The sequence below is a fragment of the Penicillium riverlandense genome, assembly GCF_028828495.1.
Source record: "Penicillium riverlandense strain IBT 135883 chromosome Unknown utg000003l_segment0_segment0, whole genome shotgun sequence".
Lineage (NCBI taxonomy): Eukaryota > Fungi > Ascomycota > Eurotiomycetes > Eurotiales > Aspergillaceae > Penicillium > Penicillium riverlandense.
This window is the reverse complement of record NW_026643196.1, coordinates 3,253,638-4,324,992: the sequence shown is the minus strand read 5'-3', so window position 1 is coordinate 4,324,992 and position 1,071,355 is coordinate 3,253,638. Positions and strand designations below refer to the sequence as shown.

At 50.2% G+C, this 1,071,355-nt stretch overlaps 389 protein-coding genes across 389 annotated transcripts in view; 192 read left to right on the top strand and 197 right to left on the bottom strand.

The window, feature by feature from the left end:
- The window catches only part of N7474_005361 (putative transcription initiation factor TFIID subunit 12), a gene marked incomplete at both ends in the record, with an annotated part of 1,875 nt that extends 1,346 nt beyond the window's left edge, over nt 1-529 (top strand). The window contains 2 exons of the mRNA XM_057196776.1: nt 1-146; nt 275-529. The exon at nt 1-146 is cut by the window's left edge and continues 193 nt beyond it. Coding sequence (XP_057054172.1) covers nt 1-146; nt 275-529 — 401 coding nt within the window. The remainder of the gene's footprint in view (nt 147-274) is intronic.
- A 1,327-nt stretch (nt 530-1,856) lies between these two features.
- Nucleotides 1,857-4,505, bottom strand: N7474_005360 (1-phosphatidylinositol-4-phosphate 5-kinase; the record flags this gene model as incomplete). Its single annotated transcript, XM_057196775.1, has 1 exon — nt 1,857-4,505. One exon carries the CDS (start codon nt 4,503-4,505, stop codon nt 1,857-1,859), a length of 2,649 nt encoding a protein of 882 aa, XP_057054171.1.
- A 1,726-nt stretch (nt 4,506-6,231) lies between these two features.
- N7474_005359 (histone H1/H5 family protein) lies at nt 6,232-7,393 on the bottom strand (the record flags this gene model as incomplete). Its single annotated transcript, XM_057196774.1, has 6 exons — nt 6,232-6,513; nt 6,582-6,688; nt 6,814-6,944; nt 7,049-7,071; nt 7,206-7,231; nt 7,327-7,393. The coding sequence occupies 6 exons, from the start codon at nt 7,391-7,393 to the stop codon at nt 6,232-6,234; spliced, it is 636 nt and encodes a 211-aa protein (XP_057054170.1).
- Nucleotides 7,394-9,048: 1,655 nt separating this feature from the next.
- On the bottom strand, nt 9,049-10,449 carry fen1 (multifunctional nuclease RAD27; the record flags this gene model as incomplete). The annotated part of the gene is made up of 5 exons (XM_057196773.1): nt 9,049-9,570; nt 9,621-10,182; nt 10,237-10,241; nt 10,301-10,386; nt 10,437-10,449. The coding sequence occupies 5 exons, from the start codon at nt 10,447-10,449 to the stop codon at nt 9,049-9,051; spliced, it is 1,188 nt and encodes a 395-aa protein (XP_057054169.1).
- A 242-nt stretch (nt 10,450-10,691) lies between these two features.
- On the top strand, nt 10,692-13,044 carry N7474_005357 (uncharacterized protein; the record flags this gene model as incomplete). The annotated part of the gene is made up of 4 exons (XM_057196772.1): nt 10,692-10,960; nt 11,015-11,840; nt 11,891-12,167; nt 12,221-13,044. The coding sequence occupies 4 exons, from the start codon at nt 10,692-10,694 to the stop codon at nt 13,042-13,044; spliced, it is 2,196 nt and encodes a 731-aa protein (XP_057054168.1).
- A 418-nt stretch (nt 13,045-13,462) lies between these two features.
- On the top strand, nt 13,463-14,893 carry N7474_005356 (acyl-CoA dehydrogenase; the record flags this gene model as incomplete). The annotated part of the gene is made up of 4 exons (XM_057196771.1): nt 13,463-13,658; nt 13,714-14,629; nt 14,684-14,793; nt 14,847-14,893. The coding sequence occupies 4 exons, from the start codon at nt 13,463-13,465 to the stop codon at nt 14,891-14,893; spliced, it is 1,269 nt and encodes a 422-aa protein (XP_057054167.1).
- A 449-nt stretch (nt 14,894-15,342) lies between these two features.
- N7474_005355 (diatom spindle kinesin 1) lies at nt 15,343-17,267 on the top strand (the record flags this gene model as incomplete). Its single annotated transcript, XM_057196770.1, has 4 exons — nt 15,343-15,546; nt 15,638-15,902; nt 15,964-16,628; nt 16,707-17,267. 4 exons carry the CDS (start codon nt 15,343-15,345, stop codon nt 17,265-17,267), a joined length of 1,695 nt encoding a protein of 564 aa, XP_057054166.1.
- A 167-nt stretch (nt 17,268-17,434) lies between these two features.
- N7474_005354 (fungal specific transcription factor domain-containing protein) lies at nt 17,435-19,207 on the bottom strand (the record flags this gene model as incomplete). The annotated part of the gene is made up of 3 exons (XM_057196769.1): nt 17,435-17,595; nt 17,646-17,771; nt 18,160-19,207. 3 exons carry the CDS (start codon nt 19,205-19,207, stop codon nt 17,435-17,437), a joined length of 1,335 nt encoding a protein of 444 aa, XP_057054165.1.
- A 3,187-nt stretch (nt 19,208-22,394) lies between these two features.
- Nucleotides 22,395-24,064, bottom strand: N7474_005353 (sugar porter family MFS transporter; the record flags this gene model as incomplete). The annotated part of the gene is made up of 2 exons (XM_057196768.1): nt 22,395-23,884; nt 23,941-24,064. 2 exons carry the CDS (start codon nt 24,062-24,064, stop codon nt 22,395-22,397), a joined length of 1,614 nt encoding a protein of 537 aa, XP_057054164.1.
- A 1,637-nt stretch (nt 24,065-25,701) lies between these two features.
- Nucleotides 25,702-27,349, top strand: N7474_005352 (DUF1479 domain-containing protein; the record flags this gene model as incomplete). Its single annotated transcript, XM_057196767.1, has 3 exons — nt 25,702-26,176; nt 26,229-26,963; nt 27,024-27,349. The coding sequence occupies 3 exons, from the start codon at nt 25,702-25,704 to the stop codon at nt 27,347-27,349; spliced, it is 1,536 nt and encodes a 511-aa protein (XP_057054163.1).
- Nucleotides 27,350-27,997: 648 nt separating this feature from the next.
- On the bottom strand, nt 27,998-28,878 carry N7474_005351 (HAD family hydrolase; the record flags this gene model as incomplete). Its single annotated transcript, XM_057196766.1, has 4 exons — nt 27,998-28,494; nt 28,553-28,662; nt 28,722-28,743; nt 28,809-28,878. 4 exons carry the CDS (start codon nt 28,876-28,878, stop codon nt 27,998-28,000), a joined length of 699 nt encoding a protein of 232 aa, XP_057054162.1.
- Nucleotides 28,879-29,590: 712 nt separating this feature from the next.
- Nucleotides 29,591-31,435, bottom strand: N7474_005350 (DUF1479 domain-containing protein; the record flags this gene model as incomplete). The annotated part of the gene is made up of 8 exons (XM_057196765.1): nt 29,591-29,803; nt 29,860-29,966; nt 30,015-30,260; nt 30,315-30,450; nt 30,506-30,663; nt 30,715-30,829; nt 30,879-31,082; nt 31,127-31,435. The coding sequence occupies 8 exons, from the start codon at nt 31,433-31,435 to the stop codon at nt 29,591-29,593; spliced, it is 1,488 nt and encodes a 495-aa protein (XP_057054161.1).
- Nucleotides 31,436-32,215: 780 nt separating this feature from the next.
- N7474_005349 (general substrate transporter) lies at nt 32,216-32,486 on the bottom strand (the record flags this gene model as incomplete). The annotated part of the gene is made up of 2 exons (XM_057196764.1): nt 32,216-32,364; nt 32,399-32,486. 2 exons carry the CDS (start codon nt 32,484-32,486, stop codon nt 32,216-32,218), a joined length of 237 nt encoding a protein of 78 aa, XP_057054160.1.
- A 758-nt stretch (nt 32,487-33,244) lies between these two features.
- N7474_005348 (Gfo/Idh/MocA family protein) lies at nt 33,245-34,487 on the top strand (the record flags this gene model as incomplete). Its single annotated transcript, XM_057196763.1, has 3 exons — nt 33,245-33,289; nt 33,370-34,197; nt 34,251-34,487. The coding sequence occupies 3 exons, from the start codon at nt 33,245-33,247 to the stop codon at nt 34,485-34,487; spliced, it is 1,110 nt and encodes a 369-aa protein (XP_057054159.1).
- A 911-nt stretch (nt 34,488-35,398) lies between these two features.
- On the top strand, nt 35,399-35,779 carry N7474_005347 (uncharacterized protein; the record flags this gene model as incomplete). Its single annotated transcript, XM_057196762.1, has 1 exon — nt 35,399-35,779. The coding sequence occupies one exon, from the start codon at nt 35,399-35,401 to the stop codon at nt 35,777-35,779; it is 381 nt and encodes a 126-aa protein (XP_057054158.1).
- A 1,163-nt stretch (nt 35,780-36,942) lies between these two features.
- Nucleotides 36,943-37,414, top strand: N7474_005346 (GFA family protein; the record flags this gene model as incomplete). The annotated part of the gene is made up of 2 exons (XM_057196761.1): nt 36,943-37,008; nt 37,067-37,414. 2 exons carry the CDS (start codon nt 36,943-36,945, stop codon nt 37,412-37,414), a joined length of 414 nt encoding a protein of 137 aa, XP_057054157.1.
- Nucleotides 37,415-37,900: 486 nt separating this feature from the next.
- On the bottom strand, nt 37,901-39,313 carry N7474_005345 (metallophosphoesterase family protein; the record flags this gene model as incomplete). The annotated part of the gene is made up of 4 exons (XM_057196760.1): nt 37,901-38,258; nt 38,314-38,594; nt 38,648-39,102; nt 39,163-39,313. The coding sequence occupies 4 exons, from the start codon at nt 39,311-39,313 to the stop codon at nt 37,901-37,903; spliced, it is 1,245 nt and encodes a 414-aa protein (XP_057054156.1).
- A 662-nt stretch (nt 39,314-39,975) lies between these two features.
- On the bottom strand, nt 39,976-40,806 carry N7474_005344 (alpha/beta fold hydrolase; the record flags this gene model as incomplete). Its single annotated transcript, XM_057196759.1, has 1 exon — nt 39,976-40,806. One exon carries the CDS (start codon nt 40,804-40,806, stop codon nt 39,976-39,978), a length of 831 nt encoding a protein of 276 aa, XP_057054155.1.
- A 1,545-nt stretch (nt 40,807-42,351) lies between these two features.
- Nucleotides 42,352-43,387, top strand: N7474_005343 (MDR family NADP-dependent oxidoreductase; the record flags this gene model as incomplete). The annotated part of the gene is made up of 2 exons (XM_057196758.1): nt 42,352-42,669; nt 42,719-43,387. 2 exons carry the CDS (start codon nt 42,352-42,354, stop codon nt 43,385-43,387), a joined length of 987 nt encoding a protein of 328 aa, XP_057054154.1.
- A 710-nt stretch (nt 43,388-44,097) lies between these two features.
- On the top strand, nt 44,098-45,396 carry N7474_005342 (NADP-dependent oxidoreductase; the record flags this gene model as incomplete). The annotated part of the gene is made up of 5 exons (XM_057196757.1): nt 44,098-44,273; nt 44,326-44,441; nt 44,500-44,670; nt 44,723-44,854; nt 44,909-45,396. The coding sequence occupies 5 exons, from the start codon at nt 44,098-44,100 to the stop codon at nt 45,394-45,396; spliced, it is 1,083 nt and encodes a 360-aa protein (XP_057054153.1).
- A 537-nt stretch (nt 45,397-45,933) lies between these two features.
- Nucleotides 45,934-46,953, bottom strand: N7474_005341 (uncharacterized protein; the record flags this gene model as incomplete). The annotated part of the gene is made up of 2 exons (XM_057196756.1): nt 45,934-46,784; nt 46,839-46,953. 2 exons carry the CDS (start codon nt 46,951-46,953, stop codon nt 45,934-45,936), a joined length of 966 nt encoding a protein of 321 aa, XP_057054152.1.
- Nucleotides 46,954-49,372: 2,419 nt separating this feature from the next.
- N7474_005340 (uncharacterized protein) lies at nt 49,373-50,832 on the top strand (the record flags this gene model as incomplete). Its single annotated transcript, XM_057196755.1, has 5 exons — nt 49,373-49,612; nt 49,659-49,937; nt 49,988-50,038; nt 50,087-50,613; nt 50,670-50,832. 5 exons carry the CDS (start codon nt 49,373-49,375, stop codon nt 50,830-50,832), a joined length of 1,260 nt encoding a protein of 419 aa, XP_057054151.1.
- Nucleotides 50,833-51,173: 341 nt separating this feature from the next.
- Nucleotides 51,174-53,373, bottom strand: N7474_005339 (Phenylalanine ammonia-lyase; the record flags this gene model as incomplete). The annotated part of the gene is made up of 2 exons (XM_057196754.1): nt 51,174-53,127; nt 53,165-53,373. The coding sequence occupies 2 exons, from the start codon at nt 53,371-53,373 to the stop codon at nt 51,174-51,176; spliced, it is 2,163 nt and encodes a 720-aa protein (XP_057054150.1).
- An 833-nt stretch (nt 53,374-54,206) lies between these two features.
- On the bottom strand, nt 54,207-56,015 carry N7474_005338 (putative oxidoreductase, FAD-binding; the record flags this gene model as incomplete). Its single annotated transcript, XM_057196753.1, has 1 exon — nt 54,207-56,015. The coding sequence occupies one exon, from the start codon at nt 56,013-56,015 to the stop codon at nt 54,207-54,209; it is 1,809 nt and encodes a 602-aa protein (XP_057054149.1).
- Nucleotides 56,016-56,580: 565 nt separating this feature from the next.
- On the bottom strand, nt 56,581-58,254 carry N7474_005337 (CocE/NonD family hydrolase; the record flags this gene model as incomplete). The annotated part of the gene is made up of 1 exon (XM_057196752.1): nt 56,581-58,254. The coding sequence occupies one exon, from the start codon at nt 58,252-58,254 to the stop codon at nt 56,581-56,583; it is 1,674 nt and encodes a 557-aa protein (XP_057054148.1).
- A 595-nt stretch (nt 58,255-58,849) lies between these two features.
- Nucleotides 58,850-60,235, top strand: N7474_005336 (questin oxidase family protein; the record flags this gene model as incomplete). The annotated part of the gene is made up of 1 exon (XM_057196751.1): nt 58,850-60,235. One exon carries the CDS (start codon nt 58,850-58,852, stop codon nt 60,233-60,235), a length of 1,386 nt encoding a protein of 461 aa, XP_057054147.1.
- A 522-nt stretch (nt 60,236-60,757) lies between these two features.
- On the bottom strand, nt 60,758-61,286 carry N7474_005335 (uncharacterized protein; the record flags this gene model as incomplete). The annotated part of the gene is made up of 2 exons (XM_057196750.1): nt 60,758-61,023; nt 61,094-61,286. 2 exons carry the CDS (start codon nt 61,284-61,286, stop codon nt 60,758-60,760), a joined length of 459 nt encoding a protein of 152 aa, XP_057054146.1.
- Nucleotides 61,287-62,962: 1,676 nt separating this feature from the next.
- On the bottom strand, nt 62,963-64,412 carry N7474_005334 (Zn(II)2Cys6 transcription factor; the record flags this gene model as incomplete). Its single annotated transcript, XM_057196749.1, has 4 exons — nt 62,963-63,125; nt 63,190-63,382; nt 63,436-63,897; nt 63,992-64,412. The coding sequence occupies 4 exons, from the start codon at nt 64,410-64,412 to the stop codon at nt 62,963-62,965; spliced, it is 1,239 nt and encodes a 412-aa protein (XP_057054145.1).
- A 1,175-nt stretch (nt 64,413-65,587) lies between these two features.
- Nucleotides 65,588-66,800, top strand: N7474_005333 (SEC14 family lipid-binding protein; the record flags this gene model as incomplete). The annotated part of the gene is made up of 5 exons (XM_057196748.1): nt 65,588-65,724; nt 65,781-65,922; nt 65,981-66,156; nt 66,213-66,357; nt 66,432-66,800. The coding sequence occupies 5 exons, from the start codon at nt 65,588-65,590 to the stop codon at nt 66,798-66,800; spliced, it is 969 nt and encodes a 322-aa protein (XP_057054144.1).
- A 183-nt stretch (nt 66,801-66,983) lies between these two features.
- On the bottom strand, nt 66,984-69,184 carry N7474_005332 (fungal specific transcription factor domain-containing protein; the record flags this gene model as incomplete). Its single annotated transcript, XM_057196747.1, has 5 exons — nt 66,984-67,353; nt 67,418-67,982; nt 68,047-68,839; nt 68,895-69,074; nt 69,134-69,184. The coding sequence occupies 5 exons, from the start codon at nt 69,182-69,184 to the stop codon at nt 66,984-66,986; spliced, it is 1,959 nt and encodes a 652-aa protein (XP_057054143.1).
- A 1,002-nt stretch (nt 69,185-70,186) lies between these two features.
- On the top strand, nt 70,187-71,259 carry N7474_005331 (NmrA-like family protein; the record flags this gene model as incomplete). The annotated part of the gene is made up of 3 exons (XM_057196746.1): nt 70,187-70,799; nt 70,880-71,042; nt 71,097-71,259. The coding sequence occupies 3 exons, from the start codon at nt 70,187-70,189 to the stop codon at nt 71,257-71,259; spliced, it is 939 nt and encodes a 312-aa protein (XP_057054142.1).
- A 2,779-nt stretch (nt 71,260-74,038) lies between these two features.
- Nucleotides 74,039-75,056, bottom strand: N7474_005330 (uncharacterized protein; the record flags this gene model as incomplete). The annotated part of the gene is made up of 2 exons (XM_057196745.1): nt 74,039-74,734; nt 74,796-75,056. The coding sequence occupies 2 exons, from the start codon at nt 75,054-75,056 to the stop codon at nt 74,039-74,041; spliced, it is 957 nt and encodes a 318-aa protein (XP_057054141.1).
- A 1,317-nt stretch (nt 75,057-76,373) lies between these two features.
- N7474_005329 (Mg2+ transporter protein CorA-like/Zinc transport protein ZntB) lies at nt 76,374-81,378 on the bottom strand (the record flags this gene model as incomplete). Its single annotated transcript, XM_057196744.1, has 13 exons — nt 76,374-76,598; nt 76,658-76,822; nt 76,877-77,134; nt 77,190-77,465; nt 77,510-77,641; nt 77,690-78,964; nt 79,030-79,305; nt 79,351-79,385; nt 79,432-79,633; nt 79,696-79,856; nt 79,907-80,309; nt 80,357-80,396; nt 80,468-81,378. The coding sequence occupies 13 exons, from the start codon at nt 81,376-81,378 to the stop codon at nt 76,374-76,376; spliced, it is 4,359 nt and encodes a 1,452-aa protein (XP_057054140.1).
- A 797-nt stretch (nt 81,379-82,175) lies between these two features.
- N7474_005328 (glycoside hydrolase family 31 protein) lies at nt 82,176-84,620 on the bottom strand (the record flags this gene model as incomplete). Its single annotated transcript, XM_057196743.1, has 1 exon — nt 82,176-84,620. One exon carries the CDS (start codon nt 84,618-84,620, stop codon nt 82,176-82,178), a length of 2,445 nt encoding a protein of 814 aa, XP_057054139.1.
- A 2,531-nt stretch (nt 84,621-87,151) lies between these two features.
- On the top strand, nt 87,152-87,721 carry N7474_005327 (alpha/beta-hydrolase; the record flags this gene model as incomplete). Its single annotated transcript, XM_057196742.1, has 1 exon — nt 87,152-87,721. One exon carries the CDS (start codon nt 87,152-87,154, stop codon nt 87,719-87,721), a length of 570 nt encoding a protein of 189 aa, XP_057054138.1.
- Nucleotides 87,722-88,653: 932 nt separating this feature from the next.
- On the top strand, nt 88,654-90,351 carry N7474_005326 (uncharacterized protein; the record flags this gene model as incomplete). The annotated part of the gene is made up of 1 exon (XM_057196741.1): nt 88,654-90,351. The coding sequence occupies one exon, from the start codon at nt 88,654-88,656 to the stop codon at nt 90,349-90,351; it is 1,698 nt and encodes a 565-aa protein (XP_057054137.1).
- Nucleotides 90,352-91,592: 1,241 nt separating this feature from the next.
- On the top strand, nt 91,593-92,369 carry N7474_005325 (putative ubiquitin conjugating enzyme (UbcD); the record flags this gene model as incomplete). The annotated part of the gene is made up of 4 exons (XM_057196740.1): nt 91,593-91,636; nt 91,766-91,811; nt 91,954-92,167; nt 92,230-92,369. The coding sequence occupies 4 exons, from the start codon at nt 91,593-91,595 to the stop codon at nt 92,367-92,369; spliced, it is 444 nt and encodes a 147-aa protein (XP_057054136.1).
- A 395-nt stretch (nt 92,370-92,764) lies between these two features.
- Nucleotides 92,765-93,832, bottom strand: N7474_005324 (bZIP transcription factor; the record flags this gene model as incomplete). Its single annotated transcript, XM_057196739.1, has 3 exons — nt 92,765-92,865; nt 92,912-93,722; nt 93,773-93,832. The coding sequence occupies 3 exons, from the start codon at nt 93,830-93,832 to the stop codon at nt 92,765-92,767; spliced, it is 972 nt and encodes a 323-aa protein (XP_057054135.1).
- A 216-nt stretch (nt 93,833-94,048) lies between these two features.
- On the bottom strand, nt 94,049-94,534 carry N7474_005323 (tautomerase family protein; the record flags this gene model as incomplete). Its single annotated transcript, XM_057196738.1, has 1 exon — nt 94,049-94,534. One exon carries the CDS (start codon nt 94,532-94,534, stop codon nt 94,049-94,051), a length of 486 nt encoding a protein of 161 aa, XP_057054134.1.
- Nucleotides 94,535-95,050: 516 nt separating this feature from the next.
- On the top strand, nt 95,051-96,135 carry N7474_005322 (dihydroflavonal-4-reductase; the record flags this gene model as incomplete). The annotated part of the gene is made up of 2 exons (XM_057196737.1): nt 95,051-95,490; nt 95,565-96,135. 2 exons carry the CDS (start codon nt 95,051-95,053, stop codon nt 96,133-96,135), a joined length of 1,011 nt encoding a protein of 336 aa, XP_057054133.1.
- A 54-nt stretch (nt 96,136-96,189) lies between these two features.
- Nucleotides 96,190-97,710, bottom strand: N7474_005321 (VOC family protein; the record flags this gene model as incomplete). The annotated part of the gene is made up of 2 exons (XM_057196736.1): nt 96,190-97,471; nt 97,535-97,710. The coding sequence occupies 2 exons, from the start codon at nt 97,708-97,710 to the stop codon at nt 96,190-96,192; spliced, it is 1,458 nt and encodes a 485-aa protein (XP_057054132.1).
- A 663-nt stretch (nt 97,711-98,373) lies between these two features.
- Nucleotides 98,374-98,769, top strand: N7474_005320 (uncharacterized protein; the record flags this gene model as incomplete). The annotated part of the gene is made up of 1 exon (XM_057196735.1): nt 98,374-98,769. One exon carries the CDS (start codon nt 98,374-98,376, stop codon nt 98,767-98,769), a length of 396 nt encoding a protein of 131 aa, XP_057054131.1.
- A 1,094-nt stretch (nt 98,770-99,863) lies between these two features.
- On the bottom strand, nt 99,864-100,654 carry N7474_005319 (18S rRNA pseudouridine methyltransferase; the record flags this gene model as incomplete). The annotated part of the gene is made up of 2 exons (XM_057196734.1): nt 99,864-100,340; nt 100,394-100,654. Coding segments are annotated over 2 exons (738 nt in total), but the record flags the coding sequence as incomplete, so codon positions are not given.
- Nucleotides 100,655-101,936: 1,282 nt separating this feature from the next.
- Nucleotides 101,937-103,060, top strand: N7474_005318 (ESCO family N-acetyltransferase; the record flags this gene model as incomplete). The annotated part of the gene is made up of 2 exons (XM_057196733.1): nt 101,937-102,153; nt 102,240-103,060. 2 exons carry the CDS (start codon nt 101,937-101,939, stop codon nt 103,058-103,060), a joined length of 1,038 nt encoding a protein of 345 aa, XP_057054129.1.
- Nucleotides 103,061-104,765: 1,705 nt separating this feature from the next.
- On the top strand, nt 104,766-105,764 carry N7474_005317 (uncharacterized protein; the record flags this gene model as incomplete). Its single annotated transcript, XM_057196732.1, has 2 exons — nt 104,766-104,836; nt 104,927-105,764. The coding sequence occupies 2 exons, from the start codon at nt 104,766-104,768 to the stop codon at nt 105,762-105,764; spliced, it is 909 nt and encodes a 302-aa protein (XP_057054128.1).
- Nucleotides 105,765-106,549: 785 nt separating this feature from the next.
- On the top strand, nt 106,550-108,761 carry N7474_005316 (translation initiation factor 2A; the record flags this gene model as incomplete). Its single annotated transcript, XM_057196731.1, has 5 exons — nt 106,550-106,574; nt 106,632-106,701; nt 106,761-106,832; nt 106,890-107,524; nt 107,575-108,761. The coding sequence occupies 5 exons, from the start codon at nt 106,550-106,552 to the stop codon at nt 108,759-108,761; spliced, it is 1,989 nt and encodes a 662-aa protein (XP_057054127.1).
- A 231-nt stretch (nt 108,762-108,992) lies between these two features.
- On the bottom strand, nt 108,993-109,350 carry N7474_005315 (uncharacterized protein; the record flags this gene model as incomplete). Its single annotated transcript, XM_057196730.1, has 2 exons — nt 108,993-109,183; nt 109,314-109,350. The coding sequence occupies 2 exons, from the start codon at nt 109,348-109,350 to the stop codon at nt 108,993-108,995; spliced, it is 228 nt and encodes a 75-aa protein (XP_057054126.1).
- Nucleotides 109,351-110,002: 652 nt separating this feature from the next.
- On the bottom strand, nt 110,003-111,997 carry N7474_005314 (uncharacterized protein; the record flags this gene model as incomplete). The annotated part of the gene is made up of 2 exons (XM_057196729.1): nt 110,003-111,875; nt 111,939-111,997. The coding sequence occupies 2 exons, from the start codon at nt 111,995-111,997 to the stop codon at nt 110,003-110,005; spliced, it is 1,932 nt and encodes a 643-aa protein (XP_057054125.1).
- A 432-nt stretch (nt 111,998-112,429) lies between these two features.
- Nucleotides 112,430-118,627, top strand: N7474_005313 (anaphase promoting complex subunit 1; the record flags this gene model as incomplete). The annotated part of the gene is made up of 1 exon (XM_057196728.1): nt 112,430-118,627. The coding sequence occupies one exon, from the start codon at nt 112,430-112,432 to the stop codon at nt 118,625-118,627; it is 6,198 nt and encodes a 2,065-aa protein (XP_057054124.1).
- A 228-nt stretch (nt 118,628-118,855) lies between these two features.
- Nucleotides 118,856-120,250, bottom strand: N7474_005312 (RPAP1 family protein; the record flags this gene model as incomplete). The annotated part of the gene is made up of 1 exon (XM_057196727.1): nt 118,856-120,250. One exon carries the CDS (start codon nt 120,248-120,250, stop codon nt 118,856-118,858), a length of 1,395 nt encoding a protein of 464 aa, XP_057054123.1.
- Nucleotides 120,251-121,266: 1,016 nt separating this feature from the next.
- On the top strand, nt 121,267-123,549 carry N7474_005311 (uncharacterized protein; the record flags this gene model as incomplete). Its single annotated transcript, XM_057196726.1, has 3 exons — nt 121,267-122,332; nt 122,376-122,973; nt 123,027-123,549. The coding sequence occupies 3 exons, from the start codon at nt 121,267-121,269 to the stop codon at nt 123,547-123,549; spliced, it is 2,187 nt and encodes a 728-aa protein (XP_057054122.1).
- A 1,115-nt stretch (nt 123,550-124,664) lies between these two features.
- On the bottom strand, nt 124,665-126,396 carry ste7 (MAP kinase kinase Ste7; the record flags this gene model as incomplete). Its single annotated transcript, XM_057196725.1, has 3 exons — nt 124,665-125,835; nt 125,888-126,045; nt 126,109-126,396. 3 exons carry the CDS (start codon nt 126,394-126,396, stop codon nt 124,665-124,667), a joined length of 1,617 nt encoding a protein of 538 aa, XP_057054121.1.
- Nucleotides 126,397-127,165: 769 nt separating this feature from the next.
- spt6 (chromatin-remodeling histone chaperone SPT6) lies at nt 127,166-131,583 on the top strand (the record flags this gene model as incomplete). Its single annotated transcript, XM_057196724.1, has 4 exons — nt 127,166-127,342; nt 127,405-127,572; nt 127,635-131,286; nt 131,336-131,583. 4 exons carry the CDS (start codon nt 127,166-127,168, stop codon nt 131,581-131,583), a joined length of 4,245 nt encoding a protein of 1,414 aa, XP_057054120.1.
- Nucleotides 131,584-132,315: 732 nt separating this feature from the next.
- N7474_005308 (oxysterol-binding protein related protein OSH3) lies at nt 132,316-135,236 on the top strand (the record flags this gene model as incomplete). Its single annotated transcript, XM_057196723.1, has 2 exons — nt 132,316-132,351; nt 132,399-135,236. The coding sequence occupies 2 exons, from the start codon at nt 132,316-132,318 to the stop codon at nt 135,234-135,236; spliced, it is 2,874 nt and encodes a 957-aa protein (XP_057054119.1).
- A 531-nt stretch (nt 135,237-135,767) lies between these two features.
- On the bottom strand, nt 135,768-137,344 carry N7474_005307 (IFRD domain-containing protein; the record flags this gene model as incomplete). Its single annotated transcript, XM_057196722.1, has 2 exons — nt 135,768-137,016; nt 137,154-137,344. The coding sequence occupies 2 exons, from the start codon at nt 137,342-137,344 to the stop codon at nt 135,768-135,770; spliced, it is 1,440 nt and encodes a 479-aa protein (XP_057054118.1).
- A 492-nt stretch (nt 137,345-137,836) lies between these two features.
- On the bottom strand, nt 137,837-139,078 carry N7474_005306 (exosome non-catalytic core subunit RRP4; the record flags this gene model as incomplete). The annotated part of the gene is made up of 1 exon (XM_057196721.1): nt 137,837-139,078. One exon carries the CDS (start codon nt 139,076-139,078, stop codon nt 137,837-137,839), a length of 1,242 nt encoding a protein of 413 aa, XP_057054117.1.
- A 318-nt stretch (nt 139,079-139,396) lies between these two features.
- N7474_005305 (uncharacterized protein) lies at nt 139,397-140,523 on the bottom strand (the record flags this gene model as incomplete). Its single annotated transcript, XM_057196720.1, has 2 exons — nt 139,397-140,195; nt 140,255-140,523. 2 exons carry the CDS (start codon nt 140,521-140,523, stop codon nt 139,397-139,399), a joined length of 1,068 nt encoding a protein of 355 aa, XP_057054116.1.
- Nucleotides 140,524-140,767: 244 nt separating this feature from the next.
- On the top strand, nt 140,768-141,892 carry N7474_005304 (putative RNA binding protein Rnp24; the record flags this gene model as incomplete). Its single annotated transcript, XM_057196719.1, has 1 exon — nt 140,768-141,892. One exon carries the CDS (start codon nt 140,768-140,770, stop codon nt 141,890-141,892), a length of 1,125 nt encoding a protein of 374 aa, XP_057054115.1.
- Nucleotides 141,893-142,453: 561 nt separating this feature from the next.
- Nucleotides 142,454-144,477, top strand: N7474_005303 (uncharacterized protein; the record flags this gene model as incomplete). Its single annotated transcript, XM_057196718.1, has 3 exons — nt 142,454-143,064; nt 143,114-143,779; nt 143,835-144,477. 3 exons carry the CDS (start codon nt 142,454-142,456, stop codon nt 144,475-144,477), a joined length of 1,920 nt encoding a protein of 639 aa, XP_057054114.1.
- A 753-nt stretch (nt 144,478-145,230) lies between these two features.
- N7474_005302 (ZZ type zinc finger domain protein) lies at nt 145,231-147,908 on the top strand (the record flags this gene model as incomplete). The annotated part of the gene is made up of 4 exons (XM_057196717.1): nt 145,231-145,365; nt 145,559-146,369; nt 146,424-146,635; nt 146,691-147,908. The coding sequence occupies 4 exons, from the start codon at nt 145,231-145,233 to the stop codon at nt 147,906-147,908; spliced, it is 2,376 nt and encodes a 791-aa protein (XP_057054113.1).
- Nucleotides 147,909-148,359: 451 nt separating this feature from the next.
- Nucleotides 148,360-149,674, top strand: N7474_005301 (serum paraoxonase/arylesterase family protein; the record flags this gene model as incomplete). Its single annotated transcript, XM_057196716.1, has 2 exons — nt 148,360-148,674; nt 148,727-149,674. 2 exons carry the CDS (start codon nt 148,360-148,362, stop codon nt 149,672-149,674), a joined length of 1,263 nt encoding a protein of 420 aa, XP_057054112.1.
- Nucleotides 149,675-149,814: 140 nt separating this feature from the next.
- On the top strand, nt 149,815-150,882 carry N7474_005300 (uncharacterized protein; the record flags this gene model as incomplete). Its single annotated transcript, XM_057196715.1, has 1 exon — nt 149,815-150,882. One exon carries the CDS (start codon nt 149,815-149,817, stop codon nt 150,880-150,882), a length of 1,068 nt encoding a protein of 355 aa, XP_057054111.1.
- A 918-nt stretch (nt 150,883-151,800) lies between these two features.
- Nucleotides 151,801-154,491, bottom strand: lreA (uncharacterized protein; the record flags this gene model as incomplete). Its single annotated transcript, XM_057196714.1, has 3 exons — nt 151,801-153,245; nt 153,296-153,832; nt 153,888-154,491. The coding sequence occupies 3 exons, from the start codon at nt 154,489-154,491 to the stop codon at nt 151,801-151,803; spliced, it is 2,586 nt and encodes an 861-aa protein (XP_057054110.1).
- A 744-nt stretch (nt 154,492-155,235) lies between these two features.
- N7474_005298 (putative RAS small monomeric GTPase) lies at nt 155,236-156,394 on the top strand (the record flags this gene model as incomplete). The annotated part of the gene is made up of 5 exons (XM_057196713.1): nt 155,236-155,281; nt 155,399-155,447; nt 155,505-155,521; nt 155,586-156,017; nt 156,069-156,394. The coding sequence occupies 5 exons, from the start codon at nt 155,236-155,238 to the stop codon at nt 156,392-156,394; spliced, it is 870 nt and encodes a 289-aa protein (XP_057054109.1).
- Nucleotides 156,395-157,995: 1,601 nt separating this feature from the next.
- Nucleotides 157,996-159,029, top strand: N7474_005297 (Zn(II)2Cys6 transcription factor domain-containing protein; the record flags this gene model as incomplete). The annotated part of the gene is made up of 3 exons (XM_057196712.1): nt 157,996-158,103; nt 158,155-158,252; nt 158,315-159,029. The coding sequence occupies 3 exons, from the start codon at nt 157,996-157,998 to the stop codon at nt 159,027-159,029; spliced, it is 921 nt and encodes a 306-aa protein (XP_057054108.1).
- A 1,404-nt stretch (nt 159,030-160,433) lies between these two features.
- N7474_005296 (uncharacterized protein) lies at nt 160,434-161,036 on the top strand (the record flags this gene model as incomplete). The annotated part of the gene is made up of 1 exon (XM_057196711.1): nt 160,434-161,036. One exon carries the CDS (start codon nt 160,434-160,436, stop codon nt 161,034-161,036), a length of 603 nt encoding a protein of 200 aa, XP_057054107.1.
- A 378-nt stretch (nt 161,037-161,414) lies between these two features.
- Nucleotides 161,415-161,957, top strand: N7474_005295 (C6 transcription factor; the record flags this gene model as incomplete). Its single annotated transcript, XM_057196710.1, has 1 exon — nt 161,415-161,957. One exon carries the CDS (start codon nt 161,415-161,417, stop codon nt 161,955-161,957), a length of 543 nt encoding a protein of 180 aa, XP_057054106.1.
- A 198-nt stretch (nt 161,958-162,155) lies between these two features.
- On the bottom strand, nt 162,156-163,172 carry N7474_005294 (zinc-binding alcohol dehydrogenase family protein; the record flags this gene model as incomplete). Its single annotated transcript, XM_057196709.1, has 1 exon — nt 162,156-163,172. One exon carries the CDS (start codon nt 163,170-163,172, stop codon nt 162,156-162,158), a length of 1,017 nt encoding a protein of 338 aa, XP_057054105.1.
- Nucleotides 163,173-163,709: 537 nt separating this feature from the next.
- On the top strand, nt 163,710-164,767 carry N7474_005293 (Glycoside hydrolase-type carbohydrate-binding subgroup; the record flags this gene model as incomplete). The annotated part of the gene is made up of 2 exons (XM_057196708.1): nt 163,710-164,215; nt 164,269-164,767. The coding sequence occupies 2 exons, from the start codon at nt 163,710-163,712 to the stop codon at nt 164,765-164,767; spliced, it is 1,005 nt and encodes a 334-aa protein (XP_057054104.1).
- Nucleotides 164,768-165,346: 579 nt separating this feature from the next.
- N7474_005292 (nicotinate-nucleotide diphosphorylase (carboxylating)) lies at nt 165,347-166,425 on the top strand (the record flags this gene model as incomplete). The annotated part of the gene is made up of 3 exons (XM_057196707.1): nt 165,347-165,502; nt 165,554-165,609; nt 165,690-166,425. The coding sequence occupies 3 exons, from the start codon at nt 165,347-165,349 to the stop codon at nt 166,423-166,425; spliced, it is 948 nt and encodes a 315-aa protein (XP_057054103.1).
- Nucleotides 166,426-166,632: 207 nt separating this feature from the next.
- On the bottom strand, nt 166,633-171,359 carry N7474_005291 (putative anucleate primary sterigmata (ApsB); the record flags this gene model as incomplete). Its single annotated transcript, XM_057196706.1, has 2 exons — nt 166,633-169,344; nt 169,401-171,359. 2 exons carry the CDS (start codon nt 171,357-171,359, stop codon nt 166,633-166,635), a joined length of 4,671 nt encoding a protein of 1,556 aa, XP_057054102.1.
- A 681-nt stretch (nt 171,360-172,040) lies between these two features.
- Nucleotides 172,041-176,268, bottom strand: N7474_005290 (Sec7 domain protein; the record flags this gene model as incomplete). The annotated part of the gene is made up of 2 exons (XM_057196705.1): nt 172,041-173,929; nt 173,985-176,268. 2 exons carry the CDS (start codon nt 176,266-176,268, stop codon nt 172,041-172,043), a joined length of 4,173 nt encoding a protein of 1,390 aa, XP_057054101.1.
- Nucleotides 176,269-177,049: 781 nt separating this feature from the next.
- On the top strand, nt 177,050-178,257 carry N7474_005289 (unc-50 family protein; the record flags this gene model as incomplete). The annotated part of the gene is made up of 4 exons (XM_057196704.1): nt 177,050-177,261; nt 177,316-177,415; nt 177,547-177,876; nt 177,946-178,257. The coding sequence occupies 4 exons, from the start codon at nt 177,050-177,052 to the stop codon at nt 178,255-178,257; spliced, it is 954 nt and encodes a 317-aa protein (XP_057054100.1).
- Nucleotides 178,258-178,498: 241 nt separating this feature from the next.
- N7474_005288 (PDGFA associated 1 family protein) lies at nt 178,499-179,397 on the bottom strand (the record flags this gene model as incomplete). Its single annotated transcript, XM_057196703.1, has 2 exons — nt 178,499-179,143; nt 179,221-179,397. 2 exons carry the CDS (start codon nt 179,395-179,397, stop codon nt 178,499-178,501), a joined length of 822 nt encoding a protein of 273 aa, XP_057054099.1.
- Nucleotides 179,398-179,779: 382 nt separating this feature from the next.
- On the bottom strand, nt 179,780-181,192 carry N7474_005287 (putative MFS monocarboxylate transporter; the record flags this gene model as incomplete). Its single annotated transcript, XM_057196702.1, has 1 exon — nt 179,780-181,192. The coding sequence occupies one exon, from the start codon at nt 181,190-181,192 to the stop codon at nt 179,780-179,782; it is 1,413 nt and encodes a 470-aa protein (XP_057054098.1).
- Nucleotides 181,193-182,083: 891 nt separating this feature from the next.
- On the bottom strand, nt 182,084-185,071 carry orlA (putative alpha,alpha-trehalose-phosphate synthase subunit Tps2; the record flags this gene model as incomplete). Its single annotated transcript, XM_057196701.1, has 3 exons — nt 182,084-182,247; nt 182,319-184,566; nt 184,643-185,071. 3 exons carry the CDS (start codon nt 185,069-185,071, stop codon nt 182,084-182,086), a joined length of 2,841 nt encoding a protein of 946 aa, XP_057054097.1.
- A 678-nt stretch (nt 185,072-185,749) lies between these two features.
- N7474_005285 (uncharacterized protein) lies at nt 185,750-187,294 on the top strand (the record flags this gene model as incomplete). The annotated part of the gene is made up of 1 exon (XM_057196700.1): nt 185,750-187,294. One exon carries the CDS (start codon nt 185,750-185,752, stop codon nt 187,292-187,294), a length of 1,545 nt encoding a protein of 514 aa, XP_057054096.1.
- A 356-nt stretch (nt 187,295-187,650) lies between these two features.
- pld3 (phospholipase D) lies at nt 187,651-193,216 on the bottom strand (the record flags this gene model as incomplete). Its single annotated transcript, XM_057196699.1, has 3 exons — nt 187,651-187,657; nt 187,710-187,778; nt 187,839-193,216. 3 exons carry the CDS (start codon nt 193,214-193,216, stop codon nt 187,651-187,653), a joined length of 5,454 nt encoding a protein of 1,817 aa, XP_057054095.1.
- Nucleotides 193,217-193,924: 708 nt separating this feature from the next.
- Nucleotides 193,925-195,098, top strand: N7474_005283 (uncharacterized protein; the record flags this gene model as incomplete). The annotated part of the gene is made up of 2 exons (XM_057196698.1): nt 193,925-194,324; nt 194,377-195,098. Coding segments are annotated over 2 exons (1,122 nt in total), but the record flags the coding sequence as incomplete, so codon positions are not given.
- A 282-nt stretch (nt 195,099-195,380) lies between these two features.
- N7474_005282 (Helicase-like DEXD box c2 type) lies at nt 195,381-199,347 on the bottom strand (the record flags this gene model as incomplete). Its single annotated transcript, XM_057196697.1, has 12 exons — nt 195,381-195,599; nt 195,755-195,953; nt 196,098-196,228; nt 196,280-196,325; nt 196,388-197,085; nt 197,133-197,303; nt 197,357-198,022; nt 198,080-198,721; nt 198,783-198,949; nt 199,013-199,103; nt 199,162-199,166; nt 199,221-199,347. 12 exons carry the CDS (start codon nt 199,345-199,347, stop codon nt 195,381-195,383), a joined length of 3,162 nt encoding a protein of 1,053 aa, XP_057054093.1.
- A 411-nt stretch (nt 199,348-199,758) lies between these two features.
- Nucleotides 199,759-202,246, top strand: N7474_005281 (uncharacterized protein; the record flags this gene model as incomplete). Its single annotated transcript, XM_057196696.1, has 4 exons — nt 199,759-199,868; nt 199,951-200,728; nt 200,790-200,909; nt 200,960-202,246. 4 exons carry the CDS (start codon nt 199,759-199,761, stop codon nt 202,244-202,246), a joined length of 2,295 nt encoding a protein of 764 aa, XP_057054092.1.
- Nucleotides 202,247-202,627: 381 nt separating this feature from the next.
- On the top strand, nt 202,628-203,666 carry N7474_005280 (uncharacterized protein; the record flags this gene model as incomplete). The annotated part of the gene is made up of 6 exons (XM_057196695.1): nt 202,628-202,673; nt 202,728-202,754; nt 202,820-203,008; nt 203,054-203,116; nt 203,170-203,579; nt 203,634-203,666. 6 exons carry the CDS (start codon nt 202,628-202,630, stop codon nt 203,664-203,666), a joined length of 768 nt encoding a protein of 255 aa, XP_057054091.1.
- A 305-nt stretch (nt 203,667-203,971) lies between these two features.
- On the top strand, nt 203,972-205,707 carry N7474_005279 (putative spindle poison sensitivity protein Scp3; the record flags this gene model as incomplete). Its single annotated transcript, XM_057196694.1, has 3 exons — nt 203,972-204,083; nt 204,176-204,297; nt 204,379-205,707. The coding sequence occupies 3 exons, from the start codon at nt 203,972-203,974 to the stop codon at nt 205,705-205,707; spliced, it is 1,563 nt and encodes a 520-aa protein (XP_057054090.1).
- An 884-nt stretch (nt 205,708-206,591) lies between these two features.
- Nucleotides 206,592-209,384, bottom strand: N7474_005278 (putative RSC complex subunit (RSC1); the record flags this gene model as incomplete). The annotated part of the gene is made up of 5 exons (XM_057196693.1): nt 206,592-207,524; nt 207,587-208,843; nt 208,906-208,974; nt 209,037-209,199; nt 209,257-209,384. 5 exons carry the CDS (start codon nt 209,382-209,384, stop codon nt 206,592-206,594), a joined length of 2,550 nt encoding a protein of 849 aa, XP_057054089.1.
- Nucleotides 209,385-209,962: 578 nt separating this feature from the next.
- On the top strand, nt 209,963-210,961 carry N7474_005277 (ubiquitin-specific protease OTU1; the record flags this gene model as incomplete). Its single annotated transcript, XM_057196692.1, has 1 exon — nt 209,963-210,961. The coding sequence occupies one exon, from the start codon at nt 209,963-209,965 to the stop codon at nt 210,959-210,961; it is 999 nt and encodes a 332-aa protein (XP_057054088.1).
- A 167-nt stretch (nt 210,962-211,128) lies between these two features.
- N7474_005276 (serine/threonine protein kinase CDC7) lies at nt 211,129-212,757 on the bottom strand (the record flags this gene model as incomplete). Its single annotated transcript, XM_057196691.1, has 4 exons — nt 211,129-211,815; nt 211,875-211,935; nt 211,989-212,433; nt 212,496-212,757. The coding sequence occupies 4 exons, from the start codon at nt 212,755-212,757 to the stop codon at nt 211,129-211,131; spliced, it is 1,455 nt and encodes a 484-aa protein (XP_057054087.1).
- Nucleotides 212,758-212,963: 206 nt separating this feature from the next.
- N7474_005275 (condensin subunit YCS4) lies at nt 212,964-216,800 on the top strand (the record flags this gene model as incomplete). Its single annotated transcript, XM_057196690.1, has 5 exons — nt 212,964-213,774; nt 213,824-213,947; nt 214,000-214,141; nt 214,195-216,573; nt 216,627-216,800. The coding sequence occupies 5 exons, from the start codon at nt 212,964-212,966 to the stop codon at nt 216,798-216,800; spliced, it is 3,630 nt and encodes a 1,209-aa protein (XP_057054086.1).
- A 484-nt stretch (nt 216,801-217,284) lies between these two features.
- On the bottom strand, nt 217,285-218,857 carry N7474_005274 (putative oxysterol binding protein (Orp8); the record flags this gene model as incomplete). Its single annotated transcript, XM_057196689.1, has 6 exons — nt 217,285-218,238; nt 218,308-218,367; nt 218,421-218,490; nt 218,542-218,581; nt 218,641-218,717; nt 218,778-218,857. 6 exons carry the CDS (start codon nt 218,855-218,857, stop codon nt 217,285-217,287), a joined length of 1,281 nt encoding a protein of 426 aa, XP_057054085.1.
- A 498-nt stretch (nt 218,858-219,355) lies between these two features.
- Nucleotides 219,356-220,840, bottom strand: N7474_005273 (ubiquitin C-terminal hydrolase 37; the record flags this gene model as incomplete). The annotated part of the gene is made up of 6 exons (XM_057196688.1): nt 219,356-219,882; nt 219,933-220,117; nt 220,170-220,351; nt 220,407-220,506; nt 220,570-220,664; nt 220,718-220,840. 6 exons carry the CDS (start codon nt 220,838-220,840, stop codon nt 219,356-219,358), a joined length of 1,212 nt encoding a protein of 403 aa, XP_057054084.1.
- A 258-nt stretch (nt 220,841-221,098) lies between these two features.
- Nucleotides 221,099-225,041, top strand: N7474_005272 (uncharacterized protein; the record flags this gene model as incomplete). Its single annotated transcript, XM_057196687.1, has 4 exons — nt 221,099-221,572; nt 221,621-221,769; nt 221,820-224,785; nt 224,827-225,041. 4 exons carry the CDS (start codon nt 221,099-221,101, stop codon nt 225,039-225,041), a joined length of 3,804 nt encoding a protein of 1,267 aa, XP_057054083.1.
- Nucleotides 225,042-225,222: 181 nt separating this feature from the next.
- On the bottom strand, nt 225,223-228,543 carry N7474_005271 (rRNA-processing protein UTP22; the record flags this gene model as incomplete). The annotated part of the gene is made up of 1 exon (XM_057196686.1): nt 225,223-228,543. The coding sequence occupies one exon, from the start codon at nt 228,541-228,543 to the stop codon at nt 225,223-225,225; it is 3,321 nt and encodes a 1,106-aa protein (XP_057054082.1).
- A 359-nt stretch (nt 228,544-228,902) lies between these two features.
- On the top strand, nt 228,903-230,972 carry N7474_005270 (cystathionine gamma-synthase; the record flags this gene model as incomplete). The annotated part of the gene is made up of 5 exons (XM_057196685.1): nt 228,903-228,947; nt 229,045-230,458; nt 230,514-230,697; nt 230,758-230,800; nt 230,853-230,972. The coding sequence occupies 5 exons, from the start codon at nt 228,903-228,905 to the stop codon at nt 230,970-230,972; spliced, it is 1,806 nt and encodes a 601-aa protein (XP_057054081.1).
- Nucleotides 230,973-231,349: 377 nt separating this feature from the next.
- N7474_005269 (uncharacterized protein) lies at nt 231,350-232,474 on the bottom strand (the record flags this gene model as incomplete). The annotated part of the gene is made up of 1 exon (XM_057196684.1): nt 231,350-232,474. The coding sequence occupies one exon, from the start codon at nt 232,472-232,474 to the stop codon at nt 231,350-231,352; it is 1,125 nt and encodes a 374-aa protein (XP_057054080.1).
- A 543-nt stretch (nt 232,475-233,017) lies between these two features.
- Nucleotides 233,018-233,617, top strand: N7474_005268 (mitochondrial 54S ribosomal protein mL58; the record flags this gene model as incomplete). Its single annotated transcript, XM_057196683.1, has 1 exon — nt 233,018-233,617. One exon carries the CDS (start codon nt 233,018-233,020, stop codon nt 233,615-233,617), a length of 600 nt encoding a protein of 199 aa, XP_057054079.1.
- A 271-nt stretch (nt 233,618-233,888) lies between these two features.
- N7474_005267 (M20 family dipeptidase) lies at nt 233,889-235,671 on the top strand (the record flags this gene model as incomplete). Its single annotated transcript, XM_057196682.1, has 5 exons — nt 233,889-234,040; nt 234,106-234,137; nt 234,197-234,264; nt 234,323-235,440; nt 235,491-235,671. 5 exons carry the CDS (start codon nt 233,889-233,891, stop codon nt 235,669-235,671), a joined length of 1,551 nt encoding a protein of 516 aa, XP_057054078.1.
- Nucleotides 235,672-235,968: 297 nt separating this feature from the next.
- Nucleotides 235,969-239,976, top strand: N7474_005266 (DNA repair protein SMC6; the record flags this gene model as incomplete). Its single annotated transcript, XM_057196681.1, has 11 exons — nt 235,969-236,070; nt 236,137-236,534; nt 236,597-237,116; nt 237,167-237,394; nt 237,441-238,003; nt 238,073-238,166; nt 238,217-238,482; nt 238,550-239,206; nt 239,265-239,367; nt 239,420-239,721; nt 239,781-239,976. The coding sequence occupies 11 exons, from the start codon at nt 235,969-235,971 to the stop codon at nt 239,974-239,976; spliced, it is 3,429 nt and encodes a 1,142-aa protein (XP_057054077.1).
- A 730-nt stretch (nt 239,977-240,706) lies between these two features.
- On the top strand, nt 240,707-242,329 carry dhh1 (DExD/H-box ATP-dependent RNA helicase DHH1; the record flags this gene model as incomplete). Its single annotated transcript, XM_057196680.1, has 3 exons — nt 240,707-240,750; nt 240,808-240,877; nt 240,932-242,329. The coding sequence occupies 3 exons, from the start codon at nt 240,707-240,709 to the stop codon at nt 242,327-242,329; spliced, it is 1,512 nt and encodes a 503-aa protein (XP_057054076.1).
- A 1,128-nt stretch (nt 242,330-243,457) lies between these two features.
- Nucleotides 243,458-244,823, top strand: N7474_005264 (putative mitochondrial tricarboxylate transporter (Ctp); the record flags this gene model as incomplete). The annotated part of the gene is made up of 9 exons (XM_057196679.1): nt 243,458-243,490; nt 243,542-243,596; nt 243,653-243,673; nt 243,736-243,814; nt 243,858-244,088; nt 244,149-244,406; nt 244,472-244,507; nt 244,561-244,710; nt 244,766-244,823. 9 exons carry the CDS (start codon nt 243,458-243,460, stop codon nt 244,821-244,823), a joined length of 921 nt encoding a protein of 306 aa, XP_057054075.1.
- A 63-nt stretch (nt 244,824-244,886) lies between these two features.
- On the bottom strand, nt 244,887-246,262 carry N7474_005263 (putative mitochondrial translation release factor (RF-1); the record flags this gene model as incomplete). The annotated part of the gene is made up of 3 exons (XM_057196678.1): nt 244,887-245,888; nt 245,946-246,115; nt 246,178-246,262. The coding sequence occupies 3 exons, from the start codon at nt 246,260-246,262 to the stop codon at nt 244,887-244,889; spliced, it is 1,257 nt and encodes a 418-aa protein (XP_057054074.1).
- Nucleotides 246,263-246,589: 327 nt separating this feature from the next.
- Nucleotides 246,590-248,219, top strand: N7474_005262 (DnaJ and TPR domain protein; the record flags this gene model as incomplete). The annotated part of the gene is made up of 2 exons (XM_057196677.1): nt 246,590-247,567; nt 247,629-248,219. 2 exons carry the CDS (start codon nt 246,590-246,592, stop codon nt 248,217-248,219), a joined length of 1,569 nt encoding a protein of 522 aa, XP_057054073.1.
- Nucleotides 248,220-248,458: 239 nt separating this feature from the next.
- N7474_005261 (protein-L-isoaspartate O-methyltransferase) lies at nt 248,459-249,303 on the bottom strand (the record flags this gene model as incomplete). Its single annotated transcript, XM_057196676.1, has 2 exons — nt 248,459-249,076; nt 249,133-249,303. 2 exons carry the CDS (start codon nt 249,301-249,303, stop codon nt 248,459-248,461), a joined length of 789 nt encoding a protein of 262 aa, XP_057054072.1.
- A 281-nt stretch (nt 249,304-249,584) lies between these two features.
- Nucleotides 249,585-249,945, top strand: N7474_005260 (uncharacterized protein; the record flags this gene model as incomplete). Its single annotated transcript, XM_057196675.1, has 2 exons — nt 249,585-249,723; nt 249,785-249,945. 2 exons carry the CDS (start codon nt 249,585-249,587, stop codon nt 249,943-249,945), a joined length of 300 nt encoding a protein of 99 aa, XP_057054071.1.
- Nucleotides 249,946-249,995: 50 nt separating this feature from the next.
- Nucleotides 249,996-250,295, top strand: N7474_005259 (uncharacterized protein; the record flags this gene model as incomplete). Its single annotated transcript, XM_057196674.1, has 1 exon — nt 249,996-250,295. The coding sequence occupies one exon, from the start codon at nt 249,996-249,998 to the stop codon at nt 250,293-250,295; it is 300 nt and encodes a 99-aa protein (XP_057054070.1).
- A 536-nt stretch (nt 250,296-250,831) lies between these two features.
- Nucleotides 250,832-252,659, bottom strand: N7474_005258 (uncharacterized protein; the record flags this gene model as incomplete). Its single annotated transcript, XM_057196673.1, has 8 exons — nt 250,832-251,016; nt 251,073-251,127; nt 251,181-251,240; nt 251,298-252,053; nt 252,121-252,176; nt 252,226-252,297; nt 252,360-252,415; nt 252,478-252,659. The coding sequence occupies 8 exons, from the start codon at nt 252,657-252,659 to the stop codon at nt 250,832-250,834; spliced, it is 1,422 nt and encodes a 473-aa protein (XP_057054069.1).
- A 386-nt stretch (nt 252,660-253,045) lies between these two features.
- Nucleotides 253,046-253,576, top strand: N7474_005257 (NADH dehydrogenase [ubiquinone] 1 beta subcomplex subunit 9; the record flags this gene model as incomplete). Its single annotated transcript, XM_057196672.1, has 4 exons — nt 253,046-253,065; nt 253,129-253,400; nt 253,462-253,503; nt 253,551-253,576. The coding sequence occupies 4 exons, from the start codon at nt 253,046-253,048 to the stop codon at nt 253,574-253,576; spliced, it is 360 nt and encodes a 119-aa protein (XP_057054068.1).
- A 476-nt stretch (nt 253,577-254,052) lies between these two features.
- Nucleotides 254,053-254,576, bottom strand: N7474_005256 (histone H2A; the record flags this gene model as incomplete). Its single annotated transcript, XM_057196671.1, has 3 exons — nt 254,053-254,105; nt 254,167-254,459; nt 254,524-254,576. 3 exons carry the CDS (start codon nt 254,574-254,576, stop codon nt 254,053-254,055), a joined length of 399 nt encoding a protein of 132 aa, XP_057054067.1.
- A 520-nt stretch (nt 254,577-255,096) lies between these two features.
- Nucleotides 255,097-255,648, top strand: N7474_005255 (histone H2B family protein; the record flags this gene model as incomplete). Its single annotated transcript, XM_057196670.1, has 3 exons — nt 255,097-255,271; nt 255,342-255,413; nt 255,470-255,648. The coding sequence occupies 3 exons, from the start codon at nt 255,097-255,099 to the stop codon at nt 255,646-255,648; spliced, it is 426 nt and encodes a 141-aa protein (XP_057054066.1).
- A 287-nt stretch (nt 255,649-255,935) lies between these two features.
- Nucleotides 255,936-257,389, bottom strand: N7474_005254 (cysteine protease ATG4; the record flags this gene model as incomplete). Its single annotated transcript, XM_057196669.1, has 4 exons — nt 255,936-256,311; nt 256,362-256,589; nt 256,645-256,813; nt 256,867-257,389. 4 exons carry the CDS (start codon nt 257,387-257,389, stop codon nt 255,936-255,938), a joined length of 1,296 nt encoding a protein of 431 aa, XP_057054065.1.
- A 383-nt stretch (nt 257,390-257,772) lies between these two features.
- N7474_005253 (uncharacterized protein) lies at nt 257,773-259,819 on the top strand (the record flags this gene model as incomplete). Its single annotated transcript, XM_057196668.1, has 3 exons — nt 257,773-257,830; nt 257,891-259,301; nt 259,357-259,819. 3 exons carry the CDS (start codon nt 257,773-257,775, stop codon nt 259,817-259,819), a joined length of 1,932 nt encoding a protein of 643 aa, XP_057054064.1.
- A 103-nt stretch (nt 259,820-259,922) lies between these two features.
- Nucleotides 259,923-261,575, bottom strand: N7474_005252 (putative C2H2 finger domain protein; the record flags this gene model as incomplete). The annotated part of the gene is made up of 2 exons (XM_057196667.1): nt 259,923-261,414; nt 261,472-261,575. 2 exons carry the CDS (start codon nt 261,573-261,575, stop codon nt 259,923-259,925), a joined length of 1,596 nt encoding a protein of 531 aa, XP_057054063.1.
- Nucleotides 261,576-261,722: 147 nt separating this feature from the next.
- N7474_005251 (uncharacterized protein) lies at nt 261,723-263,632 on the top strand (the record flags this gene model as incomplete). Its single annotated transcript, XM_057196666.1, has 3 exons — nt 261,723-262,132; nt 262,202-263,404; nt 263,458-263,632. The coding sequence occupies 3 exons, from the start codon at nt 261,723-261,725 to the stop codon at nt 263,630-263,632; spliced, it is 1,788 nt and encodes a 595-aa protein (XP_057054062.1).
- Nucleotides 263,633-263,808: 176 nt separating this feature from the next.
- Nucleotides 263,809-264,555, top strand: N7474_005250 (rRNA-processing FCF1 family protein; the record flags this gene model as incomplete). The annotated part of the gene is made up of 4 exons (XM_057196665.1): nt 263,809-263,879; nt 263,946-264,008; nt 264,059-264,421; nt 264,474-264,555. 4 exons carry the CDS (start codon nt 263,809-263,811, stop codon nt 264,553-264,555), a joined length of 579 nt encoding a protein of 192 aa, XP_057054061.1.
- A 590-nt stretch (nt 264,556-265,145) lies between these two features.
- N7474_005249 (uncharacterized protein) lies at nt 265,146-266,890 on the bottom strand (the record flags this gene model as incomplete). The annotated part of the gene is made up of 2 exons (XM_057196664.1): nt 265,146-266,589; nt 266,637-266,890. 2 exons carry the CDS (start codon nt 266,888-266,890, stop codon nt 265,146-265,148), a joined length of 1,698 nt encoding a protein of 565 aa, XP_057054060.1.
- A 135-nt stretch (nt 266,891-267,025) lies between these two features.
- N7474_005248 (rRNA-processing protein UTP21) lies at nt 267,026-270,341 on the bottom strand (the record flags this gene model as incomplete). The annotated part of the gene is made up of 5 exons (XM_057196663.1): nt 267,026-267,631; nt 267,683-268,321; nt 268,374-268,616; nt 268,669-270,165; nt 270,225-270,341. The coding sequence occupies 5 exons, from the start codon at nt 270,339-270,341 to the stop codon at nt 267,026-267,028; spliced, it is 3,102 nt and encodes a 1,033-aa protein (XP_057054059.1).
- A 198-nt stretch (nt 270,342-270,539) lies between these two features.
- Nucleotides 270,540-270,953, bottom strand: N7474_005247 (uncharacterized protein; the record flags this gene model as incomplete). The annotated part of the gene is made up of 1 exon (XM_057196662.1): nt 270,540-270,953. The coding sequence occupies one exon, from the start codon at nt 270,951-270,953 to the stop codon at nt 270,540-270,542; it is 414 nt and encodes a 137-aa protein (XP_057054058.1).
- A 21,196-nt stretch (nt 270,954-292,149) lies between these two features.
- N7474_005246 (uncharacterized protein) lies at nt 292,150-293,368 on the bottom strand (the record flags this gene model as incomplete). The annotated part of the gene is made up of 3 exons (XM_057196661.1): nt 292,150-292,594; nt 292,659-293,032; nt 293,216-293,368. 3 exons carry the CDS (start codon nt 293,366-293,368, stop codon nt 292,150-292,152), a joined length of 972 nt encoding a protein of 323 aa, XP_057054057.1.
- A 315-nt stretch (nt 293,369-293,683) lies between these two features.
- On the top strand, nt 293,684-297,603 carry N7474_005245 (inositol polyphosphate kinase VIP1; the record flags this gene model as incomplete). Its single annotated transcript, XM_057196660.1, has 3 exons — nt 293,684-296,078; nt 296,132-297,467; nt 297,531-297,603. 3 exons carry the CDS (start codon nt 293,684-293,686, stop codon nt 297,601-297,603), a joined length of 3,804 nt encoding a protein of 1,267 aa, XP_057054056.1.
- An 88-nt stretch (nt 297,604-297,691) lies between these two features.
- Nucleotides 297,692-299,017, top strand: N7474_005244 (diacylglycerol/lipid kinase family protein; the record flags this gene model as incomplete). Its single annotated transcript, XM_057196659.1, has 1 exon — nt 297,692-299,017. The coding sequence occupies one exon, from the start codon at nt 297,692-297,694 to the stop codon at nt 299,015-299,017; it is 1,326 nt and encodes a 441-aa protein (XP_057054055.1).
- Nucleotides 299,018-299,132: 115 nt separating this feature from the next.
- On the top strand, nt 299,133-302,066 carry N7474_005243 (lipase ROG1 family protein; the record flags this gene model as incomplete). The annotated part of the gene is made up of 1 exon (XM_057196658.1): nt 299,133-302,066. One exon carries the CDS (start codon nt 299,133-299,135, stop codon nt 302,064-302,066), a length of 2,934 nt encoding a protein of 977 aa, XP_057054054.1.
- Nucleotides 302,067-302,158: 92 nt separating this feature from the next.
- On the bottom strand, nt 302,159-303,165 carry N7474_005242 (inositol monophosphatase family protein; the record flags this gene model as incomplete). Its single annotated transcript, XM_057196657.1, has 3 exons — nt 302,159-302,837; nt 302,904-302,985; nt 303,042-303,165. 3 exons carry the CDS (start codon nt 303,163-303,165, stop codon nt 302,159-302,161), a joined length of 885 nt encoding a protein of 294 aa, XP_057054053.1.
- A 299-nt stretch (nt 303,166-303,464) lies between these two features.
- On the top strand, nt 303,465-304,795 carry N7474_005241 (protein HGH1; the record flags this gene model as incomplete). Its single annotated transcript, XM_057196656.1, has 5 exons — nt 303,465-303,485; nt 303,547-303,592; nt 303,647-303,750; nt 303,803-303,916; nt 303,971-304,795. The coding sequence occupies 5 exons, from the start codon at nt 303,465-303,467 to the stop codon at nt 304,793-304,795; spliced, it is 1,110 nt and encodes a 369-aa protein (XP_057054052.1).
- Nucleotides 304,796-304,998: 203 nt separating this feature from the next.
- Nucleotides 304,999-310,829, top strand: N7474_005240 (transcription factor IIF subunit TFG1; the record flags this gene model as incomplete). The annotated part of the gene is made up of 12 exons (XM_057196655.1): nt 304,999-305,393; nt 305,572-305,629; nt 305,706-305,927; nt 305,987-306,346; nt 306,397-306,548; nt 306,700-306,820; nt 306,875-307,122; nt 307,172-308,003; nt 308,060-308,082; nt 308,554-309,916; nt 309,981-310,271; nt 310,323-310,829. 12 exons carry the CDS (start codon nt 304,999-305,001, stop codon nt 310,827-310,829), a joined length of 4,572 nt encoding a protein of 1,523 aa, XP_057054051.1.
- A 300-nt stretch (nt 310,830-311,129) lies between these two features.
- N7474_005239 (tetrafunctional fatty acid synthase subunit FAS1) lies at nt 311,130-317,444 on the bottom strand (the record flags this gene model as incomplete). Its single annotated transcript, XM_057196654.1, has 2 exons — nt 311,130-311,597; nt 311,652-317,444. The coding sequence occupies 2 exons, from the start codon at nt 317,442-317,444 to the stop codon at nt 311,130-311,132; spliced, it is 6,261 nt and encodes a 2,086-aa protein (XP_057054050.1).
- Nucleotides 317,445-318,496: 1,052 nt separating this feature from the next.
- Nucleotides 318,497-324,193, top strand: N7474_005238 (trifunctional fatty acid synthase subunit FAS2; the record flags this gene model as incomplete). The annotated part of the gene is made up of 4 exons (XM_057196653.1): nt 318,497-318,818; nt 318,947-319,015; nt 319,079-324,021; nt 324,083-324,193. 4 exons carry the CDS (start codon nt 318,497-318,499, stop codon nt 324,191-324,193), a joined length of 5,445 nt encoding a protein of 1,814 aa, XP_057054049.1.
- A 331-nt stretch (nt 324,194-324,524) lies between these two features.
- N7474_005237 (tRNA (guanine26-N2)-dimethyltransferase) lies at nt 324,525-326,630 on the bottom strand (the record flags this gene model as incomplete). Its single annotated transcript, XM_057196652.1, has 1 exon — nt 324,525-326,630. One exon carries the CDS (start codon nt 326,628-326,630, stop codon nt 324,525-324,527), a length of 2,106 nt encoding a protein of 701 aa, XP_057054048.1.
- Nucleotides 326,631-326,985: 355 nt separating this feature from the next.
- Nucleotides 326,986-328,034, bottom strand: N7474_005236 (MCP1 family protein; the record flags this gene model as incomplete). The annotated part of the gene is made up of 2 exons (XM_057196651.1): nt 326,986-327,773; nt 327,842-328,034. 2 exons carry the CDS (start codon nt 328,032-328,034, stop codon nt 326,986-326,988), a joined length of 981 nt encoding a protein of 326 aa, XP_057054047.1.
- A 171-nt stretch (nt 328,035-328,205) lies between these two features.
- N7474_005235 (putative C2H2 finger domain protein) lies at nt 328,206-328,899 on the top strand (the record flags this gene model as incomplete). Its single annotated transcript, XM_057196650.1, has 3 exons — nt 328,206-328,214; nt 328,269-328,295; nt 328,348-328,899. 3 exons carry the CDS (start codon nt 328,206-328,208, stop codon nt 328,897-328,899), a joined length of 588 nt encoding a protein of 195 aa, XP_057054046.1.
- A 348-nt stretch (nt 328,900-329,247) lies between these two features.
- Nucleotides 329,248-330,598, bottom strand: N7474_005234 (pyruvate dehydrogenase (acetyl-transferring) subunit E1 beta; the record flags this gene model as incomplete). Its single annotated transcript, XM_057196649.1, has 4 exons — nt 329,248-329,719; nt 329,779-330,065; nt 330,139-330,262; nt 330,348-330,598. The coding sequence occupies 4 exons, from the start codon at nt 330,596-330,598 to the stop codon at nt 329,248-329,250; spliced, it is 1,134 nt and encodes a 377-aa protein (XP_057054045.1).
- A 333-nt stretch (nt 330,599-330,931) lies between these two features.
- Nucleotides 330,932-332,759, top strand: N7474_005233 (metallophosphoesterase family protein; the record flags this gene model as incomplete). Its single annotated transcript, XM_057196648.1, has 2 exons — nt 330,932-331,092; nt 331,142-332,759. The coding sequence occupies 2 exons, from the start codon at nt 330,932-330,934 to the stop codon at nt 332,757-332,759; spliced, it is 1,779 nt and encodes a 592-aa protein (XP_057054044.1).
- Nucleotides 332,760-332,936: 177 nt separating this feature from the next.
- Nucleotides 332,937-334,228, bottom strand: N7474_005232 (enoyl-[acyl-carrier-protein] reductase; the record flags this gene model as incomplete). Its single annotated transcript, XM_057196647.1, has 2 exons — nt 332,937-333,978; nt 334,032-334,228. 2 exons carry the CDS (start codon nt 334,226-334,228, stop codon nt 332,937-332,939), a joined length of 1,239 nt encoding a protein of 412 aa, XP_057054043.1.
- A 285-nt stretch (nt 334,229-334,513) lies between these two features.
- Nucleotides 334,514-334,978, top strand: N7474_005231 (uncharacterized protein; the record flags this gene model as incomplete). Its single annotated transcript, XM_057196646.1, has 1 exon — nt 334,514-334,978. The coding sequence occupies one exon, from the start codon at nt 334,514-334,516 to the stop codon at nt 334,976-334,978; it is 465 nt and encodes a 154-aa protein (XP_057054042.1).
- A 258-nt stretch (nt 334,979-335,236) lies between these two features.
- N7474_005230 (glutamyl-tRNA(Gln) amidotransferase subunit HER2) lies at nt 335,237-336,925 on the top strand (the record flags this gene model as incomplete). Its single annotated transcript, XM_057196645.1, has 4 exons — nt 335,237-335,372; nt 335,435-335,759; nt 335,817-335,992; nt 336,048-336,925. 4 exons carry the CDS (start codon nt 335,237-335,239, stop codon nt 336,923-336,925), a joined length of 1,515 nt encoding a protein of 504 aa, XP_057054041.1.
- Nucleotides 336,926-337,051: 126 nt separating this feature from the next.
- On the bottom strand, nt 337,052-338,920 carry N7474_005229 (SPRY domain-containing protein; the record flags this gene model as incomplete). Its single annotated transcript, XM_057196644.1, has 1 exon — nt 337,052-338,920. One exon carries the CDS (start codon nt 338,918-338,920, stop codon nt 337,052-337,054), a length of 1,869 nt encoding a protein of 622 aa, XP_057054040.1.
- Nucleotides 338,921-339,195: 275 nt separating this feature from the next.
- N7474_005228 (snoRNA-binding rRNA-processing protein ENP1) lies at nt 339,196-340,783 on the top strand (the record flags this gene model as incomplete). Its single annotated transcript, XM_057196643.1, has 3 exons — nt 339,196-339,564; nt 339,620-339,864; nt 339,919-340,783. The coding sequence occupies 3 exons, from the start codon at nt 339,196-339,198 to the stop codon at nt 340,781-340,783; spliced, it is 1,479 nt and encodes a 492-aa protein (XP_057054039.1).
- Nucleotides 340,784-341,796: 1,013 nt separating this feature from the next.
- Nucleotides 341,797-343,144, top strand: hacA (transcription factor HAC1; the record flags this gene model as incomplete). Its single annotated transcript, XM_057196642.1, has 2 exons — nt 341,797-342,011; nt 342,064-343,144. 2 exons carry the CDS (start codon nt 341,797-341,799, stop codon nt 343,142-343,144), a joined length of 1,296 nt encoding a protein of 431 aa, XP_057054038.1.
- Nucleotides 343,145-343,425: 281 nt separating this feature from the next.
- On the top strand, nt 343,426-344,135 carry N7474_005226 (putative SNF7 family protein Fti1/Did2; the record flags this gene model as incomplete). Its single annotated transcript, XM_057196641.1, has 2 exons — nt 343,426-343,470; nt 343,548-344,135. 2 exons carry the CDS (start codon nt 343,426-343,428, stop codon nt 344,133-344,135), a joined length of 633 nt encoding a protein of 210 aa, XP_057054037.1.
- Nucleotides 344,136-344,523: 388 nt separating this feature from the next.
- On the top strand, nt 344,524-345,762 carry N7474_005225 (uncharacterized protein; the record flags this gene model as incomplete). The annotated part of the gene is made up of 1 exon (XM_057196640.1): nt 344,524-345,762. One exon carries the CDS (start codon nt 344,524-344,526, stop codon nt 345,760-345,762), a length of 1,239 nt encoding a protein of 412 aa, XP_057054036.1.
- Nucleotides 345,763-346,498: 736 nt separating this feature from the next.
- On the top strand, nt 346,499-348,957 carry N7474_005224 (Zn(II)2Cys6 transcription factor domain-containing protein; the record flags this gene model as incomplete). The annotated part of the gene is made up of 7 exons (XM_057196639.1): nt 346,499-346,686; nt 346,737-347,252; nt 347,302-347,830; nt 347,878-347,908; nt 347,967-348,093; nt 348,141-348,214; nt 348,263-348,957. 7 exons carry the CDS (start codon nt 346,499-346,501, stop codon nt 348,955-348,957), a joined length of 2,160 nt encoding a protein of 719 aa, XP_057054035.1.
- A 216-nt stretch (nt 348,958-349,173) lies between these two features.
- Nucleotides 349,174-349,739, top strand: N7474_005223 (uncharacterized protein; the record flags this gene model as incomplete). The annotated part of the gene is made up of 3 exons (XM_057196638.1): nt 349,174-349,462; nt 349,511-349,685; nt 349,727-349,739. The coding sequence occupies 3 exons, from the start codon at nt 349,174-349,176 to the stop codon at nt 349,737-349,739; spliced, it is 477 nt and encodes a 158-aa protein (XP_057054034.1).
- Nucleotides 349,740-349,884: 145 nt separating this feature from the next.
- On the top strand, nt 349,885-351,178 carry N7474_005222 (3-oxoacid CoA-transferase; the record flags this gene model as incomplete). The annotated part of the gene is made up of 6 exons (XM_057196637.1): nt 349,885-350,036; nt 350,093-350,471; nt 350,519-350,550; nt 350,602-350,719; nt 350,772-350,993; nt 351,044-351,178. 6 exons carry the CDS (start codon nt 349,885-349,887, stop codon nt 351,176-351,178), a joined length of 1,038 nt encoding a protein of 345 aa, XP_057054033.1.
- Nucleotides 351,179-351,515: 337 nt separating this feature from the next.
- Nucleotides 351,516-353,469, top strand: N7474_005221 (uncharacterized protein; the record flags this gene model as incomplete). The annotated part of the gene is made up of 10 exons (XM_057196636.1): nt 351,516-351,799; nt 351,869-352,043; nt 352,094-352,248; nt 352,299-352,323; nt 352,376-352,506; nt 352,554-352,683; nt 352,731-352,827; nt 352,880-353,149; nt 353,208-353,292; nt 353,352-353,469. 10 exons carry the CDS (start codon nt 351,516-351,518, stop codon nt 353,467-353,469), a joined length of 1,470 nt encoding a protein of 489 aa, XP_057054032.1.
- A 247-nt stretch (nt 353,470-353,716) lies between these two features.
- N7474_005220 (uncharacterized protein) lies at nt 353,717-355,551 on the bottom strand (the record flags this gene model as incomplete). The annotated part of the gene is made up of 10 exons (XM_057196635.1): nt 353,717-353,803; nt 353,860-353,975; nt 354,030-354,057; nt 354,121-354,318; nt 354,374-354,588; nt 354,646-354,789; nt 354,849-355,180; nt 355,232-355,304; nt 355,360-355,373; nt 355,430-355,551. 10 exons carry the CDS (start codon nt 355,549-355,551, stop codon nt 353,717-353,719), a joined length of 1,329 nt encoding a protein of 442 aa, XP_057054031.1.
- Nucleotides 355,552-355,949: 398 nt separating this feature from the next.
- Nucleotides 355,950-357,023, bottom strand: N7474_005219 (uncharacterized protein; the record flags this gene model as incomplete). Its single annotated transcript, XM_057196634.1, has 1 exon — nt 355,950-357,023. One exon carries the CDS (start codon nt 357,021-357,023, stop codon nt 355,950-355,952), a length of 1,074 nt encoding a protein of 357 aa, XP_057054030.1.
- Nucleotides 357,024-357,436: 413 nt separating this feature from the next.
- On the bottom strand, nt 357,437-358,010 carry N7474_005218 (Major facilitator superfamily domain general substrate transporter; the record flags this gene model as incomplete). Its single annotated transcript, XM_057196633.1, has 2 exons — nt 357,437-357,826; nt 357,876-358,010. 2 exons carry the CDS (start codon nt 358,008-358,010, stop codon nt 357,437-357,439), a joined length of 525 nt encoding a protein of 174 aa, XP_057054029.1.
- Nucleotides 358,011-358,064: 54 nt separating this feature from the next.
- Nucleotides 358,065-358,994, bottom strand: N7474_005217 (MFS transporter; the record flags this gene model as incomplete). Its single annotated transcript, XM_057196632.1, has 1 exon — nt 358,065-358,994. The coding sequence occupies one exon, from the start codon at nt 358,992-358,994 to the stop codon at nt 358,065-358,067; it is 930 nt and encodes a 309-aa protein (XP_057054028.1).
- Nucleotides 358,995-360,166: 1,172 nt separating this feature from the next.
- On the bottom strand, nt 360,167-361,375 carry N7474_005216 (uncharacterized protein; the record flags this gene model as incomplete). Its single annotated transcript, XM_057196631.1, has 5 exons — nt 360,167-360,328; nt 360,380-360,530; nt 360,586-360,924; nt 361,017-361,200; nt 361,267-361,375. The coding sequence occupies 5 exons, from the start codon at nt 361,373-361,375 to the stop codon at nt 360,167-360,169; spliced, it is 945 nt and encodes a 314-aa protein (XP_057054027.1).
- A 707-nt stretch (nt 361,376-362,082) lies between these two features.
- Nucleotides 362,083-363,510, top strand: N7474_005215 (putative cytochrome P450; the record flags this gene model as incomplete). The annotated part of the gene is made up of 2 exons (XM_057196630.1): nt 362,083-362,191; nt 362,243-363,510. 2 exons carry the CDS (start codon nt 362,083-362,085, stop codon nt 363,508-363,510), a joined length of 1,377 nt encoding a protein of 458 aa, XP_057054026.1.
- A 489-nt stretch (nt 363,511-363,999) lies between these two features.
- Nucleotides 364,000-364,785, bottom strand: N7474_005214 (putative allergen; the record flags this gene model as incomplete). The annotated part of the gene is made up of 1 exon (XM_057196629.1): nt 364,000-364,785. One exon carries the CDS (start codon nt 364,783-364,785, stop codon nt 364,000-364,002), a length of 786 nt encoding a protein of 261 aa, XP_057054025.1.
- A 2,807-nt stretch (nt 364,786-367,592) lies between these two features.
- N7474_005213 (putative extracellular soluble lytic transglycosylase) lies at nt 367,593-368,402 on the top strand (the record flags this gene model as incomplete). The annotated part of the gene is made up of 2 exons (XM_057196628.1): nt 367,593-367,735; nt 367,796-368,402. 2 exons carry the CDS (start codon nt 367,593-367,595, stop codon nt 368,400-368,402), a joined length of 750 nt encoding a protein of 249 aa, XP_057054024.1.
- Nucleotides 368,403-369,107: 705 nt separating this feature from the next.
- Nucleotides 369,108-369,833, bottom strand: N7474_005212 (uncharacterized protein; the record flags this gene model as incomplete). Its single annotated transcript, XM_057196627.1, has 1 exon — nt 369,108-369,833. The coding sequence occupies one exon, from the start codon at nt 369,831-369,833 to the stop codon at nt 369,108-369,110; it is 726 nt and encodes a 241-aa protein (XP_057054023.1).
- A 1,346-nt stretch (nt 369,834-371,179) lies between these two features.
- Nucleotides 371,180-371,435, bottom strand: N7474_005211 (cytochrome P450; the record flags this gene model as incomplete). The annotated part of the gene is made up of 2 exons (XM_057196626.1): nt 371,180-371,355; nt 371,411-371,435. 2 exons carry the CDS (start codon nt 371,433-371,435, stop codon nt 371,180-371,182), a joined length of 201 nt encoding a protein of 66 aa, XP_057054022.1.
- An 11-nt stretch (nt 371,436-371,446) lies between these two features.
- N7474_005210 (uncharacterized protein) lies at nt 371,447-372,956 on the bottom strand (the record flags this gene model as incomplete). The annotated part of the gene is made up of 4 exons (XM_057196625.1): nt 371,447-372,163; nt 372,214-372,596; nt 372,658-372,799; nt 372,864-372,956. Coding segments are annotated over 4 exons (1,335 nt in total), but the record flags the coding sequence as incomplete, so codon positions are not given.
- Nucleotides 372,957-373,401: 445 nt separating this feature from the next.
- On the bottom strand, nt 373,402-375,500 carry N7474_005209 (NAD-dependent malic enzyme; the record flags this gene model as incomplete). Its single annotated transcript, XM_057196624.1, has 8 exons — nt 373,402-373,700; nt 373,793-374,160; nt 374,208-374,474; nt 374,527-374,660; nt 374,716-374,844; nt 374,895-375,098; nt 375,149-375,370; nt 375,441-375,500. 8 exons carry the CDS (start codon nt 375,498-375,500, stop codon nt 373,402-373,404), a joined length of 1,683 nt encoding a protein of 560 aa, XP_057054020.1.
- Nucleotides 375,501-375,989: 489 nt separating this feature from the next.
- On the bottom strand, nt 375,990-377,115 carry N7474_005208 (putative C2H2 finger domain protein (Kin17); the record flags this gene model as incomplete). Its single annotated transcript, XM_057196623.1, has 4 exons — nt 375,990-376,655; nt 376,705-376,908; nt 376,960-376,972; nt 377,024-377,115. 4 exons carry the CDS (start codon nt 377,113-377,115, stop codon nt 375,990-375,992), a joined length of 975 nt encoding a protein of 324 aa, XP_057054019.1.
- A 429-nt stretch (nt 377,116-377,544) lies between these two features.
- N7474_005207 (uncharacterized protein) lies at nt 377,545-379,658 on the bottom strand (the record flags this gene model as incomplete). The annotated part of the gene is made up of 4 exons (XM_057196622.1): nt 377,545-378,113; nt 378,164-378,802; nt 378,856-379,564; nt 379,629-379,658. 4 exons carry the CDS (start codon nt 379,656-379,658, stop codon nt 377,545-377,547), a joined length of 1,947 nt encoding a protein of 648 aa, XP_057054018.1.
- A 255-nt stretch (nt 379,659-379,913) lies between these two features.
- nctB (negative cofactor 2 transcription regulator complex subunit NCB2) lies at nt 379,914-380,554 on the bottom strand (the record flags this gene model as incomplete). The annotated part of the gene is made up of 4 exons (XM_057196621.1): nt 379,914-380,033; nt 380,089-380,348; nt 380,432-380,458; nt 380,533-380,554. The coding sequence occupies 4 exons, from the start codon at nt 380,552-380,554 to the stop codon at nt 379,914-379,916; spliced, it is 429 nt and encodes a 142-aa protein (XP_057054017.1).
- Nucleotides 380,555-381,247: 693 nt separating this feature from the next.
- On the bottom strand, nt 381,248-382,121 carry N7474_005205 (SDR family oxidoreductase; the record flags this gene model as incomplete). Its single annotated transcript, XM_057196620.1, has 3 exons — nt 381,248-381,284; nt 381,337-381,707; nt 381,768-382,121. The coding sequence occupies 3 exons, from the start codon at nt 382,119-382,121 to the stop codon at nt 381,248-381,250; spliced, it is 762 nt and encodes a 253-aa protein (XP_057054016.1).
- Nucleotides 382,122-382,857: 736 nt separating this feature from the next.
- Nucleotides 382,858-383,551, top strand: N7474_005204 (zinc finger CCCH domain-containing RNA-binding protein; the record flags this gene model as incomplete). The annotated part of the gene is made up of 2 exons (XM_057196619.1): nt 382,858-383,158; nt 383,223-383,551. 2 exons carry the CDS (start codon nt 382,858-382,860, stop codon nt 383,549-383,551), a joined length of 630 nt encoding a protein of 209 aa, XP_057054015.1.
- Nucleotides 383,552-383,971: 420 nt separating this feature from the next.
- N7474_005203 (uncharacterized protein) lies at nt 383,972-385,080 on the top strand (the record flags this gene model as incomplete). Its single annotated transcript, XM_057196618.1, has 4 exons — nt 383,972-384,089; nt 384,149-384,526; nt 384,583-384,755; nt 384,841-385,080. 4 exons carry the CDS (start codon nt 383,972-383,974, stop codon nt 385,078-385,080), a joined length of 909 nt encoding a protein of 302 aa, XP_057054014.1.
- A 714-nt stretch (nt 385,081-385,794) lies between these two features.
- On the top strand, nt 385,795-388,055 carry N7474_005202 (uncharacterized protein; the record flags this gene model as incomplete). Its single annotated transcript, XM_057196617.1, has 7 exons — nt 385,795-386,057; nt 386,110-386,304; nt 386,361-386,475; nt 386,534-386,958; nt 387,010-387,526; nt 387,578-387,657; nt 387,713-388,055. 7 exons carry the CDS (start codon nt 385,795-385,797, stop codon nt 388,053-388,055), a joined length of 1,938 nt encoding a protein of 645 aa, XP_057054013.1.
- A 56-nt stretch (nt 388,056-388,111) lies between these two features.
- On the bottom strand, nt 388,112-389,958 carry N7474_005201 (arylsulfatase; the record flags this gene model as incomplete). Its single annotated transcript, XM_057196616.1, has 2 exons — nt 388,112-389,463; nt 389,517-389,958. The coding sequence occupies 2 exons, from the start codon at nt 389,956-389,958 to the stop codon at nt 388,112-388,114; spliced, it is 1,794 nt and encodes a 597-aa protein (XP_057054012.1).
- A 389-nt stretch (nt 389,959-390,347) lies between these two features.
- N7474_005200 (sugar porter family MFS transporter) lies at nt 390,348-392,490 on the top strand (the record flags this gene model as incomplete). The annotated part of the gene is made up of 11 exons (XM_057196615.1): nt 390,348-390,379; nt 390,557-390,597; nt 390,657-390,686; nt 390,742-390,848; nt 390,899-390,978; nt 391,030-391,280; nt 391,331-391,397; nt 391,458-391,623; nt 391,724-391,875; nt 391,942-392,097; nt 392,157-392,490. 11 exons carry the CDS (start codon nt 390,348-390,350, stop codon nt 392,488-392,490), a joined length of 1,416 nt encoding a protein of 471 aa, XP_057054011.1.
- Nucleotides 392,491-393,019: 529 nt separating this feature from the next.
- treA (alpha,alpha-trehalase treA) lies at nt 393,020-396,388 on the top strand (the record flags this gene model as incomplete). The annotated part of the gene is made up of 3 exons (XM_057196614.1): nt 393,020-393,031; nt 393,090-395,114; nt 395,171-396,388. 3 exons carry the CDS (start codon nt 393,020-393,022, stop codon nt 396,386-396,388), a joined length of 3,255 nt encoding a protein of 1,084 aa, XP_057054010.1.
- A 471-nt stretch (nt 396,389-396,859) lies between these two features.
- On the bottom strand, nt 396,860-397,535 carry N7474_005198 (GNAT family N-acetyltransferase; the record flags this gene model as incomplete). The annotated part of the gene is made up of 2 exons (XM_057196613.1): nt 396,860-397,080; nt 397,139-397,535. The coding sequence occupies 2 exons, from the start codon at nt 397,533-397,535 to the stop codon at nt 396,860-396,862; spliced, it is 618 nt and encodes a 205-aa protein (XP_057054009.1).
- A 1,877-nt stretch (nt 397,536-399,412) lies between these two features.
- On the top strand, nt 399,413-400,371 carry N7474_005197 (uncharacterized protein; the record flags this gene model as incomplete). Its single annotated transcript, XM_057196612.1, has 3 exons — nt 399,413-399,890; nt 399,939-400,048; nt 400,102-400,371. The coding sequence occupies 3 exons, from the start codon at nt 399,413-399,415 to the stop codon at nt 400,369-400,371; spliced, it is 858 nt and encodes a 285-aa protein (XP_057054008.1).
- A 4,540-nt stretch (nt 400,372-404,911) lies between these two features.
- On the top strand, nt 404,912-405,955 carry N7474_005196 (uncharacterized protein; the record flags this gene model as incomplete). The annotated part of the gene is made up of 4 exons (XM_057196611.1): nt 404,912-405,149; nt 405,209-405,541; nt 405,594-405,703; nt 405,761-405,955. The coding sequence occupies 4 exons, from the start codon at nt 404,912-404,914 to the stop codon at nt 405,953-405,955; spliced, it is 876 nt and encodes a 291-aa protein (XP_057054007.1).
- A 704-nt stretch (nt 405,956-406,659) lies between these two features.
- Nucleotides 406,660-407,241, bottom strand: N7474_005195 (cupin domain-containing protein; the record flags this gene model as incomplete). The annotated part of the gene is made up of 1 exon (XM_057196610.1): nt 406,660-407,241. The coding sequence occupies one exon, from the start codon at nt 407,239-407,241 to the stop codon at nt 406,660-406,662; it is 582 nt and encodes a 193-aa protein (XP_057054006.1).
- A 197-nt stretch (nt 407,242-407,438) lies between these two features.
- On the bottom strand, nt 407,439-409,138 carry N7474_005194 (Sirtuin family; the record flags this gene model as incomplete). Its single annotated transcript, XM_057196609.1, has 2 exons — nt 407,439-408,124; nt 408,868-409,138. The coding sequence occupies 2 exons, from the start codon at nt 409,136-409,138 to the stop codon at nt 407,439-407,441; spliced, it is 957 nt and encodes a 318-aa protein (XP_057054005.1).
- Nucleotides 409,139-409,651: 513 nt separating this feature from the next.
- On the bottom strand, nt 409,652-410,048 carry N7474_005193 (uncharacterized protein; the record flags this gene model as incomplete). Its single annotated transcript, XM_057196608.1, has 2 exons — nt 409,652-409,795; nt 409,878-410,048. 2 exons carry the CDS (start codon nt 410,046-410,048, stop codon nt 409,652-409,654), a joined length of 315 nt encoding a protein of 104 aa, XP_057054004.1.
- Nucleotides 410,049-410,378: 330 nt separating this feature from the next.
- Nucleotides 410,379-412,092, bottom strand: N7474_005192 (uncharacterized protein; the record flags this gene model as incomplete). Its single annotated transcript, XM_057196607.1, has 2 exons — nt 410,379-410,500; nt 412,020-412,092. 2 exons carry the CDS (start codon nt 412,090-412,092, stop codon nt 410,379-410,381), a joined length of 195 nt encoding a protein of 64 aa, XP_057054003.1.
- On the top strand, nt 412,064-413,970 carry N7474_005191 (uncharacterized protein; the record flags this gene model as incomplete). Its single annotated transcript, XM_057196606.1, has 2 exons — nt 412,064-412,933; nt 413,014-413,970. The coding sequence occupies 2 exons, from the start codon at nt 412,064-412,066 to the stop codon at nt 413,968-413,970; spliced, it is 1,827 nt and encodes a 608-aa protein (XP_057054002.1).
- A 660-nt stretch (nt 413,971-414,630) lies between these two features.
- N7474_005190 (uncharacterized protein) lies at nt 414,631-415,875 on the top strand (the record flags this gene model as incomplete). The annotated part of the gene is made up of 1 exon (XM_057196605.1): nt 414,631-415,875. The coding sequence occupies one exon, from the start codon at nt 414,631-414,633 to the stop codon at nt 415,873-415,875; it is 1,245 nt and encodes a 414-aa protein (XP_057054001.1).
- Nucleotides 415,876-415,994: 119 nt separating this feature from the next.
- Nucleotides 415,995-417,551, bottom strand: N7474_005189 (cytochrome P450; the record flags this gene model as incomplete). The annotated part of the gene is made up of 1 exon (XM_057196604.1): nt 415,995-417,551. One exon carries the CDS (start codon nt 417,549-417,551, stop codon nt 415,995-415,997), a length of 1,557 nt encoding a protein of 518 aa, XP_057054000.1.
- A 301-nt stretch (nt 417,552-417,852) lies between these two features.
- Nucleotides 417,853-419,634, bottom strand: N7474_005188 (putative serine peptidase, family S28; the record flags this gene model as incomplete). Its single annotated transcript, XM_057196603.1, has 3 exons — nt 417,853-419,089; nt 419,139-419,356; nt 419,410-419,634. 3 exons carry the CDS (start codon nt 419,632-419,634, stop codon nt 417,853-417,855), a joined length of 1,680 nt encoding a protein of 559 aa, XP_057053999.1.
- A 1,142-nt stretch (nt 419,635-420,776) lies between these two features.
- N7474_005187 (uncharacterized protein) lies at nt 420,777-422,375 on the bottom strand (the record flags this gene model as incomplete). The annotated part of the gene is made up of 1 exon (XM_057196602.1): nt 420,777-422,375. One exon carries the CDS (start codon nt 422,373-422,375, stop codon nt 420,777-420,779), a length of 1,599 nt encoding a protein of 532 aa, XP_057053998.1.
- Nucleotides 422,376-422,997: 622 nt separating this feature from the next.
- On the bottom strand, nt 422,998-426,261 carry N7474_005186 (glycine decarboxylase subunit P; the record flags this gene model as incomplete). Its single annotated transcript, XM_057196601.1, has 1 exon — nt 422,998-426,261. One exon carries the CDS (start codon nt 426,259-426,261, stop codon nt 422,998-423,000), a length of 3,264 nt encoding a protein of 1,087 aa, XP_057053997.1.
- A 499-nt stretch (nt 426,262-426,760) lies between these two features.
- On the bottom strand, nt 426,761-428,595 carry N7474_005185 (putative phthalate transporter; the record flags this gene model as incomplete). The annotated part of the gene is made up of 8 exons (XM_057196600.1): nt 426,761-426,884; nt 426,934-427,395; nt 427,447-427,664; nt 427,722-427,867; nt 427,921-428,038; nt 428,094-428,231; nt 428,279-428,318; nt 428,381-428,595. The coding sequence occupies 8 exons, from the start codon at nt 428,593-428,595 to the stop codon at nt 426,761-426,763; spliced, it is 1,461 nt and encodes a 486-aa protein (XP_057053996.1).
- A 2,036-nt stretch (nt 428,596-430,631) lies between these two features.
- On the top strand, nt 430,632-432,263 carry N7474_005184 (dienelactone hydrolase; the record flags this gene model as incomplete). Its single annotated transcript, XM_057196599.1, has 3 exons — nt 430,632-430,878; nt 430,931-431,368; nt 431,425-432,263. The coding sequence occupies 3 exons, from the start codon at nt 430,632-430,634 to the stop codon at nt 432,261-432,263; spliced, it is 1,524 nt and encodes a 507-aa protein (XP_057053995.1).
- Nucleotides 432,264-432,826: 563 nt separating this feature from the next.
- N7474_005183 (uncharacterized protein) lies at nt 432,827-433,549 on the bottom strand (the record flags this gene model as incomplete). Its single annotated transcript, XM_057196598.1, has 2 exons — nt 432,827-433,041; nt 433,336-433,549. The coding sequence occupies 2 exons, from the start codon at nt 433,547-433,549 to the stop codon at nt 432,827-432,829; spliced, it is 429 nt and encodes a 142-aa protein (XP_057053994.1).
- An 884-nt stretch (nt 433,550-434,433) lies between these two features.
- N7474_005182 (uncharacterized protein) lies at nt 434,434-435,241 on the top strand (the record flags this gene model as incomplete). Its single annotated transcript, XM_057196597.1, has 3 exons — nt 434,434-434,598; nt 434,705-435,028; nt 435,149-435,241. 3 exons carry the CDS (start codon nt 434,434-434,436, stop codon nt 435,239-435,241), a joined length of 582 nt encoding a protein of 193 aa, XP_057053993.1.
- A 1,390-nt stretch (nt 435,242-436,631) lies between these two features.
- N7474_005181 (uncharacterized protein) lies at nt 436,632-437,244 on the top strand (the record flags this gene model as incomplete). Its single annotated transcript, XM_057196596.1, has 3 exons — nt 436,632-436,667; nt 436,718-436,939; nt 437,002-437,244. The coding sequence occupies 3 exons, from the start codon at nt 436,632-436,634 to the stop codon at nt 437,242-437,244; spliced, it is 501 nt and encodes a 166-aa protein (XP_057053992.1).
- A 378-nt stretch (nt 437,245-437,622) lies between these two features.
- N7474_005180 (glutamine synthetase family protein) lies at nt 437,623-439,271 on the bottom strand (the record flags this gene model as incomplete). The annotated part of the gene is made up of 5 exons (XM_057196595.1): nt 437,623-437,653; nt 437,702-438,382; nt 438,431-438,483; nt 438,535-438,797; nt 438,851-439,271. 5 exons carry the CDS (start codon nt 439,269-439,271, stop codon nt 437,623-437,625), a joined length of 1,449 nt encoding a protein of 482 aa, XP_057053991.1.
- A 474-nt stretch (nt 439,272-439,745) lies between these two features.
- N7474_005179 (type 1 glutamine amidotransferase) lies at nt 439,746-440,598 on the top strand (the record flags this gene model as incomplete). The annotated part of the gene is made up of 3 exons (XM_057196594.1): nt 439,746-439,977; nt 440,031-440,257; nt 440,311-440,598. 3 exons carry the CDS (start codon nt 439,746-439,748, stop codon nt 440,596-440,598), a joined length of 747 nt encoding a protein of 248 aa, XP_057053990.1.
- A 242-nt stretch (nt 440,599-440,840) lies between these two features.
- N7474_005178 (aldehyde dehydrogenase family protein) lies at nt 440,841-442,415 on the top strand (the record flags this gene model as incomplete). The annotated part of the gene is made up of 4 exons (XM_057196593.1): nt 440,841-441,242; nt 441,297-441,769; nt 441,820-442,243; nt 442,302-442,415. 4 exons carry the CDS (start codon nt 440,841-440,843, stop codon nt 442,413-442,415), a joined length of 1,413 nt encoding a protein of 470 aa, XP_057053989.1.
- A 761-nt stretch (nt 442,416-443,176) lies between these two features.
- Nucleotides 443,177-444,184, top strand: N7474_005177 (oxidoreductase, short-chain dehydrogenase/reductase family; the record flags this gene model as incomplete). The annotated part of the gene is made up of 4 exons (XM_057196592.1): nt 443,177-443,226; nt 443,285-443,796; nt 443,854-443,890; nt 443,941-444,184. The coding sequence occupies 4 exons, from the start codon at nt 443,177-443,179 to the stop codon at nt 444,182-444,184; spliced, it is 843 nt and encodes a 280-aa protein (XP_057053988.1).
- Nucleotides 444,185-444,239: 55 nt separating this feature from the next.
- Nucleotides 444,240-445,930, bottom strand: N7474_005176 (Zn(II)2Cys6 transcription factor; the record flags this gene model as incomplete). The annotated part of the gene is made up of 2 exons (XM_057196591.1): nt 444,240-445,067; nt 445,121-445,930. 2 exons carry the CDS (start codon nt 445,928-445,930, stop codon nt 444,240-444,242), a joined length of 1,638 nt encoding a protein of 545 aa, XP_057053987.1.
- A 1,860-nt stretch (nt 445,931-447,790) lies between these two features.
- Nucleotides 447,791-449,703, top strand: N7474_005175 (MFS transporter; the record flags this gene model as incomplete). Its single annotated transcript, XM_057196590.1, has 3 exons — nt 447,791-448,192; nt 448,247-448,636; nt 448,696-449,703. 3 exons carry the CDS (start codon nt 447,791-447,793, stop codon nt 449,701-449,703), a joined length of 1,800 nt encoding a protein of 599 aa, XP_057053986.1.
- A 250-nt stretch (nt 449,704-449,953) lies between these two features.
- On the bottom strand, nt 449,954-451,311 carry N7474_005174 (putative acid phosphatase; the record flags this gene model as incomplete). The annotated part of the gene is made up of 3 exons (XM_057196589.1): nt 449,954-449,986; nt 450,048-451,070; nt 451,123-451,311. The coding sequence occupies 3 exons, from the start codon at nt 451,309-451,311 to the stop codon at nt 449,954-449,956; spliced, it is 1,245 nt and encodes a 414-aa protein (XP_057053985.1).
- An 854-nt stretch (nt 451,312-452,165) lies between these two features.
- erg6 (sterol 24-C-methyltransferase) lies at nt 452,166-453,421 on the bottom strand (the record flags this gene model as incomplete). Its single annotated transcript, XM_057196588.1, has 3 exons — nt 452,166-453,060; nt 453,123-453,157; nt 453,218-453,421. The coding sequence occupies 3 exons, from the start codon at nt 453,419-453,421 to the stop codon at nt 452,166-452,168; spliced, it is 1,134 nt and encodes a 377-aa protein (XP_057053984.1).
- Nucleotides 453,422-453,795: 374 nt separating this feature from the next.
- Nucleotides 453,796-455,003, top strand: slt11 (Pre-mRNA-splicing factor ECM2; the record flags this gene model as incomplete). The annotated part of the gene is made up of 2 exons (XM_057196587.1): nt 453,796-453,933; nt 453,987-455,003. The coding sequence occupies 2 exons, from the start codon at nt 453,796-453,798 to the stop codon at nt 455,001-455,003; spliced, it is 1,155 nt and encodes a 384-aa protein (XP_057053983.1).
- Nucleotides 455,004-455,246: 243 nt separating this feature from the next.
- N7474_005171 (LYR motif-containing protein) lies at nt 455,247-455,743 on the bottom strand (the record flags this gene model as incomplete). The annotated part of the gene is made up of 2 exons (XM_057196586.1): nt 455,247-455,605; nt 455,668-455,743. 2 exons carry the CDS (start codon nt 455,741-455,743, stop codon nt 455,247-455,249), a joined length of 435 nt encoding a protein of 144 aa, XP_057053982.1.
- Nucleotides 455,744-455,966: 223 nt separating this feature from the next.
- Nucleotides 455,967-457,363, top strand: N7474_005170 (putative ribosome associated DnaJ chaperone Zuotin; the record flags this gene model as incomplete). The annotated part of the gene is made up of 2 exons (XM_057196585.1): nt 455,967-456,260; nt 456,314-457,363. 2 exons carry the CDS (start codon nt 455,967-455,969, stop codon nt 457,361-457,363), a joined length of 1,344 nt encoding a protein of 447 aa, XP_057053981.1.
- Nucleotides 457,364-459,159: 1,796 nt separating this feature from the next.
- N7474_005169 (uncharacterized protein) lies at nt 459,160-459,525 on the top strand (the record flags this gene model as incomplete). The annotated part of the gene is made up of 1 exon (XM_057196584.1): nt 459,160-459,525. One exon carries the CDS (start codon nt 459,160-459,162, stop codon nt 459,523-459,525), a length of 366 nt encoding a protein of 121 aa, XP_057053980.1.
- A 952-nt stretch (nt 459,526-460,477) lies between these two features.
- Nucleotides 460,478-461,949, top strand: N7474_005168 (SNG1 family protein; the record flags this gene model as incomplete). The annotated part of the gene is made up of 3 exons (XM_057196583.1): nt 460,478-460,598; nt 460,663-461,751; nt 461,801-461,949. The coding sequence occupies 3 exons, from the start codon at nt 460,478-460,480 to the stop codon at nt 461,947-461,949; spliced, it is 1,359 nt and encodes a 452-aa protein (XP_057053979.1).
- A 195-nt stretch (nt 461,950-462,144) lies between these two features.
- N7474_005167 (Con-6 family protein) lies at nt 462,145-462,519 on the bottom strand (the record flags this gene model as incomplete). Its single annotated transcript, XM_057196582.1, has 3 exons — nt 462,145-462,241; nt 462,288-462,413; nt 462,470-462,519. 3 exons carry the CDS (start codon nt 462,517-462,519, stop codon nt 462,145-462,147), a joined length of 273 nt encoding a protein of 90 aa, XP_057053978.1.
- A 938-nt stretch (nt 462,520-463,457) lies between these two features.
- phoD (phosphate:H+ symporter) lies at nt 463,458-465,268 on the top strand (the record flags this gene model as incomplete). The annotated part of the gene is made up of 4 exons (XM_057196581.1): nt 463,458-463,975; nt 464,021-464,082; nt 464,135-464,521; nt 464,580-465,268. 4 exons carry the CDS (start codon nt 463,458-463,460, stop codon nt 465,266-465,268), a joined length of 1,656 nt encoding a protein of 551 aa, XP_057053977.1.
- Nucleotides 465,269-467,392: 2,124 nt separating this feature from the next.
- Nucleotides 467,393-469,547, top strand: N7474_005165 (uncharacterized protein; the record flags this gene model as incomplete). Its single annotated transcript, XM_057196580.1, has 9 exons — nt 467,393-467,537; nt 467,591-467,643; nt 467,706-467,978; nt 468,029-468,106; nt 468,164-468,559; nt 468,613-468,668; nt 468,717-469,006; nt 469,061-469,146; nt 469,203-469,547. The coding sequence occupies 9 exons, from the start codon at nt 467,393-467,395 to the stop codon at nt 469,545-469,547; spliced, it is 1,722 nt and encodes a 573-aa protein (XP_057053976.1).
- Nucleotides 469,548-470,068: 521 nt separating this feature from the next.
- On the top strand, nt 470,069-470,542 carry N7474_005164 (uncharacterized protein; the record flags this gene model as incomplete). The annotated part of the gene is made up of 1 exon (XM_057196579.1): nt 470,069-470,542. The coding sequence occupies one exon, from the start codon at nt 470,069-470,071 to the stop codon at nt 470,540-470,542; it is 474 nt and encodes a 157-aa protein (XP_057053975.1).
- A 404-nt stretch (nt 470,543-470,946) lies between these two features.
- N7474_005163 (alpha-galactosidase D) lies at nt 470,947-473,169 on the top strand (the record flags this gene model as incomplete). Its single annotated transcript, XM_057196578.1, has 5 exons — nt 470,947-471,056; nt 471,103-471,401; nt 471,469-471,525; nt 471,607-472,378; nt 472,434-473,169. 5 exons carry the CDS (start codon nt 470,947-470,949, stop codon nt 473,167-473,169), a joined length of 1,974 nt encoding a protein of 657 aa, XP_057053974.1.
- Nucleotides 473,170-473,585: 416 nt separating this feature from the next.
- Nucleotides 473,586-475,461, bottom strand: N7474_005162 (S53 family peptidase; the record flags this gene model as incomplete). The annotated part of the gene is made up of 3 exons (XM_057196577.1): nt 473,586-474,278; nt 474,333-475,294; nt 475,353-475,461. The coding sequence occupies 3 exons, from the start codon at nt 475,459-475,461 to the stop codon at nt 473,586-473,588; spliced, it is 1,764 nt and encodes a 587-aa protein (XP_057053973.1).
- Nucleotides 475,462-476,771: 1,310 nt separating this feature from the next.
- On the bottom strand, nt 476,772-478,449 carry N7474_005161 (putative amino acid permease family protein; the record flags this gene model as incomplete). The annotated part of the gene is made up of 2 exons (XM_057196576.1): nt 476,772-478,225; nt 478,287-478,449. 2 exons carry the CDS (start codon nt 478,447-478,449, stop codon nt 476,772-476,774), a joined length of 1,617 nt encoding a protein of 538 aa, XP_057053972.1.
- A 2,443-nt stretch (nt 478,450-480,892) lies between these two features.
- On the bottom strand, nt 480,893-481,807 carry N7474_005160 (basic helix-loop-helix domain-containing protein; the record flags this gene model as incomplete). Its single annotated transcript, XM_057196575.1, has 2 exons — nt 480,893-481,420; nt 481,475-481,807. The coding sequence occupies 2 exons, from the start codon at nt 481,805-481,807 to the stop codon at nt 480,893-480,895; spliced, it is 861 nt and encodes a 286-aa protein (XP_057053971.1).
- A 2,461-nt stretch (nt 481,808-484,268) lies between these two features.
- N7474_005159 (DUF4334 domain-containing protein) lies at nt 484,269-484,858 on the top strand (the record flags this gene model as incomplete). Its single annotated transcript, XM_057196574.1, has 3 exons — nt 484,269-484,276; nt 484,336-484,612; nt 484,697-484,858. 3 exons carry the CDS (start codon nt 484,269-484,271, stop codon nt 484,856-484,858), a joined length of 447 nt encoding a protein of 148 aa, XP_057053970.1.
- Nucleotides 484,859-484,959: 101 nt separating this feature from the next.
- N7474_005158 (NmrA-like family protein) lies at nt 484,960-485,942 on the bottom strand (the record flags this gene model as incomplete). The annotated part of the gene is made up of 2 exons (XM_057196573.1): nt 484,960-485,631; nt 485,682-485,942. The coding sequence occupies 2 exons, from the start codon at nt 485,940-485,942 to the stop codon at nt 484,960-484,962; spliced, it is 933 nt and encodes a 310-aa protein (XP_057053969.1).
- Nucleotides 485,943-487,500: 1,558 nt separating this feature from the next.
- N7474_005157 (uncharacterized protein) lies at nt 487,501-488,604 on the top strand (the record flags this gene model as incomplete). The annotated part of the gene is made up of 3 exons (XM_057196572.1): nt 487,501-487,827; nt 487,867-488,179; nt 488,231-488,604. The coding sequence occupies 3 exons, from the start codon at nt 487,501-487,503 to the stop codon at nt 488,602-488,604; spliced, it is 1,014 nt and encodes a 337-aa protein (XP_057053968.1).
- Nucleotides 488,605-489,837: 1,233 nt separating this feature from the next.
- N7474_005156 (putative GABA permease (Uga4)) lies at nt 489,838-491,723 on the top strand (the record flags this gene model as incomplete). Its single annotated transcript, XM_057196571.1, has 6 exons — nt 489,838-489,978; nt 490,136-490,236; nt 490,299-490,869; nt 490,921-491,007; nt 491,063-491,447; nt 491,509-491,723. 6 exons carry the CDS (start codon nt 489,838-489,840, stop codon nt 491,721-491,723), a joined length of 1,500 nt encoding a protein of 499 aa, XP_057053967.1.
- A 359-nt stretch (nt 491,724-492,082) lies between these two features.
- N7474_005155 (putative GPI anchored protein) lies at nt 492,083-492,595 on the bottom strand (the record flags this gene model as incomplete). The annotated part of the gene is made up of 1 exon (XM_057196570.1): nt 492,083-492,595. The coding sequence occupies one exon, from the start codon at nt 492,593-492,595 to the stop codon at nt 492,083-492,085; it is 513 nt and encodes a 170-aa protein (XP_057053966.1).
- Nucleotides 492,596-493,622: 1,027 nt separating this feature from the next.
- On the bottom strand, nt 493,623-495,943 carry N7474_005154 (glycoside hydrolase family 55 protein; the record flags this gene model as incomplete). The annotated part of the gene is made up of 2 exons (XM_057196569.1): nt 493,623-495,251; nt 495,299-495,943. Coding segments are annotated over 2 exons (2,274 nt in total), but the record flags the coding sequence as incomplete, so codon positions are not given.
- A 1,501-nt stretch (nt 495,944-497,444) lies between these two features.
- Nucleotides 497,445-499,976, top strand: N7474_005153 (threonine/serine exporter family protein; the record flags this gene model as incomplete). The annotated part of the gene is made up of 1 exon (XM_057196568.1): nt 497,445-499,976. The coding sequence occupies one exon, from the start codon at nt 497,445-497,447 to the stop codon at nt 499,974-499,976; it is 2,532 nt and encodes an 843-aa protein (XP_057053964.1).
- A 426-nt stretch (nt 499,977-500,402) lies between these two features.
- Nucleotides 500,403-501,929, bottom strand: N7474_005152 (uncharacterized protein; the record flags this gene model as incomplete). The annotated part of the gene is made up of 1 exon (XM_057196567.1): nt 500,403-501,929. The coding sequence occupies one exon, from the start codon at nt 501,927-501,929 to the stop codon at nt 500,403-500,405; it is 1,527 nt and encodes a 508-aa protein (XP_057053963.1).
- A 368-nt stretch (nt 501,930-502,297) lies between these two features.
- On the bottom strand, nt 502,298-504,719 carry N7474_005151 (anoctamin family protein; the record flags this gene model as incomplete). Its single annotated transcript, XM_057196566.1, has 3 exons — nt 502,298-504,046; nt 504,124-504,572; nt 504,626-504,719. The coding sequence occupies 3 exons, from the start codon at nt 504,717-504,719 to the stop codon at nt 502,298-502,300; spliced, it is 2,292 nt and encodes a 763-aa protein (XP_057053962.1).
- Nucleotides 504,720-505,737: 1,018 nt separating this feature from the next.
- Nucleotides 505,738-505,974, top strand: N7474_005150 (uncharacterized protein; the record flags this gene model as incomplete). Its single annotated transcript, XM_057196565.1, has 1 exon — nt 505,738-505,974. One exon carries the CDS (start codon nt 505,738-505,740, stop codon nt 505,972-505,974), a length of 237 nt encoding a protein of 78 aa, XP_057053961.1.
- A 220-nt stretch (nt 505,975-506,194) lies between these two features.
- Nucleotides 506,195-509,547, bottom strand: N7474_005149 (aromatic acid exporter family protein; the record flags this gene model as incomplete). Its single annotated transcript, XM_057196564.1, has 6 exons — nt 506,195-506,315; nt 506,387-507,195; nt 507,244-507,333; nt 507,388-509,068; nt 509,121-509,405; nt 509,459-509,547. The coding sequence occupies 6 exons, from the start codon at nt 509,545-509,547 to the stop codon at nt 506,195-506,197; spliced, it is 3,075 nt and encodes a 1,024-aa protein (XP_057053960.1).
- A 1,440-nt stretch (nt 509,548-510,987) lies between these two features.
- On the top strand, nt 510,988-513,322 carry N7474_005148 (uncharacterized protein; the record flags this gene model as incomplete). Its single annotated transcript, XM_057196563.1, has 3 exons — nt 510,988-510,991; nt 511,079-513,013; nt 513,069-513,322. 3 exons carry the CDS (start codon nt 510,988-510,990, stop codon nt 513,320-513,322), a joined length of 2,193 nt encoding a protein of 730 aa, XP_057053959.1.
- Nucleotides 513,323-514,807: 1,485 nt separating this feature from the next.
- On the top strand, nt 514,808-515,224 carry N7474_005147 (WW domain protein; the record flags this gene model as incomplete). Its single annotated transcript, XM_057196562.1, has 1 exon — nt 514,808-515,224. The coding sequence occupies one exon, from the start codon at nt 514,808-514,810 to the stop codon at nt 515,222-515,224; it is 417 nt and encodes a 138-aa protein (XP_057053958.1).
- Nucleotides 515,225-515,628: 404 nt separating this feature from the next.
- On the bottom strand, nt 515,629-516,435 carry N7474_005146 (class I SAM-dependent methyltransferase; the record flags this gene model as incomplete). The annotated part of the gene is made up of 1 exon (XM_057196561.1): nt 515,629-516,435. The coding sequence occupies one exon, from the start codon at nt 516,433-516,435 to the stop codon at nt 515,629-515,631; it is 807 nt and encodes a 268-aa protein (XP_057053957.1).
- Nucleotides 516,436-517,395: 960 nt separating this feature from the next.
- N7474_005145 (uncharacterized protein) lies at nt 517,396-518,088 on the top strand (the record flags this gene model as incomplete). The annotated part of the gene is made up of 1 exon (XM_057196560.1): nt 517,396-518,088. One exon carries the CDS (start codon nt 517,396-517,398, stop codon nt 518,086-518,088), a length of 693 nt encoding a protein of 230 aa, XP_057053956.1.
- A 1,056-nt stretch (nt 518,089-519,144) lies between these two features.
- Nucleotides 519,145-520,912, top strand: cpdS (uncharacterized protein; the record flags this gene model as incomplete). Its single annotated transcript, XM_057196559.1, has 5 exons — nt 519,145-519,307; nt 519,366-519,511; nt 519,569-519,989; nt 520,040-520,756; nt 520,812-520,912. The coding sequence occupies 5 exons, from the start codon at nt 519,145-519,147 to the stop codon at nt 520,910-520,912; spliced, it is 1,548 nt and encodes a 515-aa protein (XP_057053955.1).
- Nucleotides 520,913-521,799: 887 nt separating this feature from the next.
- On the bottom strand, nt 521,800-523,200 carry N7474_005143 (uncharacterized protein; the record flags this gene model as incomplete). The annotated part of the gene is made up of 4 exons (XM_057196558.1): nt 521,800-521,907; nt 521,971-522,006; nt 522,085-523,050; nt 523,114-523,200. The coding sequence occupies 4 exons, from the start codon at nt 523,198-523,200 to the stop codon at nt 521,800-521,802; spliced, it is 1,197 nt and encodes a 398-aa protein (XP_057053954.1).
- A 401-nt stretch (nt 523,201-523,601) lies between these two features.
- On the top strand, nt 523,602-524,609 carry N7474_005142 (uncharacterized protein; the record flags this gene model as incomplete). Its single annotated transcript, XM_057196557.1, has 1 exon — nt 523,602-524,609. The coding sequence occupies one exon, from the start codon at nt 523,602-523,604 to the stop codon at nt 524,607-524,609; it is 1,008 nt and encodes a 335-aa protein (XP_057053953.1).
- A 216-nt stretch (nt 524,610-524,825) lies between these two features.
- N7474_005141 (uncharacterized protein) lies at nt 524,826-526,388 on the top strand (the record flags this gene model as incomplete). The annotated part of the gene is made up of 1 exon (XM_057196556.1): nt 524,826-526,388. The coding sequence occupies one exon, from the start codon at nt 524,826-524,828 to the stop codon at nt 526,386-526,388; it is 1,563 nt and encodes a 520-aa protein (XP_057053952.1).
- A 516-nt stretch (nt 526,389-526,904) lies between these two features.
- Nucleotides 526,905-527,570, top strand: N7474_005140 (uncharacterized protein; the record flags this gene model as incomplete). The annotated part of the gene is made up of 1 exon (XM_057196555.1): nt 526,905-527,570. The coding sequence occupies one exon, from the start codon at nt 526,905-526,907 to the stop codon at nt 527,568-527,570; it is 666 nt and encodes a 221-aa protein (XP_057053951.1).
- An 809-nt stretch (nt 527,571-528,379) lies between these two features.
- On the top strand, nt 528,380-529,786 carry N7474_005139 (uncharacterized protein; the record flags this gene model as incomplete). Its single annotated transcript, XM_057196554.1, has 1 exon — nt 528,380-529,786. One exon carries the CDS (start codon nt 528,380-528,382, stop codon nt 529,784-529,786), a length of 1,407 nt encoding a protein of 468 aa, XP_057053950.1.
- Nucleotides 529,787-530,814: 1,028 nt separating this feature from the next.
- On the bottom strand, nt 530,815-531,264 carry N7474_005138 (YjgH family protein; the record flags this gene model as incomplete). The annotated part of the gene is made up of 1 exon (XM_057196553.1): nt 530,815-531,264. One exon carries the CDS (start codon nt 531,262-531,264, stop codon nt 530,815-530,817), a length of 450 nt encoding a protein of 149 aa, XP_057053949.1.
- A 1,003-nt stretch (nt 531,265-532,267) lies between these two features.
- N7474_005137 (extracellular guanyl-specific ribonuclease RntA) lies at nt 532,268-532,718 on the bottom strand (the record flags this gene model as incomplete). Its single annotated transcript, XM_057196552.1, has 2 exons — nt 532,268-532,645; nt 532,704-532,718. 2 exons carry the CDS (start codon nt 532,716-532,718, stop codon nt 532,268-532,270), a joined length of 393 nt encoding a protein of 130 aa, XP_057053948.1.
- An 897-nt stretch (nt 532,719-533,615) lies between these two features.
- On the bottom strand, nt 533,616-535,634 carry N7474_005136 (amino acid permease; the record flags this gene model as incomplete). The annotated part of the gene is made up of 8 exons (XM_057196551.1): nt 533,616-534,022; nt 534,084-534,455; nt 534,507-534,601; nt 534,655-534,834; nt 534,885-535,042; nt 535,097-535,223; nt 535,276-535,387; nt 535,448-535,634. 8 exons carry the CDS (start codon nt 535,632-535,634, stop codon nt 533,616-533,618), a joined length of 1,638 nt encoding a protein of 545 aa, XP_057053947.1.
- Nucleotides 535,635-536,483: 849 nt separating this feature from the next.
- On the bottom strand, nt 536,484-537,776 carry N7474_005135 (uncharacterized protein; the record flags this gene model as incomplete). Its single annotated transcript, XM_057196550.1, has 2 exons — nt 536,484-536,634; nt 536,686-537,776. 2 exons carry the CDS (start codon nt 537,774-537,776, stop codon nt 536,484-536,486), a joined length of 1,242 nt encoding a protein of 413 aa, XP_057053946.1.
- A 654-nt stretch (nt 537,777-538,430) lies between these two features.
- Nucleotides 538,431-539,926, bottom strand: N7474_005134 (putative nuclear envelope protein Brr6; the record flags this gene model as incomplete). Its single annotated transcript, XM_057196549.1, has 4 exons — nt 538,431-538,793; nt 538,852-539,337; nt 539,394-539,740; nt 539,815-539,926. 4 exons carry the CDS (start codon nt 539,924-539,926, stop codon nt 538,431-538,433), a joined length of 1,308 nt encoding a protein of 435 aa, XP_057053945.1.
- Nucleotides 539,927-540,378: 452 nt separating this feature from the next.
- N7474_005133 (uncharacterized protein) lies at nt 540,379-540,609 on the top strand (the record flags this gene model as incomplete). Its single annotated transcript, XM_057196548.1, has 1 exon — nt 540,379-540,609. The coding sequence occupies one exon, from the start codon at nt 540,379-540,381 to the stop codon at nt 540,607-540,609; it is 231 nt and encodes a 76-aa protein (XP_057053944.1).
- A 1,969-nt stretch (nt 540,610-542,578) lies between these two features.
- On the top strand, nt 542,579-543,980 carry N7474_005132 (SUN domain-containing protein; the record flags this gene model as incomplete). The annotated part of the gene is made up of 2 exons (XM_057196547.1): nt 542,579-542,917; nt 542,973-543,980. The coding sequence occupies 2 exons, from the start codon at nt 542,579-542,581 to the stop codon at nt 543,978-543,980; spliced, it is 1,347 nt and encodes a 448-aa protein (XP_057053943.1).
- Nucleotides 543,981-544,815: 835 nt separating this feature from the next.
- N7474_005131 (uncharacterized protein) lies at nt 544,816-545,040 on the bottom strand (the record flags this gene model as incomplete). The annotated part of the gene is made up of 1 exon (XM_057196546.1): nt 544,816-545,040. The coding sequence occupies one exon, from the start codon at nt 545,038-545,040 to the stop codon at nt 544,816-544,818; it is 225 nt and encodes a 74-aa protein (XP_057053942.1).
- A 1,557-nt stretch (nt 545,041-546,597) lies between these two features.
- N7474_005130 (IST1 family protein) lies at nt 546,598-547,970 on the top strand (the record flags this gene model as incomplete). Its single annotated transcript, XM_057196545.1, has 2 exons — nt 546,598-546,618; nt 546,765-547,970. The coding sequence occupies 2 exons, from the start codon at nt 546,598-546,600 to the stop codon at nt 547,968-547,970; spliced, it is 1,227 nt and encodes a 408-aa protein (XP_057053941.1).
- A 764-nt stretch (nt 547,971-548,734) lies between these two features.
- Nucleotides 548,735-550,819, bottom strand: N7474_005129 (putative MFS transporter; the record flags this gene model as incomplete). Its single annotated transcript, XM_057196544.1, has 3 exons — nt 548,735-549,398; nt 549,453-549,918; nt 549,973-550,819. The coding sequence occupies 3 exons, from the start codon at nt 550,817-550,819 to the stop codon at nt 548,735-548,737; spliced, it is 1,977 nt and encodes a 658-aa protein (XP_057053940.1).
- Nucleotides 550,820-551,636: 817 nt separating this feature from the next.
- N7474_005128 (arylsulfotransferase family protein) lies at nt 551,637-553,876 on the bottom strand (the record flags this gene model as incomplete). The annotated part of the gene is made up of 4 exons (XM_057196543.1): nt 551,637-551,923; nt 551,980-553,462; nt 553,518-553,646; nt 553,748-553,876. 4 exons carry the CDS (start codon nt 553,874-553,876, stop codon nt 551,637-551,639), a joined length of 2,028 nt encoding a protein of 675 aa, XP_057053939.1.
- Nucleotides 553,877-555,538: 1,662 nt separating this feature from the next.
- Nucleotides 555,539-556,458, bottom strand: N7474_005127 (sulfotransferase family protein; the record flags this gene model as incomplete). The annotated part of the gene is made up of 2 exons (XM_057196542.1): nt 555,539-556,251; nt 556,314-556,458. 2 exons carry the CDS (start codon nt 556,456-556,458, stop codon nt 555,539-555,541), a joined length of 858 nt encoding a protein of 285 aa, XP_057053938.1.
- Nucleotides 556,459-558,427: 1,969 nt separating this feature from the next.
- Nucleotides 558,428-560,205, bottom strand: N7474_005126 (AP-2 complex subunit sigma; the record flags this gene model as incomplete). The annotated part of the gene is made up of 6 exons (XM_057196541.1): nt 558,428-558,529; nt 558,584-558,814; nt 558,912-558,941; nt 559,012-559,035; nt 559,085-559,240; nt 559,636-560,205. The coding sequence occupies 6 exons, from the start codon at nt 560,203-560,205 to the stop codon at nt 558,428-558,430; spliced, it is 1,113 nt and encodes a 370-aa protein (XP_057053937.1).
- A 273-nt stretch (nt 560,206-560,478) lies between these two features.
- dph5 (diphthine synthase) lies at nt 560,479-561,457 on the bottom strand (the record flags this gene model as incomplete). Its single annotated transcript, XM_057196540.1, has 3 exons — nt 560,479-561,076; nt 561,140-561,264; nt 561,323-561,457. The coding sequence occupies 3 exons, from the start codon at nt 561,455-561,457 to the stop codon at nt 560,479-560,481; spliced, it is 858 nt and encodes a 285-aa protein (XP_057053936.1).
- Nucleotides 561,458-562,137: 680 nt separating this feature from the next.
- On the top strand, nt 562,138-564,071 carry N7474_005124 (transcriptional regulator SPT3; the record flags this gene model as incomplete). The annotated part of the gene is made up of 3 exons (XM_057196539.1): nt 562,138-563,133; nt 563,184-564,008; nt 564,066-564,071. 3 exons carry the CDS (start codon nt 562,138-562,140, stop codon nt 564,069-564,071), a joined length of 1,827 nt encoding a protein of 608 aa, XP_057053935.1.
- A 367-nt stretch (nt 564,072-564,438) lies between these two features.
- On the bottom strand, nt 564,439-565,138 carry N7474_005123 (blue light-inducible protein Bli-3; the record flags this gene model as incomplete). Its single annotated transcript, XM_057196538.1, has 2 exons — nt 564,439-564,864; nt 564,935-565,138. The coding sequence occupies 2 exons, from the start codon at nt 565,136-565,138 to the stop codon at nt 564,439-564,441; spliced, it is 630 nt and encodes a 209-aa protein (XP_057053934.1).
- Nucleotides 565,139-565,209: 71 nt separating this feature from the next.
- Nucleotides 565,210-566,256, bottom strand: N7474_005122 (uncharacterized protein; the record flags this gene model as incomplete). The annotated part of the gene is made up of 2 exons (XM_057196537.1): nt 565,210-565,226; nt 565,938-566,256. The coding sequence occupies 2 exons, from the start codon at nt 566,254-566,256 to the stop codon at nt 565,210-565,212; spliced, it is 336 nt and encodes a 111-aa protein (XP_057053933.1).
- A 540-nt stretch (nt 566,257-566,796) lies between these two features.
- N7474_005121 (U4/U6-U5 snRNP complex subunit SNU23) lies at nt 566,797-567,435 on the top strand (the record flags this gene model as incomplete). Its single annotated transcript, XM_057196536.1, has 1 exon — nt 566,797-567,435. One exon carries the CDS (start codon nt 566,797-566,799, stop codon nt 567,433-567,435), a length of 639 nt encoding a protein of 212 aa, XP_057053932.1.
- Nucleotides 567,436-567,607: 172 nt separating this feature from the next.
- N7474_005120 (baculoviral IAP repeat-containing protein) lies at nt 567,608-570,259 on the bottom strand (the record flags this gene model as incomplete). The annotated part of the gene is made up of 4 exons (XM_057196535.1): nt 567,608-569,555; nt 569,606-569,715; nt 569,768-570,064; nt 570,122-570,259. The coding sequence occupies 4 exons, from the start codon at nt 570,257-570,259 to the stop codon at nt 567,608-567,610; spliced, it is 2,493 nt and encodes an 830-aa protein (XP_057053931.1).
- A 361-nt stretch (nt 570,260-570,620) lies between these two features.
- N7474_005119 (phosphatidate cytidylyltransferase) lies at nt 570,621-572,204 on the top strand (the record flags this gene model as incomplete). The annotated part of the gene is made up of 2 exons (XM_057196534.1): nt 570,621-570,635; nt 570,693-572,204. The coding sequence occupies 2 exons, from the start codon at nt 570,621-570,623 to the stop codon at nt 572,202-572,204; spliced, it is 1,527 nt and encodes a 508-aa protein (XP_057053930.1).
- A 300-nt stretch (nt 572,205-572,504) lies between these two features.
- On the top strand, nt 572,505-573,856 carry N7474_005118 (histidinol-phosphate transaminase; the record flags this gene model as incomplete). Its single annotated transcript, XM_057196533.1, has 3 exons — nt 572,505-572,592; nt 572,638-572,812; nt 572,869-573,856. The coding sequence occupies 3 exons, from the start codon at nt 572,505-572,507 to the stop codon at nt 573,854-573,856; spliced, it is 1,251 nt and encodes a 416-aa protein (XP_057053929.1).
- A 546-nt stretch (nt 573,857-574,402) lies between these two features.
- Nucleotides 574,403-576,124, top strand: N7474_005117 (putative integral membrane protein Pth11-like; the record flags this gene model as incomplete). The annotated part of the gene is made up of 1 exon (XM_057196532.1): nt 574,403-576,124. The coding sequence occupies one exon, from the start codon at nt 574,403-574,405 to the stop codon at nt 576,122-576,124; it is 1,722 nt and encodes a 573-aa protein (XP_057053928.1).
- A 545-nt stretch (nt 576,125-576,669) lies between these two features.
- On the bottom strand, nt 576,670-577,509 carry N7474_005116 (DNA-directed RNA polymerase core subunit RPB5; the record flags this gene model as incomplete). Its single annotated transcript, XM_057196531.1, has 3 exons — nt 576,670-577,195; nt 577,265-577,347; nt 577,408-577,509. The coding sequence occupies 3 exons, from the start codon at nt 577,507-577,509 to the stop codon at nt 576,670-576,672; spliced, it is 711 nt and encodes a 236-aa protein (XP_057053927.1).
- A 249-nt stretch (nt 577,510-577,758) lies between these two features.
- On the top strand, nt 577,759-579,499 carry bfr1 (putative nuclear segregation protein (Bfr1); the record flags this gene model as incomplete). Its single annotated transcript, XM_057196530.1, has 3 exons — nt 577,759-577,893; nt 578,048-579,220; nt 579,281-579,499. The coding sequence occupies 3 exons, from the start codon at nt 577,759-577,761 to the stop codon at nt 579,497-579,499; spliced, it is 1,527 nt and encodes a 508-aa protein (XP_057053926.1).
- A 492-nt stretch (nt 579,500-579,991) lies between these two features.
- Nucleotides 579,992-580,450, top strand: N7474_005114 (uncharacterized protein; the record flags this gene model as incomplete). Its single annotated transcript, XM_057196529.1, has 2 exons — nt 579,992-580,009; nt 580,115-580,450. The coding sequence occupies 2 exons, from the start codon at nt 579,992-579,994 to the stop codon at nt 580,448-580,450; spliced, it is 354 nt and encodes a 117-aa protein (XP_057053925.1).
- A 442-nt stretch (nt 580,451-580,892) lies between these two features.
- N7474_005113 (GABA permease) lies at nt 580,893-582,969 on the bottom strand (the record flags this gene model as incomplete). The annotated part of the gene is made up of 6 exons (XM_057196528.1): nt 580,893-581,671; nt 581,727-582,107; nt 582,166-582,362; nt 582,420-582,490; nt 582,548-582,763; nt 582,817-582,969. Coding segments are annotated over 6 exons (1,797 nt in total), but the record flags the coding sequence as incomplete, so codon positions are not given.
- Nucleotides 582,970-583,646: 677 nt separating this feature from the next.
- On the top strand, nt 583,647-584,986 carry N7474_005112 (uncharacterized protein; the record flags this gene model as incomplete). The annotated part of the gene is made up of 5 exons (XM_057196527.1): nt 583,647-583,847; nt 583,921-584,022; nt 584,076-584,297; nt 584,354-584,496; nt 584,554-584,986. 5 exons carry the CDS (start codon nt 583,647-583,649, stop codon nt 584,984-584,986), a joined length of 1,101 nt encoding a protein of 366 aa, XP_057053923.1.
- A 487-nt stretch (nt 584,987-585,473) lies between these two features.
- Nucleotides 585,474-586,121, bottom strand: N7474_005111 (uncharacterized protein; the record flags this gene model as incomplete). Its single annotated transcript, XM_057196526.1, has 1 exon — nt 585,474-586,121. One exon carries the CDS (start codon nt 586,119-586,121, stop codon nt 585,474-585,476), a length of 648 nt encoding a protein of 215 aa, XP_057053922.1.
- A 412-nt stretch (nt 586,122-586,533) lies between these two features.
- N7474_005110 (glycoside hydrolase family 35 protein) lies at nt 586,534-589,915 on the bottom strand (the record flags this gene model as incomplete). The annotated part of the gene is made up of 7 exons (XM_057196525.1): nt 586,534-587,864; nt 587,921-588,596; nt 588,650-588,784; nt 588,836-589,214; nt 589,274-589,576; nt 589,637-589,713; nt 589,781-589,915. The coding sequence occupies 7 exons, from the start codon at nt 589,913-589,915 to the stop codon at nt 586,534-586,536; spliced, it is 3,036 nt and encodes a 1,011-aa protein (XP_057053921.1).
- A 920-nt stretch (nt 589,916-590,835) lies between these two features.
- On the bottom strand, nt 590,836-593,686 carry N7474_005109 (tRNA (cytosine-C5-)-methyltransferase; the record flags this gene model as incomplete). Its single annotated transcript, XM_057196524.1, has 4 exons — nt 590,836-591,166; nt 591,222-593,342; nt 593,425-593,606; nt 593,663-593,686. The coding sequence occupies 4 exons, from the start codon at nt 593,684-593,686 to the stop codon at nt 590,836-590,838; spliced, it is 2,658 nt and encodes an 885-aa protein (XP_057053920.1).
- Nucleotides 593,687-593,953: 267 nt separating this feature from the next.
- N7474_005108 (uncharacterized protein) lies at nt 593,954-595,397 on the top strand (the record flags this gene model as incomplete). The annotated part of the gene is made up of 3 exons (XM_057196523.1): nt 593,954-594,065; nt 594,418-595,097; nt 595,386-595,397. 3 exons carry the CDS (start codon nt 593,954-593,956, stop codon nt 595,395-595,397), a joined length of 804 nt encoding a protein of 267 aa, XP_057053919.1.
- Nucleotides 595,398-595,513: 116 nt separating this feature from the next.
- Nucleotides 595,514-597,181, bottom strand: N7474_005107 (mitochondrial processing peptidase; the record flags this gene model as incomplete). Its single annotated transcript, XM_057196522.1, has 5 exons — nt 595,514-595,904; nt 595,963-596,657; nt 596,720-596,797; nt 596,850-596,975; nt 597,032-597,181. 5 exons carry the CDS (start codon nt 597,179-597,181, stop codon nt 595,514-595,516), a joined length of 1,440 nt encoding a protein of 479 aa, XP_057053918.1.
- A 201-nt stretch (nt 597,182-597,382) lies between these two features.
- Nucleotides 597,383-598,354, bottom strand: N7474_005106 (SDR family oxidoreductase; the record flags this gene model as incomplete). The annotated part of the gene is made up of 1 exon (XM_057196521.1): nt 597,383-598,354. The coding sequence occupies one exon, from the start codon at nt 598,352-598,354 to the stop codon at nt 597,383-597,385; it is 972 nt and encodes a 323-aa protein (XP_057053917.1).
- A 502-nt stretch (nt 598,355-598,856) lies between these two features.
- On the bottom strand, nt 598,857-599,840 carry N7474_005105 (rRNA 2'-O-methyltransferase fibrillarin family protein; the record flags this gene model as incomplete). Its single annotated transcript, XM_057196520.1, has 2 exons — nt 598,857-599,564; nt 599,634-599,840. 2 exons carry the CDS (start codon nt 599,838-599,840, stop codon nt 598,857-598,859), a joined length of 915 nt encoding a protein of 304 aa, XP_057053916.1.
- Nucleotides 599,841-600,329: 489 nt separating this feature from the next.
- Nucleotides 600,330-601,147, bottom strand: N7474_005104 (uncharacterized protein; the record flags this gene model as incomplete). The annotated part of the gene is made up of 2 exons (XM_057196519.1): nt 600,330-600,827; nt 600,884-601,147. 2 exons carry the CDS (start codon nt 601,145-601,147, stop codon nt 600,330-600,332), a joined length of 762 nt encoding a protein of 253 aa, XP_057053915.1.
- Nucleotides 601,148-602,777: 1,630 nt separating this feature from the next.
- N7474_005103 (uncharacterized protein) lies at nt 602,778-605,386 on the top strand (the record flags this gene model as incomplete). The annotated part of the gene is given in 6 exon segments (XM_057196518.1): nt 602,778-602,971; nt 603,038-603,248; nt 603,331-603,612; nt 603,674-604,114; nt 604,218-604,946; nt 604,961-605,386. Coding segments are annotated over 6 exon segments (2,283 nt in total), but the record flags the coding sequence as incomplete, so codon positions are not given.
- A 2,060-nt stretch (nt 605,387-607,446) lies between these two features.
- On the bottom strand, nt 607,447-612,946 carry N7474_005102 (uncharacterized protein; the record flags this gene model as incomplete). The annotated part of the gene is made up of 3 exons (XM_057196517.1): nt 607,447-611,906; nt 611,972-612,516; nt 612,585-612,946. The coding sequence occupies 3 exons, from the start codon at nt 612,944-612,946 to the stop codon at nt 607,447-607,449; spliced, it is 5,367 nt and encodes a 1,788-aa protein (XP_057053913.1).
- Nucleotides 612,947-620,776: 7,830 nt separating this feature from the next.
- Nucleotides 620,777-622,381, bottom strand: N7474_005101 (Zn(II)2Cys6 transcription factor domain-containing protein; the record flags this gene model as incomplete). Its single annotated transcript, XM_057196516.1, has 1 exon — nt 620,777-622,381. One exon carries the CDS (start codon nt 622,379-622,381, stop codon nt 620,777-620,779), a length of 1,605 nt encoding a protein of 534 aa, XP_057053912.1.
- An 8,268-nt stretch (nt 622,382-630,649) lies between these two features.
- N7474_005100 (glycoside hydrolase family 18 protein) lies at nt 630,650-631,654 on the top strand (the record flags this gene model as incomplete). Its single annotated transcript, XM_057196515.1, has 1 exon — nt 630,650-631,654. One exon carries the CDS (start codon nt 630,650-630,652, stop codon nt 631,652-631,654), a length of 1,005 nt encoding a protein of 334 aa, XP_057053911.1.
- A 457-nt stretch (nt 631,655-632,111) lies between these two features.
- N7474_005099 (WD40 repeat domain-containing protein) lies at nt 632,112-633,632 on the bottom strand (the record flags this gene model as incomplete). The annotated part of the gene is made up of 1 exon (XM_057196514.1): nt 632,112-633,632. The coding sequence occupies one exon, from the start codon at nt 633,630-633,632 to the stop codon at nt 632,112-632,114; it is 1,521 nt and encodes a 506-aa protein (XP_057053910.1).
- A 98-nt stretch (nt 633,633-633,730) lies between these two features.
- N7474_005098 (uncharacterized protein) lies at nt 633,731-635,542 on the bottom strand (the record flags this gene model as incomplete). The annotated part of the gene is made up of 2 exons (XM_057196513.1): nt 633,731-635,418; nt 635,449-635,542. 2 exons carry the CDS (start codon nt 635,540-635,542, stop codon nt 633,731-633,733), a joined length of 1,782 nt encoding a protein of 593 aa, XP_057053909.1.
- Nucleotides 635,543-638,170: 2,628 nt separating this feature from the next.
- Nucleotides 638,171-640,913, top strand: N7474_005097 (uncharacterized protein; the record flags this gene model as incomplete). The annotated part of the gene is made up of 5 exons (XM_057196512.1): nt 638,171-638,428; nt 638,781-639,496; nt 639,543-640,288; nt 640,343-640,460; nt 640,502-640,913. Coding segments are annotated over 5 exons (2,250 nt in total), but the record flags the coding sequence as incomplete, so codon positions are not given.
- A 2,910-nt stretch (nt 640,914-643,823) lies between these two features.
- Nucleotides 643,824-645,776, bottom strand: N7474_005096 (uncharacterized protein; the record flags this gene model as incomplete). The annotated part of the gene is made up of 1 exon (XM_057196511.1): nt 643,824-645,776. The coding sequence occupies one exon, from the start codon at nt 645,774-645,776 to the stop codon at nt 643,824-643,826; it is 1,953 nt and encodes a 650-aa protein (XP_057053907.1).
- A 230-nt stretch (nt 645,777-646,006) lies between these two features.
- N7474_005095 (uncharacterized protein) lies at nt 646,007-647,539 on the top strand (the record flags this gene model as incomplete). The annotated part of the gene is made up of 1 exon (XM_057196510.1): nt 646,007-647,539. One exon carries the CDS (start codon nt 646,007-646,009, stop codon nt 647,537-647,539), a length of 1,533 nt encoding a protein of 510 aa, XP_057053906.1.
- A 305-nt stretch (nt 647,540-647,844) lies between these two features.
- Nucleotides 647,845-649,977, top strand: N7474_005094 (ankyrin repeat domain-containing protein; the record flags this gene model as incomplete). The annotated part of the gene is made up of 1 exon (XM_057196509.1): nt 647,845-649,977. The coding sequence occupies one exon, from the start codon at nt 647,845-647,847 to the stop codon at nt 649,975-649,977; it is 2,133 nt and encodes a 710-aa protein (XP_057053905.1).
- A 38-nt stretch (nt 649,978-650,015) lies between these two features.
- Nucleotides 650,016-650,432, top strand: N7474_005093 (uncharacterized protein; the record flags this gene model as incomplete). Its single annotated transcript, XM_057196508.1, has 1 exon — nt 650,016-650,432. The coding sequence occupies one exon, from the start codon at nt 650,016-650,018 to the stop codon at nt 650,430-650,432; it is 417 nt and encodes a 138-aa protein (XP_057053904.1).
- Nucleotides 650,433-652,367: 1,935 nt separating this feature from the next.
- On the top strand, nt 652,368-653,385 carry N7474_005092 (uncharacterized protein; the record flags this gene model as incomplete). The annotated part of the gene is made up of 3 exons (XM_057196507.1): nt 652,368-652,588; nt 652,634-652,943; nt 653,353-653,385. The coding sequence occupies 3 exons, from the start codon at nt 652,368-652,370 to the stop codon at nt 653,383-653,385; spliced, it is 564 nt and encodes a 187-aa protein (XP_057053903.1).
- Nucleotides 653,386-659,261: 5,876 nt separating this feature from the next.
- N7474_005091 (tetratricopeptide repeat protein) lies at nt 659,262-661,634 on the bottom strand (the record flags this gene model as incomplete). Its single annotated transcript, XM_057196506.1, has 1 exon — nt 659,262-661,634. The coding sequence occupies one exon, from the start codon at nt 661,632-661,634 to the stop codon at nt 659,262-659,264; it is 2,373 nt and encodes a 790-aa protein (XP_057053902.1).
- A 39-nt stretch (nt 661,635-661,673) lies between these two features.
- Nucleotides 661,674-661,952, bottom strand: N7474_005090 (uncharacterized protein; the record flags this gene model as incomplete). Its single annotated transcript, XM_057196505.1, has 1 exon — nt 661,674-661,952. One exon carries the CDS (start codon nt 661,950-661,952, stop codon nt 661,674-661,676), a length of 279 nt encoding a protein of 92 aa, XP_057053901.1.
- Nucleotides 661,953-661,962: 10 nt separating this feature from the next.
- On the bottom strand, nt 661,963-663,974 carry N7474_005089 (uncharacterized protein; the record flags this gene model as incomplete). Its single annotated transcript, XM_057196504.1, has 2 exons — nt 661,963-663,246; nt 663,954-663,974. 2 exons carry the CDS (start codon nt 663,972-663,974, stop codon nt 661,963-661,965), a joined length of 1,305 nt encoding a protein of 434 aa, XP_057053900.1.
- A 1,703-nt stretch (nt 663,975-665,677) lies between these two features.
- N7474_005088 (uncharacterized protein) lies at nt 665,678-666,485 on the top strand (the record flags this gene model as incomplete). The annotated part of the gene is made up of 3 exons (XM_057196503.1): nt 665,678-665,750; nt 665,812-666,059; nt 666,117-666,485. The coding sequence occupies 3 exons, from the start codon at nt 665,678-665,680 to the stop codon at nt 666,483-666,485; spliced, it is 690 nt and encodes a 229-aa protein (XP_057053899.1).
- A 155-nt stretch (nt 666,486-666,640) lies between these two features.
- On the bottom strand, nt 666,641-668,058 carry N7474_005087 (uncharacterized protein; the record flags this gene model as incomplete). The annotated part of the gene is made up of 2 exons (XM_057196502.1): nt 666,641-667,556; nt 667,709-668,058. Coding segments are annotated over 2 exons (1,266 nt in total), but the record flags the coding sequence as incomplete, so codon positions are not given.
- A 5,095-nt stretch (nt 668,059-673,153) lies between these two features.
- On the bottom strand, nt 673,154-674,775 carry N7474_005086 (uncharacterized protein; the record flags this gene model as incomplete). The annotated part of the gene is made up of 2 exons (XM_057196501.1): nt 673,154-674,155; nt 674,203-674,775. 2 exons carry the CDS (start codon nt 674,773-674,775, stop codon nt 673,154-673,156), a joined length of 1,575 nt encoding a protein of 524 aa, XP_057053897.1.
- A 1,583-nt stretch (nt 674,776-676,358) lies between these two features.
- N7474_005085 (uncharacterized protein) lies at nt 676,359-676,830 on the top strand (the record flags this gene model as incomplete). Its single annotated transcript, XM_057196500.1, has 2 exons — nt 676,359-676,610; nt 676,657-676,830. 2 exons carry the CDS (start codon nt 676,359-676,361, stop codon nt 676,828-676,830), a joined length of 426 nt encoding a protein of 141 aa, XP_057053896.1.
- A 2,686-nt stretch (nt 676,831-679,516) lies between these two features.
- N7474_005084 (kinase-like domain-containing protein) lies at nt 679,517-680,241 on the bottom strand (the record flags this gene model as incomplete). Its single annotated transcript, XM_057196499.1, has 3 exons — nt 679,517-679,708; nt 679,797-679,877; nt 679,927-680,241. Coding segments are annotated over 3 exons (588 nt in total), but the record flags the coding sequence as incomplete, so codon positions are not given.
- Nucleotides 680,242-681,117: 876 nt separating this feature from the next.
- On the top strand, nt 681,118-684,080 carry N7474_005083 (uncharacterized protein; the record flags this gene model as incomplete). The annotated part of the gene is made up of 3 exons (XM_057196498.1): nt 681,118-681,423; nt 681,475-683,389; nt 683,989-684,080. The coding sequence occupies 3 exons, from the start codon at nt 681,118-681,120 to the stop codon at nt 684,078-684,080; spliced, it is 2,313 nt and encodes a 770-aa protein (XP_057053894.1).
- Nucleotides 684,081-684,313: 233 nt separating this feature from the next.
- On the bottom strand, nt 684,314-687,132 carry N7474_005082 (DUF3723 domain-containing protein; the record flags this gene model as incomplete). The annotated part of the gene is made up of 4 exons (XM_057196497.1): nt 684,314-685,268; nt 685,334-686,322; nt 686,369-686,658; nt 686,709-687,132. Coding segments are annotated over 4 exons (2,658 nt in total), but the record flags the coding sequence as incomplete, so codon positions are not given.
- Nucleotides 687,133-692,499: 5,367 nt separating this feature from the next.
- On the bottom strand, nt 692,500-693,780 carry N7474_005081 (uncharacterized protein; the record flags this gene model as incomplete). Its single annotated transcript, XM_057196496.1, has 1 exon — nt 692,500-693,780. The coding sequence occupies one exon, from the start codon at nt 693,778-693,780 to the stop codon at nt 692,500-692,502; it is 1,281 nt and encodes a 426-aa protein (XP_057053892.1).
- A 1,566-nt stretch (nt 693,781-695,346) lies between these two features.
- On the top strand, nt 695,347-699,265 carry N7474_005080 (uncharacterized protein; the record flags this gene model as incomplete). The annotated part of the gene is made up of 2 exons (XM_057196495.1): nt 695,347-696,397; nt 696,462-699,265. The coding sequence occupies 2 exons, from the start codon at nt 695,347-695,349 to the stop codon at nt 699,263-699,265; spliced, it is 3,855 nt and encodes a 1,284-aa protein (XP_057053891.1).
- Nucleotides 699,266-700,594: 1,329 nt separating this feature from the next.
- N7474_005079 (uncharacterized protein) lies at nt 700,595-701,738 on the bottom strand (the record flags this gene model as incomplete). Its single annotated transcript, XM_057196494.1, has 2 exons — nt 700,595-701,117; nt 701,236-701,738. The coding sequence occupies 2 exons, from the start codon at nt 701,736-701,738 to the stop codon at nt 700,595-700,597; spliced, it is 1,026 nt and encodes a 341-aa protein (XP_057053890.1).
- Nucleotides 701,739-708,311: 6,573 nt separating this feature from the next.
- On the bottom strand, nt 708,312-710,231 carry N7474_005078 (DUF3176 domain-containing protein; the record flags this gene model as incomplete). Its single annotated transcript, XM_057196493.1, has 1 exon — nt 708,312-710,231. One exon carries the CDS (start codon nt 710,229-710,231, stop codon nt 708,312-708,314), a length of 1,920 nt encoding a protein of 639 aa, XP_057053889.1.
- Nucleotides 710,232-711,188: 957 nt separating this feature from the next.
- N7474_005077 (uncharacterized protein) lies at nt 711,189-711,511 on the bottom strand (the record flags this gene model as incomplete). The annotated part of the gene is made up of 2 exons (XM_057196492.1): nt 711,189-711,433; nt 711,484-711,511. The coding sequence occupies 2 exons, from the start codon at nt 711,509-711,511 to the stop codon at nt 711,189-711,191; spliced, it is 273 nt and encodes a 90-aa protein (XP_057053888.1).
- A 164-nt stretch (nt 711,512-711,675) lies between these two features.
- N7474_005076 (uncharacterized protein) lies at nt 711,676-714,120 on the top strand (the record flags this gene model as incomplete). The annotated part of the gene is made up of 3 exons (XM_057196491.1): nt 711,676-711,692; nt 711,782-712,912; nt 712,989-714,120. 3 exons carry the CDS (start codon nt 711,676-711,678, stop codon nt 714,118-714,120), a joined length of 2,280 nt encoding a protein of 759 aa, XP_057053887.1.
- On the bottom strand, nt 714,088-730,116 carry N7474_005075 (uncharacterized protein; the record flags this gene model as incomplete). Its single annotated transcript, XM_057196490.1, has 2 exons — nt 714,088-714,301; nt 730,016-730,116. The coding sequence occupies 2 exons, from the start codon at nt 730,114-730,116 to the stop codon at nt 714,088-714,090; spliced, it is 315 nt and encodes a 104-aa protein (XP_057053886.1).
- Nucleotides 730,117-730,681: 565 nt separating this feature from the next.
- N7474_005074 (uncharacterized protein) lies at nt 730,682-731,308 on the top strand (the record flags this gene model as incomplete). Its single annotated transcript, XM_057196489.1, has 1 exon — nt 730,682-731,308. One exon carries the CDS (start codon nt 730,682-730,684, stop codon nt 731,306-731,308), a length of 627 nt encoding a protein of 208 aa, XP_057053885.1.
- Nucleotides 731,309-731,360: 52 nt separating this feature from the next.
- Nucleotides 731,361-731,739, bottom strand: N7474_005073 (uncharacterized protein; the record flags this gene model as incomplete). Its single annotated transcript, XM_057196488.1, has 2 exons — nt 731,361-731,566; nt 731,712-731,739. 2 exons carry the CDS (start codon nt 731,737-731,739, stop codon nt 731,361-731,363), a joined length of 234 nt encoding a protein of 77 aa, XP_057053884.1.
- A 6,997-nt stretch (nt 731,740-738,736) lies between these two features.
- Nucleotides 738,737-739,039, bottom strand: N7474_005072 (uncharacterized protein; the record flags this gene model as incomplete). The annotated part of the gene is made up of 1 exon (XM_057196487.1): nt 738,737-739,039. The coding sequence occupies one exon, from the start codon at nt 739,037-739,039 to the stop codon at nt 738,737-738,739; it is 303 nt and encodes a 100-aa protein (XP_057053883.1).
- A 2,700-nt stretch (nt 739,040-741,739) lies between these two features.
- N7474_005071 (uncharacterized protein) lies at nt 741,740-742,647 on the bottom strand (the record flags this gene model as incomplete). The annotated part of the gene is made up of 2 exons (XM_057196486.1): nt 741,740-742,549; nt 742,603-742,647. 2 exons carry the CDS (start codon nt 742,645-742,647, stop codon nt 741,740-741,742), a joined length of 855 nt encoding a protein of 284 aa, XP_057053882.1.
- Nucleotides 742,648-744,599: 1,952 nt separating this feature from the next.
- Nucleotides 744,600-745,381, bottom strand: N7474_005070 (uncharacterized protein; the record flags this gene model as incomplete). The annotated part of the gene is made up of 2 exons (XM_057196485.1): nt 744,600-745,062; nt 745,104-745,381. 2 exons carry the CDS (start codon nt 745,379-745,381, stop codon nt 744,600-744,602), a joined length of 741 nt encoding a protein of 246 aa, XP_057053881.1.
- Nucleotides 745,382-745,425: 44 nt separating this feature from the next.
- Nucleotides 745,426-747,447, bottom strand: N7474_005069 (RNA-directed DNA polymerase; the record flags this gene model as incomplete). Its single annotated transcript, XM_057196484.1, has 1 exon — nt 745,426-747,447. One exon carries the CDS (start codon nt 747,445-747,447, stop codon nt 745,426-745,428), a length of 2,022 nt encoding a protein of 673 aa, XP_057053880.1.
- A 1,092-nt stretch (nt 747,448-748,539) lies between these two features.
- On the bottom strand, nt 748,540-748,839 carry N7474_005068 (uncharacterized protein; the record flags this gene model as incomplete). The annotated part of the gene is made up of 1 exon (XM_057196483.1): nt 748,540-748,839. The coding sequence occupies one exon, from the start codon at nt 748,837-748,839 to the stop codon at nt 748,540-748,542; it is 300 nt and encodes a 99-aa protein (XP_057053879.1).
- Nucleotides 748,840-748,872: 33 nt separating this feature from the next.
- On the bottom strand, nt 748,873-749,820 carry N7474_005067 (uncharacterized protein; the record flags this gene model as incomplete). Its single annotated transcript, XM_057196482.1, has 1 exon — nt 748,873-749,820. One exon carries the CDS (start codon nt 749,818-749,820, stop codon nt 748,873-748,875), a length of 948 nt encoding a protein of 315 aa, XP_057053878.1.
- Nucleotides 749,821-750,751: 931 nt separating this feature from the next.
- On the bottom strand, nt 750,752-752,441 carry N7474_005066 (cytochrome P450; the record flags this gene model as incomplete). The annotated part of the gene is made up of 3 exons (XM_057196481.1): nt 750,752-750,796; nt 750,853-750,997; nt 751,057-752,441. 3 exons carry the CDS (start codon nt 752,439-752,441, stop codon nt 750,752-750,754), a joined length of 1,575 nt encoding a protein of 524 aa, XP_057053877.1.
- A 508-nt stretch (nt 752,442-752,949) lies between these two features.
- On the top strand, nt 752,950-754,335 carry N7474_005065 (M24 family metallopeptidase; the record flags this gene model as incomplete). The annotated part of the gene is made up of 1 exon (XM_057196480.1): nt 752,950-754,335. One exon carries the CDS (start codon nt 752,950-752,952, stop codon nt 754,333-754,335), a length of 1,386 nt encoding a protein of 461 aa, XP_057053876.1.
- A 481-nt stretch (nt 754,336-754,816) lies between these two features.
- N7474_005064 (threonine aldolase family protein) lies at nt 754,817-755,938 on the bottom strand (the record flags this gene model as incomplete). The annotated part of the gene is made up of 1 exon (XM_057196479.1): nt 754,817-755,938. The coding sequence occupies one exon, from the start codon at nt 755,936-755,938 to the stop codon at nt 754,817-754,819; it is 1,122 nt and encodes a 373-aa protein (XP_057053875.1).
- Nucleotides 755,939-756,452: 514 nt separating this feature from the next.
- Nucleotides 756,453-758,171, top strand: N7474_005063 (M20 family metallopeptidase; the record flags this gene model as incomplete). The annotated part of the gene is made up of 1 exon (XM_057196478.1): nt 756,453-758,171. The coding sequence occupies one exon, from the start codon at nt 756,453-756,455 to the stop codon at nt 758,169-758,171; it is 1,719 nt and encodes a 572-aa protein (XP_057053874.1).
- Nucleotides 758,172-758,496: 325 nt separating this feature from the next.
- On the bottom strand, nt 758,497-759,135 carry N7474_005062 (uncharacterized protein; the record flags this gene model as incomplete). The annotated part of the gene is made up of 1 exon (XM_057196477.1): nt 758,497-759,135. The coding sequence occupies one exon, from the start codon at nt 759,133-759,135 to the stop codon at nt 758,497-758,499; it is 639 nt and encodes a 212-aa protein (XP_057053873.1).
- A 125-nt stretch (nt 759,136-759,260) lies between these two features.
- Nucleotides 759,261-760,612, bottom strand: N7474_005061 (uncharacterized protein; the record flags this gene model as incomplete). The annotated part of the gene is made up of 4 exons (XM_057196476.1): nt 759,261-759,468; nt 759,529-759,611; nt 759,664-759,806; nt 760,405-760,612. 4 exons carry the CDS (start codon nt 760,610-760,612, stop codon nt 759,261-759,263), a joined length of 642 nt encoding a protein of 213 aa, XP_057053872.1.
- Nucleotides 760,613-761,161: 549 nt separating this feature from the next.
- Nucleotides 761,162-761,712, top strand: N7474_005060 (uncharacterized protein; the record flags this gene model as incomplete). The annotated part of the gene is made up of 3 exons (XM_057196475.1): nt 761,162-761,193; nt 761,235-761,274; nt 761,335-761,712. 3 exons carry the CDS (start codon nt 761,162-761,164, stop codon nt 761,710-761,712), a joined length of 450 nt encoding a protein of 149 aa, XP_057053871.1.
- A 1,170-nt stretch (nt 761,713-762,882) lies between these two features.
- On the bottom strand, nt 762,883-764,433 carry N7474_005059 (DNA-binding domain-containing protein; the record flags this gene model as incomplete). Its single annotated transcript, XM_057196474.1, has 2 exons — nt 762,883-763,233; nt 764,068-764,433. 2 exons carry the CDS (start codon nt 764,431-764,433, stop codon nt 762,883-762,885), a joined length of 717 nt encoding a protein of 238 aa, XP_057053870.1.
- A 303-nt stretch (nt 764,434-764,736) lies between these two features.
- On the top strand, nt 764,737-766,530 carry N7474_005058 (Zn(II)2Cys6 transcription factor domain-containing protein; the record flags this gene model as incomplete). Its single annotated transcript, XM_057196473.1, has 6 exons — nt 764,737-764,968; nt 765,026-765,267; nt 765,317-766,010; nt 766,065-766,174; nt 766,226-766,325; nt 766,376-766,530. The coding sequence occupies 6 exons, from the start codon at nt 764,737-764,739 to the stop codon at nt 766,528-766,530; spliced, it is 1,533 nt and encodes a 510-aa protein (XP_057053869.1).
- A 1,110-nt stretch (nt 766,531-767,640) lies between these two features.
- Nucleotides 767,641-769,321, bottom strand: N7474_005057 (aldehyde dehydrogenase family protein; the record flags this gene model as incomplete). The annotated part of the gene is made up of 5 exons (XM_057196472.1): nt 767,641-767,800; nt 767,858-767,927; nt 767,993-768,621; nt 768,663-769,193; nt 769,263-769,321. The coding sequence occupies 5 exons, from the start codon at nt 769,319-769,321 to the stop codon at nt 767,641-767,643; spliced, it is 1,449 nt and encodes a 482-aa protein (XP_057053868.1).
- A 1,445-nt stretch (nt 769,322-770,766) lies between these two features.
- On the top strand, nt 770,767-771,648 carry N7474_005056 (uncharacterized protein; the record flags this gene model as incomplete). Its single annotated transcript, XM_057196471.1, has 3 exons — nt 770,767-770,909; nt 770,977-771,064; nt 771,130-771,648. 3 exons carry the CDS (start codon nt 770,767-770,769, stop codon nt 771,646-771,648), a joined length of 750 nt encoding a protein of 249 aa, XP_057053867.1.
- An 877-nt stretch (nt 771,649-772,525) lies between these two features.
- Nucleotides 772,526-773,304, top strand: N7474_005055 (reverse transcriptase; the record flags this gene model as incomplete). Its single annotated transcript, XM_057196470.1, has 2 exons — nt 772,526-772,597; nt 772,657-773,304. 2 exons carry the CDS (start codon nt 772,526-772,528, stop codon nt 773,302-773,304), a joined length of 720 nt encoding a protein of 239 aa, XP_057053866.1.
- Nucleotides 773,305-775,937: 2,633 nt separating this feature from the next.
- On the top strand, nt 775,938-778,152 carry N7474_005054 (uncharacterized protein; the record flags this gene model as incomplete). The annotated part of the gene is made up of 4 exons (XM_057196469.1): nt 775,938-776,934; nt 777,006-777,396; nt 777,448-777,727; nt 777,784-778,152. 4 exons carry the CDS (start codon nt 775,938-775,940, stop codon nt 778,150-778,152), a joined length of 2,037 nt encoding a protein of 678 aa, XP_057053865.1.
- A 2,010-nt stretch (nt 778,153-780,162) lies between these two features.
- On the bottom strand, nt 780,163-782,051 carry N7474_005053 (TauD/TfdA dioxygenase family protein; the record flags this gene model as incomplete). Its single annotated transcript, XM_057196468.1, has 6 exons — nt 780,163-780,320; nt 780,371-780,704; nt 781,290-781,486; nt 781,541-781,882; nt 781,945-781,951; nt 782,013-782,051. 6 exons carry the CDS (start codon nt 782,049-782,051, stop codon nt 780,163-780,165), a joined length of 1,077 nt encoding a protein of 358 aa, XP_057053864.1.
- A 1,873-nt stretch (nt 782,052-783,924) lies between these two features.
- On the bottom strand, nt 783,925-785,000 carry N7474_005052 (SDR family NAD(P)-dependent oxidoreductase; the record flags this gene model as incomplete). The annotated part of the gene is made up of 3 exons (XM_057196467.1): nt 783,925-784,124; nt 784,180-784,417; nt 784,482-785,000. The coding sequence occupies 3 exons, from the start codon at nt 784,998-785,000 to the stop codon at nt 783,925-783,927; spliced, it is 957 nt and encodes a 318-aa protein (XP_057053863.1).
- A 531-nt stretch (nt 785,001-785,531) lies between these two features.
- N7474_005051 (uncharacterized protein) lies at nt 785,532-786,601 on the top strand (the record flags this gene model as incomplete). Its single annotated transcript, XM_057196466.1, has 3 exons — nt 785,532-786,019; nt 786,073-786,457; nt 786,503-786,601. The coding sequence occupies 3 exons, from the start codon at nt 785,532-785,534 to the stop codon at nt 786,599-786,601; spliced, it is 972 nt and encodes a 323-aa protein (XP_057053862.1).
- Nucleotides 786,602-787,676: 1,075 nt separating this feature from the next.
- N7474_005050 (uncharacterized protein) lies at nt 787,677-789,014 on the bottom strand (the record flags this gene model as incomplete). Its single annotated transcript, XM_057196465.1, has 5 exons — nt 787,677-787,897; nt 788,017-788,125; nt 788,180-788,314; nt 788,372-788,588; nt 788,698-789,014. The coding sequence occupies 5 exons, from the start codon at nt 789,012-789,014 to the stop codon at nt 787,677-787,679; spliced, it is 999 nt and encodes a 332-aa protein (XP_057053861.1).
- A 518-nt stretch (nt 789,015-789,532) lies between these two features.
- On the bottom strand, nt 789,533-790,132 carry N7474_005049 (uncharacterized protein; the record flags this gene model as incomplete). Its single annotated transcript, XM_057196464.1, has 1 exon — nt 789,533-790,132. One exon carries the CDS (start codon nt 790,130-790,132, stop codon nt 789,533-789,535), a length of 600 nt encoding a protein of 199 aa, XP_057053860.1.
- Nucleotides 790,133-791,914: 1,782 nt separating this feature from the next.
- On the bottom strand, nt 791,915-794,153 carry N7474_005048 (uncharacterized protein; the record flags this gene model as incomplete). The annotated part of the gene is made up of 2 exons (XM_057196463.1): nt 791,915-793,645; nt 793,692-794,153. 2 exons carry the CDS (start codon nt 794,151-794,153, stop codon nt 791,915-791,917), a joined length of 2,193 nt encoding a protein of 730 aa, XP_057053859.1.
- A 429-nt stretch (nt 794,154-794,582) lies between these two features.
- Nucleotides 794,583-795,338, top strand: N7474_005047 (dienelactone hydrolase family protein; the record flags this gene model as incomplete). The annotated part of the gene is made up of 1 exon (XM_057196462.1): nt 794,583-795,338. One exon carries the CDS (start codon nt 794,583-794,585, stop codon nt 795,336-795,338), a length of 756 nt encoding a protein of 251 aa, XP_057053858.1.
- A 1,139-nt stretch (nt 795,339-796,477) lies between these two features.
- On the top strand, nt 796,478-797,431 carry N7474_005046 (alpha/beta fold hydrolase; the record flags this gene model as incomplete). The annotated part of the gene is made up of 1 exon (XM_057196461.1): nt 796,478-797,431. One exon carries the CDS (start codon nt 796,478-796,480, stop codon nt 797,429-797,431), a length of 954 nt encoding a protein of 317 aa, XP_057053857.1.
- A 787-nt stretch (nt 797,432-798,218) lies between these two features.
- Nucleotides 798,219-800,637, bottom strand: N7474_005045 (uncharacterized protein; the record flags this gene model as incomplete). The annotated part of the gene is made up of 4 exons (XM_057196460.1): nt 798,219-798,754; nt 798,793-800,288; nt 800,341-800,488; nt 800,553-800,637. 4 exons carry the CDS (start codon nt 800,635-800,637, stop codon nt 798,219-798,221), a joined length of 2,265 nt encoding a protein of 754 aa, XP_057053856.1.
- Nucleotides 800,638-802,260: 1,623 nt separating this feature from the next.
- N7474_005044 (uncharacterized protein) lies at nt 802,261-802,545 on the bottom strand (the record flags this gene model as incomplete). Its single annotated transcript, XM_057196459.1, has 1 exon — nt 802,261-802,545. One exon carries the CDS (start codon nt 802,543-802,545, stop codon nt 802,261-802,263), a length of 285 nt encoding a protein of 94 aa, XP_057053855.1.
- Nucleotides 802,546-805,087: 2,542 nt separating this feature from the next.
- N7474_005043 (fungal specific transcription factor domain-containing protein) lies at nt 805,088-807,022 on the bottom strand (the record flags this gene model as incomplete). Its single annotated transcript, XM_057196458.1, has 1 exon — nt 805,088-807,022. One exon carries the CDS (start codon nt 807,020-807,022, stop codon nt 805,088-805,090), a length of 1,935 nt encoding a protein of 644 aa, XP_057053854.1.
- A 1,694-nt stretch (nt 807,023-808,716) lies between these two features.
- Nucleotides 808,717-810,173, top strand: N7474_005042 (uncharacterized protein; the record flags this gene model as incomplete). Its single annotated transcript, XM_057196457.1, has 2 exons — nt 808,717-808,902; nt 808,965-810,173. The coding sequence occupies 2 exons, from the start codon at nt 808,717-808,719 to the stop codon at nt 810,171-810,173; spliced, it is 1,395 nt and encodes a 464-aa protein (XP_057053853.1).
- Nucleotides 810,174-810,808: 635 nt separating this feature from the next.
- On the bottom strand, nt 810,809-812,531 carry N7474_005041 (aldehyde dehydrogenase family protein; the record flags this gene model as incomplete). Its single annotated transcript, XM_057196456.1, has 5 exons — nt 810,809-810,968; nt 811,033-811,102; nt 811,151-811,617; nt 811,683-812,405; nt 812,473-812,531. The coding sequence occupies 5 exons, from the start codon at nt 812,529-812,531 to the stop codon at nt 810,809-810,811; spliced, it is 1,479 nt and encodes a 492-aa protein (XP_057053852.1).
- Nucleotides 812,532-813,451: 920 nt separating this feature from the next.
- N7474_005040 (alpha-hydroxy acid oxidase) lies at nt 813,452-815,010 on the top strand (the record flags this gene model as incomplete). Its single annotated transcript, XM_057196455.1, has 8 exons — nt 813,452-813,545; nt 813,596-813,629; nt 813,687-813,789; nt 813,871-814,105; nt 814,177-814,410; nt 814,471-814,724; nt 814,786-814,862; nt 814,935-815,010. The coding sequence occupies 8 exons, from the start codon at nt 813,452-813,454 to the stop codon at nt 815,008-815,010; spliced, it is 1,107 nt and encodes a 368-aa protein (XP_057053851.1).
- A 1,361-nt stretch (nt 815,011-816,371) lies between these two features.
- N7474_005039 (dihydrodipicolinate synthase family protein) lies at nt 816,372-817,274 on the top strand (the record flags this gene model as incomplete). Its single annotated transcript, XM_057196454.1, has 1 exon — nt 816,372-817,274. The coding sequence occupies one exon, from the start codon at nt 816,372-816,374 to the stop codon at nt 817,272-817,274; it is 903 nt and encodes a 300-aa protein (XP_057053850.1).
- A 2,934-nt stretch (nt 817,275-820,208) lies between these two features.
- On the top strand, nt 820,209-821,833 carry N7474_005038 (uncharacterized protein; the record flags this gene model as incomplete). Its single annotated transcript, XM_057196453.1, has 5 exons — nt 820,209-820,352; nt 820,410-820,671; nt 820,723-820,914; nt 820,966-821,360; nt 821,411-821,833. The coding sequence occupies 5 exons, from the start codon at nt 820,209-820,211 to the stop codon at nt 821,831-821,833; spliced, it is 1,416 nt and encodes a 471-aa protein (XP_057053849.1).
- A 3,043-nt stretch (nt 821,834-824,876) lies between these two features.
- Nucleotides 824,877-825,470, bottom strand: N7474_005037 (uncharacterized protein; the record flags this gene model as incomplete). Its single annotated transcript, XM_057196452.1, has 1 exon — nt 824,877-825,470. The coding sequence occupies one exon, from the start codon at nt 825,468-825,470 to the stop codon at nt 824,877-824,879; it is 594 nt and encodes a 197-aa protein (XP_057053848.1).
- Nucleotides 825,471-827,972: 2,502 nt separating this feature from the next.
- Nucleotides 827,973-829,219, bottom strand: N7474_005036 (pepsin-like aspartic protease; the record flags this gene model as incomplete). The annotated part of the gene is made up of 2 exons (XM_057196451.1): nt 827,973-828,401; nt 828,458-829,219. 2 exons carry the CDS (start codon nt 829,217-829,219, stop codon nt 827,973-827,975), a joined length of 1,191 nt encoding a protein of 396 aa, XP_057053847.1.
- Nucleotides 829,220-833,103: 3,884 nt separating this feature from the next.
- On the top strand, nt 833,104-836,579 carry N7474_005035 (uncharacterized protein; the record flags this gene model as incomplete). The annotated part of the gene is made up of 3 exons (XM_057196450.1): nt 833,104-833,522; nt 833,578-835,168; nt 835,215-836,579. 3 exons carry the CDS (start codon nt 833,104-833,106, stop codon nt 836,577-836,579), a joined length of 3,375 nt encoding a protein of 1,124 aa, XP_057053846.1.
- Nucleotides 836,580-841,999: 5,420 nt separating this feature from the next.
- Nucleotides 842,000-843,219, top strand: N7474_005034 (glycosyltransferase family 32 protein; the record flags this gene model as incomplete). The annotated part of the gene is made up of 2 exons (XM_057196449.1): nt 842,000-842,170; nt 842,530-843,219. The coding sequence occupies 2 exons, from the start codon at nt 842,000-842,002 to the stop codon at nt 843,217-843,219; spliced, it is 861 nt and encodes a 286-aa protein (XP_057053845.1).
- An 860-nt stretch (nt 843,220-844,079) lies between these two features.
- On the bottom strand, nt 844,080-845,147 carry N7474_005033 (uncharacterized protein; the record flags this gene model as incomplete). The annotated part of the gene is made up of 2 exons (XM_057196448.1): nt 844,080-844,989; nt 845,065-845,147. 2 exons carry the CDS (start codon nt 845,145-845,147, stop codon nt 844,080-844,082), a joined length of 993 nt encoding a protein of 330 aa, XP_057053844.1.
- Nucleotides 845,148-846,219: 1,072 nt separating this feature from the next.
- Nucleotides 846,220-847,390, top strand: N7474_005032 (phosphatase PAP2 family protein; the record flags this gene model as incomplete). The annotated part of the gene is made up of 2 exons (XM_057196447.1): nt 846,220-846,320; nt 846,379-847,390. The coding sequence occupies 2 exons, from the start codon at nt 846,220-846,222 to the stop codon at nt 847,388-847,390; spliced, it is 1,113 nt and encodes a 370-aa protein (XP_057053843.1).
- A 1,918-nt stretch (nt 847,391-849,308) lies between these two features.
- Nucleotides 849,309-849,778, top strand: N7474_005031 (uncharacterized protein; the record flags this gene model as incomplete). The annotated part of the gene is given in 3 exon segments (XM_057196446.1): nt 849,309-849,434; nt 849,451-849,552; nt 849,566-849,778. The coding sequence occupies 3 exon segments, from the start codon at nt 849,309-849,311 to the stop codon at nt 849,776-849,778; spliced, it is 441 nt and encodes a 146-aa protein (XP_057053842.1).
- A 1,990-nt stretch (nt 849,779-851,768) lies between these two features.
- N7474_005030 (uncharacterized protein) lies at nt 851,769-853,355 on the top strand (the record flags this gene model as incomplete). The annotated part of the gene is made up of 2 exons (XM_057196445.1): nt 851,769-852,265; nt 852,326-853,355. The coding sequence occupies 2 exons, from the start codon at nt 851,769-851,771 to the stop codon at nt 853,353-853,355; spliced, it is 1,527 nt and encodes a 508-aa protein (XP_057053841.1).
- Nucleotides 853,356-854,320: 965 nt separating this feature from the next.
- N7474_005029 (uncharacterized protein) lies at nt 854,321-855,616 on the bottom strand (the record flags this gene model as incomplete). Its single annotated transcript, XM_057196444.1, has 1 exon — nt 854,321-855,616. One exon carries the CDS (start codon nt 855,614-855,616, stop codon nt 854,321-854,323), a length of 1,296 nt encoding a protein of 431 aa, XP_057053840.1.
- An 874-nt stretch (nt 855,617-856,490) lies between these two features.
- N7474_005028 (uncharacterized protein) lies at nt 856,491-856,943 on the bottom strand (the record flags this gene model as incomplete). Its single annotated transcript, XM_057196443.1, has 1 exon — nt 856,491-856,943. One exon carries the CDS (start codon nt 856,941-856,943, stop codon nt 856,491-856,493), a length of 453 nt encoding a protein of 150 aa, XP_057053839.1.
- Nucleotides 856,944-860,447: 3,504 nt separating this feature from the next.
- N7474_005027 (uncharacterized protein) lies at nt 860,448-862,236 on the top strand (the record flags this gene model as incomplete). The annotated part of the gene is made up of 4 exons (XM_057196442.1): nt 860,448-860,753; nt 860,822-861,062; nt 861,111-861,179; nt 861,233-862,236. Coding segments are annotated over 4 exons (1,620 nt in total), but the record flags the coding sequence as incomplete, so codon positions are not given.
- Nucleotides 862,237-863,482: 1,246 nt separating this feature from the next.
- Nucleotides 863,483-865,264, bottom strand: N7474_005026 (cation diffusion facilitator family transporter; the record flags this gene model as incomplete). Its single annotated transcript, XM_057196441.1, has 4 exons — nt 863,483-864,853; nt 864,923-865,009; nt 865,076-865,122; nt 865,186-865,264. 4 exons carry the CDS (start codon nt 865,262-865,264, stop codon nt 863,483-863,485), a joined length of 1,584 nt encoding a protein of 527 aa, XP_057053837.1.
- A 1,404-nt stretch (nt 865,265-866,668) lies between these two features.
- On the bottom strand, nt 866,669-867,736 carry N7474_005025 (uncharacterized protein; the record flags this gene model as incomplete). Its single annotated transcript, XM_057196440.1, has 1 exon — nt 866,669-867,736. One exon carries the CDS (start codon nt 867,734-867,736, stop codon nt 866,669-866,671), a length of 1,068 nt encoding a protein of 355 aa, XP_057053836.1.
- Nucleotides 867,737-879,649: 11,913 nt separating this feature from the next.
- Nucleotides 879,650-880,501, top strand: N7474_005024 (uncharacterized protein; the record flags this gene model as incomplete). Its single annotated transcript, XM_057196439.1, has 2 exons — nt 879,650-879,730; nt 879,785-880,501. 2 exons carry the CDS (start codon nt 879,650-879,652, stop codon nt 880,499-880,501), a joined length of 798 nt encoding a protein of 265 aa, XP_057053835.1.
- Nucleotides 880,502-882,828: 2,327 nt separating this feature from the next.
- On the top strand, nt 882,829-884,588 carry N7474_005023 (uncharacterized protein; the record flags this gene model as incomplete). Its single annotated transcript, XM_057196438.1, has 3 exons — nt 882,829-882,859; nt 883,600-883,889; nt 883,944-884,588. The coding sequence occupies 3 exons, from the start codon at nt 882,829-882,831 to the stop codon at nt 884,586-884,588; spliced, it is 966 nt and encodes a 321-aa protein (XP_057053834.1).
- A 911-nt stretch (nt 884,589-885,499) lies between these two features.
- Nucleotides 885,500-886,939, top strand: N7474_005022 (uncharacterized protein; the record flags this gene model as incomplete). Its single annotated transcript, XM_057196437.1, has 2 exons — nt 885,500-886,202; nt 886,272-886,939. The coding sequence occupies 2 exons, from the start codon at nt 885,500-885,502 to the stop codon at nt 886,937-886,939; spliced, it is 1,371 nt and encodes a 456-aa protein (XP_057053833.1).
- A 1,136-nt stretch (nt 886,940-888,075) lies between these two features.
- On the bottom strand, nt 888,076-888,731 carry N7474_005021 (Zn(II)2Cys6 transcription factor domain-containing protein; the record flags this gene model as incomplete). The annotated part of the gene is made up of 2 exons (XM_057196436.1): nt 888,076-888,465; nt 888,567-888,731. 2 exons carry the CDS (start codon nt 888,729-888,731, stop codon nt 888,076-888,078), a joined length of 555 nt encoding a protein of 184 aa, XP_057053832.1.
- Nucleotides 888,732-895,251: 6,520 nt separating this feature from the next.
- Nucleotides 895,252-896,938, top strand: N7474_005020 (DUF2841 domain-containing protein; the record flags this gene model as incomplete). The annotated part of the gene is made up of 4 exons (XM_057196435.1): nt 895,252-895,441; nt 895,494-896,036; nt 896,095-896,280; nt 896,331-896,938. The coding sequence occupies 4 exons, from the start codon at nt 895,252-895,254 to the stop codon at nt 896,936-896,938; spliced, it is 1,527 nt and encodes a 508-aa protein (XP_057053831.1).
- A 1,424-nt stretch (nt 896,939-898,362) lies between these two features.
- On the top strand, nt 898,363-898,614 carry N7474_005019 (chaperonin 10-like protein; the record flags this gene model as incomplete). The annotated part of the gene is made up of 1 exon (XM_057196434.1): nt 898,363-898,614. One exon carries the CDS (start codon nt 898,363-898,365, stop codon nt 898,612-898,614), a length of 252 nt encoding a protein of 83 aa, XP_057053830.1.
- A 100-nt stretch (nt 898,615-898,714) lies between these two features.
- Nucleotides 898,715-898,888, top strand: N7474_005018 (Polyketide synthase enoylreductase; the record flags this gene model as incomplete). Its single annotated transcript, XM_057196433.1, has 1 exon — nt 898,715-898,888. One exon carries the CDS (start codon nt 898,715-898,717, stop codon nt 898,886-898,888), a length of 174 nt encoding a protein of 57 aa, XP_057053829.1.
- A 7,668-nt stretch (nt 898,889-906,556) lies between these two features.
- Nucleotides 906,557-907,752, bottom strand: N7474_005017 (uncharacterized protein; the record flags this gene model as incomplete). The annotated part of the gene is made up of 3 exons (XM_057196432.1): nt 906,557-907,217; nt 907,273-907,488; nt 907,544-907,752. 3 exons carry the CDS (start codon nt 907,750-907,752, stop codon nt 906,557-906,559), a joined length of 1,086 nt encoding a protein of 361 aa, XP_057053828.1.
- A 427-nt stretch (nt 907,753-908,179) lies between these two features.
- Nucleotides 908,180-913,081, top strand: N7474_005016 (uncharacterized protein; the record flags this gene model as incomplete). The annotated part of the gene is made up of 15 exons (XM_057196431.1): nt 908,180-908,670; nt 908,741-908,805; nt 908,861-908,874; nt 908,922-909,081; nt 909,132-909,243; nt 909,294-909,333; nt 909,383-909,562; nt 909,622-909,722; nt 910,062-910,167; nt 910,532-911,097; nt 911,148-911,568; nt 911,624-911,758; nt 911,807-911,934; nt 911,984-912,373; nt 912,427-913,081. 15 exons carry the CDS (start codon nt 908,180-908,182, stop codon nt 913,079-913,081), a joined length of 3,564 nt encoding a protein of 1,187 aa, XP_057053827.1.
- Nucleotides 913,082-913,532: 451 nt separating this feature from the next.
- N7474_005015 (uncharacterized protein) lies at nt 913,533-915,389 on the top strand (the record flags this gene model as incomplete). Its single annotated transcript, XM_057196430.1, has 5 exons — nt 913,533-913,731; nt 913,803-913,937; nt 913,989-914,158; nt 914,211-915,278; nt 915,333-915,389. The coding sequence occupies 5 exons, from the start codon at nt 913,533-913,535 to the stop codon at nt 915,387-915,389; spliced, it is 1,629 nt and encodes a 542-aa protein (XP_057053826.1).
- Nucleotides 915,390-918,543: 3,154 nt separating this feature from the next.
- Nucleotides 918,544-919,406, bottom strand: N7474_005014 (DODA-type extradiol aromatic ring-opening family dioxygenase; the record flags this gene model as incomplete). Its single annotated transcript, XM_057196429.1, has 2 exons — nt 918,544-919,269; nt 919,314-919,406. 2 exons carry the CDS (start codon nt 919,404-919,406, stop codon nt 918,544-918,546), a joined length of 819 nt encoding a protein of 272 aa, XP_057053825.1.
- Nucleotides 919,407-920,291: 885 nt separating this feature from the next.
- N7474_005013 (uncharacterized protein) lies at nt 920,292-923,159 on the top strand (the record flags this gene model as incomplete). The annotated part of the gene is made up of 1 exon (XM_057196428.1): nt 920,292-923,159. One exon carries the CDS (start codon nt 920,292-920,294, stop codon nt 923,157-923,159), a length of 2,868 nt encoding a protein of 955 aa, XP_057053824.1.
- Nucleotides 923,160-923,454: 295 nt separating this feature from the next.
- On the top strand, nt 923,455-924,002 carry N7474_005012 (cupin domain-containing protein; the record flags this gene model as incomplete). Its single annotated transcript, XM_057196427.1, has 2 exons — nt 923,455-923,873; nt 923,945-924,002. 2 exons carry the CDS (start codon nt 923,455-923,457, stop codon nt 924,000-924,002), a joined length of 477 nt encoding a protein of 158 aa, XP_057053823.1.
- A 1,106-nt stretch (nt 924,003-925,108) lies between these two features.
- N7474_005011 (cytochrome P450) lies at nt 925,109-926,695 on the top strand (the record flags this gene model as incomplete). The annotated part of the gene is made up of 3 exons (XM_057196426.1): nt 925,109-926,251; nt 926,321-926,483; nt 926,535-926,695. 3 exons carry the CDS (start codon nt 925,109-925,111, stop codon nt 926,693-926,695), a joined length of 1,467 nt encoding a protein of 488 aa, XP_057053822.1.
- Nucleotides 926,696-926,887: 192 nt separating this feature from the next.
- Nucleotides 926,888-927,722, bottom strand: N7474_005010 (SDR family NAD(P)-dependent oxidoreductase; the record flags this gene model as incomplete). Its single annotated transcript, XM_057196425.1, has 2 exons — nt 926,888-927,415; nt 927,528-927,722. 2 exons carry the CDS (start codon nt 927,720-927,722, stop codon nt 926,888-926,890), a joined length of 723 nt encoding a protein of 240 aa, XP_057053821.1.
- Nucleotides 927,723-928,134: 412 nt separating this feature from the next.
- Nucleotides 928,135-929,946, bottom strand: N7474_005009 (CocE/NonD family hydrolase; the record flags this gene model as incomplete). Its single annotated transcript, XM_057196424.1, has 1 exon — nt 928,135-929,946. One exon carries the CDS (start codon nt 929,944-929,946, stop codon nt 928,135-928,137), a length of 1,812 nt encoding a protein of 603 aa, XP_057053820.1.
- Nucleotides 929,947-930,412: 466 nt separating this feature from the next.
- On the bottom strand, nt 930,413-930,703 carry N7474_005008 (uncharacterized protein; the record flags this gene model as incomplete). Its single annotated transcript, XM_057196423.1, has 1 exon — nt 930,413-930,703. The coding sequence occupies one exon, from the start codon at nt 930,701-930,703 to the stop codon at nt 930,413-930,415; it is 291 nt and encodes a 96-aa protein (XP_057053819.1).
- A 365-nt stretch (nt 930,704-931,068) lies between these two features.
- N7474_005007 (uncharacterized protein) lies at nt 931,069-932,795 on the top strand (the record flags this gene model as incomplete). The annotated part of the gene is made up of 4 exons (XM_057196422.1): nt 931,069-931,500; nt 931,568-932,091; nt 932,144-932,379; nt 932,437-932,795. The coding sequence occupies 4 exons, from the start codon at nt 931,069-931,071 to the stop codon at nt 932,793-932,795; spliced, it is 1,551 nt and encodes a 516-aa protein (XP_057053818.1).
- A 316-nt stretch (nt 932,796-933,111) lies between these two features.
- N7474_005006 (uncharacterized protein) lies at nt 933,112-934,678 on the bottom strand (the record flags this gene model as incomplete). Its single annotated transcript, XM_057196421.1, has 5 exons — nt 933,112-933,315; nt 933,407-933,552; nt 933,618-934,128; nt 934,210-934,425; nt 934,478-934,678. 5 exons carry the CDS (start codon nt 934,676-934,678, stop codon nt 933,112-933,114), a joined length of 1,278 nt encoding a protein of 425 aa, XP_057053817.1.
- Nucleotides 934,679-935,129: 451 nt separating this feature from the next.
- On the top strand, nt 935,130-936,420 carry N7474_005005 (uncharacterized protein; the record flags this gene model as incomplete). The annotated part of the gene is made up of 2 exons (XM_057196420.1): nt 935,130-935,607; nt 935,663-936,420. 2 exons carry the CDS (start codon nt 935,130-935,132, stop codon nt 936,418-936,420), a joined length of 1,236 nt encoding a protein of 411 aa, XP_057053816.1.
- Nucleotides 936,421-937,004: 584 nt separating this feature from the next.
- On the top strand, nt 937,005-938,921 carry N7474_005004 (uncharacterized protein; the record flags this gene model as incomplete). The annotated part of the gene is made up of 5 exons (XM_057196419.1): nt 937,005-937,086; nt 937,149-937,387; nt 937,447-937,603; nt 937,738-938,588; nt 938,688-938,921. 5 exons carry the CDS (start codon nt 937,005-937,007, stop codon nt 938,919-938,921), a joined length of 1,563 nt encoding a protein of 520 aa, XP_057053815.1.
- A 320-nt stretch (nt 938,922-939,241) lies between these two features.
- Nucleotides 939,242-940,486, bottom strand: N7474_005003 (lipase/esterase family protein; the record flags this gene model as incomplete). Its single annotated transcript, XM_057196418.1, has 3 exons — nt 939,242-939,333; nt 939,391-939,760; nt 939,890-940,486. The coding sequence occupies 3 exons, from the start codon at nt 940,484-940,486 to the stop codon at nt 939,242-939,244; spliced, it is 1,059 nt and encodes a 352-aa protein (XP_057053814.1).
- Nucleotides 940,487-943,489: 3,003 nt separating this feature from the next.
- On the bottom strand, nt 943,490-943,798 carry N7474_005002 (uncharacterized protein; the record flags this gene model as incomplete). The annotated part of the gene is made up of 2 exons (XM_057196417.1): nt 943,490-943,699; nt 943,739-943,798. The coding sequence occupies 2 exons, from the start codon at nt 943,796-943,798 to the stop codon at nt 943,490-943,492; spliced, it is 270 nt and encodes an 89-aa protein (XP_057053813.1).
- A 2,402-nt stretch (nt 943,799-946,200) lies between these two features.
- Nucleotides 946,201-947,365, bottom strand: N7474_005001 (RHO alpha subunit C-terminal catalytic domain-containing protein; the record flags this gene model as incomplete). The annotated part of the gene is made up of 2 exons (XM_057196416.1): nt 946,201-946,648; nt 946,695-947,365. 2 exons carry the CDS (start codon nt 947,363-947,365, stop codon nt 946,201-946,203), a joined length of 1,119 nt encoding a protein of 372 aa, XP_057053812.1.
- A 667-nt stretch (nt 947,366-948,032) lies between these two features.
- N7474_005000 (Zn(II)2Cys6 transcription factor domain-containing protein) lies at nt 948,033-948,465 on the top strand (the record flags this gene model as incomplete). The annotated part of the gene is given in 2 exon segments (XM_057196415.1): nt 948,033-948,345; nt 948,362-948,465. 2 exon segments carry the CDS (start codon nt 948,033-948,035, stop codon nt 948,463-948,465), a joined length of 417 nt encoding a protein of 138 aa, XP_057053811.1.
- A 1,026-nt stretch (nt 948,466-949,491) lies between these two features.
- Nucleotides 949,492-950,440, top strand: N7474_004999 (Zinc finger C2H2; the record flags this gene model as incomplete). Its single annotated transcript, XM_057196414.1, has 2 exons — nt 949,492-949,726; nt 949,776-950,440. 2 exons carry the CDS (start codon nt 949,492-949,494, stop codon nt 950,438-950,440), a joined length of 900 nt encoding a protein of 299 aa, XP_057053810.1.
- A 1,123-nt stretch (nt 950,441-951,563) lies between these two features.
- N7474_004998 (uncharacterized protein) lies at nt 951,564-952,427 on the top strand (the record flags this gene model as incomplete). Its single annotated transcript, XM_057196413.1, has 1 exon — nt 951,564-952,427. The coding sequence occupies one exon, from the start codon at nt 951,564-951,566 to the stop codon at nt 952,425-952,427; it is 864 nt and encodes a 287-aa protein (XP_057053809.1).
- A 221-nt stretch (nt 952,428-952,648) lies between these two features.
- Nucleotides 952,649-953,175, top strand: N7474_004997 (transcriptional regulator family TF; the record flags this gene model as incomplete). The annotated part of the gene is made up of 3 exons (XM_057196412.1): nt 952,649-952,894; nt 952,958-953,114; nt 953,162-953,175. 3 exons carry the CDS (start codon nt 952,649-952,651, stop codon nt 953,173-953,175), a joined length of 417 nt encoding a protein of 138 aa, XP_057053808.1.
- A 643-nt stretch (nt 953,176-953,818) lies between these two features.
- Nucleotides 953,819-954,160, bottom strand: N7474_004996 (uncharacterized protein; the record flags this gene model as incomplete). The annotated part of the gene is made up of 1 exon (XM_057196411.1): nt 953,819-954,160. One exon carries the CDS (start codon nt 954,158-954,160, stop codon nt 953,819-953,821), a length of 342 nt encoding a protein of 113 aa, XP_057053807.1.
- A 7,302-nt stretch (nt 954,161-961,462) lies between these two features.
- On the top strand, nt 961,463-962,752 carry N7474_004995 (uncharacterized protein; the record flags this gene model as incomplete). The annotated part of the gene is made up of 5 exons (XM_057196410.1): nt 961,463-961,623; nt 961,688-961,895; nt 962,023-962,356; nt 962,421-962,518; nt 962,624-962,752. The coding sequence occupies 5 exons, from the start codon at nt 961,463-961,465 to the stop codon at nt 962,750-962,752; spliced, it is 930 nt and encodes a 309-aa protein (XP_057053806.1).
- A 3,965-nt stretch (nt 962,753-966,717) lies between these two features.
- Nucleotides 966,718-967,338, top strand: N7474_004994 (uncharacterized protein; the record flags this gene model as incomplete). The annotated part of the gene is made up of 1 exon (XM_057196409.1): nt 966,718-967,338. The coding sequence occupies one exon, from the start codon at nt 966,718-966,720 to the stop codon at nt 967,336-967,338; it is 621 nt and encodes a 206-aa protein (XP_057053805.1).
- A 675-nt stretch (nt 967,339-968,013) lies between these two features.
- N7474_004993 (uncharacterized protein) lies at nt 968,014-968,460 on the bottom strand (the record flags this gene model as incomplete). Its single annotated transcript, XM_057196408.1, has 1 exon — nt 968,014-968,460. One exon carries the CDS (start codon nt 968,458-968,460, stop codon nt 968,014-968,016), a length of 447 nt encoding a protein of 148 aa, XP_057053804.1.
- A 299-nt stretch (nt 968,461-968,759) lies between these two features.
- Nucleotides 968,760-969,842, top strand: N7474_004992 (uncharacterized protein; the record flags this gene model as incomplete). Its single annotated transcript, XM_057196407.1, has 1 exon — nt 968,760-969,842. One exon carries the CDS (start codon nt 968,760-968,762, stop codon nt 969,840-969,842), a length of 1,083 nt encoding a protein of 360 aa, XP_057053803.1.
- A 166-nt stretch (nt 969,843-970,008) lies between these two features.
- N7474_004991 (ankyrin repeat domain-containing protein) lies at nt 970,009-971,421 on the top strand (the record flags this gene model as incomplete). The annotated part of the gene is made up of 1 exon (XM_057196406.1): nt 970,009-971,421. One exon carries the CDS (start codon nt 970,009-970,011, stop codon nt 971,419-971,421), a length of 1,413 nt encoding a protein of 470 aa, XP_057053802.1.
- A 641-nt stretch (nt 971,422-972,062) lies between these two features.
- On the bottom strand, nt 972,063-974,336 carry N7474_004990 (uncharacterized protein; the record flags this gene model as incomplete). The annotated part of the gene is made up of 1 exon (XM_057196405.1): nt 972,063-974,336. One exon carries the CDS (start codon nt 974,334-974,336, stop codon nt 972,063-972,065), a length of 2,274 nt encoding a protein of 757 aa, XP_057053801.1.
- N7474_004989 (uncharacterized protein) lies at nt 974,180-976,616 on the top strand (the record flags this gene model as incomplete). Its single annotated transcript, XM_057196404.1, has 2 exons — nt 974,180-974,279; nt 976,483-976,616. The coding sequence occupies 2 exons, from the start codon at nt 974,180-974,182 to the stop codon at nt 976,614-976,616; spliced, it is 234 nt and encodes a 77-aa protein (XP_057053800.1).
- A 6,011-nt stretch (nt 976,617-982,627) lies between these two features.
- N7474_004988 (uncharacterized protein) lies at nt 982,628-986,945 on the bottom strand (the record flags this gene model as incomplete). Its single annotated transcript, XM_057196403.1, has 13 exons — nt 982,628-983,406; nt 983,471-984,189; nt 984,973-985,159; nt 985,213-985,401; nt 985,476-985,547; nt 985,628-985,703; nt 985,757-985,831; nt 985,885-986,054; nt 986,286-986,361; nt 986,415-986,465; nt 986,519-986,569; nt 986,623-986,787; nt 986,841-986,945. 13 exons carry the CDS (start codon nt 986,943-986,945, stop codon nt 982,628-982,630), a joined length of 2,715 nt encoding a protein of 904 aa, XP_057053799.1.
- Nucleotides 986,946-990,668: 3,723 nt separating this feature from the next.
- On the top strand, nt 990,669-994,175 carry N7474_004987 (uncharacterized protein; the record flags this gene model as incomplete). The annotated part of the gene is made up of 2 exons (XM_057196402.1): nt 990,669-990,891; nt 993,970-994,175. 2 exons carry the CDS (start codon nt 990,669-990,671, stop codon nt 994,173-994,175), a joined length of 429 nt encoding a protein of 142 aa, XP_057053798.1.
- Nucleotides 994,176-994,431: 256 nt separating this feature from the next.
- On the bottom strand, nt 994,432-995,735 carry N7474_004986 (DUF2786 domain-containing protein; the record flags this gene model as incomplete). Its single annotated transcript, XM_057196401.1, has 4 exons — nt 994,432-994,552; nt 994,605-995,099; nt 995,139-995,538; nt 995,720-995,735. The coding sequence occupies 4 exons, from the start codon at nt 995,733-995,735 to the stop codon at nt 994,432-994,434; spliced, it is 1,032 nt and encodes a 343-aa protein (XP_057053797.1).
- Nucleotides 995,736-1,007,490: 11,755 nt separating this feature from the next.
- Nucleotides 1,007,491-1,008,231, bottom strand: N7474_004985 (C2H2-type zinc finger protein; the record flags this gene model as incomplete). The annotated part of the gene is made up of 1 exon (XM_057196400.1): nt 1,007,491-1,008,231. The coding sequence occupies one exon, from the start codon at nt 1,008,229-1,008,231 to the stop codon at nt 1,007,491-1,007,493; it is 741 nt and encodes a 246-aa protein (XP_057053796.1).
- Nucleotides 1,008,232-1,009,308: 1,077 nt separating this feature from the next.
- N7474_004984 (uncharacterized protein) lies at nt 1,009,309-1,009,832 on the bottom strand (the record flags this gene model as incomplete). The annotated part of the gene is made up of 2 exons (XM_057196399.1): nt 1,009,309-1,009,589; nt 1,009,649-1,009,832. 2 exons carry the CDS (start codon nt 1,009,830-1,009,832, stop codon nt 1,009,309-1,009,311), a joined length of 465 nt encoding a protein of 154 aa, XP_057053795.1.
- A 6,312-nt stretch (nt 1,009,833-1,016,144) lies between these two features.
- N7474_004983 (RICIN domain-containing protein) lies at nt 1,016,145-1,017,053 on the bottom strand (the record flags this gene model as incomplete). The annotated part of the gene is made up of 1 exon (XM_057196398.1): nt 1,016,145-1,017,053. One exon carries the CDS (start codon nt 1,017,051-1,017,053, stop codon nt 1,016,145-1,016,147), a length of 909 nt encoding a protein of 302 aa, XP_057053794.1.
- Nucleotides 1,017,054-1,020,352: 3,299 nt separating this feature from the next.
- N7474_004982 (uncharacterized protein) lies at nt 1,020,353-1,021,513 on the top strand (the record flags this gene model as incomplete). Its single annotated transcript, XM_057196397.1, has 1 exon — nt 1,020,353-1,021,513. The coding sequence occupies one exon, from the start codon at nt 1,020,353-1,020,355 to the stop codon at nt 1,021,511-1,021,513; it is 1,161 nt and encodes a 386-aa protein (XP_057053793.1).
- Nucleotides 1,021,514-1,023,704: 2,191 nt separating this feature from the next.
- N7474_004981 (uncharacterized protein) lies at nt 1,023,705-1,024,409 on the top strand (the record flags this gene model as incomplete). Its single annotated transcript, XM_057196396.1, has 1 exon — nt 1,023,705-1,024,409. The coding sequence occupies one exon, from the start codon at nt 1,023,705-1,023,707 to the stop codon at nt 1,024,407-1,024,409; it is 705 nt and encodes a 234-aa protein (XP_057053792.1).
- A 217-nt stretch (nt 1,024,410-1,024,626) lies between these two features.
- N7474_004980 (exonuclease/endonuclease/phosphatase family protein) lies at nt 1,024,627-1,025,361 on the top strand (the record flags this gene model as incomplete). The annotated part of the gene is made up of 2 exons (XM_057196395.1): nt 1,024,627-1,024,734; nt 1,024,795-1,025,361. 2 exons carry the CDS (start codon nt 1,024,627-1,024,629, stop codon nt 1,025,359-1,025,361), a joined length of 675 nt encoding a protein of 224 aa, XP_057053791.1.
- Nucleotides 1,025,362-1,025,924: 563 nt separating this feature from the next.
- On the top strand, nt 1,025,925-1,032,139 carry N7474_004979 (uncharacterized protein; the record flags this gene model as incomplete). The annotated part of the gene is made up of 3 exons (XM_057196394.1): nt 1,025,925-1,025,986; nt 1,030,039-1,030,264; nt 1,031,927-1,032,139. The coding sequence occupies 3 exons, from the start codon at nt 1,025,925-1,025,927 to the stop codon at nt 1,032,137-1,032,139; spliced, it is 501 nt and encodes a 166-aa protein (XP_057053790.1).
- A 2,066-nt stretch (nt 1,032,140-1,034,205) lies between these two features.
- N7474_004978 (pepsin-like aspartic protease) lies at nt 1,034,206-1,035,446 on the bottom strand (the record flags this gene model as incomplete). The annotated part of the gene is made up of 2 exons (XM_057196393.1): nt 1,034,206-1,034,543; nt 1,034,594-1,035,446. 2 exons carry the CDS (start codon nt 1,035,444-1,035,446, stop codon nt 1,034,206-1,034,208), a joined length of 1,191 nt encoding a protein of 396 aa, XP_057053789.1.
- A 4,647-nt stretch (nt 1,035,447-1,040,093) lies between these two features.
- N7474_004977 (uncharacterized protein) lies at nt 1,040,094-1,040,654 on the bottom strand (the record flags this gene model as incomplete). Its single annotated transcript, XM_057196392.1, has 1 exon — nt 1,040,094-1,040,654. One exon carries the CDS (start codon nt 1,040,652-1,040,654, stop codon nt 1,040,094-1,040,096), a length of 561 nt encoding a protein of 186 aa, XP_057053788.1.
- Nucleotides 1,040,655-1,048,206: 7,552 nt separating this feature from the next.
- On the top strand, nt 1,048,207-1,052,469 carry N7474_004976 (uncharacterized protein; the record flags this gene model as incomplete). The annotated part of the gene is made up of 4 exons (XM_057196391.1): nt 1,048,207-1,048,288; nt 1,048,336-1,048,647; nt 1,048,702-1,050,968; nt 1,051,018-1,052,469. 4 exons carry the CDS (start codon nt 1,048,207-1,048,209, stop codon nt 1,052,467-1,052,469), a joined length of 4,113 nt encoding a protein of 1,370 aa, XP_057053787.1.
- An 885-nt stretch (nt 1,052,470-1,053,354) lies between these two features.
- N7474_004975 (uncharacterized protein) lies at nt 1,053,355-1,055,652 on the top strand (the record flags this gene model as incomplete). The annotated part of the gene is made up of 1 exon (XM_057196390.1): nt 1,053,355-1,055,652. The coding sequence occupies one exon, from the start codon at nt 1,053,355-1,053,357 to the stop codon at nt 1,055,650-1,055,652; it is 2,298 nt and encodes a 765-aa protein (XP_057053786.1).
- Nucleotides 1,055,653-1,055,921: 269 nt separating this feature from the next.
- N7474_004974 (uncharacterized protein) lies at nt 1,055,922-1,057,460 on the bottom strand (the record flags this gene model as incomplete). The annotated part of the gene is made up of 2 exons (XM_057196389.1): nt 1,055,922-1,056,724; nt 1,056,803-1,057,460. 2 exons carry the CDS (start codon nt 1,057,458-1,057,460, stop codon nt 1,055,922-1,055,924), a joined length of 1,461 nt encoding a protein of 486 aa, XP_057053785.1.
- A 10,976-nt stretch (nt 1,057,461-1,068,436) lies between these two features.
- Nucleotides 1,068,437-1,069,204, bottom strand: N7474_004973 (uncharacterized protein; the record flags this gene model as incomplete). The annotated part of the gene is made up of 1 exon (XM_057196388.1): nt 1,068,437-1,069,204. One exon carries the CDS (start codon nt 1,069,202-1,069,204, stop codon nt 1,068,437-1,068,439), a length of 768 nt encoding a protein of 255 aa, XP_057053784.1.
- Between the last annotated feature and the right edge of the window lie 2,151 nt (nt 1,069,205-1,071,355).

Sequence of the window (1,071,355 nt, the reverse complement as noted above, 5' to 3'; positions counted from 1 at the left end):
TGGGCCAGCCCGCGATCCAGAAACACCCCGGCTACGTCCTTGAGGGCGAGGGCCAGCGCGTGCTCAGCAAGAAGATGCTGGATATCCTCGTTCGCCAGGTCACCGGCGGCGGCGAAGGCGAGATGTTGACTCCTGACGCGGAAGATGTAAGCCATCCCCCCCCCTCTTTCCTCTCCATCCTTTCCTTTTCTCTCTCCCTCTTTCTCTCTCTCTCTCTCTCTCTCTCTCTCTCTCTATCATATTTCCAAGAGTTGCCATTAATCCATATAAACAGTTCATCCTCCAAATGGCCGACGACTTCGTCGACGACGTAATCACCCAAGCCTGCCGCCTCGCCAAGCTGCGCCCCTCGTCCACCCTCGAGCTACGCGACATCCAGCTCGTCCTGGAGCGAAACTACAACATGCGCATCTCGGGCTTCTCGAGCGATGACCTCCGCACCGTCAAGAAGCCGCAGCCCACCCAGGGCTGGACGCAGAAGATGTCTGCTATCCAGGCTGCGAAGGTGACGCAGGGGAAGACGGAGTAGATCGTCTTCTTTCCAGTCTCTTTCTGGGTTCGCGATCTATGTGTGCTCTTGTTTATGGAGGGAGGGGATTTTGGCGTCTTTACTTTTTTTTTCCTTTTTTTCTGGATGGATAGGAGGAATCCTCGCGTTTATTCCCTTTTCGACTTTGATTCATTTGGTGACGGGTGCTCAGGCGACGGGGGCGTTTGTTTTTCATGATTCCCACACAGGCTGGGTGCAAAAGAGGAGATATGATCCGATGGGAAGTACAACTTAGGAATGGATTCATTCAATGGAAATACTATGCTATTTCACGTATTCCAGGTATCTCTACTATTTCGCTAGCCTCTGGGTATAGGTATCTGCAATTATATCCGTATCTGTATCCGTGTCTCCTCTGTTATTGCATTGTGATTCTTCTCTATGCATACTTTTTCTTCTAATGGGAAGAGAATAGGTAGAAAAAAGACACTAAAAAGAAGAAGAAAAACCCAGTTCCCGCGCGCGGGTCTGCTAACTTTCTCTCGAGATAAAAACACAATAATATCGAGCCTAAGAACAGAGTAGGGCAGAAAAAGACAAGGCTGAATGGAACAAGACAGAAAGACAAGAAAGGACAATAACAACGATGATAATGATCTGCCAAAGAGGTATAGTGATTGATCAATTGGTACAGGGTATGACAGGCGCAAGGAAACGAGTTCACATTCACGAGATGACAGACAATAAGGAAATAGAGGGTCCAGGTTTCAGGACGGGATAGGAGAGGCTGGTCATCGAAACAGTGGGGAACGTATGACAAGACAGCATAGGACAGAAAGGCAAGTGCAGCTTGCTTGGTATCCGAGACGTGAGAAAAAAAGGAAAAGGAAATGAGATATAGAGAATGTGTGATGTGTGGGTGAGTGATGGTGGAGTCGAGTAGTTTTGAGACAAACCCCAACCAACCCATAACCCATCTGGTAATATCCGCCAGAATCTGACGGATAGAGAGTGTATGTGGATCAGACAGAAAAGGGAAGAAAAATAGATTGGGGAGGACACCCCCGCGACAGTAGTAGTCGGTAGTAGTCATCCAAAAGAAAAAGGCTTTCATGGACAACAGGGAAAGACAGACGAGAGTGAGTTCGCTGAACAACAAATCAGAAAAACCAAAATGATACATGCGTCACTCGTGAACAACGAACAGTTTCTTGCAATCAAAGGGGAAAAGTAAATCAAGTGCCTCGCGCAGTACCCATGCTGAGAGGAAACAGAAAAAAATGTCTATCAAAAGCAACAAGGGGATATCTTGCGATGAAACACAATTAAGAGGGTAAAGAAAAAACGGAATTGCCCACGAACAAAGTTATCGCTGGCTGGTAGGCGCCAGGTAGGTCTCCTTGTCTTTGCTGGGTGGCTGGGGCGGCGAGTCGTGAGGAATGGGGGGAAGGTCCTTGTCGGACGCGGGTTGGCCCTGTCCCTGTCGGCTGTGTTGGCTGTGGCCTCCGACACTGCTAGCCTCGCCCGCTTCGTCGACAATCGGCAGCGTGGAGGTTGGACCGGGACCGCCAGCATCTGCTGGATCCCAGACTGTGGCTAATGTGCGAGGGTGTGTGACGGAGACGTCCTTGGCAGCCTCTTTCTCGGCATTTTGCATGGTCCGCTCGACAGAGGAGGATCGAGACCCTCTCCTGTCGCCGGACGCACGGCCAGAAGCTTTGGATTCTCGTCGTCGCTCGGCCTCCTCCTTTGACATGGTGATACCCTTGATGAAGGCGATGAATCGATCGCCGTAGCTTTCCGGCGGAATGGGAGAGATCTGTGCCCGGTCATGCGAGAGGCCTTTGAAGAAGTTTTCGATCTTCTTAAACATTCCGTAATGTGTCAGACAGTCGATGATCCCAAGGTAGTAGATCTCTTCTCCCGGTTGACCATTCTCATGCGTAGCCCGGAACCCACCGTCGTCGGCGTAGAAGACGTGGTACTGGCGCTCATCGAGTATCTCTTCCGGCATCTTCGCTGTAGCTTTGTCGAGGGGTACAGGGCGCTCGCGCTTGATCAGCATCCGAAGCTCCCGGGCCTTGCGTTCGTTCTCCAACTTGGATGGAGTCCGTATCAGCATGTTCGGGCCCGCTTCTTCTTCGCGGTCGCCGCCTGGTTGGAAGACTTGAAGCGTCTTGTCGCGCAGGTTTTCTTCGTTGCCCCGTTCCACGTCATGAATCCCCACCAGAAGAGAATAATCCATTATCTTGAGCCTCTTGAGCAACTCGACATCGCGCTTCAGCTGTTCGATGAAAAATTCTCGTTTCGACGGCCCGCATTGCAGGTAACGACTCCGTCGAACCCAGTTCAGGTCCTTCATGGTCGCCCTCGGATTTCGCTCCAGATCGGCTTCTTGCAAGTCACGGCCAATGGTCGAGCCTTTCAGATCGAACGTCTGGTGGATATCCCGGTGGGGTGGGAACAAGTTGTTCATCACAACGAAGTGGATCTTGCGGCCATATGCCATCTTCACGCGGTGTAACCCATAGAACTGCGAGATCAGGGTATTCGGGTTGTTCTCCACGTGGCGATAGTATTCAGGAAGAATCTTCCGGAGAAGCTTGTGCTCGGAATGGTGGATAGTTTTGATGATGTACTTGTAATCCCGCGAGAAATAAAAGAAGCTCCCGCTCTTGCCGGGCGAGCCCAGTTCGGACAGGATGTACTTGCTCGTGAGAGACATCAGGTAATCGGCGGGGTCCAGTCGAAACTTGGAGCGAAGGTGTCGGAACACCCACGGTGCGTAGTCTTTAAATTTGAAGTCGTATTTGGCAGAGGGAGTCAATTCGTTTCCGGTTCTGGTTGTGGTCAGTTCATGCGATTCTAGGAAGGGAAGAGGTAGAACATACATATCAAAAGAAAATTTGTGCTTGGCCTCGAAGTCCGCCGGGGTGAGTTCCCGGTCCATCTTCGCGTTGATCCTCGATACCGTAAAGCGAATCCCCGTCAACATGTTGTAGGCCGTCACATAATTCACATGGTTCTGGTCCACCTTGGTCCCAACGATGACCCGATCGTCATCATCATCCTCACGCCGGCGCCGTCGCGAAGCACGCTTCTGTTTGATGGCTTCCGCCCAGCGAGCTGCATCTTCATCTGGATATGCTTCGTCCAAATGCACGTCCGACGTCCTGGTGGCTCGTCTTGTGAGACTAAACGAGGTACGCCGAATCCCCGCAGTGGTCGGTGACAGCCGGCCACTGCTAAACGCGGTATCCTCGCCTTGGTCCCGGCTATTCCGCCGAATGCTACCAGTCCTGGGGACTTGCAGCGAATGTCGGTGTCGGGCGCTGGAGGGTTGGGCGTCTTGCATCTGATTGGCTTCGAAGGCGGAGGGGGCTGGTGGAGACGAGTAGCGATGGTGGCCTGGAGGCCTTGGTTCGGGGTCTGGGGTGAGACGACCGGCATCGTCCTGCCGCGGGATCTGTAACCACGAATTCGATGGGCTGGCGGCGCGGTCGGAGAGGGAGGGCTCGTCGGCGGACAGGCGGTTGGAATCACCATTGGCCATGGCTTTCGCCGGCGGTTGGCGGGGACTGAAGGCCATGCCATTGACCTGCTGGCTGGAAACCGACGCTGCCGCGGAGCCTGCTCCAGGGCCAGCGTCGGAGGATTTCCGGTCCAGCATGGCGGAGGGCCTGCTGCCGGGGTCACGGAGATCACGGGCGGACCCATTGCCTAGCGAGTGCATGCTGCCGTCCTTGGAGTGCGGCAGATCGCGCGTGTAGGAACTGACACTCGACCGGGGGCCATTCAGGGAGTATGCACTGCCGTTCTTCAGGTTGGTCAGATAGTGCCGGTCATTCTGCTGCTGGTGATCGTGGGTCGCGTCGCCGTTGGGCCAGTTGGTCCACAGGAAGGTGTTTCCGACGGAGGCTTTGTCGTGGGACTTGCGGGGCGACTCAAACGAGCGAGGCTGGGTGGCAGTCGCGGTAGCCGTGGTCTGGTAGGAGAGGTCGTTGAAAGACGGCATGGTTGCTGGGCCAAGTGACGTGAGCTCTGCGTGGACCGGCAACCCGAGCTGGGCGGCTGGGGGGCCCTTATTGGCGGAGGGCCAGCAGGCTTCTGAATCGGACCGAGTTCCAGCGGGAATGAGCGAAGGAAATGATTCTTGATCTTTGCCGAAACCTGCCAGGGAGGGGCGTGTGGCAGGATGTTTCAGCAACCGATAGGCATGGTCGGGGGCAGTGGCAGGGGTGTGGTGGTGGGTTGGTGACGGTCAAGCAAAGGACCGAAAGACGAAGAGAGGGAAAAGAAAAGAAAGAAAGAAAGGGGGCCGAGACGGCTGAAGATGAAAATGGTGGATGGGAGAGAGAAGGGACGTGAGGATGGTTGGTTGTCCGGGAGAGAAAAGAGAGTGCGTGGATGGTAAGGAATTGATTATTACTGTACGGCCCACTCAGCCTTGTACTCCCCCATCATCACCACTTTTGACAAGTATGAATCCCTGCTTCTGTTCTATCCGTCCATTCCCTGTCCATCTGGTGATAAGACCCCATCATTCCTCCCCCCCCCTCATCAGGGACGCAAGGAGAAGAGCAGCCGCGGGTGGCACAATTTCTACCGAAGGTTTACTTCGCCACAACTCGGGATGGCCCAATATATCGGTCGCCCAGCCCGTGCCTGAACCGGCAGAACGAGGGAACACAAACACAAGCATTTACATGGACTAGGTAACTACTCTTTCATGTTAATAATAATAATAATAATACTGGTAGGTGATGGCTCTCTGCAGGGTCCCAAAAATAGGTGCATAGCAACTAATACATCGGAGCCGGAACACGGGGCAGATGAATACGTGTTGCTTATGCAGTCTAGGGGTCCGATCAACCCGCTGGGTCGGCATATGATTCGGACCGGGTTCACTCGTTCATGTATGTCCTCGCTTAGTGCACTAACCAGCAGTTTCTGAGAGGCGAATATACTCTAGCATTAATTAAACTGGCAAAACGTCTCCCACTCCTCCTGTCCATCATGGGTCTCCAATAGGCAGCCACATATTGTGGCGGTGGTGACATAATACTAAATGTCGATCTGGCAATCCTCCGATACTTACAGTACCGCGATGGTAATTAATGAGATGTCCATTTCATGGTGGAGACGTGTTGTCCAGGTGGGTCGAGTTGAAGGGCCGGTTATTGGGAGCGAAGATAAGAATATATGGAGTAGTTACTAACGGTAGAATTCGGTCATATAGTCGAAGAGCAGGATATCACTGTCTATCAAACCTGTTCTTCAATTGCTGATCGCAGCCTACCATGTTGACGCGACACCCACCCCCGGAAGAGTAAACAGACCCATCGGACGGGAAGATCACTACTGGGTCGCGACCCCTACAACACGGGAACCAGATAACAACAGACATTCAGGTTTGATTCCTCGTTGTGTTACTGCTTAAGAAAAAAAGACTCAATTTCCCCGGCAAGAAAACAACCCCACCGCAAGACGCCATCCCGACTTTGTGAAGGAAGCAAAGCCCATTCATAACCAAGATATCCCAGAATAGCAGCGAAACGCACAAGAATAAAAAGCATACCATCAAAACCACACAAGATCCGCGGGTCTCAAAGAAATTACAACGGAAGAGAAAAGACGAAGATCATCCCAGGTACTCTTCTTCAACCCCCCGAGACGCGCACGTGAAAAACAGAAAAGGGGGTGACAGAGAGATCCGGGCAGAGAGACTAGTGATTGTCTCTCTATTTCTTGGTGGTTCGCTTCTTGGGCGCGGCCCGCGCGCGCGAGGGCGCCGGAGCGGTGGTCTTGGTCACGCGGCCGGACTTGGTCTTGCCGATGACCTTGGGCTGCTCGACGACGGCGGGAGCGGCAGTAGAGGTCTTGCGCGCCTTGCCAGTGTTGGCCTTGGCCTTGGGCTTGCTGGCGGTGGTCTTCTTGGTGGTCGTCTTCTTAGTGCCGGCCTTGGCCGCGGTGGCCTTCTTGGGAGCAGCCTTCTTAGTGGCGGTGGCCTTGGCAGCAGGCTTCTGTTGCGACGGTGAGTATACATGAAAACAAATAAAAAAAATTAAAAAGAGCCGCGTCAAATACATACCTTGGCAGTAGTCTTGGTGGTCGACTTAGCAGTGGCCTTCGCAGCAGGCTTCGCGGCCGGCTTGGCGGCGGTGTCCTTCTTCGCCAGCTTCACGGGACCCGAGGGACCTTGAGACGCGTCAGCTGATGTTCAGTCATACGGTGACATTGTCCGGCACGAGTACAGTGCAGTCACAGACACACATTCCAACTGTGTGGATACATGCGCGGGACAGAAAGGAGACTAGACTTACCCTTGGGCTGGGTGAACTCGCCCTTCTCAACACCGGCCTTGATGGCCTTGTTGAACTGGGCATCGAAAGTGGCCTGCGACGCGACGTTGAGCTTGTTGTTCGCCGTCACATACTTCTTGATGGCCTGGCGGCTGTGGTGGAAAAGGCGCGAGTCAGCATGATCCGGGCAGTCACAACAAATAACGCGACATGGTGTCGACGGCGACAGCAAGAAGAAGAAAATAAATAAACGTACCTGCTACCATTGCGCTCCTTGAGCTAAAGACAGAAAGGATCAGTTAGTCTCATGGAAATACTTGGCACATATCGGGTGGTGGTTGTGGCGACCGGGCGCCTGGACAGGGCGTGTCACGGTCGCGCGACCCGAATCACAACAAGAGTGATCTACTCACGTTGACAATGGCATCCTTGATCATATCTATATGGATGGAATCAGCAGACGTTCGCGACTCTAAAGATACTATTTTCGCATTTACGCGATGGGGTGGTGGCCCAGGATCAGTGAAAACATACCACGGTAAGAAGAGTGAGCCGTTGGGGCGGCCTTCTTGGACGCGCCGGTTGCTTTCTTGGGAGGCATAGTGATGAGTGAGAAGAGGATTGACGATGGAAGATGAGAAGAGATGAGAGATGGGAAGGACGAATAGATTATTCAGACCAGAGGGCGAGATGGGTGGGAAGTGGAAGGGAAGGAAACAGAAAGGGAAGAGGAGAGAAGAGCGGCGGGGGCATCCGTGCTTTATACCGTTGGCGGCTGTTGACACCAGATCACTAGGGCAAACACTCTCTTTTTGGGCCTTCCCCCATTTTTGTCTTATTATTATTTCTTCTTCCTCGCCCTCTTTTCCTTTCGGTGCTCTTACTGTTCCTCGCTGTTCCTTTCTTTCCCTGTCTTTCTTTCCGAACCCATCGGTCGCGGTGCTGCTGAATGCGGCAGTCGGGCCTGTTCGTCGTAGATCCCAACCCCCATGCTTGGCTCCCGCATTCCACTCTTGACTCTACGTTGTATGTAGCTCTGCTGGACATTCCACGCGCAGTCTGGAGAGATCGTCCCGTGATGGCATTCTATCCCTGTTTCGTCTATCTCGGTGTTGTTCCTTGCAGCCGCCTCGTGGTCACGCGCAAACCGTTCCACCGTTCCATGGCACTGCACCGCCGGAGCCAATGTACATGGCAGGTCCATGATGTCGTGACTTTATAGTAGCTACCGATGTACCTAGCGTGATCTATCGATGTGAAAACTAGCTCGACCAAGATAATGGTTCTAGTCAGCCGTTTTCGACTACTGATCGCGCACGGACTATCTATACCATCAAGGGGTCCACCGGACACATCAGTGGCCTCATCGCATGTGCTCAGTGTAGTTTGATTTCTGTATACGAGAATGGTAGAATAAGAGAGTTTTCTGTATAGATCGAATCAGCGCTCCCGATAGATACTATAGACATCAAACAATCCCATATCGGAGCAGTTGGTGATTCCAGGGCTGTGGTGAGATATATATCTGCCCAATACCTCCACCCACCACCAGATCAACGGTGAACAACAACAACATCCTGATCTCACCACATGCGCTCCTTTTCTTTATTTTTAAATGATAATAATATTATTGAACCTCGACTGACACTAGTTTCCTATCTGAGAAAAAGTGATACCCTCCCTACCATGCAAGATCAGTCCCCGCGCTTTCACGCTGAGCATCTCGCTTAGCCCGGGATCATCACGAGCAACGCGGGGGGTTCAACCCCATCAACTCGGCCACCCACGTCGAGCGTAGGACTGTTGATTGGAATTCAAATCATTGCTTTTCTTCACAAAAGCCAAACAATATCCATTTACACCCCGTCGGTCCGCTGGTTCGGCGAGGATCAGCCGAAACATCGACATCCACCTATATCCGGGTCCATAGTCCGGACGGTTATTTCCTGATCTTGAGACCCACGAGCTCGACAGCTCATTCATGCATGGCGGAATGCAAAGAGTAGGACAAGAAGTGTCTGAGTTTGTCTTCAGATTCATTCATTTCGCGATGTTATGGTACACACTGGACTCCATGCTCCCGCGTCCCCATGCCCCCATCCATCCATCCAGCACCGGGGGCCGTGTGAGACTCCCCCGGTCTTCCCCTCCCCAACGAAAAACAAAGACCAAGTTTCAAACATCCCATAATGTGTAACGCCCACGCCGGAGAGAAGACCATCATAATCACAAAGATAAGAAAAAGAAGAAGAGAACCTAAACCGCGCCACGCGGCTTGGATTTCGCTTCCTTCTTCGCCTTGGCCTCCTCTTTCTTTTTCTTCTTTTGCTCCTGGATTTTCTCGTCGTGCTTGCGTTTCAGACTAGCCTTCTCCTCTTCTGTACGCGCAACAGGCTTAAAGAAGCCTTCCAGACGAGACTGCTGCGCTGTCTTGAGGTGCTTCTGCAAGCGCGCCGCGCCGTTGCGCACGCGGTCTTCGTTGAAGCCCTTGTCCGTGACCAAGAACGCGACTAGTCCTTCGATATCGGGCGCATCCCACTTAAAATCGCACTCGGGATCGTCGGCGGAGCGCACGTCCGGCGTGAGGAATAGCTCGCGCGCGTCCTGGTATGGCCAGTCCTCCGGGATCACATATTTCTTCTTCGGGTCGTTCTGCATGTGCTCCACCACCTTCTCGAGGGTCTTGTGCTCGCGGATCAGGTTCAGTGCGGTGTGCGGTCCGACTTTGGGGATAGGTTCGAGGTAGTCGCAGCCTAGGAGAATGCAGAGGTCGATGAACTGTAGGTGGTTAGTCTTGGGCAACAACTTATTGAAGGGGTATATTCTACCTGTTTGCGGTCCATGTTGAGTCCCTCCAGTGCCCGACTGAGGTGAATCTCCAGAATAGGCTCCTTCCTTTGCTCACTGAAGGTTAAATGCCGCAGCAAGATCGGCGCCTCAAAACACAGGGTATCCATATCCTCCGATGCAGCAGCGTACACCTTACCCGCACGCGCCAGAACGGCGCACTGAGCCTCTGCCTCCGTGGGCGCAATAATGTAAGGGATCCCCATCAGCTTCAGGAGCTTTCTGCACTCCTCATTGTGCTCGCGCGTGACGCGCACCGTCCGCCGGGAGAACTTCTCGACATCCTCCGCCGTACCGGTCTCCTTTGCTTCCTCGTGCGCCTCAGTAGCTTCCGCTTTGCGTGCACCGCGCTTGGCCAGCTCGCCGGACTTCAGCTTGGGCGGGGCGCCGTCGAAGACGTAGAGGGGCTTGATGCCGTTGTCCACCATCCGTAGTGTGCGATAGAACAAACCCATCAGGTGAGAGGTTGTTTCGCCCGTCTCACTCATCAGTTGCTGGCCCTCGGAGCGGACGGCGATGAGAAAGCTGTAGATGCTCATGGATCTGGGAGGGAGTTAGTCAATGTCAGCGGTGAGGGTACAATGAAGAATGGCGTACGCATCCTATGAGTAGAAAGAGACCGTTAGCTCTTGTTCTGCGCAAGTCAGTGCGTAAGACGTACAATTGCGACCTTGCGGCCGAAGTGGTTCTTGATCTCGCCCGCCTTGATGGCATCGGGGGCGTTCTCCGAGATCACCTGGTACAGGTCTGGTAGGCCGTCAGTCAAGAAGCTTAGGAGCGGGGTGGAATGCACTCACTCTTGATACCCATGGTGTTTGACAGTGGTGATGGGACGTACTGACAGACAGACAATCTTCTCTGCAACACGAGAAAGAGAGACGCGCTCAACCGCGACGAACATTAAGCCCGAAGGGGACTAGCGTGAGCAGGTGATTCTAGACTGTCTGCCTGAGGCCGTAGTGGATGCCTGAGGCATATATATGGAGTTGGACCGACAACCCCGCCTTTGGATTCCCCGGACTCGGGATCAGAATGTGCTACAACCAACTACGATGAAGCGGAATCGCATTCAGTTCGAGACCAATGGTGATGCCTCATCTGCCTCTCCGCCCGCCGCCGCCTTCACCCCGTCCGATGACCGCCAGTCCGCCCAGCATGTTCCGAAGATTTCGCGGAGGATCCGGGCCTGCACCGAGTGCAAGCGACATAAGGTCCGGTGCGACATGAAGGCAGGTGAGTCTACGTGCTCGCGGTGTCGACGAATGAAGCTGGAATGTGTCGTAAACAAGAGTCTCCAGACCCTGCTGGAGGATGAAGCAGAGTAGGTGACTCCGAATGCCGCAAAAAGAACATGCTGACCCGAAGTGCCGTACAGGTGGAAGTCCATGATTGAGCTGGCAATGACGGACCTGCTTAGGAAGGCTCACATGCCGGAACTATCGTACTACCAGGCCGGCGGTGGATTGACCGAGACGCCGAAGAAACGGGGCCGCAAAGAGTCAACGGTGTCGACCGACGACGCGGGTCTAGCCTACAGTAAGACCGAGTCTGCGGATTCCGCCAAAGCAGCCGAGTCACGAAATTCAGACCATGCGTTTTCACAACAGCAATCACAATACTCCCTGGATCGTGAAGAAGCGGGGGCGACATCGCTGGTCACGGCCCCGATGGGGAGTCTGTATGAGGTGACGCAGCTGAGCGAGAACAGGGAGAGCTCTCCTGGGGAGCAATATGCGCCGGACCAAGCCATTGTGACGGATTTCATCTCGCGCGGAGTGGTGGATCTGTCAGAAGCGGAGGAACTGTTCTACCACTTCGACCAGGTGCTCAATCGGTACTTGTGGGATGGGGCATTACTACCTCATAAAGATCTCACGTCTGTCCGACGGTCCTCATCCATGCTCTCGGCGGCCATTCTGGCGGTGACCGCGCTTCATATGCCAACCAAGGAGCGCACGTTTGACACATGCTACACCGAGTTTGCAAAACTTGCATCCGAATCAATGCTCGGCCACCACCATACGATGGACGACATACGCGCGTTATGTATCGGGGCATTTTGGCTGGCGGATGTCAGCTGGAAGCTGTCTGGATACGCGGTACGCATCGCTACTGAGCGGAACCTACACCAGTGCTATCGCAAAGCGGCGCAAGGGTCTCCAGAGCATAAGGAGCAAGCCAGGTTATGGTATATTCTTTACGTATGTTTTCTCTCATTTCATTTCTTTTCGGGTTGCTCACCTCGCTACAGACTCTGGAGCACCACTTCTCTATCGCGTACGGGCGACCACCGATCATCCATGAGGACCCGAGCATTACCCAACACCACACCTTCACACAATCGCCGTCGGTGACGCAGGGCGATCTCCGACTACATAGCCAAGTAGACCTGTTCATCGTTCTCACCCGGATATACTTTGCATTTGGTCCCGATGTCGATTTGGAAGTCCCCGAGTCCGATTTCCCCAAGATTGATGACCTCGACGCTGAGCTGGGGGATTGGCAATCGGCGTGGCTTCCTCGACTTGGTGCGTACCACTACCCCCAAAGCTTTAACAACTTGCTAATTTGGAACTCATAGCCGGGAGTCGACACGTCGGAGCATACCCCTACAAAGCTATTTACATGCACTACCACTTCTCTCGACTACAGCTGTACTCGGTCGCTCTGCGAACGTACCACTCATCCACCTCTTCACGAATCATGTCTACGGATCGCAGAAAGCGCGCCAATGTCGCCGTTGAATCGGCCATCGCCACGCTCCAGGTCGTCCTGGACGAGCGGGACATCCAGCGCGCGCTGGTCGGAGTGCCCTTGTATCTGCACAGCATGATCACCTTTGCCGCAGTTTTTCTCCTAAAAATCGCCGCCAAGATGTGCTCGAACGGAAACATCCCCGGTAGCCAGGGCCAACAGAACTCCATCGCGTCGGCCGGGCTGATGGTCGACGTGAGCTATGTCCGAGCCCTCGTGGGACGCACCGTCGAGATGATGGTCTCCGTCAGCCAGCGGGCGAGCGAGCGACATATGAGCCATCACATCGCGCGCGGACTGCGCAAGATGCTCACCGGGCTGGAAGAGTGGGAGAAGCGCAACACCGGTAGCCAACCTGCCAATACACAGGCATCACCCTCACTTTTCAAGCCAGTCGTTATCCCCGGCGCCCAGATTCTCGGTGAGCGCGACACCATTCTGAACCACCCTCCACCCCTACTCGGCGTGGCTCCACTGTCCGCCGAGCGCGGCGGGAGCAATGGCTTTGAACCGGCCACTGGACAGGGCAAGCCGCAGTCTGGTCTGTCGGAGGGCTCGATGGATCCGATGATGGCGGATCTATGGGGGTTTGACGAGGACTACTTCCCCACGGGGGTGTTTGATTTTTTGCAAAGCCAGATGCCGGCATGAATTGTTTATTGGGTTGTTACATAGATGTATATAATTCCTGCAGGTAAATTAGGTATATAGGTGGATAGTTACATAGAACGGGCTCACTTGATTTCTCTCCTTGTTCGGCCCGCTCGGCACTTGATTCGCATCCGCCAAGCTGCTACGCCGAAAATGTCCGAGACGCCCACTGCCGGTCCTGGAACTTGTTCATAATTAGAGTAAGTGGTTCGGAGGTTCCGTCGAATGATTTGCACCCCCCGGTCATTCTAGTTGTCTGCTTCTCACGCCGAGCTCGGCGATCCCGACACTCTGACACAATTGCCGAGGCGTCTGAATATATTTGATCGGAGCTTCCCCCGCAACCACTTACACTACTCTCTTTCATCCTCCCTCTTTTCTCTCCTTCTACCCCATCAATTACACTCCCTACTATAAAATGAATCGTTCCCTTCTCCGCGCAGCCACGCGCTCGTTCGCTCGCCCCTCCACTGCTGCCCGGCGGTATGCCTCGTCCGGCGTGTTCAACTGGGAGGATCCGCTGGCGGCCGCCGAGTTGTACACCGAGGAGGAGCTAGCGATCCAGGACACAGCACGGCAATACTGCCAGGACCGGCTGATGCCGCGGGTGCTGGGTACGCATTTTTTACCTTACAGTATCGCATTGTCTTGTCTAATCTCTCTTTGTAGAGGCCTACCGCAACGAAAACTACGACCGCCGGATCCTCGAAGAAATGGGCGAGCTGGGCCTACTGGGCGCGTCGATCGAGGGATATGGCTGCGCAGGCGTCAGCACCGTGGCCTCGGGACTGATCAATAAGGAAGTCGAGCGGGTCGACTCCGGATACCGGTCAGGCATGTCGGTGCAGAGCTCGCTGGCCATGACGGGCATCTACGAGTTCGGCACGGAGGAGCAGAAGCAGCGATGGCTGCCTGATCTGGCCAAGGGGAAGCTTTCTGGCTGCTTTGGGTTGACGGAGCCGAATCACGGCTCGGACCCGGGGTCCATGGAGACCGTCGCGCGCGAGCACCCGACCCAGAAGGGCATGTACCTCCTGTCCGGGAGCAAGACCTGGATTACCAACTCGCCAATCTGTGATCTGGCCCTCGTCTGGGCGAAGCTCGAGTCTACGGGGAAGATCAAGGGGTTCATCATTGAGCGCGAGCGCTGCCCGCCTGGTACGTTTGAGACGCCTGCGCTCAAGAATAAGAATGGGCTGCGCGCGTCGGTCACCGGTATGATCCATATGGATAGCTGTCCCGTTCCAGCGGAGAACATGTTCCCGGATGTCGAGGGCCTCACGGGTCCCTTCACTTGTCTGAACAGCGCGCGGCTGGGAATTGCCTTTGGCAGCATGGGTGCCCTGGAGGACTGCATTGCGCGCGCGCGCGAGTACAGCCTCGAGCGCAAGCAGTTCAAGGGCAACCCGCTGGCCAAGTACCAGCTCATCCAGAAGAAGCTGGCAGACGCAGCCACAGATGCCGCGTATGGCACCCTTGCGGCGACGCAGGTGGCCCGACTGAAGGATGCGGGCAAGGCCACGCCCGAGATGATCTCCATGATCAAGCGCCAGAACTGTGACCGCGCGCTGACCAACTCGCGAATGTATGTATATCCTCGGTGTTTGTTGTGGATTTCCTACTGACATATCCTTCCTAGTCTGCAAGAAATCTTTGGCGGCAATGCGGCCAGCGACGAATACCACATTGGCCGCCATGTGTCCAACCTGTTTGTGGTGCAGACGTACGAGGGCCAGAGCGATATTCACGGTATGTCATTCTTTTACTACTTTCGGGAAAACACTTGACTGACATTATTCCAGCTTTGATCCTGGGCCGTGCCATTACTGGCGTGCAGGCCTTTGTTTGAGATATTGTACATATACAGATAACCATTTAAGCGCAATAAAATACACCATACTACATACAACTACCTGAGCTTCAAATGCCTCATCAAAACATCTTACTTAGGTTTCAGGTGAGGATTGAGCACCCAAGCTGCGCTTTCACCCGCTGCGGAAAGAATGAGGCTGAGAAGATTGGAGAAACCTGAGCCAGTCAAACCGGCCCCTTGCATAAATTAGCGAAAGTCCGCTACTGTACCTAACCGCCAACTACGTGGATGTGTCTTTACATAGAAAATGCAGTCCACAAATAATAATATAACAACCCCCCGTAAAACCCCCTGAATTGACTCTCACATCGCAGAGTACTCTGACATTCTCCTGCTCCACACCGTGAAACTCCGCAGACTCTCGACCAGCCATGGAAGCCTTCTTTTTTGAACAACGAGAATTCTACTTGAACCGAGTTTCGCAAATGAAGAACTCTCCAGACCCAAATGCGTCCAAGGCCTCAACAATATCCCCCAATCTATCAGACACGTCAATCTGTGTACGAGTCCGTCCGCTTTCCGAGCAAGAACTCCACGCAGATCATGTTCAAGGCGTGTTTGCACAGAGCCAAGGGAGGATCAGCATGCATGAAGCAAAAAAGAAAATCAACGGGAGGCCCGACGTGAAGGTACATACATATGACCCGCCTCAGTGGCAGCTCGAAGTCGTTCTTCGAGCCGCATACTATCATCAATGGCCTGTTAACAGTTCTTGCACAGACCACATCTTTCAACATTGACGAAGCTTTTGGCTCCGAAAGAGCCACACAAGAGATATACGATAGTCAAGTGCAGCAGTTGGTTGAATGGGCGTGGAATGGCGGAGCGAGCACCCTGCTAGCTTATGGGCAGACTGGCTCTGGGAAGACTTTCACAATTACAGGGTTGGAGGAACTTGTGGTGCAAACCCTACTCGGAGACTTGCAGCCAGAGAAGAAAGAAGTGCACATGAGCATATTTGAGATCTTTGGGAATAATGCCTATGGTATGCTACAAGATGCATCTTTTATTTTTTTGCTCAGCTGACTCCCCTATGATGACTGAAGATCTTCTCAGTGATCGAAAGCAGATTGCCATCTTGGAAGACTCGCTTGGCTTAATGCAGGTCGTTGGGGTGGAGGAGAAGAGTCCCACGGGCGTGGATGGGCTTCTGGCACTGATCCAGGCAGCAAAAGCGCTCCGAGTGACAGCAGAGACCGAGAAAAATGAGCAGTCATCCCGATCCCATGCCATATGTCGTGTGCGCATTGTTGACAAGCGCAAAGAAGGCCCAGAAGGAACACTCTTTCTTGTCGATCTTGCTGGGAGCGAAGCGAGCGCAGATGTTCGGCATCACTCAGCAGAACGGACAGCTGAATCTCGCGAAATCAACAAGTCTCTGACAACGCTCAAGGAATGCATCCGTGCTAGAGCTTCATGGGCTGTCTCTCGAGGAACTGTCACGCAGAAACATGTCCACATCCCCTTTCGGACCAGCACACTTACCAAGGTATTGAAGCCTGCCTTCGACATTCATAGCAGCAAGACATGCAAGACCCTTGTCATTGCTTGTGTTTCACCATGCATGTTGGATGTCCCACACAGCCGAAACACCTTGCGCTATGCGGAAATGCTCAAGGTGCAGGTTCCAAAGACTAAGCCACGGCCATGCAATGTGCAGATTCCAACAACGTGGAGCAACAAAGAAGTACATGAGTGGATTAAGAAAAATGTCAGTTTCATTAGCAACCTATGACCTAGGTTTAGCCCGAGTCACAATAATGTCAGCTAACCTGAACCCTTTTTTCAGTCAGGGAAACCAGCAATCAATCCAGTCTGGCTTGCTCCCTGGGAGGATGGCGCACAGTTATGCAGGCTCGAACAGGATGAATTCGTAGCACGGGCAACACGCACACCAGGTGTGCAACAAGATCAAGCAAAGAAGTTATACTTCAAGCTATGGACGCTGCATATTGACTCTCGAGCACCGTTGAGAAAGGAACCGGTAGCCAATGCCCCAGGTTCCAAGAAGAGAGAGCCTCTACAAACATCCGAAAAAGGTCAAAATAGCACAATACAGAGGGACTCAAGTTCGAAGTCAAATATCAAGCCTGGGGAATTCTTCCGACTACCGCTCAAGGATGCAGATGATCGGTCTGAGCTGGTCATGGTGATGGGCCGGACAAAAACTATGATGGATGAGGATGGCAACACTGAATTCATATGTGCTGAGCTTTTCTTGTCAAACCCGGCGGAGAATTGCTATGAGCTCTTCGTTGCAAGACAGAGGACTGTCTCGGATGCGGCGTTGTGTGATTGTGTCTCGATGGAGTACGATACTGACTCACGGTACTATTACCTGAAAGAATAAAGAGATACTGGTAGTTTTTATGAATACAATCCAACTATTGTGAATCAAGCGGCTGTTGCTTAAGACACGTTTCAATGTATGGTGCCTTTCGCTCAGTTGTTTCATGACTATCAAGCCTTAGGGAACTATCCTAAATACTTTGATTTAACGGTTAGAAATCGTAAACCTTAAGAGGCTCCGTGATCCATTCCTCCAACTGCCCCTATGTCGAGATCGAAGTTGTCAAAAATACCCAAAAATGACATTGGATCAAAGAAACCACCTTCGAATGACTGATATGCTGTCTCAGCAGACTCTGGGCTGAGTGTATTTTGTAGTCCAACTTCCACTGAACATGAAATTAACGAAGTCCCTCAATTGAGGAGACGGAGAACTTACCCGGTGTCAATAAACTTGCTGTGTCTTTAGCCGAGTCACTCCCCGAACGAGATCCCCGATCCTGTTCCTCTCGCTCTCCGCCTTCTTGCTTCCTATCCAGCTCATTGGTAAGACGTTCTCCTAAGTCTGCCATAAGTGAAGCAGAGTAAAAGGCTTCTCCTAGTTCTCGTAAGATCGCACAATTGGCAACTAGCTGCTTCCGCGCCCTTGCTTGAAAGATAGCTGCTTTACTTTGTTGCAGACTATGCCATGACACACGCAGAGACAGGGCCACCGCATATGGAATAATTGGGAATAAGGATAACTGGTTGTGAAACTCGTCCCCAACAATATACGTCACTCTAGATGCCGAGAGACTTTGGCGTACACTGGTCTCCGAGCATGGCCGGGAGACACTATGCAAGTGTGTTGAATGGCAGGATAGAATAGCGACAGCATGATATAATACCTCTATGGTTGCTGCGGCTGTCGTCAGATCTTGACGTCAATATTGTTCTGATATGGAGAGCCTTACCTGTCAAGTGCATGGGAATGTCAGTTGTGCCAACTTCCTGCAACAAATCCTCGAATGACGGGAACGGCCCTTTCCACAAACCATTCTCAGCGGGTCGATACATCTCAATAACTCGTTCCATGAGCAAGATTGTGCGTAGGAAAAGCTGAAAGCAGCCTTCTTGCGCAGCTATTGATGACGAGAGGTCGCGACCAAAGTCACGCCGGTGGAACAGCACTGGCCGCCCTGAACATGCCGAGTTGAGAATATCGAGGGCATAGAGACAGCAAAATAACCGGGTAGAGGTTTGATCGTGCTGCGTCGATGAATGACCGCGATGGTGTAGACCGATAGTATGTGCATGGCAGATGGCGAGGGACAAAAACTCCGCTGATTCTTGTCGGTCTCCGGAGAATTGCGTGAAAAGCGAGGTCAATGACAAAGATTGGATCAAAACCAACTTGTCTCTCGCTATGCCCAACGCGATTGACGTGTTGATTGCAGCCGAGAGGCTCCGAGAGAAATCAGCTATGGAGGTAGTGGCCGTGGGCAAGTGAAGATATTGTTTGGCATTCCGGTCGATACTGGCGGCAATACAGATCGACTGGGATAGAAGTACTTTTTCCGGCGATTTGTCGTACATCGACTGATAAGCGTCATAGTCCAGAATCGGAAAAATAGGATGGATATTCTCCATGTATATCCGAAGGAGGCCCTGCATATTGTGGGGGTTTGGCAGTGTACCCAAGCATTGATCTTCCAGATACGGCAGGAAAACTGAAGATATCAAAGGGTCAGGGCAAGAGATAAAGCTTGATCTTGGCTTCTTGGCTGCGAGCTGTGAATATCCCTTCGCCGCGGGTAGCCAAACGCCAAGATCATGCCGCCGGATTTCCTGGGAGCTTGAAGCAGGACTTGCTGCAATCAAGAACGCTCCTTCTGGATCCATATTACCCACGAACCAAGATTCATCATTGATGTGAGCTCCTGGAACATGTCTCTGGCTATTCAGTTGCCCGGCCACGGCGGTGTCGGCAGTGTCGGTCGTGTTTTCAGAGCCGGTGTACATCCTGTCCTGTTGTCCGACAGGTGGGTATGATGTATCATCTGTCGGAGTATTCTGAGGCAATCGTAGCCCAGGCAACTGGGGAGCGATTCTAGGCCCGTGGGCACAGCGCCGTTTGCGCTTGCGACAGTGAGCGCATGCTCGATGTGCCTGTTTGCGATTCGCGGGGAGACCCCCGAATCATTCACAACGAATGTGAAGAGCTTTTCTCTATCTCCCATATTAGAAGTACAACGTCTGTGATAGTGCCTAGTTCGAAGAGAAATGCGGCGGGCGACTTGACTTGATCATTCCGTCTCGCCTTTCGCGGGACTTCCCATTTAGGAAACTCTCCCGCACCTGCCCTTGTGTATGGAAAAGATCTTGCATTGCCCGTCGATTATGCTCAAGTTCAAACTAACTTCAAAAACTTTAAGGGTGAGTTACCATTAGCTCTACGGTGGCTCCCCCAAGCGTCACAGCTCTTCAAGTGCTGGATAACGTTATTTGAACCATGACTCAGTTCAGGAATTGAGAAATACATAGATGCTAGTAATGGCAAGCCCGATAAACAGCATGCACATATGAACCACAATATCCTTGATCAACCGCTGTCGACTCTTCACTTTAGTTTTCACGCCTTACTGCTTTTGATCACCGAGTGGCACTCCACCGTTGAGTTTGAAGTAGACGTACGGGCGAGCTGGTTGATTGGACTGGTTGACGAGCCTATGATGCGGGCGGATACACTTCCCGAAAAGGGTCTTCTCCACTCCGCCCCTCGTAAGTGACTGGTTTATTATAACCTTAAAAGACCCGAAGTATTCAGAAAGGGTAATCACATTATTTTTGATTCATGAGTGCTAAATAAGAAAAGGGCTTCTGCGTGATATCCTGCAATGGAGCTAGCATTTCCTCTTGACCTGTATAGCACGAGGAAGCGGCCACTTATGGCATACTCGCCTGGCCCCATCAAAAAGGTAATGATTCACCCAGGCCTGTTTGAGATAGAAAGGTTTATCTGACAGACGACAGAAATATACTCGTTCTAAACACGAACTGCCGACAAGACATAAGAGTTATCAGAATCGTGCGTTAAGAGAACCCGAGAGAGCATTCGAGTCGGGGTTCACCACAAGACACGTCGGTGATACGGCAGAGCAACCTTTTGGCAATTATTCAACGCCAGAAGGTAGGCATCCAGATCGACCACACTCGAGTCAAGAGAACTTCCCGGTGACTTGCGACATCACTGAATGCGACTACCCAGGCAATATATTTCCACCCTTTGACACAATATTGCCTTCGGAATCTGATCAAGAATGCTTGGTAAACATATACTTTGCCAATATTCACCCTTTCCTACCTTTGCTGGATAAAGCAAAGTTTGCCGCCGAGTTTTCTGCAAGAACTGCTCTTCCGCAGCTCACTCAAGCAATATGCCTGGTCGCCTCCAAGGAGGGCAGTCATCATTTGACAACCTTGCACACTCCAGATCATACAATACTCAGCGGAGCATACGTGTGCAGTAACGCCCTATATCAAGATCTTGTACGCTTCATATCAAGCAACGAAATCTGGAGAGGGGGCACGACCATTACAATGATCCAGATCCTATGTTTGATGTCTCTACACATATCTGGCACGGACGACAGGAAAGATTCTACGATGCATCTTATGCTCGCAATACATCACTCTCGGACACTCTTTCTACAGGGGAGACAGAATGAGGCTCCCTCGACGCTATTTTGGTGTCTCTGGAGCCTGGACCGATGGAATTCTGCCATGAAAGGTGGACCAGTACTGATCGATAACCAAGACATGGATTTAGATATGAGAGAGATAGTCCGATGTGATGGTGGGACTTTTCGGATTTGGCTCCAGCTGGCTGCCGCCTTGGACCAGGTAATGACTCTCCGCAAATCGGTGTCCAGGCTGCAAATGGAGAGAAAAACTTCTGCTTTCCCTTCGTTCGAAGATATTGTTGGAAAGGCCAAGGCTTACAAGACACCGGCAAAAGAATTAAGTGAGTTGTACATTCAAATCCCCCGACCTCTCTCTTCTATCTCTCCACTATCTCAATTTCCATTCAAGGCTCTTCACTAACTAATCATATGTGATCAGTCTCTCTTGAGTTGCTTTACCATGGAATTTCTATTCTGGCTTGTGCCGGACCCAGGGGAGCAGATATTGACAGTTCTACGCGGATACAGCAGGAGCTATCAATAATCCAGATTGTGTCAACCATCAACTCCCGCCATGGGTCTAGTCTGCTCTCATTGCCAATGGTCTCCTACCCAATCGCTGTCTGCCTCTCTGCAACGTACAAGACCATGCAAAATAGCAAAGTCTTGACAGCTCGACGTATTGCAAGAGCCAATGTTGAAGCATGTCGCCGGGCCCTCAGTGCCCGTGAGCCCATCCGATGGCATGAAAGAATTTGCAGTCCTGGAGGCATAGCGCCACACCCGACAATTATCAATGGCAAACCAACGGGAGATGCTCCGTTATCTGCAGATGAGAATATTCCAAAGGCTCCTGGGATCAGCCAGAAATTCTTACCTAGCGCAGTGGTGTAAGACGAGATGTTAGGTGTGCTTATATATCAGTTTCATAAATCAAGCCTTTCTTCTTCAACCCCGCTAGGTGATTCCTCTCTAGTAGGTCCGAGTCTCCCCTAGTCAAATACCTGATTCGCGGGCAGGTTTTCCACTTCACTAGGTATCACCTGGGCAACCTCCAACATCTAGAAGCTTCTATGAGGATCGCGGGGATAGCTGTCATTGTTCGGATAAAGGATGATTTGTGCACTTGGGAGAAACTGGGGTATAGCTTGGTGTGGTGGGCGACATTGCGTATATACTCTGAGATTCTAGATTGAAACCATGTATCTTAAACTTCATATGTACTTTGTCAAAGGATTCCACTACTTATCTCCTTGATAGTTATCATGATAATAAACCTTGATGCAATCCTCAATTTGCCAAAGGATGAGATATTCTGCTCGGTGGGTACATGTAGTTCATATGTATTTCAGCAGCTTGACAATTATCACCTGAGGGCTCAGAGATCTGCTCCTTGAAACAAAATGCGTGAACAATGCGTAAGGAGCAGCAGACTTGTAACAATATAAACAAGATTTCCATTCTGATAGAACAATTCAGAACCAGATAATCGAATTCGATTCATTCAACAAACCATCCAACGAGTATTAAACCGCAGACTTGGGCTCCTCAACCGTTTCCATGTGGGTAATGTCAGCCTTTCCCTCGGAGATCGATAAGTTACGGGTCATCATATCCTGCTCAAGCTCAACGTAACGGGAGGGACGCTTGGTAGAGGTAGCGTCAGGGTTGTTGTTGACAAGTAGACTAACGTTCTCGATAAAGAACCGATCGATGTCCTCCAACGAGCGATTTGCGGTCTCCGGATAAAAGAAGTAGATAACCGGCACAAAGCTGAAATTGAAAATAGTCCAAATGATGTAGAACCTCCAGCCCAGTGACTTGATTCCAATGGGCGTTATCTCTACTACCATGAAGTTGAAGGCCCAGTTCGTGGCGGTAGCGATAGCAGCTCCTTTGGTTCGCATGCTGAGCGAGTTCAACTCAACAGGCAGGAGCCACGGAATCCCCTGGAAACCACAACCGAAGAAAAGGTAGTAGCAAAAGAAAAAGGCGACCGAGGCGGAAGCCACTTCCTTCTGGTGAGCGTATCCCTCCTTCCCGGTGAAATAAATTAACACAGTAATGAGGAGATAGCACACGCCTTGACCCAAAGAGCAAATCATCAACAGCTGGCGCCGACCCCATCGCTCAACGTTAGGGATAGCAAAAAGGCCCGCCAAAAGGTAGGAGATCGAATTGCATGCAGTGAGCAGGCGCGCAAGACGGTTAGAAAGTCCAACTGAGTCAATCAGGACCGTGGTTAGGTAGTATGAAGTCACATTGATTCCAGCCAACTGCTGGATAGCCTGGGCACCAGCTCCTAGAATGAGTCGGCGGATAGCCCCGGTCCCTCTCTGGTCTCCTGTTTGACCACGGAGGAGCTGGCTCCAGGTAACACTGTGGTCTCGCTCATATTGAACTGCAGCAGTGATAGAGGTGTGCTGCGTAATGACATAGGGGTCGTTGATATCGAGGCCCTCAATGTCTGCAACAATCGACTGGGCTTCTTCGAGGCGGTCGTGGGAAATCAACCAGCGAGGAGATTCGGGAAGCCAGGGCACAGTGCCAAAGATGATAAAAATGAAGACAAACTGAAAGGCCAAAGGAAATCGCCAAGCGACTGGTCCACTGAGGAAGGAGAAAGCAAATGTCATCCAGGTGGAGAGAGAGTAGCCCGCAATACACATGATCAGCTCGATCACTACCAGTTTACCTCTCCACTTGACTTGCGACGTTTCACCTTGCCACACCGGTGCAGTGGCCGTGTTGATACCGTTGCCTATTCCAGCAACAACTCGACCAACGATCATCTGAGGGATACCATAGGCGGTGATCTGAAGGATGGCGCCGATAGACATGATGATTGTTCCCAATAGAATGGTCTTCTTTCGGCCAAGCCTCTCTCCCATGACCATAGAGGCAATGGCACCAAAGAAACATCCAACATCGTATAAGGCAGTGATAGTTGAGATCATCGAAGTCTTTCCATTGAGATCCAAAACATCAAGGAAATCATCTGTCACAATCACACCGCCTGTATAAAGTCAGTATGATAAATTCACAGAGAGTTTTAGTAGTTCAGAGCCGTACCAAAGACACCCTGATCATACCCAAAAAGGGTCATGTCTGTGGCACACGCGATAGTGATCCAAAAGGTGAGCCATCCTCCCGTTAGGCCAAAATATAGCTTTTTGGAAGAGTCCTTGGGGGACATATCGAAGCTTTCTTCGTCTTAGGGCTTTGAGGGAGTGGAAATAATAAAAAAACCTTGGAGGGCAAGTCGGCACAGCAGCGCGATTGAGGCAGCCTGAGAAGCAGTAGTGGTTCTTGCCAGCGAAAAAGGCCGCGGAAATGGAAGTTTATATACTTCCCCTTTCACATCCTGGGGACTGTGGTTTGAGAGCAACTTTCTTAGCCTTTCTGGGGTCCCACACTTCCCCTCTTTCCCAGCAAAAGTATTCGGTTCTCTGATGTGTTTTGTGGGTGGCCGTGAGCAAGCAAGCTCCCATAATCATTGGCGACATCATTCGTGCTACTAGTCGGAGCGGATGGATTTCTCCTTCAAGTTAGCCTGGAAGCGGCAACACCTAACACGGACATCTTCCCGCCATCCTCACGATTTCATAGGTCTTCATCTGGAACTCTAATTGCGTCTTTTTCAGTGTGTAGAGGACCAATTTCCGAAACCTTTCTTCGAGAAAAGTCTAAAGGCGATTATTCCACAGCGCTAAGGTCGACTTTGACTATCCCTACATGTGTAGTACCACGCAATGCGAGAAAATTTAAGAGAAAAGACAGGCAAGCATTTGATTTACTACTCTGCCAATAAGAGGTTGAAGAGTTAGGACCCAGAGCTAGGTGATGTCATGCCCAAGCTACTTGAGGATAAACAAGACGAAATACACCAGGCTATAATTTGGCGAGATGCTCGCCGAGGCCAGTGTTATGATGAACGCAGGACTGATACAACTACCACTGCTATGACCAATACCATTTTCCTGCTATACCGTCATCCGGGCTGCTGTTTCTGAGCTACGAAAGGAGATAGATGACGCCGCCCCTGCTGAAACAATTCCTTCCTACAACACACTACTTGCTTCCTTTCCTTCGGCCATGTATTGTGTAATCGTTGCGTCTCCGTCCCGCGGGCTCTTGGACTTCTTCACGTTGTGCCAAGAGGCGGCCGCGTGATTCCAGTCAAATTCAGTTACCCCTTTACACTAGATGCTGGTTCACGTATCCAGTGCAGATCTAGACGTACCCGACATAGACTCATTGTTCGCCAGCAGGTGAATAGCAAAAGAGCGTACTTTATACGTAGATGCCTACCATTCTTGAAGAGCTTGAATATTTACAGAAGAAAGAGAGAGATATAGTGAGAGGTGTAAATCGGGTGCAGTCTAGGGATGCGAGCTGCCCGGAAGCAGCTTCAGTCTCCGCCACATGCACCTGGGATGTCATACGACTTGAGAAATTATAATCGGCAGTGGCTACGGACAGACTTCCGTCTGATACGGGAAAAACATTGGCAAATGAATAATAATAAACTCACAAAACTTGAAGTAATGCCTCGTCCCCGCCATCGGTCCTCTCCCTTTCCGGTAATCTACCCGACAACTTGGGCGTCATTTAGAGCGGGCGGGAGAACCCAATTAGGAAATTCGGGGTTTAGTGACCTCTCTGAGCAGGTTATGGACGGCAAAGATTGTGCCGTGAGGCAAAAATGGGATTTTTATAGAGCACATAAAGCTCACCGAATGCCCCCTGGATTTTCAAGCATCAAACATCACTGCTCTCTCATACCCTCAACCTATAAAATTCCCAACACATTATCAACTCATTCAGTCCATCATGTTCATTGCTAAACCAAAAGGTGGTTTGCCCAGCCGACTTGCGCATTCAGCTCTTCGCAAAAGATATCTTGCGAATTCGAATTGTCTTTCTACATCTACCCAAACTCCCCGGAAGGAAGGAGATATTTCTTCCGTTTTTGTCTCGTTGTCCAGCAAGGGAGAAGCCGCACCACTCGATGAACGTTTTGCGGAGCAAAAAAGGAGATTGATTGCAGACCGAGGCGACCAGCTAAAACGAAGCTGGGATCGCCTACTCTGCAAGCTGAGAGACGAAGTCCGCACCATCGAGGAGCGTGGGCCAGACATCATCCCTAGTATCGACTTCAAAGATATCCATGCCGCCCCGAGATCTTTTCACGAGGAGCTTAAGAAGCGTGGAGTTGCAGTCATCCGCGGTGTGATCCCAGAGGCCGAGGCGAGGGGCTACAAAGAAGATATCGAAGCCTACGTGCGGGCCAACCCTGGCACAAAAGGTTTGTTATTTCCTGCCCTCGATTACAATCGAGACCATACTAATTCGAACAGCCTTCCCACCCGATGATCCCCAGGTTTTTGAGCTGTACTGGTCCAAGCAACAAGTACGAGCTCGCTCCCATGCCAATATGCTAGAGACACAGCGATTCCTGATGAGTTTCTGGCATTCGTCTGCATCGGATGCTTTGATTTCCCCTCTCCATCCTCTCACCTATGCAGATCGCCTTCGCATTCGTCAGCCCGGCGATGCCGGCTTCGCCTTGGGACCTCATATTGACGGTGGAAGTTGTGAACGCTGGGAGGACAAGGGATACGGCTTGGGCCAAGTTTACGAACGAATCTTCGAGGGTCGCTGGGAGGAATACAACCCCTGGGAAGCTAGCTGCCGTGTGCCCGCAGTTGCAGACCTCTATAACGGATCTGGGGCTTGCTCTATGTTCCGAATGTTCCAAGGATGGCTGAGCTTGTCTCATACAGGGCCGAACGAGGGAACACTACTTGTCAACCCTCTTTTGTCCATGGCTACTGCCTATACGCTCCTACGTCCTTTCTTCCACCATACCACGAAACGCCCTGAAGATGGGTGCTCTCGGATTGCGATGGATACATTCTTGGAGCCTACAAACTGGCAGCTCGAGGATTCCCCCACTAGCAAGCTACAGGGTGCCACCCCAGGATATGCCCAGGAGCTGAACTCGGTTCTCCACCCTCATCTTGAGTTGCAGAAGACTATGGTGCATGTTCCTAAGATTGCACCCGGTGATTACGTTGCCTGGCATTGCGATTGTAAGCTTTTCTTTCTTACCATTTTTTTTTTTTTTCATCTTTTACTGACTATCCCAATAGCAATCCACGCTGTCGACAAGGTACACAATGGTACTGGAGACTCGAGCGTGATGTACATTCCCGCCTGCCCTGTCACAGAAGCAAACGTGGAATATGTTAAGCGTCAGAGATCTGATTTCATTGAGGGTGTTCCTCCCCCTGACTTCCCCGGCGGTATAGGTGAAAGTAAGCACGTCGGCCGGGCCAATTTGAAGGATCTCCAATCCTACACAAATGACCAGGGAATGCGCGCGTTTGGCTTTGGCGAGTGGAACGCTGAGGAAGAGAACCTCAACTTTGGACAGCGCCGTGTCTTGAAGAAGGCCAACGAAATACTGGGCTTCTAATTGCCTCATTTTGTCATTCTCTAGTGTATCTACTGTGTATATTGTTCTACATGAAGAATCTGTACATTACGCATTCAGGGTTACTACCATGTACTTTCATCCTAAAAGTCAACGGAGAATGAAAGAATGAAAGACTAAGGGGATTATATATTTCGCTTCCAACTTCTGGAACCTCAGAACGTACCTGCGGCATGATCTCAAGATTAGCTAACCGAGGTAGTTTAAATATAGGTATACCGTTGGAGCGTCTAGCTGTGCTCAGGTCTTCAGACTAGCGATTTGCACGTTCTAAAGGGTCCCGGTTGCAGCCCTTACTTTAAGAGTTTCCCTCTTATGTTAGATCATTTTTCTTACGTTAAATTTTCTCTTGATTATAATCCACCATCTTCTAGCATCTACTACCTATGACGTATGTAGCGGAGCAGAATAAATCCTAAACGGGAAACCACGCCGCGTCCTAATGCCGGGGCTTCCATCCATGTTCTACAGTAGAATGACGTTGAAATCTGAAGCGGTAGAATTACAGTTTCCAAAGAGAGATTTACATAAGAATGTATTTTTTTATTTGAAAATGAAACACGGCAGTAACTTGTCTTAAGACGCGTACAACGCATGGATGACTTCCTCCATTTGACAGGCCAATGCAGCTTATGAGAGGTTGTGGAAAGTAAATTCAAATGCGCTCTGGAGACCTTCTTTCTTCTTGAATTCAACCGATCTGTGGTCTGGAACCACCCAGTCTGCGCCAGCTGCCTTCAGTTCACTGACTGTGTGTGTTGTTGTCACAGCGAGGACCTTGCATCCAGCTGCTTTTCCCGCTTTCACACCAGCAGGAGCGTCTTCCATAACCAAGACGTCCATACTTGGATCTGCCTGTGACCTCTCACACAATCTGTATCGGGCCTTGAGATAGCCTTCCGGATCCGGTTTGCCGACTTTCACGTCCTCGGCAACTGTTACTTCTTGAGGACGTGGTAACCCGAGCACTTTCAGCCAACCGTTCAGCAGTGCCTTGGTACCTGATGTCACAATTGCGTAGGGCACATGGTCCTTTTCAAGAGACTCCAGAAGAGACCGAGCACCGGGGATTTCAATGGCGGGGCTACTTCCAAGAAGCGGGATCTTAGCCTCCATAGCGCTAACGTCTTTATCGCATTCCGTTTAGTATGCACAGAGTACACAAGAAGTAATGGGGAAACCCACAGTTCCAGTTTGCCTTGCTAGGATCAAGCTCCTTAAAGACATCAATGCTTCGCCTTCCATGTGAAGTCTCCAGAATGAGCTTATAATCAATGCCTAGCTCTGAAGCCACTCTATTAATTATTTCTTAGTCTGTCTCCATGAAACTTTATGCGTGGAAGCATTAACCAACCTCTGCCAGTTTGCAACGATGGCTATTGAATTGAGATGTTAGCCATTAACGAGCATACATATGTATTCGTAGTTGAAGAATACACACCTTCCGTCGAGTTGATGATGGTACCGTCGAAATCGAGCAATACGCTTGCGAATACGTGTGTTGCGGTCATATTGCTGGTCTCGGGTGATAGTTGAGTCATTTCAGTAAGAGATGTTTGCTCCGGTGTTTAAATTCGTCAGTTATCGTTTCAATGCTGGGTATCGCTGAGTTAAAGTATTCATACCTACAGCAACGGCGGTGGCGGGACATACCGCATTGGGAAATGCACCCGCCCAATGGAACGGGCAGCGGCGGTAGTGGCGAGAGATGCGAGCATTCTACGACTCGGGCGAGTAGACTTACCTCGGTCGCAAATCTTGTCACAGATAGAATTTGGCAATTCCTTTGGCCACTTGGTCAGCTCTGGTTATTCGAGGAGCCACCACTAGAGCATTTTTATGAAACATCGCCCCGTTGAACTGCCATACCAGTGGTCGGGTATTTAAAAAACGGTATGATGACACCTTAAAGCCGCAGGCCATTTTATAGAAATTCTTGTTGCCTTGAACAACCCAGAAACGGCGAGAACAAATTACATATCAGACGAAATACAAAGGTCGAATGTGCGTCGGTATAAGCAGAATCGCTACTTCGTCGGTCCGTGTGGTGGCCTATCCAAGAACAGTCCCCTCAGCGATGGTCACCTTGGACTCTGGCAAGACGACCTCATAGCCCGACACCATTAGTTGAGTTACTTTAGGTTAATTGAACTTTTATTGATTGATTGATAGCAAATTAAGATATTTCCATTGCGCAGAGACACCTCCCCGATACAAACGCCCTCAGTAGCCTAAAATTCCGTTGATTTCGTGCGCAAGTTTCTCATTCTTTCCATTGACCTTGATAGGACTCAGGCCCATAGCCATTTTGCCAGCTTCAGATTGGATGTCTCCAATTTGTCCTCTATCAGAGAACTGAGACTCGCCAAGCCCACCCGGGAAGTCTGGTGGAGGAACGCCCTTCAAGAAAGCATCGCGTTGCTGCGTGATGTATTGCTATGTGATCATTAGTCAAAAGTACACATACACAGCATCATGGACAATCAACTCACCGCATTGCTAGGGGTCAGTGGAACCGATGGAATATAGAACACACAAGCATCAACGTCTCCTGTGTTCTCACTCTCCGTACCGTGAATGGTATCAGCGCTCCAGAATACTATAAACATTAGCGTCATCCGGTTTATTAACTAAGTGATAGCCTTACCGGTGTCACCTGGTTCAACGGTAGGATAGGGGATCATGGTTTCGTTGAGCATTAGATGAGGATGGTGGTCTGGGGTATGCTCTTGGGCAGTTCCCGGATTGGCACCATGCAGATAAACATCGCCTTCTTCATCATCAAGAGAAAACTTCCATCCGTCCAAAGAGCCCTTTCGAGTAGGCTTGAAAAACGGTCGAAGCATCCAATACGCAGTGGTGGGCTGCAAGATGGGATGAACGACAAGAGTACCTGATATGTCGAGCGATCAGCGTTGAGCGAGTCTTATACCCATGACCAACTCACCTTGCTGAGGCCCATGGCGAGATAACCCGAGCCAGCTTTGGAATGTTCGGAAGACAGAGCAACCTCCTGGCCCTTCATACATATTCATGTTGGCATCAAGGCGGCCAGTCAGGTCCCATGGGTCATACTCCCGCCACTGTCGAGATATTAGTTGTTTATGCTGATAAATAACATAGCTTACTCTGCCTTACCTTTCCTTGGAAGATCTTGCGATAGACATGGTTATAAGAGCGGTCCTCCCATCTCTCGACTCCTCCACCATCGACGTGAGGCGGAAGCCCAAACTGTTTATCGCCAGGTGGGCGGATTTGGACACGGTCACAGTAACTGAGCGGGACCGAGAGATCAACTAGACCACGTTAGCTAAGCCCTAGGTTTCATCAATTGCAGTATTGATTACTCTTTTGATCTGCATCGGCAGAATATAGTTGATTCATCCACGATTGCGTGGCGAGCATATTGGGGTGCGACCTCGCCTTCACTTGAGAAGGACTCCAATATGATTCGTAAATAATCTGATTCAAGTCAGTATAAGCTCGAACCAAATTGAAATCCAATGATTACCTTCTTCTCCGCATCAGACGGGAAGCCTTTGAAAGGGCGCGCATCAAAGTATTGACGAACGTCGGAGAGGAGCCCCTCAGCGACACCTGGCGGCACGACCCCTCTGATGACGGCAACACCGGTGCGTCGAATGGCTTCAACATTCGCCGGAGATACATTACCAGCTTGGATATCGGAAAACTTCAATTGAGGAATGATCTGCTCCTTTTAGTATGTGGCTATCAATTAGATAGATGCAATGAACATACCGACTCTCGCTTGGAGGCGACTTCTTCAGTCCGTACTTTCAGAGTCTCAACTAGGTCATCCCACGACTTTTGAATCTCCTCTTCGAACCCGGTGGTCAGGTTACGCTTCAACTCCCGGAAATGGTCGGGCAGTGGCGCGCTCTTTCTGCCAGAGAAAGTTGAGAACACAGAGGATATATCGCCCTCCTGCTTGTCTTTTCGAGTGAGCGGAGATGCTTCAGTTGCGAAGAGCCGTTTGGGTGTTCCCGAGCACCTTCCCGCAAGGAAGGTAGGGCATTTGGAACATTTCGGTGCAACAAGTCTGTTCATGATGGGACTCGGGAGCAATTTGCGGTGTTATGTTGGGAATTTGCACAGCTTGCGGTAGGATGTGCCTTACACTGCAACTAGTCAAGGTCTTGCTTCTACCCCGGACTTATATACTCTCTTTCCCAGCGATTACGGTGTAGAATCCAGCTGCCGTCAAGAATTGGTTCCTATCCAAATTTGGCAATACTCCGACGGTGGATAACGGCGGCTGAGCCCAGTAAAGAAGGTTGCCGTGCCGGTAGGGCATTTGCTGAACTCTGATGCGGAGTGGCTCCAAGGAGTAGTCTACGTCACGCAAATTATGTACGTGGAATTGTCGCGCTTGCATCTTCGGGCTTCCTCTGGGAATCGGCGGGTTGCTCTAATTCGGGCCGTCCGTAAACACTCAACAAATCAAACCACAGTCACCGTCCCCGATAACTGCCGGAAATGGTAATGCTTCCGACGTCGGTAAACAACCTTGTCGCACCCACGCCGCTTTCTGACACGCCACATGGTACCAGTGTACGCCCTGGCCTACGTCCCACAGCTCGCGTCAACAGTGAAATCCAGGACTGTGATTTCCCCACGGGGGCCCGCTCTATTAGGAGGCCCGCGGGGCGGCGGCAGACATCGAACTAGGAAACTTAACCGCCGAGTGCAGATCTTGATAATAAAGTTAAAAACAATTGGTGCTTTTCCACAGGCCGCGAATCCGGGGATGCCAGTTCAGCATTGTAAAGAGGTCTGCCGGGATGAAGTCAGAACAGAACCCGTACGAGCCTTCAGTGACCTGAATTCTCACCCTGTGGCCGATAGAGTGCCGACACCCAGGCCCGTGAAAACGTGACCGGCGTACAGGAAGCCTGTACTGCGCGCCCCTGCTGTCAGGTAGGAACCGAGAGTAACCCAGATGGAGCCGCCGAAAATGGTGTGCTTGCGGGAGAAGACTTTGCATAAGACGCCAGCCGAGAGCGCTCCCACCCAACCGCCGAGGGAGAATCGAGGTCAACCAGTCCTGGGCGCCCGAGCTGTTAGCAATATCCGGGAACGACTTGTGGAAGCTCAACATGACGAGAGCCTGACTGAGCACACCCTTCTGGTACCCATAGAGAAGGCCGATTTGACGGATCGAGAGTCAGAGACAGATCGCTGTACCTTTAGAGGATGGAACTTACAAAAGAAGCAAGAGAGCAATGAAGAGGACGCTAATATTGGATCATAAGGTGCGGAGGCCGGTGCACTTGCCCCCGGCCTGCTGCAGCAGCTCGGGAGCGGCTCCCACGGAGCTATTGTGACCCCCAGCCATTGCCGTGTAATATCTAGTTCAATAGTTCTAGAATGAAAATTGTGGTATGTAGGTATGTGTATCGGTGTCTGCGGCTGTGTCAGATCATTGGGTTTGTACCCCAGTCTTGCATGGCCGTAAATTCTCCATTTGATATTTGTGGGGGAAGAGGTGGAGATGTATCCTGGGGTCGGCATGGACTCCGCTGTCGCGATGCTTCGAGCGGAAATACCTCAAACTACAGTAGCTAGCTCCCGACCTCCCCACGCGGTGGGGCTTCGCGTGGCCCCATTCCATTCCGACGCGCTAGTCGTTTACCCCCAAGCCCACGAGTGGGATAGATCCCGATGACGCACCCACTTCAAATAGCTCGTCTTGTTCCGCGCTGTCCTTGCCATATTTTCTCTCCTGTCCCTCTTCGAAATCCGAACTTGGTCCATTCACTCTTTTGACTACATTCCCCTTGGCTTTGAGAAAGTTTCCAGACTGTGGAAGAGTGAGCAAAACAATTAAAAAAAGAAACGAAAAGAATGAGTGCCAGGATGTCTTCACCCCGCAGGTTGGGAGTAGGGATCATTGGGGCCGGTGTAAGTCACGAAATAAGCTCACTTTGGAGGACATCTGAGTCTCGAAGCTTCAACAAGGGCTAACAAAACTGCTTCAGGAGGTTTTCCAAGTGTGCCACGGTCCCTGTCTGCTGCTGCTCTCGCATCTCTTCAAGATCGAATCCATCTGCGACTTGTCAGCCAACACGGTTGACCACTGCGCAGCCAAGTTCTTCGTGCCCCATAAGACCACCACGCCGCAGGAGGTAATCGATCAACTGAACGTAGAGGTGGTCTTCATCCTCACCTCCGATGACAGCCACGCGCCGCTAGCCCTTGCAAGCCTCAAGACCGGCAAGAGCGTCTTCATCGAGAAGCCCGTCTCCTTGTCCCTGCCCTCAATACAGTCCATCATCGATGCCGAGAAGGAGGCGCCCGACGGAGCCCGCGTCTTCGTGGGCTATATGCGCCGCTATGCCCCGAGCTACCTTCAGGCCTTTAAGCGCGAGATTGCTACCATCCCCAAGATCCTCTACGCCCGCGTCCGCGACTTCAGCGGACCCAATGCACAGTTTGTGAATCAGAGTGGCACCTTCCAGGTCAAGAACCCCGACTGCCCTCCCAGCGCTAGCAAGGAGCGCACCACGCGTTTGGCCGCTCTCTTCGCGGAAGCGTTTCCGAACCAGGAGATCACCGACGAGATGAAGCGGTACTGCTGCTTCCTCGGCAGCTTAGGCTCCCACGATATCTCCCTCATGCGCGAGACCCTGGGCTTCCCCGAAAAGATCGACGGCGTGTCCGTCAACGACCCCTTTTACAGCGCTATCATGACGTTCCGCAACCAGGACGGCTCGGTCTACTCCACCACCTACGAGAGCGGTATTGACGAGGTTCCCATCTTTGACGCCCACATCACCGTCTATGGCGCCGAGAAGAGAGTGACCATCAAGGTTAGTGCATGCCACACAATCTGCCTGGGAGCAGAAGCTGACCCACATTGCAGTACGACAGTCCGTACGTCAAGGGTCTGCCCATTTACGTCGAGGTGGAGGAGCTTAATGAGCAGGGCGAGATTCAACGACGTACCATGGTGTCGTCGTACGAGGACGCGTACACAGCTGAGCTCCAGGAGCTGTATGAGGCCTTTGCCAACGGCAAGGCCATCAAGACGTCGGTAGAGGACGCCAAGCAGGACCTCCAGATCTACGACATGATGTACAAGAGGTGGGGTGTTAACTAGCCGCTTAAAAAGATGGTATGCAAAGAGTAATCATGATAGAATAGAGTGAAATTTGCATTGCGGCACTTCGTTGAAAGAGGCGATCGACGCCTCTCATACATATCTGACAAATATGCCGTTATTTACATTAGAATGTCGACCGATTTTGTCTTCCCACACTTGGGATAGTTTCAGATGGTGGGAATAGCTTCCACTAGTCTCCGCGTTCAGTCGTTGCGCGAACTTAGACCGACTAACAATATTGACCAATATCCATCCACCCTAGAGGTGCAGTTCGCTGAAGAGTCCATTCCAAAAAGTCACTGGCTTAGAGGGGAAAGGCCCCCATCGCCCGAGGTGCGGAGTTTCTACCTCTCACCTCGTTGTCCAAACTTCTCACCCATATCACCCAACAACCAAAAGAAACTCGCGTAGCCATTTTCAATAGCAAAGGTACCGAGGGAGCATTGAGACATGGCCGTGTAGGGTACATGGCTCAAGCAGCAAAAAAAAAAAAAAAGAAAACATACATGCAACAGCCAGGATTCGCTGGTGGTCACCCACCCAACTACTAACTGGCCGGCGTGTGGCTTAAGTACGGCTGAGCGGACGGGAAGCCCTGTTCTCCACACCCTATGGTCGCATGTGTCGATTTAGTACTTTAGAATACCTATAACAGCTAATTCGTGATTAGCGGCTAAGTATTATGACCACTTTATCTGCACGAGGACTTGGCAACGGAGCAAACATTCACAGGAGCTCAACTGGGTCAGTTGACGAGATATCGCGAAGGTGCTTTCTGAAGAGTCTGCATCCATTCGGGCTGCCGGTAATCCCAATCCAGCCGTCCTTCGTGCTCTGTTGGATTACCATAAAAGAGACTTCATGAACTAGCAGCGTGCTCTCCCAATGCAAATATCAGTGGCAGCAACATGGGCACCTACGAATCTCCGCTCACTGCTGCAATTCGCGTTAATTCATCAGAAAATGTTCGGATGCTTCTGGCCCGTGGTGCAGATCCCACAGGCATCCACATTCGGGATTTATCTGACTACTCTGCTAGGTTCGCACGTGGCCGAGACGCCAAAGTGGACGTGTCGAGTTTTGGCCTGTGCCCTTCACGACTGCACATTCTAGAAGTTGCAGAGAGCAAGGGAATCACCAAGCAGACACAGCCGTTGACACAAGCCGAACTGGATGAGCGGCGCACCAGCTTTCCCCGATTTTGGACTGAGCCAAATGTCCCAGGCCTGCGACTGAGGATGAACAAAAGCAACACAGCTTTAGAAGTGGCTGCTAGCCTGGGCTTTTAGGATCTCTTCGCGCTGGTTCGCGAAGCCCAGACAGACTCATCTGCCTGGATCGGCGTTTCCGGCCAAGCCAACTTCCATGATACTAAGCCACCATCACTAAGCATCATGTCTCCTGTCCACGAAGCCATTGAAAATGGCCAACACGCTATGCTTGAATGGCTACTCATTACATATCACTATTCTCCCAATTATTGGGCAATGGTAGCTCCCACAGTTGCCTTTCCGCCGCTGACCTTTGCACTGGGTCGATGCGATCCAAATGATCCGAATATCCGGGCCTGTATGAAACATCTTCTCGCGCATCCGGATATAGACCTAAATCTCCGCACTCCTATCTTCGAAATTCATCTACTTCATGTGGCAGTTGCTCGCCATGACCCTGAACTGCTATCCTTTCTTCCTATGCCACCCTCCAGCGCAGGCACGACGGCTTTGGGTCATACATTGCTTCACATCGCCTCACTCCCACTTACCTCAATATCCATGAACCGAGAAATTCCTGATGCCGTGCGAAGTGTTCACTGTGCTCGCACCCTAGATAATTTCAGTTCTCAGGTGGCATTTCGTGAGTTTAGATGTTCAACAAATGCATCAAACAGCAGAACAGAGAATTGGTCTAGTCAAATCAATCAACCTAGCGTTCCAGCCACCTGGTACACCCAAAATTTGCGGTCGAATTGTTGATCCAATAAGGCGTTTGCATCTCCAGCGTACATGAATGTCTTGCCTAACGCTTCCGCGGATTCTTCCTCATTAGTAAAATATATTAGGCGACGTGCTTCTTCATATGCATTCGTCATAACGAGCAAGCTTCTGGACTTGTTCTTCCGTCTGCACCATAAAAGCGTATCCTGAGATTTCCTGGCCAGGTTTATAGAGTTTGGCGCGAGCGCCGTGACTGGGAATTACGGAATGAAACAATCTTGTTACAACAAGTAGATATTATAAATTAGCCAGCCAATCAAGGACTGCAATACTGACTTGAGGCTCACTGATCATGTGGTTGTCATGTAATGTGCCACAAAAACTCAAACAATCCGATGACGTAGCTCAGGTGAAGTATAAAATGGCTAGGCCCCGTTCTCGACTTTTATTATTATGGTCCTCTCACAGCCATGAACTGAACAGTCGGCTTACTTCAAATATATCTTAACAACGCCATAATGCCTTCAGGATCCTGTTTTTGCCACAAACTCGAATATGAGTTTACGGGAGAGCCTCAGGGTGTGGTAAGAAGATTGATCACCTACTCACCTGTTTAGGTACTATGTCTTAAGTTTCATATAGGCTATGTGCCACTGCTTGTCCTGTAAAAAGATCAGTGGTGGTACTCACACGGTCAACCTGTTGATTCCCGAAGATAAAGTTCATGTCACCGTCGGTTCTCCCAAGCAATGCACTCAAATTCATGAGAGTGGCATGAAACTAACAGTCAACTTCTGTGGCAATTGCGGAGGTGCTATTTACAAAACAGCCGATCGCGAGACTTTTGCTGGACTAGCTATTGTCCAAATGGGGACTATTGACGAACCCGATATACTTAAGCAGGTAAGACCAGGGATGGAACTGTACACGAAGTATCGTGTTCCGTGGCTATCTAGTCTGGAAGACACTATTCAGAAACCCGAGTTTTAAAATGGGTTGGAATGTCCTCTCTGCTCCCGATTTTCCCATTTTGCAATGACCTTGCTTCACTGTCTTCGTTAAAAGTCTTTTGATAACGAATAGTTGATTATGTTGACTATGATTATGCGGCTCAAAGTATTTTAGGAGAGATTGTATCCGCAGCGTTTTTGATACTTCTCTTTCAACTTAGCTATTACCGCTTGGTCCTTGTTCATGATTAACCAGGGGAATTTTTCGCATTGATATAGCGAGAATAACTCAATACCATTGACATAGCTATAGTTGTAAGCGAATGGAGAGGTTTGTCCTTCAAATCAGTAACCCAATTTGTCCATCCGAGAGTGAAAGAGTAATAATTTTACGCCAGGACAATAAATCTTTCATCGCCTACAATTTTTTAACAAATATACAACATATCTTTCAGTTTTGATAATAGCGAGAAAGACTTTCGATACTAATTAGTCTAAAATTTGGATCAAGAATCAGGTGTGCATTTCAACGTCTCCAGTACACAAGTGACAATATTGGAAGCCAAAGATAGACAAGCAGAAGTAAAGCTGTTCGGTCACAGACACTAGGGCCTCCCGAAGTTTCTAGGGCTCTCCTTAGCACGGTCATATATCGATCTTGGTTATACGTCGCGTTTAACGTGACTGGCGCTGAAATGGTACCGTCCACCAACCGAACCCACGTTTTGACTTCATCTTTCATGGTTTCTTGACTCAGGAAGATTTGACGTCCACCACGGGTAGCATCACCATATCCTCCGTATCCGGTGTGCCGACCATAGCACATATTAATCCCATTTCCAGTCAGATTCTGATCAATGACCCGACCGTCCCATTTAAAGCACCTACTGCAATCAGCAATTGAACCAAGACACAATATAGGCCTTAAGAGGCTCATACCAGTCATTTTCGTGATCATGGCCACTGAAAGTAGCCACTAGCCCGCTGGTATTAAGAAGAGCCTGCATGAATAGTTGATCTTGTCCCATATAGTCATTGTCCCCGGAACCTTGCGACATCACACTTTCACCATTGATTCCCGGAGTTGTGTTTGAGTCTACACCTTCTTCTTGGTATTTAAGCATAGCATGGGTGGGAATGTGAACGAATGCAAGCGATAGAATGACTTGACCATACGTGGCTGTCAAATTCGCGTTTGTTTCCGTGAACCATTCAACAACCTTTTCGTGCGTTAGTCAGAACGCCTAAGAAAATTTCACGGGAAGAAATTTACATCTTCATTGACCCAATCTTCCCTTGCGACTGAGCTGCCGTCTGTCGCACTATCTGTTGCATAATGACCGCCTTTTGAATCAAAAAACCACAAGATGAGTGCGGGGGTACTTGTTTTGCGGTTGTGGGGATAGATCAGCAAATAGTAATTCGTGATTCCAGCCTTGGGCGCAGAAACCATGCTCCGTGTCAAACTATTTGGATATCGTGTCTCCTGTTCATAGATATCCTTCATAGGATCCAAGGCCACCTCACTGTCGTGATTTCCATAGGTCGATGCCCATAATTTTCCTGTATTGACCAGAGGGGATACAACATCGTGAAGATATTGACTAGAGTTAGAACTCTGCACGGCTTCGCCGGATATCAAGTCCCCGTTGAGAACCACTAGCTGTGCATTTTCCTCTGAGAGAACAGATGCCATGACTTCTTTCGTCATGGCATCCCGTGTGGCATCTGAATATCTGGTTAGAATACTTCTTTCATACCAGATTGTATGGAGATGGAGAGAAATACTTTCGGCGAAGTGCAAATCCTCGAAGACAGAAACCTGGAAAGTGCCATTTTCTGTAAATCGTAGTTTCCGACCGTCTGGCAGTTGGTTGAGAGTCGATCTCATAATATACTGAGTTTGAGCTCTGGCGGATATATTTGGGTCCTTGATCATTCGAAGCACAAAGCATGTGTAGAAATTCGTACACTTTCTGTACTAGTTGAGGACAGCGGTCTCGCCTGTGTCATTGATCTCAATAAGGTCATCCACATTATGGAAAAGTGGGGGGCTCTCAAGCTTCAGTGTGCCTCCTGAGTGGGTGGACGCCGGAAACGGACAGGTCGAGAGCACCATAGAGCAAAGCGCCAAGACCTTTAGTCGCCGAGTTTGAAGACAGCGGTGATAAGTACCGTGGAAGCCGATCATTATCCGGAGTCTACAGGAAGTAACATTGATTTCCTCTCGATATGCAAGGGATACTAGAGCCGTAGCCCCCTCGCCGCACGTGATTTATGAGAGCTGTCTTCGCCCGGGTGCTACGGTGACTGAAAAGTCATCATTCAAATTCATAACTAGTGACAGGAGTTTCAGTATCCAGCAGTGCTCTTGTGCCCGCTGTCCATCCAGACTCGTACAGAAGCGCTCGATTCCCCTGGGACAAATATTCCAGTACGAGCCGTAAGGTACGATCAGATTATCATTGCACATCGATCTTCCAAAACTGGATGATCAATTTAAGAGGCACCAAACTCTCTTTTTGACCAGAAAACTCCTTCCATTGTAGCTGGAGCTTCTACGTTAACGGACAACGCACTCATGTTCCCTCGGGTGCCTCCTTAAGAACGCAGAAAGTCGAGGAGGTCTTTGTTCACTTCATCGACGTTGATGTTGTGGATTCCGTGAGAGCCTCCCGGGTAGACCTTGAGCTTTCCCTGAGGCAAGAGCTTTGATGACTTGGCCCCGGACGCTTCGAACGGAACCACCTGGTCATCGTCTCCATGCAGAACGAGAACGGGAATGTTAATGCTCTTGAGATCCTCGGTAAAATCGGTCTCAGAGAAGTCCCGGATGCAGTCGTAGGTCGTCTTGAAGCTAGAATTCATTCCCTGCTGCCACCAGTGGCGGATTTGGCCCTCGCTCTTCTGAGCCCCGGGCCGATTGAATCCAAAGAACGGCCCACTAGGGACATCAAGGAAGAATTGAGCGCGATCTTTGTGCATGGCCTGTCTGAACGAGTCGAAGACAGACTTATCGGTGCCCTCTTTGTTGGCTGCGGTCTTGACCATCAGGGGTGGGACGGCGCCAACAAGAACGGCCTTCTTGAAGCGGCTCGTACCATGTTTGCCAAGGTAGTGGGTGACTTCGCCGCCCCCATGCGAGTGACCCACCATCATCGCGTTGCGCACGTCCAGATGCTCGAAAAGCTCCTGGAGATCGTCGACAAAGGTGTCCATGTTATTGCCTTCCCAAGTCTGAGTGGAGCGACCGTGGCCGCGTCGATCGTGTGCAATTACACGATAACCATGGTCGGCCAGAAAGACCATTTGATTCTCCCAGTTGTCACTGCTCAATGGCCAACCATGTGAGAAGGTCACGATGTCCCCATTCGGGTTGCCCCAATCCTTGTAAAAGAGCTCGGCTCCATCTCGAAGCTTCAGATGCGGCATGGTGAATAGAGATGGCACACCCTGTGAATTTCAGTGTCAAGGTCTTGCAGAAATATCGATGAATTGGATCTGAAAAATCGAAACCCCGCAACCGCAATTATATATAGCGCCATGGTTGAACGTCGTCAACGACCACTACACACTACACATCATACGTGACATCATCATACATATTCATTTGTTTGTCACAGCAATACCCACTCGGACAGTTTATTGACCCGATCCGGTCTCGCAACGACTAGTCAAGTTTCTGCCTTATTCGCGAGGCATGAAACTTAATTGGTAAGGAGAGTCAACATGGAATGATAAAAGACTGGTGGCATTCGATCCATTATTTCGTATTACCTTGCACTCTTTATTTACTATCCAAAATTTTGAAAACTTGCTTGAACAATGCCGAGCCCTACTCTTCTCAAAGCCTCGGGATATCGCTCTTTCCTCCTCGCTATGGGGCATGCAGTTAGTTTCTGTTGGCGTCCATACGAGGGAAGAAAGCTTATTATTCCGACCTTTTTTATAGCTGTCTGGGCGTAAATTCCGCCGACTTCATCAGTTTCAAGAGCTTCCGAATATCGCGTTCACCTGCAGCACGGCTGGATGGTATCAAGGCAGTGCTTACCTGGTCCTGACGGATAATTTACTTTATACAGTCGTATAATTCCTTTCCCGACTAACTTGGATCACAGCGTTGCTCAATTTTCACTGGGCGCAGAATCCACAGGCCCTGGAGGAACCCTTGGATCGCGCAATGGCTGCCGTGCTTGCTCTTATCGCTTGGGCCAGCTCAGGTTGGTATCTTGTGAGAGGGCTGAAGGAGAATGGAATAATTACGGCGGCTGCTGGCGCTTTCCAGGCTTGGGCGGCACTTCGCTAGGCACTCTTTCGTTTGAGGCAAAAGGGAGTGACAACTTGTTAGAGCCTGGATTTCTAAATCCCTCATGAATACATTGCCATATCGAACATAAATTACTGCTCACGGAAGGCTTGATTGTAAAGTTTATATATAGTGCAATATTCTTATTTCAGCAACAATAGACTAATATGGAAGTAGGACACTCTCCCTGACTCGACGGATTGCAAAATGCCTTTCATTGATAGTGAATCCAAAAAGGCGTCAACACAAGATGACAAATTACCTTTACGTAGAATGTCGATATGGATAGGAGAAAGCCGACAGCAGAAGTAATTTTAGTGGACCCAACACCCACCATAAAAAGCGTACTACAGGGAACTTGGCTTTAATCACGCAATATGCTTAATAACTAAGAAGTATGGTCTCTGTCACCGGGTGACGGCAATCCATGAAATCTGTCCCGTCGGCAGTCGTGCCTACAAACCATCCGACTGGATGTCCTGAAGCATACGGCCTTGTACCTCGGTTCTTCTCTGGCCTTGTCCATAACTGGTTATTGCGTATCCTTGCTGGCTATATAAAATATAGGGAAAAATCTGCTCCGACTTTGATTTTTCTATCACTTTACGACTAAATTTGTTTATAAAACTTGTCCTTATCTCCTACGACCTTACGCTCCAAACAGCCTCAATATGTCTTCCAACAAAGCCTTGGTCTTCAAAAAGGTTCCCCGAGGCATCCCTATCCCCGGGATAGACCTGACCATTGAGCCTGTTGCAGGCACAGTCAGTGACACGGCTCCTGAAAATGGGATTTTTGTCAAGTCTCTTTACTCAAGTTTCGATCCTTACATGCGTGGCCGCATGCGTCCAGCGACAGTAAAATCCTATTCCCTGCCCTTTATTCTTAACAAACCTCTCGACAGCTTCGGAATCGGCAAGGTTTTAAAGTCGAAAAATGCTTCCTATCGAGAGGGCCAACTCATTATCGGCCAACTTCCAATTCCAGGAGTATGTGGCTCTAGATGAGGTTAATATCTCTAAAATCCTCCCCCTAGAGAATCCTCTCGGAATAGAGGACATCCGTGTGTTCCTCAGCGACTTAGGAATGCCGGGTTTAACTGCCTACTCTTCATTGTATGAAATCGGGAAACCGAAGAAAGGCGACACGATTTTCATCTCGGCTGCGAGTGGAGCTGTGGGACAAATTGTGGCGCAGCTGGCAAAGCGCGAGGGGCTTATAGTCATTGGAAGTGTTGGCTCTGACGAGAAACTGAGCTATATCATGAACGAACTGGGTTTTGATGGCGGTTTCAACTACAAAGAGGAAAAGCCGAAGGAGGCTCTTTCCCGTCTCGCTCCACAAGGCTTGAACATCTATTACGACAACGTTGGTGGCGAACACCTTGAAGCTTCCCTTGATGCCATGAATGATTTTGGTCGTATTGTTGCCTGTGGTATGATCTCCGATTTTAGCGGTGCGCCTTACCCGATCAAAAATCTTCACAACATCATCACAAAGCGCCTCTACATGCGCGGGTTCATCGTCGCAGACCCAGAGCTTGGTCAAAAATATTTCTTGGAGCATCAGAACAACATGCAGAACTGGATTAAAGAGGGCTCTATTAGAAGTCTCATCCACGAAACTGTGGCTATTGAGAACGCTGCAGAAGGGCTAGTCGGAATATTCGAAGGCAAAAACAAAGGGAAGGCTTTGCTGAAGTTCTAAAAAAATTCTTTCGAGAGGAGGGAGAAATTTCAAATTTGGGATGCAGATGGACCAAATGTGTTCGTATGCAGGTCTTTATGTTTTCCGTTCACAGGTTCAGTTTCCAACTTTTGACTGAGCAAGCAATCGCCTTGTATTGCGTGTCACATGTCACCTTGTTTTGCTTTTCCTTTCATACGAATACAAACCTTTAGGATGCTGTTGTGACTAGAAAGAAATGCTTAGAATAATAAAGAGCGAATAATATAGGTGTCATACATCCCTTTGACTGGTCAACCTTATTACACGGGATCCACTTCTGTCCACTTAAGCTTCCATTGTGAGGCGGTGAGGCGCGGGAAGCGCCTGAAGGTGACAAGATTTCCTTGGATTGGTGCGCCAACCTCTCAACAAATGCGGATGTAACCCATTGCAGAAAATTTAGTGTGCTACATCCGTCAGACAAATCTGGAAGCAGATACACGACCATTGGCCTTCGAGATTCTCGAGTATTGTAATCTCTCTCCCATTTCCAGTCGGAGTGATTGTTGCTCCGACGGATTTGGGGACTTTAAGGACAGACCCGCAATTGTATCGCCGTGCCTCGGCCCATCGCGTGCCCTAAAACTCTATTTCAACTTGCTACATCCAGCTCGCTACATTCAACTCACTCTTGCCTTTAAATATTTTCCCTTCCGGTTGTATTGTTCTTCTCAATATTCAGGATAAAAATGTTGTCCCTCAATATTTCAGCTTACTCAAAACCATCCGAATATCAGGTTTCGGAGTTGCCTCAGCCGGGTCTCGTCAACTCGACTGATGTGATCGTCAAGGTTTTTGCGGCTAGCATTAACCCGATTGACGTGAAAAGGGCCAATGGGGCTTTGAAACTGGCAGTGAAAGACCCGTAAGTATACACTCCCACCTGTGCCCACGGCGGTAATGAATAACAAAGATAGTTTTCCGTATAAAATCGGCTATGATTGTGCTGGTATCATTACCGAAACTGGACGGGATGTGCACAAGTTCAAGGTTGGAGACGCCGTCTATATTAGACTGCCTGAAGTTTCCCGAGGTGAGAATGAGTTTTGACCGACGATACCTATCTCAGTTTGCTAAAACTTGAAAAAAAGGATCATGCAGCGAATTTGTAAGATGCTCGGAGGAGCATATTGGCCTTAAACCACCATCATTGTCCTTTGAGGAGGCAGCCTCAATACCACTAGCAGCAATGACAGCACTCCAAGCTCTTCGGCAGTATCGTGGTGATCTTGCAGGAAAAACTGTCTTTGTGCCCGCTGGATGTTCGTGGCCCTGAATTTTCTTTTTTTGATCTTTTTGCTAATGATGTCTTAGTAAGCGGGACGGGCTTGTTTGCATGCCAACTCGCAAAACATGTATTTCGTGCCGGAAAGGTTATCACTACAGTCTCAACTGCGAAAATTCCGAAACTAAGAGAACTTTTGGGGGAAAATACTATCGATGAGGGTAAGAATCTTCTATTGTATTCTCTTCTATGTACTTGTCCTAACCATTCTCAAGTTGTCGACTATACAAAATTCGACCCTAGAGATGTCATTGAACATGGATCGGTGGACTTTCTTTTCGATACGGTTGGCCTTGCTATGGAGTATCTGTGTCTGATGCGACAAGAGTCTAGCCGTATCGTGTCCGTCTCAACTTTACCTTCTGGTAATCAGCTGCAGTCTTCACCGCTCATGAACTTGCCTCATCGGCCCATTATCCCATTTCCTTTCCGAATGGGACTTAATCTGCTCGATCAGATTCGCAAGTTCAGAGCTCGTCGGTACAAGACAGAGTATTCATACATGTTTCTGGAATCTACCGGCAAGGACTTGGATGAAATGAGGCAGTATGTGGAAGATGGCAGACTCAGAACAGTTGTGGGAACAACTGTCGACCTTCGAGATGTTGAATCTGTGCGAAAGGCTTGCGAGGTAGTATACAGCGGACGGGGAGGTACAGGAAAGTTGGTCATCCGTGTTGCCAAGCCGGAAAAGCCCTCCTAAGCTTAGCATTGCGTTCGATAAACACCTCCCTCGGACATATTTTGATAGAGCACTCTTATTAATTAGACTAAAATGTGGCTATTAATATCATGGATACTCAAGTTAAGAGATAATAATTATAGAAGCGATGTCCCTTGTTACTCACGAGCTTTCTTTCCTATTAAGTTGAAAGTTTTTCCAGCAAATGAATATTTGTTATCTATTCAATTTCCCGAAAGCCTTTTTTTGTCAATGTGTTGATTAGAGTAGGCTGAATTCAGGACATTCGCAGTCCGTCAGATAACTAGCCGTTGGTGAAATCTTCAAAAAGAACGCGGTGTCTCTTGTCACGCTATGCTGGTCAAATTTATTTTGTACTTTCAAACTGGATGGATATCAAGAGATCGTGCATTTGCATTTTAATACTTTTCAAGATATTAGGGTTAGGGAACACCAATGTAAACAGCAAAGGACGATCTATATACGGGGAAATGCAAAAAGATAGCCGTGACGGCGAATGGGTCGTCATGCGAAAGTCTAATCAGTCCAGAACCCCCATCACAAGTCGACTTTTTTCAGTTCAGCTTCAGTCCATTCCCACAATTGTTTGCCCATTTCTTTGCTTCGTGCATACTTGTTGTGCGGCTTCAAATGCCCAACAGGGATATAATATCCTCCGTTGGTGAGGTCTTCCTTTTTCGCACCAGCAGCCGCCCACAGTTCATTATATGCACCTTCAGGAACCGATGTCCCAAAAAATTGCAATGTTTTTGTGCCCAGAGAAATCACAGATGAGCGCTGACTAATGGAATCGTACAGATCTGTCAGGATAATGCCTGGGTGAACAGAGACAGACGTGATCGATGGATAGCGTCGGCTTAGTTCGGCAGCAAAAAGGATGTTGGCAGCTTTGGATGCGCCATATCGAGCATTGGTATTGACCTTTTTGAGCTTTTCTTGGTTCAAAATTGTGTCGAATGAGGGAGCAAGATTGTGTCCCACCGAAGAGAGTGACACAACGCGTACATCGGAGTCAGGTTCCTCGGCTGTCTTGAGAAGGGTCGGCAACAGCAATTTCGTGAGTAGAAAATGACCAGTATGGTTGGTTCCAAGTTGAATTTCGTGACCCAATTCTGTTTCGCCCGAGGGCAGAGCCATAACACCGGCGTTGAGGACCAGGATATCAAGTCTACTGGATTGAGCGTTGAAACGCTCGGCAGCGTCTCGAATGGATTTGGTGGACATCAGGTCCATAGGAAGCCAAGTTATTTCTATCCCATTTGGAATGGATGACTTGAGTGACTTAATGGCCTCTGTCGCTTTAGATTCCGAACGGGCGCACATGAAAACTTTGCTTGGCCGATGGTTTGCTAGCTGCAAAATTGTCTCCTTGCCAAGGCCACCGTTTCCTGGAACTGAATTAGACATCATACAGCCGCATCAGATGATTTTTCTAAACATACCACCTGTTACCATCACAACCTTTCCGGACAGATCGGGGATGTCTCGGTCGGGGTTGAAACTGACTCCTCCGACATAATTCAACGGGTTCGCAAAGGCACCGACGAATGATGCCATTTCGAATGTGAATTCGCTGAGAACCTTTTTAACTCGTACAACTGAACCGAAGCGCATCACCTTCGGCATTGGCAGATATATAAGTCTAACCGGGGCAACTATATCCCCGATTGTCTCCGTTCATGGCTGGATGTGGGTCCGGCTTCAAATAAAGTTTGCAGAAACTCAAATCATAAATTCCCGGTTACCGGTTCTGCTAAGCTATGCCCCGACGGAGTGGCGTTCACGCCGCACCCCTGAGATTTCAAAAATTGGGTCTGGGAATAATCCCTTGGATTCATTCAGGCAACGTCATCCTATCCGAGTGGCTATTGTCTAAGTTAAAACTATCTTTTGGGTCGCGATAAGACCTGGTCGCCGATATGTCTTCACGTGATCGGCCTTGTTGAATTGGTTTTTACCCCGGACGTGATCCTGTAATGCACTTACTGATCGCACTGATGGACGAAGAGCCGAGGGTGGAATGTAGAGAGTGCTGGAATGCTGGGCATCTTATATACACAACAGCAAACTCATTCTAGGACAAAAACTGTAGCAATGACGCTGATCCGATACCCTTCGCGTTGTTCCTTTTATTTCTATTTTTTGCTTTTTTTTATGCGCAATATAAGTTAAACCCTACAATTGCTATAACTCTGGCACTAGATACAGTAATTTCAGGAGATTGAAAAAGAAAAATCAATCACATCGCGCCTGTCGCCTCTGCAGCGACATGGCCGTTCGCAGGCATACGCACTGTGCTATTCTTCATGCGTTTAGTTGCGCAGTTGCGGAAAATAACGCGAAAATCTTACTGGGAATATTTCATGTTAACGTTTTCTTGGATCTTTGCTATTGTGCAGGCCGCAATTTTTCAGGTAGCGCTGAATGCCGCAAAAGACCTCGGTATTTCTAATCTACCGGGCAACGTGCCCCCCGCCGCTTTTTGAGCGATCTTGATGAACAATTGGCCATTTTTAAGCATCGAGCTTCCCAAGGTCTGCGTCGCAATTCTGATTGTTCGTCCCTTTCGACCAGCATTCTGGCTCCAGGTTGTCATCTGGGACCTGTGCGCCACGATTAACGTATTGGCGGTTGTTCGCTTCATAATCACCTGGTTAATGTGCAACCCAGTGGCCGGACAATGGGATCCATACAAATATCCCATACGCTCGATCCAGATCACCTACGCCTGCGTATTATGCGGTATCTCCTCATTTGTCAACATCGCCTTCTCCATATACCCAGCCGTTGTGATGTGGTAGCTGCAAATGGCCCGCTGGAAGAAGATCTGTACAATTGGACTTATGGGCTTGGGTTTAGTGTAAGTATACCACACTCCTACCCACGGCTCAGAACTAATCGAAGCACGGTATTTGTTTTCTCCATCACCAAGCTCTATTATATGACCTTTTTGCTTGACAGCCAACCTCCTCTGGACCTCCTCATCTGTAGGCGCTTTTCCCTACTGATACTTAGCATTTAAAGACTAACATTGGCAGACCTCTGCGCCCAACTCGGTATTGGAATCACAATGAGATTTCGTTCTCATTGTCAGCCTTTTGCCCTTCGTAACCGCTTTCTTCAAAACTTGCACTCATCTCATTAAATCGCACTTCTCCGCAAAAAACTCACGCTTTAATAGCAATCAGTACTACTCAATCGGTTCCAATAGGCAGCGCGGACACGCTGACGACCAACTTTAAGTTGAGTTGAACGCACCCTCGCGACAGCCGAACGGAGATGCCTCATCCTATATCAGTTTGGACAGGAACAATGGCGCCAGGATAGCTAAGCCCGCAAGTTTCTCCTAGGAACGGAAGTCTCTCTTTTCCTTTGCTTTGCTTTCTCCCTAAGGAAAGTTATTATGTGAGACAAAATGTAAATATGCTGTACTGTGCTCATTCTGTTGGTTCGTGTAGGAGGCCCTAAAAAGCAATACCTCTTCTTTTCCTGTTTTCGATGAAGATTGCCACGCTACGTCAACATTGAACCAGCCATTGAGATCAAATAAGCGCCCACATTCGATAGAATTTGGGCCCACAATGGTCCAAAATGATCCTTGTCAAACACAACCATTCAATCGAGTGCGTTTATATTATTTGCGGATGGCGTGCATTGGCGCGCGTTCACGATATGAGGAAGGGGGTTTCTGGGCATTATTAATAATTATTGGGGGCGGTCTCAAATGTAACCCTGGCGTTTCTTTCCGAAGTATGGCGCTATTTGTTCCTTGCAGAAAAATCAACCAAGACCGGCAGAAAGCGAGCAAGTCAAGGATGATGTCCCTGGTCCGTGTTCAAAGTAGCTCTGTGCCTTCTTTGAAACGCTACCCTTTAAGCAATAGGGGTTTCCTTGTTCATGAATAGAATATTACACCACAGGCCTTGAGCGCCCTGCACTAAGTCTCCTTCCAATATTCAATCCATCATTGCCCTTTATGGACCGTTCAAACCTTATTGATCGTGCCAACGAGATTGCTGAAGTTGCTCGCAACCTCTCAGACGATTTGGCTGCCCGGGGGCTTCCCGAGCCTTCGTTTGAACATGGTCTACCCGCTCCGCTGCAGACTGATGCATCCGATTCTGACGCTCTAGCCGCACGTGTGAAGCTCCTAGGCCTACTAGATGAGATGCGCGATCTCTTGACTGATCCAGCCCTCCTGGGTAGTCCTGAGCTAGTAGGTAGAATGTTATCACATTTGTCACACTCGCTAATCTCTCTAGCGTAACCCGTCTATGAGCATATTGGCATTGGTCCGCCTGGGGATCTTTGAGAAGTTTCCAAGTGAGGGCAGCACCGTCAAAGATTTGGCGCAGCAACTTAACCTCAATGAGAACCTTGTGCGCCGGTTGATGTCTCATGCCGCTACCTACCATGTCTTCTTCCAGGAAAAGCTTGATTTCTTCGTTCACACAGCTGGCTCCCGCATCCTGACCGAGAACGAAGGCATGCGTTCTTGGATGCTGGTAGGACTTGGTGAGACCATGCCTGGCGCCCTTAAAGTATGTGACTTTTACACCAAGCCACAGTTCACGCTAAGCTCATATCACAGATTGCCGAAGCTATATCGCAAAATAGTAACTCGGAAGAGCCACAACACAGTGTAAGTATCCTAAAAACTATTTAATGGCAAGGTAGCTTATGGCAACAGGGATGGAGTGTACAAAACGCGACTGACCTTCCGGTCTTCCAAGCGCTCGCCAACATGCCAGAACGTGCTAAGGTCTTTGCTACAGCCATGAGTTGGCTCACCCAGCTACCTGGCTACTCCCCGCAGTACTTGATCGATAACTTCCCCTTCGGATCTGGTGATATCACGGTCGTCGATGTAGGCGGTGGCATCGGCCATATTGCCCGTGCTCTCGTGGAACACTCCCCCTCAGTCCAGTGCATTGTACAAGATCGTTCCGAGGTTATTCTGCAGGCTGAAAAAACCCTGCCGGCCCAGCTCCAGGACCGTATACGCTTCCAAACGCACGACTTCTTCCAAGAGCAACCGGTACAGGGTGCTGACGTCTATTTACTGCGTCATGTGTTGCATGACTGGTCGAACAAATACTCACGCAAGATCCTGCAGGCCTTGATACCAGCTTTGAAACCCGGGGCTAAGGTGGTACTGAACGATCGCATTATCCCTGGATATGGCGAGGCACATTACCTGAAGGAACGTGAAGGACGGTATGCTTTTCCTTTTCCTTGGATTTTCCTGACCACGTTCTGAGGAAAATCGACAGGGACTACGATATGTACATGCTCGGTCTACAGAATGCTCAGGAGCGCACATCAAGTGATTGGAAAGCCTTATTCAGAGATACGGACTCGCGATTTACCGTTACCAGCGTATCCAAACCATCCAAGTCATACCTCTCAATTATAGAGGTGACTTGGGAGGGCTAATGCGCGAGGAGTGTAGGTATCAAGAATGAATCTCACACGGCCTATTCCTGTTTTTTTTTTATCAGTCTGTTATTAGTTATTTCACCCTTCAATGTTGAGCATGCCTAGATTGATTTGAGTCAGATATTTATCCCTTCGTGATTTGCACTTCCACTATGGGACGTCGTATAGACTAGATATTGACGGTAGGGATCATTAGGGAATCAATCAAGTCAGTTTTAAGAGCAAGTGGATAAAAAGGATGAAATACATGAAAGAAACACGCCCCAAATGATCAAGCTACTTGACAGATTCCCTCTCTTCAAGACAGGCATAACATTCTACCACCTCAAATAGATCATTCATCGTGACAGGCGCCAGACGGCCTTATCGAGAATGCCACAGCAGTTCAGAATAACATCGCGAAATTCATCCCCTCGTAAAGCCGCATAGACCTTGCCAATATGCGAGCCAATTGATTCCTTGAGAGTTTTCTCGCCGGATACATAAGTCGGATGATCCACCAGACCCCGATGCATGGGAACTCCAAGCCTCTCACGCACGAACCCATAGAGTTTCCGTGATGAAGTGCAGAGATACGATGCAGTCGTCCTGTTCTGGAAAAATAGCTTTCGGTTCGCTGCGTACGCCGTCTCCAAAATATTGGCAACGCTGCTCTTCCACTGTTGGAGTTCTTTACCTGCGACCTGTTCACCTAGTAGACTGAGAACAACACCCACAGAATTAGTGGCGGCGACTTGGCTCCGTTTATCAAGATCACTAGTACTGTTCCGCTCCCAGTGGCTCATCAGTTCTGTCCAGATGGTTTCTTGCATGGAGGAGAGCTGTAAGTCTGCGCCGCTCGACTGGAACAGCTGCGCAGTTGCGTCGTCCACCCTTTCGCGCGCTTGAGCGACAAACTCAAGATGCATAACACGAAGGTCCAAGGCCTGACACAGAACGTACAGGTATGTTGCAGTCATTAACGCCAATAGTTCGACGGTATCCCCTGCATAACGAGCGGTAATCAAAGCGAGAGAGTTCAGGCCCTGGTTGTGCATCTCTGCGGACTGAACATGGTTGCTGACCGGGTGGTTCAGGTATGCTAGTTCAGACATATAGGAAGCCATGTTAATATCAACACCTTTGAACGCGAACGAGAGACTGGGATCGTCAGCGCTAAGATTCGGTGGCAATCCTTTGTTAAGCATCGGGTTGACAATCTCCGAGCACTGTGAGAAGATCATTTTGCCCAGCATCTGCATCGCGCTCATAGTTTTCTCCATTGCTGACGTTATCGATGCTGCTTGGAAGTTTCCACCGTGATGGGCTCGCTCCTCGACAGGATCCAGGAGTGGATTGTCTGTGGTGGAATTGAGTTCTGTTTGGACTTGCTGCAGTGCTAGTCTAAGATTCTCTAGCTGTGGCCCGATCCACTGAGTCGAAGTGCGTAGCGCATACCGGTCTTGTGCCAAGCCTTCCCCATCAGGATCTGCACCATGCGCAAGCTTAGAATCGGCCAAGCATTGAAAGATGAATGCTGCTGACTCCTGTTGGCCTGGATGAGGCCGGGCCTTGGCGATGAAGGGGTGGTAATTATGTCGCGAGCCTAGCAATGCTTCCGTGCCCATCGCGGTCAGCAATTTCGACATAACTACCAACTGGTTTGCCTCGAACAGAACTAGCCCAGCCGCACTACAACTGAATGCGGTCCCGTTCAAAAGACCCAGGCCTTCTTTGGGCCCAAATGTAAGGGGATTCAACCCTGCTTCCTGGAGAGCCTGGTTGGCGGGGATGACTCGATAGTTCTGGCCCTCCCCGCAATTCACCGCTATATCGGGATTCCCTTCGATCATCCCGGCGATGTACGCTAAAGGCGTGAGATCCCCACTGGCGGAGATACTCCCTCGCAAAGGCACCACGGGTGTCATGTCGTTAGCGAGGAGAGCAAGAATATTTCGGACCACCAGAATGCGTACGGCCGAGTGCGCTCGCAGTAAAGAATTACAGCGGATCAACATAGCCCCCTTGACGATAGGAATAGGCATCGCATGGCTTTTCAAACTGTCCAGGTGCGTCGAGCTAGCCCCATTCCCTCGGTCTCGTGGCAACACCACGGCGGAATTGTGGTGCTGGATCAGTGCCTTCTGGAGGGCGGCATAGTCGTTGGTGCGAGTGTCGGCACTCCCTCCAAATCCAGTAGTCACTCCGTAGATCACCTCTCCCTTCTCAAGCTTCTGAGCGAGCAAATCTACGCTGCGCTCCAGCTCAGATAGCACACTTTGCCTGTCTGTGATCGCAGCCGCAATGTTATGCCTAGTTTTGTCCGTTATTTCACATTTCATACACCCACATCATGAGGTAGAAGAGGTAGAAGAAGTTAACATACTTGCTGATGGCGACCACTGAACTTAAATCCAGCGAGTGTCCATCGAGGACGACGTCCTGGCCGCTATGGAGGATCTCGTCTAGCCGGACAAACGAATTGAGGATAGAGCTTGTGTATCCTAATCCTTGAAGACGGTCGTACCCATTCTGGTACTGCGGAGAAGCTTCCCCCATTTCGTCTCAAAATACAGGGATCAATGATGTAGGATGTAAAATTAATTTAGAGGTGGGTTAGGTACACAAAAAGCAAAACTAAAAGCAGCCAGGGGGCCTTAAATCAAGTGGTCGGACCTCCCGATTTTCGCCGTTCCCACAGCAGTCTTTTCTTTGGCCCCCGACTGGGACCCCTACAAGATACACTTTCAATTACTATCAATCTTCTGAATAAAAAGAGGAATGCTCAGAGGCTCGGGCCAACGATCGCTTCGAGGTTGTTTGATAGTTGTCGTCACGGAACGGAGACTGGCGATGTGAATAGCATTCATTTGCAGCAATAGCATCCTTCAATGAAAAATTTCTTGTATATCCCATTTGACTGCAAGATGCAGAAGGTGGCGCGTGGACCCCAGAGGAAGGACAATATAATGAGATTACTGTGTCGGGTTGCACCTTGCACAGCGTAACTATTTGTGCCGGATCTTCCCTGCCCGGTGGGGCTTGCCTATCCGGGCGGCGCCCCTTCCAATGAGGGGGCTCAGATTCCCGCTCAAGTCTGAGTAGGTTTCAGCACGCACCTAGGCCTCGTGATATGCTGGGCCAGTCACATGCTTGATGACTGATGATGCTCAGTGAGCGCTTCCTGAGCATCAGCCATGTAAGAATAGGCATTTTTCTGTTCTTGTATCTTACATGAGGCTAGTGTACAGTATATTCAAAATCAGATGTAATCGGCCCCCAGTCGGGCCATGAACGATCGTAGATCCGGTCGTGCTACATTGTGAGGCTTTGGGGCTCCCACCTCCCCCCTCCCCCCCCAAAAAGGTAAAACTTGCGTTTACTTGTAATCTTCAATAACCAAAGTCTTCGTACTCAACCTTTCTCCCTGCTAGCCACTGTAAAACGAGACCTTTTAACTCTGACCCCACACACATATACCAATCGGTCTCAACCTCACTGCGAAGCTCAACGATGTCTTGTTCTTGAAACCGCCTTCTTGTAATAGAAACGTCAGCATCGATAAGCTTTTTGAGTAAAGCCGCTTCTCCATCGTTCCTTTCCAATTTTGACACGTTTCCTGTCAGGAAGAGCTTGGTTGAGGGAATGAGTTCTGGGTTCTTCGAGAGGGTGTCAAGTGCTAATTCCACATCATTGACCCGTATAGACCACAATATTTGTAAGTTACTGACTTGGGTCTTTTCCAATGACGATACTTGACCAAGGAGTGGCGTTATCCCGATTCCGGAGGCAATAAACACAATAGGGCGGCGCTTGTCCTCGAAATGAAAATTCCCGCCGAAGCCAAGCAATGGCAAGCTATAAGCGCCATTCGCTTCTTGATGAAACAAATAGTTTGTTGCACGCCCAACATTGCGAATTGTCAACTCGAATTCTAGGGGCCCATCGGCTGGTGATTTTGGGGAACTGGAAATAGTGAAGGTTCGGATGTAATCATCGTTCAAGGACCGTGGATCTTCGTCCCGCATGTGACTCCAACCTTGGTCAAGATCCTCCGCAAAAGAGAGTGTGGCATATTGTCCGGGGTTCCAGGCCTTTAAGGTCGACTTTCCTTCTACGCGAAAATGAAATCTCGCGATGGTGGGAGTGAGGCGCTGGAAGCCGGTGAGGACAGCACGATTCAAAGCGGTTGCCATAGTCGTATCCACAGGCTTACCTAGTTCCTTTTCCCCGCTGGCAAATCTTATAGGAGGGTTATAAGGGGAAAAGGATCCCGGTTTTCCTAAAAAGGGAAGGCCTTGAAGGACAAATCTGGAGGAGAGAACTGTGATTTTGACGGCAATTTTTGAGCGAGGTAAAATATCAGCGGCGCGCTCTCCACTGAGAACCTGAGCCTCTCCTGTTAGATATAGGACGTCGCCAGTGTCGAAATCTGGCACTGTCAAGCCAGCAAAAGGAGTCGTTTGAATATTCCCAAGAGTCTGGTAGAGACGATTCCCGGAGTACTCTGGATATATAAGGACAGCGCCACTCGGGTTATTGGAAACCACTCTCACAAAGCCAGGAGGACCACCACGGTGATTGGTATCCATATCTACACCGGCATTTGACGATGAAATGAAGAACAAATCGGCCTTTTTGAGTAGGTCAACTGCTTGTGGCGATAGCTTGGGAGAGTCTGGCAACGTTTTGGGGTCGGATAGATTGGGTATGATAAACTTCTCGTTGAGATATTTCGGGCAGTTGGGAAGGCTTGCATCAATTTCAAAAACTAACTGTGCCCGACGTGTTTGGCCTTCGTAGTAGACTTGCCCGGCTCGAAACCTCCCGTGAAGCTTCACTCTCATTCTGCTTTCCAGATCAATCGCTAACCCGGCTATAATGGGCTTCTCTCCGTGAAACTGCGCAGTCTGGTTGACGGGAGTGCTCCCCAGTAAAAATTGTAGGATGGGATCGTCCATATTTGGGGCAGGTGTGTCCATCATGATCATGGAATCGCCAACCGGGCGAGCAAATCCTGGTTCTCCCCCCAAGACGGTAGTCCACGGCTTTCCCCAGTGGTCGACAACGCCGATAGCAACCAGTGGCGCCTGATACACGAAGTGACCAGTACCCGGAGGAAGAAGTTCAGAAGTGGGATTGACCTGATCGGAAACTTTCATCAGATCATGCATTTTTCTCTCCCCACTGTGCCACGGCATTTGCTGAGACAATGTTACGGATCTCCCAGAGGCAGGCATCGTGAGTAATATGCGGGAAACAGATGAAATACCAGAGTAAGCAGCGGAGCAAGTTAAATTTGCTGAACTTGGCCCATCTGAACGAGATACGGTATCTATATCTTTATTAACAATCTACTATTTTGAAGCCATACGTCATGGTCATTTCTCGACCGTTCCATTGACGATTCCAAAGACCTTTTTGTCAGAAAGCCAAAATGCCGCAACGCCGAGACCATCCGAGAGAAGCGATCCCAACCGGGCTTAGGCCCGTGTTAAATAGGGTTTGGTAACTAATCCAAAGGCGGTAACTAACTAACTTAACTCAATCACTTGCCCCACCTCAGCTTGGTCCAATCGAAAATCGGCAATGGAAATCACTGAGGCAAGGGTTATTACGCCTAGGGTTGTTGAAGTGACTTCTTCAGCACCGCACGCTACACGGCGCTTTGAGACGGTCGCTCCAATATTTCTTCCTGTTTCATATTTACGCTGATCGACTTCCAAGATCACCATTCAGAAGCGGAGCACCAAGCTATTCAAACATTTATTCGATGATAGGGAAGACAAGGAATGACTCGTATGTGTTTCCGGAATAAACAAAGTGGTTTCCCTCGTTGACAGAGTTTTCATGGAACTGAACAACATCCGGGGTCTTATGACGGAAGCTGTCATTGCCCTGGATTCTGAGCTGCAGTGTCTCACCTGCACGAAACAGAGTCGAGGTGGGCAGGATCTCAATATCCACAGGGACGATTTCATTTGGACGCAGAAGAAGCTTCCGTTCGTGAGTGTGATAGGGCCTATCGATGGTGGTTTTCACATTATCTAACTCACGATGGCTAACGCGCAGCCAACCCAAGCCGAGAGGACCGTCGTCAATCATCGAAAAGGCCACGAAGGGGGTAATGTTGCCGTCTTTGTCGAGCTTGTCCAGTTGCACGAAAAGATCCATGTCCTGGCCTTGATCGGTGGCAACCCACAGTCGAAGACGCATATTGCCCGTGAGCTCAGTATCTGCGGAGAATTTGAAATGGAAGCGAAGAGCATCGTCCACGACTTGGGACTTGTAGCTGGCTGCCTCAAGAGAAGAAGGGGCCTGGTCGACGAGCTGCTTTGCCTTCACATCGAGATACATTTTGGTGTACTGCGTACGAGCAAGAGGCCATTCTTTCTCGGCCCTGAATTGACCGGCCCAGGCTCGATCGCGGATCTCCAGGCGGACCTTGGGGTAGTTGTCAATCTCACTAGGCTCGCCCTTAAGGAACTTCTGAAAGAAAGCTTCTTGACGTTGAACACTCTCTAGCTCGAAGAAGTAGCGCCACTTCTTGCGCCCGTGGACCTCGAGCCATTTTTCCTTGGAGCTGATTCCGACAAACCCGTTCAAAGTTCCACGGGTATGCATACCGTGGTCACCCCAGTCTGCAACAACATAGGCCGGGGCGGTGATCTTGGAAAGGTCCTGGACACACTTGGAACGATGGTAATCATCCAGGAGAGGGTGGGCCTTGTTGTTTTTGATCAGATCCTCCACCAGGTTGACGCCGCTACGGCAGGACCACTGCGTGAAGTGAAGGAACCTGGTCTCTGGGATCCCGCCATGGTGGGTGTAGTCTCGGTAGAAGTCGGTAAAGCCCTCCCAGGGAATGAATCCAGCGAGATGAGGAGGGTTCTGGGCTGCGATTCCCCATTGTACGATAGACAGGTAGGACACACCGATCATGCCGACTTTACCGGTCGACCAAGGCAGTGTGCCGGCCCATTCTATACAGTCATGGCCATCACGGCTCTCTTGCTGGCTGAAGATTTCCAGGTCTCCTTCGGAGCCCCAGGAGCCCCGGCTATCACCATTGATGACGGCATAGCCTTTCTTGGTCCACACAACGGGGTCGATGCTTTCCCAGACCGCGTACTTTGATACCCAGCCCTTGGGGACACCGGCGCCGGGGAAAATGTCGAATGTCTTGGGTCCATGCTTGCCGTAGGGGCTGAAAGTGAAGATGATGGGTAACTTTCCTGTGGAGCCTGCAGGACGGAAAACATCCACGTAGACTTTGACGCCATCGCGCATGGTAACCGGCACATCCCAGGTGATTTGCATGTTATCTGCAATTTCCTCGCGATTTTGGATGAGGGGAGGTCGGGTTGTCTCCTTGGGGTCGAGACCCTTCTTCCAGTAGAAGGGCTTCACGCCGCATGGGTTCTTGCCAGGGACTTCCATGATGGCCCGTTTGATACAAAAACAAGTGAGAAAAGAGGGGATGAATTGGACTTGAGCCACTGATACTATATGACACTTGATAATATTCTCTGAGAGTAATATTTCGATTATATTTATACTTCTGGTGCTCGGATGTTATCATTGCACACCCTCCGTGCAACGCCCGATTTGCCGAATCGGGGTCCATTAACCCGAGCTGGACCGAGTGATCCGATCGTTTGTAAGTTCTCCGGCCAACAAGTTTCTATATTCCGCGATATTGCGGTCAGGCGATGGAACGGAGTAGTCTACTCCGTATACTCGTGACGACCGGTGGCCACTCCTCGGGCCGGATTTAGGAAGAACAATCCCCGGATCGACAAACTCTCACCTTGCGAGGAGTACGGGGATATTACGGTCCGGGGCTGGGGTTGCAGGTGGACCTGGAAGAGGAGCCATGGAATTTGCACATGGATTAGAACAGACAGTGGCGATGTTTCCTCGTCAAAAGGCCGAGCCAGCGGGCTCTGGTAATGATAAAAAAGACCAGCCTACCCCGTCTACAACAGCGCGTTAATCTGTGATAATTGTCAACTTCCTTTCGATCATCATCGTCATGGCGACACCATCTGTTGTTTCCATTTCCCCCCCAAACACGGGTGTCTTCCACGTCCCCCTCAGTCAGTCATCCATCGCGACAGTCAACCAGTTCCTCCAAGAGAATCACGATCGGTATCATCCATTCTTCAATGAGAAAGGTTTCCATAACCACATCACACATTACCTACTTGCGGCACTTTCTTTGGGTGCCACACCCGTTCAGCTCACTCGAGCTTTTGAACAAGAAAAGGCTCTCCAGCGTGCGCAATTCCCATTGAATGAGAAGAACATGCAAAAGCTGGCTGATACCGACTTTTTCCGATCATGCATGGGTCAAGAACAGTACTACCGCGATTTTCTGATCTTTTTCCAAAAGGAGATCAAAGAGAAAGGCGCTGGGGCCGTGGTGAATGAGTACGTCTTCTCTCACAAGGAGAATGCCGAACTGATGTTCACCCGACTCTTCGCGAGTACGTCTGGCAACCCTTCCATGCAATACCATGTGTTATCAAGAAAACTCACATTGATTGCAGGTTTTTTACATCCCTTGATTCATCTTGGATATGGTATCGAATTCAATCAACCCGCAATCATCGCTGAAGGACTCGCCCAGTCAGCTGTCCATAAGAATGAAGTTTCCGTGGCAATGTTGGGTGCAGAGGCAGCCGCGTCAAGTCTACCTGGCGAGCCATCACCTTCGCTCATTGACCTCCTCAACCAAGTTCGGTCCAATAAGTCCGTCCGCGACGCTTCCTGCTGGGGTGACGGCAGTTGGATTGAGGATGTCCCTCTCACCCAGGCCCCAGAAGAGCTATGGCGGATTGCTGCACAGTGGCGTGTCCAGCCAAATGAGCTAAAAGCAAAAACCGCGGAAATGATTAATGTCAACGGCTTTATGTGTGGCGCAGCCCAGATGCCGCCCAAGGAGTATAAACTCGATTTCTTTTTGATTCACAACTTGAACTGCTCTATCTTCTTCGCATCCTTCTTGAAGCAAGGCTGGATGAGCACCGAGAGCAAGATTCGTCTCTTGGAATGGAAGGGTCGTTTTGATGTCATTTCCTATGCTGCTCGTGGGTCCCCTCAGCTTGCAGTCAACGAGATCAAAAATTACGTGCCGAAGCGCCCAAGTACTGGTTGGGATGATCTTTATCAGAGAGTCAATGATATGGATGATGACTCCCATGTTACCAAATTCCTGCGGGGTATGGCTCATGGTGAGCAGTTTTGTGAACAGTTCGGGGCTGCTCAAGAAGAAAGGTTCCCTCTTAGTGGTGATATGTGGCGACGCATTGGTCATATGGCTGTTGACACAACGGAAAAAGAGCCCGTGGCTAGGAATCGCTGGGTGAGAGGGGCGGGATTTCCATCACAGTGGACTCATTTCCACAACAGGCTTTAGTGATAGGTTGCGTGGACAGGATGTATGTCGCTTGACAAGAACATATGACAGATTGTGTATAAGGAAATCTATGCTAAGAGCTTGTTGAATTTTTGTTCGTTTGTGTTATCTAGGACTGGATATTTACCTCTTTCGCATTATGTGTTGGTCCCTGTTATTAAAGTTCCGTATTAAGCCGTGCTAGGAATAATTGAACCAAAAAAAACAAAAAAAAAAAAAATATATTGTGTTGACCCTGCCGGTCCAACCACATGGCGCTCCCGATCCTTATTTTGAAAGATCTCTATTGAAATGGACTTTAAGTGCTCTTGTGATACTCCCTAATCCAACAATATCTATGAAAATTGAATTCGGCCTTTCCATAACCGTCACTTGTTTCAACCACTGGTCAATCCCGAGACGGTCGTTATAGTAACATTCTCAAAGTGAGTAACGGCAGGCTTTACCCCAACCAGTAATTTCGTCTGGCTTAGTACTATGCGGCAATCTCAGACATAAGAGGGTTCGGATCCCGCAGTAATGTTAGTACAAGAAATAGTGACTCTGGTCGTCCTTAACACTCACAATGATTAGCCTGTTCATGCGGACGAACATCTGCGAATCCTGCTTCGCAAATTCTAGCATCGCCGCCGACTCTCCTGAGACATATTTCCCATTCGGAAACGTAATCTCATAAGTGGTGATAACAGTCAGATCCATCCCATCCTGGCCGTGGATATAGACTTTCTTGGGGATGTGGTTGAGCCCGGCGAAAATTTTCTGAGAGCGGAACAGATAGCCCTCGATTTCTGGTGAAATGACAGATTAGTGTCCCTAATCAAAGATCAAAAGGAAGGCCTTGAGCTGGAAAGGTCGTACCGTCACGGCCTTTGAAAATTTGGCCGAATGCATGGAACTCTCCCCCATCTGGAACCCACAGCTCGCTCCATTGTTTGGCGGCCTCGGATGTACCACCATCAAGAAGCTGGAAGAAGACTTCCACAAAGTCTTTGATAGATTCTGGCGTATTGGCTGGCCAAGCTGTTTGGGCGGTTTTAATGTAGGGGGCCATGGTGGAGATGCTCAATATGATGGATGATGGTGATGGTAGAACAAGTGATGCGCGATCAAATTTACTCTCGCAGGAATTGACCTGAATTCCGAAAGACTTAAATATGCTCATGAGAAAACATTGCACACGAACGCTGTCGCAAGGTGGACTTAGATCCACTCATTTCGCGTCTCTCTACCCCGGCCCATCCCCGGGTTTGGGTCCTTCGCAAAGTGGGGGAGCTCAACCCCGGATTCCCACTAGGATTGTTCACGGGGCCCCGTACCTGCTAAAATTATTTCAAGCACAGACAAATTATTGAAACTCTGATGAGAGGTAAGTATATGGTTGGCTCTTGAGTTGCTCGAAGGTCAGACATTGCCCGGGGCTATTTCGGAGACGGACTACACTAAACCGAAGTTCTGATAGGTCCCTCGTCCCGCCCAGAGGACATCATTATTGCCACCAGATCACCTTTCACTGTCTGGTGGGACTTACGCACTGTGGAGTCAAAACTGCCCAAGACTCCAGTCAACTACGTCCTTCCAACCAATCTTTGTTTCCTGTTTGAGTATGTAGAAGTGAATCGTGTGCAATACAACTCCATAAAATGCCCTTGAGCAACAACTCTAGTAGGCTCTTTTTACAAGCTAGATATTTCTCTGCCTCTGAGACAGTAGATATTGCTTTGTAAATTATGGAATCTCAAAGGTTTCCGCAATACTCTTGCAAATTCGCTGCCAAAGAATCCACGCACGCCCAGTTGAAGTTAGGCTGAGGTTCAAAACAATGATCTGGAGGTGTGATTGGCAAATGGAACTGTACGTGCTGGTCTAACGTTGTGTCATTCAGATCCAGAGACACTGATTCTTGCTGTCGGCGAGTGTTCATTCGGTTCATAGTTCCACTTGAGGACTGTTCCCGACCGACTTGAGACACCAAGGACCAGCAGGTTTCGGTAATCCGTTCAAGCGCTTGCTGGCACCTATATACCACTCTTTTATTCTTTCCTAGGCTTTTAATAGCATCAATGGCTGTTTGCAGGGTGCCGAGCAGATCAGGAATGGAGTACCCGTGGAGATGAGTCGGTTCCTTTAGAAGTAGGACGATGGCCGCGAAGACGGTCAGAGATGCCGTTAAAGCTTCATTATGGTCAGCAGGCACTATATAATATGATTTGAAGTGATTCAACTCACTGTAATAGGCGGAAACCCACCAGATAGGAAGAAGAACTCGATTCCGAACAGAATGCGAGATGACCCTGATCGATTGGATGGAGGACTCCACACAACATGCTACACAGCTTCGCAGACTATAGAACTCATGGCAGATTTCTGGTCCGAATTGAGGATCAAGAAGTCGATAGAGAGTTGCCCGGTGCACCAGAGCTCGCAGATTGAGGTATCGTAGGCTGAGGACCACCATACTCCGATTTTCGAGCAGGTTGCCGTGGAGTTGGAATCCATCTGGGTTGAGTATTCCAGCAGGATTCAAAGAATCAGGCAGATCATTCATCCAATCTGCTAAGCGACTCTCTATCCTAACAACATGTTGTTGTAGGTCAAGCAGGGTTGATGAAGAGCAACTTTCCGTGTTGTGGCCATAGATCGTTTCAATGACATTTCCCAAGATCAGATTCAATTTCCTTATAATAATAACTTGGTTAAGATACTGGCTATCTCTGGGACAGGGGAACCTTACGAGGTGTGCAGAAAAAGACTGGAACCTGCCGAGGCCGCTGGTTCTTGTTCCGTTTCTGGTGATATCTGTTCCGTCTCGTCTAAGTTGAGCGACAGATTGAGAGGCAGTAAGGTCCGCATGTAGCTATTTGCAATAAGTGGTGGCCGGCCGAATGTCATGCTACACATCCTGTTTCAAAAAGTCTCAACGTCCGCCATACGGAGAGATTGGTGGAATCACGTACTTGTCCATCACGAAGCACATCCACCATGTCCTCTTCCGAATTTCCATCTTGATTGGGCTCATACTTTCCGTAGTCATCGAGCGGTATAGGCCAATTTGGAAAGCACCTTCGACGATTGAGCTCATAAGCCTCCATGTCTCGGATGAGCGTTGTGTGCCTTGAGAGTATTGTAATACAAGAAGCAAGGCCTGGACTGAGGCTAATTTAGCGCAAACAGAGAATTGACTGGCACAGTCCGTAACTTACTAGACTCGAGACTGGCATTCTTAGACATTATTTCTGGGAGCATTAGTCGGGCTCTTTGAAAATAAATATTGGCGTTTTCCATGTGGCCGTCTCCGTCAGTCTCGGGTCTTCCATGGACACTCGCAAACGCCAGACAGATGTTGATTAGACAGACCTCTGCGGGCTGAAGTCTGTCCGATTGGCCTTGTTCAACCTTGATAATGTAACTCAGCACAGTTGTCTTGTCTAAATACGGGAACATGTCTCCAGTATTTGAGAAGTATATGTCCAAGAGATGGAAAACATCCTCCGTCGGTGGCAGTGCGAATGGGTCGGTGGATGCGTAGGAGGGACAAATTGAAAAAGCGACAGATTCCGAGCTTGATGGTGGAGAGTGAGCTCGGGAGATCACCGTCACATCCTCGGAGGTAGATTCCGGGACCTGAAATTGTCCAAAATCTTTGATAGCATTGATTATATGGCCTAGGAAAGCGGAATTTGAGGTCGGGCCTTGGTCGAAAAAAAAAAAAGTCGTGGTGAGCGAGACATCGGTTATTTGAGACCAATAATAACCTACCAAAATACCCTGCATCATCTTCGCCAGAAAACGTCATACATCCCATTCCATCAACAGGGTCAGAAAAGCCGAAGGTCGAGCTTGCAAACAAGAAGTTGGGCGGAGCTCGGCTTGCGAATGTGATTCTGTCCCGCTCGCTGTTGGCTACGACCGTCTGCAATAGCTGTTCCATCCTATCAAGGCGTTCCTCCAAAGAGGTCTGATTGTATAATACCGCGCGTTCTGATATCGAGGTCAACTTGGACGATGACAGCTTGCTGGGTTGGCGATAGAGACACGGAAAGCCCATTTCTCTGCATTCGTCGCATACGGGTCGTGCCCCATTGCAGCGTGATTTACGCTGGCGGCATCCCTCACATGCGTGAGCCGTTCGTTTCCGCTTGAAGCCTGTCGACTCGTGGGGTGTGGTGCTTGAATTCATTTTGAGCGATTTGACAGTCGTGTACTGTCCTTGTAGGGTTAAGGCGACTGCGTATAGCTCGCAGTAAGTAAGACAACTCTCACTCCGGATTCTGGCAGCTATCTGATTAAATGCCACGACGATCCAGCGATTCGGTATTCGCAGATGACACGCCCCGAGATAAAGATAGCTTCGAGAGAAGAACCAGAAAGACGGACTCTTTGGATACACCAAGCAAACCCCGAATCAGATTACCCCGCGAAGAGCAAAGCACAGAGTAAGATCACAAATACTACAGAGATAATTCATCAACCGTGGGTAAATCGCCATTTCATGGATTTTGATTTGTTGGAGACGAGTAAGGCGCCGCGTCCTCCAATCACATCGCCGGTTGAGAGTACTCCGCTCGCCGTTCACCAAACGTGTTGTATGACCATTGCCCCAACAAAAGTGTGCCGTCCAACATTGTGAACTTACTCGAGGCAAGAGGCGTGCTAAGGTAAAACAAGCATCGATAGACTATGGTCTCTTTGTTCTCTTCTGGGGGTATCTGATGACCAGCCTGTCGATCGAAACTATGGAAAAGTGGATGGAGCCTGGGGCTGCGAGGCCCCTTCATTCATGCGAAGAGAACATTCCCGATTACTCGCCTCCTGATTATGAAGAGTTCGCGGTCGGTTCGAAGATCTAGATTGTTGGGTAGGCAGGGAATCTAGCCATGGACCCTGGATCTAGTAGTGTCATTTAGCGGTTGCGGAGTAGAGTCCACCGAGCGATCAATTCTTCCAGAACACTGCAATTTGGGCCTTCCTTAACTCAATGACTGATCCGTCCATTTTCAAGGTCGCGGAAGCTCGGTCAGCCGGACTGATTCACACCGAATGCACCCTTCAGTTTGAACAATAACGAATCTCTAGCTTTGAAATCGACGATTCTGTCATCGACAGGCGGCGCCACTCGCTCCAGGTTCCGAATTGAATTATCATTCAAGATCTGGTTGGAAAATATTCTGTCTATAAATATGTCTTAAAACTGTCCATGTAGACGAATAAATATATCAGATCAATTTACTCACACCTGTCAGAGAGATCTTGTCCTCGGTATCAAATCTTGTTCAGACGCCTTTTTCCTTCCATCAGAGAAAAGCCTTTACCGCAGTGCAGATAGAGTTGGAGCAGCAAGCAGGCCCCTTCGCCATGAGTCCTCCAATCGACAATACACAGTCCCTATCCACAGAGGCTACAACTCTGATAGACGAATTCAAGGCTCTCTGTGTCAAGAATGGGTTCAATGACTTTAGAAAAGAAGAAAACACAGATGAGACAACAATTCTGTGAGTGTACCGCCGGTTTATTCCCCTTGGATGTCCACTAAGATTTTCTACTATAGACGATTTCTTCGTGCGCAGCGATATGATGTTGGTTCCGCTTTCCAACAGTTTCATTACTTCCAAACGTGGCGCAGAGCGAACAATATCCGAGTTTTCTACGAGCACTTGGACGTGGAGACTTACGACGAGTCTCGGAAAATGGTATGACGCTGTCATCGATCAGGTTGCATTTAAGGAAATCTTGTGCTGATAATCGAAGTACCCTCAATGGATAGGCCGACGTGATCAAGATGGGCGTCCTGTTTACGTCTTCCAAGTGAGGCAGCTGACGAAAAAGAAGCTGGACAGTTATCTTTATATGCTAGCCGCAGCTCCGAGGCCCTCCAGTCACTCTGGTTCGGATATTCCTATTTACATCCTCCATCTTCATGCTCTGTATGAGAATTTGCTGCAGTTTTCTCTACCGCTGGTGTCTGAGCTACCTCGGCCAGACATGAAGCGTCCTATCTCGGCATCCACACACATTGTGGACATCAGCAATGTCAGCATCCGTCAATTCTGGAACATTCGCAAGTCCTCCAGGAAGCCAGCAAGATAGCTACAGCACACTACCCAGAGACCCTAGGCAGGGTATTTGTGAGTTCACTCCAATGCACACCGGGAAGTAGAGGGCAAGCATAGACAACCGGCTAACCGATCAACTTCTTTAGGTCGTTGGTGCACCTGCGTTTTTCAAGTCGGTGTGGGATGCAATCAGTCAGTGGTTTGACCCGGAAACACGATTGAAAATCTTCATTCTCTCATTGTCGGAGTCCAAATCCTTCCTGCTCTCTCATGTCGATGCCTCGGATCTGCCCAAAGAATACGGTGGCGAGCTTGATTGGCAGTGGCAAGATCAGCCAAATTTGGATGAGTCGACCAGGAGGCTGGTCGATGATCTATACCACAAGACGGATCGGGGCGAGATTTTTCCAAAAGGCCCGATTATTTACCAAGACAGCTGTATCCGGCTAGTGGGCTCCGTCGACGGCTCCCCTCGGCACAACGCATTCTGCCGGATCGCCACCCCTTCTCTTTGATAGTAAATCATGTTTCTTCTGCTTAAAGTATGTTATTCAATATTATAGATATATGTAGATAGATGGCAGTGAAATTAATTGAATTTGAGTTTCATCATGAATGATTCCCTGAAATACCATGGTCACCTACATGTTTGTTGTGACGTCTTTCAGACTCCAAGTATGAGAAATGAACAGTATATATCATGATTGCAGCCATTCTGAGAAATCAAGCCCAGATATTCCTTTGAAGCGCTCATTCTCGAGTAATGTCAACTCCTCGTTCCCAAAGATGTTAGTCGGCATCATCCGTAGGTCACCTGGTTTCAGCAGATGAGCATCAGCATCCGACAGGTTTTGGCTTTCGTTCTCACTGTTAGCCTGAGAGGCCACAGAAAAAAGACGATTCAACACAATGAGGAAGGATTGTGACAAAGCATCCCCATGGACTGGGAGGTATTTCAAGGCGAACTTTGCCATTTCCAGGTCCTGGATGTAAGATATCGATTCAGGCGATGAAGGATTTCCTTTGATGTGTATGACAGGAACGAGGAGCGCATGGAAAAGAGCATATCTGATGGCAATGTGTTAGTGATACTCAGTAGATAAGATGGACTTGTTCTGAAAAGGTTGCATACAGAGTGAAAGATAGCGTCAACCGGGAGTACCGCCCGCGAACAAGGGAGTCCGATATCTGTCCAATTGTGTTTCGAGCAATCTTGAGGCCCTGTGCGCGACACTGTACCTCAGCAGGGTGCTCCTCTGCCGACAGTGCGCTGTCTCTATCCATATATGTTTTCTTCAACCACTGCAGCAGAAGTGGTCTATGGACGAGAAGACGTAAACTTTGGTCACACAGCGATTGGCGGCGCCATGCTGTAAGATGCCAGTCCTGCACGGAGTCAATCTTGACTAATCGTGTGCAAAATGATGAATTGTTGCTGTGCCAGGTGCTTATCATTTGCTCGAACTCTTGCACATGCTGAGGTGTGACATTCGGACTGGACAGAAGTCGGCGATAGATGGTATTTGCCATTCGATGGTAACTAGATTGCTGTATCAGACCGGAATATATGGTTGGATCGTCGGTTGGTGTAGGGAAAGGAGCTGTGGGAGAAATGGGATTCTGCCAGGGTTTCTGATTAGCAAGTGGGTGGCTAGAAGGTGGTGCAACAAACTTGGTCGTGAGTATTCGAGACGGGTCTGACAGTGATCAGTCTGTCTTCAGGGAGTAAAAGCGGTCGTCCGTAAATCTTGGCCGAGCAACTCTCCGAGCAGTAAGTAGCCCACCATACACGGCGCTGAATCTCTTTGTCGAGCTCCGTGAGATCTGGACTCGATGGTTCGATGTGCAAGTTGAGGGCGATTGCTTTTTGAACAGCGGTCCCGATATAGTGCCAGCTTTCATCGGGACTTCCCTGCTTTTGCGCAAAATCACTTAGGAGCAGCAATGCCTGTATAATAGTCAGGCCCTCTCTGCGCGACCAAGGCACCTGTTGGAGGTGACGCTGCGCCTTTGCGTAATATCTTTTGTCCAGGTCTGCCCAATCATTGGGAGCTAGCCACGACCCAAAGGCCAGGACCATATTTTCAAGGATCGGCCAGGAACAAAATGTTTTCACGGGGCTTTCGAATTCTGATCTGAATGCTGTCTCATGAACAAATGGGTAGATTGTGTGGTAGCGTAGGAAGTAGTTGTCGACCAGCTCTCTTTCGACCTGGGCTGGTGCCACTAACTCGGCAGGCGAGCTTGCCTCGGTCAAAAGAGAGCCAAGAGATGATTCCTGCCCTTCCGATCCCATTCCCACAGAGACATCACTCCAGCTTTCTTGGGGCAACAGCTGGGAGGCGCCGAAAGGATTGTCCAGCATTGCGTTGGTCGCAAAAGAATTCTCCGCGGACATCGGCTCAGTGAGGTCAACAGAGGGCATCGTATCCCCGGGTAACTCATTTGAAAGTAAGGCGCGGGTGATATCATCCATCTCCCCGCTTGGAAACAACTTCCCTATGGCGGTTTCGAGCATTTGCAGCCGAGTTTCCACAGCCGTGAGGTGTCTATTCTGGTCAGACAAGTGTCTTGTCTTTTTATGATCACACATTCAGAAAAGTACTCACTCGCGTGTCAGTGGGGTCCGATGGACCTTGGACGTATACACACATTCCCGGTTGTTCCGCGCACACTGCACGCATGACGGGCGTGTCTTCGAACACTGGATGGATGTCAGACTTGGTTCCTGACGCTCGAGAGGGTAGGAATTGAACAACCTTTGCTTTGCGACTTCGACATTCTAGGCACTAGCATTCACCTCGACATCAGTTTTCGCTCTTGGGCAACCATTCTGCTGTGCACATACCGCTGGGATGTGGGAGTTGCGCCCGAAGGCGCCCGGTTCATAGCTTGGCATCTTCACTGGAAGATCTGCACAAAGCCATCAATAGAAGGTCATAAGCCGATCAGTTGAACGAGTTGAGGATAATATGCCTCGTCCGAAGGGTCCATAGTGGTCGCGCATGAAAGGTGGGGGGGCGTGACCCTTTTAAACGGTGCTGGTGTGGGGCGCGTAAACTAGCATTGCACTATTCGCCACCGAGCTTAAACCCTTTCCTAGATTATAGGAGTTTCAGTTCAAGCAGCTTCATGCTTCTAATTAACCTCCCAGATACTAGATCGTGCGGTTTGTCAATTGCCAACATCGATTCTGAACTCATGACCAAATCGCTAGTTGGTGTGCTATCTTATATGTCTATCTTACCTACATGCAAACAACCGCCGACCTTGAGGGGCGTGAATAGCTTGCTTCGAAATGGTGCAGACTATGGCCGCGCACAAGCGTGTAGGAATGAGTAGTATAGTCTCTTTAGAGACAAAGACAACGACTGTGGGGTATGAAACGTTCTTCGCGGTGGGAAGGCTGCTCTCTCCCTTTCCATACACTGGGGAACCGGCGCTTTGCCTAAAAGATAGCATGATAGCTGCATCCCCTCACTGCAGATTTGCTAGTTTCGGTTCGCTAGAAAAGCGGGAGACACTGTCCTGCCCAAGAATATGGGTCACGGATACTGAATAATATTGAATATGTCAGATCGCGGTGTCGGCACTTCGGGCGCCGGCCACAGACGCCACTGCGGGAAGTCCCCACTGTGGGGCCGGAGTACTGTTGACCGAGCATCTGACTGGTCCAACGACTTGTGGGTCAGCCTGAGTTTCCCAATCTGGTAAGAACAATGGGAGTATCATGGCTCATGGTGTCATCGGCAGCTCAGTCCTGGAACTATATATTCACCCGCCGGGCCGGCAACACTCGCTTCCATCCATCCTCCCCCAGTATCATTCATAGCATCCATACCCGAACCATCAACGGCTTTGAAGATTGTTTTCATCTGGTTTTGCCAGTTACTCAGTCCACATGGCCATCACCGTCGGTATTGCGGGGATCACGGGCAAGTTTGCCCGCCTGGTCGTGAATAACCTGTGCAGGTCTCCTGATGTCAACATTCGGGGCTTGTGCCGGAACGCGTCCAAGCTTCCTGAGAACTTCCGCGAATCACGGCGCGTGACCATCATTCAAGGCGATTCCGGTGACCTGGAGACTCTGAGGGCTTTCGTCCGTGGGTGCGATGTCGTGGTCTGCTGCTACCTCGGAGACAATACGTTCATGACCGACGGTCAGAAGTTGTTGGTAGATGCGTGTGAACTGGAGAATGTCAGCCGTTATGTTGCCAGTGACTACTGCCTTGACTTCACAAAGCTGGAACTGGGACAGCACCCTGCCAAGGATCCAATGAAGCATGTCAAGGCATACTTGGACAGAAAGAAGAACGTTCAGGGCGTTCACGTACTGATCGGGGTATTTATGGAGACATTCTGGAGTGGATATTTCGGTATCTGGGACCCTGAGGAGTTCAAGCTCTCCTTCTACGGAGAAGGAGATGAGGTCTGGGAGTCCACCACCTATGAGACTGCGGCTGAGTACGTTGCTGCCGTTGCATTGGACCAGAATGCCGTGGGCATGCAGCATTGTGAGTAAATGTCCGACGACTATCTTTTTAACTCTTCTCAAATCGGACTTAAGAGCTAATAACGCCCTTCTATCACATAGACCTTGGTGACCGGCGAACTATTCGAGAAATTGCGGACGATTTTGCCGACGTATATGGCAAGAAGCCCAAACTGGAGCGCCTGGGATCTAAGCAGGATCTCTACGACACCATGCAGACAGTTTTCAACAAAGATCCCTCTAACATATTTGCGTATCTCGCCATGTGATTCTTGCCTTATAATCCTGATCGCGCTGAGCTCGGCTAAACTTTTGATAGGTTCTACCAATACTACTGTATCAACGGCCAAACCTACTTGAAGAAGGATCTAGACAACTCGAAATATCGACACGTTACACCAGTCACTTTCAAGAAATTCCTCCAGTGTCATAGGATGGAGGACTTGACCGACTCTTACCAGAATGTCGGATCTAACGTGTAATAGTACACTGTTTGATATTCCACATCAAAAGAGGTCTAGCCTAAACAAGCGACCTTAGAATGGATGTTGGCATTTCACAGTTTGTTAGGCCATTTACCATCTCCCGGGTTCCGTGTGACAATTATTACCGGAAACTGGCTCATTGTGATCTTTGGGAATTTCAGGATGGACTGCAGATATCTGAAAGTAGCTATTTTTGTGCCAACCGGCAAAAGCTGAGCCGGCCTCATCAAAAAGTTTCCTGAGCCAGTTCCCGATGTCCTTGTGTACAAGAGTCTTCAAATTTGCAAGAATTTGCGACGAATTGTCTTTTGATGCATGTATTACATAAGAGGTCATCCCAACTAGAGACTGGGTGGGCTCATGGATATAAAGTGTCGTCGTGATTTGAACTTCCGCGAAAGGATGCTAAATGAAGGGACAATCATGCCCGATGTCCTTATGGACGTCGCTAAATCTCACAGTGTGGAACATATCATGGCCATGAAATCCTCGACAGTCCGGTAGCCAGTCTTTCCCTGGTTTTACCATATCAATCAAGTGATGTAAATCATGAAATCCAATGCTGAAGCAAGGACAAATATCGACCTCGCCTGCATAAGGCATACAACAAAGTCGTGCATGAGGTAGTTCACGCTGAGATAAGTATGGAATTCTAGAAACGGCCAGATATAGCGTGAAACGTGCCTTTTTGACTATGGGTGTAGCTTCTGGCAGCAAGGGCAATATTTCCAGCGGCTATTCTCAAGTTGGCGGTTAATTGTTGATTGATAAAGGCCTCTGGACAGTGTCCTGGAGGTGTTGCGCGTGGCACAAGATGAGAAATCCGTATCCCACGGACTTCTAAAAACTCACTGAAGTTTGCAACTCAGTGAGAAGAAACCTGATCTGGAGTTGAGAGAGTTGAGAAAATTAGTCCCATTAGTTTTGAAGGCATATTCTGCAAGACGTGAGACTTTGACTTGGGTCCATAAAGGACGGAAGTAAGTCTGATGAATCGCCTCCTCGCACGCTGGATCTTCATTTTGTATGATCGTCTGCGCGTGTGTCCAGAAGTTGGTTAAAATCACTGATGGCTGAGGTGGTCTTAGCTAGAAAGGACTTTTTCTGTTTCTGAGTTCAAATTTGGAGGTTAGATTGTATCATGCGCGAGTGGGTGATATGATGGGACTACCCAGGTAGTGGTTGAGAACCGCCCACACAAGCGACCAGCTCACCTCAAAACACCATAGTAAATGCGTCATTCTTACATCTCGATATTTCTATAACAGGGTTAGTTAACAAGGGCCATTGCTTGGTCATCATGTACCTATTTTTCTACTAGGCAAAATTAATTACTTCCCCCTAGACTCTATACCATTCTTTGTCGACTAGTGGCACCCAGCAGCAGTAATACTAGATCGTATTTGTACATCCATGTTGCTGAGGTCCCAGACCCAGAGGAGGGTGCGTAGGTATGTATTAATATTAATACGAATCGGCCCCTCGCACCTTCCTCTACAACGTTATTTACCGAACACCTACGTTCGCATACCGGCATATCCCCACGACCCCCCTCTTCACACCTCACACCCTCTTGCCCTGATTTCCGCCTTCTCCCTTCATCTCTCACCCAGCTACAACTCCGAGATGAATGATGTGGAAATGCTGTCGCTGACCGCGATCTTACTGGGTATCGCCGTTCTACACCTACAATTCAAGGTATGTCCTCAACACCATTATTCTGGAACGAAACTGATGACCCCGAAGACCTGGAGACTAGAGAAACGGATTGATAAGTTGGAAAGCAACAACGAACCTCGATGGCCTTCGGGTCAACCATAATTTCTCAACTTCGGTCTCAGTCCCATCCCCGAGATCCGGTTTTTGCGTCAAGATTTCTGTCTCTGCCTTCGGCTTGGTTCTGCGTTTCCGCCGCCCGGGTCACTACTATCAAGGGCGATTTTGACATACGGAGCTGGAGTCGAAGATGATGCGACTGAGACGTCGGGCGGCGACCTTCTTTACGACAGCCTTCGAGACAGCGGGTACAACGGTTTGTCAGAGCTGTTCTCTGGCACTTCATATATGTACTTAAACAACGGCCTTCGATCACGCATCCATCCCTCTATATCTGAGCAAGTGAATGTGATTTCGTTTCTTCGACGATAACAACATGACTTGAAAGAACGGCAGGCACTTTCCGGCGCTACTTCAGCTGGCGGGTTGACACACTTTGAGTAACATATTTAGTCCTTTCGAAGTTGCGAAAGCCATGTGGAGAGATCGTACATTGAGTCGGTGCGTAGAATCGTATCTCACGCCTTCAGGCTATTTCTATATCGTGTTGCGCCATCTAACCAACAAGTATCAGCCGGCTTCGGAAGTACCCGGTCGTTAATACTTTAAAGTGGGGTCAGGAGCTATCGTTACCAAGATCGATCAGAAAGAATCACTCACTGTGCTCTGAAAGGTCGATCTGATCCTCCTGCCGCTGCTGGGCGTCTGTGATTTACTCCAGGTTCTGTTCACCCGACTGACCTGACTCGACATGGCAATTTTATGTCCCAGTCATTCGGTAAACAGGTATCTCTAAAGTCTAACACAAAGCTTTTCTAAACCACTGACACAACATGACCATGCTACGACCACTTCATTAGCATACCTTATCTGGGTTCTTTAAGTAGTATATGTGCGCGGAACCTCATAATCTATCCACTTGTCAAGACGTTGCTATACGATACCAAATCCTTCATTCGAGACGCTAGTTGCTGTTGAAGTCTGTTGACTATTACAGACTCTATGTGACCGATGAGGCCTTGGATTTTGTTGCCAGCAACTCTAGCAACATCTGATCTCGCTTGCCATTGATGCCAGCCCAATCTGCCGTTTCAAGCCATTTCATAGCCCCAACTTTCAGCGCAGCCAGACTTTTCGGACTCCAATCAAATCGGTGCTTCAACATATCCGCCTCCCAGCTCTGGATCGAAGGACCAAGACGTTCAATTCGCTGTATAAACCCGTTAGGCCCTCCTCCTCCACCAAGCGAATTTGTAACAAATGGACCTGTCAGAGCCCACCGAAGACCTGGACCTGATGTTATCGCCGTATCAAGGTCTTCAGCTGAGACAATACCGCGGCTGATAAGGCTGTATGCTTCGTTGTTGATCGCGGCTTGAAGACGGTTGGCAACAAACCCTGGGACTTCGTGGCGAAGGTGGATGGGGCTTTTCCCAATCGACCTGTAGAAATCCATTGCAGTGGATATTGAGGAGGTGTTGGTGCTAGGGTGAGGGACAACTTCCACTAATGGGACTAGATGTGGTGGATTGAACGGGTGGCCAACTAGTATACGAGTTGGATCTTGCCGGCACTGCCCGATAAAACCAGACGCCGGCAGACCTGAAGAAGATGAGGCGATAACAACGCCCGGTCTAGCGTATTGATCAAGCGTCCCCATCAGCTGCTGCTTGAACTCGGGGCGCTCTGGTCCATTCTAGAGACGGTATTTTGATTAGCAATACTGACAATGCACGGAAGGTATTTCAAGTCTGCACCTCTTGTACGAAATCTGCTTCGGGCAGGCTCGACACCAGGTCGTCGACGAACTTATAGTTCTCCGCCCATGAATCTTCAACAGCCCCAGATGCTTCTAGAGCGGGCCACGCATCTTGCAGGTATCGCTTGAACGTTTTCTCGACTCCATCTGCGGGATCGAAGATGATGACATTCAGGCCTCTGGAGAGGAACAGAGATGCCCAGCTCGATCCGATGATACCGCAGCCAATGACGGCGACGGTGTTAATCTGCTGCGGCATACTGAAGGTTATGAACTGCAAGCTGTTCAAACATACAAAGAGAGTTCGATGTGGGGGATACCCAGCCCCTATATGTCGGGCCGATCACCGCTCTCGGTGGTGAGGGCCCTCCACAGCACAATTCACATTCAGCGTAATTAACAGTACCTTTTGTATGGCTTACTTTTTTTTTTTTTTTCGAATAACTCAACCGCTCAGGATATTTCGGCGCATTTAAAAGGTATTTGAAAAGATTACAGTTTTGTTATGAACAAAAAAGTCTAAATAAGCAGGTTATATACGAAAAGGCAGAAGAGAGACCGCTGGTGCAACGAGAACGTGTTTGCAGTTAGACTGTGGGTCCGGGGGAAGACTGTCCGACGGCAGCGAGCAGGTCACTCACGGCCTTACAAGACCTCGGGCCAGACTTAAATGGGGCTAACCGGATTCGTGTCTGGCCCGAGGTTTGTAAATTAGTATTTTGAATGGGGTACAGGGTTTATGATGCAAATAGCTAGACGACCGGTACATGCAGACGGGCCATATCTCTATTAGGCCACCTTGTGAACAAGGAACCCAAACATTCCAACTTTCACCCCTGGGAATGTGAACATTACAACTCTTCCATTGCCGTTGTTGCGTTCTTCAGTAGGAACGTCTGGATATTGAACCTGATCATTTAATTTGTTGCCCAGAAAGGCATAATAGGCTGTTGAGGATGAAACGGCAGTTAGCAAATTAAGCAAACAAGAAATTAATTCATTGCTGTTCAGGATCTTTCTGACTGTCAAGGAGAAAGGAAAAGGTGTGCACTGATGATATCACCCAAATGCCAAATATACCACCAGTTCTAGCCCCTAGTCGAGCTCGCTGTACAAGTAGTCGCACTGCCCGAAAGTATCCGCACCCAAAGCCGGTCGTGCCAGGCTGAGTGTTCGTTTGCGGAATCCTTCAGAATGATAACGATATGCGAGCTTGGCAATCAGTGGAAAATGACGTACTTCCTCATTTGTCCGGTGCAGTAGGCCTCTAAATAAAGGCCGCTGGTGGAAGTAAAGAACCACCCACACCCACAGAAGACTCGTGTCGCCGTTGTAAAGTAGCAAGAGTGCTAAGGGCGCCTTGAGAGATGGCCGTCAGTCACTACCGATGTGCAGCGAACTTTAAGATCTTGGAGGAAACTGTAAAACAAAGACAAACAGCTCGGCATTCCTAGATGTGTCTAAATATGTGGTTTTTGCGGCTATTGTTTGTAAGTAAAGTCCGCTTGAAGAGCGTTTTGAACTACATGCCTACGGACAAAGCAGTGGTCAGGCTATTCTGGATTGTTTCGACTCGTTACAGATATGGCACTGTTCTGGTTTTCCGGTAACTACAAGCATAGTGTCTCCCGAGAATCATCACATGAGCAATGGCTTTATTTACATTATAGTAGTTTCCCTTGTTGTCCGACTCGGTGCGGAACCACTGGTCACCGTGGTCACGGCTCTGTAGAACCAAAATGCAATCATCCGCAGAGATCCCCGCAGCCTTCGACGGGGCCACCATCTTCTCAGGCTCTGCCTGAATTTAAGAAAAATCCACAATGAGAAAATGAGAACAGCAGCGCTAGGAAGGGCCACAATCCAGAACAAGCTCTGGTTGAAGGTGCCATCTCGGATGTCAACGCTATTCATGCCGAGGTAGGAGGTCACAAACGACAGAGGGAGAAAGATGACCGTCACAATCGTGAATATGGTGATTGCTTTGCTATTCGACTCTTTGCGTACTTCGATCATGGACCGCAGCTATTGAGGGTGGTCAATCGAGATGGAATATGTGAGGCAGAGGGCGCAGCTTACCAGCATGGACGTCTTGTCGGCCATAACCTCAAGCTCATCCAAATCACGTTTCATTTGTTTGATCAGCCTGCGGCTTTGGCGGATGCTTTGCAGAGTGTTTTGGTGATTGGAATGTCTGAGACTGGTCCACACCGTACGAAGCCTGTGAAGAACCTCCAGCTGCTGGTCCAGTACGGTGTGGACAATATCCAGCTCTTCTCGGAGTCGTTGTATTTCGTCAAATATTTCAGCGTTCGGAGATGTGCGAGCTTGTAGTTCCTATTACTAGTCAGCTGTCGTAATGATGGGTAGCGCGCAGACCTGCCATTCGTACCAAGCCCAAGATATACTGTCGATAGATTTGCAGGAGATTGAACCCATCTGACGAGGATATCCCGTTCGGATTCTCATTCGGTATTCGCACCAGGCGCTCCGTTACCATGGTCACGATGCCCTGGGCGTTAACAGGTCGAAAGACTTTCGCTTCGCTGAAGTCGCCAGCATGGATCATGGAAATGAGCTGGAATTCGGCTGTTTGAAGAGATTTGAGGATTTTTTCGCGCGGCGCTGGAGAAGACTCCATTCTTGTGAGAACTCGTCTGACACCTGACTGCAAATGCAGACGTATATTATCATGGGGTTGAAGGCATCGACCAAGGCCTTGGGAAGGTAGAAAATCTGGGATTGCTCATCACCAGCGCGTGAGGCCCGAGCGTGAATTTGCCTGATGGATTTAAGAAAAGAGAATGTATGAGCGCCAATTTTGTCGAGGTAGGCATCGTTGTACTGATTGAAAATTAAGCTCTCTTCCATCTCAAAGAATGAACGACTTACGTAGTTGGAAATCATGCCTAGCAATGCGCCGTAGAATTTCTTGATCAACCAATATTGAAGGAGGTTTTGATACTGCTCAGGCACGAACGCGTCCAGAATCTCAATCGCGTTGGTGATCACCGTTAGCTTTTTCCGCGTGGACTTTTTCCTGGCAGACCTTTCAATTGCCGAAGACCGGTCCAGAGAAGTGCCAACAACTTTCATTTCTGCAATGACTTCTCTCCTTGAACACTCTGGAAGTGAGTCAAAAAAGTCCTTTTCTCGCTCGTGTTTGAGCAGATACAATGTTGCCTCTGCCTCTCGTTCTTCCAATATCGCGCGAATAGTCCCATCCGCATCTTTATACCCAAATTTTAACTCACTTGTCTCCATCAGGGTAGGTGGTAGATCATCGCTGGCTGCAACCTTCCAGGCAAAGATCGGACACATTGGTGTTGTTTCTTTATCAGTATCCGGCTGTGCGTCAGCTGCCGGCTCCTCTGGACTTGCTAGTCCCGATGATGAGTCTCGCTTGATAGACTTGGTTGAGCCCGACGAGCAATCACCCGAGCTCGTCGTTGAAGACGAGTTCCGAAAATCACCACAGGTTCTTCCCACAGGGGGCAAAGGATCCGCAGAGTCTACAGTGGAGTCTTTTTCGGTTGGAATACTTTCCTCAACAGTATCCTCATCGAAATCTTCAACGAAGCTCTGAGTGCCAGTGGATCTTCGGGATAGCCTCGGGACTCCGCCAAGTTGTTCGCCATTTGCTGTATGAATTCTCATATCCGAATTGAGAGGATAATTCCTCCAAAGAACTAGAGGCATCTGCGACGCGGGCTCAGGCTGCATTCTCATAGTCAAATTAGGCCCACCCTCAACGTTCTCAGTATCATGAACGCTAACAGATTCGTTGGACTCGCGAGGGGTCTTAGAGTCTTCATCCCGGGACAAGGCGCAATCTGAAGAAGTAGGGTACTCTATCTGACGGGATGTGTCGATTCTTTCCAGAGGCATTGGCGTGAATGAAAATGGCTGGTCTGCAGTACTCACGGAGTTCTCGTCACGGGGGACCGGGCTTGAGTTCCTATGGCGAGAGCGAGGCCTCGGGCTTAATGCTGTGGTCTCAGGTCCCGTAATTTTGAGCTCAACTGTGCAGCCAGGACGGATTTTTTCATCCCAGTCTGCGGGCGTGATTGGTCCATCAGGACCATTCAAGATGTAGTTCCCGTTAGTATAGGCATGCTGAGACTCATAGCTCTGGTGCATTTTTGTACCAATTACGGATTGCATTTTCTGTTCGAGTCACGAGGCTGGTTAGTATAATGTTCAAGCTTAAGAAAGAGCGTCAGTGGTCGTACCCGCCAGGTCCCGCCAACGCGCCAGGGAATACTCAGTTCGAAACCATTCACATCCTTCAAACGAATTGGTTTCTTGTCGCTTTGCCAAGCATGTCTTTTTACGGGATCGGTGCAGTATTGGTGTATTGAGTCGCCGTCGTCTCTGTGTCGATTGTTGATAGATGTCGGATGTCGAATGAGAACGTCGTCGCGTGTTTTATTGGAGGAAGAGTACACAGATGATCTTCTTCTCAGCATGTGGTCTGTGGAAGCTGTGTTAATAGTTGAAGAAAAGACCTATTAGCACAGAGGTAACTGTGCAAACTTCGAAGGTTGACTCACCATGGTTTGCTGATCGAGCATAGTGTGGTCTCCGTCTGTGGGAAAATTCAGTCCTACTGTACGATGGCGAGCGACGCAAACCATGGGCCAAAGGCCGCAGAAGTTTCTCCACAATGTAAATCGTGGTATCATTTCCATCCTGGAGCACAGCGTCCGACCAGGTCTCTTTTGAGATCAGCTCATTGTCAAGCCGTAGCTCGTACTTGTCGCTCCAAGAATCATCCATGAAGGAGATGAGAATTTGGTTGCCTTCCTCCACCGTGCTTATCATGCTGATGAATTCCTATTTCACTGAATAAGCTGGTGCTTCGCAATATAAAATTAAATCCCGATATGGAGACTCACCAACCATGTTTGGCAGCTACGTTTCGGTAGAAAATACTGTTTCCCTTCGAAATCGATCAATCGGATCTGGGACATTGTACCACCCGCTTTTGCCTTTTCCAGTGAAACATACTCCCATCCAATATGACCGAGCTCGTTGGGACTCATGCTCAGGACCAAATCTAAAATCTGGTCAAACTTGACCGGCCGGCCCTGTTCAATTGTCACTTACCTTCATTGACCAGAAGTATCCATGTCTGGGGCACATGAAGCACATCCCGCACCTCTCGAACTTTGCAAACAACTTGATCTGTATCCCGCTGCCCGGTCGACTGGAATGAATAATGAAATTGAAGAAGACTTCTGACCGGGTGTATCGGTTCCACGGAAGAGGGGTCCTGGACACGTAGTGGCTCGAGAGTGAAATACGGAAAAGCTAAAAATGCAATCGACGCCAATTCTTGTAGTAGCAGTAGCTCGTCATCATCATCCCTGGCAACGAAGCTAACCGCAGTCGGATCGAGAAACCTCCCGTGCACGTATGATTTCTCATTTCGTTGCCGGAGGTATCTGAATGCTGAGCGGATAAGAGTGCTGGTCGCTTCCGGAATGTTTTGCTGACGCAGAGCTTCCATCTTCGATGCCTTAGTCGAATCTCTGGTGATATCAGCGGGGAGCATACCTCAAACAGCTCGAGATTCATGTAATTGCTTTGGATGTGACTGTTTTGTGTTTGTTTAGTAGGAGCTTTCTCGTGTCGGCAATATTGAGGAAAGTATGAGATCAAACATACACCCATCGAATTTCTGTCTTGGACGATTCAGCTTCCTCCTCGTACGTCAGAATTGCTCGATCATGCAATTCATCCTCAGAGCGAGGGACCAGTCGTGACTGGACAATACGATAAGTCTCTAGGAAGGTTTTTTCATCTTGATTGAATGAGTATTGATGAGTGAACACCCCGCCTCCGAGCCACTTCCTTTCTTTATTTCTGCGGTTGCCAACGAAGCGAGAAGAACGGACATTGATCACATGGTGGACTTTGATGCGCTCGTCATCAGAGTCATCGCTGAAGTCATCGTAGTTTCTCAGAAGGTATTGTGGCCTTCGGCTAGCATTCGAAGTCGCGAACGTGGAGATATCCGGTCCTCTTGAGTATTCCCGTCGACGAGATGAGCGACGAAGAAATGATTCTTCTGAGAAGTCAGATGCAGCCGTATCGAAGTCATCCGGGTAAATGTCTTCGTATATATCGCGGCCCCTTGAAGAGTAATCCTTAGGGCCGTTGGAATTGAACCGGGGCGGCGATGTATCGTGCTCATCCGGATATCGATCAAGGTAGTCAGGGCCGGAGTAAGGTCCACTTGGAGCGTGACGGCGGCTCGAAGCGGATTCTACACTCAATCGAGGCGGTGCTGTAAAGTCCCAATCTGCACCGACAGGTGTCCTATTAGGCCCAAAGGCCGGGTACCTTGACTGGGATCTATAATAACGGTGGCTTCTTGGTCGAAGACGAACGAACACTTCCGATGTAGTCGCCGATGATGCCGGAGACAAGTCCGGCGGCGCAAAGGTCACCCTGGCATCTCTCTGCGGACGAGAGCGAATATAGCTGTGGACTGACTCGGTGGGGGAACCATCAAGGGAGTCATCGCTGTCTGACCCGTTTGTTGACGGGTGGGAATCCGAGTCGTGTTCATTCATCGTTGCAGCCGAAGCAGCGGGTATCAGTGTCCAAACTAACAGTCCCAGACAAGGACATGTTCAGGCCACGAATCTGACCGAGGAAAGAGTTTGCAGTTTTCGACTCAGCCCATCACGAGCTAACGCTGAGCTGCATGGCCCGTGCATTGGCATTGGAGCCTCACGGCCCGTCCCTTTGCTTGACCAGTTTTGTGGCATTGAGAAATTTGACGGTCTTTGGACAAGTGATCGTATATTTGGAACCAAGTCAACTGGTATGAGCCCCAGTTTCTAGTTTGGTGCTATCTTGAAGTGAGCTAACATTAGTCTTGGTGTATTTTAGATCGCTGCTTTAAACATTGCGGAGTAGAATCCCCGGATGCCTACGAATATGCGGCGCCAGCCGTTCCCACATCGGCCATCCACTAACTACATATATCTCACGACATATAAAGCGGATATAAACACATACATACATATTCATGGAACTTGTTCAAAAAAAGCTATACATGCAACAGCCAGGATTCGCTGGTGGTCACCCACCCAACTACTAACTGGCCGGCGTGTGGCTTAAGTACGGCTGAGCGGACGGGAAGCCCTGTTCTCCACACCCTGTGGTCGCATGTACTAGGTTCTTTCCTCAAGATGTTCATCTATGTAGGCGGGTGCGTACCGCCTGGTGGGAAGTGGGCGAGGCTTATACTTGATGAGATATCGCGAAAAGCATGGACATTACGATCAATGAAGTACTACGCTAAACCCCATAATATACTTCTCAATGGCTGAAATTCATTTTTGAATGCAGACAATACTATAATTTACCTATCCACAACTACAAATCCTGTCTCTTGGTTGTCTCCGGTCGAAGACATGCGAGAGTCAGCCAAGAGGAATTCGAGGATGGGATTCAATATAGCACTGTCCAACCCAAGAGCATGAATATCCCCGATTTGCAGCAGTCTGGGGTTAGAGCTTTCTGCAATTGCTCGAATATGGTCCTTCAGATCCAATTCAACCTGGGCACCGCGCAAGAATTCAATAATTTGATGCGCGGGCTGATTCACATTCAAGGCCGGATTGCTTTCCAGCCTGACCACAATTCGGACGTTGTCTGGATAAGTTCCCAATTTCACATGAAGGCTATTGTTAAGCTTCTCACCGTCTAGAATATTTCTTTCGTCGCCAGCACATACTTGTATCTTTTCTAATGATGAACATCCGAGGAAGTGTACACTCCAGTCGCGGGTATGAGGAGGGAGACTTCCACCACACGTCGGCTCAATGTGTAATTCACCGGTCTGCTGATGAAAAGAGATGCATGTGCGACGGAAGTTGATATGATCCGTATGTTGGCCCATCCCATCGTCTTCCACAAGCTCAAAGGTGCCGTCCGCACCGACAACGACCAGGAGTTTGAGCATAGTGGACGCCTCACAGCCATTCCCAAGTACCGATGCAGAGTCGAGGGGAATAATTGCTCCCTCTGGAGCAAATACTGGATATTCTCCCAAGCGCCGATTAATCCAGATTCGACGGCCCCCATCGTAGACCATTCCGGTAAAGATATCCACATGTCTCCCCGGAGGAAGCCAGGCGAGCACCTGAGCCATCCGAGATTTCGGATCCTGGGGGGCAGTAATTGGAGCCACAATAAGTTCTGAGCCAAACATGTATTGGTTTGGAACGTTGTAGGCCTCCTCATCTTCTGGATAACCCCAATACATCGGCTGGACAAGAGGTAGTCCCTCCACGGCAGCACGAACATTCATAGTATACAAATATGGAAGCAGTCGATGGCGGAATTGCAGATATTCTGTCATGATCTGCTCATATGGAACGTCAAGATTCCACGGTTCCTTGATGCTGAAAATGTTATTCGACGAGTGCAAACGTAAGACTGGGGAAAATGTGCCAAACTGCACCCAGCGAATGAGCATTTCGTCGTTCTTCTCGCCGTGGAAATGGCCGCCGATATCATGGCTCCACCAGCCAAAGCCAATATTGGACGCTGCCGCCGTGAATTCTGGCTGAAAGTGAAGAGAATCCCACGAGACCACGGTATCTCCTGAGAATCCAATGGGATACCTGTGGCTCCCTGGCCCTGCATATCGGGAAAACGTCAGGGGTCTCTTGTTGTCGATGGAGCTGTCCCAGAAATGGTAATGATTCAGGACCCAGAGTGGATCAATGCCCGCGATGCGAGAATGTGTCCCTTGCTGCCAGTCCACCCACCACAGATCAAGTCCTTCCTTCTCAAATCGCCGGTGCAGCACGTCAAAGAAAGCATCTAGGAAGGTTTGGTTGGTGATGTCAAAAGGAATAGGGTCGCCCAGTGAGGTGTCATGATTCAGTGTGATAGCCATCTCTTTGTAAGGATCTTCATAGCTTTGAACTCCGTCGGCAGGATGATCATTCAAAGCAATGTGTAGACCCTGATTGTGTAGTTCGGTAAGGAATGCTTTTGGATCGGGGAAAAGTTCCTTGTTCCAGGTGTATCCGGTCCATCCTGTTACCCCGGCCTCCTTGACACAATCATCATGGACGATATGCCAATCCATGTCCAACACTGCCACTGAAAGTGGAATTCGCTTCTTGCGGAATTGACTCATCAATGACAGATATTCATCCGCAGTGTAAGCATAGTATCGACTCCACCAGTTTCCTAGCGCCCATCGGGGAAGAAGCGGCTGAGGTCCTGATAAAAGATAAAATGCCTGGATGGCACGTCTGTAATCGTGTCCGTAGGCAAAAAGATAGCCGTCCACCCGCTTTCCGGGCAATCTTGTTGCTACCCATTTTCGGTCATCGAAAAGCATTGATGTGGAGTCATCCAAAGTCGCAAAGCCTTGTCTGGAAATCACTCCTGGCTCAAGGGAGACCCGGCCATCAACCTCGTCGAGAGTGCGTGTTGTACCGCCGAGATTGGAAGCCTGAATCCCGTATCGCCAGACACTAACATGAGGCCCGTAGTGGCCTTTAACCACGGCACTGAGACCGTTTGGAGAAAACTCTCGTTTGTCGTACGTAAGGTGGAATCGAGCGGTGATGATCTGAAGGCTGTGCTCATCCTCTTTGACTCGAAATTCTGGCACAGGCAAACGCCGATTGATGGCAAGGACTGAGGCACGATTTTCGAACTGGTAATCCTCGGCCCATTCGTAGCGAATGAGGCCGTCGGTGAGCACGGTGAATCGGTATTTCCCAGCGCCGATGATCGCTTCCGGGTTAGCGACGGGCGTGTGTGGGAAGGAGTAGCGATGCATGATGGGGTCTGAGGACGTTGAATATAGATTATTGACCTCCCCAGTACATTGTTACTGCGGATTTGGGTGATTTCATATAGCAATCAATTTTATTCACTATTTCGTTTCTATTACGACTCCGGTGATATGTGAACAATTTCGGCAAAAATTCGCTGTAATTTTCGCTGGGACTGGTGTCACTAGGGCTGACATGCGCCGTCGCTTGTATTATTTGCTTGTCATCCTCATTATCCTCCTAGCCTCCTTCCCTTCCGAGGCACTTCCCCGCATGGACGCCACCAAAAAAAAGGTGGCGAGGACGCGGAGCTGCGGTGAATGGGATCTCGAATGATTTAATTTTCGCTCCAATTCCCGGCTCTGTTGATATCCACCGGAGTATCACAGAACATCATGGACAGCCCCTGCGACGGTTGTTTTGTTCGGCGGGTTAGGTGTGATCGGCAGCGTCCATGTCAAACCTGTTTGACCAGATCTCAAACATGTACTTATTTGAGGGTCCGCAAAAGGCCAGGTCCGAAGGGACTTCGATCAGTCACTAAGCACAAGATTGAAGAGATACAGCGAGGAGCGACAGCAGAGCCTGAAATGGCAACCACAGCATTCGAAGGACTATCTCCCTGCGCCCCAAACTCTCGGATTTCTGTTACGACCTATTGCACAGTTCTCGATGTCTTTCAAATTCGTCTCTATGATATCTGGCCGATTATCGATGTCGAGGATCTGAAATCTCAACTGAGGGACCGAGTCAATGATCCCACTCCCCACGCGCTGGCAGCGGCCTTGTGTGCTGCGACATTAGCACAAATACGCCTCTGGCTAACACCAAACTCATGCCACGAGCATTTCTCAGTGACAGCAGAAGACTTTGCCAAAGAATGCCATCGTATTCGACTGGAGCATAACTATCATCATGAACCAACACTCCAGGCGCTCGTTACATCCATATTCCTTCACATGTACTATGCCAATCGAGACCAGATTACACCCGCTACCATCTCCCTTCGTGAGGCAATCACGTACGCAGATTTGATGCATCTGTGCCATATTCCTCCATCCAATCCCACACAATCAAAACAATGGCAATTAGAGCTACGATGCTACTGGATTCTTTTTGTCACTGAAAGGTTAGTACATCCTTTGTTGAAATTCGGTACGGACCTATATCATTTGTACCCTCTCTTACCTTCTTAACCAGGACATTTTGTATCCAACATGACCTTCCAATTACACTCCACAGAATCCCGAACCTTCCAGTGATCGAACGGAATAATTCACATGGTAATCTTTATACAGGATTTTGTACGCTTGTACAATTGTTCCTGCATGTCCAGCGCCCCTTAATTCTACCCGCTACAGGTAGAAGAGCCATCGAGGCGCCAGATATGTACTCGAAAGATAGCATATTAGATATACAACGACGGATCCCAGTCAGAATACCAAGGCTAGAGCTTACGTCCGAAGTACAATATGTGGATATTCTGACCACTTCCGCCTGGGTCCGCTCTTTGTTATGGCAGTACTCTGCTTCTCGCTTCATGCTCTCTTCATCCACGTCCATTGAGCCTCTTTCATTTGACTATCCGCTATCTATTGCCAAGGATTATTTGGAGTGTCTTTCTCACGTGTCTATTGAGTCTATGCGCAGTCATGGATACGGGATGGTAAGAAATTGTCATTTGCATCTATTCATACATAGAGAGAACTTTGGCGCTAATTGTAATTTTATTTAAACAGGAGATCAAGCTTCTTCAAGTCGCGAACTCTGTCCTTGACACTCTGCTGTGTATGCCAGATCTTCTTAGCTATCAGACGTGTCGCTTCGGACCGGTGGATGCAGTTATTGCGATCGAGCAGTTATTATCACAGGTCGGGGGTATTAAGTCAGAGAGGCTTTGCATACTGCATCAGCGACTAGTCCAGATCCCTTCTTCAAACACAATACCTCTGATGCTGGAATCCCCTGACCAGGAGGAGCTGAGTGATTGTATGGCATAGGAGCAATGTAAAACAATTATAAGACACTCAGGTTTTGTTTCTCGGCCCGTATCCGCAAACCATCCTAAGCTATGTTTGGTTAAGCGTAGGTTATCATTTTAAAATTATCGCTACATTCTGGATTACCAGTGCTATCAACCCCACATGCTTGGTCAATCGGCCAGCAACGAAAGCTTCACTATGGCAGTCGACATCATCCATCGACGCACCTCTCCTCTACCCCACCATTGTCTTTAACTAGGACACTGTCCTCTGGGCCATCTATCCGTCGTATCTCCGTCTTAATCCATGGATGGGGTTGCCAGGCCACACACTTCATCCCTCTTATCGCCCGCCTAAGTGCGGATGGAGAAGACGCTGACCACGGCCAGCCACGGCGAGTCATCGGCATGTATCTTGCCCGAGCCTGAGAACGGCGGCGTCGCCGAGCTCGTCGTCGCACTAGTCTGCGAGGCGCTCCATGAGCAGAAATACTACCACGGTCTCAGTAGTGCCAAAAAGAAAAGCCAATTCCGATCGTGTTGTACGGTCATAGTATGGGCACACTGACGGCCCTGGAATTGTTGACGGCATTCCAAGATCCTAGTCCGGTGGAGGTCTCTCACCTGCTTCTACTCGATGATGCTTGGACTGGCGAACAAACGGGCGGGCCGTTTAATTATGACGACCTAAGAAAGAGGGCAATAGAGTACCGAGCGTCCATTCAAGAGCGGTTGGGTCAGTTTTTCGGGCCACAGACTTCACTGGAACTTGAAGCTAAGACCCGCACCAGCTTCGCTGGTTTGGATTTTGAGTATGCGCTACGCACGGGTCACTGGTATCGCGGAGTGGAAGCCAAGGCCGCACAGTCGCTGCATAATCTCGAAGCGAAGAATAGGTTGTTGTTGGGTTCCCGAGACAAGCTCATTCGTGTGTTGATTGCGCAGAGTCAAGAAGCTCAGGGACCCGGTGGGAGACATAGCCTCGTCGATGGGCAGACTATTGCGCACATGTATCTTGTCCGTCGCCATCTTGCCTCGGAGTGGATTCAAGAGCTGGTAATAGAAGGGACGAGTCATTATCCCCATGTGGACGATGTCGACGAGGCTTATGGTATGCCTGGCTAAGTTCTTCAGTCAATTGGCGGCAAATAGATGAAGATACAGCTTACTATACGACTAAGCAGGAGCTGTTTGAAGAGTAAGTAGATGCGAATTAGCGTTTGGCCGCCTTGCAACTATCATCCGCCGTAGGAAAAAGGAGCGATATTCATAACGACGCCGTTTTATTGTTTGGCTCGCTTCAACCCTCGGAAAATCAGATCTTCAAACCTAATAAACCCAAGTACTGGCGAAAATTGCAACGAATAATAGACCTTTCATTGGAATTCCCCTCACCGTTCCAGGGTGCGATGTGGCTGAATTAGCGGAATCTAGACTGGCTGGCCGCGACTAACAACTTTCCCTTGCGCTCTCCTTGTGACCTCTTTCCTTCTGCCTATAAATACAGCGGATTCGCTTACAGCACACTACTCTCTATTGGGAAATGGCGTCGCTAAACTCGGTGGTACCCCACGATATTCATTTGAAGCAACTTTTGCTAATCTACCGGGTTTAGTGTGAATCTCGCATAAGCCCCCTAGCGTCGTCGCTCGGTTGCACCGAAAAATACAGCGAGAAAAAGGGCGTAAGAAGCCAACCAGGGCCTTTTTCTGCCTCTTTCAATCAAACTTACTCTTACGCTGACGGTGAACTCGCCATTTTCGGACACGACAGAAGGAACTTTGTGTGTCAACCGTATTCCTCCACTGTCACCCCGCAAAAATTAGAGCGACCATGTGGCCCGGGAGAAGCGCTTGTTTGCATACACGAGTGAAGACAAAATGATGAATTTCCTGCCGTGAAGGAAATTGTTGATATAAACACGATGGTCCTCCGTCTACAGTCGCTCCATCTCAAAGCTCGTGCCTCAATAATAGCTCACACCGATCTGAATTTTCCTTTATTCCATCTCATTTCCCCTCTGGAAGCTGGAGAGAAGTCCAAGCCAATCTAGGATCATGGAGGACCTGAAAGCAGCTACTCATCATGAGCATCACCTCGCGGTGCCAGCGCAGTCGCTGGGCGAGAATACCATCGGAATTGACGACGAAATCCTTCTGCAAATGTCCGAGCAAATCCCTGACTTCGCTAATCTGGTCGAAAAAGCCCGTCGGGCGTCCAATTTTGAGCATCACTTAACCAACTGGGATGCGTTCAGACTCTTTCCGAAAGCGGTTGCTTTCTCTTTTATCTTGTCCCTTGCCATCATCATGGAAGGATATGACACTTCTCTCCTCGGCTCTTTCTACGCCTACCCGACATTTCAGAAGCGTTTTGGTGTCCCCTCGGAGGAGGGTGGATATCAAGTCAACTCAAACTGGCAAACCGGCTTGCAGAATGCTACCAATGTCGGTCAAATCTTGGGCCTTCTGATTGCGGGTCTCATCGCGGATCGTTGGGGTTATAAGAAAACTATGCTTGGCGCTTTGGTTGCCCTTGTCGGCTTCATTTTCGTCATGTTCTTCGCTAACAATATTGGGATGCTATTGGCCGGTGAGGTTCTTTGTGGCATCCCTTGGGGTGCCTTCCAGACCTTGACAACTACCTATGCTGCCGAGGTTAGCCCTATCGTTCTTCGTCCGTATCTGACCACTTACGTGAACCTTTGCTGGGTTACTGGTCAATTAATCTCGACCGGGATCTTGCGAGGTCTACTGAGTCGCACCGACGAATGGGGCTGGCGAATTCCCTACGCTATTCAATGGGCCTGGCCTGTTCCGATTATCATCGGCGTACTCTTTGCCCCGGAATCACCTTGGTGGTTGGTACGCCACGGAAAGATTGAAGAAGCAAAGCGGTCACTCAGTCGATTGGCTAGTCCTGGTGACTCGGAATATGAAACTGATGATGCCATTGCGCTCATAATCATCACCAACACTCACGAGAGGCTGATCCGAGAGGGAGTTACCTACTGGGATTGTCTTAAAGGAGTTAATCTTCGCCGTACCGAGATCGTATGCTGCGTTTGGATGTGTCAGGTCTTTTGTGGTATCTGGTACGGCGGCAACATTGTCTACTTTCTCCAACAAATTAGCTTCAGTAACACCCAAGCTTTCGATTTTGGTCTCGGCGTCAACGCCATTGGTTGGTGCGGTACCGTCTGCTCTTGGTTTGTGATGCAGCGAGTGGGCCGACGAAAGCTGTTTGTTACTGGCCTGGGTATCATGTTCATGGTGCTGATGTTGGTGGGCTTTCTGGGTATTCCGAGCCACACTTCTCCTGGTCTGAGCTATTCGTCTGCTGCTCTTCTTCTCGTCTTCGTCTTCACCTACGACCTCACTGTCGGCCCGGTCACCTACTGTCTCATCTCTGAGATCCCGTCGACTCGTCTTCGAATCAAGAGCGCAGTTCTCGCCCGTAACTGCTACAACATCGCTAGTATCGTTGCCAATTTCCTCAATCCCCCCATTCTCAACCCCACTGCCTGGAATCTCAAGGGCAAGGGAGGTTTCATCTGGGCACCCTTTTGTCTTATTTGCTTCGTTTGGTCATTCTTCCGTCTGCCGGAACCCAAGGGGCGGACTGCCAGTGAACTCGACATTTTATTTGAGAAGAAGATTTCGGCTAGAAAGTTCGCCAAGTTCGAGGTCACCCCGTTCCGCTCCAACAACTTTGAAGTTATTTCCGACAGCGCTGCTCTTACTGAGAAGAAGTAGTTCTCAGATAGGAAAGGCCGAAACTATGTCGTTGATTATTCAATCCATCACATCACTACGTTCGGTTATGGTGGACGGAGCAATGGAGAATGTCTTGTGTATCTATGCAACATACCGAGGAATATATTCTAATATATTTGCTTTCTATTTGTTCATCTTTGATGAGATACTTCTAACTTACAATAATGTAGGGGGTGGGTTTTTGTTAATTGCTCCATATCTGATTTAGAGTCCGATAGCCGTTTCTTTGAGTACACTCAGGCTTTGAGCCTGAAGACTGACTTATAATTGGTGCACATATACAGACTGCATTCTGGTTTATGTACCATGACTACCATCACGGCTTCGATGACTTTCGTGCGAGGTATAGAGTACAGTAAGACCACTTTGAGGACTCAGTTATCAAATAAAGATGGTAGGACTGTCCAAACTCATACAACAAATTAATCATCCTTGCCAGTGTTTACACAGTCTATCTCAGCCCAGATTACACTCCCATACACTGACCAGTGCCACCTGATAGTCGCTCAAATGCCCTCCTTACCAGTGCCGGGTATCCGGGAGGAGACTTGCATACGGGTGGATCGGAAGTATTATTCTTGGGGCTAATGGCAACGGTCTCATGCTCATCAAAATGGCTAAGGCTGCGTTCCAAGCCGCATCGTCGCCAGCGATTCTAGACTGTATGCCCAACTCTAGGGACCTTGGAGATATCCACGGCTATACTTCCGATCTTCAGCCCCAACTCGACTCCCTACACGTGACCGCGTATCCTTCTCAAACAAGGCGGCAGCAGTCTGAAACGGTCTTGGTTGCAGCGTGAAGATGGTTGGATTAGACTCAGTTTGATAATTATTACATGATATGCTATCCGTACCTGGGTTTTACTCGAGAATCACTCAGCATTACATCTTTTCGGTGGATGTGTCATGGATTGTGGCGGTGGCAGTATTGGTAATACCAGCCGCCCCAATCGACCTGACTTTTGCCCCTCTCTCTTTTCCTCTCTTTCTCTTCCTTCTTTTCCGCTTCCCGCACAAAGATCCCCAATCTGTAAGTGTTGTCTTGTTGTACCCCATCCATCTCCATTCATCATCATCCTTCGTCCGTTCCTGGATCTCTTCTCTCTCTCTTCCCTGTCTGTCCCACTGAGACTCTCTCCAGGAAACATCTCTCTCTTTTCGCTCCTCCGTCTCCATCCCACCTCCCCGTCCCGTTCGTCCTCGCGTCACATTTTCGACATGGCTCTGAAGAGAATTAACAAGGAACTCACTGATCTCGGCCGGTAAGATATCCCACACCTTCTTCTCTTTTTCGTCGTCGGCGCTCTGAGAGATGTGGTCCGGCCTCATCCTGCCCGTCGCCGTCACCGTTGCCGGCCTTGCAAACTGACCTCGTTGTTTCTTTTACACAGGGATCCCCCCTCCTCGTGCTCCGCTGGTCCCGTTGGTGATGATCTGGTATGCTCTCCCGAGTCCTGGCTGCGATTCCTCTCGGTCGCCAGCCCGATCAAGTGTCGTTCCTAGTGGGGCAGAAAATTGCCCCTCTGCGTCTCTGACGATCGACCGTTGTGAAAAATGACTTTATCTGACTATCTGACAGTTCCACTGGCAAGCAACGATCATGGGTCCTGGTGACTCGCCATACTCCGGCGGCGTTTTCTTCCTTTCGATCCACTTCCCTACCGACTACCCCTTCAAGCCGCCCAAGGTCAACTTCACCACGCGCATCTACCACCCCAACATCAACTCAAATGGCAGTATCTGTCTGGACATTCTGCGAGACCAATGGAGCCCGGCTCTGACCATCTCTAAGGGTGGGTGTTTTTTACTGTTTCAGATCTCAGCGGGGAGGACGTGACTGACATTACGATTACAGTATTGCTCTCGATCTGCTCGATGCTCACAGATCCCAACCCGGACGACCCTCTGGTGCCGGAGATCGCGCACGTCTACAAGACGGACCGACCGCGGTACGAGGCGACAGCCCGTGAATGGACGCGCAAGTACGCTATTTGATTTCGAATCTGGCAATTCAACCTGCCCGACCCCGCTCATTCCCTCCCTTTCGCGACCACACTGCGTGTCTTCCTCAACCTCCCTCTGCATCTTCTTTCGCTCTTAGATCAGATCCCGAAGCCTGGCGTACCGTGGTCGTAGAACCTTGCCTTTTTTTTGCTCTTTTTCTCTCCCCTTGTTGTTTGTTAAACCTCATTCCAACGATCATTTATGACCTCTCATGCATTCATGGCATTTTGTTGTTCTCGGACGGAGGTTCCTGCTTTGCTCGGTGCTTAGGGTGTGTTGGGAAGCGCGTGGAGAGAGATCGGGATGGCTGTGTGTATGGTGGGCAGATTCGTCTTTTGTCTCAGTCTCAGATAGCACAATCCAGGCAGGCCCGTCTCTGTGTTTTTTCACCATGTTTCATATACTCGTAGATCGATTAGAACCCTGTCCACACTCTCGCGGCGAAAGACAGGCCCCGGCCCGGCACAGATGCCCATCAGCGAAAGACCTTGGAATCGTCAGCACCGCCAAAAGAAGGCATGGCAACAACCTACGCTGAATAAAAGGATCGAGACCGACCCCCGCCAATAATAACCCACTCTCCAACAATATCCGCTGCACTCCATACGCATCCACCCATTTTCCATGCAGATATTCTGGACTATTGAACCGCGCCATGGACGGCAATCCCTCAAATAAAACAGGGTTCTTGGGACTGCTTTCCCGCTGCAAGAGAGTAAGTATATTCGTGCGCGCTGCGGCAGCATGGCCCGTGAAATCGGCCAGAATCTCCTGGAACAAGGCGACGGTCCGATCTCTTTCCGAGGCGGAGAGCGCCGTGCCGAAAACTTCTTGGATCTCGAGGCTGGTTCTTGGAGATCGCAGGAGGAGGCGGTGTGCCTTTTGGAAACATGCTAGCACGAGGTTTTGTGCGAAGGACAAGGTTGGGTTTGGGAGAATATCCAAATCCAATGGTGGAGATGGGACTGGGGAAGGGAGCGGGAAATAGAGTGTGGCTGGAGGTGTAGTTTGAGACAATGCGGATAACTTTGCCGACTGATCTTCTTTCTCGGGGTCTGGTCCAGAGATGCTGGCATCAACATCATTGTCTTCATTGTCTTCCTCTCTGGATCTTTTCGCCAGCGCCACAAACTGCTGCGATAAGCTCCAAAGCGATTGCGCAACGTGGGGAGAGTGCCCGAGGTGCTCATCCTTCAGGAGGAGCTCACTAAAGGAGAGAAAGGAGCTGCTCAGATCATCGATTCCGCCCTGCAGCTCATCCACCTGCTTCTGGAGATCAGCTATGGCAGTGTCTTTGCGTTTTCGGAACGCCTGCTGCGCGACACGGAGCTGATGCCGTCGTTTCTGGGTTGTTCAAGTCAGCTCGGGGCCTTGTTGAACAGAACGAGACTCACCTCGGTCGCTTGACGCTTCTCCGCGCTCTGGGAAGGGTTCATTTGCTTGGACTTGCCCATTATTATTGGTCCTATGGATATTATTCTTCTGTCTACGTTGATTTGGTAAGGTGGAGCGCGATAATTAGGTATTAAATGGGAGAAATGGATGGATTATTCATCAGACCGAGGACTGATCGCCACTGCTGCTTAACAATCCACGCTTGTGTGATCGGACAACGGAGGAACTACTACAGTCTCAATTGGAAACCCAATCCGTTGTAAATAAGCAGACCGTCACTCCGACATAAAAGTAGTTGGAGGATACGCCCCCGGATACGGCATAGCTCGATTCTCCCGAACCCAGACCTGCTCCTCGGCACTCTTGTACGGCGGCGGAATCAAGCCATTGATCTTCCACAGCCGACGATCCGTCTCGTGAACATGGTATTCAACATCGTACCCCCGATCCACTAGATGAGGGTTCATAACCCGGTCCAGCTGCGACGTGGCGCGTGTGTGCATTTCGTCGGATTCGGGGATTTGGAGCGCGCTGTGGGTGATGACGACGCGGACAAAGGGCTTCTCCGTGTCCCGCTGATGGGTTCTGGTCCTCCCGCCAACGTACACGTTTTCATTCGTCATGGATATGAATTGGGCCACCACGTAGAATGCGGGCAGGCCTAGCCCCGTGTACATCTTTGTAATGTCCTCTGCGAAGGACTGTTTCGTGGCGTCATCGGTGAAGAGGTTGGGCGGGTGGTAGATCTGCCACAACGGCATGGTGGAGGACTGTCAATTGTCAATTGAGTTTTGTGGTTTTAGGAAGAATGAGATGACAAAATATATTTGACTCTTCATGCTTTTTATAATTTGCCTCGTTGCAGATGACTGTCTACGTAGTTGTTTGTCGGAATGAATACTAATCCCCCATTCTTGAAACATCGTATCTGGTTACATCCTCGGGACTGGATAATCAGCCCGATTCGGCTTTTAGCCACAATGTCTAGACCCCGATTAGTTAGCTATGTAGCGAGTTTGGATTTTTTGGAACTACCCAGTGCCCAATCAACGCTCAAGGGTCAGCTTGATAATCCTCGGGGCAAATGATTTATCTCGATTGGGACACACGGAATGATGAGAGGGCTGACATGACAAATGACACCAACGCCATAGAGACCATATGGGACGCCTGGAGCTGAGCAATATTTATAACCCCGTCATCCTCGCCATGGACGGACTTCACATTCCACTCCATTATTATTCTGCCTCCAAACCCCAGCCCTCTGCAAAACAATCATGTCCAGCCCTCTCGTCTTTATCACCGGTAGCACAGGCTTCATCGGCTCATATGTAGCCCTAGAGGTCCTGAAGGCAGGTTACCGCGTGCGTCTCAGTATCCGCGATCCAAAGCAAGAAGCCGTCCTGCGAGCGCGCTACAGTGAGTTCGACCAGAAGTCTGTTGATGTCAGCTTGGTTCCGGACGTGACCAAGCAGGAGTATTACGATACGGCCCTCAAGGACGTGGACTATGTCTTCCATCTTGCTTCTCCGCTGCCCTCTGCAAGCGGCGACTTGAAGAAAGATTACATTAATCCCGCTGTGAACGGCACGCTGGCGGTCCTCCGTGCCGCCTGTGCTTACCCGCAGATCAAGAAGGTGGTGGTTATGTCGTCGATAGCGGCGACAGCGCCCGTGGTGGATAAGCTCATCTACACGGATATGACGTGGAACGGTCCGTATACCCCCCCCCCCCACCCAAAACATCTGTTGGAGAAAAGAAACAACAACTAAAGTCCAATGCAGAGGATAGCCGCGAGGTCATTCCCGTGGACACCTCGGCCATTTACCCAGATGACCCGTACGGCGGCTTCCAGAAATATTCCACCTCCAAGATCGTGGCTCACCAGGCGACGCGCGACTTTCTCAAAAATGAGAAACCTCATTACAACCTGATCACCGTGCACCCAAGTTACGTGATGGGCGAGAGCCTGATCCAGCAAACAGCCGAGCAGCTCGGCGGCGTGAACGGCATGTTCTGGATGTCTTTACAGAGCAAGCTGCCTCTTTTCGGTATGGCGTGGGTGCATGTTCGTGATATTGCCGATGCACATGTCAAGCTTTTGCAGACGGATCTGCCGACTGGGACGGAGATTATCCTCTGTGGTCCTGTGATTGCTTGGGAGGATGTTATTTCGTTCGTTCGGAGCAAGTATCCCGATCTGCCGGTGAATCTGGAGCCGCCGGTTAACCCCGGGAAATGGATTGTGAACCAGGAAATTGCAGAGAAGAACCTGGGTATTCAGTGGAGAAGTATGGAGACCATTGTGCAGGAGGTTGTGAATCAGCAGTTGGCTCTGCAGTCCAAGGCTGCCGCGCCTTAGTTTGGGATATCTATGTTTATATGTGAATGTAATGGAAGCAAAGATTATTACGTGCTAAAGAGCTCGCCGACTACTCGTCCTAGACGCAGCCTTGCTCCCTCCTTCTTGTCGAGAAGTGCCCTTAGAACTCCGTTTCGAAGCATGCGAAGTCGTGGAATGCGTTGAATGGCGCGACCGCGAATGCGAGCGAGAATGTGCATTCGAAGGCCTGCGCCCACTACTCCCAACCTGGCTAATCGAGTCATCCGGCGTGACAATCGAATCCAGATCAAGCTCTAGCACACTCTCGGGAAGCGGCACCGCACGTGCAGAGACGTATGATTTAGGTGCGCTGGAACACACAGAACACGACGACTCCGGAAGGGGAATATTGCGCGCCGTCCTCGCAGAAGTCGATGACCCAGCTCGGGAAGAGGTATGACTTCGTCCGTGGCGGCTAGAGGCTTTGATCGTAGACGCAGAACGCGAGCTCTGGCCATCGTCCTCTCGGCGCGGCTTATCAGTAGCATAGCTCTTGATAATAGTGCTTGTATTGCATGGATATGAAGTCCGGCGCTGCGGCGAGGTCTGACTGGGCGGGTACTCGATTGCCCGGAGAGGGACGTCTTCGGGAATGGAAAATATGCTTCCCTCGGAGGCGCGACGGCGATCATCTGTGTGATGGAAATGCTCTTTGGTGTCATAGATTGTGCTTGCGCGTGGGTTCTTCGAAGAGGTGCTGTGGATGTGGGATGAGTGAGTCCGGGGTGATGAATAGATGCTCCGGGAGGGAGGTGCTTCCAGGGCCCGGAATATCGGCTGCATGTCATATGGACATGGCTGTTCCTCGGATGATGCTGAAGAAGGCGGCGGCATGACTGCAGCATACTCCCTATCCTGCTGAGGAGGAGGAGGGTTGTTGGCTTCTTTGGAAGACTGCGAGTCCCCTCTCACCATGGCATATGCAATCGCCGCACCCGCCGCAGCGCCAATGAGCGTGCCAACAATCGTCTTAGCCACTTTGCTACCATCGTCTGAGGTGGTGTTTCGCACAATATGTGATGAAGCATGTATGGCAGTAGTAGGTGGCTTCGATGCCGCCCTTACCGCGCTGGTTTCGCTGTTGCTGCTAGTCTTGGAGACTATAGATCTGTTGTCTCCCCCAGGTCGATAAACAGCCTCAATACTATTCCCATCAAAATCAATAACGGCAGCACTATAATATCCGGACTGCGCATCGCGGACCTTTGGCTCGCCGTGGATCTGCCCGCCGGCCTTGAGAGCACAGATAAAGAACGCGCTCACCGCGTCCCTGGACGGGGCGGGAAAGGCGACATGGATGGCGCTGGCGGGGGAACTATACATACCACAACAAATGTCAGGCAAATTCTCCTTAGTCTGGAGGAAAGAGAATACACACCCTGGTTTCTGTTCTGTGATCCAAAAGTCCGCGGGTTTGCCCTGTTTCTGCCCGAACCCAATGTAGGCCTCGTGACGACCGACAAACTGGTAGCCCAGTGGCTGGAGGCAGGACAAGAAGAAAGATGTCGAGGCTGGGAGGTGGGAGACGGTGAGGGTAAGGTGCGAGACCGGCATGACTGTTAAAGTACTATGGACCGAAGGAATGAGAACAGGTAGTCAGGGTAGTTAGTTAAGTAGGTGAAGCTATATATATCCTTTAGGCATAAATACCTGGCTACAGAAGTACCTCTCTGCCCAAGCTGCAAGAGTCCAGACACGGTCACTAACCAAACCCGCTGTGGACTCACTAGAGACGTGCCAGGTCAGCGAAGTGGGACGGGCGAGGCGGAGAGCGTGCCAAAGTGAGGCGAGTGGGACGGAAAGGTGAAACTGACCGCCAGTTTTACATAACTGTAGAATGTGGAATTGGCGCCGAAATTGATGGCCGTTTTTGAGTCCAGAATAAACATGCCCGCCCATAACTTCCTGCCCTGTGCCACTATTCTACTGCTGCTCGACATTATATTTTGTTCGTTTCTATAAACTTCTGTCCTATACGATTGATTGGCTACGGCCCGCAAACTAGCCTACTTAGGGCAAATCTTCGCCAAGCATGACTATCGATGCTTAGAAGTCCTCGTTAACGTCATCGGCCCTGTTAGTCAGCAAGCGCATCGTGGGGCGACGACTAATACGGCCTCTATCACATAGTTCTATTACAGTAGACAACTTAGCGAACCCTTCCCCCGCAGCTCAAGCATAGCATTCTTTGTCGCGACGAAGAGAAACGGCAATGCGATGAACTCGACCAGAAAAGCAATCGAGGAACATTGGCGGGCATCAGAGGACAGTGATGCCGAAGCCGAATACGCCATCTACGCGGTAGACGCGATCCTGGACTACCCACAGTCCGGGGAGCGTTTCAAAGGACGTGCAGCAATTGCTGTGCAGCGTGGCGGACACCCGGCTAACCGGCATTTCACGGTGCTACGGATCTCCGGCGACGGCCATCTATGGGTGAGCGAGTGCATCATCACCTACGATGGAGCGCCAACATACTCAGTCTCGATCATGCAATTTGCCGGGGAGCTTGTGGTGCACGAGACACAGTACTTCGCTGATAAATTTCGGGCACCTGCGTGGCGGGCAGCACTCGCGGAGCCTATGCCTGGTAGGCATATCGAAGGGGCATGATCGTGTCCTCGGCCTCAGCGAAATCTTCCCCTTATTTGAGAAAAGTGATTTGGGAGAAGTCTTCACAGACAGCAGTAGGAACATCTCTGGCATGTCTGAGCACTCGTCGCATCCCAGTCATCCCAGTACGATAAGCCCGCACTATCTTTTCATAGATTAGGAACTTGTGGCCTCAGGCAGAAGTCTGCTACCACACAGCAGGTGGTCATTTCGGTGTTTGTGTCTCTGTACATCAGGAATTGCGAAGCCCACATGTAGCTCATACAAATATGGTCCTATGGCTAAGATCCAACAGCTCTTTGGTACTTCAAAATATGTATGCAGCAGACACCAAGTCATACATATTTGACACGGAGTCGGCCCCGCTGTACGAAGGAGCAACGTAGACCAGATAAAACACGCTACCCCAGAGAAGAAAGAGATACAATAATAGAAAACATACCATCCACCAGTGTCATCTGCAGGAATGATGTAAAGGATGTACAGTACTCCATTCTTCGTGTGCCAAACACCGTTGGTCTCGAGTATCCGAGGCCAATCAGATCTTCCTCTCGTTCCGTCCGGCGACCAAGATGTTACGTGGCGGCGTGCCGTCCTTGGGTTTACACAAACATAATATGTATTGAATCGTAAAAGCTATATCGGGACCCTATTGTAGCAACAGGATCGGCTATGTGCTGTTCACTTTTTCGGGTCTACCCATCCCAGGGACTGTGGATGGAAGGAAAGGGTCTGGCGGCGAAAAGGAACCAAATGCCATCCAGCCCGACGTCCGGTCGAGGGCGTCGATGATGATGTTCGCGACACCCGCACACAGTGTCCCACATACATACTCCTCTCGTCCGCAACACTTGACACTTGGGGGGAGGACATCACTAGCCCCCAGCACAGACAAAAAGTCGATTTTCCAGAAAACACAAAACGAGAAGTGTAGTTGTCCTCCCCCGAAACCGGGGGAGTTCTTCATCGGTCCGTCACACTGCGCATGAACACGTCGTCGCAAGGAAATTCGTGGCCTCATGCTGGTAGTTGAATCGAGGCGTGAGAGGGCGCACACAGGTTGATGATTGCATGCTAGTCCAGCACCCGGTGCTTCACAGAATATCCCACACCTCCTCGGCCGCGTGGCAGAACTTGCTGCACGCCACACTGGCGCTGAGACTGTAGTTGCTGATACTGATGGTGTCATCCTTGAAGGTGTCGGCAAAGTCATCGTGGCCCTTGGCCATGGCGCCGACGAAAATGGCAATGCTCTCCTTCGGGCCCAGCGACTCGATGTAATCCTTGGTGCGCACCACGGGCGCCTCGAAACTCATTGTCACCTTGCGGCAGTTGGGCGGCAGGTGGTCGGTGATCGGGTTCTTGATGACCTTGAGCAGTTTCTCCTGGGAATTCGTCGAGCGGATCGAGAGCCGGTGCAGCAGTTGGACCATCAATCCGGCAAAGCGCTTGAAGGTGCGGGGAATGCGGACGGAGGGGTTGACTTCAATCAGAACGCCCTTGGCCGTGTGAATGTAAATCTGCAGCCGCCCGGCCTTGTTGACCGGGGAATCCAGGAGGGTGAGGAGACACTGTGGCGCGAGCGGTCAGCCAATGATGCGACAGGCATATGGAATGAACGAACCTGGTGCGTAATATCCGGGCGCGCCTCGCTGATATCCCGGTTCATTTTGCGCATGATCCCGATGTGCTCGTCGCTGTTCAACAGGGAGTATTTCTCATCCTTGGGCCCGCCACGGCCGCCGTGAGATGCCCGGTACGTTTCCAGACTGGCATTGGAGAGGATGACGATCAGGCGTTGGGTGTCTTTGTCGTGAGGGGGGATGGGCACATGCTGCTCGGCGACGAGCTGAGGGAGCTCGGGGGCGCGGGCAGGACTGGGTCCCTGGGGTGGTGTTAGCCATTGGTGGACGGTGCTGACGATGGGCATGTACGCAGCTGAGGGCTGGTGGGGGAGGGCCAGGGAATGTTGCACAACAGCGGTGACGGGCAGGTTGAACGGGGGAGTTGGGAAGGGAAATTTTTCTTCAGAACCAGAGCGAGCCCAGCGTGGAAAAGATGTGTGAGGGGCAAAGCAAATCAAGGCAAAGGACAGAACAAGGATACAAGCAAGCCAACCACCACCATAATAGGAATCAACGTTCAGAACAGGCTTCGAGGGGGACATACTCGCGCGCTTTCTCTTTCCTGCTATCTGTGCGGCGTCCGACATGGTGCAGAGCGGGTGGAGCAGAATTTTCGAGAAGGTGAATGGAACAACAGGATCGTCGAGGGGAACGGAGGGGGGCAAAAGGATGAAATTGAACCCAACAAATTGAGAAGATTTCAACCGAGGAAAAAGAAGGAGTAGTGAGCGAGTGAAAAGAAGAATGATGGACGGAACAGCAGAACAGAAGAGGAGGGACCGAAAAAAGGCCCACTCCGCCCTCGGTCTCCGTCCTGCTGTTTCGGGAAGACTCGCAGACTACGAACGAGGTGTACACGCGGTGACGAGCATCCTATTATGATCATTATAATCAGAATCACACATGGATTCCCTCATTCCGATTATTCTCGCAAGCGCGCTACCCACCGACGTCAGACCGTTCCGATTCTCGGAGAGTGTAGGCCTCATCACGCCCAGGGCCGACTGAACGGCCCAACGGCGCTTTCGACGCTCAGCCTGTCAGACTCTCCACGATCTGCCTGTCTCGCACGCACACCAATAACCGTCAGCAGCCCATGTAAGTTAGCACTAGTTGCCTGCCCGACAGTGATGATTGGCCGGGGTCAGCCCAACAGCGCCAGACTGCGATCCTCCTAATCTCCTGGAGCGCCCGGGGGTGCCTGGCGATGACGATGGGCAGGGGCGAATACAGTTTACTAATTTTCTCATCATTAACTATAATAATCGGGGGGTGGCGACTGGACTCGTGGGGAAAGAGGGCCAGCAAGGGATGAGCAGCGACTGTTGTTCCTACTGGCTACTGGCCTATTACAGTTAGCGCGGTCGCCCGAACACGCGCATTTATAGCATTCGCACACCCCGGACAACACCCTCCCTCATCTGTGCCACATACTGACTGACCAGGGAGATGCCGTGGACTGTCACCAATTCTTTCAAGCGGTAGGGCGCCCCGAGTGCGGAGTGGAATACACACTGTGCTGATCCTGCATCTAGAGGCCTCATGAAAACATACGGCAGACCGACATGGCGCGTCTATGACGACGAGCGAGCCACCAAGAAACGACGCGTCCACCACGAGTCCGACGAGGCGGAGGCCAACCTGCAGTATGCCATCCGCGAATCTTCCGCCGCCGTCTTGTCCAGTCCCTCGCGCCGGAATTCCGTCCTGTCCGAGGCCACCGACCACATCGACGACCTCGACGACCTGACCACCCCCCGTCGTCGCCACCGCCGCGCCTGAGTCCCCCTCCCGCCAACACGCGCAAACCAACCTTTGCCTTTCTCAAGCGCAAGCACGCCAAAGATGCCACGCCGCTGTCCGAGGTCAACTCCAACAGCGTGCGCTCGGTGACCGACCCGCCCAAGGCCCCCAAGGCCCCCGTGATGCGCCAGATGCAGATCGACCTGGGGAATGAAGTGCGCAAGACCTGTGCGACGTGCGGCATGGAGTACATTCCGTCCAATCCGGAGGACGCGGCGCTGCATAAGAAATTCCATGAAATGAACGCGACGGGCGTCGATCTGGGCAAGGCGTTTGTCAAGGCCAACGCGTCGCGCTGGGTCTACGAGGCGACGCGCTTTGATGAGGGCTACGTGGTGATTGTGGATCGCAAGGCGACCCCATCGGCCAAGAATCAGGCGAAGAAGGTGCTCGAGGTGGTCAACAAGGAGTTGTCCTCGCCCGAGATCGAGGACGAGGTGCTCTGGAGTCAGATCGAACCACCGCCGCATCTACAGGAGAAGGAAGGGACCGAGAAGGTGGATCGATATCGCGTCTTTTTGCACATGAAGGACAGCCGCTGCGTCGGGGTGTGTCTGACAGAACGCATCTGGGAATCGCGCCCGGTCGCGTCGGAGTCCGGGTCAGACGACACGAATTCGTCGGTCACCGTGGGCGCAGAGACACATCCGGCCATTGTCGGGGTATCGCGCATCTGGACATCTGGAGCGTCGCGGCGGAAAGGCATTGCGCTGGATCTGCTGGACTGCGTGGTGAGCAATTTTATCTATGGGATGGAGATCTCCAAGGGCGAGCTGGCGTTCAGTCAGCCCACGGCCAGTGGCAAGCGGCTGGCGCACAAGTTCTTTGAAGCGGAACCGACGTGGCATGTGTATAACGAGTGATGGAATTGGTGTATGTAATCTGTCGTGGAGCATCTATGGTATGAATAATAGTCAACAAGTGAACCAACGTAGGGTTGGTTCGGACTGGCCGGACTAGGACATACATCTATCTACATCTAGCCCCTCCACCCGTTCTGTCTTCTGCATCCCCCTTCCATCTCCCGCGAGATGTCTGGCCTCAATCCCTTCCGTCCCAGAAATAACAATAATCCTCTGCGTGAGTGCCCCTGCATGATTCCCGCCACTGCCCGAGCTGTCGTGGTTGCTGACCATGATAACCCCATCCAGCCCACCACCCTGATGCGGCGTCACCACCACCGCCCCCGATGCCGTCCTCGAGCACACCCAACGGAATGCCAATAACCGCCCGGTCGCTGGAGATCGAAACCGATGACTCGACCTCGTCTGACGAACAAGCCAATCCCTTCCACCCCGACTACTCGGCCAGTGATGACGACGAAGAGACGAGCCACGGAGACGACAATCATGATCGACCGCGGCAATCCTTTGGGCCTGCTCCACCCCCAGCTCCATCCGGCCCCGATGGATCTTCCACGCCATCGTCAATGGGACCCTTCACATCCGCAGACCGCAGTCTGACAACCCCCAAAGACAAAAAACCGCCGCCGCCGCCAAGGAGTGTGCATGGGAAGCGCATCACGACGGGCGATCGTCACTCTCGGACTGCTTCGAATCGGCTGTCCTTCCATGCCTCGCCCCCCGAGGCCCTGACGTCCTCGAGGGCGTTAGGCTCGTCCCATTCCAACAGATCCGACTACTTCGCGGGCGAAGCAGTACTACCGGCCGAGAACGAGTCTCTCCAGCGTAGCCGCTCCGAACAGAAGCGCCCACCCACCCCACCGCTCAGCCGGCGGCAGAGCCAGATGCGACGGTCCAAGTCGACCCAGTCGAAATCCAGCAAGGGACGACTCAATCTATCATCCGCGGACTCCGAGAGCAACAGTTCTCTACCGCCCAGCCCCGGCCCCTCGAGCCGGTCTCTCGCCTCTTCCTCTTCACCGCAGGACCGCAGGCGAACCAGCATGCCCCCGCCTGCATTGGGAGACTATACGTCTATAGAAGGGGTTTCCCCTCAATCAAGACCACCACCACCAACCACATCATCATCATCCACAACTTCAACATCCTTCCAACATGGCCGACGAGCTTCGTCATATGGCAGTCCGCACCCTGGTTCTTCGTCGGCTGCTCCGCCTCCTCCGCCCCCACGGCGAGCCCGAGACTCGACTCTCCGCAGCAGTGAAAAGCGGACATCGGTGGTCGAGGAGCCTTTACCTCAACCATCCAATGCGGATGATATCCTGGCTGATCTGTCTCGATTGCAGAAAGAGGTGGATGATCTCCGGGGGCATTATGAGAGTAGTGGCCGGAAAGTCAGCGAGGGATGAGGGCCCAGCAGGCTGTGTCCTTTTCTAGTGTCTTCTTTTTTAATATTTCGTTAGTGATATGTAATGAGTGAATGAAATCGTCAACTAGTCAATCCATCCATAGATATCCGATCGGACCGCCATGATTGGTTCAGCGGGATGTGACGTCGCGGGGAACATTCATTTGCTTGCCCTCTTTTACCTCCTTCCTCTTCTCCTCTTCCTCTTCATCCTCACTACTACTACTAACCTCCTTCTCATATTGACTACCTTTTCACTCCCACTACTACTACTGACTAAATACTGTCATCTTCACCATGACCACTCCAACCCTGATCAATCTCCCCCCTCCACCCTCGGACCCCGTCACTCCCTCAGACAAGGGCCCGTAAGACCTCCCCCTGCGTTCCGTTGCCGTCAGCTTGAATGATTGACCGGTTGACTGACCTGGGAACTGGATTGATTATGCCACCATCAGAGGCACACCCAACTCCGGCACCACCTCGCTGTCCGCGCTGTCCACGACGGCCATCAAAGACGGCCACCAAGGCCAACCGTTGCCCCACGGCCGACACGCCCACCAGTCCTCCTCCGCCTCCACCTCCTCCACCACCACCCTAGACGCCGAGCGCGCCGATCGCATCTCCCGTCTCGCTGGCCTAGAACGAGTCGCGACCGCCCGCGCCGGCGGCGGCCAGACCTCGGGCGCGCCCACGTCCGTCTCCCATGGCCCGGGCTACTTCGACAGTCCGGCCACCCTGAAGGAGCGCAGCACTGTCGGTAGTGCCAGCGCGACAGGCAGTGTCGGTGCTCGCACTGGGACGACCTGGGCGTCTGGCAGTGACGCCTACTACGAGGGCGACAAGATGAGCGAGGGCCCAGATCCCGACGACGCGGTATCCAACATCAGTAACATCAGCGATGAAGGCAACGCCAGTCTTGTGGGGTTCGGCGAGGGCGCAAATAGCACCATCAGTGGGCCGACCTCTCAGCGGCCCCCGGGCCTGAATCGCATGTCCTCCGGTGCGAGACCGACTTCCATTGGAAGCAATGTGCCGCCGCGTCTGAACCCGCTCGCGTCGTATTTGCAGTCGCAGCAGCAGCACCAGTATCAGCACCAGTATCAACACCAGTATGATCATGACATGGGCGGCGGCAATTTATCCCCCGCGGGCTCGAATACCCCCGAGCCGACGACGGAGGATGCCCGCATGGTCGATGGTATGACTTTCGACGAGGATGTCGTGGATACCACGGCCCGGACGCCGCGCCTAGTGACCCCTTCGAGTGAACTCGACACGCCAAGTCGGGAGTAACTAGGTCAGATGATACAGAGAGGAGTTGGGAATGGCGTTTTTTTATCATCTTTTCATTTTCTGTAAGCCTATGATGGACGGAGAAGGGAAGAATGGATGGCAAGTATGATGTGTATGAAACCAAAGCAACGAATCAGCGACAATCCCTTTTTATTCCTATTTCTTTTATTCTGCATGATCCGTTACTGTTTCAATAATAATCGTCAGTAGTTTATACAGGTTAGTACCCAGTCTTATCCAGGTAGGTGGTCGATAATGACGGCATGCCCGCCTCCGAAACACTCACCCGAATTTTCTTTTCCACACCGTTCATCCTCCCTCTTTCCCACTACTCACTCCTCTCTCTCTCTTCCCCTACCACTCCCACCTCGCCCACCCACGCTCCGCCCCCGAACCGTCGCGGCTCTCTGCTCCCTTCACAATCTGCTGGCATTGACTTGTCTAGCACCAGAAGTCCGACTGAGAAAGTGTTGTTTCGTCGTCGTCGTTCGTCGCGCCACCCGCGAGCCTGCCCCAATTGAGTTCATCGCTCCAACCACCAAAAACCAGAAGTCTCCAAGTGGTCGAGATATCCAGTCCAGAGATTTTACGATTTCGATTTCGCTTCGATTTGTCCTTGCTTTACTTTACCTGTCGGAAGAACCCTTTTTGGCCTTCCTCCTTCGGTCCGTCGAATCGACTCTCGTTTTTGAGTACATACGGCAAAGAAGATTATAGCGATCTTCTTCTTTTATCTGGGTCTGGTCATTTGTTGAATTCAGCCTTTTCATCCCGCGCTTTTCAAGATGGCGGCTCCGACGCAGCTTGCTTGTGAGTTTTTTTTTTTCCCATTTTTCTTTTACCGCATGGTTGTTAATCTTCGGATAGTCCGCACGCTCAAGGGCATTGGTATCATGGATGTGGATCCCGTTTATGAGTCTCTTCCGGGATTTGAGAGGTAAGATACCTTGTGGTGTGGTTGTGGTATGGTGTGGAGGCTTATTTCATTGTTGGCAGACCTGAAGGGAACCTCCGCTGCAGCGCGTATTCGCCGGACGGTCGGTACTACGCATGGGCATCGCCTGAGAAGTATGTTTTACTTCCCTCTCCCCCGTTCATGGCTTGGATCTAATCTGACTGAAATAGGGTAACTATCATCGACGCCTCCGTGGGCCACGTCGTCTCAACCATCGCCGCCGACAACGTCTTCGAGCTCGGGTTCTCCCCGCTTGGTACGTACGTGATCACCTGGCAACGGTCGACCAAGGACGAGAACGGCGACGCTACCAAGAACCTGAAAGTGTGGCGGGCCATTGAGAACGAACACACGGTCGTGGGCAGCTTCGTGCAGAAGAGCCAGACGGGCTGGAACCTGCAGTACACGCCGGACGAGAAGCTGTGCGCGCGCGTTGTCACCAACGAGGTCCAGTTCTTCCAGTCGGACAATTTGCAAACCGTCTGGAATAAACTGCGTGTGGAGGGGGTGTCGGATTTTGCGCTCAGCCCGGGACAACAGACCCATTCGCTTGCGGTGTTTGTTCCTGAGCGCAAGGGCCAGCCGGCTCAGGTTAAGGTCTTTTCTGTTCCTCAGTTTGGGGCGCCCGTCTCTCAGAAGAGTTTCTTCAAGGGAGATAAGGTCCAGCTCAAGTGGAATGCCTCCGGGACGACTGTGATTGTCCTTGCGCAGACGGAGGTCGACCGTACGGGGAAAAGTTATTATGGCGAGACCACGCTGTATCTGCTCAGCGCTAGCGGTGCATTTGACTCGCGAGTGGATTTGGGTATGTACTGACTTGTATATGCCTGTACGTTCTTGGCTAACCCCCTGCAGACAAAGAAGGTCCCATCCACGATGTCAGCTGGAACCCCAACTCGAAGGAGTTCGGTGTCGTGTACGGCTACATGCCCGCGAAGACCACCATCTTCAACATGCGCGGTGTGCCCAAGCACACTTTCCCTCTCAGCCCGCGGAACACGATCCTGTTCTCGCCGCATGGACGTTTCGTCCTGGTTGCCGGCTTTGGCAATTTGGCTGGCCAAATGGACATCTACGACCTGGACAAGAACTACCACAAAATCACCACCGTCGAGGCATCCAACGCCAGCGTGTGCGCCTGGTCGCCCGATGGCCAGTTCATCCTGACTGCCACGACCAGCCCGCGCCTGCGCGTCGACAACGGCGTACGCATCTGGCACGTCGGCGGCGGCCTCATGTACAACGAGGACATGACCGAGCTGTACGACGTCACCTGGAGACCCCAGAGCACGACCCAGCACCCGCTGGGTGACCCCCTCAACAAACTTCCAGTGCCTCATCCGTCCGCTACCGCATACCTAGCCACCCGCAAGGCCCCCGCCAAACCCGCGGGCGCCTACCGTCCTCCCGGAGCGCGCGGCCAGCTCACCCCGCTAGCCTTCAAGCGCGAGGATCAAGGCGGTGCCGCCTTTGTCCGTGATGGCGTCCCCGGTGCCAGCATGAACGGCTTCGGTAAGCCCCGCCGTCGCGATGTCCCCGGCGCTGATCCTGCGGAGGAGTACCTGCCTCCCGGCGCGGCTCCCGGTGGCGGCGTGGCCCTGCCCCCAGGCGCAGACCAGCCCGAGCGGATGTCCAAGTCCGCCGCGAAGAACAAGAAGAAGCGCGAGGCCGCGAAAAAGGCCAAAGACGACGAGGATAACGCCCCGCCCGCCAACGCGCCTACGGGCCCCAGCCCGGACCGGGCCCGCGCCAGAAACAACAAGAGTGACCGCAGCGGCAACCCTGTGAATGGGAATACTGCCAAGTCTGCGCCTCCTGCTGCTGCTGCTCCGGCCCCTGCTCCGGCCCCTGTCCCTGCCGAGGAACCTACTCCCTCGGCACAGGAGAAGAAAATCCGCGGCCTTTTGAAGAAGATCCGCGCGATTGACGAGCTGAAGATGCGGCTGGCCGGTGGGGAGAAGCTGGAGGATACGCAGATGAAGAAGATCCACACAGAGGATTCGGTGCGCAAGGAGTTGGACGCCTTGGGATATAGTGGTTGATTGGGGTGATTACATGGTACATGTAGAGTTGTTGTATCGGATAGGCAGACAGGAAGAAAGGAAATAAGTCGTAAAGCAAAACAAATTACAATACAAGAAGATACTGTGACTATAGACTGGCTTGACATACTGTACAATTGCTCGTATCTATATCTACGCTCTATAACTGCGAAAAGATCAGATCAAGAAGAAAAGGCATCCACCACGCCCTTCTCCCTCTCCCGTCTCACCCTAGCCCTTCCACTTCCCAAGCCCTTCTTCTTCTTCTTCATCCTGTTGCGTAATCCCCTCATGCCAAGGCTTAACCGCAAGAATATAATGCACAGCCCTCACCTCCTCATCCCGCCAAATGACTCCATGCAGAGACTCCGGCCGCATCGTCTTCAGCGTATTATAGACGTACGGCAGTGCCACCCATCGGTCTTTCAGGACATCGAGTGGTATAGTGTTAGAAGGCCCGGGAAATAGCTGTGGTTGGTGATGAGGGAGGCCCAGACTGGGGGTGAGGGTTAGTTGGCTGTTTTAGGGCTGGAATTGGAGAGGGGGACGCACCCCGTTTGGGCTGGGAGGGAGTCTGGAGTTGGGTCATGATGGATTGGATGAATTGAATGGAATTCAAGGAAGAAGTCAAAGTAGATCGATCTTATCAATCAGTAATCCACCACCGTCATCGAGCCGGGCCGATTCCGACTGATACAAGTACAACTCGTCGCTCCAAAACCACCTTCAAAAATTCAATGCACATCTTCCTTATTCTTGGAAGTGTACTGGCTGTCTGGTCTGTCAATCTCACCTCGTAGAGAAAATACAGTAGCATACAACAAATAGACTCAAACTACGAGGTAGTGTCCCATCATCATGCCCTGCTTCGCACCGCATCAAACCCTGCCTATCCCCCATCCAATCCGCCACGGCTCCCGACGTAGAAGACACCCCGAAAGGAAGGTCGGCAGCTGAACAGACAAGACAGAAAGACAGAAAGACCAGGGTCGAATACAGGCGCCTGTCTAAGACAGCTCGAGCAAGAGCTGCACCTCAGAGAAGAGCTTCGGGGATGGTCATCGATATATCGCAGCCGATACAGAGCTTATTCACTTCCGGAGAAGGAATTTCAAGGCATGGTTCTCGCCTTGCGCTCCACCTGACAGCGCGAATTTCCTAGTCGGAAAAAAGGGGAAGAAGTGAGTAGAATCAAAAACCACTGGATTAGATATGATCGGGGGTATCATGCTATGGCTCCCTCAAGTGAACACGCGAGCCCGTTTAATGGGGCTGCCAACGCGCACAGAACCCGTGCCATTGGCCATGCCGTTCAGAAGTCGTCCCATTCCCTCCACATCCAGCTCGCCACGTTGGAGCATGAACTGGTCTGTCTCGGCGGTTGCTTCCTTTTCCACTGCTTTCGCGACCACTTTCCCGTCGGATTCGATCAATCGCGGAGCGAGGATCATGATCTGGTGCTCTGCGGCTACGAGCACGTCAAAAGGCTGGCGGTCTGCCGCGCGCGACTGCCGCACAGGAGCAAGTGAATGACCGATTGCCTGGAAATTCTCACCCATCAGGTGCACGTCCTGGAATGGAGTCACGCGGCAGCGGTTCGAGGCGTCAAATGTGCCCGTGGCTCGGACCGCGTTGCGCCAGAGGGAGAGAAGACTAGGAATGGCTGCGCTCTGTCGGCCGTGTCGGAGCAGGATCGACTCGTCAGGAAGCGCTTCCTGCGACGAATTGGTCTGAAACACGGAGATCTCCCCGCACAGTGATGGGCTGGCCGGGTTCATCGATCCCTTCAGCAGCGTATCTTCCCGAACCCGCTTCGTGGAAGGGGTCATAGGCGCAAACCGCGGCCGCTGCTCTGCTTCGGACTGACTGTTAGTTGGTGGGGTGAGGATTCGTCCGCTGACAGCGTATGCGGTCAATGAACCGCCAGTCACTCCCTGCACGCTCGACTGCCGGTGCAAGGGCCCCTTGGTGTTTCCAGGGCCGGCTCCTTCAATATCCCACACCCCCCACTCGCCGTCCGCCAAAAGAACCATAATCGCCCGCCCTCCCAGCACCCAGTCAGCATCGATGATCGTCTTGCGTCGAGGCAGCACAGTCGGGCCTGACTCAAAGCCGGGGTACAAACTGATCAGCCACCGGCCTTCGGTGTCGGCAGCTTCGTAATCCTCTTGCGGCATAGAAGACCGCCGAGCAGACTTGGTAACTTTTTTCACCGTGAAACACGAATAAATCTTGACAAACCCACTGTGGAAAGCCACTAGCAATGTGGAGTGACGAACTGATGGGTATGAAGATGGATTGAAGGCAATCGTCTGAGCTGGGGCTGGCAAGAGCCGCCGTTGAGAGGTGATGTCCTCCTCCGACAAACGATCCTCCAGAATTGGAATTCGGTGCAGCAGTAACATGCCCGATCCTTCGGCAGAGTGCGTCGCCACGAGCAGATCCCATCGCCCAGAGCTACCAGCCCGGCTCCGCGACTTTCGCCGATCTGCATCTTCTTCTGCTTCTTGACAGGTAAATGTGAGAGAGACGCCGCGCGGGATATCCTGGTGGGTAACACCGCCACTGATTGTCAAGGTTTGGATGCGCCAGCTTTTTGGGTCTGTTTGCGTAGGGTGAGGAGGAACGAGCGGCACGGTGATGACTCGAGTCGAGAAGTCAGAGCAGACTGCCGATACGACAATTTTGTTTTTCAAAACAGGCGGGAATGGGTCAAGAGGAGAGCGCGCCCCCTCGGGGAGCACACGAGGCACCGCGAGGTCGAGGACCCGGCTCCCCAAGGGAATATCGATCTGTCGCAGAATCTCCTCAAACGGAGAAGCAGGATCGACCTCGGTCTCCTCCATGCTAAAGTCGTAGCGGACTTCTTCTTGCGCTGCTGGCGGCTCTGGCGCGTCCTCTTCGTCGGAGTCAATGATCATCACGGCATCGTCGTCTTTGTCCTTCCCAGAGCTCTTGCTCTTTTCCTGGGGTGCCGACTCCTTCAAAGCTGAGAATTGCTTGCCGCCTCTCCAGATAACTTTCACTCCATTCTCGTAGCCGTATATGATGATCGAAGAGCCGTTTGGTGCTCGGATAGGGTAGGACTTGGCTGCGTGAACACGATGGGGGAGCCTGTAGCTGAGGGTCGCGAACGTCGAGTGAGCGATAGTCCACGCGGAAGAAAAATTATCTTACCTTATTTGCATGCCATCTTCTCTTGGGCGAACCAAGGGCGTGGTGGGAAACGAAGGCATTGCGACAGTGGCGATGCCGTGGACAGCTGCTGGAGCTGTTTGCTCGAAGCGCCGAACGCGGGATGGAGGACAAGCTCAATCCAAGGAATAAGCGGATGAGATAACAAGTAGAGTAGCAGGGTAGGTGGGAAATAGCCAAGGGGGAGAGAGTTGGGGGGGGAGGGAAGGTGAAGAAGAGAAGTTGTTGTGGTCCGGCAGAAGCACAGGAAGGAACCAAACTCTCTCTCCCATTCTCTCTCCGCGTTCCTGCGCGTCTCCAATACCCGCCTGAACTTGCCCAACAATCAACATAACACAACGCCTTTGTGGCCCGCGCACTCTTAATTGGCCTGGCCTCCTGGACGATGGAAATGCTCCAAACTGACCGGGCCACCTCAGTGTTTGTCGCGACGGCGCAATACGCACCCTACAGCTACTCCCGCTAAACCCGCCATGGCGTCCGCGCGGTCCCTGGGCCTCCACGAACCCTCAGCCGTCCCTTACCTGGTCACAGAGGGCATTCTTCCTCCGGATCCATCAGACGACCAATACAAATGGTCGACAAGTGTGGATGATAGCGGGCTGACTGGCCCCGTGGACGATGAGCTGGTATGGACGAAGCATTGCGTTGTGTGGTCCCGCGCAGGGATAGTGAAGAGAGTCTTCCGGCTAGACCCCGAGAAAGAGGAGGTTCGGCATGCTTTGTTTACCTACTTCGCGGCGGGAAGAATCAAGCGCTCTGATCGAGACGTCACCAGTCCAGTGTCGGGCGCGCGGGGAGGTGGGCAGGCCCAGCGAGCTCGAAATCAGCAATTGACAAGCTCGGGCTCGACGTTGGATTTGCATGGAGATGCGCGAGTCGCAGTTGTTGCACCCCAAAAGTCCAACGACAAACTGTCCCGGGCGTTGGTGGTGGTCCTCAAGTCACAAGCCCATATCTTTTTCGTTGCGGGCAACAGCCACACCGTTCCTCTTCCATTTGAGGTCGATACTGTTTTTGCAACTCCTCGCGGGCTTTTATTTCAGAGAAGAGTTCCTGAAGACCATGAGGCACGCCAGCACCCAACTGCGCCTCCCAACTCCTTCATGTCCACCTCTCTGTTCGATCTCCGTGCTTCTCAGTCCTCTACCACCAAAAGCAAGAGTCCATCTTTGAAAATCTCGTCTGTTCAAGGGCCCGCATGGGTGCCAAAGCCCAGTTCAAGCGCTGACCTCCCCCGGGTGTTTTCTCTGATCAACCCTCATTCGGAAATGGGCCTGGTAGTGACGACGCAGACGTCGTCTAGTTGGCTTCAAAGCAGTGTCAGCAGTACGGGCCGAAGACAGTCAGGGCCATCTGTGCTAGATTCATCAGACGAAATTGTCTACATCTCCCAAACGGACGAACTGCCAAGTTCAGCACAATCCTCAACGAGCGCCCCTTTGATTCTAGTGGTCACCTTGAACACAACGACAGGGCTCTATACGATATGGACTGCCCGGTATAGAGACGACGACTTCGATGCCTCATTGAAAGAAAAGACCAGGCGAGAGACTGGGGGTACTCGGTCAAAGAGGCGAAGCTCCCATTTCGGAATGGCTACCGGCGCAACTACACCTGCCGCTCGAGGACCACGGGAGAGCTTTGGGGCCTGGCCTGAGACCCGTAATGCGTCCCACCAGACCGAGACGAAACTTGACGAAGATGATCTGGCATCACGGGTAGCACAGGACTTTGGCGATGTCGGGGTGCCCCTCAAGACGTCAAGACGGGTCAGCTCATTGCTTGCACGCACCGATCTAGCAACCAGTCAGGACCGCATTACATTCTCAGATCTTGCCACCGGAAGCCAGTCAAGCAATATGCCCCATGGTGGTCCCAGACAGTCCATGGGAGGTGCGAGCACCCGTGCAAGTTTTGGTTTCAATCCTCGAGGCTCGTTACCCCCTGCAACGGGCTCTGTGTATAGCACCGCGGGTAGCTTCGCAGATGCCCCCGTTGACAGACTGCTTGAGGAGCTCAACAATGACGTTCTATCGGAGGGACTTGAGAACATCGCCCTTCGAGAATCAACATCCGGCCTACCAGAGGAACTGCTGTTGTCCAAGGTGGACAGCTTCTCGTCCAAATTCTCCGCTAACTTTCATTCCTCCACCCAGAAAACGTCCGTGCGCCGCTTAAAGGTCTCGACACTATCTTCTATGGATTATGGAAATGCGCAAAACGGAAACGCTGCGTTTGTGGCAGTCTGCATCGTGGACCAATCCTCCCGAAACATGACTGTCGTGAATTTGCGAGCAGACCGTGTGGCTGCATCGAAACAGCGAAAAAAGCAGCAACGGCCACTTCTGGTTCACTCAGCAGGCATCCAGTATTTTCCCAGTGTATTGGATGCCCGCAAGGTCTTTGATGGAGACATCTCCAGAATCCTGACTCTGAGTGTGTCCGACAATGGCCAGCGTGAATTGTCCCTACAGACACCGTGGGGAAGTCCAACGAAGATCGATATTCCTTTGCCACTGCAGATTTATGAGCCACATGGAATCTCAGCCACTAAGATTCTAAGCCGTCCAAGAGAGAGTGGCGTCAACCGAGTCCTGGCAGACCCCGGCGTGGTTTTCATCGAGCTTGACCACGATTGCTCGAGAGGCAAGATCGATTTGGTGGACAGTGACAGGCAACGGCACCGACTCCAAGTTCAAATGGAGCCTCGCAATGATTTGGTGAAGAAGATCCTCCGAGTCTGCAAATTCGTCCTACGTGACTCGGAGAAAGCTGGTGATGGCATGCTGGTGGCCTGGTGGGAAGTTTACAAATGGCTTCAGGGCAGGGAAGAGATCACAAATGATCTAGAATGGACTGCCATGGTGGTCGTGTTATTTTCGTTGGCCATTCCATTCATCGTCCACGCCCAGCCCCAGACGCCAGCCAAGCGAACGCGCAGGAAGAAGGGTCTGCTCCGGTCGAGCAGTGGCAGTTACGTTGATCTGGAAAGCTGGGAAGCGATGCTCGACCTGGAATCTGGATCCTCTGGTGTTGTGGCACCATGGATGATGGACAGTTCTTGGGGGTGGATCGTTGAACAAGATGCGATTGAGGACCTGGCTGCCCGCGATGCGTCCCGGACACCAAAGGCAGAACAGCCCAATGCAAGCAGGTCAACCTATCGTCACAATTCTTACTTGCTCCGATGCATATCGCTGAGTCGCGAATTCCTCCAGAGCCCGCGGGGCTTCAAAGCCACCGGTCGTGAAGGATATTTACCCATCTCCGAAGCTTTCTCTGAGAACACAAGACGGACATCGCTTTGTACGTTGCTTGTTGGCTTACACCTTCTCCGTGAAGAACAGAAGCTCTCCACGGGTGACTTTGAGGAGGCGCAGCGACCGTTGGGCCTTCTGGCCCCTGTCCTTGCACAAATTGGCGGCTGGCTGGGATGGTCGTCATGGAAATGGACCGAGGATGCATACTTCGGTACCGAAATGGCCAGCATGGAGCGTTGGCAATTCGAAGACACCCAGGTTTCCTTGCTCGATGTCCCTTATGAACCTTTTGCACCCCCATCAATATTCGCATTTCTCATCGATGCTGCGGATCAATCTTCGAATTTTATCACCCTTCTTGACCTCATAAATGCACCGGATCGAGTTCCTAGAAAGGGACGAATGTGGCGGGAGTGCTTCAACCTCACCCCAAGAACCTTGGCGTTGAAATACTTCTTCTCCGAGGTACAGAATGTGTCAACACCTTTGGAAAAAATTAGACTATTGCACCGATGGGGTCTCACCAAGAGCATTATCGATACGTTCCCTGAAGGTGTCAGCGCACCACTGTATGAAGTTGTCATGCGGTGCCAGATGGACGCTTCAACCGCCTGGAATGCAACACTTCTGGAACTGATTGACCGTGAGGACCTCTACATGTCGATGAACTCAGTCTATACCCATTCGCTAGCAACTTCGCAACAACCGTCCGTTTCTCATGATGCTGCGCGAGACTTCCATCTCATTAGCACTTCGGCCCTGGACATCGACACCATCAGCGCCTTCGAAGCCTCCGCGGAGGCTGACCGCTTTTCAGTCACAAGATTAATTTTCCGGGAGGACAAACGCTTCATCGAAGCTGCCCGCCTGCTAAACCAATCCAAAGCTCCTGTGGCTGAGTGTGTACCCGAGGCAGACTGGTCCGACGCGGACCTGTTAGATGCGCAAAAAGAGCTTGTGCAGCTGGTGACCTTTAGGACATTGTCAACTCCCGCGGGCCGTGCTATGCTTTCCTTTAGTGGTCGACTGCCTCTGTTGACTGAGAAGCTGCCAATCCCGTCCTTCTCCCTCCAATGTGTTATGAAGCCGTCCAACGTGACCATCAGCGCCGAAAGGTCCGCATTCACTGAGGAAAAAGTATGCTGGGCATTCTTTCACAACGGAGTATCCACTGGCCTGGCCATCTCCAAAGCGTCCAAGGGGATCGATACCTCGTGGATCCTCTTCAACAAGCCTCAAGATCTCACCAACCGCCATGCGGGATTCCTGCTAGCTCTGGGTCTGAACGGCCATCTCAAGTCTCTGGCCAAGTGGGTTGCGTTCAAGTACCTTACGCCAAAGCACACCATGACCTCTATCGGTCTCCTTTTGGGTCTATCTGCTTCATATCTGGGCACAATGGACACGCTAATCACACGTCTGTTGTCTGTGCATGTTACAAGAATGCTGCCAATTGGGGCAGCGGAACTAAATTTGTCTCCTTTAACGCAAACAGCCGGGATTATGGGGATCGGACTGCTTTATTGCGGCTCTCAGCATCGACGTATGAGCGAAGTCATGTTGTCAGAGATTGAGAATGTTGAACAAGACGAACAGTCCACCTCTCAAGAGGATCTCCGTGATGAAGGATATCGCCTTGCCGCGGGATTTGCACTGGGGCTTATCAACCTGGGCAAGGGCAACGATTTACGCGGAATGCGTGACATGCACATTGTCGAGCGGCTGTTAGCCGTTGCGGTTGGTACCAAGAACGTTGATTTGTCTCACGTTCTCGACCGTGCCACGGCGGGTGCCACGATTGCACTCACTATCATCTTCATGAAGACCAACGATTCAGTGCTGGCCCAGAAAATCGACATCCCTGACACCACGGTACGTTTTGACTACGTGCGGCCGGACCTTTTCCTTCTGAGGACCTTGGCGCGGCACCTCATTATGTGGGGTAGCATTCAACCTACTACCGACTGGATCAGCCAGAGTCTGCCAAAGGTGTACCGGCGACGAGCGCGCCTTTCGGGTGTTCGCCAGCTGCGTAGCGAAGACATGCCTTTTTTCAACATCATTGCAGGTCTCTGCTTCACCCTGGGTCTCCGCTACTCCGGCTCTGGCCATGGGCCGGCACGGGATCTGTTGCTGTTCTACCTCGACCAGTTCCTCCGCATCTCGCGTTTGCCGGCCCTGAATTATGATAGCAAGCTCGCGCGCAACTCTGTTCGGAACTGTCAAGACATTGTTGCCTTGGCCACCTCTACGGTCATGGCCGGCACAGGCGACTTGGCCCTTTTCCGGCGTCTGCGCTCGCTTCACGGTCGAATTGATGCCGATACATCCTACGGCAGCCACATGGCGGCGCACATGGCAATTGGGATGCTCTTCCTGGGCGGAGGCAGCTACACACTTGGAACGTCTGACCTGGCCGTAGCCTCGCTCCTCTGCGCCTTCTACCCAATCTTCCCAACCACCGTGCTCGACAACAAATGCCATCTCCAAGCCTTCCGGCATCTCTGGGTCCTCGCCGCAGAACCACGTTGCCTGGTCCCGCGTGACCTCGACACCCGGCGTCCAATCTCTGTCCCCATCACCATCACTTCGCATGACGGCGCCATCCAGACCCTCACCGCACCTTGCCTCCTCCCAGACCCTACGAACATCACCCACATTGAAGTCTGCGGCCCAGACCACTGGCCATTGGTCCTTGAATTCGGTCAGAACGACGCCCTGCGAGAAAAATTCCGGCATGGCGATCCCTCCATCTACCTCCGCCGCAAAGCTATTCACAGCGCATCGGGCTCCTCCGTTTTCGCCTCTACCCTTACAGGCCTCAGCGAAGCGCAGGATATCCTTCCATCCACAGCTGGCGCCTCAGCTAAATTCAAGGGCGCTCCGCCGTCCGCTTGGCCGAACCGCGCCGCTTTACTTTCCGGTTCTGAATCCGGCTCTGCCGCTACAACCACACCCTCCCAGTCTCCCTGGGACTGGGTCTTTCAGCTCCCTTCCCTCTCAGGTCTAGATATCCGCGAACGCTCGCTAGTCCTCCCATCTTCCTTCCCCACTCGCGCGCCGCGCATCGCAACAGACCCGAGCTCCGCGCCACCCTGGCTCCGTACCTCGGCCGTCGATGCCAGACTTGCTCTGTCCCACACAGTGCGCAACATTATCCAATCTGCGCGCGGCCGTGGCGCTGATCCGGACCAAGTCCGTGATCGCATCTGGCAGCTGCGGCTTCTATTTGACTGGCTCGATCGTTCTTCACCTGCTGCTGAGAACAATTCGCTCTCGTCGTCGTCATCATCCTCGGCCCAGCCGCCTGGTCTTTGGCTGCGAAAGGACTTTGTTGAGGAGGCGAGGTGGTTGGTTTGGGGGGTGCAGGTTGGAGATTCGGATGGGCCGATGTCGACTATTACATGAGTTGTTCTCTCCGTTTTTCCTGGCTCTTTTAATGCATTGCATGGTTTTGGACTGGGGTTATTTCTGTATGATATTTGGGTATAGTATAACGACAATGCATAAACTGTTCAGCGTTGAGTGCTGTTTGATAATAAATATGTAGATATCATGCTGCACCTAAATAAAACATATCATCATTCGTTGACCTTCCAAGTCCAATATATGCAAGCTTTCTCGCCCATCCTCTCTCTACTGTGATCGAATCTGGCCCTCTTTCAATAGACCACGATCACTACCGCCACCCTTCTGCCACAACCACACACCCTCAACCGCCCATGCAGCGGCACTAGCATGGCGTCCGATGCCCGAAGCAGCAGGTGCATCACCACCAGTAGGATCATTCTCACTCTTCCCTTTCTGCTCTCCACCTCGTTGCTGTTGAGTCTTCTTCCCCGGCAACCCCAGCCCAGCAGCCCCATCCGCTTCAGCTAGCATCCCACCCACCACGCCCTCCTTCTCAATAACATGCCACAGCCCCTCCGACAACTGCCCGCCGCGATCCCCGAACTCCGCCCGCCCAAGCCGAAACAGAATCCGTCCGAGAACCTGCCATGCAACACATCGCTGCGCGGGAAACGAAGATCGCGACAGAATCGCCAGTTCGGGAATCGTATACCCCGCCGCCTGCGGATCGTCCCCGTGATGGTGTAAGCCCAGTGTTGTGGGGAGGGAGAGTGATGTCGAGGGCGCGAGGATTGTACCTCGCAACGAGAAACGGATTGATGATGGTGCGAGCGAAATTGCGCTGCTGGCGGGGTGGTATGCTGAGCTGCTGTCTGGGTCTTCTGCGTCGCTGGAGGGTGGTTGGAGCCAGGAGAGCGCGGACGGGTCGTGTGACATCTCGGGGAAGTAGTGGGATTGGAGATCGGATAAGAAGGAGGGGGACGATGGGTCGAGAGTTGGCATTGGTTGCTTTGGTTGCGGGAAGTGGAAGGTTTCTAGCATGGCTGGGTCGAGGGATGGGCGTTCGGATGCCGGGTGCAGGTCGAATGGGAGGTTTGTCGGGGGCGTGTCATCATGGGCAGGCGTTTTTGAAGTAGACTGGAGTTGTGGTTGTGGTGCGGCCGAGGCGGGTGGAGGTATATCGAAGGAAACCGACTTTTTCGGCTTGGATGATGTCGACGGATCTTCTGATGTCGGGGCTGCATCTCCCGTTTTGTCATCCTCGTCTATCTTAGCACGGCGCAGAAAGCGCTGCAACAGACCCGGATCCATGGAGGCCATCAGCTCTTCACGCTCCTGCTGGATCTGCGCGTTCGACATGGACGCCAGCTGGCGGCGGTTCTCCTCGTCAATCGACTGCTTGTCGTCCGGTGCTGCCGGCTGTGCCGCGGGTTTCGGCGCATCTTGCTGTTTCGCCCGTCGCTGTTTAAAAGCAGACGTCTTGTTGCGCTGGCGATGAGGCGGGAAGCCGGTCGAGGACAGCGACGGCGCCGGTGGGGTTGGAGCGGACGGGGCGGCGGCAGGAGCGCGTTCCTGGATTTCGCCGATGAGGGAGAACGGGGACGGCACAGCCGCAGCAGCTTCCGGTGGACTGGAGTTCTCGTCTAGGTCGAGCACGAAGCGCTCGCCTCGAAATGCCATGGTGATGAAAAGTGCTTGTTGGCTGGTGGTGGGGGAAAATGCGGCTCAAAAGACTAACGCTGCAGACGCGCTAGCCGCCCTGGGTTAGTGTAGTCGCGGGTGCGCTAAACCGAAATGGGAAGTCATACTCTAGATCTGTTTTCTGTCTGGGTGATAGTTGAACCAGGGAGACGAGACAATGTCGGCTTGGAGTGATTGGGAGAGTTGGACTACGTTCTTACTTTGATATTATTATGTTTAGATCGGCTCCGACCGAGTAGACCGTCGGTGGTGTCGGAGCACTGCACCATTGATCACTATTTAGGATATTTCCCTAGCTGGATGACAATGACATCAATACCAGAAAAAGAGGATTGCATCTCTCATCGAGGTTGGTGGATCGAAAAGTGCCGTGTTGAGGTGTGATAGATCGGATGAGGTCAGGGCACGATAGGGCAACCTTCACGGCTGGGCCATATCGGGAACACAACTTACAATCCGAGCGAGTGGAGGGAAGGCGGCAAGGAAGATAATATGAAGAGCTCTATGATCTTGTTTATGATTATGATTATTATTATCTTATTAGCTTCTGACTGCCTCTGCCTATAATAATCAAATCAACAATAGGTGTTCCTCTATGTATTCCAGACCTTCGTTAGTATTGCAAATGTCGTACTTCCCGCCTAGCCAGTCCCAAGTGCCAAAACGCCCTTGTTCGCTCTCCCCTTTCTGCCCTTTTTTCCCTCTTTTCTTTGTCTTGTTTTCGGTTCCCTCTCAATCCCTTCTTTTGTCCCTCTTCCATCCATCCCATCCACCTCATCTCATCCCATCTTCGATATTCCTCTTTTTCGTGTTCTCTCCATCTCCGCCTCTCACTTCTCTCAATTATAGCTGTCAACTTTTCGTGTTCCTTATCTCAGTCTGCCTTCCCCCATTGACTCCAGCTCCGGTGGCCGCGACCGCATCCCCTGTCGAATGCTGTAAAAGGTCCACCCAGACCTTTTCCTCTTCCTTTTTCTTTTTCCGCCACTGGAGTCATGTCCACGGATCCGCCTGCGGCGGCTGTGCCCGCCCAAGAAGGCGTGGGCATGACCATCGACCCGGGCACCAAAGAGCCAGCCCGACGTGCATCTACCACCACCTCCCGTCGGTCGCGTCGCAAGAAGGACGACGATCCCGATTCGGCCAAACCTCCCCCCAAGAAGGAAAAAGAAAAAGATAAGGACACGAAAGAAAAACCGGCCCGGGCTCCTCGTCGGCCCCGGGAAAAATCGACCACCACTGCCGCGTCGCGCAAGAAGCCCAAGCTGGAGGGTGACGATACCTCGGCCGCTGCACCGGCAGCACCAGCCGACCCTCCAACAGTGCCGACGGCTCCCCAACCAGCTCCCTCGCCGTATTCGCAGACTTCGCGTCCTCCCTCGGCAACCCCTGTGGCTACCTATCCTCCTTTGAATCAATCGCTTCCCCCTCCACGTCCTCAATCCCAACCGCCCCCGCCGAACCCGCAACGGACCAGTGGACAAAACTTCGATCCCATCCGATCAGCATTTGGCAATACGTCGCCTGCACCGGTCTATAGTCCTCCTCACGCCGTCTCGCCGCGTAATGCCTACCGCGCAAGTGCGTCGCCGGCCATATCTAGCATCATTGACCCGCCTTCCCAAAATGCTCAACCGCTATATCCACAACTCCCGCGCTCCTCCTCCGGTCATGTGTCTGCTGTCTCTTCACCGGCGCAGCACCCCGTGGCACATACTCCGACACACCCTTCATTAGCCCCTTCACCTCTCCCAGCCTCATCTCCTTCCTATGGGGCCGCGCACACGCCGCAACAACCACCGCCATCGAACCACTTTTCCCCATACGCCCCCTCTGAGCAGCGCCCGCTGCAATCACAACCTCCTCAGCTCCAGCTGTCGCCGCCAGTGGTTCCACCGCCTCAACCCCAGGCCCAGGCCCAGACCCAGACCCAGACCCAGACCCAGCCGCAGCCGCAGCCGCAACCGCCAGCCAATGCTACCCCGTCACGACCACAACAGCCGTCCGATGCAATGGAGGTGGACTCGAAAGAAGGGATTGCTGCAGTTAACAAGCCGTCGGGTAAGAAGGAAAAAGGGAAGCACCACCGCTCCGTCGTCCACAGCACCGTCCCCAAAACCGGCCAAGGCAGCCAAGGAAGCACCACCCCTTCCGCAAGGATCTGGTCTAATTACCAACGCGCTATTTGGCGGAGACGATTCGGCGAACTCGTCCGATTCGCGCACAACGCCAAATATCATTGTGCACATTCCGCTGCAAAAGGGGAACCAGATCGTCAACTTTGCGCGACTGGCCGAGGAGCGATACGGGTTTGCAGCCCTGCACCCTCGCTTGGCGGCTCATAAACAGCGATTGGCCCGCATAGCGGCTGCTGGGGCAGCGTTGGAGAAGAATGAGAAGGGCGCCAAGGGGATTTCAGCAGGAGAAAGTGCAGATGAAGATTTGAGCCTCGATCGTGACAGTGATCTAGACGGTGATGTTTCTATGGGTGGCACAGGAGCTGGAACGAACGGCGCTCCTTCGGAGGCAGATGAGGGAACGAAGAAAAGACGGCGCAAGAAGGTCGAAGAATATGATCGGGATGACCCATTTGTTGACGACAGTGAGATGGCCTGGCAAGAGACTGCTGCGGCCAGCAAGGACGGTTTCTTTGTGTACAGTGGTCCACTGGTGCAGGAGGGAGAGAAGGTCCAGGTGGAACGGTATGTTTTCCTTTTTATAGAGGGACCAAGCATTGATATTGACAACCCCACAGAGCCGACGGGACTATCAAGCGCGGCCGTGGTCGTGGACGAGGAGCAGGGCGAGCTCGCACTCTCACTTCTCACCAACACGTACCCATTGCGGCTGCTGTGCCCATCTCCCAGGATACGGGCCTGCCTCTGCGTGGCCCTGGATCACGCGGAGGTACCTCGCGCCGTCCACGCACCACTAAGAAAGCAGACCAGGACAAGGACAAGGATAAGGATAAGCAGAGTGGCGACCGCAACGGTTCCACTGCCTCGGCATCCCACGAGGGTCGTGGTGGACGAGCCGGCGGCAGTGCCGGTGGTTCTGGGCGCGGCGGCAGCACAGCCAGCGGACGTGGTGGAAAGTCCACGAACAGCTCAGCGCCTGCACCCTCCTCGATGATGACCATGATGGACCTGGCGCCCGCTCCAGGGCCGACCCCGTCATCCAACTCCACCGTCCCTCCTGCTCCTGCTCCTGCTCTTGCTGCTCCTCCTGCACACCCTGGACCCAGTCCGTTAGCTGGCCCGGAGCTGATAATGAAATAGACGGTCTATCACCCGCGTGTGCTTTTTCAATGTTTGTTCTTTGCGTCTTGTCTTTACCTACACACCCCTTGGTGTCGATCTGTCCGGCGTTGGCGATTGAGTTCATTGAGACTTGACTTCGGAAGGCGCCAAATCGGTCCGGGGCTGCAGTGTCTCTTCATTGCTACTTACTTGTGTGCGTGACCACGACTGGCTTTCTGTGTTTCGGGGGGGTGTTTTGTTTTTTTTTTTTTTTCCTTTCTTTCCTCTTTTTTTCATCGGGGATTTCCCCCGTTCTCTCTGTTCTTATTCCTTTCGTCTGCATGGATGGCCTCTGTACGTATATGGTCTTGTGTTTCTTATTATTTAGGGGTGCATCGTGTGTGTCTCTCTTTGCTTCGTCTTGTCCCGGGTCTGAGCAGTGGTCAGGATCAGTTAGAGTCGAAATGCCAATCAATTACTTAGTCGCTTACTGTTTTCGCCCGTTTTACTGCCTTTCAAATATTCAAATTGGTGACGCCAGCTGTTACATACATAATAAGATGCGATAGGAATGGAATCAAAGAGTAAAAAAGAAATGGAATTGTTATAGCACCATGGAACTTGCACTTGTGTACGCCGTGTAATGCAGGGACATATTTCAGCAGGCACGAAGAAACCATAGCCAAAATTGGGGTAGACATAAAATCAAGTCAAGTCAGAGAGTGAAAAAGGAGACCGAGATCATTTGTTACCCAAGTAGAGACCCAGCGGATAGGAGAAACAGAAAATGGAGAGGGAAAGTAGGCGAGTCGGAGGTAGATGGATGACAAAAGAGATCGGTGGCCATGAGTGAAAGGGAAAACAAAGAGAGAGGGTTGGGCCTGAGCCGGCCGGTGTATATCTCGTCCGACCTTTTCCTGTCCCTTCCTTACCCTTGATTCTTTTATGTCCAGTTCCCTGAGAAAAGAAAAAGCGCCAAGGATACACACAAAGCAGGTAGGCAGACAGAAAGCAGCATAGGCAATCATAAGACGGCCGTCAATGTGATATGTGAACACGTCTGATCGTTGAAAAGAAAAGGTCGGATTCGAAAAAAAAAATCAGAAGTTCGTTCCAGGTACAACATCAGCAAATCGTTTTTGTTTCTTGCTCCTTCATGAGGTGGTCCCCGTCGAGCCCTGCTGGCCACGCAGGCCCGCAGACACTGGAGGGGCCGGCGGAGGGCCGCTGGGTGGCGGCCCGGCGCGAATTGGCAGAGTAGCGGAGTGCAGGTTTGTCTGGGACTTGGTGTTGTGCGAGCTGATGGAGCGCGGGCTCATGAATGGGCGAGAACTTGCTTCAATGGCGGAGGTAGGGTCACCCATATGTCGGCCCGGGCGGCGGCTGTTGCGCGTGTCTTCTGCATCCCTCGTTTCCAGAGACAGGTGCTCCAGTGAAAGAGGCGGTGGGGACCTTGCAGATCGTAGGGAGGACACGGCGGACTGCTGGGAGGGATGGTGGTTGTAATGGCGGCTGCTGGCGGAGACGTCGTTGGTGACGGGGATTTCACCCGACGTGGGTGTCGTATACTGCGGGTTTGGAGTGCGTGATGGGGTCCTGCTGGTTGAGCTGGACTTCGGGGTTGAAGCTGTGGCCGCGGATGGCGATTGGGCTGCACCCTCCTTGAGCGATTTGGGCGCCGGAGGAGCCAGGTACGACTTGCGGTTATGCCGTTCCATCATGCTGATTGCCCATTCCTGAAGGTCCACCGGCGTGCGTTTGGCCGCTTGTAAGAATGCATCCTTGTCATAAAGCTCTCGTGGCGTTGGGCGCTCCTCGGGCCTTTTCAGGAGACACTTGCCGACGAAGTCGTGCAGGATGGGTGGGAAGGCATCGCTCTTGGGCAGCTTGGGTGCGGTTTCGTGGACGATCTGCTGAAGGAGATCCAGAATTCCCATTGGCCCTGCGCTGGCACGGTCTCCGGCAGCGACGTCTGAGGTGTCAAAGGGGAATCGCCCAACGGCCAACTCCATGACTGACAGGCCCACACTCCACACGTCCGAACGCACAGTGTACGCTCCTCCCTGGATTCGCTCGGGGGCCATGTATGTCGAGGTTCCGACAAAGGTATCAGCAATGGAATTGACGGTTTCGGTGGCGACGCCAAAATCGCAGAGCTTGATGTTGCCCCGCGAGTTGACCAGGATGTTGGACGGTTTGATGTCGCGGTGCATGATGCGGTGGACTTCATAGAGATAAACCAGACCGGCCAACACCGACTCCGTGATCTTTCCAAGCACATCGACTCGCACGGGGCCAAAATCTTTCGAGATGCGGTCCAGAGATCTGTTCAAATGTCAGCGACATGGCCGTAAGCCCCAGTTTCCAGTCCACCTACCCGCAGTCCATGTATTCCATACACAAAACAATATCTCTCGCCTCATTCTGGAAGGCGCCGTAAAAAGTCACGATGTTGGGGGAATTGCAGTCGTGTCCTACCCGCAGTTCTCGGAGGATCTGTTTTCTTACGTTCTCTTTGGCGTCGACTCGGATGATCTGTGGGAGAGACCGAAGGCATTAATCTCGGAGCCGTGGAAGCCCAACAACAAAGAAACACACCTTTCGCGCCATGACAACATTAGTCGACGCATGCCGCACCTTGGAGACGGTGCCGCCGTTGCCAGCACCCAGTTCCTTCATGGGGATCAGGTCCTCGCTGCGCAGGTCGAGTCGGAACTCCAGCCCGATCTCGAGCGTATCTGTACGGTTGCTGTCGGCATTTCCAATTGCCCCTGGGACTTGGGCATCGCCTTCGGAGGGATTGGCAGCAGTCTTCGGCGTTGCATTGAGGGCGAGACCCTTGACATTCTTGCGTTTCAAGGTCCGCGCCTTGAATGGATCGGCCATGGTGAACGAGCGAAGAGGGTGCAGGCCGAGACCGACGAGGGGAGGGAAAATAGAGAGGCAAGACCAGGCGATCTCAGAAGGGTGAGGGTGTGGACGGCGACAGCAGAAACAGGCCCCGTAGCGGGGAACCCGATAGTGATGGGCTTGGCGCTGATTGGGCTGGTTTTGGGCGCCAGGACAACAAGTCGTCACAGAGGGCGTCAACTGAGCACAAAAAAATAGGAGAGAGGGAAAAATAGGTGGAAAGAATGGGGAGGATGGCGCCCCAGGAGTTGTTGTTGGTTCACAGGAAAGAAAGGAAACCCTCCACGTTGGCTAGGTGGGCTAACTAGTGAATGGGGCGTAGGAGCGGAATACATAGGGAGCATGACAGCCATTCTGTTTTTATCGTCGATAATTCTCACTTACTAATTTATTGTGTACTGACCGTAGCATCTATAACTATTGACTAATTGACTATTGAGGCATTCGAAACAGGATTATTATTCTCCCTTCCATACACTATGCACGGTCACCTGACCATGGTCTTCACCATATCGGCTTAGTCATCTAGTCGGCCAATCACCGCCGGCGCCACCGCGTCTTCGGCGATTCTTCCTGGTCTCTCTCTCAATTCACATCTCCCGACCTGCCCTTCATTCACCTTCCCTCAGCCAGCAGGGCAAACTGGGTGCGCGATCTGTGTGGTTGCTTTCTCCATCTTCGAAGCTCTGTCAGCTACTCGACTTCCACGTCATCACGGGGGTAGGGGTCGCTGCCACCAGCCAAGATGAGTCTCCGCGACCTGGTCGAGGGCGAGGCGATGCTGGATGACGAGGAGAACGAGGGGCAACCGAATGAAGACTACGATGGCGAAGTGCACGACGGTGCCGGAACCGTCAATCACTACGACGACTCGAGCGAGGAGGATGATGAGGAAGAGGACGACGAGGAGGCTGCCCGCGCGGTGAGCTTGACTTTCGCCGGAGAATCCCAATGACGGCGCACTGACTTAAATTGGCTCACCAGGTCCGCGAAGGTTTCATCGTCGACGAAGATGAAGAGATCGAGGAACGCCGGAGGCGCCGAAGGGACAAGAAGCACAAGCGACCTCGCGAGGAGGAGCATCTGGACGAGGAAGATCTGGAACTCATTGGCGAACATGTTCCTGGTCTGAATCGTCAGGCGCCGACCGAGGTAGGTTCAAGCACCTCCTGGGAGTCTGTTGAATAGTGTATTGACTTTTTTTTCATTTACAGTCCAAGTTCAAACGTCTGAAACGAGGCAAGGACCGCGACCAACCCCAACCGTCCCAGGGCATCGATGATATCTTCAATTCGGATGAGGAAGAGGAGGAGCAGCAGTATGATCGACCCGGGCAGCGTCGCGGCATGCGCGACGAGTTTGACGACTTCATCGAGGCAGACACATTCTCCGACGAGGAGGCCCAACAGGAACGGGACGACCTGGAGGTGGCGGCCCCCGTGCGAAGAGATGTGACTGGGCTGGGTGCCACGGAAGCAGCAGGTTTGGATGAGAATGCTCTTGAAGACATGCGCGCAGCCTTTGGGGATGGCACCGAATACGAGTTCGCTTTGCAGTTGGAAGAGCAGGAGGATGAAGACAAGGCAGAAGAAGAGAGGCGCTTGGATTTGAAGGACGTCTTCGAGCCATCCGAGTTGGCTGAAAGGATGTTGACAGAGGAGGATAACGAAATCCGTCTCCTAGATGAGCCCGAACGCCATCAGGTTGCCCGCAAACCATACAAGCATGTGACGCTGTCAGAGGATCAGTTCCGTGAGGAAGCGATTTGGATCTCGAATTTGCTATTGCTCAAGAAGCGCATGGAGCCCGAGCTGCACGAACCCTTCCAGCGCTCGGTGGCCAAGATGCTGGAATTCCTGGTCACGGATGATTGGGAAGTTCCGTTCATCTTCCAGCATCGCAAAGACTACATGATCCACGCTGTCAAGGAGCCGGTCAACGGAGTCGACCCGGGTGACGATTCCGCGCAGTACAACATCCGCGCTGAGAAGCTGCTGAACATGACAGATCTATGGGACATCTTCGACCATGATCTCAAGTTCCGCGCACTGGTCGACAAGCGCAGCACGATTCAGAAGACCTACGACAGTCTGCAGAACCTGTTCAGCGTCAACGATCTCATTGTGGAGGATCTGTTGGTTGCAGCGACATCCATGGAGGAGCTTCAGGATGTGCAAGACTACATTCACTTCCAGTATGCCTCTCAGCTGCGTGATATGTCCATGGTGAACGGAGACACGAATGGAGAGCCACAGCGACGAAAGGCCACAGGCAAGACCTTTTTTGAGCGGGTGCGAAACGCCAAGGCCTACGGTCTGGTGCGTGCCTTTGGCATTACCGCCGATGCTTTCGCACAGAACGCCTCCAAAGAAGGGCGTCGACAATACACTGAGGACCCGAGTGATCGGCCGGATGAGCTGGCGGACCAGTTTGTCGACAACGATTTCTCCAACAGCGCGCATGTCATGAAAGCTGCAAAGAACATGTTCGCCGAGGAGCTGGTCTCAAGTCCCAAAATGCGGAAAGTGATTCGCCAGGCCTACTACATGAACGGAGTCGTCGATTGCCACCGCACGGAGAAAGGTCTACGCCGGATCGACGAACAACACCCCTACTATGAATTCAAATACCTCCGGAACCAGCAGCTCAGTGACATTGCCCGTCGCCCTGAGATGTTCTTGCGGATGTTGAAGGCCGAGGAGGAAGGTCTGATGGAGGTTCGCGTGCGCTTCGAGAACTTTGATCACTTCCGCTCGCGTCTGTACTCCGACATCGAGTCGGACAACTACAGTGAGATCGCCGACGCCTGGAATCGTGCTCGTCGGGATGTGCTGGATCTGGCACTCGGCAAGCTCGAGCGGCTGATTAACCGCAGCGTCAAGGAGAATATCCGGCAAGAATGTGAGAACCATGTCGCCAAGGAGTGCCGTGAGGCGTTCTCACAGCGTTTGGATCAGGCCCCTTACAAACCCAAGGGCATGGTGCTGGGTACTGTGCCCCGGGTTCTTGCTCTATCTACCGGATCTGGAGTTGTCGGCCGCGATCCCATCCACTGGGCCTACACCGAGGAGGATGGCCGTGTGCTCGAAAACGGCAAGTTTACGGATTTGTCTCTGGGAGATCAAAGTCGTGGCATTAACGACGGTGAACATGTGGCTGCATTCGTGGATCTGGTGGAACGGCGTCGTCCCGATGTGGTTGGTGTCTCAGGCATGACACCGGAGACTCGCCGGCTCTACAAGCTCTTGTCCGAGATCATCGATCTGAAGGATCTTCGTGGAGCGCCTTACACAGATGACCGCGATGAAGAGATCAGCGACCCCTTGGAGGTCGTGATCGTTAACGATGAGGTGGCCCGTCTGTATCACAACAGCCCTCGTGCTAGACGCGACAACCCGGGCTTCGGCAGCCTGACCCATTACTGCGTTGCTCTTGGTCGATACCTGCAGAGCCCTCTTAAGGAGTACGCTTCTCTTGGTCGTGACATCATCTCGATTCAGTTCAAACCAGGCCAGCAACTGGTATCACAGGAATTGCTACTAAAGCAGCTGGAAACCGCTCTAGTCGATATGGTGAACCTGGTGGGCGTCGATCTAAACGAGGCTGTAGCCGACAGCGCGACGGCCAATCTTCTCCCGTACGTCTGCGGACTGGGTCCCCGGAAGGCGGCACACTTGCTCAAGATCGTCAATATGAATGGGGGCGTTGTGAACAATCGCGTGGAACTGCTGGGTGTCAACGCTCAGTACCCAGCCATGGGAGTCAAGGTGTGGAACAACTGCGCCAGCTTTGTCTACATTGATTTTGAGAATGCCGACCCCGACGCCGATCCTCTGGACAACACCCGTGTGCATCCTGAAGACTACGACATTGCACGCAAGATGGCCGCTGACGCATTGGAGCTGGACGAAGAAGATATCAAGGCTGAGACGGACGAGAATGGTACTGGTGCGATTGTGCGGAAATTGTTCCGGGAAGAGGCGCAGGACCGTGTCAACGATCTGATCCTCGAAGAGTATGCGGAGCAGCTGGAAAGGAACCTCAACCAACGCAAGCGCGCAACTCTGGAAACCATCCGCGCAGAACTACAACAACCCTACGAGGAGCTGCGCAAGCAGTTTGTCTTCCTCAGCACCGATGACATCTTTACTATGCTCACTGGCGAAACCCCTGACTCGCTGACTCCCGGCATGGTGGTGCCTATATCCATCAAGCGGGTGTTTGAGGACCACATCGATGCCAAACTGGACTGTGGTGTCGATGCGCTTGTCGCCGAGACCGAGCTTGGACTGCCCTACGATGTCCCGGTGCGCAACGCATATTCAATGCACCAGACAGTTCCGGCCAAGATCTTGTTCCTAAATCGAAAGGGTTTTACATGCAATGTATCCCTGCGTGAGGACCAGGTCAGCCACCCGGCTCGTCGTGGCAATGATCATGGTTTTGGCGACTGGGACGAGGTTCAGGAACGAGAGGATCGGGAGTCCCAAAAGGAGAAGACGCAGCGTGGTGGCCAGGCGATGCGTGTTATCAAGCATCCACTTTTCCGACCTTTCAACGCCACACAAGCCGAGGAATATCTGGGCTCTCAAAGCCCCGGCGATGTCGTTATCCGTCCCTCGTCCCGGGGTCCAGACCATCTGGCCGTTACTTGGAAGGTCGCGCAAGGCGTGTACCAACACATCGATGTCCTCGAGCTGGACAAGGAGAACGAGTTCTCGGTTGGTCGCGTTCTCAAGGTTGGTGGTCGGTACACCTACAGCGATTTGGACGACTTGATCGTCAACCACGTCAAGGCGATGGCCAAGAAGGTTGACGAGATCATGCATAACGAGAAATATCAGGACGGTAGCAAGGCTGAGACCGGTATGTTTGCTCTTTTATCCATTGAATATAGTCACTAACATCATGGTAGACCAATGGCTCGAAACCTACACGCGGGCCAATCCTCGCCGCTCGGCCTATTCGTTCTGCATTAACCCCAAATACCCGGGCTATTTCTATCTCTGCTTCAAGGCGGGCGAGCACTCCCGGCTCCAGAACTGGCCGGTGAAGGTGATCCCGCAGGGCTACGAGTTGCAGAAGAACCCTTACCCCGACATGCAGGCGCTGTGCAACGGCTTCAAGTTGATGTTCACGAACATGCAGGCCAGCCGGCGGTAAAGAGGGGAAATTGTATAGTGCGAGCATCCATTTCTACGCGGGATGTCACAAGGAACCACAAAAAAAGGAGGCGGGCATTGCATGACTTCGATTCTCTGGCGATTTGTTTTAATTTGATATACCTTTTTCTTTATCTTTCTTGCCTTCTTTGGTCGTTGGGGACAGGCATACATGTACCATCCGAATCGCAATGGATCGCAATTTCTGGTTCTTCTGTGCTAATGTAGAATATATGAAACAAATGCATCTCAACCATAGTAGTCTCGATCGTGGTATCATTCTACTCAAATGTTGACTTCTTGCCACTTCGCTGTCACAGGCTTCGGCATAATATATACTACCGGTCCGTCGGTACTCACATTATGGTTCCGTGCAAACCCGCCATAGGCACTGGTCGAAAATCCAATCGACAGGGTCTCACAGTAAGTATTATCCCTAGCAGGTAGTATTTATTTATAGCAGAACATCTATGTCGTTCGTAGTTATATAGCAACAAACAAACACCCCGCCAAGCATTTCTTCCTCGTTCCGTCACTCCAGGCATCTTCCGTACATGTGAACTTTCCGTCCCTCAGCCTCGGGACATTTGTGTTTCCGCCTTCCCTTCTTCCTCTTTCCCTCGTCATAATAAGAATCCCCTCCAATCCCCCCTCTTTTCGTTCTGTCTTGAATCCATCGGCGGACGCGAAACACGACAACTATACCCCTCGGTGAGGCTGAACGCGCCAAACAATGGCCGCAATGGAGGAGCTGGAGATCCACAGCAAGGTGAGCTGCCAGGTGGCCAACACCGCGGCCTCGATTAACGATGACAGTCTTACTTCGTGCGCTGGATCAATGTCGACGATTATCATACCATCTCATGGAGCATTCAGCCGCACAAGAAATCCATCAACTTTGCCATCTTCAAGCATCCCGGCCAGTCCGCCGTGCTGAGCTCCCAGCTGCCCTCCAGTTCCCACAGCACCGATTCCAACGAGAACCTGCCTGCAACGAACACCGCCGGATCACGAAATCACTCTCAATCCACGGTCGTTGAGAAGCTGACGGGAATTGGGCTCAAGTCAATCAAATGGATTGGCAAGTGTGAGGCTGACAAGATCTCCCAGGGCACTTACGACGTGCCGGAGAGCGAGGGAGGAAATTACGCGCTCGTGTTCGACAACACTTTCTCCAAGACAATCTCCAAGACCGTGACGCTCGTCCTCCTCACCTATCCGACCGGACTGCAGCCTACCAACTCCGCGCCGCCCTCCCTCGCGCGCTCGCAAACCACCAAACCCTCCACTGAGACTCTGAGCCAGGTGCGCACTCGACGACGGGGCAACAGCAAGTCTATACCGAGCGTGCAACAACAGGAGCCGTCAGATCCGTCCTCCGTCCATACCGGACAGCTGCAGAAACGACGTCGCAAGCGAGGTCAGGGCTGGGCGCGCCGGTTCTTTGCGTTGGATTTTACCTCCTGCACATTGTCATACTATCATGACCGCAACTCGTCCGCGTTGCGAGGAGCTATCCCGCTCTCACTTGCTGCTGTCGCGACTAACGACAAGTCCCGTGAGATTTCCATTGATTCCGGGACCGAGATCTGGCACTTGCGCGCCAGCAACGAGCAAGACTTTGCTGCATGGAAGCGTGCGCTGGAGAAAGCGTCCTCTGGGGCCCCATCCAAGGACAACAAAGCTGCTGCCCCTGGCGTCCCTGAGTTACGGCTGCGCGCGCCGTCTCAGCCCTTCCAACCCTCCCCGGCAGAGGAGCAAGAATGGTCTCGGGTGGAAGTTCTGGTGAGCCAGGTCTCCGGATCGCGGGATGCGGTGCGCCGACTTGCCAGGGACACAGACCCCAAATATCTTGCATCTCCACTGCCGTCTCCCCATGACCGTCCTCGTGGCCGGTCTCCCAGCCCTCATCCAACACCCAGCGAGGGGACCACTGAAGATGCCGGGGGAAGCCGTGAAAAGCGGCCATTTTGGAAACGCAAGACAAGCACGCACTCGAACTCTAGCGGCAAAAGGCCTCCGCTACTGACCACCAGCTCCAGCTCTTCCCAGCTGGTGGTGCCCGGTGGAGACGGGTCGACTAAACCGGCGAGCATAGCTAGCCATGCTGAAGAAGTGCACGAGGTCCACGACCATCTAGTAGCCGTGTTACGGGATCTCGACAATGCGGTTTCCGAGTTTTCCACGTTGATCGCCGAGAGCAAGCAGCGACGGCACCCGCCCTGGGCCATGGCAGCACCCAGACGAAGCATGGAGTCTGACATGTCGCAAGAGTTCTTTGATGCGACAGACGGTGGTGTTGCGTCTCCGCTCTTGACGATCCAGGACAGTGATGAGGACGGCGCAGCCACCGCCGCAGAGGACGTGTCAGACGATGCACCTTCAGACAGTGACGAGGAGGAGCCTGGATCTACGCGGCCAGATGCCAACAGCGCATCGCCTCTCTTCCCGACAAAGTCCAAGTCTTTGACCCCGCTGCCTCTGGATGCTGTACGGCGCCGGACGAACATCACGGCTCCGACGGTCCTGCCACCCAGCTTGATTGGCTTCCTTCGCAAGAACGTCGGCAAGGATCTGTCTACAATCTCGATGCCCGTGTCCGCAAACGAACCGTTGTCACTGCTCCAGCGCGCAGCAGAGATCTTGGAATATTCCACGCTGCTCGACAAGGCCTCGCAAGCAACAGATGCCGTGGAACGGTTGATTTACGTGACCGCATTCGCGGTATCCTCGCTGTCTAGCAACCGAGTTCGTGAGCGAGCCATCCGCAAGCCGTTCAACCCCATGCTCGGCGAAACCTACGAGCTCGTCCGCGAAGACCTCGGCTTTCGATTCGTTGCCGAGAAGGTCTCGCACCGGCCAGTGCAGCTGGCATACCAAGCAGACAGCCGCGAGTGGAGTCTCGCGCAGTCTCCCAAGCCCAGCCAGAAATTCTGGGGCAAGTCCGCCGAGATCACCACCGAGGGCCGCGTCCGCGTCACCCTCCACGCCACTGGCGATCGCTTCAGCTGGACCCCATCCACTTCGTTCCTGCGCAATATCATTGCGGGTGAGAAGTACGTCGAACCTGTTGGCGAGCTCGTTGTCGCCAACGAGTCGACGGGTCACCGCTCCATCTCCACCTTCAAATCGGGCGGCATGTTCTCCGGCCGCAGTGAGGAAGTCTCCACTCGCGCCGTCGACTCCTACAATAAACCGCTGTCCCTGGGTCTCTCCGGTACCTGGCCCGCCTCGCTCTCGCTCACCCGAGACGGCAACGCAGGCAAAACCATTTGGAACGCGGGACCCCTCGTCCCCAACGCCCCAAAACACTACGGTCTCACCGCGTTCGCGGCCACCCTGAACGAAATCACCTCCATCGAAGACAAACGCCTCCCGCCCACGGACTCCCGTCTGCGTCCTGACCAGCGCGCCCTCGAGGACGGAGACCTCGATCGCGCGGAGGAAGTCAAGGTCCAGCTGGAAGAAAGCCAGCGGGCCCGTCGTCGCGAGATGGAGGCATCCGGCGAGAACTGGACCCCGCGCTGGTTTACGCGGGTCAGCGATGAGTCGGACGGGGAGGTCGTTTGGCGTCTGAAAGGTGGGAAGGACGGCTATTGGGATGAGCGTGGCCGGGGCAACTGGTCGGGCGTTGTCCCTGTTTTTGAGGTTTGATTCGTGCTGGTTGTTTCGAGTATATATAGCAGGTTATATATGTATCTGGCCTATGTACATTCGTCTGGTATAGAGAGAAAACGGGGGAAAGTCTTATCTCCGTTGGAAGTGAAGGCCTGGTTGGAGCTTTGCATCTGGATGGACGGTATGGCACGGATAGAGGAAGTGTGTTGACTCGGGTTGAATCATCCTCCACTCTAGAAAGGACTATAAATATCATTACAATAAGGATATCTATTTTTCCCAAAGTTGATTTGATTTGATTTGAGTGTTTGCATTTATGGCTAGACTCGTGTATTTGCCGTCGAGTAGAAACAGAGAACCAACCGCCTGGACTGAACGCAAAGCAATCATCAAGCTTCGAGACTGACAGAAAGACAAAAGCAACCCATCACACATAAAGATATCATTGTTCATCGTAAAAGCAAGGTTCAGGCCGTATACCTGGTGATATTTTCTCTTCCTTCTGTGCTGGGAAAATCATTCCATATTCGCAAATCCGCATTTTGTATCCCATCGCTTTCCTTCCATCTAGTCCTCGTCCGAGTGGTGCGCAGTCCACCGTTTCGAGTTCCGCATCTTCGCAGCCTTTCTTGCACCCTGCCGATCCGTCGATCCTCCCGATCCTTGGTCAGACATGCGCATCATGACGGGCAGATTATCCAGCACGGCCCGATTCCCCTGGAAATAGTGCTCGGCGAAGCCGCCCTGCAAGATCCGGCGCAGCGCAGACAGCCGCACCCACTTCCACCAGCGGTCGATGCTCATGATCCCATGCCGGCCGATCTTGACCGTCAACGTGTGGCCGTAGTGCCGGTTTGTGTCCTGGTCGATGGCCATGTTGTAGCGCGGCCCGCGGCGCGGATTTTCGACCGTGGTAAGAATCGAGGCGAAGTTGCTGTGCAGGGATTTTTTGTCGCGTTTGCTGATCCGCTTGGTGTGGATAGTTGCGAGGGATTGGAGCTGGCGTTCTAGTTCGGGGGTGTTGTGGTATGCGTTGTAGCGCTTCAGCAGCTTCGGGCCTGAGGAGTTCATCAGGTGGTGTTCGTCGCTGTCATCGCCTGAGTTGTCGCTGTCGGAGTCCTCGTCGTCTTCTTGCGGGGTGTAGCTCTTTTCGTAAAGAAGCGCGATATTTTCGCCGGCGGCGATTTGCACGCCCGAGTCGCCGCTTTCGAGCTGGTCGATGAAGATCTGAGCCGCCTCCTCGCTCTCGCTTTCAAAGTCATCGATTTCGGTGACCAGGAATCCCCACACCTGGAGTGCAGCAATGACACTGGTGGCGTCGTCTGTAGCACCGATGGACTGTCCGTCCGAAGCCACGATGTCAAGGAGGAAAGTCATCTGCTCCAAGATGCCATCTTCGCCCGCGCCTCCGAAGACGGTGCACGCACCCAGGCAATGAATAGCCGCTGCCTTGATGGAGGTGGAAGATGAGTCACGGATGGTGCGCGTGAGCTGCGGCTCCATATTTTCATAGATGGTGTCATCCAACGCCGTGATGGCCAGCAGTTCGATCGCACGCAGCGCCTGGATCGTTTCGCGCGTGCTAGTCTCTGAGCGCACACTCCTTGTAAACGCACTCAACAAGTCCCCGGTATAGGCCCGAGTTTCTTCTTCGGCATGATGGTACTTGGTCAGACGGCAGAAGGCCGTCAGGGCTTCTTCGCGGCCCTGCACACTGCTGCGCTTGCGATCGAGGATCTCCTGGATGCGATCGCCCAGCTCCTGGGGCCAGTCGTCATTATCCTGCTCGGGATTTTCATCGTCCAAGGAGCCGATGCTGTGCACACACTTCGAGTCAGCTTGTGGTCAAAGGTTCAAGAATTTATCCCCGGTGACATCATCCCGCCACGAAGTGGGACTGAGACCGAGGATGAAGATAGCTAGGAATGTGAAAAAAGAAATAAAAGATCTTACCTCATAGCGGTGTCGTCGGAAAGGAAGCCCGAGTCCTCCTCGTCAGATGCAGCTCTGCTTGCGTTGCGCGAGGTATCGCGCGAGGTCTGCTTCGAGTTGCTGCGAGAATTATTGCGCGATGCTTCACGGGAGGCTGCTTTGCGCGAGACAGTCTTGCCGCTCTCGAAGATTTGGCGCCGGAGGTCAGGCATATTTGAGAGAGAGATATAAAGGTGTTTCAAAGGGTAAATGAGATAAAAGAAAGTCTGTTGCCTCGGCTCTGCCTCGAGAGAGGACGGGTAAGAAAGAGGTCGAGGTAGACGATAAGGTAGTACTAGATAAGACGGCTATCCTATTGGAATGGGAAGATGGTGAGGCGTAATCGAAGAATCCAGAGAGACGAAATGAACATAATGATTCGGGAGCAGCATGGGGGTGAATGGTAGCAGGAGAGATGGTGGAAGAGAAGAGGAAGAAGAATAAGAGAAGAAAAGCTGGAGGAGCTGCACCCTGATCTTAGTAAGGGAAAGTGCCCAACCAACGCAGCGACTTGACCCGATCGGAGAACGAGCCCCATGGTCGGAGCGAGGCAGCATCCATGTGGACAGGAATAATAATCATCATTATGTGAAATGTTGACCGCTACTGCGGGGTCCAGTTATTCGATTACATAGGTCGTTTAGGGCATGCCTTCATTGGCTCATCTATCGCCGCTGTACCTCCAGTTCGAGAATCCGCCGCGCTTTGCTCCCTTCCAAGTACTCACGGCCTTCTTGGCGATCATCCTCGTCCTCTCCATCATCCCCAACTTCAAGATCCACCTGCAGACTAGCATCGTAGGCGCCCATGACGGTGTCCTCGTCCACGCGCACCCCACCCTGCACCAGCACCTGGATGCACTGCGCCAACCGCGCGATTTCCCGGCGGGTCTGCGGCGCAATCTCGTCGTTTTGACTGGAGTAGATCGAGCTGGACACCATCTCTTCCATGCGCGTAATCGAGACATTCTCCGTAGTCGACGACGCAGCCGCCGCCCCGTCGGTATGCTTTGAGATCCAAATGTACCCGTTCACCCCGAGAATAATATCCACCTCGCCGCCGCCGTTGGCCGTTTCCGCCGTCCACACTTGTCGCCGTGACCGTACCACACCTCCCGCACCCCCAGGATTGGCGCCTGCCCCGGAAGACCCAGATCCAACTCCGCCTTTGACGTTGGAGCTGGATGCGCCGCTTCCTCCCGTGCCCGCCACTGCGAGAAAAACGCCATTCCGAAGTTTCCCGTACTTCAGAGATCGGGTATGTAAAGAGGCCGACCCGTCCTGGTGCACACTCTGCACTTCTGCAACCACGAGATCTCCCTCGCTGAAAAAACTCCGGATCTGAAGCTCGTCCGCGCTCGTCCGACGCCGCAGGATCCCACCGGGTAAATTGATGGCGGAAAGAGGGAGCTGCGCCAGCAACGGTGCGGCCACATCCACTTTCCACCGCCGCGACTGGACCTCGACAATGCGTCCCACGACCAAATCGCCGATCTCGGGCGTGTAGCGGGCGCGCAGGGGGTGTACAGAAAGAAGCTTGTTGGTTTTGTGGACTGTGCCTGCTACTGTAGCAATAATGGATGTTGAGAGCGGATTGATATATGTGCCATGACCTCTGCAAAGTAGTTGGTTAGCTTCATCTGGGGGATCCTTCTGGCAGTCCCGCTGAAGAGCCAAAATGAGCACCCACCTCATCCATTGCGGATCATCTGTGACGACTTCACCCGGTGTGACAATCCCCGTCCCAATCTTGCCTCCTAGGCGTGGTCGCTTGTGAGGTCGCGAGCCGGTGCCGGTCATGTCGACATCCTCATCTGAGTCCGCCGACATTGAGTCATCCGACTCGGCGTGATAGGGCGGGCGGGGGCCGAGGTCCTCGACCACTGGGGGTAGAATTGTAATGGCCATGGTGTCGTGGGAGTGTTGGAGAAGACAGTCGAGAGCAATAATTTATCGGGACTTTCTGGTCTCGATCACGTGACCAATCCACTTCCCAATTGGGTTTCTCTAGATCAATGATTGTGCGACGATGTTCGTTATCAGGAGTCTAATAGGCAGCAATTGAGATCAAGTGTCTACATAGCCACATTTCGACTTCCATCGAGTCACTAGGCCAAGAACCCACAAAAACGCCTCGGTACAATGCCAATATCAGGATCCCAGTGCAAAACCAGTGGAAGGAACGCCGGTAGTAATACATGATAGAAACAGCTCCCAAGCTCGCCCTCACGTCTTTTTAGCATTGCTTTTAGGGGTCGACGTGGGCTCTTCTTTCTTCTTCTTCGAACGACTGCTGCCACCCTTGGGCCGATAGCCAGCGTCCTCTTCGCGCTTTCGTTTGTTCTTCGGGGTAGGGTGTGCATCTGTCCCATCTTCATCCATATCCTCATCCTTGCGCGCCTGCGCCGTAGCCCGTTTGGCGGCAGCCCGCTGGTTCGAGGGCCGGGATGTGGACTTCTCCGACGCAGCCTCGTTATCTTGTAATGTTTGAGGCTGATTGCGGCGCAGCCAATTGTAGACCGACGCCGGGTTTCGATTGTTCGCATCTCGCTCACGCTCGGCAAAAGTAGGTGGATCGGGCATACGTTCGACCTGTGCGGCTGCTGCCTCGTCGCCGAGCTTGGCATCCAGAGTCAGGTAGTACTCGGTTTCATGCTCCGGTGTGAGATATCCGAGTCTGCGCTCGATGGCGTGGTCGGCTCCCTTACCCAGTTCTGTTGGTGGTGGCACCGTGTGGGGGACTTGAGAGAGGGTGGTGTATTGCAAAGCCGGGACGAACGATTTGTTGCGTTTGATGCTTTCTTCGACCATCCGGTACGCGCTGGGCGTGATCGTGCCTGTGGTCACTGCCGCCTTGGCCTCCTTCAGTGCCGTCCGGGCAAGAGTCGCATCATTGACCAAGGGTGCAATCTCTTGTTCGGGTGTCGGCAGGTAGGGTGTGTCATCCGGCATGTTCAAGTCGTATCGCAGAGTCGGAGAGACGTGAATGCTGTCATTGAACTCGAGCAAGACTTCAAGCAATTGACTAAGAAAATTCATCAGTCAGGTTAGAACCAACAAGGATGGAGATGATGCGTGGCTTACTCGTTCTGTTCCCGGATGCGCTTCGACAGGTCTTCGATACGCAGCTCTTCACGGATGAGTGTCTCACTCTCGCGTGTCGCGGCGTCAAACTTGACCTTGAGCTTTGCATATTTTTTCCTGGATACAGGCATCAGCAATTCCCCTTTGTGAGATCGGAGGATGAGGTCGCACTTGAAAGACTTAACCGTCTGTTTGGCAGGGGTAGCAGCTGGAGGAGCATCTGGGAGGCTCTCCGCCATGGACCGAGCATCACTGGCCTCCTGTGCCATGATGGATATGGAGATATAAAAATCGGCGTCTCCTGAAGGACCGAGACAGAAGAGGGTAAAGGGAGTTAGTCGATGAAGGAAGAGAATCAAGTCGCAACCCTGCGCGAGGCGTGATCGGCCAAGTCACGGGTTGCGCTTAAGGGCCGCCCGGGCTACCGTAAAAAATATTCCCCAGCAGTACTTACTGGCTTGCTTTTTTTGTCCATACATACTCCCCTCTACGCTGCACTTAACCACTGTCAAGATGGCGGAAACCACCGACAGTAGCCAGAAGAAGCGCAAGCTGCACGACGGCCCGGAACTCGAAATCGATGTCTCGGCGCCAGAACCGCCGTCCAAGAAGGCTCTGCGCAAAGCGAAGAAAAAGGCCGCCGACGGACCCGACGCCTCCGACAAACCCAAGACCGGCAAAGATGAGCCTGGTGAAACCAGTGAACCCCAGGCAGCCCCTGCCAAGGACCAACGCTCAGAGTACGGGATCTGGATCGGCAATTTGGCATTCTCGACGACCAAGGACGATCTCCGCAATTTTTTCACCAGCAATTGCTCCTTCTCCGACACTACAATCACCCGAATCCATCTACCAAAAGGCCAAGAGAAATATGGAAAGGCGCAAAATAAAGGGTTTGCCTACGTCGATTTTTCCACACAGAAGGCACTGCAGGAGGCACTGGGTCTGAGCGAGCAGCTCCTCACCGGCCGTGCCGTACTGATCAAGAATGCCAAAAGCTTCGAGGGTCGGCCCGCGAAGACCCAGGATCAAGGAGATGCCACACACTCGGGCTCCAAGTCCGGTCACCCTCCGTCGAAACGAATCTTCGTGGGCAATTTGGCTTTCGACGTCACGAAAGAGGTTCTCGAGGAGCATTTTGCCCAGTGTGGAACGGTGGCCAATGTTCACATGGCGACTTTTCAGGATACCGGCAAGTGCAAGGGATATGGTTGGGTGGTGTTTGAGGAATTGCCTGCTGCTGAAGCGGCGGTGAGGGGGTTTGCCTTGGTTACGGAGGAAGACGAGGAAGAGGAAGAAGAGTCGGATTCGAGTGACTCTGACGCTGCAAAGCACAAGAAACGGAAATCCAAGAAGCCCCGGCAGCGGAGGGTGTGGGTGAACCAGCTCATGGGACGCCGCATAAGGGCGGAGTTTGCGGAGGATGCCACCACGCGGTACAAGAAACGATTTGGCAAGGACGGTGAGGGAAAGAAGAAGGATGCAATTACCGAGGATGGTGCAGATGCTTCGGAGGACCGGCCACGGACTAAGAAGGCCAAGAAGCCATTTGACGAGTCTCGATACTCCGAGGAAACGGTTCAGAGACTCAGTGGTGCTATTGTGGAGGCCCAGGGCAAAAAGATCTCGTTCGACTAAGCAGTTCAATCCGATGAGATGTAACGGATGGCTGCTAAATATATATATACTCTGTTTGTATACATTGGCATTTGGAGTCAAACACCACCCATCATAATGCCGTGACACTTATCACTCTTATTCACCTGCTCATGGCCATCCATGGCCCTTTAAACCCAACTAAAACAACCCGCGGTGCTTTATACTTCCTGTATACAAGATCGGGCATCCCTCACCGCCTACGCTAGTCCCGATCAGGGCTGACGTCGCTCGCGATGTCATGCCCTTCTGGACTCGATCTTGTCTGCTTGTCAACTTCTCTCCCACCCCCTTGCTCTTCTCTTCTCTACCGCCTTGGTCCTCCAGGTGTTTTTTCCTTTCTTCTTTCTTTCCATCTCCCTTCTCTCCTTCTCTACCCCCACCGTTCTGATCTATCATCGGTGCGCCGAGTCCTTGCTGGTTCGCCGCTGGCCGATCCTTGCCTGAGCCACGCTTCCCGATCGACTGGCCTCCTCTGCTAAAGTCAACCCAGGGCCAGTTCCTCTTCAACCCTCTTAGGTGCCCCCCTTGTCTTCGATATTCATGGCTCCCGCTCGCCGCCACATCGGGGCTAGTCGCCGCAAGAGAAGGGACGATGATGGCGAAGATGAGGGCTCGCTGGCTGGGGACTTGGACGATGACTCCTTAAGTGAAGGCTCGGTGGGCAGCCGCCCTGGTGATGAGGACGCGGACGGCGAGGGCAGCGAGGCAAGCGATGATGATAGGCCTCCCAAGCTCAACGGTAGTCGGGTAAATGGCCGAGGGTTGAATCCACCAGCCCGATCCAGCTCGTCGACGGGAAAGCCAGAGCTCAAGGCAACGGTTTCAGATACGGAGGCAATGTTGAATGGGCTCAAAGTCTCTGATCAAAGTGGCGAGGTGGCCGAGCTCCGGTTCGACCGGTCGAAGGAAGAATCCCAGACCGGCAGAACACCCTCTGCTCCCCCAACCGAACCCCGACGGGAGACTTTTGCTGCAAGGAAGCGCCGAGAGCATGACAAGTACGTCAAGGAACGGGACCAGAATCCGGCGTTCGTCCCCACGCGAGGCAGTTTCTTCCTGCATGACAAACGGACGGCGGATGCTGGTTTCCGGTCCATGAACAAACCCAAGTCTCGACCGGTGGGCCTGATTGTGGATGGAAATACTCGGAAGTGCGTACAGATCCTTCTGCAAACACGGACCTTTGCTAATATCACTCAGGAATTCGAGATCCGAAGCTAGTGAAGGGCAGTGGGCTCATGACCTCCACGATACGGTGGCCGGAGTTGAACGCCCTGCACTCAAAAATCCACCAGCATCTTCCGCCGCGGTGAACCCTTCTATGTCTGTTCCTACCGCGCCGAAATCAGATCCCCCGAATCGGTCATTTTCTAGCACGACCCTCGTGGGGAATGTTCCTGTCGTCATCTTCTTACCGGGCATGACCCAACCCATCCCGTTCCCCGCAGTGCCTAAAAAGCAACACACCCGTTTGCCTCAACATCGACCTCCCCTGCGGCGAGACAAACCGGTGCGGATTTCTCTTCCTGGTCAAGTTCCCCGGTACATATTCCCGTCCGTCGAGCGTTCATTCATCTTTATCCCCCGGGCGCTGCGGCCAAATCAGCAGGGCTACCGTGGCCGAGGTCGTGGTGGGTTCTACGGCGGCGGACGACGCCCAAGTTACTACGCCAACACCGTGTACACACCGAGCGTCCTGAGCCGCCGGTCCTCCCTTGGCATGGCCCCATCGCAGGACGGCTACCCCTCGCCGGCCGGCTCAGCCTACTCCCGACCAGCAATGATCCCCCCCCGAGGCTGGAAAGCCTGTGGTCCGCCTGCCACCGCCACCACGGCCACCACTTGGAATGCCGCCGGGACCATCTGGTCCGCCGCCGGTGATGCCTCCTATGCAATTCCCGCACCCTGCCTACCGTGAAAGCCGACCTGCTCCAATCCCCATGCATCAACCTCGTCCACAGAAGGCTGTTTCTGTGGCAGACATCGAGACCCCCGCGAGCTTCGGGTTTCAGCCACCACGTCCTCAGCTGGAGCAGCCATTCCACCATCAAGTTCCTGTTCCAGCCCGTGGTCCGGGCCCTGATGTCCCTCGTGGTCCACCGAGTCAGGTTTCCGTGACCCCCTTGTCGCAGATTCCCGAACGCGCGATCCATGCTCAACCGTTCCAGCCCTATACTTACCAGCAAGGCTTCTATCCCCCGGCATATGGCCCTGGTGCAGCCTTCTATCCGCCCTCGGGATCTGAGTATAATCCGGCATATAATGGCCCTGTCGGCCCTGGAGCATCCGTTCCGTCCTTCCCTCCTGGCCAGCCTCCGATGCCCTATGCGGTTCCTCCTTCCTCTGGCGAGCAGCCATCGCAGCCGGGAACCGTTGCTCATGAATCTGGCGGCACAGTCTACTTTTACGACGCCAACCAGATGTACTCGAGCCCGCAGTATGGGGCACCGAGCTCCGGGCCTGGAGGTGTGGTGGGAATGGGCGGCATGATGACACCACCTGGTACGACGTACTACTATCCTCAACCACCCGGTGGCGGAGGTGTGTACTATGGTCCGCAGTAATGTTTTTTCTTGGTCTTCTGGTCCCACCCTCGTTGGGCTACGATTCATTATTCTCCATCCGATCCTTTGTGTTTAATCTTTTGGTTTTTCCATTCTGCACTGCTTGGCCCCCGGTTAGAACTGGATTCCGATGCATTTGAGCGTTCTTTACCCCTCATCATATTCCCGTACCTCCCCACATCTTCGCCTTGGCCTGTGTCGGGTCGAGGCCCTTGGGTCTGCCTCTCCCCGATACCATATTTTTCCTCTTTCTTTCTTTTTTGTGACGGTGCATGATCCAATTTTTTTTTTCCTTTCTTTTTTGACTGTCCTTGGATTGAAGATTCCGCGCCTGAGCCTAGTCCTGCTGCATGCCACCCAGCGTGATGCTACGAAATACAAAAGTAATTCTCCGTACAACCTCGATAGTCCGTGCCCCTACGCCATAGTTCACCATGACCTAATCACCCACGGCTCACCGCCTTCCCATCAGCTGACCGTCTGCTGCTCTCTCCGCTTTTTGGTCTGCCTGCCTGCACCCCATCCTCTTTCTCCCTCTCTACTTTCTTCCGCTCATGGTCTTGGTCATCTCTCTCTCGATCTGATCGAGTTCATCAACTTCCTTTATCTGCTTCTCTTCTTCCATATCGCTCTTCTCTTTCCCCCTTCTCTAGTATTACGGCTGCTGCCTTAGTTTGTTCTTAGTGTACTTCTGTCATCCACTCCTCTGACGTCTCTCATCTTCCTCCCCACCCACACCTCTTCATCGTCACCATGGCCTCTCCCCTAACCCCATCCCAGCCTTTGTCCTCAGATCACCTGGTGACCGTTAAGGTGCTCTGCAATGAGAATAACCGGCGCTTCAAGCTGCCCCTCAAGGACCTGAAGCCGCAGGTGTTCCCCCAGAAGGTAATAATGTTCTCCACCCGAGCTCCCCGACCGGACCTCAACTCCGGCCCCCATCTCTTATCATCACGATAACCCACCCGGCTCCTCGTGGAAGGGCCCATCACCACCCCTGTCCTTTTCTATTCTTCCATTGAAATACATTTGACGGGTGTTGGGTTTATCGCTTGATAGCTAACGGACGATTCTGGTTTAGCTCCGCACGCTGCTTGGCGTTCCCGCGGATGTCAGCGTCATCTTCGAACGCTATTCCGATAGTGCCGGTTCATACATTCGCCTGGATTGCGACAACGTGGTCGTCTACAAATCGCTCTACCGCGCTGCCAAGGCCAAATCAAAGCTCCGAATCAAGGCAACTACTGTCGATCCCATGTCGTCGGCCCAGCCGGCCTCCAAGGAGGAGCCCTCGAAGCCCACACAGGAGACTCAGCCAGCTCCGCAGCCTGCCCCGAGGTACAGCTATCTCGACACGGTCCTGAGCTCGCCAATCCCAGCCTCTGTCCCTGACATTCTTCCCTCGATATCTGTTCCACCTTCCGACTGCATTATTCGCCAGTCGCACCAAGCGAGCCAACCATCTCCCAATCCTCCTTGCTATCGTCGTTTCGAGATGGATGATGGAAAGCGCAACTTCCCTGTCATCTCTCACAGCTCCCCTAGCGGCATGTTCTGCATTGATTGCAACAACTGCGGTCGTTCCATCGTCAGCGAGCACTACCACTGTAGCATCTGCGAGAATGGGGACTATGATCTGTGCCCGCAGTGTGTTGATGCCGGAGCGTCCTGCCGTGGCGATGGTCACTGGCTGATCAAGAGAGTCGTTAGCGATGGAATTGTGACCAATAGTACGACGGAGAAACTTCCTCCGCGCGAGTCGCCCGTGCAGCAGAGCAAGCCGGAGAAGGTGCTCGTTGAGGCGACTGCTGCACCGGTCACTGAAATGGCCGCTGCGTCTGCCCCTGAAGTCGAAGAGGAAGATAAGCATATTTGCAATGGATGCTGCCTTGGTGAGTTTCTAGATAATGGCAATAATGCCTGGTCAATGGTTAATATTTGGACAGAGAACGATGGCCGCAGCATGGTTCGTTGCACCCAGTGCGAGGACTACGATCTGTGTCTTCGCTGTCTCCTGCGGAACAAGCACGGTCATCATCCTGCGCACGCTTTCAAGCTTGGATCGGACCGTGACTTCTGCCTGAAGAATTTGATCACATCCCGTTGCGCTCCTGGTCGGCTGTTCAAGCACGCTGCCGTCTGTGACGGCTGTGAGAAGGTATGTCATATCTAGAGTTCGTTAAGTGTTTTCGAGTGATTGACTTGCATTCCAGCGCATTATCGGCATCCGCCACAAGTGCATGACCTGCCCTGATTGGGATTACTGCCAGGACTGCGTCTCGTCCGCTTCTCAGAATCACCCCGATCATCGGTTCGTCCCCATTTACGACGCCCTCGCTGAACCCCCTCGTGTCCACGAGATCCACTACGGCATCTTCTGCGATGGCCCCTTGTGCAAGAACAAGCCAGCGCAGAGCTACATCAAGGGCGCGCGCTACAAGTGTGCCGTCTGCGATGACACCGATTTCTGTGCCAACTGTGAAGCTCTTCCAAACCACCAGCACAACCGCACTCACCCCCTCATCAAATTTAAGACCCCGGTCCGACATGTGACGGTGAACACCATGGGTGATGATGGCTTTAGTCTGGGTGATCAGACCTACGTCCCTGAAAGTACTTCAGCGGAGACCCTCAACGAGAAAGCAGCAGTCGAGAAGGCACCAGTGGAGGTGGAAGCCAGCAAGCCGGCCGAGAAGATCGAGTCCGACGGTGCGTCTGTTGCCTGGACCGATCCTGCGGCAGAATTCCAGGGATACTTTATCCGGGATACCATCCCCGATGGCACGAAGCTGCCTCCGGACACAACATTCGAACAGACCTGGACTCTGCATAATCCCGGCCCTCGCGCATGGCCCGCTGGGACTGACGTCCGCTTTGTCGGTGGCGACACCATGTTCAACGTGGATGCGACCCATCCGTCTAGCGTTGAGTCGATTCGGTCTGCCATGGAGAGCAACAAGTTATCCGCTCCTCTGGAGGCTGGAGAGAGTGCCGACTTTACTGTGACGCTTCGAACTCCTTCCCGCGAGGGCACTGTCATCTCGTACTGGCGACTGAAGCTCCCCAACGGCATGGCGATCGGTCATCGACTGTGGTGTGATGTCCAGGTGCAGGAATCTACGGAGATCGAGTCGGTGGCGGTTCCAGTCAAGACCGAAGCTCCTGCGGAAGCTAGCGATAGCGGTATGATCTTCCCCAAGCTGGACAAGGAGTCCCCGGAGTCGAGCACCCACGAAGCTATTCCCCCCCACGCTGAGGTGGGTCCCGCGCCCACGGTCTCCAATCCCTCCGAGGCAGATGTGTCCGAGGACATGGAGAGCTTGTCCCTGAACGATGCGGACACGGAGACGGGTTTCTTGACTGACGAGGAGTACGATGTCCTCGATGCCAGCGACCAGGAGTACCTCGAGGCGAAGCAGTCGGTGAACTAAGCTTACGATATGAATTTGGAACATGGGAATTTGCAAGGGATTTTCGGACGGTGCTTTTTGGCCTCGAGTGATTCTTCAGCTACGCAAGGCGCTACTAACATTGGAAAAACAAAAACTACCCCTCAAAAACACCACTTGCTTCTGCGATTAGGATGATAGTTCACAAAACGCAGCTCCTTTGCATTTTTACTTCCGTATCATTATTCATCCATTTTGTGTAGCCTCGGGATATTTCCCGCATCTCCACTTTCTCCCCGCCCTCAACCACGGCGATCGCTGCTGTGTCAAGCGGAAAAAAAGGTAGGTGTCTGTCATGCCGTCATGGCTTTTTTCGCTCCTCTTCTTCCCCCTTCTTCGTTGAGAGGTGCTCTTGGTCCTGTGCAGCCACCTAACCCGTCCCTCAGTATCTCTCCCGAACATCCGGGGACATTGCATTCAGTCGTCGTTCACCATGGGGATGTTCCGCACGTTTACCCTGGGACTGGTCGCAGTCCTAGTGGCCATGTTGTACGGGCCCATCGCCCATATGATTCGAATTGGAGGCATCTTCCAGACTCCCCAGCAGACATTATTTCCAGAAGGACATGGCCCAATCCCCATCGAGGATACCATTCACTGCGAGGATTTACACCACTACCGTCCGGCCAACCTCCTCTTTGCTGCGTGCGAGGACTCGAAAATGACGCGGTTTGGCTGGTTCCCGCCGCTGGGCCAATTTTCGAAGCCGCCGACGACACCGGGGTCTATTCATGTTATTGATCCGAAGGTAAGGTGTGCAAAACACCCAGTGTGACAGCAGATCCTAAGACAAATTGCAGACAATGAAGTCGAAGCGTCTGGCCTTTGACAACTTCAAGGGTCCCTTCGTGACGCACGGTATTGATGTGATCCAAGATCCCAAGCAAGCGGATGCCGTGTACATCGTCGCAGTCAACCATCTTCCCAACCCGGAGTATTACCAACAGGAAGCCGAAGCAGCCGAGGCTCAAAATATCCCCAAAGGCCGCTCTCAGATCGAACTCTTCCACCATGTCCTAGAGTCGGACAAGGTGCAGCATGTGCGCTCAATCCAACATCCGCTCATCCGCACCCCGAACGATGTCATCGCCGACAGCCCGCACTCGCTCTACGTGACCAACGACCACTTCTACCGCGAGGGAACGCTGCGGCTCATCGAGGATCTCTGGCCTTCCGCCAAGTGGACGGATATCATCCACGTCCAGATCGACGATCTTAAATCCAAAGATGCTACGGCAGGTATCCAGGCTTCGGTAGCCCACACGGGTCTGTGGAATAATAACGGGCTCGGACACGGCAACTCCGAGAAAGAAGTAGTGATTTCGAGTGCCGTGGGCGGCGAGCTGTATCTCGCCAATAAGCACGACAGCAATCACACCCTGTCCATCCACAGCACCATCTCCTTTGACACTGTTACCGATAACCCGAGCTACTACGCGGACCCCTACCGCACGGACTCGGACGATGCGAGCGGATATCTTGTCGCGGGCATTTCGCAACATATCAATCTGCCGAAGACTTCCAGGGATCCCGACGCGAAGGATCCTTGTCAGACCTGGTATGCCCGTCCCGCTGGTGATGGGAAATGGGAGAAGAAGATGCTGTTTGAAGATGATGGCTCGAGACTTCGTACGGCGAGTGCGGCGGTGTTGGTACCCATAGAGCCGGAGGATGGCAAGAAGAGAGCGTGGCTGTTTGTGACGGGATTTATGTCGGAGAGTATGGTGGCTGTGCAGGTGGAGCTGTAAACTTGGAGATGTTGTTGTGTCGAACCTATCTAGTTGAGTTGTATAGATATGTGAATGCCTCAGGTGTGAATCTTATCGCTGTTTTCTCACTATCTCAAACTCCGCAACACCTTTCTCTCTCTGAACAACAACCAACAGCCATGTCCTCCCTCCGGGCCCAGCGCGGCCTCTACGCTCGGCTTCAATGTCGCAGTCCCCAATCTCAGCCAATGACTCTCCTATTCTCGACTTACGCCCGCCACAACTCCCCGCCTCCCTCTCCCCCATCATCACCTCCGACGCCCGTCGCGGTCTCAACTCCGAAGAAAAACGAAATCAACCCACCGCCCAGCACACGCCCCGCGCCTCTGTCGGTCCCCGCAGCCATTACAGAGACAGCGTCCATCTCCGAAAATCTAACCCGCTACATCGCCGTCGGCCGCGCCTACCTCTCCTTCTACAAAACGGGCCTGAAGAACGTCTACCACAACTACCGCGCCTCGCTGCCCCTCCGAAAGACACTGGGTCTCCCAGCCTACATCCCCATCTCCCCTCCCCGGCTCTCCGGAAACAAAAACGCAGCGTCATTGCTCGGCCGCGCGCAGTTTCAACTCGTCCGCCGTTCGGCCCGCGATGTCCGCCGCATGATCCCCTTCTCTCTGGTCCTTGTCGTGTGCGGCGAGTTTACGCCGCTTATTATCCCCTTCTTTGGGAGCGCTGTCACCCCGTTTACATGTCGTGTTCCCTCGCAGGTCTCCAAGGAGCGCGCTGTTGCGGCGGCGCGGAAGAGAAACGCTTTGGCAGGGCATACCGCTGCCACTGCTGGATCTCTTTCGCCAATGCCAGTGGGTGGTAAAGAGGAGATGAGCCTGCTTGCTACCCAATTCGCACATCCCGCTTTTGCGCGAACTGCGGATGCAGAGAGTGTACTGCGCGCATGCGCCGTGTTCGGACTGGTCAAGAGCCATGCTCGCTTTTCTTCACGGGCTCTGCTGCGATTTATTTATCGGCCGCGTTTGGAGAGACATATCTCTTATCTGGCAATTGATGATGCGATGATTCGAAGTGGCGGGGGTGTCAAGGCCCTTGTAGCTGAGGAAGTGCGTGCTGCGGTTGAGGAGCGCGGGGGTGGGGATGTGGCGAGCGGGTATAGAAAGGATGGACAGAGGGAGACGGTTGAGAGGGAGTGGTTGGAGCGGTGGTTGGCTCTGAGGCATGGGAAGGAGTAGACATGGTTGTCTGTGTTACAATGTGTATATTATATACCGAGTTAGATTAGATGGAGGCATGGTTAGGACTGTATATACTATTGCTGACAGCAGCACTGCTGTGTATTATCCACAAATTCGTGTGCTGTATATTCGAGCGCCGTAAACCGGAGATTCTGTCTCATACTCCTAGTCTATTATATTGAAATGTCTATAGGGCCGCTTTACCTGCACACCACCGAGATTAGTTGCACGTCCATATTATACAAATCTGTACTAGCGTAGACTATAGTGTATTCCCCCTAAGTACCTCTTGTTGCCCTATACAGTGGTGATACCAGTCATACGACTATATCATAAAACCACCAACTTCTACGCTCATTGTCTCTATCAAACCTCCTCTTCTGAAGTGCGGTTCAAGTTTCGTCAACAGAAGAGCCTCCTAGGACATTGTACGTAGGAGTTATATAGAGGATTCAGGGGGTAGCGGTGCCAAATATGGCCGGCGAAGTTTGTACTAGGTTCAATGGTAAGAGGGAGAGAACTTAGACAAAACTTGACAACCCAATACGAGCAGTGGTACATATGGAAAAATACACTATATTCTACGCTAGAACTAATTCATATGGGATGGGTGTGCAAGTAAACTAGGCAGGGTGTACGTAAGGGTAGGATGTGGAGGTAAAGCAGCCCTAGACAGTTCAATGCTATGGAGTAGCAGTGTGCTACAGGATAGAGGTATACAGAAACAGTAGGATATCCATATTGACTGCCAAAAGTAGAACCCGACAATAGACAGAAACGAACTCCGGGAGTAGATAACAAGGAAAGGACTTTCACTCAACCAAAACGGGTATACCTACTCCAAGCACCCAGTCTCGCCCAAAACCAAAAGAAAAGCATCATGGTAGGCACAACATGCACTCGGCTGCGCCATTATTATCTTCCCTCACTACTACTACTACCAGCAGCAGCAGGAGCCTGTCCTTGGCTCGCCTGCCCTTGTTGTTGTTGTTGCTGCTGCTGCTGACTACGGTTCTGCTTCGCCCATCTCAATCCACAACTATTACACAAATCCCGATCCCCACTTGGACCCCTCCGCCACTCGGGCGTATTCTTCGTCCGACAGATCGCGCACGCCTTTTCAACGCTGATGGCGGATTGCTTGCGTTTGCGCTTTTTGCGTCGATTCAGCAGACGTTGCAACTCATCCGCCAGCCCGCGATTCTGCTTCTCCAGCTCACGCAGCTCGATCTGCCAGCTCGATCCGCGCCTCGGGTTGAGCTCTGTGAAGAACATCGCTGGTTCGTTGGAGGGCGAAACGCTGCGGTTGCCAGTCGGTAGTCCATTGAGGCCGATCAAGGTCGAGAGATCGGGCATGCGTTGGCCGAGTGTACCGTATTGGCGAGGTGGGTTCGGATTGTTTGTGGTAAGAGAGGTGATTTTGTCTGTGCCGGGGACGGTGGTTAGGTTTTCGTCTTCGGTGGCCGATGGTAGAGAGCGGGCGAATCGGATTTGTGCGACGAGGAACGTCGGTTTCGTTCCTAGTGCAGTGTCGCCTGCGTACAAGGTCGTGTGCGCAGATAGGTTGTGTCCCTTTTTGTGGCGCATCTGGTGGCGGAAAGACGGCGGAGGTTCGTTAGTGCCGGATTGCCCTCGCGCTGCTGCCTCCAGGGCATTTTTGATCGCGTCAGGCCCGTCCTCGGACTCCATGAGCTCTTGCAGTCCCTTCCCGATCAGGTCATCCGGCGAGCGGCCAAGCACTGGCTTGGCTTTGGATGTGACGAACAGAATGAAGCCGGACAGTGAGACCTTGGCCCAGATGTCGTTCTCGGCCAGGGCAGTCGAAAAACCATGGCGGGCAAGTTGATCAAGAGAGTACACGGGTCGCGGCCGCCCGGTCATCACTAGGTACTTCCGCCCCTGGTTTGGGTCGATGTGCCACGCCCCGTGGCTCTCGAACCACATGTATCCACGATGCTTCTGTCGAACGCGGTACACAATGCTGATAGGCGCGGTCGTCGTGCTGGCACGCATGTCGCGGCTCACGGGTCCAATATCGCTGGGGTGGCAGATAGTCGACAGTGTCTTGCCGATCAGTTCGACAGGGTCATACTCCAGAATCCGCTTGCAGGAGGGTGACAGATATAGGAATTCGCCGTTGAAAGACAGTACGTGGATCACGTCGTCTGTATTTTCGACCAGGATCCAGTCCAGGTACTGCCGGGAGGCCTCAGGCCCAGCGACGCTCACAGCATTGAGGATTGCCGTCACATCATCATGACCGAACCTGGCGACGAGGTCTGGCTGAGTTCGGTATACGTCCGGGGGAACCACATATTGGGGTAGTTGGTCGCGTTGATAGTTGATGCTATAGGTGCCATCTAATTGAACGTCAGTTCTGACGAGCTTCACCAGATCCACAGGAACATACCAGGATTTCTCCGCGTCACAGCGTCGGGCTTCTCAACCAGATCGACTTGGAACCCGACGTAGAAGCGGTATTCGTCTGAATCCCACGGGATCGGAATCATAGTGATGAGATTCATGAATGGCTGTCCGCCCTTGCGGTAATTGATAATGCTAGCCTGGATCTCGGTGCGTTCCTCAATAGTCGACCGCAATCGAAAAACAGTCTGGCCATCGGTAAAGGAGCGCTTCGCGCCGGCAGTGACTTTGCCATCGGGCCCTTGCAAAAAGCGGCAGTTCCGGTTCACGATCTCTTCCTTGGTGTAGCCGGTAAGCCGCTCAAATGCTTCAGACACATACACAATCGGATGGTCCTCGCGCAGAATGTCGCACATCACAAAGGCGCACGAGAGATCGACGGCACCAATATTGATTTTGGGGTTGGGACGCATGGCCACTCGGCCCAAAGCACCCAGGACATCAAATCCGCTGCTGGAATAAATGCCGGTGTGCTCTGTCTTTTTGGAAGCAGGCTTTTCTAGGCCCGGCGAGGGGTCCTCAGCTTTACGATCTTGGTCAGTCATCCCACTGCAAATAGGGGTTGATACACTCCTCACCTTTGACGGCAGGTGGCTTCTTGGGCTGGATAGCAACCGGCTGTAATGGGCGATATGGGGCTGACGAAGATGGCTGGAGTGGACGTGCCTGGCGGGCCTGAAGGGCACGATGGGAAGTATGCGGCTGGGCCTGGGACCGATCACTAGATCGAGAGAAGTCCGAGTCGTCGAGGTTACTACCGGAAGAATTGTTGCCATCATTGTAGAGCTCGTTGCGTCGCTGGGGCGGACCGGCCGCGCCAGGTTGCAACATATACTGACCGACCTGCGGTTGGATTCCCTGAGAAAAGGGCGTAAAATCGGGAAGGAGTTGGGCCTGGTCCAGCTGGGGCGGCATGCCAATGGTGGTGTCTGGGTAGGAGCAGTAGGCGAAGGAGTGGCCAGCATCCATGCTCACCGGCATCGACGCGCCGGTGCTGGGCATGGAGTCGTAGGTCAGCATGACATTCGACAGGCGGCCTTCCAGGTCGGCGGGCGGCAGGCCCTGCTCTGGCATGATGTCGCCAAATCCATAGTTGTCGTTGAAACCCAGGTAGGACTGGTCCTGTGGCGGCAGGGACTCCTCATCGCGGTTGGTATAGTTAAACCTGCTGCCGGAGGCCATGGTGCAAAAGCACGGCCTGCGTGGGGTCCAGAATGCAGACGCTCAGACGAGTTTCCAGATTGTCGGGAACCCTGTGTTTGGTGGAGAATACTTCCACGACCCCGTTCTTCTCACAACGGTGCTTCCTTGCTTCAAAAGCGCGACAACTCGCGCAAGAGAGTGTCGAAGGAAAGGAGAGAGGGAGGATGGAGAGGTAGAGAAGATCCCACGCCCATTGATTCGCATTCTTCTCCTTTTCGCCTTTCGCAAAAGTACAACCGCATGTCATTGCGGGTCGCGCGATGACACGGAGGGCCAATGAGGGCGCACTGCCCGGCTTGACAGAACGGATCGCCTCCCCTGGAGCCCCGAATTGTTCATGTTTGGTGCTGGTTGAACTAGGAACAGCATAATTGACTGATCCCTCCCGTCCTCTGGCTGGTCCGGAGAGTGGGTAGTGGGCAAGGCGAAGGGTGATGCTGGTGAAGAAGTTGATGTATCACAAAGCGACCGGCCGAGGGGAGCACAGACAGCAGAAGGATTTGCATTTACAACCATAAGGAAAAGAGACACCGGATTTATGCTCAAAGGACATGTAGACGGTAAGGGGGAGAGAGGGAAAGCAGGAAGAGAATGGAGAGAGAGGATGTTCTTATCTACATACAAATAATACATACAACGCCCGCGCTCTCCTTTCCTCTTGACACTCCTCCCTCTTTCTCTCCCCCACGGCTGTGGGTGCCACGCATCGTCAGTCAGGCCGCGATGGCAGACAAGATCTCAATCACCATCTGCGGGGATGGCGGATGCGGTACGTTCTCCCACACTGCTTAATTGAACTGCTGGGACACGGTTCACGCCCTGATTCGGTGCCATTCTCCTGGGCGCTGCGATCGCGATCGAGATCGGGACACTGATCGAGGAACAGGCAAATCTTCCATCACCCTGCGGCTGGTCCGTAGTCAATGGATTCACGAGTGCGTTTACCACCGCCCTCATCCCTGATTCACAGACTGACTCGCGTGTTGTCCTAGATATGACCCAACCATCGGTACGACTGCTCCCATTTGCTCCCCGGTCGCGACAGATCTGACCTGACACGCATCAACGAAAAGAGGACTCATACTCGGTCACCCGTACCGTGGATGGCCTCCCCTATTTCCTGTCCATCACCGACACCGCCGGCCAGGAGGAGTACCGCGGGCTGTGGACGGCCGCGACGCTCCAATCCGACGCCTTTCTGCTTGCCTACGATATCACGAATCCCTCGAGCCTGGACTCGCTCAATTATTTCATGGACATGATTAACCTCGAGACCGAGCGGCGCGCCGAGAAGGCCCAGTGCCTGCGCAAGGAACTCCGGGACCACAATGCAACGGATATCGGTCTGCCGCCGCCCGTCAAGATTGTGGCTGGCAACAAGTGCGACCTGAAGGACGGGCGCGTCATCACCTCCCGCGAAGGGCTGGAGTACGCGCGCAAGCACGGGTGTGGGTTTATGGAAACGAGTGCGCGGGAAATGGTCAATATCGAGGAGACGTTTGCTCGTGAGTGAACATGGATGAAACAACGAATGAGGGGATGCTAATCTGTGTTAGTGTTGGTCCGCCGAGTCGTCGAAGCGCGCCGGCTGCATTATCAACAAGCCACCGCTGCACCCACCCGGCCGCCGACCTCGCGCGCTGGGCCATCTGCCCACACCACCGCTCTACCCTCGACCACGGCGGACGCAAGCATGCAGGGGTCCCAGGAGGAACGGACCCGCCGTCGCTTTTGGGGGTTTGGCAAGCGCGCGCGGAGCTCAATGTTAGTCTTCAATCGCTCGGAACAGGACCTGGAAAAATCCAAGAGCGATGTTTCGACGGAGGAGAAACAAGTAGAGGCACGAGGCTCCTTCTCGCGCCGACTCTGTTGCTTTGGTTGAAAAAAAGATTGAGGACTTGGTTTCTTTTAGTTCATTTGTATACCCCCTTTTTTTTACTTTTGGATCTACAGGTGTATACGGATGCCTGTTACATGGAATGGAGCTGCGTGATTCCCTTGGTACTTAGGTCTGGCTGGGCTCGGAATCGGCCTCCGTGATAAAGACATGTACTCCCACGGCTCGTAGGGCAGCAAGGGCACGGTGTAAACCATGTATGACAGCTCCTTGCAAGCAGCAACAGCTCCAATGTTGTTTACCGACAGGCAATGAGATCATCCGGCCATGAACCACCGCCGTCTGGGGGTGTCTTGAGACCGTAGACTATATGACGCCATTAAAAATATGAATATAGCAAGCCGGGTACCATCACGGCAGATCCTTTCAACTTGTTTGTTCCCAGTCTAGGATAGTAATAATAATGATCTCGATAAGGGTAGAGAGGATAACGTCATGGACCGCAAGCGTCGCCGGTTCGATTACTCAATCACCTCGCCGGGGGCTGGGGGACCGGCGTCTTCATTGGCCGGGTCCCGGTGTCATGAATCACGAATGTCTGTAATCAACTCGTAACTAGGTTAGCTAATTCGTCCGAACTCTATGTACCTCCCACCGACCAGGGCTGCGGTCAAGTGGGCGCGACCGTTGAGTTTAGACGGGAAAGAAAAGGCTCTCAGGAGAGAAACACATCCGAATATCCATGCGGTATTCGCATTACCGGGCGGATGCCCAGTTCTCCATAATAATGCCGCCTCTTTCTGGCATTACTGTGCGAGTCGTTCACTCGGCTTGCCCCTGCCGAGTTGCGGGTTTGGTGCGCCTTTTTTTTATTTTTATGCACGGCCAAGACTCGGAATAAATTCGCAAGCCCTGTGTGCATGGATAGGCTCACTAATTTTTCATCCGTAAATCATTTACTCCCACACACGAGGCGGGTAACTATTATTCGGGGAAGCCAGGGAGTGCCTCGTTCGTTGCTGGCTGGTTGGCTGGGATTGCACTCCTAGATCGTTGGTTACATACTACATATTACGAAAATTAGGCCCATCAGTAATCCTTACAAATACTGCTGGTCTGGACATAACAAGAATCCTCCGAGGTCCGATACAAGCTCCGTCTTCCGTCAGCAAGTAGAAAAGTCTGCGAGAGTGTAAATGCCGAGTTTCCAGATCGAGTTGAAAAAAAAAAAAAAAGGAAAAAAAAAACCGGGCCTGTGATCATCAGCCCAGTGGAGCCACCAGTTATGATTGATTCGAGAGCATACGGAGTACACTGAGATCTAGTTATAAACTAGCTTCTGTTCGTATAACTAATACTCGAATCCCCCCTCCCTGTCCTTTCTTGATATATAATCCCTGGTTGCTCTGAAAACGTTTGAGGACCAAACTCAATCTTGGGATTACATCGGGCCTGGAGACTCCTCTCCGACATCTTCATTAGATCATCGACCCCGATTGACGTCGCCCACTCCATCCGGAACGGGAAGTACTACTACTGACGCCCATACTCCAAAACCCGGGCTTTTCGTCCTTTCTGCCTCCCAGCCCTAATTACCTACTTCCTTCCGGTTCACATCTGCCCCTCCCAACCCATATTTGCCCATAATGGCTGCGCGCCAATCGACACCCACGTCCGACCACTCACATTCGGACGGCAATGTTCGTAAGCGGGTGTGCAAGGCCTGCGATCGCTGTCGACTGAAGAAATCCAAGGTATGTGCTGACGGCCTTGGTGTGGCTAGGCTTGCGCTAACCATTCCTCAGTGTGATGGAGCTAGCCCATGCTCGCGCTGTCGAGCAGACAATGCCATCTGCGTCTTCGGGGAACGCAAGAAGGCCCATGATAAAGTGTACCCTAAGGGGTAAGCTTGTGACCTGGCGATAGTGTTTCTGAAATGTATAACTGACAGTTCTTCCGCCCTAGATATGTTGAGATGCTCGAACAGCAACAAGCCTGGCTGGTCCACGGCCTCCAGGAGCTCTATCGACGATCCACCGACGGCGAAGGCTGGGCCGGCGACCGATTGAAGCCCGAGCCCAACGGCCACCCGCTCACACACGACCTGCTCACCCACCTGGGCGCGCTCGATCACACTAAGGGCGAGCACTTTGAAGAAAATCCCGAGACCATGCAGCAGGATCTGTGGCGCACCAACGCCGGGCATATGCAACGCCAGGAGTCCTCCGACGGCAGCACCGACAGCCCACAATCCCCCACGGCTCGGTCTCGGTTTTCGTCCGACGCCTTCAGTCAGCGCCAGATGCCCCCGACTCCGCCGGCCTATAGCCCGACGGCGCGTGCGCCCCAAATCAAGGGCGAGCCTCAGATGTCCGGCAGCTATGCGCAGCAGCTACCCATGCAGGGCGTGGTCAACCCGCTCGCTCTGCAGGGTGGTCCTCAACAGCAACAGCAGTGGCCCAATAATCCCGGTTTCAATCCTTTTGATGAGATGGACTTCATGAACTCGGCCGACTATGCCAACTTGTCATTCGATGACAACCAAATGGCCTCACCCATGTTCAACCGCCAGATGCCCGTGAACTGCATGTCGTCGGGGCCCTTTGTCGACTCCAAGAACGACTACGAAGACTTCAACCAGTTCCTCAATCCGAATCCGACGGAGATCACCTCCATCTGATTTCCTTCTGCCTTTTTAACGCCGTATGACGTGATGCATGTATACTATACATGTTTCTTATTTGGGTTCTGGTTCTGGGTTCGGCTTCTTTCTGTTTCTGGGGCAATTATCCCCCACTGCCTGGTGCAATTGGGTGTCCTAATATCAATCACTGTACAGAGAAACTACTACTGGGCGGGGCGGTCTTTTGGTTTTGGTTCTGCGGTGCCTGGAGTTTTTCTTTGGTTTGATTCTTGATTCTTTTCTTCAAATCTACGCAAAATAGGAGATTCCCTTCTCTTTCTTGATGGCATTTGGTTGGTCTGTCATGTCACCGTTACACCATTTCGATGAAATGAACTTCTATCCCAAACGATGATATCATCATCCTGACCCAGATCTTGTTCAGAGTCCGGTTCGACCAGGGGGTTCAGCCATGACTCGATCAAGCCTGCGTGATCTCCTAGAACCCGTTCTTCAGGTCTGCCATATCTAGAACCCCCACTGTCTAGTAGCCCGGACCAACGTGCCGATGTGATCTCGACTTGCCCGTTAGGACTCCACAGGGTCGGGTTCGCCGAGATGACTAATTGATATAGATTGACAAGAAGTGACACATTTGCATTTGGAAGATTCGATATGAGTCTATGATTGATCATTGCTTACATGTTCTATGCATTCGCAAGAACCTTAACAATGTACATACTCGCTAGACTTGCTACTACTAACAGATAGCGGTGCTGCGCCAGCTCAGCCCTGCCCAGCCTGCCCTGAGTCAGCGGAATGGAATCAAACCAACTCCACTTTAGCATCCACCCGTATTGTACGGTTGTAATATTTACCTCTTCTGCCAAAATCTCGGTCTCCCAGGGCGCGAGACGCCGATGTGCCGACATTTCCTACTTAGGGCTGATGTTCCGTTCAGACTTGCGTGTGGGCAGTTGTTACATCCGTTTTTCCGCCCCTCTCGTGAGAACTCACTACAAACCCCACCAAAAAAAAAGGTTGAAACTCGGGCGTCTCATTGTCTACTTCCCCGTCTAACTTAAGCCCAGGGGGTAGGGGGGCCAGGTGTGTACTGTACAAGGCAGCAGCGAACTAACTAGAAAGGAAAAAACACAAAAACCCCTCGGAACCCCCTTGATCCTGCGTTTGGGTCACTCGGCCCCGGAGCCCGAAACTCTCCGCCCGGATGCTGGTTGCTCCTAAACCCGACAACTCCGCCTAGCTGCAGTCAGTCAGAGTTCTGACAGAGTCCTGACTGTTTTCCAAAAATGGTCTACTTCGGCCCTTCACGAGGGTGTGCCACATGCAAGCGGCGGCGGAAGAAGGTTCGTTGTCTTTTACGTTTAATAATCAGTGAAGAATAATTACTGGTGCTGATCGTAGCCAACCCCGTGCGTAGTGCGATGAAACGCGGCCTGTATGCTTTTCGGGGCCCTGTCAGGCAGAGACTGCTTCGCTAACCTCCCCGGAAAGTCGTGTATGAGATGTGTCACTGCCAAGCGCACATGTGGTGGCTATGAGAATGATGAGAAGGTCGTCATCCAGCAATACGAACGCCCCGAGAATAAGACTGGCAGCACCACCAAGTCAATTGGGCGCAAGTGCTCACTCCCTGTGCGAGGACATCTCCCAGGAACAAATATCCTAGCCAACGACAATTCGCCAATAGAAGTGCCCGACGAGGCCGTGGACGAATTCGCCCTGCAGGCCTTTGTGTATGACTTTTGCGTCAGCTCAACAAATCAGGCCCTCTCCCGTGGCTTTTTGGGGCGTCTCGAGTCTCGTCTGCATCGTCTAGGCTGGAAGTCTAATCTGGCCAAGGCTTGTGAACTGGTCGCCTTTGCTAAACATGGCATCTCGCTCAATCGCCCGCATTTGACCCTCCGGGCTGAGAAATTGTATCAGAATTTGGTGGCCTCGCTGGCTGTTGATATCCAGCATCCTCCCAACAAGGAGGACAAAGTGCTGGTCGCCTTGCTTTTGGGTCTTTATGAGGTGCGCAACATTTGCCGTTATATGTAAGATGGGGAGCTGACTCTCCCCGGCGTAGATCATTGCTGCCGATGACTTGCGCCCTAGTAAGCACAACGTCCATGCGAGTGGTGTCGCTGCTATGCTCGGGGTGAGAATTTCCCCATTGCATCTCCTGCAAGCTGTCCAGAGCGGTCAGTCACTTGGTGCTTTGGGCGGAGCAGTAAACGTATGTGTGCTCTGTCGATATGCAATACCGTAAAGATCTTGCTGACTGCAGCGTAGAATACTGGTCTGCTTACACCTCCAATTGCAGAGTCTCCAGCCCAAGCATTAGATCCCCTACTATCTATACTAGGATCCGTTTGGGAACGAAGCAATGGCAAAGTTAATACCACTGCCGAGATACTCTCACTCCGGGACGAGGCAATGCAGCTGAACGACAAGTTCTCCAAATGGGAAGAAGTTCAACCTAATGATTTCAAACCGAGTACGGTTGGCTCCATGACCGGACGAGGCGTGTTCTTCGATTATGGGGTGGGCTCCTGGCCCGGCAAAGTGGATACCTACTTTGATCCCTACGTTGCTGGGGTGTGGAATGCCTACCGCGCCGCTCGATTATTGCTTATCGACTTGATTCTGCAACTAACGGGGATTATCGATGATGACAAGGATCATGACGCGGAATTAGATGCGGTGCTGCATGTTTTGGAGGACATGCTTTCGTCCATTCCGTACCATCTGGCGGAAGACGTGCATATCTTTTTACGTGATGCAGATTCCAATTCATCGATTGCCAACCCAGGTCGATCGGTCGGTGGCTTGTTGCTAATGCATTCCATGCACGTTGTTTCCAATCTCCTGATTATCAACCCTCAGATTCGAACCTATATGAAGAAAAGACTGGTGTGGATGAAACAGAATATGGGGATAGGGCTGGCATCCATCCTCGCCAACGTGGGTATTTTCTGATCTTTTTTTTTTGTTACACTGCTAACTATATTTTAGTCTTCAACCCCGGAACCCGACTCTTTTTCCGGTAGTAGTATGCTGGTTCTAGTCGGACTACTGGCCTGAGACTAGTCGACTTGAGACAAATGAAGCGAGTTGATTATCAACGAATTAACGAGACACGCAATAATGACATATTGAAGCCAATAAACACACTTTCTAAAGCATAACCACCACCTTCTTAGCAGAAACCCCCTTCTGGAGCAGGTCCAGTGCACCCTGCACACCCTCCAGCCCCTTAGCCGCAATAAGTGGCTCCGGAGCCGGGACAAACGACCGAACCTTGAGCGCCTGAGGCAAGAAGTCCTCGTAGATTGCTTTCCCGATATGATTATCTCGCAGCGCATCGCCACGGCATTGCTTGACCGTGACTCCCTCCGGAAGGTCCAGATCCACCGGCACAGGCTTGGTGGAAACAACGCACTTGGAGCCCTGCGACGCCGCAACCACCTTGGCTGTGGCCTGCGTCGCGGAGAAACCAATACAATCAAACGCGCCGGCAAGTTCTCTATCCTGGAGAGCAAGGAGCAGCTCTTCAACGACGTCGGCGCTGTGGTAGTCTAGCACCTGGCTTGCGCCGAGTTTCTTCACCAGTTCGAAGTTATGTGGCGAAGCGGTGGCCACGACTTCGTATCCCGCTGCCACAGCCAGCTGTACAGCGTTGCAGCCCACGCTGGATGCTGCGCCCCAGATCAGGACCGTCTTGCCGGTGGGCTTTTGGGAGGGTGAGGTGGGGAGTTGCAGGTGAAGATTTTCGCCTTGAAATAGCGCACACGAGGCGGTCGACAGACCCAAAGGAAGCACTGAGGCCGACTCATACGAGATTTCGTCGGGGATGAGACTGGCCAGATTGGTGCGCAAGATGGTGTAGGTCTGAAAAGCCCCGTCTCGCTGCTCTTGTGTCGCGAAGACCACGGAGTGTCCCACCACGCGATCGCCGTTCTTAAAGCGTGTCACGTTGGGGCCAATGGCCATAACCTCGCCGGCGACATCTTGACCCATGATGGCTGGATACTGGAGGGGGAAGATTCCGCGGATTTGGGTCATGTTGTCGATGGGATTGATCGCCACGGCGTGGTTGCGCACGAGAATCTCGTTAGGGCCCGGGGTGTAGGTCGGAGCGGGCTTGACCTCGAGGGGGTGAGCCTTGGGCTCATTGATCCAAGCAGCAGACATAGTGTTGAATATAATGTTTGGAACGGGTTTGAACTATTATGAATTCGGGTGTTGGTTGTGCGTTGTGATGAAGAAGATGAAGTGTGTTTTTGCAGCGACACAATTCCCGTATTTATATTCTGATTTCGGACGGACATATTGGCCGGCCATCTTGCAAGTCCGAACAGGGAGTCCAAAACCCCGAGCGGACATGAGTGACATGGTGAGGCTGTTGGGTGGTGGTGGTGGTTGTATACTTGGTCGCGCGCAACGCTAGCCCGAAACAGGAAATACTGTATACGGTTAGCGTTGAGCGCTGTCTGTGCCGAAAAGAGTTCATTACGTCCAACTATACCAGCGCGTTGAATCTCAAGGGAGATATTTAGGCAATAATAGTGGAGTTAACAACGGTAGAGGACAAGTATGGCCGAACCACGAAGGAACGGGTAAACCCTTTAGGCTAAAGCCAAACGGAGGTTGATCCCGCAATATTTCCCCCACATTACTCTCTTCTCTCACTCCTCCTGTCTTACTTCTCTCACTCCCACACCATCCACCATGTCTTCCTCCACTCAACTAGCCGAATTCAACTTCATTCCCCTGGGCGCCATCATCCAGGAGTTCCGCGTCGGCGGCACCAACATCGTCCTGGGCTTCCCCACGCAGGACCACTATGTCAAGTACAACACCGCGCACTACGGTGCCACGATTGGCCGGGTCGCCAACCGCATCAAGGACGGCGTCATCCACAACCTGAATGGCAAGGAGATTCATCTGGCCCGCAACAATGGGCCCAATTCGTTGCACGGCGGCGAGAAGGGCTGGGGCAAGCGTGTCTTCGATGGTCCGCACACCGTCCAGCGCAATGGCCACGACGCTCTGCTCTACAAGTACCTCTCCAAGGATGGTGAGGAGGGGTACCCTGGTACCGTCGAGGTGCGAGTCTGGTACACGGCGAGCAAGGAGGACGACGGCGCGGCCAAGAGCGTGCTGACGGCCGAGTACGAGGTGGAGTTTGTCGGCGATGAGTGCGAGGAGACGGTAGTCAACATCACCAACCACAGGTATGTCAATCATCCCAAGCTGGAGATCGCAGCTCGCTCACCCCTCACCACAGCTACTTCAACATTACCGGCGGCCCGACCGTGTCCGGTACCACCGCCCAGCTCGCAACCGCCGACTACCTCCCTATCGACTCCACCGGCATCCCGGTCGGCACCATCGACAAGTTCCCCCGCGACGTGGCTTCCCCCTTCACGCTGAACACCAACGAGCCGCACATCGACGACGTCTTTGTCATGGAGACCGATCCGTCTAAGATCCCGCTCGACACGCGTGGCCTGCCACTGCGTCGTCTCGCGCAGTTCAGCCACCCGGACACCAAGCTGCACCTTGAAGTGCACAGCACGGAACCCGCCTTCCAGTTCTACACAGGCAAGTACATCAATATCCCCTCAATTGACGGTGCTCCGCCGCACGGCGAGGGCGCCGGTTTCTGCGTGGAGCCCAGTCGGTACGTCAATGCTATCAACGAAGACAAGTGGCGCAACATGGTGCTCCTCAAGAAGGGGCAGATCTTTGGCTGCAAGACTGTGTACAAGGCGTGGAAGGCCTAGACATGTTCATGATACAGTGAATGAAAAGAAAAGCGGAGCCTTGATCTCCATTATTGAGGCATTTTGGTTTATGTTGTTTGGTAGAGGGATTATTCAACCTCGGCCCAGTGAGCCTCGGGAGACCGAGTATAGGAGCGGATCCTCTCGGCCCGTATGACAGGAGATCGGTATTACCGCCGACGGAATAGTGTTCATAATCACGCGAGATCTTCCGTCGGGTCTCTTTTCGATCTTGTAGTTTGTTAGTCCGACCCACGAACCCGCGGCTACTCGGCAATGCAGTCCCACCACTGTACTTGGAACGGTGCGCTGTCCGTAACTGTCCGTACTATGATACTCTCCGCTTTCCAGAGGAACGTCATGAATTGATCCGCTGCAGAGCGATCTGATTTTATGATTTCCGGAAGTAACCTCAGCCTTCTATCATGTTCGAGAGTTCGACCACTTCAGTATAGATCCACGTGACCTCGCCCAGAATCGGGGCCCTCACCCGCTTTTTTCCGCCCGCGGGGTGATATGATATGGCTAGACCGCAGACTACTGCATAGTAACATATATCCTCAATTATTGTACAACAGAATGGCTGCAGCATATGGTGACCCCCGTCATCTCCTCCCCACCAACTACAAGCGCCTCATCAGCGCCTGGCTGGAAGAAGACTGTCCGAGTCTGGATTATGGCGGGTTCGTGGTGGGGGAGTCCGAGGGCGAGGCCCGGTTACTGGGGAAGAGCAAGGTATGCCGTTTATCTCGGCATTGAGCCAGAAAGAGTATTGACGGTAAACAGGGAATGGTAGCGGGTGTTCCCTTCTTCGATGAAGTCTTCTCTCAACTCGGTTGCTCGTATGCCACTCCTCGCTTCCGCGGTCTCTTTGTGAACCATCTTTTTGAGCCATTGACGCTGACACCAACCCTGATTCCAGAATTGAATGGCACGTCAAAGAGGGTCAGCAGATATCCCCCATAACCCACTGCGCCACCGTCCGCGGTCCCATCCGCAAGATCCTGCTGGGCGAGCGCGTCGCCCTCAACATCCTCGCCCGCTGCTCCGGCATCGCAAGCAAGAGCTCCACCCTCGTCGCCGCACTCCGAGCGCAAGGATGGACGGGCACGCTAGCCGGGACGCGCAAGACAACCCCCGGCTTCCGCATTGTCGAAAAATACGGCATTCTCGTCGGCGGCGCAGACCCGCACCGCCATGATCTGTCGTCCATGACCATGCTAAAGGATAACCACGTCTGGGCCTGCGCGAACAATACCGCCGCCGCAGATGGAGGAAAGGCCCCCATTTCAACGGATGACGAATCCATTGCCGCGGCCATTCCCCGCGCCGTGGCAGCAGCTAAAGCGGCCGGCGGGTTCGCGACCAAGGTCGAAGTCGAGTGTCGGAGTGTCGAGGAGGCGAATGCGGCTATCGGGGCCGGGGCGGATGTGATCATGTTGGATAACTTTACGCCAGATGGGGTGCGCGCTGCGGCGGCGCAGTTGAAGGCCGAGTGGAAGGCGAAGCAGCGCAACTTCCTGATCGAGGTGTCTGGTGGACTCACCGAGGACAACGCCGCGGCGTATGCGTGTGCCGATGTGGATATTTTGTCGACGAGCTCCATTCACCAGGGGACGGGGATCGTGGATTTTTCGCTGAAGGTGTCGTTGCGGTAGACATTGTGTGTTGTACAGTACTAAATTCTATTGAGAAGTTTGTAGATGCATGGTAACATATTCTCATTGCTTGAATGATACATCAAATAACGCCTGCATGTCTGTCATGACCCATAAGTTAATCACATACATCCGACTTCCAATGCCGCATGCGCCCCGGGTATTCCAAGTTATTTGTACATCCATCCCCCTTCTCCCCTAAAATTATCAAACCTCAATATCCACTGTGATGCCCTCACCCTCACTTGAGCTGACTGCCTCATCTGAGACCAGCCCACGGCTGCGTCCTGTAGTGCTGCCATCAGTGACGGTGCCCGAGGGGCCTCGGCGAACTCGTTCACGATGAATCTGGTCGCGGAGTCTCTGGTTTTCTGCATCGCGCTCCTCAAGCCGTTTGCGGGCGCCGCTGCGGTCGAGCAAACGCCCTTCACGCTCTGACTTGAGCCGCTTCTCCAACTCGTGCAGTCGATGGATCCATTTATCGTCGCCGCCTTCCCAGCCGCTATTCCCACCGCGCGAGCGGTGCATTATGGCTCCAGCGTCGTTGGTCAGGGTGCTGCTGGATGAGGAGTGAGATGGCTGCGGTAGGCCCGTCGAACTGCGTGTCAATCCTCTTTCAGAGCGAGGTTTTTGTTCAGTGCCTGTCGTAGAATTGTGACGAGATACCGCTCGTTCTGTATTTGCCGCCGATCCAAAAGATGGCGAGCGCGGGCCTGAAGTCATGACTGACGCTGCGGCCGCTGACGCAGAGCCCTGGCTGCGCGAATTGGACTGGAGCAGGTTGAGTTCTGCCTTCAAGAGCCGGTTCTCGCCTTTCAGTTTGGACATCTCCGACGACGAGCCGGAGTGGCCACGACCTTGCTGTTGAGACCGCAGATTTTTGACAGCTTCCTCAAGCCGTTCGAGTTTTCGGACCCGGGTGTTGAACGAATTCTCGAGGTTTTGATATTGTTTGTTCAGATCGTGGTCGACGGTCTTGATCCGTGTCTTCAACCCAGAAATCACGCTCTCGACAGTTTTGATCGCAAGCAAAAGATTGCGGCTGAATCCGGGCCAGAACAAGATATTGCCAATAACCTCTTGGCTCGGGAGGTTGCCATTAATCAAACTGTTAGAGTGAGCCCAGTCCGGTCCACACATCGTAGACAGCCGTTTCCAGATGTTCAGGAAGAGAGCATTGCGTTCGCTGAGCTGATCTTTGAATTGCTGCTCCAGGGTCATGAACCTCTTGCGATCCTGATTGCGTGCATTTTCCAGTTCCGTAATGCGAGAGTTGTTCTGCGTGATGGTTCGAGACGCCTGGTGATGAGATTTAAGCGACTGCTCGAACGACTGCTTGTCTGCCCGTCGGGCCTGCCGCTCACGTTCGAGCAGCTCCGAGAGTTTACGGGACTCTAAGCCATGGCTCTCCAGGAGAGAATCGCGGTTGCGAAGAATCGACTCCTTCTCGTCCAGTTGGGAGCGGACACTCTCCAGTTCCAGAGCAGTTGACTCGAGCTCCTTCTGCAACTTCATGATGTTGGAGATCAAGCTGGATCGGCTGCCATTCAGGTCACCCAGTGTCTCGCGGAGGTTGTTCTCAAGGTCCATGAGCCGTTCGCGCCAGGTAGAAGTCTCAATCTCCTGAGCGGACAAACTCTTCTTTAGTCTTCGGGCTTCCTCCTTCGCTGCCGAGGCCTCACGGTTCAGTTCGTTCATGATCCGCTGGACCTCCTGCTTCTCCTTGCTTCCAACAACCTCGCGCTGGTGTCGTTCGCCTGCTAGTCGCTGTTCGAGCTCCCTGGTCTTCTCCTTTTCACTGTGCAGGCTCATTGCATATGTCTTCAGCTCAGACTCCAGGTCACCAATGCGGATCTTATCACCATCTTGCTCTTCCCGCAGGAAGGCAATCTCATTCTGGCTCGACTCGATCTGCACCGTCAGCCGCTGTACCTTGGTGTTGGCCTCGAAGAGGCTCTTTTCCAGCGCCTCCATCTCGCGGTTGGTCTCCTCCAGTTCTTGCTGCACGGTCTGGTATCTCTCGAGATTGTTTTGGGCATCTTCTTCGAGGCGGATAATACCTTCGCTCGCCGAGCGCATCTCCGCCTGCAAGACCTTGAGGCTCTCATCCTGGTTGTTCAAGTCCTCATTCATGCGTTGACACTCGACAATCTTCTGATCAAGCTCCTCCCCGAGAGCGTCCAGCTCTTCCTGCGCCTCAGCTTGCAGTTCCTGGAAAGCAGCCTCACGCTCGTCGGCCAGCTGCAGAGCTTGGTCTCTCTCTTGCTGCAAGTTCTGCATCTCCTCTTCGGCTTGGTCAACATCGGCTTGATAAGCTTGATCAATCGCCTCCAGTTCTCGAATGTAGTCGTCAAGCTGGGCCCCGATGGCCTGGTTCTCAAGCTTGAGGGTAGACACCTGATCGCGTAATTGTCCATTACGTGCCTCCAGCTCGTCGCGGTCTAGATCACTGGTACGTGTTCCGTCGCTCACTTCGGAAGAAGACGGCCTGATGTTGGCGCGTGATGCCGAGCGGTCGAGAATGCTATCTCCCGCAACTGATCGGCTACCATCGCGGCGTTGGCCAAGCTTTAGCTCCTCAATTTCTTGATAGAGGCGTTCTTTCTCCCGGTTGCGAGACGTCAGCATTGAAGTCTGCGCGCTGACTTCCTTTCTCAGCTCTGCATTCTCCTGCTTCAGAAGTTCAATCTCGACCATAAGCGTGTTGCTGGAAGTGACAGCTCGGCTGCCATCCTTGTCGGATGCTGACGCGTAGGAAACCGTTGAACCGCCCCGATCACGCTGTCCAGGCTTTGCGCCGCCGGTGGCAGTGTACATCTCGCTCCGCAGACGTATCGTCTCATCCCGTAGCCTTCGGTTTTCATCTTCGGCTTGCTCACGCGCAGCAGTCTCCGCATCAAGCATATCTTTCCACATATCCTGTGACATGAAGTGGTTAGCGCGGACCGGAGATGATGATATTCCCAATTACATACCCTCTCCTCTCTAGCACCAGCATCTGACCCTCCAGCTCGGTTCTCGCTCAAGGACTTGACCATTTCGGCCAGGCGGCGTTTTTCGCTTTCTCTTGCGACACATTCGGACCTCAGTCGCTCGATTTCGAGCTCGTAGGTTTCAACCCGCTCACGCAGGTAGACAACTTCTCCATCCTGGGCCGAGTCACGATCTCCTTCTGAGCCCTCCGGGTCATGATTGACCATTGATTCCTTGTCCGATTGATGATCCTTTAGCTGCTTCTCCAGATCACGGATCTTGCGCTTGAGGCCTTGATTGTCCTTCTGGAGCTTGAGCTTGTCTGATTTCAGCTCGACATTCTCAGATATCATTTCCTTAATGCCTTCCTCAGACCGCTTGTTCAGCGCCTCGTTCAGAAAATGGATTCGCATTTTCAGGTCGAAGTTTTCCTTCGACAGACGGTCAATTGTGCTGCTTTGTTCTTTGAGGGTCATTGAGCGGCCACTTCTCCCAAACGCCGGGGTCGAGGCCCCTACCCGTTTCTCAGGAGACATGCCCTGGAAGTCTTCTCGGAACCGTTGTACGAAGGTGGTTGGAACTTGAATGCCCTTAACACGCTCTGCAATTGCCGTATCGGTCGGAAATGTACTGTCTTGCGGTCGCGCTCTTGGCGTCTCCGGTGCCGACGTCTCGTCAAACCTTGCTGTCTGCCGTGTTGACCGTGGGGAGCCTTCCTCTTCATTTAAGGTTTGTAGACCACCATCAAATGGGCCGTTCACATTCCGTTTCTCCAGAGAATTCTCTTCGCTGTATCCAGAGACCCCAGATGCCATACTTCCAAGACTGGTTGTTCTTGTCATATTGGTGCGGGCTCCAGTATGAAGGCTCCCGAACTGGTCAGAGGCAGCACCTCCTGACTGGAGGGCGTAGTCTGCTCCTAATGTAGCATCACTGTTTGTCGTTTCCGTGTTGGTGCTTGTGACAGAGGAATGCGAGAGACGATGAGGCCCCTGACGGCTGTTCAGATATTTGGGTCGAGTTCCTCTCCGGCCGCTACCACGTAAGGCTGCGTCTCCAGAGTAACTGCTTTGATCACTGAATAATCTTGACGGACCCGGCGACACGCTGCGAGAGGAGCCTTGAAGCTTGGATGGTGTAAGCTGTGACTCGTTCTCTGATTGAGACATTTGGGATCTATAGTGTCGGTCGTCTTGGGATAGTCGACTGGAGTCGTTGTTCGTCTCGGACAAAGTGAGCTGATTCCGGCGGTTCGCAGCAGCAGCGGCCGGTGACGAGGTCATGGGGTCGAGCAGCGAGTTGTTGTCTCCTTGTTGCGCCGGTTGCTCCGAGTGGACGGTTGGTTTATCCCTGTTCTGGTCCTGCGTTGGCGCAGAGTCTTGGTAAGTGTGCGACAGTCCCTCAAAGGATATGTCCGCCGCATGGTCGCCAGATACCCCGACGAGATAGGTATCGTCCGCGCCAGCAACTGGGCCAGTCGCAGCGACATCGATGGTGGACGGCTCTGGCAAGAAACTCGATTCCATATCCATGAGCTTGCGACGCATTTCCGTCTCCTCGATCAGGGTTTGGTTGGTGCCGCGTTCGTGGTCGCCATTTTCACTGGGCGGCAAGAGGCTGCTGTCGTCGCGATCGGTCAAGGGGGTCAGGAGGCTAGGCTCATCCGTCGTGCCTTGCTGCTGGTCTGTTATTGTAGTGGTAGCGGCATGGTCTTCGTTTGTCTCGGCAGTGGATGTAGTGGTGGTTGTTGTGGTGTTTTGCGCGTCGTCTGCTCCTTGGTTCTGTGTTACTGTCGAGTCGTCGATCGCACTCGGGGGCTGATCCCCGTGCGCGTCCTCTGCCATGAAGAATTCGATGGAATTACCAGAGGCATCGACCGGCGACAAGGGCGTGTGGAAGGAAGACTCATTCGAGGGGATGCGGCACGGAGTGTCGATCGGAGTAACGGCGCCGGTCGACATGGTGACGGCGTCCGGGCGTGTTTGGGTCTCCACTTGGGCCGTCCTAGCGTTGGCCCTGACCGCATGGAGAAATTGCAGGAGTGGGAGAGGAAGTACGAAAGTACGAAGTGAGTGAGCTAGTAGTAGGAACTGCTCCTGCCACTTTTGCCTTGGGGTTGAGTGTCGATAAACAGAACGAACCGTGGACACAACACATATCCCCACGGCCAGGCACCGTACTACAGGCATTATTGCCACGCACTTTTCTAGGACCGCTACTAATTCCACCACAGTGAACCAGCCTACTATCCTATATCCACGCTTTGTTACTATATGGCTAGTCTCGGAATTCATCACAATAATAACATTCAAGACAATCATGGTATCCGTAACATCTGCGTGTCTGTCCAAAGCATTATCAAAAACAAGAAAAAAACCGAACGAAATGACCTAAGAAGGGGTAGAGAGTATGGCGCAAAAACCTGCACAGCACGAGTCGCGCAACAAAAGAAGAGACATATACAGGAGGAAATAAAAGATTAAGGGAAAAAAAAGAGAATGGAAGCGAAAGAAACATCACAAGGCATCAGATCGCTTTTGAACGGAAATAAATAGTGTATCCCGGATGTGGCAGCCCATCTGGAGGGTATATAAAGCCAGGGGCATGTATCCAGGGGAAAAGGAAAAAAAGAAAGCTGTAAATCAGGCTGGGCCTGCACCGGTCACGGGCCGCTTGATGCTCACAGAGTCGCTGTCAACACCAGCACCGTTATAGTAATTGTTGGACTCGGCATAGAATTTTTCCTTCGACGTCACAGCATTGCGAAGAGAATCCATATAGGTGCGGAACTTGACAATCTCCCGCAACAGATACGAGGATTTCTTCTCCCAGTTGGCCATCGCTTTGGTGGAGTTGGGATGGCGTGGGGAGAAGGCGAGATTCATGGCAGATCGAAGCTCATTGTGTCTCTGGAGCTCGTCTTCGATGTTCTTCACGTATGTCTGAAGAGCCTTCAGTTGGTCCTCCTCCGTAAGATGGGAGGCGACCATGCTCTGTTGCGGCGGGCTCCAGTCGCTGATGTGGACCCTGTCGGCAGGGAGTCGGGGCCGCACATTCTGCTGATCAATGGAGCTCCGGATCGAGCTCTGGATGCTTGGTCGGGGCCCAGACCCAGGCGGCGGGGACCGACCTTCGGGGTTCACCAAGGCGGTGTTGATCACATTATCGCTCCATCCATATTCAATATTGCTGATACCTCCCACCAGAGGCTCCTTTGACAATCGTGCACTCCAATAGTTGGCCGTAGAGACAAATTCTCGCACAATATCGGGCGTACCAGCTTGGAAGAGATGCACGGCGCCGGTGGGCAGACTCAACGCCCAGACGTGGGGACGGGACTTGGAATATCCGGGCGGGGGAAGAGCACTGGCAATAGTCTGACGTAGCATGAACTTCCAGAGCTCCTCGGCGTTTTCCGTCCAGTTGCCTCCTCCAACCACGACGCCGCCACGCTGCTTCGCTTTCTGGCGCATCGACTTGGAGTTGAAGGAGAAGAGACGCATCCAGCCATGTTGGATGACTGCGAAACATTCGTTCCAGTTTCGGTCCTTGGCTCGTTTGTCCACAGCGTCCAAGTGGTGCTTGTGCTTCAAGCTTCCTTCCTTGGCCCACGGTGCGCCAGCAAGGACCAAAGTCTCATCCTCGAGCAGAGGCATCGTGCGTTCGTTGTCCTCATAGCTGTAAACGGAGGTGGCGGAGTCTTCGCGAATGATTGCCTGGCTCAGTGCATTTGCAAAGCCGATGGATTGTTGGTACTCGCCGCGCGGATACTCCGAGCCGAAAGAGTCCACAGAAGCGGAAGTGAATCTGCCCAGAGAGTATTTGCTCCAAGTGCTTGATGCAGTAGGGCTCCAAAGAGACGACTGATCATCAAGACTTGTTCGGCTGGAGCCCATGAAGGATGGGGGGTACAGCCTCCCTGCTCGAGAACGGGGCTTGGATGACCACCGTGCGGCTCCATGACGCGAATCAGCGGACCGGCCGCGTGGATAAATGTCCGAGCCACTCTTGCTGATCGTGCTGGGGCTTCTGCGTAGCGTACCCATTGAAGGACCCAGGAAGTTATTCGAGTTCATCCGAGAAACTTCTCTCTCGGGCTGAGCACCATACAGAGGAAGCCTTTCTCTTTGGATGGAGTTATAAAACTCTTTCAGAACAGATTCCACCTGCTGTTCCCAGGCTCTCACGGTTCCAGTGAATGGCACACTGACCAGCGGGCCAGTGTCGTTACTGGCATCGACAGGGCTCCGGATGGAATCCACGTCCAATGACCCGTGGCTACCATCGCCAAGAGGGAACGTTGCAGATCGAGCAGAGGTGGGAGTTGCGTCTAGGCTTTGAGGCGTGGTCTTGGTACGATTAACTGGACGCAAGGTGTCAAATCCCTCCGGAGCCGCGTCCATAGCAACTCGATGAATGGTCGGCATAGTGTTCCGTACAAATTGGGATTTAGTCATCTTCTGGTCGATGTCGGCCAAATGAAGATCGGTGTTCAAGAGAAGAAGGGAGTAGCAAATCGTGTGGACAACATCTAAACGGATGGGTTAAATTTGCGCAGAACAAAGGATTACAAGGTATAAACTTACCGGTGGCTTTGAAACCATGACTCGGGTTGCAATCACACCATCTGTTTGAGAAAGCATCTAGGACGCGATCCACTTGTTGAGTCTCTCCCTTTAACACCAGACGCTCACAGAGGCTTCGTAGGGCAGCGAGAATGTTGACGTTGGACCAGTTGAAGAGTCGCATGTACGCCTCCCGAACCTTGGCACGATCAGGGTCACCCAACCAAGCGGCAGCCGGCTCGTTGCCCACAACTTGGTCCTGGCTATCAAAGAGCTTCTGCGCTTGTTCTCGATCAATCGCCGTCGGATCATCCTCCACTGCCTCTCCGGGCCCGTCGGTTGTGTCCTTAGGTTCCTCGGCCGTTTTGGGTTCTTCAGATTCTACCACCGGGGTGTTTACCGCGGTTTGATATTGCGACGCCTCTGAGACGGACGCACCGGGAGATTCGGGGGCCTTGATATCTTTGCCAGTGGAAGGGATTGCCAACTTGTTGAGTTCAACTGGTGTTTCTTTCGGAAGATTATCAGCGGAGTGGTTGGTGGGTGAATTGGCATTGAGCGAGTAATCCTCCACCACAGGTGACAAAGACGCAGAGGGAGTGGCATTCCGGGGTTGGTCTAGTAAGGCCGGCTCTGTGGCCGTTTCTACCTCACTATCTTGAGTGACTACCTTGATTGTCGATTCCTCGGCAGAAGGTGACACGGTCTCTCTTTGTGGTTGCAAAGACGAAGAGTCTTGGGCCTGCGACCCCTCGCGGCGTTGCTCCTTGGAAGCTTGGAGTGCCGGGTTAGCTTCTGCAAGGTACGGATCCATGACCCTCCGCAGACTGCTAACGGGGCTTGGCTCCGGCTTCATCATTTCTAGGGCCTGTGGAGCTGCAATCTCCTGGGGCAAAACAATTGGAGGCGGAACATTCTCAACCACAGACTTCTTGCGCCGGCGGAAGAACGATGATTTTTGTTTCACTACTTGCTGCGGTCCTTTTCGGGCGGATGGCGAGGCCTCGGCGGTAGGAGTCTTGGGGGGCAACTGCTGTTGCCGCCCCTTTAGATTGACCGTCACTCCATTGGCATCTTTGGGTTCATTCTCACGGAGATAGGACAAGTCGTTCGCGCTGGACCCTCCTTGTTCTCCAACACTGGGGGACGGTGTCTTAGATGAGCCGCCGAACACGCGCCGAAAAAACCCAGGACGGTCCTTTGTAGGTGTGTTGGTAGAGGCGAATGTAGTGGTCGAATTCGCTGGAGCCGGTTCCGGAGGATGGGAAGGTTTGTTGTATGAGATCGTTGGGCTCGGGGCTGGCTCCTGCGACGCGGGGATGGGCGGAGGCATTTCCACCTCCCCATCTGGCTGCGCGTATTCATTGTCCCGAGCTCGAAGAGTCCCCGTGCCGATGTTGTCTGCGCGGGTCTTGCGGATCTGAGGAGCCTGTGCTGCCGATTTGGCACTGTTTCGTCGCGACCCCGCCGGCGTCCGTGAATTGGTTGGTGTCCTACTATAGTCCGGGATTTTTCGTGGCCCTCCTGGCACGCTTGGTGTCGGCGCGGCGTCGCTGTCATCGTAGAACAGCGAATCCTGGCCGGCATCGGCCTCCGGATATGGAACATAGGCTCGCTTGGGCCCGCAGTCAAAACTCTCCGAGCGCCTGTCTAAGCCCGAGTCTGCTCGCGTTCGAGGAATGTTGTACGGGTACTCGACCGTCGAGGTTGAGCTTCCCTTGCTACCTTTGCGGGCATCGCTAGATCGCGGAATGTTTGCCGGCACCCCACGCGCGCTCATCGAGTCTCGACCTCGTGTGCTTCCCATTCTCCTCGGCGTTGTTTGATGGTTGGAACTGCTGTTGCTCCGCCTGCCCTTTGTTGTCCTCGTTGCATACCGATTGTCATCATAGGCGTAATCCGCTTCGGAGGACATGGACGAGGAGAAGGTGTGACCGCGATACCGACCGGGGGCAGTCGACTCCTTGGGATATCGGGTGTGGGTATCCGAGTCCAAGGTGGAATTGAACATGCGGTAATCATCTAGAGGAGAGGATGATCCGGGCGCGTCGAATTGGTCCAGGGAGAGAAGCATGTTATCGACGATCGACGTGCGCACGGCATGCTGGGGGGAGAGGGATAGGTCATGTGGATCGCGGTCATCCCCGGAATCGCTGGTGCTCGTGCCATTGTCAATCGTGTCAGGGAAGGTGTCGCGGATCGATGGGCGTTGGAATTTTTGTTTGGACGGCCGGTATTTGGAGGTTTGGGCGGGAGGAGTACGCGGAGGGGAGGGAGCGGCGGTATACTCCCGTTGCTGCGACATAGTTGTCGTCGTGTCCGCTGGAGGGAGAGAGGGAGGGAGAGGAGGAAGATGTTAAAGAAGACCAGTGCAACTGGGCTGAAGCATGGAGGGTGTAACGAGAGTCTCAGACGGGCATTGCGTTCGGCCCAGTCTGGGGGGAAGTGGAGGAGGGAAAGGAGAGACGGAGAACTCGAACTCCTGAGTGGATCTGATCTCGGGGAGCACACCCGTTCACTTTTCACCTGGGGTTCACGAAGGAGAACAATAGTCATGAAAGACCGTCAGGGGAACTGGATGAACTGGGATTCTGATTATTCTTATTCACTATGGTTATTATCATTATTATTATAATTCCGGATTTCAGGATCAACTGAGGATCGGCATCCTGGATGATTATTATTCAGGGGCTGAAGATGGCGTTGTCTGTCTGTCCGGAGCATGTAGCATGTATGTAACCCTAAGCCCAGACAGAGTCTCTATCTTTGCAATTTCTGACTGCTCGCATTTCTCCACATCGTGATGCTGCAGGCGATGCAGCGGAGGTGATGCCTCATCCCGATCCCTTGCAGACAGGTCACTTGTCAGCTGATCGGGATCTTCTCGGGTGGGCTGTCCATTACACACTCGGAATTATGCAACTCAATCCGTTTCTCATAAATCCGTAGTCTCGTATATGATTGCCCGACAGGCTGTTGTATACTCCGGTCGGTCTCTCGGTCTGTTTAGGGCAAGCGCGACCTCATGATCGACACCCCACGTGACCGGGGATGACATAACACCGGCACCTTGGCACCTCGAGGCCATGCCCAAGCATCATTGTTGTTGTTGTCCGGAATTCCTAGACACTCGCTCTGGTTCTCAGCTACCTCGCCTGAGACTCACTGGGGCAGCCCTTCCCTCGATCATGAACCCCCACATCTCCGTGCCCCGTCAACATGCCGGTCCGGCCAACCTCGGCGGGTCAACGCCGACCAGTCGCCGGTCCAGCGTGCGCATGCCGCGATTCTTCAAGAGGTCGGTGGATGAGTGCTCTGGATAGAAGGACAGGGTGGCTGACCGGCGGAACAGACTGTTCAAGTTCCCGCAAATGGACTTTGAAATGGCCATTTGGGAGATGACTTCGTTGTTAATTGCCCCGAAGAAGGTCTTCAAGTCGATTTATTACCATGTAAGTGCACCCAGCAGACCCGGACAGGAGAAATATGCTAACTGGGGGCTTCACAGAAACGTAAGTTGCAAGCCACTTGGCGCGGATATACCCCGACGTTATTGACCCTTCCCTCTTCATCAGAAACCAAGAATACATGGCACCGGCCAGACCCATCCTTCACCTACCTCCTATCCTTCTTCCTTCTCCTCACAGCCCTCGCCTGGGGATTAGCCTATACCCCGTCCTTCGGCGCAATTATCCGCCTCATGTTCTTCTTCATCTTCATCCACTTCATTGGATCTTCCCTCCTCGTCTCGACTATCGGCTACTTCGTCATCGGCCGACTATTCGGTCCGGACGGCGCTGCCACGTCCTTGGCCGGCTTGCGCGGCTCCCGAGGCCGACGACGCGGCGCTGCACAGGGGCTATTTGCCCAGCCGGGGGAAAAGGAACAGCTAGAGTTTGGATATTGTTTTGATGTGAGACGGAACCCCCCCCTGCTGCAGCCCGCATTTCGTGCTATGCGTCGCTGACCCGGCTACTTCTAGGTCTCCAACCGCGCTTTCTTCCCCCTCTACCTCCACCTCTACGTGGTGCAGTTCCTGCTCCTCCCGCTCCTCACCCGCAGCCCGAGCAACTTCCTGGCCACGTTCCTCGGAAACACGCTATATCTGTCTGCGCTCATCTACTATACCTACATCACCTTCCTGGGGTACAATGCCCTCCCCTTTCTGCACAACACGGAGCTGCTGCTTGCTCCCATCCTGATCTTTGCGGTGCTCTGGCTCGTCAGTCTGATTGCCGGCTGGGGGGTTGTCGCGCAAGGCCACAGTGTCGAGGGCTTGTTCTGGGGTGTGTAATGCAGTACCGCTCGATATACTACTTTCCCAAAGCAGGGGTTCTTCGGATCCCGTGTAGATCTTGTTTCTGACTGGCTCATGCATGGTTGCAAGAGTGTAATTGTGGATTGATATATGTATCTGGAGAAGAGGCGTTCGGTGTACATTGTGGGTTCATCTATGGGTTTGAGTTGTGTTTCATAGACCAATTGGAGAATGGAAATGGTTTATATGACGACGATGAAGCGTACTATCAACGTGTTTATTTCTTCCCACCCTTCTTCGGCTTGCCCATCGCCGCCTGTCGCAACCTGTCCTCGCGTTCCTTCACAGCAGCCGCACGCTCCCGGGCCTGCTCGTCCTTCTCCTCTTTCTCCGCCTGCTTCCTTGCCTTCTCGGCTTCGCGCTGCTCGCGCACAAGCGCCAACCGCGCCAGATCCGCGCGCGCCTCATCCGTCTTCCCCTCCGCATGCAGCTTCATATACCGCTCGCGCCTCTGCTGCGCTTCGACCGCCTCACGCTCCCGCCGCGACAGCTGCGATAAATCAGCCGGCGCCTTTTTCGGCGCCGGAGGAGCGTTCTCGTCGGGCTCCTTCTTCTGCAGCTGCGAGCGGGACTTGGCCGTGTGGTTCGGGTTGGCAGGTAGGTCTTCGTCTTCGCTGGCCTCGGAGTCGCTCGGTGGCAGGTCGCCCGGCTGCGCGGCGGTGTGCTTTCGCCTGGCAATCGCTTCTTGTTTCTTCGCTTTGGCGGCGGCTCTTCGCTCTTCGCGGGTCATTGATGCGCCCGCGGCGGAGCTGGGGCCGGCGTCTTCGTCTTCGCTTCCTTCGCCCTCGCCGGACTCTTCCTCCTCAGACTCCTCGCTGGAGGACTCCTCATCGCTGGACTGGGGCACTACATCTTGGGGCTCCTGGTGTGCGCGGCGACGTGTTAGTTGGTTGGTCTCTTTGCCGGTTGAGGGGCATTGGAGTGGAAGCAAAACCGTACCCGCCACATTCCAACGACATTGCCATCCTTATCTACGGGCTGCAGGTTTCTGCTAAAATGTTTGCCTCCTGTTTGACGACTATCAGTGCGAGGGTCTTTTTTCCGCAGAGGTTGCACGCGACTCTTACCTCCTCGAGTGGGCTTGCTGAACTTTCCTCCTCGACCGCGGGGCGCCATAGTAGAGTGGGTGGTGGTGGTTGGCAGGGTTAAATGGGATGAATGGGGTGCGAAAGGAGAATTGACGAGCCAAGGGAGTTGCCTAGGTAGTATGTACTTGTTGAACGGAGGAAAAGAAGAAGAACTGAATCATCGGAGGGGCAAACTAACTAAGTGGGGGGTGGTCTGGGCGCTGAATCACGAAGTAGTAGTTAGTAACAACATAGAAAAGAGATGGGTACAGATGCTTATAGAGGGTTATAGGGAAGGTTAAATATTTTATGGTCATTAGTATTCTGTCTATTTCATACTTAAGTATGCAGTCGGCGTGGTAGCTAACTAAGTATCTCTGCAAGGGGGCATGGCTATTGTAGGTGATTAGGGCTAATGTGCAACTGCGCATTTACACGCGCACCAGACCAGTGCCCACCTTGGCCACTCGGGCCCCGACCAGCGTCAAGAAACCCCCGAAGATGGCGCTACCCATGAACATCTGCGCAAAGAGGTACTGCCCGTTATCGCGCTCGACCAGAGCCCCGGCAATGGGCGAGCCGATGAGCGCCGCCACGGCGACGACGCTAAGCACCATGCCCATGCGGACGCCGATCTTCTTGAGGTCGGTCGTCATCGTGCTGAGTGTGGCAGGGAACAGAGACTGAATGCCCGCAGCGAAAAGGCCGTAGAAGACGGCAAATGCCCACAGGCCCGACTGACTAGACACGCCCGCCCAGCAGTAGGCCACCACGCCGGTAGCGAAACTGAACGGCAGCAGCAGGTTGAACGGACCGGTCCATTTGTCGGCTGCCAGGTTGGGGATTAACCGACCCGCGAGTCCGACGCCGTTCATGACCATCAGCAAGTCGATCGACGTGGTGTCGGAGACGCCGATGATGTTGCGGCTGAAGCTGCCGATATAGAAGAACCCGATATACAGGCCCCAGAAGTTCAGGAACATTCCCGTTGCAAACAACACGTACGGCAACTCAGTGAATGCGGCCCATTCAACGAGCGGTCCCGTGGTGCGCGGCGGTAGGCGCTGCTTCAGGAAAATCAGACAGGGGATCAGCGTCGCCAGCGTGATAAACCCGAGCGTTCGCACTGTCCATCCATACCCAACACGCGGCAGCAGGCGCATAATAACCGCGGGGAAGACCAGTCCTCCCGTCGCAGAGCCCGAGGCAACGAGACCGAGGGCAATGCCGCGCCGTTTGGCAAAATACGTCGAGATCAGCGCCAGGGTCGGGCAGAACATCAGTCCGCAACCAATCCCCTGTCCCACGCCCTGTGCCAGAAACAATTGCCAGTACTTGGTGCACAGCGAGGTCATGAAGATGCTAAAGGTCTCCAGGAGGGCGCCCATCGCGAAGGTGAATTTGAAATAGCCCGCATCCGTTGCGCGGCCAGAGAATGTCCCGATAAAAAAGAGCAGGAAGATCTGAATGCTGCCCACCCATGATATGTCGGACGGCGGATGATTCAATGTCTGTGTATAGTATGTCTGGAACACGCCGAAGCTGTTGATGTACCCCCAAGTGTTGAAGATGATCAGATGCGCCAGTGCGACCTGCGACCAGGCCTGGAAGCCCCCGTCCGGCGGCGGCCCGAGATCTTTGCCGGATTCCCGTGTGCGCACGACAGAGAGGGTGCGTGCGATGGCGCTGGTGTTCGTGGGGACCGGAGTCAGGTCATTATACTCGATGTTGGCGCCCGGCTCGCCGGTTGTCGATTCTTCATCGGAGGAGGCATTTCGGAGCTCGGCATCAGCGGTGATGGTGGCCGACTCAGTTCCGCATTCGAGGTCTTTTTCCTCGACCATGCTTGCCGGCTTCTTCTCTGCCACCTGATATCAATGCGGAATCGTTTAGGCTGTCATAGATGACGTCCAAAATGGAAACGGAAAAGAGTGCCAAATTGCACCAGAAAACGCCCCGAGAGATTAATAATAATAATCATTGAGTACTCCGTAGTGAGTCAAGTATGAAAATCCCCGTGTGAAGAAAATTTATGTAATAGAAAATATTACGGGGTTCCGACCGACCCTTCGGCCCCGCTAGCCTCGCACCGATGCCCGAGGGCGCCCTCCGATGACAGTGGGACAGTGGTGTTCCATAAGTCTGAAACCCTCTACCTACCGTCTAAGCGGGTAATGGGTTTCAGACTTTTGGAACGAATACACCACTGTACTCCGAGAGTTTTATCATTGTGCTAGGCCTAAAGTTCGTTCTGCATGCGGAGATGCTTCAATGATTCTTCATGTTTCCGTGTGCTCATTCCGCACCGCTTAGGGCTGATCCAGATGCTTGATCTAGCCTGAATCCCCAGACAGAATATTACTTTTAGGCCTGCCCATAGAAATTGCCAAGTCGCTCAAACAATCCGTCTATTCCAAGCATCTAGCACAACTAAACATACAACGCCGGCGCTCACGGGTCTATGCCACGATTACAACACATAGAAGACAGGCTGTGCCATGTCTGCCGTCAAATCAGAGGACCTGTCAACCAGGCACTCAATTCCGGCACGGGGAAACAAAAGGCCTTAGAATAAAGGCTCTTCAAAACAAACCCAACGAGCGATGGATTTAGCAATCCACTCCCAACTCCACAACGCGATCCGGCATACCGAGGAGGAAACCCGTCACTCTGAGCCAAAGTCTTATCGAAACAAGGCGAGCCAATCCGTAACAGCTAGCTGAGCAAAAGGTACTTCAGTAGTCTTGGCCGGGGCTGTACAGCATCTGGACGGCGCCGATAACATCGGCTGGTTCCAAAAGGTGCCAGCTGGCGTCGGTTTGCTTCGAGCTGGCACCCACAGTGACTGAATACACGTGGTCCTGGGGCAAATCGAATTTCTGCAGCGCACGGAACATATCTGAACCAGACCTGTATCAGCAATCATCCTAGCCGCAAGCCGCAAGCAACATGAACAAAATTCCCACATACCTTCGTCGGTGAAATCGTCCCCCAGACACAAAATGAAGTCAGGAGGCTTCTCCCCGTATTCGTTCACCAGCCGCGTGGCGATATAGCCTTTGTTGACAAATGTCGGCCGGACCTCCAAATTAGCCTTGCCCGCCATGACCTCCACGTCCCAGCGTTTGGCCACAGTATCCTCAAGGGCCTTCCGACACTCGCGAGCCTGGAATGCCCCGTACTCTGGGTCCGCTCGCCGGTAGTGCCAGGTCAAAGCCACCCGTTTCCGCTCAATAAAGGAGCCCTGGGTACGTTCAGTGAAGTGCTGGAAAACTTCCACCACTTCCTTCTGCCAGGCCATATCCGTCCGTTCGGCCAGATTCTCCCAGTCGTCACTCCGGGGCTTACGAATGAAACATCCGTGTTCGGCACTCAGCCCCAATTCTGGAATGTGGCCCATCCATTCATCCAAGAAAGCCTGGTCCCGTCCACTGATGATCCAAACAGCGTTGCGCGGGTCCGCCGCGAGGCTTTTAATGGTGCGCAGCACTCGGTCCGACGGAATGGCGGCTTGTGGATCCTTAACTATGGGTGTTAACGTTCCGTCATAATCAAACATGAACAGACGCCGCCGCGCCTTGCGGTACTGCTTCAGGAGTTTCGCCCGGTCAAGTGCTGGCGTGGCAACCGACTGGTCGAACGAGGAGAGATTCGTCAGAAGGCGATGGAGAAACTGCTTCGACCAATTCGAGACTGTGTTGGTGATCACATGCTTGTACAGCTTCAGATGCTGCGCCTTTCGCTGGTCGGGGGGCATCTTCAGTGCCCGGTCAATGGCGCCCGCGACACCAGCTAGGTCCCAGGGGTTGATGTGAATGGCGCTAGGTAGCGTCCCTGCAGTTCCCGAGAATTCGGATAGGATGAGTGGGCTGTGGTTCGTCTGCTGGCAGACAATGTATTCCAGACTTGTGGTGTTCATCCCGTCTCGCACCGTGGTGATCAATCCAACGTCAGCTACGCGCAACAGGGCAAAGTATTCTTGTTGCGAGAGATATTGCGGGTAATACTGGACGGGTGAAAAGCTCAGGGACCCAAAACGGCCATTGATGGTGGAAACCAGGCTGGAGATCTGGCCAGCGATCTTGTTTTCGGGATCCTCTTTCTCCTCCTCCACGCTGGTGGGACTTGTCACTTGGATGAGGACAACCTTGTTGCGCCACTCAGGATATCGCTCCAAGAATAATTCGAACGCCTGTAGTTTCTGCGCCACACCCCGGACACTATCCAGTCGATCACGACCCACGATGATCTTCTTGTCGGCATACAGACTGCGGATTCCCATCACGGCCTTCTCGATGTCTGTGGCTCCAAAAGCGGCTTTCTGGATGGAGCGTGCATCAATCCCAATGGGGAACACGTCAACCGCAACATGCGCCCCGTAGGCATCCACCCCGGCATAGTTTGATTCAAAGCCCAAAACACGGGTACAGCACGAAGAAAAGTGTCGCGAGTAGGAAAATGTCTGGAATCCGATCATGTTGGCACCCAGCACGCCCGTCAATACCTCCTTGCGCTTCGCCAGACACCGTACAAACTCGCTGCTGGGGAATGGTGAGTGTAAAAAGAAGCCCACGTAGACGTTGGGAATTCGCTGCCGCAGGAGACTGGGCAGAAGGAACAGATGGTAGTCATGAACCCACACGACATCCCCCTCTTGATACTCCTTCGCGATTCGGTCCGCAAACAGCTGATTTAATCGGAGGTAATCAGCCCACCACCGCCGCTCCGAGCGGCCATCCGTTGGACCATGCTGCTTGTAGTGCAGCAACGGGTACAATTCTCGCTCCGCATACCGTCGCCACCTTCCTTGGTCCTTCAGCACGATGGTATCTTGCGGCTCATCTGATGCATCAGACAACCACACAGGAGCAATCCGGCCATAGCGCCCGGAGCTGAGCTGGTGATCGAGCCGCTCTCGATCTTCCCGATCAATATTGATCCCCTCCAACAGCGGATGCATCGGGGGCTTCTGGCTGGCATCTACGGGAACCGGGGCTGCCGCTTTGTTCAATGGGAGGGTGGGGGATAGGTTGTGCGAAACAGTGGGCAACTTGCCGACGGCGTTGGCCGGGATCGGCTGTAAGGGTGTCTTCGAGTCCAAGGTCGGTTCAACTTCACCAGTCCAGCCTACCAGAGTGTGTGACCAAGTTGTTTCATCTGAGGCAAGATGAGCGAATGAATCGAAGAGAGCCGAGGTTCCAGATCGTGGCTTGAGCACCTGTTCTCATCAGAAACGTTGGTCAGTTTGCCGTTTTCTCTCCTGGGGCAGTCAGATTCAGCGGGACTCGACGTACCCAATCCGATCCTGGCTGATGATAGAGCTTGTATGGTATGCAGAATGCGGCACTGATCACACGGCCGCTCAGACGTAGTCCTGGATGTTGCGTACGTGGGTCGACCTCCGGCGACCCTGGCGAAGCATCTGCGGTCAAACTTAACCGTCGCAATAAGTCCTGGCCTGACGACGCTCGCCTCGCCACAGAAGAAGGAGAAGAAGAAAGCTCGGACGGGTCCAATGCCGCAGAATTGGCCCCAGGGATGCTGGCAAAGTATGAGGGAGGCGCATCAGTGTCGACGGGGTGTGTCTTATCCGCGTCCGTAGTAGGGGTAGCATTGGTAGCATCTGTGTATGCTTCCTCTTTCAAGGCCCGTAGCCCTGGGCCAACCAGCACTGGGTCTGGCTGGCCCTCCGGCACCTGCTTGGGGCTGCCTTGATCGGTCATGATGGAAACTGAAGTCGGTCAATCGCTTCTCCACCCAGCGGGACTGTTTGCAATTAAACTGCAGCGGATGTCAGCGCCAGCTGCAATTATCACATGCCATGGCCACAATCTGGGGTAGGATTGACGTCAAGGTAGAAAGAAGGGATTAAACGTACCTCGGAGCAGGACGGGGTCGATAAGCTGTCGATCAACACGCACGAAAACAACCTACGGGTGGCGCCCAACAGCCATCAATGAGCACAGAAGGGAAGAGACGCCACCGTCAGCAGGGAGCGGGCATGAGGCAGGGGGTGATAACAAAGGCGGGGGAGGGAATTAGACTGAGAAGGATTGTGAAAGGGAGAAGGGAATGGAAAAGGGAAAGAAAGGGAACCTGATTGATGATGATAGAGGGGCAGAAGACGCAAGCGGTGAGTGGGTGAGCTGGACCATTCACAGTGGCCCGCCTATCATGACCGACACCACAAGAGACTTGCGCACGTCATATTGACATACATACTCCAAGGTCGGTAGAGAAAAATAAAACTATTACTAGTATGTAGGCATTACTATCGGAATTATTTCGTCTCGGACGGGTCACATGGCCAGTTGTTGCCTGAGGCACCAACCTCGGTCTGGCCTGGCCTGGACCCGCACCAGCCAGAAAGTTCTCCAACCGACACACCCCATCACCCTGCTATGCGGCCGGCTCGATCACTCTCGAAACATGTCCGCCGCCCATTTAAATCCCATGTCCCAACCAAAGACCCGGAGATCTTCACCAACAGTCTCGAAAAGACCCTAGGCGCTCATCGCGACGCCAACCGGGCGGGTCTTATTCGCAAGATCTATCCTCGTGAGCCGTCGCCAGCGATTTGGAGGCCACAGCTCCGCCCAGATGTTTATGCGGGCTACAGTCCACCGACAACAGCTGCTTCATCCATTCTAGAAAACCCGGAGCCAGGGCCAACTGCGGTCAAGCCGGAGAGCAAGGCGCGACGCCGCAAGAGGAAAGACCTGCATACTCCGGTCTCGCGCTTATCCTCTCAACGACCTACTTTTGACTTGATTCACGCCGTGTATCCTGGACAAAGTCCCTGGCTAGCATATGTCGAGCAGTCCCCTGCTCACGACAAAGCTACGGCACGTCTGGATGCCGAGATTCGCGCGTTGGACCAACACCTGGCCCTACGCCCCTGCGAACAAAAAGCGATCGAGCAACTGAGTTTGGATGTGGGAAATCTCCTGGAAAGGCATATTTTGTCTGCAGATCCACCGACAGGACTTTCTTTGGCTGCCAAGTCCATGCGAAAGTCTTTCGATGTCAAACCCCAAATCACCAATTCTCGTCGCACAGGGCTGGCGATGCCGCATTCAGGTGCTCACTTTGTCTTCCCCGTCAAATGCCGGGAAGGGTCAGGACGGTCATCTGTGTTGACTGCTCACCTGAATCCATGCCTACGCCTCGTTGAACATGTTTTACGGACCAGCTCCACATTTGACCAGGTTCAGTTTGTCCGAAAATCAGTACCCATACTCTCAGCGCGGCACCAAAAAACCGGTCTACAGATTCGGTTTTCCTTTGGACACTTTCCTCGTCTCATGGACGAGTATCTAAAAACCTCTCATGCCGAGTTCCCCTCCCTGCGACCCCTGTATGCCGCGACTCGCATCTTACTGGAAGCACGCGGTCTCTTTGGACCTGCAAACTCGGGAATTGGAGCCAACGCGCTTGCTGTGTTACTCGTTGCATTCCTCAAGATGAACCACGACCGGTTCGTGGGTTCTCATCGCCTAGGTGAGCAACTGCTCGCATTCCTACATCTCTACGGATCAGAAGTCGACCTCCAAACCATCGGGATTGCTGCGGATCCCCCGGGTTTCTTCGGGGCACAGAAGATGCGCCGTCCTAAGCAAGGCGAGGAACCTGCCTTCCATCGCGGCCAGCGATCGATTATGAATGCAAGGTCCACGGTTGCCACAAAACAGAATATCCGCTTTTTGTGTATCCAGGACCCGACCCAGTTCATGCGTAATTTGGGCCGGTCGTGTGCACGCGTCGCCGAGCTGCAAGATGCTTTCGCGGCTTCTCATGAATCGCTTCAACGTGCGTGCGACGATTGGCCCTCTCGTCAGGGGGAGAGCCAATTCAGTATCCTGGCGCCCGCGCTGCAGGCCAACTTTGATGAACTCGAAATTTTTCGAGAACAGGTCGCATCCTCGACGGATGTCGGTCTTGAATGAACCGTTAATGTCAATTATGATATACTTGTATATAGAAACCAATACCCTTCTCTGTTTGATTACGTGAATGAGATGAAGCAAACTACGCTTATTATTGGTGTAAGCGCTAGAGTCGACTGAAGTAATCCAACAACGCCAGTTTATCCCAGTACAGTGTATGACTCGGACAAAACACAAGGGAAAAAGGTCATTCAACCAATGCGCTGGAGAGGCGATGAAAATGCATCAATTGCGTGGCACAAGTAGCGCTCAAGAAACGCTGGGCAGAGAGAAACACAGGAAAAATAGACGCGATGGATGGATGCAAGCAAGGCCCAGGACGCCGTCCAGTGCTAATTCAAAACGGGGAAGAGGGATCAATTGCTGTATTTCTGTTAGCATGCAGCCCGAGCAGGTATAAGAGGGGGCAACTTACTAAATTTCCAACGGGGAAATTTGATCCAAAGCGTAGAGCCAGTTTCCGCCCTGTTCTTCTTTCTCGAGCCTGTTCAGGAAAGATCACGTCAGTCATATGCTAGTGGCCACAAAGATAGTCAGAACGCACCAGTCATAGGGCCAGAGAATGAGGCGGCCTTGCACCTTATTCAAGAGGTCCTCCGCGCGTTGCTTGTCCATCACATCATCCGCACCGTGGAATTCTCGTTTGGAGCCAATAGTTGTGGCTCTACGTCTTCGTCTCCGGGATTGTGTTTGAGAGGTTGAGTTCAGGTTGATGGCTTCGGAGTAATCGACGTGCACTGAGTTTGTCCGCGGCTTCTCCAGATCATCTCCACCGGTACCATTCTCGTCGCTCTGCCCGTTCTGGGCATGATTCGATGACGTTTGTTCTGATGCCACCTTCAGGGCAGACTTCTCACCAGTGGATGATAATGTCTCCCGCTTGGAGAGGTCAGGCTGCTGTCTGGACTCCTTTCGGTTGGAGTCAGAGGCCGCGAGCATGACCTTTTCATCAATGGTCTGAGGAGTTTTTAATTCAGATTTCTCAGTATTCGGATTGATGGGAGACAAGGGCGAAGCTGCAAGAGCAGAAGCAGTAGTAGAAGTGGCGCCAGGCGGGCCGGTAGTTTTCTGGTGAGGCGGGTTGAACGACTTGCTGCTCGAGTGGCTTTGCATCTCCGCAAACCGCTCCCCATATGCGGCGTACTCCTTGTACTCCTTCCAATTCTTAACCTCGCTGTCGGGCATACAGCGGAACACAGACCGGAATATCTTGGTGTTCTTCTCAGCCAGCGCTTGCCAGGTGTCCAGATAGAAGGCATCGTTCACGGGATCTCTCATACAATCCTTATCCACGAATATCCGCTTGAGATCCGGAGCGGGTAGGTGTGGGTATCTGGAAGTGTCATGGTTCTCCTTAGACATGATCAGACCGCTGCTACCAGTCTCAGATTCGCGACTGGACGATCCTGAAGGCCCATGGCCCTGCAGCGGAGTATCCAGTTTGGAGTTGGACTCGGAGTCATGAGGTGTGTCAGTAGAAGATCCTTGTCTACCATCTCTTCGCGTGGAACTCGTGCGAGACTGCTTTCGGGGTGACAGTTTGGGTTGCCCCAAGGTGCCTTTGCCCTCGGAGGCAATGGGGGAGACCAAAGCTTCTTTGCTATCAGCCATCATTTGTGAATCACGAGCAATTCCAAGTCCTGCTTGGGAAGCCGCATTCATGTGGTCAACGCCATCACCATTCACGTCTTTCTTGTGCTCGGGTTTGTCCGTAACACGCGGGTCGGCAGTGACCTTGCGACTAGACTTGAGGTTGGGATTATTGCCCTGCTCCCAGTCGACATCGTGGTTGAAACTGTGCATATCCTCGGAGCGGGACAGGAACTCGTCTTGGATGCGATGCCGACGTTCAATCATCTCTCGTTCATCCTGTCGTTCCAGCCTTGAAGATTCCGAGCCTCGCCGCTCCCGCGATTGGTCATTGGCTGGACGGGAGTCTTCAGCAACTTCGATCTTCCGTAGCTCTTCTTCGGTGGCGAAGTCGTGCTCCATGAGCTCATCGACGTCAATTCCAAGATGCTCCCTCATCAGACGCATGCGGAGAGTGTGTGGGAATCGTCCAACGAGATATGGTTTGCCATTCATAGTGGACATGATCATATCTGTATCGCGCACAATGGAAGCAACTTCCGAATCTCGCGACCCGAGCATGGATCGTTCATTGATATTGGCTGAGCCGATAATCGCGGCACGATCGTCAACAACCATGCACTTCGCATGGATGTAAAGTTGTTCGGTGACCAACTGCTTCTGAGGACCGATTTTGCCCCAGGCGCGCAGGCTGAAGAATTGGATGTAATCTTCCGGCTCGATACCTAAAGCGCGAAGACGTCCGAAGATTGAAGTCTCTCCACGACAGATACTGCGGTACTGGCACTGCATGATCAACCGCACGCTCGTTCCACCTTCGCTGTCCACGGTGTTCTGGAAGCCTGGCATCAGTGGAATAACGATAACTGCCCGCCACACTTCTTCGTTCTTGGCTGCTCGCACAATCCGCTCCACCAATGCATCACCAATGAGGTTCTCAATCTTCCTGCCGTCGATTTCACAGGTACTGATGAAGAACTGGTTCTCGATGTAAACAAAATGCTCCGACTCCTCAATCAGCTTGACATAGGCATTCATGATGCTGTGCTCGATGACATCAGGCGTTCCTGTAGACCACATGCTGCTCGAACGCAAGATTTGCACCTCGCACGTCCCATCCAGACCCAAGGCCTCCATATCGCCCGTGTTGAAATCTGGCGGGGGCAGGAGGAACGGGGTTGGCCGAGTTGGTTTCCGCTGGCGAAGAATATAGTTCCAACGCTGAACGAAATGTCGAGTGAGATCTCGGGCAGGCTGGCCTACGACGTGCATCGAGATATCATGCCAGGGCATCCGTGGCACAATGTTCCGGTCGTACATCTCTTCGTATGGCTTGTCGAGATCATAGAAATCCTGGATTCGAGGGTTTGAATAATCCTTTCCGGGCCAGAGCTGACAGTGGTCTGAATCCTTCGGCATATCCGTTGTTTCGAACCCCGTAGGCTTGTCATCAGTCAGTTGATGTTGAGGAGTATCCCATCGCCCAAAGCAAAGATCGATTCCTCCGACAAAAGCCAAGGTGTGGTCGACGATACACAGTTTCTCGTGATGGGCCCAGAAGAAAGTGTTTTGGCGGAATTGGTTCGGAGATCTTTGAACAAAAACGTTCGGATGAAGGTCGAGGAGAGAGAACTTGGAATATTCTGAGTCGATGGGAATGGCCGAATTGATGTTTCGGTACATGATCACGAAGACCTTGACTCCTTCTCGAGCTTTCTGTTGGAGAAGACGGTCCAGTCGCCATTTCTGGCTGATGGCAGCCGGGCGTCGCATATACAGCTCCGGGCTAAGCCACCAATCATGAATGTAGATGACATCCTTTGCCTGGTTGATGGCTCGCGACACAACCCACATATGATCCCGTGCATCAACAAGCCACTGCGCAAAGCAATTCTTGCGGACGGGGGCGAAGCTGTCAAATCGGTTGGGTCTCGCCCATGGAGTGTTGGTGGCCATGAACCGAATCGAATCTTCAAATTGCTGGAGTTGACGTTCGTTTCGGGCCAGCAGCTTCAACTTCCGCTCCGAGTTCTCGAGACGCAGGGTATGGTGTTGAGGATGTCTTGCAGAGTCCTTGGCAGACTTGGCCAAATCCTTTGCTTTTTGATTCCGAAGGCTCATCTTTTGCGTCTGGACCTTAAAATGAGCATCTACCAGGAAAACGTCGTAAATATTCATCTCCTCAGGAGAATCCACGCAGACAACGTAACTGTGCCGCACAAGGAACCATTTAGGAGAATGCCGCTTCTTGATGAGAGCCGGGGTCAAAGCCCTGCGAAAGTCGAGACCTTTTGAAGACTGGATGATCAAAAATCCTTCTTTGCCATGGTAGCTCCCTTCGGCAGCAAGGCGCACACCAAGAGCGGACAATTCCAAAAACTTGCACAGCCGGTTACTGTCAGCTCGAAAGATCAAGAAACTGATCATCTTCTGCAGGTAGAGCTCAAGCTTCCTCCGCTGTCGTTCTGGGTAAGACGATTCCTTCCTCCCTGAAGCACCTTCGACTGCTGATTCCTCTCCCGGCGCCGCGACACTGGATTTTCTCCGGGAGAAGCCAGAGGGCCGACGTTGGTGTTGGGGAGCAGTCTTTTTCTTCCTGCCTGCCCTCTCCGTACCACTCATTACCTCAGGGCCGGTTTCGTATCCTTCTTCCTCGCCCTCGTCTTCAAATTCGCTTTCTAAGCCTCGTACGCCCCGTAGATAGGGAAAGGCGCTTCTGGGGAAGCGGGGCAGGGTAATGGCGTTCTCGGAAGGCCGCAGATATTTCTGGGTACCGAAATGAAGCTTGTATTTCAGATGCAGATTGGCGAAGTCTCTCAAGGTGCGGTGGATGATCCACTTCATTCGTGTCATGCCACTTCCGTATTCCAATTCAATTCGAAATACCAAGTGGCGATCTCCAGAATGCGAATCAATCTTGCTGTCTGTGACACGAACCTTCAGTTGCTCCAGGAGAATTGGGATTCGTCGGCTCCCATGCTCGTCTCGTTGGAACGCGCTGGCCAGAATCAGCGCCGCGGGCACGGCTGAGGAGAGTTCAGCAAGCAATTCCGCCGACTTCGCATTGTCCACAGTATTGTCTGTTTTGCGCCGTTGGCCAATGAGTTTGAAGCCGGCCTTGATTTGTCGCCATCGCTGGGCACCCATACTAGTGCCCCGTTCGGACCGATGGCGTCTCCAGGCGGCTGTCAGGCTCTCTTGGTTATCTGATGGCCCAGCAAATCCTGTCAGACGCCTTAGATGGCTAGGGCGCGGTTCCTCCTGGTTATCCTGTCCCTCTTGCTGTCGTCCAGCGTAGGTGAAGCCACGGCTGCCCCCCCAGGGACTTCTTAGCCGCCGGTTGATCCGGTCTCGACCTTCATCCTCCGAAACACCCTCGCGCTGCTGGGGACTGAAGTCCGTGGTGCTGGCTCTCCGAGGGAAAAAATTAGAGCGGTAATTCTCAAAAGGCGCGAACGAAGAAGAAAAGTGAAAAGAAGGCCGACGGGTCGTTTTCGGCGTCGTAGGGGCAGTACGGTTGCCCGTGTCTTCATCCGTCTGCTGCCGCCCTCGAGTGAAATGTCTCTTTTTCTTGGCCCGGCGATCACGCTGCTCTCCGCCGCTTTCCTCCGCATCGGCATCAACATCGCTTCCTTCTTCTGCCAGGGGTTCTGGGAAGTGAAATTCCCCCCTCTCTGAGCCGGGAGTAAGCAAATCAGATGGAGGTGGTCTAAAGTCTGAAATTGTCGCTCCACTCGCCGTCCGTCCGTGCGATGTAAATGAGGGTGACACTGCTAGTGACTTGATCTTCTCGAGCAGTGACGGTTTTCCCCTTGTTTGGTCCCCTGCCTCCTCGATCAATGACGCTGGCCGGGACTGTGATCGAGACCGCGGCAAGTCGCCAGCTTCATTGTCTGTATCTCGAAATTGCACACTCGGGGTACGCGACGACGGAGACATTCCAGCAATGGACGGCGGATGCTGCTGCCGGCTTGATGGCGGTTGCGAATCCTCCGCCGACCTGTTCATGGGGTGGCTGCTCAGAGACGCCGGCTTGACTCTCGCTGAGCCATGTGCCGAAGACGGCGGCCGATTCTCCTTGTTCCCACGCAACCCCTCGGCGTTCTTGGATAACGGTCTGATGTCTGGGCTTCCATTCTCATCCGTGTTCTCTGCCACACGGGTCTGCTGTTTTGTCGATGGGGGCCGACTGGCTTCCGTTGGGGAGGGGAACGGGGAGGCCAATTTTTGGGCATGGACGATTGGGAGGGGCTCTGGCTTCTTTGACATGGCCTTTTCAGAGCTGTGCTCGGCCACCCTCTGGGAGGCAGTGGCCGAAACAGCGTCGGTCATGGTGCTAGTGGAGCACACTCGTCAGTAGCCAGTAATGGATCGGGTCATCCCACTACATACGTGTGGATCAAAGCAGACCCTATCGCATACGATCTGATCTTCCCACCGACATGCTAGTTGGACTCTGGGCGGAGCAGCAATGGGCAGCGCAACGTGTTGACAGATATTAAAGGAGCGTTGCGGGAGTCGGATTTGGTTGGAACCGCGGTGGAGTTCCGCCCCATCTAGTGCTCTGACTGGGCCAGCCAAGCCTTTGAAGGCGGTCTGATCCTGGGCACAAGCAGAAAAGGGGTTCCTGGTCAGGGCAGGGTGGTGATCGGGCAACAAGGGACCGCTGAACGGGTCTGGTGACGATGGGAGAATGATCATCAAGCAGCTCTCCGGTCGCTGTCAACGAGATAGCTGACCCGGTCATCACGTACCAGATTGCGAGATCACGTGACCTGTCCCGACAGTGAGCGTTGGAGTATAAGATCACGAACTATTTGAGTATATATGAAAGAAGAATGTGAAAGAGTGTGATGACAGGTGATAGTCGAGACCATTGTGTGGTATGTCTAAACAGACGACAAGTAACGGCTATATCTATCTCTCATAACCAATGCCGGGCTCCCTCGGCTCTTCTCTGATATATACCCGAGTCAATCTGGAGCCACTTCAACTCCCCCGCCAACGATTTCATCCTCTCAGCCCCCCATTTGTACAGCCAGAGACGAGAACCACTGCACGATTATCATGACAGACCCCATGAAAACCCTCGACACCTCCGGCCGCCCCAAGCCCGCAGGCGTGTCGCAAAAGTCCTATGCCATTGCCGGCATCCAAGTGACCGTCTTCGGACTCGACGAGCTCCGGCCACAAGTCAAAGACGTGGCATGTCTGTGGCTGCTGCACCCGCGATTGGCGACGCAAGAACGAATGACCGGCGTTGCTGAATCGGCGATCTCTGACTGGAATGGCAGAATTAAGGATTCTCCGTCGGCCAAGGGCTTGATAGCCGTTTCTTTTGACCAGCGAAACCACGGCACCCGACTGGTTGATCCCCTGGCCAACGAGGCCTGGAGACAGGGTAATCCGCGTCATGCGCAGGACATGTTCTCTATCTTCCGTGAGTCTCTTCCAGCGATTAGTATATGATATGTCAACTCATGCGAGATTAGAGGGCACTGCGCGAGACACGTCTTTGCTGATGGACTACCTCGCCTCATTCATTTTCCCCAATGGCGAGCACACCATCATCGAGAACCTCGTGCTGGGCGTCTCGCTAGGCGGTCACGCCGCATGGAGCTGTCTGCTGCACGACCCCCGGATTACCGCCGGTGTGGTTATCATTGGATGCCCAGACTACATCAATCTCATGGTAGACCGCGCCCGACTGTCGAAGCTCCCCTCATGGACCAAGAGCAATCCACCCGGCGCGGAAATCCTGGGTTCCGAGGCGTTTCCTACGTCCTTTGTGGATATTGTCAAGCAGTATGACCCCGCTAGTCTATTTTTGAGTCAGGTCGACTGCGGAGCAGGAAAGGGACCCTTGCGTGAAGGGCCGCTGCCTGATCCGACAGAGAAGGAGAAGCAGGCTCTGCGGCCACTCTTGACCCGTTGCCTGGCTGGCAAACGGATTCTGAACCTGTCTGGTGGAGTGGATAAGCTTGTGCCATATCACCGGGGGGAGGTGTTTCTGAAGTGGTTCAAGAAAGCGATCTCGCCGGACGGGTGGTTCGCGGATGGTGCAGTGTCTTTTGAGGATATTATCGACCAGTCGGCTGGCCATGAGGTAACGGCCAAGATGGTGGACGAGGCCGTTCGGTTCATCAGCGAGACGTTGGCGGCTGGCCCCAATGGCGCTGGTCGAAAGGGTTCGGTTCGGGAATCGAAGATCTAAACATCCATAAGAGTGAATAGACATATCTACAAGACTCCTACAATTACTCCCCCTATTACCATGTAGAAGCCCAAAGCACAGTAGTGAAAAATCCTCCTTGTGGTATTTGCTTTAACACAATGTGAAATCGTCAGGGCATTCGGAGGCCATGCTATGCGGTTATTGCATACACAAAAACCCTTCTTTTCTTTCCGGCCTAGCCGGTCTTTTTGTATCCGTCCCCATTGCTGGCAGACCCCAATCCATTCCGTCTTCCCCGGAAACACCATCGAATTTCAACGCTTATGCGACCAGCTCAATAACACCACCAGCCTCCTTGATCTTCTGCTCGGCGTCCCGGCTGACGTAACGGGCGCGGATGACGAGGGGGATCTCGGGCAGGCGGCCCTTGCCGAGGACCTTGGAGTAGCCCAGAGGGAGGAGGTCGATGACGGGGGCCGTGTCGGTCTTCTTGCCGCTCAGGTAGGCCTCACGCTGCTCGGCGGGGACGAGGGACCACAGCTGTGAAGGGAAAAATGTTAGTCACAATTGTCCATATCGTACTGCCCGGCCGTGATCTTCTTCTCCAGTCCTGGCCAGCCCGCTACCTGCTCCCAGAGAGCCACGTAGCCTCCACACACATCCTCTCACGAATTCGATTGTTGGACGGAACGTACCTTGTCGAGGTTGATCGTGGGCTTCCAGAACTGCTGCTTGGTCTTGTGGAAGTACCGCATACCGACCTTACCGAAGTAACCGGGGTGGTACTTGTCGATGTTGGTACGGTGGTGGTGCTGACCACCGGCCATACCACGACCACCGGGGCTCTTGCGGTGCTTGCCGATACGACCGTAACCGGCGGACACATGGCCGCGGCTGGGAGAGAGAGTTAGGTTAGCGATATTGTGCTGGCACGAAGAGGTGGCCTGTCATGTCGATCGAGTTTTTTGATGTCGCGCGCATCGGCGTGAAAAATAAAAATTCGAGGGCCAGGAAATTCAGGAGAGGGAGTCGACTCACTGCTTCCGGGTCTTGGTGAAGCGGGTAGGCATCTTGTCGGCGAGAGTGGTTCGACAAGTTGGGCGATGAAGGGGGAAAGGGTCGTCGACTTCTCGATGGTGGAAATCCAATGATTGCCGGGAAAGTGTGCGCTAGTGGTCAGGTGATAGGGTCAAGCCCTGATTTTGGGGGATGATGTTGACCGCCTGCCCGTTACGCGCAATTGTTTTTCTGCCGCTGTTGGTTATACTTCGAACAGTGTACACAGTAGTTCAGTGATGACTTCTATTATTTTTGCATGCATCCCAAACTACCCCTTCTCCGAGAAGAATCCCGATAGCCGTTGAACCGTCGCTTGGGCTGGGCGCGCTGATGATTCTGACACCAAACTCCCACGGATCCAGCCCGGCAATTTCCCCTGGATGCGCGACGACTCATATCGCCGGTCGATCATCACGATCGCCGCATAGTCGTTGACGTGCCGGATGGCTCGTCCTATACACTGGTTCACTGCCCGCATACACGAATTTTCGTAGTAATCTCTCCCCGCGGCTTTGGCCGTCGCCTTCCGCTCCGACTCGGACCCACTGCTCTGCTTGTAGGTCTTTTCCTCGATGTACTGGATCTTGGCCTGCCAGACAGCGCTGCGGATGTTGGGAAATGGCAGGCCAATGATCAGCACACCGCGCCCGAGTCTGTCGGAGAAGTTGATGCCTTCCGACAACTTCCCGCCTACAACGGAGAGAAGGAAGGCACCCGACCCGGACTCGACAGCCTCGGTATATTCCTGAAGCAATGTGTCCGTCGTTGTTACCGTCTCGCGTGATTCATACAGAACCTTCTTTTTGCGTTCAATCATACTCAATGTGGTTTGACCATTTCCATTTGGAACGGGCTTTTTCCACACGTTCAACACATGGCTGAGGTAGTCGTAACTGGGGAAGAACGCCACTACGCCGTCAGGGATGACCTGACAGAGAGTTGCTATAGTCCTTCCAAGGTCGATAATCTAAACCAAGTCAGAAAGTGAGAAAGTAGAGGCAGGGAGTCGTTTACCATCTTTTCAGATTGCCGAGCTTCGTAGGTAAAATCAAATTCGGAGCCAAGAAGACCTCTGGTTAGGGACTGCGCAACCAAATTCTTCTCAGGAATGACGTGACCATAACTGAAGGTGTCGAGTCGTTCGGTTGGCACATAAGCGAACAAATGGTTCAAGTAATCGGTCATCTGCCAAACATGTCAACCAAAGCATCAATACCAGCTGGGACTAGGAGACTGACGGGAGACATGGTCCCACCGGCAAGGATGACGGCCCGAGCATCTTCGACAATTTCCCGAAAGTGGTTGGTTGGGTCAAGTAACATGTACCTCAACGTCACATCTTCCGGTGTATTTTGATAGAATAATCGCCCCTCTTCTGATGGGTTCATCAGAGGCAGAAGGAAACTTTGGATGTGGAAGAGAACCGGCACATTTGTTTTCTCTCTGATTCGGCCTGCCTGTGGCTTTTCAGAAGATTCAACATATCCATCCACTTTCCGGGCGAGCTTGCTCTCCTGCAGATATCGCGAGAGCTTGTACGGGTTAATCTGATCAACTCCCTTTCCAGCCATCAGATCCGAAAACTGCACCGAGCCTTCTGAGGGACCTTTTCTTTGGGAAATGGGTCGTAGGTAGTCCGCAATGGAGCTCACCAACCGGATAACTTGAGCAACATAGGTTCGGTTTTTGCCTTTCAGCCGGTTCTTGAACTTGCGTGCATACGTCGTCAACTGGGAGATTGCAGTCTGCAACTGACCCAGCGAGACGGTTACTGAGTGGATACCAGCTATTGCATCCATCAAGTTGTGGGCTTCATCGATGATCACGACATGGTCCTTGACGGACAAGTTGAGCGCATCCCGCGCTGACCTTTGCAACAACAGGGGATATGGTAGTGTCACAATCTACAAAAGAAAGTGTAAGTAGCAACGCGGAAATGCTATGGAGGCGGAAAGGCGAACTTCACTGTGCTTGATGACCGAGCGAGATGCATAGTAGGGACATATCCCAATTTGCTTGCCGACTTTGCCCAGGTCTTCGATATCCTTGACAGTTGCCAGAGCATGATCCCGGAACTGGAGGGCCAACGCCTCGTCATCTTTGGACGGAAGAAAAGAACATTTCTTGTCAGCTGCTACGCCAGACTGCTGCAGATCCAGACAACGTTCATTGATGGCGGTGGCGTTCTCCAACGCTCGGACGTGCGGATTGATACAGAGGTTCTTTCTTGATCCGAGAGAAAGGTGTTTCACCCGTTCCTCGAGTTTGGAAAGCTCCTCTTTGGTCTCCGGGTCGAGGTCTCGGGGGATGCTCGATGGGAAAGTGACTCGCCGCAATTCACCCGCAAACTGACTCAACTGAGAATGGGTACGAGAGCAGTAGAAGACTTTAACCTCGGCATCTCCATCGTCCTCATCTTCTTTCCGAGAGGAAATCTTGCCCTTGAACTGCTCCAGAAGGGCCAAAGTACTGGCAGATAAGCCGTCAAAATTGCCGGACTCGTCCGCCGGCCGCTTTCTATCGTCTGTCTCGCTGTCATAGTCGTCCAGGGCAAACTGGCTGTCATCGTCCGCACCGGGCTGCGAGGCTGGCTCATCGACACGCTAGTTCCGGTGTGTTGATATGAGAACAGTCGGTCAAGTCTCAGTCGGGGGCTCTGCATACCTGTTTTTTCCGAGGGCGCTCGGCGAACTGCTGCGCCTGTTTCAGCCGCTCTTCCTCCTGCCTGATCTTTGCCAAGCGGGCTTCAAACTCATTTCTCTTCTCCGTGAGCTTGCGACGGGACTCCTTTTTGGCGAATTCGAGCATCCATTCCGGCTCATCATCATCGCCTTCAAAGATGTTAGAGAGATGCTCGTATTATTATTATTTTTTTTTTGAGGCAGGAGTCTCACATATTGCGCGATCGACCGACTCTTGGAACGCCTTGCGCTTGTGGTCCCGGAGCCAGGTCAACGCGCCACAGATCAGGCTGAGCGACTTTCCCTAAACAGAGGTCTTAGCCCCAGTGCCATGCTGATCAGTCGTGAAACAACACACTTACAGTACCTGCACCCCCGGTTAGCCGTCTCGGCTTCCCCGATTATTTGCCTGTTTACTTACCAGTGGGAGACTCAAACACCGCCACCTTGCCATCCTCCAGGCAGGCATACAAAGCTCGCATGAACTGAAGCTGGATATCATAGGGGGTGTATGGGTGGTGGAAGTCCTCCATGTCACCTGCCGACATTCTGGAAAACCACGGAAGCCCTTGGCGCGGATAAAAATAACCGAGATGATCGTTAGTTACCGCTAGGTGGAGCAACCCCGTAGGGCACAACTGCGAGACATTTGCACCGAACCGGGATTGGTGATGGTGGGTCAGGAAGGATTCTTTTCGTCTCAGTCGTTCGTGTCGTGTCGGAGTGTTAGTGACGGACAGTCAGTAAATATAGTGGGGGGAAAGAACCCTGGAACACCACCAGGGACACTCTTGGCGGAATTCTTTCTAGTTACCCTCCCCACGGACGACTGCCTACTTCCCTCCTTCCTTGCCTTCCTTCTTTCATTCTTGGATGCTCTCTCCCAACTGCCCGTTTCCCTCACTGATCCCTCTAAACTCCCCTTACCAGTCCCCACCACCACCCCCTCACGGTCCACCATGAACAGACCGCCGCAGGGCCGTGGTCAGCAACGGCTGGGAGCGACTTGGTATCCAGGGGGCCAGGATGACTTCTACATGCCAGAGGTCATCTCCCCCTCCCCCCAAAGGTGCGTCGTCCCGAACGGACTCTTTTGCCCCCCACCCCTCCCCCCACCCCTCCTATCACATTACCATTATGCCCCGGGTCAGGATGCTCATTCATCCGCCCAGAGTCATGCCCGAAGTCCCCGAACACATGCAGGACAACCTCGCCCAGATGGAACATCACGCCCCCGATCCCCGTCGCGGTCAACAGCCACCGCCTCCTCAGTACAACAATAATAATAGCATTCGTGCCGCATACCCCGAGCGCACTTCCTCCGCGGCCATCGTGCAGAGCCAGGTGCCCCAACACAGCCAGGCCTACGACCCAAGCCCGTACGCGCAGTCGGCCACCTACGAGAGTATGGACCATCCCAACTTCTCGCCTTTCCCGGTCTTGCGCAATCCGCCGCCGAACGTTCCTCCGACCGATGAACAGAGAGAAGCGAGCTTGGAGCGTGCCCGCATGGCGGTGTTGTCGACCACGGATCCCGAGATGCAACTGGCCTGGGCTCAGGACGCCCTGGCCTATGTTGAAGTGTCCGCACAGAATGAAGCCCGCTTGTCGTTGACCCAGCCGCCGCGCCCGCACACACCGCAGGTCGAACGGCAGCTGAAGGTTGATGCGATGAACATTGTCAGCTTCTTGGCCGAGCAGCACCACCCCAAGGCAGAATTCATCAAGGGCATGTGGCTCGAATTTGGCAAATTTGGCTACCGCGTTGACCGCAAGGAGGCGTTCCGCTGCTATACGCGCGCCGCGGAGAAGGGGTATGCGCGCGCCGAATACCGCATCGGCATGCAGTTTGAGAGTTCGGGTGAGCCAGAAAAAGCAATCAAACACTATGAGCGGGGTGTTTCTACATCCGATTCTGCTTCCTACTATGTATGTTATGTTTTGTTTGGGGGTGAAACCATGTCTTGGGTTGACACTAATCTCCTACCAGCGTTTGGGAATGATGATTCTCCTCGGACAACACGGCCAACGCCAGGATTTCCCGCTAGGGTTGGACTATATTCGACTCGCTGCACAATCCTGCGACCAGAACGCACCCCAAGGTGCCTATGTGAGTCTTCCCACGCATTAATTTGGGTGATGGGTTCCTAATATCACCAGGTCTATGGCATGCTCTTAGCCCGGGAACTCCCTCAAGTCAACGTTCCAGAGACATATCTGCCGCTCGATCTAAATGCATCCCGTATCAACATCGAGAAGGCTGCCTACCACGGATTTGCCAAAGCTCAGGTGAAGATGGGCGCTGCATATGAACTCTGTCAGTTGGGTTGTGATTTTAACCCCGCTCTGTCCCTGCACTACAACGCGCTGGCGGCTCGTCAAGGCGAGCCGGAAGCCGAGATGGCAATCAGTAAATGGTTCCTCTGCGGCCACGAGGGCGTATTTGAGAAGAATGACGAATTGGCTTTCACGTACGCACAGCGTGCCGCCCAAAGCGGCCTGCCGACGGCAGAGTTCGCGCTCGGCTATTTCTATGAGGTTGGCATCTTCGTGCCGGTGGATATCAAAGAAGCCCGAAGCTGGTATGCCAAAGCTGCCGCAAGTGGCAATAAGGATGCCTCCGGTCGAATCGATAGCATCTCACGGTCGAAGACTCTGTCCCGCAAGGACCACGAGAAAGTGGCCATCGCCCGCATCAAGTCGCGACGAGGGGGGTCCTTGGAAGCCACGCCGGAGAACATCGAGATGCCCGATCCATCCCGGATGAGCCTGAACGACAGCAATGGATCTGCTCCTTATCCTGATCGCCGGCCGCTGAACATGCCGGATCATCGACCAAGCTCTGCATTTGGCGTGAACCCAAATCTGCGCCAGAATCCGCCTTCCGGCTATGGCGGGCCTCCTGGCCCTCGGACTACGTCTTATGGGTCAGGGCCCATGGGCTATCGCCCGCCTGGCCCGGGTACACCAAACAGTGCCCCTCCTGGTCCAACCGGTCCACAGGGGGTGATGAGTCCTCCCGGAGGTGCCCCACGAGTTGATGCCGGGTACTCTGCGCCGATGGATCGCAGACGCCCCCGCGCCCTGGACGCGGCACCTCCAGATCGCAAACCCGTCAGGACTCCTGTGGGTTCTCATGGTGGACTGTCCTCACCCCGTCCCCCGGCCTCCCCTCGTCCGCCAGGCTCGCCTTCTTTCCCAGCGCGAGGAGAGTCTCGTGGGCCGTCCATAGGCTCAGGGTCCTCCACGCCCCAGCCATCCGTCGCCTCGTCATCAGCTTCGTCCCAGAAGCCATCGAAGCCTCCTGGTCCTGTACCGGGCAAGGGCCCCAAGACCTTCGAAGAGATGGGAGTGCCCAGTGCCAAGAATGACAGCGATTGCGTACGTCCCTCTGAGACTTATCCCTGCCTGTACAGCTCACTGACTTTTCTGCAGATTGTGATGTGATTGATACCCTAGTCTCCGTGGCCTAGCAGATTTTCCCTTGCATCATGTCCATGTTTTTACGAGTTCCCTGTTGGGCGTTAGATCCTTTCGAATCTTGCATATCTGGTATTTTTTTTAATCCCGCCCAAAATTGTCATCGCCGTTCGGGCGGCGAATGTTGTCTGTTATATCTGGCGTCTCCATTCCCCTCTGTTGTTTCCACATAGTGGCATTTTGCCCCTCGTGATTTTCTCTGGACATACATAATATTCGACTTTGGGATTTAGTTAGATCTAGCAACTACGTTTCCTATAAAACTGACATTCTCACGTGCTGCCTCACACCCTCTCTTCTTCCTCATCTTCCCTCCATTTCTATCCCCGCCTCCCCCAAATCATCACCATGGCTCCGCGCAAGAGCAAGACAGATGCGCCAGGCGGGACTGATGGTGCGTCCTCGTCCCACAGAGTCACCGAAAGGTCACTGACTGGACTGGGCACAGATGCTGCCATGATCCTCGAGTACCTTCGTGAGTGTTCTTGCCATACATACGGATTCCTCCGCTGCTCACCGGTCCTGATGTGGTCCTTCCAGGCAAACAGAAGTGCGTATTTCTTCTCTTGATCGGCTGGATTCTGGCTGACCCGGAGTTGGCGCAGTCGTCCTTACTCGGTGTGCCTGAGGCTTCCCATGCCCTCCACTGGATATTGACTGACACAATTGCTTTCGAGGCCATTGAGGTCTCGGCCAATCTGCACAATAAAGTCAACAAAGGCGAGGGCTGTCTATAAACCCTGTGATGCGCTTCTACTGACGATTCATCTACAGCGCAAGCTGCTAAGCACCTCCAGAAACTGCATCAAGACGGGCGGATTGAAGGACGCGTTTCCGGTTCGTGGATATGTATACCTTTCCTCCCCTGCAGTTACTGAATCCAGGTTTAGGAAAGCAGACGGTCTATCATACTCTGCAGGATACGTCCGATACTTCCATCGCTGATGCACTCGCTACTCTGGAACAAGAGAACCATCAACTTCAAGACGAGCTTCATGCCCTCAAAGCGACCGAGAAAGAGGCCCGCGCGGGACTGGCAGCCTTCGAAGCACGACCCCGGCTGAACAGGCTCCGTCACGACATTCTCCAACTCGAAAACGAACGAGACGCCATCCAAGCTCGACTGGCCGAGCTGGACAGCGCGGATGCGGTCCAGATTTCGCTCGCTGAACGTGAAGCGCTCGACCAGGAATGGAAATGCTGGCAGCGACATGCCGCGGTGCGTCGTCGCATTTGTCGCGAGCTGTGGGGGATCTGCTCGGAGGTGCCGCCGGAGGGGATGACTGCGCCGGAGCTGTGGGTAAGTACATCAGTGCTCTTATTATCAGAGCTCTGACCAGGTCGTGTGGCGTAGGAGTCGTTGGGGCTGGAAGGGGTGCTCCAATAGAGAAAGGGATTCACCGATCAGTTGACGAGTCTCGTGGTAACTTTCTATTAATACAGCCAGATTCATCGTCATAGCATACATAGTTCAGTCGTGATCAGGCAAGTAAGAATGCAAGTACCGCTGACTACATACTTCTGACCGCCCGGACCTTCTCATCCCCCACTCTGCTCTCCTCATCTTCTCTTTCGCTCTCTCTCGCTCCTTCTTCCGGTCCTTTTCTTTTCCTCTCTTCTCTTCCTCCAAAATCAGCGGCGATGCAGGTGTCAGCCTCTCGTCAGGATTCTGTTGGCTCAAATCGCCCCGACATGCGAGGTCGCGCGCTTCCTGTGCCTTCCGGGCAGCCTGCCCAGAATGGTCATTCGCGCAACCACTCGGGCCTCGACATGGCTCGCAGCCCGCCCAACCCCGGCAACAAGAGTGCGTCGGATTCCTCTTTCCCCTTCATACTCATCATTTTGCTGGCTCTCCAGTCCATCTCGGGTCTTCAAGCTAACTCAACTTATCCATAGACACCAAACATGTTCCCTGCAAATTCTTCCGCCAGGGTGCCTGTCAGGCTGGCCCCGCCTGTCCTTTCTTACATTCAACCGACTCGGCCGTGGACTATGCTCCATGCAAATACTTTACCAAGGTATGGGTTCTGTCAGAAATTTCGAACCCGGTGACTCCGGCTTTCCCGAGGTGCTGACGATCCTTTTTTTTTTTTTGGTAGGGCAACTGCAAGTTTGGCGCAAAGTGTGCATTGGCGCACATCCTCCCCGATGGGCGTCGGGTCAATCGCCCGACTGGGGGCATGAGCGTGGGCGGCAGCCATCTGAACCTCGGTGGCCGAGTCAATCCGCAGACCTATGTCAACCAAGACTCCGCCTTAACCAACTCCGTCCTCTCGCAGCAACGCATGAACGGTCACGAGCCTCGATATGCCCAACAGGAAGACTTCCCAGCCTTGCACGGGCAGCAGCAGCCCAACTATGATACGATCCCCACGATTGATGCCGGGCTGGCCTCCGACCCAGGTTCCAAATATGGCTCACCGGCGGACGACGTTCGATTCCCCATGTCGCCCAATCACCACCATCTTACAGCCTTGGATGCACCACTCCCAGCCTCATTCGACAGCCAAGGGATCTCGCATGCCGCCCGCTATGGTCCAGTAGCTGCCTCCGTCCCCTCAAAATTCGGCGTTGAACTGTCTCCACCGACACAGCGCCCCGGCGCAGAAGCTTTTCGGAACCTGCGCGACTTTGGACAAGGGTCTGATTTCCGAAAGCATTCGTCCAACATCGGATCATCTCCTCCTGCACCTGATGACAACATTGGCCCCCGGTTCCTGCACTCCTCACGCCCCGTCAAACCACGCATGCTCTCCGCGTCCGTGCCCCGACCTGCCGCCCTCGATGACTGGGCGGAGGGCGACTTTCCCATGGAGGAGGACTATCTTCCAATTAACCTGCACGATGATGTCCTCACACCACAGGAGAAGTTGCGTCGACTCTCGCGGACAGACCATGACTTGAGTTCGAGCCACCGCGACATGAGTGGCCTGGGCATGACCAGCTCCAGTTTCTCCAAGAATGGCTCACCCTTGGCTTCCAGTCCGTCTCGTTTTGGTGCGCTGTTTGCCAAGCAACGTCAAAAGAAAGAAGACGATACCCACGGTTCCTCCTACCCGCACATTGGTTCCCCGCTGCGTGAATCGTCTTTGAATCCAATTGGCAGCCCTAGCCTGGGTCCCATTGGCAGCCGTGCATCCCAAGACGGCTCACCATTTGTCTCCAGCCCTGGTCGCCAGTCGTCGATGTCTATGATATCCGAGCAGCTCAGCGGCATGTCCCTCCACCCAGGCCCTGTCCGCCTCTCTTCCGGCACCGGACCGAGCAGCAGTGGCCGCCTGGACCGTTCCATGGCCTCTCCGTTACCGACAAGTAAGATCGACGAAGAGGAGCAGAGCGACTTGGTCTTCTCCATGGAGGAAGAGGAGGGCAACAAGCGGAACAGTGCATCCTGGAACTCCGATACCAAGGAAGCTTCCGCCGCTTAATCATGTTTTTATCCTTTTCACGACGACACGGGCCAAGCGACGTTCACGCCTTCGGACATTGTTCATACCAACCAAAAGAGAGGCATTGGAGTTTTTATCGTTTTACTGGGACACAACAACAGCATACGGAGCGTAAAAAAAAACATCGGAAATCACCGGCTTTAACGGCTGGTATCCATCCCATGGAGTCATGGTTCAACACAAAGAGACACCAGGCATTCGGAGACTTCGACCTCTCCCTCCATTCAAATCCCTGCACCCGTCATAGACTGACCATCACCATCTTTTTCATTTAGACTCGTCCCTCGTTTGCCAAGGGATACTTTTTTCTCGCCGGCAGATTGGCCACCTCTTGTATTTATCCCCGCTTCTCTTCTCTTCTTTTTTGACCTGGATCTCTTTGACCATCTATCTCGTTTCTTGGGTTCTGGTATCTGACTCCTTGTTGGACTTCCTGATTTCAACCTTGGGTTTATCTTTCTATTGGTTTTGCGTGTTAAGTCATTTTGAGCCGCCTCTCCTGCTCTGTTTGGTTCATGAGTCAACGACCTTGCTTTTATTGTGTTGGTGTTTCTCTGGTGGTTTGTTTACTTTGCGTGTTTCATGGATCGTGTGCCGCCAAGAGCCTCAAATCATGTACAAATTGGACATCGCGGTACTGTGCAAATAAACAGACGTGATTCATCTACATTACTCCCACTTATTTTAGATCTGGTAATATCGATTCGTTCGGTTCCTAGATTGATCTATTCATACATACCTCCTAACTCCTTCACAGAGATGCCCTTGTCCCACCCAGAAAACTCCAGTCTGAAATGCCTCGGCCCCAGTATCAAAACAGAAGAGCAATAAAAACAGAACCCTCAATCTACTTTCATTCTGGATTAGATCTCGTCCTGGTACACTGCACTGCCTTGGAGATCTGCAGGACCTTCGTGTGTGGACAGTGCCTGGATCCGGGTGATTTGCTCCGCTGCAACGCGATCAGCCAGAATGCCGTATTCGCGGATCTTGCCGTCGGCCGCGCGCACTTTGTCCGCCTGATCCTGATAGAGCAACTTGTACAGCTCATCTGTGCCAGCAACGATCTGTTGCACCATGGCCTTCACTGCTTTGGGCGCAAGGGCTTCTACGCGGCTGGCGAGGGCCGTCTCCTCATCCGCCCGCAAGCGCTTCGCGGCTTCCTCTCGTTCCTTTTTCTCCTCGGTCCTCTTGCGCTTTCTTTCCTCGACTCGCTTCTGGCGCGCCTCTTTCGTGGCCATGTACTTGAGGGAATGGCTCAGTTTCTGTTGCGAAGGGGGGATGATGTCCAAGGGAGGAGCGGAGAAGAAGAGCACGCGGCCTTTGTCGTCGCAGTGAAACTGCGCACGGATATCGGGTGGGATTGCCGCGTTGGCGGCGTCGCTGAGGTTGAAGACTTCAACCGGACGGGGCGCGTTGGGGTTATACACGGCGGGCTGCAAGCGATTGGCTGGATAGGAGGTGTAAGGAGACGGCTGCGCGTAGCTAGGCGATGCCTGGTAACCGGCGGCCACGTGAGGCGACTGCTGAGCAAAGTTACTGGGACGGCGCTGGAGGTTCTGGTACATCTGTGGCGGATAAGCTCCCGCGGGACCGGGAACCGGAGAGGCCTGGGTTGGCGCCGCAGGAGAGCGTGCTTGAAGTGGAGGAACCCCAGGGAGTGCAGAACCACCTGGGCTGCCCATACTGGCCCGTGCAAGTCCTTGGCTCATGGAAGATTGACGAGCCGCAGCCGGAGCCATGGTGGGCGGGGGTACAGGTGGAGGTGATGGGGTGGGCTCTGGTGGCGGAGACTCCTAAAAAAGGATGGGGTGATTAGTTTGGGGGTTGCATAACTTGACAGTGTTTTGGCACTCACATTTTCATCCCGGGGGCGACGATGGACAGCACCTACAACAGGCGGTGCGTTGTCCGCTCCCCAGGTCGGTTTAGGCAGATCGTCGGTCTCCTTGGCATCGTCCTTGAGCAGGTGCTTGATCGGACTAGGAATCTTCTTGATCTTCCGTGGCATATCAAAAAGATCCATCTCATAGTCCTTGTCCCGCACCTCGTCGGGAAGACAGCTGGCCCAGGTCTTGATTTTGTTCAGTTTGTGTTTTTCCTCGTTGTAGCGAGCTTCGCAAACGTAGATCTCCTTGTCTGGTGCAAGATCCCTGGGGCGGCCCCGGCTGTACCGAGTGAAAAACATGACGAAGCAACGATCCACGATCTCATCGATCCTGTGGTCGCGGTACTGACCCGTCTTGACCACCTCGTTCGGGTAGAAATGCTTTTCAAACTGATGCACCGTCTGCTCCGGACGGTAATACCAACAAGCGTTGATCCATTTCTCCCCTTCCGAGTCCTGCCAGGTCCGGTAGATCTGCGCAACAATGGGCTTGGTCACGTCGTTTGGATTTTGAATGTGCACCCAGTCTCCGACCTTCCACAGCTCGCCTCGGAATAGAATTCCGTCCGGCAGAGGGAAACGACCATCCTCCATGAGAAAGTCGCTGTCAGGCTTCTTCTTCTCTTGCTCGGCCAACTTGCGCGACTCGTTCTGAAGATCGACCGCATCCTTGTAGATCTGGCTGTCCGACTGGTTGTAGAGCTTGGCATTTTCGAACATGAGATCCAGATCGCGCATGAAGTGATCGACCGAGTGGTACTTCTTGCGCTTCGACTTGCGCTTGATGATATCGATGGCAATCGGCTCCTTGATCTCGACGTAGTAGTCCGGGTAGGCGGCCTTGTCGGGGAGTCGTTCAAAGTGGCCAATTTTCAGGTAACCGCCAGACCCTTTGAATTTCCGGATGCCCTTCAAGATGGTCTTGATCCTGGTCTCCATGGGAGTATCCACCCGCGGAGGGCGGCCTCGTTTCTTGGGTTCATGGGCAGATTTCTGGTTGGGGTCCTTCACTCCACGCTTGGAGCCTGGTTTCGGCCCTGGTTTCTTCCTCCGTCGGCCCTCATCGTCCGAGTCCTCCTCGTCATCTTCTTCCTCCTCTTCCTCCTCCTCCTCTTCTTCGGGAAGAGGGTCCGGCTCTGGAATTTCTCCCAGATCGGGCAGTTCAGCCTCCTCCGCAGAGATCACTCCATGGTCCACCAGCTTCTTGAATTCCGCAACGAAGACATCCTGTCGGGTTGCAGAGGTGGTTAGTCGCGTCGCGGCTCTAAGCGATTGGTTTTCCCACGTACTTTGATAATGATCGAATCCTCATAGGCTTGGGACTTGGGACGATTGTATGTTTGCGCATTATGTGGGATCTAGCCAGCAGCAGAGACATGTTAGTGGCCAATCTCTCATCACCGGAGCGGGAGTCTCCTACCAAAGCACAGTCGCGCACAAAGTCCCCAAATTGCTTGTATTCGCGTTTGTTGATTTTTTGTTTCAGAATACTCAAGGCCATCGGCTCCTTGATAATGTCGTAGTAATCGGGGACGATGCGCTTGTTCACGCTGCGTTGGAACAGTCGCGACGGGTCGTAACCACTACGGCGCAAACCAGTTAGACCGATCACACGCGCCAACGCAGACACGACGACTTACTCTGGCTCTCTGTAGTCATAGACTGCAGTGAGGACCTCCGTCATGCCCTTCCATTTTTCGTCGGTGAGGGCGTCGCCCTCAATCGACTTGACGGGCTGGTCAGGCTGCGAGCTCTCCTCGGACGCCATACCGTTGACTATCACCCACAGCGATGTGTTGGGCCAAAGGTAACAATTTTAGGATGCGACGGGGACTGGAATCAGCAGGCTCGACACCTTGGGAGAATTGGTCGCGAAGACGAGAGCGAGCACCGTAACTGAACTAGGAGAATGTTTCGCTGAGTCAGCATAATGTAATATTACCTTCCTCCTGTATTACCGCGGTATCGGTATCGAGTATTCCTTCCATTGCATTTCACCACATTGGATCTTCAATATCGGACGCTGCGGCGGTCCTGTCGGGCGGATGTCCCTATAGTGCTCGATAATCCATAAGCCAATGTGCGGAACACCCAGGACACGACACTGCGACACACGCTTTCTGGCCAGGTTCTCTTGCCTGGATAGACTGTCTTTTGATTCCTTCACTCTACATCTACTACCTACCCAACCGTAGTGGTTCCCGCTAGCTAGGAGCTCCCTAAGTTTACCTAGGGACCTACCCCACACCCAGCCGTCATTGCATTATCAGTGGTGGGCCTCGGCCGCCGGAACCGCCACCTTTCGTCTTCTCCCACGACACACTTCCTCTATCCATCGGCCTCAGCATGCGACTCCGTGTCCGTGGCCCCTCAGGTCAGTCGACCGTCACTTTGGATGATGCGGCCACCATCGAAGATCTCCGCGCTCAGATCGCGGAGAAGACGGGCCTCAGTGCTTTCAGCGTGAAATACGGGTACCCCGATCTGAGGCCGCTAGACCTGGAGAATGGCCAGCCGGATCAGAAGCTTGCAGATCTTGGAGTCAACCTCAACGGCGAGTCACTGATCGTGGCACAGAAAGAGGGAGCTGCGCCCGCAGTGAGTGATGGCACCCCGAAGGAGCCCGCTCCCCCAACCACCCGGCAGCCATCCAAGCAACCGCTCCAGTCACAGCACGAGAAGTCCGCCGATGATCCGCCCGAGATTGCCTCTCCCGAGCATGGAGGCACATTTGTGCTCCGCGTCATGCCCGACGACAACTCGTGTCTGTTCCGCGCGGTGGGCGCCGCAGTCATGGGCGACATGGACACAATGGTCGAGCTGCGTTCGATCGTGGCAGGGGCCATCCAAACAAACCCAACAGAATATACCGCAGCGATTCTGGGCAAACGGCCGGACGAATATTGTCGCTGGATCCAGAATGAGGATTCATGGGGCGGGGCAATTGAACTCAAGGCCTTGAGCGAATATTTCAACATCGAGATCTGTTCAATCGACGTGCAAACACTTCACATGTTTCAGTTCAACGAGGGCGCCCCGACTCGGTGTATTGTGGTTTACTCTGGCATTCACTACGACGTCCTTGCACTCACTCCATCTGCTCCGCCGTATAGTCGTGCCAATCATTTCACGACTGATGACACCAAGGTCTTTGATGCGGCCGACCCGGTCGTTCTGGGGAAGGCCAAGGAGATGTGTCGGATTCTCCAAAGCAAGCACTACTACACAGACACCGCTGGCTTCCTTCTCCGGTGCAACACCTGTGGCGGCACCTTCACTGGAGAGAAGGGGGCTAGCCAACATGCTACGGAGACCGGCCATTATGATTTTGGGGAATCTGGTTAGCATTGGGGGGTTATTGGTTTTGAGTATACGCATTTCGCGGGGCGATATTGTATATGGGCATTTGTCTTTCCCCTTGGGAAAATTTTCATTAGGATCTACTATAGGAGCGAACAGTTTTGACATGGATAGCATTGAAACAGCGTCATATATCGTACAAACTTTGGGTCTCATACCATGGCGACCTCGTCTACCTCCTCGTCTTCACCTCCACCCTCCTCCTCGGCAGAATCCGCACTTTCATCGTCGGGGTGGCCTCCCCATTCCACATCATGAAGGATGGGGTTGAGGAAGAATTCATGCTGCAGGGCCTCTGCAGCACTCAGACGCTTGGAGGGATCCAGCTCCATCAATCCGGACAAAAGGCGCGTTGCCTGTTGCTCGCTTTCAGTCAAGTCCTCAACACAGCTCGACCACTTGACCAATTTCTCCCAGCTGTACCCTTTCTCTCCGATTGTCGGGATGTTCGTTTCGAATATCTGCCCGTGCAAGGCTGCCGCTGTCTTCATGCGGCGCGTTCCAAAGATACTGGACATTTCAATCATCGCATCGATGTCATCCGCGGAGTTGAAGAAGGGGAACCGGCGTCCAAGCAAAGTGAGGAGAATGACACCGACTGACCACAGGTCAATCTTTGTGGTCTGTGAAGTACACTTGAAAAGAACCTCCGGTGCTCGAAAGCCACGAGTGCCGGCACGGTTCGCGCGCCTTGATGGCCGAGAGTCGGCTTTGGGGTGACCAGCTGACAACCCATTGGGCGGAGGGTTCTTGGAATAGTAGCTGGAAAGGATTCGGCTTCGGCGAACATAGGTTGGGTGCGCGCAGAGGCACGGAGTGGTATACTCGGATCCTTGGCGCTGTAGAGGCAAAGAGGATTAGCTTCCTGTGTGTAGGATGAGTCTGGAGGGGGTCTCACTTCTGCCAGGCCAAAATCAACCAGGACCCCTTCTTTTAAATCCGGATTATAGAGGAAGTTGCTGCAACGATGGTCAACAGCAATCAAGAAAAAGTAGAATGACAGAAAGCATACGTAGGCTTGATGTCCCGGTGGAGGATACTGTGCTCATGGACTGATTGCAGCGCAGTCAAGAGTGATCGCAGATAATGGCGCATGTCCGCAACCATAAAGGTGCGGTACTGAATGCGAAAGTCGGTATGTGGAAAGAAGGGCAGCACCGCGACGACCTGGTCCTGGTACCGGAACGCTGTGATGAGAGGGCACACCGATTTACACCCTCGCAAATCATGCAGCAGCTCGAGTTCGTTCTGAATCCGGATAGGGCTGCTTGTGACATAGATCTTCTTCAACGCCACGAAGCGCGCCTTCTTCCGCCCCACAGGTTCGCCCTCAACGCGCCGCCGTTTGGAGGGAGGGCTGGCCCAGGTGTCGTGCTGGGCCTGGTCAAAGATATCCCAGTCGTTCAGGTAGTGATCGTACAGTAGGTCTTCTGCTTTGTACACCGTGGAGAAGGTGCCTGCAGTTGGCACACTGTCAGTCACTTTGCCACTTGCTCCTCAGATCGAAAAGCAACCATACCTTCTCCGATCCGATTGACCAGACGAAACCGATCTGAGATTCCCGGGAAAGTGTCCTCCAGCTTCTTCATATCCTCCCGGACGGACTCGTCGACTTCTTCTTCCTCCTCGAAGTCGGCCTGGTCCTGGGAAGCGTCGGTATTGTCGCCAGACCCATCGTCCTCTTCAGACGCGTGTCTGTGCTTCATTGAGCGCGGTTGTCGAAATGAACTGCTCCGTTGAAGCTCAAACACCTCTGACTGGGCCGCACGAAGAGCGGACATGAGGGGCAGAGGGCATGGGAGAAACACGGATGGGCTTGTTGGGTCTCTAGTTACAGACCCTACTGAACGCGGGCATTATTGCCCATAGTTACCGCCCAACACCAAACAGGCAAAAACAAAACAGCTGACCTAATCGGATTTGTTTCTCCCCGCCGCAGCTGATCGCGCTCATCCATCCATCTTCCTTCCCATCCCACCATCCAACCATGGAGGACAGAATACAGTTCGACATCAACGATTCGCTCAAGTACTACTTGAGCGATCCCACCTCCATCCCCACTCCCGATGCCGATCCTGAACTGCTGGACTGCGAGTCCGATCCCGAGCAGCTGTCCGCAGCCCTAGTGGACAATGTCCTGAACCCCATCGTGGACGCAGTGGCGGAGAACCCAGAAGGATTGACGCGATCCTCGTTCTTTGACTCCCTGCAGCTTCTTTTAAAGTGCGCCCCGGTCCCTTCCCAACCCCCCCATGGCCCATCTGGAATCGACTCTGAACTCTTGAACTCTTGCAGATACTCAACCCTTCTCCCCACCAAGTCACTCAGCAAACTCCTGGATTTAATCGTCTCGGGACTGTCGGTTGAGGCGGACATGATTCACAGTGACCTCGAGTCCGACGAGCAGGATGGTATCCAACACCATAAGCAGCTACTGGAAATGTATGGATTTCTCCTTCAGTGGGCTCTCTCCGCCGTCGAAGTCAAAGCCGCAGAAAAATCGACCGAGGCCGCACCCGCACGCCGAGGAACAGGGAAATCCAAGAAGGCGGCCAAGGATGGCCATTGGGACTGGACCCCGCAGATCCAAATATCGATGGAGACCATGTGCAAGGTGATGAAACTTAAACTGGGACGCATATTTCTGACCACTTCGGATCGTGACACATTCATTAATTTGTTTACCCGCACGATCTATCTCATTCTCGAGAGCGAGCAGCGCGTCAAGAGCATGGCCATTCGCATGCACGCTTTCAAGGTTCTGTGCATTGCGGTCAAGCACCATGGCCACGCATTCGGTAGGTTGAGAAGACGCGGTGGTGTACATTATTCTGACCGGACACGTAGGAGCGCAAACTTCAATCGTGCAGAGCCTGACTTATTTTGAGCATCTGTCGGAACCCATGGCCGAATTCCTTCACATTCTCGCAGAGCAATATGACTATCCGCAACTCTCAGATGAGATCTTGAAGTATGACCATGTCCGATTCCTTGGCTGTTCGTCCAGTGCTCACATTGTATAGGGAGCTCGGAAATAAGGAATTCAACTCCAATGACACAAGAGGGCCCAAGTCCGTGTCGGCATTTATTGTGAAGCTCTCTGGGCTTGCCCCCAGGCTGATCATCAAACAAATGACCCTCTTGGCCAAACAACTTGATAGCGAAGTATCTTCATTTCCCCACCCGTTTACCTCATGTCTAGACTGACACCATTCAAGTCGTATACCCTCCGCTGTGCAGTCGTTGAGGTCTGCGGGAACCTCATTTCCGATCTGAGTAGACAGGAAGAGCGCAGTGAAAATTACAAAACCCAGATCAATGCGTTTTTCGATGTCCTCGAAGAGCGATTTCTCGATATCAACCCTTACTGCCGCTGCCGAGCCATCCAGGTGTACATGAGAATATGCGACTTGGAGCAGAAATTTCCCAAGAGACGACAGGCAGCCGCTGAGTTGGCCGCACGAAGCTTGGAAGACAAGAGCAGCAACGTGCGTCGAAATGCCATTAAGTTGCTCGCTAAGCTTGTCTCCACCCATCCATTCAGCGTGATGCACGGTGGACAGCTTTCGGAAAAAGAATGGACAGCCCGACTTGACAGTGTGGATGCCGAATTGAACGAGCTGCGGCCTCCTGAAACCCCAGGGTTTGAGGGGGTCACTCAGGTGGTTGACCCAGACCTGTTAGACGAGGCCACTCAGATGCCGGATGACTCTCCTTCCAAAGCGCCCCGCATGACCGAGGAGCAGAAACAAGCCGAAATGGAAAAGGCCGCGGAACAAGCAGCAACGTCTGAGTTGTTGACTCGGCTGCAATTGACAAGGAAGTACTATAATGAGGCCATTCGCTTCATCGAAGTGCTTCACACGGCTTCCACTGTCGTCTCACAATTGCTCTCATCTCGCAACAAGAGCGAGGTCATCGAGGCCATGGACTTCTTTGTCGTTCTCGATGCGTACAAGGTGGAGACGGCTCGCAGTGGAATTCGCCGCATGATCCGCCTGATCTGGACTAAGGGCAACAGCGATGAAGGAAAGGGTGTCCAGACGCATCTGATCGATTCCTATAAAGGTCTCTTCTTTGATGCACCAGACTCTTTCAGCCCCAACGATGCTGCAAACTATATCGCTCGCAATATGATCAGTTTGACCTTCGGATCGACACCAGCTGAACTCACATGCCTCGAGCAACTACTTTCTACCATGATGAAGGCAGGCCATATATCAGAGGCGGTGATTGCCAAGCTGTGGCAGGTCTACAGTGTCCAAAAGAAAGAGATCTCACGAACCCAGCGCCGCGGGGCCATTATTGTCCTCGGTATGCTCGCTCTCGCAGATCCAGAAGTCGTGGTCAAGGAGACCGAAGCGATGTTGCGGATCGGTCTTGGAGGGTTGGGAAGGTCGGACCTTGTGCTTGCCAAATACACTTGCATTGCATTGCGACGCATGGTTCCCGGGCGTCAAGCGAAATCCCGCGATGTCGCCATCTCCAAGCTTCCTAACGACCATGCCGTTTTGACAAAACTCGCATCTATGCTGGAAATTGTCTCGAATAGCAAAGAGTGGTACGGTGTGGCTGAGCAAGCAATCAGCGCCATCTACACCCTATCCAAACACCCCGATGTTCTCTGCTCCGACATCCTTCGGCGGAAGACCGTGTTTGTTTTCTCACCCTATGCGCAACGCCCCTCCTCCTCCCACACCTCTGCCGAAGGAGAGGATCAACGACCAGCAACGGCATCGAGTGACGCCCAGGGGTCTGGTCCAAAGGCCTCGTCCGCTGCTCTCTCGCAATTGCTCTACGTCGTGGGTCACATCGCGATCAAGCAGATTGTGCACCTCGAGCTGTGCGAACTGGACTTCAAACGCCGCAAAGCCGAGCAGGAGAAAAACAAGCCTGCAAACCCTGTTCCTCAGCAGGACGAAAACGCCGAAGACGACGAGCTCGACCTGATCGGTGGTACTACCGAAGACGATTTCCAAGATGCCATGGCCCACATCAGGGAACGGGAGCTTCTCTACGGTGAGAACTCTCTGTTGGCCAAGTTCGGCCCTCTCGTGGCTGAGATTTGCGCGAACAACAATGCGTACCCGGATCGTGACTTGCAGGCCGCGGCGACACTGTGCATGGCCAAGCTGATGTGTGTGTCTGCTGAGTACTGTGAGAAAAACCTGCCACTGTTGATCACCATCATGGAACGGTCCGAGGATCCAATTGTGCGTAGTAACGCGGTGATTGCGCTCGGCGACATGGCAGTCTGCTTCAACCATCTCATCGATGAAAACACGGACTTCCTGTATCGCCGTTTGAATGACGACGAGGCCTCTGTGAAGCGTACATGTCTCATGACTCTCACCTTCCTCATCTTGGCCGGCCAGGTCAAAGTTAAGGGTCAGCTGGGTGAGATGGCCAAATGCCTGGAGGATGACGACAAGAAGATTGCGGATCTGGCGCGCATGTTCTTCACTGAATTGGCTACCAAGGACAACGCCGTGTATAACCACTTCGTCGACATGTTCAGTCTGCTGAGTGCGGAGCGCAACCTCGAGGAGGTTTCGCTGCGTCGGATCATCAAGTTCTTGATTGGGTTTGTCGAGAAGGTAAGCATTTCTCTCCCCTTCCATGTCAATGCTTGTGCTAACGATGTCTTCAGGAGAAACACGCCCGTCAGCTGGCCGACAAGTTGGCTGCACGGCTACCAAGATGTGAGACAGAGCGGCAGTGGAATGATGTTGCGTATGCTCTGTCTCTTCTGCCGCATAAGAATGAGGAAATCACGAAGACCGTTACCGCAGGCTTCACTAAGGTTGCCAGTGCGGCGGCCTAGATTTTCCTTGTCGGTCTTGACACACTATAATTTGTACATTGTTTGGATTGAGCATGGGTGCAACCGGAAAGGGATTGGTTTCTCGTGGAGTTTTGGTAATGAATTTTTACTTCAACCTATCAACAGCTCCCTCCTCGGAAAAGATCTGTTCTAGCGTATATTGTAATTCCTACAAGGGATTGCACAGGATGATACTTTATAAGTTTGTGCGGACTTCTATTATTCATTCTGAAAGCTTGGTTCAACTTCGGGCCGCAGTGACCACTGCTATCCATTATCCACAGAAGTGACCAGAGAGGAATGAGGGGGGGTCCAAGAAAAAAGATACATGAAGAGCGCCAGGTCCCTTATGTGAAAGATCTAAGTATGTGAAGAGAAGCAAGGCAGACCAAATAAAAAACAACAAAGAGACGCCGGGTCTGCATGGTCGCATGCCAGATACGCCATGGACAATAATCAAATCAACATGATCAAACCGGTTAGTTTATGCACCCTGCACGTCGCTCTCCTCCAGGGTGAAATCGCCGGACCGGATGCCTTCTAGGACTTTCTGTCCTTCCTTGGTCAGTTCCGGTTTGCCCAGCGGCGTGACTGCACCAGTGAAAAAGCGCGGCATCCACTCCTCGTCTTTCTCCTTGCGCTCTGCGGCCCGCTGTCGCTGCCGTTCCTCGATTTCCTGTTTCAGCTTGGTGGCCTGGGTGAACCGCTTGTCCACAATGGCGGAGGTGACTTCCGACCAGAATTTAAGCGATTCATTAGACAGTTGCTTTTCGTCCGGAGGGAGAGTCTTCGTCGTGGGGCAGAGAGGGGTGATATCGATCAGCAAGCAAGGCTCCTTGGCCCCTGTAGGGGTGAAATAGATCTTGCCATGCCAAGAGCCAGTGATCCGGGCCAGCACATCACCCTCTGGCACGTCTTTAATATTTGTGATGGTATCATTGTCCGGATCATAGCGGAAGATCACCCCCTGCAACCTATACTGAGACCGTCCAAGCCACCCGTCCTCCAGGTACTGCAGAATAGCCTTGACCTTCGTCTTCGGGCACTTGACATAGCAACTGTCGGCGACGGTAATCGACAGGGCGCCTCGCAGAAGGCCTCCCAGATGTGCAGACGGATGGGTTAACTGGTACTCCTCGTTGTCTCTCTTTTCGAGTGTGACGAAAATGCCCAGGTTGTGCTGACCAGGAGATACCCGAATGCTGGTGCCGGTGAACTTGGCGCTGATTTGGTCGAATCCCCGCGCGGTGACTCCCCGTTCGGCACAGTCAATGTAGAATGCCGAGACAGGTGGGTGGTGCGAGGTCTGCTCGGTCAAATAGGAGACCTTGACCTTTTCGCCGGTGCCATCATCAATGGTAGAAGTACCGCTGCTACCTGAGCTCACACCAGGCAAGTTCACTTCTTCGGGGACCGCATCGGACACGTCCCAGCTGCACTATATGAAAGCAAAGACGACAGGTTCAGCGGACCGAGAGCTTCCAGGAGGACAGAACAAGGGACTTACCCGGAAAAATTCACCGAGAGTCGAGTTGTATGGCTTGCACGGTTTGCCCTTGATGTATTTCTGTCGCGTTTTCAGCAAACGTCATCTTCCTCCGGGACCAATCAACGATATACCAGGTCCTTGGTAAACCAGAACCGCAACACCTCCAGCATCCGACCTAGCTCATCATCAGACTTGCCAATGCTGTAGCGCAGATGTCAGCATTAGTTTAGTGTGTTGAATTAGGGTGCTGACCTCGCAAAGGTCTCGGGCCGGTCGAGGTAGTGCCAATATTCTTGGGGAAACATCCAGTCAGCTTTTTTGAACCCCGCACAATCACAAGCCTCCACTTACCTAGATTCGGCCGGGGCTCGAGCAGCTGCGCTGGCAGCGAGAAGCGCACCGAGGCGATGTCTGTCACACCCACGAACCTAGTACACGCACATGCATCAGCGCTTTGTTCTTGTGTTGTGTCTCGCGGGGGCACGTACTTGCGGAGGATGCCCAGGAAGGTTTTCAGTTTGGAGGAATCATCGGGGATCTTCTCGGGTGTTGAGTCGACGGATGACATGACGGGTAAGGTTGTTGAAGCTGTCGGAGCGATGTGTGAGTGGGGGAACTTGAAGAACGTTTCGTTGGAGAGGCGAGGTGGTGGTGGGTGTGGGTAAAGGGTGGCAAACCGAGGAGCGTCTCGGGGACCTGCCTCTGGTTGTGGAGGAGAGACGAGGGAGGGATTCGACAAGAGACCGGGCAAGGCAGATCCCACGTAGACCGGGATGTTCCAGATTGAAGCAAACGAGAAAGCAAAAGAATGGAAAGAAAGAACGAAAGTTGGCAGCGGGCGGTGACGTGCGTTTTCAATCTAAAACGAGGGCTGGATGCTGGAAGTATCCGGTACCGAGAACCTGGTGAGCGGCCCCAGCTTTGTCCAAGTACCAGGTACCTCGACTTATCTACTATCAGCGGGCCAATCTCAACCCTATGCGGGACCATGAGGTGCCCGTGTGGCAACCAATAATAATGGCTGAACTATGGGAATCGACCACCTAATCTAACCCGGGCTAACTAATTACCACTGCAATTCCTGAATCAGCTGCTTGCGGGCCAGGAAGCGCAGCCAAGTCCGCACCGCAGGAGCATAGTCAAACCGCCGCCCAGCGGCATAGTCTGCGTCCGCCCACTGTGACTGTTTCTCCTCCTGGATGCTTGCACGCAAGCCCCGCTGCTCATGGCTGAGCTCCTGCTGTGCTTGCTGCAATTGTGCCGCGGAGAATGAGTTGTACTTGCGCGCATGGCCAGGCACGTCGGCCGTGTTGATATCCTCCCGCGTCAAGGGCAAAGACGAGTCAGGACCTAGTATCGTCTCCTGAAGCGCATCAAGTGTAGGCCCTGACGCGTCTTCTGTCTGGGATAAGATACACTGGTTGAGGATTTCTAGACACCGTACGTTGACTGCAAGCTGGCCCAGCAGCTCGGGCAGAGGGTCTCGCACGAGACCCAGGATAGAGAACTCGATCTGGTCCTCTTCGTAGGCCGCCATGCGGGTGAGAATATCCGGCTTGACCAACTCTAGCCAGTCTTCTTCGTTGCATTCGCCTACCGAAAAACATGAGAAAGGATCGGTTCCCAAGCGCGTACACACTTACCCAGCGTCTGGGGCTGCCGTTCGAGGCCGTCGAACTTCCACACTTTTCCCATTGCTGGTACGAACGCGATGAAGTGAAAGGAAGCATCTGAGTCATTTTCTTCATTGCCGTTCTTGGCCTTGCTAGATTTTTTGGACTTGGATTCGGTTTTGAGTTGTAGATCCGAACCGAGCATGTCCATTTTTCTAGAGGAAATCATTATCCAGAGCACGAACATCGAAGAAAGGGGTCCGGTACCGTGCGAAAGAGTTATGGACTCTTTTGACAAACTCGAAATTGTTGATTGCATCGCCCCGTAGCGCTGGGGTGAACGGCATAGTGAAATCCTTGAAGTGCTGAAGATTCTCTCCCAAGTTGACGTTTTCGATGTTGTTGACGATGTTCAGCAATGCGACACTCGCACATGCATTGTCGGCGGTCTGTCCTCGCCATCTTCAGCTTCGAAGCGCTTCACTAATCATTCACGCGACTGACCTGATTGGCAAACCAGAGGCCCTCTGGGCAGCTTGCTTCTTGCTTTCCGAAATCATCTTCGCGCCAGCGGAAGAGAAAGATTAGTCCGTAGACCGGCTTACTGTACACAACACGTTAGAGAGGCCTCTCCGTATCCAGGCGAAAGGACATAGATCAGGCATACTGGAGGAAGGCCATCATCTCGTCGTCCAGCGAAACAACTTCTTGCACCTTGACCCCTTTGACTCCAAACTCCCGCAGCATCACATTGAAAAGGGCCTGGCAAAGATGGTCAGGATGCATCCCGATGCGAGGGATGATCGGTCACTTACTGGCTCCGACTCTATCTCACAGAATCCATTCCAGCTGTCTCGCTCCTGGGATGTCGCCCGCTGGCAGATTTCAGAGACTGAAACGTCTGCGGACGAGCTACGGCGTCGTTTGCGAGCGACCATGATAAAGTGGGTGAATGACTCGGAAGTTGGGGAGCTGGAGTATATCAGGAATGGGATGATGCGTGGGTGGACCGAGCTTCCTTTCCTTTCCTTTCCTCCCGACGCGTTTTTTGTTTCTCTCACACTCTGCAACAACACCCAACGACGACTTGACCCTGCCCACCACAACTCGTTTTCTCTTCCTTCCCTTCCTCCTCATAACCCATCTGCCTTCCCCCAACCCAGCCAAATATCTTCTAACCACAGCATGCTGCTGCCATGAATGGCACGCCCCGCCTCCCGTCTGCATTTCCTCAGACGCCCCAGACTCTTCCACAAAGGAGAAGGCTCTTTGAGACCCCGACGCGCTCTCAGCCTCGCGACACACGATCTCCTCTAAAGTCCTCCCTCAAGTCCGTCAAGTCTCCATCCAAATCCCCGTCCAAGGCTATCCAACAACGCCCAAATGCGACGCCGTTGATCCCCGTCGACGTGGTCGACGCTCCGTCGCAACGCCTCTATGTGGTCGCTTTCTATCTGGCGCTGAATGCCTGGCGAGTGTATGAGTCGTGGACAGCGTCTGACGATCTGGATGCGACCTGGTTGTTTCTGAAGTGGGTGTCGGTGGATGGCTTCTTTTTGTTTGGACTACAGGCGTTGCGCATCCCATGGCTGGAGTGGGCATTCCCCACGACGCTGTCGCTATTCCTACTCCATGCAGTGGGCAACATCTTTTTGATGTTTCGCATACCGGTGGGTCCCCTCGCGCCCCAACCTCAACCCTTGGCTAACTCGCATTAGATTCCGATGGGCGCCTGGATTGGAGGAATGGTCAAGGTCGCCTATGATCGCGAACTCTCCATCTCGGAGCGGAGGGTCAAACCCGGAGATATCATACACAATGCGTCCTTGATTTTGGGGAAACAAATCGTGCACATTTTGCCCGAAGGGTGAGTTGGGAACGGATGTAGATGTGTGATCTTCGAGCTGACTAGGCTAGGTCGGCTGTTCTGAACCCCGATCGCGAGGCGCTTTGCATTGACTCTCAAAGAAACACGGTTAACCTCCCGATTCGCGTCAATCAAACCGATCCCATCCTGATCGAGGTGTTGCGACTTGATTTGAACACAGGCGAAAACGAAACTCTGACGATCCCGGCAAAACAAGTCAAGCAGCTGAAACGCCAGGCGGACAAGCGGCATGCAAACCGAGCGCCTGTCGCCCATCGGGATCTACTCTTACCCGTGAAGAAGACGGGTATCTATCGTCTACAGCGGGTGGTGGATGAATCTCAGCTGGATGTTCACACGCGTACATCTGACGCACTCGTCGTCTCTTGCCCGCGAGCGCTGATCAAGAACTCGCATACGAACAAATGTAAGGGGGAACTGTCCAACCTGGTTCTCGAAGTTGAGGGAACACCGCCCTTGAAGATCAAGTACAGTCGCCAAGTTAACCACCTCGACCGCGGGTTCTCCTTCCAGAACATTCAGCCTGACAATCTCCGCTCTCCGCTGCTGAATCAGAGGGCCAGTGGCGCTCTTTTCAGTGAGACTCAACCAGATATCTCGTGGGCCCAAAGCCAGAAGATTGACCTGCCTTTGAATGAGTCGCTGAATGTGGGTGGAGAGTGGTTTTACACTATTGAGGAAGTTCATGATGCTCTTGGGAATGTCGCCAATTATACCACTCTCTTTGATGACGGTGATCGGCCATCTGCCAAGTCAGTGTCGCAGTGGCACCAATTCTCCGTCCATGAACGCCCGCGACTGTCTCTATCTGGATGCAATGACCAACGTCCACTGCAAGTTGCTCGGGGAGATAGCGTGAACCTACCTGTCAACTTCCACGATGTGGGAAACGGTTACGTTGGGGATGGGCCATTCTCCGTTGTCTACTCGTTCAGAGGCAGTGACGATGCCCCGAAAGATGCCCGGACTCTTGTGTTGAAGCATTTGGATCAGAAAACTCCCATTAAGGAGCCGGGCTGGTATGCCTTGACGTCTGTCTCTAGCCAGTACTGCCCAGGCGACGTTCTGGAGCCCTCGTCGTGTTACTTGCACAATCCTCCAGAACCGGAACTAGCTGTTCGATCTGAGAAGATCTTCGACCGATGTGCCAACAACGCCGTCGGCTTGCTCATTGACCTGGACTTGACGGGCTCTCCACCATTTCGTCTCCGATACAGTATTGAAAGCAGCAAGGGCGCGGTGACAAAAACCCAAAAGATCGACGGATTAAGATCTCAACTCGACTTCACTCCATCAGAGGCTGGCTACTACCGGTATCGTTTCTTGGACATTGAAGATTCCATCTATTCTCCGCGGTCCCTGAAGGATCAAACTCCGATTCTAGAACAAGATGTGAAACCACCAGCTTCGGCCCATTTCATTGGGTCGAGAGAAGCGCGCAAGACTTGTTTTGGCGAATCGGTCTCTGTGGACGTGTCTTTTCTAGGAGAAGCTCCCTGGACATTGCAATATGAGCTCGTTCACAATGGGAAGAGGTCTAAACACACTCTCGAATCTGAAACGGAGATGGCGACCATCATCACCGACAAGCTAGTTAGCGGCGGCGAATACACTTTAGCTTTGACAAGTGTCAAGGACAAGTCGAGCTGCAAACGGAACCTGAAGGACAGTATTAAGATCGATGCCCGATCAAAACCTCCTCAGGCCTCTTTCGGCCAGATTGACAAGAAGAGGACTGTATCAGCACTGCAGGGCACCAAGGTCGATATCCCGCTACGATTGAGCGGCCAACGGCCGTGGACGGTGAAATACAAAAACGTCGATGTCAACCCTTCGCCCGTGGAGAAAACGTTCTGGGAAGAAAATAGCGCCCTGAGTGTGGATAGGGAAGGTCTCTATGAGCTCGTCGAAGTGTTTGACAGCTCGTGTCCTGGTTCTGTGGTCCAATCTGCGAACGAATTCGAAGTTTCGTGGATTCCTCGACCACATATCAGCGCTGTGGATGGTTCCTCAGTTGGAAAAACAGGCTCGGTTGTCAAGCCTGAAGTGTGTCAAGGCGACGATGATACTCTCGAACTCCGACTCTCCGGCAATCCTCCGTTCAGTCTTCAGTACGAACAGCGCCGAAAAGCGGATCGTGGGGCTCCTTCCGTGAGATCGCGCAATCTCAGAACCGCCCTTCATGTGGCTTCGATGGAGATGGACACGTCGGAGCCCGGTCAATACACCTACAAGTTTACCCAAGTTGGCGACAACCTCTATGATCATGACCCGAAGCGCAGCCCCCTGCTGGTCACTCAACAGGTGAACTCGCTCCCATCTGCCAAGTTTGACTCTCCGGGTCACATCTATGGCTTCTGCAAGGAGGATGCCAGTGGTGAAGAAACCGTCCCCGTCACTCTGGAAGGAATCCCACCCTTTTCGCTGGAGATCATGATCAAGCATCATTCAAACGCAAAACCGGAGATTGTCACCATTCCAAAAGTCAACTCCAACAGACACAACCTGCTCATCCCTCGGCGTCATCTGGACCTGGGCCAACATGTGGTCAGCATTCACAAAGTGCGCGATGCACGTGGATGTCAACGAACCACCGAGTACGACGCCTCTTCGGTTCGAGTGGCTGTGTCGGACGTGCCGACCATCATTCCGCTCGAATCCAAGACCGACTACTGTGTAGGTGAACGTCTTTCGTTCTCGCTCTCGGGACATGCTCCATTCGATGTATTCTATACCTTCAACGGCGCCCAGCGGAAGGCAACCTCGCAAAACACCAACTTCCGTCGCATTGCCGAGCGTCCCGGTGAGTTCACCATCACCGCAGTCAGCGATGGGGCCAGTGGCAAATGCAAGGCCCACAAGGACATCACCAAGGTCATCCATGAGATGCCCAGCGTGCGCATCAGCAGAGGCCAAACCTCTGTGGTGGACATCCACGAAGGTGGAGAAGCGGACCTTCATTTCGAGTTTTGGGGAACGCCCCCTTTGAGTTCACGTAAGTTTCCTCTGTTTATCGGTCTGGGCCGATGCTGACAGCGATTTTCCCGTACAGGTACATTCGAAGCTCCAATGTCCGGAAGGGGAAGAAGTCGGAGGTGCTTGATATCAAGCATGATATCTCTTACGAGCATCATAAAACCGTGAAAACCTCCGACGAAGGCACATACGAAGTCGTCGCTATCAAGGACAAGTTCTGTTCTTTCTCTTCTCAGGTGCCGTCGGGCAAAGCGGGCCAGCCGGCCGGGTCTTGAAAAGAAGAAAGCAGGATGTAACATGACTTCCCTTCCATGTGGTTTGATATAATGCTGGTGATTGTTTCGTGTTTAATTCTTCTTTACTCTGTCTTGGGAGGCTTGCATTGCAGCGGCGTGATCAGGTAATTTAATTGTACATTCAAAGAAAAAAATGGAGATTTTTATTACTTTAAACAATTTACTGTTCCTCACTAGTCTCGTGAGTTTCGATCTTCTCCACGAGACCGTCACCCAGTCTGGCAATCTCGTTCAAGATGGCGGGTCGGTTGATTGTAACGCGGTCCTTGGCCGTCGCCGAAGATGCCGGGGCCGTCGAGTATACTGTCTTGAGGTTCCAGCTCTTGTCTTTCAAGGCCTGGGGGTTCCAAAGACCAGCGACCACACTGCAGTGCTCGTCTCCATGGAAAAGAAGGATACCCTGGCTATAGCATGCCTGGACATCATGAACAAAAGACTTGATGGCTGCCATCTTCCCGGCGCGAGCAGAACCGGTGTCGGCCAGATTCTTGAATTTAGCCACAGCACCGGAGCGTTCATTAAGAACCTTGGGCCGAAGGTGGATGATGAAATCGTAGGGAGCCAAAGAAGTCTGGAAGAGGTCGGACACATCAAAGTCGCTGCTGTTCTTTCGGACCACGCTCATTGCGGCTTTTGCCAAAGTGGACATCCGAGCAGCCACGACCTTGGAGGGCTTTTCGTATTGGGTCCAGGTCACGCCGTCGGGATCCATATCGGAAGCGACAAACAGAGCAACGGTGTTCATTGCCGGATCGATGTTGCGCCAGGCTGAAAAGCGAGTGCGGATGGTCTCAGTCACATCGGGGTCCAAATCTCCGCCTAGGTCAATGATGAATGGCTCCTGCTGCCAGTCCCATCGGGCGAGAGAATGCAAAGTCCGCAGAAAACCCGTCATTACACTTGAAGGACAATCCCACGGATTAGGTTGCGTGAATGCTCGAGTTGCCAACAGTTCGATCAACTCGTCGTTAATCTGGGCAGAGAAAAGGTGGGAGCTGAACCAGAGTTTGAGCAGGCGGATAGTGGGTGAGAGAAGCGGAAATCGAGTACACAGGCTTCGAATTGCCTGTGTCAGACGCGGAGAATGGGTGAAAAGCTTCTTGTAGGAGAAGAGAGCATAGGCAACTCCTTCCCTCTCCCGAGGACTGAGAGTTTTATCCTTCAGTTGTCGCTCGAGTAATGTCTGTTCACGATCGTGATGGATTCTCAGGCGGAAAAGAAAGCCAGAGGTGTGAACAATATCTAGATAGGCGTTGTTCAGCACTTTGCTTGATTCATTTTCCAGGCCAACACGGCACGAAGTGGCAGCGCCTGCCGACGTCAAGGAGTCCCCGATCTTGATGAGGAAAGCCACCTTCGTCATCTGAATCGCAGTAAAATCATCAGGCCACCGCGCAGAGCTTTCAAACTGAAGCACAATGTCGGCAGCTTCGTGAGCAACCCCGCCAGAGCCTTGAACTCGGAGCGCTGTGTATCGGAGTAGTGGGCTGGCGGGGGCCAAGTGTCGAACATCCAGAGGAACTTCATCCATGTTTCGAATGGAACTTTCCAGATCGTTGAAGGCATTGTTGATCATTTGAAAAGGAGGACTGGAGTATGCCACAATGCCGTCACCTTCGCTGCGGAGCTTTTCATCATACTCGTCGCCGATGAACTCAAAATCCGACTCCGCGATTTTGAAATGCCGCTCCAGAATATATGCCAAGATTTGGTGCACAATAGATTTTTCTGATAGCTGTTCAGACCACACAAGACTCTCCAAAATACTGCCATCCTTGAAACGACGGAGCTCGGCCTTCTCTCCCCAAAAAGACCTGAACGAAGTGGCGGCCTCCTTCTCCTCAGCAGGAGGACCGTGGTCAACAACACGCAAAGCATTCTCAGCATCCAGAAGAAGCCCGACTGATAAAGTTCCACTGGCTTTCTTGATCAAGGACTTTGATCGAATAGACCAGGTATCGGCACAGTGACTGGAAAAAGATATGAGCTTGGCTCTGTCTCCAAGTGCCCTGGAGAGCACTTCGTATAGCGCATTTTGTTCGCGATGGGCTCGCAGAGTATCGCCGCTGAAAGACTTGGGGAATATCACGAGTCGGTCAAACTTCAATGTCGGTTCATCGACCTTCAAAATGAAAACTTTGTCAAAGTTGTCCTCGCGGGATTCATTAAGCATCTTTAGAGTAGTTGCTGCTTCACGGCGCAGTGTTGTATATGACCAAGCAGTCATTTTGTAGAGGATATTCAATCCTCTGCGACCATCATACAGAATGGGACCTTTTCCTTGTGGGAGAGAGAGGTCGCCAGAAAAGAGGAGCAGGGGGCTCGTCAGGTCTCTTCCAGCAAGGAACTGCATGGTTGCTTTGAAGATCTGGTAGCTACTGTATGAACGCATGAGAACAGGTTGCCCAGTCGGACCACCGCCCTCGAACAGCAAAGACATGAGTGCGGCCCATTCGAAGCCCCCGAAACCCCCACCTTGGAAGGAGGTGTGGAAACCCCGTTGCTGCAGCCAGGTGCGGGCAAGGATGCAGGCGTCCCGGAAGGACTCGCATTTTTGAGTGGCAGAGTGTAGAGCTTTGTGATAGAGAGAAACCGTGGCCTCTGACCGAAGGGTGGCATTATAGAACGGAGTTGGCTCTCCAATTTCCGAGTTGTCGGCGGAAGAGCCCTGGCGAATGTTGCTCTTCGTCGGCAGTGTCTTTGTGAGTGGGAACAGAGTTGGCTCAATTGCCGTGATGATGCGAATCTGGGGCTGGGCGGCTTTCTCATCGCGAGGCTCCAACAAGATGAGAGGACGGAGGCTGTCGCCATCTTGGATTCCAAATTTGACTTCGAACCCAAGGGAGGCCATCGATTCCTGGATGCCTGCAGCAAGACAGGCGACGTAATATGCCCTCTTGTGGAAGTATCGATAGTTGACAAAATCCTTCTCTTGAAAGAGCGAGCTGGGCATCGTCACCGCCAGATCAACTGCACGAGAGTCCGTGGTACGAGCACCTGTCCTCAAGGCGAGGCTTCCCACCACGTTGATATTTGTTGGCTTCGCATATGACATGGTATATTTCGTCTCCTTGCCGGGTCGTGGTTCAGGCCATGGGACCACAACCCCATTGGCGCTGCGCAACTCCTTTTCGACCTCGGAAATAGGCTTCGGTGGCTTTTCGGGTAGGTTTTCGATAGCATCCTTCACTTTATGCAGTGCTTCTTGAAGCTTCGACACGCGGTTCTCGTAGTTTGGTCTGAGGCCGGACAGCAACTCGTCCATCTGAAGCTTGAAGAAGCTGGATTTGTAGAAGCCGCTAGCCATGGCAAGCTCTGCAGAGCGCTCATCCTTTGCTCGGTTTCCCGCATTGGCCTTTGTGAAATGTCCATCTTTGCGCTGGGCAGTTCCGTCTGTTGAAGGTTTCGACTGCGTCGCTGGCGGAGCGGCGTCCTCTGGCAAAGGACTGAGCTTCCTTCGTTTGACTGTGTGCTCCGACATATTTGTCGGTGACTGAGGCACGGAAGGGGGGAGGGGGAGTGGGAGGAGTGAAAAGTGAAATTCGAACAGAACAAAAAGAAACATCAAAGCTCAGGGCGATAACTAGCGAAATTTTTTGGAGACTGATAACGGTAACAGGTATTGTAAGTATACGTAAAGTACTTCAAAAGCACTTCTTTTATCGTTCATTTATAATGAAATTTAAGTACCTTACATGTATCCACTATTGTATGGTATTACAGCGCCGAAGTCGCAGCGGAGTCATCACTGCTCTTCCTATTCTTCTTGCATCATTCTCTCTTTTCCGTACTTCCCAAAGCCAATTCTGATTCCATTTCCCCCTGCCAATATCTCGCAGGATGCTGCAAGCGCTAGGAGGCACTGTGCCTCCCAACACCGACCATGTACGTCTCCCTGCCCCGCGATCAAGATCTATGTGCCCCTCCATGGACAGCTGGGAGGGCATTTCCAGAAGCAATTCACTAACCCGGGTCTCCCCAGGCCGTCAGCGTATCGCTCCCGACGTGGAGATCCAACGTCGGCTATGAGGAAGGAGAGGACTGGGTTATGAGCAAGATGCAACTAGGCTATCCTCGGTTCTTCGTGCATCCCACTATCCAAAGACTCGCCCAGGAGATCATCCGTCGCCACGGGGACCCCAATACCGAGGCAGCCACTTTGTTTGCGTCCCCGAAAACGGCGCGCATCTGCTACTCGTTCATTATATCCCGCTGTCCGGCCGACGCGACGCCCAAAGTCCGAATCGTGAACTTCATTCCGTCCCCGCATACCGAAGCGACTTCAATCACGTCCACCTTGTCGAGCGTTATCTACCCCAAGGAATATGCGCCGGTTGCCAAACAGGTATGGCAACATTCTGGAAACGGCATATCCAGTCGGCGCGGCGAGTTCTGTCTTGGTGCCCTGGAGGACGGGTTCTTGGTGGAAGACAAGGGCTTCTCGACTGCGGAGTTGATTGCGCAGCGACCCTGTAAGGGACCCCGGAGATACCAGGGGAGAGGAGCTCTGAACGGCATCACACGGGGCTCCGCACACGCTGCGGGATCCGGAGATTTGCCCGCGGCAAGTAATGGGGTCCAAGATGGACGGGAATATGGGCAGTTCATCGAAGAGCGATTCGGCCGCAACCTGAGCCCTTCGCTGACCAACCAGGCAAAGCAAGCCGTGCGGAGACGCATTGCAGGCGTGCTAACAGCTGACGTTGACCTACCCGCGGCCCTCGACGAGAAGGTGTCCGAAGGCCGAGTGGCCGGCATTTCAGAGGACGATGTCTTCCTCTACCCCTCCGGCATGAGCTCTATCTTCAACTCCCATCAGATCATCATGGCTGCTCGAGGGGAGAAGAAGAGCATCTGTTTCGGATTTCCATACATTGATACGCTAAAGATCCTCCAGAAATGGGGACCGGGATGTTTGTTCTATGGCAACGGATCATCTGAAGATCTGGATGACTTGGAAACTCGTCTGAAAAATGGCGAACGGTTCCTCGCACTCTTCACAGAGGCACCCGGAAACCCACTGCTGAAGACCCCCGATCTGGTCCGGATACGCTCGTTAGCGGATCAGTATGATTTCGCTGTTGTGGTCGATGAAACAGTTGGCAATTTCCTGAACATCAACGTGCTTCGATATGCAGATATTGTGGTCAGCAGTTTGACCAAAATCTTCAGCGGAGACAGCAATGTCATGGGAGGGAGTGCCGTTCTCAACCCATCCGGGCAATATTATCAAAGTTTGAAAGAAACATTTGCCCGCGAGTATGAAGATATCTATTGGGCGGAGGATGCTCTTTTCCTGGAGCGAAACAGCCGAGACTTTGTGTCCCGAATTGACAAGATCAACGCCACCTCTGAAGATATCACGGCCATGCTGAAAGCATCTCCTCTAGGCAAGTGTATCTTCGCTAGCTATGCACGCTTTTCTGCTAACCGAGTCATCAAATTGTACAGTGAAAGAAGTGTACTATCCCAAGTACAGCCCTACGAGACTCTTCTATGACAGCTTCCGCAATCCCAATGGCGGTTATGGAGGCCTCTTCTCTGTCACGTTCTACTCAACTGCTGAAGCTATCGCCTTTTACGATACTCTGGAAGTCCTGAAAGGCCCCAGCCTGGGAACAAACTTTACTTTGAGGTTCGTCGTCGAAACTGCTGCGACCTTTTCTCACTCCTTGCTAACTCATGCCGGTTTCAGTTCCCCGTACACTCTCTTGGCCCATTATGGCGAACTTGACTGGGTATGTACCCCCTTCCACTGCAGGCGATTTGGAAACTAACCTCTTCTTGTAGGCGAAATCCTTCGGAGTGGAGTCGGATCTGGTCAGAACCAGCGTTGGGTTGGAGGACGTGGCCGATCTGCGCTCCAGGGTACAACGCGCCCTGGACGCCGTAGAAGCTGCCAGGAAATGAGGGGACTGGTTTGATCTCTTCATGATGAATAGCTCTCTGCAATCAGCATAAGCATTTCCATTGTTCAAAAGGATGTTGAGCATTCAGACTGTGTATATACAAAAACAGGTTGGTTAGAGCATCAAAGCGAACTTGATGAATGAACAAGCATATATTTGTGGATATCCAGATCCGTAGATAATGTTAAAAACGAAGTATTCGGGGAAACAAAGACACCATCGTCACGCCATCCTGCTGAAAACAGAGAGAAGGAGAGCGAAACTGGCCGGAGCTCAGCTAACCCTTCTCTGTTAGTGCAGCAGGGTTCCAGTTCCATTGCCTCCTTGCTATTGAAAAGCAAACGCCAGGTAGATAGAAGATCGAAGCAAACGGAGCAGCTAAAACGAACGATCAATCACCTCGTCATTGCCCACGGCACTGGCTGTCTGGCTAGCCACTCCACCCAATTCACCGCTCCCCGTTCTTCTCAATGCCTGCCGCATTGTTTCAATATTGAGTTCCCCGCCAAAACTCGAAGAGACCGGGCTCTGGGCCGTCGGGAATGGGCTTCCTGCGCCCCGAGCTCCGTGAGGAGGGGACATTTCCGTTCCTTTGAAGGAGGTTGCAATGCTCGTGGGTGGCGAGGTTCCCATCGCATGCGATGAGGCCGGTGAGCGCATTGGTGATGGGGATCGGTTGGCAGGTCCGACAGTGGACATTGCTGGGGCTGATGTATGTTGGGAGGGATCTCGACTGGCCCAGGGGTCGCCCGTTTCGGCGTGTTCGGCATTGACCACATCGGCAAAGGAGATAAAGCTCAAACGTCGCACATCCGTCGAGTCCAGCGCGCCGTGGGCAGATGAAACTTCGTCGGCATCGGAGTGGTTTGTTCCCGGGTGGTCATCGATTACCGAGGATGATAGCGACTGCTCCATCGGAGACGCGCCTATAACGCCTGCGACAGCAGACTGGTGTAGACTATGTGTGACAATCTCGACGGAATCGGGGTCCAGGTGGTCGTCCGTAATCGCAGCCGACGATGCCTCGAGAACCGGGGGGATATAGTTTTCTGTTCGAATATGTGCAGGGATCGAAGATGATGCTTGCGCCGGGACCATATCTTCCTGGACGCTTCGCTCAAATATCTGAGAGGCGGGCGAGTGCATGCGAGGCGGTAGTTGAGATGTGCATCCGGGAGACGGCGGGTGTCTTGGGGGGTGTCTCAGATCAAAGGGATTTGCCGGGCGCATTCCTTCGATTGGGCTCACGGGTGATGCTGGAGATGTCGTGCCGCTGTTCGAGGCACCACCGAATGTACCCTCGGTACAGTCCTTGTGGGCATCTTTCATTGGGATCCACGGTGGATATCCGGGCTTTGGAGCTCGAATTCGAGTTCCATCCTGAACGGTCAGGGATTCATTTCGGTCGGACTCGGCCAGCTCATCTAGCTGAGGAAACACTCGGGGAGGTCGAGGCAGACCATCCACCAACGAGGGCTGCACGCTGCTCTGGGATTCGACCATCACGACCAGGGTTGGGACGCAGTCCGAGAACAATGGCTTTATTAGATGAGAATGAAGGCCACTGAGGGAGGTGAGAGAACAGCCTAACAAAGGGCCATGACCAAAAACAGCCCGCCGATGACGTTGGGGGAGGAGAGGCTGGAAGGGCAGTAAGCAGTGCGAGCCAAAGCAGTCAAGGAGGCGACATTTCGTGTGTCTTGGGGATCGATGATGACGCCGGTGTGCAGGTGATCAAACATTAGTGAGCGCCGCCGTACCCGATACCTCCGGTCTGGCTCGGGGGCTGCACGGTGGAGTAAGTACCAGGTACTTCCGTCCCAGCACTATGCCTGATCTAGCAGGTCTCGTGACCCCTGGGAAAAACTTCAGGGCGGTTCCATCCATTCTACGCTTTCCCGGATCGCCCTCTGCCCCCTGTCCCGGTATAGTCTTCGCTTCCTTCGGTGTCTGAGATGTGCTTCATAACGGTCGCTGACCATTGCTATTTTTGATCTTCAGCCCATCCATCAATTCATCAATTGACCCGCCACTGGACCCCGATCGATGGCGACCTTCATCACGGGGCCGAAACGGCCATGGCTCACTCTGCCATTCCTCCTCCCATCATGGACAGATGCCTTGGTCCTGGGGTCGCGGCGCCATCAGTCTTCATATCGGCGGACCAAGCAACGCCTACGCGTCAAACCCGACGCCTCCTTCGGCTCGTCCGCCGAGCACCAGGACCGCATCATCTACAACCCTCCCTCCAGTGCCCCCAATGTCTATCACACGCCGACCAAGTTTCTACCCCCGGATGACGTCCGGCGAGCGATGCGGCCCGAGGATCCCGTGAAGCAAGATGTCGAAAGTCTTCCGGGCGTGTTCAAGAAAGTGTACGAGAAGAAATACCACCTCAGCCCGTCGGATATCGAGGAGATCCGCAAACTCCGGCTCGAGGACCCGATGAAATGGAGCCGCCACAAGCTGGCGAAGCGGTTTGACTGCTCGCCCATGTTTGTTGCGATGGTCTGCGAAGCCAGCCAGCAAAAGAAGGAGATCCAGAAGCAGGTCTTGGAGGCCGTGCAATCCCGCTGGGGTGCGAAGCGACGGATGGCCAGGGAGGACCGGCAGCTGCGCCGGGAGGCCTGGGGACGGGACGCGTAGGGTCTCTATTTTTTTTTTCCCTCTCTCTGTAAAGAAAGACATTGTATTCTAGCTTGTGTTGTTATGCGCCGCATCCAAATGCATACTAAACTATCCTTCTCAATCCTCTAGCAGCCTGCAAACGCGATAATAATCCATCTAAGTACATGTATTAAATCAATAGTGCCGATGACTAGCCGGGTGTATCCGACTACGACTGGTTTCAGTCGGTGGCCGCAACTAACCATTTCACTCGGTCCATTACCTAACTCTCTCTCTCTCTCGCCCTCCAATGCCCCTCTTTGCTCTCCGCGCAACGGTCGCTCGGTCGTTTCTCCCCCGGTTTTCTCTCTGCGCTCGTGCTTCTCTCCCTCCTCGTCGCTTCTACTACGGCTACATCAGTGACTCCAAAATGGCGCCGCAGCTGGAACCCTTCTTCAAGCAGTAAGTCCAACCTCCACCCCCACCACTTCCTCGCGGGAGAGAAAACTGACACACTCGCGGGATAGAGTCGATGACTCGTCTGTCGCCTTTATCGATCGTATGTCCTTGCCTTGACCACAACTGACTCTCCACATGCGCTGATCAAACCATGATTAGGTCTGCGAAAGGCGGTTGCGATTCCCTCAGTCTCCGCGCAAGATGAGAATCGAAAGGATGTGTTCCGGGTACGGTGGCAGAGTCTTTCCCCTCGTCATGGTTTTTTTGGACTGACGCGGTCCACAGATGGCTCAATTCCTCGCTTCTGAGCTAGAGGCTCTGGGCGCTGAGGTGCAGCAGAGACCCTTGGGCAAGCAGCCTGGCAAGGAACACCTCGATCTCCCACCGGTGGTCATCGCCCGCTACGGCAATGACAAGAACAAGCGCACCATCCTGGTCTACGGCCACTATGATGTGCAACCCGCCTTGATGGAAGATGGCTGGGCCACCGAGCCCTTCGAGCTGACCATCGATGACAAGGGCCGGATGTATGGCCGCGGTAGCACGGACGACAAGGGCCCCGTTCTTGGCTGGCTTAATGTGATTGAGGCTCACCGCAAGGCCGGTGTTGAGCTGCCTGTCAATCTGCTGTGCTGCTTCGAAGGCATGGAGGAGTATGGCTCGGAGGGTCTGGATGAGTTTATCCAAACCGAGGCCAAAGGATTCTTCAAGGATGCCGATGCCGTTTGCATTTCAGATAACTACTGGTTGGGTACTGAGAAGCCTTGCCTGACCTATGGCCTGCGCGGCTGCAACTACTACTCTGTGAGCGTCTCCGGTCCTGCTCAGGATCTCCACAGCGGTGTCTTTGGAGGCTCTGCCCACGAGCCCATGACCGATTTGATGCATGTGTTATCGAAGCTGGTTGACCCTCAGGGCAACATTCTCATTCCGGGCCTCATGGATCTGGTGGCTCCTCTCACGGAGGAAGAGAAAAAGTTGTACCCCAACATCAGCTACACCATGGACAACCTGCACGAGTCTCTGGGCAGTGAAACGGGCATCCACCCCACCAAGGAGCGCACCCTCATGGCCCGGTGGCGCTATCCCTCCCTGTCCATCCACGGCGTGGAGGGCGCCTACTCCGCCCCCGGAGCGAAGACTGTTATCCCGGCCAAGGTGATTGGCAAGTTCTCGATCCGCACCGTGCCTAACATGGAAAGCCCCGATGTGAACAAGCTCGTCTTCGACCACATCAAGGCCGAGTTTGCCAAGTTGAACAGCAAGAACAAGCTGGATGTGTGGCTCCAGCACGATGGCAAGTGGTGGGTTGCCAGCCCCAAGCACTGGAACTTCACCGCCGCCAGCAAGGCCGTTGAGCAGGTCTTTGGTGTCGAGCCTGATCTGACTCGCGAGGGCGGAAGGTATGTCTGATCTTCTCCTGGCGGTCCGAGTGTCACTAATCGATTTACAGTATCCCGGTCACCTTGACCTTTGAGCAAGCCACCGGCAAGAATGTTCTGCTTCTCCCCATGGGCAGCTCGACTGATGCCGCGCACTCGATCAACGAGAAGCTCGACCGGAGGAACTACATTGAGGGCACCAAGCTTCTGGGAGCCTATCTGCACTACGTTGCGGAAGAGCCCATCGCATAGGCTCATCCGTGTCCAGATCGAGTTCTCCTAAACAATGCAAAGAGTTCTAGCCCAACCCATGATAATAATGTCGATGTAGACGTAACTAGTTAAAAGACATATAGAGTGGATGACTAAGGGCCCCTCGGAGGGGCTGACCGCCTTTCTGCTCTGCCACTGACGCGAAAAAGGATCCCCGGACGCGCGCTCGTTGTCTCTTCACGCGGTTTTTTGGATCACGGGCAAGTGAGCCCACTGCGAGGCTTCAGCATGAGCTAGCTTCGTTCCTATGTCGGCCGATTTGCTCTTTATCTTTCCATGCCATCCTTCAAACGCGTGCAGGGGTCTTCGGACTCTGAGGACTCCTCTGCCCTGTCCGATGCGAGCCCCGTTCTGAATGGCTCTGCCTTCCCTCACTCGGTATGTATGCCCTTCTCGGAAATATTTGGATGAGATCCAACACGCTGACTGCTGCATACGACACAGAGGAAACGGCCTCGTACATCTGAGTCGCCCACTACGTCCGGAGAGGATGTCGATTTACCCGGGCCCAGATTCCTGTCCGTCGCTGACGATGCGCTTACGGAAGACGAGGAAGAGCTGGAACTGCGTCAGACACAACTCATTCAGGAGAAATACTCCCACCTTGTCGACGAAGCCAACGTCCCCGCCGAGCATGGAATCCTCGAGCGCGTGGAGTGCTACAATTTCATGTGTCACGATCACTTTCACGTGGAGCTCGGTCCCCTGATCAACTTCATTGTGGGCAAAAATGGCAGTGGCAAGAGTGCTATTCTGACCGCGATTACCCTCTGCCTCGGAGGAAAGGCTTCGGCTACCAACCGTGGGCAGAGCCTCAAGAATTTCATCAAGGAGGGCAAGGAGTAAGTCCATCGATTTTGTTCCTGGTCATTTTACGATCTGACCGAGTTTGGCCTCTTTTTAGAAACGCAACCATCATCGTTCGAATCAAAAATCAAGGCGATGGTGCCTACATGCCAGACGACTATGGAAAATCCATTATCGTTGAACGCCATTTCTCCAAGAGCGGTGCCAGCGGGTTCAAAATCAAGGCTGAGAATGGCCGTATAGTTTCGACCAAGAAGGCAGAGCTGGATGCCATCACCGATTACTTTTCCCTGCAGATCGACAACCCAATGAACGTTCTCTCCCAGGACATGGCCCGTCAATTTCTCAGCACATCCAGCCCGGCTGAAAAGTACAAATTCTTTGTCAAGGGCGTTCAACTGGAACAGCTGGATCAGGATTACCGATTGATCGAAGAGTCGGTTGACCAAATCGAAGAAAAACTCCGGAACAAGGCACAGGATATCAAGATCTTGGGGAACCGAAGGGATGCGGCGAAGAAAAAATTGGAAATCTCCGATCAACATGATTCGTTGAGAGAGCGCCTCCGGCTCATCCGTGGTCAAGCGGCCTGGGCCCAGGTAGAGGAACAAGAGAGAGTATGAGGATTCATTCCCGTGGTGATTGTCCGTCAGTCTGACTAAAACAGATACGAGACTCTATGAGCGAGGAGCTTTCCAAAGCGGATGCCCTGATAGCATCTGCAGAGGCTGAACTCGGCCGATTCGACGACGCGTTTCAAGATGTTGAACAAGAATCTGAAACAGCAGATGAACATGCTTCGCGAGCTGCACAAGCGCTGGAGGAAGGGCAAGTGGAAAGGGACAAGGTCAAGGAGAGATTAGATGAGCAGATGAATGCCCGCCATGGCCTCCAGGTAATTTGCACTCAACGTTCCTGGTAACTTTGCTAACCCATTGTAGGCCGAGCAACGTCAAATCAGGGAATATGTCAAGCGAGCAGACACCCAAGTCCGGGACGCACAGCAAAAGATTGACGAAGAGAACCAACGTCTTGCTGATGCAAGCGGTGGGAGCTATGCTCGGAAGCAAGAGGAGTGCGAACAAGCAGCAAACGACGCTGCATCTGCTCGGCATGAATATGAAGAGCATCGCAATGGTGTTGACCAGATACGCGAAGATCTTCAAACTGCTGAGAAGGAGGCAGAATTGGCGAAGAGGCCTCTTGAACGGAAAAGGAATGATATTGAGCAGGCAGAGACCCGGCTCAGAGCCCTCTCTCGAGAGGATGGACGAACTCAGTCCGGTTTCCATGAAAGGCTGCCTATGCTTCTGAGGGCTATTCAACAGCAAGAACGATCATTCGCCGCACGTCCAGTCGGCCCAATCGGTCATCACGTTACGTTGCTTAAACCGAAGTGGTCATCGATCTTGGAAAATTCTTTTGGCGGCACACTCGGTAGTTTCATCGTGACTTCCAAGCAAGACATGAATCTTCTTTCCAGCATCATGCAACGGGTGAACTGGTAAGGATCCAAATATCCTGTTCCTTCTCTATATGAGAGCATATCTCGTCTGACAAAAATTTACGGCAGTCAATGTCCAATTCTCATTGGGCGGGGCGGTCATCTCGATACATCGGCCCACGAACCGGACCCTGAATATGACACTGCCTTGCGGGTTCTCCAAGTAAGAGGTTTATATGACTGAAATATCGTGAGCTTGCTAACCCCCTGCAGATTGACAACGAATTAGTACGCCGACAGTTGATTATCAACCACGGAATAGAACAAATGCTGTTGATTGAGAGCTTGGATGAAGCGACCTCTGTGCTCTTCGATGGCCAGCGCCCAAGGAACGTGAAACGATGCTACAGCATCGATGCAAAAGATCGCCGCCGAGGATTGCATCTGTCATACACTCGAGCCGGTGAACCAACCCAGTCACCCGTACCCATGTACCGTGGCAACCCCCGGATGAAATCGGACCTCGCCTCCCAAATCAGGTAGAATATCCAGTCGACATGAATCCCCACAATGCGCTCAATATACTAATCCATTTTCGGCCTACAGTGTGCAGAATGATGTGATTCAAGACCTCAAGCGTGAAGCGAACGAGCTGGAACAACAATTGCGATCAGCTCGTGCCCGAGTCGAGGCTTGTAAGCAGGCGCAGGTGAGGCACGGAAGAAGGGAGAAAGAGTTGCAAATCAATATGCAAAGGATGGAAGATCATGCAGAAGCCCTCAAAGATGCCCTAGACAAAGAAAATGTCGAAGATGGGCATATTGATGCCCTCCACGCAGCCCTGAAGGAAGCTGAACACGAGAAGCGGATTAACGAGGGTTCCTACCAGGATAGCGTTACGGCCATGAGCGACATGATGCAGACCCTGAAGGAGATTCGGCGAGAACTGCAGGCCAAGGATGGCGAACTCTCGGAGCTGCAAGAAAAATCCCGAGTGGCTGAGAGTGAGAAGGCGCGCGTGGTTGACAAGCGCCGTAAGATTCTCAGCGACAAGAATGCTGCCGTCGAACGCATCAATGGCGATAAGCGTGACAGAGAGCGCATTCATGAAAAGCGCGAACAGCTCGCTGCACGGGTTGTCGATTACACTGAGAAGGCAAGCATGGTCTGCGCTCGCGTTCCTGTCGATGAGAGAGAAACTCCGGCGAGCTTGGACTTGAAACTGGAAACGTTAAATCGGGATCTCCAGCGCTACAACCAACAGTATGATTCTTTGAACCCAGCAGACTTCGGGGTGTTCACACATGCTAACTCCATTTAGGCTGGGGGCATCGCGAGATGAGATCGCTGCGGAAGCTGGCAGAACAGAATCCGCTTACCTGCGGGCTAAGAAACAGGTCGAGGAGTTGACAACACTGGCTCAGGTATGTGCCGGCAACTTTTTGATTTTCTTTATCTCACGCATTATTGCCGCAGATGTTCAAAGACACCCTTGAGAATCGGAAGAAACGGTGGGAGATCTTCCGGTCTCACATCTCTTCTCGGGCCAAAGCTCAATTCACATACCTTCTGAGCGAGCGAAGCTTCCGTGGTCGGCTTCTGGCAGATCATACCGGCAAACTCTTGGATTTGCAAGTCGAACCCGATATCACCAAGGATGATGCCACGGGCCGTGGCGCCAAAACCCTGTCTGGGGGTGAAAAGTCGTTTTCCCAAGTGTGTCTTCTGCTGGCCCTTTGGGAAGCCATGGGTTCACCCATTCGCTGCCTCGATGAGTTGTACGTTCCCGAGTCGCCTCCAGTTTTTCTTTTGTCCTTCTGCTGACTCGTGTACCTAGCGATGTGTATATGGACCATATCAACAGGAGGATGGCCATTGACATGCTTATGATTGCGGCCCGACGGTCGATCGGACGACAGTTCATTCTCATCACCCCTGGAACGAAAACCGACATCACCATCGCTCCGGATGTCCGGGTGAAGGAGTTGGCAGAGCCCGAGCGCGGCCAAACCGCGCTATCATTCCGGCAATGAGCTTTGCCTAGCACGACAAATGATTGAGATTGATTTCCAGCGCATAATACCCGTTTGAATGTAACTACTACCTCCAGCCCGTACTCAGATCTATGTCGTAGGCAGAATAGGTATATAGGGCAGTGCGGGCATTACCTAAGCGAGAGCGGCGGGGCCAGTGAAAGCGTCGTCAACTTTGCTTTTCTTTCTTCCTCCCCATCTCCCTTCACTTAGTATTCGCACAACCCCTACCTCTCGTGCCAACCAACATCCGGCCCTTCCTCTCTTCTTCACACCTCTGCTCCCTTTGGGCTTTTCACTACCATCCTTGCCTGAGAGTCCGTCTTTCGCCTCTTCTGCCACTCCCACAGAAGCCTCGTTTGAGTGACATTATATGCTTTGACGGTCTGCCTAACGTCTTGACTGCGTTTGATCTGAACAACCCCGGGTTTTCTTTCAACTTCTTCGAAGTGACAGCTTACACATCCTCAATTGTCACCCACGAAACCTTGATTCTCCCTCTCGAGCGTCAGATTTTCTTCCGCGCCGATCAATCACCACCACCAGTTCACTCACACAACAACTGCTGGCAACAAAAACTCAACAACCTTCTTCAATATCACCTTATTCCAACTTCTGAACCTCTTGCTCCTCTCCTCCACACGTGGTCCATCGACCTCGTTGAAATTCAATTCCTTTGAGGTCATCGCAAACCCTACACCCACCCCTGCCTCTCCCATATTCTATCACCATGGCCGACGCGCTTGCCTCCCAACTCAGTAATACCAAGCTAGGGTGAGTTGGAATCTCCACTGGCTTTTCGTTCCTGTTGAATTCTAATTCGGTCTTTAGGGAAACCCCAGACGCAAAGCTTCAGGACTCCCTCAATCTACCCCCCAAAGATGCCAGACCCCAAACTGAGGTTTGTTTTACACGGAATAACCTGGGTATAGTATGGAACTAAAAATTGTCGCAGGATGTCACCGCTACCAAGGGCCTCGAGTTCGAGGATTTCTACATCAAACGGGAACTGATGATGGGCATTTTTGAGGCTGGATTTGAGAAGCCTTCTCCCATCCAAGAAGAGACGATACCCGTTGCCCTCACGGGCAGAGACATTCTGGCTCGAGCAAAGAACGGTACTGGCAAAACAGCAGCCTTCGTCATCCCTACTCTAGAGCGCATCAACCCCAAGAGCACCAAAACCCAGGCACTGATTCTGGTACCCACGAGAGAACTTGCCCTTCAAACATCTCAAGTCTGCAAGACCCTTGGGAAACATCTGGGGATCAACGTCATGGTTACCACTGGTGGAACAGGTTTGATGGACGATATTATTCGGTTGAATGATGCCGTCCATATCCTTGTCGGAACTCCCGGTCGAGTGCTTGACTTGGCTAGCAAAGGTGTCGCCGACCTGTCGGAGTGCCCAACCTTTGTCATGGATGAAGCAGACAAGCTTCTTTCCCCTGAGTTCACCCCAGTCATCGAGCAACTTTTGTCGTTCCACCCCAAGGATCGCCAGGTGATGCTCTTCAGCGCTACATTCCCCATGATTGTCAAGTCCTTCAAGGACAAGCACATGCGCAACCCTTATGAGATCAACCTGATGGACGAACTCACTCTGCGGGGTATCACCCAGTACTATGCCTTCGTTGAGGAGAAGCAAAAGGTTCATTGCCTCAACACCCTTTTCTCGAAGCTCCAGATCAACCAATCGATCATTTTCTGCAACTCGACCAACCGTGTGGAGCTTTTGGCGAAAAAGATCACGGAACTGGGCTATTCGTGCTTCTATTCTCATGCACGAATGCTCCAACAGCACCGCAACCGTGTCTTCCACGATTTCCGAAACGGCGTGTGCCGCAACCTGGTCTGTTCGGACTTGCTTACCCGTGGCATTGATATCCAAGCTGTCAACGTTGTCATCAATTTCGACTTTCCCAAGAACGCCGAAACCTACCTTCACCGTATCGGTCGTTCTGGTCGCTTTGGTCACTTGGGTCTGGCCATCAACCTCATCAACTGGGACGATCGGTTCAACTTGTACAAGATCGAGCAGGAACTGGGCACTGAAATTCAGCCCATCCCTCAAAACATTGATAAGAAACTGTACGTGTATGACTCCCCGGAGAACATTCCGCGCCCGATCTCCAATCCCGCGGGGCAAGAACCAGCGCCCAGCAATGGAGATCGTCAGCCTCGTCGTCAGAATCACCATCCAAATGGTGGACAGTATTACAACCGAGGCCGAGGCAACAACTATCGCGGCGGCCGAGGGCAAGGCCCACGGCGTGGCGGGCACAACGACCCCAGCAAAGCGGCTTTTGGTCAAGGTCAGCCAGGTGGTAAGCCGCAGGCGCCCATCTCCTAAAACTGCCCCAATTCGAATTGGGTCTTGCGGATTTATCTTCCCGACCCCGAAATGGTTTACGCAGCGGTTGTTCTTGTTCTGATCATGCTTTGATATGTTGTCGTTCTTGCGGTCCTGACGTCTTTTGATATTCCTTCTCGTTCCTCTACTCTGCTGTTTACAGCGGTCGTGTTGCATTGATTTGGCCTCCGAGTTCTTCGTTAGTGGGCATGGAGTCCACTGTCTCGCTATGACCCTGCGATCTCCTCTCTGGTCACGAGCCACACTGTCGGCTATGTGTATCATATTCCCTCCTCCTTTTGTTTTCCATCCTTTTCATGGTTCCGGTCGGTTCATATACTGCCACGGTCTCGTCGGGTTTTGGGTGCAAGACTGTTGCATTTTTCGGCGCCGTGGATGCTCCACGCTCCTTCTCGTCATCCCACATGGGTGTACATATGCCGATATCGCGCGGCTGTGGCCCGACGGTGTGAAGGATGGATGGCGTTCTGCAGAAGCTATCGGTTGATTCTTTGGCGTTCCTGTGGAGTCGGGCCAGTGGCTCATATATGATCGGATGCGACTTTCCTCGGCTGGCTTCCTTTTTACTATTCCCCCAATGTTTTCTTTTTCAGCGTGTGCCTTTCGCGTTCCACGCTGCACACTGCATGGTCTCGCCTCGCGATTCCCACAACGACTGATACGCGCATGCGCTGGTTCCCGGTGCGCTCGCAGTCTCTTGCCTCTATCTGCGCTTCACTTATTACTCCCGACATCGACTCTACCCTCGACTCTATTAACGCCTATTCCTCTACCTTGACAGATATGGTCAACCTTTTTTTTTAATGAGGCTGTCCACCATGTTGAGATTATGGATGGGATCAAGAGTCGACATCCCTTGTCGATGGGGACCAAAAACCGAACAAAAGGAACAAAAAACCCCCTAAAAAAAATTTCAGAGGAGCACTGGATGTAGCCCCCTAGCTAGCTAGCTTAGCATCTTGTGAAAATGCCAAAGAGTCCCTCTGATCTGCTTCCAAAGTCCAGCACAGTAGAAAGCTGCGCAATAAACCCTTCTCACCGCCCGTACGTACTTCCGTCTTTCAACTCTCCCGAGGTCCAGCGATATCGGTGCTACTCACCCTCACAATGGCGACCACAACCAAGGACCAGAAATCAAAGGTGCGCATATTTCTTTCTCCAGACTAAGGATCCCTGCTAAACAAGGGACAGCCCAGCAGCTTGCGGTCCATCCTCGCAGGCTCGACCGCGGGGGCTGTGGAGATCGGTAAGGAGCCTAGAAAACCCCGGAGACAATTACCGTGCGCTGACCTTTATTCGCAGCAATCACATATCCGGCTGAGTGTATGCACATCCCTGTAGTGTGCCCTATTCGACCTGTTCCCGGCTTAATTGAGACCTTCTAGTTGCGAAAACACGGACACAGCTCAACCGCCGACTAGCGGAAGGCCAGAAGCTCCCGTTTCCGCCGTTTGGAAAGCAGTGGTATGCAGGATGCACGACTTTGATTATTGGGAATTCTTTAAAGGCAGGGATTCGTAAGTCTTCTTGTCTGGCTCCGTCGAGCAGCAGTGGGATCCCGCGCTGACATCGATCTCTCTCTTTTCCCAGGATTCGTCGCATTCGACTCCATTAAAGCGCTTCTTCAGGATGAGAACGGCAAGATTTCGGGTCCAAAGACTGTCGTGGCTGGGTTTGGTGCGGGATTCACCGAGTCTCTGCTCGCTGTCACCCCGTTCGAGAGTATCAAAACTCAGCTGTCCGTGTTACCTGGTCGTGGAATGGGATTGAAAGGCTGACGATGTATGGCATACTTCAGGATTGATGATCGCAAGTCCGCAAAGCCTCGGATGCGCGGCTTCCTGCATGGCAGCAAGATTATTTGGCAAGAACGGGGCATCCGGGGCTTTTTCCAAGGCTTTGTACCCACCACGGCACGACAAGCTGCAAACTCGGCGACCAGGTTCACCAGCTACACGACCCTCAAGCAAATTGCGGAGGGCTATGTGGCGCCGGGTGAGAAACTGGGGACCGTGAGTACGTTTGCAATTGGCGGAGTCGCCGGTCTCATCACTGTGTATGTCATGCCCTTCAGAATCGGCCTGACCTGGATTGGACTAACCTGGAATTACTGAATAACAGCTATGTGACACAACCGTTGGATACGGTCAAGACAAGGTTGGTTGACAAAGCCTTTGATGGAATCCAAGGATACTGAACCCCTTGAACAGAATGCAATCGCTCGAGGCCAGCAAGAATTACAAGAACAGTTTCGTCTGCGCGGCAAGGATTTTCAAGGATGAGGGCATCTTGACTTTTTGGTCCGGGGCCATGCCCCGCCTGGCACGGCTGATCCTGAGCGGAGGAATTGTGTTTACTATGTTCGTCTTCTGGTCCTCGTCTGGGTCTGTCTCGCTGGCTAACTGCATGCAACAGGTACGAGAAGAGTATGGAGTTGCTGGACGTGGTGGATCCAGAGCGGAGATACATCTGAGATGGGTTTGCTTTCCAGCAAAGTGTTCAATATACAATACATGGTATTTCTATTCTTATACAATCATTTTTGCTGCTGCTTGGTCTGCTCCTCGACCACCATGGCCTCGACCTCGCGGTCATTCAGCCAAGTGCGCACGCTGTCCATCACAGTCTCCAGGCCGTCGCCCCCATCCATTACGTTGTCCAGGTTGTGAATGGTGATGCCACTGCGATGGTCGGTGCAGCGAGCCTGATTAAAGTTATATGTCCGAATCTTGTCGCCGCGACCCATCTTGGCCACTCCGCCCATTGCACCTCTTCGGAGGACCATGATTTCCTGCTCCCGGGCTTCCTGGCGAGCTTCGGCGATCTTTGCGCGCAACACCTGCCAGGCTTTTTTGCGATTCGCCTGCTGGGACCGTGAATCCTGCATAGAGACTACGGTTCCGGTTGGAATATGGGTGAGCCGAATTGCCGATTCGGTCTTGTTCACGTGTTGTCCGCCAGCACCGCTGGCTCTCATCTTCTCCGTTCGAACCTCTTGCGGGTCGATATAGTAGTCACTGTTCGGGTCCTCGAAATTCAAGGCACTGTCCGTGCTACTCCCGTCTTCAGGAAAGCTGGGCAGGACTAGCACACTGACGGCGCTGGTGTGAGTGCGGCCCTTGGCCTCGGTGGCAGGCACTCGTTGCACTCGGTGGACCCCCGTCTCGGTCCGTAATAGGTCATATGCTCCCTCGGTCTCGACTTCTATCACGCCCTCCGCCAAACGGTCCTCGCCCGTGCCGCTATCACTGTCTTGCTTGATGATTGTCGGTCGAAGGCCCCGTCGAGAGCAGAGAGCCATGTACATCCGTAACAACTCAAAAGCAAAGAGACCTGCCTCGTCGCCGCCAGCGCCTGGTCGGATTTCCAGCAGGCAAGGGAGGTCCGCAAATGGGTGTCGGGGGATCAATGACTGTTTCAATCGGTCTGAGATCGTGAGTAACGAGGCCTTGCTGCTCTCCAGGTCTTCTATCGCCAGCGAGTGCAGCTCCGTGTCGGTGGCGGGGTCGTTCAGTAGAGATTTGAGTTCAGCAATTGACTAGAAATTGAGGAATGTCAGCTATATAAACGGAGCTCCCCATCGTAGAGAACGCACTTCATTCGCCGTGTCCCATTCTCGTAGGACACTTGCAACTGGACCTAGCTCGCCGGCACGCTTTGCGGCTTTCGCATCAAAGGTCTCGCCCAGGCGATCCGAGAGCTGTGCATGTTCGGCTGCCAGGAAGCGAGCGCGGGTGAGCAGCGCCGGAGACAGGCCGGGATCACCTGGAGCGGTAAATTATCCGGTGTGAGTGAGTGACTAACTAATAATCAAGAGATAGATATACCGGTGTGCAGGGCAGCCCGCTGGCGGGGCAGACGAGGCCCGAGTCTAGGGGAGCGCAGCAGACATCGAGCGCATATTGACAGCATGCTTTAGCTGGTGCAGCATCGGTCGACAGAAAACCAATTCCCCGGACTAGACTATTCGGGTCACGTGGGTGGTTCATTATGGCGTATCCGTCTTTCAGGTTTTATTACCAGGCACAGTTCGGCAGAGTGGTAACTTACGTACGCCTGCGTAAAGGCCAGACTGGAGGCGATCTTAAGGCCGCCTTCCCTCGTCCAACCCATTATTGTCTTCCTTCCACCTCGCAGAGCCATTCGCTCGACTAGGTGCATACTATGCTTTTCTCTCCTTAGAATCCATTATCTTTGCCTATATCTGTGTACTCAACCCATCTGCCTTCATTCATCGCCATGCGCTTCTCGCTCGAGTCCCTCACGGCCTTCCTGGCCTGTGCCTCCGCCGGCTATGCCCTCCAGTCGTCGCCAATAGAACCGGACACACCGGTGTCCGAGCTGATATCCTCGGCAAAAGCCCATCTGGCGAATGGTTCGCCTCGCGAGGCCTTGACATACTTCGACGCAGCGGTCTCGCGGGATCCAACCAACTATATTGCCATCTTCCAGCGAGGCGCAACCTATCTGTCCGTTGGTAAGAACTCCCAGGCATCCGATGATTTTGATCGGGTCTTGGAGCTCAAGCCGGACTTTGAGAGTGCTCTTATGCAACGATCACGCCTCAAGGCACGCTCTGCGCATTGGGAGGATGCCCTGCGCGATCTCGAACGCGCCGGGAAAAAGGCTTCGACAGAATATCAGGAACTACTGGCGGCGCAGAAGGCGGCGGGCTTGGCTTTCGACGCTGAGAAAAAGGGTGACTGGGAGACCTGTGTCACACAGGCTAATGAGGCCATTATGAAGGCCAACACAGCCCTGGCCCTACGACAGACACGGGCACACTGTCGCTTTGAGAGAGGCGATGTGGAAGAAGGGGTTAGCGATCTCGCTCATGTCCTGCAAATATCTCCTGGCTCGGTGGAGCCACATCTACAGATGTCGTCCATGCTGTTCTACTCATTGGGCGACAGTGAGCGTGGTCTCGCACAAATCCGCAGGTGTCTTCACTCAGACCCAGACTCAAAAGCTTGCAGTCTCCTGTACAAGAGAGAACGGAAACTTGCGAAGAGCTTAGGGAAACTACACGACTACCTGGGAGCACGCAAGTTCAACAACGCGGTCAATATCATGGTGGGATCCGGTGAAGATAGTGGCCTGATCGCGGACGTCAAGGCCGATGTCGCGGAGAGGAAAGAAGCTGGTCATATTCACCCGGCTGCGTCCAATAATCTGTACATCTTCCTCGTGGAGAAGACGTGTGAAGCTTATCGCGAGGTTGGTGGATTCCCCCTTCCTGTCCCGCTGGTCTATTTTACTAACTCTGATGGATGATCAGATGCGCTTGACTAAAAAGGCTGGCCCTTACTGCGCAGAATCGCTGCAACTCGTCCCCCACTCTCTTCATGGCCTCTTGTTCCAGGCCCAGACCGAACTCAATGAAGACCGATTCGAGGACGCCATTCGCACCCTGAACACGGCCAAGGAACATCATGGCCACTCCCAAGAGGTTCAGAGTCTATTACAAAAAGCTCACACGTTGCTGAAGCGCTCGAAACAAAAGGACTACTACAAGGTCTTGGGCGTGAGCCGGGATGCCGACGAGCGAACGATCAAAAAGGCCTATCGCCAGCTGACGAAGCAACACCATCCCGACAAGGCCCGGTCGCAGGGGATCACCAAGGAGGAGGCGGAGAAGAAGATGGCGTCCATCAATGAGGCTTACGAAGTCCTGAGCGATCCGGAGCTGCGCACGCGGTTCGACAACGGCGACGACCCGAACGACCCTGAGGCCCAACGCGGCAATCCATTCCAAGGCAGTCCCTTTGGGCCCGGTGGCGGACAGCAATTCTTCTTCCAACAGGGTGGTCCGCAGTTCAAGTTCTCTGGTGGCGGTTTCCCCGGTGGTGGTGGTTTCCCCTTCCGCTGATCGTGTCTTGTCTGGTCTTGTCGTCTCATTGGCAACAGGTTCCTTTTACATACATCTTCTTGTAGAACATATCGAGGTGTTTGAGAGCGTTTTCCCTGGTTCGGAACTTGATATCATTTTGCTTGGGGTCGTTTCATTCTCTTTTGAAGACGCTAGCTAATTCACCATTGAATCATCATCCATTTTCTTCGTGCTCCATTACTTCGTAGCCTCTCATAACAAGCGTGCTTGACTCGAGATCATCTCCGCGGCGGGTCCGTCAGCGGCACATACCTAACCTGGAAGACCTTCTCCTTGTGCACCGTCCCGTCCTCCTTCTTATCAACGACCCAGATGTACTGGCCGGCGCCGAGACCCAGGGTGCTCAGCCCACCATCATTCTCTGACCCGACGGGGATAAACAGCCTGCCTGGCGCCCGGAGCTGCTCGATCAGCACGGGATGGAGCTTCTCGGCCGCCGCGCCAACATGAATGGCGTCGTAGGGCGCTCCCTCCTTCCAGCCGAGACGGCCGTCCGCAGTGATGAACTGCACCTTGCCTGATTCCTGCAGATGGCGGCCTTGATCTGACTTGTTCATGTTCTTGCGCGACATCTCCACCAGCTCGGGGATGTGGTCGATCCCCACGACCTGCCCCTCGCCCCGCCCAGAGGCACCCAGAACCAGGTTGGCGAATACATGGGTCAGGTATCCGGAACCGGACCCAATGTCCAGGACGCGCGCACCGGGCTTCAGGTAGTCTACAAGATACTCACAGGCGTGTCCGTGCATGTGCGGCGCGGAAATGGTCGCGCCGTGGCCGATGGGCTGCGGCGAGTCCGAGTAGGGGTGCGAGGGAGCGTAGTGTGCGCGGTCGACCTTTGGAGCCCTGGGGTTAGAGACGCTAGTGGATACAGTCGTCAGTTGATGCTCACGCCAATCATGGCCTCCTTCACTCGCTCGTTCTTGATCAAGCCGCCCTTGAACAGGTTCTCAACCATCTCGGTGTTGGTAGACCCGGAGCAGTACCACGCCATGTTGCTGACTCTTCGTGAGGCTCGATTCCACGGAAGTGACGGGGTAATCCTGTGTAGTGCTTTCCGCATGGGGGATGAAGAGGAGGTGGAAGGGTGAGAGCAATGCATGACGCCATGTCTGCTTCATGTGTAGCACGTGACTTGGTGCTTTATCGAGTATGTGGTTTATTATGTCTATGATCTGTTATGTTTTCTAGCGATGTCGTGAAGGCGTAGATGGTCGCCAGCGGGGTGGATGGGAGTGTTGGTGGTGGAATCGTTGGAGTAGATCTCCAAGATATATATTACTCCTTGTTGATCCTTCACGTCCCACACTCTGACCTCTCATCTCTCACCTCCCACCACATACCATGGAGGCCGACTCGAAGACCCGAGCCGATGTGGACTGTATGATGCTCGACTATATGGTCTGCATCGCCATCGACGCCCTGCTCTCGCAACCCCACCGACCGGAACAGGACGTGAACTGGCTGGTGGACTCGGTGCGAGGTATGGAGTGACGGAAGAAAACAAATCCTATCCCAGTCCATGCTGACTGATTCACTGCCAGCCTTGGAGTCGACCACCCTGACTCAACCAGACCCAGACCTGGCCATCAAATTACGACTCTTCTCCGTCGCAGACCTACATCGCCGCTACATCGCGGCAGCTCAGCGCGGCTCGCACGGAGACCTCCCCCTTCACTGGCCCGAATCGGGACCGAATTCATGAATCTCTGCTTCGCGGCATCACACAAAGTCTCACAATCACGCTGGTTCGACATGGGCTCCCGGTTGATCAGCCAAGCTAAGCTGGACGAAGGTCACACACCCGCGCTTCTGACGTTTAAGAACTGGGCCTCTGGGGAGCCCACCATCGACTCCCAGTGGAAGAGAAAATACACCAAATATGCTGGTACGCGGATTACTCTTACCGAACTCGACGCCGTTGTCCTGGAGTTCCTCTCCGATCTCATGGCTACCCTGGACGCGCCAATTCTCATCCAGCTCGAGAGGGGGAAGTTGGGGAATCTGAGCCGAGCGGAAACCCAAGAACTGAAAGGGCGCGTGGGAATGCGATAGACTTAAGCCCACTGCTCACTGTGTCATTACTCCGAGTCGCAGGATCCTTGTAAGATGGCCTGCTTGCCCGTGCCGCGTCTCATCGCCGCGACCATTTCGCCCCCAACTCCAAAGCATACAGTCGGTTCCAGCGGAGCAGTCCAGCCCAGGGGCCCAATGCGAGTGAAAATGGCAACTGCAGGTGCGATTACTCCCGCAACGGGTCCAAGTCGGCCAGACGAGAAGGATGGACAACGAAATGAGCCAGTTTCTGACGGATGCTGCACCCCTTGACTGCCTCTGAGTGCTGCGCCTGCTCCGCAGCACGCGCAACACTTGCGCTGCCATAGGCCCGGCCGCGCTGCAGAGCACCCGAGGCCACAAGACAGGATGGATCATCTACAAAGAACTCGGGCAAGGGACAGCCAGACAAAAAAGCTCCAGCCAATGCAACTGCCCACGAACAGGCATTTATATTGTGAAATCGGATAATTTACATGATGCGCAAATGATTGCGCAGAGACACGAATACAAATCAACGGGGTCACGACTCACGTCTACCCAAGCAGCATGCGTCGCGGGTCCTCGATGTATTCCTTGATCTTGACCAAGAAAGTCACAGCCTCACGGCCGTCTAGGAGACGGTGATCGTATGTGAGGGCCAGGTACATCATCGGGCGGATCTCGATCTTTCCATTCACGACCACCGGCTTATCCTTGATGGCGTGGAGACCCAGAACGGCTGCCAGGAGCGTTAGTTAAGAGATCAAGTCTATGGAGGATGGGAATGGAACTCACCAGTCTGGGGCAGGTTGATGATGGGAGTGCCCATCAGGGAGCCAAAGACACCACCCTAGTTCAGTTAGAATATATATGGCATACAAGGGTTCCGAATAATCCACTCACGTTGCTGATAGTGAACGTGCCACCGGCCATATCCTCAATGGTCAACTTGTTGTCGCGAGCCTATACACACTCTTGTTAGGAAACGAGGCCTCATCGAAGAGGCGAGGAGTGGCCTACCTTCTTGCCCAGGTCGGCGATCGCTTTCTCAATACCAACCAGGTCCATGGTCTCCGTGTTGCGCACGACAGGCGTCACCAGGCCCTTCTCGGTAGCGACAGCAACGCTAATGTCGACATAATCCCGGTAGACAATGGTGTCACCGCCGTTGGGGCCCTCAATCGAGGCGTTGACCGCAGGAACATCCCTCATGGCCAAGACACAAGCGCGGGAGAACGCGCTCATGAAACCCAGCTTCACTCCGGTCTTCTTGAGCACGTCATCCTTGTAGAGCTTACGGAACTCCATCAGAGACGACATATCCACCTCATTGAACGTGGTGAGGGATGCCGCAGTGTTCTGGGACTGCTTCAGGCGCTCGGCAATCCGCAGGCGCATCCGGTTCATCTTGACGCGGCGCTCCTCACGGCTACCAAACGCGGGCTTGGACTCGGCAGCACCCTGCGATTTGGGAGCTTCCGACTGGGCCGGCTTGGGCTTCTCTGACGGGGCCGGCTTCGGGGCCTGTGGCTCCTTGGATTTCTCGGGCTCCGCGGGCTTGGCCTGCTCCTTGGACGCCTGGGGTTTCTCAGCCGCAGGCTCCGCGGGCTTCTCAGCACCCTCATCCTTCTTCTCGGCACCCTCATCCTTCTTCTCGGGAGCAGCGCCGCCCAATTCCAACTTGACGATATCCTGTCCGACGGTGACGGTGTCTTCCTCACTCACGAGGAACTCCTTGATCGTACCAGACTCCGGGGCGTTGACCGCAACGTCAATCTGACAAGGAAGAAACAGAGTGTTAGAGGACGGTGTGAGTGGGATTGTGGATGTAAACAGGACATACCTTGTCAGTCTCAATGGTGGCGATTTCCTCATCGCGTTCCACGAAATCACCAATTTCTGGATGGAATTAGCATAGGTAGGCAATCAGAGAGCGGAGGAGTCGTACGTTTTGAGAACTGCTTCAGAGTACCCTCTGTGATCGACTCGGCCATCTGGGGGACCTTGACGATGGAGTCGGCTGGTGCGCGTAACATTAGCACGCATTGCTCGGGATAGGGATGGAAACGCGACGGGATTTACCATAGGTCCGGACCTGGTGAGCGCCCAGCGGCGCGAGAGCAAGTCGGGCATTGATGCTATTGTTGTCCACACGTCAGCCATTGCGCCCGACACAGATGCAGGGCGGAAGTTTTCTTACCCCGATGACGACACCTGGAGCAAACCGGAAGATTTGGACGAGACATTGAGGGCCGATCTTTGCGAAGTGAAAGTCGACAAGCCTTTGAGGTTGCAGCGAAGCTGGCCAGGAGCTCGGGGAGCCCGGGACACAACAGTTAGACGCTGGCCGGACAGGCGGCACACGGGCAATCGAGAAGCCATGGTGGAAGGCAAAATAGGAAGCAGAGAGCACAAGCAGGGAACAAGGAACTCAGCGGATGACAATGGATCCCTATTTATGTCAGGGTGTAGAAGTCAAAGCAACAAGCTGGCCGGGCCGAAAGTACCGGGAAATCCCTTGGGTTTGGGAGGATTACAGATTCTCCCTCGCCCGGCAACGACGGACGGAGTCGGTAGGCTACGGCGGGCGGAAGGGGCCACCTGCGCAGTTTTCCCACCTCGCTGAGTATCGGTCGGTTGGTCTCCCATTTCCTCCATCTACCACCACCACCACCACCACCGCCGCCGCCATTCTCAGGAGTGCATTCTCGGTGTCAATTGCACTTCTCGCCCACATATTGCCCACCGATCGCCCAGCCCCGCACATCATGTCCACCACCGCTGTGAGGTGCGCCGCCCGTCCTTTCCTTCCCGACGGACTAGCCCGATCCTGACATCTCTCACTATATAGGTCGCTCTACCGGCGGTCACTGAAGCTGGCACTGGACTGGGCTGTCCACCGCCAGGTGTGGCGGGGGCAGGCAGTCTACATCCGGAGCCTTTTCGAGGCAAACAAGGACGTTCGCGATCCCCGGCAGCAGCAGGTGCGCAGCGCCCCATTGAATGCTTTCTACGAACCACCTTCTGACTGGACGAATGTGCAGGTTCTATTGCGTGAGACCGAGAAGCTGCTGCAGAGCTGGAAGCACCCCGATCCGTATCGGGCCCCGACCGCCCCTGGTGGTATGTCCCTGATATTGGCATTACCCTCTGTGTGGACCCGCATCAATAACACTGGCTACAGGAAACAAATGGGAGCGGAATCTGCCGGCTCGAATTCTACCATGTACGCTGATCTTCTCATCTGGTGGAGGTGCATACTAACGGATCTAGATGCCGAGAGCCCGGGGGCGCACTGATGGAGGAGTCGATTTTTGGGGCGGTGTGTGTGTATATGTACTCGCAAATGCTTAACTACCCGGCGCGTCGAATTGTTGTTTATCCCGTCCATGATGATTCGGACGCGTATCCTGTCGAATGTTACTTCCTTTTCAAATCCACGATCAACGCGCCCAGCAGACTGTGATTCAAATCCAATATTTACGAGGGAAAAGAAAGAACAGTTGTCACAGGAAGCACAGGTTATGTCGATGGACCTAGAGTCTTCATTGAGAAGGGTCTATTACCCAGGGCTAGTATCCGAAAGTTGAAATCCCTCGAACTAGCAGTTCGTCGGTATCATTCCATGTCCGTAGACATAATGTACAACCAGGAAATTGATGAAAAAGAAAACGCAGAGCCATAACGTGCCCATCCCATAAAACCCCATTATCGTGTCAATGAACCGAATCCACGCCGGAAAAGAAAACAAACAACCCGTGAAAAAGAGACCCGTTTACAGCTCCTGGCTGCCCTTGCCGGCCTTGGGGGTCTTCTTGGGGAGAAGGTCTGAAAGAAACCAGTTAGACAAAAAAAGCAGTCGGACTGTTGGAATGGGACGGCAACATACTCTGGTGGATGTTGGGCAGAACACCACCCTGGGCAATGGTGACGTGACCCAGGAGCTTGTTCAGCTCCTCATCGTTACGGATGGCGAGCTGGAGGTGACGGGGGATGATACGAGTCTTCTTGTTGTCACGGGCAGCGTTGCCGGCCAACTCGAGAATCTCAGCAGCCAGGTACTCGAGGACGGCCGCGAGGTAGACGGGAGCACCGGCACCGACACGCTGAGCGTAGTTGCCCTTGCGGAGCAGACGGTGAACACGGCCGACGGGGAACGCCAGACCAGCCTTGGACGAACGGCTGTCAAGTCATTGATGTCAGAATTGAGGAGACCCAAAACAAAACCAAAACAGAGCGCACTTACGACTGAGCGTTCTTGCTGCCGCTGGCCTTGCCGCCGGATTTGCCTCCAGTCATTTTGATGGGTGGGTTGGGTGGTTGGGGTTTTGAGAAAGAAAGGTGGTTGTTGATGGATGGGAAGTTGGGCGAAGAGAGATGGATGAGGGAACGAGGGCAAAACAGGCGGCAGTTGGACGTGACCAGCACTTATAAGGCCGAGGGGACTGGTGACGCTGGCCTGAGTCGCGGAGCCAACAGATCACGGTCTCGCTTATCGCCTGGGCCAATCACAGCCCGGATCACGGGCCCAAACATACCGGAACCGTATCAAACGCGTGATCTGGGCCTCCAACCCGCGTCCCCCCACCCAATCATACAGATCATACGCATGCCTGACCGTATTGAAATTCGGCCTCCTTTGTGGTCTTCCCAGATCACTGACCCCTCCGTATAAAGACCCGCGCCTCCCTCGTTACCGCGTTTTCTTCCCTTCCCATCTCTGTCCACTCCCACGCTCCATCCATCTTCATCCATCACTTCCTTCCCACTCCAACCCCAACTCTCCCACTTTTCAATCCACCCATCCATCTCTGTCAAAATGCCCCCCAAGGCCGCTGAGAAGAAGCCCAGCACCGGTGGCAAGGCCCCGGTTGGCGGCAAGGCTCCCGCTGAGAAGAAGGAGGCCGGCAAGAAGACGGCCACCGCTGCCTCCGGCGAGAAGAAGAAGCGTGGCAAGACCCGCAAGGAGACCTACTCCAGCTACATCTACAAGGGTGAGTTTCGACGCGTTTTTCCCGCCTCTGTTATGATGACGCGCTCCTGGCTGACACAACAACAATCCAGTCCTCAAGCAGGTCCACCCCGACACTGGTATCTCCACTCGCGCCATGTCCATCCTGAACTCGTTCGTCAACGGTATGTTTCCCTTCTGAACGCGTCTGCTTCCTTCTGTTCTGACGCGTGTCCCCCAGACATCTTCGAGCGTGTTGCGACCGAGGCCTCCAAGCTCGCTGCCTACAACAAGAAGTCCACCATCTCCTCCCGGGAGATCCAGACCTCGGTGCGGCTGATTCTGCCCGGTGAGCTGGCCAAGCACGCCGTGTCGGAAGGCACCAAGGCTGTCACCAAGTACTCGTCTTCGGCCAAATAAGCGGTTGATATCCATTCGTTTTGCGGGATTGTTTGTTTTTGCTGCCTCCTGATCTATGGGCTTTACAGGCGGTCGGGTACCTGGGTGTTTTGCGGACTTTCTAATGTGTCATGGGACGGTTTCAGTTTTCTTTTCCCCAATGGGCGAAATGTTTCTTTCATGGTTACCTTGAATGCGGTGTAACATAACTCGGGTCTGGGCTGGGTTGCTACCTCCCAACTAGAACACGAAATTCCACATGCTTGATTGCATTGCATTGATTCTCTCTTCCTCGTAGATCTGTCCCTCTAGTCTTCCATGGCATCCGAGTCATCCAACACTTCCACTTCATCCAACGCCTCCCTCCGCTCCTGGCCTTGCGTCGGTGGCTTTTCCCCGGGCAGGATGTGTACAATCGGCTGTCCCGGCGTGGAGCCAACCCGTCTCTTCCAGTCCGTCCAATCGGCCTCGTCTTTGATCAGAAACCCGATCAGCATGCTCGGGTCCATGTCTTTGATGTGGATTCGGCGCAGCCGGCTCGTGTGATAGCTGTCCAGTTCCTCTTGCGTGTATGGTTCGTCCGCGTCTCGAGGCGGCAGCGCGGGGCGCGTGAGATGAGGATCAAGGTAAAACAAGTGGCCATCTTGAACTCCGACGAAGTAATGAGATGCTGATGGGCGGCCTCTATGCTCCCGGGTCAGTACTTGTTCGTTTCATCGGATGTGGCAACGTACCCTGCGATGCCAACCGATTGCGGATACTGTAGCGTCGCTCGCAGTCCATCCCGATAGACGGGCGTAACATGATCAATGCCCAGTCGAAGTCCTAAGAGGATTAGTGTGGGTTGAATGTGCCCCGCTCCGTCACAGGCCACTTGGGTGAATTTGTCTTCGTAGACGTCGGACGTATCATTCGTTACATAGACTCTCAGCTTGGGGTCTGTGCATTCACCGGAGAGTATTCTATCACGCCTGTCAGCGGTGGATGGGATTCTGCCTCTTGTTGTCTTGCACGCACTGGATACACCGGGCCGTGGCGGATGGTCCAAACCATTCCCCTGGATATTTACCACACGACCGCGCGCCACATTGGACAAACTGGTGTATTGAGAACAGAGAATCGGGGTGGTCGGTGAACATCGAGATCAGCTTCGATTCTTGGGCAACCTGCTCACCTCTCCGCCAATCTATGGTCTGCATTAGCTCCGCTTGGTTCCGGGTTAGGAGGATGGTGGCTCACCTCGCCCTAGCGACAAGATGGCGAGCGTGTTGGCCAGAAGGCTTTGGCCAGACCGGATCATGCAACCCCACCCTGTGTCTGATGTAAACCCTTGCGAGTCCATGAGTTGGCTCCGCAGGCGCACGCTCAGCGTCATCGAGGACGCTGCTTCTTGTGAGTTGGACTTGGGGATGGGTGTGAAGTTAGAGCGATATGTAATCCAGAGCCGTGATTCAAAATCTGCCAGAAAGGCGTCCGGCCAGGTCGTTGTGGGGGGATCATTTGGAGATATAGATTCAGGCGGGTGTCCGGAAGAGCTGTTGCTGGTGTCTAGTGTCTGGTGGTTAGGGGACTCTTTGTGGCTGTCAGTCTCTCGGACTGGCCCTGCTGGTGCTTGTATTGGCTCGTCTGCGGTATGTTGCGACGGAGCGTATTCTCTGCCCAGGCACCAGATCGGAGCATCGGGGGTTGCGTCATTCTTGGGCTCTGGGTCCCAGAAGTACTGTACGATGCGCTTGCATTTCTCCAGGTCGACCCCAGTCATGGCTATGGTTGTTGGAGGAGGGGTGTGAAAAGTGTGAAGAGTTAGTTGGGGGTGGGTGATGGGAGAAGGTGATGTGCTAGCCTAGCCAGTGGTGATTATATATCTCCGCACCGCGTACACCTGACACGACTCTGTGTCTAGGATGTATACACACACTTGTCCCTTTTTTTTTTCTTTCTTTAACATATAATATTTGAGTGTCATCATCTACACCCCACAACAATCCCCTCATCCACCCCTAGATTTTCTTTTCTGTACACCATCTGTTGCTCTATACACCCCCCGTCCGACGTTCCAGCCCAAGTACTGCTTCTCTCCACCGCCCGTGACCCACACCCACCTCTGATCTGCCCGAGGGGCGAATCTTTCCCTCTGCGCAAAACATGGCCCGCCATGGGAAGACAAAGGCTCGCGCCAAAAGGGTGCCCAGGCCGGATCCTGGTATCGATCACTGACACTCGTTCTCCTAGACTGGCCTGCTGACAACCCAAAAACCAAAAGGACCCCTACCGCCGCAGTTGACGATGCAGCAAGAGGCTCGAAACACTGAAACACATCATCGATGGTGGACTACCAGCCTGCGCCACAAGGCCGTCCAATTCGTGAGCGCTGGAGATCTCGAGCCAAGCGACGAGTTGAAGGACTCCCACCAGGCAGCACAGACGGACCAGGCAGAGAAGCAGGCGGAATCGGAAACGGAGCGCAGAGAGACGGAGGGCGAGCCCGGACCGACGAAAGATGACCCCATGCCCATATTTTTCATCGACCGAACAGGCCAAAAGATCGAGGATGCAGAGTTCCCCGACCCAGAACCACTGCTGGACCGGTCAGACTTGGACACGTCGAGCGAGGATGAGGTTGTGTTCTCCGGACGTAGGAAGAGCCCCCGGTCCCTGCCATATGTCTCCAATCGACCGGTACGGGTCGAGACTACTGGAGACGAGCTGCGAGAGTTCCTCGACGCCTCCGCTGATCGACCCCTGACATCGGTCACGCCGCCGACGGAAACTGCGCAAGCAGACCAGATGCCTGGTACCCAACCCACGAGCCATGCCGAGTCCAACCCAAAACAACTATGGACACTGTATTCGCAGCAGGAGGATGACATGATCGCCGACTACATCGCCAACATGGACAGTGATTACTGTGACGAGGACACACACTCCGCTCTTCACGAAACCCAAGGGGGTATTACCATCGACAAAGCCACACCGCAACAAGATCTGTCAATACAGGTCCCAGTGGAATCATCTGGACACCCCAGTATCCAAGCCGAAAATGAAAGCGAGGTTCATGTTCAAAATTCTATCGATGGTAAGCCCAGGGAAGCCATCTGGACGGAGAGAATGATGAGTGATTCTGATATCGGGGAACCAGTACTGGCAAACATGCATCTCGACCCCGACCCTGCCTCAACCGCTGTGTCGGACGAAGACGAGGAAACAGCAGACGAATCAGAGGAGGAGTCTGACCTGGACGAGGACGACGACATGGATACCGTGGACATTGACCTGCTACAGGAGCAACTGGACCGGTACACCAGAGCACAGAGAAAGAAACATGGGTTCGTATCGGCAACAGCCTTCGCCGATGCGCTCGAATCCGACCCCTACTATGGACTTGATATCATGGACTTTAACCGGCCCAGCCTACGGAAAAAGAGCAAGGGCAAGCAGCCGCGTTTCGACCTGGACATTTCCGACAGCGAGCTAGAGTTCGAGCTGGAGCAGGCATGGGAGAACGATCGGCGAACGAAGAAGATCAAGAAGAAGGAGCGCGAACAACTACGAGCCGAAGGGTTGTTGGGGAGAAGCACCAAAAGTGCAGATTTGAAGGTCAAGTACCCAAAGGATATGAACATGGAAGACTTGATCACGGAAATGCGGGCGTTCCTCCTGTCGCCGAAGAGCAGGTATGTCCCACATAATGCCATAACCCGTCGCTCGCACTCGCTGATATCCGCCCAGTCTCTCCCTGCCCCCCATGAACAAGCAGCGTCGAAAAATGGTGCACGAGCTGGCGAATGTTGTAAGTCTCAAGTCCCAGTCCAAGGGCAACGGACAGACCCGATTTCCGATCCTCGTCAAAACTTCCCGCACCCCCGGATACACCCGCAAGACCATCTCCAAAGTCGACGAACTCCTGTCCGGGCGGAGGCTCAACCGTCGGTTGTTCAAATCCTGGGGCCAGGATTCATCAAAACCATCCAAGACCAAACGAGGAGGGGCTTCGGGTGGTCCTGGCGTTTCCTACGTGGATGGAGATGTCGTCGGTGGCTCGGCTCCCGAGATTGGAGCAGAGAACCGTGGCCGGGCCATGTTGGAGAAAATGGGATGGAGCACTGGCACCGCGCTTGGGGCCACCAACAACAAAGGCATCTTGTTGCCGGTGGCGCATGTGGTGAAGAACACCCGAGCCGGGCTTGGCTGAGCCCGCTGGAGAAGACGGCATGGATGAACCGATAGACATGTATGCATACATAATAGAGCGGACGAATTTTTATTTTAGGGGGCCAGGAGGCCCAGGCTGTCCATTACCGTCTTTTCTTTCCCTTCCCACCCGTAGCTTTCTGTAGCCGTGCGTGGTCGGGGAATTCCTTGATGTGTGCGAACAGTTTCGTTTTTGAGGAGAAGGCTTCATTGCAACCTGTGCATACCAATCCGGCTGACTCGGTGGCCTTTTGCGCCGCTTTCTTGGCTCGCTTCTGCTTGGCTTTGCCTACCTTGACCGGAGGCTCCTGGTCACCCAGCCCAGACGAGGACAGTTGTCGAGACAAGGTGGTCACCGAGTCTTCGGCCTCGGACGCGTCGGAGTGAAGCCTTCTCTCGACAGCTTCCCGAGATGCATAATCGGCATCATCACTGGATGAACCCTGATCCAGGGGTGGATGTGGTGGCTTAGAGGCCTCATCATTCTCGTCCTCGTCTTCATCCAAACCAGGCGCTGCATCCAGCTGCTCATCGGAATCCACAGGCGCAATTTCCCGAGACTCGTTCACACTGGCATCGACTGCAATAGTGTGCTCATCGATCTCACTGGCCACTGCGGGCTGGGATGGAGAGACGACGTCGTTCAAGTCCAGTTCTCGATCCTGCGCTCTCATCTCGCGGCAGAGCTGCTTCACGGCCTTTAGATGCTTCTTGCTCCGTTCATGTGCCTCAAACTGCTTCTGACTTTTGAATTGCTTGTGACATGCCACACACTCAAAGCTTTCGACTTCGCCCTCGGAGCCTTCTTCTTCCTCTTCCTCGGGCTCCTCCTCCGTCCGAGCCCATTCCGGCAAGATATGATCGCGCATCTTGGCCTGGTTGGCCGCGCGGGACTTGGCTGCTTGGGCAGCCACGGACTGGCGCAGGGTTTCCTGGCGTTGAGCTTCGTTTTGTGCATTGATCTTGTATCGCGGATCGCGCTTTTTGACGAAGGCCACTAGAGACCGGACGGCATCGTTGAATTCACGAATTCCCTCCTCTCGAAGTCTCTTGTTCTCCTTTTCCATTAACCGCCGCACGCGACGATCAGGGGCCTCGGAGTAGCGGTATGCGTCCTTCCAAGCAAAGGACTTCCTGGTGGAGAACGAGCTCCAGGCGGCGTAGAAGGGCCGCACCACGTCCTCGAAATCATCGCCGCGGCTCCCGAAGGAGGGATAATCCACCACGTCTTGATTTTCCCACTGGCATGCGATCCTTTCCTCCAGCGCCAGCTGATCGAATTGCTCGCGAAGACCGCCAAAGAAGCCCGCCGAGGAATCAGAAAAGTCCATGCGCGGGCTGAATTTCGAGAAGAGCTTGAGGATATCTTCGGCGGTGGTGATGCGGACATTATATGAATGTTGGTCGCCCCCAGCGTCTCCGTTGGTGCCCAGGAAGGCATCGCTGTGAGAGTCGTACCATGCTCGCTCCTGGGGATCCGCCAGCACCTCGTATGCGGACTGGATTTCGGCGAACAGTCTGGTGGCCTCCTCGACATTGCCATAGTTCCGGTCTGGATGCAGCTCGAGGGCTTTCTTTCGATAGGCCTTTTTGATCCTACAGAGCCAAGCCGATCAGTGTCTGTCTATGTATGCACTGACTGGATTGACCTACTCGTCGTCCGTTGCACCGGGGGTCACTCCCAGCAGCTCGTAGTAGTCGACCTTCCGGGGCTCCTGGTCGGAGACCTTTTGGCCGGTCGAGTGATACTGGCCCATCGTGGGAAGAAGCGGAAAAGTTGTGTTTGGTTCAGCTTCGCAACAGGAACGAACCGAAACGTTACATAAGCACCTTGACTTCACCATTGATCTTGGTCTTTCGCTCTTTCTTCCTCCATCACTCTTACCCCTTTCGTCTCTAAAGGCATGGTTTTGTCTCTCGTTCACCTCCCAGAAGAGATCCTTCATTCCATCCTCTGCCACTCCCCTCCGGCCTCGGCCGCTGCCCTGGACCAATGCAGCCGCCGCTTCAATCATGTAACCAACGAGCCCTTGCTATGGCGTCACTTCTGCGAGACTCATTATCAATTCTGGGATCGGAGGCATGACTTGCCCCGGAAACTCGCCAGCCCTGTATCGTCAGTAGACTGGAAGACGCTCTTCGTGTCAAGATACCGAGTCGACCGTTCGGTCACCCGGCTCCTCGACAGTACTCTGGCCTCTCAGACAGGGCGAATTGACAAGTTTCGGGCCGTCATTGACTATGGCTACGATGCCAAAGATACCCTGTGGCGAGAGAGCCGAGTGGAAACGGGAGAGGATCATCTGGCGAGAAGGTGGGCTCTCTCTGCAATACAACTGATATGATACCTGTTTCCTCGGTGTTGACCGGCGCTTCACACAAGGTACTATGCTCGAGCGCTATTGACCTTCCTCCACCGGAGTATTGCTGTGCCAGAATGGGCCAAACTCCGGCGCGGGGAGCCGGTGTCGCTCGATCGAGCGTTGGGCTGTTTTGATCTATTTGTGCCGGAGACTGGGTGTGGCGACCTGGACGAGGTGAGTGCTCCCCCAATGCTTCGTGGACTCAATCTCACACCGGCCCAGATCAAGTGCTCACTGGATGAGATTATGGAGCGATTCGTCTCCTCCCATCCAGATTTCAGTCTCCTAAGCCCCCGTGACCAGGCACTGGCCATTGCATCGTGGCTGCGGTCGAATGAGTTCACGGGCATTGAGCCAGGGCGAGAGTATTATTCTTTGGAGCATAACTTCCTTGGATTAGCCTTGAAAAGCCCGGGACACAACTCACTTCCACTGATCTCAGCGGCGATATACTGCTACGTGGCCCGGGGGCTTCACCTGGATGCCCGGCCTTGCGGGTTTCCGTTCCATGTGCATGTCATCATTCGTCCACAGCCGGGGTGTGATATGAATGGCCGCACTCTGGCGGAGACGGAGGAAGAAGACGCGATGTATCTGGACCCGTTTCGGGGTGCCCGAGAGACCCCCGTTTCAGAGCTACGAAACCAACTGACCTTCCTTGGGGCACCCAGCACGCATCAGCCCGCCCTTTTGGGGGATTCCCCGGCCTCGGACATAATTCTGCGCTGCGGCAAAAACATCTTGAACTCGGTCTATTCCATGCCTCATTCCAGCTCTAACACCACTCCCGTAGACATGGTCAGTGCCAAATATGCTGCGCTGTGGTCAATCATGCTCCTCTCGGGCGATGCTCGGCGGATGGACCTCCGGCACCAATTGCCGTTGCTTATGGAAATGTTTGCCACTGATTTTCCCTCTGATATTTTCTTGGTGGAGCAGTACATCGTGCCTCTCTTTGACGGCCTCTTTGAACATGAACACATATTGGAGAGTCTTCACGTTATGCGAGCAGTGGATGAGATTCCCAAGCAGGTTCGAAAACGCAGCGCAGGGAACAAACATATCCGGTACCGGGTGGGCCAGGTGTTCCGGCATCGTCGGTACAGATATCGAGCCATCATCACTGGTTGGGATTCGGAATGCGGCGCTGGAGAGCAGTGGATGAGAAGAATGGGCATTGATCGCCTCCAGGCTGGTCGGCACCAGAGTTTCTACCACGTGCTGTAAGATTGTTGACCCCCCTCTGTGGGATGGCGGAACTGACACTCTTCTGTAGTGTGGAGGATCGGAGTGTTCGCTATGTGGCGGAGGAGAATATCGAACTCATCCAGCCGCATGTCAGCGAACTGCCGGAGAGCCTGATGGCCATTGCCGGGAAGCACTTCAAGCGATGGGACGAAGATTCCAGGACCTTTGTGAGCAATGTGCGCGATGAATACCCGGAGGACTGAGAGCAAGGGGTCCAATAATACGTCGTCTGTAACTGTATACTTCCCAATCCATTTAGGGCTGCCAACCCGGAAAAGGCGGTGTGGATCTGCCGGCCGTAAAAAAAACCTTTCCCCATTGATTTGTTCATCATCCCTTCACAATCCCAAGCAACACTTACACACCCAACCTACCCATCATGGGCCTTCAAAAGAAGTCCCGCAAGTATGCTCAAGTTAAGAGAGCCATCACGTTGCGTGATAATCGCCTGTGCGTCTTTTCTTCGCCGGCCCTTTTCCTCCTTTTGAGACTGCCTGACTGACTCGGACCCTCCAGAAAGGAAAACCAAAAAACGGACAAGAAAGGCAAATCTGAGAAGGATGATCTGGTCAGAGAAGCGTAGGTGTTTCGATCCTTGCTGTTGCTGCTGTTAGCTCACACCATCGCAGTCCTCAAGCCCCGTCATCCCTTTTCTTCCAGTTCAACACGGCTCTCGCCCCCCCGTACTCGGTCCTCGTCGATACCAACTTCATCTCTCACACCATCCAACACAAACTGGAAGTTATCCCGACCATGATGGACTGCCTGTATGCCAAGTGCATTCCGATTGTCACTGATTGCGTGCTCGCCGAATTGGAAAAACTTGGTCCGAAATACCGATTGGCTTTGCGTGTTGCCAAAGATCCACGCTTCGAGAGGGTTAAGTGTGACCACAAAGGGACATATGCGGATGATTGTCTTGTTGACCGAGTCATCAAACACCGCGTGTATATTGTGGCGACGAATGATCGTGATCTCAAGAGACGGATCCGGTAGGTCAACCCCGCATCTCCCAAAATATTTATTGTCTGACGACTCCAACAGGAAAATTCCTGGTGCTCCAATCATGAGTGTTGCACGAGGAAAATATCTCATTGAGCGACTCCCAGATGCCCCGGAGAAGTGAAGGATCGCTGCCCGAGATCACTACTCATTTCAGGCGGCTATCATATCCCACCGTTGGTTTGGGGCCGCCCGAGTCCACCATCAAACGTCAAAGTACCCCACAGGATGGACTTTTCCGGCAGACATACGGTCTGTACCCACTATAAGCATGTCTTGGCAGGATTTTATACCACAGTCAACGGTCGCCAAGCTCGGAAACCGCCCTCCACTCAATTGCATGGCAGCTACGATCAAACGGCATATGATGTGAAGAGTGTCAGATCGTTGGTCTTGGAAACGGATTTGGGCTTCTTAATGGGTTGTGTGGAGTGCTTTAGGAGATGAGCGACTGTCTTGTCTATCGTTACGCATCTATCTTCGAGCTGGCGTTACCATTCGATGGATACACACATAAGCATCGCAGAGGGACCACGGGTCTTGATGGGATTCCTGGTGCGCTTATAGCAGAGTATGGAATTGGTAAACTGGACCTGTTGTTCGCCCATGGTTTGTGGTATGGAAATCCGGGATTTATCTCCTCAGGGGTGGGTTTTGCCAGTAGTTGCTATAGCAAGAAGTCTTTTGCGCCGTATTGTTTTCGTAGGTGTCCTTTCAACAGTACGTATGAAACATGCAATCCACCAAACGATGGACTAGGTCCTGGTCAGAAAAGCTTCTAACCATCTCGTGCCGTGATTGGGCTAGGATATGTAGCGGCGGTAGGTCGGCGAGCAGGAACTTGGTGGAAGAGTCCCGTGTTGTCATCTCCAGGAGCTGCTTGAGGATGCGCAGCGAGTACAGCACGGCCTGGATCTGGGCAAGGAGGTGATGGTCCACCCATTCCGCTCTTTTGGCCATAAAGCCTCGCAACAGGAAACTCTCCAAGCTCGCCGCGCTGGGAGCCGTTGACGAGGCGGAGGCGTGGTGGTAGATATCCGATAGAGCAAAAAGCGCCCAAAAGCTTAACGGGGCCAGGCCATTGCCAAACACAGTTCGGGCCAAGCTCAAGCGCTTTCGCAAGAGATCCAGGTCCGAGTCGACCGTCTTCGCACTGGCGAGGGTAATCTGATCCGCCACAATTCGCCCACCTCGTCGAACATATTCATGGACAGCTGCAAATCGATTGGAAGACGGGCGTGACAGATTGAAAAGAGAGTAGCCCAGAGACCGATAGAACCGACCCTCTTCCCATGCACAACGTCTGGCATGATCCTCGTTCAGGATGCTCAGGTAGACATGTGGTTGGTCGATTGTGCAGTAAATCTCGGGAAGCTCGAACTGCCAAAACAATTCAGATACCCGAGGATCCAGTGGTTTACCAGTTCTGGTAGAGGATAGGCCGAGGTCTTGCTGGTATTCTTGGAGGAATTCATGATAGCTATTCGGTAGTGACTGAGCTCCCAAATCATCCTTGGAATTTCGAATGAGTTCCGGCAAACGTAGGTGGGGATTTTTCTTCAACTCGTAGGCGAACCGCTGGACACTCGGCATCCCCAACCGACCAGCGAGAGAATGTGGGCATAATCTCAGCCCCTTAATATCGGACTCAACCGTCTCCCAGGTGGCCCCCGGCATTTGCAATGAGTCTAGGAAGACCACGGAGCCATGGGGACCCAGGTCGTGGAGCAAAAGGTCGGAATCATTTGTTAAGACTGCGGCCCCCGTTTGGTTGGATACGAAGGCGCACATGGCATCGGCTTCTCCGGGAGCCATCACTGTGATGCCAGCCCACGGGTGCTCTCCGAAGTCCGCTAGATAGTCACTGAGTTCGCCATGGAGATCCGCAATGCTGTCCTTGGTCCAGCGGTACCGGAGGTCTTCATATACAGCCGAGACCATGAATGGATTCTCGGGGATGTTCTTCCACCGAGTTGGGACACTCCGGCTCCGCCAGAGCTGGGCCGGCTGGATAGAGGCCACTCGGCAGGACTCTGACCCGGAAGAAGGTAGGGCTGTGCGGCGAAACAGTTCCAAGCGGTGCCTCGATTTTTCGAGCCGCGCAAGCCTGGTCTCTCGTTTCGACATGGGCAATGCGCCATCGAAGCATATGCCGTGTCTTGAGGACGGTCAGACGGAGATGGTGAGAGGGAATTGAGAGCTTACACCTGCACGCCTAGTTTGGCCAATTGAAGTAGATAGCCCAGCACGCCGACACTGACCTGGTGGCAGGTCGGTTGGACGGCGAGCACATCGGTGCTGGGGTCGGACCAGGCTAGGAGGCGCAGGTAGACCTGATACACCAAGCTCGGTCCATCGATCACAACATCCTGCACCGATGGACACTCCGAGTCCGACAGGCCCAACACGACCGTGTCAGCATAGGGGAGCAGGTGCTTCGTCAGGTAGGGAATGCCCATAATTCGGACACACACACACACAGAGAGAGAGAGTACCAAAAAAAAGAGACAGACCCGCGGGAAAGATTCTTAGTCAGGATTTAGCTACTAACTACCTATGCTATGTACAGGCTCGGTCTATACACGTCGGTTCTATTAACGGGCGGACCGCAGGAAGCCCACCACGCCGCGACAGTATCCCACCAGGTCAGCCAGTCGTTTCCCTTCCTGCCGCTGCTCCTGCGTCCACGAAGTCAGAGCCGCCTGCAGAAGGCGATACTCAGGCTCATCTCGGTGAGAGCACAGCGAGACAGTATCAGCGTGGATCTTGAGAAATACGGCCATCCAGGTATTGACCAATTCAAAGTCTCGTCGGAGCTTCAAGCGCCCAGTTAAACCGACGACAAAATCGACCAGTTCGGAACGGTTATCGCGCACCCGAGGATCCAATGAGCGGATCTCCAGGTCCGCTTTGGCCGGCGATAGTGCTTTGAGATGCTCAATGAAGGGATCGAAGTTGCCAGATTGTCGACCAGAATTGAGTAGCGTCGAGAAGCGAGAGCCTGAGTGGCCAGTCTGAGTAGCGGCCTGCAACTTGGCAACCCGGGAACGCTCTGCCTCCGCGCTGGTGGCCAGCGAGCCCAACTCAGCAGCCTCGTTGCTTCCATTAGCGAGCTCGGAGCTGTTTGTACCCAAGAGAGAGGGGAGGAAGAAGGGCGCCTTTTCAGGTGCCTTGGGAGCCTCCTTCGGCCGATTTCGTTCCTGTCGTTCTGGTTAGATAATCGTCGTCCACACAAGAGGGAATAGACATACCCTGATGGAGTCTAGATGAAGCAGTGCCTGCCATCGACTCTTGGGGACAAGGCTGAGTGTCATCATGTCGTGGCGAAGTTGCTCAGTCGCCAACACTGGACCTTCTGTTTCGAGCTGCTCGGGAATATCGGAAAAGGCAGCTTCAACAGGTCCCGCGCCGCTTTCCCCCGATGTAGTGGGGATGCTGACATCCTGGACAGCGCTTTCTTCAATATTTCTGGTCGAAACAGGCATGAATAGGCTGCGGTTGCTCCACAAGCTAACACCAATATCACCTGCGTGTGCAGTGGCCAGAAACTCTCCGGTAGATGGCATGGCGAGCCGGACACAGGTGCTGGACACCCGGAAAATGTCAATTAGATGCCCGGTGGGCAGATCCCAGATTCGGACCACCGAATCCATGGAAGCCGCGATCATCCACCTCCCGTCATTCGAGAATATAAAGTCATTGACTTGGCCGACACATCCCCAGAACTCTCGGACGAGCTTGCGGGTTTCAAGATCAATCACGCGGATCGAAAGGTCGTCACAACTGAAGGCGACAAGCTCGCTCCCCTTGCTGTACCGGAGACCAGTGACGGCAGCCATGGGGTGCCAATCTAACTCGTCAATTAATGTACCGGAGAGGAGATCCCAAAACTGAATACAAGAGTCAGTCGTGTATACATGATGAAGGAGATGATAGCGATACCTTGATTTTGCCGTCCAGACTGCAGCTGACGACGGTTCGGTTCAGACTGTCAATCATCAACCCCGTCACCGCTCTAGTATGCTTTGCATTGCTGGCCCTGGGATTGACCTTTACACCACGGGATTTCAGAGCCCGAGGTGGGAAACTCTGTCGATATTGCCCGGACTGCATGTTGAACAGATCGATACAACCACCTGCCGACCCGACAAGAGCAAAAGTTCCACACTGCGACATCGCAACACTCTGTGATTCTTCATCAGTGCCCATTCTTCGTATAAGACTACTGCACACGTACCTTGACTTCGGTGCGATCGCCAGTCTCGAAAGTCCAACGCCCAGCTCTTTTCTTTCCCCAGAACCAGGTCCTCGCGAGCTTGTCGCCTCGGTGGCCGGTGACGACGCTTTCCCAACCAGTGGCATTGGAAGCATCGGTGCTGGTAGACTTGGGGTTGGACCAAATCGGGCCTGATGTTGCAGTGCCCATTCCACCGTCACGATTGAGAGAGCATGCGATGCAGGTCACCTCTGGAGCTTTAAGACTGTCAACTGGCATGGCGTCGGAGTTGTCCGTGGACCCTATCTGTTTGGCCTTGCGTTCCACACTGCCTTGAGAGAGTTCGGCATGCTGGCTGTCTTTGCGGAGACTGAGACCCCAGAGGCTACAATCCTTACTGGCGCTGAGCAGCCATTTGCCCCCGGACTCAGATCCATCGGAAGATGCGGGCAAGAAGTCCAGAGCACTGACCGCAGCGGAGTGCCCGCTGCGTCTATGGAGGGGTCTGGGAACTGGCGAGAATGGAGTCTCGTCAAAGATCCAAGTGCGCAAAGAATTATCGCTCCCCGATGATACCAGAACGGGTTGGCCGTCCAAGAACTCGATGCGATTAACGCCCTGGTCCATTTCCCCACCAGAGATGCGGTGTGCACCGCGAAGGATACCCGCGACACGGCCTCCATCGTTCAAGTCCCACATGGTGATATCGCCACTACCATTAGCTGTGGTAGCCATGACACCTGATTTCCGGCCATCATGACCAGCACCTAGACCGTCACTCCGAAAGGTAATCGATGTCACTGGTGGAGCCTGGGACGATGGGGTTCTCAGGGACAAGACCAGCTGTCCGGAATCAACATTTTGGATCGACAGAGCACCGCTCTTGTGGGCAACGGCAATGAGGGACAAGGCAGGGGTCGGATGGACGGCAGTCACAGGCCCCGGATTGGGGGCTGCTGGAAGCAGTGTATGAAGTAACTTGCCCGTCCGGAGATTCCAAATGTCGATGGCCCCATCACATCGTCCAACAAAGACCTTGTTGAGATAGGTCGGCATATTACACAGTACCCCGGTGTAGATCTGGTTTCCCGACGAACCTTCGATCGGACGCGGTCGCAAGCTCGCATAATGCTCGTAGGTTTCCGTTTTCCACACCTCAACGCCCGCTGCCCAACAGCCGACCACCCACGATCCTAACACAACCAATTTCTGGATGGGCTCATTGAGCGCCGGAGGGTCTTCGAGAGATGCCAGTTTCTTTCCACGCTTGAACACCCACACCCCACCTGGTGCTCCTGGCCGAGGGTGACCCCAAGCAGCGAAAACTCGATCCTGCCATGCACAAGTTGCCGTGATCAAACCTGGCGTTTGCGGCCGGCTCAGAAAGACCAGATTCAGGCCACGGCGTAAGTCATATGTTTGAAGCGAATGACCCACGGAGGTGGTGATTTGGAAGGTGGATTTCCCTAGACGGATACTGGTGAATGGGACCGCGGTCGGGGACACAAGACCTAACGTCTTCGCGCGACTTGATTAGCTAGAGGACGACGGCAAGCCAATCGATTCGTTGGACATACCCGGAAAGGAGAGAAGATCTTGGATCCATGTTGGAGGCGAGGATCAGGTTGATTTTCAGACCGCTTTTGCCTCTTTGCAAGAGGCAAATCGAAGGTCTCGTTAGCCACGGAGGGCATGGTGCTGGTGCTGCGGATACAGGGAAACGAAAGTTGATCTTCGCTTTTTTTTTCCCTGGGCAGTATCTTGACCGCCCTGTAGGAAGGCGGTCTGGTCCCGCGGATGATTCTGCCGGTGGTTTGTCTTTCCAAACTCTTGGAGACGATCCCAGCTCCTGCTTCTGGTCCGTTCTAGATGGATTTTCAATTCACTTCTGTCTACATTAGATTCTGGTACAACGATGACTTGGATACCTCCGCCACCCAAAGCGGCCACGGCTTCACAGCCCTTTGGCCCGTTGTTGTGCCAGTGTCGTGGGCCTCCCGCTCGGTCAAAACCTGGACATCAATGCCCAGACTGAGTACCTGTCGTTGTACTCTGGCATTTTGAGTCGTGTAGACGCTATTTAAAATCACCATTTCGAGGCTAGTTGATGTTGCCACGAAGCCATGTCCGCGCATCAATACCACGGGATGCTTGAGCATGCCTTGAGCACCGTCACCTAGTGATCCGGCAAGTGCGGATGCTAACTTTACGTTTTTCACCAGCATATCCTGGTTATCATCTGGATGATCCGCGTATACTGATGCGGCATCCCAGACAGGGACGGCAGTATCCAAAAATCCGGCCATGTAGAAACAGGCCTGAAGTGGCGTGGTCGAGATAGAGAATGGCACCGCTTCAAGTGAATGCGAGTGCACCACCGCCTGGACTCCTTGGTAGGCCTTGTAAACTTCAGAATGGATGAACCGCTCGGAGAATCCTACACGATCAAGTCAGATCATCACTTGGCCAATCTGAGGGGACTTTTTGACCTCTTGGGGCATCTGTAGCAGCCGGCTGGCCATCTTCAATTCGGTAGATGACTAGATCGTCCACTGACGCCACAAGTGCAGGCGCGAGGTATCTCGCATCAAGAAAGTTGATGTAGATAGTCGGACCGAGAGGTGTCCATATGCATCAACTAGCCCATGCTGGTGCAGGATATGGCAGCCATCAATATACTTGCGGAGTAACTTTCTGGGTAGTTGGCTGACTGTCACTAATTTTGAATCATCCATCCCGATATCAATTATTGGAACTGCGAGCTGGTCCGGTCCCATAGGTAACAGCAAGGTCCAACTAGGGTGTGGTTTTTTGGAGGGAAAACTGAAAGATGGGCGGCAATTCGAGGAGAATTACTGCCGTACTCTGGCTTCCATTATCGTAATTCGCAGATCCGGGGAGGTAAGATTTGGAGGATGGAATGCTGGGGCGGAAACTGATTTCAGGAAACTAATCAACTTGCGGCTAAGGTTTAGCACATACAGTAAGGGCTAGTTATGAATCATTAATCGACTAGCTTAAGAACACAAGCTCACACAAGCCCGGTTAGGTATCAGCGTGATTTCAGGGTTGTTTCACCCAAAACGCTTGATGGCCCACTCTGTAGTGCGTGACCGTGTATTACTTTCTTATTGACTCTCTTTTTCAATCTAGTAAGCGCTGAGTCGATGTTACAGATCAATGCCAGGTCACATGATCATATAGTTTGGCTAAAAATACCACTGTCAGCCGTCAACGCTAACATATCTAAGACCATATTTATAGTAGCGCACATAGTTGAGTTTACCTTTTACAGTCAAGTTGGGATGCCAACTGGAGAGGCCGATTGAAATTGCCTAGAGTTTTAGTAGAGAGAGAAGCTAACGTGCTTCTCAAGCGACCAGCTCGCCCCAACGCGTTAGCTTTTCCTCATTTCAACTACCCACTATAACCCTATTCGCAATCAAAATTCCTAAAATTATGATAGTTGAGGGTGGGATCTAGCTCGCAATCAAAGCCTACTATAATGTCGAAATTCCCTCTAATCGTGAAGCTACGCGTGTATTTGAAATACTCTACAAGTCCACCGCGATCGTATCAATAGCTACCAATTTTATTATTAGTACTATGTGGACTTCAAATCTTAGTTTTCTCGTCGATATAATTACAAAATGGTCTATATAAAGATCTGTGTATTATTTTTATGCCTTAGTTTGAGCTTCTACGACGTATAAACCGATGACAACCGTATCTAACCTAATGATATCTACAATGAAACTATTTTCGTAATAGGACTTATATCTACCACAAAAGTAATTCTAAGAGTCGAATACTTCGCGGCTAGAGATTAGCTTTATAACTAAGGAATCCTATATTAATTAAATAAACGTATGGATTCGATAGGGTTTATACTACCGTAACTATTATCTTTAAAGGGAGAATCTACTACCACAAAATTTAATTTAATAACCTACCTGACGATTAACTAGTTAACTAGAGAATTGAAATTAGTAACAATAGCTAAGAGATTAAATCAGACTTATAAAGTACTCCTACGGCATACGTAAAAGTATTTAAAAATATTAACCTAGTTAAAAAGGTTTGAAGTAGCTACTTCAGTACCATATCATCTAGTAAATGTTAGTTTAAAGCTTATAAGATATTGAACTTGAGATATCTAGCCCTCTAGATAGCGAACTAGGTTTTCAATTGAGCATATATAGACCCCTAGAACGTCATTATACTCGTTTTTATATAGTTCTATTATATTGGCTTTGATTAATAGAGCCTATTTATTTGATTGTTTAGGATTTACTATAGTTTTATAATTTCACCACTACCTTTAATCGAGCAACTCTATTTTAATACTTTAGCCTGTAATGATAGATCTATTTAGAAACCAATACTTCTCGATAGTATTTTATCATAACTGAATCATCTTATCTACTATAGTTCCCTATAGTGTTTTAGTCCTATGAAATTATAGAGGTAGACATTAATTGTCGTATTATATATTGATAACTATTTAGAAATATTTATTCCTTTAAATGTAGATATAGGAATACTTGGGTGCCTGGTTCAATCCTAATATATTAATAGATCAACGTTCAGTTGATTAAAGCTCAATAATTATTAAACCTATGAGCTAATATATCTTATTGCTTTTAATTTTATTATTAGGTTGATAAGCAGGAATACTAACCTAGCTTACAGTCCTTTATAAAAGATAAGGTCTAAGAAAATAATACTAAGCATAAATCTACTAGAAACATTTTATTACTAACTTATGCCGATTTTAGTACTATCTATTAAAGACAACTATTGGTAAATCGGATTTTAAGCATAATAAGACGTTTTTATAAGAGGGACGAAGTATAGACCTTTTAATAGTTAGTCTATACCTATAATAACTTAAAAAACTTAAAAGCAAATAAAGGCTATTAGGGCATGCTTAATGGGAGATAAGGGTAGACTATTAATTCTACTAGGTATAGTGATAGTATAATATATATTACTAAATACGTAAGGGAATAACATATCAAGGTACTATAGCCCTAAGGTATAGACTATATACTAACCGTAAATCGCTACTAATTCTACCCTAAATATAGACTAAAGTATAGATTTCATTATTAGCCTACTACTAATAATATGTAATTTAGTTATTGTTAACTATTATATAAAATGGTGCACTTTCTTCCCTATTCTCAGTATAATTACTACTACTACTACTAAACAGGGTCTATAAAGTAGTCGTTAGAATACTATAATGTTTTATAGACATAAATAATTAACCTAGCTAAAACTCCTTTAGTAGAATATATAATAATTCTATAGATATAACGATAGGCAAATCTATTTTGCAATCCTTATAGGTTATACTAAACGTTACCTAAATTAAGGTTATTTTATACTAAGTACCTAGCTATAGAAATGTGAAAAAAAAATTTAAAAATGCTCTATAGGTAAAATCGTAGCTTAAAGATATCTAGTAAAAAAAACTAGTAGTAATATTAGACTTAATAGTTTATAAATCTTAGTCCTATTTCTTTTAAAGACTGAGTATTTTGCCTAAGCCTCGAAAATTAATATTCTTATATATATAATATATTTTGTATTTTAATAGTTAAACTGTAGATATAACAAGAAACCAATATAGGGAAAGCACTCATGTCTAACCATAACGATAATGAAAAGCTCCTTGATAGTAAATACTATCAGTTGGTAAAATAGAAAATATAGGCGTTAGAATATAATTAATAGGTATTAAAACTAGATATAGGAGATACTATATAAGTTCGAACGAACCATGGTTTCGAGCTGATTCCTACAATAATCAGTGTGTGTTTGTTCCTACCAAATCACTCCTATCTTAGTATCATTTCGCTAGCGTATCGCTCTATTTTCGGGATATCATTCTTTACCTAACTAATAGGTTTCTACCCTAACAAGTAGTTCTTTACAGAGTAGTACTACTATATTAACTTCCTATATGCTTATTAGAGCTTAGCAATATTCTATACTATAATCGTCGTCCAATAGCTATAAAAATTATCATCTACCTAAGTAGTCTTGGATAAGGTCTATATTAACGTAGTCGGTAAGCGAGCCGCTCACCCCAAAACACCGTGGTAGATGCGATATTTTATAGCTCGATAGCTCAGCAACATTAGCTTAATATGTTTCATTATATCCTAGTTCTATTTAGATCATGTCTAACCATTTTATGAGGTTTTTACAAATTTATAATGTCGGTTGATGCGAATATATATATTTGCAGCATGTGAACATGTATTTTTTGGTAATGAGATAAGATAATCATGATTTAGTATAGTCCATTGATATGCCTATTGGCCACTATGTGTTTTTAGTAGGACTAAGGAAATAAATTCAGAAATATAGAGCGTTCTGTTTATTATATCATTTACACTATTTTAAAGTAAGCCTATATTACTTATATTATTCCTTTTCCGTTTTAATATATATTAGGTTAACACTACTTGGATATATAGAAACTCCAAGAACTCATAACGTATTGCATAAGCGAGCCAATAAGCTAATCACGATCGCGCCCTAACACGTCGGGACGCCTTTCCTACTTTTAACGGCGTACCAACTACGATGCCACTAATCCGTAGTCAAAATCCCCAAAACTCCTATAATTAACAGGGTAGAATCCAGCTTGTAATGAAAGCTTATAGGTATATAGAATTCCAACCTATTCGTGAAACTAGATATACATGTGTTCAGAATTCCCTATATAACTTTTATAGCGTGTCTATATAGAACGTTAGAACGTTAAGTTATACGCAAATAGTCAAATATTAGCTATTAAAGAAAGAGTGATTGCTCCTATAATAGACTCTTTATATAGATTAACGTAGATATACTCATCGACTATTAATAGTTAGACATATAGCCAATATTCTATAGGAGTATGATAGTTAGGCCGTTGGGACTAATTAGGTATGTATATAACTATAGTAGACGCTATCTGGAGCTTAATCCGCACGATTCATATAATATAATTACTAAAGGGCCTTATACGAAGATCTGAATCTTATCTAGCCAAAGTGTAACTAACCTTTTAGAACGAATAATCAATGACAATAGCATCTAAACGGAGGATATCTATAATTCTAACGCAATGGGCTTTTATAATAGGCCAAATTGCGAGTACAAAAGTCGGTATAAGAGCTAAATACCATAGTCTCTTCTATAGCTAGGGGGCCACAAATCGGCTATATTAACTAAATATATAGATACGATAGGATTTATACCCCCTCTAAGCATTATTATACAATCATTATTATACTAATAATATATATATATATAGTACAATAATCCACCTAACGATTAGCGAACTAAAATAGTCTTAATAGGTAGACCAATAGCGAAACTAGGCCATGAAAGCTGAAAAAGTAATTTATCCCCTATACGATTAGTCGTACTATGTGTAGATTTGGACTAATTGTTCTAGATAACTATAGTAGTTATTTAACGCCTAATTTTAATCGATTTTATACTAAAACGATAGATATTATTCTAATCTATATACCTTTTTATTTGTCGTATATATTATACACTCTAGATAAAAGCTATTTTGCCTCCTTAAGTCGTATATGTGAGACGCATTTGCTACTATCTAAATTCTTTTAAAGTAGGTAGGTAGTTTAGTCCTATTTAATCTAAGTATTATTATAGTAAAACTTGATATTCGAGTTTAGATACGTACCACTAGAGGTAGTCTATTTGGTAGCCAATGAAGCGTATAGAGCCCTAGAACGGTAGTAACCCCTAAGTAATTAAATAAGTTTTATCATTTAAAGCGCTAATTGGTCGTCGATTATAAAGCCCTCTAAGGCCTACCTATAGAGAGGCCCATATTAGCTTACTAATAGGTACTATTTAGCCATAAATATAGTAGCAATTTTAAACTACAAATAATGTACATATAGAAAATATTGTATAAGTGCAAAAGCCTAAGAAAACGACTTGCCGTATAGCCTATATAGTAGTAGGCTTTAGTATAATGAAGCTAGGAAAACCTGGAAACCGGATAAGAGAGCCTAACCCCTCCCCTAGCCCGGCATACGGGGCGGAGGTAGACACACTAGATGCTGGTTAGTCTGGGGAAGTCCCTGCCTGATTATATAAATTTACCTATCCTAGCCATACCTACTTCAAATATACCTAGCCACATAATGAATATTTTAGCCCTAAACCATATGAATTGATTAATTATGTCTCTCTACCTATTCTACCCTTAATATCTAGTATAATATCTATTTGCACGCTTTATAGTTACAACCTTCTAGGCACTAACTGAATTAGATTATTAATTGTCCCCTAATCCAAAGCATCCTATGCCTTATATATATATACTCCTTAAAGAACTCCTAATTAGCTTCAAATTAACCTATATTGACTAATTTAGGACATAATTTAAAGATCTTTAATGTTCTAAGTCTCTAAATAGGCTTAGGTTTTTTTTTAAAAAAATTAGGCGAATACAGATGCTATTCTATTACCTTGATACTATATATTTCAAACCACTCTTATGCAACGTATGACTTATAAATTTTCGTATTCTCTTAGTAAAAGATAGTACTAGGCTTATAGTACCTAATAAGGCCTTTTCAAGCGTATAAAGATAGGATTTCGTACTATATCTATTGCGAGGGGAGGCGCATCACGTTCTTTAATAATCAACATCATACGACTACTAATCTAAATCCTAGTCTAAACTATTTATGGAATATGCTTTATATAAGGCTTAAATATTCATAAGATCACGTGGGTATACTTTAGAATCAAATCGAAAGATCGATCGATCACTAGAGTTAGATGTACGTGAATCAAACAATGATGTAAAATAAAAAGTTCACGTTTCTAAATGACTTTTATTTCCCCTACATTTGGGCGAATCGCTTCCGTTTTCGAGTAATAGTCACTAAAGGTATTTAGAACTTCATTTTGTATTTCTTAAGCCTAAAGGGCTTTTGCTTTTAGTATTCGACGAACAGAATCGCAATACGGATTCCAAGGTACGCTATAGATGGGACCCTATAGCTATACCCTAGTTTCTAACGAGCGGGATAGAAGATATATCTATAATTAAATTAGCTAAAGACTTTAGGGAGACTAGTAGGAGGGCGTGCTTTACTAAAATTTGGGGGCGATGTTCCCAGACTAATCGTATAGAATATAATGAGAGATAATTTGATTCATTTGATAATAGTTAATAAAGCCGTATTTCTTGTAGGACCTATAGCTATTAACTGAGGAGTAGAAGTTAGTAAGTATTATGTCCAGAGTATAGTTTTTATACACACGGTTGACTACTATAACTGTTACTATGCGTAGACTTAAAATAAAGAATTAATTAACTAAATGAAGAAGCGCTTACCTTACTATTCCAGCCTATATTAGCGACCGTATAATAATATTGCAATCTAAAATCTGTCTAGTTTTAATACTAATACTTTAGCTGGAATATACTAGCGAATAGGATTATTAGAGGTATTATTCAATCCCCTACTCTAATATCTTTGATTACTATCACTGTCTCCCCTATTAATACCAGCACATTTTTATCTAGATGCTTGGTAACAATTTTCTGAGTTTTTCCCTAGCTAGTTAGAAGCCTATTTATGCTAACTCTATAGATATTACTTAGTCTAACTTTAACGGCTTCTATCTCACTAGCTAATCTGTGAAGCTAACGTAATTCTAATGAGACGAGGCTGTAATAGTATAATTAGTACTTTTAGATTGTATATAGCATATTTACTAATTCTAAATTCTATTTTGTGGATAAGAAATATATATTTGTCGTCTATATAGCTGCCTCATACTAAAACACCAAAGTAAATACGATAAAATACATTTTAATATCTTAACAATGATAGCTTACTATAGTATTTATAGTATCTTTATAGTATTTGATCTATATCTAAGCTATTTATGACGGGAGGAATATTTTGTGACGTTTTGTTTAGATTCATATATATATCACGTGCCCACTTTTTTTTTGTAGTGAGTAGTCAAAGAATCCTTCAATTTTGATCTTAAATAGATTATTTTATTTATTACATATACATTAGTAATAGCTCTATACTAAAGATTAAGATTAACTTATGGTTCTTAAAATATCGAGCTATATAGAAAAAGTATTTCCTATGGCGTTCGTTCTAGGAAGAGGCGCTCGCTTGTAGATTACACTAGCATAGTTAAGGATACGTATGTAAGTAATTAATATCCCCTCTTAGCCGTTGTTAAGTACGTTATTCAATAGAGTTCTCGCTGAAATTCGCTACCCTAAAAGCGTCCCTTTACTATTTTATTATATTAGTAAGGTATTTTAATTTATAGGCTAGGATGGCGACGTTTAGCTCTCTACGACGTAGTATATATAGGGACCGTCTACACGCACGACACTTTTGGCTACTCGCACGACAATGAAAAGTGTTTATAGTATATGAATTACTACTACTAACTCTATACTAATTTTAGTACTACTAATCTCTTAGTATCGCTCTATCAAACAATTTTGTCTTCCTACCTCATCCTAATTAATTAATTGAAAAAAACACGTGATGCAATAATAATTGCCCCGTAATACTACTCTTCAAGGCTAAAACTATTGCCCAAAAATGATATCTAATACGCTAATAGCTAGTCTACCGTATGCCCTAGCTTTTGCTACGATTATCTAAGCCCTTAGAGTGATTATAGTAGAGATAGATACTACGATTGTTAGTTGATTTCGTTGTTATAGCGAACCTAAAATCCTCCGCCTAGGCCTATATAGCACCCCTGGCTGATTTAGTAGAGTCGAATAGCTCGGAGAGGACATTTGTAGTCAAATCTATAGTAGAATCAGGGGTAGAATGAATAGTAGGGGTAGGTAAAATCTAGAGTAAAATTTGATACTAAAGTAATCTATATCTTGACGTTAGTATCTAACTTATTTAGTAGGGGAGGTGTAGGGGTATTAAGGGGTTCGTTTTATTAGCAAGAATATAGGTATGAGAGCTTAACATCTAGTTAGGTCCTTAGAGATAGGAGCGATATAATCTACTGTATAATTTACTCCGTGTAATGCGGTATAGAGGATATCATACGAGTAGCTAAAAGTATCGTGTATATAGACGGTCCCTATATCTAGGGTAGTAGAGATTCGGTTCTATACTTTAGCATTTGATTTAGCCAAGTAGTATTTAGTAATAAAATAAACCATTAACGTAATCGGTAAGCGAGTGGGCCATGTAAGCCAGTGGGCCACCCAAAACACCATAGTAAATGCGATAATTTACAACTCGATATTTTAACAACCACAAGTTTATTTTATCGGATTATTAGTGTGATAGTATTTATAATTATAAAGAATAGCGTGAGCTTATTTAAATTAATATTGAATAATTAGTTTAGTACGTTACCAAAAAAATACATGGCCACTGAGTGTCGGATATATATATCTAAACCACTTACTCTCAAAATTTGTCAAAACTTTATAAATAGGCTATGTATGAACTAAATAGTACTATGACACAATTAAATCTTATATGAAGCTATTGTTGTTGAAATGTCTAGTTCGCATTTACTGTGGTGTTTTGGGTGGCCCACTGGCTTACATGGCCCACTCGCTTACCGATTACGTTAATTACGCTAAATTTATAATTATAGTTAGGTCCCTACTACTAAGAAGGTCCTAGTTTCTTGTAGGCGGGTTATAGCTTTTGCTTATTAATAACGGTATAGGATTATACTATTTCTAATCCTAATAACAATACTATATAGGATAACAAAAGCGTATATAATAAGATAGTTCTATTCTAAATATAGGGCCTTTCTAATAGAAGAATATTAGAGTAAAACTAATAATAAGGATCTACTTAACTACGAATAACTATATTAGGGGGGATTATACGGCTCTACGTAGTTAAAGTATACTAAGTAGGCTAAATCCAGGGACATTAAGGCTATTTAGATGCTTAATCGTCTACGGAGATTATTAATTAGGGAGGCGAATCTTTATTATTAGAGCGAGCGATATACGTAACGTTTTAAGCAAGTAAGGCTAAAAATTTATATATTAGGCGCTAGGATCTATATTATATAATATATTTTACGAAATCCTTAGAATAAATAATAGTAAAGGAGGGAGGATAGGCAAATTCTATTTTAACCTTCCTTAATTAGAGGTTTTAGTAGACTTCTATATTAAGGATAGTAGATATTCTATCCTAAGCAATAACCTTAGCTACTTAGTAATTAATCTATAAATAGATCTATAACTATAGGTTGCCTTATAGCAATAGCGCTAACTTAAAGGTAGCGAGCGATAAGATTACACAGCGTATTATATCTCTTTTATTTACTTATACTATACTTAACTACTACTTAATTTTACTACTTATAAGTAATAAGATAAGGGCTAGTATATAATAAAGAATCTATAGATAAATCATCTATAGGAGTTATAGAACCTAATAAAGCTAAGAAATTTAATATATCCTTACTAAAATATGTTTAGGTTTAATATATAGCTTATCTTCTCCTATCCTTTAAGTCTTTATACTAAGGAAGAGCAATATTCTTTATCTACACTTATCTAATTTAGGCTTTAATTATAGTGTAAATATAATAGAGGTATAATTAATTTTAATAGGGTATAGATGCTCAGCCCTTCTAATTAGGTGTTTTAGTTCACCGAGTATATGTAGTTCTACTAGCCTACCTTCATAAAAAGAATTATATTTGCCCTCGTTATTTCACCCACCAACTATTCACTCCTAACCACTTCTATATCGTATAGTTGAGTTTCTCTTCCTAGTCGAGTCTCCTACTTGCCCTTTTTTTTTATTCCCCCCAAAGCTCCTCTTTTATACTCTCTTATTTACTACTACTACTATTATTCGCCATTATAGCTACTTCCACCCTACATTTCTTCTATTCTGCCTAAAGGGTCCTACACACCAACTAGAGTCGTATCCTACGCTCTCCACTTCAATTGAACTTGTAACATAGCAAGTCATATTAACCTACGAGAATATACTCCTACTAGATATACAGCCGTACGCCAAAACTTTTGCTCTAATTCCTAGTATTTATGGACGTTCTACTATAGTTACTATAATGTACGTTTTCTGCTTCTGCTACGTCTGTTATAGTAGTCTCTAACTATTCCTACGTCCTCTATCTACGTCTTTTGGGGTTTTAAGGATAGCTAGCATTATTTAATACTGTCGAAATGAAAACTTAAGTAGCTATATATATATAAGCATTATTTCGTTAGATACCATCATAGTAGCGTATTGTATAGTATAGAGCCCTTTAGCTGATAAGTATTCGTTATGTCACTAAAATATATATCGTCGGCATCGTTATTAAAGGGTTATGAAGGTACTCTCTTCTATGCTATTATTCACGTGTTATATATAGGACATTGGAGGGGATTACTACTTTAGATTTTGTACTTAAGAGAGAAGTGCTTTACGACCTTTAGTTTTGTTATATATTAGTTATGAAATTATACGATACTTCATATCAACGTAGGCATATAGGTGATATATTCTCTGAAGTTAGGTTAGAGGTGTAGCCCGACAGCCTATAAGGCGGATATAAGAAACGGGGATGGGGATCGTTACGTCGACTTTTAATTTTTCTTTTCCATATTTTAACATTGTCTACGGTTATAGCGAATTTTTCTTATTTTGTCCTTTAATTTATATTTTCTATTGCTATAGTGCCTTCCAAGCTTCCTAATACTAAGGATATTACTAGAGAGGTCTCTATTCTACGACTATTAATAAGTACTATAAGTGGATTAAGGAGGACAGTAGTAGTGATACTTTCCTTTTTATAATTAATCGCGTATAAGTATAGTAGTCTAGCTCTACAGCGTTATAAGGCCTATATTTATAATAAGAAAAATATATTATGCTTCTGATATCTAATGTATATTGGGACCATTATATACGCTAATCTATCATAAATCAATAAGGTAGCAGTATAAGGTAATTAGACAGATATAAAGATCTTTGACTAGACTAAGTTATTTTCAAACTATAATAACGATATTAACTAATACTAGTCTAGGGATATAATTAGGGCTATGCTAGGTATAAGCCTAGAGATATATAGTACTTTTAATAGGATAGTAAAAGGCTATTTATTTATTAAGCTAAATACGAACTAATAGTAAAAGAGATAATGAGATAAGAGTTCTCTATATACCAAGGTAATTTCTATAATAATTAGATTTGGATTTCAATTTTATGTAGCTTATTACGCCGCTATCGAATTACTATAAGGGTATCGTCCCTAGCTCTCGTTTGCAAGCGATTCTATACCGCTATAAGTATCAAATAGTCCTTTATTAATATAATTTTAAAATATATACTAAACTGTAGCGAGTTTTAGGAATAGCACAATATTAGTTTTTTTTTATAGCTTATTCCTTATACTTTATAAATACCCCTTTAGTATCTTCTATACCTAGCTCTAGTACCCATTAATTGTGTTTTACGGCCATCTACTCGTGGAAAACATGGTCACTATTTTTCGGGTTTGTTTTTTAACCTTTTCGTAGTTGTTATTGAGGTTAGTACTAGGGATTCCTCCTCTATATTATCGCCTCTTGATTTATTAATCTACATTTGGAACAGGGAAATATGAAACATATTATCAATGCAAAAATGTATTAATTTAGACCTAACTTTGACGATATATTCTATAAAAATTTATCTGTCTTAAGGATTTAAGACGCGCAAAAAACTGTTAATTGTAGGCAATAGTTTTAGCCTAGAAGAGTAGTATTAATAGGCAATTATTATTGCATCACGTGTTTTTAATTAATTAATTAGGATAAAGTAGGAAGACAAAATTACTTTATAGTGCGATACTAAGAGATTAGTAGTACTAAATTTAGTATAGAGGTAGTAGTAGTAATTTATATACTATAAACACACTTTATTATCGTACAAGTAGCTAAAAGTATCATGCATATAGACGGTCCCTAAATATATAGTGTTTTTTAGTCTATAGATTGCTTAGGAATTACATTACCTCTATGATTACCTAGGAATTATAACTATAGTCGATAGTAAGGCGTTTTAGGAAGCGATAGGGCTAATTCCTAGCAAAAGTATTTATTAGAACTACCTCGCCCTAATATTTCATTTGCTATACCTCTCCCTAATCTCTTTAATTTGTAGCGGAGTATTAATACGATAAAGTAGCTAACTAATTCTTGCTTTAAGGATTTATTAGGGCAGTTATTAACTCTATAGCGGTATAAACGATATAGTAGACTATAAACGTGTTGTAAAGTTTTTAATAATTAACTTTATATTCCTATATATTGGACTTCTAAAATTTTTGGCTTTCTGTAATTAAAGTAGGCTTTAAGCATAAGGCCGCTTAGCTATAAATAATTCTTAGATTCCTCTAGATTTTTTAGACATTATTAGAATAGGTAATATATTGTAGGTAGAAGTTAAGAAGTATAAAAAATATTTTATTACCGTGGGAATAACCTATTATAGCGCTATCTTTTAAAGGTGCGTCTTAGGGGCGAGTATATAGATAATAGTAAGTAATAATAGGAGTAGACGTTAGATATTTTAAATCATATGCGCCTTCTTTATATTATCGCCTAAACGAAAGCCTTTTTTATTAACTAATAAAGGGGTTTTCGCTATATAGCTATATCTATATATAAAACGCTAATAGGAATTATAGGATCCTAAGGACTAGATACTTTAGATAATTGTTATTTATACTACTTAATTATAGTTCTCTTTGTGAATAATAGAAATTCTATCTACAGTAACAATAAGTCTAAGGAAGTAGGTTAACTAGTAGAATTTATATTTCCTAAGGCTCGCTTAAAAGCTAGCTTCCTATAGTTACTATAAAATTGTCTAGATGTTTATGTATTTATTATATAAAATCCTTACAAAGTTAAGCTATATTGGAATATTATCTATAAAGGTAGGAGCAAATTATTTAAGGAATACTACTTGCCTAAAGTCCTATTAATATAGATTTAGAATAATATAGGACTCTTTATAACCCTAGAATCTATTACTTTATATTTAGAGGACCTAGACTATAAATAAAAGGTGGTACGATCTATAGAATTAGGATATACGAATTTAGTACAATCATTATTAGGTATTAAGCTTTATAAAGGATAAAAGCCTTTTAAGACGCGCTATAGGGGATTATTAATATATAGTATAAGGAGTACCTACTAGTCCTTTTAAGTAATAATATTACTTTTTAGTAGTCTATATAGTAGTAGTAGAAGTATTTATTTACCCGATTTAGCTTTCATAAGTATAGCTACTATATAGGAGTACAATTAGGACTACCTAATAGCGAGAATAGTATATAGTACCTAGGCGTCTATACGTAAAGAGCCTTAGTAGGCTCCCTATAATATAGAGCACCTATAAAATAAATATAATAGTAAAGGCAAAACAAAATGTAGAATAAGTAGAAGTTATATAATAAAGAAAAAATTATAAAGCAAGTTATATCTCCGCCCTATTAGCGCAGTCGCGTTCTAATAACCCTCCCTTATTATTAGTGTTGTTATTAGCGACATACTAGTACTAAACTAAACTCTATCGAGATCTGTTACGCTAGCTATACTAGCTACCTTCGTTCTCTAGCTTCCCCTAAGTCACTAAGGATTAAATCACTAAGCCCGCTAGCCGTATATCCTATAGCTTTCCTAAATCACTAAGTTATTGAATCACTAAGTACGCTTTACCTCTCCCCTATATAGAATATCCCTAATATAAGCCTACTCCCGCTATTAGCTATACTACTTACGTACTCGTTGTCTCTTAAGGTAGTATGTATAGAGGACCTAACCCTATGAGCCTGTATTATCTATATTTCATTTACTACTACTATACTATCCTAGTTATAACTCTTATTCTATAATTTCCTCTACCCCTATCGCTTATAGGTTACGAAGTAAAACTATCTAAGGAGCTCTAACTTAATTATAAAGGCTATAATCGCTCTATAGCGGGTTTTTGTTAGATAAGCTTAGTAAAAATAGGAGTAATAAAGATACGCCCGCTTCTAAAAGCGTGTTCTATATCTCCTAGCGCTCGTCCTTAAATAAGGGCTACTTAAGTAGAACGTATTTTAGTATCTATTAGCCTAAATCGTATACATAATCTAAGACCGCTCTATTAATCCTCTGAAGGTGGTAGTTTACACTAACGTTATTAAGTGAGACTTATATTATGATTAAAGCTAACGCCTTCCTTTAACCCTACTAGAAATCGAGTACCTTCTTCGTTAGGACTAGAAGTAGACATTTTGTAGCCTTACTACTCTTTTCCCTTACCTACGCTACTTCCTACGCTAGCTTAGCTATATACGAATACTATACTTTATTACTAAAGCACGTTAGATATAGCGGTTATAGGGACTAGAGGTTTCACTTTTAGTAGCCTCCTTTGCGTAACTATCGACTAGCTCGTTCCTAGTGATTCCCTTATATACTAAGATATAGCGGAATTTAATATTTAAGAGGTATTAGAGACGCTAGATATACTCAAGATATATATATCCTAATAGTATACCTAGCTAGCGAGGTACTATAAGCGCCGCTTAGCTATTAGGGATAATAATAGCTCCTTACGTATAATCGTTCTCTATAGCGAGTTCTAGCCCTATTTTAAGCGCCCAAAGCTCCGGTAAGTATACTTTTAAGACATTATCTACGTATAGTCTAATTATACTACGTTTCTTCTAACTATAATAATTAGGGAGCTAGATAGTACTAAGCTTAGTAGCTACTAATAAATCACTTTACTATATTTCTAAGGATATATTAATAAATAGCCTTAAAAGTTCTTCTGTAGAGATCTTATAAAGTAGATAGTATGTAAGCGTTATTTTTAAAGCGAATCTTATCGCTAATATTAGTATAAAATGGGAGAAAGGGTATTAGATTTATACGTTAGGACGTTAGCAAAGTCGTAGTATTAGTATATAATAGTCTATTTAATTAATTTATACTCTAATATCTTATCAGTAATTTAGACAATTTTATAGTAAGAGGTAGTAAATGACCTACTACCCCCTGTTTTATAAATCAATAGAAACTAATAGCGCTAATTATTATAATATTTACTAGCTTAGCTAGCTAAAGTTATTAACTAGAATCCTTAGGAGTAGGCGTAAATTCTTGCCCCTTAAGAGCTCTCTCTATATCTTCTAGATTCTATCTTAGGAAGAGCTTCTATACTAATGATCTACCTCCTTTTACTATTCTTATTTAGTAAAAGGATCTCTATATTATTAATCTATTCTTCCTACTAGATAGAGTTTAACGCTAGTCGCTTAAGAATTGCGTAAGGGATAATCGTGGTAAACTTTAAAGTAATTTTATCTTTAAGGTAGGTATTAATTCGTTTAGCTAAACTAGCTATTGTTTCTTATAGTTAGGAATTACATTATAGCATTTATACTATATTTATCTAATTCTTAGATATACCTATTCCATATATTCTATCTAGAAGTACTTCTTTTTTATTCTCCCTTTCTATTTACTAATCTAGCCCTAATCCTATTTACTACTTTTCTAACTACCTAGCCCCTAAATAAGCTCGGCTCCTACTATCTAGTAACGGCCCTCCCTAGCTAAATCATAATTATTTCCTACCTACTAACGTTAAACTCCTATTACTAGCTACTATAGTGTCTAAATCTAATCCTAAAGCTAAGGAAAAGATTAGTAATACTTAGACATATACTATAAGCGTAATAAGCTAAAAACCATAGAATTAGCCTAGGAATTTAGTATTCCCTATAGGCTAGTTAAGGGGGCGCATTTAGGGTCGCTACCCTTATTCTACTAGGATCTATTAAATAAAGCCCTTAATAAGAGCTAAGAGGATATATAAATTGCTTAGATATATATCCTTAACTATACTGATCTCTTATCTCTTCCCTATAAGATTAAAAGTACTATAAATAACATTTTATAATAGAGTATTTCTAACTCATTAGCAAAAACTAGGCCTATCGTTTTATAGAACGTTTCCCTAGATTTTAAACCTAAAAAACCTATAGAAGCAAAAGAGGCTAGATATAGAGAGACTACTAGTAATAATTAAGTGATTTACAAATTAGAGGGTAAGAAATATTAAAGTTATACTATATAATCTTTAGCTAAGGAAAATCTTAAAAAGTTTTAACTAAGTTTCTAGATAGGACAAAGTATATCCTAACTAGTAACGTAATTCCCGGGTGAGTGGGCCAGCCCAAAACATCATAGCAAATGGGATATTTTACAACTCAATCTCCCAACAACCATTCCTTAATATGAGGTCTTATGATAAGATGGTACTTTTTGGATCATATGTAGCCTGTTCATGAGATTTAAAAAGTTAATCGGATTTTGTGGTTCAGATACATATATTTGTCGTCTCTACGGCTGTATTTTTTGGTAATCCAAGGAAATACTTTTTAAATTTATATTTAGGTCTGTTGATACTGTTTATCATGCATTTATATACTGTCAGACCAATAATCAAATAAACTTAACCTTTGGTTGTTGAACTATCCAGTTGTGATATAATGCATTTACTACGGTGTTTTGGGCTGGCCCACTCACCCGGGAATTACGTTAGTATAGGGGTGTTAGTAAAAGGAATTAATATATCGTAGTAGATAGAGTATTCCTCTAATAATATTATTTGCTATTATAGTTTAAGAATAAGTATTTAGATTAGCTAGATTCGCCTAATAACTATATTATTACAACGTCGCTAAGAGGCTAGAATAATAAAGTAAGCTATTATTTATTTAATTATTTAGGTCTATGTGTATTAATAGTTATAATATTTTAATATAAAACTATGACTTCTATATCGTATAGACTATTAATTATTATTTATTAATAGCTATAAGTCCTATAAAAGCTTATTTTAATTAATTATTAGTAATATAATTAGATCCTTCTATACTATTTCCCTTCTAAACTTACCTACTATCTTTAACCCCCTAATTCTAAGCCCTTCTAGGCGTATTAACACTACTCTCAGAGGGATAATAATAGAACTAAATAATAATATAGCTTAATTATAGAGAAGACAAATTTTCTTTAAATCTATAGGGTTCGACTATAGACTTTTATACTATTAACCGTCTTTATTTATTAAAGCACTATAGGCGTTATTAAGCCCCTTAATACTTAAAGTTATTTATAAAGAACATTAATTATATAATAGCTAGGTCTAGCTAGTCCTCTATAAGAGAGGAACGAAATATTAGCTTCTAGAATAAGATTTTAACTATAGCTAGCTAGTAGGAAGGTTAGGAGAATTTTTAAAATATATCCTACGATACTATTATACTAGTATTAACTTCTATAGTTACTTTGCTACTTAAAATATTTATAAATATATAGGGGAAAGTTACTAAAGTAAGAGGAGGCTACCTAGATCAACTAATAGTTCATCTTTTTTAATAGTAGTAGTCTTATAAGTAGAAATAGTAGCCTAGATGTCTACTTTAGGAGTTAGCTAATATCGCTAAAACGAGCCGCTAGGTTAGAAGAGGAGGTATACTTTCTATTAGGCATACTAAATATTATAATTAAGGGTTATTATAGAAATAGAGAAATAAACTTATAGATAGGCGAAATAGGCTTAATAAGTAGGACTAAATTAAGGAATAGGTAAATTAGAGATAGTAGATAGCTATTTATACTATAGATAACTTTTATTGTTAGTAGGCATGAAAAAAAAATATCTGTTTAAGATTATTCGACTATAGGTCACTATAGGTCTTACGAAAGTAGTAAGGACCTAATATTTAAAGGCGGGTATAGCTACTTTTAAGTATAGTTATACTTTTTAGGTTAACACTATAGTATACCTATAAACGTCTTAGAATTATATCTTAGTAATACTTTTAGATTTCCTAGGATAATATCCCATAGTCCCAAGTATATATCAAATAGCTAAGCGAGTTAGGCTATAGCTTTAGTATTTGGTCTTTTAACGTCTACTTATTTTAGTCCTAGGCCAGAGTATAGTTAAGAGAATAAAAATAAAATAGGATACGCATCATATGCTAAAATTAGGATACTATCGCTAGATTTATCGATAGATTATACTACCCATGATCATAAAGGTTATAAGATTTATATAATCTCCTGGCTAGAGTCCATTGATTATAATATAAATAAGTGATAACAGTAACTAACTAGGATAGAACAATAGTAGAAGATAAGGGAGCCTAGGGGAGTAGTGCTATATACCTATCTTATATGTTAAGATATAAATGAATTCGGAGGTAGAAGGCTGATAGCAGGAGTAGATATATACTAAGGATATTGTATATTAAGTTATCTTTAAAAGGGAGGGGTTTAGTATAAATTTGGCTCAACGTACTCGGTAGGCGAGTGAGTCAACTAAAAAAACATAAACGCGATATCTTACAACTTAATATCTCAACGCCAAACCTTAGCGTGCCGTTTAGGGCATAGAAGGCCAGTTTATGGAGCTTTAGGGAATTTTGGGGAATTTTGAGATCTCATATTGAGGTATATATCTACCATGCGGTCGTAGTATATTTTATATTATAGGGTAGATAGATAATTATTTAACCTCAATTTAAGCTAGTAGACATTATTATTGGTTATGTATACAAGAATACCATACCAATAACCAAATAAAACTAGCTCGTTCAATTATCAAGTTGTAAAAATACCATACTACATATGGTCATTTTGGTGACTCACTCGCTCACCGTCGATATTAGTTAGTAGTTTGAGAGCCTAGAAACTAACGTAATTCCCGGGTAAGTAGGTCACCTAGGTAAGCGGGTTGGAAAACGTAGTCGCGTCGTTAACGCGTTAACTTCTATTTTAACTATCTTATATGCCCATAATTCGTAGTTAAAGTTCAAGAAATTCTATTAAATAAGTGGGTAGAATCCTACTTATAAAATAAGCGTTTTAGAGTAAAGAAATCCCTATAATCAGTAAAGCTTGACGTCGACTTTTTAAGTTCATGACATAAAGCTCTATATGGATATCTACCCCTTCGCCTAAAATTAAACTAGTGGTTATAAATTAACTACTAAATGAGAGTGATCACTCCTATAATAGAGTCTCTATAGATATATATATATAGAGATCTATCCATAGACTATTAGGCGAAACTAGGCTACTAGCTATATTAAATGTTATCTAGAGCTTAAACCGTGGGTTTCTTATTAACATAATTATAAAAAGTCTTTATACGGAGATGTATATATTCTTATACCTTAGCTTGAGCTTATATAACAACGTACAATAAGAATAGTATATCTAACCTGAGGGTATCTATAATTTTAATAAAACTAGGTTTATAATAAATAGTATAATAGGACCTATATCTCATATAGAAGTGGTTATGAGAGCTAAATACTATAGTTAGAGGTTAATTTTATAGCTAGGTTGTCATAAATATGTTAACTATATTAAATATATAGATTCGACTAGATTTATGACAACTATCTTCAAAGAAGAACAAAGCTTAGTATAATATTATTACCTACCCAACGAGTAGATAATTAAAATTAGTAATAACAGCTAGACTAACTATAGACCAAATTAGGCTTTGATAACTAGAAAAAGTAATTTATCCCTATAACTATTAGTCGTACAGGGGGTAAATATGGTAAATATCGACTACTAGTCCTTAATAGCTATAATAGTTATTTAACTCCCTATTCTAATCGATTATACTTTAAAGACGATAAGATCCTAGTCTGTATACCTCTATGTTCGTCGTGTCTATTATAGCCCCTATATATATGCTATCTTGTCTCCCCAAATCGTATATGTAGGGTCCCCGGGAATAAGTAAGCCTAAAGCGTAATATTAATTATATAGAGCACATAGGTGCTATATACCCTATTCTCGCTATCAAGCTTTCCTAAATATACCACTACATTGTGGCTATACTTAAGGTAAGCTGTATTAGGAAAATGAATAATACTACCACTACTACTACTACTACTACTACTACTACTACTACTACTACTACTACTACTACTACTACTACTTACAATCTAACAATCAGAACATAGGGAATGGAGTAACCGCTTATTATATAGTAGACACCCACTAGTTGGATAAAGAAGACTTCTTCAGTAAGTACTAAAAGCAGTATAGATTGGGTAAAGATATAAGAGCGGCTTAGTATAAATCTTAAGATATACTACTAATTCATAAGAATTACGATACGTCTATAGGTTGCTTACGCTTTCAAACGAAGTAATAGGGCAACTATAGTAAGTCATATGTCATCATGTATAGTAATACTATCATTATTCTAAATAACCTCATAAAGGTCCAATCAAGAATTTGCTGCAACACTGTGATGTCCCGACGAATGATCGCATTATTCCTTCCGATTATACCCGGTAGGTCTAGCAACTTGACTAGAATGGGCTCTAGGTCCAAGCTTAGAGCCAGCGGGTTCAGCGAACTTAAGAACTCGCTATTTTGCAAGCATTCCGGGGCGACCGAATCTGGAAAGGCCTCCTCGACGAAGTCGACCGCACTAGGTAGGCCGATGATGTCGGTGGTGACGTGGCCGCCGCCGCCAAACGTGGTAAACTGGACAGCCGCACCGCACCAGGCGTCAGCCAGGGTGACGCGTTGGTGTATGGGATTGCCTCATCATCGATCGCGTGGTAGAGAAAGTCTGCTGCGGTAGGGGTCTCATTCGAGTGCACACCAAGCATATTCCGGGACATTATTCTAGCAATGCTCGGGTTCTGCAGGACCACAGGTCCTAGGGTCTGAATGCTCTTGTCAAAGATCGACATTTCATAGAATGCGATGAGATCCACGACCGCGCATTGGGTTTTGGCTTGATACAACTTTTGCCGGCCCTCGGGGTTGATAATCCGGTTGATGATAGGGCCATCTCTCCCCCATAGGCGCTTAGCGGAGACAAGCCAGCAATGGCTGGAGGAATAAAGCCGCTAAATACGGTGTCTCGATTAACATGAGGGCCCTGTGAGGTTGGTGGGAGGGACTCCCGCCACCCAGCCCTTGATGTTGAGTTCTGGAGCATAGCCTCGGCTGGAGGGCGCCCGCTCGCCCACTTGCGATCGTGTCGCCAGAATTCTCGGTGCCGACTATCATGGGATTGTTGGTTGTGAGACCGAGGGGACTGCGGTAGTTTTTCACGGCGCGCATGTTGTCTAGCACACCCGTGCCTTTTATACGGCCGGCGGAGAAGGCGGCATCTAGACCTTCATAATCCGGTGAGACTACGATGTAGCCCATGAGCAAATAGACCTCTGGGATCAGAAACTCCGCTCCCGCGACCACATCGGTCTGGGGCGCCCAAAACAAATACTGCTAGCTAGGGGAGCAAGCAGTTGATCCAGGAGCTATCGTAGGCGGAGAGGTACGAGATGAAGCGATCGGCCTTGGGAGTCCACTACGGGCTTGAGAATGGTGGTCACAGCCGCAATGGGCAGAGCCGTTGATTGCGGTGGTGCGGCGGTACAACAACTGGTGCGTTTCCACAACTGCAGTGACGAGACCAATGTGGGCGGCAACCACTGTCCAGTTCCGAAGTATGGTTCCGGGGACGGTCGACTCAAAGCCCGCCGGGGGCTGATAGAAATGGGTCATTGACCGGGTCCCCGGCAAGCCCAAGGCCCCCGGGAGGGATGAGCAGACGACACCCATCGTGGATACATGTAGGTCGGACTTGAGATAATGTAGCCGCAGCTCCTGGATTCACCAACAAAATGTACCGAACCAACACAAGACGGATCTATAGTCGTAGTAATTGGAAGCCCCGAAGTTAGATCCCAATTAGTCATCAAGGCGGTGAATCCCACCGTTATCGGCCTTATCTTCTGCATCCTCTTCCTCTTCACTTGACCCATCAATCAATCAATCCATTTATCTTCCCAGAATGCTTGCCCCCCAACTGCCTACCGACCTGCCTTGATCGATCAACTTCTTCCTGCGGCCATCTACTAGTCGCCCTTTGCCTCAATGGATCGCAGCAGCACCAGCGGGTCGTCCGCCGACCCCCTCCAGAGCGTGGTCGAACACAACTCCGTCGTCCAATCTGCCGTCGATGAACCCAATGACCGAACGCCCACGGGAATTGTCCCCCCAATCCACCCCAATGGAGAATCCTCCAGGTCCGGCAAAACAGAATCGGTCTCGGACCCCCGACCTGCAGGTCGATTTGGACCATCGACTCGCTCGTCAAGTCGCGCACCGAGGCGATTTAGTGGAAGTACGGCCGCCAGCACTGCTGCTAGCTCAATCAGTGAATTGGAATCTTCCTCGGTGAAGCCTTGGCGCATTGGAGTCTGCGCACTGGATGTCAAAGCACGCAGCAAGCCCAGCCAAAACATTCTCACTCGTCTTCAATCGAAAGGAGATTTCGAAGTCATTGTGTTCGGAGATAAAGTCCTTCTGGACGAAGCTGTGGAGAACTGGCCAGTATGCGATTTTCTAATTGCCTTCTTCTCTGATGGATTCCCGCTGGATAAAGCGATCGCGTATGCCAAACTCCGGAAACCGTTCTGCGTCAATGACCTACCGATGCAGAAGGTGTTGTGGGACCGGCGACTGTGCTTAATGATCCTGGACCACATGGGGGTGCCCACACCCAAGAGAATGGAAGTCAATCGGGATGGCGGCCCCGTACTGGAATCACCGGAACTCGCACAGCATATTTACAAGCTCACCGGCGTCAGGTTGGACGGTCCAGAAGATGGAACTGGGGGTGGCGCTCCTCGAACCCAGGACGTTTCCATGTCCGAGGATGGAGAAGCTCTCATTGTGGACGGAAAAGTCTTCAAGAAGCCTTTTGTGGAAAAACCGGTGAACGGCGAAGACCACAACATTCATATCTACTTCCCCAACGATCAGCAATACGGCGGCGGAGGCCGCAAACTCTTTCGAAAAGTTGGAAACAAGAGCTCAGAATACGACAGTGACCTCATCATCCCGAGATCAGTAACTGAAAAGGATACGAGTTACGTGTATGAACAGTTCCTCCGGGTTGACAATGCCGAGGATGTCAAGGCGTACACGGTTGGACCAGACTTCTGTCACGCCGAGACCCGAAAGTCTCCCGTTGTTGATGGGCTTGTGCGGCGGAATACACATGGAAAGGAACTCAGATACATCACCAAGCTTAGCAAGGAGGAGGCGACCATTGCCTCGAAGATCTCCAATGGGTTTGGTCAGAGAATCTGCGGCTTTGATATGTTACGTGTCGGGGACAAAAGTTATGTCATTGATGTCAATGGCTGGAGTTTCGTCAAGGACAACAATGACTACTATGATAAATGTGCCAACATCCTCCACCACACATTCCTGAGCGAGAGACGCAGGTGTGAGGGAATCGAATCCTCCGAACCACCCTCGCCGGATTTTGGTCAACCCCGAAGAAGCACCGCTGGATCCCACAGGCAAGCACTAAAGACGTTGCTTAAGTCCCCGAGTACATCCCGACTGTACGGCAGCCAAGGTGCTCCAAAAGCATCCGACAATGCCCCATCGTCAGATACATCTACCGCTGCTCCCTCCCTCGCCTCTTCTTCCGGGGTTGAGAATCCCGACCAAGGAACTCACGTCAGCACCATGAATCCATCGGAAGGACGCTCCAGCTCGCGTGGCTATAGTCCTTCCAACACGAAATCCCCGACCGCTTCCCTGCACATTGCTAATGAAGGAGTCCCTCCTCCTCTTCCGGCTTCAAAGCACTCCTGGAAGTTGAAGGGCATGGTGGCAGTCATTCGACACGCAGACCGCACTCCCAAGCAGAAATTTAAGTTCACCTTCCATAGCCAGCCATTTGTGGATTTGTTGAAGGGCCATCAGGAAGAGGTCGTGATCAAAGGAGAAGCTGCCTTGTCCAGTGTTTCGGAGGCCGTTAAGGTAGCACTAGCACAAAGCCTGGAGGATCGAGAAAAGCTCAAACTGCTCCAAACCTCATTGGAAAAGAAGGGCGGTTGGCCAGGGACCAAAGTCCAGATCAAACCCATGTTTCGAAAACGGAAGCCGGAGGAGATGCGAGAGCAAATTCCCACCGTTCCGATGGCCTCATCGCGAGATGCTGCATCGGAGGAGCCAACGTCGCCCGTGCCGAGTGAACCCCCGGTTGATGACGAGAGCCTTCGCCGGTCGCAGACCCGGAGTGACTCTATCTCTGGAGCCACATTCTCCAGATTCTCTGCTGCTGAAAATGACCTCATCCTGGACAAACTGCAGCTGGTCATCAAGTGGGGAGGAGAGCCGACGCATGCGGCACGTTATCAATCGCAGGATCTGGGCCTGAACATGCGGGACGACCTCAAGTTGATGAACAAGGAGGCACTCAATAACGTTCGCCTTTTCACGAGCTCCGAGAGAAGAGTGAGCACGAGTGGTAAGTTTCAGTCTACTCGTTACTTGGATTGTTTGCTGACCGCGGCTGAGCAGCTCAAATCTGGGCTTGTTCTTTTCTTGACCAGAAAGATTTGCCTGATGACTTCATTCAAGTGCGGAAAGATCTGCTTGATGATTCGAATGCTGCCAAGGATGTCATGGACAAGGTCAAGAAGAAGCTGAAGCTACTGCTGCGCGAAGGATCCGCACCGTCTCAATTTGCATGGCCCAAGGATACCAATATTCCAGAGCCCTCAGTTGTGCTTGCTACCGTGGTGGAACTGATGAAGTTCCACCGCAGCGTCATGCGGCATAATTTCGAGAAGCTCAATGGCTCTGTTCGCAGCTCACCGGACAGAAGCTCAGAAGCCCCGGGCCAGTCGAACCAGGTGGATTCGCAGACAGATAGCTCCCATATTTCTTCCATCCAGGGTCGCTGGTGTGCTGGGGAGGACCCACGACTCTTCAAGGAGCGATGGGAGAAGCTTTTCGCGGAGTTCTGTGACACTGAAAAGGTTGACCCTAGCAAGCTATCTGAGCTTTATGACAGCATGAAATTCGATGCGCTGCACAACCGACAGTTCCTGGAATGGGTCTTTGTGCCTCCGGATGGTGACCGGGAAGAGGATGAACGGAGCATCACCAAAGGCAAGGGTGCCACCAAATCCGATCCGGCTGTGGATAAACCACCCCATGAGGTCGCGACTGAGAAACCCGAGGAGCGTGCAGAGAACCAGACCTTTGCCCACCGGCTGGGCTTGAAGAAGCGCGCGCAGGCCCTAGAGTCGCTACCGCATCTTCGGGCACTGGATGACTCCTACGACCATTATTTCAAGCTGTTCCCGGGCTCGGACTCAACCAATTCCAAGCTGGATGAGCGGCTGTCCAAGCTGCGGGAGCTGTACAAGCTGGCCAAAGTTCTGTTTGACTACGTGACGCCTCAGGAGTACGGCATTACGGACAGCGAGAAGCTGGAGATCGGCCTCCTGACGTCTCTCCCTCTGCTACGGGAAATTGTGCGAGACCTGGAGGAGGTGCAGGCCTCCCCTGATGCGAAATCGTTTTTTTACTTCACCAAGGAGTCCCACATCTACACGCTGTTGAACTGCATTCTGGAGGGCGGCATCCAGACGAAGATTGCGAGAAGCGCCATCCCCGAGCTCGACTATCTGTCGCAGATCTGCTTTGAACTGTATGAGGCCCGAGACAGCGAGTCGTCCATCAATTCCTACTCGATCCGTATCTCCATCAGCCCTGGATGCCATGCGTTCGACCCGCTGGACGTGCAACTAGATTCCCGACACTCGATCGGCTGTACGCCCCGACGTAGCCTGACGGCCCATCAGGATTGGAAGGAGGTCATTGAGACCCTCAAGGCCAAGTTTGACACGTCAGTGACTCCGCTCCTTGTCGTTGCCCTTTTTTTATTCTTCCCTACTAACCCAATGTTTAGGGTCAAATTACCCCAGTCGTTCATTGCCGTCAACCTCAGCGATAAACATGTGTCGCAGCCCAGCAGCCCCTAGCTTTGTAATGGTTTTTTCCTCTTCTTTCTAATCCTTTCCGTCTTGTATTATTATTATTAGAAGAAGAAACAAAAAGGACCAATCATACATGTATGTCGTGATCGATGCGCAGGATTTATCGCCCGGTCAGCCCGATAACACCCATTTTCCCTCCTTCATCCTCCCCACGATGGCGGACGTCGTAGAGCCCGCGCTTCGATCTGGCGAAGACCGGATTGCGCGGGAAGACATTCTGGGAGTCCTGCCCACGGGAGACCTGGCCTATCGGGTACTGTTCTTCGACAATAGCCATGATCGCTTGAAGACGGTGGACATCCCGACCCTACCCTCAGAGCTGTCGTCCTTGCTGGTCACCGATCTTCCCGCTCATCTGCAGCACGATCTGCTCCACGTCGTCATCTCCACGCGGTCTGGGACGGGAACGGCCCCGGCCGTGTTCTCAAATCTGGTCCAGCCTTTTCTCGCCTCTCTCGGGCGGGACTACGAAGTCTACGAGACCGAGACCGAGAACACGATCCCGGAGCTAGCTCGGACGAAATTCCTCGAGCGGGCCTGCCAGGGGATCGCACAAACGATCGTCCTGCTCACCGGGGATGGCGGCCTGGTAGACCTGGTCAATGTCTTCTACAAGTCCGACCGCACGGTGTCGGTGCCGCCCACCATCGCCTTGATCCCCTGTGGGACGGGCAATGCCATGGCCAGCTCTATCGGGTTTCGGTCTGGACCGATGTCCGGTCTCCCGGCCTTGCTCCGGGGCCAGCCATCCTCCCTCCCCGTCTTTGCCGCCCAGTTCTCCCCCGGCAGTCGGCTGGTGATTGACGAGGGCCGTGGCCGGGCTCGCATTGACGGCTCCCATCTCTACGGAGCCGTCGTTGCCAGCTGGGGGTTCCATGCGGCTCTGGTCGCCGACAGTGACACGGCCGAGTACCGGGCCTTTGGGGCCCAGCGATTTCAGATGGCAGCCCAAGAGCTTCTCTACCCGTCCGACGGCTCTGTGCCTCATGCGTTTCGCGGCCGCATCACGCTGATCACGGCGGAGTGTGGGCAGGAGGCGCTACCGGACCCGGAGCACATGTATGTGCTGGCGACGCTGGTTCCGCGACTGGAGAAGGAGTTCCTGATCTCGCCGGACTCGGAGGCCCTGAGCGGGCAGATGAAGCTGATCCGGTTCGGGCCCCTGAGCGCAGACCAGGCCATGAGCCTTATGACGCGGGCGTACCAGGGCGGACAGCACGTGCAGGACGAGACGGTGACCTATGCCGAGGTGGACGGGTTGCGCATTGATTTCCAGGAGGACGAGGAGCGATGGCGGCGGGTGTGCATCGATGGCCAGATCGTCGCAGTAGAGCCGGACGGGTGGATGGCGGTGCGAAAGGAACCACGGCGGATGTTGGCGGTGTTGCAGGTGCAGTAGTTATTGTAGCTGTGGTAGGTCAAGTGATAGTAACTACCTACTCACTCTTCCCTTCTTCACCCACCCAGTCCCCTCCCTCACTCCCCAACCGAAATAAATATGGCCCCGTCCTCCAATGCTCGTCACACCCCGAACTTACGTGGCTGCCCAATCCGAGCCCTGTGAAGGCCTGCTGCCACGCTTTTACGCTCTGGGGGGCTGGCGCTCTTCCCCCGCCAACATGTTGCTCGTCCACCAGCTCGGCAGCGTCCGCGTCGGCGAAATCATTCGGTACACCGTCACCTACACACCCGCCGCGGACCCGATTCAGCCCATCCCGTCGCAGCTCCATGTGCGTGTCAAGAACACCTCCGCCATCCCCCTGCGCGCCGCCTACCTCCACGGCCCCTATACACTCTACACCGCCTGCTATCCCGCTGCCTTTGATCCCAACCACAAGTATGATCGCTCGGAGACCGAGGGAACCCCGCAGTTCGAGCCATACCTCAAGGCTGGCGGTAATTGGGACGCGGTCGTCAAGGTGCCGCCGACTCTCCAGAATGAGCCTGCCCGCAGCGTGACATGGGTGATCGAGATCGTCTCCCAGGTGCTCTTTTCAAGCAGCGCTGCTGTTCACTTCGAGTTGTTGATTAGCCGCGATAATAAGTCCCTGGACCTCTTTGGCGGGCAGTGGACCGGTGGCCGGGGCCCGGCAGCCAAGTTGCATGAACATTGGTCCCCCGAAACACGGGGCCAGCAGGTGCGGGCGACCAAAGGTGTCTTCTCCAAGTCTGTCTTGCTACGCGTGGATGATACCAGCAGTCTGTGGAACAATCCACCGTTACCTTCGGCCAAGGGGGTGGCCACGAGTACAGGGCCAGATAGGCACGATTCAGACCAACCTTTGCCAGACGCTCATGGCCCCGAGAACGCGCTGGAAACATCTCCAAAAAAGAAGAAGATCCATCTGGTTGTGTTGACGCACGGCCTACACAGTAATCTGGGCGCGGACATGCTATATCTGAAGGAGAGCATCGATGCCGCTACAAGAAAAGTCAGGGAAGAAAAGCTTCGCGATTCCGTTGACGATGAAAATGACGAGGAAGTTATTGTCCGAGGCTTCTCCGGCAACGCAGTGCGCACCGAGCGTGGCATCCAATATCTTGGCAAACGCCTGGCCAAATATGTCTTGCTGATGACATACCCAGATCAGCCCTACTTTCCCTTGAAGACCTCCAAGTCTGGGCCCTTCTCACGGCCATTCACGTCTCGCAAGAAACAGACCGAGCAGCCTCTGGGACCCCAGCGGGCTTCTGAGCCCAACGATCCGGAATCTGACGACCACCCGTATCAGATCACCAGTATCAGCTTCATCGGCCACTCCTTGGGTGGGCTGGTTCAGACCTACGCCATTGCATATATCCGGAAACACTCTCCCGAGTTCTTTGAATCCATCCGGCCCGTTAATTTCATTGCGTTGGCCACTCCCTTCCTAGGCCTCAGTAATGAGAATCCAGTGTACGTTCGATTTGCCCTGGATCTCGGCCTCGTCGGGCGCACCGGTCAAGATCTCGGGCTCAGCTGGACGGCACCCAAGGTCCGCAGTGGCTGGGGTGCTCTCATCGGAGGCCGAGGAGGGGAGCCGACGAAAGATGAAAGCCATGCGGATCCCGGTTCGAAGCCGCTGCTACGAATTCTTCCCTGCGGCCCTGCCCACGAAGTTCTTCACAAGTTCCAGCACCGCACTATTTATTCAAACGTGGTTAATGACGGGATCGTTCCGCTTCGGACCTCCTGTTTGCTCTTTCTGGATTGGCGTGGCCTTGATCGAGTCGAGAAGGCACGGCGAGACAACGGACTGGTTGGAACCATGGCCGAATGGGGCTGGGCCGAGTTGACGGGGGCAAATTCGAAAATCCCACAGGTCGCTCGCTCTGGCGGAGAGGCAGGCGTCGAGAGTGAGGTGGTCGTCGATGAGCTCTCGCTCTCCCCATCCCCTAACCAGTTCCTGGCCCGACCCGAATTGTTGCCTGCCCAGGCTGGTGCGGCAGAGGGAGAATCCAAGGAAAATCTCGGTCCCTTGGACAGCATCTTCTCCCTTTTTCGTCCGAAGGAGACAAGGGTTCCATCCAGCAGCAAGCAGGCTAAGATTTACAAACGCAGCCAGACCCTCAGCTCGATGGATTCTGGTCAACCGCCGTCTATCGTGCGCGGCACCTCCTTATACGGAGATGACGGGGTCCATACGCCCCCCAGAACGACTTTTTTTGAGTCCGCCGGAGACCTGCTCATGCCGCCACTGCCTCCTACGGACTTCATTCTAGATCCTGCGGCGCGCCCTCGCACGATCTTCCATGATCGCATCTACCACCCCGATGACATCCCACCCCCGCTGCCCGTCAAGCGGCGGACATTGAGCTTCAGCCCTTTGCAAAACAAGACGAAGGCAAGTGCAGTCCCAGCATCCTCGACTCCACTACCCTCTGGCGGTAGTGCCAATGGAGAGCACTCCAAGAGTGGTCTCAAGGTGGAAGAGAAGATCGCGCGAGCCTATCACCGTGATCTTCCTTGGCGGAAAGTGCTCGTCCGTCTCGAACCTGATGCACACAATAACATCATTGTGCGCCGTATGTTCACCAATTCTTATGGGTGGCCAGTGGTCAAACACCTGGTGGACACCCACTTTGGCCATACACCTGTCGCTGAGCTGGATGACGTGCTGAAACAGAATGTGGAGCGAGCGAAATCACCAAACATTGGGCCCACGAGCTCCGGGGACGAGATTGAAGGCGCGTCCGACTCTCTGCGATCCGACACGCCGGTCGATAAGACCTGGCGGGCCGAACAGCCCTTGGGACTGGATCCCCGTCCGGATTTCGAGCTATCGGAGGAGTCCGCTTTTCATGGTCGATCCTCCCCGTTCGATGAATCTCACGAGACGGCTAGTGTTTACGGCGTATCTCACCCGCCTGAGGTCTGGCGACAGGATTCGGCGCGGTGGACTGACCGGGAAGTCGATGAAGATGACTGCGATTCCGGCTTCGAGGAAACAGCCTTTCGCTGGTCCTAGGATTTCGTGGTTGGAGATTGTACATACATTTTTTCTCTTTCTATATCTTCCTGCACACAACAAATACTGGTTTAGATCAATGCTATCTTCAATCAGTATTCTAGCTCGCCCTGTACATGGCTCCAAAACTCTTCCACTAGCTCTCGCTGTCCGGTGCCATTGGGGGCGCCGCGCACAGCGAGGTACTTGCGGCCATCCAGGCGCGGCTCCCACTTCCCGGGGCTTCCGTCTGCCATGATGCCCCCGGCCTCGGTCAGGATGACCCATCCAGCGCAGACATCCCACGCCCAGCAGCCGCCTTCCCAGTACAAGTCCAGTGTGCCATCCGCAACGGCGCATAGGTTCAGGGCCGCAGAGCCCATGCTGCGCATTGACCGAACCATGGCTCCGCCGTCTTCCTTGGATTTGCCCAGTTTCTCAAACGTGCGGATCTTGGTGTCCCAATTTTTCCCACTGCGATCCGAGCCCCATTCGACGGCGATGAGCGCATTATCTAGGCCGGTCAGGGGTTCCGTATTGTCGCCCTTGAGGGGTAGGGGAGTCTTTCGGTTGAGGAAGGCTCCTTGGCCCCGAATGGCAGAATACAGCGTCTGGGTGGATGGGTTGTACACCACACCTACTGTCGGTATTCGACCCACCGCGAAGCCGAGAGAGACGCAGGCGTAGGGGAAGCTGTGTACAAAGTTGATCGTTCCGTCGATTGGGTCCACAACAAATGTCGGGGCGTCAGTTAATGGACGCGCCGGGTCATATGTTTCCTCGCCGTGGAATCTGGGGAGCTCGGAAGGAGCGCGCATCAGTATCTCTCCCCACGGACAGAATGAGAATACTACCTACTCGAAGTCCGGATACCGCTCCTTCAGGGAGGTCGAGATCATCTTCTCCACTGCACGGTCATACTCGGTGACCAGATCAGCACCTGGTGCGAGATCAGCTCATGCCTGGTTGGTTGATTGTTGGGTTCGGAATACGGACTGTTCTTCTTCGAGCCGGTGCCACTGGTGTCGGGGAGGGCATTGGTGATGATCTCGCCCGCCTGGAAGGCAAGAGACACCAGAAAGTCGTGGATTTCAGGCAGGATTGGAGTGTAGTCAACCATGGCGGGAGGTTGAAGGAGGAAACGTGGGGGAAATGGATCTGCGCTAGATGGAGGGGTCTGTATGGTGGGGAGAGATAGTACCCATGGATATAACAAGAGGTACAAGGTATAGGGAATAATATCTACCCAAGCTAGGTGGATAGGTTGGTAGTATTTGCAAGGGAGAAGGGAGGGTTCAAATAAAAGGGAAAGGGAAGCGCGGAGAGGGAGGAAGGAAATGACGTGGTTGGGCGGAAAAATTTATAACGAGTTCGTTCACTCTTCTCTCCACCACCACACCAACATTACACCCACCCACCATGCCGACCGAACTGGAGGAGGTCAGTTCTCCCTCTTGAGAGTTCTTGAATGTCGAGTCGCTAACATCAATCAATCAACCAGCTGGTGGAATTCCTCCATCACGGCAACACCCAGATCAGACAGATCGGTATGCATTCTCGCCGACTCCGACTCGGACCAGACCTGACCTGACTTCCCAAAGCCTGCGAAAACCTCGTCGGGTTTTCCACCGCTCAGCCCGACCTGTTCAAGCGCCACCAGCTGCTGCCCGTGCGCGACCTCAAACTCCTAGCCCGTGACTACTCTGTGCGTGCAAAGACCAGCCCTGGTGGTTCTATCGACTGATGCGCCTGGATAGCCGATCGCCAAAAATGCATTGACCATGCTCATCAACCTCGCGGGCGACGAGGAAGTGCTGGCCAACTTGGTCGAAGATGAGGCGTTCCTGGAGACCTTGCTACTAAAGTTGACGGTGGGCATGCATTCCCTCATCTCCGGTCGTGACACTGACTTGAGAGGGTGGTAGAACGTTAAGGAGCCCAATGCCGACGAATTTACGATGCTCCTGGCCAACATGGCCAAGTCCGATCGGCTACAGAAGTTGCTCACGCTGAAGCGCAAAGTCCCCGAGTCCGTGTCGTCGTCCGAGAATGCCATCGACCAGCTGATGGATTGCTTTGTCAAGGGCGCCGAGGGAGCCCTCAATAAGAATGCCACCTACGACTATCTGTCCTATCTGTTTGCCGACCTGGCGCAATCGGAAGCGGGCCGAGCCTATTTTATCACGCGCCAGGAGTACGACGGGGTGGTTCCGGTCACCAAGCTGACCGTGTTCACCGAGCATCAAAGCGACATTCGTCGTAAAGGCGTGGCGTCCACCATCAAAAATGTCTCGTTCGAGGTGCCCTCCCATCCCATGCTCTTCGCCGAAGACGAGGTCAATCTCCTCCCATACCTGCTGCTCCCGATCACCGGACCCGAAGAGTTCTCGGAGGAAGACTCGATGGAGATGCTGCCCGACCTGCAACTGCTGCCGCCGGACAAGAAGCGGGATCCGGACCCCAGCATCATAACCACCCACCTGGAAACCCTACTGCTGCTGACCACCACTCGAGAAGGACGCGACAAGATGCGGGCGGTAAAGGTGTATCCGATCGTCCGTGAATGTCACCAGCAGGTCTCAGACGAGAATGTGCAGGAGGCGTGCGACCGGCTGGTGCAGGTGTTGATGCGCGACGAGGAAGGCGAGGGTGACAAGACCGAGGGCGAGCTGGCGCAGGCGCAAGCAGAGGTCGAGCGGCAACCACCGGCGGCGGCGGACGAGGATGAGAAGGTGGTGGAGCTCTTTTAGATAATCACACCCCGGATAGCTAGGTAAATATAGAGAGCAGGATCTACACATCCTGCATAGGGCGAGAAGAAAGTCACTACGACCGAGTGGGGCCTGCGCACGGGCACATTCTTATTCTTTGCTTCTGCACACTACTGCAGGAACCGAGTAGTCTTCGTTCTTTCCCCAGGAGTCCTCCCTCCATCAAGCGCCTGTGGGCCTTGATGTCGCGCGCCCCTCTGCTGCGCTCCTCGCCAGCCTCGTCCTACGGTACTGTGCACATGCCCCGCGACCCCGGGGACGACGACCCCGATGACCCCGGCCCCTCCGCCGTGAGGATCCCCGCCAAGAAAAGATCGCATTCGCCCGGGCACCGACGGAAGAGCGGCCGGCATGCCCGAGCGTACCACCGACGACCCTCGTCGGCCACATCGGACGTGGGCCTGGGTGCCGACTCCAAGTGTTCGTTCGCGACCGGGCTGGCCGTGCCGGGCAATGCCGTCCTGCAAGAGACCCCAGCCTCCTCGCCCTACGTGACCAGTGACGATGATGAGGATGTTCTAGACATTGATGACGATGATGACAAGTCTACAGATGATGATCCTCCAGACAATTCCCCGTACGCTTGTTTTTGCCGAGTGCCTCGTGGTGAATATTGATTGACAATCATTAGTTACGCCCAAGTGCGTGCTTCGGTCCCAGCGACGGATGACGTTACCCTTTCGATCAACAGTAACTATGCCTTGTCCAAGAAGTCCTTCCTAGAACCAGCGGTCTAATATCGGTCACATTTATAGCCCCTCGCATGTGGACCCTCGCGTTGATCTTTTCATTAACGGGTTCGGCGGCCAACCTGTTCTTCTCCCTACGCTATCCGAGCGTCGCAATTACACCGATTATTGCTTTGGTCCTGGTCCACCCACTGGGCAAGTTCTGGGATGTGCTTCTCAAGCGAAACGATGACCTCGTCGAGGTCTTTGAGAATGGGACTTTCCTCCATCGGGAATCGACTGCGGCTGACCTCGACGTCCCTAATCTCACCTGGACCTCCCGTGTCAGACTTTGGCTCGCCCAAGGCCGTTGGAACGAAAAAGAGCATGCATGTGTCTATATCAGCAGCAACGTCTCCTTCGGATTTGCTTTTGCAACGGATGTAGGTGTCAAAATCTTACATATCTTTTATAACAGCCCACCATCTCACTTCGGCATTAGGTCATTGTTGAACAGCACAAATTCTACAAGCAAGAGGTCCCCATTTCCTACCAACTTCTGCTCATCATCTCAACCCAAGTTCTCGGCTATGCCTTTGCAGGCCTCACTCGGCGGTTTCTGGTACGACCATCGGCCATGATCTGGCCGGGCACTCTCATGTCCACCGCCATGTTCTCCACGATGCACAAGTCCGTCAACAAGAAAGCAAATGGATGGCGAGTTTCACGATACCGGTTTTTCATCCTAGTGTGGGGAGGTTCCTTTCTCTGGTATTTCGTCCCAGGGTTGCTGATGCCCGCCCTGAGTTATTTCAATGTCATCACTTGGCTAGCTCCGAAGAACGTCGTGGTGTCGAATCTGGTAAGCCTTCCTATCCTCCACCGCAGATCGTCTCTGATGAACCATTTCAGTTTGGCGTGGCCTCGGGTCTCGGCATGTTCCCTTTGACCTTTGACTGGGCACAGATTGCGTACGTAGGTTCTCCTTTGCTGACACCGTGGTGGGCAGCCGCCAATATTGTGACGGGATTGGTCGTGGTCATCTGGTTTCTTTCTCCGATACTGTGTAAGTGTATCAATTGCTTGTCTACCATTTGCCGACCCGAAGGACTGACGTGCCCACACGGCAGATTATAAAAATGCTCTCTTTTCCGCATACCTGCCGATCCTCTCAACAGCGGTTTTTGACAACACCGGGCGGCCATACAACGTGAGCCGCATCTTGACCAAAGATTTCTTGTTCGACTGGAAAGCATATGAAAAATATTCTCCGGTCTACCTTCCGATCACTTATGTGCTCTCCTACGCTGTCCAGTTTGCAGCGTTAACATCGTTGGTAACACATACAGTTTGCTGGTATGGAAAAGATATTTGGAACCAAACCAGGAAGGCCTTCCATGAACGAGAAGACCCACCGAACTTGGAAACATACCAGCCGTTGAGTGGAAACGGCGGGCCTGCTACTGGTCGACAAAGCTATGGTCTTTCCCGCAATAGTTCTCGTGACTACCCTCGGGAGGGCTTAGGCGTGGAGGATGTTCATTGCCGCCTCATGCGCCGTTACAAGGATGCTCCGTTGGCGTGGTACCTCATTGTGCTCATCTCCATGCTGGCAATTGCTATATTCACCGTCGAACAGTATGTCCTGCCTCATCCATCCTTTGATCTGGGATTGACCTTTGAATAGCTACCCGGTGCATCTGCCCTGGTACGGATTGCTTTTGGCTTTGGGTGTCACGGCCGCATTCTATGTTCCGATCGGGATCATCATGGCCATCACCAATCAGCATAGTAGTCTCTATCTGATCTGTCAACTTCTCTGTGGGATTGTTTTCCCCGGACGACCAGTGGCGAACATGATCTTTGTGACGTACTCCTATATCAGTTCCGCTCAAGGGATCAAATTCTCCGCAGACCTGAAGCTGGGCCACTACATGAAGATCCCTCCTCGCATTCTTTTTGGTGTGCAGATGACAGCGACCCTGGTCTCCAGCCTGACCCAGATTGGGGTTTTGAACTGGATGTTTACCTACATCCCGGGCCTGTGCACTCCGGAGGCGATCAATGGCTTTAACTGCCCCATTGCTCGTGTCCACTTCAACGGGAGCATTCTCTGGGGCGTTGTCGGACCGCAACGTTTCTTTGGACCCGGAAGGTTATATCGACCTCTCGTGTGGGCGTTTCTGGTCGGTGCAGCTGCCCCTCTCGGTGCGTGGCTGCTCGGGCGTCGGAACAAGAAGAGCTTCTGGCGCAAAGTCAACTTCCCCATTCTGTTTGGTAGCCTCAGTTGGATCCCTCCGGCCACCGGGCTGAACTTTTCCATCTGGGCACTGGTGTGCTTCGTATTCAACTATGTCATCCGGCGGAAAAAGACTGCCTGGTGGGAAAAGTACGCGATGACGCTCTCGGCCGCCCTCGATTCCGGGCTGGCATTTTCCGTGGTGGTCGTTTTCTTCGCCTTCATCTACCCCGGCTGGGCCGAGGGGCTCCAATGGTGGGGTACTGAGATCTACAAACAGGTGATTTGATCCATGCCTTTTGTCCTGTCTTGTTGCTAACTCTGGGATCCAACTAGGGCTGTGACTGGCTTGCTTGTCCGTACAAACCGCTGGGGCCGGGCCACAAATTCGGTCCTTCGCCTTAAAGTCCCGAGAGAATAAAGCCCAGTATATATCGCTTTGGTAGTACCCAAAATATAGTTGTCCGTGTAGGTCATCTCTTGTTTACTAGTAACCTTATACTCTCTCGACCACCCCAGGCCCAGGCGGCTTACTCAGCCTGCCATCCGGCCCGTTCGCCTTCACCTCACCTCATTCATTCATTCATTCACCTTCCCTCCCTCCGTTAGTAGCTATTCTTGTCTGTCCACGCCTTCTCTTCGTTAGGCTCATACCATACTTGTTCTGTCCATACGCTGATTGCTACATCCCCCCTTTCCCTTGGTCCTATTCTCCTTGCTCCCTTTCCCATCCCGTGTCCCTGGAGGACTGACTTGTCGATGCGCCCCGGCGATCACGTCGCCTTCGACTCATCGCACCGCCTGTCGCTTGATCTCCTTCTCTGACCAAGGAAAATGTCGACTCCTACAAATCCCATGAATGGTCGCACCCCGACAGGGTCGAACGGAGCTCCGCCGATGAGAATTCGCCGCCCGAAAGTGGCAGACCCTTTGGTTCGACCGAAGAGAAAGCCTACTGCCAAACCCGCTGGGACTGCGCCTTCCGGTAACGCGACCGCTACGAAGACCCTGCCGACGCACCCACCCACATCGAATGCCCAGCCAGCAGCTCAGCCGGAGAAGGTTCGTCTTCCGCCAACGCAGAACAATGCCGCTGTGAACGGATTCAGTGGGCCCTTAATTTCCGAAAAATATGTCGACTACCCACTTGTGACAACCAAGCGAGCTCTACGGGAGGGGCTGAAGCACCACATTGCGAGGTTTGCCTCGAAGAAGAGTGTTGACCCTCGGGATGAGTCGCAGTTTACGCGACCAGTTCGACTTCACCGCCGCGATCCGCGATCCCGATCTAGTGAAGTAGATAAAGGCCATGGCTTTGGGGATGTTGGACCGGATGGCCAGCCGTTGGCGTTGAACGAAGCGGAACGCGAAGCTCTTGACGCGAGAAAAGTAGCGCGTGAGAAAGAGCGTGCCGAAAACTTGGCCCAAATCGCCCCCGCTGTTGGAATGGGCCCGAAACGATCGAATGGCCCCAAGCAGAAGACGCAGCAAGTGTACAAGTCAGACCTGACGCCTGAGGAGGTGGCCAGGGCACGACTCAAGTACGAAGAAGCACTGCCCTGGCATCTCGAGGATTTTGACAACCGCAATATCTGGGTAGGAAATTACGAGGCAGCCCTGTCCGAGACCCATGCGATGTTTGTTCTTGAAAATTCAGGCAAAATGAGGATGATCCCCGTGGAGAAATGGTACAAATTTAACGCCAAAAGCAACTTCAAGGCTTTGACCATTGAGGAGGCAGAAAAATACATGGCCAAGCGGATCAAAGACCCAAGATGGTTCATGGAGAAGCAGCAGGAGATCGCTCAACAGAAGGAACTGGAGCAGTTTGCGAAACAGCGCAAGGTGTACGCTGGTAAGCAGGGCGTTGCTGCTGGAGGAGGGGAGGGCCTGGAGGCCGGCGAAATGGACTTTGAGGAAGACCGCTTCGCCGATGATGAAGAGCACGACGATCTTTTTAATGATGACGAGGATGCCAAGGCTGCCGAGAAGCGGATCAAGGAGGACCAACTCAAAGCGAATGTCTTCGATCTCAAGGAGGAGAAGGACTACGAGAACGAAGAGCTTCGGGAAAAGAGGGAGCGAGAGGCTCGTCGCGTGCTAGGGAAGAAGGTGCGAAAGGCGCTTAAGAAGAGAGAGAGAAACTACGACTACAGCAGTGGTTCGGATGCCAACCCCTATACTGATGACGAGGTAAAAGCTACTCCCCTTGGTGATCAAGAGTCCACTTGTACTGACGATGTCTTCCTGTTTTCAGAGCTCCGATGACAGCGAAACCGAGCGGCTGAAGGAAGAAGAGCGCAAAGCAGAGGAGGAAAAGAACCAGAAAGAATCGGCGTCGTCTTCCAAAGGAACCAATACCCCTTCCGGCCGCCCTAAGCATACGGACGCCCTGAAGAAGACGGCGGCATCTCGCAAGCGCCCTGGATCACCTAATGCCTCCGATGCTAGCGGCACTGATACCTCTCGGAAGAAGGCAAAGAGCAAGCACCAGACCTCTCAGCCTGCATCGCGCCCTATGTCTCCGTCTGCTGTTTCGTCGGTCCAGGTACGTGTTTTTTTCTCGGAGAGACTAGTTTGCCCATACTAACCCTTCCAGGCTGGCAAAAAGCGTATTCGGAACATCCCGCCTGGAGCATCTGGGTCTGGGAGTGACGTGGATGGAGGCGCCGGATCTGCAGGGGAGATGAGCGAGAGCAGCAAGACCAAGAAGCTAAAGTTGAACCCTCCAGCCCCAGGATCCCGAGGTGGCACCCCCCAGGGATCGCGGGCTGGAAGCCCTACAGCCGGTGGCCGGAGCTTCTCTGGTAGCCGTGCAAGCAGTCCTGGTAAGTCATTATTTGTGAGAGCCTTCTCTTGGAAAATCCATACTGATTCTACGCTAGGTCAAGGTCGGTCAACCCCAGGACCATCTGGAACATTCCCTACTCCAGCGGAGATCCATGCGGCCATTCCACCGACAGGAATTCTCAGCAGCGATCTCCTGAGGATTTTCCGTCCACGCATTGGAGACGACCACCAGAAGTTCATCTCCATCGTCAAAGACGTCAGCGTGTATGGGAAGGAGGATCGAATGCTGCGGCCTGGTCCTTGGAAGGAGACCTAAGACGGGACACGCGTACATACTTTTACATCAGCATTTTAAGGAAATAGATTCTGTTACCGCCTCGCCTTCATTCTACTCTAGCGATTGGTTACAGCAAGGAAGTCAGTTGACAGAATGAATTGAAATTATTCTCAGAATTAGAAACATGTACATGGATTGCGAAAAGAAAAAAAAACAACAAAATAACTCCGCCAGCTTTAGACATATCACATCATGACCCACTGACTAGGTCTCTCTATGGGAAGAACAACACGACAGGCATTGTAGACGATGGGGAATCAACATGCAAATATAAGGGGATCAGGCCGTGGCCCGAGCCTCGTTGCCCTCTTCATACTTGTCCCAGTTCGCCAGGATCGACGCGATGCGAGGCGAGTTGGTGAGCTTATAGACATCTTCAAAGTACTCCTTGCTGATCTCGAAGGGACGGGCCGTGACGTTAGGGATGTACTTGCCAACCAGCTTGCTGGGGTCGATCGTAGTCTTGTTAATCTTCTTCAGCAAGAAGGACCGGAAAGGCTTGACGCCGGAGCGCAAGAAGGTACTGTGGAAGGGCACGTCGATACCCTTCAGCGGGATGGTCGCGAATCCACGCTCCAGCGAGATTGGTCGGGGCTTGGCCTCGGTCTGCTTGACACACTCCTGGATGATACTCACGAGGTGAGCCTTGAGGTCCTCCAAAGACATGCTCTGCATGAGAGCAGGGATATCAATGTTCTGGGCTTTGAGGAAGTTCAGCAGGTTTGTAAGGCAGTCGAGAGCGCGCAACTACAAGACAGTTAGTAAGAGAAGCAGGGGGGGGAAGGGGATAGAAAAGCTTACATCACCCGCAGCAACATACTGCATGTTGGCGACGTTGTAGTTGACGATCTCCAGGAGCCAACCGGTCTGCTCCGAGATGTTCTCCACCACGTATTGCAGCGCCTGCTCGTTGAAGGTCTTGGAGATGCGGCTGGGGTTGACGGCACACATCGAGTAGTTGGAGCGGCCTTGCTCGTCGCGCTCGACCGCGACCTGCATGGTCAGACCACGGTAGAACACCACGGACACCAAGCTCTCAATTGGCATGACATCGGCTAGGGCAGCAAGGGCCGAGTATTCACCAAGGGAGTGACCGGCAAAGCTGCTGTCGCGCTGAACTAGACCCTTGGAGCGCATGTCCTCGAAGCTGGCCTTCTCCATCAAGGTCAGAGCGGGCTGGGTGAATTGAGTGGCGGACAACAGGCCAGTCGGCGACCGGTAGGTATACGAAGCGGTGTTCTCATCGATCCCCTTGAAGATCTTCTCCGACTTGATAGAGCCATCTGCATTCACGGACTCGAAGGTCATCGCCATGTAGTTCTGGCGGATGGCCTTGCCCCGTGGGCCACCGAAATAGACGGTGAGCTCCTTGGGGTTATTCTTGACGATGTCGATAATGGAGAGACCATAATTCTCAATGAAGTGGCGATCGGCCCGATCCCAGACCTCCTTCGCCACGGGGCTGCTGGCGTAGAGCTCCATACCCATGCCCTGCTCCTGAGAGCCCTGGCCGGTGAAGACGTAGGATGTGACAGGCTGCTCAACCTCCGCCTCACCTAACAGGACCTTCTCTTCACTGTCCTTGTTGCTGGCTTCGACCTTGATGATCTTGCGACCAGCGATCATGCCAACATGCTGGAGCTTGACGGTGATCATATCGTTCGGCAGCACCATGCCGACCAGCGAGACGTGGAAACCACGAACACGGCCGATGTTGTTCTCCGCAGCCCAGGTCTCTACGAGACTGCGAACGGCGGCGCTGCTATACATGCCGTGGGTGATCGTGCCGGGCAGGTTGGCGTAGCTGGAGAAGACACGCGAGACGTGAATGGGGTTGTAGTCACCGGAGACGCGGGCATACGTCTCGTTAGATGCCGGGGCACGCAGCTCCAGAGCAGTCTTGCCGCTGAGTGGAATCGGGTTCTCAAAGTAGACCGGCTGCTCAATGGACGTGCCGTTGCGCTGGAGGTAGTCAATCACCGGGTTGCCATGGGAGTCGCCGGCCTCATAATCCACGGAGGCCACCTGAATGACTTCCTTGGTGGGCAGCTCCAGCAGAACCTGACCAATGGTCTGGACGTTGCTGAAGACGGTCTTGTTCTTGAAGCGGATCAAGCTCTGCAGGCGGAACGTGAGGGTCTGGCCCAGAAGCTCGATCTCAGGCTCGTCCATGCGGAACCACTCCTTGGAGCGAAGAATGGCCACGTCGCGGCTTGTGGCGAGGTGAACCTGCATGGGCACCTCATCCTTGCGCTGGAAGGTGTTCTCAAAGTCCGAGTAGGCACCACGGTACAGGAACTGGCTCGTGACATGCATTATGGGCTGGCCTTCCCGCTTGATGGTGCCGCACACCTCGACCATCTTGCCCGACTCCTGGTTGATGACGGCATTGATCTGAGCGGTGGTGTCCAGGACATCGCCGACCTTCAGGGGCTGAGCACCGGGGACCATCTTGAATCCATTGGACAGATGGACCAGCTTGAGGAGGTCGCCGTCGATGGTGCGAGGGAAGATCGGCTTGGTGATTGCCTTCCAGCCCGCGACAATAGCGAAATCCATAGGAGCGAAAACCTCCTTGCCTGGCCGATCAACGAAAGCCTCGCCAGTGTTGCCAACCGCGTGGACAAAGTCTGCAACAGCCTGGGAGGAGATTGTCTCCCGGCCACCGTTGAAAGTGGCGGTGGTAGGAGTGTCGAACGGCACATCCTTGTTGCCAAACCAGATGCGGTAGTAGAACTCCTTGATGCGGTCGTTGCGGTCACCCATGACCTCACGGATAGGAGCGTATCCCGTCTCCGGGTGATAGGTGAACAGGAAGGTTAGGGGCACCACGCCACCTTCAGCAGTGCGTCCCTCGAATAGAGTAAGGCTGACTTGACCATTCTCGTTCATCCGAGCCTCGACGGTCTTCACCAGCTTGCCAGATTGGTAAGGCTCCCGCACGCTGATGACTGTCTTGGTCGGATCGCTGGGATTGGCAATTTCCACGTACATGCCTCCGTTAGGAGCCACAATCCGCTTCATCGGGTTGGTCTGGAAGCGGTGACCCTGGACAAAAACGTCCGCCAGGAAAAGTGCGTGTCTCCAGGAATAGGAGTCGCCAGCCAAAAGGCGCAGCCAACGGTCGGAATCTGGCAAGGCGGCAGACGGGGAGGATGACAGCCGGAAGCTGATTTTGGTTGGCTCTTCTGAAATGGTGAGCCCGTCCAGCTCCGGCTCGTCATCAGAGGTGGCAATCTGCCCCCCGAAGTACTCAATCAGGGGAATCTTGGACTCGTCTCCTCCATAGACATCCTTGATCAGACCCGCGATATGACCCTTGTGGACACCGTCGAGGATGTCCTTGACCGGCTCGTCAATGACATTGGAGAACCGGGCAGCCATGGGGCCCTGCAAGATACAGGTTCGGCCGACATCCTGACCGACAACGGCCTCGAGATCTTCACTCTGCCATAGCGAGTCTTTCTTGAACCAGTACTCGAAACTTTCGTCAAGCGCCGGAACGAAGGGAACAGGCTTCTGTCCCCTGCGTTGGCAGAGCAGCAGGAAGTGTTGCACATCCTGTGCGTTGATGAGCTGAGATGCTGCCTCGGGGTACACAGCGAGGATCTTGTCCACAGCGGGATACGGGGTATCGAGCTCGGAGTAATTCTGCAACAGGGAAGCTTGGCCCTCCGTAGTGGTGAAACGCTCCTCGACGCGGCGGAGGAAATCGCCAGTAAGGCGCTTCAGGGAGTCATCGATCCAGCGGGACTCATGCTTGACGTACATGAGATCAACCATGCGGTGAATCACTTCGGTGTAGGTCATGTCCTCCAAGTCCACCGCTTCTCCGGCAGCATTGCGGCCAAACCACACCTTGTGGAAGTCATCGTTCAATTTCTTGATGATGTAGTTTCGCTGCTTCTTGAGCTCGGGAATACGCTTGGCTTTGTCCAGCTTGAAGATCTTCTGGTCCATTTCTTGCCAGAACAAGACACCGCGGGTGGAAAGCTTGTGAATGGGCTCCCCCATCTCAGAGAGAACGGTGATAACACCACCAGCAGCACCCTTGTAAGTCTTCTCCCAGTCAGCGTCGTCCACGCCGGGGGCATCAGCTATAGCTTTCTTGGCATTGCGGGAAGTGTGGGCCTCCTTGGCGATCATCATGCGACTGCCGAACAAGCATCCATCGAAGGGCATCGGAGGATATCCGAACTTGGCAGACCAGGTACCTGAGAGGTAGGGATAAGTGTCCTCGGAACCACCGAAGCCACTACCAGCGACAAGCACAATGTTGTCTTGCTTGCGGATGCGGCCGTACATCTGGAGAATGGGTTGGTGAAAATCCTCAAACGAATGATGGCCACCACCACGACCACCGGTCCACTGAAGGATGACAGGAAACTTGGGGTTTGCCTTGGCCACATTGATCACTTGCTGAATCGCATCGACGGAGCCGGGCTTGAAGGCAATGTGCTTGATACCAAGAGTCTCGATATACTCATTGGCAACCTCGATGGAAGGAACACCAGCACCAATAGTCAAACCTTCGATAGGCACACCATCTGCGCGGAGTCGGCCGATGAGAGGGATCTGCCAGGCCATGGCACGGGGGTTGACGTAGATCAGGTTGACCGTGATGCCACGACCTGGAGGAATGGCCTTCTCGATCTTGGTGATGGCCTCGGTCATGGTCTTCGCATTGTAGTAGCCACCACCAGCGAGCTCAACATGATAACCGGCCTGCATTGTGGCTGCCACAAAGTCCCACGGAACAGTAGTGGGGGTCATACCAGCCACCATGATGGGGGGAATGCCCAACAAGCGGCTCATTTTGGTATCAACATAGGTCTGACCGGTGGAGGTCTTGATCAGACGTGGGCCATGCTCTTTCACCCAGTCTACGGCGTATTTGACCGAATGCTCATCACGATCAAATAGCTCAGGCGTGTAGCCGACCTCCGCATTAGTACCGTCCATCTCACCGGCCAGAATGACCCGAACGCCAGTGCCGTCCTTGTTCCGGTTGGTGAGAACGCCCAGACCCGAGATGCCACCGGGTCCGAAGTCAATGATATGGGTGGCACCCGGGAAGACTGTGGCTTGCTCCCAGTTGACAGGATCGTGCGTGATCATGCGCACAAGGGCGGGCACCACGTTCTCATCGCCGAGTTTCCGGAGATCCTCTCCCGACTTGGTGTTAAAGACGGCAATGGCTAGCGATTTGGCGGGGATATCGAGGTCCTCGAGATCTTCCAGAATCCGGTCATAAGCCGAAGTTAGGTACTGGCTGTGGAAGGGAGCGGTGATGGGGAGGAAGCGGTTCACAAAACGGATCTTCCGCTGCGTGAATGGGACGCGGTTCTGGTCCAGGCCGGTCGGTGCCTTCACCTTGCGCAGACGCAAGTTCAACCCGTAGAGGGAAATGGGTGGACCCGTCACCACGAAGTTGCGGGCACTGTTAACCAGGGAGATGGCAATATGCCGGTCCTCGGGCAAGTGCTGGTTGGTGGCATCGATGTGTTCCTGCACCGCGGCACGCGAGAGGTCGCGGATGGACAGCATCGGGGTGGGAGCGCCCTCGCCATTCTCCATCGAGTCCTGCAGAACGGATGGGGCAATGGAGGTGCGCGGGTAGGCCTGTTGGCTGCGCAGGCCGATCCAGAAGAGCATGGTCAGGGCATCCCGGGCGGCCTTGCCGAAGGACTCCCAGCTGGTGGCAGTTGCGATGACGGCCGCAGTCACCACGCCCTGCGAGTGACCCGTGGTGCCGCGGAAGCGCTCGAGGATCTCGCCTGGCTGGCGGCCCAGGACCTTGCAAGTGACCATGTAGTGGGCCAGCTGGACCAAACCGATCAACGGCAGACTCACGGGAGCAGAGACCAGGTAGTCGGTATCGGGTTGATTATCCCGATCCTGCAGCCATTGGATGATATCTAAGCCCTTGGGGTACAGCTTGCTGGCCTCGGGTTCGCGCGAGAGCGATTGCAGGAGCTCTGCCGAGGATGTGATGAGGTCTTCGACAAAGGACGGGTATGTAGTGTAGATGGCGCGCAGTTCATCAAAGTATTCCTCAATATTGCCCTGGCCGCCGAACACGGTGTAGATGCCCGCCGCGTTGTCGGAGGCGGCCCGAAACAAGGCCGAGTCGTATGGCTTGGTGGGCCGACCAGCGGCGGCTCGACCAGCGTAGTAGGCCTCGACCACTTGAAGCTTCTTGGCGACAATGCCCGGAAGGGCGGCAGCGACCGCATGTACGTCGTTGCCGCGCATGAACGCGCGTTCGAATTCGTTCAGGACGAGCTTCAAGACCTCCAGGCAAGTGCCCTGGGCGTCGTCCTCGCCCTCTTCTAGCTCACGGGCGACATGACCGATGTAGCGGGCGACCAACTCAGCCACGGACGATGGCTCATCGTCTTGGGCCAATTCATCTGTGGGCTCGGGTAATGAGCTGGTGAAGCTGTCTTTCAATTGCGAGGCGTGGAAGTGAAGCGAGGTGGGGACCAGGAAGGAGAACTCGAGAGAGCCATGCGAGAGGATGAGAGGGCGGAGGGATTGAGAGGAGCGAGGGGTGTTGATGCCGGTCTGGGGACCGGTCGAGGTGCCGTACATGCTGGGCGGGCTGATTGACCACGGGAAGTCAGTCTCGGGGGAGAACAAGCTGGCAGCAGAGTCCCAGTCGTACTGTAGGAATCCTCAACTCAGCTCAACGCAGCCCGGACACACACACACACACGAGTCCACCGCGCTAGAAATATCACAGAGGGAACGAAAGAGAATTGAAGGGAGGAATCAGGAAGATGATTGGGACATGGGTGGTGGGAATAATACTGGAATCCGGAGAGTCGACGGAGACAGAAAAAAAAAGACGATCCGCTGTTGAACCGCAATGGCCCCAATCCGGTCTAGCGTGGCACGAGACCCGCCCCAATGGCCAAAACGGTTGGGCTGCGTGGTATTGGTATTACCCGGCCGAAGAATACTTCCCAGGGTATGCTGGAAGGTTGCTTCCTCGATGGAGACCAATCACCACTGGAAGCAGCAGAATCGTTCGGAGAGGGATCGTTGGAAGAGTGATGGCGAGGAGGATGTATACCTTCCTACCTACTATGGTGGTTGCTGCTGCCGGATCATCTGTAGCTCTCCCGCCGGCACCAGCTTGGGCGAATCAGTCGCCTGGCCCCAATCGATCGTGGCCCACCCCCAACAACGGCCTCACCACTTCCACAATGAGTATTACCAACGATGTAGCTGGTAACAATGTAGGGGAAACAATTCTTTCTCTCATTCTCTCCCTCTCTCATCTCTCCTCCCACACCCGTTCCCGCTCCCACATCCACCCACCCAAAGCCAAGGGCCGTCCGGTTCCAGACAATTCGTCACAGTACCGTATCGCACGGCCCACCCGATCAAGGATCCCACTTTTTTTTTTCTTTCGGTTCCTCGACACCTGCCATTCCAGTCTGAGTGATTGATTCCTGCTGGCCATTATTGTCTCTCTCTCTCCCCTCATCCCATTCCCTCGATTCTGGCACTGGCGGAACTCTTGATTGTCGGTTCTTCTTTTCTTTCCTTTCGCCCTTCCGTCGCGTCCGCAATCGCTCCAGGACGTGCTTGCGGCCGCCTGCACCTGTTCTGATCAATTGATACCCCCGGCGGCTACCATGCGTCCTGAGGTCGAGCAAGAGCTGGCTCACACCTTGCTGGTGGAGCTGCTCGCATACCAGTTCGCCTCGCCCGTCAGATGGATCGAGACACAAGATGTGATCCTCGCCGAGCAGCGCACCGAGCGCATCGTCGAGATCGGTCCCGCAGATACCCTGGGTGGAATGGCACGGAGAACCCTGGCGTCCAAGTATGAGGCCTATGATGCAGCCACCTCGGTGCAACGCCAAATCCTTTGCTACAACAAAGACGCCAAGGAGATCTACTACGATGTCGACCCGATTGAAGAAGAGCCCGAAGCTCCTGCAGCACAGCCAGCCAGTACCCCGGCCTCAGCGGCAGCGCCCGCTGCAGGCGCTCCTGCAGCTGCCGCACCCCTCCCAGTGCCGGCCCCGCTGCGGCTGTGGAAGATGTGCCGGTGACGGCAGTCGATGTGCTGCGCACACTAGTAGCACAGAAGCTAAAGAAGAGCCTCGCGGATGTGCCGCTGTCAAAGGCCATCAAGGATCTAGTTGGAGGTAAGTCCGACTCCTGCCAGGAATGAAGAGATCGCCGGGACTAACACGAAGCGCTTCGAACAGGTAAATCTACATTACAAAACGAAATTCTGGGAGACCTGGGTAAAGAATTTGGCTCCACACCAGAGAAGCCCGAAGATACACCGCTGGATGAGCTGGGTGCCGCGATGCAGGCCACGTTCAACGGCCAATTGGGCAAACAGTCGTCTTCCCTCATTGCGCGCATGGTCTCGTCGAAGATGCCCGGTGGGTTCAACATCACCGCCGTTCGGAAATATCTAGAAACCCGCTGGGGCCTGCAATCCGGCCGTCAAGATGGAGTGTTGCTGCTCGCCATCACCATGGAGCCCGCCTCCCGTCTCGGATCGGAGGCCGATGCCAAGGCCTACCTCGACGATGTCACCAACAAGTATGCCGCCAGTGCTGGGATTAATCTCTCTGCCCCAGCCGCTGGTAGTGATGGTGGTGCCGGTGGCGGTGGTATGCTCATGGACCCCGCAGCCATTGACGCCTTGACCAAGGACCAGCGGGCTCTGTTCAAACAGCAGCTCGAAATCATTGCCCGTTATCTAAAGATGGATCTCCGCGCAGGAGACAAGGCCTTCATCACCTCCCAAGAAACTCAAAAGGCACTGCAGGCCCAACTGGACCTGTGGCAGGCGGAACACGGCGATTTCTATGCCTCCGGCATTGAGCCATCATTTGACCCACTCAAGGCCCGTGTCTACGATTCCTCGTGGAACTGGGCTCGCCAGGATGCCTTGAGCATGTACTACGATATTATCTTTGGCCGGCTGCAGGTAGTGGACCGCGAGATTGTGAGCCAATGTATTCGCATCATGAACCGCTCCAACCCTCTCCTCCTTGACTTCATGCAATATCACATTGATAACTGCCCGACCAACCGGGGTGAGACCTACCAGCTGGCCAAGGAATTGGGCCAGCAGCTCATCGAGAACTGCCGGGAGGTGATGGAAGTGGCTCCCGTGTACAAGGATGTTGCCATCCCCACTGGTCCTCAGACCACCATCGATGCCCGAGGAAATATTGGCTATAAAGAGGCTCCTCGCGCTAGTGCGCGTAAGCTGGAGCACTATGTCAAGCAAATGGCGGAGGGAGGTCCGATCTCTGAGTACAGCAACCGCACCAAGGTCCAGAACGATCTGAAGAACGTTTATAAGCTGATCCGCAAGCAACACCGCCTCTCCACGGCCTCGCAGCTCGAGTTCAATGCTTTGTATAAGGATGTTCTGCGCGCGCTCAGCATGAATGAGAACCAGATCATGCCCCAGGAGAACGGACATGCCAAGAAGCCTGGCCGCAACGGCATCAAGCGCAATGCGGCACGCACAGGCAAGGTGGAGACGATTCCCTTCTTGCACCTGAAGAAGAAGAGTGAGCACGGCTGGGATTACAACAAGAAGCTCACCGGCATCTATCTGGATGTGATGGAGACGGCCGCTCGCGCTGGCCTCAGTTTTCAGGGCAAGAACGTTCTCATGACCGGTGCTGGTGCAGGTTCTATTGGTGCCGAGGTTCTGCAGGGTCTGATCAGTGGCGGTGCCAAGGTCGTCGTCACTACGAGCCGATATTCGCGTGAAGTGACCGAATACTACCAGGCCATGTACGCCCGCTACGGTGCTCGCGGTTCCCAGCTGGTCGTCGTGCCCTTCAACCAGGGCAGCCAGCAGGATGTGGTGGCTTTGGTCGACTACATCTACGACACCAAGAAGGGCCTTGGTTGGGACCTGGACTTTGTCGTTCCCTTCGCCGCCATTCCCGAGAACGGCCGTGAGATTGACTCGATCGATTCCAAGTCCGAGCTGGCTCACCGGATCATGTTGACCAACCTGCTCCGTCTATTGGGCTCGATCAAGAGCCAGAAGCAGGCCCACGGCTTCGAGACGCGTCCTGCCCAGGTCATTCTGCCCTTGTCTCCTAACCACGGTACCTTTGGTAATGACGGCCTTTATTCCGAGTCTAAGCTTGCCCTGGAGACTCTTTTCAACCGCTGGTACTCTGAGAATTGGAGCAACTACCTCACCATCTGTGGTGCTGTTATCGGTTGGACTCGTGGAACCGGTCTGATGAGCGGTAACAATATGGTCGCCGAGGGAGTCGAGAAGCTGGGTGTTCGCACGTTCTCTCAGCAGGAGATGGCTTTCAACCTTCTCGGACTGATGTCACCTGCCATCGTCAACCTCTGCCAGCTTGACCCGGTCTGGGCCGATCTCAACGGCGGCCTTCAGTTCATTCCGGACCTCAAGGGCTTAATGACCAAGCTCCGGACTGACATCATGGAAACCAGTGATGTTCGCCAGGCCGTCATCAAGGAGACCGCCATCGAGCACAAGGTCATCAACGGCGAGGACAGTGAAGCTCTGTACAAGAAGGTTGTTGCGGAGCCTCGCGCCAACATCAAGTTCGAATTTCCTCAACTCCCTGATTGGGAGAAGGAAGTGAAGCCCCTCAGCGAATCGCTCAAGGGCATGGTCAATTTGGACAAGGTCGTCGTCGTCACTGGTTTCTCCGAGGTCGGCCCGTGGGGTAACTCTCGTACTCGATGGGAGATGGAGGCCCACGGCAAATTCTCGCTTGAAGGCTGCGTTGAGATGGCGTGGATTATGGGCCTGATCAAGCACCACAACGGTCCACTCAAGGGCAAGGCCTACTCCGGCTGGGTCGACGCCAAGACGGGCGATCCCGTTGATGACAAGGACGTTAAGCCGAAGTACGAGAAGTACATTCTGGAGCACACTGGAATTCGTCTGATCGAGCCGGAGTTGTTCAAGGGCTACGATCCGAAGCAGAAGCAACTGCTCCAAGAGATTGTCATTCAAGAGGACCTGGATCCCTTCGAGGCCTCCAAGGAAACGGCAGAGGAGTTCAAGCGCGAACATGGGGAGAAGGTCGAGATCTTCGAGATCCCCGACTCTGGCGAGTTCACTGTCCGTCTTCGCAAGGGTGCCACGCTTCTGATCCCCAAGGCACTCCAATTCGACCGCCTCGTTGCCGGTCAGGTGCCCACAGGCTGGGATGCCAAACGGTACGGTATCCCCGAAGATATCATTGAGCAGGTGGATCCTGTCACCTTGTTCGTCCTGGTCTGCACTGCTGAGGCCATGCTCTCTGCCGGTATTACTGATCCGTACGAGTTCTACAAGTACGTCCATCTCTCTGAGGTCGGCAACTGCATTGGTTCGGGTATTGGAGGTACCCACGCTCTGCGTGGCATGTACAAGGACCGCTACTTGGACAAGCCTCTGCAGAAGGATATTCTGCAGGAGTCCTTCATCAACACCATGAGTGCCTGGGTCAACATGCTTCTCCTGTCCTCCACCGGTCCAATTAAGACCCCAGTTGGTGCGTGTGCCACGGCCGTGGAGTCCGTCGACATCGGTTATGAAACCATTGTCGAAGGCAAAGCCCGTGTGTGCTTCGTGGGTGGCTTTGATGACTTCCAGGAGGAGGGCTCGTATGAATTCGCCAACATGAAGGCCACCAGCAACGCCGAAGACGAGTTCGCTCACGGCCGCACTCCCCAGGAGATGTCGCGGCCGACCACCACAACACGTGCTGGCTTCATGGAGTCGCAAGGTTGCGGTATGCAGCTTATCATGAGCGCTCAGCTCGCCCTCGACATGGGTGTGCCTATCCATGGTATCATCGCCTTGACGACGACCGCCACTGACAAGATTGGCCGATCCGTTCCTGCTCCGGGTCAAGGTGTCCTCACCACCGCTCGTGAAAACCCGGGCAAGTTCCCATCGCCCTTGTTGGATCTCAAGTACCGTCGCCGCCAGTTGGATCTGCGCAAAAAGCAGATCAAGGAATGGCAAGAATCCGAACTCCTCTACCTGCAGGAAGAGGTGGAAGCCATGAAAGCTCAAGCCGGCGAGTCCTTCAACGAGTCGGAGTACATGCATGAGCGCGCTCAGCACATCGAGCGTGAGGCTGTTCGCCAGGAGAAGGATGCCCAGTTCAGCCTCGGCAACAACTTCTGGAAGCAGGATTCACGTATTGCTCCTCTGCGCGGAGCTCTGGCCACTTGGGGTCTCACGGTTGATGATATTGGTGTCGCCTCCTTCCACGGTACTTCGACTGTTGCCAACGATAAGAACGAATCCGACGTGATTTGCCAACAGATGAAGCACCTTGGCCGCAAGAAGGGCAATGCTGTGCTGGGTATCTTCCAGAAGTACCTCACCGGACACCCCAAGGGTGCTGCCGGTGCCTGGATGTTCAACGGCTGCTTGCAGGTTCTAGAAAGTGGTCTGGTTCCTGGCAACCGCAATGCCGACAATGTGGACAAGGTCATGGAGAAATTCGATTACATCGTGTATCCCAGCCGCAGCATCCAGACCGACGGCATCAAGGCCTTCTCCGTTACCTCCTTCGGTTTCGGACAGAAGGGTGCTCAGGTCATTGGTATCCACCCCAGGTACCTGTACGCCACTCTTGACCAGGCCCAGTACCAAGCCTACAAGACCAAGGTGGAAGCTCGCCAGAAGAAGGCCTACCGCTTCTTCCACAACGGCCTGATCAACAACAGTATCTTTGTTCCCAAGAGCAAGGCGCCCTACGAGGACAACATCCAGAGCAAGGTCTTCTTGAACCCAGACTACCGCGTATCGATCGATAAGAAGACCTCCGAGCTCAAGTACTCGGCCACCCCCCCGAAGATGGAGAACCCGAGCGAAGAGAGCACCCGGCAGATGGTCGAATCCCTGACCAAGGCCAACGCCTCGCCGAACTCGAAGATTGGTGTCGATGTGGAGAACATCCAGTCCATCAACATCGAGAACGAGACCTTCGTGGAGCGCAATTTCACGCCCAGTGAGCAGGAATACTGCCGCAAGGCGCCTTCTCCCCAGGCTTCGTTCGCGGGCCGATGGAGTGCCAAGGAGGCGGTCTTCAAGGCACTTGGCGTGAGCAGCAAGGGTGCTGGAGCTGCCCTCCAGGAAATTGAGATTGGAAGCGACGCCAATGGCGCCCCCGTGGTCAATGTAAGTGATGACGACTTCCTCGTGTCTCCTAATGAATTAGTGACTGACAGATTCTTTCAAGCTCCATGGTGCCGCTGCCGCTGCCGCCAAACAGGCGGGCGTGAAGCAGGTCAGCGTCAGCATTAGCCACAGTGACACGCAGGCTGTTGCCGTGGCGGTCTCGCAGCTTTGAAATGCGCGTATCTTCGTGTTCCATAGAGATGTTTTGTGACTTTTGCTTGGAATTTTTGTTATTTTGTTTTGTTTTTGAGACGTGATGATTGTGATTTATGTTAGATTGCGGGCCAGTTCCGTCTCCTGGCCTGCTTGTTTATAATGGGAGTAATGACATTTTCTTCTTCGTGTTCTATCTATATAAATCCAGGCGTAGATCAGGAGGCAATAACCCTTGCATAGCTTTTTGCTTGTACCAGTATGATGTCGACACCAGCCTGCGGTTCACTACTATCGAAATTCGTTTCACTTCATTTCTTTGCATTCGAGATGGGTAACATGTACAGACATCACTCGGATTTCTTCGCTGTGACCGCTGCGCGGTTCAGCGGCCCCCAGTTTTCTCGGGGATTGATCTGATACCGCACCAGCCGTCTCTTGGTATGCCTCTCCGACACCTCCCGTCCCAGAGCTTCATCGAAGACGACGTCCAGCTCGCTTGGATGCGGCCGCTTCGTTCCCCGTGTTGCAACCGGCGCCCCGGCTTCAGTGGTCGGTTGCGCTTTTGGATCGGGACCTGTCTCCTTAGAGACGGCGCTCGCCCAAGCCTGTCGCGATCCAGAACGATACAAGGTAGCTTCCACGTGGGTGATCAGGTCTTTGACATCTTTTCCTGCCTCAATGGCAGAAAGAAGGTCCTTCTTTAGCAGAGAGAGCCACTGGTCTTCATCATGCAGCTTGCGCAGATTGTCGCGACTCTTGCCCATTATGGCAGCGCCAGGGGTTCCGGGTTTCAGGGAAGTCTCCTTAATGGGCGATCGCTGGCGAGCCCACTCACGCATGATCTCCCAAATCACGTCCCAGGGCGCATCGGTGCGGATCGAGTTTGGTTTTGCGTGGCTGCGCGTGGAGCGGTAGCCGAGGCCGCGGAGAGCGCCTTTGAACTCATTAATTGGGATAGTGGATGTGTGCAGGACCTTGGAGAGAGCGCTCAGAGAGAAATAGAACGGATACGGCTCCGCGACAGCGGGGTCCATCCGGGGAATAATGGCTGGGTATTCGGCAGCTGTGGCGCTAGGAGCCGGCGTCTGCTCTGGAGAAGGTTTAGAAGTAGAGGTACTGAGGTCTAGATCTTCCTCGAGGGCTGTGGTCAGCATACCCTCAATCCGAGGAATGGTGTGGTAAAGCTCGCGGTCAGCGCCGGGGAGCATGTCCAGCATCTTCTGGATGAAGTGAGGGTTATGCAGCGGACCTGCCCACATGGGGCCACCCAGATGCGTCTTGAAGCCGCAGTGCTCACAGTTGGGGCCAACCAATGGCCCCTGGGACACCCCAAAGTGATAGATGGGATTTCCCTTGCGGTCGAGCTTGCTCTTCGTCGCACCCAGGGACTGCGTCGACCAGGCACCACATCCGGCGTCACAGTTGTAAACAACCATCGTATTTCCGGCCAGAAACTTGACCTGCGCTGGAGATCGATACACGCGCACAAAGACCCGCGCGTAGAAGTCAATGGATAGCGAGAGCAGAGGTTCAATGGCCAGTCCGTATTTGGCGGCGGACATGGCGAGGCCATTCAAAATCAGTCGCAGGCCGCCTTCGTGACACTGTGAGCCTTTGAGTGGAATGCCACCATAGAGAGAAAATGCCTTCTCCGAATACCCCGTAGAGGCCCAGACACCTGCGTCGGTGCAGGTGACACAAAGCAGGCCGCCATCCTTGACTCCCAGCACTGCGGCATCCATGAATGGGGCGGCGGTGCCATAAGGGTCCAGATCGATCACATCGAACCTGTTCGTGTTATTGCGACTGTACATGTAGGCGCGTGCATCACCGAGATTCGGTTGGATGCGGTTTTCAAGCCCATTGTACTCGACATTTGTCTTCATGGACCGGATCGCAGATGCCGAGAGGTCGTTGGCCACGACTGTCGTCACGAATGGCAGTTCGGAGGCATAGCGGAGCGCACGCAGACCAGTTGCGGACAGGGCATCGAGGATGGTAAACGACCCGGTCCGGTTGAGATCGGACAGGGCCTCGGGGTCATCCTGAGCCGGAGCCGGCGGCTCCCCGGCTTTATTCTCTCCCTCGGTGACCAGTTTCAGAGCCGGATTCTCTTCCTCTTGTTCACTTCGCTTCCTTTTCTTCCCTTTTGACTGATTCCCAGCCGGCCGCGTATTTTGCCTCTGCTCTGCTTTCTGCCTTTTCAGGTCCACCAGGTGCTCTCCATAGGCGCGGATGGCCAGGACGCTCAGATCGCGATTGAACTGCTGGATCGGGTTGTAAAAGACCGACTGCACCTCGTCGTCGTCCTTGAGGTCTTTCTTTGTTCCCTTCGAGGCGGCTTCTTGGGAGGGCGGGTTCAGGATATGGGCCAGGCCCTCTTTGATGGCACGGTATTCTGTGCCTTTGTGCTGTACGAGATTGCCGGGTGTTTCCACCATAGGATTCTCCATGGTGCGGGCGGTAATTGAAAAGAAGGATCTCGTCGTGAAGGACGCGGTAATGGGGGATTGGAGTGCACAGAGAGGACGAAGATGCGCAAGGCCGACGAGACTGCGGGAATTAGAAACGCATCGTGCGGTGAAACAACAGGCAGTGGACAAGGACCCAACAAGGCTCATGGACTCGAAGATTGGGTGAGCACGAGAGCCGGTGTTGGTTGCGGGAAGGAAAAAAAAGAGGCGGCAGAACGGACCAACCAAGTGGATCTGGTGTACAAGGCTGTAATAGTAGTGAGTATTACGATTAATTAACTATTCTATCACTGACAATAATAACAATAAGAGATATATACAGATATCACATTCTTCATAGCCAGTCACCAATGACCGGCACCTGGCTGTACATCTCGTTCCAGCCCTTGGCCTCCCAGCCCGCGCCAGCGCCTGCCCGCCCGACAATCCCCAGCGCGCCGGCTAGCCAGAGGGAGGCGCCCAGGGCCGCGATGCCATTGACCACCCACCACATCTTGCGTTGCCGCTTGGCACGCTCCGGATTGTCTGAGCGGCCGAGATAGCCTTCCAGCGAGCCCTCGTTGCTGCCGCGCTCCCTCCGCGCCGTAGTCACCTTCCAGCCCATGCAGGTCGCCCATCCACCGACAAAGTGCCACACGCCCGCCGTGACAAAGAACAGATAGAACAGATTCCAGAACACGGGGCTGCGCGCAAAGCCATGGGCGACATATCCCAGTCCAACGCCGGAGCTGCCGCCGTCGACCATCAATGGGGTGGCCCGATTGACGAGAACATGAAGCCCGATGAGTGGCGCCAGAAAGTATCCCGTACGGGCCTGCACAGAGACCCTCGGCCAGAAGGACAGTAGCTCCCGTTGCGCGCGAGTCTCAGCACCGTAGAGCCGGGCTCGCCGTGAAGCGCGGATATTGCGCAGAGCAATTCCAGAGGCAATGTGCGTCAGGATGGGGATGGTGAGCATGAGGTGCTCGAGGCCAGGTGCTTGGTAAACGGGTCGTGTGAGCAGGAGGTACGATTCGCTGACGGGGACCGAGCGAGTTGCCAGTGGGATGAGCGAGGTATTGACGAAATGCAACATGGAGAATGCGGTGGGAGGGTATGTCGAGTATCTCTGGAGGGCCGATACTGTTGGAAGGTTGATTCAGTGGTCAGCCATTTCCAAATCGGTTGGGGGAGCGGGAATTTGCACGTACACCAGGTATCCCACCGATTCCCTCGCAGGCCAAGCTTGGAGATGGCAAATCCTGGCTCGGGGGAGGTTTCTGGGAAGTACTCGCCGCGCTCCAGGTCCGGGCTAAGGTCGTCGACGGGCGAAGGATCCAGTTCCTGCATGGAGAAGAGAGACCGCGCATCGCCGTCGTCGGTGGAGAGTTTCTTGAGATCCATTGTGTAATTCAACCGAAAAGAAGAAGAAGAAAAAGAAGAGGAAATTCGTCAGTCGTGCATTATTATTGTTTGTTGTTGGTTGGTTGGGGAGAGAAAACGGGAAGCCGATGAAGAAAGACTTCGTCTCTCTTGCTCCACCGCCAGCCAACAAGCACAACCAACCACCCCAAAATGCCCCCAGTATGTGATCATTAGTATTCTTACTTGTGTCGCTGCTAATTACTGCGCATACAGAGAGGCTTCACGAATCCTGCCCCTAAGGTATACACTTTCCATCCCGATCGAGTCTAAGCTAACTGACAGCCGCAAACAGACCGAGTCCGCGCGCTCGGCACTCAGCTCCTTCACCTGCACCCTCTGCAACAAATCCTACTCGCGCCACCCAGAATATGAAGCACATATTTCCTCCTACGACCACCAGCACCGCAAGCGCCTGCAGGACCTGAAGCAGCTCTCGCGCGACCCCAACGCCGCCGAGAAGGCTCGTCGAGCGGAGCGCAAAGCCGACGCCGACGCCGGGCTGCGAGTCATTGATAAACCCGGGGATACTGCGGCGTCAAACGATGGGAAAACCGCTGGTGGTGGCAGAGGAGGTGGTGGCTTCAAGAAGGGGGGCTTCAAGAGCTCGTTCGCAACCGTCAAGGGCACCGTGGCACCTGCATCTGTCACGAGGAAGAACGTACTCGGTGATGACGGAGATGAGGACGACTCAACGAAACTCGCAAAGGATCAATTGGCCTCATCTAAACCTGCGGTGGGTTCAAATCTCACTAGTGATGCGGAGAGTGATACCGACGAAGACTACTACGACCCTCGACGGCCAACGGACTGTTTCACCGGATGTGCAAGCATGCGGACAGCCTAAGCGGCGCGGTGGAACTGATGTACATATATATCGTGGGGAGTTACGCACGGGCATTGGATGGGAGCATGGCGTTATGGATGGGATACCTCTTTGCAATCAAGGTCCGGATGTCTATATTTGCAAAAACCAAAAAAAAAAAAAACTCACAGAGCCGTTACGCTGCGCGGGAAGAAACAGATCCTAGGGATGTAATCGTACACGGCTTTCCAAGAATCTGTCTAGGAGAGAATAAATGACGCGCACATAATGACACATAACCGATATGAAAAAAATAAGGACAGAGGAAAGGGTACTAGGCACAGGGTTTGATTATGGCGAGCCGCTGACTCGCCCTTCCGCCATTTTCACTTACAACCGCAACAGCTTCGCGGCCTGACCGATAATAGTGTCCTCCTGGGGGAAGGCCATGTTCTCCAGACCAACGGCGTACGGAGTGGGCACCTCAGCACCAGTGACCCGGACGGCCGGGGCGGTCAGGTAGTCGAAGCCGTACTCCATGGACAGCGCCATAATCTCGGACGAAAGGCCGAACATAGGGAAGCCAGACTCGACGACCATCAGGCGACCGGTCTTCTTGAGCGAGGCAATGATGGTCTCGACATCCAGAGGCTTGACGGAGCGCAGGTTGATCACCTCCGCATCGACACCGTACTTTTGCTTGAGCTGAGAGGCGGCAGCCAGGGACTGTCCGACGCAGCGGGAGATGGAAACAATGGTCAGGTCCTTGCCGGGGCGCTCAATCTTGGCCTTGCCGATGGGCAGGACAAAGTCGCTCTTCTGGGCGGCCTCGCTCATCGGGAAAGCCTGGCCGTACATAAGCCTAGCGGGCGGAAATTAGTTCCCCGGTCCACCAGATCTCGGAAAGGGCCCGTTACTTACTCGTTCTCCAGGACCACGACCGGGTTGGGGTCCCGAATGGCAGCCTTCAGCAGACCCTTAGCATCCTCCGAGCTCCATGGGGAAACCACCTTCAGTCCCGGAATGCTGCCGTACCAGGCCGAATAATCCTGCGAGTGCTGGGCGGCCACACCGGCGGCAAACCCATTGGGGCCGCGGAAAGTGACGTTGCAGGGCTGGATACCACCGGACATGTAGTGGGTCTTCGCGGCCGAGTTGATAATCTGGTCAATGGCCTGCATGGCAAAGTTGAAGGTCATGAACTCGCACTAGGTGTGGTCCGCGGTTAGCGCAGGTTCTTCCGGGATATCCTGGGGTTCAATCCCGAACGAGAGCACTCACAATCGGGTGTAGACCAGACAGGGCAGCTCCGACAGCCAGACCACAGAAACCAGCCTCCGTGATGGGGGTATCAATCACCCGCTTGGGTCCGAAACGGTCCAGAAGTCCTCGCGTCACCTTGTACCTGTAGCAGAGCACAATGTCAGCGATCCAATCATTCCACCATTGGGATTGCCGCCAGATCGGCCATGAGATCATCAAACACATACGCTCCATTGTACTGTGCGACCTCCTCACCCAGAATGAAGGTCTTCTGGTTGCTCTCCAACTCCTCCGCCAGGGCCTCGTTCAGCGCATCACGGACGGTGACCTCCTTGACACCACTCTCGGTCGCATATCCCCGGGAGCGCAGAATCGAATGGACACAGGCGGATTGAGGCAGGGCCGGGCGGAGAGAGGAGGAAGCCAGGCGCGACGAAAGCAGGCGAGCTGCTGGGCGGAAAAGCCGGGGAGCAGCCATGGCAATGGATTGGTGGAAGACGAGAGCAGAGGCGTCGACCAAGGAACAAAAAAGAAGGAAAGAAAGAAGTGGCAAGGGGAAGTCGATAGTAGATAGAATAATAAATCGTTAGAGGAAATCTTTCTTCTGGCTGGCGACAATCCGTTGGGCCCGCTGACTCAGCCGCAGCTCACCGGCCGCTGCTTCCGTTTCGGGCCTGGAATTGGCACTTCCCATTCCCCTTGTCCTTCCTCTGCTCTCGTTCTGCTCCTTGCACCTCTTCCTACTCCTATGCGAGGAAGTAGGGACGTATCACTCCCTCTCTGGATGTCATTCTCATAGCCTGCCGCCCTGATGTTGCTGCTGCTGTGGCTGCCGCTCTTCCCGTCGGCGCTCGCCGCCCAGCCTTCGGCGCCCGACCCCATTCCCGCTCCCCTGCGCGGGCTCGAGTTCGGCCAACTCAACTTCCTCCACACCACCGATACCCATGGCTGGCTGGCCGGCCACTTGCAGGAGTATGCTCCCGAGGGTTGACCCCTAAGGCCCTGCTGATCCCCATCTCAGACCATCGTATGCGGCAGACTGGGGAGACTATGTATCATTCGCAACGCGCATCCGGGAAACGGTGGAGGCCCAGGGCCAAGACCTGCTGGTCATCGACACCGGCGATCGAGTAGAAGGGAATGGCCTGTACGATTCGTCCGAACCCAAAGGCGTCTACATCTCGGAGATACTCCGTCACCAGCACATCGACCTGTTGACATCGGGGAACCATGAACTGTACAAGCAGAACACCTCCGAGGCCGAGTTTTTCACCACCGTCCCTAACTTCCGGGGCAACTACATCGCGTCGAATATTGATATCTTCCATCCGGGGACGAAAGAGCTGGTTCCACTGGCCCCGCGGTACAAGAAGTTCACCACTAAACAGCAGGGCATCCGCATCACAGCGTTTGGCTTCCTCTTTGATTTTACCGGTAACAACAACCGGACCGTGGTACAGCCAGTCGAGGAGACCATCAAGGAGGATTGGTTCCAGGAGGCCATCCGGGACAAGGACGTGGACTTGTTCCTAGTGATCGGCCATGTGCCGGTCAAATCGCAGGAGTATCAGGCAGTCTTCAAGGCAATTCGGAGCCTTCGCTGGGATGCCCCGATCCAGTTTTTCGGTGGCCACCTCCATATCCGCGATTACGCTCGGTACGATGCCAAAGCGGTTGGTCTGGCAAGCGGTCGGTTCATGGAGACCATCGGTTTCCTGTCCATCGACGGGCTTGCCACCTCCAAGCCGGTGTTCAAGCGCCGGTATATTGATAACAATCTCTTCTCCCTCCGTCACCATAGCGGGCTCGATGAAGATGGGTTTCCTACCGAGCAAGGCCGAAACGTTTCCCGTCTCATAGCCGAATCGCGCAGCGCCCTTCATCTGGACAAGGTGCACGGCTGCGCTCCGCGGGATCTGTGGATGTCACGGGTCAAGTACCCGAGTAATGACAGTATTTATACCTGGTTGGAATCGCAGGTATTGGTGGATTCGCTGAGGGACGGATCTCGCGGTGAAACACCCGCGCTGGCCATTATCAACACGGGAGCCATCCGGTTCGACATTTTTAAAGGCCCATTTACGCAGGATACAACCTTTATCGTCTCTCCCTTTACAAGTGGATTCCGTTATGTGAAGGATGTCCCATATGACAAGGCACAGCTGATTATGGAGATTTTGAACAAACAACCCCAAATTTTGCGCACTGCTCACTTTTCGCCTCTCACCACCTTGGCACCTCCCGAGCAACTGACATATTCGAACGACATCGTGGCTGACCTGACTGTCGGTGCTTCGAATCCGCTGCAGGTCCCGCTGTCGGGCCAGGAACCGGAGCTCATCCCCGGGTACACAACGAAAGATGATGCAGGCACTGATGGCGATGATACTGTTCACTCGCCCATCTCCTTTTACCGGGTACCGAACTGCATCCAGGCCCTGGTGGCTGCCAATGCGTCGGCGGTTCCAGAGACGGTTGATTTGGTCTACATTGATTTTATCGAGCGACATGTGGCGCTGGCCGCCAAGTTCGCTGGTCTGGACGTTAATTTCACGCAGGAGAGCGAGGTGTACATGCCGTCCATGACCCTGACGGACCTCATCTTGAACTGGGTGAAGACGCATTGGAAATGTGAGTGAGCGTAATCTAGATAGAACATAGTCCATCCATATCGGGCCATCTTGAATGGTACAATACATCTGGACACGATATATACTTCCTTTTCTGACCAGGTAGAAAGCTGCTATGCAGTGGGAATCACAGAAATGTCGCATAGACAAGGTTATCTAGATATAATACAGCCGTGCCATCTCCCTTCAGTCACCGCCAGTGAAGGTGAGGACGCCCTTCCCACTGCGATAGCCACCCAGGGTCCCCTGGACTCTCTCTGCCAGCTCCGGTCCCTCGGTGTCCCACGACCACTTGACATCGTCGACGGGGATGTCCTGGAACCGGCCCGCCCGGGTTAGTTGCAGCACATCCTTGATCGTGTTCTCCTTGAGCTCGGGATGCTTGTCCCCCCACTTGCTGACCCAGAACCCGTCAAAGGCAAGATTCTTGAAGATCAGCAAGCCCGAGGGAAGGGCCACCGGCTGCTTGGACATGGCCCCGTATGTGACCATGTGGGAGTCGGGAGCCAGGGTCTTCGCCAGAGCCGTAGCACTCTTCCCGCCCACGCAGTTCAGCGCCAGACGAATAGGTTCCCGGCCCTGGCGAGTGAACTCGTGAACCATCGCCCGGAAATTGCCGGTGAGCATCTCCTCTTCCGTTACGACAGCAGTCGCGCCCAGATCCTTCAGCTCCTGCTTGAGCGCCTCTGTCTCTTCAGGCGTCTTCCTCCCGCGAACAACATTTAGGGTCTTGATACCCCATTCCCGACCCAGCTGGATGGCGGCGCGACCGACACCGCTATTGGCTCCGTTCTGGATGAGCCACTCTTCCCCAGCGCGCATCCAGTCCCATTCACAGAAGTCACGAATCATGCGGTACGCCGTGACGGGGTTGACGCTGACGGTGCCGATCTGCAAAGGCGTCAATCCCTCCTTGTTCTCGATCTTGATCAGCTGCGACTCCTCCAGCTGCGCGTGCGTCCGCCAGGTGCCTTGCCCCGTCCGCTTCATGATGACCCAGTCGCCCTTACTCAGGTTCTTGACCCCCGCACCGGCGGAAATAACCTCGAACGCGCCCTCGTTGCCACCCACAGCGGCGGGCTCAGGTGTGCCGAGCGTGGACTGAAATGGCGGTTTGCTGGGGTAGACACCTTGAATCTGGTTGACATCGGCCGGGTTCATGGGCGCCGTGAGGAGGCGGAGGTTGACTTGCGTGCCATGCGGAGCGGAGATCGAGTGCTTGTGTAGACTAATCGTAGACGGTCAGTCGTTTGGTGGTTTATCGGGTCGGGCAAGGCTTACGAGAGAACATCCTTGGGCTCGCCGTATTTCGAGTAGATGAGCGCCTTCGACTGGGTGTAGCCGTATGTCGAGATCGCTCTCCGGCCCTCGGCCAGGGAGGATCGGGATGTAATTAGCGGCGACCAGGTTGCAGCTCGAGCGACGCCTGGGTTGCGAGCGCCCTGTGTAACCGCTCGAAGAACACCGTGCGAGAGCATAATTGGAGATGGAGAAAGGGGGAGTGTGAGGAGGAATGGAGAGAAATAATGGGTACAGCCGAGATGACGTTACTGCGCTCGGTCCGAGATCTACCGGATTATGTAGTTTGCAGGATATAGTTAGTTAGTTACGACTAGAAAGGTCGTAGGTGAATTGTAAACATATAACCAGCTATAATACTCTCTAGGCATGTAGATAAATCGTCATCCGATGTCACCTATCAGTTCCCTTCGCAGCCCTCCTCCCTTTCCTCTCCCCCACCATCCCTTGTCCACCCTCCCACCATGGCCAAATCGAGCTCCGACATCTTCGTGAGCATCAAACCAGACCACATGAGCAACATCGCCTCCGGTGCCAAGAACCATGAATATCGGGGCTACCTTCTCCCATCGAGCGTGCGCCGCATCTGGTTCTATACCACGACTCCCGTCAAGCGCCTTGAATACATCGCTCGCATCTCTCCGGGGAAAATTCCTGGACAAGTCCCAGAAGATGGCGGTATCGGCAATGCTGACTTCAACGCGGGCCAGAAGCAATCCAAATACGGCTACGAGATTCTGCAGCTGTGGCGGTTGCGGCAGTCGATCAGCTTAGAGCAGGCCATCACGACAGGGGTTTTGAAAGGGGCCCCCCAAAAATATTGCTGGGTATCGTGCAGTCTTCTGCAGAGTTGCCCAGTGGATCAGCAGGAGCTCCTGATTTCCAAATTATCTGAGGAGCAACCTCCTGGCACTCTTACGGCTATCTAGATTTATACCCGGGTATATCCCTGGGTACACCTACTTGAAATATCTCTACAGGGGTTATCCACTCCAGCCCCTATTGCGAATCATATCTCCAGACTATAATACTGATATTATATATTATAGTTCCATAGTATATTGTGTATTCTCATGCCTCGCTCCCTACTGGTGGTTATGGTGTACAGGGAAGCACGGGCCACCGCGGGAAATCCACCTCGGGCTGGTTCTCCGACTCACTTGAACCTACTCCTACACCCACTCTAAATGTCCCTTCGCCGCGAAGCAGAGAGATGTGTCGCTAATCAACATGCCCTTGGCCTCAATGCCTTTGTCACTCCATTGCCGCGCGCAGGCCAATGGCTGGATCGCGTGAAGGAGGCTGATCTGCGCAGGGAGCAAGGTACTGGCGAGACCACTACTTTCCCCGGCGCAGTCATAGCTAACGAAGACACGGTGAACCAGGAACCCCCCGGTCTTTCCTCGACGGCCGTCTCGTCTCTATCAAAGACAATATCTGCACGCGCGACCTCCCCACCACGTGCGCGTCGGGGATCCTGGACAAGTTCTCCAGCCCGTTCAATGCCACTGTCGTCGAGCAGCTCGAGGCCGCCGGGGCCGTCATCGCAGGGAAAACGAATCTAGATGAGTTTGGCATGGGATCACACTCGGTACATTCACGGTTTGGTCCAGTGAAGAATGTGCGACAAGACGGGGATGGGCAGGATGTCTCCGCCGGTGGTAGTTCCGGAGGAAGTGCAGTTGCTGTCGCTGCCGACCAATGCTATGCGTGAGTGATGCGCGATCGCTCTTCTTCACATTGGCTAATTGAGTGAATGGTCTACAGCGCGCTGGGAACAGATACGGGAGGCTCCGTCCGCTTGCCTGCCGCATACACAGGGACTGTTGGGTTCAAGCCATCCTACGGATTAATATCACGATGGGGAGTGGTTGCATATGCCAATTCTTTGGACACGGTTGGAGTCTTGGGGAGAAATGTATCTACCGCCCGGCATGTCTTCGGTATGTTCCTGGTCGTTTCGATGTCGCAGGACCTCCCAAATTAATCAATTACTAGGCATCGTGAACCAACACGATGCGCGCGATCCCACGAGCCTCTCACCCTTCTCTCGGTCACGGATCATGTCGCACCTCCAGACACCCCGACTGGCCTCCCGATTGACATCCGCTCCTCTTCGAATCGGGGTGCCGGTGGAATATAACATTTCCGAGCTGACCCCTTCCGTTCGCCGTGCCTGGCTTCTCTCGCTGGCACACCTGCAAGACCAAGGTCACACCATTCATCCGGTCTCGTTACCAGCAACGAAACATGCCTTATCGGCATATTATGTCCTCGCACCCGCCGAGGCATCTTCGAACTTGTCAAAATATGACGGTGTGCGCTACGGGACTCGCGCCGACGGCCCAGACAGCGATGGCCAGCCAGATGGTTACCTTTACGCCAACACGAGAGGCAGCGGGTTCGGACCAGAGGTGAAGAGACGCATCCTCCTGGGCACTTTCAGCTTGAGCGCAGATGCAATCGATAACTACTTCATCCAAGCACAACGGGTGCGTCGACTGGTCCAGCAGGACTTTAATGCTGTGTTTACAGCCAAGCATCCGTTGGCCGCGGCCGATGCGCAGGACACAGGGCGCCGTGCTGAACAGGCAGATGTGGATGTGCTCGTGTGTCCGACGGCCCCCACTGCGCCGCCACGGTTATCGGATCTCACGAGACCGGCCACCGAGTCGTCGCCTTTGGACGCTTATGTCAACGACGTGTTCACAGTCCCAGCTAGCTTGGCTGGTCTGCCCGCCATTTCTGTGCCGGTCACGATGAATGGCTCCCGTCTGGATCCGGATGTGGCGGGGATCCAGGTAGTAGGCCAGTACGGAGACGATGACCTGGTGATGAGCGTGGGCGAACTGCTGGAGGGCCGGAGACTGGAATGATTGGAAACTTGTATAGCACCCACCGTCTTTCCATATCTGTAATGTATGACTACGATGAGAGAGACCAGATTATGGTATTCGAAGCCTTGCAATTGGTATATTCCTTCCGAACTCCTTGTTCATACCCTAAGACATTTCCACGTCCCCGTCAGCCTCCGTTGCTGCAGGAGCCTCTGCAACGACAGAAGGATCCACGGCGTGGTTGGGAGTGCCCACGCTCATCGCATCCTCCAGCGGCAGATTCCCGGCAGCGTCGCCGGTGGCCGTTGGCGTCTGATGATTGCTGTTGGCTGCCGAGTCAGAAACCCCAGCAGGCGTGGGAGCAGACACAGCCGAGTCGAGCGCAGCGCCGACACCACCCTGCAAAACCTCGGATCCACCGACCACACCAGACCCAGGACCGTCCGGGCCCTCGGTGCTGTTGTTCCCAATCACGTCGCCGTCGACACCACCCCAGGTGAACATGGCCTCCACTTCATCCACAATATCGGCCAGCACATCCTCAACAATCTGCTCATTGTATCGCTCACCCATGGCTCGGATAGGCTCTCCAGTCTCGGTGCGCTCAGGGGGCCCAATCCACCACGGGCCTTCAAAGCGGCATTCCGCCGCACCGCCGCCATAACAGCTCACAGCGGGATAGTAGCCAATCATACCGTCATCGGCATTCTCCCGCTCGCCAATCCCAAGATTATTCGTGCCATTGGCGAGACGACTCGCTGGAGGCAGGAACGCATAAAGTTCCTTGAACGGCGTGCCCATCTTGACGCCATTTTTGTAGATGGTGATACTAGAGCCGGGAAGGGTCCGAGGGGAGGCATCTTCACTGTTCAGCGGAGAAGGCGGACCGAAAGTTGGAGTTTCCTTGAGATTGAACGCATAGTCACGGAGGTGTTTCGTTGCAAAGACATTGGACTGTTGCCAGCAAAAGTCGGTTTTCCAGTGGAAGGGGATACGATCTCGAATGAGATTAAACGGAACGGGAGACCTTGTTGAAGAGCTGGAGCTGCCGTCTCCATCCACGGCGGGATCGAAGGTGCCCTCAACGATTTTTTTGTGTAGAGACAGCGGCGGGAGAGTGATAAGCATACCAATGACATCGCCCTCGTTAATAGCTTCACCTTTGGGGAAAAAATACTCGCACCGCATCCGATTCACCACTTCCCCGTTCACATCCCGAATCCCATATCCGTAGCAGTCCACTCCGACGTTGACGTCGAGATCGGCTTCGCGCCGGGCGAATCCAAACCGAACATGGCCTCGCGGCGCAGTACCAGGACCGCCGTTGTGGGCTGCTGATCCAGAGTCTTTGACCATGCCACTAATGATTCGCGCCTCGTAGTAGAAAGTACCTTCGCGCGCGCAAACATTGGCTCGAGCTGTGTGCCATGAATCGTTTGTCGCCACCGCCGTGGCGTCTTGCGAGAATGAGATCGCGGCCGGGGAATCCTCGAAGCTGAATCTCGCATGGTATGGCCGGACATCTGTCTGGCGGTACTTGATATGCGGGAATCCAGGATCCGCGATGGCGTAGGTATATCGGAACCCATTCTTGTTTGTGAGTTTATCCACCACTTCATAGAAGTCCCAATTTTGGTCCAGCACCTCTGATCTCTTGCTGGTGACAAGGTTGAATTGGCGAGGTGGAGGAGGAAAGCGATCGGACTGGCGAGGTTCGGCGAGTAGGAGTGGGCGGAGAATGCTGAGATCGGAGCTGGGGAGAGCAGTGCTGGGAGCGGCGGTCGCCCGCTTTTTGGGCGGCGGCGCGTCCGGGTCTAAGCCTTTCGCTTCACGCTTCTTGCGACTGTCCCGTTTGTTACGTTTGGCGCGAGCCGTGTCGCCTTGGACCGATCCAGTGCTGGCTGGGGCTGGCGAGGATCTGGCGTTGAGATCGGAGAGAGGACCGGGGAGTGCCGGCGCATTCCCCGGTGCTAAGGTCGGAGAATTTATATTTGACGAGGGTGCAGAAGACCCAGGAGCTGTGCCGGACGCCATGGCATGAATTTGGCAGGGGACGGAGTATGTGGTGTAATAGGCGTTCCCAGCTCTGGTCAAGGAACTGAGAAAGATAGGCGGTCAAGGGATAAAACCCGCAGATCAGAAGGCGGTAGACTGATTAGAAGTCACCGCCCGGCAGAAAAAAAAGAAAAAAGAGAAACGGAGATCACCTGACCCAGAAAATTATCCGCACTTTTTCTTGCGGTCAAACAGCAACCGAGCTCCTTCGGTTGGCCTGGCATTTCCTGCAGTAGCCAGAGATCAGATTCGATATGCCCAAGACCCCAACCTCTCGTGCTGCTGCGGCAGCACGCAGACACAACCCTCTGGCTGAAGATATTGTTTCCGCGGGGCATCTGCGGACGCAGAGCAGCAAGAAAGGCAAACGCAGAGAAAACGACGAGGATGATGGCGAAAATGGCGAACGCTACATCGATGCGAAGATGTCACGGAAGATCTTGCAAATTGGCCAGGATTTGGCGGACGAGGACGCTGCCGAGCAGAAAGCCATGGGCTCGATCGAGCCGAAGGTCAACACCGCATTCGACTTTGACTCCCGGTTTGACGATGAGGAACCCATGTCCGACAACGAAGACAAATTTGGCGATGAAGAATGGATTGATGAGGAGGTTGAGGACGTGGTAAGGGTTTCTTGTTGGTCACCGGCGTTGGTTGCAGTTCTAATCGGACATACAGGAAGTTGATCCCAACGATCTCGACATGTTCAACAAATTTATGCCTGGCCACGAGGAGGACCCCATTTTTCACCCGCAAGAGCCTGGCGCCGGTGGCCAGACCACCAACCTGGCCGATTTGATTCTGGAGAAGATCGCCGAACATGAAGCAAAGCAGTCCGGCCAAGGCGGGCCGTTTATTCAAGGTGGTGGACTGCCCGAGGACGCGGTTCAAATTCCTGCCAAGGCTGTGGAAGTATACGAGAAGTGAGCCATTCTTGCGGTCTAACCTCCTCCGAAGCTAACGATGACCTCTGCTAGGGTCGGCATGATTCTCTCTCGCTACAAATCCGGCCCGCTCCCCAAACCGTTCAAGATCCTCCCCACCGTCCCGAACTGGCCGACCCTCCTGGACATCACTCGGCCCGAGTCTTGGACCCCCAATGCCGTCTATGCCGCAACCCGGATCTTCATCTCGTCCAAGCCCGCGGTGGCCCAAGAGTTTATTTCGACGGTGCTGTTGGACCGCGTGCGGGACGAGATCCACGAGACCAAGAAGTTGAACGTACATACCTACAACTCGTTGCGCAAGGCTCTCTACAAACCGGCGTGCTTCTTCAAAGGACTGCTCTTCCCACTGGTGTCCAGCGGGACCTGCACCCTGCGCGACGCCCACATTGTCTCTTCGGTCATCGCCCGGGTCTCCATCCCCGTGCTGCACTCCGCTGCGGCGCTGCTGCGCATGTGTGATCTGGCCGCCGAGCAGTCGCTGCGATCCCTGGAAAGCACCGGCGCCGTCAACGTCTTCATCCGGGTCTTCCTGGAGAAGAAGTATGCGCTGCCGTACAAGGTGATCGACGCCTTGGTGTTTCATTTCTTGCGCTTCCGCGCGGCGGACGAGGATACGATGACGGACGGACCGACGGGGCTGAACTCCAAGGCATATAAGCTGCCGGTGCTGTGGCACCAGTCGCTGTTGGTTTTCGCCCAACGCTACCGCAATGATATCACGGAGGATCAGCGCGAGGCCCTTTTGGACCTGCTTCTGGTGCGCGGGCACAAGGACATCGGGCCGGAGGTGCGGCGGGAGCTGTTGGCTGGTCGGGGGCGAGGCGTAGTGGTGCCGGACCCGGAGAAGCAGAATGCACTGGATGCCGGGGATGATACGATGGATGTGACCCTGTAACGGGTGGAATCCGATTCATGATTCTTTTTCTCTTTGTTTGGGGGAATTGGCGTTTTCCGTTTCGGTCTGCATTATTGGTTGTATATACTCCTTATTCCCTCCCCTTCGACACCAATCCCAAAAGCATGACGACGAGGATGAGCCCCTTGGCCCCTTTCTCTGCCCCTCTATTATCCCTCATCCATCCTCGTCAGGAGTGACCCCTTTTCCGTGAGGAGTTAGTCGTCGTCCATTGTCGTGTCGGATTGCCCCTCGGTGGATCCGCACGTTCCCTCGCCTTCTGGTGGCTTCGGTCGTATTCTTAGTGAGTATTCTTAGCAGAAGATATTCCGCCAATCTGGACTCAGGAGGGGCCACGGGCAATTGGCGGGGCGCCCTTTCGGAGCCCGTTGCGGCGTGGACTGAACGAATCCCGGCCCACTGCTGGGTTCCAGACAGAGTGAGACCCTCCCCTTGATGCTCGCGACCATTCCCCTGGCAATTCCCCTGGCCAGAAAGAAAACAAAGAAGGGGTGCAGTGCGTGTCACGATCATACCGGGGCTGAAAAGCATCCCTCTGAGAATAGTAATCCTGCTGGCCCCCAAGACCCCCAACCCCAAGGCCCAAGGCCCAAGATCCAAGACCCCAAAACGCTGGGGCGAAGCAACGACGACGAGGGCTGTGTTTCAGCCCCCGACCCGGCATGTACCACCAATAATGGAATGTGGTAATTTACGCGTCACGGCTGGCCTGGGACTATGGGTACGGTGGGTCACACCGGTACCAGTGAAAGGCCCCTTGCGAACACGCTGGCCTCTATTTAACCCGGGTCCCCGTCGCCCCATCCAGACAGTTGTCCCTTTCTCAGCAATTCACCCCCCCAGGCTGACTCATTCGTCCCGGCTGATGGTGTATCTCTGATGCCACCGTGGCCTTTGTTGCCGTGACTCGAGTAGACGTGCTGGACTGAATCTCTTCTTTCATCCCACCACTACACTACCCTCCATCCAGCCATCCACTCCCACTGGTCATGATGGAAACCCTCACACCCGACCTCGACTCCCTGCCATCCACCCCGGCTCCCGAGATGCCCTTGACGGTGTCCCCCGCAGATACCTCGCTCAGCTCGCCGGAGCCCAAGGTGGAGCCGCTGGAGGACGAGGACGACGAGGAGGCGAAGAAGCCGACGAAGAAGAGAAAGTCCTGGGGCCAGGAGCTCCCAGTCCCCAAAACCAACTTGCCCCCAAGGTACGATGGCATCCCGAGATGAGGATTCGACGGCAGACACTAACGAGACCAGAAAACGGGCCAAGACAGAAGATGAGAAGGAGCAACGCCGGATCGAGCGGGTGCTACGGAACCGCGCCGCCGCGCAGACCTCCCGGGAGCGCAAGAGGCTCGAGATGGAGAAGCTCGAGACCGAGAAGATCCAGATGGAGCAACAGAACCAGTTCCTGCTCCAGCGGCTCTCGCAGATGGAGGCCGAGAACAACCGCCTGAGCCAACAGGTGGCTCAGCTCTCCGCCGAGGTCCGCGGGTCTCGCAGCGCCACTCCCACCAAGGCCAACTCCCCCGGGGCGGACTCGCCCACCCTCACGCCGACCCTGTTCAAGCAGGAAGGCGACGACCTCCCCATGGAGCGCATCCCGTTCCCCACGCCCTCCACCACCGACTACTCCCCGACCCTCAAGCCCTCCACTCTGGCTGAGGCCTCTGACGTGACACAACATCCTGCTGCGGTGTTGTGCGACCTGCCGTGTCCGTCGCTGGCCTCGAAGGAGCTGGAAGTGCGCTTCCCCTCTTTGACCTCGAGGGTCCCGCTGCAAATGACGTTGCAGCTCCTCTTTCTGACGATGACTTCCGCCGCCTGTTCAACGGTGATTCACCCGCTGACCCACATTCTTCATTCCCTGAAGACGGGCTCGCCTTTGATGTTCTCGACGGAGGAGATCTATCAGCATTTCCCTTTGATTCTATGGTTGATTTCGACCCCGAGTCTGTCGCCCTCGAAGGCGTCGAGCCGGCCGGTCTTTCGGATGAAACTACTCACCAGACTGCTCGCATGCAGCCCAGCCTTGGCGCGTCCACTTCGCGATGCGACGGGCAGAGCATTGCAGCGAGCGGTTAGTGAGTCGTTTTCTCTGCAGGGCTGGTCGACCGACGCCCCCGAGGGTCGGCCAACCTGGGTGTCGTTGTTGACCATGATGTGGGCGATCGATAGTCTCGACCGGTCGCGACAGAGGCAGACAACTACCATCACAAGAAGAAAAACATCGGGCCGGCGACGCAGTTACGGAAAGATGACCCGGAGTACACGGAGTTCCTGGCGTTCCCGTTCGAGCGAGACGTCGACGTCTTGGCTCATGGGAAAGCCATTGTGAGGCTTTTATTTGGCTGTATTATTAGTGTCGAGATTAGCATCCAAGATTGATTGGCTTTTTCTCCTTAGTTGATCTCTCCATAGTAGTATTCTGATTGTAGTGGGGAAATACCCAGAGCCACCCAGTCTGGAACCCAGACCGAATGCGGTCTGTGACCGTTGCCACCACTCATCTTCTTTCGTCCTTCTCCACCTCCCCGACGGTGCAACCCGAACATCAACATACAACAATCCACCACGACTGCGGTGTCGGTATCGTTCCCCCCCGCTGTCTGTATCATCATGGTCCGCAAAGATCCCATCTTCGAAGCCCGCACAAATGTCAAGGTGTGTCTTGTTGCCTATGTGCCCCTCTTCCCCCCGCCACCATCCTGTCCTGCCTTGGCTGACTCCAGCTTCCTCAGTTACACTCCAATCGGCTGAAGAAGGAGGCCGTCCGCGCGGAGGCGACCTTCAAAGCGGAAAAAGCCAAGGCCGACAAGGCCATGAAGAACCGCGAGTTCCAGATCGCCCGCATCCATGCCGCCTCCGCCGTGCGGGAAAAGCGACGCCAGGTCACCCTCAAATCCGAAGCCGCCCGTGCCGACGTGATCATTAACGAACTCAAAGCCGCCCAGAGCACGCGGGACACATCGCGGACGCTCGCTCTGGCCTCGCGGGGCCTCGACGCGGCCTCCAAGAGTGTTAACTTGGAACACCTGGTGGCGCACGCCAACAACTTCCTGGCACGATCAGAAGACTTCAAGATCGCCAGCAGCGCGATCGAGGATGTGGCTCAGGGGGTGTCGATGCAGGAGTACGGGGCAGAGGGCGAAACTGAGGTGGACCGGCTCATGGAGCAGTTGGCGGACGATGCAGGCTTGGATATGCGCATGGTTCTGGAGGAGGATAATGTCCCCAAAGAGCAGCCAGCCAAGGAACCGGAGGCGAAGAACGCCGAGGTGGAAGATGGACTGGATGTGAGACTGCGTGCATTACGGGCCGGCGACTGAATCTACGTCTCCCGCCTTTACGACCTTACGCTTTCGTCCTTTTTTTTGGTTTGGGTCTCTATCTACTGTGTTTCGTCTGTGTGAGGGCGTACTATTATCATTATCTGTATATGGTGGCTGAGCGCAGGAGCAACAAAACTAGTAACGCGATGTGCCCGTCCGTCGGCACTTTTGCCTCCAAACACACGCTCTAGGCCAGCACCGGCTAGCGGGCTTGGCTGGACCCCCGGTGATGAGTCGCTCCCAATCACGACGGGCCCTGCGTTCAAATCTTTCATTTCATCCCCTTGGCAGACCCTGATAGTTATTTATAAGACTAGCAGCTAAGGCTACGGCCGCTGCCCGTTTTCTTTTTTTCCCCTCCCAGAGAACATCCTAGGGTTGCACCATGGCGCCCTCACGCTCGTTTTTGTTTTGCTTCTTGTCGCTCGTTTGGACTCCGCTCGTTCTTGCTGCGCCATGGATTGTGACCGAGGAGTTTGAAAAGGTGGTCGTCACCAATCACCCCTACTACTGGATGTCCACCGACGTCGAGGTGATCACCTCCATCGAATCCATCAGCCCCACGGCGACGATCATGCCCGATGTTCTCTCGACGATCACTTCGACGGGTAGTGGGTACTATGCCTCGGACGTCACCGTGGTCGAGGAGTTGTATGCCACCGGCGCCGGTGTACCAGTGGATGATATTCAGCGCACAGCGGAAAATCTCTACCGTACCACCGTTTACTATGTCAACCTGGTCTACTCTGCTCCTACGGGCTGTTCGACGCAGTTCACCACGACCACTTCTGCCGTGGTGACTCCTCCGGCTCTGGTGGGCAGTGCACTGCCCAGAACCTCCGTGTCGACCTCGACCTCGGTGGACAACGCCCAACCATTCCGGCCGACGACATGGACCATCGACGAGGTGTGGGTGGCTCCTACGCAGGTTCCCACCCGCACCCTGGCTTCATTGAGTGCCGAATACGCGCCCACTAGCCTCTACTACGGCTCGGGCTGCCAATATACCCCGCCGAACGACTACCCATATTACTATTCCGGCTATTATGGAGGCTACGACGAAGAAAGTTGGTTCTTCGAAACCTGGCCGATGGGCATCTCCTGGTTCGCGATCGTGATGATCTGCGTCCTGGGCTGGTTCGGACTGATCCTCATTATTGGGTTCATCGAGGCCTGGGTCCGCTTCCGACGCATGATGACGGGCTGGCAGACCCGTCGGGGTCTGCCCGTGATGTGGGCCTTTCTAATCTTCCCCATCACACTCCTGCTGCTCATTTTCCGACGGAGGGGGTTCCGGGCTCGCACGCAGTCGGAGTCCGCGGAGCTCAAGAAAAAATGGGATGCTATGAGTGTATGGACGAAATTGCGTTTGTTCTTCGTGTGGGGATTCCGATACAAGTATCCGCCGGTGCTGGGCGGTCCTCCTGCTCGTGTCAGCAAAAAGGCCGTCAAAACTTCTGGCCCGCCGTTGCTGCAGGAGACACCGGCGGTATCGCGGACGGGATCGGCTGATGGTCCGTCTGACAGTACACTCCCTGAGATGGGCGAGGTGTCGCGTACCCAGTCCGCGAGGTTCGAGGCGTCCGGAGCTCGATCCGACGAGGAAATTGGGCGTGCCCAGTGATCGATGCCGTGATCGTCGATGGGAAGCATGGTGCTGGAGATCCGAGGAAAATGACGCAGACTACGAAATGTACTTAATATTAATCAATAATAGAAGCAAATATCACTAACTTCGAGTCAACCTCTAAATCCTATTAAAAAAAAAAAAAAAGGTCGAGTATTTACTGAATGGCTTTGGTATTACATATTGTGTTTCATCCCATCATTGATTTCCCATTTACCAACTCAATGCCCACTCTCAATCCCCCTGTCTCTGACCTTACAAAAGAAGGACAGAAACTGACCAGAGCTACTTTTCCAACCCAGCATCGAGAAATCTTGCCTCTGCGTTCCAAAAAAATTATCCAATAAAAAAAGTTCTCAAGATGTTCTTAGGAATAGCCGAACGCGGGGGTCGAACCCGCAGCCTTGAGATTAAGAGTCTCACGCTCTACCGATTGAGCTAGCCCGGCAGGGCTTAGCTGAAAATCGAGGACCGTGGTTTGAATAACAGAAATGATCGAGGGAGCTTGCTAGAGGAATTATTGGGCAAGGTGTGATGTGATGGAATCCGGGCATACTCCTTACCCACTAAGCCCAAGGCCGGGCTGAGCAGGAAACAACCGAGAGTACGCAAACAAAATCTTTTGTCGGGCCTGACTAGTGATTACTATTCCCGTACTTCGCTCGCTAGTGCAGCCCCCGTTTCAACTTCGCCTCGGCCGGATGGAGACCGCGGAGACACAGCCCATCCTATAATGGAGGCCGATGTAACACGGCCACCACCATCGCAGCAGGGCAAGCAAGCGGCATGTCTGAACTGCCGCCGGAGCAAAATCCGCTGCAACCGCCTGCCCGGCGAGGCGCGCTGCGAGAAATGCAGACACGCCAATGTCGACTGTATTGTCCCCACTCACCACCTGGGGCGGCAGAAGGGAGTCAAGAAGTATGATTCTCGTGTATTTGGCGAAGACATGAATTCTGATGGTTTTACAGTAAACGAAAAGGGCTGGAGAAGGCCATCCACCAAATCGAGCAGGCTATCAAGCGGCCGCGGATTGATTCTGGGGATGGCCCCGGGACCGATGACGCCCAAAGGGCGATTTCGGGGTTGCAGGAGCTCCTAGACAAAGTCCAGGGCCACTTAGTACAGAACACGACCAACGGATTTCCCGATAGTCCTCATCATCTGCGCAATCTGCCCTCGCCGCAGCGAGACACCCATGCAGATGAGAGTCTTGCTCTCGATGATGCCGAGAACCCCCTGCAGCTTCTTGCTCGGGCCTCTGATCTGCAGCTCTCTCCATCAGAGACGCGCCATGTAGCCAACAAATCACCATTGCCCTCTGTGGCGCTGCCGACGCTGCCGCCGGAGACCACCGGCGTGCTCGCGGAATCGAGCGCACAGTCATTTTTTGTTCAAACGAGAGCGAACCTGGATATAGGTCCGGAGCTGGATCCTGTGGATTTGGGACTCGTCACATTTGATGAAGCAGAATCCTTGTTCGCATTGTAAGTATATCCCCCGGTGCTTGGAATGATGACACTGATTCTTGCGCAGTTTCTATCAAAGTCTGGCACATACGCGATGGGGCCTGGATCCTTCGATACACAGCGCCTCTTTTGTGCGCTCTCAGTCTGCATTCCTCTTTACTTCCATTCTAGCCGCATCAGCCCTGTTTTTGCCATCAGCAGCTGCGTTGTCCACGAGATTGTCAAGACATTGCAAATGGCTCGCGGAGCGGGTGATCACGCGCCGACATCGATCAGTCGAGATCGTCCTGGCTTTTATGGTGCATGTTCCATGGATGGCTCCAGGCGATAGCCTGGGGGATGATGATACTTGTTCATACCTTGCCATGGCACTCACGGTGGCTTTGGATCTGTCCTTGAACAAAATCGTCGTGCCGTCCTCCAGCTTTGATCAAGGATTGCTGAGCCGGCTCGCAAAGGCGGACTGTATCGATGCTAAACGGGCATTGCACATGGATGGATTTGATAATATCGATCCGGCCTCGAAATGGGGGAGGCGATTGCTTCGACGACGAGAACGGACTTGGATTGCTTTATTTGTCGTGGAAAGGGGGCAAGTCTTTTTCCCAATCAGCGAACTAGCTTTTCTCTAACACAGATTTAGTGTTTGTCTCGCTCGTGGAAGAAGCTACACGGTGCCTCCAACGGCACTAATTGAGCATTGCGATCACTGGCATGATTCCGACATTGCAGATTTACGCGATGGACCCATGAATTCCATGGCTCTTCTAAGAAGAGACTTGGATGATCTTTTCAGAAAAGTCAAGTCGAGCTGTGATAGTTATCGTGTTGTTGACACCGGGGCCGAGGCGGCTCAAACGTATGCCCTACGTTCTGATATTCAGATGGTTGCTGATTATGTTATAGAATCAAGAAAACCATTGAGAGCTTCTATGAGCGGTGGTATGCGAGATGGGCATTGGCCATCGGTGAAGGGGAATGTGAGTATGATGCTCCCTTGAAAAGACAAGGTGCTCATCAACGAACAGCTCGGTCACTCCCACCATACGTTGAGATCTTGGTTACCCATACACAGCTCTCCACATACGGCGGTGTTATTAACCACCCCACGGCTCCCATTGAAGTGAAGCGCTTTTTTCGGGCTGCCGGGCTTTCTTCCGCGTTGAATGTTCTTCGAGCCGCTATACAGGGCGAATCCCGACTCAAGTCTATGCCCAACAATACTGTCATCATGATCTCCTTCGCTGCATGCTCTGCACTCAGTCTAAGCGTCACCCCTGGCGACAGCAGATCCAGCTTAGCACCTAGCGTTCGAACTCTCATTGAAGAAACAGCCGGTGTCCTAGAGCGGATTGGAGCCACACCAAGCCATCGAAACGGGGCTTCTGTGCTCTATGGAAGGTTCCTGAGAGAATTGATTCGACGCGCACCCGCAATCAACTCCAGTGCTCATCCTCGACTCGAGCAACCCGAAACTGTTCTCCAGCCCGCTTGCTTGGATAATAACCAAGATCCTACATTGCCCGTCACCCAGCCCTCATCATTACCCCCCGAAGATCTCTGGTCAGAGCCCTTGCAATTTTCTGCTATGTCTGATGGTCAGATCATTGATGCGGTCAATCGAGCTGGTACTGCGTTTGGAGCATCTATTCCCGATGTATCTATGGACAATATGCTTAGCTGGGATTGGCTTGACTTTGCCAGCACGGATTTTGGTCTTTGAGAGTGTGCTAGCTAGCTTACCTCGAATATACTGTGTATTATAGGGCTAGGAGATTTATTATGCCTTGGTAATATGATGTCAAGTAAATCTTGATGCCGAAATCTGCGGGTCCCACATTCGGCATCCAGATCTGGCCCCGTCGTCCGCGCATGGCAACATTAAATCGCGGAATTTCTCTTTTTTGCTTCAATAATCTTTTGGGCTCCAGTTGTAAATATGGCAACCCTGCGTATCTCAACTACATCTCTGTCGCAAAGAGCGATCGCCACCTGCCGACCTCGACTGTATCTCGGCGTTCGGTGCCGAAGCGGGCAATCCTTTGCGCCGATAGCAAAGGCGAGCTATGGCGGCCGCAAATACTCGACAGCAACACCAGCGCTGTCGCTAGCGCCAAAAGTCGAACGCGGTGGCTCCAAACTGTTCAAGGATGCTGACGCCGCCGTCGCCGACATCAAAAGCGGATCCACGATCCTCAGCTCGGGGTTCGGGCTGTGCGGGGTGGCAGGTATGGTCATTGGAAAGAAATGCACGAGAGAAAACTGACCGGAATCAGAAACCCTGATCAATGCGATGCATCGCCGAGGTGCCGATCAATTGCACTCGCTGACCGCGGTCTCGAATAATGCCGGTGCTGCAGGCAAGGGCGGCCTCTCGACGCTTTCACAGAATGGCCAGCTGAACCGGCTGATCCTTTCGTATTTGGGGAACAACAAGGCATTGGAGAAGAAGTATCTATCGGGAAATATTGCCATTGAGCTCTGTCCCCAAGGCACCTTGGCTGAGCGTTTGCGGGCTGGAGGCGCGGGTATCCCGGCATTCTTCACACCGACTGGTGTCCGTCAGTGGCCGTGTCATCTCCCAAACAAAGTTCTCATACTGATTCATATAACAGGCACATTTATCCAAGAAGGCAAAATCCCTGTCCGCATGGATGAGTCGGGCAAGGTGCTGGAAAACGGCAAGCCACGCGAGACACGAGAGTTCAATGGCAAGACATACTTGATGGAGACCGCGTTGACGGGCGATGTGGCGATTATTCGGGCGTGGAAGGCGGATGAGGCTGGGAACTGCGTGTTCCGGTATTGTATTTGAGTTGTAAATGGGTTGAAAATCACTGACTCATCTACTTGGTTAGGTATACAACGAAGGCCTTCGGTCCCATCATGGCCAAGGCAGCGACCCTGACTATTGTTGAAGCCGAAAACATTGTACCCATTGGTTCCATTGACCCGAATGATGTGGATCTTCCCGGTATCTTCGTGGACCGTATTGTGCCGGCAACTGACGAGAAGCATGTTGAGATCAAGAAGCTGCGCTCTAATGAACACAGCGCGACTGAATCCACTCAGGACGCAGCCTTGATTGAGAGAAACCGGATCGCGCGACGGGCGGCCAAGGAGCTCAAGAAGGGGTACTATGTCAACCTGGGTGTCGGCATACCCACTCTGGCACCGTCGTACTTGCCCAAGGATGTCAAGGTCTGGATTCAGTCGGAGAATGGTATCCTGGGAATGGTAAGCCGATGGCTATCGTTTCGAGTACAGACACTAACTCGATGAAGGGTGCATATCCCACGGAAGAAGAATTAGATCCGTAAGTATTCCAGTCTGACTATTGGCTTCAAGTTTCTAACATGAGAGGCAGGGACATCATCAACGCTGGAAAAGAAACCGTCACACTTGTTCCCGGTGCCGCCACATTTGACAGCACCGAATCATTCGGTATGATCCGTGGTGGCCATGTGGACGTGTCTATTCTCGGTGTACGTCAATTGCCCCAAACGTGAAGCTCATGAATTGACTGACGCTTCGTAGGCCCTGCAAGTCAGCGCCAACGGTGACCTGGCCAACTACATGATCCCCGGCAAGGTGTTCAAGGGAATGGGCGGAGCCATGGACCTGATATCAAACCCGGAAAAGACCAAGATTGTCGTGGCCACCAGCCATGTGGCCAAGGATGGCTCCCCCAAGATTGTCCAGGAGTGTAGCCTGCCATTGACGGGTGCCAATGTGGTCAGCACTATCATTACTGACTTGGTAAGTAAGAATTTCCGAATTGACAGAGGAGTCACTGATGATGATCGCAGTGTGTCTTCCAGGTCAACCGGGCCACTGGAGAGCTCACTCTGACCGAACTGGCACCGGGTGTGGAGGTCGAGGAGGTGCAGCAGAAGACCGGGGCCAAGTTTAGCATTGCTGAGAACCTGGAGATCATGGAATAAATGTACATCGCGTTAAGATACCTCTCCTCGTATAGAATCAGATTGCATTCCGAATATTTCCCTAGAAGTCATATAGTTTCTTACTTTCGCTTCGCCTCTTGGCACGGGTACCAAATCTGGCTCCGACAATTCCCAACACAAAAACCCGGGGTTTTGCGGGGAAACACCGATCGTCACGAACAGGGGCAAGCTGCACGGGCTCTAGAAGTGACCGCCGATACCTAGGGGGTTTTGGCACTCCCTCCACTCCTCCACTCCTGCTGCTGGTCACTCTGCATTATTCCTCCCTTGCAGATTATAACCCTGAGGACCCCTGTCTCAACATCAGTTCAGAACAATGGATTCCAAAGTCAGAGCGGAGGAGCTCGAGGAAGCCAAGCAGGCGCCCGTGCCGCTGGAGCGATTCGGTGATGTCGCGCACCAGGAAAAATTGACGCGACGGCTTCTGATGAAGCTTGACTTCAGAATTCTTCCGATACTATCTCTCCTTTTTCTGTGCTCGTTTCTCGATCGCACAAATGTGGGAAACGCCAAGATCATCGGGCTGGAGGAAGATATCGATATCTCGGACCACAAATATGATATTGGGTTGACGGTGTACTACCTGTTCTATATTTGCAGGTGACTTTTGCCCTTTTTTCTTTCTTTTCGCCCTCTCCGACTTGCACCAACAATTGACACACAACCTAGTGAGGTACCGAGCAATCTTGTGCTCAAGAAGGCTTCGCCTAGAATCTGGCTTCCGTTCCTGACAGTCGCGTGGGGTATCGTTACGATGTGCCTGGGGTTTGTGCAGAATTATGGTGGGTTCGTGGCGGTGCGGGCCATCTTGGGTATTGCGGAGGGTGGCCTTCTTCCTGGCATGGTATGCATTTCTAAAATTATTTCCAAGATGGAAAATAACCGCTTGATTAGGTGTTGTATTTGTCTGCCTTCTATAGACGGGGTGATCTCGCGCTGCGCATTGGTCTGTTTTACACGGCAGCGTCGCTGTCCGGTGCCTTTGGGGGACTTCTTGCCCGCGGGTTGGCTGCGATTGCTCCTAGAGGCTTGGCGGAGGGTTGGAGATGGTGCGATTTTAAGCAAATTGTGTGAAAACTGGTTGCTAATTTGTCGATAGGATATTCATCATAGAAGGACTCTTGGTGAGTAAGCTATTGTGCTATCAAGGCGAATCTTTGTTCTGATCAAGGACAGACTGTTGTGTGTGGCGTGTTGAGCTACATACTCCTTCCGAATTCGTTGGAGTCTTCATCTTTCTTGACGGCTGAAGAGCGCGAGTTTGGTCGGGAAAGATTATTGATGGATAGTCCTCGAACTCCGGATGGGTAACTAAGCCCAGAAACCTAGAGTATTTCCGTCCTAACTAGAACAGGGTCCTGGTCGCCGAGCAAGAAGCTTTCAAGTGGTCCGAAGTCCGTCGTGGCTTCTTAGAACCGCAGGTGTGGCTCTCTGCGTCGGCGTATTTTGCTATTTTGTCCGGACTGTACTCATTTGGCCTGTTTGTATGTGCCCCGCTTGAGATTTCTGGAACATGTCTGATAATTGGAAGCTACCGACTATCATCGAAAATCTCGGGTTTGCTGGGACCGCCAATGACGTCCAGTTGTGGTCTGTGATTCCGTATGCCGTGGCATCTGTCCTCACAGGTAAGAACCTCAGAGCCAACTCAGATTCAGCGGCGTTCTCACTCGCTTGCAGTTGTCGTCGCAATTGTCTCGGATCGACTTCGCCTCCGAGGGACCATCATGCTTGCCACGCTCCCAATCGCGATTATCGGTTATGCCGCTATTGCCAATATTGACTCGCCTCTCGTCCAATATGGCATGACTTTTCTCATGGCCACGGGGATGTACGCCAGCGTGCCCTGCATTCTGGTCTGGATGGCGAACAACTCCGCGGGCCACTATAAGCGGGCTACCACGTCGGCGCTGCAGCTGGCGATTGCGAATTGCGGCGGGTTTGTTGCGAGTATGTGTATTCCTTTCCAGAAATGTGACCGGATCTTCTGACTCTCCTTCAATCACAGCATTCAACTATCCAACTAAAGACAGCCCATTATTCCACCGGGGCCATACAATTATTCTGGGACTGTTGGTATTTGCTTGGTTCATGTATGTTTCATGACAACTTTCTCAATTGACGATCATCTACTAACTGTTGATATCAATAGGATTCTATTCAACGTGCTGTACTGTATGAAAGTCAACCGTGACAAGAAGAGAGGGAAGTATGATCAGTATACAGGGTATAACGATGACCGCAATCCGGAGTTCATCATGGTCCTATAAGGCCCGGAGAGAAACAGGGACTATCATGACTAGGAGAAGGGGACTACGAACTATATTTTGATATATAGCAAGAAGCAAGTGACAAGCGATGGTAAACGTTGTAATGCATGTACTGTTGTTGACTTTCTTCTATGTTCTATCCTTTATGCTACCCGAGTAGGGGGTCGAGTGCTGACTCTATCCCGGTAATGGTCTATAAAAAACTTACAAGGTTTCTCTCTTCCTTCGAGGTGTGATGTTTTCTCAATCATGACACATCATTAGCACAAGACCAACTCTTGGAGCCGGAGTCGTTGTGTATCGCTACTCCTGACACGTATAGACCCAATCCGCACTAGAAAAAATCAGTCATGAACTGGGTGGAAACCAGACAAGCAAGAAAACACTCACAATAGCGCAAGCAATGGCTAAGATCAGAATATTCCATATCGTCAAAATAGTCTTCTTGAAGTTCCGAAAGTATTGGCCTCTGTTCATATGTAACCAAAAAATGGCAGGAAGTCCAACTATTCAGTACAAGTCAGCATTGGTTTATACAGCAGAAGGAATCTCGGTCATACAGCTGAACCAGCTTCCGAATAGTGCACTCTGCGGGTAATCTCTACATTAGCCAGCTTTTCCGGTCGAGGTACAACGTATCTTAAGACATACAATGAGACTCAGAAGGTCATTAAAAACAGGGATCGATTCCGCAACGACCCAAGAGACGACCCAGACTGCGAGACAAATCGCGACCCAGGACCCAATCGATAGGAAGCTTCGGCTGTGCATTTTGTCGGAACCGCGGAAAAGGCGCACGTAGATGTATTTACACGCGACATGACCCAAAACGACACCGGAGAGAATGGTCTGTACTTATCAATTAATGGACTGGGGAGACGCAGATTACTGCAGAAGGACTCACCGTCGGAATGGCCAGACCCCAGGCGATCTTGCTCATCAAGGGACTCAGAGATAAGATGGCAGGAGACTGGACATTGGGTCCCACATAACGATAGATGATCAGTGCACTAATCAAGTACAGGACTGTGTCGACAATTTGAAGCATTGCAAGCGACTTGTTGAAGGTTCGGGGGTCTTCAGTCTCGGACATGAAGCCAAAGTACGCAACATGGGCGACTAGAAGATCAGATTAACTCGGCCCACTTCGGAACAGTACCGGGGGTTTCAAATTACGGTAAGCGAAAATGATGTTGGTCACGGACAGAAAGCCCTCGCGGAAGCTGACGGTCGTTGTGGCTTGGATCGGGATATGACCTTTGGTCTCGACACCCGCCGCGATCATGGTTACCACTGTCGCAACGAAAACGCTCAAGAACGCTGAATGCAAGTCAGTCAGACTATATTATCAGATGAGAAAATTTGAAGGCTGCACTCACAAACAACGGACATCCAGTAGACCTTATCCATTGTACGTGGCAAGGCGCCTAGGAAGCAAATGACCAGACCGACGACACCAAAGACCAACGTGCAGGTGCCGTGATTCGTCAGTACATTCATCAAAATGTTAAACATCAAGATATTGCTCGCGCAGAGAAAGATCAGCAACAGAAGCTGGCCGAGACCCAGTAACTCGCGGCCGAAACGGCCCATCAAGAGCTCGCCAGCATCTCCCATGCTGTGAATCTCGGGATGGCGGAGCTTGAATTGGCCTATCGCATAGCCAGTGTACCATGAAAGCGCTGAGATGAACAAAATCATGATTGCAGCGCTGTATTGAAATGTTAACCATTGCGACTTTGAAGAGAAAGAAGATACATACGGAGCCATTCCAAGAGTGGCCACTGCAGACGGGAGAGAAAGGATTCCCACCGAGACATTCTCTGCGATCATGACTATGATTTTCGTTAGAGTTCTGGGGTTCAAGGGTGGGTGATATCTAGAGCTCACGCATTCCACAGTGCCTGATATCCGATTAGCCCTAACAAATATTTCAGTCAAACAAGAGCTGATCACTCACCACCACTTCATAGTCCGATACTTGACCTCTGCTGTCTCCTCATTGCCAAAAGGCTCCAGGTCCTTTCTGTCCACATCCTTTTCGAGGAATTCCTCAGCTACATAAGACTCTTCATCACTCATGATGGGCAAACTTTCTCCAGTTCTTCTTCGAGTCCGAAATTTTGACGAATTGCAGCCCGAATGAGCCGATTTTTAGAGACAAGCCTTTTGCAGAAATGTATGCAGCAATGTCACCCCGGCTAAGCCAAGAAAAAATCTGAAGGCCTTCCGTAGAGCTGGGTGGAGCCCGAATTTTTACCACCTGCCGCGTGGGGACTTGACATTGTCGGACGGACCCGAACGTGGTGAAATCTGTTCATCTACATCTATTCCCTATTTACCATCAATCATTGTTGTGGTGTAAATGTAGGTATCAAAAAGTAGATTTGACATAGGACTATGTATAACCAGCGCCGGCGCCAGACCCGAAGCTCAAATTCCAAAAGCGGCAAAAAAAAAAAAAAAAAAAAAAAAAAATTTCAACCCCACCATCCACGATGCTCCCCCCAATCCTGACTTGTAACATCCTTAAGGTCATCGGTACTGACCACATCGACGCCCTCCCGTACAAGGACTTGCCAAACGTGATTTCGCAGGCCACGAGGCCAGTTAGGCGTGCCCCAGTACCGGACCTTCAGTCCGAGGTCGTGAGCTGCTTTCACCTGCCTGCGGAGCCGAACGAGCTGGCCTTGTGAGAAACGATTGAGGGCGACGGAGCCGATTGTTTTGCGGAAGTCCGCCGAGGCATAGTAACTGTTGAGAGGGGTGTAAGGCCCCCCCATGGCGGCTTTGGAGAGAGAAGTGGCATTCGACTGAATTGGTGGAGAATCCAGTGCAGTGCTCAACTTATCGAGGGGAGCATCATAGAAGACATCTCTCAGAGTGTTCTCCAAAATGTGGCTGAATGGTGCATTGCCCGTCACGACAATGGTGACAGGCCGCCGAATCAGGTCTGAGCCATTCACATGGCTAAGAAACCCGTCTTGTCGCAGGGGCTCCAGCTGCTTTACCAGATGAGGCCATATCTTCTCGCCATTGTCTTTGAAATCGACCAGAAGAAAGAGGGTCTGGGCAGGATCCGTGGCAAACACACCCGCAATGTCATCTTTACTCGTACTCAGGGTAACGTTTTCAGCCATCGCATTATGTTTGTAGAGCATCCGCGTTAGTGGCTCGAGATACAGCTTGCGCAAAGTCTGCTCTGACTTCAGCGTGTGCTGTGTATGGCCGACCAACAGTTCATCATCGGACAGCCAGACATCGGCCTCGACACTGATACAACCAGCGGCGAGAGCGGATTGCAGCGGTATGCGGCGCCAGTAGTCATTGTGAGAGTGACAGGGTACAGGGATCACGCCGCGAGTCGACCAATGCGGAAAGACGGATGTCTCGGGGAGCAGAAACCAGGGCTCCAGGTGGGCGTCGAGGACGGGGAAGAGAAAGACGAGGCCGTGCCAAGTTAGGGCTAGGATTTTGAGGAGGCCGCTGCTGGATATGAGTTTTCCTGACCTTCTCACAGGGAGATAACATACAGAAAGAACACCAGAGCACATAGCGGCCGCAGTACTGCTCGACAGAAGAGCGCTCTGGTCGACCAAGGCCGGGCGTTGCAGCGCTTATGGGAGCACGTCCACCACGAGGAACGCGGTTGCTTCGTCCAGAGCGGCACCGGGTTCATCTCCATTGATCCCCCCTCCGACGAGATGTGCTCTAGAGGAATGAAGACATGAGTGGAAGCCATGCTCTAGAGAACGGACACATCGCCAAGCGCGGCCACAAAGCTTGGTTACATACCGGACCCTGAACTCTAAAAAGCGTCTGCCTAACTATCCCGAACATGACGTGCTTACGTGGATGGCTTCGATCATCCCGGGGCAATTACACGAACTAGCGGACTGCCCGGACCATGGGAAGATGTAAGGGATGACGAATCCTTCGCTTTTCTATACCAGAGATCAACGCGGTCCTACGGTTCATCCTGTTCCTCATCCTGCTCCGTCGCCTTGCGCTTCGCAGCCTCTTTGCCCGCAAAGCTGAACAGCATCCCTAAGTCATATATCACCTTCAAACAACCTGCGATAATAAACGAAACACCAAAGAGCTGGTTTCGTGCTAGAACGCCCGTAATCAACGGCCCCATGGTCTGACTGAGGGTTTTGACAACATTCACGGCGCCCATGATCGCCGTGCGCTTGTCCGCGGGCAGCGCGGCGGCCAGGAATGCGGACCGCGGGGCCACATCCATGCTTTGTGAGCATGCTCGCAGGATCAGAAAGGTCAGTGCCAGCGGCAGTGAGGGCATCACGGAGATGAGAGATAGACAGACTGCCGATGGCAGGTGCGTAAAGACCATGGTCTGTAGTGAATTAGAATCAGACATTTCCAAGGGCATTCAACCATCATACCTTGACATTGCCGATGCGCTTGGCAATAGAAGATGCGACCAGCATGGACGCCGCTGAGATGATGCTGCTGATGGAGAAGATGGTTCCAAGTTCGCCCTCGGGCAGGGAGAACTTGCGCTTGAAGAAGCTTATCATCCAGGACCTAGCCCCTATTAGCAACAGGGAAAACACGTAGTGTAGTGCTTCAACTTACTGCGCTGCCAAACCGGACGCGAAGGCATCCAGCCCAAACAGGATGAACAGCCGGATCACGAGTGACCAGAGGTCTTTCTCGATGGACTGGAAGAAAGTCTTCTTTTTTGGCGGGGCTTGATCAGACCGGCTCTGGAGCAACGGTCGGGTTTCGGAATTCTCGTGTCCCTGATCCAGCGTCTGGGCCTGAGACTCTTGGTTCTTTGCTTTCGGCACGGCTTCCACTTTGCGACTCAGGGTCAGGGTTAGAAGGAGCTTGACCACGCCGATGCCCGCGTAGACCAGAAAGAAGGCGCGACACGAAGGGATGAATTCCCAGCCGTGAGTCGACTGAAGCGAAGTCAGGATCCATCCACAGATCAAACTGCTCGAGGCCGAGCCTGCGGTGCCGATGAGGGAGTACCAGGCGAAAACATCGCTCAGCTGCTCCTCCAGCGTGAGATGCGCCAGCGTGGACTCCTCGATGGCGCGGAAGGGGCCAATTTCACCTCCACTGCCAGACATCAGCCATTGGTCAGTCATTAAAAAAGTCCATGACATTACATACCTGGGACTGATCACACCAAGGACCGCGGCCACCAACAGCACCCAGTAATTGTTAAATCGCGCAAAAACAACCCCGCTGCCGGCCATGAGGATGCAGCCGAGTGACAAAATCGCGCGACGACCCATGGTATCGGCACAGAGGGTGAGAAAAAAACTGATCACGACATCACCGGCCAGGGTCAGTGTCATAAACAGGCCGATGCGATCGTCCGAATTGCCCATGGCCGCCAAATACGAAACCAGAATCAACGTGGAGCCGGAGTAGGCAAACATGCGCACGAAGCGCTGTGCGCAAAGCAGTTTGATGTCGCGCGATGACTGCCACATGGTGGCCAGGCCCAACTCGCCCAGGATTTTAGCGACTACATTGTGCTCGGTCATGGTGGGCAATGATGATGGGGAGAACGAAAGAAAAGGAACACGAATTTACCGACTGAAACTAGAGCAAAGCTTACTTATCTACCGGTGGAGACAGTGACGACTTCACAATAATTATTGTCAAGATTGGACCCACCGCATTTCCTGTTTTGTAGTAGACGATTATTAGTTAGTTCTGTCCCCTAAACTGTTGGGCATCCTAGATTTAAAACGGCTTCGTGCCGCTGGTCCTTTCCATACAATTCGTTAATGTAGGAGACACTACTAAACCTGCCGATCTTGGCTTCAATTATATAAACAGCCAGAGTATACTGAACATTCTTAATTAGGATAGAATAAAATGCTTCCAATATTTCAAATGCACAAATTTAAAGGCTTCTAAAAAGAGTTCTTTGTATAGTACAATCCGAGTGGCTTGTTTCCCAAATGTCGACGGGATCAAGTTGCTCCGGCAGGAGAGTGAGTACAGGAGAACAGGGCGTTATCCTTATGGAAGAAAGACATAAGAGATGATTTCTCCTTATTTTGTGGTTATGGACTCCGTCCAGTCCAGTTTATAATAATTCTGATCCCTGTGGTACATGCTAGATAATTGATCGGAAATATGTATACGGCCTAATCAGAAAAGTAGCAACACTGCAGTTTGAATATATATATACACCGCCCGACTGTAAACAGATGCTAAGCATATAATCTTTAAATTGTCTTTATTAGACATACTCCATATCCCAGGTTTGGTCCTCCGACGGAACTGGTGACGACGCATCTGCCTCGCACACGATCTCAGCATTCCGGATGTCTGCTGGGAGCAGAAAACATCCCTTGATACTCGATCAGGAGATATTCCCCCTAGCCGACGCCAGGTCACCCCGAAATGCTGCGGACGGATCGGCGTCTCAAAATGTTTGAAGACGACTGCACGACAAATCTGTGGGTTGGCCGAGACAGAACACCGAGCCCGACAGGCCTTCCATATCAGTGCCATCGTGCATGGTCCGCCAGAGAAGGGCGATGGACTGGGTACGCGCTTTGCGATCCCATAGATACTCGGTCCCTTCAACAATGGCCTTCTGCAATGTGCCAAAAGGTCTCGGCGGCTCTTCTCCTGAGACTGTTCGCTTACGGCATTGAGGGCCACGGCGAAGTCAAAATGACCATCCAAGGCTTCTCGATAGTCACCCCAGCCGACAACCCTCGGTGCCCGTGGGGGATTCAGATTCAACACTTTTGGGCAGCCGTTCGCCGGGGACGATAGAGGTGTCATGCTCGATGGTCTGGGCGAATGTGGGTGACCGTGAGATGTGGTGGTCATAGCTGGTCGTGACATTGCCGATTTTCTATCCCCGTGAACATCGATCTATCTGGGAGATCGGACCTGGGGTTTATACCTCTTTCGGTTCCTCGGCGAACCACACGATTTTGCCTAGGGGCGAGTTCTCGGTGGATTTCATCTTCATCGCGTCTTTGACCTTCATCCATGTGGACTTGCACAAGACGGACTTCATCCGGATTATCCTTCCTGCATCCTTGTGCGCAATCCTCTCTTGGGCATCTTACATCTACAAAACCGTGTGTTGGCACAGCAACTCCTTACGACCCGTCTGAGAGCTTCAGCCTGAGGCCCAGCGGCGTAACCGGCTCACCCTTCTGGGGCGAGTCTGCAACAGCATTGCCGCTCTCCACCACTGTCGTGGTGGGATAATGCACGGCCACATCATATCCCAGGCGCAGGAAGCCAAATAAGGGCACACATCCCTCCAACCAGGACGCTTCGATATCCTTGCGATTCTGAAATAAGACGATCCTGAACCCGGAAATCAACACCCGGACTCCTTTGGCCGAGGGAAAGAACCGGCGGAGCAGTTTCAAGTCCGACTCGTTGAGAAACCGGCGTGGATGGACCCGACGATGCAGAGGGTCTTTTCTACAGCCGCTATACACCTGCGACAGCTGCGGCAGCAGGCAGGAATTCGGGGTGGATGTGGATCTCGCGGCCGCCGGCATGGGTGTCGTACACCGGCACACCTGGACTGATACTCACCACCCAAATTTTTGCCGGTCGTCTCAGTCGTCTTGTACGCGAAGGGACACGGCGCCAGCGAGCGGTTGTGCGTACGATGCAGGCGTGCATTGCTCAGTGCCACGGAGCCCTCTTGCAGAGCTCTGGCGGCCGCCTCTTCTTTGGCGCCCCACTCGTCGGAGGTCGTTTCTGCAGATCAGAACGAAGAGTGAGCACTGATTTATTCTGCTACGTACGCTACTCTTATAAACTGACCTGACACCAGAATCAACTCCCGCGGCGAATGGCTAGAACTCACCGGCAGCGTCCCTTGTCGGTCCACACAATCGGCGGGGATAGGCGGGTATGGGTATGAATGCGCCATGACGGTGAAATTCCTGCAGGCGGCACAAGATGAGCTACGAATGGACATCATGATTCGCCTCCGCCGGCCCATATCACCATGATGTCAGTTTCCTAGCAACCACCAGACCCACCGAGTCCGAGCTCATAGATGACAGCCCACACACGCCTTCACGGGTTGATGCAGACAAATCGAATTACCCACATCTGGCCCTCGTGGTGGGAAAGTGAGCGGTCAGTTCTCTTTTGAGCCGTGGAGAGCTATCCCGTGTGCAACCCGAGACCTAAATCTGTAAAATCTGATGGCTGACAATTGTGAGGAACCCCATTGCCCCCAGTGGTGGCACTACAGCCCGTAGCGTCTCCAGATGGCTGCAGATGGCCCCCCGGATAGTCTGATGGTCTGCCTATCCCGGCTAGATCAGCGCCCGCCAGTCTGCGCTATTACACCACAATCGTGCCGATCTCTTCAGCTAGGCCGAACCTGTCGATGAACGATGGAGCCCAGCCGAGCGCCAGATCCGCTCGTCCCCCAATCAACGGGGCCGTCATGATCTGTGGCCGATCGGGTCAAGCTGCCAGCTGAAGATCGGTGAAAAGCTGCCGGCGTTTTAAGCTGGCCTGTCCGCCCCCCTCCCTCCCTGGCTACCTACAGTTACTACCTCGGTCGGGTTGTCTTTGCTCTCTCGGTTGTATTCTAGAGCGAAAACCGTCTCCTATTTCCACATTATGCCCAGTGAAATCCCTCAGCCGCCTGGTGTCCCGCTTCTGGGCAATGTGTTCGATGTCAACCCCAATGAGACGTGGAATTCGCTAAACAAGTTGGCCAAGCAATATGGTAAGTGGCAAGTTCATATCCTCTTTGGCTCAGTTGATTAATCGGGGACAGGCCCCATCTTCAAAATTAATGCCCTGGGCACGCAGATCGTCTTTGTCGGTAGCGTGGCCCTTCTTGAAGAAATCTGCGACCAGAAGCGGTTCCGCAAGTGCGTGACAGGGCCCGTGGTGGAAATTCGACACGCTGTACACGATAGTCTGTTCACCGCGTACGATGATGAAGAGAGCTGGGGCATCGCACACCGGATCATGATGCCGCACCTTACCCAGTCTGCGACCGACGGTCTGTTCAACGAAATGGCAGAGGTGATTTCGGACTTGACGAAGAAGTGGTCCTCGGGAAATAAGAAGAAGGTTTTGCTCACAAACGACTTGGACCGGATGCTCATGGCGTCCTGCATGCAGTGTTTCTTCGGCCAGCGAATTCATGCATTGGAAGGACAAGAACCTCCCCTGCTCAAGGCCATGGACGGTGCCACCATGGAGGCGATGAAGCGGCCTACCCGGCCCAAGCTCCTAAACTGGCTGGTGTACCAGCGCCGCTTTGAGAAGGACACAAAGATCATGCGCAGTTTTGCGGCCGAGGTTGTGAAGACAGGAAAAGAAAACCGGGAGACTACGAGCAAGTACATTCTGGATTCACTACTGAATGGCACGGATCCCGAGAGCGGAAAGAAACTCGAGGACTCGCAGGTGATCGATGAGATTATCAGCATTTTCATTGGCGCCGCGACGGCACCGAACCTCGTATCCTACGCTCTGTACTACCTCATGCAGAACCCGTCCTGCGTTACCAAGGCCTGTGAGGAGATCGATGCCGTGGTTGGACCGAACAACAAGATCGACCTGGCTCACCTCGAGAAGCTAAACTATGTCGAAGCCATCCTGCGTGAGTCGATCCGTCTATCCGCTACAGCACCCGGCTTCAACATCGAGCCCATTCCCTCAAAAGACAAGAGCCCCATACTCCTCGCGGGTGGTGAGTACCAGATACCCCACGACCAGGCTATGATTGCCGTCCTCAATTCCGTGAATCGTGACCCGGCCGTTTTCGAAGACCCCGAAGCGTTCAAGCCTGAGCGTGTCCTCGGCGAGAAGTGGGAGAAGCTCCCCGCTGGAGCAAAGAAGGGATTCGGTAATGGCAAGCGCGAGTGTATCGGCAAGATCTGGGCGTGGCGGTGGTCGTTCTTGACCCTTGCCAGTATTCTTAAGGAGGTCTCGTTCGAGCTGGCGGATCCGAAGTACGATTTGCACTCCAATGGTGCGTTCAGCATCAAGCCCCTGGACTTTTATGGTCTGGTCAGCCCCCGGCAGAAGTAATATGCCCCTTCGCAAAGGAAATGTCCATTTTGTCATCAGCAGATACGAAACTGTCATTAATGAATCTGGCAACTGAGCATTATGATAAATGCCGAGATAACTTTGGGAAATGAAACATTGGCTGGTTTATTACATGATGGACTCTGCCTATGTAGGTAACCTTGGAACCAACTAAAGTGCATTGCCTCTATCGTAAGAATTGCGTATGTGTCATGAAGCGCCACATCTGAAAGTCTGGATAATGCAAGCCTATTCAAGCAGCCTGAGTTTATTTTGAGACAAGATTCCCAAGAAAAGAAAAGAGTATAGTCTCTTTGAAAAGCGAACGACATTGGTATATGTAAGAATCAAAACGCAAGGATGAGAATCGACCCGCGAAAGGACCAGCCTAGTCTCGAGGATATATATTCAAATCGAAACAAAATCCATACCAGCTGGGATCAGACATCCACGGTACAAACGTTTACATCTTAGAGAGAAAGAAAACGCTTAGCCGCTGTAGTCGAGGACGACAGCGAGACGGACAGCACCGCCAGAGATGTTGCCACCGATGCCACCGACATCAGTCTGGGCAGTGGTGTAGGCATTGTCGACGGAGGCAGCGTTCTCGGTCAGGGAGGAGCAGGTGTTGGAGAGGACGTCACAGATCTGCATGCCCTGGACCTCGAGGCCAGCATTCTGGGCAGCGATGGCAGAGACGTCGAAGCCAGACCAGCCGCCGTTGCCAGAAGAGCCGAAGTCGAACTCACCCCAGGTGGAGGCGTAGCCACCATTGGAGTCAGTGGGGACGGAGCCGGAAGCGGCAGCCCAGCCACCCTGGGAGTCGGAGTCGAAGGCAACGTACTTGGTCTCGCCAGAAGAGATGGTGAAGGTCTGCACAGCCTGGCCGAACCAGCCGTCCATCTGGCCATCGGGGCCGATCTTGTTCCAGATGGCGACGGTCCAGGTACCAGAGCTAGGGCCGTTGAACTGAGCAACGTACTGATACTGGCTGGCGTCCGACTCGGACACCTGGATGATGTTGCTGCCGTAGGGGTTGCCGACGTTACCGGCGTAGCTCACACCACTTCCGGAAGAGCTAGTCTGGCCGCCGAAGCCCGAAGTTGAGTACTGGCCGTCCGAGGGAGTCGAGGACCAGGAGCCACCGGCAGCAGAAGATGAAGACGGCGCGGCAGAGGCAGTAGCGCTGGCCTGGCGGCGCTCGAAGCCCTTGGGAGCAGCGAGGGTGCCGGTGGTCAGGGCCGCCAGGAGAAGGAGAGACTTGGAGAATTGCATTTTGGAAAAGGATTGACACGAAAGTGAATGTGTAGTAGAAGAGAGAGTGACGGGTGAAGCCCTAAAAAGAGTGTCTTGGAGGAATTGAAAAAAAGACTGTAAAGAGTGACTGACTTGTTGTCAAAGAGAGTGTGGTTGAACTAAAGAACACACAAAGCAGACCAATCGAGGATATAAATACCTTTTGGCCGGGCAGAACAGAATCTGTCGGTCCGCCACCATTGCCTCGCTGAGGGGGGCACGAGGATATGACCCAGTCGCTTTCCACGGTGCCTGGTGCCTGGACATTCCGTCCTTGGATCAGGAACGGCGGATTGAGGGGAACAGCAACGTCAGCGCCAGAAAGCAGAGTGGGATGCCCTTGGGTCCAGAAGGGCCGACACCGCGGTTGGCGGTGTGGCTGTAGATGTGCCATTGGCGGCTCCATCAGGGGAGGCAGCTGTCCCAAGGATTGCCGCGAGAATTACAACGGCGGGAGGCGTGATTGGCCCTGGGTGAACGAAATGCAGTTCTAGATGGGCAGTTCATCATTGGCGGCGCTGCCCTGTCACCGTGTGGGCCTGGCGGCGGCGGTCCAGAGGTACCGGAGGGATCCAAGATCCCACTGAAAAGCATTTCCTAGCCATCCGTAGTTCGGCAAGTCTCGACGATTGGCAGCCAAACAGGGGCGGGGACGTTGAAGGCGCAGTCCATGACCGGTCTGAAAGAAACCCCAAGGGACCGTTTACAACGCAGTCCATTGACGGCCACGGAGTGTGACCGAAACTCGAATTTTGCTTAAAGAAGAAACTGTAGTGGGGTCGTACTTGGTATGGGGCTGCGATGGGGCCTGCGATAGAATCAGTTTTTTTCTTTCTTTTTTTAAGAAACAAGACTCGATTTTTCCCATGGCTGCCGAGCATCTGAGCCTTGACTGAATCTCTTCCCGGACTGTGCTCCCGGTATTCGTTGTACTCTGAATGCAGTTCACACACACAAAGCAAACTTGCACGCGCGGGAAAAAAAAACACACAAAAGGGTGCCACGTCGAGAAACAGGGGAAATTGACTCTCGTTCCATGGTTGATATGGAAGCGGTCCAGGGCCCGTTCGGAAAAGCAATGCCATTGGCCTTATGGCAAAGAAAAGTGGGTAAAGTGTCGTCAATGGCCACCAACCAGAATACAATTTCGATTCTTGGCAGGGCAAAGTCGCCTCTCGACGAATCAGTACAGACACTCGACCCATGGACGGTTTGATTGTGCTTGGACCGGTGTCGTGGCCCTAGCGCTTGGCGACACCCACACAGGAGCAGTTCGGTAAGAAGAATAAAGTATCGCTAGCGTGCTACAAAGGTCCAGACAAAGGCCGTGGATACCAAGATCGGTAGTTCACCCGGTGGTGGGCTAGTGTAACTTTTGAGTGTGTTACACACATTATTAGCGGTCTTGTCGATTTATTTTATTGGATGCTCCCCGGCAGCCCTTGTCTTGTCGAAGGCTTTGATTTCCCTCGGTGGGGTATGCGTCGTAGACTTGACCTCCGCATGGTCCCACTGAGGCGTTGGCGACTGTCGTCTAGGCGCCAGGAGGACTGAGTTGGAAGTATTCTAGAATCAGAACCTGTGGGAGCAAGTTTGCACAACTTTTGCGCTGCATCACTATAATTGGACCTCGAACATGAGATGTACTTGAAAACTCAGTCGATACTGATAAACAATTTTAATTCGACATTTTTCCTGCTATTGTTGCAAGGAAACTTGTGACAAATTATTAGAATGAAGATGTTTAATCACTCAGCGAATTTAACATGAATGATCTTCGTCTAGCGCGATTTCCTTTCAGCAGTGGATATCTACTGTCAGCGAATGGCCGCTACTACTATACACAGCAGACCTAAGTGCCCAATTCGGCCCTTTGATTCTCAATTGCTGATACCTATTCTGCTTCTTATTAGCTTAGCAAGTTTGAAGTGAGTGACTTCTATTTCCTATTCGAAATAACACCAGTACAAATTTCTTTCTGCTCTTTTCTCGCCAGCTCTCATCTAACCACGCTGTGAGTTTTTTGCACTACCAAAGCGAGGTGCCTATTTTAGGAAAATTTTCCATATAGAGTATATTAGTCTTGGTTATTTGTTTTGTCATATTTGTCACTATTACTTGTTCCTGACGTCGTTGTGGTGGCCAACACCGGCGTGGCCAGTGACCTTTGCCACCCGCCAAGAAGAAAAAAAAAAGCATCAGCTCCACAATCCCGGATGAAGTATTCGGCAAAAATGATCTCTTAGGAGTATCTTGCCTCAATACTCGCCGCTTATGTACTATTCTAGTCCGAGAGACTTGATCGACCGACATTACGCCTTTGACTTCTGGCCCCCAACACTAGTAGCTTTGCCTTGCACCAAATCGCCAATCAGTGGCCCTCAACCGCCATCAATTGGAGCTGTTCCCTGTCAAGGTTGCAAAATAAAGAACCCATGGCTGACTGGGCCAATCAAAATATCCTGGGCTGGTAATCCTGTAACAGGGACTCTGACTCTAACAAGATCGTCGTACCTCGGTGGGAAAGCCCCAGTTAGATCGCTTCCTAATCGAGGAAATGGTTCTTCACGTTCTTCGCCCCTCACGCTTTTTCGCATACCGGCAGTTACTTGATGTAGAAATTCGTCTGAGAAATAACGAGGTTGAGCCATCAGCTTACTTCTTTTTTCTCTTAATTTGACTAGTAGTATTGGCCATGCGAGTAGATTTAAAGGCTCAAGCAAGCCCAGGCCTGTAATCTCAACTTACATTTCTAAATCAGAAATAATTCCTCGCTAACTTCCGAAATGGTCGTCCTCAAAGTTGGTATTATCGTTGCCATGGCCCTTGCGGTCACGTCCAGCGCCCAATCTGCCAACCCTGGTGTAGGCATCAACCCTAAAGCCCAAGGTGCAACCACCGACGTGACGGAAAGCACGGGTCCCAATGGGTATGAGCAACATATAATAAAGCATATAGTCTGAAACTCCGACACTAACCGAGTCTCCAGATCCGAGGACTGGCTGAATACTGGAATCAAGGGCGACGGCTGGGACCCTCCCTTCATGACTCTGGAAGAAATCTATCATATCTCGCTCCAGGACTTCTACAACGGTATTGGAGCGCGGTGTGCACGATACAATAAGTTCTTCCAGAGCGCAGGGCTCAAATACAATGTTGACCCTGTGATCTTGGCCGTGATCGCGATGCAGGAATCCTCATGCAACGCGCATGCTGGTGGGCCGACCCCAGGTCTCATGCAGGTCTCTTGCGCCAACTATCCCCACCACAAATGCACCAACTCGACTCAGGATAACGTGGATGCGGGTACGAAGTATCTTAGATCGCAGATTGACGCGGCTGGTGGGAATGCCATTCAGGCCTTTGGCGCGTATAACGGTTGGTTCACGGCGGGTAGTGGTCTTAATGGAAACAAGGGTCTTACTCAAAATTACCCTTGCTCGTCGGAAGGCCAGGCTAATGGTGAACCCCAGAACCTGGATTACTTGCATCAGGTTCTGAATGGCTGGTTGATGGGATTGGATGTGTACGGGTCTGATGACTGGATCGGCACTTACAAGTGTGACCAGTCCTGCAGTGACGGAAGCCTCTGTTAGATATTGAACAGTACTAAATATGGAACTATCTATTTTTCAAACAGAGTTGTATGAACACTCATGTTAACTCAATCGTTTGACCACCGTTGTTAGACAATCTGAGTCTGTCGAGTATCTGAGGAATTGAGCGAACCCCCCAGGCCGAGATCACCTAGAGCAGCCCTCCCAGCATCGTAAAAAAAACCAATGTGCGTGTCAAGTCTACTATCTGCACTATTTGCTTCGTATTGTTTGCAGTCTCTGGCGGAAATCCCCAAGAATACTCGCAATAGAAACGTACAGTTCTCGGTATCTATAACTGTCTATTCTAGATTTTGGTGGCTATAGTATGAACGGACTTGCGTAGTCTGACATCGACTGCTTCTCTCCCTTTCCCGTTTCCTATTCACTCCAGAGCAGTGACATTGCCCAAGACGCACAGGTTCCGGACAGGATCCGTAAGATGGACCAGAACTGGCAGGTCATTGCTCGAGGTCGCAAGGAGACCACCGGAGCTCTCGGAAAGCTCCACAGAAGCGTGAGGGACCCGCTGATATGGGCCTGGCCTGGTGACTTCCAAATCGGGAAGGCGCGTTGCAACGGACCTTCATCTCGTTTACTTCACGCTTTACTCGAGTCGCCTGGATAGAATTGAGGGAGCAAAATGTATTCAAGCCCAGGTACATACACTTCTGCGGTAACCGGTCTCACACAAAGCAAATCTTGTTAAGCAGCCACACAGGTCCCGAAGCGGTGTCGCTGCTTCTCCCTGGATCGCATAATCCACCTTTGGGTGGTAATTGGTGTCATCACCCTTCGATATTCCTGGTTTTGGAGAAGGGATACATTTCGACGATACGCTGCCTCCTCTGAAAATGAGTCTGCGGCCTGCATCGAGTCATCTTCGAATCGCTGCCGGGAATCAATCAGGTCAGGGGTGTCTCCATCCATACCACGCGAGTAATCAACGTGAGTCTTCCATTGAACATCATTTGGGTTTAGCCCCGGGCCCAGATCAAGCCATCGAGTCACAACCAAGCATATATTCGCCTGGTCAAGTTCTCGAAGCTCAAGTTTGTATGAGGTATTGCATGTTGGACACCGCCCATAATCGGCTGGCCTAGTCGACGCTCGTCCAGAAGAGCAGTAACTTTCGATGTGCGCTTTCAAGACATTCAAGAATCGATGAGGCCCTATATTCCCACACATCGACAAAGGTTCGCAGTCAGGAAACAGATCCCACACATTGTGCCGCTTCACAAACGCCAATTCTTGGATGCGTACGCATAGGCTCGGTGCTGTAGGATAGATACGCGCCTCGATTGACATCAGACTCGTCACAGGCACAGCGGAATTCTTGAACAAGGGGTCGGGGGCGTGAACGGCCACTTCGATATAGAAAAGCGACTCCGCTGATATACCGAACTGGGGCCCGTAGTAGAATCTTCGCATGACTAGCTGAATATGAACGAAGTGAATCTCGAGAAATGTGCAGGTTGGGAAATGGGTGAGAGATAGCGGTCTTTTCAGGCGCCAGTACTTGTCGATCGATTTGAAACATTCTCTGGGCTCGAACCATGGCTTGGGTAGCGCGACACTTCGCCAGGGATGGAGCCGCAAACAGCCATAGCATAGATAATACTGGGGTAGATCGCGGGAAAGGCTGGTCAAGAAGACGATACGCCTTTCGTCTTCTGGACCTCTAGTGTTTGGGATGTATTCTGTGAATGAGTGTCTAGCTCTTGATGCGAAGCACTCCATTAGATCATGATTGCACAACGAAAGACATGCAACGTCGACGGGCGATAGGTGTTCAGATATTAAGAGCAATAACTCAAGGGAAGATCAGGCAAGTTGGTTGGTCTTTGCGCAAAACATTTCATCACGCTGGATTCGGATCACAGGAGAGTTCCTTCCATCAATTCTCCCACCCCGTGTGAGGCCTCTGTTGGAGTGGACAGAACCACGCGAAGTTCATAGTCGAGTCAACAGGGAGTGTAAAGGGAACCAGAACAGAGTCTCTTCACGAGGCGAATTACAGATGAGCCTTTCCAGGAATCGAAGGTCGTCAGTCAATCAATACCAAGGCGGAAACAATGGTGTAAGCGATTAGTCGGTCCTGCGGACTGGTCATCATAACATAATCCACAAACGAGCGCCGCGTACATAGTAAATGCATTATTTTGAAACCTCTCAGAGAATTTGCGATTTTAACAGGATGCTAAAGATCGGGTTGGGTTTCTTCCCAAAAGAGAGGGAGACATGACTCGGCAGTATTGACCTTTGCGGGAGGACTGTAACGTCCATATACTGCTGCACAGTAGACTCAGTGCTGGATGATCCTTTGGTGTTGTCCTCTTTCAGGTTTGCAGCATCACTTGCCGCTTCGGGGCTGGCCATTTTTGGGTATGAGCCTCAGCTTGTATCAGAGGAAAGGAGCAGTGAGATCATTAAATTCTAAGCCTGAGAGAAGGATATTTTCTTCAAAATAAGTGCAGCCGCGATCGCTACAGAAGAGAAGCACAAGAGAGAGACAAAGTCCAGCACTCCCCTAGTCTAGCCCGATGATAATTGTATCGGGTTTGCCTGGACCTCTCGACTCGGGGTGGCTGTTGGTTCTCGGGATTCGGAACAAAAAGTCGTCTCCTCCTTTTCTGTCGTCAGCGTGAATTGGATTACCACGGACAAGAGGAACCAATTATGGTCATATATTAGGTGAATTGCAAAGGTTTATGGACTTTTCCATTGCTAACCTTTTCAGAGACCGCAGTAAGGCTTAGTAAGTACATAGAACTAAGTTAGGCTTCAATAAGACAACGGTGGCCTTGCGGGCCCATCAAGAAGGAGGCTTTTATGTGCATATCATTTTCCGTCATTCCTTCTTTTGTGGAAATGTAGGCCTGGGGGAAAGCACGGAAAAAGAGGGCCGTGGCCAGGCGTAATTCCATTCGAGCAAGGTGCATGCCGATACATACTGGCACAAATTAGCAATCTGATAGGTCCTTTCTCGGGCAGCGTGGATGGCATACTGCGTGATCCACCCCCAAATGGCATCCACGATTCCTTCATTGCTCTTGTAGTGTGCTCCCATCTTTCGGGTTTAAAGCTGCATTTCCCCCAATTAGTAACTTAGACGAGTAGATTTGACAGGGGGAAGCGGCATGCCTTTCTGGATCAGGATAAACCCCAGACACACGATGAAGACAGTAAGCACTGGTCGATACCGTCAATCCACCCTCGATGTAGTATCCGTTGAATTGAGCACCTTCTGGTGGGACAACCCTTGGCAATGCACCAGGAGCAGCAGAGTATAAGCGCAGCGTTTCGTCAATCACATGGTTGAGATATGGAAGATTTCGGAGGTCCTTGTCCGTATACTCTTCTGGGAGTTTCTCCAGCTCAGCTACGAGTTTGTCTCGAATGCGGGTGTCACGACAAACGGCGTAAGTGAGGTAAGTGAGAGAAACTGCGGTGGTATCACTACCAGCCACAATGTAACCCTGAGCTTCGTGCTGGATATCTGTCTCGGTCATACCACTCTTTTCAGCATCAAACACCTTAGTGAACAGAGTAAGCTTTGGATTTTCCGGGTTCTCGGCGAGAATCTGTTTATATCGCTCAATGCACTTCCTAGGATACATTGCAATTCTCCTTCCGGATGCAGCAACTTTGTTGAAAAACGGGATAGGCAGATATCGTCCTATCTTGATCAGATTAGGGAAGGCTATTCGGAAGGGCTGGATGGCCGAGATCTGTTCTAGATCCATAGAATACTGGTTTTTCTAAGATGTCGTCAGTAACTGATGCAGTTAAAGTTCTTTCATTCCCCTACCTCACCCGCCTCTAGCATTTGGAACGATTCCCCAAAGCTCAGCTCGGCGATGACATCAGTCGCAAGGAATAACCACCATTTAAAAACATCGGAAACGCCTCGTATCTTGAGTTCTCTCGAGATTCCATCAACAGCCATACTGGCTCGCATATGGACCAAAGGCTCATGGCGCGTTAGCGACGAATCCGACATGGCCGATGCCAGCAACCGACGACGACTAGCATGGAATTGCTGATTGGTGGTGGAGAAGATATTCTCGATGTTCCCAATGAGCCTGCGATAAAAATCTCCCTTCACAAAAGGGGTGTGGGTTTTGTGAATTTCTTTCGCGCTATGATGATCGTTGATGTCGACCTGGAATGTGTTTATGCGAACGACAGGGCCTAAAGGAGAGAGGAAATATGAGCGAACTGTTTCCCAATTTCAAATTCTATGGGCACGCACCATACTGTTCGTGAAGCGAATGAATATAGGGCAGGATCTCGCCGCGGAGCCAGTAATACCAATAGACCGCGTCCGTCCACTTCGAAATCTCTGGACCCGGTACACTCGCAAGAGGATTTGTGATTCCTTGGAACAAAAATCTCTAGAATTTGGATCCAAGTTAGCTAATTATAGGTCCATGTAAGCTTAGCAAAGACTCGACATACTAGAATGATTAGCCCCAGCACCCCGTAGAGGGTCACTGAAAGGTTGTGAACCACTGCTTCAATTATTGGCTCGATCATCGTGTTTTCCTTAGGCCTGTGTTTTTAGAAGGATCGTCCGGATCCATGGTGGAATATCCTCCTCTCTTCTTATACTTGAATTCTCTGTAGGGAGGAGGGGCAGCAGCATCGTATATTTCTCGCGCTCGCTGTTGTCCGAATACCGATTAGTCCTTGACCCACTTTTTGCACAACACAAGGTACAAATAGCACGGACTTGATTGGCACGATGCAAATAGGATGATCGACGCGGGGCGTCGGCGTCGGCTTTTGGAGACTCCGATGTTAAGGGCCGATGAGAGACCGAGTGCCCGAATAAATAATAATAGAAAGACTTGAAATGTTTATAAACTAACTAGCATAGAGAGATTGACAGCTGTTTAGGATACGACATTCGACTACATCATTAACATGTAAATTCCTTCATACATGGCTGTTAAACTACTCCGACTTCACAAATACCGACCACCGCGACCGTTTCTTATACCTTCACCAGAGGCCGATACGCAGGATCCCACATTTGCACCCGGATCCATTCCTTCAATTCTGCGTCGTTTGTTGGGATTCCTTCCTCTTGGGCAAGCCCCTCATCCACGGCGCACTTGATCACAGCCGCGGCGATGGCGACACTGATCTCGCGCACATCCTCAACATCGGGCAACAACGGTCGATTGGAATCTTGAAGAGCGGGTGACTTTGCTTCTAGTGCCTCCACAGCGGCCACAAGCATCTTTTTGGATAATAGGCGGCACCGTGACAAAACAGCCCCAAGACCAATGCCTGGAAAGCAAGTGGAGTTGTTGCACTCCGCTATTGCAAGAAAAGGGATAATCGAATTAGAAGACGTTCTTTACAAGGATGGGACCCCTTACCGATCTCATGTTTCACACCCTGGTATTCCACCGGAGGGAATGGACTGCCCGTGGCGACCAGAGCTCGACCTTCGGTCCACTCATAGATGTCTTTGGGCTCTGCCTCATGTAGTCGTGTTGGATTGCTCAGCGGAAACACAATTGGACGATCAACATGCTTAGCCATTTGTTGGACGATCTCCTGTGTGAAGGCTTTCGGCTTCGTAGATGTTCCAATAAGCACATGGGGCTTGACATGCTTCACCACTGACAGAAGGTCAAGCCCTTGACCTTCAGGCCACTCACGGTCGTCGCGTGCAAAGGACTGCTGGGCTGGGGTTAGCTTTCCTCCAAGCGATTTAACGAGCAATCCCGGTTTATCGATGCACCTAGATATGGTGAGTGACAGCCATCAAATGCTCGAAAGAATACGTACCATATCTGGTTGGAAGCATCCGTCTTAGACTTGTGCGTTTTTGTTGCAATGGTGTCGGCAATTTGGTCCGCGATTCCAGTTCCCGCTGTGCCGGCACCAAAGATCACGACGCGGACATCTTCCAGCTTGACCTTGCTAACGTATATTCCCGCCATCATGGCTGCAAGTGTGACACATCCGGTTCCTTGGATATCATCGTTGAAGCACGGAATCTGTGGTTGGAACTTGTCAAGGATCCTCTTCGCGTTGTGAAGCCCAAAGTCCTCGCTGATATCATTAGACACAGTCTTAAGTGGATTTGACGAGGTATTCGACGTACAAATGAATCAGCGCCTTGGGAAAACGCTGTCGGGCAGCCTTAACAAATTTATCAACAAACTCGTCGTACTCTGGGCCCCGGACTCTGCGTTGTCGGAGTCCTAAGTATAAATCGTCATTCAGAAGCTCCTCGTTCTATGATATCATCAGTCAGGTTGTTAATAATAGTACCATGTGGGGTGTATCTCACATCTGTCCCGCAATCCAGCACGACTGGAAGCTGTCGTGAAGGATGCACTCCAGCGCAGATGGTTGTAAGCACTAGCTTGGCGACCGAGATAAGGATGGCACCGACACCCTGATCTCCAATGCCCAGGATCTGCGATTGATTGTGAGCATGATCTAACTACCATGAGAATCGACGATTACCTCTTCTCCATCGCTGACCACAATATAGTCAACATCCTCCGTCCTCTCGAATTGGGCGAGATTTTCCTCAATCCGATCCTGGTCCTTGATGTTCAAAAAGCATCCCTCCGGCTTTCGAAACAGTCGCGAGTAATTTTGAATAGCTTCACCTTCAGTCGGTGTATAGATGACACTAAACATCTCCTTGAGATGGGTTTGCAGAAGCTAAACGGCCATTTAATCATATGTTTTTGAAAAATACGAGACAAGCTCACCTTGTAGAAAAGTACTTCATTCTGAGCCTTCATGCTCGCCATGAATGTATTTTTTGATAATTCGTCGGGCCGGCTACCGTATTGCTCGTATGCGCGCCGAACCTGCTCATCCAGAGTCTGGATATTCGGTGGGAGTAGTCCGTGTAGTTTGAAAGCATCTCGCTCTTTAGCGGGAAAGGCAGAACCTTTGTTGAATTGGGTGTTTTCGAGGAGCGCAGAGCCCTAGGGGACTCTTAGTATACCGCTGCTTGCTCTCACACAGTCTCCCGCGCGCTCAGTAAACAAGGCTCACCTCGTAGGGGCATTTCAACGGCCCTGATGCCGCTCGAGGCAAGTGACTGAATTTCTCCATGAACAAAAGACAAAGGGACACACTGTACCAAAAACAATCCGAGGGGAAAAGGGAGAAGTGGGAAGAGAAATGGAGTGCAAAAGTCGTCTGGGCTAGGTGATGTCATCGCAGCCACGTAACTGTGTACTCCATATATTCTCTTTTTGGACTAGGCACAACAACCTTGGAGGTACAAGTAATCATCTAGTTAAAATCCCTAATCGCATGAATGGCTGGCGAAAACTGTAACTATTATGTTCTCATTGCAAAAATAGCAGGATCTATCTAGTCTAGTAGGTAGACAAAATCAAGCCGAAAGGAATAGTAACACTAGGGCTTGAGAGCATGTGAGTTTCGGATCCTCCTGTACTTTGTGAAACGAAGCAGGCTTAGTCGCCAAATCAGACACGGTGGTTGAAAGAGACAATTCTGGTTGAGATCGCTCACTCGCGCCCGAGCTCACTGCAGAGGGTTGGTGGGAGAAGATTATATTCGTGAGGCCGGTTATCTTCACGAGATCTTTGGCCGCTTAGGATTGGTAAATTTAGAATCCGGACGAGGCCGTTTCCGCTCCATGGCCTCCATCTCGGCCTTCATAATTCTCTCCTGCTCCGATATCTTCTTGGGAGCAGCCAAAACAGAACCTTTCTTCCCTGCCAATGGATTCTTCTTCGCTGAAGCAAAAACATTTTTCGGCTTCTGAGCACCCAGCGACATCGATAGCTTCACAGGAGCCTGGGACGTAGGCGCAGGAGATTCGGTGCTGGGCATATCCGCTTCGGTATCATCCTTGGACTCGGGGGAATTCGAGGCCGGTGGCGACGGGAGCTTTTCGGTGGCTGGCTTGGATCCAAATGCAAGATTTAACTTCACTTTCTCTCCTTCCTTGCGCTGCAATAACTTCGCTTCCGGATCGTCTTCTTCGGTCTTCTCCGCATTGCGCCGAGCCCGTTCGATTTGTTCCTGGATCAACTTCTGTTCCCTCTCTTCATCACCCTTATCCTGTCGCTCCTTTTTCATGATTGCTTCGCGCTTCCGCATAGTCTCAGGGCTATTATCGATCCATGATATGAATAGTCCTTTCTCTGTCTCCTCGACGCGACAAATCCCCTCCCTCCCGAGGTACGCGGCAAACTGGGATAGTGACTTCCACTCGGTACTGTTCATGTGCACGTGCTAGGAAAAAGTTAGCCCATGGTTCTAAATATAGACCGTAAAAACTGACCGTTTTCTCTGCAATAACTTGTTGGTAGAAATGGTTTATGTGGACCTGTTTCTCCCCATGAGTCGTCCTCAGCAAGTCGATGAAGTTCTTTTTGAACTCGTTTGAAAACTCTCGGATTGCCTTCCCAGAGTTTTCGCCGATAAGCAACATTTGTCTGACGTGACTTTCGCTTTGAACATGACATTTGAAGCCATTCTCGTCTCTCTAAAGGCATGTTAGCTAGACCGAGAACAAGATTCAGCATGAGAGACTGACCATTTGACGTTCACTAGAGGGGTGTTAGCTAGATCGGGGAAAAGAGTTGGCATGAGATACTCACCAGGCTTGGCAGTACCAGCGTAGTCGACCTAATCCCTTGGATTTGATCTTATTGCCCAAATCTTTTGTACTGCCTATCTCAGCGCGGGGCATTTTAACGGAGGGCTTTGGCTTTATTGAGGTGAAAGAGGATGTGGCGTTGAAGAGTTGAAGATCGATAGTTGGGCGGAGAGATCAAATGGATCATGTCAGCAAAGTCACGTGATACAATGGCTATGTACTCGGATGCGTGCTCCAGGCAGAATAGTTGATTAATGCGAAGCAGTGGGATGGAATTGAAACTCATATAGATTTTGATATTGAAACTAGCTGCGAAGATATTTGGCCAAACTCCCCGGATCCTGCCTACCGACACGACTACTGTGCTTTTCTAGAGAGGGCATCCATAGCATACAGTACAAAACAACAGCAAAAAAAAAAAAAAAGGTCTGTCACGCATAAGCCAACTTCGCCTTTTCCAAGAGATGAAGAGAAAACACTCGGTTTGTGCGTTGAATCATAGAAGAGAGCGTGCTCGTCACGTCATAGGACGAATTCGTGGATTGCGGACGGTCCATTCTCGTTGTACTCGACACGACTCATGTAGCCTTTGCTGAGACCCTGGTCGAGGACAAAGAAGACTTTGGCGGCCATCTGAGCGCCAAGGAAAACGGCCTCCTCCATGCCACGACCACCCTGAGATGCTCCCGGTCCGCCGGCTGCGCCGCCCGCATTGCCGCTGGCGCCAGGAGCGTTGCTGTTGCCCTGGTCCTTAAAGTCGGGGAAATACTCGGGAAGCTTGAGGGTCTTGACAGAGGTTGGGGTCTGGGAGTGGCCGGACGAGCGGTGATGTGATAGATCCATCGATGGGGTGCCCGGGGTCATCTGGGGCATCCCCGGATTGTTGTGGGTTGCTGCCACCAGGAGCGGGTTGACACCATGTGCGGCAGGGTGATACATGGGCCCCGGTTGGCCCATCGGAGCCGGTGTGTTCGTTCCACCGGTGGGTATGGGGGTGGTGAAGGTCGAGGGGATTTCAGACGTGAAGATCGTGCCAGACGGAGAAAGCATGAACTTTTGAGTAATGACACCAAGCAAAGCCTGGGTGAAGCCTGTTTGGAACATTAGCCGACATCATAAGAAGCACATAAGGCAAACCAACCTCTGACTTTGCTACCGTTTCCGACAATAATCAGGGAGTCCCACAGCTCGCTCCGTTTTGTGGCGTCCGGGACGGCCAGAATGGTGTGGTGGATCTGGGTTGCAATGTCCTCCAGAATGCCGCTCGTCAGACGGTCTCCAGATTGCTGCCGAGGCGTCGCAGTCAGGAAGCGCTCGACGCTCACTTCAACTTCCCTCGAATGCCGGATATAGCGTCGAGACCCATTGACCACCGCATCATCCCCCTCCAATGGGACAAACTCTTCAAACTGGAAGGACGCCTTTTCCTTCTTGGAATTGGGCAAGCGAGCTTGCTTCGGCTCCACCGCGCCTTTCTTGTTTGTCGCCTTCTCTTTCTCCATATTGGCAAGATACTCGGTGGTATTACCACTGACAATGGCCGCGACATCTAACACGCCTTCATCGTCCTCCACATTATTATCTTCCGTCCCAGTTTGAGTGCCGTCCCCCGGGCCTCGAGGAACGGAATCAATCGTGCCATCTGCTCCTGTGGATGCAGCTGCAGCTGGGTTGGCGCCCTGTCGAGCAGTAGCGGCATCGCCAGGGATCGGAGTTCCCGGGGGAGAATCTCGGTGATGTTGCTTCGTTTGAGTTGCTCGCACATTTCCCTTGTGAACCCCTTGGAACCAAGCAGCTCCACGAGCCGGTCAGTCATGGCATCTCCTCCACAACCTTCCAGCGCGATTCCTCTTCCGTGTTCGTTGACCGCAAAGTCTGTTACGGCAGTTACGTCCACCTTGCCCTTTCCAACATCGATGATAGTTGCAGTTGAGGTGCCGTAGCCATAGCAGACGGCGAGTGCGGAGTCCATGAGACTGAAGGCAGGGGCCTTGAACTTCTCAAAGACGAATTGGGTAATGGCCTCGCGATCCCGTGCAGACCAGACGGGTTGGGCGATGAGCATGATGGGGGTATGGAAAGGCGGGCTCAGGGTATTATAAATATGTGTCAAAAGCGCAAAGAAACAGGGCCAGTCGACGATGCGCCCGTTCTCGATGGGATAAATAGCGCCTTGATCGGACGTCACGTCCTCCTCATAGAGGATCTCTTCGACGATCTTGGGCTCTTCTTTATTTTCAGTCTCACCAGTGCCTTCGCTCTGCTCTGCCCCTTCGGTGGTCGCGGACTTGTCGGTCGTCTCGCCATTTGCCGTGCCTTCTTGCGCAGCAGGCTCGGCGTCTTTCATCTCCACATCCTCCTTGAGCCTGTCCGTGCCATTGCTGACCTTGACCTCCTGACGCCTCTCACGGATCCGATATGGTTCGTATTCACCCTTCGTCTCGGCAGGGAACATGCGCGTGGGGAAACGGAATCGCGCGGGCGTGAATGTTTCGGGTAGACCGAGTTGCGCCAGGGTCATCTGTGAACCTGGCGCAATTAACTAGAGAGAGAGAGACAGAGTCAGCAATGGTTGAGGAAAGGACAAGTGAACAATCCTCACGCACCAGAATATGCTCATCCTTGAAGGGCGGCATCCTTGAGGCGGGAAGATGGGAAGGGCGCAAAAGCTCCGTTGGACATGGAAATGGGAAGGGTGGGAGGCTGGGCGGTGAATGGATTTACTCGTCCTGGACCAGTTAACTAACACTACATTGGCTATACTCGGGTACGCATCGTGTCATTATTAGTAGATCGAGTTCGGATCAATAGAGAAAATAACAAAACTCCAGCCCAAATGCAAAACGCCCCTTTTCTCTATGACCAGCAAGAGACCATCATCCTCAGCTTCTTTATTCAGGCCCCGCGTTGTACTTCTCCGTCGCAGACCGGAACAATTCCTGCTGCTGCCGCATCAGCTCCTCCTCGGACAGTCCGCTCTGCTCCATCTTGCTCTGCTTCTTTTCGCGGGACTAGTTGCGAATGTCAGCCACCCCATCCAGCGCACCTTCAGGGCCAAGAACCTACCTTGAGCTGCTCGCGGTGTTCCTCCGCGATCGCAAGCACGCTGGGGATATAATCACCAAAGCCCAGCTCCTGCAATGCTTTCTCCACGTGTTCGCAGGCAATCGTCTTCTTCGCCTCCTTCTCGCTGATGTCGTTGGCCTCGGAGGAGATCAGAGTGATGAACTCAACGCAGCATTCCATCAGCAGGTCGCGCGCATCCTTGGCGAAGGTTTGACCGGATGATGGGGGCAGGATCTCGGTGATGATCTTCTGGACCGTCGCTAGAGAGAATATCGTGAGCAAACCATACTCGGAAACACGGGAAGAATCAAGAAGAGAATAAGGACTGGTTTTCCAGGCGTACCTTTAGGAAGCGACAGGTCATCGTTTGCTGTGGATAAAATCAAGGGGTGTCAGTAGAATGCAGCGCACCAGGATCATGGCAGGCGCAGAGATCCGACTTACAGCTGAACTCTCGATCGGACATGGTGGTGGATGGTTGGCGTGTCTGTCTTTTGTTCGCGTCCGTCGGTGGATGAACTACCTATTGCGCGGCAGAATGACACCGCCCTCATCCACTTTATCAGGGTTTTTCTTTTTTTCTTCTTCCCTCTTCTTCTCTTCCCACTCACCTTTTTTTTTTTTTTCATGAAAACACCACCTCAACACTAATAATTATGCAAGGTATGCTCTCCCATTCTACTCCTTCTGCCCTCCTTTTACCATGATGAACCTTGTTGTCGCCCCTATCATACATACTATGGTGACGTTACCTGTCCTAGCCAAACGGACGAACTGATAATTTTGCTTTCCATCTGCTGCGCATCTTGACTCCTCGGGTGTTGCTCATTGCTGACGATGAGAAGAATTCTAGGAAATCACTCTTGAATGGTCTTCAATTCCCCGTGACAGTAATACTAACAGGTATGCGAAGACTTTTCTCCATCTCCCTCCCCTGCCCCCTATTCAATGATGATCAACCTACATTCCATGCTAAGTATGAAGGTGCGCTGCACCTAATGCTTCTAAAATGTAACTGCTTTTCATCTTTCGGCTGATTGATAACACACTGTTCTCCTGTGGAAATTTGGCATTCGTCATTCTCTGACAATTGATGCTAATCTGCTGTACAGTGTGACCCTGAAAGACCTTGGCTAGATCCAGAATAGACCAAATTTATTTATGCCTGAAATGTCTCGAGCTCCTTGTCGTTCCATCTGTAGACATAAAATCAGTAAAATTCACAGGTACTGCTCGGCCATGACATACGATAGAAAGCGCCCGCTGAGGTCCTTGGGTGCATCCAGCACCAGCTTGGCCATGACATGGCCCGGCTGCTCGGGCTGGAGAAGTTTTCCGTCCTTGTGGACCGTCGTGAACTTGGAGTGCATCTCGCTATCCAGAGTCGTGGCATGGTCCTCTCGCAACGCCCGTTGCATCTCGGTGTCCACCATGCCAGGTCGAATGGACACCGACGTCACATCGGGTTCCTCGGAGCCCAGGCTCATGGCAAAGTTGTTCATTGCCGCCTTGGTGGCAGCATAGATAGCCCAGCCCCTGTAGGCATTTACCGCAGCGCCAGACGAGGTAAAGATGATTTTTCCTTTGGTCTGGCGCAGAGCTGGAAGTGCGGCTTTAGTCTAGGAGGAGAAATCAGCACCCGGTCTCTTCATATAGAGCATATTGGACCAAGAACTCACAAAGGCGATGAGACTGATGAAATTGATATTGAAGGCTTCCTGCCACTGCTGCACCTCCGTGTCGGCGAGCTTACCCACCTGGCCCAGGATGCCGTGGTTGAGAACCATGCCATCCAGCTGGCCAAAGGATCGCAGGGCCAGATCGACAGCCTTTTGGGCCAGAGAGAAATCCGCCAGGTCGCCGTTCAGGACCTCGACCTGTTTGCTGTACTGCTCCTTCAGCTTCTGTAGAGGCTCCACGCTGCGGGCGACGACCACTACATTGTGGGATTGCGGGGCGGAGAGCAGGTACTTGGCTATGGCCAGACCGATGCCTCTTGAGGCTCCTGTGACGATGATGGTCTTGGCTGCCATTGGTGATATCCTGCGTTACTGTTAGGTATGGGTTGTGGTTCAGGCCCGGCGTTCTCCATGTCTCACCTGGGGTGTCTGATAAAACTCACACACGAAATACACACGGGACGAACAGACTGACTTCCCCTCCCGATTTGTTTATCGTCTTCCCGGAAGCGTTGAAGGATAATGTTCTTCGGTGCGGGGCTTAGTCAGTCGTGGGGTGGCACTTCTCAGTTCAACAACTCAACGTCATAGAGTGTGTTGTCTGTGATTGTAGGTAATACAGCATGCAGGGTATATCTATGGGAATTGTTGAATAGCAATGAAACTCCTATCGTGGAGATGAGATCATTGAACTGTGTATGTAGTAAACGTCGTTTCGTTCTCGAAATATATATCGTGCATCGAGTCCACGTAACGAACTGTGGACACTTTCGCACCTTTAACCCACAATGCCCCACGGGATAGGTAAGTGCGTAAGCTGGATTATATCGGTGATACTCCATCACCTCATTCATTCATCTTGCACTGCACTTGACTTCTTGACTTCCCCAGAGAGCATAGATCGGATCAAAGTTGTTCCACTTCAATTAGTCAGCCCCTTGGAGCTTCCAGAAACTTCAGGCATCGCCAGTCCGAGTCAAGCTGTCGTTTTTTGCCTCTTCACTTCTTAGCAACCAGCCGTCGCCATTCCCTCCTCCCTCTCGTCACTCCCATCTCCTGGTCATCCGCATTCCCCCTCCGACCACCCGCCATGGCTAACTATCTCGCCTCCATTTTCGGTACCGAGCAGGACAAGGTCAATTGCTCCTTCTACTATAAGATTGGCGCATGCCGCCACGGTGATCGCTGCTCCCGGAAACATGTCAAGCCGTCGTACTCGCAGACCGTCCTGATGCCCAACATGTACCAGAACCCCGCCTACGACCCCAAGAACAAGATGAACCCGAGCCAGCTCCAGAACCACTTCGATGCCTTCTACGAGGACGTCTGGTGCGAGTTGTGCAAGTATGGCGAACTCGAGGAGCTCGTCGTGTGCGACAATAACAATGATCGTAAGTGGAAGCTTCTGTTTCCCTCCTGGTGGCGTTCGCGCTAACTTATATACTCTCTCTGCAGACTTGATCGGCAACGTCTACGCACGGTTCAAATACGAAGAAGATGCGCAACAAGCCTGCGATGCACTGAATTCGCGCTGGTACGCCGCCCGGCCCATATATTGCGAGCTCTCACCCGTGACGGATTTCCGAGAGGCGTGTTGTCGTTTGAATAGCGGCGAAGGCTGTGTGCGCGGCGGGTTCTGCAACTTCATTCACCGCAAAGATCCTGGCCCGGAGCTCGACCGGGAGATGCGACTATCGACGAAGAAATGGTTGAAGGAACGGGGCCGTGATGCACGAAGCGTTACTCGGAGCCCGAGTCCAGAGCCGACCCGACGGATGTATTAGCGGGTGCGCCTGGTCTGGGACTTTCTAGAGACTGGCTATTGCTTTTTTCATTCTCGGCGTTGGGCGAAGACACTGGGTGATTCGATTCCACTATCCTTCGCGCGGCGGGAGCGTCTAGGTCGGGGGTTCTCGGTTCTATCCTCTGGTGCTGTTGATTGGCATTTGTATTATGATGATATCAGATCCGCTAGCAATTTATAGGAGACTTCATTGCCCTAATTAATCCAGCAAGCTCAAGTAGAGGTTGATGTTCGGAGTGAGTCTTGGCATCCACTTTGTATCTTTCCCACGCCAAACGCGAAACTTCGCGTCCCCTACTGCTCCGAACACCACGACACATTTTCTACCTAGCGCTCAGGTTTTGCCCGTGCCAGTCCTGAAACGTATTAGTCACGTCTTCAGAGCAATTTGCTCTGCATCATGGACGATGTCGAGTACAACGATGCCAACCGCGCCTTCATCCAGGCCTTCATGGCGCGCTCATCCATGACCTTGCCAGAAGCTCAGCCGGTCCTGGCAGCCATTATTTCACAGCACGGTACAGTACTCCAGGTATCTAAGGTGAATTCCAGTCGCTGACCCGACCGGTTTAAACAGAGGGTCGTACAGTCGACCCCGACGACGTCACCGCAGAGCATCTCTCCTCCTTCATTTCCGCCGCCAACTCGGCAATATCGTCCTTTGACCTCGAAATCCGCAGCTCCCTACACCAGACCCCTCAAGGAAACTCACAGGGTACGACTACCCCGGCGCCGGAGCGGTTCTATGCGCTCGTCAACACAACCAGCGACGCTCTAACGCAACTCGCGACCACCCACTCCGCCGACGAGATCGCCTTCGTCAAGAGGGTTCTGGACTACATGTTCGACACAAATAACACCCGGCGATGTGAAGGAATGGCCATCTCAAGCATTCAGGCTATCCAGCAGGCCAAGACTTCGGGAGATGCTAGTCGACGGCGGTCTACGAATGTCGGTGGCGCGCACGCGAGTCAGGGGGGGCTGCACAACCACTGAGCATGACACAAGCAGAGAACGTTATGAGGCGGCTGACCGATGAAGGCTGGCTCGAGAAGAGCCGCAAGGGATTGTTTACCCTCACCCCGCGGGCGTTGATGGAGCTGCGTGGCTGGTTGGTCTTGACGTATAATGACGATGTCACGCGGATCAAGAATTGCGCTGCGTGCAAAGAAATCATCACGGTGGTAAGGACCCTTCTTTTCTTGAAGAGCAGGCATAGTCTAACCACCGACTGCTAGGGCCAACGTTGTGGCGACCTTGATTGCCCAGGCCGTCTGCACGACCACTGCATGCGGAACTTCTTTCGAATGCAGCAAGCAGAAAAAGTGCCCCGTGTGCAAAGAAGAATGGCCCGGTGACCAGTTTGTGGGTGAGAGAGCCATTATCGCGCAGCAGGGCCGACGACCGATTACTGCTGCTGTCCCAAGCGAGACCGCACCTCCGTCGAGCGTGCCGAATGGTCAACATGATGCATCTCAAGAGGGAAATGGTGATGAGGATGAAGGATGAAGCAGTCAATGATGATGAAATGATTGACGATCTGAATCGCAGGACCACTCTATCAGCGGGTAAAACTGGGGTCCAAGGGCCACTCCAATTGAGATGTCCCAGCATGGTGCGGTTTCATGGGATTAATCCGAAACGGAAGAAACGCAAGCCCTCCCATGAGGTGGAATCTGGACTTCCCACCTCTTCTAGCTAGCTATTTTTGCAAGCGGCTATTAGAGTGAAGTACATCCATTCTCTGGGTCAGTGACCGTACACGAGCCCATTCCACCAGCCCAATCCCAGCGAGCTTTCTCCAGCCGAAAAGGAATATTTCGGCAAGAACAATTAAATAAATGTGTTTAAGCCCTCTAGCCTTGTAGTTTATTAAACATGTATCCATATTATTGTCGTTTACCCCGGGTGCGTTTAGTACTCCGCTTTTGTTTTCTCTCCGGACCGAACCGACCTTCCTCATCTACACTCAGGACCGCGATGCCTGCAACCAATAAATCCCGGCCAGGTACGCACTCTCTCCCACACCCCATGACATGTGAGTTGACCAGGTTAGGCTGTCTCATCTGCAAAGCACGCAAAGTCAGTATCTCATCTCCACCACATTTCTTCGCCCAGCCAGACCCCTAATTATGAACGCAGGTGAGATGCGACCAAGCACTTGGACCATGTCCCCAGTGCAATCGCTTGGGCCTGAGCTGCCCGGGACTATCAGATGAAAAGATGACGCACCAGGACCTGCACGCGATCGTCGAGAATGCCTTTCAGCATGCAGGGCGGCGACGACGCGTGCAGGGCGCCTGTCACGAATGCCAGATTGCCAAAATGCGCTGCTCCCGCGGCAGACCCAGTTGTCAAAGGTGTACATCGAAATCTCTGTCTTGCACTTATTCCAGTGAACGGGGCAAGCGACGGCGCGCCGACCAAGATGGCACCGGGGAATTGCCCGTCCAGGAATCCCAACGTGTCAGCGATGACCAACAACGGTTTGTGCGCCGTCCTGTGACCATGGAATTACTTCTCTTATATCTGATTTAGGGTGTTGCCTTCAAGTCTTCCCGATGACCCGGCTCATCTAAGAGTACTTGTCGAGTCTTATTTCGTGCATGTCCACCCTCTTCGATGCTTGAGTTTTATCCACAAACCATCATTTATTCAGTCATTGGACCGAGGTGAGGCGGAACAGGAATTTGGGCAAGCATTGATGTGTATTATCTGCGCCTTTGGAGCCCGGTGAGTCTTTCTAATATGTCTGTCGTCTTTCCTTTCTGACTGTGATTGCCACCTAGTCATTTGGACTCTTCTTCACAGGCTGAGAACGAAAGACTAAGTTTATCCTGGGCAACCAAAGCTCAAGAAATTGCTTTTCTCAAACTAGGTCATCCTAGTATCTCCAATCTGATGGTGAGTTGAAAACAAGAAAACACCAAGTTTTAGATATGGCTAACCCACGTGTACACAGGCATTGGTACTCTTATGCGAATGGCATATGCAGTTTGACCAAGAGAGTACGGCGTTTATTATTGCGGGTACCTGTTCACGCTTAGCTCAGCTGCTGAGACTCGACTCTGAAGCTACTGACGAGAGCTTGATGGGAATCCCGAAGACATTACTGACCGCAGAGAGAGAGGCTAGGCGCCGACTGCTTTGGTCTTGTTATATCCTGGATGTGCATATCAGCTCCGGCGTTGACTTGATCTCCAACTGGCCTTCATTACCACAGACACGTCTACCATGCTCGATTAGAGATTTCATATTGCAAACAGAACCTGAAACAGGAACCCTACGAGAAGGGAGTGATTATATCGATGCGCTTACTCAGTCCACCAACATGTGTCTTGAGGCTTATATTGTCCATGTCGTGTATTTCCGAAAACAGGTTCTGCGGTGAGTTCAGCATCCTGTCAAAGAAATTTGCATACTAACTGCAAGACTCAGGCTGATTCGGCGTTCCGACCCCGGTGTGCTCTCTGATTTTGCCCAGCTCATTACACAACTTGAAAAATGTGGTGAAAGTTTCCCCAGACACTTGCATCTCAACGAGATTAATGCATATGTCAATGAGGAAAACAATCAACTCTCATCCTTCTATTCGCTCCATCTACTGTACAACCAGTGCTTCTGCGATCTGTACCGAGTCACTCTCCCAGGATATCGATTTCCTTTGTCCGCAATCCTTACAGAGCAGAGACCAGATAGCGTGCGAGCCCTGCAGGGCCAATGTGCGTACTACGCTCAAAGGATCACAGCAATTCTTCAGAATGCATTGAGCCGAGGGACCAAAGGATTTGGTGATCCAATATGCGCAATTTGTGCCTATGAATCTTCCAAGATCCAGATTGTGTATGCTCGAACCTGTGCAAAAGAGGACAAGACTACTGTCACCCAGAACTTGGGTATTAATCTAACTGCCTTGGATATTATCACGGGCTGGGATAAGAAGAGGGTTGTTTTGGTAAGCTTACAGTCTTTTCCTCTGCCTTGCAGTCTGTCTGACTTCTATGAGGTATCTTCACTCGCGAAATTACTTCAAGATTTCGGATTTTCCGATTTAGCCAATGAGTGGCTGACACGAAACAAAATGAGGTGAGTGCCCACAACAAGCACGCAATGATAGCAATCCGATTAATATTGGTTCTAGATCTCACAGCAGCGATGATGCCCCACCAGAAACGCACCACCTACACCCGTTGGCGCTTTATCGAATGACTTGGAAAGAGATTTCATGGCCTCAAAGGACGGACACCAGTATTGCCTCAACATTATCGCGCCCAAGTTACTGGCCTGATGCAGGTAATGGCGATGATCGAGTACAGCAGAATAGCCCTCACACATCTGCTCCAATGGAGGAATTACCTTTCGATCTAGAAGGAATGCCTTCAGTAAACGATCAGCTGCTGCCGGACGCGGACTCCTATCTACAAATGGCGGATGATTTCTCGAATTACCTTACTTGGGACCCATGGAACTTTGGCTACTCTTAGGATAAAATATAACTGTTTACTGGTTTCAACCAGTTTAGCTTGCCTTTGCTCTCTATCTAATGCGGAATCTTGCCTGCGTATTGTGTAGGGACATCGCTTTTGCCAATGAATCGGATCCAGCGACCAGTATCTTCAAACTCGTCCAGAACACTTGTGATAGAGTGTTTGCCCTCTTTCAACTCCCCTGCCAGGCCTACTACGCCAACTTCCTCGGCGTAGATACCCCACAGTCTGAGCATCTCGCTGAAAAGCTCCGGCATCTTTTGACTCAGGTCATTTGTTTCACCGGGGTCAGAGATGATGTCAAATAGCTCCCACCTCTGAGGGCCCCGAGGCAGCGGCACGTATGTGATCTTATAGCGACCCTTTCGCAACGCACCGCTACCCGCGATTTCCCAGCCAGTGACATGATCTTCGCCGTGGATGGCCAGCATACCGCGATTAGTCTGCGATCCGCCGGTTGCCATTGCATCCAGGAATGGCTTCCAGCTGACTCCCCGCACGGGAGCAATTGATCTTCCTTTGTATGTGTTCCCTGGATGCTGGAGTCCGGCATAATCGAGGATAGTGGGAACAAAGTCCATGACCGTACAGAACGAGTCAACAATGCGACCGCCGGGGTTCTGGTTGGCGACCGGCTTCACAACCAACGGAACTCGGCAGCCACCCTCAGTCGAAAACATCTTGTACAGCCGCGATGGAGCCGTTGCTGCTTGCGCCCAACGACTTCCATACCAGACAAAGGAGTTGCCTCGGCCGATATTCTCCAGCGAATTGTCATAGTACCGGTTAATATGGGCCACGATGTCGTCACCAACAATAGGTTGTGCTTCATAGCTAGCACCTTCTGCGCCATTGTCTGACATGAAGCAGATGACCGTGTTGTCGTATTCGCCCGTGCTCTTCAGATACTCCAGAACCCGCCCGATGTTATCGTCCATGCGGCTGACCATGCCCGCAAAAGCCTCCATGGATCGAGCAGACTTCGCCTGTTCGTCGGCAGTCATGTTCTTCCACTCATCGGGTTCCCCGGAGACTGTGACAATCTCATGGGGCACCACGTCCTGCGCTACCATACCGAGATCCTTGAGTTTCTGCAATCGGCGCAGTCGCAATGCCTCCGGTCCATCTTCGTAAATACCCCGGTACTTGTCCATGTTCTCTTCCGGAGCCTGCAGGGGCCAATGTGGCGCAGAGAAGGGCAGATAGGCGAAAAATGGCTTAGACTTGTCATCCTCAGACCGTTGTGATAGAAACTCGATCATCTTGGAGGCGTAGTAGTCTGATGAATAGAAGCCGTCCGGTAATTTATTGACGTACTCCGAATCCTCCATATGCAATGCCGTCACAGCTGTCTCAAAGAAGCGAGGGGGCTCTTCCACGACATTTTCGTACTGCGGCTCATATCCTACAAACACAATTACTTTCTGCTTTCCCCAAAGGTGTTCTAGTCAGACATACCGTAGTGATTAGCACAACCTGGCAGCAGAGCAAATGACCGCTCAAACCCGCGCATATGCGGACCATATTCTTTCTTGAGACCAAGATGCCATTTGCCCGACATCACAGTGTGATACCCGCCCTCACGCAGTAGCTCGGGCACGGCAACCACATTATCTGTCAAGTATCCTTCATGACCAGGGGCACCTTGGTGAGCAGGAGAGTTTCGCACGAGCTCTGACAGCTGTCCGAGTCCGGTCAGGTGGTGATCCGTGCCGGTCATCAGCATTGCGCGTGTGGGCGAGCATGCCGCCGCAACATGAAATGACGTGAACCGTAGACCCCCTGCAGCTTGGGCGAGAGAATCGATATTAGGCGTGTTGATTTCGGACCCGAAACAGCTGCAATCGCTGAATCCGAGGTCGTCGGCGACGATAATGAGGAAATTGGGTCGGGATGCCATTGTTTAGGTATATCCAGGAAACACACACAAAGGAAAGTCAGGACCTGTTACATAGAGTGAAGGGGGGAAAAACCGCCCTCCCAAAGCTTCACTTTTTACACTTAAAATATGCATTCTGCGAGTTCCCCCACCGCTCACCTTGTTCTAAGGCGTGATAAGCTGGGGTGTGCACGACCGACAGACCCGCCGGGGCTCGGGAATTCGTCCGGTCATTCTCGGGGCTCGGCTCCGCTTCTCGCCCGGCTTTCGCCAAATTCCAAGTCTACCCCGGATTTTGAATTGAGCAATAGGATATAGGTCTCAAGGGGAAGTGGAGACCTTGAAGTATGCTCATCCAAAAGAGGTATTGCACCATCAGCCATTCAAGAGCGGTGGTATATAAGCCCCAGATGATCTCCCGGGCGAAGGAGCTAGGATTTGTGTATGAGCGCTTTGCCCCAAGCAAGACCTTCAGTTTGATTTCAAAATGACACTAAAAGCGCAAAGCGAAACCTCTTTGAAGGAGCGTTTGTCATTGTTTACTCCAGTGACGGTTTTTTTGACTTTGTACCTCTCCCCAAGCGCCTGTGATGTTGTGTGGCTGATACCGAATATGCAGTTACCTTTCCCTGGCAGCATTGAATTTCGGCTATGATGTTGGTATGTACTACTATGCCTCGCCTCATATAAGTGACCTAACTGACGTATATGATTTTTAGGGACTTTTTCTGGGGTTCAGGCCATGGATCGTACGTTACGCTGGTTTCGCTGCTGCATGAGATTGGCTTGCTAAAGTATGGATAGCGTTTATTCGTCGCTTCGGTTCATACGACAAAGTAACTCAGGATTATAGCATTCCCGGTTACTTGGTCTCGGTGATGAATTCGACTCCTTTCATTGGAAAATTGATTGTCTGAACCCTCCACCTAATTTACGAATACGTCGTTGACCTTTCCTACAGGGAGCTTTGGCCTGTGGCATTGTCACAGAGAGATGGGGACGGAGAAGTGCGGTTGCCGTTATGGCATGTATCTCTCTCGTGTATGTTCTTTCCTATGAATATCTTGAGGATCTAGCGCTGACTGTTATCAGAGGAGTCACCCTGCAAACATCAGCAACAACCGCAGCCCAGTTCACCCTCGGCCGCATCATCAACTTCGGCATGACGGGTTTCTGCATCGTGGTGACACCTATCTACCAAGCAGAATGTTCACCACCGGCGCTGAGAGGACTGATTTCGTCCACAGTTCAGTTCCAGATCCTCCTGGGCCAACTTATAGCGTCACTGGTTAATTTGGGGACGCAGAAAATAACCTCGAATTCTTCATGGCAAATACCTATTGGTACTTATTTGAAAGCTTATGGACACTGGTGATACTGACTGCAGTTTTAGGACTGCAATTTATCGTGCCCGTCTGTATTCTGGCACTGTTGCCATTCATGCCGGAATCGCCGAGATGGTGAGTGATGATTCTTGAGAAGCGTACTAAGTGGTTATATTGACATCGTTATCAATACAGGCTAGTGTCTAAAGGCAGATATGATGAGGCAGAGCGGTTTCTGAAGACCCTTCGACCAAAAAGTACAACAAGCGAAGAAATTTCGCTTGAGATCGAATACCTACAGCACTCAAGTGCAAATCAAGGTAAAGGATCGTGGAAAGAAGTGTTTGATCAAAAGAATCGGGTACGTCTACGCCGAAGTAGCATTTCCCACGGCAGACTGATTCACAGCAAATATATAGATCCGTACCGCGATCGCTGTTCTGGTAATGTTCTGCCAACAGATCACTGGCCAGGCCTTCATCTCGCAGTACGGCGTGGTCTTCTATAAACAGCAGAATATCAGTGACCCGTTTTTACTGGGCGTAATTCAGACGGTGATTAGCGTTGTCTGCAGTGTGATCACGTTGCTTTTCGTGGACCAGGTGGGAAGAAGGTGGGTTTCTATCGTACTGGTTGGGGGTAGGAACATAAGCGCTAATCGTCCATGCCACTATTATAGGGCGATTATTTTGACGGGCGGAACCGCGATGGGTTTCTTCCTGCTCCTGGTAGGAGGAATGGGCACGCTGAAGAATCCCGGGCCTAATGCCAAACGGACAATGGTGGCATCTTTGATGATGTATGGGGCATCGTATGCTCTATCATGGGCGACAGTGTAGGTCCTTTTTTGTCTCCTATACTTAGACTCCCACCTGACGCACGCGACTAAAACAGATCCTACATTATCCTTGGCGAAGTGGCCAACAGTCGCGTCAAGGAAAAAACGAGCGATCTTGCAGTATCGATTTCGGTGCTGACCACCTTCGTGGTGTCGTTCACCATCCCGTACCTGTTGGACGCGCCGTATGCCGACCTGGGAGCCAAGGTTGGATTTATCTACGGCAGCATCACGATCGTCTCGTCAGTGGTGGCGTACTTCATGGTTCCTGAGATGAAGGGGCGTTCCTTGGAGGAAGTGGACCGGCTGTTTGAGGCCCGAGTGCCGCTGAGGAAGTTTCGGCAGGCCAAGTTGGAGGAGGACCGGGAGCCAGAGAAGAGTGGTGTTTGAGAGTAACCCTGACGATTTGGCCCCTGAACCCCCAGACCTTCAATATGTATGCACATTAGGGTTAGTTGGTTATGTATGCTCAGTTAGTCAAATAACAAAACAGGCTTTGTTGGACTAAGTGTAACGCCCCAACTAGTATGAACATTGCCGGACAATTGTCGGTGATTAACTAGGTTTCGCCCTTAGGCCTCCACCAAACTTTCCGGAGTCGATGACGAGGCTGCCCGGTTCTCAGCCGGTGAGTTTGCCGGAAAACGTCGGCTTCCCATTGGAATTGACCGGGGTTCCCCACACAAGATTAAACGGGGACCAGCCACAGACAGCCCCTTACGCCATTATCCACCTTCCGTGGCAGGCAGCTCGTATTTCGCCGAAAAACTCACTAAGCTTCGACCATTATTATTGTACCCCACAGCCCGACCATGCCTGGATCGGCAGAATTAAATATTTTGCGTGCCCCGGGTGCGGAACGCGACTCCCTGTTTCATCTCCAGATTGTACTTTCCTGGTCCAAACAACACGCGACAAGATGCGGCCCAAAGTGAGTCCAATACCTCCCATAGCGCGAAAACGTGGACTGACTAACATTATTGGATCAGTCAGTGACCTGGGCAGTCTTGCCCTTACTTCTGTCCCTGGGAGCTTCTGTCGAAGGGTCTTTCGCAGCGAGGAATCGCGTTCGCCAGGGTATCCATCGACACACCGATTCGGTGGCCAACTCGAGCCAGAATGTGTACCAAACCGACTTCCCCGGAGTCACCTGGGACGAAGACAATTGGCTTCTCACCACCACGAATATCCAACAGGGTATTTTTCAGGCGAGAGGTTCTGTGGCTAATGGGTATTTGGGTATCAACGTTGCGAGCGCTGGTCCCTTCTTTGAACTTGATACTCCGGAAAACGGTGACGTGATCAACGGCTGGCCTTTGTACTCCAGACGCCAGACCTTTGCGACAATCGCTGGCTTTTGGGATTCGCAACCTATTACCAATGGCTCCAATTTTCCCTGGCTGTACCAGTACGGAGGCGACAGTGTCATCAGCGGCATTCCGCACTGGAGTGGGATCATTTTAGATCTTGGTGGCAACAATTACCTGGACGCGATGGTGGACAGCAGTGCCATCTCGAACTTCCGATCTACTTATGACTTCAAAGCGGGTGTTTTGCTCTGGTCTTACCAGTGGACACCGAAAAGCAACAACGGCTCCTATCAGATCACATACCGTCTTTTTGCCAACAAGCTGTACGTCAACCAGGCTGTGGTGGATATGGAAATTATTCCATCCACGCATGGCGAGGGCGAGATTGTGAATGTACTCGATGGATTTGCTGCTGTTCGCACCGACTTTGTCGAGTCTGGTCAGGACGATGGCGCTATCTTCTCTGCGGTGCGACCGAACGGAGTTAACAACGTCACGGCCTATGTCTACGCCAACCTCACTACTTCCTCCGCTGGCGTAGACTTGACATCTCGCAAGCTCGTCCATGACAAACCATATGTTAATCAGAATGCATCATCCATTGCGCAGTCTGTTCATGTGAAGTTCTCCCCGGGCCGGGCGGTGCGCGTCACCAAGTATGTTGGTGCTGCGTCCACGGACGCCTTTGCTGACCCTAAGCAAACGGCTAAGCAAGCTTCATACACGGCTCTGACCAATGGATACTCCAAGTCGCTGCGCTCGCACATCGCTGAGTGGGCAAATATCATGCCCGAAGACTCGGTTGACCGCTACTCATTTCCTGGAAATGGTTCTCTGCCTGCAGACAGCAACATCATTGACTCTGCAATCATCGCTGTCACCAACACCTACTACCTTTTGCAAAACACTGCGGGACAGAACGCGATCAATGCAGCTTCAGGTGCTCCAATCAATGATAATAGTATCTCCGTGGGTGGCCTGACCTCCGACTCCTACGCTGGACAAGTCTTTTGGGATGCCGATGTTTGGATGCAGCCGGGCATTGCTGCCTCCCACCCAGAATCGGCACAGCGGATTACCAACTATCGCTTGGCCAAGTACGAGCAGGCGAAGGCCAATGTCGAGACTGCTTTCACTAGCTCCCAGAACCATACTACCTTCTCCCCCAATGCAGCCGCCTTTCCCTGGACAAGCGCACGCTTTGGCAACTGCACGGCTACCGGTCCATGCTGGGACTATGAGTACCACTTGAACGGTGACATTGCCATGTCGTTGGTCAATCAGTGGGTGGCCAGCGGTGATACACAAGGCTTCAAGGAGAACCTTTTCCCTATCTACGATTCGATCGCAACTCTGTACGCCGACCTGTTGGTGCGAAATGGCTCTTCTTGGACTTTGAAGAATATGACCGACCCCGACGAGTATGCAAACGATGTCGATGCGGGTGGATATACCATGCCGCTAATTGCTGAAACGCTGATGCACGCCAATGCTTTCCGCCGTCAATTTGGGCTTTCTCAGAACGATACATGGAACCAAATGGCTGACAATGTCCTTGTGATCCGTGAGAATGGCGTAACCCTCGAGTTTACGACAATGAATGGAAGTGCCGTTGTCAAGCAGGCCGACGTCGTGCTGAACACTTATCCCCTAGATTATACCTCTAACTACACCAGTCAAGATTCACTGAACGATTTGGACTATGTGAGTACTGCATGATATCTGCATTTCAGCTGGAGATGTACTTACGCACTGAGTAGTATGCCAACAAGCAGTCGCCTGATGGACCGGCCATGACATGGGCCATCTTCTCGATCGTCGCGAGCGAGATGTCACCTTCCGGATGTTCCGCCTTCACGTACGCTCAGTACTCGTACAAGCCGTATGCCCGCGCGCCTTTTTTCCAGCTCTCAGAGCAGCTAGTCGACGATGCTACTCTCAATGGCGGCACCCACCCGGCTTATCCTTTCCTGACTGGTCATGGCGGTGCCAACCAGGTCGGCATATTTGGCTACCTCGGATTGCGTTTGCTACCCGACGACTTCCTCCATGTTGACCCCAACCTGCCGCCCCAGATTCCTTATTTGAGCTATCGGACTTTCTACTGGCGTGGGTGGCCCATTTCAGCTTGGTCGAACTATACGCACACTACCATCAGCCGTTCTACTACAACCCCACCTCTGCATACTGCCGATCAGCGCTTCGCCAACCAGACCATCCAGGTTCGCTCTGGATCGGACACAAGTGCGAATGTCTACCAGCTACCAGTGAGAGGATCTGTCGTCATTCCCAATCGACAGATCGGATCACAGAACACGGTTGCCGGCAACCTTGTGCAATGCCAGCCCGTCCAGTCGTCCGATGCATTTGAGCCAGGTCAATTTCCCATCTCAGTGGTAGATGGAGCTTCCTCTACCAAATGGCAGCCTTCATTTGCGACAAACATGAGCTCTGTCACCGTTCCACTCCCTGGGGATGAGATTGGCAGCATGGTCTCAGGCTTTTATTTTGACTGGGCACAGGCACCTCCTGTCAATGCTACCGTGATCTTCCACAACAAGACCATTCAAGACCCTGCTTCGGTCTATGCGTCCTCCACCGACAGCTCTGACTACACCGTTGTCACCTCTCTGTCGGACATCAAGCAATCCGACCCCTACAATGCGGTCACCACAAACCTTAATACTGTAGCCATTCCCAGCGGCAACACGACCAATGTGACCCTGTCATCTCCAGTGCCCGCCGCTCGCTATGCTTCATTGCTCATTGTGGGCAACCAGGCTCTTTCCCCGGTGGATGTGAACGCCAAGAATGGTACTGGTGCAACTGTTGCTGAGTGGGCTATTATTGGTCAGAACCAGCAGTCTCAGTCAAACTCGAGCAACACCAAGCGGGCCATGAACTGGCGCGATGCGGCAGCAGTTGCTGGTTCGGATGGGATTATGCACCAGCGGCGTCAAGCCGTCCCTCTCAACTGAGCGTGAGATAGTTTGGATGAGAACATTCTTTCCACGGTGTATTGTATATGAGTACTTGTTTACATAGTGATACCTCGCTCACTACAATATATTTTCCCTTTTAATCAAAAATCTCACGACAAACTGCTGCTTTGGGATGCACTGGTCTGAAAATTCAGATCCGAAGACTAAATTTAAATGGCTGGCCTCTAATATTTTCGCTAGATAGCATAGAAAATGAGTATGATGACATCAATCATCTAGAGCAAACCGATCTAGAAAACTGAACGTGTGCAAGCCCTCCTTGACGCCGTCCGCAACCATATCACCAACAGATTCCGTAACATAGACGCCGTTTCTACCAGTGGGTATCTGAGCTGAGTGGACGAATCGTAAACCACCCACAGCACCAACAGGCTTACCAAGGCGGAATACATCGACAAGGATATTTAAGGGCCGTCCCATGGAGGGTATGAGAAGAATGTATTTCCTTCATTCCCAAGACCGAGCCATTGAAGTGACTCCCTCAATCGCCGTGGTAGGGTCACTGCGATCCACGAAGCCGAATTTCTCATACAGGGGAGCACCATCCTTACTGGCATCCACATACGCTTTTAGACCTCCTTCATCTGCAATCTTGCATCCCCAACTGACAAGCAACGAGGCAGCCCCTCGTCTTCTGTGGTCAGGATGACTGGCTAGCATGTCTAGATCTGGACACCGAAGCTTGTCAGCATGGCCAATGATCAATAGGCTAGGTGGATATCATACAGATATGATTATTATCCCCCATAATCCTTACCCTCTCCCTATCCAAGCTTGCAAAGAAAGCATCGCAGTCTTGCCCCGGCATGTCAGCATGCCACAGCGGAAACCGACTACCGCGTTGTTGGAAGTCCACGGCCATGTCCCATTTGGCATAGGCCACCAGTTTAGGCCGACCATCTTTGTCAACTAATTCTGGGTCGACAACCTTCAGGTATTTCTGGAATGGCTTGTGAAGGAGGTCATGTCGATTGGCATCATCCCACCATTGTCGCACAGTCGAGGTGTCAGGGAATAGATGACGCATTCCAGGATCAGTGAAGGCAATATACCATAACTCGGTTATAGCAGGAATATCATCAATAGTGACCTCACCCAGCTGGAGGGAAGCAGCTGTCGACATTCCGGGTATGCGGTGTTAGACAATGCCGCTAATGGACCGGAGAAGCTGATTGTAGGTGATTTTGCAATTGTAAACTACCAAATAGCGGTCTGCAGACAGTGCCTTAAATAGGTTGCTGCAATGCAGTCTTCCATCGATTCCATTGATTTCGATCTTAATTCTGCATGGTCTTACATGCCCCGCAGCCCTTGCTGACCGGACCCTGTCAGCACATGCAGTAAGCGAGCAGATAAGACCCCAAAATTCAGGGCAAGAGAAACGCTGGCACACTTAAAATAGCAAGACTGTGTACGCACAATCTTTAGTGCGAATGTAATCAGTGATTTGGAGAAATGACAAAACCCGAGCTTTTGCTGGCCTTCTATTGTTGCTGTTGCACACCCTCACATCGCCCACACTCAACCTTGTGTGGGGTCAATCCGCCTGGTCGTAAACATCAATCGGGAGGGGAGAGTACAAAACATACGGTGAAAAGAAGAGTAGTCAATTTATGTGAAGTGTTTTTACGCGCACACTCGAGCTTGTTTATTTGAATTGAACGCAAACATGCATCTTCCCCGCAGATATTTGATGACGCTATGGCCCATCTAATAGCCTTGCTAAGGAGAACCTCAACTCTACCCGAGACACATCCGGTCGAATCCTCCTGGAATCAACATCATGCCCAAAATATAGCGAAAATGGGCGGTGTCGCTCTTGTCGAGTCGGGTATCCCGGAGACAGTGGAAGGAAATGTCTACGTATGCCTACATGGCCATCTTGATGCCGAAACTTCGCTGACTCGATGCTCGCAAATTCCTCCCTTCGGCTATAATCCACAGACTAGGAGTTATCCTTTTAATACTACTAGAAGCTAGTAGACTTTGCTACGCCATTCTACCTACACTTTCTACGGCTCTATCGCCTATAGGCGGAGTACAAGCCTATCGCCATGGGCCGTCGGCGCCCTCGCTGAGTCCCGGAAGATGGTGTGGTAGGCTCGCGACGGGACCATTCACGGTGGTGCTCGAATGCCTGGACCCCCGCTTCGAGACACGCTTTAATGGCTCGCTGCCTCACGGCGTCACTGCCCCGCTCAGTTGTCCCTGATCTGCACCAGCCTCATATCACAACAGGAGGTAGAGCGCATGGTCCTGATTACACCACTCTTCAAAAAATGGAAAAAGAAAAGAAAAGTACAGTCTATATTTCTCGATTTATAGAAAGGCCGGCTATTGAAGGCCCACCCGTAACTTCTTACTGGTGAGCACGGATTGATGGAAGACGACCCACAAGCCCAAACTGGGACGAGATGCTGTAATGGGATGAAACTGATCGAACAGAAGACTTCACTGCTGGCAGCCATATTGGGAGCAGGCTGGCAATGACCTGTCAAATGTAGAAACCGTACTCCTGATCAGGAAGTAGTGGAAATGGATAAAGTCAATTCATAAGAAGATGGATGATAAAACTAGGATACAGGCGCCCGACTGGCAATACTGGGAAGGGGAGGCGGTGGCAGAATTTGACATCCGCCGCGCTTCTCTCTACACTATGATGCTGAATCCTGGATGACGCTGCCATAAGTCAAATCATCCTGGGTGCCTTAAGAGGGCTAGTGTACTACTTTCCAGGCAATAAGAAATTGCATGGTGATTGATTACATGCAATTTGACTTGAGAACCATGTAATTTCCGGCTGTTAGAGATTACGTAAATGTGAATTGTCCCTTACCAAACACCGCCGCTGCAATTCTAGTAACTAAGCCTGTTTGGGGGAAGAGCGACTCATCATCTCCCTTTACTGTTCCCCTTCACCATCTCTCCCATCAATGATTGAACATCTTGACATTTCAGAAAAAAAAAAAGCTCTTTATTTAGATGCCATACTCACGAAAGATGTTTCGGTTTCCTACCTTAGCAGTTGATGAACTTCCCCTCCCGGACATTGAACGTGTTTTCCACCTCACCCAAGCTGATCACACGGACTGGAGCCAGTTCCAGACACCGTTTGAGATTCCCGAGAACTCTAGGTCTTATCTCAGTACTATTGACACCTCAATTTCTAACTCGGATGGGATACATGAGATTGCGTTGCAACAGCGTCTGGTCATGCTTCTCACTGCTGTCTATTCCGCTGCCCCCAAAGACCCTCGCTTCCCTGGTTTAACCAAGATTCCTATCTCCGGCAAATGGAGATTTTCATTCCAGCCGATTGTCTATGAGGGAGAACTGCGCTGTCTTCAGGGGTCCCCTGATTACTCGCTTTGGTATCATCCCGGCGCCGGGAAACAAAGCCTAGCCGTCAGTCTTATTATTCTGGAAGCAAAAAAAGGCCAATCTGCCCTTTGTGTGCCCCAGGCCCTTGCCTATATGGGTAAACGTTTCCACTTCTTTTTCACGTCGACGCTAATCATCTATCTAGGCATGATTCATACACAGCGTCGGTATGAGCATATGATTGAGCATACAGTTTTTGGTCTCTCAACCGATAATAACCAGTTCCATTTCCTTCAAATCAATACCCACGGCGAGGTAATTAAATCCCTATCTTCTACTCTGTAATGAATTACACTAATTTAAACCAGTGGTCTCAACTAGACTTAGACTATTCCAATCATCGTCAGGAGATCGTCGAAACTCTTGCCTATTTCCACAGACAGGCCTCTATACTATCGACCTTGGCTTACAGCAATGGAACTAAAGAGAACCACTCGAAATCCCAAGTGGAGGGTGCCCTTCTTGCAACGGAGGGCTCGCAAAGCAAGTCCGTACCAGACGAAGCATGTTCTACACTTCAAGTTGAGGATCATTTTATCGACGATTGGGATTCGGATGGTACTTTTGGTGATGACTAGGCGTGGATTGATGGTGCATTCTTGTTTCATTTTTGTTTCAAGAAGATATCCAGATACCGAGAGATATCATGCTCCCTTGCTGATCACTGTAACCGAATCCTTTCACATGTTACCGTGCAGTCGTGCAATCTTTAGCTTCCTCTGCGGCGGTCTTTAGCTGCCACCTAGAGCAAAACACTTCTAACCTAATTGTTCACAGTCCTTCTACTACTTGAATTTATAGCCAGCTATGAAGGTTCTTGCTTACTCGACTCTCGATATCGGCTACCTAGGTATCGTTTCGTAAATCCGGCCCCCTCTTTCTTTCTACTTGCATAATAAACACGAACGTAGAAAATATTTCTATTACATGTCTTTACTCTAGAGCCTGGCCTACGTATTGGTCAGATTTGCTAAATTTCACTATTTCGGGGTCAGTAAAGCTGGCATAATCTACCATGTTTTCATGGGTTTTAGTAGTTAGAAGGAGTCAAAATTGTTGAATATTGGAAAACCACATTATTATAGAATTGAAGGCAATTTCGAAACAAACAGGTTAATTCGAATAAATAATCTACTCCCCTAAACCCCTGTATGCTTAGATGTCAGGTACCTAAACCTGTAAAAGATCCAACTCCTAAATCACGTAACTTCTAAACTCCTAGACCCCCTTATTATGTAGTATAAGTAAGAGGTGAATTCTAGCTGGTCCAAAAATCCTCAAGCTATCTAGACGAAGGGGATCTTTGACAGAGTGCCAGAAAATTAAGCTACAAGATGCAATGTTGGCTCGGTCTCGAGTTTGATGGCACTGTATTCCAAGACCACGTTAGGAATTTATAGAGCCAACTAGACGGTCTAATGATGACAGAGGAAAGTGGAAATGGCTTAAGCCAAATATATAGGGGAGAGGGAGATTTATCAACACAGGTGTTGGCGATATGCCTACCTAGTCTTCCACCTCGGTGCTGTTAAATTTCTCTTTCCTGGATAGTTCAATGAACCATAACCTTCCTCGCTCCCATCATTTCTCTCTACCAACAGGCAGCACATCTGGGGCGAAGACATAGACTATGTCTTCAACATCTGTGTTCTCTGCTAGTATGCCGCATATATTCTCTGTTGTCATGTCCCAGGCGCTCGATGATCAATTGATCTTCCTATGCAGCACACTAAAGTCCCCCTCCAGTACAGCCCTCAGCGGTAACGTCCTTGCTGTGGGTTGTGACTTGCCAAATTTTTGCAGGCTGGCTACAAGCATACAACCAAAGGTACCCAATGTGTCGCAAGGAGACACAATTAATGCACGAGCCCTCGCTGAGATGAGTGATGAAGTCAGCAGCGCTCAGCCGTTTTGTGCGTGACTACCCTTAATTATTCAGCTCTCGGGAATTTCAAGGCTCAACCTTCAAGGGTCTACAGAAACTCATTTGAACTGCCATCCGGGAAGATGTTATTTGGCCATAGTAGTGTGGTAAAAAGCCTCTAATTGATCGTAGGGAAGACAATGGAACATATCGATGCTTCTGACATGGACTAGACAGGTGCTCAGAACACTGTCCTTGCCCAGAGACCGGCTGACATTCCGAACGGATACTAGTCCTACGAGGCATGCGTTCTTTCTGGCCTTACCGGGCACTGGCTGGTACAAATTGGAGCTCGCCATATCTTCATAACAAGTTGGTACGTATAATATTGGTTTGAGGCCTGAAAATAATATGGATTTACTCATGATGATATACAGGAAACCTCGAATAAGTGGATACATTTGCCACTACCATATGGTCAAGGTATAAAGAATCTCGCTCTCTTGCCTCCGGTTGACTTCATATCTTAAATAACGGCACCGGCTAGGAAATATTCTATAGAGACGTAGCCATGTTATACAACGACTCGATCTCAGCTAACTCACCCAAACCTTTGCCAGCTCAATACTCAAGTTCACCCTCAAGCAACAAAGAGACTTGTCAGATAACACCTAGGCTAAAAGGCCCAACATCTATCAATACAAATTCAGAAAGCCTTACAAACTTCAACCTCCTTCCCTTTTGCAAAAGGTGGCGCATACAAGGCCGCGAAGCAGTGCACTGCTTAAAGAGTTGTTCTCCTCTCGATGGTAGTGCTATAGGGGCAATGAAGAAGGCTAGTTAGAACTCACGCAAAGACATTCTATTTCGACCTCTCTACATTCCAAATTATACTCCACAGCCTCTAGACAGGGACAGAATTTCAATCAGCGTGCCAACTAATCCAATGAGAAGTTTCTAGATACTATCTAGTTCCTTTTAGAAAGTATTTCTTTTGTTGTTCAAGCTCGACAGCGAGAAAAGGCTCTTCGAAGCAATAAAGAAGAAGCATAGCAAGACATATACCGCTTTGTCTAATACGCGTGTTCCGAGGCACGGTCAGGATCGCTAAGAATGATGTATCGGCCGGTCCGGTACTCTCCAAGGTGAACCGATGACATCCAGTGCCGACCCAGCAACAGCGTATACGACGGTCGACCGTCCAGGACGAAGAATGCGGTGATCAATTGTCCCTTGTACCGGTCATCAACCATACTAGTTCAGCCGTATCGTTTTTCGACCCATATGCTATGTCAAGCTTGCAATTCAGAGTCGGACCGTCCGAATCTAAAGAGCAGTCGCCACGTGGCGCGGCATGAGGTTGGAATTTTGCGCTTCCATCGATAAGAGTGTACCGGTCGTTAGTAGTGATGATTTTATCATCCACTGCTTATCCTTGGATGTAGGACTCGACATAGAAAAACGCCGTTGTAGAGTGGGCTAGCTAACAAGGGGTCATCGTGCCGAGCCGTATCCCGTTTCCCCGGAACTGGATCGTGAGCGGCTACCTAGTTGGCCCATACGGTATCGTTCGACTGTTCCCGCGAACCCGGCCGTGCTAGCCGTGGATATAGCCGTAACATTCTACTGAGATCTGCGCGTGCTATAGGGACCACATCTACAAGTTGCGCGAGCGAAAGGGTGACTTCGGACTCGTTAAGGACTTCATAGCGATCGGATCCCTTTGCAATCCCTAGATATGACGATTGGCATTCTTAGCCGTATCGGAAGAGATTAGATTGCGGTTCCCTTAGTTAGAGACTAGTTGTTCCCCCTTCCCACGGTGAGTGCTCGATTCTACTAGCCTATATCTGTGGAGTGGCTCTGCTAGGCCTACACTGTCCCCCGTTTCGACCCGAACGCATTTATAGGTGGATACGTAAACATAGGATAGCTCGACTACCGGATTGCAGCCCGTCCGAAAGGTAAAGAATAGCAAATTAGGAAATCCGGAAGCAAACTTAGTTCGTACTACCGCCACGTTGACTTCGCTAACCGACTAATCCATAATTCTCTCATCGCCGTCGTCGAGGTACTAGACATAAGCGGTTGAAGACACTGGCACCGGTTGCTGTAGTGCGGGTTTGTGGAAATAAGGTTGGAATCTAAACCTGCGGTGGAGTGGTTGACCACTTTTCTCCGCTAGGGCTGGGACTGCTATCGCTATTGTCGTTCTATAGCGAACCGATCTCGAAGCCGCCGCTTCTCATCTGCCGACAATGGAGCCTTACCACAGTTCGGTCCGATGTGTCCCTTTTGACCACAACGGAAGCAAGTGGTTTGTGACATGTCCCGGAAGGGCCATGCAATTGACTGGGATATCTGTCTGGATCTCCTGATTCAGCACCCGACGCTGCTTTAGCCCGCCTCCGACTGCAGACTGAAATGGTTGCATTCGTCCCACGAGCTTCTCAAGAATATTGTTCTGACCAGCAAGGGTTTCTGTGATCATATCATCCTTCGCTTTTACAACCACAAGGTCTTCAAGGCCCGCCCGCTCGCTCCGGCATGTTTTAGCGATCTCAATCCTCTCTCAACCGTAACCAGACGTCCTGATTTACGGATATTTCGCTGTTTAGCCAGAATGAGTTGTGCAAGGTTTTCGCTAGCGAGATTTTGTGCCAAACACCTCCTGCAGTGGATTGCTGGATATGGAAACCGTGAAACTATTCAGGGAGTAGTGGAAACTGATGATGTGTATTTCTTAAAGAGGATGATGATCAAACTAGAATACGCACGCCCGACCGGCAATTACTGAAAAGGGGAATTAGAGGGTCGTCAACGTCCATGACTACCGCCCATGTTTTCTGGTATTCTGCTTTCTAGATAATAAAAGGCTTTACAAAACTCAGAGAGTGATATCTCAAGTGCCTTTATCTACTAGTCGGCTAAAGCTTAATATTATAATCTAATTAATGGATCGTCGTAGACCATATTGTAGAAAATCTTTAAATGCTATAACGCTTCACAAATGGACCTTCAACGCAGATGACTCTTGACATTCTGTACGCCAAAGCATTATGCGGATTAGTCACTTGTAGCTGTGCACCAGATGTTATTGTGGTCAAGGAAAGAGAGGGTTGAAGGGTTACTAAACCTAATCAGGAAATGGGTAACTTCCATTCACTATAGGACGCAATTGATTTCCTCCCCCCTCTCCTCACGCTCTTGAATGGCTCTTTTCTTTTCTGATAAAGAATAACTAAATTCCCACGATGGCGCCTCCGCTCAAGAGGATTCGCGACGTTATTCGCAGTTTCATCGAAAGAGATAAAACAGAAGACGCTGAGCTATTGAAATTGGCCAAGGATCTTGAAAAAGAAGCCCCACTCCCCAGTCTCGCCATCTCGTCCCTGAATTTAGGAGATGTTCAAGTCATTCTAAATCTAAAGTTCATTCGAACCGACCCAGAACTCAGCCTTGTCCCATCGATCCCACTCACCCCCGCACTCAGTAAGCCAATCAGGAACAAAGTAAAGAAGGTCATATGGGGCTAATTTAAATCAATTTAGATGACCAGATCGAGCTGATAGATGAAGTTCTCAATAATAGTGTTTCGAATGAAGCCAGCATTCGATGGAAACTCAATGCCTTGATGATGCACGCTCACCGGATGGCCACGGCGGACAAAACCGCTTCCAACCAACCAATCAGTATTCAGACTGAATCGCTTTTCTCCATGGGGCCAGTAGTGCATGATGAACAACAGTGGACTCTCACAGGACGACCCGATTACACGGTCTGGTATGGAAACAAGGATCATGTGTCCCTGAATGTGGTCGTAGTTGAAGCAAAATGTCAGCAAAGGGGGTTGACCGGCCTTCCCCAAGCGCTCGCGTATATGGGTAAGTGCTTCAAGGCCTCTCTGAAATTGATTTACACTCTAACTCAATTCAGGTGTTGTCCATCACCAACGCAAAAAGCTCGGCAAGCGTGACTCTACCGTTTATGGTGTCACCTGCGATGATGTTGAATTTCGATTTTTGAAGTTGAATGATAATTCGGAAGTAAGTTCATGTTTATTATGTCATTGATCTCACTGGATTATTCTAACATTTGACTAGTGGTCAGAGAAGCACGTCACAGCGCGTGAACAGCAGTATGAGCAAGCCTTCGGTCTCCTTGTTTTTCTTATGAAGAAAGCACTTTCACTCTCCCCGATTCACTCAAAAGAATCTTCTGCTCAGACATATGATACGCAAGGATCGAGTCATGCCTTGGGATCGCATGCTGAAGACCTTATGGATGAGCAAGAGTAGGCTTTATGCTTCTTTACCTTTTATTATTAGCTTGGTCTAAGAAGATTCTCAACACGGATTGCTGACTTGCTGCCGCAAGCATTCTTTTACTTCTTGAACTTTCCGTAGTTGACTTTATTTCTCTAGATGGAGGGAAATCATGGCAGTTCCGTCGTCTCACTCATCGATGACGATCAAGGCGCGGCTGAATCAATCATAGATTCGGTTCGATTTCTACATATCTAGTACTTCTACGGTTGTCATAGTCTAGACTGACCCCAGGCCCGAAGAAGACCCTTTTCTTTATGAGCCGGATTAGCATCCTAGGTCATGAATGTTCAACTACGGGATTGTGGCCCTCAATAATCCGCGTCCACATGGTAGTCCCTGTGGGTCGAATTTCACCTCCGGAGTCAAGTGACCAGAATGCTCAGCGCCAACCTCTGAGCTCGTGGTGAAGCTGTGATACTCGAAGAAGATGCATAGTGAACCAGGCCTCATAAGCACTATGGCACGCTCAGAATATCAAGGATGTGGCATTTTGTAAGTATTTCCTTCATATTTTGAGGCTTTACTGACCTATCCCATTCAACCTACCAGACAAGACGAAGGGGGACGTGACAATCCAAGAATGAACCGTTCGCGTATGGATTGTTCCGAGGTGCAAAGACCTGATTGAATTTAAATTTGTGATTTTAAGACATCGATTGATGCAACAACGCGTTTCACTGCCCTTGCCCATACTCCTCGCTTCCCGACACCTCATAAGATTCATCGTAAACCTCTGTCTCCAAAGGTCTGCCCTTGATAGTAAGTTGCTGAATTGGTAGAAAAACAAATAGTAGACGACACCACTCCGTGTCACTGCTATTCCGAAATGCATGAGCTGTCCCCCTTTGTACGCTGACATCTCCTCGGCGCAAGTGCCGACATGCACCAGAATCTAGAATCAAATCGACCTCTCCTTCCAGTACAACACCGTAGTCCAGACTCACGGTCCGATGCATTGGAGTCACCTTTCCCGGACGGAGATCGATTAGCCGAAAGACTGTTCCCTGGCCCGTGGTAAGCTCAGGTGGCTGGTGAAGAAATTCATCGTACATAGCTACATCGGCTTCATCATCGATCGATGCAGGAACACTGGTTGTTGCGTAGAGGAGGGCAATCTCGCCATCTTCGCCAGCTGGTTTGGATGGGATATAATCGGGAATTTGGGAATGGGAGACAAACACTGCTTCGCCATCGGTACTGTGGGTGGTGATATAGCGGTGGATGTAAGGGAGGTCGTTGTCCTTGTGGGGGGACATTGCGAATTGACCGAAATGGCATTTGGAACCTATGAGAGTTGGGTATAGACACAAGTGCTAAATGGGTGTAAGTCCGTAAATAATATGCTCTTGCTCTCTTTCTCAGTATCGGAGCAGAAGCCACATCATGATGGCATCATCTGGTTTCCAGGTGAGATACTGTTTCGTGACGACATTATAGAATAATTACTTGCAAGTCAACCAATAATAGCAGCCTCGTTTGTCGACCATCTAACTCTCATAGTAGATACTAACAGTAAATATACCGAACGTCTTAAGCGATGTGCCTTGTCCATGATATTTGCAGGCTTGTTCCCGAGATGATCCTCCAGCATACGCCTGTGTCCGCCAGAGGTTTTAATTCCATCTTTCATCTCACTTGTCATTTTTCCGATGCATTCATCCGGACTTGGGCCATTGTCAAAGTCGGATTCATCGCCTTTGGCCACCAGAACCTCATTCCAGAGATTCCAGTTCATCGGTCCATCCGAAAGCATCCGCCAATTGCGAACACCATTGTCACAAGTCCCAATCACATAGACGTCGTATCCACGAGTCTCCATGTCGGCCGATATTTCCATGTTAATCATAACACGGGAAAGATCTTCTTTTATCAGCCTAGGCAATCTTGAACAAGGTGCAACATTTAAGCTTGTTCCCATGACAAGCATCAGATCTGCCTCGTGAACCTGTTTTTCTTTCTCTTCGAACTCGGCGGGAAGGTTCTGTCCGAAGAAGACAATATCGGGCTTCACCACACCATAACATCCTCTCTCAAGACAATATGGTACTTCGCCAGCAGTAATAGCTTTCTTCATCAGGTCATCAGGATAATGCATCTTGCATTTGTAGTAATGCTGGTTTTTCCACAGGCCCAAAGTACCTTTCCGGTAGGGACGCCTGCATCTTGTTCCAGCCAATCAATGTTCTGGGTAAAGAGCAAATGCAACAGTTACTTCTTGGCAAGAAGGCCAAGAAAGGCATGTGAGAGGGTTGGTTTCAGGTTCCAAGATGACGTGCTCTTGCAATGGCGTAGAAAGGCTCTGGGGTCTAGCAAAAGTAGTTGATAGGAGATATAGCCTCAGGGTAGGGCAATTTCAGCGGCGTAAGCTTGTCGTAAAGGCCAGCGGTGGGGTTTCTAAAGTCTGGGATTCCTGCTGCAGTAGAAATCCCGGCCCCTGTTAAGACCACAATACGCGTGGCTCCAAGGCTTTCTGAATTCGAGGCGGGTGCACTGACGTGAGCGTAGTCTGCATCAGTAGTTTTTGCAGTTCCTCAAACCTTTGAGGAGTTGAAGAACCCCAGGGGTGCTGGAAAGAGCGTCTTAGTGGGGATGCGTGACATATGTGCTTTTGAGAAAAGCCATGCCGCAAAAGGAATTGCTCTACAACTATTGTGTAATCTGTCCACAAAGTATAGACAGTTCCATAAAGCAATATGAAACATTCCTTTGTATCAGAATAGATTTACCAATGCACAAAATAACGCCAAGTCCCTGAATCCTAACTGGGTATATTCCTGTAACTCATGCTCTTGATCCTCCCGGAGAGATATCCCGTAATGCAACAGAGTCATAATTCTCATCATTCAAACGATAGAACTTCCCTTCTGGACTGAGGGAGTCACGAACCCACGGCCGACCAGCTGGGTTCAATGAAACATTCCCTCCAAAGTGCGTAGTCGGGCCGTCCAGATCAGGTACGGGAACGTCTATGCGCTTTTTATTAGGTTGACTGCCGGAGGATGTTGGTTCCTTATTGTACTGCGAGTTTTGCAAGCGGAAGACCCGAATGATGAGTGGTCCAAGGGTCGGAAGGCAGGCGGCGATGATGGAACAACAGGACTCGACGCTGGTCCAGAGGGAGACGCGAGCGACGCCATAACTGGGATCCGACATGTCAAAACCAGGGAAGCAGCTGAGGCGGACAACAGAGATGACACAAACACTGCATGACAAACGTTAGTAGGTATATATCAAATAAAACAAGAAGAAGCATACAAAGCACCCATGCCAAAGGCACCCGAGATCATGATCTTTTTCCTCAGCGAGAGTTGTAATGACCACACCATCGGCACACTGAGCGCAACAACCATGATATCTGTTACCATGTTGAAGCTACCATTTGCAATTCCGAATTTTCGCATGTCGATGCAAGTCTTGTTCTTTATTGATGTGTCCCAAAGTGCCTTCAGCGGAATACAGGTAAACATGGTCGCAAAGAAGCATGATATCCACCAAGCAATCACGATACCGCCAGCGATATAGGCGGCAATACGAAACCTGGCATGGACGCTAAACACACGGTAGTATAGTAGTAGTACCGAGACTTTCGTGACAGTCTGCGTAAGGAAGTAGACTTGTTGGAAGGCAATGAGGTTCTAAAACATGGATAGACAATTAGCTTTCTTATCAATGGAAGAAAAGCAGTTCATCGTTGAGGTTTACCTTGGCGGTTTCGACGCGCTGCCACGGAGTGAGGGCTTGGATATGGTGGCCGGCATTCAGGTATTTGGCTGCGTAGAGGATGCCGATGGTGAGCGAAAGCTCGCAGACCTGGTTCAGCAATTGTTAGTCAAATCCATGAAATATGAACTTCCGCCCAATTGCGATGCGACAGCGACGACGGCAATCATACCATGGCTGCAAAAATAGTCCAGTCATCCCACCAGAAATTAACATTCGCGTATACCCTTGATGCGACGCGCAAAAGCACGGCGAGGAAGGCGAGCACGGTCATTGCGATCACCGCGGGGAAGGTGCCCCCTGAGTCGTCCTGCGCCAGATAGGCTGGCGTCAGAGCAGCCATGGCAGGGATGTCGTGGAGAACAGATGCAGGGCGAATTACATTCTGGTCTGGACGAGGAAAAGAAGGCAGAGGAAGGAATTGTAAAAGCCAAATCAATAATAACGGTTAGAAAAATGGTAAATAATATTAATAAGGAGGGTAGTAATTATTGTTATGTAGGGTCGCTAGCATGACTTCATAGCGAACTAGTCACCAACGAGTTAGAGCAGCGTTCTCAAGGCGCAACCAGAAGGAACTAACCGGAGCAGCGGGACATAGCCCGCGCAGTCACTGGACAAGAGGAGAGTTACAGTTTTAGCCTTTCCCGTCCTTGGAAAAGGAGGTGTCCGGTTAATAATGCAGCGCTCCACATCGTGGGATTTCTTCGCCCGCCCCCATCTTGTAAGGAAGACTGTTGAGCAGGATATTCGATCCCAACTCCTGCTTAAGGCTAGTGGCAATCCACAAGCCCCCTCGTGGCCGACGCTCGAACCATAGAGTCGATAGTACATACTAGTTAAGGATCTGTGAAAACGCTCGTACCGAGGCTGTGGCTCACTATCTCCTTAATCTTGCCACATGGCGTTTGTTGGCAAATTAGCAAAAATGGGTGCTTGGCACTAAGGCGTGAGTGGGTCTGCCCTTATGTAGCTCCCAATTCGTAGCAATAATCTCCGACGCACTTTTACTCAGTGTGGATTCAAGTCACAAGACGGACTGCTAGTTAGTACATAGTACTATAGAAACATAGGCCATCTGTAGCATGTGTCAAGACATGGTTGTGGCTTAAAGCTTGGCAGAGTAAAACGCCGGTTACCGGCTTTTCGCAGAAACAAGGGCCTTACAATGCCAGTGTTCCCCGCACATGGCCGTGGCTTGATCGATTTTCATGACACAAGCCCCGAATCATTGCTCAAATGATTGGCGGAGCTACTTTTGGCCCCTGCATGCTGTGTAAAAACTGCACAGTAGTTAATGGGGCCGGTATGGCTGTTGGTGAAGAATGGCGTTGCAGGAGGCTTGAACTAGAAGAATTTTAGCCAATTACTGTTACTACTGTGGACCAGACTATGTATTCACACTCGTAAATATTGGCGGTGTCTGTCTGCCCCAATAATTCTTCAGTCACGCGCACAAAAATGCGGAGGACTACACAGATCTTTGTTCCGTCCGCTGCTAATTAGTGCATCTGGCCGTGATAATAAGCTACCGTTGCTAGTAGAGTTTTCAGAGTCAACCAGAGATTGATTGTACAGTCGCGACCGTTATTGCCTTCCATGTCAGAAACATACAGAAGTCTTCCAAACCCTAATCACATGATAAGCTAATCCCGATATGGCTATTTAAGTAACGGTCTGTTCTGAGGTTAAATGATAATACGCGTGAAATCATGAGGAGGCGACCTTTCTGCCACAAATAACAAGTATCCAATATATGTAAAGACGTAAGGCGGCAAAGTGTGCAACCCAATAAGAAACCGAGATACATGCCCGACTTGAGGGCGGGTACTCCCCAATTCGATAAAACACTGGATTTTCATGATCTGTAAAAGATCGGCCCGATATCAGATTAGGTCTCACTGTACAGAAACATCCAAACTTTCTCAACTTTGTTCCCCGCCAGTCTGTCCATCTCGGGTCGGTTGGCTGGGAAGCGGGGAACAATGGCATTCGCGAGTACGAGGAACCCCTCAGTATTAAATTCAATATCCGCACTTCGCACGACAACAAAATCCTTTCAGTCAATAACGAAGTATCGATATCTCCAATTGACGCCTGGTTTCAACAGATTGCTAAAATACTGAACTGAACAGTGCTGAAGATGGGTGAGTTCAAATCTCAAATTTAAAACCCGCCGGACATGGAAACTGATGAATGAATGTTTCATCAATGTAGGTTACTGGGAGGTTAGATTACCCTTCTTGTTGGGCGGACATGAAGGTGATTTCACATTTTCTTTTCTATCTAACTGATATGAGCTGGATGTAGGTACCATGCCAGTTCTGCAAAGTCAGCTTCAACATCAAGCGGATTAGGATGAAGGACGAGCCGAGGTCGGCGGCCATGAAGAGTGGTCACAGAAATCAGTGGATTCAGGGGCGTCAATTCCATAAGGACAAGGAACAAAAACAATTCGAACGTTCCCAACGGGGTGGCGACGATGATGAGGAAGAGGATGAGGGAGAGGAGGAGGACGAAGATACATATGAGCTAAAAAGTTGCTCATCGTCGACGGGCTGCGGCATGGTGCTCCGACCGGATCCCTTAGGTCGCTGGTGGGAGGATCCTGCAGAATTTTGGCTGTATGATGATGATCCCGAAGGTGGGATCCTCGTCGATGACCCTAGTTACGAATACCAAAGTGATCCGGACCACGAAATCCTCGAGTATAGCTCAGAAGCCAGTGGAGATGAACAGATCTCCAAACGTGACGACATGAACATCGACGAGAGTGGCCCAGCCGAGGTCCAAGAGTGGCTTTTCAAAGTAACAGGCCCAGATCCCCCGGAATTCGATATAGAATTTCAGCCTCTAGATTCACCATTAGGTGTACCGCTATACTTTAGAACCGGCCGAGTGTGCACGGTCAATTCGGCCGCTTTCGACAAGACACTCCTCCGTCTCGAGCATGTCGGGGGTCCAGGCTGCCGACATTATGAGGCGTACGTTGGAAAGCATATTTCCGTCGAGGAGATGAGAGGCTGCCATACCGTCCAGGGCATTCTTTGGAAGAAACCAGGCTTAAAACCTCGGTCTGATGACCTCGAGTTTGAGCGTGAGAGCAGCTATTTTCTGACTGGTATTGCTGAAAAGATGCCGCCGTCAGGGTCCTGGTTGGACTTTTACCCTGTTCGATACGGTGCGGATAACTACATCGAAGCCGAAACGAATTTTGTTCTTGAGACGGTTAGTGCTTCTTCCTGTCTTGACTATGCTTTGTTATATGTAGTTTCGTGTGCTTATCTACGCCAAATGCTTGGACACAGACCCAAGAGCAACTGAGAAGTGTCGCGCTCCCATTCCACCCAACTTGCTTCGAGCTTTATATCCAGGCCACACGCCTGTATAATAACCGTGTCGACCTCGACACCTTAGTCCATATTAGAGACGAGGCTGCTATTGAACGGAAGAATTTTCCTACGAAATGTAATCAGGATGTCGAGGACGCAACAGACCAGGTCTGGCGACACAAGGTAGGGCATGAATATCTCGTTGCAAATCCAGTATTTGTACCTGGCCTTAGGGCCATTCTTGAGTCAGCTATCTCCACTGATAAAAATTTCAGCGTGCATGAGAGCGCCTTTGGGAAAAGGCCACAACACGACGGCCTTTCGCCACAAGATCCTTTTCTAGCTTTACCTCCTGAAATCATCCTAGGTATTTCCACCAGCCTCAATTCTTCTGAGGTGGCTAGCATTAGACTTTCCTCCCGTGCATTCACGCATCTTCCGATCTCGTTATTTCGTCAGTTTGTTCTTGACGAGATGCCCTGGCTGTATGAAGCATGGTCCCCGGAGACAAAACCCTACTACTGGGCAACCGTCGTAGCTCGTGATTTACTTGATGAGAAACAAGAACGAGCAAAATTCAATCGGGGTCTCGAGAAACGGCGTGAGGTTATTCGCAATCACGAGCCAGGAATTTATAACGAGTTTGTCACAAACGAGCCGGAATGGGAATCGCCGGAGCGGCCTGGGTGGCAGGAGATCCTAGACATGGGACCGATCACCCTACCCCGGGATAAAACAAATTGGTATAAGGTGTTTTGTGATATCAGATCGAACTGGAGCTCGTTGAAAGGACTGCGAAACCGCGAGCGAATTTGGGAAAATGTGAAGCAAGTTGTGGATGCGATTAAGAAGGTCCGCGAGGGCCTCGGCTTTTACTTGGACGAAGATGACGACAATAAGGATAAGGATGCGGGCGATGACAATGGTAACTAGAGTAAATTTGGCGATTTGATGTTCCTGGGCGGTTTTTCTCGTGCTGGCTGTGTTCGCATCCTCAAATTAATGCTGGACTATATTTCAAGCGTTTGTAGGTGGAGAGCGGATATGAGTCGGAAACTCTCAAAAGACGGGGCGGAACCAGAGCCTGAGTGAATGGAGCCATGTCAGTGCATGGAGGGGTACAGTGGCACTGCAAATATTCCGACACTCCATCCCAGATGTCCTAACTCCATGCTGGTCGAAGCTCAACAGCGAGAAATACAAGCAAGGTATCCGCCAATGGCTGATACGTATTGCCTGTGCACCGGACTTAGCGTCGAAATGGTATCCCAAAATGGTTTAACGTGCGGCATAATCGGAGTTAATAATAGTCGGCATAACTAAGTTAACTGTAGTTATCGCATCTTCAATCTCCGATGATCTCTCTCTCGAGGTTGCAACCCCATGGTGTTTCGCGGAAAGCCGTCAAAAGCGTGCGGGAGATGTCGGATCCGGCGCTTGAAGGTAAGAGCGGACGTATTTTCACAGAACAAAAGTAGTTGAACATTGGAACAGTGCGATTTCCGCCCAGAGGCATGTAGCCCATGTCGCAGGGCCAACGTTGTCTGTCATGGCTATCGCGACACGCAGCAGCTTCGTGTCCACGATGAAACCATGTCCATCCAGCGCAAGGTATTTCTGCCACGGTCGCTGCAACAGCCTATCGAGATACAGGCGCGCGACGCATTCCTCGCCCACTATGTCGCGCCCGTCTCACGCGGCTGGGATTTCCTCGCATCCTTCTCCATCACTACCCCATCCTATCTACTTTCCAGTCTGGATGCTGTGAGCCTAGCATATCTGGCCTACCTGCAGCACTCTCCATCAATCTTGGGCCAGGCCAGGTCACAATACTCGACGGCACTGAGCTTAATGAATAAGGCGCTTCTGCCGGCTTCAAATGCGGCGTCCAAGTACAGCATGCTAAGGGGCTCTATGCTTTTAGATCTCTTTGAAAAGATCACACATTCGGGTCCCAGCAAAGTGGAGTTTTGGCGCAGCCATATCGATGGGTCTTTGGCCCTGATACAGGCTTTGGGCTTGGATTTTTTCCGGGACTACCCGTCCCTGCGCATCCTGTCTCGGCTTGTTACCAACTGTATTATCTCGTGTGTGGCGAGCGCGACTGCTGTGCCGCAGCAGCTGATTGAAGTGCGCGCACATCTTACTCGACAGGTGAACCCAGAAGACCCCAAGTGGAAGCATTCCACTATCATGATCGAATATGCAGCCTTTCGCGAGGCACTCAGAAGATCGCTTTGGACTTTGCCTGAGTACATCGTCGTTATCCAAGATATTGACCAGAGACTTTTGGATCTGTCCCAGAATATGCCAGAGGACTGGGAGCCCGAGGTACACGCCCTAGACTTGTCCACCGAGATCCCCAATCGCCTGCTATTCTACCGAGACCGCCATGTCACCCAAATGGTGAATGCTCTCCGGCTCGTCCGAATTCTTCTGAATGAATTTCTCCTAGAAAGTTATCAGAAGCAAGATGATATTGACAGTCGACTGTTCGACGAGCCAGCCATCCGTACAATCACATCATTAATCGATGACATCTGTGCCAGTATCCCTCAATACGTGCGCTGTCAATGTCAGTTCCCCACAAGGCCACAGCAGCATTCACCAACCCATACTCTTGACTGCCATCGGCTTCTTTTCCCACTCTATGTCGCTGGACGATCGAAATGGGCTTCTCTGAAGCAACGAGACTGGATAATGCAGCAACTGCGTCATATTCATGCTCACTTTGGTGTTCACAACGCGTCGGTCTTGGTGCAGCTATTGGAATCCCAAGCGAATATCGATCCGTGGAATATATATGCCATGCTGGGAAGCTATGGATTCGCTGCATGAGGGATAAATGTAAGATACAAAATAAACTAACGTTATAAAACATATCATTCGCTGAAAGTCTGCTCTTTGCAATTCCATTTACACATAATGGCCAGAGACCGAATACAAATTTTCATGACCTAAACCACATCCGACGCATATAACTTGACGGGCACACCCAAGTCATGCATCATCGTCAAATTCGATAGCTTGATAGGTTCCTGGCGGGGGTGCGGATCCGCATTCTCAAGGGAGTCAAAGTGCTGCATGAGACGGACCACAGTGTAACTGGCTTCCGTGAGGGCGTATTGCTGACCAAGGCAAATGCGTGGCCCGCCGTTGAAAGGCAGATACTCCCATCCATGCTTAGCGTTCTCCTCCCAGCGCTCCGGGCGGAAGAGGTGCGCGTCGGCGCCCCAGAAGTCTGTGCGGCGGTGCATCGCGTAGACGTTATACATGACCATAGTACCCTTCTTGATATAAATGGGAGACCGATGATCGGGTCCACCTCCAACGGGGAGGGAGGTATCCTTAGTTGCGATGCGGAAGTTGGCGGGCACGGGGGGTTGGAGACGGAGAGTTTCGTTCAGTACATATCGCAGATAGGGGATATCCTTCAGCTTCGTCTGAGTAATTTCCACCCGAGAGTTCTTGCTATCACCGAACACGTCAACAATCTCGCGGCGGAGACGATTCCAGACGTTCGGGTGGCGTGCCAGATAGAAGAAAACAGAGCTCAGCAAGCTGGCGGTGGTATCGCGGCCGGCAAGCAGGATATTGAGCATGTTGTCGCGGAGCATCTTTGGGTTGTCGGTCTCAGCAGCCAGCGCCTCGAGGAAAATGTAGCGGCCATTGGGATCTTTTGATTCCGGATGACGCTTGGATTCAAGGGCGATGTTGACATAGTGGTCGACGACCTCGTGCACTTTGCGAGTAGCATCGCGGAACTCCTTGGGGTTGATGACCCAATACAGACCTTGAGCTCGCGTACGGGCGGAGAGCCACTCTTGCGCGGTATTGAATGCCTCCGCAAAACCGGCGCCATCCCTGACAGAGTATTTCTCCAGAACGCTAGTGGACTGGCCCGACGGAGACATGCAGCCAACCGCTTCGCCGAACAGGAAGTGGGTTGCTGAGTCGAGGGTCAACAGGAAGAACAGGTGCTGGATGTCGAAGCTGCTCCGATCTTTCGGGATCAGATCGATGAGGTTGGTAATGTGGTCGTCCAGCAGGGCTAGATCTGCGACTTGATCTCTTGTAAACTGCGGACGTAGCAGTCCACGGGCATGCGTCCACCCGGGACCATCGAGCGTAAAAATGCCGTCTCCGAGGAAGGGATAGAACTGCTCGTGACGAGTCCCCAAACTGAAATCCTGGAATTGAGTCGCTAGAATCGCCTTGACATTCTCCGGCTCAATGGTCGAGAGCATACTCCGCGAGAGGAAGCGCAGGCGGAACGTGTAGCCGTAGACGGCGTACTGGGAGGCGACGTACTCGATCCAGCGCTTCTCGCGCACGGCTTTGGTGAGGCGGAGAAAGGCCGGAATCCCCCAAAACGAAGTGTCGCCGTTGGTGGCAGGCTTGCAGTGCAGGGCTTTGGCATTCCGGCGGTGATGAAATAATTGGACGAAATAGTTGATTATCAGAAAGGTCGCGTACAAGGCGGCGACAAGGGCGACGAGGGGGCTGGCCAACATGGTGGTGATACCAGATGTGTGTAACCTCGACCCCGGACTGTCCCAAAAGGCCCTAACTATATATTAAGATCTCTTACATATCGTCATTGCAGATGTTAAGCGGGGAGTGGACCAGACCTCGGTTGCGCACGTGAGACAACTCGCAAGCTGGTCTGAATCGGGTTTAGCTACAACAAACTATGCACAAATATGTATCGAAGAATCCTCCCGAACTCCGACTACTGACTAACGGCGTCAGGCTCTCTTCAACCCCATATGCACTGCTCCAGTTCCCCGACTATGCATTCCAGTCTCCACGGCTCTAGGTCCGGGGCTCAAAACAGGGTAGCCATTCCTTCAAGGCTCGTTGGAACAGACCCCGCGACGCTTTGCCTGGGCCAAAGTCTGGGTCAAAGTCAAAGCAGTGCTCCGCGTTAGGCATGATATACCCAAACAGAGTGTCCTCACCCGTCTTCACATTGCACTGGGGAATATCTGTGGAGAATGTGACCCCTTGTGGGGCCCAGCTTTCCGTGGCGAGGGGAGACAGGGTCCGCCACGGGTCGAATTGGCCACCGCTCCAGTACACATTGGACGGGCGAATCGTCCAGCCGCCAGTCCGTTTGTTCAACGCATCCGTCTGGGGCTGTTTCGGGAGAAGACCAGACGCAATGCCATCGGGAAACTGGCGGTGGCAGGCGTACGACCAGTACTCCAGCGACTGGTACTGGGACAGCAGCGAGTGAGGACCGAGGTTATCGCTCTGAAAGTATCCCCACTCCGAGCAGAACTGCCAAGTCCAACTGATATCATCTGGATTGGTTGAAGGCGGGTTCAGAACACACGACAGCGGGAGCGTCATGTTCAGCCCGTCACAATTCGTGTTGTAGTTGAAGTTCACCAGCTGAGTGAAGATCGGCCAGGAGGCGTACCGCATTGCAGCGTACTCATTCCCCCGGCTAGCTGCGAACCCTTCCGGTCCGGCGGTGCTGTTGGTGTCTGGATCGGTTTCTAGCCATTCGCAAAAAGAGCCCAAACTGCCCTCGCCGCCACCCATGCCGTAGGCTTGCCAATAGCCGTAGATGCCCGCCAGCGCTGCGCTGAAGTCGCCATTGTTGTTCTCCTCAGCCCCGGCTCCGAAGAAGGCCGTCTTGATGTTTGCAGCGGACGTTTCATCCCTAGATAGCTCTCCGTCGATGTACTCCAGCGCAGCCTTGATGTCCTTGGTGCAGTTCTCGTGTCCATACCCAACCATGCCGGCGTAGACCTGGTCGAAATAGATACTCATGTCGATACGAGCTTCTACTGGCGCTGAAGAAGCATATGAAGCGAAGATAGTATCCGGGTATTGGTCGCGCGTGAAGGCTGATCGGATGCCTGAGTAAGAGCCTCCGACCATGACCCAAGGCGTGGTGTCCGGCGACAGCTGCTGGCCGTTGCGAGTGAAGTTCTGGGCAAAGTAAGGGATATCGGCCAGAGCTTGCTCGGTAGTGAGGTATTTGAAGTGCTCAGGCGGAGTGCTGTTGCTGATAGGGAACGGCAGAGATTCTCCATAGTATCTACTGCGATGTTAGCCCAAGTATCTGAACAGTGGACAGGTGAGCCAACCTATGTTCCCAGACGATGCCCATGCCATTGAATTCCTTTAAAATTTCGGAGAAAAAAGAGGCTTTGTTGGCAGCCAGATATGCCATCGCCGAGCTTTGGGCACTTGTTTCGCCGACATCGTACACGATGATCGGTCCTCCCGGGCGATAGTAGTCTTCGCTGACCCAGTAGCGGTTCTGGTAGGTGCCGACAGACTCGTCCTCGTGGTCAACGGGAATCTGCATTGCCATCAGGATATGTTACTCAACATTTGTGCCCTAATTTGACTCACCGTCGTCCATTCCGTATCAACCGCGGCCTGCATCGGTCCCATCAAGAAGGGTAGATGCACACGTTCACGGTTTCCATATTCCATGAAAAGATCAGGGCTAATGCCCAACTGAGAAGCAAGCGACAAGTCCTTGCTGAACGAAGCGGCAGTCAAGCCCAGGGCGGCCGCTGTGCCTGACAGCGCCGCCAGAGTCAGAGTCATCACATTGATGAACGAGGAATGCATGGCTGAAGTCGAGATGATTTCCAGACGATCATCATGGACGAGAAAATGCTGTATATAAACACGTTACAAGAGGGCCAAGGCATTCACCGCAGTTCCGAGAACAATTGGGGACAATACTATGAATGCTTGCATTCGTGAAGCTGCTGCGGGCACCCCGAGTGGGTTCGACAATCCTAATCGGGCCACTTAGGCTTGCCAGGCACACCCGAGACAGATCCATTGCGTGCGGCACCGGTGGGTCTACGCCTAGAATCTCCGCGCGTGGCTCTGGTGTTCGATGTAACGCCTCGCCAGGGTCTGCAGAGAAGAGGTACCTCGAACCATGTTTGTGAGTTTGTTCTACACACCATTGGTTTCTGCCCCCGTCGGTCCCCGGCGGCATGGGGTTGCACAGGCAGCTATCTAGATGATAAATATGGGTCGTGGGTGGAGAATTAGGATAACCTCATTTACAGTTCGGGGCCGTACTTTTCATCTGAGACGGAGAATGTTGATGTTTACTCTTTCCGGAACGGGGAGCTGGACAAACAAGCTTCCGAAACCAGAAGTATGTTTCGTGTCTGTGTGCTCTTGTCTAATTGCATGTTCGAGGCGGAGATTAATTTACTATTATCTGACATACAGAACAATGAAACGCCATTGATATTGTTCTGCTGCATATTCTGCCAGCTCTCTACACCCCGCAATTAAACCGATCCACAACAAGAGCTAGCTTAGTGTTATCGGTGGACCAGTGAACAGGGGTATCGCCATTCCTGGAACATTCGGCGCCAACAAGGGATGGCGGCTGAGTGCGGCGATCAAGGTTGATTGGAATGCGTTTAGCCAGCCGGAAATGTGCAGCGCCAAGTGTGAGACAACCACAACAAAAAATAATGCTCTTAATTAAAGCGTTCCAGGTGGATGTCTTCGCAATCGAGGCTACAGTGATGGTTCTTGGCCAGCGTCATGCGCGAACCATGGCTTGAACACCTTCCTTTTCAGTCCTGGCTTCATCTATTATTGAATGTGTGAGCTTCCAGTCCACTATTACTGATATGGAATGATAGAACAAATTCCCAAACAGTCAATGTCTTCTATAATGTTGTATATATTCCTAGAAATTCGAACAGGGCGACGCGCAAAGGCGCTGAAGATCAATATCAACTCCGAGAATGCACCAACCTCCCCCCAACCCAGACAGATTTCACGTTGCGATCATCTCCGTTCCAAACCCACTTCTGGATCTTCTCCTCCCAAGTCTCCTTGCCAAAGAGATCGACATTGCCCACCGGACCAGGCTGCACAAGGCTCTGGCCAGTTCCATGGCTATTCTCCAAAGCGGAGTCGAGCGGGCTCCGATCAGCCTCCTTCAAGCCACCTAGTTGAATCAGCTGCGTGTCCCAGATCATGCCCCTTTCAAAGCCGCCAATATCATCCGCCATGTCGACGACCGCTGCGCCGCCGCGGGTAGCAAGGTACAAACTTTCTTCAATGGACAGTTTTTCTCTTCCATCTGACTTGGGGTGCGAGTTTGTACATGTCTCTGCTTGAAAATCGGCCGTATGACCCAACAGCCTCGAGGCAAGACAGGCTTGTCGGGCTGCCTCCAGGATACTGGGGCTGTAACCCCCACTTACGTCCGTCCCGAGGCCAACGGTCACCCCTTCGTCGATATAGGCGCGAACGGGAGCAATTCCTGATCCAAGGGCCGAGTTGGAGGCGGGACAGTGCGAGATTTTGGCGTCCCGCTGACGAACCAGAGCGCGCTCCTCTGGTGTGAGATGGACTGCGTGCGCGAGAATCGTCCGCGGCGTGAGAAGATTATATTCGTCGTAGACGGCGGCGTAGCTCGCACACTCAGGGAATAGCTCCTTGACGAGGGCAACTTCGTTCTTGTTTTCGGAGATGTGAGTCTGGATGTGCAGTGGTGGGCTATACGACGCAGCGAGCTTGCCCAGGTCCTCGAGAGCGGGTCGCGAGCAGGTAGGCACAAAGCGCGGGGTCACAATGGGCTTGACGAGACTGCCCTTGGGGTCAAGGGTGTGGATGTACTCGATCGTAGACTTTGTCGCAGACAGAGAGTCCGCAGCGGAGAGATCCTTGTAATAGGCCGGGCAGAAATCCGGATTGTCCATGCATACTCTGCCGATGAAAGCGCGCTGGCCACGCGTATAACACAGCGCAGCCAAAGCGTTAGTGGCGGGGACATGCACGGTTGCAAAGTAGGAGGCGCAGGTCGTGCCGTGGGAGAGTGTGCGCGCAACGACTTGATCGTAGACGCGCTGCGCAAAAAGCGGTGCATCTCTGGGGCTGAATTTACCGTCCTTGTGGTCCGATTGAGACCCGAAGCCGGACTCGACCGGGAACGTGTATGTTTCCAACCAGTCGAGAAGAGTAGATGAGCCGAATAACCCTGCGTTGGGGTATTGAGGCGCATGGATGTGCGTGTCGATGAAACCCGGGAAGAAGAACTCGTTCACATCATCCCTGGCAGTCACAATTTTCACTTTGGTCTGTTGGCCCGAATGGCCATTGACCTGAGAGTCCACATCCACCCAGCCTTGCTTCTCCATCAATTGCCGAAAGGCATTGTCGTCTGTTGCCTGCCAATCGAAGTCGGCAATGCGGCCATCAGCAGCAGAAACCCACAACGCACCGGTGTTCCTCAGCAGCACGGGTTTCTGGCCTGCTGGAGGGTTGCGCGACAATTGAATGAACGTGCCACGGTAGACCGTGAAGTCGTAGAGTGATGAAGCCATCATGTGATAAGTGGATATAGAACAAGTCTAGAAGGATGAGTCTAGATGCAGCTGCAGATCAGGGTCCACTAGCGACAGGCATGCAGTAATGACAGAAGGATTGTTCTTTTCAGGGCAGTCGGACAGGCAGATATATGTCTTCTCTGCCGCGCTCACGCTCTTTCCCGAGCGCGAGGGGCGAACGAGAATGTCGACGGACAGAACAATATCGGTGTGCGGAGTTTCCAGGCTGTTCCTTCTTAATTTGAACGTCGGGACTGCTGGTTATCTGGGGAGGAAGGACGCGGGATCAACAGGGCGAAGATGATCGATTGTGCCTGGTCTCGGGGATCGGCTGTCTCCGATGGAACGGAAGGTTACTGTATTATACTTGGTCTACGCGGCGATAAGAGATGATAACCGTAATATACTGTCAGAGAGCTGATAAGAGGCTGATAAGCCGAGGGGCAAAAAACCAACAGTGGATGATCCTAATAGCACGGGAAGTATATGGATGTGAATGGAAAATAATGTTGAATCCTTTATTCTAATCAAAACCTAATGGCCATCGTCATCATCAAAAATAAGAAATGTTGAATCGCGTATACACAGAATTAACAGCGTGGGTATCGTAGATCTTTCTCTATACAGTGTCCTCGACAGGGCCGCAAGTGCAGAACAGGTTCTGGTCACCGAAGGCTATAAAAACAGACGTTAGTAGATGTAACCAGAAGAAGACAAAAGGGGATGGGAACATACCATCATCGACCCGCGTCACCGACGGCCAGAACTTCTTCTCCAGCAGCAAAGGCAGGGGGTACGCCGCGGCCTCGCGCGTGTACGGACGGTCCCACTGGGCCGACAGTAGATCGCGCTGGGTGTGCGGCGCCATCTTGAGCACGTTGCCCTCCTTGGGCTGCTCGCCACGCTCAACCTGCGCGATCTCGTGGCGGATGGAGATCAACGCGTCACAGAAGCGGTCGAGCTCGTCCTTGCTCTCGGACTCGGTGGGCTCGATCATCAGCGTGTTGGCGACGGGCCAGGACATGGTGGGGGCGTGGAAGCCATAGTCCTGCAGGCGCTTGGCGATATCAATGGCCTCGACACCGCAGGTCTCCTTGAAGCCGCGCACGTCGAGGATGAACTCGTGTGCACAGCGGCCGTGGTCGTTGGTGTATAGGATCTGGTAGTGGGGCTTCAGGCGCGAGAGGATGTAATTTGCGTTCAGCAGAGTGATCTTGGTGGCGTGTGTCAGTCCGCGGTCACCCATCATGTTGATGTAGTTGAAGGTGATGGGAAGGATGCTGGCACTGCCCCAGGGAGCGGCGCTGATGGGTGGCGATGAACTGTCACCACGCTTGGACTGCAGATACTCGCTGGTCGGATGGGAGGGCAGGAACGGACGCAGGTGCTCAGCAACACCGATAGGGCCGACACCAGGCCCACCGCCACCGTGGGGGATACAGAAGGTCTTGTGCAGGTTCAGGTGGCACACATCAGCGCCGATCTCGCCGGGAGAGCAAAGACCGATCTGAGCATTCATGTTGGCGCCGTCCATGTAGACCTGGCCGCCATTCGCGTGCACCAGTCGACAGGCCTCCTTGACACCGGGCTCGTACACACCAAAGGTACTCGGGTAGGTGACCATGAACGCGGCGAGTTCGTCCTTGTGCTTCTCGCACTTGGCCTTGAGGTCCGCAAGATCCAGGTTGCCGGTCTTGGTGTCACATTTGACCGTGACAACCCGCATGCCGGCCATGGCGGCACTGGCAGGGTTGGTGCCGTGAGCGGAGACAGGGATCAGGCAGATGTTGCGCTTGGAGTCGCCCTGAGCCTCCTGGTACTTTTTGATGACGCGCAGACCGGCGAACTCTCCCTGCGCACCCGAGTTGGGCTGCACAGTGACCTCGGCCATACCGGTGATGTCGGCCAGCTGCTGCTCCAGATCATCGATCATCTGCGTGTAGCCCTTGGCCACATCAGCAGGCGCAAACGGATGCATCTGGGAGAATTCCGGCCATGAAACAGGGATCATCTCCGTGGTAGCGTTGAGCTTCATGGTGCAAGACCCCAGGGGAATCATGGAGTGGGCCAGAGAAAGATCCTTCGACTCGAGGTGGCGGATGTACCGCAGCATCTCGGTCTCGGAATGATAGGTGTTGAAAACAGGATGGGTCAGGTAGGGCGAAGTGCGCTCCAGGTTGGCCGGCACAGGCGCGAGGCCGAGAGTGCCATCAATCTCGACAGGGGCGAGAGACTTGTGAGCGGCAAAGACATCCAGGACACCCTTGACCTCGTCCCGGCCGACGGTCTCATCGAGCGACAGGCCAACCTTGTTGCCACCCAGGCGACGCAGGAAGATATTTTGAGCGCGGGCCTCGGCCATGATGGCATCGGCCTCGGCAGCACTGGAGAGTTCGACGGCCAGGGTATCAAAAACAACGCCAGCGTCGGTAGCGTTGGAGCTAGCGGGAGCATTGTATCCCATAGCGACGAGCTTCTCGCGAAGCAGACTGGTCATGGACATGATGCGCTGGGCGATGGACTTGAGACCAGTGGGACCGTGGTAGATGGCATACATGGACGTCATGTTGGCGAGCAGAGCCTGGGCTGTGCAAATGTTGCTAGTAGCCTTCTCACGACGGATGTGCTGTTCGCGAGTCTGCAGAGCCAGACGGAGAGCGCGATTGCCAAGGCGGTCCTTGGAAACTCCGACCACACGGCCGGGAACCTTGCGCTTGTACTTGTCGGCGCAAGCAAAGAAGGCAGCGTGCGGGCCACCGAAGCCCATGGGAACACCCAATCGCTGGGCGCTACCGAACGCGATATCAGCACCGAACTCGCCGGGTGCCTTCAGGACTGTCAAAGCCAGCAGATCCGTAGCCACGCTGAAGGTACCGCCCTGGCTGTGGATAGAATCACTCAGGGACTGGAAATCGAAGATACCACCTTCGGTGTCGGGGTACTGAGCCAGAACACCAATTAGGTGGTCACCCTGCTCTTTGACTAGCTTGAAGTTATCCGCCAGAATGTCACCCACCACGAGGTTGATGCCAAAGCCCTCCGCACGCGATTGCATCACGGCAAGGGTCTGCGGATGGCACAGGTGTGAGGCGACGAACGACTTCTCGGCCTTCTTCTGCTTCGATGCCGGCATGGTGGCAAAGGACATGGTCATGGCCTCGGCGGCGGCGGTCGCCTCATCCAGAACCGAGGCATTGGCAAACGGAAGACCGGTCAGATCGGCGGTCAGGGTCTGGAAATTCAGCAGGGACTCCAGACGGCCCTGGCTGATCTCCGGCTGGTAGGGCGTGTAACTGGTGTACCAAGCCGGGTTCTCGAGCACATTGCGGAGAATGACCGGAGGCACGATGGTCGGGTAGTAGCCAGTGCCAATATAGGTCTTGCCGGAGACGTCAATGTTCTTGCGGTAGGTGTCCAACAGCTTCAGCATGTCGGTTTCGCCCAGGCCACCTTGCACGGGAGAACGGTACAGGCTGATATCGGCGTGGGGCTCAGTGACCTTCAGGTCCTTCTTAGACATCACGTCCGCGGGCAGGACCTGCTTGACGAATTCGTCTAGCGACGCCGCCGGAGGGTCTAGGACGGCCAGCATCTCGCCGGCCGCATCGGGAGACGGGCCAATGTGGCGGCGGGGGAAGGTGTCGAGGGGCTGGAAGATATCCTGGGGGTGGGGGTCGCCATGGTCGGCGACGGTGCTAGTATACACTCCCCGGCGAGTCGAGGGAGACGGCTGTTGCTGCGAGGAGCTATGCAGACAGCGGCGGCAGGTGCTGAAGGGCGACAGCGAAGCCGTCCGCAGCGAGACCGGGGAAGGGGCGGCGCGCAGACGCGACCGCAGCACGAGCTGGCGGCCACCGCGCAGGGCAAACCAGGATGCCGCCATGCTGGGAGAGGAGCTAGGATGAGGTCGGAGGAAGAGAGCGGCAGCCAGGAGGACACTCAACACAGCTAAAGGAGACAAGAGAACGAGAGGAATGAAAAGAAGAAAGATTCCATTTATGATTTGCAGCTCTTTTTTTTCCTTGTCTTCGTTCCAGTCTTTGTTCCTCGCTTTTTCGTTTGACCTCGGGGCGCGGGCAACGGTATCGGGAAAACCAGATAACAAGCTTATCGAACGAATGAACGCGGAGGGCTTGTGTCACCTTACGGTATTCAATACTCCGACGGAGGGCTTTCCCGCGGAAAAACGGCCATTCAAGGGAAACCGAGTTATCTTCTCCACCACTACTTGATGACTAGGACAATGGGCATTCACTAACTAACTAACTATTGAGACGACCATAGTCTCGTTGGAAATCACGGTCGCGTGATCGATCAGATGAGGTCGATACTTGGACTTGTTCACCTCCATGGGTGGCTCGCTGCACCTCGCCCGAGACATGTTAAATGGTATAGCGAAAGTCCGGAGAACCCTCAATGACCCGCTTTCCTCGATCAGCCTGCCGGTTACAATGCCGAAACCACACACTCAGCACCAGCACAATCAGAATGATAAGGATGTTGCACCTATGGTTCCCAATTAGCACCGCTTGCAATCCAGCCGGGGAACACCTACGCGATGGCTGCCCACATGCCCGGCCGATACTCCGGAGCGTCCTGAGTACGAAATACCAGACTACTCACAATGCCCCCAACTCCGCCGAGCCCAACCAGCGTGGCGCTGGACAAGGCTCGGGTCCATTGCCCCCGTACATTGTTGGCCTGGTACGCCATGCAGGCGGGAATGTTGGCATTCGCGCCCGCGACGGTGAGGAACACGCCCGCGTAACGCGTGGCATTGCCCTCGGCGAACCCCATCATCGGGAGTCCGATGATACAGATGAGTGCGTTGACAACGAGAATGGCGCCCCGGATGCGGTATTTGTCGCCGACCCAGGCAGTGCTATACATGAGGATGCCCGCCAGGCCATACGGCGGCGCCACGAGACATTCAGACTCCCCCACGCCAAATCCCATGCCGTCACGGAGGATGATAGGCAGGAAATAGGCGATTGCGTAGGTGACCGTTGTGAGACAACTAAATAATGTTCAGTTGCGATGAATCGATCGGAGACAAGTTCTTACGCACAAGAAGATCATGCCAAACCCCCAGATCTTGGGATCCAAGGCCGGCATCAAGAACTTGCCGAGTGAGAACGGCTCCAAGTCACCGTCTCGGCGGTCCTGGTTGATGCGGCGGATAATGAATGCGCTCTCCTTCTCAGTCAGGAACCGCCAGGACTTGGCTGCTCGGTCCGGAAAGTCGACCAGGAAAACGAAGCATACCATCCCGATGGCACCCGTGATCTATTCCATAGTCAGTGGGATGGATTCTTTTCCACCATCAAGGTCAACCGTGCGCACCACGCCCTCTAGGATCAGGATCCAGGACCATCCATTCAGCCCATGAGTCCCGCTCAGTTGCATCAAGCCGAACGCAAGAATACCGGATAGTGAGCCCGCGACACACCCAATCAGATAGAAAACGGAGAACCGCTTCTGCACATCATCTGCCGGGTCTGTGTCAGAGCGTGTTTCTTCCAATTATAGCGCCATCACTTACATCGAGTATACCAGCAAGATAACAGGTATACGCAGCCGGGGAAATAGCCTGCCTCTAAGACGCCGAGAAGCACGCGCAGACCAACCAGTTGACCAAAGTTCTTCACAAATCCCGTTCCCTATAGAGGATCTTGTCAGCGCAATTTCGATAACTCATCATGAAATGTTTCTCACAATCATAATGACAGCCCAAGATATAATAATGATTGACAAAAAGATCCTCGGCCCAATCTTGCGAATGAGAATGGTCATCGGCGGCTGGAAGATAACGTAGGGCACGAAGAACATGAGGACGACGATGGACTGGTCCTTCTGTCAGCAGTAGAAGACCCTGCTCATAAATTCCACAGTTATCTCACATAGCGGTTGCCCACATCGAGCCTCAAATCCTCAATCATACTATCGCAATCGGAGTGGTCAACAATCCCATCAGCAGCCCAACATGCATGGAGCTGTCTTACCCAGCGATGGCAGCCATGCTCAGGTTGGTACGGTCCATCAGCGAGATGCAGTATGCCAGACCTGTCATGGTGACCAGCCGACGATCCACACGGCGGATAATTGCCTTTTGTTCTTCGAGTGTGAACTCTTCATCTTCCTCACTAATGCTGGATGTGTGCTGAGCAACATCCTCGATGCGGTCCACGGAGGGTGCTTTGTCATCTGGGACTGACATTTTCCCCTATAGATGAAATAAGTAGCGGTGGAGTAGAAATAATAATAGGGCGAATGTTGTTCTTTTGGGGAATGGTTCAACCGACTCTCTTCTACCCGCAAGGTATCAGCTATATGTAAACGCAGCCATGACGACGATGCATCCATTTTATCACTCAATCACCAGCATGACGCTCAGGACGCTCACGCCATGGCACTGCTGATTCATTCTACAACAATAGCCGACAGGAAGTGGGCGAATGCCTCGGGTCATTGGCAAAATACAGTAGTGAGTTTCACGAGATGCAGAGCCAAGTTCCCGAGGGGAGAGGGGGAGGTGTTACTAGTCCCCACAATCAATGGCTCTGCTTGCATCGATGTTGCTGGGTCATCTGGGGTTGTTTGGACAAGACGATGTGGCTCGGATACTTTCCGCGACGATCTGGGGGAGGGAACGGGGCATAAATGCGGGGAATGGGAGCTGCTTGGACCTTGGCGGGTTGGCGCATGGAGCTACTGCCTCATTCTGTAGCAAAGTGGCTTTGTTTCTCTTGGAACTCCGCTCAAAATAACATTTCATGTGGGACGCAACTCATCTCGTCGTGTCTCTAGAGTCGGAAGAGCTAGTCAAGACGCTCAGAGTGGAGACTGTATACCATGATATTGGATGTTATCAGTCTCAGCTGTATATATGCGTGTTTTAGAGTAATAGTCTGGGTTCTAACCCTCTAACTTTCCAGGTTCTGTAAACAATCCTGGGGTACATATAATAAGGCTAGGCCACTAGCTGAATATGCCGAATACGAGGCAAGTAACTCTAAATTTTCGCTTTGATTCTGCTACTCTGGAGGCATACTTGGCTAGACCCGCCAAGGGGACAAGTAAACCCAGAATAAAAGCCCTCTATGAGCTAGGACACTCAGACAGACCATCTTCCCCACATCCACTATGAGGGGAGGGGTATAGATCGGATGATATGCAAGCCCCACGTTGCTGCGCGCATAGGAAATGCAGGGTAGTTGGGTGGTCAGGGATGGATGCAAGGCAGGAAAGGCAAGGTTATTGACCCAAAAGAGACGTCCTCAACGTCATAATTCGCTATGCTATTGAGATTATGCGCTCTAAGTGCCACGACACAATTTTCATAAGGCCAATTATGGCAATGTGAGCGCTCAACAAAAAGCCCAGGTATCCTCAAATTCCTCCTCATCTTCCACCGGGATTAATATCTCGCGCTCGTCCCCATTTGACTCCTCTTATTCAGCGATCAGAATAGGCTTGAGGGCCGTAAAGCCTAACACAACTCTAGACGCGAAACAGCTTGCGAGGACAGTGGCCACCACCTGAGCTGTAACAAACGAGCACAATGATCCATCAATCATGTAGAAGCGCAACATGCCGATCCTCTTCCGGGTACAGGGTTTGTACGCAGAAATTCTAGACCGTTGATCTTCCACAGGGACAAGCGACGTGGGTGACTGTAGCGCATTGTAGCTGATATTGCGGCGGACCGAGGCAAGCTCTTTGGGGAGGAACCAGAGAAGTATCAAGAAGCTGTCTAGCAAAGGGAAATGCAAACACCATACATTATTGAGCTTGAACAAACAATTAACCCTGAACACATCCCTTCATCAGGAATATTGATCAATCTATAGATCAAGCACATCCCGAAAAAACCGTTGAACTGACAGATAGCTTAATTCACGATCGGCAACAAGTTATGTGCCCTAACAAAATTGCGTTTATGCTAGCATTTCATTCGATAATAAGTGGGCTATACTGCTACCTAGGGACTAATAATAAATATTACTATCCAATATAATATCCACAACTAAATTAAAGAATAAATTAAAAGTTCCTTGAATTGTGGCTGCGATGACGTTGGCGGATAGGAAGTGACATCATGCCTTGCCCAGATTCTCTTCTGCCACCCATTGACAGTCGCTTGAATCGCATTGGATTTTGTTCTTGAATATTATCTGCGCCAACAACCGGAGAGACTCGACAGTTGCAGCTGCTGTCATCCTGTTGACCGCGCACAGAAGTAAAAAACAGAAAATGGCCACCATATCGATCAGCGCTCCCGGCGCGAGCAGCGGGTTCCTCTACAACAACGGCTCCAACAATGCTCGGCTGTGCATTACTGCTGAGACGGCAGAATTCGACTCGGAGATAATTCAAAACTGGCAAGATGAAGGATTTGATGTTCTCTATCTACCCTATAACGGTGGTGGAAAGGAATACGAGGCTCAGTTGAAGTCAGTCAAGGACGGACTGGGCGTGGGCGAGAACTACGCTGTGATCGGTATTTGCTCATGGAGTTGAATATGGCAAAAATGGCAGCTGACATTCCACAGCGTTCGGGGACGCCGGCAACTATTGCCTTGACTACTATCTCAAGCCTATCAACGCTGGCCGACTTTGCGCTCTTGTCGCATACTATCCAAGTGTCATCCCAGACACCCGGTCTCGATTCCCAGTCTCGTTACCCGTCCTCGTACATCTGGCTGGAAAAACGGTTGATGTCACTACTATTCCCACTGCGCTGGGTCTTCAAGGAAAGAAAAAGCGCAAGACGCGTCCCATCAACCCGGGCCTCGGGACGGGAGAGCGTCTAGAATTGGCATATCCGGCATATACTTATGAGTATGCTCAACCGGGATTTGCGGAAGCTGATTTGGAAGAGTTTGATCACTTGGCAGCTGGCTTGGCTTGGACCCGGACTCTACATGTTTTGAGAAAAGGATTCGCAAGAGAAGCAGACCTTGAAAAGCGATGGGAAGAGCACCAGGAAGGCAAGTTAATACCACTATTCGGCCAAAATAGAATCCAACTAATTGCATAATTGCAGCTAAATATTTTGCCTCCAACTTGTCCAAGACAATGGATGGCTACGTTAAGCATAAAACCCCGACGATTACTTTCGCCTCGACTTTGAGTGGTGCAATTGGGGCCCAGGCCCTTCGACGCTTCTATGAGCACAACTTTATTGGAAAACTGCCGCCCTCCATGCGACTTCGCTTGCTGTCGCGTACGACAGGAGCAGATCGGGTTGTCGACGAGTTGTACGCGGTGTTTGAGCATACTCAGGAAATCCCATGGATGTTGCCAGGAGTACCTCCGACCAACCGGCGCGTAGAGATTATGCTGGTCAGTATTGTCAGTATACGCGCCGGGCGACTTTATTCGGAACACGTCTACTGGGATCAGGCCAGCGTATTGGTACAGGTCGGTCTTCTTGATCCTAAATTGGTTCCAAAAACTGCCCAGGGGGTTGACCGACTCCCTGTCGTTGGCCGCGAAGCCGCTCGTCGGATTCTGAATGAAGATCCGGAAGTTGAGCAGCAAGACTACCACAATCGACTGATTCGCCGTGCGCGTGCCCATGCTAAGCGGGACCGCAGCTCGCGATCTTCGCAGCTCATGGAGGAATCGGCCGCCGAACTTAAGAGTGAAGCTGAGGCGCCATCGCTACCAAACCAAAAGGGGAAGGGCAAGTCGGTGGTGCGGGATCCCCGTCCTGCAGGGCCAGAGCGGACTGCAACAGAAACGACTGAGTACGAAGAGTCGCATGCGCAGGTTCCGAAAGACGATGAGGGAGCGACCACAGAAACTGAATCTGGCGCACCATCGAAGACTGCTTATGTTGAGGATGGAGATGGTGACAACGATAGCCCGGCTCAGCAGTGACGGTTATCTTCTGTGTGCTGTGAGGGAATCACTATTGCCCTGTCTTGGATGGCGATGGACAGGTGGATGGTGATATGTATGGACGCTGTAATCTGGGAGCCTCTGGTTGGGTGTTTGGCGGATTTGGTTCTGATGTTGAGTGATGTTGTTTCTGCTGATATCTTCTGCTTAGGTCTAGTTATTGCGAGCCTTCCTGTCCTGTTCTGCCATTTGACTGATATGTTTCAGGAGCTATTTTGTGTATATGGTTGAATTAGCAGCTGTCTAAGTTCAAAAATGACAATTGTGCTAAATTTTATAACATTCCAATTCCAATTTACAGCCTTCTATTCTCCCTCCAGGCGGAATTTCCACTAAACACTCTTACGCCACTCGGAAATCCGCCCACAATAAGCTTCTTTCTTACTATGCGAGCACAACACGCGTCAATACCAGGGTCAAAAATTGATATGGAAATAATACTGCTGAATCAAAACATAAGCAACTCCAAGTGTTTGTCAGCCATAAGTAACTCGGGTGGACATCCCAAACATAGCTAGGCAGAACTTTTTAAGATCCGAAAATCACTCTTTCATATTGACAAAAGCACCCTTCAGCCTTTCCGTACTTCCTTTAGGTGCCTCTTCCTTTTCGCCTGTTACAGATCCTGCAAGCCGAGGGGAGAAATAAGCTTGTGTTATTCTGAGTAGATAGTCCGGATTGCGACTCTTGAACGCATCGTCGAGATCTTGTGCAATTTTTTGCTTCTTTCCTGCAACAATGTCGAGTTTGTGGACATCTGAACAACATGCACAGTGTATCGTGCAGTGCCCAACTCCTTTTCTCCCCTGGGGTGCGGATGACGCACGTTCCTCGCAGCAGCCACAGGCGCGGCCACAGCATCCTCCTCGTTCTGCACAATCCTCAATCAACTCCTTCTAGAGATACCACCTTGGGTTTGTTCTTATCGAATAATAGACCAGTCGTATGAATCCAGGGATCGTGCCTTCCGTTTCGGAGAGCCAGCGCTCTTGACCCCGTTGCTCTATGTGAAGACTTTTCAGTTCCCCTCCCCATCGGCAACTATTCATACAATCAGCTCGAACTTTCAGTTTCTTTTCTGCTTCCTTTAGCTTCTTGCGCAAAGCCTCCTTTCGCTGAACGATTTCTCGGAGACGCGTGTCGGCAGGAATGACCGAATAGAACTGGTAGCCGGAGAATTCATTCTTGCGATACAAGAAAGTTCTTTGGCCCCAGTGAGTCCCGTAGTCTTTGTTGGCTGTAAAAGTTCCTTCCTCTTTTGACATTGTGTCGTGTTTCGTGGCCGATGCAGCTAAACAGGTTGGTGATCGCTTCAAAGTAAGCGGTTGGCGTGGAGAGTTATTGGTTCGAACTTTCCTTAGTTAGTGCTCAGGACGATCAATATGGATTGTTGAGGCGATTATAATTGGATGATTCGTAGGAGAGGAAAATTCAAGGGGCGTTGATCGCGGTGACCTACCTCTTATGTATAACGGATGAGCCGCTACCCGATTAAGACTAACTCTATTCATACCCCCTGAATACTAGGCTTTTTTGGTCCGACACAATAGGCGAAACTATCTACATAATTATTGAGACGTAATAATTGACAAAGGGGAAAGCCTAGACGACGCTATCCGACTCAGTATCGAACCTTCTTGACGTTCTAGACTCAATGATGTACTAAGTCATGCCGGCAATGAAATTATGACTTATGCTTCTCTATTTCTCTAACAAATGACTTGCTATCGTCCTCTTATCTTTCTTTTACTGATTGTTGAGTAGTATACGGCAACATTGTCCGATAGTCAGCCTCAGACAGGGGCCCTTATTGTGGGTATATCACAGCGGACTTCCCCGCAACCAGGAGATCAGATCTTTTTGAGTTCTCAAACAAAACCAATCATGATCTCTCTTATTATCAGTCAGAGATTAAGCTTCTAGTGATCTTTGGATGAACCCCAGTGGTACCAGCCTTTATCAACTTATTTGCTCCACTTTTCCAAACACGAGGAGCGGAGACCTCCGAAGTACATTCATTCTCCTTAGGATGACTTGATTTTGATCAGGATAGATTATAACTATAAAATTATTTCTGCGTGGGTTCCTCTTCCTTCAATGATCGGTTTGTTCCCCTGGGCTTGGGAGACCCAGTCGTCCTTGCATCGCCATGCCCGCCACGGGTGCGGATTCTGAGCATGACTCAGGTCCACAGTTGCTGAGAGATATATGGGCGCTAGCAGCCATTGCTATTGTTGTTGTCACTCTCAGGATTTTTGCTAAATTCAGGATCGCGAAATCTGGACGGGATGATGTACTAACGGCTCTTGCATTGGTTGGCAACCCTTTCATTATTCCAATCTGTTTCCGATAATGCTCCAGTTATCTTCTATCTTCTGTCCTCATCTTAAAGCAGACATTAACCATATACTATTGCATAGCTTCTGGCAATTGTCGGGTCAACTATGGCTACAGTGGCCGTGAATCATGGCTTTGGTCGCCACGTTGGAACCCTGGAACCGAGCGATGTCTCCCAAATTATCGAGTACGACTACATCACACAGACTTTTGGAATTGCGGGTGGCACACTTGGGCGGGTCGCTTTCATCGTTTACATTATCGGTTTGCTTGGTGTTAGCATATCACACAGGGTTATTTTGTGGGCCCTCGTCGTGCTTCAACCCATCGTCAACCTTGTCTTTATCCTCATAATTTTTCTACAATGCCCAGGACACGCATCTGGTATTTGGGCGCACTCTGGAAAGGTGAAATGTTGGAGCCCTCAAGTTCAGGCATATTATGGATACTTCCAGGGATGTAAGAAATCCTGTCCATGCTAGCGACTCAGATCAATCTGTGTATACTAACGATGTGCCCTGGACTAGCATTCAACTCAGCAACTGACCTTTATCTCGCGGTCTTCTCGACATACATATTCTGGGGTCTTAATTTGCAACTGCGTGTCAAGCTGGGTTTGATGACTCTTCTCGGGACGGGGATCTTGTGAGTGAACGTATATCCTTGCAGAGTCTAAGCTAACTAGAAGGCATTACTTATATAGTGCGATGATTGCGTCTATAATAAAAACGATACAAACCCATGTTCTTGCACAAACGGACGCAGACCCAACTATTGCAACCATCAACCTAGATCGTTGGTTATATATTGAAACATATCTGGTTCTCATTACGGCATCAATACCCTGTCTCCGATCCCTCGTCCGATTGATCAAGAGCCAGATCTCTAGTACGGACAGATATACTCATGAGCTGAGCACACCATATACTGAAAACACTCTGTCGTTATCAAGAGCCAGAAACAGAGTCTCAGTGATTGGGGGTAGGGGGATGAAAAGGATTGCAGATGGAAGCGACAGTGAAGATGATAATGTCGGCAGCAGTGCTCATGGCCAATTCTCTGGATCTGAAGGCATCCGTAGACAAGTCAAAATATCTGTGACTGTGGGAGAGGAGCAAAAGAACAGTATTGTATAATGAAGAACACGAGCTATTTATGGATGTCACTGTTGCCAAATCTCCAAAACATTTAAATGCGCCGAGTTATAGATCTTCGTAGAAAGGTGGTCTAGTCGGTCGACTCCCGGATTCACATTCTGCCCTAACCCAACCAGGTTCCCGACCCTTAACCGTGATAGTATCGCTTTAGCAGATTTGAGCTTTGGTAATATTAAATAATTGTTCTTTGACTAGGGTCAGGTTTCGTCACGTAGGAGGGTCGTGTGTAGAGCGCCCATAAAATGTATGCACACAAACGAAGACGAGGAAAGTGGTTCATCACCAGTTCTTGTTGGAAGCAGAGGCTATTATGATGTCGGTTGACGGGCGCCATCTAGGTGATTCCCCTGCCATCTCTCTTGGGAAAGAGTAATACAAATTGGAATAGTATGGCTAAAAATAACCTTGAAGTCACGCTTGATGCAAAGACGTGAATGTTGTCACGGGCCATGGCTGACTAACTGCAGGACTGAGGCAAAAATAAAACCTGAATTTGTCGAGCTGCATAGTACCCTGTAGGTATTTGGGTATTTGGCCCCCCAAAATTGTTACCATTTGACGATCACAGGAACCCATTGCGGGAGGAGTCTTCGTTGATTGGCTAAGCGGCGGTTAGCGGCGAGGCTCAGCATTTCATTTGGCCCCCTCTCGTGCATCTCAAGGCAGATCAAACTCGGCTTTTTTGGGTGCTGTTTTTTTTTAGCCATTGAGGAAGCTCTCGCAGGGGCTGAAATAATTTGGCCGGGCGTTTTTTAAGTGATAAATTGGCACCCAGCTACCCATCCCTCTGTATCAGCAGACAATCACTTACTCCAATACCACACACTGCGAAGGAGCATTCAAACTCTTTAAGATGAATCTGTTTTCTGCAATTATTCGAGGATTCCAAGTAAAGAAGTGTCCCTGCTTCTCTATTTTTATTCACTAACAAGCTAATAGTTGGTCTTTGGAGTTGTCGTCCTCGGACTCTCGGTGACTCTGGCCAAGAACCAAGTAATAGATGCCGTACCTGCAGCAACAGGCTATGCAGCTTTTACTGGTGGTATTGGTATTGTTTCTGCCCTACTGGGGATTGCTTCTCTGTTTGTTGAGTCACTGGAGGGTCTCATCAGCTGGGCCGTTGATGGGCTGGCAGCCCTTGCACTTCTTGCTGGGGGAATTGTATGTGGCATCCATCAACTTGCTTTCGAAGAAGAAATATCTGACTTTGTTTTTCCTATCAGACCTATGCCGTTCTTCTCCGCGGGACCAACTGCTCCGAGTGGGAAACTCTTTGGAAGAATACTATCATTAGCGGAGGCTGTACCACTTACAAAGGAACCTTTGGTTGCGCATATGACGGTAGCCCGAGCAAGCTGGAGGAGCAGTGCAGGTCGGCGACGGCTGATGCTGCCTTTATGTTCCTGACATTTATTATGTGTCTCGCTGCTGCCGCGTTCGGTTTCATCACGGCCGGCAGGCGCTGAGAACTATGAACCATACAATCAGCCATGCGATCCATCGGGAGAGTTTTTGTCATGGTCAGTATGAGATCAAAGTATCTTGGGGATGCATGTTTTGTTCAACTTAGCCTGTTTCTTTTTTTTGTCAGGGCAATATTTACGATCGTTCTGAATACCCCATCTGTTTATATGCAACATGAATTGTCCTTCGCTTTGGATGACTCAAAAATGAAGTGCTATCAGGGTCCCTTTTATCTCTGTGAAACTGTTTGCAGACGAATAATATATAAGACCTTGAGGAATTCAAATTGTCCTTTACATATATCAGATATACTATGTGAATGGCATATCATAGTCTTGGTAAATATCTAATTTCGATATGATCGATAGCCCCCAGATCTCCTAAACAATTTCAATATAACGCTTCAGCTCCCTGTGACAGAGTCAGTGATTGAATTTGTAGCAGGTCCGTGAATCTTACCAATCAGTCACTGCCTCCTTCCAGAGACCCAACTCATGCTGTCTAGTCGCCGTAAAGAAACTCACAAACTCTCCATCCAAAATCTCCCGAGAAATGCTATCCGGCGCTGAAAATCGTGCTAGAGCCAGATCTAGTGTGTTAGGAAGTAGTTCTGGGCGTGGGTCACCCGGTTTTCGCGCTGACATAGGTGGTACGTTGATCTCCAGTTTCTTCTGGACACCACGCCAGCCTGCGGAAAGGACAGCACTAAGTGCAAAGTGCGGATGCAGATCCGCGCCGGGGATACGGACTTCAAGGCGCGTGGCACCGGGCTTGCAGACTGGAGGTGTAATCAAGCGTATCGATGCAATGCGGTCCTCCAATCCCCAGCTGATGTGCACCGGGGCCCAGTAGTTCTCCACCAGGCGTTTGTATGAGTTGACAGTCGGGGCGAATAGTGGCATAATATCGGGTAGAGCTTCAAGCAGGCCAGCCAAGAAGTGCCGGCCTGTATCAGAGAGGTGGGCGATGTCGGCCCACCGAGGATTCTCTTCTGGTGTCTCTCTCGCGAAGAGATTCTGACCATGGTTGTCGGTAAGTGAGATGTGGATGTGACCAGAGCTACCAGGCATCCCCTGCATGGGTTTCGCCATGAAGCACGGCGTGACTCCATGGTCAACTCCAAGAGATTTGGTGAGGAATCTGGAATAAGATTAATTTTTGCTCCAAGGTATTTGGGAGAATGCTCACTTGAACATGGCAACCTTATCAGCCATCTCGCTAACTTCGCACACTTTTAGTGCCTATAATATTAGTTAGATAGGAACCATTCCAGCTGGAAACAAATAATATACCGCTTCATATACGCCGGGCCCACCCTCAGTGTGCCATCCCTCGATTCCACAATTGATCTGAGCACAGGTATTGAAGATGTCATAGAAGTATTTCTTATTGGCAACCGGACGTGTTGAGCTGTAGCAAAACATGCCCTGAGTCAACGGCCGCAGAGCGCTAGGGGCGTTCTTCTCAAGGAAAGCAGCGAGGTTAGGGTGTTGTGGCACAGAACTACCATATCCGTCTTCGGATGGAGTCTGAAAGTTCATGAATTCGAGTTCGACTGTACCGCGTTATAAATAAATTAGACTTATCCAATGAAGATACGAGACCTACCTCCTGCCAAAGCCTGGCATCCGCTCTCTGCGAGCCGGTCACAGATGCTCTTCAACATGCTCCTCCCGTCCGCCGAAACGGGCTTTCCGCCGTTGAGAAACCGGACCAGAAAAAAAGGAATGTTCTCTTCCCATGGAAGGCGACGAAATGAATTCAGGTCCGGAACAGCTAGAAAGTCCGCATATCCCGACTCTGGAGGCGCGACTCGAGCATCTGTCGTCCATAGCATGTCATGCATATCCCAGCCGAACACAGCGGAGCTAAATCCAAAACCGTTTTTCATTATGCCCAAGAACTTTTCCTTTGACATGACCTTTCCTCGTAGGACGCCATCACTGTCGATGCCGGCGACCTTGACTTTGATGTCATCCGCAAGCAAATTGGGGAGAGTCTCGAGAGTGATCATTGTCGGAGTTATCATTATGTACGAAGCATAGATGGTTGTTCAGGGAAGTTGGAAAATTAAGGGAGCAAAACTAAAGTAACAGATCCATTTTGGCGCATAAGTGCTCCGTTTTATGATAGCCCATGGTGCGGGTCATCTATCCCTGCTTCCCTTTCTCGAAAGTCGACAGCCCACGGGCACCGGTATCGGGCGCGGTAGACTTTGAGCGCTACCGCGCACTGTATATTCTCGGTTCAGTTAATAACTTGTCCACAATGCTTTGCGAAGAAGACGATCCTCTGCCGTCGGGTAATATTTGCTTCAAGCGACGGGCACTCCCGCGGTCCGCGATGGTGGGGCCCATCGCGGCTATCCACTCAGCATACCACAGCCGCGATGGATCACGATTATCCATAAAATGGCGGGGCAAATAGACACACATATGAGACTTGGACATTTGTTATCCGTCAGTTAGTGACTTGACTGGCTTGAACTTGATCAGCAATCAAAATGACACGCACACTTCGCGTCGCTGTCCTCGAATGCGATACTCCGATTGATTCAGTGAAAGCCCGATATGGAACGTACGGGGATTTATTCAATGGTTTGCTACAAGAGGGGCTCAATTCACTTCCAGACTGTGCTGCCAACATAACCTTGCGCACCAGCAAGTGGAACGTGGTGGATAATCCAGTTTATCCTGCGGTTGCCGATTTCGATGCCCTTCTCCTTACTGGAAGCAGTATGTCAGTAGAAAGCTTGGTTTATACATCACAAATCTTCTAACTTCACTAGAACATGACGCTTTTTCCAATGCTCCGTGGATAGTTAGTCTCACCAACTACGTTCGCGATGTTTTCCAGCATCAGCAAAAGCCTTTGATCGGAATCTGCTTTGGGCATCAAATCTTAGCGCGGGCCTTGGGGGCGCGGGTGGGGAGAAGTACGGCAGGGTGGGAGATATCAGTTGATGAAATCAGCCTAACTGATGTTGGGAAATATCTGTTTGAGAAAGATACAATAGTAAGTCCAATGTTCGTCTGAACAATTGGGTCTGTGAGCTAATTATTGTTAAGAGCTTGCAGCAGATGCATCGTGATATCGTTCACGATGTGCCCAAAGGATGTGTGAATCTCGGGAGTAGTCTTCGTTGTGGTGTCCAAGGGTTGTATATCCCTATGAAAGCCTTGACGGTTCAAGGCCATCCCGAGTTCAATGAGTTCATCATGTCTCGAGTACTGGAGACGCGATACAAACAAAAGGTTTTTGATGACAGTCTATTTCAAGACGGACAGGCCAGAGCTGGAAAGCCGCATGATGGGAGTCTGGTAGGGAAAGCTATCTGTAAATTCCTTCTGCAATGAGCAGCGAATTAGACAATTGCTAAATATTCGAAATAAATGAGGCCTGAATTGTAAAAATATGGTACACGAGTTTATCTCCAAGAGTTGGGTAAAACAAATGAGCGAGTCCTAGCGCGTGGAAACAATGACCGCGCTGAGAGCCCCCACATAGTCTATAAAGTCCGCTCAGCACGCCCACTTCCACTACCCCAACACAGCACTTTAACTAAATCCTTCGACCGTGAAATCATCAACTGCACAACATGTCGAACCACATTCGTACCATCTGTCCGTCGACTCACGAAGTCATCTACGACCAGCCAGGCACCTCTTTGGAGGAAGCCGTCCAAGTCGCCCGCGCATCTAAAAGTGCGTTTCAGTCGTGGCGGGCTGAGCCTCTGAACCAGCGCAAAGCAATTGTATCCCGGGCGCTGGACATAATTGACAAGCGAAAAGATGACCTTGCCAGGGAGCTGACTGCGCAGATGGGCCGACCGATCAGGTACTGTGGCGTCGAAATTAAGACTGCTCGTCTCCGTGCTGAGTACCTGCTCGATATCGCCGAAGAGAGTCTGGCAGATTTGCCCGGTCGCCCTGAAGCTGGTTTCCGGCGCATGGTCAAACGTGTGCCTGTAGGGCCGACGCTTATTGCAGGTGCATGGAATGTAAGCATCCTTTAACACTAGGGGAAGGGAAATGGTTGTTGATCATTAGCATAGTACCCATACTTGACCACTGTCAATGGTCTCATTCCTGCTTTGTTGGCAGGCAATACCGTTATTCTCCGTCCATCGCCGCAGACCCCATTGTTTGGGGACCGGTTGCTTGAGATTTTCTCGGAGGCAGGGCTCCCAGCTCATGTACTCCAGATCATTCATGTTGGAAGTCTTGATATTTTGGATCAGATTTCCCAAATACCTGACATCCAGTCTGTCTCATTTACCGGCTCGACAACAGGCGGAATACGCCTGCGCGAGGCAACTGCCCGCCACATTAAGCCGGTAAACCTTGAACTGGGTGGAAATGATCCTGCCTATGTGCGCGCAGACGTGGACATCAAACACGTCGCAGAACAGCTGGTTGATGGCGCTATTTTCAATTCTGGACAAAGTTGCTGTTCTATCGAGCGGGTCTACGTGCATGCGAATGTCTACGATGAATTTGTCCGAGCAGTACAGGATGAGTTGAAGTCGTGCGTTCCTCTTCATTCTTGAAAGTCGGTTTCGCTAATGACTCCTATAGGTACAAGCTCGGTGACCCTTACGATGAGACAACAACCACTGGCCCAGTTATTTCCCAGGCAGCAGTGAGAAAGATCAAGGAGCATGTCGATGACGCCCTGGCCAAGGGAGCGACAGACTCTACTCCAGAAAACTCGAGTTTCCATCTGGCCAAAGCATTGTCCAATCAGAAAGGAAACTATGTCGCTCCGATTGTTCTGACCAATGTCAATCACGAAATGCTTACTTTGAAGGAAGAAACATTTGGTCCTGTTATGCCGATTATGAAAGTGGCCAGTGACGATGAGGCTGTTGCTTTAATGAACGACAGTGACTACGGACTGACAGCTAGTGTGTGGACGAAGGATATTGCCGTGGGAGAAGAGCTTATTGACCGGATTGAGGCCGGAACAGTGTTCATCAACCGCTGTGACTATCCAAGCCCGGTAAGAGACATTATGATACATTACAATTATTGCTTGAAGCTAACATTCTGTGAAATAGGATCTTGCTTGGACAGGTTGGAAGACATCTGGTTTGGGATGTACCCTCGGGCCGCGGGGATTTGATGGATTCGTGAAGCTGAAAAGTTACCATATTAAGGAAGCCTCTGCATAAATGCACTATGTTGTAACTTGGGAGGTGCAAATTATTTCTTAATGCTTGATTTGAATGAGATTGTCGCTTGTGTTCAGCAGTATATAATGGCGAAAGCTCAATTGAATCTCCATCAGCTCATCCAGTGACTCGGACAGCGTATTTAGATCACCTGTTACACAGGTATCTGAAGGGCGACTGAATATACAAATTGTAGGGTTGAGTAATTCCACGCGTTGCTATTGTTACAATTTTCATGATCTGGTAACCATCTTTGCCGACAGTCACCAGGTACTGCAGGATACTGACTGAATCCTGTGGGACCCACATCATCGCGGTCCCGGACCGCGCTGGACCCGGTAAGACACCAGCTCTTCAGAAAGTCGGGCCCAGCTACAATCACACAATATTCAATTATCCTCCCCTCATGCCCCGCACTAATAGATAAGAAAAGTACTGTACCGCCGGATATAGACCGCGTTCGGGTTGTAGAGTGACAGAGAAAAACTCCTAGGCTGTCAGCGCCTAAGACCGCGATCGTTTGCTCGTGTGGAGAAACATAATGCTAGCCAAGGCGGTACAGCTTGTAGTCGGACCGAGCTTGGCTATCGAAAGATTCTCGGTGGGGTTGGAAAGGAGAGATGGTCATGGGGTAGATAGCAAAATATTTAATCAAGACACTGCTTTCCTGTCTTTCCATTGCCAGTCTATCATCAAATCCATTCTTCGAACTACCCAATACAATCTACAAACTTTACAGATCCATAACACATTTGAAAAAAATGGTCGGACGTCTCGCAGACAAGAACGCCATTGTCACTGGCGCAGCTGGGTATGTCGTCCCCCATCCCACATAATTCAAGGGGACGAGCCTAATAGTGAGTAATCAGTGGCATCGGGCTCGAAACCACAATTCTCATGCTCCGTGAAGGCGCCTCAGTCCTGATGGCCGACATCAGTGACGCAGGACTCAGCACGGCCCTTAAGAAGGTGAATGAGATCGTCCCACCAGCTTCCCGTACCGGGAAGGTCGAGACCAAGGTCGTGGATGTCTCGAACGAGTCACACATTGAGGCCGCAGTTGCACACATAGATTCATGGGGTGGGTTGGACGTCATGTTCAACAATGCAGGAATCATGCATCCCCGGGACGGAGACTCGGAGGAATGCCCCGAGGAGATTTGGGATCGGACAATGAATATCAATGTCAAGGGAGTGTGGTTCGGATCCAAGCATGCTGTGCGCAGCTTTCGAAAACACGGGAAGAAGCGCGGGAGTGTTATCAACACAGCCAGTATGGTTGCATTGGTTGGAGCTGCCACACCGCAGTTGGCATACACCGCGAGTAAAGGCGCAGTGTTGGCCATGACGCGGGAGTTGGCTATTGTGCACGCGCGAGAAGGTAGGATTCCAGGTGTGGACTCGCGTATAGGGACAATGCTGACGTAAACCATCGCAGGATTCCGCTTCAACTCTCTCTGCCCTGCCCCGCTCAAGTAGGTGACCATCGGATTCGGAAAAAGACGTGACACTGATAAAATTGCAGTACTCCTCTTCTCCAGGACTGGCTCGGGGACGACAAGGAGAAGCGATTCCGACGTGAGGTGCATTTCCCCACGGGTCGATTTGGAGAAGCGATTGAGCAAGCCCATGCCGTCATCTTCCTTGCTAGTGATGAGAGCAGCTTCGTCAATGCAGCCGACTTTGTTGTAGATGGTGGATTGACCAAGGCGTATGTGACGCCGGAGGGACCAGCGACTCAGGCTCCGAAAAATTTGGCCCAGTCATAGATCGGGGATATCTGATGTTTTTTGTATATAATTCCATCCAGGAATCCTGCTTTAATCAGGCAAACGAGATCCAGATTTGGTTTTGCTGCATCGCTTGGCAAATATTCCATGGCCCGGATTCAGCTGCTGGTAGTTGCCACATGGCTTCAAGTAGAAGTAGAGTCCGCTGCATATTACCAAGGCCAAACTTGTCAACCATGACATCCAGCCTTCGCTTGAGACAGTCCTGCTGCTTCGAGTCCGTAAGACACGACCCAACTACCGCGATCGGCCAACATAAACCAGAATTTATGCGAACAGTAGGCGACAATTCATCCAAGTAAACCATTGCTTCGGTTGCAGCGGCGTTTATTAGTCCTTGGTACATTCCGTCAGGTGTGTATCGAAATCCTTGCAATGACATGTAGAGATAGGCAAGCATCGCTTGTTGGAAAATGAGGCCAGCTAGATGGACTTCTGGCGTGACGGAAGGATATGGTGACCAGCGCAGGATCTGAGCTTGCAAGGATGCAAACATGGCAATGTCATCTGCGGTTGGCACAGGAGCCTGTGCATCTTCCATCATCCACTGTCGGCCGAGATCAAAAATGCACGGAATCAACAGCAAAAGCTCTAGCCAACAGCCGCACAAATTCCCCACATACTGTGAAGCGAGAAGCTGGCGAGCACGTTGTTCGAGGTCAAAGTTGAGGAAGAGTTGTCCACTAAAGCGAGCATCAATTGAAATCATGCTCACGGTCGCTGTGTATGTGTAATATTCGATTACGAAATCTTTAAGATCTCGGGGGACTGCAGCATCGCTTTGTTCGAGAAGCTTAACCAAAAGCGAGTGGGCTGCCGACAGATGGTCAAAAATAGTCCCATTCACATCCCCTTTGGCTGTCTGTTGGACTGTCAGCAATTCATGTCGACAAAATCGCGGTTAATGCGCCATACCTCAGTAAAACACATCACGAGAGCTCCCACTAGAAGCATCAACGGATTGGATTCCTTGCCGTCGATAAATTCTGTCACGCCACGCCGAAAAAGCTGAAGAGCCTTGGTGTAGTGACTATGGGCAATAGCATCAGACTCGTCTCGATGTCGGAATGCGCGATGTGCTGCACTTTGAGTGAGCACTAATTGCAAGAGCAGGTCGCTGGTGAACGCAAGTGGCACAATCTGGACTAAGAATGGATTGATAGGTGTCGAGCCGTTGGCCATGCAGTCCGCTGTAGTGGCCAAGTAGTGGCTCAGAAGCTGATAAGACTCAGAGTCATAGCCAGGTAACATAGACAAATTCCGGGGTAAGACATTCCCCACAGTCATTGAAGAACTGAGTTCTCCATCGCTGTGACTTGAATAGCTAGCGATTGAAGTGCGGCGGTCAGCGAAATTTGGTGAGGCGGTCTCGTCCGGCTGGTCGTCAGTGTCGAGAGATTGATTAGGGATGAAGGAAGTGGCGGATTGTCGCCTCGCGGATGGGGCGCTAGGCATCTCAATTGCATCAGTTGCATCAATGTCATCGACGCCTTGAAGAATATCAGACTCCTGTCCATCGGCAGCAAAGCCTTGCATTTCTTCAGATGGCCTAGATCCCCTTTTCCCAGGTACAGTAGTGGGCCATAGACAGCTTAGGTCATTGCGCGTGCACCCACCACAGATGGGGCGGACTTCGTCGCACTTCTTCTTGCGGCGCCTGCAAGACCAGCAGCCGGTGCGCACGCGGACTATGCGCTGGGTGCGGGTCTGTCGATCTGGCGGCATCGTGGAATCGACAATGGAAGGATGCTAGAGAGATCCGACGGGGTGAATTGCGAGGAAAAGAGGGGGGTCAGGGAAGCCGCGCTGATAACGATGGAACGAGTGGAGAACAACAACTCTATTAAGATGCAGTGGCAACTATAGGCGGAACCCGCTGAGTTTAAAATGTCGGGATTTTATCTACAACGCTATATTATTACATCTGGTGTTGCCATTATCCATCAACATAGTGCTATAAGAATCTTCATTCGCCAGATTGACAACCACACTCGCTTCTCCGATAGTTGAACACGGAGCCATGCAAGATGCATTTACTTCGGAGGCCAGTCCTGTGTTTCAATCAGCGAAATGCAAAATGTGTATTGCTTTGGACCTGGACGATCCTGAGCCCCATACTATTTTGATAATCATCTAGGCCAATAATGTTTTCCTAAGCCCGTTCCTAGTAAAAATACTCAATTCTCTGTGAAGTAAGATCACCAGAGGCTTCCAAATAGAGGCTTTCGCTTTTGCATAACTAAACCCGTCAATGAGATGCGAAAAAAGCGACGCCACGAAGACCGTGTAGGGGCTTTCGCCTCATCTGTATCGTGAACTGGGAATCATTCTCCTTTGTCGAAACCCAAAAAATAATCATAAATGTTGCCAAAAATCTCTCGCTGAAGAACGCCCCAATTGCAACAATCTCCTTCTTTCCCTCCAGGATTTTGAAATCTTCCATATTTTTGTCCGAAATGGAAATGCGTAAGGTGTACCAAGGAACCACATATCAAACACGGCTTTGATTCGACGTGCAAGAAGATCCATATGTGCCTGGAACCTTGGGGATCTCACAGAAATAACTTGTCAAGTAACTCTTCATCCAGCCCTGTGTTCAATAGCTATGATCATTGTTTACAAGAATTGTGTTTCCAACTTCCAAATCTGATCAATTGCGGAAGTTGAATTGCGTTGTCTGGCCCAAAGCCCCCTGGGACATCTCAAGGTTTAAATATCCACAATACCCTGATCAGTTTTGCTAGACTGTAACGGTTCAAAGGTATGAGGAATTATTTGGCTGAAACATATGCCTGAAGCACATGGGAAAGTTATAAAACGTTGACAAATCTCAGGGACGAATTTGCCTACGGCCTTAATAGCACTCTAGGCCGGTCTGAAGGAGCTGATAGTCACTTGGTGTTGAACTAACTATTTCACTTGAGCTATTGGCGGAGAGGGTCTGAGTTGGGTATGGACAAGGTGTCTACTGAAAATTGGGCCGAGCGAAAGATTGCACACACATGACCGCTAATTTTCACAGATCTCCTTTCTCTTTTGATATAGGCGTAAAGGGCACAATGAAGGGTCCACTATGGTCCACCATGGTTGGTTAGTAGATGGCTCTTTTGCTGAAATGTTGGCCTTTATGCCTGAGGTGCTAAACTCCCCCGCCTATTCTGCATCACGTGATCTCCCGTGCCGAGTCCCGAGCGTGTGTTGAACGTATTCCCTCTCCCCTTCCTTTTGACGGGATAAGCCGCCGCAGTAGCGATTTTATCCCCCTCAGGTTGCCCCTCTCGGTGCCTGGACCAGACCGATTTCCCGTCAATCCTCACGGATCCGCCAATGATAGGCCAGTAAACTGCAAATCTTTCATGGCAGAACCGCCCATCGGTCTTCAGTTTTCTTTTTAGTATCGTCGTTTGTTATTTTACACTTGTACTCCCTAATGGAAGTGCATCGGCATGGAAATAAAATCAGATTTCTTCTCTTTGACTTCTCTTCTCCCCCTTTCCGTTTATAAGTGTCGCGTGCCTGTTTTTGGCGTTTAGACTCCAACCTCGGCCCGAATAAAATCGTTAGTTCTGTGCGTACTTTGCAGTCATGTCCAGAGAGCAAAGCGAAATTGGCTCGACCAGATCACGGTCTACGTCGTTATCCAGCTCTCGTTCGGGCGACCAAGTATCCCGCACCGAGTCCCGTCAGCCAGGTTTGGCCGAGTCCATCAAGTCGAAGTTAAGAAAGTCAAGGTCCAATTTGAGCACGGCTCGTGTCGACCGGGTTTACTCCGCACCTCATCTGGACAACCAGTCCGTATATCACAGCGATGGTGAGGACGACATCCCAGCGACAGACGATGAGAAAGATATAGATCCCGCGCTAGAAGTGAGGGATGGGGTTGTAAACGAGCAGGATACGGATCTGGAAAAAGGAAAAGCTGCTCGGACGCCGCTAGAAAAGTCGCAAACGGCAAGGTCAGGCAGATCTGCTCAGGACCCCAAGCTGGTATGTTTCCTTCATTCTTCTTCAGCACATGCAGCATGATATTGACCAGTGCAGGTTACATGGATTGGGCCGGATGACCCAGACAACCCGAAGAATTGGCCGAATAAAAAGAAATGGGCTGCCACTATTACCGTCTCTTGCTTTACGTTTATCTCCCCGGTGACTTCATCCATGATTGCACCTGCTTTGCAGTCGATGGCATCCGATCTCCATATCACAGACCAGGTGCTGTCTCAATTAACCCTGTCGGTCTTCGTTCTAGCCTACGCAGTTGGTCCTCTGTTTCTGGGACCGCTCTCTGAGATCTACGGCCGAGTCATTGTGCTGCAACTAGCCAATCTATTTTATCTCGTCTTTAACATCGGTTGCGGTGTAGCGCAGACCAAGGTGCAAATGATTGTTTGCCGGTTCTTCGCCGGACTGGGAGGCAGTGCTCCACTAGCGGTAAGTTGCCCTGTTTAATTTGTTTGTAGGCATTCTATTCTAACATGTAGTGCCTATAGGTTGGCGGAGGTGTTCTTTCTGACTGCTTCAGAGCTGAAGAGCGTGGCAAAAGCATCGCCATTTACAGTCTAGCACCCCTCCTAGGCCCAGCACTGGGTCCAGTTGCCGGTGGCTTCATTGCCGAAAACACGACCTGGCGCTGGGTCTTCTACTCGACCTCCATCGTCGACGCGGTCATTCAAGTTGCGGGTATATTCTTCCTGCGAGAAACCTACGGCCCCAGAATCTTGCGCGATCGCGCCAAGAAAATGCGCAAGGAAACAAGCGATGCCAATTACCAAACCGAAGCAGAGCGACAGAACAAGACCCTTCCCCAGGTCCTCCGGATCTCGCTCGTCCGTCCATTCCGCCTCCTCCTCACACAGCCCATTGTCCAAGTCCTTGCTTTGTACATGGCCTACGTCTACGGGATCATGTACCTTGTTCTCTCCACATACCCAGTCCTCTGGACTAGTCCCGCGTACTACAATGAATCAACGGGAATAGGTGGACTAAACTATATCTCACTAGGTTTGGGATTCTGGCTCGGCAGCCAAATATGCGCCCCTTTGAACGACCGCATCTACCGCCGCCTCAAGGCACGCAACAACGGCGTGGGCCGTCCCGAGTTCCGCGTCCCACTACTTACTGCGTCTGCCCTCTTCATTCCAGCGGGGCTGTTCATCTACGGCTGGACCGCTGAGAAACATTCGCACTGGATTGGGCCGAATATTGGCGCTCTCCTTTTCGGTATGGGCAACATCGTTACGTATCAGTGCATCCAGACCTACATGGTCGACACATATACGCGCTTCGCTGCGAGTGCTCTGGCGGCAGCTGCGTTTACTCGTTCGCTTTGTGGGTTCGGATTTCCTCTCTTTGCGCCCTATATGTATGATGCGCTTCACTATGGCTGGGGGAATAGTTTGCTAGCGTTCATTGCCATTGCCATTGGATTTCCTGCCCCGATCTTCCTCTGGAAGTTTGGTGAGAAGTTGCGGAAGTTGAGTCCTTATGCTGCTGGCTAAGGTGATGACTGCACTCTTGAATATTTGCATATATTGCGTTCGCACTTTTCTATACTTGCATTTGCACGATCGTCACTCTGCATTCAACATATATATTGACAATGTCAATGTCCAAGGTTCCTTTAATGTTTTACAAATAATTCCTTCGATGAATGTTCAGATGAGCAATTTCCCATGGATTCAGTCTGCGTTAAATACAATTTTTAATGTAAACATGTCGATGACCGACCTGCTCATCACTGTGACAACCTTAAGCGGTGATACCCTTTTCCCTCCGGCCGTGCTATTGTTCAATATACGTCAGCCAGTGTTCAAACGAAAGTCAGTAAACGAATAAAACTTACCACAGTGCGGGTGTATTCAATGCCAACGTTGGTTCCGCTGACCGCGTTATATGGAACCGGGCTGGTGTAGTTGTAAGTGGGCTTCAAGCCATGGTACGTCTTCTTAACGATATCAAGAATACCGTGGCCAGCAGTGCAGCGACCTTCCGTCGTCGGGATAGGCCACTTGGGAGAGTAGGTGGAGTAGACGCCGTCGGACACGGGGCCCGGGTAAGTCTGATTGAGGTAGACGTTCTCGTAATCAACCTCCCAGTTGACGTAGCCGGTCTTCTCGGCAACCTGCTTGAGAATGTTGGCACCGCAGTCCCAGCGTCCGAGAGAGGGAAGGCCCCAGTTGGCGGACAAAGAGGCAATGACGGAGTAGTGGGTGTAGAAGGTGTCGTCGGTCGTACCCTTCAGGTGTTCGGGAACAGCACCGCCGAGCAGGATGCTGAACACACGGTTGGGCTTCGGGTAGGTGGCAGTCTCGTCGAAGGTCAGCAGGACCAGAGTGTCCTTGCTGAAATACTCGTTCTTGAGCAGCGGAGAGATAAACCGGCTAGCCCAGTCACCGGCAACGGTAATGTTGCTATCGTGGGCATCGTTCGTCATGTTCGGGGTAATGAACATGTACTGGGGGAGTTTCTCGTGCTTCAGATCCTCGTAGAAGCTGGTGAAGTTCTTGATCTGGCGCAGACGGGTGTTGTCATTGGTGACAGAGTCGAACAGGATCAGCGGGTTGTGCTTCCGCACGTATTGGTTAGCGTCGTTGTTGGAATAGCTGTAGCCCTGATAGCCAGCGTAGGGCATATCCTCCTGGTACTCGCCCCAGGCGATCCTCTTCGTATCGAAAAGATCCGCAATGGTCGAGATGTTTGCGGGCAGCTGGTGGAAGTCATCATTGTCCATGCCGAAGTTGTCACCACCGGCCGAAGCGCAGTAGTTGGGCTCCGATGGGTGGGTGGTGGCAAAGTAGTTGGTCAGAGTGATACCCTCCTTGGCCAGCTTGGCGAAGTTCGGGTCCGCAGCAGTCGTGTCAAAGTCCTATCATGGCTGTCAGTAAATGTACCCTACTAAAATACGAATTTATACTTACGGTGTTCTCAATCCAGATATCCACGAAACGGTCAAAGGCCAGGCCCCTCACATTGGACACCGGGGAGTAGGGCAGCACCGTAGCACGGGCAGCCGCAATCTCAGCAGGGGAGTAGGTCTGCTGGGGGTTAGTCTTGGCGGCGGCGAGGGAGAGAGCCCCGGCCAGGGTGAGGAATTGCTTCGTGAACATGATTGCTCGCGACTATTGCGATTGACACTGGATGAAAAGAGGAAACAGAAGGGCGATCAGGACGGCGAACGCGGGGTTTTATAGCCCTCGAACAGAGGCTAAGCAGCGAAGGAATTTTCCGCGACTTTCGGAGAGGGCCAGTGCATGAGTGGTCTGAAGCAGGAGCACGTTGCTATCTCCCCGGGTTGACTGGCTGAGGATTGAGTAAACAAGACCCGCGCTGGGGAATGGTAGTGGTGGGTCCTGCCGATGGTGCCTGGCATGTAGACCGCACGTGGGTGAATCGCCCGCCCCGGCAGGCCCGATGCTTGAATACCGGCACCACAACCTGCCAGTTTAACCGAAATGACAATCAGCCACCCATCAGAGGCACAAGCTTTTACCAAGCATTGCTACGGATCATTATGCGCCCTATTGGGTGGCCGGGTGAAGATTCTACCCGATGAGCAGCAACATTACAGATGCTGGCATTATCACCAGTGAACATGATTCGTCACTTTGGCTGTCAGGGCGGGGAATGGGGGAGGGAGGGAATTGACAGAATAATCGAATCCTTTGCTCGTGAGTCTTGACTCAATGGCTATTACATATCTATCTCGACAAAAAACAAGATGGAAACAAGAGACATAAGAAAGAAGAAAAAGAGACGGGTCGTCAACAGAAAACGGCACCAGCCCCCCTGTCCGACAGACAATGGGTGTCTAACAGGGACGACAAGAAACATCTCCTCGGCGGCAAGGGTAATTAAAAATGACATCCAGAAGGGAAGAGAGAACGGAGGGAAATCAGAAAAAGCCGCGAGACCAGAGGGGTATTTGTACAAATCAGTACCGCATCCATGCTCGTGACAAATTTTACTCGGGCTTGCGGCCGACCATGAGGTACATGGGGGTGAACAGATTCTTCTGGGCACCCTCAACGAGGCAGTCAGCAGCCAGGGCCAGGCTGTCGGCGGTCTTCTGGGAGCCCTTGGGGACAAGACCGATGGTCTCACCGGCGCCGACGACGCGGTGAACGATACCACGGCCCCACCAGGTCATACGGACGATGGTGAAGAAATCCCAGATGGAGCCCATGTGCTTGAAGGAACCCGCCAGCGGGTAGTACCAGGGCACAGGATCCGGGCGGGCAGCCAGGTCCTCGTGGTGGAGAATCTCGAAGCCGGCATTCTTGAAGGCCTCGAGGCCCTCCGAGATCCGGACCATGTTCGAGATGCCGTCACCCTGCTCGATACCAAGACGGATGCGGCGGTGGTCGGCGTTGTCGTTGTCGTACTCGTCAGTCATGAGCCACTCGTAGACACCAAAGGTACCACCGGGTTTCAGGACGCGGAAGATCTCCGAGTACACACCCACCAGCTCGGGGGCGTGGACGGTAGCCTCAATGGCGTAGACGGCGTCGAAGGAGTTGTCGGGGAACTTCATCTGCATGAAGTCGCCCTTGACGAAGGCCATCTTGTCGGACAGACCCTGCTGCTCCGCATAGTGGGTCGCCCGGTCGATCTGGTAGTCATTGTTGTTCAGGCCTGTCACATGCGCGCCGGTGAACTTGACCATCTCGCGCGCAGGACCACCGACACCACAACCGACATCCAAAACCTTCATGCCCTCCTTGATACCCGTCTGGAGGGCGAGGTAGTGCTCATGGCGGGCAATGGCCTGGCGGAAGGCCTCACCCTGGGCGAAGCGGCAGAAGTGGAACGAGGAGCCCCATCCGTACTCGTAGAAGTCGGTCGCCAGGTTATAGTAACTGGAAGAGAATGAGGGTTAGAGATGCTCCGAGGCGCAAGGAGGGATAGCGGCAAGACATACTGCCGAGTAAGGGTAGCATATTCCGTTCTCCGAGCCTATCGTGCGCAAGCATTAATATAATCGTACTGGCTAGCAGCATCCCAGATCCAGCTCACCTCACGAATGGCGTCGGTCTCATCGGCAGAAGCCTTGTTGTCCCAGTGCTTGAAGTACTCGTCAACGGCAGCCTTCTGAGCGGCAGCGTCCTTGCCGCGCATGGCAGCAAAGCCACCCTGGGCCTTGGCCGACTTGCCGTGCAGGGCCTTGTTGAAGGCCGCATCACGCGCGACGTCCTCACGTTCGAGAGCAGAGGGGGCCATGGCGAAAGAAGGGAAAAGGGTCGCGGGGAGGAAGATGGAGAGATGGGAAAGGGAAAAAGTCGAGAAAGTAGAATGGGGGAACAATTGAAGAATGTGGAGGGGAGAAGAAAGGAGAATAAAATCATATGGCGACCAACTTTTTTGGTCAGCCCAGGCCAATCACACGCCCCTGAATCTCGCGGGATTCCTCCTTCCCGGGCTGTGGCGGTGCCGGAGTCTGGCCGATCCGGGCGAGGGAAGGAATGGCCTGATGGGTCATGTGATGGGGTTTGCGCGGTCAGCCACACACCGTGCGCCACAGTCAGTCAGTCTTCTATCGATAGTTAATCATCAACCAACTCTCTCTTGCAACACCCATCTCACCCTCTCTCATCATGCCACCCCAGGTGAAGAAAGACCTTAACCGTTCCGGCTGGGAGTCTACGGACTTTCCCTCGGTCTGCGAGACCTGCTTGCCCGAAAATCCTTACGTGCAGATGCTCAAGGAGGACTACGGCGCCGAGTGCAAGATCGTAAGTCTCTGCTGTCACCCTACTTGCGGATCGAATACTGATCCCCTCGCTAGTGTACTCGTCCATTTACCATCTTCCGCTGGAAGGCCGACCGTACATCCCGCCAAAAGCGAACCAATATTTGCCTGACCTGCGCCCGCCTCAAAAACTGCTGTCAATGCTGCATGCTGGATCTCTCGTTCGGCTTGCCGATCGTCGTCCGCGACGCCGCCCTGAAGATGGTTGCGCCGGGACCGCAGAGCTCGATCAACCGTGAATACTATGCGCAGGAGCACGAGAAAGAGATTGAGGAGGGCCGTGGCGGAGTCGAAGAGTACGAAAAGACGGACGACAAGGCGCGGGAGCTGTTGCGGCGCTTGGCCAACAGCGAGCCTTACTATCGCAAGCCACGACGCATCGAAGGGCCCCCGGCCGAAGGGGACGACGGTGAAGGATCTACGAAAGCCGACCAACCGCGAACACACAGCCGCTATGGAAACGCGCCTGGTCCCGTTCGCACCAGTGAGGGCCGCCTTGGAAACCGGCTACCAGGACGTGGAGGACGAGGCGGTGGCCGGGGTGGTCGTTTCCCTGGTACTGCTCAACTACCGCCATCGCAAGAGGACATTCTTCCTCCGGCAGACCCTAACATCACCTCGCTGTTTGTGACGGGCGTGGAGGATGATCTGCCCGAGCATGCGTTACGGACATTTTTCACACAGTTTGGCCAGCTGCGCTCGCTAATTTGCTCCCACCGTTCTCACTGCGCCTTTATCAACTACGTCAACCGAGCGGACGCGGAAGGTGCGGCCCACCAATGCCAGGGCAAAGCGGTTATCCAAGGATGTCCTCTCCGAGTGCGCTGGGGCAAGCCGAAGCCTCTCGATAACATGAATGACGAGGAGAGAATGAAGAACGCACGGGAAGGTCGCCAAGCCGCGGGTCCGGCTTCCAAGGGTCCGCAATCCAGACAAAAGGCCATCACGGCCGCCGGGGCGAACGTGGACCAGGAGGAGAATGCTCGCAACTACACCGTGGCCCCGCCTCCGGGATCTGGTCAAGTCCAGTACGCAAGCATGACGGGCGAGTAAAAAGATATTGATGTGGTTGCATGTAACTTACGTTATGGAGCGGGCGTTCGCATGGTTTGGTCTTTTTTTTCTATGCAACTCGATGTATTTCCAGAAAAATACCCCGGGGACGCCAAAAAGTACACAAGAGTCGGGTATATTATAATACAAGTCCACTGAACAAATTCGATCCATGTGCTCTGCGTGGGGGCATCGCATCGTGAAGACGTGCAGTGACGGGATAGGTATTGATGATAGGGCGGATCATGACGAACAGGCCTTGTGGATTTTGACAGATTTTCCATCAACCTTGATCGAGTCGTTGTCTCCTCGCTCGATTTCGTCGTGAATCCGAAGTTCTAGTATGAAGTTGTCCATTAGTCCGGTCCAATTCAGGAATAGCACAAAAATCCCTAATTCACATAAGAGAGTGGTTGAGAACATACCCCACTTCCCAGACTCATCTTCCGCTGCCCTCGCACCCTGCACAAGGTTATGGCGCAGGATGTTGGCCACCTCAATCGCGTGGTTTATTTGCATGCCAGTATCAACGCCGACGCGGCGATTTTGATCGAAATTCTGACGAGCTTCCTGACGTGCGGCCAGCAGGACTCGGGAGTCATCTAGATAGAATGGTATGAGCATGCGTCGCGGTTTTTAGGTAGAAGGCGAAGGAGGGACGAACTGTGAAAGGCGATTCGGGTGGCGCGGAGGAGTTGCCGGTAGGCACTCCTTGCGGAGAGAGCTGTTGCGCCTGTCATGATGATTCCGTAGAACCCACTGTAGCGATTCCGGGGGAGGTCAAAAGACGAACAAAGCGAGACTCCTCGACAGGAGAAAGAGAAAGAGTTGAAGCATCTCGGATCGGACGAGTGTTGATTGGCGGTAGTCAAGGCGGGAATTTATGGCAGAAAAGTGTACTGCAAAAAAATTCATCGTTTTCTCCGCCAAAAACTACACAAAACACAACCATCCAATTCCACAATGGCCGCTGTGCAGACTGTCAAAGTGACCCTGCCCTCCCTGCCTCAAGGCTGGAGTGCCGACAAGGACTTCAAGCCTGTTGGTGCTCTGTCCGCTGCCACCCAGCGGAACCTAGAGCCTGTTGGCCCGCACTTCCTGGCTCACGCTCGTCGCAAGCGTCACCACCGCACCTTCTCCGAGGATGAGCGTATCCAGGCCCAGCAGAATGTTAAGAAGACTGAGGATGAGGATGATGGGGAGATCTCTGAGCCGGAGGACCCTATGATGCTCACCCGCGAGGCCAAGGACTGGAAGGTTGGTCTCATTGTTCTCCTGCTTCATATATTTCCCTTTCTGACCCTTTCTAGGCCCAAGACCACTACGCTGTGCTGGGAATTACCAAGTACCGCTGGCGTGCAACCCCCGAGCAGATCAAGAAGGCCCACCGCAAGAAGGTCCTGCGTCACCACCCGGACAAGAAGGCCGCCCTGGGCCAGACCGACGAGAACGACAACTTCTTCAAGTGCATCCAGAAGGCGACCGAACTGCTCCTGGACCCCGTCCGCCGTCGCCAGTTTGACTCTGTCGATGAAGCTGCTGAGGTCGACGCGCCCTCGAAGAAGGACGTCCAAAAGGGCAACTTCTACAAGCTGTGGGGACCCGTCTTCAAGGCCGAGTCTCGATTCTCGAACAAGCAGCCTGTCCCGCAGCTGGGCGATGAGAACAGCACTCAGGAACATGTCGAGGCCTTCTACAACTTCTGGTACAACTTCGACAGCTGGAGGACCTTCGAGTACCTGGACGAGGATGTTCCCGATGACAACGAGAACCGTGACCAGAAGCGTCACGTTGAGAAAAAGAACGCCAACGCTCGCCGCAAGCGCAAGACTGAGGACACCGTCCGTCTCCGTGAGATGGTCGACGAGTGTCTAGCCATGGACGAGCGGATCAAGAAGTTCCGCCAGCAGGCTCGCGCGGGCAAGGACGCCAAGCGTAAGGCGAAGGAGGACGAAGCCAAGCGTCTCCAGGAGGAGAAGGAGAAGGCTCGTCTGGATGAAGAGCAGCGCAAGAAGGAGGCGGAGGAGAGCGCCAAGGCCGATCGCGAGAAGAACAAGAAGGCGAAGGAGGCTGCGAAGAACGCCGCGAAGAAGAACAAGCGTGTTCTCAAGGGCTCCGTCAAGGACGTCAACTACTTCGCCGAGTCCGGTGAGCCTTCTGCCGCGGATGTGGATGCCGTCCTGGCCGATGTTGAGCTCATCATGGGCAAGATCGACACCGAGGAGCTGGCTGGACTGGCTGAGCGTCTGACTAGCGCTGGCAAGAACGGTGCAGCTGTCAAGTCTGTCTACACTGAGGAGGCCAAGAGACTTGTCGGTGCTGGCAAGATTAAGGATAGCGAGATCAAGGTCTTTGCTTAGATGTCTTTCTACTTTAGTTTCTACTAGATCTGATGATCTGTTATGCATGTTATAGAGAAGATGAATTTACATACCTAACGTTCTTTGGCATCCAGTCCCATTCCTTTAATCCAGTAATTTTCTTTCTACTAACCTCCATAGGCCTCAGTACTCGACCCCGGACCCGCACCGCGATGTTGTGATGGCCGCCGGTGGCGAGTATAGTCATATGGAGGGCCCATTTGACAACGAGGAGCAGTTCAACGAATACATCATCTCGAGAATGCCACCAAAACTGCCACATACATTTCGAACAAGGACCAGAGCGACGTCGGGTGCAGATCACAAAATTGATCTCACACACGGTGACATCGCGCCTCGCAATATCATGGTCGACAATGAGGGATGCATCCCTGAGATCCTGGACTAGGACTATGCAGGATACTACCCAGGATAGTGAGAGGAGGTCAAGGCATATCGATCCTGGTACGATATCCCGGATTGGGAGACATCTATCGAGACTACCCCCGCCGGGTCCATCCCCCCGCCGGGTCTATCCATCGGAGTATCTTGCAATGGCTTATATTTCTCAAACGGCACTAAATAAGCGGGGTACTGCATGACCATAGTCAAGCTACGTCGCAGATAGAACCAGCAGAGTCTTCTCGAAGTGGGCATAGATCACCGAGTTGATCTATGCTCGGTGCGATAAGGAGATCTGCAGGCACGGGTCAATGGAGGGGAACTCCGATTCAGGTTGCAACGCCAACAAGGTGATTAAATTGAAACTTTCTATAGCCCATCTAGGAGGCCCGGTTGCTGTGAAGAACAGAAAGGAAAGCTGTGGCTGTGGGAATGAAGGTGTCTAAGAAGGGTTTTTTAATCTCAAACTATTCATTATACCTGGAACATAGACTAGCAGCACCCTAAGGGAAGGACAATATGTATCTATTATTTGACCACCGATCGGCATAGAGTGCCCCTCATGGCTTCTAAAATTGTTCTCTTAGGGCTCGGAAAAGATATCTTGAGCGGTCAAAGGATGTGTCGCATCGGTCGGGACATCCATCGATCTTCGTTGCAATACACCAAATGCACTATCAATCCCCCCCAACAAAAAAATCCATGTGTAGACTGAAGCCTGTCTGATAGGCTCCGGATACTTCCTAAGCAGGGTGAATGCTTTACGTGGACTGCTACGTAAGACGGCGGAGCGTGTTTCATTCGCCCCACAACATTTCCTCAAGGAGAATAGATGATCGCCCTGGCCCCCGGCATGGAATCAGCCGAAGAATGGCCACCTAATGGCCACCTAATACCCGTTGGCCGTCGGTGCTCCCCGGTGATAGTAGTACCGTCTGTCGTTGCTAGGGTTGAGTCGCACTAACTAAATGTGACGCCCGGTGGGGAGAGCGGGTCACAGCAACCAAGCGCGATGTATACGTACGTTGGCCCTTCTTTTGTCTGCAGGAACGTAACGGGGGCTTGGCATTTGCTTGGTCGATCCCTCAGCATGAAACAAGGTGGCCATTTAAGAGGTCATAAGCCCCCATCCTTGTGGCGGATCTCGGGCCAAGATCAATCGAAAGACCAAGTATATAGGGCAGTTGGACTTCCAAGACCGGTCTGACAAAAGCCTGAATACCTCGCCACGAGCGCAAATCACAGGGTATGTACACCTTCTCGCCTAATAATGATGCCCTGCAATGGCGTGATCCGGGGTAGTAACTGACGATTTCTATCGCAAGATCAGACCTGCTATTTGCAATCTATACCATTGTGCCCGGCTTTGGCCGTAGCATCAGTTCAATACTACCATGTCTTCCTTCTCTCTTCGAGTTTGCCTTGTGGCAGCCTTGTACTTCATCGGCGCGTCTGCGTTCCCTCTGCTACCTCGCAATCCGCCATGGTCTTTCACTTTGTATCAAGGCACAGACTGCAGTGGGAACTCCAGCCTCTACCAGGGCACTGGCGGCACTGGCTGCCGCGCTGACCTCATTGACGTCGCTCCGGCCTATATGCTGCACACCCAAGTCGGGGACGGTTGCCGGATTGAATTCTTCGACAACACTATGTGTGACAACTTCGAAATCACGGACATCGCGGGGCCATTGAGCCCTACCGACGATTGCAAGGCGCCTGGTCGCCATGTGGGTTCGTACCAGGTCTCCTGTGATTATTAAAAGCTTTTTACATTACCACGATCCTGGGCCGGCTCCCAGTTACGACATGGCGGCGTTTACGAGTTTGGTTGTTTTAAGTTCAAGCGTTATAGTCACAGCTGGTTCGATTCCGCTCGCTAGGTGACTGTGATCCTTCGACGGACCATTATACGATGTTAGAAACTGATACCCCTAGAGTTCGCGAAATGAATTGATGCTTTTGGTTTTTGGATGACCTGGATATGCTACAAGTAGGAGTCAGTACTTCGTTTGACATCGTCTGTGCGTTGCCCGGTGCAAAATACCGCCTGGCAGATATCATGGCAACCATCCCCATTTTGAATTATTCAACGCGTATCCAGTCCGTCATGGTGCAGATTGCGCAATAATATTGGGCTTATCATTACGCGTGGTTGTCTCCCGGTTTGATGTGTCCCTGGCAGGTGAAAATAGACTCCTGCAACCAGAAACATGGTTTAAGAGTAAGGCAAGGGGTTGACGCGGGGGCTCAGAACACGAAGCCCTACTACAAGACTTACAAGGAAAATAGATATACAGTCCTGCGATATATCTTGCATATTAGAAGTACATATGATCTTATCCTCAAGCAGGCCAATGGGGGATATTTCCAGATAGGACAATCTGCTTACCTTGATCAGTCAGGGCCTTGTGCATAGTGATGACGAGTATATATTTCACATCCGGATTTACACGACACGCCACGACCGATCTTATTTGATCGGTCGGAAATACCGGCAATCAGTTGACCTGGAAGTCACTAGCCTTTGCTTCTTTGCTTGGACCAAATTTTTGCTGGTATCGAGATTCCGGAAGCAGCAAAATGCCAACCTTCTCTTTTCCCCATTGGGAATAGACCGGCCTTCGCCCGGATGCATCCAAGCAATGCGGTACCACTATAAATGACTTGCGCGCTTCACATGATCTTGGCATATTATATTATCAGTCCGCCACCATGCAGGCTCAGAAAGTTGAAAAGCTTGAAGGAAGCCCCCAGCCTCCCGCGCCCGTCTCATTCTTTGATCCGGCGCTGAAGGAGGTCCGGCGGCGTGTGTTTGTGCAATGGAGCCGTACCGGTGAGTGAGGAAGTACCTAGGGATGAAGCAAGGGGCTAGCTGAAAAGAAAAAATGACGTCCTAGTTTTGATTCTTTGTGTCTTCGTCCTCACTGTCCTCTCCCTGTTCTGGGGATCGCAATATCGCGTCGAAGACAGATTTAGGGCGCTCAAGGTCTGGGTTGTCGACTTCGACGGCCAGATAGACCCCTATGTCACCAACGACGCCATCGTCGGCCCTGTCGTCACCGATGTGACCCGGCAAACTCTGCAATCGAATATTCGTTCTCTCGGGTACATCATTAAATCGCCCGCCGACTTCGGCCATGACCCTTGGGCCGTGCGCCAGAGCGTCTATGACGAACACGCCTACGCAGCCATCATCGTCAACCCCAATGCTACCAGTCTGCTGCGCGCTGCGGTGGCTAGCGGCAACGCCACCTATGATCCAACGGGCGCGATCCAAATCGTGATCCTCTCGGCACGCGACCAAAACTCCTATCCGACCTATATCCAGCCGCAAATCTCCACTCTGCAAAGTGCAATTCTGCAAGAGTTCGGCCCGCGGTGGGCCCGAGAGCTAGTATCACAACAGTCGTCCACGAGCCTATCCAAGGTACCTCCACAGGCCGTCAACCCGGGAATCGGGTTCACGAACATCGATCTGCGCCCTTTTGTGCCGTTCGTCGCGGTGCCGTCTGTGACCATTGGCCTGATCTACCTGATCATTATCTCATTCTTCAATTTTCCGTTCTTGATGCCCATCCACACGCTTTTCATGAAACCCGAGGGCCATCCACCACTGAAGGTGACACATTGGATCATCTGGCGCATTTGCTCTGCGATCCTCGCATACTTCTTCCTGTCATTGTTCTACTCCTTCGTCTCATTGGGCTTCCAGATCCCCTTCAACAACCCGTCGGCTCCGGATACCCAGTCGGCCACCAACCCCAATGCCTATGGCCGCGGATCTTTCGTTGTGTATTGGATGTTGAACTGGGTCGGAATGGCCGCTTTGGGCTTCCCCTGTGAGAATATGGCCATGATCATGGGTTCCCCATGGAGCTCCTTCTTCTTGATTTTCTGGGTCATCACCAATGTGGCCACTGGATTTTATCCCATTGAACTGTCAGCTGGATTCTTTCGGTGGGGCTACGCATGGCCATTGCATCGGAGTAAGTTTTCTTTTCCGTTTACCTGGTAATCAAATCTAACTATATCCAGTTATTGAGGCTATTCGTACGATCCTGTTCGACACGCACTCCCGTATTGGACTCGACTTTGGGGTCCTGTTTGTGTGGATCGGCGTCTCGCTCGCCTTTTTCCCCTTTGCGACCTTCATCATGCGTTGGAAGATGAAGCGGGGGCTGTAAATATGAACCAGGGCTCCGTTTGTTCTACCTTGTACAGTATATAACTATAGACGGCTGCGATTATTAGCACCTGCCAAACCACCACCTATTGACCTTACTTCAACATAGATACATATACCTGATCTACAAAAGCACAGAACGATCCACATGTACATGTGTTCAAACCTAATCACATAATACATACAAAACTCTTCCTTAATCCGCTGGCTGTTCCGGGTGTTCACCCATTGCCTCCAGCTTGTCGCGCGCCTGCTGCCTACCCACATCAGTGTTGTTGGGGTTGTGCATGGCACTATGCCAGTCAGCCTTGAATGTTGTATCATATCGACAGAACTTACGCCTTCAGACCGCGCTTGACGTTGCCCTCAAGTCGATCATCATCACTCTGGGTACCCTGGTACCGATCGAGTTCCTCTCTTGCGTGAGACTTAGCCGGTTCCGAGACTCTTGGGTTGGAGATAGCGCTGGAAGGACATGGTTAGAAATCCGGATTTGTGGAGTAGGTCGAGACAAAACATACGCCTTGTAGCCGCGGAGCTTGTTGTCAGCGTTTCCGTTCGCACGACCCATGGCGGATATTTTGGATTGGACTTTCGTGGAAAGACTGGGTAGTATTCACAAGCGATGTGTAACAATAATATCGTTGTTCGGTGCCGTTGAGCGAAGTTTACATGATCTATAAGTAGGTTTCTGGCGCGCCACTTGTGGCCAAGGCGTGGCGTCGTGATGTCTCCATGACATCGACCAGTATACTGCCGCAATTGAGTAGAACACTCATAGACTACATATGTAACGTGTTAGTTGAATTGGCACTTTGCTATTCAAATTGAATGGAGTCAGTATTGAGTTACAACTTTACACGAGACTAGGACTGAATCTAATGACTCTAACATCGTCCTTTTACTACCTAGGAGTATATTATTTTCATAGTAGTGGACTGTCTGCAAACCATCCTTGCCTCCACCGGATCTCTCCTCCGAATTTGCCTAATGATATCTCCATGACACTGTGGCTGGCAGTCTCGAGGTCTGCTTTCTCCACGGCGGACGTAAATCCCGTAGCCTCGCACGTGCCTGGATCTGTCATGCTTCCCAATCAGGCAGGCAGTCCCATGGCTTATATCACAGGCACAGCTGGGGCAAGCAGGGGGGCGTGCCCCTATTCTGACCCTTTGATTGGTTAGTTCCAGATGTAGATGTTTTTAAGGTTATTGCAGAATGATAGCTTGACAGGTACATCATCAATCATACTATAGCTGCAGATACATCATGTACCTTTGCAAGACTAGAGTCTGTGTAACCTTCATCCAGTGTATTTCCGGCAGGCAGGAACCCGAATACTCTCCAGATGACTAGAGCTTCTCCCTGTCTTGTCCTCCTCCTCTTCTTTCTTCTTCCCACCTCTTCTCTCTTCTACCGCTCACCACCTGACCGTCCTCCTTGCACTTCCCCATACACTCCCATCACCCACGTTCACATCAACTCCACTGAACAATCAAACAACTCAAGATGGTCAGCAATGGCGGTTTGTTTGCGGGCAACAGTGACGATATATCGGCCATCACTGACCCGTACGAGCGCCGCCGCCAGGCTCTGGCCCAGATCGACAATGCCAGCTTTGGCTGGCGTCACGTCCGGGCCGTGGTTGTTGCTGGTGTTGGTTTTTTCACCGATTCGTACGACATCTTTGCCATCAACCTGGCTGTGAACATGCTGGGTGTTGTCTTCTGGCAGGGCGCTGCATCGGGCCCTGGCAAGATCCCCTCCAGCTCGGACACTGCCATCAAGGTTGCTACTTCGGGCGGCACGGTCATCGGCCAGCTCTTCTTTGGCTGGATGGCGGATCGAATCGGTCGGAAGCGCATGTATGGCATCGAGCTTATGATCATTATCCTCGCTACCCTCGCCCAGGCCCTTTCTTCGAGCTCCCGCGCTGTGTCGATCACTGGCCTGCTCGTCTTCTGGCGCATTATCATGGGCATTGGCATCGGTGGTGACTATCCTCTTTCATCAATCATTACCTCGGAGTAAGTACCTGAATCAAAAGATACAATCCCTACTAAACAGGTTAGGTTTGCTACCACTAAATGGCGTGGTGCCATGATGGGAGCTGTCTTCGCAATGCAGGGCTTTGGTCAGTTTGCTGCTGCCATTATCGCTTTTGATTGTCACTGCTGGCTTCAAAGAGTCTCTTGAGACAGCCAAGGATGTTGATCATTGCACTGGTGCTTGTCAGCTAGCTGTGGACAAGATGTGGCGAGTGATCATCGGCTTTGGTGCAGTTCCAGCTTGTCTTGCACTCTACTATCGCCTGACTATCCCTGAGACTCCCCGGTACACCTTCGATGTCGAGCGTGATATTGTCAACGCTGACAAGGACATCCGTGCCTACATCATGGGCAAGGCTGAGGGACATCCTCATGAAACTCAGCGAGTCACTATCCTCCACAACGACAGCATTGAGTTCATCCCCCCGAATGCCAGCTGGTCCGACTTCTGGAATCACTACGGTCAGTGGAAGAATGGCAAGGTTCTGCTGGGCACTGCCGGCTCGTGGTTCTTCCTTGATGTTGGTAGGCAACAACTGCTTCTTTACTTCACCAATCCGAACACCTACTGGCTTTCTCCTAGCTTTCTACGGTCTCGGTCTAAACAACTCGATCATCCTGAGCAGCATTGGTTGGACTGGAGGCAAAAATATCTACGAGGTTTTCTACAAGAACGCTGTCGGCAATCTCATTCTTATCTGTGCTGGGGCCATTCCTGGATACTGGATGACCGTTGCTACCGTTGACCATCTGGGCCGCAAGCCTATTCAGCTGGTTGGGTTCATCATTCTGACCATCCTCTTTGTGATCATCGGCTTTGCCTACGAGCCTCTTAAGCACTCGAACAATGGTCTGCTGGCACTCTACGTCCTTGCCCAGTTTTTCTTCAACTTCGGTCCCAACGCCACTACGTTCATTGTCCCTGGCGAGTGCTTCCCGACTCGTTACCGCTCCACCTCACATGGCATTAGCGCGGCATTGGGCAAGATCGGTGCCATCATTGCGCAGTGTGTCTTCGGTCCTTTGGTGACTCGCGGAGCCAAGCACGCGGGCGACACTCCCTGGCTGAACCATGTGATGCAGATATTTGCCCTCTTCATGCTCTGTGGTTGCTTCACTTCGCTCCTGGTTCCTGAAACGAAGCGTCAGACTCTTGAAACTCTCGCTGGCGAATCTCTCCAGAGCCCTTACAACGGGGTTGCTCAGGACGAATCCAAACCTGGTGACTCCCAAGGTGTGAAGACTACCGCTGACCGTCTTCTGTCTAGCTGAAAGTGTGATGAGGTCGTGTCGACATGCAGGTCTTTTTGCTTCTTTCTTTATTTCTATCGAACTGTCACGGAGGCGTGGTGGCATTATTTCATGCGGCTCGGATTTTCTTTTGCCTGTACTGTGTTCTATGAGAAGGGGTTTTGGAATTGCTACAATAGATCTAGCTTTGCTAAGTTGCTCCTATTGTAGTTTGTAGAAGACGGCTACCTGTGTCTGATGTAGATGTCGGGATATTCTCAGGTTGTACCGCTGACACCAAGAAGCCCATCATTCTGGAGCTGTGACGAACTTCTGCTTCTGTTCAATCTGGTATCTGCATCGCTACCACACTATCTGTAGATCTTGGCGACGCAGTGAAGAGAGGCGCATTTGAGGCATTGCTGCTGGAATTTGATTAGGGTTGGAAGTGGCCACGCCGAATGTCGCTTTTACCTGGATACTCCTCGTCATCGACTATCCTCGGTTTCCTGTGCGGAAGTACACAAGTGTTCAATTTCTTCCAAAGTTTTCTAATTCTTCCAGAGTTTTCTAATTCTTGGAAATAATGGTCTGGTGTTGAAGAATATTTTGCCGGGATTAATTTAGGCTTTGTGTGGCGGACTGTTAGCGCGCCACTCACATCAGCGACTCGGCTCACTTTTACATAGTAATTATCTAGTAAGGGGTGCGACTCGATGTCTAGAAGTAGGGGTTGTTCACAGAAGAGAAACGTCGTAATTTGATCTATGGACAACACCTGGTTCACTTTTAATCGCGCTACCCATGGAATCATTGAAACCGATAAATTTTTCACAAGTATCCCGATCAACTCGGGATGAGGCCGGCATATCCTTGCACGGTAAAAGGAACGGGCTTGGCGGCCAGTTATCGGCCTCGGCCAACTGAAGTCCAAAAGCGGCAGGGAGTCCCCAACGCTGCTACAACATGTCTCCAGGTGCTCCCAATGAATGACTGGCCAGACGCCGAGACATCCCCGGAAAACACCGGGGGGGAGGGTTATTTTCAGGGGATGGGATAACATTACATAATAGGATAAAACCCCGTATTTCGGGAAAATAGGTTGGTTGCACAGTATCTGCTTTACCCGGAACCATCGCACATACGTAGTTTGGTTTTCATTTGCCAGCTGTACTTAGCCCGGAAATGTAGCGTTGCCGGCAAGCCCGGTGTTCCGACCGATGCCGATGCGTAGGTTTGTTAGGCTGGACTGGTGCACGGGAGGGGCGTTGGGTGGCGTATGCAGAGGGAGTGAATGTGAACAGGCTAAATCAGGGCCAATTCATCCGGCGTTGCAAGGCAGCTCCAAGTATGGAGAACCAGGTTTGTCTATCCCATTTTCTCCATCCGGAGGCCGAGTGGATCCGAGTCGCCGTGTACAACCAATGATGAAGGAGTCGAGTCATCTTTCTGCCCCATTTCAAGAAATTCGCCTTCGGCCTGCGGCTGAGACCGACCACGACTTAAGCCACTTCGGGATCCATGGATGACAAGCACCAGGAAGAGGCTTGATTCGAGTCCTGGGTAGGAAGATGGCAGGCACGTCCAAAGCTCGTTGGCACCATCCGAGTTAAGCTATCCATGGTTTTGCATCTGAATAACCAACGCGGATAAATTCTGCTCAACTTCAAACGCGTCCACATCCATGCACGACCCACAAACCACGGTCCTCCAAATGTCCAACAGCCAGTGATACACCCGTACCGGTGACGCTATAGAGTCCGGCCATGGTCTAGCGCCCGAACCCGATGTATCACCGAACGTGGTGGGGTTTTGTCTACGGTGGATAAGCGGACACAAGCGACACGCTTTGTTGAAGCTTGGTGGTTCAAAGGACGAAACTTGGTACGCACGGGAAACCGGGGGGATGCCATCAACAGGCCCCCCACGGGGAGGGATAAAGTCCCCGGAAGACTTTATCCAGTGACCCCGTTCTCCATGGCAGCCCAGGTAAATAAATAGACCTGCCGATCCCGGTTGAGATCGAGACCGGTTGGTAGCTTTATTTAAATCCCGTCTCATTCATCTTTCCCTTACCCATTCAATCTCCATCTTATTATTCTCCCCACACTATCTCCGTCGTGGGTCTTCATTCTCTCCTCGTGTGTGTGCCGCCCGTGATCAATCATGGGGCCTCATGTTGGCGGAGAGACGGCCATCTCGGCCAAGCGTGCTGAGTTGGCCGGCAAGGGTGGTATCCAGGGTCTGCTCAGTAACAAGAAGACCTCTGCCATCGGATTGTTCGCCTCGCTGGGTGGTCTGGTGTACGGATGTAAGTGAGCAAATAAAAGAAAATCCACTACATGCGCTGACAACAACTGGCAGATAACCAGGGAATGTTCTCCCAGATCTTGACGATGCACTCTTTTAGCGATGCTGTGAGTACCAGACCGTTTGGAAAGACCTGGGGCTTCAATGCTGACAATCGTGCGTGACGCAGACCCAACAATTCGCCGCGGAAACGGGCGTTAAGCAGGGTCTTTTGACTTCTATCCTCGAACTGGGCGCCTGGGTGGGAACGCTGTTCAACGGATACTTGGCTGATGCGCTGGGTCGTCGGCTGACGGTCGTGGTTGCGTCGGTGGTTTTCTGCATTGGTGTCATTGTCCAGGCTTGCACCCAGAATGCCAATTACGTCTTCGCAGGTCGATTCGTCACCGGTCTGGGGGTTGGAAGTTTGAGTATGGTCGTTCCACTGTATAATGCCGAGCTGGTGAGTTGTACTCGAGAAATGTATAGAGCTACAACTGATTGGTTTATAAGGCACCTCCAGAGATCCGTGGCTCGCTGGTCGCTGTGCAACAGCTTGCTATCACTTTTGGAATCATGATCAGCTTCTGGGTAAGAATTGGCAATCCCGACGCTTAATCTCAAGCTTCATCTAACGGTCTGTGTTAGATTGGTTATGGAACAAACTACATCGGCGGCACGGGCGCCACCCAGTCAAACGCTGCGTGGCTCATTCCTGTCTGCATTCAACTCTTGCCTGCTATCGTGCTGGCGGTGGGCATTGTACTCTTTATGCCTCAATCTCCGCGCCATTTGATGAACACTGGCCGCGAGGAGGAGTGCCTGAAAACCCTGGCTCGCCTCCGCAGCGCGTCCACCGATGATCTTCTGGTCCGCATCGAGTTCCTGGAAATCAAGAGTCTTTACCTGTTTGAGAAGGAAACTTCCGCGAAGAAATACCCTGATTGGCAGGACGGCTCGTTTTCCAGCCGATTCAAGATCGGCGCCTCCGATTATCTCTCACTCATCACCAACCCTTCTCTGTTCAAGAGAACTGCCGTTGCGGTATGTCTGCTTGAAAGGATTAAGGCACTGGACATTTGCTGACCATCTCCCAGTGTCTGGTTATGACTTTCCAGCAGTGGAATGGAATCAACGCAATCAACTACTATGCGTGAGTACGGACACCAAGACCTCCGGATTATATACTGATTACTTAAAGGCCGTTCATCTTCAAGAACATGCACCTGCCGGGCAACACTATTACCCTGTTGGCGACTGGTGTTGTCGGTATTTTCGAGTTCGTTTTCACCCTTCCAGCCGTGCTGTGGGTCGATAGGATTGGCCGCAAGAAGATTCTGATTGCCGGAGCCATTGGTATGGCCTCGTGCCATTTTATTGTTGCTGGTATCCTGGGTGGCTTTAACCACAAATTCGACGAGCACCGTGCGGCCGGCTGGGCTGGTATCGTGTTTGTGTGGATCTTCGTGATCAACTTTGCCTATTCATGGGGTGAGTGGCATATTCTAATCAAGGTAACTGTACACCGCTGACCATTTTTCTCAGGCCCCGTGGCATGGATTGTCGTTTCCGAAGTTTTCCCTCTCTCCATGCGTGCTAAGGGTGTCAGTCTTGGTGGCAGCAGCAACTGGGTGAGTATCCTCTATGTTGCATACCGAAGGATTTTTGCTCATAAACTTTAATACAGCTCAACAACTTCGCCGTCGGCCTATCCACTTCGCCGTTTGTCAAGACGAGCCCGATTGGCGCGTTTATTTTCTTCGGCTGTATCACCACCATCGGCATCATCTACGTGTATTTCCTGGTTCCCGAAACCAAGGGCCGTACCCTGGAGGAGATGGACGAGCTTTTCGGAAGCACTGGTATTGCCCAGGAAGATGCAATCCGCAAGGCACGCATCGAAAGTGAGATTGGCCTGCTTTCTCTGCTGGGTGTCGAGCACGCTTCCGACGAAAAGCTCGTTGAGGCCGAGACCGCTGCCCACAGGGAGGAGATCAATAAAGATGTGACGGAGCCCAAGACCGAGCTTTGAAGCTTTCTCATGACACAGCGGGTGTTTGATACTCTGGCTGCGATATAATCGATATCCTCTAGATACTATATCGTGTTCGCCTTACCCATTGGGGCCTGGACTTGTAACAATCTGTGCTTGGTTTGTTCTTTCTATGTTTAGGTCAAAAATGAATGATTGAATACCACCACATATTCCCCACCATGATTCTGATCAAACATATAGGTAAAATTGCGCGATATAGTAGTGGGGGTTGTCTTGTATAGCTGAACAGTGGAGCACTAGTTAAATTTCATCGGGCGAGAGATCCGAGCACCAGTCACAGGCCATTGCCTTACCTGAGATGAGCCTGGGGTGATAGATAATTAAGAATTGGACTCAACCTGGTCGCCTTGTCTCCTTTCTTTGCATCTACTTCAATCGTCACCGTTCCGTCACCGTCATACGCACTTCATTCCTCGTCACCTCCTTCATCTCCAACTTTTGATGTTGCCGCATACTTCCAAGCTCCACCATTAACTACATACAGCACCCTGTTCAAAATGGCCGCCCCTACTACTTCGATCGCCTATGCTCCATCTTCGACCGCCGCCAACTGCGGCGTCGCAAACGGTTGGAATCTCCCTAGCAGCGATCCGGCCTGTGCGTCGCGCATCACTGGCAACATCACATACGTCTTCAACGACTGCTGCGGTCAAGCCACGCCCCACAAGTACGCCAACGACTGCGGAATCTACTGTCTCGCCGAGGGCCAAGACATTGGCGTGCTCCGCTCCTGCCTGCAGACCAAGAGCGACAACTATCACGACATATTCTGCAACACTGTCAATGCGACTGCCACCGCTACCGGCGCCGGCGTAAGCAATACTTCTGCCACCAGTACCACCAAAACCCATAGTGGCTCCTCTACGTCTCATACCAAGAATGCAGCTTTTGTCAACCAGCCTGTTTCCAAGACTGGTCTGGGCGTCGTTGCGCTGGTCTTCTGCTCTGCCCTGATGGGTCTTGTTGCCTAAGTCAGAAATGTCAAGGTGGGACTTTAATGACCTAGTAACGTGATCGGGACTGTGATGAGAGAGTATCGGCGCTTTGATTTTCTTATCACTGTTTTATCTCTTGAATGGAGGATGAAAGTATCTACTGGAGTTGCATTTTTCTGAGGTGATGTTTTTTGTTCTGTATTAGTAGCTTTGGAGAAAACACGTAATACGGTTGTGCTTTATTTTATGACTATTTGCTTGCGATGCAAGTCAGGGATTACATCATCCTGTTTGGACAATTCCCTTTTAGGAAATTTTCCGTCATCTCCACATTCAAGCTCGACCCCGCGACTTTGCTCCAGCGGAGAGAACCAGCTATAAATACATACTTTTGAGCACCAGATAACGTCTACTTGCTACAATGGGTACAAATCATCACAATGCTACTGATTTCCCTCCTTTTGTTGGCTGGGCTGCAGCTGCCCATCAGCTCAGCTTCCACGCTGAGTCCTCGAATCGACAACGGTGTTGCAAAGACACCTCCCATGGGGTAAACACATTTATTCTTAGCCTGGAGTTCGTGCTAAATTCTCTAGGTGGAATACATATAACCACTACTCGTGCTCCCCGAACGAGAGTATAGTTCACTCCAATGCGAAAGCACTAGTGGATCTGGGACTTGCTCCACTCGGCTATCGCTATGTCACTACCGATTGTGGCTGGACAGTACTGGACCGAACATCTGATGGCTCTTTGACTTGGAACCATACGTTGTTTCCTAGCGGATTTCCTGCACTGGGGCAATTCATTCACAGTTTAGGTCTTTTTTTCGGAGTGTACGAGGATGCCGGAATTAGATCTTGTCAGACCACTATTCCACAGGCTGGAAGTTTGTGTGAGTGATGCTGTATATGCTTGAAATAAATTAGAAAGTGTTCTTGCTAATATAAAACCTGCTGCAGACCATGAACCACATGATGCAGCGACGTTTGCTTCTTGGCAAGTCGATTCCCTCAAGTGTAGGATTATCCTTCAATCCAGTTCCTTTATTTATCTTACTTATGCTCCACCAGATGATAATTGCTACTCCGACGCCGCAGCTGGATACCCCGATGCGGATTACACCCCTAGCACATCGCCGAGATTCCGATATGCCAACATGACCAAAGCACTGGCAGCTCAGAATCGCTCCATGTTGTTCCAAATTTGTGACTGGGGTGTCGACTTCCCTGCACTTTGGGCTCCAACCCTGGGCAATACATGGCGTATCAGTAACGACATCATTCCAGACTGGAGGACCATCTTCCGGATCCTTAATCAAGCCGTCCCGTCGACTTCATTTGCAGGACCAGGGCAATGGCCTGACCTGGACATGCTTGAGGTTGGAAATGATGTCTTTACAACTCCAGAAGAGCAGACTCATTTCTCGATGTGGGCTATTCTGAAGAGCCCGCTTACTATCGGTGCGGCTCTGAAAGATGATTTGACTGCTATCAGCGATGCCTCCTTGGAGGTCTTATCGAACAAGGATGTTATCAGCTTTAATCAGGATTCTCTGGCGCAGAGTGCGAACCTCCGTCGACGCTGGTCCGAGGCTGGATACGAGGTTTGGAGTGGACCATTATCCGAGGGCCGGACGGTGGCTGCATTGATTAACTGGGCCAATGAACCTAGGGAATTGTCATTGAATCTACCCGATATTGGGCTGCAGCATGCAAAGATAGTCAAGAATATATGGGCGAACGAAACGTTGAGTAATGTCCGCACAACTTATTCGGCTACTGTGGATGCTCATGGTGTTATGTTGTTGGAGCTGGAAGATGCTACAGAGGCAGGGCTTTATCCAAGCAGCCTCTTTGCCACTTCAAAAGGGTAAGTAGTCCATGATCCCTATTGACAGTCGGCGATTCTTGCTGACTATCTCCAGCCACACTACAACTTTCAAGAATGTGTATGCAAACACCACAAGCAGCAACTATACCATCACTATTTCTTTATCCAAATCTACTGGAACTTCAACCAAAGTTATTCTGCAAAGCTCTTCAAGCTCGCAGAGGAAACAGGTTAATGTGCCAGCGTCCAAGCGCAGCGTTTCGTCAACCATTTCCTTGACAGCCGGATCTACGAACCAGATCTCAATCGATTCTCTCGAGCCCATCGATTCTATTCAAATAACCTCCCCACAGGGCAAGTACTATCCTTGTACTGCATTTTCTCTCTCCGGCTCTGCAGAGCTCGAAAAGTGCGGCGCGGGATTCTGCCACCCTGTTGGCTCAAAGATCGGCTATATCAATGCCACCAATACCGCACGAGCCATCATTCCAGCTAATGTGCTGCACTCTGGCACTTCATCCAAGTATCTTGAGCTGGATTACATTAACAATGACATTGCCTTCTCCACTTCATGGGGTTGGGGTTCGAACTCGAGGAATATCACTGTGTCTGTCAATGACGGAACTCCTGTTCGACTTGAGGTGCCTCTCAGTGGACGCCACAGCGAACTTTTTGGGCCTGGGCTGGGATGGTGGGATAGTGCAACCCTGGGTCTTTTGGTTGATGGATGGAAGGACGGGGATAACGAAGTGGTTGTTGGGAATGAGGGCATCATCGATGGGTTTACATCTTGGGCTGCCGATTTTGTGGGCTTGCGTTTGTATGATTGATTTAGCTGGGAAACAGCATACAGCATCCATACCATGACTCTCAATCAGCTTGCTCGAGTAACTCATCTCTATAGTTCATGTCCCTGTGACCTGCCTCATTTGGTCAGCACTTATGTGTGTAACTAGTTAAGTTCCTGACCATTTAATCAAAGGGTTCTCAGAATTGGGATGTTTACAATATCCGCGTTTGCGAGAGGAAGACTTCTCTGCCTGTGATTTATATCCCCTATCTGCACACATAAACTCAAACATGTCCATATTGCGTATAAAAAGAACTCGATCACTGACCAATTTATATGCATTTGCAAAAACTCTGGTAGCAGCTATGTGCACCCTGCCTGAGAGCATCTACACCCTATTATTCCAGGAATAACCTGCCAATTCATGGGAGACCGACATAAACAAGAATGCAATATCTAGTTGCCAACAGCCACCTTCTTCATTTCCGCAAAGTTAGGAGTGCCGAGACCCGTGACAGGGTCCCAGCCCTTAGTAGCGTTCCAGCTGGCACTAATGCCCTGGCCTTGGGAGCAGCCAGTGCTACCGCCAGTAGTGATATCATTCAGAACGGAGGCCCCGTTGGCATAGATCCAGGGATTAAGGAAGCCCATAACAGGTTTGTTCGCGCGCAGACGGGCATCGTTGAGCAGAGCAATAACTCCAGCAAATGTCGGACAAGAGCACGAGGTACCTTCCAGGCTGACGAGAGAGCCAGCGCTATATACGGCGAAGTTTGCGCCCTGGGCAGCAACGTCGGGGAAGGCCCGGCCCTTGGGGTTAAATAGACCAGCATACTGGTCGCCCAGAACCTCAAGGTAGGCGCTGACTGCGTCGTTCTGGTAGGAAGGGCGCTCCCACACATCTGAGAACCCACCCGACGAGAAAGACACGGCGCTTTCGGGCGACATGTGAGTCGTCGCACCGACCGAAGTCACCCACGGACAAGCCGCGGGGAACTGGGGAAGGAAGTGAGTGCGGTTGGAGCCGTCGTTGGTTACGCAATCTCCTCCAACGCCCGAGTCGCCAGACGAGAAGAGGACGGAGACACCACGGCTGCCCAGCTGAGTGAACAGGTTGCACACGCTGCGGGCGTACTTCTCGGGCACGCTCTGGAAAGATTGTCAGACCGTAACTGCCACAGAGTGCTTCAAAGAGATTCTGACTTGTTCATCCTCCCCGTACGAGGTGGAGATCACCTGCGGTAGATCATCCTTGTCCATCTTAAGCACATTCTGCAAGAATTCCAGGTACGGCTCATTCTGATCGTTATTCTGGCTTGGTTCCGCTGAGTCTGGGACAAGCGGCCCTCGGCCACCAGTGCTGAACTCAGTAACTGGAATAGGAGAGCTCATGCCGACGATATACTGGGCGTCCAGGTTGGCCTCGCTAGCGTCACCGGGGTAGCTCTGATTGTTCTCGCCGCCATGATAAGTAACGACCGAAAATGAATTCTTGGCATAGGGAGCAATGTTCTTCTCGAACAGCTCTAGGTCTGAGAAACGAGCGTACTGCTCAAGGTAACTGGCAAAGCCCACTTTGCTGCCGCTGCCGGTGTCGGCCTCATAATCGTCAACTTTGTACAACTGCTTAAGACACTGAGGAGTAATAGAGTTGTTGCAGTCTCCATCAGCAGTAGCCTTCCGGAACGACTCCGTCGGGCGCTTAGATTTGGTGTGCATAGTAGAACGCTCTGCATGCAGCTGACCAAAACGCGTGGTAGGTGCCACGAGATTGATATGGGAAGTCAGAGAGTCCGGAATCGAGTATTCCAAAGTGCGGAGACGCTCAACGTGCTTCACACGGTTCATATAGTATTGGAAGTTCGCATCCAGCAGCTCATTGGCTGTGTTTACGGTGGTTTCAAAGGAGATCCAATCGGCGTCCTGCTCGATCTGCGTAATGCCGGCATCCTCTAACCATGCACGAACTGAATCCACAGCATCGCTACTCGGCTGCAGCATGCGCTTCATCTCCTCGTGGGTCTGGAAGTGGTTGCCATAGTTGGCGTTGCCAGGGGTCGACATATCCATCACGGCCTTCTCAAATCCCTCGACATCGCTCTGCGCAAGGGCGATCTGCAGACGAATGGGTTGATTGCCGCGAGGGCTTCGGGTGTGAATCCATCCTATATAATATCAGTTGCTCAGTACGGGCCCAACTCGAACAATTCTCCACGAACTCACCCTGCGGCACATGAGTCAACTTCTCAAAAACATCCGCCACGGCAGAGGATGTCAGAAGCAAGACAACCGTCAGGGACAAGGCCCCACGGTTCAATAGAGATCCAAGCATGGTCAAGGAGAGTAGGTAATACACTCCTATCGAATTACCGGCGAGGGATAAACAAAGACAGTATAACGAACGAAATAAACCATCTGAACGAGGGGCAACAGCCGGTACTTGAATTATTTATTATTTATGGTTGCATCGGAGAGGGGAATGAGGGACCATCAACGGAATGCGGTGCCTAGAGAGTCTAACAAACACCCGTTGGGAAACTGGAGTATACCTCCAGGGGTCTCCTCTCGGTCGCACTGCTCCGCTGGGCTATTGGGCGGATATCCGTCGGCCAACCCTAGCTCAAACTTCTCGGACAAGGATTGGATGCCTTGTTTGGTCGGCTGCCGTGGAGACACAACGCGTGAGGGCGCATTGTTGCACCAGGACGGGATGGCGCCGAGTTGCAGCCTGTGATGTGATCGGTATGGAAGCATCTCCCTGCCTGCGCTGAAACATTGCTACCCTGTCCTCCGGAGATGACGGTGCAGCGTCCCTGATGATCGGCGGGAACACTCCCCTCGTGCAGTCCGGGACAGGAAGGGATTGGCAACCGCGCGACGCGTAAATAGAATCAGTAATCAACCAGTTAGCGTGGGCCGGGAGCTCGTGCAGAACATAGAGTCAAACTGCACAACCACACCTTCCACAGCAGTCTGAAGTCGGCTTGTTCTGTTTGTGCTGCAAGTACTCAGGAAACAAAAGTCACCCGGGGAGAAAGGATTCGATGGAATCCAGGATGCGACCATCTGTGCCTTGCCAAGCGGACAATCAACTTGGCGAAGATCTATCGGCCAATAAGCCAATGTCTTCCCCACCATGGACTTGGTGAATTCCCGGAGTCCGCGATAAGATTCCAGAGATTCATCGTTTCGCAAAGTTCTCAGATCGGAATCCGCGACCCTAAGCTGTCGTCGGATTGAATTGGTGCCAGGCATCACCAGCCTCGCTTCGGAATAGTGACGACATCCGCATTATTATACATTCTTCACGGTTGGACGCCAAGTCCGAAGTTCCATAATATTCCGATACGGTGTGACCAAGAGAGGTCGTGTGGTCGTGGCAGGAGACAGCGTTGCAAGTGACAAAGAAAAGTACTAAGGCATTAAACTACATGACCGTAGGTTGACAGGTATACGTCCCCATCTACTACTGTTCCCAGAAAAATATATACTGTAAAATAATTCCGATTCTATTCACATTTCCCGGGCATTACACCGTTTTGAAATTATAGAATATTATTCAACGCCAGGGAGCAGCCCACGCATAGGTACAACATCGATATACAGTGCCAATATGATCTCCACTACCACAAGCGCACTCATCTACTCCTTGGAAATAGGTGGCTGCACAGGCTCAGTGGCAACTTCCATCTGCTGCGCCTGGATAATATCGGCGATGGCGTCCTCCGTGTGGAGGTATGTCCGACTACCCCGGATGAACCAGAAGACAACGGCAATGACGAGCATGACTCCAAACACAGCAATTGCGTAGTTCATGTCGGCCGGTGAAGGGTTAGGGGCGCCAGGGAAGAGGAAGAAGATGGTCGTGATGATGCAGTAGATGATGCTGACCCAGTTCAAGAGCGGGCCCCAGCGGCCCAGGTGGAATGGACCTGGCTTGAGCTTGTCACGGCCAACGATGAGTAGTGACATAATGGGCATGCCGTAGGAGACAGTCAGCGCGATGGTGCTGACACTTAGAATGGCCTCGAGCACAGTGTTGGCGAAGAGGTACAAGACGCCGACTAGGGCAATCAGGAAGCCCTGTAGACACAATGACCGTGCAGGGACTTGCCAGACTGGGTCGACGTGGCTGAAGTACCGGCTCCAGGGCAGGCCGCCGTCACGGGCAAATCCCCAGGTCAAACGAGAACCGGTTGTCAGAATACTGATACCCTGACCAACTCCGTTCCAGATGAAGAGGGAGAGCAGCACAGTGGCGCCCTTCAGACCGATGGTCTGGAGCATAAGCGTGATGAAGGGTAGGTCTGCGTTGAGGACGGCCTTCACGTTCTGGATACAGAACAAGCACACTACCATGAAGATGAACCCAGTCACCGCACCGAAGAGCACCGCCATCCAGATGATGCGCGGGGCGTTACGACGCGGAGCAGGGATCTCCTCGACCATGTGGATGACCGAATCGAATGCGGTCAGACCGTACGCGGCCTGTACTAGGCCGGTAAACCAGACGACCCCGTTGCTCCAGCCAGTATTGTTAATCCAGTTTCCAAACACGAAACTAGCAGGCTGGAAGGATAGGTCAGGCTTCACGCCAACTGAGATCAGGAGCGCCAAAGAGAGGACGACGAAGAGACCGGAGAACCAGATGCCAACAAAGTTGTTGATCCACGGGAGCACCTTGTCTTTCCGACATCCGACAACGTTGATGACAGTCAACAACAGGGTCACACCGATGTAGACCACGAAATTGAGCCACCCCTTGTTGACGCCGTCCCATTCCGGCTCGAACATGGTTCTCATTCCCAACATGAATTCAGACATAAAGGCGATTTGGGAGGCCGACAACGTCCACCAGCCAAAGGTGTTGATCCAAGCACACATGTATGACGCAAATCGGCCAAGGGGTGTGCTCCACAGCCGGTATACCCAGTAGGCTTGACCCAGAGCCGTCGGCATACTGCTGGTCAACTCGCCCAGCGACAGTGCGACACAGAGATTACAGGCGGTGACCAGCACCAGACCCCAGAGAATCGTGATAGAGGCACCATTGGTCAGGCCACTGCTGAGATCCTGCGCGAACGTGGAATAGGTGCCTAGGAAAACCAGGTTAGTATGGAATCGACGACCATTTATTCCGGGCAAGCAGGAGCATACCCAGCACACAGAAGGCGAGCGCCAACATGCTCCACATATCGAATTTCCGCGTCAAGGCCTGGTCGTGGCCGAGCGCCGCAAGATCGAGCGCATCTTGCACATCTTGGTCAGTCGACAGCGCCGGCTTGATAGGCTCAGCCTGTTGGTTCGACTCCAGATCCATTGTAGTTTTATTCCAGCCGGAAGCGTTAAAGAGCAATTCAACGGGCAAGCAGGAGGGGGTTCACTTCCATTTTCCGCCAGAAGATAAACCTGGGGAAAAAAGGGGGCAGAGGAGCGAGACGATGGATTCTATATAGTCTTCGCGGTCATGATTTCGTTCCGCGCTGTGTCGAGTCGAGCAAGGATCACCCCCTCAGAGGCGTCGTGTCAAGCAAAGTTAATTTCGCCCAAAAAGACCCGGGCAAAGAGATAAAGCTGGGGTCGAAAATGGAGCGGCCAATGACAGGCACGACGGAGACAACGGAAGTTGTGGGTTCTATCAAGGTAATTTGTCACAGGCTGGGGTGCGCTTGATAATGGAAACGATGAGTGCGAAATCGATTTTGGGGGAATTTTTTTGCGGGGATTTTTTGTGCTGCTCGGATGGACTTCCTCGAAGTGGGCCACGCGCTTGTGATTGTGGATGGTCTTCTCCACAAGGGCGATGTTTATAGTTAGTATGATCCGGAGAAAGGACCAGGCGAGACTCGATCAATGGCTGTTTTCACAGTCCATAGAGAATAGTTCATTGAGTGTGGCGGACGGCGATTTCTGCTTCTAACGGGAGGGAAGGCTTTTATAATTCCCGACAATGGACATTGCTAGATGGACAAGTCATCGAAGTGCATCTTTTCTTTCTCCCACCAGTTCCAGAGGCCTAGCAAAGCCTCAGGTATGCAGGCACGGCGCACTCCATGCGCCATCCACAAGCTACTGTAAGCCTCCGATCTCCATAAAGCCTCGAGATGATCGGTGGCGACCATTTGGTCCTGATTAGGCAAGTACATCCGACGAGATAAGCCACCCGAGAGCCGCCACTACGTGATAGCCATCAAATCCGCCGGAAAGCTTCGATATCTCGAATCTCGAGATACTAACTGATTATCTCTATAGTGGTGATGTGCGAGCTTCACAATTTTCCGAGAATTTTTTTATATGCCCACTCCCGAATGGAATCCAATGGGCAATGCCATTTGAGTGGACAGAAAAATTGGAGCATCGCGATAATCCTCGGCTCCCGCATACTACTGTGGTGTCGTAGTAGTGACCCAGAATAATCAGACAAAAGGGAAGCACGACACGATGGCGCTAGCTGGTCAGGCAGCAGCCCCGTACCGCTAGAAGCAGCTGGGGAACAAGGGCTCCGGGGTTCAGCTTGAACATGGAGAACACCGGATGTCGCGTCGTTGGAGTTTAGCTGAACAAGGTGTTTACGTACAAGGATGTGCTTGGATGAGACATCTCTCTGTCCAGCTGTGAACGCCGATGTAGAATCGCCATTGGCCTGTATCGCCGGGCCTCGGCCCAAAGGTCTCCTTCTCCTTCCCTTCTCGGGGCCGGGAGGTGGGTTTGGGTCGGTAATTGTTGCAATTAGAGTAGACTGAGACGCTAGGTTTGCGATTGTTGAAACCGGGGAATTTCTATGACAATTGGTTTCTCAGAGCATCAGTAATCGTGGGGAAAGATATGGATATTCAAGCACCGGATCAGCACCCCGCCACCAGTTGGGAAATTTGAGCCTCGCCCGTTTTTAAGGTCTGATGGGCACATTCTGGAAGACGACTAGTTTCTGCATCCCTCATCAATTGACCAATAGCCTTTAGTGCAGGAAACGGGTTTATTCCGCGAGCTGCCCATAGCTCCCGTTTGACTTTTTGCGGCTTTTTCGGGATTTCGAGACATGACCATTTCGAAGTGTCATCAATCCGAAGCCGGAGGGTCATGCGCAACAGTATCCGTCCCATTTTGCAACCATGTAGTGTTAGTATTTGGTTATGCATGTCGGGGAGGACACATCAGTTCACGTTAAACTGCCTGAAGGGATGTGGGTTCACTTTATTCTTACCAATAACATGGTTTTGAGGTGTATACACACCGATCGAAACCCAAGCACAGGATGGCCTCAAGAAAAGCCTCCGTATTCTGGACAGTACCTTTTCGGGGATAAAAATATGAAAGACAAATTTCGAAACGGACCTTTATATACGACGTGGTGCACAAGCAGAGAAGGGCGCCAATATTTCCCTTTTAGGTATGTGTCGCGCTATCGATGTCAGAGCTCCACACCATAGCTGAGTATGCTATAGGTACATCAGGATGCGAGTCATACCTTGGTCTTGATTCAGCTGAACCGCAGAACACAGAGCAGGGTCGGGCAGAGTCAGCCCAGTCTCAGCTATTGCATCATTATTTAACTATGGAATATGGAGCTGACAGATCTAACAACAACACAAAACAGAAGACTTTTCTATCGTCAATAATGAAGATGGGAGAGGTCTAATACACCTAAAATCCGGCTTCCATGCCCCTTGAAACGCCAAACACTCCCAAGACTCCTATACATTACAACATAGGACATGAAACAAAAAACAGTCTATCGCGCACAAAGTCGCACTGAGTCGGTTTCAAAACTGATTGGAAGGTTGCCACGGCCTCCCCGGCAGCAGATTCTGTTTCAGAAAGCTCAATTCCTTGCGCAAAGTCTGGTTTTCTTGCTGCATGTTTTCGATATAGCCGAGGGCGTTTGTGAGTATCTCGGATTTCTTCAAAGAACCCGCCCCGCCCTTGGAGCTACCTTTCTGAATGCTTGCGGGAGAGGTGTATTTCTCCAACGCAATGAATTTCGCATTCATGTTTGAACGGTATCGTTTCTCGATGACGTTATGAGCGGCACGCTTGGCGGCGTTGCGCGTCTGTGGATCCTGATTGCCGGTCGACAGGCAATAAGAAGGATCCTCTGATGGACTGCGAGATTTGCAATTTGCTGTGCTCCGGTTCGTTGAGTCCGCTGAGGAGGTCCGACGTTGCGGTTGAGCATTGTATTGAGTAGAAACCGTCTTCGTCACTTGATCGACGGGTGGCTCAGGCTCAGATGCGGTTGAGTCGAAGGATGGGCGCGTGAATGACCTTGTTTGATCGTCACTATCAAACTCCTTCCTCGGATATCAGAATCAATAGTTCGATTGAGACAGGGCTGCAGAACTTACCGATGATACTGAAGTGCTATCCTCGACAACGGGCAATGTGAATCCATTTATCCCAGCCGGAATGGCAAAGGGGTCATTAAAGAAATACTTTGGCCCTATGCCGGCTAACTTGTTAGACACGCCAAAAGAAAGGGGATCCATGGCCGTGGAATTCAAGGTGGAAAGATCGATTGCGCTGTCGCATGTCCAATTGTCGGAAACAGGATCAAGAATTTCTTTGGTGACAGGGAAGAAGTCAACTGGTCGAGTCTGAGGACTCATCGGTTCACTGGTGAGATATTTCTCATCTTGCTCCGGGAGACCAGAGAGAGAACTTGGGCGAGAGAAATCCATTGTGACCGTGCTTGAAGATGCTCTATGCAGATTGGAGTGGGCGGCAGAGGGTCCTCTAAAATAGTATTTGTAGCAAAGGCAAGGGTCAGCTGCAAAAAAAAGCGAAAGGTGCTGTGGCAATATATCGACGATCAAAAATAAAGACAGCAAGGCTACCAGGGAATAGAATGGAGTTACGTCGGCCGCACCAGAACAAGAGCATATATGGACAGTCACCACCTTGCGAGGAAAAGGAAAGGAGCTTTCATTCCCGAATACCACCCGCTACAATGGCGGTTCATACTTGCCGCTCCTTGGCTGAAGTGACAGCCGAGAGTTGGTTTGTGATGTAATGCACTGCCGTTTCCCCAGCAAAAGCTCTGGATAGGTCCATTTCAATGCTCGGCGAGCTCTCCGAAGTCAGCTCAGGCTGGATCCTACAACAGTGAGCCGGCTCCGATGCCAGCCACCAGAGCTGTCGACCCAATCAGATGTCACAAGCATGATCCAAAACAACTGAGCACTGGACCCGCAATGAATTGATTGGATAGAAGTGGGCAAGTGGCTCTGGGGTGCCGTTGGATCAGCAGCCGCCGGCCGAGACTCGGAGCCGACATTAAGTCAATGATGTCCACTGACACAAGTACTAGTACTTTTGTACATTATTGTTTGCATCACAACCATCATGATCCTCTCGCGCTATCCCTAGTGGCAAAATGAATATCCTGTTATAATGTAAGAATATGCCACGACCAGCACGCACAATATGAATTTAATGTAACAGAGTTCCTTCTTAAAATCATGTTTCGATTTCTTGACTGACGTAGATTGTGACAAATTATCTATCCTTGAACCTATTTTCTTTGCATATGGAAGCCGTACTTGGCCGGCCGTCAAGTTTCTCATTAGGGTCACCGTAGAGCATTGTGGAACACATATGTTTGATCAGCTAATGCACCATTGTCCGGCCCAGACGCACTAAAGGCCTTCTCATTTTATTATCCTCAAACGGGTGTCTGCGCCTTTTAGCGGTTGTAATTCGGATCATGAGTTTCCTTTGCCACGAACTTGCGCTCCTATTCAGCCCGATGTCTGCTCACTTCTGAGTTTTCCGGGCCCCCTGCTATGTCTGCGATTATTCCGAGGTACGTGGTCGAAATAGGTTTACTATAGGTTTTCTAAAGGGCCGCGTAGATTCCCAAAATAGCGCTTGTCTAGCTGTGATAAATTGCCGACTTATCATTACCCTGGGTTTTCAATTGACATATAGGGGATATTATGGATGTTGCTAGCTATGGTTCGATCTGGAATAATAGGGCTTTACAAATCCTCTGCCACTCGACAAATAACGTTGTTGGAATCTGGCTTTAATTTGCATTCCCCAACGATTCGAGGTCTCTAGGCACGTTCAAGCTTTGTCATCTCATGATCTTGATCCGTATATCCTAGGCCCATTATAATTGATATGCCTTCTTTGGCTATAACGATACCATTGCTTCTGGAGAGGAGGCAGCTTCGATTACGCTGAGGATTTCTGCGTTGCAAACCCCAAACCCCCAAAACCATGGTTACGCCTCCGCCTTGTAAACTATCATTTTTTCACTGTTTCTCTCTTTCCTTCTGTGACGTAATCTGTGACGGGCGACTGGGACTTATTAATGGGATAGCTCAACGACTCTGCGTACTGTAGACAATTTGAAAGCACCCACGCAAGGTTGATATGTATTCACTCAAATCTTTTACCATTTGGGGGCAATCGGAGAAGATCTGGTTCCCCAAAATCATAGGAACAGGATCTTCAAGTCCAATGACGCACTTGTGGAACATGACGGAGCTTATGGTCCAAGATCTCCGGACCAGCGGTGAATGAGCCGCTCGTTTCTGGAAGATAGCTTCAAAAAATCTAAGGTTCGGCATCGTAGAGATGTCCAGTTCGCTAGTGTCCTTGTCGATCCAGCTAAAAGTCAGTCGTCATCTCCGAGAAATTTAGTGCAGACCCAAGTGTGCAAAACTAGGTAGATAGGAACGATCGATTCGGATTCGTGGGGGCGATACGGTGGGGCGCACCTTCTCCTGGGATGCAGGGGTGTTCCCTGCCTTCCATGCCCTCCATCGCCTCTTTATCTGTGCTATGAAAAAATGTTCAATGCAATATAAGTCGCCATGACATGAGAATCAAGATCGAGCATGTGGGATCACTATGCATCCTAATGGCGAACTCGCTGTATGAACCCCAGTTAGGATGTTCAGCATCTGCTTTATTACCCAGTGAGGACTCGAGATGGTCGAGGACCCACCACCATCCCAAGAGAAACCAATTGATTTTTTGGATGATGATCATGGATCGACTCATTCCCCATGGCCCTCGTAGATCTAATGACGCACCATGTAATTGCTGGTCTCGCACATAAAGGCGCCTACAAGACACACCTCCATCTAGCATCACTTCTTCCTAATATACCATCAGAACTGAACCAACAAGATGTCCCAGTATGTCACTCTACCACATTCCGTTGTCACATCTTCCTTATTTCTGACTGATGACCCAGTACCCCGGAGCAACAGTTCGAAGAACTAACCAAATCCTCTAATGCCTCAAGTTGTGAGGTACTTGCTGTGTTTGATCAACTCAAACCCATCAAGCCAGACAAAATTACTGGATTCTGGAATGGCAAGAGTGTTAAAACCGGCCACCCAACCGAGAATAAACTCACATCCATGAGCTGGGCCGGTAAGACATTCCGTTCCACCGAGGATGTTGATCCTATCATAATTCATAACGAACATGACGCGAAGGTGTGGAATGCGAATTGGGGACATGCTAGGGTAAGTTAACATTTACATCTAACTTCTAACATAGGGGTAGGTTAAAACCAGAGAGCCTGAGAACAACGGCTGACGCCCATATAGCTCCGACAGATTGAGTGGCGTGGTGTTCTTTCGGCAGCTATGGTTTATGATGACTTTCCCATCATAGATTATTTCCGATATGTCAACGATGAAATGATTGCAGGTGCGATGGATGCAAAAACTTCAAATGCGGGAACTTTTTACTTCTGTCTCTACAAGTGAAATTACTCGCCTCTTGCCAAAACTAGACCGTCAATCTAGAGAGCAAGATTAATTCGGACATATCGAGTATCAACGCACGTTAAATGCAAGTTAAATTTCAATTATTCTAATTGTGCCTTAATGGTTGTCTCAAAGTCCTCGGGCTCTCTTCCCAAAATGGCAGCAAGAGCTGGAGATACGATAGCGGTCTCTCCTTGCTTAATAGCCTCCCATGCTGTGGCCCACTCCTTCGACAAATCCACACCATGATACGTATGTTTCTTTCCGACCTGCGGGAGCGACGCATACTCGTCAACAGAGATTTCGCGAATTTTGAGAGGTTTCCCGACTGCTCGTCCTAGAACCTCGACAGTCTCGGACAGGGAAAGTTCTCGTGGTCCAGAGAGAAGTATCTCTCCATTCAGGTAAGGAAATCCAGACGTGTCCTGGGTGTATTTTACGACGAGTTTGGCAGTCGCCTCTCCCAGCTCGTCTCTTTTGGCCCAAGCTACACCTGGCCCACTACCAGGGTGCGGGATTGTAATCTCATCAGCTGGATTCTTGAGATCAAACCAGGCAGTGTAAATGGGAAAGGACTCCGAGTACAGTCCCTCACGAACAGCGGTGTATGTAAAGCTGCCCGACTTTTCAGAGAGATACTTCTCGGTCGCAATATGTGCTCCCATCACATGCGCGAGGCTCTGGTCCTTTGAAACGCCGGCAAAGGCAAGCGAGGAGTAGAAAATATGCTTCACTCCACTTTTAATGGCAGCGTCAATCGCCAAACGGTGCGCCTAGGGATTTTGTTAGAGCTTGAGAAATGCTTTGGTATATTCATACGTACGTTGATTCGATGTTGTATCTCAAACGACGCATAGGAGATGAGCATCAACGTTTCGACCCCGTCAAATGCCTTATCCAAAGTGGATGGCTCATCGTAATCCGCCTGCCGAACGGTGGCGCCATTTTGGCTAAATTCAAACAGCTTCTCGGTGTGCCGTGCGATGAGAATGAGCTGCGAAGCTGGGACCAGTTTCGATAGATGATTGACGATGCTCGTGCCCAATCCGCCAGATGCGGGGAATATGCCAATCTTGCCGCTCATGTTGCGATATGATGCTGTATGTCTTAATACGTAGGGTTGGAGTTGAAGTCGGGAATGCAAATATCGAGAGTTGAGTGCCTTGCTGAAATTGTCGGGTTGGAGAAGAGTGAAACCAGCTAGATATGCCGCTCCTAGATGTCTTATGTACTGCTTCTTTCTTTCGGGCTTGGCGTATGTTGATCAGCTTATAAATCTTCAGTTCGGCGTTGAAGAAAGATGACGCGAAAAAAGGGCTTTAACTCCGTCGGCAAAGCCACAGAAGGTTGCTGCTCCACATTACGTGTTCCTCATGCCGTGAACACAAATGTGCGAAATTGCCCTCATTTTTCAGTGAGAGCACGATATTGCTAAATATGCCCTGGAGTTTCTTAAACAATAGGACAGAACTTTACAGTGCGCAGATCCTGGCCGCAGATGGCAGTCACTTTAACCCAGAAGATCAGCACGCTATGGCCAGAATGCGGTTAAAGGCTGTTAATATGAGAGTCTGCTTAATGAAAGCACTCAGTGGTCATAAAAAGCTCGTTCAGACATGACCGATAGAATGCGCGCTGAGCCTAGCTCGGTCAGGACACGGGCGAGAATGTTGAAAAATGAGTGCCGAGGCCAAACAAACGCCTGAAAAATGCCGGTCGCGGTTGTCTCCCAATCACAGGCCTCCGATTACTGTCATTAGGAGAGCTTCCAGGCATACTTGGCTGGCACATGTATGGCTCTCTATTGGTCCGATACTAAGCGATATAGTCGACAAGACAGACAGAACATCGCATGAACCCAACATATTCACCCCAATGGTATGTCCAAGGTGTATCCTGCTGGTAAATTTTGGACCCTGTGGTTTCACGAGTTGAATTTGAGCCATGACCTTGTCGCTATCCCTGGGCTTGCCAGTCGCCCAGAGTGTTCCTGCGAACCAATTAACAGAGCAAGTCATGGTCCGTTCCCTGAAAAGAAATCCAGGCCACGAACGTATTCCATGGCTCCAAAGGCGATAGGATGCCATTATGGTGTGGATTCATATGTAATGCTGCCAGACTCTCCGGCTTCTGAGCGTTTATTGGCAGATCAATAGATGGGGCTCAAGAAGTGACTTTCTCTCTATGACCCTTTCACCGTGCATAAACACCCACACGTCCCTTCACTGGCCAATTAGAACAGTTTGTCAATATACGGAGTAAGTGGAGTGTGTACAGTGGCATCCCAATGACGTGCCAGCGTGGGTGTTCTAGACAGACCCACATGGCCGCTTCCGGCAACGTCTGAATCTCGACCTCATGTGTTACCTCCTCGATTGGAGTGTTCCTAGCCAGAGACTGTTTGAGACCAAATTCTAACGACCCTCGTTCGCTCAAGGTTCCGAGCCAAGCCCTGATCGATGATACATGGATCGAGGGGTGTCCCTCTACAAGCCGGTAGTGACGTCTGCGACAACATTATGTTCCTAATTATTGTAAATTAAGTAGCGCTGTTAGGAGCAGCCCGCGCTGTTATAGTTGGAAAAAAAATCCGTGTCCTCGACCGAACCCATTCTGCCCATTGCTTCCCCCAGATCATCACGATGCGTTTTAACAAAAAGCGCCAGTCGGCCGATCAGTCGACTCTTGGGGGACCGCCCGGTCCTAACGGGCGTGGCCAGCTCCCCATGTTGCAGTTCCCAGACAAGCTGCGCTATAACCTCCTCTGTGTCATCGGGGAGTTCGTGGGCACTTTCATGTTCCTGTTCTTCTCCTTCGCTGGAACCCAGGTGTCCAATACGCCCAAGGCTCCCCATGGGTCTCCACCCAATACATCGAATCTGCTGTACAGCTCCTTGGTCTTTGGCTTCTCGTTGGCGGTCAACGTTTGGGCATTTTTCCGTGTCACTGGCGGGCTCTTCAACCCAGCGGTATGTAATAAAAAGATTTTAGTATCTATAATCCTCAAGCTAATAATATCAGGTCACGCTCGCACTCTGTGTGACTGGCGGAATGCCCCCCTTCGCGGCCTCTTTGTGTTCCCAGCGCAACTTCTCGGTGGCATTGCTGCTGCAGGTGTAGTGAGCTGTCTGTTTCCAGGACCAGCCAACTTCACTACTCGACTTGGTGGCGGTGCCTCGATCTCGCAGGGGCTGTTCATTGAGATGTTCCTGACTGCGCAGCTGGTTTTGGTCATCATCATGCTGGCTGTGGTCAAGCACAAGTCGACCTATCTGGCTCCCGTCGGAATTGGCCTTGCCTTCTTTGTGTGCGAGATGGTCGGTAAGTTATCATGTATATTGCGTGGTGAAACACTTATTGACAACTTTCCAGGTGACTTCTACACTGGTGGCTCCCTGAACCCGGCACGATCCTTGGGCCCCGACGTTATCAACCGTTCATTCCCGGGATATCATTGGATCTACTGGGTCGGTCCGCTACTTGGCTCCCTTCTCGCCTCAGGATTCTACGGACTGCTTGTACTTGTCCGTTGGCAAAACATCAACCCTGGTCAGGACTACGACGAATGGGAAGCCGAAGCCAAGGCAAGGAAGGAGTCAACAGTTCCTTCCGAACACACTGTCACCGATCAAGGTCATGGTCAGGACCAGCGCCGGTTTTACGCTGATGTCCCCCAGTCGAATGGTGGCAACTATGTTAATGGCGCGGAAGTCCGTCGCGAGTTGCCCCCCGATGAGCAGGTTTAAACCTGTATAGCTCCTACTTTCCGAGAATGATTGACACCGTCTTTGGGGCGAAGAGCTGACAATGTTTGGGTTGACTTGAATGTTGAAAAAAGTGGATGACTCTACATACACGGTAGAGTGGAGGTACATGGGGAGCTCGAGGTTGTAACTGACTAGGACATTATTTATGAACAACGGCTCATGCAGGCCGGGCACTTATAATTTGTCCATATAACATCAATATTCGTTTATTTTTTATGTTTATGAATTTTCAAATTCCAATATAATTACCCTTTATGTGCCATTGTAGCCATGTTATTTGTTTTATTTCACGGCCAAACAGGAACGGTCTCCAACACAACACTTAGATAGTGGCCAATGCCTCACTATACCCCTCGAAGATGATTTTTAGACACAATTGACACCCGGATACGCATCAGAGTACATAAAATGTGCAAGACTGGGACAAGTAGGAATTGCTTCCCTGGTTTATGCTTAATCTATCGAACATGCAGGGAGGACCAATTATTGGGATCTAGCCTATCTGTCGCGTACAGTGGGAATGAGATCTGTGATTCAAGGGCTGCCATCTCAACCACGAAGACAAAAACAACAAGGAACAAATGCGTGGAAAGTTCAGCTGGACTCCCACTCGATCTCTACTCTCTAAACGGCCCATCCAATAGTCGGTGTGTCCGGGATCCAAATCGGAGAGAAATTCGGAAGCAAGTTTAATTTGTACATTCTGCCTACTTTCGATGCCGAGAAAAGCCACCGAAGTGATTGTGCAACAATCCCGGCCTGGCATGCGCAGGGACTGCAGGGGGAAATCACCCCTTCCCAAAAGGACACGGTGCGACGACGCATGGGTAGATTCATGTCAGCCCTTATCTTTGTCCTTCAATAGGAGAGATATCTCAGGTGATCTGCCCACCGCCATTCCCCTCTTGAGTGTACACAACCCCTTGGCCATCCCGATCAGGCAAGGCCCTGTTTTACCCCGTGAACAGGGACTCCCAACTTTTTTTCACTCGTCACCTCTGAAAAGTAGCACCCTCCATGCGCAGCTGCAAAGTATCTAACGAAGACCTCTTCTGAGCTGCTTGCTCCCATGGAATCGAAGAGGGGGTCGCCAGCGGAGTCGGAGGCCCGCGCGCCCGGGCTTGCGGATTAGGGCGATATGGAATTACTAGGTAAGACAAGTGCAACATCTGGGGTTAATGAAGCGTCAGATTGACACATTCCACAGCAAGTATGGGATACAAGCAAGAACTCCGTCGACAGTATTCCACTCTGCAGGTGTTCGCGATTGCGTTCAGCATCATGGGCTTGGTGCCCTCAATCGCCTCAACTCTCCTGTTTTCGCTTCCGGCAGGACCAGTTGGCATGGTCTGGGTAAGCGACTGTACGGTGGAAATATACACAACACTATCCACTGACTTCTTTTGGTATAGGGGTGGTTGACGGCAAGCTCTTTCATATTTTTAGTCGGGTTATCAATGGTATTTCCCATCTCTCTAGCTACAGGTGAAAGCAATCTAACGAAATCTAGGCTGATCTTGCGTCTGCGATGCCAACTGCTGGAGGACTGTATTGGTGGACTTATTACTTTGCCGGAGAGAAATGGAAGAGCCCTTTGAGTTTCTTGATCAGGTATAGCAATACACTCGGTCTGATCGGTGGCATATGCTCTGTGGACTGTGAATGTAATCCAGCACAAACATGGCCACGACGCTGACTTGCACATCTATAGACACCCTCGCTCTTATGATCCTCTCTTGTGTCTCCATCAGCCGCGAAGATAACGGGTCCCCCTCGCGTGGAGTAATTTATGCCGTTTACGTAGTCCTTATCATTCTTCATGGCCTCTGCGGCTCCCTTGCCGGCCGACTGAAGCCTAAAGTCCAGACGGCTTGTATATATGCCAATGTTGCTCTTGCCATTGCGACTGTTGTTGCACTGCCGGTCGGTAAGGTTGCTCCAGGGGAGTCGCTTAACTCTGGCAGCTTCGTCTTCACCCATGTGGACAACAACACGACCTGGCCAGCGGGTTGGGCTTTCATGCTTGCATGGCTGGCCCCGATCTGGTCTATCGGCTCGTTCGACTCGTGCGTGCACATGAGCGAAGAGGCCATGCATGCCTCCAAAGCTGTGCCTCTGGGGATCATCTGGTCTGCTGGATCGACGTTCGTACCGGGGTTTTTAGTTCTAGAGGTAATGGCTGCTATTATGAACCGGGATGTGACCAAGACAATTAAGAGCAAGTTCGGGCAACCGATGGCTCAGGTATACCCACCATAGTTACCTTGTCTAGCTCATAGCTGACTTCATGATCAGATATACTACGATGCGCTAGGCAAGAACGGTGCACTTACCTTCATGGCCGTGATGTGCGTTATTCAATTCCTAATAGGCCTCAGCCTTGTACGTTGAGTTATTTCTCCAGCCACTCCATCACTATAACTTAATCATTTCCTAGATCGTCGCCGCCTCCCGCCAAGCATGGGCCTTCTCCCGTGACAGTGCTCTCCCTTTTTCTACTTTCTTCAGGCACGTCAGCAAACGCATTCAATATCAGCCAGTGCGCATGGTCTGCGGCTTAGCCGTCGTATGTCTGGCCTTAGGTCTGTTGTGCCTCATCAACTCCGCGGCAGCCAACGCCTTGTTCTCTCTGTTTGTGGCCAGCAACTATTTGTCATGGGGTACGCCTGTCTTTTGCCGCTTGGTGTGGGGCTCAGAGAGGTTTCGATCAGGGGAGTTCTACACGGGACGGCTGAGCAAACCAACTGCATGCGTTGCAGTCGTGTATCTTGTCTTTGGCGTCGTTTTGTCTATGTTCCCTTCAATGGGACCGAATCCATCGCGTATGTCTCTTTTCGTTCATTTTTGGGGCTGTGGAAAGTACTAATTGATCGTGGACCACAGCATCCAACATGAACTACACCGTGGTTATCAACGGCTTTGTCTGGGCTGGTTGCATGGCCTACTCCTTCTTCTTCGCGCACCGCTGGTATTCTGGTCCCCAAATGACGGTCGATGTGAACTGCTCTACCAACCCGGATAACAATATTCGTGCCAGTATGCCCCTTCAGCATGTTTATGGGTCTACGTCTGAAGGAGAGCCTATCAAGACGGACTGATTTTGCATTTTGCATCTCTCGGGTGGATGTGCATCATGCTTGCTATATATCCCGCACGGAATATAGTCGGATTCTCTGGTTAGAGATAAACTATTGTGGCTTGAACAAATATTTCAAAAGTTGATGGATTTGTGCATGGACAAATTGTTCAATTGTACAACCAAACTATATATATACAGCTTTAAAAATCCCGTAGGTAACATATAAACACCATCCCCTCTCTTAGGGGGAACCATGATAAGAAGCCTATGAACACACTGGCGAGGAAAGTCGTGAAGGTATAATAATGATATCAAGGGTCCGAGATCGAAGGCATTAGGAATCTCGGAACTGTTCAGGGAGAAAAAAACAGACACCCTTTACAGAGCAGCCATGATACCGAGCATACCAGCCATACCAGCAACAGCGGCACCGACGGCAGTAGGGCGGGCAACGGCACCGTTGGTGGTTCCAGATGGGCTGCCAGTTGCGGAGGCGGAGGGATTCATGGTCATCTTGGTGGCCTCGGTAGCGGTGGCCTGACCGTCGGAGTTAGTCGTGGTGGTCTCGCTGGTGGCAGTGGACCACTTGTGGGCGATCTCCGAGCCGGCGGACTGGAGGTTTGTGACGCCGGCGCTGTAGGCGCTCTCAGCGGCGGAAGCAATCTGGGCACCTTCGCCGGTCAGGGTCTTGACGGCGTTCTCGCCGCCGGTCTTGACCTCCTCCCAGATCGAGGTAGCCTCAGCGGGAAGATCGTTTATGCCGTTGATGCCCTTCGAGATACCGACGCCGGCGTCGGAGAGGATCGAGTTGACGTCAGGAACCTCGGGGTTAGGGTTGGCCATGGCCGAGGTGGCCAGGAGAAGGGCAGAGGAGACCAGGGTGAACTTCATTTTGCTGGTGAGTCGGTAGAATAAGGCAGACTTTTGGAGGTGGACAAGAGTAGTTTCAGGTAGAATTAATCGATCGATATGGAATTCACAAAGTCCGGGGGAGAGATGGCCCTCTTATGTATGTGTGGCGCGGGTCCGGTAGAAAGGCAATTTCCCCCTGAGTATTCATAGTAACGGGTCTTAGTTAACTTCTCACAGGATGCCAAGCAAAAGGGCATCTAGTGGCTGTGGCGACATCATCAGCCTTGTCAAAGTGTTGCGAAAATGGAGATCAGCGACTTGGTGCCGGAAGGGGATGCCAGGCTTCGCCCCGTCAGGTCCGTTCCATAATCCTGGAAAGCCAATCGTCAATCCACCAGGATCCACCAAGCACCACGGCCGACAGTCCAGTTGTGTGGTTCTCACGCGTCCATGTTCTCGGGGAAAGAAACCAAGCTATTGGTGATGATATGCGCGAAGGAGTTCCAGCAAGCAGTATGTCAGCACAGCCACCTTTGTAATTATCGGCTCCCATTTTAGAAACGTAGTATGCAAGGCCGTTAACGCTGCTGCCTTCTGGAAGCGTCGGAAGCCCCGGCAGTCACCGTCACGGCGTAGGCCCCTCACCCCACAGATCAACTGTCGGGAGGCTGTCTCAATGGGCGTTGGGGTGGATGCGGATGGGTCTCCTTGCGAGTTTTCCCGAATGCCGGTGGACCAGTGGCTTGGTCGGTAAACAAGCCACTTGGGCCGAGCTTGACCCTGAAATAGCATGTTTAGCGTGGTTTCATGACGATGGTGGAAGCCAAGCGCCGTTGCACATTGATGACGTTGGCATAGTAGCTAATTACTTTATTATATTATTGACCTGCTCGGTGTGAAACAAGAATAATGCAGAAGAGAATAGTAATTGAATCCATGAAAGACAGCGCCTGAGGCATAAGATCACGTGCCGGTCTAAAAAAAGAAACAAAAACCAAGACCGGTTATTCTCTAATTGGTCTATCATATGTGCAGCCAACTATGTATAGATCATGATTAGTATTACTCACCGCGTGGCAAACTGCCGATATGCCTGAATTATGGCCTCCCATCCACCGGGATGGCTCCTCTCGCGCGGATTCGTCTTTCCATCCAACACCATGACCTCCGTCATGCGCGTGCTGATCGAGTACCAGACCAAATTCTGCGGCGTATCAACCACGCGCAACATGTTTGCCTGGCATTTGCCCTTGCAAGGTTCATTGTATGCCCCATTCCATGGTCCATCAAAGAAAGCCCAGGCTGCCGAATTGTACAGCGCGATGTTGGATCCACCGTCGATATTGGTGGCCAACGCAGTGCGGCATTTCCGGTCATCCGTTGCGCACCATGAAAAATCTGGATCGCCGTACCGCGCGTTGGCAGTCCAAGGCTCTGGTGCTGCCTGGAGCTCTCCAGAGCCCTGCATGTAGGGGGTCTCCGATTGCAGCATCCCGGCGTAGACGTTCTGCGCTTTGTGGAAGTTGTAGTTGTAGAGCCAGTGATGTTCCGAGCCTGTGCCGGTCAGCCAAGTGCCCTTGGTCGACTCCACGAGCACTCCACGGCCGGTGGAGACGATGGTGGTCAAGTCGCTGTCCAGGTTATGGTCTGCAGTCCATCCCCAGAAGTTCTCGATGTATGCCGACGAACTCTGCGTCAGATGCATCACCATGAACGCGGCCATGCAGTTCTTTGGGTCCTGGGATGTGCAGGAGCGGGAAATGTTCGTGTCGACCGTGCCGCCTACTGTCACCATCGTGTTCCATAGTCCAACGTCCCCAGGAGATTCACCGGCGGCGTTAACCTCGACGATTTTGGCCCCGGGGAGAATCTCGCCTACCGCGAACCGCATGTCTTGAATCTCAATGAGGCCCACATCGCCGGGGTTCCCGACCCTGACGACGGGCTTAGGATTACTGGCATCACCGAAAGCCTCGCCGTACCCAGAAATAACGGACCACGCTTCACCCACGATACGAGATCCCACCGGAATGAGTATGGTATCCGTGACTCTGTAAATCCCAAAGGGGATATAGCTGATCTTGCAGTCGGCGGCATTCTGCGCCAAGATGGCGTTCAAGGATGCAGTATCATCTGCTATGCCATCGCCCGAAACCGTGTGGCCGGGAACAGTCTTGACATTGACAATTTGGTCGCTGTTGAAGTCACCATAGGTGGGCTGACTTTTGGTGAAGTATTTTCCGTCCACAAGAAGTTTCTCTGAACGCGTGGTCGACCAACTTCCCCCAGTCTGGTATCTACCGGGGGCGATAGTGCCCCAGTTCCAAGTGTCGACATGGCGAGTGGCGGGCAGCCGGACATTGCCCTCAGCATCAACCGCAATAGGAGCGTCCGTATAATGTGCCAGATTTTGAATGGTGAACTGGCTATTTCGGCCTCCTGGATCGTTGGACGAGTCATAAAACCGGATGACTGGACCGGAGTTCATCGATGTCGAATCGAGAAGCACCAAACTTCCCAGCGAGTTCTCGGTCATGTTGATCCCAGTCCCGCAGTCATTGAAGATAGCGCCCTCGAGCAGCACCGTCCATCCTCCCGCCGCGTCGAAAGCAGTGCCACAGGACTTGAAATAGATATCCTTGAAGTTGACTTGCTGGTTCGAATTTTTAATGCCAATCGCGCCACCGGTTATGTACTGTCTTTCGTTAAACTAGTAACCCAAAGATAGCGCATTCAACTCACCACATCCGTCACAGCAATAGTCGATCCGGCGTCAATATCAATTCCTGTATGCCCAGTCGAGGGTATCGGCATGCGGATTTGCACATTTGTCAAGCCAGACCCCTGCGCGACTCCCCACTGCAAGGCAGTAATGGTACTGTTGGCGTTGATGGCTGTGGTATCCAAGATGACATTCTTCACGAGCGTCATAAAGCTGGTCTCCGGGGGTCCATTTTCTTCGTCATATCCCATGACGAGATATTGACCACGAAAGTTCGCAGCGGCGGCGAGGATAGGCGGGTTCAGAGGGTCTCCAACGATGATGGTCCCCACCGTCAAGTTCAGTGTGCTTTCCAGCTGATACGTACCACCAGGCAAGAACACTTCAGCAGGAAATCGCGTTACTCCTTTTCCTTTGCGGGTCCCACCGTTGCCGTCGTCGTCGATCGCCTTCTGCAGATTACTTGTCTGGTCGCCCGATCCGTCATTGACAACCGAGTAGTCCATGACATTGCGATAGACTGGGTATCTGTTGGTCGTCTTGGCGTAAGGTGCGTATCCCGCGCCATCTCCATTATGATCCTGGTCGTCGAGCCAGTATGTACCCGGCGAAGCTGCCGGACCGGGGCATGCTTTCGTGGCGGCCGCGAAACTGGGACTGCTCGATCTGTAGATTTTAGAAATTAGCAAATGAATGCTTCATTTTCACTGCAGACAATATATGTCACATACGAAGATGTCGGAGTTAGAGTTGCATGAACGTAAGGATTGAGCCAGTCCGGCGGCGAGGGGATTAATCGAATGGGCGCATGGATAGATCGAATAGGGTCAGGAATAGTCGGGATGGGCTCGTTGATCGGCCAAATAGGAACAACTGCACTCGAAGCAGTAGCAAAAACCGCTAGCAACCCAGTCAAAGAAAATGTGTTCCGCATCCTTAACAGTCCTCAATCAATCCTCGTCCTCGCATCAATCCCGATCCCAAATACGCCACAAGAACGAGAAACAAGAAGTTTGGAGAAAGAACGAATGACAAGAAATGAAAAAAAGAATGACAACCTTGCGACAGAGAATCACGGAACTTGACTATCACTGGTAGCTATGGGCCCGTCAAGGTGGTGATTATCTTGGATCTGGAATGCAAGTTGGGCTGATCGTCGCCCCTTGCGAGACCCGGGATTTGTAAACGTGCCGGGAAGAGGCGTGTGCAGAGCTGAGGATTTCAAATAGTTGAACTCCAGCACAGATTTTCATTTATGTATTAGATCTATATAGTGTGCAACCTCATACCATCAAGGGGGTGGTCTTGGCTTATCCATATTCCCGATTAGGAATATCGTGGCTGGGCGATTGAATCCTTCATCGGCACTGATTCAAAATAACGACTCCATTAGGATTACACACAAGATGTAGCTTCTTAGTCGACAATAATGATCAATCTTGAGATTTAGCCATGGCGAATCTCAGAAAAGCCACATGGCTGCGGCTAAAGTTCGGGATGCCGCATCGACCGGAGCAACTCCTTGCGTCAGTAGCTATGTTTTGGCCCAGTAACAGGATAAGCTAAAATAGCATGCCGTAGAGAAGAACGCACTAGCCAAATATGCGCATATACCTAGCTCCTCTCGCAATCCACAAGAAGCAAAGAAGTGGGCTTGTTCCGTGTCCGCCCCGGGTCCCTTTGAACTGGAGATGCTGCGAAACACAACCAACTTGAAATTTACATTGCGCTTAGATCTTAAAAACTTGTGGGCAATAATTTTCTCCAGTAAACTACCTATCTTACTTCCGGGCTGTCGTTCCGATATAGTGACGTTAGCATCGAGAGCCGTGGGTCGTGCGCGGCAACAAAGCTTAAGCTAGTATAGTACTCGTGCACATATTGCCTCGATGAGCTCATAAAAGCAAAGCAAGTACATATACTCATTAGGATCTCTTACTTACAGAGAGGACTTGCGTGAAGTTCGAGAAAAAAGCGAGTATCATCCCTCACATCGACCATTCACTTGGCAACGGCGGGTGGTGATAGAAACTGGGCCTTCCGAACAGGGTCATTGACGGCAAGCGAGACGGTGGCGCGAAATATCTCGGCTTTCCTCAGACTGTTCTTTGTAGTGAAGTCCCCCGATGTTGGGCCAGTGAGGCTACGGCATATCTTGTCGCCTCCATGTCCGAGCAGGAAAGCAGCAGCGAGGATTCATCTATCCACAACAGCGGCGAGAGACTGAGAGACGGAGACCGCGAAAGATTGGAACACTCACCGGAAAGACAAGAACATGGCGACTCGGAAAACAACGAGCGAGTCGAAGCGCCTCGCATGCCGCGCGTCCGATTTGGATCAAATGCCAATTTCTGGAAAGAGGCGCCTCGAAATCCTCCATCCGAAGATGTGCGTGCCGAATGGGATAGGTCGCTGCGCGAAGGACTATCACATCGGCCAACCATGCCTTACTCGCACGAGTCTGCGGATATTACAGACACGCCGCTGCGGGAGCGAGCCGACCAGGCAGATCGGGCAACAACCAAAGAAGAAAAGCCTGCTGATGAGAAAGTACCGGAAGAGGGCAAGAAACCAATCTACAATCCTGAGCGATGGACGCCTTCCAGCGTTAAAGATCGACTTTATTCAGCAACCAAATCCATCAAAATTAGAATTACAAGCATCAGCAACTTGCTGGGACGTCCTGCCGCTGATGGAGATGACCTGAGACCCGGTCTGTACCGACCAGAATGGGCGTCTGGGGGTGAAGTTCCTCTGTCAGACGTCACAGACAACAAGCACAAGACAGATGAAGAGAAGCGGCAGCACCAGGCAGCAACCAGCTCCGAAGCCCATCGTCTGGTGCGAGATCTGACGCAAGATCACTCGGCCAAACGTCGCAAACGTCGCGGTAGACCGTACCCCCAGAGGGGTACCGAATTCAGCGGAGGAGAGAATGAGTCCGGGCTCGAATCAGGGCTTCGATATCGCTCAGGTGGTGGGGGGATTTTGTCGCAGTTGATCAAGCTCAATAACCCCAGCCAGGGCCAGAGTGGGGGGGACAACACCGGTATGTCTCGAACATCAAGTCCGTCTTCTGTCGATAATTCTATATCGCGCGGTCCAGCTTCTGGCGCTACCTCGACCGCGGCGACGCCCAGCAAGCGGGATAAGCCCAAGTGGTATAAGAAACCACCGAATGCTTCGACGGCAACACTGATAGGAGCCGGATCAGGAAACGCCAGCGGAGCAGCAACCCCTGTGTCCAGTGAGGTTATGTCGGCAGCGTCCAAACGACAAGGGAAACTGTCAAACAGTAATATGAGACTGGAGGACGAGATCCGAGTGACGGTACACATTGCCGAGATCATTGCCCGACAACGGTATATCATGCAACTCTGTAAGGGCCTCATGGCCTTCGGGGCGCCGACACATCGACTGGAAGAATACATGCAGATGACCGCCAAGGTGCTGGAGGTGGATAGCCAGTTTCTCTACCTGCCCGGCTGCATGGTCATGTCGTTTGATGATCCCTCGACGCGCACAACAGAAGTCAAACTAGTCCGTATTGCTCAGAGCGTCGACCTCGCTAAACTCGCGGATACACATCTGATCTATAAAAACGTCATCCACGACGTGGTCGGTATTGAAGAGGCGATCCAGGAGCTAGAGGATGTCCAGAACAGAAAGCCTCGATTCAACAAGTTCATTGTCGTCTTGGTGTACGGTTTGGCTACTGCCACCGTTGGCCCGTTCGCCTTCAACGCACGACCAATCGACATGCCCATCATCTTCCTCAACGGGTGTCTCGTTGGCGCGATGCAGAACGTCGCTGCACCACACTCGGTGCTCTATGCAAACGTCTTCGAAGTGACAGCCTCAGTCTTGACATCCTTTCTCGCTCGAGCCTTTGGCAGCATCCCACGCACGGTCGTAGACGGAAAACGACAGGGAAATCTATTCTGCTTCTCAGCCATTGCGCAAGCCTCAATTGCATTAATCCTCCCTGGGTTCTTGGTGCTCTGCAGCAGTCTCGAACTACAGTCCCACCAAATTATCGCAGGTTCAATCCGAATGGTGTACGCGATTATCTTCTCCTTGTTTCTTGGCTATGGCATCACTGTCGGAACAACCCTCTACGGACTCATGGACGACCAGGCGACATCGTCCATCTCCTGCCCGCCAGAAGGCGCGTTCAAGAATCCCTATGTGCAGCGGTTTCCCTTCGTAGCCATCATGTCCGTCTGGCTTCTGATCATCAACCAAGGGAAATGGAAACAAGGCCCGCCGATGACCATCATCGCGCTGTCGGGGTATATCAGCAACTATTTCAGTACGAAGAAGCTGGGCTCGAACTCGCAAGTCGCGAACACCGTTGGCGCGTTCACGATCGGCATCATGGGAAACCTGTACAGTCGTCTCTGGCACGGACACGCTGCAACCGCTATTCTACCTGGAATCTTTGTCCTGGTGCCATCAGGTCTCGCGGCGTCGGGGTCTTTGATCACGGGCGTGGAATCTGCAGACCAAATTCGGCAGAATGTTTCATCGAAGACCGCTCCTAACTCTTCGCCTGGGGCTGGACTGAATAGTAGTTCGGTATTTAGCCTAGGTTTTGGCATGATTCAGGTTGCTATTGGGATTACGGTGGGGCTGTTTTTGTCTGCATTGATTGTTTATCCGTATGGCAAGCGGAGGAGTGGACTGTTCAGTTTTTAAGTTGATGTTGGTGTGCTACCCCCCAGTCGAGTGCTTGCTGGAACTGGAATTGGTTGTATATACGTTGGGAAGTTCATAAGAATTAGACTGGATTTCTTTGGAATCACGAAGGATGGGATATATATCTGAATTAGACTTCCCAACCTTTAACGGCACACCTTTCACTGGCTTTAAAGTGCCTTGAGTGCCCTACAAAGGGATTCCAAGTTGATTACAGACCTGCTGAGCCCCACAGATAGTAATCTGACGTGACAGAATAAACACATGCCCTATCTATACAACCACAGCTATACAACGCAACGCTATGCACGTTGAAGAAAGTCCCCTAGGAACAGCCACGATGTCGCTCAAAAAGGCCAGTAAAATCAAGGTCTAAAGGCTATGTAAGGCCCAAAAACTAACTTTAATCTAAACATCATACATCATCTATTGAGGTCGCTCATGTGGATTTGAATGTTGATGTTGATGCGGAGTAGATGTGGACGTCGTCTGGTCCCGCCAGGCGGCGTACCCCAAAAGCTCTAGAAGGTGTCGTTCACGATGCACAAATGTAATGTAACCGTCTGTAACAAGGAATCTTTTCGCGTGATCCAATAGAATCTGGGATCGAGTGGGAGATGTGGAGAGGGCGAGAAGGAGAGTAGGCGACATGAGAATCTTGTCACCGAAGGGACCGCGTCGAGTGCACTCTGACAATATTCCACAGGTGTTCTTGTCAAGAGCAAGTGACTCGCCGTACTGCTCCAACATTCCGTTTCTCGCAATGAATTGCAGGATCGACTCTAGCGAGTCAGTCTGGACAATATTCTGTGGTGAAGAGATCTCCGCGTCTGCGAGAGCCCGCTGCAAGGCGATAGTGTACTCCAGATCCTCGAACAGGGGCGTAAGCTGCATACTCGCAGGGGACGAATCCCCCAGCACAGGTCTATCGTAGCCCAATTTCTTTCTCCAGAAGAAATTGCACAAGATTAATGAGACAATGCATGGGATCAGGACGATATATCCCCACCAGCGCTCAGCCGTAACCATCGATGCGGCGCCGGCGACCAGTCCATTAAGCCCACTCACAAAGGCATGCCATTTAAAGCGACTAGACCGGACCTGCAGTCTGCGGCGAATAGTGTCGCTCGGTTTCTGGGCGAGGACAGCTGCGTCGTGGACGCGGAATCGGTGCAGAAGGTACGCGGACCAGATGGCGTTGACAAGACCAAATATCGCGGCCAGCGCGTTGCCAATATACCCAGACAAAAGATTGCTCGCTTTGTAAACTCTATGGTTCGCACCACCGATCGCCATCAGCGTCCCGATACCAACAAGCACCGAGCCCGCGCCCATGAGCATATCCATGACGAGGCGGTCCACGGCCTCCGTGCCGAGTTCACGAACCCCAACACCCAACCGGCAATCCAGCAGGCTCACCAAATCAGGATTACGATCATGATAAACCCGCAGTCGCTGGAGATAGCCCCTCTCCGTGCGCAACAACTTCACATTCTGCCACGAGAGCCGAAAATCCCTCACCGCGACGAGCGCCATCCCCAGCGCAAACGCGCCCCCAATGCCCATCAGCACAGCTGCAAAGCGCGGCACAGGGATCTGGTTCCATACATTAGCAGCGAAGTCGCCGGCGTTCGCTAGCTCGAGGTATCCCACGCCGGCGAGCAGGCTATTTTTGAACTGCTGCTGTCGCCAGAGCCGGAAGCGGCCGCCGCGGCGGACCAGGATGACGGTATCTTTTGTTGACTTGAACGATTCACTCCAGGTAAGATCACTTGCTTCGCGGAGAAGATTGGCGACTATAGGCTGTGGTGGTGTGGGTTTGAGGGCTGAGAGTTCCAAGTCGGAGTCGTCCATGGTTTTTGAGCAGGGGATGGTGATGCGGGCTTGTGACGGTGGGGTTATAAGGGTGTCACAGGAGGAGGCGGCGGCGGCGGCGGGTGTCGTCGTCGCCATGGTGAGAAGGGGAGGGCATGTGCTTGGTGTGGGAGGGTTTCACACTCCGGGAGGCATTGTTTGAGTGGCACGAAGGAGGGAGGTAGAATTGGAGGAAGGAGGGAAGAATTTTGGGTAGGTGATGTCCAAGTAGGGAGGAAGTGAGGGTTATTAAGGAAGAAGAAGGTGAGAGGAAGTAAAAAAGAGGAAAGAAAGAAACAACAGACGGCGGAAGAAACTGGAAGCCCGTACTACAAATAAGGCCGCAAAGGATCGGCATCAGCCGGCTTGGCAGCCCTGTAGGGCTGAGCACGATGAACACATACAGTACATAAGGCAACAACATTTCAACCGACATAAATCTACAATAGTAAATATCTAAAACTAATCTATGCAGATTTGGACATTTTCAGCGCATGCCCTGAAGTTTTATTCGTATTCAGCGCGCGGATCAGCTTGACCCCCGCGTCCGTCATGTCGGTCGTGGTCGAAATGTGAGTGTGCTTAGGCCCGTTCCAGAACTGGGCCTCGCGGTCGGACCCACACAGGTCTTCGTCGTGCGAGAGTTCACCTGTTGGTGATGGAGTGCCGTCTGGCGAGGGTTCTGTAGCTGTCGTGGAGCAGTAGACATTGACTTTTTCGTTGAAGCGCACGCGGTGCCGAGGTTTGGTGGTCAACGACACCGGGGAGCTGGGGACTCCTGATTCTGCTGCTGCGGTGCGTGCTGCGAGGACACCTTTGCGTACTGCGTACCGCCGGGCCTCCTCGCGGGATATGGTATCTGAGAAGATCTTTCGCAGGGCGGTTGCGACCGCGAAGCGGGTGACCAGGTAGGCTTGCTCCGCGATGAAGACCGTTAGTAGGAGATACGACAGGCGAACTTCGGAGATAGGTCCGCGGTAGAGATGCACAATGGCTGCGGTGGAGAGCGTGCCCAGCCAGGCCAGGAACTCGAGCCCTAGCAGCGAGGGACCGATGGAGTCCGACCGGATGGGTGGCGGGCGCTGGCACTCGAGAGTCAACTTGAAGAAATCGCCACGCACTTCGAGCCAGTTGTTGAGCAGAAACCCCAGGGGCACTAGTGGCCACGCCACGCCGAACAAGGCCAAGTATCCGAACTGCACGCACATTTCCAGGATATCCTCCTCGACCTTGTATTCGTCGGCATCGGCCTCCGCGCGCACGCGCGCCAGGAAAGATGCTTCATCTGGCGGGTCGATAAATAGGAAATTGGAGAGACTGGCAGCCCTGGATAAGCTGCGCTTACGGCCCATTTCTGCTTTGCGGTCACTGTAGCTGCGCCATTTCTGCCATAATGTCTGCTTGACATAGGGCAGCACCACCTCTTGCCCGAAATTAAGGACCTGTGCCGTCATCGACAAGTAAATCACTTCCTGCTGAAACCGGTTGGTGTCCACCTGAAAGTCGGTGTACGAGTGGATCGACTTGGTCTCGAGGCCGGTTCGCCGCAGGAGGTCTAAACGCGGCACAATCAATGCTCCGAATGGGACATAGACATATGCCGTCAGTATGGTAGGGAGAAAGGCCGTAATGAAATGCATGACAAAGGTCTTTTGCGTTTGGGCCAAATCGTACTGGTCCTGCGTACGGTAGTTTTCGTAGTCGGTCAAGCACGTCGCCATGTTGGTGAGAAACGGGTTAATGACTGGAAGGGTGAGTGAGAAGAGCACCGTGGGCACGAATTCCAGGTACCCCTTCAGTGGCCCTTCGTAAACTTCCGAAATGAACACTTCCGAGGCAAAAGTGACCACAATCAACGTGCCGAGAGCCAGAGTCGCGACAGACGCAAAGGGGATCAGGAGTAACTGGCGCAAGAGCTGCTTCCACGCCGGAAAGGTCTGTTCGAGCTGACCCGTGATTGGATCGCGGATCTCCTTCTCCCATTGGTACTGGATGCGGTTGACCTTGAGCCGTGCGACGCCCTTAACGCCCCATCGGAGGCTGAGATCGGCCTCGCGGATCTTCCAGTACTCGACGAACACAATACACCAGAGACACAGAACGGCGCCATAGACAATCGAGTACGGGCCCAGATACATCCAGCCAATGACGCCCAGCACCGTGGGCACAATGAGGAATAGCGAATAACATTGAATGAAAGCGTAGTAGAATGCAACCTGCAAGGACGGATCGTCCAGCAATGTTAGTGGGATAGATGCAAGGGCGGCAGACGCCGAAGGCAATAAGCAACAACCTTTTCACCAAACAATTCTCGAATGATATCCAGATCCTTGGCGGTCAGCACCGTGGTTTTGCTCCATTTCCTGAGAAGTTCCCCACAGGCGTCCTGGTCGTGTAATGGGAACGAAGCCGTGACATTCTTCCACTTTCCGAATTTGGGTGTGACGCCGGCCCCGCCGAGTTCCTTTTGCCAGGTGATTGTATGGTAGACCGAGCGAAGCTCCTCAGCGGGCGTGTCTGCGGCGGCGGTAGTGTGTTCGTCACCCACGGGCAAGGTATGGGTGATTCCACACAGCCAGTCATTTAGTCTGGATTTATGGATCATGTGGCCTAACTGATCGCGCGGGACGCGGATGCAGACCAGAAGAGATGCACCATAGCCGTGGCGGACCTGGACGCGAAGACCAGCTTCGGTCAGGTCATGGATGAGGGTGCGGTATTCTGCAATGGCCTGTGATTGGTCTGAGGGGTCCGTCAGTACCAGTATATGCCGATTATTGTGAATAATGATGTACCAATATCACCAAACTCATACTGCAGCACCCAGTCGACGCCGAGGTTGTCGTTCTCCTCCTCGGCGTCCTTGCCATACCCTGCGAGCCAAGACATCTTGGGTCGGGGAATGGCAGGGGGGAAGACGGTGAGACAGGGAAGAGGGACGAAAGAAAGGAAGGAAGGAAGGAAAAACAAAAGCCGGCAAGGGTGTGGGGGAAATAAGCGGCAGGGTCCCACCATAGAATCATCCATCATTGACCATATTTGTCCGTCCAATTGACTCGAACTTATTCCCTGCAGTCGGTCGGAGATCTCTGTTTAATTATTACATCTCATGCAATCCTAATACACGGACTCCCCCTCCCCCGGTCTGTTGCAGAATCAATCGGAGCTCCCCTGGACCCACGTTTAAGCTTCAGCCCTACGGGGGATCGGGGCGGGATGTTTTGCTCGCCACCAATGGAGTTGGCGATCGTCGCAGGATGTTGCCTTGGTTGGTTCTGTCCATTATTTGCTACGTACAGTGATCCCGGTCAGAAGGAAGTTCTCCAATGGCTGGCAGAAGCATGCTGACGGCACTGGGGGGTTTTTTCTGTGTAACCTAAGCTAGTCAAGGGCCCCACCATGCGTCTAGGTGGTAAGCCGGCCACGAACTATAAGAGGATACAGTGGATGGGAACTGAGAGGAATAGGCAAGAATGGAGGATTGTCTATAATTTTTAGGTTATGTGATCTATTCATTCCAACTAGGCATGAGTGGAGAGAAAAAGTGATGATTCGCTATGGAATTAAGGGATTACTGGCGGACTTGGGGAAAATGCTGCTGCCTGCCTTCGCCAAGAGGGGACTATGGAGCATCACTATGATTGCCTCGTAGCCAAACAATGGAGTCAGTGACAGGGTTATTTAGGCAAGAAACTATGTATTATTCTGGAAATCCGGCTGCCTTCTCTTGATAATCTAATAATGACGACCACCACGCAGGCACCAGCATTTCAGCCACACGGCCAAGCCACGCCGAGGCGGTGCAGGGTCCTCTGTATTCCGCAGCTTCCTATATAGCTCATTCTCAATTGACTTTCCAACCGACCACCTGCAACTACCGACACACGCACACACAAAGACACTGTCGATGCCCTCCTCCTCCATCATCCTCGACCTCATGGCCCAGCACTTCCTCAGCGGCCAACATGCGGCCATTGGGCTGAGCCTGGTCCTCTTCATCTTCATGTTCCTACCGACTCTGCTCGTCCTCGTAGCGGTTATTGTCTTCTTCGCGTTCTACTACCCGCAACTGCACTGGTCCTACGCCGTGGATCGGGAGTACGGGGAGCACTCTAAGTCGAAGCAAGTCGAGATGAGGAGTTGATGCGAAAGTAAGTATGAAGAGAATAAGTGTGGTGGACTGAATGCCAATTGTGTATTCCAGGTTCTCGAGACAACCTACATGCATTGCGACGGAGTCTATGGGAGTATCAGCTGGGACTGCGGGCTTACTCTTCGGATGAATGATGTGTAATGAGATAATCACTTCAATAATGACTCTTCCCTAGGATTACCTGTACCGAAGTATACAAATCTATACAGATCTATCTCTCCTCTTCCGCCTCCCCATGTGAGCCCGACATCAGTCGCGCCGACTCGGCATACTGCTGTGTCTGTCGGAAAGAGAAGTCAAAGTTCAGCTCACCGACCAGCTTCCTTACGTTACTATAGACGCGTTAGTACATTTTCCGTTTCAAACATAGAGCACACTCGAGAGGTGTAGCAGAACAACATACTCAAGCAGCTCCTGCAAGCTGAAGCTAACAACCGACCGAAGCACCTCCAGCGATACGAACGCCGAGAACGCCGGATCCTCCACATGTCGAATATTCAACAGCTCACCATCAATCCTCTGCATCTGGCGCGCAAGAGGAAAGGAGTCTGGAGTAGTCAAGTACGGCGGCAGGGGTTGGGCATTCATGATCGCGGCGGATAAGTGGCACAGCAACGAAGTAATCCGGTGGGAGTTGAAGTCTGCCGATTTCAAGGCAATCTCTGCAAGCTGCGCCATCCACTGACTGTCACTCTCGTGCTCCGAGGGCTCCGAGTCCACCGATAAGGCATCGAGCTTCTGCGTTGTATGCGCCATCAGGGACATGCTTGTCAGAATGCGCTGGATCTCCGCAATGATATTGTCATAAACCTGCTTGGGGAACTTGCCGCCGATCGGAGGTTCGTAGGTGCTGAAATGGCTGTGCATGCGCAGAGCAGTCAAGAGCATCATTTCCTCCTTGAAGATCTTGTGCCGCGAAGCTTGGAGTTTGTGTGCGGGCGAGTGAGTGTCTTGGAGGTCGCCTAGCTCGTCACTGAGCCAGCACTCGATCGTCGCGTGCATGCAGCTGTAGAACTTGGCGAGTACAAACAGACTCCGGCCGAGTAGCTTCCGTAATTGAGATTTTGCAGTAATGGGATACGGGAAGATCACCCAGAAAAATGAGATAGCGCAGCCTGCTGCCACCGCTGCCAGTTTGTAAGGGCCGAATAGGTAGATTGGGTAGTACGGCTGGCCGTTGGAGGTGGCCTCATCGAAGCCGAGTTTGCGAACCTTTGTGGTGGTTAGTTAGATAGGAGCAAAACGAGGATATACACATACCTGCAGCTCATAACCAACAATCACATTCAAGGTGACGATGGAAATGACAGATGGGCCAAAGTATTGCGGCACCTTGACATAAAAGTAATACTAGAGGGAGGTAGTCAGTAAATGCATGTTATACAGTTGTGTCAGAGTACGTACCTCGAACACATTGGCAAGATACAGGAAAATAATCACTCCAGCCGTCTTGCCATCAACTATATACCAAACGATCAAGCTGAGAACGAGCGATATCGCCGTCGCCACTATGCGCGCCACGAAGCCAAACATGGTCTGTCCGCTGGTCGGGTTCATGCCGATCACAATGACAATCATGGCCCAGATACATCGTTGCCGTATAAAAAAGTCTTGGGTTTGGTGAAGAAATGCCAGAATCCCAACCGAGAATGATGCGGCTGCCACCCGCAAACCAAAGCTACTCTGGTCGGATTTGATCATATGAGAGACAGCTCGCAGTCCCACGCTCAATTTTTCGAAGACGTTCGCGGGCGGCAGGTGTTCGGGGTCCGGAAAGGCAGCGTCATGCTGTGAACGCTGGATCATCGAGGGATCCACATGCGAAGGTTGACGACGATCCGGTTCCGCATCGGCAGCTTTCTTGTCAGTGCTAAGAGAGAACCACTCGCGAATGGATTTCTGCTTGGGGAAGATCAATCGGCCATGTTTCATCGTCCCATCGGCAATTTTGCTAGCTGCAAACTGCACAAGCTGCAGCGTCGCGTTAAGCAGATCATCCTGCAGATGGTCCATGTACAGAATGAGGAAGAATTCCTGGCGCACATCGCGATCCGCGGCAATAACCCGCGAGCCGGACTCCTTAGGGATGGGTTTCTCAGAGGCTGAAAATGCCTCAAGAGACGCGAGCGCCTCAGGCAGGTGTTTCCAACGCGAGTAATAGTTGCGCAGCTCATACTCGTACCTCTCCACAAAATCGGGCTCCAGTGGGCTGAGTGTCTCACCCCTTGCTTCCTCATCTTTGGCCTGTACTCCACCCTTGCTATTCTTCTTTTGCTTGTCCAAATGCTTAGGCTTGATAAGCTCCAGGGACAAGAGAAAATAGTGGAGCCCCAGCTTGACAAGATCAGAGGAGCTGAGCAAGCGTTCATGCAGGGTTTGCGCCACTTTTTGGATCTCCGAATGTTTGAGGCCCCTTTCGTCATCCACACCGTTGTCCTCGTCGTCGTCATCACATAAATCGTGTGGACCTTCATTCTTGACAATCATCTCCAGGATTTCCGGCAGCATGGACATTCCAGAGAGCGGAAGCAGCAGACTCCTAAAGAGCGAGGCAATAGCGTTGAGATCTTCGGCTGACAATTTCCCCCATGCGAGTTCATCCTTGGAGTAGAACAGATCAGCATGGAGCTTACTATGCAGCCCGTTGAGCTTCGCCATGGATGCCTGCAAGTGCTTTTGTTTGGATTCCACCACCTCTGGCTCGCCCTCGATCTGCATGTCCCTCGTACTCATCGCAGTCCGTGCTCGACGAAGCAGGCCCCTTCCCATCAACAGTCCAGTGGTGGAGCTGTCTTCCACAAATGATACTTGGGACTGCAGCACCCCTTCGACGGATGTCACGTAGCCCTTGATGTCGTGGAAGACGTTGCCTCGACTAGTGATTGGTAAGATGAGCAACGACACACCTGTTGCAACCGCGAACCCAATCATAAACCCCTTGAGCAGTCGAGATATGAAATCGAGTCCTTCGGCGAGTGTGGTAAACATGCCCGCGCGGGTGATGGTGACCGAGGCAAAAATGGAGAAAGCAACCATAGGGTCCTGGAGCTCCATAGGTCGCAAGGCACGAAGTGAATTTGCAGCCCTGGGTATATGATCAGTGGTGTATTCAGAAGACTTGGGGTGAGCATACATACCATATCATGAAAATCAGCCACACTGCGGCCACGGCACAGGCATCGCTGTTGTACCCGTTTCGGACACTCTCGCTGGCATTGGCGGGCGTGTTGTGCTCTCTGGCTTTGACAGAGCAGAACACAGTAAGACAGCAAAGAGAAGCAGATACACAGGTGGAGACCAGATCGAAGAACATGATCTTCATGAATTTGGCTCGCGGCATCAGACCTTGAGCAACAATTGACATCAAGGCGGATAGGTAGCCAATAGTAGTGGTGATATTAGAGATGGCATCAGTTTGATATCTATAGTAATTTTCAGCATGGGACACCAATATATGGTTGGTATGGCTCGGTACATGGCAATCACAAGGGTCGGAATCAATGCGCCCTTTAGCATCATAAGCACAGTCCGCGAATCCAATTCCAGCCTGGACCACCAGGTCATTGGATTTAGATATCTGATTTCTCTTGTTAGCTTCTCTTCGAGAAACCACGGGATGTAGGTACTCACTCGAGCAACCCAGACCGAGACGGCCCGGACGCCTTTTGAGCCATCGTCCTAGCTGTGGCTGTTCATCCAAATAGACTGCACTGTATCGAAGGTTATATGACAGTCAATCAAAGGGAAACAATTGCCATGGCGTGGGCAGGGGAAATTTTGAACAGGCGGTTCGATCTGATTATCGTTGGCTGCATGCGGATCGGGTTCGATCGGGATGCCGTGCCGAGACCAATGCCGAGCTGAGGGGCGCATGAAGCGGACTGACTTTTTGCACTTCACTCGACCAAGAAAAAAGATTTAGTCTTGGAGATCCTCCGAGATAACGGCATCGCCCATCGGCGTTCCAGAGATTGAGAGCAATGATGTCGATGGCGGGTGGTCACATGACGTCTGATCGATTAGCCGCCCGTCAAACTCCCTTGTACAACAGCAGGAGAATCTGATCTACGACTTTGCTTGTCTCCATGACATTGCTAAATCAGTAAAGGGTTTTAGATTGTTTTTCCTGGAAAATTTCTATGTTTTCTGCATTGTCTGGTCCGTCGCTGCAGAATATGTTGGTATGGACCCTATCCGAGTTGAAGATATATATCACCGCAGTGAGAGAGATACCTGGCAGCTACAACAAACCTTATAATTTTGGCCATACAAACTGGAGTAACAAGAGGCGACCAAATATGACTGTCCCCCATTGCCATCTTACCTCATCTTGTTCGCATTATTCCAAGAAGGCCTAAGACTCAGTCCCAACAAAATCACAATCACCTAGTCCTGCTGGAAATGTGGCAATGGACTCAGCCACATCGCTGCGGTTGCGGAGAGGCAGTGGGGCTCACATCCGTGGCTCGATTGGGATTCGAGGCAGTGCGAGATACTACAATGACTCTGAATGGATATTATAGCCATTACTGGTGGACTAATTGTCACGAATCATAATAATGACCTCCCAAAGGGACTGGCCAAGGACCGAGTCCGATCCGGTTACTTACAACCTGGCCAAGGACGCCACCTCGCACCATTTACCACGATCGGCACCCGTCTCCTCATCTGCGAATGTAGTTATGTGTCTCGACAGTGACATCATGAAAATAAATCCAGGGATGCAGCTGACGCAGCGAACGCGAGTCCGAGAATGTGTCGGACTGTCAGGGAAGTCGTCATGCATTCCACTCTGAGGGTATCGTAGGGCCATCCTTTCACTTTTAAATATTGGGTCACGCCAAGCTGCCAAGCTCCGTAATCAATCAATCCAGTTTCGGTCCGATCGCTCAGCCTTCCTTCCTTTGTTCGTTTTGCTTTCTTCCACGTTTTTCCCTTTTTCTTCTTCCTCATCCCCCCCAGGCTTTTCGCCTTCTTGCACTCCACGCTTGGTTTTCCTAATACATGCGTGAGTAACTCCGTGGCGTCATCTTGCCATCTCGCTGCGATCGGCTCTTATCTCGTATCGCTGACTGACTGTGCTTTCCCCTGACAGACCGGATTAACTCGTGGGCGAAAGCTCACGCAACGGCTCGTGTTCCCTCCAACCCAGATTCCTCCAAACGGGCGAGTCAGATCCCCGAGAAAACCTCTTGTCAGGATGGACAAGTGAATCCGCCCACTGAGGGCGCTCCCGCAGCCCTCGATGAGTCCAACAACACCCCCAAACCGGGCCTGGGCCTGCGCATGCGCAATGGCTGCATCCGGTTCGGCAATCATACCAAGGACGCCCTCTTCCACAGCTGGGTCAATGTCCTGCTGCTCTTTGTGCCCGTGGGTATCGCGGTCAAGGCGGCCGGCCTGAACTCCGGCGTCGTCTTTGCGATGAACGCAGTGGCCATTATTCCGTTGGCTGGTCTGCTGAGCCACGCGACCGAGAGCGTCGCCAGTCGTCTGGGTGATACCATTGGTGCGCTCATCAACGTCACCTTCGGCAACGCCGTGGAATTGATCATCTTCATCATTGCGCTGGTCAAGAACGAGATCCGTATCGTCCAGGCGTCGCTACTAGGCTCTATTTTGGCCAACCTGCTCCTGATTTTAGGCATGGCTTTTCTGCTGGGAGGGCTCCGCTTCCAGGAGCAGATCTACAACAGCACCGTCACCCAGATGAGCGCCTGTCTTCTCAGTCTGAGTGTGTGCAGTCTACTGCTCCCGACTGCTTTCCACGCATCGTGGTCGAACAGCACCGAGGCCGACACAGAGACGCTCAAGGTCAGCCGCGGGACAAGCGTGGTTCTTCTGGTGATGTACGTCCTGTACATCGTGTTCCAGCTGAAGTCGCACTCGTACCTGTACGCGAGTATCCCTCAGCAAATCATCGACGAAGAGTCGCACCCCGGTGTGCTGGCGGAATTCATGAACAGCTCTTCCGATTCGTCGACGAGCTCTAGTGATGAATCCGTCGATACCACCACCTCGTGGACGACGGCTAAACGAATTAAGAGGGCAATGAAGTACCGCAAACATCGCAAATCAAGCACGAGCTCCGGCCAGTCGACCCGAAGAAAGACAATGGGCGAAAGAACATTGTCGACTGAAAACCAGAGCTCCTCTATTGGCAACTCCATTGCCGATCCCAAGGATGATAACCAGTCTTTTGCAATTGATTTCGCCGATGATGGACCCTATGATGGCGATGAGGACGGTCGTAAGGGCTCTGAGGTCCGCGCGCGTGACTTTGGACTGGCGCTGAGTCGCATTGCAAGCTCTAAAAGCGACGAGAAGGCCAAGAGGCGTGAGAGGAAGAAGCGCCGGGCTGAGCGGCGACAAGCAGAGAAACAGGCGGCGAAGCAGGCCAAGGCTGCGACTGCTCAGGCTGGAACCGAGCGTTCTGGCATGACGGGATTTGCCACGGCTCCCAACTTGAATCAGATCCAGACTGAGCTCGACGGGGAGAATGGCGCTGCGGGCGTACCCAAGAGAAAGTCCCCCTTCGGACCTATTCCGTCGCTGTTGTCCAATACCGTCTTCAGCTCTCAGTCGCCGGGTAATTCCCCTCACATTGGGACCAGTACATCGCGCCCGTCTCTTGCCCGGAGTAACTCATTACCGGCTCATATGAGCCCACGGCCTCCACCAGCTGGCAATGCCGTTCAGTTTGCCCGCGGTGCTGCTCGACAACCGGCTGCGACCGATGATATCGTGGTGAACCCAGTCATCGAGGAGCCAGAGCCACAAATGTCTCGCACCGCGGCCGTCGTCCTGCTTCTGATGTCCACTGTCCTTGTGGCTATCTGTGCCGAGTTCCTGGTCGATGCCATTCCTAACATGATTGCCAGCGGGTCACCGGTCAGCGAGGCATTCATTGGTCTTATCATCCTCCCCATTGTGGGCAACGCGGCTGAGCATGTCACGGCCGTCAGCGTGGCCACGAAAAACAAGATGGACCTGGCCATTGGTGTTTCAGTGGGCAGCAGCATTCAAATTGGTAGGTGTTCCGTATTTGCCTTCCTCAACATCCAGTCCTAACTCTTATCTTATAGCAATCTTCGTCACTCCCCTGGTGGTAATAATTGGCTGGTGCATGGAGAAGGACATGTCCCTTTACTTCACCCTTTTCGAGACGATTTGTCTCTTCGTTACCGCATTCGTGGTCAACTTCCTCGTTTTGGACGGCCGAAGCAACTACCTGGAAGGTGCGCTATTGATCGCCGCATACGTGATTATCGCCCTGGCGGCCTTCTTTTACCCCAACACCAACCAGACCAGCACGCTCGCCGGCTCGGGGCCCAATTAGTCAGGACGGCCATGCCGATCGATGCAGCTCCTCTGCACCGCGCATGCACCAGCGGGACAGTACATCCGCCTCTGCTTGAGTGGCTTAGGGTTTATATCATGTCTTGTGGGATAGGAATTAGCTTAGTCCTTTTGTCTTTCACTTCTGTATCTTGTTGAATACACACTCTTGTCGATATGGGGATGGGCACCAACTCCATCCCAACACCACACCAGTACAGCGTGCCTACTTAGAAAGTAAGTACCTAATAACTTCTGACATGACTCCCTAGTAGCTATACCAGACGGGCCCCGGAGACGACTTTCGTAAGAAGGCTGCCGAACTCTTAAGAAGCCAATATCACCCTGATTCACCGGGACTTTTGAACGGGAAAGTAATCGCATATTTGAGATACTTGGTTGGCATCTCTCTTGCTGACAACCAGCGTCCTCGCCTCAGCCCCTCTGACCCGGTGCTGGACGATAATGCCCTGATTGTAGCAAGCAGTCTATCAATCCGTCCCGAAACTACGGAGAGAAACTAACTTGTGCTGCGCCACGTGTGTTCCAGCGAGTGGCTGTGTGTCAGCCCTGCTGCGCCACTTGTTGGTACGCAAATCGTCAGTAGTAACTAATGCACCTAACAAAGCAGCAGAAGCTCGGAAATGCCACGGACTGTTGTGAACTTCTGTCTGATGTGATTACTGACTTACACTCAGCCATAGCATAATTGGAATTGAATCCCAGTTAGGGAATAATAACGACAATTCAGCACAGACCGCCACTCGAAACAATCAAGCAACGGCCGGTGTGGAGACTAGCCGCTCAGGGGTTGATCAGCTGTACCGATGCTTGTCCAAGGTGCACTGGGGAGAATGTAACACCCTAACTAACGAAATGCCCGTCTTACTGTCACACACTGGCGTGCGTCTCATGCTCCCACAACTAAAGCTGCAATGTGGTTATCAATCTGACTATCAGTTGTCCGTCAGGGGTTATTTTTGCATCTGCCTAACCGGAAGGGAACGGCGCGAGCGTTCACTGTGCCCCTCCTTTCATAACGGCCTACACTGCTAACTAAAATCCCTCAAGACAGACTAAAATGATGACAGGCATTGGACCCGCCCCCCCTCAGCACCGTTTAGTTACTTCTAGTCAATTTTTAAGCTTCTCGGTTCGACAAGACTGATATGTAATGGACAATGACCAAGTAACTTACCCTATTAAGATGCAAGCTGCATCCTTCTTTCCCGCAACGTCAGAGTTCCACTGATCTTACTGGCATTGTTGTCCTTTTTCTTTTTTTGTTTATTTGCTTATAAAAAAGCTGCCCCTCCTCTTACTCCACCACACACTCATCCTTCTACTCTCCTTCTCCTTCTTTTCTCTCACTCTTCTCTCTCCCTCTTCTCTCTCCCTCTTCTCTCTCCCTCTTCTCTCTCCCTCTTCTCTCTCCCTCTTCTCTTCCACCATTCCTCTCTGAATACCGACTTCCTACGAAATCAAAATGGCATATGCTCCACCATACGGCGACCCCTACGCTCGCCCTCCCTACGAGAGCGCTCAGTACGGCGCACCACCACCGCTCATCCGACCTCCCGCTATCCCCCCGCCGCCACTGCCCGCCGGCTGGAGGCAAGAGTGGGAGCCCAATGTACGCCGCGCATTCTGGGTGGAAGAGGCCACCGGCCGCTCGCAATGGGAGCCGCCCTATGTTGAGCGTGCGTATGGGTATGAGAACCGAGGTCCTCCGGGGGAGTATTATGCTGCGGCACCTGGACCCCCGCCCGTGGTGTATGAGGAGCGTACCGAATACGTCGAAGAGAAGAAGCACAGCGATGCTGGGAAGTATTTGGCGGGCGGTGTTGCGGGTTTGGCAGTTGGTGGTCTTGCTGGAGCTTTTCTGGAACATGAATATGGTTAGTTTTGCATCCTTGCTTTATTTGTTAAGGAGGCCATGCTAATTTTATATGTAGATGAGCATGAGGAAAGAGAGAATGAGGAGGAGCTGGTCGAGGAGCGAGATGATGCCTATGAAGAGGGCCGTGAGGATCAGTCCTATCAGGACTACCGTGAAGATGATGGCTGGTAAATGCGGTGCTTGAAATCCTACGGCTTTATTTTGTGTGTGCTTTGCTCGATTGCACTGTTGTTTATTTTCTGAGATACTCTTTCAGCTCTGAAGCCATGATTTATCTTTCCGCTGAGCACTTTCAGCAGTCCTTCGTTCGCTCTTTATACTTGTGGAATAGGACCTTATCATGAACACAATTCTTTCAAAGATCCTACTCAGGTACTATATACTCTCTACGCAGAGGCCTACGTAGATTATTCCTCTTTCCAACACAGAATCTGCCCATGCAGCATCGCAAACCAACCGTCTGGATCCTCCGCCCAAGTCCGCCATCCCGATGCGATGTCCTCCAAGTCCTGGCGGCTCGCATAACCTTCTTGAATAGACATAGTTGTAAATCCAGAAGACTGCGCCCTCTCCGCCATCGACCCGCCCCAATACGCCCTCTCCTCATCGCTACTAAAGCACCAAGTCCCAACGCTTTTCTCAATATTCTGCCTCGCAAAGCCCGCCTTCGCCGCCCAGGCATGGATCATCCTCCCGGGATGCGGATTACCGCCTTTAGCACGCTGCATCTTATCGACAACGTCTTTCCACGCGGCAATCCCTTCGTTCTCGGGATACCACTCAAACGCGGCAGAGTCCCGCGCGGCAACAATACCGCCGGGCTTGACAACGCGCCGCATCTCTCGTAGGGCCTGCACGGGGTCCGCGATGTGCTGCAGGACCTGATGCGCGTGCACGACGTCGAAACTGTCATCTGGGAATTTCAGGGCGTGGATGTCGCCCACTTCAAAGCTGATGTTGGTCACCCCCGCAGCAGCGGCGAACTGCCGCGCGCCCTCTAGTGGGTCGGGGACGTATTCTACGCCCACGACCTGTCCGTCTGGGACATACTTGGCGAGATCCGTGCTGATGGTCCCCGGTCCGCAGCCCACGTCGAGGATGCGCATGTTGGGCTTTAGGTGCTGGAGCAGGTAGGGGGCAGAGTTGGAGGCCGTGCGCCAGCCGTGTGTGCGCATGACGGAGCTCGAGTGATCCGTTGTGTAGACTTTGGCCATTTTTTTATTTATTTTTTATGTGCTGCGCTTGAGCGGTTCGCTTGGAAGAGGTTGAAGGTGTAGAGTTGGATGAGTGGACGGGTATGGCATTTAGAGCTGACAGTTGCCCCTCATACGCCTTCATGATCACTGCCACTCACAACACCGACGGCAAAACGGCCCCCAAAACTCGACATTATCAATGTCAAAGCCAAAGCAACGGCTTCCAACCGCCACTGAAGTCCCAGGATTTACAGCAGAGCCTAGTGTCCTTTTTCCTTTCGGCAGAAGTAGGCCAAAGAAAGCAGTCGAGCAAGGAGCCGCTAGTACCTCGGAAATGACAGTCCGTCATACCATACCAAAGACGAAAGCTCATCCAGTTAATTTGTATAAAATAATAATATTATCAACAAGGAAGAAAAGCGTAGTCGTTTATTACTCGACCTGAGCTAGGCGTTCTTACTCTGGGAGATATAAGGAAATATTATAGGGTTCACAACTGAGAGTAAGGCACGCGGCCTTGCTAAAGTCTGAACCCTTCGAAGTACTGCGCTAATATCCTGCCTGGGAAGTGGCGTCTAACCACTCAAAAACTACTATTGATGGGTGGGATGTCCCTTATAAGGAGGCGGTAAAGAAAGGTACTTTGGAGGGGTCCGGACTTTAGCACTGCAACTGTAACTAATATATTCACACTGAGAGTACCATTGGGAGGATACTGATAAGACAGGTGGAAAGTAGTTAGTTAGCTCAAACGTGCCGGCTCAATTAACAATGCAAGCTTAATTAATTGTCCGAGTCCAGCTGGTGATTTACTCCGTTGGAATGTTTGGTGATCCGATAGCCAATGCGACCCTGCCATCAAGACCCTTTGTGACGTCATGAACAATAGGGTCTCTTGAAAACCGTTCCCTGAATTTCAAGTTTTTGTACTTTTGCATCTTCTTGCATCCTTTACAGCGTGGGGACTCAATTTTCAAGATGGTCGGATCAGCGCTCGTGGTTATCTTCCAAGCGTTCAACACCCTCGACATCACAGGTCCAATATCTATTCTCTCCAACTCTAATTTCTTCATCACAATCGCCGCAAAAGACGAATTCACCACATCGCAGGAAAATATCGTTGTCAAGAGAACCATTTCATTCTCGGAGGCCAAGAAGCACTTATCAGATTACGATATCCTCATAGTACCCGGCTCACGATCAAGGAATATCTTGCCCTATGTTCAACCCGAGAACGGGCAATTACTGGAACTCGTCGACTTCATCATAGCCTTTGCAAAACCACAATCCCATATACAAACTGACCAGAAACAGAGGACTATTCTCTCTGTCTGCGTGGGCGGCTTATTGCTCGGGGTTGCCGGCGTACTGGACGGGCTGACAGCGACAACACATCGCCTTGCGACGAAGGCTCTACGAACCGCGTGCGAAGAGTACATTACCAAAACACATAATGCCAAAGGCACGCGGATAATTCCTGAGGATCCATGTGATGCCGTTCCATATTGCGACGCCGGGATCAACGAGTCTGGGGTCAGGATCATTACTACTGGTGCGGTTACCAATGGCATAGACGGAGCATTGCATTTTGTTGCACTCCGCATGGGACGATCAGCTGCTGTCGAGGTGGCAGAGCTCATTGGACATCATTGGAGGGAAGTGAAGGCATGAGAGAGACCATGGGAAATGGAGAGAACAAGTGGAAGAAGCGTAATGTCTATAATTAAGTCCTTTTCAACATTATGTGCCAAATTGTTGCAAGCGAATGTTTAATTTTTACACCCTTTAGACTACTTTGGCAGCCTTCTAGACCACAATCACAAAGATCATCGATGACCTTGTCTCAGATTGATGGCCAGATGTGATTTTTAACTTTAAGTAGCATAGAGTGAAACTACTGTAGCAGATCTAGAACTAAGCTCTTTAGGTGCGAGGATCATCGGGGGCCAAATATCATAAAACGAGGAGATATGTTCTCTGCCCTGAGAGACTTATGAGCGGAGAACCTTCCAAACTCAGGGGTCTAACTAAGCCTCTGCTGCCTGCTGATAGTTAGCGCTATAGCTTTGCACTGTGCTGATCCTTATGTGGAGCCTATCACGGACTCCGAATTTATTCAAGGCACAGCCTCAATCGAAGACCCGGTTTTCAGTTCACAGAGCCTCGTTTGTGCTACCGGGCTTCTACGGACTCCGCGTGCATGGATTGATTCTTTGGGTCACGGCTAATATAGGCCGGATGAGGAAGGTCGTCATGACACGGCTAGCCGGGATCTTTTGATCTTCAAAATTCTCCAACAATCATGTCTCACTGCGAAGGCAGCAGCGGAATTTCTTTGCAAGACTCAATCCGATCGACCGGCCAATTATCTTATTTAGGCAAAATCACTGCGTCGATTCTTTATCGGGACCTTTTGCGCGGTCGGTTATTCCGTGGTCGCCCTGAGCTGCAGTGCAACCCTCGTCAACCCCGCAGCACGGGCAACGAATCGTGAGCTCTTCTACAACGCGTAATTGACGGGTTGCTCCGCTCAAGTTACGGCCGTCGGAGATCTGCAAGCGCCATTAACAAATACCTCAGTTTTCCCCACTACTACTGGGTCCGCTCAAGGTTGTTATCTCCATCCGAGGCCGTATCTTCTTAAAATTATAAAGCAATGGCAGACCTGCTACTGTCTCCGCTTTTCAATTCAAGACCCCGTCTGCAATCGGACACAAGTAATTCATGATGCGTGTCTTGGCTTCAATTACGTTATTGGTGGCTGCAGCCTCTGCCTTGCAGAATCCTCATCGCAAAGCTGTGCAACACAAGAAGCCTGCTGTTTCGCGAAGCCACAAAACTGCATCGTCTGGGCAGACGGAGCATCAGTATCGGACCAAGACAACGGAGAGTGCGTTACAGGATCGGTATATTTAGAACGAACCAAGATGCTGACTTCCGCTTACTAGAATTCATGGTCGATGGCGCCAATTTCCCTCAGGTCCCTTTTGACATTGGCGAGAGCTATGCTGGTCTCCTGCCTAACACTCCTCATGGCAACTCTAGCTTGTTCTTCTGGTTTTTCCCCTCTACTAACCCAGATGCCAAGAAGGAGGTAAGACAATGCGAAGCGATCGTCACCACGATAGGTTAGGCTGACTTCTGTGCCCAGATTACCATTTGGCTTAATGGAGGTCCCGGATGCAGTTCTCTTGATGGCTTGCTCCAAGAAAACGGGCCATTCCTCTGGCAGTCTGGTGTCTACCAGCCGGTGAAGAACCCGTACTCGTGGACCAACCTGACCAACATGGTCTATATTGACCAGCCTGCTGGCACTGGCTTTTCACCAGGTCCCGCCACTGTTCAGAACGAGATCGATGTCTCCAATCAATTCAATGATTTTTGGAGACGGTTTATCCAGACCTTTGGCATGCAGGGCTACAAGGTTTATATCACTGGCGAGAGCTATGCCGGACAGTACATCCCATATCTCGCCGCCGGAATGTTGGATCAAAATGATACCACCCATTTCAACCTGAAGGGTATCCAAATCAACGACCCGTCTATCAATGAAGATAGCGTCATGATCTATGGTAAATTCTCATATACAAACTTGAACTTCCTTGCTATTAACACTCAATAGCGCCCGCTACCGCGGCATTGAACCACTTCTCTAGCGTCTTCTCATTGAATGATACCTTCATGACTGAAATTAACCAGCGCGCTGATAAATGTGGACACACCAAATTTCTGGAGGCGGCCTGGACCTTCCCTCCACCGAAGGACTTCCCGCCTGCGAATGCTGGACCTGGGTGTGATACATGGGACGATATTATCAAGGCAGCCACCTACATCAACCCCTGCTTCAACATGTATCATCTGACCGATTTCTGTCCGTTCCTATGGGATGAGATGGGTTTCCCCTCCCTGGCTGGCGGTCCGAACAACTACTTCAACGAGTCTGCCGTTCAGAGAGCTCTTCACGTCCCGCCTACCAACTACGCCGTCTGCGGTGGGGATATCTTCCCCAGAGGAGATGGATCCGTCCCTAGTGCCCTTGGACCTCTTCCTAGTGTGATTGAGCGAACGAACAACGTACTCATCGGCCACGGGTGGTATGACTATCTGCTGTTCATGAACGGCTCGCTCGCCACCATTCAGAACATGACGTGGAACGGTGCACAAGGCTTCCAGCATGCCCCTGTTGAGCCCCTGTTTGTTCCGTACACCGATGCTTTGAACGCAATTGCCAATGGTATTGAGTCGTCTCCATTCACTGCGGACGCCGGCGGTGGACTCCTGGGAACGGCACATACGGAGCGTGGGCTGACTTTCAGCACTGTGTATGGCTCTGGCCACGGTAAGCACAGTTGCATTCAATTTCGAAATCCGAATTCTAACCCATTTGACTACAGAAATCCCACAGTATGTTCCGGGCGCTGCTTATCGCCATCTGGAATTTTTGCTTGGCCGCATCGAGAACCTTCAGCAACGGGGATCTTTTACCACCCAATAGAAACCTTAAGTTACCTTGGGAATGGCTCACTTGGCGTCTGTCACTTAAAGCATCGAGAAGGACTTGCCTTCATTTTTAAACCGATTATTACTCATGCACCATAGTCCGTACTATTACTATGTTTCATGATTTGGTTGGTACAGTTACCATTTTAGAGCTACCATCCCTACTTCGGCATGTACTAAGCTACATTTGGGATTTAAAGATCAATTTCTAGGTTCTAGTTGCCTAGTGTACATATCTCGGGTCCACCAGGCAGTATCAGCCACGACTCACATTCCCCGGTTTGACAAATGGTATTATATAGGAGTATCCAACGCATCCATAGTTCCATTAAAATTCTTCTTCGTCTACTTTCTGATCCAGTCACCCGTCAGATGGTCAAATAGAGGAGAACCACCTATCTCTTCGCCGCCCTAAATGTCTGAACGCATCAAAGCCCGTAGGAAACATACCTTATCATCCGCTATATATCTATTATCGAGCTAACCCACCCACTTTCACCTTAAGTTAATGGTCTACATGATAGCCTGAAAACGTTTGCTTCCATGCAAAACGATTTGCGGCGATATTCGAAATACTCAGATGGGACCATGCTTCTGAGAGAACGGGAGATCCTTCATGGAAAACGTCTGCTGATGCCCGCTTCCCGAGGACTTCCAGTAGATGTATCAAGAAGTTCTCTTTCGAAAGGATCGCAGGCGGGGTTTCAAGACAATTCAAACCACTATTCGCTTCTACTGAACAGAGCCATCGAAAGTACCTGAGCACCACCTCCCGACCCTCCAGAAATATCCTAATATGTCCTTCAGCGGCTGAGGACTCGGAAAGAGCATCGAGGACAATGCCTCTCTCTCTCTCTCTCAATCATACATCAGGTGATTGCACTAAATATAAACAGTCTCCAAATCTCGATACTTCGGAAACTTTTCACCGGGCTTGATAATCTTGATATGCACCGGAATGTGGGATAACAGCAAAACAGCCCAAAGCGCCTTGCAGTAACGGTCAGCATGGCAGCCTGAACAGAATGGCGAAGAAACGGACCATCCACTCACCTGGAAGACCCTCTTCACGACGACAACATTCCCACCCTGAATCTTTAATAGCCATCTCTCCCAGCTCTTTCCTGAAAAACCCTCGGGGCAACGATTGATCACCATTGGGCTCACCTCATCATATGCTTCCGAGTATCCATCATACGCTACAGAGCCACTGCGCACAACCTGGCGCAGCAAGTCGTCCCGATTAACTGCGGGGTCCGGGTTTTTCATCCCGAAGCGTGCATGGAATGCGTTTTGCACCTCTTGAAGCACCCCTATATCGAGAAAGTCCCATTCGATTCCCTGGAAGCGCCGAGGTTCATGCGCTAGTTGAACAAAGACATCACGAATGGCATCAGCAGCTTGGATAGCATGGGTTTTGAGGTATTCGCGCGGGACTTTACCACATATATCGAAAGAGCGAATTTCTTCGGCACTGAGTTCCCATTTAAAGCGGAGCTCAGGCCAATCATCTAATGCGCGTACCTCACTGTCGTACTCCCACACCCATTCCGCAATGGCAGTCCACAGACGAGCCCATTCCGCCCAATAGCGTCCTCGGCCACCTTTCTCCGTCGTCTCGATGGGCTCAGCCACGACTTGGTATTCGGAATTTATATGTCTTTCCAGCTTGCCATCGTGGTATAGGTACTCCTGATACTTTCCAGGTGGCTGACCGGCATAGGTAAGGTCCATGTACGTCCCTGGGCCACAGGCAAAACTGATGGCCGGACCGATAGCGCAAGGCTGTGTATCAGTCCCCACCATACCTGAGTGGCAAGTGATGTTTGCTGTTCCAAGGAGGCCTATGAAGTCCTTAGGTAAGCCGACGGAGCTAGGGTCCGTCTTGATGGAGATAACGGCCGGTTCGTTCCACGTTGAGCCTTTGTCGGGTAAATTCACGGTACGAATCTCAGCATCGAGTGATCCCTCTTCCTCAGAATAGCGTTTGGTGAAGAAAACATATAGCTGTGACCAATTTTGGTGATCGAAGATGGGCCGCAGGATGTCTGCAAAGAGGACAGTTGATTTATCCCGAGCGGAATGGTTATTGATGAAGAAGAACTCATCCAGTGAGAAGCCTTCTTTGAATCGCTATTGTCATATATAAGCTTCTGGACGACAAATGATACGAGTACGGTCAGAAGTGGAATATACCGTGCCAGGCTTCAACCGCTGTTTCGTGTCCCAATCGAATGTTACGGGGCTGCGAAGGTGCAGAGCCAACGGAAGGGAGACATTCATTTGAATGGGATCCTGTGAGATTGGTTATGGCTGTGAGCTTTTCACTAACACTATATATGAGGACTTGTTGTCAATATGTTAAAACCGATATTTTATTCGAGCTGTCATTTCCAAGGGTGCTCCACAGTCTGTTTGCATCCGAATCCGCTTATTTCTAATCCAACGGGGGCTGGAGGGGGCAGTGCTTCCTCGAGAGCGGGATGGCGATTATCAAACCAATCATCTTGTTTTGCTTGTATCCTATTGGAGACTAGCTCTGTTGAATACGAGTTGCCTCCAAAGCCAAATAAAATAAAAGTGTGGATAAAGTCTGGCGACATGGGGGCGACTGAACACGATTAAGTCCTCCCCGACGTGGTTTTGGCTTGTTTATCCATAACTTCAGGCACACGTGCGACACCATGAACCCAGCAGGACTTGTTCTCGGGGCCGCGTCCCTCGCCACTCTTTTCAAAACTTGCTTGGATTTGTATGATGCTATCGAATCCGGTAGAAATCTCGGCACAGACTACAAGATACTTGTCACGAAGGTTGGGGTTGAACGGGTTCGCTTGGCACTCTGGGGAAGCTTGGTGGGGCTTTATGACTTGCCAAAAGATGAAGACTCTCGGGGGGATGGCGTCACCGAACATTACGATGTGCTAGATTCCCGATTTGACGATCCGCGCGTTGCCAGTGCAGTTGCAGATATTCTGAATTGCATGCGGCGCCTCTTTGAAGATAGTGGATCCCTGGTGAGGAAATACGGGCTACAAGAACTAGCTTCGGATGAAGTTGCGGTTCTTACCATTGAGAACCCAGTCAAAATGACATTTAAGAAGACCTATGCCTGTCTACAGGCGTCGGCATCGCGGATTCAAAAGCAGACGCCACTGGTTGCAGCAGCACGATGGGCGGTTAAAGACAAGAAGAAGTTTGGGCGCTTTGTTAACGATTTGCGTGGCTTTAACGACAGCCTGACACTGCTTTTTCCGGACGTGGAGGAAAATACACGTACAACCATGATAACTGAGATCAAAGAGTCAACGGATCTTGACAGTCTTCAGCTCGTCGAGAATGCAGTTTCTGACCTGGCCGGGGGTGAGGAGCTTGTCGAGGCGGCGAGCACACGCATTACGGAGATATCAAAATATTCAACAAGTGTGGCAGAGACAGAAGCGATTGATATCACGGATGACAGCATCGCTGATGTCAATGTGGAACGTATAAGCCGGCAGCTGCAGAAGATGGTAGTTACCATGAGCAAGCGAGTGGAGCTACGTGGATCACTGCATTTTCGGCTTTGGAATCTTGGAAATCATGTCTTTCTTCGGTATGATTTCTTTGGAATCCCTCGTGACGATTCTGTCGCGGAGACACAAAAAGAGATGGAATATGTCCTCCCTCCTCATCAAGCATGGTGTAGGTGATCCTTCAATGGTTTAATGTTTCCCCCGGGTTCGTTTTCTGATCATGAAACAGCTTTGATGTATATGTCAAACAAAGAAAGACCCTTAGAACTTGATTTCAGCCGGCAAGACGTTGAGGTAAGCACAGAAGATTCCCGTAATCATTATATCACCGTCTCAACTCAGATAAAATAGAGTGACCGCAAGTCCCATGGAAGATATCCAGGGACCCACACCATGGACGGCTATGTCGCTGAATTCAACATGTGGTTACGCAATAGCAACGCGACACTTCAGGAGTTTTCCAACACCAATGGCTTGCTCCCAGGTACTCCGCTCGATGTCTTGGTCGACCGGGTGCGCCGTATAAGAGACCAAGGGGATCAGTTCTGGAACTCCGACGGCCGCTCCCCAGACCAAGATCTTAGTGAACTCCTTGGTCCGCCCCGCGGGTCTGGAATACATGGCCAAATAACCGACATACTAAACAATCTCAACCGTCGCCGCGTATTTCCAGATGTTGAAGACGGACCCTCGCTCACCGAAATAGCGCTTGCCAACAACAGCATTCCCAATTTTGTGCTTCAAGTTATTCTGGCGCACGAGCTTCGCATGCGCATGCTTCATTTACCGGGTGTTGTGTTCGGCAACGTGAGTCGCAGAATCGTCGCAGCCTGCCAGGCATCCGAGAGATGGATTAATGGCATGGATTTAAGATACCCCGATCCTAAAGGACAACCTACCTATCTCGAGCTACACAGCCGTGTACATGAGCGGCAGGTTGAGGGGCTTGTCCGATTCGCTGAGACCATGGCATGGCCCGCGCTCGGGGAGATGCGAAGATTTACAGAAGAGGTCTATTCTGATATCAGGTCGGGCGGATCTACGAATCTTTTTTTATACGATTGGCTCTTTGGTTTGACGCTGCCTGGACGGAAATTTGTCAATACCATTATGGCATCCCTAGTGGCGGCGACTCCATCTCTAGCTCATCTTGACCATGCTAGATACTATATTTCAGGCCTAGTGGTCGGAGATAGATCATATTGGCGAACGAAATCCGTTCTGGGCCGCGTCCTTGGAGCGATGAAGGAGACTAGAGCAGCTAATGGCTGGGTCGGGCCGTTTCCGAGGCCAGTGGGGCTAAAAGCAGAGGACATTGCAGACGGTTGGTCGCACGTTCATGCAAGAGACGTGAGCTTCAACAACCATCTCTTTTCCGAAGATCAGTCTGACAATAGTGAACGATTTCTCGCGTTCGGGCATCGCGAAGAATCAAGCGCGTCATCTTGGCTTCCGGGGCTTGCAGATCGTTCGAAATGGGTTGTTCCCGTTGGGCCTTCTAAATCGCCCGATAAAGTTGATTTTCGTGCTATAAAGTTGAAAACAATGCCAATCGACGGGAAATCTGATGGAGAGGAGAAAGAGCCACAGCAAAGAGCAATCTTGGAGTTGTTGATCAACGAACAATCTGTCGAATTCACGCTCTACAGTAATCCGGTCTTTGTTACTGTACCAAAGTGTATTGACGGACCACACGCTGCGCATGAAGATGACCTACCGAAGATGCAAAATATCTTGAGCGTCAGTCAGCTACCAGGACATGCTCATAATGACAGGAGGGTACTCATCATTGACGCGACTGGACAAGGAGAGTGTGAGCTGGCCGCACGAGCGTGGTGCTCTGAGAATGGACAACATGCAGTACTGGCGAGAGGCAACGGGACTTGCTTTGGATGTGCGATCAGGACTGCTAGTCAAGGCGCTCTCGCCGTCGGATGTCTAATTTGGACAGGTTAACGTGTAATGTAAAGATGATCAATATTCGTAGCGGAGATTTTATTGGAGCAGATTTATAGAATATCTAAACCATAACAGGACCTTTTGATAAGTAGAGAAACCTAAGTTATATGACGTCCTGGGGTGTACTATGATAGACAAACAGGTAAGAGTTAGATAGGGTATTTTCCTACATGTACATGTGTGCTCCCAGGCCGAATTCAGCTTCGGCTATGCTGTCGTGCGTGCATGTTGATCATCCCATGCTAATACGAGTGACGCTTACTGAATGAGCTCTAGCGTTGATTTTACATACGTGGGCTACATCTGCACGGACCTCGATTACTCGTTTAGGCCACTCCTCGGGCTTTCTGCTTCGCCACAATTTACAGTTTCAAGAGCTTGGCCTAAGAACGGGCACCCGGGGTTATTCCGCGAGACATAATAGTCAAGCCTTAGGACTTGGCTTGGAGATACTTTTGCTTTTATGAAAATGCGGACTGCTCCAAGGAAATTTCTCCGTTATCAGCTGTCCCAATGGAGATCGCAAGCACGGCAATCAGCGTGATTGGATTGGCGTCTCTCTTCAGCACTTGCATCGAAACACTTAACACACTTTCATCCGCAGCAAGATATGGCATCAATCGAGAGATCCTACAAACAAGGATAGAAGTCGAGCGACTGAGACTTATAGTTTGGGGAGAGTCTGTCGGGCTCGCTGAGATTAACCCCGAGAGCAAAGCGAGTGAGATTACTGAAAATGATCTCGCCATTTTGGACGAGTCGATTCGGAGCAATACGTTGCGCCCAGCTGTGGCTGGATTATTGACTTGCTTTGCGCACTATTTTGAGGACATAGAAGAGCTACAGAAACGCTATGGCCTTGCTCCCCGACATGAAGGCCGAAGCAAAAGCCCCGCTCGGGGTAAGACACCAACAAGGGGAACGCTGCTATCTAAGTTCCAGGAAACATACTTGCGATTCCAAGAGCGGACATCGGAGGCCCAGAAAAAGACATCAGCGTTGAAGAAAGCTGTGTGGGCTGTGACAGATGAACGCAAATTCAGAGCTCTCCTTGCCGAGATCAAGGCCATCAACGATTCTTTGGTATCACTGCTGCCGGCTATTGGAGAGAAGGTGAGGGTTCAGATGCGCTCTGAAATCATGAAGAACAAAGACATTGGCCAGCTCCAAAAATTGTAAACGCCGCGGATGACATTACGGGTCTCATTGCGGAGACAGCTAGCTTGAGATTGGAGATACTGTCTACATCCGACCGACGCCAGACCAGGTATCAGGCTCTAGAGCCTCTACGGGCAAAGACCGTTACGCCGAAGGCAACTGCGGCCACCGTTCCTACACTCCCACCAGCTCCCCAGCCCAAGTCCGTGGTGGAAAGCTTGATTACTGCATCTCTCGAAGCTACCCCGAGCTCTATCTCCGCGGTCCCAAGATCATTAGATGATTCATATGATGATTCCGGGGCACTCATTATCCACATAGCGTACTACAAACAGGAATGCTTCAGGTGCTTCTCGTGGGTTGTTGGTTCGGGTGAAAGCCCAGAGATGCGATCACAAGTGCAACCAGTATTTCACCCCATTTTTGGTATGACACTTCCCGCTATATGGATTTGATGATATTCAACTGCTAATACTGTAAGAAGAGTTTCAATTTTTCCCGGAGGTTGTTTTGAGCATTGCAGACGATTTGCTGGAGGCTGATGTTGCGGGAGACAAGAAATATGCTGGATGGTCACCTGGATCTACCTCCTTAACTGGTTTCGCTAGGGAGATATCGTTGTGGCAGACGGCCCATAGTATTCGTAAAAAGGATGAACTGAGGTGGTCCCGAACAAAGACGAAGCCACTTCTCACACAATTTGTGGACCAGAGATGGAGGGAGATAGTCAAGGATGGCCTTGGCGAGGACTTCACAGACAAAAAAGGATACGAAAGACTGCGGGAACTTATTGGTCCCGCCGAGTATGTTATTGGGCTCCAATTAAAACCATGCTGACGTATGTTCTAATATCTCTTAGACACACATGGCTCGACCCGGATGAAAACATCGAGCTACGGCATCAGATCACAGACCTTCTCGGAGAGATAACCAGCTCCATACTGCCCAACCTTGAAGAGAAGGGTAGTATGAGTCTTGTGGCATTCCATGAAAAGCTTGACCCAGACTCACATTACCGCTTCGTGGATTTCATGCGCCAACTTCTTCTAGCGCGAGAAGCAAACCTCCGCATCCAGCGAGCCAAGCGAAGGTGGTACGGCGGAATCACCAGCCGTGCCATCTACGACATGGTGGCAGCTGACTTATTTGCAAGACATATGGAGCCCAAAGATGGCCCTGAACAAGGCTATACGCCCTCCCCCGGTGTAGTTAAGCAGCAGCTTGATGGCGTTATCAAATTTGCGGACGAGATGCGATGGCCATATGCAGACGAGATTCGGCAAGCAGCAATAAAACTCCAAAACATGGTGCTCGATGAAATGGACATTGATTTGCGAGTTGCTGACTGGATATGCGGCTGGGTGCTCCCCGGAGGAACATTCTCTATGACACTTGTTGCGGTGTTATACAACCTCTCGTCAACACTACGAGGCCACTTGCCTATCGGAGCTATTCGGCTCAATTCGGGCTGCTTTGGCATAATTTTTCCACATGCCTCCTACTGGAATGTTCGCTCAGTATTGGGCAAGGTTTTGGCACCACTTGCCCTTGATTCAGAATCTGGTCACTCTCAGGTCCGGTGTCTGGGTGGGTGGGTCGGACCATGTCCTTCGGTCTCTCTTCCTGATTGTGCCTTTGGAAGATTGGTCATGCTGTCAGGCCACGCGCCTCCATCTGTGGATAGTCAAGACAAAGAAACAACAAAACACAAGAATGTGCAGGGAGATGGTGTTGCATGGACACTACCAACACCGCCCGAGTTGTCCCCCTACACAGCTGTACTCCAAGCTGTTCGCCTCTCAAAGGCACCACCAAGCCCCGAGAGAATAGCAAGGGATGCAGAAAGCTTCAGTGCGCGGCTTGATTTCTGCCTAACCCGCAGTCGGACCTACGTCACATTCACACTCTATACAAACAGCGTGTTCATTGCTGCGCCTCCGTGTCAGGGCACACACAGAGTGGACCCACATGCCTCCGAGAAATACACTTTCGCAGTACGAGGGATAGAGGAGTTGGCACAGATTGCAAGGAAAGGTGGTAGCTCTGCAAAAGTGGCCATTCTGGTCATCAATGCTACCGGTGGCCCAGCCAGCGAGGTATTTGCACGGGCATGGTGCTGTCATACAGGAACCAATGCAGTGATATGGAAGCGTGAGGGAGGAATGTGTTGTTTCAAGTGTGCACTGCTGGTTGCATCCACAGACGGACTGGCGATGGGGGTGTTGATTGCTACATGATGATATTTACAAATTTTGCTAAGCAACCCTTACATAACGCCTTTGTATAATATGGCTTTTGAGCTTAAATTGTCTCCAGGTACTTTTCGTAGCTAACATTCGATCCAGCAGTACGGTGGGGCAACCTAAATCGTTTGCATCCAGACCTGGGAACTTATCGGCGGCTCGGCCGGCTGAATCCTGTTTTCTCCCACACAAACGAAAAGCTCGATCAAATTTATCGCAACCCCTCTCAACTGAGATTTGATGTAATAAATCGGAAAGAAAAATGATAGCACTGCAGTTCTGGCATTTGGTCAGGTATGCATTGACCTGTCAAACTCTATATGCGGCCCACCCCGGTCGGCCGTTGAACGCAATTCTAACGTGGGCTAGCTATGGCATACTGCTGGGCTCCCAAGCTTTTCAGGTAAGTAAAACTCATGACGGAAAAGCGCATATTCGAAACCTCTTTGCTGACAAACAACTAGACATGCATCAATGGTATTGTCGCATTCAAAGCACTCCACCGACCTTATTTCAGCATCCACCAGGCTGCTATATTTCCAGTCTATTTCTCGCTACAAGCATCTACTCCTATCATCGTTTTCTTGACCTCCTACAGGGAAAATCATCTCTCTGGCATTCTCTCTGAGCCCAGCCGCAACAGTGCCTGGTGGCCAATGGTGGCTGTCTCTATGTCGGGTCTCATCAACTTGACAATCTTTAGACCCCTAACGCGGAATGTGGTGAGAGCGAAGAAAATTCAAGGTACGAAGACGCCTGGTATTTAATGAGGCATAAGATGTACAGCAGTAGCTAAGTTCACATACCTAACAGAAATCCGAGACAATAAAAAGAGTAACGACCTTCCTCCGCATTCGCCGGAGATGACAGCACTCAACAAACGGTTTTGGAAACTTCATGCGACTTCAATCGGCATCAATATTTTCGGCCTTTTTGCTACCATACACTACGGTGCAAAACTCAGCAACCGACTGTCATAGGAGCAGCCTCCCAGCAGCTGCTCACCATAGATTTTTCCTTTTTCAAATATCGTCAGCGATAGCATCAACCTCGATCTCAACAAGCATATCCTTATTAATAAATCCATTCTGAACAACGATCATCGTAGCTGCGGCGCCAATCTGACCATTTTCGCAGGGGTGATGCTTCCCCAGTATATCTCTAAACCCTTCTCCCACTGCTTCACAGTCCTCGTGACGACTGACGAACATCCTCACTCGAACAATATCTTGAACACCCTTGCCGCCCACAGCTTTGATAGCCTTGATGCACTCTTCGATGGCTACACGGGTCTGTTGCTTTGCGTCACCTGGGAAAAGGATCTGTGGTGAGCTGGCTGGCGATTGAGGATCGACGGCAGTGGTGCCCGAGACGAAAATGTGATTCAGGCGGCGAACAGCTCGATAATATCCAATTATTTCTTCGTAAGGTGAAGTGGAGGCATGACATTGCTTTGGATTTGTAGATGTCATTGCGTGGTGGTCTTAACAAAAGGTAGGGGACTGAGAGGTAGAGAGAGCTAGAGAAGGCAATGATGCTGATAATTCTGGAACTTTCTTACTGGCCCAAGACTAAATGCTGGTCTTCGTGTGAGAATCCGATTTACAGGCAATACCGCGTGACTCATCATACCTTATGCACAGAAGCCCTACCTGTGACTATTTTAGGCCTAGGGGCACGGCAACCCCGCATTAGACCAGGGCACAAGATCCTTTCCGCCACAAGGGGTACAAATACCCTTGTTCCCCTGTCACTTCCTTTCATAATTCTCTCTACTTAATACCCCTGCCATGATGAGACATAGCCTCAACAGCACAACGGAGAGGCCACTAGCTATCAAGCTTGAATGGTCTAGTTCTCAGACTATATCATAATAGCCCGATTTAACTCGAACAACATTGCCCTACCGTACGTCCCGCCGTCTTTCGAGGCGGGTCCTTACAAAAAGGTGTCTCGTCCGAAGATGCAGAGTTGATGTACTCTTGCAATCGATGCGATTAGTTGAATGGTTAGCTACGACACCACTAGGACTCGAAGAGTTGTGAAGGAACAAAGCAGCTTGGTCGAATGCGTTCGTTCCCTGTCATTAGCTTAGCTACGACACCACTAGGACTCGAAGAGTTGTGAAGGAACAAAGCAGCTTGGTCGAATGCGTTCGTTCCCTGTCATTAGCTTAGCTACGACTCTAGCTGGAACTGCACTGGCTTTATTATGCCATCGTCGCTTAGAGGGTACGAAACCCCGGCAACGACAAGGACCGACGTTTTCGCGAACGTGCGGGTGTCGATTGCTGTTTGCCTCTACGTACCCAAATCAATTGCGAAGACCAAACAGCATGTCGACACTACATCCCATGTGTCTATATGAAAGTCGGTCTCCCACATTCTATTTAGAGATCAAAATATTCATTGTCATCTACATTCATTGCGATCACCGTCAGCCAAAACAGGCCACATTGCTTAGTCTCTTTCTAGCTTAGGAGGTGCACTCCTTAAAGTCGTCACCGCTAGCACCAGTATGCGTAATTAAACCAGCCAACTCATCCTGCCCGTTGAAAACAACCCGGTCCGCACCAGGCGAGCCGCTCGTAAAGACATCGCCGGAGCTCATGATGGGATACTCATAGTACTCGCCCGAGACGGGGAAATTGAATCCCTCGTAGTCGTGATACTGGTGCGGGTAGTCGTCGTTGGTGTCGCCCGACTTGTACAACTTGTAGCCTTCCGCCTGGGCAGCGGCGACGGCGCTGCTTGTGTAGCAGTTGCTGCCACAGGTATAGGCGCATGCGCGAGTGGTTTTGAAGGTCGGGAAGGAGAGGGCCGCCTGAGCCAGGAGGGCAACAACGGCGAGGAACTGGATAGCGTAAGCAATTAGATTGATTTTATTCCCTGAATCTGGGTCCTGGCGGTACCTTGGTGTACTGCATGTCGACAGAGGACGGACTAGAGTTTATCGATGGTAAATCCGGAGAGCAGCAGTTCCAGATGAAACGTCTATGGGACTGAACCGCTTTCTGTACTGCTTGACCCTACAGAGTGGAATTCATCCACTTTATATAGAAGGTCCGGCACTTGTAACCTCGCCCGTGCCGTCGTGGACATCTGTGTCAGGTGGTGAGCTCTCCGAAACGCCCGCATCGTTTGTTGATGCGATGTTACATCTGCGTCCTTGCTTCGCGTCACCGGAACATACATGATTCTATTGGCCATTATTGGCTGCAAGTCTAGTAGAATTGACTGGCCATCCCGAATCAGGGTCTTCCGCCGATCTGCACGGCAGACCGATAGAGACATGAACGAGGTACACAGGGTCGTTGATTGGACGCGCCCAGTCGGTGTGAAGGATTGACTGGTTCACGTCGTATTGTTAGAAAGCGGGGATCAAGACTTCCGCGATGATCGACATCTTACGTGCGCATTCTATCATTCGAAGAGATCCAGAGCTTATGCAGATTCGGGTATAGAGGCCGACCGAATGTGCATAAGTTATCGGGCCAATAATAGTGAACATTAAGGAGCACGTTGCTGACTTCGAACATAGGGGTAGTTTGGAAGGAGTTGGCGAGAAATAGCAATTGGCATTTGAGAAAATATCATGCAAGGCTATTCCGGCGCAGATGACCACTGAAAACAAATCTACGAGTTAGTTGTCATCTTAAAAGATGGTTAGCTGCTAAAGCTTTGGTCTGCGCCGATCACACCTCCGAAAGTGAACGCCGGCTCTCCGACGGATTCCGCATCAATTGCATCTCACTTCGAATAAATATACATAGGGGATTTCGCTCGTGGGATATCATACTTCACATGAAACAGAAAAGACCCAATCATCCCACCACCACATTAACAAAGCGAGACCACCACTCAGGACGCTTCTTGACCAGAGACTCATCCTCTGAATCCACAAACTGTCTTCTTCCTGTCCAGATATCCATTTCTTCCAGTTTGACCACCTTCGTTTTGTTCCAGAATTTGTACACAACCACGAACAACACAAATACCGGCAGCAAGATATAGCTGATGACAAAGTCTGTCGCGCTGAATGGATCCAAGAAGCAGGTATAGCCCTGGAAGAAGATAAGGAAGACATTGGCAGCGAGTGAGAAGTAAGTCCCCCACGGATAGAGCGAAGCCTGGTATGGGAGTGTCGAGGGATCCTGTCCTTGAGCAACCAGGGCGCGGCGGAAGCGAATATGGGCAACACAAATCACGGACCAGACGATGAAGGTAGCCACTATTCACAAAATTAGCATCAAATATGGTAGCGCAGTTACGTCAGAATACGGGCGATTTACCTCCTGAAAGTGTAATTAATGCAGAATAAACCTTGCCCGCGCTGGAACCCTGTGATAAAAACACAATGCACGAAAAGAGGTTGGAGAAAATCAACGCTACCCATGGTACTCCTCTGCGATTCGTACGACCGATGAATCGGGGGGCTTTGCCATTCCGAGACATAAAGAGCAGGGTTCTAGACGCAACATATAAAGAGCTGTTGCCTGCAGAAATGACGCTGACCACGATCAGCGCATTGATGAGATTAGCAGCAGGCAGGATTCCAGCTTCAGTGAGGGCGATTGTTAATGGAGAACTGGCCGTTTTCGAGTTCGAGCCCAGTAGATGTTTGTCATTGTAGGGAATAAGGATGCCAATGAAGAACATGGTTCCTAGTTAGACAGAAGTCAACCCCTGGTCATTTGAATCATGCCTTCACTTACCAATATAGAAGATCATAATCCGCCAGAACACCTGCCGAATTGCGATTGGCACAGCTTTTCGGGGATTAGATGACTCTCCAGCAGTAATTCCCACCCTGTATGCCATTAGCGATCCACATTTGCGCCTTGGAGATAGCGGAAAGCATACATCTCTGTGCCAGCATAGAGGGTGCCGGCAACCACAAAAGTTTTGGCAACGCCATTGATCGAATCCGCAAATGCCCCTGGGTCGTGCCAGTATGCAAATCCAATTTTGCGCGGGCCGATCGCACCAGCGCTGATGCAAATTGCCAAAATAAAAAAGGCAATCAGAGACAACACCTTGATGCTAGGATTTTTCAGTACAGTTCTCAAATTGACAATGACCGAGGCACATACAGAGAAAGCCAGAACTCCATCTCCCCATATGCCAAAACGCCCAAATTGGACAGAAACAGAAAAAGCACCCAGAAAATAAGTATCCAGCCCCATTGAGGGACAACTTCGGTCCAGTATCCAATGACAAGCGATATCGAATTATATTCGTTGGCAAGAACCTAGACACGTTCTCCATTAGCATAGATCAAACCCATCCTCACCGAATCCCTTACCGTCACCCACAAATACCAATATGCCCATCCCAGAGCGAATGCAAGCGCATCATCGACAAAGCGCTGCGCGTACTCGACGAACGATCCAGACACGGGGATGATGGTCGCCATCTCACCCAGGGCTTGCCTATTCAAGCATTAACATGAGATCAAACTGCAGAGTTAATGCGATCAATTACATGACGAAAAACACGATAATACCAACCAGAGAAAAACTGATCAGAACACCTCCTGGGCCGCCCTCATTTAGAGCAGTACCTGAGCCGACCAGCAATCCAGGACCAATAATTCCTGGAGTAAGAGCATAATCAGTTTCCTTTCCTCGCTGGTCTCAGACGACAGAATACAAACCTCCAATCGCAATCATCTGCAAGTGTCGGGATTGTAATTGCCGCTTCAACGGCGCATGCATAGGGTCGACGGCCATCTCCTCGTCGGAGTGACTCGACTCGTCACGCGACCGGAAGCTTTTCGTATCCCCGTCATTGTTGACAGGCGCCCCGTATTCCTCTGCACTGTAATCGGTTTTGCTCGTCATTGACAGCCGCAGTTAAGTTCGGAGACAATTGAGGAGAGGAAGGATTGATTCACGAAGCTCAATTGGACTCGGAGGGGCTAAGATAAATCAAAAATTGACTCTCCTCACGAACATCATTGTGGCGCGGGGACAATAGCAAGGACACCTAGAAGCTCGTAAGCAACTTCGGGTTCCACGGCCCGTCATTTGCTGGCGATGTCGTGATAAGCCCGGAGCGGAACGTCAGCGAAGATCTTTCAAACCCAGCTTTGGTGCCTCAGCGACGTGCCTGAGCTGTTAAAGGTCCGGAAAACTGCTTCCCCGCAGAAATGAGAGATATGCTAGCTGTTTGACGTTTCGATTCACTCGAGATCGATGTAGCAGATATCGTAAATCACTGAACTCGGAAGCTAGATCTCATCCGCAAGGGGTCTCCACTGTTAAGCACTCGGCGGGGCCGTTGCTGATCTGGTGGATGTTGCAGTCGCACGTCAAAAGGTAACGGATGGCAACACTGGTGTCGGCTGAATCAACCTTGCAGATCTACTCTGTATACTAGAGTTGAATTCATATTCCGATTTAAGTGGTGGCCGTGCGCCTCATCCTCTAACCACGTGGACCGGCATGAGATAAGCTTAAAAGTCGCGGGCAAACAACAAAAGGTCACTGATAACAAACGAATTTAGGCAAAACGCGAGGCCTATATGAAAACAGCAACAACATAGTCTAAAAATATCACTCTACTCAAATCTATACAATTATATTTGGATAATATCTAATCCCTTTTTGGCCCAGCCCTTGATCTCCTCAACTTCGTCTGAGAACCTGGGAATTTTGTCATCATCATATCAGAGCCAGCTGTCTATGGACTCACTTTCCTTTCCGACCTTGCAATACCTTCGCCCCAATAAAGCAAGCCAGCCCTGCAGCATAAGCGCATCCTGCAAACGCAATTAACCCCCAGTACTCTCCCCGGCACTGGTGGATAATCTCGCCAGCAATAGGAACGCCAGTTAAAGCCCTAGTCAAAATTTTAGCCGACATTTACTCACAGGAAAAGAAACAAACATACCCGAGGCTCACAATTGTATACACAGTGGTATAGTATCTCCCATAATTCTCCAAGGGACACAACTCGCCCACACAAACAGGGACCAGACTGATATTGCTGCCGCTCGCGAAACCAAAAACTACAGAGAAGATCACCAGCGCGATCAGGTTTCCCTTAGCAGGCATCCACACACCAAGCACAGAAATTAGGCACAGACAATTTGTCAGAATCAATGCATTGAAACGGCCAATTTTATCCGCCAGAATCCCCGGTAGCCAGCGCCCGAAGAAAGAGCCAGCATTCAGGAAAACAACCATCAGGTACGCGAGACGGCGCGACACGCCATGCGTGAGAGCGTAGGAGGCGATGTATTCGAGCGGGATGAAGAATCCCCATTCAATAAAGAACACGCCCATCGTAGTCAGAGCGAGGACGGGGTCTTTGAGGATGATAAAATCGGGCAGAAACACCTTGGCCGAGGGAGGCGAGGGAGGTTTGGGCGGGAAATTGGATCTGATGAGAAGGCATCCAGGGATGAGAAGCACCAGCATGATGAGGCCCACAACACGAGTCGCCCAAGCGAATCCCACACGGGGAGATAGAGTCTCCAGGACCAGAGGGAACAGGATGCCGCCGATACTGCCTCCGGACATGGCCAGCCCCGTAGCGGCGCCTCGGCGACGACAGAAGAAATGGCCGATACTCGCGACGGGAACAATGAATATGAACGATGTCCCCATGCCACCCAAAATCCCAATCACGATTAAGAAGTGCCAGTACACACGACAAAAGCCCAGCAGTATAAAAGTGAGGATGAGTAGCGTCGAGCCAAACCACATAAGCAGACGCGGGCCCTTGGCGTCGAAGATAGGACCGATTTGGATACCACAGAAAAAGACGAAGAAGTTGTAGAGTCCGAATATCCAGCCGATTTGTCCTTCGCTGATGGAGGCGAGTTGGTGTGTCGAGATCCATGATTGGTAAATGCCAATACTGTTCATGAGCCCTAGTCCGCCCATTATGGCGCTGAAACTGCCCAGTACGACTAGATTGGCCAAGATGCCACCTTCTGGGTATTCCTTTGGATTGTCAAGCTTTTGTTCGTAGTGCATTGTCTTTTCGCGGTGTGTTATCGCTTTGGGAGTATGTATAATTGGTGTCTACGTGAAGAGAAAAGCCCGGAGATTGGAAATCATGGCTTCATATACCATTATGTTTACAATTAGCACCTGCCCACAGAGCACCGTGGAGCTTCGGCCAAAAAATTTATTCTTTTTTCTTGCAGTACCTTTGGTTCAGTTGTTGCTGTTGTTGTGGTTCTCAGGTTTTTCGCCGACCTGCTTCGGCGACTGGTTCGCCGGTGGCCGCTCGGCAACGGGAGGCCGACGCCACTCTTCTTTTCATGCCTTAGAAGAAACGTCTTATCCGCGGACAAGTCTATTAGAATCTGTCTTTCTTCACGGAAAACAAACTGGTCATGCACGATGTGCCCAGTCAATCACAAGCCGTGGACGGAAAAGGGTAAATGCAGTCCGATCAAGGCTGAGAGGATAAGAAAAGACCAGGGCTTTCATGGGCTTCATAACAAAGTTGTCCAAAACAAATAATAACTAGATACAAGAATAAGAAACACCATGGCTGTGGTATACGAGAAATGCTACACTAAATTCCAACCCCAGACCAAGTCCGAAAAGCCCATCAGTTATGCTGCCAGAAATCCCAATTCCAAAATTATGAAGACGCCAAACCCAAAAGCTTGCTGCAAGCTAAGCAAACCTGCGGCCACGCTTTGCTGGGCTCGGGGTTCGCAGGTGAGCCTCCCGTTCGCGACTGCGTTCAGTGACAAAATCCATTGACTGCGAGTTCTCAAGCATCAAGGGGGCGTCTTGCTTCTCTCCGTACGGTGTTGTCGGGGCTTGTCGTGGGTCCTGTTGGCTGAAGTAACCAAAGGTAGGGTTATTCTGGAGATGTAGTGGCTGGCTATGCATAGCCTGATTTTGATGAGGATGTTGTTGGGTGTAGTTAGGCGCGGGTTGCGAGTAATTTTGTTGGTTGAAGCGGCTTCGAAATGAGCGGAAGGACCAATTGCTGACGACAGTGACAGTCGAAATGGTCGCAAGAAAGAACAGCTGCAGAAAGAGTTAGTGAGATTCGAACCAATGGCTTAGTTGAGGTGGCTCCACGTACAATTGCTTTCCAACTGATTGGATCGATGAAACTGTTGATGATGATAGCCATAGTATGCGCCGACACCTTGGCTCGTCCGACTTTAGCGGGATCGCGATTCATGCATCGCTCCCAGTTCTCACACACAGTTTCCAGTGCGGGTAACCGGTCACCTCCTCCACATTTGTTGTCCACATAACTCTTGGCGCAAGTTGCCATCTCCGCCAGGATTGTATCCGACACCTCCTCTGCCGCCTGCTCAAACTCGGAGCGAATCGCCGATACAAAGCCGAAGACCACATACACGGCGAGGGAGAACAGTGACAGGTTCACTACCAACTGAGCCCACCATGACAGGATGCTGGGGACGTTGGGGTGTGCCTCAAGGAGAGCGAAGAACTCTGAAAAAGAGGACATGCGCGATGACCCTGCGCCTTGGCCCTGTGATTGTTTCACAGGCTTCTCTTTTTCCCTTCGCTGCTGCTGGGCCGATCGCTCTCGTAGTCGCTGTCTGTCCGAATCTTCCGGTCGAGTTCGCGATCTCGTCGTCTTCTTTTCTGTACTCGGCGCGCAAGTGCATTTGAATAGTGATTCATTCGCGGGATTTCGCCTCGGCCTGGCGCAAATCGACCGTAGAGGTTGAAGAGCGAATTCCGTTTCCCTGACTTCGTTGGCTGCTCGGGGGTATCCTCATTGTCCGCATTCTCGGGAGACGACATGTTTTCGGCACCTGAGGAGAGATCCACGTCGAATTTTCGAGGGGTCGTGAATGCCGGTTGGCCGAAGACTGCTCGGGGGGATTCAGGCGCGCGCTGGGCCCGGGGTTGCGAGAACAGGAAGGGCTGTGAGTTCGGCTCGCGCAGGGCGGGCAACGGTTTCTTCTCTGGAGAATCAAATACACTGTGTGTCCCTGTGGCCATGGATGAGTGTTAGAGAGCTACTTCGGTGTCCCCGGTCCATCTGGAGTGGTGTCAGGTCACTCACGCTTCTTGTTGTCATGCTGCATGCCGAGCTGGTAAAAGGGCGAGGTCACGTCCCCGGGGGCTCGTGTCTGCCATTCAAAGTCCATGGGACTCTCTGCGGACCGCTTGTCCATCTTTGCAGCGTCCACCAAGGATATGCGACAGATGAAGAGGTGATAGCGTGGAAGGGAAAAGCGGGATGGCGGAGGAGCGAAGTTTTGTTTGGGAACGATAAACACCCGCAACCTTGGCAACGGACGGACTAATCAGGCACCACCACAACACGATTACGCCTCTAATAATCGGAGACACCGTGAGAAGTGAATAAATAATGACGGAGCTAGGGAAGAAATTTCCAATCAATTGTAATGATGAAGCATACAACAGTAGATCCAGACAGAAGCAGAAGAGCATAGCAAACAACGACGTCATCCACCTGTTTGCTCTCCGGCTTGCCCTCACGCTCCAGCACATGCTACCATATGAGCCCTTGGGACGCTCAGCGCATTGTCCACTTCTTGAGGCCGTCCTGCACTATATATATATTTGTTGACCTCCATCATGTCACGCCTGGGAGCTACAGACCATGTTGGCGTCGATATCAATGCACAAGCGCAATGAAGATCGTTCCCACCACCTGGGCGCGAAGCTGCGCAGTATGCTTCTACCAGATGATCACAGTACTGCTGGATTCCTGACACCTCTGACCTACGCCGCTCCACGCGCATCCGGACACCTTCCCGTGCTTATATTGAGCATTTGGTATGCCATCAATCTGCAGTTGCCGACGGTGACCATACCAACCTCGCAGCCATAACTGAAGAGTGTGATCTTGCTACTGCAAGATTTAAAGCATCACTTCATGAGGCTTTCCATATTTCTTCTTCTCACAAGCGGACTCCGGATGACATTGATTACGAAACTACTCGTTGTCTGACGCAATGACCTGCAAGGCGGAAGACTGGCTCAGCCCCGTCAAGAAATAACTTCACCAGTGCCAACCTCAGGGGTTTGTAGCGGGCTTCATGGTCAATGTCGCTGCTTATGGTGGGTTAACACGGCCAACTGTTCGTTATTTCCTTATTTCCCTGGAGGCAACTGCTCAACGATGTGGAGAAGGGTTCGCGGTCATGGGTCTACATTCTGGAAGGCGAGTGGTCTAAAGCAACAGCGCGCTCTGCATGAGCAAAGATTGCTTGTGTGGAAAAAGTCGCTCGTGGGCTTGTCGGCTTTCGCACAAGATGAGGTCAGAGCGATCCCGTACAATGTTCGTCAAATATACTACATACTTCTCACTGAATATGTAGCGTGCTTGATAACCCGCTCAGGTCACCACACCCTTACAGTACCTCCCTTTTCTCCTTTGAGCCGGACAAAGGAGACCGAGGGCGCAGGGATGTTTCCAGTCCATGAATAATGAGATTATAACCCGATTATATCATCACTTTATCGATTTCCATCAATCACTTAGCTGTAAACGTGAAATTTGCCTTCTCGGAGCATCGATCAAAGCTCCAGTCCGAGATTGCAGGTGCCAGAGGTAGTCAACAACATCTTGTGCACACGTTACCCACCAAGCTCAATACCAAGCATCAATCATGAACCCAAGATTTCTTGTGCATTCTTGGGCATAAGTTATCCAGTCCAAGTAAACCCCCAGTGTTACAAGCGAGAAATATATGCAGTACACTCGTTTGTTAAATAAATTTGCCCTACCTCAATCGCGATTCTATTCCAATAACATAGCTTCTCCAAGGGAAATGACTGCGACAGGCCTGATAGTTAAGGCATAGAATGACCGCGTTTTCGGATTGGGCTACGCGGAGATTGGCTCTCGGACTCCCATAATAATTGCCAAGAAACCTATGCTGATCAACAAGTCTAGAACACTGGCAGATGTTCTGCAGTTTGATTAGGATTGACAGACGACCCAGCTACCGACGAGCTGGTCTTTACAGGATTGTGGCGGGAGCGGGATTCCGAGATGAAAAAATCCGTGACAGGAAATTGGACCATCACGAGGAACCATCGAATAATAATGCTTCTCCGCTGCGGAGTCTGCTTTAATTAATTCACGTGTTCCTGCCGGGGCCAAAGAGGGGTCAAAGGATGTGCCACACGAACTCTGAACGCTGTATGCATATTCCACGAGAAATAATTAACTGATCTGCCCGGCCTTATAGCTATGCTCGACCGCCGATATAGTTACATAGAGCGATGGTGTGATAGGCAACGCCAGTGAGTCAATCTCTGAAATCTCTGCTTCGGGCCTAAAAAACGAAAGGAAATAAATACGAAGATCAAGCTAGCGTGCCAAGAAAGAACCGCCGGGGTACCCTAGCCCATCATTGGTCGGGGATGTTCTGTTCCTGACGCTAACGCCTGGATGGGTCCATGTGGCCGCGCTACGCGTAGGTCAGGGGCTCTGGCCCCGGCGTTGGTTGTGATGGGAACCACCTGGACCCTTTGTCGGGGCACCGTTAGCTTAGCGAACATCCTTCCCTTTTCGATGGAAGTCCGTCCCTCGGTAGGGTCCGGTCACCACGGACCCTGCAGGACTTTACACAGGGCTGTTTTCATGGGTCTCATCTCCCAGTTCACTACTTTCTCTCTTCTCTCCATCTCTGTGAGCTTTCATCTTCTAACCCGGCCTACGGCCTGTCACTCGTTTAAACCTGTTATTCTTCAATTCTGTTACTCCTTTCATTGGCGATATACTCCCGGGTCGTAACCCTAGGGTCGCGTTTCTACCAAAATCCACAGCACCAAACCGATACGTTCGCACAATGAAGTTTGAGATCACATCATCCCGGGCGGCTGCGCTGGTTGCACTCATTGCTGGTGCCGAGGCTGCCCAACACGGTCATCACCACCACCAACATCACCATGAGATCCGCTCGGTACCTGAGGTGGGCACAACACTGGTCAAGAAGAGCGGCCAATGTCAGTTCCCCACGGATGCTGGTCTGATTGCCATCACCCCCACCGAGGCGAATGCCGGATGGGCCATGAGCCCTAACCAGCCCTGCACGCCGGGCAGCTACTGCCCGTACGCTTGCCCCGCTGGCCAAGTGTCGATGCAATGGGATCCGAAGGCGACTTCGTATACCTACCCTCTTTCGATGGTAAGTTATCCAGACCTCAAATCCTACGAAAGATGATATCTGACTGAAATTATAGAACGGTGGTCTCTACTGTAATGAGGATGGAGAGATCGAGAAGCCCTTCCCTAGTCGACCATACTGTGAGGACGGCACCGGTGCGGTGTCAGTCATCAACAAGGCTGGCGCCCCCGTGTCCTTCTGCCAGACTGTGCTTCCTGGAAACGAGGCCATGTTGATCCCGACTCTAGTTGAGGATGTGGCCACTCTCGCTGTGCCCGGTGAATCGTACTGGTGCTCAACCGCTGCGCAGTACTACGTCAACGCGCCAGGTGTTCCTGCCGAGATCGGCTGTGTTTGGGGTACATCTTCCAACCCCATCGGTAACTGGTCCCCGTACACTGTCGGCGCCAACACCGTCGCCGACGGAAGCACCTATGTCAAGCTCGGCTGGAACCCTATCTACCTGGAGCCCACCACGCCGTTCCGCAACGTGATGCCTGATTGGGGTATTTCCATTGAGTGTGACGGTGAAGGTTGCAATGGTATTCCATGCTCCATTGATCCGTCGGTCATCACCACCGTCAACGATATGCTTGGTGACGTTGTCACTGGTGCTGGCGGTGCGACGGGCTGCACGGTGTACGTTCCTCCTGGCTCGAAGGCCAACTTCATTGTCCACCGGAAGGGCGACGATGCTGGTCCGCTTCCTTCCAGCAGCTCATCCCCCGAGGAGACTCCTACTCCTACTCCCACCCCCGCCGAGACTCCCACGGAGACTTCCACCACCACCGCCTCCTCATCCTCCTCCTCCACTGATACCTCGACCTCGACTACTACCTCGAAATCCGGCAACACCTCAACCATTGGCGCGCCCATGCCCAGCCAGTCTAAGACCTTGGAGTACAAGCCCCATGTGCTGCAGCCGACTGGCCCCGCCCAGATCACTCCTGTCGGATCGAGCTCGAGCTCGAGCTCCACCGCTGCCTCACCCTCGGCCACCAACAACAGCGCCACGAGCGCCACTATCTCCGGGCTGAGCCTGGGACTCGGAGCCGTGGTCGCCGGTGTGTTTGTGAACCTTTAAATCCATCCAAACTCCCTAACGGGGCCTGCATGCTCGCTGAGCACGGGTTATGTCTGGTAAACGTCTTCAACCCTTCAGCAACAATTCTTTTACCACTTCACTTCTCGATACCACCTCTTTCTGTCCTATTCTTTTTATACGCATCCACACGTGGATGTTTACATTCTTCTTCTTGACGACTTTCAACGCTGCCAGCTTCCCAGCTTGATGACTTGTTCTTTTTATATATCCCCTGGCTATTCTATTCGGCACTGCTTTTTCTATCCTATTTTACCTTTTCTTGATATGATATCCCCTTTTTTCACTTTTCCTTCCTATATGCATTGGGTCTCTTTCTTGGGCATGGGGAAAACAGGGGTTGTTATAAATAAAATAAGCTTTTTGGATCTATGTACTTCTACGGCGGTTTCGACCCGGTCTTGTAATTTCATTAATCATTGTAGATATTGGCGTTTGATTAGGACCACTCCGTCAAGTAATACTATAAGCTTATGAACAAGGCGGCGGAGCTCTCTACTTGAGCCTCACAACTGATTTTATATCTGGGCAATGACGCTAAACAGCTGCCAGCCAGCACTCTTAAGAAGTGAAAAGATAGTCAATGGAATGTGCACAGATGCCAGGCATATGCAACAGCCGGTAGTTTATTCACCCAATGAAGTCGAATTTATTGTAAAAAATATGCAGACGAGAATCCCGTACCGGTCTTCTCTTTATGATGAACCTGATATGCAACCCAATTCCAAAAGACGAGGGCACTTGTTCCCTCATCATGTTCCCAATATATATGTTCTCTTCCGTATAAAACGCCAATAACATGAACTTATTCCTTCCGCTATTCATCATCAATTGGTATAATCAAATCAGGCCTCCGTGCTTGGACAGCCATCACATTGAGGTTGCGCTGCCGTAATTGACGCATGTAAGACTTCTGTTCTCGCGACATGTCGGGGAGCGAGTTGTCTTCGATGCCATGGTACATTGTCCATATACCGAATCCGAGGAGAACAAAGACGACGCAGCCGACAATAATGAGGAAGACGTAAAGAGCGAACTCCATTGTTGTTTTTGGAGAGGAGTTGATTCAATTCCCCTGTTTCGCCAGAATTAGGGTAAGCGGTTATTACAATTGAAGACGTATTTGATCGTATACATACACTGCTAGCGAGGAAACTTCTTTCACTCGATAAAGTGTCGGTCTTGAGTAGGAGATTTTGCGTGTCGCTTACGATTGTTGAAAAATCGGTGCGAGAGCCCTACATATAGGGGGCTCCCGGCAGCAGGGCAAAATTCGTTGTTTCGTTCCATAGCTTAGGGCTATCTCCGGAGTATGTGATCCAAAGATAGGACCAGAGGAGCCTTGAATGAAACATTTCTATACCGCATCTTACCCAAAAAGGAATGGCGCCCTAAAAACCGAGCGCCAATGACATCATAAACCGAGCCGGCCAATCACCATCGCTGTTGAAGGGCTGCTTGGCTGCTTAGTCATGGGGTTCGGAGCCCATTGCCATCAATCCATGGATTTAAGAAGAGCCCCTCCAGCTTGTAGAATGCCGGTGAAATTGCGCTAATGTGCCTTGAGGTGCCTAATTTTCTCAGCTAGTAGCGACTTGCTTATTCTCCACTTTTCCATTTCTCTGCTAGCAGGCCGTTTGTTGACAATAGTGCCTTTTCTCTCCCTACAACTAAACTAGTACTGTAAGGACTAGCTATTCGCCATTCTATTTCCCGCCAGTGTCTTAAAACACTGGCAGGCACACTGGCATAAACCTCCCCGCAATATGTACCTTGCTCTTTTTATCTAACTCCTATGAGGACCAACACAATGCGGCAACGGATGCCACAAGAGGCCAGTGCTCTAGCTGTCCAAATGGTCTAGAGGGATTCCAGGAGAATCACAGTACCAACTGCACTTAATCGTGTGAGCAGGACTCCTTTCTAGCCCCATAAAATGCATTATTTGCCAACCTAAAGGGATGGGCAGTTGAGTTTTGTCTTCAGGTCTGGAATGCAACCACAATAACAATGGTACTTGCAGCCTTCCTCCATTTCTTGGAATCTCCTATGATACAACATCTTTCTGTTGTCAGAGGCAGCGTTACAAGGCTATATTATGCCGCTGTGCTCTCTCATATACACAGCACCAACACTATTATTGACCACATCCAGAGATTTGATGTCTGGGAATCTACCCTCTAACAACAGCGTCCTCTAACAACAGCGTTCTCTAACAATATGTATCTCCACCGCAGGAGCAAATCAACCTCAGCACACTGTCACAGGTATATCAAGTGCGCGGTCTTATCGATGAGAGACCTGTTCTCGAAACACACTCGGCCACACTGGGAATTCCCAGATGACTTGGCTTCCGAGCCCCTTAGGCTGTCTGATTGATGCATCGCGAGATGATCCGGCCTCGTTCAAGTGCGTTCTCAGACCGATTTTATATTTTGTATAGCTCATAACCATAAATGTGGCTGCCTTAGGAGTTGAAGAAGTAGAAATAAATGTATTGTTGTTGGTTATCTCCTTCTTCCCCGCCTCCCTCTTATCTTCTTCCAAGCACACTGTTTCACCTCTCTCACTCACACTCGACCTACCTCACTAACTCACCATGCCACCCTCAGCGCAGACAGTAAGTCTCCGTTACACATATCTTCTTCCACCCCCCAGACCACCATCTATCTCGCTCCCTCCCTCCTTAACCTGCCCGCTACCTACCCCGCATCATCACCCCCATCCCACCGTCGCAGCATCTAAACTAACAACCCACCCCCAAAGACGAGACTCGTCTCCACACTCCGCCTATTAATCCCTCGCCTCCGCCTCCTCCAAAAGAAAGACACCGCCTTCTCAGTCGTGCAACGGCGCGAGCTCGCCCAACTCCTCGGCGAAGGGCGCGAGGCGTCCGCGCGAATCCGCGTGGAGAATGTGATCGCCACCGACATCGCCGTGGAGGTGATGGAGATGGTGGAGCTGTACTGCGAACTGCTTCTTGCGCGGGCGAATGTTCTCGACCAGCTTGCGTTCAACGAGAAGGGGACTCGTGCGCGGATGCGCGCGAAGGAGCTCCTCAAGAAACAGAACCTGGCGCAGGCGGGGGGCGCGGCGGGGTCGGCTGCCGCTGGTGCTGGTGGGGGAGAGTCTACGGGGTCCCGGTTTGGGTTCTCCTGGCTTGGAGGGTCAGGGGGAGGGGGCGGGCAGAAGAGAGAAGGCACGCCGCCTACTGCTCCAGAAGACTCCGGTGCCGCGCTCTCCGACGAAGAAAACACCTACATGGACACCGCGCTCGACGAAGCAGCCGTGGCAATCTTCTACGCGTGGCACCGGTTCCCGCATGAACTGCGCGAGCTGACGATGCTGCGCACGATGCTCGGCGAGCGATACGGGAAGGAGTTTATGACCATGGCACAAGATAACAAAGTGGAGGGCGTCACGGTGCCCGAGCGACTGCTCAAGGGTCTGCGCTTGCGTCCGCCGACACAGGAACTGGTGGAAAGTTATTTGCGGGAGATTGCAAAGGCGTATGGTGTTTCCTGGCCGGTAGGAGAAGACGCGGAACAGGCTGAGTTGGGGAGTGCGCCGCTGGAGTTTGTGGATGAGGGGACTGCCACTTCCAATGCCAAGGGAGATCAGGATGACGACGGGAATGAAGGTGGTGGTGATGTGCCCTCAACACCCGGCAAAGAGTCCCAGTCCCGACCAACCCTATCCGAGGCACGGCGTGCGTCTGAAACAAGCGAGCTAAACAAGGCGACGCCGCCGCGGGGATCGATGGCGGGGAGGAGTCCTGTTAGCGTTGCGCCGCCGGGTCCGAGGAGTGACAATCTCAATCCGAGGGTAAAAGTCCCCGGGAGTGAAGAGGAGACGAAGGACTCTGGCTCTGTTGCGAAGAACGAGGGAGCTGCGAAGAGCAGCAAAGGGAATGGGGTTCCCGAGCTGGATGAACTGACTCGACGGTTTGCAGAACTGAAGAGGCAACCTTGAGAGTAGAGGAGCTGGGATGTCGTGAGACAGTTACCTTAGCGTTCGTTTTGTGTCAGATATCTTGCTTGTTGTCTTGACCTGTTGGAAACGAGACTAGACCTGATGCAGATGCAATTGCAATCAATGACGGCCATTGGCTGGCCACTCAATTAACTATTGATCTACCAAAAGCTTTAAATGAACTGAAAAGGTCTATTATGGACGAGATATAGGTATAGCACACGAGGCAGGATCCGTCCGACGTGAAGAACCGACCAGAATCCTCCCCCAACATAGATAGGTACAATCAACACATACCAATCCCGCCTATCTTGTCGCAGCGGATCATCAGGGTATGTTATCAAATCAGACAACCAAAGACCGCCCGGACCAGAACTCTATATTCTAATGATCGCACGCAGCTGCTCCATCCCATCATCTCACCTCACTGCCATGGCGACATGAGTGTGAAAAGTAAAGAGAGCAGGACGGCTCTCAAAACAAACAAGCAAAAAGCATATCAACAAGGTAAAAATGCCGAGAGCAGCGCGTAAGAATGCAGACAGAACAAATGGTATCCAAGATGGGACTCAGCAGGGAACAAACTGAGAGTGGGCGCGGCATTCCGATCGCCCTTGGAGTGAGATCGAGAGACAAAAAAAGAACCCAACCCGACACCGAATAACATGCAAGAAATGAACAAAAAAAAATTGTACAACCCAAAAAATGAAGCCACACACAGGGCGCATGCGCACACATTATCACATCAGCATCACAGCAGCGTCTCAGTCATGGTAATCTTCCTCCTCGCCGGGAAGCGTGATTTCATGTCCCGAGCCCTCGTACACGAAAACGGCAGCTGCGCAGCCAAATACGGACACGATGGCAATAACCCACCAGGCAAAGCCGACCATGCCCACATCCAGACCGTAGCCGTACCAGGCACCGGAGAAGATGGGCCCAATGGTTCGGAAGGCCGAGGAGACGGACTGACCGATGCCGTGGATGGTGCCGAGGACGGACGGGTGCGGGGAGCAGTTGTTGAGCAGGATGATGGAGGTGGGCAGGGTGAAGGTCCGGGCGGTGACCTGGAGAAAGAGCACGATGATGATCCAGAACCAGACCCAGGGGCCGTTGGCCTGGCCGGGTGGCGGGGTCGTGGATGGGGCGAGCGAGATGTATGGTGCCAGGGCGTAGGCGAGCGGGAACAGAGACAGGAAGTACTGGTAGCTCTTGGCTGTGCCGAGACGGCCGTTGATGGTTGGGTAGATGGTGAACTGGAGGAACATGCCGATCACGCCGAGGATGGCAGTCGCGAAGCCGACACTTTGGGGCAACATGCCCAGGCCGCCGGTGAAGATGAAGGGGAGTTTCTGAGCAGGACTGGCCGGGTCGGAGGGGTCGTAACGGGGAGTGGACAGGAAAAGTAGCCAGAGGTTGTTGAAGGCGCTGTGGTTGTTGGTTAGCATGTATTCAGTCTCTTGAGTCGGGTCTACTACTCACCCCATCTGGAAATCGAAAAAGGCCTGTGCGAGAAGGGTACACAGCACGTTCTTGGTCCAGATCCTGCGGAAGGGCAGCACGCGCTGAACCCGCACGGGCTTGGCCTTCTCCTCGAGCTCGTAGCTTTCCGCGCGATCCAGCAGCGGGCCGTCCTCCTCATTATCACGGAAGGGAAGTCTCGTGTACAGGGGCGACGTGCTGGGCACGACAGTTCGCATGCCGCGGCCGAAGAGCCTCATGATCATTGCACCGAGACCAGGCTTGCCCTTGCAAGCCGCCAAGGTCTCTTCGAAGCCGTACGCCACCAAGCCGGCGCAGAAAGTCAGGAAGAAAAAGTTGGCCAACATGGGCAGGGCATAGGGGTAGGTCTCCAGCCATTGTACGCCATGCTCGCCTCCGAACGACGAATTCGGTCCGAAGAGGCGCGGGTAGGCCCTTACGGGGTCAGAGAGCATACCGCCCATCACTTTCAAATGTGTTAGCAAAGACTCACTCGCTGTAAGAGACGGGGACCACCAACCTGGACCAAACAGCGAGGCGATATTGAAACCAATGGGGAGAATCAAGAAAGCACGGGAATGGTATTTCTTCTCCTTCACATTCTCCGCAATGCTAGTCCGGATGATACCGACGGTGCCGTTGATGGCACCACCGAACGAACGCCAGAACACGGCCTGCGCGAACGACGTCGAGAAAGCAACCCCTAGACACGAGACGGCCGTGCCGAGCAGACCGACCAGCAGCACAAACTTCCGGCCCCCCCATTCGGCATCAGCGACCCGGCCCCAGGGGATCGCGGTCGCGAACTGGGCGGCGGTGAAAGCGCCCTGGAGGATACCGGCCTGGGTCGCGACATCCGAGTCGGAGAGCTTATGATCAAAGGATTTGAGCTGGTAGAACATGTAGGCCTGGAGGGAGGCGATCTGTAAGAAATCAAAGACTCGACATAACCCGAGCACGGCCAGCTGGCCCTTCCGGGGCAGCGACATCCACGTCACGGCGGAAGCCCGGGTGGTGGGCGGAGGTGCACTGGGCGAGGCGCCCATCTCGGACTCTTGCAGAGCCAGAATCTGCGCCTGGCTCTGCGACCGGCTCCGCGCATGCAGGCTGTTTCGGCCGTCCAGATCCATCGACGTGTTCCTCATCATATTGGGGTCATCGAGACCAGGGGACGGCGGACCCTCGGTGACACTGGCGAGGGAGAGATTGGATTCACGGCGGCGGCGGGCAGGAGGAGGAGGGTGAGAGGAGGGACCCGAGTCGTCAGTAGTGGTTGATGTGTCCTGCTGGGGAAGGTGTTGATAGCCACTCGACCAGGAAGTCGTACGCGCGTGGCGGGCTTGATCGGTTTTATTCCTGGTCGGCATGGGGGACGGGGGATACGGCAGGTGTAATTTTGGTATTAGAACCACTTTGGCCCCCCGAGATCAGACAAGGCGGACGATGAGGGGAGTGGGAGAGTCAAAGGGAGGGATAGATGGGTTGGTCTACTCCTAGGGCATGGTTCGATGATTCGTTAGCTGTCAATTATCTGCCTGTCTGTCGGCTAGTTACTATTTAATTGCGGTCCACAAAGGGGGGAATCCCTAACTAATAATCCTCATGGAATGTATTTCGTACTCTTACTCTTACCGATCGACACTAGGGCTCCCTCTCTTGGCAAATTGAGATGAACCGTGGTGGATTCGTTTCGGTACCTTTTGACTCGCTCGACACAGCCTTGGAGCTTCTCAAACACGAGGCCCGTGGCCCCTACGTCAGGCACCTTGGTGTCATCGGTGGCTGTGACTGGTCTTTTTTTATCTCACAGCTGAAGAAACGACGGTCCGCAACACAGCCTACTGTCACGACAATGATCGGCCGCCTTGAGTCTTCTTCTACGGTCGTATGAACCATGCCTGCCCAGTCACCAGAGGCAAGAAAAGTCTGCGACAACCCGCCTCCGGGATGACGGTGGGCCCAGTCAGGTACGGTACGGTATGTAATTTTCAATCGTACCTTGTATTTTCCGTATCGTATTCATTGCCTCTTACTCGTTCTTGTTTCTCTCGCGCCGGACTCCGGACGACTCGCTAGATAAAGGAACAAATACAGAACTCTATAACTTCCGACAGATGCAAACTATGTGTGACCTCCTCCCAATGCAGTATATCGCCAACCTATATGTACAGTATGTAGAATATATCATTCCATCCGCTCCCGCCGGGGACTCCGCTCCGACAGCGGAAAGTAGTGTGGCTCGTCCTCCTCCCCGATCCACCGGCGCCAGTTCCACCAGGGCATCCCCGTCCGCATTGGGAAGGGCTTCCCCTCGGCCATGCCGTTCAAGGGCTCGACGGACTCGTCGGTTGGATCCACGGCGAACCGTTGCTGCATTTCCCGCTGGCGTCGCTGGTAGTAGCGGAGCGCGTATACGGCGATGCCGATGAGGGGAATGAGCACGAGAATCATGGCGCCCCAGGCGAGCATGCCTATAACAAAACAAGGTTAGCGGGTGGCGTCGGCGTAGACAGGAAGAGAAACTTACGGCCCATGGTCCAGTTCTTGTGGTGAGAGTAGATGTGCTGCGGGGTGCTCGATGGCTGCGACCAGATCTTTGGGTTGTCGGGATCGATCCAAGGCACGGTGTTGACGCCCGCCGGTGGGATGGACGACGTGGCGCGGTCGTCGCCAGGGAAGCCGTACGCCGATGCATCCTCACAGGTCTGGTCCCTGCAGAACTCGCGCAGCTCGGGCGATGGGACAAAGGTGTATTTGCGCGCCGAAGATGCAAGGACCTCGCCATTACGATCGATAGCTTCTGCCTTGGTCCAGGTATAGAAGCTCGTGTTGGTGTATTCGGTTTCAAACCCGTTCTTAGCAACCTCGTCCAGAAGCGTATATGGACCGGTCATATTGGCCGCACCGTAGAACCGCCACTTCTTCACGCGCGTGGCACCATTCCAGCTCACATAGAAAGTGGTAGGCGAAAATGGATCGGCGGAGCGGGAATACGTCCACAGAGCCGGGGAATCGGAGGGGTCCGCGTCCCATTCGAACTTGTGAGCGCGGTAATTCATGACCGTATTCGTCGCAAACCTCAACCACATGACTAGTTCACCGTCCTCCGTATGTTCGGAGACATAGGGGTTATTGCCCCACCCGATGACCACGTTCCGGTTCGGCATGATCTGGAGGTTACCCTGGCTCGAACTAAGCATCCGATTGCTAGGCGGCCCGTAGTCCCGGAGCTGCGTAGCGGTATTCTCAATATGGTCGATGAGAATGATCATGCCGCTCGAATAAGTGTGCGTCTGGTTGAAACCATTGAAGCCGTTATTGTATAGCGAGATCACGGAATGCGTCGCATTCTCATAGAGCCACCGGGCATCGTGCTGTTGCGAGAAACTAAAGTTGATGTTCTTGAACGATGGGTTTGCACCATGCAGTCTCCAGATCACACTTCCGTCCTTGCCGGAGATCTTATAGATGGCGCAGGTGTGGCGCGACGACACCAGATAGTCGCCATCGGCATTCTTGTCAATCGAGTTGATATGGAAATAATCCCAGGGTTCGGTGACATGCAATCCCGTGCCGGACGTATCGGTGTGCGCGGGCCACGTATAACTCATCGAAGGGTCGACATGGTCGAGCGCACGCCATTCAAATAGCACTTTGCTCGTCTGCACGTCGACTTCTTGGAAGATACTCTCCATCAACCAACCGACACCGGTCTTGATGTTCCAGGGGGTCATATCGAACTGGCGCTGCTGATAGACGGTCATCAGGGCCGTTTTGCCATCCCCAACAGGTCGGAATTCATGCATATCGCTCGAAGCCATCCCCCCGCCAGGCTGCACGGACCGTACGATGCGGTACTGGTTGTCGAGGATGACGCCGTGACCGCGACAATAGCCCTTCTGCTGGTTGCCTTGGAAGAAACAGAGGTGGTCGGCGCCCTGATATTTGCAGACGTGCATGCCATGGGCATTCCCCGGTCCCGAATTGCCCCAGCCACTCCATACGAGTTCCTAAAGTCCCGTCAGTTCTTCTTCACCGTTGTCGCGGGGGCAGTATGCGGCGTACTCCATCATTATCGAAGATATACGGGCCGGGATTCTTAGCCTCGTAGGGCGTGATAAAGTAGTATCCGGGACTCAGTTTCTTCGGATTGCTTAATTCGACTTTGAAGACCGGGGGGTAGATGTCGGGTCTCTGCGCGAAAGAGGTGGCGAGGGTCAGTAAAAGAAAATTAAACCGAATTGAGGACCGACAGGCGCGGAAGGCAGGGAGACGAGGGTCAGACAACAACTCACCGATTTGTAGAAGGAGGTCTCCTCAGCGTTCGCGCCTGATATCGCGCAGAGCCAGAGCAACACGCCCAGGAGGGCGAGCGCCGCGGGACCGAGCGGCCTCGCGGCGGAGGAAAAGACGGAGGCGACCATGGATCCTCCGTTTTCAGATCATCGCAGAGAGGATGGGGGATATGTGCAGGAGGCGATTAAGGGGTAGGGCCGACACCAGCATCAAAAAATCCAAGACATTAGGGGAATGATCAGCGAGCACGGAGAGGGAGAGAGGGAGCGAGTACGGAAACTCGCCCCTTCATTCTGATTGGTCAGGAATTTGCCGGGGTTGAGTCAGCGGGTATTAGTTCATCCTGGCCGTATCCATAGTCCATTGATTGCTAGGAAATGATTGAGAATTAACTACAGTGGCTGGATTGGATATTCAACTCCTCAGAAGAAGGGATCCCAGTGTCCAACCGTCGGGGTTGTGCGAGTGCAATCGCCAGAGTGCCAGGGTGCCCCGGTACAACCAACTATACGGTAATGGTAATTCGCTTGGGGCCACGTCAGTCCCTTGGGAGACAGATTAGAGATTTCCTTTCTCAACTCTACTATACAACTAGACAGTAGGATGAGTTCATTGAAGAAGGTACGAATAACCCCACACCCAAGACGCCGGATCTCACCAGGCGAGCACCTACCACGGTTGGCCTGTCCCATCTATAACCATCTCCGGCGACCGCCACGTGCGGCACGCCCCAAGTCATTGAATCATCTTGTTCCAGGGTAGCATTGTTCAGATCTCTGACTCGTACTTGCCCGAGATGGTGAATGCATACAAATATAGTAATCGCAACGATTAAATTCGTATTCCAGGCCGAACACTGAATACATTTCTTTTGCGATGCATTCATAATTACTTGTCGGACAAGCCAAGTCCATCTCCAATAATCAATTATAGTCATGAAACACATCCCCGACGGAAACGGAGGGACACACCAAATCTAGCGCGGACCCCAAGTGGGGGTTGACAGTAATCAGTGGAGGGAAACTTCAAACCAGAATACGCATACATAACGGCCCCTAGCCGTAGTGGCCTTGTACGAGGCGTTCTGTTCGACTCGCATTCAGGTTTTCGGCATTTCATCCAAAGCCACACACGACAGGGGCCCCAAGGCCGCCAGCACAGCCGCCAAACCGGCAGAGATAAAAAAAGATCTCTCCAGCAGATGCACAGACGCCACTAACGACAGCCAAGGCGCTAAGGTGGCCAAGCATCAGGTTTGGGGGCTGGAGTACGTACGAGTACGACGTAGGAGAATCCGATCCATGATGGCAGCTACGGAGACCAGAGACATGCTTCAAAGAGACCAAGTTATGTATACTGTACTATCTTCATTTTGATGCTCATTTCACAACTCATTCCATGTGCGCCTGGGCCGGGACGGACCGGGGCATGTTTGTGCGAGGCTGGATCGGATCCAGCCAGCAGGAAACGGCCCCTTTGCCTCCGACGATGCACAATGATATATCTTTTTTTTGTTGATCCAACAGACAAACAGCCCCTCCTGATGTAATGATGCCCCTCCATGACACAAACCAAAACAGTGTTCAAGACAAAAGGAAATAATTTGCAGAAGAGAGAAATGCGAACACACACACACACAAAGATATATACTGAAATAGAAAATGTAACAGAAAAAGAACAGGGGAATATTAGAAGCAGAAGTATGGCGAGAGATTGCAGTCAATGCAGACAGAAGAGAAAATGGCAGGTAAATAGCGGGCGCCCGCGCCGCACTTGAACGAGTGGAAGATTTAGCGGGAGAAGCGCTTGAAGGCCATGGTGGCAGCCAGACCGGTGGCCAGCAGGGCACCGCCCATGGTGAAGGCCTGGAGGGCGGCGTTCATCATCTGGCGGCGGTTGCGGGTCGAGCAGCGCTTGTAGAAGTCGGCCATGTCGTTGCCGCGGGGGAAGGGGTGGTCGGGGACCTCCTCCTCCAGGAACTCGCAGAGGGGAGCCCAGCCGTCGTTGATGTTGTACTCGAGCAGACGCTCCGGGGGCACGAGGCTGCGGACCTCGGCGACGTGGTCATTGTAGACCTCCTTGCCCTTGTTGGGGAAGTCACCGCGGAAGAAGGTCTCGAAGAACTTGTTCAGCATGGGGTAGTACATGCCGGCGGCCCAGGAGAAGTTGGACACAAATTTGTGCTCCGGGTCGGACATGCGCCAGTGGACGGTCTTCATGACGGAGGCGTGCCACGGGTCAACATCGCGGGTGGTCAGGATGACCTTGGCGTTGGGGTAGGCCTCGATCAGCTCCTTTGCAAAGGCGCAGGCGGGCCAGTCGCACACGGCCTGGCAGTCGCCCAGCAGCTGGTCCCATTCCTTCCGGCCGAACTCGCCCACGCCGTCGTACTTGGCGTTGAGGGCATCGTGCCACATCAGGCAGTCAGGCGGGTTCTCAACAGAGGCACACATCATGTGGTAGCACTTGGTGTAGCCGAGACGCTCCAGAGCCTTGCGGAGAGCTAGAGAGGGAGAAGTCAGTCCCAATTCTCTTAGTTTTTGGGTTTGATTGACTAAAACTTACAGGCAGTTCCAGTGCGGCCAACACCCAGAGCCAGCACCTTCATGGGCACCGTCCGGTGGCACTTGCGGCGGTCAATGCATGTGTCGTCGGTGAAAATGTCAGTGACGGGCTGAGGAGCCAAGTTATCGGAGAGCATCATCGACATGGTGACTGGTGATATGATAGATAGAGGGATTGTAAAGAGTGTATAGGATAAGTTGGAAAAAAATAAAGAAAGGGAAAGCAAGGGAATAGAAAAAGTTCTCGAAAAGGGGGGGAGGCTTTTAAAGCGGGTCGATCTTGGGGGGGTCGATAAGTTAAGGGGGCGCGGACAGGAGTAAGTATGTCTGTGCCAGCGCCCCAATAATAACTCATTAACGAACCAGAGTAGGGGACCCCCGCGAGAGTGGCGAGGTTTCCACTCTGCCTTGGCTTGACCGGGTGGACTGCCAATCGTTACCATCCTGGATTTCAGCCTTTTTTAAACCTAACCACTCTTTTTCCGAGAGCAAGGCAAATCAGGTTGCTGGCCCCCCGATTTGCCTTTGTGATCTCCCTGACGTTCCGACAGATCCAACCCGCCACCGGTGAGGGCCAGAAAACGGCCCTTCCAACTTCAACACTGAAGATGTCATGGCCTGCAGATTGTCAAGGGCCAGGGGCGGAGTCTGTATGTATGGTATGTATGGTATGGCTGTCTGTACCAGCGCTGTATTGTATGCCAAGACCCAGCCGCGTAAGACATTCGGGCGGTGATTGGTCGACGGGGGCAGGAACGCGTAATGCGGAAAGATTCCCCGTTCGTATCGCCAAATGCCGATTTGTCGACTGTGCAGATAGAGTCGCAGTACTAGCCATAGTACAACTGTTGCATGCCGAATGCACAGAGGACTATCATCCACTTGTCCTTCTACTCATCTTGAAACTCTTGTCGGCGATCGTCCGATTCATGGCTGATGAGTGGCTGTCTGTCGGCCGGAGAAATCAATCACCAAATAAAAATGTCAACGCCCCGGTCGGCCCACCGACCCAATCCACAGATTGATTGAACAGTGGGACCTGCATTATCGGGTCTCGACCGTGCCGGAATCGTCCATGGAAAGATGCCAAGAGGAGCAATTAAACCCCTTTTCAGCCGGTAAGATCGTCAAAGTAAAAAATCTGGTCAGGAACGAGGCGCCCCCTGGATGACGGAGTCCGGACACGAGGGGGGAACGACTATCTCTTGCCCCTTTCGGGTTGAGGGGCTTGTGAGGCTTGGAGGCAAATCTGGTCAATCTCGTCAGGGGCCAGGCCAGAGCGTAGGTATTCGGTTCGGCGAAGTGTATGTCTTGTGTTGTTGTGACAGGTGAGAATGACCATCATCATCATAAAGCCACTTTGTCGTGTCGAGTGGCACTGGCACTGGTGGCGGTTAAAGGCTGATAACGTGTGGCAGTGAAGAAGGTAAGTAAGCGTGAGGCTGTTGTTTCAAGGGAATAAGTCAGTTGTAGTCGGTGATGCTGGTATAGAGTCATCATGAGGTCGTCTGTAGTTAGTGAGTTCGAGTCCATCCACTCTGGCACAGAAATATGGAAAGAATGAAAATGCACAGAAGAAGACTGTGGGTTCTAAGTAGAAAAGAAAAAGAAATCACCATCGGCAGCAAGCAGCGTGGGAGCAACTCCTTAAATGTGCCACGCCAAGCCCGCGTGCTCACCTTCGCCATCGATGTCGCGATCACCTCCGGACCAGGGTCGAGGTTCAATTAAAGATAAATCTTATCTGAGCTTAACATGCCGAAGAAAAGGGTGGCCCGTGGTATGGATATGCTGGTGCCTGTCCCTCCCGGCGCATCTACGGCAGTGATTTTCGGCAGTTGGGGGATCCTGTACTACAGACCCGACGACCAGGGCGGACATGAAGAATCAAAGGGAAAAGCTTGGCATCGGACCCTAGCCGGGGCGGTGATCTCGACATTGAGCCACGGAATGTCGAGCGAGTGCAATTTCTTTTCTTTCCATGTATACAGACAAACAATAGATATCCCCGGAACCCGGAACGCCATGCAATGAATGGATGACTGGAACAACGGCCATGGGCGAGGCCCGCCGTTATAGTAGTAGCAGTGATAATTCAGCTGGCAGGAATAAGGATCACTCCAGCTTATCCAAATGCTCCAGCCGGGTCAGAACGACCTGCTTGCTCGTCTCTTCAATCTCGCCCGCGAGAAAGACCTCGTCCAGAATGGCATAGACCTGGATGAGAGTTAGCACGTCCAAGAGAATATGTGTCGCCCGAGCCGAACACACCTTGTAGAAATTAAACACCAAGTCCAGTTCACACACATTCCCAAAGAACTGGTCCAGCACCTCGACAAAGAAATGGATGGCCTCCAGGTATGCCAGCTCGTTGTCGTTGGCGTCCACGCAGACGCAGAAGAATAGCCCTGCGTACCGGCGGTAGACGATCTTGGTGCTGCGGCGGAATTCGACAAAGTTGGATTGGTATTTCTGGTCTCGTGGTGCAACGAGGCGGTGGACCTGAGTAGGTGTTAGTTGTGGGTGTCTGCAGTGGAGTGTGCTTGGAGCGTCGTGATGGTGGTGGTGGTGGTGGTGATGACGATGAAGTGGAACGAACCTCGCCTTTGAGCTTTACTTTCTCCTCATCCTGTGGCTGCGGTCAGTCCATCGTCTCTTCGAGGGGGTTCAGATGGACACTCACGCTGTACGGCGCATACCACTTTGCCAGTCGAGTCTTCCCCCTTTTACCGGCATTAGTATGGACTCGAAAGATACCCTGGGAATACTCACTGGCGGTTCTGGACCAGGATAAACGAAAGAACCATCGCGACAGAGATCACCGGGCCGGCATCCGTCAAGCTCGGGGAGTTGCAGAAGGTCGTCGTTATCAGCAGAGCTCCCCCTCGTATACTGCCGGGGTTCACCGCCTTGCTCGACACTGTGTATCTGGAGGAGTAGTAGAGGAGTAGTTAATCTGACTTAAATTATTACCATGGCACTATTCGTTTGGCCCCAAAGGTTTTAGGATCTTATAGTAATGGATACAAGTAACAAATATGTAATAGTGGTGAATATGTAGCGCAATATATAGACAATCATAAGGCATCGAATTCGTCAGTCCCGAACACAAGTGCCAAGGACACGCAAAACAAAACTCCATTGCTCAAAGGGGGAAAAGCCCTGCAAAAGGCTGAGGTGCTAGCCATGGCCCGGCACGATCAATCGTTGGTGGCAGCGGTGGACGTGCTCAGTCGGTTGAAGAACTTGGTCAACCGAGACTAAACAGACCAACAATTAGCGTTCATCCAGTCACACTGCAAGTTAAATAGAAGCAAACTCACAGCAACACTCTGCGGTGACCCCGGAGTCCCTGGCTCAGTGGTCCGCTCGCCCTTCTCGCTCCCATAACTAACATCATCAAACTCATCCTCCTCATCCTCGGAAGGGGGATACCAGCGCTCCGGATCCCCATTATAAACCAAATGCCAACCAATCTTCTCACCAGGCGCAATACGATCCCTCAATTCCTCCAACGCAGCCATCTGGTCCTGCGTCAAGCCCGAGCCCTGTTCAACAGCATCCTCAATATTCTCACCAGGCCCCATACCCGCGGGGATCTCGCCGCCGTCGGGGATGGTCAGCACGCGTGCGCCGACGTACGCATAGTCCTGGCTGACGGTGTTGCTAGACTCATCGGCGGGATCGTAGTACTCGATGAAGCGCAGCTCCGGCAGGCGAGGCATCAGGTCGGCCTGTGTGCGCTCGAACGATTTGAGAAGGAGTTCTGTCGTCAGTGGTTGCTGGAGGTATTCGGCTGCCGCTTCTTCCAGGTTGTGTAGCACGATGTACACGCGAATGCCGGTGAAGCCTGCGCGGGGCCAGCGGAAGCCGTGGAGCATGTAGACGGGCATTGTGGTGGTGGAGGGTGAGGATGAGAGGCGGGGGTAGAGAGCGATCGTGGGTGGTGTACGGAAAGGTGTCGGAGTCAAGTCATTCAGACATGGCTGGGGTTGACAAGGGTTGGTGATAGATCGAATTCGATCGGATTGCATTTGGCCCGAGCTCGGCCAGTGATCCACTAACAACCGAGATCAATTGGACCACTATACAACAGTAGATACTGAATGATTATTGGTGAGGATATTTTAATTTTATTATCTAACATCATAACTCATATGGGAGAATCACAGACTATGCCCATAGCCCTTCTGATAGCTCGCATCAAAGGTCCCCTGATCCACCGCGTACGTTCGAATATAGTCCCTCTCCAGATCGTGCGTCCGCCGGCCCAGCAACACGAGACTATGCAACGGCGCCCCCATCTCCACCTGCGACAATTCCTGTAGGGTCCCAACAACCATTTTCTGGTCCGGCGCGCCCACTCGGGCCGCTCCGACCGCCAAACTGTCCGGCCCGTACACACCCTCTTTGCGCTCCTCCTCCGTCTCCAGCATCTGCGCCGCGCATTGCGCAACGGTCATGTACCGTGGCGGCTCGAAGATGCGCCGCCCACGCGCAAGGTTCTCGAGCGACTGTTCCTTCACCTTGATATCCAGCAAGACCAGGGTGTGCAGGCCCATCTGCACGTTCTCCTTGACGCGGTCATAGAAGGAGGATGGTTTCCAGGTTTCGGTGAAAAAGACCATGCTCACGGTTTGGCCGAAGTTGTACAGCTGCAGACCGGTGCAGCCGATGCCGGACATGATGGAGGCGTTGGGCACGACGCGGGTTTCAATGCCTAGTTCGCGGGCGCGGAGGACGAGGTCGGTGTGTGTTGTTGCGCTGGATTTGAATTAGTATGGGTCGGCCAATTGGAGAGAGAGAGAGAGAGAGAGAGAAGCATACCCAAATGGATCGCCGACCACTAGGAATACTACATCCTTTTGGTCTGCGCCGGCCAGGATGTCGTCGCTGCCGCTCTCCACTAGTTCACGGTCGGCCTCAATCACGGGACGGCCATAGAACGCTTCCTACTGGCCATTGGACATTAGATATCGGTAGTTGTATAACCAGATCAAGAACACTCACGAGCTTGGCCTTGTCGACCAGCAGGATACTGGTGTATGCTTCGAGGTACACCCGTTCGGCCTTCTTGACAATCTCCAGTCCTCGGACTGTGATGTCAGTCTCATCTGCAAGACCCAGGCCTACCAAGTGCAACATATTGGCAGAATTGAGGGAATAGAGAGAACTTGAAAATCAAGTGTAGCGGAGAAAGAATAGGGCGGGACCCCGGAAGAACCTTTCCCCGGCTATCGTGATCCCTATCTGCTGCCACTCCATCTGTCGCGCGGTACTTCACATCGTCAGTTTGGTGCTGTGGTTTGTGTCGCGAGAGGTTGTTGGTTCCCCACGCTGATTAATTGTCTCGGCGCACTGGTGCCTTTATCTCTGCTCTTCTCTCTTCCACTTCCCACTACCATTGACCCTCCACCGCCACCATGAGCTCAGATCGTGCGCCAAAGTATCGGCAGGAGATCCAACAGGTGAGTCCTATCTACCCTCCTCCGTGTCGTCAGTGTATCAGTGTCTGGATGTCTTCCTGGTCTCGAAACAATATGGCTGGACCATGACTGGTGTGGAGGAATATCGCACAGGCACTAGTCAGTGCATCGCCTGATATGCCTTCTCCATGAGGTGGTGCATCTTTTCATGCGGTGCTGCTTCGCGAATAACCAAGCAGAGAGTGTCTGTTTACCCCCTCTGTTACCTTGTCTTTCTGCCTTCCCAACCTGCTTCCTCTCATCCTTTCTATCCGATTCACAACCGACCGCACCCGAACCTCTCTTCACACACCCTGCTCATTCTTAACGCCCTGCTTCTTATCCTGTATCCTTTGCACCATGTATGTGATGGTCAAGAAACCGGTCCAGAAGAAACAGTGCTCGGAGACCCTCTCTGCTAGCTCGAGCTTCGAGATCCTGCCCACCGAGTCTGAGGTCACAGACCCCGGCTCCTCGATCGAGGATACCGGCTCTCCGACTGAGAGTGACCGCGAGATCATGAAGGCTGTCCGACGTTTCATGAAGGACTACTTCCCGGGAGTTGAGCCTGATCTTGCGGATGAGAAAGATCTTCCCTACGAGGCCGACGAGGAGTCTGGTGATGAAGGTGTCCTGCCCTGGCACGAACAGCTGCCTACCCCGAAGCAGGTCTATTACCTGTCCGAGTCTCCTTCTGTCGCCTCTGCCCAGGGCGAACCGGGCCCCGATGACAATGCTCCTACCCCGGGAGATTTTGGTCAGGCTGCTTGGGCCCATGAACATGCGTTTGCCCAAGAGGAAGAGGAGGAAAAGGAAGATGATGAAAGCTCCGATGACGACGAACCAACTCACAAGAACGGAGATCGCAAGGACAACGACGACGATGACGACGTGGTCGGCCCGGGCCTTGGTGCAAATGCGGCGATCCCAGAGGCAAACCCACAGCCCGATGATCCTGCCGCTGACCAGGCTGGTTCGGGCCGCGATGGAAATTTGGCAGGTCCAATGGGTGGACCGCCCAAGCCTGTCAAAGCAGTGGGCTTCACCCTCACACCCTGCTTCACTAACCTGCTTCTGGGTCGCGACCCTGGCTATGGAGTTGACAGCGAGTGTGCTGCTTCCGCGAATTCGATTGCTGACCATGAATCTTCTGATTCGGATACCGATTCCCAGGATTCTAACGACGCCCAGGAAGGCATCCACACGGACAACAAGACTGACACTGAGAACTTCTTCAAAGATATGCTTGCTGATTTGATTCAAAAGATGATGTTTGTCTCTGGTGAAACTGCCGAGCCGTCCGCCGAAACCACCACACTGATTGAAGAAATCACTCGCCAGCAGGTCATTGAGATTGTAAGAATCCCCACCCCTTTCTTTCATGTTCTGTGCTAACCCGCTCACAGCTGAGCCGCAGCACCCAGCTTGCTACCCGTCGTGGCGTGCGCTCGATCTCTACTGACGATCTCATCTTTCTGATTCGCCACGACAAGGCTAAAGTCTCGCGCCTGCGCACTTTCCTGTCCTGGAAGGATGTCCGCAAGAACGTCAAGGACTCAGATGACAAGGGCGGTGGCGATGCGGCCGACTTTGCAGCTGCTGATGACACCATTGCTGGCGGCGTTGCCGGTCCTCAGGATATGGCCGCCAAACCTAAGAACAAGCGTGCCAAGGTCGGCCTTGCCTGGGATGTCAATTCCTTCTACTCCATCCAGGTCCCAGAGCGCGAGGACGAGGAAGACGAGGAAGAGGAAGAACAGAATTACGCAACCCTGCAGCGCCTTGCGGCCGCCGACGAACGCACCAAGTACATGACTCGGGAGGAGTACGTCTTTTGGTCTGAGTGCCGCCAGGCCTCCTTCACCTACCGTAAGAGCAAGCGTTTCCGCGAGTGGGCCGGCTTCGGCATCGTGACTGAGTCCAAGCCGAACGACGACATCGTCGACATCCTGGGTTTCCTCACCTTTGAGATTGTCCAGACCCTGACGGAGGAGGCTCTGAAGGTGAAAGAGCGTGAGGACCATGAGAAGAACCGTGGTGGTGGCGACAGCGAGAACTCTAAGAAACGCAAGCGCGAGACCGGTCTCTTCGATCCGCCTGAGGAAGGCCGCACTCCCATCGAGCCTCGCCACGTCCGTGAGGCCTACCGCAAGCTTCAGGCGACTCCGCAGAAGCAGATCGCCATGCTTCTTCACAACGGTCGGGTGCCAGCTCGCCTGCCTCTTAGACTGGTGGGTTTTCTTTTTCTCATATCATCTACTCTACCTTGCTTACTGACGTTCCTGCAGATCTAATTTGTTTTCTCTTTTTATCTTTTCAATGGCTTGGAGAGGTCTGGCGTTTGAGCGATATGAATTCACGATACCCATGGTCAAGGGGGGGTTCATTCTACTGCGATTGAGATACATTGTTTTTACTGGTGACTATGGTCAAGTAACTGCTTGTTCGATTATTTTCCTTTCAACGGTGACTGAAGTGGAAGGAAAGGGAAATCCTGCAAATGTTTGGAGTATCAGACTGGGCACATACATTACGAGGGACAAATCTGTTTTCCTTTTGCTTTTTGTCTTTCAACACCAGAATCCAGATATGTTCCTTGTTCTATTCTAATCTCTCCATTCATTCATTCAACAACAACCCATAAATCATTCATCATCCATCTCAATGGCTCCCCCTCCACTCCACAAACTCCTCCCCTGTAATCTCCCTAATAGAATTGATACTGGGCACATCCCCCTTAACAGCTCCCTTCACAGTGTCATACGCGCGCCCCAAAATCCCCTTCTTCGACATAACGTGCGTCGCCAGCTTCGCCTCCAGCCGAATGACACCAATGCGCGGATCCGTGGGCCCGCCATCGTGCACCCCGTCGCCCATGTCGCCGAGCCATGCCTTTAGGGCGGGCGAGTAGAATTTTTGCACAGTCTCTGGGTCAGCGAGCACGCTAGCAGATCCAGAGATGCTGGCCCAGCCGCCGCTGATGGGGTCGAGGAAGGACATGTTTGTTTCTCTGGGGTGGGTTGTCAGGTCCATTGTTTTGCCGGAGAAGAGGTTTGTGTGGAAGATTAGGTCGATGCCGCCATGTTCCTTGAGAGGGGATTATTAGTTAGCTTTTGCGGAAACGAGAAGCGGATTAACTCATGAATGGAGGACATACCGTTGAGGCTAGTGCCATACAGCGCGAGACCAATAGATCTCCATTCGACTGCATGGTGGTCAACATGCCAAACTTGATTTCCGAGATGAAGTTGACCAGGTCCTCAATCTTCTGGGACAGTGGCGGGTTCTCGAAATTCTGTGTTTTGTAGGGATCCACGGGGTGTTGGCCCGTGGAGGTGTTGATGGTTGCGTTGGTGGACATTTTGACGGTGGTGTAGATATGTGAAAATGTAGGAGAGTTCGCGCGACAAATATATCTGTGTAGGGTGGTATTTAGTTGTATGTAGTAGCTTTCCTGTTTGACTGATGTGATCGCATTGGTCTATAAATGCAGCTGCTGGCGTCGTTGTGACGTCAGTGATAGTATCAGGTTCTCAAACTTTCAACAACGGATTATTGCTTCTCCTGGCGTTATGGGTTGATCTTATTAAGATTTTCATGACGGAGTGTAGATCTAGTCCTTGCATCTTGCGGTTAGTCGACATCTTCGTTAAAAGGTTATACCATCATAGAGCTTACTATGCGCTGGGTGTTTCTCAGACCAGCTCTCAGGCGGGTTAATGATGGTACACAAATAGTTAGTAATGCCTTGATGGCGTTAGACAGATGGAGGCACTGGATTCTGGAAATGAAGTAGTTCTCAGCAACCCAACCCAGCCTCAAAAGAGCGCTGCTGCTGGACAATGTCTGCCTAATTGGCCATCCTAACAGAGACAAAATGTCAGCAATTTGATCATATGAAGATGGACTATTTCACTACTCACCTCTGTAGAAGAGTCCACAAAATATGTAGCAGAACAGACATAGCCCCGATAATTAATGCTGTGAAAATCACGAAGTATATATCAGCCTCACCCATCTCCCCAACGTCAACAACACTAGAACAATAAAACACAAACCTTCAACCCCCCACACTCTCAAAATCCTCCTTGGAGCCTTCCCTTGAAACCACCAAACAGGCACCTGCCGACAAGTCCTCCCCTCAACAACCCAACACCCACCCCTGGTGGCACGACACTCCAAATGGCGTCGGCGGCGGTCCATAATCCTCCGAATGCGCCAGTTACAGAACGATTCGTCCGTGCGGAAGGAGCATTGCTCCATGGGACACTCGAGTTTGCGCTCGAAGCGCTCGACGAGCCAGTTGACTTTCAAATGCACGCCAGTGTAGACTAGGCTGTAGAAATGGCGGGAGGTGTGTTTTAGGGCTAGTGCGTCTGGGTAGGAGAGGGAGGTAGCTATTTGGATGTGGAGTTCTGAGGGGAGGGCTGTTAGGCTTTGGTTTGAGGGAGTCGGGGGTTGGTTTGGAGGTTGGGTCATGGTGAACTGTGGTGGTGCTGACCGGGGGTTGGTGTTGGGGTTAGTTGATGTATATGTATGTAGGGGTGGAAAATTGGTGCCTGGTTTGTTTGTCTGGGTGAGACTGCCACGTTGACCTGCTTGGAAAGTAAATAGGATATATAGAATTGCAGGCTTACAGCAACAGTGGGAAATATGTCTGCTCTTGCGACGCTTCTCCGATGGGCTGGTTATATACTGTGCGACGGGCCCATCAACTCGAGGCTGAGCAGACACCAGCCCCGACGCCACAACATCAGCGCTAGCTAAACATTCCCAGCATAGGGAACAAATAAATAAAAGAAACATGTAAATGATCGTTAACACCATCATTTACAATCTTATAGCTATAGCTCCATGTAGGTAACATCGTCGCAGCTTTCACAGCTGACGCTTACTAACCCACCCGCCACTCAAGCTCCAACATCCTTTGCACAGCATCTTTTCCTGTCCAGACAACCACCGACACCGACACCGACACGTCGTCCAAATCCCTCTTCTCCAGCCATAAACACCTCCAAAATGTCCAAACCCACAGCGGGCGACTCTGACACCTCGTTCCGCAAAACATGGGACAAAGAAGAATACGCGCAAAAAGCCGCCGACGAAGAAGCACGCCGCAAAGCTGAAGGCAAAGCGCGATACGAAGCAAAGCTCCTGGGCAAGAAATACCATGCACCGGTCGACTACAGCGCACTGGATGCAACGAGCGCGCGCAGCCAGCGACTGGATGTGTACTCGCAAGTGGGCAAGACGACGATCGTGGCGGCGGGGTCGGCAGTGGGCAAGAGAGGACGAGGCGCCGGGTTCTACTGCAAAGACTGCGACCTGACGTTCAAGGATAACTTGCAGCTTGTGGAGCACTACAATAGCAAGCAGCATTTGATTGCGACGGGCCAGAGTGGGGAGGTTGCCAGGGCTTCTGTTGCGGAGGTGAGGGAGAGGTTGAGGATGTTGGCGCATCGGAAGAGGGTGAGGGAGGAGGAGGAGAGGAGGGCGTGGCAGCTGGATCTTGGGGAGAGGCTGAGAGAGCGCGAGGAGCAGGAGTCGAAGGAGAGGGAGGAGAAGAGGCGGAAGAGGAATGAGAAGCGGAGGAAGGGTGGGGAGAACGGCGTGAAGCAGGAGGATGAGTGGGAGGGACGGTTGGGCATTATTGCTTGACCTTTATAGGGGGAAAATTCATGACATAGATACCCGGCGTTTTGGGGGACTTTACTACGTATTAGGTGTTTTGCGTGAAAGGCATTCGCATTGCAAATTGAAATAACATCATATCAGATTAACGCCGATGTCCATATTCCCCAAAAGAACTAACGCCTGGCAATGCCGCAACTCAGTCAATGCACTCGATCGCGTCCAGGCGCCGCATGGCCCGTCCACCTTCTCTCTCAAACACGCCGACGAGCCTCTCGCATTCCCGTTTCAGTCGTTCCTCGCCGTTCTTTGCGTTCCACATAATCCATTCCTCCACCGTCATCTTCTTCTCCGGGCTGGTCAGCCCTGCTTTGGCATCTTTGAGAACTCCGGCCAGATCGGCGTTCTCTTTATCGCTGGCTTCGCCGGAGAGGATGAAGTCAACATCCACCGGAGTCCATGGGTGCACCGGCTTGGCGGAGACATTGCGTTTTGATGGCGAGGGCGTGGTAGCGGCCAGCGGGGTGCGCTCCTTCGGTGGCGATACGACAATTGGTGGACGTGATGCGGAAGGTCGCGCAGATGGTGGCCGATTCTCAGCATCTGAAGACTGCGGTGACATTGATGGGGCGTATTGACGAGCTGCCGGAGGTGAGGCAACCTTCTTAGCCTTACGCTGCTCTGGAACATTATGCCGCGACTGGGAACTAGCCAAGGACTCGGCGAGGTGCTCGGCTGGGATATCGCTGTATCTCTTCGTAGTCTTTGCCGGCACGTTTCGCGTTGTCCGGTGTGAGCGTTGAGGCGTTGGAGAAAGCTGCTGCGGAGGCGCTACCATCTCGACCTGGTCAGGTATATCCTCTGGAGTCTGGAAGTCATCATCATCGTCAACTTGGACGGGAGACTCGAGGACCTCCTCCGGCTCGACCGGCTCCTCATGGTGTGTTGTTTTCTTGGCAGATTTCTTGGACTTCTTCGCCGGAGCATCCTTCTTCTTGGTTCCCTTCTTCGACGCAGTCTTGCTGGTCGGTTCAGGTTCAGGTTCAAGCTCAGACTCAGGCTCTGGCTCCTGACTTGGCCCTGGGTGACGATTGATAATTTCCACAGACACAAAAGACTCATGGCGGTCATGATCGTCAGCAACAGACTTGGCACCGATTGACTCTCGCGTCTCTTGCGCCTTGGACTTGGTCTTCTTGGTTCCCTTTTTGGGGGCCTTCGCAGTCTTCGACTTGGCTGGTGATTCCTTGACCGGTGACTCAATCTCCTCCACTGCCACGGGTTCTTCGCGATCAACTACTTCCTCATCCGCATCCTGCGCTTGCTGCTCGGCTTTTGTGGCGGCCTTGGATTTCTTGGTCGATTTTGTTTTCTTCAATGTACGCGTCTGCGCGGGCTCCGGGTCTGGCTCGGCTGATTCCTGCTCGTCGGCTTCTAGGCCTGCTTCAATGGCCGCCTCTATCTCCGAATCACGCGGCACGCGAGCTTTGGATGTCGCTCGAGAAGCTGTAGAAACATCCGACACCTTTCGACTCTTCGATGCAGCCCCCTTCTTCGAGGCCTTCCGACCCTTTTTGGTCTCTTTTTCAGGGACAGGCTCGTCCACTGGCTCAGCATCCGGCATGGCGTAGTCATTGGTCTCGTATTTGTTTGATTGCGCAACGCTGCTGCTGCGTGTTCTCGTGGCACGTCGTTTTGCAGGAGGCTCCTCAGGCTTTGTGTCTTCCGACTCTTCAATGTCGACGGGCTGCGCGTTCATCTCCTCGCTGGCTCTCTTCTTTCCACGAGTCGCTCGTTTCGGTTTTGGTTTCGGTGGCTCTGGTTGCGCAAGTTCGATGCTGTCGACATCTATCGCATCGACGGGTTCTTCTTTCTTGCTCTTCGTGCCCTTTCCTTTGGCTTTGGTAGACTTCTTGGTGGACTTGGATGATTTCGTGGTAGCTTGGGACATAATGCTCTGGTCCATTGCGTCGTCGACATCCATCTCGGGTTCGTCGGCAGCAACTGTGGTAGCAACGGACTGTGTCGACAGCCGGGATGCCTTCGAACTACGCGGTTTCTTGGCTTTGGACGCTTTCCCTTTCTTGGTTGGGGGTTGGGCAAAGACGAAAAAAGAGCAATCCGAGGAGCGGCGGTGGTGTTCATCACTACATGACGGTTAGTAGTGATGCGCAAGAAAGCGCTATGGGATACTTACAAAGGATCATCCTTGGGCTCCCAGCCGTCGAGAGACAGCTTACAGTAGACACAACTGGCCAAATCATTGCTTTCTTCCGTCGGGGCAAAGAACCACCCGCCTTGGACCATCTGTCGCGCGGCGCGTTAGCATGAGCTGAGAATGTGTTTGTGACACTTATACCTTATCTGACTGACACACCCAACCTCGCTTTCCATCGTGAGGCCATGCCGACCCAAAGGTGGCAAGTCGCGCTTGTGTGACGCGCTCGCCAGTCGGATCCTCGATCTCGGCGGGGTTGGAGCTGCGTTGTTGGATATCCATCATAATGGCCCATGCGCAGTCCGGCGCATGCTTGAGATGCTCGTCAATCGGGTTATCCTCCTCTTCCCAGCCATCCAGTGCTCGGTGGCAGTGGAAACATGTCGTGTTGTCGGGATTGGTCTCGTAGGGCTTATAGTAGAAACCCGCATGCGCCAACTAGGAATTCAGCAAGTCAGTGATCGGACAACAATTGAAAGAAAATTCCGAGCATACATCTGCGGGCGAGGGACTCTTGTGAGGCCATGCAATGTGCTTGGAGCCTTTTGTGACGGACGATCTCCGCTTCTCGGGCTTCAGCACTATATCGAAGCTGGCCAGGCGGGCGGCGAAGGTATCCATTTCGGAGCCCATGATGTGTGTCGAGAGCGGGACAGAGTGCCCCAATTCCAAAACAGAAAAACAAGGCCGCGTCTTGGGGGTGGGAGGTGAAATGTGCCGGTTCAAACACGCCAGTGGTGGTGTCTGTTTACTCGGTTGCCGGGCATGTCAACACACGCCCTCACGTGATGTGCGTCTCATTACCTAAGCCCAGCCCAAACGGGAAGGCACCTCGGAAGCACGTCAGAGGGAAGGAGCCAGTGCGACATTTGTTTCTCCTTTCTCGTCCACACTTGGTCACTGCCCACTGCTTGAACCAACCACCGATGCTCCCTGGTCTGCTTCGTTGCTCGCGCCGTGCGCTCCGTCCCTCTTCCCATTCCGAATTGCAGCCATGCGAGAAATAGCGGTACGCACTTCAGATCACTTCTATCGAGGCAAAGAATACTGACGATCCATTCTCTAGATGGTTGCTTACCGGAGCGCTGTCCCCGGCTCTCTCTCACGCATTCGTGTCAATCCTTCTTCTCTTCCGGGGGTGCCCGCCTCAACCCGCTTCTTCTCGATCGAATCCCGCTCGATCTTACAGCATGGCCGTCGCGGGTTAGCGGGGCATGGATTGTCAAGCAGCTCTAGGCTGTCGCTGTTATACGGGTGTACGAGGACGTCCTCGGCATCGTTCTCGACCTCCCCATTACTAGCGGATAAGGATTGGGATCACAACCCGAACCTGTCGATCAGCAACTTCTCCGAGCTTCCGTCCAAGGATTTCGGGGTGAACCAGCACATGATAATCAACCAAGAATTCAAGGAAGCTTTACGGCAGATCCTCTGGCAATTCCGAGCACCAATCCGGTATGCATTTGCTTATGGATCCGGGGTCTTCCCACAGTCCGGCAGTGCGAGTCCGTCAACCTCCGCACACCCCTCTGCCCCGGTAGCTATCCAGCAGATGCAAAAAGGGTCGGGGAAAATGATTGATTTTATCTTTGGGGTCTCCTATTCCCAGCATTGGCACGATTTGAACTTGGGCCAACATCGTGACCACTACTCCGGCTTGGGCTCGCTCGGCTCGTACGTGGTGTCGCAGGTGCAGGACCGCTTTGGGGCTGGGGTCTATTTCAATACCCATATCACGGTCAATGGGACATTGATCAAATACGGCGTGGTGAATCTGGACACGTTGTGTCGCGATCTCACTCAGTGGAATACCCTGTACCTTGCCGGTCGTCTGCACAAGCCGGTCAAGATCCTGCGGGACCACCCTAAGGTTCGGTTAGCCAACCAGATGAATCTCCTGTCTGCTCTGCGAGTGGCGCTACTGCTGCTCCCAGAGCGGTTCAGCGAGTTCGAGCTCTACAGCACCATTGCCGGACTCAGCTACATGGGAGACCTGCGCATGGTCCTCCCGGCCGAAGACCCCGGCAAGGTGCGCAATATCGTGTCTGGTCAGATGGCACACTTCCGGCGACTGTACGCGCCACTGATCACCAACCTCCCCAACGTCAACTTCCAGGATCCCCGGTGCAGCCAGAACGACTGGATCGATGATCCCGAGGCCATCTTGGCCATGGTCCAGGACATGGACCCGGTCAGGCGCGGCAACATGGTCCGGCGTCTCCCCGACTCGTTCCGCGAGAAGCTATACTTCCAATACCAGGGGCGCTATGCGATCCCGCGCGCGGAGTTCAACAAGATGATGGAGGAGAGCACCGACACCGATCACGAGGTCCGGCGGCCGCAAGGTGGCCCCTTTGAGCAGCGCATTGCCAGCGACAGCCAGCTCCAGGAGGAGGTCTCGACGTCTATCATGAAGACGATCCGGTGGCCCAGCACGGTGCAGACCATCAAGGGGCCGCTGACAGCGGGCATTGGCAAGAGCTGGAAATATATACAGGAGAAACGGGAGAAACACAAGAAGGCGCGCAGCAACGCCGTGGCAGCCAGCGAGGCGCCGAAGAAGGAGAAGAAGGAATGAGTATCATCTAGATGTATAGGGTCATTGGGCATATGAGGGCGTTGTGGTTTTGACATGTACCAAAAGAACAAAGACTATCAGCATACATAAAGCGTTACTGTGGCAGTCACGCTTATTTATTGTCTACAGGTATCTCGTAATGTACCTCTTGAGTTCTACTCTAGTAGCATATACTGTACCTCTGGTGTTCTACTATAGGTGCACTGACTCATTCCGCCCGATAAAACCATCTCCCCGCCACCCCACCCACTTTTCTCTCGACCTTTCTTGTCTACCCTTGCACATAGATACCATTGCACAATGGCAGCCCGCACATCACCCTTCGACTTGTCAAAATGTGCACGACCGAATATCCTGCAATTGCAGCCCTACCGCTGTGCCAGAGAGTGTGTCCGCCCTTATTCCCCGATACCGGTGGTCCGCGCTAATTGAGTCAGTGACTACAAAGATGACGGGACGAACGTGCTCCTTGACGCCAACGAGAATGCCTACGGCCCCGGTCTGGTCCTGAACAGTGAGGGCGCATTGCAGGCAGATGGCGCGGGAGGTTCAACAGGCGCATCGAAGCCTGAGATTGATTTCCTGGGGTTGAACCGGTACCCGGATCCGTACGTGCAAACCTTCCATGGAAGACAAGACCACATCAAGCTGACTTTCAGTCAAGTCACCAGATCGAATTGAAGCAGCTCTTCTGTAACCTTCGCAATACTCACCACCACACCCCCAAGACCCTGCGACCGGAGAACCTCTTCGTCGGCGTCGGCTCCGACGAGGCCATCGACGCGCTGCTCCGGTGTTTCTGCGTGCCGGGCAAGGACAAGATCCTGACCTGTCCGCCAACATACGGCATGTACAGCGTCAGCGCGCAGGTCAATGACGTCGCGATCGTCAAGGTCCCCCTCGACGCAGCCAATGGGTTCCATCTTCAGCCGGACAAGGTCAACGAAGCACTCTCGGCAGACCCGTCCATCAAGCTGGCCTATATCTGCTCCCCCGGGAATCCGACGGCGAACCTGATCCGCAAGGAAGACATCCAGGCGGTGCTCGAGCACCCGACGTGGAACGGGGTGGTGGTCGTCGACGAGGCATACATCGATTTCGCCGAGGAGGGCGCCAGCCTCGCCGAATGGGTAACCGAGTGGCCGAACCTGGTCGTGATGCAAACGCTCAGCAAAGCGTTTGGGCTAGCAGGGATCCGACTAGGCGTGGCGTACAGTTCACCCGCGATCGCCCAGCTGCTCAACAGCCTCAAAGCACCATACAACATCTCCAGCCCGACCAGCGCGCTTGCAACGGCCGCGTTGTCCGCGCCCAACATGGCCGTGATGCGCCGCTACCGCACGCAGATCGTCGCCCAGCGCGAGCGGCTCCTGCGCGAGCTCCCGCTAATCCCGGGCGTGGGCCGGTTCCTGGGCGGGCACGCGGCCAACTTCCTGCTGGTGCAGATCCTTGATAAGGATGGGTCACCCAGCAATGTCACCGCGGCGGCGACTTACGAGGCTATGGCGGAGAAGCGCGGCGTGGTCGTGCGCTTTCGAGGTAAGGAGCTGGGCTGTGAGGGTAGTCTTCGGATCACGGTTGGGACGGAGGAAGAGGTGACTACGTTCTTGCGTGAGTTGCGAAGCGTGCTGGCGGGACTGCATGCTAGCTAGCCAGGGGATTGAGCCTGTTCGGGGATGGTCAAGGTGATTATGATGATTATGGTGATTAGGGTGATTAGGGTTTGGTCTGTGACTGGACTAGCGAGTAATGATAGACATAGAGAGCAGGAGTCCGACGGGTCTCCTATCGATTCAGAATGCAACATACACTCGGGCGCAGCCACTCAGCCCCCAGAACAAAAGTCCTGGTCGTTTCGGGTGGGCCGTGCCGGATTGATCCTTGCTGATAGCGATGTATCTACTAGTACACCGCAACACGAGCGCCTAGGCTATCACTGCGCGATTAAAACCCTAACGTCACTGGCTGGACTCGACCATGTTATCGTATAACTTTCTTTTCCTCCGGGTCAGGCCGACCCCTCTCGCGTGGCTGAACCTTTCTTACTTCTATCTCTTCTCGTTTGATGATTACTCCTTACATATATCCTAGTACCTCTCCTCCCCTCTCTAGAACGACACCACTCGAATCATCCTCACCCACTACCCGAATCCGCCGCCCCACTAGAGCTAGCTATGTGAAAGCACCGACCACCTGCCATGGCCGGCCTCAGCCTCTCCCCCAGCCCGCCCGCCAGCCAGACACGCGAGCAGGTCAACCCGACCCTGATGATGAGCTGGTGGGCAACCGCCTTCTCCCTAGCCATCATCGTCGTCCGGCTGTGCGGGCGCTATGTCCGCATCGAGCGCCTCTTCCCCGAGGACAAGATCATGATGGCCAGCGTGATCCCGCTCGTCATCCGCATGGTCCTGGTGCATTTCGTGCTGATCTATGGAACGAATAACACCACCACCGCGGGGCTGTCAGCGGCCGATATCCATTCGCGACAGATTGGCTCCAAGCTCGTTCTGGCCGCCCGCATCTTCTACGCCATCTTTATCTGGACGGCCAAACTGACCGTCTGCGAGTTCCTGAAGCGTGTCACCGGCTTGGTTTGGCGCCGCTCTGTCGTGGTCTTCCTGCGCCTCATTCACTTCTTCCTCGCCTTGACCCTCGTGGCTGTCGTGTTCGCAACCCTCATCGAATGCCACCCCTTCGATCACTACTGGCAGGTCGTGCCCGACCCCGGACCAGCCTGTCGCGCCGGGTACGCGAATCTCATCACAATGGGCACCTGCGACGTGATCACCGACTTACTGCTAATCGCTTTTCCCGTGCCCATCGTCCTCATGGCGCACATGCCACTCAAGCGCAAGATCTCGCTCGTGCTCCTCTTCTGCCTCTCGCTGATCCTCGTCGGGATCACCTGCTATCGCGTGCCCTCCGTGATAGAACACCACGGCTCGCAGCAGTACCGCTCGCTGATCGCCTCGTTCGAGATCCTCGGCGCAACCGCCGTCTCCAACTGCCTCGTCATCGGCTCCTTCGTCCGTGACCGCGGCGTCAAGAAACCAAAGTATAAGCCTCACCAGGGCTCCGCCTCTGTCACCGAGAGCATGGATCAATCCTCCGTCCGCAGAAACACCGTCATGCATAACCAATGGGGCAGCGACTCCGACCTCGCAGCGGACCTGGGCATCCGCCTCAACCCAAAACTCTACTCGTCGGGTTCATCCGCCGTGTCGGATCTGGCTCTCCCCCGCCCTACGCCGCCCGTCGCCCCTTATGCAATGGCGCGCACGGGGACAATTGACCAGACCTGGTCCTTTGCGGCAGATAGCCAGAAGAGCAGACCGTCCGCCGAGTACCATGAGAATGAGCATGACGGCGGCTACCCTGTCTCTCCGAAAGAATACATTCCCACCATCCAGTCCCCGCGCGAGAAACCCCTTCTCGCGCCGCGCTCAACCTCAACCCTCTCCTCCCCGCGCCGGATATCTTTCTTCGATGTCGGCGGCCTACTAGACCAAACCCCGCCCTCGCCCGCCGGTCCACAAACCCTGGCGCGAGACCACGATCTCCTCGAGCCACAGCAGTGGTCCGGGCGCGGGAGTCGTGCGTTTCTAGAAGATATCGGCGGTATTACACGAGTGGCTTCTTCGCCGCCTTCTGCTGTTGTTCCGCCTGCTGCTCCAGCTGTCGCTGCTACGCAATTCCCAGTTCATCCCTCTCAGCAGCTCCCTCCCCTTCACACTCACCTTTCTTCTCCTCTTGCGGCTGGTGAATCATCTGCTGCTGCTGCTGCTGCTGCTGCTGCTGCTGCTCCACTGCCAGTGCCGCCGTATCGGCCGCCCTCTGACTTGTCGATTCGAGTGGGCGTTGAGTTGCAGGATGTCGGTGGGCTCTTGTCCGAGCGTAATGGTTCGGACGAGAAGGTGTGAGGTTTTATTACATATGTTACTATACCCTGCGTGACGACTTTCGTTGTTCTTCTTTTCTATCGGGTTGGATTTATTTGCTTAGGGGTTAATTTCTGGTCTGGGAGTTTGTGTCTGGTATTTCCCTGGTGACTTGTTTAGCATTGGAGTTGGTTGGGTTGGAGTTGGGCTTCAATGGACATAGCAGTCTGACTCTTGTCATATATACGAACTCACGACGAAACGAATTGTGAATAGTTAACAAATACCTGAAGACAAGAAGGTATCAAGTACATTTCCTCTAATTGATTGATTGATCGCGACAATGGACATTACTATGTAGATCAGAAGAATCCTCATCCCCATTTCCCACAATGAATGACGGAGACACACTTCGCCGGTACGCCATGCTGCCCATAATACAGTTTTTTCTTTCTTTTTGCTCCTGGTCTCGGTGGGTATCCATCTTGTCTTCTCCCTGCGGGTATAATGTCACACATAGGGGACGACTTCCACTCGAGCAGACGCAACAGACTCGACAAACCCTGCAGTAGAAACCCAATCCCGACCTAAATCACCCAGCGATAACTGGCATACCGCCCAGCCGTCTCACTCTTCCGAATAATCTTCACCACCTGCCCCCTCCGTAGACCCAGATACCGTGCCACAGGATCCGACACCTGTATACGCGGCAACTGCGACTCCTTCAGGCGGTAGCGCTCCAGCAGACGGGCCTTCTCCTCGGGACTGAGAAGCACATGCTTCGGCACCAGTTCGTGGCGGGTGATGTTGACCAGCAGATCCTGCTCCTGGAAGTGCTCGCAGATGCGGCCGGGGATGCCAGACAGTAAACGCACAGCCGAGGGCGAGATGGGCGTTTGCGTGATGAAGATGCCGGTGTGGTAGTTGTTCTCGTCGATGAAGTGGTTGAAGGCCCGCACTTGCTTCGTGCCCACGGCCGTCGAGTCGGGACAGAAGTCTACGTAGATCAGGCCGCAGTCGGGCTGTGGGTCGGGGTTGGATTTGCTGGGGAGAGGGGTGTATTTCTGTTTCATGAGCTCCGTGGGCCGCGCGGAGGTTTTCATCTTGTTGCGACTGGGGGCGGGTGGATTAGCAGGTGCTTTTTATTTTTCTTTCGTTCTCTTTGGATGGATGATTGCATACTCAGGATATCCCAGTGGGTCGGAGAATTTGTCTTTGAACTGGTCCAGTGTGATCTTCAGTTCACCTTCTGTGATTTCGTAGCCCTGCGTGCCAAATCGCAATGGTCAGCTTTGATCAAGGGTAGCAGGTGGTCTAGTGCCTACCCGGTCGACCAGCAGCTCCAGCACTGTCTTCCAGGTGCGCCAGAGACGGATCATCTCCGTATTGGCAGCATCTGCATTCTGCGACGCAATGTCTCCGTCCATGGTCGCGGTGGTGGGTGGGAGGGTGTGAAGGGGAAAGGTGAGTGTCAGTCGAACAAAAATCGGCTGGCGGGAACACTTAATTCTGCCCGTCCATTAGTTAAGCGGAGAACCAGGCCGAATCATCGAAAGGGGAATGGCTTCGCCGTTATTATTATTTTTCGCCTTCCCGTCTTCGTTTTTTCTCTTCCTTTGTTCCTTTCTTGATTTCGCTCTTCTTTTGAAAGAATTTTTTTTTTGGTTTCTTTCACAATGGCTGCTGTCGCTGCTGCTGCTGATGCCCCTGCCCCAGAGGCTCGGGTCAGGCCTTCCAAGCCCGATGAGGAGGCCTACAAGGCCAGTCTCGCACAAGCCGAAAAGGAGCACACTGCTGCTCAGGAGAAGCTGGTATGATCACCCACTGTCATTGATGGTCTCATCATATTTTGAGCAATCAATTCCACAGCCTTCACTCATGCCCTCACTTCGGACGGTGTGGGCTCGTGATCGGGTTGCCGCAATTTTTGCCCGATCGAGTCAATGGCTAACACAGTCACCTTAGAACGCAGTCAAAGCCAAGCTGGAAGGTGCCAAACCCAACAACCAGGACTCCCCCGTCGCCAAGAAGCAGCAGGAACTCCGTACCGAACTGTCGTCGATCCGCCAGAAGCAGCAGGGTTTCAAGTCCTCGCGGTCCAGCACCCTGGAGAAGATCAATGCGATCGAGTCCACTCTGAAGGCCCGCATTGCGGAGCAGAACAACTCGCGCGGCAAGATGGCTTTCAAGAGCGTCGACGACATCGACCGGGAAATTGCCCGTCTGGAGAAGCAGGTCGACTCGGGCACCCTGCGTCTGGTGGACGAGCGCAAGGCCCTGTCGGACATCTCGAACATGCGCAAGCAGCGTAAGAGCTTTGCCGGACTGGACGAGGCCCAGAAGGGCATCAATGACCTCAAGGCCCAGATCGCCGAGCTCAAGAAGACCCTGGACAACCCGGAGTCCAAGGCTCTGAGCGACAAGTATACCGAGATCCAGAAGCAGCTGGATGCCATCAAGGCCGACCAGGACGGCGTGTTCAAGAACCTCAACTCGCTGCGCGATGAGCGCACCAAGCTGCGCGCCGAGCAGCAGGAGAAGTTCGCTGCGATCCGCTCTATCAAGGACAACTACTACAAAGCCCGCCGTGCCTACAAGGAGTATGAGGATGAGGCCTGGCGTGTTCGTCGCGAGCGCCAGAAGGCCGAGCGTGATGCTTTTGAGCGCGAGAAGCGCAAGAAGGTTGCTGATAAGAAGCTGGAGGAGGCCTCGCACCCGGCTTTCTCGGATGAGATCCTGACCGCGCAGGGTCTGATCCGCCACTTCGACCCGGCTTTCAACTTTTCCGCGCTCGGTCTGGATGACAAGAAGGACGAGGGCAGCAACTTCCGCGCCGAGGTCGGCCGCAAGGTGGACGACTCTGGTCTGAAGGGCGTTCGGGTTGTTCGCAAGGAGGAGCGCGAGGAGGACTACTTCGCCGGCACCGGCGGCAAGAAGGGCAAGAAGGGGAAGAAGGGTGGTGCTGCGGGTGCTGCTCCCGAGGCGGCCAAGTTCAACATGAACGTCGGCATCATCGAGGAGTTCGCCAAGGTCAAGGTCGACCCGCCCATGAACCAGGCCGACGTGCCCGCCGTCGTGGAGAAGCTTGCGGCTAAGATCCAGGAGTGGAAGAAGAACCAAGCCAGCAAGACCGAGGAGGTAAGCAAGCCATTGTTTCCCTCCCGCTTCCATTTTCGCGTTTGCTAATTTTATGCACAGAACATCAAGAAAGCCAAGGAGGAGATCACCCGCCTGGAGGAGGAAGAGGCCAAGATCGCCGCCGAGCCCAACGGCCGTACCACCGACGATGCGAAGAAGCCCGCGATCAAGCAGGGCGTGAACGGTGCCCCGACGGCCGAGGCCGAACTGGCGCAGGAGAAGGACGCGGTGGCTGATGCTGAGGACGAACTGAAGGCCTCGCTCGAGGACCAGGCATAGTCTTGTCTATAACATGGACGCTCTCTGTATTTTCGTGTTTGTGCGCTCGTGCATTATTCCATATTCCGGATTGTCTCATACGTGGACCGTTGCGACGACTTAAAAGCCTCGCCTCAGCGAATGTGTCATATTCCAATTTATTGCTTTCTTATCATGCTCCCAACAGACCTGCCTACTGTAGTATAGAAAATGTTGCCTCAGGCACCAAACCTTACTCATCCGGATCCCCGGACTGCGCCTCTTCTAGTTCGTCACCTGCAGTTAGTTTCTCGGCGCTTCCGGTTTCCACCTCTTGCCGCCCTTCCGTTGCCTCTCGAAGCCCTCCGATTTCCCAATCTCTTCCACCGCTTCCATCCTTGTCCCATATCATATATACCAGCTCAGAGCCCCAACTGAGCAAAGACCACGCCCTTTACGCCCCACAATCCTCGGATCTGCACGGGAGGATTGACAGCTTCGTTCGCAGCTCCACATCCACGAGCTAAAACCGCCATGTCCTACAACAAGCCGGTACGTGCAAGCCACATTTTCGCAATGCTTTTCCATCATATACATCTCATCCATCCCTCCGCGAAATCAATATTCGGTTTGACTAATATCCATAAACACACCCAGACCAGCCCACCCCCTTCCTACCAAGGGACCGGCGGCGCTTACCCCCAACAAGGCGGCTCCGCAAACGACTACTACGCCCAACAGCAGCAGCAGCCGTACGGAGGTTATCCCCAGCAGAACTACAACTACGGCGGTGGCCAGCAGCAGCCGGGCGGTCCCTATTACCAGCCCCAGGGCCAGCCCATGTACTATCCGCAGCAGCAGGGATACCCGCCACAACAGGGGTACTACGCCGGCGCGCCCGGTGGTAGGAGCTCCACGGGTGCGGGTGGTGGTCTCTGCGCGGGAATTATGGCTGCCTTGGCTTGTTGCTGCTGCTTGGATATTTTGTTCTAGGTGGTGTCAGTCAACATCATGCTGGTTGACCTGGAAATAGGTTGGCTGTTTTTCAGCTCGGCGCGGCGGCTTCTTCTTAGATCTCCCTATGCGCGTGTGTGATTGCACTGCGAGATAGGATGGGTGGGTTGGGATCTCGCTGTGAAATATTAAGAGCCGGTGCTGGGTTTGGGTCTGGGTTTGATTTTTGGGCCAATGGCGTTTGTTTTTCGGTGTTGCTTGGAATTGTGGGTTGTTTGTGTCCTTTTCTGTTGCTATTCTCTTTTTTTTGGTGGTCTGGTGTGCTTGTACTTAATATACATACGGGGCTCGTTCGTTTCGTTTCTGTGTAGTTGATACTTTCCCACCTGTAAGAAAGCTCTAGATTGATCGTGGTAATTAAGAGTGATCAGGGTCTAAACAATATTATCCTACAATTACTAACCATGGGCTCGTTGGTTAATCACCACTGGACAATCACTGCCGGCCCAGCATAATCCTTGCGTCCCTTGATCACGTACATCACCAGACTGATGATGAAGACGCCCCCAAATATAACCACACTCCAGTTAAAGTTGTCCAGCGTCACCGGGATATTGCTTGGCCACAGTGACCAGAACAGCGCGAAGTAGCAATATATCAGCCCGATGATGTTCACAGCCAATCCCCATCGTCCCATATCCCATCGACGAGGTGGGAGGGTATCAGGATGCCAAATCTTCCGGTAGATAACACAGCTGATTGAGATAATATATGTGTACATAAGCGCAGCCACATTTAGAGAGATAATGGCATTGAATGCAGTCGTGGATCCGATATTGATGAGAGACAACGCACAGCTGATTATGCAGGACAGGGCGATGGCATTCGTGGGGATTTTGCGCTTTGCATCAACTTTACCAATCCATCGAGAAAATGGCAGGCCCTTGTCACGCGCAAAGGCGAAAGTTTGGCGGGAGGTAGAGGCGTTGAAGAGAATGTTGCTGAAGATAACCGGTAAGAGGATAATCGCCGTTAGCCCGTTGACTCCTGATACTGAGGTTGCTTGTTTAAAGACGTAGATAAATGGGAATCCGCTGTCGTCGTCAAGGGAGTCTTTCACCGATGGAGTAGCGAAGAGGTAAGTAATCAGCAAAACGGTAGCCATTATACCATTGCTAAAGTAGCCCCAGGCAATGGCGAGAGGCACGTTTCGTCCAGCATCTGTCACCTCTTCGGACATGTGTGCAGTTGCATCAGAGCCTATGGGATATGTTAGTATATTTGACATGTATTCACAAAAAGGTTTGGTGCATACTCAGGGAGCCGTAGATGGCTGATATTTGTCCGATCATCACACTCAATCCCATAGTGGACCAGCCTCCAAAGTTTTCCCACTGTGTGACAAACACAGCCTTGGCGGATTGATGAGGGGCCATAGCCCACAGGACTATTATAATGACTGCCCAGGACAGAATATGAAGAAGCATCAAGAGATTATTCATCACTGGCATCAAATCGGACGCGTAGACATTAACAATGTAGATCACTAAAACCATCGCAAAGACAAATAAAGTGCCTTGCCAGTTTTCTGGAACATAATGCGGATCTCGGACGCTGATCAATCCCTGAATGATTGTTCCAGTGAGGAAAGAGCCAGAGGCTGACCCAGCTTGCCAGGCCAATACCGACATCCAGCCTGATAATGGAGGAATCAGTAATCAAGTCCTATAATTAGGGGTTGCAGCGAGAGAGACCTGTAATATAACTGAGGAACTTTTGGTATCGAGGAGAAGAAAACTCCGAGACCCAATGATATTGTCCACCAGATGTTGGTGCCATCGACGCCATCTCGGAGAGTGAGGCGATAATAAACCCAAATCCAATAAAGGTCCAGATATAAGACCAGAACATGCCAGGTAGGCCGCCATTCTGCAAGCCTTGATAGTTCGAGCTGAAAACACAACACTGGTGAGCTAGAGACGTGCTAAGGACTTTTTAGTCTACTCACATCAGGATGAACTCCCAGGTTGCTTGCAGGACTGAAGCAAAACTCAATGCAGCCAGAGGTCGTAAATTTCTCTGTTTGAGAGTATGAGCTGAGGAATCAATTCAATGCCGTTGGATGAGCAGACACACCTTGAACTCTTGGACCTTCCCCATTCGGTGCATGTCATTATCATCCAATGCGGTTCCTTCTTTTGGAGGAACATCTTCATCCATGGGTTGGATTTCCCTGTCCCGCGCTTCCAAGCTTGATGATTTGTGAGTGATCTCCATGAGGATTGGATATCGTGTGACCGAGAAGACGGAAGGGAACAAAATGTGAGAAAAAGGGTGGGATAACAGCAGGAGCTGAGGGGTTGAGATAACGTGTCACTAAACCTTTTTTACTCTAGAGGACATACATAGTAGTAGACCCGAAATCCCGAACCACCCCCGAATCCTTGTGCATCCTGGATATCCACCCACCCCCTACGGCAGGGGCCGGGCGCCGATCTCCTACTGTTTACCGCCGCCGGCCCGCCTGGGCCACTCTTGAGGCAGCGCTCAATCTCATCCCTGTACGGAAAATTATATAGTTTAGCTAGTCTGCTTAGTGCAATTAGACCTACATTCTCCGAGTGAAAAGGCTGGAAGAACAAATAATCCAATCTATGCCAAGCAAAATCCGCGTGTTGTGGACGGCTCGAGTTGGGCGTACCAGATCGCAGGAAAGGATTCCTTCGATGGACCGTGTGGAGACCGTGTAGATGACCGCGAACTGCTCACTTGCCCTCATTTGTATATTTTACCTCAAAAGGCCCCATTTTTTGGAGAGCATTTGTTAGGTGCCCTCTACCAAACATTGTTTCATCCTATTTCCTGGACATTATCAAACGAAGGCGGCCAAAATGAATTTGTTGCCCTATGCGGCGCAGCTCCGATCGTCGCACGCCCTGGTCACTCGAGATGGAAAGCCCTGGGCGTGTTGGTATTTAGAGTTCCTAGTGGCTACATTTTGGAACATTCTCCGTGTTTGCAGATTGCCCCTTATCTTGAAAGGGCGAAATATACTTTGTCGCTGGGAAAGCCGGGTAATTCATCGGGGATACAAATGCCGTGGCTTTATCTCTCTCCCACCCAGAAGGAAAAAAAAGACAAAAAGAAAGAGACAAATGCCCCTAAATCACATCCCTGTCTTTCATGTATTAAAGCAGACTCCTGATGTCCTGTTATTCTGGCTCGTTAACCCGTCATGACGACTGTCTCGAGGACGCTTCCCTCGGGTGTGAGCGCTCCGCTGACCACAAACAATGACAACGATCATAGCGGATTGATTGTTGTGATCGCCGCATTCTACTTAGTTTTGGTTCTGTCTGCTCTCCTAGGACGAGTATACTCTTCATACCACAGACACATTATACAAACGGATGACTACTTATTTGGTGTACTTGTGGTAGGGGATTATTGATTTCTTCACAGAGCAATTATCTTTTACTTTTTTATCCCCTTCGACTAACATCATATAGATTGCGGCGTCTGCTCAAGCATCAGTGGTGCTAGCTCAAGTCCACTATGGCTGGGGGACTCGGGCAGAGTCCGTGAGGGCCACAGACAATCGAATGCTCAAGGTAAGCCTGATATTAAACTTAACGGAGATATTGGGATACTAACAGTTTATTAGGCCGGATACGCTGCCGACATTCTTTCTATTCTAGTCTTGGGTTTCTCTAAGATTACTACCTGCGTATTCTATGATACTCTCTTCTCACATATGCAACGTCGATTTATTCGCATGATTCTCGGTGGTATGATTATCTGGACATTGCTTGCCATAATTTTGTTAGCCATTCGCTGTAGCCACGACCCATGGTACGACATCAGCGCCGCTCAGTGTGATAGTCTAGTAAGTGTTTGAGAAGTTGCTACAGGCTTTGTGTACCAGCACTGACAATGCCGTAGCTTCCCCGGTGGCAAGCTATCACAGCTATTGATATCATCACCGAGGTCCTAGTTCTCCTATATTCCGGACTGGCAATCCATAAAGTCAGGATATCGATAAAGAAAAAGGTTATCGTTTTCTTAGCTCTAGAGAGCCGAATTCTGTGAGTTCACTTCCTAAATCTATGAACCTTTGGACTGACCCAAGTTCAATCTACTAGACTTGTCCCCCTCGCAGCACTTCGCTTTCACTACACAACACTACAAATTGCCTCCAATGATCCGGCTCTCATTGGGGCCTTTGCAACTGTCACTACCGAAATATACCTCGCCCTGAGCGTCAGCTGCCTAGTAACCGCATTTCTCAAATCTTTCGTTGCGGCCTACGAGGACAAATATGGAGTTTCATACACCGAAGGTGTCTATGGAACCAGGTCTCAATTGACAAAACCTGACTCAACATATACGACCTCTCAAAGAAATCGGTCTTATACTTCTACTAATGTAGATCGATTGAGGGGCTGGGAACGAGAGGAAGATCCGATTATCCACCCAGCAGATGCCGATCAAGGGTTACATGTTATGAGAACTGTACAATACCGTGTGCGGGATGAATATATAGAGCTTACGGACCGTGGGACTGCAAGTTCATGAACACTGGGAGAGTGTGTCCGCTATATGTCTACAAAAAACTCTATGATATCCGCAGTGGAAGACGGTGTCGCCTTCAATTGTATAATATTATAAAACCAATTCTGAAATGCTATAATTCTCACTATATCTATGTTCGGGCATATTCGCGTCAATCGCTTACAGAGAGTTATGCGAAACCGTATATGACCATCAATAAAGACCATGTGGAAAGGAACGCTGCGCTTCAACTTGACAATCTACAAGAATGGCGTCTTGCTGAAAGAAAAACTGTCTTGAATGGATTGCATATCGTATATAGTTTCAGTATTTCGAGTGAAGGAGATAAACAGAATGGACCTCAGAAGACTCATATCATAACAAAACCCAGATACATCATAATCATCACGCATAGCATAGCAGAGCAGAGCAGAGCATAAAAGCACAAAATGGGTATCAGTAAACTCCGATCCTAGAAAAAAAAAACCTCACGCCCCACTAATACAAAGAATCACCGATACCGACTGGCATACGAACCCCCACCCCCATACTCGCGGGGATCAACACTGCGATAAGCACCCCTCCCACTCGAACCGCGCTTGTGCCTCTTCGGCACAGTGGACAAGGTCGAAGCCGTCGAGGATTCCTCCTCAACGACCTCCACGACATCATCTGTAGTCGTAGTAGCAGTGACTGACTCCTCGACAACGATGCGATCATCCGAGTCCCGGCGACGGTATCGCGACGACGATGGCCGGCGACTACCGCGCTCCTCGACCACCTCGACGACTTCGCTGCGGCGCCGACGGCTGGATGGACGGCTCGAGGATAGCGTTCCGTGCCGGCTGCGTATGACGATCTCCTCGTCGACGGATAAGCCTCCTCCTCGCGAGAAGCCGCCGGGGTTCAGGGCAATGATGACTAGGTACAGGAGGAGGACGAAGCCGCCCACGCTGCCGAGGACTATGCCGACCACGGTTCCGGGGGAGGTGCTCGAGTCTTGTTGGCCGTAGGTGCTCGGGATCGAGATTGTGGTGTACCGGCGTTGGTTGGCGCTTGAAGAGGGGGAGCCGATGAGCTCCTCGCGTTTGAAAGGGACGGCGAGCGGCGCGGCTTTTTCGGAGGACAGGTCCCCTGCTGGGGGGATTATGGAGTCCATTTTGCACTTCTGAAAAGAAAGTGGCTTTGGTTTTGTACAAGTGAGGTCGGCGGTTGCCTGGGGAACTTCGGCTGAGGGAGGTTGGGCGGAACTGCGGAGATGGCGATGCGCTGGTGGGAGATGGGAGGTGGATTTAGCAGTCGATCATGGATGAAAATGAGAATAAAGGACACCGGTCGCGACTCGAGAAGGGCATGGTAGTTAAACAACAGACAAGGTGAGACAAGGGAGGAGGAAAGAGGGAAGTAAGTGCAAGGAGAGGCTGGGATGATCGGCGCTAGTAGTAAGTAGTTCCTGGTTATCGATAAACAAAACAAGCCCTAAAGTATACGGGTAACCACACCACACTTCTTGTTGATTCACATCTACCACCAATAGCTATTATTTACACCGATCAATAATAGGTAGATAATTAATATGCACCCGCTCGCTTCGCCCACTTCGGCTGCTCGACCGAGTGCACCTCGCCCATGCCCGTCAGCACCGGCGTGGTGTTCACCAGCTCGAAACTATCCAGGTGCGCACCGTCTGACTCCTGCGCCCACAGCGTCAAGGCCACCCAGTTGGTGCCATGGTAGTTAAGAATGCCCTCTGGAACAGGGTAGCTCGTCTGGGGCCCGATGTTGTTCACATACTTGCCAAACTGGTACCCGTTGACATACAGCTGGGCACGATACGCCGACGGCGGGGAGGTGGAGTTGCCGAAGTTGAAGTACAGAGGGATGTCATAGCCCGACGGCAGATCGAGATCAAAGCTAGCACTGTAGAAGCGGATGCCAGCCTCCGACAGACCTTCCAGTGGACTGCCGGAGTTCCAGCGCTGCGATGGCGGCTGGGGCTGGTGGAAGCCCTGACGCTCGGCGTACATCCCGCCCTCGTTCAGCGGGCCACGCACCTGATCGCGGTAGTCCTCGCCGCCGAGGTTGCCGGTCATCTTCCAGGTGATGGAGCTGGCCGGGCGGCCGGAGAGGGCGTAGTTCAGGATACCGCGAGGGTCTTTCATCTCCTCGGAGCCGACGGTCCAGTCCTCGTCCAGACCCATGTTATCGACGACCACTGTGATCACGTAGGACTTGCCGGCTTGAAGCTTGGGAAGCGAGTATGTGGAGTTGTAGTCCTGGTAGACGCTCGTTCCAGCCCACGAGCCAACGTAGGTCTCGTTCAGCCAGACGGAATGGCCGTAAGCCAAACCGCCCTCGGTGTGCACGAAGAAGCTGTCCTCTTTGCCGGTGGAAACGAAGTGGCCGCGGTAGAGCAGGGTGCCTGTGTTGAAGCCATAGTCGCACGAGTAGAGCGAGGTCGGCGTCTTGAGTGGGTTGACGCTGTTTCTGGTGAAGGGCTGGTTGGCCCCCGGCCAGACCGAGTCGTCGTACGAGTTTTGGATCTCGGGGAGTGAGTCAATGTACTTCCAGTCCAGATCCTTGAGGGCTGGGAGCTTGAGCTTAGGTGCCGAGTACTCGACACTGGTGGACCAGAAGCCGTTCTTGTCAACATTGACATGAGCCTTTTTGCCGTTGATCACCAGGTTCTTGGCCTTGGATGGAGCACCAATCACTTCAATAGGAGTAGTAGCGTTGAAGTCTGCAGTGATGTGGAGATCGCTGCCTTGCAGGTATGCGGTTCGCACGAGATAGCCGGCCTTGACGATGATCGACGAGGCAGTGGTCTTCTGGGAGCTGTAGCCGGGCGTCGTGCCTTGAGTAGAGAGCTCCGGGACCCAGTAGTTGAAGGCGGAGTTCCGGTCTAGTTATTACATTAGCTGTGAATTAAAACTTCGCATTGCCTTGAAAGAGACTTACCAAGGAGGAGGATCTTCAGATCGCCCACCTGGACAATTTGACGAGTGGGCGAAACATCCCATCCAATGATGACGGATTTGCCATTTTGCTTGGACGCAATCTTGGACTCAGAGCCCTCAAGGACTGACATCTTCCCATCCACAGCAACCTCCAACTCATGATGCTCATCAGCACCACCGTACAGAACGAGAACCTTGTGGTCAGCGAACTTCTTCCAGGTGAAGACTTCAGCCGTAGAGTAGATGATGTTCGTGCCAGCCACATCGTAGTCAACAACATGAATCTTCGAGTCGCGGCCGTTGAGGCTAAGGCTGCTGTCACCGAGTTGCGGGATGGTCAACTGGCCAGCACTTGTAGGAAGCTTGAGCTTGTATTGGTCGGACGACTCGCTGGAGTAGTCGGTGTGTCTGATCACGAAGAACGACGTATCTGAGCCGTTGCTTCCAATCAGAGGTGTCACCGTCAACGCAGCATTGTTCGTATACGTGGTCGTCGTCAGGTTACGGGGTTCCGTCAAAAGGTATGCCGGAGACACTTTCATGAAGTTTGCAATCAGCTTGAGCTCGCTGTACTTCTCCCGGGTGACGTTGCGCGACTCCGTAATCGCGGAACCATAGTCATAAGACGAATAGCCACCAGGATGGCCCAGGTTGCCCCAGTTGGTACCACCAAAGATCTGCAGAAGTCAGAAGCTGGCCATGGACAAGTGAAAGCTGGGTGTCTCCATACCATGTACAGATTCATGATAGCAACGCGGAAACTGAAGTTGTTCTTGTAGAACACTCGCTCAAACGCGCTGTTCAGAAGCTCGGAGCAGGCGAGGAATCCTTCGCCTCCCCATGGATCAAACGAGCCACCTTGGAACTATACCGCCATTAGACAAGCGTACTCCAAAGTCAAATGAACACGACATACCTCGTTGATGGAATACGGGGTCGAGGGACTCTGCTCCGTATGCAAGGTCCAGAAGTTCGTGGGAAGGTCACCAGAGGGCCAGGTGCTGGGGTTCGCACAGTCAAAGCCAAGGGGATAGCTATCATGGCCGTAGATATCGACCGCACCAACGCCGCTGCCCGGGGCATTGTGACCGCCGGGGTAGGCATCGTTACTAATGAGAGGCACGACGATACCGGCATTGCGAGCCTGGTTCTCGACATACTGCATGTATTCTCCATCGGGAAAATCAACGCCACAGCAAGCGCCGGAGTACTCGTTTTCAGGCTGGTAAAGGATGACCGGGCCGCCGTTGGTGATCTGCGCTTTGGCAATTGTCGAAGCGACGTTGGAGATGTAGCTAGAACAACAAGTAAGCAGCTGTAGACATCTATGGATGCGAGTATGGAACAAACATACTTGTTGGTGGCCTTCAGATAGGCCGGCTGGTCAGTCCGCAGAGTGGCATTCACGCGCTGAAGCCATCCAGGGAACCCACCACCAGACGCTTCGGCGTTGATGTACGGGCCCGGGCGAGCCAGAAGATAAATACCCGCCTCCTTGGCCGCTTCGAAGAAGGGCTCCAAATCGAACACGCCCTCAGCGCTGTAGTGGCCGGGTTTACCTTCCATCAGGGCCCAGTGGGTATAGAACGAAACGCAGTTGAACCCCAGAGCCTTGACCTTCTGGAAGACATCAACCCACAAGGACGGAACGGGTAGTCTGCGGATAATTCATGTCAAAACAAATCGCGCCCCAATTGAAGTTAGAGACAACTCATACCGGAATGGATGAGCTTCACCGCTGAAGATCATGAGTCTCTCGCCATTGATAAATAGCGAGTTCTCGTCCCAGGTCACCTACATACATACAACCGCTGAGTCAGTATAGTTCCGACATGCCGCAAGGGACGAGGCCGAAACGTACGTGTTTCTGCAACAGGGCCCTCTTCGCCGGGTCCGAATGCTCTCTGATTGTAAAGCCATTGACATTATGGCTGAGTGCAGCACCCGCTGCCTGAGCCGCCAGACAGGCAACAGCCCAGGTAGACAAGAGCTTCATGTTTTTCTTTCTCTACCGCGAACAACGACAAACAAGGGATCGTCGGGGGTGAGAAGAATGAAGAACGGACCCCTGCAGCTAATTTATAGATAGGTCCGGAGAGAACAAGCAATATGGGGTTGCGGACCGGCTCCTACACAGTAATTCGCTTCATCGTCACATCATCGACAGGGGCATCAGGCGGGGTGCGTCTCCATGCGCACCCACCAGTCGCGGCGCCCCGATGATGTAGAGTGTCGCAGGAGATGTGGACCTGCGCCAGCTCACTCCGGGCAATTACGCTGAAGATCCCCCGGCGGCGAGGCTGTCTGGGAGCGGGGAGCCCACCGCGATTTTTCCACTTATTGCAAGTCGTGCACGGTTGTCAGGGTCTGGTCTGCCTCGGTGTTCTTTCGACCGGACCCCATGTTGCTACGCTCTGTCTGCGCTTGTCAGGCCCCCGATTGCGAGACTTCACTAGCACGGCCTTACAAGAGCATCTCTCTCCAATCATGCCGGATTCTGTAACCATGTCCGTGGACGTGCCCTGAATTAAGAATAATCAAGACGAAACCCTGGCATCAATCAATCTCCTGCGGGGTCAATGGCCTGATCAAAGTCGGCAAACAAACTTCATCAAGACGCCGTGCTGGTGGCTGAATTTACCCGGTGTACTAGCTGGGTCATCCACTTCAGAGCTCCATCCAATCCGCTATGTATGCCGAGTATGTGTGCCGACGATTCTCCGAGTGGATCGAAAACAACCGCATGCAGATCGCTCCACCGGAGCACTCGGGTAGATTATGTTATGAAGAGAGACGGAGATTCGGGAAATTTCCATGCAGAAGAAAGAAGTGCTTTTTTTTTTTAGTACATTGACCACCATCAATCATCGTAAATAATTGTAAAAAGAAAATATCCGGGAATTCCAAGTTCAATGGCTAGACTGTTGTGTTGAAACGGTCCTCTTCGTCGCCTGCCTTCGTCCACGTCTCCCGCGTGTCAACTTGCTCCTGCTCATCCTCGCCCAGCTGGACGTTCTCATGCATCATCGCGACGTCCTCGGCTTCGACGGCCGGCTCAAGAGTGGGAGTCTCAACCGCCGACGGGTCTGGGGTCGAGATGTCGCCCGCACCGTTCTTCTTCAGCGTGGAATTGATGAGTGGCGTGTCGTCGTTGAAAAGACGCAACAGCATGGCCCGACGCTCCTCTTTGGGTAACATGAGGTTCAACGAGTGCAGAGACCGCCACAGGGGCAACACCATCCGCTCACTAGATCCAGATTAGTACGAATAGAATTGAGTTTCAAAAATTGAAAGAGACTTACCTGATGCCATCCTCGGCGTCGCTGGCTTCAATGCGCAGAATGCTGCATCCCATGGGAATATCCTTCACCTGCTCACCGATCTCACCGAGAGCCCTCCAGCCCTCGTCGTCCACCTTCGGGAACATCTCCACGAGCAGCCGGTGCAGAGTAGGCTTCTTGGTCAGCGTGATGGTTCGGGCGGGGCCCAGCGAAGCCTCAATGATGCGCAGCCCGTCTGTCTGGATGCGCCACCGGCACACATTCTCCCGCTGTGCGTCTTGCTTCACAAACATTTTCACGCCGCAATGCACGAACTTCATGCCCTGGCGCTCATTGTGTGTAAGAATATCGCGCGCCAAGGCACTGGTGTAGTACACCGTCTTCGTCGGAATTCCTTGGGCGTTGCGGACCATGAAGCGGTCTCGGGGGAACCTTTCTGATAATTGATAGAACTCGTAGATGGGAAGAAGCACCTCATGGTTGGGGTCGAGATACTTGAACGGCTCCTCCTGCTGGGGGCCTCTCTTCTTCAGGGGTTTCTCTGTCGATGCTGTCGCAGCGGTTGCAGTAACAGTGGGCGTCGAGTCCCCAGGCGTATCGACGTGCTCAGTCTCAACTGTAAACGAGGGGCGATGAACGGGGCGATCTCCAATCAAAACCTCTGTGCCGTCATCAAGTCTGGTTTTCTTAGCCGGGAGTTCATCTTCAAGGTCGTCCTCTCCCACCCGCTTCGCTGGGGCAACAGTAGTAGAAGCGTCAAGGGTCGCGGAGTATGGGAGCCCGTGAGAGGACTCCGCGACAGTTGCGTTCTTCGAGGCTTCTTCCTGGGCTTCCTCATCGGGAACAACAAGCTCATCCAGTGCCTGTAGTTTCTCCAGAGGCTGTCCATGCCCGTTTTTGTTCCTGTCAAGCTCAGCAGCGAGAGCCGCCACGGATGCCTTCGGGATGACATTGCTGTTCTCCGACTTGGCCTTGATCTCGGAGGTCTTCTCGAGAACCGTGATGAAGAATCCACCGGTATCCTGCATGTGAGGGTAGATCCGGATGCACCGGTCGAGCGGCAGGTCAGCCGTCTCTCCCGTGGGTGTGAACATGCCCTCGGCGAGTCTTCCCAAGCCCTCAATGCCTTCCTTCTCTCTGTGCCCCTCAACCTCTTTCCAGCTGTTCCAGATACGACCCTCACGGTCCATCACCTTCCAATTCCGCAGGCCAGAAGCCCGCTTCAAACCGGGCAGCTCCTGGCTGCAGTCGATGATTTTGACATTGGCAGCACCGCCGCAGCGCTCAATTGCACTGGCGACCACAGCCTCGTTCTCGACGGGGTTCATACTACACGTAGAGTAGACAACCCGACCGCCAACCTTGAGCATTTGCAGGGCGCGAACCAGAATCCGAGCCTGGGTGGCGTATAATCCCAGGGCGTTGGCGGGGTTCCACTCCTTCCAGACACTGATATTCTTCCGAGCAGTACCGTCTCCAGAGCAAGGAACATCAGCCAGAATGCGATCAAACTTCAAGTATCTGGTCTTCTGCTTATTTCCATCCTCCGCAGGCAGCTGCGGCAGCCTGATGGACGGATACATCGTAGCATCGTGGTTCGTGACAATCAGGTTCGCCGAGCTCAGTCGCTTCAACTGGTGGATCAGCATATGAGCCCGCTTGTTGTCACTGTCATTGGCGATCAACAGCCCAGTGCTGCGGCCGTCATCATTCAGTCCCTCCGGGCCCAAGGGCTCCGGACCCGCATTGCCGCTTTCCACCTGCTCCCGGACCTGCAAGATAGACTCCTCCTCACCAGCATGAATCATTTCCATGAGCTGCGCGGACTTGCTTCCCGGTGCAGCGCACATGTCCAACACCGTCATCCCAGGCCGCACATCGATGAGCAGCGGAGGAATCATACTGACAACCTCCTGGCGGCTGATGTTCCCGACATCCGTCTCGGCGACAAGGAACTTCTGGAAAGCGGAAAAGGGCGCGAACCGTCTCACCACATTCTTCGGGGTGGTCATCGACCACGCGAGCTGGTCCGGGTACCAAGAGACTGGGCGCGGCGGCTCGACGAACTCGCCCTCGTACTGGATCGAGGTGATCTTGGGAATATAGAAATCCTTGAGACGCTGCTGAACAGCGAGCGCATGTCTGTAATTGTTGCAACTTCAATTAGCTTCATTGCCTGGAAAACGATCATCCACGTGTGGAAGGTGTGGTAAAAGAGACGTACCCTCGCGAGCCCGTAAAGCGGAAGCTGTTAGGGAGATCTCTTCGCATGGTAGTCCAGAATTCCTCCCGGTCCTCCTCCGGAATAATGCCCGGCTCATTGTAGTAGCGCTCGAGCTTCTCGTTGGTCTTGGGAATATCTTGGTAGGCCGAGGGTTTGCGCACCCCGCCGCCACGGCCACCGCCCTGTGAGAAGGAGGGTCAGTACTCGTTGGCAATTAGGTAACTATTCCGCGTCTCACTTTTTTGCCGCCTCGTTTGCCCATGGTGATCAAAGCTGACGACTGGTGCAGTTGTGTTGCGCAGACAAAATTATCAAACCGATCGGAGCTGGTTCGGCCCGTGCTTAGATAATCGTTACCGAATCGGGCTAAGCGGCTTAGCGACGCAGTATGAGATGACAGACTATTATTCTACCCGACATCAACATCCCGAATCTCCCAATTCTCCTTTTCTGCAGATAGCATAGCACCCACAAATTGCAAACTGATATTATTTTGCGGCTATATCAGAACTACCTGGATCAATTTACCATGTCCACATCTGACATCTCCTTCACAAGCCTGGGCCTGGTAGTCCTCGACGAGATCCGAGTCGCAGATCAAACCCCTTTAACAAATGTAGTCGGGGGCTCTGGAGTCTATGGTTAGTTTTAATCTTCGTTTATATCGCAACATACACCCCCACTGACATAGGATCCAACCGCATCCTACATATGTAGCCACACTCGGAGCTAGATTATTTCTCCCCCCTCCACAGAGCCGCTCAATAGGCTGGCCGCTTCATATTGGAAATGACTTTCCAGGATCTGTGCAAGATTGCCTGGAGAGCTGGAATACGACGTTGATTATAGAGAAAGAAACGGATAAGCCATCAACTCGGGGTTTACTTGAGTACAAAGATACTACATTTGGACGTACGATTCACCATTATCTACAAGTCTTGATTAATTTCTCCCTTGCTGTGATAAATTCATACTAACTAACTAATCCTCTAGCCAAGGACTTCAAGTATACCACACCCGTCCTCGCAGTTCAAGACAGCAGCATAGCGAGCACGGCACTTCTGGGTTCAAATGTGTTTCACTACCTGCACACTCCGCACGATATCAAACCTCGCATCGAGAGTCTTCTTGCTCTTCGTCAAAAGGCAGGTATTACGAACCGCCCTCTGATAATCTGGGAACCTGCACCACCGTCCTGCCAATCCGAGAACCTACAAACATGTCTAGAAGCCGCAGCGTTGGTGGACGTGTTTTCTCCAAATCACCTAGAACTAGCTGCTTTCTTTGAAGAATCACTCTCACTCTCACCATCAGCTTCGGCCTCGGAAGAATATTCAGAAAAAGACCAAACGAAAACGAAAATCGAGGAACTGGCTTTAAAATTCTTGGAAAGAGGTGTTGGTCCATCCGGAAACGGGCTTATGCTCATCAGAGCTGGAGAGCTTGGATGTCTACTTCGATCACGCACTCTTCCGTCTCCGGTATGGATTCCCCCATTCTATGACCCCGACTCCGACTCCAAGCCGCCGAAGCAGCATGCGAAAGTAATTGATCCAACTGGGGCCGGGAATGCCTTCCTGGGTGCATTTGCGGTGGGCTATCTCAAGACGGGTGGAAGCGTTGTTGAAGCTGCGTGTTATGGTTCTGTGGGTGCATCTTTTGCGTTGGAGCAGGTAGGTATGCCGGAGAAGACCGAGAAAGGAGGGGAAGAGTTGTGGAATGGGTTTACTATGTTTTCGAGGTTGAGGGAGTACATGTCTAGGACTAAGATAAATTCACAAATGACATGAAGCTACGTTTTTTATGGAAGATGGAAGTGTATCAACAAAGGAAAGAATCCAATTTCCAGCACGAGAACTAACTCGACAAAAGAAACAGCCTGCTGTCCCTCCTTTCGGGGAACAGAACAGACGATATAAAGCTCTACTGTGGCAAAACCAATTAACTGCTATTTCACACAGGTTGGGATCTAACAACAATCTCCAAGGGCAATGATTGATAATACATTCAAACACACACAAAAACCTCTAACCACCTCTGTGGTGGCAAGCAGTCCAGTCAGTCATCTTTCACACGCACAAGAATCAAATCACGACAGCATGCGGGTCATGTCGCCGCGGATGCGCTGGTAGTCGAGGACACCCTCGATGCTGCCGACGGCGCTCATGGCGATGTCCTGATCCCACAGCTTGCGGCTGGCGAAGTCCATGACGTCCTTCTCGGAGATCTGGCCGACGGCGCGCTCGATGTCCTCGGGGCTGAGGCGGCGGCCGGTGGTGATGATCTGACGGCCGATGTCCTCAGCAACGGCGGTGGTGCCGTCCAGAGACAGGAGGATGGAGGCCTTGAGCTGGGCCTTGGCGCGCTCGACCTCGGCGGAGGTGACGTTGTTGCAGAGGCGGGACCACTCACGGAGGGTGAAGTGGACCAGGTCATCCAGCTGGCTGAAGTTCTCCGAGACCAGGTAGATACCCCAGAGACTGTTAATTGCGATATTAGCAGCAAATTCAAAATTATTTGAGACGGCTTAAAACTCACCCAGTGTCACTGTAGCTGGTGGAAAAGCTCATGAAGCTGTTGGCAAGGTTGTGGTTGTTGACGTGGGCGCTGAGCTTGCTGCCAAGGAAAGGAGACTGGCCCATGGCACGGTCCCAGTTGCCGACGATGGCCTGGGTGACCAGGGCAGTGAAGTAGTCATCATCCTTCCAGCTGACACCCTCGACGGCGAGAGCGATGTGAGCGGAGCCGACAGTGTCATCACGCAGACGGACCTCGGAGCCAATGAACTCGGGGGTGCGCTTCTGCTCGGCAGTGAGAGCCTGGGCCGCGGAGGTCGGGGCCTTGCTGGGGAGAGCACCGAAGTGCTGCTCAGCCAGACGCACAAGCTGCTCGTGAGGGATGCCACCGGAACCGACCAGGACCATGCGGTCGGCAGTGTAGTTGGTCTTGATGTAGTCGGTCAGGTTGTCCCGGGAGATGGTCTGGATGTTCTCCTTGGGGCCGAGGATGGTGCGACCCAGGGGCTGGTTCTGGAACGCGGTGGCGTGCAGGTGGTCGAAAACAACCTCTTCAAGCTGCTTGTCAACCTCCTCCTGCTCGCGCAGGATCACGTCGCGCTCCCGCTCGATGGCGGCTGGCTCCAGCTTGGAGTTCTGGAGGATGTCGGCGAGGATGTCGACGGCCTTGGGGACGTCGGCGTTGAAGGACTTGGCGTAGTAGACGGTGTTTTCACGCTGCGAGTGCAGTTAGTACCTGTGGAGGGGGCTGTATTGGGTGTTGGGTATTCCGGCCATACCGAGGTGTAGGCGTTGAGGTGAGCGCCCATGTTCTCGATCTCGAGTTCCAATTGGTGCTGCGACCGCTTGTTTGTGCCCTGTAAGACATGTCAGATAGACGGTTCGCGTTGGGGGTTCGTAGGATCCGACCTTGAAGGCAAGGTGCTCGAGGAAGTGCGCAGTGCCGTTGGTCTTGTCAGTCTCTGCCCGGCTACCGGCATCGATCCACACGCCGACGGTGGAGGTCTGGGCCCATGGGGAGTGCTCAGTGGCGATCTAAGCTGTGTTAGCGAGGTTGTCATGCCATTGAGATGGTTTGCGGGGGGGCGCACGGTGAAACCGTTGGAGAGGGTGGTCGACTGGGTGGTGGACGGCAACGCAACGGGCGACGCAAAGCCTCGCTTGACGGGCTGGATGGACTTCAGAGCCGCACGGCTCCGCAGAGCCTGGTTGAGGTTGAAAGCGAGGCGGCGGGAAGCCATTGTGTGGGAGATGGCAGGAAGGAGAGGGTGGGAGGGAAGGGAGGTGTGGAAAGAGCGATTGATTCATGGGGTGAGTTGAAGTTCGGAAGGCAAATTGTTCGCAGCCAATCATGTGACCCGCATTATGCTGTCTTTCCGATTACTTCCTATGTTCTGCTTTCCACCCTGTCGAGTGCTTCACAATTTATTTACCTGATACCTTTACTGTACAAATCCGCTGGCAAACTGCTGAATATTCTCCAGCATCCCAATATCCGCCGCAAACCCCAGCTGGAACGCCCGCACCGTGTCAAACTGCGGCGTCCACGACTGCACGATCTTATCCGTTGCCGCATCATACTTTTCCTCGACGAGGGCCCGTCTCTCCTTACCCCCCACCAGCTCCAATGCATCCAGCATCTCCTGCACACTAACCTTCAGGCCCGGGAGGTTCACAGACCGCGACTCCCCAAAGGCCTCCTTCGGCACATCACGCGCATGGAGCAAGTTCTTGACAATTGTATACGGCGAGCAGATCCACATCTCCGTCTCCTTAGCGACGGGGAGGATAGCCTTCTTGCCATGGAAGGGTTCGCGGATGATATCACTCGCGAAACTGCTCGCCGCCTGGGTAGGCTTGCCCGCTCGCACGGTGACGGTAGGGAGGCGCACGCAGCGGCCGTCGAGGAATCCGCGGCGCGAGTAGTCATTCAGTAGAGTCTCAATGATCAGTTTCTGGGATCCGTAGGACGACGACGGCACGGGCGCGAAGTTGGTCTCATTGATGAGGAAGCCTGGTGGTGCGGGCCCGTAGACGGCCAGCGACGAGGTGAAGACAACCTTTACGCCGGGCATGGTGGCGCGAAGCCGGTCGAGGATGTAGCGCGTTGCGTCAAGGTTGACCCGCATGCCGAGCTCGAAGTTCGCCTCTGAGCCGCTTGACATGATTCCGTGCAGGATGTAGACGGTCTCGTAGGGGTGCGAGGCGCTGATCAGCTCGTCGACCTCTTTGGGGGTGGTTAGGTCGGCGCGCACGCGCTTCAAACGGCTAGCATGCTGTGTCGCTGACTCTGGAACGGCTGGTTCGACGACGTCGGTGATTGTTACGGTGGTCGAGGCTGGAGTGTTGGCCAGAAGGGCAGAGGCCAGTTCCTGGCCGACGTAGCCGCCGGCACCGGTGATGAGAATCGACATGATGGTGTGAGGGAGGCTGTGAAATTAGTATACTAAACCAACAACGGAGGAATGAAAGATCCCACGCCTTATATAGTTACTTCGCCCTTGCGGGGTTGACCGAGAGGTCCAATACCCCCACGCTTTCTCTCCATCATTGCGTATCCACCCATTCCGGGTCGTGGTCGGTGGGAAATCCGATACCCGACCAGCCCGGGAAGTTGATGATGGAGGACCGGCGCAAGTCCGAGGGTCCAACACAGATGTGGGTTTAATACTTCTTACTCAACCGACTTCCGAAGAAGTAACTAATAGCAAGTACGGTCTCTCATATTCTAGACGGCATAGACGACGGACACATTCCAGCGTGTACATTTCAATCAGAACAGAGACCTAAATTTTTGCGACGAACCAACAAAGAGAAAAAAAGTACATGGGCAAGAAACCTGTCGGAAAGAAAACACTGGACGCCGAGAGAAGAAAGCATGAAATGAAATAGACATCAGAAACAGCCAACCCGGATTTATGCAGACCGCTTGTAAATACCGGCCACGATACAGTGATCACGCTCGAACGGTTCCAGGGTCAGCTGCTCCTTGGGCTTGATCTTCTCCTCACGCATCTTCTGGACCTCACGGGCAAAGACCACCTCGGGCTTGGCCGTGGAGTCGATACAGTTGGCCTTGATGGAGACGATGACGCCGCCCTCAGCCTTGAGGAACATGTGGGCGTTCAAGCCCACGATACGGGCCTGGTCGGGCTGGGCCACATCGGCAAAGATGACATCGACCATGGGCACGAGCATGCGGTAGCGGAGCGGGTGACGGGCGTCCTCGACGATGGGGATGACGTTGGTGCGGTGCGTCGCCATGCCGATCAGATCACGGCCGGATCGGTGGGAGAACTCGACCGCGTAGACGTTACCAGTCGGGCCAACGATGTCGGCGACGTGGCTGACAGAGGTACCCGAGGCAGCACCCAGGTACAGCACCTTCGCGCCGGGCTTCATGTAAATGTCGTCCAGACCACCCAGGATACCGGCCGCCAACTTGCTGCGGAACGGGTTCCACACGCGGTATTCCACCTTGGTGACAGCGCCGTCCTCAGCGGGCGACTCGACCGAGATGCGCTTCTCGCCGTACACGGCCTCGCCGGGGGTCAAGTTCTTGGAGACGAGCAGATCCTCCTTACCACCACGGGCGACGAACACACCAGCGTGACGGTGGGGTTCCTATACAACGGAGTGTGTGGTTAGCGACTTTTTCTTTTTTCTCTTTGTCGTCGAATGTCCAGCACTTACAATGACAACCTTCGCACCACCCCGAGCACCACTCGCGCCACCACGGCCTCCACGAGGAGCACCACGACCACCACGACCGCCACGGCCAGGGGGGCCACCGCGGCCACCACGACCACCGCCGCGACCGCCAAAGCCACCTCGGTCTCCGAAGCCACCTGGGAAGGGAAAAAAACCAACGATCAGCACACCAAACCCCTTCAATTGCATCCGGAGACAAGACATCGCATGGTCATTGAGCCAGTAATGTTCACCAGCAACCAATGTCCATGCGTCGAACTGCTGCAGAAATCGACTGGATAAAACAAACCTCGACCACCACGGCCACCACCACGACCGCCCCGTCCAGGGGGGCCACCACGACCTCGAGGAGTGAAAGCCATTATTGTTGCGTATGAAGAATAATCTCTGTCGAAGGAGCTGGGTAACGCAGCTGGGAGGGTTGAATGTGCTGCGAGCTCTGTCTGAGTGTCGGCGTCGTTGCGGCGGCCGAGATTTTTTTTGCTTCGAAAATCAGAAAGACGCTAGCCTGACTAGGTTAGTGATTTTTTTGTTTCCTGCTGAGTCAGTGTAGTCACATGACCGAGTTGAGCCCTTTCCTTTTATGGAGAAGAAAGAAAGAAAGAAAGGAATTCGTAAGTTATTTAAATACTACTGACGATAGCCTCCCCTTCTATATACAAAAACACAAAAAGACAACTAAGATGATCCAAAGAAGTAGTAGTTGGCCGAGTACTGCATGGTGAACACAGACGGCATGCCCTTGCACGTCGTGGGCGGATTCCCGCCAGCCGTGTTGACCCGGTAGACACTCTTGTAGTTGCCCACCGTACCCGTGGTCGTAGTGAGGTAGAGCCACGCAACGGCACCATAATCGCCCTTGAATGCATCCGAGGGCGCGTTGATTGAACTCTGCTTCTTGGTCATAGCAACCCCGTACTGCTTGCTGGTGGTGGTGTCGAGGTTGAACTCCGGGGTGGTGGAGTCGTAGAAGAAGTGGTGGCCCATCAGGTCGATGTTGGCCGGTGGGAGAGCGGTATACTCAAAATCCGGGAGCGGGATGTTGTAGGCGATGTTGGGCAGCATCTCCATCAGGTCGGGGAAATTCGATGCGATGCAGGTGGCGTTGTACAGGTTGGCGAGGGCGCCGATGGCCACCGGGATGGAGTTTTCGGTCGAGTCTGCACAGGTGTAGTTCTGGGAAATGCGACTGTTAGTGAATGGCTTTCGAGGTTTTGGAGTAAATGACATACCTGTGTGCCTCGTCCCAGCGCAACGTACATTGGCGAGAGGCCAGTGGGACTCGGGAGGCCGGACGCAAAGGAGGGCAGCGTGATTGTGGACGGGTTGCAAGCCATGGAGGGCTTGGACTGATGCTTGGCGTTATTGATGTGCTCGCTCACTTTGCTGTAGAATTCAGCCAGGTTCTCCGAGTAATTGTAGATATCGTCGAAGAAGCGGGTCGGCTGAGCCAGGGAGACTGCCGCGAAGCAGACGAGGAGAGATGGCAGGCGCATGGTGGTGATTTTGGAGGGCAATATGTTCAATGGGTGAGGTGAAGGAGGTATTATGTTCTTTAGCTTAAGCCTGTCCAGCAGATCCGAGAAAGAAAGGAGTGAAAGTGAGCAGCGTATGAAGGAGAGATGGAGATCGCAATCGGACCAGGGAATGGCGGGTACATATAGAGATGCGATCCTTCAGTCCAAGCTCACTGATCGAACTCGAAACATCTATAAACAGGGTGCTGGCGGCTGCAGGGCGCTAGCAGGGATATTGTCTGGGCACAGCATTCTGATTGGCACATGGCCGGCGGCTACTGCAGTCGCACCAGGCCAAACGGCGATGTTATTGGTGCCCGATCGATATAGCAACGCGCTAAGCCAAACCGCGAGTCCTGAGAGGGCGTTTCGCACAGGGGGGTGTTGCTAGGGGGAATTCTCCGGACTATTAATAAATCTGACCGTTCTGCCATGTGGATTCGGCGGTTAGCTGGTATTAACGAAAGGAGTAGCGTGCCGATCTCATTATCCTATCAGGGCTCGCGGAAATTCGATCAAAATAGATACTCTTCTCTGCTTATGTGACAGCTTCGGTTGCAGCTGTCCTGGTTCTCGCTGGTCTGGCTTTAATTGCGGGGCGGGCAGACCCATTGGATTCTTCCCCATTCGTCCTCTCGTTACAATACATGGAGAATCGCTCACTTCTGGCGCATAGTTCTTGGCGCATGCTGGTCATCCTCACTAGGCAGCAGCCGTTGGCTAACTATATCGATCTATATCAAGCCGACATTGGTGAGGAGAAATTCTACCCGATGAGGCGTCGATATGCCACGGATCTAAATCTGGGGACGCCAATGTACCACACAATCTCACAACCGTGGCAGATATACATAGTGCGGCAGCTTGTCTATATATTATCGGTTGGTGTGGTATTTTCGTTTGTGTGATGATGCGCTATATTGATCGTATGTGGCGTGTGTTGTTTGTTGAGCAGTGAAAGACATCCTGTGAGATATATATATTTCTCTCCCACCCTGTAGATCCCTCATCACACAAACAAATTGCTCAATTATCGAATATCTAACCAAATAGAGGTGCGAGAAACATAGCTTTATTGATTACTAAAACAAAGAATAGCTCAATACTCCATAGCCTCCACAATTACTCACTTAACCTTCCCACGCCTCGATGAATTCCACAATGCTTTTTAATTTACTGGATGCTGTTCAGAGAATATAGTTGTTACGATTGCTGGTCATGACATAGCCCGGCGTTACATGGAACAGAAGATGTTTGAGCTTTGAACTAGACATGCAGATCCATCTAGTGATTTGCTAGAAAAGGTAAATATAAGAACTACAAATATATATTACAAGTAACTGAGTTTAATTGGAATCCAACGCCAAAAAACAAAAAAAAAAAAAGAAAAGGATACATGCAACAGTACATGTATGGCGGTGGTCACCCAGGGTCGCCCAATCGGGCATGGGCGATCCCGCCGCTCTTCAGGCGGCTTCAGGCGGCAATTCAGGACCCTGAATACTCTTCACCCAAGACTGCCTGAAGGCTGAGCCTCGTAGTTGAACAGGTGCATTGGCCCATTCTGGTGCAGGGAAAGTCTTAGCGATTTCGCAAAGATAAAACCCAGCACCATGCCGCTGGGTGGCCATTATCCTCCTACTTCTCCCTACGCCCCGTCATTTCAAAAATGAAATCTGAAGATCCATTATTGAAATTTTCTCATCTTGTTGATTTTAGTGAGCATGATAACTCGGAAATCGCCCGAGCTATCCTCCCACGTACCGGAGACCAGTATGACCGTGCACTTCACATTTTTGACAAGTTAGTACTACTAGCATCGTTTACTTCGGAGTGATATTGACTTACTCAATTGTCTGTTCATTTCAGGTTTATTTCGCTACATCCCCAAGCTATAGACCCTCCAGATATCAAGACCTATAAGGCCTTTTTAGAGTTTGCAGCGCGTGGCATGAAAGGTCGGATCAAAGAGAGGCCTACGATTGGAACGGTTGAGTCCTTTCGCAGAGATTTTGAGGCAGGCATGTCCCTTAGGAGAAAATACAACTTCCCGATAGAGGTGTCTACAACACTGCGAGAGGTCCGACATTTTTACCTGTTTCTGGGTTGATTGGTATGCTAATCGATCTGTCTAATGGATTATTCAAGGGCTTAAAGAAAAGATCTCCCTTTCGACTGACGAAATGGATAAAGATGGGCTGTCGCCAAATGACCTTACTGTGCTTATGACTCAGCTATGGTGTAGGGACTTTCACGAGTTTCGCGGTGAGATCCCTGATAGAACGAGAGTGCAACTAAGTGCGGCGATTCTTTTGTACTGTTTCACATCAGCAAGAACAGGAGAGGTTCATGAGTCGACATGTCGGCGAAAGGTGTCAAGAGAACATGGTACAGACAAGGAAGATAAGGAGCTAGAAGCCAGAGTTATGGCGGCCTGTTACAAGGTAAGTGTGGGTTTAAGTAGATGGTGAGAAAGACAGGCTCTATACTAAGTCACTATATTAGCATTTCATTCTTAGTATCGAGAATGTTGATGGACAATCTGTGCTAGTACTTACCTACCAGCGAGAATTCGTTAAAGGCCACTGGAGAAAAAAACGATGGGAACTCCCAATCCACGCCTTCTACGAAATCTACAGGGAGGAAGTACCCCTTTTTTTCAATATTCTTACATTCTTTTTGCCGATGGCATCTGCCGACGATGCATTTCGGGATTTTTCTTCAATCGGTGAAATCCTGAATACGGCAGAAGCCTACACAAACACCTCTCCCATCAAAAATGAAGTCTTGCAAGTTATTGTCTTCAAGGAACATGTTCTGGAGGTTCCAGTATTCCGACCATTCAGTGAACAACATGTGAACAAGAGTAGCGGAAAAGCTCGGGGAGCAGATGCTTTTGGCAAAGAGTTTGTCGGGCTGGGTCACCGCAGTGGGTTCATTCGAAACGTCACCATCCGCGCCTGCCGAAGATGGGCGCTCATGGAAGCAGGTACATTCCCGCAGCGTTTGAAGTTCCCCAGACGCTGGCTAAATCTTAGCAGATAAGAAGCACTCTGAATCGGCACGCATGAAGTTCGCGGGACAGTCCAATCGAGATACATACGGAAAGTACTATGCCCATCCGCTTAGCGAAGTAGATGGCCCAGCAACTTATCTTGGCATTGAAAGCCGGCATGGGCATATCCAAAACCGCCGCGGAATGGGGATTTATCAAAACCCTCAACTGTTACAGTCACTTCCCGCAAAGGCGGAATTTGAGTTCGAAGACCGGGATGATGTTCGTGCTCTCAACAGAGACATGGATTCCCTAGGTGCTTTATTACCTTTTACGAATGACCATAAACAGAAACGCGAAATTCAAGTCAAGCAACATCAAGTTTACAATGAAAAGCAGCGACTCTATAAAGAGGAGCTAAAGATGGTTCAAATGTTGCAGCCCAATACTCTGACAAAATCCTCTGGGCACCCAGGCGAATTACACGAACAGAATCTTTTCCACTACAGACGAAGGGTTATGCCGGAGCGTGATTTATTAGCGACAGTGCTCCCTCAGAGGGTTAGCTTACGAAGTTGCCAAGGAAGACAGACGTTAGAGGCGCTGGAGTCTCTCTGCAAAGAAATACGCCCTGTTGCTTATCGTTCTGGCCTCCAGCCAGTAGATGGGAAATGTCCGTGTGGAGAAAAAATGGACAAGTTAGTTCCCTTGATAATTGATAATGATTCTACGCTAACAACCTTAGTTTCTATCCTCATCGAAGATGGCTACACCTTTATCGTTGTTATAAAACTAAGCTTTGCCATATGAGCAAGTACGATTTTGCGGAAATGTGTTTCGAATGTGACAGTTGGTTTAACGACCCAGCAAAGTGGGAATCTCACTGCAAGAACCATCTTGAACGACCTCAGGAGCTACTGCGATGTGATCCATTGATGTTTCGCAATGCCCCAATCAAGGCAGGGTTTTGCCCGTTCTGTTTAGGCAATGCGAATCTGCCTCCATCAAAGCGGATGCACCAGTTTATCGTCAACCGCACGAAGTGGCATAATCACGTCGAAGCCCATTTGACTAAATTAAAAGGGTATTATTCTTGTGAACATCCTGCTTGCTCAATGAAATTTGAGAACTTTCACGATTTGGTACTTCATCTCGTCGACACACACTGCTATCAGCCTCCTCGTGGACACAAGAGATCATGGATTGAATCAAATAAAGAATAAGTAATTAGATTTCATTCCATCTTTTGACGCTCCTAAAGCGTTCCGGTTAAATGTTTTTCTGCTATCTTTTCTTCTCTATATATTGCGATATCATTTTCAATCTTCTCTCCATCCTCGGCTTATCCTTCCTGTTTACTTTTAAACATTTATGCGTATTCCACTTTCTATAAGAATGGTGCGTGACAACAAATGTAGCAACAAGTTGCCGACCGTTACTCTACCAGGATGTATTTATCGTGAAGTATTTCAATGACTATCTTCAATTGCTGATAACCGAGCAAAACCTCACCCATCTTAATTGCGAGATTTAAATAAACACGTCCAGTTCTCAAACCTATGTAATCCGAAAACTGAAGCAAATGTCACATTCTCCCAGATACTATATAGCTTCGGCCCTGGCCCGTATAAAGTCTATGGATTGTGGCATGATGGACAAGACATACAGCCGTTCAAATCTTGACATCCAGTCGTAACGTCAAAATCCCTCACGAAGTTCAACCACCATAATAATGAAAGATAAACGGGACGCTATTCAAATAGGACATGACTAGTATCTGTTCAACATTTTGATCCATGTTACTCCTATCTAAAAAAAATTATGAAGTTCAACTTGCCAGTGAGCATCGAAAAATGTTCAACACCACAGAGAAAAGAATAAGAAAACTCATTGTTCTCATTGAAGTTATAATAGGTCCTTGGATTGAAAGCATGGTAGCGTTTAGAAACAAGTTGAACTTAACAAAGTACGGAATGCAGATATGCTCCAAAGTTTGTTCCGGGCTTGTCACGGGTTGCTCCTACCTAATATACAGTATTTACTTCTGAAATTCGTATACTCAAGTATTTTGCCGTTGGTCGAGACCTCTTTGACACATATCCACCCTGGTTTAGTCTGGATGATTTAGCGAAGGGGAATATCCATTGGACGTTGACCAGTCGATCTTTCAAGGCACTCCAGTTTTCGCTGGTTTTTGTCATAGCTTATGTCATATTTCAGGCGCAATCAATGATATATGGACTACTAAGGATGAAATTGGGTTACGTGACAGAATTTTCGGTCGAGGCTCTCGGTGTCTATATTTGAAAACTGCAAGTGCTGTAGATAATGTCGACACCAGCCAACAGGAAGCGCGCACTAGAACGCAAAAATTGTAGGGAAGAACTCGCAAATCATATCAGTAAGACATTCCCTTCCAAATCTTCTCGGTTGGCTAACAAGTACAAGATAGACTGGGCATTGATGTGTCCCCGTCAGAGGTGCGACTCCATCCTTTAGAAAGGGATCGATATAGATGGGTTTTTGAAGAAAAAAAGACACATTTGTTTCAAAAGCATCTTAGCGACATGTCCACCAACCTCTATATTGAGCTTGTCATAGCTATTCGAAAGGGCGAAGTCCGAGCAGAGTTAGCTGGAAAATTCTCAGACCACAGCTCCAAACACGATGCGAATACGGAGGCGCAAAAGCTTGAACAAAGAATTCAAGTAGCTGCAGCAATGATTAAAAAGCTGGAAAGCGAGCTGCAAGATTCTAGGGCCCAGGAGGCTAACTTACGTATTCAAAATTCAAATCTGCGAAAGCTCCACTTAATTTCCGTGGGAAAGACTGATAACATTAGTCAATGTCTGGTGCAAGCGGAGCTCCAGATTAAAGGAGCCATAGATGCGATGGAGGATTTCAATAAGAATACAAAAGACCCTGACGGACTTAGGAGCTTGGGCATCATCTCATAAACCAGTACCTTAGCTTCGGGATCGAGAGCTTTGCTACATGCTCTGTACAGTCGTGCTCGAAATCGCCTTGACCAATATACACTGAGAAACTCTTTCCTGGCCCCACTGCCAAGGCCTTAGCGCGGATCATTTATTGAGCCGGCCGTGTTAAATTGAGGGCGAAATAAAAATGCGGTGTGTACTGTATGTACCCTGACGGAAAATTACACCATGGGTGTAAAACGTCGGTGGAATTCCATGGAATCGTATAGTGGATCTGCAAATCATGTGGCAATTATAAAATGACAATACTATATGAGACTTTTCGACAAGGGGAGATAGGGTGTTCATTGATAAGCTCCATGCTCTAACAGTATCTGCACGATCTTGTCGTGTCCTCCCGAACAAGCAGCCTGGAGCGCATTTCCGTAATGTCCACCCTGGGCGTTGACATCGGCTCCTCGCTCTAGCAGCATCTTCACAATCTTGTCGTGTCCTCCCGAACAAGCAGCCTGGAGCGCATTTCCGGACCGTCCACCCTGGGCGTTGACATCGGCTCTTCGCTCTAGCAGCATCTGCACAATCTTGTCGTGTCCTCCCGAACAAGCAGCCCGGAGCGCATTTCCGTATTGTCCACCTTGGGCGTTGACATCGGCCCCGCGCTCTAGCAGCAACTGTACGAACTCGTCGTGTCCTCCCAAACAAGCAGCCTGGAGCGCATTTCCGTACTCTCCACCCTGGGCGTTGACATCAGCTCTTCGCTCTAGCAGCATCTGTACAATCTTGTCGTGTCCTTTAAAACAAGCAGCCTGGAGCGCACTTCCGTAACCTCCACCCTGGGCGTTCACATTGGCTCCTCGCTCTAGCAGCACCTGCACAATCTTCACGTGTCCGCCCGAACAAGCAGCCTGGAGCGCATTTCCGTACCGTTCACCCTGGGCGTTGACATCGGCTCTTCGCTCTAGCAGCATCTGCACAATCCTCACGTGTCCTCCCGAACAAGCAGCCCAGAGCGCATTTCCGTACCGTCCACCCTGGGCGTTGACATCGGCTCCTCGCTCTAGCAGCATCCTCACAATCTTGTCGTGTCCTCCCGAACAAGCAGCCTGGAGCGCATTTCCGTACCGTCCACCCTGGGCGTTGACATCAGCTCCGCGCTGTAGCAGCAACAGCACGATCTCGTCGTGCCCTCCCGAACAAGCAGCCTGGAGCGCATTTCCGTACTCTCCACCTTGGGTGTTAACATCGGCTCCTCGCTCTAGCAGCATCTGCACGATCTTGTCGTGTCCTCCCGAACAAGCAACCCGGAGCGCATTTCCGTACTCTCCACCCTGGGCGTTGACATCAGCTCCTCGCTCTAGCAGCATCTTCACAATCTCGTCGTGTCCTCCCGAACAAGCAGCCTGGAGCGCATTTCCGTACTCTCCACCCTGGGCGTTGACATCGGCTCCTCGCTCTACCAGCATCTGCACAATTTTGTCCTGTGCTTCAAAACAAGCAGCCCAGAGCGCATTTCCGTACTGTCCACCCTGGGCGTTGACATCGGCTCCTCGCTCTAGCAGCATCTGTACAATCTTGTCGTGTCCTCCCGAACAAGCAGCCTGGAGCGCATTTCCGTACTCTCCACCCTGGGCGTTGACATCAGCTCCTCGCTCTAGCAGCATCTTCACAATCTCGTCGTGTCCTCCCGAACAAGCAGCCTGGAGCGCATTTCCGTACTCTCCACCCTGGGCGTTGACATCGGCTCCTCGCTCTAGCAGCATCTGTACAATCTTGTCGTGTCCTCCCGAACAAGTAGCCTGGAGCGCATTTCCGTGCCGTCCACCCTGGGCGTTGACATCAGCTCCTCGCTCTAGCAGCATCTGGACGATCTTGTGGTGTCCTTTAAAACATGCATCCTGGAACGCATTTTCGCAACCTTTACCCTTGGCGTTGACATCGGCTCCTCGCTCTAGCAGCATCTGTACAATCTTGTCGTGTCCTCCCGAACAAGTAGCCTGGAGCGCATTTTCGTACCGTCCACCCTGGGCGTTGACATCAGCGCCTCGCTCTAGCAGCATCTGCACAATCTCGTCGTGTCCTCCCGAACAAGCAGCCTGGAGCGCATTTCCGTACCGTTCACCCTGGGCGTTGACATCAGCTCCTCGCTCTAGCAGCATCTGCACAATCTTGTGGTGTCCTTTAAAACAGGTACCCTGGAGCGCATTTCCGTACTCTCCACCCTGGGCGTTCACATTGGCTCCTCGCTCTAGCAGCACCTGCACAATCTTCACGTGTCCGCCCAAACAAGCAGCCCGGATCGCATTTCCGTACTGTCCACCTTGGGCGTTGACATTGGCTCCTCGCTCTAGCAGCATCTGCACAATCCTGTCGTGTCCTCCCGAACAAGCAGCCTGGAGCGCATTTCCGTACTCTCCACCCTGGGCGTTGACATCGGCTCCTCGCTCTAGCAGCATCTGCACAATTTTGTCCTGTGCTTCAAAACAAGCAGCCCAGAGCGCATTTCCGTACTGTCCACCCTGGGCGTTGACATCGGCTCCTCGCTCTAGCAGCATCTGCACAATCTTGTGGTGTCCTTTAAAACAGGTACCCTGGAGCGCATTTCCGTAACCTCCACCCTGGGCGTTGACATTGGCTCCTCGCTCTAGCAGCACCTGCACAATCTTCACGTGTCCTTTCAAACATGCATATTGGAGCGCATTTCCGTACAGTCCACCTTGGGCGTTGACATTAGCTCCTCGCTCTAGTAGCATCTGCACAATCTTGACGTGTCCTCCTAAACAAGCAGCCTGGAGCGCATTTCCGTACCGTCCACCCTGGGCGTTGACATCGGCTCCTCGCTCTAGCAGCATCTCGACGATCTTGTGGTGTCCTTTAAAACAAGCAGCCTGGAGCGCATTTCCGTACGCTCCACCCTGGGCGTTGACATCAGCTCCGCGCTGTAGCAGCAACTGCACGATCTCGTCGTGCCCTCCCGAACAAGCAGCCTGGAGCGCATTTCCGTACTCTCCACCTTGGGCGTTGACATCGGCTCCTCGCTCTAGCAGCATCTGCACAGTCTTGTCATGTCCATTCGATGAGGCCCACATGACCGGATATGTTGATGTATCGTCTGCTGTATTAACATTCGTTTTTCCAACAGAAAGCAGGAAGCGAATCTCCTCATCATGGCCATTGAATGCTGCCAGATGCAGTGCCTTCATTCTGGGTGTTCTCTCGGATGGCTTCACTGCCTTCCAAAATAGGGGAAACCACAGCGAGAACCGCTTTCCACTCATGTCATATAGTTGATGCAATCGATCGGTCACTTCTTGGCCTGACGTCAAAGCCATCCTCCGTACATGATCGGCCCAATGTACTGCTGAATATTCCAAGAGGTTTCGGATATTAGAGCATGATTTGCCTTCGTCGTCTTCCAAATCCTCCATCAACAGGTATCGCAAACAAATCTGAGCCATCCGATCTTCTGCATCACTCAGGCTGCTCCAGTATGCAAGATTGACATTATTCGAACTTTTCTTTTCAATGAGAAACTCCCGGGCTGTCTGATGGATGAGATAGATTTTGGAGTTATTAGTATTGACAAACAGGCCGCATAATTGCCGAAGCTTCTTGTCCAAATGAATTGGATCTAGGCCAGCCTGTTTTGCCGTTTGCGATTCCGAGCAGGTGGCAATACCCAACGCCATGGCCATTTCTCGTATTGTCAGAGGACGCCGTGCCGCCACGATAATCTCCAAGATCTTTCTGACTGTATCCTTTTGATCGGCTGGGACTCGACAGAGGATTTTTTCATATGCTGCATTCACTGAAGGAGGTATTAGTTGGATTGACACCTCAGTTGGCCGAAGGCTATTCTCGAAAGTAGATTGAATGTCATCAATGGCTAAATATAGCCAAAGATATGTCCGGTGTTCCATTTGTAAAAGTTGGTCCTCAAGTCGCTGTTGTATATCCCATGACAATAGCGCAGTTTTCGCAAGTTCCCGTACTCGGATCTTCACGACTAGATCTATTTCTTTATGGATCTGATCATTTTCTTCCTCTCCCTTTAAGTGTAGGCGTGGGAAAGAGTCTGTGATCGCGCGGAAGCGATTCTGGATGTGGTTATAGGGACGACTGGTGACAAGGAATTTTAAACAGGTATCCCGTGTCGAGGAACATGCATAGCGGTGAAAGGACTGGAGCTTCAAAATCAATCGATCTTGGTCAATCTCACGGCATTCATCAAGCGCATCAAATATACATATCGTCTTGTGTGATAGGTCAGCTGATGTTGCCGTTAGAAAGACCCGCCATAGCTCGTCAACCTCTTGTCGGAGACTCTCCCCGTTCTTTTCCCAGGATGGTATAGCATGCAACAATAGATGAGGCCGCTGGCTGAAGAGCTGATGAAGTACGGAACACAGTGCTGCAGCAAGATGGTTCTGTTCATCGTTGTCTTTGAAAAAAAAGTAACATATTGTCACCGCTGGACCAGAACCCTGCATGTAGTCATCGACTATGGATCTTGCTAGTACAGACTTCCCGCAGCCTGGATCGGCTGACACCCAGAGGAGATCATTGTGGCAACTCTCCGACCAGCGGACGTATTCATCACTCTGTAGAGCCCACTGGCAGGTTCCTTCTGCTCTTCTTGGATTGATGTCCTTTTGTTCTGTGTAATTCCCAATCTTGAAAGCTTGGTGACAACGCTGTTGCTGATCCGTCAAGGCTCTTGTTTTCTGCTCATGATGGTGTTGTTCTTGTTGATCGTATGCTCGGTCTAAGCGTTGATTGGTGCCTCTGATTTCTTCTTTTAATTCATCTATATATTGTTGCGTTAGCAAATCACTCTCGATCGAAGCCTGAGCTAATATGTATTGTCCATACTACACACATCCACCGCTAATTCCTCTTGTGAAATATGGCCCACGGGAATATATCCCAGCAGCTCTTTCGTATATGATGCTGCTGCTAAGGCCGCGTATCCTTGCCACTCCTTGTTCTTATGCGAGTCGGCATAATCGCAAACACCGCGGATGACGATGCAGGGAAAGTCCAACATCAAACCGGCTGCCTCCATCTCAAAGCATAGCGCTCCTGTCTTCGACCTCAGCTGCTCCCTTGTCCCCCCATGTTTGATGACGGAATTTCCAGACGCAATGATACCGTAGTGTAGTTGCGGATCACTGTTCTCACGTTCACTTCTTGGCTCTTCCCATTCTACCAGGCATCCATCACAGCTCCGCGCGGTTGTAGGATGCTCGTACTGTGGCTTAAACAGTCGATCGAGCAGTGTATCCGGTCGGGTGAAACTTTTCCGAGTTCTCGCGTTTCTTTCGGTCGCGCTGCGAATAAATTGGGGATATCGAGGATCATCCGTTAGCTCAGCAGCCCTCATCATGCCGAGTGCTGTTAGCAGTGACCTCGGGGGACTGTTCAAAGACCCGGTTCGTTCGAATTCACCCCCTGCAACAACCTTCCCCAAATCATATTGAATTACCCCCCACAAGTGCCTTCGGGGTAGCTGATGACGACATCGCCGAGCCGTATATCATGATCAGCCGACGGATTTCCGCCCCCGATACCGACCATCAACCCGATTCGAAGTGACTTGGAGAATGTGCGAATCATGTTATTTGCGACGGTAGTGGCTGAGGTAGTCCCGTATTGTCCGCCGGGTAGGCAGGCGATTACGACGTGGTGTTTGCCGATTCGACCTAATGTGTACGTATTGGAGTCCGCCGCATCTTGCAACTCGAGAATCCCGAATTTCTCGTCCAGCATTTCGGTGGCTGCGGCAGCCTCAATCGGGAGGGCACAGATCCAGCCGATTTGGAAAGCATCTCGCGGGGGGCAGGCCATGTGGAAGGTCTAGCGTAGTCAACTTAGGAATAAACATTCAGTAACGAATACTTGGAAGAGCCGAAAGACAGTCGTAGGGATTGATGGGTCATCTACTATATCTCAAGATGGGAGAGAGCGCTATTGTATGATAGACAGACGAGACCCTGTCATCCGCAGTGAATGCTCAGCCCCGTGCTGAACGAGAAGGGCCGCAGCGGGGCGGCAAGAGACAAACTGCTATTGGAGAAAGCCGCGGCCCGAAGGAATAGTGCATGCCACGTGACACCGTGGTCCGTGAAGCCCAACCAGAGATCACGTCACACAGCATTAAGGGCCACGGTCCACAGCATTGGTTCGGGCAGTGCTAGTGGTACAGATATGGCGCCAAGACTTGAAACATGGCGGCTCGAGCTAATTCGTGACATGATACAAGACACTCAGCCACATACTAATGCACAAATCGCCGAAGCTGCCCACTGCACCCCACGGTCAATCAGGACCATCCGCTCGAATCTAAGATGCTTTGGCAGTGTCAGAGCACCAACCAACGGCATCGGCCGGCGACGAACGATCACCCTACCTATGCTAGAACTTCTTTGTGAGCGTCTACTCGAGAAACCAGATCTATACCAGGATGAGATGGTGGTCTTCTTGTGGGATGAATTCCACATGCTTGTGACTATATATAGCATTGGCAGGGCACTGGCGTCTGTTGGATGGTCTAAGAAAGCCGCAAGGCGGATAGCGAGGGAGCGAAATGCTGAATTACGAGACTACTATCTCCAGACTATATCGTCTTTCCGATCCTACCACTTGGTGTATGTGGATGAGTCTGGCTGTAATAAACGAGCGGGTTTCAGACGGACTGGATGGTCTCCATTGGGAGTGACACCTATCCAGATTCTCGGTTTCACCGCGGACAGCGATACCAGATACTTCCCGCATATACCCAAGATGGTGTCATCCTTTTGCGGGGTTTCCAGGGATCGACGGATGCTGTTGTTTTCGAGGATTTTATACGACAACTCCTACATCACTGCGGGAGATGGCCAGAGCCGAATCTGTTCTTGTCATGGACAATGCATCTTTCCATCATACGGGGAGCCTTAAGCAGATTTTCTCTGCGGCTGGGGTCAAATTGGTATACTTGCTGCCTTACTCCCCGGATCTGAACCCGATCGAAGAGTTCTTCGCTGAGCTAAAAGGATTTATCAAACGACAGTGGCTGACGTATGAAGAGAACCCCGATCAGGGGTTTAATACTTTTCTCGAATGGTGTGTTGATGTTGTAGGCGCAAGAGAAAAGAGCGCGAAAGGTCATTTTCGACACGCAGGCTGGAATATTGAGGAACCTTAATAGTTGAATATAAATTTGTTACGTTCTATATTTCGATAAATGCCTGAGGTACTGTACATATGTAAAGCTCTCTCATGTGGATCCAGCAATTAGTCCATCTTTAATGTTGCACGTGCAATGTTTGACTCAACAATTAATGTCCCCGACAAAACGCCGAGCAATGCCTCTTTTAACAGCGTTTTTGATGAAAGATTCTGGATCCTGATCCTCATGAACTTGCACAAGGTCTAGTCTATATTCAAGTGCAGTGCCGCGGGCTTTGCGAAACTCTGCCTTGAGTTTTTCATCACTCACTTGTGATTGTTGCCGGTCACTATATTCAGTAACAGCAAGGTCTCGCAGACCGGGAATTTCGAGAAAATCGTAGGGTTCTCTCCTGGACACATGGCCGACATAGGGGTCGGCGAACTTGGAACAGAAAGAGGGGAGGACTACGCAGGGAGGACATTGCTGATATTTATGGGAGGATATCCAGTTGTGGATTGGAAAGCTCCCATTTGTCTCTCAAGTCGCTGCTGCTCCTGTATATATAATTTTTTCACGAATGACTCAGGAACGTCATCGTGCGATGTCAATACACCCCCCTGCTCCATATGATTCACAAGGCCCCCCAGATTTTGTACAGTCAGCTTAATATGCTTCTTGCTGATAGGATCGCGCCAGCAGTGCGGCCCCAGCTCACACGTTCGGCTAGAACAACGTATCAGACTGTAAAAATGGTCCCAGTCAGGCTGGCCAGTGGCCTCCTCTTCAGCATTGATCTCTGCGCGACGTTGAAGCAGCATCCGCTAGGTGGCAGACGAAGTGCCTCGTTTACCAGTCGTCCTGCCACTTCCGTTTGAGGTCGAAGCGTTCTCCATGTAATTGAATGAGATAACTAGTCTCAGTTTCTTGCCAGCAAGAAAAAAGTCTCCCCAATCAAAAGCTGCTTTTCTATAGAGGTCCAATCAATGTCCGTTCCATCAAACCTCAGAGTGAGGCCCTTCTGCCGAGTGGCGGATACGACAACAGACGTGTCATCCGATTCAAGTTTTCGATGTGGGTACTTTCGTACAAGTAGCTCCTTTAGCTTTGGTTGTACTGTAAAAAGGGCCTCCAGTGAAATCGAGGGACTAGAACCAGATCTTGTTCTGTATCTTTCGCCACCGTCCTGTTATTGAGAGTGACCTTCCACTCGATCAAGTAGTGGATGTCATATGTTCGATCTTCCCCCAAATCACCGTACTGGGGTAAAGGAAGACTATTCTTTTGCGAAGCAGTTTGATGTGGAGATGCGTAATCGATAGGGGAAATGGGATCGACGTTGATGCAGCTTATGTCGGACGGGGAGGCGGCTGACCAACGGAAGTTGCCAGGTGTTGGTGCATATTGCGATGTATCGTCGCCCCCCACGTGTCAAGCGCCATGCTTTGTTGAACGCCATAGTCATCATGGTAAACGAGAAAACTGGGAGTCATTTTCTTGGGCCTACTGTAACGACAGACTAAAGGTGAGTAATTATTAGTTGAGGGCTTACACCATCAGGAGCGGTTGAGGGTGTTGTTCGCCTACAAACAACAGCCAAGTGGTCAGAATGGTTGTTGGTCGCTAATATCACTTGTTGAGGTTCTCTAGGCCAAAGAGACAGCCTCACAGGTGATGACCAGTACACGCCGCACAGCATGAGAAGGAGAACTGAAGTCGCCCGGAAGATCATCAGGTTACCCGGCACTAGGCAGCCCTCCCCACATGATTTGCAGATCCACTATACGATTCTATGGAATTCCACCGACATTTTACACGCATGGTGTAATTTTCCGTCAGGGTACATACAGTACACAGCGCATTTCTGTTTCGCCCTCAATTTAACACGACCAGCTCAATAATGATCCGCGCTAATGCCTTGGCAGTGGGGCCAGGAAAGAGTTTCTCAGTGTAAACTGGTCAAGGCGATTTCGAGCACGACTGTATTGTCAAATGACTTACGCATATCGTAGAGCGAATAGGTTCTTAAGCTCGTTGATAACTGGATTCTTAGTGTGCCTTCCTTATCCCGCAGTGAGGTAGATGGGAACTGAAAAGTGATACGGCGCTAAGAAGCTGGTCATCATTCGCTCATCCATACCACAGACGGCAACAGAGGATGAGAAGAGGGGGGATGAAGGTTACAGTATAAGAAGGCAATTTGGGCTAACAACCACCGCAGTTTTGTTGTACTCCTCATGAGAAGGTGACGTCGCTCCTTCCATTGTTATTTCCGCACTGCTTTGAGCCTCTAAATGTCAAGTTTCCAGAGCTTCGGCTGTGGAAAATCAACAAAAGCATTTGTCCTGAAGAAATTTAATACAATAGTTACAGTAGCATCTGTAACGTAGTTAGGCATCAACCGGCTAAGTTCGAACATAATGGTAGCATGCTCATGCATTAATGAGTAGAATCGTAAGGTTCCTCTTTCAATTATATCGCTAATTGCTTCATCGTATCCATAATGTAAATTTTAGCTTTCTCTTCCTCTCTATATGTATATACAAACCTCAAGTGCCGCAATCCCCGACCGTCTTCTGCCTCTGTGCTTTGTCCAACTGATCACCCGCTTAGTGTAATTAGTACTCAATAGCAGGCCATGCAGTTGCTGAAGATAAGCTGCAACAGAATTTACTCTTGATGTTCCACAAAATCCGTACTATGACCCTGCATAACTCCCATTCCTCCGGATTGGGCTCAGAGCAGGAATAAGTGCTCTAGGAGCAGATCGCGGCATCTACACTATACTCTTAGAGCACTCCAATAATGCTCTAGGAGCAGTGACATTTGCTTGGAGTAGAAATCCACTAATACCGCGGTAGAAAGCGTATGGAAGCTTGGATTCATGGCGTTCTTCCTATCCTGGTAGCCAAGTCCGTGTGCACTATAGAGATTTTTGACTAGTATAGCTTTCTTTCCGTCCCGAGTTCAACTTTATTTTGTTATTGTAATCCTAAAGAGACGGATTACGTCCTAACCAATGGTAGTTGTTATTTTTGGATACCGAGGGAAAAAAATGAAAATAAAATAAAATAACACTATCACGCCAAATAAAGAGTCTCATTGGGCATATTCGTAGGGGACCTTATTGTGTTTGGTCACCCCTAGGATTCGATAAGCTTGTGGTGAACGGCCTATTCATATTGCAACCAATGAAGGATGGACCAGTACAGTAATGACTACACCGTGAGAGTAACTATTTTAAATTCAGGACCTGGGTTGCATGACTACGACTGTCAGTTAGTACCATATTCTTAGATGTGCAATCAACAAGTCATATGCTTGGAAATTAGGTTCATTGTCAATCAGTGCAGAAATTAATTTAATTTGAAATAATATGCTATGAGGAAGATCCATTGGTGTAGTTTTTGGTTTTGGGCGAATGAGGAAGATTGGTTGTCTGCAAACGATGAGTCGAGGATGAGAAGTCGATTCAACTTCTAAAGGCAATAGTTGAACATCCTTACACGACACTCGAGAGCATGTTAGTGTCTGATTGCAACAATATTAGAAAGAACAAGTAATTCACTGTTTGAAAATTCACCAGAAGTTCAATTTTTACATACTTCTGCCAAATCTGTATGTATTGTTAGCGGCTGTGATGTTGAACTCTAGCATGGCAAACTGTAAAGACAACTAACCTCGTATTTTGGTGAACTGACGTTCAATTTCCTCTTTGAATTTAAAACCTCTGCCCAGATGTAGGAGCGGCTTCGAAGAGACGAAAGGGTCTCTGATAGGAAAATACATTCAATTCGAATATCTTCACCATTCGAGACTAAGTAAAGTCACTTTGTTCGTTTCGTTTACCATAGCCATTCTAAAGAGTATCCTGAAACTCTCCCTTTGTTCATCCTCTTTTGTTCAACTTTCCGTTCTCGAGCCCTGCATTATGGCCAAATATCATGCTAGTATATGTTCACCTCGTAGGTAATTAAGAAAATAGCAGTTTCTTCATGATACCAGCAGCATATTCTCAATCCAACTTGTCCTGGGGATTAGTGCAAGCTAATTCACATACAGCCATTGTGCTTGAAGTTATTCCTGATCAGACGACACATTTAGTGCCTGGGCTTATGCAGAATATAGGTATCCTGTTGAACAACATATGTCTGGTAAGCCCACTTGGAGATAATTATGTTACTTCTAGTTCTACCACCGCAAACTGTGCTTAATCTGGCCAATAATTTCATGTCTGCCTTGGTTCGTGTCTGTGCAGAAAACAAGTAACGCGCCGTTGAACATTTCTGGTCTTTTGAATTTCGTGATTCAAGAAACTGGATCTTCCTCTAACGATTTACCATTTCCCATTGATGTGTACGACATTTGCATTGCAATGTTAAGGCTGCTGCTACCAACGATAGTTAAAGCTGCTGGGAATTAGATCAGCCATCCACGTATGCTTCTCAATGCTGTATCCATAGTCTTATCTATATGTGTCAGACTGATACAACTATCGAAGTCCGTAGTTCTTTGTTGACCAGGAACGGATAATAAATTCTTTTGCGGACAGAGGATCCAACTAATTCGTACTGTTCTGCGGTGAATATATTTTTTTGAATTCTCTTAGGGTAAATCAGCCCGATCGTTTGAATTGTCTGAGCTACAGTAGCCTAATTGGCAAAACCATCTGGTCAACATTTGTACATTATAAACTGATACGACACAGCATGGTTAGGGTCTTAAAGATGCATGGCCAGTTGACCTCCACTATTTTCATGGGGCCTACCATCTTCCAGTGGGACTGCAATAACATTAGTTACTGGAAGTCAGGTTAATTTAGTCCATGTTGAACAAAACCGTTGTACCCATAGTAGAGCTTGGAGGAACGGAGGTAGATTCCAATCGTCTTTGCCAGTTGCTGCCGATAAGTTTGAGGTGTTATGGAAAATGGGCTATTTTAATCTCACCTCTCGCTCGTCCCATCTAGATTTTATATCATCTGAAAACTACATCCCACACACTAATATGTCGATTTCGGACGCCCAAGCAGAGTGGAGCAATTCATTCTGGAGCTGCTGTACTCCTAAGACAACTTGTGAGTCTCTCCATCCGCTATAACCAAATCGAAGAAGACCAGTATTAACATCCTTGTAGGTTGTTTTGCTTGCTGTTGGCCATGCGGATTATTCGGGAAAATTTCGTCGCGTCGACAAAAACGAAGCCATAAAGAAAGCTGCTGCAACTTTGATGTATGAAGCAAGAACTTTGGATTGAATCTAGGATAATACTAATGGTCCATTCCTAGTGTTGTTTATTCGCTTCGCTTACGCTTTGTGGACTCCAATGGGTACCACTTATGATCCAAAGAGGCGGCATGAGGGGGTCCTCCAACATAAAAGGCTCAGCCTGCGGAGACTGCGTAGAGTCTCTTTGTTGCCCTTTTTGTGTTCTGATGCAACATGACAAAGAATTGAAGTTCCAGGATGGAACGTCACTTGGATACCGTTCGGGCACTGAAATGTCTTATTCAAGACAAAATTAGCACATCCAGATTTATTTGCCGATGAGGACAAATTTCATGCGCAATTCTGCAAAGAAAATCCCTATGTGCGCTATAATACTATCAGCTACAGAAAATGAGACCGACAGGAACCTTGGAATTATCACAATATGGAAGTACAATTCAAACCCTTTTCGTGAAACTGTAATGTCATTGGGCTGGAGGGGTTTTATGCTGTCGGCTCCATAGAAAGAATAATAAGTTGCTGGATACTCTCCAAAATTGAAAAGGTCTCCCATCCGCTGCCACCAGCTACAATGTAATGGAGATCAATTCGTTTAAACTTCACTCCAGTAGCGATTAATATTGCGGCTCCATGAGGCTCTATTCCTCTATGAAACAAAATATTCGACACGATAATTTCCTCAAAATAATGTTCACGTAGGCATCTTAGGAAAAGATCTAAATTCTATTTTATTGCTCTAGGCTTTCCAAGGATTTGGAGAGCATCGTAAATGCCAGATTCGTCTCTCCTCGTTCTTCCGACTGAGTGTCCAGTATACTTCATGCGGTATTGCCAAGTTTCAATTCAGGAGATGCGTAAGTGTTGGCGGACCGGATCTGGGCTGAGACTCGTGCGATATGCGTATCTGCGGAGCGTTATGATAATCCGGAACCGTATGCGAGTGATATGTGTCACTGGACAAGCCTCGTTCCGACCAGGACGTGAGGCTGGAGCGTGTGCCACTTGTGCTGAGGTTGTATTCCTGGGCTGACTGCTGAGTATTGTCAGTCACAATCGGCCTTGATGGCCAGCTGACTTCGACCAGGTTGAATTGTCTGTCACGTTGCTGGGACATTTCTTGTGGATGCCGTCCACTGATATCTAAGGGGTCTTGTCTCGACGTCAGCGGAAAGAGCGTTTCTAAGCTTGGAAGCCTCTGTTTCCTGCGTAGAGTAGTTTGCGGCATGTAACCCTCACATAGATATCCACCTCGAATGCAGTTGTTGCCTGGAGGGCTCAATTAGCCTTTGAAACGCTGTTTTAAATGTCGCCGGAAAGGCCGCTCAAAGTAATTCTCGACTTACATGAAGGATATTTCTCGTCACACTTTTTTCTTCTTCGTCGACAAGTCACACAACCAGTCTTTGTTCTGCGGCTATATTTTCGCTTTGGTTTCGCCGCCTGGCGCTGTCCTGGCCCTGGGACACAAGTTGAGGATGCAGCTTGAAAATTGGGTGCAGATGGTACTGGAGCGCCGGCATTGGCAGTCTGTAAATCTTGGTCTTGTTTGTCTTCCTGCTGTGCATCCATAGGCTGTACATCAGTGACATCTCTCAGCTGAACGAGATGTGCCGCGCTGCTCAGCTGCGCGTCGGGTTGGGACAAATTCCTGTTTGGATTTGAGTTTTCAAGAATTTCGAGCTGGTCAGATAGGTGATCGCCTGACGTATTAAGGTTAGTTCGTTCACCGGATTCGATGACGCAACGTGGGATAGGCGGAACGTTATCCGGTGGATTCACGGAGCCCCTGGTAGAATTTGTGTCCTGTTCTGGCTGAGCTTCATTTCTAGAATGCTCAGGAAACACTGGGTTGTGATTGTTAACAAACGTCAAGGGTCTGTGCGAGACATCTCGATCATTGTCATCTTGTTCGAGATTTTCTGGCAGGACTTCCTGGTTCTCTTGGTACTCGAGTCCTCTGCTTTCGATTTGGTTGCTCAGCGCCGGCTGCGCCCCATCTGCTCCGGTGGACATAAATTCTTGGTCGTCGGTAGCTGTAAAAGGCGGGGAAATGAATTCCATCTCAGTATAGGATCCTATGCCGTAATTGCTCATCACGGGGCTGGCTGTGACGACCGTATGGTTCTGCGAAACCACAGCCTCCCTGCCAGTATGGAACAGTATTTCACTCTCTAAACTGGACGGCGGCCTGCCTTCCATTTGCGAGGAAACGGACTCTGGTCCACACACATGCTGATCCTCTTTGCGGTTCTCGTCTGCACCTTGATGATCAATAGAATTGTGCCCACTTGTTTGGATTTCCGTTTCGGAGAATCTCTCGATTTCAGGGACCATGTCGGTGGCAGATAACGGAATATTGATACAAGTTTGACTATCCTCGAGTGACTTTGGTTGAGAATCATTCAAGCTCGCAGACTGACCTAATAAGTCCCATTCCGCCATATCCCGTGTAGCCCGTGACTCAGAGCGTCCTACATGAAGATGTCCTGGTGGTGACTGCTCAGTTGTAACAATCTCTTTGCTCAACATGCGTCCCTCTTGAGAACTTCGCGGGAGGGGCGAGCAAGGAGGTTCTTCGGGACAAGCAGGAGAATTTGTAATCAATGATGATTCAAAAGTCTCAGGATTTACTGTCGTACGAGGAATGAGCGGGGGCACAGTAGGCGGCGGGACTATTTGTTTTCCACGAACAGTCTTTCCTTCGTTGCGAAGGCGTCCGACGTCTTTCTTAGTCTTTTTTTTCTGATCATAGAACTTGGTCTGGATGGCAGAGAGGCTCCGGTAGTGATGAAAGTCGCGCAGGAATTCACGCTCAATCTCTTCTAGGGACTGATGACGCCGCGGCTCGAACCACGAAGGTAAATTGTCCAAATCCTCATCGGTCCAGGGAGGGTTGCGAGGCATGCCTATTTAGTGTCAACAGGAAGCTTCTGTCCAATTACCATGAGGTCAGACCCACGCCGACTTTTTCTGCCTCTCTTTCGAATTGCTCCTTGTCCGTTAACGCGGGGCAAGTGAACTGGCAAATCGGTCTCGTTCGAGTTGCACGCGGAAATCGATTCAGCTTGAGCGGGACAAGACGTCTTGTCTGGTTTTTCAAGCTCATCTAGCTTGGCATCCAGTGTACCAAGTATGCTATTATTCATATCCACCACTGCTCTCGACCGAGTCAGCGATCGTGAGAAAACTAAAGCATCTCGAGGGGATGCAAACACTTCATGGCAACGTCATTCAATGACAATATTTCCGTTCTCACCAGCTTCATCGTATCTATCTCCGCCTGTACATCACCCCCGTGGGATTTTATGTGAACAAGGTTTCGGAGATCGTTTGAGAAAATCAAGTTGCGGTCATATTCGGATATTTTGATTAACGCTCTGCGCTGTTGAAGGCGACAATGATAGCTGCCATCGGTCTGGAGCTTCAGGTCGCATGTCTGGTCGCGAATAATGTCTATCCAACTAATACTGTCACCAAAGTCATCGTCCACAGATTCAATGACCTTCGGATGCGGGTCGTTGAATAGACAGGCTATCCTCTCTGCCACAGTGTCGCTCATAAGCGGAACGTTGAAATACCTCGCGATGCTAGTGTCACCCTGGAAAGTTGCGTGAAAGGACCCTGATAACTCGAGAATGGAAAGGAGTTGTTTGCGTGAAGGATCGAATTGTTGTAAGCGGGGTTGTTGTTCGCCATCTCGCAATGCTGAATGATCTTCTTGTCTTTCGGCATCTAAAGAATATTTGTCCGCAAGATTTGAATCCATTTTCAACGATGAACAACTTGAAGAGTGACTAAATTAGCTTCCAAAGACATTCAGGCTGCGCACACTACATACACTTGAAAAGAACGGTCGGCTAATTTCAATGACCTGGATCAAAATGTTTGGGGGGGACGTAGGTCCGGGAAGGAGGGGGAGAGAAAAAGAACGAAGACTTTCCTCGAATGGATATCTTGCCTCTGAGAGCCAGCAGGGATCAAATATGTGCAATGGCACATCGCGCGGCACTGGCAGGGACTGTTAATAGATTACAGATAGGTTACCAATAGGAACCGAGCTAGCGTGTTATGACACTCTTGTCAACCTGACCCATAAACGGCTGGTGCATTTATGTCGTGCTTGGTGTTGGTCCTAAGAAAACGAGGGGCCTGACCACTGCGGGCTCTTCTCTCCACTCTGTGTTCCTTCCGCCAAGAAGACTCCACATTCCGTGGCCCCCGACGGCTTGAATCACCAACGGCGCTTCTAAGCTGAAAATCATTGGCGAAAGGTAGCCCACTTACAGGTTAACAAATCGTCCGTATTTCCCCCTGTGAGTGAGGGTCCAAGAGTCAATCGAAGCACATACCCGAGCGGCTGTGGCAGGACAGTAGGACAATTGATGGATTTCGTAGGCAATTCAGGGATCCACACGGTAAGGTAGACTCACATGCATCGCGACAACGCGCCGCTGTTTGGTAGGACTTCAGCGCAAGGCTCCTACGACAAACGATTGGCCAGGGCAACGAACATTCGCCATGTTTTATCAACTCTGGGACCACCACGGTCACCTCGCGAAGGGAGGGAAGGTTACCCTCATAAAATGATGTTCAGCATCCTTACGGCAAGGTTAGGCGCGGTTGTGACACGGTGGCAAAATTTTGGTCTCCTTGACAGTGCCGCAGAACTGATCGAGACAGAGCTCCTTCCCCGAAACCAGCTGACCTTGGGAGGTGAGTCAGGAGAAGCTCACTGGCCTTGTCCAATCACTTCACAGGCAACAAGGATAGTTGTTGGGTCGGTGAGACCCCGTCAATAGGAAATCTCCTCCCCTCCGACGCCAGAACCCGAACGGCTCCACAAGCGGGCTAGAGACAGGGTTCACTGGCGTAGTCCTTGAAAGTTGGCCAATTGCCTCACGTACAGCGAGATTCATTGTTGGGTTCGCTTCGCCTACTAGGCGAGAAAAGGAAAGAGACAGGGGCATACAGGGTGCCAATGAAAGGATGGGCCGAGTCATTTCGTCGGGCCGTTTGGCGCTATTCTAAAATGAGCGTTCTGGCCATGTGTCGGTCCTGAATTACAAGGGCATTTCACCGTGAGAATCCCCATCCCATGAGTGTAACCTTCGTCTCATCGCGATGTCACTGTGGTGGGTCTTAAGCTGAAGTAGACACGGCGTGTTGTTAGTTGGCCCTCAAGAGTATTCCTGATCAGCGGCGTCCCGAAGCGCACGTGATGGACAACGGCCGTGGAGACCTCGTATGTGGCTTGATTTCCCGGCGCCTAATGGTCGATCGTACTAGATCTAGCTTAGTTTGACGCAGTTGCAGACTCCAGGCGATCCAACTCTTGCCAACCCAACACGCATCGTTTCGTACCTTCTGAATTACAGAACATAGATTATTTATCGTTTTTCGACTGAGATGGTGGGGGGGATTCAGCGCCAGACATAATTTCCGATCCGCACGATTGCATTGGATGAACCTCTCCACCGGATCCCGTCGAATCACCTACTCGTAAGGCGGACTATGGGGCATTTCACTGGGGGTTTCTGTAATAGGAAGGACTCATTTCCAGGGATTGGTTTTGTTTTATAGGTGAGAAAGCCTGCAATGGATTTTCTCAGATGCAAGATCTTGCGTACGCTCGCACGGCAGATCTTGGTATCATTTATGTCCACCTGAGGAAATCGCAATTTAGAAATCGCAATTTAGTCGAACCTATCTCAAGCCTGCGAGCCAGATTCCAAAACATCCCATACCTTGTGCGCTCCTTCCTCCTTGCTTCCTTGCCAGCCTTTCTACATCACCCGTTTCCGCATTGCTCAACCATTTAACTTAAATCCCATCCTCTAACATTATACTGGCGCAGCTGTTCCCTATGGTTTTCTTTGAGCTAGGAAAACAGTTCACAAACATGGCAAGACCTGTTTGCCTGTGCCATTCTTCAAGGTCATTATACAGGTCTCGAAATCTACTCAGTAAGCATTACCATGAGCGCCTTCATAAAAGAGTCCGCAGCCCAAACGCCCACCCAGAAGACATTATTAAGTGCATATAAACCCAAGAATCAAGGATTGGAATTCCTACAGGTTGCAAGAGGTACCTCTTACGGTATTTTCCCATTTTGTACTAGTCGATTTGATTAGTTTCGCCCTTAAATTGTTGGTATTCTCAGATTTAGTTAATCAGAGATTTATTCATTCGTGATTTGCACTTCCATTTGGGATGTCGCTATATTTGATACACGTAATTCTTCACGTTTTAGTTAGTTCGGGGCCTCTTCATGGTACTTGACACCCATAGAACACACCGTGGACATACAAGGCAGCCAGGGCACGCGGGGCGGCCGATGCGCTACTTCTTCATTTTACTAGTCCTGTGCCGACACGTGCCAGCTAATCAAAGATAAAGACAAGCATTTGCTTTCGCTAGCGGGTTCAAATATTTACTCTGAACGGACACAACTCAATGCCATGCCAGCCTGATCTGACCCAGTGTCAATCACCAGCGAGATTTATCACCGAAATGGAAAAGTGTGACTATTCATGTCGCAGATATGCATGTTGTCAATCTGAGCCAATCCGATACTGTACTGACATTGAAGATGCTATGAACTACCTAGATACGTTTACATTCGGCTTCTAAAAACGAGCGCAACGCACATTGAGCCGTGCATTGTACCGTCATGCAGTCGCTCTGCCGATTTGGGTTTCATCCGAAGGGATCGGTTCACCTGGCCGCTTGTGGGGGACTCGATGTAGAACATCGTCACCGCATATTGGTCAGCTGGTTGGCCAATGTGGCTGCGCACGAATGAAGACTATGTGTAGCGGATTTATTTAATGGCAGGGGGTCTCAGGACAATACGGTTGGTATCCCAAAGCAGATGTGCTCTCAGTAAATTCATGAGATCTGGCCGCGAGGCAAACGGACTATTACGTTCGCGTGAGCTGATCATGACAAAAGTGGATGTTTTCACGATTCGATTGCTTTGGCCTGGAAAATGGTATACAAGCCCGGACAATGCCAACGGAGCGCCCCGCGGTGCAGTTCGAGGGCCATAATGGGTGCTACATATTGTGATTCTCCATTGAGCATGCGCTGCGACGCAGGCGCAGTAGGCGTTACGGAATGTTAACTCTGCCGCCAGAAAAATATCGTGTTGGACCAGGTTTTGTTCAACTTCGACTGTATATGCAGCTGCATTGCTGCATGCGGTATCATGCAAGCCTAGCCAGCCTCCTGGCATTACATCATGATCGCATTCTACCGTTGTGTGAGGATTTCTGGCCGTCTCCCGGCGGCAACCACCAGCTGTTGGCGTCTGCTCACTGACGCGAATCTAATGCGCGGAGATAAAATTCAGTTACCGCCATTTGCGTGCGAGATAATCTATGATCCATGAATTGCCGACCGCTTGAATCGTAGATATGAAACAGATAACTGCATTTGGAGAAACACGGTACTGTAATAATGGGGATCTACTTCATTTAGTACAGACTAGATCACTTTGTTCTAGTTCAAGATAATTATGGATGTCGTGTAAGTGTACCATGGCGTTATACGATAGGGAAATGTCGGACTAAACAGCGGTTGTACTGTACTGCGGGCAGATTATTCAGTCTTAAATCTTCAAAGAGATAAAATTTCTTCGAAATCTAAATACCCTTTGCGCCCAAGAGACGATATGATTAGATGCCTCGCTCGTGAGCGATTCCAATAGAGACGCTATCGATGTAGGCGGTTATGTCCTGAAATATCACAGCATCGATGATCCTTGGTGCTTAAGTTCCCCGTAATATGCCGTAGGAGAGACATAATTCCAGCTTGCATGAATGATCACCGAGTCAGTCCATCAGATAAGATTTAATCGGCGGACTAGACCACCAATGTTTGGTGACTTCCTAAATAGTCATACATTGCTTCCCGAAACTGGTGCAACCTGTTGGATCCCCTGTACTGATGGCATTGTCCTGTCACCCTGATACGCACTACCTCATGCATTAGGGTTAGATCTATATCTATAATACTGGGTCGTGGCCCACAGAACTCCATTAACAATACAATCAACATACATGCTACAAGATCCATATCGGGAGTTCTTCCGGTACTCCTGTCAGTATGACGTGTACTGCCTCTTACCAGAAGATTATGTCAGGGTAAATCCTCCACGGATTGTTCGTCAAATATGTACAGTACTTAGCTTTGACGAATCACACGCATCAAGCTACCATTTGTATGCTATACTATACTGTAATACTAAAGACAGCCGATCGCCTACAACATCTTGTAGTCTGCAATTGCATCTATGGATAGTGAGGGAATGAATTTTCGAGATGATGCACCGTACTGTAAGATCAACGCCAATACAGAAGGTTAAATACCAAGGAGTGAATGCTTCGAGTATCGGGGGACTTCAGGTCGCAAATTTAAATTTTCCAGTATGACATGAAGAGACTCGAACTTTCAATCCAGTCAGCAGAGGCAATGTACCGTGAAGTGCGAGATCAAACCTCCTGAACCATGTTGGCGTCGGCTTCTGTGAACCGAATCAACCCACTAACTGTCTCAGGGTGAAGTGAGAGGCCGTCGATCCACTGATCAACAGATTGATTGTCCCATAGGCCGGATTCTACCTGCAGGGTTGGATTCTCGTTCACAATTTCTGATATTTTTGTTTCAATGGATTCGAGGCTGCGCGAGAATTGCCGTCGAGCAAGCAGTTCACCAACAATTGAGGGTTTGAAGCCCCTGGATGCAAAATAAATGACGATGATTATTTCCTCATCAGACCATCCAGTGGAAGGCATAGTGTATAGGCGATACAGTAATAGCTTCCGGGATGTGGCACGAAATACAATCAGGTCTATATTCAAGTAAATATAATTGGTACGTGCCTCGCGAGGGTGGGAGAGGGAGAAAATTGTCTTAGAGACTATAAGTAAAGTGAAAACGATTGGCCCGCGATAGTCACAGTCTTGGTCACATAATTTGCAGTAACCAAATTGTAACCAGTTGACTTCAGCTAGAATACGCCGTTCAACAGATTTCCAATTTTCTGCCTGGATTCTAGTCGAAGCAAACTGTTAAGAGTAGCCCCGTTCACCAGTATTATGGCAGCTAGATGTGGACAATCAATTCATGGCACTATCTTTTGTCCCTAAATAGCACCTTACTGAATGGGGTCCAGCCGGATTGGATTCAGTGGCGTGCTTGATCCACCCCGCCGTTCAACATTGAGTGAGCTTCAACTGATCGAAATAGAATATGTCTAATTTCGGGATACAGTAGTTCAACCGCATGTGATTCACCTGATTGGATCTTTCCCATCAGGTAACATGACTACGCGGTAGAATTGACATAAACGCTGAATGTTGAACACAAAGTTCGTCAATGCCTGTTCAACTGATACCCTAAAGATGGTGGGAATAATTGAGCTGCGTGATTTTAGTATCTCCCCGGCGTGCAGAAAAATCGCAACGATCTCCACTATCGGTATCTTGATGAACGTAATCAGTGGTGTGTTAAACTCCCCTTGCCAGCTCTCTTAGATTAGCGTGGTACCAGCTGCTACTTCGTTGCAGTAGATGTGTTCAATAGGTATCAGTAGAAGCTTCTCTGTTTGTCGTGCTGAATCTTTTGTAATACCAACTAGCGTTGCTGCCCTCTAGTACGGTAGTAAACGGTGAAATGTTTACTAGCAGAGTGTGTCGGGTGAACCGACCACTAAAACACGGCCGACCTCGTGTGAGCTTGCCTAAGGTCCTGTAGTCAACTGCGCCTGTGCCACAGAAATACTTTTTATGTTGAACCAAAGCTATTTCACGGTGAACAAAAAATTCTGCGAACCATTAAGGGTGTGCTTGTTCAGGTGGGTTTAGCTAAATCGTATCATGCAAGCTACCGAACTTTAGGATCCAGCCAAACTCGAACAAACACTGCATTTCAGACAAGGCGGGTCAACTTACAGGCACTAGAATCGTGTTCTGTAGGAATATTGTAGCACACCGCAGATGCAGTGGACGCTGACGCAAAGTTCAACCAATATCGTTCAGTTGGTGAAGATAGACTTAGTTGATGCCAACAGCAATGAACTCAAGTTCTACTTCTAAGCATTGGGGCAAACTGGCCCGTCCGCCGGGTCGTACTTGTGATATTCTCACCACTGCATCCCACAGTCTACCTTGGTCTTACCCGTTATCTGTCCGATCCTAGCAGCCTATATTGAAGGCGATGCTAAGCCTAGAAACACGCACTCGCATTGACCGATCTACTCGATAGGCGGCGCGTACGCTGGTAGGGAGCCATATACAGCTACTGGAATGGATAGAGTCCGTATTGCCTAGAAACAGTCCATCCAACACGGCGCACGCGAAAACAGCCAGACTCGTGTGATCCAACTGCAGCGTCGCAGTACAGATAGCGAACGTTCACCGACAGGGATGGATCCAACAGGATCAGACTTTGTGATCCAACTACAGCGTCGCAGTACATATCGAATGTTCACCAGGAGGATGGACCCAGCATGGCGCAGTTGAGGAAATGAACAACAGCAGTATCTATCACTGCGTAGAGTCCAATTTGATCAAATGTAGAAGGGAAGTGTAGCACCCCGATTAGTTCCCTAACGGGCTTCGATTCGTAGGAATCCCTTTATGACGACCAGCTAGTTAAGGCAATGAACATATCGCTGCGCCCTGCGTCAACCCAAGGACCGCCAGAGTCAGATTGCGATGGAAGCAAATATCACGCTAATGGAATGGCGCTTCCCCCGGTGAAATGATAGTGAGTAGATAGACAAGGAAGGAAATAGGAGTTTATGGGGCTTTACAGATGTTGGCGAGTCATGTTCGCCAGGACGTGCGTGACCCAAAATATTTATTTCATACTACTTCGCAACAGTGTCGGAGCTTTTTACATTATAACGGGTACCAGAATAGGGAACAGCCAAAAGATATACATCCTCATTTTTTCGATAAGGTCAAAATATTATTCATACGTATAACTAAACACTCAGAACGCTTTACGGATGGAATTCTATTCCTAAGCTAGTAAAACCAAGGCAAGTATACTGTACCAGTATATTTATTGAAATACTCTTTACACGCCTTATTAATTGTTATAGGTCATACTCGCAGCTGCGTCTTACCAAGTCCGCTTTGTATTGCCTATCGTGATTTCTTCGATATGCGCTGGTTTCCTATCTTCTGGACAGTCAGCGCTGCAGCAGACGCTGTACTAGCAACTTCTCAATTACGATCGCGTAAGCAACACACCCAGACGGTAATCTACTGGGGCCAGAATGGAGGCAGCGCGGTTGAGAACAACGATCTAGCCAGCTATTGTACCCCAGAATCAGGAATTGATATTATTCTACTTGCATTTCTGTACAAGTACGGAAATGGAAAAACTATCGCCTCAGGGACAATTGGGCAGTCATGCTATATCTCTCCCTCTGGTAAACCTCAGAATTGTGAGAATCTAGCAGCTGCTATTGAGATATGCAAGACAAACGGCGTAAAGGTGATTTTGTCTTTGGGGGGTGCCTCCGGAGCGTACTCGCTTTCCTCGCGGGAAGAAGCTGAGACAATTGGCCAAAACCTGTGGGAGGCATACGGCAACACCAGCAGAAGAGCAGTTCCCCGTCCGTTTGGAAATACGTTCCTTGATGGGTGGGACTTTGATATTGAAGCTTCACCCGGCAATAAATACTACCAATACCTGATTGACAAGTTGCGCCGGAATTTTGCGTCCGATCCAATCAATACCTATTACATCACCGGTGCACCACAATGTCCCATTCCTGAACCTCACATGCAAATGATGATAACAAATTCAGAGTTTGACTACCTCTGGGTTCAGTTTTACAACAACCCGCAATGCTCCGTTAATGGAGTCATAAATTACGACGGTTGGGTGAGCAATATAGCCAATACTTCTTCAAAGAACGCTCGATTCTTTATCGGGATACCTGCCTCGCCTTTGGCCGCCACTGGCACTTCCAGCGGTACACAATACTACCTCAATCCCAGCGACCTTGCTGAGCTCGTCAAAAAATACATTGACTATCCCACGTTTGGGGGAGTGATGATATGGTCTGCTGCCTTTTCTGATGCCAACAGTCAGAACGGAGAAACATACGCTCAGCATGTCAAGCAAATTTTGAATAGCGCATCACATGTGCCTTGCTAAGCTGAAGTTAAGATAAAAGCGAACAAAGGAATGTACGGTACTGTAACCATACTAGACTTTGCTTCGCATGGCAAGATAATATAGACTGAATGCATTCTTATGACGCGAGAAAATATATAAGCATACCTTGGGTGTTGGATACAGTGCTTCCGGAAATCGGTGTCACCAGCCAGACTCTTACATTGATTCTGGAACCCTAATGCCAATTACCCACTAGTCTATATTCAGAAAAATTGCGGAATATCAATGTTCCTGTATAGTCATAATACGGTATCTTACTATACCTAGCATCTGATGTCATGTCTCGTAACCGTTTGGCGATCCTTTACCTTGGCATTCTGTGGCGCATTCCACCAGCACAATAGAGCCCTAAAAATTCTCTTTTTCTCCCAGGCCCATCTTATATAAAGAGATTAGAAACAGAGGGAGGAATGGTGCTGAAAATCATTGACCTCTGCTATAGATGAAATCCTATGAAGGAAACGCGCCCCGATGCGTGTCCTAAGGCAAGCGTACCTCGATTAACCGCAGAACACAAAGGCCGATACTCTGCAGGAAGCCATAGTACCTTTTCGCCGTTTAATCTTATCCACTGCTCCTGCTCTATGGAGAGCACACCATGGTGGCCCGCGTTTCCCCATAGATATGAACCGGGCGAGAAGGCCACCGACCAAACCGGAGCCGCATGGGCCTTGAGAGTCTGGTGCAGCGCCCCTGTCGCCGGGTCCCAGAGCCGCACGGTGCTATCACTGGAGCCAGACGCCAGCAGCCGGCCGTCGGGCGAGAAGGCCACCGACCATACCGCAGCCGAATGGCTCTCGGGAGTCCACTGCAGTGCCTCTGTCGCCGGGTCCCAGAGCCGCACGGTCATATCATGGGAGCCAGACGCCAGAAGATGGCCGTCAGGCGAGAAGGCCACCGAATTGCCCTCGAGAGTCTGGTTCAGCGCTCCTATCGCTGGATCCCAGAGCCGCACGGTGTTATCACTAGAGCCAGATGCCAGCAGCCGGCCGTCGGGCGAGAAGGCCACCGACCATACCGCAGCCGAATGGCTCTCGGGAGTCCACTGCAGTGCCCCTGTCGACAGGTCCCAGAGCCGCACGGTCATATCGTCGGAGCCAGACGCCAGCAGTTGGCTATCGGGCGAAAAGGCTACCGACCAAACCCCACCCAAGTGGCCCTCGAGAGTCTGGTGCAGCGCCCCTGTCGCCGGGTCCCAGAGCCGCACGGTCATATCGTGGGAGTCAGACGCCAGCAGCCGGCCGTCGGGCGAGAATGCCACCGAGTAGCCCTTGAGAGTTTGGTGCAGCGCCCCCGTCGTCAGGTCCCAGAGCCGGACTGTGTAGTCGTTGGAGCCAGACGCCAGTAGCCGGCCGTCGGGCGAGAAGGCCACCGACCAAACCCCACTCCAGTGGCCCTCGAGAGTCTGGTGCAGCGCTCCTGTCGCCGGGTCCCAGAGCCGCACAGTGATATCGTTAGAGCCAGACGCTAGCAACCGGCCGTCGTGCGAGAAGGCGACCGACCAAACCGCGGCCGAATGGCCCTCGAGAGTCTGGTGTAGCGCCCCTGTCGCCGGGTCCCAGAGTCGCACTGTCCGATCGTCGGAGCCGGACGCCAGCAGCCGGCCGTCGGGCGAGAAGGCCACCGACCGAACCCAGTGCGTATGGCCCTCGAGGGTCTGCTGTAGGCCACCCGTCGCCGTGTCCCAGAGCCGCACTGTCCGATCGTCGGAGCCGGACGCCAGCAGCCGGCCGTCGGGCGAGAAGGCCACCGACCAAACCGAGTGCGTATGGCCCTCGAGGGTCTGCTGTAGGCCGCCCGTCGCCGTGTCCCAGAGCCGCACTGTGTGATCCCCAGAGCCGGACGCCAGCAGCCGGCCGTCGGGCGAGAAGACCACCGACTGAACGCAGCCCGTATGGCCCTCGAGGGTCTGTAATTCTGCACTCCATTTTTCGTTAACTTGTGGTAACTGGCACATCCAAGAAGGAAGCTCGTTTTTGAACTCTCTACGAATTATCGCCGTTCGAGGTGCAAATATTAATCCTGCACAATAAAGCTGAAGGGGCGCCTCATCAGCTATCTGGCGATTTTTAAGAATAAAGCGCTTTGCGTCATGGAGAAAATCAGACATTGTGGGATGGTGGTCACCCTATATCTGTTAGTGTGAATCATATGTCCATCTTCATAAGAACTGACTGGTGTAACAGTCTGTAGGAGATTAAGAATCCCCACCACTTCTGATATAATGCCCAATAAGCTCATTGCTTCTACCCAGTGCAGGAAATGCCTCTCGAGAAATACGAGAACATCATGCATCATACCATTCGAATCTGTGCAGTGCACTAGATGATGTACCCAATATCGACAGGCGTATTGTAATTCTGGAGGAAGGCACTGATCGACAGTCTGGTGATCAATGTCCGCACGGTGGGTTCCCTCGCTTGGTAGCCCACATATATTCTTCCGAAGATTTTGACACACAAGGAGGCATCGCGTGGTCAAGTTATAATGCATTTCTTTCTCATCCACCCAAAAGGGAGTTTTTTCACGGGTTTCTGGATCAAGAAGAAAGTCTCGAAATGACAAGTGAAAGAGCCTTACAGGCAAAGTCTCACTGTCTGGCACACTCAGAACTGAATGTAGTCTGTTCAGCCTAAGATGAACAAGCCTCTCAGGAAGGCCGAGGAGTCTTGAAAGAGAGATAACTGAGAGTGGACTCTCTAGTATCACGATCGCACCGACCACTTGCTGAAACTCTTGAACCGCTTGCTTTGTATGTTTCTCGCGATGTCCGTTGAGAAGCTGGTTAAACACAGGAAGATATGTTCCATCCAGTTTGGATCCATCATTTTGGTGAGTAAGGATCTCAGCAAGACTGTCCTCTGGGTCCCAATCAGGGTCCTCGAATATACGGCATATAGTGGCGGCGAAAATAAACAATGGCACGGATAATGCCACTAGATTTTGAAGATTTGTGTCTCCAGGCCAGTCGATAGGGAGGGGAGGTTCTCTTTCTGTCCTGATCTCTGAAAGCCGATGATTCAAGAATAGTGATATGTCATGCTCAATAACTTCCTTCGGGATTTCATGAAGAATCAGGTCTTTATGATTATCGTTAGGGAGCTTCTTGAATCCCAGACGGATCGGCAATTCAGGCCTGCTGGTCAAAAAAACTCGTAGATGCACAGCATTTGACTTCTGTAGCTGTGGTAGAAGTTGGAGTATGAGTCGTATGTCCTTATCACCTTCACATTCGTCCAAAGCGTCAATTACGATCACCAGAGTCTGGATAGGCTGACCGGATCGCTTTAGGCCTAGGAGTGGTTCAAGAAGAAGTTTATCAAACTGCTCCTTCATTGCCTTTGTCGCAATGCCTGGGTCATTATGGACTGCTCTTTGGACACTAGGGATCAGTTGGGGAATGCTCATTGCTAGTTGCCTTGTGACTGTTGGAAAAAGCTTCATCGCATTCCCTTGATCCCCTTCACCCCTCTTGAAAAAGAAGCTAGCTCCTAGCAGCTTGGCTTGGTGGAAGGATTTTGCCACTGTTCGAGAGATGGTCGATTTTCCTGTCCCAGCCATTCCACTTAACCAAAAAATGCATCTCCCGTGTGGTAAGAGAGCCCACTGTCTAATTTGGTGCAGAATATCAGCCCTAGTGCCTGGAAGACATTCATCTTCATGCTGATGCATGTATGAGTCAAACGTAGCCCCATGCACAATAGGCAACTTGTCGTCGAGGTCCATATGAAGGTCAGTACGGTCTACCCCGAATGAAGACTATCATAACCTACTTGTAGGAAGATGAAACTCAGCGGTGATTGGAGCATGGTTAATCCCCACTTGTAATCCAGAATTCAAATCACCAAATGAAATGGCGGGATCCATGATCACAGCAACAGAAGGTTTTGCTTCCATTCAGGAGAGACATGCGGGGTATGCATCGCTGAAGTGACTGTCAACTTAGCCTCGTCATCAGGTGACGTCTCATTTGCTATTCGATAAATGATGGGTTCTATTCGGGACCGTTGTGGGGAGCCCTCTCCCGGACCCACGATATTCCGTGCCGGACACCGCTCTTTCTACTATAGATCGTGCTGGCTGGCTAATTTGACAACTCTCCCCTCGACAACGTCGTCGTCTCGAGGGAGAGCTGGGCTCCCCGCGACTGTTTCTTCCCACCCACCACGGGCCTCCCCTCCTCTCCTTTACTATGTATGCTCTCGCATAACTCTATAATTTCCTCCTAGAATATAAGGAGTGCCACGGGGCCCACCTGCGGCCCTCCAGACCGCAGGTGCCCCGTGTGGGCCAAATACCTGACTTCATCGTCTCTACTCGTATCGGCGTGTAGCAATGGTTAGAATAGATGGATATCTCAAATCATGTGTCAGCCACTCTCGCTCTTTGTTTAGGAATACATAACTTATCTCCTGCAATAGCTAATTTGTTTAGTATTATAGTTAACACTTTTGGTGTCATAGCTCCAGCCTGACATAGGATCCGGGTCTTAGGAAATTTGTGGAATTCCAGAACCGCCTTGACTGCTGGCTCTACCGTCAGCTAGACTGTCGGCCCGAGCTGACCAAAGTCAAGCCTACTAACTACCCCAGCCATTCTAGCCACTTCATCAACTTCTATATTTAAGGCGCCACGAAGACCACCGTGGCGCCCTGCCTTGCACCCTCCCAGCTTGTGATGATCCGTGATATGATCAGTAGCAGATCGTTGACTACATCGGCCTGCAGCTTCTAGTTATTCGCTAAGAGGCAACCAAGTTCCCAGGGACTACGAGGTAGCAGCTGCGCTACATCTCCTGTATGGTCAGACCAGCATGTCGGAAGTGTCCCTCTGCGCTTTCTCCCCTTCCCCCAGCGACGTCAACACACCATTCTAGGAAGTTATCGAATCCTTGATCCGGGTTTTCTTCGTAGGACTGCCAATGCCGCCGAATGAAGGCTTTTAGCTCAGCAAAAAACTCCTCAATGGGATTAAGGTCTGGAGAATATGGACACCAGCTTCACACCAGCTTCGGAACACATCTGCTCTATCCGTTCAGAGTGATGGAAGGATGCGTTGTCCATGACTAATACAGACTTCGGCTCCGGCCATTTTCCGCAATGCTGGAGAAGTTGCTCAATAAAATCCTCAAAAACGGACGCATCAGTCGAGCCTCGGAACACTCGAGAGAGAACAACGCCATCTTGGGCATATGCAGGCAGTATCTGATATCGTTGATCACGATGAAATTTCGACACTTGTACAGGCGTCGTACCAAGAGGAGACCAGCCGGTTCGTCTGAATCCTATCCGCTTGTCACACCCAGATTCATCCACGTAGACGAGGTGATATGAGCAAAACTCCGATATCAGATGGCAGTAATCATCCCGTAGATCTGCGTTTCGCTCTTTGGCCTTTTGTCGAGCTGTCTTCTTTGACCACCCTTTGCGATGCAAGGCGTCGCTGTGGACTTTGGTATGGATACGTTGAATTCATCCAGCAAGAACAGTTCCATCTCATGAAGGTATAAATCTGGCTTCTCAAGCAGATGGTCGCACAACTAGACCTCAAAATGGTGCGGTTCTGGTTCCAAGGTCTGGAACCTCGCACCAGAACCTCCGGTTCTGCGGTTCTAAAATATAAGAACCGCACCGCACCGCGGTTCTACGCGGTTCCGTCGCGGTTCGAACCTCGTGGAACCGCGATTGCATAATTTTGCCAAGTTTTTCCTTTTTCGGATGGATAAATTGAGGACTCACCTTAATTCTTTTTCGTTATTAAACACTGTTTTGGTCAATACATGGCTGAGGGTTGCAATGGAACACTTTTCCTCATGAAATTTGGTGTATTTTACTTTTATATGGAAACTCCAGCATGGAAAACTGAAGGTCCCCTAGATTCTGTAAATTCCAAGCTCTTGGTGGTTGATTTTGGTCGATTAGCCGTTAATGTAATGTGTGGAGTGAGAAATATATATTTTGATCTAGCTACTATTCCATCATCTCGCCAGGCCTTTTTCAGTTTACCCCGCGGTGGCAACTTAGAAGCTGTCTTGTCTTAATATCCCACTCCCTTGAAACTACTTATTATTCTTTCTTCTACCTTTCAATACTAGTATTCGCTATTAACACTGTAGAGATGTGATATCTACTGAGGATAAAGGGTTTTAACGAAAATTCGGAGAATTCAGTCACTATGTGGGGTGGACGGAGGTGCCTGATGTGGTTCATGCGGTTCTTGCGGTGCGTTTTGTGGGTAGCTGAGGTTCTTTGTGCGGTCCTACGCGGTTCTCTAAGGTTTCGCGCGGTTCGAACCTCAAAGAACCTCAATATAGTGGGGCTGACTACCCAATCACAACAAAGATTGGAAAGGGTATATCCATAGTCAGCTTTTTCTAGTTTACGCTGGTGCCCGATTCCCCTGGAACTAATTTAGTTCTCTTATTTATAGCCTGGAAACTTCCTGTAGGTCTATTCTACACACTCCTCCCTTTTAATCTCAGCTCTATAGGAGAATATGTCACAGAGCCAGGACTCTCAGTTCTCTGACAGCTATCCTTCATCCATTTTCGAGGATAATCCTGTGGATAACCTCACGTTCCTTTCATCTGATGATTTACAGCCATTCAACCCTGATACTTTATATGGCCAGCACACGCCAGGTTCTACGCCAAACGTTGGGTTCGCCCGGCCAGCGCTTCCGCCCCCCATCCCCGAGAAACTCGAGCACGTCGGTCCTCGAAAGAAAAAGACCTACGTCCTCTGGACAGAGATGGTAAATGACGAATTCGTTGCATGGTGGTTAAAGACAGAGTATGGAAGTCAGACGAAACGGAATATCTCGAGAGCAAGCACCAGGCGGAATGTTGGGAGCATTTTCACCAGGTAGCTACTATTCAAGATGGATCTCCCAAGGTTATGTGTAAATGTGATCATATTCTAAGCCATCCTGCGGACCGTCATCGTGGGACATCCTCCATGAATAAACATTATTCACAAGGTGTAAATTGTCGGAGATTGGCGCCTCGTTCGCAGGATATCAGAAGGCTAATACATAATGGGGTACGTTGAACTATGTATATCTTCTGTTTCTCTGAATCTCTACTAAGATAATCAAATCTGTTTAGGCTAAGCCAGCCCTTCAAAAAGGCACGTTTACCCAGCAAGCTTGGATGGAGAGGATAATCACTTTCATGACTGCTTCACGATTACCATTCCAGCTTGTTGAGCACCCACAATTTCGCGCCCTTATTGAAATGGCCCGGCTTGCTCCATCCTTTCCGGAAATACCATCTGCATATATGGTCCGCCGTCAACTTCAAGAATTAGTTCAAGAACGACAACGCACTCTTCTTCGGACGCTTCCTATGGATGCTAAACTTTCCATTGCACTAGATTGCTGGACTTCGCCCTTTCGGCAGGCCTTTATGGCAGTGACAGCCTACTTCCTCGATAGAGATTGGAACTATCGTGAGATATTACTTGGCTTTGAACCGCTGCATGGGGCGCATACTGGATCTTATCTCAGCACAGTTCTGCTGGACTTACTTAAAAAACATCAGATTGAAGACCGGGTCTTGACGGTTACCACAGATAATGCGTCTAATAACTCAACGTTAATGGACAGCATCCGGGGGACACTCCAGTCACTTGAGCTACCCAACCATATGCCAATCATTCGTATGCCATGCATTGCACATGTCATTCAACTCAGCCTAAAAGAGCTGCTTGGTCAGATGGAAGCAAATCCAAGGAACGAAAGAGAAGAGATGGAATGGACTAAGAGAGATGATGGGACGCGCCGAGAGAACCGCGGAATCGTGCAGACCCTCTCTAAGGTAAGGTTATATATATGCTTTCTAATAGTATCATTATTAATAATATGCTAGATTCGACGGCTCGCGATCTTCGTCAACAAAAGCCCCCAACGCCGAGAGAATTTTTTTTGATCTTCAGACCAAGGAGCCAAAGCTTGTTCCAATACAAGATGTCCGGACACGTTGGAATTCAACTTACTTGATGCTCCGGCGTGCGAAACGCCTACAGTCTGTTCTTAACGACTTCTGCTCGCAATACGACAACCAAGAGCTACAACCAAGCCGCGATGAATGGAGACAGATTGACTATCTTCTTTCAATCACACAACCATTCTTCACCTTCACTACATCCCTTTCCAAGACCAAGGAAATCACTACTCACAGTGTATTCGGAATCTACAACACCCTTTTCTGTCATTTAGAGAAATCTAGAGCTCAGCTTGCGCGAAAGATGGTTGACTGGAAGAAAGTGATGTTATCTGCTATCCATGCGGCGAGGTTGAAGCTCTTGGAGTACTATAAGCTGATCAATGGGATTGATAGTGATCTCTATGCAATTGGTACGATCCTGGCGCCACAAAATAAGCTGGAGTTCTTTTCTGGCAAAGACTGGGAACCACACTGGCGTGTCCGTTACCGCAAGAGCTTAGAGAATTACCTGGTACCATACCAGCAGCGCTATTCAGAGACACAGTCCATATCGAGTAGCCAATCCTTGATAGGAGGAATCTCTGATGTTGATATCCTCGTGACCTCGACCGCATCTCTCCGGCCACAGACAAACACTCATGACGAGCTTTCGCGGTATCTCGGAAGTAGTAGGTTATTTCACTTAGCCTTTTACCTCAAATCTCTCCTGCTGATTGTCATAGGTACCCAACTAATGAACCCACGGATTTACTGGAAGGAACACCAGCATGAATTTCCTATCCTCGCAAGCCTAGCACGCGACGTTCTCACAACTCCTGCTAGTGGTTCTGGCGTTGAGCGGTTATTCAACTCTGCTGGTGATATTTGTCACTATCGCCGAGGCTCGCTGAAATCCAAACAATCCAGGATATTATGTTGTTTATGTGCACAACAAAGTTTGACATGGAATCTGAACAGCTTTCTCTGATTGACGATTATCTCACCACCCAAGAGACGCAAGCAGCAAGGGAGGAAAAGGATGCTCGGAAGGCTGAGTGTGAATTTGATCTCATCAGTGACAGCGAGGATGAGCCTTCAGCAGCCATATCTCAAACCGTCCAACCGGTGAGTGAGCATGCGCTTGGTAAAAGACCATGGGCAGAAAACGTCACAGAAGACCAAGAGCATGTGATTGAACTAGATGAAGAGGATGAAGTTCCCCTACCTGACAATATCCATATACAGGGAGAGGGCAGTACTCAGAGGCGTTCATCAGGACGGCTTCCAAAGCGATCAAGGCGAGATGAAGATTTTGTGTATGAAAAGCCATAGAGTTAGTAGAATTTAGAATGAAAAAGTTTTTGATTTGACCTTTTACAATATACCTTCCATCTAAGCTTTCATCTGACCTTTGAGCTATTCCGTAAGCGAAATACTCAAAAATACAGTCAAAATCTGCACAAAATATGCATATCACGGGATTTCTTGGGTTTGTCCTGTTTGTGGAACCTCCGGTTCGAACCGCACCTCCGCGGTTCGGGTCCAAAAACATCAGAACTGCACCGCGGTGCCAAGGTCTAGCACCAAGAACCGCACCTCCGAGGTGCGGTGCGGTTCAGAACCGCGGCTCTCGCGGTTCCATTACAAGGCCTACGCACAACGCTTCCAGCATGATCGGCGTGATGCTTCGCGGCCGTCCAGCTTTGATGGAAGGAGCTTTGATGGTACCGAATAGCCGCAGATTAGACCGGATCCTGATAATTGCGCGCTTGCTGCAGCCAGCAGCTTGAGCCATCTGGGAGGTGGTTAGTTCACCACTGCTTATCATATCACTGATAAACTCAAGCGTAGATTTAGCTAGATTCGGTGCCATGGTTCATTGCGCCACTAGTGTGGTCAGTTGTGAAGGAAGACGGGTGTGGTGGGACTGGTGGACGTGGGGCAAGGAGATGACAGGTAATACACAGAGGGCCCAGCTTATACAATAATCCGGTATTTTACGGTACAAGGCCAAGAAACCAGGGTTTTTCTTTGACTATGCTAAAAGTAGCCTAGTGTTCCTTGGCACTAGGGTTCGAGAAACAATGAAAGAGTGTAGGTGGTGACACCGATTTCCGGAAGTACTGTAACAAACTCTCCAACCGTTTCACTTCCAAAATGATCCTAAAGTATCTCAGAGGGCCATTGTGGCAGCTGTAGAAAGCACCATTGTGAGTTCCCCGTCCTTACTGATCGTATTATTGATACGTAGGCACTCCGAGGTTGTTTTCCAGTATTCCCATGGCTTTTTTTTCCAAGGAGTCTTGCCCCTCAAAGCCACCTCGTTCTTCGCACTGCTGAGAATATCAATCTGATCGTCTGTGAAAAAACTCTCGGTTTTTACCACACAATCCTTGCAGAGCGTGTGAATGAGAATATGCCGTTTTGACTGGATCACGAAAGACCAGAGGAGAGCCCAGCAAGCACCTGGATCAAATTTCTGAGCGCAAATTTTGATATTGAGGGGCTGATATTTTTCGTTCGAGCATACAATGCATTTCTGCGAAATTGATCCTTTCATCTTGGCTTAACCGTCAATATTGTCTCGAGTAAAATAAAATGGCACTTACTTTTCAGGTTGAGTGAAGCACAGTACTCTGTGATCACAAGGACCCGACATAGACAAGTTCACTCAGAGGACTGGCTGAGTATGCGTATTGGAATCTTATTTCGACAATACCCTGGTGAGGTTTCTGTCTATCTCTCTGTGTGTCCCCTATATATATATATATTGATATTTTGAGACCAGGTACGACGGTGCCAACGTTCTATAAATTTAACCAGATTATTGAGTCTGGAGGGGCAGAGCTAGAGCAAAACAGACATGTATGATCGTTCAGCTGTCGACTCAGCCTGGATGGATAATCTCATTCTGCTCCTTCTTTTGCCAATATTGAAACTAGGACCACATAGCTTATGCATTAACAGCGCCTGCACTCCCCTTACAGGGATCCCAACCTATTACATAGCAGAAATTAAAGAATCTTAGACATCGGCGTTAAACGAAATTTTACTGTCGACCACGAATTCCCAAAATATTTGCGAAATGCAATTGATAGCGCTCATGAGCACATATTGCCTTGGCGACACTGGATATTCACTGTTTACCTTCCTTAGCCCATATGACCAGTGATTGAATCACAATATTTGCGTTGAACGTAGGAGGTTTACCTCACGACGACAAAGCTTCACGAAGTGAAGATCAATATAAATGTTAGCAAGTTGACCAATGTCTAACGTCACAGTCATGGCTAGAATAAATCAAATCGCGTAGTACAGTCGTGCTCGAAATCGCCTTGACCAATATACACTGAGAAACTCTTTCCTGACCCCACTGCCAAGGCGTTAGCGCGGATATTTTATCCAGCCGGCCGTGTTAAATTGAGGGCGCAATAAAATGCGCTATGTACTGTATGTATCCTGACGGAAAATTACACCATGCGTGTACAACGTCGGTGGAATTCCATGGAATCGTATAGTGGATCTGCAAATCATGTGGGAGGGCTGCCTAGTGCCGGGTAACTTGATGATCTTCTAGGCGACTCCAGTTCTCCTTCTCATTCTATGCGGCGTGCGCTAGTCATCACTTGTGAGGCTAAAGTCTATCCTTCTGAACATAATTAATTCGTCGATCTTTCTACCTACCTATGCTATGCTGAGTGTACAGCCAAGTGCAAAACCATCTTCACCGTTGCACACTCACTTAATTCTGGGCCCCACCACCAAGACGCTAATGCGGAAGTTGATTGCAGATCAATGGGGCCTCTGGCTCGCAAATTGCGACTCGGCGTGTATCTCCAACATCAAGTCCTGAAAGTATGATTTCCTACTGAATCTGGAGTACAGGACCCTTGCCCGAACCTCCTCCATATCTACATTTTCACACGGCGCGGTGATTTCTGGATCTGTTTCTCCATTTTATATAAACTAGAACCCAAGTCTCCCCCAGCACAAACGTCAGAGGTTCCAAAGATCTACCGTGCATACCGTCATACACATTATTTTCCATTGAGGCCTAGATGCCACGCACTACAGGAAAGAAAATAAACCCCCGGAATCCGCATATGATGATGAGGATAGGGTTCTCAGTATTGGGATGGCTATCCAAAGCGTATTGTCTCCCTCCAATGAACTGAAAGCTGTAGAACGATAAGACAGAATCATTGATGACAATAGAGGTACTAGTTAATCCATTAGATCGGTGTGCCGCCGGAGCTCCTCGACTATTCGCCAAAAGAACTCCTTTTCAATACCTGGTTCTAGACCATTCATGTCCTCGAGATCCATCTCGTTATCCAGTTTCTTGGTTGAGTCAAGTCCCTTCAAGCAAGTCAGCACGACGGACCGGTACCTTGCTCCCATCTCCGACCCAATCTCGTTTTCCGTCGCCTTTATCAGTGTTGGCGACAATTGAGAATGATTGATCCTTCCATACTGTTCGAAGGATCCCATCTTCTTCCGATCATCGGGGGCCGCAAAGACGAGGATGGGCTCCCAAAACGCGATTTCCATCAAAATCACGCCGAAGCTATAGATATCGTAGCTTTTGCGAAAGCGTGGTATGCCCTTAGCTTCCTGCAACCGATCAGGGTGAATATACATGGCCAAATCCCCAAGTCCCGAAACAGGTCCCCCGGCCCTCTCCATCTCACTAAAAGGGACTGGGCCTTTTTGATCTGGATTAGGGTCCACATGATGATCTGGCCGCGCGTACTGCCAACCACCGACGAAGGGCTTAGTAACATCAAATGTCCCGCCATCGGGGTCCTTGAAGTATATGATGTTGTGGCTGGATAGCTTGCGATGGATCCAACCTGCACAGTGTAGTTGATATAAAGCAAGAGAGAGATTGTAGGCGAGGGCGAAGCGATCATTCAGATCTGGAGCAATGGGCTCTTGAGATTCATAAGCCGAACCTAGAATCTCCCTTAGGGTGACCGGTATTCTTGCAGCGGCACCCCCATTGAGTGAAGGCATCTGATAAACGAACCCAACCACCGGGTGCTCTTGACCGTCGGGCAATCTGCCCGTTGTGTGAGTATAACCTAGGCATCTCAGAACGCGAAAGTCGGTACTAGTAATTGAAGTGCGATGAAGCAGACGGACGAGATGTTTATGGCGCTCTGAAAGGGCCTTCGGTGTAATACACGAGTATTTGTACTCGGCCTGCTGGGAGCGCCACTCTACGAGGACGTATTGCCCCCGCTGATCCGATCCGTTTGGAATGTAATACTGTACTGTCCGCACGTTTGGGACTTCCAGCACGTGGTTGTTCTCAGCGAGAAGGTCTTTGAGGCGAAGCTCGATGAAGTCCTTGAAAGATGTTACAGGAATAACCCAGTCTCCGTCCACTTCTCCGCCATTTCCCCCAATTGTTTCGTTCGACGTTACCGGAGTGTTAATGTCGGACAGGGAAAGAGCAGCAGAAGAGTCTGACGGCTCTGCAAGACTAGTTTTGTTCTGCTGCCGGAGCCAAATAATTCTGGCCGCCTGGTGGTTGTGTGCACCAAAAGAACTCTCGCTAATCTGTGGTAGAGTCGGAGCAATGCTGAGGATCTCTCCAGCGAGGCTCTGAGACAGGGAAAGAGCTTGGGCTTCAGGCAGCAAGCGTTCCAAACCATCATTCAAAGCCGTTAATTCTGACAATAGGGCCGTCAACTCATTCTTGTCTTGCAATACCCATCGGATTTTAGCTCCGATGCTGGTTCGCTGGCTCACGTCGGCGATTCTGCTGTCCAGCTTAGCCTTAGCGACCATAACCTGGGGCAGGGACAACGAGGAACTGTCGGCTATATCCTCTGATATCTGGGGGTCCGCTAGGGCTCGGTATTTCTTGGTCACATGGACATGCTTTTCAAGCAACTGAGCGATTCTGCCCAGTATATCTAAAATCAGCCGTCGCATCTCTCCAATTTCCAACAGGTCGTTTCCTCTCGGGCCCCCATTGAAGGCGTTAGAGAGCCCTCGGCTTTTGCCCCAAAGATTCAACCTCATTGCTTCAACACGAAACCGAATTTCCAGACTGAGAGCTGTGTTACCAATTCTCATAGCGTCTGTCAGGCAGTTGTATGCCGCTATGCAAGTTTGGAAGACGGAACCGAGGGACGCCACCGAAATGGCAAAACTGACTGGTTCCATGATCAGCCTGAGACCAGAAAAAAGTGACAGATATTCGCTTTCCGTGGATGGACTTCTCGACTTGAGACCACTAAAGGGAAAGGGAATATCCGACCCCACGTGATGGCTGGCTGCATGGCCACGTCATACGTTCCCAGATAAGTTTAGTCGACGGGGCTGAAATGTGAATCACACGATAAAGGGACGTTCGGGAATCTTCCCACTCTCACCAACCATCTAACGGGAACAACATGCTCGAAAGAAAAATCGGTTTCCTCGAAGATACCCTGCACTTGAAAGGCCCAGTTTCTCGCCATTACTTTCTCATTTCTCTCCCCTCGCGGTTCTCTGCTACTACCGCTCTGGATCCTGAGTTTGCACCCTGCTCTACTGAGACTACCAGAGATGATATTCCTCGACATATCTATTCCGATATCTTTACGGGCGAGGTTTCCCAATCCTTAATTGGGCAAACTGGACTTCCGCGAGACCCATGGGACATGGATCTTCCATTAGGGTTGTCCTTCAGTCAGTTGTCTGACCTTCTCGTTCAAAACGATGCGGATCCGTTCGCAGTGCAGACGACCGCGTCGTCGTCACATTGGGTTCCATCTATGGCCGTGACAAAGGTTGAAGTAAGGCCCGGATTTTGGGAAGGAGTTATAGTTGTGCTGCTAGCGAAGAACTCACACCGGTCAAAAGCACCGAACGATCTGCTAAAAGAGCGGCAAATTGTCCACTGGTTTGTGAGATACTGGGATACATTGGTGAACAAAAAGAAAGTACCGGAAACCTCGGTGCCAGTGCACGTTGAAGTCGAATCGGAGAGGGTTACTGGAGTATCGTGCGATATGTCACTCCTGAGGGGGAGACTGCGGCGGCGGACACGACGTCTATCCAAGGGAACCGGCACCCCTGTCTATCAGATCGCAAATTTGGCGTCCATCCCTCATGTTTTATCATCAGGGGAAGACTTCTTAAATAATCCAAATCGCGGCCGGCTAAGACGACGCATGAGGCGTCTAGATACGTCAGGCGCACCTAGTATTACTGTGTCAACCAAGACCCTCCGCTGTCCGGCGACCTCGACGACATTCTTTCAAAGACTACCGGGGACCTTTGCTCGCGAATGGAATTTAAACTCTCAAATACTTGGCAAAAAGGCAGCTGCATTACTTCGAAACCAAATTAATATCGCAATCAGTCTGAGATCGATACCTCTACAGTCGTCAGACGGTGAAGGTGACTTCAGCCTGTGGAAGGGATTGAAGCCCCTGCTAAAGCTCACGCCATATCCATATTCCGTACCCTCAAGCAAAGGAGGCCATGAATGCAACAAGTATGTGTGGCTTCAGCAAAAGGAAGACCCTCATTTGGTAGTACCTTCTGGTTGCAAAAACCGTGCTATCGTGGCCCTGGTTGAAGATTATGTTGGCTTGGTAGACAGCTCCTTCGAAGAGTTTGAGTCCCTCAGATATGCCTATATCAGCTCAATAACTGCTGAACAGTCTGTTCCAGGACTCCATGCGGCTTTGTCACTTGACTCTTACTGGAAACATCTATCGTTCCTTGTCATGGGGAATTCAAGGAGCCGTTATTTGCCTTACGCCAAGGGTTATGGTATCAGCCATTATAGGCCAAGAGTGCCGCGAAAGAATTTTAGATATGGAGTATACAATGTGGACACACTTGACAAAACAGCTAGTGCACCGTCGTGGAGAGCAGCTTGGAGTTTTCAAGTATGTTCTAGGACTCCTAGAGTCCCTGAAATCTTCAAAGCCTGACAAAATGTTTAGGAACCTCAGCAGATTCCGGACACCGAATCAGAGGTTTGCCCCCACAATTATAATGATGCTCACGTGGGAGAAGGCGCAAAGCACTATCTTACGATGGGCTGGTTTCGAGTATGTGAAACTTCAAATCCAAAGCTTGCAGTGACTGATCTGTCTTCTAGACCTTTCCTGACCCTCCTTATTTCTTGCATTGGGCTCACGAGTTCTTCCGCCACCCACGCCTTCGTGTGTTTCAAGAAAAGTTGAAGCCAAGGATCGGGGACCCTTCCGAGACTCTCAAATACGATGTTACCGATATGTGGACCTCCCGCCACGGTCCTGAGAAAGGGGATAATAACATTACCATCCAAATCGCAAGAAACACCTGGGAGACTGAGGATAGGCGGAATAGGCTTGACCTTCAATTGTTCCGAAGCTTCAAATATTTCATGGGTCTGGGAACTACTAGGAACATTCATCGCGGCCTAGATTTGGTTGTACAAGCTGCCCGTCATGGGTGTCTTCGATCAAGAGGGATGGTAAAGCGGCTCTTCAAACTCTATGGACATGGGCTGGATATACATGATGATACGTTACGGCATTGGCTGCTCCAGGGAGCGTTGCATGGTTCACTCATTGCATTACAAGACCTCGAAGAAAGCTATCCTGACTCCGAGGAACATCATTTAGCGCAGCAGAAGGCTAAATTCTCTTTCGCTCTCAAGTGGCCCGGCAGTCTCAACTATCAAGAGCATGTTCGCCCAGTTGTTGACTTGGCTGATACTGCCTTGATCAATATGCTGACCACAGATACGCATGTGCCTCAGGCCGAAGCATCCCATCTGCTCAAAACTGTTTGGATCGGTGAAAATCGACCAGACACGTGCAATGGTGTCTATACATTTGGCGGACTTTTGCATATGGCTTGTCTCTTTGGATTCGCCGAAGCCGTTAATCCTCTTCTTGACGCCGGAGTGGAGGTAAATAGCACCAACTCCTCGCGGACGTTACTGACCCCCTTACTTTGTGCCCTACGTCGGGGCCATTACAAGATTGCGAAGACACTCATTGAAAGGGGCGCAGATTGCCGCCCAGATCTTGGATATCCTGCGAGAGAGGTTGACTGGCCCAGTCCACTGCATTATCTCGTATACATCCAGGATGAGCACGAGGCGATGAGGCTAGCTGAGACACTTGTGGCTCGAGGAGCGGATGTGAATTGGATGTGCCCAGCGAATCTGCTGGAGGCATGCGAGCTTTGGCCGCTTGGAAATTCTCTCTCTGTGACACCCTTGAGGTGGGCTATTCTGCATGACAAAGCGCAGCTGGCAAGAAAGTTGGTTCAACTTGGTGCACGTTTCGCCTCGGCCTCGTTCCATGACAATAGCGCTTGGGAGAATGAAACACGGACAAGAAAATGTCTTCTTCTCGAGGCTCCGTGTACCAACTGCGACATTCTATTATTATATTTCGAACAGTTGACATTGTACTATCTACCACCGGAATTTGCCCGCACTCCGCTCGGTCTGCTAGTCTCCGAGGATGATACACCACATCGGCGCCTGCGTTTGGGCTTTGGCGACATGCATCAGATCATTAAAGCTCTTGATCTCCTGCTTACCTTGCAGCCAGGCTATGAAGATGCAGTTCTATGGTCCTCTATCCGCCATGGTCACCTCGCAATTACTCGGCACCTCATAGAAGGCAAGGGGTGGGATATAGAGACGTGCTACTTGGGCCTAAGCTGCCTCCATTCTGCAATACTATATGGGCATAAGGAAGTGGTGTCGTTTCTCTTAGAGCGGGGTGCTAGTCCCACCGCCGTTACGGACTGTAGGAGGCTTACCGTCCTGCATCTGCTTGGCCTGGTTCCACGAGACAAGGAATCAGACATGGACATCCTGGAGCTGCTACTTGACTCCAACATCCCGATTGATGCCACCGAGAGTTGCAACGGCTTAACAGCTCTCCATATATCCGTGCGGAACCGGAAACTACATATGGTTCAGGCACTCCTTGACCGGGGTGCCAACCCTCTTATTCCTGTTACTGATCAGATCGGTCTCCTGTCTGAGGGCAGATCTGGCCTATTTAAAGATTGCGGGCCCAAACAGCACAAGATAGTCGAGGACACTACGATCCTCGGCGAAGTACTGCTACAATGCAATCAGGATGCATATTACTCCCTCCAGTATGCCGAGAAGCTCCTTCGCATATTGCTAGCTCACGCTGCCACAACTCAACCTTCCTTGCTCTATATAGATCGTGCCAAGACTTTTACGATTCTACACATCATTGCACTACTTCCATTTGCGCATCCAAATCGGGTTTTCCGCTTTGTGCTTCGCCGTTTCCCCGAAACTAGCATAAACGTGACTGATTTGAACGGAGACACCCCCTGCATTATGCAGGTCTATCCTGGCAAACAAACAACTTACGCGCCCTCCTAAAGCTAGGCGGAGATGCAACGATTCGCAATTATAACGATATGAACCCAGCAGAGTTAACCTTTTTCGGAGCGCTGATACTAGGTCCACTCGTCCTCGGCTTCAAAAGAAAAGGAGGAACGGACAGCAACTGGCTGGAAAAGCAAGCTCGCAAAAGAGTGACAACAGCGGACGCTTTCCACGAAACTCTAGCAAAGCTGGAGGCGCAAGGTGTGGTAATGGCGGATACCCAGTATCATCATTTAAGGGATTTATTCTCTGCGATGTGCCCGATGCAGACCTACGGAACACCTGCTACGTATTCCCTTAAGCCTCTAGACAGCTTCAGTGTCAGCAGCAGCAACGACCTGCCAGAGGAAGACAAGTCGATGCATTTTTTCGACCCGCCAAAAAGAGACGAGGAGGTTTTCTTGCAGCCTATGGATGGGACGAGGTTTATCTCACCAACTGATCGTTGAACGAGAAGATCAGGGTGCGGTGTGCGTATGACCGAGTAGAAAAATTTTACCAATAGAGCATGACCTTTTTCCTTTGATCTATCGTGATCCTAGGCTATCCATGGCTGGAGATGACCAGGCCGTTTCACCCTGCCCAGATCACATGTCTATAACGAGGTCGCCAAAACTGCAGCCGCCCTTCCCTGTATTGAGTCCTTATTCGGCACCTATGCTCAATCAGACTCGCCAGAGATCCTCTGGCCCTAAAGTTTACCTTAACTACCCCGTCACCCGCCCGAACCGCGCAGTAAACCTCCTAATCTGCTTCCCCCAAGCATATGCCGGATCCCTATTACTCCAAGCACAAACGACAACGCCCCAAAGATCCCAAAGCCCCCATCATATTCATTCCGCTCAGTAAAAGGCGAAACGGCATACATATTCCTTAATGAAATAATACCACGTTGCACAGGCGATAATCAAAATCGGCCCCTCGTTCCCCGAGTAGCTATCTAACAAGCACGAGACCGCCGCGATATTCGCCCCAATAAAGCACAAGTTATACGCCGCCAGACCCCAGATATACGCGAACTGGTTGTAGTTTTCTGTTATTGAGAGTAACCCTCCACTCGATCAAGTAGTGGATGCAAGTCGGTGAATCCTCGTCATATGTTCGACCTTCCTCCCAATCACCGAACTGGAGTAAGGGAAGATTATTCTTTTGTAATGTAGTTTGTTGTAGAGAGGCGTAATCGACAGGGAAGATGTGATCGACGTTTATGCAGCTTATGTCGGACGGGGAGGCGGGTGAGCAACCGAAGTTGTTAGGTGTTGGTGCATATTGTGATGTATCACCCCACCGGTCAAGCGCCATGCTTTGTTGAACGCCATAATCATCATGGCTCATGAGAGAACTAGGAGTCATTTTCTTAGACCTACTATAACGACAGACTGAAGGTGAGTGATTATTAGTTGAGGCTAAACCATCAGGAGCGGTTGAGGGTGTTGTTGGCCTGCAAACTACAGCCAACCGGTCAGAAATAGTCGTTGGCCTCTAGTCTCACTCGTTAAGGTGCTCTAGGCCAAAGAGACAGCCTCACAGGTGATGACCTGCACACGCCGCACAGGATGAGAAGGAGAACTGGAGTCGCCTAGAAGATCATCAAGTTACCCGGCACTAGGCAGCCCTCCCACATGATTTGCAGATCCACTATACGATTCCATGGAATTCCACCGACGTTGTACACGCATGGTGTAATTTTCCGTCAGGATACATACAGTACACAGCGCATTTTTATTTCGCCCTCAATTTAACACGGCCGGCTCGATAAATGATCCGCGCTAACGCCTTGGCAGTGGGGCTAGGAAGGAGTTTCTCAGTGTATATTGGTCAAGGCGATTTCGAGCACGACTGTATCATCGCCCCAAGTTGGAGAGGATATTGTAATGTTGAACAGAATGATATCATCCAAGGTGAAGTAGACAGGATTAGTGTTGCTACCACAACACATTCCTGGCAAACGGAAATGCAAACTTTGTCCACTCGTGGTCAACCGCAATTGCGACAAGCATATTCGGCGTTCGCAGTCTATGTATGACGCATGGAAACACCTAGCATTGCCGTGATCCGGTGAACTATTTTAGGCAAGTGTGGTATCAGTAGCATCTGCGCTACAGTGAATGTTGAACAGAAGAGTAATATCCAACAAGGGATCGTTAAGCTCGTGGGATCTAAACTCGAGAAAACTAGCTTTGAAATGAACGCTTGCAAAGAGGTCTCGCACGGGAACTTGCAACGTTACATAGCGATACGTGACGTTTCACAGATTCCTGTAGTAATACGGCTCTTATCCACGTTTTAAATACCTTCACACTAGTATACAGAGAACGGGATATATATATTCTACCTGTTCTTTTATTCGAACCTCAACTGAATTTTACAAACTATCCATCGAAATGGAGAATTCTATTGAGAGTTCCAACGGAGAGTGTGAATATCCCTCGAGCGAAGATGAGCAAGAATTGAGAGAACAACTACAAAGTGAGCTTTGCGGAAACAAATCTTACGAGGATAGTCCGATTTTCCAACATCAACGAACGTTTTCACTCAGCATCTCTTCGGAATATGTCAAAGATTGGGATTCAACATGTGCATTTCGAGAACTCTATCAGAATTGGTACTAGATTCTAATCGCTGTCTCATTCGCGCTGACCCAGTGTAGGAAAGACGCGATTATGGAAACATTCGACCTGCAACGTCTACAGTTTCGACCATGCTTGGAAGATGATGATGACTTTCTTTCTGTCAAAGTGCCAACCTCAAGCCTCGTCGACGATGACGTTCCCGCTCTGGGGTTCATTCGATATGAGAAGAAAACAGGGCGAGTTATCATGGTCAATGCGTGCGCACAACTTCAGCCTGAAGCTCTTGAGTTGGGACACACATCAAAGTTAGGAAATCCTAAGCTAGCAGGTTGTCATGGAGAAGGACTCAAACTTGCTGCCCTAGTGATGACTCGCAATGACTACAAAGTAAGTATCGCCGCAAGCAACTGCAACTGGAGCTTTTCGTTTCGAGGAGCTTCCAAGTCCCGTTTCTGTTGCACAATAAATCCGACGAAAAAAGGCCCTTTGAGCTGCCAGGTTGATCGGACCCTTGACATGGCTCATTATAGACCCCGTATAGAGAGAGACGTGAGTATCACCATTGGACCAGGGCGAAACAAGGCATATAACAAGGTGTCTCTTGAGGTATTTAAGACATGGTTGGGGGTGACCATCGATGTTTGGGGACCCTCTTACCCCTCCAGAATCATTCAAACCGACTATGGTGACCTGATTCTCGACCCAAAGTTTGAAGGAAAAATCTTTTTGAGAGGATTATTTCTTCCTACGACAGCATCTGAGGCCAGGCCCTTCAAGTTTGGCTATAACTTTGCAGAAGGCAGAGTCAATCGTGACCGACAAAGATTAGCCGACAAGAACGAGGAAGCCAATATAGTACGGCGGATATGGGAATCTGCTATTCAACGAGAAGGGGATGACTTGCTTCCACTCTATGTTGACCTGCTTCAAAATTTTCCACATTCACGGGATGTTGAGCTGGCAGAAAAACTTCTGGATCATTCCACGAGAACTCTTATTTGGAAGCACCTCCTACACAAGGCCAAAGGAAAGGACTTTTATTATAATAAACAGACAGGTCCAAAAGTAAGCAAAACGCAAATTGATTCGTTTGGAATAAAGAAACTAAAATTTTATAGAGCTTTGAAACCATCAAACAGAGCCTGAAAAAAGAGCCAAAGATACTACCAGAGAAGCTCTGGAATTTGTTACGTCTGAATTCACACATTCGGACAGCAGAAGAAGAGGAAATAAATATGTTCAAAAAAGTGGACGTGTGTACAACACCGGACACGTCGTTCGCGAGGATTACTCAGAGAGCTCTGAAGGCAAGCATGGCACTCTTTGACGACACCAAGAGAATAGAAATCTTCTTTGTGCAGAGCGACAATAAGAACATTGATCTACTTTATGATCAAGAGCATAAAATATTGAAAGCCAACCACAGATGGTTACATTTTGATGATACGCACCTGCATCCCTGCAGAGATTTGGCCAGAACCGACATGACAGCTGCCTACATCATCCATCCACTTTTCTGTGATCACATCGTGGAGGAACTTTTCAGAAGGGCCATTACAGTGATCTTCAAAGGTATGCCAGTTTCAAGAATTGGAAGTCACCTCCAGGACGGACTACTGCGATCAGTCAGGAGTAAACTTCGAGCAATGCCATATGGTATCATGCTAAAGTCAACTCCGATTGAAGGATGTCTTGAATTGAGCTGGCTGGATTGTGAAACAGAAGACTTTCTGAGGTTATACGGCTCTCGCATAACTTACCACGTTGTTCTCCACGAGGAGAAATGTATGGATGCGAGGTCTGACCTTTTACATGGAGATGAAGGTTAGTGCAACAAAGAAGAGGATTCTATCCTTCAGATTGACAGTGAGATGTTAAATCTTCGATTACAGTCCTTTGTCATGACGAATTTGCCCCCTGTGGATGCGCTCAAAGGTTCACAAATCAAAATACCAAACTTGTCATCTTTGCAAATTTGGGTTGTGAGAAAAGATATTTTGCAATGGTTTCCTTGAACCGAAAGTCGTCCTTTTACGGAATTCCGTCCCAATCTGTCTTTCCGAACAAGGCAAAATCTAGTATGAAAAGACGCTACCCATTTGCAGAACTTCCAATGCAAGAGCACACGAGGCACGCCGAATTTGCAGCACAGCATACTGCTCAATTGCAAGCCGGGGGAAATGCCCAATCTCAGTCTCAACAGCGGATGAAGGGGGCCGGGGCACACAGTAATATGGGCGATCGTTCTCTACACATGCGAGCAGACACTACGACACACCTGTACAACAGAATATATCAACATCAATTGCTGCTCCTGAGACATGAACTGTCACAGCACTATATGGCACGGTACGGGCCACCGACTCAATATCCGCCGCAGATTGCACAGCAGTATGGGCCAGGACTCGAAAGTCAGGCGAAAGCACGAGCACATAGACTCATGCATGCTGATCGTGAATCTGCCCAGCAACAGCGTGCCAACCAAGTTCCTAGAGGTTGTACAAGCTCAGTAGACACAGCAACGACTGAAAATGAAACTGAGTCCAAGTAGCTCATAATTTAGATGAATACAGCAGATCGCCGACGGGGAATTTTGCGTCTCTTCTGATGGAAAATGGATGATGCTTCGAGATCATAAGCTTTCAAATTTGCTCTTTCCTAACTACGAATTGCGTGTAATAAATCAAGCGCTGTTGGGTTAACTTACTGTTCTGTGACAAAATATCATTAAAACTTTATAAGGCCTCGCTACAATATACAGGAATGCCTTCAATAGCGTGTCGATTCCATTAGGAGGCTGTGGAGAAAGTAAGCGAGGTAAACCAGAGATCGCCTCGCGAGCCAGTGCGATCGAGACGGTGCCAGACTTCGCGGAAGTATACAGTTCTGAAGTCGCGCGCAACGAAAGCAGACTACTAGTGTGAATGGCAATTAGGCCATGGCAGGCTTACTATGCTCAATGTTCGTTTTTAGGAAGTGGTCACTCTACATTTACGTGCAATGAAGTAGCCTGCATACTGTATCGCTTTTTGCGAGGTTCACGCTAAACGAAGTCAACCAACTAACTAACCGACCGTAACATGGTCTGCTAATTTAATTTACTATGTGTAATGCGGTACTGTACAAAATATAGAGTACAAGCAGGATAGATTGGAGTACGAATAAACCGTTCCTTATTCCCCCCAATTTCTCCTCTCTCTATGCTGAGCAGCCAATATTTGTTATACCAAGCAGATAAACCATTATATATTTGCAAAATAATAGATGAATCCTTTCCATTGTCAGTGAGCAAGATCGACCAAATCTCCTGACCAGCAACAAAGATATCGCGGGGATTGAGATCTTGGATGTGGTATGTTATATAAAATGAATACTGCAGTACTGGTTTCTCATCTCGAAACATAAAAGCCCCATCCATTGTCTGTTTTAGAATTGTTACAGAAGGGGACATGCAGAAACCATCGAGTAAGCATTGTGTATTTAATATGATCACAGTGGAGAAAATAATTTCGGAATTCGACATCACGGAGTGCTCGTGAAAACACTCTCTAAATAAACTCCTCGAGTATGCACATTCTCGAAGTGTGCAAAATGGAATAGTGGGGAAAATAGAAAAGATAATATACTGCTTTCCGGAAAGCTCGTGAATTTGGGACCCAACAATACAGTACTTCCGGAAATCGGTGTCACCACCTACAGTGGCACCGCAAAAGTCTGAGACCCCCCTGACTGACCGCCTACTTTCTGCCAATTATTCTGCCGTCCTAAAAACTTCATAAAATTTTCAGATTTAGACTAATACTTAGTATACCAGCCATTAGCGTCAATAATAGCTTGCACACGACGCAGAATGCTCTCTGAGAGGTTCTCTAAAATAGTCAGATCTAGTTCCTGCCATGCTTGCTCTGCAGTGTCAACTAAAATATCTGGAGTTGCGTCATTATTTGGCATATGCAGAAGATCAGGTCGAATCTGATAGATTTTCTGTTTTAATAGCGTCCATAGGTTCTCAATTGGATTAAGATCAGGCGAAAAAGGGGGCCATATCATAACCTCCCGCCCTAGGGAAGCGACATAGTCTCGGACAATATGCGCAGTATGGGATGGAGCATTATCTTGTTGAAATATCGATCTTGGGTCATCGAGCAAAGTTGGTAGGATTCGACGGTATAGATCAAGGATAACGAAGCGATTCACACCTCCTCGGGGTGAGTTTGGATCCCCATAGAGCGGAATAAGTCCAGTCCGTCGAGTTGAGCCCGAAAATGAAGCCCAAAACATCTGTTTAATTTGGAAGCCCTTATATGGAGTAGGTTGGACTTCGCCTTGAATTGGTTGATCTTTTGGGCGGATAAAAGAATACTCTGGTCGAAGTCCAATACCACGCTCGATCGTACATTCGTCAGAGAAAAAGACACGGTCAAAATCCTCTTTTGTATAGCCGGAATATTTGTCTGCCCATGCGAGGCGTTTAGCAGCAGTCTCAGGTGTAAGATAAGGTCTTTTCATGACTCGCCACTTTTTAAGACCCTCAACACAGAGAAGACGAGCAATTGAGTCCTTTTTGCACTTATTACTAACTTCAGAGAGTAGGTCGTCGTACGTGACTCGGGGTTCTTCGTGTATCTTATTAAGGATCTTTTGACGGTCATCCTCATTAAGAACTTTTGGGCGTCCAGATCGCTTCAAAGTCTCTTCTTTATGTCGAATACGTGACCTTAGGCATGTCTTTTTAATAGTTGAGAGCGAGAGTTCGGGGAATTTGTTATGGATCTCCCTATATGACCATCCGGCGGTCTCCTTTAGCGTAGTGATTTGTGTACGAAGATTGACGTCTAGTTCACAATTCTGACGTCTTAGGGTAGGCTCTTGCGCTATAGGAGGTAGGCGAGGGGCAGTAGGAAGAGGGCCCTTCGGTACTGGCCGTGGTCGAGGTAAAGATCGCACGCGAGGCATAGTTGATGATAATAATCATAATAATGTAAACATACTACTATTATCGCGACGCGTTCTACTAGTCTATTTAGGAAAGCGGTATAGGCGGTGAATTAGGGCGGTCAGCTAGGGGGTCTCAGACTTTTGCGGTGCCACTGTCACCCTTTCATTGTTTCTCGAACCCTAATGCCAAGAAAGGCTAATCTACTTCTAGAATAGTCAAGAACGTCCCCAATGTCTAGGCCTTGTTCCGTAAAATACCGGATAATTAAATAAGCTGGGAATATGTTAATTACCTATCACAGCTAGATACTGCTACCTTCTGCCCCACGTCCAACTCTAACTTCGGTCGTCACTGACGACTAATCATTTACACAAGTGGTGGAACGAACTATGGCTCCCAATCTTGCTAAATCTACGCTTGAGCTTATTCATGATATGATCCTCAGTGGTGAACTAACCACCTGCCAGATGGCTAAAGCTGCTGGCTGCAGCAGGCGCGCAATCATCAGGATCCGGTCTAATCTGCAGCTATTCGGTACATCAAAGCCCCTTCCATCAAAGCTGGACGGCCACGAAGCATCTCACTGATAATGCTAGAAGTCTTGTGCGATCATTTGCTTGAGAAACCGGATTTATACCTTTATGAGATGGAACTGTTCTTGCTGGATGAATTCGACGTGTCCATACCTAATCCACGATCTGCGACGCTCTGCATCGTAAAGGGTGGTCAAAGAAGACGGCTCGACAAAAAGTCAGGGGCGAAATGCGGATTTACGTGATGATTACTGTCATCTAATCTCGGAGTTTTGCTCATACCACCTCGTCTATGTAGATGAGTCTGGGTGTGATAAGCGAATAGGGTTCAGACTAACTGGCTGGTCTCCTCTTGGTATAGCACCAGTCCAAGTGTCCAAATTCCATCGTGATCAACGATATCAGATACTGCCTGCATATGCCCATGATGGTATTGTTCTCTCTCGAGTGTTTCGAGGCTCGACTGATGGAACCGTCTTTGAGGATATTATTGATCAGCTTCTCCAGCATTGCGGGAAATGGCCGGAGCCGAAGTCTGTCGTAGTCATGGATAACGCATCCTTTCATCACTCCGACCGGATAGAGCACATGTGTTCAGAAGCTGGTGGGAAGCTGGTGTATTCGCCACCATATTCTCCAGACCTGAATCCCATTGAGGAGTTCTTTGCTGAGCTGAAAGCCTTTATTCGGCGGAATTGGCAGTCTTACGAAGATAATCCGGCCCAAGGATTCGATAACCTCCTAGAATGGTGTGTTGACGTCGTTGGGGGAAGGGGAGAAAGCGCGAAGGGACACTTCCGACATGCAGGTCTGACCATAGAGGAGATGTAGCGCAGCTGCTACCTCGTAGTCCCTAGGAACTTAGTTGTCTCTTAGCGCTTAGCGAATGACTGGAAGCTGCGGGCCTTGAAGTGCCAGCTACAGGGACCAAAAATTACGCACGGGGTTGTCCATGCCATTCTGTATCACAAGGTCTCGACCTTCCGCTCTCCCATGGCTAATAAGGCTGGCTGCTGGGAACACGCCATTGTTAGGTTCGTTCTAATTCGGAGTGGAGAAATTTTATTGATGATTACATACCATGTTTGATTTGTGCCAGGCTCGGCTCAAGCCGATACCTGGAAGATGGAAATTCTGTGCAAGGAGAATAGAGATGGCAGTATATAGTAAGTTAGCTAAACGCCTGAAAACCCCCTCTGACTGAAACTAAAAAGTATGTAGAGCATCCGCTGCCTATACGTCGATGCTCAGCCCCTCCGTTTCCCATTCTATCAACGTCTCATTATTAGACAAAACGTCAGGATGATTAGGCCCTAATATCTGTTTCTGCTTCGCTAAGCACTCTCGTAGGAGCCCAACAGCATCAGCATGTCGACCTGAGGATTTCCAGGTGAAGGCAAGATTGGCTATACTCGTCAGCGTGTCAGGATGGTCCTCGCCGAGCTTCGTCTTGCTAGTCTCCATCACCTGCACGTCGAGCTGCTCAGCCTCCTCCAGCCGGCCCTGGTTCCAGAACGTTGACGACAGGTTGGCCATACTCGTCAGCGTAGAGGGATGGTCCTTGCCAAGCTTCCTCTTGCTCGTCTCCATCACCTGCACCTCGAGCTGCTCGGCCTCCTCCCACCGGCCCTGGTGTGAAAACGTCGACGCCAGGTTGGTCATACTCGTCAGCGTAGAGGGATGGTCCTCGCCGAGGTTCATCTTGCGAGTCTCCATCACCTGCACGTCGAGCTGCTCGGCCTCCTCCAGCCGGCCCTGTTTCCAGAACGTCGACGCCAGGTTGGCCATACTCGTCAGCGTAGAGGGATGGTCTTCGCCGAGCTTCGTCTTGCTCATCTCCATCACCTGCACAAAGAGCTGCTCGGCCTCTTCCCACCGGCCCTGGTCCCTATACGTCGATGCTAGGTTGGCCATACTCGTCAGCGTAGAGGGATGGTCCTCGCCGAGCTTCGTCTTGCGAGTCTCCGTCACCTGCACAAAGAGCTGCTCGGCCTCCTCCCAGCGGCCCTGGTGTGAAAACGTCGAAGCCAGGTTGTCTATACTCGTCAGCGTGTCAGGATGGTCCTCGCCGAGCTTCGTCTTGCGAGTCTCCATCACCTGCCCAAAGAGCTGCTCGGCCTCCACCCACTGGCCCTGGTTCATATACGTTGACGCCAGGTTGTCCATATTCGTCAGCGTGTCAGGATGGTCCTTGCCGAGCTTCGTCTTGCTCGTCTCAACCACCTGCACCCTAAGCCTCTCGGCCTCCTCCCACCGGCCCTGGCGTGAAAACGTCGACGCCAGGTTGGCCATACTCGTCAGTGTAGAGGGATGGTCCTCGCCGAGCTTCGTCTTGCTCGTCTCCACTACCTGCACCCTAAGCCTCTCGGCCTCCTCCCACCGGCCCTGGCGTGAAAACGTCGACGCCAGGTTGGCCATACTCGTCAGCGTGTCAGGATGGTCCTTGCCGAGCTTCGTCTTGCTCGTCTCAACCACCTGCACCCTAAGCCTCTCGGCCTCCTCCCACCGGCCCTGATGTGAAAACGTCGATGCTAGGTTGGCCATACTCGTCAGCGTAGAGGGATGGTCCTCGCCGAGCTTCGTCTTGCTCGTCTCCATCACCTGCACGTCGAGCTGCTCGGCCTCTTCCCACCGGCCCTGGTCCCTATACGTCGATGCTAGGTTGGCCATACTCGTCAGCGTAGAGGGATGGTCCTCGCCGAGCTTCGTCTTGCGAGTCTCCATCACCTGCACAAAGAGCTGCTCGGCCTCCACCCACTGGCCCTGGTTCCTATACGTTGACGCCAGGTTGTCCATATTCGTCAGCGTGTCAGGATGGTCCTTGCCGAGCTTCGTCTTGCTCGTCTCCACTACCTGCACCCTAAGCCTCTCGGCCTCCTCCCACCGGCCCTGGCGTGAAAACGTCGAGGCCAGGTTGGCCATACTCGTCAGCGTGTCGGGATGGTCCTCGCCGAGCTTTATCTTGCGAGTCTCCGTCACCTGCCCAAAGAGCTGCTCGGCCTCCACCCACTGGCCCTGGTTCCTATACGTTGACGCCAGGTTGTCCATATTCGTCAGCGTGTCAGGATGGTCCTTGCCGAGCTTCGTCTTGCTCGTCTCCACTACCTGCACCCTAAGCCTCTCGGCCTCCTCCCACCGGCCCTGGCGTGAAAACGTCGAGGCCAGGTTGGCCATACTCGTCAGCGTGTCAGGATGGTCCTTGCCGAGCTTCGTCTTGCTCGTCTCCACCATTTGCACCCTAAGCCTCTCGGCCTCCTCCCACCGGCCCTGGTGTGAAAACGTCGAGGCCAGGTTGGCCATACTCGTCAGCGTAGAGGGATGGTCCTCGCCGAGCTTCGTCTTGCTCGTCTCCACCATTTGCACCCTAAGCCTCTCGGCCTCCTCCCACCGGCCCTGGTGTGAAAACGTCGAGGCCAGGTTGGCCATACTCGTCAGCGTAGAGGGATGGTCCTCGCCGAGCTTCGTCTTGCGAGTCTCCGTCACCTGCACAAAGAGCTGCTCGGCCTCCTCCCACCGGCCCTGGTGTGACAACGTCGAAGCCAGGTTGTCTATGCTCGTCAGCGTAGAGGGATGGTCCTCGCCGAGCTTCGTCTTGCTCGTCTCCATCACCTGCACCTCGAGCTGCTCGGCCTCCTCCCACCGGCCCTAGTCCCTATACGTCGATGCTAGGTTGGCCATACTCGTCAGCGTAGAGGGATGGTCCTCGCCGAGGTTCGTCTTGCGAGTCTCCATAACCTGCACCTCGAGCTGCTCAGCCTCCTCCCACCGGCCCTGCTGCCTATACGTCGACGCCAGGTTGGCCATACTTGTCAGCGTGTCAGGATGGTCCTCGCCGAGCTTCATCTTGCGAGTCTCCATCACCTGCACCTCGAGCTTCTCGGCCTCCGCCCACAGCCCTCCTAGACGATATGCTGTCGCCAACATTGCAGTGCTATCAAAGGGCGTCTTCATCGGTTACACCCAATAATCTCACTCTCTGCTTCCTCGATTTCGATGCCATCTCCCTCGCGTCCGTAATATTGCCGCTTTCCTGCGCATACCATGCACCTCTGAAAAGCAGCGTAGCCCATTGTAGAACAGACTCTTGCGAGTCTGGCCGTTGCGACATAGCAGATTTCACATGTGGAAAGAGCGACCGACACTGTTCCCAATTTTCAAATTCACCGGTCGGAAACTTCTGGCATAAATTGCTGATGAATCGTTCCTTCCACAGCTCAAGCTGGCCATGAGTTTTTAACCACGTGCGCACGGTTAATTGCACAAGTCGATGCATGGTGAGCACTGCGCTGCGTTCTCCGAACGAAATCAGTGAGTAGTCGCTAAGTGTTGTGATATCATCTTCAAAACGCTGATCTGCGTCAGAGTCAGACGCACTGTCTCCATCCTCTCCACTAGAACTATCTTCATCCTTCTGCAGACACAAATTCCCATTCATTTCCTGGGTTTCCGGAACTCGGAGAACACTCTCCTGGATTCCCTGCCGGTCGAAAAAGCTCATAAGAGAGAGCAGGCCCGCTGCGGATGGTCTTACACCTTGAATATGGTCAAAGGATATTTGCCACGTGAGCACAATAGAGTTCTTGGCCTCCCAGTCTCGGTAAAGAAGACCTGCTTCCCGATCGAGAAGCCGTACTGCTTCGCGATCACTATTCTGGGTTTTTTTTAGGTATTGCGACACAGAGCAACGGGGTGATCGATGTGTGATATAGCCAGCGGCCTGTACGATCGCGAGTGGCATCAATTCGAGCGCCTCAACTAGATGCCCCATATCCTCAAGCTCCCCAGGTGTGTGCAGCTTCTTCTGCAGCAGATCCAGTGCTTCGGCCTTCTTCATTTGTTGAACTGCAATGATGTTCTTCTGACCGGCGATGTCCAGCGCTACTCTTCTATTCCGACTTGTGATAATGATGCAGCCATTTGAGCTTTCGAGGAGGTACCTTAGCGGTGGCTGCGTCGAGGCATTAGTCTGGCTATTTGCCTGGCCCTCCTGAGCGGTCGCCGAAGGTTTGCGGAGGAGCCCGTCATCGTCGACGTTATCGAGGATGAGAATCCATTTTCCGATCTTTTCGTCCTGTAGCCAATTCCCGACGAGTTGGAATATATTAGCCGTGCGATCCTGCCGCCCTAGAATCTTGACTCGATCCGCAAGGTCACGGAGGCTTTTCTCGCAGCGGGCCGTGTTGCTCGCATGGATCCAGAAGACCCATGTATCCGCTGACTGCCGTCGGACCTAGTGGGCGTACTCGATGACAAGTTGTGTTTTCCTGTTGCAAAGTCAGCATTGAACGAATCGCCTTTACGCCGAGTTGCCCCTACCCAACGCCGCCAAGGCCGACGAGCGCTATTCTGGACCCCGGGATCGAAGCTTTTTCGTGAATCTGGTCGAGTGCATCGCGACTAACAAAGTCTGGGTCATGGGGGAATGGCACGGTCGATAGAGGCTCTGGGCGGGGTTCCGGTCGCTCTGGGACGGGAGCGACTATTAGTCAATCTGGCTTTCACAATGTTCTAACAGCCCCTGAAACCTACCCGGGGGAAGATGAATCGGACCGTTATTAATCCCGACCTGAAACCCATTATTCACACCAGGAAATGTTACCGATGTCGATGTCATTATAAAAGCAACACATGGAATGTTACGTCGGTTCTCAGGAAGGGTGATAGGAACGGGCCATATAACGAGTGAGGGGCATCTCAGCCCATCATCAGATGACTGGACGGCGCTACGCGCTATACACTATTAGAAGAGACCAAATTAATCAGTCCCGGGTTGTAGCCTGAATGCCGATTATCCCGCATATCCGGCACCAGGAACACTACCACCATTACCCTGCCAGCTGTCAACAACGACCCAAGTCTTCTCGCATACATCGGCGTACCATCATCATCAAAAGGAGTGGAAGTCATCTCCCCACGGTAAGATACCGCTGAGGAGCCTAGAAACATCGTTGAGTGTTAGCTTATACCAGGAAGGTGTCACGAAGCGTCGTAAGTCACTGTTTGTGCTGTCTAGTACCGGGTAAGCCCCGAGATCGTCACTTGGATACGGCAGTGGCAGTGGAATGTGACCCTTGCCAGATTCTTAAGGCCCACGCCAGCTCCTCGTTTGTTTTTGCATGAAAGTTCTAGCTTCTATAGCTTGTGCATACCGTGACGAGACATGAGTCATGTATTAATTGGAGTAAAATATTGTATAGACGACCATACGGGAATATTGCTATTCCGGAGCTATTCTTAATATAGTATGGTAGATCTTGGCATTAGGGTTCGAGAAACAATCGAAGAGTGTAGGTGGTGACACCGATTTCCGGAAGTACTGTACTACCCTTGCTTTGTGCTCTTCCGCCATCAGTTGAACCCACGCATCGCTTTGAAAATTGAGACCAGAGTAAGATCCGACTATTGGAGTTCCAATACCCCTGAATCCCATACGGCGGCTTAGTGCAAGATTACGTACACCAAGCAAAGACATGTTGCCTTTGCTTGTTCTGACGGGAGGATATGTCCCGACAGTTTTAGTGGTTGATTATATCACCCTTTCAACGTGGCATTTCCTTGGTAGCCAATAGCCCGTTGTTGTCTCCCTGGGTAGCAAAATCTGGGTTGAGAGAAGCGTGGTAGCTGCTCCATTTTGACATTTTGCCCTCTCGCAGGGAAGGATGAGCGGTTCGAAGTTTTCTAGTAAGAGGAACCCTATTCGTTTCTTGGGTAGTGTTGGTGCAGTTGGCATCACCAGCTGAGACACTATTTTAAAACTTCGGTTCTCCAGGCACTGCATCAGTAGCGGCGAGGCCTAATCATTGCCCCGCTGGGTACAACCTCTTCCTCGCATCATGAATTGTGTCTTGTAGAGAAGATAAAACGTAGCTGGTTGAGGAATACGCTGTTGGATGTAGTTTTTTGATCAAAATTTACCGTGTTCACTACGTTCCGGTAGCAGTTTAGACCACATGAATATAGATAGCGCTAACCGAACATCGTCTTGTTGAATGTAGGTTTTTATTGTTCAACCTTGATAGCATCGACGGTGATATAGCTGCAATTGCTATTTTAGTTGTCTAGCTATGTTCACCTGAGGTGGGCTTTGTTGGATACCACTGTGCAGTTCAACATTAAATATATCGTACAACGCCGCCATACGTGTTGGTTGGCATTACACAAGTCCAGGCAAGTTCACCAGCCCTTACCTATACTGGAAGTTTCCCTTCAGTTTAAGCTTTTTTCTTTTACTACAAGAGCGTTACTGCATTTGCGTCACGCAGGTCTAGCAAGGTTCACCTAGAACGCATCTAAGTTCGATTTAGTTGAATATTGAACACAGCTACTTTAACAGTGATGCAGTTAGCACCACTCAAGCTTAGCCTACTTCAGCCAACATAAGCCATGTTGAACACACCGATTTTTTCCATCCATGACTACATTCTAACACTACAAGGCTGCATCTGGCATTCCGCGCGTCTACGGGACACCCATTGAACAGTACAGTGTTGGATGCAATATGAGGCTATGCTTCCAAAATAAGAAACAATTTTAACAAAGTTGGTGTTCTATGAGATTATGGATGTTGAGATATTCTTCTTACGAAGGCAATTTAAATGCACACTCGAGAAAGAATCTTCATCTTAAACAAAAGGATAGCCAATCCATCCATGACGAGACCAAGTAATATCACGCGCTCGGAGGAGAGAATGAAATGTCGAGAGGTGCTGTGCGAGCATATCCGTAAGAGCCGCTATACTTCTTTCCCGCGAATCTTTAACACGGACTGCTAATTACCCAACAGGGAGAAACCTCGGAATCAGTGTAAAGACCGTGCATCTCCGACTCAAACCAAAGCCACATGACAAATATTACTGGAAACTAATAGAACCATACAACGACGATATCTTGAAATTGTTTCAACATGGTCCGAACCAAATTCCTTTCAGTGGGCTTCCTAAGAGTGCACATGAGACTCTCCAGCGCTACATCGGGAGCAAGTTCGAGGCGCTCGCCAATGAAACTTTTCTGTCCACAGAAGTACCTGATCAGGTAATTTCCAGGTTTTGCGAAAGTATTTAAGGGATAACATTTGATTTGATTGAATAGGATGGCTCTCTGTGGCGACAATCCGATTCTGTCTTCACGGAAAAAATTGCCGTATTGGAAGATAAGAAAGCAGAACTTGAAGAAGAAAATGCTGAATTACAAGAAAAGATAAAAATTCTAGAAGACTCAAAACACACAGCAGAGGTGAGACTAGCGCAGGAACGGCGCGCCTGGGATGCGGAACGAGGAGAACTTTGCCGAGAAGCCGAGAACTTGAAATCGGCGGCCGACCGTCTTCGCGTGGTGATTCGAGGATTTATGAGCAGTGTTATTGGATACTATCACATTATGTCCAGGCTTCAGGAAGATGAACTACCCTCCATCAATGAACTGTTCAAACAGACCGACATGGAGCAAACCTTGTATTAAATTAATGAGTGGAGTGCAAGCGACAACCTTGAATTATTCCCTGCCCTGTCTTGTCTAGATTGACTTCCGGCCATTATGGTCTGTGACGAAACATTTGTAGCATTGGAGAGGTGGGCGTCTCCTACGAGAGTCTGTGTCTAAAATGCGAATCTCACCCTTTTTCTTTTTGGAACATCCGTACCACAGGGTGGGTCTTCCCTCGGTCGTTTGTTATTAATAGAGCAGTAACATTTTCGAGAAGGCGGCCATTGATCTGTTTTATGGTCCGACCGACCGAAAACTGCGTGAACTTGTTGCTTTTTAAGGAGGACAGTCAGGGATGTTGGGAAGCCACCGATTTTTCTACTACCGGTTTTGCTGGTGATTTCAAGTCGAAAATCTTTATAGACACTAGAGACGTAAAAGGAGATATGTTTGCGGTAATATCCGCAGATTTTGCAGCCGTCATGTTCCTGAACTAGACCCAGACTAGCTCCATTATGCATCGTAAATCGTGCCGATGGTAACTCCTTCTCAACAAGGGCGAGAATTCCTTCTGGAAAACTTCTACTACAGAGAACAGATCCATTGCAACGGTACTGTCCATCCATGAGACTAGGCTCTTCATCGAGTTCAAAGAAGAACGACGTTGTCAAGAGCGCACGAGCAAGGTCACCGGGGATCTCGCATGCCATTTGAGAGAGCTGATCGATGTTCTCAACGTTGTCTAATTCGGGCAACTCTTCTCCTAAATCTTTGTCAAGTCGGAATATATCTTCCTTTATGTCTTTCGGGAGATCATCCAAAGCATCTTCAAATCCTTTTTTTCCATCAGCGGCTGACGAAAAGAGGAATGCGCGCAAGCCACGACCAATAAACCCATTTTGAAAGGTTCGTTTGGATGGAAGGTTCCAATCCTTGGAAATTTTTGGACGTGTGTATCCCGTGCCAATGCTGATTACAAGGTCTGGCCTTCCAGCATCTGGCCAAATATTCATGGCTTCTCGGATTGCGAATTTGAGTGGACAGTTAGCTAGAATACCTGCATCTTGGAGTGTCCCTATATTAGGTAAATACTGGGCTTTAAAATAGCTTTCCACTGCTCGTTAGTGAACCTTTCAATGAACACGACAATGTGGATAGACCTGCCTCAAAGCAGCAACACAACACCTCACCCTAAAAGAAGTTAACCATTTATAAATTACACACTTTCTTTCATCAAATATTGGATTGACACTACTCACGCTTGCCAGAGCAAAGGCTCTTCATCAACATTCTCTGGCATAATAGATGTATACGAGGCTTCCTCGCCTGGGTTGCGAAAGCGCCTATAGTTTGAGAACAATGAAACGGTGCCATCACTTTCTACTTGGCTTGTGGTCAAAGCCACTCGGACCCCAGGTGGCGAACACGGAATGTCAAACAAATATTTGCTACTGCCGAAAGTTTTCTGAAGTGCGCTATTGAGATTTGTCGAGTCATAAAGAGCATCGGCCCATAAACGCCTCAGAAGCCCTAAGAATTTGCCTGGGAAGCTTGCATAATGTGATTTGGATTCGAATATTTCTCGAACAAGCGGTTTGAATGTTTCCATTGCATGCAATGCGCTGGAATTTTTAAGGTGGGTCTCCGACAAGATAGGCGCACCTAGAAATATGAATTCAGTGTCCCAGTGCATTTCAAAACCAGATTAAAATTCACTTGGGCAAAGGACTAACCGACACTCGTTGCCATATTGAGATCAGTATCTTCTCGAATTGGTCTACCCCATCGCCTTTTTTCCAGTTCAACTAAGAATTTTAAAGTTATTATTCCTCGAACTCCACCACCGTCAAGCACGAGAAGATCAGGACGTTTTGTGGGTGGTAAGCTCCGCGCCATACGATTCATTTTTCTTTGGCAGATAACGCAATAAGGAATATTATAATAATATTCGGCCCGGCCAGCCCGTTCTCCCCAAATTTTAACACACGTGGTACAAATCGCGTGGCCACATGGTAGCATTTCGTCGGTTCCTCGGAGTAGACAACTCAAGCACGTTGTATTTGACCGCACAGGCGCCCATAAAGAACTCTGCTGTGCCAGAATGTTTTTTCTATAATTGGCAGTGTCGGAATCTCGTTTGAGCTTAGTGAAAATGAAGCAAAATTGGAGCTTTATAGCATCACACCCAATCTTCGCTGTCTCTGAAGACGCCGCTGTCCAAGCTTCATGGCACAGTCTGGAGTAATGTGTGTTGAAAGTGAGAAGAGGATTGAATTCTAATATTATTAATATACACATAAAAACCCGAGAAATCGGAATTCAAAAAGCCTGAGTTGAGAAAAAAAGCGGAACTTACTGTGCATCCCGTTTGGATATGCATCCATGATCAAGGCGGACGCAATGCAAATTGCAATTTCGGAAACGGTTTTTCCTGAACTAGTAACTAGCTTTATGAAGCTTTGAAGATGCCTGGAAGCATTTGGAGCGACATCATTGCCTTCTCTAGCAGCTTTAATTGCATTGAACGGGCGATGGGGCTCTCGGGTCAAATGTTCTATAGCTTTGCGAAAGAGCGCCTCAATGTGGGTAGCCGTAAAAAGAAGATTACTTTTGTCTCGCAGATTACGGAGAGTCTCTCTATCACGTATCATTTCAGCATGTAGGTCAAGAAATCGTGCATCGGGCGACAGAACATGACGTTTCCGCAGGTCGATGGTTGACAAATCAGAAACCAGAGAGCTTAGAAGAGCTTCTCGCAGGGGCTTCTCAATTAGCTCGGACTCAGAGGTATTTGCGTTTGGGTCCGTGAACACAATGACCAACTTAGGGCGGGAGAGAATTGGTTCCTTGAAATCATCCATTATCTTAAGCCACGATGTTAGCAATTGGGTTGTTTCCGGTCCTCCAATATCATCAGAAAAAATATAGATTATATGTGAGAATGGGAAGATAAGAAGACTATAAATTAAATCTCTGAGAGCCGAATATGATGAGTTGTCCTCGCGACATATTTCAAACTGTATGCCCTGAGATTGTCGGTAGTTCAAAGCTGACCGGATCTCTGTATCGCACGGTTCATCTATATTGCCGTCGATTACAAAAGTTGGATACTGATCTTCGACGGCAGTTTCACTCAGATGAAGCTTGGCGAGACTGGGGGGAGAATGCTTCCGTGTGTTGTTGTAAGGAAATAACACACGCAGAGCCTGTGATTTGCTTTGTTTGCCGATAAAGCCCAGCACGGAAGGATATTGCTGATTTGGGTCAGACATGCTTTGGACGATCCTTCGTAATTGTCCGTCATCGGCAAGGATCCACCTATCCGCCCGCTTTGTGACTTTCAACCATTGCGACATTCCTATCAGTGAACAGAATGCCAAACACGGGGAACCGGTCCACACCGCGTTTTCATTACATTATATAGAGAACTAAAAGGAACCGGAATGGAGACCCTCAACTTGACCCAGTATCGCTTATCTCCCGACGTCGTTAAAAACTACTCGGAGCAGGGAGAAATTGAATGGGCCGCAAAACAATTCAAGGAAATTAATTGATATATGCAACTGTTCTGAGTACTGAATCGCACGGAGATCAATTATTTGCAAAATCTACAAAAGTTAGACAAGAATCACCGGTAGTGCTCATACTTTAGAGGGAAACCACATTAGAGCCAGATATCCGGGCTAGTGGTTTGTGCCTTTTGTCATAATTTAAATGACACTGGTTGCACCGAAACTGACCCATTTTCCCTTTGGGATAAACTTTTATTAACAATGGTAATTAGTTCCAGCCGACCTGGTAAATAATCTGCCCGGACAATAAATTGAATCAATCTGAATTTTGAAACACAGTTAGCTAAGCAGTACAGGTTTTTTGTCAAACAATCTCTTTAAGCAAGCTGCAAAACATTGAACCACACATGTTTTGGGAAAGATGAAGCAGGGCCCAATAGGTTCAATATTAAGCACAAAATCATCGCAGCCGATGTTTAAATCTTCACCTCAGTTACCAGCCCAATAGAAAACGAGTGCTATAGTGACACTTAATTTATTATCGACGCTATCGACTGCTTACCAAAAGGAAGAACTGGCGATTCAAGATTATCTGGGTCGTTGGGATTTTCAGCATGTTCTTCAGCCCCGTTGGACTGCATTGGGTGCTTTCCTTTCTGGCCAGCATCACCTTCAAGGAGCAGAGCGGCCTGTGACTGGCTTTCAATTTGCGCAGGTGCCTCCCAGTTGTTCGTGTCGGGACATTGAAATGTGGAAATGGCAGCCAAGGAACTTGGAGTGAATACTTTCCCACAAACATCTAGCAGTTTTGAGCGCTCTGGTCTTTTCCTGTTCTTGTGCTTGGCTTTCAGATGACACATGATGCCGTGTAAGGTCCCGAAACTGTCCTTTCCACATATTGGACAAGCAATATAAACCAAATTTCCATCAGATTGTCGCTTCCAAAGCGGACGACCCATTGAATCACATCCTATCGGACGGCCATGTCTTTTTCCCGAAACAACATCCTCTATTACGTGACAACCGTTTGGGATCATTGCGCTGTCACCACCGATAAGATTTTGAGATGCAGTTGTGGTTGGTATTTGGGGTGGGGAAGACTGAAGAATCTCTGTCGTCGCTGAAGACAATGGCGATGATCTATCTGATTGGACGAAATCTTGGTCTGCGAAATTCTCTTGGCACTTTGTTTCAACTTCTGTTGGAGTAGAAGGTGATGTCATGGGATATAATGTCGAAGTGACGTCGGTTTCGTTTTCGTGGTGTTTCACCGTATTGTTGTAAAATCCCCCCCAGGAGGAGCGAAGACCCTATGTAAGGAGCTTAGCATTGAAGAGTTGAAACTATTTAGGGACCTGCGTACATATTCCTCGTCATCTAATCTTTTCATGACCTGGAGAAACTCAGCATCTTCGCGCTTCCGGCCAGCTACTTGGAGGTTGTGTTTTGCCAAAATAGTGGACTTTCGTTGCGTAACTTCTGCTAAACGTGACTGAATGCTGTTCAAATGTGCCACTCGTTTTAGCGAGGCTGTAGATTGCCAAGATCGACCCTGTGGCCAAAAAGGAGGGCTTTGCGAGTCGGGATCCATTTTGTAGGATATATCATTGAAGAAACTTGTAGTGCAAATGAAAAACAATCAGTGCTCTCTAACCCAGGAAAAGAGTCGTAGCTAAAGAACTTATATGAGGTCTCAGGATGTCAAGTTCAAGTTGGTACCGGAGTTTCCCCTCTCCCCTTCACCCAGTTGACTATGTTTAACGAATTTTTAAGAGTCTACCTAGCAATATCTGCACTGGTTAACTTTCGTCGACTTCGTGCATCAGAACTTAGTTGACCGGTGATACGAGCTATTGTGCTACGAGCTATTTAAGACAAAATGTTCGGCTCATGGCTAGTCCCCGAATGGAAAGTTCAACAGAAGAGTATTACCATGATAATACGTGAAGCTGAGTGAGCTCATGCCTATGTGACCTGTCCCGATTTGGATCAGTATAGAATTTGATCAACTATGAAACTACGCATTGCTCAATATGTTTACAATTCACGCAGGACTAGTAACATCATGTTCTCGACGCACGTCACCTGTGTCGGCGTGTTCTCCTCTCCCAGTCCTAACCTTCGTTGATGATTGCGCGAAATACTGTGTAGTTTACTCAACACACAGTCGTGCCACTTTGATCTATTTTCTGGCAAAATGCGGCACATAGAAGACCATAGAGGTCGTATTTGGAAGCTACTCGCATCTGCCATTTATTACTGTATTTGAATATTGCCCAAGTACAATGACTATTGGTGGAGTAACATCAGCAGGTATAAGTTAATTCTACTGTACGTGACTAATGAAAGTAGAAAGCAAATTTATGGAAGAAAGGAAACAACAGGACTGAGAATTTGCAAGAAATTCTGTAATAGGCATGAAAGATCCTATCAGGTTTGTGTGCGCATATACCGAAGCACATAAAGAGTCCCCTTCAGCAGTGAACAGATTCATAAAAGAACACTATGAAGTCTTCCGCTTTCTAAACTTCGAAGTCACTTCTTTTCTCATCCTTCGCGTGTTTCAATCTCTTGATCGCCTCGTGTCCCACGGGGTCGTCTCTAGGTCTTTTTGTTATCTCATTTCCGTCAGAGACTACTGGATCATCAGCCGAAAACTGTTTATTCTTCAGCCATTGTATTGAATTCTCCATTTCTGTACCCGTAGGTTGACCTAGAGGCTTCTTATCGTATCCAGACTGACTTGTTGGGTTTCCTTGACCCGGTTCTTAGCTGTCGGATTCAAATCTGGAGCATGAGCGGGAACCTTCACCTACCAGTCAAATTCTCTAAATTGCGTGGCTCTTTGGGGTAGTTATATGCAAGTGCAGCTGGAGAAAGGCGTTCAAGATCATTTTGATCTTGATGGGCATCTACACGTCGTGTATCTTGTACGGACTCCAAATGAGCCTCATTGGATCTTTGCGAGCCACTGTCCAAGTTTTCCGTATGACCGATACCAGTAACACGCTCATGTACTACTGAGGAGCTCAAGTGAGCACCTCTGTTGTCCCATGTATTATAAGGTGCTTGGACAAGCGAATGTCTCTTTTCTGCTTTGTCGTGCCTCGTTTCCTCCTTAGTATGAACAACCAATGCGGCTAGGCAAGGATATAAAGGGTCAGCATTAGCGTTGACTGGAATATAAATTTTTCAATTCAAGAGCTTCTTACTATTCTCCAAAGCGCTCGACGTTTCAGGGCCTGTCCTACCCTCGATTTTCACTGTCACGGGGTCTTCACTTTCCGGTTTAACCAAAGAGGAACATCCGTTTGTGGACAGCGAGACAGAATCTATCTTAACTGGAGTAGTAGCAGGTGGGGAAAGTCCAAAAAGGGCATTTTCTTTATTCCTTGCGACCATAGGGAAACGGGGTTGTTCATCTGACACTTGAAAGAAAACTTCGTTGTCGCCTTCGGATACGTGCTTGCGTGGACAATCGCACCTAGGCTCATCTTGTCGGAAAAGAAGCCGGTCCGATTCCAGGTAACAAGATGTATAATGGAGAATAACAATATATTCCACACAGGCACCGAAAGTCTCCGCAAACGCCCGACTGAAACCGTCACTCCAAAACACGTGGAATAACATGTTCCCGCTTGGAACCATACGGATGCCGCGAGGCATCTCACTTAGTTTTTCGCGACAAGTGCGGAATATATTGTAAGGCAAGTCCTCCTCCGAATGGGGCGACATGGGCTCCAAAGAGGGCTGGATGAGTGCCAGGGCACGCTGGTAGATCTCCTCAACTAAATGGTCACAAAAGAATGTCTCCGAGTGACTAAGGGGGAAATTCATCGCAGCAGTACATCCACTGGAAGAGTGGGCGCGCTTGCGGTCCAGCCACTTCTCATGAATGTAAAGAATGTTTCTGTCTTTTGCAAACGCGATACTTGTTTTCTCGTTGTCGGAGCTAACATAAACGAGACGAACTGTCTCCGTCAATGGCTCCGCAAGAAAAATTCCCCGCAGTGCTCGATCTATCTCCTGTGCGAATTGCGTCTGTGGCAGACTCGCGATCTCCGACTCACCGAGACAGCGCCGAAGCTCTTCGTTGGGAGTAAGGATGAGGTGATGATCTCGAAGAAGCTGCCAAAGGGAGGTAGGAATTCGACACGGTTCTTTTTTGAGTTCCTTTCGAATTACCTCAGAAGCCTGGATCTCTGTTAATATCAAACCACTAGAAGTCATTAGGACTTTACCTGGTCTTCTTGAATTTCAGTATAGTAGAATGCTGAGTTTTCTTTGGCCTCATCCAGGAGTAGTGCCCAAATTTTTTTTGCAGTGGTTTCAGTCACGAACCGCTCAGCCGACCTCACATCCCTTGCTACTGGAAAATGTCGAAGTAAATTCACGTAAACGGAGAGGACATTTCTATCTCCCCTTCCAATAGAGCTTGACCAGATGTCAGCGATAACTTTAGGTTCTTCGAATCCAGTAATCTGCCGTCGATCTCTGGTAAATGATCCGTCTACCAGGTTGTAGCTGGCGCGAAACCTGTGTTCATCGTTGTCAGGTAAAGATACCTGGACTCCTTTCGAATACAGCTTCCCAGAGAAACTATCGTCCAAGATCAAGTCTCCACCCAACGTGTGGACGATTTGTGAAGGCGGTCTGACGTCTATCGTGACTTGCATCCAGTGCCAAAATTCGTCCGTGGTTATTTTTGGCCCTCCATTGTGGAGGCCTTTCCTGATAACAAAGGAAACGTCCTCCCATATATGAGCCATGAGTTTCCAGTCCTTTTTTTCTTCTTGGTGTTTCTCGAATGTCATTTTTTGTCGTCGTGTTTTGGTTTTACTCGCAGGGGTAATTTGGCAGTAAAAGTTTCGGTTTGGCTTGCCCCGGAAGCCAAAATTCCAGTAGCAACTGTTCGAACACGCTTTAACATGATAGCCATTGCGACATAACACCAATGCCGCTATTTTTAGTCCTTCACCATGTCTACCTGTCAATCGTTGATCGTTGGCCTTGGTTGTGTATCCTAATTCTAGGCATTTCCGGTCAAGTGTCGCGCTAAAATTAGTTAATTCTACAATGCCTGTCAATTTTTTAAAACGAATAAATCCGGCATATTGAGACGCCTCTGGTGGGTTGCGCCGGTCGGGTGCGTTTCGTACTGTGATCATGATTTCCTTGTCCGTCTCCTTCACAATGGGGCAAAACCCAAGCAAGGATAGTCTATGAGTGGCTACTATGGAATCCTTCCTGTGTCTTAATTAGCATAAAGGTTTCACAGCCAAAGACGCTTGCATAGTTTCCTAACTTGGGACCTTACCAATTTTGATAGAGCTCTCGAAATGCATCGTATGGGCTCCAGTCGTGGGCGTATGATCGCGTTAAGCCCAAAGGCTGAGTGGATGCTCCCAGGGGATACTTTTCATATTCTGAACAGTTTAGTTCATTGTCCCGCGGTACCTGGTCAATGAGTGGCTTTCTCTCAAAATCTAAATCCATTTTGAACCGTCGACTGTGAATTCTCGTTATCACGATGCAGAGGCAGTCGGGGCAAAGTGCGCTTTTGAGTTAAGCTGAGCATAGCTCTCAATAGCCGTGTTGTTCAACGCAGGTAGATCTCTTAAAAAGACTTCAATTGTTGACCTTGACAAAAGAGCCAGATGATTATTTTTCTTCAGACATTCCGCCTGTACAACATAAGAGCCTAAATGTGGTCTGTGGTGGCTGCAAACTTCAAGAAATAGATGTCGTAAGAAATAGGAACTACCAAAGATGTAGCCGAAGCCTAACATGTAGGAACAATGTAACATGAACGGGCGGTTTGCACTTCTCTTTTTCGCCCGACCGTGCACTGTGCAGTAACGCTATATCCAAGACTGGTTGGAACTATAGTCAAGTGTCCCAAAAGCTCAAGAAGCATAAAATTAATTAGAATGGGGACACAAATTACCTAGCGAGTTGAAATTATGCGGAGTAGAAAACGATATCTTTGTTAACTACCAACCATAATATTTCCATGGTCCACTCGAAACGGAGCCAAACCACCCTTTACCTTTTCTCGTTCTCTCCTTATTCAGGCCTGCGAATAGTTTGGGCTCTTTCAAAGGATAGATTCCAACTCTGCTGTAAATAGAATGTCGATACTTCACTGATGCCGTTCATATCCAAATATCACTTTTCCTCTCGCTACCTTTAAGGGATAATAGGGCTTACTTTCATGAGGCAAAGTTAGGGAGTCCTTGCGAGAGAGATGGATAATTACAACATTCAGTATGTATATATAATACTGGCCATATGTACGTGACTATCTATGTCGAAGTAACACCTTCGTTAAATCGACGGGCATTCGCAGCAGAAGTTCAATATCCATATTTTGCCTTTGGCACTGTGATTTGCAACCATGAGCTCCCAGGTCTTTTGGAAAACCCCCACCGTGCTTGAAAGTATCGGAGAGCAGCCAGAAGACGACGAAAGCAGTATAGATATTGAGTCCACTGATGGCGAGACTGAATCGGATTACTCAGCGACAAAGTCGGATGAAGAATTTGTGGTTTCAGACTACTTGGAGCATGGTCAGGATGACGATGAATCGGAGTATGAGCCACCAGACGTGGAAACGGACGAGTTGTCGGAGAGCGCTGACGAAAATGAGGTACGTCTTCCCCCCAGTCCGTAAATTGGCTCTAATGACAAACAAGGTGGACAATATTGAAACCGAGATACTGAATAAACGAATCGTTTACCGACAAAGGGGCCCAGCTACTCAATATAAGGTGAAGTTCTGGGTGGACGAAGAAAAAATTCCTTTTTTGTGCGAGTATATGCGCGCATGCCAGGAAAGTGATTATCACGTTGGCTGTGCTGGTCACTGAACGGGTTGTTATTAACCCAGATCAATTTTCACTGCACATTTTGCATGCGTTCTCAATCAGTGGCCCTCGAGGGACTTTTTACCTAGCAGCACACCCAGTTTTAGAATTCCTGAATAAGTCTCGTCTTTCTCTTGACCAAGCATTTCAATTCGATGATAACATAGGTGTGTTGAGTTGTGGATTCTCTGTATATGAATAATAGTGTCTCGTAGTTCGGATGTCCGGACTAAATTTAATGGGAAAAATGGAATCAAAAAACTCAAGTCGTACAAACACTCTACCATCCTTACGTACAAAGTTGTAAAAGAGCTTTGGTTAATAGAATTTAGATACTATAGACGGTAAACTACCCAAAGATAATGGCAATTCTAGCTTAATACCAAAGCTGTTCTTTCTGGGATAACGCCATTGCGTTGCTTCTATGGAGCTTTCCAAGCCAATCAGAGTTCAGTTCGTCCAAATTATGACGATACAGCGTTGTAAAAACAAAAAAAAAGCAAAGAATAGTAATTTCGTTCCGACAGGAAAAACCTTAAGAGCGCATCTCATTGGTCTCCCTGGCACATCTGCAAACGGCATGGGAACGGTGAATGCAGAAATCATTCCAAATAATAATACCTACATGGCTGGGCGAATACTACGAAATACATAACAAGTCAAATAGAGCAACCTAACGGTATACTGTTTTAATCATCCGGAGGTGGAGACGGAAAACTGGTCGAGAAGTTACCCCTACCCTGAGTATTTAGTGCCTCGTTATTTCTTGGCTTTCCATCCTGAGACAACTTTTGAAACATCTTCTGCATTGCCATCATAATGTTTTCCTCAACCTGATCGAGTCGAGCAGTAAACCTAGTTTCTACTTGACCAAGCCGCTTTTCTAAAGGAGAAAATCTTTCTTCTACAACTTTGCGGACATAGTCGGGTGTAACTTGAGAGGACATTGCTACATTAGACATCTGAGGCATTTGAACTGTGTTATCAGAAGTATTGGCGTCCCTCCGAGGTCGATGACAGTCCTCATCGTTGGCCACCACTTGCTGAGATTTAGTTTCCCACGGCGTGGGTATGCCATCTCTTCGGCAAGTGACTTCAACATATTCTTTGGCCCTGTCCAAACCTGCAATAATTTTCACTTTTCCATAAGTGAGAAGTTGGATTCCGGGCTTTCCCGTGGTCTCAACAGCACAAATTGTGGCAGGCGACGTTTTCGATTTGCCTGCGGTTCGACAACTGGGGACTTTATAGCAGACAAAATAAAACCATTTTATCTCTCCCACATCTTCCTTACGGAAAGTACCGGTGTTTTCTTCTGATGGGGTTAGGACAAGTTTGTTCGAAACTTCATTTTCCCAGATATTTTCCGCTTCTGACGTTATTTCACTGCGCCTCACCAGTTCATAACAGTATTTCCCGTCGTAGACTCTCTGGACACCAAACAAACTAGAAAATCCGTTTTTACTATTTCCTCGGGGGTCCTTTCTTTTATACTCAAAAAGAATGACTGTCTCTTTTTCGTCATCTGTGATCTCCACGTATCCGTTGTTCTTTTCTCCCCAGCGTTCAAGGATAGAAGAGTTTTGATTTGAGCATTTGAGAGCGGCAGAGCCGGTCGTTTTGTAAGCATTAGGGTTTTGTTTTGTCCTTTGGTTATCCAGAGCTGCTGCAGAGGCCCGCATATTCGCTGCTTCTTTGTGCATATCTTGCTTTGCACGCTCTCCGGCTTGTTCAGCTTCATTTGAAGGATCGTCTTTCATAGGTGAATCTCCCTCTTCATCAGCAGAAGAGGTCAGCTCTATTTCAAGTTAGAGCTTTTTTCTAGGATAATTCCTTTATTGCCTACTTTGCTGCGCGTCTTGTGCTCCATCTATATTGTTCGCCACCCCATAAGACACGATTGAGCTGGCGAACTCATTGACCGGTTCCTCTCCCTTATATCCGGGCAAATCCAACTCTCCAGGCCTAGCTCCTTTGATATGCTGAATTAGATCCTTAATTGTGTCATTTAGTTTTGTTTGCTGGGCCGAAGTCAATTTAGCTTTGCCACTTTCAATATCTGTTGGCAGGTTTGCTGGCTTTGAATCTCGGCCTATGTGCTGCAGAAGGCCACATTGAACCAACTTAGCATAGAAAACAGTCTGTGGATTGCTAGCCATTGGTAACTATTATCCTTAGTCAACAATTACAATATTCTTAGGAAAGGTTATGTTGATATGGGTGCCAGGTGGGCAACATGAGCATGATTTATACCGAAAGAATGCTTCCTTCTGAATACTGAATAAAAACAAACCATATAGGATAATTAAACATTCAACATTGACCTGACACCGATTTGAACATTTCTATGAAAATGGACAGACGGAAAAAGCATCTTCTGCCTATATTGAGAAAGGATGGGTATGAAGTGAATTCGACTGACAATTTTGAACCCCACCAAACTGAGAACATGCTTAGTATCGCAGTTTTTAACTCAACGGCTTTTTGGAAAACAGTTTAAAACTGCACTTTGTAGAGATGCACAAAGATTTAGAGGTTAAGGGAATAAAAAGTACGCGTAGAAATAAGAGCAAACCAAGCAAGACCGGCAAGATCACCCTTATTCGATGGCGATTGAACTAGAAGGGGATGCTTATGTAACACTGGGGTTAGTTAAGGTGCCTGAGCGGTGTGGTTAGCCGCTTACCGTTTGCAATTCTTTGACGGACTGCGCAGAGGTCGTCCGTGACAAGAAGTCAACTGCGTGTGAATCGGAGGGCCACTGATCGAGATTATCGATACCAACAACCCCGTCGGTTTTAGCGTACTTTTGCATGAGCTCCATGACTATTTTCGCTAGACCGGAAATATCTGAGGTCTGCTTTTCTTCCGGTTTGCGCTTCTGACAGTATTCCAGCCGCCCTGATAAATGTTAGCGAAACTCAGCAGTGTCTCATAGGTAATACCGTACCGATCCGAACATTACCAACTAGATCCATTAAGATGCTAGAACAAATCAACATATGATGCTTAAAGTCCTGCGCAATGATAAATGAAAGACCGTTCAAAGTCTATCCATTATTTAGTATCGGCATTTTAAGGTTGGATGGTAAAACAAACCTGCGATAATATGGCTCCCAACTGGTTCTCAGTGGGAAAAAGTACGGAAGCAACAAGGTGCTCCATCGTGAGAGGATAGTGCTCAGACACAACATAGAATAAACTGCCCTCCTCAAAGAACTCCAGAGCATTTATAATATTATCATGGTCTAATTCACGAAAATTTCGCAGGATGCTCCTTGCGTCGGAAATAGGAAACTGGCGCAGGTTTTGCACACCGGTCGCGCCTGAACGCCGCTTGATCACCGAGACTTCACCAGCAAGATCACAATCGTAAATCGTCGTGAACTTATTCCACGGTGATTTCTTGTGAATACTGCAGTAACGCATATGGTTGTATTAACTTAGCTTGAGGATTCTTAGTAGCACCCGTTCAACGAAGATCAACGAACTCACTCTTTACCGTTCGAGACCTGCAAAGACTGATTCCCTCGGAGAAATGAATTTATATTTTGAGCCTACAGTTGGATATTAGTCAATGTACCACATGGCAAATGATGTTTCTCAACACATACCATGTGTGAATTAGATGGCGGCAGTTTGTGAGGCGTTAAGATCTTTGAAATTCATCCGCAGTATAGAGAAACGAATAGTCAGAAGACAGTCTTATTAAAGAGAACCGAGTCCATTGAAATAGACAACTTGTTAGAACACACTGACTTCACATGACTGTGCGGCACGCAAGGGTATAAGGTGATGCCGGGACTCGTGTTCAACGAAGAAAACGAAGAGATAGAGGTTGCGTCTGAGCGACGCAGGAAATTCCAAGGTACTGCTAAGGTGAAACTTGACCAGATTCACTTCGATCCTCCTTTGCCTCAGGATCTCAATGAAAAAAACTTGGAGCGACTTCGTGGGATCTTTTGTGGGCCGAATGGGGAAAACCAATGCCGTCGTCATGATATTGAAAATCATATCCCCGCGATAGTGTCCGAACACTGTCTTACTGCAGCACTGCAGAGTGCGGCCGTAACCAGTGAAAGGCTGTTCGCCAGTTCACCAGAACAACTTCCGAATCTTAGCTTTCCGAGCGGGGCACTGAGAGGCTTACATGGTCGGCATCGAATACAAGTGGCTCTAGAAATTTTGTCAGATCTTGACAAGTGGTGGACTGTAGATCTCTACTTAGACGGTACGGTCAACGGAACAGTAACACCAATCCTAGTGGTGAACAATACAAAAGGCTAACAAATGTTAGACATCAGAGACCAGCTCAAGACGACCTTGATTGATGAATACTCCAACCAAATAGCCCCGACCAACGGAAAAATCTATCGAAAGATACGTCAGTACGAGGGTCAGGGTAACTATCGTTTCCGACAGCGTTGGTTTTTAAGACTATCAAAAACCAATCGAGATCGGCTTGACCAGTTGGATAAGCGAAAGAACAGCCGTCTGCGAGATGCATTCGATGCGCTTCTTCCATTTCCCGCCCTTTGGAACCGCGCAATGAGGATTAGTATGATACCTCGGTTAATCGCGTGTGATTGTGTCGAGGTTTGTCTTAGTGTCCTTTTACTTAATGGCTGTGGGTGACTCGCGATCTAGGAAAATGTGAACTATCTCCGTGACGTAAACCTGTGTTGGACTCTCATTGTCAGGAGTATCGAAAATGGGAAATCAAGGATTACCGAGGACGATGTCGAAAGTCTCGAGCTAAAAGCACCTTCCGCATCGGATCCGGACTCTCGAGAGGTACACGGTCACCTTATAAGTGGCGCTATATTCACCCATTTCAGTGACGAAGAGCGGCAACAAATTTGGCACAATCTGAAATGCTGGGATGGCCTAATACCCTCTCTTTCCACTTTTTTCGAAGACTTCAAGTTTCTAGAAAGCTGCGCTCATTGCATAAAACGACTCTTTGGTCATTGCGAACGATCTATATGGAATACCATGAGGCACATGTTTATTGTCTCGCCAGAGCTAGCGAAGAATTTCCCGATTCAGACAGGAGAGAACGCATTTGTTTCTATCGATGCTTCTGGAATTGACTATTTTGATATTGCCTACCGACAGGTGTGGTTGTATGCTATGCGGCATTACCCCTCCATGCCACCTGACCCAAAGAGCGAGGACGATTTACTAGCAAAGCAGAACCGAGCAAAACCGGACAGACGTGCAATCTACCATATGGCTAAACTCGCCAACTGTCAAGGATTTCGCTCTGGAGAAATCATGAAGATTGGGGAAGAGTCTCTTGATCGGCAAATGGCTCGAGATGTTCTTCTGAATGCCCGAGTTTCTGAATATTATCAATATGATAACGACTCATTTGAAAGTTTGGTAGACCGGATAGTCGACTGCTTCGAGAAAGCTGCCCCTCGTGAGAGGAAGGTGACGTATCAGGCTCTCCGCAGCTTTGCCAATCGCGGGGCACGATGTGGAATGCCACGAATAAGATCTCACAAATTGGACAGTCCCAATCTATTCCTCGACAAATTACATGTTAACACTCAAACAGCCAATGAGCCCGTTAGTACTCTCTTCGTACGCCAGTGTGTGTACATCAGGTTTTTTGGACGGCCTGCCAGCCTCTCACCAGAATTTTTCCTACAGAATACAGGCGTGAACGATCTTCCGCCTGCCCCGCAAGGAGCTGAAAGCAGGACAAATGGGGATATTTCGATGGAGGAACCACTACAAGAACATACGCTATCGGAAGAAGAGACAGACTCATCAAACGACGAGATTTCCATGAACGATGCCCCAGAAGATGATAACTCAGTTGGTGATTCATCGGACAGAAAAAGAAGGAAAGCAACAGCGCGGAAACGTTTCGCTTCCAATGTGGGCATGGGCACACCCAAAAAAGGCCGAGTGGAAAAGAAGAAAACCAAAGAAAAGAAGAAAACAAAAGGCGGCGTGAAATCGGACAAAGGAAAAGGACACTCGCAAACTTCAGCTGAAAACCCACAACAAATCGTGACCAGACAAAGTCACCATGAGTCACCGCTTATCCGGCAAGACCCTAAGCCTGATTCGCCACATGAATTGTCAACGTCTCAGGACCATGGACAGCAAATACGCGAACAAACTCCTGGAGATGGGATACTGAACGAGAACCCGGAGTCGCACGATACCAATGCGACGTCCACATTAGAGGATGGTCAAGACACGAGCGGCAATGTGACTACTTCGGTCCAGATATTAAGCGAGCATCCAGTGTCACACGATACTCACGCGATCGCGATCTCTACGATGGCGTTTGGCCGTGAGACTGCGGGGAATGACAGCCCAGGGAACACAGGACAGAAAATTGAAGTGACATTCTATCGTCTCCAATCATGTGACTATAAAGAGTCGTTACACAAGTCGACCGACTATAAGAATTCGTCAAAGCAAATTAAGTGGATGAAAGAGCGGGAGACCCTTTGGACAGATTTCTCAAACCCATTGGATAGGTCCCGAGTCGAGGAAAAGGCAAACGAGTATCGACAGAGGTGTAACTTGTTCGACCATCGTATGCTAAGTATATCGCCGAATCAATGCTGCAGGACAATGGAGACGGATACAGTATATTCGATATTTCTGATTGGTACAAATACAAGACGGCAAATTGGCAGTATTTCAGACGAGGATCTTGTACGTTCTATGCCTAGTGAAGCTGTAGATATATAACTAGAATATCCTGTTTTTCTTATTATGCTCCGGCTTTTGTCTGCGCCAGGACACATTTCACACAAGTGGAGGATGTATTTGTGATTTCTCACTCATAATTAAACCTGATCTGTGAAGAACTTCTCAAGGCGTATTATCTCATATCTCAACTGTACCTCCAAGTGATTTCTCACATGTGGATTTTCCTCACAAGGGGATCTACATGGATTGTACTTCCTCACAAATTTCGGCACAGGAGTAGTCACTCTTAGGTTTCAACCTCTCACAGGTAGTCAGAAATATGTATAAAGATCTATGATTCATCTCCTCTTATGATGACGTGCCACTCAAGTCGACGGCAGAATGTACAGCAGAACTTACTTAAAAACGGCCCAAATCTAAGCAGACAAAAAGGGCTGTACAATGCGAAGGAAGCGTACCCAATTCTCTAATCTGTTTCAGTTCCGGAGAAGGAATTGAAGCAAAATGCCAAAGGAAATAAAATCATCTTTGGAAGTTTCGCCAACCTGAGACAAGTCCTGGTTGTCTTATGATCAATGTAGTCTTGTGCCAGTAGGCATATTTTGCGGACAAACATAGGAATCCAGGCCTAAGAATAGATTCTTAAGAACGTAAATGATTCATGCATTGCGGCGCAAGACTACTCCTAAGCTATGTTTGTTGTCTTATGACATCTGTTGTCATATGCTAGAGGGCACAATTTCGGTGTAGTGATAAGACCATACAGACATAAGGAATGAGTAGCAAAATGCTGGTCGGAATCTTGTTAAACTTCATCTAAATTTCTTTTTCTTCTTGGGTTTCCAGGTTGACTCCTCTCCCCGACCGTCTTGGGAACCAGAAATAATGCATTTGCTCCATCCGAAATTGCTGCATTAAAGCTTGATTCTGTACCAACAGTTCTCCAATTTCTGTCATACACAATCATACCTCGTTCCTTATAATCCCGGATCGCATTCTGTAATGACTGCCAATTGGACTCCTTCACGAGAACCGTTCGATCTACACACCAGTCGCTCTGACTGTGGACCCAGAAAGTTATGGGGATCAGCCCATTCTGCACATCGGGTTGCCTGGCAACTGGTGGGAAGTCCGCAAGAGAGATTGCTCTTGTCTCTTTTCCTTTGGTAGGAGAGCCCACGGAATCGTTTGGCTGGAACTTCTGCTGATCTGCAAAAATTTCTCCTAATCCAACGGCTGTTTCCGCTTCACAGTTATTGCTATCACTCTGGCTTGAAGTGGAGCGAAATTGTTCCATTAAAGCTGGTAAGTCAAGTTCCAAGGACGCTATTTCAGATGCGGTAGTGGGCGGAGCGTCAGTTAAATTTGCCAAAGCTTTCTCCCGATCCCGTAATATCTGCGAAGGTCTCGGAGTTTGATCTCGTCCCGTAGAGTCCCCTAACTCTCGTTGTCTGGCTTCTGCATCGAGCACGTCGCGGAAGAAAGACTCCAAGGCCGTTGCGTTCACATCGTCTTGAAAGGCCTGTCCTCCTTCCTCGGTATTTTCTCGCCGATGCGGACTGAATTCTGGGCTGTTTTGTCCTCGTCCAAATGTCTCGGCATTCAAAGCCGCGACTGGTTCGTTAAAAGTACCCGTGCTACCTATTTCACTTTCGCCATCGTTCTGTTCTTGTCGTTGCAACGAAGGTTTGGTTGATTCTCTGGCACAGTCCGAAGGTTCTATTGGGTAGTTTTCGGTCTGCTCTTTGCGTACTTCTGTTCTATCTCCTGGTTGTAGGGCAGACGATGAGGCTTTAGCCAAGCCAGACGTAGGTGAGTTGTTCACTTCGATGTCGAAATCTGGAAGTGGTCCAAAAATGCCAGATACATACAACGCCTCACAAAAAGCGTGGTTACCGTGTCTGGAGTATCGGTGGCATGCATGTAGTCAAGAAATAGATACGGACGATCATGCTGCAAAGCTCGCTCATCGGAATATCCACAGCGAGTTTTCTTATCCTTTGCAAGCTCCATGAAGGCAGACCGTCTTTCTGTGCTCTTTGTTGGCTTTGCCTTTGCAAAACAACCAATAATTTGATCAATGGATAAATTAAGGTCACTGTCATCGTAGTAAAATGATTCGGGTTTGCGAGCCTTCAGTAGAGCGCGTTTGGCGATCAGCCGGTCCGGGGAATCTTTTAGAAGTGTCTCGATCTGAGGGGATTGAAAACCAAGACGACTGGCAAGACTGGCCATCTCTGAAACAACAACCTCATCCGCAGGGGCATTGCGTGCCTTTGCTTTACGATTTTCTCGCTTTGGTTCAGGTGGCATCTGAGGGGAGTGTCGCATTGCAAACAGCCACAATTGTCTATAGGCGATCTCAAAACAATTCAAAGGGTTGCGCATCCTGCGGTACGCATGTTCAGATGTTTGGACGATGCATGAAATATCATTGCCGTTCAAAGTTGTTAGCATTTTGGCCATTTCCGCACGAACCGTAAAGCTCCTTTCCTCTAAAGGTGTGAACAGTCGAAACAAACAATCGGCCCAGTCGGCAAAGGGCTTGAAATCCTCAAAAAATCCATGAAGGGATGGAATGAGTCCTTTGAAGATTTTCAGCCTTTCCCAAATATATGACCGCTCGCCTTCGTCAAACTGACTGAACACCTGGCCACTAAATATTAGTCCCTGGATGTCTGAGCTTTCAACGCATGGTGCCATTTGTTGTAATTCCTCCACCGTCTTTCGGTCGATCCTGGTTATTGATGATATCTCACCATTTACCCAAGAGTACCAGGAATTCTTTATATACGCCAAATAATTTATTACTTCCTGTGATAGTCAGCCTGGAGAGCGGATGAAGAGAAGTGAAATTTACCTGACGGCACTTTTTCCCTAAAACATCGTTGAGTTTGCTCAGGCTCATAAAGTCCCGCTGGCCGGGTATACTCAGAACATCGAAAAAGGCCTTTCGTACTTCTGGTACTTTATTGAGCTGAGCCAGTCGCCTTTTGCTATTCTCAGAAAGACGTGCTTTCCACCGAAGCTCCCCATGAAGATCCCCATGGAAATCGTACTGTCTCATCTTCCACATGATTTCTCCTTCACTCGGTTTCTTTTCGTTAGAATATTCATCAACAAGAGTACTTCTGAGGTCATCGCCGATGTCTGGCACAAATATCAGAATCGGCCGGTGCCCACAACTCTTCAGTACGTACCGGACAAATAAAGGTCAACGGCCCAAAAACGATGAGGCTGCTGCAAACATTCCAGGCCTGCTGCAACACGATGGCGCCCGTGAAGCCCTTGGACTTGGCCAGACTGGAAGTTCAAGCAGGGAATGTTCGCGTTTGACTTAGCCAACAATGCTGAGGCATTGACATTCGCCTCTTGTAGGGCGGACTTTAGATGGTCAGAGGAAACAATAGCTGGTATTCGATGCTGTAGAGCCAGATTTTGACACCCTTCCTCTCCAAAGATCCTGCGAAGACGTTCCACGTTTTGTCTATCCAGTTGCCGCGCATATCGAGCATCGAAATATATTTTATCCAGCCTAACCTTTGCTGTTCCCTGATATTTCAGACTTCTCTCGGTAGCTAAATGGATTTCACGGGGAGTGAATTGAGCCATGCTAGAGAAAAAACCTGTAAGGATAAAACTATCCAAATATGCTGTATCCAGAGCGACATACTTTATTAGGAACCCAAGGCCCAGGTGTCGAGATAATTCTAGAAAAGCCCATATAATAACCTGAGTGATTGTACAATCCACCACATTTCCCAATTTCCGCCAGTACTCGAAATGTCCTCACAGCCACAAAATAGGTTCACGCAGTTCGATACTAACGAACTCCGAAGACTAGTAGAAGACAGAAAAGGCCGTCCTCAGAAACAATCTTCCAAGAAAAAAGAAAACAAATATCCAAATGTTGAACGGGCTTTCTCTATTACGAAAAGAAGGGAGATGGAGGCAAAGGCCAAAACAGAGCCTTCGGAAAAAGTAGTTCGTGACACTAAAAAAGCTCCAGCTCCGGAAAATCTCCCCCAAGCAGATCAAAACTTGAATAATACCATAGATATTCGACGGGAGTCCCCGTGGAAGACATTTGCAAAGGTATACGAATGCAAACTAGCAGGAGAGTTTTTCGTGGCTCGCGCACTTGTTCGCCCTTCGCATTTGGTCGCACTCAGGGAGGTTGACCCAAAGCGCAGGAGCGCAGTGTTGCACATCTTGAATATTGTTCATCATCCAAATATCATATCCTTTCAGCAAGGCTTTTTCGATGGGAATTTTCTTTTTTTGGTACATGATGATATCCCTATCTCGTTAGAAAACATAGCTGCCTGCGAAGCCTATCTGAACGAGACCCAGCTTTCCGTGATTTTGGTCCAAGTAAGTTAACATTAGACACTACGACCCCTTCTAATATTGTTACCAGGTGCTCGATGGGCTGTTATGTCTTGAGCAACATCAAATTAGGCACAATGGGTTAATCCTTTCCAATATTTTGGTAACTCAACAAGGACAGATCAAAATTGGTAAAGAATTTTCGTTCTACTAAGATAAAATTTGGCTTCTAACAATACTTCAGCTCGCCTTGAGAAGTGTGTTCAATTGAACCCCGAACAGACTATCAATTATTGCGATTCTTTGGCTGCTATCACCATGAAGCTAATGCAGAAATATGAGAGTAAGGACGCCATTGGCGTGGATGATACTCAGAGGTGGCCTCCCAGTTCTCCTGCAGTAAACTTTCTTTCCTCGATTCCATCTACGGGGTCCCTTAGGCGTCTTCGGGAAGTACGTACTTCTTGCTATGATACAATACAACTTGAACACTGACCTAATTAGCATAACCTTTTTACCTACAATTCATATGATACAGGATCTATACTTGGGCTGATTTCTTTTGCACAACGCACATCGTTTACATGGTGCTCCTCTTATGCGGAATATAAAAGGATGCAGGAGATGCGGAATCGTCAATAATTCCAATCTGTCGATTTCTTCGGTCGATGCGGCCGAAGTGGTACAATACAGTACGGCGGTACTATACAGTGGTGTTCCAAAAGTCTGAAACCCGTTACATGCTTAGGCGGTAGGTAGAGGGTTTCAGACTTATGGAAAGTCACTGTACATAAGATTTACTATAGCTAGACTTCGCTGAAGCTAGAAGTGAGCTATGCATTTTTTCTCTCTGTCTTTATGCAACCTCTTTTAGCTCAACTTTTGTTAATAAACTCGTCGCAGGGGACATCTTCTGATTCTAAAAACCGCTTTACGCTATAGTCGGCATGTATGTAGATATAAAATTCTGCAAGAGGGTTTTTCTGTTTATTTCAGCTCCTGGACGCACAGTATATTTTTTTGGTTTCGGTTGGTGATCGTTACACTGGCTCCATATGCGGTAGAAAGCTACGTCACTCGACTCTTCATCGTTCTTTAAATGGAATCACCGAGGCATTGTATAAGTTCAGGGTATTTTCTCTTAAAAACTCTCCGTTCTAAAAATGCTAAAACAAAATTATCCTGATCGGGCTGATTCAGTTATTATGATAGGTGTCCACCGTGTAGCCCAGTCTATGCAATCATGTCAAGTCAATATTCTGGGAGTAGAGTTATGATATTTGAGACTAGAAGGAGGATGTCTTCGGTCTTGGTGAGTTTAATACTCCGTCTTGGTGCAAGAGCTAAGAGTCCATCATAATCGACATGACCTTCGTCTTGTTCCCCAATGTGAAATGAGAACAATCTCAATGAAGGAGGCTCTGCGGAGAAGAGAAAGGGTAGCAGTGTTATTGAATCGTCCAACTCGAGTACCCTTAGGTCTTGCAGTGCTACGGGATACAGAGTTTCGAAAACACCCACGACTTGACCAACCTGAGTTCTTCTAGTGTGAAAATAAGTTTGTTGAGAGTAGTAGCAAACCTTTCTGAGATCTCTGAATATGTCAGTTGAAATGGCTTTAGGGAATCTGACTCTCCACATATTGTCAGATTGTCACTATCCATACGTTCCACACCAAGCGAGACCAGCGCAGGTAAACTTGACAGATCCACCAAAACGGAGCAGAACTCTTCTTTGTAGTCGCCATTGCGCCCAAAGAGAAGATGAAAGCCAACTTCCAATGAGATAAGTAAGGGAAGCTCTGGGACAATCAACAGCCCGGGACCCATATTAGTCAGTTCCAATGTGCGAAGATTCTGGAAAAAAGGGTATCTATTTTCGGTTACACCGCAACATCCATATAGTTGAAGACCACGCAAGAATGGCTGCGTAGAGAGCTGTCCCATTGTGTCAGGCATGTCAGGCATATGCTCAAAGTCGGCCGGCCATCCATCTACCCTAGAGACTTTGATTAGCTATATTCCAAACATTCTGCAAGTAGCCAAGGAACGAAGCATGACACTTACTCAACACGCCTTAAATTAGGCAGGCAGCGGAGTAAATCAAAGATTTTAGGCTGGGAGTCGAAATTGTGGCCGAGAATGTCGATTTCGATTATTGAGGGCGCATAGGACAGCAGCATGCCATATATCATACTGGCTGGCAAGTTTCTTCCATTAAGAGACAGAGGGAGAGCAGTTCCGAAGATGAGTTGTGTTTTTCGGCACAATCGAGCGGCTGCTATGGAGCGTAAAGGGGATGACGTATTGAACAACGCCCGCAGGTCCTCATCATACAACTAGCATTCATCAATTCGAATTTGTCAACAAAACTGTTGCCTATAACTTACATGATCCAATATGAGCAAAAGAACTTCACAAGGCAAAGCCAACAGCATTTGTGATAGTGGACGTGGATCAGCTCTCAGCGCCGCTGATTGTCGACTTCATGTCACCCACCATAGTAAGAAAAAAACCTTCATGTATCGTTCTTAATAGGGCCGAAGAAGCTGTCCCTGCCACTTTATTTTGCTTTCACCTCGCCCCGTCTCTTAGTTATCTCTCGTCGCTTCGTACAGTTGACCGCGTTTACCACCCTTTTCATCGGAAACTCAATCCGTGTTCACCCGGAAAGGATGCGTTTACGCTGATCGTGTGGATGTGGAGTCAAACGGTGCGCTGTAGTCTCTATTCTGGTTATTTGCGTCAATGTCACTACTGCTGCAAATTGGATCACTGGATGAACTCGACTAAATATGGGAGGCTGATGTAACTCCGCGCCCAAATCGTTGGGTTGGCGTCCTTGTTGCCCTGCGTTTGGTCAGCAGGGAATTGGCTCGCTGTGAATTGACATTTTTTTTATTTTGTTACTTTGATATCCTTGCCATCAAAGGGTTGAACCACAAAGTTGAATTTCGATGGGTCGCGGAGTGCCAGGCTGCGTCTTCGCCGCCACCGCCAGCCACAACAGCCCAAGCTCTGAGAGGGAGCTTCCAGAAGTGCCGAAGAGAACACAGCCTGCGTAATGACGGGATTTCGTGCATGTAACGCAACTTTGTTAAACGGATGTCTCAACGGGTCCATACAGGTCAACGTCGGCCCGTGTGACCCATCTTGTTGAACAGAAAGTGTGGGGCAGAGGGAGGATGGAGTGATTTAGTTCAATTGGAGCTCACATAACGCATGCCACTTTCAGAGCTCAAAGCAACCCGACGGGCTGAACACAGCAGTTCAACTGCCATGCAGCAGGTAAGGTAATCTTCATTTACTATGGCGCAGCGAAAGGATCTTGGTGTTGCCAAAAACTGGGAAAACGGATTACGCGGTCCCCTGAGCCTACCGACCAATCTCACTCCTCAACACTCTTGGCAAATATCTCGAAGCGGTGATGGCCAGATGTCTATCGTATCTCGCTGACAGTCACAAACTGCAGTACAGTACAGCTTCGCTCGTGAAAAAGAGACTCGCAATCTGCAGAACTTATACATTTACAGTACCGGATAAGAGGTACAGTCGTTCTCGAAATCGCCCTGACCAGTGCACACTGAGAAACTGTTTCCTGGCCCCACCGCCAAGGCTTTAGCCCAGATTTGTAATTGAGGTGCGTTGCATTAAGTTGAGGGACACCGTAAAATGCACCGTGTATGCTACATTACGTCGTACGTAATGTTACACTATTCGTACAAAACGTTCCGCAGAGAATTCCATAGGGACCTCTGCAAATCATGCACCTAGCGCCGATTTCTTGGATGATACGCCATATGGCTTTTACTGTCCTTGCCAAAGTGGACATGAAAGTAGATGTTTCGTAGATGGGCTTGAGCCTTCGCACTTCATTCTGAGCATACTGTAACGAGCGGGAAAAGGCCACTTCAATCCTGCGCCCGGCACATCGAGTCTTCAATCATCTCAACATTCACGCGATATTTGCATTGTCCATTCCGGCAAACAGCAATAATGGGTGAGCAGCAAAATTATAGAGGATATGTCTAGATGGCATGTGCTGCGTTAGCAAACGTGCAGGATCTGAAACAGGTCTACGAAGTCTAAAATCGAGACTTTCTTGTCCTTGAGAATATGGCTAGCCGGCTGATCGCTGACATCGTAAATTGAGGTGACAATATCAGGAACAAAGCATGAGATAGATAAAGATCATTGTTGAGAGGAGCATCTAGCGGTACAATATTCCTCTTCTCCTTCACTCATTCAGCTCCCATGTACATCTGCTCCATCTGGTCCAGATTGCCTTGGTCTAGGCATAGAAGACCGAGATTATGGACAGTACTGAGGGTCGACATGTGGTCTGCTCCAAGCGCTTTCTCGTACCCAGCTAGCGCTCGTTGGTCATGCAGACGCTAGCTATCTTTTGGAGTTACAATGAGTGAACTTGTTCGCATAGATGGATAATTTCGTAGTTCACTCTGCATGGAAATCATTGTACAATTGATTCAATCATGATTGGGGGCCGTCTGGCGGTCTGTTACCCACTCTCGCACGCTCGCGAAGACAATCTCTTATAAAACAATAAGACACTGGCAGCTGTTTGTGGGAATGGAATCCGCAACTTTCTTACGTGACCTTGCGGCTGAGCCACAGTGCATCAGAAATTCACCTCCCTTCGCGATCAGTCAATATCTTCTGCCGGACGCCCTGAGTTACTCGCATAGAACTGACGTTCAAGCTCCTCGAGTTCTTGGTTACTGGGCACAAAAGGCTCAATTTTAGAGAGTGAAACGTCATTGGCATCCAGAGTATTGGTGTCGGCCTGCTTTTTCAGATGCTGCACATCGCTGGCGTAATAGAACTGGCGTTCGAGATCTTCGAGCTCCGAAGCACTGGGTACCAAGGGCTTAACAGCGCCAAGTGACACTTCACTGGAAGCCAAGATACTTGGAGGAAGTCTAGCCTGCGTTTTCACCAGTTCGAGAAGTTCTTCATCTCTGTCCTCCCATTTGTGGACACACATCTCGAGCACCACTGTAGGATCTTCGCTGGGATTCCTCCCCATTTCCGCGTGCCAGGCCGCCCCTATGATGTCCTGTTTCATCACCAACAGACCTGTGGCAAGGTTCTTTTTCGTCGCATCCGGTCCTGTATTCGAATGTACCGCGTAGTAGAAAAAACTGGGATGATTCGTTGCTATGACCTTGCATGTTGCGCCGCTCTCCAAATTGATTGTCCCAGTGTCCATCACCTTCAAGCTCAGATTCCAAAGCCGCTTGATCCAGATGCGGATCGGCAAGCCGAGCGCAATAAGCGGCCGGTATTGTGCAGTCTGGGTGGGTACCAGCAGTTCGAGTAGCGGCATTGCATAGGAATCGAAAGGCCCATCGTAGATCCCCGATAGCCTTAATTTCTCACCATCGCTGGCTGGCGCGGCAACCGGGACTATATCTAGTATGCAACTGTAGCGTGCTCTCTCGTCATACCGGACGCCGTTCAGCATCAGAAGCTCCCACCAGCGACTTGTAGTTTTCGAATTCAGGTAGTCCTGTTTCCTTAAGAGTGTAAGCGGCGGGAAATCCATAATCTCAATAGCCTTCGCAAAGGCTAAAGGCACGCCCAGTGGCAGGAGAAACATCCATTTCTCGTCCCACTTCCCGCTCGTCCGAAAGGCATCAGCAGCCTGCAGTCCCGTCTTGCCGTTGTCGAAGAACTCTTGGTAACGGCTAGCGATCCTATTCGCAATGTCTTGATCATCTAGCGAGATTTCCACAGTGCAACGGTCGGCCGTAACGTTCGCCGCTATGCGAAACTCGGTCAGCCCTTCGCGGCGGATGCTGTCATTGAAATAATGTTCGATGGTTTCCTGCAAAGACTGGCCAGTGTGACCCTCGTTCGGATACGTAAACAGGCGGTTCGTCATGGCCTGATCGCCGAGTTCGATATAGACCGTGTTAGGCATCGAAGCTACAGGAAATAATACACCTTCGTTCACAAACAACAGGATGAATACATGTTACATCTGGCAAGGATGTGGATTCAGGTTGATTGACCATCAGAATGTTGATATCTTTTGATAATACGTCGGTTTTCTTAATTCGTTTATAAGTACAGTATTGTCATACGTCAAGACTTCTATTTAGCCATTACCCCGCACTATCCTGATTTTCATATAAGTGTAATTCTCTTCGACCAGCCTGGAACGGTCTAGAGCTATATGGACTACATATCCCTCATTAACAAGGTGTAACGCATTTATTTAGGGCAAGGCTACTCCAACCCCCTTTAGTTAGCTCCTTCCACACTCCCCTGCTCATTCAACGTCATCCGTCCGGTCCCACAACATTATTCAGGCCATATTGCCTGTTTAGGACTACCGTAGCCTTATATCACATGACTCCCTCTCCGCAGCAATATCCACGGACATTCTAGTTTACAACATAAATGCAAGATCACTTTTAATGACGGCACGTGATCTCGTGGTACAAGGCGGTATAGCAAATGTGTAGATGGAAGGTCCTGGCCGATATACCACACTAGGTACTAACCAGTATACCCTATGGAGGGGGAACTAGATACATAAAGATACTCATTCACGTATAGGACTTCCGGAAATCGGTACAGTCGTGCTCGAAATCGCCTTGACCAATATACTCTGAGAAACTCTTTCCTGGCCCCACTGCCAAGGCGTTAGCGGGTATCATTTATAGAGCCGGCCGTGTTAAATTGAGGGCGAAATAAAAATGGGCTGTGTACTGTATGTACCCTGACGGAAAATTACACCTGGTTCTATGGGATTCTCACAGGTTATCACGCGAAGTAATGCACTATACAGTATAGCAGATCTCGTCCTAGAGTCACACTGTTATAGTGTAAGCGGCTTGGTAGACGCTAGGAGCGGACTGGGCCGGCTTGAGTGTATCCATTATCGCTTTGAGGACAGCAAGATAGAGTACCGCAGGGTGGGGCGGAAGCCACGGGTACAGCGGCACCAAAAGTTTTCGACCGCCCAAAGTCCCTGTTTTTTACCGCCTCCTTATTGAGGACATACTGCCAACTACCTACAACCTATGAGTGGTCCGGCCACTTCTTGCCCCGGCAGAATGATTAGCGTGGTACTTCAGGTGGTCGAAAACTTTGGAGGTGCCACTGTAGTCGCAGACTGGTGGAAATTACTTTGTGCAAACAGACCAAACAAATAGGGATCCTAATTTGGCAATAATCGTCATCCACCTCTCACGCCTTAATCCCCTGACCACGCGATTTCCATTCTCTATCAACCAGTCGCATTCTGCATGACTAGACTGGTCACGTCATGACGCTGTTATTAGAAAGCTTCTCATAGAAATGCAGCTGAGTTGGAAAGCTTACAGTCCAAGCGCAAAGCGCAACAAAATACCCGTGTGGTCTGATTACCTGTTTAAGCGTTATGAAGTCACCTGATGTGAATTAGCGGGCCTGCCCCCTTTAAGCTGAGTGTCAGGGAACATCCTCCACCACAAACCACAGACAACGCATGTTATCAATCATGGCATCGACATCTTACTATGGCGCTAATGACGGCCTGCAGATAGGTAACAACCATGGCACAAGCACGGCAGAATTCCACATGTCTAAACGACAAAAGACCTCCTGCCGTGACGGTTCGCCTTCCCCGCGACACGATCGGTACACCATCGCCTGGATTTGTGCGCTCCACATAGAAATGGCAGCAGCTCAGGCCATGCTAGACGAATTTCACGAAACACTGCCTACCCATGCGGACGATAAAAACACCTACGTGCTAGGAAGCATCAAACGACATAATATCGTTATTGCGTGTTTACCAGAAGGGCAGTATGGAACAAACAATGCAGCGATCGTTATGACGAACATGAAGCGGACCTTCCCAGCAATACGCGCATGTTTGATGATCGGAATTGGCGGTGGTGTGCCAAGCAAAGCTGATGTGCGTTTGGGTGATATTGTTGTTGGAACAAGGGTGATGCAGTATGATCTTGGGAAGATCATTGGAGACGGACAACTCCAGCGAACAGCAATTCCTCGAATTTGCGACCGGTTGCTTATGACGGCTGTGTCTACCCTCCGTTCGAAGCACGAACTAGGCCCTAGTCGAGTTTCATCCATCTTACAACAGAAGCTAGAAGGACAATCCGCGTACGCTCGCCCGGCTTCGCCAGATCGCCTGTTCCATGCGACCTATGATCATGAATCTCTAACTGCTAGCTGTGACGGATGCGACCATTCAAAGCTAGTTCCACGAAACCAACGAATGTCCGACGAAATAAGGATCCATTACGGCGCGGTTGCCTCGGGGAACCAAGTCATGAAGGACGGCACAACTCGGGACAACATTGCTGAACAACTAGGTGTCATATGTTTTGAGATGGAAGCTGCTGGTCTGATGGACATCCTCCCATGTCTCCCAATTCGGGGGATCTGCGACTACTCGGATTCTCACAAGAACAAAGAATGGCAGCGATATGCCGCAGCAACCGCGGCCGCATATGCAAGAGAATTGGTTGAGGAGTTACCTGTGACCGAATCGCATACAAGTATTGTCTACACGGCCGATTTTCGTAAGGAACCATACTAGCCCTAGGGGGAACAATCTCGACTCACTTGCTCACACCCGACGTACAGATCAAAGTTTATCGCACGAACGCCGGCAGCGCTTGTTAAATTCCTTTAAATTCGAGCAAATGGATTCCCGAAAAACGACCATCAAACAACAAGAAAAAAAGACGTGTCGCTGGTTTCTCAGCCATCCCGACTACGAAGCATGGCTTGATCCCGCAAAGTTGACGCACCACAATGGCTTTTTGTGGATCAGTGGTAAGCCCGGTGCTGGCAAGTCGACAATCATGAAGTTTGTGTACTCGAGCATGAAAAGCAAGGCCCGTCATAAGCATGCTATCACTGCTTCCTTTTTCTTCAACGCTCGAGGTGTTTTCTTAGAAAAGTCGATCTCAGGGATGTATCGTTCGTTACTGCTTCAACTGCTTGAAGGGTTCCCCGACCTTCAGGTTGTTTTAGACGATTCTGAGCTAGTTCCCGAAAGTCAAACCGGTTGCCCTTCCTTAAATGTTCTTAAGGACCTATTTGCCAATGCAGTTTGCTCTCTTGGTCAACGCTCTTTTACCTGCTTCGTTGATGCTCTCGACGAGTGTGATGAGCAACAAGTTGTGGACATGGTCCAGTACTTTGAAGAGCTGGCCGAGCAATCTACAGCAAAAGGGGTCCTATTTCGAGTCTGCTTTTCTAGTCGACACTATCCCTACATCGTCATTCAACGAGGTATCCGGCTTACACTGGAGGATCAGTCAGGCCATGCGGAAGACTTGGCAACCTACGTCACAAGCCGCCTCCTAATCAAAGAACCCACGCTTGTCGAAGAGCTACAACCAAAACTGCTCAGTAAATCTGCTGGTGTTTTCATGTGGGTCGTCCTAGTTGTCAATATTCTTAACAAGGAGTATCGACGGGGCGGAATGGCTCTGAGGATGAGACTCGCGGAAATACCGAGTGACCTGAGTGAGCTATTCAGAGATATCTTGAGGCGTGACAAAGAGAATATGGAGGCCCTCCAACTTTGCATCCTCTGGATTCTGTACGCAAAGCGGCCTTTGCAACTGCGGGAGTTCTATCATGCTCTTTGGTCTGGTTTGTCACTGAAGGGTCTGGTCGATGACAAACCTCCGGATGTCACCATCCCAGATAGCGGTGATAGCCCCGACAGTTTTAGCAGATATGTTATTAGCTCCTCAAAAGGACTTGCCGAGGCCACGAAATCTAGCCAGCCCACAGTTCAATTCATCCATGAATCTGTCCGAGATTTTCTTATCAAGGACAAGGGTCTGTATGAATTGTGGCCTGAACTTGGACTTGATTGCGAGAGCTTAAGCCATGAGAAACTCAAACAATGCTGCAGTGTCTATATGAATCATACTTTGATCTGTACATCTGTTAGCAAGCTGCTGTCTGAGTCTAACACCTACGGCCGGACGGAAATCTCAGAAGCTTGCCCGTTTTTGGAGTATAGCAGTCAGAATATCCTCTACCATGCCAACGCTGCGGCGAAAGCGGTTCCTCAAGACGAATTTTTGTCCTCATTTTCTATCTCTAAGTGGATCAACACCCACAATCTTTTCGAAAAATTCAACAATAGGAAATATACCCCGAGTGCAAATCTATTTTATATTCTGGCAGATAAAGGACATTCCGAGCTCATCAGGGCAAGGTTGAAAGGAGATCCGCAAATTCACGTCCTTGGGGAGAGATACAAGTACCCACTTTTTGCTGCTTTAGCCAATGGTAACAAAGACACTGTTGCTGCTCTTTTGAACTCGCCTTCGAGCATTCACGATGGAATCGACCTTACAGACGGCCTAAACTACAGGAAAGATTTTAAGGGATACGAAAATCGAACACCGCTATCTTGGGCTGCCCAGGATGGTCGGGCAGGCATTGTCAAGCTCCTTTTACGGACAGGAATGCCCCTTGATGACATGGATAGAGGGGACCGAACACCACTTTCACGGGCATCAGAGAATGGCCACGAGGCGGTAGCGAGGCTTCTCATCGACAAGGGAGCCGATATCAACATCGGCGATAAAAGTGGATCGACACCACTTTCACTAGCCTTGAAGAATGGCCACGAGGCGGTAGCGAGGCTTCTCATCGACAAGGGAGCCGATATCAACATCAGCGATGACATTAGGTCGACACCACTCCAATGGGCCTTGAAGAATGGCCACGAGGCGGTAGCGAGGCTTCTCATCGACAAGGGAGCCGATATCAACATCAGCGATAACAGTGAATTGACACCACTTTCGCTAGCCTCAAAGAATGGCCACGAGGCGGTAGCCAGGCTTCTAATCGATAAAGGAGCCGATATCAACATCTCCCATTACAGTGGATCGACACCACTTTCACTAGCCTTGAAGAATGGCCACGAGGCGGTAGCGAGGCTTCTCATCGACAAGGGAGCCGATATCAGCATCGGCGATAACAGTGGATCGACACCGCTTTCACGGGCCTCAGAGAATGGCCACGAGGGAGTAGCGAGGCTTCTAGTCAATAAAGGAGCCGATATCAACATCAGCGATAACAGTGAATTGACACCACTTTCACTAGCCTTGAAGAATGGCCACGAGGCGGTAGCGAGGCTTCTCATCGACAAGGGAGCCGATATCAGCATCGGCGATAACAGTGGATCGACACCGCTTTCACGGGCCTCAGAGAATGGCCACGAGGCGGTAGCGAGGCTTCTCATCGACAAGGGAGCCGATATCAACATCGGCGATAAAAGTGGATCGACACCGCTTTCACAGGCCTCGGAGAATGGCCACGAGGCGGTAGCGAGGCTTCTGATCGATAAAGGAGCCGATATTAACATTAGTGAAAATGGTGGATTGACCGTGGGATCAAACCTTATGCTTTGTTGAACGCCGTAACCGTCATGGCTGAGGATAGAATCGGGACGCATATTTCTGGGCCTAATTTAATGACAGACTTATGGTGAGTGACTATTAGTTGAGGCGCACGCCATCGGCCGCCGTTAAGGCTGCTACTCGCTTGCAAACAACCGAAAACTGGTCGAAACAGTTGTTTGCCTATGGTACAATTCGATATGAGGTTCTCTGAGCCATAGAGACACTCCTCGGCACATGCCGCACGGGATGGGAGGGAGAATCGAAGTCACCCAGCAGACCATCAAGTTAGAAGGCGCCAGTCGGCCCTCTCCACATGATTTGCAGAGATCCACTAGGTTTCCAAACAATTTCTCTCAATTCTTGTACACATAGTGTAATATTACGTAGCAAGGTATTGTACCATACAAGCTGCATTTTACAATGTCCTTCCATAAATGCGGTCTGCTCAATGATGGATCTGCGCTAAGGCCTTGGCGGTGGGGCCAGCAAAGAGTTATCATGTGTGTATTGGTCAAGCCGATTTCGAGAATGACTGTATCACCACCTCCACTCTTCGATTGTTTCTGGAACCCTAATGCCAAGATCCATCATACCATATTACAGCACCGGAATATCAATATTACTGTATAATTACTTGTACGGTACTTACATTAGTAAATACATCGCCTCGTTTCTCGTCAGGGTAGGGGCAAGCCATGATATAGATAATTTTCCATAGAAATGCAAGTCAAACACGAGGAGCTGGAATAACCAGGAGTTGGGGCATACGAGGGGTACTATCCCACGACCGGAGAAAATAAGGTCGGATTTCATCGTCCGAAAACACAACTTTATTTGCCCAACGCAGCAAATACTACCGAGGAATCAACCTACAACAGGACCATGTCGGGGAGCGATTGAGAGAGGGCTTCAGCTGGCAGGACGAGCAGAGGGATGAGCAACATCATGGATGTGTGACCGCTCCCTTGCCAGGATTGGTGGCCTTGCCATGCGGATTTAATGGTGGAGCTCGACGTCATGATCGCAGTTGATGAGACCAAAAAGAATACTCCCTTCCTCACTCATCTCGAACTTGTCATTCTTTTCCACGTGTGCACCTGGCGGGCCTTCGCGAGCAGCGCTTCAGAGAATCTCTATAGCAGCATGTTGAACTTGAAGCTACTCAATAGCTTCGGAAACTAAGCCTAGATCAAACAACAAAAAGCAAGATAAACCTGGCAGTCCCACTCGATCATCAAATCTTTGTGATTATATGCGTCGCGCACTACAAAGTCGATATCTCTTAGTTAATGAATCATGTGCCGCGTCAGACCAGCAAGTTACCTTTCTGTCATTTAAGTTTCATGTACATTTTCCCGCTGGGATCAGATCATCATTTGTCTCAAGCTGGACGGTATTTCTCCGTCGGTAGAGAGAGGGATTTGGCTGTGTGCTACTGTTCTCGAGCCCAGCGGGTTTCCATACACCATCTGTTGGATAAAAGAAATCAATCAGCTCAGGTGCAACAGAACATATGGTAGACTTGTAGCGGCTGAGCAGTTCACTTAAAGCCTCGACGGTCCATTCAGCGAATAAGCCGACATTAACTCGATCCCACAAATGAATCTTGTCATCCGAGTGTTTAGTCCACCGCGCCAGCTTCACGCGAAAGTTATCGCAGGCAATTCGGCACATCGTAATGGTCGATTGGGGTGTCATCATCCTCACATCGGGCGTGAGCTTCTCAAGCTGGGAGTTCTTGCGAGCAGTATCCAAAGCCACAAGAACGACTTGCACGGCTGACAGCTCATCCATAAGACCAGCTACTACATCTGGTGCATCTATAATTTGGAGTGTCCCTATAAATTCCCATCTTAAGCCATTACTAAACCACGCTCGTAATCTCAGTCGCCATAAGTAGCGAGGCAGAATAATTTCCCTACCACAGAAAACCGAGCTATTCCTGCACAGAACCGTCGGCGCCGATTGGACGCTCACATTACTTCATCACTTCCTCATCAAAGCCTGGGTCGCCTTGAACCAAGTGTGTGATATGAAAGTCCTCTGGATCCGCGCCGAAGCGCCTGTAATAGGCCGCATGTTTTGGCTCCGTAAAAGCATCACGACGCTGCTCAAAGAAGTTGCGGTCATACCAGTTAACCCCAAAACTAATCGTCATCCCTTCGCGGAATGTTTTTTCCCATGCCCATTTTGGCCCTTCAGCAACCAGGCTTCTAAGCCGTTCGTCTGACCAGCGCAATAATCGAACGCACTCTCGCAGTGCTTCTTCCTTGTCGAATGTAATCCAGGCTTTTGTGCGCGCATACGGAATCTGGCATTTGTGCTGAGGGTTCTCCGAACCGATCAGAATCCGTACTTTTTGCGTCTTGCCACGCTCCAAAAGGTCCTCAATGGTTTCTGACTGACCCGGCTCCGAAATATTCAGCATATCAATAGGTGTGTTATGGAGAACATCAACAGTGCAGTCGTCAGACTTGTCCGCCATCGTGGCTCGGTTGCAGGGGTTGTGTTGATGCAGAATCAACTAAGACAGGATATATGTGGTAAGAGTTTGGTCTGGGGAGCTGTAAGATTAAATCCTATGTCGGCTGCGAGAGAAGAGGGAATCCTTGCCTGATTTTATATTCAACCGGTAAAGATAAAGTTTTGTTCAATTACAACACCATGAACGCACCTATAGCCCACATGAATTCTGGACTGGTCGATGATCAAATATGGCCGGAAACAATGATATGATGACAACACCCTGGAATTCGAGTATTTGGTCTAGAAGTGATAGAGGGTTAATCAATTCCGATACAATGGACGCATCTGTTGTCCATATGATCTTTAGCCCGTCGAGGAGAAAATGACGATATAAAATGAAGCGTTCATAACTGCTGAACTCAGTAGTCTTCTCCCCCGGCGAGCCAATTCTCATATTTTTACTAGTCTACTATGCGAATTAGCTCTGCGAATGACGTACACATGCTCAAGCATTCGAAGCCTCAGCCTTATGCCATCTCTATAAAACACGGTCCCCATCTCGAGTGCTGATATATGGTATGCGATCATTCATGGAGCCTCGATAAGTATACTGTATTATTCCCAGCATAGTGTTCCAAACTAAAGCCACCGATTCCAAGATCAAATTAGGAAACGTGTTCACGCGCTCATCTGGTCATGAGGGGAAGGCGGCGATTACCTGCAAACGGCCGAAACAACAAGCAGCAATCAGAAAATACAACGGGTTTGAGTTGAAATATTGATGTCATAGTAACGTGCTACAGATAGCAAGGCTGATTTGGAGAGCAGAAGTCGGCATTGAGCTGCATGCGGCCTCTTGGCGTCCAGGAAGATGGCGTAGAGGGCGCAACCGCTTGTGCCGCCCGGTCTGGGCCGCCCGGTCTGGGCTAGCCCACTTTTGCAAACAGAACAACCGCCGATGCCCGTTGCTTCGATCTGTCGAAACAGAGAAGTGGATCGTACAGGTTAACCAATGGAATCGCAACAGGTCTAAATTGCTATTGTGCCCATCTATCAATTTAACTAACGTTATGTTATAAGGCTTGGGCGGTGAGTGAAACGACATGTGATTGCGCGCGCGGTATGCATGCATCATGAACATGAACCCAACTAGCATAGACCATGGAGGCGATGATATGCAGCAGAATTCTGGAAAAATGGATAAGGCAGAAACCAACCCGGGGCTTATGTGTTACCTAGATATTGTAACATGTTATTATGATACAGGTAATGTTACTTTCTGTAGTTACAATACAATATCATTGGAAAGGATTATTCCCGGGCTATACTAGATATAAGCTAGTTGATATTGGCATTAGGGTTCGAAGAGTGTAAGTGGTGACACCGTCTTCCGGAAGTACTGTACGTCTTCACAATCAAATGGACATTGTTGCTTAGATATTCTAGGCACGAGGCTCCAGGCAGATCTTCTGGAAAAAGGCGGCAGTAGCTCCCGCGCAACCAGATATCACTGGCCTACGATGGTGCTCACGGACTTTCCATACGTAATATAATATATTACGTACCTAGGGACTGTAATATACAAGGCGCACTTTACTGCGCCCCTCAATTTAGTGCGAGCCGCTCAATCATTTATCTGCGCTAATGTCTTGGCGGTGGTGCGAGAAAAGAGTTCCTCAGTGTGTATTGGTCAAGCCGATTTCGAGAATGACTGTACTGTGATATCCTCTCTGACCCTTACGAATTATGTCTCATGCTCAAACATCGGCTCAAAGCACACCCCTCCTGGTACTGTACATATGTATAACAGGATAGTTTATAATTATTGTGATCTGTCGTATTTCACTGGAATCAATTCCTCACCTCAATGGAATTCCAGTGACTCATTATGTTGGTATCACCTGCTAGGTACTGTGTACACAGTTAAGTGAACAGTGTGCATGCTCCTAAAGCAAAAGTTGATTGATTCATGTAGATAGATGTAGATACAGTACTCAGCCTAGTTGGAAAACACCCCTAGATCCCACGCCGGCCCTCGGTTGTCACAACACCGGAGCCGCAGCCCAGCGCAAGAATTCGTACACCAAGCAAGGGATGTTATCTATAAATCGCTAGCAGTGGGTCACCGCTAGTTTGTTCTGACAGGAGGATATGTCCCGACACATTCGAAATGAATCTTGGGGCCAGATCTTGGGGTTAGATGTTGTATATAAACCCTTATGTTTCCTGTCAGAAGAAATTAAGCAATCTTCCTCCGAACTACAAACATAAGAGTTGAGTTGCCGTAATATTCGACATCAACTTTACCTCCAATCTCTCCCGCAATCTTCCCGAGCACTGCACTCAAAGCGCGCTTTTCCAATTAAGGCATTCCTCCGCAGTTGCCTCCTTCCATGTACCTTTGATGAGTCATGTCAATTAACAGCTATGGCAGTCTTTTAGGCGATATCAACCAACCTCAAGCATGGTTCGAGGTCAAGGTGGATCGAGTCATATACATGTAGAACTCATGTCCGATATATTGTGCTCTATATCCCAAACCGTGTTTCCCTTCCAAGGTAAGTGACGTATTGGAGCTTTCAGGTATTGGAGCAATCAGTTGCCTATGAAACCAATAGTTATATTAATCCAGAAATTTCCTTACCCTGTTAGTCGGGTTGGAATTCTAGTTCAGCCAGGGATACATTTTTCTTCAACAGGCTGCGAACAATGCCCCGTAATTTATCCCGAACCTCATTGCTTGCGGAAACTGAAAAATCAGTGTGTCTTCTTTCATTGGGGATCTGGACACACCCATAACGAGAATTTTCCGATATTCTTCTTCAACATTCGTGATGTTCTCGTTCGAATCACCGGCTATCTCATTCCTTATGATGTCGGTGTAGTTTGCACTACCTGTTCTCCAAAACCCACACTCATGATTTCCAATGCGACGGTCACCCATGGTTTCCGATTTGTCATATATTGATGCCGTAAATATCTGATTTCTTAGTACATCTCTTGAGGGGGTCAGGCTGGGGACAGTACATAACGATTCGGCGACATGTCACGTTTCAGTAAGTCGTTAATCATCTCGATAGCAGGAATAACAGCCATATCTTCACAATCAGCAACTGCTTGCCAAGTAAGGCCAGAACGGCTTACCAGGTCCTTGTATTTGCCACACTAAATGAACACGCTTCGTACAGGAGAGCGAATTAAAACCGTAAAGGATTTTTTTGGCGTATGGAATTACCGCTGCAATTCCAGCACCAGTGGCGATAAGTATTGTGCTCGTATGATGATTTATGGGCTTGTTAATGCCATGGGGGCCAGTGACAACTCCAAAGAGTGAGGAACATCGATCTAAATTCGCCTGAGCTCGTTGAATTATCTGCAATGATAGCCCACGCTGTCCTTTGATATACAATTCCAATTCTCTTTCAGGTTTAGGGGACCACGAAGTAACCATAAAAGGGTGGGTTTGCGTCCACGATACAAGGTTCAGCGTTGGCATCCAAAGATTTATGTACTGTCCAGCATCGACTTTCATTGGACGAGGAAGTAAGATACGTACAATGACAGCATGTCCTTCTTTTCTGGAACCGTATCTATCTCGTTCGTCGCGCCCTGATGAACGATCTTGAATACCTGAGGGTGTTACAGGGTTCTGGATGTAGACCCTACAATGGCCTTTAGATGTAAGATGCGAGTTTCTGAAAACCAACCGAATAACTTCAAATAGCGATGCTAAGGTGAACAATCCAAGAGACCCAAAAATGCAATATCTCGCAAGAGGTTGCCATGCTGACACATGCCTCCAGATAGCAAAGAGAAGAAACGCTGCTAAGACTTGATGGGCTCGCAGCAAAACTTCGTAGATCACTAGACGAAAGGGAGTGGTAAAAAGTACTGCTGTTACGCCAGTTGATATTAAACCCTAGACGACATTAGCCATATTCACCATAGAAAACTTAAACTCACAGTCATAATGCAGACGTTTTCAATTTTCTTCAGAGAAAACGCCGCCTGGTAAATAAGTGATGTTACGAAAACATGGAGCACTATCAACAAAAAGGACGTGTAACCTATTAGACCATGCATCCTTCGACATGTACGAACCGAAATTCCCATCATATCCGCGAGAAGACTCAAGTGTGGTGAAGCGAAAAGAAAAATCATGTTTACAACTGCCAGTTGTCCGGCTCGATAACCGATTTCTTGACCATTGGAAACCGAAAACACTAGGCAAAATATGTTCCCTCCTAAATAAAGAAGGTATGAAGCAATTCCAATAGGTGTCCATGGGCCGATAAGGCGATGTCGACTCACAAGGTAAGGATATGTCAGATACCTCGATACATAAATAGAGAAGGATGATGAAGTACAGCTATGGACTCTAAAGACAAACAGTAAAAGGCCTACACAACCAACTGCAGCGGCGTAACTTTCCGTTACGTTCATGATGAAGCAACAAACAATACCCAGATATGAGACTTCCTCTGCATATAAACATCGGAAATAGGAGACAGGAATTGATATGGTTACCATTTGTTTAAGCTAAGCAGGAAAAGTCTGTGCTCTCTGCTACAAGGCATTTATTGGCGTTGAACTTTCAGAAGCTGCACATGAAGAAACAGCATTCCAAGAAAAATTTCGAATATTGATATTTCCTTTTAATGACTTTACGCTCCAGACAGTTCAAAAACTCCAGCCTGATTTCCCAAGGTTTCCGCGTCGCGGTGTATATATTTTAGGTTCTCATTTTGTAGAAGCTATATAAACTGTTGGAGATAGAGGTGAGCTGTTTCCGAAATCTTCTATCTCTCTTTTTTGGAAAATAAAGACTTGAAGTAGCATCCTGCACATTCGCTCCTCCTGTACTTACGGTCCTAACAAGTTTAATCTCAAATTACTATACCTTTCCTTAGATGTTGGGCTATTCAAGTAGTCTCAATGTGGTTGGTGAACGTCCAACAATCTATCAAGATCTATAAAGTATAACGATTGTTGCTTGGTTCCACCAATAGGAGACCGGTCACTGTGTGCGAACAGTAACCGGTAATTAGCCCTGCGGGCTTCCCGAATGAACATCATTGGTCTAGGTTCTAACCAGAAACGTTGCACTCTAAATTTAAAGTACCCATTTAGTAAGGCGCATTTTTATTTGGTACTTAGAATCCATCATTTTCGCAGAGCTGACAATTAATCATGAGGCCTCTCAGCTTAGGATTCCTCACTCTTGTTCGGCGGAAAAAACTCTGGGAATCACGGTATATAACTGCCGATGGTGTCATTATTGTACAAGGACACCGCCTTCCCGTGCACATATCAGTTCTCGCTTCTGAAAGTTCCCATCTGGAATATGTCTTCCGGCGGAGCATTCAGGTAACCGGAAAAGGGGTATACCACGTACACTGTTCGGATGTACACTCCGTGTGGAGAGTTTTGGAACTGGTATACTTTGGTTTTTATTCGGACTTGTCGTACCCAGATGCAAAGAATCCCGGTGAGTTAGAGACTGGTTTTACATTCAATAGCCGCTGATGTTTGATACATATTTGATCTCGCAGATACGTCCAAAAACCTGGGCAAGCACGCATCAGTATACCGCCTAGCACAGTACTGGAGGCTTTCGGTACATCTGGAAAGGATGGCTCTGTATAATTTCAAAAGTGAGCTGGAGAGGGGCTGGAAGTCGGAATCCATTTTAGACGCATTGGAGCCTCCTTCACATCCAAAGCTTGATTCAGCACATCGATTTGACGTTCTTCCTATCGATCAATTATTTCCAGCCAGTCACGGAGAGACCAAACCAAAAAACGATGACTTAGCCATATTAGCTATGAAGTTCGTTGGGCAAAACTATCAGTCACCCTAAGTGGGACCAGCAACAGACATTTGCTTGTGTTTACATGTTACAAGTACTTCAAAGAGTAGTTACCGAAACTTCGATAACGATATTCTGATAGCGAGGATAGTAACTTTAACCTGAGTTTGGCTTATTTTCCCCAGTTGGGACTATGAGATTGTGTATGTAATTGTGGAAGAATGTTTCACAAGTTTAGAGGTTGCCCAGAGATCTCATCATGTTTTGCAAGGGAAGGAATATGACAACACCGCAGTAAATTTTCTTTCATCAACTTTCTCCACTGCTTGTAAAATCACAACCTGCTCTCGCTGAGACCATATCTACCGATGCCCTTGCGAAGAAGACTTTGATGACAAGCATGTGTCCGTTGCGCACTACATATGGACTTGATTTACTTGAGCTACTATTGTACAGTGCTTCCGGAAATCGGTGTCACCACCTACACTCTTCGGTTGTGTTCCGAACCCTAATGCCAAGAACCGCTAATTTGCTTCTAGCGTAGGCAAAGAACAGCTCCGGTTCCTGGGCCTTGTACTGTAAAATACCAGATCATTGTATACCTCGACGAGATGGCTATCTCTCTATGGGATGAATTCCAGATGCTAGCAACAACCTCTAACATCAGGAGGGCACTGGTGTCCAAATGCTAGTCCAGAAAACCAACCTTTTGGGAAATCCCGAGCCCACTGTCCGCAGTCCTGTCTGTCGGGGTTCCGACACTAATGTGACGATCGGGACTCCTTATATAGTGAGGGCAGTTCTTTGGCGTTGCCCAAGGTTTTGCTCCTGACGGGGCGTTTTGTCTTCTAGGATGCCCCTCGGAAGTGGACCCTGACAGGCATCTGGTAATTCTTGCCACCGTAGCATCAGTCGTCCATTGTGCGCAGAGTACTGCAGCTGAACAACTACCCTCTCTGCCGCCTTCTCCATGATGCTAGCAGTCATGTACTCATCTTTTTCAAATCTCTCCAATCCATGATAGAGGGGTGCCAAAGCAGACGACTTCCAAAGGGGTGCATTACTCCTTCTATTCACAGCAATGGTGGCGATCACAAAGATAGTCCCAATGAGAACCAACAAGGCCGGAAGGGCTAGCCAGGGCCACTGCACGCTCACAAAGACCTCAGTGATATGTACAGTGCCATTGACACTGTAGTTTGTTTTCTCCAGGCCCAGCTTGGTCAAGGAAGCGGCCACGTTTGTAATGATTTTTTCGAAGCCGACATTCGCGATGCGACCAAGGTTGGGATGGCCATAGTGGAGATGGCCATCAAAATCATTTGGAGACACGTAGGGGCCTATCCATCCGTCGAGGGTGGAATTAAACGCCCATCCGAATTGCTCCACAGCAGGAAACAAAGGTTGAGCATAATCTGTGACGACCCACAAATTACCGTTGCAAAAGGAGAACTCGGTCATGGCTTGGTCGCCGGCGTGGGGGCGCCCAGGCCTCCAGCACGCAATTTTATCTGCGGTATAGGGCTTTTCTGTCTGGTTCCAATATGTGCCAAAATCAATTTTCAGAGTTTGTATCGAAGTGTGCCCATTCGTTACGGAGACATTGAAGTCTCTAAGGCAGACCGAAAGGGTACAGTCAGTCACGTTCTTGATAAAGATTCTATCGGAGACACGGGAACCGGGTGAAAGACTATGGTGGTTGAACCCAATCTCAGCATACGCGTATGTCAGGAGCGGATGGTCCACGCCAGCAAAAGTGGTATTGGGACCAGATTTTCCAGACCATATGTCGAACTGAAAAGGTTGCCAGATCATCCTGGCCGGGAGACTCAAGCTACCATCATCGTCGTCATAGACTATGGTAAAATTAGACGCATCACCATGAGGCAGGATGATCTGGCATGTTCTGTTGAAGGATACCGTCAGGTTGGGCAAACTGCACTTAAGCGTAGCGACGGTAGTCATATCAGCACACCGGCTACATATGCCGACCGACGAGAATTCCTTCCAAGTACAACTGTCTGACGAACAGGTAGGCTGGAGGATAACGCTCTCATTAGACCAGATTCCCTGCGCGAAGGCGGTCCACCAATCGAGAGTTACCGACGTGGGAATGAATTCGCGTAGCTGTGGCGCAACCGCACCGCCAATATCATTGGAATCGGTTTTTCGCACAGGATAGCTTAGGACCTGTTGCATAAACGGATCAAATGCTAGTAGAAGGATGACAACTACTGCACCCAGCGAGACGAGCGACCGGCCGCGATGATGGATAAGAATCATCAGCGAGCCTAGCGGGCCTCTGCTAGCGGCATCGAATGTCTGGAGGTCAAATAACTGTCTGCGTCTCGTATCTTGAAACCATAACCATTTCAACTGGCTAATCGCTTCTCCTATCGCTAAGATCAAAGAGGATTTGCATCCTGTCGCTAGCACCGAGACGATCGTGTTGAGGCTTAAGCTATAAGCCATCTGTGGCCGCACTTTATTATCGTATGCTCTTAGAACACCGCATAGAGCGATAAAACACGCAATACTGAATCCTAGCGTAAGGCTCTCGAATAGCCATGTGTCGAGCCAAATAGATCTGCGACCTAGTGTCTGGATTTCGGATGTTTCTTTCTGGCTGCTAGCCTTGGATAGCGGCTCCGAGGAGCTCGCCTGTCCGTAATCATCATTTTCGGCACCAGCCAGCGAAGCCATTTCGATTGTCACAGTCAGGCGACGAAGGCTCTTTCGAAAGGTGTTGATGACGGAGAGGAGAGGCTCGGAAAGACGAGGGAAGGTCGGCCCGGTCGACTTAAAGGATAGCGAGGATAGGTGGGCATAGAGAAAATGTCTTCAAAGAAGATGAGAATAAAGGAGGGAAAGAGGCAAGTGCAGGGACTGCTGGACACTGCCCATTCTTGCTTTTTCAGGAGATAGACTCCTCTGAGTCTATGACCAGGACAGGTAAGATCAACGTCTCAGCGGCCTCAGCCCCAATGCACTCTCAATGCTGGTTGGGCATGGCATCATGTAATAATGAAGTAAAGTACCGTATATTATAATATGAAAATACACACAGAAATATTACCATTCTGGAACTATCCTTAATACAGTATGGTAGATCTTGGCATTAGGGTTCGAAAAACAATCGAAGAGTGTAGGTGGTGACACCGATTTCCGGAAGCACTGTACCTCAGCAGAGAGCTTCAGCGGTAATGGTAGCACCATACACACAAAACTTTGGCGGGTATCCTCGGCTGGGTCTATATGGCAGTACTCTCCATTAGACTAGATGTACTACGCATGTTACTGTATGCATTTCCAAATGGCAATGGTAACACGTTTTGCTCCCAAGTATTGTCCCAGGCACATCAGCGTAGCTTCCTTTTTGTTAGAAAGTAGAGCCCTTCTTTCGATAAGTCCAATCCGAAAATTAAAGTCATTTAGGATGTAGCTACTTCCTGACTAGTCTTGTCAAGGGCACAATTGAGTAAGAGAATTGAGGATTATCCAACGACTTTTTCTAGCGTACATTTAACTAATGGCCCTTTTGATAGCCTACGTCTCATTTCCAAGGACCGCGTGGCGCGCCGGATCCATAATAAGTAGCCAGGTCAAATTCAAATACACTCTTTTTCTGTTTTTTCTTGTAACGTTATATCACTTTACCATTTACACCATAGTTGTGAATTGGTCCTGTCGACAGGATGCCAGATCGTCTTCAGTGTACCGACGACCAGAATTGGACTTGTCAATAAACACTAGACGGTTGCCTTCTTTCTCGTAATCCCATTCCGGTTTAATTGACCAGTCAGGGTTGAATATTTCCTTATCCTTACTTGATTGGGGAACACCTGGGGAAACCTTAAGGAAGAATTGCTGGCGGACACGGTTCTTCTTCGCGGGTCCCCACCAAGCTAAAGATGGTTTATCAGTGAAAGAATAGCAAGCTTACATCTTTTCTTACGCATCACAACGCGAGTAAACATTCCCATAGTGCTGTCTTGAATGTTCGAAATTGAATGCAAGTTGTTTCAATAGGCTAATGTGAAGAGCTCGCTCGGCTTGAGCACATATAAAGCCAAACAAAATAACGTTCTCTTCTAGCACCCTATTTATTGACAGTATTCTCAATACTCTGTGTCCGGATTAAGTACTAATGGTTGTGGACTTCGCGTATGGTTATAAACAGGCGCCCATGCTCTCCAAGAGGGTTTTCAGTGGGCATCCGTGATTTTAAGTCGATGATACTAATTACTTCCTAGCGACTACCAACTCGCAAAGTCCTACCGACCTGTTGCGCTGCTTAACACCCTTGGCAAATTCCTGGAAGCAGTGGTCGCACGACGAATCAGCTACGCCGTGGAAACCGAAGGATTGCTCCCAAAAACCCATCTTGGTGGTCGACGGGGCATCTCCACGGACCACGCTATTCAAAATATGAAGGACCGAATCAAAATAGCATGGGGAAAAGGCAAACCGGTTGTGTCGCTGCTGATGCTGGATGTATCAGGAGCATACGATAATGTCTCCCACGACCGCCTACTCCACAATCTCAGAAAGCGGCGACTGGGTCAACTTGCCCCCTGTGTAAAAGCCTTCCTGTCTAATCGGAGCACGAGAATTCGTATGCCCGAGGGCATGTCCAACCGAATTCCGACACCAACGGGCATCCCTCAATGGTCGCCGATTTCCCCGATCCTCTACCTCCTTTACAATGCAGACCTCATTCAGAACTGCGGGAACGGCGTGACTAGCAACGGCTGGGTGGATGATGTCTGCTTCATGGCCAAGGGAGACAGCGAGCGCGAAACTACCAAGAAACTCAGAATGGCATATCGAAAAGCCGATCAATGGGCCAGTACACATGCTTCAGTCTTTGACCCAAAGAAGTACGCACTCGTGCACTTCGTGAACAACCGTGAGATCGACCCGCAATACATGCCACTATCTCTACAGGGGCATACAGTAGCAGCGACGAGAACAGCCGAGCGCTATCTCGGCTACTGGCTAGACCCCCGACTGGAATTCCATCACCACCGCGAAAAGGCAGTTGCGAAGGGAGGCGTGTCTCTCCAAGCGTTACGAAGTTTGGCAGGTCCAACATGGGGGGCCTCCATTTCTGCTATGCGCAGGATCTATCAAGCTGTTGTTATCCCACAGATGCTCTTTGGAGTGTCAGCATGGTATCAGCCTTTGCTCATCAGCAAAACGAAGGCTCGCACAATTAGCCAACCGTTCGTGGGCATCCAGAAGAGGGCCGCGTGTTTGATCAGTGGAGCATTCAGAACGACGGCAGCCGAAGCGTTGAACACAGAACTGCACCTACCACCAATCGCGATCAACATGGATCGGCTCGTGAAAGAAACGGCCCTACGACTACGAACAGGACCAGCGTTCGCTGTTCCACCAACGATGCTGCGACGTCGACCTAGGGAAGAGAGAGACTGGGCCGGATGGACACCGATGGAGGCGCAAGCTTGGACAACGGGCGGATGCCTCACGGCTCCCCCGGACACTTTTGCCGAGGGAATGGGAGAGCCGGAAGGCATTCGTCCAGGCACCATGGCAAGCGCCACCAGAGGTGATCATCGAAGACAGAGAGGTCGCCGTGGAACGTCATAATCAGGTCCTGATGAAAGACTCAAGAGAAAAACCCCTGATTTTCTACACCGACGGGAGCGGAATTGAAGGTAGGATCGGAGCAGCAGCGATCGTTGATCTCGAGGATCAACATGTTCATAGCCAGATGGGAGATGATGGTACGTCCACCGTGTATGCAGCGGAACTTCGAGCCATTGAGATGGCACTTGCGATGGCCCTGGAAAACACAGAACCATGGGCTGGGCAGATGAAGAATGGGGTCGTAATTTTCGCAGATAGCCAAGCGGCGCTGAAGGCGCTCAGTCGACCGCGGATGCCGTCGGGACAGATTTATCTCTCAGGATCTCTAGACCTCATCCGCCAACTCGTTGAAAAAGGCATTCGCACAGAGCTCAGATGGATTCCTGTCCATCAAGGAGTCATTGGCAATGAGATCGTGGACCGACACGCAAAAGAAGCCGCCCAGGAACGTGATGGACCACAGAACCCCGACAATCGTTATATCCGTCTCGCAGCCGCAGCCAAGCGCCAAATACGCAGTGAAGCAAAAATCGAATGGGGAAGAACGTGGGCGAAGGAGACAACCAGTCGACGGACAAGACGCTTGATTGAAGCACCGACAAAGAAGACACTGGAATACTGGTCAGGCCTGCGCAAAGCAACAGCGTCGATTTTGATGCAGCTCCGAGCCGGGAGAATCGGTTTAGGGGCCTACCTGCACCGAATCAACCGACGCGACTCAGCGCGTTGCGGATGCGAACTAGGCAATCAGACAGTGAGTCACGTTCTGCTCGAGTGCCCGTTGCACCAAGACGAGCGCGACTGGATGCGAAGCGCTCTTTCCGGTCAGGGAATCGTTCTCGAACGGGAAGAGCTCCTAACGCGGCCGGAGGCTCGCACAATTGGGGCCGAATTCATGGCCAAAACCGGCCTCCTAGACCAGTTTCAGGCAGTCGATGCTACTGCTTTAGGTGTGGAAGGAGGGGAAGAAAAACAATGACCCCCTAGGACAGTGTGACGGACGAAGAAGGATGGCGCCCATTAGGAGTGCAGTGCCAGGTCCACTGTACAGTACTCCCTTGATCTCAGCGAGCGCGTGAGCAGCGGCAGCCGACGGCTTGGATGGTTGTGCAGAACTGGACGCGGAAATGGTGAAGCGGTTGAGGTGGGGGCCCTTGTGGCTGGAGGAGAGACTCGTGACCGGTGGGTGGGACCAGGGGTAACTGACCTTCATTGCGCCGCAATTTTCCTGTTTTTATTATCTTTGCATGTGTGCTTTTCCTATGATCTGTTTACATTTCTAAATTCGAGGACGAACTATCTGAACTCGTTTTGCGAGCTTCATGAAACAGTCGTCCAGTGGGCTGGCGACCACTTTCCAGCTGTCGGAATTGGATCCAAGTCACGTGACGTATATAGGCCTATAGTAGTGGCTGCCTATTAGGCTGCCACTCCGCTAGGCAGTAGGGTGGTGAGCTATGCGACTACAAATAGCTAGCTGTTTCATAGTCTGAATAGAATTATCACACTTGTACCCCAATCCAAGGTTCCAACTGTCGGCAGGCCTGACAGCACTCCCGCAAAGCAGCATATATTTAGAGCAAGCTACATCGGGCAAATGAATTCATCATCATCATCATCATCATCCTCGGTGGGAAATTTGTAGGTTGTTTATTTATAACCCGAATCACGACCTTGGCTTTCTGTAGGTTCTTTCAAAACTATCTGAAGCCATCCCGGGCCGCCCCTAATGGGGAGTTGGGTGTGCCGTTCTCTGGTTCCCACAGGGCAATGAAGCAGTGAAGAAATAAGCCAGACTAACATAACCTTCCCTACGAATAGAATTAAGATAGACCACTGGCTGTGGACTGAACCAACTATCTACTTTGCACAGTACTTGGAATCCTGAGGGATCATTCATAAGTTGGTTGTTTGAACTCCCTCATAAACACCAGAGGCAAGCCAATTCACAACAAATATCAACCATGAGCCTGAGTGACGGCAGGTCAGCAAGAAAGGTAAACTAGAACACTGATAACGAATGGCAAAGGACTATGACTATTTTTCAGGCGGCTACGGAAGTCCTAGGCTTCACCCAGGCACTTCGACGAATTTGACATCGCATACAACGTCATCCTAATAACGAAAATGGCAACAGGTCTACGCACGTGTATATAAAGGATACTATATATCACTATGGCAGCCTGAATATCACTTATACGAGTGGTCGGGGAGAATAGAGTGATAATCCATTCATCCATTTATAACTGCACAGCAAGGGAATTATACTTTAAATAGCGGTCGAACTCAATTTCAAATTCTATCCGCCGATGGCAAAATTAAACAGTCCGTACTGTATAAATCTAGATCGCACAGACAATAAGACGGCTATTGAGGTGTCAGACGAAGTTTTAGATTAAAATACAAACGTGGCGTGGCAGCCCCAAGCATTTGGTACCTCTGCATAATAGCAGCTCTAGCTACAATAAGACTTATAGACACTCGACGTTTGATTGTATATACTGATCTCGAGGACATAGATTAGGAGGATCCTTTGCAGAACACCTGCGTCCAGTATCTTCACACTCAATTTTCGATATTGACCAATTGCCCACGCTCTTCGCAATCAAAATGACTCATCTCTATCTATTTCAAAAATCCGAGGTACATAGTTCTTCCAAGTACCTATAGGAGTTATTTTGTCGAGTGGGTTGCTTGTTGACGGGTACGGCGTGGGGTTCTCAAATACCACATGGTGTGGAAAAAGAGCTGGCAGGATTGGCGTACGCCGAGATTAGGTGGGCTGTAAATCGCGCAGCGGCCACAACAATTGTAAGATGCATAGCAATCCGGCTGATCTTTGAATGGACAAAATGACCGCATCTTTCGGGGAGTTTCAGGAAGCAAACGAGACCGCCAATTCCATTCAAGATAGAATATTGGACATATTCGGCTGCAAGTGAGTGCCGACAGGCCGAAGGTCGTGATGTAGCGTAAAGAGCGGGCAATGAAGCTAAGGCTCCCAGTGCGAAGCACGCCCATTTGTACTCAAATGTGTTGTGAAATGCTAAAACAAACGACGCTAACCACACTGAGGCGAATGTTATAGCGAAGAGCAATATAGCCAGTAACGCCGTTGTGTGGTAGAATTGGTAATAGAAAAAGGGTAGTGAAGATGCCCAGATCAGAGCCAATACTGTCAGAGTCTCTAGGACTTCATTTTCTAAGGATGCGACTTGAATGTAAATGGTGGAGAAGGAATAAGTGATCATGGAAGCGAAAAAGCAAAGTATGGGCAAGATATCAAATACTTTGTCATGTGCTTCGGACAATGGACAGTTGAAGTAGTCTAGGACAACGCGAGAAGTTAAAAGAGTGAAGTAAATGAATGACAGTATATGGACCGCTGAAATGAGTCCATTATGAGTCATTGTGTTGGTTTGGTTTTGGGCCATTTTGAGATGCGAAGAACATGTGTGATTGCTTCGACAGCACAACGGTGATGTATAAATAAGAGTAAAATATTGGGATACAATTCATGCTTATAAATCAGAGTCAATAATTTTGTTCAACTTGACGACCTATCAGTGACGTTGAACAGTTGGGGCTATGCAGAATGTTTGGCCACATCTGAACCACTTGAATAATAATTCATGTGTCACATTTTTACGAGTCTAGCGAAAAGTATGATCTGTTAGGGTCATATACTTTGATAGGTTTCTTGACTGAGTAGGAAAATCCGACCCTCCTTTTTTTTCGATAACGAGCCCAGAGGAACGCTATGAAGGAAAAGCAAACAGACCCCAGAACGGTTCCTGCGACAACCGAGGCCTGTTTTGTAGTCATTACATGCGAGCCGGACGCATCCATAAAGGACAAGGATGAAGGTGACATTAAGGTGGTCGTCTTGTAGTTCACATCTGTTGTAGATGAACCAATGTGTATTTGGGTCTCTGATTCTGAAAATTTTGTCGATTCGGATTCTCGAAATGACACTAGATGGGAAACAGTCGTAGATAGAGCCGGTGATGTCTCTGAAATTGCAGGTCCAAAATTCAGACCGCCCAAGATACTCTCCGTGCTCGAAATAACAACGTTGTCACCAATATTTTCTGTATTGTTCATCGAGGAGTTGGTGAGGGACACATCCTCGAAGATTGTTGTTACCTGCGGTAGCTGTTCCGGGGGACTGACAATCGTGTTTCCATTCGCCTTTACACCGACATTTTCCATCAAAATAGGAGATTCATCAGCGTATGGATCACGGATTCCGCCCGAATACTCCTGTTTTCTTTCTTCCCTGTCTGTTCCGCTAAATGACCAATGCAGGTAACTTTCATCAAGCGTTGTACTTGATACTATATCTTGGCTCACAAAAACAGTCACTACACTCGTCTTTCCTGAGTCGGTTTTTAACACGGAACTACTATAATCTGCAAAATTAGATGGTAGAAAGTCGAAAGAGTGATGCCCATCAGCCGCATTGGGTGTTGCGTTTTCAGAAACATGTGTCACTTCCGCTGAGTCAGAGGACGTGAAATCCGAAACAATTGGAAGAGTGCTCAGTTCCATTGACTTCATGCTGACCAGATGCTCAATATCTTGAGAAGTGCTCGGGGTAATGCTGGAGCTGTTCATAACTTCAGACAAAAATCTAGCTGTGAAGGTTGTGGTAGTAAACTTTTCTTGGCTTTCTGTCGTACGACTTATCTGCCGAGTGTGGGCATGTTTGGAATTTGTTTCTCTTCCATGTGAGGATAGAGCCAAATCGGAGGTATTCGGAATTCGCGCTGAGTTGGTCCTCTCCTCAGGTTCGCGAGATTGCATAGATAATGAGACACCTAGAAAGTAATATTACTAAACGATATTGTCTCCAGGCGGAATTTAATCACATGAGGTCTCGCTTTGAGATAGAGCAACTTTCGCATTAGGATGTCTTTCGCATAAAGTGCGAAGCTGTTTCCCTTTCGATCTCGTGAGAATATTCGACAAGCTTTGAGCCGCGAGGCTTGAGATACTGCTCGAGTTGGAGTATTTTATAAAAAGCATGGCCGGAATCATCAGAATACCCAGTTGGGTGCCCAGGTGCTGATCGCCACTTCAAGAAATGGGCCGCGGTGTCTCCTCTATGGAAAGTACTAGAGTTAACTTGGCAAGTTGGAAAGGGTAGGATCACTCTATTATAAATCGCCCATGGAAATCAAAGCTCCTGTGTTACGGTGATAAAACAGATAAAAATTGCTTCTCAATTAACAGATTCACATCCACGCGTATTATCTGAAACATCGCACAATGGTCGTTTTGCAAGGACTTGTATAAAAATTGGTTCCTAGCAATAATCTACCGGGTACGTAGATTGGAAAGAGTCCTCGATACTACACTGTAGAAAACGTACTACCATTACTGTATGTACTCTAGGAGAGTGTAAATTATATGATGGGTTCTATTCGGGACCGTTGTGGGGAGCCTTTTCCCCAGACCCACGATATTCCGTGCCGGATACGGCTCTTTCTACTATAGATCGTGCTGGCTGGCTCGTTGACAACTCTCCCCTCGACAACGTCGTCGTCTCGAGGGAGAGCTGGGCTCCCCGCGACGGTTTCTTCCCACCCACCACGGGCGTTCCCTCCTCTCCTTTACTATGTATGCTCTCGCATAACTCTATAATTTCCTCCTAGAATATAAGGAGTGCCACGGGGCCCGCCTGCGGCCCTCCAGACCGCAGGTGCCCCGTGTGGGCCAAATACCTGACTTCATCGTCTCTACTCGTATCGGCGTGTAGCAATGGTTGGAATAGACGAGTTATGTTTGCCACGCATCCTTTGGCCGAGCGAATTACGTAATCGGGTCTCGTTCCGCACTTTACCATAAAGAGCCCAATGACAAAATAGAGAGTTGAAAAAAGGACATTTCGGAGGCATAAACAGTTAAACAACAGCTTCAGAATAAACATCACCATGATGTTCTGCCTTGTACTTCAATAAGCTCTTTCAGTGAATCGACTCCTCCCGATTATGAGCTGCAAATGCTATTTAGAACTAGCGCACAAGGCGGAACTTTTTACCCATGGTCTTATCTATCATCTGGCGCGAGACTTTGCCTTCGAATCACCTCCCTTCAGCCATTGTTTACTTACCTCTTTTTAAAAAATAATGACCGACCATGAAATCGATCTTTTAAAGGAAATCGGACAGCAACGTGCCATTAACAGACTATATCGCACTTGTTACGCGCTTCTTCAGGAGTTCCAGAAAAGGGTCCAGAACATTGCAGATGATTTACTTCTCTTATATCAATCGGACACGCCGAATACGCCATTTATGTTCCTTTCAGCGCAAGAAATCGCTAGTGGGCTCGAAGAAGCTATAAAAGATATTGGAGAAGTCGAAGAGAACGCCTTCGCTTCATGGAGATGCATGGCTGGATCAAGAACGGACACACCAACGATGGAGGAAAAAGCTGTCAAGCCACGAGGATGATTTCGAGCCCTGAAATCTGACACGAAAATTTTTGTTCTGAATCATGTACGTAGCTGTAGTCTGTGGGTGGATATTGTACCGTACTCTAATGACTGGATAATTTTATTTACCTGGGTGATATCCAGGCCACCAAAAAGGAAGTTTATTTTTGTTCAAGTACATACGGGTAGACTGGTAAGATAACATTTTCATTTTGCGAAAAAGAAAAGTTTAAGCTTTGCCTCCCTGGAGGGAGCGACCAAATTGTCGCCCCTGCTCAAATGAGCGGCTCGAGACGTGCGAGTTTCGTACCACTGATATCTCAATGAGGTCCATTTCTCCCATCAATTTGCTCCGTATTTTAAAGGCCCGTCTTTCCTTTCTTAATTAACCCTAAAAAGCGCAGTTTATCGAATACGGACAACTACAGAGAGTTACAAGTTGGGGAAAGTTATTTAGTCCATCTGTTTGAACACTCCTTCTTCTCAGCTCAGCTTTCCCTCTACCAGCCTCAAAGACCTGAAAACCACTTCGTACTGTAAACATAGTCCTTAGGTCAACTGAGATTATTGCGAGATCTCCAGCTCACGCGTAGTGGACAAGATTGGATGCAACCCAAAGCACCGAGGTGGTGTTGAACTGTTACCGGATAACATTTTTCACGCTCCCCTGATTCAACGAATGGAAGCAACAAGCTTTACCTATTCTAGTTACATGAAAAATTACCAGTGGTTTTGAGGTTCTCCGGAAAATGAAGGGGCATGTATATCTGCCCAGGTATGCCTAACCACTATATTTATAACCGGATATTTTGCTGTTGTTCGCAAGCTAGAATCAGCATTTGCTATTGCAAATAACTCGATCGTCTCTTATACTCTGTTGGAAGCCTTCTTTTACTCTGTATTATTAAAGGAAAATGTCATTCCACGATTCCGAATGGCTGAGCTACCTGAGAGAGATCAGCACGGCAGCTCCTAGCGATGAGCGCCGTCTGGATCCTGTAGCCGCGGAGGATGGCGATGGCCGATCGTGGTATGAAGAGAACTCATTGCCAGAGTACGTTTGAATCTGTTTGAATTTTTCTTAGACTGTTCGTCACAGAGTTTTCCTTCCAGGGAGACATAAAGTCGCGCACAATGAGCAGGAGTTTTGGCTGACACGTACACGTGCGAACCTGACTGATTGTCGCTAAAAGCGATTTGCAGAAACCTTTAGAAAAGTTCGAGCCCACCTTTAAAACTAACGACGGGAGTTGTTTTCCCAAACTGCCCATCGGGCAAACCAATCGAACAAAGTGAGAAACGGGGTTCTTGAAACATGGGCAAAACCATCTAATATCTCTGACCCCAGCCAATTGCAACAAGAGCTTCGGATGTGGGAAATCCTCGAATCCTCTCCCACTTTTTTGGGAAGAAAGCTAATAACCCTATAAACCAGATGCCAGGAACAAATCAAGTACTATTCTTCCTTTACAAGTTATACCGTGACTAACTTAGTTGACAGAAAACTTAACCATTCTTACCACGAGTGAGGAACCCTTCAAAACAGGCAATGGGTTAATGCTAACGGCTCATGGATAGACAAAAAACTGAGCTTAGGCAAGTCAAATTGTTCGCTTGAAGTTAGTCTATATGGCTGACTCTATATCATCGGCTGGTAGCCAAATTAAGCAGGATATTGGAAGAAACTTAGATTATCTGGAGAGTTTAACCACGTGGTCCAAAGAAGTCTCTGAGCAAGTCAATCATGTCTTTGCTACCCGACCCAAAGCACCACGTCCAGAGTAGTGGTCTGACTGGGCTCGCTGAGAAAGGTGTTGTAAATCAGAGGCAGATTGCTTGTGTTTTTAGACAGGACACTTTAGGGTTTATATACAATGTCCATCCTCTAGATTGATTTCGAATCAATCGTATTAATTCTGGGGAGTTGAGGCACTGATTCCGGTGAATTATGATATATCAGATTCACAACATTATCAACCAACTGATCTTATAACAAAGATGGACGGAAATGACTTGTTCTATTCGTGAAAATGTGATAGCACCCAGTGTTAGATATTGAGAATTATAGGATGGTTGATCCTTCCCTACAAAATTTATCACCCTACATATCTGTACGTGCTGTATTGTACGTGCTGTATAGACTCTTCGGGGACATTAGCCTAGTGCCTTCTCAAGGATGTTTTGTGGTCTACTTACCATTGGCTCAGTTAGAGAGACTGCTTTGTGAACGACCCTAGGAAACCAGTCGATTACGCTACATTCGGAACGGCTAGTACTGGTTCGACCGTGGTACATATCCCACATGCGCCATTGGCGTCTTAGTATATTTTGAACCAGTTCGTGAATGACCCGAACTAAGTCGGCACGCTGTTGAACGGCTTTATTAACTCTTCTTTGCAGCTCTTGACACAATGCACTCGATCTTATTCTGAAGCGCATTGGCTAACAGAACCAAGTCCTCTTTGGAATTTCTCAGACATCCCAAGTTCAGGATCAGACGCATTCCCGCGTGAGGTTTTGAGAAACTTTATGATGGAGTTTCCACTTTCTATTTCACGTATTTTTTTGGAAATCCTCAAATTATGATTACAGGGTATTACAATAAACGCATGGTAGATAACCAGGATCACTTTGCGAATGTATTTAACTACTTGGTCCTATTACGACGACGTCGGCACACGCAAGCCATTATATGAATAACTCTGTTTTCAGTGAAAAGGTGTCACCTTTCCTGCACGTCTACACCAAGGAGAAGCAGCTAACACCTGTCCATTTACAAAGGTAAATGATTCTCCGACATGTCCACTCATCCAAGCCAGTCCAGTATCTATAGCAGATCCCTCGGCTCAGAGAAGTTCTGCATTCCACCAGTCCACAGAAGGATGAGGTCAAATGTATCCTCCGAGCCAGACTGCCCTCAAATCACAGATGTCGACCATCGGATTGGAGATGTGCAGGGGTTTAGTACAGCCTTAGAAACAACCACCAGTCGCTTGCAGATTTCAAAAGCAGAGAGATTTTACTCTGAAATCGAACGACAGAAATCTTTGGAGGATGAACTCATGGGACTTAAATGGGAGAACGAATTTTATGGAGAGTGTTTTAATCTATACAAAGAGATTGTGCTTGCTAGCGCGAAAGTGTCACAGGAGCTTTCATCACGCTCTCAATCAGGACTTTTGGAATATTATTTTGACCAAGCAAATGGATCCGCTAGCCGAGAGTTTATTTTACAAGGCGTGAAGGATTTGGACACAACACTAAGTATGTGCCGAGCTGGTCAAGTTACTGCAGCGGAAAAATGGATGGAACGATGGGACCCCAAGCGCATTTCTACCCTGTGGATCTGAATTGGACTATCACTGTTGAAACTCAACATTTATTTTTGAATTGAACTTGTTTTAATTATAAGAGAGACAATAACTAAATTCCGTCCTGGCCTATAGGGAAACCAGACAGACTTTTCGAATACCACTTTGTTAATTTGCAGACTATTATATGATATTTCTGTCGATTGAGTACAGTATGTGTGTTTCACTCTCTTACCTTGAACCCTGAAATTGAGCTGGATCCCATCGTACGTGATACATGTGCTCTGTTCAGCGGCTGCTTCCCAGGCAGCTACAGATAGCATATTTTTACTCTTAGATTTTTCGTCGATCCTTATCACACTTTCAAGAATTTCAACTAATTAAGTGATATGAAGGGAACTACCACAACTATACATTTCCGGTAACTAAGTGCAGAGTATGAGACAACCAGATTAATCGTGGCCTACAGTACTTGTCATTGTATTTCTCACCTACACTGAGCTGGCTCAGTGTGTCATCCCAGTCGGCTGCAGTTGTCAGGAAGTAGTTCCTGGAATTTCGTGGAGTATGAAATCCGTCGATCCATAAAGCCATCAAGTCACCATTGCCTCTAGCAGCTAGCCCGAGTGTGTTGAGTGGTAATATTGAGGTAATATTTGTTGGTGTGTGTGTTTGGCATACTATAATCTGGATTGTAAGTTTCCATAGTTTCCATACTGTAGCACGAAAATCACTCTTCGCACGCCACCATCTTTCGGGAGAGTAGCCTAAGTCGATCGATGCGGTGGAATACCTGCAATGACCTTTCCAATGTAGTTCCACATCCGTCACTGTAGGCGACTCCAGAGGGGCATGAGAACAACCTATCTTTAACGAGACGGCCAGACAGCAAGTGCTGCTGAAACTATTCAGGAGACGGTGCCTGCAGACGCATTTGATTCCATCTCCTCTGGGTTGAGGTTATGTCTTTGTCATGTTATTAATGGCGACCCAAAGTGGGTCGCGAGTTGATCCTCCCAATAGGAAAGAGCAACAGGTCGAGTTTCTGCTCTGCAATATCAACAGCCCTAAACGAGTTATTACCTGCCAGTCAAATTCCATGAACTATGTATCCCAGAGATGGGAAAATAGGCCCAGATTTTTCGTGTCGGATAGATAGAGAGCCCAGCTTACTTGGAACGTGTTCGAATGTCTGTATAGTAAAAATGTATATACCAATATCAACTGCTCAAGAAAAAGCAGTACTACCGCCAGAAAATAGTGTTATTGACTCAAGGAGGCAGGGAAAGTGATAGGCGTTCCATAACAGACCACAAACTACCTTCGCATATCAACACACATAACAATACAAAAGTAAAACAATTTCGAGTGGACCTCTGGCACAGCAAAGTAGACCACCATCATGGTGGAATCAAGGTAACGTCCAAGATACCCCAACCTCTACATACAGCTCATAAGTAAATCTGTCATGCAATAGAATACCAAAGACTCTGAACAGAACCTTGCAACGAGGAAGGCAATGGATATACAAGACCTTCGTTTTGTTTTAAAGATGCTCTTGCATGTATGCGCCCCTGCATGTCACTCTGCACAGCACGGCATGAAAGAGCCAACACATACACGCGAATTGCAGACATAACTGTGTTGGTCACAAAACTTTTCAGACCTGAATTTACAGGACATAGTCTTGTATAGTGTAATCTTGCAATTGCAACACGTCATGCCTGTACTAGGCCTCAGTTATAAAATGCTTTCTTTGTTGTTTCAACTCCTGTGTCCTTCTTTCTATATAGGCAAGGTGAGCTTTGTGAAGAAGGTGAATCCTGTAGTTATATACTAAGAAACACATCCCGGAAATGAAACTGAACAGCCCCGTCACTGATGCAGTGACTGTGGGAGTAACCTCCCAAAACCCATTTCGGTGGACATATACGTTGATCAACGTGTTTACGAACCCGGTGGCGGAGTTAAAAAGAACTGGCCTAGCTACAAAGTAAGCACAAACAAGTACAAATAGGGATAATAAGACTAGCAGGCAAATTTCTTCAGCTCACCAAAATATTTTGCCCCGTAGCCACACTAAGTTCTTTCGCCATGTCCACCAAAGCCAGGCCTCACCACAAGTAGCAAGAAAACACAAAATTCCTGCAATAATAAGCAAGGGAGTATTTTCAAAAAGAGTATATGTAGCTTCTCCGATATTGGATTTTGAAGCTGATGCTTTAACCGACGTAGATGTCTGCAAGTGACTGAACGTATTTGGTAAGACTAAATATCCCGCAAGGAGAATCCACGAAAACGCCCCAGCAGATACATTATATATTATTCCAATCTCCTGGCTCTTATCTAGCATTATTGCATAGGCAGTGGCATCTGGAGTTTGCCTGTTTTCTGGAAAAACTTCCATCAAAAAAGTCCAACCATCCCGCACTAGAGGGGAAAGTCTCGTAAAAATATCCATTTAGCTCAATCATCTATAAATTAATCATGGACTTCTTGGCACATTCACTAGTTGAAACACGTATCAGGGATGGTGACATCCTATTTATAATGTGGGACGCTCCGATCGCAGTAACTGCATTTGCGGATATCACCTTCGAGTTTTATAGCAGATATACTAGCTTTTATTTTGACGTACTTGAGACGGCATTGACGGAAAGCTGTTTCAAAAAGAGGGGGGGGGCCAAATCTTCACCGGTCTATGGATATTGAGATATAACAATATAGACTTCGAATTATTTCGAAGGACAGCTCTTTCTTAGGAACTTTCATCCTATAATGGTCTTTAGTCAACTTTCCGTATAATGTGACGCAATTGCACAATGTTAGCGTCTAGCCACGTGCTCTGTATTAGGAGAATACTTTGAGAGTTGTTTGAGAAGTCTCATTACGGCAACACATACCATCATTGTAATCAACCTATACCTAGGGGGTGAAACATTGGCCATCCTTCTAATTATACTTGTACGTGTAACTTCGTTTACGCAGTATAAAATAAAGTAAACACTAGAGGTTCCGAATTCCGAGTCCAGAGTATTGGATTGATATCGTTTTTGCAAGTTCTCCATGGGAATAAGCTCGGGACGATTGTTCAATTGAACTGCCTAAAATGCTATCCTAAAATAAGCCTCTGGCGTAACATTATGGGCTTTTGATTTACAATAGCAAAAAAAATACCGAAAAAACCTGCATCGGGGCAATTTTTGCAGTAAGAGAAGTGGCCCAGGACCAAAGCATTATAAGATAAATCAAGGAACGAAGTCTCCATAGATATCCAGCTCTTCGTCAGTTGAGTTTGAATCGCTATTTTCCTCTCAATATTAGACGAAAATATCAAATGGCAAACACGCGATCTGTTTCAACGGCCCGGCAAGCCACATCACAAGCCCGGCAAGCCACCGCTCGACCTAAGCAATCAAAACGGACGACAAATTCCGCGACCACTGGTAAACAAAGAGCCTTTTCTCTTTCATATATAGGCTCCGACGACGGCAGAAAGGCGACAGTGGCTACAAGGAATGTTTGGTATGAGAATACCGTCAAAGAATTTCTTATGGAGCAAGTAATTCGGGACCCTGGTAACTCTAGAATTGCTGGAAAAGTGAAAAAAGGATATCTCTTGCAGATAACGCTTCCGAAGGCTATGGAACAAATCGACGAATTTGCTGAAGCGATTGCTGCATTTGAACGCCGTTCGAGCCTCAGATCTAGAACAATTAGCTAAAATATGGTGAAAGAACCAGAAGAATGGGGTGAAAATAGCTGGTTTTGTTGGTGTCGGGACATATCCTTCTGTCAGAACAAGCTAGCGGTAACTTACCACTAGTGACTGAGAGATCACATCTCTGTGCTTGGTGTACGTAAACCTTGCTCTAAGCTGCGGCTCCGGGGTATGGGATTCAGGGGTAATTTTGAACCTGAGCTAGACACATCTTTGAAAATACATGAATGAATTGACTTTGGCTTGAAGAGCATGAACACTGTTCACTTAACTGTGTACACGGTACCTAGCTGGTGATACCAACAGTTGGATTTTAAAGAACAATAGCCTCTAACCCCAAAATTTCTTTCCTTCTAGAGTGTCATCTTATTTTGTATACGTATGTTTGATATGTCGACATCCGCGACACAGGTCATGGGATTCCAGCAATCTGATTCGTCTATTCGATGCATCCAGCACTAGGGCCAGTCTTAGTAATCTGGTTTCTTCATAGATAGTCATAGTACTACTCTACAGTATGGACAGTTCATTCCTAATTTTCTGCATGGTTGGAGAGCATTTTACTAGTGAATGCTGGATTTCGTGATCCTGTCATGCAATAATACACAATGATGCACACTACTTGTGGAAAACGGGTGTCATCAAAGGAACACTAACGTGACAGTAGCTGGAACGCTCCTGTATCTTATGACTTGTACCTGCGATTCCATGCGTGATCACTTAGGCTTGCCCGCTACTTCACGCACGCGCAACTAATGAGCGGGGTAACGAGCATAGACATATGTACCTCGCCGGCACCTGAGTTCCACGGGCCGGCGATCGGTCTTGGAGATATACTAAGTCGCACCCAAAGTTTACCTGCGAGTCTGTGTTGCCCGAATCCGTAAAACCAGCGTACAGGGAGGCTTGGGAAGCAGCCCTAACAGCTAAGCCATTTCTAGCATAAACAAATAGTTCACACGCCCCTACCGCGTCAAAAATCCTGGAATTTTTATAAGCTTGGTTTATGTTTATTACTAATCGTAGCGGATACCCACATCACACCCGCTATCATGGCCACGGCAGGATATTTGTGAGAGTCGGGAAGCACACCGCGTTCCTATTGGGCTACGCTAACTTACTTCTTTAGCCTACCATAGAGATCAACTGTTGAGGCCTCCTGGAGTAATCGGTCAAGTGAGCCATTCCGTATCACTCACTTTGTGGACCAAGCACCACACTCTGACCATCTGCGTAAATATTACGCAGATAAAAAAGAGCAAAAAAGCACCCAATCTAGAGTTCATCTAGCCTATCATGCAGTTAACGACTGAACCTAGAGGTCGCAGACCTCAAGACTCCATGTAGCTTGAGGAATAAAAACAACAACAACAACAATAATAATAATAATAATAATGGCAATTTGAATTTTTATGCTGCCTTATTTAGCACAAAGAGCTCTAAAGGAGGCGGTTTTCACGATGGCAATTCTAGGTCAAGGGAGTGAAAATGAGATAGAGAAAAAATATCAGTGAAATACGAAAAAGACAAGTAATAATTTTCAGAATACCATAAAAAAAAGATATCTTTAATTATTTGAATTTGGATATCAACGTTTAACTGTGACATTCAAACGAATACATAAGAGCCTCTATTCTAATGGAACAAGGTTTAGGGACCCAAAGCTCGCTTTGAATGTCATGAAGTCATGATGGGTAAACTCAGCTGGCAATCATGCTCTATTTTCTCATATATTCTTTTTATGGTTTCAGCCCTGCTCTTGGTATTTGTGGGGATTGGATGTACTGAGAAGTCAAGCCCTCAAAGAGGCCTTTTTTTTATGGAAGTAAGAAGTCATAATGACGGCTTCCCTCCTTTTATATGCTGAAATATTGACAATACTAGGCTAACATGACGGGATTCTCTGCCGATTTGGAAAATATGGTAGCAGGTATTGTAGATAAGCGATCATTATTAGGAGGTACCCCTTCAGTAGTTGCAACTGCAGAAGGAAACGCCAATAACGTGGTGTCTTCGGTTAAAGGTGGATCAGAGAACATTGGAAATACCGCAAGTGGTGCTATTCAGAGTGCCGCATCCGCTGCGGAACAGTTGCCTGAAATTGCTCAGCACGAACTTGCTAAAGTGGAATCAAATATTGCCGAGTTTTATCTGATAGGGTTGTTGGGGTATTGTAAAGGGCAATACGGTGGAGCAAACTCAATTATCACAAGTTGCAGTTCTCCGAATGCTGGCTTCTGGTTTAACTTTACGGAAGTATTAGGCCTTGAGACGACCTGGGCTGAAAAGCTATTTCCATCAGAGATTCAAACGGCGGAAACAGCATATCGTAAAGCATCGCACTTTATGGATGCAGCTTATATGATTGCCTTTATATTAAATATCGCAACTTGCATCAGTGGGTCACTTGTTGAAACAATATATCAAGGCTGTTCATGGAGCCGTAAATCGTTTGCTATTATGTCAAGTGTAAGCATTAATCTACCCCATGTGAGAGAAAGTACAGACTAACTTGCCGCTACAACGTCTAGATAGCTCTAGTGTCCAATATGGTGGCTTCTGCGACAGCAACCGGGATTTACGTTTCATTTGTTACCGCTCTAAATGCGGTTTCCACCGAGCTTGGCATTCAAACCACGATCGGTTCAGCAATGATAAGCGTCACTTGGCTCTCTACAGCATTATCTTTGGTTGGTAGAATAATGTGGGGCATCAATACCCGCTCCAGGTCACGAATTGTAGGAAGAGACCTTGTATCGGAATGCATTTGAAAGATGGAGGCGGCCATTTGCCTTTTAGTTGGTTGCTCTTGTTCCCAAAAAGGCTGAATGCTATCATTACCGTCTTAGTAAAATGTGGTATTGGAGGAACAGTTGAGAGCGGGCATGGATGGTCAAACAGCGTCACCAGAGCACAGTCGTCGCTGTAATCATCGCGGGGCCAAGACGAAGAGGGCTTCACGAGGTGCCTCTTGACTGTTGCTAGGAAACGAGAGTTAAATGTTTAGACCACAACGTTCTTAATGAGGACTGAATTCATATAGAACGATATAAGTAGTTATACAAATTCTAGTGATAGTTTGGGAAGTCCGCATTTCATTCAATGGAGCAGGGATCTGGATATCTTGACATGTGTGTGAGAATTGATTTGCACTCACTAATCTGGCTAATCTCGAAAAGACAAGTTCTATAACCATTAGAAACTTAAGGCAAGGACAGACCTTATGTAGTAATTAGTTTCCGGCTCGTAGCTTTGGCTTCACGACGATGGGTGGAGCTTCCATGACCGTTTCAGTCATATAGTATGCTGGACCGCACAATTACTGTGGCTGCTGCAACCGACTGCGGATCACCAGCTACGACAACTTCAATGTATGTCTGTTTGGCAACGCCGAAATTCTTACTCTGGGTTATCATTCGCAGGGAGGATAACAGGCTGCCCATCGACAAGCAGGCCGATGGAGGAACTGCGGCTGCTAGACACAGTGCACACGGCTGCTCGCATCAGTGACGAGGGCGGAGTGATGAGTGGTCCATGAGTGGGAACGGAAGATTCTGGGTAGCGTCGGGAAGGCCGTGACGCGCAAGGAGGCGACACGTGCCGGCATGAAGCACCTAAGAACTGGGCGGTGATTGTGGTGGATCATTGACTTTGTATTCTTTTTATTTTTATTTTTCTTTTTACTTTTTTTTTATTTTTATTTTTTTATTTTTTTTTTGTTTCGTTGGTTGGGGACCCACCCCGGGGGGTGGAGGGGTCCACTGCAATCTTTCATAAATCCTGCATCCCCGCGACATTCAACCGTTCGCCAAAAAATTCATTACTTACATCCGGAACCTGTTTGTCGTCACGACTATACCAACAGAAATGAAAAACTCCCAGAAGAAGATCGCCTATGAGCTCTTGCATAAGCTAAAAAATGTGCCGGGAGGGAAAGAAATCCTAGTAGGTACTCGGAATCTAGCGCCGGTCTACAGTTTTCTCATCACAGTTGCCCCAGAAATCTTTGATGTCCGACCATAAACGCTGCGGTTTGGTGGTTAGAAACCTGTACAATAACTGTGAGGAAATGGCTCAGAATATCGAAAGAGCGACAGATCTAGACTCGGATACGAAAATTATGCTCAGAGAACTTGGGATTGAGTCCCCATTACTGAAGACAACAGCTGGAGCGCGCAGTGGACAAGGGATTGGGCACGCGCAACTGCGTGATCGCTTCCCCGCTGGCGACACGGCACAACAGACTCGACAGCCTCGGCCGAATGCGACGCAACGCTCGACTCTTCAGCAGGGACTGCAGGCTGCAACTCAGAGCCGATCTCCTCCGCAGCCTCTCCCGGACCTGGGCGTGTCGTGGCCCATGAACCAGCCCTCGTACCCAAGCTCGGGAAATCCTCCATCGAACCACGTCGAGGCCCCGTCCCATCCGGCACCAGGCCTCCCTCAGGGCACAGTGGGCACAATGCAGCAGCAGAATGGATTCACCTTTGATCCGGCCCAGTTTGGCGCTTCAACTGCCAACGGCAACGGGCTCTCCATGCACTCCTCGCAGATTCCGACGACTCAGCAGGGTGTGGCCAACTGGGAGTTTGCTGGACAGAACCCAGTTTCCGCCGCATCTACGAATGCCCGTGCCCAGCATCCTGATATATACGACCTTGACAGCTTTTTTGAGGGGCTAGGGGGAAACATTTAAGTGTCCAGGGGCGGCGGTACTGTACTGTCTATTGATGTGTATCTCGCGTAGTCTACTTAATGCCTGTCATCAGCATGAAAGCTAAGCTCCACACTACTGTCTCGTATTCGATCCACGAAACCAGCTGCTGGATCTCGTTACCTCGCGCAGGCATCTTAATTTGCATTAAGCAAAAGACGGTCGAAGTAGGAGGTTCGTAGTGCACGATGTTCTCGATGCTAGGCAGAAACTTCTGGGGATCCTTTCCCCGTTCGTTTCCTAGACTCTGCTTGTGTAACAGACGTCACTCTACTCTGCACGCGCGAGCCTTGCCACGACCTGATAGAGCCTCCTGAATGAGTCTACTATAGGTTACGAGCAGGCTCTCTCACTACACGAATCATGTGACCAACCGTCCACATACGTCCCGAAGAATAGATCCAGGTCTTCATTCTCTCGAGTGTGACGAGTATGGACGGATGGTTCGGTTCAAAGTGGGCCCGGCGGTGAGAAATCCTTCCCCACGGTGATCGGTATAACCCCGACAAACCATGAGGGCACAACACAATAGCAAATTGACAAATACAACCCTGTCTAGTCTGGCTCCAATGCGGATATCACGGTCTGGATCCGGTTCCCAGTCTCTCGCTGCTAAGGAAATCTAGGCCCCGCGGTGTCAATTACCTGAAGATAGAGACTGAATATACATCTAAATAATATATATAATATCTATACACTATGTATAAACTCTCTACGGGCCATTCTATTCTCAACGTAGTTTCCTAAGTGAAGGTGATGACATAGTAGGAAAGTCGGCTTGAAGGACTCGATTTCCCTTTGATGTAACCCAGGGGCTCTCACGACAACGACAGGACAATAAAACATCTCACCAATAGACATTGAGGCCAACCGCAAAAGTACCGAGCGGGACCAGGCGCGACGGACCGGCTGCAGCAGATCTACGCCTACCCGCGCCGGCCCCGCAGAAGCCGCGCAATAGGGAGAATGGGATGCAAGTCGATATAGTCGGTTTCTGGGTCGGAGCGCTCGCTGCATGCCTGTGCGACAATGCCTGCATCCCTTCTTTCTACCTCTGTACACAAGATTCTTCTGACGCCTATGCAGTAGTAGACCAGTAGGGGAATCCGCAGCAGAGGGGTGTCTCTGGCCCTGCACGCCACCCAACATCGCGGAAGGCGTCCTATCCTTCCGATTGGTAGATCAATGCAGTAAATTCAGTGGCCTTGCAGGGACCCAATTATCGATAGGCCATCAAGAGCACTTGAAGACCGCAACCGTGCCACATTAAGCTACATCTGGTACGATCAACCTGATAAGCCTCCACTTAGGCGCCGAGAAAATCCCACTAAATACGAGCCCCCACAGCCGTCGTCCATCACGTGCGCGTCGGGACGCGACGGGCCGCTGATGGGGAATACTCTTGGCGGCCAACTAACAACACCCCGTGTCTACTTCAGCTTAAGAGCCACCATAGTGACATCGCGATGGGACGTGAAGGGTACACCCATGGGATGGGGATTCCCACCGTGAAATGATGGTGTGTCTCTCTCGTCAGCTGCATTGGGCCCGGTCGTGACGTGATGACAGGGGTATGGGTCAGTTTGACTGCGCCGCAGGACAGACTGACCCGTAGGACTGACTGACTTGTGTCGCAATACCACAAAAGCAACATAGGCGGGTCCCCCAGAACCAGCCGACCTGACCCCGCGCGCCACGCGAACCTAGTCGCCATGTCCTGTCTCCTAATGGGCGAAAGGATGAGCATCGGGTTCGCGATGAGCCCGTGTATAGGAGATCTCACATCCGTCACTAGATCTCTCGAGGCTCAGGCTCCACCGGTTTCCCAGAGAACGGATTGTGTCGCCTTACAGACAGATCGTGATGCCCGGAGACTTGGCCAATTGCCGTACGTATAGCCAGGGTCATTGTTGGTTCGCATTCGCACCTTGTAGTCGAGATAGGAAGGAGACAGGGGCCTGCAAGACAGCGACGATCGTACGGCGGCGAGTCATGTTCGCGGGGACCCGGAGCCCCATATCCAGTGACGAGAGTTGCTGGCTTCCTCAGGCTCGTTGGTCCTGGATTGCAGGGCCAGAGGAAACCCTCTGAGACCCGCTGAGGCGATCGGTATTGATCACTTTTCGTGGCCAGCACGAGTGGGGGATGATTCGGAGCGGTTCGCTTTGACTCGCTTGCTTTCCCTCCCGCAGGGATGGAACTTGCCGTGATCGAAAATGTGCCGCCACTATGGGTATTCTCAGAGTCATACAGCTAGCCATGCCAGAAAGGGGGTTTCCACGAGTCGGCCACCCTGGCACAGAATTGCTAGCATGCGAGTCTAGGCGGGACCATCAGAGCAGGCGCTATCGTTGTTGACTATGAGGCAGCTGCCGTCGGCATCACATCAGAATGGACACGGCCAACAGGAAGATGGGCACTCGGCGGGATGTTAGTCCCGTAAGAGGTTTGCCAAAGCGTTGCACGCGTACTCAGTAAAGTGTGAATCCCTTCTGTCTCCGTGTACGAACCTCTTCCCGATCCACAGATCATACGCTGCTATCTTGTGAACCTTCCTCCCAAGCACGCGGAGGGGTTCGATGCGGATCAAGAAGTTCCTAGCAAGCGGCAGGAGCTCTGTCCTTCCGATTGGTTTGCGGCGACAGTCTAAAGTGATCCCAGGGCGAACCCAGTTATCGATAGGGCATCGAGAGTGCTAAAACATGTAACCTGCCCAACCTTACTAGATTTAGTAGGATCGGCTTTGTTCGTCTAGGATTAGACGCCGGGGAATCAAGCAAAAGTACGGCTACGACGTTGAGGCTCTCCCGCCCGCCCAATTCTCGTCACATACGGTGTGTGGCGGCGGACGATTAGTAAGACCCCTATTTCGACAACCAGCCCTGGGCAGCAAATATCTCGCAACGTCCTGTGTTAACCAAGAGCCACCATAATCATATGGCGATGGTTGTAAAGCTTGCGCTTTTGGAATGACGCTTCCCACAGTGGAATGATGGTGAGCATCATCTTATCGTGTGAGTTATGCGGCGCAGTCAGTTAGTCCAGCGGCACACTCAAACATGCCCCCTCCCTGGAACCAGCCAACCCACCCAGGCGAATCACAAACCCGGATGCCTTTTCCAGTCGCTTCATGGGCGGCAAGGATGTTTGCTACGGTCGGTAAGAGTCCGTCAATAGGACGTCTCGCCTCCGCTACGAACCCGAGAAAACCCACTGGTTTACTAGAGAAGGGATTGAATCACCTTAGAGACTATCATTGCTGAGCTAACTTCACGCCTGCTAGGCAAGATTAGGAAAGAGACAAGGGGAGACATGTTCTCCGGGACCTGTAGCGCTATCCAAGGATGAGCGTTCTGGCCATCTTCGGACGTGTTAGTCCGGGTTGCGAAGGGCCAGGGTGCTTTCCGTGGCCTGCTAAGGTGGTCGCCATTGGTCCGCTGTCCTGACTAGTGCGAAGGGAGTCAGGCCCACGCGGTTCGCTTCAATGACTCGTTTCCCTGCCGTGGGAATGGGGCCTGCTGTCGTCGAAAATACGTAGCGTTCCCATGTATTCTCAAAGCCGAAGAGCTGACCGTGGAAGGAAAGGAATTTCGCATGAGTTGGTCACTAGTACGGAATCGCAATCACGCCAGCCGGGACAGGGCCAATAGAGCAGGCCCTGTTGCTGCTGAGCAACACAGATGCGTAACAGATGTGGTACCCCGGTTTATCATCGGACGTGAGTGCGGTGACATAGCTACCGTTAGCATTACACGAGTCTAGACATCACCGATTCAACAATAGTGTCGTGCTATCTGCAGTTGGCATCACACAAGTCTAGTAAGGTCACCTCGATGGCGTGTTGGATGCAATGCCTGCCGTTCAACGGTGACTATCAGTACTGTCACGCTGCAGTTGGATCACACGAGTCCGGCCGTGTTAGCCCGCGCGTCTACCTTCAGTCCCTGCCGTTCGCCAATGGCTATTGTCCGTGCTGGCCTGCGCCATGTTGGATCCATCCCTGCTGGTGAACGTTCGCTATCCGGACTTCGACGCAGTAGTTGGATCACAGAGTCCGATCATGTTGGATCCATCCCTGCCGGTGAACGTTCTCTATCTGTACTACAATGCTGTAGCCCGATCACACGAGTCTGGCCGTGTTCGCCTGCGCCATGTTGGATCCATTCCTGCTGGTAAACGTTCGCTATCTGTACTATAACGCTGTAGCCTGATCACACGAGTCTGGCCGTGTTCGCCTGCGCCATGTTGGATCCATTCCTGCCGGTAAACGTTCGCTATCTGTACTATAACGCTGTAGTTGGATCACTAAGTCTTATCATGTTGGATCTATTCCTGCTGGTGGACGTTCGCTCTCTGGACTACAACGCTGTAGTTGGACCCATCCCTGCTGGTGAACGTTCGCTCTCTGGACTACAACGCTGCAGTTGGATCCATCCCTGCTGGTGAACGTTCGCTCTCTGGACTACAACGCTGCAGTTGGATCCATCCCTGCTGGTGAACGTTCGCTCTCTGGACTACAACGCTGCAGTTGGATCCATCCCTGCTGGTGAACGTTCGCTCTCTGGACTACAACGCTGCAGTTGGACCCATCCCTGCTGGTGAACGTTCGGTCTCTGAACTACAACGCTGCAGTTGGACCCATCCCTGCTGGTGAACGTTCGGTCTCTGAACTACAACGCTGCAGTTGGATCCATCCCTGCTAGTGAACGTTCGCTCTCTAGACTACAACGCTGCAGTTGGAGCCATCCCTGCTGGTGAACGTTCGCTCTCTAGACTACAACGCTGCAGTTGGATCACACGAGTCCGGCCGTGTTAGCCCGCGCGTCTACCTTCAGTCCCTACCGTTCGCCAATGGCTATTGTCCGTGCTGGCCTGCGCCATGTTGGATCCATCCCTGCTGGTGAACGTTCGCTATCCGTACTACGACGCTGCAGTTGGATCACAAAGTCTGGCCGTGTTGGATCCATCCCTGCCGGTGAACGTTCGCTATCCGTACTGCAACGCTGCAGCCCGATCACACGAGTCTGGCCGTGTTGACCTGCGCCTTGTTGGATCCATCCCTGCCGTTGAACGTTCGCTATCTGCACTTCGACACTGCAGTTGGATCACACGAGTCTGGCCATGTTGGATCCATCCATGCCGGTGAACGTTCGCTCTCTGCCACTATGACGGTGCAGTTGGATCACAAAGTCCGACCATGTTCGATCCATCCCTGCCATTGAACGTTCGCTCTCTGGACTACGACGCTGCAGTTGGATCACAAAGCCTGATCATGTCGGATCCATCCCTGCCGGTGAACGTTAGCTGTCTGTACTGCGACGCTGCAGTTGGACACACGAGTCTGACTGTGTTCGCCTGCGCCGTGTTGGATGGACTGTTTCTAGGGAATACGGACTCCATCCATTCTAGTAGCTGTACATGGATCCCTACCAGCATACGCACCGCCCATTGAGTAGAACAGTCAATGCGAGTGCGTGTTGTTTCTACTGTAGGCTTAGCATCACCTTCAATAGAGTCCGCGGTATCCGAACTTTCTAGTCCATTGAGAGATTGCGCTAAGACCGTCACTACCTAAGACCCATCTGTAGGAACCGCTACTCCGAATTCAGATACCGCGGAAGAAAGTTTTGCCGAACATTAGTGAGCCACTGTGGACGGCTTCCGAGTTATCGGTGAATTGGATTTCCTCCTCGTCCAGTCGTAATGTATTTGGCCGCACTACACCTCGAAAGGCTTCTCCTTTCTTGGGTTCCTCCCAATTTCCTAGGCATAAACACCTCCTGGATCGCCACGAATGTTGAATTCGAACAAGCTCCGGCCTCACCGGTGGTGTCACCGTAAATCTCGCTCGAGCGACGTTGAACGTTGCCGTCTGGAGTCCGTGCTGCCGTGTCTGATCCTGCATGTTCGAATGCAACAACAGTGCGTGTTGCAGGCTATTCCCTCGGATACGTGGCAGCCATCGATTAGTCTTCTTTATGTCTGTTCTCTTCGCCCAAGTTTATCTTCTGGGCGACGCGCTGGTGGTTAAGCGCTCGCCAGCGTTCTACGTATACTCATTTACCTTGCCTACCTATCCCTTTTTTCCGACTTTTATTGAGCTGTCACTAGCCCTTGAATAGCCTGCTTATATTTTGTGCACTATGCCATCGTTATGGGGGAGTCCAGTACTCGAGAGCTCGCGGTGCTCGCCACGTTCTTCGACGACTCTGGCGCCCTCCCGCGGCAACCGGAAGCCAATCGACTGGCCAAAAAGTTCCATGCACACCAGAATCAAGGGCCGTTTCCAGAACCTGATCGCCAGATTCCTCACTGTGGGAGCCAGAAGCAGCTCTCCCTGAAGAAAACTCCAGTACAAAAACAGCCGAACTCTCGTCAGGGATCTTCCCATAGGAACTGGACAGATAAGGAACTCGAAGCCCTTGTCCCCTTCATTGAAAGACTAGGCCCCCTTTTCTGGAAAGATAGGGTGAAAGTGTGGAACGCAGTGTTCCACACAGGCCGATCTGTAGAAGCCCTACGTGGGCAGTACTACCGGATTACTTGGCGGAACCCACTGAACAGAGCTCTAGGAAAGCCCTCTAGCCCAACAGATGAAGCGGCAGAAGCTTCTTGTGAGCCACGAAGGTCATCGGTAGGCCGTCCGCCCAAGTCTACTAGTGGCTCGCTTGGCTCTCGCCTAACACAACGAATCAGCATCAGCCCCTCAGGCACACGCGGCATTGGTAGCGACAGCAGAACTGATCCTCAAGGACGGGAGTCAGATCATGTTGCCCGCGCCGCTGTATCAGACAATCGACAAAAAGGCCCTAGTCATGTCCTGACAATCGATGAACTCCTTCCCACCTGTGATTCTGACGAAGGTATATCAAAGCCACCTTTTCATTTTCTAGGGATCACCAAGGTTTCGCTAACAAGGTCGCTTAGACGCCTCAAAGGAACCAACAGACCAGAACGGAGAGGTCTTCGGCTCGCCACATCGACGTCAGGCGTCTGTGCCACATATGCGTGCAGAGATCTGACAGCAGGCCAGCGCCAACCCCCGTGAGCCGCTTCTCTTCGATCCCGCTTGTCTTTGTCCCAAAAGAGCGCTAGATGAGGGCTGCGAAAGACCGAGCAGTCCTGTGGTGACGCCGACGTTAACTCGAGAGCCAAGCCCTCGATCAGGACGGAGTTCAACAGCCGACCAATCCGAAGGGCTGCGATCATCGCCAAGCCCAAGTTTGGCTTCTAGTTGGACGTCTCACACGATAAGCATTCCAGGAAGCAGTGACGATGGATTGCCGGGGCCGGATGATAGTCAATTCGATCAGTCATTGCATGACCAACTATGTGGCCAGTTATGGGGCGTGCTCGAGACGCAGAGCGGGCCTCCACAAACTCCGCCGCGCCAGGATCAAGAGGCGCAGATCAAGCAACCTCAGATGCCGGCACGACAAGATCGTGCAACACAGACCGACTCCTTGCAGGACCTAGAGCCGCAGAGTCTAGTGTTGCAGAAAGAGCCTCAGCACAAAGATCCTCCCGGACGAAGAGACGGTTATCCCGCCAAGCGTCAAAAGCGGAATGGCGGGCACCGTCGGCCTTTGGACGTGTCGCCGGATCGGAATCCGTCCGGTCATAGTTCCGCCAGCGCATCATCCGCGCGCGGAGGCAGTACTTGGCGTGACTGGGCGTTAGGCGGGCTCTGGGCAATAGGAAATTGAAAAGCATTTTAGTTCCATCACGCCATCAATCCTGGTAATTCGGTGAGGTCAGGAATTGATTCCGGTACAGTATAGATCAATCCAAGAAGTAATGCTTCACATCACAACACAGGCTTTTTCCATTCTCTTTCATTAGCACAGCGTCAAACTTAAGTCCTGGCCTTGCCCTCGCGTTTTATGCGTTGGATACCCTTAGTATGTATTAAGATGTTCTTCAACGATCCAATGAAATCTGCTTGCAACTTCGGCATCCATATCGGCTACCATGATCCTTCGTCTCGCATGCGCTTACTCAGCCAGTATGTCGGATCGGGTGTTACTAGCGCGAAAGCTGTACTTGCGTTTGGCACTAGCAAGTCTGTCCAGATGTTACTGGTCCCCAGAAGTTACGTGATGTCGTTGGATGGATAAGTAGCTGTTCTCGCAAGTTGGGGAGACCTACACAGCAGACCTTGTTGCTCACTCGTCCTATAGTCCCAAGGTATGTTCCCAAGGTACTCCCAAGAGCTGGCTGCTGTTAAAGAAATATGAAAAAATTAAAATGCCAGGACACTCTTTGAACAAGTAAGCATTCAGTTACGTGTAGCGAAAATGGAAGAATCTCGGCGACCTTCTCCTTCTGCTGACGGGTTCTTTCTGATGATCATGAGCTGAGAGCGGAGATTAAGACCAAGATATACAGGTATTCTACAGTATCTGATATCATTGGTCGCGCGAAGACTCGATACGTACAGTACTGTAGCTACATTTATTACAGTTCTGGGTCGTGGAACCATGACTATGTTATTGTACAGTATCATAAAACGCTGTCGACAGTCATGGACTGGCTGAGAAATTTTCCATGAGGTGCAAACTGGTTGCGGTCTGCAACAATAATATATTACTTGATTTCATGAGGCAAGGTGGTTGCGCATTGGTATCTCCTTCACATACCTTGGAAATAGTTAACACCAAATTCCTTAGCTCTCAGATAAGCTTTGAGGCATTAAACTTCCATTTTTTCCTGAGCTTTTCTTCAAGCTGTCTCTGTAGACATGAACGTTCAACAATGATAGGGGGTTCCTAAATTGTCGAACCTGGCTGTTCAAAAGGGTGAGCAGCTTTATCTGTCGATAGGTACATTGATTGTCGAGGATCGATAGCGTCCAAAGGGATTTTTCCCCATGGCCTACTTGCACATCGTTAGACACAGTACACAGTCACTCCCGATTTACATTATTTTGCTCTCTCAACAATTTTTGATTCCACGGTACTTCACTTCGGTTGACCAATTTCCTTCTCTTGGACGGATTATCTTTTCCTTTCCGGTCAATGCATGAAGCGTCGTTTTCATCCTTCATGGAATAAATGGAACAAGGCGCCAAGTATAAGGTATTTGTTTGTTATCCAAGACGCTACCACACTTTTGTCTTGATAAAGTACTGTCTCACGGAAACTCCACAAGGAGATGCGTCGGTACTGCGGCTTTTGGATGTGGATACGTTCAAAGTATACATTTATTCAACCAGTTAGAAATTCGGTAGCATTGCTAATTTTTGTTAGAAAGCCTAGGATGCGTCACCAAGATTACCCACAAAATACTCTTGAGCAAACTACGAGACCTAGAAATGAGTCGTCGCCCAATTTCTGCGCCGAGCCAACCACAGATCCACCACCGTATCAGTCAGAATTTCCATTGTACCGTAGCGAGTACTTTCTACGTTGGTCGGAATGCCATCGCCATCGTTCTCCGGCCTATTGTGGGCGGCACCAACGCGACCCAATTAAGTTTCCCGGAGAAGGTATTTGTTCTCGGCCAAATTGTGTTGCTAGGCAGACCGTATTGGAAACGATACCTGAAATCCCGGCATAAGATTGAATTATCTCGCGATGAGATGCAATCAGAAGTGTTTCGTGACAGGAGGGCTTCCCGTGTAACTGAGTATATACTGTATTAATATTCAAATCCAGTTTACAGTTACCCCATATTATCTCACGCTGTAATTTCCCCATTTTCAAGAATCGACATTGTATTTTCATAATGTGGGATATGTCATGCAATTTTCACGAAATTGAATTACCTCGGTGCCGCACCTCCACCCCTGGTGTTTCAACTCTTAAGGTTCCAGCACCTATGGGCTACAGTACAGTACTTATGTGTGCTGCCTACAGTTGGATGGATGGATGACTTCATTTACTGACCCTGGCCGCTCACGGAAGTTGAAACTCCGAATTGAGGCATAAGTGTGATAAGTATTCTTAATCTACAGAAGAAACCCCCAGGAAGAGAGGCAATGATCAAAATGATGAGACGATCGATTGACACGCGCCTGTCTTATGCCCCTCTTTCTTGCCGGAGCGTTAACCCGCGCTCGGGGCGTGCTAACCCGAAGCCCGTGCTTTCGGATGCCGAGGGCCAGTGACACCATTACAAGCTGTTAATTCATAAAGAGTAATTAAATTATATAAGTCGAGAATGGCATCGTTGTTATTTAGCCATGATAATATATCCCCCTCATGATTTCATCACGGAATTCTTTGGAACCGGTCGAATCCAACTAAAAGCCAGGTTTGCTGCGAGAGAGATCACTCCAATGATCCATAGCGACCGCCCGTACTGAGAACCATTGCACCTGAAAATTATGGAGAAGATGATTCCTCCAAGGTTGCCAAATCCACCCACTAGGCCGGACACAATACCTAAAGATGAAGAGTCAGCATCGATTAACTACAAGCGAGAATTACACCAAAAGTGGAAACGGAAGAGCTTGCCATTGGCATAGGGATGCACGTGAGGAATAACGGCGAAGTTGGCTCCGTTGCATGCCTCGAGGAAGAACGCCAGTCCTGCTATGAGACCAAATATGGTCGTCTCAGTCGTCGGGTTGGACAATCCGATCGCGAGCTGAAATGCTCCCGTAACAAGCCCCAAAAAGGAGAGGAAATGCTTCTTTGACCAGACATTGTCTGTGTAATGATAGAAAACGTCTGCGAAGAAGCCGCCTGCGGGACGGCAGAGAGCATTCAGCAGACCGAACATGGCAGCCCAGCGACCAGATTCTGTCTGGCCCATGGTTGGGAAATTCGCTGCATAGTATGTTCCAAGGATTGAGTTGATGGCCAATTCAGCACCGAACGAGCAGACGTATGGTATTGCCACGGCCAGTGTGGATAAACTGAAAGCAACCCCGAAAGCTTCCTTGCGTGTGGGGGCGACAACTGTGTCAGACTTGAAGATATCGATCTGACCCATTGCAGAGGCGTCTTTGTCAAAGAGTGGGGGATTCGGAGCGCTTTTCTTTTCCACGTCAGCTGTGATATTGTAGACGGATGAAGGGCCTGACGGTCCACAGGAGGTGGTTCCAGAGTTGATATTGACGATGTTGCCGTCGGAGAATAAGTTGGTGGAGTTGATCTCTTCAGCCCAAAGATGACGCTCCGACCATTTGCCCGTCGGAGTGTCCTCACAAAGGAACAACATACCCAATGCCACAGTAGTGATGATGATGAATGGAACGACGTAGGCCACGCGCCAAGCCTTGTGGGGAGTCAGACCCTGGGCATGTTTCAGGACCGTGCAGCAAAGGAAACCTTTTTCAATGCTCCTAGAGCTTCCTGCAGCGTGAACTGGAACATCTTGGACGCATTCCGATGTCCTTAATGACTCTCGCCCCGTCCCCTCCGAACTTCCCAGTGAACAACTCGATTTTCTTGAACCTGCCCCAGAAATTGAACACCCCTCATCTTTACGTTCTATCCTTTGCACAGCATAAACAAATGACGGAATACGCTTCATTGCCCTCGTGCGCAGTGCAATAGCCACATTTGGCATTGTTGGGGCAATGAAACTGTATGTGCGCACGTTTTTGGCACTTCTTGCATAGCTTGGATCGACCCTCTCGGCCGAATCGGACAGCTTGGAGAACCTGGTTCTCCTAGATACCCCCCACGGTAATGGCATTGTTGGCCACTATTGGGCTTGTGAATTCAATCACGATAGGCCCTTCCCGTTCCTTCGACGGAGGACGTCTCAACCAGCTCACATGCGAGATATCTGCCTTCCCGCCCTAAGTATGGCCGTTGGCCCGCTGTAGTTCCGCCACAACTCCGGCCATCGTCTCCGAAGAGAGCTTCATTCGGCGTATAGGCACACCGTGGGCCACTACGCCCCAGCTCACCCGCTGGATGACCGCATCCGCTCCGAATGCCTTTATCCAGCCGGAGTGCTTGTGAAGGAGTTCCGCACCGGCCGCGTTGTTGGCCACCATCTTAATATCCCCAGCGGGCAGTTTCCGAGCTGCGACAAAGTATTCCCCACCCCCCAAAGCTAGGGCAGCGGAGTTCCTCTGTCTCGCTACGGCCTCACGCTGCCGTTCCGCATGCTCGACGAGCTCCCTCGGGGTCTTCATCCGGAGTTGGGTAACGGTTACTCATCACCGTAACAGTGACCTCACGGTCTTCCTGAAGCTCAAGTTCGGACACTCCTGGAGACGACGTGCCGTTGCCACGGGCAGACACCGCGGCCGCTTGGGCAAGTCCTCGCTGCCCATCCTTAGTGCTCCGGAAGTTAGTCCAGTTCGCCGCCGCTTGGGTCGATAGCGATGGACGAAGATCAGTAGGCAGAGGAGAATGGCAGCCGGTGAAGAAGAAACTACTGTTTCCCTAGAAGCCCAAGAAAAGAGGGCGGGAAAACAGAGGCGGGAAACAGAGGGACAAAAATCTGGTCGTTAATGGAAATTTGAGAAGCATACGCCTGACGCTTATTGGAACCAAATCCTATTTACCACACAACCAAGGGTTCTTCTTTGGTCTCCGAACTACCAGTAGACACGAGGAGTTGGATCCGCAAGACGGCAAGTGTCCGCTGCTACATTCCGCATGTCGGTATTGAGGTCGAGATCCCCGTGTTCCCCCTAGTGTTAGGAATAGAAGCAAGAAGAGACTTGGCAGACTGTTAGGTTCCACTTTGGTCTGTTTGCATGAAAGATCCACCAGATTGTACAGCGAATAACTGATGTGCCAATCGATCGAGATGGGGCCGCAATAGCATTTGTGGACGACTACACACGATGGGCGGTTGGACAATCAGCGGAGGCAGATGCAGACATCCTCCAAACACATATAATACCGAAGGCATTGAACTGAACAGCGCAGCCAGGAACTACGTTTGAGGCACAAAAAAACCAGTTCATCCACACGGGAAGCACCCTCCGCAATCCACAACCGGTGCAGGCGCTCAAGACCGGCAACTAAAGGACTGGCCTAAGCCACGGGATCAAATTGCTAGGTGTGGTATTTGATAAAGGGATGTGTTAAAAACACACCCCCCCATAATTGCACTAGCACCTTTTTGATTTAGCGTGTAAATAATTACTCCTATGATACATTCTATTATTACTAGTAATCACATGATTTATTAACCCTACAGTCATTATTTTGAGGCTGACAATAGACCCTGGAGTTGGAATGATAATTATTATTATTATTATTATTATTAATCCTCCGGCTGTGCGCAGCCTCAGGCTGCATGTAGCCTCCGTGCCAGTTAAGCTGAGTCATCTATGTACATGTAGTTTCGTCTCTCAAAGCTATGTCTCTCGGTTCAGTCGGTTGGTCGCCATGGCAAATTGGATAACAGATTTGACGACCTCCATGTTAGGAGTCCAGTTCTTGCTTGGGTCAAGGTCTTGTGCGGTAGGTCCTTGAGATCGTGATCTCCCACCCAGTGCGAAAGATGTGTCCCGATATCGATTTCCCATTGTTGCTCTCATCTCACCACGGTGTGATTCCCATAGTTTGCAGTCAAATAGAAAATGGTTGACAGTTTCTGGTCCTTCTTGACAATCACAGGTGTCATCTAGAGTTTGTCCAATTCGACGCAAATATCGGTTTAGGCGAGCGTGGCCAGTTCGGAGTTGTGCCAGCGTAGATGCTTGTTCCCTATGGAGCTGATCGTACATGTCCCTGGTGTGCTTTCCAGGAAGTGCTGAATCAATCGCCTTAGTGTGTTTACCAAAAGGGTCCTGCCAGAACTGTTGATTATGTGCTTGTCTGAGGATTTTTCGTGTTTTCCGCCAAATAGCAGACAGTACTCGTTGAGTCGCCCAGTCGGGGGGTTGGGTGGTGAGCTCTTCCGTGTTGCATATTGGGCCGCGGCTTTGGCCATCGAGATCCCTGAAGTGTCTTGTTCACTGCCGATCCATCCAATATGCAGGTCCACTTGGTCCTTTTGTAGTTCTCGCACTAGCTGGATGATGCTTCGGATGATTTGTTGTCCGCCCTGTACCCATGGGTTGATAATAGATTGGAGCACTGATGAGTTTGTCGCGTACACGCGGATACTCATGCATCCGATTACCGCTGGAAGCATTGCTTGTAACTCAGTGACTTGCCGCAGTGATTCCAGTATTGCACCTAATTGAACATTGTGCAGGTCAGTGTTTTCTGGATCTCAATTGTCCTCGAGGTGGACTGCGTGATGGCGTTTCCCATCATGACTGCAATGCCGAACCCTGCTAGGCCGTTGCGCGCTGAGCCATATGTGTACACCTGGATTTTTGGCTTATCAAATTCAGTTGGATTCTCTTGCAGTGCCTCATCCAGTACGATTGCATTTTTCCATTCCGACTCCCACGGACATGCAATGTAGGGGGAAATGGGTTCCACCCGTGTTTGATGCAGTGGTAGGACTTGGGTCAACTTCCCAAAAGGAGATTTAGACGTAAGGAGGCCACGAATTTGAAGGCATTTCCGAATAGGATGGTCATTGGGTAGACTGTGACAGTTGATCCAGTGGCGGAGAATCCGTTTTTGAAGGTATATGTTCAGTGGTATGATGCCCGCTTCTGCTTCCGCAACTGATCTTGACACTGTACGAAATAGGCCAACAACTACCTTTGCAGTCGTTTTCTGGATCACGTCCATTGGTTTGACAATCCACTCTGGAATATTCCCATGCTTATTCACTGTAGCCCATACTGATGCCGCATATGTGATGGTCGATACGACTAAGGATTGATATAACTGGCGAGCGTTTTGTGGTCTCAACCCTCTTAGTCGCATCAACGCTTGGCTGGCCTGGATGCCCCTCTTGGTGGCTCTGCCAATATGTTCTCGGAATTTTAGTTTCTGGTCACATATCACTCCTAGCAGTTTGACTGCATTGCTCGGGGCAATCTTTTGTTTGTCGACCTTGAGTGGTTGCGCAGGTTGTGGATTGCGGTTGGTGTTTCTAGTGAAGTGGATATATTGAGTCTTCTGCGCCTCGAATGTAGCACCAGACTTTGCCGCCCAGCTCAATGCCTTTGGTATTACGTGTTCTTGGATGGTCTCTGCGTTCACATCTGCTGACGGGCCTACTACCCACCGATTGTAGTCGTCCACAAATGCTATTGCTCCTCCGAGTTTATTGATTGGCACATCAACCAGATCGGCATTGAAGAAAAGGTAAAGGATTGGTGACAGCGGCGAACCCTGTGGGAGTCCGGGGCAGGTAATCTCCATGGCTTCAGAGCAATGGTCATTGATCACGATCATCGCGCGTCGGTGTGAACAGAAGGCATCGATCCACTGCACTAGTGCTGTAGGCACCCGCCTTTGCTGGAGTCGGTGAATTAAGACTTCTTTGGCCACTCCGTTGTAGGCACCCTTGACATCGAAGCTGACCACGCTAAGGACTTGGTTCCTGCGCCATGCTTCATGAATCCTTTCCATTAGGACATTTAGAGCCTGTTCACTAGATCTCTTCCGTCGCGCGCCGAAGTGGTTCGGTGGAAGGAGTGAATAGGTTTCTGTCAGATATGAGAGTCGCTGCGCGATGACGGCTTCTAGGATCTTGCCAAGGGTCGATAGCAGTGATATAGGACGATATGAATTTGGTCGTGACCAATCTCGTTCAGGTTTGTGGAGCGGGATGATCTTTGCAATCCGCCATCGTGATGGGACATGGCCTAACGCGATTGAAGCCCGGAAGATTTTGCAGATAGAGCTGCCAACCGTAGACCACAACCGCTGCCATACACCTGCTGGGATCTGATCCTCTCCCGGTGCTTTCCATGGGTTCATGCTCATGGCAACAGCTTCGATTTCTTCATCGGAGACTGGGTCCATGTGCAGCGGTGCGGGTAATTCTCGGGTTTCCTCCCTCTCAATACTCGGAGTAGGCGGGAAGAAGGCTTCTAGGAGAACCTTCGCTTTCTCTGTCTCATCCCTCACTGATTCTCCCTCCGGAGTGATCTGGAGTGGTGGTATAGGTTTCCGCTCGCTACCATTCTTGGCATACCGGGCAGCATCCCATAGGTTTTCTGCAGTATCCAGGTAGTCCAACCAATGTTTGCGTTTCTGATCCCTGATGGCGGTGTGGTATTGATGGCAGAGCTTCTTTACCTCAGCTTCTAGATCTGGTCGCGCGATGCCGTATCGACGAAACTGCGTCATTCGGTTCTTTGCTGTTGAGTATTGAAGTCGGAGAACGCTCAACTCATTTGTCCACCATCTCTTGCAATATGGCGATGGTCGAGCCCTGGGTGTGCAGGTTTCAATGGTTCGTGTTACATTGGTTATTAGGAGCTCCAGCTGTATCTCCAGTGTAGTTGGGTCTTGCATGTCGCCCGGGTCTAGTACTTTCGTTTGTAGCTGTTTGTTGATCTCGTCATAGGGGGCTTGTTTCCAGAGAAACCTTGGGTTGATGTGCGTGGCTCCCGACCCTCCTGCCTGTCGAATTTCAAAGACAGCTGTTATTGCTCGGTGATCTGACCCATGTTCCACTGGGTGGCATTGGCACATCGCCATACTAGTTGCTAGGGTCCTTGAGGCAATCAACAGATCGATTGTAGATTGCCACCGGCTCGACTCATATGTTATCGTCCCTCGAGGGAGTAAACTTTGCAGTTCCTGGTCAATCAGTAGTTCCACTATCGGCTGGGCTTCTCCTTGGCGGCATGAGTTCATAATATGATCTCCTCCCCAAAGCTGATCATATCGATTGAAATCCCCCCCAATGAGGATGTCGAGCTTTGAACCATATTGTCTTCGTTGGGTTTCGATCACTTCCCGTAACGTGTTGGTGGTCTGCGCCAATTGTCGCTGCCCTCTATGGCCTTTTTCTGGAGGTACATAGGCTGCAATGGCTAGGAGCCAACGATCCAGGATGGGCAGCACAATCGCAGATGATATCTGTTGAGTGGACTTCGATTTGTTGTATCGCTTTTTGTTCTTTCTTGACCCAAATCATGGAGCGAGTCAATTTGGTGTCCTCACTGTCTTTCCGATCATCTGTTGGAAGGATTGCCCTCCACTTGTTGTGTGTGTGGGTGATCCTTCCCTGTGGCGCGTAGACTATATAGGGCTCTGAGATTAGGAGTAGGTCGTGGCTTGCGAGTGTCGTGTCGTTGAGAAAACTAAGCTGTATTTCTGGGCCTTTTCGGAGGTTTGCATGGGTGACCTCTAGCATTTAGGAGTTGTGGATATGTTCACTACTCCTACTGCTGGTTTGTCCTTGCCCACGATTCCGTATGCGGTTGACTTCGTCTAGCCATTTGGGGCATTGGCGGTGAGAGGCTTGATGTTCGCCTCCACATACTCCGCATTTCTCGTGTTGTGTAGTGCATTCTTGTTTTCCGTGGTTCCCGGCACACTTTTCGCAGACCTTAGGGTGTTTGCATTGGGACCGTCTATGTCCGTATTGCTGGCAGTTATGGCATCGGATTGGTCTCTCTCGATATTGGTACTCGGATGTAAACGAGACTTCTCCTCGGATTTGAACAATTTGCTTGTGGAGCAGGCGGGAAGCGTCGCTTTCACGGTCGAGGAACGCAACCATTGATCCATATGCCTTTGGTCCACTGAGCCAATGGATTCTCTTTAAACCAGCCTCACTTTCCTGTCGGAAAGTTTCCACAAAGTCCCCATCAAGCGTCCTTCCTCCGTAAAGACATCCGCCTTTCTCACGTTGTTGACCATGATTGGGTACCAAGGTTCTCCTTTCAGTTTTGCGCCTGGCAGCGTTTCTAACCACTGCGGTTTCTCCCGGATGGTGTTCATATCTTCCTCACTGTTGAGGAAGATACGCACTGCAGAGCCAGGCGTGGATTTCACGCCCTCCACATTGATTTCCTTGGTGTCCTCTTGGTCTCGGAGTGCTTTTTGGATGGCACTCTTTGCCGTAGCTCCATCCGCTAGTTTTTGTTTGGTCTCCTCGCTTGCATTTCTTAGGTTCAGTGTGAAGTTTGGCAGTGTATGCGCCGAAGTCGTATTCTTCGTGCCTGGTGAGATAGCAGAGGATCCAGTCACAATAGAGGCCCAACTTCTTCCAGGGCTACTGATTTGACTATCGCTTGGGGTGGTGGATACAGCCGACGGTAATGTTTTGATGAGTTCTTTCAAGCTGACAATTTCCTGTTGGAGTTGATTGATTTCTGTCTGGGATTGTTGATGGAGTTCCTTGATATCTTTCCGGGCTTGTTCCAATTCCTTGCGGTACAGCGCTGCCTCGGCGGTGACAGCTTCTAATGTTTTCTTGTACATTTCAGACATACGGTTGAACTGCGCTGAGAGTTCGGTGTTGGCTCTGAGCACCATTCGGACATATTCAGGGGGTTGTGAAGTTGCCCCCAGCTCTCGGTCCACCCCGGAGGGTGTCTCAATTTCATTTTCAGCTACTGAGTAGTCTTCTCGAGTTGACGCAGATTCCGGTGTCTGGCGGACAAGACCAGACCTGGTGGTGAATCTAGTAGGTGTCGCATCATGGGCGGAGTGGGTGGACGCGTCTTTTGACGCGTCCGTCTCCCGCCCGTTGGACCTCGCAGGCATTTTGCCCGTCAAGGAGTCCAGGTAAGGATAGTTAGTAGAAGAAGAGCACTTACCTTAAATTCTTTTTAGAACAGACTATCCTAACGGTTTATCGGAAGATGCGTCTGGCCCCTTCCAATTGGACACACACATCAACCAACATATACCTAAACGCACGTGACCTGGCGATAACACCTACCTCCTAGGAGCTGGTTGGTCCTCAGTGGTCCTCGAGAGGCTGAGGTTGCATGTTCCGTAACACTTGGACGTTTCCTGTACTCATGTGTTTCATTAATACGCTTTCTGCCAATTTTGTCCCGCCCGCCTAGGCGGCTGCACCTCAGACCACGTTATCACTACTACCTCCCCCTACCACCACCACCCATGAGACAGAGGCGCAATGGCTCCGAACCTGCCATCATCCACGCGAGAGTTTATTCGGGATATGATCCTGAGCAAATCACTAACCACAGCCCAGATTGCTGATGACGCTGGATGTAGCCCGCGTTCTGTCACCACGATCCGCAGTAACCTGCGGCAATTTGGTGGTACTCGAGCCCCTCCCATTCAAACAGGCAGACCACGAAGTACCACAATCTCGATGTTGGAGGCTCTCTGTGACCACTTACAAGAGAAGTCTGATCTTTACCTTGATGAGATGGCGGTTTTCCTCTGGGATGAGTTTGGCAAGCAGACAACGCAAAGAAGGCAGCCGGGAAATACGGTAGAAAATTCCGATCAGCTTAGCTAAATGGACCTTGTGTATTGTAAACTCCCAGCTATGTACGGACCAACCTAGACATCGGTGGATCTGGTGGCTTCGCACTCAAATCTGCGCATGTGGGCCTGGGTGGAGCTGGGGGGATGTAGGATAGCCTGCATACAATCAACGGAAGATATGATGAACCGGGCGACTAGGAAAATTTTGATGATCGAGACCAAAAGGTAAGAATTAACTCAACCATCGCTTCTCGAATCTGACACGGCATTCCTTGCCCTGGCCTCGAGTCAGCTATTCATTCCGGTTGCAAGAGCAAGGGTACCTGAACGGACCTCAAGAATAGGAAACGAGTCATCATACACCAATTCAAACCGGCTAGTCGCAGTCGGCGACAACTTCTCAAACTCCGGGCTCAGCGTTGTCGAGTATGTCTGATAGATAGCTGCCAACAATGTCTTCATTTCTGCAAGCGCCAAGCTATGTGTGGCAAAGGGTTTGCGTTAGAAATGCAGTAAAGGAGGAAGGCCAGGACTTACTGCATTCCAAGACACATTCTTGCCCCGCTAGAAAAGGGCCACCACCAGCGTTTTATCTCAGCTGTCTCTGCATCGCCTGCCAGCCATCGATCGGGTTTGAAGGTGTTAGGATCTGGGAAGACTTCGGGGTTCCGATGGAGGGAAAACGCCTGGCAGCTGACGATTGTCCCGGCAGGAATGTAGTAGCCGTCGATTGTGGTATCCCGAGTGCTGGTCCGGGGCTGGGATGCTGGAATAGGAGCATATAAACGCAATGTTTCTTTGATCACGGCATCGAGAAAAGGCAGCCGGTCGCATACATCTGCTGGCAAAATCGATCCGTTGCCTGCCAGAACGGATTCCATGTCCTTCACTTCTGCTATAAGACGTTGTTGATAGTGTCGGCGTCCTGGGAGCGATAGTGCCCATAGAGCAAACATCAATGTATCGCTTGTTGTCTTGAGCCCGGCATCAAGATGGTCGGCGCATTCTGCGGCGATGTCCATGTCAGAGATGGGTGTTTTCCAAGAATTGCTGCCTTGTTCATGCATCAATCTCATCATGAGACCACAGTCGCCTGTTGGCACCAAGGTTTTGTCCTGTCGATGGGTATCAAAGGTCGCCAAAGCATAGTCTTGAAGCCCGCTATACGCCAACGGCCTTTTTCCTGGGAGGAGGCTGAGCACATCGAGGATCGATCTTAGATGCGAGCCGCAGGACATGACCAGGCGTGTATACCGTGGCAGATGTATTTGGAACCATGAATATCTGCGCGCGGTGGGTTCGTCAATGTCACTCAGGATCTGCCTATCCACCACGTCGCCCGCCAGAGCCGATGTGCCTCCGCGTTCTCCGAAAGTTATCCACGTAATGTTGTCCAGGGAAAAAAAATGCAAGCTCTTGACCAGATTTGACGCCGTCTGCGGATCCGACTCGATCAAATCTGTGAACTCCTTGGCCTTTGATTGAATCGAGTCGGCGACCGGACTTTTCAGAACGGTTGATTTAGAATACATTTGGCTCATGATCTTCTTCCGAGCCGCATGCTCGACCGAGGAGTAAAATGTAAACAGGTGTGCCTGCCCGTACACATCAAACATGCGGTAAAACGCAGGCGGACGTCCGAAGGGACTACCGGCCCCATAGATCTGGCGCAAGGCTGTCAGGGAATTGAACGAGACCTCGTTGGGACCCACGCGCACAACTGGGCCGTATTGTTGATGAAGACGATGGATTGTCCGCGTGCGTGTACCTTGGAAGTCCTCCTTGCCGAGTCTTAGGCCAGTCAGTGAGAATGGCTTGGGCCCTGGGACTTTTGCTAGAGGGCCGAAGAACAGTGCCCAGCAAACATGGTAAACTAAGAAAGCAACACAGATGGTCGCTACCGCGGCAACTGCTAGAGGCATGGTTGGGTGCAATGGACGAAGAGGGGCATTTTGGTAGAAGAACTGTAGTTTCGGGTTGAATATTCATTAAATATCCATTCTTCAGGTCGGACCAGAATTCAGCTAGCCCTGGCTCGCACAACAGGAAGCAGGAAGGGAGTTTATTAGATCGCTACATGATAGGCAAAATCCAGGCATAGCGACGGGGCTAAATTCCTGCATTGAGTATGTATCAAAGTGAGTTTCCCTCGGGAAAGTCTGTTTCGATATCGATTGATGTTAGTGGTTTAGGCTTTGCCCCCGCTGAGGGGCATTTCTCACATGACATGGCGGCTGCTATGCTTAGACCCGTGGGACGAGCGGAGCAATACTCCTAATTCGGACAAGCGGACTATCTTCCCTGCCGGTTCAACATGAGGTTCAACATGAGGGGCAGCAAACTGGGTATAAAAAAAAGATATGCTCTTGTGTCCTTGAATCAAATATCTTAACCACTAGAACTACTCCTTCTCACCCTCCTCAGACAAAGATGGCACCGGTCAAGAAAGCTCAGCCCTTCAAAAAAGCCCTGTACTTTTCAGAGGCTGAGTTCAAAGAGCGTCAACAGCGGGCTCTGGAGCTCATGGAGCGAGAAAATCTCGATGGTTTTCTCATGACGAAGCAAGAGTCTCTCTACTACTTGACCGGCTTCGATACCTTCGGCTATGTCTTCTTCCAAGCCTTGTACTTCCACAAGGATGGCTCCATGCGGCTGATCACTCGAATTCCCGATTTACGCCAAGCTCTCTACACTTCAGTCTTGGATCAGAAGGATATCCTCATTCGATCTGATGACGCCGGAAGCAACCCCGTGTCCTTAGTCCCCAAGGTCCTGAAGGAATTTGGAATCAACTCGTCATCCAAGCGAATCGGTTATGAGCCCGACTCCTGCTCCTTGACGCACCGTCTAGGAAAGGCACTAGAAGAAGCCGTGGTCGGTCTTTGCACGCTAGTGGATCACAGCGATCTGTTCACCCGGGAGCTTCGCATTATCAAATCGGAAACTGAAATGCGCAAGGTTCAAAAGGCCGCTTATCTCGCCGACTTCGCCCTCGTCCGTGCCCTCAAGCTGGCCAAACCCGGGGCCTATGAAGGCGACCTGTGGCGGGAGATTGTCGGCACGGTCTACGAGGGTGGTGGTGATGATCCTGCCAATGAGAATATCCTTGTCTCGGGCAACAAGGCCGTTCTCACTCGTTACTCGACGGGCAAAAATAAGATCGATCGACAGCTCACGTTAGAGCATGCCGCAGTTTACAAGCACTATCATGCGTGTCTGATGCGCACGATTCCCATTGGCGGCATCACCAAGCTGGCGCGAGAAATGCATCGGGTCAACATACTTCAAATGGAGGCAGCCATGGCGGCCCTCAAACCAGGCCGAGAGATTGGCGACGTGTTCGAGGCTTACGCTCGTGTTGCGGACGAGAACGGTTTCCGGGACCAACGTTTCAACAGTTGCGGCTATAGCTTGGGTGCAACTTTTTCCCCTACGTGGATGGATTTCCCCATGTTTGTGCGCGGCCAGAACGTGGTGGCACAGCCGGGCATGGTGTTCTTTATCCATATCATCTTGATGGACAAGGCCACTGATACTGCCAGCTCAATCGGCCAGACCGTGGAAGTAACTCAGGATGGGTGTGTTGCGCTCTCCAAGCTGCCTTTCTGTCTTACCCGAAGACAAACCATTGCCGCTTGGAAGAAAATCCGAAAAGAGGACTACGGGTTCACCGCTGATGAGATCGATGATGGGGAGAATCTCCAAGATGTTGAGCTCAGCGATGGGGATGTTGATGAGGAGGACTATGATGTGGAATACGATTTCAGCGACTACAAGCCGGCAGCTGCACTGGGTGACCCGGCCAAGAGTGCTTAATTATGTCAATCAATCAACGCCTGTTTGATCATAGTTTTCATCAGAGTATTCATGTCATATGTTTCTTCTGATCTTTTCTTTCATGGAGCTGTCAAATTTCTGGTTTGTTTTCGTGAGGCATCTTATATAATTATCAGTAGTCAAGCACATGTTACTGAATGTCTGCTACATTATTAGACCGCAACCTGGCATCATATTTAGCCAGTGCAGCGTACTGCCTGCTGTACGGCATCGCTTGGAAACTGGTGCTTGGTTTGAACGATTCTACGAGCATAATATCTAAAATTAATCTTCCTAACAGCTGTACACATATACACCGTCCTTCATATAATTGACTCTATCTACCAGAGACACTCAGAAATAGAGAACGCGCTCTACAATCTTCTTGGAATTGCAGCTGAAAGAAAAATCACATCTATCTCAACAATAGCTCTATCAGTGAGCCTCTGCGTATTAGATATACAACACTAAGATCCGCCAACTAGCTGTGTTCATTCATTTTCGAGGTGCTTTCATACCCACCCGGCAGAACCTTGGAGACATAGCCTGGCGGTAAGGCCTTGGTTATTCTCACTGTCTCGGCAATGGCAGCCTTGAGGTTCTCAATTGCCTCGTCGCTGATTTGATGATGCAGAGCAATCCGCTCATCCATAAGCTTCACATTGAACCTTCCACATTGCCCCAACAAAATATCCATACTCACGTTTGACTTCTTGGCGTCGATGAAATAGAAATTTGTATCAACCGGGATTTGAGGCATAACACCAAGCGCCGCCAAGTCTTTCTCCAGTTTCTTGGTTTTCTCATGCGTCTCTTTCATGGTAGGCCAGACTTCCTCCAGGGCTACCAGGGCTGGAGCCGTTAAAACACCGGCCTGTCGAATGCCGCCTCCCAGCTGCTTCCTCAGCCACCTAGCGCGCTTGATGTTGGACTTGGTGCTGGCAAGGACTCCACCAACCGGTGCGCCGAGTCCCTTTGACACACACATTGACACGGTGTCAAAATGCTGGCAGTAATCGGCCAAAGAATAACCAGTAGCTGCAGACGCATTCCACAAGCGAGCCCCGTCGCAATGAAGTCTGATATCATGGGCACGTGCGAATTCGGAGACCTTTTTTATCTCCTCCAAGGGAGTCACCACTCCGCCTATGGTCACCTCGAGACTGATCACCTTCGTCGGTGCCGTATGAATATCCTCTCCCAGGACGGTCCACTTCTTGACATCGTCTAAAGTCAAGTATATGCCATTGACCGGGTGTACGGGCGTCACCATGGCTTGAGAGAGCACCGCCAACCCAGACCCTTCCTCAGCGTAGACGTGGGCGCGGTAGTCGCACAGCACAGAGTGCGGAGGTTGGTTGAGATGAACGCGGACTCCAATCTGGTTGCCCATGGTCCCAGAGAGCATGAACAGAGCATCTTCCATTCCGGTTAATCGTGCGATTTCCTTTTGGAATTCGGTGGTGATGTGGTCTTCCTGGTACACGTCGTCTCCAAACGACGCGTTCGTCATAGCGGCCAACATAGACGGCGTCGGGGTGGTGAAAGTGTCGCTGCGGAATTCATTGGCGGCCGGTAATCGTGATGCCTTGGAATTCAACATCTTCGCGGTTGGTAAAGGTGTGTCACTGTTTGTGAGGAATATGTATGATGTGTTCAATTTGGAAGGTTTATTCTTGATCTCGTGTTATCGGAGAATATTCATGTATCTCGGGAAACTAAACAAGCTTTCCGTGGGAATTTACCATTATTGAGAGTATAAGCTAGAAGGGGTACAATGCCTTCGCAATATTGTTCATCGGGCGGAGTAAAATTCCTATGTTGTCCGCTGGGCGGAGTAAGATACTTATTAGGTTAATTACGCGCTGTAAGATGCTATAATAGGTATCACACTCTAATCTAACCGCACTTAGATTACATCAATACGTGAACTTAATTCCCACTATTGCTGCCGCCCCCACAACCTGGAACCTGTTATCGGGTTCTTTGACCTAGATCCTTAGAGCCTAGACCACACGACAAAATATCTCCCAGACGAAGTCCTACGTGATCCGAACCTATCACGCATCCATATCCTTCGATATTTTTCTTGTTTAGCTTAATCAACGCTTCTAAGAATGACCGAACCTTCACCCATCGATCAGCGGCGAGATAAGAGCTCAATTCGGTCTTGGTTAATGCACGGCGCAATTGTAATTGGCCTTGTTTCAGCGTTTGTCGCACTCTTCAACAATCCCATTCAGTCGTCTAGCTCGCCCGGGCTGGACACGTACGGCCCTGGAACAGAGCCCAGGATATGCCAGCAAGTGCCGAAACTGTCTCCAAGGAATAAGCAAGTCGAACAGTATATTCGTGAGAAAGTCGACTCTGTGGAATACCGCCGGGAAATCATCAACAAGCTCTCTGGAATAATTCAGATCCCATCTGAGAGCTATGACGACTTGGGGCCCATTGGCGAAGACAACAGATGGGATATATTTTTTCAAGTGGAGAACTATATCAAAGTCAGCTATCCCACAGTGTTTCAAACTGTGAAGCTGGATCACGTCAACACACACGGGTTGATCCTGACGTGGGAAGGCAGCGTCTCGCCTGCGGAGGCTAAGCCTATTCTCATGCTCGCGCATCAAGACGTAGTCCCAGTGCTTGCGGAGAATGTCAAGGATTGGACTCATCCGCCCTATGACGGCCACTACGATGGTGAAATTATCTGGGGTCGTGGCGCCACCGACGACAAAGGCTACCTGATATCCATTATTGAGAGCTTGGATCTTTTGATCAAGAGTGGATTCGAACCGAAAAGAACGGTCATTCTGGCATTTGGCTGTGACGAAGAGATTAGTGGCGAGAACTGCGGAAGGCCTATCTCGAATTTCCTTCGTGAGCAGTATGGGGATGACGGAATCTACTTGATCATGGACGAGGGTTCCACGGGTATCCAGAGAGAATTCGACCAGACTTTTGCCATGGTCAGCGTCGCAGAAAAGGGCTATCTAGACGTCGGGATCAATGTCTCGTCAACGGGTGGCCATGCGAGTAACCCGCCGGATCATAATGTCATTGGCATCCTGTCAGAAATCGTGGTCGCAATTGAGAGCAACCCGTTTCCCGGAAAAATCACTCCGAAGAATCCAATGTTTCAATTCCTAGAATGTGGCGCCGTCCATGCTCCCGAGTCGAGCTTTCCGATGGCAGTTCGTCGCAAGTTGAGCATGACCACCCAAGACGACAGTATCAGCCAGGAGCAACTGGCTCGGACGCTGGATGATATGAGATATTATTTCCAGACAAGTCAGTCTGTTGGAAAGATTAACGGTGGCGTGAAAATCAATGCCATCCCAGAAACAGCGTCTACGTTACTCAACCTGCGCCTGGCCGTCGAAACCTCTATTGCTCAGGTCGAGGCGCACTACGAGTCTCTTGTTAGTCCAATTGCTAAAAAGCACGGAATGGTATTTGAAGGGTTTCATTCCCCATGTAGCGCTTCGGAGAAACGGAAAATCTGCCTCTTTGGAGTGGACGCCTTAGAGCCAGCTCCCGTTTCTCCAGTTGATACCGAATCCTTCCGAATCTTGTCTGGCACCATCAAGAATGTTCTCAAGCCACTGGGCGCGGATGATGAGGTTATCGTGACACCATACCTGATGCCAGCCAACACAGACACTAAATTTTTTTGGGCCTTGACCAAGAATATTTACAGATTCACTCCTGTGAATCTGGTGGAAAACCTCAACCGGGCGCATACTACGGATGAGTTTATTCGTGCCAATGAATTCGTGCGAGAGCCTCTCTTTTTCGCAAGTTTGGTTTTGAATGCCAATGATATTGTGGGTTAGTGAAAGTGTGAAATATCAGGCGCATCTCATATTACTTCACATATTAAAAAGGTGAAGAAAAGGGTTAGAGCCTTACTACTCTATGCTTCAGTAGAACATCACCGTATAGAATAAGCCGCCTTCTAGCACCGTCTATACTTCCATCCATACCCTTCTTTCACTACAAGCTTGAAAACTTTCTGCAGAAGCGACTTTGGCAGACCAATTCAAACGAACTCGTTCTTAGAACGGAGATGACACTAGTTAAAATATGTATAGAGAAGAGAATAAACCAAGGAAATAGTCACTCCAATCCAATCTGTGTTCCCAAGAATTGAAATCCAAATTACTCGAACCAGCTGTTGAGCCAACCCGAAGTCTTGCCTCTTTTCGGTGGCTCATACAATGCCTCGTAGAGGTCAATCTGGGCTTTTATGCCTCCAAGCTGAAGGTCCGCCTCTTCCGGTCGGACATAGCGTGTCCGCTTGAAGAGCTTCCAGAAGACAAAAGCCACTATGAAAAAGCCAATCATCAGGTAAGAGGTAAAGAACGTCGAGATGTCCCAATGCCCATCAATGAACACGGAATACCCGAGGATCAAGGCCACAACGAATGTCATCACCGCGGCATAGTACGCCGCATAGGGCTGAAAGTATCCCCGGTATGGCAAAGTCTTTCGGTCGATACCCTGGCGTTTGAGAGCGGCGTAGAAATGCAGGTATGTCACGACTGTGGAGAAGTAGTTGATCATGTATGATGCAGTGCAGATTCCCACCAGCCAGTCGAGGACAGTGGCAGAGGTATTGCCAAGCTGCAGCAAGGAAAGAAGGCAGAACGCAAGCGCCGCGATGACCGAGTAGATCGGGATACCGAACCTGTTGCACTTGGCAAATATCGCGGGCGCCTTGCCGTCTGCTGCTAGGCCATGAAGTGTACGGATCGACGAATAAACAACGTTGTTTCCACAAGAAAGAACGGAGGTCATGATCAGAGCGTTGACCAGGGATGGAAGACCTTGGATTCCAAAGTTGACCATTGAAATGACGTAAGGGGAGCTATAGCACGGTTAAGCTGTGTATTCAGGGCGTGTACTGGGATGGGAAGGGGGACTTACGCAGCTCCAGTGCCGCCCTCGGTTCCATTGATATATTTGAGCAAAAGCACGTCATTGTAAGGAATGACAATCCCGACGCAGAGAGCGCCGCCAAGGAAGAAAAGGAGGAGACGCCAGACAAAAGAGGAGAAAGCCCGATGCATCAATTTACGAGGGTTCTCTGCCTCGCCAGCTGTCATGGAGATGAACTCGGGACCGACCATACTGCATGACAGATACCATCAGCCATATGTCAGGGAAGCGGGATATATAGCGGATACCCACGTGAAGGAGCCCTGAATGACGCAAGAAACAAATCCGAGAAAGCGTCCGGTGTTTCCAGGAGCGAGGTACTCGACAAATGCGCCCTTCAAACAGGATTATTAGCAAGACAGCATGCAATGGCTGGCTTCGACTTACGGGGTTTTTCCAATAGGTAAACCCATAGGCCCAGTGCTCCGGATTGCCACCAACCATGGTGACAAAAGTGTAGCAAATGAGTCCCATCATGAGGAAGACCTTGAATATGGCCAGGTAAAATTCAGCAGTTCCGAAGTACCGGACTGCGAGCCCGTTGAGCCCACTGCAACGTCCAAATTAGTTTGTTCGCCATTCCACTGCCATTGGGGTAGGTGACGTACGCATAAATTACCAAGCAAATCATCACAACCGCGGCCACCGGAACTTTGTCGGTCCAGAAGGTAAGAAGAACATTGATCGCCGTTATTTCATATGGGATGGCAAAGGCTGGGTGTAGGAAATTTAGTTCCCGGGGGCCGGGGCGGGGGAGAAGGGGGCGGGTACAGAGGCCTCAAGGATTGGCACTTACCCATAAGGAAGAAGTAGTTCCAGCCCATCGCAAAGCCCCAGGCGTCATCCACCCAGAATCCACCCAGACGGATGAAAGGGGAAGCGATCGGGAGATAGGTAACCATTTCGGCTGCACAAGACGGCCATATCAGCGTGCGCTGTGCTTAGAGAATAGAAAACAGGAGGGCTCACCGAAGCATTGGTTGACACACCAGATGACGCTTCCATAAACAACAAAGCCCAAGAAAAGGCCTGCCGGGCCACCCTTCGGTAGACTTGCGCCCATCTGTACGAATAGAGCTATGAAACTAAGCCAATTGTATTATTTTTCTATGGATAAGGCTCACTTACACGTTCCAATAGCGCCGCCCACCGCCAACAGCTGGATTTCCTTTCCACCTAGTTGCCGTTGGAGGTGCTCCGAACCAGCGGAGATGAGCTCGGAGGTCAAGGCCTCCTCGGTGCCGTGCATTTCATGCAGGCTTTGATCGAGGCCGTTCATTGCCTTTGGGATGTCTTTGCGTTCATCCACCCCTGGAGAGTGTGTGGCGGCCTCCATGACAGTCGAAGTGCCTCAAGACAAGGACAAAAGAGGGTAAGAGGGTTAAATTAGTGGAAGGAGAAGAAAATGGATGAATTGCTGTTTGGTGAAGATCTGAAATTGAATAGAAAATGGTGGAGTTATTAACTTTATGCAAGGTCGAAGAACGAAGGAGCAACTTTCCTGATACGCCGCTACACGCCTCCCTCCTGCATCTCGAAGATACCCGCACTCTGAATCCTGAACGTGGCTCTTATCGCCCCACCTCCCCAGACCCAGCCATCTTGTTTCATGAGCGCCGCTTTTAAGTTTTGAGCCCCTCTTTTCCCTGGCTGGGAACTGACAGACGGTGGCGTAACCGACCACACAATAGTACGGCATGTCAGATAACGTATTTCGTGTATTTAATTATTCATTGCCTTTCCCGCGGAGAACATGCGTACCAGCCGGCATCGCATATAGGGCTAGGTGGGTTTTTGTTGCGGTTTCTTCGGTGACATTCCAGTACTGATTTTCCTCCAGCGAGGCGCTATCTCCACTTCTTCTCTTTCCTCGATCGTTTCCAAAATGTCGAAGACATTCTTGCCGCAGGGTATTCTGTAAGAAACAGGACAGCGATGATGGAGCTGGTCGGATCCAGCTGTTTGGGGATGTATCTTGTTCTGGAAGGAACGACCATGGTGAGTGCCCCAGCTTCAATTCGTCCGTGATTATAGCACAGTGTTAAATATAAAGCGCAGCTGCATGACATGAATATTTTCTTGGTTTCGTGGTACACGCCCATTCTGCTCGAAGCCTACAAGTTCTGGTTCTATGCTATCTGTATAGCAATTGCTAAAACCGTCTTGGATCTCCTCTTTGGCCCGGCGGCGCCCAGCACTCCAAACGGCTCTGTGGATGAGAAAAAGAAAGAAGAGGCATCGGGTAACTCCTCATCCTCGAAACCGGTCCCATTTACTGTATATCTCTTGAGTCGGCTTGTAATTGACAGTTTGGACTTGACTATTCCCGGGTCTTTACTGGGATGGATCACCGTGAGCGAAATGGGGGTTGCCATCGCCATGCTGGCAAGCACCATACTTGTCTGGCCAACTGCCTGGGCGAAAACACAACAGTAGATTGGGGTTGTTGAGAGAAAGAAGAGGATGGATGCGATGGGATACTCCAGCCCTGAATGAGATGGAATTAGAGACTTGGGATTGAAATAATCCCTGAATGGAGTACTTTAGACCCTCCATCACAATGGCTAATTGCAATACAAAATAAGTATACGGTAGCCTTTTCAGGCAATACTAGAGTGCCTTGCCATGTTGATGTGCTTGTGGGTACTTCCAGGTTCGGTATTGGCGATCCTTAGGCGGTAAATCGATGACTGCTGTCTATGGTAGGAACAGCCTCATAGCAGTTGAAGGTGGGACGTGATGAAACATTTGACTGGCTACGGAAGTCTTGGACAGTTTTGGTCCGCGGTGCCTGGACCCATGGTGTTGTGGTGGGTAAACTAACCCGCAATACTAGAGTGCATTACTAGAGTTGGGCCGACTTTAAAAACTACTGCAACTAGTAACTGGACTGCTTAAGTCGAAAGGGCTCGGGGGATGGAATATGATTCTTTTTAAATAGGGTGAGACTACAGCGACCCACCCCCGAGTATAGCGACCCCTCTTGGGCTAACTAGTTAATTCACTACTCACCCGCCACCCCAAAACACCCTAGTAAATGCGATATTGAACAACTTCATATCTTAACAACCATAGCTTATCACAATGTCATCTTATTAAATTATAATCTATATACTAAATCTAGCACATCTTCAAAGTTTCGGCAAACTTTAGATTATTTTGATGCAAAGATCTATATTTCCAGCTCGCAGAGCCAGATTACAATGTATTTTTGGGTAACACAAGATAAGAACCCTTGAGCTATCTTCAAGCTAAAGTATGTCATACCTCATGCCAAGGAACAGTTTTATATGAAGTTTCAAGCAAAATTGACCGTTAGTTGGTTGAGATATGGAGTTTTTAAATATCGCTTTTATTATGGTGTTTTGGGGTGGCGGGTCGGTGGTAACTAGGTGGCAGGGTGAGTAGGAAATTACGTTAGCTCTTCAGGGCGGCCGATTGGCTGGACTCTTCTGTATTGATAAGATAGCTTCAACTAACTAACGTAATCAACCACCGAGCGGCGAATACCACCGAGCGGCGAATTTCCATGCGCCCCATCGTATTATTTAGATTAACACTCCACAATTATACTCTATTAGACTATCTAAAAGACTAAATGAATAGCTATTTATTAGGACAACCTCGTATAGTATGCCCAACAGTCCTACAGACACTGCAGTGTTGTGGAGCTCGCTGGCGAGGCCTTGGTCTAGGCTCATCAACCTGCTCATTAAGCTGTGTATCAAGCTGCTGAACTCGATTTTGACCTTCTTGCACAAATAAAACAAGATCATTACCAAGATTAGCACGCCTCCTTGCCCTTTTTTTTATTTTCCGCTCGTTCTCCTCTCGTAGAATCTTAATTTCTTGTCGAAGAAGTAGGTTTGTATTCATTGCCATCTGCGCTGCTTTTTCGAGGTGTTGAATATGCGAGATTGGACTGCTAGAAAGCGTTCTTTTCTTTCGAAGACTTCTCTGTAGGCTCCGGGCCTTATGAATAACCTGACGAGGATTCTGAGGTGTCTGAAAAGTAGAGGAATTTGAACTTTCAACTTCTAAAAGAGGTGGTGTTGGCGTACGAAGTTGAAAGGTAATCTTTTCAAGAACTCAGTCTGGATCAAGTGGCTTAAGACCAGCTCCTGCGAATCCACTACATATGTTCTCCCGATTGAAGACAGTTTCGCGCGCAGGTGGATATAGATGTAGAAAGTCTTCCTTGTCAATGTGGTTGTTGCCGGCAGCCATCATCTCCTCAGTCAGTTTCCTATACGCGCGTTTAAGCGGCCCAAAAACACCAACATCCAGTGGTTGAAGAAGATGAGAAGTATGGGGAGGCATGCAGAGGCAGATTATTGCATTCTCTTTACAAAAATCATCAAATTCTGCAGTCAGATGGCTAGAATGGCCATCAAGAATAAGTAACCTCTTCGCACCAGTTGAGTGGCGTTTAGAATATGGTTCGAACATCTCCTTTAGCCAGCGAAAGCCAATTTCATCCGTTGTCCAGCCATTCTGGCTTCTAACAAGGGCATATCCCTTATTAAAAAGAGAAGGCTCCTGATACCAAGTAGCTTAGTGAGATTCGGCTTTTAGGATGATCCATGGCGGTATAGAAATCCCTGTAGAGCTCACGCATTCGATGATTGTGAGCCATTCGCGATTCCCCTGAATAACCCTACGAGGCCTTTCACTGCGCTCCACTGCGGTAATAACCTCAGAGGTTGAGCAGAGGCCCATTGCAAAGCCAGTTTCATCAAAGTTCCAGATATCACCCTCGTGGATACCATGTTCTTGAATAGCCTCTCGTACGGTCGCAAACCACTGTTTAATGATATTTGGGTCCTCCTGCTTTGCACGCTGGTATGTAATCCGCCGGTTATATCGTGTACGTAGTGCTGGATGGCGTTTAATAAACTTATACGTCCAGTTAACGCCAAGGGTTGCAGTAGGATCTTGTGTGCGGTCGCGAAGAAGAATCTGCGCCATTCCACGCAGAAACTCAGGCCGAATTGAAAATCCTCGTTTGTCAGCCTCTAGTAGTTTCTTCTCAAGCACCTCTTCTTCAAATTGATTTAATTTATGACCGTTGGCGCGTGTTTCTGCGCGTGATTTGCTTCCATTGAGTCGACGGCGAAGGGTAGTTTCAGGCACATTAAACGTCTCAGCGGCCTTCAATCTTGATCTGATTTTTTTATTTTGAATGCAGAAATAGCCATCTGAATGCGATTTTCTTGAGATAGAGGCATTTTGGATAGTGATGGTGAAAAATAACGCGTGAAGGAAATAATGCAGAAGGTAGACACGAAATTCGCCGCTCGGTGGTTGATTACGTTACAGTGTTTTGGTGGAGTCAGATGTGGGTCTGCTCACTAGATAGCCCTAGGACGGTGGATTACGTTAACTAACCCATGCCGGTCGCCTCTCTTTCGCTCCTGTGCATGATTTCCTCCTCCCTAACCGACCATCGACCGCTGCGATATGCGCGTAACCAAGGGCTGTGCTCGCTGTCGCCATCGTCACGTCCGCTGTGTAGTGCCCATCGGCGCCTCGTCATGCTCTCGCTGTACGCGCATGGGACGGCCATGTCATCTTGAGCCGCGCTTCCAGTTCAAGCCAGTGCGCCATATATACCAGCAGTGTGATAGTGCTCCGGCCCGCTTTGACCTCGTCTGGGATGAACAGCAGGTCTGGGTGGGGGTCTCACGGCCAGGTAAGCCTCCCTTGTGGTGGGATGACCAGCTTTCCTAGTGACAAAAAGCCCCTCCAGTGACTTTCGTGCGCGAGACCGACGACTTCACGCCCTCTGAGACTGACGACAAGGACCGAGGCCTTGAGCAGCCATATCCACCACCAGACGAAATCCAACCGACACTTCCAGAAGAGGTTGAATATGTTCCGACCGATATCTTTTCGAACGATTCTCCCAGTCACACACCAAGCGATGTCTGGGTACCGTCCCCGCGAGAGGCATACTTGATTCGTTGTTATATTCAAAAGATCGCAGCTGTGGTGAGTTTTCTACCGACGACTGGCATGGAGCGTGGCCTAACGGCAGCAGGCGGATATCTGTGACCCCCAGTCTCACTTCAGCACCGAAGTCCCACGCCGAGCACTAGAGGAACCAATGCTGCTGAAAGCTCTCCTGGCACTTGCTGCCAGACATGATGCCATCTTGACAAATCATAGCGACTGTGAAGCGTCGACCTTTCACGGGGAGTGTCTGGAACTACTCATCGTCGCCCTGAATCAACCAGAGGAGAATTATGACGATAATCTCTTCAGCACAGTGGTTGTGCTTCGTTTCTACGAGGAGCTTGAGAGGACGACCGACAGGAAATGCCACCTCCTCGGGTCCAACCGCCTGCTCAATCTCATGTCTCGGTCTGCGTCGTGCGGAGGATTGGCCGAGGCAGTGAGCTGGCAATTCCTGCGCCAAGCCATCTACTCATCCATAGCTCAGTATGAGCCAATACAACTGGATCTGCGGAATTATGAGCGTTCTTCGGTCTTTCATCGCGATGATGATGCGGCCCGCGCCAATGCCATCATCTTTTCCTGTGCATGCATCACTCAGCTATGCTGCGTCGCGCGGGGGTACGCCATTGACCGGAAAAGCTGGCAGCGACTGGCAGACTGCGTGGAGGAGTGGCACCGCAGTATGCCGAAGTCCTGGCAACCACTGCGATATCAGCCCCCGAATCTGTCCGCGGATCGACCCTTTCCTGAATTATGGATCATGTCCCCCCCTGCCGGTCTGTCTCGCACCCTCCCTGATGCGACGCAACGCTAACGCATCCTTTTTCCAGTGGTCGGTTTGCAATATTACCACGCCGCTAGGATATTTCTCACCTTGTCCGATGCGCCGTCGCAGGCGATGACGGACTATGAAATGGCCCGAGCCCGACTCGTTGCAGAAGTCTGTTCAGGTCACCTCCCTGTCGTGTTTCATCGCTGAGACCCAAAATAGAAAACGATTGCCAGCCATCTAGTGACTGCCATTGGACTGTCGTTATCGAATGAAAATGTTCAAAGCAGCTACTTCATTGCCTCGCACTTGCTCCAACGCTGTAAGTGCTTTGCTCGATGGACCACTTGGTGCTTTCTGACCCGTATCCAGTTGGATATTGCTTGCGGCAGCCAGCTGAGCAGCAAGGATCACTGCAGTTTCTGTCTCGCGTAGAGAAGCTCCTCGGGTGGCGCACCTCGTGGATCGGGCGAGAATTGGAGTGCCAGTGGATGGAGCTGGCCGCCTTTGACACCGAGGCCGGTTGAGAGTCTCTTTGGCGACAATCGGGTTTCTACCCCAGAACCCAGTCAGGCCCGACCAGCCCACGTTGAGTTTGCCGCATAATCCATTAGGCGCCTGGTGCACTGACTCCGGTCCAGGAGTATCTCGATTTCGACGTCAAGCCGGTGCGGAGCTCTCACCAGCGGATGAATTAGGAATAAAGCAAAAAGACAGAATTTCATGAATGGGTGCCCAGGAACCAAAATGGTTGCGAAGAAAGTTGGCGTAGCCATGCCTCATGTCTGTTCATATGCCCCGGTTCTAACTCCAAGCCTTTGCTTTTTCTCGACCCTAGAGCACTCGTTGATGCCGAAGGACTCGTCTTCCTTGGAATATGCCGGCTAGCAACCGCATCTCTCTCTTCTGTTTCTGGCGGAAGGGTCTCTTTCGTTTCCGCTCTGGATGAGTCACTTCGGTGAAGTCAATTTCAGTGACTGGCCTTGTTGGCCATTCCTCTACATCCGTTTGTCTCGGCTGTAACAGTGTGTTAATTCGCTGCTCCAGTGTCTCCTGAGGTGGCCCCTCTGGTAGCCTAGAGGCTTGTTGACGGCGCCGTTCAACCAAGTCCTATAGTCTTATGGTCTCCACTTGGCCCTTTCTTTACGTAATCTTTCATTCTGTCTAAGCGTATTCGTATATTGCCGTACTGTACCTATCTGGGCCGACGACTTAGTTATCCCACCCTACTTATATTCAAAGACGACTACCGCATCGCCACATCGCCTAAAGGCTATACATCAGTCGACATTGCCTTGGATTGACTTCGACATTTCAACAAACATACAAAACCCTGCGCACTTGGATATTCGCGGCTTTCCTTATGGACGATTACAGCTCTCACCTAACCTACGATTTTCTTGAATTTGGCGAACAATCCGAGACTATACGGTTCTGGTTTATTCCGCATACAGCACATCTTATACAGCCTCTCAAAGGACAGTCATTACAAGTCTACAAACACTGTTTTTGTACGTGAAATAATCAAATCTATCAACGGAGCGATTCAGCTACCGACCAAGCATATTTGCTTCGACCCAAGAACCAATCTATTTCTCATAATTTCAGTCACGAATTCACATTTATATACGTGATAGTTACGGGAACGGCGCGTCCGTCAGGCGGCAGATTACTGACTTAGCCTGGGTATAGTTGTCCAGGGCGTAGGAGCCGAGCTCACGGCCAAGGCCAGACTGCTTGAAGCCACCAAAGGGGGCTTGGTAGGAGAGCATGTTGTAGTTGTTTACCCATACGGTGCTGGGACGGGTTAGCCATATATAGAGAGAGAGAGGCAGAAGTAAGGGCGAAATCTACCCAGCTTTGAGGGCGTTGGACACGCGGATGGCGCGGTTGAGGGTCGTCGTGTGCACGGCAGCAGCCAGACCTGAAAAGATATTAAATCAGAAGCGGATTGACATATTTGGATCCTCAGGGTTGTCCAAGACGTACCGTAGCTGGTGCTGTTACCTATCTTGATAGCCTCGGCCTCATCCTTGAACTTTTGGACAGCAATCACGGGACCAAAGATCTCCTCCTGGGAGATCTTCATGTCCGGAGTGACATCGGTGAAGATGGTGGGCTGGATGAAGTAACCCTCAGTGCCATGACGCTCGCCACCTAAGACGACGGTGGCGCCCTCCTTCTTGCCGTGGCTGATATACTCCATAATGCGGTCAAACTGGAGCTGCGACACCTGCGGGCCCTGGAAGGTGTCTGCCGCGAAGGGGTTGCCGACCTTATTCTGGGCAGCACGCTCCTTGAAGCGGGCCACAAACTTGTCGTAGATGCCCTCTTGGACTAGCAGGCGGGAGCCGGCGCAGCAAGATTGGCCGTGGTTGAAGAAGATGCCGAAGTTGGCCCAGGAGATAGCGTTGTCGATGTCAGCGTCGTCAAATATGATATTGGGCGACTTGCCACCCAGCTCAAGCGTTACTTTCTTTAGGTTACTCTTGGCGGCTGCCTGAAGGATGGTGCGGCCGACTAGAGTGGACCCAGTGAAGGCGATCTTGTCGATATCCATATGGCTGGAGATAGCAGCACCCGCGGTGCGGCCGAAGCCCGAGAGGATATTAACAACGCTAGGGGGAAGCCGGCCTCGACGATGAGCTTGGCGGCGTACAGGCCGGATAGCGGCGTCTGCTCGGCGGTCTTGAGGACGACCGTGTTGCCGGCAGCGATAGCGGGACCGATCTTCCAGGCCCACATAAGGAGGGGGAAGTTCCAGGGGATAATCTGACCGCAGACGCCGACAGACTCGTGGCGGGTGTAGATAAGGGTCTCGACGTTGGAGTCGATGGTCTGACCGGTAATCTTATCGGCCCAGCCACCGTAGTAGCGCAGGGTGGCGGCCGAGATAGCCACATCGTTCTTGGCCATGGTCACACTCTTGCCGTTGTCCAGGGCCTCAATAGATGCCAGGGTCTCGATATCGCGCTCGAAGAGGTCAGCCAACCTGGTGAGCATGCGGCCGCGGTCTGACGGCGTCACGGTGTGCCAAACACCCTCGAAGGCCTCGCGGGCGGCTTTGACGGCGATGTCGACATCTTTTTCGGTGGCCTCATGGACGGCGACGATGGGCTTTTCGGTGGTAGGGTTCACCGTCTCGAAGGTCTTACCTTCGACGCCCTTGACGAACTGGTTTTTGATGAACCTAGAGGAGGGGTATTAGCACTTGGGGTGGAGGCTTTATGAAGTCATCACTAAAAGGGGGAGCACGGACAAGCGCAAGGGCTGCTCATAGGTGACTGTGGGGGTCTGGATGGTCGTAAACAGAGACATGACCTGTACCGGGATCACTGGAGGAGAATGCAGGAGAGAAGGAACAAGAGGAAGAGGGAGTCACCGAGGTCGGTTCTTATAGATGACAAATGCTGCCGTCGACACTTGGTGTCGGGATCGACCTGGGGGACACGGGTGTAGACAATAATTTCCTTCGGTATATATCTCGGAAAACAAAACAAGCTTTCCGTGGGAGTTTGTCATTATTAACATTGTTAGCCACGAGGGGTATAATGCCCTACTAACACTCTTTATCAAAGCGGAGTAAGATTCCTATGTGGTCCACTAGGCGGATTAAGATGCTTTTTATGTCAATTACGCGGTATAAGATTCTATGATAAGTGTCACACTAAACTCTAATCAAACCGCACTTGGAAGCTCAGATCCACACGTGAACTTAACTTGGTTTCCACTATTGCTGTTTCTCCCGCAATCTAGAACCTATTATCGAGTTCTTTTATCTAATATATCGACCGGGTTACCGGTCACAAGGACAATATAAACGATAGGGAACCAGATAAATAGACATGCGCCAATGTAGTAGTTTGACGGTACTACATCTAACCGTACGCCACTGCAGTCTAGACCACGGACGAACTCCTACATGATCCGAACCTATGCCGCATCCATCTCACTCAGGATTTTACTTTTTTTTTTTTTTATCAACGCTTCCAACTATGACCTATGGCTCCTGGATTAGGAATACATCCAGGTTTTGACTCTGGTGGTTGATGAGGGCCTCCGTTCCTGGGGAATTTCTAGGGGCACCCGAAACTATGTAACAGGTTAGGATAACTAATGTAATTCCCAAGCGAGCGGACCCTCCATAGCATATCAGAGAGTTCTGAGAATAATTATATCTGCGGTAATTGAGAAATACATATTTCTGGCCAGTTGATCTAAAGGGTATTGCAATATAATTCAATTCGAAATAGCCCAAAATTGATATATGTTGCTCTTTATGCTTGAAAACGCTTATATAGTAACAATAAGGTCAAATTAAGCAATGCTTGTTGATTTACAGCTTTACAATAGAACTTGCGTGAAAGGCCTTATATACAGCGGCGAAGTCTCTTTGAACTTTACATGTCTGAACGAGTATCCAGAAAACCCAAAGCGAGATCCTTGATATAACGAAGAGGAAAAAAATCGCTATTGAAGAGATGTTTGCTATCAACGAGGACGAAAAGACGGCGCAGAAAAAATCCCTCGCGCAAATCAAATCGCTTCGTTCCACAATGGATGAAAAATAAGTTTGCATTGCAGAATACTCCAAGCAAATACAGGCTGCCCAACAACAGATAGCGGACCTCGAATCAGCCAGCTCACGGGAGCTCGCTAAAGTCTCACAGTCTGCCAAATATATCAGCACACTCCAGAATAATTTGAAAGAAAAAGACAAGACAATTGACAAAATGAAGACCGTTAGCTCAAACTTAAAGTCGATGTTTTCATCAGAGCAAAAGAAAAAGGAAGAGCTAGAGGCCACCAACGCCTCAATAGGTAGAGAGCTGCATACAAGTATAGGTCGTCTTCAAAGTCTGGAAGGTTTCCTTGTTGAGCACTCAGAGATTGATGAAAAATCAGTGTAAGTGGTGCGTACTGTAAAAATTTGATATCATCCATATGCTGACAACCTCTGTCCATATACACAGCACGACGAGCTTCTCGAATCTTTGGGCTTTCGCTGCAAGCGAAGTATTTCCATTCTTAGAGCAAGAGGTTGCTGCAAAAATCTTGAATGTTTGTGTTCAACCACTTTCTGCCACGCTTTACGCTAATTGGATTGATAGGACAAACCGACCTAGGAGAAACTTAGAACAACAAACTTCAGAAATCTGCCACACTATGTACCTCTGGTCCCTTCAAACACCCCCGGAGCCAAAGGGATGCGCTTTGCTATGACCCTAGCTGTTCTGTCAAGGGAGATTGACCGACACATATTTCGACCGATGTACATTCTTCCAGGAGATGCCCAGATTCGCGATATCCTCAGTCATCTTGCAGAGAGGAACAGCGAGAAAGAAGCTTTCTGCCGGCGTGTGCTTCTCTCCATTGATCCTGATGCCGAAAATGAGATTACCCAGTCTGAAATTCGAGCCGTCGTCCGGAGTATGTCGTCATATGTGTGGGGGCTGCTCTCCGAAACACAGCATGATTCGTTTTGCACAAGCATCGAAAGGATAGTGCAGAATGCGGTTGAAGTTTGTATTCCAATCCAACATGCGCAACAGAAATATGAGACTGATTTCGAGCTATCTGATCTCGAGGACGATGAATGGAGGCACTTTAACTTTCCTAATGATTATACAGCTCAGAACGAGTAGGACCTTAATCTTCTCACCGTGTTCCCGTGTATCTCGTCGGTGAAAGACGGCGATCGAGAGTCCTTGACCGATATTATTCAACTCCGCAGCTTACAAAAATTGTGCTTGGCAGCGCAGAATGAGGCCACTCAAATAACAAACTCCGCCATCGCAAGGAGATCATCGAATCGTTCCAGAAGAAGATCAAATGCTCAAAGCACTGCGGGCTCAACTGAGCAGACTTTTTTGATTGGAAGTCCAACCATAGAATGATTGTTTGGGTGTGGAAAAGGCTTCGCAAACACTGATAGCACTGGAGAATTAATAGGGAGCAGGTTGGATCGCCCCGGCATCATTTCCTAAGAGGTCCGGAATGGGAGAGGGAACGGAGTCATTGCCGGAGTACACAAATTTACAGCAACGACCAAAGACCGTCTCGTCAATATTACCATCATAGGCCGTGGTCGGAAAAGAGTTCTCCAAGGCCTCATGGATTGAGAACCGCTTTCGTCTTCTCCGATAAAAAATTTACTACGGGTGTCTCTATCCTTTTCTAATAAGCCTTATCACTTAATTTTCGATAGCTCGGTATCATTTCTGTTACCAACAACCGGTTAATGGCCCTGACGATGCCCCAAATGATTGACAAACTCTGTCTCATTTATGATCAGATATTAAGATTAGATCATGCTAAAACTTCGACCTCCAACTGACGCACCCATAGTCTGCCATAACCAAAGACTCCATCTTCTATGTCAAGTTCCAGCCAGAGTTTCATATCGTGTCGCGCGATAAGGTCTTCACAAACAGGGGCCACGAAGGTCGAGCCTAGATCTTATTCTAGCATCCCTAGGACTAAGTAGGAGGGTGCTATCATGTCATATCCACGCGGTGGAACATGGGTCGGACCACCGAGCAATCCATACGACCTTCCGAACTGAAGCACGACAAAGCCCCCCTGCCAAACCCCGTTTTCTGTTCCGCGAAGCACCGTGGGACGACATCAACCGAGACTTGACATATTTACAGACTGAGATCATAGACATCACAAACCAGGCGGAGCTAGAGGCCGCAGTGGGAAGCCTGACGAGAAGGATAGGCCAGACAGTCGACCGGCTCGTCCCAGTAGCCCGGCCATCCCCATATGGCAAGCGCTGGTGGACCCCAGAATTGACAAGGATGCGTGATGAATACACTTGGACCCGGAATCGATGCACCCAGGCCCGACGATATGGATATGTTCTAACTGAACTAGAGGAGGCGGCATCATACCTGAGAAAACAATACCAAAGGAAGATCCGAGACGCCAAGCGACGGCATTGGAAGGAATTCTTAGACAATACCGACAACATATGGAAGGCGGCACGGTACCTAGAACCTAGGGACAGAGTCATGGGAGTGATCCCTACCTTACGCATGGCAGAGCAGACTATCAAGGATGACCGGGAAAAGGCGAATACACTCTTACAAGCCTTCTTTCCGCCATTACCTGACATCCCGGAGGCACCGCCTAGAGATACACCGCGGAGGGAACCCCTCCACATGGAGCTAGTATCCCCGCATGAGATTAAAGCAGCTCTAATGAAGATAGCCTCATGGAAGGCTCCCTGTTGTGATCTATCATACACACCGGAATCTATTCCTCTCCTCCACGGAATTACCAGTATTGATTACTAATCAATCTGGAGGTCGGAAGCTGTATATAAACCCTCAAGTTTCCTGTCTAAAGAATATGTCAAGATGGAAAATGACAGTATAGACTAAGAATTGCGCACATGGTGCATTTTTGGTCTAGCGGTTATTTTGCCCAGATTCTGAGCGACAGTTATGAGCCCGGATCGCTTTTGTTACGGATGGCATTGCAGGTCGGACGTTCGAGCCCAAGAGCCAGCAAACAAGGTCGCGGAGGGATAGCCCAATTTGGCATCACCTATATTATGACCAGCGGCAGCTAGGGACAGATTATGAACAAGACCAGAGAAAGCAGCCCCGTGCACTTCCCACCTTTGGAAAGTCTCAGGAACCCCCCAAACATAGCTGTTTTTGGATGCTCCCTGGAGGGGTGTGTCAAGATGGAAAATGACAGTATAGACTAAGAATTGCGCACATGGTGCATTTTTGGTCTAGCGGTTATTTTGCCCAGATTCTGAGCGACAGAATACAAGCAATCTTTCTCTGAATTACAACAGGGGGTATTAAGTCAGAGAGGCTTTGCATACTGCATCAGCGACTAGCCCAGATTCCTTCTTCAAACACTATACCTCTGATGTTGGAATCCCCTGATCAGGAGGAGCTGAGTGATTGTATGGCATAAGAGCAATGTAAAACATTATAAGATCGCTGTCAGTCACTAGGACACTCAGGTTTTGTTTCTCGGGCCGTATCCGAAACCATCCTAATCTGTGTTTGGTTTAGCGTAGATTACCATTTTAAAATGATCGCTACGTTCTAGATTACCTGTGCCATCAACCCCGCCTGCTTGGTCAATCGGCCAGCAACGAAAGCTTCACCATGGTAGTCGACATCATCCATCGACGCACCTCACCCTCTACCAAACTATCGTTTCTAACTAATACACTGTCCTCTGTTTCATCTATCTGTCGAATCTCCATCTTAGTCCATGGATGGGGTTGCCAGGCCACACACTTCATCCCTCTTATCGCCCGCCTAAGCGCGGACGGAGAAGACGCTGACCACGGCCATCTCTACCTGGCGGTGGATCTTCCAGGCCACGGCGAGTCACCAGCATGTATCTTGCCCGAGCCTGAGAACGGCGGCGTGGCTGAGCTCGTCGTCGCACTAGTCTGCGAGGTGCTCCATGAGCAGAAATATTACCATGGTCTCAGCAAAAAAGAAAAGCCGATTCCAATCGTGTTGTACGGTCATAGTATGGGCACACTAACGGTCTTGGAATTGTTAACGGCATTCCAAGGCCTTAGCCTGATGGAGGTTTCTCACCTGGTTCTACTCGATGGTGCTTGGACCGGCGAACAAACGGCCGGGCCGTTGAATTATGACGACCTACGAAAGAGAGCAATACAATACCGAGAGTCAATTCAAGAGCGGTTGGGACAGTATTTCGGTCCTCGAACTTCACCGGAATTTGAAGCTAAGACCCGCACCAGCTTCGCTGGCTTGGATTATGAGTATGCGCTACGCATGGGTCACTGGTATCATGGAGTGGGAGCCAAGGCCGCACAGTCGCTACAGAATCTTGACGCGAGGAATAGGTTGTTGTTGGGTTCCCGAGACAAGCCCGTTCGTGTATTGATTGTGCAGAGTCAAGAGGCTCAGGGACCCGGTGGGAGACATAGCCTCGTCAATGGACAGACTACTGCGCACATGTATTTTGTCCGTCGCCACCTTGCCTCGGAGTGGATGCAAGAGCTGGTAATAGAAGGGACGAGTCATTATCCCCATGTGGATGATGTCGACGAGGTTGTGGCATGCCTGGCTAAGTTCTTCAGTCAATAGGCGGCAAATAGTTGAAGATGTCGGGATTCCACTGTCGGGATTCCACCCATGGAACCATGGACAAAAGTTCTGCAGCACTAAACTGCATTTGTTTTTTGACATTCTTGGCATTGTGCGATCATTTCGCTTACTATGCGTTCTGTACTATAAAAGAGATAGCTTGATTATACTCAGAATGCCAGACTTCTTCTATCTTGAGATCTTGACTACATCCAGACATTACCACCCAGAATTGGGTAATGAGTAGTAGGTCTGGTATCCACTTTGTTCGACAGAAGAACAGGGGCTGTTTGAACAGAAACTAGATGCCGATTAGCGTTTGGGCGGCCTTGCAACCATCGTCCGCCGTAGAAAAAAGGAGCGATATTCATAACGACACCGGTTTATTTGTCTGGCTCGCTCCAACCCTCGGAAAATCAGATCTTCAAATTTATTCAGCCCAAATGCTGGCGAAAATTGCACTGAATAATAAACCTTTCTGAAGTATTGTGAGATCGGGAATCGCCTTACAGAGCTCTTACGGCTCACGTGAGGTCACATGATCGACCCCTTGTGTATTTAATTGTTGCTGCACTAGTCATTTTACGATACAACACTCATTTCGTCTTACAGTATTACCAAATGCATGTCATATGACTAGAGTGTGCTGGGGTGTTCTTGCGGGAACCACAAGGACAAAGGCCCTGCAAGTCGACCTTCGAGGTCTCGTAGACCAAGACCCACTCCGATTCCGATGTCAGCGATCTCGACTCTGGCTTCCTTCCCGGCTCGAGTCGCTTCAATGATTTTTGATCCATTTATCGTTTCACAGTACTAACTAGCGTCATCATATCACGATGCGCCGGCACAACGGCCTCTTGTCATCGTGCGAGCCCTGCCGCCGAGGCAAGCTCCGCTGCGACCACAGTGTCCCCACTTGCGGACGGTGTCGTCGTAAGGACAAGGCAGCTGCCTGCGTGTACAAGCTAAGTCCAACACGGGCCCGGCAGTCGAAGGCAGACATTGCTGCGGCGACGCCCCCAAACCCCGCGACCATGTCTCCGACACCACAAGTGACGGTGCACGCTTCGCCGGGACCCCGATCGCTGGCGGGCCCGCAGTACGCCGTGCGAGACCGCTACATCGAGAACTGGAACCACCGGCTGGCCTTGAACTCCACTCCAAGCTTCCTGGGGCCAACGAGCTTTTCGGCAGTCTACAGCGAGAACGAGGCCAGTTTGAAGCAACACTCGTCTGTCACGCCGCTGCGGCTGCCGGAAATTAGACTGCCCGACGTCGCCGACGCGATCGACGACCACCAGGCGCAGTTAGGCGCTGACTTACTGTCGCTGCTCTTCGATGACTTTGGGCTGTACCGCCGGACGGCCATAGCCTGCGATGAGCAGATTAGCGAGGGCATCCTTGGCCTGCCGACCGTCCGTACCCTCTGCGACCTCGTCGAGGGGATGTATAACAGCGTGCCGGATCATCTGGACCCGCAGTCGCGGCTGCTGGCACTTTCGCGGCGGCTATTCGAGGGCACCGCCCGTGAGCTCGTCACGCACGCGACCATGACACTCGATGAGTATCTCGTTGCCCTCGCAGGCCGCTGGGAAGTCATCGGCTTCATCCTCACCATGTCCGGCGTATTCGCCGCCCACGCGACCCTTGACGACCCGACCTTCCACGGCCTGAGCCTCACCGCAAACGACCACAAGAACCTAGGCATTCTGGCCACTGCTGGCGGCGACCAGTGTCTGCAGTTCTGCGACAGCTTGGGTGTCATGAGCGACACCCTCGGCTGGCTCCTGATTCGACACATCCATCTGCTGACCTTAGTCTGTGGCGACTATGGTATGTCTCTTCAGGCACCGAGAGGGAATGATAGCTAATGACCAGACTATCGCCACGGAAACGCCTCGGAGAACTCTCGACCCTCCTCTTCGCCATTGGCTATCACCAGCTCGATGCCGGTGAGCATCTGCCCTTCTTCCTTGCCGAAGGGCGGAAGCGGCTCATGGCGTCCGCCTATGCCCTTGACAAGGAGCTGGCGACGTTTCTGGGCTGTCCTCCGCTGATCGCTTATCGCTTCTGTCGCATGCAATTGCCTCTGGACCTGGAACCGGCCGAAGTGATCGCGGAGCCAGCCGTGCGCGGGGCCGCCATCCACAGACTGGACGCCAATGGCTGGAACACAAAGGCTCTCATCAATGGTACTTCGTGGTGTCGGATGGCCGTGCTCCGGGGCCACGTCCGTGAGCTCGTGCTAGAACTTTCTCTCGATTCCGGGGATTTTGATATTCGGCAACGCGTCGAGTATGCTCCTCTTAATCACTCCAGTGCGATACCCTGCTAATTCCCCTTCAGCGAAGTTTCGTCTCTGGCCCAGCAGGTGCGTAATGAAATTCCATCATACCTGCAGTGGGACGGGAACACCGAAACCACCATGCGGCTGACCAACACATTTGCCGTCTACCTTCATCTCGATCTGCTGTACAGCGACTTCCTCCTGCAGCGCATCCTCGTCAAGCGGTCCGTGGGGGAGTCTGAAACCCTGATCAGTCTTGCAAACCAGATGCTCAAGGCCGTCCTTGCCCAGATTTCTATCAGTCAACGATGCGGCAGACCTTACAGTCTCGGATGGACGGTATCCTCGCCCTTGTTCCCTCAGCACACCGATATTGTCGCATGCTGACGTTATAGATCCCCTACTTTGGCCTTCCCTCGGCCGGGATCCTCGCCATTGAACTTCTCCGCCGGACTCAAAACCCTCACCCGCGGCCGAACAAGAAGCCCTTTCCCCGCTCAGAAGTGATCCAGAACCTCAGCATCCTCGCCTCACATATTCAGTACATCATCCTGCCCCAGAAGGGCAACTATGAGGTCTGCCAACAGGGCCGCAAGGCCATTTTGTACATTCTGGATCACGTACTCTCCACGCACGCGGATGCCACCGCACCGGTTTCTACGGTGCCGAGCGACTTAATCCCCACGGACTGGCTGAATGACGAGTGGTTGAATGACGGGACCGAATTTATCAGGTGGATTGACACGCTGAATTGGGATGTGTAAGGTCGACGATCTGGATCGCTGGCCTGTCGACTCTGATGCATTTGGATATCTGTTCGCACTCTCAGCCACAAAGTCCATTGAAGCCTTGAAACAGATGGATGTGCCTTGAAGTCAATTACCACTTGCGGGCGGAATATTGACCTTTGATTAGCAACAGCTTATTAAAAAAGCCACCGATTGTTAGGCGAGTTTCTCCTTGCTCGGTCGGTTCAAAGATGTTCAAGAATGTTCTATATCTATTGGAGTTTACAAGGCCCAGCAGCCATAGGTTAGGGTATACTGGCTTTACAGTCGATGGATAGGAGGGTGATTTCATTTACCCCGAACACTCGCCGGAGCGATCTATAGGACGCCATAACTAAACGTGCCCGTTCTTGAAACAATTCCAAGCAGCTGGATGATTACGCAATGGAGAAGCGTAACCAATGTTAACAACAAGGATCTTCGGCTCTGAATTCATGGAGTTGGCAGGTGTCAGTCGGGAACTACACTAATTCTCGTGTCTCACCCCAGCTCCTAGTTCATTCCTCTTCGGATATGTGATGACCTATTGTTCTCTCTAACAGGCAGCTAAGAATAAAAGGAGTGGATAGGAAAATTACAAGCGGAATTGCGCGATCGTTATGCTTCGAATTACGAACATAGGGAGCGTTTTGATACCATGTGGAATCAGTCTCTAATCTAATAATCAATAAACTCGGCTCGCGAGGCAGCGACTCGATTCAGCATGCCGATGGGGAGTTCGGGGTCGGGGTTCGGAGTCGGAGTCGGAGTCGGGGTAGCGTATGTGCTATGAATTTGGGTTTCGCGTTCAGTGCCGGAGTTCAAGCCCGAAGGTATTCAGTCATAGGGTCATAGCTCAACAGCAAGAGGAAATCTAAACTTGCACATCTGCATGGCCTGTCACACTAATAGGGTTAGACTCCGCACAGCAATGTCTAGTTAACAAGCGAGTGTCTGTCGGAGTCGGAGTGAAGCTATTCAATCCGGAGTTGAACACCGAGCATTAGGGTGCCTTGCCTCTATATAAGAAACGAACAGATTCTAGGTGACCTGAGGGATTCTACATCAATCAATATTTTTCCTATCGGGATTGTGATTACCATCCCACGCTCTCATCTTACTCTGACTTGATATTTACTCGAATAAGTACCGGATATACATTACTGGACCATCTCATTCAATCTGATATATACGACAACACAATAATGGCGCCCTTCACCATCCAGCGACCACCCTCCGCACCTGTCACTCTCCTCCCATGCAGCGATATTCAGCTTGCGGCGGATGCGTGGAAATTCATCAAACGACAGGCCCAGCAACTTCGTACACGACCACATTCGGAGACTGAAACAGTTTCAAGGTGTTATAAGACGGAGTTGGCGGAGTCTGCTATCAGCAAAGCAGGTACGCTGGTTGTTGACGAAGGGTTCACGATGGGGACGATGGGAAAGAAATGAATCTTTAGTTGGATCGATGTAAGTGTTCCCCTGCTTGTTCTTGACTTCCTTGGCAGGGAGTGTTTGTGTGCGGGGCTAATTTTGATCAGGGAGCCAGGAAAGGGAGACTGATTGCGGCAGAAGACTGTACACATAGGGACCTGTTTCTTTAAGCCGGAGTTACCCTTCAGAGTGATCAGCGAACGAAAAGCGAAAGCACGAAAAAGAAACAGTATATAGGAACATTACTTGTGAGCCTTGAGGGCAGAAGAATCGTCTAGTCATCCAGCGAAAATTCTGGCAGATGAGTAAGGTCTTTAGCTATGCTCGTACCAGTCTATTGTCTGTTGTCATCTATGTGTAGCTCATCTAATCCATCCGTTTGCCTCGCTCTTGCGGTGCTTCGGTCGGTTAGGGTTTTTGCCTTAGAACGCTTGCATTATATCAAAAATCTCAACAGCGCGTCGTGACTAGCAAGTTATATCTGCTACTGGTCAATCATATTTTAATTTACTGTGGATTTGTGCTTTGAATCCTTTACTTTAGCTTATCCTGCTCGAATTGAGTTCATTCAAGTATCTCCAGCAGCTAGTGTCTCCGCCCTCGATATGCTGTTTGGGTCCAAGTACGGTTTCTCGCCAATGCCAACCGCCCGGTGGCCATATCGCTCTCCAAGTCCTTTGTAGTCAAATGTGGCAGTGTGAAAAGCGCAGCGGTTGTTCCATATGGCTAGAATAGTCGGTTAGAAATGAATAATGACGCAAGTTAATGCGACTTACAAATATCGTTCGGGTTTCTCCACTTGAACCTCACCTGGAGGTCGTGGTTCTCGAGGATAGTATTGTAGAATTTCTTCAGCAGCTCGTCCGATTCGTCCGGGCTGAGCTCGTTAATTTCTTTGGGGAATGGCCCAACAGCCCACACACTCTTCCAACCCGTCACAGGGTTGGTCCGCATGATAGGACGAACCGCGGTCAGCTCCTTGCCAACATTCTGCGGGTTACCCCGTGCCTCAGCATGGACGTAGACATTTTCTGGGTCTGCCTTAACAGCCTCGAGGGAGCCCGAGCCAATATAGGTTGTAGTCAGACTGTCGAAGAACTTCTGGTATGTCTGGTCCAACAATAACAATCTCCCCTCCAATTAAGCTATGACGATCTTCTAGGCCATCTTACACTGTCAGGTGTTGTTAGGGCTATTATTCGCCTGCAAACAACCATTAACTGGTTAGGATGGTCGTTGGCTGCTATCATCACTTGTTGAGGTTCTCTGGCCATAGAGATACCTCGTAAGTGATGACTAGCACACACCGCATAAAAGGAGGTGGAGAAGGAGAAAGAGGTCTCCCAGCAGATCATCAAATTACTTGGCGCAAGGTTGCCTTCACCATATGATTTGCAGAGATCCACCATAGAATCCTATAGAAATACATGGGCTTTCTTTCCATACGGTAATGTAATCTCATGTCACATATTACTGTAATCTACACGACGCAATTTACTGACCCCCTCAGTTTGATGCGGCCCGTTTAATAAATGATCCGCGCTAAGTTCTTGGCGGTGGGGCCGGGAAAGAGTATCTCTGTGTATATTGGTCAAGGCGATTTCGAGAATGGCTGTACTGGATTGTACATTGCTCTTCCAGTTATTTTCCCGCCTTTTTCTTTCAGGACAACGATTGCTCGACTTCGGGGCTAACGTCTCCAAGCGTCTTTTGAGATTTCTCCAAAAATTCCGAACCGAATGTATTTAAAATAACGTCATCTAAAGGTTCGCTCCTAATGTCGGATCGTTCGTATGTAGACTCTTGACGGGGTAATGGAGGCTCGGAATGACCACAGGATTCCAAAGGGGCATTGGCTATCGCACCAAATTTATGACGTTCGCTTTGTGGGGCTGTTGCAAGTAATTTTAGTCCAAAGTAATACTCAAGCCATCGTCAAAGCTCACCATGTGCAACATCGCCTTCAGTAGTCCCAACTGCCTCTTGTTCATCCTCCTCAACTGGGAGACGATTTGTTGAAGAAAGCTCAAAAGGTTGAATACAATCGAAGCACTTGCAAGGCAGCCTGGAGGACGAATCGGTCACCGCAGCTTTGTTTGACAAAACGTGATTGCTCTCGCCATCCAAAATCGCCCAAAATTCAGGAGTACTCAGAATCTCCGTGTCAGCATCAGAGTCATGTGGCCCGAATTCATCTTCCGCACCATACTTTTCGCTATTGTCGATGATGATTGGGTTAGAAGTAGAGCCCGTTAGAGTAGACGGATTACTCAGTATGCCAGGACTAGCTTTAGTTCCTGACTCTGGTAACCGGGAAGAATCACACATAATCGGAGTTTTTCAGTCGTACACAGCAACTAAATGTTGTCGTAGCTGATCAGCGAAGCAATTTTCATCACCGGGACATCTCGTACATACCCAAGACTTTCCACAATTGGTCTGTAGAAGCGGGTTCATCTGTCGGTTCGCAGGAAAAAATATGTCGTGTAGGGCGGTGATTTCAGATATTAGTGGGATTCGTATGAATGTCTCCAACCACGAAAAGGACAAGTAAGCACAGCCTTTAATATCTTCGCGTTTACCTTGAATTGACACCCAATGGGTAGCATCCTTTAGTCAAGAACGAAGATAGTCTTTCTACTAGGCTTAGTAACCGCAATATTAAAAATTGTCCAAGAATTCGACCCGGATCCTCACTGCTCTTGTTTGTCGCATCCTAGTAAAAGATGTTTACATTCCCAGGCGCTCAATGAGTGCTCCTAGGAGTTGAATATCCATTGATACTCCTGGGAAGACACTGCTTGCTCCGAGGAACACGAATTTCATTCTCGCAAGTCGTGTTGCATTCCTCGGAAAACCTTGCACGAACTTAGAACCACTCTTACGGTTTACATTTCGTTGGCGGGCATATATCCAGTGATGCTGCTGTGCGTACGGAGAGTACGTTTGCATGAGCTGCGGTGAACCTAGGTCACTCAGTAGGTTTAAACAGCCTTTTAAACTTACGATTGAACAACTCTAGGCACTGACCACTGAAACTGAGGATAATATGAATCTACCCGTCAGGAAGGTCTAGCAATAGATATTCTGTACTATAGTCTAATCACCAGTTCACATGAAAATGGACTGGTTGAACAACCGAACGTGGCGTGGTTCCACCAAAGAATTCTTCTTCGTTTGATGGTGTGATCATGACAGTTGATCGGTTAATTTGCACGCGTGATTAATCCTCCTAACTGAACTGACTCTGTTCAGCTCCTTTACTTGATTATGCGCGGTTACTTGTTAGAAATTTTGCAACATAACTCATAAACCGCTGGTTTAATGTGCCCCACTTAGATATTATGCTACCAACCAATGAATGATGTAAAGAAGGGCTGCATGATAATCGAGTTGAATGCTACCATTATACCAACTGTTATTCGACACACTGGGCTGTGTGCTACGTACAGTATAGGGGATAATTTGAGCAGAATGAGCAGAATGAGGATAGTAGTGGTGGTAGCACATTGCACAAGCGATTGTTTTTCTTGACTTACATACCTCTTTGATGTCGAGATGTCGACTAACTTCGCATACGCACCAGTTCTCACAATGCATCCAGTGTTGGTCGTTTGTTGCATGATATACCGTGAAATAATCCATCGGTACAGCTATTATGCAAAAAGAGAATACTGTTTGAGTTGTTTATACCCTCAATTACCTGCGAGTGGTTGGAAGTCTTCCCCAGTGGTGACTGGCAGTCAAGCTACGGTGTTTTCTTACAATACGCATACAGTAGTCTATCTATAGATAAAATATAGAGAAGTTGGGTTTCGCAGAATATGTCACGGGCCCACTCAATCGATTAGTTACTCTGAGACTAGCTGCCAATATAGTACTGTAACAGAGGATTCCCATCATTGCAATACATTTCTCGTAAATGCTGAGCCGCATGCCCTGGCTTCCAGCTGGCTCTTTGAGGCCCTATTGTCTATCGCACCTATAGACACATTGTACAGTACTTCTCTGTGCAAGAAGGGTTCTAAGTCAGAATTTGCGTACTGTACGCCTACCGCAGGAACGGTGTAACATTAAACCTGGAGACCTTGGTCCAACATGGAGCATCGCTAAAATACGTTCCTTGTGGCGATATCGTTGAGCGCGCAGCTCAGTTATACGACTATGAAATTCTGATCCACTCACTGACCCTCATCTGAGCGCCCTGGTTTTGCTCGGGAAGGCAAATAAAAAGATCTAAATATCCATTCTATTGACTAATGTTAGATAGCAAAAACAGGAAGCTATTGAAGAAGCCCATGAGAGTAGAGCAGAGCATCCGGCTGTGATCTTAGGAGAACCCTTCTCCCTTGAGCGCGGCTCTCAAACCCACAACTCCAATGCGGAGGAGATCAACATTCTCCTCGATTTGCTTCCGCGTTTCTCCCTGCGAATACTCGTCGATATCCCACGCCGCCCAGACAAAGCGACCGTGTAGAAACTTAGCCTCTTTGGTGGTGGCCCAGACAGCAAATGAGCCTGGAAGCTCGACTATCGGCACAAAGTTAATAAATCTGCCTATGCTGGACGAAGAGGGGAAAGATACCATCATCGAATGGCAGGTCAGTCTTCTGGATACCGATCTTTGGATACTGGTCATTGTAAATCACGCCTGGATGGAAGTTGATAATTTGCAAATCATCGGCAGAGACGTCTTTGGCAATCTGCTGCAGCAGCATCGTACCGGCGTTCTTGGTCAAGCCATAAGCAGGACGCAAGGATGCAGGAAAGGACTGGCTGTCGTACAGCATGTTGATTGCCTGGGTGGACACATTGACGATGGTCTATTGAAAATATTAGACTTGCAGATGGTTTATTCTTCGTTCAAGATGAAACCCTGCCACTTACCCTTGGTTTCTTGTCGTTCTGCTTGTGGAAGCGGGCCACCAAATCAAGAGGGCCGCGAACATTGACCTCGTAACTCTTCCATACTCGTTGGGCCCCAAGGTCAAGGATAGATTTCTGGTCCGTGAAATCAGCAGCATTCAAGATGAGAATGTCGACAACAATTCCATCTTGCTCCAACTTGTTCCACAGAGCCTCGACAGCGGAACGGTCTGCCTGGTCACACGGCTCCGTGATAACAGTGACCGACTTTCCGCTATTCTCCGCTTCGCTTCTGAGCTCTTTGCCCCCACTGGTGAGCACATCCTGACGACGTCCAATGAGGATCACCGTTGAAACATCGGCCTCGATGAACTTGCGAGAGATGCTCAACCCGATTCCCGTGGCACCGCCGGTCACCAGGACAGTCTTGCCCGTTTGGCTGAGTTCAGGGCGAGTAACATCGATAGTTCGATAGGGCTTTTGGTGAATTACTTTAGTAAAGTCCGTGGTGTTTTGCTTGATGAGGTAGTCGAAATCCATCTTTGGCTAGGCTTGGAGCTGAGAAAACAGGATGATTTAATGCTGGAGTCTTGCGGTTGAATTGATGAAGATAGAGTGGAAACAGCGGACCATCTAGAGGGCTTTATATCCTTCAGCCCTCATCTTGGGGAATTCTACCTGCGGTGATTATCCAAGCAATCGTGCGGCGAATATACAAGCAGCGGACTATATTGCGGGTGCTCTGACCCTTTTGGGCCTTAGCGTCCGCCGTACGCCGCCCGCAAACCACGTTGCGCAGGAGCTAACCGACTTGGGCTGCGCTCCGACTGGATTGGTAAGCCCGCAGGGGACCTCTCGGAAAATCCTCTCGGCATCAGCTTGATCCCTTTTCCACCTGAGCATATATCCATAATATCAAAATGACTGCCGTGGAATCGAAAGCATGCAACGACTGCAAAAGGACCAAGCGGAAGTGTGGCAAACAAATTCCAGCATGTACCCGATGCAGCGCCAAAGGACTCGGATGCGTTTACCCAGCCTCGAATACACGTTACGTCTTATACACTGCCAATGGGTAGCGCTTCGGATATTACCGATCATGTACAATCTATACTAACAATATCCAGCTTCTCAACTCATCTTGAACAATCACAATCGCCTGCAAACCAAATTGCGTTCCCTTCCAGTCCAGCAACTTGGCCGATATTGCCAGAACTTCGGACTGCATGGTTCATCACTCCCGACACATGGGCCACAAAACCATCTAACCCAGCTAATGGAACCTCGACTACTACCTCCGAGGCGTGGAAGTATATCAACAAGCTACAGGGTTGGATTGCGACCTGGGTAGGAATCGGGAGCAATCCCTTCATCCATGGTCGGCTACACCAAACCCGACCTCCTACTTGTATCAAAGATGCCTTTACCGCAGTTTCAAGCTATATCATTCGCACATCCTCGACAGAGGAATTTATCTTTCAAATTCTCGAGGATCGTGCAGCAGCTCTAATCAGAAGTCCGGGGAGTCCTCTGCAGACACGCTCGACTGCTATGCGCATGTAAGCCGAGTGCAGGCTCTGACGATATATACTATCATCCGCCTCTTTGACAGTGATATTCGTCAACGACATCTCGCCGAACAACAACTATCAACCCTCCGCTCCTGGTCTAACGAAATGCTTGCCAGTGCACGAGACGCGGCCGAGAATGACGACTTGCTTTTGTACAACACATCCGAAGATAACTTCGCAATCAAGCAAACTGTGATTGGCGAGCTATTACCCATAATCAAGCACGATGAAGTTCTTTGGCACTCATGGATTCTATGTGAAAGCATCCGGCGCACGTGGCTGGTGTCACAGATGGTGTATGGGATCTATACCACATTACAGCAGGGTCTAAATGAATGTCCCGGGGGAATCATGTTCACAACGCAGAAAGGGGCTTGGGATGCTCCGTCTGCCTTTTCGTGGACCAAGGTTTGTGCTGAGAAGAATGTAGGTTTTATGCAGAGGAGTGAGACGAATAAACTACTGTTTCAGAATAGCCCGGAGGAGGTGGATGAGTTTGCGAAAACTCTTATGGTACTTGATGTTGGACTGGAGAGATTACAAGATTGGGGGTGGAAGATTAACGATTGATCCTTAGAAAAAGATTTGCCAGCGCAAAATTGTTGGCGGAGACCCGGGTAGGATGACCGCTGGGATGGGATATTCCCATGGGAAATCGGGATATCATTATTATTATTATTATTATTATTATTATTATTATTATTATTGTGATTAAATCAAGATTATTGTTCATACCGAGCCCTAGAGCTATGATAGACCGCGTTTCTGAGGCTGGAGTGGTTGGTCAAGCACAGTGCTTCTTTAGGAGAGATCCCAGTTGGGATTAATATTCTTCTTCCCGACGGCTTTGATATCGGTGGGAACAGCTTTTGAAGAAGTTGATCGCAATGGAAATAGAAAGTATAGAAAACAGAAGACGCGCATCGCTGGATCAGCTATCTTCAGTATTAGCAAGGATAATGGACTTCTGTTGTCTACAACAGGACACAACAACAAGAAATATGAACAAGATAACACTAACAGGATAGGAAGTATTATTTACAAGTTCGACCAGCAAGCAGGGACACATGGAGCACCGACAGGACATCATCAACAGGAAACATCGACAAGATATCATTGATTGGGAACATCGACAGGACAACATCGATTGACATAACAGCATTAACCGGGGATATCTACAGGACAAGGCGAACAGATATCATCGAATGACAGCATCAATAGGGAGCATCAGCGGGAAGCATCAACAAAGAGCATCAACAAAGAGAATCAACAAAGAGAATCAACAAACACCATCAACAAACACCATCAACTGGAAATATCGACATAACATCAACAAGGAAACTCCGGCTGGATAACAACAACAGGATAACATCAACAGGATAACATCAACAGGTCAACATCAACAGGTCAACATCAACAGGTTAACATCACCAGAATGCATCAACTGGGTTATTGCAATTTTTGAACCAATTCCAACGACTGAATTGATTCAGACATTGGAGTGTTGGAACTGGCAGGGGTTGGGTGTAGGAACTGGTTTTGACGGAACTGGTTTAGACATTGGGGTGTTGGAACTGGCAGGGGTTGGGTGTAGGAGCTCGTTTCGTCGGAACTGGTTCTGACAGAATTGGTTCAGACATGTACCTTAAACTAGTTCCTTCTCTTCCATGAACTCCTCCAGAATCCTATTGACTTCATCCGCCTTCTCCAATTGCAGCCAATGCCCACCGTTTACATTCTCGACTTTGAGATCAGGGACGAGTAGCCGCATTTGCTCCGGAAAATTGGCCGTGACGGTGATTATGTAACCGGTAGAGGCGATTAGCAAGGTTGGGTGTGTCAAGGTGTGAGCGGGTGTGGGAATTTCTATATTGCATATTAGTAGGATGCGAGAATTGTAGGTGATAGAGCACAAGTTTCAGGGGAAGAAATTGAACGGTAAAAGAAAGATAGACAGGAGGTATAGAAGGGGAAGTGGTACTTACTTTTCTCATCTTCTTCATTGATATTACGCAAATTAGCCTTATACCAGTTGATCGCAGGGCCATAGCCGCCTTTCTCGAAGGAGAAAGCGTTTTGATAATGCTTGTGGTCCTGTTCAATGTGAGCTAACTGGGAAATTCCATGTATTACAGCGAGAAATTTTACTTCTGATGTCAGATAGGCCGGCAAATCAACAATCTTGCCCTCGGTCAACCAAGTGCGCAAACCGCCTGGGGCACCCTTGTATTTCTTGTTGATTTCATTGTCGTTGGCGAAGAAGAGCGATTCCACGGATTCGGACTGTAATATGGTCAATATCCAGTAAGTTAAAATTTGCTGAGTTCAAAAGGAGCTTACATGTTCATTTAGGAGCCTCGGAGCATCGTCTTCGTTGAAAAATTGGAAATACCCGAAGATCGAAAAACCAAGCTTGGCTTGCACCGAGCTATTGATACGTTGTATCACCGCGGTAGTGAGGCTACGGCCAGGGGCAATATATCCGTGGTCGATGAAGACATAGGCAGAAAAGCGTTCTGGATGATAGTTCGCTAGCCGTGACAAAAGGAAAGATCCCCTGGTGGAAGAAGCGTTAGCATAATTGCACGCTAACTCGGCACACCTTCTGACTCTCCCGTTCGAAAAATGAATGTGACAACTGGCAGAAACTAAGTCGCAAAACATACCAATCATGCGCCACGCCCACCACCACTCTAACGCCCTCTAAGACCATGATCTCAACAATATCCCTCGCCATACCTTCACCCTTATACACCTCTAGCTCACTGGGCCTCGACGTTTCTCCGAATCCAAGCAAGTCCGGAGCTAGGATTCCATAACCCTTTGCTACGAAGAAGGAGATTTGATGACGCCAGTCGTGCGAGGTGGAGGGGAAGCCGTGTAGAAAGAGAATGTATTGAGTGTTGGGGTATTGGGGTGGGATATGGATGTAAGAGTAGGTGAGTGCGCGGGCGGTAGTGTAAGTTGAGTGAGGGTAGGCCATGGTTAATTATACTCACTGGGTGGAATGTGAATATTATACAATGAGTTTACGACGAAGGTGAGTAGGAACTGACTTATATACATTTAGTCCGGTCGATAACGAGTCATTCATTCTAGATAAGTACTGGCGTTCCAGGCATAGAATCGGTAAGACTATTAATGGCTCACTCAGCTTACTCTCATTGGCTCCAGCGTAATATTGCAGAAAACCTACGTCATGACCTCTACGCACCTTTGGGCCCAACATGGCTGCAGTGCGATATTGAAATAGGAAAAAAAACCTTTTGATACGCTCTAAAGACTGCGATTTGTTGTAATGATTTCCGACGTCTTGCTGTACATGAATACGAACACTTGTATTGGAAGCACGTAGATGCTTCGTTTTACGCACATTAGGTTGTGCACGGCGTTGCAGCTGTTGATTGTTTACGGGGTATTTTTGGTTTGCATTGTAAGAGACCCTTCATCTACAAGTCGGCCTGAACTGACATTCCATTCATTGTAGAAAATATCTATGTATCAATCGTTGCTGTTCGACTGAAATTTCCCTAAGCAATTGAGTTGAGCAGTGAGTTGAAACATGGCACTGGCAAGTAAATTATATCTAGTTGATATATTGCCAACCTGGCCGTTCGACCCAACCTGAGTAGAAACAGCGATTGTCCTGTCGTGCCTCGTGTAGAGGTCTTCAAGTATGGCATATCCAGCCTGGATATGCATCTTGGTCCGGCTATCAAGTTCTAGGAGAGACTCGATATAGCTGAAGACAACGCTCGTTAAGACGGCAAGCTCTAGACTTTGGGAAGATCCATCAAGCCGACGGCGGAGATCCCGAATGGCCACGCTATAATGTCGAATTGAGAACGCGATCGCCGGGGGTGTGTGCCATATGCCAGGATGGTAACGGCTGCTGGTCAAGGCCCCGATTGCTAAGGCAGCATGATGCAATGCTGGTTCGGCGAGAGTGGCCCGGAGGATGATGTTTCTCCATCCGGGGAGCTCGAAGAATAAAGAGAATTCCCCAGCACAAACGGCTTGGAAGTATTCCATGTGTATATGTTCGCCATACAGTAAAGGCCTGGCAGAAGGGTATTGCAGACCACGGATGGGCAAGGTCATCGCGTACTGCGACGCTTCAGAGGGAGACGACGAGACAAAGTCACAGCTCCAGCCCGCTCTGATACAGGGTGAGCAAGCTGGCCTGGCCTCATCGCACTTTTTATGCCTGGTTCTACCGCAAGATTTACAAGCTGATAATTGAGAACGGGCGGAGCTTACTCACTTGCATGTCAAACATCCCGTCCTGACCTTCCGAACCCCCCGAGCGCCATGGCGTAATTTCCTTATCATTACTGGACCATTACTATGGTGACTCAAATAATGACGAAGGATTGCTCCGCGAGTCTGTTGAAGTAGAGGAGCGAGATCCAGGAGAACTGTTACGAGCGGGAGAGAAATAATTTAAGGCGTAAGCGTATGAAAGATAAGGGCCACCTTGGCCGTCATGATTGGCTGAAGCGTAAGTTGATGTACGCTAATGGCGGTTAGCGGATCCTTCTAAAGGAATTTGTCATCAGCCGCATGTGCGTAATTTCCAGTCTCGCCGGCCACCCGGTCTGCCCTGCCACCCGGTCTGCCCGGCCATCCCCAAAACACATAGTAAATCTGGTTTTATATCTCAGCAACGACGCATGTAAACTACAGTACTTTATCGGTTTTTTCTTTTCTTTTTTTCTCTTCTGAAATGGAAGCCGGGAAGCGAAGCCCGTTGAGGCAATTGCCATCGTTCTAAACGGTCCCTTGAGCTCGTGAGTTGACGGGAGCGAGCTGGTTGCTCAAGTTCATGCATTAGCGACGCAGCGTGCAGCCAACAAGTAGGTGGCTGCCTTGAAGGTGAGAGCCTGGTCGCATCGATCAGGGGCGGGTAAACTATCTAAGGTGCCACTTTCTGTGCACATTCGCCAAGGCGCTACCGCCGAGAGCTGGCCACTCGCTGGACTCGGACGTGAAACCTGCAATGCTAAGCAATAATGATGGCATGTATGCAAGGCGGCACGAATAAGCAGAGCGGCCAAGTTCTGCCCGCAATCGACTGACGACCGACATAAAAAGCGTTGGCCCAAGTCTGCTGCTAATTACTGTACCGGCAGGTTGAGCATGAGTTGTCAAAGAAATATCTTCTTTGGGTCCGATGATTCAATGTTACATATGATTATAGGCCGTGTCTGGGGTCAGAACTTGAGAGCCATACAAGGAATTCAAGGTGCTGCACTGTATAGGTCGATATGGATGATAATGGAAAAGCTGCTGGACAGTGTTAATGGTGAGTCCCGAAGTTGATAGGCGATGAACTTGCCTACGGACAAACAAGGACAAGAGAAGCGACCAGTGAGAAAGGAGCACTTTCTACCAATGCCAAAAAAAGAAAAAAAAGTAAAGTAGTAGACGGCAAGCGGCATGCCAGTAGTCGCAATGTGCTTATTTTGCGCGGTCGATTTGCTGAAGCTCCTGCCTCGTACGCACCTGCGGCATCTGCCCACGCCCACGCATTCTCCACATGATCGCAGCGAGTACCCCTCGGTCTTTTCTGTCCTCGCTGAGGTTGCCACCTGTGCGTCACTTAGCGTTGCAGTGTATGCTAGGTTATTCGACATTTTTGTCACCCCATACCCGACTGTGTATAGTGCATCACTGGGGACCCATCGTCTCATGCACATCAATCGGGTTCTCGATCCCCACCAGAAAGTGACCAGAAACTCCCAAATAATGAAGTTAGATGTATACACTGTTCGAACCAATGATCGATCCGCTACTTCTCTAACCCGGCAGCATTCACGCAGGATGTTCCTCTCATCAAGCTATCGAAGAATGCCATGTCGACACCCTGGAAAGTCCAGTCATTTACGTCAGTCGCGATGGGGGAAGTTCCCGATGCGGCTGCAGAGCGATCAAGTCGTGGCTAGAGCTGGGATATTGCAGCATGGACTGCTCAGAGCCCTGGGTCACGCCGTGCAGATGGCTAAGCGGTGGTTCATTCGTAGACGGCGCATAAGCTAGTGTTGCGAATGCATCGTTCCATGCGACGAACGATTCTCTCTGTGGGGATTCACCCTGGGAAGTCTGATGCAACCGAGAGGGCGCATTGCCAAGCAACGGCTCTCGAGAGATAGGACCCTCGCGAGCAATTTTGATGACGCCAAGGTATGGGATACGCAAGCGGAGCTCTTCGCCTTCTTTCTTGCCCCCCTGCATATCGTCCTCTCCTCTTACGCTCCTGGTGGCGTAACTATTTCCTTCAGCTGCGTCTGCTTCGATGTCGAGTAACTGTCGAATCAATTTGGCACTGTTTTCGGCTATGACTTCCTTGTTCACGTTGCTGATTATGTCCATTCTCTCCAGGGCTTGATCTAGCATAGCGCGGTCGCTCAAGCGCTGATGGGCCAGGAAGTTGATCGCTCCTGGATGATGATGAGCGTCGAGATGAACAAGCAGGAGCGTTATTGCTGCTAAGAGGGTAAAGAAGTCTACGGGCCGCGAGCAAGATGACATGGGGTTAAAGCTTCGGTGAGCAATGAAGCGTGTCATTGTCTCCCGGCTAGCATTGACGCAAGTCATTTTGGAGTACTCATGCTCGGGATTGTCGCCTATTGGTATCATATACGGTAGATGGAGCTGGATCAACAGGCCATAATAGTAGACCTGGGCTGCCAGGCGTACTGTCTCCAAGAGGGCATCCGGAGATCCTGGTGTGATGTTTTGAAAATTCGCCGGACGCCAAAAGCTTGCTGGCATGCCCTCCGACACTCTCAATAGCTCAGAGTCGAGGGATTGCGTAGTCGTGATTTCGGTCGGCGCAAAGGCACTTTCGTTGCGTTCCAAGATGCGAGATGCAATTACTGTGAGTAGTCGTTCGAATCTGCCTAACGGTGGTTCGTTCCGCAACACCGACATCGCTCCCATACTTTTATCATCTGTACCCTGAGGTAGACCAAGCAGCAAGCTTAGATAACGATCCACATAAACGATACGGAACCACATAAATTCTGGCTTAGCTTCAAGCTCTGGGTCGATGCGTCTCAGTGGTGGCATAGGAGAACGGTGCAGGCCCATCAACTGGGCGACTGTTATTGCTCTGCAATACACCACCCAAGCCCGTCGAAGGTTGCCACTATTCATCTCGAATACGCCCTCTAGGATGATGCAAATCAGACTCTCGATGGTTTCGTGCATCGCCTCCTTGGTCGTGACCCATGTTGTAGCAGCCGTCATCAAGCGACGCATGAGCACGCTTCGTGGTTCCGAAAGGCCGAGGGGGTTTTCCCCACCCTGAATTTGTAGAGTGATTGCAAATAAGAGCATACGTCTGGCCAACATGACCGGATGGGTGTTCGGATCAGGAAGTTCGCCTATAGAGCGTGGGGTCGCAAGCGTCTCGTGGGTCAGCATGCTATGCGGCTGAGTGTTGATGACATAGAGGTAATGCGACACTTTTGAGCTCTCTCTGAGCAAAATTGTGGCATCCTCTTCGCTTGGAAAGGCTGCAAATAAGTGGTCACGAGCTGTTCCTTGACCCGATATTCCACACAAGTCCGGTATGAGGTGTGATGAATTTGGAGCCGATCCTCCAAGAAGCTAGGCTATAATTAGGGAATAATTAATTATGAAGTGGTTCGCGTACCTCTGTCGGGGTGGGAGGAGGTCGATTTGATGAGAGCGCTAATTCATTTGAGCGAGTCTTTAGAGCGTCAGAGTTCGAACGCTTGTCTTGCCGTAACCCTCTTGGAGTCTGGCCCGTCGACTCCACGTCTTTGCTAGCAAGGAAGCCCTTGATGAAGTCCTCAGCTCTTGCGATGCGTTCGCTGAGATGCTGGTTCCCTTTTCTTGCCGCAGACAGATTTTCCGGCATCTCCTGGCTAACACAAGGTGCACGCCGGCGCTGGCAGCAAATGCAAGTGACATCCTCGGACGATGCAAATGTGCATCTGATCTTCCGTCGTTTGCACTCCCAGCAAGATCGCGTCCCTTTGCGAACCTTCCTCCGTTTACCTGACCTTTCTTGGTTGGGTGAGACGCGGCCGTGGCCAGTAGGCGTATTCGGGGGTAGTACCGTCGCCGGCTCTTTATCCAGGGCGTCAGTCATGGCTGGCCGTCGTGAATGGACATCAGGGTACTGCTCGCCCGTCACTTAACTATGATCTCCGACACGGCGGAGAGAGTCGCTATGGGTCTCTGTACGGAGCCTCTAGGTGATTGGTCGAGGTACGATTATTTCGGGCGAAAAGGTTGGCACAACCGGACACCTGCCTAAAAATGCAGTTCCAATTTGTCAGCTCTTCGGAGATAACTAACAAATTAATTCCACCAGTCCGAGATTAATTACCAACAACTGCGGGCAGAGAAATGCTATAGTCATGGAAGGTGGTGTGCGACGTTCACCCGTTCGGCGGAAGAACGCACGTCTTATAATTCGGAGCTGCTGACAGAAAATTAAAAATCCAGGGTAAAGACTACAAGTCATCTCAATTACACTGTGTTTCATACCAACTACTTGTCCGCACTGCGAACCATCATGTCATTCTCAAAGTGCTGCATCCAAGGCTTCGCGTGGCAGGGCACACCCACGGGGCACACCGGCAAACTCGCCAGCAACGACGTCTACATCACCGGCGACAATACGGACGTCTCTATCCTGTTCATCGCTGACCTTTTCGGCTGGACATTCCCCAACGTCCGCCTCCTCGCCGATCACTATGCCCGCGAAGTCGGCGCAACAGTCTACGTGCCGGACTTTTTCGGCGGCGAGGTTCTAGATTTCGATCTCATTGCCGCGGAAAAGTTCGACCAGCTGGATCTGAAGGGCTTTATAGAGCGGAATGGCCGCGAGCAGCGCGAGCCGGAGATCTTCGATTGTGCGCGTGCCTTGAGACAGCAACTTGGATATAAGAAAGTCGGGGCAGTAGGATACTGCTACGGCGGCTGGGCGTCGTTGCGTCTCGGTGCAAAGGAACATACATCTGTGCCATTGGTGGATTGTATCGCGATCGGGCATCCGTCCCTTCTCATCAAAAGGGATATTGATGAAGTGGCTGTCCCCGTGCAGATTCTGGCGCCAGAGATTGATAAGGCGTATACGACGGAGCTCAAGTTACATACGTTTGAGGCGCTGCAGCGGTTGAATGTGCCGTTTGACTACCAGCATTTTCCGGGCGTCGTGCATGCGTGTTTGGTGCGTGGCGATGAGAAGAAGCCTGGTGAGAGGGCGGCGATGGAGAGAGGGAAGAATGCGGTGGTTGCGTGGTTCGGACAATTTTTGAAAGAAGCTTGATAGTAGCAAGCTCGGCAGGGGCATGGTCTTGGTAGAAGTGGGTTATAGTGAGTGGGTTATAGTGATCTGAAATTAGGTTCTTACAGTTGTTTATTTGAGGTACACAACTTGGATATTTTTGTAGGGTTGAACCTAGGTTCACTGATGTATTGTATACATCCGGAAAAGCAAACCGCTACCCCGCGCTCGAGTGAGCAGTGGAGGCCACGGCGGCCGTCGAGTCCAAGCTCTCAAAACGTGAAAGCAGTTCGAGTAGGTCGTATGTTGTCCATACTGAAGGAGGGCCTAAAAACTCGCAAGGGTGGGTAAGGTTCGAAGTGGGAGGTTGGCTGCTCCCCAACTCATAACAGAGCACCAGAAGGCTAGTGACGGATAGTAGTAGTTGTAGGGAAAATAGTTGGTGATGAAGCTGAAGAGAGTGGGTTGACAAAAACGAGAAAGGAAGCTACCCACGAGACCTAAACTACAAGAAAGTCGGTCGCATAACTAGCATAAACGAGAAATCATAACAGTAGGCAAGTAGGAAATTTGGGTGCAGATACGAGATGATAAAGGCAGACAGTCATAAATAGCCCCGGGGGTTTGAATGCTACCCATCTGATCCATCAGTGCACAAGATGCAAGACAGGAACGAAAGATAGAAGGAGAAAATATCCTCCCACTACTCAGCGACACGTTTGTGTCACACAGTCTTTGGCCCCCGCTCCTGATGTTCACGCAAAAACTTCCTCAGTCCAAAGAGCAAAGCTCCGTATCAGAGTTGTAGTACTCCTTACCGTCGTGGTTACCCGCTCCGTTGGCCCCCAGGAATGTCAACATCCAGCATAAGTTTCATGATTGCTGGCCAATTGTCTACTGCCATATTCGAAAACAGACTCCCCTACATATACTCGCAGATTATTTCCCGAACCCTATCTTGGAACACGCTAGACTACATTAGGTTTAGGCGTAGATCTCATTTTCGCCGATAAGGTAATTAGCAAGGCAGCAAGTTTACCGTAGCCTCCGAGGCTGAAGGTGACCGTCGCATTAATAAGCGAGCCGCTTGGTTAAAAAGCGGTTGCTTCGGTCCTCCCCGTTATCAAACAAGTCGACGTCAATTAATTGCTTACTCAACTCGAATACACTTCCAGTTCACAATGCAACCAATATCCGAAATTGACTGGGACAAAGGTGACAAGGATGGACTTGTCTCCGTTGGCTCCCATAGCCTTTATCTGTCCGTTTCGGGGCCAGATCGCAAGCCTGGAGAGCCTATCGTCGTTCTCATGCAGGGCGTTGGTAGCACGATCGACGAGTGGGTTGCAGTGCGAAAACTCGTGCTTCCATTTGCTCGATGGTTGAACTACGATCGTTCCGGGATGGGTAGGAGTGAAGGTCCCGACCAGACACCACCAAGGATATCTGCAGCGTCAGTCGCAGCAGAGCTCGATATTCTCCTAAAGAACGCCGGTATCAAACCTCCGTTTATCATTGTCGCTCACTCGTGGGGAGGCTACACTTCTCGCGAGTTCCTAGAACTCAGGCCGAATGATGTCGTGGGCATGGTGTTTGTGGATTGCATTACCGAACATTTCTTTGACAGTGGTGCGTGGGGTTTGGACGTCTTCTATCCAGTCCTCGGTGACCAGGATTTAGTTGAAACTACCGGTCTTGCGACGTCCCATGTCCTATCCGAGGAGGAGTGGAAAGCCGTTCAAGGCGAGCAGGCTGATCCTCGACATCAAGCCACTGAGGCTGCTGAGGTACAAGCGGTGCCGAACGACAGACTGACATTGGTCTCTATGAAGCAACTCGAGAAGCTACCTTTGAAGGATTATCCGGTCAGTGTAATCATTGCGGATACTCCTGGAGATTTTCAGAAAATGTATGACTTTGGAGTGGCCACAGGCAACGGAACAGAAGAAGAACAAACTCTGTTTCGGAAATGTCTCGATAGATGGCGGGAGATGGATGAGGACTGGCAAAGAGAACTTTTGAGGCTTTCTCGTCTTAGCAGATCTGTTCGTCTGCATTGCGGTCACAACGTGCAGCTATTACAGCCACAGAGCATAGTTAAAGAGATACAGTGGACCATGGATAGCTGCAGATAATTCTCAATCTGCTATGAAGCCTTGAGATCTATTTCTTCTCCCTCAGACAACTAAAGTACCTTGAGAGTATTTGTTCGTGATTTGGTTGCGGCCTCATCGCCATTCTCAACCACATAGGAAGGGGAGGGACTGCAAATGGATCGCGTGTCGTAGGGGCTGCTAAAGAATCCTGGGGTTGGGGTGTACTGGGAGTTCTGTTCCAATGGATCAAGCTCTTGGGGCTTAGAGATTTAATCGACATGATACAGTACTGTACGGGCTTTGAGTCATCTCTAGATCCAGACTCAGCCCTTGAGATGCTACGCCAAACTAGTTTCTGTCTAGAGGCGTTCTCTTCAGCATCGAGTTGTGCGTCTCGCTCATTAAGCATTCTCTTCGAGATAGAACATTTACCTCTCTTCTCACCTTTCCGTCTAGCGGTTAGAGAGTGGCCATCCTCTACATAGTTGAAACAGATATTTAGTCTGAGTTTCTTTCCCCGACAAAGCAGACCTAACCACATCACGAGTTGTTTTCGATACAGTATTATAACAATGATTTCTTCGGCCATAAGATACATTTCAGCAGGGATTGCTGGGGGAGACGGTAAAATTAGACTAGCGCGTTTCGGATTATGGTTCGGGAATTAATCCGCGTGAGGATGTTGGTATATCTGATTTCGAATATCGCTGTATATAGTAAGCTTGCTAGACGCCTAAGACCCCGCTCTGACTGAAGCTGAAAAGTACGTAGAGCCTCCGTTTCTCATTCTATCGACGTCTCATGGTTAGACAAAACGTCAGGATGATTAGGCCCCTAAGGTCTGTTTCTGCTTCGCTAAGCACTCTCGTAAGAGCTCACCAGCATCAGCATTTCGACCTAAGGATTTCCAGGGGAAGGCAAGATTGGCCATACTCGACAGCGTGTCAGGATGGTCCTCGCCGAGCTTCCTCTTGCGAGCATCTACGGCCTGCACCCTGAGCTTCTTGGCCTTCTCCCACTGGCCCTGCTCCCTATATGTCGCCGCTAGGTTGGCTATACTCGACAGCGTGTCAGGATGGTCCTCGCCGAGTTTCCTCTTGCTCGTCTCCATCACTTGCACCTCGAGCCGCTCGGCCTCCTCCCACCGGCCCTGGTGTGAAAACGTCGACGCCAGGTTGGCCATACTCGACAGCGTGTCAGGATGGTCCTCGCCGAGCTTCGTCTTGTGAGTCTCCACTACCTGCACAAAGAGCTGCTCGGCCTCCTCCCACCGGGCCTGGTTCCAGAACGTCGCCGCCAGGTTGGCTATGCTCGACAGCGTGTCGGGGTGGTCGTCCTCGCCGAGCCTCGTCTTTCGAGTCTCTATCACCTGCACAAAGAGCTGTTCGGCCTCCTCCCACCGGCCCTGCTGCTATACGTCGACGCTAGGTTGGCGATACTCGTTAGCGTGTCAGGATGGTCCTGGCCAAGCTTCATCTTGCGAGTCTCCATCACCTGCACCTCGAGCTTCTCTGCCTCCTCCCATAGCCCTCCTAGCCGATATGCTGTCGCCAACATTGCAGTGCTATCAAGGGCTTCTCCATCGGTTACACCCAACAATCTCACTCTCTGCTTCCTCGATTTCGATGCCATCTCCCTCGCGTCTGTAATATTGCCGCTTTCCTGCGCATACCATGCACCTTTGAAAAGTAGCGTAGCCCATTGTAGAAGAGACTCTTGCGAGTCTGGCCGCTGCAACATAGCAGATTTCAGATGTGGAAAGAGCGACCGACACTGTTCCCAATTTTCAAATTCACCGGTCGGAAACTTCTGGCATAGATTGCTAATAAATCGTTCCTTCCATAGCTCGAGCTGGCCATGAGTTTTTAACCATGTACGCACAGTTAATTGCACTAGTCGATGCATTGTGAGCACTGCGCTGCGTTCTCCGACCGAAATCAATGAATAGTCGCTAAGTGTTGTAATATCATCTTCAAAACACTGATCTGTGTCAGAGCCAGACGCATTGTCTCCATCCTCTCCGCCAGAACTGTCTTCATCCTTCTCCAGACACAAATTCCTATTCATTTCCTGAATTTTCGGAACTTGGAGGACACTCTCCTGGATTCCCTGCCGGTCGAAAAAGCTCATAAGAGAGAGCAGGCCCGCTGCAGATGGTCTTACGCCTTGAATGTGGTCAAAGGATATTTGCCACGTGAGCAGAATGGAGTTCTTGGCCTCCCAGTCTCGGTAAAGAAGACCTGCTTCCCGATCGAGCAGCCTTACTGCTTCGCGATCACTATTCCGGATTTTTTCTAGGTATTGCGACACAGAGCAACGGGGTGATCGATGTGTGATATAGCTAGCAGCCTGTACGATCGCGAGTGGCATAAATTCGAGCGCCTCGACTAGCTGCTCCATATCCTCAAGCTCCGTAGGTGTGTGTAGCTTCTGCTGCAGTAGATCCAGTGCTTCGGCCTTCTTCATTCGTTGCACAGCAATGATGTTCTTCTGATCGGCGATGTCTAGCGCTACTCTTCTATTCCGGCTTGTGATAATGATGTAGCCATTTGAGCTTTTGAGGAGGTACCTTGGCGGTGGCTGCGTCGAGGCATTAGTCTGGCTATTTGCCTGGCCCTCCTGAGTGGTCGCCGAAGGTTTACGTAGGAACCCGTCATCGTCGACATTATCGAGGACGAGAATCCAATTTCCGATCTTTTCGTCCTGTAGCCAATTCCCGATGAGTTGGAATATATTAGCGGTGCGATCCTGCCGCCCAGAAATCTTTACTCGATCTGCAAGGTCGCGGAGGCTTTTCTCACAGCGGGCCGTGTTGCTGGCATGGATCCAGAAGACCCACGTCTCTGCTGACTGCCGTCGGACCTGGTGGGCATATTCGATGGCAAGTTGTGATTTCCTGTTGCAGAGTCAGCACTCAACGGATCGCCTTAACGCCGAGTTGCCCCTACCTGACGCCGCCGAGGCCGACGAGCGCTATTCTGGAACCTGGGATCGAAGCTTTTTCATGAATCTGGCCGATTGCATCGCGACTGACAAAGTCTGGGTCGCGCGGGAATGGCACGGTCGATAGAGGCTCTGGGCGGGGTTCTAGTCGCTCTGGGACGGAAGTGACTCTTAGTCAATTTGGCTTCCACATGTTTCAACAGCTCCTGAAACCTACCCGGGGGAAGATGAATCGGACCGTTATTAATCCCGACCTGGAACCCATTATTCACGCCAGGAAATGTTACCGATGTCGATGTCATTATAAAAGCAACACATGGAATATTAGGTCGGCTCTCAGGAAGGGGGATAGGAACGGGCCATATAACGAGTGAGGGGCATCTCAGCCCCATCATCATATGACTGGACGGCGCTACGCGCTATACACTATCAGAGTTAGACCAAATTAATCAGTCCCGGGTTGTAGGCTGAATGACGATTATCCCGCATATCCGGCACCAGGAAACACTACCACCATTACCCTGCCAGCTGTCAACAACGAAGCAAGTCTTCTCGCATACATCGGCATACCATCATCGTCAAAATGAATGGAAGTCATCTCCCCACGGTAGAAGATACCACTGAGGAGCCTAGAAACATCGTTGCGTGTTAGATTATACCAGGAAGGTGTCACGTAGCGTCGTAAGTCACTGTTTGTGCTGTCTAGTACCGTATAAGCCTCGAGATCGTCATTTGGATAAGGGAGTGGCAGAGGAAAGTGACACTTGCCAGATTCCTCAGGCCCACTCCAGCTCCTCGTTTGCATTCCTGTGGAAAGTTCTAGCTTCCATAGCTTGCGCATACTGTGAGAAGACATGAAGTCATGGATTAATTAGAGTAAAATACTGTATAGATGACCATACAGGAATATTGCTATTCCGGAGCTATTCTTAATATAGTTTGGTAGATCTTGACATTAGGGTTCGAGAAACAATCGAAGAATTTTGGTGGTGACACCGATTTCCGGAAGTATTGTATTCACAGCAAGTTGACAACCGAAATGAAATGCTCCTGTTCATTACCAGATAGTACTGTATAGTTATAGACTTTTCGTATTAACCGACTATAACGAAAAGAATGTATTATGCGCAGAGGTGAGGGTGGTGGTACATCCGTCTGGAGTCATTCATTGAAAACCAAACAACCGGTCCAAGAATAATGTAGTGTTCTTACTAACAGTCGAAAGCCTCACGTGAAGCCTCCGTAGTTGCTATCATACTATACTATCCTAGTACTGGGCAGCCATTGTTAAATCTGGACATAACTTGCCATCAACTGTTTTATGACCCCCTCAAATGGTTGAATAGGCTCTGAAGAATGGACTACCACGGTGGAGGGGGGCAAATATGCCTCGTCCTATAATTCTGTTGAACATCACTTCAGCTAGTCAAATTGTGCTTGGGAGTTTGGACTGCAGTAATTTTCGGAGGTCAAACTAGTGGTGTCCGTGCGATCACGGCTTATCAAGCAAGCATTTTGTGGTGAACTCTTGGAAGCTTTTAAGACGATTGTTGTTTTACTTGAGGATGAATTAAATAGCTGGCTAGTTTATGCAGATAGTAGAGATTACAGGACCCATCCTGAGACATTCATTGCTGCCATGCATTTTTTTCGGCACTAGGAATTGAGATCACAAAGTATATATGGGGAAGAAAGGAAGACTTTGGACAAATACTCCTGCTAGTCGAAAAGCAGAGGCCGCTAACTCGAGCATGTTGATCTCGCATCTTCTTCCCAACGGAGCTCTAAAATGACGTGTCGCCTCAGTTAATCATAACACCAAGTCAACTTAACTATTAGTACTTATTAGAAGCTCCATCACAAACGCGTCCAACCTAAGCCGAGATACCGCAACGGAGCCACTCTCAACGTCACCATGATTTGTTTTATACCACATCGACAATCGGTACTGCTTTCTTCACGTTCTCAACCCAGTCACGAATATTCTCCACGAAACTTCGGGCAATTCCGGGTTTAATCCCCTTGGCAACGAAAAATTCTGTGTTTTGGTCCTTATAGATGTGCTCAAGGTCAAAGCCATCTGACAGCGTTACGTCACAGGCTTGTCGAAATGCTTCTTTGAGGGTGTTATCCTCTACACTCGAGGCAAGCCACTCACCGTACTCTTTGACAGCTGCGTCCCGGAAACCGGGAATGTTTAATGGACCCATATCCGTCAATCCTGCGAAGTCAACAGCTCCCTTAGAAGCCGTAATGTCCAATTCAGAAGAATGAGACTGTGACGGCAGAACATTGATGTTGATAGGAGGATAGGGTGCCCCAGCCGCAAGGGTATTTCCCCCTTTACGCTTCTCTTTCTCTAATCTCTGTTGCTCCTCCATGTATAACTCTTCTCTAATGTCATCGGGAACATCTTTGTGTGTCTCCACGACACCACCTTTCTCCGCGTAGGTAATCAAACGTCTGAGGTGATGCGTGCGGAGTTGATAATGCTTTTTCCCCATTGGGTCCAGCCAGCAATAGGGTCCTAGGTGGCAGGAAGCCGTGGCACATTTCATCAAATTATAAATACGGCGCCAAATAGCTTGTTGTCCACAAGCGTTCTCTTCAGCATCGAGCTGTGCTTCCCGATCATTCAGCATTCTGTTTGTGGCGGAAGATTTACCTCTCTTCTCTCCTCGCCGTCCAGCGGTTAGAGAGGTGCGATCCTCAACATAGTTGAAACAGATGCTCAGCCTTAGTTTCTTGCCTCGATAGAACAGACTCGACCACATCTGGAGCTTTTTCTCGATGGTAGTCCAATTAATATCGATCTTGTTGAACCGCTTGGTCAGGTCACGATGGGAACGATCGTTTACAGAGACAACAATCGTAGTGTCATCAGCCCTCACCCTCCGGTCATTGGAGAATTTCCCTTGGAGGACCTTCTCTAGTTCCTTCTCCAAAGTCACCTCCCAGAAGGCGCTTGGGGCCAGAACCACGTCTTCTTCCGTGTCTTTTGCCACAACCTTGTTGTTGACTGTAACTCGCCACTCTATTAGGTAGTGGATACAAGTTGGCGGGTCATCGTCGTAATCTCTTTCCGCTTCCCACTCGGACAACTGCAGAAGTTTGAGGGTATCTGTTGTTGGCTGGTTTGCTGCCTCGAATCCACTCTCAGGTATCCTGGATCGACAAGGGCTACACGTGGATCGCGTGTCGTAGGGGCTGCGGAAATATCCTGGGGTCGGGGCGTACTGGGAGTTCTGTTCCCATGGTTCGAACTCTTCAGGCTGAGAGGTGTAATCGATGTGGTACGGACTTCCACTCATATCTAAACTCAAACAAACTCTGGCAGATCCGTCAGCCTATGTGGGGTTGTCAGCTTTTCGACAGACGCTAGTAGCGAATGACGATTGTAGGAGGGTAGCCATCGGAATAAACAAGAAGCATGTTCTCCTACCAGAACCAGTCCTCTATAGCACCAGCACGGCCCTTCTTTTCATATACAGTCAAATGAGTGACAGTAAAACGAGTGGACGAAGGCTGCGTGCGTGAAGGAGGAATGAATGGGCAACGAATTTGCCAGGCCTCCAGATCTTCCACTCTAGGAGGTACTTTTGCCAGGAACATTCTACACGATTCTATGAAGATTTACAGTATCTTACAATGACTCATTTAGCAAAACCACTCGATACGAAACAGCTAAGCAGGGATTATTTATGTAGTAACCAAATACAGATTAGTGCACTTCGCGTTAGGTTTCAGGAAACAATTCGTGAGTGTACGAAGGGGAATCTGTTTTCGACTCAGACTGTATACATATATATCTCGGCCGATGGCAACGACAGGGATATCCAGCTCCAAAACAAGTCCACTAACTCACACTGACCATATAAAGCATACGTCTTGTAACAGATCAAGGCCATACGTACATTTTTCAATTCATAGATACTGCAAACTGGAAGGGAAAAAGAATACGTTGCTCAGACACAATCCAGTACAAAAACTGGTCGGATCCAGGAACTAGGGATTATCACTGGTATCGGATTCGACCAAGATTTTGCTCTGGTACAAGATTGGTCATCAGCTTCTTGGCCCTCAGCCGTCGACTAATAATCTCACGCCAAGCTAGTATGGTATGTAGTCCAAGTGACTCAAACATTCAGTTAATCTCTTTATGGTCTCGAAACGGCCATCCCATCTCTAACAGATCAATCTCTTCTTGGTCCTCCTCGCCGGTGGCGATGAGAGACTTTTTGGGCTCGGCAACCTCCCGGGAAGCGTTTTCATACTGTTCATTGCTAATCCAGCCATCTTCACTGATACCCCCAATTTGGTCCCTCCACAGATTGACTGTGGCTTTCAGCTGAAACCATAGTTTCTCCTTATCGATAAATTCCACCAATTAAGCACTGGTGAATTGCACAGGGTAAGTGACTCCCTCTGTGCCAGGCAAAAGAGGCCAGTACTCAACCATGCTAGCTACCATAAAGGGTATTCTATGACGAATGCCTTGCGTTGCAGTAAATTGGTGGTCGCGGGATGTTTCTCTGAGTATGGACTAGGCAAATGTTCCCGAATCAGAACGCCGTCTCTGTCGTGTCAACGAGGCGTCTACGACGCGGACCTCACTCGTTCTCTTTGTTCTCCGTTTTCACCTGGCCATGTCCTCGATCCTGAATCCCCTGCTCCGCAAAGCTCTCATAATTCAGGGGTAATGGCAAACGAATGGTCATTTCCAGATAGGCGAGGAATGAAGATGTTTCATACCTACCACAAATTGACCCACTGCTTCCTTTCACGTGAGATGTCTACCCAGTTGGTTGCAGCCGGCGTAGCTGATGCCTTGCCGCCGATATTCTTGACTGACGAGCGAGATGAGTCGGTGGCTTGATCCCGAGCACTCCACACCATCTGCATCATATCCTTTGCCGTGCTGTAGGATTGTAACCCTGTCTTCCACCACGCTTGTTCCAGCCAGTGTTGCAACGCTTTTCTGCGGGTACCCGGACTTGCCTCGCACCCCGATATGAAAGCCGGCCATGGGGTACCAACGCCTTGAATATTCTGCTGCGCCATTGACTCGTCGAAACGCCTGAGCGCAGATATGACGTTATCAACATGGCTTTGAAGGATCCACTCATTCACATCCCTCAACCGTCGGTAGAAGAAAATGACCAGGCCAGAATTCAGCGCTTCAAGCATGTACTCGGTGGGACGTGGTTTGGGCGGAGCTCCATCGGGCAGGGTGTGCCGAGCTACGAAGGTGCAGATCCTATCTTCCAGCCGCTTTATTCGAGTTTTCAGCCATTCCTGCATCTGAGATTTTGCGCCGAGACTGTCCTTCACGTTGGACAATCTAGTTGTCTGAGACAATAGACTCAGCCAATGTTCTGAAATCCCGTAGATCTGTAAAAACATCGTCTCATGATATAATCTTGGGTCTTCAAGATGGACATCTTGTAAGACAACTTCATGTTCTTTCGGCAGTTGCTCATAATCTGGCTCTTCCCGGTCGGGTACAATTTCCAATCGCAGAAAGTCATCGAGCCTTGCGTCTGGGCCAGATTGAAACTGCAACGCAGTCACCCTCTGTTCGGTGATGGCATTTCCCTTCCCGTGCAGAACGTATGTGCTTTCTCCAACGATTCTGGCCCAGGTATACATGTGATGCAGCAGCCGAGCTCGTCTCGAGAGATGCCGTTTCGACAGTCCGCGGATGCGCAGAAGTCTCTCGGATTCAACCATATAATATCTCGCAGCCTTGTGATCTCCAGTCATCACGGCCCATGCTAACAGGCTTAGCAAAGCTATCAGCTGGTCCTTATACTTGGCCTTGTTGGTTCCGTCCATTTCGGATTGTAACGACATTTGCAGACGACAAGTTGCTTTTTCTTGGGCCCTGTTTGCAATCTCACTCCAAAATGTTCTATTGCTCACTCCAGGCCCAGAGGGGTTGTGGGCCAGGTGATAAGCAGAACATGCTAGAAGCGCATATAGATTTGCGATGTTTGCGCTACTCACAGGCAAGTTGAGGTAAGTGAGACTTGCAAGGGTCTGCGTCGCAGAGCTGAAGTTCAAAAGCTTATACGGAGACTTGGCGTGGTACGGCAGAGCGGCGATGGCGCCTATGACGTTGTCCACGAAATGCTTCAGCAATGCAGGGCCTTCATTAAGAAGGTCGCCATCCTTCACGGTGTTCGAGTTCGGAGTGGACCATGACATTGACGGTTTGAGTGTATTCGTGTAATCACCCAACTCAGTATCCACTTCTGGATTGGTATCATCGCCAATGTCGATGTCGCGACGTAGTGGATTGCACCATGCCTCGAAATTGAGATCAAAAAGATCGGACCATTGCAAATAGTCTGTCAGACTTATGGGCGGCTCAAAAAGGGAGGTTGAGGTAGCTTGCGTGGTTAAGAGCGTTTCTGCGTGTGCCAATGTGTCTGCGGGCGGCACGGTGGCTGTAGGTGACAATGTTCCCGCGGGCAGAACAGCAGCAACATGTGTAGTATCCGGGTTACCAAGATCGATTACGCTGAAAGGACCAACGGCAAACTCCTTGGAACTCTTCTCGTTCGAGCCTTGGGGCCATATATCGATTTCTGCCAAGGAACTGTCGAGCGTGCTAGGCACAGTTTGCTGTGTCAATTGTGTGCTCATTAATAATTGTTTCTCCTCTGTAAGTTCGTCAATGAGCATTCTCATAGGAAATCGATATGTCATTCGCACCGGAGTAAAGATGCCGCCTCCCTCCTGCGTTGAGGGACGTGCCGACTACATTCCCTTTCGCAGACCCGGCATCAACCCATTGCACATTCGTCTGATAGCCTTGACATTCAAGAGCTGATGCTTGGCATGCTAGGCACTTCGGTCGCACCTGGTCACATTTGACGTGCTTGCGCCTGCAATTGTCACAGCTACCAAGCAAATGAGTACGTGTTCGGCGTTGAGTCGGCCGCTTATATGGCATAGTGTGCATCGGAAACAGTGACGAGTGCGGTTGAAGTAGGAGAAGGAGGATAAGCCGGGCCACCCTCGCCTTCAAAGTCCAAGCTGCGATGGATGGACAACCCCACGGCAACCTAGTCTGCGGGAAAATATGGTGGCCACGCGTCCAGATTTCACCGCATTCTCTTTTGTGTGGACCCATGGACCATTGATGGACCGCCGGCCGAAAAAAAACCCCTGGAATACCGGTATTATACACCGTAATATTTCATATATTTACTGTAAGTGGTTGAATTTCGTGGCAGATCTGGTTCGAGATCCACTTCCCCACTGGCATTGGCGAGGCCTCACATTCAGCTTGGTCACGTGATAACCACCATGCATTGAGTTCTGGCAGTTCTGTTTCGCCGTTCCGTCAACTAGGGTGAACAAGGATCTACGTGATCAACCGATATGCGTAAATATCTAGGGTACATGGCGTAGCATAATCTCTATTTGGCGCGAACAGCCTCAGAATCGGGGATCAGGAACGAGACAAGTCGCGATGAGCCGTTTGGTTGGAAACCATTTGTGGGAAGGAACTTCACACACCCACCACGTGAGGAGGAGGACGGGAGCTGCAGACCGTGGAGTGGTCTGCAGAGAGCCTGTCAATAAGGGGCAGGGGCCCCATAATTTGTGACCATGGCTTCGCAGGGCGCGAAACATTCATCGGCTTTTCCCCTAAGAAGAGACGAGTGCGGGGTAGTCGTAGTTACGTGTGTGAGACGGAAGGTGGTCTCTCGATCGGGAAGGTGGCTGGCAGATGAGGAAGGAGGTTCAACACACACGTGTGAACCCACATGCCTATTGTTTAGGTCAGAGGGAGAACCTCACTTGATTGACACCCTTACTGTGCAGAAAACATTGCGGACTTCCGAGCTCTCTGACCTACATTACGACAAACCTGGTGTGTGGTGTGACCGAGGTCATTATACGATACCTGAAATGCTTCCCCAACAAAACGTTCGACATATTGAGCACTAATTAGGTAAAGAATGGTTGGTAATGGCCCGCGCCAGCATATAAGACACATTGTGGTCATGTTCGCTTAAGCCTACTAATAAACCCACTCATAATAGTGTTTGTCATCAACGGCGGTTGTGTTCTTATCCTGGCCTTTTTCTTTCCGGATATGCCAAATGACACTGAAGGCCGACAACTAAGAAGAGGGAACAAAGGAAGGAGAGGGGAAGGAGAAAGATATTCGCGTCGTGGGCCTCGAAGGGGCCATTTTACGAGGACGACTCAGAGAGCAGGAGACCGGAGTCGTAAGCCTCGTCTGCGAGCAGACCCACATGCCATTTTGCATCTGCAGTGACTCGCATCTCACATAACCGTGCGAAGTTCGCCTTTTGGATATCAACCTGCGCCCAGGTCCTTTTCAACGCAGCCCAATATCCGCCATGGCGTCAATGAAACTTCCGTCACAATTGGATTTGACACAATTCTACTGTGGCAAAAACATCGCCGATGTACCAAAGCCCGCGGCCGTGCTGGACAGAGCAATAATCCGTCGACATTGTGAGCGTATGAAGCGCACAATCAGGGCCCTCAATGTCGGTTTCAGAGCCCATGTGAAGACACACAAGGTTGGACACACCCCGCGGAAGTCGCAAGCAATCTAAGGACTAGGTAGCTAAGACCGACCCAGACCTCCGAGCTGTCCTGGATGCAGCTCGACAAAACGAGCGATGAAGCGAATTTCATGGCATCCACTCCTCTTGAAATCGAGATGCTTGTCCCAATGCTCAAAGACGTCCGAGGAAACCATCGCGTCAACGTGCTCTACGGAGTGCCGCTTGTGCCCTCACATGTCGAGCGTCTGGCGAAAATCGCGCTTGAGCTCGGTAAAGAGAGTCTTTCAGTGTTAATCGACCATCCAGATCAGCTACCATACCTACAGGAGTTCGCTTCGATCACGGGCTTCCCAGCCTGTGTCTTTGTTAAGGTGGACACCGGTTACCACCGGGCAGGTCTCCCACCTCTGGCTCTGAACAAGAACGGACTACTAGAAAAGCTAGCTGCCGCGGAAGGAGCGGGTAACGCGAACCTTCTGGGGCTGTATTCACACAGTAGTCTAAGCTATGCTGCAACAACAGCTGAAAAAGCGATGGCTTATCTCATCTGTGAAATCAAAGAGTGTGAGGCCGCACTGAATAGGTGGCAATATCTCCTCCCCAAGAACAGACAGCTAGTCATTAGTGTTGGTGCAACACCCCAGGTTGTTTGCTCAGAAAACCTACTCCAAGGTCGAGTATCATCTGCGAAAGCAAAGGAGCTGATGTCTCTTTTGACAAGCTCGTGTTCGACTGGCACAGCTAACAAGGCCAGGATTGAACTGCACGCTGGAGTATATACTGTCTTGGATATGCAGCAGATATCCACGAATGCCAGGAATTACGCTGGTGAGCTTGAGGACGAGATCGCCCTCTCTGTTGTTGCGGAAGTTTGCAGCGTGTACAATGATGGCGAGCGGGAGAAACCAGAGGCGCTTGTCGCGGCGGGAACCCTGGCCCTTGGGAGAGAGCCATGCGGTAATTATCCAGGGTGGGGTATACTCTCTTCCTGGAGAGGGGGAGACGTCACAGGTTCTGCTGCTGGTGACCGGCTGTTTGTCGCGCGGATCAGCCAAGAGCATGCCATTGTTCTGTGGCAAAAAGAGGCGCAAAGGAAGATCCCGCTTGAAATTGGACAGGCCGTCAAAATTTTTCCGAACCACGCGTGCATAACGGCTGCATTTTACTCGTGGTACTTTATAGTGGATTCGGAAACTGACCCGAACGCATCAACAATTGTCGATGTCTGGGTGAGAGCTCGAGCGCCGAGCATGGATCCACTGCTAGCCACGAGATATCAATAAGTTTGTGACCAGTTATACATGTTACCAATATCTGTGTCGAAGAGCTAAACGAGCCATATGCACTCACACGTTGTATCCTTAATGTAATTGGGGAGGTAGTGTGCTGTTTCCGGGATATTTTTCGTCTGCTTGCTGCGTAGAAGCAAATACTGCTAAGACAGTTTCTGGCTTCTTCCTTACTCCCTGCATAGCTTGACTGAAAAAAAGTTTCTCAAAACAGTTCAGACTATTTCATCAGTACCCGTCAGTTGTGTATCAAGCAATTAGCTCACGACGCATTTACGCATTCAATATTTCAGCTATGGGAACCCACATACACCAAAAACCTCACTCTTTTACACAACTCCCTTCTTCTACAAAGGCATAGGTGCGATAATGATACTTTGCAAGATTCTTTGCAAGATTCTTGGGCAAAGAGATTGACAGGCCCGCATCTCTCGCTCCTTATCTATAACGTAAACAGTTTAACGGGCGAGATGTCTCCAGGTTCATCTTTCGAATGTCACTGGTAAAGATGATATTTCTATTCAGCACAATCCGCTCTAGTCTCTGGTGAATACTGTTCTCCAACAAGACTCCACGACGGTAGAAGTAACAACCTTTCTGCAACTAATTTCCTTCCCGAGCTTTTCAACTTAGCCAAACAAAGCATCACCAGTGTAAACCCTGACCGTCTTCACTTGCGTATAGTTGTCAAGTGCATAAGACCCCAGCTCGCGTCCGAGACCCGACTCTTTGAAGCCACCGAAAGGAGCCTGGTATGAGAGTGTGTTGTAGGTGTTGACCCACACGGTGCTGATGAAAGTGTTAGCACTCTCAATAGAGGAATCGGGTTTGATTTGCTGCGAAGGATACGCACCCGGCTTTTACGGCTTCGGAGACGCGAACCGCGGTGTTAATATTGGTGGTATGGACCGCTGCTGCTAGGCCTAGATTTTCATTAGCATCCGATATATGTGTAAATATGTCTCACCCACCATAGGACGTGTTGTTTGCAAGGCGGATAGCCTCTTCCTCACTAGCAAACGTCTGAACAGTACAGACGGGTCCAAAGATCTCTTCTTTGACGATGCTCATATCCTCAGTAACATTTGAAAAGATAGTAGGCTCGATAAAGAACCCTTCCGAACCGATGCGGTTGCCACCAACTTCAAGTTTGGCTCCAGCTTTCTTTCCATCATCGATATAGCCCATAATTCGATCGAATTGCACTTTCGAGATTTGAGGACCCTGGAAGGTATCGGGGTCGAATGGGTTTCCAACCTTGTTCTGCGCAGCGCGGTGCCTAAACTTTTCCATAAATGTCTCGACAATATCCTTGTGAACCAAAATGCGAGACCCAGCACAGCAGCACTGGCCATGGTTGTAGTAAATGCCAAAATTGACCCAAGAAAGGGCATTGTCAAGGTCAGCATCCGGAAAGACGATACTGGGAGACTTCCCCCTAGTTCCAGAGTAACCTAGAGCCACCAAAGTAAGCCATTGCCACGGGAAACCAAGGTGCGAAACCGAACCTTCTTCATATTGCTCTTGGCCGCAGCTTGGAGGATGGAACGCCCCACGGCTGTGGAGCCGGTGAAGGCGATCTTGTCGACATCCATATGAGATGCAAGCGCAGCGCCTGCAATCCGTCCAAAACCAGAAATAATGTTGATCACACCTGGCGGGAAGCCTGCCTCCTTGCATAATTGTGCAGCGTACAGTGCAGAAAGCGGGGTTTGTTCGGCTGTTTTGATGACAACTGTGTTCCCTACTGCGACTGCTGGGCCTATCTTCCATGACCACATCAATAACGGGAAGTTCCATGGAATGATTTGACCGCAGACGCCGACCGCCACATGACGGGTGTAAGTGAGATTTTTTGGATCGGTGTCAATGGTTTGGCCGACAATCTTGTCAGCCCAGCCTCCATAGTAGCGTAAGCAGCCCGCTGAATTGGCGACATCCGCCTTCGCCATGGACAGTGCCTTGCCATTGTCGAGAGACTCAATTGCAGCCAAGGTATCACTGTGTTTCTCGAATAGGTCCGCAAGCTGAACCAGTAGACGGCCTCTCTCGGACGGGGTGACTGTTTTCCAAGGTCCCTCAAAAGCGTCGCGGGCGGCTTTAACGGCAATATCAACATCTTTCCCAGACGCTTCAGCCACCACTGCGATGAGGCGCTCATCCTGTGGACTAAAAACCTCGAAAGAACGACCGTCCAGTCCCGGGACCCACTCGTTATTGATAAACCTATTGTGGATGAGCCGAATTAGACAGAGAAGAGAGAGCATAAGCTAGTCAAGTGATGGTAACTTACAGGCCCAATGGTTGAGTGTATGTGACGGTGGGAGTCTCGATTTCCGTAGTGAAACACATCCTGCAAGTTATTCTCCAGATGTTACTGAAATTATTGCTGGGATCACAACAGGTCGTGTTATCGCTTCATAAAAACAAGTTGTCTTCCCGGTCAGTTCGGTTTTTATATAGTGTTGCAACCATAAGGACTCAGTGCACTTCCTAGCTTGCTACTATTACAAATCATCTTGTTACGCTTGCAACATACGATTTCCTTTTTAGACATCAATTGCCTAATGTGATTCAGGTCATTCCCAAGAGCCTATTTCCAACAGACTCCATCTTCCTAGACTGCCCCGTCGAAACTAGACCAGACCAGGCTCAGCATCTGTCAATTCTATCGGGCATAATCCCGAGTTGTGGGCTTGGCAGGTCTCGAGGCCCGATCGGCAATAGGATAAGGCTCCTCACAATCCACTTGCTTCCATCTTGGAAGATCCGTGGCAAACCTATGGCGGAGACCTGAAAGGGAAGCCGGGTTACCGTCGCATCCGATCGTCGAGCTGGTGAAATCCAGGGATGGATGAGTCCAAAAGTGAGAAATGCTGTGATCGGCATAAGTCCAGAGTCTCCTCTTTGAGTTTAGTGTAGGCAGCAGCGCTTTCCGAAACTCGGCCTACTTACTGCTAGTTAGTCGATGTATCAAGAAGGCAGCTGCTCAGTGGTCTTAGCAACTTCTTGACATCGTTTCGAGCAGAATAATGTGCAAGCAGACCATATTCCTTTACCAGGAGCCTCCTCGTGTCCACTTTCCCCTACTTTTCAGTTCAGCGGCATGTACAGTACGTCCTGTACAAGGCTGAGATCACATCGGCTTTGCCATAAAAGCTTCCGGTCCACATTACACAGCGTGCGCGTATTTGTAGATATTTTAGTGCAGCCCAAATCCGCCACAGAGCAAGGTTGAAGAATTTCGATTAAGGCGGCTACGAGATCTCAACATGGCAGGGCGCTTTCAGGCCTTTGACGCCAAAATCTTCAGTATCGAAGACTTGAAAAATGAAAGCATTAAGCGACTGGACAAAAGCTATAGCGGTAGGTTCACTTCGCTCAGGCAACGAAAGGTCGCTGACTCCTGCCTGCAGATTATTACAATGGCGCTTCTATGGATCTTTTAACGTGAGACCCTGGTGTCCCTCTCACTCCAAAGCAGCTACTCACTTAGTCTTGTCGTAGCTTACACGATAACGAGTTCGCATTTGACCGCTACAAACTACGGCCGCGATGTCTTATGAACGTGTCCAAGATTGACACGTCCACGGAGTTCCTCGGGAGCAAGGTCGGTGTTCTGCTTTTCTGTCATGCTGATTAGCTTCGCAACCTCTGTTATAAAGTTGGCAATAGCTCACTGCCAGCGTAGATCTCATTTCCCTTTGGTTTCTCACCTGCAGCATACCATGTCATGGCGCACCCTGATGGCGAGATTGGCACTTCTCGAGGTGCAGCAGCACATGGCGTCCCAATGGTCCTGTCATCTTATTCATCCCTGCCTATGCAAGATGTCATCAAGGAGGGGAAAGGGAATCCCTATGGGATCAACATCTTGTTTCACAAAGACCGCGGCATCACTCGCATGATGCTGCAGAAGGCAGAAGGTAATTTCGATGTACATCATATTTCTCATTCTCGAGAAGCATCTATCGCGAGCCGTGCTTACATCTGTTAGCTGCCGGATACAAGGCTGCATTTGTCACCGTAGATTGTCCAGTTTTAGGAATCAGGCTCAACGAATATCGAAACTCTTTCATGCCTCCAACAGGCATGTCTTCGCCAAACCTTAAGAGGCCCGATGGGTCTGAATTTCCGCCGGAGGACGTCGACTACGATGACAGTGTCCTGTGGGTGGAAGGCATGAAGTTCCTGCGAGAGAACACCAAGATGCAGATATGGACTAAAGGAGGTAAGATGCATGTCACCTGCATCTCCCAGGCTTTACTGACGCCGTCCCTGTGATCTTTAGTGACCTCCCCGGAAGATGTTGAGATGGCCATCAAGTGTGGTGTCGACGGAATTGTCATTTCCAACCATGGTGGCCGACAGCTCGACGGTATGCCAGCGACTCTTGACGTGTTACGCCAAGTTGCACCTATCGCGAAGGGCCGGATCCAAATCGGCATCGACGGAGGATTTCGCCGCGGATCAGATATTTTTAAAGCAATCGCTCTCGGGGCCGATATTTGTTTCAGCGGTCGGGTCCCAATCTGGGGATTGGCTGTAAGTCTTCCTCATCTCAGCACGGTTCCTACGCAAAGAACACATCTGAGTAGTGTCATAGTACAACGGATCTAAGGGAGTAGATCTCGCACTCCGGATTTTGAGACGTGAGTTTGAGGTGACTATGGCTCTCTGCGGGTAAGTTGGTTACACTAAAGACTGTTTCAAAGGCTATTTTTCAGTCGGCTCGAGACTGACATGTCCTTCCAGATGTCAGACTCTGGCAGATATTAGCCGATCACGCCTCGGCCTGTTACTTAATGATGGTAACCTTGCTCGCTTGTGATGGTAGATGCTTCATAGATTCGATATGTCCTATGGTATTGTTTCAAGCTTAAACAATGGCGCTCTATTACATAGATATAGATATTCCCCTAGCGTTCCGAGCCCTTGATGACATCTCTCTGGCAAAGTTTAAGGAACTAATTCGTCGATATTATCTAAGGTCTCCGACGGATATAGAGATTGGGAATGCAAATGCTTCAACTGTAATTTTCCGGGCTGCGTTCAATGGGACCAGGAGCTCAAGTCTCAGAATTTCCTTTCTCACGTAACCAATATTCCTTGATTATCCAACAAGAGGATACCCGAAATCCCGTATGGTATTTACATGTGCTGTATTCGTACGCGGAGGATATTGTAAATTATAAAAGCATGCTTGGATATCTGGCGTTCAGCCAAATGCGATGCTAGCGCGAGCGGGGGGGTTAGATGCTCTCCACTACGAATATAGGTATATATCATTAGTACCTGTCACGGTAGAAGCCTTCAATCAGGTAGAGAAGTATGGGTGGAAATGTAGGGAAACAATACAGAATTGGAGACCACTACTGCTGGATTTTTGAAACAAGACTGGATCTTGAGGAGGTTCGGCTAATCGGAGCGCATGAGGGTCTTGGGGAACCTCGTGTCAATAGTTATGACGTCGTCGATTCTGCTTCTCGGCCTCGCTTCGCATGCGTTCTTCCCCTTCACATATTTGCGTTTCTCTGAAGATATTACCAGATATCTTCGCGCCCGGTTCAAACGACGATTTACGTAGTCCGGAAGTATTATCGGGTTTCAAATGGGTACAGACTGACAGGAATGGTATTAAGGGAGTGTTTTGAAAGGCAAGCCGAGTAGAATTCGCACCTCCGGACATGTCTATGCTTGGCCATCTTTGCCATAAGCCGAAATACTCACTAACAGAACGCCCCACGCAGAGAGGATCGCCTTCCTAATTTGGCAACCACCTTCCCAATCAACAGACTTGCCTTACATCAATGCGCCTTGTTTTCTACAGCTGGACCGTCAAAGATTAGCAAACTGAACCAACATGGGAGTTGTCTGTTAAAATTTCTCGCGGGACACTCTGCGGCTCCACTTGGGCGGGTTGGCCTCCTCCCTCGTGAATGTGAACGATACCTGATATTATCGATTGCTTACAGATGGGCGGAAGGCTGTCCATGCCTTGTCGGGATTCTTTCCGAACAAAAGGAGTCCCCAGATGCAGCGTCCGTCCATTAGGCGGGCACTACAGTTAGTTGTCTCAATTCGGGAGATATAAGACAGAAGCGTCAGCAACGCAAACACACCACTCTCACTGAGTGCCCAATCGATTGTACCTTACAGCCGAACCAACCGTCGCTTCCGATTCCAACCATTATGGCATCCCGAAAAGACCTCAGCGGAATCTTCGTTGCTATCCACACCCCATTCACCGACGATGGGTCCGAGATTGATAGCCAGCGCCTCCAGCAACACATTGACCGACTTCTTGCTTCTGGTGTTCACGGCATCATTCCCGGAGGCTCGACCGGCGAGTTCACGGCTCTCAGCATCGATGAGCGCAAGCGGTTGACAGAATTGTGTATCAAGCATGTGGAAGGGCGAGTTCCCGTCGTCGTTGGAACGGGCGCTCTTAACACCGCCGAATGCATTGATCTTGCGAAACACGCGGCAGCAGCCGGTGCCGCGTCGTTAATGATTGTGCCGCCGTTCTATGACGTATTGTCGTTTGGGCAGCTACAGAGCCTTCTTTTCGACATCCACACCGCATCGGGCCTACAGCTGATGTACTACAACAACCCTGCTGCTAGCGGCCTCACTCTGACGCCGAGCCAGATGGCGAAACTGTCAGAGTCGGGTTGCAAGTATGTCAAGGATACTGCAGGGGATGGACCTTGCCTGACCGAGCTGATTTTCGAAAAACAAGACGAAATCATAATTTTCAACGGCTGTGATACGCTCACGCTTTATGGCTTCGCTGCCGGCGCAAAGGGAGCGGTTTGGGCGACTGCAAACCTTATTCCCGAGTTAGCTGTTCAACTATGGGACGTCGTTGCTGTGAAGCATGACCTAGTAGCTGGCAGAGCACTTTGGGCTAAGATCTTCCCCATCTGCAAGTTCCTGGAAGCTCATAACGTCAGTGCTGCCATAAAAACCGGCCTTGAGTTGCTTGGATACAAGAACGGTTCAGTGAGAAAGCCATTTTCTATGCTTGGCGAAGATGAGAAGAAGGAGCTCGCGGGACTTTTGAAGGCAGCTGGCTTGAAAGTCGTTGCTTAGAATGAGAGTGCCCGCTTGGTGCAGGAAGACGCTACTTCTGATACTTCAGCTTGTCATTCTTCGTTCACCGACGTGAGCAAGAACTCCGAAAAAGTCAGAAATGAAGCACATGGTCCTAAAAACATATTGAATCTGCGGGAGATGTGATGGGTCGACTATAAAGGGTGCGGTTATGCAGATACGAGAGAAATTTAAGGAATTCTGAGGTAGAAGGTGCCGAACTTTCTAGGTACACAACACTAATAAAAGCTTACTTGAAGGCCACTTGCGACATGATGAGGTTGCTCCGCTATTATATGAAGAGCACTCAAAATAATCTCCGGTTTGTTTGGAGGACTCCGGAAGATCAAGAACGAAAGGGCCGGAGGATTGATAATGCGAATTGAGAAACTTGTACTGGCCAAGCCACCAAGAAAGTCGGGTCGGAGTAGGAAGAAACATCCTTAGGACCTGACCAAGGGACTGGGGGCTGACAAAGAAAGATTAGCGCACTCCGCCGGGCATCAATAGGAGCCCACAAAATTTTCAAATGCTTACAATGCAGTCATGGTCCATATGCCGCCTTCCCAGAAAGATTGAGGAGCGCGGCCTCGGGTAACTCGTCCCGCGTTTGGTCTATTCCGCCACTGTTAGATTACCCCAAACATTGACTGCACTGATGGATGTCCTCATCTCCGCTAATGCCTGTTTGTTTCACGAGGCGAACTAGGATAAAGTTCTGGTGTCAAGTGACATATTTTTTTGCCCCCTGCCGAAATAGGAATTTGATTTGACATTGTTTCTCCCCGGAAAGGCCTGCATACTCTGAAGAGAGCGACAACGCTTCTAGTTACTACCCAGGTAGGATATCTATTTCATTGCTTATGGATCGGGGACTGAATACGTGACAGTGGAAGCGTTGATCCCCCGAAAGAGATCATTTTTGGAAGTAGGTTTTCCAAAACGCGGGCCTAGAAAAGATTGAGAACGATAAAGTTCTGCACAGTAGTATGGAACAGTCCATTTCCCCGGCTCTCTCCAACTTCAACATTTTCATATGTATCCAGCGTTGGACTTTTGGCTTGTCTCCTGAGACGAACAGAACGCCGACTCTTCCCCCTCACTAAGAGGTCGGGCTTTTGGGACCCCACTATTGCCATTTTCGACCTCTAATTCTCGTTTGTATCGCTATTGTACACTTTACAAGAGATGCATGGAGCTAGTGAGAGTTGTCTCTGTTTGGTGTCCCAACTCCTGAGAAGCGAACCCTTAAGCTAATAGGACAATAACCGAATTCAGTCTGGAGTGAACAAATTATAGCATGTATTAAATATTCATCCGGTATTAGGGTAGACCCTACTGGTTTGGTACCGAAGCGGTCAGAGCAAAATCCTAAATACCCATGGGTATATATGGGTATGCAGATAGGTCGGCGGTGTCCCTGCCGATATGCGGCCCTGGTAAAGTTTGTGGGTACTCGGTGATGCGACTATGCCTGCCACTTACCATGGTCATCTTAGTGCTACCCCCGCATAGATCCGTCGACGAAAAGAGCGAGAAGCCCCAGAGGATACGGCAACCTAGCGCAACACAAAATTGGACCACAAATAAAAATAGCGTGGCTTCCCACAACTGAATCGTTATTTCAGATACCTTAAACGATGCTCGCCTACAGTCCTATGCCCATTCAGAGGTCTGCACTTGCTTTTCTCCTGCTCATGCTGTTCGTGCTCTTCGTTTTCTCTATTCCCCTTTAACCGTCGTCATGCTCTACTTGTAAGGGATAATCGCCCCCTAAAGTGGGACCCCCAACCTGATATTGGTCGCAGATCGCCTGGATAGGTTTTATCTCGTCGTGAATTGAAGTTGGGACTGATGCAGACTCTCCATGGAAAGTATGATACCGGAGGGAGTGACGTTGTTTGAACCGGGTAAGCCAACCATCGGAGAAAAGAGGCTATTGGAAGCTCAGCATATTCTGGTATTTTCCTCCAATATTCGATCGCTTTAAACCGAAGTAGTGGCCCTGTTATCGGAAAGCCAGCATCCTGGTGTCGCTGCTGCCATTCAAAGAGCTTTTCGTCTAAAATAGGCCAATGCGATGCTGAAGAACGCATATTTAGACCAGCTGGACCAGTATCAAGATGCTGGTATTTGGATGAAAGGATCTTCGAGACAGTGGCGCGATCGATAAGGCGACCAAATTGGGACCGAAACCATTCAACGCAGGCTTTCTGGGAAGACTTAGGATGTGTTTCAGATGCATAGACGCGTATAGCCTGCTTTGGGCGTCAGATATGCCCTTCCTAGCACGCCTGGCGGTAGGCATCTCGGCCGAAAGGTTGACTGAATCCTGCATTGTGATTGGTCTGCTCTGTTGACTAAGCAAAAATGCGAAGGAAAAGGGGTGTGCTTTAGCTGAATGTGCCATAAGTGGTCTATTTATATGGTAAATGGTGGAAAAGTGGGTCCGTCCGTGAAATTTGTGTGCCATAACCCGATGTGTGCTAGATCCGGGCGTGCCATAAGCGCGAGTTGACTGTATCGAGAATGTCTTCTAATACCGGAATCCGGTAGACTCCGCTTCTAGCCCCTACCATACCCATAGGAGTACTAATGGGACAATAGCCGGCCACCACGGATCCTCTTGTTTAAGGTTCAAACTACGATGGCAGTGTGGCTTATCATAGTGGTTTTAAACTTCCGCGTGGGTTTTGGTCTGCGCTAATAAGAATGATAAGGAAGGCGCCCCCGATCTAGGAAGGTGGAAGATTAGCTAAGACATTGGGTTTCCCTAAATTAAGGCAAATGTTAAAGGCTCCCAAGGAACAATGAGTTGTGCATATAGTCCCGGTTTCTGGGGCCTGAGCTATCTCGCTTGACTATATAACGAGGGACGCGTCTCCAATCTTCAACTCTTCACGGCTTTCTACAGTCATTTAAAGTAAAACTAACATGGCGGAGATAGAGAAGCAGAACGTGAACCCTGACCTTAGTCAAGTCAACACTAGGCAAGCTGGGGAGGTCGAGGTGTGTGGAGGAACGGTACACGATGCTGTGTTTGGAGACCTTAACAATGACGGTCCCAATTATCGCAACGTACGTCTTCGCCCTAAGTCACCTTGTTGAAGAGACTATCTAACTTTCTTTCCTCAGGTTGGTTGGATCGGCACTGTGGTGATTATGATGAAAACACAAATTGGCCTAGGTGTGCTTTCGATCCCTTCCATCTTCCATACGTTGGGCATGATTCCGGGCGTAATCTCCCTCCTTTTCATACTTTTCATAACTGGATGGGCGAATTGGGCTGTTGGTGTCTTTAAGTTGAACCACCCTTCGGTATATTGCATCGATGATGCCGGGGCCTTGATGTTCGGTAAGATTGGTCGGGAGGCATGGGCTGTGGCCTTCTGTATCTGTGAGTTACCTCAATGAGCTAAAACAACCGAACAGCTGACTGATGAAGCAGTCTGGACATTGATTGCTGGATCGGGTATGCTCGCGGTCTCGATTAGTTTGAACGCTGTCTCAACTCATGGTGCCTGCACTGCCGTTTTCACGGCGGTCGCACTTGCCATTGGATTCAGCTGTGCCAGCATTCAGACACTAGGTAGAATAGTCTGGCTGGCTTGGGTGGGCATCGTTTGTATACTCATTTCCAGTGAGTACAACTCTACCACATCTCACTCCTACGTGCTAACAACAACACTAGTCTTTACTGTCACTATCTCCGTTGGTGTTCAAGGCCGGCCTTCGGCTGCCCCAATCAATGATGCTATTTGGGTCTCCGACTTCCAGATGTTCAACAATCCCTCATTCGCTAACGCTATCGCCGCGGTGTCTACGCTCTTGTTCGCTAATGGAGCCACGCCGGCGTATTTCTCTATCGTCTCAGAGATGCGTGATCCCCAGCACTACACACGAGCAGTCCTTGTATCCCAGTTTCTCATGGGCTCTCTCTACGTCACGATTGGCGTTGTTATGTACTACTTCTGTGGATCCTACGTTTCCTCGCCGGCACTTGGATCTGCAGGGCCTCTTGTGAAGAAGGCTGCCTATGGCTTTGCACTTCCGGGATTGATAGCCACCACAACCATAATGATACATGTAAGTCATCTGTTTGGTATATTCGAAACAGTTTTGACTGATATGCATAGCTTCCGGCAAAGTTCATCTTCATCCGACTCCTCCGAAACACACATCATCTCAATCAAAATACCTTTAGGCACTGGATAACTTGGTTTGCCTGCACTGGTGGCATTTCACTGATAGGATACATTGTGGCCGAAGCTATCCCTATCTTTGACGATTTGCTATCCTTGATTGGGGCTTTGCTAGGGCCAGTCATGGCATTGCAGCCCACGGGTTGTATGTGGCTATATGATAATTGGAGCAAGCGAAAAGCGGAACGTAAGCCGCTCTGGATGCTGCACGCCAGCTGGGCCATTTTCGTTGTTGCATTCGGCTGCTTCCTCACAGTTGCTGGAACCTATGGATCTCTCGTAGGCATAATCGCCTCGTATAAAACGATAGGTGGTACCACTGCGTGGACATGTGCTGATAATTCAAACTCCGTTTAATTATGAGTACACCCGACAGCACGGAATGAAGTCAAATGTGATGTGTACTATACTATTGTATATAACTCTGCAACTTTCTGTAATCCTTCGGCTCGCTATGGCAATTTTATCGGATAAGAGATTAGTAGAACACAACCTTCTGTCACTTGGATGTGGAACTGATATCCAAGTCGGCGGATATGCCGCAGCCTAGTTAGCAACATAGGACTCGATCCCTTCTTCCTTTCCATGGCAAATAGTGGCAGGTGTTGTTGTCAAGGAACCCCATGATCCTAGGACATTCTCTTTTTGTCTCTCTCTCCCCAATTTCGCTGCCTTCGTTATCAGCACAGAAATCGATCCCTTCTGCCTTCCTCTTGGCGATTAACACAAAGGTTGCACGAGGCTAGGTCTATTCTCGGACTGAATGTGCTCATTATGCTGGAATTAGCCTGAGACCAAGGATTCCCTTTTGCTGGGATCCATTGTCCTCAAGTAACTACTCCTCATCGTGACGATCAGCGGACATGTCGAATAGCACAAGAACAAAAGCTCGATAAGAACTGTGGCAGAGCGCCGAGTTCGAAGAAGCCGGTTGTCTGTATGGATTTTAGGGATCTCAGACTCGGGCGTCTTGCACCTAGAGATAGCACGATATATATATAGTGGCGGGTCTATACTTTAGGATGTCAGACGCCTCATTCCCGGAAGCCGTACGAGCCGATAAGTCTATCAAGAGTTAGGCGCACGCCTCCTAAATAATACGAGCAATGGAAATGTTTGTTAGATACCTATTCAGCACTACGGGATGAAAATATCCTGTAGGGAGCATCAACGCAGCGCAACACCTAAAGGTCCACTCCGTGCTCCACCACATGTATAGGAGATTGTCACCAATGAAAAGTACGCGTAATACCCAACTCGGGCATATTCCGCTGACTCAGCGCATTTACATGTGTCAAGCCGCAATTACATCACCACAAGGCTGACTCTGAATAGCCCAGTCGGTCCATGGGCCGATGATCACCAGCACTCGGGATCGGAACAAAAGTGCGTTCTTCCCGAGAGCTAAACCTGGATTCTGGCTCATCCAGCCTGTCATAATCCGTCTATAAGCTGCTGACTAAGCGGATCTGCTCATCCCATCTTCAACAGATAAGGGCCTTCTAACGCGCTGTTTTTTATCCGAGAAATATTCCGGAAACACCCAGGTAATCATATACTTGCACAGATAGTGGATTGCCTGGAAGAAACTCGGCTCAGTCGGGGAAAGAAACCACCGTTTCTCCGACGCCGTTCTCCGACACCAAAAAGGGGCACTTTCCGACGTCGCCTTCCTGTGAGATGCATTGGTTAATGATGTTTTTCGTATCGGCGCCTCCGAGACATCTCCCGTAGAATAGCACTGCGAACGTAGCCGCCCTCCAATTAAAACTTGTATCATAGGGCATATCGTAGGAAACACGTCCAACAATATGTCCAAAGATATACCCTCCGGAGCATATAAAATATAGTGCTGAGATGATTGCGATTATATGCCCCACGAACTCCACTTTGTAGATGAACCCTTTGCTAATTTCATTCCAGATGATGGCTTTCACGTGTGCGACCCCATAATATCTCCCACAGGCTAGCACTGCAAATACAGCCGCTTTCCAACTGAACTTCGCATCATAGTGAGGCCGGGCATATTCGCTAGAATCCGTTTTAGCCATCTTTGCCTAAGCGTTAGTTAAATATTGCCAAATGTCTCTTACAATAGAGTCATATACTTGCCTTGGAGTTCTTGTCAACGATCTGTGCTACCTTGGGTCGGTCAAGAAGACGAGAAACAACAATGTCAAGGGGACGTGACGAATTAGTTGGCGGGTACTTAGCAAATGGGTATTACCCTAGTTTGTATAAGTAGTGTTTACAAGGATCGTTCTCAGCAATGTAACCATAAGTCATGGACACATGAGCCGACACCCACTAGGAGCCTATTGGTGGTCTAGTGGCGATTGAAAAGTCCCTTAATACCTGGGTTGCTCTCAAGCTCCTTAACCGTATTCTTCACTGATAAATGGCTGCTTTGCAAGAGTAGTTTGATTGTATCATCAGAGTCGAATTTGTTGACTGGGAAAGATTTTCCTAGTTCAGTCAACGTTTGGAGCCGATAAGTAATAAGAATGGAGCCGTGATCGGCCGCGAGGAGGAATTCTCCAATATCATATGCATCACCAGCAGCGCTATGGACGGGACAGTATTGATCGATGTTGTCAAAAATGATTAGCCAGCATGAGTTTCCCTCTAGTGAGAGCCAACGTAATACATGCCTGGCTCGTTGCTCCACCTCCTCGTCATTGACCGCCTCGGTATTCTGTGACTGTCCTGGTAATCGGGGAAAGATAAAACTCAAAGATTGCAAGAGCGTGTTTCGATCGTTGCCACTCAGCCGAAAGATGGCAGTGAAATCGTGTTTGTGGTCTCGTGCGAAGCGAATCGCTAGCTGCGTCTTTCCTATCCCTCCAAGCCCATGAAGGATCGCAACTTTTCGTGACTGGGAACTTGTCGGCTGTAAATACTGCCATAGCTTGCCTAGTTCGTCTTGCCGTCCCAAGAAATTTTCAATCACCGGCACAGCGGTAAGGTCTAATGGTACGTCAAAGCGGTGAACTATATAATACAAAAGACCATTTAGCGATGAATTCGAGCAATTAGCAACAGTATGACTAAATAATCGTCTCCTTACCTGACTGCCGTCTAATGGTGCGGATGGTATATTCCTGTACTCTTCAGCAAGAAACAGGCTGGCCGGCAGCAAGGCACATACATGTATAACGGTGGCAAAAGAAGTCTCAGGCTTGTCTGCAAACATCAGCTAAATGCTTTGATTCGCTAAGCAAAGTCTTCCAGATACACACTTTGCTTGATTCTCATGTCCTGAATGCAGTCCCGCACACGGAACTTCTGTGCCATATGCGTGAGGTAGTTCTCCGTCGCCGCCTCCAGACAGGGATTTATAATGTATAATGCTAAGCTGAAGCCAATATAAACTGATCCACAAAATCTGTCAGGCAGCAGGCTACAGAGCCAGAGCCAGTCCAAGGATACCAGCCACGCCAGCAATGCCCGCAGCAACACCACCGGTAGCAATCGGAGCGCCACCAGTCGAGGTCGAAGACGAAGGAGCCGACTTTTTAGTACTAGAGGCACCGGTTCTAGTCGCGGCCGCAGTGCTCATAGTAGAAGCAGTATTATGCGCAGGAACACCAGTAGCAGGAGCATTAGAAGAAGCCGCGCCAACAAGCGTAGGAGTCTGTTCAGCGCCCATAAAGACGTCGATGTAGACACCCTCAGACGAAGCCCAGGCCTTGACACTGCTAGGCAGAGAGTTGTACCAAGCAGGCAGGGTGCCAGCCTGGATTTCACTCTCGATGGAAGAGCGGAACGTGGGTTGCAAGATATCGGTGTACCATGAGGGCGGGATGGCGGATTCAAGCGCCGTGAGGATGGAGTGCGGGACGACCATGGAGCTGCTGTCCTGGTTCATTTCGGACGAATTGGAGGAGCCGGACCAGGCGACTGCTGAAGCGGTTATGGTTGCGGGCTGGGCGTCGTAGGCAGAGGCCAGGGCCGTGGAGGAGAGAAGGAGGGTGGCGATGACCTTGAACTGCATTGTGGCGGCGGTATTAAATGATGTTTAACGAATGTAGAGAATATTATTTGCAAGAAGACAAGAAACGAATGGCTTGTGGTACAATTGATCTTGAGAAATAGAGTAGAGAGAGACCTCTATAATAGTCCCCATGAGAAGAGCCTCAAAAGGTCTCTCGGCCGAAATACCCATCTTTTACTTTTGGTTTCGCTAGGCAGGGGCTTAGACCCCTCTCTTTTTCCCCTTTTCAGCGCCCACCACGCTTTTTCTCGCTACGCCGCCGATCTCTATCTTATCACCGAAATCATTGGAGAGATCCAGTTGCTTATCCAGCTGTCGGCATCTGCTCACGGACGCGAACCCAATGTGTGGAGATAAAATTTAGCTATCGCCATTTACATGCGAGGCAATCTATGATCTACGAAATGCCGATCGATTGAATCGCAGAGATGAAACAGACAGCTGCATTTGAAGACACGCGGTAGTTACCGAGCAATGTAACAACCAGTCATTGGCCAGTCAGGAGCAGGCCAATGACCCAGGCTCTCGGATCGCAGTACAGTACAGCTGAGTTGATCCTGTCCTTTCTTCTGGGGGGTGAATACGAGGGTGCTGGGTCTAACCTTCTGTAACACGCTGGCAAATATAACTTGTTTTGGTGTAGCTTCATTTGAAGGCTTTGCAGGGGTGGAATGGGTAGTCACGAGTTCATCGCCTTATCTACCCCCTTATCAGTGGTGACGCGAGGGTGGGTCATGAGTTGAACCCCCATAATAGGAAAGAGCATTTTCTCGACTATTAACGCGTCGAAATCGCCCGGGTGAACGTGTTGTTCCGTGTCTATCGAATGTTTTGTAGTTTATCTAATCCTTAGAACGAAGTGCGGGCACAAATTGGCTTTCTAAAACAGGGGGAAATCTCTGGTCCGGATGCTTGTTAAGTTGTTCCGAAGTCTCATATGGATATATATATATATCTATGCCGGCCGGTGGTAGCGACAGGGATAACCAATAATCCAAAAACAGGTCCACTAACTCACACTGATCATATAAAGCAGACATCTCGTAACAGATCAAGGCCATACGTACATTTTTCAATCCATAGATACTGCAAATAGGAGGAGAAAAAGGATAAGTTGCTCAGACACAATCCAGTAATCGCCATTTGTGCACAAGTGGTCATGCCCCGTGTCAAGCCCCTTTGATACCGCCCAGCTGTCATCCGACATTAGACAGCCCGCTCTCCTGAAGGAGAAAAAGTTCTCCATCTCGGTCGGTCTGCAAGCTCCGGATTTTTAGAATGAATGACTTCACGTTATCCGGGGTTCCAGAACGAAGCTTAACCACGGCGTAGAGCAGTGCTTGACGCAATGTGGATGGTTCACGGCTATAAGATTTGCGCCTGCGATCACTGCTTTGATCATAGATGCATTGACAACCTTTCGCTGTACAGTTCGCGCATGGAGTCGTACCAGAACACTAGTTCCTGTTAGCACTGGGATAGAACGAATTCATTAGTTCTAACCTTGGTCTTTTTTTGGCGACACTCTGTACAAGCAAGAGAGATATTCCGTCGCTTTCGACATGATGAACGTGGTGTCTGCGGTTGGGAGAAAGAGCTTTTCTCGATCGGGCACAGCGGTCGCAGCGGCCGCAAGGAGGTTTTCGTTGTCATGGCTGTTAACTGAGACCCAAACACGTCGGAAAATTTTATTCAGTGCATGTGTCCAGGGGGAGGAGGTGGGGTGATGCGATTGAATTAAATGGCTAATTCGCAGTGCTCGTTCTCTTTGTTTGCTAGATAAAAAGCACCTTGGAGGCTTCACAGAGAGAAAGAGCCCGAAAGCCCGCGACCATTTTTGAGACCAGCCCCATGCAAATTCCCGACCCCGACCCCGGCCCCAGCGATTGGAGTCTCCATAGCAAACAAAGAAACCCGGCGGTACTAAAATTTGACCTGCCAGCCTTGATTTTGGAGTCGTGTGACTGGACGCTTCCATCCGTCTTGGCAGGGACGCGTGCTTTGATTGGACAACGTCTGTCAGCCTAATCACCTCAGTCTGTTTGAGGGATGGGATGTTGGTTTATCCACATCTTCTCGTTCCCCGAGGTGAAGGTTTTCATAGCTTGAATGATGATGCTACCCCGGTTTCAGTATTCAAATTAGTGCATTGCTTGGTTTCTATTAGGTTTAAAACAAGGACTTAGTGGTGGTTGGGTTTTGTTTTTGTGGCACTGGTCTGGACAGTTGAGAAATTCTTAGCTAGAGTGCTCGGCTGCCAGGAAAGAATCGTCTTTCGATGGCATTTACGTCCTACGTTCGGAACGATGACCCAAATCGTACTGGATGCCACGTGATGAGTACAAACAAACATAACCGTCAGTGATGTTTGCATCACTGGGCTAATAAATAAGCCAACCAAGCTAGCGCCCAAGCCACCTCGCGGAGGTAAAGGCTGGTCTATCTATTGAGATCAAAGTGCCTCATAAGAGAAATAATTTATGGGAAGTTGGCTCGGCCGGCCTATGTCTGCTGGGCAAAGCCAATCTGCGGACCGATAGAGTCGAAAACAACGTACTGGCTTTTGAGGAAGATGTCTCCGAAGATAGAGAAACCAATGCCGCTATTGCCCTGAATTCCCCCAAAGCAGGTAGTGCTGCCAGAGGAGACGGGCGCGTAGTTAATCAAAGAACCGGAGACAACGGCTTGATAGCTACCGACAGAGATGCTGAAGTCGGGTAGTTGGGCAGAGCAAGGGAAAGTGTAACCCCCAACCTGCGGGTCATTCTTAGCGCCGGTAACTTGCTGGTAATAGGCAGATACAACGCTAGTATCGAGGAGCAGCAGGGTGGTTCCAGTGTCTAGTTTGCAGATTAGCGTGAGTAAGCCAATAGAAGAGGGAGTATGAGTCACCTGCCAGCAATCCCTGAGATAGAAGATCCAGCTGCGCCACTGCCAATCGTATAATTGTCGGCACTGAACATCCAAAACCCTTAGGAGCTATCGACCGGTGTATAGGCTAGTGAGCCGGTGAATTTCGTCTGATCGATGAATCCGAAGTCATAGACGCCAGGCTGGTTGTGCTTGAGGCAAGCAGCAAAGAGGGGCTGCGCGAGCTGCGACTTGACAGTATCAAAAAAAGTCAGCTGCTGCTGAGGAGTGACAGTATTGATAGAACTGAAAGCCAGGCCCAAGAGACCATCATTGTTCCTGTCTGACACGAACCGCTGGCTGACCTGCTCAGCGGCTTCAACGGCCTGACTAGTTGCCTGTACACCACCGACAGTAACAGTGTCTTGAAAGACATTACCACTAGCAGAGCTACCGTCACTATACGAAATGTTCCACGTGTAGCCACTGAGAGGGGTAGCGCTGCTTGGGTCATAGATGCTGTGCCCAGTCTGCTCTGAGGCGGGGAGCTTCGTTGAAAAGACCCAGAGATCGGACGAGCCAGTGTCAAAGTCAAGGTTCATAATAGTGTTACCAATGGTAACAGGACAGTCATACTTCTCGTCACTGGCCGAAGGAGTGGCTATGACTGAGCCATTCTCAACGGCGGCAAGGATTTTGTCGGGGATTTCGGCACCATGCTTTCCAAGAGCATGGGCGTACATGCCTGCAAGGCTGACCTTTCTGGGACCAAAATGCTTCCTAGCCACCTGATTGACCGAGAAGGTCTTGGACTTCGAGGTACGACATGAATCGATAGGCATAGCAGACGCGGCTATAGCGAGGGTCAAAGCAGAAGTCGCCTTGCTGAAGACAACCATGATAATGTTTCGAGTGAAGAATATACAGATTCACAAGAAAGATTCTATAGAAAATGTCGGCTATTGTGAAAAGCAGCCGGAGTCGAGGTCCCCTAATGATACAAACATATATTTTACTGTCTGAGAAAATATACAGTACTGAGCCAGAAAAAAAAAAAAAAAAAAAAGAAAACCGAAATATCTGGCCTGATGTATTGTGTGAAATACTGTCCAGGCTAATGACGCGGTAGTTCAGTTTGTGCGAGAGAAAGAGCAAAATCCGTAGGGTCCCAGTTCATAGGGCGGCAGAAAGAAAGTAGAATACCCGTAATATCCAGCTTGGAATAATTTGACAATTATCAATATCAATCTAGGTATTCTTCTGCCTCCTCTCATTGTCTGTTGAACAACGCATGGGATGACTCACAACGCTTGGGACAACAAAGTTAGGAATTTTTATTTCTAGTGCCCTATTGAAAAGGCTCACGCCAAGGCGGCTGCTGCTATCTCTAGTGAGACAAAATTGGCCACTTTCAATAACTCCCAGGCGCAAATTTAAACATAGGTGACGAAAGAATCTCACAAATTGGTCAGTCAACGCAGCCGCATTTGTTAAATACGAGTGTAGCCAATTTCATCTAAGAACTCCGGTATTATATACGCTCTTCTGTTCAACATTGATTGCAAAATTTGTTCATGTTTGACTGTATCCCCTCTGTTCTAGATGCAGTTTGCATCACAAAGTCTATCCAAGTTCACCTGGTTATGGCCGTGTTGTATACTGCTCTTCTGTTCAACACGGGTCGGATCTATATGAAGATGTTGGAGTTAGGACTAATTACGTGCCTGGCCAAGTTAACTAAGCCCGACCCTGATTGGCTGCTCAAAATTTTCTGTTCACCATTTGATTATGTCCACTAGGTTGTCGATAATGAGGGCCATTTCATTTCCTTTGTAGGGTAGCGACCTCTACTAAAAAAAGAAAGGACAGCTGTTCATGTCTCTATAGATATCTGTTAAACTAGCATTCAAGACGTTTTTCAACATGCTGGGCCTGTGACGTTTCTAGCGCACAGTCGATTTGCCTGACGGAAAGGACCCAATTCTGTAAATCAGAAACGAACTAGATTACTTAACATGTGTCTGGCTTAGCCCACTGTTGAACTTCAATAAATAGCACAATAATTGCTATATTTCATTCTGAGCGCAAAATACGGGTTGATAACACGTATAAATGGTTGAAAAGAGAAAAGGGCCGCGTTGAACGCCGCTAACAAAGGCAAACAGCATAGCAGTGCTGATATTTTGCCGTTGAACTGCAGGGACGCACTCACCATGGTGCAGGCGAACACAGCCACACTCATGGGGTCAGATTGCAGTGTTGCAGCACGTATAGCTAATGTTCAACGGCAGGGTGGACCTAACGCTCCACGCAAGTGAACTGGGAGAGGTTCGTCTGATCCAACCGCAGTTGCGGTACTGAGAGTCACGGGTGAACGGTAGGATAGATCCAACACGCCGCGCAGATGAACTCGGCCAGATCCGTGTGATCCAACTGCAGTATTGCAGAACAGACATCCAGTGTTGAACGGTAGGGATGAATGTTACATGGTAGAGGTGAACTTGGACAGTCTCCGTGTGATCCAACTGTAGCGTTGCAGTGCTGATAGTCGCCGTTGAACGGCAGGGATGGCTCAAGGACGCCACCGAGGTGACTTTGTCAGACTCTATGATCCCAATTGTAGCTAACATGACACAATTTTTGAGTCGATGGTGTCAAGACTGGCGTGATGTTAACCGTAGCTGCGTCATGGTGCTCACATTTTGTAGCAAATTGGGGTATGGGGTACATCATTTGTGTTGGCCGTGTTCACCCCAATGTGACACTAACTGCAGCTAACACGATCTGCTCTATGGACCCTGTCCAGACTCGCGTGAATGCAATCCCATACATACTACGGCGGCCGACTCATGGAAAGTCCCTTTCCTGCCACTGTCAGCTCCTCAGCTTCGAGAATACACCGGATGGCTGCGTATTTTCGACCATAGCAAGCCCCATTCTCGCAGCAGGAAAGATGAGCCATGAGGCGGACCGCGTCGACCCGACTCTCAGAGCATCTGTATTTGGTTAACATCAAGCTCTTCTGAGAACTACTATGCATAATACAGGTCTTCTGTTTAACATAGGCTGCAAGTTCTGTTCAATTTTGACTGTATCTACTCCGTTGCTGAGATGGTTGACATTCAGAGATCTAGCCAAGTTTAACCTGTGCATCCAGCATTAGGAGGGCCCTCGCTCTCAAAGGCTGGTCCAAGAAGATAGCTCGACAAAGGGCCAAAGAGCAAAACGCCGATTTGCGAGAGTTCTATCTTCATAATTTGTCCGAATTTCAATCATATCACCTTGTTCACATTGACGAATCTGGATGTGATAAAAGGATCGGGTTCAGACGGATAGGCTGGTCACCACTTGGCGTGGCCCCTGTCTAGGTGTCTTAGTTCCACCGTGACGAGCGGTATCAGATATTGCCTGCATATGCCCAAGATGGAATTGTTCTCTCGCGCGTCTTCCGCGGCTCTACGGATGCCGCTTGGTTCGAGGACTTTATCGATCAGCTTCTTTAGCACTGTGGAAGATAGCCGGAGCCGAAATCCGTTCTGATCATGGACAATGCGTCGTTTCACCATACCGAGCGGATTGGGCAGATGTGTGAGGAGGCAGGTGTAAAGCTACCTTATCTGCCACCCTACTCACCGGACCTGAACCCCATTGAAGAATTTTTCGCCGAACTTAGGGTCTTCATTAAACGTAACTGGAACTATTTTGAAGAAGACCCCGACAGAGGATTTGGTTCTCTTCTCGAATGGTGTATTGATAAGGTTGGTGCAAAAGAGGAGAGTGCTAGAGGCCATTTTCGGCACGCTGGGGTAGCCATAGAAGAGGAGTAGTACCTTTTATTTGTAGTTGAACATCAAAGACGAGCTTCTCTCGCTCAGATATTTCATCCAGGTATAAATCCGGCTTCTCTAGCAAGTGGTCGCACAATGCTTCGATCATGACGGGAAGGATCGCACGTGGACGGCCGCTAGGGAACAAGGGTGCTCGGACATCACCAAACATTCGTAGGTTGGCACTGATGGTTATAATCGAACGTTTGCTGCAGCCAGCCGCTTCGGCCATCTGAGAAGTAGTTAAGATTTGCTACTAATCATATCGCGGATCATCACAAGCTGGAAGAGCGCAAGTCGTGGCGCCATAATAGTCTTTGTCGAGCTGTCAAGCAAAGAAGTTTATGAGGTGGCCAGGGGCTCAGGGCCACGAGATGGATCTGGGTCGGTTCGGGCCGACATTGGAGCCGTCAACCAGTACGAACCAGTACAGTGGCACCTCCAAAGTCTCCGTCCCTTTCTAAGTACCTGTCATTTACCGCCTAGCTAGGTGGGACATACCGGCCATTAACTACAATTTATGAGTGCTACAGCCGCTATTTACTGGAAGAATAATTAGCGCGGTACCTCAAAGGGACGGAGACTTTGGAGGTGCCTCTGTACTGTACCCACTAGACAGATTCCGTCTGTGTTCTCTTGAGCACGATAAAATTAGGTCGTGGTATTTTACCTTGAATATATGGCAGTTTTCGCTTCCTTGTGCACTACTGTGATTGCGTCTTTAGACTGAGCTTTTCACTAGTTAACTAGGGGAACGCATGATTAGTCAAATTGGCTCGTGAGGTGCTCTCTGGATCACAGCCTGGCGCCCGGCGCCTAACTTACCCCTCTTTATCTCGCCAGAAAAGCCCGACCTACAAAAGCCCGACCTACAATTTCGAACCCCAATTTTTACACTTGAGTCGTTATCGTACCCACCTACGTGGAACATAGGCTTTTATACCGTCTCCTTCCAAATGGATGGTTTATCCTCGGCGTCGAGCGTTATCGCAGTCATTCAACTAACGGGAAACCTCGTGAAGCTTTGCGGGGGCTACATTCAAGAGGTAAAAGATGCACGAGACGAAATTTTTACCTTACAACGGTCGATTGCAGGCCTCCACGGGACACTCCAAGACCTACAGAGATTCCTTCAAAGTAACGACGGAAAGGCCCTACCTACCTCCTCACGTCTAGTCAGCAATATTACCGATTGCCTCTCCGACCTCCGAGCCTTAGAAGCGAGACTTGATCCAGGAAAGGGAGAGAAGCTGATGAGGAAAGTGGGATTCCGAGCCCTAAAGTGGCCCCTGAAACGCAAAGAGGTGGAGGGCGTTACTCAGAACCTCGAGAAATATAAATCTTCATTCCTCTTGTCTTTACATGTGGATCAGAGGTACGTTTATCGAGCACGATTATGACTCTGTATAATAGACTCAAAGACTGCATAGTTCTCTGATGGTCGGCGTGGTCCATAATACCGATCGTATTAATCAACATCTGGATCTTGGGAAGTTAGAAGGCGCCATGGAGGCAGGGTTTGAGTCATTCTCCGATCGAGACGAAGTCCAATGTCTCCAAGGCACTAGGACCGAGCTCCTCCAGCAGATAATGGAATGGGCTATGTCGCCGTCCCAAAAAAGCATTTTCTGGTTAAAGGGAATGGCTGGGACAGGAAAATCCACAATATCTCGGACTGTGGCACGGTCGCTCAAGGACACCAACCATCTAGGTGCTAGCTTCTTCTTTAAGAGGGGTGAAGGGGACCGAGGAAACGCCAAGAAGTTTTTCCCGACATTAATAAGGCAACTGATGCTCGGGATCTCTGAGCTGAGGTCTAGTGTGCAAAAGGCACTCGATCATGACCCTGACATTGCGTCAAAATCGCTTAGGGAGCAGTTTGAGAAACTACTCCTTCAACCGCTGCTCAATCTTAACCAACTCGGCCGACAACCTCAAACCGCTGTGATGGTGATCGACGCGTTGGACGAATGTGAACATGATCAAGATGTCCGAAACATAATTCGATTACTGCCTCTTCTACAGAAGGCAAAAGCGGTTCGCCTTCGGATCTTCTTGACTAGCAGGCCGGAACTCCCAATCAGCCTCGGCTTTTCAGACATCGCGGATCATGAATATCAGGACCTAGCTCTTCATGAGATACCCGAAAAAGTGATAGAACACGACATACATTTATTCCTACAGGACCGATTTGCGAAGATCAAACACGATAGAAATATTTCCCAAGACTGGCCCGGCGATGACGTCATCCAAGAATTGGTCACGATGTCCGTTCCACTGTTTATTTCGGCTGCCACTGTGTGCCGTTACATCGAAAATGCAAAATGGGAGCCCAAATTGCGCCTCGCTGAGCTTCTCACGGACCAAGCCAAATACATATCGAGAATGGATAAGACATATCTGCCAATTCTGACACAACTACTAGACGATCAAGAGAGTGATGAGTCGGAGCAGCAGCAGCTCCTACAAGAGTTTCAGAGTATAGTCGGTGTCATCATCCTTCTTGCTGTTCCGCTTTCTATAAATGCACTGTCGCTGTTTCTCAGGGTAGGTGCAGACCAAATCAGCAATCGATTGGTTTCATTCCGATCGGTTTTAAGCATTCCCAGTGACCGAGATCAGCCTGTTAGGATTCTACATCTATCGTTCCGGGATTTTTTGGTCCAGTCTAGAACCAAGTTTCTTGTGGATGAGCCAAAAAAGCACAAAGACATTGCTAAGTCCTGTATCAAAACCATGCGGATTTATCTACAGAAAGATATCTGCAATCTAGCAAGCCCTGGAACGCATAGGGCAGACATTGACTCTCAACATATCCGCCAGTGTCTACCACCGGAATTACAATACTCCTGTCGCTACTGGATACACCATCTCGAACGAAGTCAAGCCTTATCTTCCGAGATAGAAGATGTGCGACTATTCCTCCAGAAGCATTTTCTGCACTGGGTAGAAGCAATGAGCCTACTAGGTCTTGCATCAGAAGTAATAGGAATGCTTAATCTGCTCCAGTTGGCTATACCAGTAAGTTCTATATATAGTCATATATGATCCATACTAATAGACATAGGGCGACCAAGATTCCGCAATATCTGATTTTCTGCAAGATGCGAAGCGCTTTATTCTTAAAAATCGCCAGATAGCCGATGAGACGCCTCTTCAGCTTTATTACGCAGGACTCATATTTGCCCCCCAAACGTCAATAATACGGAGAGAGTTCAAAACGGAACTTCCTACTTGGATATGCCAGTTACCACGAGTTGAGGAAAGATGGAGCGCAGAATTGCAGGCCCTCGAGGGCCATTCCGGTTGGGTTTGCTCGGTGGCCTTCTCACCCGACGGCCGGCTGCTGGCGTCCGGCTCTAATGATAAGACCGTGCGCCTCTGGGACCCGGCGACGGGCGCGCTGCAGCAGACCCTCGAAGGCCATTCCGATTCGGTTCGGGCGGTGGCCTTCTCACCCGACGGCCGGCTGCTGGCGTCCGGCTCTGGAGATAAGACCGTGCGCCTCTGGGACCCAGCGACGGGCGCGCTGCAGCAGACCCTCGAGGGCCATTCCGGTTGGGTTTGGGCGGTGGCCTTCTCACCCGACGGCCGGCTGCTGGCGTCCGGCTCTAGAGATAAGACCGTGCGCCTCTGGGACCCGGCGACGGGCGCGCTGCAGCAGACCCTCGAGGGCCATTCCGATTCGGTTCGCTCGGTGGCCTTCTCACCCGGCGGCCGGCTGCTGGCGTCCGGCTCTAGAGATAAGACCGTGCGCCTCTGGGACCCGGCGACGGGCGCGCTGCGGCAGACCCTCGAGGGCCATTCCGGTTGGGTTTGGGCGGTGGCCTTCTCACCCGACGGCCGGCTGCTGGCGTCCGGCTCTAGAGATAAGACCGTGCTCCTCTGGGACCCGGCGACGGGCGCGCTGCAGCAGACCCTCGAGGGCCATTCTGGTTGGGTTCGCGCGGTGGCCTTCTCACCCGACGGCCGGCTGCTGGCGTCCGGCTCTGGAGATAAGACCGTGCGCCTCTGGGACCCAGCGACGGGCGCGCTGCAGCAGACCCTCGAGGGCCATTCTGATTGGGTTTGCGCGGTGGCCTTCTCACCCGACGGCCGGCTGCTGGCGTCCGGCTTTGATGATAAGACCGTGCGCCTCTCTGTGAGCATCGACGGAATGGTCACTGACCTCGGATTCTCTCATGATTGTTCATATCTCAGCACCAATCTGGGGTCCCTCGATATTAAGTCCAGATGTGGCAATCGTATCTCCAATTCATCTAAGAAGAATCTAGATATATATATACAGTGGGAGCATTGGATAGTTTTGAACGGTGAACAAGTATTATGGCTTCCTCCTGAGGCTCGGGCTTGTTGTTCAGCGATTACAGCTAATACGCTTGCCCTGGGACACCCATCAGGTCGAATTTCCTTCATAGAATTTCGGGCATAATAGGCGCCAATGATTTTTATTCCTCCTCCTTCCTCTATTTTCTATTATCTTTGCAAGAGGAGGGCCTAGGAGAGGCAGCGAATTTATTTGGACTAATCTTTTCCTAGAACGCGCTACATGGTTCCACTGGATTCGAATGCAGTGACGAATCCACGGTGTGTAGTCGCCACAGTTCTATCTCGCTAAGGTACATTTGGAACAATTTGCCACAGAACCCTATTTTTCCCCTTGGTCTCCGTAAATAGTATATTGTCGATTTTATCTGGCTCGGGTATAAAGCTCAAAGGGTTACTTTCGACGCGCGTTAAAATTAAGAAATCATAAAAAGGATATGCAGTTGCTCAGTAAATTCAACCATAGTATTTAATAATAATCACCAAGTCATTCTACACTCCTACGTACTGCTATATTCGAAAACAGATTCCCCGATGTTCACTCGCAGATTGTTTCCCGAACCCTATCTTGAAACCCGCTAGTCTAAGTTTAGTTAGTTCCTCAAAAATGCCCTGTCAATTTGTATCGTCTTGCATGAACGGTAATAAATGAGTCATCGTATAATACTGTAACCCTCTAAGGAACCTCGTGGAATGTTCTCTGCAAATGGTCCAGTGTGAGTAGACTAGCGATCTCACCAGATCGCTGCCTACCTCCCTCTCCTTCACCACGCACACTACCTTCCTCCACACTCGTTTTAGACATACCACACTCGTTTTTTCAACTAGAAGGCCGTACCGATGCTTAGAACAGTTATAACTTTGGTAGGAGATCGCGCGTCTTTATTTCCATGGATTACAGTATCTCCCCGTTTGTGATTTTCATTCGTTACTGGTGTCTGTCAAACGCCGGTATTCCCAAATAAGCTGACATGAGCTCTCAAGGGCTGAGACTGGATCTAGAAATGACTCAAAGTCCATATCATGTCGATTCCATCTCTCAGCCCGAAGAGCTCGATCCATAGGAACAGAACTCCTAGTACGACCCAAGCCCAGGATTCTTTAGCAGCCCCCACAACACGCGATCCATTTATAGTCCCTCCCCTTCCTATGTGGCTGAGAATGGCAATGAGACCGTAAGCCAATCGCGAATAAATACTCTCAAGCTACTTTAGTTGTCTGAGTGGAAAGAAAATAGAGTCTACGACGGAATACCCGCCAACTAGTATCCACTACCTCATAGGATGGGGTGTATAAAACCAACAAAAGGGTTGTATAAAAGGACACAGAGGAAGACCTCGTTCTGGCTCTAAGCGCCCACTGGCGGCTGTTTCTAGAAAACAAAGTATAGGATGTCCTTCGATGTAAGGTCTCCCGCAACCAAAGGGTGAGGGCTAATGTCACAGCGTTTGTCGTGTCTATAAGGGATCGTTCGTAGCGTGCTCTGACCAAACGGTTCTATAAGACCGATATCAATTAGACTGTCGTCGATAAACAGCTCTAGAAGTGGTCGAATCTGTTCTGCCAAGGCAAGGAACTGAGATTGAGTATTTGTTTTAACTATAAAGACGACTAAGACTCTCCGACCGCTCGACGGAAAGGGGAGAGACGAGGTACAGTAAATCATCTGTAACAAGAAGGATATTCGATGAGCGAGACGCACAGCTTGATGCTAAATAGGAGTCTTCTAGTCGGAAACCAATCTAGCGTAGCGTCTATAATTTGATGCGATGCGATTTGTCTTCGTGCCACCTAGGCCCCTACTATTGGCTAGACCTAATAGGAAAAAGGCACTCTCGGTGCGTGTTTCAGGTTAGGGTTCGGGAATTAATCCGTGTGGGGATGTTGGTATATCTGATTTCGAATATCGCTGGGCCATCGGGAGAAGAACGGCACGCCCCTTAAGCGCCGAGGCCTACTACACTGCTATTGGGCTCCAGACCGAAGAGAACATACCAAGGGATGCCACGGGACCTCCTTTGAAGCATGACTGACGTGTCCTGTACGACCGAAGGGACTGGGACGTGTCAAATTTCTAGAGACGCGGAAGGCTGTCAGATCCCGCGAACCAACCAACGCGGATTAGGATTCCTTGGTGGGCCCACCACTTAACAGAACTACTAAGGTATGTCCATTACCGGCACGCTTATCGGAAGCAATGGTTTAGGCATTATTTGGTGAGATGCTACGCTAGAGGGCAAATCTTTTTTTGGGGTAAGTAGGAGTTTTGTCAAACGGTGTATGGTCTATTGAGCCCGGTAACGTGATTGGCTCAAGCACAAAACGTGGTTATGACCATATTAGGAAGAACATGCACATGCAAAATCTGCGGCCGCATGCATTATTCTGTATAGTACAGAGTGCATTTACCATACAAGGCCAGGTGCAGATAACATAGCGATCATGCTTTGCAAATCGAAGCCTAAGATTCTTTTGGGGGCAATACCCCGCTTCTTGCCTAGAAGCTGTAACGCATTGCCTATGTTCTAGGCCGCAACAACCGGCATAGTAGGTACGCTTTGGCCCCCTGGTCGTGGTTCTTAACAATCGACAGAGTGGGCCGGAATCAAGGAATAAACATCATTTGTTTCTTGCCTATCATTCAAAAAATGTGAACAGGGGGTAATTAAGCCTAGGATGAGAAAAGAGGTGTCTAGTACAAAGGGAAAGATTGTATTTCATACTTTGCAAGAATTTCACGACGCCTCGGAGAAGAGCGCTGTTTGTTCCTACCATTTAAGCCCAAAACTAATCCACTTGATTTTTAGCGTAAAAAGGAACGATAGCTGTTTCTGTCCCCTTTAGGTTTAGTAGCTATTTTATACTAATAAAAAAGGGAAGATCTGCAACCGCTATAAAAAGGAGTCGTCGAAGACAGACGAAAGTTTAACTACGGTAGATTAAACCCTTAAGCAATGCTAGCGAACATGCATATGACTGTCAGATACCGCGTAGTAGCATCTGCCACATTCCTTAGTTAGATTCCAGATACGGTAGATATTTGTCGAACTATAAGGCACTAGGCCAGGGACATACGCACATGACTATGAGGCATGCGGTGGAGAATCTTATTTTTGTTGAATGTGATCCCTCTTCTGCTAATTGCCCAATTATCGGTTGTTCTCAGATGCGGTAGATATTTGTCGAATTGTAAGCCACCATGCCAGCGACCCATGCATAGGATTTCAATCGTAACATCATATGGAGCAACATGTCCATCAAATGGTAGGAATACTACGTGCGCACCTCCGGCGTCATTGCCATAATTTGCGTCATGGTCATCAGTTGGGCATTACCCGTCGCTTTCACAGGTCTGCCTTCGCAGTTAGCATATATCGAAGGTGCATTTCCATGGCTATCATGGATGGGCACGTTACTAGAGTCGGTTTTATCTGCTATGCAGGGCGTTTTGCCGGCTCTTTGCATGGCAATCCTCATGGCACTTTTACCAATATGTCTTCGCCTATTGAGCTGGGCTCAAGACTATGGTTTCGAAACCACTGTGGTTCTGGGACTACAGATAGTCGAAAACAGATTCTCCTTTGGTCTAGCAGCGATTGTTTCTCGGCCCGTACCCAAAACTACGCTAGTCTGGTCCATTGCGGTCCTCTATACACAACCCCTGCTTAGCTGTATCGCGTCTCTCAACGTATTGGATTTATCGCTCATTGAGTCATTGTAAAATACTGCAAATCTCTACAGAATGTTTTGGCAAATTCTTGGAGTGGGGGATCTGGCGACGTGACTGAATCCTGTCAGCCAGGGCGGTGAAGTATGGACAGAAAGACCACTCGATGTTCGTTAGCTGCACTTACTCTTACACAGTTACCTTTACCGGAATTTGATCCACTGATACGGACCCTCTTCAGTACGAGCAACGTGAGTCAGAAAGACTAGACTTCTGATTACCTTGCGCAGCGTACGCGGCTCTTATGCAGACCCCCGGTACTGCCCCACAAACCTCCAGATGACGAGGGTTTGACTCGTTCTGAAGCTCCTAGGGCGAGTTTGCCACCAGTGGCTTTTCTGATTCGGAAGGTTTCAATTACCAGAGCTACAAGAGGTATACGTATTATTGGCGGCAATTGCTTGTATTTCGCACATGGTGCTCGACCCCGCTTACCGCAAAAGGCGAGCCTCGAACCGCCAACCAATGAGATCGGCCCGGTATGTCATCGCTCGATGCTTTCAACTTTGCCCTGGTAAACCTGTGGCGGCCGCGTAACCTAAGCAAAAGACGTTTGGCATATTCAAAAGATTGGTTAATTGGGTCGTAGAAGTCCTTCGCAGGGGTTAAATACACCACTAGAACATCCTTGTCGCCGCCAAAGCGCTTTTTCTATAACAGAAGAAACATCCAGTCGAATTAACGGCAAATATTTCCCCCGGCGGAGCTGACTGGCAAATGAGTCACCCAGTGACCCAGCGACTTTCCCTGACTATACACAATAAGTTGGCGGAGGGCACTATCGTGTTGAGGAATGTCACCTGTCTCCGGTACAATCTCCCTTGAACTTTGTATATCGCCGTGACTGATACTCACTGGTCGGGAATTGTAGCGGCCAAGCGTACCAAGAAGGCGACCCGCCTAAGCTCACCAACCTGGAAGAGCTCGAAAATATATCAATCCGACATGGTCAAAGTCAAGTGGTGTCGTGCTGTGGAAGTGCGACGTACAAATTGGGGGTTGAGGGCATGCTAGATCTTTATCACGACGAGCGTCGGATCACGTCCGTTTACTGGAACGGGCCTTGGAAGAGGGTTGGAAATCAGCTTCATTTGGCCAGCGTTGACGACAAAAATTATGAAGTGACCGTGTCTATTCCTTCTGACAAGGGGATACTGGGAGATCTCGCTGTTGAAGTCGGCGAAGTTCACGCTAGTTATTCAGTGCAGGATGGACGATGACACGACACATGATGTGTATAATAACTTATAAATGCTCGTCAATCAGTGTGATCTTTAGTAAAGGACATATTGGTAACGACGAAGCGATATAGTAGGTAACTACCAAACGGTATTACTTAGAACTCTTGGTGGCGTTGTCATGGGGGTAATAAGACGATTCCAATGGTTGGAGGGGTTATCATTTTAGCTTTACCAGAGCTTTCACTTAAGGTTCTTGACGCTAGGCCAAAGAAAGTATCCGGATTACGTCCGCAAATCACGTGATGGTTCTCTTGGACCGTAAACGGCTTCGAAAACCTTCCCGCAAATCACAGATGCGGTGTAACACTGACTCGGCGATGACACGTTAGACCTAGGCAACATTACGCCTACACTGAATGATAAATGCAAAAGTTCAGGCCGGCCAAGAATGCTTGTGCTTTCTATTTTCTCGGTATTGAACCACGTTCTACTTATTTTCGTGCTCTATCTCCATACTCGCACCCGTCACGTACCTGCCGTCCGTACTTAATGCCGATCATTTGCAATCCCTCGCAATAGCACCACAGGCCTACGGAGCACTAATATCTATGCGGTACGATGAAAATTTGGATCAATTTCCACCGCTTGGCCTCCCGAGCGCTTCACGGCCAATACGGAAAGATTCATGATGAAGAGCGCCTCAAAACAGAGTCAGGACTTCGGCGGAGACAGCGGCGCACAAATCGATGGGTCGCATGGCCAAGCAGGGAGACAGTTTTCCTCTTCTTGGTAAACCTAGCCATCATCGGACTGCTACTCCACACTCTCAAGCCTCTGATCACTCTTCTGCGCAGAAATAAAGAGCTTTTCAGCCCTCGGGTGGCTCTGCCTAGCTCTCATATCTTATATAATCGGAATTGCACTGCCAAATCGTGTTATATACCGCTCATCTTGCATCAAACCACTGCGAAGGATACAATCCCAGATCAATGGGTCCGGTCGCAAAAGAGCTGTAAGCAAGCTTACGCGGACTTTGAATACAAGGTATATCTATCTATATGAAATTGTGTGAGTCGTTAACCTGCGACGGCTACATAACATGATATACGAACCCTCTTCTTATGAATTCCACTAACTATTCTTGATAGTTGTGGACTGATGCATCGGCTCGGGATTTCCTTACCAATCACTACCCATGGTTCGTGGAGACCTGGGACAACTACGCTTTCCCTATCCAGCGAGCCGACTCAATCCGCTATTTTGTTTTGCATCACTATGGTGGTATCTACCTCGACATGGATACCTGGTGCAACGAAACTCTGCCCCTTCACAAACTCGGATCAGGCATAGCAAAACATTATGCACTTTTTAAATCCACCCATCCAACGGGTGTCACAAATGACCTCTTGGTCACCTCTGCGAACCATCCCGCCTACTCAGCGGCGATTGCCCAATTACCCGTGTTCCACGCTATCACCCGAGTCTGGGCCCGATGGCAGCCACACTGCGCTATCATGATCTCCGCCGGTCCTATGTTCCTGACGATGGTGCTGAAGGAATACCTACTCAAGCAACCCTCGTTACCCTCGCCGACAGTTGGGGTCATCAACGCAACCGAATTAGCACCATACATTACTGACCTCGAAAGTAGCACTTGGCATCGAGCGGATGCGAAGGTGTTTATGTGGATTGGGGATCGACCGTGGACGTGGTTCAGCATGGGGGCAATAGGGCTTGCCGCTGGTCTATTTATTTTCAATCGCGGGCTCATTTTCCTTTGTGATGTTCTTCACAAGACTCTCGGTAATCCTGGCTCCAAAGTTTTCAAAGCAGCATGAGATGACATGCTTTTGTTACTATTAGGCTTGCTGAATAATTCAGCTGGCCGCCTTGAACATAGATTCATGCACTGTTCACGTCCTATGCGCTGTTCAGACGGTAAGCTAATCAGTACCCTGATTGCCAGCTCCCTCATTTTTAGTTGCAAATTGGCCCCACTTATGTTCAATATTCAGTCCAAGTCTATCGATAAGTACCTCCATTAGGTGTGGAAACTAGGAGTCCTGTCTAGAACGCGTTGAGCTCTTTTCTCTGCGTGCTTCAATTGTAAAATTGTGCCAGTGAACACCTGTCTGTTTATACAACGCAACGATCGAAAATACAGGAGAATTTTATATGCGAAGGGCCCACTCGCATATAAAATACGTCATTTAATATTGCCAATATAATCCGACAAAACTCCTGGACACATGTGATCCAGAGCCAAAGCAGCTTATGACTAGTCTAGTTTATAGATAGGGATTGCTTTCTCTACGTTCTCAACCAAGCGGCGAATGTCTTCTACAAACCGTCGAACAATACCGATATTTATGCTCTTGATGATAAAGAACTCCTTCAAGGTCAAGACCATTCTCGAGCATCACGTCGCAGACTTGTCGAAATGCAGTCTTGAGGTGTCATTCGTGACCTTGGACACCTGTCACTCACTGCGTCCTAACTCTCATTCTACTTATTAAAAGATAAAGTCGGTATGATCAAGTGCATAGAAAGCTCGGAGAGGTATTCTTTTTACAATTGTCGTTGGTAAGTAGGCTTTTCAGTGTGTGTATTTAGGAGAACCTTTATCTTGTCAATCTTTCATTCTAAGCGTGCTCGGGGTTGGTGAAATGATTCATCAATAGTGACGGTATCTACACCTTCACGATCTAGTATACGCGACATAATTTCGCAACTCACGAGACCAATTTGGCGTACCCCAATATCGTATTTTAAGACCGAGCTCATGGACTATTTGCACCTGTTGACGAAGATTGAAGAGTTGGCTCTCTGAGCTCTCTGAGAATCCATTGAAATCAATATCTCCAATCGCTCTGTGGAAATCGGCGGAAGCATAGTAGCTATTTTGCTTGCTGTAGTCGGAGTTTCGAGGTGGAGTGTGCGAGGACTGAGGTGAGAGTTCTAAGAGTGGAGCATCGTAGAATATACCCCTAAAGGGGCTTCGTTCTAAGACGCGATAGAACGGCACATTTCCAGTAGCAACAATTTTGATTGGACCTTGCACAACCTCTGACCCATTAAAATAAGTTAAATAGCCAGCTTCTCGAAGAGGCTTAAGATGTGAAAGAAGTTGAGACCATATACGCTCTGGGTCAGCATCAAAGTCCATCAGCAGCACGAGGGTTTGTGTAGGGTCAATTTCCACGCTAAGAAGGTCATCCTCATTTTTGTTTGCCCCAGAGTGTAGACCTTCTAGCTTTGTGTTGTGCTCTCGGATTATCTCTAGCAGAGGACCAATGTAAACTCCCCGGAGGTTTATTGCTTGTGACAGCATATCAGGGTTTGGTGCAACCAAAACATCATTTCCAGCAGGGAAAAGCGTCATTTCAATGCTCATGCAGCCTGAAGAGATCGCGGACTGCAATGAGATACGACGTCCATGGGCGTTGTGCGAATAACAGGTGACAGGAATTGTATCGTGTGCCGTCCAATGTGAGAATAACGAGAATTCATTTTCGAGGATATTGAAACCCTGAGAGGGGGACCCCGGGTGCACTCGAAAGAGAGCGTTGTCAGCTTGCTGGGCCAAGTAAAGAAGCTTGTAGATGCCACTGGCTCAGCCGAGGTATTAGTTGTGCACAGCATGAAACCTGGGAAGTGTTAGGGAGGGAAGAAACAATTCTTACATGATAATCAACAAACCCAGCAACAGCACCGTGCTGCTCGGCTGGATAATGCTCGCATCGAGGATGGCCAGGATTGGTAGCATAAGGCGCTGTAAAGAAAAAAAATCGGGCGAATTTCTCTCTGTGCTTCTCCCGGGCGGTAGAAGCTCCCAAGCGTCCGAAGTTTATTGCGAGGAAATGGGGGCTGCCTTGATGAGTTGGAGGGCCAAGGGTCGTCATAAGCGTTAAGGGTATAACCCCTAGGAAGCATATCTACTCCACTCGCGCCTCCTATGGAGTGCTTAATCATCATGAGTGTTTGATCCCTGCTTCTACAGAACAGAACCCTAGAAAGGGTTCCTAGGCTTACGAGTGCTGTCCAAATCCGGAAAGCGTCTGCCTTGACCCTCAACCCAGGGCGGTACAGAGGGCGTAATGGCGTCCAGTCACCGTCTTCTGGTAATGACTGTGATGTGGGCTAATACATGGTCTGTGCGGAGTTCGGCAAACTGCCCGTGTTGATCTGCTAAGCTCAATTTTCCCGGAAAACTTGACCAGCAGAACCAATCCGGAGCCGCCAGTGACATCTTCATCTTTACAGTAGTGGTAAATTATCACGCTTCAGGTTGACCCCTTTCTGTAAGACCCTGATCCCTTCCGGGACGCCCAGAGGACGTAAAGCTTGTATGAGCTTTCTACTCATCCAGTTTGCTGTCATTGCGTGCTATCTGCTCGATCTGGCGCCCTTGAATCATGGATCGAACTCACCTTCAAAGGTGGATAAGACCCCCCTCCCCCCCCAACCCCTTTAAGGAGTCTTAGGGGACGAAGAATATTCTCGAACAAAGTTTGGTTCTCGGTAAACTAATCCTACACTTTCCCACGTCTTTTTATTCCATTTCCTTTGTTTTTCCTGATAATTTATTTCCTTTCATTTTGTGGCTTAAACCGTATCTGAAACTTGGATATACCGTATAACCGTAACAAACTGGCCCCCCACGGCTTTTCAGCGTTGAAAAGCGGTGTGGGTAGACGTGCTACTTGCGCTATGAAATTAGGGGTGATAAATCCTTCTTCTGCCCACACACTTATCTCCGTGTCTCAATTCGTCTGCTCTTTCTGAGTGTAGAGCTCCGAAGCTATCTGGTGACTGTGATAAATTTATGTATATCCACGATGGCAAATGAACCGAGTCACTTTGAGCCTGCTTTAATTTCTGGCGGGAAATCCCCCTTACGCTTGGCTTTTTCTTACGTGCTTGACTGGATTATTATTATGTCGGTGCAATTACCTCCAGTCAAAAATCCCGATCATCTGCTAATTTTGGGTATCAAGTATCGTCGCTGGTGTTGGTGGTTACTTATACAAGATTACCGGGTACAACCATGCATTTTCTCTCGATGATCCGTCAATATCCTATCCACTCGTCGCGAACACCGTTTCCATCACTATCGTCGGCATAGTCGCTTGCGCCGTACCCGCTGTTGTCATCTTCATCCTTTGTCTCCTGATTCCTTCGTCTACCATTCAAATATCAAGCCAGGGTGAGGGCGACACAAGGAGCTTGTGGCACCGTCGACTCTGGGAATGGCATGCGGGTTGGCTAGGCCTTGGCTTCAGTCTGGCAGGAGCGTTTCTGGTCACTTCTGGTCTGAAGGACGTAGTGGGAAAACCTCGTCCTGACTTTCTTGCTCGATGCGATCCTGACCTCTCCAACATCGCCGCCTACGTGGTTAGCGGTCTTGGGTTAAATAAGACATCGGCGCCCATCCTGGTCAACACTGGCATTTGCCGGAACATGGATATCAGTGTTGTGAAAGATGGGTTTGCCGCCTTTCCCTCTGGACACTCATCATTTTCTTGGGCAGGATTGCTTTACTTGTCTCTCTGGCTTAGCGCAAAGTTCGCGCTCACGTTTCCTGGTCCGTTTCGCCTCTCTCCCTCGAGAAGACAGGGGGATGGCAACGTCAACATGGTTTCACCATTCCGGTCCTTGGCAGCAGCTCCACCACTTTACCTCCTTTTACTTGTTCTCGCCCCAGTAGCTGTGGCTCTCTTCATCTGTGCCACTCGTTATGCTGACTATATGCATGCTGGTTGGGACATAATCGGTGGTAGTCTTATCGGCATTGCTTTCGCCTGGGCTGGGTTCCGATGGTACCACGTTTCGCCTCGTGGTGCAGAATCCTGCGGCTACGCTGGATGGGCTTGGGCACCGCGGCCAACATGGGGAGCCTTTGGGGTGCCATTTGGGAGCCCGGGTTTTGGGAGAAACGAGGATTCCATGAGGGAGGTGCGGACAACCACAAGTGGCTATGAGGATCTGGAGCTTGGGCCAATACAATAGTTTGATTCCTATCCCTTACCATGGATTTAGCACATGCAAAACAACGTTACTTGAACCTGCCAGGGCGTGACTGATAGTTTGATTGTTGTATCGAAATTCTAGGTAGCCCTTTTCATTCAGTAATAAATGCGGGCTCTGACCTTTCTATCCATATCTTTATACTCTTACCTCGAAAGAAGAAGGACCATTAGAGCAAAGACCCACCACAACCTTGATATACCTATAGGCATTAAAAGACTAACAGACCAAAGGAATTGCGTTGTGAGTGGTCTAGTGCCAGAAGACAAAGAATCGGCCATTGGGGACATCGAAGCCCTCGTCAGAAGAGCCTGCGTTATCTCTTAAAAATAAAGGGCATCGCCTTGCCGAGCCAAGTAAAGAAGTTTGAGGAGATCGTTGGTTTGGCGGAATTAGCTATACTTGATAATTAATTTTCGTGAAGGTCTTCATAAAGAGAATGTAGATCCTTATAGGACAGTCAACAGTAGCCAATAATAGCGCTGTGTCACTCAACTGACAAGTGCTCGTCTCGACAATGGACAAAATTTGCGGCACTCGTGGCTATAAAGAACAGGACTACGTGAATTCCCTCGGGTCTTGTTCCGGGCGGGGGAAGTCTCAGGGCTCCGATGTCCAAGTATGTGAAATCATAAGTAATTCCTTATGTCGGAATATGTGGAAGGCACACAGGCTAGTAATTGGCCAGAGGGTCTGAAACAGTGTGTTGATTGATTGAGATGTGTTGAGAGGACCGCTGTTGAAGGGTCTTTTTCTAGTGGTGCACTAGGGTTATACACTGGAGCTCCTCTGCCTCGGTGAGACCCGATTTACAATGCAAAACAAACGGAGCGGCGGGTATCGTCTGAACTGCATAACTCCTACAGTAATAAATTACCGCCGCTCAGGTTCGACACCTTATTCGACCGGAAAGCCAAGAACTGTCACCACACTTATAGATATAAGCACCTTTAGCTTCCCCTAGAGTATGCTCTGGGTTCTATTGAAGTGCTTAATTATCGCAAGTCTTCGATATTCCCCAGGGTTTCAAAGGTTCCTAAGATGGCGAGTGCTGTCCGCAGTCCGGATTATGTCTGCCTTGACCCTCTTGACTAGCCGCATACAGAGGCGTTCAGCCACGGGTCTCTATACCGAATTAGGCTACACCTGAAACGCGCCTGTCGGGGCCAAAGTTCACTAGGTCGGGGTTGCCGAAAGCTTGACCTCGGGAACCAACCGATCTCTACTTTCACCTGTCCGGCCCGACCAGCTACTCCTGGATTGCGGTCGGAACAGGCAGCCAGATGCCGGATTCGCTTATGATCGTGATCTACTCCAATGCTGATGGATCAAGTGAGTCCTCAAAGACTCCCTTTTACCCAGGTGACTCGTCCTCACGTATAATAACGCAGATGTCACTGTGAGTCCTCGTCTTTCCTCGGGCAAACAGGAGCCGGTGTATTCATCAACTATTGCCCTTGATATTCTAGACGGAACGGGTATCTCCAAAAATGTGATGACCGTCAACGCACGATGCTCCAACTGCACTAGTTGATCAGGCGAGGGGTCAGCCGGATTTTTGGATCTCCAGTCGACTTCTCAGCCGTGGATTTTTGGGCTCGGTCCGACTGGTGGCCAGGCTGCAATGCTGCGGAGCAACTCCAGGTCAGCCGGTATGGAACGACACTCGGAATAAGGTTCGTCCTACACCCTGTTACAAAACTCACTTGTGTCCATGCGCTCATGCATTTTAGGAACGTTCATTGTGGACATGACTCACGCAACGGGTGGCTCCGGCAGACTACCCAGTACCTACTCGACCTCCGTCGGCGCATCGTTGAGCAATGACGAAGTTACGAATGACAGCAACTAGCCGAGCATCATCCATGCCTTGTGCGCATGCGTGGCGCTTATCCTCCTCATGCCGACCGGCGTCCTCTTCCTCCGCATCGCCCCGAAAAGTGTCCGCTGGCACTGGATTAACCAAAATCTGGCTGCGGTCATTGGTCTTGTCGGCATTATGATTGGTTTCTACTCTCAGCACCATGTACGACAAATCACAGAAGTACGGCTCTGCACACCAGATCATCGGAGTCATCATCTTGATCACAATTCTCGCTCAATGGGGCATGGGACTGTGGCATCATCTTTTGTACAAGACACAAGTCGCCGACCAAGTTCGGTCCCATCCATCGCTACTTCGGATACGTCGTCTTCATCCTGGCCATCATTAATGGCGGCATCGTTCTTTCCTGGTCATACGCGTCCAAGTCGGTCATCATCGGATATTCGATCGGTGTGCTTGTTGTGGGCTTGGGTCTACTGTTTTTCTTTAGCTGGTTGAGATATACTTCTTGGCGCAACCAAAAGCAGCACAGTGGCAGTCCTTGAGGGATGGAGAGATTCAAAGGCAGCGAGTCTGACAGCAGTCAGTGGGCCCAGAACACAGATAGAGGCCCCACACACGACCGAAACTATACCAGTTACGGCCGGCTTTAGACAACTTGTGATGAGAAACGTGAAGAAGGTGAGTGGGTGCCTGAGGTGTCAGCGCCCACCGCCGTTGTAGATAGACCTTCCCTTCCGGGAAACTAGGAATACCATCATCATCTCTCTCCGCTTCTTCTTCGGCTCTTCCTAGTGATCACCGATCCCAGGTCCTTGGCATGCGGGTCTCTGGCTCCCCCTGAGCCACGACCGCCATCAAAACGGCATATTTGGTCTTTCATAGACGATATCTCGGGTATATATCCGAGTATGTCAGTGCCATTGCACACCTTTCGGGGAGTTTTAAGCAAGGCGTTGAATTCCCGAAATGAGCGCAGCGCGCGCCGCGTCTGGGCGGCCCGACCTCTGGCACTAGCGCGCATCATGACTCAATCTTGCCTCGCCTAACTTATTGATCGCAGAGACTTATAACACGTGTACGATGGTTGTATTCTCTAGATGTTCTGTAGGTCATGGCCTAGTATTATAGATACATACAGGTATAACTGTCGACCTCAGGAGTGGTTAGAAGTCATACAGTTCAGCGAATAGCCGCCGTTCCACTTGTTTTGCATTGTAAATCGGGTCTCAATGAGACAGAGGAGCTCCAGTGTAATAACCCTAGTGCTCCACTAGAAAAATATCCTTCAACAGGGGTCCTCTCGACACATCATCAATCAACACACATCCTAGATATACGGCTAAACTATTGGTCATCGAATTAATAGCAGATTGATCAGTGTAATCCTAGCCAGCATAACAGCCTTCAGTTTAGCCAAATAGAGGCTGATCGCCGAACGAAAGAGCTTGACTGATAAGACGGCCCCAGACAACCATCAAGTCCCTACACTCTTCCATCCGGTGGCTCTGCGCAAGTCAGGTAGCAGGCCGGGGAGAATGATTCTCCGTAAGGACGTGAGTGGCCGCATTCTGAATCTCACTGGTTGATGACCCGACTGCATAACATGGATGATGTGTTGGACATCAGCATCACCAGAAGTCCGCGTTGTCTTGCGAAATTCGTCCAAAAATTCCTGGTAGTACCTGGGATGTTCTTCCATCTTGAGTAAAATCCTCGTTGTTCAAGGCCCAGGTGCCGCAGCCCGCTGAGTGCGACGTTCACTTTGGTCGTGCGTTCGATGGCCTGCTGGACGTGCTCCTTCCACTGTAGCTCCTGGTCGAAGATTACGCCCAGCAGCTTGGCCGTGGATCACGGATTAATAGTCTTCTCGTTCATGACCACGTGGCCCTTGCCCGACTCGCTCTTTTCCTGTGAGGTGATAAGCTCGGTTTTCGCGGCTGCGAACCAGGATCCGGTTCGTCGGGCCCGTACTCCAATACGGAGGATGTCCTCGGACTGGACTTTCCTAGGTTCTCCCGGGCTCAGCGGCCCACTCGATAGCGAAAATAGTCGTCGATAAGGCCGACACACCGTCGTGGAAGGGGACCCATTGGTCGAGCAGTGTGAGTTAAGAATGCGAACAAAAATAGGCGGGAGAGATAATCCCTGCGCCGGCCCGGCATTCGCCAGCGGTGCAACTTCGGTGTGGAAAGGGCAACCGAACATTTTGGTTCGCGTTGCAATGATCCCTTACATATGCAACCCGGACTCATTGGCGAACCGAGCCCTTGAAGCTGGACAGCACGGATTCTGTGGACGGGATGTGCGGGAACACTTACGTGTGCACGTAAGCTGATCTGCAGTGAAACGAGACAGGTTGACAGGGGCAGAAACACCATCCCTGCCTCATGCCTCATGCATCCTTTTGCCGGAAAAAGAGATTTTAGATGGTATCGTTCACTTTTTGAGGAGGGATTCCGAAGGAAGATTGAGAATTCCTTCTTTTACCTCTCTCATCACTTCTACCAGCAGCCCGGCAGATATTAACTAAACATGTTACGACCTAGCTCTACGGGGCCATTGCCAGAGTCATCCGCCTCTCAAGATTCGGAGCCGCCGTATCACATCTTATCCAAGAAGCAAAAATGGAATCTTGTCATCCTCGTTTCCCTGGCGGGCTCCTTTTCACCTCTGTCTTCGAACATCTACTTTCCAGCAATTGGCTCCATATCCTCTGATCTGGGAGTTGGTGCATCCATTGTTGCCCTGACCATCACTGTCTATATGGTTGCCCAGGGTATTGCTCCCTCGCTTTTCGGCGCATTGTCGGATACCAAGGGCCGCCGCCTCGCATTCACGATAAGCCTCGCCATATACACGGCTGCCAACCTAGCTCTTGCTTTCACCTCAAGCTACCCAATGCTGATGGCCCTGCGAGGCGTGCAGGCAGCAGGGTCTGCAGCGACTATCAGCATTAGTGCAGGTGTAATAGCTGATATTGCCTGCCCACAAGAACGTGGTAGCTTTATGGGGACGAACGCTGGTGTGCGGTAAGTAAATCAAATACCACTTGTGCTTTGGGAAATATCACAGCACTGATCCTCAAATAGCATGACAGGCCAGGCGATCGGACCAATCATTGGAGGCGTTCTAAATAGTGCATGGGGTTACAGAAGCATATTCTGGCTCCTGTTTACCTTGAGCATAATCGTCCTTGGTGCCCTCCTGATCTTCCTGCCGGAGACACAGCGCAGCATAGCGGGCAACGGTAGCGCCCCACTCTCAGGGTTTTACAAACCCTTTATCTATACACTCAAAGTCCCAATGGTTGGGACCGAAAGCCATGAAACGAGTCATTCAATGAACCATCGTACACCAATATCCTTAAAAAAAGCATGCAGTCCCTTAACCTACATCTTTGAAAAGGACATCGCAGCTCTCCTAGCCTGGGGCGCAGTGGCATACACAGCATGGAGCATGGTGACCTCCTCCACCACAACGATGCTGCTGCACGGCTTCCCCTTCCTAACCCAGTGGCAAATTGGCCTATGTTTCCTCCCAAATGGCCTTGGCTGCATCTGTGGCTCGCTCAGCACAGGCTGGCTCCTGGACAAAAGCTTCAGGATTGTCGAGGCCCAATACAAGGCAGAACGAGACATTTCACCCGAAGACAATATTGACTCACGCGATTTTCCCTATGTGAAAGCTCGTTTACGCATAATGCCCTTCTTTAGCATTGTTCTTGTGATTTCCCTAGCGCTGTACGGGCCAAGCTTCGAGTTCAACGACTTGCGGCATTATTTCGGTCCCAATCTAGCCGCCCCGCTCATCCTACAGTTCCTGATTTCATTCACGGCGACTGCCATCTTCAATATCAACTCGACAGTGCTGATCGACTGCTTCCCCGACCGACCTGCCAGCGCGACGGCGCTCAACAACCTGTGCCGCTGTATACTAGGCGCGGCTGGCGTCAGTGTCATCCAGCCATTGATTGGTGCCGTAAAGGAGATGGTAGCTTTCTTTATAGTGACGAGTGTAGTGTTCCTGTTCACGCCACTCATATGGGTTGAATGGAAGTTCGGGGAGAGGTGGAGGCGAGAGCGAGAGAAGAGGCTTACCCGGTGGATTTGGCAAAGTTGAATTGTGTTTCAACATATGCGGCTAAAAGGCGTTAGAACTAGATGTTCCTTGAGCTCGTTTTAGATGGAGATTAATCCGACGGCGCCACATCTGTTTGAAAATCATCGAATCCAATGTTGCCATCACTGCAACTGTACATACGCCTAGTCTGCGTCTGATACTACCGTTAGTCGGCGTGGTAATATGCAGGATTTGATATAGGCAATTAGTGTCGCAGCTCTCGTGTGAACATGCACCTGCCGATCTGGCCTTAGCTCGACGTATATTACGCAGGTCGCAGCCACATTACACCCTCCGGGCCGAGCCAATATGATATCACTTCTTCGTCATGCTATTCGGAAAAAATTCGTCCAACCTCCAATCGTGGTTGCTTCGAGGAATTTTTCGATCTTTCGCACGTGCCCACGGTTTTGGCCGTTTTGTTGTATTACTCGAATGTGCAAATTGGCCGCATTCAGTCCGAATTGGAACAGAGGGTGGAAGGGCGTCCAGTCTAGTAATTGGTCAGAGGTTCCAAAAGAGTGTTGACTGAGGATTACCTGTTGTGATGACCGCTGTTGAAGGGCTTTTTTCTAGTGGAGCACTAGTGTTGTTACACTGGAGCTCCTCTGTCACGCTGAGACCCGATTTACTATGCAAAATAAGTGTAGCGGCGGGTATCCGCTGAACTGTATGAGTCCTAATGGTAAATTACCACCCCCCAAGTCGACATTATCCAGAAAAAAATATAGGATATCCCTTAAGAATACGATCTTCAAACTTATCAATCCCATAATTTCCAAATCTAGCGTCTATCCAAAAAAAAAAAAAAAAAAAAAAAAAAAAAAAAAGATGGGATATCCCCAAAGAATCCAATGTCCAAACTCATCGATTCCATAATCTCCAAAATCTACAAGATATCGACACGCACACGCACATGTGAACGGAGGTCTTCTTATCACAGCCAGCAGACGCTAAGGGGCCACTTAATAGATCAGCTCGTACAGATTGCCGTTGGTGGCGTTGGTGTCGTTACGGCCGAGAGAGCCGAGACCGAAGTTCTGGATGGCACCACGGAGAAGACCATAGGTGGTGATATAGGTGTTATCCTCGGTGTTGGGGGTGACACCTGCACCGAAAAGCATAGTCACGATGTGGTTGTCGTTGTTGGGGCTGGAGTCATCATCAGTCTGCCAGGTGGCCTCGTCAAAAGTAGCAACCACCAGAGTTCCTTGGGCCTCCAGCTCGGGCAGGTAGAGGTCGAGCCACGAGTTGAACCAGATGGCACCAGTGGTGGGCTGGTCGATGTAGACGCTGTTAGGCTCGGGATCGTGGGAGTTGTGGAGCATGTCAGGGACGTAGAACGAGTACTCAGGCAAGGTGTGGACCTTAACGTGCTCGGCAAAGGTGACGTTAGCATCGTAGAGCTTGGCGCAACGCTCGTAGTTAGTGGTGTAACTGCTGAAGAGCAGAGCGGGGACATCCAGACGGCGGTAGATTTGGGAGGACCAATCGGGGTTTGTGTTGTCGTAGGGGCCGTTGGTAATGTAATTGTTGCAGTCGTTGGGGCCACGGTGGGTCTCAATAGGGTTATACCACTCGTTATAGGAGGCGTAGGACAATTTCTTGGCGTCAAGCAGGTCGTAGACGGTGGTGGTGTTGATGTTGTAGAAGTCTTCATTGGCCAAGCCGAAGAAGTCACCAGCCACAATAGCAGCGTAGTTGGGCAACGAGGGGTGTGTAATGGCATGGAAGTTGGTCAGAGATTTGCCCTTGGTGGCGAGCATTTGCCAATAAGGGGAGGCCATGGTCCAGTTGTAGACCTCGTTCTCGAAGATAACGTGAAGGATCTTCTTGACCTTGCCCTCGCCGTCCTTGCGCATGCCTCCGTCGGCGCAGAAGTCACGGGCGTGGACACGGGAATCATCGCGGTTACCGAAGATGCTGGTCTCGTTGATGGCCTTGGGGTTACCCTCGTTGATGATGAAGTAAGGGTGGGTGGTGAGAGAACCTTCGGGGAAGTAATTGTAGCCGGGCTTCATATGAGGACCGGTGAAGTTGGAGCCGGCGACGGTGTTGTTGTTGACGGCCCAGGTGTAGTAACCTCCATACTGCTCAGGCTCGAACGGAACCTTGTAAGTGAATGTAAAGTTCTTCAGCGAAGGGTCGTTGGCCTTGAGCACGTTACCACCCTGAAAAGGGACCTTGTCATCGGGGATGATGTACTGGGCGGAGGCCAGGTACGGAAGGGCCAAAAGGGCAACCTTAGTAAAGGAGAACATTTTGCTGGTGCTGGATGGCAACGTTCAAGTGATCTTAGAAAATTCATGATGGCCTGCCAGCCCATCTTTATACTTTTCAAACTTGTTGCAACCGCTTGAAGTGTGCTCGACACATGTGTCCGATCTCGATGGCGGATTGGCTTCTATCCGCACCTGCCCGGACGGCGTAACGGGATTGGATTTCCTCGGTACGGAGCAGATGCTAAGCTCAGCCGGTATATTTACGTTGTCGATCTTTCGGGGAAAAGCTTGCATCCAGTGATTGAGCCGAGCATTAGAGCAAAAATGGATATAATTTAGCGATCCGTCAAGGAAATGATAAATGTTCTATAAACGGAGAGCCAAGCTTTGGTTAAGCTTCAGTTAATTTCGGTGGAAAAGAGGGTCCGGGAGGCGCGACTAACTTTCGGCTACTGTAGGCTAATGTGAAGCACCCGCACTGGGTGCTAATCTGGCACAAGCGTGCGCCCACCACGCGCTGCAATTGCAGCGCATGGCAAATAAGCAATTTCCGAACAGATCTAGAATAATTGCGGGCCAATAGGATCGTTGCAACTAGTTATGGTGGAGTTATTCGGCGCTAGCCGTTACCTTTACGTGTCGGGCCCAAGACAGCAGAAATCTTCCTTCGCGATATGACGCCTATACTCGAGAAGCAGTGGGGATACACCATATAGCAGACTCCAAAATGCAACCTTTTATGTGAGATGGACCTTGGATCTGGTCTTTGCTATTACTCTAAGATCCGCCGCCCAGCCGCGCCTTGTACGCGTCCGCAGCGCTCTTGTCCACCAGTCTCAGCGCATTGATGAGCTCCTGGATCGGCCCGCGTAACTGCTCAATGTCCTCGTTACAGAGGCACAAGGGGGAGAGGTTATGCTCGAAGTAAATCCGGTCGGCGATGCTGATCGGCGCCGCGAGCGCTGTCAGCCGCTCTGCGAAGGTGCCACGCTCCTGGGCTTCGCTCCGGCTGCTCGCGACGGACTCGGTGAGCAGCGCGAAGGTGTTGTCCAGGCTGTGCAGCCGATCGATCGACATAACCCGCCAGGGTTGCGCATCGGGATCTTCCGCCACCGTGCAGACAGCCTCGTAAACCGGTTGGCGAGGTCCAGCGAGCCAGTGCGGACAGCGCGAGGAATCGGTCGTACGCCCCGGCCGACTTATCGCCTAGAAGCGCCGCCGCGTCGGGCTCCGGCCGCTTCCAGTCCCCTTCTAGCGCTGCGGCAATTGCCGAGTCTGGGTCGGTCTCCTGGCCGTCCGCATCCGTGAAGAATAGCTGGTGGGCAAGGCTGAACTGATAGATGCCGTTTCCAGACGTGTCGTCCATTAACAATCCCTATGTGATGGGCCAGGTCTTATCTTGATGGAAAAGAGTGTATTCAGCGGAAAACAACTAAACTGGAGAGAGGAAGGAAAGGAAGGAAGGAAAGAACGAAAGAAATTAAAACTGCTATGGACGTCGAGGTTCACGAGTCACGTGACGGTACATGACCTAATTGTCTAGACCGCTACCAATTCAGTGTTACACGCCAGGAGGAGATCGTGAGGAATCTTGTGCATTCAACGACGGTATTGTAACAATACGGGTTGGGAATTTAAATGACATTTGAAAATATACTTCCTCTCTCCCTGGAAGATGGTGTAATTTACACCATCTTCAACGCCCACTGCCAGACAAATATGAACGGCACAGAATGGCCGCAAATCCGCCCCCTGCTACTTGAGAGTCGATTCACGATATGAAGTTGTAAAAGTCATCTTTGCGTCCAGGGTAAAAACCTATGTTCTTCCCCACCCCCAATCCTGGTGACCGAGAGCGACGATCAGGCACGTTTATGCGGTGCTGGGGACTGGTATTCAAGTTTCATCTTCGAAGCATGAGAGCTAAGACCTGCCTGAACATCTTTTCTTCTAGACCAATGTACAATTCTTTTTCATCTCTTGGACCACTAAATTAATTGACGCCGATAATGCCTCGAAGACTTGAGGAACTCAGATACGAGCATTCACCCACGTTGGTGCGGGTGTATTCCTTTTCCGAGTAGACTTCACATCTTGCTTCAGTCCTGGTTTAGTCTAATCGGACTCAACTTTCTTGTTTCAAACTTTCGTGTGCCATCGCCGACGTAAAATTCATGATGTCTCTTCACTTCCTTCGATTCGACTGCCGTCGGCTATTCGATCGTCAATCGATTTGAAGAATCCGCAATTCCTCATTTCTTTGAAACAATAGCTCGTTTTGATTTTTGCCCGAAGGCACAGCCTGTCGGAATACGTCGGCGTCGTGTAGATCCCATCCCAAGCACGATTCCTCGGGTTGCCTTTTAGCCCAGTTTATGGTGCACGTGCAGGAAGGACATATCCTAGGGTAGCAGACATCAACCATTGTGATATGTATTAATATGCCGAGCTCATAGTGGATGGTAGTACTCTTGTTCTAGGACACGAATCGGCCCGGGTTACATTCATGTCTTTCACGGTGAAATAGTCTTCTATAGAAATTCTCTACCGTTCCTTGCATATTTTTTTTCTAATCTCTATGTAAAAGACAGGCCAGGGGGAACTAGACAGGTAACAGGTCTATAGTACATGCCAATTCGGAAAAGATTCTCGAAGAAATATACTGTCCATTAGTTATCTTCTATGAATTCTATACGTGATACTATGAGAGGGCTGTCCACTTTTTGTGACAGGCCAGCCACCTGGGCCAAGGACCGGGAATCGGTGGAGACCGTACGAGAAAACCTGCACGGATGCATTTACCTTTCCCGTGTGGAGCCAACAATGGCCACGTGCGATAGTTCAACGGCCATTATGGAATCCCAAAAACGTTCTCTGCATTTCGCCGTCGATGTATGTAACCCTCCAAGCCGAGGGCCAAGGGCCCAGACTGATATAGGTGGAGATGGCCGGGTGCCGATCAACCTCGGTGATTTCTGGGCCGATACAGCGGGACCCCGGGTTAACATGCTGTGAAGAAGAGGGGTTGCACTCGGCTACCCGACTTGGGGTCCTGCTCTCCTCCCGGCGCTACGGGGCGGGATAGCGAAGAATCCTGGACGCCGGAGTAGGGGACAGGGTTCAGGTCGGTGAAGGCCTGGATTCGGCTCAAATTCAGATACGGAGGATTAACGGATTTGAGAGCCAAGGAAGGATCAAGATCCAGCCTGGGCAGCCCTACAAGGTCGAGCCAAAGAGTCCTCCGAGATGGTGAAAGAACAAGTCACCCGGCCGGGCTTCGGTCCGGTCACTTCTTGGCTTCTCTGTCGTGATTGGGGGCGCTTGGGTACATAGTCCCTGTGGCCGTGAGTGCAGACCATAGTTCGGAGACACTACTGGAGGAAGGTGCAGGAGCGGACGCTAAGGTCGAGAGCCCAAGGACCCTCGGCCCTCGACCCTCGGGGGCAGAGTAGGCAGCAGCAGAAGGGGGATTTACGGGACAGGTGGGTCATGATCGACGGTCCAGAATTGGCACCATTGCGCACGTTTTCGAGACTTTCAATTTGTCGATCGATGCCGCCTAGCGCGAAACCTTAACCCGAGCTGATTTAACTCGCATTCTTGCATTCTTCTTCCCTTCCAACTCCACCGTATGACGTGTGAACTCGATGAAATGCAGATGCATCAGCCACATTAGTAGCGGATTGATCTTCGCACGCTTATGGAGGCCCCAGAATGCATTCTCATTGGACTACCATCCCCCTGTCTCCCTTTCCTGACCCCCGATTGCGTTCTGGATCTCTGTGCCCGAGCAAGGGCAGCTCCCCCCTATACAAAACAAGCCGCCCGAAACACTCCCTACTCCCTATTCAAGGGACTGTCCACATAATAGGCTGGCGAATCGAGCAGACCGTTTCCCCTGAAACGTGAATTACCTAGGCACAGCTGCTTTTCGACGATGAAGCTTGGCATTTGCTTGACGGCTCGGAACGACCTAAATTTCAGAAGGGTGCGAAAGCCTGTCATCGGTGGCTACTTGACCATGTGCGACCGCATCTCATGCCAAGCCTTACCAAGCCTTGCCTTTTCGTCTGTCATTGGCTTTCCATGTCTCCCGACGCTGTTATCATGCAGGTTCTTGTCTGCCGAGTTTCAGCTCTCTCTCGGCACAAAAAGAGAAGGTGGCCAACGCGATGACATCCAACCGAAGAATTTCTCTTTCGTAAGTCCTTCTGAAACTTGATAGCGTAGTACACATGCTACGTAGATCATACATCATTTCGTTCGCCATATGTACGTCGGAACGCGTGTGCCTGCCCTCCGAGGAATTTCACAGTTTCGATACAGGTTAATGGCATTTGTGGCATTCGAACTGCGCTTATCAAGGTCTGGGGATACCCCTACGCCACAACCCTGTCTGCCTGGCTCGAGACCAATAATAATGTGATATCGTCTTGTGCACGCCAGGGAGGCCAGCAATTGAGGTTAGGAGCTATACGTAAGCTATCACCGAATGGCCGGAGATAAATAATTCATTTGGAAGGGATTTAGCTTAAAATTTCTTTCCTGCAGATCAGGATCCATCTATCACTGAGTGAGCGGCACACGCCTTTCCGTCTTTGTCCGATCCTTGCCACAGTCTACTACCCAGGGGATGGGGCGGAGTGGCCGCCTTGGTCGAGTCCACAGTGGAGCACATGGCCTTGATTCTCGATGCATGAGCCCGTTTGATATTTGGGATCGGTGCTATCAGGGGCCTGACATCGAAATACAAATGGGCTCTGTCCATCCCAATTGTCCACGGTATCAGAATTCAAGCGTTTTGCCCGGGCTGATTGAAGCTTCCTCTTCTTGTCTATATCTTTATGATTGCCTTATTATGCAACACTAGGCCAATCTTTCAACTATTTTGTTTTTCATCATGTCTCAATTAAATTCTCCAGAGTTTCTTAAGGGCCCTGCCGTCGCGGAAAGATCTTGCGATTCCAGTCCTAGCCTTTCAACAACAGATGAAAAGGACCTTCCAACACAGTCTTCCGCCTCTATTAATCTCGAGAGCCAAATGCGGCCACCACCACCCTATCATGTCTTTACTCGAACCCGCAAATTGCAGATGGTCTGCATTGTCTCGCTTGCAGCCATCTTTTCTCCGCTATCCTCCAACATCTACTTCCCCGCCCTGGGTGTTATCTCAAAGGTTCGTGCACTTTGAACATCAGCTCAACAATAACTTGAATTCAAACATCGGAACTAACAATCAAATAGGACCTGAACGTCTCAATGTCACTTACAACGTTGACCGTCACCATATACATGATTGCCCAAGGTCTTGCTCCTAGTATCTGGGGCGCATTCTCTGACACCATAGGCCGTCGTGGAATTTTCATCGGCACTTTTATCGTCTATATGGTTGCAAACATTGCACTGGCTGTGTCAACCAACTATGGCGAGCTTATGGCTTTCCGTGCCCTGCAAGCTGCCGGTAGCTCGGCAACTATCTCGATCGGTATGCACATCCCACCTGAAGTATGAAATCCTTTACTGATTGGAACAGGCGCTGGCGTTATTGGTGACATCACAACGTCAGCTGAGCGAGGAAGCTTGGTTGGAATTTTTGGCGGAGGTAAGTTTTTCTAAACTTATTGGTCTCAATCTATTATAGTAACGGAGTAAAAGTGCGTATGCTTGGCCAGGGCGTTGGCCCTGTGTTTGGTGGAATATTGTCTCAATACCTAGGCTTTAGGTCCATTTTCTGGTTCCTGACCATCGCCGCTGGAATCAGCCTTTTCTCTATTCTGTTCTTCCTTCCTGAAACCCTCCGTACCGTCGCCGGCAATGGCACTGTCCCTCTCTATGGTTTCTACAAGCCATGGATCTACTGTATCACAGGTCAAAAAGACGCCAAGGAGGGCTCCATCCCGACCGGTGAAAAGAAGACGGTGACCTGGAAGACTGTCCTAGCCCCTCTAGGCTTCCTGGCCGAGAAGGACGTCTTCATCACCTTGTTCTACGGTGCCATCGTGTACACAGTCTGGTCGATGGTGACATCCTCCACATCCTCCCTCTTCGAGTCCCAATACGGACTCAACTCACTGGAAGTCGGTCTGACCTTCCTGGGCAACGGCTTCGGCTGCATGTCCGGATCATACTCCGTCGGCTACCTGATGGACTACAACCACAAAGTCACAGAGCGCGAATACTGCTTGCGCAACAATCTCCCCCTCGAAACCCGCATCACCTCCAAAACCCACCCCGACTTCCCCATCGAATACGCCCGCATGCGCAACACTTGGTGGATCACAGCCATCTTTATCGTATGCACCGCCCTCTACGGGTTCTCCCTGCAAACCAACCTCGCCGTCCCAGTCATCCTCCAATACATTATTGCCTACTGCGCCACCGCCATCTTCACCATCAACAGCGCCCTAGTCATCGACCTCTACCCCGGCGCCAGCGCCAGCGCAACCGCCGTCAACAACCTAATGCGCTGCGAAGTCGGAGCCGCCGGAGTCGCAGCTGTACAGCCCATCATTGACACCATTACAGCCGAGTGGACCTTCATCCTCCTCGCCGGGATCACTCTCGTCATGGTGCCTCTTCTCATGGTAGAGATGCGCTGTGGTGCCGGATGGCGCATGGAGCGGACAGAGCGACTCAAGCGGAAGGAACAGTCTGCGTAAAGCAGAAGATCAAAACCTATCTGAAGCAACTTTTTACCTTCGACAGTATCCTCCTCTCCAACAGAAAGATAGGGGTATTCAAAAACCATTTTGGGGTATACACGGGACATGAGGCCCTTGACGACATAACGACTACATGAGATTAAAATCTACCCGCAAACCACGGTTCGGGTTCCTGGCAGACCGTGTCGACTGAACCGCTACCGACTATGTCCATTTATTTTTCTGTCTTCCAACTTGTGCTTGGCTACTAGTGGCTTACAGTCGGAGTCGAAAACAGATTCCCCTTCGTACACTCACAAATTGATTCTCGAACCCCATCCTGAAACACCCTAGTCTGTATTTGGCTTAGTCGTCGATCTCCCTTGTCTAAGAATAGAGACCGTTTTTTACATGACGGGAGGATGGCGTAAAATAATCAGGTGAATGTCAATTATTTTACAATGAAGTTGTTAAACATCGCATTTACGGGTTGATATGGTACCTCTAATCAATCGATATTAACGCAACCAAGAAAATCGCGACAGAATAAGATATTTCGTCCCAACAAATGTCTTTGATTCTGAGTGAAACTGATGTGTGAAGCCGGTGTGGATCTTATCTCCCTGTAGTTTCCTTGATAATGCGCTGAATCGATAGACCCAGCTGTGCAGATTCGTGATGTAGAGTCTGCGTGTGCACCGTTCATCTGCCTGCGTTGCCAACATCAATCCTCTTTCGGCCTGGGCGAGAATTACCAAGAAACTCATGAGCTATATAGTATCCACGAACTAAGAACCATCACTTTTGAACCTCACTCAGTAGGCATCGAAAGCAACACCACGATGACTCCGTAGACTAGGGCACTAATTACCGAGCTAGAGACATCGCCCGGAACATTTCGCGCGACGCGCAGGATACCTTAAGGGGAGATTTCTCGGCTGCACAGCCAATCTCGAAGTGTCCTACGATGCTACGTATTGGAACAGAGATATCTTCCGGCAAACCCGGCGTCGAAGCCAGAAAGCCAGCGATGCCATTCGTGTGGGGAACCAGGCTATCGGAATTGATGGTGAAGAGTGCAAGAGGGGAATCATCTTAAGGGAGAATCGCAAGAAAGCTGAGGAAAGGATACATGAGTGAACGTGTAAGTCTTTTAGACGAGGGCAAGGTAATGGGTAGAGTAGTAGAGTAGCGAGTAATGAGTAATGCGTACGGCCAAGTGACAGACCAGGAATCTGCGGTAAGGAGCAAACGCATCAAAGAATCAAATCACGTCGACGTTTTGGGGCAGCACTGGCCCTCCACGGGCGCAGTTGTCGTCGCATTCCAGGAGGCAGCCCTGGGGAGCGCCTTCCCTTACGCTGGCTGTGCGGCTAGGCATGTCAGGGACTTCAGTGGTTGATCGAGAGGATGAAGGCTGGGTCTGGTTCTGGTTATCTTCAGCGTCGCTATCAGGGGCGAATTCTGGCTGGATAGTGGAAGAATGGATGCCATAGGCGTGAAGACACCGGCGAATCTGTCGCGCGAGGCGCATGTATCTCTCAGACCCCTCACCCTTGATTTCGGTATCAACCTGGATATGGATCGAGGCGACAATCTTGGTGTCACTCAACTGCCAGACGTGCAGGTGGTGAGAGCCAATAACACCTGGAAGGCCCTCGATATCCTCCTTGATATGATCGATGCTTAGGCCAGCGGGGGCAGCTTGCAGCAGAATGCGAGAGGCGGCCTTGCACAGGGGAATAGCAGATACAAGAATGATGACTGTGATCGCAAGAGAGATGCCAGGATCCACATAGTTGCGCCAATCGTAGTCAGTCAACCAGATGATCAGGGCAGAAGCAATGACGCCGATGTTACCAAGCGCATCTCCCATAACGTGGAGGAAGACGCCACGCATGTTCAGGTCATGGCCATGGCCATGGCCGCCCTTCTGACTCTTAGGCTTGGGCTTAGCATGGTTGTGGCCCTTGTGGACATCATCCTCGACCAAGTGGTTGGGAACTTTGAACAGGCCACCATTCTCATCGGTGTAGTTAGAGGCACCATCGCGGTGGCTTAAAAGACCAGATCGCTCGTTTAGGCTTTCGTCGTCTTGGTCATCAGAATCCGAAGACTCTTCATTGTCGAACTGACCGTGACTAGCGGCAATGATATCCTGCCGCAGAGTCGCAGGGTGCACGTAGATGTCGTCCACGTTGGTGGGTCCACATCCAGCCGAAGTACTGTATCGCGGAGAGAAGCGGCTTTGAGTACCACGGCGATTGCGTGATGGAGAGGACGGCTCGATGTCCCGTATCCCAGTTCCATGAACATTCGGGGGCACAAGGGCTTCGCGCTCGTCCGCTGTGTGGTGGTGGTCACTGGATCCCCGCTCCGCTGCATCCACGTCCTCCTCGTGTCCGTGACCATGGTCATGGCTATGGCCATGGCCACCGTGGGAATGATCGTGGAATAATGCCAACCCCACAATGTTGGAAAGCAGTCCAAAACAGCCGACAACGCAGACAAATTTCGGGTTTTGGACCTCCTGGGGTTCCACCAATCTTTGAATCGCTTCTAAGAAAATCGACATACACAAGGCGACCAGGAACACGCCGTTGACTAGCGCACCGAGAGTTTCGGCGCGTTGCCACTATTTTCCAAGCACAAAATGTCAGATTCAGATCGAAGCGGAGTCCAAACTGGGGCGTGGCCAACTTACACCATAGGTGTACATCTTCGAGTTCGATTCGCGATTGGCGACCTTGACGGCCCATAGTCCAACGCAGAGGGAAATGACATCATTAAGCTGGTTGTCTGTGAGATTGGGATCGGTACAAGCGTTGCGCGCTCACACGCGCGATATGACACATACCATGTGAAAGGAGTCGGCCACAAGAGCAAGGGAGTGCACGGCATAGCCTTCAAGAAAGGCACGTTAGCAAGATCCAGCTGCGCTTCCAAAGCGACTAGTTATATACACACCTGTAATAAGTTCCAGTAGGAAGAACACAGTGTCGATAACCAGCAGGATGATGATCCTGTTGGTCTTAGAAAGCCCCATTGTGGCTGTTGTTCGCAGGCGGCGCGCTTAACGGCGCTCGACTCCGCAGCAAGAAGGGACAAAGAAGAATCCGCTGATGGAAAATTCGTCAAGCACGACAGAAAACGAGGACGAGATAAAGAGAAACAGATAAAGAGGCGCGAGGTTTAAAGAAGTTGCGACGCAACCGATAGCGGCCGCTCGGAGGGAAATTTGCGACGGAACGGGTCGCGTCTGTGGGGCGGATCGTGGTGGAGACAGGCGCATGCTAGATTCGGCCGTGCGGTGGGTCCGGCATGCCGGCGAAAATCGAAAGTATTTTAGCTTCGAACGACCAAACACACTTGTATCAAGGTTCGACCATGGAATTGATCGCTTTTGCGACAGGACTCGATCAAGACTGTTTGGGAATACATCCTTCCCGGACCGTATAGCTCCCAGATCGCTGAAGATGCTGAAGTCTTAACAGCTCAAGGACGGTCCTACAGAATCTACTCATGGCGTATGGTGGCGCACCAGTTTCTACACCTTGCTGGTTTGCCAAGACAGTGGTGTTGCCTAGAAATTAAAGCTAACAACAGGCACAGGTTCTTGTAAGAAATAGAAAACCGTGGCCCGCCACAGGGAAATGCTGGACTCCTGGAAGAACCCTAAGCGAGAGAACCGTGGAAAACCGCGGTCCCATGAGAGTGGCGCTGGCGGATGGAGCATTTAAGAGAGACTAAGAAAACTGTGGTCTGTCGTGCGAAAAACGACGACAGCCTGAAGCATTTGGAAGAGGTCTGCTATCATACATGTGTATCTATGATAAATTTGGACATTGAAGGCGATGTTAAGGAAGATCTCATACGAACCCTCCTGGGGTCAGATATGATGGCCGAGAGGATGGAATGTACAGAATGGCGAGGGCGGGGGCTCGGTGTAGTGGCGAAGAGTATGCTCTGCTCTTGTTGAAAGACAAGGTTCCGGGGTTGGAGGATATGCAAGCGGGAAAGAAAGATTCGAAAGGTCCCCTGTGTTTCGAAACAAGATCCAAAATTGGAGGGCAATGATGGAATTCCGCCACTGAAAGAGCAATATACCTACGAGCGACAAATTCAGACTGCAACAAAATTGAACTTATTCCTGGGCCTGGCTGTCTGCACAAGCCGGGATAGGTGGGTCCCCGTTTACACGTGGTGGTTGTCCGGATTGTGCAGTGATGTGAAAGACAAAAGCAAAATAGCAATTTGTACTAATAGCAAATGATTAAATACATGAACGAGTGTCTATACATATGTTATGTCCCACTGGGGTGAAGGTGGCGGATGATGGGTAACGAACTGGTAAACGCTATACCAATTTACTAGTCTTCCTTTGATCGTTTGTATGCCGTCTGGTAATTTCGTGGATTTTGTCACCAGCGTCGAGGTAATGACGAAAAGTCTATGCCCACTTCCCGACAAGTGCCATGATACCAGCGCCGAGAATTGTGCATATAGTCATAAATGCCAAACGGGTCCTGTTGTTCGTGCGGCAAGGATCGAACAAAAAGTCCCGAGCTAGCAGTTCAACAAGCCCGGTGTACATCAGGATACCGGCGGAGATCGAGTCGAGGACGCCAGACACTATGTTCGCTGTGATCGAATTGGGATTGTATGTTGTTCGCAGGCCGAGTCCAATTGCGATGGAAATGGGCGTGGTTAAACCGTACATCATGCATAGGATCCAAGGAAGCCAGCTGTTTCGCTTGAAAGGAATACCGGACATTCTGGCACCAATACCCAATCCTTCGAAGCTCTGGTGGAACACAAGGACGGGGTACAAAGTTTTGAACTCGTCGCCGACAACTCCAAGATTCAAGCCGATGATCACCGAATGGAAAATGACACCGAATTCAAGAATGAGGAGGGCAGCTATCTGTTGCTGGAACGATCTCTCCGCTGCCGCAGAGTCTTTAAAGTCTTGACTGTCCCATGCCGAGTCCTTCTTCGTCTCGATGGTCGTAGTTGGAACTTCCTCGGAGGGTTGATGTTCGTGCGTCTCTTGAACAATACTAGCTCTTGGGTCTTCTTCCAAGGGTCCATACTTGGACTCAACATATAACTGTGCGCCAAAGTCCATGAGGAACACAAAGACGATCGACGTCAGTGTGATGGCAGGGGGCCAAGAGTACTGCGCCCAGTTGCCCGTCATTCCAACACAACTGGCAGGACCAATCTCTTCGTAGGCAGGATCCAACAAATGAACAAATGCTGTGGCAATGATCACACCAGTGCCGAAGTAACGAGCGAACAGATAGACATAGAGGGGAATCTTCAGCCGCGGGACTCGTTTCGCGGCCACAGGGAAGAACGTAACCGCTGTCGAGATGACAAAGATAACAAAGATGGAAGAAATGCGAGCACCAAGCATGCCATCGTACTCATTTCCCCCGAGCTGATTCCAGCAGACCACTTGGGCGAAGTCCACTGAAGTCAAATTCACGTTATTAGGATCAAATGAGGAAGACATTATTGCTTGAATAAACAGGTGGATGGCGAAGATTTTGTAGGATAGAATTAAATTATACCGGCCCCCGTGAGTACCTTGAGGGCAGCGACTTACCTATTCTGTCGGGCTGAGCCGTGCAAAGAAATTTTCCATGAAAAAACCTAATCATGTCCCCCCTATTGGCCGCACCATCACCACTTCGGGTATTAGTACTCCGTAAACTTTTTTCAATCCAATGTCACGAGTATACATGAGGCTCGCACGATGAGCCACGAGCAGCGGAGGACAAACGGTGAAACGGACCCACATATCTTGTCTGGGTTCCCCTGAACGCGAGGAAGCGCCTTTCATTTGCTTCCTCGCGATACACCCTGAATCTATAGTCAATCATAGCTGTTCTTGGTATTGATCATTCACCTTTATGTATACGTGAGACCCTCACACTCGAAGCCAAAATATCAATGCCATTATTTTTCAACTATTTCCGCAATCGAGACAGCTTCATAATGAGACATTCGCGACCTCTGATTCGGCATCATTGGGTGCATTCGGTACTAGTGTATACAGGAGTCTCACCTCCAACAGACCTTCCTGATTGGTGCGGAAATTAAAATACAGTGGCACCGCTAAAGTCTGAGACCCCCCCAAAGTATTGCGCTAATATTCTGCCGGCAATTAGCGTCCGCACCACTCAAAAACTACCATTAGTGGGCGGTATGTCCCTTGTAAGGAGGCGGTAAAGAAAGGTACTTTAGGGGGTCTCAGACTTTAGCGGTGCCACTGTACAGTAGAATTGTGGGTAGGTGGGATGTTTTCTTTTCGAAACACGCACCGAGGAATAGTGGATCAGATGAAAAGGCTTGTCTCTACGGCTCAGCCCGAAATCGGTCTGGGTCCTTTTGCTTTGCAAGCCGATCCAATTGATTGGTGCAAATGAAATAGAACCTAGATCCATCTGTGAGCCGGAGGCGAATAACCGCGCAGTTGACAGATGGCATTGGATTTTGGCCACATCAAATGAAGTGAAGGCCACACCTCTCTATTGCAATAAGAACACGATAATTTAGCGCCAACATAGCTAAGATACAAAACTGAAGAACTCCCGCCCATGAAGAGGAGGTATGGCCCTGTTATTTGTATCTTGGGTTTTGTAGGAGTAAATCGGGGACAGTCATATCGAGGCTTGGGCCTGGGTAAGATTGCCCCATTGCATTTGCAATCTAGTCGTTCTGTGGCTACTATTTAGTGGGTCTTAAGTGGATTCCAAGCAAGTGCATTGGACAACCGGAACCATCTCGGGACAAGAAATTTTTATCTCGGGTGATCTTCGGGAGCGATCGATAATTCATTTACCGGATGTAGCTTGAGTTAGATACAGCCCTATGCGGGAGTGCTGCCAGGCCTGCCTGACGGCCGAGGGAATGACTCCCAGGGCCCACAATCAGGCGAGCCGCATATGCCGATTGTTATTCTTTTGGGAACAAAAGCCTGCCTGATGTTAGAGATGCGTCACAATACCCTTGGGTTGATTGTTTTACCGGTCTGAGCAACAGAGACCCGCGGGTGAATTTTGGGTGCGACTAAGTATATTTCCAGGACTGATAGCTGGCCCCTGAAACCTAGGTGCCGCGAGTATTTACATACAGGCCCCTGGCCCCCTTGTCCATGCGTTCTTACATGCGATCAGTGCGCAGCTGAGAGGCTGCAACAAGCCTCGAAGATCAGGCATTCAATCGCGATATACATGACATTACATGTGTCCTCACAATCTTGGTTGGTATTTATAAGGTCTAGATTTAAAATTCAAAAATCATACGCAACTCATTTATTGGCTGTATCGCTCCTCTTCGAAACAATGTATTTCGAATGTCAGCTAAATAATGCTTCATTCGCTCGGCTGATTGTTTTTTTTTTTTTTTGGCAGCAGACTCCTTTTCTCAAGGTTTGCTTTACCTTATGGGTGGACTTCATCAGGGCCCATGAATGGCCCAAAGTTTTGGACCCATGATCCATTAAATGCACATGTTTCTAAGGATATTTTATAAAAAGGAATTGTTTAGGGATTTATACATGCTATGGAAAATAAGCGCCTTTTCCGTCCTACGTATGGACTTCAGCGACTTTCTTCAGAAGTGATCTTACAATGTCCTCATGGCCTCCTGATAAACTCGCCTGAAGTGCATTTCAATATTCGCCTCCCTGCACATTGACGTTGGCGCCCTTCGCTAACAGTAGCTGAACAATCTCTTTATGGCCTCGAGCTGAGCAGCTTGAAGCGGATTGTCAAATTGACCACTCTGGTTGTCATCGTGACCAACAGCAGATTGATACTCCCCTCGTGGCCTGCAAGGGTATCTTACAATATTTTCTGCTGAATCAAAATGGTTGGTATATTTCGTCTCGTAGGACATATATCCTCGTCCGAAGGAATGTCACCCGGGTCGTTGTGCTTAACGCCATCCATACTGAAGTAAAATACGGCTACATTAAGGTTTCTAGCGGTAACAGCATGTTCTCCTTCGTTGTTATATTGTTGTTGATATCTAAACACTGCTCATTGGAATTCCACGAAATTTTTGTAGGCAGAGACGAGGATTCATTTCCTAGCTGAAAACGGTAGTCATTTGGCGCTCAGGATGAATTATTACCTTACCCTTGTGATGTTCTACTTGATATGTTCCACAGCAGCGATGTAGAGCGGAGTGCTTTGATCCGAGAAAATTTCTCTGGTTTCATAGCAACTCCTTCGGGCAGGACCTGTGGAGCTCAGGTCTGGGTGACCGTCGGCAAAAACTCGCAAAGCGTCGGGACCTGCTTGGTAAAACGGAAAGTTGATCATTCCTGCTAATACATCATTTCAAAGGTTAGCAGGCCTAACACAGATTTTTAAATTATGCGAAAAGACTGAGTCGAACAAACGAAGACTAATCTATCCTAAATGATAGATAAAAGGAACAATAAATCGGGGGGGGTTGAATGCAGTAACCAGCATGCTAAGCTGCACGTGTAACTGCACATCATTGGTTCTGACGAGCACGACCACAGGGTACTCACTCCCCAGATATATAAAGGGCTTGCACACCCTGGGGAAATCCAGGCTATTCCTCCTTCGAGAGCACCTATTCCCATGCTCCATGCCTCGCTGATCCGGGGGTTGGTGTCAAATCAAAAGATTCCATACTCAGTTGCCCGATCTCCGCTTGCTGGTTTACCGACTGTCAGTCGTTCCCTGCTAACCTTTGAAATGATGTATTAGCAGGAATGATCAACTGTCCGTTTTACCAAGCAGGTCCTGACCTTCCTTTCTCAAGCGAATAACATCCCGTTCCTTCTTCACCCTACTTGTTTTTTCTACTGTGGGTCATTATTGGCGTCACGGGATACTGATGTCGCTCAAACATCTTGCGGGGCAAGATTTGTCCGTGGCAGGCGCGGCAAAATAAATCAACCCGCCCGCCCTGGTGTCCCTTAGGTAATGGGTTATCGTGCCGCTCATACGAACTACCAATGGCAGCAGTCGAAGTTAAGCTTCACCTACTACGTTGCAGCAGCTTTCCGCCAATAGTTATCCCAGCGTCGCCGTCTTGTGACAGTGCGACCCGCAGCGCTTGTGCTCAGGCCCATGGTGTTGGATGTGTTGTGCTGACAATTGGTGAGCGGATATGCGAGAGCCTGGTGATGAGCGGAGTACTGGCTAAGGAGCTGAGTGTGCAAATAACCTAACGGACTGGCGCTGTGCGCTGTCTCACGTCATTTCTACCGGAGATGCTGGGGTTCAGCAGGCACCCTAGCCACTCGCAAGGTATAAATTGATGAGCCTAGCTCTCACCAGAGAAATCCTTTTTTCGCCGGAATAAACTCAGTGTTGCTCCTAAATAAGGCTATTAACGCGGACTTTTCTTCTGACGCTTTTCAACATTATAACTTCATCGAAATGACACCTTGCACCTGTAACTGCTGCGGTGGCAACTGCGGCTCTTGCTCCTGCTCCTCGTGCACTGTGAGTTGCTCCCTTTCTAGGGATTTGAAAGTCATTTCGCTGATTTTGTATTTACCGTGTAGCACTAAGTCCACCTCGACGACATGGGGCTGGCTTGTGATGGTTCCGGTTGCGTGGGAAGCTGTTGCAACAGACGCCGTGGACACTGAGAAGCCGTTCTTTTTCTTTGTCACGCCCTTATTTCCGTTCTGAGTTAGTGCTGGAAAGCATAGTTGAAAGAAAGGGGTTGGATGCGATGGGCCTTCAGAGTGCTTGACCGAGAATTTCCTCCTACTTGTTGAATTCTGTTTGTGTTTAGCAATGCCTCTTGGGCATAGTCGCTCATTTCATTATAATAACAATCCCGCTCTTTCATAGTGGAATAAGTATACTGTCGAGAAGACTGCAAACATGTTAGAATATGGTATTGTGCGACTAAATTCCTTGCAGCTCCATTCGAATAGAACTTGGAATAGGTTTATAACTAAAGGTGCAAGGCCACCACGTTGGGGGCATATGTAGCATTTTACCTGAGATTTTACGCTATCCTTATTGAGGAATGAGGTTCCAATTTAATGAGGCGGAACCCTTTTGAAATCTGCTTTACCTCGATTCTGCTCATTGGCTGGAGCTGTATCGAGTACACTCTTAATTGCAATTTCCCGCGACTGGTGAAAAAGGCATATCTTTGCCAGATAGGTGACACGACCAAGGATGGCCCATGGGGGTAAGTACCTTGGCAGCCACCACGGGCTGAACATCTCCTTGCTTCGACTCTGTGCTCAGAGTACCTTGGTATCTGGATGAAGTTTCAGGTGCGGATCATACCTTAGCAATTCTATTTCGTCAAGACTTCTTAGCTCCAGGTAAAATTTCTTCAACAGCAAGCAAGCAGGCATAATATTAGAAACTGTAGACTGCGATATCCCTAGCTTTCGTTACATATGGTCCTAATATGATCGGCCAAACGATTGAAAGGCTTGTGTGTTCCATTTACGATGCATGATCACGTCGATCTTCCCCTGGTGTAAGCTTGACATGGTTGGATGCATACAGCGTACTCCACAGATTCCACGTCCGAATCCAATGAACGAACGAATGTTGATACGGCGTGCGATCACCTATCTGACCAGATCAAAATTTTGGAAAACTCAAAACCAAACGGGAATCGGTCCAAATACGATGCGCAGCTGAGCAGCGCGGTACATCTCCAACAGAGAGATGTCTCTGGCGTACAGGAACAGATGCAAGACCAAGAACTACAGAGCCGGAATGCCGGTGCTCCGGTACCATCTGCACCAAATTTTCAAACTGCATCCTCAACTGGTATCCCTGGATCCGGACAGCGCCGGGTGGCAAAACGAAATCGAACGTATAGCCCCAGAACCACGACTGGCTGTGTGACTTGTCGACGCAGGAAAAAGAAATGTGACGAGCAATCTCCTTCGTGTAAGTCGAGAATTACTTTAAAATGGCCTTTACGGGCGATATCACAAACAGTTATTTAAAGGCTAATTGTGCTCTGCAGGCAACACCTGCATTCGAGCTGGATTTATATGTGAGGGTTATATGCCGAAAACAACTCGACGCAGGCGAAAGAGGTCTTTAAGCTTAGAGAACCTCGTTCCGCTGATGCAAAGACAGCACTGCTTAGATATCAATGGATGGTCTCCACAAGAAATGCCCCTGCCCCATGAAAGACAATCTAGCCTGATCGAGGCCCGCTGGCCACCAAGGCCAGTTGTGACTGATACCCAGGAATGCAATTCCAGCACAAGTGGCACACGTTCCAGCCTCACGTCCTGGTCGCAACAAGACATGCTCAGTGACTCTCATCACTCACATATGGTTTCGGATAATCGGAATGCTCCACAGATGGATCGCATGAGAGTCAACCCAGATCCGATCCTCTAAAACTTAGGCATCTCCTGAACTGAAACCTGGCAATACCGCACGAAGTGTATCAATTAATGGTGATCTTTTTCTCACAAACAAGTAATAGGATATTGGAACGCTCTACTATACAGTACATACACATGGACATATATGGTCAAGATAGCTGCATACAGCACCGTTAACTGGTGGGTCATGGTCATTGAAAATGCACACACTCAAGCTGTAGTCCGTTGATGTTACAGTGTCTTGGATACGTGGAAAGTTCCTGTCTCATGGACTATAGTTCATTTGCTAATATAGCTGGATTCGAAATTGGTTTCCATATTTTACACAGAGAAATTGTTTCCGAAACCCCAAATCCAAGAAGCACACTATGTTGGATACGGTTACCGTAGACGCACGCGCTCGTTCGCCAAGCTCACAGGAGGAAGGTCCTTTCAAGACATCTGTCAGTGCAATTATCCACCTGGAAATTTACAATGTGATCCAGCTGCTGCATTCCTAGCGCTTACTCAGCTAACCGCCACTGTCTATTATGGAAACTGGCGCTCGATGTGGAATTTACACGTCCATTTTCCACTCCGACAATTCCCGCCTGTCTGGTCTATAAATACAGTCAGAATAGCTAGTCTGAATAGCATCGATTTCATCATTCTCCAATGAGACTACTAGGTAGAATTACTAGTGCATACGCCTATCAGACATCCTGACAACATCATTTCACAAGCTGTAAGTTACATGTACCGAAAACGCAGGAACAGTCAACATATGATTGCTGATTCAGCTAAATGACAGGTGCATCGCAAAAAAAGTTGAACTAACAACCAATCAGTTGACTTGCTCCTCCTGTCCTCGTTTGTAAATGTCGATCGCGGCTTCCAAACGCATCCAGCGCAGCGCGAAGAATTCACGGCTAGAGTTTTCTGTGAGCGCTGGCCACATTTCGATGAGGAAGATGGCACCACCGTTGCAGTAGATACGCTTAGACGAATGTGATCGAAGGTCACAAGATGACAGATATCGCCCTACTTTGGGGTACTGTAAACTGCGGCAGGGTCCGCTAGGTAGTTGGATTTGATCTTTATACGCATATTATCGGTGGGTACAGATCCGCTGCCATCTAGCTCGGAGGGCATCCGCGCTTCTTCGGGAGTCACGCTCTCTTAGAACACGGATGAGCTGAATGACTATGATACCTTGGGCGGTTTTTTCCTTGAATCTCAAATCCCAGTCGTGGGACTTCACTTGAGAAAGTATTTCAACGCGTTCCGAGGGGTGCATATCAGGGAGCCCAGTGATATTAAAGCATGCTTCCTCTGGAACGGATAATAACGACACTGCCGGGTTGCGAGCGCACAATATTTCCCATAGTCGATCAACCATTGACTGGACAACTTCGTAGTATATATTTCCTACTAGCGGAGCCGGTCTCTTCATATCGAGATTATTGTGCCGTGCACTATGTCGAGTTGGAACCGATGCGAGGATAGCAGAACAGAGTATCTGGTCCCGAAAGGAGAAATGTGGCCTTTTATGCGTCCGATAGGGCGGAAAGAAGTGGCAGATTCCTTCCTAGCGTAGGCATCTGTGATGGCCTCGGTGGACGTTGGTGGATGGCAGGAGCAAGTTCCCTGTTCCTATTAGTGGCACAGCTACTGTGGGCTATAGAAGAGTTGCCGTCTAGAACCATCGATGTCTGAACAATGCTGGGGGAGAGCGCCAACGTGGTCTGAGGTGCAGCCACCTAGGCGGGCGGGGCAGAAAGCGCATTAATGAAATACCTGAGTACAGGGAACGTGGCGAATCAATATTGTCAGGTATTTTACCACTTCGAAGTGACGCGCAGAGGCTATCTGTAATCTAGCTGGATCCGGACTAGACAGTTTCACCATCGCTTTAGCGTTTGGGTTTGACATAGTTCCTCTGTGTGCAAAATGGAAGTCAATTCTGAAGTCAGCTATATGAGACGATGTTGACCTAAATTCATTAGCTTCTTGTTCGAACCATTGGCTACTGGGCATCGCTGTTCTACTATACACTCATTATCTTGACATTGTCCTGTTCACCACTGTTCGCCGCCGAGAAAAATGCGTCCCAACGTCCTGTTTCCCCTGTTCCTCGTGCTAGCGAGCGTGTCTCTCACTTATCGGACCGAGGTCGCCATCGAGCGCCGCACGTTCGGCCCACAGCTTTCATTCTGGGAGGTACCCCAGACAGTGTCAGCGATTGCCCTCGTCTGTGCCCTCCTTGGTCGTGGTGCTCATGCCTCCGGAGATATGCTATCTGGTTTGAGGCCCCAGGCTAGTCCCAAGTTGGTGGTGAATAGAGCAACTGCGGGCCCAGTCCGCTTGGCGAGATTTCTGAATACGTTGTGCATTGTACAGCTATGCCGGTCTCGTTTTCACTTCCTTCCATGGTTCCATCTACTGAAGCACCGATTCCCCAATTGTGTCCAGATCAGTAAGATAATAGGCCATTTTTCCCCCGGACTACAGTATCAGCTTGCACTGCGTTCCGAGCCGTACTGTAAAAGTGAAGTGGCGTCGACACCTGGGGCCTGACAAATGATTGCACCGTTGCAAGTTGGGTCCAGCAAAGCCTGGTGGGAGGACGACACAGAAGATGGATACAAAAATACAGTCATTCTCGAAATCGGCTTGACCAAAATACACTTGATAACTCATCTCTCGCCCCACCGCCAAGGCCTTGGCGCAGATCCATCATTGAGCGGGCCGCATTAAATGGATGGACACCATAAAATGCAGCTTGTATGGTACAATACCTTGCGACGTAATATTACAAATGTGTATGAGACTGGAGTGGAATTGTTTGGAAACCCATAGTGGATCTCTGCAAATCAGGGGGCTATTCAGGCGTCTTGGCGTTTTCTATAGCCTTTGCATTCGCATGACAATACGGGGAAACCGAATGCACATAGGACAAAATGTGGAAGTGCGGATTAGGCATGTTCACTAGTAAACTACCAGGTAGTCAATGATGAAAACGATGGTATTTAGTCTATCTATCTTGTCTAGTATTTATAGGGGCAGAGAAGCGAAAAACTCTGCTACGTGGAAATTGCCCTAGGACGCCTAGTTTTCCTGATGGGAGATCAGGTGATCAGGATGCGGCAGATGAACCACCTAGGAAATCACTAGTAGAGGATTTATCCTGACATTATACACTCCTACCTCAATGCCCCTCCATAACCTCCCTCATCCATCCTTCTCAGCAAAATTATCTGAGAACTGTTGGAATCTCACTAAGACATAAACCACTATTCCGCACACCTAAGTCCTACTAAGCCAAATATAGATCAAGATGCTTGAAGACAGGGTTTCGGCTTCAAAAGCGAAAAAAGGATCTATACTCGGTAAGATCCGAAGATGATCGATGCAATCAGCGCACGGATTAAATTCCCTAGCGATGTTATTAATGGCCCCTAAAGGCACTAGCAAAATCAACGTCTATTATTAATTTTTTTTCCTTAGTCGCGCCCGTTCGTGAACAAGCAGATCGACATGAAGATGTATCCCTTCTTTTTCTTAAACGAATCCCTCCCTTATTAGGACACACTACAATCTTCGGGTCTGCTCCATAACAGATTGCAAGACCTCGGAGCTTGTGACTGATCGTCATTCCAATTCATAGCGGAATGCCACTCCATCTAATAGTGTCAAGAAATGTGGAAGATCCATTCCCCTTCGCATGCTCAGCGCCTAGCGACCCCTAACGCGATTATTCAGAATCACGTGCCCTCACTACTGCATGATTTAGTTATAAAGCAAGGGTTGTCTATTTGACCTATCCGTGGTTGTAGAAGATATCATATCAAACAACGGACGACAGGATACAAACACCAGCAAATATGCGACCTATTCTAATCGCCTCGGCATTTTTCTTCGCCATTACGATGGCTGCGCCAGCCAACGAACCACCTCGGTCTAATGCGTTAGTTGAGCGTCAGGTAAGTTCCGCCTACTGATGAAAGGAAGCCACTAGATGAAGTCAGAAACATGGCTACGTGGATACAGGACTAACGCAGACGACATCGACAGGGTGTAAGTGTTGATTCCAAACCAACGGAGATGGCTATCTGGATACAGGACTAACGCAGACGATATCGATAGTCTGTAAGTGTTGATTCTTAACCAACGGAGGATGCAGCACTAACGCAGACGACATCGACAGGGTGTAAGTGTTGATTTCCAATCAACGGAGATGGCTATCTGGATGCAGCACTAACGCAGACGACATCGACAGGGTGTAAGTGTTGATTCCCAACCAACGGAGATGGCTATCTGGATGCAGGACTAATGCAGACGACATCGATAGCAAGTAAGTGTTGATTCCCAACCAACGGAGATGGCTATCTGGATGCAGGACTAATGCAGACGACATCGATAGATAGTAAGTGTTGATCCTCAACCAACGGAGATGGCTATCTGGATGCAGCACTAACGCAGACGACATCGATAGGATGTAAGTGTTGATCCTCAACCAACGGAGATGGCTATCTGGATGCAGGACTAACACAGACGACATCGATAGGCTGTAAGTGTTGATCCTCAACCAACGGAGATGGCTATCTGGATGCAGGACTAACGCAGACGACATCGATAGGGTGTAAGTGTTGACTCTGACGAGAATATTGGAGACAATCATACTAACATAATCTAGTAAATCTATTACGATTCAGAAGAGGCTTTACAGACCCCTGCTATACTGGTCTTATTCTTTTTGATCGTGAAGTCGCTTAATGAACAAATAGCAGAGCAAGGGGGAACAGGTTTAGCAAGTGTTATGTGGTGCGGTGCGGCTATTAAGAGGGGTTGCATTTCATGTATGCCTTGGTATGGGTTTTGTCCTATGTGCATTAGGTTTCCCCGTATTGTTATGCGAATGCAAAGGCTATAGAAAACGCCAAGACGCCTGAATAGCCCCCTGATTTGCAGAGATCCACTAAAACAGCGCTCGACAATCTATGTGCGAGAAGGAATGGGTGTTCCTAGGTTCGACTCCAAGGAAGGATATCTGTTTAATGCCCTATAGATAGGATTTTCATCAATAGAAATGCAGTAGCGAGTGCCAAGTGCGTCATTTATGATCAACTAGTCACACCCCGTCGCTGCTAGTCGTCAGCGCCTATAGCACATCACCTTGATCAATAAGCCCATAGATAGCGGCCCTCTCGGCGTGATTTACAAAGACCCATTATCGGTTTCCATGGAATTCCACAGGCTTTTCGTATGCTTGTGTAACCTTGCGTAGTTAGGTACTGTAACATACAGATCGCGTTTTACCCTGCCCCTCGGTTTGATGCGGGCCGCGCGATGACTGATCGGCGCTAAGGCCTTGGCGGTGGGGCCAGAAACTAGTTGTCATATGTGTATTGGTCAAGCCGATTTCGAGAATCACTGTATCTTCTCAGATTTCACTGCACAAAATACTTCCGTGAGGTAAGCGTTACAGTATACAGTGGGAAGGTAGGTAGAGTAATCGCATACGTTTCTCGTCAAATCAATGGAACCACCTGATGCTATCTTGAATAGAGGGCAGATAGACTGGGCAGATTCTTTTTGCAGAAGACTTGAACATTACTACTGCTCGAACGAACTGCGTGAAACAAAGGATATTGGTGGGTCCATGAGAACGAACGAGAACGAGCATTTAAATTCCTACGACATTGGCCACTGTGCTTGAAGATGAATATGTTATTTTCCACAACGAGTAAACTGCACATTTGGTTTTACCTGCAGATTCACGTGGTACCACCATATCGGAATCGGGGGAGCCAGCGGACAAGGAGCAGTTGACCAAAACTAAGCCAAGACTAGAGAAGATCCCCCGCCGGGGGCGGGGGGGGGAATTATAGTGCGTTGCTTTATGAGTTACGCGGCCTCCATTATCCTTGCAAAGAAAAGCAGACAAACGCAGTTACCGCAAATAACGTTACGAGAATCGTTCATAACCGCTGCGCCCCGCCTCTTTCAACCGTTCGCCAACAAATTCATTATCGCATCCCGAACCTGTTCGTTGTCATCGCTATATCAACGAAAATGAACAAGTCCTCCCAGGAAAAGATCACTTCTAAGCTCTTGCACATGCTACGAAATGTGGCAGGAGGGAAAGAAGTCTTAGTAAGTATGATAATCTAGCGCCGGTCCACAGTTTTCTCATCACACCGGCCGCAGGATTCTTTGATGTCCGATCACAAACGCTGTGGTTTGGTAGCTAAAAACCTCTACAATGTCTGTGAGGAATTGGCTCAGGATAGGGAGCGGATCGAAAGCGGTATCGAAAGAGCGACAGAGCTGGATCCGACCATGAAAAATATGCTCAGAGAAATTGGGATTGAATCACCGTTGCTGGAGACATCAACTAAAGCAAGCAGTGGACAAGGGATTGGGCATGGTCAAGTGGATGATCGTTTCCACGCTGGCGACATGGCGCCACAGACTCGACAGCCTCGGCCGAGTGCGACGCAGCGCTCGTCTCTCCATCAGGGACTGCCGGTCACAACCCAGAGACAGTCTCCTCCGCAGCCCATCTCGGACCTGAGCGTGTCGTGGCCAATGAACCAAAATCCATATCCAAGCTCAGGAAATCCTCCATCGAACCACGTCCAGCCCCCGTCTCATCTCGCGCCGGGCCTCCCTCAAGGCCCGGTGGGCACAATGCAGCAGCAAAATGGATTCACCGTTGATCCGGGGCAGTTTGGCGCCTCGACTGCCAACGGCAACGGACTCTCTGTGCACCCCTCTCAGATTCCGACGACTCAGCAGGGTATGGCTAACTGGGAGTTTGCTACACAAAACCCAGTTTCCGCCGCATCTACAAATGGCCATACCCAGCATCCCGATATATACGACCTTGACCGCTTTTTTACTAGCCTGGGGGAGAATATTTAAGTGTCAAGGGGCGGCGGTACTATGTATCTTGTGTTGTCTACTTAATGCGTGTCTACTTAATGCGTGTCTACTTAATGCGTGTCTACTTAATGCGTGTCTACTTAATGCGTGTCTACTTAATGCGTGTCTACTTAATGCGTGCCACCTATATGAAAGCCTAGCTCCACGCTAATATCTCGTATTCGATCCACAGCAATAGCTGCCGGATCTCCTTACCTCGCGGAGACGTCCTAAGGTGCATTAAGCAAACAACGGTAGACGTAGGAGGTTCTTAGTGCACGATCCGCTCGGTGCTAGGCAAGCCACCCTGTATAGATTTTAGGTCCCGTTTAGGAACGGTAGCTACATCTGCCACACAAGGATCCTTTGTTTGGATATGTCCACTTCTGGGGCATCTTTTCCCCCCGTCCCTGTCCTGGGCTCTGCTTGTGTAGTAGGACCCCGCCCGATTTTGCATGGGGCGAGTCTCGTTATGATCTGATAGAGCCCCTTGTGTGGATCAAAGATAGGTTGGGATCCTAGTCTGTGAGCGGAGATTGAGCCGCCAACAAGGCATCCCAAGGACTATCGGAGATAGAAAAAAGTCCCGTCCGAGAAAGCTCTCGCTACGTCCACGTGACCAATCGCCCCCTATGCTCTTCGGCCAGGAGGATAGATGCATGCCCTCGTCTGATCTAGTTTGACGAGCATGGCACACTGTCGGCCTCAAAGTAGACGCGCCGGCGAGGGGTCCTGTCCCACGGTGTCCGACATAAACCCGATACACTAGAGAGCAAGCACAACGGAAAATTGACAAATACAACCCTATCTAGTCTGGTAGGCTCCAATGGCGGAGGTCAGGGTCTAGGTCCGGTTCCCAGTCTCTCACCGCTAAGGAAATCTAGGCCCAGCGTGTCCAGTACTTGAGTACATGTATATTATCTAAGAGCCATCCTAGCATCAACGTAGTTTCCTAAGTTAAAACGATGCCGTAGGAAAGCAGGCTTGGATAATTTGATTTCCCCTCGACTTAGCCTAGGGGCTCACTCTAGCAACGAGAGGGCAATAAAATCATCTTCCTACTAGTAGACATCGACCCCGATCGTTCAAAAGTACCGGGCGGAGACTAGGCGCCATGGACTAGCCGCAGCAGCTCTAGACCAGAGTCTGCCTTCTTTTACCCCGAGGATCACGTTGTTGGCTATGCCTGTGACTACCCGCGCCGCCTCCGCAGGCGTCGTGCAATTGGAAGAATGGGCCTCCAATCTCCACACGGGCGGCTTCCGGGCCGGGGAGCTCGTTGCATGCTTGTGCGGCAAGATGGGCACGCCTTCCTTCTGCCTCTGTACACAAGCCTCTTCCGACGTCTACAGTAGATCCGGATATGAATCCAAAGTAGATGATGTGTTTTTCTGTGGCCCCCCACGCCAACATCCTAGGATCCATCCTGTCTCGGCCCCTGTGAGGGTCTGTTGTAATCAAAGGACCCGAGTATGGCGGTGGGAGTCCTTCCGATTGGTCGAGGATGACGCTGTGGCTAACAATCGAGTAGGGGATCCAATTATCGATAGGGCAACGAGGTCGCTAAAGCATGAAACTATGGCAAGCTAGGCTGCGTTTAGTAAAATCGACTTGATTAGTCTAGAATTAGGCGCTGAGAAATCACGCTAAACACGGTCGTCACGAGAATTTCACGCCTAATGCACATCACGTGCGGTGCGGTGACGCGACGGGCCGCTGATCAGGAACACTCCTATTATAACGACCAACTCATTCGCCATGTCTATGCCAACCCAAGGGCCACCATAGTGGCATCGCGATGGACGCGAACGCTACGCTCATGGGATGGGGCTTCCCACGGTGAAAACGATGATCAGTATCTGCAGGACAGCTGCGTATGGCGCGGTCGTGACATGATGGCAGGGGTACTGGTCTGATTGACTGCGCCGTAAAACTGATTGACTGCGCCGTAAAACTGACATAGCGAAGGCCTCCTCCCCAGAACCAGCCCACCTGACTAGGACGAGTCATGCGAACCTGATCGCCTGGCCCCAATATCCTCATTGGTGACTAGGATGATTGTTGGGTTCGCTAAGAGGCCGTCTACAGGAGATCTCGCCTCCGACATCAGAGCTCTATCGGTTTACTAGAGAACGGATTGCGTCACCTTACAGACAGATAGCGCTGCCCCGGAGACTTGACCAATTGCCTTACGTATAGCACGGGTTGTTGGGTTCGCATTCACACCTACTAGTCGAGATAGGGAAAGAGACAGGGGCGTGCAACGCAGCGACTACGGTATGGTAGTGAGTCATGTTCCTGGGGGAACCCGTACCACCTATCCCAAGATGAGTGTTCTAGCCATCCTCGGATGTGTCGGTCCTAGACTATGGGACAAAGGGCACTCGCTGTGACCTGCTGACGCAATCGGTATTAGTCCATTTTCCTAGCCAACACGAATAATGGTTACGTCAAAGAGGCTCGCTTCGAATGGCTCACCCTCCCTATCGCAGGAATGGGACTTGCTATAGTCGAAAATAGGCCCCGTTGCGGAATTCTGAGAGGCATACGGCTACATGGCGGAAAGCAGGATTTCCACGAGTAGGTCACGCTAGCATAGAATTACTACCAAACGTATCCACAAAGGGGGCCAACAACAGAGCAGGGTCTCTTGTTGTTGACTATGGGGCAGCTGCAGTTGGCATCCCATCAAAGTGAAAACCGCCAATAGACATGCGCTGTCACAGTTTGCAATTGAAGGTGCGCGTATTTGCGTAGCTGTGTCTAGCATTACACGAGTCTAGCCAAGTAACCTGAACAGTGGCGTGATGGATGTTCCTCTTTTGTCTATGACTGAGTGTCCTGCCGCGAGGTGATCTCGGTGGCGTTTTGGAAACATCCCTGCCGTTGAACGCTGATTATCATTTCTATAATGCTGTAGGTGGATTATTTGAGTCTGGCTAGGTTTGCCTGCGCTGTGGGCTTCATCCCTGCTGGTGAACATTGACTACGGAGACTACACGCTGTAGTTGAATCACACGAGTCTGGCTGGATTCACCTGCGCCGTGTTGGCTTCATCCCTGCTGGTGAACATTGACTAGGGAGACTACAAGCTCCAGTTGGATGCGAGTCTCGTCATGTTGGCCTGCGTGGCGTGTTGGCTTCATCCCTGCTGGTGAACATTGACTATGGAGACTATACGCTGCAGTTGAATCACGCGAATCTGGCTGGGTTCGCCTGCGCCGTGTTGGCTTCATCCCTGCCGTTGAACATTGACTATGGAGACTATACGCTGCAGTTGAATCACGCGAGTCTGGCCGCGTTGGATTTATCCCTGCCGTTGAACATTAATTATGGATACTACACGCTGCAGTTGAATCACACGAATCTGGCTGGGTTCGCCTGCGCCGTGTTGGCTTCATCCCTGCCGTTGAACACTGCCTAGTGATACTACACGCTGCAGTTGAATCACGCGAGTCTGGCCGCGTTGGCTTCATCCCTGCTGGTGAACATTGACTATAGATACTACACGCTGCAGTTGAATCACACGAGTCTGGTCGTGTTGGATTTATCCCTGCCGTTGAACATTAATTATGGATACTACACGCTGCAGTTGAATCACGCGAATCTGGCTGGGTTCGCCTGCGCCGTGTTGGCTTCATCCCTGCTGGTGAACATTGACTATAGATACTACACGCTGCAGTTGAATCACACGAGTCTGGTCGTGTTGGATTTATCCCTGCTGGTGAACACTGACTATGGATGCTACGACACTGCAGTTGAATCACACGAGACTGGCCATGTTGACCTGCGTGGCGTGTTGGAAACATCCCTGCTGGTGAACACTGACTATGGATGCTACGACACTGCAGTTGAATCACAGGAGACTGGCCATGTTGACCTGCGTGGCGTGTTGGAAATATCCCTGCTGGTGAACACTGCTATCAGTGCTGTAATGCTGCAGTTGGATCACACGAGACTGGCTGGGTTTGCCTGCGCCGTGTTGGATTTATCCCTGCCGTTGAACACTGACTATGGATACTACGACGCTGCGGTTGGACCACCTTTGTCTGGCCGGTTCAGCTGCATGGCGTGTTGGATTTACTGATGCCTTTCACTAGTGATTATCACTACCGCAACACTGCCGTACACTACGTTAGTCCCAACAAGGTCCACCGTTGCGCCGCCTTGGATGGATTATTTTGGGCAATATGGACTGCATCCACTCCAGCGTAGTAATACGTAGAACCACGCTAGCTTAGGCACCGCGTATTGAACAGTACGGTGTTAGATGCGACGTGGGTCTAGTTTCTAGGCTCAACATCATTCCAATAGAGTGACTAGTATCTGATGTTGCTAGTCAACAGGGGATTAGCTATTGTATCAAGCGGAGACCGCCACCACGAATCAAAGAGCATCTATAGGAATCTCTGTAAATTCGGAAATTAGACTAGTGGAACAAAGCTTTGCCGATAATTTCCCAAGCCATTTGGATGGCTGTAGCTTCCGAGTTACTTTATAGGTAAACTAGCTTTCGTCGTCGTAGTTTAGGTGGCCGCACTGCACCTAGGAAAGGCTTCTCGTTTCTCCCGGGACCCTGCCAATGTCTTGCGTATGGAAACCTTCACCTGGGCCATTAGGGATACTGAATTCGGCCTAAGTTAGATCTCAGGTGTAGTCACGGACTCTCGGTGAATCTCGCTGTAAAGCGGTTGAACATTGCCGTCCGGAATCCGTGCTACCGTCTCCGATCCTGCATGTTCGAATGCAACAATAGGGCTCTAGCAGGCCATTCTGCAGGATACGTGGACGCTATCAATTGGTTCCCTCCATATATTATTTTCTTTACCCGTTTTTATATTCGGGGCAATGCGCTGGTGGTTGAGCACTCGCAACATTCTACGCGTACTCACAGATCTTGATCATCTCTTAATGTTTCCTTCCATCTCTTATTGAACTGGCAAGATCCTTTAAGTACTGTGCTTACGTATACTGTACTTTGTGCACAGAGTCACGAATATGGGAGAGTTCGGCACTAGAGGGATCACCGCCCTCGCTACGTTCCCCAATAACTCTGGCGCCCTCCCGTGGCAACCAGAAGACAATCGACTAGGCAAAAAGTTGCACGCACTCCAGAATCAACAGCCGTCTCTAGGATCTGATCGTCAGATCCCTAGCTATAGGGGACAGAAGCGGCTCTCATCTAAGAAAATCGCAAGGCAGAAAAAGCCCAACTCTCGTCAGCGAACTTCCATGATTGGGAACTGGACAGATGAGGAACTCGAATCCCTTCTTCCTTTCATTGAGGCGAGACGCTCGATTTCGTGGAGAGATAAGGTGAAGCTATGGAACGAAATGTTCGGCACAAACCGGTCTACAGAATCCCTACGTGGGCAATACAACCGGATTACGGGGCAGGGCACACTAGTAAGAGCCCTAGTCAGACCCTTGGCATCCGGCGAACCGACGGAAGCTTCTTGTGAGCCAGGAAAGTCGTCGGTAGGCCGTTCGCCCACGTCTGTCAGTGCCTCACATGCCTCTCGCCTAGCGCAACGGATCGACCTCTCAGGCACACGCGGCATTAATAGCGACAGTAGGATTGATCTTCGAGAACCGTTGGTAGGCCATGGTGCCCATAATGCTGTATCAGACTGTCGACAATTAGGCTCTAGCCATGTCTTTACAATCAGCGAACTCCTTTCCACCTATGATCCTAATGAAGGTAAATCAAAGACGCCTTTTTATGTTTACTAGGGATCTTTAAAAAATCCTAGCTAACCAGGTCGTTTAGGCATCTCGAAGAGAGCAGCAGGCCAGGAAGGAGAGGTCTTTAGCTCGCCACATCAACATCAGGCATCTTTGCCACGTATGGATGAAGAGATCGCACAGCAGGCCCACGCCACCCCCCATAACCCGCTTCTCTCCGATCCTGCCTGTCTTTGTCTCAAAACAGCGCAAGATGACGGCTGTGAAAGACCGAGTAGCCCCATATTCAGGCCGATGTTAGCTCGACCGCCAAGCCCTCGATCAGGACGGAGCTCCACGGCCAACCAGTCCCTACAGTTGCAATCATCGCCAAGCCAAAGCTTGGCTTCTAGTTGGACGTCTCGCATGGAAAGCATTCAAGGAAGCAGCGGTGATAAATTACAGTGGCCGGATGACAGTTGTGCTCAACTCTATCAAACATTACATGAGCAGTTATGGGAGGTCCTCGAGACGCAGAGTGGGCCCCCACAAACTCCGACGCGCCAGGACCAAGAGGCGCAGATCGAACATTCTCAGAGGCCGGCACGGCGGGATCGCGCAACACAGACCGACCTATCGCAGAACCTAGAACCGCAGAGTCTAGTATTGCAGGAAAAGCCCCTGCACGAAGACCCTCCCGGCAAAGGCGATGGTTATCCTGCCAAGCGCCAAAAAAGAACTGCCGGCGCCTTCAGCCTCTGGATGTGTCGCTAGATCGGAATTCGTTCGGCCATAGTTCCGCTAGCACATCATCTTCCCAGGATGGTACCTGGCGTGACTGGGTGCTAGGAGGGCTATGGGGAAGAGGAAATGATAGGACAATTTAGTTCATCTGCCTGGAAGTAAATCCATCCACACAGGCTCCATAGTGAATTTGATTCGAGTTGCAATCTGCCGGTCTGTGTGGTGATATGAGGCTGGTGCAGATCAGGAACAAAGCCGCAGCATCGAAAATAATTCCCGAAGTGTCTATAGGAAATCAACTTGATCTTTTCGTTGTATATATAGCCTAACATTTTCCCTCTGAAATGAGAACAATCAATCTTCCTTTGAACAACAGCAGGTCTCTTTCTTTCCCGGGGAATAAATCCGTAATGTCTACTTTAGGACACCGCTTTGTAACTTTGGCAGAAATATAATGGTAACTAACGTTAGTTAATGGCTGTAACCAACAGATGAGTCATCGTTATGACACCGTAATGTCCCAGGAATCATGGTAGTTCTGGCGATCTGGCTGGCCTGCTTTCTCGCTTCCCGTCTGTCTCTTTTTGTCATCCCCTACGTTCTTTCCTTATGCGTCGCAGCCTTCGTCCTAATCTCATCGACCACATATCTTATTCCATGGAGCCGAAAACCATCGAAGCAGAACTACTCACCAACCCCTCCTTTTGCTGGAGCAAGGCACAAAAACACTTGTTCCTCACCGGAGAATTCCCCGCGGCGTTTGTAACAAAGCTATTTCTCCAACTTGAGTCTCGCTCACCTTCATGATCCATTATTCATGCCTAGAGGCGGGAAGATGTCCGACGGTCCTCGAATGACCAAAATCTCTCACCATTTGCCAACAGAAATAGCACTTTTAATAGTGGCATTTTTGGAGGCAGAAAGAGATATTAACTCGTTACAGTATCAGGGATATCGGGATCATAACAAAACAACAAGAAGGACACAACCAAAGCAGGTATAACGGTGTGGCACAACCAACCAATAGATTCAACCAGCCAAGGACAGTCCACACGCAAGGCCGCTATGCGGGCAAACGCGAAAAGCCACAAGGCACTCCAATCATATGCAAATAACGGTAGATGAGGCAGTGGGGGAGAGGAGGGTAGGGCGGAAGGGGATAGGGACTACCGGTAACCAAAGAGATTGTGCATGGGATCTTGATTGCCTATGCCGGGGTCCATCTCGGATTCGGGATTGGTGTCGGGCTCAGAGGTATTTCGATGATTGGTCGGTAAGGGGAGAGGAGGCCGATTTAGGATGTGAGCGACTTCGGCGGCCAGTTGATCCTCGGGCATGCCAGCGCGGATCATCTCGATGATATGTTGGACGACGGGATATTCGCTCGTTCGGATAGCCTCTAGCAGGAGGTCGACGAACTGACGGTAGTAGCGCAGCTCGTCCTGGGTGCGTTTCGCGGAAATTTTACGGCGTTTGTCGGAGCCCTCATCAAAGAAACATTGGCGACCATGCGTCTCGCATTCGGAACATGGCTTGCCCAGATTGCCATCTGCGCACTAAGAGAAGAAAGAGACGGGACGGTCAGACAAGGTGCAAGGCAAGTGACTAGGAGAGGTCAATCCCAAGGCAGGTGGGAGACGAGAGTGGGCGGGTGTACCCTTGTCCGACGTCGTTTGCATTCCGTACATGCGGTCGATGCTCTCTTCATCCTCGGTTCTTCTGGTGGTAACGGCCCCGGTGGCCCTTGGCCAGGCGGCGTGAGCCCGGGCATCACGGTGCGAGGAGCAATGGGCCGGAGACCCCGCGACCCTAGATGGTCCATTGGCGGGGCGGAGATGATTGGTCTTTTGGGGGGGGAGGGCGGGGAGGAAGGAAGGATGAAATCAAGAGATGGTTCAGAGGTGGTCAAATTTAACTTCTCGGCCCCATCTGTAAAAGTGGTGAAATGACGGTTCTGATGTACTTAACGAGTGGATTGTTGTAGTGGTGAAAGCGCGGGTTGAGAGGATGCGGTTTAAAGACGCTTATAATTCACACGGCTTGGAGACCAATCCACATCACCAGAACTCGAATGATGCAAGCTGACCTCCTGTAACTCCATCTCATTGCGCTATTTTATCAGCTCCAGGAATGATCGGAATGATGAAATTTCACCACTTCCTGGGGAAAAAAGCGATCGAATTTGATATCCCATTAAATGTATCGCAACGCCACAACAATTTCATCTGAAAAGCACTAATTACATTTGATCATCCTCACGATTGTTACGGTTAGGCGAATCTCACCACTTGGACATTGCCGAGATGGTGAATCCGCGAGTTGCGATCACCGGGTCAAATTCATGATCATCTAAGAAGGGGCGCAGGTATTTCACCGCCCATTAAACACATGACAGCATTTCAGGGCGCATCAACTTGATCACCCGTAAACATCCTAAAGCGTCATTTCAACACTTCCCAACTTCCAAAAGTGATCTGGGTGATTACCATGCGAACATTAGGAAACAATCCAACCGTTAGAAACATCTGATCGTACCGTTTTACCCCTCAACAATGACGGAGGTGTGTAAATTTCACTCTCTAGACATATTAGTTCAATTTGACCGCTCAGTAAAAACATCAGAGCCCGCTATTTCACCACCTCGAGAATGACCAGAGTGATTGATTCTCAGCCGGCCATTCACTACTTCCAAGCATGATGGCGTGTCCGGTGAAATGTGATCACCCATTTGACGTTTTAGCAGCATGCCACTTCATCCCGTCAGAAAGTGGCCAAGGTGATTAAATTTCACCCCACCCATGGGTACACATGCCACCTCCAGGAGTGATCGGGTGATCTCATCCTCGGTTAACACATCTCAACTCGAATGTTGCCCCTCAACAAATGACCACAATTGTGACCACCTAATAAAGGCCCCACGACATGTCACTTCACTGAATTTTGTCAGCTCAACGAACGATGAAGGCGATTAAATTGGCGATTCGTTAGAAACATCTCGGCTTTACATTCCACCATATCCAGGTCGGTGAAGAAATGAAATCACAAATGACATTTGCTCAATTTAGCCACCTCGGCAAATGATAGAGGTACTAAAGCTTCCTCACTTTTCAAGGATATCCACTGGTCATTTTATCGCTTCTAGAATAGGCCTGGTCAGGCTTGACCACCCGAGTGTTAAGTTTGATCATCGTATAGTCACATTGCAACACTCTATTTCAACCCGGAACGCTTGCGAACTCTGCCCGACACTCGGTGCTGTGTCTCTGGCAGAGGAATCACTTCACTATCATTTTCTCCTCATTATCTTCCGCATCTTCAGCTATATTGCTTAGGCGTCTTTTGCCAAGTGCGTTTGCAGAGAAAATGGATACGAATAATTATATTTAATTTGGCTAGCCGAGATTTTTCTTTCCAAGAAAATGGCGCACCACGGGATTAAAAAATGGGAAATTATATAAGATATGACCTGTCATAATTAGATTACTAGTGCGTGTTCCTTGAGAAACTGCAGGCAAAATGACCGTTGGAATGAGCTGGATTATGGACTGTGTACTCTCACTTGATACAGCCATGTAATATGTGTCATTTGGCGGGAAGATAGAACAAGTAGATATTATTAGAACGGATCACCAGACCGGCGAAAAGTGAGATGGCGAAGTGTTTGGTCCGAGAGTGCCTGAATCAACATTCGCTTCTTATGGCACTGCGACGCCATATAGACACTGTTCGAAGCAATAGGCTCGAATAGTATAATTATCTCGGACACCGAAACGAGGCTCACCAAGGAAATCATTTTGGCCAAATTATATGTGTCGTTAGGGTTTCACGGAGGTCGTGTCCCATAGCTCGACTTGACCTGGGTCCTTAGCGTCACACTATTCAAAAATTTCGAATGCCCCCACTTTTGCAAACGAGATTAATATATAAAGCGGTAGACTGCTTTGTATTAAGGCAGTCCCAAACATTAGCGATGCCCTCCCTCTAAGCATGTCAAGTGGAAACGCTATGGCCAGACTCGCGGAAGAAGCGCCAAGAAACCTCTCTTGCAATCCTACCATTTCTATCGTTTGTGGGCCTCCATTACGGATTCGGCGGGGAGAGCCTATTACCATAACTGTCAAAGTGACGGACTCTAACCCCGTGAAAATGCGTCCAGATTCATACCTTGCTCTCAATATCTCTTTGAGGGATTCTAGAGGCCACAAATATGTGGACGGTCTCCATGGCTCCTTGACATCCTCGCTGGAAAGACTTACGGATGATGCCGATCAACGTACCGGTGTTTTCAGGGGCCTTACTATTCATCAAGTCGGTCGGTTTCGTCTTCGGATTTTGCTAGCAATCTCTTCTAGGTCTCAGACAACAGTCGAGGCGCGTGCTGATTCTGATATTATTGAAGTGGTAGAGAGCAAGGAAGTGGTATAGTCGACACTCCCTACTCTGAATGATCTATCACCTGAAGCTAGGTTTCCGGTAGACGGCTAGACCTCTACTACTGGATGACCATGACGCCCATAAACTAAGAGGGCTATATTCAAATGAGTATTTAAGATAAAAGTCGATTGTGTGAAGGTCCAATCTCCTCATGTAAATAATCAACATATTGCTTTTTCAGACTGGAAACGGTCAATTTTGTCGATCGTTATAGGTGGACGTCAGCTGGTGCTGGGTGTCCATCATTTCTGCTTTTGCTGTAGGATACGAGGTTCCACCTTCTCTTACGAAAATGGACGTGGTACTGGACTAGGTCTCGCTTGTAGGAATGCGGAGTCAGCTGATCATTTTCGTGGACTTTCTATATGCGTGGGTCCTAGCGCTACCGTATGCCATCGACCCGCCATCCTTGTTGAACGGCGAAACCGTGACCCTTTTGGGTGTCCTCGAAGGCCGGCTCGTAAATTCCTGTAAATTGGGCAGAAGGCACTGGTTCTAAAATTTTTGCATTAGCCATCACTAACTGTAATTCTCACTTCAAGAACGCGGGACTACTAACTGCGTGTACGAAGGAAGCTTCTTTGCGCAGTCGTCACGTCCTACAGGGGTATTGCGGCCCAGGCTGAAAGAATAACGCCACGTACCGCAGGGCGCCGATGGGCCATAGGCCCCCCCTTAGTGGAACGTTGACCCCCACGGGCGATAGCCCCCTTCGTCGGAACGGGCAATACCGCCGAAAGCGCTATGCGGCTCACCTAACCTAGCCTAACCGGATTCGCCTTCGCCGTATGGTTGACCCTAAATTTATCCAATTTTGACGTAACTCATCACGGCGGTAAGACCCTAGACCCTAGAACCTCCCTTACATGGCTATAGGCCCTGCCTTTACGGCCCCCAGCGCCCATTATGGCCTCCCTTCTCTCTCTCCTCTCCCTCTCCTCACTCTCTCGTTCGTCTCATGTTCATTCGGGTCATGTTTGTGCCGGTCCATCCATCCTACCTACTATCTATACATAGTACAATGGCCCAAATTCCTAAACAGACTTTGACACAGCCCGTTCAGTCTCGCGCTCGTTGGGACTAATGCAGCGGGGCCTTTTTTATTAGAGTGGGGACACGGGCCTCGATGGCTGGTGGATGGATTACGTTGTTCTCGGTGAATTTCGATCGAGGGACGTGGGGTTTTTCGCAGGTGGGATCGAGATGCCGAGACCGCTAACTTGAAACCCAAACAGCCAGAGGTCGTCGGGATGTGAGAGTGAGAGACGCCGGCAATCGACGAACAGTGCAAGTCACGAGCCCGCAAGGAAAGCAAAACCGTCTGATGTGACAATTGATCTTTTTAATATACTGAGATTTGCCGATACACTCGGATAAGCCGATACACTCGGATTTGCCGACCATGCTGCAGTGGTTGGCAATATTACTGCGTATGGCTGCGGTACCGAACTCTCGCAGTTCCCGCCGCAGCACCACCTACTACGTGTGTTGGGTCACTGTGGAGAAGTGATTATAGTTTTGCCTGTCACTTCATTGGCTTCACGCAGCGTGAAGTTTGGCTCCTAAGATTGGTTCTGGCTAGGCAGAAAATTGGTGAATTGTTGATCCTATGCAGCGAGCAAGGATTGGAAAGGCTTTTCATAGTGTGGGTAGACTAGGAGCTAGTTGTGCAGTAAGTGACCTAGAATGGAGGAACAGCTATGCTCCCGACCCAGGCATATCTGAGAAAGGAAAAAGAAAGAAGCATAGCTTGGCAAGGTTAATTGTCAATCGAAATCCTCGGTTACCTTCCTGGTACAGTATTACAGCATTGTTCAGAAGACTGAAATAATACGCACAACCTACATTATCTTAGTAGCCCCGCCGAGGACGATTAGCAGGCCCTCCCAACGACTGTAAAATCATAGTGTCCACAGTCTGTCCGGCTAGCTAATAGCGACTCCGAAACTCCGAGCGGAGCTGATATTATATGAGTCATTTTGGACAAGAGATCAATGCGGTCGCCCACAGGGCTAATAGGTGCCTTCTGATCTGCGATGCGAACTGCAATAGCCCTGGAAAGATATGGGAGAAAAGGCATGTGACGACGAGCTAGAGGGTTAGACAAGGTGACAGAACGAAAGGACTAAGCGGAATCCCAGATAAGGCTCTTGTACCGCGATCCTCTCAAAAAAAAATTTTTTTGTTTAAAAAAAGACGGGTCCCCCTCCGGGCTTAATTAGGTGTGGTCTGGAACGGGAAACCTGCATTTCGCTAAGAGAGGCGCAGATGAAGCAGGAAGGATCACCTGATTCCACCAGGTCATTTTAGAGGAATCCAGTCATTCCCAGTTGTCAGGAATACAGGTGGTGGACCCTTTCCTTACGCGAACGGACCATGGGATCGGGGATGCCTTAGGGTGTAGTACTAAGATGAGATGACAGCAGCCGCTTCAGCTAGTCGCAGCGGATCAGAACGACGGAGATGGATTTGGCAACAGACGTACTTCTGTTGCCTTGTACTTTGGTAGACGGGCTGTTGTGTAGGAGGCAACTAACGCTGTATAGTAGTCGCGCATGTCAGGAAAAGACGCATCTCCGCACCATGCACTACAGGTACATTGATCTACACTACGAGAGTGAACCCGGTGCTCGGTAGTAAATGCATGAACACTATTTAGGCCTCGCATGGGTCCATCCCAGATGAGTCCAGACGCAGGATCACTGGCCTGACAGCAGATCCTACGGGGCGGGTTGACGCCTTCCCGCTCAAGGGCCCAACCGGGATGATTCGCTGTCAAGACAACGCCGGCATTGATCAATTATTCCAGGCTTCCATACCGATGTACGAAGCTACAAAGATCAATCCAGAAGATCACAGAAAACTAGACAGAGACATGAGGCAGAAGATTCTCACTTGTCACAAACAGCTGGCACCGATCTTTATTATAAAAGTATAGCCGGAAACAGTGCTAATATGCTCGAACCAACCTTGCTTCTAGGCTCGAACAGCATTTGCTTCCTGTAGCTATTTTAAACTAGCACCTAATTCAACTAATAGACTATTAGCCAGCTCCCAATAAGGAGCGTTACCAGCGCCCAGAACGTTCTCTTGCTTTCCATAACGACATTCTCCCCTCCTACCCCTTTAGGTAGTACTTTCGTATGATCATCTCATCACACACACAAAGTACCAAAGTCTTTCCAGTTACTTGGCATGTGCAAAGCCGATCTTTCTGTAGCACAATAGAAACACGCGGTTCGCGAGGAGAACAGAATCATTCTTGACAGGCATCGACGGGGTGAACTTCTAGCGCTGTAGCGATAATGCCAGTCTATCCGGCTTACGGAATTCGGGTAGGAGGCAATAGCTACAATATTCAAGCGGTAAGGAAAATATTTCCGGGAAAGTTTTGCCCCAGTGCATATGCCTATCGGCCCAACTTCGGTAGTTGTTCGTAACTGTATTTCTGGGCGGCTGCCCTTGCTTTTTTCTCCCATCTCTCGTGCATCCTCTCCTGTCTAGGCGGTGGGTTACTCCACTCTTTCTGCTTGTCTATCCTATGGTGCACCACAATGAGGGCGACAGGTGTCTCAAGAGATTGTCTATAAATCGTCCCCGGATCCCATGTGTGCCTCCCTCCCAGTGGGACCCTGTTAGCAACCACATATCATTTTCTTCCTCCCCACCAATGCTGTTGTGCTCCTTAGCCCATCAGACATAATCCCTGGTTGTAAGCCCTCCGTTTCGTCTCTATCTCTGTATTGCTAGAGAACCTTCAGCCCAGACAATCACCCGGCAAAGTGGGAGTTCAAACCTCAGTAGATGAGGCTATGCTCCATTGTATTGTCATTTTGTGCTCTAACTAGGGGGTTGAGGAGAGGAAAGGGACAAGTTAACGATCGGTATAGGTCCCGCCAACCGTGTCGATGCAGAACCAGCAGGATGAGCTGGGGTATCAGCACTTTGTCCTCATCTACATCGACCGAGACGGCCACGTACGCCACGAAGCCTCCCAGTCCATCGTCAATAGCCGAGAGATGATTCTGCCACGGGTCACAGATGCCTTTCTGCGAGCTGTGGCGCGGTCAAATAAGACTGTCCCATCACACTCTCCGCGTAAGTGTCCCATATCCCGTCAAATCCAGTAACGGGGATTGACCCGAAGTAGCTAAGCCTGGAGCCCCAACAACATTACCAAGCCGAAGGCCATCTAGTGGACAGATTCCTAACCGGCCAGACTTATTCCGTGCTCCTTATAGCGTGGAGGCCCCAAGGGCTGGAAGGCACAATATTGTCCCTAGGGCCCCTGGGCATTCAATCCAGCCAGCAGCGTGCCCACAGCATCAAGCCGACCAGCAGGAACTCTGGCCGCTCTGGTCTAGGCAGGTTACCCCCCAACAATATTGGCAAAACCCCTGGAATGAGGAAGTCAGAATGAGGAGCAGCCAGAAAGCACTAATCTCGATTCGAGATAAAGACTTCTTGCGTCGGTACTATGAGAAGGTCTTCGAGAATCTACAGCAGATAAACTGTCGAATTCTAGCAAAAGCCTACGTCAAGCTTGTCGAGCCGCGCAAGCAAGTCAACTACCCCTATAACGGGCGGAAAGTTGTTGCTGGTAGAACTCGACAATTAGAGCCTGATGCGACCAAGCCACCATGGTGGCCGTCTGGAGTGAGCCACCGCGAGCCTGATCATCTCCCAAAGGCCGGTAAGGGAGCATAAAGTTTCCTTTACTTTCTGCACGACCGCTAATCCGATACAAAAAGAACGTATTAGACTCCTAGTTCACATTCTCTGCGAGCTCCACACCGGCCATAGAATCACCGCCCGCAGACTCAAAGAAGCCGACCAGCCTATCCGCTGCCAAATCTCCCCAGCCGAGCGATTGGAAATACTCGACGAGGTCTACCACGTTAGGGAAGAGGAAGAGAAGTTTTTAGAGGGAGTCACCGGTAGAGTTTCCAGCAATTACTACATCCAGACCTAAATCTCACTGGTGTAGACGGGAAATCCATGTTGTTAATTGCCCGAGCGAACCTGCCCGTCGCAGTGGAGAGCCCTATCAGTCAAGGAGGGAGTAGAAAAATCACACCAGGTGAAGGGACATCCAGCCACGAGCGAGAACAACCCACAGAAATAATGGCCATACGCAGTGGACCTATCCGCAGCACCAACACACTCGAATCTGCCTTTACGACTGGCGATCTACCTCCGAATTTGTCCACAACGATCCCTCGCCCTCCCTCTCACATTCCGAATCTGTATATCAACCAAGACCTTCCAATACACCCCGGCTTTGACTTTGGAGCATCATCATCGAGGTTGCAACAGAATCTCAAGCAAAAACATCAGTGTGGAGAGACAGGACCGTCTATCGGAACCAGCCCTAACACACTATGGTACTACTCACCTATATTCGCGGGCTCCCAGCCCTTTGTGCCAGAGCCATATGGGGAGCTTCAGAATTTCCAGCATCAGGGTGTCCCGACCACAGGGCAGCCTGTTACAGAGCTATATGGAGAGCCTATGGAACCGTCACATGCGTTCCCATACTATTTCGACATCCCATCTCTTAGCTCACCCTATTCGCACATTGACCCTCATCCATAACCACCCCACGGTATAGATTTTGTACAAGGGGCCCAATATGATGTTTTCAAGGCGGACCCACTGCCACTTACACGCTTGGCTCCACAGCCGGGTTCTTTTGGTAGATAAGTGAGGTATTTTTTAATATTAGCCCTCCTGGGCTATTCCCATTAGGTTAATATAGCCGCTAGGGGATGCATGCAACTTCCACGATGATTTATCTTTTTGATTTCAATGTCAATTAAGCAGTATCCTGTCCCAACGCCACTTATCAAGGGGACTTTCTGTGACAATAGCTTCTGTTACCCCAAACCAAGATAGCTGAAGTTCCGCTGTGGGAGCTCCGGAGGTACACCGAATCTGTGGAACACTTAAGTGTCCTATTTTGCTACATGTACCTCTTGAAGAGTGTGATATGTTATTCCACCAAAACCCAAAACCCACCTGTGAATCCAGCAACGCTGTTGTCCCCGAGCTATGCCGTTCATACCAACCAGCTGACATATGATTTCAAGACCCCTTTGGCAGACTCAGAGAGGAGCAGGATCTTCTTAAAGGGATGTAGAAGTGTATTGGATGAGTGTGAAAGGTCGGTCGTGCGCAAGGATGGATTTTGGAGGTGGAAGAGCGTTTTGAGAGGAACGTGGCTGTATCGCCCAGAAGTTAGTTCAACAGTAGAAATACGCTAATTGATCGAGTCGCATCCGTATTCCCTTACTCAAGTAATTCCACTCCTTCCAGCGTAAGCACAGATTCATCTGTTTCGCTCTTCACTTAGATCACTGGGTCATTGGAGCAGCCACAGAGCAGTCGCGGCGAGCCCTAGCGCACTGAACACCCGGTATTTATAGATGCGGGTCCTTCATAATGAATTTGGCGCATACTGGGCAATTTATGTTGCCATACCAATAGCCTCGTCGGAAAGTGTTGAGGAAGGCAAGCGAAAAGTCAAGCACGTAGCGTCAAGGCGAGGTCAAAGCTGGTATGTCGGGCATTGGACCGAAGGCAGATGGTTGAAGTCGAGGATCAGAGGCAGGAACAATGAGGTTTTTGCCATCAAAATAGTGATACCGATGCATTCATTTCAGTATGATCACATTTTCCAGTGGCTAACATGCAAGCTCACCTTTAGTGGATAAATACACTGCCCGGTCCTTTTCAGGATGGTAGGGAGTTTGCGTCCTCGAATTGACGTTTATGTCGAGTTCGACAGCCAGAGACACGATGGCCGTTGGCACGCTATAGCTCCGCCGTAACACTAGCCATCGTCTCCGAAAGAGTTTCATTCGGCGTATAGGCTCACCGTGGGCCACAACCCCCCAACTCACTCTCTAGATGGCAGCATCTGCTCTAAATACCTTTATCCAGCCGGTGTACTTACGGAGAAGTTCCGCACCAGCGGAACTCTTAGCCACCATCGTGATGTCCCCGAGGGCAGTTGCATCATGACTACGCACAAGGCCATCCTCATTAGCGAGGCCAAGAAGGATGGCTTGGTTCCTGACCGGCTCATCTCCACACTTCGGGATGACTATATCCTCGTCAAGACCGTCAGTGTCGGTTTGAACCCTACTGACAGGAAGCACGTCGCGTATCTCTCTCCTCCTGGTGTGCTGGTGGAATGCGACTACCGCCCGCGTCGTGGAAGCCGTCGGCAAGAACGTCAAGAAACCATTCAAGAAGGGCGACCGAGTTAGTGGCTTCACTCATGGCGCCAATGCTGTCCAGCCCGAGGATGGTGCCTTTGCCGAGTATATCGTAGCCAAAGGCGACCTGTAGATGTAGATCCCCGGCAATATGAGCTTCCAGGATGCCGCTACCCTGGGCGTCGGCATTAACACTATTAGCCAGGTTCTCTACCAGAGTCTGAAGTTGGCTCTGCCTTCTGCTCCCACCAAGGATGCTACGCACATTCTCATCTACGGTGGTTCCACCGCGCGGATTTCAGTTTGCCAAGTTGTCCAGGTATAAGGTGATCACAACCTACCCTCCCAACCACCAACGGACGGCAGAAGCATCTGACAACAAGGAATGAGCCTTCGAAGGTCACACTAAGACATGGACAACTTCAGTCCAAGGCTTGTTTGAACCTTGATGAAAATTCATGCAGTTCTCACCCTAGCGGCGGGACCCCACCTAGGAAATTCAAAATCGAGGTATATTTAGCAATCTCAAAACGTACCTGCAGTGACAGACATGCCTGGTCGTAAGGGTTTGCTAGAATAACCCTAATGATTTGCCGGACAATTAAATTCTTCTCTGTGTCGCATGGAAATCGTGGCATGTCGCCTTCGAAGTGGTGGACCGAGGCAATAGTATTCCCTAGAAGTGTGGATGTTGACAGCCCGGGTGCTTGTTGGGTTTGTGTTGGAAGCACATTTGTAATAGTAATGGGAGGGCAGCCTGCCTCGGCGGTAGATCGATTATTGGCCCACGGTCTGTCGTGACGTTGTCTCTCTACTCTATAAATTTGCTCGCGAATCATACCAGGCACATCTTCATGAGACTGTAAAATCCCACCGCTTTGTACATATTTAACCAAGCTCTCTAGCTGATCCCGGTAGAGCTTATAGTGTTTTTTCTATAGGGATCCTGCCAGCAGTGCGGGCCTAGTTCACAGGACCCAGGACAACGCATCAAAGCATATACCTCTTTCCAGGCAGGCGGCTCTCCGGAAGCTGCTTCCTCAGCTTAAATCAGTCGATCTCGCTCTTTAAGCATCCGCTGGGTAGCAGACAAAGTGCCTCGTTTATCAGTCGTCCTGCCACTTCCGATTGAGCCCGAAGAGTTCTCCATGTAATTGAATGAGATGACCAGTCTCAGTTTCTTGCCAGCAAGAAATAGGTCTCCCCAATCCGAAAGCTGCCTTTCTATAGAGGTCCAATCAATGTCGGTTCCATCAAACCTCAGAGTGAGGCCCTTCTGCCGAGTGGCGGATACGACAACAGACGTGTCATCCGATTCAAGTTTTCGATGTGGATACTTTCGTAAAAGTATCTCCTTTAGCTTTGGTTGCCTCCAGTGAAATCGAGGGGCTAGAACCAGATCTTGTTCTGTATCTTTCGCCACCGTCCTGTTATTGAGAGTGACCTTCCACTCGATCAAGTAGTGGATACAGGTTGGTGGGTCCTCGGCATATGTTCGACCCTCCTCCCAATCACCGAACTGGAGTAACGGAAGACTATTCTTTTGCGAAGTAGTTTGTTGTGGACACGCGTGATCGATGGGGGAGAAGGGATCGACGTTGATGCAGCTTATGTCGGACGGGGAGGCGGCTGACCAACGGAAGTTGCCAGGTGTTGGTGCATATTGTGATGTATCATCGCCCCACGTGTCAAGCGCTATGCTTTGTTGAACGCCATAATCATAATGGTTAACGAGAGAACTGGGAGTCATTTCTTGGGCCTACTGTAGCGACAGACTAAAGGTGAGTGATTATTAGTTGAGGCTTACACCATCAGCAGCGGTTGAGGGTGTTGTTCGCCTGCAAACAACCGCCAAGTAGTCAGAATGGTTGTTGGCCGCTAGTACCGCTTGCTGAGGTTCTCTGGGCCAAAGAGACAGCCTCACAGATGATGACCAGTACACGCCGCACGGCAGGAGAAGGAGAAATGAAGTCGCTCAGAAGATCATCAAGTTACCCGGCACTAGGCAGCCCTCCCCACATGATTTGCAGATCCACTATACGATTCCATGGAATTCCACCGACGTTTTACACGCATGGTGTAATTTTCCGTCAGGGTACATACAGTACACAGCGCATTTTTATTTCGCCCTCAATTTAACACGGCCGGCTCAATAAATTATCCGCGCTAAGGCCTTGGCAGTGGGGCCAGGAAAGAGTTTCTCAGTGTATATTGGTCAAGGCGATTTCGAGCACGACTGTAGACGTATTATACGGCGGACACTTATGATTCCATTGGTCAGACCGGTTTCCACTGTTCCGTAACGCAACATATTAAGCCATAACATCAATTTTTATTTATTTAGTAAGGTATAATTACAGTGTTTTAAAGGGATATCAGGAAACTTTCTCAGGCAACTGCGCAAAAATAGACAGAAATTATATGCCCTGAGCCAACAAGGGCTTGATAATCAGGCCCAGAAATTCTTTTCATCTTTCACTTGGATATTACCATTCTCACCCGGCCTTTGAGATTGTAAAGGAAAGTCGGCAGAGTCCTGGGCATTTTCAAGACGACCGACTCCAACGCAATATGAGGGACGAGGCAATGAAAATACCGGAGGACTTCGCACGATCAACCTTGGTTCGGCATTCTGAACATAGTCTGCAGGGGTCTTCCGGATTATTGGAAGACTTTGTGACTGCTTCAATATTGTTAGCGAAACTATTTAATCTTTAATCGACAACTTACGAGCTCATCCTCAGTGGGACACGCCTCATCCGGCTTTGTAACAAATGTATAAACCCATCCGCTCGGCATCCGCATGGTCATCCATATGTCAATATCGTAACGGTCATTGAATTCTTTTAGTCTTCTGAAAAGATTATGCCGGCGCTTACGTATTTGTTCTTGCTGCGCTCGGTCGTTTGTTCTGCCACCGGTTTCCCCGCCTTTCGGTCGCGCCATCACAGTAAATAATTCGCGCTTTTGTTCACAATTCCGAATCAAATTGCGCATCGACTTATGGATATGTCATGCGGAAACAAATGAAAGCGTCAATGGCTGGAAGACTAAGAGGGGGTGTTAAGATTATAAGCATTACGTTCAGTTGTCGTCGGTTGAACGTGATAATTTAGCTCATTTTGAACCCATAGGAATCCAGTAACATATCTCATTCAAAGAGGTCGACATTTGATGGAGAGAATCGTTAAGTGCAAAATTCAATTCCACCAATTTTTTATTTATTTTTAAAAAATTTTCCGTACTTCATAAGGGAAAAACGACGGAGGACGCTTAGTGGGGAACATACCTTCCCATTTTGATATTTTCGAACGATATGGTCCCAAACGTTCTTAAAAGTCCACGCAGAACAAAGAATGTACGAATATGTAGCCCCTTACAAAACGAGGGAAATAAAATTGTTTCTAGAAAAAATATAGAGGCGGAAGAAAATCTTTCTATTTCCGAGCGTTAACGCTCCTACCGTGGTCGCTTCAGCAGGCTGCGATAGACATGAAAAATAAAAATTATAATTCAAAACACGAAATCAGAATATCTCAAGACCGGGCACAGTTTGTCTCAGAAGACGCGTTAAACACTCATTTTTGTATTGACCGAGCTCGGGTTTCTATGGGTGAAATTGCCATAACCAGATTTGTAGAAACTTAACATCTTTGTCGTGAGCAAATATTAACCACTGGACTTTTATTATACTTATGTATCTATATTAAATTTGTTCGGATCAAGATAATTTATATCCAAACCAACCTCGACCTTCCCTAGCTTGAGACACGCAAGTGGTTTCACGCCAAACGCCATATCCTACGCCAGGTCTCCTGCCTAACCGTCTAAAGAGACGTTCCTGTTTCGAAATTGATAATGCAGGTCAGTATATACTCTCCTGGAAACAGAAATATTATCATGACAGACAAATCCAGGCAGCTCTAGACTGGGAAAATTTTGATACCAATAAAAGAAACATGTTTCGTGGGCCTGATCCTTTCTCAAAGAATCACGTCTTTCAACCAGTGCATCTCGATGCTTCGTGGAAATTCGAGCCGGCATTAGGGGTTGAATTGAGTCGTACCGCCGCTGCCCTGGGTAGGCTTGCTCCGGCCATCCACGCTCTTGAGAAGACCGATGTTCCGTCTCTGCTACGGGACCTACAGCGGGTTCGAAACGATAATGCATACTTAATCGACTTGATCCACAAGCAGCAGCGGACTATGGAACACCAAGCTCAGGAAAACGCCATATTATCGCAGGAATTGGCTAGAACTCAAACCTTGCTTGCGCAAAGGGAAAGAAGCAGCGTCTCGGGCTCAAAAAGTCCAACCTCCAGCAGGGACTCTTCTCCAGGAAAAGCCATGGACTAAATAAATGTGACCCAGTATTTGTTACCGGCCACTCTCACACAAATGCGTTGATGGGCCGTTATTGCTGCGACATGCGTGCACCCATTTGGCTTTTTTGAAACCCTAATGTCGACAACATTAGTCTAACAAATCCCCTTCTTCATCAGATATTGGCTATAATGAAATTGATAGATGACTGATTTCCAGTAATTCCATTGGTAACCGATCTACACAGTATCCATTTGCGTACAGTGAGCACCAGACTTCATGGCAAGTAACCTAGCCGTTTACAACCACCTCGCTCGTGGACTTATTTAATGTGACTGTACTTGTTGGGTAACCAAAATATAGTTGAATTTGTAGTTTTACTTTTATCAGCTATATGTACAGTACCGCACAGCGCAACTCTGTGCGGATACTGTAATGAAGATAGTAGTCTTGGTCGTTGCCTTCTACCCCCGCATCGCATCTAAGCAAAAGTCTCGTGGGCATATTGTTCCATGCGATCAAGTGCAACGATTTGATAGTGAGTGAATTCATGACGTAGATCGTAGTTCTTTCGGCTCTGCTGGTTCTATACACAAAGCTGATCATTCGCACAACCTGTGTACAGCATTATCGTGTTAAATATATTTTCACAATTTCTACCCACGTCATGGAAAAGGCAAGATCTGACTCGAGAATTTGCCTAGTAGTAGGGCGATTCTCAGGTCTGAATGAGAGCATCGGCCGTAGCATGTCGAAGAAAGCTTCCCTCTCCCTTGCATCAAACGACGGCGTGCCACTATCTTGCCTGGGCTGTTGCACGTTATCCTCAAACCGATCGTCCAAAGATCGGAAAGGGTTGCGGTTCATTTGCTTACCATCCTCGGTAAATTTCAGTCGTCGTGCCTCCCATCCCCTCCACCATTCAAGTGGCAAAACACCAAGAGTATCGACATGCTCACAGGTCATATCGTCCTCCGTCGCGAGAAATCCTTCAAACAATGGCCATTGGGCAATGATAGACCATATGGTACAGGCGAGAGTCCAAATGTCCGATGAAAAAGACAGAGGGTCGGTTGGTTCAAACCGCGCCTCGGGGGGACGGACGACAAGGGGGGTGCGAGATTCGTATTTCCGTTTCTTTTGAGTGGGAAAAGGCTTCACCAAAGTCTGTAAGCACGATCCTGGTTTCTGACAGTGTTATTTCCTCACTCGCTTTCCCCAACCATATGGGCACAATGCCGTGGGATGGGACACCAGGCGGAAGCGGATTGCCATCTAGACAAACAATTGGGTCTAGTTCCGGTGCTCCATATTTCTCATATAATTGTTTGAGTGAGAGCTAGTCAAAATTGGGCGGAACTTTGAGAAGAATGTTGCCGAGGTGAATCATGGACAATTCCTTGGGCATGCACATAATCCACAACAAGAACCAGCTGCGCAGCAAATGGCCGGGCCACGTCAAGCTGGAATAAGCGGATCCATGAACCATCTTTCACTCCGGAGAGGCTAGCACTCGCTGGCGCTGATTGCCATTTGGGCCGTGAATGGTGAACCTATCTAGAATTGAAGGAACCATCATCTTTCCTGGGTGATTGGCTGAAGGACAATGAGGACGAGTGAGAGTGGATATAATGTCCACTTCCTTTGGATTCGAGTTTGCTGTGCAAACTTTCACTGCAACGTATTTGTTGGATTGTTCATCACGGGCTAGCCACGCAGTTGAATAAGACCCATATCCCAGCTTATGAACAACTCGATATCGACCGTGAAAGTGATCGCCGATTTGAACGGGGTGATAGCCCCCTGGTCAATAGTTCTCAAGTCTTTCGACTCCCTCAAGAGGCTCGTAGAGGAGATGTGTGTCAAAATCTTCGTTGGTCCCCATTAAGATGAATGCGCTGACAGTCAACGAGTGGCATATGCCCCTTACGAAGGACAGGAGAAATGACTGGGGAACATGAATAATGTGGCGCAACAACCGAATGGCCAATGACAACAACTGGCTCATCGCCGTATCACGCGGAGAATTTGAGCCAAAAGAAGTTCGATAAAGGAGATGAAAATAAGTTAACTATCTCTCAATTATTTGAGTGACGTCGTCGGCGCGAGACGACACGCGCTAACCAACTGCGAGAAGGTTCTGATCAATTGGCAGTCAGTCAATCCGTACACGAGGGTCGACCAATCCGCTCTTATCTGCCTTACTGTCTTCATCTTCTGCTTTTCTGGATGGACGATGCACGCTCGATCGGGCACCGGAGAAGGTGGGTGCTGTTCTGGTGCAGCTAGCGCCTATGGACACTAAAAGAAAGGTTGTCAGGGTTTCATCTTAGTAGTTGATAGGAATTGGTACAGTAGGCATGGCTATGATAGTCAAGAGTGTTCGGATGATCTGGGAAGCGCCCCTTCTCAATCTCGTCAGCGCTTAATGTCATCGTCGGATTCGTGGTTGTCTACACCACTCCATACCTTCTGTCGACGCCTGGTGCGAACCTTGGGGCCAAGCTTGGTTATGCGTGGAGTGGATTTGCTGGTGTGGGTGCTATCTGGATCTGGTTTTTTATGACAGAGGTTAAGGGACGGAGCTTGGAGGAAGTATATGGATTATTTGCGGCGGAGTTGCCTGCGTGGAGATCGAAAAAGTATAGATGTTCGGGCTTGGATGGGACTATTATTAGTGACAAGCGACACGATTTGAATGTGGAAGAGGTGGAGGAGGCATAAATGTTTTCTCTAGAAGCCTTGCGGGCTTTCTTTAGCAAGTACGATCCCAACTTGGGCTTGGAGTAAGGATTTGATGGGCTGGTGTAAGCCAAATGACACTTCATCGCACAATTTGTGTCCTTTAATCCTATAATAAATCTTTTTAATTTAATTAACCTGGGCAACTCGAATGTCGCTGTATGAAGTAAGTATGATAAGTTGAGGTATCAACACAGCAAAGGCCCCAACCAGTAGACCAGTAATGAAGTACGTGCCGAACGGGCACGTTCCATTAGTGAAGGACATAGAAGTGAACTCAAGAGCTGAATATATTTGAAGAGTTTATAGAGGAAAATAAACATTTGAAGATATACAAAACAAGCTACATGATACTATTTACATACATCATCATTATCGCTATCATTACATAAGTTGAACTGGCGTAACTACTATTACTGCATAACCGCCGCCCAATAACACCAATAGGAAACATATACAAGAAGCATAGGCACGAAGCATAGACAGGAGGTATAGACAAGAAGCATCAAAACGAAGTATCAACAGGATAGCACCAACAGGAAGCATCGACAGAGTGGCACCAACAGGATAACACCAACAGGATAGTACTGACAGTATAACATCAACAGGACCCGTCAACATACCCCTGCCTTAAACAGCTTGTCAATTCTTTGTTGATGCCTACAGTTGAGATTTCCAGTTTTCACATTTGTTATTCCAACTTTTCGGTTCCTTATTTCATTCTATACATCTTGTGCCACCACCGCAAGACTACTATCGGGGCAGCGTACGGTCTCCTCTGTTCATAAGCCAAATTGGCGAATAGAGATCTAGGTTGCGGGATTTGGCAAGACCGCTCTACACATCTGTTTGAGTTCAGGACCTCTCCGAATGGCAGTCAATTTGTTGAGGTTAACCACTTAATCCAGCAAGTCAATAAATACATATCCTTATGCAACGGCAGCGGCCTTGTTGATCTGCACACTTGCATCGCCATCGGCCTGGGTTGACTCTTCGCGAATATAGGGAATACCGGTTAACTTGAAAGTCCGCTCACTGAAAATAGGCTCGGTCACCGGCGCCAGGCGGTTGTGCGGATCTTCCTTACCATCCCGCTGGGCGATATTGGACCCTGTATGCTTCGCATTCGGCCAATGCGTCGTGCCAACACGGCGATCGAAAGCATCCTTCTTTCGCTTTAGATCGTCCTGCGAGACATCCGCGACAGGCATATAGCACGTGTAAATAGCAAACCGGGGCTGGTTGTTCTTGGGACTAAGATTGTAGTGCGGTGTTCGCGAATCCCATAGTAGCAGGTCACCGGGCTCCGCGCAGACCTTTTCCCATTCGCAGCCGTGGTCGGCAAGCCACTGCATTCCACGCTCGGTGAACCCGTACCACTCTGGTGTCCACGCGGGGATCCGCTCCTCGTCAGCCATCTCACGGTGGAACTGTTCGGATAGGAGGTGCCCGCCGCGGCAGACAATGAGGCCCCCGTCGTCGGGTCCGTTAGGCAAAAGGTTCACTAAGCCTTGCATGCAACGAAAGCCATGCTTGGCTGGGTCCTGATCTTGATGAGGCCAGGGCTTGTTGGGAGCAAGGTCGGTACGGCTGTTAAAGGGTCAGTGTTTGGTTACGTTGTTAATACTCTGCTTGCTATGCTTACTTCGGGAACTGGAAGTTGATAGCGTCAAACGACACGATGAGATCTTCATCATCATATATCTTCTCGAATGTGCCGATGACCCCTGGTTCGTTTCGCACATCCCAGACAAATCTTTCATGGGGCAAGGCGTAGTGAAGACACATTCCCTTCTCATTGATCAGGGGCAGGTTGTCTTTGTGTACAGTCGAAAGGTCATTCCGGTCGAATCCAAGCTTGCTTTCTTTGGCGTTAGTTGATCTTGAACACAGTGACAGTAGGGAGGAGGCCATACAAACCCTCCAGCCATGAATACATCTCATTGGCATATTTCAAGGCTTGTTCCTTTGGAATAGCGCCCTTGACCACTGCAAATCCGTTGCGTGTGAGCTCATCGCGGAAGTCTCCAAATCTCCTGTCAGTCCCGTCGAGGCGCATCCGGCCAAAGCCGTGAAGATTTGGGTTGGCCTGAGCAGTCCCTGTAACAGTAGCCGTAGAAGACATGATTAAAATTGAATTCCGTACTGTAATTATTCATTCAAGTTCAAAAGGCTGAAAGTCGTCTTGTCTGATTTGAGGTTGCTGGTACTTATACCATCAAAATGCCCCCGAAAAACAAATTGCACTGGCCACGGAGATAGTACCCACGATGAACCCGGTGGCAACTCATATGGTCAGCAATGTTTTCTATTGGCTTCCCTTTTGGTTGAAGTCCATGTTGCCCCAGTGCTCGGCAAGTGGGGGTGGAGGAGACATGACGCGAAGAGAGTATATGTGGGGGTGGGAGTGGGAGTGGGGGTGGAGAAGACATGACGCGGAGAAAGTATGAGTACGGCGAGGTGGGTGGGGGTGGGGAGACATGAATCGAGAATTGTGAAATAGCAGGAGCTCGCAATGTGTTCGGTTGCTGGCCATTGATGAATACGAAAACATGCCACCGTTTCGCATCGTCATTGTCGGAGGTGGCATCGCGGGCTTCACGGCTGCTATTGCTTTGCGTGGGAGCAACAGACAGATCACAGTGCTGGAGCAGTCGAGTTTGAACAAGGAGATTGGTGCATTGATTTCACTACAACCGAATGCTTCGCGCATTGTCGAGTCAAAATGGTGCCTGAAAAAAGAACTACGTGGTGCCCGACAGATGGTGGATCAAGGTATTCGCATTTACAATACAGATGGGCAGCTTGTGAAAACTGTGCCATTGTTGACAAAGACGGAGTACGGGGCAAACCGTCTCATATTCCATCGGAGGGATCTTCATGAGACCCTCAAGGAAGCTGCTATCTCGCCCGAGGGTCGTGGGGATCCTGTCCTAGTGCGGACTGCATCGCGGGTTGTCGACTGCAACCCAGAACATGGAACAGTGACTCTAGAAGATGGAGGTATTGTGAGAGGTGACCTCATCATTGGGGCAGACGGGATGTAAGAGAGATGACCGTGTATGGCGTAAGGCAAAAAAAAAAGAGCACTGACATTTAAGCCATCTATCTAGACATAGTGTACTTCGCAAGCATGTTCTATACGAAGACCCTTTGCCCATGCCGACTGGCCACTCAGGTAAGCACCCAGAATTTACCCCGAACAGTAAATTCTTACTGATTTTCTTGGATAGCTTATCGCCTTATGGTTAGTTCGAGGATGTTGTTAATGCGCAATAAAACTAATCAAATCAGATACCAACGCAAGTCTTGGAAGAGCATGAACCATATTTCTGCGAGAAAATCAACCCGCGTGACCCTTTTACATCGATGATGGTTGCTCATAACTGTCGCTTAATTATGGGTCCCGGTAGACAAGGTGAAGTGTTTGGGATTGTGGCTTTGGTGCCGGACGGTATGATTCGATGTCGAAGACGCGAATATTCAGAATGTTAACTGATCTAGATGAAATGAGCGAGGATCCTCAAGCAAAACAGTCTTGGGTCTCGGAAGGAGTCTTAATGAAAATGCTGGAGACTTTTGCCGAGTTCCCTATCTGGGTGACTGACATCTTCAAGTGCGAAGCTCCTACCTTTCATTTCTGAATATAGCTGATCAGATAGATAGACACTCGGCAGACATTGGGCTGTGGCAGCTACGTGATCTTGTAAATAGATGCGTCTAACTCTTTGATAACAGTCGATAACACTGTATAGGATCCGCTCAAGACGTGGCACCGTGGCCGAGTAATTCTCATTGGAGACGCTGCCCATGCAATGCTTCCTACCCAAGGTCAAGGGGCTAGCCAGGCAATCGAGGACTCTGAAGCATTGGGGGCTTTCTTTGAAGATATCGACCAGCCGCCGTCCCTAGATATACTTGAAAAGATTCTAGAGGTGCAGCAAGCAATTTCATATGGGCGAGTTTCATTGGATCGTGCTGATGGCTATCATAGGACGTGTTCCACACCCGTTATTCTCGAGTGAGCTTAATTCAAGCTCATAGCCGGCAGGCAGCCAAGCCTGGGACAGCCAAGGGTGATAAAACAATCACTATGTATGTCATTCAAACCCTCGAGGAGGATCGAGGATAATTAACAGCGAGTCAGGAAACCCGACGAATTCATGGATTTCAACTGCATGTATCGGGGAGCTAAGGAGTGGCAGCGACAGAAGCTCGCATCTGCTTAATGGACTGAATGCGAAGTACCCATAGATAAATGGCAAACAATGAATATGTAATTGGTATGCTCGATTTTAGCTTCATCGGAGCGTAAGAAAATAAGTGGCCCGCAAAAGCGGGGCGATCCCGGGGCCAGATAAAAGGTTTGACTCGACCATCCCACGACCTTGCCATTCCCAAAGACCCTGTCCGGATATGAGTGGCCACACCCAGACCCCGCGACGCTCTCCACGGAGCAAGACACCCGGAGGCCACCGGTGTCCCCATTGTGACAAGGCATACGAACGCCCCGATCATCTTGTCCGCCATCTGGATTCCCGTAAGTATCTCTAGTGTTTGGAAAAACATTCCCCTGACCGCGTCTGCGGGAGTGAAGATCGCAACGAGCGTACCTACCGGTGCCATACTTGCCAGCGTGGTTTCAACCGCAGGTGAATTTGCCCCTGATATTGTTGCCAGCCGACCTAATTTATGAACAGGGATGTGCTCCAGCGCCACCAGGTGGTCCATGAGAGAGAGATCGCAGAAGGCAAGGCAAGCGCTAGACGCCCCACAGAACGTGCGATCGTAGCCTGTGAGGCCTGTGCAACTGCAAAGCTGGGCTGTGACAATGACCCGCCATGCAAGGTAGAAAAATGAAGTACTCATCTAGATAGCCTTCAGATATTAACGGGTTCCTCCAGCGATGCCAGACAAAAGACATTATCTGTGTCCCAAGGACCACCGGAACGCAACATTCGAACGATTTGTCGCGGTCGCAACTTGGACCGCTGTGCTCACCGCTCGACCGTGACTATGGAGAGCTCACGACGATAACCACCACCCCGGAGTCAGGCCCATCTGAATTCAGCGTTCCGCGAGCATCAGCCCATTATTCGGGGAGTAGCCACGACTCTAAACTAGGACATTATGAGCTAGGCATGAATCCCTTTTTATCCCGAGAAGGGCTGCAGGTCCATCCAGCCCTGAATAGTTTTCCGGCCTTTTTTGAGCAAGTCATGCAACCGAGTGTGGAATTTGATGGCGTACCACAAGGGACACAGCAGCCTCGCAGTGTATTCGACTTCATGCAGGACACTGACTTCACATTTTCTGACTCGGATTTGTTTGGGACGGACTTCATCCCAGATCTCGATCGGATTATTGACACTCGGACGCCTTTCTCTACGCTTCAACATACCCAAGACCCCGGGTTGGATGCTGATGAATCAGCCAGACGACGTGTAGAAGCTTTTCAGCGTTCACTCTGGTAAAAGTCCTTGCTCTGAAGCAACCAAGACTGAAACTAAATGGAAATAGGCTCTGGGTACCGGAAAAGAACCAGAATGCGTTCAGCGAAGAGGGAAGGATCCCACTGAGAGACAGCGATCGTATTCCACCCACCCACCAAACTCGGCTCGAGGCGCTGAATATACCCGGCAAACTATCTGTGTGCGCACGCGAGAATATCTTGAAGCTTGTAATCAGGACAGCGGGATCACGACTCTCAGTCTCGTCGTTTCCGTCCGCGGAGTACTTAGACACTTTGATCAAAATCGGTATCGACAAACGCACAGAAACGGATGCATGGATTCATCCATATACATTTTTTGATCAGCAGGCCCGACCCGAGCTTCTGACGGCTCTAGTGGCAGCGGGGTGTGTTTGCTGTGGATTGCCGTCCTTTAACAAGACTGGTATCATTCTTCAGGAAATCACGAGAGTTAGCTTGGCACAACTGGTAAGACCGTCTATTATTCATTTTATACTTCAGACTAACGGCAGGTATGTGTTAGGTGGAAAATGACAATAGCGTTCTCCGAGATCTGCAGTACATGCAAGCTTCGATGTTGTGGCTCGACATTGGTATATTCTGTGGCTATAAACGAAAGATGCATATTGCAGAAAGCTATCTCCAGCCACTATGCACGGTACGGTCAGTGGAAGATTATTGCATAGAGATGGCTAATTATATGCAGGCACTTCGACGCGCTGCTGTATTTGATCGCTCCACATACTCTGTGATCACGCCGTACTTGGTGGGCGACGACGAGGAATCACTGCAAAAAGTATGGCACGAATGGGTGAGACAAGAGTCTCTGAAAAGGTATGAGAGCCTTCCACTAGATAATATACAAATTCACCAATATGCATAGATTGGTGTATCACCTGTTTGGACATGATATTGAAGTCTCCTTGGCAATGCATCGCCCGGCAATCATTTCATATACCGAACTCACGCTGCCATTTCCAGCTGCCCGGGATTTGTGGCTGGCACCCACGGCCGCTGCATGGAAGGACATCTGGACGGCAAGGTATCATGCGGTGAAAACGACCGAGTTGAGTCTGAGAGGTCTATTGTCAGACCCATCGCTTATCACGCATGTTACGGTTGAGCATGATTGTGAAATTAGCAGATCTGCACTACTTCATGGCTTGGCTAGTCAGGTATGGGAATTCCGACAGCAAATGATGCTCTCTCAGGGTCATCAACCCGGGCCCCGTGCCACAACGCAGCTTTGGCTACAAAGTAGACAAGAAGACCTGTAAGTGAGATACCAACGAGCTAGATTAACTTGGATATTGATTAGCATTGAAGTTATACTACCCTCAAAACTGTCCAGGCAGAATCGCTCAACCCACCGGCTGTCACTACCCTACTACAGGAGTTCATCATGATGTACTTGCACGTGGACGTAGATGCCATCCAACGATTTGTAGGTAAGTTGGGAGAGCTGGATGCACGTCGCGCATATCCTGGCCTGAGAGATTGGAGTCGCACCAAGGGGGCTCGAACCAGCATTTGGCATGCAGGCCAAGTTCTCCGTGCCGCTCGCTCTGTGAGCGCATACCAGCTGCGCGGGTTTGACTCACTTGCTATTTACCACTCGGCCTTGGTCCTATGGGTATACGGTTTACTTCAATGTGGCGAGACACGACGATTAGAAATGAGTACGCCAATGAGCGAGACTGATAGGGCGCCTTCAGTGGCATTAGATGGACCAGAATACCAGGCCACAAGAGCATTCTTAGGTCATGACCATGGTCGACCGGGCTTGACGATGTACCAGCATCGCAACGGGCAAGAAGGCGAGGCCGAAGTCTTTTGCGAACTAAGTAAGCCGCGCTCTATCATGGCGGTGGCGCGACAGGTATTTGAGGGAAGTTGTCCTCGCTCATTGCCGAACGATATCCTACCGCCTATTATCCAAAACCTCTGCAACCTCATAGAGGATCTAGGAAACCTGCCGTGATGGAATGCATGCTCTTTTAATCAAGTGTACAAATTGAACTGTTATGCCGTGTCACAGGCCGAATAGCACCTCGAAGCTTTCGCCTACTTCCGTTTTTCCCCCTCTCTGTGAGAATGAGTAGCCACCCAGAATCGCTGTGATTAGTTATTGCTGACCTCACTATGGGTCCTTCGGCAAGTGGGGGAGATTTCCCATGGAAAATGTCGGAGTTGTGGGGACAAAAGACCAACCCCCCATCCCCCGCAGAAGACAACCCCCGTTTTGACAAGCAAAAGCATGAGCATCCATAGGCCCAGACACGCGTTTGGAACTTAGGGAATACTAGCCCCCGCGCGGTGGAAATGCGGAGGAGAATAGCTCAAGCGCATAAAAGACAGCCTTGCCATCTCTGCTGCTAATCTTCATGCCTTCTTGAACCTGAGCACCTTGTTGCCTCAATAACTTAACCATAATGGCTGCTGCAGATCAAAAGGCCACAGTTGAGGCTATAGAGAATGTGAAGCCGCAGGATATGAAGGGTGCAGATAAGCTGCTGGTCGATGCGGCTGGCGAGGTTCAGCATCTACCAGTTCCCAGCAGCGATCCCAATGATCCACTGAATTTCACGATGTGGGAAAAAATGGCCATTATTATTAGCTGCTGCTGGTTTTGTGAGTCTGTTTATGTTTTCAACTCCGTCTATTCGGATATATATTCCAATGCTGACTTTGATGGTACCCAGCAATCATGTCCCTGTCAGTGGTAGGTGGTCTGGGAGCCGTTCTGAACGTCTTCTTTGAGATGTATATCCCGGAAGGAATCAGTGCAACTAAAGTTGTCTGGCTGGCTACTTTCCCATCTCCTTTCGTCGGCGTCGGTAAGTTGGTCTATGACAAGTTTGAAGTGATGGCCTTGACTGACGGCATAGGAAATTATTTGATCCTACCACTGGGCCTGATATATGGCCGCCGGTCGGCAACAATTGCCTCTATTATAATTCTTCTGGTTGCAACTGTTGGATGTGCAGTTTCACAGACATTTGGACAGCACCTTGGCTTGCGTATTCTCCAGGGTCTAGCTACGGGTGCTACGGAATCGGTTTGTCCCTCCATTGCTTCAAGTCAATTAAATGCTCACAAATTCCTCGTAGTTGCTTCCCCTAATCCTGTCGGAGGTGACATTTGTGCATCAGCGTGGAATGATCTTTGGCGTATACTGGGCAACGCAGAATGTGGTTACCAGCTGTCTAAATATCGCCAGTTCCTACGAGGTCGCGGCTCTAGGCTGGAGGTGGTTCTACTGGGTTTACGTTATTGCGATCGGTGTCGGCCTATTAATCGTTCTATTTGGGTGTTTCGAGACGAGCTACCGCCGACGAGCTCAAATCCTCAACGGCCAGGTGGTGGTGACGGACCAGTTCGGTGTCACACATGTACTGACTGGTACCCCGGCGCAGGCATATTTACAACAAATACAAGATGCAGATGACGAATCGACCATCCGGGACGAAGCACAACCAAAGAAGAGCTATCTGCAGATGCTCCGTCCGTACCAAAAGCCGGGCAAACAACCAGTTCAAACGATATTGATGGCCTGGTTGCACATGTTTGAAGCATTTAGTTCCCCGGGAATTCTATACTCCACCTTACTGTCGTCAGTAGTACTTGGATCCAGCATCGGGATGTCGTTGACCTATGATACCGTGCTTCTGAACTACGGCTGGTCGGCCAAAAATGTCGGCCTAATCAATCTCGGTGGCGTATTTGGCGGATTTGGGGGAATGCTGTACGCTGGTGTGTTTGGTGACTGGTTTATTTTGCGCATGGCCAAACGCTCCAATGGTGTCCATACCCCCGAGCACAGGTTGATTCTCCTGATCTTCCCTGGGATCTTAGGTGTGATTTCCTTGCTGCTCTACGGTTTCACGGCAGAAGGCAGTACTTGGGGGGGACCGTACATGGGCTGGGCATTGTTCCAGGTTACCTTTGTGTCGGTACTAGTTCTCTCGACCTCTTTCGCTGCCGAAGCTTGGGAGCAAAACCCTGGCCCGGCCTTGGTGGCGGTTGTTGGAACTAAGAACATCATTGGATTCGGACTTAGCTACGGGCTGGTTCCGATGGTAGCCAAGTATAGCTACCCAACTGCAATGGGAGTCTTAGCGGCAGTCACTGGCGGTGTTTTTTTGCTGGGGATCCCGGTATACTTCTTTAATCCTGCTGTGAGTGTTTATTCATCTTTTGCTAGATAAATCTTGGTTGTTAATGAATCACAGTGGAGTCGTTACATGCAAAGGCGGGAGTTGCAGAAAATAGATTCGCCTGTGGCCTGAGAGAGATCAGCCACCTTTACGTCGAGTGCTATGAGTGGGGATGGGTGGTAGTGTACTGCTTTAGGAATAAAGTCATAATATTGAGGTACATTATTGAAATTGCTGAGATTACTCCTTCTCTCATTCTCGTCTTCTGAGGCTCATATCCTTGACAAGGTTTTCTTCCCGGTGAAGAAGCTCTTTAATTTTAGAAATACCCTCTTGATCACCATCAACTATCCCATTCCGATCTTCTCCAACCCATCCTTGAGTATATCCACCTCCAAGGTCGATGACCAGACGTCATGATTCCTATTAATCAGAACATTCGCAGCTTTGGCGTCGCTCCAAATGATTCCAGCCTTATCCAGGTGAGACAATGTGGTTGTCACTTGCGAATCCCACTTTACCCGCAAACCGAAAGGTGTATCTAAAGTGGAAGCACACTCCAAAGTGGTATTATCGCAGTCAATCCAAGAAAGTAGAAGTCCAATGAGGGTACCATTTCATTTGTCCTGGACCACACCGTGTAGACGAGAGAAGTTCATAATATCTTGAGACTCAAATGTTTCTTCCATCATTCTGTAGATATTCATCTCGCGCAGTACACTTCTTTTGTTTCCCGAGTCCACTGGTTTAAAAAAGTAAAATATCCCACAGCAGAAGCTTTTCTAGGAAATCGAGAAAGTGGTTCCTCACAGTTGGTAGGCTGAATTATAATCTGCCCCGGCAGAAGAATAGCCAACTTGGGGAGAGTTTAACCTCGTTGAGGTTGAGACCATCGGACATTGACTCTTCTGGGACGCTATAATCCAAGAATGGTTCTAGGCGCCCATCGGAACCGCAGAGGATATAACGATATGTTTTAGGAGCCAGATATTCTTGATGAGTGACTGGAGCAGCTTGAGGGTGACTCAATTTTGTCGAAGATCGCTGAAAATGGCTTTGTAGCCCATTCCTGTAAATCTTGCTCTGCTGTCTCGGCAACCTCGTCATCGTCATCGGATACTAAATGTATCATTAGAATTTACGCCCGCAAAAGGGGGGTCCGTGGAGATTACCTGACGTTGCTTAGAGATAATTAGATGCGAAAACATTTGCCTTTACAGACCATAGGGATCTTTGCTGAGTTTCCCGCCAGACAGTCACTTGATCTATTCACCGAAATCCACTTCGGCACATTTGAACGAATTTGGAGAGTTTTGCATATCCACCCGTTCTTCAGCGACCTTGCCAAAGACTGGCAGTTTCCTGGAGCCTTTTCCGCAGACTTTGCGATCCAAATTTTTCTCGCGATATTGATCGGAAACAGCTTGGTGACCGGGGACTGGAGCAAGCTGTCCTTTGAACCGCCATGCGCTTCTGGAACACAGCCCTTTCATGGAGATCAGCTGCTGCGCTTGTCCAGAATACTGACATACATCTATCCGGACAGATGCGTCGATGCTTTTGACCAGAAGGATATATCGCTTTGAAACCCCTATTTCAGCTATCATTTCTAGCTATTTGGTCCGCAATGGCATGCTATTAGGCTTGCACCGCGAACCTTCACGATCTAAGTATTTTTCCGCAGAGGAGGCTGAGCTTCGACGTCGCCTGTGGTATACAATTCTGGAAATTGTCCTTTTATTCTCTATAGACAGCGGTATGCTGCCATCTATAGAACCAGACGCGTAGGATGCATCATATCCTTCTGCGACCAAGGATGATGACCTGAATATGGCGGGTGCGGGTCAGTCGCCACGCTTGTCTGTCCCAGAGGGAGGAACCGCCGCCACAGGCCTTGCAGCTTTGGCCAAATCGATATCCTGCCGAATGAAAATGGTGAAGGCCATTAATCAAATGAATCTTTCGCTTCCATGCGAAGAAGTTTTACGATTTGGGGCCGAGCTTCGGACAGAACAGAAATCATTTCATGATTATCTCTCGAACACCGAGCGCCTGGCTCGACACAATAATACCAGCGGCGTCGTCCACGATCTTGGCGACTTATTGTTCGAAAGGATGATCTTCTTATTACACAAAACGTTTGCTATCGAGTTCAGTCCCCAGGACGAATTCTCTGAGTATACCTGTCTCATGACCGCTCCCAGCATGTTGGAGAAGCTGCACAACACAGTTTTATATCGCGATAATATCAACCGCAACGTCGTTCGGAAATGATGAGTGTGCCTCTAGTCGTGCTCGACATCGGCTTCACCCGTATACACTTAATAACTATTTCGGGACCCACCGCTTGGGCCTTAGCGTAGATCAATCATTGAGCGGACCGCATTACGTTGAGAAATGCTGTAAGGATTAAACAAAATAACTACGTTAGCTGCAAAAAGATATACATTCATGAACATAAGTAGCTATCTCTCTAGATTTTGAAAACCGAGCATCTGGTCGTTGAGCTATACCCGTGTTATTTTACTACTCTGGTCAAGTGCTCACTTGGCATGGGGAATCTGTGCCATGCTATCGGAATAATATTCGGCCTAACTCGTTAGTTGGAAACCCTCACGAAGAGAGAGGCCACTTCATAATTACACATTTTACTGAGGGCGGATTATTTTCTGCTTTGGATTGAAAGACACATGCCCTTCCTCTCTCATTATTACAGATGTATGGTAACTGCTAGTGGTTCTTGTGCCTTTATTAAATTTGAACTAAATAAAGAAATTTCCTGAGGTGGGAGCGAGCAAGGTCACGGAGATTGGAAAGCGTCACCGACGATATAGGCAATCACCTCTGGAATATCCCAGATAGTTGGCTTTGAAACTCTCAATAATCTTTTTCTTGCCCGTCGGAAATGGTGTCGGATTGCTACAAAGTTATTGTTTTGTCGAGTTGTCCGTCACAGAAAATATCCGGAAGATTTCAATAAGATTCTTGCGCGAGACGACCTGTCTGTAGTGCAGTGAGCCTATCTTGGAAGGGCTTCAAAGATAGGGCTTCTAAAATTTTGAATTTCGGCTTCAGAGCCTGAGGACACAAGCAATTGGATGCGAAATGAATTTCTCACATGTTACGCCATGAAAAGTTACCTTCAAGTCAATGAGGACTTTAAGTCATCTCGCCCCATTGTTCTCCGAGTCCTACTTAAACAACACACGCCAATATTTGCAGAGGTTGTGGCACAAAGAGGTAAGTAGAGGCAAGATAGTCTTGCCCATACTTTATAAACACCATTTTACGCCCACGCCCCAATAACAAACTGACTATTGCACATATTGGTCAATTCCCAGTCCTCCGCCGCGAGAGCCCCCTTGGACCCCGTATCTTCCACATCGCCCGCTGCACCCGCAACAAACATCGCCGGCATAAAATGCTCGTCTGTGCCATGGGCATCACGAAAGAGCGGATGTTTCATGAGTCTGGCCATCGAGCGCCGCAGCTGTGGCCCCGAGGACTTGGTAATAACATCCTCCACAGCCTGTCTAAATTCCAGCGCCCACGGCTCGGGAGGCACGGGCATCGCGAAATTATCCCTATACCGCACCAACGGCATCCAGTGATTCCGATAGAGATTGTGCACTGCTCCCCCGGACCCAATAAGCAGGTACCCTTCCCTGCGTAAGGGGCGGAGAATGGAGCCCAGGCGCATGTGAAAGTGTGGATCGTAGCGCATATTGCAGGAGAGGAGGACAGTGGGCGGACACCCCTTCGGGAACATGCGAATGAGAATGAGGTACGTGTCGTGGATCCAGTCGAAGGATTCGTTCGGGACAGCATCGACGCCTGCTGCTCGGAGCAACTCGATGCACCGCTGGCCTGTTGCGAGGTCAGGGTTTAGCTTGTAGTCGACGTATTTGGATGGGTGGACGTAGGCAACGGGGCTTTTGGATGGGTTAGGGTTCATTGCGACTTCTATTCGGCGGTGGCCGACGGTTCCCCAGTGTGCGCCCTTCTTCGTTAGCTTGCTTTCGAGATGATGGTCGGGTATCGGTTGAGGGTGCTTACCATCATAATAATGCCCTTGATGTTATGTGCGAGGGCCTCGTCACCGCTGGCCTGCCAGAAGTTCGCGGACGCGGATTCCTCTCCGAGCATCATGGTGGACCCATGGGAGAAGAAGTAGACGGGTGTCAATTGCTCCCTGGTATCTTTAAGAAAGGAGAGAAGTTGGTAAGGAGCTACTCTATGGAAAATTGACGAGTGAGACGTTACCTTTGAGTGCCATAATAATATACAAGTGCTTGCTATCTCAGCAAAGGTTGTGCCAAAAGGTTGTTACTTTCAGGCAGCTTGAGGGTACCTCCGAGTAATGCGACGTGCCATATTTCGAAAACCTGGGACTGTTTCATCAGTCGTATAGAAATAATATCGAGCTAGTACTAACTGGCAACTTACACGGCCCAGCCTAACATTGGTGAAATGCGGGCATCCGAACTGTTCGGAAAGTGGGTCTTTATTCGGGCTTGACCGGTGTTCCCCGGCTTTTACGAAATAATCTTACCTGTCTATTCATCCAGATACCCCCTTATTTCTTGAATGAAACTCTCGTCTCTCTCTTCTCGGCATTTATTTGTTGGAGTTGTATGTTCTATATGACAGTTCGTAGCGTCCCTTTGAATGTCCCGAGTACCACCAGTTTACTTGTGTAACGGGAGTACTGCCATGCGCTATGCAGAGAAGGTGCAACTAGATTCTATTCTTGAAAGAAGCATTGCCAAATTTATGCAATGGTAGAGCAAAATATGAATCGGAGCATTTAGGAGTCAGTTCAATAGTTCTTTCGCCACTCCTTTGCTTTCCAGCAGACGCCCAATAAGCCCTTGACGGTTGGTGCCCGCACGTTCCCCGCATCTGACGGCGTGGGCTAGAGCCCCTCTGGGGCTTGACATCCAAATTTCAAATAGTACTTCATCCTGCCACAAAAGCTTCTCCCGCACCGATAGTCACAACAGAAATCCATTGCAGATCTATGATTTCCACCACATGCCTCCAACACAGCCGTTAAGAAACAACCCCGGCGATTTCCAATGCAGCCGCTGCCAACGTACATTCACCCGCGCCGACCACCTGTCGCGGCATGTCCGGATCCACACGCAAGAGAAGCCATTTGCATGTCTTCTGTGTCAAAAGAGTTTCAACAGAGCCGACATGCTCAAGCGGCATGCATGCCTGCGGCGCGCGGCTGTCAACGATAAACAGCTGGAGGAGCTGGCCGCCAGTCAGACGAAAAATGTACGCGTAAGCCAAGCGTGTGTCACCTGCGCAGCCTCCAAGCTCAAATGTAGCGAGGAGAAGCCGTGTGAACGATGTAAGGACAGGGAAATTGTGTGTCAGTTTCAGCAAATTGGGGATGGGACGAAAGCTAGCCAGTCATCGTCGGGTGATTCTCCGTCTGAGAAGACAAGCGCTCACCAAAATATGAATGAGTACCCGACAAATGGAAGCAACGACATTATGGGAATCCAATCTCCCATTACCCGACTGCCGTTAGAACAGCTGCCATGTGTTGACGCGCTTCCGCCGCCAGAGGCCCCCATTCAATCAGCCTGCGATCGGGGCCAGGAGGAATCTGCGGAGCGAACGAAGCGTTCAGGATTTGCATACGAAAATGCTCAACAAGATATACCATCCAAAGTTCCTCGCATCGACAGCGGAAATGTGCACGGCGACTCCCTGAAAGATCTGCAGCTTGCAGTAGGGCCAAAATTGCATGCGCAGAACCCCGATTTTCCCGTAATGAGCAATCAAAATCAGATATCAGATCCGTATATCGATTCATCGAGAGATCTGCCCTCTTTTCTCACGTCAGACGATCATAGCGCGGATGCACCATATCGGAGTGGTGCACAAACCCCCTTGAACATGTGGGAGGGGTTTCTCACCACTCCCTTCGACTGGGACACGGAACTGCAGAATATACAGATAACAGATCTTCTGTCCCCATTATGTAACTCTCCTGACTCGGCGGTGTTGGCTGCGGATGGCCGGAGGAAAGATGGAGTCGATACAGTCTGCCGTGACGAGGATGCTCTGGTGATGGGGGTGAAAGCATACAGATCGTCTTTCTGGCACCGGGTTCCAAGCCCGACAGCCACTAATAATCCCGACGATTGCCGCTTGATATTGACCCCTGATGTGGTGAATGGGTCGCCCGAGATCTTACAGTCGGGCTCCTGGACAGGGAACCTTCGAGTGCTGCAGAATTCCGACAGAGGTCGCCTTCTGGATCTATTGATCAGCCACTGCGAGAAGAAGGATGCAGTTCACATTCTGTCTTCATTTCCTTCTCTGGACTTTCTTCGCGGCTTAGTCGGGCTGTTTTTCAAGGCGCAGGCAGGACACACACCCAGCTTCATCCACAGATCTACATTTGACCCGGAGACTACCTGCTCGCCTTTACTCGCGGCAGTCATTGCCTACGGGGCCTGCTCAAGCTACACCCCTGCGGTCCAGCGCCTCGGGTACGCTATTATGGATGTTGTGCTTCTAGCAATCATGGCAGAATGGCAACCGGGCAACACATTCGCTCGAGACACGCAACTTGTTCAGGGGCTCACGCTTGCTCTAACAGTGTGCCTCTGGAGCGGAGATAATTGTAGACTAGAGGCAGCGGAGACATTCTCGCAATCTGCTGTGACCGCTGTCCGACGAGCTGGGCTTTTCCGAAACCAACACACCAGTGAGAGCTGCCCCACCGCCCCAGTGGAATCGGACCAAGGGCAGCAGCTTGAAGACGTCTGGCAGCGGTGGATCGCCCAAGAGACAGAACGGCGTCTTGCCTATCATATATTTGTTTTCGATAGCGAGCTGTCGATGGTGCAGTTGACGAGTCCGCTGATCTCGTGCGGCGAGATGAACGCTGCTTTCCCTGAGAAGGAGGAGCTCTGGCGCTCCCCTTCAGCTACGGAGTGGAAAACGCGATATCATCAGTTCTCGAACTTCCCTTCGTCGTTCAAACGGGACACCAACTTCTCCCTCGCCACGAGCACCCGGTGGACACTGAGCGGCTATTTCGCCGAGAATGAGGGCGGACTGCGCGACGAAGAGGGGATCTTGACTGTATACGGGCTCTGGCGTTTTACGTTTGCATGCCGCCAATCTCAAGATCTATTGAGCGGCAGCTACGAGGATCACCTCGACGTGGGATGGCTGACAGCCCACACAAAAGCCCTGTCCAAGCAATTAACGGACCTGGTCAAGCGCGGCTGCCATCCTGTTGACCCTGTGGCAAATGTCAGGCTCAATTTGCTGAAAGAGTTCCTCTGCTTGACCTTGTGTGCGCCGTTAGAGAACCTGCAGAGCTTCACGGGCAAGTCCGGAGTGGATGTTGGCGCCGAAATCTTTCCCTCGCTGCAGGAATGGGTGATGAGCAGGGGCGCCCGCGAGGCGACATGGCATGCAGGCAAAGTGCTTCACGAAGCCTCTCGACTCCCAGGAGTCTTTACGGGAGGATTCTTTGTCATTGCTGTCTATCACGCCGCTATCACTCTGTTTGCGTACGGGGTTATTAGGGCCTCTCGTAGCCGACAGGAAGGCAAAGTGACCACGAAACCAACCTGGCCGGCGCCTCCGTTATTTGAGGGCACTGTTTGGCTCTCCGGAAGCTCGTGGTCAGAGGTAAGGGGCTATATTGCGCTGTGTGAGGGCCACCCGGCGGTTGGGCACCCGAGTGGTAAGGGTCGTGGCAGGTATGCCTACTTGGCAAACGGATGTGAAATTATGAATTACGCAATTAATATACTGAAGCCTGAGGGAGCTGAGAGCCAAGGGGAAATCACGCCTTTGATAGCGAACCTGGCACAGCTGATGCTGGAGATTGGGCGTTGCGCTCGGGCTGCGGGCCATAATTGATATTTGCGTCAGCTGAAGCGGAAGTGCGAGTTTTATGTGATCCTAGAAGAAACCAGTTCGATCCAGGCATTCTGATTGTCTTTCTCCATGCAAGGTTGTCTCCCTCCGCAGCCTGACGGCCGTAAAAACTAGGGCCGGCTGCCCTCCCCAACCGATCTCGGGTCGGTCTGGTCCCACGCATGTATATACGCCCCCTCGAATAAGACCACTGTTCTACGCGCCATACATTTCAGCTGATTATTCTCCTTTACTGCTATTATACCTTTGCTACCATTAAGTGTACCAACCAGAAACCATGCCAAACACCCCTCACAACCTCCCACAAACCCACTGCTACTTCACAGCCCACGATGCATTAGGCAATGCTATCTTCTACGACAAACCAGAAGAAGTGAACATGAAGCCACTGGGGCCAGCCCTCTTCAGTGTCCTCTTCACAACCAACAAGTTTCCGCACGAGTTCGACGACGACAAGGATGTCGTGTCGTTCCTCAACTACAAGGGCATCGTGCCCGTCTCAATGCCCAACGGGACTGTCGTCCGGATCGTCGATCTAGCCCCAGATGAGGCATCCCCTATGCATCGCACAACGAGTCTTGACTACGGAGTTGTGCTAGAGGGTGAAGTCCTCCTCGTCCTGGAGGATTTGGATAACGGTCCGAGACGGCTGATGAAACGGGGTGACGTGAGTGTGCAGCGGGCGACGAACCATGCGTGGGTCAACCCTTCGAAGGACACTTGGAGTCGTATGTTGTATGTCCTTGTTGATGCTAAGCCGGTGAAAGTTGGGGGAAGGCTTTGCCGGACCACGGGATTGGGGACATTGATATGCCAGAGCAATAGAGTTGTATTATGTATGTTTCTTCAAGTTTATGCCATTACATCTGTAGATAATATATCTAAGGCCATATGACCCGCTAAATATTGTGGCAAATTGAGATGGACCTGAGGATGATCCAACATACGACATACTGCTGGCAGACCAACTGGTGTCTAGGGCATCTTTTTAGGTACTGAAAGACCGTGCTCTGTTACAGTTATTGTTACAGTCCTCGAGAATGAAGTACCAAAAGGAAATTCGTACCGTTCCCTTCTCAGCTATCTCAAAAGAGTTCCCAAACATAATATGCCTACATCTAGGCTGGCGAGAAGAGACTATGACCGGCTCACTGCCGCACTGTCGTGATGAGTCAACGACAATGATGTTCCCCAATCAATGGGATTTGGAGTGCGGGGAAGATTTCCTGGGGCCGATGCTTTCGGACTATCCGGACGGATGGTGCGGGGGGGGGGGAGACAGACTGGGGTGTTTCAAGCGAACTACGTTCATTGTGGAGGAATTCCCCCAGAATTTCCTGGATATCGCATATAATTCAGTAGTGGACTTTGATTGCGACGGTTGTGGCGACGTTGAAATGGCGGTCGCCACATATATATGCCACAGCCACCTGTGCCTGCCAGATGTGGGTGATAGAGCCTCCTTATACCTCTTCAGATATCTTCAAGCGTAGTTTCTTGGCCTTCATACCCCGGCCGTAGTTTGTTCAAAAATTGTCGGTGACCCTGTAATGCGTATTGGGTAAGAGATCCACGCGAAACCGAGAGTTCTCATAATTGCCTCACGTACGTGGGTCCAGATTAGTTCATAGAATTCCAGTCAGATAAAGCCAGAGCCATAATCCGGTCTCCGGTAACTCAATTGAAGCAGTGGAAAAGGGAGGAAGGAGGCGCTGACGAATCGGGTGCTGTGTGCCCACGGTAGCCGGAACTGATTTTCTCTCAGTAAAGTGGAAAGAGGAGGACTATAGGATAGGGTCTCTAACTTTCAGAATCTATCTCCCACCCCACGGATACATGATAACCCTCTCAGACCGTGCTGTACGAGTTACCAGACAGACCTTGCGGTAGCCACAATGGCCGAATTTACTTACCCAGTTCACTTCCACAACATGCCTTCAAGCCCGCTTTTGATCTTCGCTCTATCCGTTCTGCTGCTACTCTACATCGCATCTCAACGCCTCACCAGTCCTATTGCAGGAATCCCCGGACCAGTCTTAGCATCCCTGTCACGCGTATGGATGGCATACCATTCTTATCGAGGGAGAATGCACATCGTCATGCGCGAACTCCACAGCCGATATGGAAGCCTAGTCCGTACCGCACCAAATGAAATCAGCGTTGCGGACATTAGCGCAATCAAGGAGATATACGGACCCGGCTCAAAGTTCCGCAAAGGCCCATGGTACAGCGTCTGGAAGGGAACTCAAAAAGTCGATTTATTCGCCGAGCGCGATATCGGGGTCCACGCTGCTCTGCGACGCAATGTTTCGCGAATGTACTCCATGAGCAGTGTTACCTCCCTGGAACCATGGGTTGACAATGCTATCAGCTGCTTCATGGACCAGATGCGGGACCGCGTAAATCAGCCCATCGACTTCGGCATGTGGCTCCAGCTGCTTGCCTTTGATGTGATCGGGGAGATCTCATTTTCTCGGCGCCTTGGATTCCTCGAGGCAGGTCAAGACGATGGAACGTTGAATCGCATTGAACGCGCTCTTCGCTCCCTGTGTTGGGTCGGTCAGGTCCCCTGGGTGTACTGGTTGGAGCATTATCTATCTCCCATCTTTGGATATCATCTCGATGTCAAACTACGGCATGGCAAGATCCGTAACACCGCAGCGAAGGAGGTTTCAGCGCGCAAGACCCGGCAAACTGAGCATCAGGATATCCTAGGCCATCTGTTCCAAGTCCAGCAGGCGAGGCCGGATCAAGTCGACGAAAACGCAGTGACCTCGATTGCGACGGCGAATATCTTTGCTGGCTCGGACACAACCGCGATATCTCTCCGAGCTGTGTTTTATTTCCTGCTCAAGAACCCACGGTGTCTGAATAAGCTGAGAGACGATATTCAAACGAGACACGCGGACGGGAGATTGTCCTTCCCTGTGCGGTTCTCCCAGGCCAGTGATATGCCCTATCTCCAAGCTTGTATCAATGAAGCTCTTCGTCTTCACCCGGCCGTCGGGATGAGCTTACCCCGGGTGGTGCCCCCGGGAGGTATGACAATTGGATCGCAATTCATCCCGGAAGGGGTAAGTATCCCTCCCTGCCCTTTACTTCTGCATTATTATCTGTGAAATGCAGAATCTCATCAGAAACAGACAATCGTTGGCGCCAACGCGTGGGTGATCCATCGCGATCCGGCCGTCTGGGGTGCAGACGTTGAAACGTATCGACCAGAGAGATGGATCGAAGGAAACCGGGGCGAGATGGAACGATGCTTCCTTGCATTTGGTGGTGGCGCTCGCTCTTGTATCGGAAAGAGTATGTTGTATATCCAACTCGTCTGGACCGCTGCGTGCTAACGAACGACAGACATAAGTATTCTAGAGATGAGCAAACTGATACCAGCAATACTCCACACTTTTCAAATCGAGCTTGAAGAGCCGGATAGGCCGTTGGAGGAGAAGTGCTACTGGTTTGTCAAGCAGGAGGGATTCGTTGTGCGGATGAGTCTGCGAAGGGTGGAAGCGTAGTGCCTCTACGACCAGAATAGCTTTACAGAACTTTTAGGCTTTACTTCATGGGTCTTTCCCGCGACCTTCTACATGTGCAAAAGCGCTTACGGGTACGATATTCAGCTTATCAATTAAACATAGCGTGGCAATATACGCATTGTCTTCTATTGAAACTCTAGTCCAAAGAATATACTCACGCACTCTCACCGCTCAATGGGATAACAACCACCCACAGTCAATCTCAATTTGTTGCCCGGTCATTGACCGATTCCTCGCAATTGACAGATATATCTCAGCGCACTGGCGCACATCAGGCACCTCCCGCAAACTTGTTTCGTCTCGCCACCGCTGTATATACTCAGGCGAATAGCGCTGGCCCCAATCCGTCAACAACAGCCCCGGAATAACAGAGTTGACCCTGATTTTCGGACCCTGCGTTTGAGCCAGGCACTTCATCAAGTGCAATCCTGCAGCCTTGGTGACAGAGTAGGCCATACTGCTCCCACTTGGAGACACACCCGCTATGGAGGCCGTATAAATATAGACACCCCCGTCCGGATTCGCGTTGAGCGTGTCCTTTGCGGCGCGGAACATGTGCAGACTACTCTTGACGTTCGTCGCCCAGCACTTGTCCCACTCTTCCTCGCTGAGCGCGGAGAGATCTGCGAAGTCGCTGAAGGCGGTCCATGCGGCGTTGGCGATGACGATATCGAGGCCGCCGAGGCCGCTTACAGTTTCCTGTACTAATCTCTCGCAGTCTTTTGCGATGCCTACGTCCTGCGCTGCTGATCAGCTTTGCTTTTTTATCTCTATTTCTCGTCCCCCGTCGGCGGGGCGGAGGAGTACTCACGGCCTGGATGGTAATCGCGCGGATACCATACTGTTCGGCCAGATTCGCTGCTACTTCATCTGCCACTGTGCCGTTTGACATGTAGTTTATGGCTACCTGGACACCTTGCGCGGCTAGCAGCTCTGCAATCACCTTGCCGAGTCCCTTAGAGCCCCCTGTAATCAGGGCTCTACGGCCTTTCAAAGCGTATGACATCTAGAGGAGCTTGGGAATCGAGCTGTTTGAAGGAGGATCGGAGGATAGATACTATTTGGAAGCACCAGCGCTGCTAAACCAACAAAACTGAAGTTGTATTTTCTTTCCTTCGGAACTTGGTCGATGTGTCAATCAGCCTATTCGGCAGTGAAAGCCGTGATGTACATTTCGAATCGGAGGCATGCCCGCCGGCCCCGCAGATCCGATGTCTCTCCCGAAGAGTTATACCGTGGTACCCAAAGGCAAGGCACTCGTAAAACAGTCACATGCTTCTTTTGAGAGTTATTGTAATTTTATATTATAATTTCGCCGTCCATTGTTGGTGAACCTCAACACTTTATTTGCTAGACTAGAGCTACACTACCAGCCCGCTATGCCGCCAGCCTCGAGACAGAATATACACCCTGTACTCTTATGCCGGAGGAATGATAGGAAACGTAACGTAATTCTCCCAAACGGGCCCAAAACGTAAAGAATTTACCCCCTGAAACCTCTCAAGAGGTCTATCCCTCGGGTGATTATGCTGGAAGATCCCCGAACCCTCCGTGTCGCCGGAGGCCACTTCAAGAACCAGTTTTCCACCCTTTCCAACCACGACCGAGGTAGGCCAGAGCTCGACATCCACAGAGTATACCTCCCCGGGTAGTACAGGGAGAATATCAGTTGAAAGGTATTCACGGTATGGAAGCCACGACCGGTGGCGTGGGTGGTTCTCGTTGACCTTCCGCAGGCTGACTCTGAGCCAGCCACGGCATGCTGGGACTGGATCACCTGCACTCCCAGTGTAGTTGATTTCTTGTCCCTCTGGAGAGATGTGTCGGAGGGTAACGAAGAGGTCTATGTCCCGTGGGGATTCGCTATCGAAGTCTGCTTCGAGCGAGACACACAGATGCGCTACAATGTGGCCAGTAACCTCTGTCTCACGTTCGAAGGCCAGGCTGGTAAATTGCAGGAAGTGCGGGTCTTTCAGTGGCCCTGGAGCCTTATAGGAGAGTTTGGCGTAGGGTGATGTAGATGATGGCTTGATGGGCTGGAGGCCATAGTCCGGTGTCAGGTAGTACTTCGTGTACTCGGTGCGTGCCAGGGGCCATTCATTTTCAGTTCGACGAGGGAAAGTCATCTCCGCGGCCTCGTCATTACAGGGAACATTCCCCTTCCGCAGGACAAGGTCAACGGGAGGGACCTCTCCCTTCCTAGACCACCCAACCCGATCATCATCGCGGAGAAAGGCATCCAGGAAGCTCCGTTGCAACTCCACCTCCTCATCGCGATAGAACGGAAGATCGTGCCTCCCCGTAATGAAGCGAATATACTTCAACTCTGAGCCTGCATGGAGAAAACCCTGAACATTCCCTCGCAAGTGCACTGTGATACCACCCCAGTTTGCCACGGAAAGGAGCGGCACCTCGATATCCTCCAGCGCATATTCCTTCGAGGCATAATACACATCGTCTCGAAACTGGTTGCTCGCGTTATCTAGGGTCTGGTGTCTCCGCAGCTGTTCTAGCTGGTCGTCTGAAAGCTCGCCCTCAATCGTGTCAGGTCCCCAGTTACTTGCCGCTCGGCCGGGCCGGCCATACTGGTTTGTGACGACTTGGCGGTTATACCAGAAATCAATGAATCCATTGGCGAAGATACCACCATGGCGACAGCGGTCCCGATAGTAGTCGCTCATTCCTTCCCAGGGCACAATTGCCTTGAGACCTTTGGGTCTCCTCGCTGCCACGCGCCACTGGCTCCCTGCGTAGTAGCTGATTCCCAGCAGGCCAACATGGCCAGATGACCAGGCCTGCTCTGCACACCATTCAACTACGTCGAAGAAGGCCTCGCTCGTTCCGCGGGACATGGTATCAAGCATTCCAGGGGATTGCCCCGTGCCACGTTCATCCGCACGCACGACCACATACCCGTGCTGTGTCCAGTAGAGAGGGTCTGGGGTTTCCCAGCACGAATGCTCGGATTGCTGATTCGGATTCACCTCTGCGAAGGAGCGGCCGTGGAAATCGCGGTAATGTATATCTTTCCCGTAGGGACCGTACGTAACCAGGACAGGATAAATGGAGGACTCATCATTCGGGCGATAGATATTGCAGCGGATGACGGCCGATGCATCCAAAATGGCGGTCGTTTTCAAGGGGATGGATACATTCTGCTCGAAGATGTAAGGGAAAGACGTTTTGTCCTGCGTTGAGATGTCACGTATTCGATGGGCGAGGTCTTCCATGACGAGAAGGTGAGAGAAGGTGTGATCAACGTTCGATGCAGTCCATGAGCTCACTAGATCAAGTTGGGAGCTGCAGGCCGGCCATAATATGTAGTAGCTTTTTCTCGGCCCCGCAAGTGGCTATGCTATCCGAAGCCATGCTTGTGCTCCACTCGGCCTGGTCTATCAATTTCACTCCCGAGTATGGCTTCGACGAGAATATGGCTACAATCTCATTGATGGGAAACAGCAGGGAAAGCCGTCGCGTCTATGAAGGGACTTTATCATCGTTTGAAAAACAGCCCATTCTAAATATATCTGCTGTGCTGGGTACGTATCCTCCCAGGCATCCTCATAGTTCGCCCCCAACACCGTACCTGAACCACCCATTGTTGAGCCGTCCACCGGTGTTTCGCCAGATATGCGCGACCGACTTTCGAAGGCCCGTCAGTTCACCTGATGGTCTTCCGCTGACACGAAGAAACGACTAATTGCTCACCGCATTGATATGGCATCCATTCAGCATCATGAAGGCAAACACAGCCTCGGCCGTATTTCGTGCTCCTCGTTCAGAGTAATCGAGGTTCGTGTTTATTGGACGATGAGGCGGAATCCGGCGATGCTCTGACGGCCAGTTGTTCGGCGCTGGAGAGGATGTATCGTGAGCCCTATTGCGGTCGCTGGGTTCTGGCCTCAGGGTAGAGTGGTGTATCTCATAGTCCGTCAATATCTGTGTTACCGTCAGAGCAGGTGATGACTCGGTGACTGTTTCGGACATTATGGATGGGGTTGGATGTATCGGTTTGAAAAGCTGGAGGGAAACCAGACAAAAAATATGGTTAGGAACGGTTTGCAGTCGTCGGAAGAACGAAGACTAATCCTGTCAACAGCGATCAGAAGAAGAGCTCCTAGAGAAAAACCGGTTAGGATTAGTGAGGGGCCTACAGTAGTCACAGCACCCTCTGTTCGGCTCTTCGGCCCCGCATGTTGGCGCGTTGGTCTGCGAGTGCAATTGCCCTCAAATGCAATAATACGGACTATCATTTTAATTGTACATTTCTAGAAGTTTTCCGCTACAGTTACTAGACTGTACTGCAGATTATCTTTTGTTAATTGCTCGCCTACATAATCCAAGGCCATAAAATGGGATCACCATCACAGATCAGCATTTCAAGCACCAATGCATCCATCGTCGCACGCTTAGGCGCCGCACGCATCGATGGCCGCAGTGAAAACCTCCGGCACCGGCAGGACGAACTTCGATCCCTCCATGAAGCACTCTCCAAAGCTCACGAGCAGCTTCAAGCAGCGATGCTAGCAGACACTGGGCACTCAGCAGCGGAGATCAACCTCGAGTTCTCCATGGCTCTGCAGACGGTGTGCCACCACTACGATTCGCTGGATTTCCGGCAGGCCCAGGACGAGGAATACCAGGTTGAACAGGGACATGACCACACAGGGCGGCGCATGAACGTGGGAGTGGTGTATATCAGACCCTCGGCGCTGTCATCGTTGTTCTCGGTTGTTGCGCCGTTGGCGGCAGCGATGGCGGCGGGAAATGTTTTGATATTGGAGGTAAATTGGTCTCGGAGATGCGATGAGCCGAGCGCTAACGAAGGGTTGCTTTTTTGGCACTATCTAGGTATTAGCGACGCTGTACCAACTACCCCACCTGCTCTCGAAGGTCCTCGTCGAAGCTCTGGACGCTGATACCTTTGCGATTGTCTCAACGCCTCTCAGCGATGAGGCACTCCGATATTTATCCGCTCACAGGGTTCTGACCGATCTCGGTCGACCTGCGGATGACACCCATGCAAACGTTCTCGCATCCTGCTCAGGCAGCCGGGTGATCGGAGTCGTCGACCGCACCGCCGACATCACGCAAGCAGCTAAGGCAATAGTCCGAGCACGATTTGCCTTTCAGGGCAAATCTGTTTACGCACCAGATGTCATTCTGGTCAATGAATTCGTGAAAAGCTCACTCCTCGAGAGCGTGGTCAAGGAGGCGACAGTTTACTTAAGCCAGACGCCTGCCAGGAATACAGAGCCAGCAGTGCTCCGACAGCACGCAGCAGTCCGGAAACAGATGGCCAGCATCGTGGCAGAGAATCGGGGAAATATAATTGCCCTGGGCGAGGCAGCGGGTATAATGGACCTGGCGTCTAGGTAAGCCGCTTGCTGTTTTATTGTCAGAGAACGCGTTGACTAAAATACTCAGAAGAGACGCAGCCATCCTCGCGACTAAGATGACGTTGCCTCTACTTGTCTTTCTGTCGTGCACGAGCCTTGATGATGCTATCAACTTTGCCAGCTGTAATAGCGACGACGACCTCCTCGTTGGCACTCCATACTTGGCCTCCTACGTATTTGGAAGTCCAGAAGTCGCTCGATACCTGTCTCAAGGGCTGAGTGCCTGCGCCTCATTCTTAAATCATATTCCAGTTGAGATCTTAGGTACAAAAAAATAAATAAAACTCCTTGTCCACATCCGGGAAACAGTCAGGCTAACAGTGTACTCGTCCTCGGGTTTAGTTGGTCCCGCTGGCCCAGCTGGACACCCACTCGACGCGAAACACCGGTATACGAAAGCAATGTTCGAAGTCCCTCGGCCACAATTCGTCGCGAACGCCCACGCCGGCGTGCCCTTCAAAGACGCCGTCGTGATCAACCCGGCGGCAGCAGCTAAACTGCTGAACTCTGCCCTTAAACCGCTCAAGCCCACAGACCAGCCATTTCAGGTCTCATCCATTGGCTTCTTCGAGCAGGGCTTGCTCACATCGCTGGCAATTGCAATGACTCCCGTAGTGGTCGGGATTGGCTACGGGATGTATTTGGCTGGAAAATGGCTATTGCCTTATGTTCGAAGGTAGATTATTTGTATTTCTAGTATTAAGGAGTGGTTTGGTCTAATAGACTGCATCATTACGACATGCTCGAACTTGGTTTAACACGTAAGCATCATGGCAGACCTCAGTCATCATCGGGGTAAGAATCATAGGGACTCAATTCTATTTGCGCATTGTCTAAGTAGGAGAGCTGGAAGAGATCTAAGTAAAAGTGAAGAGGACACTGTGATTGCACCCCCGGTTTAGATCTACTCTCACATGTGCATGTACAATGTCATGGCATGTCAGATCTCATATCACGCTCACTTCATCTAACACCATTCTATATCTCTCAATTTCCCTATATCGCAGGAGCGACTGTACCCACCAGCTGCCCAAAGCCAATTCTGGCATTCTCAATGCCAGTCGCCCAGGCCTCCATGATCACAGAGTCAAAGTCATTCAAGTACATCCCCCCGGTTTGAGGAACCTCGCGGGTCCCATCCCAGGTGATTTCAAAGAGACAGCCGTTTCGTGCTACAGAGCGGTCCGGCCAGTCTGATTCCTATTAGTCGTTGAAAGAAGAAAAAAATCAGTTCCCTCTGTCTTGCATATAATAGTTCTATGGAGGGTCAAAAAGAAAGGCGTACACTTACAGGAGACGAGACGGTGCCACCTCCTAGTAATTCTCCTGTAAGTAACCCGCAGCCTGAGCTCGCCCGGTGTGCGATGCATTGCGCCGGCGTGAAGTACGAGTGTTTGTAGTTCGAGGTCGACACGTGAGCAGGTTGCTGGCCAGTTCCTAGAAACAGTGAGATGCTTAACTCCCTGGTAGTGGTGTCTGGCTCCAAACAGGCAATTACTTACGAGTTATGGAGACATCGAACGCAATATCATACGACTTGTCCTTTAGACTTGTATGTCGAACATGGACCGGGGGATCCTCTCGTCTTTGGTGAAACGGGCTCACCCTCGACGCCTCAAGCGCCTCAGGAACAACAACCCATGGCGAGATGTGACTCGCAAACGCCTTGCAATTGAACGGGCCCGCAGGCATGCTTTCGTACATCTGGATATCTCGCGCGGACCAGTCATTCAGTAGAACATAGCCGAATATGTAGTCTTCCGCTGTATCGGGGTCCAGTAACTGGCCAAATGGAAGACTAGTAGAGAGGAGGATGCCGAGTTCCATCTCGTAATCTAGCTTTCGGACTGCCTGGTACTCCACGATGCCTGTTTCAGGGGTTTTGAATACGCCCCGGGGGCGGGGAAAGCTGGTGCCGCTGGGAAGGATCGAAGAGGCTCGGCCGTTGTAGGCCATGGGGGATTTGTAGAAGTTGCTCTCTGGGCCGAAACTGATGTTTGATAGAGCGAAGCACTGCGAGTGTTAGGTATCGTACTTGAAAAATCCAGAAGCAATTGGGGTAAGTCTAGGGCAGAGAGTAGGCCAGCCACTCACATTACCAACATGTTCCTCGAAACAGCTAAAATCCGTGAATGCAGGAATATGCATTGGAAGATGCATGTTCACGTCTTCCAGTCTGTGAAATGCCCTAGAGTTCAAATTCTCACTGCCGAAGAGCTTGCTCTCAGGATCTTGTAATATTTGAATAATCGCTTCTCGCACTTTCCGTCTGACGTCTTTTCCAAGGGCGGCAAACGTGTTCAGAGTGGGCTACACTTGCGTGAGTTTGTAATAATTCACTTTGCTATTGTGTTAAGCGTACCTGAGAGAAAGAATTTGCAGATAAGGAGAGTACTGTGTCAAACAATCCTTCATATTCCAGAAGAGCCAGGTCAAGGACCCAATTTCCGATGACTGTGGCAGCTCTGGGCGCGCGGTTTGCTTCATCGGAAAAAATGCCGAAAGGGATATTCTGGATGGGAAAGGGGCTGTTTTCCGGGACTTGGATTGGATAGGCTGGCATTCTGAAAGCTGATGGATTTGAGCTCGTGAAGTATAGATGGTAGAATAGCGACGCTCAGAGATAGCATGAATATTGGCGATCAAATGCTATCATCAACTAAACTTGGAAACGAGTTCCTTGAAATATGGACGAGCCTAGACGACACACTTGTACTGAAGCATAATAGGAGCAAATGAGATGTTTAGTTACTCCGCACTGTTCCTCTTGAATGTATCTCCGGTGTTACGTAGGCTCTCGGCTCCCCACCCCCGCAACCGAACCCCCGCGGAAGCTCCCCCAGGATTGAGTTGAGTTGTAGTTCACTGCTCAGAGTCGGAAAAGGCGGACGAATAAAGAATTAGTAACGATATAAGTGCAACCAGCTCCTTAAAGCCGACCGAATACCACCTGTCTATGTGTTGTCTCAAACACTCTCATTCCAACGTCATTCTTCACACCATATCTATCGGATATGCCTTTGAAAGTGACTATCATTGGCGGCGGTCTCGCCGGGCTCCTCGCAGGACGTGTCCTTCGGGACCAGCACGACGTCACCATTCTCGAGCGCTTCAACGGCGGTCATGAACTAGGTGCTGCAATCAATCTAGGACCCAGCGCTCTGAAGATTGCCAAGAAGTACGGATTGGATACGAAACGTGCCGGATCCATTGTGGCTGATACTGCGCGAACTTTCCTCAAAAACGGGAAACAGGTCCGGGAGAATGACATGGGGAAATTCAGCAAACTAGCAGGCGAGGACTGGGTTTTCCAGCACAGGGCTGACTTGTGGGAGGAGTTTCTGAGACTGGCCACCGGCCCTGGTGATGAGGTCGGGAGCCCTGGGAAGCCCTGTACCGTGCTCTGGGGATCGGATGTTGTTAATGTGGATGTCGATACCGGCGATGTCAGTCTTGCAGATGGAACGACTCTCTCATCGGATCTAGTTATAGGTGAGTTCAAAGTCATGTTTTTTTACCAGCGTTATTGGTTTATGACATTCTATAGGCGCTGATGGAGTGAAATCCATTGTCCGACCACTCGTCGTCGGGGAAGACGATTTCCGAACCGCCAGTCCTTCTGGACTTTCAGCATTCCGGTTCACAATCCCAGCGTATGTCTACAAAAATGCACTACCAGACGAAACCCGCGTTCTTGATGCGACTAAGAACGCTTCGTTGGACGTCCACCTTGGCGGCGACTCGACTAACAGATCAGTGGTCCTGTATCCCTGTCGCGGCTTCCAACTTGTCAATTTCGTCTGCATTGCGCCGGACAACCTGATCAAGACAAAGACGTCCGAGTCCTGGTCTGCCAAGGGCACGGTTGAAGACCTTCTAGACACCTACCACGATTTCCACTACCTCAAGCCTGTCTTGGCCGAAGCGAAGAACATCATGTTGTGGCAGCTGCGTGACCAGGACCCACTGCCAACGTATATCAAAGGCCGAACGGTGCTCATTGGCGATGCTGCTCACGCAATGACTCCACATCAAGGTCAGGGCGGTACGCAGGCTGTCGAGGATGCTGAAGGGTTTGAGCTGTTTAACATGCACTCCGTGGCCAGGGATGCGGTGTCATCTGTCCTGCAAGACTTTGACATTATAAGGAGGAATAGGGCGGGTCAAGTACAAAGCAACACCCGCGAAGCGCACGATCGAAAGGACCCGGAGACGATGTATAAACATACTGCTTACAACTGGGTCTATAAAGGAATTCAGGAGAGCTTGGAGTTGGTCAGAAATGGAGAAAGCATCAAAGAATAAGTTGACAAGGGTTAAAATCTACATAAAGTCATGACATACTGTCCAGGTTGAGTTTTATCACATACAACTAGCATATAGACATCTGCTACGCGTTGGAGAGGTGAATTAATCATTACATTAAGTCTTCTCGGGTCTTTTTGAACCTGATTATAATACATCATACGAGTCAGCTTCATTTCAGACACGTCTCGAACAGCTGTTGGGAGTCACAATGGAGCCGAAAGTGTCGGCTGCCGGGACTCCATCTAGGGTACTGTGTACTACCTGCCGGCCAGCACCCTAATTTGTAATTCGACCTCTATGTCTCTGCGGAGGCGTGGACGCCTCTGTATTGCCGCATAAGGGCTGACCATGAGTCCACTCGCCCTTAAAATTACGATGAGTATCGGCTCCCCATATCGACCATGAGCCGAATCTCGGGTGAGGAGTAGCATCACTAGTCCTTGATGTTGATGTTGCTTACTCGGCCCCTGAGATCCTATCATCATAAACTTTTCAACGCAGCATATAGAGGGGAATATCTGCCAAGATGGTTGTCGCCCCCTCGCCGGTTTATGAAAGACCAGCGACAAACTTGAGCAAAGATGCCCAGTTTCAAGGAAGCATTTGCCTTGTCCAAAGATGAGGTCAGGTTGGCTCGACCATTAGGCACTATTCGAGTGACCGGTAGGTCCATTACGTCTCTTTTTCTCTCATTTCCCAACTAATGCTTGCACCTTCGTGCACAGATTATATCCAGTCACGACATGACGGAAGGTCACTCCGACACCCCCAGCCCTCTGCGGACTCTATGGACCCCTTGAATTTGTCCTTCAAGCTGAAGATAGCATCTCTCGTCTGCATGTCTACCTTCGGATTTCTCTCAAATTTTACCTCCTCGTCCATAACAAGCGCCATCCCGCTTCTGGCGACCCCTCTCGCTTTCAATCCTCCAGTGCCGGTCGGACGTCTAACCCATCTGGTAGCAGTAAGGCCATAACGCACCTTGCCTCCGACTTTAGACAAGAAGCGCTGATCTTCCTTTAGGTGAACGCGATCATGCTCGGTGTATCGAATCTATTATGGGTTCCGGTAGCCAACACGTTTGGACGACGGCCGGTGATTCTCCTGGGAACATTGCTTCTCACGGTATTCTCTATCTGGGCTGCGGTTGCGAAGAGCTTCGATAGCCTGCTTGCAGCACGTTTGTTTATGGGGATTGCAGGAGCCCCAGGGGAGACAGGCAAGTCAACCAAGGACAGAATATGAGAGGAAGCTGCTGACTCTTAATCTCAAGTGGCACCTAGTGTGGTTGGTGAACTGTTCTTCACATCTCAGCAGGGACGAGCCATGGTATCTTATCCCCCTGGTTCCGAGAACCCTTTCATAGCTGTCCAGGGTTAATTACTCAGCATAAGGGATTCTACACGGTCTTCCTTGCCCTAGGCCCCCTGGTCGGCGGGGTCGTAGGTGGATACATTGCCGGAAATCTAGGTATACCGTGGATCAACTGGATAAATGCAATCATCTCCGGCGCTCTCTTCGTCACCTGCTTCTTCTTCCAGCCGGAGACTCTGTTCAACCGCGACGATCCGCAACCCAGCGAAGTGGCGGAAGCCTCAGTAGGCCCTGAGAAGTCTGAGGATCTTCAAGAAGTCGAGAATATTTCACCCCTCAGCCTCAGTCAACAGCGCTTCTCTTACACAAAATCCCTCGAAGTTGGCGTCTACTGCGCAGCGTTAAGGACACAATTTCTCCGACCCTTTCTAACCCTTCGGCTCCCTGGAGTGTGGCTCGTGATGCTCTGGTACGGCGGCTTGGTAGGAGGCATTGTTGCCCTTTCGGCTGTCGGCCCCACAATCCTAGCAATGCCGCCGTACCTCTGGGGCGTGAACGCTGGCTGTATCAACGTGGGAGGCATCATCGGCGTCCTTATTGGCTTCCTCACGACAGCTGTATTTTCGGATCGTGTTATCTCCTGGCAGAGTAAGAGGTCTGCAACCGCATGCATCGAGGCCGAAGCCCGCCTGTCGCTTGCAATTCCCGGGTTATGTCTCGCCGTGGCGGGCCTCTGGACATTTGGGTTCTGCGCCGATCACCCGGCCCCCCATATGTGGATTGGGATGGAGTTTGGGCTGGGTATGCTCTGTTTTGGTATAATGATGGTTCCATCTATAGGATTCAACTACGTATGTGCACTATCCCCGTTTGCCCTAGTGCCCTGTCTCTCTCTATCCACTCCTCCCTGATCAGATATTACCGAAGGACCACCCGCTAACCGCCTAAAGCTCATCGAATCCTATCACCACCTCGCCCCAGACGCCTTCGTCGCGATCACATTCTTAAGGGGGATCATCAGCTTCTGCTGGACATTTTTCGTTAGCGACTGGGTCACAAACGCCGGTGCCGCGGTGCCATTCGGGGTCTTTGGCGGAATGATGGGTGCGTCCGCTCTGCTCTTGATTCCGGTTTTGTTTTGGGGGAAGCGGATGCGCATTGCAACTGAGAAGTGGGTTCGTTGATTGCTTTCTATATTTCTACCAGTAATGCCATGAAAGCCTTGTAAGCAATATCATACGGCAATGGGGAAGGAAGGAAAGATACTACAATTTTGGATTATTATCTATTACCCCAGACTATCGAGCATTCTGCAGCTGCAAAGTACACAAGTTCGCGGCCCCAACGGTGTGCAGTATCCAGTTCAGCCGCCTCGGGTATATCGTGGCCTATAAACATGAGGATCTGACACTGCACTCATTCTCTTGAGGACATGGCTGGGAGGAGTTCGTCGAGAAACTAGCTAAGACCACACTCAATCGAAAATGAGATGATATCGCAAACGCTACCCACGCGAGGTATAGACATTGTTAAGGAAACGTACGGCGTCGTTATATACCCTATCTCGTAACTTAGCGTCGATGAAGATTGAAGGAACTAGATATATTGGAGTTAGCCGTAGACCAAAAGGTCATCCTTAACGTGAATCCATACTTTCCAGCCATCCATGAAACTGATCCTCGAAGAACTCGCACTCGACATGGTAGGCCTCATCGATTTTATTACCTTGCGACACGTTCGAACGATGAACTTCACGGTTAAATGCCGCAGCCTCTTTTTTTAATTTATCAATGAACACTAATTGTTCATGCAGAAGGATATCGACCTTTGCTCCAAAGAAGAGTATATTCCGCGGCACGGTCTCGGTATCTGCGAGTATAGGATGCAACAACGGGCTATCACGGTATTTTTCCCGCTCGGGGCCTGCATAGGCATCCATTAATGGTAAGATGAATGCCAAAGGATCCTTCGCCGGGAAATTGATAGGCTTCGGCTTTTCCCACGGGGGTAGACTAAGATCAACCTAAATATAAAGTCAGTGTGTATACTAACATACAGCGTCGTTCCAAAAGTCTGAAACTCCCTCTAAGCGGTTAACGGATTTCAGACTTTGGAACACCACTGTATACACTCTTATTAGACCATCACCTACCGGCGCATCATATGTCACTGACGCTTTGACAGCAAAGTCAGACCGGGACAACCATTGCGCAACCCCTAGCGCTAAGTTCCCACCAGCTGAAAACCCGCTCACACTCATAACTCTCGGATCCGCCCCCCAGACTTTCTCAGCATTCTGGATCAGCCACTCCGCTACATCTTGGACATCCTCATGTGCAGAAGGGAACGTGTAGCGCGGGGCATATCGGTGTGAGGTCGAGACAACTAATGCTCCGGTTTCATTTGCAAGTTTGTGAAAGAAAGGCGCGTTGTTTTCTGGTAACCCGCCGATAAAGCAGCCTCCGCGGATATTGAGATGGAGAGGCTTCGGTCGCGGCCGCGAATTCTTCTCCAAAGGATGGTATACGATAGCACGAACTGAGTGGCCAGGAGAACGCTTCAAGGGAATCCAAATTACAGTGTGTGGCTGTTCTGAGAATAACGTGGTCCCTCGGAAAGATTGGATAGAGTTTGTGAGGAAAATCAAGGGTTGAAGAGCTAGGAGGCGCCAGCGAATTCCGAAGGACAGGGACGGGCAGAACAACGTATCATATACTCGCTTGTTGCAGGTCAGCAAATCACACCCCATGACAACCGTTTGTTCCAGTAGGAGGAACAAACGGTCGACGACTTCAACTTTGTGTTCCTCCTTCTTTCCCGAATGGCGATGGTGAAGTGCGCTAGGTCAGGCTTCTGGGAAGCGTCTTCAATGAGACTGAGGGTGAGTTGCGCAAAGAAGGGTTACGAATCCGTTGTGTGAACTTGACGAGATGTCGAGGAGTGGGAGACATGTTGAATTGAAAGTTGTCCTGTATTAAACGCAGATTGTGTAAAACGTCAATGCGTGGTGATCTCTCGAGGCCGATGTCTTCGCGGGGGAGAAAGTGCTCATTTATATATTTTGCCTCAAATTTTGTAAGTCTTCTTTTGCGCCGCTATGTTGTGGAACTCTTGGGACTAGTATTAAACTGCAACAATGAGAGTGCATAAGCGCTCGTTTCATTGTTTTTGGTCCAGTATCGCTAGCCATTCATTTGCCGCGACCAAGTGTTGGGCGCATATATGTCTGGCATTTCTTGGCCTTCCCTTTTCTATTTAGTGCTCATCCTTTGCTCCCAGAGTAGAACTGAGCACGAGCCTGAGCGGCCTGATCCACTCACAACAGCGAGAGACGTGCAGTCATCCCTCGGGTTCTGTGACTTTTACAGGCGCTTCATTGAAGGATATAGCAAGATCGCACGACCGCTATACGCTCTCACCCGCAAGGAGAATCTTCAGCACTGGAACCCGGAATGCCGAAAGGCCTTATTGGGCTGAAAGACTGTCTTGTAAACACTCCTATCCTCCGATACTACGACATATGTCTTCCAACGAGAGTCGAGACTGACGCTTCAGATGAAATTGTTGGCGTAGTCCTGTCACAGCTCGCAGAAGACGTTCTGGCATCCTGTCGCCTTATTCTCTAAGACTTTAAAGCCTGCTGAGAAATTGTACGAGATTCACGGCAAGGAATTACTAGGAGTGGCCAAAACTTTCAAGGAGTGGAGGCCAGAATTCGAAGGGCTTATGTCTAGCATCCAATCAATGGTTTAGAGGTTTATGATGATATTGTACCGCTACCACATATATAGACTAACTTGTTTCAATTCAGGGCTTGGGAACAATTCGTAAGAGAAGATGGGATAATTTGATTTCGAATATTGCTGTACACCACATGGTGCGACTGAAATTCAGATGGTTTATGTAGTTAGCAATCTCGTAGATCTCATCGAGGTAGAGACCCGGCTTTTCCAACAGGTGACGAAGAGACGGTTATCCCGCCAAGCGTCAAAAGCGGAATGGCGGGCACCGTCGGCCTTTGGACGTGTCGCCGGATCGGAATCCGTCCGGTCATAGTTCCGCCAGCGCATCATCCGCGCGCGGAGGCAGTACTTGGCGTGACTGGGCGTTAGGCGGGCTCTGGGCAAGAGGAAATTGAAGAGCATTTTAGTTTCATCACGCCCAGCCACGCCATCAATCCTGGTAATTCCGTGAGGTCAGGAATTGATTCCGGTACAGTATGATAGATCACAACAGTAACAGCTACGGCTAGCGCGGAAATCAATATGTTATTACAATTTTCCAAAAAATTTAACGTTACACACAATTACTTTTAAATTTTTAAAAATCTTAAATACAACAGCAATACGTCTCTATTGCCCATGTGAGACTAGCCGCAATGGAAAAGGCGACTGCTAAGCCCGTCACTTTGAGCATGTCACCCCCAAGGCTAACGTGAGCTCCGAATGGTTCCAGAAGGTTCAGAATATCCAAGCTCGTTATACAGTATATTATGCTAACTGATGCACCGGTTACTAGGATGGATGCCGACTATACAAGTTGTCAGTACTGAGTCGAAAGCCATTTCAGTCCAGTTACCGTAGAGAAGATCAGAATCCACGTCTTTCTTTCCAAGAAAAACTTTGAATAGAGACCGAACATTATGCCAAGAAGTGTGGTTCCAGAGGCTGACAAAAAGGCCAAAGTAGTCCATTTCGCTTTCTTGCAATACGAGTAAGGCGACTTGTTGCCGCTTCCAAAATCCGACATGCGTTCGTGGCTTATCGAGGAGATGAAGATGTCGGATAAGTCAAATGCAAATGTAAAACTGGGTTTAGAGCAATTAGAATATGTCGCTGCTGCTTTGTAGTTCCCTTCACAATATCCCCAAAGTCCCACCACGTAATAATTCGGAGAATAGGTCTCGAGTTTTGAAGTTTGAGCGTCGCTTATTTGGTTGAACTGGCCTCTTCCACCATAGATTCCGTTGGATGCACTCGCTATTCCGCTCTGTGTCTGACCTGCCACGATTGACGTATTTACGCCAGAGCCTGCAGCCAATTGAGTAGGGTGAATTTTCTTTGAGCCGGAATTGTCTAAATCAATCTGTCACACACAAGTTATAATCGCGGCCTTCAGTAAAAATTTAAATTCATTATTACCTTCATAAGATAGAAATCTTTCGGCGACGATGGAGATGTGCAACCGATAAGCATTAGAATAAGACAGATCAAGGCTCCAAGTGAGAACCCTAATGGAATCAACTGGAATATCCGTTGCAACATTGTCTTTACTTTTTAGATTCGGCTTTTGCATGAAACAGTCCATTAAAGAAAGTCAGAGCAGGGGACATCCATGTGATAGACATGGTCGAGTTATTTTCTGTAAATAAATGCTGTCATCGGCGCATTGAATCCAGTTCTTCGTTGATCGTGCTCAAGTAGATCAACCAAATGGTTTACGGCAATGCATTTATATGAGATAAATTGAAAAAGATTAGAAAAAGGCAGGTGTAATTACATACTAAAGCAACGGATAAAACCTTAGTAGACGGGAACTTCGGGCGTGGTATAATAGAGCACGGAAGCATGTTATTAGCAGGGCTGCAATTTTGTTGCATAAATTTTCGGGTCGAACTTTTATAACAGGATCACTTATCCCCGTTTCCTCACTCACGTCACAGGCAGGCAGACGGAACTGCGCAAGTACGTTTCAAGAAGGACTACTCAAAAGAAAATTGTACACCCAACTGCGTGACAGATTCCAATCGTTCTTACACGACGGCAACGGCAGGAACCTTCTTGTAGCCGTTGATGACCGAGTGCATGGTGGCCGGGACGGTGGGGTAGTCGGTCGCCATGGAGATAGCGGTGACGGTCCTGACGGCCTGGCTGAAAGACTTGAGCAGCTGCTCGTCTTGGAAATTTGGACCAGAAGTTCCGGTTCTTCTCCCGTCTCTATGACGAAAGCGAATGGATGAAATCTGTTATACTGTAGCTCATCATTTGGGTTTCAGATTAACCAATGTGCGCCATGTGGCGAAAGTGGACGACTGGTTCCGTGGCAGCTTCAACGTTTGCATTTCTACAGTATGACGGGAGCACAAATGCTAAAGGGCTGTAGCGGCCGCACATACAAACCCCCGAAGCAGATGAACGTATGTCTGCAAGATAATAGACCCCAGCCTTGTCGTAAAGATATCTTTGCATAGAGAATGTCAGTCCGCCGTGGCCCTCGTGCTTTCCAATGATGATAATAAAATGAAATGGATGCTTGACGTCCTTGTAGGAGAGGAAATCAAGTTGAAAGTTACCAAGAGTTGTTTTGCCGCACCCAGGCGGTAGTTGACCAGCAATTGGAACAAGGGCGGCACAGTCGGGAGCTTGACCAGGTCCTGGATCAAGAGCTGCGAGCTCACCCAGATCAGGAGACTATGGTATGGCGAAATAAAATGCATGGTCAATCTCCAATTTTAATTATTATTTCACTAATATGCTTAAGTAATTAACTTATCGGTAACTAACGTATGTGATAAGCGAGTGAGACAGATAAGCGAGTGAGACACCAAATCGCGGCTACGCTACTTCTTATATTCAACGCTTTTTTCTCCACCAACAATCATGGAGTCTTCAAATAAAGAAAGACCCCTCGTCTTAGCTGTCCAAGCAATGAAAAAAGATCCAGCTTTAAGTGCCCGAGCCGCTGCAAAGATCTACTCAGTCAGTCATGCGACGCTAAGTCGCCGACTCAATGGGAAAGCTTCGCGACGCGATTGTACACCCAATTCGCGGAATTTGACTGCTTAGAAGAATCGACAATTGTTGAGTATATTCTTGACCTAGATGCGCGTTTATTCCCTCCTCGGCTTTACGATGTGGAAGATATGGCCAATCGACTACTTACAGAGCGCGACGCCCGGTGCGTTGGGAAGCGGTGGGCTTCGAACTTTGTTAAGCGACAACCACAACTCAAGACGCGTTTTTTTCGAAGATACGACTATACGAGAGCTCAATGCGAAGATCCAGAACTAATTCGTGGTTGGTTTTCCCTTGTACAAAACACAATCGCGAAATATGGGTGGCAGAGTCGGATATCTACAACTTGATGAGACTGGGTTTATGATGGGTATTATCTCGATAGGAATAGTGGTCACAAGCGCCGATCGACGCTCAAATGCAAGATTAGTGCAGCCTGGAGGTCGTGAATGGGTTACCGTTATCCAAGGGATTAATTCGCAAGGATGGACGATTCCGCCCTTCATTATTGTTGCGTCCAAATATCGCCTCTCTACGTGGTATATCGATAGCCCCCTACCAAAGGATTGGGTGATATCTATATCTGAAAATGGCTGGACAACAAATGAGAGAGGCTTAGAATGGATTCAGCATTTCGACAAGTATACGAAGCCTCGCACTACGGGTCAATATCGTCTCCTTATCCTCGATGGGCATGAAAGCCACCACTCTACCGATTTTGAGATGTTTTGCAAGGCGAATAATATTATTACGCTTTGTATGCCTCCTCATTCATCTCATATCCTTTAGCCTCTTGATGTGGGATGTTTTGGCCCGCTTAAGCAATCCTAAGGTCGGCAAATCGAGAATTTAATGCGGGCTAGTATAACCCATATCACTAAGACTTCTTTCCCGCTTTTTTTGCCGCGTTTTAGGAATCAATGACAGCCAAAAATATCCAAGGCGGTTTTCGAGGGGCTGGGCTAATTCCGCTTGACCCAGAAAGTGTCATTTCAAGGCTAGATGTGAGACCACAGACACCGCCGCCCGTCGATAGGATTCTGGAGACCCCTATTCCTTGGGGTTCTAAGACGCCAAATAACCCAGAAGAGACTACCTCGCAATCAAAGTTCATTAAGCACCGGATTCCCTATCATCAAAATAGCTCACCAAGCTCAATTTATGATGCTATCGATCATTTATCAAAAGGGGCAGTACAAATAATGCACCAGATGGCTTTATTGAAGGCAGAGAACCGGATCTTTCAAGAGCAAAATAAGGCGCTTAGCACGCGTCGCAGGGCTAAAAAGACACGTCTCCGACAAGGGGGAAGTATGACTCTTGCCGAAGGACAAGATATTCAGACCCAAAATGACGTGGAGGATCAGATCAAAGAGGAAACGCGTCGAGGTTGTGGTCGCAAAAGGAAGGCTGAGACGAAAGAACGGTGCTGTAGAACGTGCGGGAATCCAGGACATAATGCAAGAACATGTAAGGAAGATAATAAAATGTCTGACGAAGACGATTCTGAATAGTTTTAATTGATTTTCTGGCATTGTGGTTGATTATGTAAATTCTTGTAAAGAAGGTGCAATTGAGTGTCTCACTCGCTTATCTCTCACTCGCTTATCTGTCTCACTCTCTTATCATATACGTTAGTTACATAAAGTTCGACATCATGTGCAACGCTAAGAGGGAAACCGATAACAAATTATGTCGATTTGCTGAAATTCTGTACTTTACTAGCCCTCTAGACAGTAATTGCCGACACAAGACCGCTATTCATCGATTCCTTTAAACCCGCCTTTTCGCTGCTGTCCATACCTGTGCGGAAAACGAAGCTGTCTTGACTGACGCCAGTGTTGTTCCGAGTGCGTTGTTGAGCGGGAAAGATTTCGTGGCCAGCGGCCGCCTCTTTCTTGCGGTGGTCTGTGACCACCTCGCGCACAGTCTTCTGAAAGTGGATAGGGCCCTTCTCCATCTCGGGGTGAAGCTGGCCGTTGACAAAGACACCAACGTTGAGGTTCTTTTGGGACTGAATGCAGAGGTACTTATCCTCGGACATGATTCGTTTATACATGTCGCTGATGAGGTTAAAGTCCTCTTCGGTAGCATTCCTGTGGCGGTAGACTTCATATCGCATTACTGATTTGGTGGGGCTGACCGGAGTAAACCGTTGCATGAAGAAGAAATTAGGGCTAAGAAGTTAGCAATGTTTCAAGTTTGGAGAGAGTAAATTCTCACGAGATGTTGAAAGAGGCATTAGGCCAGAAGTATGTAGTGGCTATCCGGAAGCCCTTCTCGATCTGGTCGGGTCGCTGGGCGCCGTAATGTTGAATGTGGCCGTCCTTTGTCTCGACATAGTAAGAGTTGAGGTCGGCAATTGTGGGAATATCGGGATGGGCGACTTGGCAGTGGTAGCACTCATTATAGTTGTCGGCTAGAATCTTCCAGTTAAACTCCCCCTCCATATCCCAAGTGTGGTCAAACACGTAATTCTCAAAGTCGTAGTAGTTGAATCGGGGCTGTTCATCGACACCTTCAAAGTCGTCCTTCCAAGCTACCTCGGGGGTTTCGCCAGCGTCCAAATTGACCCAGATGAAACCATTTCGGTCAATGTGCATATGAATAGGAAATGGATCATTGTTGTAGAATGCATTGATGTTTCCATGGTTGTCTTTGGTGACGACAAATTCGTAGCCAGCGGCGTCATATCGAGCCCAGTCGCCAGCGTTATGGACTCGTTGTTTATGGGTAGTGAGAAGCCATTTACGACAGAATATAGACCGCCGTTCAAGCTCATACATGGCCTGGGATGTATACCAGGAAGCAGGCAGAGCACGGATAGGCTTCTTCTCGTCCTTCGCCGCAAAGGCGGAGGTACCAAAGTAGTTTTTCAACTTCAAGAAGGACATTGCGAATACAAAGACAGAGAAAGGACTTTGTAGAAAAGGGAGGGTTGAAACTTCAAAGTTTTGAACTTTGACGATTGACTCGGCTTTGGGTGTTAACTACACTTGACCTCGGACGTGTTGGCTCTTCTAAATAGTTATCAAAATAGAGCACGAGCTCAAAACACTCTATCCGATCAGGTGATCGGCATATTCCCAACCGGACCGAAATATCTTAGACTTATCGCTCACCCGAACGAGTCCAGCCTGGGCTGTGGTTGTGGCGCGTGCGCGATTTTGACGAGGCGGGAAGCAGACAGAATCTCGAGCGTCCTGCGCCATTGGCTGTCTAGTGTTCCATGTTGATCTAGAACGCCGAAACAGTTCTGTTCCCTGTTTGGCATAAACCCGTCCCACTCCGGCAGTCTAAAAATACCCTTTGATGGCAGTGTTTATCATAGTTTCCCAAGCTGTAGGCGAAACTCAAAACACAATGTGCGAATAGCAAGCCTTTCGCGTTTATGAGAGGGCTACCCAAAAGCACGAAAGCGGCGTGGGTAGGCCTGCCAAACGTTCACATGGTCAGGCCTTGACCTCGCACTAAGATCCCAAACTTTTCGCCTTCTTCGCTTCTCCAGCATTTCGTCCTCTCATACTTACGGGCTCCTGTATGAGTCCCATCCTCTTGGGTATGGACCACATCAAATTTCCGTCTCCATCCTCTATTCTAGACTCACCGAAGGCTATATCGGCATCTGTCCGAAAGCCTGCCGCTCGCAAATCGGTCGCGCCCGCAACATGCCAACTGCCTAACCAGGCCAAAAGCCGGAATGGGTGTAACACCTGCAGGGCGAAGCGAATGAAGTGCGACGAGTCCAAGCCCATATGTCAACAATGTGAGAGACGCAAGGTGCACTGTGATGGCTACAAGAAGGACTTCAAATGGCGGCCCTTCAAAGAGACCAACATAGCCTCGGGTCGGCCGACGGTCAAAACCCGAAAAGGTAATCACACACATAGTCACCTGCATGCCAGACGATAATAAAACACCGCGCCTACGGCAGCCACGACGACTCCACCTGCTCCGGACAAGCTGGCTCCATCTCCTGATCAGAACTTCCTGACACCTCCGATGAATGCCTCACGTTTGCAGTCTTCACTGGAGAACTCCCCTGCTAGTCTCAAGAGCTTTCTCTCTACGGAATGCCAGTTTCTTATTAGTTTCCCTGGCTCGGCACGCCAAGCAAGAACGATTCCTCCTGTCAATATGACAATGCCGGCCGAATCTGAATCGATCAACATTATTTCTTTTCTTGAACCCGTTCAGCAGTCGCTTTCAGAGTATGCCGCTATAGCTCCAAAGTTAGATCTGGAAACTGATCGTCATTCGATGCAGTGGGCATTACAGAAACTAGCCAAATCCACCCGATTATGGCCATTTTAGGTGATGCTTCGTTTGTTCAACATAGGACATACACTGTATCTATTGCAATATTCGTGAAGTTGGCACAAGCACTGGATCTCGCGAAGACAACCCAACCACGGCCATGTTTAACTGAAGTTCTTTTATTCACCGTTGACCCTGTGTGCTGCAACGTTAGTTGTTATCTGAGGAATTTGAGAACGGCGATAGAAGAAAATCTTCTATTATCTGCCTCTAGTTGATATCGTATGGATCCAAGAACGTTCAACAGATATATTTACTTGGATTCACCTCTGGTTCTTGGCACCCTTGATGTCCGTGTTCGAGTTTCTAACTCGGAGAAAACTCCCTTTAGATGGATTGGCGCTTAGTATTTTTGCTATTGCCGTGCTCTTATGTATAATACTGATCTGAACCAAGCTATTGCTGATCCGTGCTGAGCAGTCTCGCGTTGGGATCGAAACACTGGCTTAATCTCCAACTCCATTGATTATTTTAATTTTTCGAAAGGCGTAATTACGCCCCACTTGTCAGGTCTGGCGATCATCCGGCCAATGCGGGTGAAAACATCCTCACACAACTACTGGCACTCTTCACCCATAACCACATGACCGAGGTCCGGCCCGGTAGTATAAACCGCGTGTGCCCGCCATGTTCTCTTGTCTTATCCTCTCCTTGTTGCCTCTTCGTCCCCCAAATTAGCTCTTTCCCTGCAATCAACATCATTATGGATCTTGCCAATACGCTCTCGGCTCCTAAGTCGGCCATCATCACACCTGCCGATACGCCCGCCTTGTCACATTCCAACTCAACCTCATCCGACGGCTACTTCTGTTCCACAACGGTACTGAAGCGCTCGCCACAACGGGCCCCGTTGTCGCCGGCAGTTGACGAGCAGCCCAAATGCTCTCTCCCGTCTATTTCCACTCTGCTCAAGAATGCGGATAGCCAGTCCATATCCAGTTCGTAACCTTCTCTCCTTCACTACACCCAAATCCTAACTTCTACTAGAGCGTCCTCGCCTCAGCATCCCGTCTCAGTCTGCCCATCTAGATTGCTCCCAGTCCTATAACATCTGCATACCCCCAACACCGCGATTGCGACCAGGCTCTGGCATCCAGAGTCACAGCAACTCGCTTGGCGATGAGTGCCTGAAGCGCGACCTGAACCGCCCAATCGCCTTGGACCACTCCATCTCCAGCCAGGCCTCCACCCATCCGGCCGCCAGCACCTACGACTCGCTTGCGCCCAGTACGTTGTCCTACTCCTCACCAATCGACAGCCAAGCCCAGTCATCAGCAGGATTGTATTACCCGCGACCACCAGCATCGGCAACCTTCCAGCCTCCGTCAGCCGTTACGGCCCCCTTTCATCAATCCCAGCTATCCTCCAGTTCTTTTTCATTTATGCCGCTTATCTCCCCCGTTACTCCCACGTGGCAACACCAGGACTCCCCGCCCTCCAGGAGCGCGCCGTACCAGCAGAACCACGATCGCTCGCGCCCTTCCTCTCTGCGCATCTACAGCAATACGCACACGGGGGAGAAACCCTACCGCTGCACGCACGCCGGCTGCGGGAGGACTTTCACGGTACCCAGCAATGTAAAGCGGCACGAGCGCAACTGCCACTCTGGTAGACCTGCTTGTTCGACTGCGGTTCCGACGTTTGTTTCATAATTTTGTTCTTCGTCGTACATAAGAACCCTGTCTCCTGTATGTGACGTCTTCTTCTGACACTCGTAACTTTTCGCGCGCGCTTTTCCTCCTAGATTCATTGGTTCTCAGTAGCCCATCTGTAAGCTGCTCCTCTATCAGTTGGCGACAGCAGGTTCGTAGCAAGGGGATCGGAATTTTGCCCTGCGGAAAGAAATTGCCAAAGACGGCTGGTGGTAACGCAAGCAAAACCAATCGAATTTCGCTGAGGGTAAATGATTTTAAACACACACAGAGAGAGAGAGAGAGCGAGAGAGAGTACAGTACAGTACAGTACATTTTTATCCTGTTACATCTTGTTTCGAGCAGCCCATCTCAATCCCAACGTTCTCCTGGGGCCAGTCAGGTCAGTCAACATATATTCTCTTAGTGGACAATCATTTATGGCTTGTAACAAATGTTTTTTTTCGGCATTCGGTTGTTGGGCTTGATGGATGATTCCCACAGAGCCCTAGTTGAAAAAGATTGTCTACAGGACCAGGCGCAAATTTTGGGCAGGCAATCACAGGAACTGAACATGATGTAAAGGCACTTAATACCGTACTTTTGCTCTCCTTGCCCCCTTTGCATGCGATGAACACTCAGTATTGGTTGTCCCTGTCGTTGACACCGGCCGACGCAGATATATATATACACATGGGCCTTTCACAACAACACAGCATGCAATTCGGTCCCGGGATTTTTCCCGTCTTAGAAAGCTAATTTGTGCCCGCACTCTGTTCTAAGGATTAGATAAATACAAAGCGTTCGATAGACATGGAACAACACGTTTATCTCGGTGACTTCGACGCGTAAATAATCGAGACAAATGCTCTTTCCTATTCCGGGGGTTCAACTCATGACCCACTCTCGCGTGACCCTTGATAACGAGATAGATAAGGCGATGAACTGGTGACTATCCATTCCATCCCTGCAAAGCTTTCAAATGAAGCTACACCAAAACAAGTTATATTTGCCAGCGTGTTACAGAAGATTCGACTCAACAACCTCGTCTTCATCCTCCAAAAGCAAGGCCAGGATTAACTTGGTTGTACTGCACTGGGGTCCGAGATCCGAGGTCATTGGCCTGCTCCTTTGTCTTTTGGCAATGCGGAATGGGAACCCGCCCCTCACTTCTTCAACTCCGAGCTTCTCCGAGTTGCAATATGAAGAAATCGGGGAGAGTATTCCGCAGTCTGACCCCGATGTCGATCCTTGGAATTTCCCGCTTTTTGAACGGAAGTCTCTCCCATTTGACAGGCTCGGCATTATGAGCAGACCTTCGCTGGTTCCTACAAGCCAGGGGATGATGATCCTCCGTTATGACAAGCTTACTTGCGGGATCCTATCTGTGAAGGATGGCATGGCCGAGAACCCATGGCGCACCCTGGTCTGGCCACGTGCCAAAGATAACCAAGCCTTGTATCATGCCCTCCTTGCCCTTACTGCTGTTCACTCCTCGAAACAGGACCCATCCCTTCGAGTTCAAGGTGTGTCACATATGCGCCAGAGCATAACCAGTCTGGTATTACACAGCCAAGGTATGCGAGCAGATGCTGTCTTGGCTACGAGCTTGGCACTGGCGTTTGCATATATGAGGGATCGACACACTAGAACCTGCATTCAGCATTTGCGCGACACGAAAGCGCTGGTCAGTCGGGTCCTGGATGAAGGACTTGAGAGCAAGGGTCGTGGCAACGACCTGGACCGAATCCATTTTCTCTGCAATACATGGTCTTATATGGAAGTAACTGCAAGACTGACCTCCATAGACGACTGTGGAAGACCGGATCTCGATCTCCCTGTCTTCCATCTTCCTATTGATGCGGTGCATGATATTGATCCGTTGATGGGTTGTACTACCACGCTGTATCCGCTGATGGGCCGAGTGGCAAATTTGATTAAGCATATGCGCAAAAGCTCGTACAATACAGTCTCTCTCGTTGCGCAGGCGATGGAACTCAAATTATAACTCGAACAGTGGAAACCGCCACGCTGGTTTGAGACACCCAAGACCCAACTTCTGAGGTTCAGCACAATATTCAAGTGGCCCACGCATACCGCTGGGCAACCCTACTGTATCTACATCAGGCAGTCCCGGAGATGCCTTCGGAGCCCACAGAAGAACTTGCCAGAAGTGTGTTGATCTTGCTGGCCACGGTTCCATATACATCACCCACAACCATCATCCAGATGTATGCCCTTATTGCCGCGGGCAGTGAAGTTGAAAGGGAAGATGACCACAACTGGGTGTTGGACCGCTGGATAACAATCCAGTCTCGCCTAATGCTCGGCAGCGCGGATCGATCCCTCCAGGTCTTGCGGGAGGTGTGGAATTGCCGTGACGCCATCAAGGGCGATAGACAGCAGCATAATATTGGAAACAATAACAGGGCTAGTTCCTTATCAAATGACGACAGAAACAAAATCAAGACCACGGTATGTGGCTTTGATGGCGGTTCATCTGGATTTAATATGTTTTGCGAACTGACTAGTCCTCAGCAAAGACCAGTTGAGCCGCAATTCTCCTCATCTTCAGCCAGGCATGAAATATCGCTGCGAGGATCTGCTATCGCGCCGTTAGAGAAAATTGAAGTTGAGAGAACAGTTCGCGGCAGACTGCATTGGGTGAATGTCATGGCAGAATGGGGCTGGGAAAGTGAGTAGCCTCCCCTATTAGTAGGAAGCAACTGACCTTTTGAAAAGTGTTCATTGGCTAGCGCGGTCTTTGATGACAACGTTACTCTGCTGGAGCAATGTTGAGCTCTTGGCGGGTTTTTGATCAGGTACTCCCTACTAAGTATTTACGATTGACGACACTGCTCGACTGAAATTCCCTTTGGATATAGTTTCCACTTATTTTTACTTAAGTTATTTTAAATAATAAAATTTTTTATGTTAAATCCTTCCTTCGCCTTCATCTTTGTTTCGAATTGTATGTTGGGACCTCGCGAGGTCTGTTATCCCATTACGCAGAAGGATTTTCTGTAGGTCAGTCGCCAATAGGCGCAAATTATTCATTATATCTCATGTCCTTACAGCCAATCCGGTTATGCCTAGTAATGAATGCAAAGAGTCTGACACTCTCGATCATCGATTCTATACTAACTTAAGGATAGCGACGATTATAAGGGAATGCCCCTGAGTTAGGCCATGAGGTCTGCGCTGATAAATTGTCGACATTAGACGTTTACATCTCATTATAACCAATATTGACGAAGCAGGGAATTCGCTAGGGACACCGGGTGTTGACATCAGGGGTTGAAACAACAGGCCAAATGGACGAACGCATGTCGCAGTAATAACAGGGCTTCAGCCGAGAGGTGTTAGTTATTCAGTAGCAAATACTGAATCACATTGTATTTAGTCCAAAGCTTTTCCTGGAGTAGGGCTGCTGCTGGGGGTTGGGCTTTTTGAGCCAGAGACATTGCTTTTCCACTTTTGCGCAAGCATACTTTGGGCTCTAGCCAATTCCTGGGATAATATGGCGCTTTCTTGGGCTTGACGTTCCATAGTCCGCTGCTGTTTGTGGATCAAGTCGACTAAGTAAGCGTTATCGTTTCGAACACGCTGTAGGTCCCGTAGCAGAGACATAACATCGGACTTCTCGAGAGCGTGGATGGCCGGAGCAAGCCTACCCAGGGCAGTAGCGGTGCGACTTAATTCAAAGCCCAATGCGGGCTCGAATTTCCACGAAGCATCCATTGGTTGAAAGACGTGGTTCGTTGAGAGAGGATCTGGACCACGAAACATGTTTTTTTTCTGGGGATCAAATTTGTCCCAGTCTAGAGCTTCCTAAATTTGTCTGTCATGATCAATATTCCTCTTGCAGGAGAATATGTACTGACCTGCATTATCAACCAAGAAACTGGAAGGTCACTTCGGAAGTTTGGGTAGGAAAGCTGGAGTACAGAATATGGTGTTTTAGCGTGGACGACTTGCGTGTCTCTAGCGAGAGAAAGTCGAGGTTGACTTGAAGTTAAATTCTTCTTGATCCGAATAAACTTAATATATATGTAAGAAAGCTCGATGATTAAGATTTGCTCGTGACAAAATGACCCTGCGATCAGTTCTTAAAGTTTCTACAAATCTCGCTGGTTGTGGGAACTGCACTCGTAGCAACCTTCGCTCAATCAATACAAAAAACAAATGTTTAACAGGCCTGCCGAAACAAAACGTACCCGCGCTTCGCATGATTCCGCGGTTTGAGTTATAGATTTATTTTTCGTGTGGATCGCGGCCTGCTGAAGCTACCGTGGTATGAGCGGCTGGGCTTAGCGCTCGGAAATAGAGAGATTTTCTTCTGCGTCACTATTTTTGCTAGAAACAATTTTACTCCTCTCGTTTCTGACGGGCTACGCATTCGCGCTTTCCTTTTTCTGCGTCCGCCTCTAGTTTACGAACGATTGGAACGATATCGATCGAAAAGATCAAAATGGGAAGGAATATTCCACACTAGGCGTCCGTCGTTTGTTTCCCCGTGAAGTTAAAGAGGGGAGGAGGGGGGGAAGTTGGTAAAACCGAGTTCGCGATTAATAATCCTCTCCATCAAATAGTGACTGCGTTGAATGAGGTATAGTACCGGATTTCTATGGGTTCGAAATGAACTAAATTGTCGCGTTCAACTTACCACGGTTCAATGCAACGTTTATATTCTCGACACCCCTCTGAGACTCCTGGTCCCTGGAGCTTTCAATTGTGCATGACGTATACATAAGTCGATGCGCAATTTGTTTTGAATTGTTGAGAAAAACGTGAATTATTTACTGCGATGGCGCGACCTAAAAGCGTGGAAACCGTCAGCAGACCCAACGACCGAGCCCAACAAGAACAGATACGTAAGCGCCGGCATAATCTTTTCAGAAGGCTAAAAGAATTCAACGACCGTTACGATATTGACATATGGATGACCATGCGGATGCCGAGCGGATGGGTTTATACATTTGTTACAAAGCCGGATGAAGCGTGTCCCACCGAGGATGAGCTCGTGAGTCGCCGATTAAGGCTTAAATGGTTTCGCTAATAACATTGAAGCGGTCACAAAACCTTCCAATAATCCGGAAAACCCCTGCAGACTATGTTCCGAATGCCGAACCAAGGCTGATCGTGCGAAGTCCTCCAGTGTTTTCATTGCCTCGTCCTGCATATTGCGCCGAAGTTGGTCCTTTTGAAAATTCTCAGGGCTCTGCCAGCTTCCCTTTACAATCGCACAGCCCGAGTGAGAGTAGTAAGATCCAAGTGAAAGATGAAAAGAACTCCTGGACCTGATTACAGTATCATCACGAACTTGTTCGCTCTGGGCAAATAATAATTGTATATCCTTAGTGCAGCTGCTTGAGAATGTGCCTTAAATATCTTTGAAGCAAGATAAGTTACTATACTAGGTAATAAATAAACAGGAGCAAAGTATGCATACAGTACAAGAGTGCGTATGCGCCATCAGCACTTCCCAGCATCTTTGAGCGATATACAATCCATCGTAGGTATATATGCTGTACTGTACTTATAGAGCGACTTAATACTTCCAACGAACTCAGGTGTGGTGACAGGATCCCAAAACCTGGTGCAACACTGAAAAGCAATCCACCGATTGTTCAGGGAGATTGACGATTAGAAGACTGTCGATTCTAGTAGCCTACTCCCTGACTATTTAAGTAGACAGATTAACAATAAGCCCTACTGCTGGATGCATCGAATAGACGAATCGAAATGTTGGAATCCAATGACGCGTATCATGGATGTCGACATTAGCATGTCATGTGGTTAGGGTTTGAATGAGCATCTCAACGCTTTCCAGCATAGAAGGCAATAACGGTCGCCATTGTAAACACTTTCCCTTGCTCTGCCCAGCTACCCGACTTCAGCGTCTCTGTCTGTAGCTATCAAGCCGTTGTCTCCGGTTCGTTGATTAACTACGCGCCCGTCTCCTCTGGTAGCACTACCTGCTTTGGGGGCATTCAGAGCAATAGCGGCGTTGATTTCTCTATCTTCGGAGACATCTTCCTCAAAAGTCAGTACGTTGTTTTCGACTCTACCGGTCCGCAGATTGGCTTCGCCCAGCAGGCGTAGGCCCGCTGAGCAACTTCCCATAAATGATTTCTCTCATAAGGCACGCTGATCTCGATACATGGACCAACCTTTACCTAGGCGAGGTGGCTTGGGCGCTAGCTTGGTTGGTGATCCTGGACTTTGAATGCTTGGCAATGTGTCATTTCTGAACTCAGCCTGCCTTTGTACATCCTCTGTGTTCACCCGAGGTTGCATCGATGGTGGTGCAGCTGCGGGATGGCATCTCACGATTCTAGACCCACCAACTGTGTTCAACATTGGATGTGTCTACCGCAGCATTGCCTAGTTGGTAGCTCCCTAGGCTAGCCCAATTCACCTGAACTCTATCATATTGACGCAATTTTTGTTCAACTTTCACAATATCCACAAGTCAGGCGCCACAGCATGGCGCGCGTGTGCTGTGTGACCGATATACAAGTCTTCTGTTCAACATTAGCGGCAATGCTGTTCATGTTTGGCAGTAACTACCCGTTTCCAGATGTAGTTAAAATCACAAGATCTAGCAAGTTCAACTGATTATGGCCATGTCCGATACTGCTCTTCTGTTCACCACAGGCTATACCTTTTGCAAAATTGCTGCAGTTGGGGGTCAATCAAGAGCCTAGTCAAGTTATTCTGAGCACGTCTCTGGTTGACTAAAGTTCTTCTGTTCACCGTTGATTGTGTTGACCAAGATGCCGATTGCGACAGCCGTTGGAATTCCTCTGCAAGGCGATGGCTTCAACAAAGAAAAGGAAGACGGAGGCCAACTGCTCGTGCCCTCTTCAGGGCACCGGTTGAACTGGTATTCGGGAATTTTCTGTTCAATATGCTGCACCTGTGTCAATTCTAGCACGAGGCCGACTTTCAAGAGGACCTAACCAGTAAAATCAGAAATGTTTCGCTAATTACATGTTCTTAGTTTGCTGCAAGAGTTGAACTTCACAAAATAGCACAGCGATTGCTGTATTTGATTTTGGGCGCAAAATACGGTGTTCCACGAGCATGGATGGTTGAGCAAAGGAGAACAGCGGGGTTGAACGCCACTAGCACACGCAAATACTCTTTGGGCATAGTGTGAGCGGGCCACTTCTAGGGAGTTCGCTAAAATGGCGTTTGAAAACCCTTGCACTCGTTGAACTCGAACTAACGAACAGCAGAGCTGCGTTGAACTTGGCTACACTCGTAACCGCGCGTGGGCAAAGAAATTGGTGAACAGACAGCCACTTTCCAAGCCTACGATCAACTAAATCGGTCACACGGCTCACACGCTCTAGGGTGAACAGAACCGGTTGCATTGCCAATTGGATATTGTGAAATTTGAACAAAAATTGCGTCAATATGATTGCGTTCATGTGAACCTCGCCGGACTAGGGTGCTGCCAAATGCGGCAATGCTGCGGTGGACGTATCCAATGTTGAACACATTTGCTTTGTTCGCCAATTATTGTGTTCACTGCAACATTGCTGCAGTTTATCACACGAGTCAAGTCGAAGTTCACCTGAGCCTGGCTGAGTTCACCTCCACCGTGCCAGTTTCATCCCTGCCGTTTAACATTGGCTATCTGCGCTAGAGTACTGCAGTTGCATCACATAAGCCTGGCTGTGTTCACGTCTGTGGCGTGTTAGATTCATTCCAGCCGTTCAACAGTGACTATGAGATAGATCCAACCCGCTACGCAGGTCAACTCGGTCGCATTAGTGTGGTGCAGAGTTGTAGCGCAGATAGTCACGGTGAACGGCAGTGATGCATTAAATACTCCATGCGGATGAACTTGGCCAGCCTCGTGTGATTCAACTGCAGCGTTGCAGTGCTGATAGTTTGCAGTTGAACAGCAGGAACAGACCCAACACGGTGCACGCGAGCACGGACATACTCGTGAGATCCAATGGCGGTGTTGTAGTAAAGAAAGCGAATGTTCACCAACAGGGATGAATCTAGCAAGCCACGTACGTCAACATGACCCGATAGGCATGATTCAACTGCAACGTTGTAGCACAGATAGCTAATTTTCAACGGCAGGATGAGTCTAACGCGCAACAAGTGAACTCGGCCAGGTTCATGTGATCCAACAGAGGATTGCAGGAAAGAAAGAAAATTTGGAATGGCAGAGATAAATCCTACACGGTAGAGGTGAACTCAGCCAGTTCGTGTGATCCAGCTGCAGCGTTGCTGTGCTGATAGTTGCCGTTGAACGGAAGGGACCACTCAAAAATGCCACCGAGTTGACTTTGCTAGACTCGTGTGATCCCACCTGCACCTAACTCGACACAACTGTTGAGACGGCGGTGTCTAGACTCGCGTGATGCTAACAGTAGCTGCGTCGTAGCGCTCGCGTTCCATGGCAAACTGGGGTACAGTACAGTACGGCATTTGTGTTTGCCGTGTTTACTCTGGTGTGACACTAACTGCAGCTTCTGCTCTGTTGACCCTGTCCAGATCTATCCAAGTTCACCTTGGATATGGCCGTGTTGGATATTGCTCTTATGTTCAACACAGGTCGTATCTATATCAAGATGCTACAGTTGGAACCAATTACGCGCTTAGCCAAATTAATCTGAGCACGACTCTGATTGTCTGAAATTTTCTGTTCACCATTGATTGTGTTCACAAGGTTGCCAATATTGATAATCATTGCATTTCCTCTGCAGCGCGGCGGCCTCTATTAAAAAAAATGTCAACCGCTTGTCTCCCTAGATATCGGTTAAACTAGCATTCAAGACTTTTGTGTTCAAAATGCTGGCCCTATGACAGTTCTAGCGCACAGTCGATTTGCCTGACGGAAAGGACCCAATTCAGTAAATCAGAAACGAACAAGATTACTCACATGTGCCTGGCTTAGTCCATTGTTGAACTTGAATGAATAGCACAATAATTGCTATATTTCATTCTGAGCGCAAAATACGGTTTGGCAACACGCATGAATGGTTGAGAAGAGAAGAAAGCCCCGTTGAACGCCGCTAAGAAAGGCCAAAACACATTTTGGGCGTAGTGCGAGCGGGGCCACTTCTAAGCAATTCGCTCAATACCATTTTCCCCTGCAGCATGAAGTGGGGTGGGTTCCTGCGACACGTATAGTAGCTACAGAATAGCATTGATGGAATCGTTGGAGAGACTCATATGCTCTACAGTCGTGCTCGAAATCGCCTTGACCAATTTACACTGAGAAACTCTTTCCTGGCCCCACTGCCAAGGCGTTAGCGCAGATCATTTATTGAGCTGGCCGTGTCAAATTGAGGGCGAAATAAAATGTGCTGTGTACTATATGTACCCTGACGGAAAATTACAACATGCGTGTAAAACGTCCGTGGAATTCCATGGAATCGTAAAGTGGATCTGCAAATCATGTGGGGAGTGCTGCCTAGTGCCGGGTAACCTGATGGTCTTCCGAGCGACTTCAGTTCTCCTTCTCATGCTGTGCGGCGTGTGCTGGTGATCACCTGTGAGGCTGTCTCTTTGGCCTAGAGAACCTCAACAAGTGATCCTAGCGGCCAACAACCATTCTGACCACTTGGCGGTTGTTGCAAGCGAACAACACCTTCAACCGCTCCTGATGGTGTAAGCCTCAACTAATAATCACTCACCTTTAGTCTGTCGTTATAGTAGGCCCAAGAAAATGACTCCCAGTTCTCTCATTAGCCATGATGATAATGGCGTTCAACAAAGCATCATGCTTGACCCGTGGGGTGATACATCACAATATGCACCAACACCTGGTAACTTCTGTTGGTCACCCACCTCCCCGTCCGACATAAGCTGCATCAATGTCGATCACATCTCCCCTGTCGATTACGCCTCACCACAACGAAGTGCATCACAAAAGAATAATCTTCCCTTACTCCAGTTCGGTGATTGGGAGGAAGGTCGAACATATGACGAGGATCCGCTAACTTGTATCCACTACTTGATCGAGTGGAAGATCACTCTCAATAATAGGACGGTAGCGAAAGATACAGAACAAAATCTGGTTCTACAGTGATTCTCGAAATCGGCTTGTCCAATACACATGATAACTAGTTTCTGGACCCACCGCCAAGGCCTTAGCGCCAATTAGTCATCGGGCGGGCCGCGTCAAACCGAGGGGCTGGGTAAAATGCGCTCTGTATGTTACAGTACCTAACTACGTAAAATTACACAAAGCGAACGAAAAGCCAGTCGAATTCCAGGGAAACCGATAGTGCGTCTCTGCAAATCACGCGGAGAGGAGCCTAGTTCCCGGACCATCTGCTAGGTAGCTTCAGCTTTCCTTCTCAACTTGCACGGCATGCGTGCCCCTTTGTCGGCCATAACTTCCGATCAGTCATGGGAGGCGGTGGAATGGATTGGAATGGTATGTTGCAACGTATCCATTGGGTGGTCAAATTTAACCGCCTTGGTCAGTGCTGCCGAGGTAGAATGGAGGCTTGAGATGTGGTTAAAGGTGGACAAATCAACTGATCTCCTCTTAGAGTGGTGAAATTTACACACCACTCTGGCCATTGTTTCGGAGATAAAATGAAATGCCGTGGTGTATTTAATGGGTAGTCAAATTTAACCATCTGTCGGGGGACAGATAGATTTAGCTCTGACCAAAGTATTCATTTTTAAGCCATTTTCAATAATGATCCAATGAGACAAAAAATATTTAGAATGGAGAATGCGATTGTGTGGAAAATGCTGACTCCTTACTTGAAATATCAGTTCGAAATTATTTAATAGGCAGCTGTCTACGATATTTTAATATGGATTGCTCTAGTGTAACGTGTCAAAAATGCTATACCGCTAGACCAGAAAGCACTATTGGTTCGACTAGGTAATATAGTATTTTTATATTCGACATAATGTCAAACATAAGGCGTTGGAAGGCAGCGCAAATTCGATTTAAAGGGTTTATACTCCCCTTATTAACATACTCGCTGTTTACATGGAATAATTGTTCGCCTTACTTTTGTAGTGGATCAACTCAGACAACTTGGCAACATGGCAACTATTCTGATCTATTGGTTTGTATTGCTAGCTGCGGCTTCCACAGCGTTGGCTACAGCTTCTACTTCCACCTTACTAGACGTGTGTACGACCAAATACGGCCGAACCTCAACTAGTGGGGTTAGCACTGAGAATGTATTCCTCACTGTCACTAGGTATGCTCCTTATGACTTGATGTTTACTAGCAATTTGCAGACCCTCAACTAAAACTGTTTCTAGTCATGCCACTCTCACAACAACTTCGACCCCTATCAAAACAACAACTCTTTCTCCATCGACTATTACCTCAGTGGTGACAGACACAGTGTATTCCACAAGCGTCTTAGACCAGAGTACAGCCACTTTCTCAACAACACTTACGTCGACCCTTGTGGTAACCAACTATGACATCATTACAAGTACACAAATTGTTACGAGTGATACTACAGTAAGTTTATATTATGTGAAACCAGACCTGTACCTATGTGAAATAGTTTATATGGCTTTCATACTTGGCCATCATTGGCACATTTGAGACTCAACTTATCAGATTCACAGTACTAATAGTTGAATAGGTTACTTCTTCCATCACAACTACGATTCCACCTTCCTCTGGATTTACCTTCGCTTCAGCACTCAGCCAGTCAACCAATGGACCTAGGCAGACGGCTGCCACAGAGCAAGACGCGGTCACTCACGGAGCAGATACATTCCACGTGTCTATACAGTCTGACCAAACAACTGCTCGTGTTGTTGTCAACCCTCCTATCTACCCTACTGCAGTGACATGCGCTGGCATTGTCAGGGTTATCACTACAAGTACAATAACTAAGACTGCAGCGACGACATTGACTGTGACCAGTACACCACCTGCCAAAGCTACTACTGTTACAACTGAATTTACGTCAAGTAAGTTTTCAAAGCAGAGACTTCATAACTCGTTCCTGGATATACGCTAAGATATATACAATAGCTGTTACCAGTACTCCAGTTGCTGCTTCAACAACACTCACATTTAGCACAAGTGCAATAGTATCGACCACAGTGACAACCACCACGACAAGCACGCAGGTAAGTTCATATGCCGAAGCTCTTCAATATGCATTAATAACCCAATCTACTAGACTATAACTGGCACTGTTACTGTGGAAGTTCCTATAGCAACCTACTATGCAGCTTGCGGCCCAGACAACCAAATCAATGAAATCAATGGTCAAGGAATCCCCCAAATATTTTATTCTGATCTGGGGTCCCTCAGTTCCGTACGAGCGACAAATGCATATGACTGCTGTGTGGATTGCTTAACATACTCTGGGACCTGCTCTGGTTATTGGTTTATCAGGGGCCAGTGCGCACTGATCATCCCAACCAACACCACCTGTGATCCTTCAAACAACAGTCATGAGTCCGCCGTCTTAGGAGGTAGCGGCTTCACGATTGGTAATTCTAATTGTGGGTCGTACTCACTGCATTGATTTATCAACGCTTGACAACCAGCGCTCGGAAAGCTATGGGCGGGAAAGAGGGGGGTGCTTCTTAAGTTCGACTCGGAGGAAGGATTCCTATTTAATGCCCTATGACAGGAATTCACAAGAGAAATGGAGTAGCGAGTGCCAAGTGCATCATTTATCATCCACCAGTCACATCCCATCGCTGCTAGTCCTCAGCGCCTACAGCACATCGCCTTGGTCAATATCCCATAGATAGAGGATGTTGTTCCCCGTGTGGGAAAGTAGAGCTAACAGATCGTACTGGGAACTAGGCTCCAGGCGGCCCTTTCCGCGTGATTTGAAGAGACCCCCTATCGGTTTCCATGTGTCAGTGCAATTATCCACCTGGTAATTTACAATATGATCCAGCTGCTGCATTCCTAGCGCTTACTCAGCTAACCGCCATTGTCTATTATGGAAACTGGCGCCCGATGTGGAATTTACACGTCCATTTTCCACTCCGACAATTCCCGCCTGTCTACTCTATAAATACAGTCAGAATAGCTAGTCTGAATAGCATCGATTTCATCATTCTCCAATGAGACTACTAGGTAGAATTACTAGTGCATACGCCCATCAGACATCCTGACACCATGGAATTCCACAGGCTTTTGGTACGCTTTGTGTAATCTTACGTAGTTAGGTACTGTAACATACAGAGCGCATGTTACCTAGTCCCTCGGCTTGACGCGGCCCGCCCAATGACTGATCCGCGCTAAGGCCTTGGCGGTGGGTCCAGAAACTAGTTATCATATGTGTATTGGTCAAGCCGATTTCGAGAATCACTGTAGCCCCTCGATTTCATTTGAGGCTCTTTTTGCAACCAAAGCTAAAGGAGCTACTTGTACGAAAGTATCCACATCGAAAACTTGAATCGGATGACACGTCTGTTGTCGTATCCGCCACTCGGCAGAAGGGCCTCACTCTAAGGTTTGATTGAACCGACATTGATTGGGCCTCTATAGAAAAACAGCTTTCGGATTGGGGAGACCTCTTTCTTGCTGGCAAGAAACTGAGACTGGTCATCTCATTTAATTACATGGAGAACTCTTCGAGCTCAAACGGAAGTGGCAGGACGACTGATAAACGAGGCACTTCGTCTGCTACCTAGCGGATGCTTCAGGAGCGAGATCAACAGGTCTATGCTAAGGAAGTAGCTTCCGGAGAGCCGCCTGCCTAGAAAGAGGTATATGCTTTGATGCGTTGTCCTGGGTCCTGCGAACTAGGTCCGCACTGCTGGCAGGACACTTATGGAAAAAAGCACTACAAGCTCTACCAGGATCAGCTGGAGAGCTTAGTGAAATATGTGCAGAGCGGTAGGGTTTTACAGTCACATGAAGATGTGCCTGGTATGATTCGTGAGCAAATCTACAGAGCATAGAGACAACGGCTCGACAGACTACGGCCCAATAATCGATCTACCGCCGAGGCAAGCTGCCCTCCCATTACTATCACCAATGTGCTTCCAACACAAGCCCAACAAGCACCTAGGCTGTCAACATCCGCACTTCTAGGGAATACTATTGCCTCTTCAGCCGACGTTCCTGCCATTCATATTTCAGGCGTTCTCGATGTTGCTGTGAGAGAATATAGCAGCTGGCAATAGTCACGTTTGGGTGACGAGGCATTAAAAGCCGAGGTTAGAAAGGCGTGTGATGTAGCCCTAGATGATGGCCTAGACTTGGCGCAGATTGATGAAGACAAAGATCCTAATTACTTTAAGGTTCGTGGTGTCAAGTGGGGTATTGCTCGGCGTTTTGTCACATTAGGCACTAGGCGGAAAAATACAACGGATGTGTGACAAGCGAAGCGGATATATAGTGCGAGCATTGGGTATTCTGGTGGGCCCTTTTGGGCATCTATATAATTTGAGATATCTTCTATGCAGCTTGGCAAGAAAATCAAAGTTCATCGATTATCAGACTTGCGTTTCGGAAATGACCCTTTGCGCTCGATGCCCTTGAACCAACCACGTCAACGCACCACTCAAGAAAGGCGTCGAAACCTTGATTTGGGTTCACTTCATACTCATTCCACTTCCGTTGATGAATTGCTTGAGCTCGGAGAAGAACTCTTCAATAGGGTTTAAGTCCGGTGAATAAGGGGGAAGATATATTAGCTTCACGCCGGAGTCTGAGCACATCCGCTAGATCTTCTCCGTACGATGAAAAGAAGCGTTATCTATGACGAGAATAGACTTCGGCTCCGGCCACCGGTTGTAGTGTTAAAGAAGTTGTTCGATGAAATCCTCGAAAACATCGGCATCGGTAGAGCCTTGAAATATCCGTCGTAGGACAATCCCATCCTGAGCATACGCAGGTAGTATTTGATAGCGTTTATCCCGGTGGAAATTAGAGATCTGAACCGGAGTAACACGACAGGAGACTAGCCTGTTCGTCGAAACCTAGCCCGTTTATCACAACCTGACTCATCCACGAAGACCAGATGGCACGACCGAAAGCTAGATAGGTTGTGGAGGTAGAAGTCCCGTAAATCTGCGTTCCGTTCCTTCGCAATCTTTCGAGCTGCTTTCTTTGACCATCCGACCGAAGCAAGAGCTCTGCTGATGCTTTGAATCGTCACATGCTTCCCGAATTCGTCCCAGAGAAAGAGAGCCATCTCGTCTCGATATAAAGTCGGTTTTTCTATCAAGTGTTCATAGAGAGCTTCTAGCATGGACGGTGTGATACTTCGCGGGCGTCTAACACCATTGCGTGGCGCCCTAACATTCCCGAATACTTGAAGGTTGGAGCGAATGTGGAGTATGGATTGTTTGCTGCAGCCGGCGGCAAGAGCCATCTGGGACGTTGTTAGTGAGTTACTCTGGATCATATGATGAATAAGCTCGAGCTGTGGGGGTTTGAGGTTTGGTGCCATGTTGCTCGATATAAAGTGGAGTGGTTGTCTGAATGAATGACTGTGCTACGTGGACTTACAGTACTCTACGTACCGCAGTAGGCTACCCCTTGGGTATGACGGGCCGACAATGGATCCGGGCTTATGACATCACCTGGCACTAATACATTCTACCCGGTTCTATGGGATTCTCACAGGTTATCACGCGAAGTAATGCACTATATAGTATAGCAGATCTCGTCCTAGAGTCACGCTGTTATATTGTAAGCGGCGCTAGGAGCGGACCGGGCCGGCTTGAGTGTATCCATTATTGTTTTGACTTTGGTAGGGCGAGGACAGCATGGTAGGAGTACCGCAGTGTGGGGCGGAAGCTACGGGAACAGTGGCACCAAAAGTTTTCGACCACCCAAAGTACCTCTTTTTTACCGCCTCCTTATTGAGGACATACCGCCAACATCTTACAATATATGAGTGGTCCGGCCACTATTTGCCGGCAGAATTATTTGCGTGGTACTTCAGGTGGTCGAAAACTTTGGAGGTGCCACTGTAGTCGTAGACTGGTGGAAACCGATGAATTTCTTTGTGCAAACAGACAGAACAGATAGGAAGCCTAATCTGGCAATAATCGTCATCCACTTCTCGCGCCTTAATCCCCTAATCACGCGATTTCCATTCTCTATCAATCAGTCGCATTTTGCATGAGTAGACTGGTCACGTCACGACGCTGTTATTAGAAAGCTTCTCATAGAAATGCAGCTGAGTCGGGAAGCTTACAGTCCAACCGCAACAAAATACCCGCATCGTTTGATTACCTGTTTAAGCGCTATGAAGTCACCTGATGTGAACTAGCGGACCTGCCCCCTTTCAGCTGAGAGTCAGGAAACATCCTCCACCGCAAGCCACAGACAATGCATGTTATCAATCATGGCATCGACATCTTATTGTGGTGCTAATGACGGCCTGCAGATAGGTACTAACCATGACACAATCACAGCGGAATTCCACATGTCTAAACGACAAAAGACCTCCTACCATGACGGTTCGCCTTCCCCGCGACGCGATCGGTACACCATCACCTGGATTTGTGCGCTCCACATAGAAATGGCACCAGCTCAGGCCATGCTAGACGAGTTTCACGAAACACTGCCTACCTATGCGGACGATAAAAACACCTACGTCCTAGGAAGCATCAAACGACGTAATATCGTTATTGCGTGTTTACCAGAAGGGCAGTATGGAACAAACAACGCAGCGATCGTTATGACGAACATGAAGCGGACTTTCCCAGCAATACGCGCATGTTTGATGGTCGGGATTGGCGGTGGTGTGCCAAGCAAGGCTGATGTGCGTTTGGGCGATATTGTTGTTGGAACAAGGGTGATGCAGTATGATCTTGGCAGCGGTTCTTATCTATCTATCTTCTCCCATGACAAAGGCTGCAATATTGCAATAGAGAACAGATTCTGGTATCGACCGAATAATCCGAAACAATTGAAATCTCCAAGCCAGAAAAGTATAGCAGACCGTCAGTATCACATATTCTAGTGGTAGAATCCTTGGCGCCACTTCAACATTTCATACCAGCCGTCACGCCGAGCGCAAGTAAGACTGAACGGCACGAACAGTAATTCAATGCATTGCCTGAATAATACCAGTCACCGACTGAATTAATCCAAACAATAAAGCCAAAAATAAGGCGATCACTGCAATCCAAAACGTATACCTCTGGTTAGGCTTACGCTTGTCGATTATCCACTGCCGCAGCGTTGTCGGCTCTGTCCGGTCGTATTCTTCGCGCAATTCCAACAACTGGCGGGACCAGAAAGGGAAACTAGCGATATCACGCGATGTAGGAGGGAGCTGGCCCGCTTCCAGGTCGATGGCTGCTTTTCGACGGCATTTTTGGATCCAACGCTGGCACTTGAGGTTGGATCTTGGGATCAGCAGCGACAATGTACGTGCAGTCTCTTCCAAGAAGCCTGGTGGGAAGATGGGTTTGAGATAAGTAAGTAAATGAAAGCTCACGGAAATGCGACTTATCCGGGGTGGGCGGGTCGTACCGATCTTTGCTATGCCTATACAGATCTAGGAAAGACGACAGGTGAAAAATTTTGAGCTCCTTGTGCTCGTCCTCCAAGCTCAATGAAAGGTGATCCTCAAGGCGTTCCGTCCAACCAATCTGGAACCCACCAACTTTCCTCAGGTTGTCGATATTAAATGTTAACAAAAATGACGGGGCATCGGGAAATCCTGAGATTTTGGAAAAAGAGACTGAATGTACTGCTCGAGCGTTCGCTTGTCGTCCCAGTCTTCGATAGAGATGAACAGCCAAAGGTGGACTGCTACAGCAATAGCGGGGATAGCGGGTCCTATTTCAGCGTAATGCGTCTCGACTGCCTGAATGAGCTTTGACTTCGTGTAGTTCACGTTGGCCTTGACAAAGTCGATAAAACCGACAAGTTCTTCATTTATCTGTAGCTTGAGTCGATATGCCTCGATCAAAACGAGCTGACCATTGTAGTAGTCCAGTAATGCGTCCGAGGTTTCTTCGACACGTTCTTCCTGTGGTAGATTCCATACCGCAGGGATTAAGTTCTCCAGGTCAGTCCTTGCACTGGTAGCTCGTTGAACAACGCTGACGGAGGGCGAGAATACTGGGCTTGACATATTGCTCTCCTGGTTTTCAAGAGATCGGGGCTAATATACAGTGAAATTGGGTGACATCGTTTGAACGGTCCGGGTCGGCAATGTGGCACGTGATCGTCGGGCAGAATGCCTCGAATAGGACAGAATGCCGCATACAAGCCTCTATTTTATTCGCTCTTGCCAGCTGCGCCTTGGGGCTGTGGCGCACGGCTGACTGTGATGAGCTTCTAGTTTCTTACCCCGCCTTCATGAGACAAAAACTTTCGATGGCTATCAAATCAGCGACACGAAGCCGCGGACCCGACATAACCATGAGGACCATGTTGCAGACACATCTCAGTCGAGTCTTTGACTCGGAGACAAAAGTTGAACCGCCAACATTCTGGGAAGGTTTAAGCCCGGAAGAACGAAGAGAATCTGTTGACCAACAGCAATATTGGGGGTTCAAAGGTCAATTCGCCTGGAATCCCGCCGGTCGGGTGGTGGAAGAATGGAATGCATCCATATACCAGAATTTGCTCAAGCCGCTCTTCAGAGAAAATACAGCCAAATTATTTCGTGGCGTCAGGAAGCAATGTCTTTATGACATCGCTTGTTGGATGGTCGGCAATGAGTGGCAGTCGTCTCACCCTGCAGCAATCATTCTTTCCGGCGACCCAAAAGTCTCCAGAAACGGCGTAAAATTGGTCAAGAGGCATGGCCAGCTGCTCCTCGAATTCGGATTCCGCGTATACGAATATGAGAGCGATATCTTACCGAGCATGACCACCTCTTTAATGGACGAGCTGAACATTACTACAAGTCTCTGCGGCATGCGGTTTGTCGTTGGGGGATCGGACGGCATGTCCTCTAGAATGTCAACTCTAGGAGGCGCTGTCATTCTAGGCGAAGAATATTTTGGTGTCACTGTATTGCATCCTTTCATCCAAAGGCATCAAAGCAATGAGTCCGACGAAGATGATCAATCCGACTTGAGTGATAGCGAAGACAATGCTTCCAGTGTGGGTATCGATTTCCATGCTGAAGGCATTGCTCTAGATGCAGACACGATCTATCTCCTAGAGCCTGAGTCACAGGGAAGATTTGTGGGCGCCATTCCCAAAGAATCAAGGTCGAGGTATTTCTCGCCGCATATGGATTGGGCTCTCGTGAAACTGGAATCGACCACTGGCCTGCTTCTCAATTTCGCAACCCTTGATGGCAAGGTTGTCGTTCCATCGAAAGTATCGGTGACCTTCCCCAAGGATCTAGTATGGGCAATAGTGAATTCAGCTACACCTATACAAACCAGAGTTTCCCCTGTCATGCACGGGCTATTCTTGCCTCACTCTGGGCTTCAAGATGCCTGGGCATTGAACATGAAACCAAGTGAGTGCCAATATGACCTTTCCTGCAGGGTTTGAAATTAACTTTTTTTGGCCAGCCCTTGGAGATTCTGGAACATGGGTCGTGGACCCTGAGACTGAATCAATATTCGGTATCATTGTCGCTGGGTCAGATCTCACTGAAACCTCATTTATTTTACCTGCGCAAAACGTCTTTAGTGAAATATGGGAGCGTTTCCCGGGCATGCAGTTCCCCTTATCGGGTGATCTACACACACTGCTCAACGCAGTTAATCTTGAAATGCCTCAAATTGCCGAGCTAGCAGTGACCAAAAGCACCTTGACAGAGCTGAATCTCGTGGGCTACGAGGGTTGGAGTCCACTGTCATTAGCGTCTTCCAAAGGTTCTAGTGCTCTTGTAGCGTCTTTGCTGCAAGCAGGAGCCGACCCAAACCTCGCATGCTCCCCATCAACTCTGCCGTTACATCTTGCTGCGTACGGGGGATTCCTGGAAGTCATACGGATATTACTGGATTTTGGCGTGGACCCTAATTCAAGAGGTGTGTTTTACATGAAGCCATCGCGCATGCTGGATCAAGGTGCCGATGTCAACGAGGGTGGAGATTTTAGCAATGCACTTCAAGCCGCATCCTTAGAAGGCCATAGAGAGGTGGTACAGATGCTGCTGGATCGAGGTGCCGATATTGACGCTCGGGGTGGACGGTATAGTGCACTTCAAGCCGCATCCTCAGGAGGCCATAAAGAGGTGGTCCAGATGCTCCTAGAACAAGGCGCCGATGTTAACGCCCAGGGTACGAAGTACGGCTATGCACTTCAAGCCGCATCCTTAGGAGGCCATAAAGAGGTGGTCCAGATGCTACTAGATCGAGGTGCCGATGTCAACGCCCAAGGCCCAGTTAGTGGCAACGCACTTCAAGCCGCATCCTCAGGTGGCCATAAAGAGGTGGTCCAGATGCTACTAGAACGAAGGGCCAATGTCAATGCCCCAAGTGGAAAGTACGGTAACGCACTTCAAGCCGCATCCTCAGGAGGCCATGAAGTGGTAGTCCAGATGCTCCTAGATCGAGGCGCCGATATCAACTCCCAGGATCAAGTTGGTGACAACGCACTTCAAGCCGCATCCTCAAGAGGCCATGAGGTGGTAGTCCAGATGCTGCTAGAACGAGGCGCCGATGTCAACGCCCTAGGTGGAAAGTATGGCTCTGCACTTCAAGCCGCATCCTCAGGAGGCCATAAAGAGGTGGTCCAGATGCTGCTAGATCGAGGTGCCGATGTCAACGCCCAGGGTCGATCGGGTAACGACGCACTTCAAGCCGCATCGTTAGGAGGTTATAAAGAGGTAGTCCAGATGCTACTAGATCGAGGTGCCGATGTCAACGCCCAGAATAAAGTTGGTGACAACGCACTTCAAGCTGCATCCTTAGGAGGTCATAAAGTGGTGGTCCAGATGCTACTAGAACGAGGCGCCAATGTCAATGCCCCAGGTGGAAAGTACGGTAACGCACTTCGCGCCGCATCCTTAGGAGATCATAAAGAGGTGGTCCAGATGCTCCTAGAACGAGGCGCCAATGTCAATGCCCCAGGTAGAAAGTACGGCTATGCACTTCAAGCCGGATCAGCAAAGGGACATAAATAGGTTGTCCAGATCCTGCTGGATTGAGGTGCCGCGGATCTACATGCAGCGTTGTTCCCAGCGAGTCGCACCAGGAGTAAAAAGACCACCGGGCTCCTTCTCGAGAAGGGGGCAGATATTTTGCTCTTTGGCCCTCGGTTGAGTGGTTTTCCTGGACCAACCTGTGAATGCGAGGGCCGTCCTAATCCCTGAGGTCATCACTAGCCTCTGGAGTCCGTCCCGTAGAAATGCAACCATGTTGTTCAAGCTAAAGACCGGGCTTTTGGAACAGGCGATGGCAGAACATGGCAGTGCACTCTACGCTGCATCTTTGTAAGGCAATAAAAAGGTGGCGCAGATGCTACATAGATTTAAGCAACGTACTGTTTCACTTGTCAGTAGATTGACCGCATTCCGATTTTGTTCGTTATTTGTAGAGGGGACCGCCGACGTTACGGCAATATCCTATACATAAATTGAAGCCCATTTACGCCACTTGACGTACGGGGTATATTGACTTACGATACGATGTTAGGAAGCTCGGTAAAGCTTGGTTGTTGATTCCCGCTCCTCGTTCTGTAGCATACATAACCATCTCGTGTTTGTCTTGTTGGCTCTTCTCCTGGGAACACACATCGTGGGACAGAAAAAAAGTAATCTGCTAATCAATTTCGCGCGTCTCTTGCCTTCCAGTAAGCACGATATTCCTCCCGCTTCCTCTCAATTTCTTGAGACTTTTGGAAAGCGTTGTAATCCACCGAATAGCATGTGTATTTCTGTCCCGCTCTGAGAGTGCATGGCAATCCCAACCCGAGTTTTGCTGCGCGATTGAGATCATCTTTATGATTTTCAGTACCATCATTATCCTCCAATGGGGAGCTGCCAATCCATCCTGGAATGTCATCCAATGTAGAAATCTCGTCGTTTCGGTATGTAACCAACAATGGTACTCTCTCAGCGATTGCAGAGCCGATTCTTAACATCGCAAAACCATCCATGAACTCGGTCCAACGCGGCGCCAATGCCGCGTAGCTGGCAACAGATAATAGTGAGAGAAGGTAAATGGTTAGCAAAGTAGATATAACTACAAGACCGGCCCGGGATATTGTCGGTATGTTTGTATCTCTTCCCATATCAGAAACGACGCTGACCGAGGGGTAGAGACCGTCCTGAGTCCCAAGTTCTATGCATGCCTCATTTGTAAGGAATAGGCCATCGGACAAAACTTTTTCCAAATTCGACTTGTAAGTTGCATCCGAGCTGTTAAAGTTGTGGAAAATTGACAGCCATTTCAGGAAAGAATATTCATCCTCGGAGGTAGCATTGAAATGGCGTTTCGCGATAGTGGATGGCATCGTAGAAGTGAGTGATGTCCAGAGGCCCCAGAGTGGTGGTTGAGAGCAATATTGAACACCTAGCGAATAGGTACGGTTGCTCAATTCCGGATCGCTCAACGCAGTAGCACAGCTTGCCATATAGGATATTGGGGAACCGAACATCGCCCACGCTAAGCTGAGAAGAGGACCGGGGTTTAGGTTCACCATCCGTAAGGAGTCATCGAAAAACTGAGAGCCTCTGCGCTGTGTCGCCTGTCGTATAGATTCATTTCTCGACCCGGTCGGGTCCCTTACCTCGAGAGGACCAGGGATTCCGGAGTTCATGTAATTGGGTAACTCGAACCAGCCGGCAGTCGTATGCGCAGTAACCTTCAACAGGCTTTTGGTTACCTTGAACTGGCCATATTCATCGCACCCGTTGATGTCACAGCTGACTTTTATGAATGTTACGTTGATAAAGAGTTCCTCTGTGAAGTCCTGTCTATCACGAGTGTTCTTCCATGGCCCGTAGGCTTGCGCTGGCGCATTGTGGTTCAGCGGGAAGCTTAGCGGGAAGCAAACTTCCACCTTAAAATAGGTTCCGACTTCCTGAGTATGAAATGCGTATTTGGAAGAGGAGCAATTTGACGGAAACTCCGAAGGATTAATGCTAGTGACTTTTGCGCTGGAGTTGTAGCGAGGTGCGTATTGGCGAAGGACGCCGGTGTTATAACCGTTGGGCAAGGGAGCGAGAAACAGACCAGATGAAGGTGACAGATCAGCTAATGTGTTTCCAATAGCACAGTAAATATTGCCGGCGGAGCAGTTTAACCCGGTAGATTGCCAAATCAGTTGGTCATAATTTTCGGGCATGGCTGAGTTCAGTGTTGGAATGGCAGCAGCTGCGACACTATCCGGATAACAACCGCCAACCGCAATATCGGGGACCGCTCTCGATGAGCCGCTGCTTGTAACTTTGATAGCCTTGGATGATAGGAGCAAGGCTTGAAGCGGAGAGATGAGGCCTCCAAGGAAATGGAGCGCAATGGCAAGAAGGAGAAATGAGCTAACGTAGCGCTTCCACGAGCGTTTTGGATCCCGAATGAGCTGCCAGTATAGAGACGTGTCCGTCCACCCCTTGTCTGCAAGGGCAAGGAGTTGCCTCATGGTCATTTTTGACGCTTTGGCATGGCTCTGGATGAAGACGACCGCGGCGGCGGAGCATACGGCCGAAGCCAGTGGAATAGTCAGAATCCCAGTAGTAGACTGGATTACTCGCGCTGCCTGATACCATTTCTCGTTTGTAGTGTAAATTGCAAGCTGGGGCTCATAGTCGTACCAGTCTGAAAGATTTGTCGGAGCCTCGTATGACTTTGCGGTCAACGGCCGGATGGACAAAATGCACAAAATGATCCATGAGGAAAGCGCTAGCATCGCGTAGAAAGATGCTAGTATCAAGACCCACCATGAGCGTTGAAGTGCGATCGAACCGGGAGGGCGATCATGGCTTCCAGCGTCAGCATCGTTGTCTGGTTGTCCAGACTCTGGAGATGGGCGGTCGCGAAAGTGTGCTTCTGAGGATCTTCTGGGTGGAGACACCAGTGAATACTTTTGGTGATTCATGCTGGGTTGGCAGAGCAAAGAATGGGTTGTGATTACTGAGGGCAAAATGAAGTGCCAGCAGGTTTCCAGGGGAAATGAGGCCCCCTTTCTACTCGTGAACTGGAGACCAGACCACGAGACCTACACAGCCACTCACGGATCACGAAGGGCAACATACAGTGACTAGGTTTGGTTGACAAACACGACCATCGCGAAATTGCAGATTTTCTTCTGTGTTCGAGGTACTTGCGGACAGAAAATGGCTTTTGACAGGTGAATAACTTAACTCGCGTTCGCTTTATCCTCCTTCCAAAGCTGGCCGTATATCCTAGGGGCTAGGAGAGACTAGTGCCTGACAATCCTGCGGATCTCAAAGTTTGCCTGGTATTCTTCTACCGAGCGCATGGTTTTACGTGGGTAAAGATTCTAATTGACCTGTAGGCAGTATAGCAAGGAAGGCTGGAACTGAGTTTCTCGTCGAGCTGCGACGCCCCAGGAGTAGAGTATCGCTGTTTCAAATTGGCCCCGCAGAAGAGATGGGATTCTTTCTACGTTTGGCCGTTTTCCGCTGTATATATTTGCACATCATTACTACGTCAAGAAGGTCTGAAAGAGAGACATTATGGACGAAGAAGGGACTAGGTGAACCGAATCAGCCCTAGCTCCTATACGAAGAGGGATCCGCGAGGCTGAGTGCATGCTATGCGTGGTGCCGTCTGTATTTAAGACCGAGTGGGTGGGTAGGACCCCAAAAGGGGAAAGAAGGAGAACAATGCGAAACCTAGGTCCAGGCCCGGACCGCTTGGGTGGAGAGATCGACACCATAAACGAGGTTCTGGGAGACTAATCTGTCAGGGTAAATCTCCCACTAGTAATTTACTAGGCGGAGCATCTGCCGCATCCCGATCACCTGATCTATCATGGAAGCTAGGCGTCCAGGGCAATTTCCACATTCCGGCAGCTTTTTCTGCTTTCTGCCCCTATAAATAATAGACGGGATAGATAGACTGAATAGCACGGTTCTCATCACTGTCAAATCAGACTACCTTGGTAGAATTCCTAGTGTATACGCTGACCCACAACTCCGACATAATCATCTGATCTATAATGCCATAAATAACTGGGGGTTGGGTGGATTCATAGCCGCTGATTGGTACACGTTGTGCACACGCCCCCCGTATGGCAATCGCTACGTCCGCTTCCAGCCGTCTGCGTTTTCCGGGCGCCTTCCTAATTGGATGCACTCCCGGCAGCTGACAACGCTTTACCTCATTGCAATCTTATATGGTCACTGAGCCAACGACCCGAAATCAAGCCACAGGAACCAACCCTTCCCCCCACCCCAAACACACCCAAACAAAACCCAAAAAAATCCCTACATTATGGTACGGTATCTTGCTGGCCTCGCCCTACCAAAGTCAAAGCAAGAATGGATCACGCCGGCCCGGTCCGCATCTAGCGTCCACCAGGCCGCTTGCACAGTATCAGCGTAGCAGCATGAAATGCAGATGACTGGGACGAGATCTACTACAGTACACGCCACACAGCATGAGAAGGAGAACTGAAGTCGGCCAGAAGATCATCAAGTTACCCGGCATTAGGAAGCCCTCCCCACATGATTTGCAGATCCACTATACGATTCCATGGAATTCCACCCACGTTTTACACACATAGTGTAATTTTCCGTCAGGGTACATACAGTACACAGCGCATTTTTATTTCGCCCTCAATTTAACATGGCCAGCTCAATAAGTGATCCGGGCTAACGCCTTGGCAGTGGGGCCAGGAAAGAGATTCTCAGTGTATATTGGTCAAGGCGATTTCGAGCACGACTGTATACTGTATCGCCCAATACACCCCGGGAGTAGTCAAAAAGCCATAATCCTGTCAGACGATACCCACTATTGTACCCTCAAGCTTGCACATAAAGATGCGCTGGCTGCGTGGTACTGGACTCTGGATACATTCTCGGTATGTGACCCACATTCAAAAGCGCCAACTGCTCAATCGAGATAGATCAAGAAACCTACTGCGACCGCTCGTCTCTGGAGGTGATGAGTATAGTGCCAGTTGTCTAGGACCTCAGTATTCCGGAATTGCGCACGATTCTCCTCCTGAGTACTCTTTCGACGAGATCGCTCTCTTCACTAATCCAAGAGACGGTGAGCTCCGGTGCGAACCGGTGCGAACGTTGCCACGGCCGCCGATCCCTATCTTATCACCGAAATCATTGGAGGGATCCAGTTGCTTATCCCGCTGTCGGCATCTGCTCACGGACGCGAACCCAATGTGTGGAGATAAAATTTAGCGTTCGCCATTTGCATGCGAGGCAATCTACGATCTATGAACTGCCGACCGATTAAATCGCAGAGATGAAACAGACAACTGCACTTGGAGGAGACACGTGGTATACCAACCAATGTAATAACCAGGGTTCCTGCCAGTCAGGAGCAGGCCAATTGCCCAGGGCTCTCGGATCCCAATACAGTATAGCTGAGTTGATCCTGGCCTTTCTTCTGGAAGAAGAAGACGAGGTTGTTGAGTCCAATCTTCTGCAACACACTGGCAAATATAACTTGTTTTGGTGTGGCTTCATTTCAAATCTTTGCAGGGATGGAATGGATAGTCACGAGTTCTTCGCCTTATCTATGGGCTTATCAGTGGTCACTCGAGGGTGGATCATGAGTTGAGTCCCCGTAATAGGAAAGAACATTTTCTAGACTATTAACGCGTCGAAATCGCCGAGATGAACGTGTTGTTTCGTGTCTATCGAATGTTTTGTAGTTTATTTGATTTTGAGAACGAAGTGCGGGCACAAATTGGCTTTTTAAAACAGGGAAAATCCCGGGTCCGGATGCTTGCCAAGTTGTTCTGAAAACCTCATATGGATATATATATATATTCATGCCGGCCGCTTGACTACGCTGCAAAACTAGCATAGACAAAGCCCTCTTCCCTGAACTAGCTGACCCGGCTAGGCAAATCACGCGAACCTGATCACCTTGGCCAATCTATAGGCGACAAGAATGATTGTTGGGTTCGCTAAAACCCTGCCCACACATCTCGCGTCTAGCATCTGAACCTAATAAGCCTCACCAGTTCACTAGAGAAGGGATTCCATCGCCCAGGAGATAGATCGCGCTGCCCTAGAGACTGAGCCAATTGTCTCACGTATAACAAGGTTCATTGTTGGTTCGCATTCACTACTGGAATAGGCGGCTTCGTCCTGCCCACGTACATCCACGTCGATTAGTTCCCTTTTTCTCACTACGTTCGTTTCAAGGCATTCAGTTTTACAGAAATGGTTGAGTATTACCCCCTATCGTAAATTTGACCGACACTTCCCTGCCCCACCCCGGGGACGACAGTCAGCTCAAGGACGCGGGCCGTTCCGAACCGCAACTGGTACTTCGATGGATCGCCCCACTTCGATGACAGATGGTTCTTGGGGTACTGCCATACATCAACCCACTGTGTTTTTGATGAAGCGAGGATTGGAACTCTCAGGAGGGCAAAACCAAAGATCAATGACTAAACACGGCTCCCGTCAGAGTTTCGTGATTTCAATTGTCCAAACCCCCGGATGATAGCATGGCAGCGAGCTGGTGCAGCCTCCAGCTCAATAGATGACGTGGCACAACATCGACCAGAGAAAGGAGTCTTCGTACAAAAGTACAATATTGCCCCACCCAAAAGGCTCATGCTTCGTTAGGCGCGACGACAGCAGCGATCGTGACTGTTGTCTATTTGAAGGCTGCAAGGGAACTTCGGATCCAAAATCTGGTTTTACACCACACCCTCTTGCTTGTTACGATCTATGACAACTATCAAAGTCAACATGACACCGAAAGGGCGAATGCCGGATCAACGATGGTCCATGTACCGATCTCTCCATAACGACGTCTCGCGCTTGCTTGAAGAACACGATCTTCATTTCAGCTTCCACAAAGCAGATGAACCTCGGGATTGTACGAAGGAGTACGATACAAACATAATGGGGCGGTTCATATGCCGTAACCCTGAATGCGATTCCAGCGGTTGGTCCAGTAAAAAGATTGCAATCACCATAAGAATGTATCATTCAGCACAGTACAATGCGAGGGTCTATCATCAGCGATGCAAAAGCTGCGATCGCATCAGTCGCCCAATCCTGAATGAATCATATGCGGATCGAGTGGCTTATCGCATCAAGAAATGGAATGGAATCCAGTTGGACCGTCCATACCATTCAGGTCAAAGCAAGGGTCCACACAATAGCGACTTGTGCGAGGGCTGTAAGGCGGGACACTGCAGCTCACTGGTGAAGATCAGCTAAAACAAGTTTCAGTGGTGAGTTTCACCCGAGCTTTATATTGATTATGACAAGAGCTGGCTAACCTACGTAAAGGAATTTCGTTTGCATTTGGGCTGGACACAACAAGTTTGGTATTCTTATTGTCAGGGTGTCTGAATAGTTTCGTCACCGCACCAGACACCTTTAAAAGGCAGACAAAAAGCGAATGAAGCTTAGGTAAAAGAGGGGCTCCGTTATACTTGCAAATCCATTAAACCGCACGAATCACTCAGTAAATACTATTCAAGACTGTCTGAACAAAATTTTGAGTGCCATATTTCAGTCCTTTGGCGGCAATGTCCCTAAAACAGGTTGAGGTGATACAGAACATGAGTGGCTGACAGATCCTGTCCAATCAAAGCACGAATTATTGCCAAGACGGAGCGAAGTGTCCAATCACATGCCTACGAATTAAGCCTGGCGCGTCAGTATGTAGTGTTACCACGTTTCTTTGTTTGCTACGGCGACTTCAATCGCTGGGGCCAGGGTCGCAATGTGCATGGGACTGGTCTCATACTGTGGTCGTGGGCTTCCGGACTCTATCTCTCAATGAAGCCACCGAAGTGTAGCAAACAAAAAGAGCGGGTACTGCAAATTTTGTCATTTAATTCCGTCGCATCACCCACCTTACCATGGATATATGCACTGAATAATCTTTCCCGACGTGTCTGAGTCTCAGTTATCAGCCATGCCAACGAAAATCTCCCTGCGACCGCTGCGGCCGATCGAAAGAGGTTCTCTATCTTGCAGACACCACGTTCAGTGTGTGGAAAGCGATAGAATGTCTCTCTTGCTTGCACAGAGTGTCGTCAAAAAAGAACTAAGGTTAGAAATTAATGACTCAATGCTAACCAAGTTCTAACAGAATCTAGTGTTCGGGTACGACGCCATGCGCGAACTATACGGCAAAAGGTTGTTAGTGCATCTTTGATCCCAGCAGTGACCGCAGGCGCAAAACCCATAGGGTTGAATCATTCATTCTAAAGATCCGGAGCTTGCAGTCCCACCGAGATGGAGAAAATTTTCTCCTCTACGAGAGCAGGCTGCCTAATGTCGGATGATAGTTGGAGGGAGGTAAATGGAAGGCGAAGGGCTTATCCGGAAATACATGGGGCATCGCAATAGATCGCTTAGATATGTTTCTTACAATCATTTACAGTTTTATGTTTCCACGTATTTTCTGGACGTACTGTACTCAAGGTTTTCACATGACGTCCAACCCGTGGGCCCAATCAGTCTGGATCTGTCACACTTTTGTAGTCTTCGAACCACCTCTCAACCACAGTTTTATCAAGTGCAGCACTTCTTTCGACATCAAGGGCTCGCCTACGTCGACGGTAGTATTAGGGATTGCGTTTTAGAAAGCGTTTAAGCCAATGGTCGCCGATTTGTGGAGGTTTGGTTGAGTCGTCCGAATAGGCGTCCTCAAGAATTGAATTGGCTGCAATCCCAATTTGCCCGCGGTTTATCGATGCTCCTACTTTATCAAAGTAGTCAATATACTCGCATAGAGCTCTCTCTTGTGCAGTATTTAGCTTCCGACCATTGGGTTGTCTTTGAAATAGCGATTTGCCTCCGTGCCATCTCCGACGAAGCCGACCGTCAGGAACCGCGAATTCTCGCGCAGTTTTCGCGATATTAGGGTTTTTTTTGCTGGGACAGCGATTCCAGGGCCTTAATGACCTGATCTTCGATATCTTGATTGTTTTTAGGCATTTTTGGTGGAGTTATTAATGGAAGAAGTGATGGGGTAGGAAATTGGAGAATTCTTTCATTTGGGTGATCCCTTTCATATGGGTGGCGGGCCCTCGTTTACGAGGGCCTGTTTTTTATGTAATAAATGTAAGGCCCGGTTAGGTGCTGGAACCTTAAGAGTTGAAAAACCAGGGGTGGAGGTGCGGCACCGAGGTAATTCAATTTCGTGAAAATTGCATGACATATCCCACATTATGAAAATACAATGTCGATTCTTGAAAATGGGGAAATTACAGCGTGAGATAATATGGGGTAACTGTAAACTGGATTTGAATATTAATACAGTATATACTCAGTTACATGGGAAGCCCTCCTGTCACGAAACACTTCTGATTGCATCTCATCGCGAGATAATTCAATCTTATGCCGGGATTTCAGGTATCGTTTCCAATACGGTCTGCCTGGCAACACAATTTGGCCGAGAACAAATACCTTCTCCGGGAAACTTAATTGGGTCGCGTTGGTGCCGCCCACAATAGGCCGGAGAACGATAGCGATGGCATTCCGACCAACGTAGAAAGTACTCGCTACGGTGCAATGGAAATTCTGACTGATACGGTGGTGGATCTGTGGTTGGCTCGGCGCAGAAATTGGGCGAAGACTCATTTCTAGGTCTCGTAGTTTGCTCAAGAGTATTTTGTGGGTAATCTTGGTGACGCATCCTGGGCTTTCTAACAAAAATTAGCAATGCTACCGAATTTCTAACTGGTTGAATAAATGTATACTTTGAACGTATCCACATCCAAAAGCCGTAGTACCGACGCATCTCCTTGTGGAGTTTCCGTGAGACAGTACTTTATCAAGACAAAAGTGTGGTAGCGTCTTGGATAACAAACAAATATCTTATACTTGGCGCCTTGTTCCATTTATTCCATGAAGGATGAAAACTACGCTTTCATGCATTGACCGAAAAGGAAAAGATAATCCGTCCAAGAGAAGGAAATTGGTCAACCGAAGTGAAGTACTGTGGAATCAAAAATTGTTGAGAGAGCAAAATAATGTAAATCGGGAGTGACTGTGTACTGTGTCTAACGATGTGCAAGTAGGCCATGGGGAAAAATCCCTTTGGACGCTATCGATCCTCGACAATCAATGTACCTATCGACAGATAAAGCTGCTCACCCTTTTGAACAGCCAGGTTCGACAATTTAGGAACCCCCTATCATTGTTGAACGTTCATGTCTACAGAGTCAGCTTGAAGAAAAGCTCAGGAAAAAATGGAAGTTTAATGCCTCAAAGCTTATCTGAGAGCTAAGGAATTTGGTGTTAACTATTTCCAAGGTATGTGAAGGAGATACCAATGCGCAACCACCTTGCCTCATGAAATCAAGTAATATATTATTGTTGCAGACCGCAACCAGTTTGCACCTCATGGAAAATTTCTCAGCCAGTCCATGACTGTCGACAGCGTTTTATGATACTGAACAATAACATAGTCATGGTTCCACGACCCAAAACTGTAATAAATGTAGCTACAGTACTGTACGTATCGAGTCTTCGCGCGACCAATGATATCAGATACTGTAGAATACCTGTATATCTTAGTCTTGATCTCCGCTCTCAGCTCATGATCATCAGAAAGAACCCGTCAGCAGAAGGAGAAGGTCGCCGAGATTCTTCCATTTTCGCTACACGTAACTGAATGCTTACTTGTTCAAAGAGTGTCCTAGCATTTTAATTTTTTCATATTTCTTTAACAGCAGCCAGCTCTTGGGAGTACCTTGGGAATATACCTTGGGACTATAGGACGAGTGAGCAACAAGGTCTGCTGTGTAGGTCTCCCCAACTTGCGAGAACAGCTACTTATCCATCCAACGACATCACGTAACTTCTGGGGACCAGTAACATCTGGACAGACTTGCCAGTGCCAAACGCAAGTACAGCTTTCGCGCTAGTAACACCCGATCCGACATACTGGCTGAGTAAGCGCATGCGAGACGAAGGAGCATGGTAGCCGATATGGATGCCGAAGTTGCAAGCAGATTTCATTGGATCGTTGAAGAACATCTTAATACATACTAAGGGTATCCAACGCATAAAACGCGAGGGCAAGGCCAGGACTTAAGTTTGACGCTGTGCTAATGAAAGAGAATGGAAAAAGCCTGTGTTGTGATGTGAAGCATTACTTCTTGGATTGATCTATACTGTACCGGAATCAATTCCTGACCTCACGGAATTACCAGGATTGATGGCGTGGCTGGGCGTGATGAAACTAAAATGCTCTTCAATTTCCTCTTGCCCAGAGCCCGCCTAACGCCCAGTCACGCCAAGTACTGCCTCCGCGCGCGGATGATGCGCTGGCGGAACTATGACCAGACGGATTCCGATCCGGCGACACGTCCAAAGGCCGACGGTGCCCGCCATTCCGCTTTTGACGCTTGGCGGGATAACCGTCTCTTCGTCCGGGAGGATCTTTGTGCTGAGGCTCTTTCTGCAACACTAGACTCTGCGGCTCTAGGTCCTGTAAGGAGTCGGTCTGTGTTGCACGATCTTGTCGTGCCGGCATCTGAGGTTGCTTGATCTGCGCCTCTTGATCCTGGCGCGGCGGAGTTTGTGGAGGCCCGCTCTGAGTCTCGAGTACGCCCCATAACTGGCCACATAGTTGGTCATGCAATGACTGATCGAATTGACTATCATCCGGCCCCGGCAATCTATCGTCACTGCCTCCTGGAATGCTTATCGTGTGAGACGTCCAACTAGAAGCCAAACTTGGGCTTGGTGATGATCGCAGCCCTTCGGATTGGTCGGCTGTTGAACTCCGTCCTGATCGAGGGCTTGGCTCTCGAGTTAACGTCGGCGTCACCACAGGGCTACTCGGTCTTTCGCAGCCCTCATCCAGCGCTCTTTTGGGACAAAGACAAGCGGGATCGGAGAGAAGCGGCTCACGGGGGTTGGCGCTGGCCTGCTGTGAGATCTCTGCATGCATACGTGGCACAGACGCCTGACGTTGATGTGGCGAGCGGAAGACCTCTCCGTTCTGGTCTGTTGGTTCCTTTGAGGCGTCTAAGCGACCTTGTTAGCGAAACCTTAGGGTTCCCTAGAAAATGAAAAGGTGGCTTTGATATACCTTCGTCAGAATCACAGGTGGAAAGGAGTTCATCGATTGTCAGGACATGACTAGGGCCTTTTTGTCGATTGTCTGATACAACGGCGCGGGCAACATGATCTGACTCCCGTCCTTGAGGATCAGTTCTGCTGTCGCTACCAATGCCGCGTGTGCCTGAGGGGCTGATGCTGATTCGTTGTGTTAGGCGAGAGCCAAGCGAGCCACTAGTAGACGTGGGCGGACGGCCTACCGATGACCTTCGTGGCTCACAAGAAGCTTCTGCCGCTTCACCTGTTGGGCTAGAGGGCTTTCCTAGAGCTCTGTTCAGTGGGTTCCGCCAAGTAATCCGGTAGTACTGCCCACGTAGGGCTTCTACAGATCGGCCTGTGTGGAACACTGCGTTCCACACTTTCACCCTATCTTTCCAGAAAAGGGGGCCTAGTCTTTCAATGAAGGGAACAAGGGCTTCGAGTTCCTTATCTGTCCAGTTCCTATGGGAAGATCCCTGACGAGAGTTCGGCTTTTTCTGTATTGGAGTTTTCTTCAGGGAGAGCTGCTTCTGGCTCCCACAGTGAGGAATCTGGCGATCAGGTTCTGGAAACGGCCGTTGATTCTGGTGTGTATGGAACTTTTTGGCCAGTCGATTGGCTTCCGGTTGCCGCGGGAGGGCGCCAGAGTCGTCGAAGAACGTGGCGAGCACCGCGAGCTCTCGAGTACTGGACTCCCCCATAACGATGGCACTGTGCACAAAATATAAGCAGGCTATTCAAGGGCTAGTGACAGTTCAATAAGAGTCGGAAAAGAAGGGATAGGTAGGCAAGGTAAATGAGTATACGTAGAACGCTGGCGAGTGCTTAACCACCAGCGCGTCGCCCAGAAGATAAACTTGGGCGAAGAGAACAGACATAAAGAAGACCAATCGATGGCTGCCACGTATCCGAGGGAATAGCCTGCAACACGCACTGTTGTTGCATTCGAACATGCAGGATCAGACACGGCAGCACGGACTCCAGACGGCAACGTTCAACGTCGCTCGAGCGAGATTTACGGTGACACCACCGGTGAGGCCGGAGCTCGTTCGAATTCAACATTCGTGGCGATCCAGGAGGTGTTTATGCCCAGAAAATTGGGAGGAACCCAAGCGAAAGGAGAAGCCTTTCGAGGTGCAGTGCGGCCAAATACATTACGACTAGACAAGGAGGAAATCCAATTCACCTATAACTCGGAAGCTGTCCACAATGGCTCCCTAATGTTCGGCAAAACTTTCTTCCGCGGCACCTGAATTCGGAGTAGCGGTTCCTACAGATGGGTCTTAGGTAGTGACGGTCTTAGCGCAATCTCTTAATGGACTAGAAAGTTCGGATACCGCGGACTCTATTGAAGGTGATGCTAAGCCTACAGTAGAAACAACACGCACTCGCATTGACTGTTCTACTCAATGGGCGGTGCGTATGCTGGTAGGGATCCATGTACAGCTACTAGAATGGATGGAGTCCGTATTCCCTAGAAACAGTCTATCCAACACGGCGCAGGCGAACATAGTCAGACTCGTGTGTCCAACTGCAGCGTCGCAGTACAGACAGCTAACGTTCACCGGCAGGGATGGATCCAACATGATCAGACTTTGTGATCCAACTGCAGCGTCGTAGTCCAGATAGCGAACGTTCACCGGCAGGGATGGATCCGACATGATCAGGCTTTGTGATCCAACTGCAGCGTCGTAGTCCAGAGAGCGAACGTTCAATGGCAGGGATGGATCGAACATGGTCGGACTTTGTGATCCAACTGCACCGTCATAGTGGCAGATAGCGAACGTTCAACGGCAGGGATGGATCCAACAAGGCGCAGGTCAACACGGCCAGACTCGTGTGATCGGGCTGCAGCGTTGCAGTACGGATAGCGAACGTTCACCGGCAGGGATGGATCCAACACGGCCAGACTTTGTGATCCAACTGCAGCGTCGTAGTACGGATAGCGAACGTTCACCAGCAGGGATGGATCCAACATGGCGCAGGCCAGCACGGACAATAGCCATTGGCGAACGGCAGGGACTGAAGGTAGACGCGCGGGCTAACACGGCCGGACTCGTGTGATCCAACTGCAGCGTGACAGTACAGATAGAGAACGTTCACCGGCAGGGATGGGTCCAACTGCAGCGTCGTAGTGCAAAGAGCGAACGTTCACCAGCAGGGATGGACCCAACTGCAGCGTTGTAGTCCAGTGAGCGAACGTTCACCAGCAGGGATGGGTCCAACTGCAGCGTTGTAGTCCAGAGAGCGAACGTTCACCAGCAGGGATGGGTCCAACTGCAGCGTTGTAGTCCAGAGAGCGAACGTTCACCAGCAGGGATGGATCCAACATGGTCAGACTCGTGTGATCCGGCTGCAGCGTCGTAGTGCAAACAGCGAACGTTCAACGGCAGGGATGGATCCAACATGGCGCAGGCCAGCACGGACAATAGTCATTGGCGAACGACAGCTACTGAAGCCAAGACGGGAGGGCCAACCACGGCCAGACTCGTGTGATCCGGCTGCAGCGTCGTAGTACAGAGAGCGAACGTTCAACGGCAGGGATGGATCCAACATGATCAGACTTTGTGAGCCAACTGCAGCGTTGTAGTTCAGAGACCGAACGTTCAACGGCAGGGATGGATACAACACGGCCAGACTCGTGTGATCCAACTGCAGCGTGACAGTACAGATAGAGAACGTTCACCGGCAGGGATGGATCCAACACGGCCAGACTTTGTGATCCAACTGCAGCGTCGTAGTGCAAAGAGCGAACGTTCACCGGCAGGGATGGGTCCAACTGCAGCGTCGTAGTGCAAAGAGCGAACGTTCACCGGCAGGGATGGACCCAACTGCAGCGTTGTAGTCCAGTGAGCGAACGTTCACCAGCAGGGATGGGTCCAACTGCAGCGTTGTAGTCCAGAGAGCGAACGTTCACCAGCAGGGATGGATCCAACTGCAGCGTTGTAGTCCAGAGAGCGAACGTTCACCAGCAGGGATGGATCCAACTGCAGCGTTGTAGTCCAGAGAGCGAACGTTCACCAGCAGGGATGGGTCCAACTGCAGCGTTGTAGTCCAGAGAGCGAACGTTCACCAGCAGGGATGGATCCAACTGCAGCGTTGTAGTCCAGAGAGCGAACGTTCACCAGCAGGGATGGCTCCAACTGCAGCGTTGTAGTCCAGAGAGCGAACGTTCACCAGCAGGAATGGATCCAACATGATAAGACTTAGTGATCCAACTGCAGCGTTATAGTACAGATAGCGAACGTTTACCGGCAGGAATGGATCCAACATGGCGCAGGCGAACACGGCCAGACTCGTGTGATCGGGCTACAGCGTTATAGTACAGATAGAGAACGTTCACCGGCAGGGATGGATCCAACATGATCGGACTCTGTGATCCAACTGCTGCGTCGAAGTCCGGATAGCGAACGTTCACCAGCAGGGATGGATCCAACATGGCGCAGGCCAGCACGGACAATAGCCATTGGCGAACGGCAGGGACTGAAGGTAGACGCGCGGGCTAACACGGCCGGACTCGTGTGATCCAACTGCAGCGTGACAGTACTGATAGTCACCGTTGAACGGCAGGCATTGCATCCAACACGCCATCGAGGTGACCTTACTAGACTTGTGTGATGCCAACTGCAGATAGCACGACACTATTGTTGAATCGGTGATGTCTAGACTCGTGTAATGCTAACGGTAGCTATGTCACCGCACTCACGTCCGATGGAAAACCGGGGTACCACATCTGTTACGCATCTGTGTTGCTCAGCAGCAACAGGGCCTGCTCTATTGGCCCTGTCCCGGCTGGCGTGATTGCGATTCCGTACTAGTGACCAACTCATGCGAAATTCCTTTCCTTCCACGGTCAGCTCTTCGGCTTTGAGAATACATGGGAACGCTACGTATTTTCGACGACAGCAGGCCCCATTCCCGCGGCAGGGAAACGAGTCATTGAAGCGAACCGCGTGGGCCTGACTCCCTTCGCACTAGTCAGGACAGCGGACCAATGGCGACCACCTTAGCAGGCCACGGAAAGCACCCTGGCCCTTCGCAACCCGGACTAACACGTCCGAAGATGGCCAGAACGCTCATCCTTGGATAGCGCTATAGGTCCCGGAGAACATGTCTCCCCTTGTCTCTTTCCTAATCTTGCCTAGCAGGCGTGAAGTTAGCTCAGCAATGATAGTCTCTAAGGTGATTCAATCCCTTCTCTGGTAAACCAGTGGGTTTTCTCGGGTTCGTAGCGGAGGCGAGACGTCCTATTGACGGACTCTTACCGACCGTAGCAAACATCCTTGCCGCCCATGAAGCGACTGGAAAAGGCATCCGGGTTTGTGATTCGCCTGGGTGGGTTGGCTGGTTCCAGGGAGGGGGCATGTTTGAGTGTGCCGCTGGACTAACTGACTGCGCCGCATAACTCACACGATAAGATGATGCTCACCATCATTCCACTGTGGGAAGCGTCATTCCAAAAGCGCAAGCTTTACAACCATCGCCATATGATTATGGTGGCTCTTGGTTAACACAGGACGTTGCGAGATATTTGCTGCCCAGGGCTGGTTGTCGAAATAGGGGTCTTACTAATCGTCCGCCGCCCCACACCGTATGTGACGAGAATTGGGCGGGCGGGAGAGCCTCAACGTCGTAGCCGTACTTTTGCTTGATTCCCCAGCGTCTAATCCTAGACTAACAAAGCCGATCCTACTAAATCTAGTAAGGTTGGGCAGGTTACATGTTTTAGCACTCTCGATGCCCTATCGATAACTGGGTTCGCCCTAGGATCACTTTAGACTGTCGCCGCAAACCAATCGGAAGGACAGAGCTCCTACCGCTTGCCAGGAACTTCTTGATCGGCATCGAACCCCTCCGCGTGCTTGGGAGGAAGGTTCACAAGATAGCAGCGTATGATCTGTGGATCGGGAAGAGGTTCGTACACGGAGACAGAAGGGATTCACACTTTACTGAGTACGCGTGCAACGCTTTGGCAAACCTCTTAAGGGACTAACATCCCGCCGAGTGCCCATCTTCCTGTTGGCCGTGTCCATTCTGATGTGATGCCGACGGCAGCTGCCTCATAGTCAACAACGATAGCGCCTGCTCTGATGGTCCCGCCTAGACTCGCATGCTAGCAATTCTGTGCCAGGGTGGCCGACTCGTGGAAACCCCCTTTCTGGCATGGCTAGCCGTATGACTCTGAGAATACCCACAGTGGCGGCACATTTTCGATCACGGCAAGTTCCATCCCTGCGGGAGGGAAAGCAAGCGAGTCAAAGCGAACCGCTCCGAATCATCCCCCACTCGTGCTGGCCACGAAAAGTGATCAATACCGATCGCCTCAGCGGGTCGCAGAGGGTTTCCTCTGGCCCTGCAATCCAGGACCAACGAGCCTGAGGAAGCCAGCAACCCTCGTCATTGGATATGGGGCTCCGGGTCCCCGCGAACATGACTCGCCGTCGTACGATCGTCGCTGTCTTGCAGGCCACTGTCTCCTTCCTAGCTCGACTACAAGGTGCGAATGCGAACCAACAATGACCCTGGCTATACGTACGGCGATTGGCCCAGTCTCCGGGCAGCACGATCTGTCTGTAAGGCGACACAATCCGTTCTCAGGCAAACCGCTGGAGCCTCGAGAGATCTAGTGACGGATGTGAGATCTCCTATACACGGGCTCATCGCGAACCCGATGCTCATCCTTTCGCCCATTAGGAGACAGGACATGGCGACCAGGTTCGCGTGGCGCGCGGAGCCAGGTCGGCTGGTTCTGGGGGACCCGCCTATGTTGCTTTTGTGGTATTGCGACACAAGTCAATCAGTCCTACGGGTCAGTCTGTCCTGCGGCGCAGTCAAACTGACCCATACCCCTGTCATCACGTCACGACCGGGCCCAATGCAGCTGACGAGAGAGACACTCACCATCATTTCACGGTGGGAATCCCCATCCCATGGGTGTACCCTTCACGTCCCATCGCGATGTCACTATGGTGGCTCTTAAGCTGAAGTAGACACGGGGTGTTGTTAGTTGGCCGTCAAGAGTATTCCTCTTCAGCGGCCCGTTGCGTGCCGACGCGCACGTGATGGACAACGGTCGTGGGGGGCCGAGTAGTTGTGGGATTCTCGGCGCCTAGTTCGTGGCTTATCAGGTCGATCGTACTAGATGTAGCTTAGTGTGGCTGTCGTCAAGTGCTCTTGATGCCCTATCGATAATTGCGTCCCCTGCAAGGCTACTGAAATTTACCGCGTTCGTCTACCAATCGGAAGGATAGGTCGCCTTCCGCAATGTTGGGTGGCGTGCGGGGCTACAGACACCCTTCTGCTGCGGATTCCCTTACTACTGCATAGATGTCAGAAGAAGCTTGTGTACAGAGGTGGAAGGAAGGGATGCAGGCATTGTCGCACAGGCATGCAGCGAGCGCTCCGACCCAGAAGCCGACTATATCGACTTGCGACCCATTCTCCCTATTGCGCGACGTCTGTAGGGCTGTCACGGGTAGTCACATATCTGCTGCGGCCAGTCCGTCGCCCCTGACCCCACTCGGTACTTCTATGACTGGCCTCAATGTCTATTGGTGAGATGTTTTATTGTCCTGTCGTTGTCGTGAGAGCCCCTGGGTTACATCAAAGGGAAATCGAGTCCTTCAAGCCGACTTTCCTACTATGTCATCACCTTCACTTAGGAAACTACGTTGAGAATAGGACGGCTCAGAGATTATGCATATACGTTCAGGCACTACTTCCTTGAAGGACTAGCCGCTCTGCGCCTAGATTTCCTTAGCGGCGCGAGGTAAGGGAATCCGGCAGCTGGTTGCGGGGATCCAATATAAGCTAGTGGCGTGGAGCTAGATTTTCATGCAGATGGCACGCATTAAGTAGGCGACAATCAAGTAGACAACACGAAATACACAGTACAGAACCGCCGCCCCAGGACACTTAAATATTCCCCTCCAGCCCTTCCAAAAAGCTGTCAATGTCGTATATATCAGGATGCTGGGCATGGGCATTCGTAGATGCGGCGGAAACTTGATTCTGTCCAGCAAACTCCCAGTTGGCCATACTCTGCTGAGTCGTCGGAATCTGAGAGGGGTGCATGGGGAGTCCGTTGCCGTTGGCAGTCGGAGCGCCAAACTGGGTCTGGTCAATAATGAATCCATTTTGTTGCTGCATTGTGCCTACTGTGTCTTGAGGGAGGCCTGGTGCCGGATGAGATGGGGCCTGGACGTGGTTCGATGGAGGATGTCCCGAGCTTGGGTACGGGGGCTGGTTCATGGGCCACGACACGCCCAGGTCCGGGAGAGGCTGCGGAGGAGATCGTCTCTGGATTGCGGCCTGCGGTCCCTGCTGAAGAGTCGAGCGCTGCGTCGCATTCGGCCGAGTCTGTCGAGTCTGTTGTGCCGTGTCGCCAGCGTGGAAGCGATCACGCAGTTGCGCGTTGGCAGTCCCTTGCCCAGTTTCTGCACATCCAAGTACTTCCTGAGAATATTCACTCAGACCTTTGACTTTGGCCTCCAAACTCGGTACACGTTGAGCCTGACTTCGAGCCTCTTCTAGCTGTTTGATCAGCCGGCCAATCACTTCTTTGCATCTTCTAGTCGTTTCCACGTATTTCTCACGGCTTTCGAGTAGATATTTCTATTCAAACAAATGTTGTCAGCCGCAGTTTCATACCTTAGACCTATTTTCATTTACCACATTCTCCAAGCCTCCGTACAAAGTACACAGTTCGCCCAAGAATACAACCCAATTGGGGGCTGGTGTGCCTGTCTGTGGCGGTATATGGCCCTCTTTGACCATGTTGTCACTCCTAGGTTGAACAGGAAGCTCACGTAATATTCCGCGATGTCGGATGAAAGTAACCAAATAATAGTCGTCTATGGAGCCTGGGCGTGCAGAACAAACCAGAGCTGGGGCTGTCTCTGAAGTGGACCCTGAGGGGAGGCTCGATGTTTATGGCCGCATCATTTCGAGGTCCTGAATATACCCTGTCACTACACCCCCTCATTTAATCGGCTTCTGACTGAAATCATTTCCATTGGTGCCCTCGCTCAGTGATGGAGAAAGTTAATCCTTGGTTATTTGACTATGCTGAAGTGGAGAAGTGCCCAGCGATGTCTCACCGTGAACTTTCGTTCACCAGAAAATGCAAGATAGCCAATCAGAACAAATTTTTAAGCGCTGTTGGTGATATCTGATATCAGTAACCCGCAGATATCTGTAAAGTATCTTCCGTTCAACAGTAATGCCATACACCGTGTGATCGGCATGTTGGCACCCCTAGTATGATGTTGCTTCTTCCGCCAATGCTTCTGGTCCCAGCTTTTCTTTTCTTTTTATTTTTCCCACTTCTATTATTCTTTGCAGTCTCGTGTTTGCTTTCAAGATCGATTCAAAGATTTATCACTGTGGTCATCCCACACTTCATACGCAGTTTAACTCCGATTCAACTTTTCGATCACGACACTATGCTGTGGAAAACGGAAGAATTGTCCGCACTGAAAGCCTTCCTGGAAGAATATTCTTCATTTTCATGGCCTGCCCGAGTCATTTTATGGAATAAAAGGTTTCGAACTGGACGCACTCAAGAAGCCCTACGCGGGCAGTACAACCGCATGAAGTGGGGCTGGGAACCTCGCAGTGTCAACGGAATGAGCGTTCAGAAAAAGTCTCGAGAGTCGCGACGATCGAAAAGGAGAGAGAAACGGACCTCTCCTTTCGCTCCTACTATTACACAAGGCGATCTATTTCAAAGCGAACCGAATTCTCCAGAAGCTCTTCCGTGCTGGTCGGATGCTGATGTCATGTCCGAACTCGAACCAGAACTTTTAGAAAGTCTATGGGGGTTGACATTGAGTAAATTCCCAAATTCGGTTTACTCACAGCTACTAACTTCACAAAAGTACTCAGTGCAAACTGTTAGATTCTCGTCTTGCTATATCTCGCTTCCAGCAACTGGTCCCAGCTTCCTCCCAGAACCGGACCATTCAGCAAACACATACTTCGTTTGTGGCCAATCGTTTGGGGCTTGTGACAAATGTTATTTCAGCATTCAAGGCTGGGGCTTGATGGTTGACTCCCACAGAGCCCAGACTTTGGTCTATACAGCAATATTCGAATTCAGACATACAGTAGCTCTCTACTCTCTTGCATTGATTCCCGAACCCTAGCCCGAAACACGCTAAGCTAAATTTAATAAAGTCCAAAACATCTGGGCCTATCATCGAGAGCCCAGACTCCGGAGGCAGATCAAATTCAGATCAGCGTGTTTCAGTTCAAGGTTCGAGAATCAATGACGGAGGGTCGAGAGTTATATCTGAATTCGAATATTGCTGTAATAACTGGCGTAATTCTCAGGCAGGCAATTCCAAGAACTTCCCAAGACGTAACGGCCGTAAATGACAGTATAGTATCTCTTTTGATTCGTCTACCGTTGTACTGCATGTGTTGAAGACCCAACGGCCAATTCAGACGTTGTTTTTGCAGTGGACTGTAGGCTCGTCAGCAAAGTCCTGTGCTGTTTTAACTTGCTTTCAAAAAAGAATTCCGCCCGTGGCTGCAGAAAATAGACAAGCAATTAGGGAACTTCCCATCATTATGCATCTCTCCTTTCAGTTTCCTCTTCCATTGCGTCTTCATGCCCCCTAGGAAGCCTGTGCAAAACTCAGCTACAGTATTCAGAACACTACTCAAACGGTCCTTCAGGACAACAGATGATTAACCAGTACTGTGCTTTCCGAAGGCTTCGATTGGCACCGTCCTACTGTAGCGCAATCGCATTCAATCTTCTCTTACAGAGCATGCAGGCGATTTGATTGGGATCCTTCAACGCCCGCCTTTGGCTGTTCACAAGTGTTAGCGCCCGCAACGGTCTGGTTGGGGCAGGGCTGCTTGTTCGCGTGAACTAATCGACATCGCACACTTGAGGGTGGTGCTAGAGGCTGCCTCATGCCAAGAGGATGCTCCCTCGTATCCAGATGTCACCGTGGAAAATACAGGGTACGATCATGGTGAATAACCCTACTGTCTTGCTTTCGCTCGCAAAAGCCTCATCTTCATGGCGGACAAGCTCTTATCACTCAGATCACGGAAGCAATTAATCAAGTGTCGAAATGGGCGCCAAGATTAACCTGCGGCCGCCAACTGAAGAAGACGGCGAGAATACAGCACGAGCGCATACCCTGGCACGCACAGCTACAGAATAGAACAACGAAGTTAACTCTCCCCCCTGGGCGCAAGTCCAGCTCCGGGGGTCGGCGCTCCGATGGGCTCGGGCCAATGCTAAGCAGCACCGGAAGGACAATTTCGAACAGACGACCACTGGCCAGTTTACACGCCAGCGGGATTCAGCGCTCCCAGAACCACACACGAAGATGCTGTATGACTGCCTGGATCGAGAGAAAGCATACGTACTAGATCAACTCCGCGCGGGACATGCCAGACTCAATGGATATCTTCATTGAATCGGCAAGAGTGGCAGTGATTTGTGCGAATGTCGCATTGAACGTGAAACAGTCCCGCATTTCTTGCTTCGATGCACACTGTGGGATGAACAACGTCGCACGCTGATTGAAGCAGCGGGTGCCCACTTTGGTAGCCTGCCACAGATGCTGGGTGGCAAACCAGAAAATGTTGACGGAGCATGTGAATCTAATCGGAGAGCATGGGAGCCCGACATCAAGGTCGTCAGAGCCGTCCTCGCGTACGCAATGGAGACGTGACGGTTGGCTTCTGAATGGTGGATTACCAGGCTTGATTGGAATTCAATCCGGAGGTAGATGCTGTATATAAACCCTCAAGATTCCTGCCTACAGAATAAAAAGCAATCTTCGTCTGAATTACAACATTATTAAACATCTACAAACAACTTCCCTCCCGTACATCCTCCTCTAGATTGCGACACTGGGATAGGCTTGTACAGTATTATTTTTTAGTCGAATTGTGGTCCCATTAGCCGATGCTTGTAGGAGAACACTATCAAGCGGCACATTGGCGGACGTTGATTTTCGCACTGTCCTTCCATCCTTGCCGATAAGCATCCCGATCTCGAACAACTGATGGCCGTGTTTTCGAGTGGCGAAGTTCGATGTTGTTTTTGCTTTAGGAAATCATCCGCAACTTGTTCTGCAGTTGCACGGAAGCGAACTAACTGCATTCCAGATTCCCAGGGAGAGCTGGATATTTGCTCCAGAGCGCCTTGTTTGGGCTCCAATTTGGCGGTTGAATTCGAGTCCATGGTGAATTTCGGGATGTTGTTGGGGTTGGGTGACTGGGCTGCCTCCCTCTTCACAAATCTGTCGATATCTTCGTCCACGTTTCCGGTCATTTTTTTGTTACCCATATCTAGCTCGCTGAAGTCTGCTGTCGTATGGAGATCACCACTCTCAACAGATTCAATATCAGAGCTGATCTGGTCGGTATCTGTGTTTATTGGACCGAGAAGTTCGTTGAAAGGGTTTCTGCCGCTGTTGTCCACACCCAGAGACGGAAGGTGGCGAAGGCAGTCAACTTGTCGACACTCTCTTCCTCCTCCACGCTCCCCACTTTCAGACATATCCAGTTCTTTCCGCTTTGCTTCGTGAAGCTCTCTTTGTTTTTCCCGATTGGCCATGCCAACAAGCCCATCCGCAACACCGACACGGTAACTGAATGTGGGAGTGCCACCTTTATAGGCACACGCCTACTCGAGAATTTTATTGTGCGCCATTTCGAATCCCATTGCGGCGGCGATAGTGTTGTCTGCAATGCCGAAAAAGGTCCAGTGAACGGAAGACCAATCGTCCTCAGAAAAATATTTGCAGTCGAAAAGGGTACACATTGCTCTTGCCACTTTGTCCACAAACGTCTCCGTCATAACGCGCGTGGAAGACCCTGCCTGCCTTGTAATAGTCACGACGCTGTTTCCGCCGTAGCATGCCTTATTTACGCTGTCGTCACCAACCATTAGATCCGCTTGAGTCACATTATGTTGACTCATGAGCTTCTGGGATACGAAAAGTGCGGCCTTGGCCTCTCCCTCCGTAGTGTTGGCGTGATACGCACGACTCAGACACTTTTGGATCCTATCCAGAACGTTCTTGTCGACTGTAGGTCCGCATCGCTTCTGGCGGGCACATGCCGTTTTTGTCACTGTTGCATTTTGAAGAGGTTTTCTTGTGGATTTCCGTGCTTGGGTGTGACGAAATTCTGGCGGCATTTGCTTCAATGATGAAAAAAAAAAAAAAAGGGAACGTTACTGGGAACTTTAAAAGTGGTGCTGACTTACGCGAGTTTTCAGACATGCGAGTGGGAGCTTAGACACTGAGGTCAAACGCGAATCGATCGTACGAAGATTCATTAGGCAGCTATATATAAGATTCTGCTTTACAGTATTCCGACCGGCTCATTTGCATCATTCTTTCTATGCATTTCCTCGCTGGTCCACTGAGACACATGGTCCTCATGATAGGTGGCTGAGTATTAATTTCACCCTTTGGCTCAAGGGTTTGTCCGCGAATAAGTGAAAGTTAATTTGACGGAAAGCGTAGAAAAGCTAACGGCCAACTGCAGCGTCACCGCAGTTGGTGTCAGACGATTCTGGATAAAGTTTACTTGAGATTCGCTGTGTTGGGCAGGACTTCTGTTGAACATTAACCTCGTCCACTACAACCCATGATGCAACGCTTCCGTTCTCCATTGACTGCATCTCCTGCGGTGCAAACAGGCCTTGTAAGAGTCAGAGCACAACAAATGACGGTCCAATGTTGGAGCATCTGTTCACCATGGGCAGATGCAGTTGACCTTGGGAGTTCTGCAAATTTCACCACGCAGCCATGTTTAACTCGGTTCACGAGTTGCCACACCATTCCTTTTTCTGAACATTCCACTACATCTATCGCAGCGCAGATGCATCACACGGGTGCCGATACCGCCAACTGACCTGTCGTGATTGGATACAATGATTTTTCAGTTTATAGTTCAACATTGACTGCATTCGCCTAGTAGATACAGTTGGCAAATATCAAGACTCTAGATGGCCACTAATTAAATAATTTAGTTCTTCTTGAACGCAACTTTGTTCAGTTTCAGACGTATCTAAACTCGACCAACTGCCTGCACTATTGGATGCCACTCTTCTGTTCAACATTGTCGATCTCCACTGCAACGCAGTTGATGACCGCATGTTTTCTACCTCAGCAAGCTCCATTCTCGCGACAGAGGGAAGATGCGCCATTCAAATGAACCACGTTGATCTGACCCACACATCCATTTGTTAGGACAGCAGACTAATCGTGACCGCCTTAGTGGGCAACAGAAAACACCAATGTCGTGTTATCCGGGACCATCCCGTCTGAGGATGACCAGTACGTGCACACTTGCGCAGTGAAAGTTGCTGCCACTGACAACTGACATATAAGGAGGACATCTTCCCAAGAGAAATGATGCATCGTGGTCTTCCATAAAATCTCCTTAGTAAACCCAACTCCACCAAGAAGCGAAATGAAAAAAAGAAGAGACGCCGAGCTAGAGGATTGTGAATGTCTCAAAGAGTTTCTAGAATCCATGACCTTGCTCAAGTTTGGGAATCGCGTCCAAGAATGTTTTCAATCATTGGCTAGTCGGACCAAAGGCTATTTATCCATTGGTGGAAGGTCAATTCAAGAGATAATCTGTTGGATTTGACCAAACTAATATCTGAAAGAGAGGACGAAACCTGTTCTGAAAAAGACCTTGATTCACTTGTTGACCACATGAAGAGCAAACGTCCACATCTTTGCGCTGTCTTCTCGGATTTAGATCCACTTGGCAGTGAGCTATTGAAAACTGGCACCCTTCCTCCGCATGTGGATTTCGGTGATATTGCATCCAAGGTACAGCGAGCCTTAGATCTTGATCATGACAAAGCGGTTCGAGACAGTTGCAAATGGGCTTCCCTGGAATGGAAGTGGGAATCAAAAAAATGAGGTCTTGTCATTGGAAAATATCCTTTGGTAGTTAGCTCCGATCGCTTACTGAACGATAATGAGAGCGCAGAGTCATCAGCTCTCACCCGACGGGCAGCTTTTCGTTGACGAAAATTGCTCTATTTTTTCTATTTAACCTGGATCGACGAAAATATTCCTTACTTTTCACAGATTGTTCATCCGAAGCAATGCCAACCCTAGGGGCCTTTAATGATATTCATCAACTACACGAGTTGCCTTGGACTTTAGTTTTCGATAATGCATTGGTAATGGCGGCGTGCGACCAGCTCGGACAGACAGATGCCGAGTCATGCATATTCGCTGTATCTGGCGGAAAAAATCGCCTTCACTCTATCTTAACATCTTCCCATTTCTTTGAATTATTGCTTATCTAGGTCAGGACATACCTTAGGCTTGTAGTCGCCGTCGCCGGTTCAGTTCCAGCAAGGACGCGCTTAGCGGTCCTGTTTTTAGCGGTATGGCAGGGAATAGGCATGGTAGATAATGTTAGGGAATGTGTTAAGAAGTTAAGAAGTTAAGAAGAAAGAAAGATTTGGATACCTTCAGTCAAGAGTGATCCTGTAAGTTATTTTATACAGTACCTTGCCCTGAGACTTAGAACTGTGTTCCGGAATAACTTGATTTACTGTCCGGTAGGCCCGTTTCTATTTTAAGAGACAGCCCTTTATCCGAACAGATGTTAGCCATCTCAGTCTCAGGTTATTCGATTTTACATTGCATTAGGACCTCCAGAGTACAGGATATAGATATAGCTATCCGCATCGGAAGGACCGGACAATGAGAAATGTTGTCGTGACTACGATTTTCTCCCAGCTACAAACTGCCCACGAGAGACATGCTGGCAATATTCTGCCTACCTGCTGACAACAACTACAACCAATATATTGTGCCGATGTGCCTACGAGAGATGACTATGCTGCTTGCGGGCAGCAAACTGCTCGAAACCCCTCCCTGGTCGACGCCGGCACTGTCCGGCCATTTCGGAAACGGGAACAATATGATATTGAACATGATGACGCGGCTAGTGTGAGCTAGCCATCGAATCCGAGGCCGGCATGGAAAGTTACAGGTCCCTCTAGCCACAGTTATTGTAGCGCTACAGGAATACCCTTGTGATGAGTACTGTCCAAATGCCCTGCTCAATTAGGCGGAATGGGACGAGGAAAACGCATTCGAAGTTCCTGGATCCCAACGATCCTGGACTCGAACGAACGATCAATAGGCTCATGAACCGCACTGTCTTCCATAGCTCATCCGGCTCGGCAAGGACAATAAACTTGATTACATACATACATACACTATATTATATCGATTTAGAGTGATTACAAAGAGGGACACAGGAGCACCGCTGCAGAAGGAGATCCCAACGATGCCCAATAGACCTCATCGCCATGTTTTCTCACTCCAAGTGTGGTTGGCTCAGCACATGGTAACCTGACGATTTAGTCACGGAGAAGTTAAAAACACGGCACTTTGTACTGCCATACATGTACACAATCACGATATTTTGGCCAGGTCTAATATTTAGAGGAAAGGGAGGCCCTGCATTGGCTGAAAGGTGCTGAAGCTGAGTTTTCCCCATTTGCTCTCTACCCAGCAGTGAGGTTCAATCGGCACGTCGACGGAGCGCGTCGCATCAAATTATAATCGCTTCACCACACTGGTTTCTGACATATAAATTATGCTTTGTATCAAATTGCTCTCTCACCAAGCATCCTCCTTGATAGCCTAAGCCGTGGCCTTGATGTTAGTATTTGAGATAGTGTATATTATTATTATTATTATTAAATCAAGTTTATTGTCCATACCGAGCCCTAAAGCTATGATAGACCACATGCCATGAGGCCGGGACGTCTACCAGACCTTGGTCTGCTACTATTTAGTCCCTGGCTCCTATTAGTTCCTGGGTGATAACCCCTTATGAGACATTCTGATCCTTTTCCTCGCCCCAAACCGCCTATCTGCGTAGCGCATTCGAGCTTCTTGAGCTCTCCTCGGTTTCTCTAGCAGGTGGGTGTCCCCTAAGCTGTGAGCCCAGGCTACCCCTCCCTATCCTTCTCCGACTCGGTCTGCTTCTTCTAGAGCTTCCAGCCCCCACTCGTCGTCTTGCCGGGCTTGTTCCACTGCTCGCGGGAGATGCCCTACAGGCAAAGCTACCCTTGTGGTCGCTAGGAATTGTAGAATGGCCTTAGGGGCTTTAGGCTCCCCTAGAAGTCTTCCTTCTGGGTAGTCTTCGGCTGCAGATGGGCCGGCGATTCCATCCCTCTCGAAAGCACTGTAGAGCTTCGCCCGCTGGTGTCGCCACTCCCGACATTCGAAAAGTAGGTGGTGCACAGTTTCCTTCTGTTCTCCACACCCCTGGCAGGCGGCGCTGTCTCGGGCCTGAATTTGATGAAGATATATCCCAATTGCTGCGTGTCCCGTCTTTAATTAGTAGTAGCGACTAGCCAGCTGCTTAGATGCCCGTCGGCGGAGGGGTCTAGTTGCCATCCTTTCTGAGGCCGGTAGTCCCGTTGGCTCTGCTTGATGCGCTTTGTCAGAGCCCGCGCGAGCCAGCCCTCCTTGCGTGCCTGAACCGCTTCTGTACAGGCTCTGCCAGTGAACGCTAGGGACAGTCCCCCTGAGCCTGATCCGGGTTTGCTGGCTGCTTGCTTTGCTGCTTGGTCTGCTCTTTCATTTCCCTCTATCCCTGTATGACCTGGGACCCATTGGATAATAGGTTCACGGCCTTGGGCTAGGAGGTCCCGGGCTGCTGTATGGGCTTGAATTGCTAGGGCTTGCCCTGGCCCTGCTTGTGTATGCTGTAGCCTCGCGATGGCTGCTTGGGAGTCAAGCAGGATTGTAATAGGACCTTTGCCCCTTACTCGCTTTGCGATCCGTAGAGCCTGTAGGGCTCCTAGGAGCTCTGCATCGAAGACTTCTTGTCCTAGCCCTAGTGGGAAGCCCCGGGTCTTCCAACCTCCCTGGAAGTCGTGCCTGCAACCCCCGCCCCGGACCTGCCGTTCTCTAATCTGGACCCGTCCGACCAAAGAGCCTCCCCGGGTTGAATTATCTGGGCAGCAGAGTGGGCTTCTTCTGTGCTCCAGACTCTGATTTGGCCTGGGAACTGGCTCTTTGATGCCTTTATTACGCTTTCAAACCCTCCTGAAGGATCTGCTGGGAGGATGCTGGCCAGTTGTCGGGCTAAATGCTGTCCAAGGGACCACGGTCCCCTGCTGTCGGCTCCGGCCCACATTCGGTTTCCCGGCGTCTGCTCCCCAGGTTGGACGTGCTGATCTCCCTCCCGAAAGCTCGCTGGGAGGACCTTTTTGGCTGGGTGGTCATCTGGTAGGCTAAGTAGCCGAGTCGTATAGCCTAGCTGTCGTTCCTCAAGCAGGGCCTCCGCTGGGCCTAGGCCTGCCTCTCTGACTAACGGACCAACTGGGGTAGACTTTAGCATGCCTGTAATTGCCCGGGAGAGATAGTGTATATGTGTGAGAGTAAACATGGAAGCCAATTTCGAATCCGAGTGTATATGGCGGTAGTCCCTTAAATCGAACGTAATATGTAGAGTTCAACGCAAATAGAGGTCAAATATGTTGTTAATGTATTCATTTGAGCAAAGTAATGTCGGGACATATCCCTCTGTCAGAACAATCTAGCGGTACAGTAACTTACCGCTAGCGACCGAGGGATAACATTGCTTTGCTTAGCATAGGCAGTCTTGCGATAAGCTGCGGCTCCGGTGTTGTAACCGCCGAGTGTCGGCGTATGGGATTAAGGGGTATCTTAGAACCGGAGACGAACAGAGATGGAGGAGAGACATGAATCAATCAACTTTCGCTTTAGGAGCATAAACACTGTTAAATGTGTACACACTACCTAGCTGGTGATACCAACAGTAAATTTCCCATTTCTCTTGAAGAAAGCCAAAAACAAAGACTGATAAATGGCACCAGAAGAAATTTCAATTCTTTTCTGGCAAATACGTTTTTTTGCTTTGAAGAATACAAGAGATCGTAAATGTCAAAAGATCGACTTCGTACATTCATTCATACCCTCTTGCGAAGATCTTCCTTGATCCTCATGAACAACAGAATCTATAGGCAAATTTCCTTGCCACTCAGGATCTCGGATCAATTTATAGATTATCTCACGCCACTGGTGAAAGGTCGATTCGGAAATATGAAGGCGCCAACCTACTGTTTTCAGGAACAATAATTCAAGTTTTTGGATTTCCACTTTGCTGATCCCGGATATCCTGCTCCATGAATTTGTGGTGATGTTTTCATCATTTAAGTATCTGGAAGCTAGTATCAGTGCTACCAGAAATACTTGGCGTCCGAATTGTAATGTTTCTGACGGAAACTTTTCTTGGAGTTTTTCATGTGTCAGACGCTTGACATGCGGCTTGACCTTCATCAGATAGTGTAATGCCACTATTAAGGTATTATGTCTTGTGCCTGAGTGATACACAGTTTTCGAAATAAACTCGTGTAAAGAAGTTTCATTTTGACCCTGATTTTCGGAGGACTTATTGATTGGAGTGGTCGAAGGTGGCCATACCGCTGCCAAAATTCGACAAGAAGCTCCTGAGCGCCTCGAATGAGCAGCAATGGTAATGTTTTGGAATTGGACCTACCAAAAAGATCCTCAAGATACTCTCCATTCACTGGCTTGAGTATCGCGTGAAGAAAAGGCTTTCCATTACGTCTTATATTCATTGGTGAACTAGCGCGGTGGGTATACTCGCGTCGTTTGCGTGAAATGTACCCCTGTGCTACCTGCCCGAGGTAATCTTTCACAAAGCTTCGGAACCATGGTGTTGTCTTTGTTCTTTTGGAAATTCGACTCCGTGAATTCATTGGCTGCGGTATCTGCTCGTTATTCCTTGGTGCAAGTGATACGGTTTTGGGAAAAACATATGAGGTTGCTGCCTTGTGTTAGTAGAGGATAAATAAATGTCTTGTCTTGGGGATGGATGGGAGAGAGCGGTTCACTAAATCAAATTTATAAAATAATGTCAAATGTTCAATGCATCTTACTCTGAAATTTCCTCAACGGTTTGTTCGACTCGTCGTCTAATTCCACATCGTTCTGCATGGAATTTTGTGTGCAGAACCCTGCCCAGTTATGAAAGAAGTTGTCTTGTAGAATTGAACAAGAGGGTAGTGACTTGGTCGTAAGGATCCTTGAATCTTGCTGGGGATCTTGAACGTTGGAAACGTATCGACTGTATCCGAAAGTGGTGGGAGATATCACATCCATAGAGCTTTTATGTTCAGGCGTTTCTACGGGCATTTTGAACAGTGAGCATGTTTTTCGGGGATTGTGGTTGGTCAGAAAGGTTTAGTATCTGAACAAAGACCAACGAGTGTGAGGTTTTTGGATCTGAGTGTACAAAACTATATCCCCTACCTAATTATCCCAATACCTAAGATATATGGACAGACTCTCCTGTTGGTAAAAGTTACGGGAAAGGTTTTAGGCGACCGAAGGGTTTTCGACAGTTCATATGTCCTCTTGAACTTCCCAACAATAAAATTGTTGTTGCACTATTCTTCGAATCCAGACACGCTTTACACCCTTTTTTTATCTTAGTCACGGCTCGGCGGGGTTGAAAATGTATTGATCAGATGTTCGAATAATCAAATTTTGATACTGTATTCATGCATTGAAGACGCAATAACGCCAACAAGTGCACCATTGTATGCTTGAAAATGAATGGTGAATTGCTGGCTGAGGAGCAGGTGGAAGAACAAAGCAAATTGGCGATCAATCTTTCCAAGCGGTAGGTTGGTGATATATTTGTGTGTCGCGTCAAGACAAAAACATATGAAAACGAGAATTTATTGCAAGAAGAAAGTTTGTTTAATAATTTTTTAATAGATCGTGGAGTCTGTAAAGTAACCAGTCACTCAGTGTTTGAATACCAGATGAGAGAAACCTGCTAGGAGCTCAGATGTTGTGTCTTTGTTGTTTGAAATCCCGATGGGATAGTTCTATTGTGCTGTTATCTTAATATATATTCTCTTTTATTCTCTCCTATTTTATTTTACTTTATCGTTTCTTTCCTCCCTACGAAAGAAATTACGCGGGAAGCATTCAAGGATACCGATCGCTAATAAAGACGCGACTTTCAATTACCACGGGTTGCATAACCAAAGGTATTATTATGCCCTCTCAAAATGGCACTTGATGCACACAATAGAAATATTTAATATAATTTTGTTCTATTCATGGTTTCTAAAGAGGAGTCATCAAATTCCGATTATAAAATCCCTTCCTGGTCCATTTTTTAAGAGGAAGTTGAAACCATGCATACTAGAACGAGATGAGACTACATCTCGAATGTCAACGCTTCTTGTCAAAGATGCTTCCAATGACTATAAATGGGCTATTTTGCTACATTATTGTTTTGGTATCCATTTCCATGAAGTTTTCTGCGGCAGCTGAAGATATTTACCATCACCGTGGGGGTATCCATCTACGAAATAACTGCCCTTTCCCATTGTATGTAGAAGGTGTGGCAAACGTAACGTATCTTGATACAGTTATTCCACCAGGAAAAACCTTTTCTGATTTATATCGCCTCACGGTTGATGGTAAAGGGACTTCTCTAAAGATTGGTGTCCAGAAAGGAAGTTCCAATATAACTCAGGTGGAATACAGCGCTTGTTTCCCAAGTAATATAGACACTGGTTGTCTACCCTTACAAACGGTGTTCTATGATCTTTCGAATATCAATGGCAGTCCATTGATGCAATATGGAATACGTATTGAGCCATCTTTCAAAAACTGTACCACTATTACCTGTCCTCAAAATGTCGAGCAGTGTGATCAGGTTTACAACAATCCGGATGAAAATTATGCCACGAAGGCCTGTGACAGCTCTGCAGATCTAAAGGTCGATCTTTGTTTAGCATAGTAGATTTCTTCAAAGCGTATTTTCATGCATTAGAAGTCCTCACTGGCGCATGTATTACACTTCGTGCAGATGACCAAAGGGAAGGCTTCGTTTTCCGGCTCTGATCTAGTCTGCTTAATTGCAACGACCGCCATATCGAAAACCGGGTGGTCACTAGGATTTCGCAGGATTGGGTATTTATTAAAAATATAATATTAACTAGCCTAGAGTAGCATATTCACACTCCATGGTTGTATCCTGCATATTGGTAATTACCAAGGGAAGAAATGACAAGTTCCATACCGGCACCAAAACTTTTCCCACAGGGTCCAATTAATTCCTAGCGTCTTCGTGTTTTAAAAATGAAAGAATATACCTTATCAGAGCGAAAGAACTTTCTCCATCAGTGGTCCTGATGATTTCTTCCTCACCTGTAACATGGATCAGGAGCATTGCAACGATGTTTTCAAACTGAATGGAATCTTGGTCCCCGATAGAGAGAGTAGCTTCTTCCATGGATTCTGGAATTTCATTGGCAAAAAGAAAAGGAAGAAATCCGATTGAATCTTCCAGTTCAAGCCTTTTAAGATTGGAAAGCTTCACAGGTGGGAAGCAAGGTACCCACGGAAACAGAAGAATGGACCTCTTAATGCGGATCTCATCAAGACTGGCACTCAGATTGGAAATCATGGAAGCAAATCTTGTTCCAGCAATTGAGTGGTTCAAAACCAATAACCTTAGTGATTCCGTTGAGCCATAAAGTGCGAGGTTGTCATTTTCTAGCCATGCGATCTCAAGCCGAGAGAGCTGTGGAAAATTTCCTAGGTTCACTAGAACCGAGCAGTGATGCGAGCGAGAAACGTGAGAATCAAAATCGATAGAAAGGGATGTGAGTGATGGTAAGCGAGGAAACGCCAAGCATCCGGCAGATTCACTGTGAATTTCAAGTTCTTGCAAAAGCCAGAATGAAGGACAATATATCCCTAGACTCAACGGGATGTCGAGCACATTGTTTCGCAAAGGGACTCTGTTGTTGGACGATAATTGCTGCATGTGCTCATGTTGGCTGCCTTGCACAAATTGGGTACTATTTCGTGTCACAGCTGTGTATTTCAATATGGATATTCGAGAAAAGCATCTAAAAAGAAAAAGAGGGAGAGGTGGAGAAGGACATGGTGTCTTACGGGAAGTTCTTCAACACGGCCAGGTTTCCAGGGTTCATGGGTAGGTGGCACCCACGACAGCCAAGATTAACTTTCTGTATTTCCAATGACATACTCTGTAGGATTGTTGTGATTGCCCTGGCCTGCAATGTCCTCCCGTTCAAACTGAGAGTAGTTCTTGGTTGAAGGAAAACGTCCAGTTGACGAAATAATCTCTCAGCCACATATGGCCGCAGCGAGATTGAAGTGTTCCAGAGTTTCCAAAGATGGTCATGCTCTGGAAGCTAGGATGTGTCAGTCCGCTCTCTCACTTGTGGAAAACTTGATACCCTTACAAAGTCGAGGATGACATATAGTAAGTCCAGTGGAAGTTTTAACAGCATTCTTTCACCTGATAATCTGGTCTTGTAACCCAATCGTAAATGATTTCAGTTTTGCAATTGTCTCAGCTGTGCCTTTCGTGGTGAGGATGTCTATATTGCTCTGTAGCGAGCTCTAGGTGACGCGGCGGCAATTCAACCTTGCAACTCTCGAACAAAGAAAAGAAAGGACTTAACATGCGCGGGATTGTGAGACGATGAGAGGAAAGGAATCGACACCTCTACTTTAAACTGGTATAGTAGCCTAGGGTTTCAGAACTAATATCCTGTTGGCCAGAACCGAATAATCTGAAATTCCCATTATACCTGTTTGGATACCCTCACTTATTGGGATGATGGTGGAATGCATGGCATACTGAATCAACCAGGGGAACGACCAACCCTCACTTACCGGCCCAAGTTAACATAGCCACTAGTTGCGCCGCTCTTTTTGGTTCATTCTCTTTTCACATCTGCTCAATTAGCTACAATTAGTCTGTTGAACTGAGTCCGATGTCCGCGGATTGGTGTTTGATAATATAGGGCGGTGTTCAACGTCGGACCTCCTAGGAAATCACCCTCCGGTTGATGTCGCCCGCGTTAGCAATCTCCTATTCGAGATGACCGTGGTAGTTGCTTCCTTTCCGTTGCTTTGTCCTTTCCTGTGCGGACCGATCAACAATTCGAACCAGCGAGAGGAGTCCTGCTCAAAACAGTATTAAAATTGACCACGCTTTGAGTTCTCATGTCGGCTCTCGGTCTCTGATACCTTCGACAATGCATTCTTGGTACAGTAATTGATTCAACAGTCACTTACGTAGCTTCTAGGGAATGTTAAGTAATCCGCAGACGGAGTTGTAAATTTATTGCTGCTCAGCTGGACAATTCGTCCGCGGTTCCAGTCCGTCCGACAGTATTTTCCGGTAGGAAGAGGTATTGTCCCTGTATTCGAGCGCGGAAATAGCCGAAGATCTAATAACAGAGTCCAGAAATTTCGATATTTGTCCGGGACGCACATCGAACCCTGTTACATACGGTAGCGCATTTTTACGATAAATGATGCTTAGTGAAAGAAAAGGCCAACAACCGAGCGGGAATATCTGGGTTCCTACGAAAGCAATGGAGATTTTGTGTGAAAATCTAGACCGTACGGACGTCCCGTAATGGAAATGCAAATCACGAATAAATAAATCTCTGATTCAAAACCACTCTAGGATGCCCAACAATTTAGGAAGCCAACTAACTAGTAATAGACTAATACAAAATAGGAAACAGGCGGTGAGAGTCCAATTCTTGACACCTTGTCTTGGGGTTGCACTTTCAAGACACCCTCTGCAGTATTAATAAAAAGGCCCATCATTGACACTATCACCACCCACCTCCTGGTGACGACTAGCTCAGAAATAGTACAGGGCTTCATATATGTATCCCGGACACGTAAGCCATACTATTGGCGGTCGTCGATTTCTCAAGGCTGTTTGACAAAGAGCGAACGCCCGTCAGGCGTCAGTAGCGCGGAATACAGAGTTGTACTACAGGCTCGTCTTATCGAGACTGGTGGCGTAAAGGTTGTGGCCGCACGGTGTGTCGTGTGTCTTTGTGTAGTGGGCGTTTGGTTGTCGCAACGAGAAAGCGCGGTGACACCCAGACACCCAGCAGACATATCACTTTTTCTTGGTGTGGATCTTCATGTGCCGCTTTAGGTGATCTTGGCGCCCGAAGGACTTGTTGCACTCGAGTATCTTGCACTTGAACCGCGCCTCTTTGACAATGGAGCGCACGTTTTCCCGGCTCAGTTTAGAACATGCACGCTGCTTCTTGGGCCGCCCACCGAAGACCTGGCCTTGTTGTTGTGTCAGAAAAATCTCACTACCCGCTGCGGAGAGGTGGCCTTTCTTGTCAGACTCAGTCTGTGCTTCGTAGAACTGACTTGAAGGCGTATTGGCGCCGAAAGAAATTCTCAACGGTCGGATAGGAATCAGGGAATTTTGCGCATTGGAAGTGGCGATTCTGGGCGGCGACTCAAAGCAGGAGACGGAAAGAGTAGCTATTGCTGCAAAAGGGAAAGCCTGCAGAGGTGTGACTGTCTGCGGTGTTATAGACTCGTCTTCGGGTATCTCAGGGAGCATATTACACATAGACACCGAGTTGGACATCTGTTCCAGCTGGCAAAAGTTTGGTCGGACAATGCGAAAACTAGACGTAGACTCAGGTAGGTAGTCCGGTTGGTGGGAACAGGAGTGGTTGGGAGCAGACTGAATAAGTGTCTGGAAGGGGAAATCGGTTTCATTCTTAAGGAGACTTTCCGCGTCATATCTCTGGAGGTAGTCAGAGATGGGAATCTGCTCTTGGTGGCCATTGCTGTCACACGGCAGGGTGTTGTCTAGTGACGACAGGCCGTCCATCTGAATCGTACTTTACGGCGGTTTGGCGGACGTGCGTCTTTTCACCGACAAGCGGTGGCTGATAGAGTCTTGGGAGCTCTGAATATAAGAGCTGGTATTGAAGTACGTTGGAACATGGACGAAAATCTGGGGCCATCCAGAACTCGCATTGGCCTTGAAACGCTGGTGTGGACTCTAGAGGATGAGTCTGGGCAAGATATCAACCGACATTTACTGTCTTGCAGACGATCCCCTCGTGCCTACCAGCTTTTAAAAATGTCGGGTCGAATAGCATTAAACAAAATATATCAAACACGGCAACTTTCAATAACGTCTCCTAGATGATATAAGATGAAAATTCCATCTGCTCGGTGGATTTTGCCGAAGGGCAGTGGATGCATGAGCGTCTTCTCCCTACCGTTCACTTTGTGCGGCGCAATGCGGTAACCGGTATCACACAACCAACAGAAAGCCTCATCCGTTAGCAATTACCTTCATCTGCTGCGATGCCGCTGCAGCCTTTATGACGCGACCATAAACATGTCTAAGTGGAGAAATTTAATTCTGTTCAGCATTGACTGCGTTGATTCTATATAAGCCCTCTCTGAGATATCGGTTCAACTGGCATCGAGAAATTAATGTTCAACATACTGCACCTTTGTGTATCCTTGTGCGCAGGCCTCTATCTGGAAATTCTAATCTAGTGGGTCTCATTGCGGCTAGTCCGCTACAAGACAGTATTACATAAAAGCTTGTGCACTAGGTCGAGTTCAACGAATAAAAAAGACTTGCGACGTAGCTGTCCAACAGCTATGTGAGGGAGTAATTTGTAAAATTGCTGCATTGCCCAGTCACACCCGTTCAGAACAGCAAAACAAGTAACCAAGTAGTCAGATGTGGACACGGACCCAATTGCACTAAACCAACTAAATTATTGTTCTCGGAACATGAACTATAGGAATCAAGTACTGTAACTAAAGAAACCAATACAAGACTATTAATCACTTCACATTTAGAGGATAACATCATCGTTCCAAGGTGTAAATTTACTATAACACAGAATTCATGGATATAATGTTCAACTGCCGTGCAATTTCTCTAGTTGCAAGCGCAGGTATTGGTGTTTTGGGCTGGATGTTGTCTTAAACTAGTTGTCGAACAACTAGACCCAGATGAACCAGTGTTGTCGTCCTTACACTTGCTGCCAACTTTGAAATCATTATCAAGTACGCACTTGGAAGTTTCTCCTTGTTGATTTATAAAAGAAACACTGCTGTTTTTGTCCACAGTCACCCACGCAGCCTGTCCTCCATTCTCCGTACCACAAATGTCAAGCTTGAGCACCGTTGCATCAGTGCTGGTCCCGTTTATATAAAATCCTGGAGATTAGTCAACATCTTCTTAGTCTGTGAAGATAAGCCTGTGTGGACGTCAAGACGTAAGGACTCACTCGAACAGTCTTTTCCGTCGAATTTGGCGAAGGGCTCCGAGTAGCCGGTGCAGCCGTGGTTCCCTTCAGACCATATCCTGCATACCCCCTGGTTATTGATAACAGCAAATGAATTACCAACGGCGAGCCTTGTTAACAGGCATACGGATGAGACATAGGTTATTGGCCGCATTCTGATTGAAATTCAAGGCAGCGACAGAAATTGAGACTTCTTCGATTGTTATGGAGCAATTGGGGGGAATGAGTCGCTCCAGGCAGCCTTATAAGCTCAAATGATTACTTTGATTACTTTTCGTTCACAATACTGTTTAAATTGACATTACTCGCGTCTAGACCAATTTCCGTATTACAAGTTTATAATCGATCAGGATATTTAGATGTCCCATCTCGATATTTGATTCGATACCCCCGATTGTTTTGCTGCTCTAATCTTCCGTTCAACAATTGTGGCCCATCTTATTCGAGAACCCACGATGCCGATACTGAAAGAAACTAGCAATTTTGACCGAATAATTGTGTAATATAACACTTTTCGTCACCTGTAAAACTTCTAGGAGGCCGGTTCCGTTAGATCCTTTTTTTTTTTTTTTTTTTTTTTTTGAGTGACAACATTCTACATTGACAAAAGCAACGGGTGGATATTGTACTTCACTTTATTGATTTATTAAACAGGGTTGTGGCATATGACGAATAATAGTGTTCAAGAGACGAATAGATACTTCTTGTATTCATACAAGCATGTCGAAAAAGACAAGACGGCACTCAAAGCATAATCTCATTTGGATGGTCATTGTCATGTAGGTCTTCTTTAAGAAGCGTGCCTGCTCCTAACCATTTGCTACTTTGCTATCCCAAATGATCAAACATCCTACATTCTTGAAGATTTTACTCCTAGAGAAAATGCGCTTATTGAAACAAATCCCACAAGAAATATTTGACATTGTAGTGAAAGGGCTGAGCCCTAATCTCACTAAAAATGCAGCGGATATTTTCTTAAAGAACGAAACTCAAGAGAATAGGCTTTGGAGAGCTATATTCGAAAAAGATGAATGGCTTGACAAGGCTGTTGAATTGGGAGCTAGCCCCGCACTGATTGGCCCAAAGTTAGGGAAATTCGGAACTCCAGGGTACAGAGATTCCTCACGTCTTCATATCCTCTTAGTAACGAATGATTGGCGGGGTGATGTACAATATTCTAAGGATCTACTATTTCAGTGTTTGAAGGCGGGGTACAGATATAATAAAGCAAAGCTCCAGGTTACCCTTCCGGAGACTAGGCTTAAAGGCCCCAACAAACAGAAGATGCTCATCCCAGAGATCGTACTATATATGCGTGATGCTATATGCCCAGATGAAATCATCAAACTCCCGAAGCGGGTGATTAGACGTTTTTTCGAAAGGAGATCAGTACGCACACAATACAGTTTCGTTCGAGATAAGAAGATTTACAGTTTGGATAAATCATCTGTTTGTGGAATAGGAGGGGAGATATCGGAGCCGGGTGCACTTATCCCAATATGCGCCTTGAAAATGATCTGTCTCGGTGATGAATGGCAAGTGATCTTAGAGGCGCCAAAATGCCCTCGCGTCTCTACAATACTAAGAGACGGTAAAGGTGGAAGATATGATAGTATTCTTGGCTGGAAACGTGTTTGATTGGCGGTTGAGAATTGAGCTATGCACTAACCGGAATTTCCTGTTTACAGTAGTCTTATTATTACGATCAGGCTGAAATTTTAGCTTTAGAAATAATTTCCTCTCTCGATCTTTCGTCATTGTGGATGTGTCAGACACCCAGCACCGGTATCTGTTACTAGAGAAATTGGAACTGAAATGCATGGAACTTGCTCTATACGGTACCGTAACAGATCTACTTCTGAAACTATCGTGAATGTCCAAGTGACTAAGGGTTTAGCTGGTCTTTTTGAGTTCCTTGATTCTAGAATTCATCGTTCGAGTACAATGAAGTGTAATTGACCGATTGACCATTTACTGTAAACGCTTCTTTCCACTTGGTCACTTGTTTTACTTTTTTGTACGGTCTTTTTTGGAGGCCATGTAGCAATTTAAGGGCTATTTGTTAACAGCCGTAGGGCAGCTTATCTCGCAGGCTACAGTAGGTTTCTCGACCTATTGCGAGAACACAGTGAGCTATCTACGCTTTCGTGATGTGACCCACATAGCGAGAATGGTCCAGATCCTAGTGTCATATAGCCAACACATCCTCGTGTGCGCAGTTGAGGCTGGTGAATTTATTCTGACACGGATATGGTTTTTTATATTCCCACGGCGCGTCTTGGGCGATATAGAGTATAAGAATCTTTCCAATTCTTCCACCAATACAGTACTGCGTTACGGACTTTATAGTATTCATAGTAGCTACGGTGAAACTGCTGTCATTGGAAAGGACCTGTAGAGCGCGGCTCACCAGTCTCGGTATTGTTCAAGTTTCCAGCTATTGCTTTTGGAGTTAAAACTGTGTATTGTACTTTATAGTTACAGTAAACATAAACTAATCTACTCACTGCTAAGGGCTTCAAGTAAACGTCTTAGTAGAGACATAGAACCTTCATGTTTTGACATCCTCACCGTATCTTCGTTTTCAAACACCGCCAGGAGACTCGAATCAGCCTTTGCTAATTTGTAGATATCTTGCCCGCCAATTTTGATAATAGCGTTTTCTAGCGAATCAGACAGACCTCGGGGAAACAGCAAAGGGAGGAGTCCCACAGAATCCTTCAATTCAAGAGACGTCAAATGTGACAGATCCAGAGTGATTGGGCCCGCAGGATGGACATCATATGAAAAGCTTGAGTATATTGCCTTGAACTCTTCGAGATATTTTCCTAAGTTAGATAAAGCAGAGTGAAGTCTCGCTCCAATGACAGAGCAAACCATTGAGAGAAATTTCAGGGATTCTGGGGAGCCAAGCAATATCAGGTTGTCAGATTCCAAGCATGCCACCTCAAGACAAGACAGCTGGGGTAAATGTGTTAAGTCAACAAGGGCTATAGTGTCGTCTCTGAGGTCTGTGCGAGAATTGAAGTCGATGTAAAGGGATTTGAGAGTAGGTAAACTCGGTAGTACCAGTAACTCAGCACACGCGGCTCTGATATCAAGCTCTTGCAGCTGCCCAAATGAAGGAAAATGTATTCTGGAATCTGGATTTTCACCGCTTATGGATATCAACCGAGAGGAGTCCCAGGTAAATGAATACGAAGTCTCCTTGGGTGTGTCATTGTGGACTCCAAAGGCCTCAAGACTATATCATATTACGTCAGCATTTTCCTGCAGAATTAATTTTAGGAGATAGAACTATAACGTTAGAAGGGTAGTCTCGCATACCAGATGTGCTTAAATCCAGGCATTCGATTTAGGCGTCGTAACTGTTCGACTTCCGACTCGCATTCCCAGCAAGAGACGTGCATTTCTTGGATATAGGCTGACCAATCTTCCAACATGTTCAAAATATGGTCCGCCCGTAGCTCTTTACCATTTAAACACACAGGTACAAATGATTCAAACACAACCTCAATTGTAGAAAATAACCGTGCTACAACAATGTGCCGCAGTGTCTTCGAGGTGTTGAAAAGTGTCCAAATATCGCTGTCTGGCGCCTGAGACGTGTCAGTACTCTCCAAAATAGAGCTTTGTGGAGGTTGCTTACGCAGTCAATAATACTGAAAATGATTTCTAGAGGGAGTTTTAAGAGCATAATAATAGTCCGAAAGCGCTGTTGGTTTTTTTGAGCCTTTCACAAGTACTGTTAGGGTTCAGTCAACCATTCGCCTTTTTAATCAATGCGTTCGGGTCCTTGTAACTGAGGATGGCAGAACAGAGTTACTAAGACCTTCGTTGGTTGGAATGGCGCTCGCAGGTCTGTACTCAATGCTGTTTCTAAGTTCTCAAATTCCTTGCAGCGTCCGTCAAAATTGTTCTCCATTTTTTCCGAACCGCGAACGCTTGTCCTTTAACTGATGAACGGTTCCCGTTGAACGTGGGCTTTCGCACATTACATCTAATCACCCTGGCTGTTTCACCACCACCTATCCCACTCACGTTCAGTGTGTATCAGGAAAGCAGCCCTTGACGCTCACCAAAAGACGTTTGTCGTATTATCCCCTCTCGATGGTATTGCTACTGAACTCAAATAATGACTTCATCAACATAGTGCCGTGCAAAGGTGACGAATACAGAATAGTTTGACATAATTTTCACGAAAATTCCAAACATTTTAAAATCATACTGTACTAGATGACCATCTGCTCTTTGGTGTAAGCTCTAGAACCCCGTTTATAGTTTCACGTTCAGCTATCTGCAGCATTGCACTTTGAGCCGTGCGTCAAAAAATATAATCTTCTAAATCAGAGGCTTGAAATCTAGTCGGACCCAGGGCTTACCAATTATTCGTATACTCTCCGCTGACTATTCCCCGGGTCGCAGCTTTGGGCACCGCCGAAGCCCAAGAAACTTGGTTCCCCGTTCTCCAAATGCAACAGACCAAATACAGTCGTTCTCGAAATCGGCTTGACCGATATACACTCAATCACTCTTTTCTGGCCCCACTGCCAAGACCTTAACGCATGTTAATAATTGAGCGGCCCGCATTAGTTACAGTCTGAGTCGAAAACAGATTCCCTTTTGGACTCTCACGAATTGTTTCTCGAACCCTATCTTGAAACACACTAATCTATATTTGGCTTAGTCGTCGATCTCCTATTCTAAGAATAGATAGGCTTTTTTTACATGACGGCAGTGTGTCGTAAAATACTGTATTTGACAGGAAACATCTTTTTAACTGCAACTTCTGTGCCCCTCCTGCTGCCTAGCTAGAGAATGTCAAGGTCCCTGGCATGTCCCGATCTTCGCGAAGAGAACTGGCACAATATGGCACCGAGACTCTCCCTGTCAAAGCTACTTTCCTTCGTAATATGATACGGAGCCAGGCACTAATCACGTCTCAAATGGCTGATGTAGCTGAATGCAGCGACCGTACAATTAAAAACGTTCGCAGGAACTTACGGCTCTTTGGTAGCGTCCACGCCCCTGCAAATCGTATTGGTAGGAGACGAAGCATAACACCGCCGATGCTAGAAGCACTCTGCCACCATCTACTCGAAAAGCCCGGTCTCTACCTCGATGAGATGGTCGTCTTTCTATGGAATGAATTCTACACACTAGCAACAACATCTAGCCTCAGGAGGGTTCTCGCTTCCCGAGCGTGGTCCAAGAAGACAGCTCGACAGAGGGCCAAAGAGCAAAACGCAGAATTACGAGAGTTTTATGTTCATAATTTGTCAGACTTTTAATCATACCACCTTGTTTACGTTGATGAATCTGGGTGTGATAAACGGATCTGGTTCAGACGGATAGGCTAGTCACCACTGGCGTGACCCCTGTGCAGGTATCACAGTTCCACCGCGATGAGCGGTATCAGATATTGCCTACATATGCCCAGGATGGGATCGTCCTCTCGCGTGACTTCCGCGGCTCTACGGTTTCAGCTTGGTTCGAGGACTTTATCGATCAGCTTCTTCAGCACTGTGTAAAGTGGCCGGAGCCGAAATTCGTACTGATTATGGACAATGCGTCATTTCACTATACTGAGCGGATTGGGCAGATGTGTGCCGCCGCAGGAGTAAAACTGGTTTATCTGCCGCCGTACTCACCGGACCTGAACCCCATTGAAGAATTTTTCGCCGAACTCAAGGCCTTCATTAAACGTAACTGGAACTACTATGAAGAAGACCCCGACAGCGACATCCATTCAGACTTCATAAGGCTGCTGTTTGGCATTCCTCATTGCCTAAACAATCAGCTGGAACTATCTTGGCTGTTCTAAGCTGCGTTTCTGGTCGTAAACTTGGGTGCCAATTGGCCCATGGAGTCTTCACAGGTACCCCCGTCGGTCTTAGACCTTATATATTGCGGGATAATAGTCCAGAAGCTTTGGGTCGATCGAAAAAAGCCTTCGTTTACGGAAATTATGATATATATTTGATATAAATGGGGAAGTAGTGGATGTTCTTAAAAGTGACACGCAAGACTTTCAATAGTGGACAAGGCCTGGGAATATTGATAAGCCATTATTGTACTCTTGCGCTATCGCCGTTGCTGGTTGCTACGAAGCCTCGAAAGAAGACGACATTGGGAGTTGGCTGGCATTGGTTGTCGACATCCTTCATAAGACTCTGACTGGTGCGATAAAATATAGTGCGTATTCTGCTATCCAATCACAGGTACATCCTAGAATGACTTCGGTGTGTGTTCAGCCATGAATGCCCAGTACTGGACGTATATGAAGACGGTAAAGATACAAATCCGTTAGCGAACGGCCGAGCTTTAAACACTAGTGTGGTAGATAAGAGTTGTAACGCGCAATACTGTGGAGTCATTCACGCATTTCATAAAAGCCATCAATAATGACAAAATGATGGTGAATAGGATTGAAAATCTCGAGTCAATTAAATCCAGTTAAAACGTCCTAAAGTTCAAATCCACTCTCTGTGATTGACCTCATAAGCTGCAGGTTCCACTGCGCCGTAGGAGAAGCCTGGGAATTTATTAGATGTAACTGACTCCCATTTTCATCGACTGCAAGAACCAAGCTGCCAGAATACGAGTTTGACAACTTCCAAGCTCCATTTCCTTGGCTTATAACATGCCATTGTTGTCCAGAGAAGTTACCAGCCGCGGCCAGATGCGGCCGTGTTTTGTCGTCACCATAAACGTCCAAGAACATCTTGGTTCCAAGCCACATAGTGCAGAGATTGTAGGCTCCAGGGCTGGTTTTGGATGGACGAAACTGCCAATACTGACCACTGAAGTTTCCATCTGCGGCCATTTGCACCCTACCATCGTGTTGCTGATTTCCGTCATTGACAACGTCAAGCGCCATGCCAGGCTTCGTTGCATTCTTAATTTTGTACCATGATTTGCCGTCCATAGATCCCGATTCCGCTGTTGCTGGGGCCCCTTTTGGTGGCAAAGGTTTGGTAACGCGTAAACCAATGTACGGTTGATGGTTGTTTGGTAGCGGAGTCTTGACACCAAACGGCAACTTCATGTGGCGGTGGTATGTGACGATTCCAGCTTTGACTCCTAATCCATCAATCTCCCATTCCCCAGAGCGCTTATTTTGCAATAAATCGGTCAAATATTTCGTCGCCTGATTGACGACATCATCGGAGACATCTCTCAAACTTTGTTGAAACTTCTGCAGTTGAGCTTCGGTCTGCTGGGATACCCATATCGCGACAGAGCCAGTGGGAATAAAGGCGGATATAATAAGCTCAACTACATCCCATTCATTGATAAGATCTCCCCAAGCAATACTCCAACCACCGGCTGCGACTTCAGCGCGTCGGTCATTGCGGTCGGTAACTTCCGTCATGTTGGCCTTCAGTAGAAGAACAAAAGTTGAAAGTGTTCAATAATAAAGTCGCAGCTAATCTCAGAAATTGGAAGAAGGTTATTTCGAGCGATCTACCTGAAGCAAACAAGCTTTTATAGACAAAATTAATAGACTTTTAGTAAATAAGTACGACATCACAGTAAGGGCAATCTAAAATAGTGTACTTTGTCATGCATCATTCTGAGAAAATTGCCGTCAAAAATCCAGATCATAATGATTTCATGTTCAAAGCGGCGTCAGATCGATCCTTCTGGGCCATCATATACTGACCAATAAAGGTGACGAAGATATCACCAACATGTGATTGATTGAAAAGTAAGACGCTGTATGGCATTTTCACTGGCGTTGACGATAGCGTGGTCTAGGAAAGCAAACGCTACCTTGGTAAAGCTATGCTGTTTAGTTTTTGTTTAGCGGTAGAAGTCTCCGAGTAAAATATAGTTACGACAGACCGGACGAGACCATGTTAAGTCATAAAAATATTTCCAAGGTACTTCCAAGCTGCCAATATTAGATCACAAGATGAGACGAAAACAGCATATATTCTGCTTCGACCAGGGCACGGTCGCCGCGTTCTCCGTGAAATTCTTGGCTATATATCCAACAATAACCAACGCGGCGTTACAGTAGTGTCCATCAGCATGATATGATTGGTTATTTCAGAGCCGGCTTCCAATTTCCAACTTTAGATTAACGGATGAAATGCTAAATTTAGTAAAAAGTAAAGAAGGGTAGTAGGGGAAAAAAAGAATCTGTTCATTAGCGTGGTCGGCTGCCCCCCTCTCTCTCTCATTTTCACCTATTTCCACTTCTTTTTTTTTTTTTGGTGTTCCGACCGATGCGCGCGGCGTCTCTTCTTCGCTTCGGGCGACGGAGCGCTAGGGGCGGGAGCACGCACGGGGGCGAATCAGCGACGGAAGAATTGGAATGAGCCCTGATCCGAATTGCCACTAGAGAGAGTATAGGTTCTTGGCGGGCGGGTCATAGCGAGGCCTAGGTTGTAGCTTATTCTCACGTGGGCCAAATTCCTACCTTGATCATGCCAGGCGTTTTAAAATTAATTCACAAATGGCTGTCGCGTCGAAAAGTCTACTAAGGACAGGTGATGATTATTGAGTCAACCGTTTGTTCCTTCCAACTTCTTCCGATAAGATAGCTGCAAACGGAAAAATAGAACACTGAGCCTTACCTAACCAATCATACTCTTGTATACCTGTAAAGACTTCTAGTGGAGAAAGGAAGTTGTTTTTTGGTTGGTGGGGGGACTTTAGTCGTGGTTTTGTCAACTCTGTTGTATGTGACGAATGGTAAGGCGGTGGATAATGCGGAGGGGTCTGCACCGGGATTCTGTCGGCAGATACTTAAGCTTAAGCTTCCACCTCCACGGGGAAGTCTCCTTTTTCCTTTCTTTCCTTAGCTTTAGTTGCTTCGTTGAATGGTCCAGCATATTTGCAAATCTTGCTCTTGACCTCGTTACAAACTCTAAACAACATATAACGAATGGGCGCCGGATAGAGACTAACTACCCGCATAATTTAACTTTATAAAATCGAGGTCTAGATTCTGTCATCGAGAATGACATTAAATAGAAATACTTTGACGTAGCTATTACCTGTATTCCAAGCAATCATGCCTCTTGGTAGCAAATGAGATTAACGAGCCGTATACATGTGACATACAATAAATCTGGAGCACTTCTCTTTGAGTTCTTTGGACCATAGATGGAGACTCTTTTTTTCTGATCATGCCGCTTGACTCGACTAATATTTAAACGCCCTCTACGGCCCAAATTCGTGTGGGATTTCTGACCTGGCTTGTTCTTAACAACCGGAAGGAGTCAAATCCCGGAATACACTGTATTAACTTCCAACTATGCGCATCACGATTGTCTTTGGCCTGTTTGCAGTAACTGAATTTGTTGCTGCAGTCGGACCATGCTTTTGTTGTGACTTCCCCTATGGAGCCACTTCTGGCAAGAAAGTATTTGCTGGGGGATTTGAAAATTGCATAGACATGAAAGGTAAGTTAAATGAAAGACGTGCTAATCTATAAATGACTAAAATCAGTTCTAATAGGGTGCAAGCCTTCTTCATGCGACCGGAGTTATGTTTTCTGTCCAGCAGGATCTATTGTGAGCTCTCATTTACTACTTGACGATAGTATAGATACATTGGAACTGATATATGAATCAGGATGCCATTGATCTCCCTGCTTACGTATTTTGTACATTTGACAATGGACAGCAGCCTGGCCCAGCGTAACCTTCATTTCACAATAAGCTTCGGACATTTGCCTTCGCGAATAAAATTGCAATGCGGATGCAGTTAACAATGTATCTATGAGGAATACCATAACAGCTATAGTCATCTCAACATGAAAAACAACTCTTTCTTGGCAAAAACGTATTCTTGAAATATCTTGATAACCAAAGGCCCTACGGCTCTGAGAAATTGTTCAAATTTTAAGTGAGGGCGAGCGCTATCGTTCGACACCAATTTTATTGGGAAGAATGACAGCGATCGTCGCCACGGGTGCAAATGCACACAAACTGCCTCCCTAAAGGGGGTCCGGGGGGAGAACACCAAAATCAACAGCACCCCTCGCCAACATGGACGAAATCGCCCAGGTCGCGCAGGTGGTGCTCCAGCACATCAGAATGACGCGCGAAATCCGGGTTGATGACTATATTACTGGCTTCATTAACCAGGTCCGCCAGTACGCACTCAGCGCCAGGCGACGCGTTCGCAATGGCCAAGGTCATGTCAAGAATTGGAATTCCTACAGATCACATACAGGAACTTTACCCCTCATCAATTTTTCCTATTTCGTATTAGTCAGTTATTAGCTACTTCGCCCCTTAAATTGTTGGGCATTCCCAGATTTATCTGAATCAGAGATTTATTTTCTTCGTAATTTGCACTTCCATGTGGGACCGTCGTACGTCTAGATTTTGACAGCTATTTTAATTTTCAATAATCCAGGCGTTCTAAAGGAGCGCAAAATCGGGCGAAAAGCTGCTGGTTAAACAAGGCCTTCACGACATTATCTGCATTCAGTTTTTGATCCCAAAGGATAGGGTTTTCCGCTTTCCAACCAACATAGCAGTACCCGCCTCCAAATGTCAGGCCCTCACCGCTCTCGCTGGTGAGGGCCTTCCACAGTCTAATCATATTTCAGTCTAATGATAATTTTCCTTGAAATCTGAAATCGAAGATAGATACATCTTTTGCAAAACAGACATAGTCGATGGAGAGGCCTTCCTCCAGTGGGAAACGCCTATGACTCAAGGCGCCATGTCTGCACGATTGAGAAGTCTCGGCGAAATTCATGGATGGCTCCATTCGATGTTTGCACACCGTTTCCGCTATGGTGGAGGAAAGATGTTGAATGAAAGCGACACGGTCAGTGAAGCACAGCAAAATTTGATCATGAAGCACGCCAATATCCAAACTTTCTTGAATCACTACCTTCCACGACACATTGATACCGATATGCAAAATGTCATGAACGGCCGCGCATCTAATAAAAACCTGATGCGCGCGATCACCCGAATGAGCAGGTGGATCGACAAGAGACGACCTCGACATTTGACACTTGAACAGCGAGCATCCCTTCGTGTGCATCCAGAGTATATGGAAGCCACGCGGAGGATGAAAGAGCATGCAAAAACCTGCAAGCTTGATGCCAGCGCTCAAATGCTGGCACGTTTAGACAAATTGACGCGCGAAAGGGCCAACACATTCAGTCGACTAGAAAGGATTCTGCGAAAGGAGACACGAATGGAGTTTGATCGAAAACAGGCTGTCAGGGACATCGAGCGTCAGTTATCTGGAACGGCAGTTGACGATGAGGAGGCAAAGGAGGTACTCCGGAAAGAGGACCAAATGTTACCAGAGCAAATATTTCTCCTCGAGAAATTGTTCACCTGGCCAATCTCACACTCTTTAGAGACCGAGTGGCAACGTCGAAACGATGCTGTGGCTGCGATCTCACAATACTGTCCTGTTCTCGAAGGTGGGCCATTGCGTGGGCGACGCAAACAGGCGGCGCCATGCGATGGATTCGATGAACAACAGACAACAATGACAGTACAGCCAACTAAGATAATCTGCAGCTCTCCCGAGCCTTCACAGCAAGCTATTACTTTGAGCAAAGCCGAGAAATATATCAGGAAAGCAAAAAAGCCTCGACGATGTTTTCAATGTTATGGCAACACCCTGCTTCCAACTCATCGTCGAACGCAGAAATATAGCGAATATAAGTCAACGGTGAGACACTTTCGAGAGAAGCACTTGAAGGATCGAAGATGTCATATGTGTGACGAAGATCTACTACATGAGATGCATCTTCGCAGACATGCAGAAGATGTTCATCGTCTTAGCACTGAACGAAATTACCACACCAAAGAAGAAGCGGGATCGGACATTGATACCGATTGACTTTGGGCATGCTAAAAAAACATATCAGGACGGCGGAGAAACCGCAAAGGTGTTTTCCATGTTATGGCAATACCAAGCTCCCAGTCCATGGCCGAGCGAAGGAATGGAGCGAGTACAAGTCAACTTTGAGACATTTTCGAGAGAAGCATTTGGACGATCGGGAATGTTACATGTGTGGCGAGGATCTCTTACATGAGATGCACCTTCGGAGACGTGCACAAGATGTTCATCGTCTTGTCACGCAACGCAGTTGTTGCTCAGTGATGACCAAGGCGCAGAGGGCTTGAACTTTGCAATGAGGGCTAGTAGATTTGTTCTGAGATTTGCTCGACTGTGGTTCATATAAAAGAGAAATAAAAGCTTCTTACAGTACTCTCGTCTTCTCTTTCTTGTCTTCGTTCATCTCTAACCTGCTTGGCCAGGGCAACTCAAGCACCCATGACCCCAGCGAACCAAACAGTTGGGACCGGGAGGGGGGATTTTCTTACGGTCTAAATTATTGAGGGGAACCGTGGCCTGTCGCCCGAGAGAAGTCGTCAGGAGACGAGAGTTTGCATCCGATAGAGCCACAATTAACTTAGATCGCATGCGAACATTATTCGCCCGACGATACGTGCCACGGTTTTCCTGTCGCTTAGCTAATCCAAGTGTCTCTTGCGAACCCGTCCGGCGTGCGTTGGCCATGTTCCTGCGATGTGCCATTGGTTTCCCCTCTCTTAGCTAATCCGGGTGTCACTTGCAAGACCATCGGGCTTGTGTTTATTTCTTACCGTAAGCCATAATTTCCCTGACATATTCTCCTGTAATGCAAAGGGTCACAAAGAAGAACCCAGGATTGACAGTCTCGTGAGCAGAGCTACGATAGTAATGATTTCCCCTTTGACATTAGCATATTGAAATATGTGTTTTAGCCCAGTTTAGCTAAGCGTTGGAAAAACCGTGGCGCCTCGCATTAAATGAATACAAGTATATAATCTCGCGAGAAGAGCTATAAATAGCAATGGCTTTGCCCTTAACGCCATCAGATTCAACCCATGAACGATGACATCTAGCCAATCAGGTCGGCAATCCGGCCGGGTCGATAGTTGAATGGCACGTAAATCGGTCTAGTAAGAATAAATGTATGTCGTGTTCTATCTCTTCTTCGGGTATCTCATAAAGAGCTAGGTCGTGATATTCATCATCTGCGATCTTTGAAAGGCCAAGGCTAGTTAGGAGTTCAGGCCTACTAGTCAAGAAGATCCGAAGGCGAACCGCTTTTGCCTTCTGTAGAAGAGGCAGTAATCGAATTATGTTTCGGACATCTTGATCATGTTCACATTCGTCCAAAGCGTCGATCACTATCACAGCGGTTTGAGGTTGTCGGCCGAGTTGGTCAAGATTGAGTAGCGGTTGAAGGAGAAGTTTCTCAAACTGCTCTCTAAGCGATTTTGACGCAATCTCAGGGTCATGATCGAGTGCCTTTTGCACGCCAGACCCCAGCCCAGAGATCCCGAGCATCAGTTGCCTTGTTAGTGTTGGGAAAAATTTCTTCGCGTTCGCTCGGTCCCCTTCACCAATTGTACGGTCGCTGCATTCAGCTGCATCAGCCATTTGAGACGTGGCTAGTGACTGGCTCTGTATCATATCACGGATCAAGTGTAGCTTTGAGAGGGGCAGTCTCGGTGCCATATTGTGCAAGTTCCCTTCGCGACTCTCCAAATATTCAGATGGAGGAATGTCTGGGACCTGCAAATTCGACAGCTAGGCAGCAGCAGGGGAACAAAAGATGTTGCCTGTCAAGTACAGTATTTTACGCCACCTTGCCGTCATGTAAAATAAGACCTCTATTCTTAGAAGAGAAAGATTGACAGCTAAGCCAAATATATATTAGCGTGTTTCAAGATAGGGTTCGAGAAACAATTCGTGAGTGTATGAAGGGGAATCTGTTTTCGACTCCGACTGTATCCAGTCCACCCAACCCCTTTCTGAGCCATGCGCCCAGAACGGCCACGATGAGATCCTCCGCGAAATTCAATCCTTGCGCGTTGCAATCAGTCCTGCAGACCTCACCACGCGATCTCCGTCCTATGCAGATGTTGCCCGCACACCCCCAACCAGTTACCCGAGCAACATACGAACGCTCTCATCGTCGAACACAACGCCGACCACCTTCACTGACACGTTGTATTGCACGATAGACACCTCGAAGATGGTCAACAATGAAAATGAAAAGATGTCCGCAGGTCCGATCCGGGCGGCGGTTGAAACAGAGATCCGGAGGATGGAAGAGCATACGCACTGGCGCTGTCGCGCCGTCACGGTGGATCCGAAAAACACCCACCGGATCCGAATAGCATGTCGCGATGAAGCCGAACACCAGCTGGTCAAGCAAGTGGCAGAAGCGAAGATCGGCGTAGGAGCCCGGGTGTTACGTGACGAGCTGTACCCGATCAAAGTCGACAGTGTCAACAAGGCTGTAGTTCTGGACGAAAAAGATGAGATCCGAGCTGGAGCCACCGCGGCCTTCAGCGAGGAGAACGAAGTCACCGTTGCTAAGATCGCGTGGCTCAGCAGAAAGGAGAGCGCAAAGGCCTACGGGTCGATGGTTGTTTACCTGACCAGAGGCACTGATGCGCGGAGGCTCCTGGCCGACGGGTTCTTCCACGCCGGGGGAGAATCCGGCGTGACTAGCACCTTTGAACATCGCCCACGACCGACGCAATGTTACAATTGTCAGGAGATTGGACATAAGGCATTCCAGTGTAAGAACATCCAGAAGTGTGCAAGATGCGCCGCGGAGGGCCATCGCCACAGCGACTGCAACCAAACGGTTATAAAGTGCGTTCCGTGTGGAGGCCCGCATGAATCGTATAGCAAGAACTGCCGGAAGCTCTATCCGTCGCGTCATGAGTAAAACCTTCCGTATCATCCAACTGAACGTGAGAAAACAGGGCGCGGTGCATGACAGCTTGATGAATGACGAACAAACTCGAGACGCAGCGGTGTTAGCGATCCAAGAACCCCAAGCGAGGAGAATTCACGGCAGGCTTTTGACGACCCCGATGGGACATCACAAGTGGACGAAGATGGTTCCTTCCACCTGGAGGGAAGGCAGATGGGCGATCCGAAGCATGCTTTGGGTCAATAAAGATATAGAAGCGGAGCAAGTGGCTGTAGAATCCCCGGATCTGACGGCGGCGGTCATCCGGCTCCCCGAGCGACTGATTTTTATGGCATCAGTTTACGTCGAGGGGTGAAATGCCTCGGCGTTGGACGACGCGTGCGATCACCTGAGAAAGGCAGTCGCAAAGGTGCGGCGAGACACGGGCGCTGTGGTGGAGGTCATGGTTGTGGGAGACTTTAACCGCCATGATCAACTCTGGGGAGGAGACGAGATGTCCCTGGGAAGACAGGGCGAAGCGGATCCAATCATTGACCTCATGAACGAATTTGCTCTTAGTAGCTTACTCAAACGAGGTACAAAGACATGGCACGGCGGTGGACAGAGCGGGGACTGCGAGTCGACCATCGACCTCGTCCTAGCCTCTGATAATTTGACAGACTCAATGATCAAGTGTGCGATACATGGGACAGAGCACGGCTCTGATCACCGTGCCATTGAGACTGTGTTCGATGCACCGTGGTCAGCCCCGAAGCATCAGGAACGACTTCTGCTGAAGAACGCACCATGGAAAGAGATCAATGCCAGAATCGCGAGTACTCTGACCGCCACTCCGTCGGGAGGCACGGTGCAGCAGAAGACGGACCGACTCATGACGGCGGTTAGCGAGGCGGTGCAGGCTTTGACTCATTTTCCTTTCAACAACAAGACTAGCGTCATCCATGTGACGGATGTTGGAACCTAGGGGGCTTGCTCCTAGGAACCTTCGTAGCAAATGAAGGGTGGGGTCTGTTGAATTAACCGATTGACCTTTTAACATCCGGGGTAGTTCCCCTTGCTCTTTTTTTGGCTTTTTCATTTTTTTGATTACATACATGCTCTGAGAATCTATCAGGTTGATCAAAGTCCGGGGTTTTGAATGTCAGATCTAAATACGAAGTCAAACAGGCTCCTACCTTTTGCATGCCAAGATTGGAGGGAAGAGTGATGAGGCGTCATATCATCTCCACATTTGGCACAGAATGAATCGGAATAGTGAATGTCGACTTATGCAGATCCAACATAGACAACCAACACAGCAGTATAGGCCCCAACTATCCCAAGCAAATCTGTTGTTCTCGGCCTGAAAATAACCATAGCAGCTGTAGAAAACCCAATCACGCAAAGGCAAACCGTCAACACGCGATATGGCATCGGCGGATCGACCAAGGAAAGAATGACCATCGGCGTCAACAGGGTCATGCCTCCGGTAATAGCGATGATAATCCTTGCAATGAACGCAGCGAGTGGACGATAACGCTTCAAGCCATGAGCAATACCCACGATATCCCCTTCATCGTGACGGTCAGCAAGGAGCCCAACAATTTTACGTGACAGGTTCTTCAACTTACAAAGGTCAGTCTCTCTCTTGAGCCTGAGCGAAAGCACAGACACCACGAAAATGACTGGAAATATCAAGAAATATACGACGATAGTCATAAACTTCACAGCGCTATCGAGGTTCTGCTCCGCAAAGAACGGGTTATATTCTCTTTTCTCGTTCACGATGCGATCGATTTCTCGAGCGTTCTGAACCGCAGAATCTTTCCCAAAATTAGTAACGGTGTAAATAAGAATGGAGTGGTAAAAATCGTTCAACTCACAATACTCTTGTAGTGTTTGTCTCATGTGGCAGAGCTGGGCATCGTCTAGCACACCTCCGTTCTGCTCGAGGACCTTCTCCATATTCTCCAGATCACGACCGTAATAAGCGATACTCAGGTTCGCCAGCCGGCTAAAGGACTCGACAGATAGCAGATCACAGGTCTTCTCGCTGCGTTTCCTTTCGGGCGAAAATCGGTCCGCGTTGTTGCTTCTTTGGAAGTCCTCGTCGGGGGCTGCTGGAGTGCCGTCTTGATTGACCTTCGGCCACGATGGAGGTGGCTCATTCGAACCCTCTGCGGAAGGGCTGTTCTTCTCATTGATCAAGTCTGCAGGTTGGGACTCGACGTCAACAATGGTATCCCCTGGCTGAAGTGTTGATGTGCCATCCATCGCGACTCCAGTCAGGGGAGAGTTATGGCGGTGTAGATCAATGTGCGTCGGGAGCCAATAAGAGATCTCTGCAGATGAATCTTTTGTCGCCCAAGTCTTTGTCAAGTCTCAAAGCAGGGTATCGATGATCTAGGTTTTGCATGCCAGCTCGTAGATTTGTGAGGACATTGACAGAGAGAACGAGGCGTGCGGCGCAGGCGATCAGATCGGTCAAAGCCGCGCGCTAATAAACAATTCGTTTGAGACGATCGGTATCTATTCAGCCCGCAGCACGCTAAACCCATCTCACTATAGTTGTCCTGTACTGTATTTACACTTCTCAGCTTACAGTAGTCCGACTTTACAGTGGTGTTGCAAAAGTCTGCGTCCCTAATTTTACCGCCTTTATTCTGCCACCCCTTTTAGATAATATTCTGCCGCCCTAAAAACTCTCTATAATTTGCACATTCTAGCTAATAACTAGTATACCAGCCCTCTGCCTCAATAATTGCCTGTACCCTATGCGGCATAGTCTCTGAGAGGTGCCTCATAATGTCTAGATCTAATACACTCCATGATTCCTGCGCGCAATCGATCATATACGCGTGTGTCGCGTCATTATTTGGCATAGCCTTTAGTTCAGGATGTAGCTTATAAAGCTTGTCTTTTGAGAGCGCCCATAGATTCTCAATAGGGCTAAGATCTGGTGATCTAGCTGGCCACTCCATAACTTCGATACCTAGTTCATCAAGAGCCTCGCGTACGACGTACGCAGTATGTGTTGATGCATTATCATGCTGAAAAATGGCGTCTTGATTTGCAAGCAAAGTAGGGAGTACCCGCATATATAAATCGCGAATAACAAAGCGATCAATACCTCCGCGGGCGGATTCTGGATTTCCAAATAGAGGAATAAGGCCGGTACGTCGTGTAGAGCCAGAAAATGCAGCCCAAAACATCTGCTTGATTTGCTTCCCCTTTGTCGGCAATCCACGTACATCACGCTCCGGAATTTGATCTTTTGGGCGGTTAAAGGTATATTCTCGCCTTTCCCCTATACCTCGCTCAACTGTGCATTCATCAGACCAAAAAACGCGGTCAAATTCGCGAGGAGTATAGCCCGCATACATTTCAGCCTATTCGAGTCTCTTTTGCGCATGAAAGGGAGTTAAAGCAGGTCGATCAAGCACAAGCCACTTCCGTCTACCCTCTTCTGCTAGAAGGCGCCAAATTGAATGCCTCTTTACCTTATGATCGACAGTAGCGAGAAGGTCATCATAGGTAATGCGAGGATTATCGTCAATTGTAGTTAAAAGCTTCTCCTTATCCTCACTATCAAGCTTGCGAGGGCGCCCTGATCGCTGTATAGACTGATTATCTATACGCTTAGATTCCCTTGCGATAGTTGACTTAATAGTACTAATTGGAATCGAGCGATATTGTGCATGGATTTGCTTGTAGGTCCATCCTGCCACTTTTTTGAGCTCAACAAGCTTTGTACGCGTAAAGTAGTCGATTTCATGGTTCCGTCGACGGATAGGAGGGCGTACAGGAGACCTCCAAGCAGGGAGAGCGCGTTCACTACGCGTAGGAGGCATAATTAGGTAGGTAAACGCGTAGATTCGAAATATAGGTGAACGCAACGCGATTTAGGGAGGTTAGGCGGTCAGGCTAGTAGGGGGCGGTCAGAAAAGGCGGTAAAATTAGGGACGCAGACTTTTGCAACACCACTGTAGCCCCTATTTGTTCCGTTCCAGTTCTGTATAGAAAACCACTATCTTTTAGTGTGGTGGGGCTAGGCAGCGTGTAGCCACAAAAGCATAATCACTAATAGATTGCGCTTGATAGACAGGTGGCTACTTAGAGGACAATTATTAATTACCTTTGTGCACATGGCCTGCCTTCCCGGAAATCGACATGGAATAGCTGACCACCCCATGGCTCTCATGTAATGGAGATTCCCCCGTCATGTCAATGGAGCAATTTAACTGAGTTTTTGCATTTGTCGTTGATGAAAATCACCGACTGTTCCCCCTCGCCCCACGGGAGAGTCTCGAGGTACCTCGCGGGGAGTGGAGGGTTGAGGGGATCATCGATTGATTGTGGTCCGACTTCCCGGAGGTATCGAATTTTCCCCGGGACATTTCGCGGAGCTTCGCTCCGCTACGTTATCCTTGCCTGCGGCATCGTTGGAGATAAATCTCGATGCTTCTTTCGCTCCTGAACTCACAAAACAAATGACTTCCTAAAAGAAATAATCGGGACGACCCTCGGGCCTGCGATATACTATACAAATCAGGCAGATGAATTTAATAGCCATAATCACGCTCCTCACTGACTTCATCAGTTCACGTAACCTCGCGCAGGTTAACCTGCCTCCTGCTTACCCCATCCTCAGTTCCACCCATCCTCAGTTTCCCCAATCATCAGCCCCTTGTCATATACACAGCCACCCTCAGGGAGAGTCAACTTGGACATAAATATCTCTGTTTCCCCCGGTATCAGGAACTTCTCTTCTAGTAGTTATCCTTCCTCACTATAGATCATCTGGGGATTTCGGGCTACTTGGAGGTATTATCTGCAAGTTGTAACGGGCCAGGTCCCGATGTCTGTCTCGTATAGGCACGCGCGTCCCCCAAGAGCCAGCTAATCAGTAGCGCTCAAGCGGACTATATAGGCGCCCGGCCGGCTTAGAAAACGGACTATATAAATCGCCCGGTTGGCTGGAGTAGTATATCTACGCCGCATCGCCCTGATCCCTTTCTTTTCTGTGAGCTTTTGGTAAATAGTTCGTGTCCTAGCTAGATTGAATCAAGTCTCGCTTTAGCCCTTCACATTGGCAAAGTATAGTGAATATATTTAACCTTGTTCAGATTACAAACGACCTCCGTGTAGTTTTCATCCTGATCCTTAGACTAATCCATCTTTTCTGTGTCATTGTTTGGATTTGCCTCTATTGTGCTTAGAAGCTCCTTCAGACTAAGTTGAATCACATGGGTCATGCAAGGTATCCGGATAATAGGGGTCTGATTATGGAACTCGAGTGACTAAAGAGACTCCTAGATATTATCCATCAAGGTCGTATTGTTAGGCCCGTTCTGAGATCTACTCACTGAGTAGGAAGCTGAGCGCCCTCACGAAATCGGCCGTAGCCCGGATAGGCGAGGCCCCACCGCCAGACATTATCCTGTGTATATAGGTGCATACAGATCACCGTTCATATTGCCCTGCATATCCAATGTTGAACAGAGTTGGTGAGTCTAGACTCGTGTGATGCCATCCCGCAGCTGCACCACCGTCGATGCAACCTCTGGTAAACAGAGGAGTAGCACCTAAAACGGCTCACATCAGGTAAACTTGGCTGATCCTTTGTTCGCCATTTATTGTGTTCACTGCAACATTGCTGCAGTTTTATCACACGAGACAAGTCAGAAGTTCACCTGAGCCTGGCTGAGTTCACCTCCACCGTGGTAGTTTCATCCCTGCCCTTCAACATTGGCTATCTACGCTACAAGATTGCAGTTCACACCGGTCTGGCCGTTAACCTCCCTGGCATGTCAGATTCATTCCAGCCGTTCACCAGTGACTATCCGTACTCGCCACAGTTGAGTACGGACCCGGCCGAGTTCACCTGTGTGGCGTGCTGGATTTATCCCTGCCGTTGAACACTAACTATCGGCACTACAACGCCGCAGTTGGATCACCCCATTTTCTACCGTGTTGGATTCATCTATACCGGTCACAAGTTACTATCAGTACTGCAGCACTGCAGTTGAATCAACCCATTCTAGTCGAGTTCACCTCTGTAGTCATTACGGTTTTGACATACAGCTAGTAATGAGGATGCTAAATGGACGACTACATACGTTTGTCACTAAACCCGCCCCCGGGAGGATGACCTTGTAAGTAAGGTCGTGATCACATCCTTCGCTAATGCACAATCTAGGGCGGCCCAGGGCTGACCAGTCATTATCAAGCACTCCACTGGCTATCCCCCAGCCCCAGCGATGGGCAGCGCCGATGTGCTGGAAAATTGGGCTCCGTTCTCCAAATGTAGATCACTGTACGCCCAGCCAACACCACGTTGATAACTGAAAAGAGTAGAAGGGCGAATAAGAATGACATCTCTTTCCCGCAGCTGCGACTTCCTTCTCTACAGGAGATGGTTTTTGGTACAGTATCCCTGTATCTTTTGATAGCCCTCACCATTAGATAAGTTTCTAATACGAAAAGAAGCTCGCCACCGATGCCTGAGCTACATGGACGAAGAATATTCCCTTTCCTTAGTAAATTCCAAAGTATTAAATACGCTCTTCTGTTCAACATTGACCGCAGTTTTTGTTCACGTTTGACTGTATCCACTATGTTCTAGATGCAGTTGGCATCACAAGATCTATCTAAGTTCACCTGGCTGGGGCTGTGTTGGATACTGCTCTTCCGTTCAACACGGGTCGTATCTATTTCAAGATGCAGCAGTTAGGGCCAATTACGTGCCTAGCCAAGTTAACCTAAGCACGACCCTAGTTAAATATTTTCTGTTCACTAGGTTGCCGATAATGATGGCCATTGCATTTCCTCTGCAGGGGCGGCGGCCCCTACTGAAAAAAAAGGTCAACTGCTCATGTCTCTCTAGATATCGGTTAAACTAACATTCAAGACGTTTGTGTTCAATATGCTGGGCCTATGACAACTCCAGCGCACAGACGTTTTGCCTAACGGAAACAACCCGGTTCAGTAAATCAGAAACGAACTAGATTACTTACATGTGCCTGGCTTAGTCCACTGTTGAACTTCAATAAATAGCACAATAATTTCTATATTTCATTCTGAGCGCAAAATACGGTTGGGCAACACGCATGAATGGTTGAGAGGAGAAGAAAGTTGCGTTGAACGCCGCTAACAAAGGCAAACACATTTTGGGCGTAGTGCGAGCGGGCTACTTCGAGGCAGATCGCTCAAATGGCATTACCCCCTGCAGCATTAAGTGGGGTCCCTGCCGAAAGGTATAGTAGCTATAGAAAATAGCATTGATGGAATCGTTGGAAAGACTCATATGCTCTATATCGCCCAAGACACGCCGTGAGTTGTCAAAAAGCCATAATCCTGTCAGACGATACCCACTACTGTACCCACAAGCTTGCACATAAAGATGCGCTGGCTGCGTGGTACTGGACTCTGGATACATTCTCGGTATGTGACCCACAATCAAAAGCGTAAACTGCTCAATCGAAATAGATCAAGAAACCTACTGCGGCCGCTCGTCTGTAGTGGCGATGAGTATAGCGCCGGTCGTCTAGGACCTCAGTATTCCGGAATTGCGCAAGATTCTCCCCCTGAGTACCCTTTCGACGAGATCGCCCTCTTCACTAATCCGAGAGACGGTGAGCTCCGGTGCGAACGTTGCCACGGCCTCCGATCCCTATCTTATCACCGAAATCATTGGAGAGATCCAGTTGCTTATCCAGCTGTCGGCATCTGCTCACGGACGCGAACCCAATGTGTGGAGATAAAATTTAGCTATCGCCATTTACATGCGAGGCAACTTATGAACTACGAACTGCCGACCGATTGAATCGCAGAGATGAAACAGACAACTGCATTTGGAGACACGCGGTAGTTACCAAGCAATGTAACAACTGGTCATTGGCCAGTCAGAAGCAGGCCAATGACCCAGGCTCTCGGATCGCAGTTACGAGATGTCTGCTTTATATGGTCCGTGTAAGTTAGTGGACCTCTTTCTGGAGTATTTGTTATCCTTGTCGCTGCCACCGGCCGATATAGAGATATATATATCCATATGAGACTCTCGGAACAACTTAGCAAGCATCCGGACCAGAGATTTTCCTCTGTTTTAGAAAGCCAATTTGTGCCCGCACTTCGTTCTAAGGATTAAATAAACTACAAAACATTCGATAGACACGGAACAACACGTTCACTCGGCGATTTCGACACGTTAATAGTCGAGAAAATGCTCTTTCCTATTATGGGGGTTCAACTCATGACCCACCCTCGCGTCACCACTGATAAGGGGGTAGATAAGGCGATGAACTCGTAACTACCCATTCCACCCCTGCAAAGCCTTCAAATGAAGCTATACCAAAACAAGTTATATTTGCCAGCGTGTTACAGAAGATTAGACCCAACACCCTCCAGATCAAGGCCATACGTACATTTTTCAGACCATAGATACTGCAAATAGGAGGAGAAAAAGCATACGTTGCTCAGACACAATCCAGTAATCGCCATTTGTGTACAAGTGGTCATGCCCGTAGGAAGCCCCCTTGATCCCGCCCAGCTGTCATCTCACATTAGACAGCCCGCTCTCCTGAAGGAGAAAAAGTTCTCCATCTCGGTCGGTCTGCAAGCTCCGGATTTTTAGAATGAATGATTTCACGTTACCCGGGTTTCCAGAACGAAGCTTAACCACGGCGTAGAGCAGTGCTTGACGCAATGTGGCGCTATAAGATTTGCGCCTGCGATCACTGCTATGATCATAGATGCATCGACAACCTTTCGTTGTATAGTTCGCGCATGGAGTCGTACCAGAACACTAGTCCCTATTAGCACTGGGATAGAACGAATTCATTAGTTCTGACCTTGGTCTTTTTTCGGTGACACTCTGTACAAGCAAGAGAGACATTCCGTCGCTTTCGACATAATGAACGTGGTGTCTGCGGTTGGGAGAAAGAGCCTTTCTCGATCGGGCACAGCGGCCGCAGCGGCCGCAAGGAGGTTTTCGTTGTCATGGCTGGTAACTGAGACCCAAACACGTTGAAAAAATTTATTCAGTGCATGTGTCCAGGGGGAGGAGGTGGGGTGATGCGATGGAATTAAATGGCCAATTCGCAGTGCTCGTTCTCTTTGTTTGCTAGACCTTGGAGGCTTCATTGAGAGAAAGAGCCCGGAAGCCCGCGACCATTTTTGAGACCATGCAAAGTCCCGACCCCGACCCCAGCCTTAGCGATTGGAGTCTCCATAGCAAACAAAGAAACCCGGCGGTACTAAAATTTGACCTGCCAGCCTCGATGTTGGAGTCATGTGACTGGACGCTTCCATCCGTCTTGGCAGGGACGCGTGCTTTGACTGGACAACGTCTGTCAGCCTAATCACCTCAGTCTGTTTGAGGGATGGGATGTTGGTTTATTCACATCTTCTCGTTCCCCGAGGTGAACGTTTTCATAGCTTGAATGATGATACTACCCCGATTTCAGTATTCAAATTAGTGCATTGCTTGGTTTCTATTAGGTTTAAAACAAGGACTTAGTGGTGGTTTTGTTTTGTTTTGTGGCACTGGTCTGGACAGGTGAGAAATTATTAGCTATAGTGCTCGGCTGCCAGGAAAGAATCGTCTTTCGATAGGCATCTACGTCGTTCGGAACGACGACCCAAATCGTACTGGATGCCACGTGATGAGTACAAACAAACATAACCATCAGTGATGTTTGCATCACTAGGCTGATAAATAAGCCAACCAAGCTAGCGCCCAAGCCACCTCGTGGAGGTAAAGGCTGGTCTATCTATTGAGATCAAAGTGCCTCATAAGAGAAATAATTTCTGGGGAGTTGTCTCGGCCGGCCTATGTCTGCTGGGCAAAGCCAATCTGCGGACCGATAGAGTCGAAAACAACATACTGGCTTTTGAGGAAGATGTCACCGAAGATAGAGAAACCAATGCCGCTATTGCCCTGAATTCCGCTAAAGCAGGTAGTGCTGCCAGAGGAGACGGGCGCGTAGTTAATAAAAGAACCGGAGACAACGGCTTGATAACTACCGACAGAGATGCTGAAGTCTGGTAGCTCGGCAGAGCAAGGGAAAGTGTAACCTCCAACCTGCGGGTCATTCTTGGCGTCGGTAACTTGCTGGTAATAGGCAGATACAATGCTAGTGTCGAGGAGCAGCAGGGTGGTTCCAGTGTCTAGTTTGCAGATTAGCGTGAGTAAGCCAATAGAAGAGGGAGTCACCTGCCAGCAATCCCTGAGATAGAAGATCCAGCTGCGGCACTGCCAATCGTATAATTGTCGGCACTGAACATCCAAAACCCTTGAGAGCTATCGACCGGTGTATAGGCTAGTGAGCCGGTGAACTTCGTCTGATCGATGAATCCGAAGTCATAGACGCCAGGCTGGTTGTGCTTGAGGCAAGCAGCAAAGAGGGGCTGCGCGAGCTGCGACTTGACAGTATCAAAAAAAGTCAGCTGCTGCTGAGGAAGAACAGTATTAATAGAACTGAAAGCCAGGCCCAAGATACCATCATTGTTCCTGTCTGACACGAACCGCTTGCTGACCTGCTCAGCGGCTTCAACGGCCTGACTAGTTGCCTGTACACCACCAACAGTAACAGTGTCTTGAAAGACATTACCACTAGCAGAGCTACCGTCACTATACGAAATGTTCCACGTGTAGCCACTGAGAGGGGTAGCGCTGCTTGGGTCATAGATGCTGTGCCCAGTCTGCGCTGAGGCGGGGAGCTCCGTTGAAAAGACCCAGAGATCGGACGAGCCAGTGTCAAAGTCAAGGTTCATAATAGTGTTACCAATGGTAACAGGACAGTCATACTCCTCGTCACTGGCCGAAGGAGTGGCTATGACTGAGCCATTCTCAACTGCGGCAAGGATGTTGTCGGGGATCTCGGCACCATGCTTTCCAAGAGCATGGACGTACATGCCTGCAAGGTTGACCTTCCTGGGACCAAAATGCTTCCTAGCCACCTGATTGACCGAGAAGGTCTTGGACTTCGAGGTACGAGATGAATCGATCGGCATAGCAGACGCGGCCATAGCGAGGGTCAAAGCAGCCGTCGCCTTGCTGTAGACAACCATGATAATGTTTCGAGTGAAGAATATACAGATGATTGTGTAGAAAATGTTGGCTATTGTGAGAAGCAGCCGCAGTCAAGGTTCCCTTATGATACAAACATATATTTACTGTCCGAGAAAATATACAGTACTGAGCCAGACAAAAAAAAAGAAAACGGAAATATCTGGCCTGATGTATTGTGTGAAATACTGTCCGGGCTAATGACGCTGTAGATCAGAGATGTCACAGAGAAAGAGCAAAATCGGTAGGGTCCCAGTTCATAGGGCGGCAGAAAGAAAGTAGAATACCCGTAATATCCAGCTTGGAATAATCTGACAATTATCAATATCAATCTAGGTATTCTCCTGCCTCCTCTCATTGTCTGTTGAACAACGCATGGGATGACTCACAACGCTTGGGACAACAAAGTTAAAATTTTTCATTTCTAGTGCCCTATTGAAAAGGCTCACGCAAGGCGGCTGCTGCTATCTCTAGTGAGACAAAATTGGCCTCTTTCAATAACTCCCAGGTGCAAATTTAAACATCGGTGACGAAAGAATCTCACAAATTGGTCAGCCAACGCAGCCGCATTTGTTAAACACGATTGTAGCCAATTTTATCTACGAACTCCGGTATTATATACGCTCTTCTGTTCAACATTGATTGCAAAATTTGTTCATGTTTGACTATATCCCCTCTGTTCTAGATGCAGTTTGCATCACAAAACCTATCTAAGTTCACCTGGTTATGGCCGTGTTGTATACTGCTCTTCTGTTCAACACGGGTCGGATCTATTATGAAGATGTTGGACTTAGGACCAATTACGTGCCTAGCCAAGTTAACTAAGCCCGACCATGATTGGCTGCTCAAGATTTTCTGTTCACCATTGATTATGTTCACTAGGTTGTCGATAATGAGGGCCATTTCATTTCCTTTGTAGGGCAGCGACCTCTACTAAAAAAGAAAGGACAGCTGTTCATATCTCTATAGATATCTGTTAAACTAGCGTTAAAGACGTTTGTGTTCAACATGCTGGGCCTGTGACGTTTCAAGCGCACAGTCGATTTGCCTGACGGAAAGGACCCAATTCTGTAAATCAGAAACGAACTATATTACTTAACATGTGTCTGGCTTAGCCCACTGTTGAACTTCAACAAATAGCACAATAATTGCTATATTTCACTCTGAGCGCAGAATAGGGTTTAATAACACGCATAAATGGTTGAAAAGAGAAAAGGGCCGCGTTGAACGCCGCTAACAAAGGCAAACAGCATAGCAGTGTTGATAGTTTGCCGTTGAACTGCAGGGACGCACTCACTGCGGTGCAGGCGAACACAGCCACACTCATGGGATCAGATTGCAGTTGCAGCACGTATAGCTAATGTTCAACGGCAGGGTGGACACGCCCCACGCAAGTGAACTGGGCCAGGTTCGTCTGATCCAATCGCAGTTGCGGTACTGAGTGTCACGTGTGAACGGCAGGATAGATCCAACACGCCGCGCAGATGAACTCGGCTAGACCCGTGTGATCCAACTGCAGTATTGTAGAACAGACATCCAGTGTTGAACGGCAGGGATGAATCTTACATGGTAGAGGTGAACTCGGACAGTCTCCGTGTGATCCAACTGTAGCGTTGCAGTGCTGACAGTCGCCGTTGAACGGCAGGGATGGCTCAAGGACGCCACCGAGGTGACTTTGTCAGACTCTATGATCCAAATTGTACTGTAGCTAACATGACACAATTTTTTGAATCGATGGTGTCTAGATTCGCGTGACGTTAACCGTAGCTGCGTCATGGTGCTCAAATTTTGTAGCAAATTGGGGTATGGGGTACATCATTTGTGTTGGCCGTGTTCACTCCAATGTGACACTAACTGCAGCTAACACGATCTGCTCTAGGGACCCTGTCCAGACTCGCGTGAATGCAATCCCATACAGTGCGTCTCGAAACTGGTGCGACCACCTACACTCTTCGATTGATTCTCCGGCCCCACTGCCAAGACACACTAGTCTATATCAAGAATCGACACGGAATATCAATATTCCCGTAGCGGTATCAATACGGTGACTCTCTCTAATTATAATACGTGGCTCTGTGCTCATGACCGTCCTTTTCCTGCTCTGGCGCTACGAAAAGGAAAGGATACGTCCAATAGTCAGCCCTCAGCCCCGGTGTCAAAGACTATGAATTCGTGACTATATGGCATTGAGGGTGTGCAGATTTGGATCAGATAAATTATTGATTAGTTCACTAATTCTAGGAAAGGGGAATGGAGAATCAAGCTGAGTTTAATTGAGATAAGATATTCGTGTGTAGATCCAAATACTAATTTTGTCCATGGTAGGCAACATACTGACTACTAGAATGTTTTAGTTATAAGGGATCAAATGTATAAATAGGGGCGGGTAAAAAAAAAGGGGGACTATTCAAGCGATGTAAGCGATGGGTTTCTGACGGCCCGGCTGCGCCACGTCGGGTCTAGGTTCTCTTATTATTGCCCACAACTCACCTGTGACCGCCAGGTGGCCTTCTTAACAAAAATACAAAACTACATGACCTCGGTAGCTAGGCGGACAAATCACTAGATTAATATGCCTAATACAGATTATGATTTGGAATATCTCGCGGCCTCAAGGCATAGTTCTATGGCCTCTCTATTAGGTTAATCGTTTGCAAATTCGTGCTAGAGACAACAGCTAACAAGCTTATAGAAGATTCAAAGCCGAGAGACGCCTATTCTCGTTTCCTCGCCTTACTATTTGAGCTTCGAAACAAGATAATCAAATACACTATCAGCTCTACATACTCTACACGCGAGCTCGAGGCATGGCAAAAGCTCCAATACACTGGTCCTCGCTCAGGATGGGAGATAAAACCGGAGGACTTCACTATTAGTTCTACTGGTCTCCAATGGCATTCCATGACGTTGTTCAATTTTGCTCTTGTGAATAAGCAACTTCGGCATGAGGCGCTTAGCATCATCTTTCGGAATGCGACTATTTGCATTTATGTCTATATTTCTAGGTTCGGACTATTTAGCTCAATCCCGAAAGATATATCCAAAACCTATCGCACTCTTCGCGAGCATTCGATGTTACTAGAACTAGCATGCGATATCACCTTCATCGTTGATCCATAGCCTACGTATAGCCAGACGCTTGACCACAAACTAGGCTCTACGTTGAACGCAATATTTGGGTACCGCAGAAGTATATTTTGGGCTCTGTTGGTATTCGTATGCATCGAAGTCCCACTTGCCTATATCGCTCAACTAGCTACACGAATTTCTGAGATTGTGCCTTTTCAAGGAAAACGGCATACTGATCTTTAAGCACTTGTTGATCTTCTTGTGTAGGCGCCTAGGAATGGCACATATAGGAAGATTATTGTATATCTAGAGCATTTGCATCTACAAGATCTCGCAATTGTCCTTAGTTTACTAAACTTGCGATGTTGGCCTACTACGTTAGAGGAGGTTTGGGCTTCCTAGTCTAGGTATGATATGGGCCTACAGTTAATGAAAGAAGAGTATGAAAAACACTATAAGAATTTAGTGATGTCTGCTATGGAGCAGGCTAGATGCATAGAGATTCTTAGTATTCCTATAGAATTTGACGTTGATAAGACCCACAAGTGGGATGTTCGTGGCACTTAGTACATAGGGAGGAGCCGAAGAACCTAGATAGAGAACAATAATCTTGAGATAGTTATAGAGTGACACTAGAATAGTACTTATCTAGTCCTAGGATCTCTCTAACACTTATAATTACGACTATCCGTCTTCTCAAGACTAGGGCTCGTAGTAGGCTTCCCCTTACTAAAAGCTGAACAAATCTCTAGATTTATTTCTTTCTTTCGGTGTTTATCACTCGGATCCTAGCAATTCAGGGGTGTCTACGAAGTAGCCGTGAATGCCATTTTCTGGTTTTGATTAACGTAAGCGGCTAGGAACATCGAGTACGTACTACGACTACGAAATTCCTAGACGCTAGTAGAGTCTCTCCCTTTCCTCGGCGTATGCTTCGACCACACCCTTTAGGTCCTAGATTACGAAAATCTAGTTTCTACAGCTCAGATCGCGCTCAAAGATGAGAATTAGAGCATCAAGATCTTACGACGGGGGGTTAATACCAAATCGGATATGACCTATACTTAGTGTTTCGAGCAAATTCTCACTATGATGACTCATCAACGTCTAGTTCTCTTGAAATGAGATTGAAATAAGCAAAGAATACGAAATTTCAATATTTCGAAATGGGTTGGCCAATAAATTACAATAGCACTATGGGAAAAATTTTAGTTGCCTTGGATCGCCAATTCAGTTACAAGACAGAGCGACGTATTATAATTAGAGAGAGTCACCGTATTGATACCGCTACGGGAATATTGATATTCCGTGTCGATTCTTGATATAGACTAGTGTGTCTTGGCAGTGGGGCCGGAGAATCAATCGAAGAGTGTAGGTGGTCGCACCAGTTTCGAGACGCACTGTAGGAGGTGAATAGCTTATAAAATAAATACTATACGAAGTATTGAAACATGGAGCCTCTCTGTATTCACACAAATGGTATAGGGAAACCTTACAAAGTAGGATAAAACCCATACCCATACCAAGGCATGCTAAAAAATAAGATCAATCCTGTACCGCCACTATTTCTCTTGCGCCTCCTAGGAAGATTTCGGTGATTGATCGACAGGGCGTAGGGTGCCCACATAGTCTGCCATATAATCTTCCACCTCTAGTTTCCTATCCTCTGAATCGTCGAGCCTGCGAGCTCGAGATCCACCAAGCGGAGAAATACCAGCCGCATGAAGTCCTTGGATGAACAATTCAACCACTTCCTCTAAGGATTGGATATGATCAAACGCAGGTACTACTTCATTTGGCACGCCTGTTATCTCCCACTTCTTCGTAGTCCAAAACATCCGATACTCTGTTCGCACATAGTTATAGTGAGGGACGCCATCGCCGGCAATGCGATAACCAAGGACGTAGGAATTAACCTCGAATTTGGTAGGCCACATCTGATAGCAAGTTCCAGCGTCTCGATATTTGTTAAAACCGCGACCCGCTAGAATGATAGCAACATTGGGGTCTTGCGCATGTTCATTGACTAAGTAGCTGTTGGCGATGTTTGTGACCCATTCGAGGACATATCTCCAGCTGACCGATTCATAGGTTTGGCGATCGGTGAAAACACCATCCTCACTTCTGTATTCAACTGACATCTTTTTCGAGTGATAGATTTTCCTTTTTGCAGTGTTAGCATGTCCCAAGAGCGAAAAAGTAGTAATGTTCTTACAATTAATGCAAAGGCTTTTTGGGTTTCAGAGCAGACCGGTGGGTAAATTGCGATCGCAATGAGGTTAGCAGTTGAATCAACCCTAGGAGACGTAGTCTTTGATAAAGAAGAAGATCAAGCTGTCTGCTCGCCGTTGGAAAATCAGGAAATCGATGGATCCTCTTATGTCTTAGTATTTCTTTGTTTCGGTTGGAATTTAAGAGTAAGATGACAACGAACTGAACAGACTAGTAAGACAGATGCACGGAAGTCTCAACTCTTCTTTGGCGAAAGAGTGATATCCTTAAACTATTCAACGTAATTGCGAGGCGTTGTGAAAAGTATTATTTTACCTGAGGAAATAGGCAGCTTCCTATAGAAAGAACCAGATATTGTACTTATAGAGATAGGAAATTAGTTTTCTTGTTCAGTGATATCATTACCTCGATATGAGGTCAGCTATATGTCATGACCAACTCGTGAACTTTAATATCTCAGCGTCACCAGCCCAGTCTTTCAATGTTAAGCTTGCATAGGTCGCGTCCAAAGTTCTGGCGGGTGTCTCAGAGAGGATAGGGTTTAACTAGTGTCCACAGCGAAGTTTGGTTGTCCCGGAACCAAAATTCCACAGGCGGCTGAGACTAGAACCGTACCAATAAAAGTAGGTTCAAAGTTACTGCCAAGATAAACCCACAAACTATGGATCTCAGAACCGCCATATGGATTGACCTGACCTAGTCTCGGCCCTCCGTCCCGCTTCCTTCGCAGAACCATGGGCATAAATCGAGTAATTGGTCATGTTACATTCCTGTTTAGCAGCACCAGAATATCTCACAGCCGACTTTTAATGAAGCAAATAGAATCGTGGTAGTTTTCTTTCTACTACTCAATGGCATCTTTGTAGCGATGAAGCTGTTTTTCATAACGATGATTAACACTCCGCATGCAATCGTTACAGTGGCACCGCAAAAGTCTGTGACCACCCCCCTCTGACCGCCCTCTTTCACCGCCCCCTAAATTAGACTAGTAGAACGCGTCGCGAATAGTATAATTTAGACTATTATGATTATTATTATTAACTATGCCTTGCGTGCGATCTTTACTTCGACCACGGCTAGTACTAAGGGGCCCTCTGCCTACTGCCCCTCTGCCACCTCCTGCACCCCCTAATAGTGCCCTAAGACGTCGTAATTGCGAGCTAGACGTTAATATTCGAACACAAATTGTTACGCTAAGAGAGACTGCTGAATGGTCATACGGAGAGATCCATAAGAAGTTCCCTGATCTTCCACTATCGACTATTAAAATGACATCTCTACGATCGCGTATTCGGCATAAAGAAGAGTCTTTAAAGCGGTCTGGACGTCCGAAAGTCCTCGATGAGAATGACCGTCAAAAGATCCTTAAAAAGATACATGAAGAACCCCGAGTCACGTACGACGACCTACTCTCTGAGGTTAGCAATAAGTGCAAAAAAGACTCAATTGCTCGCCTTCTTTGTGTAGAGGGTCTTAAGAAGTGGCGGGTTATGAAAAGACCATATCTTACACCTAAGAATGCCGCTCAACGCCTCGCATAGGCAGACAAATATTCTGGCTATACCGAAGAGGATTTTGCCCGTGTCTTTTTCTCCGATGAATGTACGATTGAACGTGGTATTAGGCTCCGACCAGAATATTCTTTCATCCGTCTAAAAGACCAACCAATTCAGGGCGAAGTCTAACCTACTCCGTATAAGGGCTACCAAATTAAATAGATATTTTGGGCTTTATTTTCGGGCTCAACTCGACGGACTAGACTTATTCCGCTCTATGGGGATCCAAACTCACCCTAAGGAGGTGTGAATCGCTTCGTTATCCTTAATCTATACCGTCGAATCCTACTAACTTTGCTCGATGACCTAAGATCGATATTTCAACAAGATAATGCTCCATCCCACACTACGCATATTGTCCAAGACTATATTGCTTCTCTTAGACGGGAGATCATGATATAGCCCCCTTATTCGCCTGATCTAAATCCAATTGAGAACCTATGGACGTTATTAAAACAGAAAATCTATCAGATTCGACCTGATCTTCTACATATGCCAAATAATGACGCAACTTTAGATATTCTAGTTGATACTGCAGAGTAAGCATGGCAAGAACTAGATCTTAGTATTTTAGAGAACCTCTCAGAGAGTATGCCGCATCGTGTACAAGCTATTATTGATGCTAATGGCTGGTATACTAAGTATTAGTTTTATTTAATTATTTTATGGAGTTTTTAGTACGGCAGAATAATGTGGCAGAAAGTAGCGGTGTAGGGGGGGTGGTCACAGACTTTTGCGGTGCCACTGTACTAGAACTACATTAAGAGAGAACGGGGGGACTTTACTTGGCCTAACTAAGTTTAGCGTGATCTAAGTGGGGCACTGGGAAAGAAAGCCTGTGTGTCTTGAGGGGTAATTTGTTTTCGAATTCTACTGTACCAATTATCTCTCGGGGGCCAATATCCACACCCTAGGAACACCGTCGTGGACTCTGGGAACCCCGTATATCCCAGGAACTGACGGGAAAGTCCTGGTATCTGTAGAGTGGATCCTGGAGTCTAGTTTCTCGCTGCAAGCTCTGTGGCCTCCGCTGGATTTGTCCTGGGTTCCAGGAGGGGTTAAAACTCCTAGTCTTTGATTAGTTATTCCCAGAAGCTTATTCGATGTTCCCAGGAATACCTTTTTGGGGACATCATTATTACTCGTGTATCTGTACAACTTCGTCAAGGCAGCTCTGTCTTACCCTGGACCGCTCGAAAAGAATGAAGAAGCTATGTGTAGTTTCCCAGGAATAATCTAGTTATTACTTGCAGAGTGTCATTGAAGTCGTAGCTAACAGAAAGAGCATCCATTTCTTTTAAAACTGACTAAGCTGACATGGTGACATTTGTGATACGCCTTGAATTGAGAGGAAGAAGAACTCGACAAGCTAGCCCTGAGAGAAGAAAGGCAAGTCAAAAAGCGATTACTGGTAGCCCGTCACTGCCATTTGTCGGTCAAGCCAACTATAAAGTGAGCAGTTGCAAAGTTCGTGGGCAAATTTGGCTTTGTGAGATCTCAAGCTATTTACATTCAAAATGAGTTCTCCTCCCAAGAGTACCACAGAACAAGATACTGAATCACCTGATGCCCGTCTCGATTCACTGATCGCTGAATGACGGTTTGATGGGAATTTTTTCTCCCGGCTATCATGAATCCCCCCGTCAGCAATCTGCCACCACCTACACTCTTTCATTATTTCTCGAAGCCCAATGCCAAGACTTACTAGTGTATATTAGGAATAGACCCGGAATATCAATATTCCTGTATCATCAATACAGTGACTTACTCTAATATAATACATCTCTCTGTCTCGTAACTGAATTGGCGATACAAAGGCAACTAGAATTTTCCATAGTAATGCAAGCAAGTCAAACACGAGAGCTTGAGAAGGCCTCGAGAATCTGGCAAGGTCACTTTCCTCTGCCACTTCCCATGTCTAAGTGACATTCTGGGGGGTTACTCGGTACAGTGATATTCGAAATCAGATATACCACCATACACTCACGAATTAATTGTCGAGCCCTAACCTGAAACGCGCCAATCTAATTTTAGTTTCTCCATCCGCAATCCCTGCGGAATCGTATCGTATTGCCTGACAGTGATGAATGAGTAATGGTTATAATACCGTATTGCTCGATGGAATTGTGTAGAATCTTCCTTCAGTCCACACAGAGTGAAAGTTGTAGGGGTCTGGCATGATTGCCTCTCTTTCCTTCCTCCTCATTGCAGGCAGCCTTTCTCCACGATCGTTTTAAATATGATAGAAGGCTACGCTAGTACTGTAGAGAATGGTAGTCATTATGCTTACTTGTTTCCATGGTCTTTTTCCCTTCTAATATGTTCATTTGTTATGTGGAGACGACCGGAAAAGCTCATATCACTTTGATTACATTTCTCAGCCCGAGTAGCCTGAATCATGGGAACACAACTAGCAGTACAGTCGTGCTCGAAATCGCCTTGACCAATATACACTGAGAAACTCTTTCCTGGCCCTACTGCCAAGGCCTTAGCGCGGATCATTTATTGAGCCGGCCGTGTTAAATTGAGGGCGAAATAAAAATGCGCTGTGTACTGTATGTACCCTGACGAAAAATTACACCATGCGTGTAAAACGTCCGCGGAATTCCATGGAATCGTAAAGTGGATCTGCAAATCATGTGGGAAGTGCTGCCTAGTGCTGGGTAACCTGATGATCTTCCAAGCGACTTCACTTCTCCTTCTCATGCTGTGCGGCGTGTGCTGGTCATCACCTGTGAGGCTGTCTCTTTGGACTAGAGAACCTCAAACAAGTGGTACTAGCGGCTAATAACCATTCTGACTACTTGGCGGTTGTTTGTAGGCGAACAACACCCTCAACCGCTCCTAATGGTGTAAGCCTTAACTAATGATCACTTACCTTTAGTCTGTCGTTATAGTAGGCCTAAGAAAATGACTCCTAATTCTCTCGTTAACCATTATGATTATAGCGTTCAACAAAGCATAGCGCTTAACACGTAGGGCGATGATACATCATAATATGTACTAACACCTAGCAACTTCCGTTGGTTAGCCGCCTCCCCGTCCGATATAAGCTATATCAACGTCGATCCCTTCTCCCCTATAGAACACGCGTCTCTACAATAAACTACTTCGCAAAAGAATAGTCTTCCGTTACTCTAGTTCGGTGATTAGGAGGAGGGTCGAACATATAACGAGGACCCACTAACCTATATCTACTACTTGATCGAGTAGAAGGTCACTATTAATAATAGGATAGTAGCGAAAGATATAGAACAAGATCTAGTTCTAGCCCCTCGATTTCACTAGAGGCTCTTTTTGCAACTAAAGCTAAAGGAGCTACTTATACGAAAGTATCTATATTGCAAACTTGAATTAGATGACACGTCTATTATCGTATTTGCTACTTAGTAGAAGGGCCTTACTCTAAGGTTTAATAGAACCGACATTAATTAGACCTCTATAGAAAAGTAGCTCTTAGATTAGGATGACCTCTTTCTTACTAGTAAGAAACTAAGACTAGTCATCTTATTTAATTACATAGAGAACTCTTTGAGCTTAAATAGAAGTAGTAGGACGACTAATAAACGAGGCACTTCGTCTACTACCTAGCGGATGCTTTAAGAGTAAGATCGATAGATCTATACTAAGGAAGTAGCTTCTAGAGAGCCGCCTACCTAGAAAGAGGTATATGCTTCAATACGTTGTCCTAGGTCCTATGAGCTAGGCCTATACTACTAGTAGGATCCCTATAGGAAAAAACACTATAAGCTCTACTAGGATTAGCTAGAGAGTTTGGTTAAATATATATAAAGCGGTAGGATTTTACTATGTTATGAAGATATGCCTAGTATGATTCGCGAGTAAATCTATAGAGTAGAGAGACAACGTTTTAATAGACTATAGGCTAATAATCGATCTACTGCTAAGGCAAGCTACCCTCCCATTACTATCATAAATATACTTCTAATATAAGCCTAATAAGCACCTAGGCTATCAATATCTATACTTCTAGGGAATACTATTACCTCTTTAGTCGACGTTCCTACTATTCATATTTCAGGCCTTCTCGATATTGCTATAAGAGAATATAGCAGCTAGTAATAGTCACACTTAGGTAACGAGGCGTTGAAAGCCGAGGTTAGAAAGGCGTGCGATGTAGCCCTAGATGATAGACTAGACTTAGTATAGATTAATAAAGACAAAGATCCTGATTACTTTAAGGTTCGAGGTGTTAAGTGGGGTATTACTTAGCGTTTTGTCAATGACATTAGGCACTAGGCGGAAAAATACAACGGATGTATGACAAGCGAAGCGGATATATAGTACGAGCATTAGGTATTCTAGTAGGTCCTTTTAGGCATCTATATAATTTGAGATATCTTCTATGCAGCTTAGCAAGAAAATCAAAGTTCATCGATTATTAGACTTGCGTTTCGGAAATAACCCTTTGCGCTTAATACCCTTAAACCAACCACGTCAACACACCACTCAAGAAAGGCGTCGAAACCTTGGTTTAGGTTCACTTCATACTCATTCCACTTTCGCTTAATGAATTGCTTAAGCTTAGAGAAGAACTCTTCAATAGGGTTTAAGTCTAGTGAATAAGGGGGAAGATATATTAGCTTCACGCCGGAGTCTAAGCACATCCGCTAGATCTTCTCCGTACAATAAAAAGAAGCGTTATCTATAATGAGAATAGACTTTAGCGCCGGCCACCTATTGTAGTATTAAAGAAGTTATTTGATAAAATCCTTAAAAACGTTAGCATTAGTAGAGCCTTGAAATATCCGTCATAGGATAATCCCATCCTAAGCATACGTAGGTAGTATTTAATAGCGTTTATCTCAGTGAAAATTAGAGATCTAGACTAGAGTAACACCGATAGGAGACTAGCCTATTCGTCGAAACCTAGCCCGTTTATCACAACCTGACTCATCTACGAAGACTAGATGGTATGACCGATAGCTAGATAGGTTGTAGAGGTAGAAGTCCCGTAAATCTACGTTTCGTTCCTTCGCAATCTTTCGAGCTACTTTCTTCGACCATCCGACCGAAGCAAGCGCTCTGCTAATGCTTTGAATCGTTATATACTTCCCAAATTCGTCCCAAAGAAAGAGGGCCATCTCGTCTCGGTATAAAGTCGGTTTCTCTATCAAGTGTTCACAGAGAGCTTCGAGCATAGACGGTGTGATACTTCGCGGGCGTCCAACACCATTTCGCGGCGCCCTAACATTCCCGAATACTTTAAGGTTAGAGCGAATGTGTAGTATGGATTGTTTGCTGCAGCCAGAGGCAAGAGCCATCTGGGATGTCGTTAGTGAATTACTCTGGATCATATGATGATTAAGCTCGAGTTGTGCGGGTTTCAAGTTTGGTGCCATCTTTCCTGATGGATGTGCAATGATTGTTTTGCAGTGTGCTGCATAGACTTTGGTATGAGATCGGCATCTCTTGACGGCCCGACAGTAAATCCGAGTCCAATCACATCACGTGCAGACAGCCATTCATTCTACGCGATTCCATTAATTTCTATAACCTATGATTGGTGCCCGAGAGCCCACCTCCTCACTACTGCTCGAGGCTACCAAGGTTAGACCCTTCCGCGAAAGCAGTGTAAACCTAATCCTAAAGTCATATTTCTTGAATCATCTTTTTACAAGCTACCTTGGAACGCTAGGAGCGGACCGGTCCGGCCTGATTAAGACCTACTTTGGACTTTGTTCTTGGAACGCCAGGCCAGGAACGCCAAGGCCAGCACGGTAACGCGGATCCCTAAAACAGAGACGTTCATTTGTTTAGCTTCGATCAAACCCCGACCATTGAAACGCCCTCGAATCGATCTTGCATTTCCTCCGTCTATAGAAAAAGTCTCTACTGCCTTAGCGGGGCGCTTACAACGACCATAGGCAACGAACGACGTGCCATGTCTCGGCTGAAGCGGTTTTGGAAGGGAGATTCGACGAAGGCAAAGGGTCAAAATGACGATGTGTCTGCAAAATTAGCTGGTACGGGAAAACTTCCAAACTAATATTGTCACTATTGATGTCCATAGGACCAGTTACCCTCCACGGTGACAGCGTTATAGGGTCGATTTCTGCAACTTCAATTACCAATCGGTCAACCACAGATCCTTCTACCTTGATCTCCGTCACCTCCGAGAAGATGCCTCACACCAAGTTTACGGGAGTGACTGGAAATGAGACTTCTAACGACCCGAATCCAACCCAACCGCTATCTGCAGATATCATAGACGCTGGATCTACTCCTGCTTCTCTCTGGGACAAAGCATATGATTCTCTGAAGCAAGAAAAACCTGAGCTAGTATCAAGATATGAGGACCTCTTGTCTCGAGTGCTCATCAGAGGTAGCCTTGAATGTAATGAACCTGTTCCCCAGCCGTGCTAATGACACTATATAGCTAAGGCGAACTCTCTATCGGCCCCGAGCCAGGAAGAAGACGCCGAGGATATCAGGAACCAAATTCCCCAACATGATGCGGCTACGCGCAGAGAGAAACTGAAACAGATAGCCGAACTAGGTCTGAAACACATGGAAGATAAGAAGGTTAAGGTGACAATGCTAGGACATGAGATCGGTCTGCAGGACGGGGTGGCTCAGATTGGCAAGGCTGTGGATTGGGCCCAAGAATACGTCAAAGATGCGGTCAAAGATGTCCCTTATGCGCCGGCTGTGATGGCAGGCATCTCACTCGTCCTTCCCCTCCTAAAAAACCCGGCCGCTGCCGACACTGCCAATCAGGAGGGGTTTACATATGTCACGTCGCAAATGCGCTACTACGTCGAGATGGAGTCGCTCCTGTTACCCGAGGATATGAAGCCTGGCTTGAAGAATGACTTGATGGAACGTGTGGTGGACCTGTATAACCTCATTATTGACTTCCAGGCGCAGAGTGTCATAAGGTTTTATCGCAGTCAGACCAAAAGCTACTTCAAGGGCGTCGTCAACTACGACAGCTGGGACGATAAACTGGGTCACCTCAAGGAGGAAGAGGCAAAACTAGAGGATAAGTTTGAGAAGGTTTTGTCTGCCACGGGTGTGCAGCAGCTGAAGAAGCTGGCCGGGGAAGCGAAAAGATCTCACAAGGCCCTAAACGATATTCTCGATAATATTCAGGAGCTTGTGAGGATATCTCGAAGCCAAAAGGATACACTAGAGAGGACTGAGCAACGCTTATCTAATGCGGAAGACCGACGCTGCCGAGACACTCTCAACGCCACCGATCCTAGCCTTGATAAAGTCCGAATCGAGGAGGACAAAGGTGGTCTTCTCCGAGACTCATATTGTTGGGTACTCGACCATATCGATTTTCAGAGGTGGAGGGACGCGAGATGTGGCCAGCTTCTCTGGATCAAAGGTGATCCTGGAAAGGGCAAGACAATGTTGCTCTGCGGGATTATTGATGAGCTATCTAAGGTGGCTATACATGACATTAACATCTCGTTCTTTTTCTGCCAAGCTACAAACGACCGCATCAATAATGCGACAGCAGTGCTGCGGGGACTTATATATATGCTTGTGCAGCAACAGCCCTCTCTCATCACCCATGTTCGCGATGGCTCCTTCGAGGGAGAGAATGCATGGTTCGCATTGCTCAGAGCCTTCAATAAGATTCTAGAGGATGCGCACTTGCATCGCACTTACTTTATTATTGATGCACTTGACGAGTGCACTTCAGGCCTGAGCCAACTTCTTGATTTACTTGTTCAGCAGTCGTCAGCTCATTCGCACGTGAAATGGATCGTCTCTAGCCGCAACTGGCCGAGCATTGAGAAAGACCTCGATAACACGACGCAAATAAAGCTTCGTCTTGAGTTAAACGAGGACTCTTTGTCGGCTGCTGTTAACTCATTCATCCAGCATAAAATAAATAAGTTGGCAGAAAGGAACAATTACAGTGCCGAAATACGGGATGTGGTCCAGCATCACTTGATATCAAAGGCAAATGGCACGTTCCTCTGGGTCGCCTTGGTTTGTAGGGAACTTACCAACGTCCCAAACAGACACGTGCAGAAGAAGTTGGAGGGATTTCCGCCCGGTCTTGATGAGCTTTATAGGCGAATGTTCAACCAAATCAGCGAATCAGATGACGCGGAGCCCTGCAAGTCTCTTCTCGGCGTTGCTATGACCGTTTTCCGCCCTATCACGCTGGATGAATTATCGTCCTGTATCGACTTACCTAAAGAAATCACAGACGAGCTAGCAGAGATTATAGGGCTTTGTGGCTCTTTCTTGTCGCTCAGAGAACGGACGATCTCCTTAATTCATCAGTCAGCCAAGGACTTTCTCCTGCGAAAAGCATCCGATGAGATCTATCCTAACGGAATTGAAAAGGTACACTATTCCATCTTCTCGAAGTCGATGCATGCAATTGCTAGGACACTGCAACGTGATATCTACGGCCTAGTCGCCCCCGGATATCCGATCGACCAGGTCAACCAGCCGGATCCAGACCCATTAGCCGCAATACGGTACGCATGTATCTATTGGGTTGACCACCTAAACAAGTGCTCTCTCGGCAATCGCGCGATCGAAGACCTTCAGGACAGTGGCTTGGTCGGGAGTTTCTTGCGCCAGGACTACCTTCATTGGCTCGAGGCTCTCGGCCTATCAAGAAGCTTGTCAGATGGAGTAGCCTCCATGCTAAGACTCGAGAGTTTGATTAAGGTCGGTTTCCGACTACGCTATCACAAATTTTTTTAACTTAATCTTTTAGACAATAACGGAGGATGCACAGATAATCAATCGAGTTCGAGATGCATCCCGGTTTATCCGATACTTTAAAACAGCCATTGAAAGCCAACCCCTCCAAGTATACGCTTCAGGGATGGTCTTTTGCCCAACTGGCAGCATAACAAAGATCCAATATAAAGTCAACGAGCCAGTGTGGATAATGGAGAAACCAACCATGGAAGAGAGTTGGAGCGCATGCCTCCAGACCCTCGAGGGCCATGGCGATAGCGTCAAATCGGTCACCTTCTCCCATGATTCCAAGCGGCTCGCGTCGGCTTCGGCGGATGGCACCGTCAAGGTGTGGGATGCCAGCAGCGGCGACTGCCTCCAGACCCTCGAGGGCCATAGCGATAGCGTCAAATCGGTCACCTTCTCCCATGATTCCAAGCGGCTCGCGTCGGCTTCGGCGGATTGCACCGTCAAGGTGTGGGATGCCAGCAGCGGCGACTGCCTCCAGACCCTCGAGGGCCATAGCGATAGCGTTAACTCGGTCACCTTCTCCCATGATTCCAAGCGGCTCGCGTCGGCTTCGGAGGACGATACCGTCAAGGTATGGGATGCCAGCAGCGGCGACTGCCTCCAGACCCTCGAGGGCCATAGCTATCACGTCAACTCAGTCACCTTCTCCCATGATTCTAAGCGGCTCGCGTCGGCTTCGGAGGACGATACCGTCAAGGTATGGGATGCCAGCAGCGGCGACTGCCTCCAGACCCTTGAGGGCCATGGCTATAGCGTCAACTCAGTCACCTTCTCCCATGATTCCAAGCGGCTCGCGTCGGCTTCGGAGGACGATACCGTCAAGGTATGGGATGCCAGCAGCGGCGACTGCCTCCAGACCCTTGAGGGCCATGGCTATAGCGTCAACTCAGTCACCTTCTCCCATGATTCCAAGCGGCTCACGTCGGCTTCAGCGGATGGCACCGTCAAGGTGTGGGATGCCAGCAGCGGCGACTGCCTCCAGACCCTCGAGGGCCATGGCTCTAGCGTCAACTCGGTCACCTTCTCCCACGATTCCAAGCGGCTCGCGTCGGCTTCATGGGACGGCACCGTCAAGGTGTGGGATGCCAGTAGCGGCGACTGCCTCCAGACCCTCGAGGGCCATGGCTATGGCATCAACTCGGTCAAATCATTCGACAGTAGCCACTCCCGTGTTGAAACTAACATTGGCACCCTTCGTTTATCTTTGGGACGGACCCACGCTACTGAGCCCGAAGTGCCGCAATTTGAAGGTTATAGTATAAGTTCCGACAAAACATGCATTACTAGGAACTCGAAGGATGTACTCTGGTTACCACCGGAGTACCGCCCAGTTACCGCCAGCGTGTCACAATCGACAATATGTCTTGGCTGTGCCTCGGGACGAGTACTATTATTCACCTTTGATTCCTCAACATTATCAAATCTCCTTGACTGCCCTGAAATCCTTTTAGATTAAACTAGTCTCACAAATTCCATCTTTCACTCTCTTCTATTTTCAATTCTCTTTGCAATAGCCTCCATAACCGGCATCCGGGTGACTACAAGCAGTGGTGAACAGAAGAACTCCAGTCTACCAGGGCCGTGCTAGGTTAACTTGGCTAGGCTCGTGTTTGACCCCAACTGCAGCAATTTTGCAGTGGGTACAGCCTAGCAGTATCTAAAATGGCAATATTCAATTGAACTAGTTAGATCTTGTGAAGAACAGAATGGATACTGTACAGTCAGGCATGCAATATCTCTGGCATATGAGTCAGAAACCTGACCGTAGCAACACTTGTACAGAGTCGCGCTGGGACTTGTGGCCGTCTGTGGCCCTTATTCTATTATAACATCGATTCAATTGTTACTAAAGTATCAGCGGAACGGGTATGAAGGGGATTTTTACGATAAGTAACCACATTGGATTAGCGTGTATCTGATTTCGTATATCGCTGTAGAATAGAGAGCCGTAGAGGAACATGCCCGGAGTTGGGACCTTCTTAAGGCGTGCAGATTCGTTGGCGGCGGATTGATCTACACGGCAGACTGGCCAAACCAGACAATGGTCGATTGTCGGCCGACCAGCGATGAACTCGATCCAGGGACTAGTGTCCGGATTTGCTAATAGGTCAAAGGGCACATGTCCAGGGTCGAGCGGCCATGGTTGAAGGGCAACGGTGCGAAGGACAAGCGCTGAAGTCAAATGAGGTTGGGCTAAGTATCCTTGATCACGGCCCCATCCCAGGTGGGTCCAGTTGCGGTCACGTGTGACGTGTTGGCTGTAAACAAAGGCCCACACCACCCCTACGGTGGGGAAGAAGAACATCACCCTTCCAACACGTTCAAGCGTGCTTGACTCGGCATGTCGTCGGATATTGAAGAACTCCGGCGCCAACTAGCAGATGCTGAACAACGGCTTTCGGCGTCTCAACAGCAGCTTTCGGCGTCACAGCAGCGATTGTCCAAAACGAACCTTCCCACGTTTCTCGATGGCCTTCATAAACACCTCTTCCTCGGCCTTGAGGTCCAGCCGGACGAGAGCCAGTCGACGCGTGGGGATCCCGCAAATGCGACCAACAAACTTCGCCCCCGATACCTTAGGGCCTGGGACACATTCACGAGCGAACAAGAGGAAATTTGGCGACTGCTGATGGAGTCTTCGCTCATTGAAGATAAATTATTCACTTCGCTCCATACCTTGGAGGAGATGGGTGAAAGCATTCGCCGGCAGCTGATTGGCTCAGAACTTGACCTGAATCACTTTCTACGCCAGACCGTTGAGGACCACGTTTCGAAGATCATCGAAGAACTTTACAAGGATCCGGCCCTTCGGCAAACATTCGGACTAAGAGGATCGGTCCGTTTTGAAAACCATTCCAATACGTTGAGCCCGGAAGAGGAACTAGTAGAAGGGTTACGGAGCGTGGATATTCGCGGTCGCCCTACGCGACGACGTTCGCCTCGTTTAGCTGAGCGCGAAGAAAGGGCATCGAGCGCGGCCACCTGCAAACCGAAGACACCACCGCCAGTCCGAACCAAGAGGCCCCGTGCCGATCAGTTTTGTGTTTACAACATTCCAAACGAGATCTCTGAATCTACACATCGCGTCGCTGCCTACATCAAAGAATACAAATCCCCGCACAAAGTGACGCTGGGCCATATATACGAGGGATTGGGGGACATGGACGTTGATGAAGTGATTCAGGAGAAGGATGATGAACCCTCTAAAGTTCGGTTCCAGCGAGCGCTTGTCGGACTCCTTTCGCAGCCATTTGACTATATGGTCCGTGCTCGTACGCAGGTAGGAGTTTTTACCACAGGCGAAGCAGATATCTACCTGCGGATTGGTGAGGACCCTTCCACACTTTTTTACCACCTTTCCGTTCCAAAGGGTGACGTTGGGCATGAAACTGGATGGGATCCCTATTCAGACCGCCCAAATCGTTTACATTTGACTGCGGTGGGTCAAGCTCTCGCTTTTACCCTCCAAGCTCTTAAGTTACGTCCCCGAAGCCAGGCTTGGGGACTGCAAGCAACAAATACGTTGCCAACATGGGAAATTGTACCTGCGGACATTCTGGATGATATCTCCGATCAGGAAGTGCCTTCTTCTGAATATCGTCCGCCAAAATCAGAAGAATTTCTCCGATCGTCTCCGATACAACTACGCCGCCGGAGACGCAAACCCAGCACGAGTGATTGTCGACCATTACACGCCCATAACACTTCTGATGAGGATGATGACCCTCATACACCTAGCCGGAATCCACACGTTTCTCGGAAGGTTAATCGGAGCCAACCAGTATTGGCCAGCCAAACATCCACTACGGCTGGACGAAGCTCCTTCTCCGAGGAGAACCATCGCCGATACTGCACGTTGAAGTGTCTAAGCGGATTGGTACATGGAGGGGAATTAGGGGAGTTAGATCAGGCTTGCCCTAATGTCCGTGATCATGGTCACGGAACAACGCGTCATGTTATCAACGCAAAAACGTTCGTCCGCAAATTGCAACGGCAGCTCGCTGAGACTGTCAATGCAGATTGTGAGGTCATGGGAATCCACGGTTCTCGAGGCGCCCTGTTGAAAGTGACTCTTTCATCACACGGATACACTGTGCCCGCGAAGTGCACCGTGTCGGAGTTCCGTGATCACCTCCGACATGAAGCAGCTGTATACGACCAACTTCGTCCAATTCAGGGCATATACATCCCTCTCCACCTCGGAAGCATTGACTTGGCTCATCCCTATAGCTACGACGGGATTGCTTATCTCGAACATATGATGCTATTGAGCCCAAGCGGGCAATCTCTGGACCTAGCACTCAGGGAATTGGGCCGAATTTGTCTCGTTTCCAAATTGACAGAGTCTCTATCAGCGATACATACCCGACATGTCGTTCATAGAGACCCGGCTCCGAGAAATTGGTCGTACAATCCGGAAAGCAAAAATGTGGTGTTTTTCGATTTTGAAAGAGCTAAAATTATCGAGCCCCGTCCGATTTTAGGTATGATTTCACCGAACCGCAAACGCAAAAGGATTGAACATGGTGGCCTGGATAAGAAGCATCGGGGTACAGGATTTGCGGAGGAAATAAACAAGGCAGTGCATGAGCTGCGGTGCTTGCGTGTACAGCCATGGAACCAGCAGAACCAGTCATAATGTGGCCGATGACTGCTGGATCTTGTAATTCGGAGACGGATAGTATTCGCCAACCCGCACCTCCTTTTTTATTCAACTGTTCTTGACTCTCTCAACCTCAATGATTGATTGGCTGCAGGCCCGTCAAAATGATATTTTAGGAACATGTCTATAATTCAGCCACGGAGCCAGGGCTCTCCTCTATCCACTTCGAATGATAATTGTTGCTCGGTCAGGAGCTCTTCTGGCATTTTGCGTGCCGATTCTCTTTTTTATTTTGTGATTCAAAATTAGCCCTGCCTTTTCAGAAGCCGAGAACACTCTGCAATGAATTCCTCCTTCGTCATGTTCCCGCTGTCCACAAGCGCTCTGTTCTCCTCCGTCTTCTCTAAGGCCACATCATACTTATCCAACTCGCTCACCTTCCGCGCCGCAAATACCTCAAGCTCCTTTACGTTGTCGAATTCTTTCTCGCGCCTCGCCCACTTAGTAGACCCCAAATGCCGGCGCAGCTGCGTAAAAGGAAAGCTGCGCTGGTCGTTGAAGCCGGATGAGAGGAGCATATGCAGCCACATGGCCCCGGATGCTTTCGACCACTTGACGAGACTTGAGAGCTCTCTCCCTTCGTGCGCTGGCATTTTTGCCTCTTCTTCCTCCAAGATACGTATGAAAATTTCAAGGCATTTGAAGTATCGGTCGGCAATTTTGGGTGACTCGTCGCCCTTGTAGTCCCATGTGCTGTTGACGGGCCTGTCTTGGAGAAGCCACCACGGCGCAGAGCCAAACAGCTGGGCGGGCCCGATGTATGACCACTCGAGGTCCACTACTCCAACGACAGTGAGATCTTCCCTGCCGCGGACAATCAGATTCGCCAAGCCGAGATCATCGCAAATCAGCTTGAATTTGCAATGGTCATACTTCGCATTGACAAAGTCACGTATCAGGCTTTTTAGGACCTGAAACGCCACGTATTTGTTTTGGGCATCATATGAACCAACAGTCGAGTTCGGCTGGTGAACGAGTTGCTCCCAGTCCTGCCCAGCGACATATTGAAAATACTCTGTCGTTGTCGCAAACCCCTGTGTTCGGTCACCTAGACATCAGTTGTACAGTTAGCGCACTCGATTGGAGCATTAGTGACGAGAAGGGAAAAGATGACAAAAAGGCGTACCAAAAGTGTCAACTCCTCCATTTTGTAGAATGCTATGTGCCTTGAATGTTAGCGGCCGTGGCGGTGTAGGGTCTTGGGCTTCAGCCTGTGGCGACGGTAGGCTGCCGATCCGGTCAAAGTCGAGCTTTAAAAGCTGAAGCAGAAAATTCGCCAACTGCCTGTAAATTAATTCAATATCACTATCCTTGATGTCCTCCCTTATGACTCTGCTGGGGCACTCGGCTCTGGGGTCCTGCAAAAGGTCGCTGAGGCTCACACCGTCAATGAAATCCATCATGATGAACGGTCCTAAACCAAGTGGATTGCTCGCAGCGGAACCCCACGCCTGTACTCTCGGGACAGGAATAGTAGTCCTATTACGGATGACATTCAGGGCTGCCACCTCCATGGCAACCTTCTCGTCGGCGTGATCGTCGGAGACCATCCCCACAAGAGGGTAACGAACCATCCATGCAGTGCTGTCACTGAAGACCATCTTCATGCCTGCATTGAACGCGCCGTGGTGAAAGGTACCCTCAAGTTGACAGGGAAGCTTGTTGGGATGGAAAGTCGATACCCACTGACAGAGACGGCCCGTTCTGTGGGTCTCGTTCACTTTGTCAACCCAAAGCTGGCCCTGCACCTCGTGGACGAGATCGATAGGCGAGTTGATGTCCATAACATTGGAGAGGGCTTCAATGGTTGAGGTTGAGCACTGGGGCTGGATACAACTTTGGTGATTGAGTGAGCTGGTCGAAAGACGCGCGAAATGGACGAGGGGGCTACAGCCCGTTTTTAACGCACAGCGAATAAATACAGCTTGTAAATAGCTCCTGTTCAGAAACTGCTTCAGTCCTATTGGAATTGGGTAACCATCCTATGTGACGTAGAATGAGATACAGTATTTCAAGGATAGTAAACTAGATTTGGACATGTACTCCTTATGTGGCGCCTGACATTTTGCAGGTTGAAAAACTCATTTGAACAGTAGACACATACCCTTCTCTGGGTCTGTTTTTTGACCAATGATGTCTTCGAACGGGAAGAAGCCTTAGCGACCCTCTGATTTGTACCTATACAGATTAGCGATTGAAAGACAGTCACGCGTTTGGTGCACGCGTACTGGAAATACCTGGTCGTTTCATCGATTCGATTTTGCGGATCACCAAACATCTCAGTAATGTCTGTCGATCCTCTGCATTGATTGTGGCGGTGTCCAAAGTCTTGTAGAACGTCTCGGCTGAAATTGTATTCCCCACGTTATCGTGGACTATATTAAATATAATTCCTTTGCGCTCTTTCCACGGTCAGCTACGTCAATCAAGATTCTGGAATCACCTACCACAGTCCTTAAGCATCTCTGGCTTCTTATATCTGCCGGATTTTGGCCATCCTATTGGCTTCTTCCATTTTGGTTTCCCCGAGGTCTCTATCCACTTAATTAAGAGTTGCAGAGAGGTTTCTTCCTTCAGAGTTTTGATTTGTCTCTGATAGATTGTTCTCAGAGCAGGAGGACTGATCTTGTCGAGCCTCCAATATATTGTTGCTACGGTTTCACGGTCGCTCTCTGATAGCTCCAATAAAGATTCTGATAGCCCTGACAGAATATTAGTAGCCATTTTCATTGCTTATTTATAATGGGTGCAAACTTTTTCCGGCCTTCGTCGCGGGGCGAGGAAGTAAGGGTGGCAGTGACGGACTGTTGGGTGGAATGGCGTCCTCAGAATTCCCTATACAACACGTTTTTGGGGTCTCAACAACAAATGAGACCTCTTCAGGAGAAGTAGCCCGAGACTGGTGGCTAGGAGTCATGCAATGGTACTGAAGCGAGCTAATGAATGTGCCACGAGCTAGTGCTGGTTTCCACGTGTTCGCACCATAGACTTTAATGTACTTCGATGTATGACTCTGTTCCCAGCAAGTGGTGGATACCGCAGTTGATACGCAATCAGTTTCAAATCCAGAAATCGAGCCCCCGTTCTGTTGTGGAAGGCAGTGTGAAACCGATAGAGGATGCTCCAAATTCGATGCTATCTCAATTTGCTGCTGATTAGAGTCTTGTCCGACACATCTACGAAGAGGTCAGCAAGGTGCCAATGCAACAGAATAAACACATTGGTATACCTGGAGTTTTCGTAGCTGGCTGGCTTGATAGTCTGACATGGACCTTGATTGATTGAATCTGACAAGGCTGGGAGAGCACTCCAATCTCTCGTCGTCACAGACATGCCTATGGTGTTCGCGATCGGTGGAATGCAGAACAGATTCAAACGGAAGCATCGAGTGCAAGGCCGCGGAGCTGTTTTCACCAAGTCACACTTAACATCTCCTTGCTGGCAGCTTTGGCAATATCCCTGGACTTCAGACAATCAGCTGTCATCGACAAAATTCGCCATCCGTTGTACGCACTATTCGAAACTCCACGATCGCATGTAACGTTGTTAAATGAATAGCCTTTGTGAAACGAAGGATTTAGCGTCACATCAAAAGGTGAAAAGAAATACATCGAGCAAGAAGCAATCGAGAAAAATCTCAGCGATCCTTACCCTTATGGACTTCGAGGCACAATTCCGAGGCTGGTGCAATTGAGTAGAGCCGTTCTCTTTGCATCACGGATGCGAAAATGTCTTCATAATTATGAGAATACCCGAGACGAGAAGACCGAAGGAAAGAATACAGGGCGAACCAAAATATACCTTAATTCAGTCAGCCGTATGACCTAAGAATTTCTCATAAGCGAGGACGTACATATAGCTAGGGGAGGTTCCAAGGGAGCGGGGCGCGTGCTGCCCAGTGACAGTTCTTTGAAATCCCCTGCGCCATCTCTCTAACATAATACTGGAAATATTGTAGATATGGAACTAGACCTAAATTAGAGAAATATTGACTCTGATCGACATCGGACCGTTCTAGTGCCCTCTTTGCAGAGAGATAGTAGACATTAGACACGCGCTGCGGAAGCTCGTTCGTCTCTGATCAGGAAAGGTTACCAGTATGGGGCTTTTTGGAACGCTGCCCTAGGATAAGCCCTGACCTATCAAAAGAAAAATTAGTCGAATACATGATTATTCAGTAAAATTGAAATTCAATTTTACTGAAATGTACCGTAAGATTAGTGTCACTGCGGCAAACATGTAGGTATATCTAATAAAGAAGATGAAGTCTCCAGGTTCTTAGCGCGAACGTAGCTCTGTGGCGGCGCTGATCGAAAAAACTACTATAGTCAGTAATTTATCGAGGCTTCCTGATCCACGTAGCTGCTCGTTTAGGCTAGGGCTAAGGATGCGATCGGATGTGACTATCGAGAGCTCGGACTTGAAACCAGATTCGGACATTACAAAAGACAGCAAAGGCATAATAAGGAAGACCCCATTTCCCTGACCCGCGGTATTTCTTCACGGACTACCTTTGTTGCCTTTTGTGGACCTTGCAAACATATCTAATTTTTACTCTCCTTTCTTGTATCCGAATATTTTCTAGCCTACCCCCATCGGCCAGTGAACACGCAATCCGCATACCGTTATGATGCCTCCACGTATCCATTTCACGAATAAAAGCCAACGCGACCATCAGAACAAAGACCGAGAGGGCTCTCTGCGAGCGTCAGCCGACCTCACGGCGGAAGGACAAAGGAAGAAGGCTCTGGAATATTTGAATTTTCTCAACAACTTTTTTCAAACATACAATGTGCTTGAAGATGAGGATTACTACAAGCTTGGGAGGTGGATTGGACGGGTTGAAAAGCTAAATTTGTCAACATAATATGAAATGGGAATGCGAAGGCAATCCTTCATTCTCTAGGCGGAAAGAGAGGCGGGTCAAAAAGAAAGATCAAGTATTTGAGTTTGAGACGTAAAAACTGAATTTCGTCTTTATTCCAATCGATGTGGTGGAATAATGTTCGGCGCAGTTCCTTTCCGGGTTGGAGAGAAATTTGAAGACAATCTCAATCTCGTTCCTCATGCCAGTGCTCCCATTGTCGTTCATTGTCAGCCATGGGGTAAAAAATAAACTCTCCGGAGAGTGTAACACATCTTCGACAGAACTATCGAGCCATCCACCAACAATGGATTGGACGTCGCATTTACGTTTCTACATGTCTGTGAAAACCTGACCTTGTCGGGGTTCTCTATTGCACCGAAATTAAGAAGGACTGAATCGATCTTCGCGTTCTCGTCCAAATGGGAAAGAGGTACTTGCCACCGTACACACCATTTTTGTCTGTCCAACTGCATACTTGGGCAGAAATGACCCTCGGAAGACGCTACCACATCGCTGCTGGGAGCACATAGGGCAACAGATTGATTATGGAAACGTGGAGTTCAATTTCGTCAAAATTGAACTAACATTTATTGATACGCAACCTTTGTTTTCGGGAAAATCACAAAACGGTATTTTGTCATCAGGAGACGAGTTAATTTCCAGGGGAAACTGCTCATCTTTAGATGGTCTCGGCCGTCAATCTAAGTTCGTCTTTCTGGGCGCGACTTGCTGCTGGAAACAGAAAATGTAACGCAGGTCTAGTGTCCATAAATTCTTCATAAAATTTCAATCAAACGCTCTTGTTAGGCACGCCTGATTCGCGTCATTGCAGCAGGCCTAAGTGGGACAAGATGTAGACGAGGCCGCCGTTTGTCTCTGAAGTAGAACATAGAGTCTCGATTTCGGATATTAGATTTGGAACACCAGGTTCAAAACAAGCCTCCTTTATAATAGGGGGGTTGTTGAGATGCGATGCGGCAATTCTTATATAAAATGCGCTTCATTCTGTCAGCGCTATTGCGGTGTCCTCGAAGAGAGTCTCTTACAGATAGCGTCGAGTCTTCGACCCCGATCGTTCCAGACTAAGCGTGTGATGGTTAGAAAATTTGAACCTAGTTCCAATTTACAACCCACCTTTCTTCAATAATGACCTTTGGAAAACCAATGGCCGCCCTTTTTTGTATGTTTTTGACAACGCACGGAGCTCGCATCATCTCGTGAACAGTCCCCCATCTGCGGACCCAGGCCATGTCGTCGTCTTTGATATGAACTACAAAGCTTGTCTTTGTATGTCTTTTCAATGTTAAGAAATGTTGAAACCTGCCGTTCTCAGGAAACTCACAGTGGTTGGCCTCTAGAAGAATATTCTTGACATTCAATCGTGAGAAAATTTTCCAAATCAGCCGTGTCTGCATCGTTGTTTGCCGACAAGTCAATGACAAACACGTCCTTGTTCCTAGGCATGCAATTCTGTGTTGTATCTCGTAAGATCGCAGGGACCTGGGCCAGCGTAGGCTGGTCGCATTTCGGGGCATGAAGGACCGGCCTGTACTGTTGGTTCGGATTCTTGCTTTGGGGCCTGTATAACGGAGTCAACAGAATACCAGATAAATTTAAGACTAAATAGTAACTTACCTTATGGGGTGATATGAATCTTGTCTGATTGGCTCTGACGAGGTTGGCAAGAGACTCCGATCGCTTCTAGATGAGCCAGACATGTCTGCTGTGTCTGCGTTCGATTGTTTACACGGCAAGTGGCCCTGTGTCGAGATTGTGAAGAATACTCAAGCGATTATGAGAATTCCAGAGACGAGAATATCGAAATAAAAAATCGGGGCGTATATTCTATTCTTCACCTTTGCGACGATCCGGCGGCATCCCCCCATTTTATGGTTTCAGCCCATATACCTTCGCCTAGTCAGCGTCGTGATCAAATGACTATCCATGGAAACGATGCTAGCAGGGGTCTCGCATTTTCGAACGAGAGAGGCTTGAGCCGAGCGAACTTGGTGAGCCACGGCACTATACCGCATTTTTCATTATCAGAGAATATGCTGTAATTGAAACTGAGGGGGTCAGTGCGGGGCGCGCATATCCGCCCGATCACGAAATATGCGGGAGGATGGTAGACATTAGGCACTCGCTAAGAAACCTGCTTTTCTGGCAAAGAAAAAGTCACCAGCAAGGATCTTTTGGCGCGCTGCAACTGCGAGCCGAGAATAAGCCCTGACCTATCAAAAGAAAAAAATGTCCCACTTAGTCGAATACCCCATTATGTCAGGGTAAAAACTCCACTAGTATTTTACTAGTTGGTCCATCTGCCGCATCCTGATCACCTGATCTCCCATCCTGGAAACTAGGCGTCCAGGGCAATTTCCACATTGCAGAGTTTTTCCGCTTCTCTGCCCCTATAAATACAGACAGGATAGATAGACTGAATACCATCGTTTTCATCATTGTCAGAACTGACTACTTGGTAGTTTTACTAGTGAATACGCCTATTCCGCACTTCCACACATTATTCAGTAAAATTGAATTTCAATTTTACTGAAATGTACTGTAAGATTAGTGTCACTGCGGCGGACATGTAGCTCTATCTAATAAAGAACATCAAGCCGCCAGATGCCCAGCGCGAATCTGTGGAGGCGCCGATCGAAATAACTGATGACGTTTCCTATTCAGCACGGCTCCCTGTGGGCCGATCAAGATTCCTTTGACCACATATTTGGGATCCACCGGAATTAGGGGCTACGATACCAGTCAAAACAGATTATCTACTTACACGAACGACTGCAAGTCTCTTGCCGTGGGACTCGCAAATATTTAAAGGAATATATAAAGAAACCTCCGTCATTCTTAATTGCCGAACTTTTGATCTTGTTCTGAATTATCGGCATGTCGGCAAAGCAGGATGCCCCCCAAAACTCCAGGAGCTGTATGCTTTCACCACAACGGGTTGGCTCTTACCTCGGGGGTTTGCCACCGCTTTCGCTACTGTGCATCTAAGATTGATACTTACCCTATCAACCGAAAACCATTGTTCCACTCTATCCAACACACAAGATTTCCGTAATGGAATATAATTTATTGAAAGTATTGTAAGGTAGGTGCCAATGCTCAATGACTTGTCTCACAAACGCTATAGAAGTGGTGAAGTGCCTCTGTTCAAAGACTATTGGTTTGATTGGTTTGGATATGACAGTGGACGAGAATAACTCAAAGGCCATAAGCCAGTTTTGGACATCTGCTTGTTACGTGGCGCTTGAGATTTCCTAGGCGGATAAAGGGTCGTTTACAGTAGACGCAAATACTTCTCTGGCGTGGTCCTTTGTCTCTTGTATTTGTATGAAAAGTAAAGGCTTTGGTGACGATGTATTTTGCACCTATGGCGAGTCAATGATGATTGAGTGGCAATCCGATCTTAGTGTTAACATACTGGCAGCCCTTATCCTCTTCGTAGACTCAATTTTGCGAACCGTCAAACACCTCAGTAACGTCTTTCGATCCTCTAATTTTATCGTGACCGTCTTCAAAGTCTTGTAGAATTTCTCCACAGAACCTGGTCTTCCATCATTTCCGTATATGATATTAAATATAATTCCTTGGCGCTCTTTTCACCGTCAGCTAAAGCAACCAAGAGCCCGGAATCACCTACGATGGTCCTGAAGCATCTCTGGCTTGTATTTGCTGGGTCCCGGGCATCCCAATGGTTTCTTCCGTTTTTGCTTCCCCGTATCCTCTGTCCATTAACTAAAAGGCGGAGAGAGGTTTGCTCATTCAGTGATTTGATTTGTCGCTGATAGATTGCTCTTAGAGCAGGAGAACTAATCGTATTGAGCTTCGAATCTATTGTTGCCACAGTTGCACGATCACTTTCTGATAGCTCTGACGGAAAATGATTAACTTAGCTATTTTCAGTGTTTGTTTATTAATTACTGCAAACCTTTTCCGGTCGTCTTCGTCGGGCGAGGAAGCAGGTATGGTAATCCCTGTCTCTTGGATGGAATGGTATCATCAAGCTTCCGTATACCACACTCTTTTGAGGTTTCAACAATGAATGAGATCTCGGGAGAAAAGGATTGCGACTGATGGCTAGGAGTAATGCAGAGGTACTGAAACAAGCTAATTATTGTATCGCGGATTAGTGCCAGGTCGAAGTATTCGTATCATAGAATATAACGTACTCCAATGTATCATTCTGTGGCCAGCAAGTGGTAGACACCGCTGTGGATGTCCGTTCAGCTTTAAATGCAGATGTCAAGCACCCATGCTTTTGTGGAAAGCAGTCCGAAACCGATATAGGATGCTCCAAATGTGATGCGATCGTTATTTGGTGTTGATTAAGCTCTGGTCCTACACATCTGTATAAAGGGTCAGCAAGGTGCCAAATACACTAAGATGTGCACATTGCTATACTTGGACCTTTCGTAGCTAGTGAGCTTGGGAGTCTGATAAGGAAATTGATCGATTGAATGTGACAAGGCTGGGAGCGAACTCTGATCTCTTATAGTCACAGTCATGCCTGCGGTGTCCGCGATCGATGGAATGCAGGACAGATTCAAACGAAAGCACCAAGAGCAATGCCGTGGAGTTGATTCTACCAAGTCACACTTAACATCTCCTTACTGGTAGCTTTGGCAATATCCCTAGACTTCAGCCAATTAGCTGTCATCGACAGGGGTCGAATTCGTTGTACGCAGCGCTTCGAAATTCCACAATTGACTTTACCATTGATGAATGTATACACTGTGTGAGATGAAGGAGGAATCAGCCGCCACATTCGAGGATCAAAGTAAATGTACTAAGCAGGCCGAGCAATCAAGCAAAGCCTCAGCAAAGCTTACCGTCATGGGCATCGAGGCACAATTCCGAGGCTGCTGGACTTGAGTTGAAATGTCCCCATTGCATCATGGATGCGAAAATGCCTTCATCATTAGGGGAATGGCAAAAAAGAGAAAATCGAAGGAAGAAATGCAGGCTAGACTAGATAATGTTAGCCCAGTCAGTCGCGTGATTAAGAATTACTCATAAGCGAGGACGTCTACATATTTAGGTGAATATTTCAAGGGGGCGGCGCGCCTGTTGCCTAGTCAAACTTGATTCAAATCCACAGCGCCATCTCTATTCCAAGTTAATACTGGACATATTGTAGCTATGAGACTAGATCTGAGCTGGAGAAATATAGACTTTGATCGACATCGAACCATTTGAGTGCACTCCTTGCGGAAAGACGGTAGACATTAGGACCTCGCAGCGGAACCTCATTATTTTCTTGTCCAACCAGGGATAAGGCACCACCAGGGGACTTTCGGCGGTTGTAATACTGCGCATCCGAGGACAGGCCCTGACCTATGAAAAAAAGTTTCACCTAGTCGAATACACGATTATTCAGTAAAATTGAAATTCAATTTTACTGAAATGTACTGTAAGATTAGTGTCAATGCCCAGCGAACATGTCTGAACGCAGCATAAATAGAGCTGGGGACGAGCCTCAGTTAAGGAAATGCGTCTGCTCGAAGTGGAAGAACGATTCCTCGAGCTTCAGAGCTCTCGCAATGCCGATAGAAGCAGGGTCTACGGTGGGTTGACAATATTATTTGCATGACCATCCGCTGAATTTGAAAGTTTCCAATCCCTCGATGTTTTCTCCTAAATGGAGCTGAGACCGCATTAAAAGCACTCATCGCATGGTACTTAAGTACACCGGAGCTCGCAAACGCCATAAATCAACACCATAAACTTGATGCGGATACCATATCCCTGGTGAAAATATGCCAGTATCTCAGGAAGAGTGACTTCAGAAAAGGGTGGAGGTCTTTGTCCACGAACAACCTGCTCGAATGGCTTGTGGAGTGCATTGTGGACGAACTCAGCGAGGCTGTACTCATACGGTTAACACTTCTCACTTGGCATTTTGATGCGCGGGATGGGGCGCCCCCTTCGCGCTCGATTCTACTGTTCTTCGACCAACCGAGTCAGTATTTTGACAGTGTGTGTGAGAGAATTTACTACTCCTACACATGCATGTCTTCACCTGGTGCATCTGGATCACTGAGCTCCTTTAAGGACAATTTCGCCGACATTCTAGGGTTTCTCGAAAATCACGTGATCAAGATCTGTATATCTAATTTTGGCTTCTGATTTTCTGGTGTCAAAGTAAACGTGATTTGGGATTTTGGTATGAATTTTTTACATATTGAACTTTTTAGCTATAAACACTTTATGGCTTAGTATTCGACTTGTTGTTCTTCAGGCGAATTATAAAGTGCGAGGTTTTCCGCAAACCATGGTTTTCCCATCTTCGCTCCGTCCTTCATGTTTTTCGATTTTTCCTTCCGATAAATAGCTGACCAAAATGGCTAAATAATTGCAAGTCTATCTCTCACTATTCAGAGTTTGGCAACAGCCACTGCGTTTCCGGCCCTTCAATGGGTTGGTTGTCAGTAGAAGTCTTTGTTTCATAATCGATAGAAACCTCACATCTCTTACAACTGAGAACAAACTCAATTTCGAAGAATCTGGTGAAGGAAATAGGTCCTGGAGCATCTCCTAGAGGGAGAAATATCAGCCACCCAATGGCTTGCTGGTAACATCGTTGGAACTCTTCAAAATTTCTGCGTCTTGTCAGACCGAGTCCTCGATGCGTTTGATCCGTTTGATCTAGGCAGTGTTGAGTGATGGCGGCCCGGTCCTTGAGTAGACGCAGACACTTTGGGCAAATGAAATGAAATCTTGTCACTTGTAGACTTGTCCTCAAAATTGAGAACCTTCGTATCAGGTCGAGATCTTCCATTTTGATTTATAGACAACACGAGTAACGAAAGAAGATTTGAATTGAGAGGAAGTTTCAGGGATCAAAGGCTTCCTCTCGCTGCTCTTTAAATGACTGGCGCCCTTGAAATACCTAATATCTGCAAAGTGGGATCTCGATGTTCCAATTGGTTAACCGTGTTGCATGGTCCAGCCAGATCATAGTGACAGACGGTGAAGAGGAATATTCATGCAGGATTTATTTCGAAGCGAATCTTGGACCTATTACCCCGGATAGCCATCTCCATAAATACAACTGATCCTCGGTTCCACTCCCAAACGTCTGACTAGAATTGGAACTGATCCAAAATTACTAGTTTCCCTTGTATCTGGCCACTAGATATTCCCACTCCTCCTGAGACAATAGGCTCTTTGCTCTGTACACTAGATTTTGGTCCTCGGGATCTAAAACAGAATGCTCCCATAACATGCGTGGGTCCAGATAAATGGCCTTGACAGAGCCATCGATACATACACCGGTAAAGCGCATCCATATCTGACAGCCAGGGTAGGACTTTAACAATCCTCCGTAGTTGGTAAACATTTGAACTCTGAAAGGCGTGTCTGTGTGGTTCTCACCGGAGGCTGTCGTTAATGGGCTGTATCATTAGCGCCCAAAACAAAGCATTGGACTTATTTCTGATGACTTACCGCCGCATATCCAAGACAACAACGGAGTCGATTTTTCCTCAGGTGGACTTTCTTCTTCGAGAGGTTCAGTGTGGTGGCAAGACATGACTTCCATAGAATTATAATGTCGGTAATACAAAATGGTGCTCAAACCAACTGGGCCGGGCTGATCGTTGACATGTTGACATGTTTTCGGCAAGGATGCCTGTTCAGAGACAGACAGCCCGTGAGGATAGTCGGAACTTTCTGCACGCAGGGACTCTGTTGTATACAGAGCAGAGATCGGAGGTTCTCGGCCAAAGTCCCCAAAAGAACTGGTAGATTCATCCTGATTTGAACGCCCGAAACTGGGTTCTATGGAGTGGAGCCACTTCGAAAGTTTGCTGAGAATACCCATGAGGACGATCTGGACAATGCTTTGTCTGTCGAAGATGGGAAACAGTGATCACAGACTTATATAGCTATTCCGATGTAACCTTCCTGGACATCACAGAGGGTCTCGACTCGGTCTGCATTGTCATCGGGATGGTCATAACACTCATAATACGCAGATCTTATAGAACGATCGAGGCTCGGTTGATAGGATGCGTAATTTCGGTTCAGATACTCTCTCTCGTGGAACGCGTCTATATCACGTGAGAAGCTCCTGCCATCCCCCATCCTGCCATCCAAGCTACCCTCCATCCTGCCATCCACGCTACCATCCACGCTACCATCCATCCTGCCATCCATACGGCCATCCACGCTGTGATCCACGCTACCATCCATACTGCCATCCATACGGCCACACACGCTGTCATCCACGCTACCATCCACACTGCCACCCATACTGCCATCCATACTGCCATCCACGCTACCAGCCACGCTACCATCCACGCTACCATCCACGCTACCATCCCCGCTACCATCCATACTGCCATCCACACTGTCACCCATACTGCCATCCATACTGCCATCCACGCTACCATCCCCGCTACCATCCATACTGCCATCCCCGCTACCATCCACGCTACCATCCACGCTACCATCCCCGCTACCATCCATACTGCCATCCCCGCTACCATCCACGCTACCATCCATACTGCCATCCACGCCATCCAAGCTACCATCCACGATACCATCCACGATACCATCCACGCTACCATCCACGATACCATCCACGATACCATCCACGCTACCATCCACACTACCCTCCATACTGCCATCCATATTGCCATCCATCGTGCTATCCTCGCTACATCCCCGCTACCATCCACGCTGCCGTCAATCGTGCTATCCCCGCTACCATCAATTAAACTTCAGCACAAGTCAAATGCCGCGACGTGCTCGTCATCAGAAACCGCTTAGCGTAAGCGAGGCCTTAAACAAAATCAGAGGATGCAGTAAACACCTCAAAGCACTTGGACAGCTCAACAAAACTCAAGCTCGCCAATATCGGGATGTATTCAAGATTTTGAATCAGGTGCAGGAATCCATCAAACGCAACAATTACAAACTATTCCTTCGAGACCTCTTTGACAATACCGGTGATGTTGGGCCTATTCTCACCATGTTATGTGCTGTAGCTCTGGGACAAGCGAACATTGCACACATGAACAAACCCACTCGGTCCACGCTCCTAGGCCAGCTCAAAAGTTTGTGCCACGAATTTGACGACCCAATATTGCGATTACTATCTTCCACTCACGAACTTTCTCCCACTGCAAATGGTACGATTTTCTCGCAAGAACAGGAAGGGAACTGACATTTGCAGACCCAAAATCACCGCAGCGGACCCTTGACCAAATGCCACGGGTACAACACAATAACGAATTGCAAGTTTACACCGATCATTTTCCATCGCGAAACGAAGAGTCAGTTCAGAGCATGTCTGGAGAGAGGCAGTTGCAAAGTAAGAAATAATGAGGTATCTACATAGCTTGGTCTCGAATTTGACCGATTTTCAGGCAACTATATGATAACGACGAACGAGAATGCTTCGCAGTTATCACCGAAAGACGTTGAAAATACAGATATCGGCCAGTTGCCATCTGTGGGAGATGGTATAGAGCAAGGGCAGGCAATAGAAAATGGAAGGCGTGAGTTAAATTATCTATTCATACAGGCACTCTCTTACCAACTAATCATAGAGATCACATTCATGTTCTCGAGAGCCCCAACCAGTCACATACCCCTCTTAAGCACCCTCATCCCAGACGCCGTTCAAACTAGTCGTCTGTGGATGACGGAGAGAGAGGCGAATGAACCCAGGACTGGATGTCTGACAACCATGATTCCTCGAGATGAAAACGCAGATATCTCCATCACTCTGTGGGTTGGACAAGAGGCAGGGATGGACTTGCTCAAGCGCCTGGATATGCAGCCTACTTGGTCAGCTTTATTAGGGCATCTATCACTTTGATCTTGTGTCCAGGGGGCACAGAGATTTTGGTATCCTCGCGAACGTTTTCGTATGTTTTTGTCTTTGCCGTGTCCGATGGATGAATAACCATGATAAGTGTTCCTCTGCCTTCCAAACATCGTTCCTCATCGACTGCTTCAAATATGTAGCCGAGAATATATTCCGCTTTCCCGCCGAGGGCATCATTCCCGACAGGGGCTTGATCGGGTTTGGACATTATTGAATAAAGACGTAAGCTGTAAATAGAGAATGTGCATTTGTCAACCAGTGTCATAACCAGCGGTTCGGGATACCGACACAGTAAGAAGTACAGGGAAATATTTTTCACGAGACGCAGGCGGATTGGGTCAAACTTTGCAAAGTTTTGTCAGGATAACCAAAATATAAGACAGATTTTTGTGATACTTACTTTCGTTCGTCAAACAAGCCTCCGGCAAATTGCCTCGAACTTGAAGCCTGTAGACTGGCGTGCAGTCGTAGAGGACAGGCTGTCGTTAAATCGTGGAATACCCAATGTCGGAAGATATTCAGAAGGTATTATCGGAGGAAAAGAAAGAAGAATCGGCAGTAGTTTTGGCTGTCTGCAACAGTGCCCGGCAATGGTAGGAAGTGGGATGCTGAGGGGCAAACTGATGACAAAAATCGGGCTTCATCGGTTCGGGATAATATTTGTCCGGACATTGACTGCAGCGAAAAGTTTGGATTGGACCGGATCCACGCGAGATTACCGGCTATGCTATGAAAGTCAGTAAGTCTGACCGTTAAGGCACAGAGTAGAGGGTTGTGGGGCGTGGTTCTTTACTTTTGTGTATATTCTCAGAACCTAACTCAAAAAAGAGGACGGTAACGAAATATTCTGATGCCAAATCCCCTATGTAACGGCCGTGTTGCGTTGGCACTACTTAAGAAGGGTTTGCAACGCCATTAAACCAATGGATGAGGCATGCTCTGGTTCGCTGTGTCTTCTGTTT